Below are 1,153,433 nucleotides of genomic sequence, written 5' to 3'. Positions count from 1 at the left end.
CGGAGAAGTGCACAAGTTGACATCTTTATTTTATTCTCACCTAGGGCATAAATTCACTGATGTATTTAAATTATTATTCACAGTTTTTAATGATTTGCCTATTTAAATTATTATGTATTTGCTTACAATTTTAATTTAACTTATTTTTTAAATTGTGTTCTATTTTTTAAAATATTTTATTTATTTATTCACAAGAGACACAGAGGGAGAAGCAGGCTCCTCATAGGGAGACTTATGTGGGACTCGATCACCAGACTGGGATTACGTCCTGAGCCGAAGGCCGACGCTCAACCGCTGAGCCACCCAGGCATCCCAAAATTGTGTTTAATTAATTTTTAAAAGACTTTATTTATTGGGGTGCCTGGGTGGCTCAGCGGTTGAGCATCGGCCTTCGGCTCAGGGCGTGATCCCAGGGTCCTGGGATCAAGTCCCGTATCGGACTCCCCATGAGGAGCCTGATCTCCCTCTGCTTATGTCTCTGCCTCTCTGTGTCTCTCATGAATAAATAAATAAATAAAATCTTTAAAAGATTTATTTATTCATTCGAGAGATAGAGAGAGACCAAGAGAGAGGGCAGAGAACACGGGGGGGTGGGTTGGGCAGAGGGAGAAGGAGAAGCAGACTGAGGAGAGAGACCGAAGAAGGACTCAATCCTGGGACCCTGAACAGAAGGCAGATGTCTAATGGACTGAGCCACTCAGGCTCTCCTTAATTATTTTTATCTTATTATTTATAAAGTAAGCTTTTTTATTGAGACATGATTGCCATGTAACATTGTATTAGTTTCAGGTATAATGATTTGGTATTTGTATATATTGTCAATGATCGCCACAATAAGTCAAATTAACATCCTTCCTTATACATAGTCACAAAATTTTTTTCTTGTGATGAGAACTCTTAAGATCTATCCTCTTAGCAACTTTCAAATATACAGTACAGTTTTATTGACCATAGTCACCGTGCTGTACATTTTATCTCCAGGAATTCATAAATGGAATTTTGTATCTTTTGACCCACTTTCACCCATTTCACCCACCTCTACCCACTATTGGCAACCACCAATCATTTCTTTGTATCTATGAGTTCAGTTTGGGGGGGGGGTGGAGGTGTGTTTTTTTAGATTCCACTCATAAATGGGATCTTGCAGTACTTATCTTTCTTTGACTTACTAAGCATATGCCCTTAAAGCCCCTCTATGTTGTCACAGATGGCAAGATTTCCTCCTTTTTTATGGCCAAAACATATGCCATTTTTTATAGATCCACCACACCTTCTTTATCCATCCATCCATCAGTGCACCCGGGTTGCTTCCACATCTTTGCTATTGTAAATAATGCTGCAGTGAGCAAGGGGATGTATATATCTTCCCGAGTTAGTGTTTTCGTTTTCATCTGATAAATCCCCAGAAGAGGCATTGCTGGCTCATGAGGTAGTTCTATTTTAAATTTCTTGAGGAACTTCCATACTATTATCCACAGTGACTGCACCAGCTTGCATGACCACCAACAGTGCACAAGGATCCCCTTTCTCCACATCCTCACCAACACTTGTTATTTCTTGTCTTTTTGATGATCGCCATTGTAACAGGTACAAGCTAATATTTCATGGTTTATTTCAATGGTTTTGATTTTCATGTCATTGCTGATGAGTGATGTAGAACATCTTCTCATGTGTCTATTGGCCATCCGTAGGTCTGCTTTGGAAAAATGTCTGTCCAGATCCTCTGCCCATTGTTTAATCAGACTGTTTTTGTTTTGTTTCATTTCATTACTGGGTTGTAGGAGGTATATATTTTGTTGTTTTATGTGTAATATACTTTGAATATTGACCCCTTCTCATATATATGACCTTCAAATGTTTTCTCCCATTCAGTGGCTGCCTCTTCACATTGTTGATGGTTTCCTTCGCTACGCAGGAGGGTTTTAGTTTGATGTAGTCCCACATGTTTATTTTTTCTTCTGTTTAGGATAAGGATCTTGAGGGAAGGAGCTTATCCCAGATTATCCAGATGGATTTTAACTGCAATCACATGTACCCTTGTAAGTGAGAGGCAGAGGGAGATTGGACAGGCATGAAGAAGGAACAGAGGTGTAGCCATGAGCTAACGAATGCCAACAGCCACCAGAGGCTGGAGGAGGCAAGATTCTCTCCTAGAGCCTCCAGAGGGAGGATGGCATTCCCAGCACTTTGATTTGGGCCCAGTGAAATTGATTTTGGACCTCTAGCCTCCAGAACTTTTTTTTAAGATTTTATTTATTTATTCATGAGAGACACAGATAGAGAGAGAGGCAGAGACACAGACAGAGGAGAGGCAGGCTCCATGCAGGGAGCCCAACGTGGGATTCGATCCCGGGACTCCAGGATCACGCCCTGGGCCAAAGGCAGGCCCCAAACTGCTGAGCCACCCAGGGATTCCCCTAGCCTCCAGAACTTTGAGAATAAATTTCTGTTGTTTCAAGCCAGCAAGCATGTGGTAATTTGCAGTTAGCAGCCACAGCACACTGGTGCAGCCCCACAGAGGGGCACTGTGATCCCACTGGTGTGTCCCACACTGTGTCCCACTGGTGTGCACCAGACAAGGGGAACCCCGGAGATCTCCATCATGCCCCACAACCTCCCAAGAGCCCAGGACCCCCCTCTCCCTCCCTTAGCCTCTCGTGGGCTGGGGGACATGCTGCAGGGCTCTCTCAGCCCATCTGATGGGACTTCCCAATCTGCTCTGCTCCCCAGCATCTCAGTGGTGTATCAGGAAGTCAAGTGTCCTGGCCTCATCAGGATGTGCTAACAGGAGGGCATGGGTCCTCCCTGCTCCTGGAATCCTACAGCATTCTTCTGCCATGCTGGTCCCCACTTCCTGGGACAAGGCAGGGGTAGGGGACAGATGGGACAGACAGGTGGGAGACAGACAGGATCCCCACATTTCCTCACCTTCCCTCCAATGCTACCCCCTCCCCCGCTTCCTGTCTGGTTTGGACTCTGGGCTGCTGGACTCTTCCTTAATTCTTCCAAATGTGTTGCTTATACTCAAACCTCAAAAGCCAAATACTTGCTTCCTTTATTATTTGTTTTCCACTCTGGCATGAAGTTTCAATCCCCTGGGAGCCTGAGTGAGGGAAAGGGCATTCGGTTAAAGGAACTATGGAAGAAGGAAAATAGACGTTTAGTAGCTCAATGTGACACACATTACACATATGTTGCATATATATGCTACATATACATCTATGTATCATACATGTGTATAACATATATATATAATCAAATGGAAATTCTATCCAAAAAGACTAAAAGTAGTTACCTTTGAGTCACATATATTTTACATGTTCATTTCCCAAAATATCTAACGTGAACACGTCTTATTCTTGTAAATGAGGAAGAATTGTTATTGTAAAGAAATGATTTAAGAGGCATAACGTTAGAAAACAATTCTAAAGCAGGTAGGAAAGCAACAAGCTTCCAGCAGCCAGTCAGCACAAGCAATACAGCCATAGTTCACAAGACCAACTGCTTAGAAGGACTGCTATTCTTAGGCCTGAATGCAGACGGGAATTTCTGCCAAGGATCTGTTAGACGCATATTCTTAATCTGCTTTTTTGCAGAGAGAAGAAAAATGAAGCAGAGTGGTAAAATGCGTTGCCCAGTGATAGAGCTACAAAGAGGCAGAGCTGGTATTGAACCCACGGAACAGCCATGCAGAGTGATCCTTTTTTTTTTTTTTTTCTTTTTAAGATTTTATTTTATTCATGAGAGACACACAGAGAGAGGCAGAGACATAGGCAGAGGGAGAAGTAGTCTCCCTGCAGGGAGTCCGATGCGGGACTTGATCCCAGGACCCCGGGATCATAACCTGAGCTAAAGGCAGATGCTCAACCACTGAGCCACCCTGGTACCTGCAGAGTGATCCTTTTAAAACATAAGTCATGGGTGAAGGCGGTCAAAAGGTACCAACTTCTAGTTATAAACCTGGGGATGTAGTGCACAGCACGATGACTTACTAGTTAATAATACTGGGTTGTATATTTGAAAGTTGCTAAGAGAATAGATCTTAAAAGTTATCATCACAAGAAAAAACAGTTTTTTGTAACTATGGTGTGGTGATGGATGTTAAATTTATTGTGATAATCATTGGGCGTGTATCAAATGATCAGATCGGACACTTAAAACTAATACAGTATCACATGCCACATATATCTCTACAAAGATGAGTAAATATTAGATAAATCAAATCAAATCAGGTCATGTCACCCCTATGCTCAAAACCTCCTGTGGCTCCTTAACTGACTCAGGGAAAAATCAAAGTCCTTCTGATGGCTTTTAAGGGCTGGTGAACTAGCCCAGTAGCCACACTAGCCACATGCCCTAATGTTCTCCTGTCCCTCTTCTCCACCCAAAAGAAACTGAGTCAGATCCACCTGAAGGCCTTTGCCCTGGCTGTTCCCCTGCCCCCTACCTCACCCCCACATATAACTATGTGGCCAAGTCCCTCCTTTCCTTCAAGCTTTTGCTTAAAGTTCCTCTTCTAAGGAGCCATACACCAACCACTCTATTTTAGATTGTAACCCACTCCCTTTTCCCCACACTCCCCCTGGCAATGCTCTTTTTATTCACAGCACTTGGCACCTTCTGACACTCACGTTTGCTGTCTGTCATCTGCTCCCTCTGCTAGAAGGCAAGTTCTCCAAGGACAGGATTTTTACTCTTTTACACCGATAGATTACCTAAATGCTGTTGACAAGACCTGACAGTGTAAAAGCTCACCGAGTATTTGTTAGGTGGTTGAATGATGCTCAGAGAATGCTCACCACCTTGCCTGGCTCATAGTAAGTGCTCAGAGACGGCGGCTGTCAGGGCAGGGGACCACTTGCGTTTGCATGTATGATATTGGGTCAGATCCTGTGTTAGGCACTGGTGATGGGAAAATCCTGTCCTCAAGGATTTCCCTCTTTCTCACGAGTTTTTTCACTAAGTGCTCATGAGACCCACAGGTAAGTATGAACAGTCCCATCTTTACAAGTGAATGAACTAAAGCTCGCTAAGTCAGGTAAACTGCCCAGGTTCAAGTTAAAGAATGACTCTTTCTGACTCGGGGAGATCTTGAGATGGCTGCAGTAGAGCTGGCAAGCTAAAGGCTTAGCAAAAGAGTAACAGCAAGAGAAGGCTAGACTGCACGTACCAGGGGGCAAGGACCGAAGGGGCACCAAGGCACAGATGTGGTTGCATGTGGGATGTGTTCTAGGGCAACCAGAATCAGGTAAGGGCAGCTCTGTGGCACCCACTCAGGTGAAGCAGGAGTTGGTGCCCAGCCCGGAGGTAGGATGTGCCCAGGTTCACTATCAAGATGGGATGAAGCTTGCAGTCAATAGCCTCAGCCCCGGTCTCCACCTTCACTGTCAGGAACGGCCCCCTGACCCTGCCCTACATGGGTCTGCTCCAGGTCATGGTTTCCTTGGGTTTGGAGCTCTGGTTCCTCAGCACCCACCCTGGCCATTTGGCAAACAGCCTACAGAAACAACTCTCAGTACCTTCACTCAGTCTGCTGTGAGCCTGAAGGACATGAAAAGGCAAGCCAGACCCTTTCCCCAAGCTCCTTAGCAGCTTGGGTTTCAGTGGGGGAACTGGCCCCATATATAAAGATAAGGATTGATCCTTATAAGCTAAATTTTTCCTTGTAATTCTTGTGCCATGATCATAATGTATAAGGATTAAGGTTTATTGAACTCTGACTACATACTTTTACATTCTTTACTTAATGTCATTCTTTTTTTTCCTTTAAGATTTTATTTATTTATTTGAGAAAGAGAGACAGTGAGAGAGAGAGAGAGCATGAGCAGGGGTAGGGGCAGAGAGAGAGGGAAAAGCAGGCTCCCCGCTGAGCAGGAAGGCCCCCTGCCCACCGAGGGGCTTGTCCCAGGACCCTGGGATCATGACCTGAGCTGAAGGCAGATGCTTAACTGACCAAGCCACCCAGGCACCATCAACTTCATTCTTTTTTAAAATTATTTATTTATTTATTCATGAGAAACAGAGAGAGAGAGAGAGAGAGAGAGAGAGGCAGAGACACAGGCAGAGGGAGAAGCAGGCTCCATGCAGGGAGCCCGATGCGGGATTCGATCCCAGGTCTCCAGGATCACGCCCTGGGCTGAAGGCGGCACTAAACCGCTGAGCCACCCGAGCTGCCCCCCAATTTCATTCTTATAACAATGTTGCAAGGTCAGGATGACCTCTCCATTTTACTGAGGACCTCTGGTTTGTGCAAGGCCACCACTGGTGCTTTCATCCTACCCCCACCCCTTCCTTTATTTGTACATGGAGGTTTTCTAAGCATCCTCCCCTGCCCCACCCTGTGCCGGCCTAGGAGGGCACCGGTGGGATTTGAACGCAGATTCCATTTCAGGTAACGTTTATTGGGAGCCTTCCATGTTGGGTGTTTGATCCATTTCTTAACCCTTAATTCTTGCAACAGCACACTAGGAGGGAATCTGCTGTCTCTTTTTATAGGCAGGAAAACAGAGGCTCAGAAAGAAGTGGCTGGCCTAAGGCTACCTCACTGGCAGGGGGCAGAGCCTGGGGCCCAACAGATCCCCCATGCTCAATCCCCACCTCAGGTTTCACATTCCAGCTCACATTTGCTCTTGGTTGGGTTCCCTCATACCACTCTGGCCGGGTTTTGGGGTTTCATTGCTCTCCACAGAAGCAGCCCTGCGAGAGGAAGGCAGCAGAGGGAAGCACCCCCCCTTGGGGAGCCCACAAGTGTAGCCCTTGTTTGGGGGGACCGCTCCCTGCCCAGGGCACTGGGACACAGGGAGGGACGGGAAAGGGACCAAGCCACCACACAAGGGGTAGGTTGGGGTGTCTCCAGGCCCCAGAGAAGGCCCAGACAACCCTGGCCAGGGGTCACAGCGACTCCCTGCTTCCCCCAGGGAGCCAGTGCTGGGATGTCTCGGTCCCACGGGCTCCCCCCACTGTGCTGATGGCCTTCACCGGCCCAGAGCACCTGCGCGGCAGAGGGCTGGGTGGGAATCCAAGCTCATCAGGCCCGGCCGCGCTGGGTTGAGTCAGGAACCAGGAAAGGGACTTCGGGAGAAACTAGAACCATCCCTCCACCGGGTTGGGAAGACTAGGGGGGCCCCTCGGCTGGGAAAGGAGTCTGGAGAGGAGAACACGGAAAAACCAAGACAGGGAGAGAGGGACAGAGAAGGACACACAGACGCCAAGAACCAGCAGAGAGAGAAAAGCCAAGAGAGCACGGAGGCCCAGAGACAGACACGCGGAGAGGACAGGAGAGTCTGAGCGGAGGGAAGAGGGACTGCCCCCTCCTCCGGGTCACGACGGGGAGAGGCTGGGCAGCTCCTCAGCTGGGGTTCGCTGCAGCCTGCTGGACTCTGGGAAGGAGGCGGGGACCGCACCCATCTGGAAGCAGTCAGGGTCCCTCAAGGAGGAGGGTGTGGGGACGAAGCCAGGCATGAGCCACGTCTGAAAAGTGGCAGGATTTTGCAAAGGCCTGAACCGGCTGGGGGCAGGGAGGCTCCGCAGACTGGGTTCTCCGGTCTGATATTTCTCAGAGGGCCGAAGGGACAGTGCCCCCAGGAATCTTGGGGTCCACAGGAGGACTAGGTGGGCAAGGTGGTCAGAGGGAAGCCCAGCTCTCTTGCTGCCACTCCTTTGCAGACGGAAAACAGAGGCCCAAGGAGGGGAAATGTCTGGCCCGAGGTCACACGGTTTCCAGGTTTTCTAGAACTGCTGCCCCTCCCAGTCACTCATTCACGGATTCACTCAGTTATTCCACAAGCATTGGCTGGAAGTAATGCTAAGTACTGTGCTAGGTACTAAGGGGACCCGGATGAATAGTAGATGACCTCCCCTCCCCAGAGAGAGGCAAGCATGACAACACAGCCCGCTGAACGCTGTGAGGACCGGGAGCTCTGGGGTGTGGAACCAGCCTAGGGGTTCAAGGGTAGTCCCCCAAGGAGGAATAACAGGGCTAAATTGAGAGGTGAGTGCAGCCAACCAGGAAGGTGGGGGCTGGGGGTGGGGGAAGGGGAGGGCATGCCCTGCAGAGGCAACAGAATGAAAAAGTGCATTGCGTCAGGGTAACAAAATCCAGCCCACTGTGCATCCCAAGACCCAGGGAAGCTCGGTTATTCTGTTTGTTATTAATCTGACTTGCCTTCCAAACCACGCCCTGCCTTGGTTAGCAGCAACATATTACATAATGTCGTCTAAGTGGTTTAGAGCTGGGTCTGACCTGATGTAAATAATCTCTTTAGGTAATATTCAGTATGTCTTATATAAAAATGTTCCATCCTTCAGGTAGCTTCCACCTCCACCTGCCTCCTCAGGGATATGTGTGTGTGTGTGTGTGTGTGTGTGTGTGTGTGTGTGTGTGTGTAGTGTGTGGAGGGGGCCCTAATGTGAGCAACCGGGCAGATCCAGGGTTGCCCTGCAGAGCAGCTGGGGTCCATACAGTCTGCCTCTCTAGGGTGATGATGGGGTCCTCACAGGAGATCTCCAGCCCAGGCCCAGGGGTGGCCCTGGCTGGTCTGGCTACACCTTGCCGGGTGCTTACAAAACCACAGTCTCTCACTTGTCCCCCATCTGGTCCCCTGCTCAGTGGTCTCCCCTCTCTCTACTGCCCTGATCATTTACCCTCCCAGGACTGTTTGCTCACATGTTCTCAATTCAGCCTCCAGGTTACTTGGAATGCAGGACAGCCCAGGAAAACAGGTGCTCAGGACTCCCTCTCTGGGACCACGGTGTAAGGCTGCATGCCCCTGTTGCTGCATGGTATTGCAGAGGATGAATGCACCGTCCCCTGTTCTTGTATATTTACCTCCAATTTTTCAATATTATGAACAATCCCTTAATATAGGTCTTTGAATCTTTCTCTTTGTGCACATATGCAAATGTTTCTTGAGGTGGATACCAAGAGGTGAATCACTGGGTCAAATACACCAAGGTATGAATATTCTAAATTCTGAATTGAGTCTGTGAGTTGACCTCCAAAAGGGCTATGCCAACTTACATTGCCACTCATCAACATTGGATATCATCGATATTTTTCAAGTTTTGTCAAATTTTTGAAATTTTCAGCATTTCTTATTTGTCAAACTAATTTCCCAAGTAAGATTCCCCCCTTTAACTTCCATTTCCATGAGGAGCAGCAAAGCAGGCATCTTAGCATGTGTAAATCCACCTTATTTCTCTTGTGACTTTTCTGTTCAAACACTTTGTCCAGTGTAGCATCAGGTTGCCTATCTTTTTCTTGCTGATTTAAAGAAGTTCTATTTTCCAGACATCGATCCTTTCTTATGTATGTGGCAAGTATTTCTCTTGACTCGTCATTCAAGTTTTGACATTATGCTGTCTCCTTTTACAAAGAAGTTCCTAACTGACATGTGGTCAAATGTAGTAAACTTATCCTTTAGAGCTATTGTCTTTTATTTTATATTTTGTTTTTTTCTGAGTTAAAGTTAGAAGTTGTTAGGGCCTCCTGAACGGTCTCCCACATAAGGGACTCAGTGCCTGACCCATAAATGATTTAGTCCAACTTTCCCAGCCAGTGACAGAGCACCTGAGCAGCCACTGCCACCATTGCTCCTGTCTGTCACCCGGCATTACCCGGCATCATTTGGCCCCCCAACTGATCCAACAGCCAAAACAGGGCCCTCTGGCAGGCCACATGTTCCTCCAAGGGATCACCCTATCATCTCTACTCCAAGCTCAGATAAGGGACGCAGATCTGCCTGCTTGGCCCAAGACCATGGCAGTCCTAGTAGGGCAGGGTTCAGCCTCCATATTCCTGTGGATAAGACTTTGATCCCTTTTTCCTTCTCTGGAATCTGGCAGCTTTTCCTTTTCAGCCCACAAAACACTCTAATTACACTCTAGTTCCACTCCCTGTCCCTGACCACATTGTTGGCCCCACCCAGGGGTGGCTGCGTTTCCCAGAGCCGGGCAGAAGGCATCTGCCTCACTCCTTCCCTCACAGCCCCTCACACCCTAACAGCCTGAGCCCATGCTATGCAGCTTTTCAGGGTCCCCTTTCTCACTTCTCATTTCCAAGTAACCCCAGGGCCTGGGATCCAGGTATTTTCCAGTGTCTATCTTCTCAAAAATACTGATCTGCTGCCCCTTCCCCCTGAGGACTCCTCATTTTTGTAGGACATCTGGGGGCTTCCCCTACAGCAACATTCTAAGAAAGGCCACACTTGGGTGGCCCAAGGTTATTTTCTGCCTAGAGCATCTCTCATTAAAGACAATATAACTTAGTTCCTCACAGGACAGTCCTTCTGAGCCCATTGCCCATCTGAATTCTAGAGTGACCACTAAGGTACATATAGACATTCAGAGTAGCAGCCACTTCGCCTGAAATGTCACCATAAGTATGTCATTCCATTGTGTAAAATGCCTTTTGGGGGAGCTTTCTTTAAATGCATACCCATACCCATATTCCACTCTTTATGCTTTAGTATGAATTAGATTATCACTGAGTCCCCTTGTGACAAGAAAAACTATGACAATGAGACAGCCCAGAGTTTCCAGGGACATCCTGATTCTAAATATTAAAATATGATATTAATTGATAGCTGTATGACCAAAATTCGTACTCCCTTTATGTCAGTCTATTCTTTTCAATGGAAGTATTTAAGTGTGTGACTATATATGGTTTAATTTTCATAAGTTATCCACACTTAACCCTGTCCCAGGCCCTGAGCTAGATCTAGGGATGCCTGCACAAAGATGCTGTACATTGATTCAAGGTGAAGCTCATGGCCACCAAGGAGGACAGGGGGGCAACAATTCTATCCTACAGAAATAAATGCTGGAACAGAAGTTTGGAGCCAGTGAGGTGGGTAACTAACTGCCTGAGGTGGAGGGAAAGGTCCCGGGATGTAGCTGTATGGAATAATAGACCGTCAAGGGCATGCAGGCAGACAGAACAGCTGTGCGAAGGCCCAGAGGCCAGAGACAGCATCTTGCTTCTGGGGAATGGCCCTTGGCACTTTAGGGCCAGAGGACAGGATCCATGGGGTATGAGAGGGAGGCAGCAAGACAGGGGCCAGGTCACAACAGGCCTTGCATTTCCCAGGCTCAAAAGGAGCTTGTGGGTTTTATCTTGATGGCAGTCAAGAGCCCACAGAGTGTTTTCTTTCTTTGTTTTGAATTTTTATTGGCACACTTGCAGAATAATTCACATAAGTATACGTGTTGACATATTTTTACAGGAAATACACCAATGTAACCAGCATCCCAATCAAAATACAGAACATGATCAGTACCAGAGGTCCCCTCGGGCCCCTTCTGGTCATTATGCACACACACACCCCCACGTTAACCCATTGTCCTGATTTCCAGCACCATAGTTTTAGCTCACCTATTTTGAACTTCACTTAAGTAGAATCACATAATATGAACCCTGTGGTGTCTGTGAGAGTCCTTGAAACAGGTGCTAGAGCGGTAGCCTGAGCGGACACTGCTGTCTGCACCCTTACTGCACTGCTGATGGGCACACGGGCAGTCTCAGGTCTGGGCTCTTTGGCACAGGGCTGTGGGCTTTACTGTGCATATCTTTTGGAGTTCATATATACACACTTGGAGGAGTAGTTCAAAGAGTGGAATGTCTGGGTCAGAGAGTATACCCAAGTTCAGCTTTAATATGTGGTACCAAATCGTTTTCTAAAGTGATCATAGGTGAAACATTTCAAGCAAAGAGAAGGCAACCTGTCTCTGAAAAGTTGGGGCATATGGGGCACAGGGACATCCCAGGGGTGCTGCCCTGAGGCTGGCGGGTGGTGGGTATGGAGCTGGGGGAGTTTGGCACCTCAGCCAGAGAGGGAGGTCAGGGAGTGGTCAGAGCAGGGAGGACAGAGAACATGTGATGTGGAGAAGGCCTGGGACCAAGGACGGGCCTGGGACACAGCAATGGGGTGGGACACAGGGTGGGTATGGAGACAGAGGAGCCTTCACAGACTACTGAGAAGGCACAGCCTAGGAAAGAGGGAAGAGCCCACCGGGGGGGTGGAGACGAATCACAAGCACTAAGGGGGGTGTCTGAAGAAGGGGGCAGGTCTAGAGCACCGAAGACACTAAGAGGGCCACCAATTAGGAGCGCACAAGAGGTGTCCATTGAATTTGATGAGAGCTTTCGGGGGACCTGGTGGAGGGCATGGCCAGTGGGGTCAGTGTGCGTGCCAGTCCACACACACATCTCAAGTGTCGCGTGATGAAGCAACAGAGAGATAAGCAACAGACCTGAAGGGTTCAGTACTGCATCTGGGTGGGTATGGAGACAGAGGAGCCCTACTGAAATCATCCCTCCTGGAGGCAGGCGGGGAGGGGGACCTCCTGCCAGGAGCGGGTGCAATCTGCTCCTCCCTCTGAGCCGAGCTTCAGTAGGAGCTGTCCTCAGGGCCTATCATCAGGTGATGATGCCAAGGGGTTAAGCCTGAAAAGCCAGGCAATTCTCTCACCAGCTCAGCTGTTTATCTGAAGCTTAAAGTTTACTAGAGGGTATAGAAATGGGAATGGCTTCTTGAGATAAGAAAGAACAAAGAATTCCCCATGCATTGTTCCTGATACAAAGCAACCTGGGTCACTGCCCAGGTCCTCTCCTTCCTGGGGACACCTTGCCATTTCCCTTCCCCAGGTGTGGCACTCATGCCAACCAACCCCAGGAGACCTCCCTCCCAGCACTAATGATGACAGCCACAGGTGAGCACTGAGCCAGGACCCCAAGCTAAGTGCTTCCCTCACAGCCTGTCTTTCAACTCTCAAGAGAATCTGCTGAAGAGAGTGGAGCATATCATTATCGCCACTTTACAGGCAAGAGAACAGATCTGGGGAAGTGAAATGACCTGCCCAAGAGTACTGGCCAGGAGGCTGCACACACGGACTCCAAAGCCTCTAGGCTTTGGGTACTGAACTCCCTCCCTGCAGCCTCTAGGGGGCCTCTGGGTACTGAACTCCAAAGCCCCACCTAGTCAGTCTCCCCATCCAGGCTCTTTGAATCTCAGAATCATGTTGACCACCCGCTCTATCCTCTGGGAAAGCCGAGACCTACCCCTTTCCTCTCCACTTCCTGAAGCAGGAATTCTGCTGTGCATTACAGAACAAAAGGGCCACTGTGATAAGGTGGAGTTTTTTATTGGCTGCATGACCTTAGGCAAGTCATTCTCCCTCTTGGAAAGTCTGCTTTCGCTATAAAGTGAGGATAATAATCCAACCTACCAGAGTGGTAGTGAAGAGAAACTTGAGCTGAACATGAAGGACAGAGTCAACAGCCCATCTGGTTCTGGTCACTCACACTTATAGTCACAGTCAAGCCTACGGTCACACACACACTCATAGCCAAAAGTGTATACTCTGAGGAGTCACCTGCTGCCAACTGAGTGGAGGGTGCCATCAGCAGCCGGTGGGCAAGATGCAGAATTCTGTGACCAGAGAGATGTCATGGTCCTACATAAAGGGGGTTCTGTGTCAGTACCCCCACTCCAAAAAGGGAGTGTTGCTTTCATGTGGGAGGGAATTTAGTGCTCCTTACAACACAGTAACTTGGGGGCGCTGACCTTGGAGAGCTATGACATAGGCTCAGGTTGGAGAGACGGATGGGCTGACTCAGCTGTCCTCCTGGAGTGCAAGAGTGTGACCTCCATGCTTAACTTCTCCTGCTGCTGGATATAACTCAAGTCAGGTGAAGGTCCTCTCAGATAATTCAGGGCCCTGGGGTGCTAGAGTTCTGAGGTAGGCACGGTGTATAGTGCCAGGGCAATGGCAAGAACCACCCACCCTTGGTCCCTTACATTCCATGATAGCAAACCCTTACTATCCCCTCATTCCCACTGGTGGCCCTGGCCACCAGCCTCTGTCTCCACTGGCATCCATAGAAGAGCACACATTCCCATCTGATCAGACCCATCTTAGATCTGGGCAAAAGGGACTCCTGCCTGGGCCTTGTGCTCTCAAGGCTCATCCATATCACAAAGACTGAAATATAGGTATATAGATGCAGGTATATAGATTTAGTCTTGTAAGAAATTATTTTGGAAGCCCACTAAATAGACTGAGCAAAGAAGACCAGAGTTGGAAGTCGGAGACAAACTCTCTTCATCCCTGTCAGGCCAGAGGCCCCAGGGCTGAGAATACACCACTGTGTGATCATCAAGCATCTCTGCATCAGACACACTGAGGTGTTAGGAGGTAAAAGGGCATGGAGAGGCAGACCCCTCACAACCCACCCCCCACATATCCAGGGCTCTCAGCTGCCCCCAGCATGCCCAGGCAACCTTGGGTCAGCATAGCTGGCACCGTTAACCTCACAGCTAGTCTGAGTATCCCTCCAAGGGGTTTGGCACAGTAATTAAATCAGGCCCAGGAGGAGGGGTGGTAATTGAGTGCAGGAAATTAAAGCAGCAACTTCAAGCTCCTGAAGAAAAACAGAAGCCCAGAGGCACTCACCTGGGACTCCCCTGGTGAGAGCTCTGGGAACAGCACAGGGAAGGTCGCAGCTGTGGCCTCCTCCCACATACACCAAACCTCAGAACTACAGATCCTGGCAGCCTCTGTACAGCTGAGGAGGCAGGTCCAGGGTGGAAACAGGGACTCCTTCAAAGGCACAGAGCTATGCTGCAGTGGAAGCCAGGTCTTTTGGTAAGAGAGGACTCTTCTACCTCCCCACACATTGCAGGAGCCATGGAAGTTCCAGGCTTGAGACTCGTTCCCACATGACTGGGGCTTTGTGTCCTCATCATAACATAATGATGTTAATGAGACCAAGGCACCGAGCCTTGTCCCTAGGCTGGGCCCTCATCCCCTGACTACAGCTCCTACTCCCAAAAGGCATAATCTTAAGAATAATTGGTCAAATTCAGCGGATAGATTTTCTGATGGTTGGACTGCTTCCATCTCATCTGACTCCCCAACCCTAACTCCCCAGACCCACACAAGGAAGCAGGCAGCCCAAAGCACATCTCAGGTTGATCTATCAATGGTTTGCGAGCAATTCAAAGGCAGAATTGGATCCCACCTCTCCCTGGGTCCCCAGCGTGCAGAATAGAGCTTCTCACAGAGGCCACAAGGGTACTTGATGTGAGGAGGCAGGGCAAGATGGTGGAGGAGTAGGGTCCTCAACTCACCTGGCCCCACCAACTTACCTAGATAACTTTCAAACCATCCTGAACACCTACGAATTCACCTGAGATTTAAAGAGAGAACAGCCGGAATGCTGAGAGAAAGGTTTTTGCTTCTAACAAGGTAGGAAAGCAGAAAAAAATAAAATAATAAAAAAAAAGGGTACTTGATGAATGAATGAATGAATGAATGAATGAACCATATCTATTGTGCCTAGAATAATATCCTCATACCAACAACAGAGCACATGTGACCTAGCACAGTGCCAGAAGAGACGTTAGGGTGAATGGACGTTTGGTGTGCTGCCTGTTTTCCTTTGTTTCTCCAGCTCTGTTCACCAACTGTCCACACCTGCTCTGTGTCCCGGAGGCTGACCTGAAGGGACTGCATCAACCGGCCACCGTGCCCTTTGGTTTCTGGTTGGAGCAGCCAAAGGGAAGACCAGCAGAAGACAGAAAGGGAGAGAGGAGAAAGGAAGAAGCTGGGGTACTTATTTCTCAAGCCCTCTCTCTGTGTGGTGTCTCAGACTGACAGATCTCTTGACAAGGAGAACTGCTCCTGTCAGGTCCTCTATCCTCAGGTTCCATTAATATCTTCCTCTCCTCATTCCTTCAGGTTCTGGGTAATATCAACCTTGCTGTTCCTAACTCTAGGACACTGAAAAATCCTGTGTGGTTTCCCTTCACACCATACCTCCTCATCTTAATAAATAAACCTACCTTGAACCTTTATTTTTTTTATTTTTTTTTTCCTTGAACCTTTATTAAACCTACCTTGAACTCTCCTACTTTAAATGTAAAACTGTTTTCAACTGGGACTCTATCTGATACAAACGGGTAACTGGTTGGATGGATGGATGGATGGATCGACGGATGGACGGACAGATGGATGGATGGATAGAACTAGCATAATGGAGTGGTTAAGAGTCTAAGTCTTACAGCCTGGATTTGTATACTAGCTCTACTACTTATTAGATGTGTGAACTTGAACAAGTTATATAATGTCTCTAAGATTTTGTTTTCTCAGCTGTAATATGGGAATAAAAATAGTAACTTACAGAGCTGTCGTGAGGATCAAATGTGATAATAAATGCAAAGAGTTAAGCATCTTGCTTGGCACACAGTAAGTGCTCAATAAATGGTCACCACTGCTACTATGGCTGGCCAGTCAGATGGTAAGATAAAGGCCCACCCTGCCTCTCTCAACTCAAGCCACCTGAAGTTCATGAGTGAGGTCAAGCCAGGTTGTGGTGTAAAACATCTGAGTTCTTTCCTGGGGGGCTGCCAGACTTCCCTCCCTCCTCTGAGTCTGGCTGTGGAAAGCACTGGTGTTCTCACCCTTCTCCCTGAGCTGGGTGGGTGGGTATCTGAGGCGGGCAGACAGACAGCTCTGTCTATCTCCTGCTAGGCGTTCCCATGGTCTCGCTCCTCTTTCTCTAGAGTGGGAGTGGGGGGCAGAGCTGAATACTTGGTGACATGAGTGACTGTAGGAGCTCAGCTCTGACACTGCAGCCCATTAGCAAACTTCCCACCCCCAACACCCCCCTTTCAGGAAGCCCAGTAAAGTTCAAGAGCCACAGGCCATTCTGGTAAGGGGCATCTCAGACTATAAGCCCCTCAGTGAGGCTGAGAGGAGTCCCCAGAATCTCCCTCTTTAGAGGCCTGGACAGGGAGGAATGGCCCTGTCACCAGCGGTGCAGCCTAGCACTCCACGATGAACAGACCTGAACTCTCTGCTGCTCAAGCTGGTACCTGGGACCCTGAGACCCAAGGTCCCAGCACAGCTGTGCACACACTCCCTGTGGCCCCCATGGTCAGTGAAAGTTCACTGAGGCCCCCTCTGAATGAAGGGCCCCCCAGGCACTGGGGACACAAATGAGGTCCCAGCCTTCCAAGCACATAGCACTCACCCAGAGGGGGTCACCGTGGGAAATGGATGAACTAAAATCCACTTTTACAGATGTGAACAGAGAGTCCCAGAGAGTGTAGGGACCTGCCCAAGGCCACCCACCACTTTGGGGCAGAGCTTGTTCCAACCTGCTTTTCCAACTACCAGGCCAGTGTCTTTCCATCTCCTGAATCAGCAAGAGTTTCAGGAAAGGAGACAAAGCAGGTCATGGCTTGAGGCCAGGGGATTGAGGGGCTTTGGAAACTGACCCAAGTTCAAGGCCTTGTCCCACTGCTGGCTTGCTGGGAGATGTTGGCAAGTCACCTGATCTCTCTCGACCTCAACGTCCTCAGCTTTGAAATCAGAAGAATAACTCCTCCTTGCAGAGAATTCCCCCAAGAACATAGAACATACTGCTTTGTGCCTGAATAACATGTGTAAGGTTGAACAAAAGAAACCGTCAGTGTTTCATACGATGGTTTCACCCAATAATTATCATTTTTATTAGTTTTAGCGTAATCGTTTTCAACTGTGTGCTCTTGTATAGATTTCTGTATCTCTCAGTCTCCTCAGCCAAAAAAAGGAAGATCATATGCAAGGCACTCTGCCTAAGACCTGGCACATAGTAGGTGCTCCCCAGAGCTTGGTCTCCTCGGCTCCTTCCCCTCCTCACACAGTCACTTCTTCTGTGGGGGGCCACAGGGAGACCTGTCCTCTCTGCTGAGTACCATGGCCCATGAGTGTGAAAATGAGATCGTGACTGAGAGACAGGAGAAGACTAAGAAACTGGCTTCTAAAATCATCTTCTCAGGGAAATGTAAAAAGTTTAAAAAAAGAAAAAAAAAAAAACTTACCAGGTCATGTTTTCAAAAACCTGACACAACCCTATGCAGCTGTGCCTGGGTCCTTGGGTCTCAGGGACAGGAGAGCAGAGCACTGAGGGCAGAAACCCCCTCCTCCACTCCCCGCCTCCCCCCTGAGCAGGATTTAGGAAAAGAGTCAGTTCTGTGTGTTCTGGGTCACAACTGAGCAAATAGCCAGAGTGTCCTGTTGGCAGCTGGATGCCACGTGGAGCCATAGCACAACTGAAGATTCCAGATCTTGGAAGGCCTCTCGTCTCTGAGTCCAACCTCCTGCTTCAAAGTAGGTGGCTGTCAGACTCTGAAGCCAGAGAGGCTGGCACCCTCCAAGGATAGAGATGCCACCCCAACTTTCATCATCTGCAGGGCTTTCCCTCACACCAGTCAGGAAGCCTCCCTTTGGTCCAGCCTCTTTATCCATGAATAAATAGCCCCTGATTGCATCTCTATGCTGGCCTGATGTGTGCTGGCCCAGGGGACACAGGAACAAACAGACAGCCCCTGTCCACTCCCCAGTCTGTGTCACTGGATTGCCATTGCTTGTCAAGCACACAACTTCTCTCCCAGCCTGGACACAGGTTAAGACTAGACCCAGGTGAGGCAGGACCCGGATGGACAGGGCATGTGAGAAGTACTCCCTAAACAGTTGTTCAGTGTTAAATGAATGGATGAACAAATGAGTGAACAGCCAGTCTTGACAGGAACATTTTCAGGAACCAGGCTCACTGCTTCACAGGTAGCCCATTTCCATGAAGGAAACAGGTTGGAAGTGGTGGGCCTAAGCCAAGGCAGGCCCAGCTGGGCCACCCAGGTCTCCTTCTGTCCCTGGGGAGGCGCTATCCACTGGAGAGACCACAAACCTTCCCACACACGCCTGGGCTTTGAACCAAGAGCCGGGGGATCCCCAGGTCTGGAAATTCCCTTGCGCCTGGCACTAGGTTTTCCCATTCCACCCCACCTCCCCCACAGGCCTGGACATTCTCAGCACCATTTCTTGGAAGGAGATACTGGCTTATGATCAGAAGTTCTGGAATTCACTACAGGAAGTGGCCATTTGAACAGTGGGAAAAGAAGCCTGGCTAGAGAACCAAGAGCTTCAGGTTCTGATCCCCCCTCCAGCAATTACAGGCATGGGATACAGGCTCGGATGGACCTGGGTTCAACTCCAGCTCTACTGCCTAGGTGCTGTCTGATTTCTGGCAAGCTGTTCACCTCACTGAGCCCTGGTTTCCTCTTTTTAAGAAGGGATTATAGTATCAGCCTCAGCAGATTCCTCTGAGGATTATATGAGGAACCAGATATTCAGCTGGCATTCAAAGATTCTAACTTACTGGTTGCCAAGTAGCTCATGCTCAGAACCCCCTGAGTCACCCCGCCCACCCAACACATCACCATCCCCACCACGATTCAGCAACTAAAGGGTTAACATCTAGCCCAACAGAGGATCTCCAGGACCCAGGTGACCCTTCGAATTGGCTGGTGCCATATTAAACTAATGGGTGTGAGAAAATGCTTTATAAACTGTCAGGTGCTGGCTAACCCCTAGATCCACACCTTCTTCGCAGACCCACCTCCTTTTTTTTTTTTTTTAAGATTTTATTTATTCATGAAACACACAGAGAGAGGCAGAGACATGGGCAGAGGGAGAAGCAGGCTCCCTAAGGGAGCTTGATGCAGGACTCGATCCCAGGACCCCGGGATCACACCTGAGCCAAAGGCAGAGGCTCAAGCGCTGAGCCACCCAGGCGCCCCTCAGTCCATCTCCTGATCGTGGATAGTCTGCCCTGCCTCCTGGACTCCCATCTGGATGCCTCCTGGGCATGGCATGCTCTCCACTCCCAGACTGAACTGGGTCCTGGTAAACCCAGCCCAGGAATTGGCTCCACCTCTACCCAGCTGCTCCACATAGCAGCTTCCATAGCCAGGCTCTCCCTGTCTGGCGATTCTGTGTGCCCTAAGTCCCCCAGATCCATTCCTCCTTCCTGCCCCCACCCACCCCCTGCCCTCACCAGTCCTCTGCTGAATCAGAACAGCCTCCTCACTGGCCTCTGCACTCTGACCCCTCCTGGGATTTCATTCTCAGGCATCGACACCCTCAGCGATGGCTGTCACGGGTCGGGCTCTGGTGAGGGCTGACCGGAGGCTTATTGGGGATGGATCCCAAGATCAACACCTGTGGGCGAATGACAGAAGCAGCACTGGGCAGAAGGACAAGTTGGGCTGTGAGGCAGATCCCTCCAGAACCCAGCCACCCCCTTGGGGAGCTCTGCCATTGGAATGAATTTTCACAGTTGGGCCAAAGTTAGGCATGGGGGCTGGGCGGTAGAGCCCCATTTGGACCAGTCAGTAGCTGGGGGCTGGTCCCAAGAAGGGGAGTGACATTAGATGAGGAGGGTCCCTTCGGCCCAAGGCAATGGCAGGGAAGAGAGTCCCAGCCTGCGAGCTGTTGCCATCAGAGGGATGGATGCTCCGGTCGGAGGCGGGAGGCGCAGGCAGGTGGGAGCGCCCACAGTGCCCACTGAAGGTACCCTGGGTGGAGTCGATCCTCAGGAATGTTTGTTTTGTGATGAAAAGCATAATCTTCCATTGCCTTCAAGATAAATTTTGAATGTCTTCATCAGCACACAAGGCTCCTCGTGATCTGCCCCAAACACCCTCTCTGTTCCTCTCATCAGCCCCCTTCCCTCTTGCTCTCACTCTCTTCCCATATTGTGCTTCTCGCAGTTTCCCGAGCCCCACATGCCATTTCACACCTCTGCTTTCACACATGTTATTTCATCTGCCTGCTATGCCTTTAAATGGAAGAAGAAATCCTACTCTCTTCTTCCAGCCCCTCCCTGCTCCTCCAGCCAGCCTCTGGCCAAGCTCTGCCTCCCCAGGAAACCTTCCACTAATTCCTCCAGGAGCGAGCGCTGCTCCCCCTACCTCTGTCCAGGGCACTGAGATCTTCTTCCAGGCTCAGATCCACGGGGCCCAGTGCCTTGAGCGCCCCCAGCAGCCCAAGACACCCTGTGGGGCTGAGGTAGGAGAGTCTCGGGAGGGCAGGCAGGGAGAAGAAACCAGAAGTGCAGAGCCAAGTACGGGTATGCAGGGTGGAGCGGGGAGCCTCATAGTGTATCATACTGTCCACCAGGACTGTTGTCATCCTTCTTCCCCCCACCCCGCCCCCGAGGCCATCATCACCATCGTCATCATGTCAGCTAGGCCACAGTGTTGAGTGCTTACTACATACCAGGCTCTGGGCCAAGTATTTTACAGGCACACTCCCTTTAACCCGATTTTATCCTCACTATTAATAACCCCCAACCGTAGGTACTATTATTAAGTACAAGAAGGTTAAGAGCTCTGCCCAAGGTCAAACAGCTGGTTAATGGTCTGTCTGACCCAAGGGGGCTATTCACCTCACCAGCAGGCAGCTGGGGCACACCCATCTCATCCCTTCCTGCCCCTTCCATTCCCATGGCCTTCCCAGTCCCCTGCCACTGTCTGTGGAAACTATTTTCCTAAATGAAAGGACATCCCACTGAGAAGATGTAGGATGGGCCCAGCTGCAGCCCCAAGAGACTTGGGAGGGGTCTTGGGAGAGGGTGTGGGAGCACTTCCAGAATCACATCTGCCCTTCTAGATCAGACCGAGATGGCGCTGGATTCAGCTACAGCTGTGAGTGGTGCTTGGAGAGCTTGTCACCTCCTCTTGTTTGCACAAATGAAATCCGAAAACCCTAAGGGAAAGAGCCCTGTTGAGGGTCATACTATGTGTTAGGAGCCAACTTCGGTTACAGCCCAGTATCTGGGCTCCCAGACCAAGGTCCTGCCTCCAGCCAGGCAACTGCAGCAAAAGACATCTTTAAGGGGGATTTTGAGGGTACAAGGAAGAGCCTCTCCTCACCCACACAAAGCCCTACATCCCCAGGCTGCTGGGATACCTGGGATCCCTCCAGGGTGATGAGCCTCCTGACCCTTGATTGACTCAGGCCCAAAGTCCCCACCCCAGCTGAAAGCCACCCGCCCAGCTCCCTCAGCTCCAGAAACACACAAGCAGCCAGGGACTGACTCTGAGGAGGCCCTGGGTGTGAGCAAATCCCAAATGTGGTCATGACAGGGACAGATGGAAAAACAAGAGGAAACACAACCTAGGGAGAGGATTTAGCCAGACTGCTTTTTATCAGGTTCCATGTGTACTGACCATGTGACCTTTGGGAGGATATCTGATGACTGCGGGCCTCAGTTTTCTCATCCACAAAATGGGAATGAGTTACTATCGGCAAGGTTTGTTGTGAGGATTCGGTGAGACAGATATTGAGGACACTTAATGAGGCAACAGGCCTGGTGCCCAGGAGGCGACATAGGTGGCAGCTGAATCTGGGGTTGGACAAAGCCATAGATTTGTCCACATTTCTCCACTCCTGGCTAGACAGCACAGTCAACACAGAAACTTCTTGGCCTGGCACCCAGGACACCTACCCTGTGTTTTCACCTCTTCCCACTCATGCCTTGCCAGCAGTTCCAGCATTCTCTGTCATACCATAGGCTTTTACTGAAAGTATATGTTTGTATTCTGGTCTGTCTCTCCAATTTGGCAATGATCCGCTAAAGGACCACAATTGGGGATCCCTGGATGGCTCAGCGGTTTAGCGCCTGCCTTTGGCCCAGGGCGCGATCCTGGAGACCCGGGATCGAGTCCCATGTTGGGCTCCTGGCATGGAGCCTGCTTCTCCTTCCTCCTGTGTCTCTGCCTCTCCCTCTCTCTCTCTCTCTCTCTCTCTCTCTCTCTCTCTATGTCCATCATAAATAAATAAATCCTTTTTTTTTTTTTTAAAGGACCACAATTGTTTCTGGTTCTTCTGTGTCTCTGGAATCCAGCACAAGACTAGGCCAGGGTCCCCAATACTGAGGGCTATTGAATTGTATGGAGTTCTGTAGCCTCAGAAGGCAGACTGACTCCAGTCTTTGGGAGATGGAAGAAGGTAGATACCATGCGACTTTCTGCTAGAACTCTCCAAAGGCAGAAGGGAGTTTCAGATGTGGTGGGGTTCCTGAAAGCACTCAAGCAGAACATGGGCGGGTATTTAGCAGTGGGGTGATCACCAAGGACCCACTGGGTCCATAGAATCTATGAGCCTGGGGAGAATGTTGGAGTTGGAAAGCCACTCAGAGGTCCTCAAGACAAACCTCCTCAAAAGATGGAGAGGCTAAAACCCCAAGGTAGCCAACGTGAGCCAGTGCTACATCCAGGACGAGGAGCAGGTCTCCTGGCTCTGCAGAGAGCACGTGGGTACTGCTGCATTCATCTTGCAAAAGAGAAGAGTGAGGCCCAGAAAGGGGCAGAAATCTGCTGAGGTCACCAAGAGAGTGTGTGATGGACCGCAGCCATCTCTGGCATCAGGGCTTTACCATGGCTGTCTGGGCTGAAAAGTTCTTGGCTGAAGGAGTAGGAGCCAGAAGGCTGATCCCCACCCTTAGCGAGGCTGGAATAAGTCACATTTCCTGGGGCCACGGGGCAGTGCCTGACTGGAAAAGCCACCCCATACCCATACTCCCCGGCCCATCTCAATTGGCCAGAATGCCAAACCTCCAGGAAAGGAGGCCTGCGAGGCCCTTATTACCCATCCACAGGGAGTCTGAGGGGGAGCAGGCTCAGGATGGGGAGTGGCTGCTCCAGGACCTCACTGCTACTGGAGCCTGCCCAGGTGGGCCTTGCCCCCAAACCTGGTCTCTCTCAGGAGAGAGGCAGGGACAGACACCGTTGCAGAGGGGAGATTGTGCCAACCTGGGAAAAGCCAGACCAAAGGATGGCAAGCCTGCCTCTCAACAGGTGGAGGCCTTGGAGAGCTGGGAGAGGAAACAGCTCAGATCTGCACACCCCTCAGCTGGGCTCCCATCAGCCTCCCGCTGGCCCCTCAGGGACCCCGTCCCTATCCCAGCATCCATTCTCCCTGTTGCTGCACTCATCGGCCCTACGCTGTCTCTACAGCATCAAACAACCTTAGCTCGACATGATCTCTCATGACTCCATGCCTTCCACGTGCTGTTCCCTGCCTGGAAAGCTGCTCCCCCCTTGTCCCTCTAAGTTTTACTCACCTTTTACTCCTTCAGCTAAGGCTTCCCTGAGAGGCTTCCCAGGCTCTCCTACCCAGCCCCTCCGGCTCCCTGACGCTAGACCTGCTCTGCTTCCCCCAGCCCAGGTGGCTCCTTCCCTCTGTCACAGCACAGGTCACTCCATGGTCACTGTCTGTCTGCTACCCCCAACAGACTGGACCTGAAGCCTCTAGAAAGCAGTGTTGGGCTCTGATTTAGGCAACATCCTCAGATGCAGCAAAGAGCTGACCACAAGGGATCAACTCATTCATTTATTCATTCATTCCACAAATAATGACCACACTCTACATGCCGGGAACTGTTTTACGTGCAGAAGACAGAGCAGGAACAAAACAAAATTCTGGCTGTAGGATCATCATTCTGGACGGGGAGGGCGGTGATGGGAGGTAGACGACAGTGAAAATGTAATAGTCCACATAAGTCTGGATGGTGACAGGTACTACGAAGAAAGTAAAACAATGTTTCTTGAACCAGGAACTGCAGAGAGGGCTGCGGTTCCAGACAGGCACGGTGGGCCAGAGGGAGGTAAATTCCAGACCCCCTCACCTGTAGTTCCCTCTGCCACATTCTTTCTCACGGTCTGCCAGGAGCTGGAGGAAGCAGGCATGTAGGAAGGAAGGCTTGGGGGCCCCCTGGAAGTGCCAGACGTCTCTCCCACCCACAGACACACTTCCTGGCTCTCCAGGAATTCGATTCAGCAACAGTTACTGAGCAGTTAGTTATGAAACAGTCACAATAGCTGCCATTTATTGTGGGCCTGGAGAGTTCTAGGGCCAGAAATGGCCCCCCTCTCTCCTGGAGCCTCTCAACAGCCTGGCGAGGTGGGGGACTTGCCCAGGGTCATGGAGCTAGTCCCTGACCCAGCTGGGATTTGGGCCTCAGTCTGGTGACTCCTGGGTCCACGTACTTACCACACCCCACGGCCCCCCAAGTAAGTGGTCCCCCGGATGGAAAGAGCCAGGACCTGAATCTGGATTCCAAGGTCCTAATCTCAGCATGGGGTTGCTGAGTTAGGAGGAGCCTCTTAACTTCTCTGGGCCTCAGTTTCTCTTTGTGTGAAGAGGAGTCCATTAGCCCAGCTCTCCTGAAAGGGTTGCTGTGAGCATCAGATGAACTTCAGTGTGCAAGTATTTTAGGAAATACCACCACAACACAACAGTCAGCCCCTCCACCCCGAGGGCCCCCTGGGCCACCCTCCCTATCCTTCCAACCCTACCCTGGTGTTAGCCAAGCCAAGCTAAACCAAGATAGCCAACAACTCACAGCAGGTTTGCTGCTGAGCTTAGGCAGAGGCAAAAGCCTCCATGAACCCTGATGACCTCACAGCAGAAACACAATGTCAAAGGCAAGGGTGGTACTGAGAGCAAGATTACCAGACTGGGGAAAGATAAGCGCCGGGTCAAGGGTCAGGGGTCCTGCAGGTTCATGCTGAGGCATGATGACTCAGTAACATCACTATTCCCCTCCGCTGAGAGCCAGCTGCTATTCACACGCTCACAGAGGAGACAACACCAGCATTTGCTAAGGACCTACCATGTGCTGGTGGCTTCTGAGGCATTTCCTAATTTAATCTACTATTAAAGCAAAGAAAGGTTAAGGGCCTATACTCGATGATGCGTAATGAGAATATTGGTTTACTAGGGCTGCCATAACCAAGCCCATTATAAGCTTCAGCTAAGTCATTAACTTTAAGTTTTATTTACTGGAGCCACTCACAGGTGCCAGGAGCATGAAAATTAACCTCCAGTTCCAGTGCTGCCTCTTTCTTGCTGTGTGAACTTGGAAAACCACTTCCTATCTCTGAGCCTCCATCTGTGAAATGAGGGTACCAGTCCCCTTCCCGGGGTCATTGTGCTGGGAGTGTCTGGGTGGCCACAGCATGAACCCTGAAAAATACACATGTTTAATTTCTATGACTGCCACCAGAAAATTAAAGTGAAAGCACGCTGACAGGCAAGTATCCTTTTTTCTTTTGTACTCTGGGGGACCTGCCCTGCCGCTCCAAAAGCAGGGCTTGGAGCTGGCTAGGATGAGAGAAAGGCCACTGACTCAGCCAAGCAGGTCACCAACACCGGCTCACAGAGGTCACTGTGGGCTGAAGCATCTCTCCTTTGTGTAATCAGTCCCAGGACATCTGTTCTGATAGGACAAAGCCCGTGGCTGATGAACTTTCTTCACCTAACTGGCAGGGCACCTGAGTTCCATCCTGCATTGGCTTTGAGCCCATCCCCTTATGAAAATGCACACCAGGTTCTGCCTTGCTCTTCTGCCCTCTACTCTTTCTTCTTCCCTCCTCTCTTCTCTTTCACCCTCACTCTCTACTTTCTGCCTCCCAAACTCAGACATCCTACTTCCTCCTCTCAGACCTTGACCTCCCAATGCCTAGGCCTTTGATTAGAGACACTCTGTATTTCACTCTTTGGGGGAGGGTAGTTGCTGTCAGTAGTAGAAACAGAGCAGAGGTTTAGAGAGGATGGAAAGTACTGAAGTCTCTGGGGGCCTGTGGCCTAGGGCAGGTAGCCACCAACTCTGAATGGGACTGGCAGACAATGGTGGGATCTGAGCTGGACGAGCATGAGGGGAACTCATCTCATGGTCTAGAGGTTCAGAGTAGCAGAGGCAATGGGGCAAAGCCCGGATGGTCTTGTGTTCCCTTGGACCGGAGCCACTCTGAGGGTCTAGTGTGGCTGAGCATGGGACATGGGGCAAGGCCCAACTCCACAGGTGAGCTAAAACTGAACCAGCGCTGAGAAGGTCTGGGCAGGTGTGAGAGTGGAGGAGTATGGTCAGGTGCTCCAGGGCTACAGCCTGAGATGTAAATCTTCATTCAGCCACTCCCAAGCCATAGAACAATCTTTCCTCTCTGAGCCTCAGTTTTGCCAACTATAAAATCAGACTAATAATTGTACCCACTTTGTTGTGAGCATTCATAGAGGTAATGCCAGGTATGATGGACGTTTAGCACAGTGCCTGGCACACAGCAAGAACTCAGTAAGCAGTAAGCCTTTCTCTTGCCCACTACTCCGTTACACTCTGGACTTAGCTCTGAGGGCAGTGTGTGAACTGAGTCACACCTATATTCAACTAGGCTTTGCCGAACACCGACTTCTGAAATGTTTATTGTAGGAGGGGCACCTGGGTGGCTCAGTGGTTGAGCATCTGCCTTTGGCTCAGGTCATGATCCCGGGGTCCTGGGATGAAGTCCTGCATCAGGCTCCCAGCAGGGAGGCTGCTCCTCCCTCTGCCTGTGTCTTTGCCTCTCTCTGTGTCTCTCATAAATAAATAAATAAAATCTTCTAAAAAAACAAAATAAAATGTTTATTGTAAGAGATGATCATTAATAATAATAATAAATACTAAAAAAATAATAATACTTACTGAACAATTACTATGTGTCAGAATTATGTGAACCACTTTACGTAAATGATCCAATAGAATCTCTTTTGCCATCTTGCAAGGCAATCATTTTCTTTATTTTATAGAAAAGGAAATGGAGTCTTGAAGGGTCATAGACTTGGAGTCTTGAAGGGAAGCAGCAGAGCCAAAATTCAACCCCAGGTCTGTGGAATCTAAGAGCTGAGCCCTTCCTCACTTTTCCTTGTTGTTCCCACCATATTTTTTGGTCTGCCTGTTTTCCCAGCAGCCTCGCTGCTCTGTCCACTTCCCAAGGCATGTGGCAGTGAATGCCTAAGGAAGGCTGCATTTCTGGGTGGCTCAGCGGTTTAGCATCTGCCTTTGGCCCAGGGTGTGATCCTGGAGACCCGGGATTGAGTCCCACGTCGGGCTCCCTGCATGGAGCCTGCTTCTCCCTCTGCCTGTGTCTCTGCCTCTCTCTCTCTTTCTGTGTGTCTCTCATGAATAAATTAATAAAACAAAACAAAACAAAAAAAAGGAAGGCTGCATCATATAGCAGAAATAGCATGGGCCTCAGAATCAGAGACCCATGTTTGAGCCCAGGTTCTCCCACTTGTGAGCTGAGTGACTTGGGGCAAGTTGTTCTGCCTGTCTGAGCCTCAGTTTCTTCTTCTAAACAACAGAGATAATGTGAAGTAACAGATGTGTGTGGTCAGCCCAGGCCCTGACCTGAATGTCTCTTTCCTTTTCTCTTCATCTCACACAGATGGGTGAGAGCACTTTGTGCACATGACTTTGCTTTATCATGTAGAGAATAATTACCTAGAACTTTCTGCCTACCTGCTGGCACCATCTGAAGACCTTGAACATCAGTGTCTTCAGAAATTTCAAGTATTGTTCCTGTTATTCTAGACTTTCAGATATGCCTTCACATGGCCTAGATCTAGGGGGGTTGGGAATTTGAGAAGCCGGAAGAATCAGAGCCCAAAGGAGTGCATTCTCGTTGTGGCTCTGCCCCAACATGCTCTGTGACCTTGAACAAGCCCCTACCTTCTTGAGCCTCGGCTTCTCCATCTGTAAGATCCAGGCTTCTAAGGCAGTTGAGCCTCTCCTGATGGTAGAGAATTCTTCCTGAAGGCTGCTTATCCTCTGCCCCAGGCCCTAATCCTGAGCACTGATGTAGGTCAGGGTAGGGCACAGAGGTTCTGTCCTCTGGGCCTGAGGAAAATAGACCCCCAAAGCACAGTTACATTAGGTATAAAATAATCCAACCAAGGTCCCCCAACCAGAAGCTCAGGACAGTTGTTTGGTTACAAGGAGACTCACTCAGGTCAAACACCACCACGCCGCCCCCCATCAGAGGGAGTAAGATGTGTACGTTCATAGTCTGACTCCATGGTCTCATTGCTCACACCCCCAGACATGGCATGCAGAGCCTCTTATCAACACTTTGTAAAAAATCCAATGGAAAGTCAGAGAAAGGGCTTTGTCAGCTTGCTTGAGATGACAGCTGGCAACCAGTAGGACTGAAATATTCTCTGGTCGCATGCATCTACATTCTGTGAATCCCATCAATATTGTTCCATGATTCTTAGTGTCCTGTGGCCCTGATTGTAACAGTCTATGTTCCAAACATCTGGTTACTGTCCTTCCCTAACACCGTGGTGGTTCTGTTTTGCTTCCAACATTCAATAAGTCTAAAAGCCATTCTTTTACAGATACTCATCGAGTTCCTGCCATGTGCTAGGTCCTGAGCTCAGGGCTTCAGGTCCTAAGCAACAAGCACAGTGGCATCCCTGGATTCACAGAGCTTATGGTCGGGAGGCAGAGAGGACAAGCATGAGCCAATTCTGGCAGAGTGTGGTCCAGACATGACAGCAGAAGCAGGGGGTGCTACAGAAGCATGAGACAGAACACAGGAACCACACATGGTGGGCCAGAGACAGTGTCCTGAACAGCTTTCAGCTAAGCTGCGATTGGAGGAAGCAGTGGGCTTTAGCCACTGCAGTGAGAGAGAACAGTGGGGACAAGGCCAGGAGCAGGGAGGGCACTGTGTCCAAGGAACTAAAGATAGTTTTGTATGTCCCAGAACTCAGAGATACAGGTGAAAAGTAAGGTAGGAGAGGTAGGCTGGGGCAAAATTATGCAGCATTTTTATATCACGGTAAATAATTACAACTTCACCCTAAAAGCAACAGTTGGGGGAAGATTTTAAACCAAGTAGAGACAAGATCAGTACTGCATTTTAAAAGAAACCCTCTCACAGTTCCAAAGAGCTTAGTCTGAAGGTGATGACATGCAGGAGACCTCAAGGACGTGATTTCTATGGTCTAGGCAGGAAACACTGTCACCTGGACTCAGCTCAGGTGACACGAACAGAGAGAAGGGGACAGAGTTGAGAAGCTCAGGGATGCACCAACTGGGGGGATGAAGAAGAGCAAGGAGTCTGGGATAGGTCCCAGGTTCCTGGTTTATACAGCTGGGTGGGTGGCAGCACCTTTCCCTAAGATGAGGCCTCGGGAGGGGCAGATTTGGGTGGGAGCCAAAGCTTTGACTCCGGCTGATGGAGTATAAGGCCTGTAGGATTCCCTTGTGGAGACAATGAGCAGGCAGGTGGCCAGAGACGTCTGACAGAAGCTGGAATGAGTGGTGCCACCGATTCTTCAGCAGCGGGAGGCACTGGGCAGGGAAGGGGTGAGCCGCACCCCGAGCCTGGGGAACCATAGGGCTGGGGACCAAGGATGGGCAGCCCATGATATGGGACAATGTAGAGGGGCAAGCCAAGAAGAAAGACAGAGCAGCTATGACAGACGTCATGCGGTGAGGGCTGGTGGGCCACTGTTGGCAGCTTAACAGTGGCAAAGGCCAGGCTATGGTTTTCCAGAAGGGATAAATGGGAATGAGAAAGTGGAAGGAAACAATAAATCTAGACTGTCATTTAAGAAGTTTAACTGGTGCAAGGTGGGATCTTCAGTAAATATTCCTAAGTGAACGCATCAACTGGAGAGAGTGGTGAGTGCAGAGCAGCGAGGCTGGAGGAGGCATTCTTTTGTTCTCTTGGTTTGTTTGGCTTAAACAGCAGAGATATTAAAACAGAAGTTCTCAGACTTCCCATTTTAACTTGTTAGTGGGATGTGAAATCAATTTACAGGGTTGTGATCACCATTGTTACAGCTAATGGAATAGAATAAGATAGAAAATATCAGTGCATCACCTGTGGTCAGGGTATCTTCCATCAAACATTTGTTTGTTTTGTTTATACGTACATGTACCTGTGTCCCTGCTCGTGTGATACTATGCATTTCTTACAATAGGCTGTCATTTTTTAAAAAAAAAAGTCCAGAAATCTCTTTGACAGAGAACTTGTTTGCTTATGGATAGGAACTATTCTGATGTTCTCTGAAAGTCAACTTGTATGGGGGTAGCATTCTGTAGTTCTCTTTGTCCTGAGACAGAAGGTAATAAATTGTGTACACAGCTCTTTGCACGCAATAACGTAATCATGTGGCCCAAGCCTGATAACAAAGTTCCCCTGAGTTCACTTGCCCTCTAGGACTGGACCTAGTCAGGAAGCCTTCTGCACCATGGTGTAAATGAGGCATCTTTCCTACAGAAGGCGCTGTAGTGAGGGGCCAAGGAGAGCTGGTTGGATGGACTGTCTGCTGGTAATGGCCCTGCAAATATGTTGTTATTAATAAGCTGCTCTTTAAAAAAAATAATAAGCTGCTCTTAATCTTTAATAAAAGAGGAGGGACCTGGGTGGCTCAGTGGTTGAGCACCTGCCTTCAGCCTAGGACGTGATCCCGGGGTCCTGGGATCGAGTCCCACATCAGGCTCCCTGCAGGGAGCCTGCTTCTTCCTCTGCCTATGTCTCTGCCTCTCTCTGTGTGTGTCTCTCATGAATAAATAAATAAAATCTTTAAAAATAAATAATAATAATAAGCTGCTCTTGCCTGAGTCAGTTGGTGACAAAGCCAGGACTGGAAGCCCATGTCCTGATCTCTAGGCAAGGACTATGCCTGCACCACGTGGTGGTAAGATGCGATCTGTTTCTTGTCAGGGAGACAGAGAGGAAGTGGGAGAGTCCAGGTCATTGATAAGGACTGACAGGCTAAAAGGAGTGAGAGAGAGAAGAGGGCACAGGAGAAGGAGAAAAATGAATGTGGCAGTGGGGTGGGTCAAGACAGAGTTGTCAGGTAAGTCTCAGGGAGGAGACTGAGAGGTTAACAGGAAGGGGACAAAGTCCCCAGAGCCCTCCCTCCTCCCTGGGCATCCTTCACTGCGGCTCTCAGATGCACACCTGACAATGGAATAGACCATCTGAGGTTCCCGTGCATGTGGCACCAAGGACTGCCATCCTGGCTGGTACATCGGGCCCCAGGCCCTGTGATTCACTCACCTTCTCTCAGACGTGTTCTTCCCTGAGCCCTCTCATGTCTGGTACCCTAGACACACTGGAGCACTGTTGTTTCACATTCTCCCCTCTGGCCATGCTATTCCTCCTGGCTGGAATGCCCTTAACTTCCTCCCTAATCCCATATTCCCAAACTCTCTATGTCTAGCAGGGCTCTCAACCATCCCCTCCCTGGTGACACTTTTCCTCATTACTCTGACTAGAATCTGGCTCCCTCTGCTCTGCATGTTCTGCACAGATTTCTATCAGAGCATCCAAAACTCTTTGAGACCTAAGATGTGTCTGGGTCAGTGTCCCCCACTCCAGCTGTGGGTTGCCGGCACCAGACCTGACTTGTGTCAGTTCAATAGGCAAACACTTGTTGGATGAATAGATGGATGGATGGATGGATGGATGGATGGATGGATGGATGGACAGATGGACGGATGGAAGGATGGAGGATGGATGGATGGATGGAAAGACAGAGAGTAAGACAGTAGAACAGAGGAATGGAAGGAAGGCAGGGGCATTAGAAAAATATGTAGGGACGCCTGGGTGGCTCAGTGGTTGAGTGTCTACCTTCAGCCCAGGGCATGATCCTGGAGTCCCGGGATTGAGTCCCACATCAGGCTCCCTGCATGGAACCTGCTTCTCCCTCTGCCTGTGTCTCTGCCTGTCTCTGTGTGTCTCTCATGAATAAATAAAATCTTTTTTTAAAAAATATGTAGTTATAGCGGCAACGTAAAGAGATTAAAAGACTTCTGACTGGGAGTCTAGAAGCTTTCCTGTTCATTAGCTCTTGGACAAGTTATTCCCCTTCTTTGGACCTGAGTCTCCCAGCTGTAAAATGGGGACCCAATAGGGTAGAAAGCCCTGTCACTGCTCCCCAAGGGCCCTTCAGTTTCCATGCCGATTCTGTGGTGGCAGACGCAGCACATTCTGTCTGAACACACAGGTCAGCTTAGTTCCTGGAGGCGAGAATGAGAGCACAGGCCCTGGGGAAGAGGAAGCCTAGAGCCAAGCTAGGGAAAGGCAGTACCTGAGACGTGGACCGGGCCTCCTGGCAGCTGTTCAGGAGACAATTTGTTCCTAACCCCCTCCCACTAAAACTAAACTGGGAACTCTGGAGGCCGAGGCCCTGGCAGATTTGATGAACAGTGTTGTGCCTCTGTGCAAGCCAGAGTCTCCTGCTGAGAGGGCCCACCAGAGATCCATGGGTCCAGGAAAAGGAACTTCCCTCTCTACTGGCTCCCCTCCCCAATCCCTAGGCCAATGCCACTTTCTGTTTTTTTCTCTGCAGGGGGAAAACAAATCTTTGTGCCTGCCAAACTTCCCATACGCCACACTGTGTTCTCCTGGGCCATACAATCAGGCTCCTGCTTCAGCTTCCCTGTCTAGTTTCTACAAACATTTGCTGTAGAATGAATTAATAAATCATAATAGTAAAGAGATAATATAAAAGAGATAATAGTAAAGAGATAATAGTAGCAGCCAACATTCATCAAGTGCTTGTTATATTCCAGACACTGTACTACACATTCTATACGTGGATTAATTCATTTAATTCTCACAATAACCTTTGAAGTAGGAACTATTTTTCCCACTTTATAGATAAAAAATGCAAGGTAGGGGCTCCTGGCTGGCTCAGTCCGTGAAGCATGCAACTCTTGATCTCAGGGTTGTAGATCTGAGCCCCATGTGGGGTGTGGAGATCACTTAAAAACAAAATCTTCTTTGAAAAAAAGAAGAAATGTAAGGCAGAAAGAGAAATTTAAGAACTTGCTTACGCCCGGGGTGCCTGGGTGACTTGATCAGTTGTCTGCCTTCAGCTAGGGTCATGATCTCAGGGTCCTGGGATTGAGCCCCACATCCATCCGGGCACTCTGCTCATTGGGGAATCTGATTCTCCCTCGGCCTCTGCCCCTCCTCCCCACTTGTGCACTGTCTCAAGTGGATAAATAAAATCTTTAAAAAAAAAAAAAAGAACTTGCTATAATGAATCAATGAATGAATGAACACCCTTGTTCATGACAGAGGTATCCTCACTATGCTATGGAAGCACAGAAGCACAGAGGAGGGCCTCCAAGGCTCAAGTTAAGGGCTGGGAAAGTCACCTAGAGGTGATACTCACCTGAATTTTGAATAAGCAAGAGATAGGGTGGAGTAAGGGGCCCTTCTGTAGGGGGGCACAGCAGGAACAAAGACGTGGAGGCCAGGATCTGCAGGGGACCCCAACAGCTGGGGACTGGGGAGTTTGGGGCCTCCAGCTGCAGCAGGGGGCAGGAGTGGAGAGCAGCCCCCTCTCCCCACCCTGCACAAAAGCACAGATCAAGCGCTTCCAGGCTCAAAGGAAGAGAAAGTGGGGGAAATGAAAATGTCTTTGTGGAGGAGGGAGCGGGAAGACCATGAGGACTGCAGCTGGCAGACGGAGCTCAGAAAGTCATTCCAGGCAGGGGGGGGAAAGCACGGAGGTGGGAGAGTGGGAGAGAAATATTTAGGGAAGCATTTGGTTTGGCAGGAGGAAAAGAGTGTTCATCGCACAGTGACTGCTGAGACACCAGCCAAGCCCATGCACAAAATTCTGCCCTGCTGAGGAACGGCTGGAGTTCTGACAGGGCCGGTTTGAGGTCTTCGCTGTGTGCCCCTGAATGGGCACTTCTGAGGCTCAGTTTCCACATCTGTAAAATGGAGATAAGAGACTATCTAAGAGTATGTTCAGAGGTTCAAAAATGAAAGCATTTGTGGAAGGACTCTGCAAACCCTAAGGAAGTCAGCCATGTCCCCCAGTCCCTGCACTGTCATCAGCATCACCAGGCAAGCTTTTACAAAACACAGCATACCACAAGCCAGCTCGGCTCTATGGAATCAGAAGGGGCCATGGACAGGCAATCTTTGTCTTCCAGCTCTTCTTTTCTGGTATTTCCTCACGTGGTCCTGGTGCTCTATTAGCTTTAGATCTGCCAGCTTCTGACAGCTGGAAAGAAGAAAATGCAGCAAGAAAAATAGAGATTCAGAAGGTTCATGGAAATACATTGGATTTGGAGGGTTTTCCGGTCAGGGCTTGACAGCTATGATAAGGGAGAGAAAAAGACCTTTTAGCTTTCTCAGAGCATGGGAAATGAGCAAGGCAACCAAAGGGACTATTGGTGCCTTTGACCTCCAGTCTGGAGAGTTCTGGGAAAAGAGAAATCTTCCCCTGATCACCCTCAGTTGTAGTATAGCTGGTCAAGGAAGTCAATGAAAAGTACACAGCATCCGATAGTTTACAACACTTTTGCATCTGTGTTCATTCATCTGATCCTCCCTACATCCCTGTGAGGGAGGGCTTCTTAATTATTCCTATTTTACAGGTAAGCAAACTGAGGCTCAGGAGAAGGAAGGGACTACCCCAAAGTCCATAGGTAGCAGAGAATAGAGCAATGGTTTGCATCTGAGACTCTTCAGTCCCGAGGCCTCTCTTATTATACCACATTTGGCTTTTGTGTGGATTGTAAGGGAGTATAAGGAGCACTAGAGCCCAAACTATTGTTCTAGCTCTGCAGAAAAAAGGTTGTGTGACATGGGACAGATCTCTTGCCTTCTTCTCTGGGCCTCACCGCTAACAATCTGGGTGGTAGTTGTAGGGATTAAATGACGTAATGACCTTTAAAAAACACCCAGCACAGTCTCTGGCATGGGATAACAGTCAGGATAACCACAGAAGGATGAAGAGAAAGGGAAAGTGATAGGGCCTACGTACAAAGGGAGGGGCGACATAATAGAATGAAGGACCAACTGTGCCAGGCAGTGGGCTTCCGGCAGGGGAATCTGGAGAGAGACTTGAAGACTGTATAGGTGCTCCCCTCCCTCATCTCCTTCCCCCAGTTCGTGTGATTAAAGGACTAGAGCTTAAATGTGTAAGAGGGGGTGGCCAGAAATGAGGCTGAAGAGGTACGGATGGGGCGGGGGAGGGCGAGGGGAGGCATCTCATGGGCCTTGAATGCCAAGCCAAGGAGTTTGGCTCTTGCCATTGAAAGGTTTTAAGTAGACAAGTGTCATGATGAGTTTTGCAGATTTGCAGTTTAGAAAGGTTATTTTTGCTGCAGTGTAGACAGCACACAAGGGAGGTGGGTAGGGCTGACGGACATTCCCTATCCAAAGCCCCAGTTAGGGAAGATGAGGGAAATGATAAATGCAGAAGTGCTCAGAAACTGCCTCCAGCCACCAACCAAGGCGTGAAGGGCTGTTCATCACGTGTCTAAGTGAAAAGCCCTTTGGGGGAGCCTGGATCCTCCAGCCCAGCTGGCTAGACCTTGCATACAAAGGGCAGAAGTTAGCATCCCCTTCCCCTCCCTGCTGAGTTGATTTATTTATCTCCATTCCTCAGATGCCCAGCAGGAGCCTCCACACCATAACTCCACATCAAGGGACGGGAGGGTGAAAGTCTCCAAGCCAGGGCAAAGGGGGATGGCACCAAAAGAAACCCCCTTCCCCACAGGAAGGGGACCAGAGAGTCAGATGGCCATTCCCCTGCCCCCTCCCCTCCCAAGCCTGCTGGGCTTCCCAGCCTCCACACCGTCCCTGGCGGGAGACAAGGCAGGATGGCGCTTCCCGTGAGCCAGACTACCGCTTTACTAAGGTGCAGTGTTCACTTCTCACAACAGCCTCTTTTACAGCTGCAGATCCTCAGAGAGGGTAGGTGACTTGCCTAAGATTACCCCAAACTGGGAAGTGACAGAGTTGGAACCTAAACCCTGGCCAAGCTCAGGGCCCTCATCGAATGCTTTTTTGGGGTCTCCTACCCCCAGGCAGCCACGGGGGCCTGGGAAAGGCTCTATCCCCTCCTGAGGGCACCAGGCTGCACACAGAATGCATAGAGGATGCAGAGTCCCATCTCAGCGGCCTATTTATTATAAGCTCAACTGTGAGGAGGTGACTGGATGCAAAAGAGTCTATGGTACAATTTCAAAGATTGATGAGAAGTCCGGCTGGTTGGCCCTCTGGCCTCCCCAATTCTGGCAGCTGGGCTTCTAATTGGGGGAGGATGATGCGCAGAGGCAGAGGAAAGAGGAGAGCTCTTTCGGTCCCATACTGGTAAGACCAGGCTCGCAGCCTTCTCCCCTTCACCTCCCTAACAGGGAGGGTCTGGGGGGTCTCAGCCCAGGGGAGCACCATCTACTGGACCCACACAGTGACTGGGTGCAGGGGAGGACGTGCAAGAGCGCTCTGTTCTCTGTGTAGCAGATTCAGTTTTGCTGCCCTGAGGCCTGGGGTAGCGGCCTCCACTCCTCCTTCCCCAGGCAGACACATACATACAAGCCCAAGCAACTTTTTGTAATTAAAAAAAAAAATTAATAAGGAGCAAAAAGAGTGGGAGTGCAAGTCTGGGCCACTGCAGGGGGGAACATTGCCCAATCTCTGCACCCCAGGGCCCTCTCCACAACAGGGGGTTCCTGGGAGGTCCAGGGTTCAAGACCAATGCCTCCCTCTACCCCAGGGCCAGATACCTCTGGGGTGCCTGACAACTGCCCTCCACCCGGGTCTAGGTGTGCAGACTGGGAGGCTCAAACTCACCCCCTCCCTTGCCCCAACCTCACATAGGGAATGCACCCATCAGGCAATTTCTCTTTCTCTCTTAATCCTCGTTTTTAAGAGATTTTTTGTTTATGTCTTCCTGACCTTATAACCACTTTAAAGAGGAGTGAAGAGGGATCCCTGGGTGGCGCAGCAGTTTGGCGCCTGCCTTTGGCCCAGGGCGCGATCCTGGAGACCTGGGATCGAATCCCACATCAGGCTCCCGGTGCATGGAGCCTGCTTTTCCCTCTGCCTGTGTCTCTGCCTCTCTCTCTCTCTCTCACTCTGTGACTATCATAAATAAATAAAAATTAAAAAAAAAAAAAAAGAGGAGTGAAGAGAGGATGAGCTACAGAGGGAGGAATAAATGGTGCCTAGTCACACACGCAGTTTCCCTTCTTAGAAATCCAACCAGGGAGGATCCCTGGGTGGCGCAGCGGTTTGGCGCCTGCCTTTGGCCCAGGGCGCGATCCTGGAGACCCGGGATCGAATCCCACGTCGGGCTCCCGGTGCATGGAGCCTGCTTCTCCCTCTGCCTCTCTCTCTGTGTGATGACTATCATAAATAAATAAAAATTAAAAAAAAAAAAAAGAAATCCAATCAGTAGTCCACGGTTCCCTTAGGAAAAACTAAGTGGCCGCTCTCCCCTCCCCTCCCCTGTCCTGTCCTGGTAGTTTTTCTGCCCGGCCCCCGGCCCCTCGGGGCCTCGTGTTTCAGATTCCCGGTCAACTCCTCACTAACGTCTCTGGACCTCCTTCACTCAAAAAAAAAAAAAACGAGAGGGATGAACTCCAGAGGGGGAAACCCTCACCCACTCGGCCGCCGTCTCACCAACGTCTCCCCACCCTCCCTCCTTCCCTCGCACACACACGCCCGCGCGCACACACACACACACACACACGCCCGCACACGCACTCGCGCGACCTCCAGATGTTCCCGGCCGCGCGGCCATCTGCTGAGGCTGCTCAGGCGCTCCGGGGGAGGGGCAGGGATCCCCGCTGGTTGCAGGAAGCTGGGAGCCAGGCCGACCGGAGTGGGCGGGAGCTGCGTGCGCACTTTTGAGACGCTCCCTGGGGTGGAACCCGAGCTCGGCTCCGGCTCCGCGGGCGGGCGGGGGGGGGGGGCGGGGCGCGCGCGCGCCGGGAAAGCCGGCACTTTGGCGACACTCCCTAGGTCGCCGGGCGGCGGGCCCGAGCGGCCGCTGGGCGCCGGACGGGCGGGGGGGTTCCCGGCGGCGGGCGGCGGGAGGCGGGAGGCGGGAGGCCGGAGGCGGGCGGGGGCCGGGGGGCGGGCCGCGCCGCGCGGAGAAAAGCGCCGGCCGAGGGCCCGCGGCCGGGCCGCCTGGGTGAGCGCGCCGAGGCGGCTGCGGCTGCGGCTTCCAGGTGGGTGCGCGTCCTGGGGGAGCGGGGGTCCGCGCTGCGTGCACAGGTCGCGGCTCGACCCCGACCTCGCGGCCCCATGCGGGCCGGCGGCGCTGAAGTCTGGGGGCGGGCCCCGGGCGCCTCAACTTTTCCAGGACCGGGGCGTGGGCAGCGGCTGCGGGGCGCCCAGGGCTCGGCCGGGTAGGGAGCCCGTACCGAGGGGAGACAAAGGCTCTGGGCGGGCGGGGGCGGGGGCGGGGGCCGGCGCCTCTGGGGTCTTTGTGCGGACACGTGCATCACGCGTTTGTGGGTCTTTGTAGCTTTGGACCCGGGGACGTGCATCTGCCTGCGCCTTTGTGTGGCGGTTTGGTGCCGTGTCCGCGCCTTGTGGGCCGCGTTCGGTTGTGGGTGTGGGTGGGCGCGTCGTGTGTCCGCGTACGTGGTCGTGCCTGTCGACGTGTCTGGGCCGATGTCCGTGGAGTGTGCGCGCCGAGAGCCAGACGCCGCCCCGGCTCCTCGCTCCCCCGCGGTCCACCCGGGCCCCGACTTGACTGCAAACTTTTCTCCTGGTTCCTCCGGCAACAGCCCCGTCCCCCTCCCGCCGCAGCCCGGGCAGGGGCGCTGGCAGCCCTCTCCCTCCTTCACCTCCTGGGGCCCTTGGAGCGCGAGGGGATGGGGTGGGGTCGGGGGGGGTCGGCCGCGCTTGGGGACTCGCCCGGGCCAGGCCAGGGCTGGGCGGAGCGTGCCGGACACCCCGGCCCAGCCAGCCGGGAGCAGAGAGGTAAGCGGACCGTCCTGGGCCCCGGGGCGGGGGGCGGGGGGAGGCGGGAGAGGAGGCGGCAGCTGGTGCTGCTCGCCCCGCACTTCTCGGAGGGAGTGTATGTGACCGAGGGAGACGTGTCTGCCTGGCGAGAGGCCGGCCCCAGCCCGCGGCTGCTCCGCTTTGAGATCTGCTCTTGGCCGGCGTCCCGCCCCCGGGGGGGCGGGGGGCGGGGGTAGGAGGTGGGGGAGGGGCGGGGGGTGGGGGCCAGCCCTCCGATCCGGTAGGTGACGAGGCGTCGGCTTCTGGGATCCCCGCACCTACTGGTTCCCAGTGGGTCGGCCACGGGCCCACAGACCTGCTCAGGGCGAGTTGCTCAGCCTCTGGCAGTCGCAGTCCCCCTGCCCTGGATGCGGGGCCAAAGAACTCCGCTTGCAGTCGGGGTAACCCGCGCTGCGGGATTCGGCCCCACGCTTGGCCGGGACCAGGAGGTGACTCAGGAACTTCTCCAGTCCTTCCTGACAGCTCTACCCTTCAGATAAGTCCAGACTTGTGGAGCCGAGGTCTGACCCGAGAGGGAGCTCTCAGAGATGGGAGTCTTTTGGGCCTTTGATCCTGGGTCTCGGAGATAGCCCCAACACCTTCCTTTCCCTGCCCCCTCACCCTGCCCCAGTCTTTAACCTAGAATTGTGAGGATGCTGCAGATGTGAAGGAGAGGCAAAAGCCATTCACCTGGAAAGGAGGCAACCCCTGGCGCTTTCCTTTCAAACCACAGCTTTGAAGTTAGGGAGGGATGAAGTGAGGTGGGCCAGGAGCCCCCGCAGCCCAGGAAGGAAGGCTGGAATGCAGCTGCAGAGGCAGGCCCGGGGAATATGCCAGGAGGCGGGAAGTGTCTCCCAGGGAGGGAGCAGCACTATATGGCTCAGTGTATTCTGATCACAGCACTGAGGTGGTCAGCATTGCAGACTGTAAGATGCAAGGTGTGTGGTGGGGTGGGGTGGGGATTGGAATTCAGCTGGGAGGGAAGAGAGGGACCAAATAGGAGGGCCTTAAATGCCAGGTCTAGGAGCCAGGATTTGAACCTGCAGGTGGTAGAGAGCTGCTGGAGGGTCTAAGCAGGCATAATAGGGTAGGATTGGTCATTCTAGGAAAACTTCCTCTGGCTTGTGGGCTGTGCTGGAGACTGGGAGACCAATCTGCAGGCAGAGTTGAGCCAAGACCTAGATTTTATTCCCACTCTGTCACTTCCTAGCTCTGTGACCTTGGGCAAGTAACTTTACCTCGGATTCTACGTCTTCTTATCCTTCAAATGTGAGCAGAGTAATTCCTGTCTCACCAATCTGTTGTGAATGTTAAATAGGATGGTGACTTACATGTGCTAACAATATGAGACGAGGTTTGTAGTCTGCCTTACATTGTTGGAGTGCACTGACAATAGAAGGCAGAGCAGGGATCCCTGGGTGGCTCTGCGGTTGAGCACCTACTTTCGGCCCAAGGTGTGATCCTGGAGTCCTAGGATCAAGTCCCACATTGGGCTCCCTGCATGGAGCCTGCTTCTCCCTCTGCTTCTCTCTCTGCCTCTCTCTGTGTCTCTCATGAATAAATAAAAAATCTAAAAAAAAAAAAAAAAAAGAAGAAGGCCGAGCAAGCTTCACCTGTAGTCCTAGCCACGAGAGCCCAGGGGGACGGTGCATGGTAGACAAAGAAAAGAGCATCTCGTCCTCTTCATCAGAGGGAATAACCAATGCAAAGGCATGATAGGCCTTTGCAAGATAGAAGCAAGATAGGCTCCTAGTCTGGCAAGCTCTCTATGCAGGATAGGTTTTAAGTGGAAGCAGTGGTGAGGTCCTGTTCTTCTGTTGGGATTGTACTCTAGCACACAGTAAGGCTGACAATCAGAGGCAGGGGCCCAGGAATAAAGCTGTTGTAACAGTCCAGGCCAAGAGGCCTCCTGAGCCCAACCTGGGCAGGGGGAGGTAACTGCCTGGCTTGGTGAGGGAAGAAGTGGAGACCATGACCATCTACCCAGGTGTGGCTGCTGATTCTTTCTGTCACAGGTGACACACCTGCTTCAGCCTGCTTTGGCTTCTGCAACCTTTCCAAACCCCTTCCCAATTCCCTGATAGATCCAGGTCAGCCAGCATTTGTAGCCCAGGCAGGGCCCTGGATGGTGCATTAGGAGAGAATCCAAGGCTTCTGGGTACATTTTGGATTCTTTAAGCTCTGCCCCTGCCTTATCTTTGACCTTCTGTTGTCTCAGCTCCTTTTTCTTTCCTGGCCCCTGAAAGCAGCCATTGGGGGGCAGGAACCCACATGCAGTGAGCACCAATGCGTGCCAGCCCTGGGACTAAGTCTTCATTTTACCTTGTGTAATCATCCCAGTGACCTGCTGGGAGCAATACTAGAATTCTCACCATGTTACAAATGAAAGCTTAGACTTAGGGGTGAGGGCACAGGTAAGCCTCCTAGCAGGAGAGGCACTCTGGGGTCAGAGCCCAGTCTGCCTGGCTGCAAAACCCATTCCTCTGCCCCAGACTGCCTCCCCGTGAGTCCATACAGGCTGCCTTTCACAGCAGAGAAAATAGCTTTGGGAGTCTTGCCCATTTCCCTGTAGAACATCCTCCTTGGGCAAGGTTGCTGGGCGCACCTGCACCAGGGATAATGTCATAGAGGAGGCCAGGCACTGGGGGTCAGAATACCTGGATCCTGAGTCCAGCCTCTGTCCTCACTGGCTGCATGACTCTGGATAGATCACCAAACTTCTCTGGGTCTCTTCACATAGCTGTAGGATAGATACAGTACTGTCTATCCTGCTGATCTTGCAGGGTGACCGAACAGGTCATAGTTGAGGCATTGGAAAGGTTCAGAGGTGTTCTTTGGTGAAGTAGTATTTTAATGCCTGGTACATCTTCATGTAGCACCTGCTTTATGCCAGTTCCAGTGCTTAGCTAGAAGGACATAAAAACCAATCTGACCCCATCCTTGCTCACAGGAGGACAGACTGGTAAACATAATCATAGTCCAGCACGATCAGCTGTAGCCGTTGCCCATGCGGGCCCATTTGTAAGTTGAGTCACAGTAGTATGAGGGATTTGGAGCTCAGACATCTGGGTTTGAGACCTGGTTCCTCTACTACGCCACTGAATAATGCCAGCCGTCTGCAAAATAGAGTAATCCCCATGGTCAAAGACTGTGATGAGGCAGAGAGGAGGTGGTGATGTAGAAGTGCGTGGTGAGCTGACGTGTTTGTACAGATGTGTGGCATTAGCAATTCTGCTGGGAGAGCCAGTCCTCAAGGCTCCAGGAGTTTGGCCCTGAAATTCTTTCTGCCTTGCGTTTCCAGAGCTGACTTAAGTGGTTGGCTGGGCGGGGCAGGGAGGGGAGACAGTGGGTGGTGGTGTTGGGGCACCAAGCGGATGTTAATGGAATTTCCACCTGGGGGAAATTGGCATCAGCTGGAGTGAGCTCTTGGTGGAGGGAGCAGGGTGGGAGGCAGCTCAGCATTGAGCAGTCTCAGGTGGGTGCTAGGGCCCTGGTCCAGCCCAAGGCTCAGCCTCCCACCCGCCTCATTCCCATGCCAGGGGCTCCCCCTTGAAGTTGTCGTGAGAAGCTGGCAAATCTTTGGCTCAGAAATGCTGTGGTGTGGCACCAGGAGCAGGCACTTGGGGCCTTAAACAGGCCTACGCCAGAACCCCGAGCTCTAGATAGATCTCAGAGAAGGAGGAGGGAGTTTGGGGCCTGGCCAGCCGACACCAGCACACTGCCTGGAGAATGTTACTATAAGCAGTCACAGACCTGCCGGGGTGCCTGGCACTGTGCTGGGTACTTGGGAAGGGAAAAACCTAAGAAGAATAACACGGCCATTGCCTCCTGGAAGCTTAATAAATCATCAGCATCATTGACTACCACACATCGAGCACTTAACATGAGGCAGACGTTGAGCCTAGTGTTTCACACACCATCCCATGAGGCTTTGGCCAGCCCTGTGTTGTTGTCCCTTTTGAGAACACTGAGACCCAACAAGGTTGACACTTGCCTAAGGCAAGGAAGTACGGGGCTGGATTTACACCTGGGTCTGAGTCCAGCAGTTAATCCTGAATTACTGGCCTGTTCATTCATCCAACAGTGTTTGCCATGGCCTCCAGGCCTGGCTCTGTCCCCAGAAGGGGGAAGGGGTGAACAGGTGAAGAAGGCAGAGTCACTGCCCCAAGCCGCTCACACTTGAAGCCAGGAGACAGGCAGGTAAATAACGGTAGAGAATGTCGTCAGTATGCATCCGAAGGAGGCACGTGGATGGTGTGAGAGGCCGGAGTGGGAGAGGTGGCTCCGGGGCCTGAGTCGGACAGAACAGGTTTTGTTCTGCTGGCAGGGCCGGGGCAGGCCAGGTGGATGCGGGTGCTGCCAGCAGCAGTCAGGCGTCGGAACTGGGTCCTGGGCCCTGCTGTGCCATTTCCTTGTTGTCACTACCCCCTCAGTTACTCTTACTCGTGCTCTCTGGGGGACCTTGCAGTTCCCCACTCGGAATTCTCTGAGTTGGAGGAAGTGCAAGCAAGGGCAAAGAGTTCTGCAGAGCTCACCACCGTAGGTTCACTTCAAGATAGGGGCTCAGCTCGGGGAGGGAGGGCTGTGAGGACAGCCTGCACGTGCCTCTGTGCCACAGTGAACTTGATTTCTGGAGGTAGAAGTAGAAGTTGGGAGGTTTTTGAGAAGGGGAGTGAGGTAACCAAAGCTGTCCTGGAGGCTCTCCTAGCAGGGCCTGGGGTGTCACGGTAGGGGGACCTTCCCGGGGTCTGCCAGTAAATAGCCACATGATTTAGTCTCTTGACCTCACAGGGCCATCAGCAAACTTCCCTTAGAGTCACAGTGGTTCCACCAAGGAATAACTCCTTGCCCCTGCCCAGAGGACCTTATGCTATGCCCCCCAAACCCAGGGTGGGCAGGTTGTAAAGTCTGTGTGTTCTGTAACCAGGCTGATCAGGGTCTTTTATCTGCAGGTTTGGGTTTGGAAAAGCACGGCTACATCTTGGGCCAAAGATCCCTTTCCTCCCTTGCCTTCGATGATGGCCACCTGTCTGCCTTTCCCTTTCTCCCCAGGGTAGATCACAGGGTCCCAGAGGGAGGCAGAGTCTGTACTGTTACATAGGTGAGAGAACTGAGGCCCAAAGAAATAAAACTCTGAGGGTCACACAATGGGGGTACACCCAGCACTAGAGGCCAAGGCAGGTGTTAGTGACCCTGTCCTGGGTTGCCCTTCTGTCCCCACCGCTGGTCTGTAAGCCTTGTGAGGTCTGGTACCCCCACCCTCACCCCACATACACCTCTCATGGCCTCACACAGCACCTGTACTTAAGAGAGATTGAGTAAATGCTTCTGGCACAAATTGAACTCCTGAGACGCTGGAGTTGCACTGTCTGGGTGAAGCCAGAGGAGCTGAGACTCCAAGAGGAGAGGGGATGTGTCCATAGATGTGGACAGGCCAGGCCGGTGCTTGTCACCATGCACAGTTGTCCTGTTGCCTCCCCTTCAGCCCCCGGAGAGTGGGGAAGGGGATGGGGAGGGGCTCCCGGGGGGCTCCTACCACACAGCCTAGGAGAGGCATAAGCACTCATCAGTGGCTCATCCATCAGGTCCTGGCACTGTGGTCTCTGGTCCTCACAGCAACTCCTGGAGGAAGGGGTTGTCTCCATCTTAGGTGAGGAAACTGGCTGAGAGGAAGTCACTTCCCAGAGTTGCCTAATTCGGCATGTGACTCCTGTTCCCAGTATCGTAGGTCCTTCAGATCAGGGAATTGATCCCAGGATGACAGTTCTCATCAACCCTGATCAGTGGGTAGAGGCCTCCTAGAGCACCACGTCAGGAAAAGCTCTGAGGCCCAGTGCGGTTCCCTCGGAGGCAGTGCTGTGATTGAGTAGTGACCTCCACAGTGGTATGGCTGTAGGTAGGATCAAAAGACATCATCTTTCCATCATGTGGCCTCCACCGCCCTGGAGCCTCATTTCTCTATGGGAATATTCAGCTTCCAAGTCTCGTCTTCATAACTGTTCCCTCCGAAGCTTATGGGACCACCATCACCAGTCCAGATTCAGTCTAAGGCACTGGTCCGGACTGGTAAAGTGACTCACCTGGTCTTCACTGCAAGTTAGCGTCCAAGGTTTCTGGCTCTCTGAAGATCTTTCCTCTTCACGGAGCTGAGGCTGGTGGTTTCTGTCCAGGGGAACTCACATTGCTCATCCCTTCTCCGATCCAGCAACCCTGTTGAAAAACAGTATGCCTCCCAGGAAAGAACTGCTCTCCCAGAGGGTGCCGGTAAGAGCTTTGACATGTTTCAAACGTGTGCCGAAGGAAGGAGGAAGAGAGATGGGTCAGGCCCACCTGCTGCCCCCCACCACACACCTGTTCCCTATCCGCGGAGGAAGGCAGGGTGGTCCACCCTGCAGTCTTCCCATGTGCTCAGAATCCTGCCAGGTGCCTAACTGTCACCATTTTATTTCGTCTCCATGACAGTCCTGTGAAGTAGCTATTCACCTCTCCATTTTACAGATGGAGAGACTGAGACTCCAAGATCATGGCTAGCCAAGATCAGAGAAAGAGATGGCCATGGTCCTTGAGGAGGCTTCATTAGTGTGTTTCTCAGTGTATTTTATATATATTTCCACCATAAGAGAGGAAATGGGAGAAAAAGAGATTATGACATGTTTAAATATCTCAAAGTTCTACGATCTAAAGAAAAACTACTGTTGGGTGGATATATTTTCTTCTAGACTTTCCAGAATTAGGATTTGGGTTGGTTGTTTTTCTTTTTTTTAAATGGATAGTTATAATTTTCCTAGACATGCAATTTATCCTTATGATACCTAGCATTATGGCATCAGCCCCCTCTATGAGGCCGCCGACTTTTCTGAGCATGATTTTTATGGACTCTGTAAGATGCCCAGGAGACTTCAGCAGCCATCCTGAGTGGGCTGGGAAACCCTAGCCCGGAATCAGGAGACCAGACCCTGAACATGGGCTGCCACCACCTTGCTAGGGGGCCGTGGAAAGTCATTGCACAGTGGGCTACAGCCTCCTCGTCACTAAGGTGCCAGGCTGCATACCCCACACTATAGCCTTCGTGGCAGCAAATGAGCAAAGGCCTTTTATGAACTATAAAGAGCTATAAAGGTGAGAATTTTCCTTATCTTCCCTCAGTCTACCCCGGAGAAAGTTCCACCTTTCCCTTGGCTCCTGAGCCTTTGGCTAAGGGCATGGAGCCACAGTGCCAGGCCCTAGCATCTCTGAGACACTCCTATAAAGGCACTCCTCCTGATGTTACCCCAGGAGCGACTTCCTCTGCTCAGGACAGGGACCCTGACTCTCAGACACTGGCCCACGCCTCCACAGTGGTAAGGCATCTCAGGGATTTCTCCTTTCTCTTGACTGCCTGGGACCATCTCCAAACCCCCCACCCCACCCCACCCCACCCCCCCGAGAGACCTCGGGGCTCTGCTGCGAGCTCACGAAAGCCTCCCTGCTCCCCCAGAGCCACTGAGTATTAAAGACCATGGCGCCTCCCTCCTCCTTTCCCAGCAAAGTACGGAAGCATGCGTTCCACTTGAACCAGTTGTGAGGTTACTGCAGCCCAGTACAGTTCCAGTCTCTGCCCACCTCCCCTGTGTCATCCTCCATGTCCTCTAAAACAGACACCAGCTGACCTCCAGGAGTAGCTGCAGACGTGGGGGAGAATGCAAGTCCAGCCCTAGCCCGTCGTCACCGGCTCCGACCACCTGCCACTGGGAATGTCCAGGCCTGGCACAGAACAGGGGCCCCGGCCGAGGTGGCCGCTGTGCAGGGCTGGGCGCGGGCCTCGTCCAGGGTGCTCCAGGAACAGGCACAACAGGTACAGGTACACAGGTGGGCCTCCACCTGCACTACTGCCCCCTTTACAAAGTCAGCTGCCCTGTCTCCAGTGGCTTGGTATGACCATCTTGCACTGGTGCACAGCTCTTCACAGTTTGCATTGCCCTTTGGTGGGAGTTGAGTCATGTCATGTGAAGAGGGCAGGGCAGGAATTATTGCCTTGTAGTGCAGAGGACAAGTGGAGGCCTGGGAGGGCGACGAGAAGAAGCCCCTGCTCTAGAGGAGAGGGCTTGGGCTGTGTTCGGGCTGCGGGTTACATAAGCAGGAGCTCACCAGGGGCCATCTGGCATTTAATAAGCACATTGTATAATCACCTTTGGGAACCAAAGGGTAATCTCGGGGCTTTTGTGTGTGTGCTGTGTTTGCTTAAACCCCAGGAAGGTGGGTATGGGCAGATGGGCTTGGCAGGGAAGGTGGGGCTCTGGGTAGTAATGAGCCCCTGTGGTGAGAAGTTCAACCAGCAAAACAAAGGGGGCTTGGAATAACTCAATATTTTTCTTTTGGTTCCAGACATTGGAACACTCTGTCTTGCCTCAGTTGGGACCAAGTCCAGGATGCACCTGGGCTGGGTTTAATCCTCAAATTGGACTCTACAAAAGAAAGGGGTGGGAGAGGAGAGGCCCACATGAAGGGGGGCAGAGAGAAGAGCCCCACTTCTCGCTGCTCTCTGTAGAGCCAGAGTGCAGATCAGATAGCTGCCCCTTTAAAGTTTCATGTAGGGCCAGTAATGCTATCCAGCTGCTCCCTCCCCCGAGGGCCAGTGGGAGGGATGGGGGGATGGCGGGGGAGACCGGGCAGGGGGGCAGGGCCACCCCAGATGAAGAAACCTGCTGAGGAGACGCTAGGTGCCTTCTGTCTCCTGGGTGGAGTGGACACTGTGTAGCAGGAGGAGGTAGCCACAGACTTTGTGGTAGGAGGCTTTTACTACTCAACCCTCCCTCATCCCCCTGCAAGCCTCTCCCTCAGCACATCTGTCCCTGGAGCTGCAGTGGGCATGAACTCAGGCTTTGGGTCACACAGACGTGCGTGGGTGTGAGGAATGAATGTGACAATGTACGTGCTGGCGTCGCTGGCAGCTCCTGTTACAATTGTACAGGAGGGAAACTGAGGCCAGGAAGGGATGTGGCTTGCGTCATAGCATGTGTCAGTGGGAAAAGCGCCTCTTGGGACTATCTCCGCTGGGTACTTGACCAGTCCTGCTGGAGGAAAGCAGATGAAAAGAGGGGAATTGGGATTGAGCAGGCCTGGGTTCTAATCCTGTCCTACTTTTATTAGTTTGGGCTAAAACCCTGTTCCTCTCTGAGCCTCTAGTTCTTCATCGGTACAATGAAGGAACCAGCCCAGCTGCCTGCCCTGGGCTAAAGGAAGGGCCAAACGGGCGTTAAGAGTGTATCAGCTGTGGGTAGGGACAGGGCAAGGGGAATGAGGCTTGGACAGGTGTCCCCAGAGCCCATCTGGAAGTCTTGACACAGGGGTCCCCAGTTGGAATAAGGATCCTGCATGGATCTAGAGGACAGGCCAGGGAGGGGGCTTAGGCCTAGGGATTCAGCTGTTGTTACCCACAAAAGGGGAAGCATGGGGACAGTTATTGCAGGCCCCCCTTGCAGGGAGAGGCTTCAGTCTCGGGGGATGGCGTGTGGGTCTCAGACATGGCTCAGCCCCTGCGAAACCATGACAGTGAGTCATGCTTCCTCTATACTCCATCTGGGTCCATCCCCCCGTACATGTGGCCGTGCATAGCTTTCTGGACCTTCTGCATCTCCGTTCTCTCTTCATGAAGCGGCAATAGAAATAGCCGCCTTGTGGTTCCTGTAATTGTGAAGGTTCAGTGGGAGTGTGTACCAGGAGGCAGGTAGCGCAGCCCCCAGCACCCAACACATGCGGCAGGGGTGGATGGCCCCCAGCACCCTAGCCCCTCCCCGCTAGCATCTGGAGCAAGACCAGCCCATGGACCCTAGCGCATCAGGGCTGGAGAGGGAGACCAAAGACCCATCCAGTCCAGGAGATTTCCACCAGGGTTGTAAACAGGCCTGGAAGGTTCCAAGTCCCACCTTCACATCAGCCAGAACATGCCTGCTTTTACCTGCTAATCTTTTTAAGAAAGTGTTCTGCTGCTTCCAGTTTAAAATCCACCAATCTGGCCTAACCCCTTCACCATACAGGTGCAGAGACCAAGGCCAGAGAGGAATGGGGACCAGGAATTACACGAGGAAGAGTGTTCCAGGCCAGGAATCCTGGGAGGATAGGTAGTGGCACCTTTCAGCTGTGCCTACACAGGCCAGCTCATGTCTTTTGTGGTGGGTTAAGAACCATCTGGTATGGGGTCCCTGCTCCCGTCCCTCACCTGTGGCTCTCTTTCCAGCCCCCACCATGCTGTGGCCCCTGCTGCTGCCCCCACTGCTGTTGCTTGCTGTGAGCGGGGCCCAGACGACCCGGCCATGCTTCCCCGGATGCCAGTGCGAGGTGGAGACCTTTGGCCTCTTCGACAGCTTCAGCCTGACCCGCGTGGATTGCAGTGGCCTGGGCCCCCACATCGTGCCTGTGCCCATCCCCTTGGACACCGCCCACTTGGACCTGTCCTCCAACCGGCTGGAGACCGTGAATGAGTCGGTGCTGGCAGGGCCGGGCTATACCACACTGGCTGGGCTGGATCTCAGCCACAACCTGCTCACCAGCATCTCGCCCACCGCCTTCTCCCGCCTTCGCTACCTAGAGTCACTTGACATCAGCCACAACGGCCTGGCAGCCCTGCCGGCGGAAAGCTTCACCAGCTCACCCCTGAGCGACGTGAATCTCAGCCACAACCAGCTCCGGGAGGTCTCGGTGTCGGCCTTCAGTACCCACAGCCAGGGCCGGGCGCTGCACGTGGACCTCTCCCACAACCTCATCCACCGCCTTGTGCCCCACCCTGCGGGGGCCAGCCTGCCCACACCCACCATCCAGAGCCTGAACCTGGCCTGGAACCGGCTCCGCACCATCCCTGACCTCCGGGACCTGCCCCTGCGCTACCTGAGCCTGGATGGCAATCCCCTGGCTGCTGTGGGCCCCGGTGCCTTCAGGGGGCTGGCGGGCCTGACACACCTGTCACTAGGAAGCCTGCAAGGCCTCCCCCAGCTGGCACCCTATGGCTTTCGTGAGTTGCAGAGCTTGCAGGTCTTGGACCTGTCAGGCAACCCTAAGCTCAAGTGGGCAGGAGCTGAGGTATTCTCAGGCCTGGGCTCCCTGCAGGAGCTGGACCTGTCAGGCACGAGCCTGCTGCCTCTGCCCGAGACGCTGCTCATCCACCTGCCAGCACTGCAGAGCATCAGTGTGGGCCAGGGTATGCGGTGCCAGCGGCTGGTGCGGGAGGGCGCCTACCCCCGGCAGCCTGGCTCTAGCCCCAAGGTGGCCCTGCACTGCAGAGATGCCCGGGGATCGGCTGCTGAGCGCCCCAACACTTTGTGACAAATGGTGTAGCCTGGGGCCACAGAACAGACTGCTGCCCTGGGCTTCCTCAGGTCCTGGGTAACTTATATTTTCATGTGCCAACGCCGGGGGTGGGGGAGACCCTGCAGGCCCGTGTGGCAGCATCCTTGGAAAAGAGCTGTGGACCCAGGGGGAGGCTTTGGAGCTGGGACCAACACCCAGGAGCAAAGTCTTGCCCCCTTTGTCATCCCCCAAACCATAAGGAGAAAGTCTTTGATGCCAAACCAGACAGCAGTCCCCTGCTGTCCTTCCCCACTTTGTCCCCAAAGTGCCTTCCCTCAGGCCTGGGCCAGCCTGACTTGTGACAGAAGGAGGGTGGAAGAGAGCCCCTGCTGCAGGGCTGAGGTCAGGCCCACAGCTAAGCATCCCCTCGGGCCTGCAGTCCAGTCACATGGGCAGGGGTGGCTTTTACAAGGCAGTCCGCCTCTTTGTTCTGGGCACACGAGGCCTCCTTCCTCCTTTTCTTTTCCTCTAGAACCTGGGTAGAACCTTCGTCATGGAAGGGACTAGAAAAAAATACCAAGTGTACCTCCTCGCAACCGAGGGGGCAGCTGAGGTCTAGAAAAGGAACATGGCTAATCTGAGGTAATGCAGCAGAGGCATGACCGGCCCCAGCACCCTGCCTCCCAGGGAGGCCCTTTTACTTTTCTGTCTTCTCTAAATCATGCCCTCTGTCCCCTTCCCAGGCTCCTGCATCCCAGGACAGGCAAGGACCCAGGACAGGCAAGGACCTCAGAGGTGGGACCCTGGGCCCCATAACCAGCTGTGTGGCACTGGTTAAGTCAGGTCACCGCGGAGTCTCTGGAAGCTTCAGGCAAGCCAGTTCGAGGCCTACCAGTTTCCCCACTCTGGCATGGGGTCCCCCAGCGTCAAGAATGAAAATGCATCCAGTGACCCCTGAGGTACTGCCTTGAAACCCAGGTCTTGGAGGTCAATGAAGTTCTGGAAGCCCCAAGGGGCCTCCTGGGTTCAGCCTCCCACTAGCTCTGAGCCCAAGGCCCTATCTCACCCATCCATCAGGAGGTGGGTACCCCCATCAGTGTTTATGCTCCGCCCAGGTGGCATCTCAGCTTCCCAGCCCTGGGCTCTTTCCTTAGTATTTGTTTTATAAAAATTGTTGCCTTTGTAATGGACTGTCACTTGGACCACCCCCATCCCCCCACCCCTGCCGGCAGGGGCTGGAAACGTGTCATTTGTAAAAGAAGGAAAACATTGCATTTGTTCACTTTTGTAATGCTGTGTCCTGGGGATGCCTTGTGGGAGGAGGTGTTGGGGGAGAAGCCAGGCATAGGTGGCCCATTGGGGCTCCGTGGGCTGGTCCCACAGAGATGCCCACAGGACAGTGAGAGCTCCATCCTCCCCCACCAGGCCCACCCTACACCTACCTGGTCCTTGATTTAATAAACACTACAAACAGTCCCTCTTTCCATCCTTGCACCCGCATCCACAGATGTGCCCTGGGCAGCCTGTTCTTCCAGAAAAGCCCAGCAACCTCACAGGATTTGGACGGTGTGCTGATATGAGGAGGAAGTCCTTCAGGAATGGGTTGCTCCTTTCACTGTGGCTTGCACCCTGTCTACCCTTCTCTCCCCTCTCCCTGCTACCTCAAGTCCACGACCTTGTCATGGGCCCTGTCCTTCCCCCATCCCTGCCTCTCAGCTGCTCCACACTCTATTAGACCCAGTTCCCATCTCCTCAGAAGCTTTCCCCAAGGTCCCCTTTCCCCTCCCTGATCTGAGCTCCAGCAGTACTTGGTCCTCCTTGGCATTTTGCCTGCTGTGGCACCCTAACTCCCATGTACGTACTTCCAGTCACAGGGAACTTACTTCTAGCTCCTCTGAATGGCTCTGAGGTCTATCAGTTGTCCCCTCTAACCAGCCAAGGTCTGTGGGACCATCCATCACCAACAACGACAAGTTTTTTTCTGATATGTACTCTGTGCCAAGGGATTCATGTCCTTGGAGTGTAAGTGAGGACATACAGAAGGTACCTGACTGCAAGAGCTGCACAGGGAGCTGTGAGAGCCTTGTGATGGAATTAGGAAGGCTTCCTGGAGGAGACTGGTCCACAGAGCTGAGAAAGCCAAGTGGACCTGGACAGAGGGGGAGGACACGCAGGAGGGGGGAGTTATGGGTGAACAATAGCACAGAACCCAGAACACTCAGGCTATGGGTAGGGCTGGGAAGCTAGCCTATTGTGTCCCCTGCCACTGCCCCCCACACCCCTGCCCAGGCTGGGCTCCAGGAGCAGGAGGCTAGCACCCATCGGTTAACATGGAAGTAGGTATCAGGATGAGACCCCAGCACTCACAGTCCTCAGACTGGTTCTCCAGCCTTCCTTCATCCCCTCTTACGAGAAAGCCTTCAAATGAAGGGGCAGGGGAGGGATCCTAGGGACTTGACCCAGTGAGGCTGTGCCCTCCCAAAGTCCTTGAAGAGGGGGTGGTCACGGATCAGAAGTGTCTTTACAATGGGGACAAAGCAGTGCTGAAGGCAGGATGGGGAGGCCAGGCCTCCTGCAGGAGACAAGTTCTGGGGCAGGTCACCTCTGCCCTGGGCTGCAGCTTCACGCCTGCAGCCACAGGTGAGGATGGGACCGTCACACTGTGGGGCTCCTCCTTCCCGTGAGGGCACTACCCCGCACATCCCTCAGCCCTGGCCTCCCGCAAACCTTAGGGAGAGCCGAGGCCCCGCGGGCCAGCGGCCCTCCCCTAACCCTGCGTCCACGCCCCTCCCGGAGGCTCCCGGCCTGCAGCGCCACCATGTGGCCACACAGGGCCAGACAGCTCCGGTCCGAGGCGTCGCGGCGCCAGGCCCAGGGCCCGGGAGGCCCAAGCGGGTGGCCAGCATCTCCATCCCCTAACCACCAGGCCTTCGCGCGGCCTGTCCTCCTGGGATCCTGGGGCCAAGAATGAAGACATTAGAATCTTACAGAATTATAGAGATGAGTCCAAAGATTCCGTTTTGGGGATTCGCAGAAAAGGATTATTTAAAATCTTGGGTCCATCACAAACCAGCTGTGGAACTTTGGCCACATCACTTTACCTCTCTGAGCCTGGAGCATGTGGGTGAAAATATCTCCCTCCACAGGACTGTAGGCATAAATAAAGTAACGTTCATAAAGCATCAAGCACAGTACCTGGCACAAAATAGACACTCCATAAATGCTTATTCCCTGCTTCAACCATAGATTTAGGAAATAGATTACAGAATCTGGTAGTTTTAGACTCATATTTTGATAATGGACTCAGAACTGAAGAATTTGGGGCACCTAGGTGGCTCAGTCAGGTGGGTATCCACCTTTGGCCTAGGTCGTGATCTCAGTATCCTAGGATCAAGCCCCACGTTGGGCTCCCTGCTCAGTGGAGAGTGTGCTTTTCCCTCTCCCTCTGCCCTTCCTCCCTGCTCATGCTCTCTCAAATAAATGAATGAAATCTTTTTTGAAAAATGACTGAAGAATTTCATAAAGATTTAGGATTGTAGAGGTGCAGAGCAATAACCCACAAGATCTTTGCTCTGTGAGCCAAACATAGAATAGGCCTTCAGTACACATCAGTTGAGTTTAGGGATGAGCAGACAACCGAGGCACAGTTTGTCATCATGTCACAGGCTGGTTCACAAACATTTCCTTTCATTTCACTAATAATACAGCTGCCACTTACTAGACACACATTCCTTGGACTTGGAGTACAGATACCACTTCCTCCTCACCACAGCTGCCCCGGGTAATATTGTCACCTACAGATGAGGGTACAGCCTGGGCCTGGCTTCATCTGATCAATTTTGAGTCATTCTTGCATGTCCTACTTCAGTGGCTGGGCCAGCTGTGCAGATTCTACATGTCAGAAAGGGCAGAGGTGCTCTGAGAAACCAAAAACAAACAAACAAACAAACAAAAAAACCACTGGGTTCTATTTATTTTTCTGTTGAAAATAAATCAGGGAAGTTATGCAACTCTAAGTATCTCCAATCAGATCATTAATTCTACATAATAGAGCATGAAAAAACAAAGACCAAAGTCAATGTCCTCCTCCCTCCCTTTCCATCCCCCCATCTCCTCGCCCCCACCCCCAGCCCTGTATCAAAAATGCAGAGACTGAGACCCAGAGAAGAGCAGCCCAAGGTCGCATGGCAGGTGACCTGGATTTTGTGCTTCAGAACTAGTTACATAATTTGTGAGACCCAGTGTAAAATGGCAATACGGGGACTCATTCAAAATTATTGAGAATTTCAAGATGGCAAGAGCAGGGCATTAAACCAAGGCCCTTCTAAGGTCCCACAGCCCATGAAACCAGCCCTGCTGTGCTTTAATCACACCATTTACAGAGAAGGAAGGAGCAAACACCCAATGTTGGTCAGGATGGCAGAAGAGTATCTGTGTATATTTGTGTGTAACGTCGTCCTCTGGGAACCAATTATTCTTTCAAACCCAGGAATTTCCCACCATGGATGTTATCGTGCCATCCCCTGAGGTCCCCAAATTGTCGTAGCCAAAGGGTTCTCAGAGAGGGCAGATGAAGATATACATACTAGCACCCACCATCTGCTTCCAAACCAGCTCACAGGATGTTTCTATGCACAAGACTGCCAAGCATGTCTGGGGCAGGGGCCTACCCTCTGCCAAGACAGTAGAGGTCATCATAGGCTACTGGGGCCTTGCCCATCAATGCTCAGTGTTCTGTGTTGGCTAATGCTGGTAAGGGAGCAAATGTTCACTGATACCTAATATTTATCGATACTTAATGTCCATCAATGACAGCCCCCACCAACGGCTGATATCCACAAAGAGAAAAAGTCCAGTGGCAGTAATGTCCACTATTGCTCAGCATATACCAGTGCCCAGTGTTTGCAGGTAGCTAATTGCAATGATAACTGCTCTGTGTGTCAATACCTAGTGTCAGCCAGTAGCTCAGTCTCTGGCAACAGCAAATGGCCATTCAGTGAAGACACATGACCTGTGTTTATTCTTCTCTTTTATTTATTAAAGTGACAGTGGTTGTATTTATGGATGTGATTGTGTTTGTTGAGCCAGCAGGAAATTCTTCCTGGGTTTACTGTTTAACTCCTTTTTTATTTTGCTTATCTGTTAGTTAAAATATTCTGATTTAGGAATACACATTTATGTTTCTTGATGTAACATATATATGTAATTATTATATACATGATACAAGGAGACAGAGAAAAGGGGAACAGGGTTTTAAAACAGAAGTGTCAAGCCAGGAAAAATGTTCTAACTAGTTGTTTCTTAGAAGCAGCAACATTTTCCAAAGTTGAGTGATGATTCAAAGCATGAGCCCTTCTGCTCAGGTGAAGGACAAAGAGCCAGGTTCCATAATAAGGGTAAGGACCTGATGCACGGCCCCTTAAAGCCACATAACCAGCAGTGAAGGCTCTGGCTCGGAAGCCTGGCTTTGCTGCTTACAGCTAAGCGGCCTGGGGTAAGCCCTTTAACCTCTCTGTGAGCCTCAGTTTCCACATCTGTGAAATGGAGTGGGTAGTGATCTCACAGTCTTATGGTAGGAAGTAAGTGAGTCAATGTAATAAAACACTCCGGCTAGTGCCTGGCATAGAATAAGTAATAATAAATAATATAAAATACTAATTTTTTGAAAATTATTTCTTTTGTCAAATTTATAAGCATGCTGTGACTCAAAATATTCTCAGGCAAGATTTCTTCAGTGGCCATCAGCTCTCAGCAGGTGACCTCATAGAAGCTGTTATGCTCAGGAATTTGGCTGAAAAGAAGTTCTACCCTTTGTATCAGTACATTTCAAAATTGCCCTTAAGGTACAATTTCCTCCTGACCCAACACTGGTAAGGGAACAGTGCTTAGGAGATATCCTCCTAACCATCCTCCTCGAGCCTGGCGGTCACAGATGGAATGGCCAACCTACTGTGATGTGAGTTGCAGGGAAAACCTTCCACTCCTGTCACCCTCCTGGACAGCCTCACTCTGCCTGAAACTCCACCATTGTTCTTTGGCTTAAGCTATGGAGATGAACAAGTGTCTTGCAGGATTAGGGCATTTGCTAGCTACTGGGGAGCAAAGGGTACCTGACTGCTGTCTCCAAATGTGATATACCCTAAAAATGACTTTAAGGGGCTGTGTCATGTCAGCTGCTGAGACAATGATGCCAGTGGCCCGATCATGAGATCCATTAAGAAGGTAGTTGAAGGGGCAGCTCGAGTGGCTCAGCGGTTTAGCGCCGCCTTCAGCCTGGGGCCTGATCCTGGAGACCTGGGATCGAGTTCTGTGTTGGGCTCCCTGCATGGAGCCTGCTTCTCTTTCTGCCTGTGTCTCTGCCTCTCTCCCTCTCTCTCTCTCTCTCTCTCTCTCTCATGAATAAATAAATAAAATCTTAAAGAAGAAGAAGAAGAAGAAGGTAGTTGAAGGATAAGGTCTCCCACACATGCAGCCTTCTCTACCAGCCAGTGTGAGATCCTGTTCTATTGATGACTCCCATGACCCACCTCCTAGTATTATCACCCTCCTCTTCGAATCTGGATTGGATCCTGATTTGCTTTAATCAACAGAACACAACAGAAGTGGCTCAGGGTCAGTTCCAGATCTCAGTCTTAAGAAGGCCTGCTAAGTTTCACTTTTGCAATCTTGGGAACCCAGAGCTGCCCTGTACGGAGTCTGGTGAAACCATTTGGAGAAGCTGTAAAGCCAAATGGAGAGAGAAAACCTCAACCGTCCTGTATCCCAGCAAATCCTGGACCCCAGCCAACCCACCAGTTTGACATATGAGTGACCCCAACAAAACCAGCAGGAGAACAGAAGAATCGGCCAGGTGATCTCAGCCCTGATTTTAGAATGGTGAGCAAATAAAAAGATTGTTGTGCTAAGCCATTATCCTTTGGAGTGGTTTCTCACAAGGGCAATAAACAACCCAAACAATCAAGTCTTGGGCTCTGTGTACCCCCAGCCCCATAGTCCCTGCCTCATCCCCTCTGGCTTCCCTGATAAAAACAAACAAACATAATCGCTAACCAAGCCCTGGGCCAGAGCAGCTGAAGACACAAAGAGGCCAAATGACAAAGACAGCCAGCCAGAGCCTCCTCCAGGACAGCCAGTTCCGAGGGACCGGACCGAGGGACCTGGCAGAGAGGCACAGCTGAAAGGACACACGAGTACCAGGGGTTCTCAACCTTATGAGGTGCCGCCTGGCACGTGAGCCCACCTCTTGTTCTGTGTGGGTCTTGCGGCCACCCAGGGGCTTGGCCAGTCTCCCCTCCGCCTCACACCCTCCTCCCAGCCCAGACAGAGGACTTGCAGGTCCCCAGACAGACCCACCTCTCAAGCAGGGACTTCCTCATCTCACCTCCAGTCCCTGCTAAGACCTGGAAGATTAAAGACCTAAACCCACGGTGGGGCTAACATGCCCTCCCCCTCCCTCAGTGGCTTTCCTCCAGGCAGCGGCAGGATTTCTAGAAGGGCCCCCGGGGCTGGGGTGAGGCCAGTCACAGGTGGGGCCCAGGAGAGGAAAGCTGGTCTGAAATGTGGCGGCCCCTGAGCAGACCCTGAAAAAGGCATAGCTTTTTGTTCCTTCCCGCAGACTGTGGGCAAAGTCATACTTAGCACAAGCTTTAAAAATATTCTCCCCACTCCCAGACACAAACACTGTAATTCCCTTGGCTTGCCCCACCCACCCACCGTAGGGACATGTGGGACGTGGGGAGGGACCGGGATGGGGGCTCGGGGGCAGTGTTCTCGGGTTCTGAGAGGACCTCTCAGGAGCCTCTACACAGAACCTCCCTTTGCCAACATGTTTTAAAGAAAGGTCACCCTCAAAGGAGTAGGGGCAGGGGCAGTAGATGCTTCCCTGTCCTCATACCCACCAGACTGATTGCCTGCCACTTACCCTTCCTACCTCAGTATCCATGCCACCACCTCCACCTCCTCCCCCAGACAACGTTAGATGCTCCTCCTTCGCACTAACCCAGTACCTCACCTTCCCTCCAGAGTGACACTGATCACATTTATTTTCTCTGTTTCTTTTTCCAGCTTACACTTTACACCGAGGGCAAGAACTATGCCTCCCTTGTTTCCAGGATCCCTGGCTCCCAGGCTGGTGCCTGCCACACATTGCTTGTCAATGCATTCCCAAAAATAAATACACATGTCTGTTGCATCCATTTTATTGACTGTGAAATGGAGGCCCAGAGAGGTTAAGTGACTTTCCCAAGGCTGCACAGCAAGCTCATGGCAGAAACCAGTGCCTGAGATTTCCAGTCTCCTTTCTCTCTCAGGTGGCAGGTGTGTGCTTCACCCTCTGAAGCTGGGATGGGGAGCCTTCCCTGTGAGGTTCTCCCTCCTTCTCTTCAGCTCCTTGACAGGGAACCACCTCTGCTCTGATTCCCCCCACCCCAAGTGACTAGGCCCGTGCCCTGCTTCACCCATCCCAGTGGCAGCCCCACTGACAATCGAAGGGCGAGTCCTCCCTCCTCTGAGTCTGCTTACCCAGCTATAACGTGAGTCAGCCTGGAAGATCAAGGGGCTACTGCTAACAGAGGGCCTGTGAACCCCTAGTAAAAAGACTTGAAGAAGGATGGCATACCAGCTCCATAATGCTTGCAGCATGGTACGCAGCACAAACCTTTACCAGAAAGGTCTAGAAATCTCATTTTTTCCCCAAATGTACCAAAATCTCACTTTAATGTTACATAAGTTTCTAACTTCTGTGTGTGTGTGCGCACAGACATGGGTGGTGGTGGTGGTGGTGGTGGTGGTGGTGGTAGTTTTTCAGGTTTTACAAACAAATCCAGATGATTCTACTGCATAATCAGGCTTGGACAACATTTTAAAGTTTACACAGAGCTTACTGTTCACACTTCATTTGCTCTTCACAATCTTCTCATGAGGATAACGGGGCAGGGCTTATCACCAACCCGTTTCACAGATGGGGAAAATGAAGCCCAGAGAATAGGTGATAGAACCTGTGACTTGTACTCAGAAGCCCTATTCCGAGCTCTGTCCTCTTCCCACTCCCTGTAGATTCAGTTTCAAAAACAAAAAGAAAAGGAAAAGAAAAAGAAAACATTAAAAAGGACAAAGGTAATTACTTAGCTGATAGACCTGCCCGAAGAGCTTGCTTAGCCCTTCCCATTTGGTGAGAAGCCCATTTCCTAGGAGATGGGGGTGAGAGGTGACAAGAATAATAAAACTCAGGGACAAAGGCAACAGGATCCTGAGAGAGTGACTCAAAGGATTAGGGCAGCCCAGGGGGTGAGTCTGCAGGCCTCAGAGGGCAAGATCCACCCATACAAGCTCTGAAGCCCTGTGATTATCAGGAAGACACCACAGTCCCGGCCACAGGGCACCCAGAGGGGTTCCAAACCCAGCCCTGACCCTGGAGGCTCCCATGGACTGCAAGAGAACGTGGCAAGTGGCCACATAAGCAAGACTGGAACTGGAGTTCCCATCTGATAGAGAGGGACCTGGGGATCCTTGCAAGAATTAAGGGGCTGGTGGAGCCAGCAGCAGAAGCCAGGTCTCGGCCTGTCAGGGCTGTCCCCACCAGAGGGCGATGCCAACAGCACGCCCCTCTCCTTTCTCCACCCATCTGCCCCTTTTCTTATACCCCTGTTCTTGGTGTTGATGCTCTAGTCCCAGGTGTGAGGTGAGGGTTGGGGGGATGAGGCATTCCCATGAGGAGAGAGCAGAGGGGGAGCTCGGAGAAGTAGAAGTCTGAGCAGCAGTTCTTGGCAGCCTTCACATATTCCCCTTTGATAAAATAACTTCCAATCTTTGTGTTTTACAGAATTTAAAAACTAACATTTATTCAGGTGATTTTTTTATTTTTATTTTATTTTTTTAAGTTTTCATTTATTTATTCATGAGAGACACAGAGAGGCAGAGACATAGGCAGAGGGAGAAGCAGGCTCTATGCAGAGAGCCCGATGTGGGACTCGATCCTGGGACTCCAGGACTATGCCCTGGGCCAGGCAGGCACCAAACCACTGAGCCATCCAGGGATCTCCTGATTTTTTTTTTTAAGTTCACCAAATAGTCGCTGCTTATATATTGACTTCTTCATTCTCATGACACAAAAAGACGTTTGGCAGATGAGAAAACTAAGACTCAGAGAGGTTACCTGATTTGCCCGAGGTCACACAGTGGGTAAGTGAGAAATCTCAGTTTTGTGTTTTTTTTTTTGTTGTTTTTTTTTTTTTTTTTTTAAGTAAGCTCTATGCCCAATGGGGGCTTGAACCCATGACCCCGAGATCAAGAGTTGCATGCTCCACCAACTGAACCAGCCAGGTGCCACCAAATTTTAGATTTTAAAAGTGAGTCTGTCTGACTCTGGAGCCCATAAGTAAACAAGTGCATAGATGGAAAATACATGCTAACCATACAGAATCAGAAACAGAATCCTAGAGTGTCAGCCCCCTTGGCTCTTCCTCATAGTAGCTAAGACTGGGGTTTGGTGGGGACCTTAGAAGGGACTTGAGGTCCTGCAGCCGGTGATCCAACAGCTCCAATCTGGGCTCCAGCCCAACCCACCAACCTGTGAGCAGGACCAGTTGGGAGCAACTTATAGTTACTTCTGCTTGGTTGTTCTACTGGCCAAGGGCAGTAGAACATGGGCTAAATTTGAACCCAGGTCATTTGACCTTCCCATTCGGGCCTCCTCCCTACCCATCCAGGGGCCCTATTTAGTTTAAAGTATACCAAGGACATCTTGTAGGCCACTGCCAATTGTGGATAAAGATATTGTATAGTCCTTGCCCACGCCCTTGGCATTTTTACAAGGACCTCAGAGATTTAACTAAAAATGTTTGGTCATGTGGGGATGCCCCGGAATGATGATAGGTCAGCAGGGAAAATATTTAGTCTCTGGAATCAGAGTGGCAGGGAGTTGGGGCACCTTGCATCCCAATTGTTCCTGCCACTTTGCAGCTGCCTCACCCCAGCCAAGAGATTGGAGCTCCAGGTCCCTCACCAGAGAGTGAGGGTATTGATACTGTTTGCAGCACATTCACACCACCCTCAGAGCCCCCATCACATTGGCCTGGCACACTGGGGGTCTTGGATAGTGCCAGCAACTTCCTCCACTTCCCAAGGCTGAGATTCAGGGCGCCTATCACAGGACAAGACCCATGTTGGTTTTGACTGGGTAGTACTGGTGCCATGATGATACATAAATCCTGTGACTCTATGCCATTAGGCCCACAGAAGACCCAAGGGAGGCTTGAGCCATTATGTCACTCACACCCAGCCAGAGGCACTGATAAGACAATGTACTGTGATGTGTAGCCAGAAATTATGGGAGAAAAGGAACTGAAAGTAACAATGCCTATCTACCATCTGAACAGCATGTGATGTTTCAGAGCAATTGCATGCCTGTGCAATTTTGATCTTAACAGAAACTTTGCAAGGAGTTAGGATGACATTGTTAACTCCTTTTACAAAAGAGAAAAGTGAGGGTCAGAAAGATGGTATATAGTTTGTCCAGGGCCATACATGCTGTGGCACAGAGGAAAGTAACTCTGGTCCTGGTTCCCTGGCCTGGAGAGAACCGGTAAGTGGGAAGGACATGGGACCCCAGGATCCCCCTGTCTGCCCTCAAAAAACTTCCCTTAGTAATTAAAAACACAAAAACAAAAAACAAACTAAGACACTGTGGGATTCCATTTGCACTGTTTTTGTTTCATTTCTAGGAGGTGATCTCTGCTTAGAGGAAGGGGTGGGAAAATACTGTCTCATGCCCAGTTCAGGAGAGAGAATTTTGGCACAACTTTTGCTGAAGAGCAGTTTGGCAATATGCACCCAGTCTCCTCTAATTATTTCAAAGTAAAAACTCTGAATGAAGCTGCAACCCCAGCTAGGAGGTGGGTAGTGGCAGAGAGGGGACCTGAGGACATCATTCGGGGGTGGACAGGACGATAATAATCTGTCCTTTCGATCCTGGTGCTGGGTACACAGATGAGTTGTGAAATTCAATGAGTGACACCCTTTGATGCATGTGCTTTTCTGTATCTATATTAAACTTCAGTACAAAGGATTTTTTTAAGGCTAACCCTACAGAAGAACATTTAAAGATGTGAGGAAATGTCCGTATGTATATATAAATACCTTAAGTGGAAATAAAAGTAGGGCACAAAATAGTGTATATTATTTGACACAATATTTGGTTTAAAATTATATAATACAGGGGCACCTGGGGGCTCAGTTGGTTAAGCATTGGACTCTTGGTTTCAGCTCAGGTTGTGATCTTGCTGTCATGGGATCAAGCCCCATATGAGACTCTGTGCTCAGCACAGAGCTTGCTTCAGATTCTCTCTCCCTCTCCCTTCTGCATTGACTCTCTCTCTCAAGTAAATAAAGACAATCTTTTCAAAAAATAAAATTAAACTAAATAAATGTAAGGGTGCCTGGCTGGCTCAGTTGGTGGAGCATGCAACTCTTGATCTCAGAGTCATGAGTTTGAGCCCCAAGCTGGGCATGGAGGATAGATAGATAGATAGATAGATAGATAGATAGATAGATAGATAGATAGATAGATGATAGATAGATAGATAGATAGATAGATAGATAGATAAAATTCTATAAATGTATATATGTGTAGAGAAGTGACTAAGAAGATATGCCAGGTTGCTTACAATGGCTACCTCTGTCTGGTAAAATAATGCCTCATCTAAACTTACTTCTTGGCTCTGTATTTTCTAAATTTGCTATGATAAAGATGTATAACTTTTGAAAAAACAGTCACACAAAGTTGTTTCAAATGCTAACCTTTGATATTTGTGTGGAATTTCCTAGCTTATGAGTATTTTTTAGTAATCATGTTCTTAGAAAGATCCACAGGACAGATATTATTATATTCCCATTTCAAAGATCAGGGAACCGTAGCCCAGGGAATGGGCCACTTCTCCAAGGCCTCCCCACAGTCACATGTGGAGTGAGGGCTAGCCTCAGGTCTCCCAGCTCCCATGCTGAGCTGTCTCCGTTACCTGCTAACGTGGCAAAAGACCATGCTGGGCACAAAAGGACTTGGAAGGTAACTCACATCATAGCTCTCAGAGTTGGACTTCCAATCTCATTCAGCCCAATCCTACCATCTCTGTATTATGCCCCAGGATGGCCACCTGGCCTCTCCTTGCATACCTCCAATGACGGACTCACTGTCTCCTAAGGCAGCCCTTTTCATTCTAGAGACGCTCTACACTCAATAAGTTGCCCAGCATTTTCACTGACCCCAAATCTATACCCGCTTTTCCACCTTCTTTCATCCACCTTCTTCCTGCTTGTTGGGCTACACAAACAAATATGATCCCCTCTTTCGCATGGCAGTCCTGTCAAATCTGGGAGACAATCTGGTCCTGTCCTCGTTCCTAAGGATAGGAACATTAAGCTTCTGATTTTCTAGACCCAAACCCTGAGACCCAGAGAAATTGAATGACTCAGCTAAGGTCACACAGTGATTTCATCAGATGCTTGCCGAGTGTCTACCATGGTACGTCACTCTCTGTTGACTCTGCTGATATGGCTGGAGCTACCTGGAAACTGGGGGACCACCTAGGATCCCCTCTTCAGGAGTAGGGAGTAGAAAGAAGACATATCTCAATACCAAACCTGCTTCCGGGTCCTCTGGGAGCCATAATCCCCCATCCCCTCCCCCCACACACTGGAGAGTCTGCATGTACTCCCCCCACAAACTTCACTGCCCAGAACTACTCCCAGGGCTCCCAAATCCCTCAGATCCCACCAGAAGTCCCAACTCTGCTCTTGCAGTCCTGAGGAAAGGAGGCAGGTGGGAGACACCGAGGAAGGGATGTGAGGAGGCAAGTTACGTCACTTCTTTATTTGGGACCTCAGCTTCCTCATTTACCCACCGAGGCGCGAGTCCCCACCTGAAACTAAATCCTCACAGATCCTACTGTGAGGAACCAGGAGGATCAAGGCTGGGGATCTGGGATAACAGAATGGTGCAGGAGCTATTGCTTTTTATGGTGATCAGAGACCCTCCAGTCTTCCCTTCTCATCCGCTCCAGCCCTCTCTTGGCCAAGCCCAGCGCCAGGCCCGAGTGAGAGGGAGATGAATCAGTGGGGTGCCACCCTCAGGAGTCTGTGGTGGCAAGGGGGTGGCAGCAGGTGGACAGAGAGGGGGTCAGAATACAAGCAAGTAAACCAACACTGCTAACAAGGAGCTCAGGGCACTATGAGAGAAACCAGAGCAACAGAATTGGTTCAGTCGGTGAGAAACAAGGAGGAGGAGGGGGTGGCCTGGGGCTGGACTTTGGAAGAGGAGGCTGCAAGAGTTTGCTCGGGTGGACAAGGCAGGGCAAGGGCAACAGCGGAGGCATGGACAGGAGAAAGGCACCCCCTCCCTGCCCAAGGACGACTTTCTAGGATCCCCGCAAAGACAGCAAAGACACCTGGGGAAGGAAGGGCCCGGGAAGGAGCCCCCTCTGTCTGTCATGCTCCGGGGAGACGGCATGAAGCAGAGAACAGCGGCTGGAATCCAAGGCCTATCAGGTCTCCTCGAAGCCGGCCATTCCCAGCTGACCCCGACTAGAAGGAAAGCACAGGGTCATTTCCCCGGGCCGAGAAGCAGGGCCGAGTTTCAGGACTGAAGGAGGATCTCGAGCCGAAGTTACAAGATTACAAAACCCTCCATGGAATCTGTAAGCCGGCGCCCCAACTCGTACATGCGCGGCCTTTCCGGGCCCCAGGGCCCTGGTCTTCCCGGAATCCAGGCCTCAGCATCCACTCGGAAGTTCCCCGGTGAGGGCCCGGCCACCGCGCTTCCCGCTGGAGTGAGGACCTGGAAGGCCGCGGGCGGATGGGGCAGGCGGCCAGGGGGCCGGGCCTCCAGCAGCAGAGCAGCCCAGCCAGCGCCCTGACCGGCACCCAAGTGGTGCAGAGGTCCTCCCTCACGTGGACGCCCAGTTACCCATTTCTGCCCTGGCCCGTTCAAACACGGTACCACGATCTGCTCAATCACAGTTATCCTCCTCTGCCAAGACTAGGAGCCTCTGACTTCTCTCTCTGCCCTCAGGGACAGTAGGTGGGTAGACTTAACATCATTCCGGCTCCAGGATGAGTCAGAATGGAGACTAGGAGGAACTGGGGGGCGGGTGTTGGGCAACTCCAGGATGGCCAAGCCTCTGGGATGGTCCCCAGAGAACATCTGAGCTGAGGGCCTGAGCACAGGAAGCCACCACAAGACTTGATGACTGATTAGACGTGGGAGTGAGAAGCAGTGAGGGTTGAGGCGACTCCAGATGCTGGCTTAGCTGACGCATTCGTGGTAGAAAGGCAGAGGAGAAAGCCAGAGGAGAGGGCAACATAATGAGTTAGCAGGAAATACCCATCATCTCTTTTAAAATTTCACCCTATAATGGGGCGCCTGGGTGGCTCAGTTGGTTGTCTGCCTTCGGCTTGTGTAGTGATCCCACATTGGGTCCCCCGCTCCATGGGGAGCTGCCTTCCCCTCTCCCTCTCCCTTTGTTCCCCCTGCTTGTGCTCTCTCTTTCTCTGTCAAATAGATAAAATCTTTTTTTTTAAATGTCACCCTGTAAAAAAAAATAAAAATAAAAAAAGTAAAATGTCACCCTATGTGTAATAGGAAAAAAAATTGTGAATGACTGACGTAGTCAGTAGAGAGGTAAGTTAAATACACTATTTCATCCATACTGGGCAATATTACAAAATATGAGATATGGGGAAAGAGTCACAGTAATTTATGTTTTGAAAGTGGTTCATGGGACGACGCCTGGGTGGCTCAGTGGTTGGGCGTCTGTCTTTGGCTCAGGGCGTGATCCTGGAGTTCTGGGATTGAGTCCCACATCAGGTTCCCTGCATGGAGCCTGCTTCTCCCTCTGCCTATGTCTCTGCCTCTCTCTCTCTCTCTGTCTCTCATGGATAAATAAATTAAATCTTTTTTAAAAATGGTTTATAAGGGAATATTGCATAATAATCCTAGTTTTGTAAAAATAGATGGATGCATCTGTATATGAATTTTTTTAAAAACTGAAAGAGTAAACATCAAAACATGAAAGGTGGTTATCTCTTTTTTTTCCTTTTTCTATTTAAAATTTATTTAGAGGGAGAGAATCCCAAGCAGACTGTGTGCTGAGCATAGAGCCTGACACAGGGCTCAATCCCACAACCCTGAGATCATGACCTGAGCTGAAATCAAAAGTCAGACACTTAGCCAACTGAGCCACTCAGGCGCTCCTAAAAGTGGTTATCTCTTGATGATGAATCACTGGGGATTTTTGCTATCTTCTTTGTGTATTTTTCCCATTCCTTCATAAAGAACAAGTGTTACTTATCTACATGCTCTGTTCTGAGGAAGATATGATACGGAGTCTGGATTGACAGTTCCTTAAAGCATTAATAACAAAGAGTCTAAAGATACTTCTGCCCCCATGTGGGTCTCCACCCCACATGCTCACCCCCACCCATCTAGTGTGTTCCATCCTGTGGGGAAGCCGCCCCTTGGGCCCAGGTAGCGGCTGGTGTTTGCTTGTCTAGATTCTAAGTGGCACAATCCCTTTTGATTCTTGGGTCCCAACCCGTGTAGGATAGAGGCCACCAATAAATTGCATCAGAATCTCTGGCCTAGAAGGGCCCTGGGAGCTTATGCCAAGTGGGGTGAGGCCGACCTGCCAAGCCCAAGAGTCTGGAAGAGGAAAAGGACAAAGGTAAGGTGCTATTGAGCTGGTCCAGTTGCACATGATAAATAAAACCAACAAAATGTTCAATAAAAATGTATTGAATGGGGCAGCTCGGGTGGCTCAGCGGTTTAGCGCCGCCTTCAGCCCAGGGCCTGATCCTGGAGATCTGGGATCGAGTCCTATGTCGGGCTCCCTGCAAGGAGCCTGCTTCTCCCTCTGCCTGTGTCTCTGCCTCTCTCTCTCTCTCTCTCTCTCTCTCTCTCTGTGTCTCTCATGAGTAAATAAATAAAATATTTTTTAAAAATGTATTGAATGAAGTAATAAAGGGGCAAGATCAACTTTGAGAACCTTTTGGATACATCAGGAATTCTTTTTTCAAATGACAAGTGAATTAAACAGAATCATAAAGCAATTAATTCAATACCAAGTGCTAGTCTGCGTGTCAGCTGCCCCAGATTAGTAGCGTGGTCTCGGTAAGGTCGTCGTGAGCCCCAGTGAGACACACCACTAGCCCCTTGAGATCCAACTGAGTTCTGCTCTTCCCTCTGGCAGAGCCCAGCCCGCGGTGACAGCACAGTTACAGTCCGCTAAGCAAAGGGAAAGAGATGGAACCAGGAGCCTCGCTAGCTCTGTGGGTACCCCCTCGAGCTCATTAGTTTCTCACACTTCCCTCCAGAAGTTCTGCACACACGGGATGTCCTTGGACACTTGCCTGAACCTGGCAGAATGCCCCTGACCTTTTCCTAATGAGAGCGTTATTAATGTTCTCTGACTCCAGAACGACAGCTCACTGCTTTTTTTTTCTTCCTTCCCTGAAAACCTATTAATGTAGGAGCATCTGGGGGATTTCAAAGTTGGCAATGACCTTGACAGTTTCTGCAGCCGCTCTGCTGCGGTGCCCTGGGGCGTTCAGTGGTATTTCACAGGTTCACATAAGCCTTCCAAGGAGCCCCACGATTTCCAGACCAATTCCCATCCAATCACTCTGACATCTTCTGAGGAGAAGAGGTTACCATTTCCTGGCAATTATTCTTCATCTTGCCTCCCTCTGTTCTGCACCACTGTGGTTTCTGCCCCCTTACGTTGCCAGAGGTTTAGAATCAAATGCTGGGTCACGGACTCACCAAGGTCAAAGCTGGAAGGGTCCTGAGGGGGTAGGCAGTGGGTCCAACCTCTCATGTGCAAATTCATTTCCATTCTTTTCATCCATCATTACCGAGCTGCTCCTCTGTGCCAGGCCCAGTGCCAGATTCTGGGGGCAGAGCTAATGTTCTGCAGTCTCCCAAGAAGCTCTTGAAGAATTTGCTCACACTCACAGGGTAGAGAGACCCTGTAAACATATCAGATTCCTTCAGAAAAATAAGACTTCCAGAGAAGGCCGGATAAAGTCCAAGAGAGCCGAGCACAAAATGGAGAAGCCAGTTGCTCTTGGTGAGATCAAGAAAGGCATTCTAAGAGGAGGGGAGGTTTGGAATTTATAAGTTGATGTTTTAAAGATAGTCAGGGGTGTGTGTGTCATGGAGATGTGGGAGTAACAAATATTTCCAACAAAAACAGTGGCCTGGTGGTGCAGAGCCCAGGCTCTGGAGTCAGACCAGCTGGGTTTGAATCCAGCTCTATGTGGTCCTAGTCAAGGTACTCATCTTGTCTCTGCTCAACTTCCTCATCTGTAAGATTCACAGGTGCCTGTGAGGAAGGCTGTTGCATACAGCCTGCTGTATGTCACAGAGCTCCTTCTCAGGACATGCCCTTCGCCGCTAAGAGTTGTGTGCTTGTGACGAAAGTTTTCCAGTGGATGGTGGTCAAGTGTTTGCTTTCTCAAAATATTGTGACAGTTTATGACAGATTGAAGTAAACTGTCATTAGGAGGAGGACCTTTTACTAATTTGCAGAAAGGCATGACATGTGCTACAGGTTGCCTGGTACCCATTGTGTCTTCCTGCTTTCACAAAGTGAAACTCTTCTTGTCAGGCAGGAATCAGAGGGGCGTCAGTCTTCTTCTCCTTCTTCTTCTTCTTCTTCTTCTTCTTCTTCTTCTTCTTCTTCTTCTTCTTCTTCTTCTTCTTCTCCTCCTTCTTCAAGATTTTATTTATTTATTCATGAGAGACATACAGAGAGAGGCAGAGACATGGACAGAGGGGAGCCCAATGTGGGACTCAATTGATCGGGATCGACCTGAGCCAAAAGCAGATGCTCAACCACTGAGCCACCCAGGTACCACCACCCCCCTTTTTTTAAGTAGGCTCCACACTCAGCATGGGGCTTGAACTCCTAACCCTGAGATCAAGACCCGAGCTAAGACCGGAGCTGAGATCAAGAAACAGACACTTAACTGGCCAAGCCACCTAGGCACCCCCAGAGGAGCTTCAGACTTCTTGTGTCTCATGGGTCGGCCAGGGAGAAGCACCTCTGACTGTGCAGAGCTGCTGTCCACTAGGCCACACTCTTCTCCACAGAAGTCCTGGAGGGACAGGGCTCCTTTCCCTTACTGCTCTGTCCCCCCAAACCTCCGGATTATATGCTTGACCGGGCAGGGGCTAAATCTTCCTGCGCAGATGGTTGGGACCATCCTAAAAGTTGATACTGAGAGGAGACAGTCTTCCTTAAGTAGCAGGGCCATAGTCCTCAAGCCCTCAGCCCAGCCCCTGTCCTGCTGAGAGGGGTGAGTTTATCTCCTGCTCTAGCCGGGCCATCACAAAAGCCAAAATATGGCTCATCACCCTTGAACACAATGTTTCTGCAGGTGAGGTTTCCCAAGGCCTCTGCCAGCATCATCTGAGAGCTTACTAACATGTCTTAGCCTTGTCCCAAAACTGCACTTCTGCTGAGTCAGAATCCTTGGAGGTGAAACTAGAAATCTGGGCTTCTGATGGAGTTCCCAGGTGGTTTTAGGCCTGTTAAGTTTCAGAAAATTCTGCCCCTTGGTTCAATCTTTCAGATAAAGGACGATTCTGGTCAAAGAATTTTATAAAATTCTTTAGTTCTCTCTCTGATGTGTGTGTGTGTGTGTGTGTGTGTATGAGGGGCGTGTATATGGTGTGTATGCATATGTGGTGTGTGTATGTGTAATATGTATGTGTGTGACACATGTGCATGTATGTATTGTGTCAGTTGTGTGTGTGATATGTGTACACGTGTTGTGTGTGTGTTGGAGGGCAGCAGGCAGGGGGAAGATGGCTCAGTTTTTCACACTACACATCTAAAGATTAAAGTGCTGGAGGGTTCCTGGGTGGCTCACTTAGTGGAGTGTCTAACTCTTGATTTCCTAGGGCCTAGGTTATGCCCCCAGGTCTTAAGATCTAGCCCCACTTTGGGCTCCAGGCTCAGCGGGGAGTCTGCTGGAGATTCTCTTGCTCTCTCTTTTTCAAATAAATAAATAAATAAATCTTAAAAAAAAAAAAAAAGATAAAGGTGCTGGGGCTCCTGGCTGGCTCAGTCAACAGAGCAGGTGACTCTTGATCTCGAGGTCATGAGCTCAAGCCCCATGTTGGGCATAGAGATTACTTAAAAAAAAAAAAAAAAGGATAAAAGTGCTTATCTTTGTTTCATGAAGTTCATGGTTATTCTTCTTTTGCCTTCTCTACATTTTTCAACTTTTCAACAAAGGGCATATGTGACTTATACAACAAAAAGAAGAAAATTAAAAGGAACTCACTGTATTCCATCGTCATCCACTTTGAATCCCTTAGTCCCAGCAAATCCTCTGAGTGTACTGTTATCCTGTCCGTGGAAGAATGCTCACTGACTGCTTTTACTCTGGCTACAGGAGCCATCTGGAGACAGGGACCCCACCCTGTTCAGTCATCAGGGCTTGCCCAGATGGCCCAGTAAGGCTTTGGCAGAGTCTTGAGCATTTGATTTCCAGGGTTCCAGGCAGCTTTGGAGCTGGACCCTGGCCAAGGATGGGAAGCAGGTGCAGAGTCCAGATCTGGAGAGAGGCCTGATAAGAGCCAGGATGGTGCCAGAACAGTTCCATCTGAGAAGCTGCCCTAGCTCCCTACCTCCAAGACATGCATTGCCCTCCTTGTATTGATTTTTGAAATGGAGGCCAAGATCTGGAAATTGACATGTCCATTTAGTGAGGTGATACTTCTGGTTTTCCCAAAAAGCTCGTATTAAATCTGCAAGTTATACCCAGCACGGAGCAGAGTGGCAGGCTCCCAGTGGATGCCAATAAATATCTCTTGATAAATGCATACATATATTAAAAGGAAAAAATTATATCTTTTTACAAGAGCAACATGCCTCCCACTGATCCCAAAGTAAGCGATGCTTGTCTGGGGGTCTCCCCTGGGCTTGCTTAGCTTGGCACAGTCCCCCTGGAGAGATGGAAGAAACAGAGTGACCCTGTGAGCTGTGCCTGAAAGGATAGGCACAGGATTTTCCCTCCTGTCTTTATACACACAGAGCTCCTCAAGCATCTCCCCAGGAGTAAGAGAAAGTCTCTGCTCAAAGCACAAAGTGTCTGCTCAGTGCTGGGTTCCACTGTGCCACCACCCCCTCCTGTCTGTGGCTTGTGCGGACTCCTGTCCAGGGCAGGACTTTTCCTTTAGGAACCTCTATGCTCATGGAAGGTGAGGAGTGGAACTGAGGAGCCATGGTTAGTGGTTAGTCAGGTGCTAATTTAAAGCAACAGGCACCTCCCACTCTTATTCCAAAGCGAAGGAATAACAACATTTACTATATATTTTTTAAAGATTTATTTATTTTAGAGAAAGAGAGAGTGCGTGAGCTGGGTGGGGAGAGGAGGTAGGGAGAAGGAGAGAGAGAACCCCAAGCAGACTCCTCACTGAGCCCAACAATGGGGAGAGAGAGAAGCAGACCCCCACTGAGCAGAGAGCCTGATGTGGGGCTCATCCCACTACCCTAAGACCATAACCCAAGCCAAAACCAAACACCTAACCAACTGAGCCACCCAGGCCCCTTCAGGAATGACAACATTTAGGGGATATTAAGCTGAACCCTATTAATACAAAAAAATATGTGATTCATTCCAGATGTAGAGTATTTCATCATTATAAGAAAATGGACTATTTTGAATGATTGTCCCCTTGGCCTCAGAAGGGAGTGATTGAGTCCAGCATCTGAAAGGATGTGCTGTGGTGCCTGGGTTAAGCATCTGTGGGTTAAGCATCTGCCTTCAGCTCAGGTCATGATCTCAGGGTCCTGGGATCGTGTCCAGCCTCAGGCTCCCCACAGGGAGCCTGCTTCTCTCTCTGCCTATGTCTCTGCCTCTCTCTGTGTGCCTCTCATGAATAAAGAAATAAAACCTTTAAAAAATATAAAATAAAGGGATGTGGCATCGAGCTAGTGGTCTTGGGTCCCCTTGGAGACCTGGGCACCTTCACACCAATTTTCTAGCTGCTGTTGTCCGGCCACCCCCACCCCACTCCAACATCCTATCAGATGCAAGTGAACAGGAGGGGAGATAAGAGGCAGACAAGTATTAAGTTGACTGTTGTAGGTGTAACTTGGCATTGGGTCCTTCTTCAAAGCAGCTGTGAAAAATCATTGGCATTTTTCTTGTAAGAAGGTCTATGGGTGCCTCACAGCCCTGCCCCATCCCTAGGGAAGTCCCTTGACTAGGCTTTGCCTTCTCTGGCTGAAAGCTATGCTTTTTCCCTCAGCTCAACTCAGATTCGTCGTCTGTGGGGGGCCACCTGCCATTCGAGGATGTCCTCTTAACCCAACTCCTCTCCAGGGGGGACAAACCTGGCCCATTGGGAAAACCTCAGGCATACCCACCCTGGACAGTTTCTAAAGCACCGCCATCTCCTGATTCGGCCACCAGTGGGCGTTCTAACCAAGCCTCTAGCCAATAGGCACTTTCAGGTGCCTGTCAGGTACCAATCTGTACTCTTACTGAATGTCCAGCCACACAGGCTACATTCTCTAGATACTATCCTGGAAGCCCCCCACTTGTCTTAAGTAAGTGTGTCCCCTTTGGCCTTCCCCTGTGGGGGTCAGGATGGGGCACAGACGAGGTAAGAGATGGACAATTCTGTGTACTGTCCACTCTCCAGGGAAACCCTCACCTCCCCCTTCTTTATCCAGATCTCTGCATATCATCAGCAGGGGGGTTAGTCTGTTAGTGAGTCCCATGGAGATTGTCCTTCCCTTGGTTCGTGGTGCCTCCATGAACTCACTGAGACAAACAGGAAGTTGCCTCAGCCCTGTCAGGCCTCATTGATTCCAACACCGTCTAGATATGCAAGGAGTCTCTGGGATGTGGATTCAGATCCCCACCCTTTGCTTAACAAGCCCTTTGTGTAAGTTGCTGAACTTCTCTTGGTCTCAGTTTCCTTACTTGCAAGTTGGATTTTAAAATCTTTATTTCATGGAGTTTGAAAGAAGTTTAGGCAAACAATATGGCGGGGCATTTGGCGTAGTGCCTGGCTTATAATAAATGTTCACTAAATGAGAATCATTATTCACACGGTCCTGCTCAGATGTGAGCTGCCTGCTTGGGGCCTGGAAGGCATCGGGGCTTTCCAGGGCTGCTCTTAGAGGGACAAGCGCATCCATTATGCTGCCCGCTGCCAGCCTGACGCCCTGAGGAGTGGTAGGGAAAGATCACAGGTGTTATCTTCACACGGGGTGGGTTCCCTGTCTACCCTGTCACTTCTCAGCTAGGTGACCTTAAACATCTCTGAACTCCCGGTCCCTCCCCCGAAAAGTAAAGACAGTTTCAAACTGTTTTGGAAATAAGCCTTCCTTGGTCTCAGTGGGCTGTTGTTAAGGATGAAACGAGGTGGCATACGGCAGGTGTCTGGCACGAGCCTCGCGGCCTGGGAGCCCTCAGCAGTGATGAATTCCCTCCTCCTCCCCTGGAGAGGGAGCAGTGTGGATGGTATCTGTCACCTGCATGTCTTCATCCACAGAGCTGTTGTGATGGCTGAAGAAAAGAGTGTCCTATGCCAGGTCACCTGCACTGCAAAGGGTGAACAGACTCTAATCATTAGCAGGAAGAAATAAGAGACCAGAAGTTCTGGGAATAGTTCCTGAGGAAGAAGCCACTTTAAATTTTGTTCCCCAAGGAAAATTCAAAATCCGTTTGTTGAAATGTGTGTTTCTCTCACAGCGATAGCTTGTCTATGGTTGGTAAAGAGGGGTACATTTCCTTTCCCTGTGACACAGAAGCCATATTGATCCTCATGCAATATATTCCAGCAGGTCCGTGTTTTGAAGCAATTAAGAACAAACTTTCTCACGGCTAAAGAGGAAGCTTGTAGCATTCTATGAAGATCTCACAAAAAGTTGAAAATCCTGCAGAAGTGCTTTCCTCTGGTGTGCATTGTTGCTGATTTAGTGGCTTCAGAAACCAATGTCCTTTCCAGTATGTAAGGCTCTGTGGGGAAGCGGATCATGCAGATGAAGCAGCTGTGAAGATACTTCCTCTTGTGTTTATGAAAAATTGTTTTAGTTTTTGAAGAAGTCTAAACCTTAGTTCAGGTTTTTCACTTTGGTGAATCCAGCTCTGTTAGAGGCAAATGCTATATTAAAAAAAAAGAAGTCTACATCTGGGAAGAGGAATCTCAGGTTTAAGGTGGCAAACACAAAGTGACAATGATGCTAGGTACAAATGCTGGCAGCCATTGGGTTGCCATTTATTAGTATTGGTGCTATTTTTGTTAGGGTTCTGCTTACAAAGATTCATAGACTTTAAGTGATCTGCCTCAAACTTACTCTTTTGTTGTGGTTAAACCCTATAATTTTTATACTGTGAGATTTTGCAAAAAGATCTCCTTTTTTAAAAAAATTTATTTTCAGGGTCATATATACAGTATAGCAAAAATGCCCACGTTAGGATCCTGTGGGCCAATCAGGATGACCCAAACCTCCAAGAAGCAAAAATTAAAGAGGGGTAGTGCATGTCCCATCAACTATGTGTTTTCCAGGTTTCGTGAAAGCCTTGTTACCAGAACAAGAGAATACTCCTCATATAGAAAAAAAAGTAAAATTTAGATGTTACCTCCTCCAGAAAGTCCTCTCTGCAGCCTTCTATCAGGTTGGGCTAGGGACCTTCCTCTAGGGTCCCTCAGATTCCTGCATTTCCCAGTCTCTGCTCAGAGTACATTGTGTGGTCACAGCCTAGGTCCATCTCTGCGTCCACCCCTGAACTGGTCTCATTGATCTTTTGGGGTTGAGATCCCAGCCCAAGGCGAGGCACCCGGAGGCGGTGGCATCAGGGAACACAGTGCGCTGAACAGAATGCCCCTGGAACACATTTTGGGGCTGGTGATTATCCCAGTGTGACTCTGCCTGTACTTCCAGCCAGTGAGAACTTATTTCAGAGACAGTTTACCACTCTAAGCCAGTAATAAGCCTGTGTGTAAACACTTTTTACAAAGCTCATGAAGTATTTAGCTTTGTTTACTAGCTCTGGCACAGGCCTCCTCCCGGCCTAAAAAAAAATCTCCCCAAGGTTTGAGGCGCTGTATGGATACACACAAAACCCAGGACGGGACCCAGAATGCTGTGCAGAATGATGAAGAAAACTGAACCAGGAGAGTGTAGGGAGGGTAAAAAAAAAGAAAAAGAAAAAAAGAAAGTGCTGGGATGTGAATTAGGCCATGCTCCAAGCACACTCTGACACTCACATGCGTGTGACCCGGAGGGCCACTTTGCCTCTTTGGGCTACAGTTTCTTCGTCTGCAGAATGAAGGCCTTCGAGTAGGTCCCACTATTTGTTCGATGTATATTGGTCTTTAGGGCCGATGTGGCCTCTCTGCAGAGGGAAGAGGAATTAACATCTACTGATGGGACCGACTGTGTTCCAGGCATTTTGCATCTAATATCTGATTTAATGCCTCCTCCAAGTTAGGCATTATTATCCCATTTTACAGTGGCAGAAACTGAGGTTCAAAAGGTTAAGTGACTTAGGGGCCCCTTGGTGGCTAAGTCAGTTAAGTGTCTGACTCTTGATTTGGCTCAGGTCATGAGCTCAGGGTCGTGAGATCAAGAACCATGATGGGCTCTACACTCATTGAGGACTCTGCTTAAGATTCTCTCTCTCTCTCCCCTCTGCTCCTCATCCACTCTTATGCTCTCTCACTCTCCCTCTCTCCCCCCCCCACACACACAAAAAAGAGGTTAAGTTTAAGTGACTTATATGTGCTTGTGGAGCTGGTAAGCAATAGAGCTGGCAGGTCTCTGACTCTAAAGATTTTTTTTTTTAAGATTTTATTTATTTGTTCATGAGACACACACACACACACACACACACACATACACAGAGGCAGAGACACAGGCAGAGGGAGAAGCAGGCTCCATGCAAGGAGCCTGATGTGGGACTCAATCCCAGGGCTCCAGGATCACGCCCTAGGCCAAAGGCAGGCACTCAACCACTGAGCCATCTAGGTGTCCCTCTGACTCTAAAGATTAAGACGATTCCTACCCAACCTAAACAGTCTATGACTCCATGATTTAAAAAAATAGTAATTCAGTAGAAGCATATATTCATCTTTCCCTTAGATCTATGCTTTTAATCATTTAAATGAAAAATGAATTCTGATTCAGAAAATAGATCATGTCCTATTAGAGATTATATGTTATAAAAAGCTTAAAGATGGCTCATTCATCCCCCCATCCATTCATTAACTCATATATTCAACAGATATTTATCCAGTGTCTACATACTGACCATGCAGTATTCATAGCCCTGGATAAATGTAATGAGCAGACACAAGGTCTCTGCTCTCATGGAACTGACATTGTATTGGGAAGACAGACAATAAAGACACAAACAACTAAATAAGATGATTTCAGTTTATTATAAGTTCTAAGAGGAATGTAAACTAGGAGAAATGATATGGCAGATTGCTGGTCCATCTAAATCCATGTAGTTAGAAATAGCCTCTCTGAGCAGATGACATTTGAGCTGAGATCAAGTGGAGAAGGATCAGTCACTCTATGATCAAGGGAAAGTACTTCCTAGGTTGAGGGAGCAGCAAGTGAAAAGGTACTGAGGTAGGGACAAGCTTGACTCTCTGAGGAACAAAAAGGAAGCCATTGTGATTGGAGTAGATTGACAGGTGGGAAAGAGGTGGAAAACAATGTGGGAGATGGCACTGTGAGGCCATGGTACAGAGTTGAGATGGCTAAACAAAGTCCCTGGCAGAAGGTAAACAGGGTCATGACATTCAACCTTAAAGACACTCTGACCCAAGCATCTCACATTGATCCAGCTAAAAATATCTATCCAGAGACCCAACAAAGTCAGTTGGTGGTGAAGCCAAGAGTTAGTGGAAGACTGTGGTGTCCCTCCTCCCCAGGGTGTTAAAACAGACCTCTTGGCCAAACCAGTGACACCTTAGCTGCAACACAACTGCCTAGGCCACCATCGTGTCTCCATCCTGATCAATTGCACCAACCTCTGCTGGTCTTCTGACTCCTCCCCTCACCCTCCTAAGGTTTGTTGTCTACACTGTAGGCAGAATGATCACTTAGTCTAGATCATGTTGGACCTCTGCTCAAACCCTCTCGTGGTACCTCGCTGTACCTGTTTATTTCTTCATGTCCCTACCAGACATGAGGGCAGGCCCTTGTCAGATATCCCTGGATCCTTGATATGCTGAACATAGGATTTGGCATGTAAAAAAATCCTCAACAACTGCTGAAGGAATAAACAAATAAAGATATAAAATGATGCAAGCAAGCAGTCTAGGTGATTTACCTTATGCTTCCATGGCAGTCCATCTGGTTATCACTTATGTGTAGCACATTGATTAAGAGCATGGGCTTTGAACCAGACTGTCTAGGTTGAAAATCTGTCTTTTCTACTTACCAGTGGTTTGACCTTGGATAAAGAGCCCCTTTGTGTCTCAGTTTCCTTGTTTATATAATGTGGATAATAATAGCATCCAATTTACAGGGTTGTTGCAAGACTTAACTTAGTCAAGATATACGAAGTGCATGGAACAATTCTGGGTACCTCCTGACTCCTAGTCATCGATATTATTACTGATATCTACATTTGTGGTGAGGAAAATGAATGCAAGAAAGGTCTAGATGGCTTCAGTGGAGATTCCTGGTATAGGAGACAAAGTCCTGTCTTTGGAGGGTTCCCCTAATTAGCTAGGCATGAACTTGGGCAAGTTACTTCACCCTTCAGAATCTGCTTCCAAATCTGAAAAAGGAAGGTCATTTTACTTCCCTCTTTGGATGCTAGCTTTGAGATTAAGTGAGATTATACATATAAAACTTTTGGCACAGGACCTGCACCTACTCAAAAGGCAACAAATGTTTCCTTTCTTCTTCCCCCAGGCTTGTGAGCTCAGCAAGGGGGCTCAGCCAGAGATCCTTGGTAAATGTGCCTGAACCTGCCCACACTCTCAGTGCCTAGCACAGAGCCTGGCCCTGTGAACAGACAAAAAACAGTAAACAGATATAAGCAGTGAAGAGACAATAAACTCTTGTAAACTCTCAGTTATGTATGCTGCCTTGGTAATATTCCACACACCTGTCCCCCTGATCTCATTTTTTTCTGCTAGAAATCTTGTCCAGAGCATCATCATCTCTCATGGTGGCTGTGCTGATGACCACCTACTTATCTCCCCACTCTGGGAAAGGCTTATCTCTCCAGCTGTACTGAACATGGTATCAGATTTATCTTCCTAGAGCACAGCCCAGACAGTGCCCCCTGCCTTGCACAGAAGCCTTTGTGACCTTCTAGAGCCAACCCAACCCATCCCTGCTCCTTAGGCTAGTGATGGAAGCTCATTACAACCCACCCCTGGTTGCCCTTGCCAGATCCTTTCTCCCTCTCTAACCTTAGACACACACACACAGACACACACACACACACACACACACGAGCATCAGACCAAATCACAATTCCTTGGGCCTTGACAGCACCATGTCCTTGCTTATACTCTTCCCTCTGCCTGGAGTGGCCTCCCAAAGCATCATACCCCATATGGCAAGGTCCCACCATTATGTCACCTCTCTATCTGGCCTCATCTAATTCCACAAGCTAGAATTGTCCCTCCTGCACACGTTGCTACACCCCTTCACGGTACCTCCTTGCACACTCTCTGCTGTGGATCTTGTATTATGTTCATCTGTGTGCATGAGCCAAATGGGTGTTCAGTCAACATGATGAACAGCTGTGTGTTGGCCTCCCCCCTGTAGGGGTAGGAATGGGCCTCCTTCATCTCCATACCTCTCATCTCTCACACACATACTTGCTTTTTTAAACATTAAGAAGGAGCATAATACATACTTGACAGATGAGTCACCCAGTCTTGTCTGTTCTAGTGTGCAAAGGTGTCTTGAATCAGCCCTGCTGCTACCCTAAGTCAGACCAAATCATCTCCCACTGGGGCTGATATGACAGGCCCCACTCCTCCTAACTGTCCTCCTTCTTTCCTTCTAAGCCCCACACAGACTACCAGAGTGACCTTGCTTAAAAGAAAATCTCATCATGCCTTTCCCCTGCTGGAAACATTTATTGGCTCTCCACTGCCATGGGATAAAGCTGCCTTCCTCTCCGGCCTAATCTTCTGCTCCCCCATATCTCCTTCCCCCTTCCACACTTCCTTGTATTCCTTCAGACCTGCTTATAATACCACAGCAACCCTGTGCTGCTTCAGCCTCTGTGTCTTAGCATCGGCTGTTCCCTCTTCTTCAAGTGACACCCCATCTCCCCTCCATGTCCCCGTCATGTGATAAACAGCTGCCCAAGCCTCCAAACCCAGGTCTGCTAAAAGCTTCGTCTGTGCAGGAGGAGATAGCTGACACGTGAACACCCCCATCCCCACCCTGACCATACATTTGTCCTACAAACATCAGGCATTCTCTGTGCACCAGACACTCCTTCTAGGCATCTGTTGTATGGGTCAGATCCCTGTGGTTGTCGTTGTCACTATGTGTTGATGTAAATTATGCTCATACCTGTCTTGTTTCCTCACCTGGAGCCCTGAGCTCCAAGCTGATCCTGGCTCTTGTCTCCAAGTGCCCCTCTTCACTGAGTGCTCACATGGTACTCACACATTGGGGAGACCCATGAATGAGCCGCATTGCAGGCACAAATGATCTATCAGTCCATTTCAATTTTTTTAAAGATTTTATTTATGTATTTGAGAGAAAGAGTGAGTAGAGCACAAGCCAGGGGAGAGGCCAAAGGAAAGGGAGGAGCAGAATCCCTGATGAGGAGGGAGCCTGACAGATCCCAGGACCCTGGGATCATGACCTGAGCCGAAGGCAGACATTTAACCAACTGAGACACCCAGGTACCCTATCAGTCCATTTCTGAAGACTGGGGAAGGCAAGTCTGGAATGGAGCCGGACAAATTCCAAGGCTGACAGGGTCTCTTGTCTCTTATTTTGGAATCTTGCCAATCAATAACAAAGATGCTTTAGCCTTGGCTGTTCTGGGACTCATGCTTAGGCTTCGGTTGGTTAGTTCCCAGTGGCAAAGTCCTCAAGAAATTTCCCTGTTCTCCTCAAAATGCTGGGCCAATGAACAGGTCACACAAGCTGCTAACAGCCCGGCACAGCACGAAATCATCTTTGTTATGGGTGGCAGGAAATAAGTCAGCTCTGGCTCTGGCTTCAACTGTTCAGAACCTCAGTGTGTCCATCCTTTTCTTTAACAAAGCTTGGTGGTGCTTACTTTGTACTTGGCACTGAGGGCAGGGAGAAAAATTAGACTGTCCCTGCCCTGGAGAAGCACCTTGTGTATGGAAGCAGGCAGTGCGTTTCAAGACACTTCCCTGAACAAGAAGTCACCACATAGCTAAGTCCTAAAAAGCTAGTTCCTGAAGGAAGAAGGAATATGGTACATTCTAAATATGGCAAGAATACAAGACAACCTGGAGATCAGGGGAAAGATGTCATGAGAAACAGGACATACTGTACAAGGTGGAGGTAAGCAGAGGAGCACAGCCTGTCCTTGTGCTTTAGTAAGAACTAATGTTGGTTCTTATGTTGGTGTGGCACTCACTATGTGCCAGGCACTCTTCTAGAAGCTTTACATGCGTTAACTCCTTTAATTATCCCAATAAGCAAAGAGGTTAATTGTCATTATTATTCTATGAGCCATGGAGAGCCATTGAATGGTGTCAGGCAGGGAAAATAAATCAGATTTATATATGAGAAATTTCCCTCTGGCTCTGGTGCACTGAAGGGGGTCAGGGTGGATGCCAGGACACCCATCAGGGGGTCTCCACAGTAGTAGACCAGGGGCCAGATGCCAGGAGCCTGGAGCTGGGGGCTGGCTGTGGGCATGGAGAGAAGTGGGCAATTCTGGGGGCTATATAGGGGCAGAGTTGACAGAACTGGTTAGCACTTACTCATTCTTCAGGACTCAGCCAGGCCTCCAACAAGCCTCCCTTCTTCCTCAGGCAGGGTTAGGATTCCTCCTCCAGGCTTGGCCCCCTTACTTCCTTCTAATAGCTCTGATCTTACTCAACACCAGATTCCAGGCCAATTTTCCAACAAGCACATCACAGAGAGCCAACTGCCCAAATGAATAATTCCTCAAACCATCACTTTGCCAAATGGCTAATAAGCCAGAAGCTAATTCATAATAAACCAAATCATTCAAAGCTAATTCCTAAATTTACTTGTTTCCTTTTATTTTATTTATTTACTTTTTTGAGAGAGAGAGTGCACATGGGTGCAAGCAGGGGGTGGGGGTGTGCAGAGGGAGAGGGAGTGCAAGAATCTTAAGCAGGCTCCATGCTCAGCGCAGAGCCGTTACAGGGCTTGATCTCAGGACCCTGAGATCATGACCTGAGCTGAAATCAAGGGTCAGGCCCTTAACTGACTGAGCCACCCAGGGGCCCCTTTTTCCTATTAAAACTATTGTGTAATTTATGGCAGTGGGTATTAGATGGGACAGGTTTTTAAAAATTGTATTAATATTAAGTACATAAAAAGGAATACTTATGAAATTTGCATAAGATATAAAAAACCATGATACAACAAAAGTCTGGCACCCAAAAGCAGTTTTTAAAAATGAATATTCGGAGCACCTGGGTGGCTCAGTGGTTGAGCAGACTGCGTTTGGCTCAGGTTGTGATCCCAGAGTCCTGGGATCTAGTCCTGCATTGGGTTCCCTACAGGGAGCCTACTTCTCCCTCTTCCTATGTCTCTGCCTCTTTCTCTCTCTGTCTCTCTCATGAATAAATAAATAAAATCTTTTTTTAAAAAATGAATATTACTGGGGTATCTGGGTGGCTCCTTCAGTTGATTGTCCAACTCTTGATTTTGGTTCAGGTCATGATCTCAGGGTCATGAGATCGAGCCTCCTCCCCAGTGTGTGTGTTCACTCTCTCTCTCTCTCTTCCTCCTTCTCTCTGTAAAATAAATAAATGTTTAAAAACGAATATTACTGTTACCTTGGAAATTCCAGTGCCCCTCCCTCATCTCATCACCCTCATCTTACTCCAGAAATAATCACATTCCTAAATTTTCTGGCTTTCTCCCTCGCTTGTCTTTATAGTTACATATTTCTATCCTCAAAGAGTATTTTCTTTAGTTTTGCATGTTTTTGAACTTGAAATAAATAGAATTAGAGGACACCTGGGTTGCTCAGTTGGTTAAGCACCTTCCTTCAGTTCAGGTTATGATCCTGGGGTCCTAGGATTGGGCCCCATGCTGGGATCCCTGGTCAGGGGGGAGCCTGCTTCTCCCTGTCCTTCTTTGCTCTCCCTATCTCTCTCTCTCAAATAAAGAAATAAAATCTTAAAAAATAAAGTAAAATAAAAGGAATTAGAATATATATTTTTTTCTGTAACTTTTTTTTCATTCAACAATATATTCCCAAGATTCATTTTTGTTGATGCATGGAGTTCCTTTTTTTAATATTTTATTTTATTTTTATTTTTAAAAGATTTTATTTATTTATTTGAGAGAGAGAGACAGAGACAGAGCATGAGTGAGAGGAGTAACAGAGGGAGACGGAGAAGCAGACTGCACACTGAGCAGCGAGCCTGACATGGAGCTCTATCTCAGGTCCCTGAGATCATGACCTGAACCAAAGGTAGATGCTTAACCAACTGAGCAACCCAGGCACCCCTTAAATATTTTTAAAGTCATCTCTACACACATGGGGCTAGAATTTACAACTCTGAGATCAAGAGTCACATGCTCCACCCCTGATGCATAAAATTCTTTTTTTTTTTAAGATTTTATTTACTTATTCATGAGACACACAGAGAGAGGCAGAGACATAAGCAGAGGGAGAAACAGGCCTGAGAGGGCCTGATGCGGGACTCGATCCAGGACCCTAGGATCATGACCTGAGCCAAAGGCAGACACTTAATCACCCAAGTGCCCTAGAATTCTAATTCATTCATTTCTTTAGCTGTATAACTATCTGTTTTATGAATACATTATAATTTATGTATTCATTGAATTGAGGGACACTTAAAATTGTTCCAATGTTTTCCATTACATATAGTGCTGCTAGGAAGATCCCTGGATATGTCTCCTAGGGCACATATGCTATGAAATTGGTCTAATTCATTCTATACAACAATCATATGAGGTACAAATAATTAGATTCTGTTTATAAAGTAATCGGGGTTCAGAAAATTTAAATAACTAAGGATATGAATCTAATAAAAAGTGGAAGATTTTATACATTGAATCTCTCCATATCATGAAGTGGTCTGTGAGAAGAAAAACCCAGACTCTGACCCATTCTCTCTCTCTCTTTTTTTTTTTTAAGATTTATTTATTTATTTTATTTATGAATGATAGAGAGAGAGAGGCAGAGACACAGGAGGAGGGAAAAGCAGGCTCCATGCCGGGAGCCTGGCGTGGGACTCGATCCCGGGACTCCAGGATCACACCTTGTGCCAAAGGCAGGCGCTAAACCGCTGAGCCACCCAGGGATCCCCCCTGACCCATTCTCTAAGCAAAGGGTTCCTCTCTAGACAACTCCTACCCCTGATCCCCATAACCCCATATCCTTTTCTTCCCAGCATACCACTAGTCCTCCCTCCCAACCTCATTCCTCCCTATCCCCCCTCCATCTCTAAAACCCACCATAATCCACGTTCAAATTGATGTTGACCACCTACTGAGTTAGAACAAAGAATCAAGGACCTTAATCTCCCACCCACCCTTTCTCCCCTTCCCTATTCTTCATCCTCTTGCCCCCATACAGGAGTCCTCCCTCCCCCTCTGACCACCCACAGCTCTGCCCTACTCTGATGAACCTGATTGCTTGGCCTGGGATGTAGCATATGCCTCTCCCATATGGGAACTCTTTGAGCAAGATCTGGTGTTTTATGTCTATTTCCCCAGCAGCTCCAGAGAAGTTTTCTCTAGTGGTATTTAGCACTTTCTATTTCATGTTGTTGTTGTTGTTTTTGTTGTTTTTAAAAACTACCTAACATGGGGCTTGAACCCACAACCCCCAGATCAAGAGTGGCATGCTTTGCTGACTGAGCCAGCCAGGCACCTCTCTATCCCATGTTATAAAGGACCTGTTTTATTCTCCTTTATCTCCCCAGATCTCAGCTCAGGGCCTTGCACCGAGTGAGTAACAAATATTTAATGCAAGAATCCATTTTCTCCCAAACCACTTCCCGTGCTGTGCTTGGATTAATTTCAGTTAATGTTTACTGATCTGCTTTAAAGTACCAAATAATGTGCAAAGCCCTCCTGTTCTGGGCAAGCCAAGCCGCTCCCTCCATCTCATCTCATCTCTCCAGACTCAAGCGGAGGGCCTACCGTGCATGTGGTACCTTCCTGGGCAACCTCCTTCAGAGAGCTCCTAAAACAAGCACGAATATTCACATGGCTTGTTTAAGCGGCACTGTCAGACCCATTTGATCTGTCCAGACACTCAGTGAGTGCTCCAGGTCTCTGTGATCCCCATTTTGCAGATAAGGAAACCAAGGTCCAGAGATACCAAATGATTCCCCCTGGCCCACACAGTCTACAGAATTAAACCCAAGTTTTCTAAAGCAAGAGCCCTTGCTTATCCACTACAGAAATCTCCATGGCAGTTGACAAGTCAGCATGGTGTAGTGGGAAAGGCTCCGGCTTGGCATACTTGGCCTTTGAGTTTGAGTTTTAGCTCCATCACTTAGTAACTGTGTGACTTTAACCAAATCATTAGCTTAATCCTGAGTGTTTCGTCTGTAAATGAGGCAGTATCATCTACCTCACAAAGTGATGAAGATTCAAAGGGGGAAAATGTGTATAAATTGCTTTACACATAGTCAGGACTCAGTAAGCATTAGTCCCTTACCCAGCCCCCCATGCCTTCCCCCACCTCTAATCACCATGACTAATAATCCAACACTCCAAGTTCTGTGCCCTAAAGTATTAGTCTCTGCATGCAGGGGATTGCTCACCTACAGAAGATGGGGACACTGAGTTCAGCACAGAGAACAAATGCATATTAATTTCCTCACTGCTGGGAGCTGTTTGTGATTTTCCTCTGGTTGGTTGCCTGCCTTCTCTGAGACTTTTAAGACTTTTAAGGCTTTGGGTTTGCCCATAGCCCAGTGTGGCCTCCTTAACTACAGAGCATGGTTTCAGCCTTTCTTCCCCCAATACTGAACTCTTTACCCCACCCACCAGCTACCAAGCTACAAAGGAATTTGTGGGTCTTTGAAGCCCACATTACCCTCAAGGGAATTTTTTTTTTTTAAGCTGTTTTTAATCTCAGAAACTATTCCCTGCCCAACAAACCATCTATCAATCCATTTCTGAAGACTTAACTAAGTGCAAATGATGTGGGCAGGCTGGGTCTTAGGACCCAGAGGGGGTCTCAGAGGACTGCTCAAGAGGGTCTCTGGCTGCACACAGGATAGAAATCAAACACAAAGGGCACCTGGATGGCTAGTTGTTGAGCATCTGCCTTTGGCTCAGAGCATGATCCCAGGGTCCTGGGATCGAGTCCTGTATCAGGCTCCCCAGAGGGAGCCTGCTTCTCCTTCTGCCTATGTCTCTGCCTCTCTCTGTGTGTGTCTCATGAATAAATAAATAGATAAAATCTTAAGAAAAAAAATCAAATGTGAGCCAGCAGGAAGTGAGAGCAGAGTTTATTGTAGGTAGAGAGAGAGGTTGCAGATACAGACAGAGTGTCTGGGAGACTCAGAAAGGAATGGAGGGAGTCTGGTCTTTGGAGATCTCGGAGTTTTTATTGAGGATTGTGGTCTAGTATACCTGTCTTCCCAGGCATCTAGGAACCCCTTAGAACAAAGTCACAGGCCCAGGTGTTGTTCTTTGGAACCTCCGGGATGACGTCATTGGGATGTCTAGCCTAGCTGCCTCTGCTCATGCTCACCTGGTCCTTGCTTAGATGTTATCTATTTTTAAAAATCATTAACTCCGTGTCCCTGACAGGGAGGACATTTGCTATATGCATTCTGAGGCATGTGTAAAGTGAGAGTCCAGGTCCTAGCAAGAATAGAAGCAAGGAAAGGAGCAAAAAGTGGCTTCTATGCAGTCCTTCAGTTTCCCCATCTCACAAAGTCATGTGGCACACACCAGTGACAATTCCTATAATGAGTGCAGCTGCCAGTTATTGGGCATCTATGTGTGCAAAGACTCTAAGTGTGTTACACAAATGATCTCATCTTACCTTTAGAACAAAACTTTGGGATGGGTGGTTATCTCCGTTTCAAAGATGAGAAAATCAAGAATTAGAAAGATTTGGTGACTTGCTCAAGACTACACTAGTCACAAAGCTGTGGTTCAAAACCCTATCGGATCACAAAGCTGAACTTCTTTCTTCCCCTGCCCTAAGAAGGTCCCCCATCTGTTAGTGGAAGATACAAACCCAGAAACAAGTATTTCATTTGTTGCAAATGCCCCTTTGTTTCTGATTGTAAAGGTTGGTCCTGAACACAGAAGTCCTCCACTGGGGAAGGAGGATTAAGGACTAGGATAAAAGGAAGACTTACATTTTGAGTACTTTTTTGTAATTGTAAATTTTTTCTACCTGTGTGATTTTTTTTTTTTTTGACCTAACAAAGGAGGCGGGGGGTAGGATATGCCACCCAAAACGTGCCACTTTGGCATGTGGATTATTTTATGCTGGAGACAATCAAGACCCCGCAGACTCAGGAAAATATTTTTACCTCCCCCTTAACTGCGTAAAAGAATTTGGAAAGGGGACCTGTAACCAGGAAGAGAGCTATTACCTAAGATCACATTTTTATCTGAGAGACTTAATTTGCTCTTCTCATCTTCCTGTGAATTGCCACCCCCCACCTCCTGCCCCTGCTTTGAAATCCCAGACCCTATCCTTGTCCTTAGCTCAGCAAGGTATATAAGTCTTAACTGTGAGGTTGCCATTGAATCTCATATCTTTGTGGGAACTTGTTTTTCTCCTTTTAAGCTATCTTTTTATTATAGGTATGTCTCAGCCAAGAATCTAGAATAGAGGATGAATTATTTTCCCACCCTTACATTAGTTTTAAAAGCTGGTTAAAACATAGTAGAACATTTAGAAAATATAGCTAGTAATAAAAAAAATCATTCTTGATCCCACTTTCTATTAAATACTCACTTCTGGCTTTTTTTTTTTTTCTAAGTGCACACTTAAAATGGGATCACATGGGATCCCTGGGTGGCGCAGCGGTTTGGCGCCTGCCTTTGGCCCAGGGCGTGATCCTGGAGACCCGGGATCGAATCCCACGTCAGGCTCCCGGTGCATGGAGCCTGCTTCTCCCTCTGCCTATGTCTCTGCCTCTCTCTCTCTCTGTGTGACTATCATAAATAAATAAAAATTTAAAAAAAAATGGGATCACATTTACACATACTGCTTTATAACCTGCTTTTTTTTTTTTTTTAACTTATCTGCATCTTATGAAGTAGTACCACGTCTTTTCGTGTTCATAATACAAATCTGGTATCATGATGGCACTGATGGCATTCAGGTGGTTTATAAGCCCTTAACACTAGGAGACAGTGGAAATGAACTTTTTTGAATGGGAATGTGCAGCGTCCCGTGCACACCCTGCTCAGCTCAGGTTGATGCTCCTAATGCCCAGGCAGGGACTACGGGCTCAGTGCAGGGCGTGCTGGACCCAGAGCAGGGGAGTAGGGACCTGGGCATGACCTGAAGCTGGTGTCCACCTGATTCCCACCGAGAGCTCTCCTGCTGGGCTAGAGCTGGGCAGAACAGAAGCCAAGATGCAGAGGTTCTTGACTGAGCCCAGCTCCTGGAGGGGGACCTCCCTACTACTTTGTCACTAGGCTCAGTGGCACCTGCGGGGTAGGTGTCCCTGCCAGCTGGGAGTGGCAGCCTGGGTCATGCCTGTTCCCAGGTCTTTCTGGACTTCAGAGCTGAGGATATCCACAGGCATGGGTCAGTCCCTGGAACAATGACCTAAGTTCCTGTAAGGGGAGGCCCTTCAGACAGCTAAGAAATTTGGAGAAGCTGCTGCTATCTGGATGGCAGTGAAATGACCCAAAAGATTTAGGATGTTTCTGGACCCCAAAGTACTTATTCTATGTGTTCTTATTGAAGTCTTTAAAAAATTATAAAATATGGCATGCACAAAAATTGAATAATATAATTAATCTCCATGTACTCTTTAACCAGCTCAGTCACATCTTAGTGTTTTCCTATATTGACTTCAGCTCTTTTGTTAAGAAATGAAGTATACAGTTGAGAGCCTCGGTGTGACCTCCCTAATTCCATTCTTATCTATGCCTAGATGCCACTGCCATCTCAAATTTGGGACTTATTAACTCAATGCATGTTTTCAATGCTTCTAGAACATATGTATTTAGCCACAAAAAGAGATGACTTGTTTTGCATAGTTTAAGCTTCATATGAACAGTATCCTACTGTGGCTATTCTATAAATTTCCTTTTTCTCTCCCTCCATCTTATGCTTTGGGATTCATTCAATGTAACTGCTATATGCGATTTCATTTTGCCATTATACTCCAGTTTATTTAAACATCCTTCTGTTCAATAAATTATCATGACAATGAACACTCTTGTACATGCCTCCTCATACATAGATATGTGGGTTTTTTAGGATATGTTCCTAGGAGTGTATAAATCATGCTGAATCATGGTGTATGAACATTTTCACCTTTGCCAGACATTGCTCTCTGGAGTAACTGTCTATCATCTGACATTCCCACCAGCAGTGTATGAATGTTTATGTTCTACATGGTTGCCAAACTTGATTTATCTTTTAAAATTTAATTTAATTTAATTAATTTATTTTTTAAAGATTTTATTTATTCATGAGAGACACAGAGAGAGAGAGGCAGAGACATAAGCAGAGGGAGAAGCAGGCTTCCATACAGGGAGCCTGATGTGGGACTCAACCCTGGGACTCAAAGATCATGCCCCAAGCTGAAGGCAGACGCTCAACCACTGAACCACCCAGGCGTCCCTGATTTATTTTTTTTTAGAAAAAAATTGTATTTATATATTTATTGAGAAAGAGAGAACAATGATCTTGCTTTGCTAAACTGAGAAAATTAAGTGAAAGAATGCATATAAAAATGCTTGCTTAAATGCCTGGTTAACATATAATAGACACCCCATAAATAATAGTAGTAGCAGTAATTATAATAAATGATCAATTTGTATTGAGTTCTTGCTATGTGTCAGGCTTATCCTAAGGTTTTTTAAAAAATATTATTCATTTATTCATGAGAGACACACAGAGAGAGGCAGAGACATAGGCAGAGGGAAAAGCAGGCTCCGCCTATGGGAAGCCCAAAAGCAGGACTCAATCCCAGGACCCCAGGATTATGACCTGAGCCAAAGGCAGACACTCAACCACTGAGCCACCCCGGTGCTCTATCCTAAGTGTTTTAAGCTCATTATCTCATTTACCCATAATAGCAACCTCAAGAGTTGGTATAAGTATTAGCTTAGTTTTTCAGGTGAGGGAGCCAAGCAAACTGCTCAAAGTCACAGAGATAATTTGAGGCATTACTGGATTCAAATCTCTGGTCTGTTAAGAGCTTACCCTTGAACTTGCAGACAATGGTGAATCACTGAAGAAGAATCACTTTTATTTTTTTATTTGTTCATTTGTTTGCCTATCTGACAATAGTTCGCGATATCCTATAAATTATAATCAGTATTATGTGAATGAGGCATGTAGAGGAGAAGAAGGACAAAGGATTGGATCTAGAAAGGTGATCCACTTTGTGCCTGGCCCTGTGTTAGGCACTAGGGACATGCCGGGAACCAAGACACTTTCCTTGCCCTAAGGTTGCCTAAGGTGGGTTCAGTGTTTCTCAAAATCTGGTTCTTGGACCATCGGTCTCACGATGACCCAGGCTGCTTGTTTGACATGCAGATTCCTGGGCCCCCAGAGACCCAGGGGCCTATAGGTTTCTGAAGGAACATAACAAGCAGCAATTCTGGCATTCTCCTAAGTTTGAGAGCTACTGATCTAGCTGATGAGGAAGACAAGTAAACAGACAGCTACCATGCAGAAAGATAGGAATTATCCTGGCAGGTCTGGGAAGAGTTTCTGGAGGAAGCCTGGAGTGGTCTGAGATCTGAAAGATAAGAAGTTAGCTAAGGGGATAGGAAGGGAAGGGAAGACATCCACAAAGCCCATCAGTGAGAGAAATTACTCTTCCAGGGAAGGTTATTTAAAAGTCTTTTAGTGTGGCTGGGGCGTGGGATGTGGCAGTAAAGCCAGAGAGGTAGGCAGGATCCAGGTCACAGAGAGCTTTGTTTGTCACATTGAAGAGTTTGTACTTTTCCCCCAGATAGTAGAAAATCACTGAAATTTGGGTGATGATTCAGAAGAGGGCATTAATAGTTTTGAATTTATGAGAGAGTCCTCTGGCAGCTGCAGTGGAAAGAATAGTAGTGGGACTGGGACAAGGCAAGTGTTTCCTCAGGGCTCTGGGGGAGGGCACAGGCAATGATGACCTGGACAGAGACAATGGCAGTGAGAGAATGAGAGAGGTGGACAGACCAAAGAGCCCACAATGGGGATAACTGATTGGATATGGCTGGATGGGGATAGGGAGAAGTCAAGGCTTCTTTCTTTAGCAAACTGGGTCAATGGTTGTGAATTTCACTATAGTAAGAAACCACTGGAAGAGAAACTAATTTGGAGGGAAAATGATAAGATTACCTTAGGACACACTGAATTTGAGATCCTTCTGAATATCCAAGTAGAGCTGTCCAGAAGACAGTTGGAAATGCAGGTCTATGGGGGTAACCTGCTAATCGCTCACTCAACACCCTCTCCCCCTTCTTTCCTAACAGAAGCCAATTTTCGGATAGTGATCTGCCTAGTTAAAATACCCACCCTCCTAGACTCTCTTGCCAGTCTTTCCAGACTCTATAGCTGGTCATGAAATCCAGTTTCTAACCAATGAAATCTAAGTAGACATGACTGGGTGAAGGTTCCAGAAAGGTATTGTTTTTCTGATAATAATAGGTTCAGCTGACATTTGCCTTTTATCCTTGTCCTTCTTCCTTCTTCTTGCCTAAGCAGAGTTGTGATGCTTGGACAAGATGCAGCCATTTTGTGACCATAAGGATGAAGGCTTTTAGCATACTAAGGGTAGCAGAGAAGAAAAACAGAAGGATTCTGGCATTGTGGAGCTGTTGTATGGCCCTGGGCTATCTACCATCTGAGAAAAATAAACCCTAATTTCGTTAAGCCACAGGGACTGTTTTTCTGTCAACTGCAGCAAAACACGATCCTAAATGATTAGGGCTAAAGAGCTTCAGGGTTAAAGCTCTGGAGACAGATCTGGATTAGTTAGAGACTTGGGTCAGCATCTGGATCGTAACTGACAGCATTTGGGTGGGTACAAGAAAACCAGCACCCGAACAGGCACAAATGTAAATGATTCTTATAAGTTAAAGGACAGAGGGCTCAATTTGTAGGCAATGTTGAAAGGAGGAATTCCTGTTCACAGGGCAAGTCTTTAGGTTACTTTTTTATTGTTGGTGTTTCCATAACTTCATTCAACACAAAACAATCAATTTAGAGCTATTCAATTACTACTCAACCCCATGGCGTTTATTTTGTAATAACTTTCCAGGTGCTTACGCAAGGGCAGTGACTGTTCATATGCCTGGTGACTTACCTCCCAGGGTGTGGTGTATTTGGGGCTTAGAAGATGACTTGGTAAACCTCAGTTCTCTCTTTTCCATGAAGCAAGTACCCTTGGAGTTCCTTTCGGAAAGACTGGTATGAGGACTACCCAAGACCTGTCCTGCAATTTAACCTGACCATCCTATCTTTTGCTGAGCTTATTTGTCACAGCCTTATAATTAATTAGAAGTTTGATCAGGCTAATTTTCCTGATTCCTCTCTTCTCCCTGCCCTGCCCTCTACAAAAAAAAAAAAAAATCCAAAATCAAAAATCTATTTTCCCTAACCCATGGAAACATGTTATTCCCTTTCTTGAATACTTCTGTTGTCTCTAGAATAAAGCCCAAACACCTCATCACAGCAGATTAGGGCTCAGTCTTTCCAACCTCAGTCCCTGATAAATGTCCTCACCTCTCCTCCATCTCTGCACACTTGTCAGCCACTCTGAATGTCTCATTCTGCTTGCATTTTTCTCATCCTTTTTTTTTTAATTTATTTTTTTGAGATTTTATTTATTTGAGAGAGAGAGAGAGAATGAGCAGAGGGGAGGGGTAGAGGGAGAGGGATAATATGTGGGGATTGATCCCAGGACCCTGAGACCATGACTTTAGCCAAAGGCAGATGCTCAACAGACTGAACCACTCAGACACCCCTCTCTTGCCTTTTCAAGTCCTCGCAGACTATTTCCTTGCCCAATAATGCTTTCTCTGCCTCTTGCTCTGAAGGACTATCCCCATCCACTCATAGCAGCCAGGTTAATTTTCTGGTCTTTGGGCAGCTGGGAATGGCTGGAAACCCAGGAGTGGTCAACTTCCTCGTCCTGGATCCCTCTCCCCAAAACCTTCCAAATCCTATTGATTAAATCCCTTAAATATATGTGAATTTGTCCCCTCCTCTCTGTCACTATTGCTACTCACCAAATCGCTGCAAGTCCCTATAGGAGCCTCCCTGTTGTCCTCCTCTCTGCAATTCAATCAATCTGTCCTCCCCTCTGCAAATTTACCCATGTCACTCTTTCCCTAAAAACCCTTTCCATTCCTCATGGCATTGTTCCTGCAGACCTCTCAAGCCTCATTTCTGACACTCCAGGTAGAGAGAAATCAAACCCAGTACTGGCCTTCCCTGTCTGTCCTGCACACCCCCTTCTCCTGCACTCCTCAGGACTAGTGTGGCACAATAGTTAAGAACATGGCTTCTGGCACCAGATTGCCTGGATTCGAGCCTCTGCTCAGTCACTTTTTAGCTGGGAACCCTTGGGAGAAATATTTAATCTCATTGTGTCAGTTTCATTATTGGTAAATGAGGGCTAAAGGTAGCCCTCATCCATGGGGCTGTTAGAAAAAATTTAAAAGGCAATACTGAAGAGTACTCATAACAGTGCCAGGAACTAAATCTTATGTAAGTATTACTAGTATAATTGGTACATTTCATTTTGATCCTTGAAAATTCTCTTTTTCTCCTCTTCTATTATCTAGAATATGCAGGAGATGGCTTTTGGCTAAGATAAGGGGGCCAAAGAGCAGTGAGGGGAAATGCTAAAAGACTAGGGGCCAAAGAAGCTTATGTAGCTTGAGTCAACAAAAATTGGCTGTGGAGGATGTGGGTGGCTCAGTCCATGAACTGTCTGGCTCTTGATTTCAGCTCAGGTCCTGATCTTGGGGTCATGAGTTCAAATTCTGGGTTGGGCTCCACGGTAGGCGTAGAGCCTACTTAAAAAAAAAACAACCAAAGCCGACTTTTTGTTCTCTATAATCCAAGTTTAGGCTTAGTTTAAAAAATAGGTCTCACAGGAAAATCAGACCCAGATATTCCCCACCATCTCTCTTGCGCATAGTGGACAGTATGATTCCCTGTGCTCCTTCTCCTTCATCAAGGAGACTTTCTCCTTCCTTAAAAGTAATAGTAGTACCACAATACCATGAAGTGTTTTGATCTCATTTGATTTCCCAGGCACTGCATTTTGCAATCTTTTTTTTTTTTTCATTTAATCCAAACATGAAGTGACTTCTATTGCTTCTTCATCTTTTTTTAAAAGATTTTATTTTTAGGGATCCCTGGGTGGCTCAGCGGTTTAGCACCTGCCTTCAGCCCAGGGTGTGATCCTGGGGTCCCAGGGTTGAGTCCCACATCAGGCTTCTTCATGGAGCCTGCTTCTCCCTCTGCCTGTGTCTCTGCCTCTCTCTCTCTCTCTCTCTCTCTGTGTATCTCTCATGAATAAATAAATAAAATCTTTTAAAAAAAAGATTTTATTTTTAAGTAATCTTCACACCCAACATGGGGCTCGAACTCACAACTCCGGGATCAAGAGTCTCACACTCTCACCAACTGAGCCAGCCAGGCACCCTTGCTTCTTCATTTTATAGATGGGGAAATTGAGGCTTATAGGGTTAACAGGACCAAAATCACAGCTTATTAAGAAGTGAGTTTGAGATACAAAGTAACGTTTGCCATATTCCAGAGCGGATGCTGTGGGTTATTTATTTATTTATTTGTTTGTTTGTTTATTTTAAGATTTATTTCTTTTAGAGAGAGAGAGAGAGAGAGTGAGTGGGGGGAAGGGCAGAGGGAGAGAAAATCTTCAAGCAGACCCCTCTGAGCGTGGAGATGGCCACAGGGCTTGATCCCATGACTCTGACATCATGATCTGAGCCAAAACCAAGAATCAGGACACTTAACCACCCAGGTGCTCACAGAGCTGCTACTCTTAACTGCTATGGTCAATTTGCTTCATAAAAGTGGACATTTTACTTAATCTGAGAAATATCTGTGGATTTGCTCACATGCTAAGTCTAGTGCTAGGCACTGGGAACATAGAAATGTATATGGGTGATCATTTGCCTCCAGGAACGCATAGATGCTTTCTGGGTACAAGCTGGTCAACAGGCAGTGAAGCCAAGTGTGGGAAATGCACGGGGTGCTACGGAGCAAGGAAAAGATAGTATTAACTCTGCCTGAAGAGTGGGGCTTGGGGTCCAGCTACAGAGACAGGAGTTGAGTCTCAAAGTCTGGGATTGAGAGTGATGATTTCTCTAGTGATGCTCCTGGAAGCATAAGCATCAGCAGGTGCATACAAATTTATTCTGTGATGCTTGCCATGTATTATAAGTGAAAACAAGAAACCCCAAGAGGTGCTTGGATGGCTCAGTTGGTTAAGCACCTGACTCTTGGTTTCAACTCAGGTCTGGATCTCAGGGTTGTGAGCCGAGCCTCACATTGGGCTTGGCACTCTACAAGGAATCTGCTTAAGATTCTCTCTCTCCTCCCTCCCCTCTCCCCCCATCCCTCTCCCTCTCCTAAGAAAAAAAGGAACTCCAAAATGATTTGTATTTTTAAACTCTATTTTAATAAAATATACATATGTATATGTCTTAATAAAACACATGCACACACGTACAGAAAGATGTTTGGCCCATCATACACCAAAATATTATCTGTGCTTACTCCTGAGTGATGAAATATCAGATGATTCTTGAAATATATTTTTACTGTGGATTATATTTTTATTGTGTAAATAAATTTTATATTGTGAAATGTATCCTTATTGTGGCCATGTAAATTGGTACAACCACTTTAGAAAGCTATTTGGCATTATCTAATAAATGTGAAAATGTGCAGACTCTTCCATTCACAGGTAGTATACTAAAGAAACTCTTACACAGAACGCCTGGGTGGCTCAGTAGTTGAGTGTCTGCCTTTGGCTCAAGGTGTGATCCCGGAGTCCTGGGATGGAGTTCTGCATCGGGCTTCCTGCAACAACTTAGACTTATCCAAGGAAATGGATAAATACAATGGGGCATGGTCGTGCAATAGAAGACATTATAAAAGAGTAAATACGAAGAAACTACAAGCTCTATATACAGCATAGATGAATCTTAAAAGTGTAATATTGAGCCCGAAAAAAAGCAAGTCTATGAAGAATGCTTACTATATGAGTCTATTTTTATAAAATTAAAAAACATGCAAAATGTATGCTCAGGGATATATTCTTTGATAAAAGCATACAAAGATAAGAGAATGATAAAAACAAAATTCAGGGAGCACCTGGGTGGCTCAGTCAGTTAAGTGTCTGAGTCTTGGTTTCGGCTCAGGTCCTGATCTCAGGGTAATGAGATGGAGCCCTCCGTTGGCCTCCATGCTGAGCTTGGAGTCTACTTGAGATTCTCTCTTTCCCTCTTTCCCTCCTGCTCATGCTCTCTCTCTAAAATAAGTAAATAGATCTTTAAAAAAAAAAAAAGATTATTTATCCATGAGAAAGAGAGAGAGGCAGAAACACAGGCAGAAGGAGAAGCAGGCTCCCTGCTGGGAGCCTGATGTGGGACTCAACCCCAGGACCCCAGGATCACGACCTGAGCCAAAGGCAGACATTCAACCACTCAGAGGCCCAGGAGCCCAATAAATAGATCTTAAAAACAACAACAACAACAACAACAACAACAACAACAACAAAATTCAGGAAGGTGGTTGCCTCTGGAGGGACTAAGATTGGAGGATACATGGGGTGTAAGGCACCAGTCAGGTTCTAGCTCTCAAATAGGTTCTATTTTAATCAGGTTCTATCTTATTATTATTCATAATATATTCAGTTACTTACTATATATATATATATATTTCATAATAAAGTTATTTTTCTCATCCATGTTTTGAAATTTCCCATAATGAACATGTAGTGTTGATTATATCAAACAGAGAGATAGCAAATGTAATAACATTTTAAAAACTGTTATTCACTTGTTTTTTTTTTTTTTTTTTTTTAAATTGTTATTCACTTGTAGCTTTTCTTACCCCGGCCTTTTTATATTGTTCACTCACCATGTATTCACTGAGGATTTACTCTGTACCGAGCTGTATGTTGGAGAGACAGTGATGCTCCATAGTTCCTACACTTATGGGTCTTACCCTTATGGGTGCTCTTTGCATCCCTGTAAAATTCTGAATTTGGCTTTCACTATCAATATTTTAGAAATTTGGGCAGTCCTGGTGGCCCAGTGGTTTAGTGCTGCCTTCAGCCCAGGGCGTGATCCTGGAGTCCCGGGATGGAGTCCCACATCGGGCTCCCGGCATGGAGCCTGCTTCTCCCTCTGCCTGTGCCTGTGCCTCTCTCTCTCTTCCCCGCCCCCCCCGTGTCTCTCATGAATAAATAAACAAAATCTTAAAAAATATATTTTAGAAAATCATTAGCAATTTTTGTAAATGTAGCTGTTAAGCATCTGTACTCTGAAGCTAGACGCTTCAATTCAAATTCTGGCTCTGATACTAATTATACATATTTAGGCAAGTAACGTCTTTGCACTTTAATGTCCTTAACTATGAAATGGGAGAGAGAATAATATCTACCTCATAGGGTTGTTGTAAGATTTAACTCAGTTAATATACTATAAAGAACCCAGGACAGGAACTGGCTCATGATAAATGTACAATAAATGATACCTAATTTTTTTTCTTTAAATATTTCCTGAGGACCGATTCTGTGTCAGGCCCCCCATGAGGAACTGGTGATACAGAAATAGAATGATCCCGCAATTGGAAGACGGATTCTTAAACAGACAACCACGAAATGCGAGAGAAGCTATAGTGGAGGGAACCCCAGGGCTGCAGGAGCATAGATGGGCCCCCAGCCAGCCTGGGGGCAGGGGCTCTTCCCAGAGATGCTTGGGGTTATGTCCCCTGGTTGTAGGCTACTGCACGGTGGGCAACATACTAATATTCCCACATACAGGACCTAGGAAGTGTTGATAGGCTACCATAGATGTGCCAAGAGGTAACTGGTAGATCATAAAATCACTTAATTTGTGGTAAGGCTACGCATCTGGTTTCTGTGGTTTCAAATTTTCCTTTGCAGTTATGAAATGGTGCAACATATCTCATGTGGAAAAAATGGATTGCAGCTTGGATTTCTTTTGTTGTCTTGGGAACTAGTAAAAAGAGTTTTCACTAGGAATCTGGTTGAAAGCTCCCAAAAATTGGGTTCTCATTTGTTAGCTGAAAAATAAATACAGGGATTGGAAGTAACACAAATACCCAGTGATAAGGGAATAGTAACATGGATATATGATAATTCAGTACATTGTGGCATATCTGTAATACTGAATATAACTATTAATATGTTTACAAGGACTTTTTAATAGCATGAGAAATGCTTATGAAATATGAAATATAAAGGCAATATTAGCTCTAGCATGCAAAAAAATCAATAAAATCAATAGATAAAATGCTGGAAAAAAATACACTTACATGGGGATCCCTGGATGGCTCAGCGGCTTAGTGCCTGCCTTCGGCCCAGGGCATGGTCCTGGAGTCTCGGGATTGAGTCCCACATCAGGCTCCCTGCATGGAGCCTGCTTCTCTCTCTGCCTGTGTCTCTGCCTGTGTCTCTGCCTCTCTCTCTCTCTCTCTCTCTGTGTCTCTCATGAATAAATAAATAAAATCTTTAAAAAAAATACACTTGCTAGTTGGTGGAATCATGAGTGATTCCTTTGTTTTTTGGAAGTTTTCTAAATTTTCCAATATAAGAATATATTACTTTCTTTTATAAAACAGCTTTATCGGGGCAACTGGGTGGCTCAGTTGGTTAAGTGTCTGACTTCGGCTCAGGTCATGATCTCAGGGACCTGGGATCAATCCTCTGGCTCCATGCTCAGTGAGGAGTCTGCTTCTACCTCGCCCTCTGTGCCCCCTACCCACTTATGCATACCCTCTCTCTCTCTCAAGTAAAATCTTAAAAAAAAAACCCAGCTTTATTAAGATATTATTAATCTACTATACTGTTCAGTCATTTAGAATACTTACTGTACATTCTAAAGTAGACAATTTTGGGGCACCTGGCTGGCTCAGTTGGTGGAGTATGAGACTCTTGATCTTGGTGTTGAGTTCGAGGCCCATGTTGGGTATAGAAAATACTTACAAAAATAAAAAGTCTTAAAAAAATAAAGCATACAATTTTATTTTATTTTATTTTTGCATAATCAGAGTTGTGCAACCATTGCCACATCTAATTTTAGAATGCTTTCATTGTCCCAAAAGAAACTTTGTACCCATTAGCAATCACTTCCCATTCCCACTCCCTGTTTCAGCCAACCACTAATTTACTTTTTATGTCTGAAGATTTGCCTATTTTGGATGTTTTATATAAATGGAATTTTATAATATTTACCTTTTTGTGTTTGGCTTCTTTGATGTAGCATAATGTTTTCAAGTTCATTTATGTTGTACTATGCATCAGTATTTCATTTCTTCTTCTTGTCAAATAATATTCCATTGCATGGATAGTCCATATTTTATTAATCCATTCATCAGTTTCCACTGTTTAGCTATTATGAATAGAGCTGCTATGAACATTTTTGGACAATTTTTTGTGGCCATAAAATGTTTTCAAATTTCTTAGTATATAGCTAAGAGTAGAATTGTTAGGTCCTACAGTAACTCTGCTGAGTGCCAAGCTGTTCCCAAAAGTGGTTGTATCATTTTACATGCCATCAATGTATGAGAGTTCCAATTTTTCTATGTCTTTAACAATATTTATTGTTTGTTTTTGATTATAGTCACCCTAGTGTATGTGAAATGGCATCTCATTGTGGTTTTGATTTGCATTTCTCTAATGGCAAACATGAGTATCTTTTCATGTGATTATTGGCATTCATCTTCCTTGGAGAAATATCTAGCTTTTATCCTTTGCCCATTTTTAAGTTTTTTGTGTGCGTTTTTACTGAGTTGTAAAAGTTCGGTACATATTCTGAACACAAACAAGTCTCTTATCAGATAGATTATTTGTAAACGTTTTCTTCTTCTTTTTGGGTCATCTTTTCACTTTCTCGATGGTGAACTTGCAACAAAGTTTTTGATTTTGATGAAGTCCAATTTATCTATTCTTTCTTTTGTTGCTTGTGCTTTTGTTATTTTATATACGAAACTGCTGCCTAACCCAAGGTTACAAAAATTCACTTTTATGTAAACTAAGAGTTTTATAGTTTCAGCTTTTACGTGTAACTCTGTGATTAATTTTGAGTTAATTTTGTTTACTGTGGCAAGGAGTCTAATTTCATTCTTTGCACGTGGATATCCAGTTGTCACAGCACCATTTGTTGAAAAGACTATTCTTTCCCTATCGAATTATCTTAGCATCCTTGCTGGAAATCAACTGACCAAAAACTTAAGAGTTTATTTCTGGACTCTTCATTCTATTCCATTAATCTACATGTTTATCCTTATGCCAGTATTACACTCCCTTGATCAGTGTAACTTTGTAGTATTGAAATTGGGAAGTATGAGTCCTCCAACTCTGATCTTTTTCAAGATAGTTTTGGCTTCTCAGGGTCCCTTACATTTCCATGCATTGTTTTTATACTTGGGAAAGATTTGTTAGAAAGAGAGAAAGATAGATATTGCTGATAAAACTATGAAATCCATTTTGTTTTCCAAGAGTGATACTATTACAGGGCACCTGTTTTCTTGGTCAGGGGAATATCTCTCCCCTAAATTTTGTCCTGGCCATGGTAGATTTTTTCCCCCTACTCTTGTTGAAAATGTGATGAAATGTGTAGGGTATTGATTTAGTCAAGACTTCATCTTCTGCCTTGAGTCACTTGGTTGTGTCAGGGGTCCTTTCCACATAGGAGTTCCTACAACACCCTAATTTTTTATTTAGTCCTAGCAAAATATTATCACACTATTTTTGTGGTCTCTACACTATTTTCATTGTAATCTCATCAGCTAATCACATTTTTTAAAAAAAGATTTTCTTTATTTATTTGACACAGAGAGAGAAAGCACAAGTAGGCAGAATGGCAGGCAGAGGAAAAGTAAAAAGCAGGCTCCTTGCTGAGCAGAGGCCCTCCCCTCCTCAACCCTCACCTTGCAGGGCTTGATCTCAGAACCCTGGGACCATGACCTGAGCCCGAGGCAGACGTTTAACAGTCTGAGCCACCCAGGTGCCCCACTTTTTTTTTTTTTAAGATTTTATTTCTAAGTAATCTCTATACCTTGTGGCTCGAATTCACAATCCCAAGACCAAGAATCCCAGGCTCTACTGAATGAGCCAGCCAGGCACTCCAACTCTAGCAAATCACTTTTGAGTATGTATTTCTGCATGTTCACTTTGAATATACAAATATATGTGTATTTATTCATTTATAAATTATATATACATGATTATTATGCATATTAAAAACATATACAAAATATATTAGAGGTTGAGATTTTTAAAAAAAGATTTTATTTATTTATTTGACAGAGAGATTGAAAGCACAAGCAAGGGGAGCTGCAGGCAGAGGGAGAGGGAGAAGCAGGCTTCCTACCAATCAGCGAGCTGACATGGGGGTCAATCCCAGGACCCTGGGATCATGACCAGAGCAGACATCTAATCGACTGAGCCACCCAGGCACCCCTAGAGGTTGAGATTTTTTAAATGCTTAGAAATAGATGTTTTCCCACACCTCAGTGGCTTTTATTTCTCTGGAGACTGCACCCTTGGATCTTTCCCAGGACCAGCTAAGGGCCAGGTAAACAGCAAAAGCTCCATGTCTGCTGTTCCAAAGAAAATGTTCAGAAATCCTGCTATTTCTATTAATACACACTGCCTCTATTCCTAGGTTCTGCACCCTACAAGTAAAGCTTTTGCATCTGTTATCTGCTGGGGTCACTTTGCAGAGAAGCTGTGGGCACATCTCCCCTTGATTTCTCTTTTACCTGTGATTGCGCCTTATCCCACTAGTTCTTTTAGAAAATAGCAATTGTATCACACTTAACTATAATCTTCATTTCAAAGTGAACAGTCAGGCAGAGAATGGACAGCAAGCTTTCTCATCAGGATGTATCACTGGAGGGTATGAACAAAGGGCAAGGGAGCTCTTGGGGGTGACAGGAAGTGCTTCAGGAAGCTGGATTTTAAAGGGCCAGTGGGAGTTAGCCAAATAGAGAAGAGAGGAAGGCAGTCCCAGATGAACAGCAGGGGCAAAGGCTGAGATGGGAATGGACCCAGCACATTCCGAACTAGGGAAGAGTTTGTGTAGCTGAACACGAGGGGCGGGAGCAGCTGCATTCGTGTTTTTAAAAGACTCATCTGGCAGCGTTGTGTAGTATCGGGGTCATAAGGCTGGAGGTAGGGGAGGCTGTTGGTTGCCTGGAGAGCAGGGCAAAATACAGGTAGACCCTGGAAACCTCTGGGCTTGGAAGCCCAGCCTCAAGCAGCTGTTTTAGTGCTTTGACTTCATTCTTTCATAGGATCTTAACGCCCCCGCCCTCCCCTTTTTCTTCTTCTTTTTTCTTTTCCCTCCAGGGTCGTTGCCCTTTCCCCTTGTCCCCAAGAGACAGTTACCTATACCTTTATCGGAAAATCACTGTTTATTTCCTAGGGGTCCCGGGGGCTGGGAGAGTTCTGTTTCGGGGCTCCGTTCGGGGCCTGCCGTCAAAGAAGGAGACACCGAGGTGCAGCTCTGCACAGGTTTTATCAGGCCAGGGCTTGTGGAAAGCTCCCACCCACCCGCCCTAGTGAAATCAACCCCCACACACATACACACAAATAGAGGCTCAGACGCTCCAGAGGCCGAGAGCTGCATGAGGATTATCGGGCACCGCGAACCTGCAGCCAGGGGCGTGTGTGTGCGGGACAGGTGGGCCCGGGAGCACCGCCCGGGCGGCCGCCGCACGGCCCTTCCGCGGGCTGCAGGGGCCCAGGGAAACCCTAGCGCCCTCGGGGTGGGCGGGGCCCCGGCCGGCGCGGTGGGCGGGGCCTCCCCGCCGGGCACTGCCGCTGACGGCGGCGGCCCCGCCCCCCGGAGGGCGAGCGGGCGGGGCGTGCGCTGAGCGCGCGAGCAGGGCCCGAGCCGGCCTGGGAGCCTGCCGAGCCGAGCGCAGCGGGCGGAGGAGCGCTTGGGCGGCGGCGGCGGCGGCGGCGGCTGAGGCGGCTGAGGCGGCGGCGTGCGCGATGGCTCCCGCCGCGGACCGCGAGGGCTACTGGGGTCCTACGACGTCCACACTGGACTGGTGCGAGGAGAACTACGCGGTGACCTGGTACATCGCCGAGTTCTGTGAGTGCGGGCGCCAGCGCCCGGGCCTGAGGCGGGAGGCGGGAGGCTGGGAGGGAGGGCGCCAGGGCGAGGGGAGACGCCGCGGGAGGGAGGCGGAGGGCGGACCTGGCCGCCGGGGAGGCCCCAGGCCCGGCCGGGGAGGCGGAGGGCGCCGCGCTGCCCGGGTGGGGAATCCGGTACGGCGGGTGAGGCGCGCCGGGGTCCGGGCGGCTTGGGGGCAGCGGAAGGGCGGTGGGGAGCCCCCGCCGGACCCCCGCGGAGGCCTGAGGAGGCGGGGCTGGGTGGGGATTCCTGTCGGGGGCGGCCCGAGGGCTGGCTGGGAGGGAGAGAGGCTCTGCTCGTCAGGACGGGGCCCCGACACCTGCTCCTGCTGCGGCTGCCGCCGCCTTCGGCCTAAGGGCACGGGGCGAGGGGCAGGTCCTAGCCTGGTTTGACCCCACACGCCAAGACTCCCAGGCCTTCCCCTTCCCAAGCTCTGTCCTCGTCGGTCCTCTTGGGTCACCGCTAGGGAAGGTGCCAGGCTCACGAGAGACCCCGAGACCCAAGTGCCTTCGCCACCCTGCCTCCTAAGGGTTAGGGTTCATCCGAGGACACTACTGACTACACCTCCTGAGGACTTGGGGAGCGTGTCTCTTCAGCTGCTGCCCCTGACGGGCCCCAGTTGCCCCCCGGGTGGGAGTGTGTGTGTGTGTGTGTGTGTGCGCGTGTTTTCACACCAGGTCTTATTCCTCGAGGCTAGGGAAGCACAGGGAAAACCTGTCACTTCCTTTTATGCAGTTTACTTTGGTTAAGTTTTGAGAGCACAGTGTTCGATCCTTCTTCAGGTACGTACCTGCTTCTGGCCAAGTACAGAACAACTATATTTATATATAAATATAAATACATTTTTTGGGCTCGCTCTTTCCTTCCTTCCTTCCTTCCTTCCTTCCTTCCTTCCTTCCTTCCTTCCTTCCTTCCTTCCTTCCTTCCTTCCTTCCTTCCTTCCTTTTTTTTTTTTTTTTTTCGGCTATTTCTTTTAATTGGATCCACTTTCTCAACACATGAAGCAGCTTTTCACTAACCTTCCCATGGCTGGGTCCTTTCCCCAGGCATTTGTTTGGCTTTGTAGGAAAGAGGCAAGAGTGTCATGCCAGCTGATCCTACTCTACTCTTCACAGTAATTGGCTAAATTAAAAAACAACAGTAACAACAAAAGCCAGCTCTTTGTACTGTTCAAGACTTTAAATCATGATTTAGGCTGAGAGTCACTTATCCTGAACTACTAGTTTAAAGTAATAATTTTTAAGTAATAATGGAAGTATATGGACACAGGGATTATTTGTAGAGTAATTACTTGGCAGCCCAAATGTTGGCAAGGAAGCGCTTTATCAATTTGTTGTTAGATCATGTTGGCAAACCCATACCTAGTGCAGAGAAGGTCCCTGAGAGGAAAGGACCATGCTTTCTGACCTGGGAGTGTGTAGCATGAAAAAGAGAAACTCAGGTCTTCAAATATTGGATAGGCTGTCCTATAGAGCAGCTAGACTTTCTATATTTTTGGAATGTGGAATTAGAGTGTATGAATGGATACTAACTGTAAGGGGAGAGATTTTTACATCAACATGCAGAGACCTAAACTAAAGAATCATGGAATGGATTGAGGAGAGGTGGAGGTCACAAAGTGTTGAAACTTTGAGTTGAGACTTTGCTCAACTAACTCACATGAATATATTATAGGGAATTAATGTTTAGTGAAGAAAAGAGATTGGCTTTAGTTGGCCCTTAGGTCCTTTGCATATTTATGGGTGGATATAGGTAATAATGGCTCTTAGTTTAGAACCAAGGATTAGAATCAGGAGAAAACTGACAGTTAAGTCATGTGAGCTATGAGAGTGCAAGATACTACTGTTCTGCCAGATAGCTCTGAGAAATGGGAAATGGCTTTTGGTCTTACCGTTCTCAGAGGAGGAAACTGAGCAGACTGCAGGGAGGGTTTTGACATAGGAATCAGGGGCTGCAAAAAGAGGGTAAGTGAATGTTGGTTGCCCCTTGCACATGTACCTTGGGAGAAAATTATCTGGAGGAAATTGAGGTCCAGTCTTACCCAGGAGGAAGTGGGTATTTATCATATTTTGGAGTAAGAGAATTTGATCTTTGAAAAATATGCTGGTTAATAATGATTTTGAAAATGCAGTTTTATCATTGTTATATTATTTATACTAATGATAGAAATATTAAAGATAATGGAATAATAGCCATATCTTAGTGTTCACTGTGTACCATACTTTGCTAAGCACTTCATCTATCTTTTCTCTTTCATTCTTTTTTTTTTCTTTTAAAGATTTGTTTATTATTCTAGAGAGAGTACTTGAGAGAGAGTGGAGAGTGGGGCAAAGGGAGAGAGAGAGAGAGAGAGAGAGAATCTTAAGCAGACTCCCTGCTGAGCTCAGAGCCTGGCCAGTTGTGGGGTGGGGTTGGGGGGGTAGGGGATGATTCAATCCCAGATGCTGAGATCATGACCTGAGCTGAAATGCCCCAACCAACTGAGCATTTTTGATTTTTATGTAAGGTTGCAAAAAGTGGTGTAAAGATAGTAGTATTCAAGTTGAGGTCTGATTCTAAAGCTACTATATGCCATATTCTTTACACTTTCATTGTTAAATATTTCAGAATCCTATCTTTTTTTTTTTTTAGTTGTTGAATCCTATCTTTTACCACTAGGCTGTGTGTATTTTGAATAGTAAAAAGATGAGTTTCCAGAATTGCATGTTTAAATTTTTTTTTTAAAGATTTATTTATTTATTCATGATAGACAGAGAGAGAGAGAGAGAGAGAGAGAGGCAGAGAAAGAAGCAGGCTCCATGTCGGGAGCCTGATGCGGGACTCGATCCCAGGACTCCAGGATTGCACCCTGGGCCAAAGGCAGGCGCTAAACTGCTGAGCCACCGAGGGATCCCCCAGAATTGCATGTTTAGATGTGGCAGCAGTTCTGAGTCACTGAAATACCTGAAAATCTGTGTCTTAGTATCATCCAAGATGAGTTCAAATTCTCCTCCTCCTCCTCTTCCCCCACTTCCTCCTCCTCCTCCCTCTTCTTCATTTCAAAATTCCTTTTTTGTTTGAGCAGATTGTAAGGGGGGGGTAGTTTTTCTTTTTAATGGTCAAAAAATATGTTCGTTCCTTGGTGTGCCAGAAGTTATAGGTACAGGCAGTCCTCTTTATAGTAGTGACTATGCAAGTTAAAACCTGGCAAAGTAGTCTTAATGATCAGTGGGAAAGGTTATGATTGTTTTGTTACCTTTAACATTTTTTGTCAAACACTATAAACCCTCTTATTGTTGGTTATAAATCTATAGAGAAATGAAAAAAATAGCAAAACTAATATTTAGTACACTGTAATTTACTTTTTTTTTTTTTATTTTATTTATTTGAGAGGGAGTGAGAGAGAGAGAAAGAGCACACAATTGGGAAGGGCAGAAGGAGAAGGAGAAGCAGACTCCCTGCTGAGCAGGGAGCCTGATGTAGGGCTCCATCCTGTCACTCCAGGATCATGACCTGAGCTGAAGGCAGATGCTTAACTGGATGAGCCACCCAGGTACCCTAGTAGACTATAATTTAAGACATTAAAAAAACATTGAGAATTAAAATGTGTTACTTCTTTGTAAAAGAACTTATCAAGAATATATTGAACGGTGCTGGTCTTCTTGTCGTATAACTTATGATATGGAATGAGTAATTTTTCTATGCCTTGATGAATTGTCATATTCCTTCTAAGTTTGGTTCAGCTTCAACATTTTACTCTTTGCACTTTTTTTTTTTTAAAGGATTTTATTTATTCAGGAGAGACACAGAGAGAGGCAGAGACATAGGCAGAGGAGAAGCAGGCTCCCTGCAGAAAGCCTGATGCAGGACTCTATTCCAGGACCCCAGGATCACACCCTGAGCCAAACCAGACATTCAACCACTGGGCCACCCAGGCGTCCCTCTTCGCACTTTCAATATTGTGAAATATCTCTGAGAGTTCTTCTAATGCAGAATTTTTTGCTGGTGTCACTTCTTCTAGTCCATCTTCATCCTTTTCTCACAACCACTTTTTCATTTATGTTGATAAGTTTGCCTTGACTAAGTGTCCCTGGCTACATACCTAGAGTCTCTTGACAGCAATCAATATTGTCATTGTCAGCTATTGCTTTGGTAACTCTGTTTGATTGGAATTTCACTTCCAACATTATCACTTTTTATTTCTTTGCTACACTTTAATCATTATTGGCTATTTCCCTCTTTTGATTATTCATTTTGTAAAGTGTCACGTACATTCATTACCAGGAGATGCGATAACTCAGCTACACCCTGCTGTCTGTAAGTGAACTGAATAACAGATGTGCAGTGAATACTCACCAACAGTTTTTGCCTTGATTTTTTTTTTTTTTTAAGATTTTATTTACTTATTTATTTTTAGAGAGAGAGTGTGTGCATGGAGAGGGGCTTAGGGAAGGGGAGAGAGAGAATCTCAAGCAGACTTCCTGCTGAGCGTGGAGTGCATCAAGGGACTCAGTCTCATGTGGAGATCATGATATGAGCTGAAATCAAGAGTTGGATGTGCTTAACTGACTGAGGCACCCAGATGCCCCTCAAACCACTTTTTAGACTTAAGTATGTAGTTGGTAATTACAGCTTAGTAATACTTGAAGGGTAAGATTATTTAAATCTCACTTTAAGTTAATTTTTACCCATGTTGTTCAAGATATTAACTAGGAAGAATTGTCATTTGGCAGCACATATTGGAAGATATGATAATTTTTGTTTTTGTTTTCAATGGACCAATAATTGGTATGTGGGTAAATAAGAAGAACGAGGACCTCAAATGGTAATTTGGGGAACTTTACTAAGTCAGAATACATAGAATAGTGAATATTTAAATGAAAGTCTTGCCCAGTGCATTTTAAGTTGTTTCTTTGATTTTGGGTTTACCCTGTTCCTTTGCCAACTATTTCCCCATTTGTAGGGAAGAAAAAAAAACCTGGCCTGGAGAGTTTTAGGTAGTGCAAAAAAGTATTTTAAAAGAAGTAGAAGGAGGGATCCCTGGGTGGCGCAGCGGTTTGGCACCTGCCTTTGGCCCAGGGCACGATCCTGGGGACCTGGGATCGAATCCCACGTCGGGCTCCCGGTGCATGGAGCCTGCTTCTCCCTCTGCCTGTGTCTCTGCCTCTCTCTCTCTCTCTCTCTGTGTGACTATCACAAATAAATAAAAATTAAATAAATAAATAAATAAATAAACAAATAAATAAATAAATCATTAAAAAAAAAAAAAAAAAGAAGTAGAAGTAGGGGCAGCCCCGGTGGTGCAGCAGTTTAGCGCCGCCTGCAGCCCAGGGCATGATCCTGGAGACCCTGGATCGAGTCCCACGTCAGGCTCTCTGTATGATGCCTGCTTCTCCCTCTGCCTGTGTCTCTGCCTCTCTCTGTCTCTATGAATAAACAAATAAAATCTTAAAAAAAAAAAAAAAAGTAGAAGTATGAAGAAACATTTTAGGACCCAGCAAAATGATAGAGCCTAAAAGAGACAGCAGAAGCAGTTAGTAGTGACACAAAAGTCCTACATGTTTGCTGTGGGAAAGTACATAGTGTAATGACTTGGAGCCAGGATTGAGATTCCTATTTGAACTTTGCTCAGTTGAGTGCTGTAGCTTTGGGCAGATTACTCAATCATTCTTTGTATCAATTTATTTTCTATAACATGAGAATAATGATATTTAAGTGGGTTATAAGAATTAAATGTCATGTGTGAAAGTGTACGGTTAGGTGAAGGACCTGGCAAATACTAAGTTCTCAATAAATATTAGTTAAATTGGAACCTAGTCAGAATAAGTTTAAACATAAATCATGCTGTGTTACAGTTGAGGCCTCTTCATCTGTGATGGTTAGTTTTATATGTGAACTTGACTAGGCTATGATATCCATTTATTTAATCAAATACTAATTTAGGTGTTGCTGTGAAGGTATTTTATAAATGTGGTCAACATCTACAATCAGTTGACTTTAAGTAAAGATTATTGTCAGTAATGTGGGTGGGCCTCATCCAGTCAGTAGAAAGTCTTTAAGAACAAACACTGAGTTTGGGGAGAGTCGGGGTAGGTTAAACTTTTTGGGGGTAGGTTTCCTCCTTGACCTACCTGACTCCTCACTTTAGTGAACCTTTCCTCCCTTCTCTTTTCCTCCTTTCATCCTACTTTTTACACACATTTGTGTAATCCAAACCTCTATTAAAATACGGAACTTTACCATGAAGCAAGAAAGTTCCTCATGCCCTTCCCTGTTAAGTCTCACCTTCACCTTCTCTCCAGGACACCCACTTCTAATTTATTTTTCCCTACCATAGATTAGATGTGCCTGTTCTAGAGCTGCATATAAGTAGAATCATATAGTATTTACTGTTTGGTATAAGACTTATTTCACTCAGCATCATGTTTTTTAGATTTCACCAATGTTGTTGCATATATTGGTAGTTCCTTTTTATTACTGAGTAGTATTCCATTGTATGAATATACCACAGTTTATCAGTTTTCCTGTTGCTGTTGAAAACCTGGGTGCATTCAGGTTTTGGCAATTATAAATAAAGCTGCTATGAACATTCTTGTGCAAGTCTTCTTGTGAATATGTATTTTCATTTCTCATAGGTAAGTACTCAGGACTGGAATAACTGGGTAAGAGGATAGTTGTCTGTTCAATTCTATTAGAAACTGCCAGACCTTTTCTCAAATGTGTGTCATGTTTCACAGCATTTCATCGACTTTCTCACTAATATTTGGTGTTAGTCTTCAGTTTTCACCCTTTTGGTGATTATGTAGTTTTAGCTCATTTTGGGATCTAGTGTATTCTGAACTCTTCAGTCTTTGTTCCTCCTTTTCCCTGTAATTCCTGCTTTCCCTGGTTACACTGTACTCTTGCCAAAACAGACTGTTTATGTATTGCATGTATTAGATTCCTCTGCACTTCTTATTGTTGTGTTGTTCTTCCTATGAGAGATAAATTGTTTTCTTTTTAAGCCATGAAGTTTGGGGGTAGTTTGTTATTCAGCAATACGTAACTGAAACTGTCTAAAGTTGAGTTTTCAGCAATTTTGATTTCCTATTGTGTAAACTCAGAGTATGCCGAATTATACCATATATTTTATTCTTAGAGGATAAAACTTTAAGAATAATAAAGTTTAATATAGGCCCTCTATCTGAAAATTTTGAAGAATTTTTATAAGCATCATTTTATTTATCCCAATGATGTACTTAGAAGACTCAAAAGAGGTATTTTACTCAATGAAAATAAGTAAGCCCTTCAAAGTTGAAATAATTGAGTTGCATGACTGGAAAAATTTTTGACTCATTATAGGTGTGGATTCCATCTTAAGATTCTTTAACTTTTCAGAGCAAGCTGCTTTTAGCAGCAAGAGGAAAGACTGAATAGACTCAGAAAACAAAACAGAACTTTAAAATAATGCATGTTAAAATCTTGATAGTGCTGTAAAAACTGTTTTATGACTGGAATTCATTCATTTATACAAAATGATAAAGAGACATTCTAGATAAGATAGTCTTCCCAAAATGAAATATTACAGTTTCAGGCTGTTTCACCTGCTGGGTAGCAATCCCTCCTCCACCTCTCCCCACCTCCTTTTTAAAGCAGACGTGAGGACAGTCTGGTTTTGTTGTCTGGTATCCAGTTGATCACTGGAGTTCATTTATTTAATTTTGCCAATCAGATGGATGCTCTCTGTTCTTTCACTATTTTAGAAACGTCCAACTTAAAGCTTAACATTTGAAGAGAATTATGACCTTGATAAAGGAGGACTGTTCTTTGGTTAAAAACATTCATTAAATAAACATTTAACCCCCTCTGTGCCTTTCCCTCATTCCATCTTCTTCCTTTTTCTCCAGAGATAACCACTATCCTTAATTTAGTGTTTATCATTTCCCAGCTTTTTACCACTATGCATTCCTAAAAATACACTAAAAATACACTGTTTAGGTTTACTTGTTTTATATAAGTGGAATTGTACTGTGTGTGTGTTGATTCTTCAACTTACTTTTTTCACTTAAATTGTGGTCAAGTATCATCCATGTTCCCAAGAATTAAGTGTGTTGATGGGTTTAGATATAGTTCATTTATTTTTACTGTTTAGAATTTTACTGTATGAATATATTGATTTATCTGTTCCTCATTCATTGGGTGTTTTGTTGTTTTCAGGTTTTTGTTATTACAAATAATGTTATAACCGTTTTGTTTATCTTAGCACATACAAATTAAGAGTTCCTGTATCTACTGAGTAGTATAATGGTTAGATTGTAGGGCATGCCCATATTCAACTTTCAGTAGGTCAGAAGTTCTGAAAATTTTTTGTCTCATGACCTCCTTTATACATTTAAAAATAGAGGACCCTGAAGAGCTCAGTGAGTTAAATCATTTGGTATTTACTATATTACAAGTTAAAATGGAAAAGATTTAAAATTTTTTATTAATCCATTTATGATTCATGCTTGTGAGAAACATGATTTAACCATGCTGTTATCAGTAGTTTGTTCCTTTTTATTTAATTTTTAAAATTTAAAAAATATTTAAAGACTTTTTAAGTTATCTTCACACCCAACATGGGCTCAAATCCATAACCCCAAGACCAAGAGTCATATGTTCTACCGACTGAGCTAGCCAGGTGCCCCATAATTTGTTCCTTTTTATTACTGAGTAGCATTCCACTGTATGAATATACTGTAGTTTGTTTATCCATAGTCTTATCATGAACACCAAGACTGTTTCCAATTTTTGGCTATTATGTTATAATAAACCTATGAACAATTTTTTGAAAAGATTTTATTTATTTGAGAGAGAGAGTGAGTGAGAAAGAGAGAACATGAGAGAGAACAAGCTGGGGAAGAGGCAGAGGGAGAGGGAGAAGCAGACTCCCTGCTGAACAGGGAGCCCATTCTGGAGCTCTCGATCCCAGGACTGTGGGATCATGACCTGAGCTGAAGGCAGATGCTTAACCAACAGCCACCCAGGCACCCCAGTAAGCATTTCTATTTTTAATTTTTGGAGGAACTTCCATACTATTTTCCATAGTGGCTGCACCAATTTACATTCCTACCAAGACTACATGAGGGTTCCCTTTTCTCTACATTCTCACCAATACTTGTTATTTATCTGTCTCCTTGTCTTTCTGATAGTAGCTACTCTGACAGGTGTGAGGTGATTATCTCATTGTGGTTTTGATTTGTATCTCCCTGAGGATTAGTGATGTTGAACATTTTTTTATGCATCTGTTGGCCATCTCTATGTCTTTTTTGGAGAAATGTCTATTCAGGTCCTCTGCCCATCTTTTAATTGGATTGTTTGGGGTTTGTTTTGTTTTGTTTTGTTTTGGTGGTATGTGGGTTTTTGGAAATTAACCCCTTATCAGATACATCTTTTGCAAATATCTTCTTTCATTTAGTAGTTTGCCTTTTCATTTTGATGATGGTTTCCTTTGCTGTGCAAAAAAACTATACCATACTTAAAGTTTATGATTTGCTAAATTTTGACAGATATACTCCTGTGAACCCATCACCACAGTCAAGATTTGAACATATTCAGCCTCCAAAAAAGTTACCTTGTGCACCTTTGTTGCTTCATTGGTTGTTTCAGGTAGGAGAGTAAATATGGTCCTTGATACTGTATCTTGGGTGGAAGTGTAATGTGCATTACTTTTAATCCTGTCTGTATGCAGCCTATCTTGCTTATTAGCTGTTTGTTAGAAGTCTTTATTACTTAGTAACCATGCTGTGTAAGTATTTTCAGAACATTGCTCTACCAGCTGTAAGACTAGTACAAAGCCGTGTGTAACATCAATAAATGCTTTGCTTCTTTAAAGAGATTGGGCAAAACATGGCACTAGTTCTAAAAATGACCTGAAATTTAAGTTATATATTGAATTTATGCTTTAAAATCTATTTTGTTTCTTTTGCCTGGCATTTTCCCCCCAGGCTTTTACTGTCAGCTAGTATGTGCCCTTATGTTTAAGATGTTTATCTTGTAAATAACAGGTAGCTGTTTCTCTTATTTTAAAAATTCAGTCTCATTTTCTCTTTCTGTGAATGCTGATTTATTTTGATTACTGATACATTTTTATTTATTTCCTTCCTTTTTTAATGCTTTTTATTCTGCATCTCTTATATTTCTTGCCTTCTTGTGGCTGTGATAGATTTTTTTATTCTCTTCTCCACTCTACTGGTTTGGAAACTATAGGTTTGCTCTAGTTCTTTTTTCTGGTGTTTATTTAAATATTTTTTGAATACATGTGTGACTTAAAATCCAAACTTATTTCTTCTCTCCTTCTAGGTAATTCAGAGAAGCTACTTTAACTTTGTATATGCTTCTCCTAACTTACATGCTGTCATTATTCAGTATGTAGTTCCACCTTGTATTAGTCTTTGCTGCATAACACATTTCCACAAATGTAGTAGCTTGAAGTAACACACATAATCTCACATTTTTATGGGTTAGGAGTGTGGACCTGGCTTAGCTGGGTCATTTGCTTAGAGTCTCACAAGGCTGCAGCTAAGTTGTTAGCTGTGGCTGTGGTCTCATCTGAAGCTTGAATAGGGAAGACTTCACTAGCAGAATTTGGTTCCCTGTGGTTGTAGGATTAAGGCTTCAGTTTCGTGCTGGCTTTTTTGGATGGAGGCTATTAGCTTCTGGAGTCTGCCCTTAGTTCCTTGCTGCATAAGACCCCCCAAAATAGGCAACCCAACAGTGTAGTAGCTTGCTTCTTCAATACCAGCAAGGGAGTAAGAGACTCCAGCAAGATGGATGCTACAGTCTCATGTAATGTTACCACATACATGTAATTATGTGTATCTTGTCAGCTTGCTGTATCCTATTGGTTAGAAACAAGTCACGGGTTCTGCCAACACACAAAGGGAGGGAGTTACACAAGGGCTTGGATACTACTTGGATACTTGGTGAGGATGCTGCTGGCCACTTACTACTTATTTGTTTAAGATTTATTTATTTTAGAAGGAGAGAAAGTGAGCAGGGGCAGGAGGGGTGGTGGAGAGGAGCAGAGGGAAAGAGTCTTCACACAGGCTCCACATGGAGCACAGAGCCCCACCACTGGCTGGATCTCATGCCCCCAAGATCACAATCTGAGCCAAAATCAAGTTAACCAGTTAGATGTCCAACTGACTGTGCCACCCAGGAGCCCCTATTTTTTTTTTTTTTTAAGATTTTACTTATTTATGTTAGAATGTACATAGGCAGGGTGAGTGGCAGAGGAGGAGGGAGAGGGACAATACTACTCCAGCTGAGCAGAGAGTGGATGCTCTGCTGATCTCACCACCCTGAGATAGAAATCTCAGCCAAAATTGCTAATCTACTGAGCCGCCCCAGCGCCTCCTGGTGGCTGCTTTAGAATATGCTTGTAAGTAACCTTATGTTTATACTTCCAAGTGAGATAATAGTATTTATTGTTTTATATGCTTTTTACCCTTAAATCAGGTCACTATGGAACAGTTTTCCTACTGTTTTTCTCTGGTAGGGGTGGTTACTTTTCTGTTTCATTTAACTACTGAGTAGGTAGTCCCTCAAGCATTTCATATAGGTGATTTCAGATGCCGTTCCCATGCTTCAATGGTCCAGTGGCTTATCTCCTATTCCTGTGTGAGCATTTGAAACTCTACTTCCTATGATTAATGAGACAGGCAATTCACTGCCCTACCTCTTTTTCTCTGTAGGACAGTCATAACCTAGCCACCATATTGATTTTCAGTTCTTCTCAATTTTTCCCTCTGGGAATTGCCTTAAGTCTTTTGGGAGTTGAGCTGTGCATTGAAAAATATATTATTAAACTTCATCCAGAATATCTAGGTATTTGTAATGAGAGGATTTTTGGGGTGTCTGCCATACTGCTTAGTAGTATTTATTTTAGCTAACAGTTTATACATTTCAAAACTAGAAATACTATTAAATATATGTACATATAAAAATGTATATTATATAAGATAAGAACTTCAATATTGGCACATGTGAAATACAGAGTTGAGAAGTATAATGGATAAAGACTTTCACAAACTGACCCTTGATGACTTTTCTGATGTAATTTTTTGCCTTTCTAAACACTTGCACTTTATACTTCAGCAATATAATTCAGCTTTTATTTCCTCGAACACAGAATGCAGCTTCATAGTTCCCTGTGTTTGCATACATTATTCTTTCAGATCCAGAATGTACTGCTTTATTCTCTCTCATCTCTCTTTACTTGGTTAATTCAGCCTTTTATTATTTTTTTTCTTTTACATTCAGTTTTTTCTCTTTAGTATTTTTAATTATTATATTTTTCATTTCTTTTTTTTTTTTTCATTTCTAAAGGTGGTTTCTTTTTCAAATCTACCTCACAATTTCTGATAATTTTTTATTCTTTGGTTACTTCTTGCTTTATTTCCTTAAACATATTGAATATATTTAATATTCTGTATCCACTAATTTCAATATCTTTCATTTTTGCTTGTCTGTTTCTTCTTTTTGTTTGTTTTAAGGATTTTATTTACTTATTCATGAGAGACACAGAGGCAGAGACATAGGAAGAGGGAGAGGCAGGCTCGCTGTGGGGAGCCTGATGTGGGACTCAGTGCCAGGACCCTAGGATCACGACCTGAGCCAAAGGTAGATGCTGAACCACTGAGCCACCTAAGTGTCCCTGCTTGTCTGTTTCTGTTGCTTGTTTTGCTGTTCTTCCTTTATGGCTGCATGTTTCTGTATGTGTTCTTGTCATTTTTGATTATCAGTTCATTTTTCTGTAGACTTGGTAAGTCTCTGAGGCTATGTTAGATTGTAAAGTCAATGAGGGAGGGGCCCTAGGGTTTGTTACAGTGTTTACTAAGTGAGACTTTCAATAAATATTTATTGAATGAATGATATGTATAAATTTTACATAGTATTATAATTATTTACATACATATCTATATTCTCAACTACATTGACAATGCCTCAAGTTAAACTTTTAGCTTTAACTCAGTATCCATAGCACTTAGCACAGTATCTAATATAGGTAAGTTCTCAATAAATGTTAGTTAAACCAATGAGAAATTGCTTGGCATATTCTGCCCATTGTGATCTATAGAGTAAAAAAGATTTATTTTTGCCTGGTTGTCATTTTGAAGCCGTTATCAGTGGAGATTCTAGAGAAATGATTAATCAACTCAGATAACCAGTAGGTGTCTTGATCATGATCAATTAAACCAGAACCTTTTTCCAAACTTAACTACAAAACCAGAAAAATTTTTTTAAGTTTAATTTAAATAATCTCTATACCCATCATGGGACTTGAACTCACAACTGCAAGATCAAAAGTTGCATGCTCTTCCAACTGAGCCAGGTTTAGGCATCCCTAAAACTAGGACTTTTGTAGTCTGATACCACTGAAGGCTGATCATCACATCATTAACTGTTCAAGTAGTTAACTGGTTTCAAGGTATTGTGAATATACAAAGTATTAAACCAACAAATATCTACTAAATACCTATTACATATATAGTACTTTGCAATGTTGTATGATGGATTTTTTTCCCAATAGGTTTTATACTAGGTAAGGTATAGACTTAAAATGTGAAAAAGGTGACTAGCAGAAAAGATAACTGATTTGTTTTATTTATTTATTTTTTAATATTTTATTTATTCATGAGAGACACAGAGAGAGAGGCAGAGACACAGACAGAGGGAGAGGCAGGCTCTTGGCACAGAGCCTGATGTGGGATTCGATCCCGATGTGAGATCATGCCCTGAGCCAAAGGCAGAAGCTCAACCACTGAGCCACCCAGGCATCCCAACTGATTTGTTTTAGTGAAAGAATTGTCTTAAGACATTATCTTTTTTTAGTAATACGGATCACAAATGAAAAGTTTTATAGTGGTTCAGATGAGTCTAGTATAGTTTCCAGAATTACATGGCTTATTTGTCTCTTAAGATTTATTACTACAGACCAGCACTCATGATTGTGTCTCTTATTCTCTTTCTTTACTTTTGCCTTTTCTTTTTGCATGTTATGGTAGGAGCACAGCTTGTTAAAGAGAAATGACATAAGACTGAATCTAGATATTCCGACTTGGGAACTATATGACACTAGGCAAATTTCCTTAATCTTGCTGTGGCTCAATTTACTGATACATAAAATATGAATGATAAGAGCCAGGAGTGCCTGGATGGCTTAGTCGGTTGGTGTCTGCTCAGGTCATGGTCTCAGGGTCCTGGGATCAAGGCCTGCATCTGGCTCCCTGTTCAGTGGGGAGCCTGCTTCTCCCTCTGTCCCTTACCCTACTCATGCTTGCTCTCTTTCTCTCAAATAAATAAGCAAGATCTTAAAAAGAAAAAAAGAATGATAACACCCAGCTCATAAGTGATATTTTATGTTAGAAAGATTATGTAAATAATGTCACTTGTATGATTCCAGACATATAAACTCAATAGATGTTAGTATTCTTCTGCTTTATTCATTTTCTTTTGTTATCAAATTTGTGATTTTTATTCACTAATTCATTCTCATTCTTTTTTTAAGTAAAATAAAAGTTAACTTTAAAGTCTGTATTTAAATTAAAGGTTAATGGAAAAGACTGTGAAAATATTCCAGTTATATATGTGTGTGGGTGTAAGAGCATTGCTGTTTTAGTTGGATCACAGAGAAACCTTTGTTTGCTACATAGGACACTTGTCTTGGCTGACCTATCTCATTTTCTCTGGTTTTCTTTAAAGCATTTTTTTTTTCAGACCTTTAAAAGCTGACACTTGGGCAATAATACAATGGAAAATAAAAATCTTGTTCCAGTGGAAATTGGCCCAAAGTTATTTGGGTAGAACCAGAACAGTTCTTTTTGGTGGAAGGGGGTGGTGAGGGAGAGAGAGAGTGAGAATCTAAAGCAACCTCCACATCCAGTGGGATGCATGGACTCGATCTCACTTCCCTGAGATCATGACCTGAGCCAAAATCTCTTGATTAAGATCTGATGCCTAACTGACTGAGCCACCCAGGGGCCCCTAGAACAGTTCATTTGAGAGATTTGGGAATTCAAAATTAAAAAACTTATATTTTATAGTCTTTAATTTTTTCCTTACTGCTTATGAATTTGATTTAAACACTGTTCAAGACTTTAACTTAAATGAAATAAATTCATAAACTTACATTTTGCTTAATGTATTCTATTGAAGCAAGTTGTTCACACTGTTAAAGAATGAGATACTGCTAAACATTAATAACTATACATTTTCAAAAACGACAACTCAGCATTTCATGTTTAGAAAATACATATCTCAATGATTTGTTTTCATTATGTTGACTTGGAAGCTGACTGAAAGAAATGAATTAGTTTTATTTCATTTTTCAGAAAACTGAAATTACCGGGAGGTTAAATATTTATTGTAAATCAATAAATATTTTAGAAACATATGTGTAACCTTCAATTAGAGAATAAAGTCATAAGACATTTAAAGTATTTTGTTTCACTTTAAATTCTAAATTGTTAATAGTTATGATAAGATAAGAATGTTTTACTTAATTTCATTTTGTGGATTTTTTTAAAGATTCATTCATCCACTTTATTTTTAATTTTGAATTTTTAAAAAAGATTTTATTTATCTATTTGAGAGAGCGTGCATCAGTGGAGGGGAGAGGCAGAGGGAGAGAGAGAAGTAGGCTCCCCTGCTGAGAGGGGAGCCCCATGTGGGCTTGATCCCAGGACCCCAGGATCATGACCTGAGCTGAAGGCAGACATCCAACCAGCTGAGCCACCTGGGCATCCCTCATTCATCCACTTTAGAGAGAGAGTGAAGGCAGGGAGGAATAGAAGGAGAGAGAAACTTGAGCACACTCTTTCCTGAGTTTGGAGCCCAACATGGGCTCCATCGCACAACCCTGCAATCACGACCTGAATCAAAACCAAGGGTTGAATGGTTAACTGACTGCGCCACCCAGGGGCCCCTCATTTTGTGGATTAAAAAAAATGAAATAGGATATTTCAATCTAAATTAATCTAAGAATAAAAGAAATAGTTTATAAAACAGTAAGAAAACAGGTTATAAGTACCCTTGCATTTGAATCCTGACTTTGCCTTGTTCAAGCTGTGTGATCTTGTATATATTAGGACAAACTGCTTAATTTTGATTTCACTTTTGTTGGCTGTCAAATTTAATTAAAAATACCATATAGGTTGGTTTTGAGGATCAAGTTAGACAAATTAATGACCTTATGTACTCCAAAGTACCATATAAAATGTTGGGTGATGGTTTTCTTAGGAATTTAGAATATTAGATTTTGCAGTTAAATTCAAACTTCCCTTTCATCCATGAACTGAAAAAGTACTCATTTTTCTGCTTTAAATTTCTCATTTTTTTGCTACAACTAAACTCTACCTTGGTGCTCACATAGTTGTGGAGTGAAGGAATGAGTATGTTCAACCTCTTGATACCAACATTATGCTGTATTATTAACCTATTTACTAGATAGATGGATATAGATGCCTTTGTAACTTACTTTAATAAGCCTCATCAAGATGTAGAGATATTATGTTAAGTCGTCAAGTAATAGCATAGGCATGTAATTGCTGTAGACTTGGGAGGCAGCCTAGTTTAACTGATGGACCTTGGGCTTGAGTCTAGTTCTGCCTTTTATTGGTTGAGCAAAGGTGGTCAAGTCATTTAATCTTTTGAGTCTGGGTTTCTATAGTCTACTCCTTAACAGGGTTACTTTGGGAATTTAATGTTGTATGTGTGAAAGTATTTGTAGATTATAAAGCAGTATAAAATGTAGAAATCTTTGTTTTATTAAGATTGACAAAGATATGAGCTGAGCCATATGGCTTATTTTTACATTCATGAAAGTGTACAGAAAATAGTATTGTAAAAATTTCACAAGTTTGGGTATTTGAAAGGACTCATGAGTCTCCATAGAGCATATTCACCTAAGGCTTTTATTTAGAAGGTAAAGGATGTGGTGTAGCAAGAGAAAGAGCGTGGACGAGCAGTAAGCATGTGGGGGACATGAGAGAAACTGTCTAGAATCCTAATTTGTACACAGGTCCATTTTATCCCAGAATTGACCAACCAAGATCAGTGTGATAAATCTTGGGTTGTGGAGAGTTCAAGACAGTTCATGGTGGGGTATTTTTATGTTGCTCTGGTCATGTAGTCAAGCTAGAAAATACATATCTGGCTGACCATTTCCATCAGGTGAAAACCTGTCAGTAAACACACTGGTTTATATGTTACCAGGGGAGTTTTGGGTTTTAAGCAGCACATCGTAAATCTAATTGATCTTTTCCAAAAGCCAGATATCTAGATAGAGCTTTCCCAGTCCAGTTGTAAATTGATTCTCTCCTACACAATTCTATTCAGAGCACCTACTATGCACAAGGTATATGGTATGCCTTCGGAATTGGCATTAAGGGTCATCATCCTTTACAACTAGAAAGATCAGAGATTAGTGATGAAGTTTTGGAATATAGGTGAGGTTTGGTGGGGTGAGGTCTGGGGCCGTTGACTAAGAAGGAATTCTTGAGACATCTTTGGTGCAAAATGGTGGTTTTATTAACGCACAGGGACAGGACCCATGGCCAGGAAGAGCTGCTGCCCCGGGCCTGTGAGGGGTGGTTGATTGTTGAGAGGGGTTTGAGGATAGTGTACTCTCTAAGGAATTTAGGAAGCAAGATTTCTAGGACCTTGAGGGGGCTAGCTATTATTGAGAAAAGGTCACTTATTACCATGTAATAAAACATTAGTCATGAGACCCTTCAGATGTATATCAATGGGCCATTTGCTTGGGGGATGATTGGCAACATGTATCTTGGGAGGTAGAGATAAAGGAAGTTTCTTTTTTTTTTTTTTTTTTTTTATAAAGGAAATTTCTAAAGGAATTTTTATATGTTAAAGTAGACTTCCAGGATCCTGGGGGTTGGGCTAAGATTGCCTTTTTCCATTAGCAAAGTATTAACATCGAGGTAGTTGAGTCTGTAGAGGAATGTCTCTTTGCCTGTTTCAAGGACTTGTCAATGTGCGGGCCTGCGCTATACTTTGTCTTCAGTTAGTCCTCTGTTCTCCCATCAATTAGTGAAGAATAAAAAACGAACAACAAAGTAATATTGGCACCTGGGGAGTAAGCACCTAACTCTGTTAGGATGTCTAAGTGATTTTCTGCTTTCTTATTAAGGCTTCACTGAGGAAATAACAGTTTAGACGGTTTTAAATGATGGGTAGAATTTTGCCAATGTCTAGCTCAAGTACCTAACCAAGTAGGCATTCAGTAACATTTGATGTATTTAATTATTATATTTATGTACCTAAAGCAGGGGATGGTATGTTCAAATCCATATGTGATGAAAGTGCTAAGCTTTTCTGGGGAACAGATGATCCAATATGGTTGTACAAAGAACACATGGTGGTACTGCGAAGTGATTTAGGGACAGATTATTATTATTATTTTTAAAGATTTTATTTATTTATTCATGAGAGACACACACACAGAGAAGGAGAGGCAGAGAGAGACACAGGCAGAGGGAGAAGCAGGCTCCATGCAAGGAGCCCGACGTGGGACTTGATCCTTGGGCTCTAGGATCACGCCCTGGGCCGAAGGCAGGCGCTAAACCGCTGAGCACCCAGTGATCCCCCAGGGACAGATTATTAAAGCTCTTGGGCACCTGGCTAGCTCAGTTGGAAGAGCATGTGTCTTAATTTCAGGGTCATGAGTTCCAGCCCCACCTTGGGTTTAGTGATTATACTTAAAAAAAAAAAAAAAAAAAAGGTGGGGGACACCTGGATGGCTCAGTCAGTTAAGCGTATTGATTTTGGCTCAGGCCATGATCTCGGGGTCCTGGGCTCAAGCCCTCCCATAGGGCTCTGAGCTGGGCAAGGAGTCTGCTGGAGATTCTTCTGCTTCATCCCTTCTTTTGTAAGTGTACCCACATACTCTCTCACAAATGAATACATAGATCTTTAAAAAAAAAACACCTAAAAACAAAAAAGCTCTTAAAAGATAATCTCAATTTTATCCTACAGACAATAGGATATCCTATAGACCAGCAGTTTTTAAACAGGTTGGTTTGGGAACCTGCTTCATAGTATACTCTGAAAACTTAATTGAGGACTTCCTGGAACTTTTTTTTTTGTAGGTTGTTTATACCAATCAATATTTGTCCATATTAGAAATAAAGATATCAGCTTATTTTTCTAACCATAGCTGCAAGTTTTTTTTTTTAATTAATTAAAAAATTTAAAAATTCTGAGCATGCTAGTTCAGGTATCTGACTTGGGTAGAACTCATACCTAGAATATTTGGGACTCTCTGACTCCTTCCCATCTATGTTCTCCCCTCACCCTTAGGTAGCAATGGTTGCCTTGTGCTCCACTCCCAGCTGTTTCAGGCTAAAAAGACTGTAGACTTTATTTCTGGAGGTTATTGCACCATTATGACCAAGTAGTTTGCTCTTAGGCCAAACTGCCAGAACAGGAGATTCACTCCTTATCAGTCCCTTCTCTGCACAAGTGTTTGAATTCTTGAAACATCTCTTACACACATGTACCATCCATTGGATCCTTATTATCGTCCCAAAGCCCAGGATTCTGAGCCTGCATCTGTAGTTTTTATAAAGTCTTATCCTTTCTTTTTGTCTTCCCATACCACAGTTAAGGGGCATGAAAAAGACTAATGAGCTATTCCCTTCAGGCTTTCTCACTACTGTCCCTCTAAGTGGCAATCTTTGAGACACGGCATTAAGGGAATTTTGCTAGAGGAGATTCCCCCTCCCTTACTTCCTAATTCTGGCTTTTTGAATAGAAGATTGGCTTGATCCTGTGGCAGACTGTAGTGTGTTAGGCTAGTGCTTTTCTCTCTTGTTCTCAAACTTTTTGTTTTCAGGACCCCTTTTGCCCCTTAAAAATTGAGATCCCCAAAGAGCTTTTATTTATATGTCAATTTTATCTATTGATATTTATCTAATATATTAGAAATGGAAGCTAAGAAAAATTTTTTTAAATTTATGTTTTATTTCATTTAAAAATAATAAATATTCATGATGGGGGAAACAAAGGTAGAAGGAAATGTAGATAAAATTAAATGTCCTTATAACCTGCAGCCTATTGACAAATACTTGAGGCAGGCCAATATACGGTTCTTCTAGGAGGCTCTCAACTGTCTTAAAGTTAAGCCTTGTTAGAGGGATAAAAAATTTTAATGTGACAATAGCTAGGTCTCTGGTATCCTGAAAGTCTCCTTTAGCATATGAAAATCCTTTGGAACTTCTCTTATCTTTACTTACCTCAACCCCAAAGTAGATAATCAATTGCCCCCCACAATACCAGGGCAGCAGCTCTTTCTGCCCATGAGTCCTGTCATCTTGCTTTAATAAAATCACCTTTTGTTTTTGCACCAAAGACATTCAAGAATTATTTCTTGGGGGCGCTAGGTGGTTCAGTAGGTTAAACGTCTGTCTTTGGCTCAGGTCATGATCCCAGGGTTCTGGGATTGAGCCCTGCATTCATGGGTTCCCTATTGAGTGGGGAGCCCACTTCTCCCGCTCTCTGCCTCTCCTCTCTGCTCTTGTGCTCTCTCTCTTTCATGCTCTGTTTTTCTTTTTCTTTCTCTCTCAAGTAAATAAAAATTATTTTTTTGGCAGTTGGCTCTGGACCTCATCAACATTCAAAAACTACATCAATATTATAAATAACATTTTTATGAAAAAATAACCAAAACAAAATTTAGTGATAGGAGTGGCATTGCTTTACATTTTTGAAGATCTCTAGTGTCTGACTCAATAGAGGTCAACTGAATTCTCCTATCTACTTCTGCATTTAATCTGTTGTAATATGTTATTTCAGTTGAAGTGTATAAAGAAAATTAGGCTTTACACAGACATTTGTAGTTAGAAAAGGAGGATTGTTTTAATAATAGCCTTTCTGGATAATTGTGATGTTCTTTGATAGTATACCAAAACTTGGCAAGTGGCTGTCTTAGTGATGTGTTTTGGAGTGTGTTATTAGGGTCTGGAACTGACGGCCAAGAAAGAATTCAATATTGTGGCAGGAAGTAAGAAGATAAAATTATTTGTTTCAAATGATGGGCCCTACTCTGCACAGACATGTTTAAAATCTTCGTTGGTGTCCTCTCTACCACTGCTGAATAGTTTTGTGTACTTATTTTATTTAATGACTTTTTCAACAGATCTAATGAAATTATTTATGCTCTAGGCAGCAGGGAAGATTTAAATTCTGAGAACTCATGAAAAGATTTTAAGAAGGTATACAGCATAGGGAATGTAGTTAATACTATTGTAATACAGGGATCCCTGGGTGGCGCAGCGGTTTGGCGCCTGCCTTTGGCCCAGGGCGCGATCCTGGAGACCCGGGATCGAATTCCACGTCAGGCTCCCGGTGCATGGAGCCTGCTTCTCCCTCTGCCTGTGTCTCTGCCTCTCTCTCTCTCTCTCTCTCTCTGTGAGACTATCATAAATAAATAAAAATTAAAAAAAAATACTATTGTAATACACTTATCATGGTAAGCATTTTAGTAATGTATAAAATTGTTGAAATTAATTTAACATATGTTGGCTATAATTAATTTAACATATGTTGGCTATACTTAAAAATTTAATAAAAAGGTTTTAAAGAGGAACTACTACTTATTAAACAATACAGATTTCTTTCTTTCTTTTTTTTAAGATTTTATTTATTTATTCATGAGAGACACAGAGAAGAGAGAGGCAGAGACACAGACAGAGGGAGAAGCAGGCTCCATCCTGGGAGCCTGATGTGGGACTCGATCCCCGTCTCCAGGATCATGCTCTGGGCCAGAGGTGGCGCTAAACTGCTGAGCCACCTGGGCTACCTGAATATACAGATTTCTAGAGAAAAATTACTTCCTTTTGTGGCCTTTTTGATAATATTAAAAACAATATTAACATAATTGGTCATATTTATTGGCACTTACTATGTGTCAACAACCATGATAAGCACCTTATTTATTTATAATGAAAAATCTGTTTTGGGAATATTTATGATGACGGCCCTGCATATTTAAATTTATGTCCTCCTTTTTTCTATGGAAAGAAAATGGGTAACTTTCTGAACAATTTTGACATTTTATTAGTTTTTCAGCAAAGTAATAAATGTACATTTGCGTATTTTTGGTTGCCTTTTGTATAATCAGTTGGGAACATATTCTTTCATCATAGAAAACATTAGTCACTCATGCCTTCTCTTTTCTCTTTCCCATTTCACAGCCGTTAGTTCAGTCCTTCATTATCACTTAGTTGGATTACTGTAGTCATATCTTATTTGTGTCTTTCCTACCACATTTAGTCTATGGCTTATCTTAAAGCTGTCTCTTTGTCATTCCTCTACATCATTTGCTCCTATTTGCTCTTTCTGGAAGAGTTCAAATTGTGCAGTTTGGTAGGGAGGCCATGGGCATATTGTCCATGTTTATATTAGTTCCACTTATTAGAGTAGCTGTATGTGTCTTCTGATATAGCTTGTCCCCCAGAAGTAATAAAAGTTACTTGTCATGGTTTCCTAGGCATGGTATGTTCTTTCTTGCTTTTGCACATTTGTGCCTCTCTGTCTTAAATATCTTCCCTGAACTTGTCTAACTCCTATTCACCCTTTAAGGCACCTGGAATTATTATCTCTTCTGTGAAATTTTCATCAATTTTACCAAGCCAAGGGTTAATGAATTGGCACTGTTTTCTAAGAACTTCCATTATGCTATGTTGTATTTTTAAAATTGACGTTATGTTCATATGGATTTCCTTTGTGGAAACTAATTTTCTTGTTTTTCTTATTAGAAAGTAATTACTTTCTTACCATGGAAAATTTTGAATCAGCCACCAGATATTGATTGGTTATTTTCAATCAGTTGATATTACTTTCAATGTGCCAGGCACAACAAGCCTGGGAGAAACTGGGGATCCCTGGGTGGCACAGCGGTTTGGCGCCTGCCTTTGGCCCAGGGCGTGGTCCTGGAGTGCCGGGATCGAGTCCCGCATCGGGCTCCCGGCATGGGGCCTGCTTCTCCCTCTGCCTGTGTCTCTGCTCCTCTCTCTCTGTCTCTGTCTCTGTCTCTATGTCTATCATGAATAAATAAATAAAATATTAAAAAAAAAAAAAGCCTGGGAGAAACTGGTGAATTCTTCATGAAATACATAGTTTAGACTTGGGGAAGTACTTAAATAGTTCAGCTTTTCAAAATATTGTGAGGGAAATATTTTTTTGTAGAAAATACAAAAAAGCAGAAAAAGAAAATGAAGAGCACCAATAATCACTCTGTTCAGCATTACATTACAAAATGAAATGTAAAAATCAGACTTGGCCCAAGCAGGCCCATGAGGCACAATTGATCTGCATAGGTCCATGTTACCGACTCCTGCATCACCTCACCCTCAACCCACAGCTGTGGCCTCGTGGAAAGTTTCTTATGACCAGTTGTTTGCTGTTTATCCTCCACACTCTTTTTTTCTCTCTCTCTCTATGCACACACACATATTTTTAAAATGTTTTTCTTTTACTTTTCACTTACTTTACCTTTTTTTTAAAACCTCATGCAAGTGGGCCTAAAATATGGCTGTTATGGTGAGGATAAATGTAAGGGAAATCTGCTCTACTGAATGTTCCCATCCCTTGCTCATTGCCCTTCTGCCTCCTATGATAGCTCAGGACTCCTTTCCATCTCTTTCCTCTTTTCCTTTTCTTCTTCCCCAACTAGGAAATGTGTTTAAATGCATATAAAGCAATAATCAAGACACTTGTATAAATGTACATAAAGATGTTCACAGAAATATTTAAAAAACAGAGAGGCACCGGGTGGCTCAGTTGTTGTGTCTGCCTTTGGCTCAGATCGTAATCCCGGGATCCTGGGATCGAGTTCTGCATTGGGTTCCCCACAGGGAGCCTGCTTCTCTTTCTGTCTATGTCTCTGCCTCTCTCTGTGTCTGTCATTAATAAATAAAATCTTAATAAAAACAAAACCTAGAAACAACCTAGAATGTTCAGTGATATAGGAATAGATAAATTTGGTATATTCCTATGATAGATAGCATACTGTGCAACAGTTGAAAAGAACGAACTATTGTAATTATCTACTGGATCCCTCAGTTGTCATTTTTATTGATAAAAACTATTTGTGGAATGATATGTATAGAGTTTTCAGATGAGATCGGGCGTGTTCAGGGTGGTATGGCCGTAGACTGGATAGAGTTATCATACATGTGTGTAAAATGAATTACAATTATGCACCCAAATTAACACTAGTCATTACCTCCGGAAATGTGAAGGGGAGTTGGATTGGAGAGGTGGGTGACTTTGATTATATTGGTAATAGTAAATAATGATCAATTTTAGGTGGTGAATGTATTTGTTACTTATTCTTTTTTCTGGATTATATAGTTTCTGGCACAAAATAAATATTTAATTGAATTTCATTTTTCTCAGTTTTTGTCAACTCTTCTACAGGAGGAGTGCATCAGTGTAGTAGCAGTAACTAGGATATTACACAACCAGTTTCATATCCCAGGTATTTAAAGCTTCTCCAGCTACTTTAAAGATATCCACCCCCTTCCCCAAAGTGATCTATTTTGAGGTACAAATTCAGGAAATAAATATTCTTTTTGATAGATTGGGCCAGGAACCTGTTTTTAGGAGAAATACCAATATACTCTGTTTAGCATCTTTTGTGTTACACAGTTACTGTTTCTGCACTTGGAAGTCTGTAGATTATAACTCCCTATATACTATGTCAAATAATTTATTGTGAAACCTCTGTCAATTAAATTAGTTACTCATGCCTTCTCTTCCCTCTTTCCCATCTCACAGCCATCTTAGTTCAGTTCCTCATTATCACTTACTTGGATTATTGCAGTCATATCTTATTTGTGTCCTTCCTACCATATATAGTCTATCAAACTTATCTTAAAGTTGTCTCTTTGTCATTCCTCTGCACTGTTTGCTCCCCATTTACTCTCTCTGGAATAGAGTTCAAACTGTGTGGTTTGGTAGGGAGATCATAGACCTGTTGTCCATGTTTATATAGCATAATTGGTTTCTTTTCTTCCAAGTTATTTTTCTTTTTTCTTTGACAGAGAGATAGAGAGTGTGCCTGTGTGTGCAAGCTTGAGTGAGAGAGGGGCAGAGGGAGATGGACGCTCCTAGCTAAGCAGAGAACCTGGCCTGGGGCATGATCAAAGGACCCTGGGATCATGACCTGAGCTAAAGGCAGTTGCTTAACTGACTGAGCCTTCCAGGTGCCCCTAAGTTGTTGTTGTTGTTGTTTTAAGATTTATTTATTTTGAGAGAGAAAAAGAAAGCAAGAGCATAGGGGAGGGGCTGAGGGAGAGAGAAGTAGACTCTTGCTGAGCATGGAACCTGATGTGGGGGTCAATCTCATGACCTGAACCGAATTAAGAATTGACCACTTAACCACTAAACCACCTAGGTGCTCCTTTTTTCCAAGGTTTTATTTAAATTCCAGTTACTTAATATACAGTGTAATATTAGTTTCAGGTGTAGAATTTAGTGATTCAACACTTAAATAAAACACCTGGTGCTCATCACAAGTATCTCCATTACTTATTTCACCCATATCCACCCTGCCCGCCTCCTCTCTAGTAACCATAAGTTTGTTTTCTGTAGTTAAGAGTGTGTTTCTTGGTTTGTCCCTCCCCCCACCCCCCACCGTCGATGTTTGTCTTTGCCTGTGGTGAAATCATGCGGTATTTGCCTTTCTCTGACTGACTTATTTCACTTAGCATTATACTCTCCATCCATGTTGATGCAAATGGTAAGATTTCAATCTTTTTTTTATGGCCAAGTGATATTCCATTGTGTATAAACACACACACCACACTTTTATCTATTCACCTGTGGACATTTGCACTCTTTCCATAATTTGGCTATTGTTGATAATGTTGCTGTAAACATTGGGTGCATGTATCCTTTTGAATTATATTTTTATATGCTTTGCTTAAATATCTAGTAGTGCTATTGCTGGATCATAGGGTAGTTCTATTTTTAACTTTTGAGGAACCTCCATACTGTGTTTCAGAGTGGCTGCACCAGCTTGTATTCTCCTTTCTCTGCATCTGTTGTGTCCTGTGTAAATTTTAGCCATTCTGATAGGTGTGAGGTGGTATTTCGTGTTTTTGATTTTTATTTCTGTGATGATGATTGATGTTGAGCATCTTTTCTTTTTTTTTTTTTTTTTAAGGTTTTATTTATTTACTCATGAGAGACACAGAGAGATAGACAAAGACACAGGCAGAGGGAGAAGCAGGCTCCATGCAGGGAGCCCAATGTGGGACTCAATCCTGGAACTCCAGGATCATGCCCTGAGCCCAAGGCAGACGCTTAACGGTTAAGCCACCCAGGCATCCTGAGCATCTTTTCATATATCTGTTAGTCATATGTTTTCTTTGGAAAAATGCCTATTCATGTCTTCTGCCCATTTCTTAACTGGATCATTTGTTTTTTAGATGTAGAGTTTGATAAGTTCTACTATAGATTTTGGATACTAACCCTGCAAATATCTTTTTTCATTCTGTAGGCTGCCTTTTAGTTTTGTTGACTGTTTCCTTCTATATATTCATGGTTTTTAACTGATGCATTTCAGCTCTATGTAAATGAAGAGTGAAAAATCGTAGTGAGATTAGTTTTGGGTAAAGGATAAATCTGATCTATGAGATTAATTTGTGAGTAAAGAATTACTCCATTATATCATAATTGAACTATTTCTAAGATGTCTGTTTTTTAATATATTAACTATATTATAAATTTGGCACTAGTTTAATTTGCATAAGAGCAGAGTCTGTCTTGTATTCCTTTTTTTTTTTTAATTTATTTTATTGGTGTTCAATTTACTAACGTACAGAATAACCCCCAGTGCCCGTCTTGTATTCCTTTGTAGTGCTTTTCATAGTAGGTATTCAGTAAATAATTGCTTTTAAGTGAGTGAATGAATGTAAGGCTGCTCTTAAGAAATTTAAGGAGGAGCACCTGGATGGTTCAGCCAGTTAAGTCCTGCCTTTGGCTCAGATCATGATGTCTGGGTCCCAGATCAAGACCCACATTGGACTTCCTGCTTGGCAGAGAGTGTGCTTGTTCTCTCTCTCTCTCTAATAAATAAATAAAATCTTTAAAAAAAATTGCAACTTAAGGAGATAGACGTAGATACTTAAGTTCTGATTTAGTAAAAAAGAGAGCTATCAGTGCAGGGCAATCTGTGCTAAGTGCCAGGTGAGAGGTTAGAACATTAAGTGCTGTAAGAAGAAGGAGTGATCATTTTCAGTAGGGTGACTAAGCAAAACTTACTTCAAGTTGGGCCCTGAAAAGAAAGATTCAATAAAAATAGAGAGGAAATTGAGATTATCAAAATAATCATTTTCTGATTTTGTTATTTCAAATGCCTCTTCATTTTGAACATGGTTTGGAAACTTCACCGTTTTTGACCTTTGGATAAATCTGAAATCTTCATTTCACCAAATATTTCTCCAGGAAGTTCAGGATCACCTTATTTCCCTTGTTCTTCTAATTCATGTCTTCTGTATCATTCTTATCTGCTACTTGTTTATTCTCACTGTTCATCTCTCATCTTTGAGCCGCCTTCAAAGCAGCGTTATATAAAGATAATATTCTTTTTTTGCTACGAGTCTTTCCCCTTCCCTGTAACCTCTATTTTAATGGACTTTAGTTTACCTGAGCCATAACTGATGTGGAGCTCCCAAGGTCTTCTGTTATTTCTTTGAGAGACCGTTGTGTACTTGGCTTTTCTTCCCAAACCTAAAACATACTTCCTCTTGAACTTAATATGAACATTTTTATTTTTATAATAAATAGTTCTAAAATATTTTTATTATAACATACATAAAGTGAAAATAGAATGCATGTTTTTAAAAATAATGTGTAAAACCAGTTTTCATAAATAATTTTTTGAAGCTACTAGATGCACTCTAAAGAATATAGAGGGCAGCCCCAGTGGCTTAGAAGTCTAGCGCCGCCTTCAGCCCAGGGCCTGATCCTGGAGACCCAGGATCAAGTCCCACATCAGGCTCCCTGCATGGAGCCTGCTTCTCCCTCTGCCTGTGTCTCTGCCTCTCTCTCTCTCTCTCTCTGTCTCTCATGAATAAATAAATAAAATCTTAAAAAAAAAAAAAAGAATATAGAATGATGCTTCTATTAGTGATGATGTATTTATCTTTTCTTCTTTCAAGGCACAGTTCCAGTGCTAGCTCCTTACTGAAGCATCTCTTGAGTTCCCTCCCTTCCCGGAGTATGTTGTTGGCTGCCATTCTCCCTTGCTCCTTGTTTACCTGTCCCTACTAAATTGTGTATATACTTTCTCAGAACAGGAACCGGGATTATTCACTTGCTAATAACCTTTCTTTCCATTTCCCATCTCAGTGCCTTGCCCATAGAAAATAATTAATAGGGGCGTCTGAGTGGCTCAGTTGGTTAATCAGTTAAGTATATGCCGTCAGTTCAGGTCATGATCCCAGGGTCCTGGGATTAAGCGCCTTATCACTTTATTGGGTTCCTTGCTCTGTGGGGACCGTCCATCTCCGTCTCCCTCTGACTGCTGCTCCCCCTGCTTGTGCTTTCTGTCAAATAAATAAAATCTTAAAAAACAAAAACAACAAAAAACAATAAATGCTTGTCGAGTTGAACTGAATTTATGCTTATCATTTTTTAAATAAGACATATCTGTATTGGATTCCTGGATTTTTTTTGATAACTGTTTTGAAAGCTACTAAGGAGTACCTAATACTATATTATGCACTTATATGATTTTTTAACATCTCTAAGTAAAACAGCGTATACTGCAACTTTCTTTGTTATTGTTCTGAATTGGAAGGCAAACTTTCTCCCTTTTGATAACTGTTTTGAGCTGATCTAAATACCAAGACAATTCCCAGGTAGCACTTAATTTTTATTTTATTTAAAATCAATTAACACATAGTGTGTTATTTTCAGAGGTAGATTTTAGTGATACATCAGTTGCACATAATAGTCAGTGCTCATTACATCAAGGGCCCTCCTTAATTCCCATCACCCAGTTACCCCATCCCTTCACCTACTTCCCCTCCAGCAACCCTCAGTTTATTTTCTATAGTTAAGAGTTTCTTATGGTTTGTCTCTCTCTGATGTCATCTTATTTTATTTTTTTCTCTCTTCCCCTATGTTCATCTGTTCTTTTTCTTAAATTCCAGCACTTTATTCTTAACATAGCATGATTGTGGAAATCCCTGGTTGTTATGATCAGTGGATCTTTGTCATATCAGAAATGATCTTTTTGGGTCATATTTATTGTTTTCATCATACTTATTTAAAGACTTTAAATATTTTGGCCCCCTCCCCCACATTTTACAGGTCAGGAAAATAAGTCTTAAGCATAAATAAGCTAACACTGCTAGAAAATGGTCACAGGTATGAATAAAATGTTGCCAGATATAAATTGAGATTAAATTAGATGATATTCATATCTTCTTTCAGCAATAAAGTCTCTGAAGTTCTGGGAATCTTTAACATTATTTGAACAGTTGCATAATCAGTAAAATATCTGACAAAATGAACTTGCTTTGGGGAAAGTTTCGGATTGCTTTCAAGCTCAAAGCAGTTACTGCTCTCATCAACTCATTTGCTGACTCTGCAGGAGGGCTCCTCACAGCGGCAAGGCAGCAATATCAATCATTTTTCCAGCTTTGCCAGGTTTTAATGCTTCTATTTTTTTTTTTTTTCATCTTTCATTCTGGGTGGTTATACACTTGTAAATACAACTGAGCTCTCAATTGTCTACCCCGTTGCCCCACAGCTGTCTTAGGCAAAATTCAGAACTGGTAAGACTGCTGAGCACACTGGCTCCACCTACTGTCTCACTGAGGCAGACAACTTCCTACTGTTTGTCCCTCGAGAGTTGTTTCAAATTTATGTTTGCAGGTTGCCTTTTCCATCTGACTTTTTTTCTTTTACTTTTGGTATTTGAGTTTTCATTTACCAAAATTGGATTTTACCTATTAAGAAATCTCTAAATTATTGGAATGTTGTTAACCTTGCCTATAAATAAGGGGAGAATACAAATAAATTGTGTTTGGGGGTATAAAAATGTTGTAGTTTTCAGGTTTAAAAAATTCATTAAGTCTGTATTCAAACAAGATTCCCTCTGTGGAAAAAAAATATTTTTTTGCTTTAATGTTTTAGTATATTTATTGTGTGGTATATGAATGAATCTCTAGTTTTTATTTATGGAAAAAAACTTAATTGAATTTTCTGGAAGCATCCCAAACCCAATTTAACTCTAAGTAGAAGTTATTTAGCCTTCATTTTCTATCATTCATTTATATTATTAATATTTTAATTTTAAACTGTAAAAACAATTAACCACATTGTAGAAAATACAGAAAAAAGGGGGAAAATCCATTATTTTACCATCTTAAAAAAAAAAAAAACAATTCTGTATCATTTTGGTGTTTGGGGAACCTTCAGCAATCATAGTTATGACCAGCCAAGATTAATAGGAACATAGTTTTTGTTTGTTTTTTGTTTTAAGATCTTATTTATTTATTAATGAGAGACCCAGAGAGAGGGGCAGAGACATAGGCAGAGTGAGAAGCAGGCTCTCTTTGGGGAGCCCAATGTGGGACTTGATCCCAGGACCCCACTTTCATGACCTGAGCCAAAGGCAGACACTCAACCGCTAAACCACCCAGGCATCCCAATGAGAACATAGTTTTATAGTTGTGCTAGTTATCATCTTACTAACCCATCAGCTCCGAATTCATCATTCATTGTATGCTTTGTGAAAATGGACCTGGGCCTTTAGGTTTCCTTTGACAGCTGGCCAAACTTTAGCAACTTTTAAGTATATTATTATTAGCTGTAGTCACCATGCTGTATATTAAATCTCCAGAACTTGTTAGTCCTCTAACTGGAAGTTGGTACACCAGTATGTCCTCATCATCCAGTTCCCCACCCCAACCCTTGGTAACAACCACTCAGTTCTCTATTTCTGAGTTTCATTTTTTTAGATTCTAAATATACATGAATTCATATAGTATTTGGTATTAGGGTAATGCTGGATTTGTGCGTACAACTTTGGAAGTATTCTCTTCTCTTCTATTTTTTTTGGAACAGTTTGAGAAGGTTTGGTGTTAATCCTTTTAAATGTTTAGTAGAATTCGCCAATGAAAACTACTTGTCTTCAGCTTTTCTGTGTTGAGTATCCTTACTTGTTATTGTTTTATTAAGATTTTCTTCCTGATTCAGTCTTGGTGGATTGTATATATCTAGGAATTAATCCATTTTTCTAGGTTTTACAATTTTTTCGTGTATAATTGCTCATAGTAGTCTCTCAGGATCCTTTTTGTTTCTGTGGTATTGGTTGTAATGTCCTCTTTTAGTTCTGATTTTATTTATTTGAATTCTCTCGCTTTTTTTCTGAGTTAGTGTAGCTAAAGGTGTGTCAATTTTTAATCTTTAAAAAAAAAAACTAGTTCTTTTTGGGCTGCTTGGGTGGCTCAGTGGTTGAGCATCTGCCTTTAGCTCAGGACATGATCCCAGGTCCTGGGATCAAATCCTGCATCAGGCTTCCTGCATGGAACCTGCTTCTCCCTCTACCTATGTCTCTGCCTCTCTGTGTGTCTCTCATGAATAAATAAATAAAATCTTTTTTTAAAAAAACAAAACAACTAGTTCTTAGTTTCATTCTAATTCAATTATTTCCACTCTGATTTTTATTTCTTTTCTTCTCCTAACTTTGGGCTTAGTCTGTTGTTTTCCAGTACTTTGAGATATAAAGTTAGGTTGTTTACTTGAGGTCTTTTTCCTTTTTAAAAAAGGTTATTTATTTATTTGAGAGACAGAGAATGAGCTCATGGTGGGGGGAGGGGCAGAGGGAGAGAGAATCTCAAGCGGACTTCCCGCTAAGCACAGAACCCAATGCTGGGCTCAGTCTTATGACCCCAAGATCATGACCTGGGCCAAAATCAAGATTCAGACACTCAACCAACTGAGCCACTTAGGTACCCTGAGATCTTTCTTTCTTCTTCTTTCTTTCTTTTTTTTTTTTTTAAAGATTTATTTGAGAGGGAGATAGAGCAAGAAAGAACATGAGTGGGGTAGAGAGAGGGAGAAGCAGGCTCCCCACTGATCAGGGAGCCTGACATGGGGCTCTATCCCAGGACTCTGGGATCATGACCTAAGACAAAGGCAGATTCTTAACTGAACCACCCAGGCACCCTTCTTTTTTTCTTTTCTTTTTTTTTTTTTTCTTACTACAGGTATTTATTTCTATAAACTTTCCTTTGGAACTGTTTTAGCTGTATCTCATAAAGTTTGGTATATTGTGTTTCCATTTTCACTTATTTCAAGATATTTTTAAATGTACCTTTTGATTTCTTCTTTGCTCCATTGGTTGTTCAGGAGTATGTTGTTTAATTTCCACATATTTGTGAATTTCTAGTTTTCCTCTGTGTTATTGATTTCTAGTTTTATACTACTGTGGTCAGAAAAGATACTTTCTATGATTTCAGTTTTTAAATTTTTGCTAACATTTATTTTGTGACATATGATCTATCCTGGAGCATGTATATTCTGCTGCTTTTGGATGGAATGTTCTACATATGTCTGTTAGGTCCTTTTGGTGTTAAGTGTAGTTTAAGCCCAACTTTTCTGTTTTAGTTTTCTGGATTTACTATTCATTGTTGAAAGTGGGGTAGTGAAGTCTCTCACTATTAATTGCATTTTGTCTTTCTCCCTTCAGAACTCTTAGTGTTTCTTAATATATTTAGGTGCTCTGATGATAGGTGCATACATATTTAGTTATTATATCCTCTTTATGAATTAAGCCTTTGTTATTACATAATGATCTTCTTTGTCTTTTGTTACAGTTCTTTTCCTAAAGTCTGTTTTGTCTAAGTGTAGCTACCCCTACCCTCTTTTGGTTTCACTTGCATGGAATATCTTTTTCATGCCTTCACTTTGAGCATATGCATGTCATTAATGTAAAGTGAATTGATTATAGCCAGCCTATAGTTGGATCTTGTTTTTTATCCATCCAACCACTGTGTGGCTTTTAATTGTAGAATTTAATCCATTTACATTTATAGCAATTATTGATAGTTAAGGACTTACTAATGCCGTCTTACTATTTTCTGGCTGTTATATATAGTTCCCTTATTCCTTTGTGAATTGATGATTTTTTATAGTTTCATGCTGTGTTTCCCTCTTTATTTTTCTGTAGGTTTTGCTTTGTGGTTACCATGAGGCTTACATAATACAACTTAAAGACAGAGCATTCTTTTTTTATGCTGATAACTTTACTTACTAAACTCTACACTGTTATTCCCTTCCTTGTAAATTTTGATATCACAACTTACCTGTTTTTTAATTTCCTGTTCATTAATAGGTTACTGTAGTTTTAAAAAAGTATTTTAATTTCAGTACTGTTAACATTCAGTGTTATATTAGTTCCAGGTGTACAATGTAGACATTCATCAATTCTATACATTACTCAGTGCTCATTGTGATAAGTGTACCCTTAATTCCTTTTTCTTTTTTTTTTTTTTTTTTTTATTTATGATAGTCACAGAGAGAGAGAGAGAGGCAGAGACATAGGCAGAAGCAGGCTGCATGCACTGGGAGCCCGACGCGGGATTCGATCCCGGGTCTCCAGAATCACGCCCTGGGCCAAAGGCAGGCGCCAAACCGCTGCGCCACCCAGGGATCCCTTAATTCCTATACTCTATATAACTCCTTCTTCCCCCAACCCCCACCTCCACTCTGGTAACCATTAATTTGTTCTCTGTAGTTAGAAATCTGTTTCTTGGGTTTGTCTGTCTGTCTCTCTTTTTTTTTTTCCTTTGCTCATTTGTTTCTTAAATTCCATATATAAGTGAAATCATATGGTATTTGTCTTTCTCTGGCTTATTTTGCTTAGCATTATACTGTGTAAATCCATCTGTGTTGTTGCAAATGGCAAGATTTCATTTTTTGTTATGGCTGAAAAATATTACATTGTGTATATATATACTGCATCTTTATCCATTTATCTATGGATGGACACTCAAGCTGCTTCCGTAATTGGCTATTAATTATGCTGCAATAAACATAGGGTGCATATATCCCTTCAAATGAATGTTTTCATATTCTTTGAGTAGATACCCAGTAGTGCGATTATTGTATGGCAGGGTAGTTCTATTTTTAACTTTATGAGGAACCTCCACTGTTTTCCACAGTGGCTACACCAGTTTGCAGTCCTGCCCACAGTGTACAAGAGTTCCTTTTTCTCCATATCCTTGCCAATACCTGTTGTTTCTTGTGTTATTTTAGCCATTCTGACCGGTATGAGGTGATACCCCATTGTGGTTTTGATTTGCATTTCCCTGATGATAAGTGATGTTGAGCATCTTTTCATGTGTCTGTTGGCCATCTGCATGTCTCTTTTAGAGAAATATCTGTTCATATTTTCTGGCCATTTTTTAATTAGATTATTTTATTTTTTGGGTAGTGTATCAGTTCTTTTTGTTTTTTGGACACTGCTCGCTTCGGCAGCACATATACTAAAATTGTATTTTGGGATCCCTGGGTGGTGCAGCGGTTTGGCGCCTGCCTTTGGCCCAGGGCGCGATCCTGGAGACCCGGGATCGAATCCCACATCAGGCTCCCGGTGCATGGAGCCTGCTTCTCCCTCTGCCTATGTCTCTGCCTCTCTCTCTCTCTCTGTGACTATCATAAATAAATAAAAATTAAAAAAAAAAATACAGCACTATTTAAAAAAATAAATAAATAAAATAAAATAAAATTGTATTTTGGACACTAACTTAATTGGATATGTCATTTGTAGCTAATAGTTATTTTTAATGCTTTTGTCCTTCCATCTTTATAAGTTATAGAATTAAGTGATTAATATACCATCATATTACAGTATTAGAGTATTCAGACTTGAACCATATACCTACCTTCACCAGTATGTTGTATGTTTTTATATATATTCATGTTAATAATCAGCATTATTTCATTTCAGCTTGACAGTCTTTCTTGTTGCTATTTTGTTTTTAGAGACTGAGAGCAAGAGAGAGAAAGAGAGTGAGTGGGTGGGTGGGAAGGAGCAGAAGGAGAGAGAATCCCGAGGCTCCATGCTCAGCAGGAAGCCCAAGTCGAGGCTTGATCTCATAACCCTGAGATTATGACCTGAGGCGAAATCAAGAGTTGGATGCTTAACCGACCTTGATCCAGGTGCCCTGATCTTGTTTTTTAATGCAAGCGTTTATAGCTATACATTTCCCCTTAGTGCTGCTTTTGTTACATCCCGTGAATTTTGGGATGTTATGTTTATTTTATGTTGTGTGTATTTTTTATCTGTGTTAAAATAAATTCATCCACTTTAATTCATCTATTTTCCCTTGTGATTTCTTCTTTGATCTATTGGTTGTTTAAGAATATGGTATTTATCAAAAAAGTATGGTACTGCCACAAAAATGGATACATTGATTGATGGAACAGAATAGAGAGCCCAGAAATAAACCCATACTTATATAGTCATTTAATCTTTAACAAAGGAGGTAAGAATATACAATGGGCAAAAGACAACCCCTTCATAAATGGTGCTGGGAAAACTGGATAGCTACATGTAAAAGAATGAAACTGGACCACTTTCTTAAACCATACACAAAATGGATTAAAGACCTGAATTAAGACCTGAAATCATAAAACTCATAGAAGAAAACTTAGGCAGTAATTTCTTTGACATCCATCTTGAAATGACCATGGCAGACTTCCATTTACCTTGAACTCAAGTCTCATAGCCATTCCAAGCTGCAAAGGGGTCTTGGAAATGTAGTTTTCTTAGCTAAGTATCAATGTATTCAGGTTAAAAATTGGGGTTCTTTTATTAAGAAAAAAGGGAGAATGATTGGGAAGGCAAATAGCTCCCCCAAAGAAAGGAAAGAAAAGAATATGTCATTTAATTTCCACAGATTAGTGAATTTTTGTTTTTGTTTGGTTATTTCTAACTTAATTTTGTTGTGGTTGGAGGACATATTTTGTATGTTATCTATCTTTTCAAGTTTATTGGAAACTTATAGCCTAATGTACAGTCTGTCCAAATGTTCCATGTATACTTGAGAATAATGTATATGCTAAATGGTAGAGTGTTCTGTATATGTCCATTAATTGATACTTATCTTGATATCAGCTCCTATGTTGAAAATCATTCATTTGGAATTTTGAATGTTTTGTGTCACTTTATTTTACCCAGAATCAATTTATAAAATAGTTTATCCATTTCTTTCCCCATTTTACTGCCTATTTCTGCTTTAGGGTATTTATTGCTTCTTTGGTTTTCATGTTTAGGTTTGTTTTTGTAAAGACAGGAACAAAAATCAGTTGAAGATCCACTGCTAGAAACAAGAAATTAAATATATTACCATAAATGAAATTTTAAAGAGACACGCAAAATTCTTACCCCACTTTGTTGCTGTTTTATTCCACAAACAAAAGTAGCACAATACTGTATTTTATCCTGTCATTACTGTATCCATAGATTGCTCTCTTAGTCTCTATGGCTATCTTCTCCAATTCATTTTTTGCTGTGTTTTTGAGGTTCTTTCTGAGATACTTGCCCTTTTCATCTTTAGAATTTCCTTTAGTGGATGTTCTGATTGAAAAATCTTAGTTTCTTTTTTTGTTTTTTTTTTTAAGATTTTATTTATTTATTCATGAGAGACACACACACACAGAGGCAGAGACACAGGCAGAGGGAGAAGTAGGCTTCATGCAGGGAGCCCGATGTGGGACTTGATCCTGGGACTCCAGGATCACGCCCTGAGCCAAAGGCAGATGCTCAACCACTGAGCTACCCAGGCATCCAAAAAAAATCTCTTTTACTTGTTATTTTAATTGAATTCTTCTATAAAATTTTTTTGAGTAGAGAATTATTTTCCTTTAGTACCTTATAAATATCTTTTCACCATGTTTCTTAGAAGTCACCAATTTAATTTTTATTAAGGGCCAAGTGTGTGTATTTTTATTTAACGTGGTATTGACTAATATAATTATTTTCTTGTGTTTTTCCCCTATAGGGAATACAGTGAGTAACCTGATTATGATTATACCTCCAATTTTTGGTGCAATTCAGAGTGTTAGAGATGGACTGGAAAAGCGGTACATTGCTTCTTATTTAGCACTCACAGGTATGTACAACACTTCATCTAAAAACAATGTATAATATTCACATGGGTTATTTTTCTCATTCATACCTAAAATTGGTTCTTAATTTTATATTGTTTATTACACAACTGGAATATATTCTGAAACTTCTGACTTAAAATTCCAGTAAACTGAACTGCATGTTGAGTAGTTTTTTAAAAAAATAGAATATTTCAAGCACATAGGAAATAATAGAGATAATATAACAAACATACCCATGTATCTTTGTCACATATTAGTACTTTGCTATATTTGTTTCAGATTTTTTTCTTTTTTAAGGAAATATACTATGGATAAAACTTAAGCTACATTTGTATTTCTGCCTGATTTTATTCCCCTCATCCTCCCAGAGTTAACCCCTAACTTAATTTGATTATCATTTTCTCACATGTTTTTCTATTTATACTACATATATATGTATACTTAAAAGTATATATGATATGGTTTGCATATTTTCAGACTTTTTATAAAGGATATTGTACTCTGTTTAACCTTTTGCAACTTACTCATATTCCTCTACTTGTCTGTGAGGCAGGGACCATGTCTTGGTTATCTTTGTGTCCCTATTGACTGGCAATTTAGTGGTCTTCAGTAAGTATTGGATGGATGGATAAATGAACTCTACCAGAGCATAAGACGGGAAACTCTCTGCCATGTTCTTGCATTATCATTGTAATGACAAAAACAACAAAGTTGATTCTAGTTCGTTTTTTATTTTTATTTTTTTAATTTTATTTATTTATTCATGAGAGACACAGAGAGAGGCAGAGACACAGGCAGAGGGAGAAGCAGGCTCCATGCAGGGAACCCAATGTGGGACTTGATCCCAGGACCCTGGGATCATGCCCCGGGCCGAAGGCAGGTGCTAAACCGCTGAGCCACCCAGGGATCCCGGATGGAGAGATTCTAATGCAGACTCCATACTTAGCACAGAGCCCAACATAGTGCTCGCTCGATCTCTGGACTCTAAGATCATGACCCAAGCCTAAACCAAGAGTTGGAAGCTTAATTGACTGTGACACCTAGGTGCCCCTACTTCCTGGGATGTTTTAAGAATGTTCATAAAATATTGACAAATCACAATCAGTAGTAACAATAAAATAAAAAGATTTAAGGAACTTTCTGGTTGCCCTAGGATAATGGTGGCCTCCTAAATTAGAATTTGTCCATTCCTCCTCCTGGAAAACTATATAGAGTAAGAAAGTAAATAATGCCACACTTATTTGATACTTTCAGCTTACCATGAGAAAAAGAATATGTGAACTTCAAATCATTTTTAAATAAGCGAAAACACCAAATTTCAACAGAACAATCTTTGATGTTTTAGACTTGGGGAAGTTTGAAAAACTGCATGGAAGAGAGGAGAGGGATTGAGAGCCTAAGTCTGGAATATATAAATAAATAAAAATTCACCTTAAATGCAAAATTTCTGAAAGCAATCTAAGATTTGGTAGATCACAATACTGGCTAAAGGTGTAAATTACTTAAAAGTATTTAAGACCTAAGGTGGCATTTTTGGAAAAGTACTTCTGGGAAAGAGAGAAATAGAAAGGAGTGGGACTAGGGTGCCTGCATGGCTGATTTGGTTAAGCATCTGACTCTTGATTTCTGCTCAGGTCATGATCTCAGGGTCATGGGATTTCATCTCTGTGTAGGGGTCCATGCTGAGTGTAGAGCTTGCTTGGGATTCTTTCTCTCTCAAAAAAACAAAATTATTTTAAAGAAGAAGAGGGAGAGACCCTTTGGAGATATGTTAGTGAAGGGAAAGAAGGAATCTAGAGGGAGGAATTAATATCCTATGGAAACAAAGAAACTCAAACATGTCAGACCCTTATCCTCCACTCCCCACCCTCCCAAGTAAATAAGTATTTTTTGGAAAAGGGCGTTAAACCTCACTATTCTCACAGAAGGGGGCAGTCTTGAACTAGGAATTTTTTAAGCCCCCCGAAAATCTTTACGCTTTCCATAAATAGACCAAAAGAAGCAGTCTACATCCATATAAAATTACTGTAAAAAGAAAACAGAAAATGAGAATAAGATTTTTTGGCTCCTGGGCATCCTTTCCCTACAACTAGTTACAAAGCAGAAGGACAGAGTAGCACAAAACTCCTAGCTGAATTAGGTACCCTCAAAGAAATGAATCAAAAATTTAAAAACAAATAACACCTCCTTCTCCCCAAAGAAATAAAATTAAAATTGATTAAATTTAGGAAAAATATTAAGGTTGAATTACAATGTGTTGACAGTTTAATCAGGGGTACTTGAGAAGGCAGAGAAATAAGCAAAAGAATGAAAATGAGATAAAAGGGTCAGAGAGAAAGTAATTGAAATGGAAGAGAGGCAGAGAAGATATCATAAACAAATAACTGGAGTCCCTGGAGAAGAAAAACAAAACAGTGAAATAGAGTTTACGTTTAAAACTATAATCCAGGGACGCCTGGATGGCTCAGTGGTTGAGCACCTGCCTTCAGCTCAGGGCATGATCCCAGGTTCCAGGATCGAGTCCTGCATTGAGCTCCCTGCATGGAGCCTGCTTCTCCCTCTGCCTATGTCTCTGCCTCTCTCTGTCTCTCATGAATAAATAAATCTTAAAAAAAAAAAAAACTATAATTCAATAAATTTTTTTATAAATGAAAGAAGAAAAATGAATCTGTGTATTAAAAGGTCCATTTTTACCTCTTAAGACTGACTTGGAATGGTTTACTCTGAAACATAGCCTTGTAAAACCACTGGATTTTAAAAATGAAAAGAAAAGAAAATCCTTAAAGCTCTAGTAAAAAAGGCTGGGTTACAGGGACGCCTGGGTGGCTCAGCAGTTGAGCATCTGCCTTTGACTCAGGGCGTGATCCCGGAGTCCTGGGATACAATCCTACATCAGGCTCCATGCAGGGAGCCTGCTTTCCCCCTCTGCCTTGTCTCTGCCTGTGTCTCTGTGTCTCTCATGAATAAATAAAAATCTTTAAAAAAAAAAAAAAAAGGCTGGGTTACTGACTAGGGCAAATAAATTAGATTGGCATTAGACATCATCAGCAAAACAAAAGAAAAGCACCAGTGAAACAGCATTTTTGGTGTTGGATTAAACATTAAAAATGGATTTCCTATTCCAGTCAAGTTTTTTTCAAATATCCGGGTTATAAGAAGACATTTTTAAACATGCAGGTACTCACTGACTATTATACATGTGACTCCTTCCTCATAAATCTGTGAGCACTGTACTAAGTTAGTGTCTACTAGCTACATTTCAAGTGCTCAGTATTTATATGTGGCTCATGGCTACCCTGTTGGGCAATACAGATACAGAGCATATCCATCATCACAGAAGGTTCTGCTGACTACATTATACTAAGGAATGATGTTTATCCAAGTAAGAGAAAACTGGGAAAACTTTGGCAAAATGTCTGATGATGAGCCTTTAACATATTCAACTATAGATCTAAGGCTGCAACAAGTGGGATAGGACTGAAGGATAATAGACGGACATTATATAGTCTAATAAGTAGAAAGAGTGAGTTTGTTTTTTTTTTAAAGATTTTATTTATTTGTTCATGAGAGACAGAGAGAGAGAGAGAGAGAGGCGCAGACACAGGCAGAGGGAGAAGCAGGCTCTAGGCAGGAAGCCTGATGCGGGACTCAATCCTGGGACTCCAGGATCATGCCCTTGAGCCGAAGGCAGACGCTCAATCACTGAGCCACCCAGGAGTCCCAGAATGAGGAATATTTTTAATGAGGGAAGGAAAGAGCAAAGTAGAAGAAGTTCGTTGACTGTTGCCTATGTAATAATTTGAGTATTAAAGAATATGATTTAAGCATAACAAGTTGGATTATAAAGATCAAATAAGAAAAGAGAAGGGGACTCAGGGAACTATAAAATTCATAAGAAATAAAGAAACCCCTGAAACAAAAAAAACTCTTTCCTACCTACCAAAAGAAATTTTTTAAAGAGCAAAAAAGACTTACTACTTAGAAAAATACTAAATATAAAATGATGTGTAACAATTATAGTAAGATGATAGAGTTGAGATTGAACTTATCATTTCAATTAATACAAATGAGCTTAATTGTCAAAATGAAAACATTTAAAAATTTGCTTACTAAACAAGACTAAACTTTATACAAAAGACACACCTAAAACAAAATGATTCAGAAAATTTGGAAATCATAAGAAGGTAAGGCTAGTGATCTCGATATCATATAAAGTAGAATTCTTATTAAAAAGCATTAAATGTGAAAAAGAAAGACTTTTAAAATTCTAGAAGTCATGATTCAGAATGAAAATACAACAGTTATAAATATCTCTGCACCAAATAATTAAAAATACCATTTTTATATAGCAGAAACTATAAGAGATACAGGGAGAAATAGAACTATAATGATAGGGATCCCTGGGTGGCGCAGCAGTTTGGCGCCTGCCAAACCTGGAGACCCAGGATCGAATCCCACCCACATCGGGCTCCCGGTGCATGGAGCCTGCTTCTCCCTCTGCCTGTGTCTCTGCCCCCCCCCCCCCGTGACTATCATAAATAAATAATTAATTAATTAAAAAAAAGAACTATAATGATAGAAGATTATAATATGCCACACTCAGTACAAAACAGGTGAAGTGAACAACAAAAATTAACAATATCTAAGACCTAACAACATAACTAATAAAGTTGACAACATGAATTTATGCTGAATTTCATACCCTTATGGAATATAGGCCCTCTTCTCAAGTGTGCATAAAATGTTCATAAGAACAAGAGTGGAACATTAAATGGAAATAATAAAATAATATATCATCACAGTGCATCCATGCTAAAAATTAACAAATTTAAACCAGGAAAACGTTCTTCTTTTCAAAAATTTTAAATCTATTAACTCTAAATGAAAGGGAAAATGTAAAGTGAAATTATAAAATCCTTAAAATAGAATTGTAACAAAAATTTTGCATATCGTAATCTGTGGGATTTATTTAAAGCAGCCATCAGAGGACAATCCATAGGTTTAAAAACTTAATAATAAAATATAAGACAAAGTAAAATATTAGTTAAGATCTCAAAAGGCAAGAAAAAAGGACCACAAAGTAAATCATATGAAAGTCCAAGGGAGGAAATTATAAAGACAGAAGCAGAAACTAACAAGATAAAGGACAGAAAAACATAGTTCTAATGAATGCATCAACTCCCCTCCCCCTTTTAAAGAAAAAGTAGGCAACTAGCTAACCTAAGAAAAAAGGAGCAAGCATAAACAGACATAAGAAATGACAAGGACACCTGGGTGGCTCAGCGTTTTAGCGTCTGCCTTTGGCTCGGGGATGATCCTGTGGTCTTGGGATGAGTCCCATATCGGGCTCCCTGCATGGAGCCTGCTTCTCCCTCTGCCTGTGTTTCTGCCTCACTGTGTGTCTCTCATGAATAAATGGATAAAATCTTAAAAAAAAAAAAAAAAAGACGAAGGGAAACACCCATCGAAACAAAGGAATTAAATTTTAAAACCTCTTTTGGCCTGTTTGTTGTATATGTGAAACAATACTGTTCAACAGTAAACTAGAATTTTAATTTGCTGAGTTCTTTAAAAAAAATTAAGATAAAAGCTCTGAAACTAAATTTAGAATTGGATAATTTACTAAGAAAATAGTTTAGCAAAATTGACCCCAGGAAAGATAGAAAGCTTTGAATAGACCATTGTTTATATGAAAATAGAGTAAGTTATCAAGGTACTCCATAAATAATACCAGACCCAGATAGTTTCTTTGAGTTCTACTAAAACTTCAAAGACAAGATAGTCCCAGTGTTAACATAAATTTTTTCAAAGCATGCATAATGATGAAAATTTCCATATTCATTTTATGAAGAAAACAGCATTGTTATGTAAACCTGTTAAAGTGCCATTAAAAAAAGGAAAATTAAGGACTAATATGAATATCAATGCGGATATCATAAATTATTACCAAACAAAAAGGAGAGAACTGATGCATGTAACAAAAAAGAGGAACCTCAAATATTATGCCAAGTGAAAGAAACTAAAAGACACAAAACAGATTATATGATTCTATTTGAATGAAATTTCTGGAGAAGGCAAAATTAATGGAGATAAGAAGGAAATCATTAGTTACATAGGGTTTTGGGTGGGACTGGATGTTGACTACAGGTGGGCATAAGGGCAGATGGAATTACCACAAAACTGGATTGTGATATTGCACAACTTTTTAAATTTACTAAAATTCATAAAATCATGCATTGAGTAAATTTAATGGTATATCTCAATTCTTGATTAAAAATTTAAAACCAGTGGTCACGGAAAATGGAGGAATGTGCACAATATGTGAGAGGGAGGATGTTGAGTGTTTATGTCTAAGGGGTGGGGCTGAAGGAAGAAAAGCAATCGAGGAGATTAAAGATACAGAAGACTTGAAATTAGCGATATATATATATAGGCACTGTATCTCTTTCTGGTGAGGTATAGCTACTTTTCCCATTGTACCTGATATTTAGGATCCAGGCAGCCACTCCTAATTGTTGAAGATTGATTGTCACCTTGAATTTGAGGATTTTTCTCTTTAGGGATCGATGTCTTATTAAGTGAATTCATTTGCATATTAATGACCAAAAGTCATTTTTTTTATGTTTATACAGATATGATGGTTTGAGTAACTATTCCACATATTGTGGTAATCTGCTGTCTTCTGATATTCCTGTGAATATATGGAGGTACATATTTTCTAAATTATTTTTTCCTGTAACCTTTTTCCAACTGAGGAAGGTTTAGGGGTAATTAAGGGAGATAAAAAATAGAGCACAGTAGAGGCATCATAATGAAATTCTTGGGCCTCTTGCATCAGTATCTCTTCATGGAAAGCATCCTTATGAAATTTACTCTCTGAAGGTCAGAGAAAGCCCTTGAGCTCAATATTTTTTTTAAAATTTCTTGCAATTACACCACTAATATAGATTAATAAGTCCTTATTTGATTCCTTGGAACCAGAAGTATTTCTAAATTCAGATTGCTTTTGGATTTTAGAAAATTAATAGATTATATGTACTACAATAGATCTACTAAGCCCACCAAGACTTGGGGTAGCACTCCATAGGTGAACTATTCATCTTGCCGCTTAAGACGAATATTTACACTAACTGGGGTAAAAAATTACTATGAATAGCCTTATGTCCAATCAGGTCAGATTTTACTGTCAAATCAGTTTGTGCCAAACTTAAAAAACAAAAGAATTTGTGGTTTTAAAGCTTTTTTTTTTTTTGAGTTATTAACAAGATAGTTAAATTTATTTAATTCTCTATTTTCTTATTTTAAAAAGTAGTAGATAATAAATAGAATCTGGCCCCACATTTGGAAAATAATATACCATGACAACTGGAGTTTATTCCCCAGAGTGTAGATCATTCACATTTAGGAGATCCATTAATACAATATATTACAGTAGTAAATTCAAGAAGAAAAACCATGTTATTATCTTCATAAATGCTGAAAAATGCTTTGTCAAAATTTCATATCCATTTCTTATTAAAAAGAAAACCCAAGAAATTAGGAATTGATGGATACTGTATTAATATGGTAATAGACATATCTCAATCCTAAAGCCAGCATTTTATTACTCAGTACGGAAGCACTAAAAACATTAATCAGTGCATTTATACTAGAGAAAATTATTAAGGGCCTAAAAATTGAGAAAGAAGGAAACTATCTTTGTTAACAGATATCATAGCAGGGACGCCTGGGTGGCTCAGCGGTTGAGCTCCTGCCTTCGGCTCAGGGCATGATCCCCATCCAGGGATCTAGTTCTGCGTCAGGCTCCCTGCAAGGAGCCTGCTTCTCCCTCTATCTATATGTCTGCCTCTCTCTCTGTGTCTCTTATGAATACATAAATAAAATCTTTAAAAAAAAAAAAAAAACCAGATACCGTAGCATTCCTGAAAACTCTAGTCTAGAGAATCAATTACCAAGCTAACTCAAACAACAAAACTATTTGGTGAAGTATCAGGCTTAAAATTATAAAAAGCAATAATCTTCACACATACAAACAATATCCCGTTAGAGATAATAGTAAAGAAAACCCCATTTAAAGTACCATTTCAAAACATAAAATATCTATGAATAAATTTAATAAGAAATATGTAGTATCTGTGTGAAAAGATCTTTAAGACACTTGATGACATGAAAGTAAATCTGAACAAATAAAAAGTTGTTTTTGGACAGACAACTTAAAGATTTCTATTAGTCTGGGTTAATTTATTAACTAAATTATATTCATTAAAATAATTATTAATAGAAAAACCAGTAGGTCTTTTTCATTAGGAGAGTTCGTATGAAAATATAAACATGCGAAGATACCTAGGCAATCTTTAAAAAGGAAGAGCTATAAGGATATACTACTCTTCCTATATATTATATTCTAAAACACTTATTGGTAAAATAGTATGTAGTACTGGTATTCCAATAGATAGTAAAGTGGAATTTTTTTTTTTTTAAGGCATAAATAGGGGTACTTGGGTGGCTTAGTTGGTTGAGCTTCTAACTCTTCGTTTCAGTACAGGTCATGATCTCAGAGTCTTGAGATTGGGCCCCATGTGGGGCTCTGGGCTCAGTACAGAATCCTCCCTCTCCCTCCAGCTCTGCCCTCTCCCTCACTCATGCTTGCTTTCTCTCTCACTCTAAAATAAATAAATAAATAAAATCTTTAGAAAAAAATAAAAAGGTCTAAATACCCAAGCCCATATTAGAGTTTAGTATATGATAAAGATTGCATCTCTAATCACTGGGAGAAAAGGTGAATAATTTAATAATATTTAGAGGAACAGAATAGATGTATGTATACCTCATATCATGCATAAGAATAAGTTTTAAATGATCAGAGACCTCATTATAAAAACTAAAATCTTGTAAGTACTGCAAGAAAATGCACATGAATTCTTCTATATCCTAACTGTGCAGAAGAAAGTCGTTGTAGCTATGATTCAGCATCCAGATGTAATAAAAGAAAATGTTGGCCAATTAAATAAAACCTTTGGTTTGGCAAAAGAATACTATAAGTAAAGTCAAAGCAAAAGACCAAAAGGTGAAAATATTTATGACTTATGCTACAGGTAGAGATTTAGTATCCCTAATATTGAGGATGGAGGGACACCTGGGTGGCTCAGTGTTTGAGCATCTGCCTTTGGCTCATGGCGTGATCCCAGAGTCCTGGGATCGAGTCCTGCATCAGGCTCCCCAGCCTGCTTCTCCCTATGTCTATGCCTCTTTCTCTCTCTTTCAAGAATAAATAAATAAAATCTTTAAAAATATATATATACTAAGGATGCGGTGCCTGAGTGGCTCGGTCAGTTAAAATGTCTGCCTTCAGCTCAGGTCATGATCTCGGGGTCCTGGGATAAGGCCCCGTGGGCTCCCTGCTGAGCCCTCTGCCCCTCCTTCTCCCCCTGCTCATGTTCCCCTTCTCTTTTTCAAATAAATAAATAAAATCTTTTTAAAAAATAGCCAGGGGAGGGGCAAGGTGGCAGAAGAATAGGGTCTCCAAATCACCTGTCTCCACCAAATTACCTAGAAAACCTTCAAATTATCCTGAAAATCTATTAATTCGGCCTGAGAATTAAAGAGAGAACACCTGGAATGCTACAGTGAGAAGAGTTCGCGCTTCTATCAAGGTAGGAAGACGGGAAAAAAGAAATAAACAAAAGGCATCCAAGGGGGAGGGGCCCCGCGAGGAGCCGGGCTGAGGCCGGGGCGAGTGTCCCCAGGACAGGAGAGCCCCGTCCGGGAGAAGCAGGAGCTGCACCAACCTTCCCGGTGGAAAGGGGCTCACAGGGAGTTGGAGCAGGACCCAGGAGGGCTAGGATGCCCTCGGGTTCCCTGGGACAGTAACAGAGCAACTGCGCGCCCAGGAGAGTGTGCCGAGCTCCCTAAGGGCTGCAGCGCGCACGGCGGGACCGGAGCAGCTCGGAGGGGCTTGGGTGGCAGCTCCGCGGAGGGGGCTGCGGGCCGGGAGCGCGAATCCAACAGCGCAGACCGGGAGCACAGGGCGCCGGGACACAGCCCAGCATCCGGCCTCCCCCCAGGACAGGCAGAGGCCGGGAGGGCCCAGGACAGCAAGGACGCTCCTGCCCCGAGCTGAGCAGATCAGCGGCCCCGCCGCGGAGCCTCCAGGCCCTGCAGACGGAAAGCTCCGGAGTTACTGCGGGGGCTGAATCCAGGTTTCCAGAGCTGGCCCCGCCACTGGGGCTGTTCCTCCTGGGGTCTCACAGGGTAAACAACCCCCACTGAGCCCTGCACCAGGCAGGGGGCAGAGCAGCTCCAAGTGCTAACACCTGGAAATCAGCACAACAGGCCCCTCCCCCAGAAGACCAGCTAGACCGACAATTTCCAGGGGAAGCCAAGGGACTTAAAGTACACAGAATCAGAAGATACTCCCCTGTGGTTCTTTTTTTTTTTCTTTCTTTCTTTTTTTTTTTTTTTGTTGTTTTGTTTTGTTTTTTGATTTGTTTCCTTACCCCACTCCTTTTTTTCCTTTCTTTTTCTTTCTCTTTTTCTTTTTTTCTTCCTTTTTTTTCTCTTTCTCTTTTCTTTCCTTTTTTCTCTCCTCTCTTTTTCTCCTTTTCCCAATACAACTTGCTTTTGGCCACTCTGCACTGAGCAAAATGACTAGAAGGAAAACCTCACTTCAAAAGAAAGAATCAGAAACAGTCCTCTCTCCCACAGAGTTACAAAATTTGGATTACCATTCAATGTCAGAAAGCCAATTCAGAAGCACTATTATACAGCTACCTGTGGCTCTAGAAAAAAGCATAAAGGACTCAAGAGACTTCATGACTGCAGAATTTAGAGCTAATCAGGCAGAAATTAAAAATCAATTGAATGAGATGCAATCCAAACTAGAAGTCCTAATGACGAGGGTTAACGAGGTAGAAGAACGAGTGAGTGACATAGAAGACAAGTTGATAGCAAAGAGGGAAACTGAGGAAAAAAGAGACAAACAATTAAAAGACCATGAAGATAGATTAAGGGAAATAAACGACAGCCTGAGGAAGAAAAACCTACGTTTAATTGGTGTTCCCGAGGGCGCCGAAAGGGCCAGAGGGCCAGAATATGTATTTGAACAAATTCTAGCTGAAAACTTTCCTAATCTGGGAAGGGAAACAGGCATTCAGATCCAGGAAATAGAGAAATCCCCCCCTAAAATCAATAAAAACCGTTCAACACCTCGACACTTAATAGTGAAGCTTGCAAATTCCAAAGATAAAGAGAAGATCCTTAAAGCAGCAAGAGACAAGAAATCCCTGACTTTTATGGGGAGGAGTATTAGGGTAACAGCAGACCTCTCCACAGAGACCTGGCAGGCCAGAAAGGGCTGGCAGGATATATTCAGGGTCCTAAATGAGAAGAACATGCAACCAAGAATACTTTATCCAGCAAGGCTCTCATTCAAAATGGAAGGAGAGATAAAGAGCTTTCAAGACAGGCAGCAACTGAAAGAATATGTGACCTCCAAACCAGCTCTGCAAGAAATTTTAAGGGGGACTCTTAAAATTCCCCTTTAAGAAGAAGTTCAGTGGAACAACCACAAAAACAAGGACTGAATAGATATCATGATGACACTAAACTCATATCTCTCAATAGTAACTCTGAACGTGAACGGGCTTAATGACCCCATCAAAAGGCGCAGGGTTTCAGACTGGATAAAAAAGCAGGACCCATCTATTTGCTGTCTACAAGAGACTCATTTTAGACAGAAGGACACCTACAGCCTGAAAATAAAAGGTTGGAGAACCATTTACCGTTCGAATGGTCCTCAAAAGAAAGCAGGGGTAGCCATCCTTATATCAGATAAACTAAAATTTACCCTGAAGACTGTAGTGAGAGATGAAGAGGGACACTATCTCATACTTAAAGGATCTATCCAACAAGAGGACTTAACAATCCTCAATATATATGCCCCGAATGTGGGAGCTGCCAAATATATAAATCAATTAATAACCAAAGTGAAGAAATACTTAGATAATAATACACTTATACTTGGTGACTTCAATCTAGCTCTTTCTGTACTCATTAGGTCTTCTAAGCACAACATCTCCAAAGAAACGAGAGCTTTAAATGATACACTGGACCAGATGGATTTCACAGATATCTACAGAACTTTACATCCAAACTCAACTGAATACACATTCTTCTCAAGTGCACATGGAACTTTCTCCAGAATAGACCACATACTGGGTCACAAATCGGGTCTGAACCGATACCAAAAGATTGGGATCGTCCCCTGCATGTTCTCAGACCATAATGCCTTGAAATTAGAACTAAATCACAACAAGAAGTTTGGAAGGACCTCAAACACGTGGAGGTTAAGGACCATCCTGCTAAAAGATGAAAGGGTCAACCAGGAAATTAAGGAAGAATTAAAAAGATTCATGGAAACTAATGAGAATGAAGATACAACCGTTCAAAATCTTTGGGATGCAGCAAAAGCAGTCCTAAGGGGGAAATACATCGCAATACAAGCATCTATCCAAAAACTGGAAAGAACTCAAGTACAAAAGCTAACCTTACACATAAAGGAGCTAGAGAAAAAATAGCAACTAGATCCTACACCCAGGAGAAGAAGAGAGTTAATAAAGATTCGAGCAGAACTCAACGAAATCGAGACCAGAAGAACTGTGGAACAGATCAACAGAACCAGGAGTTGGTTCTTTGAAAGAATTAATAAGATAGATAAACCATTAGCCAGCCTTATTAAAAAGAAAAGAGAGAAGACTCAAATTAATAAAATCATGAATGAGAAAGGAGAGATCACTACCAACACCAAGGAAATACAAATGATTTTAAAAACATATTATGAACAGCTATACACCAATAAATTAGGCAATCTAGAAGAAATGGACGCATTCCTGGAAAGCCACAAACTACCAAAACTGGAACAGGAAGAAATAGAAAACCTGAACAGGCCAATAACCAGGGAGGAAATTGAAGCAGTCATCAAAAACCTCCCAAGACACAAGAGTCCAGGGCCAGATGGCTTCCCAGGGGAATTCTATCAAACGTTTAAAGAAGAAATCATACCTATTCTCCTAAAGCTGTTTGGAAAGATAGAAAGAGATGGAGTCTTCCAAATTCGTTCTATGAGGCCAGCATCACCTTAATTCCAAAACCAAAAGGAGAATTACAGACCAATATCCCTGATGAACATGGATGCAAAAATTCTCAACAAGATACTGGCCAATAGGATCCAACAATACATTAAGAAAATTATTCACCATGACCAAGTAGGATTTATCCCCGGGACACAAGGCTGGTTCAACACCTGTAAAACAATCAGTGTGATTCATCATATCAGCAAGAGAAAAACCAAGAACCATATGATCCTCTCATTAGATGTAGAGAAAGCATTTGACAAAATACAGCATCCATTTCTGATCAAAACTCTTCAGAGTGTAGGGATAGAGGGAACATTCCTCAACATCTTAAAAGCCATCTACGAAAAGCCCACAGCAAATATCATTCTCAATGGGGAAGCACTGGGAGCCTTTCCCCTAAGATCAGGAACAAGAAAGGGATGTCTCCTCTCACCACTGCTGCTCAACATAGTACTGGAAGTCCTAGCCTCAGCAATCAGACAACAAAAAGACATTAAAGGCATTCAAATTGGCAAAGAAGAAGTCAAACTCTCCCTCTTCGGCGATGGCATGATACTCTACATAGAAAACCCAAAAGTCTCCACCCCAAGATTGCAAGAACTCATACAGCAATTCGGTATGTGGCAGGATACAAAATCAATGCCCAGAAATCAGTGGCATTTCTATACACTAACAATGAAACTGAAGAAAGAGAAATTAAGGAGTCAATCCCATTTACAATTGCACCCAAAAGCATAAGATACCTAGGAATAAACCTAACCAAAGATGTAAAGGATCTATACCCTCAAAACTATAGAACACTTCTGAAAGAAATTGAAGAAGACACAAAGAGATGGAAAAATATTCCATGCTCATGGATTGGCAGAATTAATATTGTGAAAATATCAATGTTACCTAGGGCAATATACACGTTTAATGCAATTGGGTACAGCATCAGGAGTGATTATAATGTAAACTATGGACTTTGGGACTTTGGGTGATAATGTGTTAATGTAGCTTCATCAATTGTAACACATCTCTAGGGATGTTGATAATGGGGAAGATACGCATATGGGGAAGTAGGGATTATATGGGAAATACTGTACCTTCTGCTCAATTTTGGCTGTGAAACAAAGACTTATGTGAAAAGATAAAATCATAATCATAATGAAAAAAAGTATTCTACCATTTATCAGAAAACATAGCCACATAGGAGGAAAGTGAAAGTATTAATCCAATTAACTTTAAATGTTATTTTCATTATATGTCTTCAGTTTGAAAACAAAAGGAAATTCAATGAAATCTTGAACTTTATTAGTTTACTAATTTTATTTACTTTTATTTATTTTTTAATTTATTATTGGTGGTGTAAGAGTATAGCAATTCTAAATTTATTTTGGTATGCCCTTAAGGATTAAGCAAATGAGGAAATGTATTGAAATGGTGTTGTTAGGAGAGTTCTCATGTGGAAGAAAGAAGATATAAATTTGAATGGGGGAAGATAAGGAAGAACCTTGTGATATTGGATTGATATTGATATTGATTGATTGGAGTTAGAGGTATCAGTATAATTAAAACAAAAAAAAATTCACGTTTTATCTTCTGAAAGGATACCTAGAAGCAATGAGTCTTAAGTAGCAGCAAACACATCTTAGTTTTGAGGCTTTGCTTTCTAAAAATCTTTACTCACTGAAGGAATGAAGACTTCTTGGAGAAATGACTGGTTTCTGGGATGAGTAAGGAGAATACAAGAGGAGTCTGGCACATCTAGAAAGTAAGAAAGTGTCCAAAAAGTGAGAGAATCCTGTCAAAATAACCAGAAGGCAGTTGGCCAAGCCAGGACATTTGGAACTTCCAAATGAAAAATGACAGAATTGGATTACAATATATGGTATAAAAAAAGAATCCACAAACAAATAAATGGTATGGGAAGGAAAAGCTTTTTTTTTAAAGAGTAGAATTGCCAAGCCAAGAAACAGACTGAACTATAGAGAATACACTGATGGTTACCAGATGCGGGGAGAAGGTAGGGGGAATGGGTGAAACTTTGATGGGGACTGAGGGCACTTGTGATGAGCACTGGATGATGTTTGGAAGTGTTTCATCACTATGTTGTACACTTGAAACTAATATTACACTGTATATTAAATAACTGGAATTTATTTTATTTTAAGTTTTTATTTATTCATGAGAGGCAGATTCACAGGCACAGGGAGAAGCAGGCTCTCTGTGGGGAGCCTGATGTGGGACTCGATCCCAGTACCCTAGGATCATGACCCAAGCCAAAGGCAGATGCTCAACCGCTGAGCCATCCCGGTGCCCCTAACTGAAATTTAAATAATAACTTAATTGCCAGGACGCCTGGGTGCCTCAGCGGTCAGCAGTTGAGCGTCTGCCTTCAGCTTAGGGTGTGATCCTGGAGTCTCAGGATTGAGTCCCACATTGGGCTCCCTTCATGGAACCTGCTCCTCCCTCTGCCTATGTCTCTGCCTCTCATGAATTAAATAAATAAATAAATAAATAAATAAATAAATAAATAAATAAATCTTAAAAAAAAAAAAACTTAATTGCCAACTAATAAATGTAAACAGTTTTTTTTTTTAATTTAATCACTGTTGTGCAACCATCATTGTAATAATTGACTCAGACAAGAGTTATCAGTGAATGCTAAAAATACTGGGTGAAAGTGTTTGGGAAATAGTTATACAACCTGAAAGAATCTTCTGGCAGGTTACTGATTAATTACAAATGTAAAAATGGTAACAACACAAGAAATCTGTCAAGTACCATCTTATTCAAGGAATCAAAGTTAACATGATTAATAATGATATAAACTAATAACTGGTTCTTCCTGGTGTGATGCACTGAAAAGGAAACATCATTTATACAGTATTACTGCCAAAAGTGTATAATGTGAATCAAATGGTAAGAAAACAATCACACACAAAAAACCCCACAACAAACTGAGGCACATTCTATGAAACAACTAAAAAAATTAAAGTTTCAAAAATATTAGTCATGACAGAGAGAGAAAGGCTGAGGAACTGTTGCAGATTAACAGCTTAATGAAATAAGGGATATTCAGCATGAGGAGAAGAAAGTCTAAAGGGTAATATTTGGCAAATCAGTGAAATGTGAATAAGGACTGTATATTAGATAATATTGTATTAATACAAGTTTCCTGAATTTAATCACTGCATTGTGATTATATAAGAGAACGTCCCAACTTGGGAGATAAATGCTAAAGAACTTAAAGGTAAAAGGTCATAGTTTTTAGCAACTTACTCTTAAGTGATTCAACAAAATAACACTAATGTGTGTTTTACTTTATGTACATTTTTTATGTATTCAGAGAGATAAAATATGGGAAAATGTTAGTAAATCTAGGTTAAGAGTATATAGGAGCTCATTGTAATATTTTCATAAATTCTGCAATATCTTAAAGTATTTTCAAAATAAAGGGTTTACTTTTTTAAAAGATTTATTGAGCACTTATAGTCTGTATGCTAGAATATCAGGCAGTTTAACAATGAACAAGAGATTTGAAGGAAATATAGAAATAAAAATGGACAGTGATTACAGGAGAGATATCTTTGCTGATCTAACAATCACTCTCTTCGTGTTACTTCTATATCTTATTCTTGGTTTTGTGATTGAGATCATATCACTGCCCATATTAACTGTCATAATCTGTTTTTAACTGTTGGTTCTATCTGAGCATCCTGAAAGTCTTACTCTTCTGGATTTCTAGCAGTCAGCAATACCTGGTGCAAGCTAAACATGTGAGAAGGTTTGATGAATGAATGGATGCTTTATTTTAAACGCCTCAAACAGCAGGCATGTTTTGCTAATAAGACTTCTTTTTCATGTATGTACTTGTTGGAATTTTTCACCAAGATAAGTCTCGCCACTAAAAATATTGTGTGTATTGTGTATATGAGAGACACCCACATGTACATAAAACAAACTTTATCTAGAAATAGAGATTTGATTAACAAATCAAGGAAATTTACTAAATACTTGTATAAGATGTTCAGTGTTTTAATTTTGTGATAAAAATGCTTAGTAACTATGAGATGCACTTATTTTTGGGAGTTGAGGGAGATTTTACAGGAAGAATTGGAAACTTTGGCCTTGTGTTGAAGCATATTAGGGACAGATTGTTAGGAATTTATGAGGTGTTTTGTGTTCTGACTTGGAGCCTAAATCCACTAAGAATTTAGTCATTTTTCAATTCATCCAACAAATGTTTAATGAGAACCTGTTCGGTGCTGGGTATCATTCACATATATTGTTGATTGGAGCTTACAGGTTAGCAGCAGAGATGGGCATTACATAAATAATTTTATGATTGAGTATATGCTAACAATTGTCTTCAGTGTTACAAAGACAAGATATCAAGTATAGTGAGGAAGAATTAAAGAAGAGTTTTGTTTTGTTTTTTAAGATTTTATTTATTTATTCATGAGAGACACAGAAAGAGAGAGGCAGACATACAGGCACAGGGAGAAGTAGGCTCCCTACAAGGAGCCCGATGTGGGACTCGATCCCGGATGCGGGGATCACTCCCTAAGCCCAAGGCAGACGCTCAACTGCTGAGCCACCCAGGCATCTCGAATTAAAGAAGAATTAAAAATGTTACTTTTTCATATTTTTCCCATCTTGTGTCCCTGAGCAATTGCCAGTTCTGGTAAGCTTGATTTCAGTTTAATTTGCCATCTCAATTATAGCTGCTTTGGGACCTTCCAGTCTCTTTGTCTAAAATCTTTTTCTCTCTTTGTTTATTTTTCTACTATAATGTAGTCTAAATATGCACTTTTTATGAAAGGAAGAGATGCTTATAACAGATGAATAGAAGAATCAAAGATATCACCTCTGATTATTTTTCTAGTAAGTCTATTTAAAAAGTAGAAATGCTATTAAATTGAAGGGAGAATAAGAATCTAGTATTTGTTTTAGGTAAATATTTTCAAAATCACATTTATGTAGAGAGATGATAATGAATTCAAATGAATTTAGTATTCCTTATCCCATAATAAAGCTAGCAGAGTAAATTGAAAAGCAAAGACAAGTTGTTTGAATCTAAATTCTGCCTGCCTGGTTACTATTTAGTGTTTGATGTTAAGACTCTTGGAATTTTCTAAGCTTCATGTGACTATGGCTTAGTCATTAATTTTTATGAGGCCATAAAATTTGCTGTTAACATTGATGGAGTTTGAAGAGAGAACAATAATTATCACTTATAGGGCATTTATAATATATCAGGCTCTGTGGAAAGTATATTAATTTATATTATGTCATTTAAAACTCTTCACAACCTATGAGGAACTCTTTAACATTATTTATAAATGGATATTTGAGAAATAGTTTGACCCAAATCACATAATTTGTAAATGGTAGAGCAATACCTTGAACTCAGATCTTTCTTTTTTTTTTTTTTAAGATTTTATTTATTCATGAGAGACATAGGCAGAGGGAGAAGCAGCCTCCCTGTGGGGAGCCCCCTTGAACTCAGATCTATATGCTTTTAATCATTATACCATAAACCAGTAATTAAAAATTGTGTCTAATGTAAAATAGAACCATGCCAAAGAAATCTTTTTCACAAGATTTTTTTCTCCTGAGATTTAATTTTTCCCTTTACTCCCAAATCTACAAAGTCTATTTGTAGTTGCACAAATGTATTTGTTGTGCGTTTATCTAAAGTAGATAATTAGCAACAAGAAACATGAGTTATAAAATAGTCAAAACATAAATAAAGTAGAGCAAGAAAAAGTCTATTAAAGGTTTTTATTATCCCTAAGACCAAGGGTAAAGTAGAAAATTACTGAAGTAGAAATGTCAGAGATACAAAGTCATTTCCTCGTGAGAAGGACCATTGAAAATTCTTTGCATGAGTGGCCTTAAGTTTAGTATGATCTTACCTACAGTGTGTCACTGCCAGACTAAATCAAAGTCATGTTAAATGATCTTAAGAACGTTATGCCTTTTGTCTAGGGGGAAGTAAGTGGATTGCATACTAGATTAATAACCTTTAAGATTATAGCAATTACAGTTAGTAATGAAACAGACATAAAATCAATGTGCTGTGGAAAAGACCTTTGGAAATCATTTTATAACCAGCTTATAACTTATACCCTTTATTTTGGTTCCAGCTTTTCAGACATTGCCAGAAATATCAATGATCTTTTTTTTTCTAATTTGTTGAAAAGGTAATGTAATAATAACATCACCCAGCAGAAAGAGTGTTTACATATTTTGGTTAATATTTCTTAATCTGTGTGTATGCAGTTGTGGTTTTTATAGGACTGTACTTTGAATTAACATGTCCAGCCTAGTAGCCAAAACCCAGGGACAGGCTCAACCAGAGAAGTAGGAACCACAGATAGCGAAGTAGCCTGCATAGTCAATGAACAGGAAGTGAGGAAATGAGGTAGCCAGGAAAGTAGCCTTACGGATAGTAAAAGTAACCAGTAGAAAGCCTGGTAAGATACAGCCTAAGGCAGAAAGCAGGCAGCTGTAATGGCTCTTTGTCTGGTTCCTCTGGCCTCAGTTTTGACTTATTCTAAGTGTTTTAGGCTGGAGCCAAAATAAGACAATGATTGAATGACAATATTTTCTTAAAAACTAAATATTAAAAAAAGCACAACATCTAGTCTCATTTCTGTTATTATCATGTCCATAATTATTGCTGTAGTTCCATTCTGTTTAACAGACTTTAACCTCCTTAGGCAGTCCAGACATTCTCCTTATTTGGCTATAGATATCCTTAAACAGAATTATTTTCCTTCTCCCTTCAATTATCATATTAACTCTCATCTGTTGTTACCATTTTGTATTCTTTTCTTCTACCTGTGGAACATTTGTTTGTTCCTTAACCTGCCTGCATGGTTCTGCATGGACAACATGGATAAATGTTCCAGTTCCAGAAACAGTATCAATGGTACTAAAGCAAATCACTTACATGGGGGTAGTTGATGGGCAAAGTACATACTGGAGCACAGCAGACAAAAGGTTTCCACCTCCCAGTCCTTTTTTTTTTTCTCTAAAGTTGAGGTATATTTGACATATAGTAAAATATGCAAATCTTAAGTAAAAATACAGCTCAGTGAGATTTTACCATGTAACCACCACCCAGATCAATATATAGAAAATTTTAGTTGCCCTAGAAACTTCTATTTCCATATATTAATTTGCGTGTTCTTGAACTTTATGTTAATGGAGTCACAAAGTATTTACTCTGGCCTCTGGCTTCTTTCACTTGATGTAATGTTTTTGAGATTCATCTATGTTGTTTATATCAGTAGTTCATTCTTTTTTTATTGATATGTAATATTTCATTGTGTGAATATAATATATTTGCTCATTTTCCTGTTAATGGGCATTTATGTTTTTTTTGGCTTGGGACTTTTATAAGGTTCTGTGGACATTCTTGTATATGTTGTTTTTTTTAATTTAAGATTTTATTTATTCATTTATTTAGAGCATGAGGAAGAAGGGCAGAGGGAGAAGAGAATCTTAAGCAGATTCCACACTGAGCATGGAGCGTGACAACAGGGTTCAATCCCAGGACCCTGAGATTTATGACCTGACCCGAAACCAAGAGTTAGACGCTTAACCAACTGTGCCACCTAGGTGCCCCTGTTGTATATGTCTTTTGATGGACATACGCACTCATTTCTTTTGTATATATGCCTGGGTGTAGAATGGCTAGGTCATACGGTAGCCTCCTTAAATTTATTTAGAAACTACCGAAGAATTTTTTTAATGGTTGAACCATTTTGTGCTCCTACCAGCAGTCTCTGAGAGTTCCAGTTATTCCACATTGTTGCCTATAGTTATAAGTCTTTTTAATTTTAGTCATTCTGTTTGATGTGTAGTGGTGTCTTCCTGAGGTTCTAATTTGTATTTCTCCATTGAGTAATGATGTTGAGTTCTTGTCAAAAGCTTGTTGGCCTATTGGATATCATCTTTTATAATGTGCCTCTATAAATCTTTTACCCGTTTTAAAATTGGGTTGTCTGTCTTTTCCTTACTCATTTTTGTATCACATTTTCTGGATATTAATCCTCAGTCAGATATGTGTATCATGAATATGTTTTCCCAGTTTCTAACTTGCCTCTTTACTTTTCTGAGTCTTCAGAGGAGTCGAAGTTCGTAGGCAAGAGTTTTTTAAAGACATCAGTTTATTAACTAACATGCTAGCCATCTGTTAGTAATCATGTTGATTTTCTATTGCTATTATAACAAAGCACCACAAATTAAGTGGCTTAAAACAATAAATACATTTATTATCTTGTGGTTCTGTAGATTAGAATTTTAGTACATATCTCAGTGGGCTAAAATTAAGGTTGGCAGGTCTGTGTTTCTTTCTGACCCTCTAGGGGAGAATTGGTTTCCTTTTTTTCCAGCCTATATGATTTATGGCCCCTTTCTAACATTCTCTAGGCTTCCTAAGCTTATGGCCCTTTTCCTGGATCTTCAAAGCTACATAAATTTACATCTCTGAGCATTTTTCCAGTCACATCTCCCAAAGATTCCTACTTTTGAGGACTCAGGTGATTAGGTTGGGCATGCTGCAGTAATCTAGGATAATCTCCTCAACTCAGGGTCCTTAATTTAATCATGTTTGCAAAGTCATTTTTACCATTTAAGATAAAGTGACATATTCATTCACAGATTCTGGGGCTGGGATATAGACATCTTTGGTAGTCATTAGTCTACCTACCACTCTAAAATACCCCGTCTGCTACTAATGTTGCAGCATCCTCATTGGGAATGGGATGGGAGAAAGTAATCCAAAATACACTGATAAGGCTAAATAGATATACTGGCCTCTGCATATGTATGTGTTACTATAATGTTATATACTAGGTAAGTAATAGATTAGAAAAGCTCTTATTAAATACCCTAAATTACTTCCCATCAGTTTAGGGATAAAGTCCAAACTTCTTAGGACAACTCTCCAAAGCTCATTCCTTAATCACTACACTCTACTGCTTCTCTAATATGGTAGTGCATTTTATTTCTCTTGTGAGTGCTAACTTCACAGGGAAAGTAGGATTATGATACCCTATAATTGCAGCTGGCATTGTTTTGACACCACCAAATAACACCAAAAAATTATGACTTAGGGTCATAATTTTTAAATAATCATACTTTAAACCATTAATACCTTTGATACTTCATAGTAATATGCCCTTATCTTTTTTCATTTATTCTAAGTCCTTCTTACACATTTTGATAAATCGTGATAGAATTTAAAAGGAACTCATAGTATTTCTTAACCATTTAATTTCTGTCATGGCAAATGAGCTAACCTACATCTAATGACTCATTCTCTATGTACATGAATTTTTTAATAGTTTGAGTTAAGGATTATAAAATAAAATTTGTTGATGCCTATTGTATGCCAGGTACATGCTAGATAATCCTCATAATGACTTTTCATGATAAACATTGTTACACTTTTATTTTACAACTTAGGCAGCTGAGTCTCAAAGAGAGTTAAGCAACTTGCCAAAGTTGATAAGTAATAAGTGATAGAATTGGGATTCTAGTTTAGATCTGATTCCAAAGACCCTTTACACTCTTGCCGTGATGTGGTCAGTCAAATGGATAAAAATAAATGGGTATCAGAACATATCTGTATTCTCTTGTAACCTTGAAAAAGTTTGGTAGCACGCCAAAGTATTTGAATCAAGAGGTTCCAACTCACTGAAATTCTATTATATGCTTGAGAGACTCTTAAAACTGTACTGAAGTGCTGTGAATATGAACATCTAATTAGAATATGTGGATGGTACAGTGACCTTTTTATTTAAATTCCATTACTATTTCAGCTGCCTCAGTTTTCACTAGCCATGGTCATGTAGGGAAGCTTGTCACTGTTACTTGTTTTTGGAATATTCTAGATAATTCCTACAAATGTGAATTTTATTTTTTAATTTTTTTAAATGTGAATTTGATTTTAACTTTGATACCTTAGATTTTTTAAGGGAAACATACTGATGAAATGTTGCCTAAGAGTCACCAGACATTAATTGTTTGATTTTCCATGTGATTGAATCAGTTTGCAGGTAAGAAGAAGAAAAGGAAAGCTTAGAATTCCTTTTTTTTTTTTTTTTTTTTTTTAGGATTTTATTTATTTATTCGAGAGAGGCAGAGACATAGGCAAAGGGAGAGGCAGGCTCCCTATGGGGAGCCCCATGCGGGGATGGCAGGATCACACCCTGAGCCAAAGACAGATGATTAACCACTGAGCCACCCAAAGGTCCCAAGCTTAGATTCTTTTTTAAAGTATCTCTAGTATTTCTAATTTGCATTATTTAAGGATCAATGAATGTTGTTTTGTTTTCACACATTTCACATTTGTTCCTTTGGCTTAAATAACTCAATTCTATTGAATTTCTTACTTGTACCAGTTTGTGTACTATCCAGAACATTTACACCTGTTAGCAAATAGTAGCGGGTCAATGGTGAGAACTGGTTTACTGTGCTAAATCTCACCAGTGTTCTTCAGCCGAGCATGCAACTTTCATTTCAACCATTTTTTAAAAAAAAGATTTTATGTATTAATTCATGAGAGACACACACAGAGAGAGAGAAGCAGAGACATAGGCAGAGGGAGAAGCAGGCTCCATGGAGGAAGCCCCATGCGGACTCGATCCTGGGGCCACAGGATCATGCCCTGAGCCAAAGGCAGACGCTCAACCACTGAGCCACCTGGACATCCCAACCATTTTCTATTTAAAAGGAATAACCTGGGTGGCTCTGCAGTTGGGCATCTGCCTTTGGCTCAGGGTGTGATCCTGGAGTTCCGGGATCGAATCCCACATCGGGCTCCCTACATGGAGCCTGCTTCTCCCTCTGCCTGTGTCTCTGCCTCTCTCTTTCTGTGTCTCTCATGAATAAATAAATAAAATCTTAAAAAAAAAACAAAAACGTGTTTGAGGGGCGTTTTGGTGGTACAGTTGGTTGAGCACTATTGATTTCGGCTCAGGTTATATCTCAGAGTTGTGAGATCTACCAGGTGTCAGGCTCCGTGCTGGGTGTGGAGTCTCCTTTGGGATTCTCTCTCTGTCTGTTCCTTTCTAATAATAAACAAATCTTTTTTTAAAAAAGAAAGATCAACCTATTTGAAAATCTGTGTGTTGTGGCCGGTTGGTCCTAATATGGACTCTGCCTTACCGCCTCATCTTCTACAACTCTCCCACGTATGCTTTACACTTTATATCAAACTACTTGCTGATTTTAGTACCATCTATATTTTTACATATCTGCCTTTAACCTCTTTTGTCAGGTAAATTCAGCATGTCTATCCTTCCTGACTTGGTGTAGTGTCATTTCCTCTAGAAATCTTGCCTTTAAACCTTTTTCAGTCCCTCATAGAATTGGGTGACCCTTTTCTGTGCTCCCACTGAATACAACGCATATCTTTACCACAGCATTTAATACACCACGTTGTAAATAGCTGTTTCCTTTCTCACTCTCCCCTAACGATCTTTAGTAGTTAAAGGGGAAAGCAGCAGAATATGAGGTTGGAAAGATTTAGGCAAGGGCCAGATCATGCAGAGCCAAAATAAAGAGTCTGGATTTTATTCTAAAAGCCAGTGGAGGGTTTTTAGCAGGAATATGATATGGTCCTATTTATGTTTTTAAAAGATCACTGTGACTACTTTGAGGAGAATGGATTTGTGGACAGTAAAAATACAAGCTGGGAAACAAGTTAAGACCGTTGTAGTGGTGCAGGTGAGAGGTAATAGTGGTTTAGACTAGGACAGTGGAGACTGGAGAGAAGTAGATGACTAATTTTAGAGATGTGCCTGGAGGGCTCATTAATGAGTTAAATTGTGGGAGTTAAAAAAAAAAACAAATTTTAGCTGACTTTCTACATTTCTAGTTTGAGCAACTGTGTAGAGAGAAGATCTGGCATTCTATTTTGGTTATGTTAAGTTTGAAATGCCTGTGAGTCATTAAATGAGGAGTCAAGTAGGTGTTACAATATGTGAGATTGGAGTTCAGAGGGGGCTTTAGGCAGCATTGTCATAAAGTTGGGGAATGAATGCAAGAGGGGAAGATGGCGAAAGATGCATATAAATATCACAAGTTCATAACCCAAAGGTAGAATCTGTCATGCAGACATGTTTTAATTGGCCCATATTTTAAAAATTGAACCTATTTATTTATTATTTATTTTTAAAGGATTTTATTTATTTGAGAGAGAGAGAGTACAAGCAGGGGGGGAGGGACAGAGGGAGAGAGAAGCAGACTCCCTGCTGAGCAGGAAGCCAGATGTAGATGTGTGGATGTGGATGAGCAGCTCAGTCCCAGAAACCTAGGATCCTGACCTGAGCCCAAGGCGAATGTCTTAACCAACTCCACCCAGTCACCCCAGATTTAACCATTTTAAAATTGGTTGCCTATATTTGAAAATTGAGAGAGTTCCCATAGATATCCAGATCTTTGTACCCTCTTGAATAATTAGAAGATGCAACATCACTTGGCTTGTATTTCTGCATGGGAGCAGTCAGCCAAGCTTTTCTCTTTAGAATAGTCTGTACAGTTGACCACAATCTCTACTGTTTCCTTATCATTCTTCACTTAGGTATTTTACTCAAATGCCTCTCTGGGCATTTGAATTTACAGCCCCTGACTTAGACCTTAAGGATAGAAGGAGCCAACAGAGGAACCTCAGAAGAAGCAATCATGAGATAAGAAAACCCAGGAGAATTGGGCATTACAGAATACTAGAGAGAAAAGTGTTTCAGTTACTAAATGCCACTAAAAGATTGAGTGAGATGAAGACAGAAAAGGGCAGTTGTAGCAGTGTGGATGGATTTGAGGAATAGATGGGGGAAGAAGGTGAGGAAGTAGAGGCAGTTCTTTTGAAAACTCAGGAAAATTAAAAGGCATAGGTAATGGGACTGAAGGGTAACTTTTGGAGGTATTAGAGAATATGTGAAAAATCCACTAGAGAAGTAGACATTAATGATGCAAGAGAGAAAGGTGATGATAAATTGAAGATACAGGAGAATAAATGATATCCTAGAGCACAAGAGCCCAATTGGCCTTTGTTAGGAGACATGCTGTTTCAGAGAAGGAAGGAGAGTATTGGTCCTGAGGTGGTGGCAATACAGAATACTGATAGATAAAAATGAAGATCTTTAGTGTTCACACAGAGCCAGAGAATGATCTTAGGCTAAAGATTTAGACTGATTATATTGAGGAGGGCGAGGAGAGGGATGGAGGCAAGGCAAGAGGGAGAGGGAGAGAGAGAATCTTAAGCAAGCTGCATGCCCATCACATAGCCCAGTGCAGGGCTTGAACTCACGACCCCAAGATCATGACCTGAGCAGAAATTGAAATCAAGAGTTGGTTGCTTAACTGACTGAGCCACTCAGGCACCCTTTGACTTAGATTTATAGATTTATATAGAATTATTTAGACTACAAAACATGAGAGACACCTAACTCTGGGAAATGAACAAAGGGTAGTGGAAGGGGAGGTGGGCGGGGGGTTGGGGTGACTGTGTGATGGGCACTGAGGGGGCACTTGGCAGGATGAGCATTGGATGTTATGCTATAGTTGGCAAATTTAAAAATTGAAAAATTTTTTTAAAAATTTTTAAAAAAATATAAAGAAAGGGAAATGAATAAAAAAAAGGTTTATTTAGACTGAATATGGACTTTGAAATTTAATCTATAAAAATCTGATACTTTTAAAGAACACAAAAATAGTCATAAATATAGTCTTATAGTACTGAAAGAGATAAGAATATTGTTTTACATTTTATAGGTGAGAAACTGAGGGTCAGACATGTGGATTTAAGATTGCCCATTAAAAAAATAAAAAAATTACCCATTAAAGGGCCTCTGGGTGGCTCAGTCAGTTTAAGCGTCTGCCTTTGGCTCAGGTCATGATCTCAGGGTCCTGAGAATGGAGCCTCAGGTCGCCTAATAGGGAGCCCACTTCTCCCAGAGGTAGACTCTACCACTGCCCCTGCTTGTGCACTTGCTCTCGTGCTCTCTCTCTGTCCTATAAATAAATAAAATCTTATTTAAAAAAAAAAAAAGATTGCCCATTGAGAACTGGGTCCTCACTCTGTAGTCATCATGAGTTCCAGTCTTACACTCTTCTTGACATACCAGTATCTCTAACTTACCTAAAATCTAAGTGAACTAGCTATGTACTTTAATCTTAAGGGAACATTAATTGATTTTTTTATTAGGTTTTAGAGAGCATTGTGGTTGGGAGAATATGCTTACACTAAATTTGTTTTAGCACCTTTGTGATTTAAAAAGGAAAAAACAGGTTCCCAAGCTGATTATCTTTTGAGAGCCTTCTTATAACTATAGAAAATATGTTCTGTTGAGAAAAAAATAATACTGAACATCTGTAGAATATTTTTTCCTGTCTTTTCCTGAATTGAATAACAAAACCTGAAATTATACCTTGCCCACATTTCTCATCTAATGAAAATAAGTTTGATTCTTAAATATCTGACTGACTTATATTTCCACATCTGGCTTTTGAAAGCATTTTATTTGGTACCTCTAATTTTGTTTTGATTCATATTCTTATCACAATAAATTATCCCTTCTTAAGTTTTGATCAGCATTGACTCATTAAAGTTTCTAATTTCTAGATACCTGTATCTTGTCAAGACAATTTTATGTACAGCCTTAAATTACAAGCTTATTTTTCATTTTAAGATTCATATTCATAGGGGTACCTGGGTGACTCCATTGGTTAAGTGTCTGCCCTCAGCTCAGGTCATGGTATCAGGGTCCTGGCATCAAGCTACGCGTTGGGCTGCATGCTTAGCAGGGAGTCTGCTCTCTGCCCCCTCTCTCTGACCCTTCCCCCAGCTCACGCTGTCTGTATGTCTCTCTCAGATAAATAATAAAACCTTTAATTTAAAAAATGCAAAAAAATAAAAAAATAAAAAAATAAAAAATGCATACTCATAAATAAAGTCTTTTGTAAAAGTATGTAGATATTACTAATTTTGGTGGGGTTTTAAAAATTGTTCTTTTGGGATGCCTGGGTGACTCAGCGGTTGAGCATCTGCCTTCAGCTCATGGTGTGATCCTGGAATCCCAGGATCGAGTCCCACATCAGGCTCCCCTTGAGGAGCCTGCTTCTCCATCTGCCTATGTCTCTGCCTCTCTCTGTGTGTGTCTCGTGTATAAATAGATAAAATCTTTTTAAAAAAATTAAGAAAAAAGGCAGCCCGGGTGGCTCAGCAGTTTAGCACCTGCCTTCACCCCTTCAGGGTGTGATCCTGGAGACCTGGGATTGAGTCCTACATCAGGCTCCCTGCATGGAGCCTGCTTCTCCCTCTGCCTGTGTCTCTGCCTCTCTCTCTCTCTCTCTCTGTGTGTATCTTTCATGAATAAATAAATAAAATCTTTTTTAAAAAATTAAAAAATAAAAATCTTGCTTTTGTGACTTGTTGAGATTTACAGCTAGAAGGGTTTTTACTCCCTTCCTCCCCATTAAAGCACATAAGCACATCATAGTTTTCCCCTGGGTCTGGGTATAGTCCGTATGATAAATTATTTTAAGAGACTTAGTTATCACTGTTTATACTCTTGGTCTTATTTTCCTGTTATATATATTTGAAGATTTTATTTTTAAGTAAATATTGGATGTAAGCCCCTACATCCAACGTGGGGGCTCAAACTCACAACCCTGCGATGAAGAGTCCCATGTTTTACTGACTGAGCCAGCCAGTCACCCCTCATTTTCTTTCCATTATTTTTTTTAAAGATTTTATTTATTTATTTGACAGAGAGCAGAAGCAGGGAGCCTGATGTAGGACTCAGTCCCAGGACACTGAGATCATGATCCAAGCCAAAGGCAGATGCCCAACCAACTGAGCCACCCAAGTGTCCCTCTTCCCATTATTTTAATGTGTCTGGAGAGAGTCTGTGTTAACCACGGATTAGAGGGAAAGTGACCAAAATAGTTCCTGAACTCTACTTTGATTTCTTGTGAAATGTAGGCATGTGGCTGAATTTCCCATCTGGCTCACGGTAGAGGCTTGCTTTTGGACATTCTAGTTTATTTTTCTCCTTCCCTTTGCAAGCTACCTCCTGCCTTTGTTTCCTGTGCCACAAGTTTCCTTATGTCCTGGGTACAAAACTACAGTTTCATCCTTGACTAGTCCCCCTTCTTGGTATTCCCATATCCCTTCATTAGCCAAGTCTTCAGGTTCTGTCTTTGTGATCTCTAGGATCAGCCTCTTTCTTTCCATTTTTGTCTTTCTAATTGACAACCTATACTTCTCATTATACTACTTACCAACTTCACAGGTAACATGGGACATCATGCATTCTTTTCCTAAGTAAAAGTTCTCTTCCTTTGGATACCTGCCACCATACAGCCTTATCAAAATTCTGTGGTTTCTCTTAATTGTTTCCAAGAGTAAATGTGACACTAGGCAAGGCTTTAGAACAGAAGGACTTTTTTCTAATATGAGCTCTGCCACTTACTAGCTATTTGACCTTGGTCAGTTTCATAACCTTTCCAAACATCACTTTCTTCCTGTACAAAATGGGAACAATAATGTGGGAATACGTTGTGGATCTTTTGAAAGTTTTGGAGGTAGAGTATATAAAGTACTATACCTGGCACTGGTATAACAGGTGCAAACTAAAAACACTATATGCTACCAGCTCACCTTTCTGACATATTTTCTCTTCCTCTCTGATACTCCAGTTCTATTGAATGAAATGCCTATTCTTAAGCATTGTCCACATCTCCATACCTTTACTCAAATTGTATATGTGTTCTCCACTTGCATGTTCTCCCTCGCTGTATCTGCCTTAGAATCTCTCTTAAGTTCTATCTCAGACATCAGCTTGTGAGGCAGGCCTTTCTGTTCTTACTGTCTACATTCTACTGAAATAATGTTTTTCCTCTTTGGAACTCTTTTCCCCTATTATATTTTCTCAATTCAGAGACATTCCTCGCTACCCTCTACTACACATACACATACACATACTCTAATGTGAAGTGCTGGATCACTGAGGAGGAAGAAAAAAAATCAATTAGCGAGTACTTAATAAATGTTCTTTATATGTTCAGCACTGTGCTAGGTTCTGGAGATTCTTTAGTGAACTATAGAAAGCTGGACCATGCCTTTATGAATCTTAAAATTTGACAGTGATCTTTGACTTTTGATATTCAGCAAAATCATTGGCAGGCCTTTAAAATACAGGTACCAGAGTACTCACTGAATTAGGAGTTTCTAGAACAAGGACATAGCATTTATAAGGTTCTCTAGGCAAAATAGCATTCTCTAAAAGCTGATAACTACTTGCCTAGTTAAACACTATTTCTTATATATGTCTTGTATGGTTGTCTTAATGGAAGACAAAGCAGAGGAAGATTTGACTAGGAGGTGACTTTTAAAATGGATATGGGGATCGCTTCTCGGCCTTTTGGCTAAGATCAAGTGTAAAATGGATATGGGAGGGCAGCCTGGGTGGCTCAGCGGTTTAGCGCCGCCTTCAACCCAGGGTGTGATCCTGGAGACCTGGGGTCGAGTCCCACATCAGGCTCCCTGCATGGAGCCTGTTCTCCCTCTGCCTGTGTCTCTGCCTCTCTCTGTGTGTCTCTCATGAATAAATAAGTAAAATCTTTAAAAAAATAAAAATTAAAAAAAATAGATATGAGAAAAAATAATAAAATGGATATGGGATACACACTGAAATATTAAGGGTTAAGGGATGTGAGGTATTCAGTTTACTCATAAATGGTTCATAAAAATAATTATATGTGTATACATAATATATTTACATATACATACATTTAGGTATACACACATATATGGGTGTATATATCAAAATATTAGAAATGGTGATTCTGAGTAGAACATACCCAGCACTTTACCATTGTTTAAACAGTTCTGAAGTTTGAAATTGTTTCACAAGAAGCTAACAGGAATGAGCAAAAATTAGTTGGATCTAGAAATTGTGTAAGATTTCATGTTTTTGTTTTTGTTTTGGTAATCTCTACACCCATCATGGGGCTTGATCTCACTACCCCAAGATCAAGAGTCTCATGCTCTTCCGACTGAGCCAGCCAAGTGCCCCAAGTTGTGTGACATTTCAGTGAACAGAGACATAGGTTATAGGCAGGTGGGATTGGAGTCAGGGGATAAATTTTCAGGTTGAAAGGATGAGCTAATCACAAGACCAGCAAAGGCAGAGGAGACTAGAAGTTGATAGTGTGAGATAAGAGACCGGTCAGGGGCAGCCCCGGTGGCGGCCGCCTGTAGCCCAGGGCATGATCCTGAAGGCCCGGGATCGAGTCCCATGTCGGGTTCCTTGCATGGAGCCTGCTTCTCCCTCTGCCTGTGTCTCTGCCTCTCTGTGTGTCTCTCATGAATAAATAAATAAAATCTTTAAAAAGGAAAAAAAAAGCTTCACAAAAGATGACATAAAAAAAAAAAGATCGGTCAGGTGTGACTGAACTACAAATTGCAGTAAAATAAATTAGTGGAATTAGATTATGAAGCTTCATGTATGCCTTGCAAGTTTAGTCGTTATTATTTAAACTTGTAGTCATCAAGTAGAATGCTCCCAGCCCAACGTGGTAAGGAAAATGATCTGTTGAGGTGCACAAAGAAAACTTTGTGACTTCTATTTGTATATATGTTACCTCTTTCTTTTTTTTTTTTGTTACCTCTTTCTTTACCTCATTCTCCTAAGTTTCTACTTTTTGTGTCTTAAAATGTATGTAGTGTCTTAACACAGTAGTGTATATACAGTTTATAAATAAATATATATATATGTGAGGTTTCTAAAAAATTTTTTTTGCCATCAAAGTTGAGAGACCACTCCTTTAGACATTTTCCTACCTTGTAACTAAAGCAATATTTTTAAAAATGCAAAGTTATATTAGTCCCTGTATGTATGCATGTGTATATGCGCAGTTTTTCAACAATGTACTTTGTCTTTAGGATAAAGTACAAATCTGAATCAGATTTTATTATGACTATTTATGTATTTATTTATTTAAGATTTTATTTATTTATTCATGAGAGACACACAGAGAGAGATGCACAGACACCAGCAGAGGAAGAGGCAGGCTCCATGCAGGGAGCCCAACTCGATCCTGGGTCTCCAGGATCACGCCCTGGGCTGAAGATGGCGCTAAACCACTGAGCCACTCGGGCTGCCCAGATCTTTCATTTTTTAAACGTACTACCTTGCCCTTTACATCTGCCTGATCCTTCTACACAGAATGAGCTCATTTGTTAAAAAATCCTTTTACCTGCTTAACTCCAGTTTATCCTTCAAGCCCTATCTTATGTGTTACTTCCCCCAATAGCCATCCTCTGACTCCCTAGATGTTGTTATAACCCCAGTATATAATAGACTCCCAAGCTCTGAAATGGCCCTTTTCATATTTTTAATGGCTTAAAATTCTGAGGACAGGAACCCTATTTCTCTTGTTCACTCATTTATTTCAGAGGAAATGCTTGGAACCTGTTGAGGGCCCAGTAAATATTTATTGAAAAGGAAATGAGTGGAGCAGCAGGAACTCTCATTCATTAGTGGTGGGAATGCAAAATGGTAGACAGACTTGCAAAATTAAATATACTTATCATATGATTCAGCAGTCACACTTTTTGGTATTTATCCAAAAGAAATGAAAGCTTGTCCTCACACAAAAACCTGCACACAGTTGTTTATAATAGCTTTATAAGGCTGTGCTTGGAAGCAACCTAGATGTCCTTTAGTAGGTGAATGGATAGGTAAACTGTGATGCCTTTTGACAATGAAATATTTATTCAGTGCTAAAAAGAGGTGAAGTATCAAACAATGAAAAGACAAGAAGGAACCTTAAATGCCTATTACTAAGTGAAAGAATACGTATTACTAACCAATGATTCCAACTATTGATACTCTGTAAAAGGCAAAACTATGGAGACCATAAAAAGATCAATGGTTGCCAGGGTTCAAATAGAGGGAGAAATGAAATGGCAAAGCAAAGGAATTTAGGATAATGAAACAGTTCTCTATGATAATGGTGAATACAAGTCATTATAAATTTGTCCATACCCGAGAGTGAACCATAAAATGTAAGCTGTGGACTTTGGGTGATAACGATATACCAGTGTAGGTACATTGGTTGTAACAAATATACCATTGGGATAGGGGATCTTGATGGTGAGAGACGCTATGCATGTGAGGAGGCAGGGTTTGTATGGAAAGTCTTTGTATTGTCTCCTCAATTTTATTGTAAACCTAAAACTGCTCCAAAAAAAGAGATGCTTACGTAGGCTCAGTTGGTTAAGTGTCTGCCTTCGGCTCAGGTCATGATCCCAGCATCCGGGATGAAGGCCCATGTTGGGCTCCCTGCTCAGTGGGGAACCTACTTCTCCCTCTCCTCCCTGCTTGTGCTCTTTCTCACTATATCTGTATCTCTCTCAAATAAATAAAATCTTTAAAAAATAAAAAAGTCCATTAGAAAAATAAATCTATAATAAAGAACATTCTACAGGAGGCAATCATTAGGGAAATGCCAATCAGAACCACAGTGAATACCACTTCAATCCATTAGATTGGCTGTAATCAGAAAGACAGTCAGTAACAAGTATTGGGAGGATGTAGAGAAATTCATATATTGCTCATGGGAGTGGAAAATAGTGCAGCTGCTTTTGACAAACACTTCGGCAGTTCTTCAAAATGCTAAACACAGAATTATACCATATGGTCCATACATTCCACTCTTAGGTATACCATAGACTGAGTGGCTTGAACAGCAGACTTCTCTCTCACAGTTCTGGAGGCAGGGAAGTCCAGAATTAAGGTGCTGGCTGATTTGGTTCCTGGTAAGATCTTTTTGGCTTGCAGAAGGTTACTTACTTCTCCATGTCCTCACATGGCCTGTCCTGTTGCAAGCCAGGCAGATTGAGAGTGAGGTCCTATCTTTTCCTTGTCTTCTGAGGACACTAATCCCATCATGAGGGCCTTACCTTCATTTTTTTTTTCCAATTTTTATTTATTTATTTATTTATTTATTTATTTATTTATTTATTTATTTATTTATTTATTTATGATAGTCACACAGTGAGAGAGAGAGAGAGAGAGAGAGAGAGAGGCAGAGACACAGGCAGAGGGAGAAGCAGGCTCCATGCACCAGGAGCCCGACATGGGATTCGATCCCGGGTATCCAGGATCGCGCCCTGGGCCAAAGGCAGGCGCCAAACCGCTGTGCCACCCAGGGATCCCAGGGCCTTACCTTCATGACCTCATCTAAACTTAATTACTTTCTGATGGCTCCACACCCAAATACTGTCACATTTGGTGTTAAAGCCCCAAATGGGTGGAGTGGGGACACAAGCATGTAATTTGTAACAAGGTCCATCAACTGATGAATGGATAAATAAAATGTAGTATATTCATAGAATAGAATATTATTCATCCATGAAAGAAATGAATTATTGAAATATACTATAACATGAGTGAACCTTGAAAATATGCTAAGTGAAAGAAACCAGACAGAAAAGATACATATTGTATGATTCCATTTATATGAAAACTCTAGAACAGGCAAATCTGTAGAGACAAAAAATTACATTAGTAGTCGACTAGGGCTGAGGAATGAGGGGGTTTGAGGACAAATAAGGAATGACTACTAATAGATGTGAAATTTCTCTTTGGGATGATGAAACTTCTAAAATTAGATAATGATAGCTGCATAACCTGAACATTTACGAACAAGTGAATTGTGCACTTTAGGTAAATTAATTTTATAGTATGTGAATTATATCTCAAAACTGATATGCTTTAGCAAAAATTGATAGTTTTCTTTAAGGTGGCAAAATAGAAAACATTGTATAGAGAAAGGTAATGCTCTTCTATTACATTTCTTTGCATTCGAAATAGATTGTTGAAAGGAAGTAAATTGTAGAGATCTCTGAAAATCAGACTTTTAATGCTATACAATAAACAGTACAAGACAACATTTAAAAAGGTTTAGGCAAAAACAGTCCTTGAGTAAAGCATGATTAAGTGGCCAGTTTACCTTTTAGAATGGTCATCCCACTACATTTTAATTTTTTTTATCTCACAGTATATTGTGTGTGGCTTTAACCCACAGTTTGTGAGCTCCCCGTCTTCCATTGATTTTCCACCTTCGCACTTTCTAATTTTTCCTTTGGAAAAAAGACCTCAGTGATTCTGCTTCCTCATTTCTTTAGTAAAATGAGTGCAGTAACTGTTTACTTCTGTCACCTCATTTCAAACAGTAAGTGATTTTTTTTTTTTTTTTTAAGCAAGACTAATGGAGCATTGGGTAGTGCAGTTGGTTAAAAGTCTCTGACTCTTGGTTTCTGCTTAGGTCATAATTTCAGGGTTGTAAGATCGGGCCCTGCTTGGGGCTCTGTGCTCACTACAGAGTCTTGAGGTTCTCTCTCCCTCTACCTCTGACCCTCCTGTTTGTGTTCTCTTCCTCTCTCAAATAAATGAGTAAATCTTAAAATAAAATTTAAAAAAGGCAAGAATAACAAGGGATGCCTGGATGGCTTAGTCAGTTAAGTGTCCGACTCTTGGTTTCAGCTTAGGTTGTGATCTCAGGGTCCTGGGATCAAGCCCTGCGTCAGACTCCACGCCCACCTTAGAATCTGTTTGAGATTCTCTCCCTCTCCTTCCTCCTTTGCCCCCCCACCCCACTCTTGTGCGTGTGCACTCATAAATAAATCTTTTTTAAAAGCAAAAGTTACAAATGTTTAAAGTTTTTCTCAAGGGGCTTTGTACAGATTATTTGGTGATGCCTTCATTTACCATGTTTGTTAAGGCCAACTGTTACACACCCTTAAGGCTAGCTTCCCTGGTTTCTTTTCTCTGTCATCTTTCATAAGTACCCCTCTACTGTGCTCCCCGTGGTACTCTCTATCTCTTTATCATATCTCCACTTATTGGCATCTTATCTACCTGTCTCTTCCATTAGACTGTATGCTTTATTAAGGCAAATGACTGGAGCTTATCTTTGTAACCATAACTGAATTTAGCTAATAGGAGGCACTCAGTTAATGCTTGTTGAATTGAACTGAATATATCACAGTAGAAGCCTTTTTGTAAGGTATAATAGGGACTGATATTTTGTCAGCTAATTTTTAAAAATTCAAAACCTAGAATTATTGTAAAATTATATATATACCTACTTTCAAATTTTATTTTCATTAAAACAGTTATATAATCTTTGACAGATATTTGATACATGGCATGGCCTTTGAATATGGAATCCTTATTATAGTTCTATTTAGTTTCTCTTGCATCAAAAAACAAATTTTTAAAAACCCTAAAATGAAAGCAGTTTATTTAAAATAGAGACACTTGGGAAGAATTTTAAGACCTAAATATGGAATCTTTAGATTTTTACTATTTTCCTCAATCTGATAGATATCTTACCCACACTTAATTCAACAGCAATTTTTATTAACAACTTTTTTTTTTAACAACTCTATTTTATTGAGCCTGTTTTAAGCATTTTAAATAGTTTTCATAGAAACAACAGCTGTCTTTTTGCAATCATTTCTGATAACTAAGTACAGTGTCATTAGGTTTGGGAACAAACATAACTCTCTGGCTCTTAGTAAGTTTATAATTCAGCTATTTGGATAAAAGTGCACGGAAGTACTAGAGTAGCTAATTAGCTGTGAACATTAAAGCTTATTCTGAGAGGCAGACAGTCTCCTTTGCTGTTCTGCCCACTGTTCCCTTGTGCTATAGTCAATAAGCTTCTATCCCTTTAAAAAAAAAAAAAAACTTATCCTAATTATCAATAGTATATTTTACAGAAAGAATGGAGAATATTGACTAATCCAGTAAGAATCCACTTATAGAGGGAATTTATGAGAACTTATACTGTACTTACCTTTTTTCTATATCAAAATTTCATCAATTCTATAACTTATACAGAGTCTGCTATATCCTGCCATAAGATTTCATAAATTTTGTTCTTAAAATTCAGTGCTTTGCATTGTCTTATTATCTTCTCACATCACTGGCCACCCCCAAAGAATTTCATGCTAATTGGTTTTTTTTATTTGTTTGTTTTAATTTCAGTGGTAGGAATGGGATCCTGGTGCTTCCACATGACTCTGAAATATGAAATGCAGGTCAGTAATGACAAAATTAACTAAATGCTTATTTCCCTTCACCCCAGAGACACTTTAGATTTGAGAAAAGAGTACATTACTAGAGGGTGCTATTGAGGTAAGAGACTGAAGGGGAAAAAAAAAAGGGATTACAAATATCTGGAGTTTTTATTTCAGGCCAAAGGATCCAAATTTGACTAAGTGAAATAAAGAGGTGAACAAATAAGTTGTCCATAGAGAAAGCAAGTGAGAGCAGTACAGCTTTTGACCTCCTCTGTACAGGTATGTATAATGTTAGAGCAGGATTAGAGAGTAGAAACCCCTGGAGACATTTTGTAAAAACAGTCAGTTCACTAAGATAATATATATTCTTCAATGCCTGCATTTTCTCATGTCTCTCTAGTAGCATCCATTTGAATGGATGGTTCCCCTAGCTAGCAAAGTTTTAGAGCTATGCAAGGATTTTTATTTACTGTCCTTTCTCTAGGAGGCCATATATCTAGTCCTCGATCTTTTTTTTTTTTTTAAGATTTTATTTATTCTTGAGAGACACACACAGAGAGAGGCAGAGACATAGGCAGAAAGAGAAGCAGGCTCCACGCAGGGAGCCCAACGTGGAACTTGATCCCAGGACTCCAGGACCATGCCCTGGACCAAAGGCAGGCACTAAACCGCTGAGCCATCCAGGGATCCCTAGTCTTCGATCTGTTGACCTCTTTATTCCCCATTGCTAACCCACAAACTCAGAACAACACTGTCCAGTAGAGATATAATGTGAGTATATATGTAATTTGAAATTTTTTGGTAGCCACATTAAGAAAGGCCATGTTAAAAAGAAATAAGTGAAATGAGTTTTAATAGTATGTTTTATTTAACCCAATATATTCAAATATTATTTTAACATGTAATCAGTATAAAAATTTATTAATGAAATGTTTTATGTCTTGAAATAAGGTGTATATCTCAATTTAGATTTGGTTTATTTCAAGTGCTCAGTAGCCATATAAGGCTGGTAGCTGCTGTATTAGTGCTATTCCAGAAGGATCTGTGAATTATTAATTACAGCTATATTAAATGTAAAAGCATTAATCCTTAGGATTGATTCTGATATTCAACACATATTTATAATAAGGCTGTCCTTGCTTTGGAGAATATGCAATTGAATAAGACACTGATCTAAATTGAGCATGAACACATTTCTTACGCTTTTCTAGCTGGGAAAACAGACTTCTAAACAATGGTATAATATGAAAATTATTTTTACAGAAGTACTCTGTGGCAGTACAGTGGAGCTTGGAAGAATGTATAAAAGTCAAAGACATTTAAACAGAATTTGAAAGAATTCATTAAACCTTTTTAGGTAGTGAAGAGATGAAATGACATAACAGATTTGCACTCTGCCATAGAGAAGCAGGGAGTCCTCGCACTGTGTGATATATCTGACAACAGTGATAAAGCAATAACAAAATGGGTTTCAAGGAATGGTGAGAAATGGCAGGAATGCTGTTCAAAATATTTAACCAACTATACGGCAAGAGTTTCCACAATAAGAGTGGTGATACAAGTGAGCAACATCTGAATAATAATCCTAAAGATAAGTCTTTGCATTTTATCATACTAAAAAATAATTGGAATTTGTCCAGCTCTAGCAATTATGAAATGCTTTCATATATAATATCTTAGTTACTACTCATGTTTTATATATCCCAGTATTAGTAAAAGAGGCTAATCGATTTAATAACCAAAATCACCCACAGTATAAATTATGTATTTCCTATATATTTATATATACATACGCACATATTTCTATATACACATATACGCATCCATTGATTAGCACTGCCAACCTGGGAGCATGAAACCCCAGTACCAAAGAGTGCACTTAACATTCATATCTGGTTTCTAAAAATCATTTCTACCAATGGCATACAAGAGTTCATGGCCAATACATATTGTTTCCTGTGTTCTTAATTTTAGCCATTTTGACAGGTGTGAGATGATACCTCATTGTGGTTTTGATTTGCATATCCTTGATGATGAGTAATGTTGAACATCTTTTTATCTGTTAGCTATCTCTATGTCTTCTTTGGAGAAATGTCTGTTCATGTCCTCTGTCCATTTTTTATTTTATTTTATATTATTTTTTAGAGATTTTATTTATTCATGAGAGAGAGAGAGAGGCAGAGATACAGGCAGAGGGATAAGCCGGCTCCCTGCAAGGAGCCCAATGTGGGACTCGATCCTGGATCCTGAGATCCCGCCCTGAGCCAAAGGCAGATGCTCAACCGCTGAGCCACTCAGGTGTCCGTCCCTCTGCCCATTTTTTAATTGGAATGTTTTTTTGGTGTTCAGTTGTATGAGTATGTATATATCTTTTTGTTTTTCTTGTACTGTACTGTTTTGATTCCTACTGCTTTGTAGTATATCTTGAAATCTGGGATTGTGATACCTCTAGTTTTGTTCTTTTTTTTTTTTTAAGATTGCTTTCACTTTTCAGAATCTTTTGTGGTGCCATACAAATGTAAGGATTATTTGTTCTAGTTCTTTTTTTTTTTTTTTTAAGATTTTGTTTATTTATTCATAGAGACAGAGAGACAGAGAGAGAGAGAGAGAGAGAGAGACAGGCAGAGGGAGAAGCAGGCTCCATGCAGGAAGCCTGACGTGGGACTCGATCCTGGCTCTCCAAGATCACACCCCAGGCTGCAGGTGGCGCTAAACCGCTGCACCACTGGGGCTGCCCTATTTGTTCTAGTTCTGTGAAAAATGCTGTTGCTATTTTGATAGGAATTGCATTAAATCTATAGGCTGCTTTGGGTAGTATGGACATTTTAACAATATTTGTTCTCCTGATTCTTTAATCCATTTTAAATAAAAATTTTTATGTGATATGAAGTCAGTCTAGCTTCATTCTTTTGCATGTGGATGGATATCCAGTTACCCCAGAATCATTTGTTAAAAAGACTGTTCTTTCCCCATTGAATTGTCTTGACACCACTGTCTAAATTCAGGCAATCATAAATGTACGAATTGATTTCTTGACTTTCAACTCTTTTTTTTTTCAACTCTCAATTCTGTTCCATTGACTTATATGTCTATACTTACTCCAGTACCAGTACCATACAGCCTTGATTACTGTAGATTTGTAGTAAGTTTTGAAATTGGGAGCTGTGAGTCCTCCAAATGTGTTCCTCTTTTTAAAAATTGCTTAAGCTATTCTGGATCCCTTGCATTTCCATGTGAATTTTAGGATCAGCTTATCAATTTCTGCAAAAATTAGCTGGGATTTTGAAAGCGATTCCATTGAATCCACAGATTACTTGGAGAGTATTGCTATTTTTAATATTGTCTTCCAATCCATGAACGTAAGATGTCTTCCCATTTAAGTCTTTTATTTCTTTCAGTGATGTTTTATAGTTTGTGTGCAAATCTTGACTTCTTTTGTTAAGTGTATTCATAAGTATTGTAGTTTTTGATGCTATTGTAAATGGAGTTTTCTTAATTTCATTTTTTTACTTATGCCTAATTTGTGGAAATAACAATAATTTTTGTATGTTACTGTATCCTGCAACATTGCTGAACTTATTTTTTACCTCTGGTAGTATTGTGTGTGTGCATATGTGGATTTGTTAGAGCTTTCTGTGTATAAGATCATGACATGCAAATAGGGATAGTTTTCTGTCTTTCTTATCAATTGGATGCCTTTTACTTATTTTTCTTGCCTTGTTGCCCTGAACAGAACTTCCAATACACTGTTGAGTAGAAGTGGAGAGAGCAGATGTTCTTGTTTTGTTCCTAGTCTAAGGAAAAAAGTTTTTAGTTTCTCATCATTAATTATAGTATTGGCTGGAGTTTTGTGTGCATGTCCTTTATTAGACTGAGGAAACTCCCTTCTATTCCTAGTTTGCTGATTTTTATCATGAAAAGATGTTGGAGTTTTCAGATTCTTTTTCCTGAATTTCTTGAGATCATCATTGGTTTTTCTCCTTTATTATTATTAGTATGGTCTAGTACATTGATTCTCATATATTGAACCAACCTTGCAATCCTGTGATAAATTCCATTTGGTTAAGACCTATAACCCAAATGAATATCTTTGTAGGAAATGTACTAGAGTACTTGGTAGTAATGGAGCCTGATGTCAGCAACTTACTCAAACAGTTCAGAGAGGGAAAAAAAAAAAAAAAAAAAAAAAAAACTTCTTTGTACTGTCCTTCAAACTTTTCTGTACCTTGCAGTTTTTTTTAAATTTTTATTCATTTATTTTTTAAGATTTTATTTATTTATTCATGAGACACAGAGCAAGAGAGAGGCAGAGACACAGGCAGAGGGAGAAGCAGGCTCCATGCAGGGAGCCTGACGTGGGACTCAATCTCGGGACTCCAGGATCGCGGCTTGGACTGAAGGCAGGTGCCAAACCACTGAGCCACCCAGGGATCCCCAAGTTATTTTTTTTAATAGAAAAACCATGTACATGTTCTTTGACCCAGTAATTGCACTCCTAAAAATACTTCCTAAAAAAGTAATTAGAAAGGGGGTTGGGGCAGTTGGGAATGAGCACAGATGTTTTATAAGCATGTTACAAATTGAGAGTGTTACACATAGTAAAGATTTTTAAATGATCTAAATGTTTAGCAAAAGGGAGATTATTACATATATTACATATACTCTGGTATATCTATGTGTTGAAATGTACTCTAGCCATTTAAAATAATATTTCGAGGGACAGGAGCTTGGCTGGCTTAGACAGTAGAACATGTGACTCTTGATCTCAGAGTCATGAGTTCAAGCCCTACATTGGGGTTCCTATAAAGCTTACTTAAATAAAATAAAATAAAATAAAGGAAACAGGATCTCTGGTTGAGTACCTTTAAAAAATAGATAAGTAAAATAATAGTTTGAAGACTATTGAAATGGGAAAATGTTATAAAGACAACACTTTATGTAATGTGATATTAGGTTTATAAACAATAAACCTGGAAGGAAGTACATTTTGCCTCATTTCTTTTCCTTTGTTACAAAGTTTGTAATCTAAAAAACAAACAAACAAAAAAAAACAACAAAGTTTGTAATCTGTGACCCAAAATTATAACTCCCATCCACCCATACAAATGTCCTTCAAACCTTTGCCCCTTGTTTTCTGAGCAATATTCAACCCTGATCAAGCTCAGTTAATCTGCTTATCCTGTGCCTGAACTGAGTTGCTTAATATTACTCATAGAAATTATGTCTGTTAAATTATCTCACTTTTTTAAAAAAGATTTTATTTATTTATTAGAGAGTGGGCAGGGGAGGGGCAGATGGAGGGGAGAATCAGACTTCCCACTAAGCTGGGAGCCTGACTTGGGCTCAGTCCTAGGACACCAGGATCATGACCTGACCCAAAGGCAGATGCTTAACTGACTGAGCTACCCAGGTGTCCCTAATTGATCTCACTTAAGTTACTGAACAAAAATCTCAAATAACCAACCACTCAATGCTGTAAGACAGTACCATTACATTTCCCTGACAGTTTCAGTTTTCATTCTCCAGAACTATTTATTTCACAGTTGTTGGTCTTGCTTTTTAGATTTCTTTTTATATCTTTTTTGCCTCATATCCCCTTTTCCTCACTGATATCTTCAGTATTTCACCAAGAATATAGAAGTTAATAAGAAACTCCCTCATCTTTCTACCACTATCCTCTTCCTTCTATTATTGTGGAAGAGATGTCTCATCTCCTCTCAAAGTCCTCCTTCCTACTCAAAGACTTAAGCCTGCAGTTACATACTCCAGCCCAGTCTCTTGCTCCATCACAGTCTTTAGAAAAATCACTACATTCATTCACTGCCATCTACTTACAAACACACTCAAATAACTTCTATCCTTTAAAAATTATTCCCTTGACCCTGTGTCCAACTTCAGCTATTGAATTATTTTTTTATTCCCTTTCACATCAAAACCATTTGAGTGTCTGCTCTCTCTACACTTACCTCCCTCTCTTTTCCTCCCATTGAGTTAGGTATTTCTTCCTTCGTTTCACAGAAACTGCTATTAAGATTGCCAGTGACCTTCATCTTGCCAAATCCAATAAATACATTTCTGTCTTATCATTTGACCTCTCAGTAAGCATTCCACACAATATTTGCTTTTTTTCTTTGTGAAACACTTATTTTGGCTTCCTACTTCTCCTTTATGTAAAAGGAAATTCCCTCAGTCTTCTTCCTTACCTGACTGGACAGTCTTTGTGTGTGTGTGTGTGTGTGTGTGTGTGTGTGTGTAGTTTTATGGTTTTATTAAAATATGACATGCACTTAAGCTGTCTATTCATTTTCTTCGCTGAGCAGCTTGCCATTGGGACTGTTGACAGATGCCAGCGGGGCTGCTCTTTCCGCAATGGTTTTGTGGTCCCTAGAGGAGATACTGTGAGCAATATCTGCAGAGTAAGATTTGTTGCATGTCAGCACTTCAAGCTTATTTCTTTTAAGATTTTATTAATCTTAAAAAAGAGCATATGCACATGTGTACAAGTAGGGGGAGGGGCAGAGGGAGAAGGAGAGAAGCAAGACTCCCTGATGAGCATGGAGCTGGATGGGAGGCTGGATCCCACAACCCTGAGATCATGCCCTAAGCTGAAACCTAGAGTCAGGTACTTAACTAACTGAGCCACCCAGGTGTCCCAACACTTCAAGCTTTTTGATATTGTAGACTAGGAACTTCAGGAAGTCACTGGGCAGCTTTGTTTTCTTGTTCCTATAACCAGCGTTGGGCATCAAGATCAGGCCCTTGAATCTTCTGTGTACCCTATTGTCAATGCCTCTGAGTTTCTACAAGTTGCACTTAATTTTCACATATCGGACTGACATGTGCCAGATGTACTTCTTGGACTTTACCAGAGGTCTGAGGGTAGCCATGATGCCAAGTAGGAGACAGCTGCCACCTCTGCAGGAAGTGCTGAGGAAGGGGCCATGGCCACTCTTTTAGTCTTAGGCTACATTCTCTGTATTCTCTCCTAGGTGATCTCATATAGTATCATGCTATTAAATATGATTTTTATGCTGACTTCAGAACATCTGTCTTCAGTTCTAACCTCATCTTTGAGCTCTAGATTTGTATAACCAACTATATGTTTGACATACCACTTCAATGTCTAGTAGAATCTCAACCTTTAATATGGGCAATATGTAATTATTTATTTTTCCATACCAGTTCCTCCCCTAGTATCTACTGTGATGCCATCTCCACATAGTTGCCAAAGCTGAAACCTAGAATCATCCCTGATTTCTTTCTTCCCCTCATCCCTCACATCACATCTGTTACCCATTCTTCTGGCTTGATTTTTGAAATATAAACTAGATAATGAAAAAAAAAAAAACTAGATAATGTGTTCTGTTTTCACAATGCCTACCCTTGTGTAAGCCATCACCGTCTCATTTCCTTGCTACTGCAATAGTGAGCTGTTGCCCTGCAGCCATTCAGGTTAGTCTTTTAAACTTTAAATTATATCGTATTGTTCTGCTGAAAACTGTCCAAGACATCCATCTGCATTTAAAGTGAAATTTAAATCTTTACTGGGGCCTACATGATCTGGCCCTGGTCAAGTTCTACAACTTCAGTTTTTACTCTTCCTCTGCATTGTTTACTACACTCCAGTCACACTGGCCTGGTCTCCCCCAATAGAATGTAAACTTGTTGAGAGCAGCAATCCTACTTTTAATTTTAAATATCACTCTACTTTAGCATATAGACTAGCACTTGCACATGGAATATGCCCATTAAATATGTTAATGGAAGGGAAGAAGCGTTTGAAGAAGAAAGGAAGGACATTTAATTAAACACACGAGTGAATAACTAAAGAGATGCATTAAAGTATTAAATAGTTATCCCTGGATTGTGGGATTACAGGGAATTTTATTTCTTTCTCTTTTGCATTTATGTTTTACACATTTTCTATAATAAACATGAAATAACTTTTGTAATAAGGAAAGCACATGCTTATGCTGGTTTTAAAAGAAAAGGGACAAATAAAAAAAAAAAAAAAAAAAAAAAAAAAAAAAAAAAAAAAAAATAAAAGAAAAGGGACTTTAAAAGACTCAAATATGCTTTGGAGGAGTAGTAACGAGAAGCCAATCTGAATATCCTTCATTCTAAAGCAGACTGATGCAGGAAAGATGTTAGGGCTTAAAGCCAACAGTCAAGAAAGAATTCTTGAGATGTCCTGCTCACAGGACCTGTGGGCAGAAAGAGCTGCACTGGGGTCATGAGGAGTGGCCCATTATAGACTTACAAGTTAGGAGGGGGTCAGGGATAGTGAAAGTCTCTGAGGAATTTTGGAAGCAAGGTTTCCAGGACCTTGATGGGGGCTAACTATTTTTGGGAAAAGGTCATTTATTACTAGCTAATAAAGCCTGAGTCATGAGACCCTTCAGATGGATATTAGTGGGGCATATGCTTGGGGAATAATTGCCAACATATATTGTGAGGAGTAGAGATAAAGAAAATTTCCAAAGGAATTTCTATATGTTAAAGTAGACTCACAGGATCCTGGGGGTTGGGCTAAGATTGTTCTTTGCCCTCAGCAAAGTATCAACATCAAGTCACTTGAGTCCCTAGAGGAATGTCACTCTGCCTGTTTCAAGGACTTGTCAATGGACATAGGAGTAACAAAATTTAATAATTTTTCTTGTGCCTTTGTCTCCCCCATCACAGACTACCTCCTGTCCTTGGGGGTATTAAAATTAATTCAATTTTGAGTTTTATTTATGTTGTTTTTTGTTTTGTTTTGTTTTGTTTTTAAAGATTTTATTTATTTATTCGTGAGAGACACACAGAGAGAGAGAGGGAGAGACACAGGCAAAGGGAGAAGCAGGCTTCAGGCAGGGAACCCAATGTGGGACTCTATCCTGGGTCTCCATGATCACGCCCTGGGCTGAAGGTGGCGCTATACCGGTGAGTCACCTGGACTGCCTGAGTTTTATTTATGTTGCAGATCATTGTATTTTCCAAAGATCCTAACACCAATATATCTCATCCCACCTGCTTTTCTTACAGTGTGACATTGACTTTCCTCAAGAGGTATAATCTTTGTTCCTTGCCCTTGAATCTGCACAGGACTTACTGTGGTAGACATAAAGCTATATTACTTCCAAAAGTGAGTCGCAAAACTAATAGAGCTGCTTCCTCATCCTCCTGGGATGCTTACCCTGGGAACCTAGCACCATGTTGTAAAGAAGCCATTCAGCCATGTGGAAAGGTCATGTATAGATGTTCCTGCCTCACCTGAAGTCCCCAGACTGCAGCTAGCATCAACTGCCCAAAATTTGAGTTTGTGAATCTTTAGATGATTCTAGCTTCCAGCCTTTGAGCTGTCCCAGCTAACCCTGAGTGAAGGAGAGATGAACTACTCCCTCCCAGATCTACTCAAAATGCATATTAATCAGCAAAGTAAATCTTGGTATTTTAAGCCACTGAGTTTTAAGGTGGTTTGCTATACAGTAATGGATAACCAGAACAATTTACAAAACATATCTACTCTAATTCTGTACATATGGCAATCTCTGACATTCCCTTAAACGCATGTTTTTTTTTAAGACTTAGGTAAGTTTTTAAATCTCTGGGATTGTTCCTGCTTGTTATTCCTAAAACAGTAACCCTAGATGATAGTGTGTGTCTGTCACATATATAAAGAAACAACCTCATGAATGTGTTGAGACAAGGCGAGACTAAGTATCTGAGGGAAGGAAGGATAGTCTCCCCTACTGTGTGCTGAGTAGATACAGCATGACAGTTTTTCAGTTCTGAGGACTGACTTGGCTTGTCAGTTTCAAATGAGAAACACCAAAATGGTGAAAGAACTAAAACTCTAGTCTTGATGCTTGAGGGGAAGAAACTGGGAACATGTAGCCTGAAGAAGAGAAGACACTCCCCTCACTCAGCTGTACATACTGGAATCTCTCAGATTTAGCATTTTTCATGTCTGGCCCTATTACACTTCCCTCCCTCCCTTGGACAATTCCTGTTCGTCCTTTAAAGTCTTAGCCAAAGTGGCAGCTTCTCTAGGAGGCCTTCCATGGCCCCAGGGTAGGATATGTACCCTTCATATGTTCCTCTACAACTGCTTTGTGCTTCTCTGTTATTGCCCTTAATCTTTTGCTTTATAAATATCTTTCCTTCAGAAAAAAAAAAATAATAAATAAATAAATAAATAAATAAATATCTTTCTTCTGTATCAGAATGTGAGATACCTAAGAGCAGGGACTCTGGTTGACCTTGGTGTATCCCTATACTTATAGGGCACAGAGTACTACATAAATGTTTTATGAATTCGTGTTTGAAGGGTTATCATGTTGAAAAAGATTCTGTTTGCTCTTTGTGGTCATAGTGGCATAAAAGAGACACCTTGGGAAGAATTTTCTGAGCTAGTAAGAGCTTCTTAAAGATCTTGTGTCCTCTGTCCTTGGAGGTGCCCAAGCATAAGCTGGACAAAAACTTTCATTAATTCAAAAATTGATACTTGGGCAATAGGTATGCATAAGGATGATATAGTCCTTTCCTCGAGGAATCTGTGGTTTAGAAATGAAGAAGGTAATATGCTAGTGAATGTAGTGGTAAAGGGACCTACAGTATGCTATGGAAATGGAAAGAGAAATTATTTAGAGGAGGAAGATCAGAGAAAGGGTTTCACACAGGTGACTCAAACACATGTGTGAGTTGCATCCTCAAAGATGAATAGGAATTTGCCAGGCCAACTCAAACCCACAGAGATGAGAGTATATCTGGCACCTCAGGGGACTGCAAGTAGTGCATTGTGGTTGTAGCTATGGATGGAATGGGAATGTGTGTTGATGTTGGTGACAGTGCTAACAGTAATAATAGCTAACATTTGTTACATTATTGAGTACCTGCTCTGTGTAGACATTGAACTAAATAGTAAGAGATATGTTTTGAGAAGCTAACCAGAGGCCAGATCTAAACTTCCTCTTGGACTTTATTCCCCCTATAAGCCATTAATAGATTTGGAGCAGAAGTGGGACACACTTTGATTTGCATATAAGTTTAATTGTTGGTAAGATTATTACCAAGATAACAGCATTGGATGGACCAGATGGCATTTAATCCTGAGATCTTTGATTCTATGCTTTATCATTATTGTAATACTATATCAGCTTTTTGGGACAAATTATACAGATCGCTTATTTCTTGCCTCTTTAGGTCTAAAGGATGGTTTTATGTGCTTGCCTATTTGGACAGAAATTATATTTGACTCAATTTCCCAATGATGGAGGAGGGGAAAATCCTCAGTATTGAAGGACTTTTTATTTATTTTTTTTTATTTTTTGAAAGATTTTATTTATTTATTCATGAGAGATAGTGAGAGAGAGAGAGAGAGAGAGAGAGAGAGAGAGAGAGAGGCAGAGAGAGGCAGAGACACAGGCAGAGGGAGAAGCAGGCCCCATGCAAGGAGCCCGACGTGGGACTCTATCCTGGGTCTCCAGGATCACACCCTGGGCTGCAGATGGCGCCAAACCGCTGTGCCACCGGGGCTGCCCTGAAGGACTTTTTAAAACAGCTTCCCCACCTCTCTAATTTAAACATAAAATGATTCCTTGAAGCCTTCTTGTCTTGTCTCCTTTCAGGATAAATTTGGCTCAGCTAGGTTAGGCCATCGTTTTTTATGCACACTGAAGGAAAGTATAAAATGACAGTGCTGCCACTTAACTGACCCTGGTGCTCAGTGAACCTTTTCACCAGCCTGAATTTTAGCTTGTTGTAGCTGTAGAGAAATTGGAGGCCTAGTCTTTACTTCTGCCTAAACTGAGCACAAGCTGATTTTGACAGTTCTGTCTTAAGAGTGATTTGGAACTTAGATGGTATTTTTTTCAGATTTATCATTGCTAGGAGACTGATTGGGCTCCAATTCTGATTCTACTACCACTTTGCTGGCTGTTTGAGCATATCTGTGCCACTTAAGCTTTCTGAGCTTTTGTTTCCTTATCTATCTAATGGATTTAATAATACCTGTAGGAGTATTTGTGAGGATCAATTGATTGGCATACGTGAGAGTGTCATCTTAGGATCTGGTAGATAAGTGCTTATTAAGTATTAGTTTCTTTCCTTTTTCTTTAGTTAGAATGTCTGAAACACCATTATTGATTCATCGTTAGTGATTCATTCCTTTGAGTACTATTAGGTGTGCTTCTGTAAAGGGTAATGTTTTAAGCTATCATTGACTCTTCTCATGATTAATGTGTCACATCCTTTCAGCAATTAGCCAAGAGCAACGCATTTGGGAATGAATTTGAAGGAAACCTTGGAGAAGGAATAGAGATACCAGGAGTGGCCTTCAAATAGGGATGTGAAAGATACCAAAGAACAATTTAGTATTATAGAGCTTTAATTTTGAAGAGATTTTTATTTTTATTTTTTTAAGATTTTATTTATTTGAGAGAGAGCACAAGCTGCGGGGAGGGGCAGAGAGAGAGGGAGAAGCAGGCTCCCTGCCAGGGGTTTGAACATGACCTGAGCTAAAGGCAGACACTGAACTGTTAGCTACCCAGCCACCCCTAGAAAGGTTTTTAAAATGTAGTTCAATTTACAAATTTTATAAATGGAAAAATAGCCAAGAGAGGTGAAGTAACTTGACTAGAAGTTAGACAGAAAGTGAGAGACAAGATTAGGACCTACATTTTGTTTCATTTACTTCTTTGTGTTTCCTTTACCTATCTTAGGACTTTGTCTTCCGTTGCTGGTGGTTGGAGTATAAACACTTCAAGTTTTTAGGAGACTTCTCCCAGATTTTCTTACCTATTCATTCGTTCAACTCATTCTTTTTTGCTTTCACTAACTGACATATATAGTTATTGATAATCCTGGGGAGGGTAAAGTTAAGGGCAATTTCTTAATTTCTTCAGCCATGTGGAATTTTTCTTTATGTTTTTCTGCTTTTTCTAAGTATTCTCTACCAAGCATCTATGTTTGATATTAGGGGGGAGAAAAAAGTACATGCTAGTAAAAAAAAAAAAAAAGAATGTATTCACCCTTTTCTCATAAGTAAAAGTAATTATATTTATCCTAGAAAATAAAACCAAAGAAAAATAAGTGTTCACCTATAATTTTCTTTATAATACAAAAACAAAAATTGGTTAAATGCTAGGTAATAATGTAAGCTAATTCAGACTTTATAATGTAAACAACAGATGTTCTGGTTATAAATATTACCCTTGTTTCCCTTTTGCTTCCTATATCAATGAATGGAACCACCTTATACTGAAAGCCCAAGCCAAACCCCCTGATTCCTCTTTAATTTCTCTGCTTTCTCACTTCTGAAAACACTGGAAGCCCAAATGCATCTAGCTCTAGCTATCTGCATGGCCATGACCTTAATCTATCATCTCCAATCCAGATTTCTGTAACTGTTTCCTTTTTTTTTTTTTTAAGATTTATTTATTTATTCATGATAGACAGAAAGAGAGAGAGAGAGAGAGAGGCAGAGACACAAGAGGAGGGAGAAGCAGACTCCATGCTGGGAGTCCGACGCGGGACTCGATCCCGGGACTCCAGGATCACGCCCTGGGCCAAAGGCAGGCACTAAACCGCTGAGCTACCCAGGGATCCCCATGTAACTGTTTCCTAATTGGTGTCCCTGCCTCCCTATCCATTTGTCATACCAGAGCAGAAATACTGTTCCTACAAACAAAACTAATTGTTTTCACTCTTTGAGCAGAGTTTGCTAGGCTTTGTACAAGTGTTAGAAATGAGGCCTGTAAAGTACAGTGTCTGCTCTCCAGAATGCATGCCAGCTTTTAAACAGCTTTAATCGTTCCCATAGGTCAGGCTCATGATTTGAGCCACAAGCTGAGATCTGGCCCCTATCTACATCTCTAGACTCATCTTCAGTCATATACCATACTTCCAACCTGGAACTCTGCTCTTTGACCAGTTATAATTTTGCTACTCATGGTTTTGAAATAAACTTCTGTATTTGTATTACCCAGATTTAAAAATCCATGCCCTGGGACACCTGGGTGGCTCAGCGGTTGAGCGTCTGCCTTTGGCCTAGGGCGTGATCCCAGAGTTCGGGGATCCAAGTACCACATCAGGCTCCCTGTGAGGAGCCTGCTTCTTCCTCTGCCTATGTCTCTGCCTCTCGTCTGTGTCTCTCATGAATAAATAAATAAAATCTTTAAAAAAAAATAAAATCCATGTCATTTTAACATATGCTCTGTTCAATTTAGTTTCTCTAAAGAAATGAGCGAACAAGCAGCCAACATCTGGAGTCCACACTTTTCTTATGAGCTACAGATTTATATTTCTAGTTGCTTAATTGACATTTCCACTTAAGCTGTCTCACAGGTAGCTCAAACTCAGCTTGTTGAAATTGTTCTTATAATATTCTCTGTTTTCACCATCTCAGTAAACTGTACTGTTGTCAACTGTGGTATTTAGGCAACAAACCTGGGAGTTATCCTTGGGAGTTTCTTCTCCCTCACATTTATATCAAATTGATCACAATTTCCTGTTTATTTTACTTTCTGTATATTTCCCAAGTCTAGTCATTTACATCTATTCCCTAATTCTTCAGCCTTAATCAAGGTAGAAACTTTCCTTGGCATGGACTGCCGTAACTGTAGGTAGACCTCCCACAACTATGCTCTTTCCCTGGAGAACACTCTCCACACATACCTGATCTAGCACCATATGTTTGTTATTTTATTAGTCAGCTATGCCTGCCACACAAAAATACTGTAGACCAGGTGGCTTAAACAATAGACATATTTTTTCATAGTTCTTGAGGCTTGATGTCGGAGATCACAGTGCCAGCGTGGCTGGGTCTGGTGAGAGCAATCTTCTGGCTTACAGGCAGCTACTTCCTTTTTTGTTGTTGTTGTTGTTTTGTTCAATGATGCTTGCTTGTTTTAATTTCAGTGTAATTAACATACGTTGTTATATTAGTTTAGGTGCACAGTATGGTAATTCAACAGTTCCAGATTTTACTCTGGGCTCATCAAGATAAATGTACTCTTACTTATTTTTTAACATAAATGTACTTTTTTAAAAAAAGATTTATTTGTTTGAGAGAGATCGAGTGAGAGGGATTGTGAAAGAGAAGGAGAGAGAGAACACAAGCAGGGGAAGGGCAAAGGGAGAACCAGACTCCCCTCTGAACAGGAGCCTGATGCAGGGCTTAATCCCAGGACCCCGGGATCATGACCTGGGCCCCAAGCAGACACTTAACCAACTAAACCACCCAAGTACCCCTAATATAAAGGTACTCTTATTCCCCTTCACTAATTTCACTCGTCCTCCCACCCACCTTTCCTCTGGTAGCCATCTGTTCTCTATATTTAAGAGTCTGCTTTTTGGTTTGTTTCTCGTTTTTTGTTTTTTTTTTTCCTTTGTTTTCTGCTTTGTTTCTTAAATTCTGCATTTGAGTGAAATCATGGTATTTGTCTTTTTCCGACTGGCTTCTTGCAAACTCTATGGTATCTTTTCTTATAAGGGCATAAATTCTATCATGAGGGCCCCTACCCTCATGACCTCATCTAATCCTAATTACTTTCCAAAGGACGCATCTTCAAATACCATTGGATTGGGTATTAGGGTTTTAGCATTTGAATTTAGGTAGGATACAAACATTCAGTTCATAATTACCATATTTTCTTATTTTTTTGTATTCTTGATGCTCTGGCATCAGAACCTCGCTATCTAGAGAGACTGTCTTTTCCAGGGGCAGCCATTTCTTAGATACAGCAAATAACTAACCTTGCATGGCACCTTTCGTATTTAGACTAACCAATCCAGAGCCCATACTCTAAAACACCTTCTTTTTCTGACTCTTACTCTCCAGGAGACTATATTTTTCTGCCCTAATCACCCCAGGGTCAGGTACTGGACAACTAAAGATTACTTGTAGACCCTAGAGCCTACTGAAATTATTCACATTAGCCAATGCTAAGCCTGCTTGCCCTCTCTTACTTTGCCTTTTTCTGGAAACCACAATAAAGGTTGTCATCCATGCTTTTCCCCTTGCTCATTCTGCCTCGGATTGATGCTGGTGCTTTCCTGTATGGCCCTATTGGAATAGCATGTTGCCTCCTATGTTGCCATAGGAACTGTGAATAACAAACTGTCTTTTCAATGGCAATCATTTCCTGATCTGTTGGCCTCACCATACCTGAAAATAATAAAACCTATATTTTAAACACACTATAGCATCACTATGGACTGCCGTATGTCCCCTAAGAATTCTTATGTTGAATCTCTAGTTCCCTGTGTGACAGTATTTGGAGATGGGGCCTTAAAATGGTCATTAGGATTAGATGAGGTTATGAGGTGGGATTTTCATGATGGGATTAGTGCCTTTAACAAGCTTGCTTTCTCTCACCATGTGAGGATACAGTGAGAGGGCAGCATCTGTATGCCAAGAAGAAAAACTTCACCAAGCACCAAATCTGTACCATCATCTTCCTAGCCTCCAGAATCTGTACCATCATCTTCCTAGCCTCCAGAACTGTGAGAAATAAATTCTGTTAAGGTACCCAGTCTAGGGTATTCTTTTATAACCATCCAAGCTGATGAAGACAGCCACACAGCTTAAACCTTTTCAGGGACTTGCCATTGCTTTTAAGATAAAATTAAGAATCCCTTTCAGGGGCAGCCCGGGTGGCACAGCGGTTTAGTGCCGCCTTCAGCCCAGGGCGTGACCCTGGTGACCGGGGATCAAGTCCCACATTGGGCTCCCTGCATGGAGCCTGCTTCTCCCTCTGCCTGTGTCTCTGCCTCTATGTCTCTCATGCATAAATAAATAAAATCTTAAAAAAAAAAAAAAAAGAATCCCTTTCAGCCTAAAACATTTGCCTAATTTATTTGCTGCTTATCTCTCCAGCCTCATTTCTTATCCTTTCTCTTCATTATTAATTAAGCTTTATCATTAATTAAGCTTCAGTCACAATGGGAATTTTTCAGTTTTTTATATTCCCTTTCTGCGACAGGCCCTTTACACATTGTTTCCACTGCTTAGGGGTTCTCATCTTCCTCTGAGTCCCTCTTCATGCTACTCATATCTGCATATTTTTCAGGTATCAGTTTATGTGTCACTTCTTTAAGGAAAAATCTTCACAACTTCTTACATGAGGACCTCTGTTTTTTGATCATGTACTTTTCCATCATAGCACTTACCATAATTGTAATTAAATATTTATTTGTACAGTTACCTGTTTAGTGTCTTTCATCCTAGCTAGATTATAAAGTATCATGAGAGCAAGGGTTATCTTCTGCACATAGCTTATTTCTAGGCACATAGTAGGTGCTTAGTAAATATTTATTAAACAAATGAATAAAAGAATAACAGTAGTTAGCTCAACTGCCATTACAGGCTGTATAGATAGACCTACGGAACAATATGGAGAAAGCAGATCTCTTTACGTCCTGCCTTCCAAATACATGAATAGAAGATCCCCCAAAATGGGCCATTTAAATACCTCAGTACTACGTTGTGGAAAGGCCAAATAATTACACAAATATTTTTCTAGCACATGAAAACTGAAGTAAAGAAAATATAAATGTAAAAGATATCTAATATAAAGCCAGGAGATGATGGTTCAAAATTTTATTTATTTACTTAATTATTAAATTTGATTTAAATTCAATGAATTAATATACGATATATTATTTCAGAGATAGAGATCAGTGATTCATCAGTCTTTTATAACACCAGTGCTCAGTATATCACATGCCCTCTTTAATGTTCATCATTAAGTTACCTTATCCCCCCAGCCCCTTCCCTCCAGCGACCCTCAGTTTGTTTCCTGTGATTAAGAGTCTGTTGTGGTTTGTCTCCCTCTCTCATTTTGTCTTGTTTTATTTTTTCCTCTCTTCCCCTATGATCCTCTGTTACGTTTTTAAAATTCCACATGAGTGAGATCATGTGATAATTGCCTTTCTCTAATTGATTTATTTCACTTTCTGATTGACTTATTTCACTTAGCATAATACCCTCTAGTTCCATCCATGTCACTGCAAATGGCAAGATTTCATTTTTTGATGACTGAGTAATATGTACACACACACACACACAGACAAACACACACCATATCTTCTTGATCTATTCATCTGTCGATGGACATCTGGGCTTTTCTATAGTTTGACTATTGTGGACATTGGTGCTATAAACATTGGGGTGCGTGTACCCCCTTGGATCACTACATTTATATCTTTGGGGTAAATATCCAGTAGTGCAATGCTGGGTCATAGGGTAGCTCTAGTTTCTACTTTTTGAGGAAAAAAAATTTTCAGAGTGGCTGAACCAGCCTGCATTCCCACCAACACTGAAAGATTGTTCCCTTTTCTCCATGTCCTTGCCAACGTCTGTCATTTTCTGACTTGTTCATTTTAGCCATTCTGACTGGTGTGAGGTGGTATCTCATTGTGGTTTTGATTTGTATTTCCCTGATGCTGAGAGATTTTGAGCATTTTTTCCTGTGTCTGTTGGCCATTTGTTTATCTCTTGGAGAAATGTCTCTTCATGTCTTCTGCCATTTCTTGATTAGATTATTTGTTCTTTGGGTGTTGAGTTTAAGTTCTTTATAGATTTTTTAATACCATGTGAGATAAATGACCTCCCTGTCATTTGCAAATATCTTCTCCCATTCTATCAGTTGTCTTTTGTTCTTGTCAACAGTTTCCTTTGTGTATAAAAGCTTTTTATCTTGATGAAATCCCAATAGTTCATTTTTGCCTTTGGAGATGTGTCTAGCAAGAAGCTGCTGTAGCTGAGGTCAACGAAGTTGCTGTGTTCTCCTCCAGGATTTTGATGGATTCCTGTCTCACATTTAGGTCTTTCATCCATTTTGAGTCTATTTTTGTGTATGGTGTGAGGAACTGGTCCAGTTTCCTTCTTCTGCACGTGGCTGTCCCATTTTCCCAACACCATTTGTTGAAGAGACTCTTTCTTTCCTTCTTTGCTGAAGATTAGTTGAGCAGAATTGAGGGTCCATTTCTGGGTTCTCTGTTTTGTTCCATTGATCTTTGTGTCTGTTTTTGTGCCAGTACCATACTGTCTTTATGAGTACAGCTTTGTAATAGAGCTTAAAGTCCGAAATTGTGATGCCACCAGTTTTGGGGTTTTTCTTTCTTTTTCTTTTTTTCTTTTTTCTTTTCTTTTTTTTTTTTTTTTTTTTTTTTACAGATTTTATTTATTTATTCATGAGAGAGAGAGAGAGAGAGAGAGAGGCAGAGACACAGACAGAGGGAGAAGTAGGCTCCATGCAGGGAGCCCAGTGCAGGACTTGATCCCGGAACTCCAGGATCATGTCCTGGGCCTTAAGGCAGGCGCTAAACTGCTGAGCCACCCAGGGATCCCCATGGTTTTGGTTTTCTTTTTCAAAAATCCTTTGGCTATTCAGGGTCTTTTCTGGTTCCCTATAAATTTTAGGATTATTTGTTCCAACGCTGCGAAATAAGTTGATGATATTTTGATAGGGATTCCATTGAATGTATATATTGCTCTAAGTAGCATAGACATTTTAAGAATTTTTTTTTTTCCAATCCATGAGCATGGAATGTTTTTCCCTGTCTTCCTCAGTTGCTTGCATGAGTATTCTATAGTTTTCTGAGTACTGATCTTTTGCCTCTTGGTTAGGTTTATCCCTAGGTATCTAATCAAGTCAAAATCAGAAAAGCTATTAATGAGATGCAATAAAAAATGAAGGCTCTAATTGCTAGATTAGATGAAGCAAAAGGGAGAATTAGTGATCTGGAAGACAAAATGATGGTGAATAAAGAAGCTGAGAAAAAGAAATTAAACAACTACTGGATCACCAGAGAGAATTCAAGAGATAAGTGATACCATAAAGCAAAACAATATTAGAATAATTGTGGTCCCAGAAGAAGAGGAAAGAGAGAGGGGGACAGTATATTGGAGCAAATTATGGCAGAGAACTTTCCTAATCTGAGGAAGGAAACATGCATCCAAGTTCAGAAGGCACAGAACCCTCTCAAAATCAATAAAAATAGGGATCCCTGGGTGGCTCAGCGGTTTAGTGCCTGCCTTTGGCCAGGGCGCGATCCTGGAGTCCTGGGATCGAGTCCCGCGTCGGGCTCCTGACATGGAGCCTGCTTCTCCCTCTGCCTGTGTCTCTGCCTCTCTCTCTCTCTATGTCTATGAATAAATAATAAATAAAATCTTTTAAAAAAATCAATAAAAATAGGTTAATACCTATTTTACATATAATAGTGAAACTTATAAATCTCAGAGACAAAGAGAAAATCCTGGAAGCATCTCAGGACAAGAGGACCATAACCTACAAGGGTAGAAACATTAGACTGGCAACAGACCTTCCACAGAGACCTGGCAGGCCAGGAAGAACTGGCATAATACATTTAGGGTGCTGAATGAGAAAAATACACAGCCAAGAATTATTTTATCTAGCTAGGATCATATTCATAATAGAAGAAGAGAGGGGCATCTGGGTGGCTCAGTGGTTGAGCATCTGCCTTTGGCTCAGGTCATGATCCTAGTGTCCCCAGATCAAGTCCTACATCAGGGTCCCCACAGGGAGCCTGCTTCTCCCTCTGCATCTCTCTCTGTGTCTCTCATGAATAAGTAAATAAAATCTTTAAAAAAACAAAAACAAAAAAATAGAAGAAGAGATAAAAAGCTCCCAGGACAAACAGAAACTAAAAGAATTTGTGATCACCAAACCGGCCCTACAAGAAATATTAAAAGAGATCCTTTAAGTGAAGAGAGAGCCCAAAAGTAACACAGACCAAAAAGGAACAAAGACCATATATAGAAACAGTGACTTTACAGGTAATACAATGGCACTAAATTCATGTCTTTCAGTAGTTACTCTGAATGTAAATGGGCTGAATGCCCCAATCAAAAGACACAGGGTATCAGATTGGACAAAAAAGCAGGACCCATCAATATGCTGTCTTCAGAGACTCATTTTAGACCCAAAGACACCTCCAGATTTAAAGTGAGGGGATAAAAAAACATTTATCATGCTAATAGACATAAAAAGAAAGCTGGGGTGGTTATCCTTATATCAGACAAATTAGATTTTAAACCAAAGACTATACTAAAAAATTAGGAAGGACACTTCTATCATAATTAAAGGATCTATCCAAGAAGAAGATCTAACAGTTGTAAATATTTCTGCCCCTAACATGGGAGCAGTCAGTTATAAAAGCCAATTAATAACAAAATTAAGGAAACACATCAAGGGATGCCTGGCTACCTCAACAGTTGAGTGTCTGCCTTTGGCTCAGGGCGTGATCCCAGAGTCCCAGAATTGAGTCCACATCGGGCTCCCAGCATGGAGCCTTTTTCTCTTCCCTCTGCCTGTGTCTCTGCCTCTCTCTCTGTCTCTCATGAATAAATAAATAAAATCTTAAAAAAAGAAAAAAAAACACATCAATAATAATACACAAACAGTAAAGCACTTTAACACCCCACTTGTTGTAATGGACAGATCATCTAAGCAGAAGATCAACAAGGAAACAAGGGCTTTGAACAACACATTGGACTTCACAGATATATTCAGAATATTCCATCCTAAAGCAACAGAATGCACATTCTTCTCGAGTGCACATGGAACATTCTCCAGAATAGATTACTTTTTGGGTTACAAATTCAGTCTCAACTGGTACCAAAAGATTGGGATCATTCCTTGCATATTTTCAGACTACAAATGCTTTGAAACTGGAACTCAATCACAAGTGGAAATTTGGGAAGAACTCAAATACGTGGAGGCTAAAGAGCATCCTACTAAAGAATGAATGGGTCAACCAAGAAATTAAAGAAGAATTTGAAAATTTCATGGAAACAAATGAAAATGAAAGAACAACTATTCAAAACCTTTGGGATGCAGCAAAGGTAGTCCTAAGAGGAAAGTATATAGCAACACAATCCTTTCTTTAAAAAGAAAGGTCTCAAATAGATAACCTAACCTTATACCTAAAGGAGCTGGAGAAAGAACAGCAAATAAGGCCTAAACCCATCAGGAGAAGAGAAATAATAAGCATTAGAGTAGAAATCAATGAAATAGAAACAAGGAAAAAAAATAGTAGAACAGATCAACCAAGCTAAGAACTGGTTCTTTGAAAGAATTAATAAGATTGATAAACCTCTGGCCAGACTTATCAAAAAGAAAAGAGAAGGACTCCAATAAATAAAATCATGAATGAAAGAGAAGAGATCACCACCAACACTGAAGAAATACAAACAATTATAAGAACATATTATGAGCAACTGTATGCCAACAAATTAGGCAACTTGGAAGAAATGGATGCATTCCTATGTATATATAAACTACCCAGACTGAAACAGAAAGAAATAGAAAAATCTGAACAGACCCATAACCAGCAAGGAAATTGAAGGAGTCATCAAAAATCTCTCAAGAAATAAGAGTACAGGGCTGGTTGGCTTTCCAGAGGAATTCTATCAAACATTTAAAGAAGAATTAATACCTATTCTTCTGAAGCTGTTTCAAAAAAACAGAAATGGAAGGAGAACTCCAAACTCTTTCTTTGAGGCCAGTATTATATTAGTTTGATCCCAAACCAGACAAAGATCCCACCAAAAAGGAGAATTACAGACCAATATCCCTAATGAACATGGATGCCAAATTCTCACCAAAATACTAGCCAATAGGATCCAACAGTACATTAAAAGGATTATTTAGCACAACCAACTGGGATTTATTCCTGGGCTGCAAGGGTAGTTCAACATCTGCAAATCAGTCAATGTGATTCATCACATTAACAAAAGAAAGGATAAGAACCATATGATCCTCTCAATAGATACAGAAAAAGCATTTGACAAAGTACAGCATCCTTTCTGGATTAAAACTCTTCACAGTGTAGGGATAGAGGGAACATACCTCAATATCATAAAAGTCATATACGAAAAGCCCACAGCACATATCATTCTCAATGGGGAAAAGCTCTCAGTTTCTTAAGGTCAGAAACACAACAGAGATGCCCACTATCACCACTGCTGTTCAATATAGTACTAGAAGTACTAGTGTCAGCAATCAGACAACAAAAATAAAAGACAACTGAATTGGCAAAGAAGTCAAATTCTCACTCTTTGCGTATGACATGATACTCTATTTGGAAAATCCAAAAGACTTGACGCCATAATTGCTAGAACTCATACAGGAATTCAGTGAAGTGGCAGCATATAAAACAATGCACAGAAATCAGTTGAATTTCTATACACTAACAATGAGACAGAAGAAGGAAAAATTGAAGAGTCAATCCCATTTATAGTTGGACTCAAAGTTTAAATAGAGGAATCTCCTGTATATCATAAACCTTGTGGTAGATTTATCTGCAGGATATTGTGATACTGTATCAACTTTTTTGAACATGTAAAGATGATTCAAGTTAAAAATTTTGGAGGCAATATAATGTAGAGCTATGCTCCAGAGTCAGTTAAAAATCTGGCTCCATTACTATAGCTCTGTGATCTTGAACAAATGACTTAAATTATCTAAATCTCAGTGTTCTCATCTTGGAATGGAGAGAGTAGGACCTGCCTTAGAATTATTATTAAAATTAAGTGAGATAATGACTGCAAGATGCTTAACTGTGAGACCCTGCACACATGCTATTTCATTATTCCATTAATTCCATCACTTTACAAATATATATATATATTTTAATATATGTGTGTGCCCCTTTTGTTGGAATCTTTATATTTATTCACATATTTTTCATTCCCTTTACCTCTCTAGACTGTGAATTCCTTGAGGGCATTGACTCTTGTTTTCATTATATCCTCAGCAACTAATACATTGCCTGGCACATAGTAGATATTAAATAATTAATTAAATGCATATCTAGTGAATAAGAACATTCTATAGAATTGGCTTAAGGATTAGAAATAACCAATCTGAGGGCATCTGGGTGGCTCAGTTGACTAAGTGTCTGCCTTTGGCTCAAGTTATTGATCCAAGGCCCATGTTGGGCTCCCTGCTCAGCAGGAACCTGCTTCTCTCTCTCTCCCTCTCCCTCTGTTGCTCTCCCTGCTTGTGCTGTCTCACACTCTCTCTCTCAAATAAATAAATCTTAAAAAAAAAATACCCTTAGTGTCTGCCTTGTAGTTTTAATACATAATAGCTGTTATTATTATTGGTAATAATATTTTCAGAAACATATTTACTTAGATTAACTAAATGACTTTCCCAGTCATTAATATCTCTTCTTATATGTATATTAGTGGACATTTTACCCATCTTAGATGTTCTAGGAAAAGGGAAAATGCAAAAGAATACTGATAGAACCCACAGACCTAGAGATGGTAGATATCATTCTTTCCTGGAGGTATGATATCATAGTTTGTGGTACTGAATGATCTGAGCTGCCCAGTGAGTCAAGTGTCCTACTTAGGGTGTGTATGTTAGGATAAATAGATGGATGGGCAGACTTTTTTGTTAATGACATTAAACCAACCCCCAAAAGCAGAGGGCAGGAAGAAGTGGAAGAAAGAGGCAGGCCATTCCTGGTTGGTAGGTGGCAGTTTTAATAAGCAGTGAGTACTTATATACAAGACTCATTGTGGGTGGCAGCAATTGGTCCTCCACCTGCTACCAAATTTTCACTTTGTAATGAGATTTTAATTCAGTTCAGTCAAGTATATCTTGTAGGTGTTTTCAATACCACATCACTATCTCAAGACTATGTCCTTGGAACAGCCTCTGGGAGCGAGAAAGGCAAGTGGAACTCCTATTCCAAGGACAGGAGGGGGTGAGGAGCCTCCAATTGTCTGGGTCCAGCTCACAGGTCAACTGACAGTCACGTCCTTCCAATGACCTGGAGCAACACTCATAGTAAACTAGATGTTAAATATATGAAAAATGAGTAAAAGATTCTAAACAAGAGATGACCATTGTAATCATTTTAATGTTTTATTTTGATTTGCATAATAACTGCACATCTGCAATATTCAAGTCCTCTTTCTTTGTTTCTTATAGCTATTGGATGAACTCCCAATGATTTACAGCTGTTGTATATTTGTGTACTGCATGTAAGTACTATGTTTAACATTCGTTTAATATATTTTAAAATTTATATTCACCTCATAGTGAATTAAGTAATATAGTTAACCCTGTTATATCATACTGAGAGATTGTAATAGTGTAAAGGTTATAACTTCTGTTATCTCCATGTAGAGTATAATCTGTGGGAAGTTATAATAATTTTATTAACAAAACCCTATGACCAGTTTAAATAAACCCCTACTTAAATTTGACTTAACTTTGTAATCTGCCTTTCCTTGAGTTATGAATGTATACAAATTTAGATAAATATTATTTTTATGTTATAATATATATGATTTTTATGTACTTAGTACCCGTGAGTGTGCTAGGTATTGGATAGATCATCTCTAATTCTCCCAGTTGTGCAAGTAAATGGGTTTTATCCCCATTTTATAGATGAAGAAGTGAAGCACAGAGAGATTTAATAACTTGTCTGAGGATATAAGCAGAACTTATGCTTAGGAGACTTGCCTAAGGCCATGTAGCTGGTAAATGTCAGAGTTGAGAATTGAACTACAAGTTTAATAAACTTACCTTCTAACTATGGATTTAATTCCCTAGCACTAGTACTTAAAATTTTTTCTAAGCCCCTTTTATGATGGTTATTTAAGTCTCAATATGATCATTCTTGCTAGCTCAAGTTATTATCATCAACTTCTTCTTCTTCTAATTTTTCTTCTTCCTATTCTTTTTCTTCTTCTTTGAGAGAGAGAGCATGCTAGTGTGAGCAGTGGGTGGGGAGAGGGGCAGAGGGAAAGAGAGAATCCAAGCAGGCTCCACACTCAGCATGGAGTCTGATACAGGGCTTGATCTCAAGACCCAAAGATCATGACCTGAGCCACCCAGGCACCCTAAGAATATTTTCTTCTAAATATATAGGGTAGTGTCTAAAGATATCGAAAAATCAGAATCATTTCAGAAAACATTATTTAAAAGAGCTTATCTGGGGTTATCTGAGTGGCTCAGTCTGTTGGGCATCTGTCTTCCACTCAGGTCAGGATCTCAAGGTTCTGATATCAAGCCCCCTGTATCAGGCTCACTGCTCAACGGGGAGTCTGCTTCTCCCTCTCCCTATGCCCCCTCCCACTCTTGCTTTATCTCTCTCTCTCTCTCAAATAAATAAATAAAATATTTTAAAAATAATAAAAGAGGGCAGCCTGGGTGGCTCAGCGGCTTAGTGCCTGCCTTCAGCCCAGGGCGTGATCCTGGAGACCCGGGATCGAGTCCCACTTTGGGCTCCCTGCGTGGGGCCTGCTTCTCCCTCTGCCTGTGTCTCTGCCTCTCTCTCTCTCTCTCTCATGAATAGATAAATAAAATCTTTAAAATATAAAAAATAAAATAAAAAATACTTTCAGGTAGGCTTTTTTTTTAATAAGTCATCAAGTCACAGAATTTAAAGGTAAAAGAGATCTTAGAAATCATCTGGGCCAATCACCTTTCTGTACAGATAAAAACATAGGAGTTGGATCCAATTCCCATTCCCACAGCCAATTAACTAGTAAACTCAGAACTCTTCCTGCTGCTTGTACAGGTTCAAAGGTTGGATACCTAACTGATAGTCAAATATTTGGTCATATTTCCTCATTACTGAGTATTTGCTAGCCTAGTGATTAGATACATGAGAAAAAGAGTTTATCCCTACACACAAGGAGTTCACAGTCTAGTTAAGGAGACCCATAAAGAGACAATTATAATAGAGTGATGTTTTCCATATTAGTATGGCTTAGGAATGTCTCGTTGCAAGATTTAGAAACCTACTCAAGCCAGCTTGAGTAAGAAATTCATTTATTTAATGGACATTTAATTATTTAATGGACATGAACAAGTAGTAATGAAACCCAACAGCAGGAAGTACAGCCTGACTACAACTCAAGGGCAGCTTTCTCTCCTACTCTTTTTTCTCTGTTCCTTCCTCTCCACATGGTCTCAAGTCTTTGAATCTGCTTTATTTTTTCCTCCATGCAGATCAGTTCTCTGCTCATTCATCTTCTTGTTCATTCAATTTAGCTGCCCAAATATCAGCATCAGACTTTGAATCCATAAGACTTTATACTTTGATTCTCCACACTTAATTGATTTAGTCTCTGACTCCCAAACTCCTAAGTTTTCAGAAGAGAGCCTCTCATTGGCCCAGTTTAAGCTAGGTGCCTGCTCCTGATTTCCCTAGTGTCTTGGAGGCTGTAGTTGGTCCAGGTTCTCTGAGATGAGAGTTTGGGTAGGAGAAAATGATGGGCATCACTGGACCCACTTGTATATACAAGTGGTAAAATAGCATTCTATTTGTTTTACTAGTCATATATTCTAAAACAAATTTCTTTCTGTCTTTTTAAAGGTTCGAATGTTTCAAAATGAAGAACTCTGTAAACTACCATCTACTTTTTATCTTAGTTCTGTTCAGTTTAATAGTAACCACAGTAAGTCCTATTTTGTTTCTAACATTAAGCATGTGATATGGATTTGAGAATTGTCAGGGTCAAGGTAGTACTAGAAATGTGGGAATAGATGAACTGACACAGAGATAGCATGAACCATTAAGATGGCCACAGATGCAACCCTATGGAACACTTTTTTTTTAAGAGAGATAAACAAGAGAGTACAGTTATGATACTTTACCCTAAATCATATACATTCAAGGCCTATAACATGATACTTTGATATACAGAGTGAAATGATTACCATAGGCAAGCTAATTAACTTATCTTCTCACATAGTTGCCCTGTGTGTGTGTGTGTGTGTGTGAGTGAGAGAGTGAGTGGAGACTGAGAGATGAGACCACCTGAAATCTACTTTCTTAGCAAATTGCCAGTATTCAACCCAGTGTTAACTATAATTACCATGCTATACATGGGAACACTGACATTTGAAGGTCAGGTAGAAGAAATGGAGCCAGCAGAGGAGACCTAGAACAAGTAATGAGAGATGCAGGAAAATTAGAGAGTCCGATATCATAGAGTACAAAGAGATTTCTAGAAGAAGTGATAGCATTAGTTGCCTTGGAGAGGATGAGTAAAATAAAGATTGAAGTTTGACCCATAAAAATTTCAATTAAAAGTCCAGATGACCATAATAAGGATACTGTCAGCAATATAATGATAGAGGCAGAGGTTAGATATCAATGAGCTGAGAAGGTGAATAGGAGCTTGAAAGAACAAATATACTCTTTTCTTATGCTTCTACACTATATTTTCTAGTCTTTCTTGTTTCAGATGTGAAAGGAAGTTTTATTATTGTATAAAAGAAGAGACAGAGAGTTTTAGTGACTTGCCTGGCCAACCAAGTATATATGGAGAATTGGTGGCAGGGTCAAAACTGGACCCCTTTGCAAGTTCAGAACTGATGTGGTCAGAAATACAGGCTTGGAAGTCTGTCAGATCCAAGCTTGGACCAATACTGCTACTTGATAACTGGGAACCGTGGGCAAGTTACTTAATCTCTCTGCATTAAATTTCCTCATCTGTAAAATGAAGATAATAATAGCATATGTTTCATGTTAGTTGCGAAAATTAATACATGGTATATGGTAAGGACTCGGTAATTCATTTGCCTTAAAAAATGTCTTTAAGAGACATGTCCTTTTGCATTTCTGTTATTACTAGCAATGGGAATATAAAACTATACAAAGGGAAGTTAGTATTTTGAAACAACACATTTCAGATATGAAAAGCATTCTTCCTTACTGAGTTTAGAGTTACAGATACATAGCGTCTCATGCATATCTTATTATTAAAGCTCTAAGGGTGCTTAAAGGAAATATTCTGCTCTTACTGTAGTGAGGGTAGGAACTTCCTCCAGGAATAAGAAACCCTGTAGCCAAATTGTAAAATTATACAAAATTTTTGTGAGGTCAGCACTACGTTAAATGAGGATATAGAGATATCTAAGCACAGCCTGTGCTGTCAAAGCAATTATTGCTTTGTAGGAGAGAAAAGCAAACCAGTAAATTACATGACGCTTATACATGGTCAGTGAGGGCACAAAGGAGGGTGAATGGCTGCTTCTGCTGAATGGAGAAGGGACCAGGAAATGCTTCAAGAAAGAAGAATAGTTTGAGCTGGATCTTGGAAGATGAATGCTTGCCAGCAGGGGAAGATTTCTGAACAAAGTAAAGAGCAGCATGTTTAGGAGCCTGGAGGAGTAGCGGGCCACCGAATAAGCTTCCAAAATGATGCCCACACCAGTTATCCTGTTAAAAGAGGGGACCGATAGCTCCCAGGGCATCCCCCAGCTTATAAGTAACATCAGTGCCTGCCAGGTGATTGTGGAGGCTATAAGAACCACCCTAGGCCCTCATGGCATGGACAAGCTGATTGTAGATGGCCGAGGCAAAGCAACAATTTCTAATGATGGGGCCACAATTCTGAAACTCCTTGATGTTGTCCATCCAGCAGCAAAGACTCTAGTGGACATTGCTAAATCCCAAGATGCTGAGGTCGGTGATGGTACCACCTCAGTGACCCTGCTGGCTGCAGAGTTTCTGAAGCAGGTGAAACCTTATGTGGAAGAAGGTTTGCACCCACAGATCATCATCCGAGCTTTCCGCACTGCCACCCAGTTGGCAGTTAACAAGATCAAAGAGATCGCTGTGACCGTGAAGAAGGAAGATAATGTGGAACAGAGGAAGCTGCTGGAGAAGTGTGCCATGACCGCCCTGAGCTCTAAGCTGATTTCCCAGCAGAAAGCCTTCTTTGCTAAGATGGTGGTGGATGCAGTGATAATGCTCGATGAGTTGTTGCAGCTTAAAATGATTGGAATCAAGAAGGTGCAAGGTGGTGCTCTAGAGGAGTCCCAGCTGGTAGCTGGTGTTGCATTCAAGAAGACTTTCTCTTATGCTGGGTTTGAAATGCAACCCAAAAAGTACAACAATCCAATGATTGCCCTTTTAAATGTTGAGCTTGAGCTGAAAGCTGAGAAAGATAATGCTGAAATCAGAGTCCACACGGTGGAGGATTATCAGGCAATTGTTGATGCTGAGTGGAACATTCTCTATGACAAGTTAGAGAGGATCCATCATTCTGGAGCCAAAGTCGTCTTGTCCAAACTTCCCATTGGGGATGTGGCCACCTACTACTTTGCTGACAGGGACATGTTCTGTGCTGGCCGAGTGCCGGAGGAGGATCTGAAGAGGACAATGATGGCCTGCGGAGGCTCCATCCAAACCAGTGTGAATGCTCTGTCAGCTGATGTGCTAGGCCGCTGCCAGGTCTTTGAAGAGACGCAGATTGGAGGCGAGAGGTACAATTTCTTCACTGGCTGCCCCAAGGCCAAGACCTGCACTATCATCCTTCATGGTGGTGCTGAGCAGTTTATGGAGGAGGCAGAGCAGTCTCTGCATGACGCCATCATGATCGTCAGGAGGGCCATCAAGAATGATTCAGTGGTAACTGGTGGCGGGGCCATTGAGATGGAGCTTTTCTAAGTATCTGCGGGATTACTCAAGGACCATTCCAGGAAAACAGCAGCTGTTGATCGAGGCATACGCCAAGGCCTTGGAAATTATCCCACGTCAGCTGTTGTGACAATGCTGGCTTTGATGCCACAAACATCCTCAACAAGCTGTGGGCTCGGCATGCCCAGGGGGGCATGTGGTATGGAGTGGACGTCAACAATGAGAACATTGCTGACAACTTTGAGGTGTTTGTGTGGGAGCCAGCCATGGTGCGCATCAGTGCCCTGACCGCAGCCTCTGAGGCCGCCTGCCTTATTGTGTCAGTGGATGAGACCATCAAAAACCCTCGCTCAACAGTAGACACTCCCCCAGCTGTGGGCTGGGGACAGGGCCGGGGCCGACCACACTGAGAGGCACCTTGTCCCTCACAAGAGTGGCTGGCAGGCTGGCTGCAGGGTATGCTTACTCTGTCTTGGTTAATGGGTATTATGAGGAAGGGGTAGTAATTGGCCTGCTCAGCTCTCACTGGAGGTTATTTAAATAAACTTAAAGACTTAAATAAACTTAATAGACTTAAAAAAAAAAAAAAAAAGAGAGAGCAGCATGTTTAAAGATGCAGAAGCACTGTACTTCTAGAGCCTAGGATGAAAAAAAGGACAAGAGGACAGCAGTGAAGCCAGACAGAAAGTCAGGAGTGATATCATGGAAAGCTTTGAAATTTGGACTTTGTCTTGAAGTGATGGGAGCCATTTCAGGATTATGATTTGACTTTTGATCTCTCTCTACCATGTCATTTTAAAGGCCTATTTTTATAGGACAGTAAATGCATGCTAAATCTTAAATAGGCATTGAACTTAATCACCCACATGATATTGGAACCTAAAATTAGGGTTTGTGTAATTGGGAATGCATTTAGGTGATGAGTTCTACATCTAGATGAGTGAGTTAGAGGTTTAGAAAGTAAAAGAGAGCACAAGAAATCTGTTTTAAATGTTTTCAGTTATTGAGCATGCATTATAAACTAAAAACTTTCATGTATTTTAGCTTATCATTACTTACCACTGTATTCCCATTATCCAGATAAGGAAAAAATTAGTCTTTTGGTTAACTGACTTGCTTAAGGTATATAGCAAGTAAATGGCAGAGTTTGAAATAACTGCTGTCTCTAAGTCCAGTGTTCTTTGTTGTAGAAAAAGTGTTACAGACATTTTCAGCAGAATCTCTTCGGCTCTCATGAGTAATTACTGTTGCCCCTCCTTGATGCTGATGTAGAAGCCAAGAGGCCAAAGTATTCCACAATAGCTTTGAAATGTTTAGTTTCCCATGGTAAAGCTAGGTGGGGGAGACCCACCTGTAGGTATTAGCCCTGCTGTGGGCTAATGCTACCTAACCTGATTGTGTTTACAGGACTGGGTCAGATCTAAGTAGCAGGACTAGGGAAGCAAGAGAGGTTTGGGATTTGCAGAATTGTTGGAATAAGTTTTCTTCCCCCTCAATAATGCACTTCAATCACATGTGTTTCTTTTAATATTTTGTAGGTTTACCTTAAGGTAAAGGAGCCTATATTCCATCAGGTAATTTAAAAAATTATTACACACTTGATTGTTGAATAGTTCTCCTGCATTTTGTTTCCTTTCCTGGTAAATTATATGCTGATACAATTTCTGAAAATAAAATGTTAGATAGCCTGTGGAAGTGCTTAAAACAGAGTTTGCAAACTCAAGTGCTTAAGGATGCCAGTGCCCAAGCCCAGCTGGCTGTTAGTAGTTAGGTGTAGCATTGCTCTTGAAAAAAAACTGGGATGCGTGGGTGGCTCAGTGGTTGGGCGTCTGCCTTTGGCTCAGGATGTGATCCCGAAGTCCCGGGATCGAGTCCTGTGTTGGGCTTCCTGCATGGAGCCTGCTTCTCCCTCTGCCTATGTCTCTGCCTCTTTTTCTCTGTCTTTCATCAATAAATAAATAAAATATTTTTTAAAAAAGCAGAAAAAAAACCAGCATTTATGCACATACAATACAAAGTCTTTTTTATGATACTATTTTCTAGAAAAGAAAGACTGAAAGTTCCTTGAATATTTCCTCCCTGTTTGATGAGGTTTTTTGTTTTTGTTTTTGTTTTTGTTTGAGGTGGGAGGTTACTTACATTGAAGAAAGCAAACATAGGAAACTTTGCTGTAGAAAATAATTATTTAATTGCATCCCGTAATGAAACCAGAGTAAAATAAGGTAGCAGACCCTAAAGAAAGAGAGCCATTGTTAATTGAATGCTTCCCAGTGCCTAGCCCTATGCCCCGCCCTATCTATGCCCATTACTGCAGACTCTAATGTCCCCAGCAGTCCTACGAAGTAGGGATTATTATTCACATTTTAAGGTAAATAAACTCAGAGATATTAAGAATTTGCCCAATGTCCACAATAGCCAAACTGTGGAAGGAGCCTCGGTGTCCATCAAAAGATGAATGGATAAAGAAGATGTGGTCTATGTATACAGTGGAATATTACTCAGCCATTAGAAACGACAAATACCCACCATTTGCTTCGATGTGGATGGAACTGGAGGGTATTATGCTGAGTGAAATAAGCCAATCGGAAAAGGACAAACATATATGGTCTCACTCATTTGGGGAATATAAAAATTAGTGAAAGGGAATAAAGGGAAAGGAGAAAAAATAAGTGAAAATATCAGTGAGGATGACAAAACATGAAAGACACCTAACTCTGGGAAACAAACAAGGGGTAGTGGAAAGGGAGGTGGGCAGGGGGTTGGTGTGACTGGGTGGTGGGCACTGAGGGGGGCACTTGGCAGGATGAGCACTGGGTGTTATGCTAAATGTTGGCAAATTGAACTCCAATAAGAAAAAATTTAAAAAAAAAAAAATTTGCCCAGTGGTTACACAGTTAAGAGTCAGAGCCAAGATTTTAACCTAGATTTGTTTGACTCCTATTACAATTCTTTTAACAAACTAGAAAACAAAAAAACAAATAAATAAGGACATATTTCAGAGGTATCAGAAGCCTTGTAGTTTTATTTTTAATTTATTATTATTATTTTTAAAAGATTTTATTTATTCATGAGAGACACACACACACACAGAGAGAGAGAGAGAGAGAGAGAGAGGCAGAGACACAGGCAGAGGGAGAAGCAGGCTCCATGCAGGGAGCCCGATGTGGGATCCGGGACTCCAGGATCATGCCCTGGGCCTAAGGCAGGCGCTAAACTGCTGAGCCACCCAGGGATCCTGCCTTGTAGTTTTAGACTATCTTGTACTATCTTGTATATAAAAAGTAAGGGTTCCTATAATTTTTTTAACTTAAGCTAGATAATAGTCATCTAACTGAAATCTCCTTTTTTAAAAATGAATTCCAAAGCCACATTATTATGCCTTGCTTTTCTACAGACAAGGTGAAAGTAGGTGTTACAAGAGAGAACAGCCTCACTTTCCTGTTTCTTTTAGCTTAAAGTATGTCATTATGGAATTCCCTCTTTATCTAGAAAGATTTATTGACAATATAGAGGAGGAAGTTTCTTCTATGAAGAATATTTCAGCTTTTGTGAATTTCTTATTTGTCTTTATAAGAAAGAAAAGTCATGAGCACAAAAAGACAAAATTTGGAAATTTGGGATAATTTTTGTAAGTTTATGACCATCAATTTTCCATGTTCTGTTTTAGACCTACTTTACACGGTTTATGAAATAAAAGTAATAAATTATTCATCTGTCTTCCCAGGCTGCAACTTCCATGTATTTTTTCAGTAATACATACTCTCTTTTCTGTAGATAGGGTAAATGTTTGCTAATAGGAAGGGCAGGAGGATGAAAGCTTAGAGCTATGGGTTATATTCTAGGGATTCTCAGGAGAGAAGTGGAGGAATGGTAGGGTGAAGTGAATAAGTCGTCTGAAGGTAGAAGACATTCATTCATTCAACAGATATGAGCTGGAAGTTGGAAATAGAGAGGCAGTGAAGCAAAAATTTGAAGATCTAAAGTCACACAGACCTGGATTCAAATTGAATCTCTCTACTTACTAGTTGTATACCCTGGACAAATTACTTCTTTAAGCTTTGGTTTCTTCATTATTCCACAAACACTTTTTAAGTGCCTTCAATATGCCAGGTGCTGTACTAGACATTAGAGAGATACTAGTGAATAAAATGATGAGGTTCTTACTCTTACAGAACTCATTATACTATATTTCTAAAATTGGTGTAATAATCTCCTGAGGTTGTCTGAAGATTAAATGAGATAACATGGGGTTGCCTAGGTGGCTCAGTCAGTAGAGCATGTGACTCTTCATCTTGGGGTTTTAAGTTCAAGCCCTATGTTGGGTGTAGATAATGACATAAAAATAAAATCCTTTTTTTTTCTTTAAGATTTCATTTAATTTTTATTAAATTATTTATCAAAATAAAATCTTTTAAAAAATAAATGAGATAATGCATAAAAAAACCCCTATCAGATGGCAATCAGTCAGTAAATGATAACTAATATTAATAAACCCAAGCAAATAAAACATGATTACTGGTCTCAAGGAGCTCACTGGTCAAGAAGATAGACTTGTAAAAATATACTTATTGTAAAAGCAGTGGTAATGTACATAAGGGTGAAGTCTGCTTAGATGTCTCAGGATAGAATTATATAATATATTTATTGCATATAGCTAAATTATTACTTCCTTTATTTTTTTTTTTAATTTTTATTTATTTATGACAGTCACAGAGAGAGAGAGAGAGAGGGGCAGAGACACAGGCAGAGGGAGAAGCAGGCTCCATGCACCGGGAGCCCGACGTGGGATTCGATCCCGGGTCTCCAGGATCGCGCTCTGGGCCAAAGGCAGGCGCTAAACCGCTGCGCCACCCAGGGATCCCTATTACTTCCTTTAATATTAAAAAACGAGGTAGGGAAGATGGCCCGCTATTGTGATACAGTAGTACTTCTCACTGTATGTAATGGTTTATTTGAAGAGGCCTTTGCCCCAAAGTCTAATCTAGAATATCTTCAGTGGTCCTGTTAAGTTATTAGAATTTATTTTCTTCTTCTTAAATAAGCTCCATGTCCAACATGGGGCTTGAACTCACAACGCCAAGATCAAGACCTGCATGCTCTACCAACTCACAAGCTAAGCACCCCAGAATTAATATTTTTTATTTATACTCAATGGCTTAAACAAATCTATTCCCAATTAGTTTCTGGGTATTATTCTTAAGAGAACTGCTTTTTCTCAGAACCTTCTTTTCGTCTAAGTTTGTGGAGTATTGCTCTCATTCTTTCATATCACTGTTTGATATTATGTACAGGAATTTAGAAAAATTGTTTTGAATTTTGTAATTGGAAAAGTTTTGGAATTTTTGACAAGATTTACAGTAAATTTCAAGCTCTTAGAAATAATGGGAAAGGAGAGAAAAGCAGCGTTATCTAAAGGAACTCTGGCTTGAGAGTTAGAATCTTGATTTTTTGAAGTTTGGAATCTCAATTTTTTGCCACTTTGTTATCCATGGACAAATTTCATACTGTGCCTATTCTTGAATTTCCCCATCTATAAAATGTTTAAAATGAAGAGGGGTTTTATTTCACACGGATAATATAAAACTACTATCTAAGGTAAAGCACAAGGCAATAAATATAATAATAGTGTGAACTAAAAGTACATGTGAAGATGTAAAATGACAGGTATGTTTCTACCTATGATGATCACCGAAAGCTTCTGAAAGGAGATAGTTGAGTTGGGACTAGACAGATAAGTGGTGATATACAATTAGAAGGAAAGAATAAACACTTTTTTTTTTTAAGATTTTATTTATTCATGAGAGACAGAGAGGGAGGCAGAAGCAGGCTCCCCACAGAGCTGGGAGCCTGATGTGGGACTCAGTCCCAGGACCCTGGGATCATAACCTGAGCCAAATAGAGATGCTTACCTGACTAAGCTGCCCAGGTGCCCTAATAAACACTTTAAAAGTATCTGTCACAGCCAGGATGATTGTCTTGCTAACCAGATTAGCTTCCCTGAAGGAGAAAATACTGATAACATTTCTCCTTTACTATATTAAATCCAAGGTGATCCAGGTATCTCCCAAAGAGAGCCAAATGCTATTTATTAAATTTGATGGCCTTGAAAAAGGTAATACTAAAATCATATGCCTGCCACATTCAGTAGAAATACTAATATAGCTTAAGTAAGAAAATAACAACAAAAAAAGTATACATGAAAATAGGTTAAAAGAACTTTTAAGAAGTTCATGAACCCTCTTTAAGCCGGTTGCTAAATCAGTAACTAAATATCTCAGATGAGATTTCATCTATTATCTCAGAAAATGTTATTGCTTAAAATCTTCCTAAGTAGATGTCTCCTGGAGATGATATCTAGACATGACACATCAGTATTTTGCTCTCCCTTCTAATTTAATCCTCAAGGTTTGTAAGAAAGAACATACTATATAAACAGTTTGAAAACAGAACTTAAACAGATTTATTTAAATTTTATTCTGCTATGTTTTATTTGTGCCATTTTACTACAAATTAGCAGTATAAGGAAATTACTATGTACACACACTTGGAAAAGCTGACATTTTTTAGTATCTGCTATGTGCTGAGTAGTATATATTCTTTCATATAGTTTATATAGATTGACTTACCTATTATCTTACTAAATACCGACAGACCTGTATAGAAATTACCATCTTTATTTTATAGATGAGATAACTGAGCATCAGAAAGGTAAATAATTAGTCCAGGGCAGCCCTGGTGGCTCAGCGGTTTAGCGCCGCCTTCAGTCCAGGTTGTGATCCTGGAGACCCGGGATCGAGTCCCACGTTGGGCTCCCTGCATGGAGCCTGCTCTCTCTCTCTCTCTCTCTCTCTCTCTCTCTCATGAATAAATAAATAAAATCTTTAAAAAAAAAAATTAGTCCAGGGTTTCTCACTTAGTCCCTAGTAGTGCTGGAAATTGAACCCAGGTCTTTTTTATTCCAAACCTCATATTCCTTCTGTGATATGATGATGCTCCTATAGCAGATTACTTTGGAATTTATTATCAGAATAAAAAGTATTTTAGGTGAAAATTACAAGGAGCAAAAAAGTATGTATTTATTTTAAAAATGACTAATAATAGAATATGCATAGAAAAAAGTTGTTAAGGTCAGGTGGCTACCTCTTGCTGCGGCAGAGACTGAGAAATCAAGCTTTTATAGCTGGACATATTGTTGGTCAATAAAATCAGTCTTCTGTAAAGACAAAAAACAGAATGAATACTGAATAGGTCACTAGTAGGATCTGGCACAGATCCTAGAAGAGAATCAGAATGTATGGGGTAGAGGTGCTTGTGGAAGGAAGGAAATTAATTTGGAAAAGCCTCAGTGCACTGCCAGAGTATAGGTTCTAACTTACCCATTATTTGATGTGTTTGACATATTCCTTGAACAATCCATTCCCTTTGACTTCTGTATGATGGTGATTCATAAATCTGTTTCTCTGGCTTAGATTTTTTTCTTCTAAGATTTAAACCCAGATATCTAACATCTGGTTCTCAGAGATCTCTACTTGGATATCTCATGGACACTTCCAACTCTGAACATATCTAGAAATGAAATCACCATATTTTCCCTCCAGTATTTCTTCTCTTGTATATCCTAACGTAAGGAACAATTTCACCATGCACCTAACTACTAAAATCATAAACCAGGCCATCATTGGCTTTCCCAATTCTTCCTAACTGCCATATCAAATTATTATCAGTCCAAGACTAATTCTTTATTATGTCCATTTCTCTCTGTTCCCAGTGATAGTACCCTGGTTCAGGCCCCATCGCTCACCTAGGTTACAGTAATACCTTGGTATTGGTTTGTTTTCCATTGGTCTTGCCTCCATCTAATTCATTCTCCACCCAGCAAGAAAGAAATATCTTTCTAATACACGAGTAATCATGTTCCACTATTGCTGAAACTTCCATTGACTTCCTTTTGCTGATAAAAACAGATATTACACGGCCAAAAGGCTGAGAAGTAATGACTTCCTTTTGCTTATAAGATAAAGTTCAACTCCTTAACATGACTTGAAAAGCCAGATTTGACCTCTGGTTTTACCTTTTTGACTTCATTTTTCCCACTCTTCATGTCAACAGTATATTCTAGACATACTTTCTTCTGGTCTCTACAATGTAAGCTATGCTGGTTACTTTCATCCAGCTCCAATCTCTCTCTCTCTCTTTTTTTTTTTTTTTTTTTTTTGAAAGAGCGAGAGGGTTAAGTGTGCACATGGGGTGGAGAGGGGCAGAGGGAGAGAGAGAATCTTAAGCTCCCCACACAGAGCAGACCTTGACACTGTGATCATGGGCTTGGGTTCAGGTCACCCAAGATCATGACCTGAGGCAAAATCAAGAGTCCAACACTCAGCTGACTGAGCCACCCACACACCCCTCTTCCATCTTCTCCAAATAATATTTCAGTGATTATTAATGATGCTTCTACTAATGTTTCAATTATAAAATTAAAAATCATATCCTCCATAAAAGTCTTTCTGATCTGCAAAAGTCTAGATTAGGTGGTTTTCAAAGCACTCTGTACAGTCCCTGTCACAGAGTTAAATACTAGATCTTTCATTGCCTGATTACTTATCTTTTTCCACAATAGATTGTAATTGCTGAGGACAGGGATCATGCCTTTCTTGTTCACCATTAGAGCATCACAGCTGCAGTTACAGATTTAAACTGGCAATTAGCCTTTAATCATCTTTAATCTAATGCTGTGTTTACTTAGCTTCAGAGAGGGGATAAGGGGATACATGGTGGAGTATACAGCAGTATACTATAGGAGTATAATGTTTTCATCTCATCAGGAGATCCAGAGCTATTTTTATGCACAGACTCTTTTGCCCTCTCATCCACATAAGTTATGTACCCTGCCAGAGATGAGAGCTATGTGTAGTGGAGGTCATTGTAACACATAGAAGCTCTAGCCCCTTTTTCCTATCATTCTTTATAATGAACACCTTTCATACTGTTCTCATCAGACCCCAAGCCTCCAACCTAGATGCGGTCTTTCACAACCAAAGCAGACATAATATTTTCCATTTATCTTAACTGTTACATTCAAGCCTTCGAGACTGAGGTCATTCTCAACCAGTCCTACATCAAGCTGATCCTTGATATTAATCCTTTACTCCACACCATTTTATTCCCAGGATCTAATACAATATTCAATAATAGTTGTTGGATTCTGCTGTTGTAGAGAGACTACAGATAGTAGGCAGGAGTCATATCAAGGCCTTGAAAAAGAGTCCACCTGAAATACCAAGAAATGGAAAGGTTGAAAGTGAAAGTGTGGAAAAGTATATATACCATGCAAACACTAAGCATAATTGTGTTATATGGATATGTGGTATAGTTGTTTTATTATAGAACAAAATAGACTTTATGGGAAAAGCTGAGGGATTACTTCATAGTATTAAAAATATTCAATTCATCAGAAAATTATAATTCAAAATTTCTAGTCCATGTAATGTCTCAAATATATAATGCAAAATTTGACAGAACTAAAAGAAAATCTATAATTTTATGTGATTTTAATATATACCTCTCAGTAATAAATGTGGGATATTTGCACAACATGATTAAAGAATCTTGACCCATGGAACACCTGGCTGGCTCAGCAGTTGAGTGCCTTTGGCTCAGGGCGTGATCCTGGAGTCAGGGGATTGAGTGCCACATTGGGCTCCCTACATGGAGCCTACTTCTCTCTCTGCCTGTGTCTCTGCCTCTCTCTCTGTCTCTGTCTCTCATGAATAAATAAATAAATCTCTAAAAACAAAACAAACAAAAAAAAAAACCGTGACCCATGTGGTGCCTGGGTGATCCAGCCCTGTGTCAGACTCCCCACTCAGCAGAAAGTCTGGATGAAGATTCTCTTCCTCCCTCTGCCCCCCCCACCATGTACGCACTCTCTTTCTGATAGATAGATATGAAACCTTGCCCATAAGCCAGATGTAAAATACTGCATCCAACAATTGCAGAAACACTTTTTTCAAACCCTTAAAGAACATTTACAAAAATTGACTATATACTTGCCCACATAGCACCTTAAATTTCAAAGGATTAGAATCAGAATATAATTTCTGATTATAATACAATTATGTTAAATATAAGCAATATAATTCTAAATAATACATGGCTCAAAGAAGTCATAGAAATTGGAAAATACTATGGAATCAGAATAAAATAAATACACGTTAAAACCTGGAGGACTTGGCAAAATCAATACTTGGAAAGAAATATCTAGCCTTAAAATGTGTATACCAAAAAAAAAAAAAAGAGAGAGGAAGAAGAAAGACCATAAAGGGGAGTTTTGGCATCTATTTCAAGAAACAAAGGAAAAATAAAAAGCAAAAATGAATACATTAGAAAACAAGTATCTGTAGAGAAAATAAGCAAAGCCATAAGTTCCTTCTTCAAAAAGACAAGTAAAATTAACATATATCCTTGGCAAATTTGATCATAAGTGAAAAGGCAAGCACAAATAATATCAGAATGAAAGGAGGATATCACATTAAATCCTAAGAGCATTAAAGAATTAATTGAATATTATGAGAGACTTTATGCTAATAAATTTTAAATTGCAGTATTTTTTAATGGACAGATTCCTAGAAGTATAACTTGCAGAAACTTAATAAAGAATAGAAAATCTGGGGGCACCTGGGTGACTCAGTGGTTGAGCATCTGCCTTTGGCTCAGGTCATGATCCCGAGGTCCTGGGATTAAGTCTCTCATCAGGCTTCCCACAAGAAGCCTGCTTCTCCCTCTGCCTATGTCTCTGCCTTCTCTTTGTGTCTCTCATGAATAAATAAATAAATAAATAAATCTTAAAAAAAAAAAAACAGAGCAAATTGGAAATAAAAAAAGGTCTTCTTAATCTGTTAAAGATTATTTTAAAAATAAATTTTAAGCCCTATAGCCAATATTACAGTTAGTGATGAACCAGTGAAAGCTTTCCCTTTGAAATTGAGCATGAGATAGCAAGGGTTTGGCCTACTTCATTAGGCAGGAAAAAGAAATTAAAGTTATTAAATTTAAGACGATGAAACAAAACTGTAAATATCCACAAGTGATACACAAATGTATACATAGAAAATTAAAGAATCTACAGATTATTAAAATCTGAAGAGATTTTAAAATGCAAAGTCACGTGATATAAAAACTACAAAAAATGGCTGTGTGTGTGTGTGTGTATATATATATATATATATATGTAAGTAATCGAGTCAGTAGTCAGAAATCTTCCCACAAATATGACTTCACTAGAATATTCTACCACATAGTAAAAGAAGAACTAATTCCAGTTATATATTCCAGTCTGTTATATATAACAGCATCAAACAGGTAGAAAATATTTTTGAAAGTACTACTTAAAATAATCATCTGGGGATCCCTGGGTGGCGCAGCGGTTTGGCGCCTGCCTTTGGCCCAGGGCGAGATCCTGGAGACCTGGGATCGAGTCCCACATCGGGCTCCCGGTGCATGGAGCCTGCTTCTCCCTCTGCCTGTGTCTCTGCCTCTCTCTCTCTCCCTCTCTCTCTCTCTCTCTGTGACTATCATAAATAATAAATAAAAATTAAAAAATAAATAAATAAAATAAAATAATCATCTAAGAATATGAAGTGCTGGGGGATCCCTGGGTGGCTCAGCGGTTTGGCGCCTGCCTTTGGCCCAGGGCACAATCCTGGAGTCCTGGGATCGAGTCCCACGTCAGGCTCTCGGCATGGAGCCTGCTTCTCCCTCCTCCTGTGTCTCTGTCTCTCTATCATGAATAATTTTTTTTAATTATAAAAATTTTTTAAAAAGAATATGAAGTGCCTTGGAATAAATCTAACATAAATGTCTAAGACTTACAAATGGAAAAAGTGATAAAACATATTTGAAGACGTTAAAGAGTACCTAAATAAATGGATAATTATGCCATCATTACAAGACACATTCTATCATTTATCTTAAAATTAAGAATTTGGGTTCATCAAAAGGCATCCGAAGAGTAAAAACATAATGCTGTAGAGTGGATTAAGATATTCACAACACATATGATCAAGTGAAGACTAGTATATATAAAGACCTTCTACAAACCAATAAAAGTAGAAGACCCAAGTAGAAAAATGGACAAAGAGATGCCTAACAAAAGACTATACTCAAATGGCCAATAAACTTGTGAAATGATAATTAATTAATCATCATGGAAATAAAAATTACAAACATAATGAGGTGCTACTAGAAACCCAACAGAATGGCTAAAATCAAAAAGACTACAGTATTAAGTGCTTATTGACAAGGTTGTTTAGCAACCATCATACGCTGTTGGTGGGAGTGTTAATTGTCATAACCACTTTGGAAAACAGTTTGTGCAAACTACTAATGTTGATTGAATTTATGCATACTCTGCTCCATCAGTTTGGCTAATGTTCAACAGAAATCTCAACATGTCACCAAAAATATATATTAAAGTGACTATAGCAGGGTTATTATAGATATCTAAAATTGGACTCCAGTGTCCAGCTGCAGTAGAATGGATATATAAAATATGCATATTCAATGCAAGGGGAAAAAGTCTCTTCAATAAATGATGTTGGGAAAAACTGGATAGCTTTATGCATAAGAATGAAACTGGACCACTTTCTATACCATACACAAAAACTCAAAATGGATTAAAGACGTAAATGTGAGACCTGAAACCATAAAAATCCTAGAAGAGGGCGTAGGCAGTAATTTCTCTGACATTGGCCATAGCAACATTTTTCTAGATATGTCTAGAAAGGCGAGGGAGACAAAAGCAAAAATAAACTCTTGGGACATCAAAATACAGTGCTTTTGCACAACAAAGGAAACCATCAATAAAAAGTCAACCTACTGAATGGGAAAAGATATTTGAAAGTGATATATCCAATAAGGGGTTAATATCAAAAATATATAAAGAACTTACACAGCTTAACACCAAAAAACCCAAATAATACAGTTAAAAACTGGACAAAAGACATGAACAGACACTTCTCCAAAGAAGACATAACATGGGCAACAGACATATGAAAAGATGCTCACCATCACTCATCATCAGGGAAATGCAAATCAAAACCACACTGAGGTATCACTCACACCTGTCAAAATGGCTAAAATCAGAAATAAAAGAAGTGTTGGCAAGGATGTGGAGAAAAAGGAACTCTCATGCACTATTGGTGGGAATGCAAACTGGTGCAGCAACTGTGGAAAACAGTATGGAGGTTTCTCAGAAAATTAAAAATAGAACTACTAGAGGTGCCTGTCTGGCTCAGTGGAGCATGCGACTCTTGATCTCAGGGTTGTAAGTTCAAGCCCCATATAGAGTGTAGAGACTACTTAAATAAAATCTTTAAAAAAAAAGAAATAGAATTACTGAATGATCCAGTAATTACACTACCCAAAGAAAATGAAAGCACTAACTTGAAAAGATAAGTTCACCATCGTTTATTGCAGCATTTTTCACAATAACCAAATAATGGAAGCAGCCCAATTTTCCGCCCATTGATGAATTTGTAAAGAAGTGATACATATATGCCATGGAATATTACTCAGCCATAAAAGAGAATGAAACATTGCCATTTGTGACAACATGGGTGGACTTAGAGGGTAAAATGCTAAGTGAAATAAGTCAAACAAATACCATAGGATTTCGTTCATATGTGGACTTTAAGAAACAAAAAATTTTTTTTAAGATTTTATTTTTTTATTCATGAGAGACAGAGAGAGAGAGAGAGGCAGAGACACAGGCAGAGGGAGAAGCAGGCTCCATGCAGGGAGCCTGATGTGGGACTCAATTCCAGGTCTCCAGGATCAGGCCCTAGGCTAAAGGCGGTGCTAAACCGCTGAGCCACCCAGGCTGCCCAAAAAACAAATTTTAAAAAAGAAAAAAACTCTTAACTATAGAGAACAAACTGATGGTTACCAGAGAGGAAGGGGGATGGGTGAAATAGGTGAGGAGGATTAAGGGTACACTTATGATAAGCATTGAGTAGTGTATAGAATTGTTGAATGGTGATTCAACAATTGTGATACTGTTGAATTACAGTAATGGTATTGTACACCTGAAACTAATATAACACTTAACTATACTGGAATTAATAAGAAAAAATAAAGAACTTAACTGTATTTGGAGACAGGGCCTTGAAAAAGAAAATTAAGGTAAAATGAGTTCATATGGATAGGCCTTAATCCAATATGACTGGTGTCCTTATAAAGAGAGATTAGGACATAGTCATACACAGAAGAAAATCATATGAAGACATCAGAAAAAGATAGCCACCTACAAGCCTAGAAGAGAGTCCCTCAGAGAAAACCAAGCTTGCTGGCACCTTTACCTTATATTTCTAGCCTCCAGAACTATAAGCAAGTAAATTTCTATTTAAACAAAACAAAAACCTAAAGTAATTCTTGAAATAATTATTACCTATTTAATGAAATAGGTCCCTCATATGATAACCAAGAAAAAGAAAATATGCATATTCAAATAATATTAATTTATGAAATATTGTCAATATATTTTTAGTTTTAAATAAACCATTTTAGTTATAATTATTAAATTATATTTAATTTATTATTAGATAATATTAATAAATTATTAAATAGAAAGGAAGTGGATATTAAATAGTGAGAACTAATATGCCACAGCTCATATAACAAAGTTGAATAAGGCTCATAAACATAATATTGGGTACAGGAAGCTTGACACATATAGGATTCCATTTATTTATTTATTTATTTATTTATTTATTTATTTATTTATTTTAAAGGTTTGTTTGTTTGTTTGTTTGTTTATTTGTGATAGACATAGAGAGAGAGGCAGAGACACAAGAGGAGGGAGAAGCAGGCTCCATGCTGGGAGCCCGACGCAGGACTTGATCCTGGGACTCCAGGAACGCACCCCGGACCAAAGGCAGGCGCCAAACTGCCAAGCCACCCAGGGATCCCCTGTAGGGTTCCATTTATAAAGAGATTCAAAACAGACAAAATTAAACTCTAATGTTAGAATAGTGTTGAGTCTTGAGGAAGAGAAGGTATAGAGCTTGAGAGGGATACTGAGGTTGATTTAGAGTACACTGTCAATGGTCCATTTTTAATTACAAAGTCAAAAAGTACAAGGGTACTTGTTTTATGATAATCGTCAAAATGTTTATCTTTTAAGCACTTGTGTTTGTGTGTTTCAGTTAAAAAATTTATTTATTTATTTTTTTATTTTTTTAAAATTTTTTTAAAGTTAATAAAAGTACAGAACTTTTTGGTTAGTAGATATGTTGGGGCTAGGAAGGGTTGTGCTTGTCTTCTGGGGAAGAGGCCCACTGGGCTGGTCCTTAGGCACACCTGCCCAAGAAAAGCAGTACCAGGGTAGCACAGAGGGGTGGGACCTGGTATAAGCATTAGGCAACCAGTGTTAGTGCATAGCATTTGTTTACTGAAGTTGGTTTACGCTTAAGGGATGGGGAAAGTAAATGGTGCCAGCTAGCTTCTTTATCCCTAGGGGAAGGTATTCCACACTCCCTGTTCTCATGAAGCCCTCCCAGAAGAGCAGATAATTTCCCCCCATGCATCCTATGTGTTTTTTAGTCGCTTTTTTCACCCTCTTTCTCCAGGTTGTTCACCTGCCTGGAGCAGCACAGTGCACTTTGGGCTCTATCATAGCCAAACCTGCTAACTTCCAAAACTCCAAACTTTAGGGACTTGCTGTGGCAGGAACCCATGCTGGGCTTCTCGGTGAGGGTCATGACATGCTGGAACCAATGCAGGTTTGACCCAGAAGGGCAGCTGCACTAGAGCAGAGGCAAAGCAGGCTAAACAATCAGTGTCCAGGTTAGCTGCCCTTAGTAGATTTTTCTGGGTCTTTGGTGAGGGTAGAGGAGCAAAATGCCACCTGCAGGCTCCTTTGTCCCCAGAGAGGCAAAGCCACCTCTCACAGATGCACTCCAGGAATAGGAAATAGTCACTTTCCACCATGTGTCCCGGGTAATCCTCAGATCACACCTTCTGCCCCAGAGATACTTGCCTGCCTTCTCCCCAGGAGCAGGGCAGTGCCCTCAGGTCTCTATCCCAGACAAACCCATGAACCTCCATAACTCCAGTCTTTTGAGCCCTGCTGGTTGCAAAAACTCGTGAAAATTAGCCCTTTCCATTTTCCCAACCAATAGCTTTAGGGAAGTATCCTCTTTGTATCAATCACTGTGCACTCCTCTCTCTCTCTCACCTTTCTCCATGACAAAGGCTCCCCCTCTTCCACAACACCCATAAAGTGTTTCTCCCCCAAACCATGTCTCCACACATCCTACATTCCTTCCTATGGTCTTTTCTCTCCTAGTTGTGCAGTTTGTTGTATCAGTCCTCAGGTTAATTTTTTGGGTATTCAGAATGGTTTGATAGTTACCTAGCTGCATTCAAGGAACCAAGGCCAGCCTAGGGTCCTCCTACTATGTGCCATCCTAGCTCCCCTTCTTTATACCACATCTTCTTTATCCATTCATCAGTTGACTTGGGCTGTTTCTATATTTTGGCTCGGGTAGATAATGCTGCTATAAACATTGAGATAAAACAAAACAAAAAACAAGAAAAAAAAAAAAACATTGAGATAAATGTATCCCTTCGAATTAGTATTTTTGTATTCTTGGAGTAAATATATAGTAGTGCAATTGCTGGATCATAGGGTAGTTCTATTTTTAACTTTTTGAGGAACCTTCATACCGCTGTTTTCCAGAGTGGCTGCACCAGTTTGCATGACCACCAACATTGCATGAGGGTTCCCTTTTCTCCACATCCTTGTCACAACAAGAAACCTGTTGTTTCTTGTATTGTTGATTTTAGCCATTCCGACAGATGTAAGATAATAACTCATTTGATTTGTGTTTCCCTGATGATCAGCGATGGTGAGCATCTTTTCATGTGTTCATGTGTCTGTGTCACATCTTTTCTTATGCCATCTGTATGTCTTCTGTGGAGAATAGTCTGTTGGTGTCTTCTGCACATTTTAATTGGATTATTAGTTTTTCAGATATTGAGTTTTATAAGGTTTTTTTAAAGATTTATTTATTTTAGAGTGAGAAAGAGCACAACCTGGAGGAGGGGCAAAGGGAAAGGGAGAGAAAATTTCAAGCAGTCTGTGCTGAGTGTCAAGCCCAATTTGGGGCTCAGTCTCATAACCCTGAGATCATCACCTGAACTGAAACCAAGAGTTGGACACTTAACCAAATGTGCTACCCAGGTACCCTGAGTTATTTTAAGTTTTTTTTTTTTTTAACGTATTTTGGATACTACCCCTCTATCATATAAACAGTCCTAAAATTTGTATGGAACTGCAAAAGGCCTGAATAGCAAAAGCAAACCTTGAAAAAGAAAAACAACTTGGAGGCATCACAATTCCAGACTTCAGGTCTGGAATGGGAGAAGATATTTGCAAATGACATATCAGATAAAGGGCTAGTATCCAAGAAAATCTATTTAAAATCTTATCAAACTCAACACCCAAAAAACAAATAATCCAGTCAAGAAGTGGGCAGAAGATATGAACAGACATTTTTTCCAAAGCAGACATACAGGTGGCCAACAGACACATGAAAAAAATGCTCAACATCTCTTGTCATCAGGGAAATCCAAATCCAAATCACTATAGATACCACCTCACACCGGTCAGAATACCTAAAATGAACAAATCAGGAAACAACAGATGTTGGCAAGGATGAAGAAAAAGCAGACTCTTCTTACACTGTTGGTGGGAATGCAAGCCAGTGCAGGCACTCTGGAAAACAGTATGGAGATTCCTCAAAAAGTGAAAAATTGAGCTTCCCTATGACCCAGCAATTGCCCTGCTAGATATTTGCCCCAAAGATACAAATGTAATGATCTGAAGGGGCACACGCACCCCAATGTTTATAGCAGCAATGTCCACAAATAACCAAACTATGGAAAGGCAGAGATGTCTAACAGATGAATGATTAAAGAGGATGTGATACACACAAACACACACACACACACACACACACACACACACATACATGCAATGGAATATTAGCCATTATAAAGGATGAATACTTAACCATTTACATCAACGTGGGTGGAACTAGAGGATATTATGCTGGGCAAAATAAGTCAATCAGAGAAAGAGGTATCATTTGGTTTCACTCATATGTGAAATATAAGAAACAGCACAGAAGATCATAGGAGAAGGGAGGGAAAACTGATCGGGAAGTAATAGAGAAGGAGACAAAACACGATAGAATCTTAACTATAGGAAACAAACTGAAGGTTGCTAGAAGAGAGGTGGTTGGAGGAAGGGGTAATTGGAATGGGCGTTATGGAGGGCACATGATCTGATGAGCCCTGGGTGTTACACAACTGATGAATTATTGAACTCTACATCTGAAACTAGTGATGTATACTGTATGTTGGCTAATTGAATTTACATTTTTTAAAAAGGTGTAATAATCAAAACAGTATGATATTGGTACAAAAATAGACACATAGATCAGTGGAATGGAAGAGAAAATCTGGAAATGAACGTACAACCTTAAGGTCAATTAATCTTCAAAAAAGCAGGAAAGAATATCCAATGGGAAAAAGTCTTTTCAACAAATGGTGTTGGGGAAACTGGAGTGCCACATGCAAAAGAATGAAACTGGACCACTTTCTTACACCATACACAAAAATAAATTAAAAATAGGTTAAAGAGGGTACCCTGGCCTGGGTGGCTCAGCAGTTGAGCACCTGCCTTCAGCCCAGGGTGTGATCCTGGCGTCCCGGGATCGAGTCCCATATCGGACTCCCTGCATGGAGCCTGCTTCTCCCTCTGCCTGTGTCTCTGCCTCTCTCTCTCTCTCTCATGAATAAATAAATAAAAATCTTTAAAAAATAAAATAAAATAAAAATGGGTTAAAGAGCTAAATCTGAGACTTCAAACCATAAAAATCCTAAAGAAGAACACAGTAACCTCTTTGACATCGGCAGTAGCAACTTCTTTCTAGATATGTTTCTGGAGGCAAGAAAAACAAAAGCAAAAATAGACTATTGAGACTTCATCAAAATAAGAGGCTTCATCAAAATAAAAAGCTGCACAGTGAAAGAAGCAATCAACAAAACTAGAAAGCAACCTATGGATGGGAGAAGATATTTGCAAAAAGTCTGTTCTTTAAAATGTAACCAAAAGGGGCAGCACAGGTGGCTCAGCAGTTAAGCCCTGCCTTCGGCCCAGGGCATGATCCTGGAGACCCGGGATCAAGGCCCATGTCTGGCTCCCTGCATGGAGCCTGCTTCTCCCTCTGCCTGTGTCTCTGCCTCTCCCTCTCATGCTCTGTGTCTCTCATGAATAAATAAATAAAATTCAATAAATAAATAAATGAAATGTAACCAAAGGTAGTAAATTTTATTGAGAGGGCTATTTTTGTAGGCAAAATATACTTCCTTTGCCAAAGAATAATGATTTTACTAACTTCATTTTTCCTTTCTTATTCAGGTTATGTATGGAATGTTGGTCTTCACATTAGTACTTCGATCTATTTATATTGTTACATGGTAAGTGATTTGGATCAACGCCATGATTTAAATTATATTCAAGCAATAAAGCTATAGCCTAAGTTGAAATAATACATAAAATACAACTCTAGCAGTAATATTGATAGAGAGCTTTAGGCCAACATTTATTGTGGTATAAGATAATACTAGTTCTTTAAACAAGGTGTTAATTGGCATCCTGTAAAAACAAAAGTTCCAAAATTAATTTGAGGAAAACTATGTATGATGGCCTCCTTTTGAATATTTGTAATGTACATTAGTATATTGCCTTGAAAAATGCTATAGTAAAAATAAAAATTGTTTTTGTGTTCCTCAAACTACTGGACTCAAAACGCTTCTTACAAAACACTTTTTAAGGAATATTGTTAATGTCACAAAGAATCAGTACTCCAGAGAGATGATTTAGGAAATAGTTACAATCTTTATAGAGTTTATGAAGATTAAATATAAATATTCATGTGAGTACCTTCCACGTGACCTGGCCACATAGCATGTGCTCAATAAATAAATAACATGATTTATTGATTTATTCTTTTTTCTTTTTTTAATTAAGCGTTTTATTTTGAAGTAATTATAGAAGCACATGCATTATAAAATAATAGAAATCTCCTGTACCCTTTACCAGTTTTCTCCAATGATGTCTTGCAAAACTATAGTACAATATTAAAACCAGGATTTAACATTGGCAGTCAAGATACAGAATAATTCCCTCACCACAAGGATCCCTGTGTTGTCCTTTTAAAGCCATACCCACTTCTTTCCTACCCCATCCTTTCACCAGCTATCCTTAACCCCTGCCTGGCATTCACTGATCTTTCCTTCATTTCTATAATTTTTTTAATTTCAAAAATATTATGTAAATGGAATCATACAGTATATATAACCTTTGGGATTGGCCTTTTGCACTCAGCATAATTTACTGGAGATAAGTACAAGTTGTTGAATGTGTCAGTGGTTCAACCCTTTCAATTGCTGAGTAGTATTCCATGGTATGGATGCATAACCATTGACCTGTTAAATGACATCTGAATTGTTTCTAGTTTTTGACTATAAGGAATAAAGTTGCTATGAACATTTGTTTATAGGTTTCTGTGTGAATATAAATGTTCCAGTCTCTGGAATAAATACTCAGAGTGGAATTGCTGAATTGTATCATGGTTATTATATGTTTAGTTTTTCTTAGAACTCCCATGCTATTTTCCAGGGTGGGTATGACATTTTACATTTCTACCAGCAGTGTTTCAGTTAACCCAGTTTCTCTGCATTTTTGTCAATATTTCATGTTGTCACTATTTTTTATTTTAGCCATTCTTATAGGTATGCGCTGATCTCTCATTGTAGTTTTAATTTTCATTTCCCTAATGTCTTAAGATGAACATATTTTAATGTACCTATTTGCCATCTGTATATCCTCTTAGTTGAAATGTTTGTGTCTTTACCCATTTTCTGATGGTATTGTTTCTTATTTTTTAGTTGGGTTTTGAGAGTTCCTTACATATTTTTGATACTAATCCTTCATCAGACGTGTAGTTCACAAATATTTTCTTGCCCGGTCTATATACCTTGTCATCTCATACACTTCACAGAGTCTTTCACAGAGCAAAAAAGGTTTTAATTTTGATATGGTCCAGTTTATCAGTTTTCATTTTATGGATCATAGTTTTTTTTTTTTAATTTTTATTTATTTATGATAGTCACAGAGAGAGAGAGAGAGGCAGAGACACAGGCAGAGGGAGAAGCAGGATCCATGCACCGAGAGCCCGATGTGGGACTCGATCCCGGGTCTCCAGGATCATGCCCTGGGCCAAAGGCAGGCGCTAAACCGCTGTGCCACCCAGGGATCCCTGGATCATAGTTTTGATGTCAAATAAAAGGACTCTCTCTAACCCTAGATTTTTTTCCTGTTTTTTTTTTCTAAAAGTTTTGTACAGTTGTACATTTTACATTTGAGTTCATGCTTTATTTTCAGTTAATTCTTATATATGATATAAGGCTTAGGTCAAGATCCATTTTTTTACATATAGATGTCCAGCTGCCCCAGGAGCACTGGTTGAAAAGGCTATCTGAAATTTCTCCACTGTATTGCTTTTGCTCTTTTCCCAAAAATGATTTGTAAGTATTTGTGTGGATCTATTTCTGGGTTTTTTATTTTGTTACATTCATCTGTGCGTCTGTCCCTCCACCACTGCCATACTCTCTTGATTACTCTAGCTATATAAAACAACTCTTCAAATCATGTAGACTGATTCCTCAGTTCTTTTCAAAATTGTTTTAGCTGCTTATGTTCCTTTGTCTTTCCATATCAACTTTATAATACATATTTAAATATGTCCATATTTAAAATTTTGCTGGGATTTTGATAGAAATCCATTAAACCCACATATCAATTTGCAATAAATTCACATCTTTACCATGCTGGGTCTTCCAATCTATAAATACATGTCTCTCCATTTATTTGGATCGTCTTTGATTTTGTTCATCAGCATTTTGGAGTTTCCATTTCTTGAGCAATTATAAATGGTATTTTATTTTTCAGTTTTAGTGTCTACATGTTCATTGCTATTATATAGAAATTCTTTATCTTTATCTTGTATTCTGCCATCTTGAACTCAATAGTTCTAGAAGATTTCTAGATTCCTTGAGACTTGCTGCAAATAGGGACGGTTTATATCATCCCTTCTAATGTATGTGCTTTTGGTATCCTTTTTTGCCTAACTGTCCTGTCTAGAACTTCCAGGACTATATTGAATAAGAAGGGTGAGAGTAGATACCGTGCCTTGTTTTCAGTTTCAGGGAAAATGTGTTTAGTCTTTTCACCATTGATGTAAGTGCAATGTTGGCTGTATGTTTTTTTTTTTTTAACATTTTATTTATTTATTCATAGAGATGCAGAGAGAGAGAGAGAGAGGCAGAGACACAGGCAGAGGGAGAAGCAGGCTCCATGCAGAGAGCCTGACGTGGGACTCGATCCAGGGTCTCCAGGATCACGCCCTGGGCTGCAGGCGGCGCTGAGCTGCTGCGCCACCGGGGCTGCCCGGCTGTATGGTTTTTAGATGTTTACCAAGTTGAGGAAGGTACTCAGTTTCACTAGATGTTTTTTTGATATCACTTGATATGATCATATTTTTCCTGCAGTCTGTGAGTATGATGGTATTACATTGATTGATTGTCCAATATTGAACCAGGTTTGTATTCTGAATGAACCTCATTGTCATGGTATAAAATTGTTTTTATATGTTGCCAAATGATAATTGCTAATATTTTGTTAATGATTTTTTACATCTGTAATTGTGAAGGATATTGGTTTATAATTATACTTTTTGTTTCACAGTTCTGGAGTCTAGAAGTCAGAAATCAAGGTGTTAGTATGGCTGTGATTCCTTTGAAACCTGTACGAGAATCCATCCTTACTTCTTAGCTTCTGGTGACTTGCTGGCAGTCTTTCCTACTCCTTGACTTTCACTTGCATAATTTTAGTCTCTGCCTATGTCATGCCATGGTGTTTTCCTTGTATTTCTGTGTCTTTACATTGTTGTTTTCTTATAAGAACACCAGACATATTGGATTAGGAGCCCACTCTACTCCAGTATAACCTCATCTTAATTCATTATATCTGCAATGACCCTATTTCCAAAAAGGTCACATTCTGAGCTACTGGGGCTTAGGACTTCAACATATCTTTTTTGAGGGGAAAAAAATTTAACCTACAGCAGTACTCTTCCCTACACCACTTAAAATACGCATTTTACATGAATTTATAATCACATCAGATAATACTATGATTTTTGCTCCACCATAAAACATAATTTAGAAACTCAAAAGGAAGGGACACCTGAGTGGCTCAGTGGTTGGGCATCTGCCTTCGGCTCAGGTTGTGATCCTGGGGTCCTGGGATTGAGTCCCACATCAGGCTCCCCACAGGGAGCCTGCTTCTCCGTCTGTGTATGTCTCTGCCTCTCTCTCTCTCTCTCTCTCTGTGTCTCTCATGAATAAATAAACAAAATCTTTAAAAAGAGAGAGAGAGAGAGAGAGAAAGAAAAACTCAAAAGGAAAAGAAAAATGTATTATATTTACTTGCATTTTTACTCTTTCAATTCCTCTTTCTTCCTCTCTAACATTCTAAAATTCCTTCTCTCCTCATTTCCTTTCTGTTTAGAAAACTTCTGTAGCCATTCTTTTAGGGTAGATCTGTTGGCAATATCCTCTAGTTTTTTCTTCATGTGAGAATGTATCTTGATTTTTTTCACTGGATACAGCATTCTAGGTTGACAGTTCTTCAGAACTTGAAAAATGTTGTGCAACTTTCTTCTGGCCTTCAGGTTTTCTGATGAGAGTTCCTGTCATTCAAATTGTTTTTTTTCTTATAATATAGGAAAGGTGCTGCTTCTCTCTCTCTCTTTTCAGATTTGCTCTTGTCTTTAGTTTTCACAAGTCTGTCAGTAATGTATCTTGATGTGGATTTGTTTGGGTTTAACATGTTTGAGGTTAGCTCAGCTGCTTGAATCTGTGGGTTTATAGTGTTGTGTTTTGTTTTGAGGGGAAGAGGTTTTTTGGCTAAATTTGAAAGTTTTCAGGCATTATTTCAAGTACTTTTTCAGCCCTGCTTTTCTTCTCTCCTTTCAAGACAGCAATAACATGAATGCTGTATCTTTTGTTATAGCCTCTTCTTCTTATGGCCTGATGAGGAAGGAAATCTAGACTCCCCACTCAGTCTTTGCAGCATGGTTGGGGATGAGGCTACAGTTTTTTTCTGTGGTGTTTGGCTATAGAATAGTAGTTACTTCATAAGTTTTCTGTCTTGCTAGGCTGCCTCTTCCCTGGTCATTTGGCTAGAGAGAACAGGCTTTTGTTGGGCTATATTTTTGTCTGTATCTAGTGGCATTTCTGGGTTGCTAACATCTTCAGTTCCAACTCTAGGATAAATAAGGCGAAAAGAAAATACAGAACTTATCACTGTAGTGTAATTCAGGTCCCAAAGTCTCTAACCAGTTGGCCTTTTTCTCTCCACCTTTCAGAATCTTCTTATGTTTGTTTTTATATAATGTTCAGGATTTCTAATTGCACTTATTAGGAAGAACAGAGAAAAGTGTGCCTATTTCATCTTCCCAGAAGCAGAAGTCCCTAATTTATTCTACTTCTTGTGTAGGCACCTTAGGAAAGTATAAAGAAGTGTAAGTTCTTGCCTTAAATCAAATCTAATAGATAGGATATCAATACTTTTAGAAACACAAATGACAGACCTATAAAAAAGTATATAACAGTGGAAGTCCTAGGAGATAAAACATCTTTCTTTCATCTGCCTTGCCCATAGCTTCTTTCTTATATCTTCATTTGGTGATCATTTCATTTAGTGTTATTCATTGTTTACCTGTCTATCTTGCCCATCTAGATTATGTTTCTTGAAGTCTTAGTTATCATGGTAACCCCTGGAACTCAGAATAGTGCTTACCAGTAAAGATATTTTTAAATCAGTTTGAAACTCTAGAACTTATTTGTTTGTTTTGGGTGGGGTTTTTGTTTTGTTTTGTTTACTATAACAAGATATATCTGAAAGTCTCTTTTATAACAAAACATCCAGAAATTGTGGATAAAGCACAACAAACATCTTTTTAAATGCATAGCTGAGCTCAAAAAAAAAAAAAAAAAAGAAAGAAAGAAAATTCTAAAGCATCAAATGCAAAGAAGGAGCTGAAAACTAAACTGTCAAATGAACTCTGAGATCATGGACAGGTAGAAGGCACCTTGTCTTTCAGAAAAAAATGACTCTCCTGTCAATTTGTATTCACTGTTCTGCCTTTACACAGGTAGTGAATTCAAATACACATTACCTTTACTATCTGGGAAACCTCCAGGTGTAAAATTATCTTAAACTGACCCAACATTCCTAAAGCCCCAGTATATCTGAAAGAAACAAAAGTAAATTATCTTTAAAGAAATGTAGTTTCATGTAGGTCCCTTAGGATTTCTGCAGATTGGATGGAGATCCAACAAATGTACACAATCAGAAGAGGAAATAAGCTGCCATAAGTAAAAGTCAGGAGAAACACAAATCAATAAAAATAAAACCCCCCAAATCAGATGCTGAAATATAAAGTAACTTTTTAGAAAATATTTAATGAAAAAATGAAAACATGACCAAGGAACAGAAGATTATCAAAAGTGAAATTGCATATTTGAAAAAGAATCCGCTTCTAACATTAAAAAATATGTATTGAAATAAAAAACTCAATGGATAAGATAAAAAAGTAGGTTAGACACAGATGAAGAGAGAATTAATTAAATTGAAAGGCAAGTCTAAAGAAATAAGCCAGAAAGCATTACAGAGAAACAACGCTTCTTATTGCAGTTCCAAGGGAAAGAATAGCAAAAATTAGGACAGAATAGATATTCAAAGAGATAGTAGGTACAAATTTTCCTATAATGTAGATGCTGGAAAGCTAAAAGCTGTATTTCCCTTATTTCTTTTATGGGTAATTTTCCAGATATATTCAGGTTCTGCCAATCACATGTGTTCACATAAGATTGAATTCAGAACCAAGTTAAGTGGGGGAGAGAAGTGGTAGTATGTAAGGTATCCATTTACTGGTGTGAATCTAGGGTGCGCATCATGGCTTTGGAATCAGGTGTGATGATAGCTTCCTGGTCTATGAATTATAGCTAAGGTTACAGTATGATGCTGAGTGTAACATTTGGTCCAGAGGCTTCCCAATTCTACAGCTTCCTAAGTGGGAAAAGGAAAAGTTCCTTTGGCAAGATAATTTTGTGCTAGTGTTCATTCCTAGAGAGTCTAATCCTTGCTCATTCATCATTTCGGTTGGAATTGAATATTAAACTCTTTTCTGCTCTCAATAGAGATATTATCTGCAGTTGAATTCTAAGTGTTACCTGTAGAAAAAACATACTGAAATTGCTGAACTCCAAAGACAGAGTTCTTAAGACACCCAAAGATAAAAGACATATTACCAACAAAGGAATAGTTAACAGCAGACATGTCAACAGCAACAATGGAAGCCAAAACACAGTAGACTATTATCTTCAAAATGCTGAGAGAAATTAGCCATCAACTTAGAATTGTGTACCCACAATTCTAAAGATAGGAACTATATAACTAAGATTATTCTCTTGTATCTCACATGTTATTTAAGATCCTTTTTATTTGGGAAGAAGGTACAGACAGTGATCAATTTTAGATTTTACATGTGTATTTTTGATAACCATTAAACCAGTAATTGATTTTGTAGTGACTTCCAAAAACATGAGGGAGTAAACAGAATTACAGAAACTGAATCTAAAAGATATTAGGAAAAGGAGTTAAAAGGGAAGCAGAGAGAAATCAGAACAAATACAAAGCAGAAAACAAAGGGATAGAAATTATTCAAAATATATCAATAATCACAGTAAATATAAATGGACAAAACTAAGGAATTAAAAACAAAGGCTCTCAAGCAAGGAAAGGAAATCCAGCAATGTGTTATTCATAAGAAGTGTGATTAAAACATAAATACACAGTACATTCATTGTACACCCACCATGAAACATAGCGGGCAGCTCTGGTGGCCCAGTGGTTTAGTGCCACCTTCAGCCCAGGGCGTGATCCTGGAGACCTAGGATCGAGTCCCACATCAGGCTCCCTGCATGGGGCCTGCTTCTCCCTCTGCCTGTGTCTCTGCCTCTGTGTGTGTGTGTGTGTGTGTGTCTCATGAATAAATAAATAAAATCTTTTTAAAAATTTAAAAAAAAGAAACATAGCTTAAAAGTTGCATCTCTTTTCTCAACAGGTACCAGTTATGAATAGGAATGAACTAGAAGCCAAAATGCAAAACCAAAAATGAAGCAGCTATGTTAGTTAGTAATTTCAAGTTTAAACTATAACTAAACATTGTGGCTCATATATATTATTTTATATTGTGCTTTACCCATTACTGATGGTTTGGACTTTGATAAAAGAAATTCCATAGTTTTTTATATCATAAAATGAGAATATTTCAACAGTGTACTATAGAAAGCAATATACTAATTGAAATGAATGCTTGTATATATTAAGTTATAGCCTTGGGACACCTGGGTGGCTCAGCAGTTGGGCGTCTGCCTTCAGCTTAGGGTGTGATCCAGGGTCCAGGGATTGAGTCCTGCATGAGGCTTCCCACGAGGAACTTGCTTCTCCCTCTGCCTGTGTCTCTGCTCTCTCTGTGTCTCTCATGAATAAATAAATAAAATCTTAATATATATATATATATATATAGTCTTAAACCTTTCTCTCTAATGCCTTATCTGTCAAATGATTAAAACTTTCTTTTTTTTTTAAGAGTTTATTTGATAGAGTAAGTGGAGAGAGGCAGAGGGAGAAGCAGGCTCCCCGTGAGCAGGGAGCCCAGTGTGGGACTCCATCCCAGGACTGTGGGATCATGACCTGAGCTGAAGGCAGATGCTCAACCACTGAGCCACCCAGGTGCCCCTGATTAAAACTTTCAAAAGCATAGTATTATAGTCAGCATGCTGGACCAAGAAACACTAATAAAGCAGTTAGAGCAAGTATCGATAGTGTCAGTGTTTAACAGTCTGTATTTAGCTGTGTTTATGCTACAGAAGAGCAATGTTAGTTGCATTCTAGCAAGTTAGTACTGCTGCCTTTTGAAACTCGAAAGAGGAAAACAGGACTTAATTAACTAAATGCACGTTTCTTTAAGTTACTGCTATTATCCTTAACTTGGATGCATAGCCATGCAGATTTATGTGGCTATTATTTTCACTTACTTTGCATTACTTTAACAGCTTGAGTGGAGAGCCAGACATTCTCTCTTCACCTGACTAGCAAAGGCCATTTAACTGCTGTAGGAAAAAACAAAAAACCATTTTGTGTGAAAATTAGTGACAATTGGCACTTAAGATCAGAAAAGAGTTGTTTATACTTGATGCCATAAAATGCTGTCTGCCCAAAGCTCTGAAAGACTTAAGATAGAAAGTAATACTTACTACAATACTACGGAGTTCTCATAGAATTATTACATTTGATAATAAAACCCACCTGATAAGTCTCAAAAAACCCACATAAATACATAATAATTTTATTTTTTTTTATTTTTATTTATTTATGATAGTCACACAGAGAGAGAGAGAGAGAGAGAGGCAGAGACACAGGCAGAGGGAGAAGCAGGTTCCATGCACCGGGAGCCCGACGTGGGATTCGATCCCGGGTCTCCAGGATCGCGCCCTGGGCCAAAGACAGGCGCTAAACCGCTGCGCCACCCAGGGATCCCAATACATAATAATTTTAAAAGAAAAGGATATAAAAACAGTATGTGCCACACAAATACTGACTAAAAGAAAGTTGGACTAGCCATTTTAATAACAACAAAAAAATTTAAGGCATTATTTAAAACAAATGTGTTCGCTAGGTCATTTTTAAGAGATTTGATTTACCAGGGGATAAAAGGCAATTCTAAACCTTGTATGGAAAATTTTAAGCAAAAATTGACAGAATTACAAACAAAAGTATATCAGTGCTCCATCATGCTGAGATTTTAATGCAGTAATTATATGAACAAGGATATAGACAAAATTTGAATAATATAATAACAAATTGATTTAATATATTTAAGTTAAAGGATGCTTGGTCTTCTCAAGCATGCATGGAGTAGTTATTAAGTCTACCAGACATTACGTTTAAAGCAAGGTTCAAAAACTTTAAAGCATAACATGTTCTCTGACTATAGTACAATTAGCTAAAACAGGATTAGTCAAAACAGTCCATATAGTTGGAAACTTAAAACCACACTTGGAAATACAAGTAAAGAAAAAAGAAAGAAAGAAATCAAAGTAGAAATAATATAATACTTATAATCAGTGAAAGTACTAAGTACTACAAATCCAGTACTACTACAAAGTACTGGTTCTTAGAGGGAAATGTAGCCTTAGATATTTACATTAGAAGTAGAGAAGCTAAAGAATAATGAACTAAGCATACAACTTCAGTAATTTGAAAACAGATCAGTAGAATCAATCCACACAGAAATGAAGAATGCAACTACTAAAGGGCAGAAATTAATGAAAACAGATGTAATACTGAAGATCAACATCTTCAATCTAATTTTGCTCCCTTCTGAAACCCTACTAAGACTCCAACAAAGGAATTTATTTATAAAGCGTAAACCCACAAGAAGACTCCATAAATTTTAGTGATAGATGGATTAGTGCTCACCCAAGAAAGCCAGATTTTAAACAAAGAACCTCCAGTTTACATCAGAATTTTCTCAAGTATTGAGTATCAAGCATTAGCAGCAACAGAAGTTTGGAAATGCAGTTGGAAGAGGGGTCTTAAAGAAGACTGGTTAAAGGTCTTAAGAAGCTATTAAATGCTTACATATTCTCACCTACTCCATACCACTGAACAACTGCAGGAACCTGTAGGTTTACACTCTGGTAAGAGTGAACAATGTCTCTAGATTGGGTTTTGCCAGACACAACTGAGCATGTGAATACTGTGATGAAATCAGACATTGGGTGACCTTATGCATTTTGAATGTTGAATGTAAAAACCTCTAAGGAGAAAATTGAGAGAATCTTCTTTTAGGGAATATGAGAAGCCTAAAAGACCTAAAGATACTGATTTGGGAGTTCCCTAACAATTGGCCTAGCAAAATAACTCTACAATGAAGGTTACTAGTGTTAGGGCCTCAATCCATATGCTTAGAGCAAGTGGTCACCTTTAATGAGGAGAGAGTGCCAGACATGATGAATGCATTCAATATGAAAGATAGAGGCCAAAACAAGGGAAGAAAGCTTAGAAGAAACAGCTTATGAATGAAGAAGAAAACTTCAAAAATAACAAAACAATAAATATTACTAATCCATTCATATTCCTAGAAATATACTATATCTATGAATCAAGAGTATGATGCAATAAAAAAAAAAGGTTAGAGAATCCCTTCCCCCCACCAAAAGGTACTAAAGATATGATAAAATGAAAAACTGAAGGATTTGAAATGTACAGTTAAAGAAGCCACTGAAATTCCTTCTTCTGAACACACATTGGGATTGCATTATGGTCCATCATCCCCCATCCACCAGTAAGAGTCTACCACAGTGCAGAAAAGGCACTAAGTCCATGGTATGGTCCAGAGTAAACAAGACAGCACAAGGCCTCAGGACCCTTGGGACCACTCATCACCACTGCTATGGAGAAGTCTCTGAGCTTCACAGCAGAAAAGGCAGAAGCAAAGACAGGCACACACGCGTGCACACACACACACACACACACATATCCCTGAATGCCATCAGGGTATTACAAAAGAAATGGAGAAGAGACTCAATAGAAATATTACTGGGCCAGATATAAGAACCAACATAAAAAAAGGGGAAGGGACAATGCAGATGAAATGGAAGGGAAGGAATCATTACCAAAATTATTTAAGAAAATACCCTATAATTGAAAGACAAAAACTATTACATTGAAAGAACCCACTGGCTATTCAACACAATGGGTGGAAATAGACCCGTGCCAGTTTCAGAATTCTTGACGAGGATTCCATAAGTTTGTAGAATTAGAAGGTAGATATACATAAAAAGGATGAGGTTTGAGGCTTATCAAAACAAAATTGTGGCAGCTAGAATTACAGAATTTTAATCTAGAATCCTATAGCTAGCTAAACTGCCAACTCATATATTTGAGTTCTCACAAAAACTTATAGCCCATGAACTATTACTCAGAAACCTACTGAGGGATGTATTTGATCATAATGAGAGAGTAAACTTAAAAAAGGGAAGGCATGAGGAAATCCAGCGTCAAAAGAGGTGAAGACAGTTCTCAAGGTGAAGAGGAAGGGAAGGGATTTCTCAGATGATAGCCATGCACTACTCAGGAAAGCAGTCCAGAATGAAGCAATGTGACTTCCAACACACAGATATGTTGAAGGTCTTCTGTATTATACATTCACATAACTGATAATAACGCGTAGTCTAGTCTGCCCCCAGAGTCTTGTCTGTACTTAGCTTGTAGGGAACATTTGCTGATAAAATTCTTGCTCTCTTCTGTGTACCCTGCTGCCTGGATAACCAAAGACATTCATTTCACCTTACAGAAGAATTTTGCTTTGAACTGCTGAGAGCTGAAGATTGGCCCTGGTAAGTAAGTTTAGAAGCAGAAAATAGAGAGTACCGTACCCCCACTCATCATCTTCTGTCACTTCTCAGCATCTGGCCCACCCTACAACCTTGCCAGATGACTTCACTGTGTTGAGCCCTGTGTTTCCTGGAACTCATTCTTGCCTCTCCTAAGTGGGGTTATGATAAGCTCTGAAAAGCTGCAGACAGACTATGACTCTCGTAAGCTAATCCTCTCTGAGAACCTTCATCAAACAGTGGCAATAATGCTTTTTCCACACACAGCCAGGTTTGTGCTTTCCTGATGGTTTTTAGATTGTCTTTTTCATTCATGTATATAGAAATACTTATAGTTAAAATATTTGAGAAAATCCATTCTTGTCATTCACCATATTAAAAAACAAAGGAGAAAAAGTACATGAAGATAGTAGATTTAGAAAAAGCATTCTATAAAATTCAACAGCTATTTATAAACTAAAAACAAAATAAAACGCTTTGCAAATTAGTAATAGAAGGGAACTTTTTAATGTAAACTCTACAGTATTTAACACATGTAGTCATGAAATGTTTAAAAAATTATCTTTAAAATGAATAAAATAAAAATATATATTATCATCATTTCTATTCAAGATTATACTAGTTGAAGGCATATCCATTATAGTATTTGCAAATCACATATACGTAAAACGTCATAGGACATGTACCAGAAAACCACTAGAAGCAGTAAGTTGGAATTCAGCAAGTTCATGAAATTCAGGTGATATTCAGAAATCATATTTCTGTACATTAGCAGTGAACAATTTAAATTTCAAAAGTACAATTTCTAGGAGCACCAAAAAACATCAGATTAAAGATTACATTTAGCAACTGTATGTAAGACCTGCATTTGGAAAACTATGTTGGACAGTTTTTTTGCTGAGAGAAAGAAGACCTAAATCAATGGATAGATGTACCATTTTCGTGGATTAGAAAACTCAATATTGTTAAGATGTCAGTTCTCCCCAACTGACCTATATGTATGTTTAACTCAATCACACTCAAAATCTCTGCAGATTTTTTGGTAAAAATTGAGAAACTGATTCTGAAATTTACAGGGGAATGCAAAGGATCCAGAAGAACTAAAACAGTTTTTAAAAAGAATGATGGGGGCATGTGGGTGGCTCAATCAGTTAGGTGTCTGCCTTTGGCTTAGGTCATGATCCTGGGTCTTGGGCATCAGGCTCCTGCTCAGTGGGGAGCCTGCTTCTCCCTCTCCGTCTGCCCCTCTCCCCAGCTCATGTGTGCATGCATGCTTGCACTCTCTTTTTCTCTTTCTCTCTCCCTCCCTCTCTCCCTATCTCAAATAAATAAATCTTTAAAAAAATGACAAAGTTAGAGGACTTACACTCCTTGATATGCTCTGTGCTACACTAATCAAGACAATGTGGTATTAGTGGTAAGAGTGAATTATAGATCAATAAAACATCCAAAAGTAGACCACTCATCCATACTGAACTGATGTTAAGTAAACATTTTCAAAGGTAATTGTGTGGGGGAAAGGATATTCTTTTCAGTAAATTATGCTGAGACAACTAGATATTCTTATTTTTAAAATGAACTTAACGGGGCAGCCCGGGTGGTTCAGCAGTTTTTTTTTTCAGCCCAGGGCATGATCCTGGAGACCTGGGATTGAGTCCCACATCGGGCATACTGCATGCAGCCTGCTTCTCCCTCTACCTGTGTGTCTGCCTCTCTCTCTGTGTCTCTCATGAATAAATAAAATCTTTAAAAAAAAACACTAAATAAAAATAAAATGAACTTAAGGGACACCTGGGTGGCTCAGTGGTTGAGCATCTGCCTTTGACTCAGGTCTTGATCCTGGGGTCTGGGATCGAACCCCACATTGGGCTCCTGCGGAGAGTCCGCTTCTCCCTCTGCCTGTGTCTCTGCCTCTTTCTCTGTCTCTCATGAAAAATAAATAAAATCTTTGAAAAAAATAAAAAATAAAATGAACTTAAACTCATGCCATTATAAAATTTAATGCCATTACAAAGATTATGAGAATTGAATCATCCCTAAATATAAAGGCTAAAATTACAAAACTTTTAGAGGAAACTATAGAAGTCTTTGCAGCCTTTGGTTAGGCAAAGTTATTAAATAGGATACAAAAAATACAAACTATAGTGAAAAATTGATGAATTAAACTTTATCAAAATAACAAATTTTTGTTCTTCAAAAGACATTGTTAAAGTGAAAGCCAAATCACAGGCTTGGAGAAAATACAAGTATATATCCAGCAAAGGACTTAAATGTTTAGGATAGAAGCACCTGGGTGTGTCAGTGGTTGAGCGTCTGCCTTTGGCTCAGATCGTGATCCTGGGGTCCTGGGATCAAGTCTCATCAGGTTCCCCATAGGAAGCCTGCTTCTCCCTCTGCCTATGTTTCTACTTCTCTCTGTGTGTCTCTCATGAATAGATAAGATAAAATCTTTTAAAAAATTAATGTTTAGGGATCCCTGGGTGGCGCAGCGGTTTGGCGCCTGCCTTTGGCCCAGGGCGCGATCCTGGAGACCCGGGATCGAATCCCACGTCGGGCTTCTGGTGCATGAAGCCTGCTTCTCCCTCTGCCTATGTCTCTGCCTCTCTCTCTCTCTTTCTCTATGACTATCATAAATAAATAAAAATTAAAAAAAAATTAATGTTTAGAATATGTAAAGAACTCTTACAACTTAATAAGAAGGCAAACAACCTTTTTAAACAGGCAAAGAGTGAACAAACACTATCAAAGAAGATACATGGATGGCAAATAGCACATGAGAAGATATTCTATAACAGTCATTAGAGAAATGCATATTAAAACCACAATGAGGGATCCCTGGGTGGCGCAGCGGTTTAGCGCCTGCCTTTGGCCCAGGGCGCGATCCTGGAGACCCGGGATTGAATCCCACGTCGGGCTCCCGGTGCATGAAGCCTGCTTCTCCATCAGCCTATGTCTCTGCCTCTCTCTCTCTCTCTCTCTCTCTCTCTCTCTCTATCATAAATAAATAAAAATTTAAAAAAATTAAAAAAAATAAAACCACAATGAGATCACTAACATGAGGAACAACTAAAATGAAAACAAAACAAACAAAACAAAAGCCTATGTTATACCAAGTGTTGGTGAGGATATAAAACAAAAAACACTCATAGAGGGGTACCTGGGTGGCTCCATTGGTTAAGCATCTTTGGCTCAGGTCATGATCTCCAGGTCCTAGGATCAAGCCCCAAGTTGGGCTCCCTGCTCATTGGGGAGCCTGCTTCTCCCTCTCCCTCTGCCCTTCCTTCCCCTACCCCTCATAATCTTATCAGTGTTCATAGGTGTTTTGTTATCAAAAAAATCTGGAAACAACATAAATATCTACCAACATTTGGACAGATAAACAAATTGTGGTATATCCATATAATGGAATACTACTCAGCAATTAAAGGAAATGAAGTATCAGTACACATAACAACATGGATGAATTTTAAAGTAATTATGCCAAGTGAAGGAAGCCATACCATGAAGAGGATATGTTGTGTTACTCCATTTATATAACATTCTAAAAAATGCAAACTAAGCTTTTGGAGATGATGGATATGTTTATTATCTTGATTGTAGTGTTTCATGGATATATACAAATGTACTGATCAGATATACACTTGAAATATATCCAGTTTAAGGCAATGATACCACATTGAAGCTATAAGAATATATAAACTAATGTTCTTGTTTTGAGTAACTCACCAAGCTTCAGTTTTCTCATTAGTGAAGTGTAAAGAATAATAGGTATTATTTAGGGTTTATTTGAAGATTTTATTCATTTGCTTGTGTATCTAATTGACTGTGGTGCCTGCCTAACACAGAGCAGGTGACTCAGTCAATGTTAATTCCGTTCCAGCACTCCCCTCCCTCTTCCAGGGAACTGATAAAGTTATTGAGGACCTTCAGATTACTTTCTTAAAACACTTAACCAAAGTCTTAATGGCATATTCTTTCTCATTTTTAATGGCTAAATGTAATAGGCAAATGTATTAGAGATTTTTTTATTGAGAATTTAATAAATAGGTTTGCTTTTAATACTAACGAAAACCTTTCCTTCTCGTGAAAGCAATAGTTTCAAGCTCTGATCATGACTTGACTTAACAAAATTTCATTTTGCTTTCCCTTTTTTTCCCACAGGGTTTATCCATGGCTCAGAGGACTTGGTTATACATCCTTGGGTATATTTTTATTGGGATTTCTATTATGGAACATAGATAACATCTTTTGTGATTCACTGAGGTAAGATATATTTTCAATCTTTGAGAAATATTTTTGGAAGCAATCTATTTAGCAGAGAATTTCATAAGCATATAGAATTAGTAGTGTCATGATGTGAATTTTTGCCATTGTTGAAGTTAAAAAGTATGTACAGCACAATAAAGTTAAATTCTGAGAATACTTGTTTAATTAACCTAAAAATTTGGACCAAAGACTATTTTGTAGTATCTGTAGGGATTTGTAGAGTTGATCAGATACTAGTTAGGCATCTGAAAGCTGCCTAATCTGCTGTGTTGAAGAAATGATTTATAAGAAGCATGTGAGATACATGTATATATTTTGTACTTTTTTTTAAAAAGATCATATTTATTCATTCATGAGAGACACAGAGAGAGAGGCAGAGACACAGGGAGAGGGAGAAGCAGGCTCCATGCAGGGAGCCCGATATGGGACTCAATCCCACGTCCCCAGGATTACGCCCTGGCCCAAAGGCAGGTGCTAAACCGCTGAGCCACCCAGGCTGCCCTAATTTTGTACTTTAATATACTTAATGTTATTTTCTAAGAAAGACATATGTTCCTTTTACCATCTGTCAGCAATTATGTATTGACTAGAATTTGAATTTGGGGTCTCTGGACTTTAGTCTGTCACAAAGATAAATATCTTTTTGGACCTCAGTTTCCATTACATGAACATGTTAAAGAGATTAAACTAGTGGGTCCTTCCAACTCAAAATTCTATGCTCTAAAGTTTTGTATAAACAGAAAAGCACTAGAGAGAGGCAATCAGCAAAATTTAGACTGTGGGAAATCTACAAGATGAATGAATGACCTGGTCTCTTCAGCATAAATTGCAGAGGGGATAGAACACAGAACAGGAATGTATAGATTAAAAAAGACTTAAGGGGAGCCTAGGTGGCTCAGTCAGTTAAGTGCCTGACTCTTGATTTGGGCTCAGGTCATGATTGCTGGGTGGTGAGATAGAGCCGCAAGTGAAGCTCTGAGTCTGCTTGGGATTTTATCACTCCCTCTCCCTCTGCCCCTCCCTCCCCCTGTGGGCATACTCTCTTTCAATAAATAAAATTTTTTTAAAAAATTAGAGACTTAACAGATACATAGTATCAACCAAATGCAATGTGTTGATTTTTTTTAATTCTGATTCAAGCAAACAAACTGCAAAAATCTTTTAAACTTATGAGAATTAAGATTTTGATCAGTAATTGAATATTTGGTGATATTAAGGGATTATTGTTAATCTTTTATATGTGAAAATGGTATGGTTATGTTTTAAAGAGTTGGGTTTTTTTTAAAGATTTATTTATTAGAGAGAGCACACAAACAAGATGGGCAGAGGGAAAGGGAGTGAGAATCTCAAGCAGACTTATGCTGAGCCCAGAGCCCAGCTTGGGGTTTGATCTTGTGACCCTGAGATCATGACCCCAAGATCATGACCTGAGCAGAAACCAAATTGGTTGCTCAACTGTACCACCCAGGCACCCCTTTAAAGAGGTTTTAAACTTTTAGAGACACATGTTGAAATATTTAGAATTAAAAATGCTACAATATCTGGGATTTATTTCAAAATATGGAAGGGGAGAAGTACATGAGAGTTTAGATGATTAGCTGTAAGTTATAATTGTTAAGCTGGATAATGGGAACATTATTATTTTGCCCACTTTGCACACATTTGAAATTTTCTATAATAAAAAATTAAATAAGTAAATGTGTATTTTAAATGTACACAAACAGACAAGTAATGTATCTTGCTTAGAAATCTAAATTCTCTGGCAGCCCGGGTGGCTCAGCGGTTTAGGGCTGCCTTCAGCCCAGAGCCTGATCCTGGAGACCTGGGATCAAGTCCCGTGTCGGGCTCCCTGCTTGGAGCCTGCTTCTCTCTCTGCCTGTGTCTCTGCCTCTGTGTGTTTGTGTGTCTCTTATGAATAACTAAATAAAATCTTTAAAAAAAAAATCTGAATTCTCAATGAATGGTTCTGAATCAGTATTACCGATCACAAGCTCCATTGTTGAGAGCATTTACATTGCTAAGAGAAGTCATCATCCTCTGAATGAGAGCCACTAAGAAATAAAGTAGATTCTTAGAGATGGTAATTGTCTCAAAAATTTATGGGATATCTAGAAAAATAGTTTTACATTGATTTTTTTCTCTTCTAATAAATGAGAATATTAATATAGTACACAATCAAAAAATCTAGAATTTGAGACTCAGCTGTGCCACTTAGCTAAGTGACTTGGGCAACTTGATCTCTGAATTTTAGGTTCCTCATCTGTAAAGCAAAGCTAATAATAGCTACCTCAAAGACTCACTATGAAGTGAAATAAGATTTACAAAAGTACTTTGTAGACTGTATGGTGCTTATCTAAGATGATGGTTGTATGTAGGGCAAGGAAAAGCGTGTGTCTGGTTTCTTGAGTGAATAGCTAAGTAGACTAATGTTTCGCAAATTGTATTCTAGGGAACACTTGTTCCATAAAGTGTTCTTAAGATATTACTTGAAGGAAGGGTTTTGTGCATTAGTACATTACCTGAAAAAAATGAAAATAACTCTTGTATTTATGATAGGACTTCTCACAGCCTTCATTCTGTTAATAGACATTGCAGTCTGCAAGAGGGCAATAAACTATTACTATTTCCTATTTTTTTGAACTCGGGGTCATTTCTTCATGAAACTTCTGCTAGGAATACTATTCCTCAGAATACACTTTGGAAAACAGTATGCAGACTACAGCAGACTTAAGGAAATTAAATAATTTCCATGTCTGAGAGTAACACTTCAAAGTGTTCAAAGGCTTGTCAGCATTAGTTGCTAAATATTAAAAAACTGATAATAACCTGGTGATTTCTTTCTCCCTCTTCACACAGGAACTTTCGAAAGAAGATGCCACCTATCATAGGTGTTGCCACACAATTTCATGCATGGTGGCATATTTTAACTGGCCTTGGTTCATATCTTCACATCCTTTTCAGGTAGGAATTAGAGACTTTTTTAGCATGGTATTGAAGTATTTTTTTCCTTTACCCTTCAAATAGGATGGTGTAAATATAAAATGCCAGAGAGAAAATCAGGATTTAATGCTTTAGCTTTGCCTCTGCCACTAGGTGACCTTAAGTAAGTCCCTACCCTCTCTGAAGCTTAGTTTTCTAACATGAATTAGTTGTACTAACTGACATATGATCTACATTTTAAATAGTTGTTCATCTCCTTTTTTAGAGCAAGTAGGATATAAACATTTTCATTTCATGTTTATCAACATATCTTTGTTTATAGAGAACAAATTTAGAGGGGAAAAAACAGATCCTCTGAGTAGCAGACTGGGAAAGCATGAGTATGAGAAGTCCCCAGTTTCCCTGCTAAAGAGTCTGTTGGAGTCTGTCTCTGTTAGAGGTCAGTCATTTACAACAAAAATGAAATTAGAATCATCTATGATCACATTATTCAAATAATACCTCCAGGGATGCCTGGGTGGCTCAGCAGTTGAGCATCTGCCTTCAGCTCAGGGTGATTCCGGGTCTGGGGATCGGGTCCCACATTGGGCTCCCTGCATGGAGCCTGCTTCTCCCTGCCTGTGTCTCTGCCTTTCCCCTCCCCCCCCCATGAATAAATAAATAAAATCTTTAAAAAAAAATAAAAGGGAAGGGATAGGAAATGTTTGAGGAAATTAACAAATGACAGGAAAGGAGAAACAAGAATGACTGTAAAATGAGTCTGAAAATTACAAACCTAGTACCTTAACACTGCCCAAGTAGTCCTGAGAACATTACAGAAGTGTAATACAATACAGTAAATTTCAATAATGATGAAGAAGAGGTGAAAGCATACTCATCATATTCTATTTTAAAAGGCTAGGGTTCCCACTTTCCCCTTTCCTTTTTCACCTTCCCTTTTACATTTCCCTTTCACCTTCTTCTTCTCTCCTGCTGGTATGGAAAGCCTTCAAGGAAGAGGGTAATGAGGGGGAAGAAGTGCTGTGCCAAAGTGACAGCATTCAGTGAGGAATAAAGAAAGGAGCTCAGTGGTAGCAGGATGTTGAGCTTCCAAGAAAATCTGGTGGTGGTGAGAAAGTGGCTGCTGTGCACTGCAAGGAAACAGAGCGATTAAAGAAAGAGATGTGACAGGGTAGGTGGAAGAGATAGCCAGAAGTTAGAAATGGGTTACACTGAAGAAGTAAATTATTTGATTAAACAATAAGTAAATATACTGGGGATAACAAAAGCCTGATTTCTCCACTGTCTCAGAAGGGATTTGCAAGTATGGAAAAAAAGAAAGCTAAACAGATTCTTGAGGGGGTTAGATTGGAATTTAAACTGTTAGGGGCACCTGGGTGGCTCAGTCGGTTAAGTGTCTGACTTTGCCTCAGGTCATGATTTCAGGGTACTGTGATTGAGCCCGGAGTCAGGCTCCCCCCTGACTGGAGAGTCTGCTTGTTCTCTCCCTCTCCCTATGCCCCTCCCCCCACTCCTCTCTCCCTTCCTCTCTCTCTCTCTCTCAAATAAATAAATAAATAAAAATCTTTTTTAAAAAAGGTATTAGTGCTAAGCCTAGGTGACTTAGCAGTTAAGCGTCTGTCTTCGGCTTAGAACATGGATTCTAAATCCTGGAGTTCTGGGATCAGTCCCATATCGGACTGCCTGCATGGAGCCTCCTTGTCCCTCTGCCAATGTCTCTGCCTCTCTCTCTCTGTGTCTCTTATGAATGAATGAATGAATGAATGAATGAATGAATGAATGAATCTTTTTTAAAAATGTAAATGTTTAAAAAAAATATTTAAATGATAACAATTTAGCATCTGGGAGACAAGAATACAGGAATTCATACCAATCTTACAACTTTCCTATAAGTTTGCAACTTTTTTTATATTAAAAACATAAAGAAGGGGGATCCCTGGGTGGCTCAGGGGTTTAGCGCCTGCCTTTGGCCCAGGGTGTGATCCTGGAGTCCCATGTCGGGCTGCCGGCATGGAGCCTGCTTCTCCCTCCTCCTGTGTCTCTGCCTCCCTCTCTCTCTCTATGTCTATCATAAACAAATAAATAAATAAATCTTAAAAAAAAAATAAAGGAGAGGGGAAGGTCAAGCCTCCCGATGATGGCAGGGGTGGGGGTGGGGGTTGAGATATTTAGTGCAAATAAGCAAATAGAAAACTGATCATCTAACTCGTAATCAAAATGCCTTCTAAACCGTAGGATATCCATTTTTGTGAAAAACGGGCTAAATGAGTAATTAATACTCATGAATACATAATTGTCTTTGTAAGGGTATATGGTAACTGGTAAGTACCAGCAGTTACCTCTGGGCTGAAGGTACCAGGTAGGAGACAGACTTTTTTCCTGCGTACTCTTTCATACTCTTCAAATTTTTACCAGATGATTATACTACTTATTTTTTTAAAATGTTTAAATAAAACAATTGAGGGCAGCCCGGGTGGCTCAGCGGTTTAGCGCCGCCTTCAGTTCAGGAGACCCGGAGATCCCGGAGACCTGGAATCGAGTTCCATGTCGGGCTCTTTGCATGGAGCCTGCTTCTCCCTCTGCCTGTGTCTCTGCCTCACTCTCTGTGTGTCTCTCATGAATAAATAAATAAAATCTTTTTAAAAAAATAATAAAATAAAATGAAACAATTGAGATTTTTTTTATATCCATTAAATGAGCTTTACAATATTTTGAAATTTCCTTCTATATTCTTTAGTTGCAATGAAATAGTATGATCACACATTACTTGTCAGTGTAAATTGATGTAACTCATTTGGAAAGAATTCAATACTATATGTGTTTGTGAAAATAAAATACTTATATTTTTATCCCAGTTATTATATTCCTTGGATTTATCCTAAAGAAGTAACCAGAAAAATGAAAATGTGTATGTAAACTCAAATATATTTAGTACAGTGTTACTTAATTAGCATAGCAACAATAATAATAGAAGAAAAATAAACTGCCCAAGAGGGTAGAATTATAAAGTAAATTATAGTATACCTTTTATTCAGCCATTTATAAATGTGAAAATTTTATAGCTAAATAGAAAGGTTTTGGATTATTTGGATTTTTAAGTGAAACATATGAAAATCATACACAGGTAATTATTAACACTGTAAAAACTAATTTGTATGGGGACAAAGGCTAAAGTAAATACAGAAAAAAAATGAAGCATTTGACTGTATTTGGTGGTAGGTTTGGTTTTGTTTTCTATTTATGTTAAAATTATTTTGATTTTTTTAAGAAGGCAGGGAAGATAGAATATGTTTTAGACACATTTCATCCTAAAAAACTAAAAATAAAAGAAGCTTGGATATTTAAGCTTCAGTTATGGAAATTTTGATTCTTTGAGTATCTCACTGAATGAAGCATGCAAATAATATTTCAGAGGGATGATTAGAGAATTTAATAAAATAACACATGTGCCCTTTAAGACTTAAATACTGTACAAATGTTTGTTTCAAACAAAGAGTTAACAAAGTGAAGCAAAAATATCTAAGCTTGGAGCTTTGCTCCATCACTTTATAACTGTGTAACAGTCTTGAGCCAAGTTTTTACTTGCCATATGCATGGATTTATTTTTTTTAAGATTTTATTTATTTATTTATTTAAAGATTTTATTCAAGAGAGAGAGAGAGAGAGAGAGAGAGAGAGAGAGAGGCACAGACACAGGCAGAAGCAGGCTCCATGCAGGGAGCACGACGTGGGACTTGATCCCCGGTCTCCATGATCACACCCTGGGCTGAAGGTGGCGCTAAACCCCTGAGCCACCTGGGCTGCCCCGAGATTTTATTCATTTATTCATGAGAGGCACAGAGAGAGAGAGAGAGAGGCAGAGACACAGGCAGAGGGCGAAGCAGGCTCCATGCAGTGAGCCTAATGTGGGACTCGATCCTGGGTCTCCAGGATCACTCCCTGGGCTGAAGGCGGCACTAAATCGCTGAGCCACCCGGGTTCCAGTCTGGTCTTCATAGGTTACTTATTCTAAAGGCTACTGTAAGGAAGATTTTCCTTACCTTCCTGATTATCTCATACCTGTATTGTAATCCTCGTAGAACTAATATAACCACTTCCAAAATATTCTAAGAATACTCTACCATAAATCTTCAAAAATGAAACTGCAACTATGATATGAATCATTAAGCATGAGTGGAGTGCTCCCTACTAAACTACAATCATCCCAAGGTCACAGCCTGAGAGTATTCATTTCTGTCCTCCTTAGCATCTTGCCAAGTGTTCTGCATAGAGTAATGGCTCAAAAAATGGTTGCTAAATGAACAAAGAATCTACTAGTGTTGCTTTTTCTCTGTATATATAGAGGTACTATGGTTAAATGTCAGTAAATCAGTCTGTATGAATTAAAAATTAATCTGAAGAGTTTTCCCTGTCCCCTTTTCTTTCAGTTTATATACAAGAACTCTTTACCTGAGATACAGGCCAAAAGTAAAGGTAAGTTCCCTTCCTAGGGGTGGGTGTGCTTGCGTGTACGCACGCGTGCATGGATATGTTGAGGGAGGCACAGTATTGAGAGGATAGACCAGAGGTGGAAGAAGTGGATGGGGTGGAAGGGTAGTAGAGAGAGCACAAGCTTTGGAACCAGATGCTTGTGAATCCTAGGTCTTCCACATCTTGTTCTATGACCTTGGGCAAGTCTGTTCTCTTTAAGCTTTAGTTTTTTCAGCAATAAAATGGAGCTGTTAATAGCTATGTTCCTGAGTTATTTTAAGGATCTGAGATGATGTAAATGCCCAGCTCCATGCCTGACAAAAAAGGAAGCTTATTCCATTTAAATAAATTAAATAAAAATCATTTCTGAGATTTGATTCAAGTCTGGAAAGACTGTGCCATACTCAGGCTACTAATACCAGGACTGTTGTTAGTATACCTAGCTCATGGATTCTTTTTCCATGATAACATGGATATCTATAATAGCATGCAGCAGTTACCTTCTTTCTTTTTGTCCTCACTTGTTTTCAAACAGTTTCTCTTCGGAATCTGGCCAGTGATCCTGTTTGAGCCTCTCAGGAAGCACTGATGAATTATTTCACCAAGAAAACAAAAAAGCACCTACCATAGGCCTGGCCAAATGAATGAGGAAATCCTTAAAGATCCACACATTCAAATATATCATGACCATCAGAGCAAAGGAGTGACTTTCTGACTAATTCTGCCAGTTGCACAGAGAATAAGGAATGGGGCTCGTTGGTTGTTTAGCTTGTGTCTTTATCTCATTTGTCCTCCTCCTCCTCACCCTTACCCTAAGATGTTTAAAAAGAAACAGACATGATGTGTGTGTGTATACTTGGATGCTGGAAAAATGAGGCTTTTCCTAACAGGTTAACAGTTTGTGTGGATCATAGGAAATTAACCTTTACCCCTTTTTTGATAAGGGTTGCATGTGAATTATACTTTGCTTAATATTTGATTAAATAATCAGAACAGTCAGCTAAGTATTGGCAAAACCCCATATCCAGATGGCCAGCTGTGGGGCAGCACTTAGCCCTGTCAGCCTTGATTTATATTCTTGTCATACTAACCTCATGAATGGTTTTCCAAGGTGAAAAAGAGCTATCTGTGGAATTCTGGTAGTTCTTCACTGTCTGTCTTTGTGCTAGTCAGCAGATCATAAGCAAGCTCCAGTCTGCCACTAGGTTCCACACTTGCCATATCCCAATTTGCAGTGGGCTCTGGGGTGTCTGTGTGCAGCCACAGCCAATCAGAGTGGGTGGGTCACCTTGTAATATTTATGAGACCATGAGGACATCTGCAGAATGTTATACCTCTAGCCAGTTAAAGGTGGTTTCTTAGTTTTCTTTGATCTTCGTAGATTTTTAAGTTGTCACTGGTTTCTTGGCTAGGCAAACATGATTGGTGGTCTGGCCTACCCATATTCCATCCTCTTAGCATAACTTATTTGAGGTTACCAGTAAATGTTATTACACTCTGACTTTTTAAATTATACCATATTTTCCAGTTTTCAGAGAGGCAGTTTTCAGAGGCTATGGTTATGCCCAGGGAAATGTGTCAAGTTAACTAGAGCTAAAATGATCAGGATCCTCTTTACCTAAAGCTTATTAGAATATCTGCCCCTTCATTTTTTGAAGGACATAGACATAAAGAGTTGGGAACAACTTACTCTAACTTACTTGAACTTATAACAGAATTCCCCAAAATTAAAGTGTGAGAAATGGCAGTGAAATATCATTGTAAGGCAGCTAGTTCTAATTTGGGTTTGAATGTATAACAAATTGAATCACTTTTCACAAAGATAACACCTGTCTGGAGTAAAAACCGGATTTGTCCTGTTTACTGATATATCACCATATTTGTAGTTCCTTACCAGTTAGCATTGTTGCAACTTTTTCCTGTTCTTGCATTATAAAATCCGGATTGTTTTTACCACATGGTGACATTGACCCAGATTAAATCCTGAAGCTACAGCTTCAAAGGGAAAGTCATTCTTTTTCTTATGCAAAAGTATAAAACACTTCTGTCGTTTCTCCAGTATCTAGTAAGTCACCTTGGTACAAATTTAAAACCAATACAAATTTTATTGCTTTTCTTCACCTAGTAGCCTTAGTTTTAGTCCAGGTACCATTTTTCCTTACCTTAGCATGCCAACATGCCATTAGGCAGATACTTCTGCCTACTTTTATGATCCTCCAGTAAGAAAAACACTTGCCAAAACAAATCTAAAGAACTTTGGTCGTGCCTTAAGAAAATCTAAAACTAAGCCGTTCCAACACACAGGCCGTAAGATTGTTCTTTGCCATGAGATTCTGACTTGTGGCTACATTTCATGTGCAGCTACCGACACTATCAGCCATCTTACATTTTTTTAATAAGTTGATTTGTTTCACACCATTGTCTTTGTGTACTTTTCACTCAAAATACACTCCTGTGTACAGAATCTATATATGGCAACAAAGGCACAGCCTTCTTGACAGTGCAGCTAGGTGTGGTGAAACTGAGTTTCTGTGTATCACAGTCAGATAAGGTGTGGAGAGCCTCCCCCTCCTCTGACAGTGGGGTCTTTTCCTGCAGTTTGCTGAATGAACAATTCAGCCACCACTCTATGCAGTCAGTCACTTGTTGAAGAAAGTTGCCCAACACCTCGGTGGAGAAGTATGGGCATCACTGGATGACTTATAACGCTGTGGCCAGTTCTTCAGAGATCCTTGTTTCTGCTATGAAAACAGCAGCATGAAAGCAAAAGGCATTTTAGAAGTGTCGAACAGAAAGCAGAGACTGAATCCAGACTCTAACTCTCCAAATTAGTGTGTGCCTCACATATGGTTCTCTTTCTAGCAGCCTAAGTATTCGCACATTCAAGACTGTTTGTGTGCCATAGTGAGAATTATGGAAATACTGCTGACCTTCAGGATATCACTAAATCGACTTTATTTCAATGCCTTTATTTTTCCCTTCTAGGATTCTGGGTGGCCACCATAGGGTTGGATTACTACTCCCTTCTCTTTATGTTCTTGGCAAACTTCCTGAAGTAGAGTATACAAAAAACCTGTTTGCTGCTGAGTAAATGGTAGTTTGTTTACATATTATCTGATGTGAAAGGTGCTCCTCTGTGAGTCCTATAGCAAATTACATTTCAGAAAATACCAGTATCTTAGAAGATATGAAAGGAGCAGTTTGATTGCACATCTTAATATCCTGCCATTTTCACTCCAGAAAATTGAAAGCAATTTTTTTTAGGGAAAAACTATATGAAAGGTGGTTATACTGATCTGATTGGTCACTCCACCCACACCTCCCCACCTTGGTGCTTTCATGAAATGTTGCCAACACCTAAAGTGATCTCTTTTCTCTTTGCAATACTGTATAAATTGATGATTGGTGATAAATTGATGAGAAACATTCATTTTTGGATAATTTACAAATGAGAACCCCAAATAGTGATATTTGGTTTAGCAGAATTAGATAAAATATTTTGGTGTACCCTAAATGCACAATTTCCAGGACTGTTAAACTAGGCTTTCTTTACACTAAGGTTTTTCTTATACTAAGGAGAAGGAAGTAGGAGTCAAAATCAACAGACCAAAAACTTCAGCTACACAATGCATGAACATCTTTAAATGCCTGAAAAAAACTTAAATTCTATTTTTTTTTAAAGATTGTATTTTTAAGTAATGTCTATACCCAATGTAGGGCTCAGACTTACAGCCTTGAGATCAAGAGTCCCATGCTCTACCAACTGAGTCAGCCACGCACCCCAAAACTAAATTGTTTTAATGCCAACTCCTTCAGAATTTAGCCAGTGCCCCTTAAAGTATAATAATTTAAAGTTTTTCTTATGAATCCAATGGTTTCCATATTACTTTGCTCTTAAAAAAAAATAATTTGTTGCTAAGTTGAACAGTTTTAACTCTCAGTTCCACATTTATAAGAAATTCTTCTAACCCCATGGTTTATGATGTGCTAGATAAGAATTTATATAAAACTGATGTTTCAAAGAGAATCAGTTATAATTGGAATTTGCAAGTGTGTGGCAATTTGCAGATCTACCTCTGTCTTATATTTTGCATCTTATCAGTGCCATAATATAATTAGATGACTTTGTCTTGTTTTTCAATGTCTAAAATTACAGCTATTCACTATGCTGTAAACATTTGGAAATAATGAGTAAAATTTTTGGCTAAAAGTTAAACCCCTTTGTAGAAGGGGCTGTAAAATAGAAAAAAAGTCATGACACACCTGAATGGAAAACTTCAATCCTATTTTTTAAACTGTTGGACTCCCTTTAAGAAAAAGGAAACTTTTAAATATCTGAGGAGAAGTTGCCAGTTTGCTGAGGTTCGTGTGAGCATGCTACTTAACAGTTTCTTGTGTTGGGGAAGAAAAAAACCTCTCCTCTACCCTCTTAGGTTCAGTAGTTAGGGGCCTGTGAATTAAACTGACAGAAGCTAGAGAAAATGTAGAGTTTTATTCACATCTGTACACAAGAATTCAGAGAAAAGCGTGACTCAATGAGGCAGAATTTGGGGCTCATATACCATCTTATTAAGGGAAGGGGAGGGGAGAAAGAGCACTTAGGAGAAAACAAATGACTTTCAGAAAGGATAAATGGGCCCTTAGGAGAAAGAAAGGAGATATGATAGTTTTGTGACAATGTCTGCTTAGTTGGGGCACAAAAAGTCCCAGGAAGAGGATTTAGAACAGTTTAGTTCTTTTTTGTTTTTTGTTTTGTGGGTTTTTTTTTTTTTTTTTTTTTTTTTAGAACAGTTTAGTTCTTTGAGGGAGGTTCTAATTTTAGGCAGATAAAGAGGGTTGGGGGAGAGGCAGGGGAGAAAAGAAAAAAGCCTCTTCCTGCATCCAGTTGATTCTCAAATGCCTTTAGCTCAAAGTAATTGTTAAGCCACAGTAGTGTATTCTGGACCCTTTATTTCCCCCATCTAAAACTTCCCAAGATGTTTCAAGGAGCAGAAACTGAGATGATGGCTGTTGAGAAAAGATTCAGATTAGAATGGGAGCTAAGAGATCTGCAAAAGGAAGGAAGACACAGATTTATGGAGAAAGAAAAGGAAAAACAATTAGTAGTTGGAGTGGATTATAAACTCAGTTTCTTGAGTCCAGAGAGTCATCAGTTCAAGTGATTTCTAGATGTTGGTCTTGAAATGTCTTTTTAAAAAAAAAAAAAAAAAGATTTTTATTGGGACGCCTGGGTGGCTTAGTGGTTAAGCAACTGCCTTCGGCCCAGGGCATGATCCTGGAGCCCCGGGATCAAGTCCCACATTGGGTTCCCTGCATGGAGCCTGCTTCTTCCTCGGCCTATGTCTCTGTGTCTCTCATGAATAAATTTTAAAAATCTTTTTTTTTTTTTTAAGATTTTATTTATCTTATCTTATCCCATGTAGGGAGCCCAATGTGAGACTCGATCCCAGAACTCCAGAATCACACTCTGGGCCGAAGGGAGGCACTCAACCATTGAGCCACCCAGGCATCCCTTGGAATGTCTTTAAATGGCAGTCACAATAATAGTGGTAGTCTCACAGTCATGGGCATTTCTCAGAGCTCAGAGGACAATGTCTGGTGAACTTCCTGAGTGGCCCAAACTGTTAGGATAAAGCCTTAAAGTCACTTCAGCTTGCAGGGCTTTAGGAAACAGTTTTAGGTCTTAGTGGTGCTAAATCAGGAAGGTAGAAGAAAATTGGAAAAGTTAATTACTGACAAAACACCCAAGGTGGCAGGATTCAATTTACAAAGAGGTGAAAATAGCTCAAAGACAGGCTAGAAGGCTAGAATTTGATATTCTACAATGGTGGGTTACAGTTATCCATTGAAACAAGTCTAGTCTCATCAAACTTGGCCTGATTATGTAAATATAGCAAGAATGGTAATTGACAACATAGGCTTTTTTAAGTTTGTTATGCTGGAACTTTAATTAGGAATCTCAGATTGGACATTTAAAAGCCTCAAGGCTAGGAGAACTTGCATCAGAATTCACTTGCAGTACCCACAGATTTGGATGAATCCCTTCTTCTCAGGGTCCTATGTTTTCTGGGCCTGCCAAGAGGTAGCCTTCCTTACTCACCTGTAAGTTTGGGAATCCTATAAGCCAGGTGCCAGGCAGGTTTGTAAGCCCTGGCTCCTTAAAGTCCACCTTAGTTTCTTAAAACTGGTCATCTCTGATTCTGTGCACACATGCCAGTCAAAGCCTAATATAACCAGTGTTTCTAATTGTGTCCTGTTATAAGAAAAACAAACTCTTACTGAACTTTACTCAATTATATTGCCATGAAAATAACATTCAGGAAGGGTTTCCAAATTTTGGACAGATCAGAAAAGATAAATGTTTCATTTTTGTTTACAAAGACCTAATCTACTAAATTGCTACAAGTTATAGATAGCTTAAGAGAAAGGGGATTTCTTAAACCCAGAAAATGAAATATTAAAGAAGCATCAATATTCTGAGCAAACGACATAGAGAAATCATAATCATTCTTTATCCGTCTACTCACCCCTGTGATAAATTCAGGTCTTTCTTGATTTGGGATTTTATGAACCTATGAGCTTTTCTATTTGTTCTAGAAATCATTAGTCCAAGACTATGATCTTAAAATTATTTAAACAATGCTCTGGCCTGTAGAGCTCTCAGGGAACTTGACAAGATTGGAGGCAGGGAGGGGAGGCTTCAGGGGAGCCTGGAAGAGACTACCAGTACCAGAGACTCCAAATCCTGTTGTCAATGACAGCTGAAGAGGCAGGAAGGGTTATTTTGATCTATTTTTTTTAATTGTAATGAAATTTGCCATTTTAAACCAAAAAAAAAAAAAAAAAGAATTACCTAAACAGTGACATCAGAAGCCTGTACCCCAGAGTACCTGCTGTAGTCTGCCATGGGTCCCTGAGACAGTCCTTTTTTTGTTGAAGATTAAAAAAACCTATAGCTGGTTACAAGGGTTTTCAGGAAAACAGAGTAAAACAGTATCAGTGAGTGACGAAAGGCTTTAAGTGGCCATGGTTAAAGTTTGATGAGAGTTCTTTATATTGCAGTTGACAAGGAAATTTAGTGACTTTCAGCATTTTAAGATAACTGGAGTTAATGATTGATCACATTCTACCAGGATATCTACCATCGCTAGCTATGACATTGACAAATTTCCAAAAATCCAAGAAACTGTGTCCTTTTAATAGGGAATTTCAACCTCTAGTTTTGCATCCATATACTATTGAACTCATTTCTTAAAAAAAATATTATAAATAAATACACTCAATCTTAGCCAGTTTGCCCACTTGAATAAGATATTCCCCTCTTTTTCTCCCCTTTGGCCCCCCTTTGTCCCCTTCTGCAGACCCTTTACAACTTTCTGTGCCCATGTGAGATTTTGTCCTTTCCTCTTCATTCTGGAACAGCCTTTAAACTATCTCTGTGCCACTACTCGGGGACAAAATTGCTCTCCTCTTATCCTTAACAAAAACACATCTTTCATTCCTTTTAGACATTTTGAGATTGCTTCCCTTCTTTATTGTTTCTAGTGTTTTTCACTTACATGTATTGATTAGCATTCTTAGCCCTTAGTAACCTTAATTTCCAGTGAAAATAAGAAAGTCATCAGTTGTGAACTGCCACCGATCAGCATTCTGTAGATTAGCACATTTATGAATGTACCACTTCAATTTCCAAAGGCTTGTGTTTCTTTATAGTACAATTTCTTAATATGGTGAAAAAGAACATTTTTATTAACAGGCCCAAATATCTTTAGTCAAAATAATCTTTAAGTCAAATATTTAAATTAAAATAATCTTTAAGTCAAGTAGCAGGCCCAAATATCTTTAGTCAAAAGTAGATAAACTTATGTTTAGTAATTAACGTTTCAGTATTTTATTTTATTTGGAAATGACCTAGAGACAGATACAAACAACTGCCCATAAACTTTGATGTTGGATAATAAAACCTTGACATCATTGAGGGAAAAGTGGAAAATGTATAAGGGATAGCAAGCTTCACCAAGTAACAGTTCTTTCCCTGATTGGTAATCAGAGCAGTTAAGAAGACTCAGCACTAAAGAATGTAAGCAATATTGTTCGTTACAGAACTTCTTCTGTAACAGATGCACACTTGGCCATTTGCAATAAGCAGTACTCATCCTCACTTTAATTTACTTTCAGTAGCCAGTATTGTTTCACAAGACCTTCATCTATTATTAAATCCAGCAGATTACTACCTGTTCTGGTTGGCAGCCGGTGTAGAAAATGATCACAAGAATATTTCCTACTAAGGGCACCTAGGTGGCTCAGTGGTTAAGTGTCTGCCTTTGACTGGGTGGTGATCCCAGTGTCCTGGGATCGAGTTCTACATCAGGCTCCCCACAGGGAGACTGCTTCTCCCTCTGTGTGTGTGTGTGTGTGTGTGTGTGTGTGTGTGTGTGTGTGTGTCTCATGAATAAATATTTTTTTTAAGAAATATCCTACTAGTGGACCCTGAAAACAAAAAATTGATCACAGGCCTGCAGGTGACCTAAAATTGCCTCACTGTTTAGCTCAGCAGCTGTCAATATTAGAGCACCAACCGTAGGTCACACTTTGCTCACAACTCCTTTTCAACCCTTCTTAACAAGACCTGCTTCATTGCTTTAAAGAATACAATGTTGATACTTGAACTAGATTTAGTCACTGGTAATTTATTCACAAAATTGTCATAAAAGAAGCTTTATTTGAAACTGCTGGCAATGTTATTTGCAGAATATCACTTTTACATTGAGTTTGGAGAAGTAACTAAAATTGGAGCAGAGCACATTTATTAGGGAAATCTTTAAGCACATAAATATAGTTCACTATAAATACCCATTCTGAGATCATCTGCACCTAAAAGAAAATGGTAACAATGTTTTATGATATCAAATGGCTCTAGACCAGAGGTTGGCAAACTACAGCTCAGAAACCAATCCAGTCTGCAGTTGTAAGACTTGCAAGGTAAGAACAATTTTTTTACACCTTAAAAGTGTTGTTTAAACATACAAAAAAGAATATGCAACAGAGATGTACATGGCCTGCAGTTACTCTCTGGTTCTGGGAGTTTGCTTCCTCTTCTTTAGGCCATCAGCAAATGAACTCCATAATGGAAGTACAGAATAGTACTTCCCACTGCACTTCTCTGCAAGATGATTCCAGTGTGTATTCATCAGAATGAAAATATTTTATATATTTAAGACCTCTCACTTCTTTATTGAATGTGATTTGGGTTTAAATATTTATAGAATTATTTCTTCATACCAGTTTTACTAAATCATCAGTGGCCTGCTGCAAAGTGCCTAAACCTTTGAATACATGATTTTGTTCCCATTATGAAAGGAATTCCATTTCATACTGTAAAGCCCAAAAATGCTAGTTGTATTTAATTTTTAAGTTGACTTCCAAAAAGTTGAGCTCTTTTGACCATCTCTCCTTATGCCATATAAAATGTGTCATGTGGCAGTTGTCAAGGAACTAATAAGCTATCACAGTCATGGGTGTTTTTTTTTCTTTTAACTTTCTAAAAGGAAAAGGTCAAAGTCACTTCCACAATTAGTCCTTGTTTCTTTTTGGCTTTTCTTTTTAGAGCTAAATAATACCAATTAATAAGTGAATCTCTTAATAAATAGGTATTATCAATTTCTGTTTATTGTACTGATCAGGCATTGTCTACTATCCAGCATTTCCACATATTTAATATCTCTGAGTCGTTAGTGTGACCAACGGATAAACTGTTCAAGTTAATATAAAGGTTCCTAGTTTCATTTTGGTGCAAATGTCTGTTCTAGCAGTTATTTAATAAACATAGGTTGTGTGAATCTTTACAAGGAACTAACAATTTTCAGGTGATCTCAGATCTGCTTATTCACTTTTCCCATTTGATTTGCCAATGTCACAATCATTTTTCTAGAAGATAGTAGAATTATGTATTTTTATCTAATCTGCTATAATCTAGGCTATATTTCATTAATTACCTTTCTCTAGGTAAAAGTATTAAAAATGACAATTTTGAACTAAGGCTTCTGGTATTGTTTTATCCCTGGTTTATATTAATATGTAGATTTATATAAAGGTAGGACCACCATATTTAGTTGTACAATTTGTACCTTGCACAAGGCACCCACTTGAAGGAGAGGGGTTAGTGGAGGCCCAAATCTAACCCATGCTCAGCTTGTCAAAGTATGTGCCTTGGTGGGGTTGCATCTTGGGACACCTTTTTCCAGTTCCAGGTGAAAGGGTCTGTACAGGCCAGCAGCGATCCTGTTCATGGGAAGGATCTTTATCGGAGTTTTGAACTATACTGCAGCACTTTCTACTCCAAGCTTGGGTAATTTGCAAAGCAAAAGCTAGGAACTTTTCAATTAAATATTTATGGTCTATAAATACACAGCATTCTCAACTTCAGGAGCTCTGGAGTAAACACATGAACCCTACAGCTTCACACAACAAAGGGGAACAGATTAGAAACAGGAAGATCATACTGCATGAGCCATTGTATGTTTATGATTTCCATCTCTGGCAATGGCCAAAGTGCCATCTGTAAGATGTAAAACATAACTAGAATTTCCCACTTCTCATTCAGTGATCCAAAACACAGCTTTTCAAATATTAGTTTTGCTGGCCAAACCCGTTGGAATGCATAGTTTGAATCTGCTGACCATATGGTAGCTACGTCAACTAGTTCTTTTGTGTGTCAGGAAGAGGCAGCCTTTCCTAAATCAACAGAAGCTGCCAAGGAATATAAGTGAATTTGCAAAGCGATTTGGACTCTGCTTTGTTAAAGTAATGACTGAAAAGGGGTTGAGATTGCTTTAATTCCACCTCAGAATAGTTCATGCCTCTAAAGCAACCCTGCAACACATACCTCCTATACACAGGCATTCACCTTTTTATTGAGCTGACTGGCCTAGCTCTAGCAAGCGTGGGGTGGGGTTCCCCCCAACCCAGTCCCACCCCAGCTTTTTATTTTTTTCCTTGCTTTAGTCCTGGACTACAATAGTGAATAGGTCTACTTAGGTAGTGAATAGGTCTACTTAGGTGTTAGAGAAAGCAGGACCTGTCTCACTTAGGAGGCAGGCCCTAGTCTCCAAATAGGACTGATTCTCAGATGTGGAGAAAGCACTAAAAAAAGAAGATTCCTTTCTCAAGCCTTGCTATGTGGGAACTATATGGCACTGTGCCATCCACTCAGCAAGCTCTGGAATCCTGTGTCCATGTTAGATGCCAGGAGCACATTAAGAATAAGACATCCTATCCTAGGCACTTAGGCTCTAGTGCCCAACAAGTAACTGTGCCAGTTATATTTGGGGTGTCATGGAGGGAGGGAACAGAGAGCTAAGGGAATGCATACTAGGGAACTGGAGAAGAGAATGCTTCTCTGAAGAGGAATCTTATGTTAACTGAATGGGGCTCCTCCTGGGTGGCTCAGTGGTTGAGCACCTGCCTTTGGCTCAGGTCGTGACCTTGGAGTCCAGGGATCGAGTCCCAGATTGGGTTCCCCACGGGGAGCCTACTTCTTCCTCTGCTTATGTCTCTGCCTCACTCTGTGTCTCTCATGAATAAATGAATGGAAAAAAAAAAAACTGAACGGTGAAAGTTAGGAAAAGAAAGGCTGGTCACAGCAGAGAGCAAGAAGTGAGTGTCTGGAGAGATGAGCAGGAATTAAGTCACACGGGGCTTTCAAAGCCTTGTTGAGTACCTGAATTTGGAAAGCTCCTGAAAGGGTGGAGAATGAACTAACAGGGGTCAGCGTGGGTACAGGGATACCAGCTAGAAGGTCAAATATATCTGAGTTATATGGGAAGCAGTAGATTCGGGGTGAGTTCCCAAGTAAGTTTGAGATTCATCGATTGTGAAGTCTGTGTGAGATAAAATCCTGGTGGAGAGCTTAAAGGTAGTAAAATACTGCGGATCTGGAACTCAGCTAAGCGATCTGGGCTGAAGACAGAACTCTGATTATCAAAAGCACACATGATATTTGAAGCCATGGGAATGGAGGGGATCATGGAAGGAAAGAAGAGAGTCTCAGACTGAGTCCTATAAACCAAACCATTTCACGATTAGGTAGAGGAATTATGAAAGGACAAAAAGAAAAGAAAAGAAAAGAAAAGAAAAGAAAAAGAAAACAAAGAAAAGAAAGAAAGAAGAAAGAAAAAAAAAGAAAGAAAAGAAAAGAAAAAGAAAGAAAGGAAAGACAGGGACCCCTCCAACCAAAGAGAATCACCACTCACTTGGAAAGGAATCTGGGAGTGAGAGCCCGAGTTCCAGTTCCTCAGGGTCTGTGTATGCCAGAGGCTGGGCTGGCGCAGCTGTGGCTACCGGCAAGACTAGGACCATGCTCCACGTGGCATGTGGGGTGGAACACAGTAGCCCTGATCCAACACTGCATTGAGGCAGCAGACTCCAACGGTAGCCCATTGGCATTAAGTTCTGATACATCACATACTTCATGTCCTTGGTGTCTAACGACCTGCCTTAGGATCTTGGCCCCCCACTGAAAAGGTACCTGACTGTAGCCAAGTCACTTAACTAGAAATGTTGGATTCTAGATCTGTAAAATGAAGGACTGTCTAAAGGGTTTGCACCATGGTTAGCATGAAACTAATTACAGTGGGTTTTCTGAATAGGATCCTTCCTATAAGAATGCCTGGCCTCGGTCTGCCAAGGGTACCTCAAAACTTGTGGACAACCCTGAGGAATCAACTTCTCTTCTGGATCCTCTCCCAGTGACAAGTTTGACCTGAACAAGGGACCATCCAACTTTCCTCCCCTTCCTGGTCATCAAGTGCCAGCTTGTGCTCACCAAAGCTGTTTGTTTGTCTTGGAGGTGGAAACAGGTTACCCTTCCTTATCCTACTCCAGTTTTTCGAGACTAGGGTGTGGCTGAACCACTGGACCGAGACTTTTTACACTAGATTTAAACACCCACCCATTGTAAAGAGGAGGACTGGAAAGAAGTTATGATTGTTATAACTCCACCTCTGAATAGTACACACATTTGTGAAGTCACCCTGCCATGCATATCCACTACACACATCTCACTAGGTTCCTCCCTGGCCACTCCAGAACCTTCCTAGAGAGGTCATAGTTTCCTGTCCCAAAGTCTGTTCATTTTACTCCAATAAACTTACCCCCATTTAACTTTCTCCCCACTTCAGGGGCACCTGAGTGGCTCAGCAGTTGAGCGTCAGCCTTTGACTCAGGGCATGATCCTGGGGTCCTGGGATGGAGTCCCCTGTCGGGCTCCCCAGAGGGATCCCGCTTCTCCCTCTGCCTGTGTCTCTGCCTCTCTGTGTCTCTCATGAATAAATAAAACCTTTAAAAAAAAAAAAAAAAGGAAGAAAGAAAGAAAACTTTCTCTTCACTTCAATTCATCCCTAACCTTCCCCCAAAGACATTTCTGCTAAGGAGAAAAGGTGCGTTTTTAGGGAGCTTAAAGAAAATGAATTAACGACGCTATGTCAGGGACATCTGGGTGGCTCAGGGGTTAAGCGTCTGCCTTCAGTCCAGGGTGTGATCCTGGAGAACTGGGATCCAGTCAGTCCTGCATCGGGCTCCCTGCATGGAGCCTGCTTCTCTCTCTGCCTGTGTGTCTCCTCTCCTCTCTGTGTGTTTATAAATAAATATATATTTTATTGAAAACGTTATGTCATTCTGCCCTCCTGGATGGTTATCTGCTCCATGCCAGGCCTTGGATCCTCAGCCATGAGTGGGACAGGAAGTCACAGTCTGGGAAAAAAAAAATCCAGGTAGGTCCCTCCCTGGGGCTATACTCTTACCCTCGTAAGCCTGATTTAATTGGTGCTCCCATTCTCTTCCAGCCTTCACCTGCCAGAGAGTTTCCAGGAAGGCTGGGCTTCCTTAATCCTCCAGCTATCTCTTACCATCCCCCCACTGAACCTATACTCATGCCCCTTTCCCTCCTTCTTCCCACGACTCACTTACCCCGCCCCCTTCCTCATCCTTCACTCTTCTCTCATCCAGCCACTCCCCCAGTCCCAGGACCCTCTAAATTAGCAAGAAGGACAAGGAGCCTGGGATGCCAGGGTGGCTCAGTGGTTGAGCGCCTGCCTTTGGCTCAGCGGGTGATCATGGAATCCCAAGATCAAGTCCCACATCGGGCTCCCTGCATGGAGCCTGCTTCTCCCTTTGCCTATGTCTCTGCCTCTCTCTCTCTCTCTCTCAATCTCTCTCTCTCTGTCTCTCATAAATAAATAATAAAATTTCTTTAAAAAAAAAAAAGAAGAAGGACAAGGAGCCTGAGAGGTGAACACTCTCACAGAATATCCAGTAAATCACCAATCTCTAAAGCCATTCTGACAGCCCCTGCCCAGTTTAGGCTGGGCCACACCTCGCTCCCATGGATCACCATTGGCCCCTGGGGTCCCTGACTTCTGTCTTGCCCTCTCCAGCAACCACCATATGGGCTGCTATAATGAACTCTTGAAAACGGAGACTTGTCAAAACTTTCAGAGGACCAAGTTAAAACTCCAGGTATGGCATTCAAAGCCCTTCTCAGGGTACTTCTAATCTACCTTTGCATTTTCAACTCCCAATATTTATCCCTCCAACCACATGAAACCTGGAATATTTCCCAGATATCTCCTGTTTATTCCCACCTCTGTAGCTTTGCCTAGGGTACCCTCTCCTTGCCTGCTGGCAAAACTTCTTACATCTCAAAACCCACGTGATAGGTTAAATATGACCATCAACTCTTGGAGCCCTTCTCATCCTCTATCTGGGCTGCTCTTATGACTTACTTTGACTAACAGAATGTGGTGAAAGTGATATGAGGCAACTTCTGAAGGCCAGGCCTCCACATCTTGGAACCCCGAGACCACCGTGCCATGAGGTAGCCCAGGATAAAGGAGCACAGAGAGCACAAGGCCCAGCTGGCCCCAGCTGACCCATTAACTGAACAGATCCCCATGAGAGATCCCAGGTGTGTCAGGCACAAGAGCCTCCCAGGCCACCCACAGAATCTTGAAAAATAATAAATGCTGGTTGTCTTGAGCCATTACGTTTGGTGATGGTCTGTAGTGCAGCACTAGATAACTGGTATAACCCAGTTCTAATGTGAAGTCTTCCTTGGCTCGCCCAGGTTCCTTCTTCAAATTCTCCCTCTGCATCCCACCTCTTTTATAATCTTTCACTATCTGGCTCTCCCAAGAAATCATGAGTTCCCAGGGCAGCCATGGTGGCACAGCGGTTTAGCGCTGCCTGCAGCCCAGGGTGTGATCCTGGAGACCCGAGATCAAGTCCCACATCAGGCTCCTTGCATGGAGCCTGCTTCTCCCTCTGCCTGTGTCTCTGCCTCTCTCTCTCTCTCTCTCTGTCTCTGTCTCTTTCTCTCTCATGAATAAATAAATAAATAAATAAATAAATAAATAAATAAATAAATAAATAAAATATTTTTTAAAAAAAATCATGAGTTCCTGAGGACAGAGACCGAGCTCTCTCCTGACCACCCCCATTGATAATGGGACGAAGCCCATGATCATTTGCCACACACAGTATGCTTGGATGTCATTAATGAGCTCAGAAAGTATGCCCATATGAACAGTTTACATACAATTTACTCAACAAAGATTTCAGAGCATATCCTGTGTTAATAGGCCCCAGGCTCTCAGTCTAGCAGGGAAAACTGATGATGACAGTACAGCATTCAAACGTTCAGTTGGGCGTACCACTGGAGAGAAGACAGCAGCTGTGGGTAGAGTCAACAAAACTGGAAGAGATGGCATTACCTTCCTCACAAAGCATAAGCATTTATGGTAGGAAGGAAGCCTGTAGCTGTCCACACTTCACCCTCCCTCCAAGGAGGACGTCAGATGTCAACGATTAGTCAGATTCAAATATATGGAACCAAGCCCAGGCTTAGAGATGGGCCTTCAGCTTGTGAAAGCAGAAGGTTAAAGATAGGTCCCAGTCTGGAGACGGCTCCTGTCTGTTTCTTCTCTCTTAGACACTCAAGGTAAGACGGGGGTTTGGGCTGCTTCCCATCACCTCTTCCTAGAGGGTGAAGCAAGAACCAGAGGGAGGACAGGGAGGGAAAGGAACCAGGGCAAAGCTTCTAGGTTAAGGCTCCATGCTTGGAGTTGGGACCAAAAGTAATAAAAGACTTGTTTGCCTGCCATTATTCCCCAGGAATACCTTAGGATGGTAGGGGGGCTGGTGGATGACCCAGGAAGCCGTGTTCTGTTCATCCACCCTGGCATGAAACCAGAGGAGGGAATAACCAACAGAAATTTCTTCTGTTCCTTTTTTTTTTAATATTTATTTGTTCAGGGGCGCCTGGGTGGCTCAGGTGGTTAAGCATCTGCCTTTGGCTCAGGTCATGATCCCAGGATCCTGGGATCAAGCCCCGCATCAGCTCCCTGCTCAGAGGGGAGTCTGCTTCTCCCTCTCCCTCTGCCCATCCCCCCACCACCTTGTTCATGCTTGCTCTGTCACTCTCTCAAATAAATAAATAAAATCTTTTAAAAAAAATTTATTTGTTCAATTATTTATTCATGAGAGACAGAGAGAGAGAGGCAGAGACATAGGCAGAGGAGGAAGCAGGCTCCTCACAGGGAGCTGATGTGGAACTCGATCCCCCGGGATCATGCCCTGAGCTGATGGCAGAAAGGCAGACAGACGCTCAACTGCCGAGCCACGCAGGCATCCTGAAACTTCTCCTGTTCCTAGGAACATAAGGAAGAAAATCCCAGGCAGAGTGAATAGCATTGCAAAGAAAAGCAAACATATATGTGGAGCAATAAATGGAGAACAAAGAGTAGTGACAGGATCATAAAGGATCATAAACTTTATATAATCCTTTGTCCCACCAACATTCCTGTTAGTTGCTAACGCTACCATAGTACCCGCTTACTGCAGCCCATGCATGGGGTCAAAGTGACTTACACAAATCAACTCCAATCATCCTCAAAGGCATGTAGGTAAATGACCTGCCCACATTCCCACAAATGAGGAACGTGAGGTTTGAAAAGGTTTCCTAAGTGGCAGGTCTGTCCTCTTACCAGCTTGGCTACTCAGCAACCATGATAACAAGGACACATGTTCAACTGAGCTCATTGTACCAGGTTTCCTGCAGGAGGTGGTACTTGAGCTGAGTCCTAAGGAACAAGGGATCAGGACCAGCAGAGGCTGTGAAAGCCTAAGGTGTGAGGACCTAAAAGAGTACACTGAGAAAGGGGGAAATCCAACAAAAAGAACCACGGAGAATACCCAAAGCTCTGCAGTGTCAGCATCCAAAACCAGAGTTCTACATACCAGTGCCGCCCTCAGAAATAGGACAAGGCCCAACCTTCCCCTTGCTCAGATCATAAAGTGACTATGATTCAGCTCCCTGGATCAGCTTTATCAAAGTAAATGCAAGTCTCCTTGAGACAAGAATTACTGTTGCATTAAGACTGAGGTATTTATCTTTCTAGAAATGATTCTGGGAGAGGAGAAGGAAGATAGAGCACACTTTTCCATTTTTTTTAAAACTAGCATTTGTATGGCACTCTGGCATTAACAAAATTATCTTCTTGCTCCTTATTTCACTAAGGGATGAGTGTTAACCCTCTCCATTTTTCAGTTGAGGAAACTCAGGCCCAGATTAATGACTTGACACAAAGTCGCACAGCTACTGAAAGCAGCTGAGACTCCTGCCCAGTTACTAAGACTCCACATTCTACTCTCATTCATTCTTTAGTCTTATATTCACTGAAGAAAAAAAAAAATGTTGCCTGCCACAAACAGGCCGGGCACAGGACAAGCCACTGAGCCTACAGCGATGATAAATTAGATTTAGATCATCTCACTGTCCTGTCGGCGCATCAAACACTGAAGCAGGAATACAGTGAGAGCTACAGGAGCCTACCTCTAGTATTTCTAATGAGACTCAGTGATTGCACCAATGCTTTTGCAAGGCTCTCTCACTTTTTTGGGCAGTTATTGGCACTGCCATTATTTCACTGAACACCTGCTTTGTCCCCATCTTGTCCTAGACGTGGTGCATGGCCTATAATACACAAGCACTAGAGCACAATCCAACACAGTAACATCTACTATATGGAAATGACTCAACCTGGAAATATTGGCACCTCTGATAATCACAATAGGTAATATTTACTGAATACCTATTATGTGCCAAGTACCATGCTAAATTCTTTACATACATTATCATTTACTCATCACCATGACTTAAATTAACTTGCTCAGAACATGCAATTAGAAACTAGTAGAGGCAGGAGCACCTGGGTGGCTCAGTCGATTGTCTGCCTTCGGCTCAGGTTGTGATGCCAGAGTCCTGGAATCAAGCCCCAGGTCAGGCTCCCTGCTCAGTGGGGAGTCTGCTTTTCTCTCTGTCCTTCCCCCTCTGCCCGCCCCCATGTGCCCCCATGTGCTCCCACGTGTGCTCTCTCTCAAGTAAACAAAATCAAACAAAAAAATAGAAACTAGTAGAGGCAGTATTTGAACCCAGGCAACAGCATTTTCTACCATTATGTTATCTGACCTGCCACCCTGTGCAGGACACTGGTGGTGAACAACACAGATGCCATTCCTGCCCATCAAGGTGCTTACAGACTAGGAAAGAAGATACACTTTAAAACAAATAATAGGGGATCCCTGGGTGGCTCAGCGGTTTGATGCCTGCCTCTGGCCCAGGGCATGATCCTGGAGTACTGGGATCGAGTCCCACGTCGGGCTCCCTGCATGGAGCCTGCTTCTCCCCCTGCCTGTGTCTCTGCCTCTCTCTGTGTCTCTCATGAATAAATAAATAAAATCTTTAAAAAGTAAACAAAACAAAAACAAAAACAAAATGTTCTGGTCTCCTTTGAGCTACATTAAAGCCTAGCCAAGGAAACACCCATTCAATGGATGTGGAGGATGAGGAGGCTAAGCAGGCATTAAAATGTAGGTGAAAGAGGTAGAGGCAGGGGAGCTCGAGGCAGAAAGATATTGCCAGTCTAAGGCTGTGACCTGGCTGATGGTCAGGGCAGGTGGCTGATAGTAGGAAGGTGTGACGTGAAATCTGCATGGTTCACAGGTACTCCAGCTATTGTGGAGGAGGGATTCACTGAGAGCCAGGAAGTATGTGAAGAGACCAAACAGGAGGCTATGTCACTATGTCATCTGAGCAGCAGAAGCTAGTTTGAGTTGGAATGGGACAGGGAATGGAATTGGGAATGGAAGGAGACAGGTCGATGGAATATTTAGGGGCTAAATCATCCGGGCTTGGGTGGGGGAATAAAGACAAGGAGGGAGTCGATCACAGTTTGGGGCTTGAACAAAAACCACAGTGGTTGGTGGCACTCTGGGACAACTCTGGGGACAAAGATGAGAGTTAAGGTTGCACCCGGAGTGGCTGTGAGCCACCACATGCAGCTGCTAGGGGGACATAGGGACCAGAGCCTGGAGGTCCTACAGGAAAGGAGATATCCAGACAGAGCCCTGGGGACCTCCTGCCATTAAACGTGGAAAGATGTAGAAATGAGCAAAGAGAAATGAGAGACATGGTTAAAAAGGGAGGAGGAAAGAAGGAGAGGGTGGCAGCTCTGAAACAGAGAGAAGTATGTTTCAAGAAAGACAGTTCTTTAGGACTCAGTGTGATGGGATTTCTCAGGGAGTAAGTACTGGAAAGGTTATTGTAATCTGGAGTCTGACTTGCGAGGGGTCTTCAGAAAGCAGGGCCTTAAGTGCAGCTGGGCAGGTGGGGGAGTTAGATACATAGAAAAGAGGGCCTGACCTGGTATGTTTGGGGAACAGAAAATGATACCAGGCAGGAAGATAAAGAAGTGGGGCCAGGGGCATCTGGGTGACTCAGTGGTTGAGCATCTGCCTTCAGCTCAGGCTGTGATCCCAGAGTCCCGCATCAGGCTCACCGTGGGGAGCCTGCTTCTCCCTCTGCCTGTGTCTCTGCCTCTCTCGTGAATAAATAAATAAAATCAAAAGAAGTGGGGCCAGAGGAAGTGGAAGAGGTCAAAACATCAGTGCCACTCATTGACTGGCTACTTCATGCTCCCAACAACCCTGCAAAGTAGGAATCTATTAGCCCTTTCTTAGAACATTCAGCCCTTGGGATGGGAAGTGACTTGTTCAAGAGGATGTGTGTAAGTGGGGACACCAGAATCTGACCTGGGTCTGAGTCCAGTGCTTTCACCTCATGCTTCCTTGACTAGGGTGGAAAGGGGGGAAATAGACTCTGGGCTGACAGGGATGGAAAAGAAGGAAAGTGCACAGAGGGATTGGGATGCAGGAGCTCCAGGATATGGAGCGTGGGTATAAGTAAGGGTAAGGGTAGAGAGCGTCGGGGCTTCTGGTTGGAGGAACAGGGTAGGCAATGGCACCATTTACTGAGGTGGAAGAGCAGGATGTGAATTCACAAGAAGATGAAGATTTTGACTTTGAGTCTGCTCGGCCCAGGTGGCATCCGGGGGAGATATGTGAAGGTCAGAGGACTCCAGACTGTGGAAGACTCGAGATGCTTCCACGTAATCTGGAATTGTGGTTTCCTTTTACCCTAGAACAGCAGAGTCGAGAAGGGCCTGGTTCTGGGAGAGCCCTGATGGGGCCGCTGATGTCCAACACGACTCCTGGTTCACCTCTGACTCGGTTTCCCCCACAGATGGCTTTCCCCTGCCGCAGGTCCCTGAACCCCAAGACTCTGGCCCTCCTTCTGGTGGGCGTGAGTCTCTTGGCCCTGCACACCTGGTTCCTCCAAGCCTCCAGGCCCCAGGAGGAGACGTGGGACGGCTCCACCGAGGCGCAGCGGTCGGCGCGGAGCACAGGGGCCCCGTGCGTGGCCAACGACTCGGTGCGCGCCACGGCGGACTTCGAGCGGCTGCCGGCGCGCATCCAGGACTTCCTGCGGTACCGCCACTGCCGCCACTTCCCCCTGCTCTGGGACGCGCCGGCCAAGTGCGCGGGCCCCCGCGGGGCCTTCCTGCTGCTGGCCGTCAAGTCGTCGCCCGCCAACTACGAGCGGCGCGAGCTCATCCGCCGCACCTGGGGCCAGGAGCGCAGCTACGGCGGGCAGCAGGTGCGCCGCCTCTTCCTGCTGGGCACGGCCGCGCCGGGGGACGCGGACGCCGAGCGCGCGGGGCGGCTGGCGGCGCTGGTGGGGCTGGAGGCGCGCGAGCACCGCGACGTGCTGCAGTGGGCCTTCGCCGACACCTTCCTCAACCTCACGCTCAAGCACGTGCACCTGCTCGACTGGCTGGCGGAGCGCTGCCCGCACGCGCGCTTCCTGCTCAGCTGCGACGACGACGTGTTCGTGCACACCGCCAACGTGCTGCGCTTCCTGCGGGCGCAGCGGCCCGACCGACACCTCTTCGCGGGGCAGCTCATGGACGGCTCGGTGCCCATCCGCGACAGCAGGAGCAAGTACTTCGTGCCCCCGCAGCTGTTCCCGGGGAGGGCCTACCCGGTGTACTGCAGCGGCGGCGGCTTCCTCCTGTCCAGCCACACGGTCGGGCTCCTGCGCGCCGCCGCCCGCCGCACCCCGCTCTTCCCCATCGACGACGCCTACATGGGCATGTGTCTGGAGCGCAGCGGCCTGGCGCCCAGCAGCCACGAGGGCATCCGGCCCTACGGCGTGCAGCTGCCCGGCGTCCGGCAGTCCTCCTTCGACCCCTGCCTGTACCGCGAGCTGCTGCTCGTGCACCGCTTCGCGCCCTACGAGATGCTGCTCATGTGGAGGGCCCTGCACGACCCGGGGCTGCGCTGTGCCCGGGGCCACAGGACCTCCTGAGGCCGGCCGGCCGGCGGGGCGGACTGCGGGGGGCGAGCGCCTCCACGCGGCACGGGCGCCCTCCGTGCCCTAGAGCATCTTCCCTGCCCTGGATGCCTTCCCTCCCACCGGCTCAGCCGCCTACGCTGTGCACTCACCTGGGTAGGGATGGAGAAGTCCTGGGTCCCGGCCCCATCTCCACGATTTCTGACTGTGTCGCTCTGGGGGGTCCTCAGAGTCCCAGGTACTTTTTAAGTTCCTCAAGCGACCCTAATGTGCGGCTAGGAAGGAAGCCGGCGGGCCGGGATGTGTTTTCCCTGCAAGCCCAGCTCCAAGGCCCCCTCTAGGGCCTGCCGCGGCCAGCTCCTGCACCGGGTTCCCGCGGCCAGGGGAGCAAGGCGAGTGTCGGGGGCAGGCGAACCAGATGTCACCCGTTGGGTGCAGTACATGAGTTGTCCTTGCCATAATTCGCTCCCCGAGTGAACGCAGAAGGAGCTGGACTGAGTCGTCAGGGGGATCCCCTCCCCCAGGACTCAGTTCACACTGGGGACCTGGAAAACACCCATGGCAGAACTTGGTGGATCCCAGAGCCTTCCTCCACACCAGTCCTCTCCCACCGCTACCCCCCGGAACATCTCTATGAGGTCAGAATCCCCACTGTGCAAAGTGGGGACCTGAGGCTCAGTGAGGACCATGACTGATCCAGGGCCATATGGTCATTCCCTGGTCATGCCACCCTGTGCTCCTCTCCACACTGGCCGGCCACAGCTGATGGCCTCTCCTAATGGTCTTGCCCACGGACACCCACCCCACCGACACTTAGTCGGGGGGTGAGAGAGAGTGGTGCAAGCAGGCGCAGGGGTGCAGACAGGCCTTGTGCCGGGCCGGGCTTCAGGGTTGGTCAGCCTTGGGGAACCAAGCCAGGGGTTCAGGGTGGGGTCAGTGGGGGTGCATAATGATGAAACTATGAAAGACGGTGATTGGGGAATCTGGACAGTTTTGAAAAGCCTGTGGAGGTCAACGTACAGACCCATGTTGGGGCTGGGGAATCCAATCAGTAGCCCTGAGGGACAATGATAAGGGAGCACGCAGGGGTGACTGGAGTCTGTCCTGAACATCGGTTAGAAGGCCGAGGGGGGCGGGGTTCAGTGATCAGGACTCTGAGGATCATGCTGTGCTCCTGACCTCCAGGAGCTGCCAGTCATCTTGGCTAAGAAGGAAAATCAAGGAAACAGCTTCAGGGTGAGGCAGAAATGTGTATCGGGGTCCCAGCTGTGGGAGATGGACAAGAGCGAGGCAATGTCAAGGAGGAAGGAGCCCGGGTGGGAAGTCAGGAGGTTGACCAGATGCCTTCCCTGCCCTGAGGACAGGGTCCATTCCCCCCTGCCCCCCCCACTGGGGAACAGACTCAATCTGGGACCATGTGCAGTGTCCTGCTCTATGGGGCTCCCTCCTGACTCCGCATCTCCACACAACCTCTCCTCCCTTCACAGGGAATGTCTTCCAAAAACCACCACCTACCATGTGTCTCGGATCATTTAGGAGGCGGCCAGCTTTCCACCAAAATCTGCTACTCCCTCCCTGCTGGGCACACACCTAGACTACACAGCCTGGCCTCTGTTGCAATTAGGTGTGGCCATGTGACCAAGCTTTCTGAGCTGACAGTGTGAGGACACCACAAGGACCACACCTGGCCCCTGCCTCACCTGTGCTCACCTTTCCCTTCACCAGGCTTGGAACACGGCTGGGCCTGTGACCCAGCTCAGAGCTTGCAGATGAGGATAACCCTCCAGGCCTACCTTAAGACAAAGAAGTAGCAAAGGAATGCGTGGCTCAGAGGTTTGGCACTTGCCTTCAGCCTAGGGCATGATCCTGGAGTCCTGGGATCAAGTCCTGCACCGGGCTCCCTGCATGCAGCCTGCTTCTCCCTCTGCCTGTGTCTCTGCCTCTCTCTCTCTCTCTCTTTGTGTGTGTGTCTCTCATGAATAAATAAATAAAATCTTTTAAAAAAAAAAAAAACTACTCTACTTGAAATCAGTAGTGCTGAGGTTGAGAAACCTCTTTTTCTCTCTGCAAGGACCCAGAGTCTACCTTGAATCTCCAACAGACCTTCACCCAACTCCCAACACATGTCCGACTGCCTCAGTGGTCACCTCGGCTTGAATGCGCTCCAGGCACACCTCAGGCCTACACCTCCACCGATGTTCCCATCTCAGGAAATGGCACTATCCGCTGATTTGCCCACACCAGGAAGAGGGGGCAATGGTATAGCTCAAAGTCTCCTTCTCCCTCACAGCCCATCTGGTCAATCACCAAGCTCCATTGATCTTACCTCCAGAATCTCTCTCCAGTCAGTTCTCGTCTGTCCATATTCTTCTCCCTGGCACCAGTCTGGCGGGTTACCACCGGCTCTCACGTGGGCCAGAGCCACCTAGGGATGCACTCTCTACACTACTGCAGGCAGAAGGCAGATCTGGTCATAACTTGGCCCCTCTCGAAATCTAGCCCTACTGTCCTCAGATAAAGCAAACGCTTTCTGGGACTGGCCCTTTGACCCGAATTCCTTTGATCTCCAGTTTGATTTCTCCTCACTTTGCTGGGGCCTTTTGACATTCTGTGCACACTCTCTTGCTCTTGCCCCTGGGCCTTCCAAAATGCTGTTCCAGCATTGGAACACTTTTCTACTCTTGCTTCATTGGATATAACCTCCACATATAAGGTGAGGCGTCACTTCCTTAGAGCTCCGTGAATTCCGCAGAATCCCCAGCATCTGCTACTGTGCCTGGAACAGTGCTGTATTCGTTTCCTACTGTTGTGACAAATTACCACAAACATGGTTGCTTAAACCCATGCAGGTGTATTATCTTACAGTTCTGGAGGTCAGAAGGCCAACACAAGCTTCAGCGGGTTAAAATCAAGCAGCAATGTTGCATCTCTGACTCTCCTGCTCCTCCTTCACTTCTAAGAGCCCTTGTGACTGAGGCACCTGGGTGGCTCAGGTTGTGATCCCAGGGTCCTGGGATCGAGTCCTGAATTGGGCTCCCCTTGAGGAGCCTCCTTCTCCCTCTGCCTGTGTCTCTGTGTCTCTCATGAATAAATAAACTTTAAAAACCTAAAAAAAAAAGAACCCTTATGATCGCATTGATCCCACTTACATAATCCGGGATTGTCTTCCTATCTTAAGGACAACTGATCAGCAATCTTCATTCCCCCTGCAATCTTACTTCTCTTTTCCCTTGTAACCTAAGCTACTTATAAGCTCCAGGGGTTAGGACATGTGCATCTCTTGGGGGGACATCCTTCCTACCAGGATCCAATAAATATTTGTTGAATAAATGAACAATGGTTAAATAATAAACTAAAATTGATAAATGAACAAATGTGCTTCCTTCACACAGACCTCCCTGATGCAGACCCTCATGCTGGATAATTATCATTAATCCTGAATTCCCTTCTCCCTAGCTGCCATTTATCAAGTGCTTTACAGGCAAGAAAACAAGAATGCCGAGGCCAGGAGAGGACACCTTCCTTACTTTCTAGAAAGCCTAACTTCTGTGCTTTGTCAACTTCCTCCTCTTTTCCTAACAAGCAGATTGATTATCCCCACCTTACAGGTAGAGAGATTAAGACTCAAGAACTTTAGGGACGCCTGGGTGGCTCAGTGGTTGAGTGTCTGCCTTTGGGTCAGGGCATGATCCCGGGGTCCTGGGATGGATCGATCGAGTCCCACATCGGACTCCCCACAGGGAACCTGCTTCTCCCTCTGCTTATATCTCTGCTTCTCTGTGTCTTTCATGAATAAATAAATAAAATCTTCAAAAAAGATACATATATTTCAAAAAAGACTCAGGAACTTTACTGCTCAGAAGGGTTAGAACTCTGTAGTTGTGAGCCTGCTGCTTCACTCTGGGTCCTGGTCACCTTTTCCCTGAAGCTCAGCTGCTCTTGTCTCCAGGCCCAATGAAAGCCAGCATCCTGCAGAACCCTGGCACCACCTGGTGTCGCCTGGCCCTCCGGCAGCCCAGCCCGGCCACCGCTACCCCGCCCGGCTCCTCAGGCTCTTGCGCCCCACAGCCGCCAGGGGGCGCGCCCCTCACACGGTTTCTGTGAGGAGGCTGCAGGCAGGTCCCTGGGTAGGTGAAAATCTGGGCCCCGGGGTCCTGTGCCAGCGCTAGTTGACAAGGACCACACAAGCAGAGAAAATGATGGGCCTGCCTCACCCACAAACAGACATGAGAATCCTACATAAAATGCCAGCAGAGTGTGACAATATATAAAAAAGGAAAATGTGAGGCACCTGGGTGGCTCAGTGGTTGAGCGTCTACCTTTGGCTCAGGGCGTGATCCTGGGGTCCCGGGATCGAGTCGCATTGGTTTCCCCTCATGGAGCCTGCTTCTCCCTCTGCCTGTGTCTCTGCCACTCTCTGTGTTTCTTTTGAATAAAAAATAAAATCTTAAAAAAAATCTCAATCAATCAATCAATAAATAAATAAAAGGAAAATGTACCAGCATCTAGATGAGTTTATCCCAGAAATTCCAAGTGGATTTATTTAGCATTAGAAAAGCAATCACAGGGGCACCTAGGTGGCTTAGTGGGTTAAGCATCTGCCTTTGGCTTGGGTCATGATCCTGAGGTCTTGGGGCATCAGACACCCTACTCAGCAGAGAGTCTACTTCTTCCTCTGCAGCTCCACCTCCCCCTGCTCATGTTCTTTCTCTCTCACTCTCTCAAATAAAATAAATAAAAATAAAATCTTAAAAAAATTTTTTTAAAGAAAGGAAGATCTGTCAATGTGACATATCACATTAAGAGAAACATATCTCCAGTGCAGGAGAAAAAAAATGATAAAATTCAACATCCATTCATGATTTTTTTTAAGATTTTATTTATTTATTCATGAGAGACACAGAGAGAAGCAGAGACACAGGCAGAGGGAGAAGCAGGCTCCTCGCAGGGAGCCTAATGCAGGACTCGATCCCAGACCCCAGGACCACGCCCTGAGCTGAAGCAGACTCTAAACCACTGACCCACCCAGCTGTCCCTCTTTCTTTTTTCTTTTCTTTTTTTTTTTAAGATACCGAGAGAAAGAGAGAGAGGGAGAGAGAGAGAGAGAGAGAGAGAGCTAGCTGGGAAGGGGCAGAGGCAGAGGGAGAGAATCTCAAGCAGGCTCAGCAGGGAGTGGTGGTGGGGCTGGATCTCACAATCCTGAAGTCAGGACCTGAGCTGATATCAAGAGTCAGTTGCTTAATTGTCTGAGCCACTCACGTGCCCCAGCCATTTGTGATTAAAAAAAAAAAAAAATGTTTGTAAGAGGTGAAAGCATTTGAAAACATTTCTTTTAAGATTAGGAACAAGGTTCACCCACCACCACCATTTCTCTTCAACATTGCCCAAGAGGTGAGAGCACAGCAAGGCAAGATAAAGATACAAAAATATAATGACTTGAAAAAAAGAAAGAAAACTATCAAAACCTCAGAGGTCTGTGACTCTATCGAATCCAATTTCACCTTTCTATAACAAGTTTTTAAAAGATTTTATTTATTTATGAGAGACACAGAGACTGAGAGAGGCAGAGGGAGAGGCAGGCTCCATTGCAGAGAGCCCGATGTGGGACTCGATCCTGGGACTTCGATCCTGGGACTTCGATCCTGGGACTTCGATCCTGGGCTGAAGGCAGGCACTAAACTGCTGAGCCACCCAGGGATACCCTCTATAATGAGTTAATGTCATACTCCCTATCCTAAAGTGAAATTCTTGGATAATATCATCTGTCCACACATATATTTTCAAAATAATCACCATAATTCTTTAATTTTAATATTAGACTATTAAAAGAAAATATTTTAAATAAAAATAATTTGAATTGTGATGTGTAATTTCTTGGGCACAGCAAAACAAAACAAAACAAAACAAAACAAAACAAAACCCTTACAAATTTCCAAATCTCCTAACCAAGGGGCAGTACACCTCATTGAGAACCATTAGTCTACATAGAGAAAACCCACCAAAAATGCTCACGGAAAAATCCTGCAGATAATTGATTAATTTTTTAAATACCAAGTTTTCCAGATACAGAATCAGCATACAAAAATCAATTTAGGGATCCCTGGGTGGCGCAGCGGTTTAGCGCCTGCCTTTGGCCCAGGGCGTGATCCTGGAGACCCAGGATCGAATCCCACATCAGGCTCCCGGTGCACGGAGCCTGCTTCTTCCTCTGCCTGTGTCTCTGCCTGTCTCTCTCACTGTGTGCCTATCATAAATAAAAAAATAAAAAATAAATATTAAAAAAAAATCAATTTAATTTCTATATAGTAGTAATAAGCCATCAGGAAAAGTAATTCTTTTTTTAAGCACTATAATAGAAAGGAACCTGGAAGGCTCAGTTGGTTAAGCATCAGACTCTTGATTTCAGTTCAGGTTATGATCTCAGGGCCGTGAGTTCAAGCCCCATGTAGGGTTCCTGCTTAAGATTGTCTCTCTCCCTCAGGACGCCTGGGTGGCTCAGCGGTTGAGCATCTGCCTTCAGCCCAGGGCATGATCCAGAGTCCCAGGATGGAGCCCCACATCAGGCTCCCTGCATAGAGCCACTTCTCCCTCTGCCTGTATCTCTGCCTCTCTCTGTGTCTCTCATAAATAAATAAAACCTTTAAAAAGAAAGATTCTCTCTCTCTCCCCCTCCCTCTGTACCTCCTCCCCTTTACCCCCTACCCCACTTACACACATGTCCATGTGCCCTCTCTCTCTCTCTCTAAAAAAAAAAAAGCTGAGTGAAGTAAGTCAGTCGGAGAAGGACAAACATTATATGTTCTCATTCATTTGGGGAATATAAATAATAGTGAAAGGGAAAATAAGGGAAGGGAGAAGAAATGTGTGGGAAATATCAGAAAGGGAGACAGAACGTAAAGACTGCTAACTCTGGGAAACGAACTAGGGGTGGTAGAAGGGGAGGAGGGCGGGGGGTGGGAGTGAATGGGTGACGGGCACTGGGTGTTATTCTGTATGTTAGTAAATTGAACACCAATAAAAAATAAATAAATAAATAAATAAATAAATAAATAAATAAATAAATAAAAGAAAAAGTGCCAGAGAAACAAAAATGTACCTACAAAAATGTACCTAAGAATGAAAAAAAGATGAGCAAGAAAATAATTAAAAATTATTTTAAGAGTTTTTTTCTAAAACATCTAAATGTGGAGAGATAGCATGTTGTAAAGCACCTCTAAGTCTCTGAATGCTTTGAATCCTTACCCCAATCAGGCAACAGGGATTATTATCATCCCCATTGGCTAGATGTGGACATGAGGCCCAAGTAGGAGAATGATGTGCTCAAGGTCACACCGGGCTTCTAGACTCAGGCCTCCTGCCTGCCATTCCTGGGCCCTGACCACTGCCCTCGCCGCCATGCCCGATGGCAAGCACACCCAGAGTTCAAGACTATAGCTGCACAAGGCCAGAGGCTGGCTTTCTGGGCTCCAGAGAGAAGGAGGCACATGTCCATGTGCCTATGGACACACACAGCCATAATACCTTTCATACCTTTAGTGGGAGGAAAACCTCAGCCCCATCACTGTCCCTGGCACTTGTGTGGGGCGGGGGCAGCAGCCCTCTGAGCAGGAGAGGAGGGTGGAGCTCCAAAGTCAGGCTTACCTCAGCTGCCTCACAGTTCCCCTTCCCTGTTCCCTTCCCAGGCCTCCACCCATTCAATTCTAGAAACCCACCTGGGTGCCCCCGAGCCCCTGGAGGCTGCCAGGGGAAACTGCCAAACTCTCAGCATCACAACCATTCTTAGAGATGTCCCCTCTCCACCCTGGGATGATCATTCACAAAATTCCTCTGTAGTGTTGGTGACCCTCTTCTTCCCTCCTGCCCAGACTCAACCTGACCTTTGAGTAATGAACAGGCTCATTAACATAATTTTCCCAGTAGAGGGCAGCCCCGGTGGCGCAGCGGTTTAGCGCCGCCTGCAGCCCAGGGCGTGATCCTGGAGACCCTGGATCGAGTCCCACGTCAGGCTCTCTGTATGATGCCTGCTTCTCCCTCTGCCTGTGTCTCTGCCTCTCTCTCTCTCTCTCTCTCTCTCTGTGTGTGTCTCTATGAATAAATAAATAAAATGTTTAAAAAAAATAATTTTCCCAGTAGAATAGCAGTCTTTCCACAAGGTTGATTCTGATGCTCCCAAGAACCCAGAAATGACATTAGCTCATCAAGTGTCATCCTTTATTCTTTACTCCTGCTTTCAGAAGTTTGAAGCAATAGAGTAGGAATTTTTATTTGAGTTTTTTAATTAAAGATTTTATTCATTTATTCATGAGAGACACAGAGAGAGGCAGAGACACAGGCAGAGGGAGAAGCAGGCTCGCCATGGGGAGCCCAATGGGACTCAATCCTGGGACCCCTAGATCACACCCTGAGCCAAAGACAGATGCTCAACCATGGAGCCACCCAGGTGCTCCTGGATTTGTATTTCAGACAGTTCATTCAGCTGCAAATGAAGGGATCTGTTGGGCAGGAGGGGGGGCCTGGGGAGAGTGAGGAGATGGGGAGCAGGGGAGCAAGAAAGTGCCTGACCTGAGAGGAAGAAAGGAGTAGTGAGAGTCCAGAGGTCCTGGCAGGCGGAATGGGCAGGGCTTGGAGGTTTGGAGTACTAGCAGAAGGCACGGAAGGGAGGAAGGCTGGTTCGGGTCTCACCCAGGAACTTCAGCTTCATGGCTTGGTGAGGAGGATCAAGGTTCTTATGAAAATACTCTGGACTTTTTGGGAAGAAGTCTGTCAGTTCCTCAAAAAAAAAAAAAAATCCACCTGGAGTTACTTTATGACTCAATAATTCGAACCCTAGGTATATATCCCAAAGAATGGAAAACATGGGTTCGTACAAATCCTCGTAGGTGAATGTCCATAGCAGCATTATCCATAATAGCCCCAAAGTAGAAAACTGTCAAAGACCCATCAACAGATGAATGGATAAGCAAAAGCCCTATATACACACAGTGGAATGCAATCCAGCCATACAGTAGAATGAGTACACTGATCCATGCTACAACATGCATGAGCCGTGGAAACACCCTGCTGGGTGAAAGCAACCAGCCACCAAAGCCACCTAGCCTATGGTTGTATTTATGAAATGTCCAGAAGAACAAATCCATGAGATGGAAAGTGGTTTGGTGGCCACCAGGAGTTGGGGGGAGGCATGGAGAGTGATCACTAACGGGATGATGAAAATAGTCCGGGATGAGATCACGGTGATAGCTGCACCATTTTGCAAATAGACTAAAATCTAATGAATTTTACCCTTCCAAAAGGTGAATTTTGTGATATGTAAATTATATCCCAATAATACACATTTACGAAGATACATTTGGAAACAAAGCACTGTCTCCAAGTCCCTGCTCTCCTGTGCCCATCCCTGTGCTCCACTCCTTCCCACCTGCCCCTCAGGAACCAGTCTCCACAGACTCATCTGTCCTTCCTGTATTTACTTTGTCCAAATGAGCAGATCCCCTGTGTGTGTTCTTATATTCTTTTCTTTCTGACACGAAGAGCAGCATACTATAGAGACACTCTTTTGGCCTTTGCTTTTTCTTTCACTTAATAGAATATCTGGAATTCATGTCATATCAATTCAGAGATTATTTTATTTTATTTTATTTTATTTTATTTCATTTTATTATTTTATTTTATTTTTTACAACTGCAGGGACCGCCTGCATGGCTCAGTGGTTGAGTGTCTGCCTTCTGCTCAGGGCGTCATCCAGGAGTCCTGAGATCAAGTCCCACATCGGGCTCCCTGCATGGAGCCTGCTTCTCCCTCTGCCTGTGTCTCTGCCTCTCTTTCTGTGTCTCTCATGAATAAAAAATAAAATCTTAAAAAAAAATTTTTTTAACGGTAGTGGAAGGGAAGGTGGGTGGGGGATGGGGTAACAGAGACAGGCACTGAGGAGGGCATTTGATGGATGAACTCTGGGTGTTATATTATATGTTGGGAAATCGAACTTTAATAAAAAATTTTTTTTTATAACTGCAAACTACTTCTTTGTATGGCTTGGCTATAGTTTATTCAGGAGTCTTCCATGTATAGTAGATTGTTTCCAAGATTTTGCAACTAAAAGTAATGCTTCAATGAAAAATATTTTGCATATGGGTTTTCACATGGCCGGAGGCCTGTCTTCAAGGTAGATTTATGGAAGTGGAGTGGCTGGGTGAAAGTAAGTGCATATTTAATTTTGTTAGGTATTGCCAAAGTTCTTTCCATAGGGTTGCATCGATTTGCTTCCCACCAGTGATGGACACAAATGTATTTGAATGCCTGTTTCCCCACAACCTTGCCAACATGATGTGTGAGGTGTTTTTCATTTTTTGTCAGTCTGACAGGTGAGGAGTGGTATCTTTCTCAGAGTTGTTTCAATTTGCCTTTCTTTAATTCTGAGTGTCCTTGAGTTTTTTTTTTTTTTTTAAGATTTTATGTATTTATTCATGAGAGACACAGAGAGAGGCAGAGACACAAGCAGAGGGAGAAGCAGGCTCCACGCAGGGAGCCCCATGCAGGACTCCATCCCAGGACCCCAGGATCACACCCTGAGCCAAAGGCAGGCGCTTAACCACTGAGCCACCCAGGCGTCCTGAGTATTTTTTTCTACATGTTTGAGGGCCATTTTTTCCCCCAAGATTTTATTTATTTATTCAAGAGAGAGAGAGAACCCATGAGCAGGAGATGGAGGGGTAGGGGTAGAGGGAGAGGGAGAAGCAGAATCCCCTGAGCAAGGATCCCAGCTTGGGGCTCAGTCCCGGGACTCCTGGGATCCTGACCTGAGCAAAGGCAGATGCTTAACCGACTGAGCCACCCGGGTGCTCCTAATGGCCATTTTAAATATCTTTTTTGGTGAATTATCTGTCATGCCTTTCCCCTCATTTTACTATTGGATTTTTGGGTTTTGTCCCTCAACTTTTAAGAGCTCCTTATGTATTGGGGAGATCTGCCCTTTGTCTGTTGTATAATATTGGAATATTTTCTTCCAGTTTGTCACTTGTCTATGGACTTAGTTTATGGTGATTTGGAAAGTTTTTTTATTTTCATGTAGTCAAATGTATCAGTCTTTTCTTTTATGGCCTTTGGGCTTTGAATCATCATTAGAAAGGCTTTCCCAACATGACACTTAAAGAGGAAGTGGCTCATGTTTCCTTCTGGTCCTTGTATGGTTTCAGTTTTAAACTTAGAGCCCTAAACCATATAGTTTATTCTTTTGTTGACTGTAACATATGGATCTATTTGTTTCCTTTTCCTAATGGTTACCCAGGACCATTTATGACAAGGTCCATCTTTAGTATGTAACAAAGATGCATCTCAAATCACTGGGGTAATGATGTATTGGGGTCTTTTTCTAAATTTTTTAGCCTCTTGCAATCTGTCTATTCACCCACCAGTACCACCCATTTTTAATTACAGAAGCTTTTATTGTTTTAATGTCGGTAAACATTTTTGTTAAAAAGCTCTACGTCCAGTGTGGGGCTTGAACTCAAAATCCCAAGATCAAGAGTCCAAATGAGCCACTCAGGTGCCCTGACATTTTTAATATCTAGTAAACCCTCACAGTTTTTCTTTTCCAGTAGTTTCTTATTTGCATGTTTGTTTTTCATATGCTCTTCGGCATCAACTCATCTATCTTCATTAAATAGCTTGCCGTTATTTTTAATAGGCATATTTTTAATTTGCATCGAAGTTGCCAATTCACATAAGGAGAACTAACATCTTTATACTGTTGACTCATCCTATCTAAGAGCAGGGTATGTCTTTTCAATCATTCTTCCTTAGTGTCTTTCAAGAATGTTTCCATTTTTCCTTATGTAGGTTTTATACATTTCTAATTAAATTTGATCCTAAGCATTTAATCTTTTCTGTTGTGATATATCATAGATAGGGTTTTCTCTACCCTTATGTCCTCAGTTTATTATTTGTATATATAAGGTCTATCAAATTTTATATTTTAATCCTGCTACTTTACTGAACTCTTTTACTATTTGAATTAGTTTTATCATTGATTCTCTGTGGTTTTTCAGGTGTAACATTATGTCATCTGCAAATAGAGATAGTTTTATTTCTTCTTATTGTCAGACCTCCAATTGATTTCTCTTGCCTAAATAGCACTAGCTAATACCTGTGTGGGATAGTGGTGGAGCAAGTGGCCATTCTTGCCTGGTTCCTGATCTTCATGGAAATATTTCCAGTGTTTCTTGATTAAATAAGATGCTGGCTTTAGGACTACATTTTATTATTTGACAAAGTATCCCTCACTTCCTATTTCACTGAGTATTTTTATCATGAAGGGGGTTTGAATGTTCTAAAGACTTTCTTGGCATCCATAAAGAATATTATACGGTTTTCCTCTTAAATTCATTAATATGGCACATGCTTATCATGGGTTCACTTATATCCCCCAAAGATGTTGAAGTCTAATCCCCCAGTACCTCAGAATGTAACCTTACATGGAAATAGGGTTTTGAAAGAGGTGATCAAGAAATGAGGTCATTAAGGTCACTAATGAGGTCACTAATCCAAAAAGACTGGTGTCTTTATCAAAAGGGGAATTTTTAACACAGAGATGTTTACACACAAAGAGAGAACACATGTGAACATAAAAATACAGATCAAAGTGTTGTGTCTACTAGCCAAGAAATGCCAAAGATTGCCCGCCAACCACCAGAAGCAAGGAAGGAGGCACAGAACAGATTCTCCCTCACAGAAGGACTCAACCCAAATGACACCTAACCTTGGATTTCTAGGCTCTGGAACTGTGAGACAATAGATTTCTGTTGTTTAAGCTGCCCAGTTTGGGGTACTTTGTTATGGCAGCCCTAGCAAACCAATGCTATTAATGGATTCTCTAATGTTAAACCAACCTTGTATTCCTGGAATAAATGTCACTTGGTTCTGGCTGGTTCCTAATAATATCCAGGATGCTAGCAAAGTATAGGCAACCTGTCAGAGAGGCCTGGAATTCCCAGCAACTGAAAGGTAATCTTGTCCTCTGTGTCTGCTGAAGTCCACTGTGACCCTCTCGTTTCCTGCACTCTCAGGAGACTGCTGTTAGCCACCACTCCCAACCTGAAAGTTCTGAATGTCTGACTCATCTCTCTCCCTACAATCCTTGGCCTATAATCCATCCTACAGCCCCCCTGGCTAGATTGGAGTAGGGGAATTGGCTGACACGGTTATTTGAATATCCACCCCCCCCCCCCCCCACACACACACAGAGCCACTCCTCAAGCCGAGGGCTTCCTTTAGGTTTCTCAAACAATAGCTAGCCAATTAGATCTGCTGAGATTTGAAAGAAATTATTATTGTTGTAAGAGTTTCACCTGGGAAACCTTGTAACACAGAGATAAGGTAACACACAGTCCAGATAAGGGTGTTCTGGACTGGGACAGAGAAGATTCTGTGTCCAGCCTCTGGTATGGAGCCTGCAGAACTATGGAGAGGGAAGTGGGTCAGCTTTGGGTGACAAAGGACTCTTCCAAGAGGAGTCGAAAGAGCTGCCCCATGGAGGGAATGAGGTCCCAGTTATAGGGGGATGCAAGCAGAGATTGGTTAGCCAGTCAACAGGTCTACAGAGGTGGCTTTTCCCTGGAGGAGAGAAGAGGAGGAGGTGGAGGAGAAGAGCACAAGAGTGGAGTCAGACAGGGTAGGTGTGGATCCTAGTTCTGCCATTTCCTACCTGTGTGGCTGGGGCATCTCCCTGAGGCTCATTTCTGTCATCTGCAAAATGGGCCTAATGAGGGCTCCTGCAGAGGAGGCAGGCCCAGTGATGGCACCGTTCGATGACTCAGTTTATGAAGACTGAGTACCACCAGAGTATCATTGGAGCCGCACCCCTTCCTCAAGCTTGCTGGGAGACCGGGTTCTTCCTGGCTTGTCTGCAGACCATGCTCGACTGCCCCCTTAACAAGAGCAGGGCTGTGCTTCCCCTCACCCCCAACCAGGATGGGTGCCCTGGACAGGCCACTGTCTCTCTCTAGGCCTCTTTCCTCATCGGTCAGAGAAGGCAGAAACTGCCAGGGATGGGCTCAGAGTGGGCCCTTGCAATTCTGACCTTCTGGAATGCCTGGGCTTCTAACTAGCCATGTCTCTGCTTCTCAGGACCCAGCGTCTTCACAAAAAGTTGGTCTGGATGAGCGTAACATCACCTAAACTGTGCTGAGCACTTACTCTGAGCCAGGGAGCCACTCCAGGGGCTTTACAGGGATGGCCCATGAAATTCCCACAACTCTGTGATATGAAGGCTACTCCACTGATTTTATAGGGAGATGACTGAAGCAGAGAGGTTAGGTGGCTTGCCCAGGGTCACACTGCTGATGTGACAGCCCAGGCAGCGAGTCCAGAGTTCATGCTTGGAATCACCGCCTGACACTCTTCTTGTGGTCCCCACACTCTGAAAACAAAAGGGGGACCCAACATCCACTGTTTTTGCAGGCCGAGGCAACAGACATGACCCCACACCCTATATGATGGGGCCGTCTTCCGCCTAACGACTGGCCTTTACCTAATCCTCACACATTTCTGCCCAAAGCCCAGTGTACAGACAGGAAAAGGGATAGAGGACTGGCCTGGATCACTCAGCCAGTAACCGGCAGACTGAGCACCCCGGTCACCAAGTATGACCGTCATCCCCGCGCTTGACCCTCAACCTCACGGGGAGGCCGAGACCCCACCGCCAGCTCTAAGAGGCCGGGAGAGAGTTCAGAGCCAGGAAAGAAGCACAAACAACAGGGTGGGAACGCTCGGGAGGAGGGGTGTGGCGTCGAGTGCTGCGGTGGGGGTGGGGCCTGGCGATGGAGGCGCCGGCGCTGGAGGCCCGAGGAGCAGCACTTGCCTCCCCGAGAGGGAAGGAAGAGCCTTCAGACGGCCGCAGAGCAGCTCCAGCGAGGTTTGGGGGGGGGGGGGGGGGCGGCCTCGCGAGGAGCACGGCAGGCTGCAGCCAGGGCACGGGCCGAGCCGTGGGGTACTGGGGTACGGGTGAAGGAGTCAGGCACAGGGGCAGTTTGGGAACATTGTTCTGTGGGAGGCCGGTCACGGATGCACATTTGAAAGTCTTCCTAGGCTGGATCGGGACTGGGGGTGGGGGACGGACGGGGGGTGGGGAGGTGGCGCTGGAGCTTGCCTCCGGGGTGTAACATCTGGGGAGCCTGGGACCGAGACTGCGAGGTGGTGGTGGCCCCGAGTCGGGGTGCCCGAGAGGTTAATGCGGTGATTAACCGAGACTGAGAACCCGGTGAGTGGGCCGAGTTTCTCCATCTGCAAAGTGGGCTGGCACAGGCCTGGGGTGCCCAGACCGGGGAGGCAGGTCTCCCCGGAGCCCCTGCTGTGCCGGGGTTGGTCACCCACAAGCCTCCTCAACCTTGCTCCAGAAACACGCCCCTCCTGCGGCAGCCCCGTTACACACGCGCGAAGGCTCAGTCCGAGCCTGGGGCCGGCTGTCAGGGCCTCTGCGCGAGCCTCCCGGGGCTCTCGGTTCCCCATCCTCGTCCTGAACCTTGGCGGAGGGGAAGGCACAGGGCTCGCCTCAAGTCCTCTTTCCCCGGTCCCGTTTCGGCCTTGCACGGCTCGCCCCGCAGGATGCATGGCCACGGCTCGGCGGCCTGCGCGCCTTCCGGGGCCGGCACACGACCTCGGGCAGACCTGGGCTCGGGCCTGGCGGGGCGCGGAGGGCTCCCCGAGATACTCCGGGGCGCACGGGGCGAGACTGGGAGGGAGGGAGGGCGGGGCCCGATGGAGCGGGGCGGGGGCCGAGCCGCGCTGGCCACAGGCCCCGGCCACCCCGGGCGGGAGCTCGGCGGCCACCTCCCTGCGGGCTCGCCCCGCGGCTCCGCGCCAGTTCGCCTGCGCAGCGGTGCCGGCCGCCCGCCCCGCTGCAGACCACGCCTCTGTCCCCAAGTGGGCGGAGGCCGCGGGCGGGGCGGGGCGGGCGCAGCCCCGGAGTCCGAGCGCGAGCCCCCAGCCCCGGGCCAGCCGCAGCCGATCCCGGCCCGAGCCCGAGGCCGGCAGCTCGGGGTGCGGTGCCCGCGCGGTGCCCCGCGTCCCAGCCGGGCAGGTAGGAGGCGCTGCGCGGAGGGAGGCGTGTGCGAGCGCGCGTTCGCGTGTGTCGGAGGTGCGTGTGCGGGCGCAGCGCGGGCCGGTGCGTGCCCGCGGAGACGAATCGGTGCGCGGGGGCGCACCCCCAGGCGGGGGAGGAAGGAGGTGAGCGCGGGCCTGGAGGCCCGAGGCGGGGGCGGGGAGAGGCTCCGACGGTCCGCCCCCCCCCCCCCCCCCCCCCCGCGGCCCGGGGCGTCTTCCACCTCCCCTGGGGTGGGCGCTCCGGAGCCTGATTCTTAGTCCCGACGCGCTGAGGTTTAACCCCCGGGACCCGACTGTCCCTTCTCTACCTCCGTTCCCCTTTCCTGGTCTCTGCTCAGCCCTCTGCCATCCGCTCGGTTCCACCTCCCCACCTGGATGTGCCCCCGGCCTCCCCCGCCCCGGAAGCTTGGGGAAGGGGCAGGGCCAAGGCCAGGCCGATTCCCTCGCCGACCCTCCACCCAGGTTGGATAGGGGCCTTTTTTTGGGCTGCTGAGCTTGGGTGTGTCAGAGGGGGCCGGGGAGATCTGGGAGAGAATGGATCTTGGGCTTCTCTGCCTCCAGCCCTCAGAGCTGGGGACCTGGGGACACCTGCCTGGGGTCCAGAGGTGAAGTAGAACAGAAGATCATGAAGAGGTGCCAAGTCTGCCCAGGTTTCATTTCATGTAGTGGGATTGAGCCCCTCCCAGCCCTCCCTGGGGTGAAGAGGGTGGGGCAGAGGGCTAAGTGAGCTCCCGCGTCTCTCAGGGCTGCTGAGCTAGAATTTGAACCTGGGTTTGGCTCTCAAGTCAGAATCTTCTTCCTGTAGCAGCGTTGGAGAGCAAAGTGTTGAGGTCAGCTATTCCTAATATTCTAGGGAGGGAAAAATCTGGGTGGACTTCCTGGAAGAGAGGGGTTTGTGGGTAGGGCTCAGCCAACCCAGAGTGTGAGGCCTCCTGGGGAAAGCACTGTGTTCTCTTGCAAGGATTAAGACCTTTCAGCATCTTTGGGACTGGTCCCTGCTCCGGTCCCCAGAGCCCTGGGGTAGGGGTGGGGAGGCCTGACTGCTTTTCTTGGCTGAGGGTACTGGGCAGGGTGGGGTGGACCCAGCTGCGACTGCCTCAGGCCAGGCCAGAGCTGGGTGCCAGGACAATGAGGTGGGGTCATTGCCCCAGGAACTTCCCTTCTGACTGGTGAGGAGGCAGTTGGGGCCACAGATAAGCCCCTGCGCATGCGCCTAGTGCTGGAGCCCAGGGCAGAGACCTGCCTGGGCGCTGGGGGAGATTTCCCTGCAGATACACCAGTGCTGGGTCTCAGAGGGTGAAAAGTTCGCCAAGCAGAGGAGAAGGGGCAGGGCAGGGCAGGTCTAGGGAAAAGGCGTGGAGGTGCGAAGTGGAATGGTAGCCCTGTGGGGAGGGGGCGCATCAGATGGTCAGATGTGCATCTGACAAGTGCCATCCATCTTTGGCTCTGTGTTCACTGGGTTACTGTGGAGGCCAGTGAGGAGGAGGCCGCAGCCGGGAGAGGCGCTCTCCCCTCTCCCCTGCCTCTCCTCCGCCCAACCCCCCCTCCCAAGGCCTAGGTTTGGTACAGGGAGGAGCACCTGATAGAGATTCCAGAGCAGGGGTGGTGTGCATGGCAAAAGGGTTGCACCGAGACCTCTTTCAGAGGGACCCCGTACAGAGGGAGAGTAGGTCGAGGAGCCCTTTCTGAGATGGGGCCACCACTGGGGGAAGGCAATGAGATGGACAGTTGGCTGTGGGAGGACTGTGGGGCAACATCCAGGACACTGCTTCCAGGCCTTCTGGCTGCTTCTGCCCTCACCGCAGTCTCTCGGGACAGCCCTGAAGCCCTGGTCCCCGAACAGCAAGCAGGTGCCCTCTCCTACCTGCAGGGCCTGTCCTTGTATCCAGGCTTCTTCTCTGAGACTGGCTCTGCCCTTGACTGTGCCCAAGGATAGATCCTGCCTAATGACAGGGACTCGGGGGCCGACCACGTTTAAGGTAGATCGTGTCACCGAAAGGGCTATACTAAGTGCATGGTGTTTGATAGCCATTATAATTAATGGTACAGCTGATCCTTGAACAACGTGGGTTCGAACTGCACGGGTCCACTTGTACGTGGATTTTTTTTACAGGACGATACCGTAAATGTATTTTCTCTTCCTTATGGTTTTCTTAATAATACTATCTTTTTTCTAGCTGAGTTTATTGTAAGATTGCAGTATATAATACATACAGCGAACAAAATATGTGTTAATCAACCGCTTATGTTATTGGTAAGGCTTCCGGTTAACTGTGGGCTCTTAGTAAGGTTTTGCGGGGAGTCAAAAGTTATATGTAGATTTATTTTTTTATTATTTTTTATTATATTATTTTATTTTAAAGATTTTATTTATTTACTCATGAGAGACACACAGAGAGAGAGAGAGACATAGGCAGAGGGAGAAGCAGGCTCCATGCAGGGAGCCTGATGTGGGACTCGATTCCAGGACCCTGGGATCATGACCTGAGCCAAAGGCAGATGCTCAACTACTGAGCAACCCAGGCCGTCCTCCTCAAGTGCTCTGAGTGCCCTTAGGGTCCTTTCTTCCAGCCCTCAAGCCCTGCCTAGAGACTCTTCTGCCCCTTCCTGCCTTGCCCTTGCTGCTCAGAACAAACAGTTCTTGGCTGGCAGTGGTCCCCCAGGCCTCACCTTTAAGGACCGCCCCCCACCCCAGTTTTGTAGCGTCTCCTCCCTGGGGTGAGGATGAGACCCTGGGATGGCATTTGGCTGGGCCAGGCTGCCGACTTCCTTGGCCTCAGGGCCTACTTTTCCCTGCTCACTAAAGGCAAAATGGGTTCAGTCCCTTTGAGATTTTAATCCAGGCTGTTGTAGGAAGGCAGCCCTCATGCTCCAACACAGGAAGCTAATGGAATGTGAGCCTTTGCTTGCCGCAGCTGTCTGAGCTACTGCTCCCCATTCTGCTTGTTCAGAGATGTTTGCTAGGGACCCCAACTTTCTCGGGGCTCTGGGGTGTGAGAGCGCTGGTGGTTGAGGCTGTGGTGGCCTGTGGTTTTCTGCCTCAGTGGGGTCTGTGGTCTTGCAACCAGAGCAGACAAAGCCCATCCATTGGTACTCAGCTAACCTTCCCTGAGCGGGGGTGGGGGGGTGGGGGGGTGGTCAGGGGGTGGCTACAGGGCCTTGCGTCCTGGGGGACCAAATGCAGAGAGCCCACTGACCTGATCTGCCTGCTGCTGCCCAGCCAGCCCCTACCCCAGTGCCGCCTGCTGCTGGGTGACTTAGGCCAGTTGGGGTGAGGTCGATCCTGAGTGGCTTGTGACCAGTAGCAGGAACTAAGACACCGAAGTTTGGGGTGACTTTGTTTTACATTGAAGTGATTCAGGGTGTCATAACTTCTTCCTCGCTTGCTTGCTCACTCATTCACTCCCTTGAGCAGGAGAGAGGTGCAAGGCCACACACGTGCCTGCCCATGAGCTTCTCCAGGGTTAGCGTTCGTTTTCTCTTGCTGCAGTAACAACGAATGCAAACTTAATGGCTGAAAACACCACCATCTTATTCTCTGACAGTTTGGAGGTCAAAAGTCTGAACTGAGTCTTAATGGGACTAAGATGGTATTCGCAGGGTGGTTCCTTTTGGAGGCTCCAGGAGAGGCTGTTCCTCGTCTCTTCCAGTTTCTGATGGCTGCTGGCATTCTTGTGACCTCAGGACCCCAGTCTCTCTCCTTCTGTTGCCCTGTTGCATTGTCCTCTTCTAGGCTTATATCTCCCTCTGCCTCCCTTTTATTTATTTAAGATATTATCTATTTATTTGAGAGATGGCGAGAGAGGGAGAAGCAGGCTCCCTGCTGAGCAGGGAGCCTGATGTGGGGCTCCATCCCAAGACCTTGAGATCATGACCTGAGCTGAAGGCAGACACTCAACTGACTGAACCACCCAGGTGCCCTCTGCCTCCCTTCTATAAGGACACCTGTGATCACATTTAGGGCCCGTCTGGATGATCCAGGATAATCTCCACAACTTGAGACCCTTAAATACATATGTGAAGTCTCTTGCTGTAAAAGGTAACATTCTCAGGTTCCAGGGATTAGGACATTGACATTTGGCAAGGGGCATTATTCAGCCTGCCATAGGGACCAATTGCGGTGTCACTGCAGGCCATTCTGAAAGATCTCCTTCCCAGGTGCCCATTGGCCACTGGCTTCCACCATGTGGCCACGCTCAGCATCTGTCTCTCCCCAGCCTAGGAGCTTTTGTGTGCAGAGCCTGGGGTTATGGCACCTCTGGCCCTAGAGCCCAGCCTGAGACCATAGTAGCCAGAGCTCAAGGATATTTGGAATGTGCTGGCATGCCCCCACAGGTTGCCCCAGTGACCAGATCCCATCCTGCACCCAGCAGTAGGTTAGGCCTTTCAGAGAGGTGCACAGCTCATTGCAGACATTCATTCAACAAACCCAGTGCTGTGCATGGTCACTTGATCCCCACCATCATCCTATGAGGGCTGGGTCCTGGTGGGAGCCCCATGTTGCAGATGAGCATGGTAAGGCCAGTGAGGCTAAGTCCTGCCTCGAGCAGAGGTGTGAGGAGAGCTCGGCCAATAGAGCAGAAGACCTTGGTTTTACAGACGAGAACTCTGAGGCACAAGGAGGTCAACTGTCTCCCCATATGAGGATGAGGATGAGGACCTGGACGGGATGTGCTGAGGCTCTACTTCGTCCCCAGGGCACTGGAGACTGCCATGGGTGGGAACATGACCTGGTGCAGAGCAGTGCACCGATGCTGCAGGTGCTGCTTACTCCCTCTGCCTGGAGAGGCAGTTGCCATCTGAGGAGGCGATGTGGGCCTCCTACTGCCCCCAGGAGACCCCCAGTCAGAGAGCCTCTGGCCTGCGTGCTGCGGACCCTGCCTTAGTGTGGGTCACTCTATCCTCCGTACAGCCAAGGCCATGCCATACAGGCCCTGCTTCTCTCTCGGTGGCTGTTTCTACGCTCTGGCCTGTGTGCCTGCACCCTGGCCTCCTCTCCGCCTTGCCGTGAGCCATGCAGGAGCCCGCCTCAGACCCCGGCACTCTCCCCAGGACTCAGCCTGGCTTTCAGGACTATCATAACCCGGTCTGGCAATGTTTCTATGCTGGTCCCTTCTTCCCTCTTCCTCTTCCCTGCAACCCATCCTCCAGCCTTACCTAAGTGGTTTCTTTTTCCTAGGGTGTTCCATCTTCCTCCTAACCTTCCATTTATACCTCTTGAAATCCCAGCCCCCCACTTTGAGATCCTACTTTGATGCCTCCTCCTCCACGAGCCTTTCATGCCCTGTCTGAAGGAATCAGTGCCCTTTTGGAGCAGATCTCTCGGCTTGGTACTGGGGGCACTGTGTCTCCTCCACCAGGCTGACCTCCTGGGTGGAACTCTGCCTGACGCATCTGCCCCTTGACCAGGCACAGGGCAGGTAGGTGTGGGGGCAGGTTGGAAGGGTAACACCCACTGAGCCGAACTCCCAAGGGCTGATGAGCAGGTCACTGTCTTTGTTTGAGGGAGGGATGGAGGGCCTGGTGGAGCGGGACTCTGACATGACACAGGCCTGGGGCTCGGTCTGGAATGCATCCCTTTCCTCTCTGAGCCCCTTGACGTCATCTGCAGTGAAAATAGCACAGCTCATTTGTGAGGCTGAGCAGGAGCTTGAGCTAGGATTGAATGTCCGCTTCCCTGTCTGAGAAATGGGTATCATTTCAGCAGGTTTCCAGCTTGGGCCTTGAGGGGCACGTGGTGCTAGAAGCATAGCCAGCCTGTTCAGGAAGCAGGAAAAGGGGCTGTCCCAGTGACAACCCAACAGATTGAAAAAGGCAAGGGGTGTCCCCTTCCCCAGCCATTCAACCTACAGGCCAGAGAGGGCAGGGTCACATGGCACAGGGGAGTCAAGGGGGCTTCAATTACCTGATCAAGTCTCGTTTTGTCAGGTGGTTTCCCTTGTGGGGAGTGGGTAGTGCCTATGAGCTGCAGCTCCGAGTGTTACCCCCACCCACCCAGGGAGGACAGGAAGCAGCCCCTGTGGGTGGCACTCAGCTGCACCTGCCCCTCTTTCCAGCACATTCTCCGCAGGTTGTGGTTCGGGACTGGGAGCTCCAAGGTAGGGTGACAGCTGCCCTGGTCTCTCAGGATGCAGGACTTTCAGTGCACAGACCAGGGGGACTAGCTGCTTGCGTGCCTGGAGCCCATCCCCTGCCCAGGGGCTGCCGCCTCCAGGAGTGTGGCTTCTTCTCGTTCCTGCCTGTCAGCCCAGCAGGTCCCAGGCTGCAGGGTCCCAGGAACCCCCCTTGTGGAGGGTTCCCCTTTCAGGTCTGCCTGCTTACTGAGATTCCCTGTGGAGGGACCCACGGCCCAGTGAGGACCAGCTGCGGGCAGAGGCCTGGGGACTCAGCCAGGACCACACAGAGAGCCAGCCTCAAAGCTAGCTTTTCCCTCAAAGGCACTGCTGGGGTTCATCAGCACCCCGGGCCCAGAGAGAGACCCTGTGCCCCAAGTGTGCCCGGCCCTGCCCTCCAGACCCCCCAGTCTGCGAGCAGTGGGTGACGTGGTTGGGTTTATGTGTTCGAGAGATCACTGCAGCTGGGTGGGGACTGGATCGGACACGGACACGGTCGGGGGAGGAGAGTGGAGAAGAAAGACAGGATTGCCCAGCCCTGGTGCCAGGCCGCCTGGCGTTGCTGGAGTGACTCACTGCGCCCGGCCCCCGGCCCTGCTGCTGGAGCGGGAGTGTGAACCCGAGCGTGAACCCGAGCGTGAAGCGGTGGCCCAGCTCCCCTCCACACGCACTCCCTCCCCGCCCCACCACGCTTTCCTCAGCACCTAGTACACGCAGGAGGCCAAAATATAGCCCCTGGAGCACAGAGATAGACTCCTTGAGCTTGCTGGTGATGCGGGAGCTCGGAGCTAGAGGACAGTGAGGCGGGCTGTGGGATGAGGGGGACGCATACATCGACAAATCCAAAGCCATGCAGGGACGCCTGGGTGGCTCAGTGGTTGAGTGTCTGCCTTCGGCTCAGGTCGTGATCCCAGGTCCCGGGATCGAGTCCTACATCGGCTCCCTGCAGGGAGCCTGCTTCTCCCTCTGCCTGTGCCTCTGCCTCTCTCTGTGTGTCTTTCATGAATAAATACATAAAATCTTTAAAAACAAAACCATGCAGGCAATCAGGTGGTCACCAAAGCCTGGGGCTCTCCCGTTCAGCCCCTCCCCGGCATCTGGCCTGGCCTGGTCCTCGGCCACAGACCCTTTTCTCAGCATCTGCCCCTAGGTCTCACCCCTCCGCCACACCTGGGCTACCCTCTGCCCTGGTAGGAGCCCCAGCCTGGCAGCCTGGCATCCCAGCCTGGCAGAGCTGGTCCTGCCAGCTTTCCCCGCCCCCGGCTCCACACCCGGGCCTTCCAGCTGTTCCTCGGTGCTCTCCTGCCTTCCCTCCATCTGGAGTGCGTCCTGGCTACTCTCCCCCTGCGCCCCCTGCGGCTCTGGCCTAGCCTTCAAGCCTTGCTCTGGTTCCATCTTGAAGAGACACCACCGTTCTTCCTGTTGCTATAAGCCAGCCTGCAACGTGCCTTCCTCCGGGGAGCACTGACTGCTGAGTGCCTGGCTTCGTTCATCGTTTGTGTCATGTCTGTCTGTGCCTCCCTTGCGACAGCCGTGAGGATCTGACCCTCGTTGTCAGCTCAGGGCCAGCCCAGAATGGGTGTCAGCGAAGATCTGCATGTTGGCATTGTCTGTGTCCCCGAAATTATGAGATGCAGCTGATCGGCCCATCCTTGACTTTGTGGCTGGCAAAGGGGAGGGGGCCCTGTGGCTTGGAGTGGGCTGTAGCGGGAGGTCGAGGAGGGGAGATGGGGGGGCTTTGGTTGCTGGGCCATGGGTGTGGGGCATCACTGGCTGCTTCGGCTGGCACCGGATGGAGCCCCTCTGCTGGGCCTGTGCTGCATCATGGACACCCACTGTGGCGTGTGGGGAATCAGCTCAGAGGAGGGACCCCCAGCAGGCCTTCCTGTGGGCTCCCTTTAACCCCCACAACTGGCTGCTCACCAAGAGGAGTTGAGTCTCCCTCTCAAGGAGCTCAAGGACCTGCTTGCTTTCCATTTACACGTGAGTCTGTCATTTCGAGTCCTGTGGCCTGCCTTCTGGTTCTTCTGCTCCAGTCTTATACTTTGCTAGTGCATTCTCCATGTGGCAGCCAGCTGGGTCTCACGTCGCTCACCTGCTCAGCACCCTTCTCACTTTTCCATCACCCAGAAGGGACCCCGGTCTCTCGCTGGTGTTCCAGGACCCCTACTGGGCTCTGATGAGCCTCACCTATGACCTCTTTCCCACCACCCCCTGCCACCCTGGGTTAGCCCAGCTCCTCGCCCTGAGCTCCATGCCTGCGGTTGAGATTGTCTTTTGGGGTCCCCAGCTGGTACCCCCTTCTCAGATAGGAAACCCTGGAGGTGTGTGCCTGGTTGGGGTACCCTTCCCTTGTGGGACCCTCTCTTGGGTTGGAGCACTCCTGGTGTCAAAACCACAGTGCCCTGAAAGGAAGAGGAGGAGGCTTGCAGAAGGGCACACAGCCCGTGTGTAATGAGGCCAGGCCAGGCCCCAGCCCGGGGCTCCTTCCCTGCTCCCCACCCTAGGTTGTCCCACCCTGGTGCCAGGCAGAACCCTCCAGGGCTGTACTGTCCAGCTTGATGGGGGCCCAGGACTGGCAGGATTGGGGGCACTAGCTTCAGCCAGCCCTTCTGCCCAGGGCACTGCACTGGCTTTTCTGTTTAACATTTTATTAAAGCATAACTGCCCCGTGGAACAGTGCATAAATCACAGGCACACAGCCCAGTGACCGCACCCTGGCAGCCACCACCCAGATCAAGAAGTGGTATTAGCAGATCCTGGAAGGCCCCTCGGGGCCCTTGCAGTCACTGCCCCAAACATAACCACTCTCTTGTCTCTTGTTTTTTTTTTTTTTCTTTTTTTTTTTTTTTCCTGTCTCTTGTTTACCATAGATGGGTTAGGCCTGCTTTTCAATTTTATATAAACGGGATTGCTGTATGGCTTCTCTTGCAGATGGTTATGCTTGGGAACTCCACCTGTGGCGTTGCATGGATCAATAATTTGCTCATTTTCATTGCTGGATACTATTCCATCGCAACACCGTATTTATCCTCTTTTGTTGATGGACATTGGAGTTTTTCCTGATTTTCAGCTATACAAACACTACAGCGATAAACGTTCTTGTATGTGTTTTCTGGTGTATACGTGCATATGTTTCTATGCAGTATATACTTAGGAGTAGAATTGCTGAATGATGCATTTGTTCAGATTTAATAGGTATGTCAAATGTTTTCGCAAAGTGATTGTACCAATTCATAGTTCTACCCCTGGTGTAGAGGAGCTGTAGGAGTGTGTGTGTGTGTGTGTGTGGTGGTGGTTTTCACTGTAGCCATTCTGGTGGGGGCTATAGTGGTATCTCATCAGGGTTTTATTTTATCATTTTATTTTTTTAAGTAGGCTCCATGCCCATGTGGGGTGTGAACTCAGGACCCTGAGATTAAGGGTCACGTGCTCTACCTGCTGAGCCAGCCAGGTGCCCTTCTCCCTGTGGTTTTAATTTGCATTTCTTTGACGAATAGTGAATTCAAGGGCTTTTTTTCTTCTTCATTGGCCATTTGGACATGCTCTTTTTCTTATGTTTTCTTTAAAAAAACGTTATCATTTTCCCTTTTGGTTAGATTTGCAATCTATGTTGAATAGTTTTTTGTGTATAGGGGTCAAGACAAATGTTTCCATATGGATAAACCAGTCAACCCAGCACCATTCAAGGAAAAGACTGTCTTTCCCCCAGTGCACTGTGGCATCATGTTGTCCACCTGGTGGCCTTTTTTCTGGACTTTCTCTCCTGTTCTATTCTGTTTCACTGGTCTGTTTGTCTCCCCTGTGCTAGTACCACACTGTTTAAATTATTAGAGCTTTAAGATGGGTCTCGTTAACTGCCAGTGTGACCCACTCGGGTCCTGGAGGGCTGTCCGCCTCCTTCCTCACCTGCAGTCTGCCCCCCGGGGCTCTGTATGGCAGAGGCCCCTCCTACACCACTGGGAACATCATTGCTTTCTTTAAATCAACTTTCTTTTTCCTTAATATTTCTTAAAGGAAACCGTGCATCTACTAAACAGAAAGTCAGCATTACTCTCCACAAGGCAGCTGATAGAATCTTAAAAATAAAGTAAAAACAGCCCAAAAGTCCATTCTCCGCCAGGTGCTGATGTGCTGGACATGAGGCCTCCTTCTCCTTTGTCAGGTGGGTGGGCAGGGGCCGTGAGGAATAGAAGACCCTCTAGACCGAACCGAGGTCCCCTTTGGGAAAGTCCTCGAGAAAGAACTGGATGGGTAGAGGCTTTCTTACTGACACATTGGAGTACCCCCCTAAGGGATCACGCTGTTGTTCCGGGGCCCTGCTTTGGGAAGCCCCGGTGTGATACAGAGTCTAGAAGCTTGGGATCCAGCCAAGAGGCTGCAGAATTAGGACTCGTACCTCGAAGCTCTCATCTATAAAATGGGACTAAACGTCTCTCTCCTGTTCCTCCCTGGGTGTGGTGGCTGCAGCATCCAGGGAAGGCTCAGTGGTGCCAGCCCCCTCCTGCAGTTGGGTCAGTGTGACCTGCTGCAAGATGAGCCCTTACCCCACCCTGTGCACAGCTGGGCAGTCCACACCACCTCCCGCAGGCCCAGGGAACAGCAGACTAGGCCACGGCCTCCTGGAAGTGGGTATACAGCATTTCCAAGGTGAGGACAGAGAGTCTTGTAGGGCAGGCCTGGGGCAGATGCCACTTTCTTTCCCTGTCACCTGAGAAGCTACAACCAGGTGGCTGACAGCCACTCAGAGTGGTTAACAGCTCACTTGAGGACACAGCATTAAGTGGTGTGGTCAGGGCTCAAGCTCTGGTCTGACTCACCTGCCAGATAACTGGTTGCTCTGAGCTTCCTGGTGAGCACTCTCAGGCCCTTGTTCTGAGCCAGGTCAGGCAATCCCCTGCTCAGTCTGCAGGCCCCACTGTGCCAGGCTGGGTCTGAATTACCTTGCACTTTCCTGCCTCTGAGACTTTACTGGAGCTGTTCCCTCTGTCTGGAATGGCCTTTCTCTCGAGAACAGCTGGCTTCTGGGACCAGGCCTTTATGGAGGCCTCCTTGCATCCCTCTTGCTGGAGTCTCAGAAATGACATATTCTATGCTGCCTTGTGTCTTTTGGCCACACCAGACCATGGAGTTCCTTGGGGACGGGAACCCAGAATTGTCGTTACCCTCCTGGCAGGGGTGTGGAAACATGACAGGTGGACCCCCGACAGCAGTCCTGACCTCCCTCAGAAGCACAGTGCGTTCAAGTATACACTTTTTTTTTTTTTCGGATTTTTAAATTTATTTATTCATGAGAGACATAGAGAGGCAGAGACACAGGCAGGGGGAGAAGCAGGCTCCATGCAAGGAGCCCGATTTGGGACTCAAACTCGGGAATCTGGGATATGCCCTGAGCCAAAGGCAGGCACTCAACCGCTGAGCCACCCAGGCGTCCCTGTTCAAGTATACAGAACGCGGTTCCATGTGGCAGTGTCTCCTTTGATCCTCCCAGAGACCCTGGCATGTTAGCTCTTTCTTTCCAGACAAGGACCATGTAGACCAGAGAGGTGATATGGTCTCTCCAGGGTCACACAGCTTAGGAGGACATCGGGAACTAAAGCCAACACATCAAGAGCTGGAGAAGGGCCGGCTGCTATGGAGAAAGCCTGGGCAGGAGCTGTGATGCCCCCTGGGACAGCAGGGGTATGGGCACCCACTGGCACCTAGCCAGCAGGAGTGGTGGTGGGGAGGCCTGGAGGCCTGGTCCCGCAGGAATGGGCAGGCCCTGCCTTCAGGGGCCCTGAGAGCTGGTGTGGCTCTGGGCTCTGACACAAAAAAGCTGATCCCTTTGGTGGTCCCTGCCACTCTTTGAGTCTGTCTCCCATCCAGGAAGGGACTCCAACCTCACCTGCGTTGGCTCTTTCAACACAGATTTACTTCTGCCCCAGTGTTGGACCCTGGGGCCACAGAAAGGAGCTGGAGGGGGCTGGCCAGGTCCTACGTGGGTGGGGCACTATGTAATGGGTATCATCACAGGGTTCCAGGACTGGAGGGGGCAGGGGCAGGTGGGAGGGAGTCCTTGGGCTGAGCTTCGAAGGGTGACCAGGAGTTCTCTGGGAATGCATGCACTTGTGGAAGGAACAGTGTGTGCGGAGGCCCTGAGTAAACAGCTGTAGGGAACTGCCAGGGGCTCTTAGCACCAGACCTTGGCAGGGAGAATGATGGGGGTGGGGTGAGCTCGGCAGGGGCCCAGGGAGGAGGCCGCAGGGGCCCAGGGAGGAGGCCGCAGGGGCCCAGGGAGGAGGCCGGCTGAAAGACTAGGAAGCTCAGACTTTCCTGTTAATACCCGCTCACTTGCAGTGCACCCTGAAGACGTTCAGAAACAGGAAGCGCCAAGCACGGTGCTCCAAGCTCAGGCCCAGAGAGAAGAGCCCCCGGGTTTGGAAGCTGGGCTCCTGACTCCTGGTTTAACCACGGCCTTAAGTGGTGATGCCTGCAGCTACTGGGAGAGGGCAAAGCTCAGAGGCTCTTGGCTCTGTGACCCCAGTGGGTGGAGTGGGAGGTGACCCTGGGGCCCTGGAAAGTGAGAGGGCAGTGCAGAGGTGCAGTGTGTGCAAAGGCCCGGGCTGGAAGAGCCTGGCCTCAGTAGGCCAGGCAGCCTTGCTGGCAGGGGTGCAGCTGGAGAGGTGGCCAAGCTGGGGCAGACCTTCAGCCAGCCCTGGGTCCAGCCATGCTTTCCTGTCTCTGTCCCCACGTCCCTTCTGTCCTCCTGAGAGCAGAGCCTCTGGAGCGTTCACGGGGTGTGGCCGGGAGGGCTGTGAGAACCCTCCTTCTCCCCTGGTCTGGGTGTGCAGCCTCGGCCAGCGTGCTGCCCCTCCCTGGGCCCTCTGCGCTCTGGACAGGGAATTGCTAGGGCTGATTTCTGGGATCCTGCTTTCAGCTTCTTTGATATAATTCCTGCAGCTTTAATTGCTTCCTGAGCAGGCCCTCCCGGAAACTGTGATGCTAATGAATCTCCCTGGGGGGCTGTGTGCCAGAAGCCAGGGGCTGGCTTTCCAGGCTCTCCTCTTCTCTTTCGATCAGGCCTCCGAAGACTGGAAGGATGGGGGAGAGGGGCTGGGTTCTGGGCCTTCCTGACAGAGGGAGATGGCCAGAGAGGTTAAGTGGTTGGGCTGAGGTCACACAGCAGCAGAGCAGACCCAATGTGGATGTGGGGCAGAAGGTGAAATGACCGTGTGTCCTGGGCAGGCAGGGACCGTGAGTCCTCCCTGCTCTTCCTGCTGCCCATGTGGATTCCAAACTCATCACCCTCCTCACCTCCTGCCCTCCCTGCTTCTCACTTCTGTTGAATCCCTCATCTTTTCCTTCCCATGAATCTGGACCAGTCAGGGTGTGTGGCATTAGCCACAGGGTCACCGGGCCAAGGTGGAGGCACCAAAGGATGTGTGTTCAATCCTAGACTCTGCCATGGGACGTGGACAAGCCTCCCTTCACTGAGCTTCAGTTTTCTCTTCCAAAAAATGGAAACAATGAAAGACTTACCCAGGGCCTTTTGCAAATCCTGTACGAACTTCTTGCCGGCTGCTTTGCACACGGCAGGCGCCAGAGGGATGGAGCTTCTCTTGGTAATGAGAGGTGGCCTGTCTCCTCTTCTCCTTCCGCTCCCTCTGGCCTGCTAAGCAGTCTTCTCAACCTTTGGTTCATTATAACGGCGCCTTCCAGTTATTAAAGCAACAGCATTCCCATTGTGGAGCTGAGAAAATGGGGACTCAAGAAAATGGGTGAGTCACTTGTTCAGGGCCACACAGCAGGTGAAAGGTGCATTTGGGACTGGCACCCACATCAGTCTTGCTCTCGGACTTGTGTTCGCCCCAAAGGCTGGCCTGCCTTGCCTTGGGGTCCCTCAGGTGGGCTGAGAAGTCAAGGCCTGTGGCCTGGTGGGCAGGCCCAGGGTGAGCTGACCCAGGGAGTGTGGAACTCTGCCAGCACCCAGATGAGGTCTCAGATACGGCGGCCGTGGGTCCAGATGCATGGCCATCTGAGCATGAGTCAGGGCGTCTCCTGTGTCAGGCCCTGCCAGCTGCTGCTCCCCACCCACCCCCTCCTCCCAAGGGCTTCCTGGCCCTCTCGGTCCAGGTCCAGCCAGGCCCAGCCTGAGTCCCTGTGTTTGGTTAGCACAGGGCTACAAGCACAAGGGGGGCCGCTGCAGAGGGGCCGCTCCTTCCGTGTTGGGCTCTATCGGGCTGCATGCTCTCGAGGGACGAACCAAGTGGACCCCGCTCTCTGGGGCTTCTGATCTGATGGTGCTTTACAGCCCCGCTTCCTGGGACAGGAATCCAAGGGCGGTGTGGAGGGAGAGGAGGAGTTCACTTTGGGACTGGGACCCTCACAGGGGTGGGCGGGTCAGGGGCCCAGAAAAGAGGTCCAGGCTGAATACGGGGAGATGGGGTCATCTGGGCAGGGAAGGCGAGCAGAAGGGAGGGAGAGAGGGGTCAGGGATGGGAGATGAGAGTGTTCAGGAGTGAAACTCCGTGAAGTCTGGGAAGCCATCAGGGAGAGTCCGTTGCGGTGAGAGATGGGGAGGCCACCGAGTGAGGGATGGGGGGGGGCTCGGGGGAGGTTAGGTCACTAGGATTAAGGAGCCATGAGGAAATGTTTATTCCAGAAACGCAGTGAAGCAGGCGGTGCTTGGGGGTGAGGCTTGGAATGAATGTGAACGATGGCCAAAGGGGGGCGCCCTCCACACGGGGCTGAAATGTGCTTTCCGATTAAGTGGGGGGAGTTGGAGGAGAGAAGCCTGGACGCGCGTGGCACCAGCCAGGGAGCTGCCGAGTGGGCTGCGAGTCCGACCCAGCGCTAGGGGGTCTAGGGAGGGCTGGTGACGAAGGACGGGGTGGGCGGGTGCGGCCAGGCAGCCCTGAGCGCCTGTGGTTGAGCCCTTGGCCTCTTGGCCTGCGGGCTGGCATCGCCTCCGAGCATCAGAAATGAGAGAGTTCGGGGCGCAAAGTCAGGTCAGTTGGTTCCCGTCCTTGCCGTGCATGGAGCAGCCGCGCCTCTGAGCCTCAATTCCTGGCCTGGGGACAGGGTGAGGGTGACCACTTCACAGGGCTGCCGGGCAGGGGCACCCATGAGGCACCTGGCTCAGTAGGCCGCAGTAAGTGATGATCTTCTCACCTTCCTGTCCCCCCAGGTGCCCCAGGAGCCACCTGCGTCCCCGCCTAGCCCTCCCCTGCGGGGGCAGCCGCCACCATGTTCTCGTGTGTGAAGGCCTACGAGGACCAGAACTACTCCGCCCTGAAGCGGGCCTGTCTGCGCCGGAAGGTGCTCTTCGAGGATCCCAACTTCCCGGCCACCGATGACTCGCTGTACTATAAGGGCACCCCGGGGCCCACTGTCCGGTGGAAGCGGCCCAAGGTCAGTGTCTGGTCACAAGGGGAGCTGAGGCGAGCAGGTCCAGACCCACTCAGTCTGCAGGGGACAGGGCGGCAGCTGGTCATCCTGAGGCCCTGGGGGGCTGCTCGGGGGCGGGGGGGTCCCCCTGGATAGGGAGCCAGAGAAGGGGCCCTCATCCTGTGGCCACCCCTGCCCGGCCAGGATCTTGCCCTCTGCCTGGGCCTCAACTTCCTCATGGGGAAAATGGGGCCCTCTGCCCTGCCACCCTTCTCCCTGAGTGGTTTTGGGCTAAAACTGAGGCAAATGTTTTACTGTACTGAAATGTAGAGTGACATTTAAGCATAAGCAGTTTGCTTACACATTATCATAATGGTTTTGAAATAGTCATTTGCTGCAAATGAAAAGTATTTATGATAGTTAATCGATAATAGTAATAGTAGTAATAAATAATAGTGCCTTATAGGGTTGTTGGGAGCATTAAAAGAGATGGCATGTGAACAAGGCTGGCAGCACGCCTGGCGCCCAGTACAGGCAGTGTCACCATTACTCTTGAGAATGGTGACTCCGTGACATTTCTCTGGCTGCTTCCCCCCCACCCCCACCCCCTTGCCCCCACAATCCCGGCCTTGGTCGCCAAGGCTAGACTGTGTTAAACAGAGTTGTTCAGCCTCGTGATATGATTCCATCTTCTTTAACCCCAATTCCCAAGTGTGAGAGTGGGTGCCGCCGGGACCTGGGTGACCGGGTGGCTGCTGGTGCTGAGTTGGTCACACAGGAGGGATTCTGGTGCTGGGCACTGTGCTGTGCCCTGCCACCCAATAGTCAGAGGAGGCATCTCAGGGTCGAAGGGGGAGGAGGCACTGTGTGGCAAAGGCAGGAGACTTTGGGACCTGGCGGGAGCATAGGGAGTGAGGGAGCCTGGGTCCTGGGGTTGGTGGGGCTGGTGTGCCCTGGGGCAGTGGGAGCCCCAGGGCAGGGGCATGAGGCTATCGGCAGGGTGTGATGGGCAGATTTGTGTTTTGTGGAGTTCCCTGCAGCTTCCTAGACATTTGGGATTCAGTTTTCTTGTTCCTCTCCTAGGCCATGATCCTAGTCCCTTCCAACTCAGTCCTGTGTATTTCCTTGGACCGAGGTACTTGAGAGGCAGAGAAGCTGAGGCCCAAGAGGGGAAGGCGCAGGCCCCGATGGCCGAGGGAGCCCGTAACTGAGCCAGGCCGGGACCCCGGAGTCCTGCCTGCCCTGGCCCTCTGCCCGACAGCTCAATTCTCCGGAACTCCCAGGAGCCTCCTGGCCTGGCCACCAGATTCCTGCCTCTCAGGCCCCCTGCCCCCACGCCTTCCTCTGTCTCCTTTGTCTGGCGGGTGGGGAAGGAGGCCAGCCTCAAAGGGCCTTTGTGAGGCCTTGGGTGTGTGCGTGGTGGGGGAGACACTCGATCTCTCTGCCTCCTGCTCACTCCACCCCCTTGCTGCCCTTGTCCTGCCCTCTTGCCAGCACCCTTTTAGATCTGTGGCTCTGGAAGGAGGCTGGCGAGGCATGGCTGGGGAAGGTTGGGTTTTGTGTGGTGAGAGGAGGAAACACCCCCCTGCCTGGACTCAGTATCTCCCTGCTGTGTGATCCTGGTGGAGTCACCTGCCCTCTCTGGGCCCCTTTCTTTCCTTGCCAGTTCGAGAGTCCTGCCATGTTGCCCCCTCCCTCACGGCCTTCCTCCCTGGGTTGTGGTGTCTGGTCCTTTCTGGACCCTGGAAGAGGAGGAGCAGAGCTGCCCTGCCCTGCATGTGAAGGCGGGTGACAGACAGCTTGCGGTGATTGGTATTGACAGGGAGATGTCTGAGTGCAGCCCGGGGGTGGCAGAGAGGGGTCAGTTCTGGGTTCGGGAGGCAGTTCAAAGCCAGGCCACATGGTGGGGTGGGGTAAGGAGGTGACAGTGCGGAGCAGGGTGAGATGGTGGGTGGATGTGGACGCAGTGCTTGCTGGGTGGTATGGGGCTCGTGTACCCGACGGGCCGTCACTCCGCTGTCAGGATGGGAGGGTTCGGGGTGTGGGGGGCAGCTGGTGGAGCAGGAAGTCAGCTTGCCTCAGGTGGGTGGGGCGAGGCCAGCCCAGCGGGTGACCATTAACTCCCAGCTGCTTGGTCCTTGGCCAGTGAAATGGAACTTTGTCCTGAGGCAGCTGCGTTTCTATGGAGTCCTTCCTGGGGCCTGTGAGCTGCCTGTTTATAAATAGAGCTAAAAGCTCTTTCCGGTCATGCCCTCGAGAAGGCCACCTTCATTTCCATCCCAACTTCAGCGCCTCTCATCAAATTGGTCAGTATCGTGGCCTCTCTGTTCTTGAGGCTCTCCTCGGCCTCTCTCCCTGCTGGCCTCCCTTTGGCTTTCTCCCAAAATGGAATGAGAAGGCTGGTTTTTGAGCCAGATGGACTCGCCCCTACCTCACAGGAGGGTCTGCGGAGGCGTGACCTGGAACAAGCCGCCCCCCCTCTCTTGGCCTCAGTGGCTTCATCTGTGAATGGGGAGGCTAGCTCTTGCTGACCACGGTTTCTGGAGGTTGAAATGACTTGAGGTGTCTGTGGCGTCACCTATGGGAGGCAGATGACAGACCGGCTCACTCTCTTGCCCACCCACTCCCTGTGAGCCCTGTGGCGGGGACCTGGAGCTGGCCCTGCCTGGAGAGATTCATCTCTTGTGGACTGTGGGTGGGGCTGGGCCTCGTCCACCTCCTTCCCCACCCAGGGCACCTGCCCTAGGCCCACACCCTCCTCCTTCCTCTGGGTTCTTTGTTTTTCTGTTTTTCCAGTTTGGTAAATGCCTGCTGGCCTAAGAGATAAGAGGAGGTTGTCAGCATGACTCAGGGACTCCTGACAGTGTGGACACATGAGGGGCTTCCTCCTCTCTCAAGCCCAGGCCTTGGCAGGGACCCCTTTGCATCTCTGTGGGCACAGGGTACCCACTGCCCCCTCCAGCAGGGGGTTCCCTTCTGGGCACATGCTCAGGTCGCCTTGCAGGCCGGGATTGCTGCGGGATGAGACAGGGAGCACAGGGTGGCCATTAGTCCCAAGAACCTGCCCTTTTTTCCTGTTCCTGGCAAAGGGACTGCCTTCTTTCTGGGCCTTTTGCCAGTGGGTGGTCGATTCCTGCCGTGGTCTTAGATTCCAGGAGGGAGGTGACGGACGAGCAGGGTGGGAGAGGAGGGCAGAAGGTGCCCTGGATCCACTGTCCTGCTGCATGCCTGTTTGTACACCGGGACTGCAAACCTGAAATTCTTGTTGTGCCCCGGAGGGAGATGGTTCTGGGCTATGTCCTGTGTCTGGTGGAGCTGGTCTGACGGGGTGAGGGGCTGAGGGGTGAGAGGTGATAGCAGGTGTAGAAGGCCGTGCCCCAGAGAGAGGTACGTAGAGCAGAAGAGCTGTCACCTCCCAGCCCTGGGGTGGGGCTTGGTCCAGGGCTCACAGCAGATAGATACTTGTCCGGCCCAATCCTGCATGCCACTTGGCCCTTCCTTGCTCCCAGGGGTCCAGCCCACAGCCTCACAGAACCTGCCAAGTCCTGCTCCCAACACTGGTAGTGGGCAGAGTCGGGCCTGGGCCCTGTGGCAGGGGTGACCGTAGTGTGGACAGAGGTGGAAGGGATCACAGGTGGCCAGGAGCCCAGGGGAGTCAGAGGTGGCATGTGTCTCAGTACTGTGGCTGGATCCCTCTTCAGGTGAAATTTGGCGTCCCCATTCTTTCTGGAGATCTCCCTCCCCACCGGCTCTCTCCAGGCCTGCTCTGTTGGCGTCATTACCTCCAGGCAGCCCCCTCTGATCTCTCCCTGGCTTCCTGCTGTCATAGCTGTGCTCACATGGAGGATCACAGTCAGGCTCTTCTTCCTCAAGGGCTGTGCCCTCAGGCTGGAGCTTCCCTGATTAGCTCTGTGCTCTGTGCCTACTCGATAGCCCAGGAAAGATGATGATGGAAGGACAAACGCAGGTCTTGAGATCCTGGCCCTAATGGTAGGTGAGGGTCTGGGCTGCCCCTGACTCCTCAGTCTTGTTGCTGTGTAGCGAACACCCCTAAGCTGGGCTGAGGACAGGTGCAGGGGGGTTGGAAGAAAGAAAGGTCACTTCATCACTTACAGGTCCTGGCCCACCTGGATGCTGTGGGGCTGACTGCCTGAATTTGAATCTCACTTCACCTCTTCCTCTGTGGCCCTGGGCAAATGTCTTAACCTCTCTGTGCCTTAACCTCTGTGTGCCTCTCCTCATCTGTAAAGTGAGGAGGTCAACAGTACCCACCTCCCAGGGTGGTTTTGCACAGAGCTGGGCACACAGCACGTGCCCACTCTATGAGCTGTTCCTGTGACTGTTCCATTCAGGGTGTCCCCGGGTGGCTGCTGGATTGTGGGGTAGGCCCAGGTCCCACCTACCTCAGTGCTGGCAGACATTGTCTCTGCTGGCAGTGGCAATACGCCCCAGACTGCCACCTCCTCTCTGCTCAGTCTCCAGCTGGAGGCACCTGCATCCCCATGCCGCAGTGCCAAGCCTGGACCCTGGGACTCCTGACTCCTAAGCTCAGTTTCTCTTTGGGGGCCAGAGAAGTGTCTGGTGCCAGTGTCCTGTTCTGTGTGGTAGGGCCAGGCTGGAATGGTCGGACCTGCCCCATAGGTCTGCTCTGAGAGGGCCTGCTCGACAGGGAGGAGGAGAGCCCTAGTCAGGGAGCCCGGCAGACCCGGGTTCTATCCTATTGACCATGTGACCTTGGGTGTCACTGCCTCCTCCTGGGCCTCAGCATCCTCCTCTTTGGACCAGTGGAACATCATGGCTCTCCAGCACCTTGTCTGGGAAGATCTGAAGGGGTGGGGTACTAGGGGGTCACCTCTGCGGGCCCTGGTGATGACAGGTGGTGGCTGCCTCTACTTCCATGGTGGGGGTGCAGCTGGGGTTCTCCAGATACACAGTGCCCCTCCACTCCCGTCCTGCCTGTCCTTCTAGGGAGGCAGATGTCAAGTCATGGTTCTCTTTGGCTCCGGTGCTGGTCTGGGTGCTGGTCTGCGTGTGGGCCAGGGCCAGGGCCTGGGAGAGAAGATAAGGAGGGCGGGAGGGAGGGAGGCCGGCTTCTTCCCTTCCTACTTCCTGATAGAGCAGAGCGAAGGCCTCTCAGTGTCTCCAGCCTCGCTGGGTTCCTGTGACCTGGGGCCATATTACTCAGACCCGGCTATGGGAAGCCACCTTGTGGCTTGGCTCTGGGCCACACCCAAGTCCCATCTGGAGCCATTCATGCCCTCCCGGGAGCGATGGCCTTCGGTCTGGCCCCCTCCAACACTGGTTTTCCCAGGCACAGGTGGCAACAGGAGTCCCAGACGCCTTAGTGAGAGCCCACAGCCCTTTGCCCTGGTTTCCCTGCTGAGTGCCCTGCTTCCATAATCTGAGTCCTTATACAGCCCTGCAGGGATAATGACCTGAGAGGGGTTGAGCCATTGGCCTGAAGTTGCACAGCCCATAAATGGGAAACGGGAGTAATTCAAATTCCATCTTCCTGACTCTACTACCTTCTACTTGGTTGCCTGGGGTAGGACCTCAGGAGCTCTTTGTGGTGGGACCAGCTGATGGGGAGGCAGACCCAGCTGTGTGGGAGGCGGGTTGCTCAGCCTCTCTGGGCCTCAGTTTGCTCCTCTGTACAGTGAGCACAGTGCCCACCTGTCAGGATCCTGGTGAGGATGGCTCATGGTGCCATGCCTGGCACCTGGAAGGCCTGTCTCAGTGCTTACCACTTTCCACCTCGGGGTGCAGCCTCCCTCTCAGCTCTGTGGATGTAGATGCTTCGGGACATGGGTGGACACATGGACACCTCCGGCAGAAGCCCGGACTAGAAAAGGGGAAGGGAGCTTCCTTTATGCCCAGTCCTATCCCCACTATCCCCATGGGCCACACAAGAGGCACTCTGGGAGCTCTGCTTGGCCTTGCTTGCTGTGTGCCCCTCATGAGTCACTGCCCTTCTCTGAACCTTCATTGCTTATCTGTAAAATGGAACAACAACCCCACACGCCCCAAGTGGGTCGAGGGTCCAGTGAGACAGCCTGAGGACGTGCCTCCTCGGGGCCCGGCATGGTCAGCTCCCTGCTTCTCCCCTGCCTTTGCCACTCATTCATCACCTGTGACTTTGTTCTTTCTTTCCTCCCTGCCCCCCACCCCTTGTGACTGGGGACCCCTGAAGGGGGCTGGTGTGGGCACTACGGGGCTGCTACTGCTGCTGGAGGTTGATGGGCACTGACCTTTTGCTGGTTGGGGAATACCACAGAGGGCAGGAGGAAGGGGGTGCCCCGGGGCCAGTCCCCCAAGCATGGAAACTGTGGCAGAATGGCTCTTCAGGGGAAGGGAGCGGGGCCCTCCGGCAGGCAGCACCTGGCAGGGAGCTGGGTTTGGAGAAACCGACTGGCTTCATGGGGGGTGGGCAGCCTGCAGGGGGAGAATCTACACGCTGACAGTGAGGTTCCTCTCGGCTTCTCCGCAGGACATATGTGAGGACCCCCGCCTCTTTGTGGATGGCATTAGCTCCCATGACCTGCACCAGGGCCAAGTGGGCAACTGTTGGTTCGTGGCGGCCTGCTCTTCGCTCGCCTCCCGGGAGTCACTGTGGCAAAAGGTGAGTCCCGGTGGGACCCTCGCTGCTGGCCGGGGGCCGGGGGGTGCAGCCTGAACTTGCAGATATGGCTTTATGAACACCTGTGCAGGGGTGGAGGGGGTGACACAAGGGCTCCCCGCACTGGCTGGGCAGCAGAATTGCTCCCCTCCCTGAGCTGCCAGCTTAGCATCTCCAGGGCTGGGTGCTGGGCATGTGCGTAGCTCCCAAGGGGATTCTGATGTGTCCCCTCCCGAATACTGGGGACACACAGTATCCCTGGAGCCACTTGGCAGAAGAGGTACCTGTGACATGTGGAAGCTGCCTGAACCGTGCAGTGTGAAGACACCACTAACTGGGGCTCAGGAGACCCCAGCAGTACTTGCTGTATAAACTTAGCCAGGCCTCGTCCTTAGCTTGGCCTCAGTTTTGTCACTTGTTCAGCGGAAGTGGCCCAGCCGGTTTTGTTTTGTTTCATGATTGGGGGTTCCCAGGGCTAATGTTCTGGACCAGCGCCAAGGCTTTAGGTTGGAAAGAACTGGCTCTGGTCGCAACACTCCGCCCTCCTGTGGCGGCACCCGCGGTGCAGCCCTTTAATCCCACACAGAGCTCGCCTCCTGGGGAGGCGGGGAGGTTGGAGGAGAGGCTGGCCTGCTGGTCTCTAAAGAGTCATCTGTCAGGACTGCTGGGTTCCTGTGCTGGCAGATACCAGTCATTGCCCCCTGCTCTTCCCGTGACGAGCTAGCAGCAGGGTCTACAGACTCTGGGCATCTCAGCCTCATGGCTTAGGTTGAAGCCTCTGCCTCACTATTTGGTAGTTTTTATAATTCGCTCTGGTTACTCATCTGAAAAACCAGGGTAGGAGGGTAGCTCCCTCTCAGGGAGTTTGTTAGGGTAAAACAAGACACTATTCTCAAAGGGCCTTGTGCAATGCAGGGCTCAGTGAATGGTGGCTGCATTACCGGTTAATGATAATTAATATTCATAGAACATAATGAGTATTCCCAGGCAAGCAGGAAGCATCCCTTAGCCATCAGAGGGAGCTGTGCCCTTACCGAGGCTGGGACTGAGTAGGTGCCCTACTCTCCGGTCTTCTGAGCAGGGGTGTGACCTTTCAAAGCCACCCCAGGGTGAGTATCCCTGGGGTCTGGCTGTTGATGGTCCTGTGGGGACGTAGGTGCTGGAGGGCCCTCAGGAAAGATGACTGCTGTAGCCTGTAGACGGGGGTGGTTGTAGGCTGTCCAGGCTGGAAGGGCCTCAGAGAGCCGCACGTGGGATCGTTTCACTCATGGGCCTCGAGGGCCAGGGAGGGGTGGGGCCAGTGCTGTTCTCTGGATGTGGGGGTGTCCTCGCCCCCCTGTCTCCAGGCTTCAGCCCCCTTCTTTGAGCCCAAAACAAGGTCCCCCTGCCTTTGTTCCCATCCCCAGCTAGGTCGGGGCTCTGTCTGGGGCAGACAGTGGCACACAGGAATCCTGTGGAGCTGGCCCTGTCCTTCCCACCCTTCCCCCATTTACCTGTGGTCTCTCTTTGTGAGGTGAGCTCCCCATGGGCAAAGCTGGCCCAACTCTGTCTTCCCACTGAGCCCAGCAGGATCCTGGCACAGAGAAGGTTTAAGAAAGTTTCGAGGACAGAGCACCTCCCCAAATTGTTGGGCCCAGCCACTGGCCAGTAGCGCCACCCTGGCCTGGCCCTCCTACCCTATGCCTCTTGGGGCCTTCAGTGGGGCCAGAGCCTGGCCCAGCATGTCCCCTCCTGGGGTTGGGCTCTCCCGTCATCTGTGGGAAGGAGCCCCCGCCTGCTGAGTGTCCTGTCCCGGGCCTGGCCTTAGGCAGTGCCCTGCTGCAGCTCCCCATCTGGTGAGTGGAAGAAGGGGTCCATGACCCGCCGGCAGGAGGACCGTTGTTGACGCAGTGGCAGATCTGGGTTTATTTGTCCCTGGGCTCAAGGATGTCCCTGCAGGATGTCAGGGCACCTGGTCTGACTGGTCTGGAAGTTTCAAGGGCCTGGAGGCTGATCTCCAGGAGCCTGGGTCCCCAGGAGGCCGGAGCAGAGCAAGTTACTCTTGGCTAATTGCACCCTGCCTCCTGGAGCTGCTGTGGTGACAACTCCTGGGTTCTAGAAGGAGGTAGGATGCCCTGGGGAGCTTGTTACTGTGCCTCCTCTCCCCTCCTGTCCCTGCTGACTGGGCCCTGTTTGTTGTCACCCCTCACTTAGGGCCTGTTGCCCTGCAGGGCCTCCCCTGCCCCGCCCTGTTTCCTACACACAGAGCAGGGGTCCTCAGCCTGAGCTGTGCCCCTGCCCACCCACCCCCGACCTCACTCCAGGGATGCTGAACCTCAGGATGCTGGTGCATGGTGCCCTCGGCACACATACCCCCTCCTCCAGGAAGCCACCCCTTTCCCTCTAGTTCTTGATGCAGCCTGGGGTTGATGGGCATAGAATTTGAAACCAGCCAGACCTAGGTTTGATTCTGGCCCAGGCCCCTTGTTGTGTGACACTGGGCAGGTCGGGTTCCTTCTCCTGGCTGTGGTGTAGACCTGACTTCTGATCCCCAGAGCTGTAGGAGGATGAACGGAGCCTGTGGTCGGGAAGGGCAAGCCTGTGGCATTTAGTGGCAATAGACTTGTGTCAAATCCCTCTCCTGCCCCACCTCTGTGTTCCCCGCCTCTTTCTCTGTTCTACCAGACATCTCTTGGCCGTGGGCACCCGCCTCTTGTGGGACCCCTGGTAGGCCATTAGGGTCTCCCCATCCTGACCGTGCCTTCCCTGAGGGCGGGACCGTGGACTTCAGGTGACCGAGTTTTGTGGACCAGAAATCAGGACGTGACAGTGAGGTGGAGCATTCACCATCAGGCCTGGCCGGCCCAAGCCAGACCCGAGGGCCGCTGTGTGCTCACCTGCCGCTGAGGCAGATCCCTGCTCCGAGCCCTGGGCGCCCCGGCCGAGCACAGGAGGGGAGCAGAGCGGAAGTGAGTGCCAGGCTGTCTGAGAGGCAGTGTTGGGGGTGGCCGGGCCTGGGGGGGCACCCGGTGGCAGGGCTCGGGCTCTTTCTCTTTTTTTTTTTTTAACTATTTTTTTAAAATTGGAGTTCGCTTTGCCAACATATAGCATAACACCCAGTGCTCATCCCGTCAAGTGCCCCCCTCAGTGCCTGCCACCCAGTCACCCCGTCCCCCTGCCTGCCTCCCCTTCCACCACCCCTTGGTCATTTCCCAGAGTTAGGTGTCTCATGCTCTGTCACCAGTTCCATTTAAGGTGGTTCCCGTCTGTTAGCTACAGAGCAGTGCATTCCGCCCCGGCCCTGAGCACCAGCTGTGCCCGGCACCATTCCAGACACGGGGGACCCACGATGGGGACGATACTATGTCACATCAGGCTTTCTTTAGCCGGAAACAACCAGTGTTACGGTGTGCTCTAGCACACCCTTCTTTTTCCAGTTGGGGCTAAAGAGGCGTTTGCTTTGCATTTCAGTACAATGTTGCAATCACATATGCAAGTTTGGGACCTGCTCTTCTTTATTCATTCCTACGCCAGGCTTTAGTGGGTCTTCCCAAAGTGTCCAGTGGCCAAGAGGAGAGCTGTGGGTGGCAGTGGGCTCAGCCCCTCCTGCAGCCTCCTGCACCCTCGGGCCTCTCCTGCCCTGCCTACCTGAGCCCCAGGCCCTGGGTAACGTCCACCCTTAGCCTCCTCCTGCAGGTTGGCAATGGCCCACGCTGAACCCAGGCTTTCCCCAGGGTCATACAGCCCCTGGATGTCCCCACGGGTAGAAACCGAATGCCTCCCCAAGTGTCCTGTGGATCCAGAGATGGGGCAGGTGTTCTCGCTTCCCTTCGGGCTGCTTCTGGACCACACCCTCTACTTGGAGACCCCCACGGGCTCATGCCATTGGCTCCCCATGATGTTCCCCCCCCAGTCCACCTTATTGCCACCCCCTGTGAACTGGCTCCCACCCAGGCACCAGGGGCTTGGCCCCTCCAACTGCCCTGCCTTTTCCACCCCTGGTGCAGCTGTATCCCAGGGATGACCATGCCCCTGTGGCTGACATCCTCCCCTCATCATCCTGGCCTCTGTTCCTGTTTGGGTCTCCATTAGCCTTTACCATCAGCTGCCTCGGTCTCCTGCTTCCATGGTGGCCACAGCCTGCGCCTACATCTGCCCTTCCTGCAGTCGTTCCACTGTAAGACCAGTTTCCCTGACCTCACCTTCCAGGGGTCTCCCTTATCCTGCACTTTGACATACACCTGCCTCTTTCATTCATTCATTCAACAGGCATCTTCTGAGGGCCTCCTGTATGGCAAGCTCTGTTCTAATGCTGAGTTAATTTAACAGTAATTCCTCAGCCATGTTCTCCTCTCCTCTGCCCCTGCAGCTACAAAGTGAAAGGTTCTGGGAAGGTCAGGCAGCTTGACATCTCTAATCCTCTTGAATGCCCTTGGGGGATTGCCATGAGTGACCCCCCAGAACTGACCTCAGTCAGGGCTTGAGGTGTAACCTTCACAGGACCGGATGCTCTGTTCCCATTGGTGACCCCCTGCTCATCAGGTAGCCCAAGATCCCACTGACTGATTTAGCCTCCATCTAACAGTTGACTGTGCTTGTGGTCCACTAGACCCTTCAGATCGTTTTCAGTTGTTACACTTTGACCTGTGCCTCTGTCCTCTTTTCTGTGTGTGGCGTGTCATGGCAGCTTCCTCTCCCACTCCCAGATACACTCAGATAGTTCAGCTCTTCCACTGACTCCCCTTCTACTGCACCGGGCAGCTTCCCCTCTTCACAAACAAGCCCTTCCGTGGTAGTCAGGCAGTCAGGTAGTCAGGGCGGTTACCACAGCAGTTGACATCAGCAGAGTGTCCCCGAGGAGCCTGTCACCCTCCTGCCCGCCTGCAGTGCCTCCGTTGCTGCCAGTCGGAGGAGTAGAGAGGAGGCATTTGGGGCCTCCCACCCCCTTCTTGAGGACTGGGCAGGGCTGGGGAGAGCCGGTGGCCAGGAGGGGAGGGGCCGGGAAGGCGGGGCGTCCTTGGTGGCCTCTCGCCCCGTGGCCAGGCCCTGGCGCACACACCGGGCTGCAGGCAGCGGCGCAGCAGCACCTGGGCATGGCGGAGGACGGGCCGAAGCAGCCGCAGCTCAGCATGCCCCTGGTCCTGGACCCCGACCTGACCAAGCAGATGCGGCTGCGCGTGGAGAGCCTGAAGCAGCGCGGGGAGAAGCGCCAGGACGGGGAGAAGCTGCTGCGGCCGGCCGAGGCCGTGTACCGCCTGGACTTCGTCCAGCAGCAGAAGCTGCAGTTCGAGCGCTGGGACGTGGAGCTGGACAAGCCGGGCAAGGTCACCATCACGGGCACCTCGCAGAACTGGACGCCCGACCTCACCAACCTCATGACGCGCCAGCTGCTGGACCCCGCTGCCATCTTCTGGCGCAAGGAGGACGCCGAGGCCATGGATTGGAACGAGGCCGATGCCCTGGAGTTCGGGGAGCGCCTGTCCGACCTGGCCAAGATCCGCAAGGTCATGTACTTCCTCATCACCTTCGGCGAGGGCCTGGAGCCTGCTAACCTCAAGGCGTCCGTGGTCTTTAACCAGCTCTGATGGCAGGTGCTCGCTGCCGCCCCCTCCCCGTGCCCGCCCGCCTCGTCCCCCGCCCCAGCGCCCTGTTCCTCCAGGCGTGTGTGTGTGTGTGTGTGTGTGTGTGTGTGTGGACATCCTTCAAGCTGCTGGCCTGTACTCAGCTTGCCCGGGACCCCCCGAGCCTCCATCCTTCTTCTCCTCCTTTCCCCGGTGCTGGCGCTCCTGCTCACGGGAGGGATGTGCACAGGCCCTGTAGTCTAGAAGCTGCTTCTGCTGGAGACCATGGAGCCCTGGTCGAAGCTCATATGGGAAGATGAAGGAGCCAGGGGCATCAGCCTTCTCTCTGCTTCTTGTCCAGAGAGAGACTCAAAGAGACCAAGAGAGACAGACACAGAGAAAGAGACATTCAAAGCACCAGCCATTGGGTTTCCTCCGGACAGAGATACGGACAACAGAGCAGCCTCCTGGGGAGTCCACAAATAGGCACTTACTGCCCTCCTGGCCACAACGCCCTTTGCTGAAGTCTTGAGGTGAACAGTGAGCCTGAGAACCCAGGAAGGCTCTGCTCCCGGCCGGGCCTGGAGTGGCCCCATGGTGCCCCAGGGGCCTCAGGACTTCAGGCAGCCACAGGGGTTGAATCGGGCAGTGGGGAGTGGCTGGCAGGGTGGAGGCTGTGCTTGTCAACTCTTGCTCTTCTGAGAATGATTTCAGGAGGAAGAAGTGACAGACAGGGAGGGAACATGTAAAAAAGTTACACAGAGATGTATCTCTCTATACGTGTGCATATATATTGACAGAGAGCCCTGTATTCATGCGGCTGTTCTAGAGTCTGTACCTGCCCCGTGAGCAAGTCTGATTTTAAATGATCTATTATGTAGCTGCCCGGCTGGTTCATGGGTGACCCTAAGTAGGGGCTTGGTCAGGATGGCCTTGGGGAGGAGGTCCTCCTGAGCTGAGAGCCTTTGAAGTTCATACAGCGAAGCAGGGAAGAGCATAGTGAAGGGGTTTCCCTCTGCCTGGGAAAGCTGGGTAGAGGGATCCAGAGCCCTGGAGCTGGAGACAGTAGATTCCTTGGGGCCTCAGGTGTCCCTGCTGGGATGTCAGGTTTTTCCAGCACCCCGGGTGGGGAAGGCACAGGCCAGGTGAGTCTCTTTTGATGGGGGGAGGAGGGCCCTGGCCTGCCTGGCATGAGCTTCAGGAAGTGCCCCCAACACCCCGTCTTTAGGCCAGCCCTGTTGCTTTTGTCAGGAAGAGGCCCAGGACATTCTCCTCGCAAAGCAGAGCCATCGAGGGCTGCAGGCTTCTATGAACAGACATGCTGAGAGACAGAGGGTGGGGGCTATCCCCAGGGGCTGGGGCTGCTGGGGGTGGTGAGCCCCCACCCTGAAGGCATGAGAACAGGAGTGGGCTGCTGGAGTCGAGATTCTTTAGGTGGGGATTGGCTGTGGTCCTTTCTGACTCTCAGTTCTGGGGCCTGTTTCTGGGATGGGCTTGAGGTCCCAGTGTTGCCTGCCTGCCTTCTCTGCTGACATTGAGGGGAGTCCAGACCCCTGGAGTTGGCCCGGCCCTTCACCTCTCTACTAGACCTCTCCCTGTGGCTCTGGGGACCCTCTTGGTGCAGACTGCCTGTATCCCCACCCTGCGCCACCACATCCACCCCATGCATTGCGTGTCCCCAATAAAACCTCTGTGCCCCCGCCTCGTGGTGTGCAGTCTCTCACCGTGAGCCACCCTTGCTCCTTCAGGAGTTTTCTCTAACCCCTCGGAGCCCTGAGCATCCCCTCCTGGGCCTTCTCCTGCATCCCCCCCCCCCCCCCCCCCCCCCCGCAAGCTGCTTTCAGAGATGAGGCCTAGAGCAGTCAAGACGGGCTCATGGTCCAGATATCAGGATGGAGTTATTTATTTATTTATTTATTTATTTATTTATTTATTTATTTAGATTTTATTTATTTATTCATGAGAGAGAGGCAGAGACATAGGCAGAGGGAGAAGCAGGCTCCATTCAGGGAGCCTGACGTGGGACTCGATCCTGGGACTATGGGATCATGCCCTGAGCCGAAGGCAGAGGCTCAACCACTGAGCCACCCAGGCGTCCTCCAGGATGGAGTTTAGAACCAGGTCTCTTAACATCCAATCTGGGTACTAACACCCCTGACAGTTTTTTCCCCAGTGGCCCCCAGACCAGCCTCTGTATGGAGTGTGGAGCCATGCGGGAGGCCACAGGGAGATGCCATCTGGTCCTTCGCAGGTAGAGCCCCAAGGGGAAGGGTGAGGAGGTACTGCAGTCTCAGGTCTCCTTCCCTTGTAGGGTGGCTGGGCAGGAGGTGGATGGGACAGGGGAGTGGAGGGGTGAGTTAGGGCTAGGCCTATACCCGGGTTTCTCTTAGCCTCTGTCACCAACTTAATGCACGTCCTAGGGCAGCCCCAGCCCCGTACACCAGATAAGACTGATGTTGCCACACCACCTTCGTGCCCCACTAGACTCTTCTTAGAGCTCTTTCCCCTTGTCATCCCTCTGGAGCTCACGCAGTTTTTGGACAGAGGATGAGGCTATCTGCCTAAGGTGTGGAGTGTGGAAGGACCAAAGGAGTGGGGGGGCGGGAACCAGGCTTTGAATCTGTGGCCCCCTGGGATGAGCAGGGGCAGTGTCCCACCTGTCCTGAGGGCCCAGGCCCGAGTAAGGCCAGCTTCTTCCTGGTGACCAAGATCAGGTCCTACTTCAAGGGCCATGCTTGGGGTTTTGCTTGTGAATGACCCTTGTTTTGAAATGCTCCATGCAGCCAGGTCTCACGTCCCCAGCCTGCACCCCAGAGCCCTCCCCAGGGTGCTGCGGCCACCTTGTTTACCTTCCCTAAGCCCTGCCCTTCCAGCCACAGCCTCCATACAGTCCTGAAGATGCCTATGGAAGGGGTGGGGGTAACAGAGCCCAGCCCTTCCACCCCTGCTCTCCAGCCCAGACTGGGCCAGGAGGAGTGCAGGGAGTGGGAAAAGAGGACCATTTTCCATGGAACCCACAAGAAACCAGAGTGAAGAGACCTGTCATCTTCTGAGCTTCTGCCTCCCATGGAGGCAGCATGTGTGGTGGGGAGGGGCCTGCCACTGACCACCCATGTGGCCCGGGGCAGCCTCTCTGAGCCTGTTGGCAGGGGTTAATGATGGTGCCTCCCACAGGGCCCGTGAGAAGTTACGCGAGGCACTCAGAGCCTCAGCACCCTCTCCATTTGCTCGTTGTGACTCTCCCAGTTACCGCAGATACATGGTCTTACTTTCAGTTATTCTGAGAGGAACCTACTCACAGACTAGAAGCACAGGATTCAGAGTGGGGAGTGAGCTGCCTGAGGTAGCACAGCAGCCCAGTGCTTCTGGAACAGGCAGTGTCAGGGGCCAGGCTTGGCTCTGGTTAGAGAGTAGAGGAGAGGGCATGGCTTCTCCTCTGCCATCATCACCAGGCTCAAAATGGCCCAGCTAAGGGGATCTTTAGCCCTCATGGTGTAACTGGGGTGCCCAACAGCAGGGGTCCTGCTGCAGGGGTCTCTGAGCATCTGGCTGTGCCCTGTGAGCAGGAATCCCCAGGCCCCTGCAGGTGCGTCATGTCCTGCTCTCTGGGTGGTGAGCGACGGGGCTCTGTTCTCTCGAGGGTACGTGGAGTAGGGGTGGGGGGACCAGGCTTCCTGGCCTCTTCCCGTTGTAGCATTTGAAACCCAGGAATTTGAAGCTCTTGGAATCAAAAGCTAAGAACTGAAAACTTCAGGTGCTTGGAACCAGGGACTCTAGCTTGGGGAGTCACCTCACCTCTGGGATAATGCAGGAAAGCGCCCCCCTGCAGCCCTTCAGCCCCCAGCCCTGCTGGCCTTTTGCAGAAATGCTTCCAGCTGGCCCTCTGGTGTCCCAGGCAGAAATCTGTGGAAAGCTCCTTCCCTGAGCCACACCTACACACACACTGACATGTACACGATTCCCGTGTGCATACACACATACACTGATGCTCATACACATGCATGTTGTGCACACCCACAGACACTGACATTCATGCACTTGCACACTCACATGAGTGTGTCCCACTGGCTCAGAGTCCCAGGAGGATTTGAGCTGGGAGCTCTCCAGGCACCAGGGCCCCCAGCGCCCTCCCAGTGCCTGAGGTTTCTGGGCTGATTCTGTAGTGGGTGCCTGGGGCCTCTAAATCCCACACAGTCCTGGCTTTGCTGCGGGCTCAGCCCGAGTAAGTGTGTCGACTGTTCAGGGCTCTCCTCTCCCATCTGCACAGGGGGCAGTTGTTGAGGCTTCTCCTGGGGAGGGAGACTGACCAGGTCACCTGAGCTCCCTGCCAGCCCCAGGGTTTGCAGACTGTTGCGTGAGGGCACGCACGGGTACTGCGTTCCGCAGCGGGGATGACCCCTGACACGTGCACAGCTGTCCACAGCTAGGGCAGCACCCCGAGGCCACGATCCATCCTGGCCTCAGCGGCCCTGAGCAGGGGAGGCAGATGCCTACGCATCTGGTGGTGGGGACAAGGTCGCCAGCCGGATGAGGCCCCGCGGCGGCTGGCACTTGACTTTCCTTCCAGAAAGACTTGGCCGTGGGTGGAGCCAGCCTCCCTGTGCTGGGGGGATCTGAGTGTGAGCGGGGGCTCAGCCCCTTCCTCCAGGAGCTCCCCTCAGTGATCAGGGAAAGAGCCTGGGGAGGGACTGCCCCCGGGAGGAGAGCCCTGCAAGCTGCTGCTCCGCTTGCCCTGGAGGGACGAGGAAGGGGACCGTACCCGCTAGGGAGCCACACGTGCAGAGCCGAGGTGGCCTAAAGTGTCAGGGCGGAAGGTTTGCCTGGGGCCCGAGGTGGGAGGCTGGGGTGGGGGGCGGAGAGAGTCAGTAGAGCCCCAGCTGTGAATGCCAGGCTGGTGGCCGTGGGGAGCTGGTGGCCGAGGGGGGGCGGTGGCCGTGGGGAGGATGAGATGGAGACAGGATGGGAGGAGAGAGATGGCTTAAGGCCATCCCTCCGCAGCGACTCAGCGACCGAGGCCAATCTGGTTTTCTCATATCCCCCACTACGCCCTCCAGCAACATGTCATTTAATCTGTAAATATTTCTGGATACATCTCTGGATAATAAGCAGTCATCAAAACCAAAAGGAAACAAAAAACAAAATTCTATAACCGGAATCCTATAACATATCTAAAATCGTTTCACCTTTCACAGTAGTTTCCCTATAGCATCATATCTAATAAGAGTTCTGGTTTCCAATTTCTGTCATAAAAGTGTGTATGTTTTATAGTTTGTTTGAAGGTCCACAATTTGAATAGTTTGTTTCCTTTCACTGTTTCCTTGGGATTTTTTTGCCGAAGACACCCGTCCGTCCCTTGGTGTTTCCAATGATCCCGTCCGTCGCTTGGTGTTTCCAATGATCTGGATTTTGTTGGCTTGGCTTTCATGGGTTGTTCGTGAGTTCTCTGTACCACGCATTTCCTGTAAGCTCGGACTTACCACCAGAGGCTTCCTAAGGTTCAGATACAAATTTTTTGGCATGACTGCTTCATAGGAGACATTGTGTACTTCTCTCACCGGGTGCGTGATGTCTGGTCGTCTTTCTTTTTTGTGATGTTAGAAGCCACCTATGACCGTTGTTAAATCCATTGTTTGTCGATGGTCATAAAATACCGAGAGTCTGATATGCTGGTCTCTTCCTCATATCTTAGCTGCAGCTCATCTCCGGATACAAACCTCCCTTCATCTGCTATTGGTTACCCACTGGTACAGTTTGTAAAGAAAAGGCAGGATAAATCTTGATTCTTTCTCTTAATTTTCCAGTTTTAAAAAAATGAGTTGATTTCCAGCTGTCCTCCAGTAGTGACTGATTGTTTTTTTAAGTATTGTTGTGGTCTCATAGATTGGAATATATTTGATGTGTTGCCATCCTTTGCAGTAATTATCCTTACAGATGCTGGTCTTAGCCCATCTTTGGCCAGCGGGAGCCTCTTTGGGTTGGTTCTGGAATCCTTCGATGTGGCCCGAGGGTCTGTGGTTGCCTCTTTGCTTCCTGGTATGACTGGATGTAGTGTGGGAAGGTTTGAGTTTGTGTGCCTGTGTGAGCAGGCACACAAACTGTCCTGGACAGTGTCATCCTCACCTAGTACCCTGCTGGCAGCAGAGGGGTTGTGGGGTAAGAAGCTGGCCATGCTGGGCCCTCCAACACAGTGTAGGAGGGAAAATTGAGGCCCATTGGGATCCCTGACTCAGGATCTCCAGGCCCTAGAGCCTCATTAGCTGCTTCCTAAGCCACAGAGGGTGTAGGGCCACACCCTGGGTTTGGCTAATGATCCTCCTGCATCCCCAGCAGTACCTCCCAGAGCCCTATCAGGGCTCTTCTTCCTCCCTGCCCAGTCCCCATGCAGTCCAGAGCTTTCAGAGCAGGAAGGAACGGAGGAGGGTGCGCTGGCCAGCCCAGTGTGCTGAGCTCGGACTCCCTATCTCTCTGTGCCCTTGGGCAGCTCCCCATTCCTAAACTTTCCCATCTGTGCAGTGGGCATATTAACCCACCCTACATGTGCCCTGTTTTTGATACAGCCTTTTCTCTAAAAGCAAAGTGGCAGAGGGTGCTAGGGGCTGGGGCTTTAGAAAGCCAGCCTGGGGGTTTTAGAAAGGACACTGAAAGTGGACCAGCCAGTGTCAGCCCTTGCTGGGTTCCAGATGCTGTGCTGGGCCCTGAAGCCCTGCGTGTGAATCCTGCCTCCCTCCCTGGGCTTCCTGGGCAACATTCCAGCAGCTTCCCAGGATTGCCCTGAAAGGCAGTGCTAAGGGGTGGGGGTAGGGGCAGGAGAGTCTGTGCCTGGCCCCGGGCAGGCCTCTGCTGCTGGCAGCATGGCCCCTCTCTCAGTGGTTAGCATTTTCATTTTCTTGGTCTCTAGTGTCTCACTGGGATCATTTGTCTTTGCTGACATCCTTGTTGATGGTAAGAGGTATGTAAACAAAAGCCTTTTTAATGAGTGTGGTGTTTGGGGAATGGCTTTTGGCTGAAGTATCTGTGCTCGGGCTGGTCTGGGCCTTGGGATTTACGCCTCCTGATGCATCTCTGGCTCCTCAGCCTGGATGCCTGGGTGTACATCCTCATACCTGAGGGTGGTTTTCTCCCAGAGGGAGCTGCCTGTGGCCCCACTGGGTTCAGCCCCACTTGGTCCCGTGTTGGGAAGGGCCAGCAAGTCACTCTGACTCTAGAGTGAGGGGCTTTCTCTTCTCTGTCCCCGCCTCCTGTTGCCCAGGTTCTCCTCGTCTGCTTGGGGGATGCCTGCAGCCAGCTCTCAGGACACCTGCTAGGAGGCTGTTGCTTGCCCTCTCTGAGCTTTAGGGTTTTTTTTAGCTATAGAGGAGGGATGGATTATAGTAATCTATGCATGGGGTTATTGTGTGAATTAAACTGAGATAAACTGTAGCAGTCACAGGCGTGGCACCTGGCGTGTCTGAGATGTTCCATAAATAATACAGTTTAGAGACGCAATCAATGCCTATGAATTTTAACACCTGTTTGTCAAGCTCTGTCTCTGGGCCAGGCCCCAGATTGGGTACTGGGTGTAGAGCAGTGACCAGGCCTGAGGAATCCCTGCCCTCAGAGAGCTAACATTCCAGGGATAATAACAGAATTGAACACAGTGACACACACTTGTTTAATTATAATTGTGGTAATGGTCCCTGAGGAGAAGTGCCAGGGGACATGAGTTGGACTGACATGGGTCCTGGCCTAGTCTGAAGGGTCAAGGAGGGCTTCCGGGAGGAGGAGGCATATCCTAAAGGGCAAATGAGAATCAGCTGGGTGAAGAGGCAAAGAGCAAGTCCAAAGTTCCTGAGCAGAGAAAGAGCCTGGAGCAAGGAGCAGGGCATGAGGGGGCTAGAAAAGCCAGCTTGGGAGCTAGTGGCGGGGAGGCACACATTAAAGGTTTGGGCCTCACTTCCCAGGGAAGTGACATGGTGGGAAAGATCATTGTGCTGCTCTGTGGGGTGAGGGCACATGTGGCGGCTGACGCTATTACAGCATTCTGGGGTGAGGAGATGGGGGCTGGGCCAGGCTGGTGCCAGGGGACAGACCAGAGATGGATTTTAGCAGAATGTAGGAGATCAGATTGGCCTGTTAGGATGGAGAGAGGGGTAGGGAAGGGGCCGGGGTGGCTGCCCCGAAGCCAGATGGGAAGTGGGAGGAATGTGATGTATTTCTGAGGGGGAAGGATACAGAGGGAATCCTGAGGAAGGGAGCAGGAAGCTCCCAGAATCTTAGAGTGACAGCTGGCAGGAGCCTGAGCCTAACTGCCACAGAGAAGGGAAACTGAGGCCCAGAGATGAGAAGCGTTCGCTCCAGTTCCACGTTCGTTCATGGCAGAGATGAGGATTGAACCCAGTATTCCTTTCCATTCTGAGTCCCTCGAGGCATGCGCCCCCATTTCCTCAGGAAGCCAGCTGTGACCCGCCTTGTGTTCCTGTCCTGTTCCCCTCCCCATCCAGGTCATCCCAGACTGGAAGGAGCAGGAGTGGGACCCCGAGAAACCCAATGCCTATGCAGGCATCTTCCACTTCCACTTCTGGCGCTTTGGGGAGTGGGTGGATGTGGTCATTGACGACCGGCTGCCCACAGTCAACAACCAGCTCATCTACTGCCACTCCAGCTCCCGCAACGAGTTCTGGTGTGCCCTGGTGGAGAAGGCCTACGCCAAGTAGGTGCTGGCAGCGGGCCGGCGGGTGGGTGGCAGACTGGGAGGCTCGGCTTATGGGCTCCACATGGGTGCTCCTCTAGCCAGGGCTCCTGGCACGGAGAGGGGGAGCTGCCACAAAGTCAAGCAGTGTGCTCAGCGCCTGGGAACCCAGGGCCTGGCCAGCTGAGCCGACACTGGGCAGGCGGAGACCTGGACTGAAGTTCTGGTACCTGGTGTCCAGCCCCTCAAACCAACCCACGTAGGGAGGAAGAGTTTGTCCTTGTTCTACCTGAGAGGGCAGAGCCGGCACTCACATTCGGGTCGGTGGTATTTTCCCGCAGATCTGAGCTGCCAAGCCCTCCCTGGTGGCCTTGCTGGGGATGTGGCATCTCAGAGCCTGGGCGGGTGGTGGAGGGTGGGCCCTCCCCGCCCGTTGGGCTCCCCCTTCTTTTCACTTATCTATCTGTCTACCTGACTGTCCATCAGTTCTACATCCCCACCAACTCCCCTCCCGCGGTCTGTCAGGCCCTGGGTCCCCAGCACAGGCACGAGCAAAGGTTTGCTGAGCTAGCTGTGTGTGGAGGGCTTTGGGGCAGTGACCTGCTCAGGACCCTGCCGGCGGGGGCAGGCCTGGCGCAGGAGGGCCAGTGGCGTCAGAGACCAGCCCACCAGCTCTGTGGAACCTCTCCCTTGTTCCTCCCCCCAGGCCCATCTGTGGGTCTCCTTGGACTGCTGTGTGTGTGTGTGAGTGAGTGTGTGCGTGCATGAAAGGGAAAGACCAATTAACTTCCAACATCAAAAACAAATGCGAGACAACTGGACGAAAGCAGATCTCGCCCCCTGGTGGTGACTGAGTGTCCCTTGTCCCGCAGGCCTCTCTTCCAGGAGAGCCACTCGGTAGCCTCTTCGGCATGGATCTCTAGGGATCGGCCTATTCCAGCTAGATCATATAAGCGGACTTGTACAATATCTACCCTTTCATGCCTGGCTTCTTTCACGTAGCATAATGTTTTCAGGACTCATTTATGTTGTAGCATGTGTCCGTGTGTCCTTCCTGTCTAGAGCTGTACGGAATTCCATTGCATGGATATGCCACGTTTTGTTTCTCCATTCATCTGTCGAGGGACTTGGGTTGTTTCCCCCTCGGGCTACTGCGAATGTACTGCTGTGAACATTGGTGTGCAAGTATCCGTTCGGGGTCTCTGCTCTCCGTTCTTTGGAATATACACCTAGGAGTGGATTGGTGGAGCTTTAAGGCAGTTCTGTGTTTAAACTTTTGAGTGACCGCCAGACTGTCTTCCACAGCAGCTGTACCATTTATCCTTGCTTGCTTTTTCATTTATTTACTTTTAAAATTGTAAAATGGGTGGCGCCTGGGTGGCTCAGTCGGTTGAGCATCTACCTTTGGCTCAGGTCATGATCCCAGGGTCCTGGGATCGAGCCCCGTATTGGGCTTCCTGCTCAGCGGGGAGCCTGCTTCTCCCTCTGCCTGCTGCTCCCCCTGTTTGTGTACTTGTGCGTTCTCTCTCTGACAAGTAAATGAAATCTTAATAAAATTAAATAAAATAAAATAAAATAAAATAAAATAAAATAAAATAAAATGAATGCATATCTGTTATAGCAAATCCAGAAAATGTAGAAACCCCAGGCAGAAGGTAATAAAGGCGCCTGTCGCCTGTACTCCTGCGTAGACTTCCAGGCCTCTCCACTCCCCTTCTCTGTTTGGGGCCACTTGAGTTAACCAGGCTTCCCCCCTTCAGGAACCTTCGCTGCCCTCCCCTCCGAGGCCCCAGCCCCCACTCCTGTTTCCCTCCCTGTGCTGCCTCTGTTCTCTTCACACCCTCCCCACCACATGCAACTCTTTTAACGTCTTTGGTGGCTCTTTTTGCTTGTAGTTTACCTTGCAAAACCCACGTTGCTGTTTTTTGGGAGACTGCAAGACACAGATCAGGCATAGATTTTCAGCTTATGTAATCTGTTACGTTATCTATCCCATTCTGCTGTTCACATTCACATTCAGCACTGCCTTTAAGACCCCAGCCGTTTCCCTAACATTTATAGAAGAAGCCACTGTTGTACCTTTAACACCTGGTGTGTTGCACATAGGAGACAATGGTTTTTATTTTTTGTTTTTTTAAATTAATTTATTTTTTTTAGTAATCTTTACACCCAATGCAGGACTCGAACTCATGACCCTGAGATCAAGAGTCCCAGGCTCTACCGATTGAGCCAGCCAACCGTGCTTAATGTTTTTTATTTTTGTATTAATTTAGTATTTATTTATTTAAGATTTTATTTATTTATTTGTGAGAGATAGAGCACAAGTGGGGGTGGGGGCAGCAGATGGAGAGGGAGAAGCAGACTCCCCACTGAGCAGGGAGCCTGAGGTGAGACTCGATCCCTGTGATCACTACCTGAGCCAAAGGCAGATGCTCAACCAACTGAGCCACCCAGGTGCCCCTATTTTGTATTTATTTTTAGTGTATTTATTTAATTTTAATTTTTTTAAAAGATTTTATTTATTTATTTGAGAGAGAGTGTGTATGTGCACCCGCACAGGTGGAGGGAGGGGCAGATGGAGAGGGAGAAGCATCACTGCCCACTAAGCTCGATGCCAGGACCCTGGGATCACTATCTAAGCTGAAAGTAGATGCTTAACCAACTGAACCACCCAGGTGCCCTACTTTGTACTTATTTTTTTTTTAAGATTTTATTTATTCATGAGAGACACAGAGAGAGAGAGAGGCAGAGACACAGGCAGAGGGAGAAGCAGGCTCCATGCAGGGAGCCCAATGTGGGACTTGATCCCAGGACTCCACGACTACCCCCTGGGCTGAAGGCAGATGCTGAACTGCTGAGCCATCCAGGCATCCCTGTACTTATTTTTATTGTATTTATTTATTTTATTGTAATTTAAAAAAGATTTTAAGTATTTATTTGAGAGAGAGTGCACATACCCACACAGGCAAGGGGAGGGACAGAGAGAGAGGGAGCAGCAGACTCCCTGCTGTGCAGGGAACCTGACATGTGGCTCCATCCCAGGACCCTGGGATCATGACCTGAGCTGAAGGCAGACACTTAACCGACTGAGTCATCCAGGCACTCCACTTAATGTTTTTTAAATGTATTATTGCATACATTTTATTTTATTATTATTTTTAAAGATCCACTTATTTATCTTGAGAGAAAGAGAGAGCGTGTGCTGGGGCAGAGGGGGAGGGAGAGAATCTTCAAGCAGACTCCCTGCTGAGTGCGGAGCCTAACGCTGGGCATGATCTCACAACCCTAAGATCATGAAACCGAGTCAGATGCTCAACCAGCTGAGCCACCCAGGTGCCCCTGCATACATTTCAGACATCACTGGAATCCAGCTGTATTGTTTTTTCAAATGTACCGAGTGAACACTAGTGTTTTCTGCCGTAAGCATTCCTTTACAAGGCTTCATCCAGGGGCTGCCTCACGTCCCGGAGCACAGAGGCAGCATTAGTTTCTAAAGCCAATTCCCTGTTGTTAGACATTTAGGTGATTTCTGGGTTTACATTGTTATAAACAACGTGAATTATTTATAGTTGATATTTCAAAAACTACATGAGCTTTTGACGCTTTTGAGAAGCATTGCTCCATTTCTGGACAGCTAATTTTGAAGACAGGCTGCTAGGTGCTAGGGGCTAAGGGGTATTTGGGTGACTAAATGGTGTGGTTCAGCAGGACAGATGTTGGTGCAGGAGCCAGAGACCTGGGTTCCACTGTTGGCTGTGTGACCTTAGCAGTGTGCTTGACCTCTCTGAGTCCCCAGAATGTCCCCGATAAGGGGAGGGATATAGACTGGCTGGGGAGCATGAGCTGGGAATTCTTTCCACGTTGCTCCTCAGGCTGGCAGGCTGTTACCAGGCACTGGATGGAGGCAACACGGCAGATGCGTTGGTGGACTTCACAGGTGGCGTTTCCGAGCCCATCGACCTGACCGAGGGTGGCTTTGCCCACGATGAGGCCAAGAGGAACCAGCTCTTTGAGCGTGTGTTGAAGGTGCACAGCCGGGGGGGTCTCATCAGCGCCTCCATCAAGGTGAGAGTGCAGAGGCGGCCCTCCCCTTCATCAGCCCTTATTGGGGTGGGAGCTGGCGGTGGGGTCACAGGCAGAGCCCCCACCCAGAGGGGCTCATAAATCTGCACCTTCAGCCCGATGGGTGCAGGGGAGCAGCTGGGGGGTGCAACCTCTCCCCAGTGTGAGGCGGCACCAGCCATAGGCCCTTCTGCCCTCCTAACCCCGACGGTGTGAAAGGCCTTCTTGTTGGACCAGCATCCCCCTTGTATGGGATCTTGTACTGGGGCAGTGGGGTGTCTGTGCATCGGAGGGTGTGAGACATCGCATGCTCAAGGAGACTGGAAGGGGGAGGGACCCTGGTCCTTCAAGAGGACCAACTTACTTCATTGACTGCTGCTGTTTTGGGTGGAGAAGCTGAGGCTCAGTGCAGACACCAGTGGTGTGGTGATGGCCTGGCCCCCTGGAAAAATGAAAAGCCCTGATTTGTAGCATTTGATGATGTCTGTGGCGTAAATATTCCCACTGTGTTGATTTCCAGTTAATATTTTCACAGTTGCACAGTTGAGCCAGTGCCCCTGAACTCCAGTACACCCCTGGGCCAGCCGCACTTTGGGTCCCTTTCTTGGGGGGTTGCTTTATGAACACTGAGCTCATTCCCCAGGCCTGGCCTCCCTGTGTGGGGCTGCCCTGCCTTCCCTGTCCTCTGGGGGGCGGTGTAGGCACACATTCCCCTCCCGCCGCCCCACCTCGCCGCTGCCGCTCTGGCTGGAGCCTGCCTCTCTGGGCAACTGTGTCCTCCCGCAGGCGGTGACAGCAGCAGACATGGAGGCCCGCCTTGCGTGTGGCCTGGTGAAGGGCCACGCGTATGCCATCACTGATGTGCGCAAGGTGCGCCTGGGCCACGGCCTGCTGGCCTTCTTCAAGTCGGAGAAGCTGGACATGATCCGCCTGCGCAACCCCTGGGGCGAGCGGGAATGGAACGGGCCCTGGAGTGACACGTGAGGCCGTGGGATGGGGATGTGGGATGGGGATGTGGGATGGGGACAGACCCCGGGTGGGTGGGGCCCTCGTATGAGAGCTTGGGCAAGGACAAGGGTGGGCTTCCTGGACGAGGTGGCTGGGCCTTGAAAGACTTGGGAGGAGGATGACATTAGGAGACCGACTTTGCAGCCGGCACGTGGGTGGAGGGAAGGGTTGGGGGTGGGTTCTGCAGGGCGGGGACCTGGAGGTGGTGGTAAGCCGATTCCTGCAGGGGACAGAGCGCCCCGCCTGGCGATGAGTAGGGAAGGGAGAGGCCACGGGGCTGAGAATGGGGGGTCGGCTCTATGTTTGGCTCATGGCCCTGGTGAAGCCAGAACAGCAGCAGAGTCGGGCCCCCAGCAAAGGAGCCCCCTCCCTTGAGGGTCATTCCACCCTTGCCCCCAGCCTGCAGCTTTGCTCTCAGACCTCCGGCCCCTCACATGGTGGCAACCTATGGTTACCTGTGGGAGTGGCAGACAGGCTTTTGGGAGAGGGATTGGGCCTGGCCCTGGTGCCCCCAAGCACACCCACAGTGGGGGAGGCCTGGTGCTGAGCTGTCTCTCATGCCTCCTCTCCTTCCCCAGTGTGGCCTGGTGAGGTCTCTCTTCTTACCTTCCTCCCCTTCCCTCCCCATGCCCACCTTCCAGCTCAGAGGAGTGGCAGAAAGTGAGCAAGAGCGAGCGGGAGAAAATGGGTGTGACCGTGCAGGATGACGGGGAGTTCTGGTGAGTGCGCTCCTGGGCGTCCAGGGCTCTAGCAGGTGCCCCACCATTGACTTGTTCTGTGGCCTTGGACAAGACATGCCATCTCTGTGTACCTCTTTCCTTTTCTGTGAAATGAGTCGGGCAGTTCATCCCCAGTCCTCACTGCCAACCTCAGGGGACCCCGAGCTGCTCTGGCCCCCAGGGTGGGCCCTCAGCGAGTAGCCAGGAGGCCAGCAGGTGAGGAATTGACTGAAGGGCAGGGGGCATGCTGGCAGCCAGATTTCTGGGAGCAGGGAGGGGACAGGAGAGGCCTCTCGGGGTCACTGCTCCCTAAGTTGGCCTTGGAGTGCAAAGGAGGCCTTGGTGGGCCAGGATAGAGACCCAGGCCCGGGGGTGAGAGAACACGGGGTTTGAGAAGAGGGAGTTCGGGACGGTGAGGGGTGATTGGGGGTGTGTGGTTTGAGGGTGGGCTGGGAAGATGGCAGTGGTATTGCTTAAAGAGCCCAATAATGGGAGGATCCCTGGGTGGCTTAGCGTTTGGCGCCTGCCTTCAGTCTAGGCATGGTCCTGGGGTCCTGGGATCGAGTCCCACGTCGGGCTCCCTGCGTAGAGCCTGCTTTTCCCTCTGCCTGTGTCTCTGCCTCTCTCTCTCTCTCTCTCTCTGCGTCTATCATGAATAAATAAATTAAAAAAAAAGAGCCCGATAATGATTCCTACATTCGTTTGGCCTACATTTAGTCCTGACTCTGTGCCAAGCAGGACACTTAATTCTGAGACTCAGCTGCTTCCTGGAGGGGCACAGGGTACCCTGTGTGCGGTAGATGCCATGAGGGCCCCAGGCTGGCTCAGAGGTGGGTGGCAGTGGTCCTCCTACAAGTGTGAGGGTCCCTCCTGCAGGTGTCAGGGGAGCCACTGCGGGAAACCCACCCCTACCTGGGCCTCCAGTCTGGGATCCTGAGGATGAGATCTGTTTTGCCCAGTGTGGCTCAGGGGTCTGTTAAATTAAAACAGAGCACTGGAAAACCATCATCAGTGGAAGGGGCTTCTTCCTAAGGCCTGTCTCATATATGCTCACGCTCGGTGTGTGTATGTGCATGTTCTCATGTATGTGTGCACTTGAAGGGGGGCATGTGTGTCCCCCTCCCCTGCCCAGCTCCCAGAGGTATGCCGGGCAGCACCCCGGCCACCACAGCACATTTACTGAGGGACTCCCACCCCCTGTGGCTTCGGGCCTCACAGCAGCTATGGTCAATAGATGGAAACATGCTTTCTAGACGGTAGAGGGCCGGACACAGTAGTCCTTCACACTATTAATAATGGTAACAGCCAGCCTCTGCCAGCTTCTGTCCACCGGAACTTGTACTACCTGCCTTTATTGCTTTACTGAATTCCTACACTAACTGCGAGATAGGCAGCTGTTGAGAGATTGATTCCCATTGTACAGATCAGGAAACTGAGGCCAGAAGAGATGTGAAACGGCCAAGTGCCACCACGTCCATACCCACTCCTTGTGGGTTGGGGTTCAGAGCACACAGGGTGAGTGGGCGGGTGGGCCAGCCAGGGGCCTTGGCAAGCTTAGTCTCCCCATCATGGCCAGGATGACCTTCGAGGACATGTGCCGCTACTTCACCGACATCATCAAGTGCCGCTTGATCAATACATCTTACCTGAGCGTCCATAAGACGTGGGAGGAGGCCCGGCTACGGGGTGCCTGGACACGGCACGAGGACCCCCAGAAGAACCGCAGTGGAGGCTGCATCAATCACAAGGACACCTTCTTTCAGAATCCACAAGTGAGTGTTTGCAGGGACACCCCCTCTGGCCCTTGCCACTGTCCTGCATGACCTTGGGTACCTCGCTGTTCCTCTGCGGGCCTGTCTGTATAGTGAGGGAGGGGTGGGCATGTTCGGGGGTCCTGGGTGACCTGCCGATGGTAAAGACAAGGAACTAGGGCTCTGAGGACAAATAGGTGTCTTGTCCAGAGTCACAGGGATGTTGCACAGAGGCTGAGCCGAGGGCTCAAACCCCTTGTTTCCACACGCACAGTGCTGCTCCTTCCAGAGGAGCTTGGCCAGGCTGACTCTCCCTCAGGGCGCACGTCTCCCCGGCAGCCCCCTGGGTCATGACCCAGGCAGCTGTTTCGTTCTCATGTTTGTGCCTTCTTTTGGCACCGACTGCATGCAGGCTCAGAACTGAGCATCCGTGATCTCCCCGAGTCCCCCGCCCCTCCTGCAGAGTAGGCTTTGTAGAGCCTGTGTCACAGACGAGGGACCGAGGCCCAGAGAGGTGCTGTGACTCACCTGGGCGCACACTGTTGAGCCGGGGCCTGGCTCCGGCCTAGCTTCTGGGAGCCAGCAAGCCTGTCTCCGGCATGGTCTTACTGAGTGTCTCTCTTCCTCGGCCATCCCTGCAGTACATCTTTGATGTCAAGAAGCCAGAAGATGAAGTGCTGATCTGCATCCAGCAGCGGCCGAAACAGTCCACCCGCCGGGATGGCAAGGGTGAAAATCTGGCCATTGGCTTTGACATCTACAAGGTGAGGCCAGCTAGTACCCCTGCTATGGGTGAGGAGAGTGAGGGAGCTGGAATCTCCCTTGGCCAGGGGGAGAACACTGTAGAACCCTCTGGTCCCTGACCTCATCCCTACCATGTAGCGTGAGCCCTGTTTGGAGCCAAGCCCGGCCTGCCTGGGATTGGCTGCCTTGGGAGCTCTCTGCTGATTCCTTCCTGTCCTGGACCCACAGGCTGTTTGGTGGAGGGAAGGGGAAGGCTGCCGGTGGCCGGGGCAATGCTCTGGGAGGCCCCTGCTGCACCTTTCCTCAGGGCTCTGGGTCCCCCTGAGCTGGAGGCCTTGCTGGGCCCTGGGAGGAAGCATCCTGGGTAGAGCCAGGCAGGCTTGCCACTGACTGCTCCCGCTGGCCTGGAACCTGAGTCCCTCGTGTTGTGACACCTGATGTGTGATGACACATAGCATAGCAGGACACTAGGCCCACCAGACGCCAAGAACCTCACGAGATCATGTGGATGCACTAGGCACCTGGTCTGAGTTGAGCCTCTGCATTTGACGTGCTTGGTCATGTGACAGTTTTTATGTGTCCTTATGTCAGTACGTCCATTGGGTGCTGAAGTGTGGTGGCTTTGACACATCATGACCTAAAGAGGTATGACTATAGTTTATCATGGCACTCGATCCAGGAATTGTCTAGCACATCCTGGCAGCTGGTGATGTCATTTCACGGACACGTGCTGTGATGTGGGCAGATAGCGATACTCAGTCTGTTGTGAGTCAGAAATTCCGTGGACATTGTTACCAGGGGGATTCCTGTTGTCCTCCTACTCTTAACAGCTTTACTGAGATATAATTCACATACCACACAGTTCACTCATTCAGAGTGTACAGTGATTTTTAGTGTATTTGTAGAGTTGTACGACCATCGCTACAATTTTAGAATAGTTTCGTCGGCCCAGAAAGAAACTTCACACCCTTTAGCTGCCACCACTCAGTCCCATCCTCCTTCTTGCATCGCCCAGCCCCGGGCCTTAAGCAAGTACCCATCTGCCCCTGTCTCTGCAGATTTGCCTTTTCTGGGCATTGCAGGGAAGTGGATTCTCTCCCTCTTTTCACGGCGGCGCCGGTGTGGGAGCCGTGTGCGATGTGGACGGACAGCAGGTGGGCCCGTGTGGACCAGCCTCCCCTCTCCCCGCAGGTGGAGGAGAACCGCCAGTACCGCATGCACAGCCTGCAGCACCGGGCCGCCAGCTCCATCTACATCAACTCACGCAGTGTCTTCCTACGGACGGACCAGCCCGAGGGCCGCTTTGTCATCATCCCCACCACCTTCGAGCCGGGCCACACTGGCGAGTTCCTGCTTCGAGTCTTCACTGATGTGCCCTCCAACTGCCAGTGCGTGGGGATGGGCTATGGGCCAAGGGTTGCAGGGTGGGGGTGGGGGGACGGTCAAGTTCCATCCCAGGCTGACCCCAGAATTTGCAGCCAAGAGATGTGAAGAGTCTGCCCAAGGCTTGGAGCCCAGACTTCCAGCCACCTTGGGCTGACACTGGCACCCATGGCCTTCCTCCGCTCGCTCCTCTGTCCCAGCCTCTGTTGGCTACATAAAGGGACAGTGTCTCACACATGCATAGCACTTCATAGTTTACAAAGCTTTTTCACTCATCTTGTTTGCCCCTCCTGAACCCCAAGTGGAGGGCCTGGCCCTTCTATTTTATAGATTAGGATTGGGGAATCAAGGTTGGGGGGGGCAGTTTCCAAGGTCCTGACCCCAGTGGTCGAGTTGTGCTAGGCACCCTGCCGGAGCCATCCCATCCCTGCTGGGGTGCAGACCCTCTGAGCCCCACACTGCACTCCCACCTTGATAGGCAACCCAGATTCAGTGCTCCTTGCACGAACTGCAGACCTGGGAGGCAGCATGTGTGGTGGGCTCAGTGGACCTGAGTCCTGCCCAGCTGAGTCTACCGCTGTCCTGCTTGTGGGGCAAATCCCTTCTCCTGGTGAGCTCAGTGCTTGTAGTCTGTAAAATGCGCATGGTAATAGTCATTATCACTCAGGGCTTTAGGGAGGAATTACAAATAATACCTGTAACATCACAGCAGGTGTTCAGTAAATTGCTTTTGTCTCCGAGAGGATGGGGCACCCTTGCATAGAGACAGAGCAGCAGGAAGCCCATGGTGGTTTGCCCAGGATGAGCAATGTGTGGACTAAATATTGCTCCCCTCCCCTCCCTCCTTTCTGAACCCCCTCCCCTTCCATCTCCCTGTCCCCTGTCCATCGCCTCACCCCTCTCCTCCCCTGCCCTGTACCAGGGAGCTACGCCTGGATGAACCCCCTCGCACCTGCTGGAGCTCCTTATGTGGCTATCCCCAACAGGTGACTCAGGTGCAAGTCCAAAGGGCTACTGGTCTCAAGGACTCCTCGACAGGTGAGCCCACCTAGGGGAAAGCGCCAGGACCCACCTCACCAAGGAGGTGCCCCATGCCCTCTCCTGACTGCTCAGCAGCAGTCACCCAGCCTCCAGAGTTCTCCTGCTCTTGCTCACTGAATCCTACCATCCAGCCTGGGCCCAGCCTTGGAAGGAAACTGGGTGCATAGAGAGGAACATGCTCTGCCGCTTGCTCTTGGGCAGCTTCCAGTGTGGTGGGGCAGTCAGACATGGGGTCAGACAGCTGGGAGACCTGGCTTATTGAAGGCTTCCCGGAGGAGGTGGCCTTTCTCCAGGCTGAGGAAGCATTAAGATATGCTGGTGAAGTGGAAGAGGGAGAAAAGTGCTCGGGGCATGGAGACCAGAGATTGCCAGCATGCCCCCTCCTGTTTCTGGAAGTTAGGAAGTAAGTTAGCCTCTGGTCTCCCTTCTCCTGGGTATATGAACTCCAGTCTTCTGCTTTGGGGAGGGAAACTCTCCTCCCAGACATCTGTCTCCTCGGGTTCTGCCCCCACCATCACCCCTTTGCCCACTCAATTTCTCTAGGGGCCAACTCTTATGTGATCATTAAGTGCGAGGGTGACAAAGTCCGCTCGGCTGTGTGGAAAGGTACCTCGACGCCCGAGTACAACGTGAAAGGCATCTTCTACCGAAAGAAGCCAGGCCAGCCCATCACAGTCCAGGTGACCTTGTCCATCCTCAGGCGCCTCCCCTACTGCCACTCCCTGCCTGATGCTTCCCCCTCACAGGGACAGGGCCCAGAGCTTTCGTTGGAGACGCACGAACACTAAGTTTTGGTTCTCACTCTGTCCCTGACATGGTTTGACCTCGAGAATTCTCTTGCCGGCCCTTCCTGGTGCCCCAGAGTCCCTGCTGTGGGGTGGGTGAGTTGCATTAGCTTGCATGATTTTGAGACACAGCAGGGTCATTCTCCTGGCCAGGGACAGTGGTCACCCCTGCCAGCTTTGTCCCAGTGGTTTGGGAGTTATTTCTTAAATCCCTCTGGAGGTAAATCTACCTGGAGAGCTTGTAGCCAGATGCCATGTGGCAGGGGTGGCTGTTTCCCGAGGGCAGGGGACCAGGAAGCCAGAGTCCTGGGCACGGGCTTCCTTTCCTTCTCAGGCCAAGGAGGCCAGTGGATGATTCTGGGCTTATTAGCGAAAAGTCCTCTGTCCCCCCGCCCAGGCCAGCCTCTCCCTGGTGAGAAACCATCTGTAAAAAGACGCCCCATTCCCCTGGGGAAGCCACTATAGGATTTCCAAGTTTTCCTAACACTGAATCAAATCACAGACCCATAGATGTTGGGGCTGAAAGGACCCATAGGGGCCGTTGATCCGACTCTTGTAGTGAAGATGGGGAAATCAGGGCAGCAGGTGTATCACTTGTCCAGTGTCCTCTAAGGTCACCAGCAGAACTAATAACATGCTTATGTGGAAGGGAGTTTGACAGATGGGAGGAGGCCTGAGGCTTCGGAAGGGGTACGGCCTTGCTCTGGGGTCACCGGGAGGCAGAGGCAGTGCGGGGTTCCTGGTCTCTAGCCAGGCTTGCCCCGCAAGAAGGGGCTGCAAGCCCTGTCGCCAGCAGCCCCGCAGACCTATGCTCCTGCTCCTGAAGACAGCCCCTTCACGAGCCTCTGCCTCCTCCCAGGTGTGGAAGCACCGGGTCCTGAAGGATGAATTCCTGGGCCAGGTGCACCTGAAGGCTGACCCGGACGACCTCCAGACCCTGCACACTGTCCACCTCCAGGACCGCAGCGGCCGGCAGCCCAGCGACCTGCCTGGCACCGTGACTGTGTGTGTCTTCAGCAGCACCTCCCTCACGGCTGTCTGACACCTGCCCGACCGCCTGGCCTCCACAGTGTTACCACCATCTGCATGTCCCCAACCTGGCCAGGGACTAGCCAGGAGCCAGGACGCTGGGGGCCTTTCCTCAGCTTTTCTACTGACTGGCTGTGTGAACTTGGGAGGCCTCTGTCCGTCTCAGGGCCTCAGTGTCCCAAGGACCCCAAAGCGTTCCCTTCTCATGGAGGAGCCTTCCTGCCTGAGATTTATGATAGCTCTCCTTGCCCCAGCTGTCACCACTGCTAAGGGACTCTATCCGTTGAAAATGTTTTCCCAAGCCCTGCTGTCTGCCGATGGGGTGCCAAGATGTCACTTGTTTACACACGATCTGCCACATTCCCCAACCCTACCCTTGCCCTTTTTCCCCAGGCCTGCTCCTGTGTCCCAGACCTTGTTCTCTCTGTCACCTACACCTGTTGTTCTAGCCACCTTGAAAGGACTCTTGGCTCTTGCTGGGTTCCTGCTTGGGCTGGAGTCAGAAAAATGGGCAGGTGACATATGTTCATTCTTTGATCCTGTCTACTTGCCCATCCATTTATTCAACAGAGATTAGCTAAATGAATAAATGATGCCCAGGAGACCCCCGGTGGCGCCGGGCACCTCCCTGCCACTCTGAGACCAGCGTCTGTCCTGGGCCTCACCTCTGCTCTCAGGCCCTCTCCTAGGTGGATGCCCAGATGCACAGAGGGGCTATGGCTGCCATCTCACCCCAGGCCCTGATTTCACTCCTAGCCTCTGGGTGAAGGCCCCTAGTGGGATGATGGCAGTGGGGAGGAGGAGGGACATCTTTCTGCCTCTACTACCTTTATGCCAGAGGAGTGTGCCTGGTTTGATGGGCCAGAGGGTGTGGGGGGCCTGAGGACATCTCTGGGCTCTTCCTGGGAGGAGGGCCCCTGGGAATGGTGGTCTTAGGCCTACTGGGCTCAGGTCACTTAGTGGGCTTGGCAGGAGACAGGTAAATCCATCACCTGACTAGAGGCCCCACACCCAGCATTCCCCCCAGAATGTAGCCAAAGAGGTTATGGCCCTCCTCTTGCTACCCAAACCAAAATGTTCCTTTAGTCCTCAGTGTTTTATATTCTTTATGTGTTATCGATTTTAACCAGGGGCTTTTAAAGGAAAACCGAAAGCCCGAACCCCTTTTTCCATTTTAAACTCTAGTTCCTGTGGTCCTCTGATTTTTTGATTGCGCTGGGGAAGGAAGGGAAGGGCTGAGGAGAAATCCTGCCTTCTCAGAGGAGGCCCACAGGTGGCTGAAGAAGAGGATGTCTTCTATTTGGATGTATCACCCGCCAGCACCACCCGTGCTCTTGGAGGGTGTTGCCACCATGACCTGCTTGGGTCTCTGCTCTGCTTTCTCTGGCTCCAGACCAGGCGACATAAATGAAAAGCCCAGCTGGTTTGAGAGCAGGAATTCCGGTGGCCTTGCTGGGAATTCCTTTTGGGCACCTGAATATCTAGCTCCACATCTGGCTGTTCGGTGCAGTGTCCCGGCGGGAGATGCTGGACTCTTGACTTGCCCTCCCCACTCCGTGGCTGGCTCTGTTCTGTGTCCTGGCCTCTGGCCCCGTGAGGAGCTGGGACCGGACCAAGGAGGACAAGAGGACTCCTCCAAAAGCTGGGACTTCCCTCCAGAACCTGGGCCTGGGGCTGGCACGTGACCACGTGACCAGGAGCAAGTCACTGAAACCTCCTGTGCCTCAATTTCCCTTCTGCAATGTGGGGCCAATGGTTCTTGTTTGTCAGCGCTCTTACTAAGAAGTGCCAAATAAGGGCCAAACCACACCCTCTTTGTATCTCCGTATGGGTGCACACTACACACGTTCACGACTCCTGATGGGTGGAGAGGTGTGGGCCCCTGGGGCCGACAGGTCCTGGCTCAGCCATGCCCACCTGGGCTAGGGGCAAACCAGGACCAACTGGTGGACCCGGGCTTCAGTCTGGGGATTGGGCATTGCCTCCCCTCCCCCCAAAAAGGGGTTTGGCAGCCCTGCCCTTGCTTGCTGCCCTTCTGAGTGGGCCAGGCTGGCTCCTGGCTGTGCAAAGATCCCTGGTCCCTGGGCAGGTGAGGATGGAGTTCCAGGATGGGACTAGAGGGTGGGGTGGGGAGAGCAATCGCTCTGCTCCCCTGATGCACCCTTTAGCTCAAGGGGGCCTCAGAGTCCCCATTTGCAGCTGGGCAGGACTTCCGGTCCATACCACTCAGATGTGGACTCCACTCCCCTCAGGGCCTCTTGTGGGGTCAGGACTGGAGACCTGCTATGTTCTCAGAATAAACATTACCACAATCCCAGAAAGCCTTTCTGGTATTTGTCCCTCTGGGGGTAAGGGACAATGGAGTCCCAGGCTTAGGTGACTGTCCTCTGGTCAAGAGGCATGTGAGGGAGGGCTTGGGAGTTCCAGCTGAGGCTGGGCTCTGCTTCCCACCTGGTGCATCTGTGGGCAGAGGTCACAGGGATCATTCCATCATTCCTTCAGCTGGCCTTGTCCCAAGCCCCGTCTCAGGTACTGGGGATGCGGGGAGCCAGCCACAGTCACATCTGTGGGGCAGCCCACAAATGGGTTGGAGAGGAGGCAGGGAGGCCAGTGGAAACATTGATCCTAACAAACACCATGCAGGGAGTGGCTAGAAAGCCAGTGTGGGTTCTGGGGGCTTCCAGCCTGCCTGGGAGGGAAGGTCCAGTCCATGCCCTTGGTACAGGTGGGCAGTGGAGGGAGGGAGGCAGCCAGGAAGAGGAGCTGGGTTTGTGGGAGGCCAGAGTGGAGGGTGTTGGGAGGAAGATGCTGGCAGCTCCAGTCAGGAAGCTGGGGAGAAAGGGTGCACAGATTTTGGAGGTAGAGTGGACAGACTTCAGTGATGATTGGGTTGGGGTGAGGGATGAGGGAGAAGGGAAAATGAATGAAGGCCAATTTGTAGGTTTCTCCATAGGACCATGAGCAAAGGATGTTATGAATTGCTGAGCCGTGCTTAGCATAGTACATGACTGGATGCTGAGTAAATTGTTGCTATCGTGGCATCCAGAGGTCACTGAGGACCTCTTCACTCCCTACCACTCTAGGGCCATCCTCACAAACCAGGCCCGCATTCCACCTCTGTGTTCCTCTTGGGGTCTCAGTTTTCCAGTCGATGCAGGCCGCCACCAGCCTGGGAGGCTCAGCAAGGGAGGTGATTGGAAGAGTGGTAGGTAGCCAAGTGTCGGTGGCAGGCACTAGCCTTGAAGGGAGGATGGTGCCCCGGAGCAGCCCCTGGGGGGCTCAGGAAGGTCGAGTCCGAGTCAGGGCACTGTTGCTTCCACCTGCTGCTCCAGGCAGAGGCTGGAGGCTCAGCCTTGCTACTGTGGGGGCTCTGGAGGGCAGCTGTGCTGGTGCCCAGCAGGTGGCACACTTGAGCCTCCTACCCCATTCTTTGGTTGGGGGGCGGGGGGCGGGGGTGGGGTGGGGGAGGAAAGCGGCTAACCTCTTCCCTGCAGACCCACCTCAGTTCAGAGGCTGGGGATCCAAGAGTACTCCCCTCTGCTCAGGCCAAAGTTCCCCTAGCGAGGCTTGCACTGATGGGGCAGCTGCCGGGTGGCAGGAGGCAAAGGGTGGTGACAAGAGGTCTCAGCAAGGAGTCTGCAACATTATTGTCTTTGCCAATGCCAAGGACGCTCGGTGTACTCCTCCTGTTTACGCCCCACCCCACACTTTTAAATCACACTATTTCACTTCAATTCATATGTTTTCCTGGTACAGGCAGGGTTGCTCCAAATCAGTTGGTTTGGGAAAGTTTCCTGGATGATTATGGACAACACCTGTGACACCCCCCCCCCCCCCCCCGCCCGCGGCAACCCGCAACCAGAACAGTGTTGATGGCGAAGAGCTTCAGAGGCACTTCTGAGGGGAGTTCTTAGGAGGTGGGCTGGGGAGAGGGGGCCAGCAGTGGGGCTTGCTACCCCGCGCCCGGCCCTGCCCTGCCAGGTCGGCTCCTCTCAGGAGTGCCAAGCAGGCGTTTACGGAGAACACGGCCTTGGTGGACGCGGCAGATGCCGAGACTCAGCAAATCTGTGACCCGGTCGGGATCAGGAGGTTCCCCGCCCACGTGCCGGGAGCAGGTGGCCTTATTACATATAATAGGCAGGGGAAGCTGGGGGAGGCGGTGTCCAGTCCCGCTGCTCAGCAGCACGCCCGGGGACCCGGGGCCCTGCCTCCACTGCGCGCCGGCCCCACCGCAGGGCCCTGAGCAGCACAGCCGGCCTCCCTCCGCGCTGATGTCACCGCACCCGGACCTTGGAGGCCCCTCTGACTCCGCCTCCTGAGGGAAGGCTCTGGAGTGGCGAGCGGGGAGGGCAGCGGTGCGGCTGGACAGCTGCCCTGGCCGGGAAAGAGAGGGAGAGGCGGAGAGGGAGACAGTCACACAGGGAAGAAGTGACATCCAAAGAGAGCCCCAGACTGCCGAGCCCCGGAGTGAGACAGAGGAAGAGGGGACGTGTGTCTGCAGACTGTCCCAGACGCGTGACCCCAGCTCTGAGCCCTTCGTGCAGGTGGCAGCTGCATCCAGTCTGGTGGGCAGCTGAGCGTGGGGAGCTGGGACCCCGGTAAGCACGGGCTGCCCGCTCTCCTGGGCTCTCTGGGAGAAGGGCTGCGGGACGTCTGGGGGTATCAGGGGCTTGGGCCACCTGGGAGCCATGTGCTCCTGGTCGGGGGCCCAGCCACAGCAGCCACTGAATGAAATTGTCCTGAGCCTGGGCAGATGGAGGCTTGTCGCCTGGACAAGAGAAGAGTCAAGGGGCATGGCGTCATTGAATGGTCTCTGACCAGGCCTGGGGCAGGGGCGCAAACGTGCTGGGCTGGCAACTGGGGGGCGGGGGGCGGGGGGGGGAGAGACACTCTTTTGGCCTCTGACACTCTTCCTTGACCTCTCTCTCTCTCTCTCTTTCTCTCTTTCTCTTTGGTAAGTGACTTCCTTCCTCTGTGCCTCAAATTTTCCATCTGTGAAATGGGAATAGGAAGCCCCCACCCCAACCCAGGGTTGTTGTGGAGACCAGGTAAAGTCAGGCATGGGCATAGACATGCAAACACAGTTTTGCTTTCCCTATTGTCAATTTGAAAAGCAATGGACTTAACAGAGACTAGTTCTCATTTTGAGGAAAAAGTTTATCTCGTAGCTTTTCTCTTACAAGAAAAAAAAAAAGCTTACAAGAAAAATTTAATGTGGCCATTAAATTCCAAGCTTTTACCACCCCATCCACCCTCCAGGGCCCTGAAAGCCCTGGCTCTTTGCGGCCTCTGAGGCTCACGCTGGTGCAGGAGGGCAGCACCACCAGCGCTGGTGACTTGCCTTCCCGGCCGGCCAGTCTGGCACGGTCTCCAGAAGAACTGCACGCCTGCTGCGTTCCGGAGCTCCGGGGCAGGGGTCAGGGCTCAGGTGTCAGGCAGCGTCCTGGACAGAGGATCAAATGCCCCGGCGCCTCTGAATGGCCCTTGTGAAAAATTGATGCTCACCCTGGGGGGCAGGTTAGGGGGCATGGGGGCCCCCCACTGGGGCCTGTGGGCTCTGGCCACCTTGGATCACCACACTCGATTCCCACAGTTCCTTCCTGAGCAATCTCTGGGCCTGGCCCTGTACCGTGTGAGGTAGTGGCTCAGCCCCACCTCCTTGCTCTGGATTAACTCCCCAACTTTGGAGGGGGCAGACGTGGGGACAGACCCTGACCTGACAACATAATGCATATAGTCAGGGCTGGATAGACAGAAACATCAGGACTCTTGGCAGCCTAGGGGTGGTCAGGGAGGGCTTCCTGGAGAAGGCACTGTCTGAACTGAGCCATAAAGTAGAGGTGGGAATTTGCTAGTCAGCATTCCAGGTAGAAGAGTCAATGTATGCAAAAGCCAGGAGGTATGAAAAGAGGTGGCATGTTTCAGGAGTCATGAGTGCTGAGAATGGTGTATGTGCAGGGAGAGGTGAGGAAGGAACCCAGAAAGCAGTGGGAGAAAAGACTAAGACATTAGCAGGAGCCACAAGGTACTGGGCCTTCAAAGCCAGCCTGAAAGCAGAGGGTGCTCTGTGGAAGGGTTTGAGGCAGGGCATGCCATGAGCAGGTCCTGCTCAGCCTGTGCCCCCTCCTCTTGGGCCTGGCTGCTGCTGTCACCCTAGCTCCTTGGGCAGACCTGAGCAGGTGGGGGAGGCCAGAAATCAGGTCCCGATCCTGAACCTGTCTTGCTCTGCTTTGCGACTTTGGCAAGCCTTGGTCCATCTCTGGGTCCCTTTGCCCTTATGTCCAGGCGAGGGGGCTGGACTTGCTACTTCCTAGGAGCCCTTTAGAAATCTCTGAATGACCGTAACCAGGAGAAGAGCTCAGCTGCTCTGGGCAGTAGAGCTGGTGACTGTGGCTGAGGCTCAGGTCACGCAGGCTGGGCTGTGGCCAGAGGGAGAGTAGCCAGGGAGGGAGGGTTCCCCAGAGGGAGGAGTGGCTGAGACTTTGGGAAGAGCCCAGGTGACTCCAGCCAGGCTCATGGCTGCCAGGGTGGGCCTGACCAGAGGCTTCACATGGTCTCTCCCCCTGCAGAACCACATCTGGCCAGGCGGGAAGCAAGAGCATCTGAGGAAGAACAATGGTGATTCTTCAACAGGTGAGTGCTCTCTGCACCCCACTGGCCTTCATCTTTCTATTGCCAGGAAGAACTCTGTTGGGTGGCTCATCCTGCCCCATCTCACATTCATCTGGTTAAATCACAGGACACCTGCCCCAGTACTTTTTTATTTTTTATTTTTTCTAATATTTTATTTTATTTATTCATGACAGACAGAGAGAGGCGGGCAGAGACACAGGCAGAGGGAGAAGCAGGCTCCATGCAGGGAGCCCGACATGGGACTCGATCCTGGGTCTCCAGAATCATACCCCAGGCTGAAGGCAGTGCTAAACCGCTGAGTCATTGGGGCTGCCCTGCCCCAGTACTTTTAGAAATCACCTATTTATGCTTAAAACTTGCTGTGAAAATTTCCCTGTCTCTCTCAGGCCCAGTCTAGAACTGCTCCCTCTGATGTGTCTCCTGGGGCCTTCCTTTCTCACTGCACTCATCCCACTGGGTAGAAATTATTTATTTACATGCATCTCTGAATCCTCAGGCATTCCACAAAGTAGAACACGTGCAAGGCCCCAACGTGGGGCAGCCTTTGGGGACAGGGAATAAGAAGTTGGTCAGTCTAATGAAGCCAGACCAGGACAGGCCTTGAGCCTGGCACGGGAGCAGTGAGTGGCGGATGACCTGGTTGGAGCTGCAGCCTCCTAGGGTAGTACGGGAAAGAAGCAGAGGTACTGGCCCCGGCTGAGTCCTCTAGCCGCCTCCTTCCTTCTTGGGGCCACCATGGCCCCTGACCCTCAGCCCTTCCCCGTGATCAGCCTGAGGCTCTAATGAGCTCCTGGTCTCCAGAGCCAGGAATGTGGGCCCAAAGCCAGGTCAGCTTGGCACCAAGCCCTAGGGCTGGTGGGGATGTGTGCTGTGGGGACCTTGCCAGCAGCTTCATAGCCTCCAGACCCATCAGAGGCCAGTGGGCAGCCTTGTTCTGCAGCTGTGTGTGTGTGAGAGCCAGAGAGAGACAGAGACAGAGAGGAAGCAGGCTTCAGGCAGGGCAGGATCAGAATAGACAGTTTTCTATCCCAGAGTGAGGAGACCCCCCCCCCCCCAAGAGCCCCTCGGCCTGGCCTGACACCTTGTTCAAAGCCCCGCCAGAGGCAGCTGAGCCAAGGGAAGGAAAGTTGCTGTCCTGGAGCATCTGCTCTGTGCAGGGGCTTTGGCTGCAGGCAGGGCTGGGTGGGTGGGGGCATTCATGGCCCCCAGAGGGGCAGCCTGGGCCACCCATAGCCCCCACAGGGTTTCCCCACAGGAAGCTATGAGGCCTCCCTTGCCCTCTCTGAACCGGCCCTCCTCACCCTGTGGGTAAACGCAGGCTCTGCCCACCCCTCACACAGCAAGGACACTTCTGTTACTGCTTTGCTCCTGGGAAAGGCCCCAGCTGGGGGGGGGGGGGGGGAGCCAGCCAGCTATGCAGCTCTAAGACAGAGCCTGCACCCCTGGGCTCTGGCTGGGCTTCATTTTTGATGAGTGGGCAGATGTGGGCATGTTCTTCAGCCTTCTTGAGCCTCTGTTTCCTCACCTGTAAGATGAGGGGGAAATCCCTCTTTCCTGGGTTGTTGTGAAGATAAAATGCCATGAGGGTCAGTCTAGGAGCTGCTGCTTTCTCCTGCCCCTTGAGCCCGCCTCTCCGTCCTGCCCTGAAAGACCCCGGTTCTCCCGCACATCCTGCCTGGGCACTTGGCTTCCCATTTTCCTGGCGGCCTTCTCCTCAGGCCTTGAGGTGGCCGCTCTTCCCCTGGGGAGCCTTCCCTGCTCTGCCCACGGCAGAGTCGGAGCACATTCCATCTTTGTCCTCAGTTTACCTGAGGCCCCCGGGTGAGCCTGGAAGTGGGGGACAGGCCTCTCCTGCTCCCCACTGTCTCATCAGCCCCGGCACCCAGTCCACTCAGATGAGGCTCTGTGCTAAAGAAGGAATGACTGTTCTTACACCCTCACTCGGTCTAAGGGGCGAGGCAGACGTCGGTGGCCACCTCAAAGGGATACTGGAGAATGCAATGTCCTAACGCAGATTCGACTCGGAGTCTGATAGAAGACCCAGCTCGGTAATGGTTAGCTGCTGTGACAACTACTACCGGCACGATCACATGGTGGTGTTCCTGTGTATGAGCACTCTTCTTTTCTCTCTCACCTTATTTGGTGTGAAAATCTCAGGAGTTCTCAAAGGATGTGATGGATCTTCCCCATGTGGGAAAGATTAGTGGCAGACTTTACTCAGATAGGGTCGTTTAGACCTAAGCTAGAGCAGGTGGAGACAGGGAAGGGAGCCAAATATACAGACAGGGTAAGGGGGCAGCAGGTGGTGGCGGGGGTGTGTGGTGTCTCAGACGCTGAGAGGGGGCCGGAGGGGGAGTCTCTCCCTGCCTGGGGTGGCGGGTGCCAGGGACGGCGCCGAGGCTGTTGCAGTAGATGAGGGATTGAGGTCTTCAGAGGAGGGGCTGGCCCTGGTTACAAGGCCAGCTGGTGCTTGCAAAAACCCAGAGATCTGGGGTGCACATGACCCTCTTTAAGGATGTCCGAGAGGGCTGCTGTGTTTCAGTAGGCTATGATTTCCGGCTCTGCGGTGGATCCAGGGTAGGGACTGAATGTACTTAGCTCAGATTCAGGAGCACAGGGAGGTCTGAAGATAAATTTGTGGGCTGTTGATAACAGTTGAATTGGTCCTTTTATTAAAATGTCCTTCTTTGTCTCTTCTAACAATGTTATAATGATTTCAAGTCTACTTTGTCTGATACTCTAGCCACCCCAGCTCTTTTTTGGTTATTACTATTTGCATGGAATATATTTTTTTTATCTTTTTACTTTCAATCTATCTGTGTCTTTGAATCTAAAGTGAGTCTCCTGTAGATGGCATATATTTGGATCCTGTTTTTTGTTTTTTGTTTTTAAACCTATTCAGCCAACCACTACCTTTTAATTGAAGAGCTTAATTCATTTCCATGTAAAGACTTCTGCCATTTTGCTATGTTTTTCTATATGTGTTTCCACTTCCTTTGCTGAATTCCTCCATTACTGCCTTCTTTTACGTTTGATTGATTTTCCCCCCAATGTACTCTTTTGATTCCTTTATAATTTCCATATATTATATATACATATATATATATATATACATATACACACACACACAATAGTGGTTACCTGGGTTATAATTAAGATCTTAAATTTATAACCATCTAGTAGGATTTAATACCAACTTAGTTTTGATGATACATTAAAAAAATGCTTCTGTACAGCTCTCTCTCCCTTTTATATTGTGCTTGTCAGAAATCACATCTTTATACACAGTGTGCCCATTAACACAGATTCTTAATTATTGTTTTATGCATTTGCATTTTATTTTATTTTAAGGTTTTGTTATTTGAGAGAGAGAGAGAGAGCAAGCATGAGCAGAGGGGAGGGAGTGGGAGAAGCAGGCTCCCTGCTGAGCAGGAAGCACCATCTGGAGCTTGATCCTTGGACCCTGAGATCACAACTTGAGGTGAAGGCAGGAGCTTCATTGACTGAGCCACCCAGGTGCCCCTGCATTTGCCTTTTAAATCGTATAGGAAAAAAAAAGAGTTATAAACCAAAATAATAATCGTGCTGGCTTTTATTTTTTCCTATGTAAATATACTTTTAGTAAAATTACGTTTATCAGAGTTCTTTATTTCTAGTATGGCTTTGAATTACTGTCTAGTGCCCTTTAATTTCAGCCTGAAAGCCTACTTTTAGCATTTCCTGTAGGCAGGTCTACTAGTGACAAACTCCCTCTCCCTCTGCTTTCAAATGAAAGCTGAGGATGTCTTAGTGTCTGTCATTTCTGAAGGATGGTTTTGCCAGATATTGCATTCTTCTTTTAAAATTTAATTCTAGTGTAGTTAGCATACAGTGTTATATTAGTCTCAGGTGTGCAATATAGTGATTCAACACTTCCATATGTTACTCAGTGCTCATCATGATAAGTGTACTCTTAATCCCCATCACCTATCTCATGCATCCTCCCGACCCCCCGCCCCTTCTGGTAACCATCTGTTTGATCTCTATATCTGAGTCTGTTTCTTGGTTTGTCTCCCCCCCACTTTGTTCATCTGTTTTATTTCTGAAATTCCACCTATGACTGAAATCATATGATATTTGTCTTTCTCTGACTGGCTCATTTCACGTAGCAAGATACTCTCCAGATTCATCCATGTTGCAAATGGCAGGATTTCATTCTTTTTATGGGTGAGTAATATTCCATTGTGTGTATATACATCTTCTTTATCCATTCATCCGCTTGATGGACACTTGAGCTGCTTCCATAGTTTGGCTATTGTAAATAATACTGCAAGAAACATAGGGTGCATGTATGTAGCCCTTTGAACTAGAGTTTTGTATTCTTTGGGTAAATATCCAGTAGGTTACTGGATCATAAGATCTGTTTTCAACTTTTCTTTTTTTTTTATGATAGTCACACAGAGAGAGAGAGAGAGAGAGGCAGAGACATAGGCAGAGGGAGAAGCAGGCTCCATGCACCGGGAGCCCGATGTGGGATTCGATCCCGGGTCTCCAGGATCGCGACCTGGGCCAAAGGCAGGCGCTAAACCGCTGCGCCACCCAGGGATCCTGTTTTCAACTTTTTTGAGGGGTCTCCATACTGTTTTCCACAGTGGCTGCACCAATGTGCATTTCCACCAACATTGCACAAGGTTTTCTTTTTCTCCATGTCCTTCCAACACTTATTGATTTTAGCCATTCTGAAAGGTGTGAGATAGTATCTCATTGTGGTTTTGATTTGCACTTCTCTGAGGAGGAGTGATGTCAAGCATCTTTTCATGTGTGTGTTGGACATCAGTAGGTCTTCTTTAGAGAATTGTCTGTTCATGTCTTCTGATTCTTAAATTGGATTATTTGTTTTTTTGATGTTGAGTTGTATCAGTTTTTTATATAGTCTGGATATTAACCCTTTAGTGGATATGTCATTTGCAATTAGCTTCTCCCATTCAGTAGGTTGTCTTTTAGTTGGTTGTTGCCAGATATTGAACTCTTGTCTGACATTTCATCACTTTAAATATATCCTCTCATTGCCTTCTGAAATCAGAAGAGAAATCATTGCCATGATTTCTGATGAAAACTCAACTACTAATCATATTGAAGATGCTTTGTATACAATGAGTCTCTCTTTGTCTTTTGACAGTTTGATTTTAATGTGTCTCAATGTAGATCTTTTTTCCCCTTTGCTGTGCAGAGGCTTTTTGTTTTGGTGAAATCCTAATAGTTTTTTGTTTTTTGGGGTTTTTTTTTTGCTTTTGTTTCCCTTGCCTCAGGAGGCTACTGATGTCAGAGAAATTACTGCCTGTGTGTTCTTCTAGGATTTTTATGGTTCCAGGTCTCACATTTAGGGCCTTAATCTATTTTGGCTTCATTTTTGTGTATGATGTAAGAAAGTGGTCCAGATTCATTCTTTTGTATATAGCTGTCCAGTTGTCCCAATACCATTTGTTCAAGAAGCCATCTTTTCCCCATTGTATATTCTCTTTCTTTGTCAAAGATTAATTGACCATATAATGAGGGGTTTATTTCTGGGCTTTCTATTCTGTTTTATTGATCTATGTGTCTATTTTTGTGCCAGTATCATACTATTTTGGTCACTACAGCTTTGTAATATAACTTGAATTCTGAATTGTGATGCTTCCAGTTTTTCCTTTTTTCATAATTGCTTTGGCTATTGGGGCCTTTTGTGGTTCCATACACATTTTTGGATTGTTTGTTCTAGTTATATGAAAAATGTTGTTGGTACTTTGATAGGGATTACATTAAATGTGTAGATTGCTTTGGTTAGTATAGACATTTTAACATTTGTTCTTTCAATCCATGAGCATGGAATGTCTTTCCATTTCTTTGCATTGTCTTAATTTCTTTCATCAGTGCTTTTTATAGTTTTCAGTGTACAGGTCTTTTACCATCTTGGTTAAGTTTATTCTTAGGTATTTTATTATTTTGGATGCAATTGTAAATGGATGGTTTTCTTAAATTCTCTTTCTGTTGCTTCATTATTGATGTATAGAGATGCAATAGATCTTTTAAAAATATTTTATTTATTCATGAGAGAATAGGCAGAGGGAGAAGCAGGCTCCCTGGGAGGAGCCTGATGCAGGACTCAATCCCAGGACTCTGGGATCACACCCTGAGCCAAAGGCAGATGCTCAACTGCTGAGCTACCCAGGCATCCCAGAATTGCAATAGATTTCTGTATATTGATTTTGTATCCTGTGACCTTACTGAATTAATTTAACAGTTCTAGTAGTTTTTTTTAGCAGAGTCTTTAGCATTTTCTATATATAGAAACTGCAAAATGTGGCAGTTTTACTTCTTCCCTACCAATGTGGATGACTTTTATTTTGTTATTGTTGTTGTCTGATTGTTATGGCTAAGACTCAATGTGGATCTTTTGCGTTCACCCTACCTGGAATTTATTGAGCTATTTGCACATGTAGATTTGTGACTTTCATCAAGTTTGGCAAGGTTTTGACTATTATTTCTTCAAATATCTTTTCTGCCCCTTTCTCTTCTCCTATCCTTTGGGATTCCCATTATGCATATGTTGGTCCACCTGATGTCGCACAGGTTTCTTAGGTTCTGCTCATTTTTTTCTAATTCTTTTTTTTCCTCTTCTTATTCCTCAGACTGTAATCTCAATTAACCTGTCTTCTAGTTTGCTGATTCTTCCTTCTGCCTGCTCAAATTTGCTGTTGAATCCCTTTAGTGAAATTATCATGTTGGTTATTGTATTTGCCAACTCCTAACATTTTAAAAAATATTTTATTTATTTACTCATGAGACAGAGAGACAGAGAGAGAGAGGCAGAGACATAGGCAAAGGGAGAAGCAGGCTCCCTGCAGGGATCCCGATGTGGGACTTAATCCCAGGACCCTGGGACCATGCCCTGAGCCAAAAGCAGATGCTCGACCACTGAGCTGTGCAGGTGGCCCTCAACTCCTAACATTTTATTTGATCACTTTTAATTATTTCTATCCCTTTATTTATACTCTATTTGGTGAAATGTTCTAGTTTTCTCCCATTCTTTGACTATATTTCAGGTAGCTGATAAAAATCTTTGTTTATAAGGTCCAATGTCTGAGCTTCCTCAGGGAAAGTTTCTATTAATTTCTTTTTACCTGTGAGTGGGCCATATTTGTTTCTTTGCATGCCTCATCATAATTTTTTTTGAAAATTGGACCTTTTTTTGGAAAATTGGACACTTAAACATGATAAATCTGAAAGTCTGATCTCTCTCCCTCTGGTTTGTTGCTGCTGCTTGTGAGTTGTAGTTTTGTTTAGTGACATTTCTAAACTATCTTTAAGAACACTGTATTCTTTATTGTGCATGGTCATTGAAGTTTTGAAAACCCCTAGAGCCAAAAACAACTCTCAGTCCTGCAGTTGGGCTTGGTGTGTGTTGGGGCATGCCTTCAATGCTCAGGCCATTTACAACCCTGACTTAGCCTTCATTTCCTGTCTACAAAGAGCTTGAGGGTCAGTTGAAGGTGCAAGTTTAGGTGAAGGCTTTCTTGGGCTTTTTCTGAACATTCTTCCAACCCTGGGCATGTGAGGTTTTCTAAATTACCTAGTATATGCAGGAGCTTTTCAAAACCCATATTTCCCTGGCTTTCCACCAGGCATTTTGGAGTGGCTACTGTTTTTTCCAACTGATTATTTTTCCCCAGGTGGCAGTGGGTGGTAGTTCAACTCTCTTTGAATGTTTTTGACCAGAGCAGCTTCTCCATCCTGGGGCAGTCCCAAGTTAGAGAAATAAAGGCAGGCCCTTTGTATTATTCTTTTAGGGAGTTCCCAGATAGGTTAAAACAAGCATAGTTCTTTGATAATAGGTCTGTTCTATTTCTGGCTCCAAAACCCCACACCAGGGATGTGGGGCCTACATCTTCAAGACTGCCACAAGATGGGAGGTAGGGGGTAGGTTAAAATACCACAAAGCTCTCCTGCCGGGGTTCAGTCACCTTTCTCTTTATTAAATGTTCCATTGGTTACTATAAACATTTGATTATTTTCTAGAATTCTAGTACAGTTGATTCTGACAGCTTCTCCCATATATTCTTAGTGTTTCTGTAAAGATGTCTCTGCCATCTTCCTTGACATCACTTGCTCATGACATTTGGTGCAGTTAGTAAATGAAAGCTTTTTGTCCCAACTTGGTATGTATCCTTAAGTAAGTCTCTTCACCCCCTCTGAAACTCTGTCTCCCCATCTGGCCAGAATTGGGCTGGATGGTGGTGTGATAGCATCAGGGAAGCACTGTGAGTTTCTATGAGGCACCAAGGAAGTACAGAAAAGAAGGCAGTGGAGGGGGCTGTGGAGAACAGGTGGCACATGGCCCTGTAGAGCCTTGGTGGCTGGGTGGGGGCAGGGAAGAGGATAGTGGGGTGAAGCATTCTTGGCAGAGGGCCCAGCAGAAGCAAAGGCGAGGTTAGGGAGACCCTATCCTGTATGTTCAAGGCAGCAGGAGATGAGGCTGGAGCAGCAGTGAGCCCTGGCTCTGGGAGAGGATCTGGTGATGCCACAGTGGGTCACAGGAGCATTAGACTTGCCTCCCACACCTGGTGTGCAGGCTGCTTGCAGGGAAAGGGGCCTATTCCCAGGCTTCAGCTCAAGGTGGCCCAGGTGCATGGGGCTGAACAATGGGTCTGGGTCCGGCAGGGTTAGGTTCATAGTACTGGCTGGGTTTCCCTGAGGGGGCCTCTAACCATATACCAGACCTGTTTGACCATCTCTTCCTTCTTATTTCCACTTCTCTGTGCTTTGCTTTTCCCTCTTCTGGAGTGCCCTTCCCTCTCATGTCTGCCTAAAATAAGCACAGCACCCAGGTGTCACCCCTAACATAACTTGCTCAGTTAATAATAACCAATGCTCATACAGCCATTTATTCTAACAGGTATGAATCTGAGTGAGTTATACATGTAAACCTTTTTAATCATCACAGGCAACTCATGAGGTACTGTTACCTTGTCATTCCATAGATGCAGAGACAAAGGCACATACAGGTTGAGGATCTTGCTCAAGATGACACAGCTGGAGTGGCCTAGCCAGGATTAAACCTAAGCTGTCCAGGTCCCAAGTCTAACAGCATAGTGGCCATGCAATCCTGTCTCCAGAATGAATTTGTCCCTCATCTGGTGGCACTAGCCTTATTTGGGTCTGGCTGCGTCCATTCCTAGGTTGGGAGCTCTGAGGATGGTGTCTCCTAAGCTTTAGTCTGAGCCTCTGAAGGTTAGTTACACGGACAAATGGAAAGATGCCTGGAAGCCCACCCCTGGCACCTTCCTGTGTCTAAAGGTCCTGTTCCCATGGATTCCTATGGGTCGGTGGGTGGGCAGAGGTAGGTGTGCTTGCTCTGTGCTTGGCTGGGGGAAGGACCCCTCCCAAGAGCAGGGTGAGCACAGGAATAGATGGAAATGGCTGCGGTCAGTCGGCTTTGAGCCAGGTGGCAGAAGGCTGGGTCCCTGAGGCTCGGATACAGAACTGGGGAAAAGGGAAGCCCAAGTCCAGTGGGGGTAGCTCTGAGTTCTGTGTAAAGCCTCACTGTCTCCTTCCTTGCCATCCCCCCTACTCCCCATAGTAGTTGGCTTGTTTTTGTGGGACCAATTAGGCCTCCAGGATTCCAGGCAATGCCAAGGGCCAAATATGGAAACAAAAGGCCTTGAAGAGCAAAGGCAAAGGAGGGAAAGGGAAGAAGAAAACATGGGGCGGGGGAGGGGGTGGTGGTTGGAGCGCCTGGGTGGCTGAGTGCGTTGAGCATCTGCCTTCAGCTCATGATTGCAGGGTCCCAGGATTGAGCCCTGCATTGGTCTCCCTCACTGCTTCTCCCTGATGCTCCCCTTGCTCATGCTCTTGCTCACTCTCTCTCAATCTGTCAAATAAATAAACAAAATCTTTAAAGAAAAAAGAAAAGTAGGGAGAGGGGGAAAGGGAGTGGGAGGCGAGTCACAGGGCCTGTGCTTTCTGGATAGGACTGTGGCCCACGGCCCAGCATGGACTCAAGCCAGGTGCCCAGCCCTGTGTGGCTGCCAGGACACAGAGCCCAGCTTGGTGCCCACTGTCCTGGAGAACCCGGGGACACCCTCCCCCAGGCCTCAGTGCTCCCTCTCCCAGCCGGCCAGCCTCAAGGCTGAGTGAGGAGGCCCAGTCACCGGGGCTGTTCTGTTGGGAAGCTTCCTCTCGGCCACCACCCACCCCCTCATTTCCTCCACCCCCTGAAGATTTTTACCTGCCACCGCTTTCTAGAGGACGCCAGTGAGCTAGAAGGATCTTTCAGGCACCTTCCCTTAAGCCTTCCCTTAAGTCTTAAAAATTCACGAAGTTTATTGCGTTCCACTCCGTGACATCCCCACGGGACTTTCCGTAGAAAAACTTACAGATTTGCTCAAAACCGCAGCCCAGGCGAGGCTGGGTCGGGGCGCGGCGCGCTGCGGGCCGGGCTGAGGGACGGCGGGGCTGGGGAGGTGGGGGACCCTCCCCGGCCCGCCCGCGGGCGTCACCTAAGCCGCCGTTGCCATGGGCCCGCGGCAGGTGGCGGGGTTTAGGGTTCCCCGCGGGCGGCGCGCACGGGATTAGGTGAATTAGGGAGCCCGCGCCGCCGGCCATGGAGCCCCGCGCCGGCCCCGACCCCGGCCCCGACCCCGCGGACCCCGCCGACCCCGCCGACGCGCGCGCCAAGTCTCCGGCCAAGTGGGCGCTGGTGCGCAGCCTGAACCACGCGCTGAAGGCGTGCGCGGTCCTGCCGGTGAGGCCGCCGGGAGCGGGAGGGCGCACCCCGGGCAGCCCGGCCCCAGGGCGCCGCGGAGCGCGGGGTGCACGCAGACGGGCCCCCCACCCCACCCCCGGCGCCGCAGGCGATCCCTGGCTCCCCGCGCCACCCTGGCCCCCGCCGCCCCTTCTGGTGCCCGGAGCCTCTGCCTTCACCCAAGGTGGATGCGCCAGGCCCGCCAAGAGCCTTCCCGCGTGTCCGCGGCCCAGGGCGGGGAGGCCCCGGCTGCTGCGAGGGGCTGGGGAGAGCGGTCTGGCCGGCCCACCCGCGGGAGAGCTGGCCCGGGGCCCTCCTCCGCCTACGGTTAGCAGCTGGACGCCTGGCTCACAGGTGCCCTTGGCAAGTCTCTGGGTCACCTTTCCCACCTGTGAAAATGGGGCTAATAAAACCGGTGTCCCAGAGTGATTATGAGGATGGGAGGACGGGGGGGGGGGGGGGATTGGGGGGGGGACCTGTCCTGAGACTCCTTTCATTCCACAAAGAAGGAAAGAGGCAGAAAGGGCCAAGGCCCAGTCAGGTGGAAGTGAGGTTCATCACGCACTGGGCTGCAGCTGGGGAGGGCAGGTGGGTAGACATCAAAGACTTGAGTTTGTGGGGTCTCTCATCTTCCCATGCCCTGACTCTGGGTGAGCTCTGTGAACAGAACTCGGAGAGATTGAAAGATGTTCCCAAAGTCACACAGGATTAGGGGCAGAGCTAGGACCTGAACCAAGCTCTCATTAACTCTGTTTGCTGTGGCTGGTCCAGCTTCCCTGTGGGGTTTTGGGTCCTTTTGAGAACTTTTAGATAGATCCATTCTGTGAGACCCTCTGCTCTAGCCACTCTTGTGACAGTGAAGAGCTGGGACTTGCCCCATGTCACACAGCCATATTGAGGCATCTGGCATGTCACAAATGGTATTTTCAATTCAAGATGAAGTCTGCAGTGGAGCATCTGCCCCAACAGAGTGGCATGAATGGGGCCAGAGGCAGGCATGAGTGCCTGCAATCTGGAGATGGGAGAGGCTGGTGGGGTGAGACCCAGTATCCCTTTCTTCTCCTTCTTCCTGCTCCACAAAAGAGTTTCCTGCTCTTTTTTTCTTCTTTTAAAGATTTGAGCGAGAGCACGAGCAGCAGAGGCAGAGGGAGAGTGAGTCTCAAGCAGACTCTACACTGAGTCTGTACAGAGCCCAAGAAGGGGCTCAATCCCACAACCATGAGATCATGACCTGAGCTAAAACCAAGAGTTGGATGTTTGACCAACCATGCCACCCAGGCGCCCCAAAACTTTCCTGTTCTTTTCCATTTTCCTTCTGTCACCCAGCCAGCATTCCCGACTCATCCTGTTCTGGTTCAGGCTCTGGCCTGCAGGTGCTCACGATTTTATCAGTCACCAATTTGATGAGTGACTATGGCCAGATTCCTTTGTCTCTTTGGACCTCAGTCTCCTCATCTGTAAAAATGAAGACGATTCCATCCCACCTGCATCCTGATGCCTCAATAACTTTCCCTGGGACCATGAGAACATCTTCCCTCAGAGGTTTTCAGGCCTCATAATTCTCCCTCAGGCCACTCAGCTGCCATTTTAGCCTTTGTCCTCAAATTGAGACCCGGAGCAGAGAAAGAGAAAGTTAAGTCACTGCCCTCCTTGTGACTGTCCTCGATTAGGAGAGTTCTAGTCACTTCTGTTTCTGTACATCCTGAGCTCCCTGCTCAGCCTCTCCAGGCTCCCATTTCCTGCTCACACAGGTTATCCTCTGTCCTGGAGTGGGATGCATTTTCTGTGTGCCAGGCTCTGTGTTGGGTCAGGGGATACAGGTGACTCAGACTCCTGCCCTCTAGCTGCCCCCTGTTGAGGCTTCCGGCATGCGCTTCGGCCTGCAAGCCATTTAAGGCCAAGGGTCCTATCAGTGTTTCCTGTTTTGCTCACAGAACTGGGTTCAGAGAGATGTCAGGAAAGAGCACTAGATTTGGAGTTTGTCAGATTTGGACTCCGTTCCTGGTTTTAGTACAAAACAGGCGGATTTGGGCAGATTTCTTGACTTCTTTGAGGAGATGAGGTAGAAATAGAACCCTCTGCCTAAGAGCTGTCGATGAGAAAGTTAATCATCTGGAAGCCTCTACCTACCTGGCCCGAAGTGGGTGTATTGTGAGTTAGCAGGAAGCAGCATCCTGGCCAGCCTGGCCTCCAGCAGTTAGTGTCTGACTCTCTCTCCTCTCATGCTATACAGTCTTCATTCTTGTTCACATCCCCTCTATCACATGTTTTCTCTCTTACACACACACTCTCTCTCATTAAGAGATGAATTCTGTTTTCCTGTTTGACTCTGAGGAGTCACAGATGGGACTCAGACCCAGGCCTGTCCTTGGGGTGTTGCAGGCTAGTGGTGAAGGGTCGCATAGATGGTGATCACCCAGCATGGTGCTATCTGGAAGCGGCCAGCCCAGAGGCCCTGGAGCCTGGAGGGATGCCCCCATTCTCCACACAGCAGCCACAGTGAGATTTTGAAAATGTAAATTCATCACGCCATTCTCCTGCTTAAAACCTTCTAAAGTCCAATCTCTCTCGCAACCTGGTACCTGCCCGTGGTCCCCCGCCCCCACAATGTCCTCCCCTCTTCTGGCTGTAGGCCCTCTGCCTTTCCCATGTGTTTTGGCTCTGTCCCCAGAGCTGGAACAAGACTGGTCCACAGTGGGCTCTCCCTAAATACGTGCTGGATGAGTGAATGAACTCTTCAGGGGTTGGGGAGGAGGAGGTTGCCGTGGGGAGGAGCCGAAGAGCTGGACAGATGGGCGGGCATCCTCTGCGTGGAAAGGTGGGTGGGGTAGCGGGCCCTGGAGAAGAGCAGGCTGTGTCAGGTGGCCTGTGGCCTGGAACTCGGCTGCGTGGCTGAGGGGTGTGTCAGGAAGGACAGTTTGGGTTTGGGACAAAAGGGTTCCCCAGGGCACCTTACGGGAAGCAGCCCTGCAGCCCAGGCACACCGCAGATGCCCAGGAAACACAGGAGTTCTCCTTGGCTCTCCAATTCTTCCTGCTTTCTCCAGGAGAAAGCTTGGGTTTGGAGTTAGTCTGTCTCTGACGTGCGTAACCTCCCTCCCATGAAGTGGAAGCTGGGGCCGAACGATAGTTGACTGCAATGGGAAGAGGAGGCTGAGGCAGTGAGGAGTTGGCCTCGGGACTCACTGAGCCCACCCCTCGGAGGGAGGCATATGGAACCGGAGGCTCAAGTCAGCAGCTTGTTCCGGGCCCAGGCGGGACAAGGCTAGAACCCAGGCTCCTGACTCCCAGCCCAGAGCCCCGTCCCTGGGCCTTACCCACAGGGTAACCTCATCACCCTCTGTTTATTCAGCTGTTCTGTTTCTAGCTGCTGCTTGGGAAGTTCTAGTTTTATTAAGCTGTGTTCTCTCACTCTCTGGAGGAGCTCTCATTAGGATTAGGATAAAACCCACCTTTTACCTGCAGGCCAGGGAGAGTCTACGGTGCTGGGTCTTGCCCACCACTGTGAGAGCTGTAGGCTGGCTCAGTCTTCTGCACATCCCTATGCCAGGGCCCTCCACAGTCCTCACCACTCTCCACAGTGACTGTGTGAATGTATTTGCTCAGGTCTTTGTTTTCTGTCTCCTCTCAGCTGGAACGTAGTAGACCCCATGGTCACTGCTGGATCCCCTGCATTCAGATTGATCAGTGCCTTGTATTCAGTGGGTGCTCAGTAGGTGTTTGTGGAATGCCTCAGTGCTGAAAGCGGTTGTTCTATTATTTATTTATTTTTAAAGATTTTATTTATTTATTCATGAGAGACAGAGGCAGAGGGAGAAGCCTGATGCAGGACTCGATCCCAGGACCCTGGGATCATGAACTGAGCCAAAGGCCGACGCTCAACCACTGAGCCACCCAGGTGCCCCTAAAAGCGGTTGTTTCTAAGTCCATTTCTCTGACTCTATATTTTAGGTTTAGCTTCTGTGTGCCTCACTGGGCGTGTAGTGAGAGCAGGGGACACAGCGGGACACCCTCCCCCTCAAGGTCGGGGCTTTCCCCACAAGCTGGGAGGCGGTATGGTGGAACTTGTATCAGAGGGCCCAGCACAGAGCAGTGTCACTCAGGCATCCCACACCTAGAACTCTGAGACTTGCCTCCAGAGGCGATGGACAGTGTTTGGGTGTCCTGTGGGGATGCCTCCTTTAGGACCAAGAGGAAGTGGTTTGGGTGGCTTAGTGTCTCTGCCTGAACCTCAACAGATTTGCTGTACCTGTATGGGGTGTAGAGCCTTGTGGAAAGTGGGGCACTGGACAGGCCTGGGTTTGAAGCTGCCCAGCTGCATGGTTTCTTCACCCCTCTGAGCCTCTACCTACCTATCTGTGAAATGGGGGCAGTAACAGCTGTTACAGAGGAGGTTTTGAGGACATTGCATAAGTGCCTGGCCCCGGGTCTGACACAGATGGCTCCCAGCAAGTGTGAGCTCCCCCTTCTTCCCTCTCCTGTAGTTGGCACAGGAGCCTCTGGTGGTAGGAGAGCTGGGGCACAGGATGCCCCTCCCTGCTCACCTGGCCTGGGATGTTCTCTCATCCACAGGGGGACTATGTCTGGATGGACCTGAGATCTGGGCAGGAGTTCGATGTGCCCATTGGAGCAGTGGTGAAGCTGTGTGACTCTGGGCAGATCCAGGTGGTGGACGATGAAGGCAATGTGAGTAGCCCCCTACCTCCCCTGCCCCTTAGGCCCTTGGCAAGACACAGGCTGGCAGGCCACCTGAGGCAGGGGCCACCTAAAGGGGGTGGAGGCACTACCTGTGCCCCTCCTCCTGCCTCTTAGATGTCCCGTCTTCCACAGAGCTTTCCCACTGCCCCCAGCAAGAGGATGCCTTTCCTTCTGCCCAGGCTGCTGGGTTCTATTTCCATAAGCACTCAGTCTGTTCTGCATGGTGTTGGAGATGGGGGCCCATCATCCTGCACGACGACGAGGTGACGGTCACGGAGGATAAGATCAATGCCCTCATTAAAGCAGCGGGTGTGAATGTTGAGCCTTTCTGGCCGGGTTTGTTTGCAAAGGCCCTGGCCAACGTGAACATTGGGAGCCTCATCTGCAATGTAGGAGCTGGTGGACCTGCCCCAGCAGCTGGCGCTGTGGCACATGTACAGTGGTGGGCAGAGGGTGGCACCAGGCTGGAAGCTCTACACACACAGGGAATCAGAGAGACTGGATTCAGATTCCCATCCTGCCCATTTATTAGTTATGCAACCATCACCAACCATCACTTCTGAGCCTGAGTTTCTTCTTCTGTAAAATGGGGATAATAGTAATTATCTCACTGGTTTGTTGACTCATAAGTTGGGTCCTGTGAAGAGAACACCTCAGTAAAGTGAGTTAGTCTAAAAATGACCATAGTCTTGCTCTGTTAGCTTTTGGTGTCTTAGGAATTCATTGTATTCCTTGGCACTGCCCTGGGAATCAGTCTAATGGATTAACCCTTCATTTCTTGTGGCCTTGAAGGAAAGGGACATGGGAGGTGTAAGTTCTGTGGGTAGTGGGAGTGGGGAGGGATGGAAGAGTATAAAGTCAGGGTCCTGCTGTGGAGAAGGCAGGTGCTTGGAGGAGGGTCCAGAGGGGAAACACATGTGTACGTGGCCTGGAGATGTGGGGATGTTGTACTGAGAACAGAGTCCTAGCTTAGCGGGGACAGGAGGGACCCGGGGAGATTCAGTCCCCCCGTTCTTTGGATTGTGCCTTGTGCTGTACCCAGAACTAAGGTTCTGTCTACTAGATGCTGGTGGCAAAAGAGGGCACAGTGACTGGGAGCAGAGTGCTCTACTGGGGCAAGGGCAGGGCTGGGGGCGGGGGGGTGGTGCCTAGAGGCAGGAAATGCACACACAGGGGGCAGGGGCATCACTGTTGTTCCTGCAGGTTTCAGGGACACCCCGCAGAGCCCTTAGACCCAAGCTCTGTCTTTGGGTCCTCACAGCATCTGTGAGAGGCAAATGCTCTGTTCCCTAAGGGGAAACTGAGACAGGGAGGGACCATCAAGCGCAGTCATACAGCTAGTAAGTGATGGTGCTGGGATTAGCACTCAGGACCTTTGGCCTCTGTGTATGTGTTTCCTCACCCAGTATCTTCATGGCAGTGCCCAGCTTCTGTTAAACCATGCTTTTGTTCCCTGGGTTTAGAACCTGAGTGCCTGCAACATCATTCTGGAGGTCTGGTTCTAGGACCTTCTAGGAAGCCACTGTGAGGTTGCAGCCAGAGGAGGGGACACAGGTTCAGCTGGCAGTGCAGACAGGCCTGGTCTGTAGTCCCTTTGGGGGGTGGGGCAGGGACTCTGCCTGCAGGCTCATGTTTCACCTGGGTCATGTTGCCTGTCAGATGGTGTCCTGTAACTGTGTCACTGGATCCCAGAGCTCCCCTCCCACCCACTCCCACTAAAGCCCTGAGAGTGGGGGCTACAGGTGGGGAGGGACATGACTGGGTGGCCAGGGCAGGTCAGGGACGTTGCTTTGCTTCAGTAGCATGGGGCCCAGGGCTTCTGGCCTCTTCTTTCAGGGCCTTTCCCACTCTTATTCCTTCCTTACCCCCCACCACCCTCCACGTGTTGTCTTTGACCCCTCTGACTTCTAAGATTCCCTTAACTTGAGGGCAGGGACTAGGCAAGTCACATGTGGTTCTTCTGAGACCCCACAACGCATCTGTCTAGACAGGGTTCTCTGTGAAGCCTCACAGGAGAAAGGGAGGAGGAGAGGGAGGGAGGGAAGGAAGGAGAGAAGGAGGGAGGGAGGGATGATCCTCACGGGGATCCTAATGTTCTGCTTTTGCCTAAATTGTTCCCATGGCCAGAGGCCCCCTCCTTCCCTTCCTCTACAGAGCACACAGTCCCTGTCTCTCCAAACTCAGTACCAGACCAACTCTTTTCCAGATGTGTCTGTGCTCCCTGGGATTGGCCATGTTCTCTCTCTCTCTCTCTCTCTCTCTCTCTCTCTCTGGCATTCCTTCAGGCCAGGCCTCAGGTTGTGTCTTGGTTATACTTTGGTCTATGCTGTGGGCACCTGTGGCCATTGGCCTGAGGGGTGCTGACCTCAGTTGGGAGTCCTGTGTAGGAAAGAGGTGAGGAGAGGCTTAGTTCTGTGTAACCAGGCGAGCCGCTTTATCACTTGAGTGTGACTCCTCGCTACTAAGTGCTAATTCTTTTATGGGATGTTATGAGAAACAAATGAGAACATAGATCTCCTCTGTAAAACCGGAAAGCATTAGAGTAATAATACCCAGCCCTGGTTGAGCAATGACCAGGCACTGGCGCGTTTTAGAGGTGGTGGGAGTGAAACAAAGGTTGGCTCTTAGTGTATAGATTAATTCCACCACCACCACCACCACCACCCCACCACCACCCCAGCCCCTGCCCCTGCCCCACCGCAAATCCCCAAAAAGAAGGGATACTTCTTCTCATTCCCATTGCATAGATGAGGTCATGGAAGCTCAGGGAAGCCAGGTGGTGAGCACAGGGCTACAGGGTCACATGGTAGCCGAGCTGCTTCGTACCTCTGTGCTGAACTGTTGGAGGGATTCTGGGGACCAGAGGCTGGAGGTGAGTGGGGCAGGCACATAGCTTGCCCAGGCATCCTCTTCCCTCTGGCCCGTGCTGGAGCCTAACACCGAGTCATGGAGCAGGGACCAGGCAGAGGGAACTTTCCAACTGGATCAATTTTTATCAAGAAATAGGATAAAATGGGAGCTAGGAATGTTCCACTCAGGACTGGAAAGTCCGGGCGGGTTCTTCCATCTTCCCATCCGGCCCATTCATGCCTGGGGGAGGTCTGTGGGAGGGCCTGGGCTGGACAGAAGTACTCCTGGCCCGGGAGGTGCCATGAAATGCCAGGGAGGTTGGAGTTGTGGGCTCTGGCTCACCCTGTCCCTGACCCCTCTGAGGACCTGCGGCAGGCCACCATCCTCCTCTGATACTGTTTTCTCAGGTGCAGTGAGATGGTGGGAATTAGGAACTACAGGGGTCTCTCCAAAATTAGGACTTCTGCTTCTTTTTTTTTTTTTTTAAGATTTTATTTGTTTATTCATGAGAGACACAGAGAGAGAGGCAGAGACATAGGTAGAAGGAGAAGGAGGCTTCAGGACTCGATCCCAAGACCCTAGGATCACACCCTGAACCAAAGGAAGATGCTCAACCACTGAGCCACCCAAGCGTCCCAGGACTTCTGCTTCTAATTCAGAACTGTTCCTCAGTAGTCACCAGCTGGCCATCTATCCCATCAGATTCCCTGCCACACCATTTGTGTGTGGCCCACTATGGACCAAGGATATAGAAGACATAGCAGGAGTCCCCAGCCTTGGGGCACATTGGGAGGTCAGAACCACATTTAGGCAATGGCAGCCCAGTGTGACCACTGCTTTCCAATGGGAGACCCAGGGAACGTGGGGGCCCAGAGGAGGCCCTGCCACAGCCTGCGGTCGAGGTGGGGGGAAGGCACATGTCAGAGTGGGCGGCACGGTCAGCAGAGGCTTTAGAAACTGGGATACCCTTGAGCTGGGCCTCGAAGGCTGAGTGGAAAGGAAGTAAAAGGAATAGCATAAGCAAGGCCATGCTGGCTTGGAAGTACAGAGGATTACCGGAGCAAAGGCCTAAGGTCCCTGTATCTACCTCAGTTGGCCTTTGAAAGCCAGGCTGAAGGAACTGAAGGCTGGAGTATAGGGGAGCAGGGAAAGGCTCCAAGCTCCAGAGCGATGGGATCAAATAGGTGCTGAGGAGTGCTGGAGGGGAGATGGAGCACTGCAAGGACCAGGGGGCCGGGTAGAGACAATGGTCTGGATCAGGGTAGGGGCTAGAGTACAGGTGAGGAGAGTACCACTCAATCAGCAGAACCCTTCAGAGGGTTGAATGAGTAGGACTAGGTGACCACTTAGATTGGGGATGGGATGAATGAGGGGCCGATGCCCTAGATTCTTGCTAGTGTCCAGTTGTTGGAGTTGGTTATCCCAGAGGGAACCTGAGGAGAAGCAGCTGTGGGAGGACATGTCATGTGCATCACACCTACCTACCCACCAAGTCTTAAGGCTGGAGCTGGGAGGTGGCAGAGGGGTCCTCTTCTCATCACCTGTTCCCAAAAGTCAAGCTCCTGTCTGGTCCTGAGGATCCCAGGGTTCTGGCATTTGGGAACAGGCAGGGGCCCCCAGAGGGCTATGGGGTCTCACTCAGGCTGCAGCCATACCCCAGAGCACAGTTCACTCTCACCTCACTGAGAAGCTAGATTGTGAGAAGGTGCTGCAGACCCCCTTGGAAAAGGAAGGAGAGATTTGCAGGTTTGTTGAAACTGCCAGTGCTATCAGCTAGATGTACAGCTGGAAGCCACCCCCATCCCCTGCAGCAGAAGATATTGCAGGGGAGAGTAGCAGAGCCACGGAGCAACCTCTCTTCTAGTTTCTGCATCAGCTCACAAGCACTTAGTTTCCTGCTACTCCACATTCATCATCAAGCCCCGTGAGACCCATCCTAAACAGATCACGTCTCTTCATCTCCACTGCCATTGCCTGGTTTCAACAGCTTCAGATTTTGCTTTTGCTGTTCCCTAAGCCTGGAATTCCCTCTCCCCATGTCTTACAGGGGTCTCTTCCCCATCATTCAGACCTCTGCCCAAACGTCCCCTCTTTGGAGAGGTAGTTCCTGACCACCTGAAGGTAGTTCCCTCCTCGATCGCTATCCCATATGCACATTGGTTTGTTCTTGGCACTATCTGAAATTACTTTTTATACTTTTGTTTACCAGAGCCTGTATCTGAAGTCAAGTCTAATTCCAAAGATTACATTTTGCACTCCACCCTGCAAAGTGACTGGGGTTGGGGGAACTCTAATTGCCTTTATGAGAATCCTAGGTGGGGTTGGAGTCCCTGCCCTGCTGCTCTTTTAGGTCTGTAGAAAGAATTCCCTAAGAGGAAGAGGAGTGGTCCATAGAGTAGTGGGGGGGGGGGGGGAGTACCATCCTCATAGACTCATAGACTCAAACTTGATAATGACAGAGTTTGGTCATGGGAAAGGAGGAGGCCTTTACCAGGGTTGCACAGACTCAGGGTCTCTGTCCCTCCTGGGCCCCCTGCCCAGCAGAGCACAGCCTGGGTCCCAGGAGTGCGGCCTGACAATAGCCACGGTGCTCCTCGCAGGAACACTGGATCTCCCCGCAGAACGCCACGCACATCAAGCCCATGCACCCCACGTCAGTCCATGGCGTGGAGGACATGATCCGCCTGGGAGACCTCAACGAGGCTGGCATCCTGCGCAACCTGCTCATCCGCTACCGGGACCACCTCATCTACGTGAGTGCTGCCCGCCGCCCCCCCCCCCGCCCCCCGCCCGCCCTCAGCTTGTGTGATCTGTGATTAGAGGGAGTCCTGTGTCTCCCCAGGCCTTGAAACCATTAAGAGGCGTGGGCGGAGCTGCCTTCTCTGGGTTTGCTGCGGGGTCAGAGCCTGCCATTCATTGGGCAAGGTGAAGAGAGGTCGGGTCAGGAGTCTATCCTCAGAAGGGGATGGAAGAGGGAGCATGCTCCTCAACTCAAACCCTTTTTTTTTTTCCACAGGGGTTTTAAAAAAGATTATTTTATTTTATTTTATTTTATTTTATTTTATTTTATTTATTTAAGAGGTGGAGGAGGGGCATAGAGAGAAGGAGAGAGTCTTAAGCAGACTCTGTGCTTAGTGTGGAGTCCAACTCGGGGCTCAATCTCATGACGTTGAGATCAAAATCCTAAGACCACTCACTGAGTTGAAACCAAGAGTAGGGTGATCAGCTGACTGTGCCACTGTGACTATGCTCAGCTGGCTGTGCAACCCATTTTAATCTACAGTGTTAAAAAATCTTATCAACTGACCCCACTTATTTTCTGAACTAATCCAGACAGAAACAGGGTTGAACTATTATTTTTCAGAGTCTATGACAAAAGTTTTTACAGTGAAAATTAATGACATTACCAACATGCCCAGAAAAGAGTGGTTTATATTCTTTTTTTTAAAAAAAGGTTTTATTTATTTATTTATATTTTTTAATAATAAATTTATTTTTTATTGGTGTTCAATTTGCCAACATACAGAATAATACCCAGTGCTCATCCCGTCAAGTGCCCCCCGCAGTGCCCATCACCCATTCACCCCCACCCCCCACCACCCCTAGTTCATTTCCCAGAGTTAGGAGTCTTTATGTTCTGTCTCCCTTTCTGATATTTCCCACACATTTCTTCTCCCTTCCTTTATATTCCCTTTCACTATTATTTATATTCCCCAAATGAATGAGACCATATGTTTGTCTTTCTCCGATTGACTTATTTCACTCAGCATAATACCCTCCAGTTCCATCCACGTCAAACCCTTGATCTAAGAACCAGTCGTACACACACTCCATACTCCTAAACCTTGAAATTCAACAGGACAATTAGTCTCACTTAGCCAGGACTGAACTGATCCCAGGAGGTGGATTCAGAGACCATCAGAACACAGATGACCCATGGAGATTACATTCTAGAGGTTCTCACCCTGTCTGGCCTCCGGAACCTTTTATGCCCTTGAAATTATTGAGGACTCCCAAGAGCATTTGTTAATGTAGGCTATATCTATTGATATTTACTATATTAGAAATTAAAACTGAGAAACCATGAAATGTATTAATTCATTTAAAAAGAACCATAAAGGGGATCCCTGGGTGGCTCAGCAGTTGAGCGTCTGCCTTCGGCTCAGGGCGTGGTCCTGGGGTTCCAGGATCGAGTCCCACTTGGGCTCCCTGCGTGGAGCCTGCTCCTCCCTCTGCCTGGTCTCTGCCTCTGTCGCTCTCTCTCTGTCTCTCATGACTAAATAAATAAAATCTTTAAAAAAAGAAAAAAAAGAAAAAAAGAACCATAAAAATCTATTATAGGAAAATATTTTTGTGAAAAATACCTATAAATATGCCCCCCCAATTAACTAGAAGAGTTATAATTTTTTGAAATATCTTTAATGTCTGGCTTAATAGAAGACAGCTAATTCTCATCTAAACTGATGTGAGGTTGTTTGGTTGAAGTGTATGAGGAAAAGCTGGCTTCACAGATATGGAGATGAAAAGGCATTTGCGGACTTCTTGAAAGGGCCTTTGGGACCCTCAGGGGTCTCCAGACCACACTCTGAGAAGCGCTGAGCTAATCCCATAGTCCCATCTTATAGACAGGGAAACTGAGCCTCCACAAGGTTTAGCCAGACCCAGCGCTGTGTGCTGGGCTCACTGAATGTCTCTGACTCAGCCTGTCCCTCAAGCAGCTCGGGGTGAAGGAAACCAGGGCTGTGTGACTAAAGGAGAAGCAGGAGGGAGCCCTGTCCCCTGAAAGGCAGGTCCCCAGGCCCCAGGCCACCAGTATCCAGGGTGCACCAGTATCCAGAGTGACAAGTGTTGAGAGAAGTGCTTGAGACAAGTGAAGACAGAGCAGGTTCTGCAGGGTGTAGTAGTGAGGCCTACGCTCCCAGCTCAGGAAGAGCGGTGGGGTTCCCGGAGGTGGGTGATACAGCATCTGGGAAGGGGTGCTGCATGGATAGGAGGCTGGAGGCAGGACAGTGCCTGGTGAGGAGCAGCACAGTGTCGCTCAGGTTGTCAGGACCGTGAGGAGGAGCCAGGGAGATATGGGGCCTGAAGCCCTGAAGTTGTCCCTGAGCAGTCCCAGCAAGGAGCTGTGTCAAGGTCAGGGATCCATCCTCTTAGAAGCCCTGGAATTGTGGCCACTCAGCTGCCAGGGAAGCCCTCTGCTACCCTTCCCACTCTGGGACCCTCTGCTATTTCAGGCTCCCAAGGGGAGGCGGCTGTGCCCAGGCCCTTCACATCCGTCCACTGAGTAAGCACAAGTGGCTTTTACAGAGTGCCCTTCAGCATTGATAAAGCCCCTGTCACTCTTTCCCTCACCTAGGGGAGGGGAGGCAGGGCAGAGATGGCACCTCCAGACATGAGCAGCAGCACCCACATGGGAGGATGGGGCCGGAGCAACCCCATGGGGACTCACTGGTATCTGCCCCCCAGTTCTTGGCTGTTCCCTACTGACTCTTCTCTCTAGATGGCAGGTGGACACAAAGGGTCCTAGGGCGCCCTGTGGCTGCTTCCCAGGGTTGGGTGGAGTCTGACACTTGGGTCTGGAGGCAGGCGAGGGAGGAGTCTGCCCCTCCCCCCTGAGGGAGCCCACTATCAGAGCTGATGTCTGCCCCAGTCTCCTGTCAGGAGAAGGCTGAGAGGCCCCTACATGGAGGAGGTGGGTAAGATGGGAACTGTCCCCACCAGAGACCCCCCAGACCATGTCCACTAAGAATAGCTCAGAAGCATGGCGTTGGTTATTTTGCACACAGTTTGTTGATTTTTTTAAAAAAAGTATTTATGGGGATCCCTGGGTGGCACAGCAGTTTAGTGCCTGCCTTTGGCCCAGGACGCGATCCTAGAGACGCTGGATCGAATCCCATGTCGGGCTCCCGGTGCATGGAGCCTGCTTCTCCCTCTACCTATGTCTCTGCCTCTCTCTCTCTCTCTCTCTCTCTCTCTGACTATCATAAATAAATAAAAATTAAAAAAAATATTTATGTATTCATGAGAGACAGAGAAAGGCAGAGAGACAGGCAGAGGGAGAAGGAGGCTCCCTGCGGGGAGCCTGATGCAGGATGTGATCCCGGACTCAATCCCAGACTCCAGGATCACAACCGGAGCCAAAGGCAGATGCTCACACACTGAGCCACCCAGGTGCCCCAGGTTCATTGATTTTTGCAGGCAAACTGGTTCCTCACACGTGAGGGACGGTTGGCGGACTGGATCAAGGAAGAAAGGCAGACACAGGATCCTTAAAGGAGAGGGGAGGAAAGACTGCAGGAAGAGCAAATCTTCTTTGTGAAACTGAGAGGGATGGACTAGGGGGCAGCTAGCAGAGAAATCGGCTTCACGTCCTTGAGTAGGCTAACTAGGGGAGCAAAGGAGAGAATTCCAGAGGCTTATGGATTCTCCAGAAGGCCCTAAGATCTGTGCCATTTGCCTCATTAGAAGTTGTCACCAGTATCCTTTCTGGTGGCCTCTTTCCTGGAGGAGGGAGGGGACGAGTGAGGAGGGGACAGGACACTGCGTGGAGAGGAGTGGCTTAAGTGGCCCTCTTATTCACGGGTCACTTGGGGGGTCCCAAGCTCGGTTGGTCCATGGATTTGGATTCTGGGTGTCTGTTGGTCTGGGGAGCCCTTCTGTTCAAGGATCGTCCTGTTCAAGGTTTCAACTTGCTCACTCTTTGAATCTGTGATGGGGTAGATGGGGTAGGAACAGAGCTTTGAAGAAGTAGCTGGGCTATTATCCCACCCAGAAACCATACCTGTCCCTAACCATGGCAACCCCTGGTCACTTCGTGGCTTGGGTTACCCTGGGCACAGCCCCACGTGCCCAGGGTTTCCTCAGATTACCACGACTGCTCACAGCCCTGGGCTGGGCAATGCTCTGTCCCTGACCATATGTCTTGGGCTTGCCCACTCCAGTTAGCCTCCCCCAGGAGCCTAAGGGACAGCATCCCAGGCCCACAAATCAGCCCTGGACACCCCCAGTGGGGGAGGACCCTCAGAAAAACCCCTGGTTGGGTGGTCTCAGAGGCCAGGTGTCCTCCCTGGGTCCTGCAGGGAGCAAGTGGCAGGGCCGGTGGGGATCCAGGGCTTCCTGCTGCTGAACATGGACTGGAGCCCCAGTGTGGGAGGCCAGGGTCCAAGTCTTGGCAAGGGCATCTGGGGAGTCCCTGCTCTTCCCTGGTCTCAGCCTCCCTCTGGTACCAGAGCAGACTTCCTGGGTGAGCACATCTGTGCCTATGGGAAGGTGTGTGTGCCCAGGGTGTGTCTTGGTCTCCATGGCCTGCTAAAGGAGAGGTTTCCGGGCTGACAGGCCGGGGAGCTTCTTAGGAGAGGTGGAGCCATTCCTGTCACATCTCCAAGAGTGTGTCTCTGGCTCTAGAGAGGTCCTGAGGACTCTGCCTGGAGACTTGGGGCCCCTGGGGACCATGTATGCTATGTCCTTGGCTTATCTCCCCCTGCCCCAGCCTATGATCCTTTATCTCTTCCCCTCCCAGCCTGTGGCCCCAAAGGCAGACTTTCTTCCTGGAGGCTTGAGCAGGAGGCCTGCTGGGCAGCTGGGCAATAACCCAGGGCTGACCATGGACCTTGGAGAGGGGGCAGGCCAGAGGGGAGCACGGAGCCTTGGGGGTGGACACGTACTGAGGCCCAGACAGGGCAGGACGAGCCTGGGTCTGGTTGCCAGCAGTGGCCAAGCCCATCCCTTCTTCACTCTCTGGCTGCCAGCTCCACGGTCCTGTGGGCATGTTCCTGGGGTTTGGGTTAGCCCAGGTGGGGAGGCGAGGCTGGGCTCCAGTGCCAGCAGCCCCCCTTCATTCAGCCCCTGCCTCCCTGGTGTGTGATCTTGAAGTCCCTCTGCCTCCCAGAGGCGCAAGTTCTCCCATCTGGAAAGGGGTGTGTAACCCCTCACAGTGTAACCCCTTCTGAGGGGCACAGGCAACGCTGGATTGACGGCGGCACCGTCCTGCGCCCAGGAGGGAGCCAGGTGGCGGCTGTGCGTTCTTTCCCTGCTGGGGAGGGTCCTCCTCACTGACGAAGAGGCCTCCGTTATATAAGTTATTTTGAAGTGGGCACATGTGCTGTAATTAGAAGGTTTGCCTTTTGCCACAGAGAAAATCACTGCTAATTTCATATCTGTCTCCGAAGAGAAAGACTATATATGATATATAGCAAATATAATATTATATATAAAATACCTTATTTTTTCTACACAAATGGGAGCTTTGCTCCCTGCACTGTTCTGTGTGTTTTCCATGAGCCACGTCCCTAGACCATCCTTCCTGTCACTGTCACTGCAGGCGGGGATGCCTCGGGGCTGCTGACAGGCTGTCCCCTCAGCTCCCTTCTCTGCGCTTTCCTGTGAGCAGCAGTTAATGCGGTCTACTCCATTTCTTCTCCACCTGTTAATTTAGTCATTCTTTTGATCACTCGATCATTCTTTCAATTTGCTGGGCACATCCTGTGTGCCGCGTATGGTGCTGGGCCCGGGCAGAGAGGACAGCGCGACTAGAGGGAGGAGGCCCTGAAATTACACAGGAGTCAGGTGGGCCAAGTGACAGGGACTGTGCAGATCACGTAGGAGGTTGTCTGGCTTCTTGTAGGGGAATCGTCTCAGCTTGGACCTGAGGAATTAGCTGGGTGAGAGGGCAGGGGATGGAGTTTGGTGTTTTTAGCTGAAGGGTTAATAAGGAGGGGGCCTCCTGGCTGTGGGATGCTGCTGCTGAGGGCCAGGGCTCCGGTATCTTGCGTCCAGGGAACTTGCCTGAGGGTTTTCAGCCAGGGGATGCTGCAGTCACATTTTTGAAAAGCTGGTCCTGGCTCAGAGTGAAGTGAATTGTAGCGGGGTGCCTGCAGCAGCCCGCTGAGAGCCCATGGGGGCGGGGCCAGGGGTCGGAGAGAGGTGGGCTGGGATGAAAAAGAGGGAGGCAATGAAGGGCCTCCCAGGCCACCCCCACCCCGGGCGAAGGATGGTGGGGCCCTGTTGGCCAAGCTGGGCAGTGTGAGAAGGAGCAGAGTTGGAGGGGAGGGTGGGGTCTGGACAGGCGGGTGAATGGAAGGGAGGACATCCAGGCGGCAGGGGGCTCAGGGCCTGGTGCTCCAGGGGGCCCCCCTGTGCTGTGGGAGGAGGTGGAGAGGGTCCTGGAGGCTTTGTGGGGGAGAGGAAGATCCGGGCCCTGCCCTAGGAAGGCTTCTAGCAGTTTTCATCACTGCGTCCTCTCTGGCATTGGCCGGCCCTGCACTTGGTCACCCAGCCTGCTCCCAGGGCCACCTCTGTCCAGCTCCCACTGCCACGCTGACTGGTTCATTAGGTCTGAAACAGTGTCTCTACCTCCAGCCTCTGGGACAATCCTTCATCCTCCCACGGCTGCCAAGGTGACCTTTCTCCAGCAGGCCTTCCAAATGCCATGCCCTTTCATGCCTCCGTGCTTAATTCCCACTGCCTAGCCCTCATTCCCCCCTCCCTCTCCCCCCACCCCCACCTCACCCACCAGAGAAATCTGCTGCCACACACATGCCCAAGCTTTCCCTCCCTGGCCCCCAGGATATGGCTGTCAGCCTCCTCGTGAGTCTTGAATGACTGCGTGGAGCCAGCCTCATGCCACGTGGTGATCACAGACCAGGTGGTTCAGTGCCACTTTATTAAGGAAGTATCAAGAAGAAAGGAAGGTGGCACGTAAGGATGGCTACTCTGTAGCCAGGCACAGGCACATATCAAAGGTTATGACCTTCGGGCTTTACATAGTCCTGGGAATACATACATTCCCCTTTTACAGAGGAACAAACTGAGGTTGTTGACAGGCAAGGCGATCTGCCAAAAAGATGGTCTTTGTGACTGACTCCCTTTCTTGGGGATGGGGACCAGCTGGTTCTCATAGGCAGGGCTGAGCTGGACGTGATGAGCTGAGGAGCCCTGGGCTGGAGGTTTATGGGTTCTGATCTGAGAAATTAGCCTGGCCCTGGGCTGTGTGGGGTGGCTGAGGGAGAATGCCTCTATATCCCACTTCCCACTGACCAGTTCCCTTATTTCCTGTTCTCCACCTTCCAACCTCAGACCAACTGTGGAGGGCGGGTGAGTGTGGCAGAGAGCTGGCTCCGGCTCTCAGGGTGTGCTTGGCCTGGCAGCTCCCTCCCTGCAGGCTGCGTCCCCATCCCACTGCATCTCTTCCTGCTTGGGCTCTTGCACACAGTCAGGTCTTGCACACGGTGTGCGTTGTCAGGCTCAGCTGCTTCTGGCCTGCTTGGAGGAAGACCAGAGCCCAGGTGGGAGGGAAATGTCCTCTGGGGCCCAGAAAAGGGTGGTAAGTGGCCAGGTGCCCTGACCCCGCGTGGGCAGAGCCAGGACGGGAACCCAGGTCTGGGCTGCCCAGCTCCGGCTGCTTTGCCTGGCCACACCTGGCCCTGGTTTGGGCATGTCCCCTGGAAAGCGGTGCTGGCAGTGGCACTTTTCCCCAGCATGGCTATCGTGGGCTGGGGCTGCTGGGGCATGGCTTTGGCTCTGGGGTGATGCATTAAGCCCTTGGTGGGAGGTGACAGACCAGGCTGTCACATCCTCTTTGTGGTCACATGTTTTTTTAGTCTCTCCAGGCCCAGATGTCAATACATCCATCACCAATTACAGGCTGAGCCTGACCTTTTCAAGCTGGGGTGGGGAGGGGCTGGTGGAGGGAGCGGTAACCCCTGGGTACCTTATTCTGCCCTGGTAGCAGGGGGGCCAGGCCATGTTGTCCCCTGTGTGGCAAGGCCCCAGGCTCACAGCAGGAAATTTTGTGCACAGGTGGCCAATCTGCATCAACAGAGGAGCCCAAGGAGAGAAAGCCCACTAGAGGCTTATCTGAGGTGCACTGGGCCCCTGCACCTTTGCTGACCAGGGTGGCTAGAGGTTCCCTGTCCCCCAGAGCACAGGGTCCCCTCTGCCCTGGGGCTGAGCTGCAGAGACTGGGGCCTACCCAGCCCCCAAGCCACATCCCCCAGCCCTTTCAGCATGTTACAGCATGGTTCCACTCCCCCTGGACCAGCCCAGCCTCTGTTCTGGAATGGTCTGGTTTATTATGAATGTCTCTCCAAATCTTTGGGATGCAGGGCTTAGAGGCCAAAGTGGGAGCCAGCATTTGAGGAGTACCTACAGGGTGCTATGACTTTTAAAGTACACCATCTCCTCATCTTTATAAATAGTTATGTTATGCTCATTTTACAGATAAAGATAAGGAAATGGAGGCTCAGAGACCCTCCCTCCTTTCCTACTCCCTTCCTCCCTTCATTAAACCTCACTGAGCACCTACTCCAACCCAGACCCCATGCTAGTTAGAAGGCCCCACCGCCAGCTCACAGAGAGGGAGGATTCTGACCCCAGGTCCGTGTGACTCCAAAGCCAGTGCTGTACCTTCCAGAGGAATGGAGCAGGGCAGAGCCTGAGAACTTTCTAGAGTCAGAACCTCCACATGGGAAGTGGCAAGTTCCTCATCCCGTTTTGCCCACAGACGTACACAGGCTCCATCTTGGTGGCTGTGAACCCCTACCAGCTGCTCTCCATCTACTCACCAGAGCATATCCGCCAGTATACCAACAAGAAGATTGGGGAGATGCCCCCCCACATCTTTGCCATTGCCGATAATTGCTATTTCAACATGAAGCGCAACAGCCGTGACCAGTGCTGCATTATCAGGTGGGTGACCTGGCACCAGATTGGAGCTCTAGGCTTAGCTCCTAGAGCTCTAGCTTTGTGTTCTTGCTAATACCTCAATGTAGAGAATCACCTCCCCTTTCCTAGGCCTTACATCTCTATTAATGCTGCCAAAGTTTTTGTTAAGTTTTGAGGCCAACCTTGTTTAATTAACTTGTATTAAACAAGTTAGAGTCAGGTGAAATCTCAGGCTCCTATTCTCTTTTGGGCAGAGGGCAATGGGACAAAGCACTGATCTAGCATCAATATATGCCATGCTCTATGGCAGGTATGGACAGAGGGGTATATGTGTATCTAAATGAAGGGGAAAGAAAGTACTTTGAGCCATGGCAGAGCACTGAGCTCTGGAGCCTTTCCCATCCCTGAAAGGTCCATACTGTCAGCCTATTTTACAGACTGGGGCAGGGGGACGAGGGAGGTGCAGGTGGGGGAGGCAGCTGGGGCTGAAGACCCGTAGGCAGAGACCCACGCAGACTGTGATGGGTCCTGCCTCTCTCTGGGTCTCCTCTGCAGCGGGGAGTCTGGGGCAGGGAAGACGGAGAGCACCAAGCTGATCCTGCAGTTCCTGGCAGCCATCAGTGGGCAGCACTCATGGATCGAGCAGCAGGTGCTGGAAGCCACCCCCATCCTGGAAGGTAGGGCCAGGGCTCTCAGAGTGGGGCTGGGTGGCTGGGTGGGTGCCCTTGCCCATGACCCTCTCCCCACCCCGAAGCATTTGGGAATGCCAAGACCATCCGCAACGACAACTCCAGCCGCTTTGGGAAGTACATCGATATTCACTTCAACAAGCGGGGTGCCATCGAGGGCGCCAAGATCGAGCAGTACCTGCTGGAGAAGTCCCGTGTCTGTCGCCAGGTGGGCCCGAGTGGAGGGCAGAGCTGCACCAGCACAGGACCCCCAGCCTCGCGGGGTGGGGGAGGGGGAGGGCCCCACGGTCTGGATCGTCCCTATGCTGCTGCCCGCTTACTGCGGTGCCGGAATTCCCGCCATGAAACCTGCCCATAGGGGCTTTTTGCCAAAGTCATCTGTTAAAATAGTAAATTATGTTTCATCTTGATCCTCTGGTTTCTGATGCCTCCCCCTGCCTCTATTCCCCAACACCTTGTGCCCACATTTTCAGGCCCCTGATGAAAGAAATTACCATGTGTTCTATTGCATGCTGGAGGGCATGAGTGCGGATCAGAAGAAGAAGCTGGGCCTCGGCCAGGCCACGGACTATAACTACTTGGCTATGGTGAGACCCGGGCAGGGCGTCCAGGGAGGGGGACCCCCATCCCAGCGAGGCCGGGGACAGCCCCCCGGCCACTCGCCAGCTCTAGGCCTGGTGGGTGGGAACCTCTGTGTGGGCTTTCCCTGTCCCCAGGCCTGCCCCAGGGGCTTGTATGTGCCCTAGGGCTTGTCCCCCACTTGGGCACAATCCACCTGCACATGCACCTAGATGAATTATCCCCCCAGATACACATGTTCCTAAATGTATGTAGGCATCCGAGACCCGGGGACATGTAGACACACGTGCCCAGACCTGCCAGCACACGCACACTGTTAGTTTGGTCTTTGAGGACGTGAAGAATAGGACCTCGGCTGGGACCCCCAGGACTGGAGGACACAGGCTGTTGCAGCTTCAGCCTCGGGGGCTCACTGGTCACAGGGCCCGGGTGCCAGCCTCTTGCTGCTGTCTAGCCACCAAGAAGTGGAATCTGGGGCCATTGCTGCCACCCAGCAGCAGTTGGGTGGGGATGCGTGTACATGGCCGGCTGGCTCGGTGGGGTGGTGGGGATAACCAGCTTTCTTAGCCCTGGGGAGAATCCCTGCCCAGTTGTCTGGGGCTGGGCCACACAAGGGAGGGATGTAGGACAACAAAGGTGTGTGTTGTAGGTTTGCAGGCCTCCCCAGACACTTCCTATAGCTGCATGGGAGGCTCCACACACACACACACGCTCGTGGGCACATGTCATCGGGCAGACCCCTGTCAGTGCCCTGCCTGTCTGTAGCCACCTCCTTCTGCTCCTCCTACACTGGGCGGCACTGGTGCGGCCTTCACGTCCCTGAGGGATAGGGTCCAGTGAAGGTGGGAGACGCTAGGGCCTTACTGCTGGGACCACCAGGCTAGCGGACAGGGCAGGACCGGTCTCAGCGATCCAGCTCCTCTCACTCTTGGGAAGAAGGGGCACCCAGGTCCCCTGGGAGTGGTTGTGTTCCCAAAAAGCTCTAGCCAAGGGGCGCCTGAGTAGCTCAGTCTGTTAAGTGTCTGCCTTCAGCTCAGGTCATGATCCCAGGGTCCTGGGATCAAGCCCCACATCGGGCTCCCTGCTCAGCGAGAAGTCTGCTTCTCCCTCTCCCTCTGCCTCTCCCCCTGCTTGTGCTCTCTCTTTCTCTCAAATCTTTAAAAAAAAAAAAGCCCTAGCCAAGAGCTTTCTAGATTTTCTGGAGAGGTCATGGTACTCATGAGATGAGGTCTGCGCCCGACACCCCAGACTGGCCTGGCCTTCAGCTCAGGCACTGCCCCTCCGGGGGTCCCCTCAGCCTTGCTGATGTCCTCCTGGGCCCCCCACCTGTGCCCTGCAGGGTAACTGTACTGTCTGCGAGGGCCGGGAGGACAGCCAGGAGTACGCCAGCATCCGCTCGGCCATGAAGGTGCTCATGTTCACTGACACGGAGAACTGGGAGATCTCCAAGCTCCTGGCTGCCATCCTGCATCTGGGCAACCTGCAGTATGAGGGTGAGGCCCCGACGCACACCCCCACCCCACCCCTGCACCAGGGCCAAGGGCAGCACAGCGCCTAGCCGTCTGCCGGCGACGGCGGCCCACTTTCTGTCCCAGCAGGCATGAACCCTGCCTCACAGGAGCCAGGGCTGCCACCAGGAGCTCTGGGAGTCCGGGCTGGAGGAGCATGAGGGGAGGGGGGGTGTGACTGCCAGTGTCTCTACCTGGATGCCTGGCATGGTGCCAGGTGCGGGGCATACGTGGTTCCTACCCTCACGGTGCTTGTAGTTCCTGGTGAGGACATTCATTAAACATCCACTGACCCAGAAAGGCACTTAATCACTGTGTTGGTGGCCTCTGTGTAGAGGGCAGCCCCCGCCACCCTGAGAGCCTGGCCCTCCTAGCCTGCCCCTCCCCCCACACCCACCCTCATTTGCCTGACCCTGCACCCACTTGCTGTGACAGCCCGGACATTTGAAAACCTGGATGCCTGTGAGGTCCTCTTCTCTCCGTCCCTGGCTACAGCAGCATCCCTGCTCGAGGTCAGTATCTGGCCTTCAGTCCCCAGAGCTGCTTCGGTTTCTCTGAGAGGGGTGGTTGTGGCTCAGGTTGAGGGGAATGAGCACGTGGGAACTTGGCAGCTGGAGCCCTCTGGGAGAGTTCTAGAAGTTCAATATAGAGAACCAACTGTGTGCAGGATCTGTGCTGGACAGGGGTCTCAGAGGAGGAGTGGAGCCCAGTGCCTGGGAACCTCGCTGCCGTAGCCCCCCTCCCACTCACCCCTACCCCCTGGGGGTGGTGTGGGGCACAAGGGACCCTGGGTAAGTCAGTCTGTCAGTAGAGGCTTTCTAGGCTCTGCCCTGAGTTGGAAAACTGGGATGAATAAAGCCAGAGTCTGGGCCAGTCCTGAGAGGACCAGGTAACGTGCTGGGGGGTGAGGAGGCTGTCAAGGAGAGAGCAGTCCTTCCAGGCAGCATTTGGGTGGGGGCTGATGGCTGTGGGGCTGTGGGGCTGTGGTGCTGTGGGGAATGGTCTGAGCAAGGCCTGGCTGGACAGTGGGTAGGGAGGTGTGGGTGGAGGGAGGGATGGGCCGTGGGTGGTTGGGCAAACACCTGGATGTTGTCCCATCAGGTGAACCCCCCAGACCTGATGAACTGCCTGACTAGCCGTACACTCATCACCCGTGGGGAGACCGTGTCCACCCCACTCAGCAGGGAGCAGGCGCTGGATGTGCGAGATGCCTTTGTCAAGGTGGGCCTTTGTGGCGTGGTGCTGGCTCTCTCTGCCCCTTGTGTTAGGTTGTTGATCTGCGCAGGAGTTGAGTAGTCCATGGAATCAGAAGGACATCTGGGCCTTGAGGCCTGCCTGAGTTGGGTCCAGGCTCTGGCCACTGGAGGGCCTGAGCGAGAGTCTGCCTCTTCCTGAGCTCTGTTCATCCTACAAGGGGCTGCGTCTTGTGTCCCTCAGAAACCCTGCCAGCCTTGGTCCCCTTAGGTCCTCTATCCCTGGCCTGCTCTGCTCTCCAGCCCCATGGGCCTCATGCTGGTGGTATTCTTTGGGTACTAAGTCTGCTGTGCTATTCCAAGCCCAGAGGATGCCCTCTCTGGTCTTTCCAAAGAAGACACTGAAGATGGGGTGGGTCGGGTAGAGAGGGCCCCCAGTCCTTCCTGTTTCCACACTCACGAGTTTGCTAGCCATTGAGCCCCTGCCATGCACCAGGTTCTGTGCTGGGTTCTGGGACCCTTGAGATGTTCAGAGCTGATAGGGAGACAGAGGTGGATGGAAAGATGGGCCTTTGGGCTGCAAGGTTAGGGAAGGCTTCTTGGCAGAGCTTTGAGATGGAATAAGAACGGTTCCAGCAGGAAACGGGCTCTAAGGCAGAGGGAACAGCTTGAGTAAAGGCTGGGCGGTTTCAAACAGCAGGGCAGGGGCTGACGAGGCGGTGGCGGCCTGGGAGCCCGGGCCCTGTCCTTGGGAGGGCATGTGCGCCCAGGGGCTGACACAGCCACCTCTCAGGGCATCTACGGGCGGCTCTTCGTGTGGATTGTGGACAAGATCAATGCGGCAATTTACAAGCCCCCCTCCCAGGAAGTGAAGAGCTCTCGCAGGTCCATTGGCCTCCTGGACATCTTTGGCTTCGAGAACTTTGCTGTGAACAGGTACCATGAGCGACTCTGCTCTGTGGGAGTTTTTTTTCCACAACAGGGACAGAACAGGTGTCACATCTCTGCCTTCAGACTACCCGTAGTGAGCGGCGAGCGCGCTCTCCAGGGCTGCTGGAGAGTTTGCATCTGGTCATCTCTCACCCCGCTTCCTGCGTGTCCCCTCCAGTGCCGGGGTCAGCTGAGGCCAGCTGGGGTGGTGGGCAGAAGGCTCCTACACCGTAGGGACACTCCAGGCCCTGCTGTAATCTGCTCAGGTCCAAGCTGCAAGGTGCCTCGAAGCAGCTGAGGCCGAGCCACACTCGGGGTCCCACACTTCCTTGAAGGGCCATTCTGGGGGCCGTGTCAGGGGCAGAGGGACAGAGCAGCCCCAGGGTGATCCTGGGGCTGGCAGCAGCCGCTCTGCTTGCCTTGCCCCCCACCCCCGTCCCCCTCACCACCTGTGTGACCCCTGGCAAGTCGCTTCAGTTCCTGTAACATTTGGACGTCTCAAAGCTCCCCCTAACCCCTCCATCCCTTCTGACCCCTTCTGACTCAGTGTCCCCTTGTGTAGCTGCGGGGCAGGGGACTGGGCCACGCTGCCCGCCTCAGAGGCTGGGGAGGGCGTGCTGGGAACACCAAGTGGCCAAGGGCATGCCAAGCAAAGGGCCCAGGCCTGCTCAGCCCCTCCCCCGTCCCCTGCGCGCCCCGCAGCTTCGAGCAGCTCTGCATCAACTTCGCCAATGAGCACCTGCAGCAGTTCTTCGTGCGGCACGTGTTCAAGCTGGAGCAGGAGGAGTACGACCTGGAGAGCATCGACTGGCTGCACATCGAGTTTACCGACAACCAGGACGCCCTGGACATGATCGCCAACAAGCCCATGAACATCATCTCCCTCATCGATGAGGAGAGCAAGTTCCCCAAGGTGCACCTGCCCCCTGTTGGGAGCCTGTGCAAAACCTCCCCTCTCTCTGAGCCTCAGCTTCCCTCATGGGTAAAATGGACCCAATGATCTGTGCCTGCCAGCGTGGCTCTGAGGCCAGTGCAGGTGCATTATTTGACTTTTGGGGATCACCTGTGGTCCACGGGGTCCTGGACCTGAATGGTGAAGATCTCAGCACATAGCTGGCCCAGAACAGGTGCTGCAGACATGGGATGTGTCTCGCAGTGGGGGAGGGACTGCTCCCATGATCTTCGGTGTGGGAAAGAGATTTTTCTAAACTGGACTGCACGCTGATCTACCCACTTAATAGATGGCAAAGTGGAGGCCCAGGGTGCTCCTGTGTGGCATACAAATAAAGGGGGGGAGCTCTGAGAAAGACAGAAGAGGAGGTGCACAGGCCTAGGCAGCAAAGGCAGGAGGAGCTGGGGGAGAGTGGAGGAGGGGTGGGGAGAGAGGAGTGCTGACCATGGCTGTCGGTTCCTGCAGGGGACAGACACCACCATGTTGCATAAGTTGAACTCCCAACACAAGCTGAACTCCAACTACATCCCCCCCAAGAACAACCACGAGACTCAGTTCGGGATCAACCACTTTGCAGGCGTCGTCTACTATGAGAGCCAAGGTATAAGCGCGCTGGTGGGGGCTGGCGTCTCCTGGCCTGGGCCCTCTCCGGCCCTCGCCTGTCTCCCACCCAGGATGGGGTAGGGGCTGAAGTCCAGAGCGGGAAGGGGCCTTAGGGAACACTGGGCCCAGTGCTCTTTCTTTCTCTTAGAAATTTTAATAAATGGTGGCTAAGTATATATGATACAAGATGTACTGTTGTAACAGTATTTAAGGCTACATTGGTATTAAGTATATTCATAATGTGCCACCATCCCCACCGTCCATCTGAGATGGACATATTTTATTTATTTATTCATTCATCTCTCGATGCACATTTGGGTTGTTTCCACCTTTTAGCTCCCGTGAATTGTGCTGCTACAAATATGGGTTTACAGGTATCTGTCCAAGACCCTGCGTTCCATTCTTTTGGATGGGCTCAGTGCTCCTTTGTGCAGATGGGGAAGCTGAGGCTCACAAGGCAAAGTTACCTGTCTTCCCATGAGACAGGTGCCATTAGGTGCCATGCCAGGCCTAGAACCAGCCCCAGGACCCACTAAACCTCTTTCATCAGCAAGACCAAGTGTGAACTTTGGAGGGGATGCATCTTCTGTGCTGCTGGGACAAGCAGGTCATTTAAAAGCTAGAGGTGAAGCAGCGAGTCAGGTCACAGGGTTACCCCACTTGGAATCTTGCAGACTGCCTTTGCCACTCGGCCCCCACCACCCTGCTCTAACGGGCTGCCTTGGATGAGCATCAGCTGCTGTGTGCGTCTATACTGAGCTCTTGTGTTCAGCCTCCAAGGGTTCCACCTGCAGTCAAAGGCCAGTGAAATTCAAAACAAACAAGCAAAGAGCCACTGGTTTCATACTTCCTTGTTGAATTGTCCAGAAGGCTGACAAGTGTATCAGTGAGCCATGCTGCAGGGATGGACTCTGAAGCCTGCCCAGCCCTCCCTCAACTAGTAGACTGGGAGATCCAAACTTGCTGTTAAAAAAGAGGAGGCCAGGATCCCTGGGTGGCGCAGCGGTTTGGCGCCTGCCTTTGGCCCAGGGCGCGATCCTGGAGACCCGGGATCGAATCCCACGTCGGGCTCCCGGTGCATGGACCCTGGTTCTCCCTCTGCCTGTGTCTCTGCCTCTCTCTCTCTCTCTCTCTCTCTGTGACTATCATAAATACATAAAAAAAAATTAAAAAAAAAAAAGAAAAAAGGAGGCCAACATTAAGTTTGAAGGATTGGGGAGCAAACAAATGTCTGCTGTTAGGAGTAACAGAGGATCGTGTTTTTCAATTCAACCAACCTTCCCTGAGATCTGTTGTGTATCAGGCTTCATGCTGTTGCTGAGGACACAGATGGGAAAATTGAGTGGACTCTGCACAGTTACAAAATTATAGAATGTTAGATCTGGGGGGACGTAAGGCTTACCTACTTTATGGACTTAAAAATGGGGCCTGGAGAGGGAAATGACTTGCCTAAGGTCTCTGAACACTTCTGTCCACAAGCCAGGGCAGCCTGAGTCCTATGGGGGAAGGGGTGCTGCTTCCCTGCGGCGCTCTCCATCAGGCATCCCCAGGCCTCCGCCAGTCTGTCTTCCACCCCCCCCACCCCACCCCCATCCCCGCTGCCATTAACCAGTTCCTAACTCCTCAGGCTCTCACACTGTGGGTTTGAGGAGCGGCTGGGTTTTGTCAGGTGGAGGCTGGCAGGTCTCACGGTGTGACCGACCTCTTCTTGCCACTGCCCAGGCTTCCTGGAGAAGAACCGGGACACCCTGCATGGAGACATCATCCAGCTGGTCCACTCCTCCAGAAACAAGTTCATCAAGCAGATCTTCCAGGCTGATGTCGCCATGGTAATGTTGGGGTGGGGTCCCTATGGGGCAGGAAGGGCCCCCAGAGGCCAGGCTGGCACCCAGGCCCACCCTTGTCCGACAGCCTCAGCTGAGCTCTTCTGGTCGCAGAGTGGGGCAGTGCTTTGCTGTGGCTCCAGGAGAGGCCTGGGGGCCTCTGCCATCGTCCAGCCTGGTCCTCCTGCTTTACTGACTGGGGGGTGTGGGGGGACAAGGCCCGAAGAAGGGTGACATGAGAGGTCACAGAGCACAGCCTGATCAGGACATGGGTCACCATGGAGGGCCCCCCAGCTGGACCTCCAGCAGCTCTCAGGGAGCCTGCAGGAGGGAGCCCATCCAGCGTCGGGGACGTGGATAGATGTGGTTATTCAGGGAGACATGCGCAGAGGGCGAGGGCGCCCCAGCCCTGGGCCCGTGCAGGGGTGCAGCACGTCCCACGCTCGGCTTGTCCTCCGTCCCTCGCGGGGTGGTCTGGCAGCCTCGTTTTCCGCGTGGTGATGTGCCTTTGTACCTCGGACTTTCCTCCCGTCCCGTGGCCTCCCGAGGGGGCGCAGAGGGACTCACGGGGAGGGCAGCGCGGCTGCCCCGGGGCTCCTGCTCTCTCCCTGCTGGATTTTGCTCTGTTTTCTGACCCGCCCCGTTCTCCTTGCCCCCGACCCCGTCTGGGCCCGCTGTGGTTCCTGCTGTAGTTTCTCTGTGGTTACTCACCGGGCACTCTGCGCCAGTCGGCAGCTTCCGGGAAGGTAAAAGGCCCCTGCCCGGGCCGTGGTCGTGGTCGCGGCCAGGCCTCGGTGGCCCCCGGGGCTGGGTGTGGCCTCCGCCCCGGGGCACCGAGGCTTGGAGAAAGGCCCGCTTTTTCTTTTCTTTTTTTCTTCTTTTGTGTTTTTTCTTTTTTCCTTTTGTGTTTTTTCTTTTCTTTTTTCTTTTGTGTTTTCTCTTTTTTCCTTTTGTGTTTTTTTGTGTTTTTTCTTTTTCTTTCTTTTGTGCTTTTTGTGGAGTGGTTTGTGGAGTGGTTTTGTTGTTTTGTTTCTTGAGTTGTGTGAACTGTGAGCATCTCAGTTTCTTAAAGGAAGAAACTGAGTCCTAGGAAAAGAGACGAGACTTGCAGAGTGAGCCAGGGGCAGAGCCAGGGCTTTGTTCCAGGTCTCCTTAGTCTCTCTGCGGTGTCAGGACCTGCTGCTTCCTCCAGGCCCCGCTGAGTGCCTCTGTGTCCATGGCTTGGTCAGATCCCCCGATAACCTTGCAGAGCTGGAGGGGCAGGTGATATTTTCTGCATTTTGCAGATGGGGGACTGAAGCTCTGAGATAGGAGGTGACATCCTGAGGCTCAGTATCCCGGGGAAGTCATCACCCCTAGACCTCCGTAGGCCCTGGAGTGGCATCCGGGATGTGTCCACCCACCACCTTCGGGTCATGCTCCCAAGATGCTTTAGACCTCAAGGGTGCCGGCTACCCCCTAGCAGCACCTTGGCTTTGCCATCCCTTTGCATCTCTCCCTCTTCTCAGCCCTCCGTTTCCTCTCTGCCCAGTACCGATGTCTTCTCACATGTGATCTTAACTCTGAGTCTCCCTTCTGATGTCTGGCATCCCCCTGCTGCCCAGGGCCTCACGGAGTTCCACAACAATCCACTAAAGCCACAGCTGCAGAGCAGGGTACCTGCAATGTCCAGAGCAGGGAGTGTGACTGGATGGTAGCCTCTGTCCTTGGCCCATGGCCTGGCCCTGGGACCCCACCTCTCAAGCCAACACTTTGGCCTCTCTGAACCCCAGGTCCTCTACCTGTAATGTGGGGATGATACTAACTACTCACGGGGGTGCAGTGAGCAGTGAATGAGGTGAGAAATGTAGGTGGCTGGCTCACAGCCTGGCCCAGAAAAGAAGATATAATCAAGATCAAACGTGTCACTCTTGTGTCCTAACTCTGTGTTCCAAAACTCCCTCCAGAGTGAGCCATTTCTGGAGACCCTGGAGTCTTTCACTTGGACCTCTCCATGGTTCCTCAATAAGTGGGTTCTAATCCCAGGGTCCAGGGGAAGAAGCCTCAGAACAGGAAAGTTCGTGGAGAGGTCCCACCTCCAGGTGCTTTGAAAGGAAAGGAGAGGGGGCAGGGAGAGAAGATGAGGTTCAGTGATCTTCCAGGACTGCCTACAACCAGGAGGAATGGCTCAGCTTGGAGGGGGTGGGATGGAGACCAGAGGAGAAGAGGAAAGAGTGGGAAAGAGCCCAGGGACACACCTGTCTCACCAGTGCCGCCACCCTGTCATATGTGGGCCTCAGTGGGGACTGCTGGGTGTAGGAGCTTCTGGCCTCTGGAGCCCCCCACGGCAGGGGCCTCACACTTGCCCTATCAGCAGCTAGGCCACAGTGTTGGCCTGAGAGGTGGGGTCCCAGGGCCAGGCCATGGGCCAAGGACAGAGGCTACCATCCAGTCACACTCCCTGCTCTGGACATTGCAGGTACCCTGCTCTGCAGCTGTGGCTTTAGTGGACTGTTGTGGAACTCCGTGAGGCCCTGGGCAGCAGGGGGATGCCAGACATGCAGGAAGGAAGGGAGACTCAGAGTTAAGACCACATGTGGTCTCCAAGTCCTGTGACACAGGAGACTTTGATCCGGTCTGTGTCAGAGAGGCATGGGAACTCATCCAGAGTCACACACAAGTGAGGGCTAAGGGGAAGCTTTGCAAGCCCCTGCTCTTTGTCACCGTACAATGCTGTCATCCCTTGGAAAGAACCCATGTTCTATGACTGCTGGAAGCCTGATGGCTCTGTTAGAGGAACATAGAAATCGATTTGGTGAAGTGTGAAGTATTAAGTCACAGTTTATCGATGACAGTGCTTTCCTCGGGGTGGAAGCCCATACCACCTGCTTCCAGTAATCCAAACCTACGTCCTATGCTCATCTCCAAGCCCCGAATTTCCATCTTTTGACTCTTGCGTCTGCCTCCCCAAGTGGCCCTGGGCGGCCCCAGCCCAGCCAGTGCTGCTGAAGGGACCAGCCAAGCCACGAGGACAGTGGTTCTTCCAGGCCATCGAGCACCCTGATCAGTGTCTAATGCCAGTCACATGTCCCCAGGCCCGGAGTCCACGGGACTCTTATTCATGCTTTATGCAGGTGGCTTCCTCTGCCTGCGTCTCCTAGCCCCTTGCACAGCACACTCAGGTGTTTGCCCCTCAGGCCTCCCTGAGGAGTCATTTAACACTGAGCTTTGGACTTTCCACTCTTGCCTTTACCCTATTTCCAAATGCCTGCAGATAATCCCAGCAAACAATGAATATCAGAAAGGACCACCATTCCCCTCAGTGAAATAAAAACGGAATCAGAAACCCCAGTAGCGGGATCCCTGGGTGGCGCAGTGGTTTGGCGCCTGCCTTTGGCCCAGGGCGTGACCCTGGAGACCTGGGATCGAATCCCACGTCAGGCTCCCTGCATGGAGCCTGCTTCTCCCTCTGCCTGTGTCTCTGCCTCTCTCTCTCTTTGTGTGACTATCATGAATAAATAAATAAAATCTTTAAAAAAAAAAAAAAAAAAAAAACCCCAGTAGCCAGGAAGTGAGTAGACTGTGCACTCAGCTCCCCTTCACACAGGCCTGCCCTCCGGCACAAATGGTAACGGGGCCCACTCTATGCCAGACCTCGTCCTGGGTCCTCGGGACAGGGTAGTGAGCAGAACAGAAAAATACCCTCTGTCCTCATGGAACATTCTTACTTTCTGGCAGAAGGGAGAAATAGCTAATAAGCAGGTAAATAAGTACATATATATAGTATGTCAGGTGGTGATACAGAAGATGGAGAAAAATTGAGGAGGGAGAAGTGCTGGAGGTGGGGCTTTGCTATGTTGAGTAGGGGGAGCGGGAAAGGCCTTACTGGGAAGTTGATGAGGAGGTGACCGTGCCAGCCATGTGCATCTGGAGGAGAAGCATGGTGGGGAGAAGAAAGAGCAAGTGCAAAGCCATTGGGCCTGCCTCATGTGCCCAACATTCATAGGAGATCATGGAGGTGGGCTGGCTGGAAGGGTGGAGGGACCAGAGGTAACTGGGCCCAGACCCCGCAGGACATCATCCGTCCTTGCAAGGACCTCGGTGTTCACACGGAGTGAAAGTGGGAGCCATTGCAGGGCTTCGAGTGTCGGGGGTGGGTATGAGTGGATTTGAGTTCGAATGGCCTTTCCTGGGCTGCTGTGTCAGGAGTGGAGTGGAGGGGGGGTGCGAGGTAGTAGGGGGTACAGAAGCAGGGAGTCCAGCCTGGAGTTTGCTGCAATAATCTGAGGGAACCATGCTGGTGGCCTGGACAGATGGCAATGGAAGAAGAGAAAAGAAGGTCAGATTCTGCATCTATTTTGGAAATAGAGCCAATAAGATTTCTGACATATTGGATGTAAAAGAAGAGGAGTTGGGGCCAGTTCTTAGATTTTGGCCTGAGCAATTAGAAGATGGATGTTTCTAGGAGCCTGTAGGCATCAGGAGCCAGTTCAGGAAAGGTTGCTGGTAGTTACTTGTGCCAGGCCCTGGGCCACAGCAGAAAACAAGGCAGACCTGCTTGTCCTCACTAGGCTCACAGCCCAGCGGGGAAGACACAAGTAGTGCGGGGCTGATGTTAGAAACCAAGAAAGGTTTGTACTGTGTGCGCTGTATGGGTGTGTGCGTGCGCGCGGGTGTGCTCTGTGCTCACTGCGTGTAGAGTGTGTGTCCGTGTCTGGGCTGTGTGTGTGCTCAGGGTGGGGCTCTAACGCAGGCTGGGTAAGGCCAGGACCGGAGTTGTGGCTCATGCGGTGCTGAGGCTGGATCGGGTTCTGGGACCAAAAGGAACCCCTGAAAAAAGACCAGTGGTTGACAAAGGTTAGGGGCCAGGAAGAGTTGATTCAAAGGAGCAGCGCAAGGGCATGCTGGGGTCACAGACCTGACATTCACCCTATGCCAATGCAGAGACTGCCCTGCTTCCCTTAGCAAAATCCTAGAATAGGTTCCAAATGACATTAAAACAGAAACCTGACAAATTTTAGAATAGCAAGTATCTGGTGGTGATGGTGGCGCTGGTGGCAAGGGCAGTGGTGATAATCATGGTGTTGGGGACCCTGACAGAAGAGGGGGTCCTAGCCAGCTCACCCAGATAGCAGCCAGGGGAGCTCAGAGCCTCTGGGCCTGAGGGCCATGTGGTGGGAGGCCAGCTGCCTGCCTTCTTAGGAGGCTTATCTGGGCCTGCTGCTGACTGGCTAATCCTGCAGGGAAGGGAGAGGGCACAAGGCCCCACACCCCCGCCCCCCAACACACACAGCTTCCCAGGCTGCTGCTTCCTGAGACATGCTCTGCGCCCACCCTCATTGCAGCCCTGTCAGCTAGTTAGGTGACACTATTCCCATTTAGGAAATCGGCTCAGTGCTGTTTAGTGATCTGTGCAAGGTCACACAGGAGGTGGAGGAAGGGCTGGGGTCTGAATGTAGGCCTGTGTGACCATCGCTAGAGAGGACTCAGAGTCCTGAGGTGATCAAGTTGGGCTGCTCATTTATTCCCGGCAAGGCAGGATGGAGACTGTGAGGGGCTGGGCCTTGGGAGAGTCATCCAGCCACCACAGGGGGAACTCACTCCCCCAGTAGCACTCCTCCAGACCCAGGTCCCAGGGGTGCCCCAGGGGGTGCACCTGAGGTCGAGCATCAGCCCAGATGAGGCCAGTCACAGGAAAGCCCCAAGTGCCCTGCTAGCCTACTTCCCCGGGCCCCTGAGCCTGCTGACCTCCCCTCCTGCTTCCCTTCCCAGAGGGGGGGTGGCATGGGTCAGCCCCTCCCATCACCGTGGTCCGTCCCCCCAGGGCGCCGAGACAAGGAAGCGCTCGCCCACACTCAGCAGCCAGTTCAAGCGGTCCCTGGAGCTGCTGATGCGCACCCTGGGTGCCTGCCAGCCCTTCTTCGTGCGCTGCATCAAGCCCAATGAGTTCAAGAAGCCCATGGTGAGTGGCCTGGTCCCTGGAGCAGCCGGCGGGGGACCAGCCTGCGGCAGGTGGAGGCCCTGGCCAGGGCGCAGGGTGGGAGCTGGGCTGGGCTGAGACTCTGTCTTCTTTGGGAAACAGCAGGGCACCTGAGGGGCTCCTAGAACAAGTTCTGACTTCACTGGAGTAGCAGGTCCCCCAGAAAGAGCCTGGACTCCACTGTGTGCTCAGTGCGGTTTCAAATCCTGATTCTGCCTGTCTCAGCTGGGCTTACCTCCTGGGGGCGGTTCATGTCCTCTGCGTGCAGTCAGCCTGGGTTACTGCCGCGGCCCTGACCCTGAAAGCCCCCTCTCCTTTGGTCCAGCTAACCACCACCTCCTCCTGGAAGCCTTCCCAGATTCCTCTGACTGGTTGGAGATGTTCTCATTTTTTGACTCCGCCAAATCACATTTATTGAGCCTTTACTGTGTGTCCAGATTCTCTCACAGCCCTACTCAACCTTCCCAACAGCCTGGGAAGGAGGGACCTTCACGGTCCTGCATTTGAGATGTGTGACTGCAGACTCAGGGAGGTTAAGGGGCTTCAGCCTATAAGCTGGAGCCCGGGCCACCCCTCATTCAAGCCCTTTCTTTCTACAGCTCTGGGAAGTGTTGTTTACCACAAAGCTCTTTCCAGAGGCCCAGGGGGAAGCTGGGGCCCTGAGGTGTCTGGGGAGGGACAGAGGGAGGGACGGAGGGAGGCCAGGGCTGGGCCCAGGGAAAGTGCCTGGAGGAGAGGAAACAGGTGGCGGAAGTCAGCCAGCTGTGTGCTGTCCCTGCCCCCAGCCTGAAAACATTTCCCAGGGTGGACTGGCCTGTCCCCCATGAGGACTGGGTCTGCAGGGGCATGAGGGTTACAGAGGGCTCTAGCTCCCCATCTAGGGCAGGAGGTCTGGGAGGATGAGGCCCGGGCCCTGCCAAGATAGTTGGCTACCCCCTTTCTTGTTCTCAGATGCTTCTAGAACTTTCTCTGGGCCCAGACCTCAGCATCTGTTGCCTCAACCTCATTGGTCTCCTGTCTCTTTGCTCCAGTCCCCCTCCCAATTGCAGTGAGAGCAGTGGGTCTCAAATGTAACCCTGACCTGGTCACTCCCTGCTGCCTCCCTAGCCTGGCCTCTGAGGCCCTCTCCAGTCCCTCTCCGACCTACTGCCCTCACAAAAATGACTTTGTGCCCATGAGGAAAAAAATGTCTTTTCCTTAAGGTGTCTTACTGCCAGCAGCCAGAAATTGTCTGAAGAGCTACAGATCTACGTGGCTGTGATATGAAAGGCATTCCCTGGGGTTGTACAGGCACCCATCACCTGCACAACCCTGATCTTGGCACATGTTAGCCTCCTCAGTCCCCGTGAAGTCCCCGAACAGGCCCTGTGCTTTTAGGCTTCCACACCTTTGCCCATGTTCACCCTGCCACCTCCAGTGCCCTTTCTCCTGACAGGATTAGAGCAAAGACCGCCTCCTCCATGAAGCCCCCTCAAGGTATCCCAGGGGGAGTTAAGCTGCTTCTCCTCTGTGTCCCCAAAGTGTGCAGCTTGCCCCATGTGAGGGTTCCATTTTGTGCTGCTAAGTAAGTTCTATATGGGTTCCGTCTGCCTTGGTCCTCGTCTGCTGTGTGGCTGGGAAAATAATGCAGAGCAGGGCTGAGCTCCCAGCAGGAGCCTCCAGTGCTGATGCCCTTGGCTCCGTCCATCCGTCCCGCAGCTGTTCGACCGGCACCTGTGTGTGCGCCAGCTGCGGTACTCAGGGATGATGGAGACCATCCGGATCCGCCGGGCTGGCTACCCCATCCGCTACAGCTTCGTGGAGTTTGTAGAGCGGTACCGCGTGCTGCTGCCCGGAGTGAAGCCCGCCTACAAGCAGGTACGGGGCTGGGGACAGAGCTGAGCCCTTCGTATTGGGACAGTGTGCTGGGCTCGGTGTGAGCTCGGCCACCTCAGGTGTGGCTGGGAAGATCAGGGATGAGCCAATAGAGGGCTTCCAAGGGCTTGGGTCACCGTGCTCAACTGGCATGGACCTCACGCACATGGCGAAGTGGACAAGATCAGCGCCGCCAAGTGGCCCCTAGATGTTCGACACGGAGAGGGTTTTACAATCATCAGGCTCAGCTCAGCTAAGGGTCAGAGAAGGCAGGACTCAGCCAGGGACACACAGCGGGTCGGGGCAGAGCTAGAGGAAGAGTCCTGCCTCCTGGCCTTGGGACGGACACTCAGGCGGCCTTCTCACTGGTCGGGCTGCCCATTCCCTTGTGTACCTCTTAGGACGACCTTCGGGGGACATGCCAACGCATGGCTGAGGCTGTGCTGGGCACCCACGATGACTGGCAGATTGGCAAAACCAAGATCTTCCTGAAGGTGAGCGTAGCCTCTGTCTCTGGCGGCCTTGTGGATCTGTGAAATCCCCATCACAGTGGGGACAGGGTCCTAGGGACTTCTGTAGAGAAGCTGCACATCAGGTGGGTCAGTGTGTGTGTGTGTGCACACGCGCGTGTGCCGGGGTGGGGGGCTTCGTGATCTTCCTGCCCTGCTGTCTGTGAGAGGGAGGGGGGATTAGGCCTCCTCCGTGGGGGAAGGGAAATTGGTTTTAAGACCAATTTAAAATCTGGTTGGGGGGCAGTGTGAGGCCAGAGGTGGTTCACCAGGGATCCAATCAAGACCCTGCCCTTGGACTTTGGGCAGCTCGTTGGCCCTTTCTGAGCCTCATTGTCCCCTCTGTGAAATGGGATGTGTTTGGGGCTCTTGAGTATACCTTTAGGCCCCCTCCTAGGATTTTCTGCCTGGCAGGTTCATCTTGAGCTGCCCCCCTCCCTCTGTCCTCTGCAGGGGCCTGTTCCCACCCTCCCCAGAGCAGCCCCTGGAGCTCAATGGGGCTGGACTTCAGGATGGGGCAGTTGGAAAGGGGGTAGGGCTGGGAGCAGGAAGCTGGGCCATGCGGCATCTTGGCCTTGGAGTAGAGTTTGCTGGGAGTTGGCGGTGGCCCTGGCAGCTGCAGCAGGGACAGCGTGACCTCCCAGCCCGCCTTCTTCCCCTTTTCCATTTCTGCTGTGCTAGATTTCTGTCTGTCCTGGGCGATGGACGGCTCCTTCCTCTAGTGGGTGGGTGGGGCCCCAGCACTGGGGATAGCTGGAGGGAAGGAAGGAGCCAGCCCAGAGCTGGAGGGAATCTGGGGTCTGGTCTAACTCTTCCTGGCTTGGGGGATGTGGGCCACTCCCTTCGTTTCCCCAGGCCTTCATTTCTTCATCAGAAAAATATGTCAGCCATTCCCTGCCTGCACAAATCACTACTATCATATGCAAAGCGTGTTCTTTGTGCTAGGCCCAGGTGGGGCTTTTTGTCCAGGATCCTTTTTTTTTTTTAAAGATTTTATTTATTAATTCATCAGACACAGAGAAAGAGGCAGAGACATAGAGGGAGAAGCAGGCTCCCTGCAGCGAGCCTGATGCAGGACTCGAACCTAGGACCCCAAGATCACAGCCTGAGTGAAAGGCAGATGCTCAACCACTGAGCCACCCAGGTGCCCCCAGGATCTTGTTTAGTCTTCACAGTGGCCCTGGGACATAGGACTGTCACACCCATTTCCAAGGCTCAGCGAGAAGTCAGTTGCCCAGCAGGTGCACCGACCTGGGGTGGAGAGCAGGGCTTCTAGCCTGTGTGGGGAAGGGAGGAAAGGTGGGGAGCACGATGGTGTCCAGGGCCAGACAGTTCTGAGGACTGTCTTCATCCTCACCTTCATCTCTCTGGGCTCTCCAGAAGATTGCTGTCTTTCGAGAGCCCCACACATCTACTTCTCATTCATTCATTCATTCATTCATTCAGACAGCCTGGGCTGGCTGCTCCTCTGCTAGGTCACATCCACAGTGATGTGGCTGCCCTGTGAGACTCAGCCACTCCAGGGCAGGGCCCCTGCCTGCTTGGTTCACTGCAGCCCCATCCCAGCACCCAGCACAGTGGTGGCACATGGAGACCTTCCCTTCATCCACACTGAATGCATGAGGAAGTTTTGTCTAATCAAAGTGAGGGTTGGAGGCCCAGAGCTGAGAAGAAGGGAGACCTAGGGAAGTCAGCAGGACCTAGATTATGGAGGAGACCAGGCTTGAACCCGGGAACCAAGGGTGTCACTTGAAGGTCGCGATCAGATTTGTGTTTTAGGAGGGCCAGAGCAGGAACGACAGAGGCCAGCAGAGGAATGGCAGTGACCTGGCCTAGGTCAGGGATTCATGTGACAGAGACATTTGGAAGAGTGGGGGCTTGGGCAGAGATGGCCACAGGGATGAAGCCAGTGTGTGCATGGTGGGCTCTCTGACCCCATCCAGTCAGATTAGCCTCCTCCTGCTCCATTTGTGTCACTTCGGCCTCCAAGAAACAGCCACGAGCTGGGTCTGTCCCTGGCACCGTGGGAGGCTATCCCATGGCCAGAGCAGGGAAGGGAGCCCTTGGCCTGGGCTCCAAAGGGAGGAAGAGGGGGACGCTGAGTGGGGCAGCCTCAGCTCTGGACTGAGCTGGGGGCCCTGTGAAGAGGGTGGGGGTGCTGCTCAGGAGCCCTGCACTCCAGGACCACCACGACATGCTGCTGGAGGTGGAGCGGGACAAGGCCATCACCGACAGAGTCATCCTCCTCCAGAAGGTCATCCGGGGGTTCAAAGACAGGTGTGTGTCGGGATCAGCTCCCTCATCTCAGCCACATACAGAATTGTGTGCGTGTGCTTGGCTTGCTTCTGTCCCCCTGCGTGAACATTGGGAATGACCACGTACACCTTTGGGCACACACAGGAGCAAGCGCACCTGTGCACAGCATGCACACATGATCATGTGGACACTGACAGGCGCACAGACATGTGACTCACAGACCCACCGTGCTGTGTATGCCCAGTAACGCAACGCACTCCCCTCCATACAAGCACGCACGCACAGATATATGAGGCACACAGGTGGACGCTCCTGTGTCTCAGATGCCTGATGAAATTTCCCAAGGAGGAAATTTGAGATTTTGTAAATCACAGAATGTGTTCCCGATTCCATGTAAAGGGCATGTGTACAGCTGTGACAGTTCATAATTAGTCAGGGGTGACTCAGGAATGTGATTTAGGAACCACAAAACTCTGCAATCTGCCTCTGTAGCAGTACGTCTGGTCACTCTCTCCCTCCCTCCACCTACCATCTGTCCATCCATCCATTAGTTCTTTTGTCCGTTCATCTGTCCACCCATCTGTCCATCCCCTCCCACAGCTGCTCGCTCACTTATGTGTGCCCACGCACCAGCTCGCCGGCTCTGTCACACGCCGAGCTACCCATCCTTCACTCCTCCTGAAGTGTACACACGGTGTACTTCTACATTCAGCAGACATCTGCTGTTTGATGTGTGGTCTCTTTGTCCTCTATCAGGTCACAGGTGACTGTCATCCCAGATGAGCTGCCTCTTGTGTGAAAGGGAAGTGAGCACTGTGCTCACTCAGAGTGCAGCAGAAGACAAGGGCTCTAGTCCCCAACTCATCGAGTGTCACTTTCCTCATCTATAAAATGGGGAAGTTAGCAATAAGTGACGTTCACAGCGTTCAAAGCTTCTAATCTTTATAGTAGTTCATTTACTTATAATCCATACATTTACTCATTCAGTAAATGCCTTCTGAATACTGACCTCAATGGGCTTGTGTGACAAGCCTGTGAGGCAGATGGGGCAGGTGTTATTGTACCCACTTTACAGATGAGGAAGCGGAGGCATAGAGAAAGTTATGTATGCCTTTGCCCAAGGTCCCATAGCTGGGAGCCGCCGAGCTGGGACTCAGCCCTACCCTCCTGATTCCGAACCCCACCAGTACCCTGGCTGCCTCGGGGGCTGTTTCTCTGCTCTGAGGTCCTCCTGTATCGTGCCGCTGTTTCAGATCCAACTTCCTGAAGCTGAAGAATGCTGCCACAGTGATCCAGAGGCACTGGCGAGGCCACAACTGCCGGAGGAACTATGAGCTGGTGAGCCTCTGGCTGGGGGGGGAGGGGGGGGGGGCGCTCCTTGCCCTGCAAGGCCTTTGAACCGGCCAAGTTACGGTTGCCGTAGCAGCAGGATGTGCCTGTGCCCAGGCCTGGTCGGGCCCCCTGCCCCAGCTAGTCTCTACTGTTCCTCCAGCCCAAAGTCCACGTCTGTTGCTTGTGGTTTTTCCCATCTGGTCAGCAAAGTTTGTTGCTTTTCTTCTGGAATGTTTTGGTGGGATGTGAGCACCTGGGCTGTTAGAGACCGTGGAGGCGGCTGGGAGCAGGCACCAGGCGGACTTTTGCCGAGTAACTGGGCTGCAGCCTGCACTCGGGGCTGGGCAGACAGGCAGGAAGGAGACCGGCTCCTGGACTGAGAACGGGGGTCCATCGTGGGGGGGCCCCCTTCCCCTCAAGGGAAGCCAAGGCCACTCCCTAGAAAAGTTTTGTCTGAGAGGAGACAGAGCTTGACTCTGGGGAGCCCTAGTCTGAGAGAAGACGGAGCCGTGTCTTCGGGATGCCAGTGAGAGAGGAGCCCCGAGCCGTGCCCACCCGTGGTCAGGGCCAGCCTGGCGCGGGGGCGCAGGCTCTGAGCTGGCTGGTGTCCTCGCAGATGCGGCTGGGCTTCCTGCGGCTGCAGGCCCTGCAGCGGTCCCGGAAGCTGCAGCAGCAGTACCGCCTGGCCCGCCGGCACATCATCGAGTTCCAGGCGCGCTGCCGCGCCTACCTGGTGCGCAAGGCCTTCCGCCACCGCCTCTGGGCCGTGCTCACCGTGCAGGCCTACGCCCGGGGCATGATCGCGCGCAGGCTGCATCGGCGCCTCAGGGCCGAGGTGAGGGGTTCGGAGTCCCCCAGGTGTGGGGTGTGCCCTCTGAGGGGCGCTCTCCGCCTCAGGCAGGCAGGTCATCCCTACCTGTCAGTGGAGGCCCACACCGACAGAGGGGATCTGGGACCGTGCCTCCTCTGGGGAGGGCACAAAACTGGGATCAGACCCCTTATTTTGGTCCTCCCAGTTGCTCTCATGAGGCTGCTTTGGCTTTGGGAATCAACAATGCCCCCACCTGCTATGTGACCTGGAGAAATTCTCAGATGCCTCAGTTTCCCTATCTGCCAAATCATTAGTCAGGGTGGGGTGGGCCAGAGCCGGCAGGAAGCCCCCTGATGGTGCCCATGGGCTGCCCCTGCCCTCAGTACCTGCGGCGTCTGGAGGCTGAGAAAATGCGGCTGGCAGAGGAGGAGAAGCTCCGGAAGGAGATGAGTGCCAAGAAAGCCAAGGAGGAGGCCGAACGAAAGCATCAGGTGAGCCGCGTGGCCCAGCGCCTGGGACGCTGCTCGCTGGCGGGTCATGATCTGTCCGTGCAGCCTGCCTTCGCCTGCGCCTTGGGCGCTTGGTCCTGTCCTGGGGCCGAGGGGCTGTGGCTCCAGAGCAAGAGGGCCAAGCCCTCAGGCACACGCTTCCTAGCTGGGAGATGACACGTGGATAAAAAGCCCGAGCTGGGGGGACAGTACCCAGTGTGGCAGCCCCCGGCCGCATGTGGTGGCTGAGTGCTTGACGTGGCAGGGGGCTCTAAGTGTAAAATAAACTCTAGGTTTTGAAGACAGTAAAAAAAAAGCAGGAATACAAAAATATCTCAGCACCATTTAAAAAATGTTAATTACACGTTGACCTGATATTTCGGAACTATCGGGTTAAATAAAATATATCCTTAAAATAAATGTCCCTATTTCTTTTTACTGTTTTAAACGAAGCCGCGACGTACGTGGCTTGCCTTCTATTTCTATTGGACGGCGCTGGGCCAGAGCCCCCACCCAGCCAACGGCCGTGGATTTCTGGGTTGGGGTGGTCCCCTCCAGCTGTGGGGCCAGAGCAGGTTCTCCCGGGAAGAGGGGGTTCCCAGCTACGCCCTGAAGGGCAGGCGGCATTACTCCAGGCTTGTCTGGAGGCTCCTCTCTCCGCCCTGGACGGCGAGGGCTGGTCGGGGGGCGCCGAGGATGGAGAAGCGGGAGGCGCAGTCCTTCCCAGCTGTCGGGACCTCCGCGGAGGTTGGGACGAGGGCCTGGCCACCACAGGGGTTCTCTTGGGCTCCTTGAGGAGGGCTTGCTCCCTGAGCCTGTGTCTCCTGTGTCACTCCAACCTCTCAGGAGCGCCTGGCACAACTGGCTCGTGAGGACGCAGAGCGGGAGCTGAAGGAGAAGGAGGAGGCCCGGCGGAAGAAGGAGCTCCTGGAGCAGATGGAGAGGGCCCGCCACGAGCCCATCAACCACTCGGACATGGTGGACAAGATGTTTGGCTTTTTGGGGACTTCCGGCGGCCTGCCAGGCCAGGAGGGCCAAGCACCTAGTGGCTTTGAGGTATCAAGCTGGGGACAGGGGCTGGGGACAGGACAGTGAGATAGCCCTCCCTCCTTGTGCCTCTTTTCATTAAAGTCCACCTCGTCCCCTCTGAGCAAAGGGCAGCAGTGATGACATGCGGCTCCTGCAGCCCCTGACCCTGTCCAGCTGTCAGTTTGCCATGTGACCTTGGGCCAATCACGTCTCTCCAGGGCCGTTCACAAACTTTTCTTCGTGTGTATTGAGGGCCTACCGTGTGCCAGGCTCTGGGCACTAAACAGGGTGACATACAGTCTCTCCCCATGTGGAGGAAGAGCTGGCCCCATAGGGACAGCTCTGGGGGGGCTTTGGCCCAAGTCTGCTCCCACGGCAGGGAACCCCTCTGGCCTCCTCAGGACCTGGAGCGTGGGCGCAGGGAAATGGTGGAGGAGGACCTGGACGCAGCCCTTCCCTTGCCTGATGAAGATGAGGAGGACCTCTCCGAGTATAAATTTGCCAAGTTCGCTGCCACCTACTTCCAGGGCACGACCACACATACCTATACCCGGCGGCCACTCAAGCAGCCGCTGCTGTACCATGACGATGAGGGCGACCAGCTGGTGAGGGCTGGGCTGCGTGGGTGCCTGGGTGGTGGGTCCCCAGTGGATGGGTGGGACTGGGGCTGACTTCACTCTGGTACTCAGCCTGGCCCCAGGCCACATGGGCCAATCTCCAGGAGCAGCAGAACACCGTGAGCCCTGTGGCCCTCTCCGGCCCTCTCCCCAGACCCCCAGGCTATTTTGATGGTTCTGCAATACATTGCGCTTACACCCTCTGATGCCCGGTTCTGCCTCCAGGCAGCCCTGGCGGTTTGGATCACCATCCTGCGCTTCATGGGGGACCTCCCTGAGCCCAAGTACCACACGGCCATGAGTGATGGCAGTGAGAAGATCCCTGTGATGACCAAGATTTACGAGACTCTGGGCAAGAAGACCTACAAGAGGGAGCTGCAGGCCCTGCAGGGTGAGGGTGAGGTGAGGCTCAGCTGCCACCCACCCACCCTGGTCCCTCCGTGTCCTCCCAGGCCAGTCGGAAGGGCTGCCTGGCATCCCCAGGGGCCTCAGCAGAAGGAGCATCCTGAAGATTGCCTTTGCCTCACCTCCCTGACCCCCACTCTCCTCTGTCTACTTGTGGGAACAAATATGTACACGCTGTATAAACTGCAAAGTGCAGATCGTGATTGGGTGAGGCCTTTGTGGTCAGAGCCAGTGGCAACACTGACTCACTGGGAGGCACTGGGCCGCATACTACACTTTTCTGAGTCTCTGTTTTCCCATCCATCACCTGGCTGGTGGAGGGTAGTGGGGGATGAGAGGGTGGCTGTGTGGGGTGTCCCTCATAAATGTTAGCGTGGAGGTGAGTTCACCCTCTAGCTGTAGCTCCATTGGCAATTGTCCTTGTCCTCATTTTTGGGGCCCAGTCACTTGGCCCTGAACCCTGTTTGGTCCACAGGCCCAGCTACCGGAGGGGCAGAAGAAGAGCAGCATGAGGCACAAGCTGGTGCACTTGACCCTGAAGAAGAAGTCCAAACTGACAGAGGAGGTTAGAGCAGACCCTGGGCTGCCTTAGGAGACCCAGGCTGGGGCCAGGTTGAGCTCAGGGACCCAGGGAATTGGGAACAAGAGCAACCACTGCCTGTTGTCAGGGGCTTGGGCTGGGCCGTGAGAGGAGGGACTGGGCAGGCAGGAGTGCAAAGAGGAGGGCCATGAGCTCAGGCTGGGGCCAGATCAGGGAGGGCTTCCCAGAAGAGGGGACTGGAGAGCTGGAGAGGACTGCACCTGGCACATGGTGAAAAGGGGGACACTTCCTGCCAGGGCAGGGAAACCATTGCATTTGATCAAAGGACCTTTCAGACACTGCGAACTTTCTGTGGGTAAGAGAGCCCATGGGGCGTTAACCCTACTAATTTGTTTGAGCTCTCAGTTAGTCACCTTGGCTTTTCTGAGCACCATCCTGTGCTCTAGGACTGTGCAGGCTGGGAGGACAGCAGACACTAACCAAGGCATTTACAGTGCACGGGACCAGCTCCCCCACCCCCTACATTCCTACACATCCATCCCTCTGCTTAAAATTCCTCCTTCTTCTCTGCCTGAGGTCCTCTCCTCCAGGAAGCCTGCTCAGACCCCTTTACAGTAGACTCAGGCTCCTCCTCAGGGTTCCCGCAGCCTACTTTGCCTCTCCCATTGTCCTCTTCCCCTCCTGAGGTTCAAATCCAGTTCTGCAGCCACGTAGCCCCAGGTTTGAATGCTCGCTCTGCCACTGGTTATCTGAAGGGGCCCCGGGGGTGGGGAGGTGATGCCCCCTGGTGGGCTCCTGGGAGGATGGCATGAGAGCAGAGCTATGGGTGCTCCACAGGGGTGAGGGCCTCCTACACCCCTCCCACCTGCAGGGGCACCCTCTCACTCTGGGGTTCCAGGCAGGGTGCAGGTTGGTGCTGGTGTGGAACCAGAGAGGAGAAACGCATCTGTAAGAACCCAGGCCTGGGGCTGTTCACACGGAGGCGGAGGCACTGGGGATTGGTGTTGGTGACTGGGTAGTTGGACCCTCGGTATAAATTGGGTGTCAGGGTTGCGTGTGGAGTTGTGGCCCACCAGGGAGAGGTAGGTGCCCCACCAGGAGCCAGAAGGGCAGGTCCCGGTCCTGGCTGAAAGGGCTCCCCTGGGGTAGGAGTAGAGGGTCAGGGAGACTGCAGAGGAATCTTGTCCATAGTAGGTGGCACCGGGCCGGTGCTGCCCAGCTGTCTGGGCCAGTAATGGACCCAACGTCAGTTCTGCACAAGATGGGAGTAGGACAGGGCCAGGGCTGTGACAGTGGTGGGGAGCCAGCTCTCTGGCCATTCTCAGGATCTGCTCTCCAGTGGAGTGGGTAGCCTCAGACATGAAGCAAGGCCCTTCACTTTACCCTGCCTGGTCCAAGCCTTGTGCCCGACCCCCCACCCCCCCGGCCCAGGTGACCAAGAGGCTGCATGATGGGGAGTCCACAGTACAGGGCAATAGCATGCTGGAGGACCGGCCCACGTCCAACCTGGAGAAGCTGCACTTCGTCATTGGCAACGGCATCCTGCGGCCTGCGCTCAGGTCAGTGCCTGAGGGGCCGCTGGCTAGGGGGGCGCCCAGCACTTCCCAGTGTGGCCCTGAAGGACTTCTGGTGGTGGGAGTTGTGGCCTTGTCACCTTGGTGGCAGATGAAGCAAACAGGCCTGGGTTTAGCTCCGCTGCCTACTAGTCATATGACCTTGGTAGAGTTATTTCATCCCTGTGAGCCTTAGCTCCTTCATCTGTAAGGGGGGAATAATAATAGCACCTACCTCATTGACTGGTGGGCAGATCACATGATGGAGAGTGTGGAAGACAGGACCCACATGGCGGGCACTATCGCTCTCGTTATCCAATGCGTCTCCTGCTTGAAGCCCATTCTGGCCAGCTTACCTTTGGTGCACCCAACCCAGGCCCATGGGCAGAGTCACTGTGTTTAGCGTGCCTGGGAACCCTGCATTTGGGTTCCCCATCTGGGCCCAGCAAAGGCCTTTGTTCAGGTCTCTGGGGTGTTGGGGAGGGGATGGACTGATCTAAGAGTCACCAGGAGCAAGAAAGGAATCAACTGAGCTAGGTCAGTGGAGGGAAGACAGATAGGACTTTTTTGAGGACTCTATCTGCCCAAGATGGTCGGTTAGGAGAGCTGATCCCACAAACTTGTATATATTGGCTGGGAGGACAGCAGGATGGGGTTGGGGCAGGGTAATGAGCCCATTTTACCAATGGAAAAAACTGAGGTCGGGGAGGGGAAGAGACTTGCCCTGGGACCCTAGCCTCCCAGACCTCCTGCTTTCCAGTCAGGCCCCCTTTTGTTGCTGCCTGAGGCCAGTTACTACCTCACTGGAGATGGTCAGGGTACCTACCCAGGGTCACCTGCCTCTCAGAAGAAAAGGTAGCTGCCCAAGGTGTGTTGAAGGGGCAAGAATTTGCCTCCAGCTATCTCACCGTCAGACCTAAAGCGGGCAGTCCTAGAGAGCGTCATGCCAGGAGCCCCGGGCGGAGTCAGAAGGCCGGGTGTTGAGTCTCTGAGGGACCGTGGCTAATCCCTCCCTTCGCTTGGCCTTAGCTCCCAAGTGTAGGTGAGAAGCTTTTATTGGGCCATGATGAGATGGGGAAAATATAAGGATGTTTCTCAAGCTAAATTTGATTTATTGAAAGAACTGTTCTTTGTTCTGAGATATTAAAGTTACATTTGTTTTATGAAACGACTGTGGTACAGATAGTGGGCAGATCGTACGTGTACGGTATGTTTTAATTGACCTTATTTGTTATGATAAAAAGTGAGCAACCTCAGAATTAATTTCGAAGTTGTGCTGGCCCCTGAACCCTGGAGATTGGGGTGCCACTGACTCGATCATCCCTCCTTCCTGCCCAGGCCAGCCCCTCTTCTGGTGGTCACTTGGTCACAGAGGTCCTGACCTTGGCCCTCAACAGGCGGGCAGTTAGCGTTTACTGAGGATTTCCTAGGCTAGGTGCTTTATAAGCTGTGGCTCATTTTTCTTCACAGAAAGCCTATAAGGAAGATATTATCATTTCCCTTTAAAGTGAAAACAAAACTAAACCAAAAACTAGCTTCATTGCTTTGATCTGATTACAAAAGTAACGCACGGCCACTTAAATAGCGCATTTAAACATTATGGAAATACATCAAGTGAAAGTCAAAGCTCCAACCCACTCCATCTCCCAGAGAAGGTCCCCAGATGTGGTTGCTGTTTGTGCCCTTCCGTTGCCATCAGCAGAAATTGTACCTGCTGGGCTCCGAGACTATGGCCTGGGCTCTGAGAGGGGAACTCACCTGCCCAGGCCACCCAGCTGGTGAGGGACAAGGAAGGGACAGTGCTTCTCATCAAAGTGCTCACCAGTGGCTGTGGCCACTGTGCCCCAAGCAGGAGGCACCCCCCTCTCTGGATCATGGGGACCTGGCTGTGGATCTGGATTGGAGTCAGGAACATGCTCCGTGCCTGATAAACCTGCCTCCTGGGTGGCTCCGCAGCCTTCCCCAGCCGGCCCCAAGGCCCCTGCCCCGGGTGGTCTTGGGCAAGTTGGAGAGAAGAGCCGGTGTCCCACCTGTGGCCGCCCTGTGGGAGCCCCGGATTGGTTCCCTCCGCTCCCTCACTTCCCCACCTGCCTAGGGATGAGATCTACTGCCAGATCAGCAAGCAGCTCACTCACAACCCCTCCAAGAGCAGCTATGCCCGGGGCTGGATCCTCGTGTCTCTCTGCGTGGGCTGCTTCGCCCCCTCCGAGAAGTTCGTTAAGGTAGGGGGGCTTGGCCTCCTGTGGCGGGAAGGGCATCAGAGGACTGAGCAAGGGGAGGAAGCTCAGGAGCTTGGCAGTGAGGCCTGGCCTGGGCCATCTCCTCTGGGCCTGCACTTCCCTGCTGCCTTGTCTCCACCTTCCTCCCGGGCTCCCAGCCCTCCACTCTCTTCTCCCTTCAGCCTCTCTTTATTAATGAAGAGACTGAATTTGACAGCATTGCCTGGACCCTCCCCTCACAGTCCTGGAGCAGGCATTTCAGTTGGTCTCGGGCCACTCTCTTGACTGTGCCTCAGTGCCAGGCCCTGAGTGTTGGCGACACAGAGACAGGGCAGGTCACAGGCAGAGCCAACCCAGCTGGCCAGGGCTGTGAGGGGGAGAGTGCTCACCCAGTCAGGAGTCAGGGAGGTGGGCCCTAAAGAAGAAGGAGCAGTTAGGCTAGGTAAAGAGAGGGGAAATGACCTTGGTAGAGTTATTTCAAGGTAGGTAGGGGTGGCCTTGCTCCACCTGAGATGCATGGACTTGATCCCAAAGGCAGCAGGGTGGAGCTCAGCAGGGGAGAGGCGTGGGTGGCCAGGCCTGGAGCAGGTCCGCAGTGTGGTAGGAGGGCTGGAAGTAGGAGACCTGCTGAGGCTGCTGTGATGGTCTCCGGGGGAGGCTGGAGAGGAGGCCCCTCAGCTGGTCTCTGTCTGTAGTACCTGCGCAACTTCATCCATGGGGGACCACCTGGCTACGCACCGTACTGCGAGGAGCGGCTCAGAAGGACCTTCGTCAATGGGACACGGACACAGCCACCCAGCTGGTTGGAGCTGCAGGTATAGCCCATGGCCCTACCCAGGCATTCGAGGGTGTGTGTGTGTGTGTGTGTGTGTGTGTAGTGCGCTTCAGTGCCCCAGAAACATTCCCTGCCTTAGGATTCTATGGTTCTTCAAGTTCTGGGATCCCAGGCTGTTGGAACAGGAAAGCACCCAATGGACTCCCATCTGTTTTATAATCAGAGTGACTTGGGCAGGGGGTTCCCCCTGTGTCTTAATAGCTTCCTCTGTAACAGCAATAATGCTACTCATTTCACAGGGTCTTGTGATGGTTGCACAATGTGAGGGCAGAAGCCCCCCAGCCTCCTTGGCCCCAGTGCCCAGGCTCAGGTCTGTCAGGGCGGGGAACACCGTGGGGCCCCCTGGGTGCCTGCGACCAGCCACAGGTGGCATCTTGGTGAGATGCTGGGGTCCAAGGCTGTGGGGCTGCTCTGCCCCCTTGGGGAGCAGGGAGCCAGGAACCTGCAGCATATGAACTGATCTGAAGTGAAAAGATCCCCACAGACCCTCTTTGGTCATTTTCAGGCCACCAAGTCCAAGAAGCCCATCATGTTGCCTGTGACATTCATGGATGGGACCACCAAGACGCTGCTGACCGACTCGGCAACCACGGCCAAGGAGCTCTGCAATGCACTGGCTGACAAGATCTCGCTCAGGGACCGCTTTGGCTTCTCCCTCTACATTGCCCTGTTTGATAAGGTACGGCCACCCTGCAGCGCCCCCTCCTGGCACCACCCTGGCTCCTGTTCTGTCCGTCTGCCACGCATTGATTCCAGACAATCTTGGGCAGTTGCCTATCTTCCAGAGCCTTCATTTCCTCTCAGCCACTGGTAGCTCTGCCTCTGCCCAACTCATTAGGACTGTGGAGAGCACCTAGAAGTCTGCCAGCACAGTGTAGACGGAGACCTAGGGCTCCCTTCTGTCAATGTACCTGGGCTGAGTCAACTCTTCCTTGGTACCAGAGAAAAAACATGACAGAGAGAGACCGGGGGAGCATGCAGCTACCTGGCTCTCTGAGATTCAGTTTTCTCATTTGCAAATGGGAATATAAGTTACTGTCAGGTTTCTGTGGTGGTTTCTGTTCACTTGTTAGTGACCACCTGGAGTGTGTGCAACCCTGGGCACACCTGGGCCGGGGGATGTGTGATTCTGCCTCTACACTCAGCAACATCACATGCAGCAGAGGTGTCTGCCCTCCACTCCCCACTCAGGCAGGTCCAGGGACAGAACCATGTTGTCCGACAGATGCCTGAATTTTTCTCACTTACAGATGCCTCTTGTGTTTTCAGTGACCATTTGTCCATCATTTCACACAAGGCTTACACTAGGAAATGGGAATGCCCATTTGGCTGTGCTGACTCAGAGCCCACGGCTGGGGTCCAGAGGTCTGGTCTGGTTCTTGGGTCATCTGGACATGTCCCTGCCTTTCTGAGTCTCAGTTTTCCACTTGCTCCAGGAGAGTTGGTGGCTCTTTCTAAGTCCTTCCCTGCCTGCTCACCTTTCTCTCGCTGACCTCCAGCCCTGTGCCCTCAGGTGTCCTCCCTGGGCAGTGGCAGTGACCACGTCATGGATGCCATCTCCCAGTGTGAACAGTATGCCAAGGAGCAGGGTGCCCAGGAACGCAATGCCCCCTGGAGGCTCTTCTTTCGCAAAGAGGTCTTCACGCCCTGGCACAACCCCTCCGAAGACAATGTGGCCACCAACCTCATCTACCAGCAGGTGGTGCGAGGGGTCAAGTTTGGGGAGTACAGGTGTGAGAAGGTGAGTGACTGCGGGGCAAGTCTCCTGCCTGAGCCTGTTTAGCTCACAGCCCTCCGTTTTCCAAATTTGGGCTGAATGTTACTGTCTGTGACCTACCATTAGCCTATGTGGAGGTTAGCCTGGCTGAGGCTTCCTCTAGAGCAACACTGCCTTGGGGAGCAAGGGCTTTGAAGACTAGTGGGAACTCTGCTGGTGGAAGGTCTTCTACTCTGCTGTAGGGCTTGTGCATGGTACAGCCTCTGTGCTTCAGAACATGCTGTATTGTTCTGCTTTCATCCAGAAAACCTTGTTCTAAAGGAGTAAGAGATCTACTCGTTTAGACCAGAGTTTGTAATTGTGTACTCTGTTAGTCTCCTTCTAAGGACAGGAGTGATATGGAGTAACTCGTATTGTGTTATTTTATTTTTGATGGTAGTGATGATGGTTCTTATGGTGCCTATGATTCTACTGGTGCTTGTGATGGGGGGATAAGGATGGACGTGATGGAAATGAAGGTGGTGGTTGTTGGTGGCAGTGGTGGTGATGGTGAAGCTGATGGTGGCAAGGGCAGTGGTGATAATCATGGTGTTGGTGATGGGGGGGACAGTTAGTGGCCCAGGATGGTACCAAATTGGTGATGGTGGCAATGGTGTTGGTGATCATGGTGGTGGTGAGCTAATACCCTCACAGAATGCATGAGTACAGCCATGTCAATTGTTAAAATTCTGAAATGCTTTGAACTGGCTGGGAAACATCTACTGCCTTCAAGACACCCAAGAGCCTTTCTCTTTGGCCTCTTCTGCCAAAGCCCCAATGAGCCCCAAGTAGATATCACCAGGGCTGCCTGCTGTGGCATCCTAGGCAGGGAAGGGGCAAATGCCCAGTACCCATCATCTGGCCCTCTGAAGCCTCTGTAGCTTAACCTCCTTGTCATTCACTACTTGGACCATCCCAGGGTGGGGGGGTGATGGTGATGGAGATGGTAATGGGATGCCCCCCTTCCCTTTGACAGTACCAGCAGTACCCAGGTACCCCCCTTCTCCAGGGCAGCCTGTCAGCCCAGATGCTGTCTCTGGGTCAACCACCACATTTCCAGCGGACTGGCTGACCTCTCAGTGTCAGCTCATGTGCATCTGTGCTGGTGCTGAGGTGACGCGGGAGAAGACAGAGGTGTGGCTCTGCCCTCAGGGATTTTATGGTTCCACCAAGCAGACAAGAACTTCTGGGGAGTCAGTGAATGCACGGTTTCCCAAAGGCTGGTCGACAGCTATAGGAGGCAGGGCCCTGGAGGCCTCAGTGGTCTGGAAGGGCTTCCCAGAGGGTGTGTGAATAGCACCCTCCCCACTCTCTCCACCTAGGAGGATGATCTGGCCGAGCTGGCCTCCCAGCAGTACTTTGTGGACTATGGCTCCGAGATGATCCTAGAGCGCCTCCTAAACCTTGTGCCCACCTATATCCCGGATCGTGAGATCACGCCCCTGAAGACGCTTGAGAAGTGGGCCCAGCTGGCCATTGCTGCCCACAAGAAGGTAGGAGGGTGGGGCAGGGTCTTGGAGGAGGGGCTCTCTGGTGACCTGGGCTGAGAGGCAAGGACCCAGCCAATCAAAAGGGTCACAGCCCTCACTGTCCGCAGGGTTGCTGGGAGACAGGATGGCACCCTCTACCTCCTGCCTCCTAAGCAGGCTTCCTCCACCATGGATATCAGTTCACTTGTGTCTTATGCTGTCTACTCTGGGCTGGTGCCAGGGACACTGAGACGGATCAGATCCAACCCTGTAGCCTCATAAGAGAAACCATGGGTCCAAGGATATTGGGGGCCCCTGCTCCTCCTGGCCTGGCAGCAGCCACCTGCTAGACCTACGGCTCAGGGGTGTTGGTGCATGCTGGAAGAGCTTCTAGGAAATGCACCCTCTTTTCTGTCTAAAAGAGCTCGGGCCCAGCTTCCTGCCTGGGGAACTTTAGGTACAGACCCCCTCGGCCTCCTTGTTTGAGTCCCCAGGTAACGAGCCCTGGGTAGCTCCCTTCCAAGCTAAGGGGCCTGCCCAACTAGTAGAGGAGGGGTGGTGTGGCTGCTCGAGGGGACCTGCAGGCTCCTCACCTCCTGGCCCTCGTTGTATAAGACCAGAGTCATCTCTGCACACAAGTTGCCGAGGAGCTCTGCAGACCAGCAGTCTTTCACCCTTCTATACTGCACGCCCTCTTCCCTAACCCTCTGTGCCTTCCCTGGTGAGCTGCCCACAAGCCTCCACTCTTCCCTGAACCTGCCCCGCACCCTCTCTACCTCTGGGTCTGGCTCCCCCACCAGGTCCTCTTCCACCTCCCATCCCTTGCAGAGGAAATACATGTTTTCCCTCCATCCCTCTGTCTCTCTGTCCAGGCAATGTCTTGTCCCTCACTTGTCCACCTTGTCAGCCACTGAAGCCCATCCATTCCACCTCCCAAACAGCTTCCGTCCCTCTGACTTCCCCCGGGGCCTCCTCTGTGTTCACTGCCATCATGCACATGGCACATGGCACATTCCAGACTAGGTACCATTGCTCATTAATTTGTTCTGTTTGGGGTGCTCACCATGGGGACACAAATGTGAAGAGGACAGAGGTGCCCTTCAGAGCCCACAGCTGAGCTTGCCATGTCTCCCCCTTGGACCAGAGCCTGTTGGCCTGTGGGAGTCACATCCCTGGACCCGTCTTCTCGTGGAGTATACAAGTCAGCTGTAGAGCTGTGAGTTAGCATGGTTTTTAGGGTCAGAGGGGTAGAAACATTTTCATCTGGAACAATTTTGAACTTATGGAGAAATTACAAGTTCAAAAACCTAGAAGCATATACCCCTCCACTTCACCCAGACTCACCAGGTGTTAACGTGCTGCATTTGCTTTATGATCCTCTCTCTCCGAGTAGGCACGTGCCATTTCTTCTGACCCTTGTCCTCTCCTGGAAGAGCACTGCTCCGGGCCCTCCCAGCACACGGCATGCATATGTGTCTTTGTCCATGTTTGAGTCCGTAGACGATAAACACTATGGAGTTCATTTTGATACATCCCTTCAATTCTGCTCCAACACCACCAAGTTCTTAATAGGGCTCTGAGGGATATCTTTAGATAATGAAATGCTAGTGCTTTAGTTTCTTGCCAGCAGCTTTGCATTATCTCCTGGCTGCTCCATCCCTTCCCTGTGCTGCAACTTTCCTCACTCCCTCCTCCTGGTCTGGCACACACACCCCTGCTTAGCCACACATGTTCCCATGTCCCAGGTGCTTCCCACCCACCCACAACTTCGGGGTTGCACACATGCTGGCTGCAACTGTGGGCTTTTCCGTCCCGGCTGCACTGGGAGCTCCCTGCAGGTGGGACCTGTGGAGTGATGGAGGTGACTGGGCTGATGGCTCAGGACAAGGCCATGCGCACAGGAGGGTACCATGGTTCCAGGGCTACTCCTGGCTTGGGGGCACAGACACTGGATTTCCAGACAGAGCTTCTATGAAGTCTTTCTTCCCCTGTCCATGCCCCTCCAGGGGATTTATGCCCAGAGGAGGACTGATGCCCAGAAGGTCAAAGAGGATGTGGTCAATTATGCCCGTTTCAAATGGCCTTTGCTCTTCTCCAGGTTTTATGAAGCCTACAAATTTTCAGGTACTCCCTCAGCCCTCCTGCCTCCCCATCTTCCTCCATGCCCTCTCCCACCCCTCACTCCATGGCTCTAGCCCACAGTGGAAGGAAGGGATGGCCTGAGCCAATGTCCCCAGCCATCTGGGTTCCTGCTGGGAGGGTTGCTCATCTTTCCAGGTCAATGAACAGAGGGGGTCCTGCCTCCCCATAGTCCATGTACTCAGCAACACTCTGCATTAAACAACTGAATGACTGCTAGGATAATTAAGCACCTACTATATATGGAAGCAGGCAGTCCAGAGTATAGGCTGGGCTGACTCTGAAGCAGGGCGTGGATGTAATGGAAACAAACCCACACCAGGCCATTGGCTCAGCCATCCTTGGGTCCGAATTACTGGGCATCAGCTCCATGCCAGGCTCCATGCTGGTGCTGGGCTTCGTAGAATCACCAAATATCTAGCTGGAGGGAACCTTGGGGCTCAGTCGACCCTCTCTCTATAGTCCACCTCACTCCAGGGCAGGGACCTGTCCAGAGCTGCAGAAAGACAGGGCTAGGTCTTTCAGAGCTAGGTGAATTTCCTGATTTCAGGGCTCTCTTCCCACTGCCCTTTGAATTTTGACTTCTAGGGAGGTTGTGCTCTCCGAGGCTCAGTTTCCCCATTTGTAAATGAAAGTCAGCATGTTCCCCCTCGCTACCTCCCTAGTGGGTATGAGGACTGGGGAGGGCTGGGCTGTGAGCGGGGCCACCTGCCTCTCACTGCCATGGTCTCTGCCGCAGGCCCCAGCCTCCCCAAGAACGACGTTATCGTGGCGGTCAACTGGACAGGCGTCTACTTTGTGGATGAGCAGGAGCAGGTGCTCCTGGAGCTGTCCTTCCCCGAGATCATGGCTGTGTCCAGCAGTAGGTTAGTCTGACCCCTCCCACATTGCACTTTAGTGCAGAGCAGGGATTTGTCCAAAGCTGTACAAAGACCAGTGGCAGGGGGGTGTCAAACCCTGTGTCCTGATTCAGTGCTGTCTGAAGTAAAGAGAGGCAGATGGACGCACAGATAGAAGGGAAAAGAGAGGGCTCCTGGAGCTTTCCTGGGGGTCACAGGGGCCTCTGAGGGGGAGCCATGGCCTCATACAGGAATATCACTGTGGTGCAGAGACATGCAGGGAGCTGTCGTGGTCACATGTGCTCGAGCAGCTTGTGCTGTACTATTTCAGGCGCCTCCCTGCTGATCGGGGCAGGGGGTCTTTATGGGGTGTTAATGGTCATTCAGAAATGGGTGTGGGTGGCTAGGAGGACAGTCAGGGGCAGTCAACTGTGTACAGAAAGAGCCTTGCCTGGGATTCAGGGGCCCAAGTGGGACTCCCCTCCATGCCCTTCGTCGCTTAAACAGCTGTTAGTACTTCCCTACAGTGGTGAGACCAATGGGAGAATTCTTTATAAACTGAAAGCTGTAGACACACTAGAGCAGTGCAGGGGTAGGGGGTATCTTGGAATAAACTGCTATTCTCAGCAGGCCCTCCCTCAGTGATCCGAGGCTTACTGGAGTGCCTCTGGGCAGTGTCTGATGTGTGCTGGGGCCGGGCACGTCCAGCTCTGACCAGGCATGTGCTAGGTACAGGGGATGAAAATAGATAAGATAGACCTTGCCTTCTTGCAGCTTCCTTCAGTTGAGAGATGAGATAGACATGGAACAGGCTATTTTAAAGCAAGGACCAATGTGATGAGGGCTGTGGGAGGGCAAGGAGGACTTCCTGGAGGAAGCAATATCTAGGCTGAGATCTAAAGGGGGAGTAGGAATTAGACAGCAAAGGGGAAAAAGGCTGGGCTCTTGCAGGCCTTGCTCCGGACTGTGTGTGACTTCGGCAGGGCCATGTCTGACTCAGGCCGAGCTGCGTCTGACCCTGGCTGGGCCGTGTCTGACTGGGCTGGCCTTGGTCTCCTTCAGGGAGTGCCGTGTCTTGCTCTCGCTGGGCTGCTCTGATCTGGGCTGTGCTGCGCCTCACTCGGGCTGGGCAGGACTGACCCCGGCTGGGCCCTGTTCTCCGTGTTGGTCCTGCAGGGGAGCAAAACTGGTAGCTCCCAGCTTCACGCTGGCTACCATCAAGGGGGATGAGTACACCTTTACCTCCAGCAACGCTGAGGACATCCGTGACCTAGTGGTCACCTTCCTGGAAGGGCTCCGGAAGAGGTCTAAGTACGTGGTGGCCCTGCAGGACAACCCCAACCCTGGTGAGTGGCTCCTGGCACAGGCCGCCAGGTACCGGGGTCAGGGGCACCAAGCAGATCACCAGGCACTCAGGACTGCCAGTGCCTGTTACCACCCTTCCCCAGATGCCCTCGGCTCCACCTGGACTGAAAGTCAGACTCTGCACCTTCCATCTGTGCCCCATGGGGCATCGTCCTCTCCTGGTCCTTCCATGCTTATCACCTGTCACCTTCTCCAGGTGACGTCAGGGGTTCCTCCTCAGTCTCCAAATACCCACCAACTGTAGATGAGAACAGCAGTAACCGCCCCCTGACTGAGCACACCCCAGGCCTCCTAGTCTCTGGGCAGAGGAGAGGACAGAAATAAATTCTGGAAAGGACAGAAATAAAATGGACCCTGGCCGTACTCTCAGTGGGGAGAGGGGCTGGAAAGTGACAGTCCCTGGGATAGTGCAGTGACCAGGGAAGCCCAGAGATGCTGGGAATCTGGAGGGGAGACCCCCACATAGCCTGGGGTTCGGGGAGGAGGTATGTGTGGGCAGAGTGTTTGAGGCAGGGAGGAGAGCACAAACAGAGTACAGAGGCTGGAGAAAGCAGGTGTGTCTGGGAAGCGCAAATGGTATGGTTTGGCTGGAAGGGGTGAGGTTAGGGAGGAAGGGCAAGAAGTGAAGTGGAAGAAGTCAGGAAATCCAGCCCACAATAGCCTTGTGAGCATGCTGAGGATGGTGGGCTTTCGAGCAGAGGAGTAGCCCGTGCAATGGCCATGTCTGGTGAAGGGCTATGGCAAGGTAGAGGCAGGGTGACCAGTGAGCACGCATGAGAGGGATAGGGCCTCAGTTATTCAGTGCGGGAGGAACAGCTTATGGGTCATCAACCCAAATAAAGATGTTCTAATCCAGCCTCTCTCTGCCCCCACATGGCCCTGCTCACCTCCACCTCCCAGCGGGGGAGGAGTCGGGTTTCCTCAGCTTTGCCAAGGGAGACCTCATCATCCTGGACCATGACACAGGGGAGCAGGTCATGAACTCAGGCTGGGCCAACGGCATCAATGAGAGAACCAAGCAGCGTGGGGACTTCCCCACTGATTGCGTGTATGTCATGCCCACTGTCACCATGCCACCGCGGGAAATTGTGGTATGTGGCTTGGGGGTGGCAGATGGATGGGAGTCTCCTCTGGGCCTCTCTCTGTCTTCTCCCTGTATCTGTAAAATGGAGTGAGGAATTAAAATAGATTCATGGTCTGCAGTTCTGTGAAGATGATCTGGGGGTCTCACAGGACCACCAACTTCAAGTTGGGGAAGCTGTCAAACCGGTGCTGGGTGGGGAGTGGCCTAGAAACTGCATCAAATGAGGAACTGCCGAGGGCGAGGGCTGGGAGGAGAGTGGGCAGGGAGACATCACCTCGCACTATCTGAAAAGGCAGTGCGGGCAGAGCAGGGAGGGGAGGCCGAGGTTCTTCTGGATCACAGCACTGAAGACTTAAGCCTGGCTTTCCAGGCAGCTGCTGAGCTAGACTGACTGGGCAGTTCTCACACTACACCCCCATCCCCCTGCTTCATCCAGGCTTTCTGACTGACCCAACCTGGTTCAGACACAGAGTGTTAAGGAAAGGATCCTGAGTGCAGCATGATGGAGACAGCAGTAACCTCAGAGATCACAATCAGCAAAAGGGCTCCCAGGGTCACCATGGGGTGAGGGTCATCCCCATGGCAGGCAATCTTCCCCACTCCAGAAAGCTCTGGGCTTGACTGTGTTGATCTTGGGGGCCACACATGAAGGGCTGACCTCAGACCCTTGTCTCTTGGTCTCTAGGCCCTGGTCACCATGACCCCTGACCAGAGACAGGACGTCATCCGGCTCTTGCAGCTGCGCACAGCAGAGCCTGAGGTCCGCGCCAAGCCCTACACGCTGGAGGAATTCTCCTATGACTATTTCAGGTGATGGGGAAAGGATAGCGGGGGACCCAGAGAGTGAGCTCTAGGCTTCTGCTACTCTAGTCGGTGTGTTGGGGTTGCCCTGTGATGCTCCTGTCTATGAGCAGGGCCTGGGTCAGAGGGAGCAGGAGGGCACTTTCTGTCTATTGAGATGACCCTTCTTATGTCATTTTATCCTTCCTTTATTTAAGATATCGGGTCCTGGGCACTCACCACTCATGCCTGCACCTTCCTCACTGACTCACAGCCCTGGTGGGGAGATAGGCTCGAAACTGTGCAGCTGTGATTCCGTGTGCCCAGTGTTGTGATGGGGAGGCTGGGGTTGGGGTGGAGACAGAGGACAGGCTTCCTGGAGGAGGTGGCGGCTGAGCTGGGCAGGGGATGCCCCAGGTGGAGGAGTGCTGTAGGTGGCACATGCCAAGGCCAGAGCAGAGAGGAACAGAGGGGAGGAGGCTGTGGAGGTGGGCCAGGCTGTCTTTCCAGGGAGGCCAGGTGACCCACCCCAGGTCACCCAGTGTATCAGGGAGGAGTGGGGCCTTCAGCCTCCATTTACAAGTGGGGTAGGAGTGGATCTTACAACTTGGGGGTCAGTCAGTGCTGACTGTGCTGCGTCAGGCCCCCACCCAAGCACACGCTGAGCCGGGTGATGGTGTCCAAAGCCCGTGGCAAGGACCGGCTGTGGAGTCACACACGGGAGCCACTCAAGCAGGCTCTGCTCAAGAAGATCCTGGGTAGTGAGGAGCTCTCACAGGAGGCCTGTATGGCCTTCATCGATATCCACACCTGCAGGGGTGGTCACCGTGGAAGGGCAGGGCAGGGGCCACAAGGAGGGGGAACCCCAAGGTCGGTGGGTGGTGCTGGGCCCCTGACTCTAGGGTTTTTATCCAGATACCTACTTCCTTCTGACAGAAGGGCCAGTTGGGTCCTGGACAGTGTAGAGGGATGTGGATCCATTTGCCTGGCACCTTGCAGCATGCAAGGGGATGCCTCATCCATTATCTCCTCTGACTCTGTCATTCCATCCACAGACGTGTCCATCGTCATGTGCTAGGCCAGGCATGGAGACATAGTTGTGAGCAGACCCAGGCCCTGGCCTCATGGTACTTACAGCTGAAAGGGCAGACACGCTGATGGGGGCCAGGCCACAGTGAACTGATGTGGGCCTGGAGGAGGCCAGGATGGCCTCCTTGGAAGAAGGGGTATCTAGGCTGAGATCTGACGACTGAGTAGGCCCTAGTCAGTCAAAGGGGAGGTAGATGGGGAGTGTTCCAGTCAGAATGAGCATGCCCAAAGGCCCAGGATCACAAAATGATTCAGCACAGGTGGAAAGCAGAGGTATAGAAGGAAATCTGAAGATGTGGGCTGACTAACAAAGGGTTCCCAAGCTCTGTTGAGAAGCTTGGACTGTAGCCCAAGGCCATGAGGAGCCCCTAAGCAGTGAGGAGTCAAGGCTATGATCTGGAACATTCATCCTGGTTGCTGTGAGGACTTTGGATGTGGATGAGGACCTGGGCTGATGTGGGATCAGTGGTGAAGAGGTGGCCAGAGAAGTTGAGGAGAGGGAGGGCAGTAGGCATGGAAAACAGGGTGGGAGGGTTGAGTGAGTAGTCAGAGGCCCAGGGCCACACAGTTGGGTAGGGGCAGACCCTATTAGAGAGTGTGGCCTCTTGGGCCAGTGTTCCCCCATTGGTCACAAGCCTTTCCTTGACGGCTCCTCACCCATGCTCAAGTACATGGGCGACTACCCATCCAAGAGGATGCGCTCTGTCAATGAGCTCACTGACCAGATCTTTGAGGGTTCTCTAAAGGCTGAGCCTCTCAAGGATGAGGTGTATGTGCAGATCCTGAAGCAGCTGACTGACAACCACATCAGGTGGGTTGTGGGGGAAGGTGGGGGAGAGGGGCGGGCTCCCCTCTAGTGCTCACAGCTGAAGGGCATCTGAAAGGTCCTCTACCCACCATGACAGGGAGCTGTCTCCCTCCCCAGGCAGCAGCTGGCCCTGCCTGGCAGCAGTCCTTCCTTGCTCAGGGCTGGGAGCTGCCCTCAGGCCCCCTCACGTCCCACCTCTGCTTCAAGGCCCAAGGGAGTCTGGTCAAGAACCCAGAGGTGGTGGCTGTGTCCTCTGAAGCTATCTCCAAATTTAACAGCACCAGCTCCTCCTAAACTTCTTGCCACTCCCTGCCTGAACCTCCTCTGGACACCCCTCCCCAGCCCAGACTCCACTGTCTGCCTGCAGACTGTTCTTGAGCAAGTGTCCCCAACTTGGCATGAGCTGCATTGTGCTGGCTGGCAGTTGGAAGCTCTGGCTGAAAATGCTCATGGGCTGACAGCATTGAGTCCCAGAGTGTGTCACTTCCTCCCTGCTGGGCTGGACGGCGGCAGGAATGGGAGGTCAGGCCCAGGTTAAGTCTCAGAACCTGAGAGAAACCCCACCGTCTCCCCTTACACTAGATCCTCAACTCCCTCCTCAGCTTTGCCATTTTCTGCACCTCTTACAAAATCCACCATTGAACCATATATTGGGTCTTTTCGCGCTGCCAAACCTTCATGCGTGCTATGCCCAGTCAGCAGTTATCTCCTTTCTTGCATATCCGAATTTGCCTCAGCCTTCAAAACCTAGATCAAATGCCACCTCCTTCTAGAAGTCCTCTATGCTTCGTTCCTGTCAGGCCCAAGGAGCTCAGAGTGGTGCCCGAGGAGCCCAGGGACCCATCTAACTGTGCCACTCAAAGAATGAGTTAAAGAGCTTCTGCCAGAATACAAATCACACACTGCTTCCTTCATAGGAAGGAAGTCTTGCTAAGAAAAAAAAAATCTTAGCTGAACCAAGAGTGTTTGGTTGACATTCTGGCATGAGCACCTTACTTCCATGTTGCTGCTGTGTGGCCCGGTGTGGGTTGGCCAGCCACACTTTGAGTAGCACTGACCATCCGGCTGTCAGGGAGGTGGGTCTGTGTTGGGTCTTCAGAAAAGTGGTGGGGGTCACGGCAGACATGTGCTGCCATGGTGAGGTGCCGAGGGATGTGCAGCCCCTTGGGGGACTCAGACCCATGACTGGCCTGTGGTACCCCTGCTGGACCCCACACCTCTTCCTGCAGGTATAGTGAGGAGCGAGGCTGGGAGCTGCTCTGGCTGTGCACGGGCCTCTTCCCTCCCAGCAACATCCTCTTGCCCCACGTGCAGCGCTTCCTGCAGTCCCGCAAGCACTGCCCTCTCGCCATCGACTGCCTGCAGCGCCTCCAGAAAGCCCTGAGGTACGGCAGCCCATGAGAGCAGAGGGAATGGGCAAAGAGCCTGGGGCAGGTGCTGGGATGTGTTCCCAGCCAACCTGAGCTTGCGGGTGTCCCTTGCGAATGAGGACGTGCCCACAGAGCAGGTGGGACCTGTCCCTGGGGTCCCACGGCTGTCAGCCTGCCAAAGGTTGCACATAGTGCCCATGCTGGACGCTGATTGCGTCTGGCTGCTCAGAGGGGCTGGTGCATACCTTCCAGCCTACTGGGGAGGCAGGCACCTGGGCCGCAATTCATATTCGGCAAAGGCCACTCTTTCACTTCCTTCCGTTCCCTCCACAGCCCTGGGGGTGGGTACTATTCTCCTCTCATTCTATGGCTGAGGAACTGGAAGCCTTGAGATGTTAAGTGACCATCATCTGGTAGGAAGTGGTGGACAGGAATTAGAAGCGGGGTCAATCTCCAAAGTTCCCTCTATTCCCTGCTCCCCATGGCCCCATGAACCCAACAGGCTCCTGACAGCCACCCCCCCTGGTTTTCAGAAATGGGTCCCGAAAGTACCCCCCACACCTGGTGGAAGTGGAGGCCATCCAGCACAAAACCACCCAGATTTTCCACAAGGTCTACTTTCCTGATGATACCGATGAGGTGAGGGCTGCAGGCTTCTTGGTCACTGGCACTCCTGAAGGACCAGGCTCCCTGAAGACACAGGGACCCCCACATTTGCTCCCACCCTCCTGCTCCTCAGTAGAGTCAGGGCTCAGTTGAGAGAAACTCTCTGGGTCAGGAGATCTTGGCTTCCGGGTCTGACCTTCTATTGTCTCCAGCAGCTTCCTTGAAAAAAATCATTCTTCCCTGTTTCTGAGGAGGCTCTGGCTCAGAGAAGAGAAGATTGCTCCCTCCCTCCTAGCTGTGCTCTGTGCTGATGCTGCCTTCCTGCTGCCAGCCCTGTACCAGGGCACAGGCCCACCTGCCTCCACCCCTCCAAGCCTCCCTATTGCCCTGAGCCCACTTTCCTGCAGGCCCCTTTCTTCCTCCTCACCTGACCTGATTGTAGGTCTCCTTGTCCAAAGGTCCTATTTGTCTTCCCATCATGCCCAGTAGGTCAGGCTGCTTTGTGACCTCCACTCCCTGCCCCACCTCAGCACAGGGGCTCATTCACATAAATGATTCCAGAAATGAAACTTTTAGTTTCAAAAGCAGTTTTGAAATTTGCCTAGAGGCTAGAGGCTTGGAAATGCCATGATCGGATTCTAGTGATAAGGACAAGAAACTAACACATCCTTCCCATCCCTCCAGTGGATGGAACCTTACATGGAGCAGTGCCTCCCCACCCCTACCCCAGGCTATTTCTCCTCTCTTCTTTCCTCCCCTTTCTGGAATTTGCTTTTTTCTTCCTCCAGCCTCTTCTCTACTCCCAATCACCTCCCCATCTGGGCTCCCCTGGCCTCTCAACCCCCTTCCGTCTCCTCCCCCCGCCCCCCCCGCCACCACCACCATGCTTGTATGGGCCAGAACCCTGGAACCCTGGAAGCAGAGGCCAAGTCCACTTGGAGGGTTGGGAAGGACACAATCTGGAAAGATCTGGACAGGAGTTAGCTTCTTCCTTTTCTTAGAGGCCATGCCCAGCTCTAGACCCATAGGGAAGCCCCTCGCATGGAGGGTTCCCTCTGGGAGGGGAGGGGGCTCAATCTTGTTGCAGGCACAGACAGAGGGGTGCAAGAAGCCCCAGCAGAGGCCTTGCCAGAGCCAAGTATCCCTCCCTACCCCCCACTCCCCAGGCCTTTGAGGTGGAGTCCAGCACTAGGGCCAAAGACTTCTGCCAGAACATTGCAGCCCGGCTGCTCCTCAAGTCCTCAGAGGGATTCAGTCTCTTTGTCAAAATTGCAGACAAGGTAGGTCATGGGTCACTGGCTTCCTATCTGACCACTGTTGGTCTGTGTGTTGGAACATTTGCTTGGTCGTGGGGCAGCAGGGAGGGGAGAGAGAATGAGGGAGGAAGAGAGGGGAAGAGAGAGATGTGCTTGCATGTGGCATCTGACCGTGCCCCTCTCCTCCTTACATCCCTGCAGGGACCCCCTTACTTGTAGCAGCTTCCCCTAAATCTCTTCTGAGCCATGACAGAGCATGGCCCCAAACCTCTTGGGTGGTTTATGTTCTGGACACACCAGGCTCATCACTCTGCTGCAACACGCATGTACTTTCCAGATTTGATTTGACTGGTCCCTCAGCTGCCTTGGGGAGGCCAATTGATCTTTGAAATAATCCTTGAAATAGCCCTTGAAAGGAGGGTGATTATCCCCACCTAACAGATCACAAAACCTGGACTTAGGAAGGTTAAGTAACACATTCAAAGTCACACAACAAGGACACAGATGCACATAGGTCTGACTCCAGAGCACAGGTCCCTACCACCATTCCATACTGCTCTCCACCACTTCTGTGTCCATGGAGGTCAAGGGCCCAGCTTTTGAGCCTCTTCCTGTGGGAAGGCTTCCCTGATCGTGTAGATCAGGTGCTCTCTCATAGTTCCCTGTGCATCCATGTCTGTCTCCTCATCAGCTGTCCTTGTGCCAAATACTGGGGATCCAGAGGTGATCACAGGGAGGTCCTGGACCCAGAGGAGCTTGAAGCCTGTGGGAGGAGCAGGTCACGATGCTGGAGAATGTCCCAGGAACGGACTGGGTCTCATCCTTGGCCTTCTCCCCACGGTCTAGGATAGCGTGCAGTAGGTCTTTGCTGAATGGCAAGTGGAATGACCATCACTCCGGGCAGGAAGTAGTCTGTGCTCTGGCACAACAGGCAGTCAGGGCAGAGTGGGACACCCCTTCTGGCTCCAAGAAAGGACCACCAGGAGGGCCTTGGGTGGGAAAATGAGAAAACTCAATATTGCTGGAACTAAAATGCATGGACCTGAATGCCCACATCCCTAGGTCATCAGTGTCCCTGAGAATGACTTCTTCTTCGACTTTGTTCGACACCTGACAGACTGGATAAAGAAAGCACGGCCTGTCAAGGATGGTAATGTGAGGCTGGCATCTGGGATCATCTGAGGCCCGGAGCAGGGCGGGTGCTGGCTCAGGGCCATACTGCGAGGCCCACCTGGGTGGGACCTAAGCTCCAGCCTCCTCCGGGGCTAGTGCTCAGCATGGGTGGCCCTCTGTGCTGGGACCCTCTGGGTGATCAACTGCCCTCTGCCACAGGAATCGTGCCCTCGCTTACCTACCAGGTGTTCTTCATGAAAAAGCTGTGGACCACCACAGTGCCAGGGAAGGACCCGATGGCTGATTCCATCTTCCACTATTACCAGGTGAGCTGCCTAGCACTTCTCTGCTGTTACTGCCTCCGTGTGCTGTTGGCCTTGTTATACTTTGGGAAAGCGGGAACCTTCTGTCCTTGCAAGGAGACGGGCCTCTAATGGCAAGGCCTCTGAGAGTCCTGCTGGGATTTGGGGAGTGGCTCAGCCTCACACTCTTCTTCCTCAGAGCCTTGTTGTTTCTTCTGAGCTCTTAATCCCCACCTGTTCATGTCCTTCTGTTGGTGAGGGGCTATCCTCTGAATTGAAGATTCTGGGTGTATCCGGATGTATCCGAGGCCTCAGTGTGAATCTGCACTTTCCAGCACAAGCATGTGTCTGCAGGAAGCCGAGGTTGTGGGGTGCCCTCATGTTGAACCTCTATTCTGTGTCTGGCACTTTTCACTCATTTTGCCCTCCCAGCAAATCCCAACAAGTAGGCATGGTGTTCCCATTTTATAGAGGGAGAAACTGAAACTCAGAGAGATCAATTGATGTGATTAGGATTGCAGGGCAGGTGGAACTGGGGTTTGATTCCATGTCTTCACAGCTGCAGATTCAGTGATATTTTCTGGGCTCACTTACCTTTACCATTTATCTAAGGGGCAGGCAGACCAGGATTCTGGGAAGGATGGGGGACAGGGATGGTGGCTACCATGGTAAAGAGAATGCTAGCTTGGGAATCAGCAGGGCTCATTCACCCATGAGCTCTGCCTCTCTCCATGGTGCCATGCGATGAATGGCAACTACCAATTTCCCCAAGGCAGAAACCCAAGTCAGTCTTGACATCTCCCTCTCCCGTTTTCCATGTCCCAAATCATTCACCTGATGACTTCACCTCCCAAATCTCTCTAAAATCCATCCACATCTCTCCCCTACTATACCAGCTCAGGTCAGTCCCTCATCTTCTCTCATCTGGTGAAGCTGGTAACCTTCCCCTGAGCTCCCCTGTCCATTGTTCCCCCCTTTGAATTCATTCTCCACAGGGTGGTCATCATGCTTTTGGAATCCTCTCAGTGCTTCCTTTGCTCTCAAGGTAGAACCTCAAATCCTGACTGCAGCCCTGCATGGAGAGTGCCATTAGCTACTTCTGCTGCCTTGTCTTGTACCCAGTTCCCCTTTGTTCACTTCACTCCAACTACATTTTTTCAAATTCTCAGGTATTCTAAGGAACCTCTGTAACATTCTCTCTTCTGGGAAACTCTTGCCTAGGTTCCCTACTTCACCTACTGAGTTTTAAATGTCATTTCAATCATCATAAGGGAAGTCTTCCCTGTTCCCAAGACTAGATCAAGTCAACTAGATGTATCCTGTGATAGCACTGAGAGCAATTCCTTCAAAGATTGTAATTATACATTGATTTGGGTGTTGGTTATTCTTGCCTTGACTATAAGTTTTTTTTTTTTTTTTTGACTATAAGTTTTATGAGAGTAGGGAGGGTTTATGTTATTTAAGGCCTGGCTCATAGTGATAATGAATATATGTTGGCTTGGTGGATGGGTGAATAGGAAGTGACTCAGTGAATGAATGGGTGGAAGGATGGATGGTGAATGAACTTATGGGTGGATATTGGTGGGTGGATGGATGGACAAATGGTAAATGGATGTGGGTGGGTAGAACCGTATGGATGGGTAGGTGGATGGATGGAGGGATGGGTATGGATAGGTGGATAGGTGGGTGAGTAGTTTAAAAGGTGGATAGATGGATAACAATTGATTCAGGTTTCTAATCTGCAGTGTGTGTGGGTGAAGGGAAGGGCTTTTTGCTAGTATCTCCACTTTTAGAAGACAGTTTTAGGTTATAACCATAGATCTATACGTATGTTTTTATGAAGTACCTGTGTGTGTTGTGGAAAGGTTCATTATTTTGTAACATCTAAGCTTTTTGGATATCCTGAGGTGACAATGTGTGATAAAATGTACAGCTAGTGAATTAACCAATTTTTAAGTTTCTCTTTGTTATCATTGATAGGAAAGAAGCATCTTGGACATGAGATTGTTAAGCTGACTCTGAGAAATGTCAGAACTTACTAGGTTGACAGCAGAGGGACAGAAGGAAGTATAGAGGGAGAGTTGTATGCGGATGTTTTCGTATTTACATTTTAACGATAACTATTAACATGTATTAGTCTCTTTGGCTGTACTATAGGAATACATTAAGTGATTCAATGGAAACATACCTCCTTGCTAATTGAATATTATAGATTGGATGATGAATTCTTTTAGAAGCATTATATGTTGTGTACTCTGTTACTTTATGTCTCAGTTTTAATTGAACATTAAGGGAATGCAGTATTTTAATTGTAACTCTGCCAGTATCTTTATCTAGAGGCCTGTTGCCATTTTTGTCTTTTATATTTTTGTCGCCAAGAAAGGCAGGATTATATATTTTTTTCAGATGGAGTTCGTGTAGTGTATTCTTGGTTAACAAAATACTCATAGTTTGGGGACTTTGACATGATAAATATTCATGGTGTGTAAAAGCATGATACATAACTGTACGATCTTACATTAAAATGCTTACTTGTGTAGATACACACACAGAACCTAGAAGTCAAACTGTAAACTGCTTGTGATTATGGATGACTTTGTTCTTTGCTGCTTGTGTTTTTCAGTTTCCTTTTATGCACATATTAACTTTTAAAAAATAAATTTTTAAAAGTTAATAAAAAAAATAATAATCTGCAGTGTGTCCTCAGGCCAGCATGTTTCCCTGTTTCAAAGACTAGGTAAGACAGTTGTAAGGTTAGGGGTGGTGTTGGCCCTTTTGAGGCTTCATCTTTGCTTTTGGTCCACTCCTCATTCTCAGTTACTCTGTTTCTGGGTCTGGAAGTTCCAAGTGGAGGAGAGGCTGGTGCTGCAGATGAAACCAGCCAATCTCAGGGGAACCAATGGGAGGAGGCCAGCCTGAGAGGTTTTTCCCAATGAAGGACAGCCTCAGAAGGTTTGGTGGTGTGGAATAGTCTCAGGCTCCTCAGCTGGTCACTCTGAGTCCCTTTGTCTTTGAAATGGGGCTGCTCAGCTCACCAGACTATTATGAGGGGAGATGAAATAGTATGCATACATGGCTTTGCTTTCCAACTCTAATGTGCTGGATCTGTGCAAGCACAATTGCCATTCCCTGTGCTGTGCTTTGTCCCCTTGGGGCACAGTGTCAGATGAGGCTGGAGAAGCAGGTAGGCCTGAATGCAGGGTAAGCAGTAGACCTCACATCAGGCTGGTAGGGAAGGAACCCACTTCCCATTCTCTCCATGCCTACGACCTGCTCTGCCTTTGGCAGGAGTTGCCCAAGTATCTCCGGGGCTACCACAAGTGCACACGGGAGGAGGTGCTGCAGCTGGGGGCACTGATCTACAGGGTCAAATTCGAGGAGGACAAGTCCTACTTCCCCAGTATCCCCAAGCTTCTGCGGGAGTTGGTGCCCCAGGACCTCATCCGGCAGATCTCACCTGATGACTGGAAGCGGGTGAGTACGGAGGTGGTGGTAGGACTCGGGACACTGCCAAATGAGTCTCTGGGCACCCTATGGGTCAGGTGCTAGGCAGCAGCCCAGGGAAGTCTCTCTTGCGGAAGTCTCCCTGTATATGATAAAGTCCCATTTTCCCTTCCACTTGCTTTAGTATCCAGTCCTCCAGGCAAAGGCCTCACCTGGCTGCTTGGTAGCAATCTGCCCTGTCCTGGTTACCATGGTGACCTGATTTTACTTGATACTTTTTGGCCTGCTTGCTTAGGGGAGAGGAGAGAGGGAAGGGAGATCAGGATTCCATTGAGTGGGATAAACAAGGGGAGGGGAGCCTTCATGGCCTCTGGGACCCTCGCCCTATGCCTGGACCCCCCAGGGCCCGGGAGAGCTGGACAATGCAGGTGGGGCAGGAGTGGCAGGAGAGAGGCCTCTGACCTGTGCTTCCCCCACAGTCTATTGTTGCCTACTTCAATAAGCATGCAGGGAAGTCCAAGGAGGAAGCCAAGCTAGCCTTCCTAAAGCTCATCTTCAAGTGGCCCACCTTTGGTTCAGCTTTCTTCGAGGTGAAGGTACATTATGGGTGGCTTCTTGCCTCAAGGGGTGGGGGCAAGAAGGCACAGGAACTCCTCTCCAGGACTGTGGGTGACAGCGATAGCCTCTGCCACCTGTACTGGCAAGGGAAGGATGGAAGCACCCTCAGCTTTGTACCACCTGGGTGTCTCAGTCCTGGGATCCGAGGGCCTACCCGAAGCTCAGCCTAGCAGGGGAGGCAGATGTGTAAACAAGCCAGAGTACCGGAGAATGAACTGGGTCATGTGTGACAAGGGGGAACCCTCATCAAAGTGCTAGAACCTGGGAGGCCTACCCAGACTATGAAGGCTGAGGAGGCAACAGCTGAGCTTTCCAGGAGGACCCTGGGGAGACTGTTCCTGGCAGAGGGCCTAGCATGAGCACAGGAAGTACGAGAGATTGAGTATGGATGGCCACAGGGTAAGAGATGAGCAGACTGTGCTGAGGCAGCCTGGCAAGCAGGCGAGGGGGTGAGGTTTCCTCCTGCAGGTGGTGGCCGACACTGGAGGGTTCTAAACAGGGATGATGGGGTGAGAAATGCACTCTGACCATAGGGTGGGGGTGGGCCTAAGGGGCACGAGCAGAGGCAGGAGGATGATGAACAGGATGGCAAGAGAACTGTGGGAATGGCACAAGATGGAGAAGAGAGGGGATGGCCTCATTACATACCTTGAATGGGGGCCTTTGGAGAAGTCTGACTGTGCAAAAAGAGAGGGAGGTAAAGAGATAAGCTGGAGGCAGCAGGGATAGAGCTCAGGATTTTTAAATATGAAAGACATTTGGGCTGAGAGAGGAGATAGCCCAGACTCCTAGAGAAGCAGGAGAGAAGGGATGAAACTGCCACTGGGGAGGGTGAGAAATGGGATCATTTGGGGACCCATGAGGGGATCTGGGTGGCACTGAGGGCCCAGTAGAGATGGAGAACATGAGCTTGCAGCAGGGCCACCAGCCCTGCTGTAGCCCTGGCATTGAGCAGGCAGCAGGAGAGGGCAACTTAATCCTGGCACCCAGCTTTCCCTGCTCTGGGTTCCCCCAGCTGTATCTGATGGTTTCTGGCTCTCTTTGCTAGCAAACTACAGAGCCAAACTTCCCCGAGATCCTCTTAATCGCCATCAATAAGTATGGGGTCAGCCTCATCGATCCCAGAAGCAAGGTGAGCAGTAAAGGGGCAGGGGTGGGGAGGTATACTTCTCTGTGTGCACCTCTAACAATGGCCCCCAAACCCAAGCCTCAAAGAGCCCCTGCTGGCCACCATCCTCACTTCATCTGCCCTCTTGGCCACACATCTTGAGATTCTTTGTCTGTCTACTTTCTTACCTGCTCCATCAAAATTGCTCTCCTAGAGTCACTAGCCACCACCTTGCTACTGAATCCAATGAACTTATCAGTACTTGGCCTATCGGCATCACTGGACCCCTTACCAACCATTCCTTCCTTCCACAATGTTCTCTGTCCATATTGGTCAGGATGGCAGACTGCATTGGGTGGAGGTGGATAACTATTGTTCATATTTATGGGCCAGAGTTGTCCTCACTCAGCAAACCAGGAAGCACAGTCCTACTACATACCCAGGAGGGGTACAACTGGACAATTGGTAGAGTGCCAAGGACCACCATCTTCCCCTTGTGCTCATGTGCCCCACTTCCCTGGTTTTCCTCTTATCTCTCTTGGTCATTCTTCTCCACGCACACACATTGTGCTCCCCAGGGCTGTCCTTGTCATCTTGTCTTCCTCCTCAGGACCATCTCACTCAGCATCATAGTTTGTTTCTTTGGGCCTCTCAAATTTCCAGTTCCAGCCCCACATACCTCACAGCCTCTCAGACTTCCTTGGGTGGCCTACCATCTGGTCCCAAATGATGCATGGATGGAGGGAAGGCACCTGCCTCCCCCAGCAGCTCCATGGCAGAGCTGGCTTGTCTTCTTGCTCCTTCTCTTGTCCGACAGCTGGAGGCCTTTTCGGTGTGTGGTATCTATGGGTTGCAACTGAGGGAAGTGAGGCCACAGGGTCCAGACTGCATAGCTTCAGACTGTGTCTGCTTCCCTAGGACATCTTGACTACTCATCCCTTCACAAAGATCTCCAACTGGAGCAGCGGCAACACCTACTTCCACATCACCATTGGGAACCTGGTGCGCGGGAGCAAATTGCTCTGTGAGACGTCACTGGTGAGAGCTCTTCTATTCAGGCCTGCCTGCAGCTTCAGCTAGCATCCCAGGCCCCAGGACAAACATGAGTGCACAGCTTGGCCTGAGACTGGGATCTAGGGTCAGACTGGACCAAGGTCAGGTTGGTTTGAGACTCAGCTTAGGTCTGGGAGAGGGGCTTAATTTGGTGCTGAGAAACAGACACCTCAATTAATAACTATTGCTTGAATAACTTCAGTATCTGGGAACTGAGCCTTTAGCCTCTAAGTTCAACAGTGGACCCATTAGCAATGAGGCTTCTTGGACTGAGCTGAACTTCAGAGGTATGACTCAACTGGTAGAACCTTTAGTGTCACCAGTATGTTAGGGACCTACAAACTGGGGCCTTTATGTGGGGTCATAACAACTTAGAATCTTAGATATCTGGCTGGATGAGTCTAACTCTTCAAGTGTACAGCTGGGGAGACTGGATCGAGAGCAGGACAGGATCCTCCTTTGTCGAGGGCTCTGCTCTCTACAGTTTCCTAGGAGAGTTCTGCATCTGAGTGGGCTGGCCCTGTCCCACTTTTTGTTCTGTTCTCTTCTTGCTGTTGTTTCCAGGGCTACAAGATGGATGACCTCCTGACTTCCTATATTAGCCAGATGCTCACGGCCATGAGTAAACAGCGGGGCTCCAGGAGTGGCAAGTGAACAGTGGGAGAGGTGGTGCTGGCTCAGGCCCATCAGCTACCTCTGCCTCTGCAGGTGGGGGAGGACTTTTGCCATCTGGGCAGGGAGGCTGGGCCAGCTGGCCATCATTGATTGCACCAACTTGGCTTCCTATCCTTCCAGCGAGGCAGCCTTGCTGGGATGCAGAACTCCCCTCTATCCACTCCTGAGGGCTGGTTCTAGCCCTGGCTTGCTGTGGCCTTCCCAGTTATAAGAGCCTGTGATCCTTGGATGCCTTTCTTAGACCAGTCCTACCATGTGACCTCCTTTGACTTCAAGAGGACAACCTAGTTCTCCACACCAGGACCAACCAAACCAAACCCAGAATATTTTGAAACCTAAGGGACTGCCTTAATTCCTGTAAGACCAGGATTCTCAGCTGGGATGAGGGAGACAGATCACTTTTATATATTGCAACGTGAGTGCTGAGCCCCTGTGCTAGTTACCCCTGTTCACCTCAGGGTATAAAGTATGTGTTTAATCTTTTGGTCCTATAGTGTCTTTGCTGTGGGAAGGGGGGAGAGAGTGGGGGAATGTGTGGGGGACAAAGACAGGGCTGTGTGCGAGTGGCCTGTATATCTTTTGTCTATGTGTACAGGGCTAAGCTGGTCTGAGTTTGGGGGTTGGGATGCCTGAGCCCAAGGTGTGCTTGAAAGGGGCTTAAAGGGACTGGCTGGGACCAGGGTGGGTTATGGGGTAAATGTTGGGACATTAGTCTGGGAGGTAGTAGCCTAAGTGTGCAGGGGCTGGGGACTAGAGAAGGAACCAGCTTCTGGGACTTGACTAGGGCCAGTGGAGCCAGAATAGCTCTTGCATCCTGTCAGAAATATCTCCTTGGTTCATCAACAACTCCAAGAAGGATGCTGCTTTGGGTCAAATCCTTATGTCTTGAGAGTGCCTATAAAATGTTACTTTGGGGGCAGCCCTGGTGGTGCAGCGGCTTAGCGCCGCCTGCAGCCTGAAGTGTGATCCTGGAGACCCGAGATTGAGTCCCATGTCGAGCTCCCTGCATGGAGCCTGCTTCTCCCTCTGCCTGTGTCTCTGCCTCTCTTTCTCTCTGTGTCTCTCATGAATAAATAAATAAAATCTTAAAATAAAAAGAACTTTGCTAAAAAAATAAATAAAAAATAAATAATAAAATGTTACTTTGTGATCAGGATGAAAGGACCAAGTTAGGCCATGATCTGGGCAGGTATGTGGGTGGGGGCTTTAGACAGGGAAGGTGTGATGTGGAGGTGGGGCATCCTCCTAGGCCATGATTAGGAGGAACGCCTAGAAAAGTGACGATGGAGAATCCCCTGGAGGAGGCATGTTGATGATCAGCCCCGAGTCCCCCAATCCTGCCACAGAGTCAGTCCTTAAGTGTCTTAGGACATCTGCATCTGGATGCCCAAACATTCCACAAGGAGTTCTCCCCAGCTTCCTGGGTGGGAGGGGCTGCTAGTAAAAATAGAGGCCCCAAGACCGCACTGCTCCCTGGGATGACCATTTGCTGAGACAGCTTTGCCCCACCAGTGTTTACTTGGCTCCACGGGTAGCCCAGATTCAATCTGAGCCAGAAGGAAGGTGCTGTGGTGGTCTGCCCCAACACCATCATACTGATGGAGATAGGGAGACTTAGGAGGAGTGTGGATAGGTGGAAGTCACACAGAACCCAGTTCACTGCTTCTAACATTTAGCTCCTAGACACAAGGGGCTCCAGATGTTTGTTCTATACTCTAGTTCCCCTTAAAGGCCTAGGGCTGGTGGGTGGGCACAGAATTATGCCCATCATCCCATTGCACAGATTACAGAGTGTGTGTGTGGGATGAGATCTTTTTCCCAACTCATGCCCGTGCCACTTCTCATTCACTCAGGATGGCATCACCTTTTGAACTCCTCCCCTAGTCTCTGCCAGCCTGAGTGATCACAGAAGAGTCCAGATAATACATCATTTACTTTCTAGGTTCCTGAGAGGTTGCCTTTATTCCCATGCTGATTGCACAAAGCCATTCCTTTAGCAGGGAGTGCTATGAAGGGTTAGGGTGAGAAACCCTGTAACATCACAGAACACACATCACAGCTTCAGCTCCAAGACCACACACAACTCCCTTGCCCATCCCCTTAAGACGCATTCTTTATGGAAAGCGCTAGACCACAGTGATCCTCCTGAGAGCCTCAATGGCCCTTCTGCACTCCTTCCTTGATTACCCATCACCACCCTTATGCAGAGAGGAAGAGGTAGGAGAAGGCAAGGTATGACCAAATTTTCTCCAAGGACATCCTGTAGGAGAAGGACATACTAGAGAAGGAATGCACTGTATGAAAGGATTCCTGGGAGGAGGATTAAACAATGGAGGTCTCCTGGGATTTTCAGATGGCGACCTCTTTGATGGGCACTATGAATCCCAGGGTTTCTGTGGCAGGGGAGTCAATGTGATTCAGTAGGGAGGGTCTGTCTGATGACTCCCCTGGGGAAGAACATTTGGTAATTTGTTCTTCTTAGGGGACACTGCTGGTTTGACCTTCCCCTTGGGGGATACTGGTGGCTTCACTTTCCCTTTGCACTGGTGGTTTCACATTCTCCTGGGGGGGATACTGCTGGACTGAGGGCCTCATGCTTGGGGGCTTCTGTGACACAGAGGAAGCTTGGACATCTGAAAGTTCTGGGGGGTTAGGCTGGCTGGAAGGTGGCCCCTGTTCAGGGGTTTTCCATGACTCATTTTCTATGTCAGGGGCTGCTGGTTCCTGAATATCTGTAGGGGATAGAAAAGACATAAAGAGACTCCTTTAGTGTCACTTACCCAATCTGTGTTTGCTGTGTGGTGAACTTACAGTCATCTCTTAAATGTCAGAACCACCCTCACTCCCTCAGGCTTATTCTTCTAAACTTCCTCCCCCCCAAGATTTTGGGCAAAAACTTGTAAGTGGCCCTCCAATTTTGCTTGGGATAAAAACAAGTCCATTATGTGAAGTTATGGAAACTCCAAAGGGAGTCTCAAAAAGGAGCATTTGCTTAAAGATTATATATTTTACAGTGTTTCCCCACTAGAATATGAACTTGAGCCCAGGAACCTTTGACTTGATTGCCTCTCTATCCCTGGTACCCAGAAAATGTCACATAAGTAGGTGCTTGATAAACATTTTTTTGACTAATTGACTGATGGAAAAATTGGTAATAGACAGCTAGAGAGTTGAGATCTACTCTCCTACTCAGGGCAAATTTTTTAAATGGATAAAATACGAAGGAACATTAAAATTATTTAACAATATAGTGAGGAATGAAATGTGCAAATCCAAAAAGGTAAGCCCAGACCCAATTATACACTGTCTATAAGGAATTCACTTTAGATACAAAGACACAAATAGATTGAAATAAAAGAATGGAGAAACAAATACTTTGTTAACACTACTGGAAAGATGATGGTATTAATATCACACAAAGTATACTTCAGAGAAAGAATATTACCAGGAATAAAGAAGTTCATTGCTTAATGATAAAGAATTCATTTCATCAAGAAGACCTAACTCTAAATGTTTACACACCTATTAACAGTGTTTCAAAACACATGAAACAAAGACAAGACTGCAAATAAAAATCTATAATTATACTTGAAGACTTCAATACCCCATTCTCAAAAACTAATAGAACTGGGTAGAAAATCAGTAAGGTGTAGAACACCTGAAAAACACTGCTAGTTCTGGTCCAAGAGGGTGATGTAGGAAGATGCTGAACTCACCTCCTCCATGGACACCTATTTTATGGAGCAATTTCTCTTGAAGATGATCTGAGGGGTAACTGAACAGCCTCTTCACCACAAAAGAAACCACAAATGTAGTGATCTGAAGGGTCACCACACCTCAATGTTGATAGCAATATCCACAATAGACAAATTATGGAAAGAGCCCAGGTGTCCATTGGCAGATGAATGGATAAAGATGTGGTAGATGTATACAATGAAATACTACTCAGGGAGGGGCAAGATGGCGGAAGAGTAGGGTCTCCAAATCACCTGTCTCCACCAAATTACCTAGAAAACCTTCCAATCATCCTGAAAATCTATGAATTCGGCCTGAGAATTAAAGAGAGAACACCTGGAATGCAACAGTGAGAAGAGTTCGCGCTTCTATCAAGGTAGGAAGACGGGGAGGGGGGGTGGGGGGTGGGGGGTGGGTGGGGAGAAGTAAAGAAACAAAGGCCTCCGAGGGGGAGGGGCCCCGCGAGGAGCCGGGCTGAGGCCGGGGCGAGTGTCCCCAGGACAGGAGAGCCCCGTCCCGGAGGAGCAGGAGCTGCACCAACCTTCCCGGGCGGAAAGGGGCCCGCAGGGAGGTGGAGCAGGACCCAGGAGGGCGGGGATGCCCTCGGGTTCCCGGGGCCAGTAACAGAGCAACTGCGCGCCCAGGAGAGTGCGCCGAGCTCCCTAAGGGCTGCACGGCGGGACCGGCGGGACCGGAGCAGCTCGGAGGGGCTCGGGCAGAGGAAGAGGCTCCGTGCGGAGGGGCTGCGCGGTTCCAGGAGCAGCTCGGAGGGGCTCGGGCGGCAGCTCCGCGGAGGGCGTTGCGCGGCCCGGGAGCGCGAATCCAACAGCGCAGGCTCCGGAGCACAGGGCGCCGGGACACAGCCCAGGATCCCGCCTCCCCCGGGACAGGCAGAGGCCGGGAGGGCCCAGGACAGCGAGGACGCTCCTGCCCCAACTGAGCAGATCAGCGGCCCCGCCCCGGAGCCTCCAGGCCCTGCAGACGGAGTTCCTGCCGGAGCTGAATCCAGGTTTCCAGAGCTGGCCCCGCCACTGGGGCTGTTCCTCCTGCGGCCTCACGGGGTAAACAACCCCCACTGAGCCCTGCACCAGGCAGGGGCACAGCAGCTCCCCCAACTGCTAACACCTGAAGATCAGCACAACAGGCCCCTCCCCCAGAACACCAGCTAGACTGACAACTTCCAGGAGAAGCCAAGGGACTTAAAGTACACAGAATCAGAAGATACTCCCCGGTGGTTCTTTTTTGTTTTGTTTTGTTTTGTTTTGTTTTGCTTTTTGATTTGTTTCCTTCCCCCACCCCCTTTTTTTTCTCCTTTCTTTTTCTTTCTCTTTTTCTTCTTTTTTTTTCTTCCCTTTTTTTCTCTTTCTCTTTTCTTTCCTTCTTTCTCTCCTCTCTTTTTCTCTTTTTCCCAATACAACTTGCTTTTGGCCACTCTGCACTGAGCAAAATGACTAGAAGGAAAACCTCACCTCAAAAGAAAGAATCAGAAACAGTCCTCTCTCCCACAGAGTTACAAAATCTGGATTACAATTCAATGTCAGAAAGCCAATTCAGAAGCACTATTATACAGCTACTGGTGGCTCTAGAAAAAAGTATAAAGGACTCAAGAGACTTCATGACTGCAGAATTTAGAGCTAATCAGGCAGAAATTAAAAATCAGTTGAATGAGATGCAATCCAAACTAGAAGTCCTAACGACAAGGGTTAACGAGGTGGAAGAACGAGTGAGTGACATAGAAGACAAGTTGATAGCAAAGAGGGAAACTGAGGAAAAAAGAGACAAACAATTAAAAGACCATGAGGATAGATTAAGGGAAATAAACGACAGCCTGAGAAAGAAAAACCTACGTTTAATTGGGGTTCCCGAGGGCGCCGAAAGGGACAGAGGGCCAGAATATGTATTTGAACAAATTCTAGCTGAAAACTTTCCTAATCTGGGAAGGGAAACAGGCATTCAGATCCAGGAAATAGAGAGATCCCCCCCTAAAATCAATAAAAACCGTTCAACACCTCGACATTTAATAGTGAAGCTTGCAAATTCCAAAGATAAAGAGAAGATCCTTAAAGCAGCAAGAGACAAGAAATCCCTGACTTTTATGGCGAGGAGTATTAGGGTAACAGCAGACCTCTCCACAGAGACCTGGCAGGCCAGAAAGGGCTGGCAGGATATATTCAGGGTCCTAAATGAGAAGAACATGCAACCAAGAATACTTTATCCAGCAAGGCTCTCATTCAAAATGGAAGGAGAGATAAAGAGCTTCCAAGACAGGCAGCAACTAAAAGAATATGTGACCTCCAAACCAGCTCTGCAAGACATTTTAAGGGGGACTCTTAAAATTCCCCTTTAAGAAGAAGTTCAGTGGAACAATCCACAAAAACAAGGACTGAATAGATATCATGATGACACTAAACTCATATCTCTCAATAGTAACTCTGAACGTGAACGGGCTTAATGACCCCATCAAAAGGCGCAGGGTTTCGGACTGGATAAAAAAGCAGGACCCATCTATTTGCTGTCTACAAGAGACTCATTTTAGACAGAAGGACACCTACAGCCTGAAAATAAAAGGTTGGAGAACCATTTACCATTCGAATGGTCCTCAAAAGAAAGCAGGGGTAGCCATCCTTATATCAGATAAACTAAAATTTACCCCAAAGACTGTAGTGAGAGATGAAGAGGGACACTATATCATACTTAAAGGATCTATTCAACAAGAGGACTTAACAATCCTCAATATATATGCCCCGAATGTGGGAGCTGCCAAATATATCAATCAATTATTAACCAAAGTGAAGAAATACTTAGATAATAATACACTTATACTTGGTGACTTCAATCTAGCTCTTTCTATACTCGATAGGTCTTCTAAGCACAACATCTCCAAAGAAACGAGAGCTTTAAATGATACACTGGACCAGATGGATTTCACAGATATCTACAGAACTTTACATCCAAACTCAACTGAATACACATTCTTCTCAAGCGCACATGGAACTTTCTCCAGAATAGACCACATATTGGGTCACAAATCGGGTCTGAACCGATACCAAAAGATTGGGATTGTCCCCTGCATATTCTCAGACCATAATGCCTTGAAATTAGAACTAAATCACAACAAGAAGTTTGGAAGGACCTCAAACACGTGGAGGTTAAGGACCATCCTGCTAAAAGATAAAAGGGTCAACCAGGAAATTAAGGAAGAATTAAAAAGATTCATGGAAACTAATGAGAATGAAGATACAACCGTTCAAAATCTTTGGGATGCAGCAAAAGCAGTCCTAAGGGGGAAATACATCACAATACAAGCATCCATTCAAAAACTGGAAAGAACTCAAATACAAAAGCTAACCTTACACATAAAGGAGCTAGAGAAAAAACAGCAAATAGATCCTACACCCAAGAGAAGAAGGGAGTTAATAAAGATTCGAGCAGAACTCAACGAAATCGAGACCAGAAGAACTGTGGAACAGATCAACAAAACCAGGAGTTGGTTCTTTGAAAGAATTAATAAGATAGATAAACCATTAGCCAGCCTTATTAAAAAGAAGAGAGAGAAGACTCAAATTAATAAAATCATGAATGAGAAAGGAGAGATCACTACCAACACCAAGGAAATACAAACGATTTTAAAAACATATTATCAACAGCTATATGCCAATAAATTAGGCAATCTAGAAGAAATGGACACATTCCTGGAAAGCCACAAACTACCAAAACTGGAACAGGAAGAAATAGAAAACCTGAACAGGCCAATAACCAGGGAGGAAATTGAAGCAGTCATCAAAAACCTCCCAAGACACAAGAGTCCAGGGCCAGATGGCTTCCCAGGGGAATTTTATCAAACGTTTAAAGAAGAAACCATACCTATTCTCCTAAAGCTGTTTGGAAAGATAGAAAGAGATGGAGTACTTCCAAATTCGTTCTATGAGGCCAGCATCACCTTAATTCCAAAAGCAGACAAAGACCCCACCAAAAAGGAGAATTACAGACCAATATCCCTGATGAACATGGATGCAAAAATTCTCAACAAGATACTGGCCAATAGGATCCAACAGTACATTAAAAAACTTATTCACCATGACCAAGTAGGATTTATCCCCGGGACACAAGGCTGGTTCAACACCCATAAAACAATCAATGTGATTCATCATATCAGCAAGAGAAAAACCAAGAACCATATGATCCTCTCATTGGATGCAGAGAAAGCATTTGACAAAATACAGCATCCATTCCTGATCAAAACTCTTCAGAGTGTAGGGATAGAGGGAACATTCCTCGACATCTTAAAAGCCATCTATGAAAAGCCCACAGCAAATATCATTCTCAATGGGGAAGCACTGGGAGCCTTTCCCCTAAGATCAGGAACAAGACAGGGATGTCCACTCTCACCACTGCTGCTCAACATAGTACTGGAAGTCCTAGCCTCAGCAATCAGACAACAAAAAGACATTAAAGGCATTCAAATTGGCAAAGAAGAAGTCAAACTCTCCCTCTTCGCCGATGACATGATACTCTACATAGAAAACCCAAAAGTCTCCACCCCAAGATTGCTAGAACTCATACAGCAATTCGGTAGCGTGGCAGGATACAAAATCAATGCCCAGAAGTCAGTGGCATTTCTATACACTAACAATGAGACTGAAGAAAGAGAAATTAAAGAGTCAATCCCATTTACAATTGCACCCAAAAGCATAAGATACCTAGGAATAAACCTAACCAAAGATGTAAAGGATCTATACCCTCAAAACTATAGAACACTTCTGAAAGAAATTGAGGAAGACACAAAGAGATGGAAAAATATTCCATGCTCATGGATTGGCAGAATTAATATTGTGAAAATGTCAATGTTACCCAGGGCAATATACACGTTTAATGCAATCCCTATCAAAATACCATGGACTTTCTTCAGAGAGTTAGAACAAATTATTTTAAGATTTGTGTGGAATCAGAAAAGACCCCGAATAGCCAGGGGAATTTTAAAAAAGAAAACCATATCTGGGGGCATCACAATGCCAGATTTCAGGTTGTACTACAAAGCTGTGGTCATCAAGACAGTGTGGTACGGGCACAAAAACAGACACATAGATCAGTGGAACAGAACAGAGAATCCAGAAGTGGACCCTGAACTTTATGGGCAACTAATATTCGATAAAGGAGGAAAGACTATCCATTGGAAGAAAGACAGTCTCTTCAACAAATGGTGCTGGGAAAATTGGACATCCACATGCAGAAGAATGAAACTAGACCACTCTCTTTCACCATACACAAAGATAAACTCAAAATGGATGAAAGATCTAAATGTGAGACAAGATTCCATCCAAATCCTAGAGAAGAACACAGGCAACACCCTTTTTGAACTCGGCCATAGTAACTTCTTGCAAGATACATCCACGAAGGCAAAAGAAACAAAAGCAAAAATGAACTATTGGGACTTCATCAAGATAAGAAGCTTTTGCACAGCAAAGGATACAGTCAACAAAACTCAAAGACAACCTACAGAATGGGAGAAGATATTTGCAAATGACATATCAGATAAAGGGCTAGTTTCCAAGATCTATAAAGAACTTCTTTTTTTTTTAATTTATTTTTATTTTATGATAGTCACAGAGAGAGAGAGAGAGAGAGAGAGGCAGAGACACAGGCAGAGGGAGAAGCAGGCTCCATGCACCGGGAGCCCGATGTGGGATTCGATCCGGGGTCTCCAGGATCGCGCCCTGGGCCAAAGGCAGGCGCCAAACCGCTGCGCCACCCAGGGATCCCTATAAAGAACTTCTTAAACTCAACACCAAAAGAAACAAACAATCCAATCATGAAATGGGCAAAAGACATGAACAGAAATCTCACAGAGGAAGACAAAGACATGGCCAACATGCACATGAGAAAATGCTCTTCATCACTTGCCATCAGGGAAATACAAATCAAAACCACAATGAGATACCACCTCACACCAGTGAGAATGGGGAAAATTAACAAGGCAGGAAACAACAAATGTTGGAGAGGATGCGGAGAAAAGGGAACCCTCATACACTGTTGGTGGGAATGTGAACTGGTGCAGCCACTCTGGAAAACTGTGTGGAGGTTCCTCAAACAGTTAAAAATATACCTGCCCTACGACCCAGCAATTGCACTGTTGGGGATTTACCCCAAAGATACAAATGCAATGAAACGCCGGGACACCTGCACCCCGATGTTTATAGCAGCAATGGCCACGATAGCCAAACTGTGGAAGGAGCCTCGGTGTCCAACAAAAGATGAATGGATAAAGAAGATGTGGTTTATGTATACAATGGAATATTACTCAGCTATTAGAAATGACAAATACCCACCATTTGCTTCAACGTGGATGGAACTGGAGGGTATTATGCTGAGTGAAGTAAGCCAGTCGGAGAAGGACAAACATTATATGTTCTCATTCATTTGGGGAATATAAATAATAGTGAAAGGGAATATAAGGGAAGGGGGAAGAAATGTGTGGGAAATATCAGAAAGGGAGACAGAACGTAAAGACTGCTAACTCTGGGAAATGAACTAGGGGTGGTAGAAGGGGAGGAGGGCGGGGGGTGGGAGTGAATGGGTGATGGGCACTGGGGGTTATTCTGTATGTTAGTAAATTGAACACCAATAAAAAATAAATTAAAAAAAAAAAAAAAAAAAGAAATACTACTCAGCCATCCAAAAAATGAAATCTCACCATTTGCAATGACATGTTTGGAACTAGAGGATATTATGCTAAACAAAATAAGTCAATCAGAGAAAGACAATTATATGATCTCACACATGTGGAATTGAAGAAACAAAACAGGATCATTAGGAATAGAGGAAAAAATAAGACAAAATCAAAGAGGGAGACAAACCATAAAAGACTCTTAATCATAGGAAACAAACTGAGGCTCACTGGAGGAGAGTGGGGTGAAGGGGTATGGGGTAACTTGATGAACATTAAGGATGTAACGAGCACTGGGTGTTATATAAGACTGATGAATCACTGACCTCTACCTTTAAAGACAATAATACTTTATATGCTAATTAACTGAATTTAAAGAAGAAAAAAATCACACAGAGAATGGCAAGAAAGACACAAGAAGGGCAGCCTGAGTGGCTCAGTGGTTTAGTGCCACCTTCAGCCCAGGGCGTGATCCTGGAGACCCAGGATCGAGTCCTGCATCGGGCTCCCTGCATGGAGCCTGCTTCTCCCTCTACCTGTGCCTCTGCCTCTCTCTGTTTCTCATGAATAAATAATTAAATCTTAAAAAAAAAAAAAAAAAAAAGACACGAGAAGGAAGGGAACCTCCACCACCAACTCCGCAAACTGCAGTAGGGAATGGGGTGGATAGTACTGAGGGGTGGTGAACAGATTTGTCTGTTCTAAAGCACAGAAAAAAAAAAAAGCTTTGGTTTAAAAGGGCAACTAGGATATAAAGGAAGCAGCCCCAGAAACCTGCCAAATAGCAGGAGAGCTGGCTGGAACCCTCTCTGGTAATAGGAGCTGGCAAGTGCCCTGATAGTGTGGATGGAAACAAGGTCTGGGCATCCCAGCTGGCTTACTGCCTCAGTGAGCTCCAGGCTCCTAGCCCACACCAGCCTAAGCCATCTCTCTAAGGCAGCCGCAGTGTAGCACATACTGGTACGATCCTGGTCAGTGCTTGTTACAACTACAGTCATCTTGCCAAGGTAACGTAGATGTAAAACACCATGGAACATTCTAGGTCCAAACCACTTTGGCTCCAGACAACTTGCTAAGGTACAGCACAGATGCACACCTCAGTTCTAGCTGTCCTACCAGGGTGCCCCCTGCGTTAAGTACCCTGGAACACCCTGGCTTGCACCCACTTCAGCTTCAGTAGTACTACCAGGGCACTGACTACATGAAGAATCCCAAGACTACCTCCACCTCTACCCATTTTAGCTTTGGCCATCCAGAGTGCCCTAGGAACCCCAACCTATAACCAGCCACAGCTTTAGCCAGCCAAAGTCACCAGACACATACAGTATACACAAGGGATGACCATAGGCAAGACCACTTCTCTTAGTTTATGAGAAGTAGCTGTTCTGCCTAGTTCATAGAAACAGACACAGAAAGTCAAGCCAAATAAAGAGACAAAGGAATATGCTGCAAATGAAAAATAAGACAAAACCTCAGAAAAAGAACTAAATGAAATGTAGATAACCAATTTATCTAATAAAGAGTTCAGAGTGATGGTCATAAAAATGTTCAACAGACTGGAGAAAATAGTAGATGAACTTAGGATTTCAACAAAGAGAAAACATGAAAAATGGCCAGAATTTAAGAACACAATAAATGAAATGAAAAATACACTAGAAGGAAGGAACAGATTAGAGGATGCAGAAGAACAGAGATCTGGAAGACAGGGTAAAGGAGAACACCTGAGCTGAATAGCAAAAAGAAAAAAATTCCAAGATTTTTTTAAAAAAGTAATTTCTGTACTCAATGTAGGGATTGATCTCATCCCTGAGATCAAGAGTCACACACTCTACCAACTAAGCCAGCCAAAGGTATTGAATATTAAATATTATAATAGTTTAATATTAAGTATTAATAATTCCAGAGCACTCTGGAAAAAATAATTTTTAAAAATGAGCATAGGATAAGAGGTCTCTTGGGCAACATCAAATGAACAAATGTTTGCATTATAGGCATTCCAGAAGAAGAGAGAGAGAAAGGCAGAAAAGTTAGTTGAAGAAACAGCTGTAAACTTCCATATGCTGCCTACAAGAGACTCACTAAAGACCTAAAGACACACACAGATTAAAAGTGAAGGGATGGAAAGACATATTCCATGCAAATACAAGGGGGGAAAAAAGCCAGAGTACTAATCCTTTTATTAGACAAAACAGCCTTTAAAACAAAGACTGTAACAGACACAAAGAAGGGCATTACATAATGATAAAGGGATCAATCCAGAAACAGGATATAACAATTGTAAATATCAATGCATCCAACATGGGAGCACCTACATACATAGATATTAACATTCATAAGGGGAGAAATTAACAGGGAATAATAATAGAAGGGAACTTTAACACCCTACTTACATCAATGGATAGATCTTCCAGACAGAAACCCAACAAGGAAACTGGCTTTGAACAACACATTAGATCAGATGGACTTAAGAGACAGATACAGAACATTCCATCCAAAGCAGAATATACATTCTTTTCAAGTGCACATGGAACATTCTCCAGACAGATGTGTTAGGCCACAAAATAAGTCTTAATAAATTTAGGAAGACTAATCAAGTCATCCATATTTTCTGACCACAACAGCATGGAATTAAAAATCAATTACAAGAATCAAAAAAACAGGGGCAGCCCAGGTGGCTCAGTGGTTTAGCGCCTGCCTTCCGCCCAGGGCATGATCCTGCAGTCCAGGGATCGAGTCCCACATCAGGCTTCCTGCATGGAGCCTGCTTCTCCCTCTGCCTGTGTCTCTGCCTCTCTCTCTATCTCTCTGTCTCTCATTAATAAACAAATAAAATCTTCAAAAAAAAAACAAGAATCAAAAAAACAGAAAAGCACAAACATATAAAGGCTAAGCAACATGCTACTAAACAACGAATGGATCAGTGAAGAAATCAAAGAGGAAATTTAAAAAAATACATGGAGACAAAAAAAAAAATGTAAACACAACAGTCCAAAATCTTTGGGATGCAGCAAAAGCAGTCCTAAGAGGAAAGTACATAGCAACAGGCCTTCCTCAAGAAACAAGAAAAGTCCCAAATACGCAACCTAATCTTACGCCTAAAAGAAGTGGAAAAAGAACAGCAAATAAAGCCTAAATCCAGGAGGAGAAGGGAAATAATAAAAATTAGAGCAGAAATCAATGACATATAATTAAAAAGAAAAACCCTGGTAGAACAGATCAACAAAACTAGTAGCTGATTCTTTGAAAGAATAAACAAATTGGAAACACTCTAGCCAGACTTGTCAAAAAGAAAAGAGAAAGGACACAAATAAAATCATGAATAAAAGAGGAGAGATCACAACCAACACCACAGAAATACAATTTTAAGAGGATATTATGACCAATTATATGCCAACAAATTAGGCAATCTGGAAGAAATGGATAAATTCCTAGAAACATATAAGTTGCCAAAACTGAAACAGAAAGTAGAAGAAAATCTGAACAGACCCATAACCAGCAAAGAAATTTAATAAGAATAAACAATCTCCCAACAAACAACAGTCCAGGGATGGATGGCTTCCCAGGGGAATTCTACCAAACATTTAAAGAATTAATATCTATTCTTCTGAAACTCTTCCAAAAATAGAAATGGAAGGAAAACTCCCAAACTATTTCTATGAGGCCAGCATTATCTTGATCCCCAAACCAGACAAAGACCCCACTAAAAAGAATTACAGGCCAATATCACTGATGAACATAGATGCCAAATCCTCACCAAGATACTAGCAAATCAGATTGAACAGTGTATTAAAAGGATTATTTACCATGACCAAGTGGAATTTATTCCTGGGCTGTGGCAGGGTAGGGCAGGAGGGAGTTCAACATTAGCAAATCAACAACATGTTATGCCACATTAATAAAAAAAGGGTAAGAATCATATGATCCCTTCAATAGATGCAGAAAAAGCATTTCACAAAATACAGCATTGTTTCTTGATAAAAACCCTCAAGGAAGTAGGTATAGAATGAACATATCACAATATCATAAAGGTCATATATGAAAGACCCACAGTTAATCATCCTCAATGAGGAAAAACTGAGAGCATTTCCCCTAAGGTCAGGAACACAACAGGAATGTCCACTCTCATCACTGTTGTTCAACATAGTACTGGAAGTCCTAGCCTCAGAAATCAGACAACAAAAAGAAATAAAAGGCATCTGAATCAGAAAAGAAGTCAAACTTCATTTGTTAAAATGTCTATACTACCCAAAGCAATTTACATGTTCAATGCAATCCCTATCAAAATAACACCAGCATTATTCACAGAGCTGGAACAAAATATTCTAAAATTGGCATGGAACCATAGAAGACCCTAAATAGCCAAAGCAATCCTGAATAAGAAAACCAAAGCAGAGCCATCAAAATTCCGGACTTCAAACTCTATTATAAAGCTGTAGTCATCAAGACAGTATGGTACTGGCATAAAAATAGACACCGAGGACAGTGGAAAAGAATAGAGAACCCAGAAATGGACCCTCAATTCTATGGTCAACTAATCTTTCACAAAGGAGGAAAGAATATCCAGTGGAAAGAAGGCAGTCTCTTGAATAAATGGTGTTGGGAAAACTGGACAGCAGCATGCAGAAGAATGAAACCGGACCACTTTCTTACACCATAGACAAAAATAGACTCAAAATAGACGAAAGAACTAAATGTGAGAAAGGATTCCATCAAAATCCTAGAGAAGACAGGCAGCAACCTCTCTAACCTTGGCCACAGCAACTTCTTGTTAGACATGTCTCCGGAGGCAAGGGAAACAAAAGCAAAAATGAACTATTGGGACCTCATCAAGATAAAAAGCTTCTGTACAGCAAAGAAACAATCAACAAAACCAAAAGATCCCAGTGGCATTGTTTACATCTTAAAATTCATATGAATCTCAAGGGGCCCTAGAAATCCAGAACAATCTTGAAAAAGAATAATAAAGTTGGAAGACTCACATGCCTCCTGATTTCAAAAAAAGCTACAGTAACCAAAATAGTGGGGTATAAGCATAAAGACAAACCTATAGACCAATGGAATAGGCTAGAGAACACAGTAATAAATGACTTTATATATGGCTAATTGATTTCAGGAATCATTTCAAGACCATTCAATGGGAAAAGGACAATCTTTTCAAAAAATGATGTTAGGAAAACTAGATATCCATACACAAAAGAATGAAGTTGGACACTTAACTTGCACCATATATGAAAATGAACTAGAAACAGGGTCAAAGACCTAAAGGTATAAAATAAAACTATAAAACTCTTTGAAGGAAACATGGGGGAAATCTTCATGACAATGGGTTTGGCAATGTTTTCTTGGATATAACACGAAAGAGTCAACAAAAGACAAAATGGACATATTGGACTTTATGAAAATTAAAATCTTTTGTGCATCAAATGACACGAATCAAGAACAAAAAAGGCAAACCACAGAATAGGAGAAAGTATTTTTAAATCATTTATCTGATAAGAGATTAATATCGAGAACATATTTATATATATTAATATATATTATATATATTAATACATATTATATATTCTCTCTCTCTTTATATATATTATGCTCATTTGACAGAGGTGGCAAGTGAGGCTCAATGAAATTGAGGAGATGCATAAGACGCAGAAACAGTAAATGCGAAAGTCAGATTCCAACTTAAGACCAAAAATACATGTTCCTTCCATTATAAGATTCCCTCAGAGTCTTGTGGACTACTAAAACTGAACAACAAAATGAACAACCAGATTTAAAAATAGCCCAAGGAGGGATCCCTGGGTGGCGCAGTGGTTTGGCACCTGCCTTTGACCCAGGGTGTGATCCTGGAGACCCGGGATCGAATCCCACGTCGGGCTCCCGGTGCATGGAGCCTGCTTCTCCCTCTGCCTGTGTCTCTGCCTCTCCCTCTCTCTGTGTGACTATCATAAATAAATAAATAAAAAAAATTAAAAAAAAAAATAGCCCAAGGACATAAACAGATATTTTCCCAGAGAAGATATATACCAATTGCCAATAAGAACATTAAAAGAGGGGCAGCTGGATGGCTTAGTTGGTTGAGCATCTGACTCTTGATTTTGGCTCAGGTCATGACCTCAGGGTTGTGTGACTGAACCTCATGCTAGTTGTGGAGACTGCTTGAGATTCTCTCTCCTTTTCTTTGCCCATCCCCCATGTGTGCATGTGCTCTCTCTCTCAAAAAAACAAGCTCATGAAAAGATAGTCATCATCACTATTTGTTAGGGAAATACAAACCTAAACCACAATAAGATACCACCTCACACCTACTAGGATGGCTATTATTAAAAAGAAAACAATAGAAGTTGGGGAGAACGTGGAGAAATTAGAACCCTTGTACAGGGCTGTGGGAATGAAAAATGGTGCAGCCACTGTGAAAAGTGGTATGGCAGTTCCTCAAAAAATTAAAAATAAAGGGGCGCTAGGTGGCTCAGTCGGTTAAGTGTCTGCCTTTGGCTCAGGTCATGATCCCAGGGTCCTGGGATCAAGTCTTGCATAGGGCTCTCCGCTCAGTGGGGAGCCTACTTTTCCCTCTCCCACTCTCCCTGCTGGTAGGCTGTCAAATAAATAAACTAAATATTTAAAAAAATAGAATTTCTGTACTATTCCACAGTTATACTTCTAGATATATACTTTAAAAAATTAAAAACAGGGACATTAATAGATGTTTGTGTGTCCATGTTTATAGCCAAAAGGTGGAAACAACCCAGATGTCCATGAATTGATAGGTAAACAAAACATAGTCTACACACATAATGGAGCATTATTCAGTTTTAAAAAGGAAGGAAATTCTGATACATTTTACAATATGGATGAGCCTAGAATGGATGAACCTTGAAGTCATTATGCTAAGCAAAATAAGCCAACCATAATAGGACAAATACTGTATGATTCCATTTGTATCAAGTACTTAGAGTAATCAAAATCACAGAAACAAAAAATAGAATGGTAGTTGCCAGGGACTTGGGGGAGAAATGAGGAGTTATGCTTAATGGGTACAGAGTTTCAAGGGTTTACTTTCAGCTTTCTTAGGGTATAATCAGCAAATAAAAATTGTATATATTTAAGGTATATCACTTGATATTTTGATATACCTCTATATTGTGAAATTATCACCACTAACTAATCTCATTTTATTTTTTGTTTCTTTTTGTGTTAAGAACATGTAAGATTTGTCCTGTTAGCAAATTTCAAGTATATAACAGTATTGGTAAATATAGTTACATTACTATATATTTGATCAACATCTCTCCATTTCTTTCTCACCTTAGCAACCACCATTCTATTCTCAGCTTATTGGAGTTTGACTATTTTAGATCCCACATGTAAGTGAGATCACGGACTATTTGTCTTTCTATGTCTGCCTTATTTAACTCAGCATAATGTCCTCTAATTTCATTCATGGTGTTCTAAATGGCAGAATGTCCTTCTTTTTAAAAGCTAGAAGCCAGCCAAGCTACTTCTACCCACTGAATTAACAAGAAAAAACCTACAGTGAAACAAGGAGGAAAGGCTGAGACACAGTCTTGCCATAAACCTCATCCCCAGCATGGTAATGCACAACCAGAAGGAAACTCCCTTTGGCTTCTCTCTGAGAAGCAGAGTTTGGACACTGCATCTGGTCCCCCAACTTTTAAGACTTCTGTATGAAAGATAAGCTCCCAAAACATCTTGCTTTGAATGTCAATGGGGCTTGTAGCTACCAAATCTGTAAGGCTGTAACAAACCCAGAAACCATTCTTAAAGGACTCATGTGGATTCACCATGGTGAACACCCAGGACCCAGTGCAGAGGCAGAAGAATAAAACACTCTATCTTTCCATGAAAGGGGGGACAGGCTTCAAATTTAACATTTATCTAGGGGCCAACTCCAATACTCTCCAGAGACTACAGTAGCTGGTGAGGGCCATGTTTATATGTTCTCTTTCTGCCTTGCTCCAGGTCAACAGTATTTTCCAGAAGGGAGGCTGAGCACATGCCTGCTGCCCTGATTTTTGTACTTGCTACCCAGAACATGCCCCTTGATCACCTGGCTCTGGTGGTCAATGGGGCCTAAATTCATGAGTCTCACAGGACTATAACAGAGAGACAATTCTTAACTGGCTATCCCCCCAAAAACCCAGCACAGAGTCAGCAGCCAGAAACACCTAGTCTTTCTGTGAAAGAGGCCTATTTGCTTATTTTAAAAGTTGTAGTCCAAGAGGCAGGCTTTTAATTTAACCTACATCTAGAGGTCAACTGTAATCCTCTCCAGAGACCAGGAAGGCCAGTGGGCACCATCTTCATGCTCTCCTTCTACCAAGAAAGGGGTCTGTACACACATCTGATAACCTGGTTTTTGTGACTGCCACCTAGAAGACATCTTCTTTAATAGCCTGGCTCTGGTAACTAGCAAGTTAGTATTCACAGGTTCAACAAAATGGTAGCAAAGAAAAGTTTAGAATTGGCTAAACTCTCAGGGCTCAGTGCAGAGAGAGCAGACAGAAACTCCCATTTCCCAGACTTCCCTTGAAAGAGGCCTATTTGCATACTTTAAAAGCTGCTAATGGGATGCCTGTGTGGCTCAGTGGTTGAGCACCTGCCTTTGGCTCAGGGAGTGATCCAGAGATCAAGTCCCACATCAGGCTCCATGCTTGGAGCCTGCTTCTCCCTCTGCCTGTATCTCTGCCTCTGTGTCTCATGAATAAATAAATAAAATCTTAAAAAAAAAAAGCTGCTGAGGATCTGACTTTAAAAAACCTGCATCTAGGTGCTGAGATCCTTCCCTGTTTTGGACACAAAAGGTCTTGGCAAACTCTCACCTACTGGAGCTACTAAGAACAAACAAGCATGTGCAGACAATCATAAAGTTTTGAGAGACAACAAGAGCTGGAGCAGGGTTGAATAATAAGGTTCATCTCTTACACCAGACCACTCTTCCAAGACTCAGAGAGATGGCTGCTTTACCTAAGGCATGGAAATCAACACAGTCAAGGAAAATGAAGAAATAGAGGAATGTGTTCCAAATGCCAGAACAAGATAAAACCTCAGAAAAAGACCCTAATGAAAAAGAGATAAGTGATTTACCTACCAAAGAGTTGAAAATTATGGCAATAAGTATGTTCACCAAGGTCAGGAAACAATGAATAAACAAATTTAAGAATTTCAACAAAGAAACAGAAAATACAAGAAAATACCAAGCAAAAATTACAGACCTGAATAATACAATAAATGAACTGGAAAAATTCAACAGAGGGGTTCAACAGCATACTAGATAAAGCTAAAACAGGACAAGCAAACTTGAAGGCAGCAGTGGAATTCATCCAATCAGAAGAGTAAAAAGGATAAAAAATAGTGAAGATTGCTTAAGGAGCTTATTGGGCCATATCAAGTGGCCTAATATGCACTTTATAGGGGTTCCAGAAAAAAGAAAAGAGAGGGAAAGGGGTAGAAAAGTTATTTGGAAAAATAATGGTTGAAAACTTTCCTAACCTGGGGAATGAAGCTGATATCCAGGTCCAGAAAATCTTAAAAGTAGCAAGAGGAAAACAATTTGTTACATACAAGGGAACCCCATAAGATTATAAGCAGATTTTTCAGCAGAAACTTTGCAGGCCAGGAGAAAGTGGCACCATGTATTCAAAGTACTAAAAAAAAAAAAAAAAAAAAAAAAAAAGCATTATCAAGAATATTCTATCCAGCAAAGTTAGCCTTTGGAGCTGAGAGAGTTAAAGAGTTTTCCAGATGAGCAACAACTGAAGGAGTTTAGCACCACTAGACCAGCCTTAAATGTTAAAGGGACTTCTTTAAGCTGATATGAAAGAGTGTTACTTAGTAACAGGAAAATACATGAAAGTACCAATCTCATTGATAAAAGTAAATATACAATTAAATTCAGAATAATCTAATGTAATGCTGGTGTGATCCAGTATAAAGGCTAAAAATCACAATAAAAATAACTATATAATAATTTGCTAATGGATATACAAGATAAAGAGATTTAAATTGTGACCTCAAAAAATGTGGGGGTGTAAAGTAAAAATGTATAGCTTTAGTATGTGTTCAAACGCAAGTTGTTGGGGGATCTCTGGATGGCTCAGCGGTTTGGTGCCTGCCTTCGGCCCCGGGGCGTGGTCCTGGAGTCCCGGGATCAAGTCTATGTGGGGCTCCCTGCATGGGGCCTGCTTCTCCCTCTGCCTGTGTCTTTGCCTCTCTCTCTCTGTGTCTCTCATGAATAAATAAAAAAAAAAACCCTCAAGTTGTTATCAAATTAAAGTAGATTATTGTGTTATACATAAACTTCATGGTAAACACAAAGCAAAGTCTTATGGAATATACACAAAAATAAAGAGAAAAGAGCCCAAGTATGCCACTACAGAAAATTTTCAAATCACAAAGGGAAGGAGCAAGAGAAAAAGAAAGGAACAGAAGAATTACAAAACAGCTATAAAACAATTAACAAAATGGCAATAAGCGCATACCTATAAATAATTACTTTAAATGCAAATGGACTAAGTTCTCCAACCAAAGGAGAATAGCTGAATGTATGAAAAACAAGACCCAACTATATGCTACCTATAAGAGACTCACTTCAACTTTAAGGATACACAGACTGAAAGTGAAAGGATTGAAAAAGATATTCCATGCACATGGAAACCAAAAGAGAAATTCCACTGGGCAGTCAGGGTGGCTCAGCAGTTTAGCACCACCTTCAGCCAGGGTCTGATCCTGGAGACCCAGGATCGAGTTTCATTTCGGGCTCCCTGCATGAAGCCTGCTTCTCCCTCTGCCTGTGTCTCTGCCTCTCTCTCTCTCTCATGAATAAATAAATAAAATCTTAAAAAGAAAAAAAATCCATTATTACATTTCCTTTATCCATTCCTCCATCAACAAACATTTAGGTTGTTCCCGTATCTTGGCTATTGTGAATAGTGCTGTGCTGCAATAAACATGGGAGTACAGATATCTCTTAATGGTACTGGTTTCATTTCCTTTGGATGTGTTCCCAACAATAGCGGAATTGCTGGATCATATGGTAGTTCTATTTTCTTATTTTTTGAAGCACCTCTCTACAGTTTTCCATAGTGGCTCTAACAATTTACATTCTCATCAGCAGTGTGTAAGAGTTCCCTTTTCTTGCCATCCTCACTAACATACGTTATCTTTTGTCTTTTTGATAATAACCATTCTAACAGGTGTGAGGTGATTTCTCTTTGTGGTTTTGATTTTAATTTTCCTGATAATTAATGATGTTTTCATGTGCTTATTGGCCATTTGCATATCTTCTTTTGAGTAATGTCTACTCAGGTCTTGTTCCCACTTTTTACCCAAGTATGTATGTTTGTACGTGTGTGTGTGTGTGTGTGTGTGTGTGTGTGTGTGTATTTGCTGTTGAATTGTAGGAGGTCCTTATATATTTTGGATTTAACCTTTTATAAGAAATAGGGTTGCAACCATTTTTCCCTTCTGTAGGTTGCCCTTTCCCTCTGTTGTTTCCTTTGCTTTGCAGAAGCTTTTTATTTTTACTTTTTTAAAGAGGCTTATTTGAGAGAGAGAAAGAGAGAGAGGAGGAACAGAGGGAAAGGGAGAGAAGAGAGAGAATTCCAAGTAGACTCCTTGCTGAGCATAGAGCTGGATGTGGGGCTCAATCCTGCAACCCTGAGATCATGACCTGAGCTGAAATCAAGAATCAGATGCTTAACTGACTGAGCCACCCAGGTACCCCTTTACTACAATTTTTTTAAAAGGACAAATATAGAATTTAAGATTGATATTAAAGTTTTGTTGGACTAATGCTGTCTAGAGCATGCCTGGTGATAGTTCTTCCACTGTCACCTTGAAGAATTACTTAAATATTTATAAATAATTACATTTAGATTTTTTATTATAGTTCTGTTTAACTTGATTCATCCACTAGATTAACTTTTATCTGAGAGAAGTGGCAATACCCTAACCTTAGTGTCAAGAGGATAAAGCTCTAGAGGATATGCTTGGTTTGATTAATAAAGTATCTAAAAATATTCCACTTTTATCTCATTGCATTGCTTCTTTCACTTGGTAGATCCATGCTTGCCTTCTTTGGAATCCTCCAAATCGGTAAGTCTCCAGACACTTGCTGTGGCTCTGATTTTTGCTCAAGGTCTAGGGCCATTGGGTGGGCATGGGATTATGCCCATCATCCCATTGGAGAATCAGCCATCAACAAGCTATTAGGAAGCATCTCACTACACGCTAGATCACAGAATGTGCATGTAAGATGATCTTTCCTCCAACTCATGCCCATGTCTATGCCGTTTCTCATTCTCTGACTTAGGATGGCATCACTTTTGAACTCATCCCCTAGTTTCTGTCAACCTGAGTGATCACAGAAGGGTTCAAAGAATACACCATTTCTCTTCTGGGTTCCTGAGAGGTTGTCTTTATTCCCATGCTGATACGCACAAAGCCATTCCTTTAGCAGGGAGTGTTATGAAGGGTTAAGATGAGAAACCCTGTAACATCAGAGAACAACCAGCTCCAGCTCCAAGACCACAACTCCCTTGCCCATACCTTTGAGATGCATTCTTTATGGAAAATGCTAGACCAGAGTGATCCTCCTGAGAGCCTCAATGGCCCTCTGCACTCCTTTCTTGACCACTATCCACCATCACCACTCTTACGCACAGAAACAAAAAGGAAGAAGAAGGCAAGATGTAGCTAATTCTTCTTGAAAGCAGCCCAGAGGAGAATATGCTGGATGTGGTAGAAAACATAAGAGAGGATTCTTGGGAGGGCTCACTACTGGAGGTATTTTCAGGTTCTGTTTCAGATTCAAGGATCTCTAAGGAAGAAATTGTTGGTTTATTCATCTTCGGGGAAGGTAATGCAGTTTGGAAGGTAGCCTTTCTGGTAGCATCCCATGTGGGTTCAAATGACTTCTCGGTGGATGCCAGCTGTCTAACAGCATCCTTCTGAGGCATCAGTGGTTTTATGGTTTTCTTGGCTTGCTCTGGTTCACTGGCTTTCTTCTTGGGGACTACTAAAAAATGACGAGTGCCTGGGTGTTTCTTTGTGTTCTTGGTTAAAGTTGGGTAGAGGGCTGCTAGAGTCCAAGGACTTTCCATAACTCGGAAGGGAGCCTTTGTGGATACATTTGAAGATCCTTGACTTCCCTGTTCTCTCTTTTGGAGGCTTATACTTTTAGGATCTGTGGGATAAAACAACAAAAACACAGATTCCTCAAATGTCACTTCTCCAATCTTTGCCAGTCATGTGGTGAAATTTTATCTTTAAAACATTAGTCCCTCTCGTACCATCTCACATTCTTTCCCCCCTTAGTTTTCCCTACCCCAAATTTTGTGCAGCTTTTATTATGGTCTTCCAATTCAGCATGGTGCTGGAGTTTAAGAGTCTAGTGTGTGAGATTTTAGGCCAACATGGAAGCCCTCAGAAGGCAGGAAGTGACATCTACTTAAAATTCAGGCATTTCACAACCATTGCTTCCACATCAATTTGAACAGACAAATGAATACATCCTTAATTAGAATGGGAACTTTTTAAGGGCAGAGACTTTATCTTGCTTGACACTATATACACAGTGCTCAGAAGTGTCCTAAGTGCTCAAAAAATAATTTTAATCTAATTGATAGAAAAATAAATGATGGAGACTACATTTACTAATGGAGCTAGGAAACTGAATCTTACAAAAGACAAATTAAAAACTGGGTAATAGGGATCCCTGGGTGGCGCAGCGGTTTAGCGCCTGTCTTTGGCCCAGGGCGCGATCCTGGAGACCCGGGATCTAATCCCACGTCGGGCTCCCGGTGCATGGAGCCTGCTTCTCCCTCTGCCTGTGTCTCTGCCTCTCTCTCTCTCTCTGTGACTATCATAAATAAATAAAAAATAAATAAATAAAAATAAAAACTGGGTAATAATTAAAACTAAGAAAACAGCTTAAAATCATCTAAGGTTTTACCACGTGGTCATGAACTGTGGGGCTAAAATCTACAAGATAATGAGAATCCAAAGTAAACCAAGAACTCCATTGTTTTTGCCCTGAGTGTAATATCAATCTTGAAGAAATGGCTGCATACATCAACTTCATTTCTGTCAGCTTCACAGGAAGAAAAGGATTACAACGGCACTCTTTAAATGGAATTTGTAGGTCAATTCCATGACAACTAGTATTTATTAGGTTTTCTAATTCATAAATGTGGCATATTGGTCCATTTATTTGTGCCTTCTCTCAGTAAATTTTTGTAGCTTTCAGTGGCCAACCATATCTTCTTTGTGAGAACTTGCAACATTTTCCTTAAATTTATTCCTATTTTGTTTTTATGGTATTGTAAATGATATTTAAAATTTTAGGTACTTAATCCCTTTTGGCTTCATTTTTGAGTATGGTGTAAGAAAGTGGTCCAGTTTCATTCTTTTGCATGTGGCCGTCCAGTTTTCCCAGCATCCCTTGTTGAGGAGACTTTTTCTCATTGCATATTCTTTCCTTCACTGTCAAAGAAAAACTGACCATATAGTTGTGGTTTATTTCAGAGTTTTTTTTTTTTGTTGTTGTTCTATTGATCTATGTGCCTATTTTTGTGCAAGTACCATACTGTTTTAATTACTACAAGTTTGTAATATAACTTTAAGTCCAGACTCATGGTGCCTCTAGTTTTGCTTTTCAAGATTATTTTGGCTACTTGTGGTCTTTTTTGGTACCATACAAATTCTAGAATTGTTTGTTCTAGTTGTGAAAAATGCTGTTGGTATTTTGATAGGAATTGCATTAAGTGTGTAGATTGCTTTGGGTAGTATAGACATCTTAACAATACTTTTTCTTCCAATCCATGAGCATGAAATGTCTTTTCGTTTCTTTTTGTCAACTTTGATTTCTTTCATCAGCGTTTTATATAGTTTTCAGAGTACACGTCTTTCATCTCTTTGGTTAGGTTTATTCCTAGGTATTCTATTATTTTTGGTACAATTATAAACGGGATTGTTTCCTTGATTTCTTTTCCTGCTGCTTCGTAATTAGTGTATAGAAATGCAACAGATTTCTGTGCATTGATTCTGTACCCCATGATTTTACTGAATTTATCAGTTCTAGCAATTATTAGAATCTAGAGATTCTAATAGAATCTTTTAGCTTTTCTATATATAGAAATGTCATCTGAAAAATTCTTCCTTACTGATTTAGATGACTTTTATTTTTTTGCTGAGTATTTTTGTGGCTAGGACTTCCAATATTATGTTGAATAAAAGTGGTGAGAGTGGACACCTTGTTTTATTCCTGACCTTAGGGGAAAAGCTCTCAGTTTTTCCTCATTAAGGATGATGTTAACTGTGGGTTTTCCACATATGGATTTTATTATGTTGAGGTATGCTCCCTCTAAACCTATTTCATTGAGGTGTATTTTTTTTTTATCACGTATGAATGTTGTGCTTTGTCAAATGCTTTTTCTGCATCTATTGAAATGATCACATGGTTCCTATCCTCTTATTGATGTGATGTACTGATTGATTTGTGCAAATTCTGAACCACCCTTGCAAACCAGAAATAAATCCCACTTGATCATAGTGAATGATTTTTTTAAAAATGTATTCCTGGATTCAGTTTGCTGTTGAAGATTTTTGCATCTGACATTCAAAGCCAGTTTCCTTGTTGATTTTCTGTTTAGATGACCTGGCCATTGATGTAAGTGGAGTGTTAAAGTCCCCTACTATTACTGTATTACTATAGATTAGTTCCTTTATATTTGCTATTAACTGGTTTATGTATTTGGATGTTCCCATGTTGGGTGCATAAATATTTACAACTGTTATGTCTTCTTGTTGTATTGTCCCCTTAATGATTATACAGTGCCCTTCTTCATCTTTTGTTACAGTTTTAAAGTCAATTTCGTCTAAGTATTGCTACCTCAGCTTTCTTTTCACATCCATTTGCATGATAAATGTTTCTCTATCTTCTCACTTTCAATCTGTATGTGTCTAGGTCTGAAGTGAGTCTCTTGTAGGCAGCATATAGATAAAGTTTTTTTAATCCACTCTATCAACCTGTGTCTTTTAATTGGGGCATTTAGTCCATTTACATTCCATGTAATTACTGATAGGTATGTATTTATTACCATTTTGTTATTTGTTGTGTGTTTGGTTTTGTGGATTTTTCCCTCACCTTAAGTTGGCTTTCTTTAGTGAGGTACTTTGCTTCCTTTTTATTTTTTGCGTATCTATCATTTGTTTTTGATTTTTTGTTCCCATTAGGTTTGTAGATAACACCTTTGTATATGGCAATCTATATTAAGTTGATGGTCACCTAAGGTTGAACCCATTTTTTACTCCTCTCCTCCCCGCATTATAGATATATGGTATGACACTTCACATCATTTCATCTTGTGAGTTCCTTGACCGATTTCTACAGATATACTTTTTTTTTTTTTTTACTGGTTTTCCTTTCCAGTCAGAGTCCTCTTTAAAATTTCTTATAGGGTTGGTTTAGTGGTCATTAACTCCTTTAACTTTTGTCTGTCTGGGAAACTCTTTCTCTCTCCTTCTATTCTGAATGCTAGCCTTATTGGATATACTATTCTTGACTGCAGATTTTTCTCTTTCAGCATTTTGAATATATTATGCCACTCCCTTCTGGCCAGCAGAATTTCTGCCAAAAAATCCACCAACAGCCTTGAGGGGTTTCCCTTGTAACATTCTCTTTTCTCTTGCATTTAAAATTTGTTATCACTGCTTTTTGCTATTTTAATTACTATGTGTCTTGGTATGGATTTCCTTGGGTTGATTTTTGTTGGAAGGTCTCTGTGCCTCCTGGATCTGAATTTGTTTCTTTCCTCAAATTCAGAAAGTTTTCAGCTTTTATTTCCCCAACACTTTTCTGCCCACTTTGTTCTTTTTCTTCTGAGATCCCTATAATGTGAATGTTATTACACCTGATGGGAGTCACCAAGTTCTCTAAGTCTATTCTCATTTTGCATATTTTTTTTTTCTCTCACCTGTTCAGCATGATTACTTTCCACTACTCTCTATCCTCCAGGTGGCTGATCCATCCTTCTGATGCTTCTAGCTTGGTATTTTTCCCACCTAGTATATTTTTAATTTCAGTGATTGTGGTTCATCTCTGATTGTTTTCTTTCATATCTTTGTTAAGGGTTTCACTGATGTCACCCACTCTTTTCTCAAGTCCAGTATATTTATGATCATTACTTTAAATTTTTTATCAGGCATATTACTTATCTCTGTTTCCCTTAGGTCTCTTGCTATGATTCTGTCCTGTTCTTTCATTTGGGACATATTCCCCAGTGTCATTTTGACACTCTCTGTGTCTGTTTCTGTGCATTAGCAAAGTCAACTACATCTTTTGTTCTTCAAAGTAGTGGGTGGGGCACACATTTTTAACAAGATGGCACTAGTCCTCTTCCATAGAGGAAGCACAGCCACTGCAAAAACAGGAACCAGACAGAAACAGGAAACACTGCAAAGGACACATGGGCTGGACACACAGTTTTAACAAGGTGTGCCCATTATCCATGGGAAATGACCAGTTGCCACTGCATGTAGGCCCTGCAAACTACAGTTAAGAGATGTGGTATTGGCAAGATTTGTGCTGGTTTTTTGGGGAAGGGGACCCGCAGCACCAGTACTGAGGCAAACCTGGCTTAAGGGTGTGGGGTGGAGTATAAGCAAGTTAGGTAGTGAATGCTAGTGCTACACTGGTTCCCACAAAGGACCATGTGTTTATATGCAGTGGGGCAAGGGAGGTAAATGGTGCCTGCCAGCTTCTTTGGTCCTGAAGAAGCTCTCAGTGAACTCTGAGATTAGTAAATAACCCTCCCACCTCTATGCCCCAGGAGGTTTTCAAACTGCTTCCATGCTGTATCTCTGTGGGCTATTTGTTGCACTGTCTCTTTAAGGGTGAGGACTCAGTTTCCTATTGCCCTCCTGACTCTCCTAAAGCCAAGCCTACTGATTTTTAAAGTTCCAGGGTTTAAGTCCCACTGGTGGTAAGAACTCATGAAATTTAGCCCCTGTGGCTTTTTTCTTTTCTTTTTTTCTGATTTTATTTCTTTCACAGAGAGAACACAAGCAGGGAGAGGGAGAAGGAGGGGCAGGTTCCCTGCTGAGCAGAGAGCGTGTGTCAGGGCTCAATCCCAGGACCCTGGGATCATGACCTGAGCCAAAGGCAGACACTTAACCAACCGCACCACCCAGGCACTCCAACCCTCATCCCTCTGGTTCTCAAAGCCAAATGTTACAGGGATTCATCTTCCCTGTCCAGGCTTCCAGGTGTGACGGTCTGTTTTCCCTCCCCTCTCCACAGCCATAGCTCCATCCCTCAAGTGGCCAAACCTGTGAGGTTCAGTTCTGCATTGTGTATCTGCCCTTCTATTCTCTTTGATGTGGCCTCTTCTCTACATTTAGTTATGGAGTTCTACCAGTCTCTGGGACATTTTCTGGGTCATTTACACTGACATGAGGGTTAACTATCTGCATCCATGGGATGAGGGGAGCTTATCAGAGTCCTCTTACTCTGCTGTCTGTCCTGGGAAGTCTAGAATTTTTAAAATGTAATTAATAATATCTGCACATGAGGAGTGTTTTCTCCCCTTCCTTTATGCTTGTTATTTATCTTACTAACTTGGCTGGGATCTCCAGCACAATGCTGAATACAAGTGCTGAGAGCAGATATACTTGCCTTATTTCTGATCTTAGAGGGAAAACATTCATTGTTTCACCATTAAAAATGATATTGGCTGTTGGTTTTTGTAGATATTTTTCATCAGATTGAGGAAGTTTCATTCTACTAGTTTTCCCAGAGATTTTTATCATATATGGGTATTGACTTTTGTCAAATATACTATTTTATTAATTCACTGAATTATATTAATTTTCAAATGATATGTCCATTGTTTTTTTTTATATGTCCATCTTACACTACTGGGATAAACCCCACTTGCTCATGACTTATTATCTTTTTTATATACTGATGAATTCAATTTGCTAATATTTTGTTAGAGATTTTTAGTTCTAAGTTCATAATAATATTGATCTATAAATTTAGTTATTGTAATATCTCTGTCACAAGGTTTTATATGAGGGTAGTGGAAGCCTCAAAAACTGCTGGAAAACGCTGCTTCTTTTTTTCTGAGTTGGTATAAAATCAGCATTATTTCTTAAATATTTGATTAACCATTGAAACTCCTTGGGCCTGGACTTTTGGTGAGGTTTTTGGGATACACATTTGATTCTAATAGTGAATTATTAAAATTTTCTATTTCTTCTTCTCTCAGTTCTGGTAAGCCACATACTTCAAGGAATTTATCTATTTCACTTAAGTTTAAACTTTAATGGCACAAAAATATTCCTAATTTTCCTTTTTATGTTTAGGATCTGGATAATCTGTTTTTCATTCATATCTGGAGTCAATCTCTCTCTCTCTTCCTCTTTCCTCCCTCTCTCATCTTGCTAAGGGTTTATCAATTTTATTAATCTTCTCCAAAAATCAACTTTTCACTTTTTTCATTTTCTCTATTTTTTTTTTTTTAGTGTCTTCTATTTTATTGATTCCTGCTATTGTTATTATTTCCTTCCTTTCACTTGGGGGAAAATGTAGTCTTTTTTTCCTAGATTCTTGAGGTAGAAACTTCATCAATATTAAACTTTCTTCCTTCTAAAATTTAAAGTTACAAATTTCCAAGTCCTGCTTTAGGTTTATCCCACAAATTTCATTGTTGTAGATGCATCATCATTTAATTTCAAATATTTTCTAATTTCTCTTGTGATTTATCCCATGATCAATGAGATGTTTAGAAATACATTAATTTCCAGCACTTAGAGACTTATCTAGATACTTCATGAATGTTAATTCCCAGTTTAATTTTGTTGTGGTCACAGAACATACTTTAAGATTTTAGTCTTTTGAAATTTATTGAGACTTGTTTTATAGCTTGTCAGATAGTCTATTTTGGCAAATATGCCACATGCATTTGAAAATATTATATATTCTTCAGTTGTTCTGTATATTTTATCTCACTTAGATCAAGGTGTTGTTCAGACTTCTATATTCCTGATTTGATTTTTTGTGTGTTTTGTTGTTCTTGTAGGTACTAAGAGAGGAAGTTAACATGCCTAAGTATGACTTCTCTCAGTTTTGTTTCATGTGTTTATAGAGTTCTAATTATAATGTATATAATACATTATATTCTTGATATACTGACCTTTTCATCATTATCAAATCCTTCTTGATATACTGACCTTTTCATCATTATCAAATCCTTGTTTCCAGTAATGCTCCAAGTTTTGAAGTCATTTTTTTCAGGTATTATTTATTATGCTTATTGTTTGCATGGCATATCATTTTCCCAATCTTTTACTTTTGATCTTCTGTTGACTTTGTATTCAACTATTCTGTAGACAATATATGATTGGGTCCAGCTTTTTTCTATTTTCTATCCAGTCTGACAATCTCTACTTTTGAATATTTGGTCCATTTATATTTGATGTGATTAATAAAATGGCTAGATTTATGACAATCATGCTTCAACTTGGTTTCTGTTATTTTCTTCCTTTGGTGTCTTGTTCCTGAACCTAACTGCTATAAGACATTCTCCTGCTTTGAAGAAGTAAACTGCCTTGTGAGAGAGCCATATGACTGGGACCTAAAGTTAGGCTCTAGGAACTCAGAGAAAACCCTGGCAACAGTGATCAAGAAAACAGATAAAAACTTCAGTCCTACAACTTTAAGGAACTAAATTCTTCTAACAATGAGTGATCTTGGAGGAGGATTTAAAAGTCTCAGATGGGATTGCAGTCTAGGCATATACCTTGATTTTAGCCTGGTGAGACTTTATTTATTTTAGATTTTATGAGAGAGAGAGAGAGAGAGAGAGAGAGAACAGATGCAAGAGAGAGCAAGGGAGGGAGAGGGAGAAATCCCAAGCAGAATCCATGCTGAACATGGAGCCCAACATGGGGCTTGAACCTATAATCCCAAGATCACAACCCAAACTGAAACCAAGAGTTGGATACTCAACCAACTGAGCTACCCAGGTGACCCAGCCTGGTGAGACTCTTAAGTAGAAGACCTGGTTAACCCATGCCTGAACCTATGGCCCATAGAAATTGTGAGATGATAAATCTGTATTATTTTAAGCTGCTAAGTTTATAATAATTTGTTACACAGCAATAAAAAACTACTACAGAAATAGAGTCTACTCAAGATGAAGCACAGAAATTAAATAGTCCAAAAATAACAATGAACAGAGTCTCAGCAACCTATGGGATAGTATTGAACTTTCTAATATCCATGTAATTGGAATCTCAGAAGAGGGTAGGAACAGGAAATATTTGAAAAAATGAAGACTAAAAATTTATCCAATTTGATGAAAATTATACTGACTGATCTAAGAGTTCAGCAAACCCTAAGCAGGATACACACATGCACACACACACACATATCCAAGGTAAACCATAATCAAATTACTGAAGACCAGTAACAAAAGGAACAATCTTAAAAAGCAGCTAGAGAAAAAAAGGACATGTTACAAGTAGAACAACAGATAAAATGGGCATTTTTTTTTTTGCAAGACTTTCCATAAGAAACTAAACAAGGCAGAAGACAAAGGACTGATTACTTTACAGTGCTGAAAAATACATCCTAAAGCTAGAAAGTTGATGAATGCCTTATGGTGGCAGCAGCAGCTGCAGCAGTACTTGCCCATCCTGGAGGCTGTTGTGGCGCAAGATGTGAGTGACACTGTGCTTAGTGTCTGAGGCTCTATTCTCGAGTCTCAATGGATCTGGGCTGTGGTTTTAGCTTCAGTCTTTCTTGTTCCTTCCCTGATTCTAAACTTGGTCCTGTACCTTCTAGATATCTCTTAGGGGCACTCAAACAGCCTTTTAATACATTTTCTTTCTGCTTAGATCAGGCAAAACTGGTTTCTGTAACAGGCAACTAAAAAATCTTTAAAAAAAAAAAACAGGAAAAATTCTTAATTCATTTTCTATTCATCTTATTTTCTCATCATTTCAACATAGTGGATAGGTGTGGTCAAGTTAACCAAGTACTTTTTCCTTCATCCGTTATTTATACACTTCTTTGAATTTTCCTTCAAAACTTCTCCTATACATACTTTCATCACCATTTCCATGTTTGTTTGTTTGTTTTCTCATTTCCTGGCTCTATTACTATTATGGGCTGAATTTTGGGCCCCCCAAGTTCACATGCTGAAGGGCCAACCCCCAGTACTTCACATCTGACTAGACATGGAAATAAGGCCTTTAAAAAAGTGCTTAAAATGAGACCTAATACAATCTAATTGGAGAAAAGAAAATCTAAACACACTGAGAGGCGCTGGTATGTGTGTATGCACAGAGGAAAGGCTATATGAGGAAACAGCAAGAAAGTGGCCATTTGCAAGCCAATGGGAGAGGCCTTAGAAGAAACCAAACCTGCTGACACATTGATTGGTCTTGGACTTTCTGCATCTAGAACAGAGATTATAAATCTCTGTTGTCTAAGCTATCTAAACTGTGGTATTCAGTTATAGCAGCTTTGGTTTACTAATACAACTACTGAAAATCATAAGGCTAAAGCCTTCAGACTTCTTAACAGCCAGTAAAGCAATCTTTAAAATCCATATAACACAGAGTTACTTGAGATCTTTCTGCTCTGTGAGATTTGAGTGAGCTTAGTCTGAACCTTCAGTTTCATAGTATGCAAGACTATTGCTCTCCATTTAATTTATTCATATTTCTGTACTTATTTTTTTCATGGTTCCTATGGATCCATTCCTGCAACACTTAAGTATTTTATCAGTTCAACCCTCTGCCAGTTGGTGCATGGCATTTCAGGATCTTCACCACTATCAACAAGAAATTACATTAATTCATGATTCTATGATGGTACCAACTTTACCTAAGGCTCCAGGAGCTGTGGAAGAAATCTATCAAGTATTGCCCAGTCCTTTGCCTCATAATTGGTTTTCCTTTGACATTGCACAGGCTTCCCAACTAGTCACTCACCGTGTGATTATCCCCACAGCCTCCTGAAAAATAAAATCCAGCTCTCCTTCCCTTTACTGGGCCTATCTCACTTCCTCAGCCCCTGAGTTACTCTGCTAAATAATGTTACTCTGTTATACACAGAATTCTAAACATATTGCTCCCTTGAAGAAGCTCATTTGCCATCTCTTCATTGCTTATGTGCAGAGCCTAGACTCTAGTAAAGTCTTTCAGGATCTCTGCAGTTTTCTCCCTCCACCCTCCAACATACATCACCCCATAGAGCTCTACTGGGCATGACAGCTACTTTGGTAGCTGGACCTTGGTGCCTAGCTCAATGGCATCAACTGTCTACTTTTGCCTCCTTCCTTGCTGCTCTTTGGGGGCCAGGCCCCCTCTCTCTTGGGCCACCCTGCATGATAGCTTTCAATTATTTTCAGTCTTTCTTAGAGTGCCTGGCACAAAGAGGGTACTCAATAACTAACTGTGTGATGAATTAAGATATGAACAAGTGAACAAATAAACACCCATGCTCAAAATCTTCAAGAGGTCTCACTGCCAACATTTGAGAAAGTCCAAAATGAAGCCTATGTCAAGGACTCTCCAGCTGACAATTCTCAACTTCTCCCTGATTTTCCCCAGACTCCCTCAGCTCTTCTCAGAAGCATGAAAAGCAGGCTCCATGTCCTGGAGGCAGTGGGTAGGGATGAAGAGATAGGATCAGGGTAGACCTCTGACTTTACCTGTGTAAATGCTGGCATTATCGAACATTTCTTTTTTCCTCTCTCTCCACCTGGAAGGAAAGAGACTATCCATGAGCCTCATAGATCTCTTCCAAAAAAAGACAATAATCCAAGGCAGTGGTCAGAAAAGAAACACCATCCAGTCAAATTCTCACTTAAGTACAGGGTTTATATTTTCCTCTTTAAAGAATAACTCACAAATGATGAAATGATGGGTGTGATGAGGCCTAAACAACTATGGTCTCCTCTACCTAAAATTCTTCTACCTGGGTGTTCCCTTTCCCACCTTGAATCCTGCAATCCATAACATCTGCCTTGCAGGATTCTAAATGTCATCTTTTTGGACAAATAATAAGCCCATAGCCTAGAAAGAGGCGGTGATTTTCCAGGGTCCCCCAGCTACTAAAAGACAAAGCCAGGACTAAAGCCCAGGCTTCCCAGTTTGTGAACTTGCTTTGTTTCATGGAAGCAGGAAGATGAGGCACTTGTTCTGTACAACCTTCAAGCTTTGTCCTTTTACAACTGGTCCACAATGAATCTGTAGTAACAGGATTTGACTAGGCTTAAGTGAGAGTCCTTATTCTTAGAATATTGTTCTGTGTTGAATAGAAAGGACGTGAGGAGGTACAAGCAGCATGAGAAGTAATGAGATTTTAAACCCTGTCTTCCTGAGAGTTTGCCATGTGGGATTACAGGAAGAGTCTAAGCATTTTTTCTGAACTTTCCATAAGAACCACTTACACTTTAATCTTGGGAAATATTCATTTAAAATTACAAATATAGGCTTACCAATGAAAATAAAATATGGTAACAATGAGAACCGCAGAAACACTATCCATGAAAAGCCACATGAACATATAGTAACCTGGTGTCTGCAAAACAGAAAACAAAACAATTTTAAAAGACTACAGTTGGAAGGGATTTTTAGCTCACAAAAGCCAAGTCCTTTGCTCTCCTGCCAGGGCTGAGGGAAGAGCAGGGGGAGACGGGGCAGGCAAAGCAGATGGAAGAACTCTGATGTGGTCTCAAACACAGTGTGTACCTGCTCATAACCTAACAATCACCCCTTATATGTGCAGGGGACTCTACAAGGGACAGAACACTTCATAACCTTCATTCCCCTTAACCCTCAAAGACAGACGAGTCCCAGAGAAGTCACATAGCAAGGCTAATCTGGGCCCTAGACTATAGCCCAAGTTTCTTGAGTTCCACTGCTCCATGTTTCCATAGTATGGCTTCCCAAACCTGGCTGGACATCCAAATCTACCTGGGCAGCTTTTAGTAATACAAGGTCACAGGTCTCACTAAATCCCTCAGGAATTAGAATTTCTGCATTTTGAATAAGCTTCCCTGGTAATGCTGAAGCAACTAGTCTGTGAACCAGCATCCAGGAATTTTTCTTCTAAATCATCATGCTTCACGGACACCTGGGTGGCTCAGTGGCTGAGCATCTGCCTTCGGCTCAGGGCGTGATTCCAGGATCCAGGGTCAAGTCCTGCATTGGACACCTTGCAGAGAGCCTGCTTCTCTCTCTGTCTTTCATGAATAAATAAATAAAATCTTTTAAAAAATCATCATGCTTCAAATAAGCATGTTGAAATTATAACTCCTCCTTAACTAACAGATTGCCTTCTCCATGCTCTTTGCCTGAATCACCCATTTCCCAGAGCTCCATCTCCTGGTCCTCTTAATTTGAGTTTTATAATTACTTGATTTGATCCTCCCTTTTCACCTCATTGCTCCCTGACCAATTTTACTTGATGATGCCCCTGAGGGTGACACTTTTTACTTTTTCTTGAACCTTTCCTCACCCTATCCTAAGGTCGTTCTGTGAACTGAATAATAACCATAATAACAATAATAACAACAATAACAGTCATGATGACAACAATTAATAATTAATGAGCAGCCACAAGAGCTAAGGAAGCATTCGAAGCACTTTAAGGGTGTTTTCACATATCATCCTCACAACAGCCCACTAAGCATGTATAGTAGAAGTCCTTAAATAATTTCCACTAAAACCCTTAAAAAAAAAGACATGTATTTATTTACTTGAGAGAGAGAGAGAGAGAGAGAATGAGCAGGGAGAGGGGCCGAAGGGCAGAGAGAAGCAGACTCCCTTGGGCAGGGAACCCATTGGGCAGGGCTCAATCCCAGGACCCTGGCGGGGATCATGACCTGAGCCAAAGGCAGATGCTTAACTGACTGAGCCACCCAGGCACCCCTAAACCCAGGCTCTTAATCCCCTCTGGGAAAGAGTGACTAATAGCTTGGTCTACTCCAGGTTTCCCATCAGGTGAGCTGTCCATTTACTAAGAATCAGTCATTCTTCCTCCCTAAATGGCTTAGAACAGTGTACTTATTATAACTGTGCAGTGTAATTAAATGTTACTCAACTCTATAAATCTAAGTGATATGCCATTTTCAAGAAAACTAAGCCAATGCTTTGAAAATCTCAGTGAAGACAGAACAGGTTATTAAACTACAACGGAATGAAGTATGAGTGAAACACTGTTAAGAGATTGGGATAAGAGCATTATGAAAATCTGGGTGAATCCCTCATTCAGACAGCTTCTTTCAGTGATTTTATGTTCTTGTTCTGCTTTAAGGAAACAAAACTTAGAAATCATAGCTGGTTCATTTGGGTGTTTAAATAAGCAAATGTAATATAGAATTCCACCCACTGAAGTAACCTCAAAAACTTTGTGTTACAAAGTAAATGAATATTCTAAATTAAAATGTATGAGGTATGTATGTGACAGATCATTTACAAAAACGACAATATTTCACCCAAAATGTAGGAATGTATATAGTGTGACTTTGCTGTTCCTCTCCATCAATAAATGAAGTCTATTTCTCCCCTACCCTACCTTGATTCTGGACTTGGCCATGTAATTGTCTTTGGCTCACAGACTACACACCAGGAAAGCCTTAAAAACTGTATGTGCACTGGGGCTTGACCTTTCTTATTGCTGGGAACCCACAGCCACCAGTTGAACATGCTCAAGCTGGCCTCCTTGAGGATGAGTGATCACATGAAGAAAGATCCCAGGCATTCCAGGTAAGACCTGAGACATATGGATGCACTCATCCTACTCCTACACCAAGCTGGCTCAGACCAGAGGACCACTTAGCCATAACAAAAAATGTGACAAATAAATATTTGTCTTAAGGAACTACACTTGAGGTGTTTTTTTTTTTTAAGTAGTAAAAGCTGACAGACTGTAAATACACACATGCACACACACACATACATTTATAATTCCCCACTTTAACCTCTTCAATTAACAGACCAATGATCAGAGTAGATCGTGATGGATTAAAAGTAATTCTGTTGTACTATCATTATCCTCAATTTCCTAATAAACAAAAAGAGGCACAGACAAGCTAACTAATGTTTCCAAGTGTGGTAGTGCCAAGACTTAAAACTGCATATTCTAACTCCAGAGTGTGAGCTGTTTGAGAAAACTCAGGTGATACTGGTCCCACTTTCCTGAACAAAGTGACATTGGAGTCTTTAAAAAAGCCAAAGCCACATATAGAAAAAAGTTTCTTTTTAAACTTTATATCCTTTTGTACTCTTTGAATTTTGAATCACATGAATTTATTGTCAATTCAAATAGTATCAATCCAAGTATTAAAATAAAAAGATTTAATAAAGCTTCATTTAATATATACAAAGGGACAACTCTGATACATTACTGATTTAGGGGACAGGATTATGGAGTGGTGTGTTGCTTTCAGATTTATGTATTTTTATAATGACTGAATTTCATATAATGAACAGGCTTACTTTGTAATCAATTTTTAAAAACAAAATGTTATAAAAATATCAGGGAAGGAAAGGAAAATTATATGAGGACAGACAAATAGAAAGGCTTCACCTAGCCAAGGGACCTGCCATTCAAGGTTTTCTTCAAGGTCATCCCCAGAAAGTTACCCAAGCCACTGAGAACAAAGGTATCAGTAATTTTACACTGCCACCAGACCTCAATGTAGTACTGGCTCTATGAGACTGTGTCCTGACCCTGATTCTTTTTCTCCTGGTCCTGACCCTAAGCAAGGGCTAGTGACGCCCTGGTCCTGACTCTAAACAAGGGCTAGTGATGCCCAGAGGGATGGTGAAGGCAACTGAAATTTATGCTTCTCATTTGGGCTTCTCTGCTTAACTGCATACCTTTTTAAGACAGCTTGGAGTTTGGGTTTTTACTCTCAACTAGACACTTCTCTGAATTGAGGCTCTTTGGTGACTAGGAAGTGAAATTTTAAAATTACCTAAAAGTGACTAGAAAAGTTATGGGACCTGAGTAGGATTTCATTCAGGAGCAGGGAAAGGCTAACTCACAGAGCAGTTTAAACAATGAAGAGAAATTAAGCTCATTTCTGTTGTACACTATTGTGTCCAGCTCAGTCAAGCTACTTTAACAGATAAGAGCTTGGTAGCAGTTAACTGGTTATCCAGGGCTGCTTCCACAGATAACAAATTATAGGAGTTTAGCTGTGATTATAACCCAAGTGTTCAGGTCCCTAAACCTTTGACAATAAGCAGTATCAGGGATAGGAGGGCAATCAAGTTAGGTGGCTGGACACTAGCTCTCTCTTTTCCTTTTTAAAAATTTTATTTACCTATTTTGAGAGAGAGGATGCAAGTTGGGGGAGGAGCAGAAGGAGAGGGAGAATCTCAATCACACTTCACACTGAGCTCAGGCCCTGAGACTGACTCTTCTTTTCAAAAGCATTTTGTTCAAGACACACAGTTTTCACTTTGGAGTCAAATATACTTGGTTTTCTCCACACAACCCAGGTCATTGTCATCATTGCCATGCGTCTAGGAAGGTGGGGCTACCGTAACAAAACTCTGGAGTCAAACCTCATTCTGAATGTGGCATCATATGACTATGTCCAAGAATCTTAATATCTTCAAATTTCACTTTCTTCATGGGGATAATAAGAATGTGTAACTGAGAGGGTCAAATTACATAGTGCATGAAAAACATATTGTGAAGACTCAATAAATGGCAGTTATTATAACAATATTAATTTCTCTCTGCAAATCACAGAAGGATGTGGGTGAGAGAAGGGAAAAGAATGCCTTATTTCCAATATCACAGAGGTCTCTGCTATTAAGTAGCTCCCCAGGGGGTCTGCACAGTGGACAATGTAGGGGTGGGATAAAGGACTTTCATTCCTACTATACCAGACTTGAAAAGAACAATCTGGACAACCAGCTCACCATGAAGAAGTAAGGGTGATTTATCTGCCTCAGGATCTGAATGTTGTCTGTGGTCACTGAATGAATCCTGGAGCACCAGGCCAGTGAGTAGAGCCAAGGTTCATTGACGATGTATAAATTGATTGTGATGTTAGCTGCTTTATAATCTCTGGAATAAAAACAGAATCCACAGGGAATTTAGACTTAATCTCACTTTCCTCATCTAAAAGGGTAACAAACCACCAGGTTTGGAAGAGGCCGCTGCTTAAATCACTAGAAGCAGCTGGTCCTGTGACAACTTATGATAATGCAGAACGGGTTTATGTTGCAATGAGGTAAAGGACTGGATTTAATACCTAACCAACATGATATGTTAGTAAAGTAGATGTCCTGAGGAGGAAAAAAAAAGAAAGTAGGAAAAAAAGACAAAGCACTATTTGTAGCATTTGCCAATTTCTATGGTGTAAATACTTCTACCTTAGCCAATTTTAAGCTACCACTGGTCAAACAGATCTGCAAAGCTTCTGAATATTTAATAAATGACTCCCATGTGCTGACATGAACCAGCTCCAGGACACTATTGTGTAGCAACTACACATACTTTCATCAGAGCACTTAACACCCTCTACTAAATTTATCTGCTTTCTTATTAGTCTTCTTTATTTGACTATAATCAAATTAAAAGTAGAGACTGTGTATTATTCATCTCTGCATATCTAGTACCTAGCATAATACCTGCCCTCATAAATGATAAATGAAGGAATGAATAAATGAATACCAATCTGGTAAATACTTAAATTTCAAATATAAAATTTATTTACAAGCACTGAGTAGGGACAATGAAACCAAACGTTTCCCAATGCACAACATATCAGCAGACACTTGTACATTCTCTATAGAGAAAAGAAGAAAATAAGTATTGAAACCCTTAGCAAGTCTAGTCAAGTTGTCATTTTCAGGAATTAAATTTCTTACAAAAAATAAAAAATAAAAAATAAATTTCTTACAAAATACATCATGTAAATGCCTTCAAAAAATTTTTTAAACAGCTCTGTACAAGCTTGGGTTTGAATTCCAGCTCTATCATACTCTAACCTGGCAAATTGTTAGGCTCAATGTATAACTATAAACTATATAGCACTGCCTTTGCAGGAGTGTTTGCAATTATCCAGTATGTTAGAATTATCTCTAAGATAATTCTACAAATTACCCACAGATAAATAAAAAAATAGGAATAAGGAAATAGTAGTAAAAGCTACTTATACTTTTGAAACCAATACACAAAAATCAATCACATTTACATATATTACTAATGAATACATAGAAACTATCAAAAACACAATATCGTTAACAATTAACAAAGAGGGATCCCTGGGTGGCGCAGCGGTTTGGCGCCTGCCTTTGGCCCAGGGCGCGATCCTGGAGACCCGGGATCGAATCCCACGTCGGGCTCCCGGTGCATGGAGCCTGCTTCTCCCTCTGCCTGTGTCTCTGCCTCTCTCTCTCTCTCTCTGTGGCTAACATAAGTAAATAAAAATTTAAAAAAAAAAAAAAAAAAAAACAATTAACAAAGAAAATAAAATACTGTGGTATAAACTCAACAAAACAAGTGCAAAATCTATAAGCTGAAAACTACAAAGTACTGATGAAAGTAATCAAAGAATATTTTTTTAAAAATAGACAATGTGTTCATAGACTGGAAGACTCAATGCTATAAAGATGTTAATTATCATCTTTAAAAAGATCAGTTAATTTTGAAACTGATCCATAGTCTTAATGCAACTCCTATCAAAATCCCAGTGTTTTGTACAACCAGGTCAATTGATTCTAAAATTATATGGAGAGGCACCTGGGTGGCTCAGCTGGTTAAGTTTTTGCCTCCGGCTCAGGTCATGATTCCAGGGTCCTGGGTTTGAGCCCCGAGTCAGGCTCCCTGCTCAGCAAGGAGTCTGCTGTTCCCTATCTCTCTGCCCCTCCCCTGCACTCCTCCCACCCCCCGATCATGCTCTTTAAATAAATATTTAAAAATAAAACAAAATTATATGGAAAGACACAGCCCCAAAATAAATCAATCCTGAAAAAGGAGAATAAAGTGAAAGGGGGTCAGTCTACCTAATATTAAGGTTTATTAGTAATCAAGCTACAGTAATCAAGAACATGTAATATTAGAGAAGAGAGAAGCACACAGTTCAATGGAATATAATTTATTTATTTATTTATTTATTTTTAATGGAACATAATTTAAAACCCAGAAACAAACCCACACAAATATGCCTAAATGATTTTTTTTTTTTTTTTTTTTTTTTTTTTTACAAAGGTGCAGAAGCAATTCAATGGAATAAGGACAGTTTTTCCAACAAATGGTGACAGAACAATTGGACAGGCAGAGACCAAAAAAAAAAAAAAAAAAAAAAAACCACAAAAAAACAAGTACCTTGAGATATACCACACAGACTTAAATATATAAAACTACATAAAATATATAAGATATGTAAAACTCACTTTCAGGGAAATACTATGAAAGAAAATTTTTGAGATCTAAGGGTTAGACAAAGAGCTCTTAGACTTGAGCTAAAAACATGACTCATAAAAGGGAAAACTGATATGCTAGGCTTCATCAAAATTAAAAACTTTTTGGGGGTGCCTGGATGACTCGGTTGGTTAAGCATTTGCTTTTGGCTCAGGTCATGATCCTGGGGTCCTGGAATTGAGCCCTCACATTGGGCTCCCTGCTTGGTGGGGAGTCTGCTTCTTTCTCTCACTCTCCCTCTGTGCTCTACCCAACCCCTCAAATAAATAAATAAATAAATAAAAATCTTAAAAAACAAAACAAAAGACTTGAGCCTTGGGAAGAATTAAAAAAAAAAAATTAAAAAACTTTTGCTCTGTGGAAGACCCCCTTAAGAGGATACTACAGACTAGCCATAGACTAGGACAAAATATTTGCAAAACACAGTTCCAACAAGGGACTAGTATTTATAACATTCAAAGAACTACAAATATGATGAACTCAAAGAGACACACAGTGAGACACACTATAATCAAATTTTCAAAAGGCAAAGACAAAGAAAGAATCCTGAAAGCACTAAAACAAAAGCAACTTGTCAGATCCAAGGAACCCTCAATGAAGTTATCCCCAGATTTCACATCAGCAACTTTAGAGTCCAGGAAGCAATGGGCCCACATATTCCAAATGTTAAGAGAAAAAAAATATATAAACCAAGACTACTAGGGATCCGTGGGTGGCTCAGCAGTTTGGCGCCTGCCTTTGGCCCAGGGCGCGATCCTGGAGTCCCGGGATCGAGTCCCATGTCAGGCTCCCGGCATGGAGCTTGCTTCTCCCTCCTTCTGTGTCTCTGCCTTTCTCTCTCTCTCTCTCTGTGTGTGTGTGTCTATCATAAATCAATCAATCAATCAATCAATCAATCAATCTTTAAAACACACACACACACACACACACAAAAACCAAGACTACTATCGCAAACAAACAAACAAACAAACAAACCAAAAAGCTGTCCTTGAATAGTGAAGGGGAAAATTAAGGCATTCCCAGATAAACTGAGGGAGTTCATGGCCACTAAACCTGCCCTTTAAGAGAAGCCCAAAGGAGTCCTGCAAGGTGAAAGGATTGAGTACTAGAGAGTAATTCACAGCTGTATGGAGAAAGATCTCAATAAAAATAAATGGGCAACCATAAAAGTTAGTATTATTGTAAGAATAATTTGAAAGACTAATATATCTAAAGAAAAAACAATTAGTCTGCAAGACAGTATCCCTGTAATTTTGGTTTATAATTCCACACATAGTTTCCTATGTAAATTAAGAGACTAATGAGTTTAAAAGAATTACTAGCTTACGTTCTGGAGTACACCACATACAAAGATGTAATTTTCTGATATCAACAACCAGATGAGGTAGGAAAGAAATTGTAAAGAAGCAGAGTTTTTGTATGTTACTAAAATTAAGCTGGTATAAATTCATATTAGAATCTTATGGATTTAGGATTTTTTTTTAGATTTTATTTATTTATTCATGATAGAGAGAGAGAGAGAGAGGCAGAGACACAGGCAGAGGGAGAAGCAGGCTCCATGCAGGGAGCCCGACACGGGCCCGATCCCGGGACTCCAGCATCACGCCCCGGGCAAAAGGCAGGTGCCAAACCGCTGAGCCACCAAGGGATCCCCTAGGATGTTAAATATAATTTCCATGGTAACCACAAAGAAAATAGGTATGGAATATATCCAAAAAGAAATAAGAAAAGGATTTAAACATTTCACTACAAAAAAATCAACTAAACACATATACATAAAACAATACTACAGGAAATAAGGGACAAAAAAGTTATAAAGGCATTATAGAAATAACAGTAAGAGATGACAGATACAAAATAAATATTTACAGAAATGACCCAAGTCACAAAATGACCTAAGTCCCTTCTTCTCAGTAGTTATTTTAAATGTAAATGGATTTGGGCTTGGCAGTTTAGCGCAGCCTTCGGCCCAAGGTGTAATCCTGGAGACCGGAGATGTCGGGCTCCCTTTGTGGAGCCTGCTTCTCCCTCTGCCTGTGTCTCTGCCTCTCTCTCTCTCTCTGTGTCTCTCATGAATAAATAAATAAAAATCTTAAAAAAAATGTAAATGGATTAAACTCTACAACAGACATTGGCAGAATGACCCAACTATATGCTCTCTTCAAGAAACTCATTTTAGATTCAAAGACAGACAGATTACAAATGAAGAATGGAAAAAAGATATTCTGTACAAATAGTAACCCAAATCAGCAGAGGTGGCTATACAGATATCAGACAAAATAGACTTATATCAAAAATGGTAACAAGAGGCAAGGAAAGACACATACATTAATAAATGGTTCAATATGGCAAGAAAATATAACAATTATAAACATTTATGCACCTAATGACAGACCAAGAAAATGTGTACAGCAAAACTTGATGGAATTGAAGGGAGAAACAGATAGATGTATAGTAATAGTTTGATACGTCAATACTCTATTAACAATGGATAGAACAACCAGATCAAAGATAAGTAAGGAAATGGATGACTTAATCAACACAAGAAACTAACTATATCTAACAGACATATACAGAATACTTAACAATAACAGCATACAAACATTATTCTTGAGGGCACACAGGACATTTTACAGGATAGACCAATATGTTAGGTCACAGATAAAGTCACAATACATTTTAAAAGATAGTTATCATACAAAGTATCTTCTAACCACATGAGGATGAAGCTAGAAGTCAGTAACATAAAACTGAAAAATTCACATATTTGTGAAAAATTAAACCACATACTTTTAAACAATCAACAAGGGAAATTAGAAAATACTTAGAGATTAATGGAAACAAAATCACAACATGGGAAAATTCATGGGATGCAGCAAAAGTGGTGCTAAAGGGGAAATTTATAGCTAAATTTGCTTATATTTAAAAAACAAGAAAAATCTCAGAGTGCCTGGGTGGCTCAGTTGCTTCAGCAGCTACCTTCAGCTTAGGTCATGATCTTGTGGTCCTAGGATCAAGTTCTACATTGGGCTCCCTGCTGAGTGAGGGGGTCTGTTTCTTCCTTTCCCTATGTCCCTCCCCACCATTCAGGCTCTCTCTCTCAAATAAATAAATAAAATCTTTTAACAAAAACAAGAAAAATCTCAAATCAACGACCTATTTTTATATCTCAAGGACCTAGAGAGTAAATTGACCCAACATAGCAAAAGAAAGAATACAATAAAGATGACAGCATACATAAATTAGAGAAAAGAAGACCTATAGGGAAAATCAATGAAATCAAAAGTTAATTCCTTGAATAAAATCAACAAAATTAATAAACCTTTAGCTTAATGGACTAATAAGAAAAAAAAAGACTCAAATTACAGAAATCAGAAGTGAAAGGACATTACTACCAATTTTATAGAGATTAAAAGAATGATAAGAAAGTACTATGAACTTTCAGTACTATGAACAGATGTACATCAACAAATTTGATAACCTAGATAAAATGGACAAATTCCTAAGAACACAGAACCTACCAAGACTGAATCATGAAGAATTAGAAGATGTGAATGGATCTATAATGAGTAAGGAGACTGAATCATCACTAAAAATATCCCAACAAAGAAAGTCCTAGACCCAATGATTTCACTGGTGAATTTCACCAAACATTTAAAGAACTAATACCAAACCATTAGGATGGCTACATCAAAAAAACAGAAAATAATGATATGGAGAATATGGAAAACTGGAACTTTTGTGCAATGCTAGTTCAGCTGCTATGGAAAACAGCATGACAGTTCTTCAAAAATATTAAAAATAGAATTACTACTTGTTTCAGAAAGATGAGAGTAGGAAGATCTCGAATTCATCTTGTCCCAGGGACACACAGAGATAACAGCAACATTCTATGTGACTAACTGTAAATGACCTGAAGACTGGCAAAACACATCTGCCATAGCTAAGCATAGAGAGAAGGCCACACTGAAAATGGTAAAAATGGTAGGGAGGGACAGAGACTTTTCTTAGAACCAAATTCCTGCTGTGACTAACTACAAACGGGAGGCATATCACAAGCACAGAGAAGCAAGAGTATCAGACTCCACCACAGGCATCCCTGGCAGGGGGACCCACACTGGAAGATAATGTCTGGCTTTGAAAATTGGCAGGGCTTAACTCCAAGAACTTTAATAATCAGCAGGGTTTAACTCTGTGAGCTTTAAGAATCCATGAGACTTAATTCTGGGAGATCTGGGAGTGACAGGAAACTGAGTCTCTGAGCATAAAGAACCAGCATACCAAATAATTAGACTAAAAAACAGCACAAAAGCAGCAGTTTGTAAAGCATATGTGAAGGAGATTCATTGACCCTTCTTAGAATATGTATAGGAGGAGCAAGAATCTACAGGAAATTTCTCAGGGAACAAAAGTACTGGCAGACAGCATTTGCCTTTCACTTCCCCAGCCTAGACAGCCAGCGCTAACACTATCTATCTTGCTAGTAGTACCACATGTCCTGCCATGGTGTTCCCCTGCAGAACTACCTCATCCAACTCAGATGCAAGAGTCCCTCCAAAGTGGCTGCTGCCCACCACACTCTGAAGTCTGCCCCAGCTGGACCAGTCCACTCCAAAGTGACTCCTGCTCTGGGGAAGTGGAAAAATAACCCCCCCACACACACACACCAGGGTGCCCATAGTCCTTGCAGCTAGGCCTCTTAGAACAGGGAGCAAGCACTGCCTTTTGGTATGCCTACAGCTGTGGCAGAGAGGCTAACTGCAGACAGCTAGGCCCCATACACCAACAAGCCAGTGGCTGCTGCAGGTAGATCTCTCAATAATGTGGAGACCAAACCCTGCCTAGTGTATCCACAGCAAGCAAAGCAGGTCATCACAGCCAGCTGGGTTGAAGGCAATCACAGTTCAGCTACAATAGGAGGGTGCATGCAGCCAACACAGGGGACACTCCCAGAGCACCTGGTTCTGGTAACCAGAGGGGATTGTGCCAGAAGGCAGTATAGGACTACAAAAGGCCACCATATTCAAGACCAGCAGATATAACTGCTAAACCTAATACATAGAAATGAACACAGAGAGAAGAAATGAAAAGACAGAGTAACATGTCCCATAGGAAACAAAAAGTCAAAATCACAGTAAAAGAGCTAAAAGAAATGGAGATAAGCAATATGCCTGATAAAGAATTCCAAGTAATATTCACAGAGATACTCCATAAACGTGAGAAAAGAGTGGAGAACTTATTGAGAACTTCAACAAAAAGATAGAAACTACAGAAAATAACCAGTCAGAGCTGAAGAATCCAATAACCAAAATAAAAAATATACTAGCAGATTAGAGGCCAAAGAAGGGGTCAGCAATCTGGAAGACAGGGTAATGGAAATCAACCAAGCTGAACAGCAAAAAGAAAAAAGAATAAAATAAATAAATAAAACTAGGTTAAGGGAAGTCAGTGACATCAAGTGTAACAACATTTACATTACAGGGATCCCAGAAGGAAAAGAAAAAGAGAAAGCAGAAAAATTATATAAAGAAAAGATAACCGAAAACTTCCCTAATCTAGGGAAGGAAACACATCCAGGTCCAGGTAGCACAGAAAGTCTTAAAAAGATAAACCCAAGGAGGTCCACACCAAAGCATATAAAGTAAAATGGCAGAGTGCCTGGCTGGCTCAGTCAGTAAAGCAAGTGACTTTCAATCTCCAGGTCGTTAGTTTAAGCCCCACATTGAGCATGGAGCCTACTTTAAAAAGAAAAAAAAAAAAGAAAAAAAAGAAAAATAGCAAAAAATAATGACAAAGAGAAACAAAGTGTTTCTCAGATATAAAAAAGTTGAAGGAGTTCATTACCACTAATCCAGATTTATGATAAAGGTTAAGGAGAATTTTTTTAAGTAAAAAGAAAAGGCTATAATTAGAAGAAAATTATGAAAGGGAAAAAGTTCACAGGTAAAAGCAACCATAAATTAAAGCTCATAGATTAATCACTTATAAAGACAGTAATAGAGGTTAAATAACAAGAGTAGTAAAATGAATCATATCTATAAAAATTTTGTATATTAAATATACACAAAATAAAAAGATATAAAACATGACATCATATGGATAAAATGGGGAGGGGAAGTAAAAATTAGTGCTTTTTAGAATGTGTTCAAACTTAAGTCACCATAAACTTAATGTAGACAGCTACGTGTTTATATATAAACTCAATGATAAACACAAATAAAAAAAACCTGTGATAGATACACAAAAATTAGAGAGAGAAAATAATCTAACGTATCACAAAAGAAAGCCATCAAAGTACAGGGAAGAGAGCAAAGGAAGAAAAAAGGAACAGAGGAGAACTACAAAAATAACCATAAAACAAACAATAAGATGGCAATAACTACATATATATCAGTAATTACTTTAAATGTAAATGGACTAAATAATCTAATCAAAATACATAAGGTGACAGAATGGCTAAAAAAGACAAGACCAAATCTTATGATGCCTACAGGAGATTCACTTCAGGCCTGAAAACACATACAGACTGAAAGTGAATGGATGGAAAAACTTGTTCCATGCAAATAGAAGTGAAAAAAAAATTAAAAGGCCAGGGTAGCAACACTTATATCAGACAAAATGGACTTTAAAACACAAATTATAAGAAGAAACAAAGAACTGTACTACATGATAATAAAGAAATTAATTCAACAAGAGGATATAACAGTTATAAATATTTACACATCCAACAGTGGAGCATATATATATATATATATATATATATATATATATATATGGCAAATATTAACAGTTCTAAAGGGAGAAATTGACAGTAATACAATAATAATAGGGGATTTTAATACTCTTCTTAAAAATCAATGCGTAGATCACCCAGATAGAAAATCAACAAAGGAACAATGGCTTTGTTTGTTTGTTTGTTTTAAAGATTTTATTTATTTATTAATGAGAGACACAAAGAGAGACAGACACATAGGCAGAGGGGAGAAGCAGGCTCCATGCAGGGTGCCCGATGTGGAGCTTGATGTGGGGCTTGATCCCAGGACTCTAGGATCATGCCCTGGGCCAAAGGCAGGCGCTAAACCACTGAGCTACCCAGGGATCCTCAGGAACAATGGCTTTGAATGATACACTAGACCTAACAGATATACACAGAACATTCCAACCAAAACAGCAGAATACATATTCTTTTCAATTGCACAGGGAACATTCTCCAGGACAGATCATGTTCGGCTGCAAAACAAGTATCAATAAATTTAAATAGATTGAAATTATACCACATATCTTTTCTAACCATTGATGTGTAGCATGAAACTACACATCAATTACAAAAAAAAATTGGAAAAACCACAAACACACTGGAGGCTAAACAACATGCTACTAAACAACCAATGGGTCAATGAAGAAATCAAAGAGGAAATAAAATTTAAATAAACACAAATGAAAAGGAAAGCACAATGATCTACAATCTTTGGGACAAAGCAAAAGCAGTTCAAAGAGGGAAGTTTATAGCAATAAAGGCCTACCTCAAGAAACAAGAAAAACCTCAAATATAAAACCTAATCTTATATCTAAAGGAGTTAGAAAAAGAAGAACAAACAAAACCCCAAACCAATAGAAGGAAGGAAAGAATAGATATCAGGGCAGAAATAAATGAAATACAAACTAAAAAAACAATAGAACCAATCAATAAAGCCAGGAGCTGGTTTTTTTTGTTTTGTTTTGTTTTTGTTTTTGTTTTTTTTTTTTGAAAGATCAACACAGGTGAAAAACCTTTAGCCAGACTTATCAAAAAAAAAAAAAAAAAAAGAATTAACAAAATTGGAAATAAAGGAAGAGAAATAGCTAATATCACAGAAATACAAAGAATTATAAGAGAATATAATAAAGAATTATATTCCAACAAATTGGACAACCTAGAAGAAATGGATAAATTCCAAGAAACATACAAAAAATCAGGAAGAAATAGAAAATCTGAACATACCAATCACCAGTAATGAAATTGTATCAGTAATCAGAAAACTTCCAAACAAAAGTACAGAACCAGAAGGCTTCATGGTTGAAGTCTACCAAATATTTAAATAAGTGTTAATACTATTAATCCCAAATTTTTCCAAAAAATAAAATAAAAGAGGAAGGAAAACTTCCAAATTCACTCATGAAGCCAGGATTACCCTGATAACAAATCCTGATAAGGACACTACAATAAAAGAGAACTACAGGCCAATATCTCTGATGCACATAGATGTAAAAACCTTCAACAAAATATTAGCAAACCAAATTCAACAATACAGTGAAAAACTTATTCACCACAATGAAGTCAGATTTATTACAGGGACACAAGAGTAGTCCAATATTAGCAAATCAACCATGAGATATACCACATTAACAAGAAGAAGGATAAAAAACACATGATATCTCAAAAGGTGCAGTAAAAGCATCTGAAAAATATGTCTGTTCACGATAAAAACTTTCAACAAAGTAGGTTTAGAGAGAACATACTCTAATATTATAAGGGCCAAATACGAAAAACTCAGAGCTAACATCATATTAAGGTCATCAAAAACTGAGAGCTATTCCTTTAAGATCAGGAACAAGACAAGGATGTTTACTCTTACCACTTTTACTTAATTAACACAATACTGGACATCCTATTTCAGTAATCAGATAAGAAAAAGGAATAAAAGGCATTAAAATTCATAAGGAAGAAGTAAAACCGTCAAAATCTCCAGATTACATACTATATATAGAAAACCCTAAGGAGTCCACCAAAAAACTATTAGAACTGATAAATTAATTCAGTCAACTGGCAGGATATAAAATTAATACACAGAAATCTGTTGTGTTTCTCTATACTAATAATGAAACAGTATAGAGAGAAATTAAGAAAACAATCCCATTTACAATTATTCAAAAAAAATAAAATACTTAGAAATAAATTTAATCAAGGAGGTGAACAATCTGTACTCTAAAACTACAAAACAATTGGTAAAAGAAATTGAAGATGACACAAAGAAATGGAAAGAATTCTATGCTCTTGGATTTAAAGAATTAATATTGTTAGAATGTCCATACTACCCAAAGTAATCTACAGATTCAAACAATCCCTATCAAAATACCAAGAGTATTTTTCACAGAACTAGAATATTCCTAAAATTTGTATGTGACCTCAAAACACCCCAAATAGCCAAAGCAATCTTAAGTAAGAACAACAAAGCTGGAGATATCACAATCTCAGATTTCATAATATACTACAAAGCCGTAATAATCAAGAGTATGGTACAGACAAAACATAGACACATAGATCAATAAAACAGAACAGAGAGCTCAGAAATAAACCCATGTGCATCCAGTCAATTTAGGACAAAAGAAGCAAGAATGGGGAAAAGACAATTACTTCAATAAATGGTGCTAGGAAATTGGACAGCTACATGTAAAAGAATTAAAGTGAACCACTTTCTTACACCATACACAAAAATAAACTCAAAAAGAATTAAAGACCTACATGTGAGACCTGAAACCATAAAACTCTTAGAAGAAAACATAGGCATTAGGCCTCAGAAACATTTTTCTAGATATGTCTCTAGACATAGGGGAAGAGAAATAAAAGTAAAAATAAACTATTGGGACTGCATTGAAATGAAGAGCTTTTGCATAGCAAAGGAAACTATCAACAAAATGAAAAGGCAACCAATACCAACTGAATGGAAGAGGATATTTGTAAATGATACATCCAATAAAGGCTTAATATAAAAAACATATAAGTATCTTATATAACTCAACAATATAAAAAAATCTGATTTTAAAAATTGGCAGAGGATCTGAACAGATGTATTTCCAGAGAAGACATACAGATGGCCACAAGACACATGAAAAGATGTTCAATCTCACTCTTCATTAGAGAAATGCAAATCAAAATCACAATGAGACATCACCTTACACCTGTCAGAATGGCTAGCTAGTATCAATAAGGCAAGAAGTAACAAGAGCCGATGAGGATGTGGAGAAAAAGGAACCCTTATACATTTTTGGTGGAAATGTAAATTATACATACCTCTATGTTTATTGCAGCTTTATTTACAATAAGCCAAGATATAGAAGCAGCCCAAATGTCCACCAAAAGATGAATGAAGATGTGGTATATTTATATACAATGAAATATTACTCAACCATAAAAAGAAAGAGCTCTTGCCATTTGCCATAATATAGATGGACCTAGAAAATATTATGCTAACTTAAGTTAGACAAAAAAGACAAATTCTATATGATTTCAATTAAATGTGGAATCTTAAAGACAAAGTAAATGAATAACCAACAAACCAACCACATAGTAACAGATCCACAAACAGAACAAACTGCTGGTTGCCAGATGGAATGGGGTTGGAGGGCATAGGCAAAATAGGTAAAGGGGAGTGGGAAATACAGGTTTCCAGGGCAGCCCCGGTGGCCCAGCAGTTTGGCGCTGCCTTCGGCCCGGGGTGTGATCCCTGGAGATCCAGGATCAAGTCCCGCATTGGGCTCCCTGCATGGAGCCTGCTTCTCCCTCTGCCTGTGTCTCTGCCTCTCTCTCTCTCTGTCTGTCATGAATAAATAAAATCTTAAAAAAAAAAAAAAAAGAAATACAGGCTTCCAGTTACGGAATGAATAAGTCCATAAAGGGATAAAAGGTACAGCATAGGGAATAAAGCCAATGGTATTGTAATAGCCTTATATGGTGACAGGTGGTAGCTATACTTGTGGTAAGCATAGCACAGAGTTGTTGTACACCTGAAAATAATGTAACATTGCGTCAACTATACCTCAATAAAAAATGAAGTGTTTTGGGTAACCCAGGTGGCTCAGCAGTTTAGTGCCACCTTCAGCCCAGGGCCTGATCCTGGAGGCCTGGGATCAAGTCCCGTGTCAGACTCCGGCATGGAACCTGCTCTCCCTCTGTCCATGTCTCTGCATCTCTCTGTGTCTCTCATGAATAAATAAATAAAATCTTTTTTAAAAAAATGAAGTGTTTTGAGAAAAGTAAATTATGAGAGCAGATATATACCATCTATTCTACACTTTAAGATTTAAAAAACTAAAGTATGTTTTTCTTAGAGTATTATTATACATTATGGGTTTTATTTTAAAGATTTATTTATTCTATTATTTTTTAAAAGATTGTTTTAGATAGAGAGCACAAATGACCACAAGAATGAATGAGGGGAGGGGGCAGAGAGAGAGGGAGAATCTCAAGGATACTCCCTGCTGAGTAAGGAGCCCAACGCAGGGCTTGATCTCATGAAACTGAGATTGTGACCCAAGCCGAAATTAAGAGTCAGATGCTCAACTGAGCCATCCAGATGGCCCAGTGTGTATTTTCAATTTGGAATTATCCACTAATAGAATTGCCATTTAAAACTCCATATCTAATTCCAGCCTTCCATAAAAAGGTTTTTGCTCCTGTTGTCATATCTAAAACTCAAACATAAAGTTTCTACAAACAAAAAAATGAAGAGCAAATTAAACTTTAAGTAAAAGAAAATAAAGAACAGGAATCAATGAAATGGGAAAGTAAATGTGCAACAGATAAAGGGTAACAAAGCCAAAACTGGGGGTTTTGAAAGGATTAATAAAATTCATTAACTCCTAGCAAGACTGACCAAGGAAGAGAAGGAAAATAAAAATTTCTACTATCAAAATGCATTGGCAAATGACGTATCTGATTAAGGGTAAGTCTCAAAATCTATACAGAATTTATGAAACTCAAAGCCCCCAAAATAAATAACCCAGCTAAGAAATGGGCAGAAGACATGAATAGACATTTTCCAAAGAAGATATCCAGATGGTTAACTGACACATGAAAAGATGTTCAACATCATTCTTCATCAGGGAAATACAAATCAAACCAAATGAGATACAACCTCAAATCTGTCAGAATGGCTAAAATAACAACACAAGAAACAAGAGGTGTTGGCAAGGATGTGGAGAAAGGGGAACCCTCTTATACTGTTGGTGGGAATGCAATCTGTTGCAGCCACTCTAGAGAACAGTTTGGAGGTTCCTCAAAAAGTTAAAAATAAAAATACCCTATGACCCAGCAATTGCACCACTAAGTATTCAACCAAAGCATACATAAATACAGATTCAAAGGGGTACATGTACTCTAATGTTTATAGCAGCATTACCAACAATAGCCAAACTACAGAGAGAGCCCAAATATCCATCAACTGATAAGTAAGATGGATACAAAAGAAGAGTGGAATATTATTTAGCCACCAAAAAGAATGAAGTCTTGCCATTTGCAGTGACACATACGGAGCTAGAGTGTATTATGCTAAGTGAAATACATTAGTCAGAGAAAGACAAATTCCATATGACTTCACTCATACGTGGAATTTAAGAAATAAAACAGATAAACATAGAGGAAGGGGAAAAAAGAGGAAGCAAACCACAGGGATTCTTAACTAGAGAGAACAAACTGAGGCTTGATGGAGGGAGGTGGGTGGAGGATGAGCTAAGAAGTTGATAGGTATTATGGAGGACACTTGTGATGAGCACTAGGTATTATATGTAAGTGCTGATCACTAAGTTCTACTCCTGACACCAATATTACCCTATATGTTAACTACCTAGAATTTAAATAAAAACACTAAGTTCTACTCCTGACACCAATATTACCCTATATGTTAACTACCTAGAATTTAAATAAAAACATCAAACAGAGGGAAAAAATGTATCGTATGGAACGAGAAGTAAATGAACTAAATGCTAATGAACTGTTCACTTTAAAATGGTTAATTTCAAGGACAGACTCAAAGGTGGTGGAGGAATAGGAGACCTTAGTTTCATCTAGACCCAGGAATTCATCTAGATAGCTATCAATTCATTCTGAATACCTGCAAACTTAACCAGAGAGCTAAGAAAAGAATAGCTGCAACTCTACAAATAGAAAAGCAACCACCACTTTCAGCAAGAATGACAAGACATAAAAACTCACCTAAAAAAAGAGAACAGGAGGCAGTACTGACAGGGACCTAATCTGTATGGGGCATAAGTAAAATGTTGGAACTAGAGTTCAGAATAACGATTATAAAGATACTAGCTGGGTTTGAAAAAAGCACAGAAGACACTAGAGAATCCTTTTCTGGAGAAATAAAAGAACTAAAATCTAATGAAGTCAAAATAAAAAAGGTTATTAATGAGATGCAATAAAAAATGGGAGACTCTAACTGCTAGGATAAATGAGGCAGAAGAGAATTTGTGATCTAGAAGACAAAATGATAGAGAATAAAAAATTTCAGAAAAAAAAAGAGATAAACAACTACTGGATGATGAGGAGGGAATTCAAGAAATAAGTGATACCATGGAGCAAAACAATATTAGAATAATTGGGATTCCAGAAGAGGAAGAAGAGGGGTGGAGTAGAAGGTATACTGGAGCAAATTATAACAGAGAACTTCCCTAATCTGGGGAAAGAAATAGGCATCCAAGTCTAGGAGGCACAGAGAACCCCCCTAAAAATCAATAAAAATAGGTCAACACCCTGACATATAATTGTGAAACTGGCAAATCTCAGAGACAAAGAGAAAATCCTGAAAGCAGCCCAGGACAATAGGTCTGTAACCTAAAATGGTAGAAACACTAGACTGGCATCAGACCTTTCCACAGAGGCCTGGCAGGCCAGAAAGGACTGGCGTCACATATTCAGAATGCTAAATATGAAAAATATGCAGCTACGAGTGCTTTACCCATCTAGAATGTCATTCAAAATAGGAGAGATGGGATCCCTGGGTGGCGCAGCGGTTTGGCTCCTGCCCTTGGCCCAGGGCGCGATCCTGGAGACCCGGGATCGAATCCCACATCGGGCTCCCGGTGCATGGAGCCTGCTTCTCCCTCTGCCTGTGTCTCTGCCTCTCTCTCTCTCTGTATGACTATCATAAATAAATAAAAAATATTAAAAAAAAAAAAAAAAAAAAAAAAAACAAAATAGGAGAGATAAAAAGCTTCCAGACAAAGAGAAACTAAAACAATTTGTGATCACCAAACCAGCCCTACAAGAAATATTAAAAGGGATCCTTTAAGTGAAGAGAGAGCCCAAAAGTAACATAGACTAGAAAGGAATAGAGACAACATACAGAAATACTGACTCTCCAGGTAATACAAGGGCACTAAATTCATGTCTTTCAACAATTACTCTGAATGTAAATGGGTTAAATGCCAAAGTCAAAAGACATGGGGTATCAGACTGGATAACAAAGCAAGACCCATTGATACGCTATCTGCAAGAGGCTCATTTTAGACCCAAAGACACCTCAAGATTTAAAGTCAGGGGGTAAAAAACCATTTATATGCTAACAGACATCAAAAGAAGGCTAAAGTGGTGATCCTTATATCAGACAAATTAGATTTCAAACCAAAGACTGTATTAAGAAATGAGGAAGGACACTATATCATAATTAAAAAGTTTATCCAATAAGAGGACCTAACACTTGTAAATATTTATGTCCCTAACCTGGGAACATCCAATTTTATAAGCCAATTAATAACAAAATTAAAGAAACACATCAATAATAATACAATAATAGTAGGAGATTTTAACACTCTACTCAAGCAATGGATAGATCACTTAAGCAGAAGATCAACAAGGAAACAAGGGCTTTGAATGACACACTGGACCAGACAGATTGCACAGATATATTCAGAGCGTTCCATCCTAAAGCAACAGAATACACATTCTTCTCAAGGGCACATGGAACATTCTCCAGAAGAGATCACATACTAGGTCACAAATCAGGTCTCAACGGGTACCAAAAGACTGGGATAATTCCCTGGATATTTTCAGACTGCAATGCTTTGAAACTGGAATTCAATCACAAGAGGAAATTTGGAAAGAACTCAAACACATGGAGGTTAAAGAGCATCCTATAAAGAATGAAGGACTCAATCAGGAAATTAAAGATGAATTTTTATTTATTTTTAATTTTTTTTATTGGAGTTCAACTTGCCAACATATAGCATAACACCCAGTGCTCATCCTGCCAAGCACCCCCCACGACTAAGTGGGATTTATTCCTGGGCTGCAAATGTGGTTCAACATCTTCACATCAATCAATGTGATACACTACATTAATAAAAGAAAGAACAAGAATCATATGATCCCTTCAATAGGTGTAGAAAAACATTTGACAAAATACAGCATCATTTCTTAATAAAAACCCTCAAGAAAGTAGGGCTAGAAGGAACCTACTTCAATATCATAAAGACCATATGTGAAAGACCCACAGTTAATATCATCCTCAATGGGGAAAAACAGAGCTTTTCCCCTAAGGTAAGGAACACTACAAGGATGCCCACTCTCACCACTATTGTTCAACATAGTACTGGACATCCTAGCCTCAGAAATCAGACAACAAAAAGAAATAAGAGGCATCTGAATCAGTAAAGAAGTCAAACTTTCACTCTTCACAGATGACATAATACTCTATGTAGAAAACCGATAGGACTTATTCACAAAATTGCTAGAACTGATACAGGAATTTAGCAAAGTCACAGGATGTAAAATCAATGCAAGAAGTCTACTGCATTTCTATACACCAATACTAAAGGAGCACAAAGAGAAAACTGGACAGCTAAATGCAAAGAATGAAACTGGAGCAGTTCCTCATACCATACACAAAAATAGACTCAAATAGATGAAAGGCCTAAGTCTGAGACAGGAATCCATCAAAATCCTAAAGGAGAACATAGGCAGCAACCTCTGTGACCTTGGCTACAGCAACTTCTTGCTAGACACATCTCCAAAGGCAAGGGAAACAAATGCAAAAATGAACTACTGGGACTTCATCAAAATAAAAAGCTTTTGCACAGCAAAGGAAACAATCAACAAAACTAAAGGGCAACGATGAAATGGGAGAAGATATTTGCAAATGACATATTTGATAAAAGATTAGTATCCAAAATCTATAAAGAACTTAAACTCAATACTCAAAAAACAAAAAATCCAATTAAAACATGGGCAGAAGATGTGAATAGACATTTTTCCAAAGAAGACATTCAGATGGCTAATAGACACATGAAAATATGAGCAACAGATGCTCATCATCAGGGAAATACAAATCAAAACCACAATGAACTATCACCTCACACCAGGCAAGATGGCTAAAATGAACAGGTCAGGAAATGACAGATGTTGATGAGGATGTCGAGAAAGGGGAACCTTACTGTACTCTTGGTGGAAATGTAAGCTGGTGCAGCCACTCTGGAGAACACTATGAAGGTTCCTCAAAAAATAGAAAAAAAAAAAAAGAATGAAAATAGAGGTACCCTATGACCCAGCAATGACTACTGGGTATTTACCCTAAAGATACAAATGTAGTGATCTGAAGGGGCACCTGCACCCCAATGTTTATAGCAAGAGTGTCCACAATAGCCAAACTACAGAAAAGCCCAGATGTCCATCGACAGATGAATGGATAAAGAAGATGTGGTATATATATAATGGAATACTACTCAGCCATAAAAAAGGAATTCTTGCCATTTGCAATGACATGGATGGAACTAGAGGGTATTATGCTAAGCAAAACAAGTCAATCAGAGAAAGACAATTATCATATGATCTCACTCACGTCTGGAACTGAAGAAACAAAACAGAGGATCATAACAGAAGAAAAAATAAAACAAGATGAAATTAGAGAGGGAGACAAACCATAAGAGGCCCTTAATCATAAGAAACAAACTGAAGGTTCCTGGAGGGAAAGGATAACTGGGTGATGGGCATTAAGAAGGGCACATGATATAATGAGTACTGGGTGTTATAGAAGACTGATGATCACTGACCTCTATCTGAAGCCAATAATACATTATGTTAATTCATTTAATTTAAATTTAAAAAACGGAAGTGAAAAAATTTTTTTAAATGGCAGAATTCACATGTGGGGCAGAATAAAATAAAATGGTAAGGTGGATCTGCATTTATTAACATGGGAAGATATTTAGGATATATTGTTGAACTTGGAAAAAGTATTATCTCGATTTTGTGAAAATATAAATCCACACATACATGTGTGAATCTGTGTGAATCTGTGTGCATTCAAATGTGCACACAGTCACATGGAGAAAATACAAGTTACCTTTGGATGAAAAGATAAGGATATTTTCACTGCCTTTACATCTTTCTGAACAGCATGAATGTTTTCACAAGCATGAATTGCTTTTACAATCATAAAAAAAATAAAGCCATATTCATTTTGATAGATAGATAGATAGATAGATAAATAAATAAATAAATAAATAAGGTTAATTTTAAGTTCTCACTTAGGTCAGTCAGTAGAGCATGAGACTCTTAAAATGGTTAATTTTATGTTATATGAATTTCACCTCAATAAATCAGGGTTTAAAATTAAGAGAGAGAGAGAGAGCACAAGCAGGGGGAGTGGCAGATTCCCTGCTGAGCAGGGAGCCCAGCACAGGGCTTGATTCCAGGATACCAAGATTGTGATCTGAGCTGAAGGCAGACACTTAACTGACTGAGCCACCCAGGCTTTTAAAAAATGCTATAAAAATTTCCACATCAGAAATAAAGCAGAGGACATCTCTATGTTAATATAAATTGATTAAAATAATGTATTTAAAGCATTCTTAGTCAAAAATGGCAAGGTCATAATGTCTTGTGAACATGGTCAGATAAACTATGAAGTGAGCATAATAATCACGGAATATACTGGATATGTGATCATAATTACAAATATTCTGGTCATAAACATTACACAAGTAGCTTAATTTCTTAAAATGCAGTGGTCCTTGAGGAGAAAGACTTAGAATAATGTACAGCACATGAATTTATCACGATCAGCTTTGCAGTATAGTTATATGGAAAAACCTCTTTTGTTCTTATTAGAATACATGGTTTCCCTAAGGAAAAGGATAGTGCCTTGCTTTGGACTTTTCATATAAAACTAGCATGATACACTTGTATATACTAGTACTCAGTAAATACTTGCTGAGCTAAATTAAACTGCTTAACTTTATAATAGGATTCAGGACATGATCCCTCTCAAATCTGATGCCAGTTGAAACTATGCCCATATAACTACAGCCAAGGAATACCTATATTCCTAGGGTGAAAAAATTTGGACTTCTGGACTCTGTCAGACCTATATTTAAATCTCAGTTTGGTCCCCTACTGATCAAGTATATTAACTTTGGTGAATTACCTAGCCTATCTGAACTTTTCCTCTTTAGAAACAAGTTTCCTCATTTGAAAAAATGGGGATGATGATCATTTCTAGGGCACAGCATGTAAGGATGGTGATGATAAAAGCAGCAGCTTGTGTTCTTACACTTGCCCAGTATTTTGCATGCACATTATATAAAGAATATTATCATCTAATCTTTTAACCAGTTCATCATGTTATTGTTATTCTTTTTTTTTCCTCCTTAGGTTGTTGCTATCTTAATTTACAAATGAGAAAACAAATGATCAGAAATTTATCTAAAGTCCTATGTGTAGATGATGAGGAGGGCAGAAACTGAAAAAGAGCCTGTGGTCTAACAACCACAGAACCTGACACATAGTAAATGCTCAATAAATGGAAGCTATTATAATTATTTTTCAAGTACTAGATTGATCTAAATAATGAGTAGGAGATAAGGACACTATCATAGAGCTATTTTCTATTTGAAAAAATGTAAAAGGAAAGAAAAATACACTCAAAATAGAAGTAGTAGTTGAGCAAAGAGAAATCTGATTAGGAAATAGAGGTAAAACATTGCTAAAAGAAAAAAGATAGTATTTCATGATCAATCACCAAAAGGCCAGAGAGGCAGGAGAAGCAAGAGCAGGAGCAGAGGTAAATCTAACAGCTTAGTTCATGGCTTGAGTTGCAGAAAAACAGCGGGAATTTTTAAAAGATGAATGCATTTATTTATTCATGAGAGAGACAGAGAAAGAGGCAGAGACATGGGCAGAGGGAGAAGCAGGCTTCTTGCAGGGAGCCTGATGGAGGACTTGATCCCCCAGACCCAGGATCATGCCCTGAGCTGAAGGCAGGTGCTCAAAAGCTGAGCCACCCAGGCATCTAGTGGGAATTTTTATTAAGCCCAAGGAGATTTTGTATATATATATCTCTGCAGGGAAAACTTTGTTGTTGTTTTTTTTTTGTTGTTGTTGTTGTTTTAAAGATTTTATTTTTATTTATTGAGACACACACACAGAGAGAGAGAGAGGCAGAGACACAGGCAGAGGGAGAAGTAGGCTCCATGTTGGGAGCCCGATGTGGGACTTGATCCAGCGTCTCCAGGATCACACCCCTGGCTGCAGGCGGTGCTAAACCTCTGCGCCACCAGGGCTGCCCCAAAACTGTTTTTGAACATTTAAAATCATCTGAAAAATTTTACTTTCAAATATAAGAGAAAGGAAACGTGGATTAAATCAAGGAGTGATTAATAACAGTTAAGTCTGAAAAAGGTACCATTTTATTCCCTGGTGCTTTTAATTTGAAAAATTTGTCACTAATTACATATTTATAAACATAGCTAATAATTTGTTTCTTCTTGTCCTTGGTTGTTTTAAGGTTGTTTTTTTAAAATAATTATTTAAAAAAATAAAAAATAAAAATAATTATTTAGTTATGAGTAGGAGAGAAGGACACCATCTTAATTATCCCTATAAAAAATTTGGCTATCTGGACCACAAAGCTATTTATGAGGAACTGCAATCCATCTGGTAATGGCAGGAGGAATAAACAACTTCCTGATTTCTGACTGTTCAATCACCTTACATAAGAACAAAACCACTAAGCATACAAAAAAGTGTGCTGAATGATAACAGACTGGAGATAGAGAAGGGGCTGAAGACTGTGTTCAAGGGACACAGTCTACACTTGAAAGTTTGCTGGCAGAGGGAGGAAGAAAGATAGCGTGGGATGGGGAAGAGGGGAAAATAGGGGATTCCAAAAAGAACCACACAAAGAAACTCTGAGATGAGATAGAGAAGCCAAAGCGCTTGGTAGGAGTACTGATTTTATGCAAGGCAATACCTGCCGAGAGAGGTATGGTCAAACTCTTACCTCAACCCACTGTAGAATAACCTCTTGTAGTCAACATTTATTATACTGATATTTTCTTTTGTAAGACGTTCAATGGAAAATAACCGGCCCACTTGCTGAAAACCAGGAGCTGCGTTTCTGACATACTGCCTATCAAAACTTGACAACCAAAAAATCTGTAAGGATAAAAAGGAAGTCTTTCAGTGGATAATCAGCTCTCCAGGTACAAAGAGTTCCATGTAGAAGAGAGAGAGCAGGGAGTCTCAGGGAGCAGAGTCCCAGGGAGAGAGATCTAGCCCTTAGTGAAAAAGAGTCACCTTGGCCTCATACTGTCTAATGAACTCTTATAATGTGGCTTTCACCAGGATTGTTCTGGAGCTGAGATTTCTCAGAGTTAACATCCTGAGTCAAAGGCCCATTGGTGTTCCAATAGCCTCACACTAGCCAAAGTGGATGAGGAGTTGGTAGGTGCGGGTGAAAGGCGGGAATCAATTTCCTCTGGCTGATGACACTAAAAATCATCTTTGAAAGGGGTTATTTCCTATATCAGTGGACAATGCTTTTATGATTCATCCGTGGAAATATTTTATTTGCAGGAAAACACATATTGGTTTCAGTCAGTAATCTACCATATTCTAAGAATTTAAGAGATTTGGAATGATTGTTCAAGTGCAGAGAATTGCTTCTGAAAAACATGATGAACAAATCCCTGCTTGAATAAGAACCAGCTCTTTCTTCTGTATCATTAGTTAAAGCCAAATCTTCAAAGCCTCAGTGCTGCCCTGGCCCCTTATAATAGTTCTATGCTAGTGATGGTATAAGTCACATCACATAGTCATTACACACATGCCTTTTAACAGAGTGCTGTTACATCATTTAGTTTGGAGTAGCAAACAGCTACTGTTTTTCTCCCCTGGATAAATTTAACTGGGTCATTCTTAGATTGCCACATGTGGCTACATAAGTAATCACCTCTATATCTACAGAGAGCAAAATTATTTGAGCATCCCAGGGAAGATCTACAAGGTGGGTCAGGTTCAACTGCTATACTCCTGGGACATGCTACCCACCTCCCAAACTAAATTCTACTGTAAATAATGAGGTAGACATACCAGATGTTGCTCAATTTTAGATGCAAGGATCACGCTTACTACATGGCGAACATATGTGTTTCTGAGAGGATGTTTTCGTGTAGGGCCATTAAGATCAAATATCACAAATTTTTGTTCCTTCTGTGCAAGTTCCAATAAATCAGTTAGTCTTGGAATCGTCTGATTTTCTGCTTTTTCACGATCAGCCTTTGAGAGGCGTTTCATTTTGTAAAATGGTTTGAACTAAAAACAAATATATCAGAGAATACATTGACTCTTATCAAAAGCAATTTCCAATTTTCCTGCTCTATAGCCCTACACCCAGCCCTACCTCCCTTTTGCTCCATTATCATTCAACCCACCAGACCCTCTGAAATACTTGTCCTGAGATAAGAGTTGCCAAGGAGAGAAATTCAATGTAATCTTCATATATATAATTATGGTATTTGGAATGATTTCTTCTATACTGTAGAACATGTGTTTGCACTGAAGGTCCTTCATAATTTTGTCTTGACCTTTTCAGCTTTTTTTCTATAAGTTGAGGTAATAAAATCTCTCTTTATAAAAGTCACACTGGCTTCCCACATTTGCTTTCACTATTCTAGTTTATGTAATGGGAAGAAAATAGGCATTGGCTTTAGATAAAATTGGATTCAATTCCAGCTCCATCGCTCGTTGGCTTTCCTTGCTGAATCCACCTGTTAAAAATCTTATCCTAAACCTATAAAGCCCAGCTTAAATGTTACCTCCTTCACGAAGCCTTCCTTAAATATTCCTGAACTAACGAGATTCTGATGGTATTAAACTCCAGAGGCTCATTTTTACACCTCAGTTGTATGTTTCATTCTGCCTTCTATTTGTTTACATCTTAGATCAGATTCAAATCCTTGTTTTGTGTGTGTGTGTTGCTGTGTAATCTTGGTAAAACTGTTTAAATTCTCGAAGTCTTTATTGCCCAAATTATAAAATGGGTGAAGGGAGAGGCAATCTATGTATTTCTCAGGATTATTTTGAATATTAAATATGATAAAATATTTACAGGGTCTACAAGCATGTCTAGTACATAGAAAAGTACACAATTCACATTGTTCCCTCACTCCCTACTGCCTCTACGGGAATGTACCTCCCTTATGGCAGGAACTGTCCTGTTATCTTTGCAATACACAGCGTTTCATTTTACACCATACATTTATTAGCCATATTACATTTAACAGATGACTACTTTTATAGTAATTTGCCCATTTTAAATCATTTGTGGGTGAAGTAAGTGATAAAAGGCTATGCCTAAGAAAGAAACAGGACATGGGTCCTTTTCCCAAGAGGCAAGTAATCTTTTTTTTCTACACGACTTTATCTTTGTTCTCATCTTATCCTATTTCTTCCTTCTTCTGGTCTCCTTCTTGGCAAAGAAATAGTCATATTATACAGTATCCTCATGCCAGAACAGAAGTCAGACCATAGAAATAAAGTCAAACTATGGTCTAGATCTGAGTTGAGGTCTGTTATTAAGGGTTTTATTAATTCTCAGGAAAATAGAAAATTTGCTTCAGAATTCAATATTTTGTTATATTCCACCAGATCAAGGCCAACTAATTCTCTTATTAGACCTTCATTTGGGGAAAACTGTTAAAAGAACACAATGGGAAAGACCAAGACAGAACTTAAATAACTCAGCTGTGCACAATTTTTAAAAAGTCCCTGAATGGGCATAAATAAGAATGTACTGTGCAAGGACTTTTATAAAGACTTTCCTTTAAAGATAAATTAAACAAAAAATGTTTTTAAAGGTTAAACAATATGAGAGCTTAAAACTAGAATCCAGGGACGCCTCGGTGGCTCAGTGAGTGGCTGGGCATGTGCCTTGGGCTCAGGTCGTGATCCCAGGTCCCGGGATCGAGTCCTACATCAGGCTCCCCGGAGGGAGCCTGCCTCTCCCTCTGCCTGTATTCTGCCTCTCTCTGTGTGTCTCTCATGAATACATAAAATCTTTAAGATAAAATAAAATAAAACTAGATTCCAGTAAGCTTTAAATACTATTATGTGTTAGATCTAATGGCAGAAGTTAATTGAGCCTCTTTTTTGGTATATAAAATCAGGGACTTAGTGAGAAAGATAAACTGGAATGGGACACAGCCAGTTTAAAGAATCTCTAACATATGGTTAAACATTTTCAAAAAAGCACTAGGAAGTAATGAGCTAGAAATGAAAACCAACCTCTGGTTCTCCACATAAGACACCTGGTTCATCAAATAAAAACAACACTAAAAAGTCCTTAGTTCTCTGTGCTTATGCTTAGAGAAATTACAAGTAGGATGATCCAATGTATCATACTGGTAAGAAAAATAACAATTATCCAAAATCTGCCCAATAATCCCACTTACAGGGAAACATTACCATTCAACATACAATTCTGAAGAGAGCTATCTGTAAATATAGATGAACAACAATACAACTTCTTGTTGATATAGGTGCCACTATCTTTACTATTAATCCTACTACCATGGAAATTCAGGTTGCTCAAAGTACTAAAAACCATTTAAGTAGTGGGAATTTCTAATAATCTTAAATCATTTTCCACGTCCCAATCCATAACTATTATTATTATTATTTTTGTCAGAAGAACATTCCTTTCTGTTCTATGGCACATTCCTATAACTTTCATCATTAGGAATCTATTCTGCAAAAATAATCTACCAAAAGAAAAAACACCACAGACAAAATATTTTCAGGAGTTGTAGAAAGTTCTACTGCACATTATCAAATTATGGCTATATTCATTATCCAGAGTTCAGTAAACTTACTCTGTGAAGGCCAAATACAAAATATTTTGATTCTGTGAGACATAGCCTCTGTTGTCACAACTACTGAACTCTGCTATATATAGTGCAAAAAACAGCAACACACAATTTATAAGTGATTAAGCATGGTTATGTTCCAGTAAATATTTATGGATCCTGAAATTTTGAGTTTTATATCATTTTTATAGGTCATGGGACATTTTTCTTTTGATTTTTTTCAACCATGTAGAAATGTAAAAACTACTCCATTAGCTCACAAGCTGTATAAAGATAGCCAGTAGCTGGATCTGGACAGCAAGCCACCATTTGCCAACATCTGATCTAGGCCATGATATATTGGCTAAGGAAGGGCATAATCCAATTCCAGATCACAAATTATCCAAAATCCAAGGCCAAACACTAAGGACAATTAAATAATTCCTGGGATTATTTGGATGTCATAGAGTATACACAGCAAGCTCTTTTGAAAATAGGCCTCTGTATGATTTAAGTTAATCAAACATTGTGGGAACCATTCTCACAAAACACAAAAAGCAAAAACACCTTCAATAATCTCAAAATATTTCTTCAACAATCATCTTTGCTGATCTTCCAAGTCATAATAAAACTTTCTTTTTGAAAGTACATAAAAGGAGAGGCCATGTTCTAAAAGTATTAGCAACCTGGCACACATCAAAGACTGATTGCCTAGTAATTCCTACTCTTTGATCCAGTGGAAAAGCTTTTTATCTTTGCCTCAGAAGAAAATGCAAACTGGTGTAGCCATTCTAGAGTACAGTTTGGAGGTTTCTCTAAAAGTTAAAAATAGAACTACTCTACAATCCAGCAACTGAACTACTAGGTATTTACCCAAAGCATACAAAAATATAGATTCAAGGGGGTACATGCATCCAGATGTTTATATAGCAGTATTATCAACAACAGCAAAACTATAGAGAGTATCCAAATGTCCACTGACTGATGAATGGATAAAGAAGAGGCAGTACACACACACGCAGAATATTACCCAATCATCAAAAAGAAAAATCTTGCCATATGCAATGACATGGAGAGAGCTAACATGTATTACAGTAAGGAAATAAGTCAGTCAGAGAAAGATAAATACCCTACGATCTCACTCATGTGTAGAATTTAGGAAAGAAAACCGATGAACATATGGGAAGGGAGAAAAGTAAAAAGAAGAGAGAGAAACAAGCCTTAAGTGACTCTTACCTATGGAGAACCAACTGAGGGTTGATGGAGGGAGGTGGATGGAGGGTGGGCTAGATGGGTGATGAGTATTAAGGAGTGCAGTGTTATGATAAGCACTGGGTGTTGTATATAAGTGATGAACCACTGAATTCTACTTCAGAAACCAATATTGCACTATATGTTAACAAAAAATTTTTTAAAAAGGTGAAATGAAAAAAATAAAAATAAATTTAAAAAATTTTAAAAAGGGTGAAATGTAGCTAACCACAGCCCCTAACTATACACTGCTTTCTGGACACTCATTTTGGCTATAAAGACACAAACAGGATCAAAGTGATGGGGTAGAAGATGATACTCCAAGCAAATAACCAAAGGAAAGCAGGTGTAGCTATATTTATATCAAAGTAGACTTCAAGCCAAAAATGTTAACAAGAGACAGAGAAGGTCATTATATAGTGAGAAAGGGGTAAATACATCAAGAATACAAAATAATCATAAATATGTATACTCCCAACACTTGAGCACTATTTTTAAAATTCGAGTATAGTTAACATGCAGTATTATACTAGTTTCAGTTGTACAATGTAGTGATTCAACAATTCTGTGAATTAGTGCTCATCAGGGTAAGTGTACTCTTAATCTTCTTCACATATTCCACTCATCCCCCCGACCAACCTTGTCGGCTTCTAGAAGCCTGTTGGCTCTAGATGTGCTGATTATACAAGGAACCTTATGTGTGTTGACCTTTCTTACTGAATGTATATAAATAAATCCATATAACACATAATTACACTCAGATGAGCCCCTAAGTAATCTATAAAAGTTAATTATGACTACAAAAGGAGACTGTTAAACTATTCACTCAGAAATAAGGCAAAAAGCTGATTGTTGGACTATGCAATATCATGCTAGCATAGTCTTTAACAAACCCATGTAAGGATCATCTGACTCTCAGGGGAAGGTATCTTTGTTTGGATTACTATTTACTATTGATTAGGGCAAAACTATGTAAAAGTTAGATGTTAATTTGTAGAAAACTGATAAAAATGGAAATGATTTCTGTCCAGTAGAGATGCAAATGACTTTTTCTGGTAGAGAAGTCCAAAGGTATAGCTTTATTGTCATATAGTATATTAACTAAGTTTGTATTTATTCTAGCAATCTGATTTCAGGATTTCTTTGCTGCACTGACTATATGCATGCTGGTTTCTCACTTTTCTTTTGAGTGGGTTTTGTCATTCTGCTTTGTTCTCTCATTAATGTGCTAAATAAAACTTATATTCATCCTCATTAGTTGCAGGAGAATTGTATTTTTTTTTAAAAGATTTTATTTATTTGAAAGAGAGAGAGCACAAGCACACATGCACAAGTCAGGAGGAGGAGCAGAGGGGAAGGGAGAATCAGACTCTCCACTAAGCAGGAAATCTGATGCAGGGCTCAATCCCAGGACCCTGAGATCATGACCTGAGCCAAAGGCAGAAGCTTAATTGACTGAGACACCCAGGCACCCCTGCATAAGAATTATATTTTCTTTTATCATTTTGAGAATTATACTTTAACAAAAAGATATAAGAAAGCTCTACAGAAATGCTTGTTTCTGGACAAACAGGAATTCAGCTGAACTTCCAGGAACAACAATCTTTTGATGGCTGAGTAGTAGTCCATTGTATGTGTATGTATGTGTGTACACATACACCACATCTTCTCTATCCATTCATCTCTTGATGGACATCTGTACTCTTTCCATAGTTTGGCTTTTGTGGACATTGCTGCCATGAACATTAGGGTGCAAGTACCCCTTTGGACCACTACATCTGTATCTTTGGGGTAAATACCCAGTAGCGCAATTGCTAGGTTATACGGTAGCTCTATTTTCTACTTTTTGAGGAACCTCTATACTGTTCTCCAGAGTGGCTGCACTAGCTTACATTCCTACCAACAGTGCAATAGAGTTCTCCTTTTTCTGTATTCTTGTCAACATGTCATTTCCTGACTTGTTAATTTTAGCCATCCCGACTGATGTGAGGTGATATCTCATTGTGGTCTTGATTTGTATTTTCTTGACCTGGGGGGATGCTGAGCATCTTCTCACGTGTCTGTTGGACATTTGCATGTCTTTCTTTGAGAAATATCTGTTCATGTCTTCTGCCCATTTCTTGACTGGATATTTGTTCTTTGGGTATTGAGTCTGATTAAGTTTTTTATAGATTTTGGAGATTAGCTCATAAAGATGTGTCATTTGCAAATATCTTCTCCTATTGGTTGTCTTTTGGTTTTGTCAACATTTTAACAATATTTGTTCTATTATTTTTATTTCATTATCAATCAAATTAACGATTTAATTTTCACCAATAATCTCAGGAATAAATATACTAACAAATAATGATCAACTCACCACCATCATAAATCCATAATTACACACATCCAAAGAAGAGTGACCCAAATAATCTTCACAAAACAATTTCTTTGCTGTCAAAAAGTATCCAAATATCCAAATCTTTTAAATCACATGTCAATATCACTTCAGCTACTCCTGACTGCACAGCATCCAAGCAAAGAAACTCCACAATTAAACCTAAAAATAAAGCCCCCTACATAACCATATTTGCAACTCCAGGATCCAGGATACTCATCAGTAGTCATAGTATAGTATTAGCTAAATACTGCAAGCATGCCACCTAAATATGCTAAAATAAAACTATTAAGTCTTTAAAAATCCACCAAAATGTATTACAATGACATACCCAACCCTATCACTTACAATAATATTTTAGGAGTCATACGCTATCCATCAGACAGAGTATCAGCTCTTTCATCTGGTACACACATTTGTTAAAACATTACCTATGGCTAACTTAATATATACATTCTAATGGAACATCTCTAGTTAATATATGTATTTATTCATGTATGATGAAACTTTTACAGAGCCTATATATACACAGAAACCTGGAATATCAGAGTAATTTTCATTGATGGAAAGAGTATTTATAGGCTATATACTCCTGTAAGAACAAGTTTTCTTATTTTTTTCCAGTCTGGCAAGAAATTTTTTATTATTTTTTTATTGGAGTTCAATTTGCCAACATATAGCATATCACCCAGTGCTCATCCCATCAAGTGCCCCTCTCAGTGCCCATCACCCAGTCACCCCAACCCCCCACCCACCTCCCTTTCCACTACCCCTTAAGAACAAGTTTTCTAAGAAGATTCAGTAATTCTAAATCTCCGTTCACCTATCTCTTATATCAACACTAGTTAATAAAATGAAATTAAAGTGGAGTAGTTCATTTTAACATGACGCATTACTTAACACTTTTTTACATGAGAAAAGATAAAAAAAACTTCTCAGTTAATATCAAATATAAATAAAACTCCATTACATCCTTAGTATACAATTATAAATACCTTAAGACTTATTTTCCTATTACCTGATAAAAGAGCTATTATTACAGCTGATGTCAATACCATGCTATCTCTGGTGATACAGGTGCTAGCAGTATGAATGCCCGCTGTCTGTTGTGCTCAGATGTTTATTCCCAAAATTGAAGTCTCAAATGAGTACATCTGATCAGTATAAGCTAAGTCATGTGGATCTTCCCCTAGACACATGATAAGCTGGAAACTGTAAATTGTTTTGTTTTCTTTAATCTATCCTGGGAAAGCAGGTTTAACTTGTATCAAATGCAAATGTGACCTTTTATTTTAGATACTTTAAAATACTCAGAATAATTCTAAACTCTCTAACTTGTCAAGCATTGCTATAATCTCCTCTCAATGTTTTCCCAGGTTTTCCTCCAAATCTATCTCCCATCTCCTCCTTACCCACCCTTTTCTTTCCTTCCCTCCATTCTTTTCTTCCTCTTTTACACATGCATGCATACACACACACCATATCCACTCTTGCATCAGCATATTGCAATCTTTGAAACACACCATCATTGCCCATGGTTCCCATTAATGATCGCCTGCAGCTCAAATGATATTTTTGCATGAAGTATTCTCCAACTCTCTCAATTAGAAACATTCACTCTTGCCTGTGAATTACATTGTACACAGCAACACTTTTTATTTTACCACACCTTTATTGGCTTATTTATCTCCTCCTTCCAGAATCCCCCATCTCCATCCCTCAGACTAAGTTAGAAGTTGCTCTGTGTGCTCCTAAGCAACCTGAAATTCTGGTTTAGCACTTATTACAGTGTATTGTAATTATCTTTTCTTTTTTTTTAATTTAATTTAATTTTATTTTATTTATGATAAGCACACAGTGAGAGAGAGAGAGAGGCAGAGACATAGGTAGAGGGAGAAGCAGGCTCCATGCACTGGGAGCCTGATGTGGGATTCGATCCCGGGTCTCCAGGATCGCGCCCTGGGCCAAAGGCAGGCGCCAAACCGCTGCGCCACCCAGGGATCCCTGTAATTATCTTTTCTAGCCTGTGAACTCCATTAGGCTGAGTGTGTGTTTATTCACCATTGTATTCCACGTGCCTAGTACCCAAAAGGTACTCAGTAAATATGTATTGAATGATAAGAAAAGGAGGAAAAAATAAACTTATTTCCCAGTATGGCTCATCTATAACTGTGAGCTACTCAAAATGCCTAGGAAAATGCTGTGTACATGGTAGACACAATATAAAGTTTATGAAATTCTTGGATAAAAAGGAATTAAATGACAAAAGTCAGTTTATGAGTTCATCTTCAGAAATTTCCAGTGAATGTAAAAAGCAACAATTTGACTACATTCCTGGAAAAGTCCTCCTGTCAATGCCACAGTTCTCCTACCAAAATGGGATGAAAATGTATGTATGTTTGACTTTATTTCTAGGAGCAGCACATTACTTCCTACAGAAGAGAGATTTGATGCAGGTTTGTTGAGTTGGAAAATGTATCTTACCCGTGATTGTACAAACCATTTGCCTGCATTCAGAGTCGACAGGAAACTCCACGTGAAGAGGCTACTGTGTGTGAAGGAGGCATTTGGCATGACCTCCCTAATATTGGTTGTTCTTCTCAGGTCACTGTCATGCATAAGAAAAGGCACAAGATCATAACTGCAAGCAGAAAGGGAAAAGAAGAGGGAGAAAGGCTGAACTCAGCTACCTTGGCAGATAAGGTAGATTCTTAGAAAGCCCATCAAGGTCACAAGTCTTACTAGGGTTTCTTATTCCCTCCAAATCTCAGCAAAGGAATAAGGACTAGTCACTCACGCTTTGATTTCAATATTTTTATGCCAAGAATTCAGTATCAAGTAACATATAATCATATTAGTAATGGTGAAAAAGTAGCTTCCCTATCTAGAGGCTTTCTGGCATCAAGAAAACAGTAGGTACGGTAATGACCTGAGTAAGGTGAGTGGGGGTAGGGATGGGGCAAGGCCCTGTGGTCCTGGAATCACACTAAGCTAGCATCTACACAATCTCCCTGTTCTGACCAATCTCCCTGGTAGGTCCTGAACTGCGTATTTCTGGCCCTAGACCCTTCACATTAGATGCTATTATTAGAAAAGTTCCTTGTTCTCTTATCTGCTTTTTGCCTTGAAGTATCTCTGGTTTTATGAAAATCTCTCCTTTCTCATTAAAATACCTCTGAAGAGACCTCTGTAATGGCCATGAGGCAATGTAACAGAGCTGAGATTAGCCTCCTGGCCATAAACAACTAGAAAATTGGAAAAAATAAGGGAAATAATTCTTTTCACCTCATTTCACAGTATGATTTTATCTCTAGGAAAAGGTAAACAGATGAAATTAGTTCTTCAATTACCCAGGCTTCCCTCTTGTAGTGTAGGTGAATACTAGACTGTGGCACAGAGAGAGAGAACCTAAAATGAACCCAACTATCATGCTGATTTGAGTAGAAAGAGAACAGATTAAAAAGAGGTCAAGAGAGCTAGAATTTGCAGAATAGAGTCTCATAAAGGATGGAGCTATGAAAAAGAAAAGAAAGAATTCTAGGGAAATATGTAGAGGTACTTTGAGCATATGGCTAAATATCAATTAGTATATGTGCAAAGTAAAACTCTATTAAGCTTGCCAAGAACAACTTCCAAGAAAAGAAAAGTTACCAGAAAGTTCTAAGACAGTGTACAGAGCTCACACAGGGGTATATGAATCTTTCAAGTTCCATCCAGCAAGAGCAGAGAGACTTCAGTAATTACAAAGGCATTCCTCAGAGACTTCAGAGGGCCATGCCCTAGAGTGGGGATAATTTAGAACTAAAATGATACATTAAAGAACTTAAAAACTTCCTTCAAGGGAACAAACTTACTCTAAGTATTTAACTGCTTGCTAGAAAAGTCTAAAATTCTTTAAAGGAATACAACAAAATATAGCACCTAGCCTGGTAAAATCACAATGTCCAGCATGTAACCCAAATTTACCAGACATATGAAGAATCAGGAAAATATAACCAGAACCAGAAGAAATTACTCAATAAAGACAAATTCAGATATGAAAGAGATGAATCAACAAGGGTATTAAAACATAAATATAAAACAAAAATACAGATGTGTATTTATTTTTAATTTTAATTGGAGTTCAATTTGCCAACATATAGCATAACACCCAGTGCTCATCCCGCCAAGTGCCCCTCAGTGCCCATCACCCAGTCACCCCAACCCCCCGCCCACCTCCCCTTCCACAATCCCTTGTTCATTTCCCAGTTAGGTATCTCTCATGTTTTGTCATCTTCACTGATATGTTCGCTCATTTTCTCTCCTTTCCTTTATTCCCTTTCATTAATTTTTATATTACCCAAATGGATGAGACCATATAATGTTTGTCCTCTTCCGATTGACTTATTTCACTCAGCATAATACCCTCCAGATCCCTCCACATCGAAACAAATGGTGGGTATTTGTCGTTTCTAATGGCTGAGTAATATTCCATTGTATACATAGACCACAGCTTCTTTATCCATTCATCTTTCGATGGACACCAAGGCTCCTTCCACAGTTTGGCTATTGTGGACATTGCTGCTATCAACATTGGGCTGCAGGTGTCCCGGCATTTCACTGCATCTGTATCTTTGAGGTAAATCCCCAGCAGTGCAATTGCTGGGTCGTAGGGCAAATCTATTTTTAACTCTTTGAGGAACCTCCACACAGTTTTCCAAAGTGGCTGCACCAGTTCACATTCCCACCAACAGTGCAAGAGGGTTCCCCTTTCTCCACATCCTCTCCAACATTTGTTGTTTCCTGTCTTGTTGATTTTCCGCATTCTCACTGGTGTGAGGTGGTATCTCATTGTGGTTTTGATTTGTATTTCCCTGATGGCCAGTGATGCAGAGCATTTTCTCATGTGCTTGTTGGCCACGTCTATGTCTTCCTCTGCGAAATTTCTGTGCATGTCTTTTGCCCATTTCATGATTGGATTGTTTAGATGTGTATTTAAATAATGTCAAGAAAACATGAACATAATAAAAACACAACTGTAAGTCACAAAAAAGAAAAAAACGGAAACTCTAAACCTAAAAAATATAATAATTAAAGTGAAAATTTCACTAGATGACATTAACATCAGATTAGATATTACTAGAAATATTAGAAAAAAACGGAAACTCTAAACCTGAAAAATATAATTAAAGTGAAAATTTCACTAGATGACATCAACATCAGATAGAATTTGAATATTATTCAAATTCTCTGATCACGTACAGATCAGAAAATTTGAAGAGGTAGCAATACAATCTATCCAAATGATCTACTGAGACTACTAGACAAGTAATATATATGTATGATTGGAGTCCTAAAAAGGGAGAAACAAAAAAATCTAAGAAAATAAAAGCCAAAAATCTTAAAAATTTGATAATCAGCAAATCCAAGAGTCTTAATTAAGACCAAGAAGGATAAATATAAAAGTACATATATACACACCACCTTAAGGATTATCACATCCAAATTGGTGAAAAACACCCAAAAACTGATGAGGAAAAGAAAACTGGTAAAGGTAGGTGGGGGGTGGGGGAAGGACATATTTAGAGAGAAACAAAAGCAAGCATAAAGCAGCAGACTTCTCATCAAAAAATATGAGATAAAAAACAGTGAAACAGGTTTTAAATGATGGAGAAAAATAAATATCAATTTAAAATCTTTCAAAAATGAAAGAAAAGAGGATTGTGGAAAAATGGCAAAGTTGGAAGCACCAAGAATCTGTCTCTCAACTTAGACAACAACTGCACTGGCAGACTTTGTCTAATGTAACTATTTTGGAACTCCGGAGTATATTAAAAAGCTAGCAATGTCCAGGGGAAGGCTTGCACATAAACTGAGGTTAATTTTGGTCAATTTCAGCTTTTAGCACATTAGCAGCTACCAATAACCCACCCCAGCCACATAGCAAACAACTGTGTACAGTTCCAAGGGTAGCTTACCCTGTAGTCCCAAAGGTAGTTTACATAGCCATGATGGCAAAAACAACCCTATGCTCTAAATATAGGGGATGGTGTGCTCTGGTCACTGTTTGCTGCTTTTTGCCACAGAAGGACAGAGAGACAAGCAACCACTGTTGCACCTACTCCCACTGTTACAAAATCCTCCTCTTCAGGCTAAAGTGACTGCCAGGAACTTTAGAGGACTAGCACATAACCCAGTGTCATGACCTGAGTTGAAATCAAGAGTCAGACACTTCACCAACTGAGCCACCCAGGCACCCCTATAAATTTAATGTTTTAACCATCATTTTTGAGGGCTTTTGAATAATACTTAATTCAATTTAATTTTTACCTTTCTTCATTTTTCTCCTTTTCCCAGACATTAAAGGCCAGCACATTAGAAACAGATGCATATATGGAGAAAATTATAAAGTGATTGAGCATTCCCAAGGAAAGGATCAGAAAAACCTAAGACCCTGATTTTATACCTCAGGCTGACCCACAGCAGAGACATCCTACATGATGTAAAAATAATAATAATAAAAACCCCAGCAAACCCTGAGGAAGGAGGAGAATTTGATTTCCAGTGTTACCACATTATTAGACTCAAATGTCCAGTTTCCAATTAAAAAAATCACAAAGAAACAGGAAGTATGGCCCATTCACAGGAAAAAATAAATCAACAGATACTGTTCCTGTAAAGAGCTGATGGCAGATATACTACAGAAAGACTTTAAAACAATCATCTTAAAAATACTCAGAGAACTAAAGGAGGATGTGGACAAAGTAAAGAAAACAATGTATGAACACAATGGAAATATCAATAAAAAGATTTTAAAATCTAAAACCAAAAAGAAATTATGGAGTTGAAAAGTACAATAACTGAAAAAAAAGAAGAAAGAAAGAAAGAAAGAAAGAAAGAAAGAAAGAAAGAAAGAAAGAAAAGAAAAGAAAGAAAAGAAAAGAAAAGAAAAGAAAAAAGAAAAGAAAGAAAGAAAAGTACAATAACTGAAATGAAGAAGTGACTAGAAGGATTTGAAGGTAGATTTAGGCAGGCAAAAGGATTCAGTGAACTTGAAGAGAGGACAATAGAAGTTATTGAGTCTGAGGAAAAGAAACAAAAAATACTAAAAGAAACTAAAGGATACCCTCATACTAAAGCCAAACAAACCACTACAAGAAAAGAAAACCATAGACCAATATACCTAATGAACACTGACGCAAGAATCCTCAATAATATACTAGAAATTGAATTCAGCAATATATTAACAGCATTATAGCCCATGATCAAGTAGGATTTATTCCTGGAAGGCAAAGATGGTTCAACAACAAAAAATCAATCAATGTAATATACAACATTAATAGAATAAAGGGGGAAAAAAAAACATGATTACCTCAATCGATGCCAAAAAAGCATCTAACAGCATCAAATATCTATCATGATAAAAGACACTCAATAAACTAGGAGTAGAAGGAAATAACCTCAACATAATAAAAGATATAAATGAAAACCCACAATAAGCATCATATTCAATAGTGAAAGATTGAAAACTTTTCCTCTAAGATTAAGAATAAAGCAAGAAGTCTGCTTTTGGTACAGAAGTACAAAATTCTTTGTAATTTCAATTTAAAATAGGAAATTGAGTAACTAATCTAGATTTGTGATTATAAGTTCATATCTCACTACAGTTATGGATTTGAAAGATATAAGAGCACATAGGGTCTATATAGTTAAAAATTTAATGTATTAGATAAGAATTCCTTAAGTATTCTGAATATATTTCAGACAACTGCAATACCAAAACAATATATTAAATGCACAAATGCAATTTAAAATATCTAAATTAAATAGAATTAAGTATTACTCAAAAGCCCTCAAAAATGATGGTTAAAACATTAAACTTATAGGGGTGCCTGGGTGGCTCAGTTGGTGAAGTGTCTGACTCTTGATTTCAGCTCAGGTCATGACTGACACTGGGTTATGAGATTGAGCCTCACATTGGGCTCTTTGTTGGGCATAGAGATTCTCTCTCTCTCTCTCTCTCTCTCCCCCCCCCGTCCCTCCCCCCCACCTCTCTCACTAATAAAATAAATAAATAAATAAAACATTAGACTTATAGTTGCAGGATATAAAATCAATGTACAGAAATCCATTGCATCTCTATATACTAATAATGAAGCAACAAAGAGAAGTTAAGAAAACAATCCCATTTACAATTGCACCCAAAAATATAAAATACCTAGGAATAAACTTAACTAAGGAAGTGAAAGACCCATACTTGATAAAACATTGATGAAAGAAATAGAAGATGACACAAATGGAAAGAATTTCATGCTCATGGATTGGAAGAACAAATACTATTAAAATGTCTATCCTACCCAAAGCAATCTGCACATTTAATGCACTCTTTATCAAAATACCAATAGCATTTTGCACAGAACTAAAACAAACAATCCTAGAATTTACATGCAATCATGAAAGACCCTACTAAATAAGCATTCTTAAAAAAGAAAAACAGAATTGGACATTATCACAATTCCAGACTTCAAGTTATATTACAAAGCTGCAGTAATCAGAACAGTATGATCTTGGCACAAAAATAGACACACAGATCAACAGAACAGAATAAAGACCAGAAATAAACCCACAATTATACGGTCAATTCATCTTCAATAAAGCAGGAAAGAGTATCTGCTGGGAAAAAGTCTCTTCAACAAATGGTGCTGGGAAAATTGGTCAGCTACATGCAAAAGAATGAAACTGGACCATTTTTTTACACCATTCACAAAAATGCATTCAAAATGGATTAGAGACCTAAATGTGAGACCTGAAATCATAAAAATCCTAGAAGACAGCACAGGCAGTAACTTCTCTAGATATGTCTCCTGAGGCAAAGAAAACAAAAGCAAAAATAAACTACAGAATCTACATCAAAATAAAAGCTTCTGGGCAGTGAAGGAAAGAATGAACAGTACCAGAAAAGATAAATACATAAGTAAATATTCAAAACTTTTTTCCTCATTTTCAATCTTTAAAAAAGACTATGACCATTTAAAGCAAAAATTAATAACAATGTATTGAGGGATTCATGACAGAAACAGTCAAATGATGGGAGAGGTGAAATGGAAGTATATTGTTTTTTTGTTTTTTAAGACTTTTAAAATTTTATTTATTCATGAGAGACACAGAGACAGAGGCAGAGATATAGGCAGAGGGAGAAGCAGGCTCCTCATGGGGAGCCCAGTGCAGGACTCAATCCCGGGACCCATGATCACACTGTGAGCCTAAGGCAGATGCTCAACTGCTGAGCCGCCTGGGCATCCGTGAAGTACACTGTTAAAAGATTTGTATTTTAGGGATCCCTGGGTGGCGCAGCGGTTTGGCGCCTGCCTTTGGCCCAGGGCACAATCCTGGAGACCCGGGATCGAATCCCACGTCGGGCTCCCGGTGCATGGAGCCTGCTTCTCCCTCTGCCTGTGTCTCTGCCTCTCTCCCTCTCTCTGTGACTATCATAAATAAATAAAAATTTAAAAAAAAAAAAAAAGATTTGTATTTCACACACAAAAGATGTATAATATTTAAGGAAGAGGTGATAGGTTAAACATAATACTGTAACTCTAGCACAACCACTAAAAGAAAAAAAAATACAGCTAATAAGCCAGAGGCAGAGATAAAGTCCTAAAAAGTATTCCATTCATCTAAAGTAAAATAGGAAAAGAAAAAACAGTAGCAAAACTGTTGCACTCATGTCAGGTGAAAAATGTAAGGAAGGTGCCAAAAATTCAGTAGTCAAGATAAATACTGTTTTGATGCAATGTTTTTAAAAAGCTAAATTAATGATGGGACACCTGGGTGGCTCAGTTGGTTGAGCTCCAACTTAATTTGGCTCAGGTCATGATTTCCGTCTCCTGGGATTGAGCCCCACCCACCCCCACCCACACTGGACTCTGCACTCTGGGGAGTCTGCTTGAGATTCTCTTTCTCTCTCCTTCTGCCCCTTCCCCTGCTCATTCTTAGCCATGCATGCGCTCTCTCTCAAATAAATAAATAAATAGATTTTGTAAAATATATATAAATTAATGAAAAATCCATGACAAACAAAATACTAAATTTCAAATACAGAATTACTGACTCTACCTTTTGCCTCAGGCTTTATTATAGTTTGGCATGGCACATCCATACTGAAATATCTGACATTTTGTTCAATATGGATGTTAGAGGGTACGCGATATTGAGAGAAATTACCACTCTCTCTCATACACATATACACAAATGCGTGTACACACACAAAGTACAACATTTATGCTTCTTTTTTTGATTCATTCAAATATTTATTGAGCAGCTAGGGAGACACAAAGGTGATTAAAACATGGTAAAAAACAAACAAACAAACAAACAAACAAAAAACATGGTCAAAGAGGTGAGGCAAATGCACAAATCATAGAAAGCAAAATTTAAGGGGTTACTGAATCACAGCAGTCAAAAGAAAAGTGCTTTAGCATATCAAGAGTAAGACTGCTTCCAGCCTGGAAGGGGGTGTGGGTGGGTGGCAAATCAGGAAAGGGGATTTGAGACTTCAGTCCGGATTGTTGATGACAGTCAGTAAATGGACTATATTTGTCTCTCCTTTTCCTCTCTCCTCAGCTTTGGGTTTAATTTACCAGTAGCGCCCAAGACTGTTCAATTCGCTTTTTCTATACTTGTTTGCATTTTTGCTTTAATGTCTTCTACAGAACTAGGTCCTTTCAGTATTTTGGGAGTCTTTTCCTGTTTTTGAAAGATTCTTGACCTTTTGATCTTGGTGTTGATGGTTTGAGTCTTTTCCATTCTGGTTTGATTTTTGTGCATTTTTGGCTGGAGTATCTCATATAGATTTTTTTACTGGAGCCTTTTCTTCAGCTTCCTCCTCATCAAAATCATCATCATCATCATCTTCATCAGCAGCAAGTTTTATTTTTTCCTGTGGAAACTTGCTACCACTTCCAGTGGCAGAACGCTTTCCAGATACACTAAGGAGTTTCACATCCTCTTCTTCATCTTCTGACTCTGCATCTTCCACCAAGCTAAGTGGTGTCCACTAATATGCACAGGCCCCAAACCACATTTCAACCATAAGACCACAGGTGGTGTTATTTCAAAGCCCCCAAGGGACACCATTGGCTGTACAGACATTTTCAAAGTTGCCAGTGTGACTTTAATTGGACTGCCTTCATAATTGCCTCTGCTTCAACAATGTGCAATTCATCCTTTGCACCACCAGCTCCCAAACTGACCATTCTTAAAGATAACTGGAGCTCATTTTCATCATTATCCACCTTAAAGTGGTAATCTTTGTCAGCCTTTAGCTCACAACCAAAAAGATAGTTCTGGGGCCTCAGGGGGCTCATGTCCATATCAAATCTTCCAAGGGGTTGTGGCACACACTTAGGTGGAAGAGAAGGCAGATGGAGATATAGGACTACTGTTTCACAGAACAGCCGCGCAGGACAGAATCACACCAGGGACTATGCTTATTTCCCCTAAAAAGTTAAGTAAAAATTAAGTTGGTGGGGAAGAAATGGGGCAGCAAAGCCCACATAAGCTTACTGCAATCTTTCAGTCTCTATGCTCAGCTTCCTTTGAGTCCCAGGAAGTCAACATTTCTCCTTTTGGCTTAGACAAGATCATTGCTTCAGAAAACATGATTCAGTGTTCTCTGAGAGGTGTTGTTCCACACTTAGTGAGGTTATCTAGCTGGGCCTTGATACTATAAATCTCAGCAACCATAAGTCTTTGTATAGATTCTTATCATAAGCTTTCTCTCAGATGCTAAATACCAGTTTATATTACTTGCTTTTGATGTATAGACATGCCTCCTTTTCAAATGTGTCTTAAAAATATCATATTCAAATGAAAGTTTCATTTAAACATGTTTGACATATCATTAAAATGTGTTTGCAATTTTACAAAATGTGGTGAACACTGTCAAAAAAAGTTCACTTTGGGGGTAGGATGAGACTTCCTTTATATTTTATCACAAATCTCAAAAATTCCACCATTTTGAGAATAAGAAGAAATGGTAGGAATGAGGGGGAAAAAAAACCCCACACATACAGGGAACAGTCCAGAAAGGAAGAAAATCAAGACAGTATGATACTCTGGAAGCCAAATTAAAAGTGTTTTTTAAATGAGGGAGTAGGGCAGCCCCGGTGGTGCAGCGGTTTAGCGCCACCTGCAGGCCAGGGTGTGATCCTGGGGACCCGGGATCGAGTCAGGCTGCTTGTATGGAGCCTGCTTCTCCTTCTGCCTGTTTCTCCCTCTGCCTGTGTCTCTGCCTCTCTCTCTCTCTCTAAATAAATAAATAAATCTTTAAAAAATAAAATAAAATAAATGAGGGAGTAATTCAAATGCTAAGAGGTTAACTCTTCTCATGTTACTGAGAAATAACTGACATGACATTGTATTTGTTTGGGGTATATAACATAATCATGATTTGAGGTTGATTTTTTAAATCATTTTCTTTTCTCTAAAGAAATTTTATTTCCATATGGTTCTTTATTCCTTCTTTTTCTTTGCTAATACAATCTGTTTAATGAGTGTCCACAATTGTTTGAGATACTTTATGATAGCTGCCTTAACATCTGTTTCTTTTGGTGGTAACATCTATTAATTACCTTTTCTCATTCAAGCTGAGATTTTTTTGTAGGTTTTGGTATGATGCAAACTTTGGATTGTACCCTTGGCATTTTGATGAGCTCCTCACTGCTATTTAAATTTATTTTAGCAGTCAATGTACTTAGGCACACATGTTCTGGCCCATTTATGTGGGCCATGGTTTCAAAGCCAGTTTAGTTTTCAAAGGTTTTGCTGTGCTTTTCTGGCCCTTCCCACTATATGCTAGCCAGAAGTAAATCTAAACCTGGATGGTACTCCAGACCATTGTTCAGTTATCAAATCTTCTGCTGTGTTGTTTCTGTAGGGTTTCATGTATGGATTACATAAAGGTCTGCCCAAGATTTTATACACAGGTTTTAAAAATCCCTTTCTCCAGCATAGCAGTTCCTCAGATAACGGAACACAGAATTACCATATGCCTCAGCAATTCTACTTCTGAGTATATACCCAAAAGAATTTAAAGCTAGGTCTAAAAAATGTATTTGTAGACTCATGTTCATAGCAGCATTAGTCCAGATAGCAAGATATGGAAGTAATCTAAATTCCCATCAGCATACGGATAAGTAAAATTTGTTATATACATATAATGGAATATTATTCAGCCTGAACAGGGAAATTATGTCATATGCTTTAACATGGATGAAACTTGAAGGCATTATACTAAGTGAACAGTCACAAAAAAGAAAAATACTAAATGATTCCACTCATAAGTGGTATCTATGGTAGTCAAAGTCACGGAAACAGAAAACAAAATGGTGGTTACCACGGGCTGAGGGGAGAGAGAAAAGAGGAGTTTTTTTCCCTTTAATCCCAAAATAGTTAACATACAGTGTAATATTAGTCTCAGGCATACAGTATAGTGATTTAGCAATTCCATACATCACCCAGTGCTAATCACAAGTGCACTCCTTTGTCCTCATCACCTGTTTCACCTATCCTTCCACTCACCTCCTCTTTGGTAGCCAGAAGTCTATTCTCTATGGTTAAGAGTCTCTTTCTTGGTTTGTCTCATTTTCCCCCCTTTGCTCATTTGGCTTTTTCCTCTAAATTCTATCTATGACTGAGACCATATGGTGTTTGTCTTTCTCTGACTCACTTACTTCACATAGTATTATTCCTTATAGCTCCGGCCTTATCATTGTAAATGGTAAGATTTCATTCTTTTTTGAGGCTGAATAATATTCCATTGGATACTTTTACCACATCTTCTTTATCCATTCATCTATTAATGGTCACTTGGGCTGCTTCCATAAGTTGGCTACTTTAAATAATGCTGCTATAAACACAGGGGTGCACATATCCCTTTGAATTAGTGGTTTCTTTTTTGTATTTTGGAGGTAAACACTCATTAGTGCCATTACTGGATCATAAGGTTGTTCTAGTTTTTGAGGAACCTCCAAACTGTTTTTCGCTGTGGCTCCATCACTTTGCATTCCCACTAATAATGCACAAGTGTGGTGCAGCCTGGGTGGCTCAGTGGTTTAGCGCCACCTTTGGCCCAGGGCGTGATCCTGGAGTCCTGGGATCGAGCCCCACATCGGGCTCCCTGCATGGAGCCTGCTTCCCCCTCTGCCTGTGTCTCTGCCTCTCTCTCTCTGTCTCTCATAAATAAATAAATAAATAAATAAATAAATAAATAAATAACTTTAAAAAATAATAATGCACAAGTGTCACTTCTTCTTTATATACTTTCCAGCACCTGTTGTTTCTTGTGGTTTTGAGTTTAGCCATTCTGACAGGTGTGAGGTATTATCTCATTGTAGTTTTGATATGCATTTCCCTGGTGGTGAGTGATGTTGAGCATCTTTTCATGTGTCTCTTTACCATCTGGACATCTTTGGAGAAATGTCTGTTCATGTCTTCTGCTCATTCTTTAATTGGATTGTTTTTTGATGCTGAGTTTGCTGGTATTTTTTGAGAATTTTTGCATCTATGTTCATCAGAGATATTGGCCTGTAGTTTTCCTTTTTTGTGGTCTCTTTATGGTTTTGGTATCAGGGTGTCCTCAAAGAACGAGTTTAGAAGGTTTTCTTCTATTTTTTGAAATAGTTTAAGAAGAATAGGCATTAAGTCTTCTTTAAATGTTTGGTAGAATTCACCTGTGAAGCCATCTGGTCCTGGACTTTTGTTTTTTGGGAGTTTTTATTACAGATTCAATGTCCTTGGTAATCAGTTCAAATTTTCTATTTCTTCCTGTTTCACTTTTGGTACACTATATGTTTCTAGGAATTTCTCAATTTGGGGGAGTTTGTCTTATTTGTTAGCATATAGTTTTCCATGATATTCTCTCAAAGCTGTTTGTATTTCGTGTTGTTGGTTATTTCTCCTCTTTCATTGTTGAATTTGTTTGAGACTCCCCCCACCCTGCCAACCATTTTTTTGGGATGAGCCCAGCTAGAGGTATATCAATTTTGCTGATTTTTTTCAAAAACAAGCTCCTGGTTTCATTGAATTGTTTTATTGTTTTTTAAGTTTCAATATCATTATTTCTGCTGCAATCTTTTATTATTTCCTTCTCTGCTGGTTTTAGGTTTTGTTTGTGTTCTTCTAGCTCCTTTAGGTATAAAGTTAGGTTGTTTATTGGAGATTTTTCTTCCTTCTTGAGGTAGGCCTGTATTGCTATAAATTTCCCTCTTAGAACGGATTTTGCTGCATCCCAAGGATTTTGGACAATTGTGTTTTCATTTTCCTTTGTTTCCATGTGTATTTTTTACTTCCTCTTTGATTTCTTGGTTGACCCATTCATTGTTTACTAGCATGTTATTTAACTCCCACGTATTTGTGTTCTTTCCAACTTCTTTCTTGTGGTTGATTTCTAGTTTCATTGTGGTCAGAAAAGATCCATGGTATGACTTTGTCTCTGAAATTGTTGGGGCTTGTTTTTTGGCCCAGCATGTTATCTATTCTGGACACTGTTCCATGTGCACTTGAAATGAATGTGCATTCTGCTGTTTTAGGATGGAATATTTCAATTATATCTGTTAAATCCATCTGGTCCAGTGTGTCAATATGAAGCTACTATTTCCTTGTTGATTTTTTGTTTGGATGATCTATGCATCAATGTAAGCAGGGTGTTAAAGTCCCCTACTATTATTGTATTACTATCAATTAATTTGTTTATGTTTGTTATTATCTCTTTTATATATCTGGGTGATCCTATGTTGGGTACATAAATACTTCTTTTTTTTTTTATTTTTATTTATTTATGATAGTCACACAGAGAGAGAGAGAGAGAGGCAGAGACACAGGCAGAGGCAGAAGCAGGCTCCATGCACCGGGAGCCCGACGTGGGATTCGATCCCGGGTCTCCAGGATCGCGCCCTGGGCCAAAGGCAGGCGCCAAACCGCTGCGCCACCCAGGGATCCCGGGTACATAAATACTTCAAATTGTTGTATCATCCTCTCAAATTGTCCCCTCTATTATTACATAATGTCCTTCTTTGTCTCTTGTTACACTCTTTGTTTTAAAGTTTATTTTGCCTGATATAAGTAACAAGCCATAAAGACTCTTAAGGATAGAGAACAAACTGAGGGTTGATGGAGGGAGTTGGGGGGGGTGGGGATGAGCTAGATGAGAGATGAGTATTAAGGAGGGCACTTGTTATGATGAGCACTGGGTGTTATATTTAAGTGATGAATCACTGAATACTACTCCAGAAACCAATATTGCACGTATGTTAACTACCTAAAATTTAAATTAAGAAAAAAACAGTAATTTTTTAAAAAGAAACAAAACAAATGAACAGAGAGAAAAAAAAAAATGAGACAAACCAAGAATCAAATTCTTAATTATAGAGAACAAACAGAAGGTTACTAGAGAGGAAGTGAGTGAGGAGATAAGTGAAGCAGATGAAGAAGATTAAGAGTACATTTAACACAATGAGCACGGAGTAATATATAAAATTATATATATTACTGAATCACTACATTGTACACCTGAAACTAATATTATATGCTAACTACACTAGAATGAAAATAAAACGATTTTTCAAACATAAAAGAAAATTTATTTTGTCTAAGTATTGCTCCTCTGGCATTCTTTTGACATCCATTTGCATGATAAATGTTTTTCCATCCATTCACTTTCAATTAGCAGGTGTCTTTAGGCCTGAAATGGGTTCTGTGTAGGCAGCATATAGGTCTTTTTTTTTGTTTTCAATCCATTTCTTTACCCTATGTCTTTTGATTGAAGCATTTAGTCTATTTACATTCAAAGTAATTATTGATAGATATGGATTTGATTTTTTGTTACTGGTTGTTTTTGTCGTTTTTCTGATTCTTCTCTTTTATGCTTTCTGTGCTGGTTTTCTTAGTGACATATTTGGACTTCTTTCTCTTTATTCTTTGCATATCTATAGTGGTTTTTGATTTGGGGTTACCATTAGATTTGTATAAAACATCTTCACCATATAGCAATCTATACTAAGTTGACTGTCACTTAAATTCAAACTCATTCTTTATTCCTTTTTTCCCATTTTAGGTGTATGGTACCATATTTTACATCCTTTCATTTTGTAAATCCCTTGACTAGTTTTTTTATGGAAATACTTTTACTGTTTTTGTATTTCCTACTTTCCATTCTCTTACAATAAAGGGTCCCCTTTAATATTTCTTGTAGGGCTAGTTTAGTGGTCATGAACTTCTTTAGTTTTTTCTTTTGAGGAACTTTTTCTCCATTATGAATGATAGGGAAGAGTGTTCTTGGCTGTTGATTATTCCCTTTCAGCACTTGGAAGAGATCGTGACACACTCTTCTGGCTTGCAAAGCTTCTGCTTAAAAATCTCATAAACTTACAGGGTTTCAAAAAAAAAAAAAGAAAAAAAAAAACCTTACAGGGTTTCTTTTGTATGTAACTGTTTTCTTTTGCTATTTTCAAGACTTTTTTCTTTATCGTTACTTTATGCCATTTTGATTACTATGTGTTTTGGGATGGGTACTTTGGTTTTGTTGAGGGATCTCTGTGCCTCCTGGATCTGAATACCGGTTTCCTTCCCCAGATTAGGTAAATTTTCAGCTCTTAATTCTTCAAATAAATTTTCCACCCCCTTTTCTCTCCTCCTTCTGGGAACCCTATAATGTGAATGCTATCGTGCTTGATGGAGTCACTGAGTTCCATAAGTTTATTTTTGTTTTCATAATTATTTTTTCCTTTGCTTTCAATTACTGTCTTCTAATTTATTAAATTGTCCCTCTGCTTCTTTCAAGCTGCTATTTATTGTGTTCTTCAACTCTAAATGGTTCTTTGTTTTCTATCTCTGTCTTCAGGGTCTCACTGATGCCTTCCATTCTTTTCTGAAGTCCAGTAAGTATTTTTATGATCATTACTTTAAATTCTCTATCAGGGGATGCCTGGGTGGCTCAGCAGTTGAGAGTCTGCCTCCACACACAGGGCATGATCCTGGGGTCCCGAATGATCCTGGGGTCCCAGAATCGAGTCCCATATTGGGCTCCCTGCGTGGAGCCTGCTTCTCCCTCTGTCTGTCTCTGCTTTTCTCTTTCTCTCTGTCTCTCATGAACAATAAAGTCTTTAAAAATAAATAAATAAATAAATAAATAAATAAATAAATAAATAAATAAATTCTCTATCAGGCATGTTACTTATAGGTGTTTCACTAGGTCTCTTCCTGTGATTTTTGTCCTGTTCTTTCATTTGTGACATATTCTTCTGTCTCCTCATTTTGCCTAACTCTCTGTTTCTGTGGGTTAAGAAAGTCAACTACATCTCTTATTCTTCAAAGGAGTGGGCAGGATGTGCACTTGTAAATGAATTTTGTCCAGTTTTTTGGGGAGGGGTATTTTTTTTTTTTTTTGTAATTCTTGGGGGAAAAAAGGGTGATATGTGCTTACTTCATTTCATCTGGAACAGAAGTTCCAGTAGCTGTACTTGATACTTTTGAACTCTCAGGATCCTCTTACCTCTTCGTAGTTAACCACATTTTAACACTTAGTAATTCTGGATATTACATTTTTCTGTTAAAATTACTGATGTGGTATTTGTGTCCTGACTGGACTCTAACTGATATTCAATTTTTGGTAATGATAAAACTTAGGGTATGACCTATCCATGAATATGGATAGTGCCGGTATAAGCAAAGAAACTGAGGGGTTGGAAGGATCACCTACATCAAAGTTGAGGTCACAGAAGTAACAGAAGAGAGAAAGGCAGTATGCCAGGACCTCACTGACTCAGCACCTTTACCACATTATGCCATGACCACAAGGCATTTCAACAAATGAACCCAGGTGCTCTGATAGAATATCCACAATATTCAAACATTCTGCATCAAACAATTGTCATTGCTGGGTAACATCAAAAACCCCAGTCAGGAGTCAGGAAATCTAGTTCTAATTCTGGATTTATCATGTAAATTCTAGCCTTATGACTTTAGTAATACATTTCCCTTATTTGAATCTAGGTTCAAAACACATTTCCTCATCTGTGAAATGTAAGGTTCATTTTTCTTGTTTCCCCCTTGGAAGGGCTGTGAAGACAGTTTGTACACACCACATTGTCTAATTATGCCCATGCTACAGATTAAGCCTTTCCACTTCCAGTTGCTAAGGTATACAGGTTCTACAGCAAAGCATGTCTTTGTGTCCTCACCCCTGCTCTGATCCAAATTTTCTTTTGTTTTCCCTTGGACACTGCTATAGTCTACCACCCAACTCCCTGACATTTCTCCCTCATACACTTCCTGATGAGCCTTTCTAAAACAATATGGTAATATGTTCTCTAAAATCTACCACAGCTGCCCATTACACATTTAGGGATCTCCATGATCAAGCCTCAGTGAGCTTTACAGCTATACTTCTTCTTCACATAGCCCTCTCCTGTCCCCAAAGCATATCACTTTAGGAATCCACACAGGTTATTGATGATCTACAAACTTATTTCTCATTTAGATGCCTTTGAATAAACTGCTGCCTCTGCCCAGCATACCTTCCTTCTCCATCTCTGTTAAAATATTTTTCTCTCAAGGCAATGTAAACACATTTCTGAGGATATAGATCTTTTTCACACAATAGGTGGTGAAAAAGTGGAGGCCTTTTCCTCCACTGAGGTTCCACTGCATCGGACTTACTCTTCCCTGGAAGGAACTCACCACAAATGGTTTTATACTGTGTTTGTAAACATGCCATGCCTCCTTCACTGGCTGGGAACATCTCTTAGGCAGGGCTACATCTTATTTGCCTCTCTCTAGCACTTAACAAGAAGGCCTGGAATATAATAGGTGCCCAGGGAATGTTAAGTAGATTGCTAAGATTGTACATGGGGTTAAAATGTTAACATGGTTTGCGATGAAGACAAACCTGAATTATGTATGGAGACCATATAGTACATGTTATGATTTATGAGACTATGTTTGAGAATGTAGGGGTACAGATGTATGGTTTGTAAAGAAGTGGTGTGTGTATGTGCTTTGTGGATATGTGCCACATAAACACAGTAGAAACTTCCCGGGGCCTGCCCTCTCTACAACTTGGGCCATGCTGGTTGTCTTCCACAACATTGGTCTTATCTCCTCCCCACCCCTGCCCATGCTTTCCTACCTTAAATGTACATCACTCTCCAGCCCATAGGCCCCTTGTTCAACAGCTTTCTCAAAGGCCATCATGGTATTCTCAGGCCCCAGCTGTGAAAGTAAAGAACATTAGTCCCTATACCTCAGTATCTCTCATCCTAACATCCCTTTTATGGCTGGGAGAGAGCCCAGTAATGAAAAGGCTTTAGGAAGATATGTTTGGATCTCTCAGCTCTTTTTTCAAAGAGCCTGCCTATATTCTCCTCTACCCAGTCTGATTCCAGGACTTTGCTCATGTGAGGCAATACCACTGGGCACAGTACATAAAAATAAATTAAGTCAGGTGACTTAGGTTCAAATACAACCTCTATAATTAACTCCTTATTCTTGTCATTTCAAGCTAACCCTTTTTCCTTTCCATGGGTTCCCAGGGTTTTGAGGTCCCATTCTCATCCCCACACCCCATGCATACCTTTACTCACCCATGTTCAGACCTACCATGGGTGCCCCTCTATGTCCAAAGAAGTCTGGCTTGGGTCCCAATTTACCCTCCTCCTGAATGCAGGGAGAATGAATCCCCAATGGCACAACATAGAGACATAAAAGGATGAAGAAAAAAGGCAATCCAATAGCCACCTGTAGAGCTGAAAAAGTCGGGGGAGAAGTGAGAACAAAGCAGAAGAGGAATGGAGAACCATCTCAAGCAACCAAAGCAACCAACTATTCCAGCAGCAGTCAGTAAGTACCCAGTCTATTGGTTTAATTAACTCTGTGGACTGGCTGATTTACTATTTCTGTCACACCCTTATTTATTTTCAGTGATTTGAAAGTATAGGGTTATCCAAATACAAGCATTATTGTTAAGAAAAGATTATTGGAACTGCAAATTTATAAGGGAATAAACTGTGCAGGAGGTAGGATGAAGAGAAAATATTAAGGAATACCTTCTCAGGAGGATGAGTAGTTTGGCTGCTTCTAAGAAAGCCCTGAAATCTGGAAAGCCTAAAATGTCCATATTTAAGGCAGTGCAATATAGTGGAAGGAGCCCTAGATGACAGAAATCTTAGTTCAAAGCCAGAGTCTACCACTTTCTAATTGTGTAACTAAGAACATATTGCTTAACCTCTCTGGGTCTTCATTTTCTTCATTCTTAAAAATGGGGCTATCTTGCTACTAAAATCTTCCTCATAGAATTGATAGGACAGTGATGAGTCATACTAAGTAATCAATAAATATTAGGTACTCGTTCTTCTCTCTCTTATACACACACACACACAACACACACACAACACACACACACACACACACACACAATATCTGCTGTCACTGGCCATTTCAACACTATTTTAGACCTCTGAGAATTTTACCCATTTGCACATTTTTAAAAGTTATCACTTATGCTCCAATCACTTGCAAATCTAGATCTCCAGCTCTAACCTCTCAACTTTGTGATTATATTACATCTCTTGGTTCTTTCTCTGTCATTGTGTGCCATCTTGTATCTTCTGACTCTAGCTAAAATTCAGGAAATGAAAAAGAGATCATTATCAACCCTTTAAGATCCTGCCCAGAAATATTGCCTAAAATTCACCTCCACCTACTCATATACACACATACAACCATCAATGGCAAAAGTATCAAGCTAGTCTTTCTTTTGCCTGCATCCTTCCACAAGTCAGGAAGCAAACACTCCTTATTTAACTAAGAGTAAAAAGAGAGATGCATAGAAAGGAAGATTGTAGTTTTTTAGTAAAGATGCTGCAAGATAACTTCAGTCTCAAAACAATTCAGTAAATAGCTGATTCTCTTTTGTTTCCATATTAGGAATGGAGAGGAAATCAGTGGAAAAAGCAGACATTTCTGTCAGTCAGGGACACACAGGAGACTGCTTTGAATTACTAGGAAGGAACCAGGGACATCTGGACCTATCGTAAGTTCATTCCTTGAAACTAGTAATACTTGATACAAACTAAAGGAATCGTGACTTGTACAAACATTCTGGTCAAATAAAATGTACCTCTATTCTCACCCCACCCTCAATCCATTCCCAGACAATCTGTAACAACATGGAGAAAATTCTTATTATTCTAGAAGAATCCCTCTTTAGATGGAGACTTGTTAAGTTAGAGAAATGCTGTGACAGACCACAAATCATTGAGTTCAACCACAAAGAGTATGTAGAAGTAACAAGCTAAACAAATTTCAAAAAGATATAGTGGTGGCTGTCTGCCAAACTTGCATTTTGCTAAGTGTAGAAAACAAGCTAAAGTCCGAGCTGAAAGAATCAGGCGAGGTTCCACCCACATGACATACCTTCTTCTTCCAAATGGATCAAGTAGAAGGCCACAGGCCAGGAAAGGATAACCATCACAGTTATGCTGCTCAGGTGTATGTAAGGAGCAAAGACCTGGGAGAAAGCCAAAAGTTAGGCTGAACACATCTAAACAGACAGTGCTAGACCTATAGGATGATGCTTACCTGAAGTGACAGCCCAGCTGTCAGCCACCTGTCTCGCCAGAACTTGCATAAAATCCAGAGAAAAAATGAGCATATCATAATCACTATCAGAATCACGATCTGGAGAAACAGAAAGTTTTTCTTGACTTCCAGACACTAGAACTGAATCAGAACTGTCGTTGGGAATTTTATGTGTGTCTCAACAATGTCAGGGATCTCATTTCCTCATCCTTTTAATCTAACAACCTCGCAAATCTCCAATATGGAATGGATCCAATCACTTACTTTCTTTGTGTAGAAGTCTTTGCTGGACAGCATGGCTGGAAAAAAATCACTCAGCTATGTAGTTTGACGCCTTTACTGCCTCAGCTGAGCCCTCAATATTGCTAGGCATCTCTCAGCTTCAACAATGGCCTTTACAATGGCTCACTACATTTTTTGTAAGAATCAACAAAATCACAAGTAAATCGTACTTTCTAATTACCTTTTCAATGTATGTCTTCCCCAAAGACTATAACATTCATGGTATCAAGGACACTGTTTATGATTATATCCTTACTGCCTTGCAGAATGTTAGGCACATGGTAGGCATCCAATAAATATTTGTTGGACAAAGGGAAACCAAAATCTGCTTGCCAGAACACTACACACTTCACAAAGAAAAAACACTGAGACCAAGAAAACACAACTCTGAGATTTTCTCCTTTATTTTTTTAAAAGATTTTATTATTTATTTGAGAGAGACAAAGAGAGCACACAAGCAGTGGGGAGAGGTAGAGAGAGAAGCAGACTCCCTGCTAAACAGAAAGCCCAGAGCGGGACTCAATCCTAGGCCCCTGAGATGATGATCTGAGCCAAAGGCAGACACTTAACCAAATGAGCTACCCAAGTGCCCCTAAGTTTTTCTCCTCTAAATGTATAATTTTTCTACATCTGTGTTGCCCTCTAAAGACTACTTAGTTACCGCCTTTCCATTATCCATTAAAGTAATTGAATCCATAATTAAACCTCCTCATAAAATACCTCCAGGCTTTGCTGGCTTAAATGGCTAATTTATCAAACATTTAAACATTTCCAATCTTTAACAAACTCTTCCAGAGAATAGAAAAAGAGGGAACACATTCTAACTTGTCTTACATAGCCAACAAAACATTCACACCCAAACTCAACAAGGACAGGACAAAAAAGAAAAAGTACAAGCATACCTCAGACATAACTGCAGGTTGAGTTCCAGACCACCACAATAAATTATTACAATAAAGCAAGTCAGATGAATTTTCTGCTTTCCCAGTGCATTTAAAGTTATGTTTATATTATACTGTAGTCAATTAGTGTGTAATAGCATTATATCTTTAAAAGCAATGTACGTACCTTAATTCAAAAATACTTAATTGCTGAAAATGTTAACCATTATCTGAATTTTCAGTGAGTCATAATGTTTTTGCCAGTGTAAGGCCTCAGTGTTGATGGCTGCTGACTCATCAGGGTGGTGGTTGCTGAAGGCTGGGGTGACTGTGGTAATTTCTTAAAATAGGATAACAATGAAGTCTGCTGCATTGGTTGACTGTTCCTTTCATGAATGATTTCTCTGTAGCATGTGATGCTGTTTGACAGCATTTTACTCACAGTAAAACTTCTTTCCAAATTGGAGTTAATCTTCTCAAACCCTGCCACTGCTTTACCAACTAAGTTTACATAATATTCTAAATCCTTTGTGTCACTTCAACCATTCTCACAGCATCTTCACCAGCAGATTTCATCTTAACACTTTGCTCACCCATAAGAACTGCTCATTCAAGTTTTATCATAAGATTACAGCAATTGAGTCACATCCTCAAGCTCCATTTTTTAAAAATATTTTTATTTATTTATGATAGTCACACAAAGAGAGAGAGGGGGCGGGGGCAGAGACATAGGCAGAGGGAGAAGCAGGCTCCATGCACCGGGAGCCTGACGTGGGATTCGATCCCAGGTCTCCAGGATCGCGCCCTGGGCTAAAGGCAGGCGCTAAACCGCTGCGCCACCCAGGGATCCCTCAAGCTCCATTTCTAATTATAGTTTTCTTGCTATTTCCACTATGTCTTCAGTTACTCACTCAAGTATTGAACCCTTCAGTCTTCCCTGAGAATTGGAATCCACTTCTTCCAAACTCCTGTTCATGTTGATATTTTGACTGCTTCCCATGAACCACAAATGTTCTTCAGGACATCTTGAATGTTGAATCTTTCCAGAAGCTTTTCAATTTACTTTGCTCAGATCTATCAGAGAAATCACTATCTGTGGCAGCTATCACCTTACAAAATGTATTTCTTAAATAATAATAAGGCTTGATAGTCAAAATGACTTCTTAATCTATGCTACAAAATGGATGTTGTATTAGCATGCATGAAAACATTCATTTTGCTGTACATCTCGAGCAGAGCTCTTGTGTGATCAGGTATATTGTCAATGAGCAGGAGAAAATTTTTTTCTGAGCAGGTTGTCTCAATAGTGGGCTTAAAATATTCAGTAAACCATGGGGATCCCTGGGTGGTTCAGCGGTTTAGCGCCTGCGTTCAGCCTGGGGCATGATCCTGGGGTCCCAGGATGGAGTCCCGCATCGGGCTCGCTGCATAGAGCCTGCTTCTCCCTCTGCCTCTCTGCCTTTCTCTCTCTCTCTCTGTGTTTAACATAAATAAATAAAATCTTTAAAATATATTCAGTAAACCATATTACCATTCAAGCTTTGTTGTTGCATTTATAGAGCACAGGCAGAGTAGATTTTGTGTAATTCCTCAGGACCCTAGGATTTTTGGAATGGTAAATGAGCACTGGCTTCAACTTAAAATCACCAGCTGCATTAGCCCCTAACAAGAGAGTCAGCCTGTCCTTTGAAGCCCGGCACTGACTTCTCTCTAGCCATTGAAGTCCTAGATGCCATCTTTTTCCAATACAAGGATATTTTGTCTATATTGAACATCTGTTGTCAAGTGTAGCCACCATCATGAATTAGCAAGATCTCCTGGATAACTTGCTGCAGCTTCTATATCAGCACTTGTTGCTCCACCCGGCACTTTGATATTATGGAGAGAGCTTCTTTCCTAAACCTTATGAACCATTTCTGCTGGCTTCCAACTTCTCTTCTGCAACTTCCTCACCTTCTCTTAGCCTTCAGAGAATTGAAGAGAGGGCCTTCCTCTGGATTAGGCTTTGACTTAAGGGAATGCTTCGGCTGGTTTGATTTTCTATTCAGACCACCAAAGCTTTCTTCTTTTTAAAAAAAAATTTTTTTTTAAATCTTTATTTATTTATGATAGTCACAGAGAAAGAGAGAGAGGCAGAGACATAGGCAGAGGGAGAAGCAGGCTCCATGCACCAGGAGCCCAACGTGGGACTCAATCCCGGGTCTCCAGGATCGCGCCCTGGGCCAAAGGCAGGTGCCAAACCGCTGCGCCACCCAGGGATCCCAAAGCTTTCTTCTTATCAGCAATGCTTTCTTGCCATTCTTGTTTGTCGGAATAGCACTTTTGATTTCTTTCAAGGACTTTTTCTTTGCATTCACAGCATGGCTGTTTGGTGCAAGAATGCCTAGTCTTTAGCCTATCTCGGCTTTTGATATGCCTTCCTCACTAAGCTTCATCATTTCTAGCTGGTGATTTAGCATAGAGATGTAACTCTTCCTTTCACTGGAACACTCAGAGGCCACTGTAGGGCTATTAAGTGGTCTAATTCCAATATTGTCTACTTCCAGTGTTGTCTCAGAAAATAGGGAGGTTTGAGGAAAGGGAGAAAGAAAACAGGGTATGACCAGTGGGTGGAGCAGTCAGAATATACACATTTATCAATTAAGTTCACCATCTGACATGGTGGTGGTTCATGGTAACCCAAAACATTTACAACAGTAACACAAAGATTCTTGATCACAGATCATCATAACAAATATAATGACAATGAGAAAGTCTGAAATACTGTGAGAATTACAGAAATGTGATACAGGACACAACGTGAGTAAATGCTGTTGGAAAAATGGCACCAATGACTTGCCGGACACAGGGCTGTCACAAACCTTCAATTTGTAAAAAACAGTATCTGCAAACTGCAATAAAGTGAAGTGCAGTGACATAAGGTATGCCCGTATATGCCAATCTCTCCTATGTACACAGATGCAAAAATTTTAAGTAGCTTATTAACAAAACAGAAGCATCTCAACATAAAAGTTTAATTGTCAAATCAAGCTCACATGAATCTCATACTGTTCTATAATCTACCCAACACCAAACTTAATAATGATTCAAAGTATTCGGGCAATTAGAAGGTACATATAAAACATTTTCTCTTGGAGAAATGTCAACCCGTCATATGCAGTTACTCATAAAAAGGTCTTTCCCCTTCTATATTAGGATGCATTTGGGTCTTGGGACTTAAAATGTGAGGTGTGTTTTCTTTTAATTGAAATATAGTTGACTCACAATGTTGCAAAAGTCTTAGGTGTACAACACAGTGATTGGGCAAGTCTATACATAATGTTATGCTCACCTCATATATAGCTACTATCACCATACAACACTGTCACAATACCTTTGACTACATTCCCTGTGCTGTACCACCTTTCACCTCTGTGACTTATTTATTCCATAACTGGGAGATATACTTTCCACTCCCCACTTCTTTCTCCTCTTTATGCTTCTTTCCTACCCCTTCCCCTCTGGCAACAATCAGTTTGTTTGTATTTATAGGTCTGTTTCCACTTTTTGCCTGTTCATTTTGGTTTTTAGAGTTCACATACAAATGAAATCATATATTTGTTTCTTTGACTTATTTTACTTAGCATAACATCTTCTTTATCTTTAAGAAGGACTGATGGACACAGGCTGCTTCCATATGTTAGCTACTGTAAATAATGCTGCAATACACACAGGGGTTCATATCTTTTCAAATCAGTATTTTCATTTTCTTTGAGTGTGAGATGTGTTTTGAGCAAAGTTATAGGAAAACATTACTTCAAAGAAGGAGCCTTTTTGGTTATGGAGCATCCTTAGCTTACATCCCACTAATCATACAACTCCAGCCAGCCATGTCTCTCACCTAACATATAAATTCCAGTATTATTTACAATAATATTATTTATATTTAGCAAGTTATATTGTGCTAGAAATTTTCATTGACAAGGATTCTTTATTATCTTTTGACTAAAAAACATCTTAAGTGTTTATCAGGAGGTTGGGTTCTTATTAAGTTTTGATTGAGGTCAGTCATTCTTCCCAAAGTATCCCTAGGTAGAAGAGGAATGGGTTAAAAGCTTAGTGCTGGGATCTCTGGGTGGTGCAGCGGTTTGGCGCCTGCCTTTGGCCCAGGGCGTGATCCTGGAGACCCGGGATCGAATCCCACATCGGGCTTCCGGTGCATGGAGCCTGCTTCTCCCTCTGCCTATGTCTCTGCCTCTCTCTCTTTCTCTCTCTGTGACTATCATAAATAAATAAAAATTAAAAAAAAAAAAAAGCTTAGTGCTAATCCTTTCCTTCTGGGTTTACTCTGAATACATGACAACTAACACTTCAAGTCCTACAGAATCTCCCTTGCTAATAGAAGCAGTTTTTCCTCTCAAGTCTGCTAGGCCTAATCTTTCATGGTATGAAGACCCAATCAAGGTAATTACCTTCCAAGGGGATGCCTACTCTTCCCATACCCTACTTCCATCATTTCTCATCTCCTATAGACTCATAACTGGAATTAGATCCCAGAATGCCTCAAGAGAAAAGGGATTTGTTAATTTATATTGGTCAAAAACCCTGCAGACTATGTATGGGAATGAATCATAAGGGTGCTGGACAAGGAGAAAAGAACACAATTTTAGATCAGGCTAAATTTATTGAGTGTACTTACTAGAGATTCTGAATTGAATACACTAGAATCCAGGTATTACACATCTCAAAGTGGTTCTAACTGTTTGATTGTTCGAAACCTTGGTTCAATAGCGGCCTATGCTTAACAAAATTGGGATACCAGCAATTTCTTGGTATAATATAGAAAAAAGAATCCAAAGATTTATTGAGAAAAGTTTGCTGAAATGGTATCACCTATGAGCAGGTCACCCATTCCCTTATTATATTTTATGGGAGGTCTCAGAGGACACTGAAAAATACACTAGTGAGGAGAGTGTCAGTATCCTTGAAAAGCACAGTGGTGGCTAAACCTCTTATGACTGAATAAAGGTGAGATACCACCAATGAAATTAGTTTCCTGATTTCAAAGGCAATAATGAGATCCTGCTGTGGCAGAGGTCAAGTAGCAGCATTAACTGCCAGAGACAAAGTAGGCATGATTTCTAAAATAGGCATAAGCCTGAATAGTAATAAGAATGGTTTGGGGATCCCTGGGTGGCTCAGCGGTTTAGCGCCTGCCTTTGGCCCAGGGTGCGATCCTGGAGTCCTGGGATCGAGTCCCACATCAGGCTCCCGGCATGGAGCCTGTGTCTCTGCCTCTCTCCCTCTCTGGGTCTCTCATGAATAAATAAAATCTTAAAAAAAAAAAAGAATGGTTTCAATCAGAGGGATTCCTTTTTCATTCCTTTTTAAAAAACATTTTGAGTATATTTGGCACACAATGTTACATTAGTTTCAGATGTACAACATAGTGATTTGACAACTGTCTATGTTATGTTATGCTCACCTCAAGTGTAATTACCATCTGTCACCTGCAACAATATTAGAATACCGCAGACTACATTCCCTGTGCTGTGCCTTTTATTCCTGTGACTTACTTATTCCATAACTGGAACCCTGTATTTCCCACTCCCCTCCACCCATTTTGTCCAACACTCCCCCCCACACTCCACTGCAACCATCAGTTTGTTCTTTTTATTTATTGGTCTGATTTTGCTTTTTGTCTACTCATTTGTTTTTTTTTTTTTTTTAGATTCCACACGATTCTTGGTAGAGACTAACCGATCAGTGTCCAACCCCAAAACACACGGTGATCTCAATAAGGCCTATTTTTTCACTTCTCAATCTACATTCTTTCCCTGTAAGATCTTATGACTTCAATTTTGACCTATTCTAATAACCCTTTTACATTTCCAGTTCATTCTTCTCATTTGAGTATGAAGAAATTTTAAGGGGACCACTCAGAATTTGGTATGTTCTTGGGTTTAAGGAAAAACAAAATATGGTGTCAAATCATGCCTGAAAAAAGTTTATAAAAAGGCAAGAGGCTGCGGCTGGAGCTGCTCAAGCAAGCCCATGACAGAACAAAATGAGGGAGGCTATTGGAAATGAGCTTGCATGTCCACAGATGTTGGGGCAGAGATGCTGCTTTCCGTAGAACAAATATAGGTCCTTTGAGAGACACCACTGTGGAGTCATTTTAAAGGGCTCCAAACTAAGGGTGAGTCAAGAAGATTTCAACAAATTTCTGAGAGTATAGGAAGATAGACACACACTTCAGCACAGACAAGATTTTAGCAGAAGGGTCTCTGAAAATACACACAGAAAAACCCTGTGGGATAAAAACAACTGAATATTTACCTGGTCCTGACAGCATCAACCCCGGATGACATTCTTGCCCCTCTTTGTGCCACTGTTTCTTTTATTCTAGCCCCTCTTCTCCTAGCCCTATTCTGGTGAAAGAGGTAGAAGGACATCATGCTCTATCATGCAGGCTTCCAGGCCTGGGTCAGGCCCAAATAAGGAGAGGAAAAATCTTATATTGTGGAAGTTTGGGTTATTACAATGAACTGAAATTTTTATTGACCGAGATGAGAATGTTCCTATGACTATAAAGGACTGAGAAAGTAATGGAGCTTGCCTATGATGTTACTGGGATGGGAAGAACAGGGTCACAGAGGGGTTTAATAAGGAGTGGTGAAAAAAAAGTTTGAGTTCAGCTCCATCAGTAAATCAGTTACAACTGTTAGAAATTTAAGGCTTTCAGTTCCAACAATGTAAATAGATCTCTTCTTAGAAGGAACAATGAAAGAAAGGGTCACTCTGTTCTTAACACTGAGTCCTAAGAGGCACATTCAGTCCTGGCCCAAGGTCTCCTACAAAGATTCAGTGTCCTACCTTATGACACCAGTGCAGGTATAGTTCATACCCTTCCCAAACTAACAAAAATGCAAGTACCTGGAAAAGCAAAGAAGAAAAAGGAGGTTATTTTGAAATCACCAAGTTGCTGCCCAAAGCACTGTTCTATATCTCAGAATTCCCTTCACAGTCTGGCACTATATTCACTTCTTGCTATACCTGTACTTTGCAGCCTCTGGTAGTTTGCCATGCTGCTCCTCTGCCTGAAAAGCTCTCCCTCCCCATGCCACTGGTTCCAAGGTAGTTAAAATGTCACCTTCTATGTGTAATGTTCACTAGCACCTCCAGGAAGAATTCTTTGGAATTTCCTAACAGTTGCCATACTGATACTCTTCCTGAGTTCCTAACAATTTCTTTTCCCTGTGATGAACTGTATTCTGGTTATTACTTAGACTCACTTGTGACAGAAGAGAAGGCAGAGGCCAGCCCTTCCAAGAGTTATTTAAAAGCTCTTGAGGAATCAGTGCCATTGTTACAACAGTTAACCACTGCTGTTAATCTGATACTTAGTCAACAAGTCTTAATTAGATTTTAATCTAAATCTAACTAGCTCCAAGTCAGCAGGGAATATATAAAGCTCTTAACTATTTTATCAAAATAATTTTATATATCTGATTTCATTTGCTTTTTATCCAGCCCCATAAAATGCCAATTAAATATTATCATTCTCATTTGAAAAAAAAAAGAAATTGAGAGTCAAAGAGGTTACAAAGTAACCTAACAACAGAAACAGAACTCAGATTTTCCTCTTTGTGCACTGTTATTGCCACTGCATGTATCCAAAAAGATGTACCATAGAGTAGGAAGTTTGTGATAGTTATAATATATTGCCTTATTGGACACTAGAACTCATTTCTGCCTTAGAAGCTAACTATACCATTTAATGTGCACTGTGTATAAAAGCAGTACAAGTCAGTGGCCAGAGTTTGGCCCAGAGCACATCCTTCATCTGCATTTTCCCCATTAAAAGAAAAGCCACCCTCCACATCAAAACTTCCAGGATGGTTTTCCTGAAATAGAAATCTGATTTATGCCAAATGTCTTAGCTTTACTTTCCAGACCTTCCAAAATCTGTCACAAGCCTATCTTTTTAGCTATGCCCCCATTATTCTCCATTATGCTCTATATGCTAACAGAAACTGACCTTTCACTCCTATCTACCCACACTCCATATTTCTATCGTGCCAACTTTGTCATAATGTTCCCACAGCCTGGAAATGTTCTTCCCCCATCTGCATATTATACACATGCCCAAATTCAACATCCCTTCAAGATCACACATCAGTGCCACCTCTTCCAAGAAGTCTTCCTTCTTGGCTGAAAGTCACCTCTTCCTTCTCAGAACCCATGCAGAACTTTTTTTTAGGCCTCTCTAATGACAAATATAATATTCTGTCTGGGTTAGCTATTTTTGTCTAAGAGTTAGCTGCCCTACTAGAATCTAAACTCAGCGAACTATGACACTTTTATAACTTTACATCTTATACCTATCTCTTTGAAGTGTCTTGCATGAAAACAGAAACTGCATGTTTTGTTGATCACTGTATACTCAATACTTATCACTCATACAATGATTAACAAATTTTATTGAAAAAATGCAAATTGCAATGGATTTGGTGGGTTGGGGTTTTCTGTATCAGAAAGGAAATCAGTAAGGTCAGGGAATTGTGAAATCTGGGAAAGATATATATGTCTTTTTTAAAAAAAAAAAAGATTTTATTTATTTATTCATGAGAGACACAGAGAGAGAGACAGAGAGAAAAAGAGAGAGAGAGAGAGGCACAGACACAGGCAGAGGGAGAAGCAGGCTCCATGCAGCGAGCCTGACATGGGACTAGATCCCGGGTCTCCAGGATCACACCCTGGGCAGAAGGCGGTGCTAAACCACTGAGCCACCTGGGCTGCCCAAGATATATATGTCCTATGTGTACGTGGGCACTGAAATACTCCCATTACCTGAAAGTTAATCTCCCCTAGCTTTACACTTCTAAAGACTTTTCTCTTGCTTGGCCTGAATTTCTCATGTCACACTACACTACTATGTCAGGAAACAGAAATGGGGTCACTATTTGCCAAAGGTCTTACATATTACTACTCTGCACCTGGACTAGAGAACTAATGTACATTTGCATATTAGAATAGGTCTGAAAAACTAGCTAATTTGTAAGGCCCAGAAATACTGATGCTCAGGAGACAGGATATGGAATGCGGTAGTTCAATATGTAATGTGAATCTGGGGTGTTTAAAATAACAACACTGGGTGAACCATAAAAATAATTGGCTATGAAACAAGATTAGAAAAAGGATGTTCTAAAAAAAAAAAGAAAAAGAAAAAGGATGTTCTGGTACCTTTTAAAAGAGGAGGTTCTAAGACAGATCCTCTAATAGCACAAGCCTTTTTTCCTCCATCCATCCCTTGCGCCTAAGATTCAAGTAGCTGATACAAACCCCAACTCTGCTAAGACAAGCATGATCTTAGGTTCTGAAGGCTCCCAGCACCTACTAGATACCATCTCAGATAGGAGCACCTCATGAGGCTTCTCAGGAAGAGAATAGGAGAAATGTGAAACATTACTCACCAACCGCAATGAAACATTACTCACCACCAGCAATGAAGAGTAGGCAGCCAGGATCCCAAATAAACTGAGCAAAACAATGGACCAAAAGAACCAGTATCCTGTACCTAGAAAAACGACCCTGCAAAAATGTGTTTCAATCCTTTAAACATAGCAGAAATTAGCAGTGTCTGTGTCAAGGGTGAGGAACAAGACTGGACTAAATGAAGCATAAGAAAATGAAAGGAGTTAAGAGAAGCAATCTGAGAAGAGATCTTTGAAAAGCTGTGGAGATACTTAGTTGAGAAGTTTGACTTTACCCTACAGGCAACTTGGTATTTTAATGGGGGGGGGGGGGTCTGTATAAGTGGTATGATTTTTAAAAGTTATCTAGAATATATACTCAAAAATTATGCCCTCTTTATATAATACAAAAATTCTGGAATGTCAAAAGAGAAAAAGTCATCCATAAGTTCACCATCTTAATAAAATTAGTATTTTCCATTCTGGCAAGTTCCTTGTCCATTTGCATATGTTTTCTAATATAACTGCAATCATAGCTACCATATTAATTGCTCTATGCAAAAAAAAAATTGCTCTATGCTAGAGCTAAGAGATTTGGGCCCTTGTAAAGCAGATGGGACATATTCTGTTCCAAGAGTAGGTTATGAAAGAAACTTGCTAATTATTTGCTAAGAAAAATAGTGTTATTTTTCTTAGCAAAAATAACACCAACATAACTTAGTTATGTTAGTCTACATATTATATGTCAAATAATTTAGACTCATTTCCAGATAACAGAAATTACCTTCTCTCAATATAAAACCTGGAGAAATTACATTTTAATAATTTAAAATATACATCAACTAACATATAACCACATTAAAAATAAGAAAGGAAATTCTCTTTGGTCAGGGGCTATAAAACACATCAAGAAGAAAGAAACAGGCAAGCAGTCACCCTATCGAGAGCTATCACTAATCAAAACACAAGGAACAGTATTCTGCAGAAGATGAACTTACACCCAGAAATCAGAAATCATAAAAAAAAAATGTCAACAAATGAATTCAATAAAGCTGACACATGGAATAACTTGCATTCAAGAAAATAGAGCAATCAGAAAAGAATCACAAAACAAATATATTTAAGATGTTTAAAGAAATAAAGGAGGACTAATATCCATGTAACAAGAATATGTTTTTGCTTAAAAAAAAAAAAAAAAAGGATTTTAAGTAATCTCTATACCCAACTGAATTTACAACCCAAGAGTAAGAGTTCCACGTTCTACTGACTGAGCCAGTCTGGGGCCCCAAGAATATAGTGGTGGGTTTTTTGTTTTTTGGGTTTTTTTGTTTTTTTTTGTAAGATTTTATTTATTCATGACAGACACACACAGAGAGGGAGAAAGAGAGGCAGAGACACAGGCAGAGGAAGAAGCAGGCTCCATGCAGGGAGCCTGATGTGGGACTGGATCCCACATCTCCAGGATCACACCCCAGGGCTGAAGGAGGCACTAAACCGCTGAGCCACCAGGGCTGCTCAAATATAGTGTTTTAATACAAAGTTCTTGAAAGAAAATGAACAATGGACTTAATATCAGTGTAGATATAGCCAAAGGACTAATCAAACAGCTTAACCAAGAAATGGTTTTGGCTTTGCTTTCAAGTAAGAATAGAAAACTAAGGTTTGGGGATCCCTGGGTGGCTCAGCGGTTTGGTGCCTGCCTTTGGCCCAGGGCGCGATCCTGGAGTCCTGGGATCGAGTCCCACGTCAGGCTCCTGGCATGGAGCCTGCTTCTCCCTCTGCCTGTGTCTCTGCCTCTCTCTCCTCTCTCTATGACTATCATGAATAAATAATAAAAAAAAAATAATAAAAAAAAAGAAAACTAAGGTTTGCCATTTAATTGTGCCCCTTGTCTTTTCTAATCATTTTTCTGACCACACTAGATTTCTAATCATTTCTCTGACCACACTAGATTTTTTTCACTTCCTTTAACATTCTTTTTTTTTTTTTTTAAGGCTTTATTTATTTATTCACGAGAGACAGAGAGAGGCAGAGACATAGGCAGAGGGAGAAGCAGGCTCCCTCTGGGGAGCCCTAAGCCAAACGCAGATGCTCAACCACTGAGCCATCCAAGCGTCCCTCCTTTCAAACTTCTTTTATATATTCAATCACATGTAAGTATTATTAATAGTTTAGTTCAGCTCAAAACTCTCTCGCCAAACTCAAGTGAAGTTCTTATCTACTTGCTATGAACTTCAGGCAAAGGAAAAGCTGTGATTTTTTTCTCTCTCCGTTTTCTACCTCTTCCTATGCATTCATCTGGCTAGTGGTGTGGGCAGGAGGTAGGTAACAAAAGGGAGTGAGAAGAATGAGCAGGAGTTAGGTTTAGTGACTACCTACACATCAGCGAGAATCAAAAAAAAAGAAGTCTTTCTTGGCTATCATCCCTCTAATCTGGGAATATACCACTGCTGATGAATATACAGGAGGCTCACTCTACATGGATTGTCCAATTTAGGCTTCTTGACTTAGTATTTTCAAGAGGCTTTCTCTCTGCTTTGGGCCATTTTCTTTTATATCCCCTTAGTTCCATAATCACATCCCCCTTTTAGAAGAAGGCCTTCTTATTCAATACAGAGAGCCTTTTTAGGACAGCCTAGTCAATGCAACCTCCTCATCTAAACCGACATTTGCTGTACTAGTGCTTAAGAAATCTTCAGGACCTCATCCTTGCTTTCCTATAGCTCCAAGATGCAGCTTTCTTGCATCTTCCCCCAATACATATACTATATACCACAGTTATATTAGAACCACCAATCATTTCTGAAAAAAAAAAAAAGGCACATTATTGTGAGGCATTGAGAACTTTCACATACCATAAGGAATAGGGAGACAAGTCCAACCCCACAACACACACAGAGGGTGTGTGGGGGGAAGGAAAGTGACAATTGTCCCATCAAAAATTCTGCTCTACCTGTTTCTAGCTAAAGATAAGAACAATTTAAAAAGCTGGATGATATGTTTTTTAAAATCTAAATGAAGGCATCAGGGAATCTTGTGGTCACTGAACCACTTCATCACTATTGTTGCCCTGACTCATCATCTAGCACCCTGTGCTCCACGTAACAAATATTAGTTTAACAAAGTTGTAACATACTGCCTCCAAACTTGATGATAAAGGAGGCCTTCAGAAATAGTTGGTGCCTTTTACTACTATGACCTAGGACATGGAGAAACTAAAAAAGATCTGGCAGGATCAGAGTGTATGTGGGCCGAGGTGCCACTCCATGTCAGCTAAGTGAACTACCAGATAGTGATATTGCATGAAGGCTGCCATAATGCCTGAGCACACTGCTGACCTTCAGAGTATATAAAACAGTGGCTGCTGATTCACTTCCTACATCCAAATTTTATGCAAATTTCTCGTGACTAATCCTAACTCAATCCTATATTGGGAATGTAATTCTCAGAAATGAAGTTTTAGTTTAGCTGACCCAGAAAGTATATTATCACAGTCCACTCAAGGTCAATTTGGTATCCATACACACTTCTACTAACTACCCTTATTTTCTAACATGATGCAATTATCTCTCATGCAACCAAAAATGGACCAATCCTCTCTCCACAAGAGGTCAGAGTTCTCACCACTGGGTAATGGTTATACCTCTAATTTAAGTACTAATATATATGGTTAATTACTATCAACACACCCTATTTTGAATGGTAGAAGGATGGGAGAAGATAAAAGTAGATAAAGATAGACAGACAGACACACATATAAAGAAGGGAGGGAAGGAGGGATGGGCAAGCACAATTCTGGCCCCCATGACCTTTGCCCTTTGGTGTCACACCAGTGATGATGTTATGTTAGATGGTAAAAGGAACTTTGCAGATGTAATTAAGGTTACTAATCAGTCAACTTTAAAATAAGGAGATTAACCTGAATTATCTGGGTAATCCAGTGTAATCACATGAACTCTTAAAATCAGAAGAGGAGAGCATAAGAGGAAATCAGAGAGATGAAAAAGAACTCAGAGAAATACATAGTGCAAGAAGGATTTGACACCCAGTTGCTAGCTCTGAAGATAGAGAAAGCCACAAGCCAAAGAATGCACTGGCCTCTAGAAGGTGAGAAAAACTTCCATCTGATAACTGCCAAAGAAAGGACACTTCATTTCTACAGCCAGAAATACATGGATTCTGCCAACAACTTGAATAAATCTGGAAGTGGATTTTCACCCAGAGACTACAGATAAAAGCTCAGGCCAGCTGGCACCTTGAATTTAGCATTATGCGATCCGAAGCAGAATACCCAGTTGAGCATGCTTGACTTCTGACCTATAGAACTGTGAGATAATAAATGGGTATTGTTTCAGGCCACTGAATTTGTAGTAATTTGCTATAGCAGCAATAGAAAACTGCCCATGAAACTTATTTGTGGCATTAGAACCTGTGGGAATACATTTATACATACAATTTCTATTTGATGATGGAGTATTTACTGGGAATTCTGCTTGCTGCCAAGTATGTTTATTCCAATTATGCATTCCAGAACTAGAGAAATAACCAGAGTGGGTTTGGGGACCCACTAGACCCACTGTAGAAATGGACCTGAGCCAAAGTGCCATCTATTACCTATCATCTGAAAGCCTTATTCTGACTAGTGAATCACATCTCCAGAAATTCCTATCAGTTCAGTGTCAGTGTCCATTAGTTCCTGTAAAAGTATAACCCCCATGCACAACGACCTTGGTAAATGGCTAGATAGTCTTTGGGGGGAAACTAGGAGGAAGACTGACAGTATATACTTTTGATTGTGTAGCAAGGTCCTTATGCAGAGTCTTACTTTCATTTAAGAGCAAATCTATTTGGTAAATGAGTAAAATAGAGAGCAGGCAAATAACAGAAAAGATTAACAAACTTAAAAGTTGAATTTTTGAAAAGGTAAATAAAATAAACAAACCTGTAGCAAGACTAACCAAAGAAGAAAGAGAGGACCCAAATAAATAAAATTATAAATGAAAGGGGGGACGCTCCAACTGATACCACAGAAATAAAAGGGATCATAAACAACTGCTATGCCCAACTATATGCCCACAAACTAGACAACCTAGAAGAAATGGGTAAGTTCCTAGAAACATACAACCTACCAAGAATGAATTATGAAGAAATAGAAAATCTGAACAGACCTATACTGAGAAGACCGACTCAGAAATCAAAAACCTTCCAGCAAGAAAATCCCAGGACCAGATTGTTTAACTGGTGAATTTTACCAAATATTTAAAGAATTAACACAATTCTCTCTCAAACTCTTCTAAAAACCAAAGAGGAAAGAACACTCCCAAACTCATTTTACAAAACCAGAATTACCCTGATACCAAAGCTGGATAAGGACACTACAAGAAATGAAAACCACAGGCCCTGGGTGTTATATGCAACGAATTAATCACTAATTTCTATCCCTGAAACTAATAATATATGTTAACTAAATAGAATTTGAATAAAGAATATTTTAAATAAGATAAAAAATAATTTAAAAAACTATAGACCAATATCCCAGATGAATATAGATGCAGAAATTCACAACAAAATATTAGGAAGCCAGATTTAACAGCACATTAAAAAGATCATACACCATGATCAAGTGGTTCATCCCAGTAATGTAAGGAAGGTTGAACATACACAAAACAGTAAGTGCGATACACTACATTAATATGATGAAACACAAAAATCATATGATCATCTCCATAGATGAAAAAATAGCATTTGACAGAATTCAATATCTATTCATGATAAAAACTCTCAACAGGAAAACCAAGAAACAGACTCCTAACTATAGAGGACAAACTGATGGTTAATAGAGGGGAAGTTGGAGAGGAATGGGTTAAGTGGGTGATGGGGATTAAGGAGGGCACTGTTTGTGATGAGCACTCGGTATAATATGCAAGTGCTGAATCACTAAATTCTATATCTGAAACTAAATTTACACTGCATGTTAAGTGGAATTAATTAATTAATTTTTAAGATATTATTTATTTATGAGAGATACAGAAGGAAAGCCAGAGGCAGAGAGATTCCTCATAGGGAGCCCGATGTGGGACTCAATCCAGGAACCCAGGATCACAGGCTGAGCCAAAGGCGTCTAGACACTCAACCACTGAACCACCCATGTGTCCCTGATAACTGGAATTTAAACAAAAATTTGGAAAGAAAAAAACTCAATAAATAAAATACAGAATTATACCCTAACATAATAAAGGACACATATGACAAGTCTACAGTGAATATCTTAATTGTGAAAGGTTGAAAGCTTTTCCTCTAAGATCAAGAACAAGACAAGGGTGCACACACTCTCACCACTCTTATTCAACATAGTACTGGAAATCCCAGCCAAAGCAATCAGGCAAGAAAAAAAAAAACAGAATTGGAAAGGAAGAAGTACAAATGTCTCTATTTGCAGATTATATGATTTTATATATAGAAAATATAGACTTCACCAAAAAACAATTAAATCTAATTTAGCAAATTCAGTTAAGTTGCAGGAGACAGAATCAACACCCAAAAATAGTAGCATTACTGTACATTACTAATGAATTATATGAAAAAGAAATTTAAAAATTCCATTTACATTAGCATCAACAACAATAAAATACCTAGGCAGAGATTTAACCAAGGAAGTTAAAGACCTACCTACTGGAAAATAAAAGACACTGAGGAAAGAGATTGAAGACATGAATGGAAAGATATCCTACATTCATGACTGAAAGAATATTATTAAAATTCCCATATTACCCAAAGCCATCTGTAGATTCAGTTCAATTCCTACCAAAATTCCAAAGGCATTTTTCACAGAAATAGAACAATCTTAAAATTTTTATGGAACCACAAAAGACCTTGAACAGCCAAAGCAATATGGAAAAAGAACAAAGCTGGAGCCATGATACGCCCTGATTTCAGACTATATTACAATGCCATTGTAATCAAAACAGTATGGTGTGAGCATTAAAAACAGACATATAGATCAATGGAACAGAATAAAGAGCCCAGGTGTATATATGGTCAATAAATTTACAGCAAAGAAGCCAAAAACCAAGAATATACAATAGGGAAAGGGCAGTCTCCTCAATAACCTGGACAGCCACATCCAAAAGAATGAAACTGGACCACTGTGTAATACCATACACAAAATGGATTATTAAAGTCTGAATGTAAAATTTGAAATAATAAAACTCCTAGAAGAAAACATAAGCAAAGAGTTTCTTGACATCCATGTTGGTGATGATTTTTTTTGGATTTGACACCAAAAGCTAAGGCAACAAAATAAACAAGTGGGACTATATCAAACTAAAAAGCTTCTGCACAGGAAAGCATCAACAAAATGAATGGCAACCTACTTAAAGGGAGAAAATATCTGCAAAACGTGTTTGAGTGAGTGGTTAATATCAAATATACATCAAGAACTCATACATTTCAATAGCAAATAAATAACCCAATTAGAATTGAGAAAGAGATGTAATAAACAGACATTTTTCCAAAGAAGACATATACACCAAGAGGTACGTGATAAAGTATATAAAAGTTACAGCATAGGGTATACAGTCAATGGTATCGTAATAGCATTGTATGGTGACAGCTGTACTTGCGGTGAGCACAGCATACAGAGTTGTGGAAAATAAAAGCACAAGACCTTTAAAATAAGTTATAGTGAAAAAATTAATAAAAAAATCAAGGACAGTTTCTTCAATAAATGGTGCTAGGAAAACTGGACAGCCACATGTAGAAGAATGAAACTAGACCATTTTTTTATACAAAGATAAACTCAAAATGAATGAAAGGCCTAAAAAATGGATGACCTGACCATTTTTCCAAAGACATTCAGGCCAACAGGTATAGGAAAAGGTGCTCAGTATCACTAATCATCAGGCAAATGCAAATCAAAACTCACAATGAGATATCACCTGACACCTGTTAGAATGGCTATTATCAAAAAGCCAAGAAATAACAAATGTTGGTGAGGATGTGGAAAAAAGGGTACCTTTGAGCACTGTTGGTGGGAATGCAAAATGGTACAGCCACTGTGGAAAACAGTATGGAGGTTCCTTAAAAAATTTAAAATGGAACTACCATGTGACCCTACCAATTCCACTTTGGGATATCCAAAAGAAATAAAAACAGTAACTCAAGAAGATATATGCACCCCCATCTTTAGTGCAGCATTATTTATAATAGCCAAGATATGGAAACAACCTAAATGTCTGTCAATGGATTAATAAAGAAAAATATGGTATAAATACACAATGGAATATTATTCAGCCATAAAAAAGAATGAGATCTTGCTATGTGCAACAGCATGGATGGACCCTGAGAGTATTATGCTAAGTGAAATAAATCAAAGAAAGATAAGATATCATATGATCTCACTTATAGGAAATCTTAAAAAAAAAAAAAAAAAAAAAAAAAAAAAAAAAAAAAAAAAACTAAACTCACAGACACAGAAAACAGATTGGTGGTTTCTAGGGGCAAGGAGTGAGGGGTAGGTAAAATGGGTGAAGATAGAAAAAAAGGTACAAATTTCCAGTTAGAAAGTAAGTCCTGAGCATGTAATATACAGCATAGTGGCGTAATAATATTATATATTTGAAAGTTGCTGAAGAGAGATCTTAAAAGTTATCACAAGAAAAAAATTTGTAACAATGGTGATGGATGTTAATTAAAATGGTGATCATCTTGCAATATATACAATACCAAATCATTATGTTGTACACCTGAAACTAATAAATTATATCTCAATAAAAAGTTTTCCAAAATTGGGAAATTCTAAATATAAGAAATGAAACAGGGATCCCTGGGTGGCGCAGCGGTTTGGCGCCTGCCTTGGCCCAGAGCACGATCCTGGAGACCCGGGATCGAATCCCACATCAGGCTCCCGGTGCATGGAGCCTGCTTCTCCCTCTGGCTGTGTCTCTGCCTCTCTCTCTCTCTCTCTCTCTATTTCTCTGTGACTATCATAAATAAATAAAATTTAAAAAAAAATGAAACATTTTTGTATTTCAAGTGTTTTGTAGTAACTTAGAACTGATGCATAAAGACTGCATATAAGCAGACAAGAAAAATCACTAAAAATCCCACAAGATAATGGGCAAAGAAGAAAACTAAAAAGATGGGATCCCTGGGTGGCGCAGCGGTTTGGCGCCTGCCTTTGGCCCAGGGCGCGATCCTGGAGACCCGGGATCGAATCCCACATCGGGCTCCCGGTGCATGGAGCCTGCTTCTCCCTCTGCCTGTGTCTCTGCCTCCCTCTCTCTCTCTGTGTGACTATCATAAATAAATAAAAAAAAAAAATTTAAAAAAAAAAGAAAACTAAAAAGAAAATAAACTATTTTTAACACTTAATGATTAAATTAAAATAAAACAAATTCTATCTATAAAATTAATAAAAATTATTCAAAATAGAATAATTAATGCTGTCAATGACAGGTTAAAATAGAAACTCTCGAGGCACTTGGGTGGCTCAGCTGATTGAGCATCCAACTCTTGATCTCGGCTCAGGTCATAATATCAGGGTGGTTAAAACTGAGCCCCAAGTTGGCCCCATGCTGGGTGTGGAAACTGCTTAAGATTCTCTCCCTTTCCCTCTTCCTCTGCCCCCTCCCCCCAACTCAGGCAAATACATGCACATGTGTGCTCTCTTTCTCTATAAAACAAAAACAAAAACAAAGAAACTCTCATATACCTCTGTTGCAAATGAAAATCACTACAATCTTTTGAGAAAGTACTTCAGCAATAGGCATAATGAATATTAAAAATGTTTATTCTTCTTGGCTCAATAATGCTACTTGTGAGAATCTATCTAAGACCTAAGTCAGAATACAAACTCTTATTCTCTGCACTCTTATTTCATAAAAACAAGAAAATTAGAAACATTCATAACCACATACAAAGTGGTTAAGTATTTTACAGCATCTTCATATCATGAAATATTTTGAAACTATTTTAAATGATGTTCAGTTTTTAACAATTTTTTCAAAATGTTTATAATTATTTTAAGTGAAAAGGAAAAATAAAATTATATATATGTATGGTATGAGTGCAATAATATAAAAAAATAAGTGTAGAAAAAAAGGCTGGGAAATATACCAACAAGTAATTGTCACTCAAGAATAAGACTAAGCTGATTTTTATATTTTTCAAGTTTTTATATTTAAAATAACAAACCAGGGGTGCCTAAATGGCTCAGCTGGTTAACTGTCCAACTCTTGATTTTGGCTCAGGTCATGACCTCAGGGTCACAAGACTGAGTCCCACCTCTGGCTCCATGCTGTACAGAGCCTACTTAAGATTCTCTCTCTCTCTAACCCTCTCTCCCTCCCCTCCTTTCTTCTCTCCCCTCCTCCCTTGAAAAAAAAAAGAAAAGAAAACACACTTTAATTCTATAAAAGTAAAACTCAACTATATTCCATTTTTTTAAAAGTCTCGTATTCAAACATACCTCTTTCTCCCCCAAATACCAAATAATGAGTAAGATTTGCAACCACCAGACCAAAGAAACTGGAATTGCTGTGAGCAATCCAGTATGAAGAGTGTGGCCATGAAAGAATGCCAAGGACACCCATTTCTGTGTTCAGAGCCCTAGGAAGCTCCCTAGGTACAGAAGGAAGAGGGGGAGGCTAGAGGTGAGGCAGAGACAGGAGGGTTCATGGACAGAGAACACAAAGACCAACTAGTATAAGGCATCAGTAGCCCAGACAAAAAGACTGGGAACAAGGTTTCAGGGAGTCATCTGAATAGCTTCCCACTGAGCCAGATTTGGACTAAATGTGGAAGGTAAGTGAAATAAGTGAGGGTGCTGAGCATCCTTCCTCCACCACAGAGTTAGGCCTCTCATCCACCCACTGTGGAAAAGACCAATTTTGTGACCCTTCCTCTTATACCACCAGATCTTTTCAGCCTGAGGTACAATTCAGGTGGCCAGCAAACCAAAGAGCCCCTATACAAATGAAAACACAAAAAGTGAAACTCACCAGTCAAAGCCAAAGTATTCATTTGAAGTTTCTATCCACACGAACAGCAAAATCACAGACAAGAAAAATGAAATAATCACAAATGGGTAAAATAATCGCTCTCTCTGGGAAAAGAAAAAAGTATAAATCAGCTCCATTTATCCATGTCACTTCAGCAATATCTGTATAAACTTGTCAAAGTTCTGTATAGTTGCAATGCCGCACATTATCTTCTGGAGACTGGAGTGACCACTGTATTCTCCTTACCCCTATGGAATTTTGTATAAGCCTATTTATAACATTTATTACATTTAGTTGCAATTACATGTTTATCTTTTTGTATTTGGTGAGAAAGTTTCTTCTCTAAGAAACTGTTACACACCTCCATCCTGGCAATATCCAGCAGAGTTCCTTAAATGGAGCTAGCTCTTAACAACCCTCTGTTGCATTAATCCACCTCTTCATCTACCAAATGTTTGTTCGCTGACTCAATCTTTGAGTAATTCATCCAGTCATCACTCATCAGTTCATTTAGTCACTTACCTGCCCAAATTTGGGGGATGGAGGACAGGTTAAGGAATAAAGCTTTTTTTGAGTAGCTACCTTGTGCCAGTACAATGCTAGAAATTGCAAAAACTACTTTCATTTGCTTCATTTTTCAATATGGCCATATAAATTAGGTATTATTATCCTTAACTTTGCAGAAGAACTAAAGCTCAGAGAAGTGAAATAATTGACTCAAAGCCACACAGCCAAGAAGTAGCAGGGATACTGCCCAGATCTCTGAGCCTAAAGCCAGGATGGAGTACATCTTTATGGAGGTGTTCAAACAGCCTTGAAGGCAACCTCCTTCACTGAAAGTCACATCACAAGCCAGTCATGCTAGAGGTTGCCAAATGCTTCCCGGGAACATTAGGTTTGCGTTGCTACCTGAGTTACAATCTTAACACTTCTGTATCACCTAAATAAGAATTCTGCCTCTCTTTAGGGCAGCCCGGGTGGCTCAGCGGTTTAACAACGCCTTCAGCCCAGGGTGTGATCCTGGAGACCCGGGATCGAGTCCCACATCAGGCTCCCTGGGTGGAGTCTGCTTCTCCCTCTGCCTGTGTCTCTGCCGGCCCCCCACCCATGAATAAATAAATAAAATCTTAAAAAAAAAAAAAAAGAATTCTGCCTCTTTAGAACACTGCATTTAATCTGTTAACACTGGACAGATAATCTTTGCCCTGTCTAAACTATGGCATTACTGTGAAAAATAAAAATAAATAAAATGGAAAATGTAGGAACTGTATTCCAAAAAGATGAGAGACATTACAGCTATCAAGGTGCACTTTCTGGGTGTAGGAGGATGAAGAGCACAAAATCTTTGATTCAGATTTTACACTCCTACTCTATCTTCTAAATCTCATGTGGACTTTAGAAACATGTATCAGATAATGTCATTCCCCTGCTCAAAACCCTGCCAGAGCTTCCTGTTGCATTAACATACCATCAAACTGCCTGCCATGGCCCACAAGGTCCTCAATGATCAATCCTTGTCCATCCCTGACCTCATCTTATTCTACACATTCCATTTCTGAACTCCAGACTGGCCTTCTTTCTGTTTCTATAATATGACCAAATTCATTTCTACTTCAAAACTTTTGAACTTTCTGGTTCCTCTGCCTGGAATACTTTTGCCCCCAGCTGCACACATGGCTGACTCTACATCTCCATTTAGGAGACAGTTCACATGACGCTTTTGCAAAGAGATCTTCTCCAACCACTCTCCCACCCCAGATTCTAACACTGTTTCTTATTTAATATCTTTAAAGCTCCTATCACTATCTGAAATAATCTCTCTTCATTTATGGTCTATTAACTAACTCATCCCACTAGATTCATAAGCTGCAGGAAGGTTGAGGCCTTAGTTGTCTTATTCACTGTGGAACAGAAGTGTTCCACTAACTTGTTTTTGTTGAATAGATCCATTTCCTTGTTTTGATTCTCACTGTTGCCCCTCTTCCTCAATCATTTTCAAAGGCTCCCCGCTATTTACAAGGGAAAGTTCAAATACTTTAGCTTGACACAAAGATGCTTCATAATTTGATCAAAATATTACTTTACAACCCTATTGCTTACCATTGCTTTACATGTCCTTAATTCATCATTGGAAATTTACTTTTCCCTAAACACACCACTGTTTCTCTATTCCTCGACCTCTGACCACCTCATTTCCTCTACCCATAATCCCTTGTACCAATATTTCTGTATATGAAAGATCACTTCCAAGAGTAACAAAATAGCTAATATTTATTAAGGGCTAATTGTGTGCCAAGCCCAATTCTAAGTGTTTTCCATATATTACTTCTTCCATTCCCACAACAAATCCTATTGGTAGGTACTATTATAACCATCTCCATTTTTCTTCCTTTTTTCTTTTTTTAAGATTTTGTCTATTCATGAGAGACACAAAGAGAGGCAGAGACATAGGCAAAGGGAGATGCAGGCTCCCTGCTGGGAATCCAAAGCGAGACTCAATCCTAGGACTCCAGGATCATGCCCTGAGCTGAAGGCAGAAGCTCAACCACTGAGCTACCCAGGCATACCTACCATCTCCATTATTCTAATGAGGCATCTAAAGCACTAGCTGTCAAGTAACCTGCGCAAGTGGTAAAACTCTAATTTGGAGATAGTCCGTGGTAAAGCCATAAACTGAATCCATGTAGTCTTTTCTCATAACACAAGATTTTAGTTCTTATGCTACATGCTTTGCTCCTTCCCCTGAGCGAAAATGGGGCCTTGAGAATTATCTAGGGACCTTAGGAATTATCTCATTCAATTCTCTAACTATAGAGAGGCTCAGAGATCTCAAATCATCAGCCAAAGGCAGAGTGGGAATTAGTACTCAAACATTCTCCCAGGCTCTAGTCCAAGGATTTTTCCATTACACACACTGCCTCAAATGTCACCCTGCCCATGAAGCCTCCCTTTTCTTTCTTATTACATAGTAACTCTCATGTAACTTACTTCCTCAATCCTAAGTAATAAGTTTCTTTTTTTTTTTTTTAATTTTTATTTATTTATGATAGTCACACACACAGAGAGAGAGAGAGAGAGAGAGGCAGAGACACAGGCAGAGGGAGAAGCAGGCTCCATGCACCGGGAGCCAGACGTGGGATTCGATCCCCGGTCTCCAGGATCCGCCCTGGGCCAAAGGCAGGCGCCAAACCGCTGCGCCACCCAGGGATCCCAGTAATAAGTTTCTGTTGAATCAGTTCACTCTTCTCCATATTTACCATCACTATCTAATCTAGACCACCAACATCTCTTACCTTAATTAAATACTGCTATCATTTTCTCTTTGAAGGCAAAGACATCTCCTCCCTTGTTTGTACCTTCCAATCCATCCCCCACATGATCAAACAATCATTCCAAAACATAGATCAGGAACATCAGTTTAAAATCTTTAGGGACTCTCTATCGTCTACATGATAGAAGTCAAATTCTTAAAACCACACAACATTGGTCCCATCTCCCTCTCTGGCTTCACTTCCCATCACTTCTCCATTTGTAACCTCCTTTCCACCTAAAATAAACCTTATACCAATGCCCCTTGACTCCTCCAATACTATTGCTTCTGCCATCCCCTATGCTTAGCTACCCAGTTCTTAATCACCTCTTGCCTTCTATAAGAAGTTGTTTTCAGCCTCTCCCTTGGCACATGGAAGCATGTATGTATATATACACATACACACACACAAATACTCTTAGAATTTAAGATTGCATCATGCTGGTCTCTTCCTCCAATAGACTATGAATTGCTTGAGAGCAGGAACCATATCTAAGGCAGTTCTTCATTCCTAGACATTAGTATATAAACTAGTCTGTATAAACTATAAACTAATAGACTGTCTAGGAAGGTAAGATATAGGAAAGAGTAGAACACGTCTCCTAATCTAGGCAAGCTTCCCATTACTACCCCTTTGCTTGTGCTCCCCACTTTACATATAAGAAACTAGTGATCTAAATGGTCAGAATCTCAGACTTTGGCTGGACTGCATTTACAAGTACATGAAGGTACATGATGTGGCCCTCCTCTTATCACTTCAGTGTGCTCATCACTTGGTCTCTTATATCAAATAGTCCACCAGAGGATCCCAACATATGGCTTAGAATTTAAAATAAGAGGCTTCAATAAGATTAGGTCACATGCCACAACTCAGCCTTACTAAAGTTTTTCATTAGGGAAAATAGGCATTAGCCTGACCAATAATAAAGGAATACCTTGTTTCCTACTTGCTATTATTTTTCTCATAAACATAACTCCTTTGGGAAACTCACCATGAAGAGAGAATTTAAGATTCAAGCATTCCTGTAATTCCTAGTCAAAAACATCTAACTACACCTAAACTTTTTCTTCAAAATTTACTAAATGAATAAAAGCAAAAGTAAATCAATGAGTAAATAAATGACATAAAAGATTTAGTAAGAAAAAAAAAGATTTAGTAAGAAAAAGGAGAAGAATAAAAGTGAAAGAAAATGAAGAAAACAAGCATGTGTTTCTGTAAGGTTAATTTTGGCTCCAGACTTGTAGCAGGCTTTTCATCAGAGAACTAGAGCTCTACTATGCCCAGGCCTGGGGACTCTAATGATCCCTCATAGGGCCAGGAACCAGCCCATGTTCCCCACATTTGAGAAAGTATGGTCCTACTCCTTCCCATCTCTCTGTACCCAAGAGCAGCAGCAGGGTCCAGGTCTAGACATTTTCTCCTGTTTGACTTGCCACTCGCAGGTATAGCAACCAGTAATCAAGGTGATGTAGCATTGTCGGTTGCAGGTGCACAGGACACATGGATTACGCTCTTTCAGACTTCTATTCTTCTGGCTACTCCCAGGTTCAACCCTGTTGGCCTTAAGCATGGTTCACCCTCTTGCTGAAATGACAAATAAAATGATTAGGATCTAATAGCTCCTTCAAATGTTTCCTACCTCACTGTCATACAGAAAATTCCATCAAAAATTGATAGATTTTAAAAGTTTATAATCTAGGATAATGCACTGGATTCAGGGCAGATGAGTAGAGCTTCACCCTACCTTTTCCCCTAACTTGTTGAGTACTTAGTGCAGTCATGAGCTATCTAAGGTTTAGTTTTTTTTTCACCTCTAAAGTGGGACCATATTCTCTGTCCTAGACAACTAATAAATGCTGAAAGCATCTTATTAGATAACATATACACATGTGTTTTTTCAATATTTGTAATATGCTCCTGAAATAACTTGAGAACCTAAGAGGCATGGGTGAGGTATGTGAAAAATACAACCACCGACTAATAAGTGACTCAGATACACAGCTGCCTGGCTGCCCCTTCCCTTTTGCTCTTTTCCCATGTGGAATTAGTTAGCATTAGCCTCAATTTAAATGATGGAATATTCAAAATAGCAATGGCCAAAATATGACAAGTTTGTTTTTTCTTTTGCCAACAAAAATATTTCAGAAACTATGCGGTATGTAGCTTCACAATGTCCTTAAGAACCCTGATATCTTCCATCTTGCTGTTCCACTGCAGCACAGGGGTTCCTCATCAGCATCCAAAAATGGATGCTCAAGTTACATGCTACCATGCTAAATTCCAACTAGGAGAAAGGGAGAAGAACAAAGGATGTTCCCCCTTATTTTAAGGACACTGACAAAAATTGAACATGCATTTCACTGACAGAGGTTTTCTTACTAGAAAAAAAGAAAGAAAAGAAAAGGATATTGAGGGATGTCTAGCTGTCACTACTGAATTTTCTCACCCTACTGTAATAGGATACTCTCAGAGAATGTGTGGAATGAATGGCCAAAAAAAACCCCTGAAAACTATTTAAGAATAAACAAACAAGAAGTCTTAAAGGGCCTGATCCCAGGCAATCATCTCTGCTCCTGAAAACTTTGTTGTGCTCCACTTAGTTTTTCTGTGAAAAGCAGTGTTGTAGTTAAGTGTGTTGTAGTTCACAGTGCATAGTCTGAATGTACACCTCTGGCAAAAATGGGAATAAGAGGGACTGGAGTAACCTTCCCAACTTAAGTGACTAAAAACATGGGGAAAATATGAAAGAACAGTTTTCACACAGTGGACAACAGGCAGTGAACGATAGCCATTCTTGAGAGAGAAGAAACAAAGGAAGTGAGTATTATATATGCAATCTGGATAGTTTCCAGGATGAAGCACTGGGAATGAGAATGTAGGTGAATCCTGGCAGTATCCCTGAACTGAGCAGACAGAAATGGGAGTTTGGGGAAGGAAAAGCACCAACCCCTATGTCTTCCCCTGAGTCACCAACTGAATACAAATCAGTACATGGGTGTGAAGAAATTATCTGACACTACAGAAAGAACCACATAAAACAAGGTGCTTAGACAAAAGAGCTCACAAAAGGCTGGGAATAGTTGGTGTTTTCTCTAGAGCAGAAAAGCCTCATAATCCATGAGGCACTAGGAAGCATACTCAGAAGGGTATTGCCTCAATAGTAGAAAAAAGGGTGAAAAAAAAATTAGGTCTACATTAAAGGCTACTAGGATTATGGCCGGTCCAAAGTTTAAAAAGTAGCTTCAAAATTGTCAAAATGTTTCCAAGTAACTTGGATCTCTTCTGAAACAAAGATCAGAATTAAAAAAAAAAAAAAAAAAATACAAGTAGCCAAAAAACCAAATTCTCAATGCCAACTATTCAATCAAAAATTACCAGGAAAAAAAAAATTAACAGGAATATGGGGGCACCTGGGTGGCTCAGGTGGCTGGTGGCTTCCTTTGGCTTAGGTCATGATCCCAGGCTCCTAGGATCAAGCCCCACGTCCCACTCCCTGCTTAGCGAGGAGTCTGCTTTTCCCGCTCCCTCCCACCCTGTTCATGCACATGTGTTGCTCGCTCTCAAATAAATACATAAAATCTTTCAAAAATATATTTTAAAAAATTACCAGGAACATAAAAGAGAAAGGAAGGGTAGGAATTGGAGTCAAATGATGCAGTCTACCTCACTAGTTACCAGCAGATCAAAAGACCTTGTTTTTTGCTTGAGGCAAAAAGACAAAGAAAGACCTTTCACCATGATGCAAAATGACTTAAAAAATAATTTCCCATTTATGGGCACCCAATCAAATGGCTTCTACAGGAGAAACAGACAAAACTACAATCATGGTGGGAGATTTAGCATACTTCTCTGAATAAAAAATATATTAATTTATATTCTCTCAATAATAATTTAATAACCAGACAAAAAAGTCTAAAAGGTTTTAACAACTTGATTAACTAATTTTTTTTTTTAAGATTTTATTTATTTATTCACAAGAGACACACAGAGAGAGGCAGAGACACAGGCAGACGGAGAAGCAGGCTCCATGCAGGGAGCTCGATGACCAGGTCCGGGGCCCCAGGACCATGCCCGGGGCCCAAGGCAGACGCTCAACCGCTGAGCCACCAGGCGTCCCAATGAACTAATCTTAATTAACATGTATAAAACACTCAATGACTGCAGAATATACATTCCATTGGAATTGGAACATTTATTGAAAGTCGTATATTGAACCACACAATTGGTTTTAATAAACTTTTAAGAATTGGTATCTTACAGAGCATATTTTCTGACTACAGCACAATTCAGCCAGAAATCAGTAAGAAAAAAATAACTATAAAAATCCACACTTGGAAATTAAACAATATATAAAGGGGGGGGGGGAACCCCATGGGTCAAAGGAAAATAATCACAACGGAAATGAGAAGCCTGAATTGGCTGATCAAACTCCATGAATTTGGTGTGACCAACTGCAAATATTGATATGCCCAAGAACAGAAGCCCTGTGACTGGGAGGGTGGTAAACTGCTTGAATACTGAATTACAGGCAGCATTTTCAGAATCATTACCACAGCCATTTCCCACGTACCTACAGATCCTTGAAGTTCAGTACCATTTAGGGAAAGATCAAAACATTGTTCCCCTTCCAAACCTCTCCTCTTGATTTCCAAACCCATATATCCTGCAGCCTGCAAAATCTCCACTGGGATTTCTCCCAAATATCTCAAAATATATCCCAAACCCAACTTTCCAAACCTATTCCTTCTGAAGCCTGTCCCATCATAGCAAAGGGCACCACCATCTACCTCGTGCTTCGGTCAAACGCCAGGGCCTGCTTGCCAGGATGGAGAACCTAGAACGAGACTCAGGCGCCCTCCACGAGGAAACGGGGCAAGAGACAACATTTCCAGGCGCTGAACCCAGGCAGCACTGGGCCAGGAGAGCCGAGGAGGGGAGGGACGGCCGAGCCCCTCACACCTGCAGGGAGTTGCGGGGCGAACGAAAGCAGGCCCGCCCCGGGGCGCAGCCGAGGCCCTGGGCCTGCCCGGCCTGAGGGCCCTGCGGTCTCGGCTTCATCCTCTGAGGCGGCGATGGCACCAGCTCACCGCCCCCACTGCGCTGCCGGGGCACGAGGGCCTGAGGCCTGGCCGCCAACTCGGTAATATGTACGAAGCCTTCCACTCCTGGAGATGCTTAAGGAGGGGAGCACAGAGCTGGACACACTACTTACGGCGACTTCAAAGCCTCAAACACAAACACGACTTCTCCACTGGAAAAGACCAGCGTCTCTCAAAATGGACGCCGGGTTTGAGGAGGCGCTGGAGGCCGCGGCGCGGGCGAGGCCGGGGGGCGTGGCCGGGGCGGCGGGGGCGTGGCCTCAGGTCTCTCCCCCACCGCCAGGCTAAGTTTACTCCGACCGCCCCCCATCCGAGCTCAGGTCACCACCGCGTTTCAAGTGTGTGTCTGGAAGTATGCTCTCTTTATTTTGCTGCTTATAAAAATAACTTGGGCATAAGCTTAGTTCTTGTTCGTCATTTAGTTTAGGCATTAACTTTTTTGTAGCCAAGTTATTTACAGATTATCTCTCCCTTTTTTTTTTTTTTTTTTACTTTTTTTCTTGTCTTTTTCCCCCCCAACCTACTTCAAACAATGGGCCTGTTTTAGTTTTGTTTATTTCATCTTTGATTCCGCCAGCTATTTCTTTTATTTTTTTAATTTTATTTATTTATTCATGAGATGCACAGAGACCTAGGCAGAGGGAGACGCATGTTCCCTACAGGGAGCCCCCTGTGGGACTACATCCCAGGACTCTGGGATCACAACCAGAGCCAAAAGCAGATGCTCAACCACTGAGCTACCCAGGCAACCCTCTCCAGCTATTTGTGTAGCTCTGATGTCGTTTCTGAGCTCTTAAACCGTTGTATCTAGTTGCCTGCTGGTCATCTTTATCTGACTTGTCATGCTGTTTAGACACCTCAAACTCAATATACCTTATGCTGAATTCTTTTCCTTCAAATCTGACCGACCTCCTGTGGCTCCAAATTGTTAAATGGTAAGACCTGAAACCAACGCTCTCTTCTTGACTCCTCCCTCTCCTTTGCAGCATCCCCCGCCCCCGCTCCTGCCCCCGTCCCCCCCCCCCCACTTCCCGTCCATTCCTGCTAGTCATCCTCTTGGTATATTTCAATACCCTCGAGGCTTCTAATCATCTCTGAAGGTACCAACTGCTTAGTACTTCCATAGTAAGGCTTAAGATAGTTACTTCAGTAGACTCCAAGAGAATCTCCCTACTTCCAGTTTACCATTCCCCAAATTTACCTTTCAAAGAGCAGCTAGTAATCTTTTAAAAGGTTTTCCTTCCATTTCTATTTTTCTCTAACAGTTTGAGAAGAAGAGGTATTAACTCTTCTTTAAATGCCTGCTAGAATTCCCCTGGGATGCCATCTGGCCCTGGACTTTTGTTTGTGGGGAGATTTTTGATTACTGATTCCATTTCTTTGCTACTTATAGGTCTGTTGAAATTTTCTATTTCTTCCTGTTTCAGTTTTGGCAGTTTGTATGTTTCTAGGAATTTATCTATTTCTTCCAGATTGCCTAGTTTGTTGGCATATAATTTTTCATAATAGCCTCTAATAATTATTTGTATTTCTGTGGTGTTGGTTGTGATCACTCCTCTTTCATTTGGATTTTACTTATTTGGATCCTTTCTCTTTTCTTTTTGATAAATCTGGCTAGGGGTTCATCAAGTTTATTAATCCTCTCAAAGAATCAGCTCTTAGTTTCATTGATCTGTTCTATGAGGCTTTTTTGTTTCCATTTTTTAAATTTCTGCTCTAAACTTTATTATTTCCCTTATTCTGCTGACTTTAGGCTTTTTAAGGCTTTATTTTTATTTTTTTAAGGCTTTATTTCCTTTTCTAACTCCTTTAGGTGTAAGATTAGGTTATTTGAGAATGGTTAACCCATTCATTCTTTAACAGGATGTTCTTTAACCTCCATATATTTGTGGTCTTTCCAAACTTTTTCTTGTGATTGACTTCAAGTTTCATAGCGTTGTAGTTTGAAAGTATGCATGGCATGATCTCAGTCTTTTTGTACTTTGAGGTTTGATTTGTGACCCACTATGTGATCTATTATGAAGGATATCCCATGTGCACTCAAAAAGAATGTGTATGCTGCTTTAGGATGAAATGCTCTGGATATATCTCTTAAATCCATCTGGTCCACAGTGTGATTCAAAGCCATTGTTTCCTTGTTTCAACTGTAGATGAAAATCTACAAATATTTGGAAACTGGGGTGCCTAGGTGTCTCATTCAGCTAACTGCCTTCAGCTCAGGTCATGATCCCAGTGTCCTGGGTTTGAGGCTCACTTCGGGCTCCCTGCTCAGCCAGGAGCCTGTTTCTACCTCTCCCTCTGCCTGCAGCTCCCCCTGCTTGTGCTCTCTCACATAAATAAAATCTTAAAAAAAAAAAAATATTGGAAACTAAACAACCCTCTTCAAATAATCTATGGGTCAAAGAACAAATCTCAAGGTAAATTTTAAACATACATTGAACTAAATGAAATGCAAATACAACATATAAAATGCAGATGTGGGTCACATCTAAGGCTGTGCTGAAAGGAAAATTTACAACACTAAATACATAAATTAGAAAAAAAGAAGTCTCAAATGAGTAATCTATGCTCCTACCTGAAGAACCAAGAAAAAGAAGGGCAAAATAAACCCAAAGCCAGCAGAGAAGGAAATTATAATAAAAAGGAAGTAGGGACAGGAGGGAAGTAGGTGTGGCTGTAAAAGAGCAAAATTAGGAACCCTTGTGGGGATGGGAATTGTTCTGTATCTTACTTCTATTAATGTCAGTAATCTGGTTGTGATAGTGTGGTATAGTTTTGTGAGATGGTACCATTGAAAGAAACTGGATAAAGAGTATGTGGGCTATTTCTCTATTATTTCTCATGTATGTATATCTACATTTATCTAAAAATATTAAGTTTAGTTTTAAAAAGACAATCAACAAAAAGATTTTGTAACACAAAATTGAGAAAGAAAAATTATCCAGCATATACAAAGAATAGCAACAGAAAATATTTAAAAGATGACAAAAAAGAAAAAAAATGAGGGAAAGATTTGAAAAAACACTTCACAAAAGGCTAAAAAAACAATGAAATACTACACTACACTACACTACACTACACAGATTGGTTACAATGAATTAGTCAGCAATATTAAATGTTAGCAAGGATTGACTGAGCAATGTGAGCAAGGTTGAGCAATGTGTATGAATTCCCACAATAGTGGGGGATGTCAATTGGTACAACCCCTCTGGAAAACTTGTAGGTATTATCTTTAAAATTTGAAGATATATATGCCCTATGATCCCACAATTCCACACTTAGGATATCTAGTAGATAAATTTGTGCTTATGAGTACCAGGATAAATATACAATAATGTTCATGGCAGCATTGCATGTCACTGCCACAGAGAGCAAATAACCTAGATGCTCAGCAACAGAAGAATGAATAAATAATGTCAGCATATTCATACAGTTGAATAACAGAGCAAAACCACGTGACCACACAGGACACATACTAGGCCTTTAGAATAGCACTTATTGGAGGAAACCATTGAACATAGGAGCAGCAACAGTTTTGGAAGACCCTCGTTGCTCATTCCATTAGAAGTCAGCACACAGGAATGAGACTCTGATCCTTGCTTGAATGTGATTGTATAATATCTCCTATTTAACTCCCTTCCTCATCACTACCAATGAGGAAGTTTGTTTTTTTAACAAAGGTCTGAAAAGCTATGGATTAGCTGGCCTAATGAGGGTTGTGATCCAGTAGCTGCATGACATGGCAGAACCATGGCTCCTAAGCCTTTCCCACCACCTCATTCATACATACCTACTTTCATACATACATACATTCATACATACTTCTGTATTGTACATACAGAAGAGAATGCACAGGCTCTCTTCTGTCAAGGCCCGGGACAAAAGATCGTATCTTGCTATGGCAGACAAGTGACCTGATCAGCATTCTAGTAGAACTGATTTCTCTAAGCATTTATCTGTAGCTAGTTTCCATGGAGCTCAAAGGCCAACTTCTTTCTTGAGAGGCCAGCCAGCAGAGAATATTGGGCAAGTTAACTCTTATTCCTCAACCATGGTAGTTCTTCACCTCCAATCTCTATGTGGCCTCTATACATCATACCCCATTCCAGCAGTTATACATACCATTACAATCCATAGGCAACCCTGGAGAATAGTTAATACAATAGCTAGGCAGTGATTCTCAAAGTTGAGCTATTTCAGAACCATCTGGAGGACTTACCTATGGATTGCAGATCCATGAAGAACCGTGAGAACTTGCATTCCTGAAGAGTTCTCAAGTGATGCTAATGCTGCTGGTGTAGGAAGCACAATTTGAAAATCACTGGAATAGGGAATGCCATGAAACCAGGGCTAAGGGAGCTCAGACTCAGACAAGAAAAAGGGGTACCAGGTTGCAATACACTAAATAACCATACTGCCTTTTCCTGTATGCAGAATACTGATTATTCTCCTTGTCACTAATCATAATCCATAAACAAGAGGAATTGTTGATTAGGGCACCGATAGCCGCACCGATAGCCCCTTTAGCTATAGGATTATGGAGATCAGTTTTGTGCTCTAAATCCACCCTGGTTAAAATAACAATAATAAATGAAAATAAAACCACCCAGCCTAAGGAGTCTAGGCTAATCTGCTGGATGGCTTGAGTGATCTCATTAACTATTAGCCTAGCATAACTGGTAGATTTCCTATGGTCTTCAGCTCTAATTATCCCCACTTAGGAATAAGACTATGGTGTCCTCTCTCCTCAGTACCCACTGGGAAGTTTTCTCTTCTATGTCAAGGCCAGGTTGTGGCTATGGGGGCCTGATAATCCCAGAAAACATGAAGTAGCTGGGTTATTACCTCAGGATTACAGGTCATGATTACTGGAGGCAAACAGGTGAAGGTCGTTTGACCGCACAAGAAAACAGCCTAGGTGAAACATATTATCTAATCCAAAGTTATGTGTGTGTGTGCACACGCACATGCATACATTGTGTTGAAGTTAAGGCCAATATTCATAGTTACAGGGTTTAAATAAAGTCTAACCAAGGCCTACAGGATTACTCCCAATCCTTTTCCAATGACCAAGAATTCTGTGTCATCCCAGGAAGTAGAGGAAGAGCTAGACATGGAACCTAAGTCCATTATTGATAGTTTTATAGGCAGGTAGTGGGTAGTATGATTCAGTAGAGTAGGATAGGAAATTCACAGTAGGTAAATGTTAAACGGTTGAGTGCTTCCAGCTCTCCCTTGCTGCATCCAGTAACTGATGACTGATCCAGCATGGTGACAGATTAGCAAAGGATCTGTGGTCAATAAGAGATGCCTAGAAGAACGGGATAGCCTGGGTGATGGTTCTCTTGAAGAGATCCAAGTATAAGACAGGACATACTTCCTTCAAATGTCTCCCATGGTTTGGGTATCCCCTTATTTCTGGTGAGAGGCTTCTCCTGAAAATATAATATCTTACCCAGCAAAATTACCTTAACAGGAGTCCAGGAGTAGCCCCATCACCATCCATCTCCTTCCTTCATGGTTCCACAATAGTTGCACTGCATTTACTTACAGCCAGCAGTGAGAACACCTTGTACAGTGCCTACAAGGCAGTTATACAATAACATCAAATGCAGGATAAAGGTGTTAGTGTGACTTCATTTGAATTGGGTCACCACTAGCCAGCCTCATGGCTCTAGCAGTGCCTTCGGGTTGGTGTCTGCCTATTCTCGATACAGTGTATTATTCAGACTTCCCAACTGCCAAAGAGAATTAGGGTAGGAAAAAAAGTACAGATGTTTGGAAAGGAATACCTGGGTTCAGGTCCCTGCACTACAGGTATACTACTCCAGTTATTTCCCCACCCCTTAATTCCTAGGTCCTTAACAGATGGCTGAGAGCAAATAGCCCCTTCCTGGATATGCTCGACAGAATTCTAAGATGACCCTGCTAAAGTCTGAGTGTATCTCCCTGCCCTTCATATTCATATATTGAAATCCTAGTGCTCAAAATGATGGTATAAAGGGGTGGGGGCTTTGGAGGTACTAGGGTCATGAAGGTGGAGCTCTCATGAACGGGACTAGTGCTTTTAGAAAAAGGAGCCCAGGGGTACCTAGGCAGCTGCTTAAGCATCTGCCTTTGGCTCAGGTCATGATCTCAAGTCTTGGGATGGAGCCCTGCATCAACCCTGCACTGGGCTTCCTGCTCAGCGGGGAGTCTGCTTCTCCCCACTGCTCATTCTCTCTCAAATAAATAAATAATCTTTAAATAAAGAAGAAAAGAGCCCATATAGCTCCCTAATCCCTTCTGCCATGTGAGGACACAGCAAGAAGTTAGCAGTCTGCAACCTGGAATAGGGCCTTCACCAGGACCTGACCATGCTGATACCATGATTTTGGATATCTCAGCCTCTGGAACTGTGGAAAATAAATTTCTGTTGGTTATAAGCCATCCGGAGTCTATGGCATTTTGTTATAGAAGCCTGAATGGACTAAGCCCCCCAAGGTGTCCAGCCTTTGCTGTACATAACTTTTCCATTTTCCCAAACAATAATCTAAGTACTAAGGTGAAGGGGTTTTGCAGATGTAATTAAGCTCCCAAATTAGGTGACCTTAAAACAGGTTGATTATCTAAATAAGCCTGACCTAACCACAAGAGCCCTTTAAAAGAGGCGTTTTCTCTGGCTAGTTGCCAAAGTGAGAGATGTGCTCTGGCTAACCTGGAATAAAGCAAACATTTGTTTTGTAAATTGTGAGGGCCATGGGGCAAGACACTATTGGCAGCCTCTAGGAGCTGACCATGGTCCTTGGCTGACAGCTAGAAAGAAAATGAGGACCTCAGTCCTACAACCACAAGGAAATGAATTCTGCCAATGACCAGTGAGCCTGAAGGGACTTCAAGGCCCTGATAAACTATAGCCCTGGCCAATACCTTGATTTCAGCCTAATGAGACTCTGAGCAGAATATCTATCCATGCTGTGCTCAGACATTTGACCTATAGAAACTGTGAGATCACTTGTGTGGTATTAAGCCACATTTGTGTTAATTTGTTATGTAGCAATAGAAACCTAACACATGGGATAGATGTGTACAGTACTCATATAGAATTAAATAAGCAATTGTCTATGAGTAGAGAGTTCCAGAGTTCTCTTGCTTCCACACTCTGCAGGCAATAAAAGGCATAGGAATATGCTGTGTTAAACTGGCTGGGTAGGAAGAACGTTCCATTATCTGAGTGGATCTCTAGATATACAACTAGTAAACAGTCATCCCTATAATAATACTTAAATAAGAGCATTGTAAAGTTCACAGGACAGGCAGTGCTTCTATTTTAATGCCCAGCTATCAGACAATAATTCCATGATTCTAAGATCCCAGAGGGACAGTCAGCTAAGAATTCCTTAGGCCTTATCAGACTAACCAGTTTACCACCGCAATCTAAAGTAAGGAGGTATAACACACCTGTCTTCTGATGGGCTATATCATCATCTAACATTCCTTCTATGTTACATACAAGCAATGCAATTGTACTTGTCCTTTCAGTAAGTGCATGCAAGATCTCCTGAACCTTTTTTTTTTTTTTTCTGTAAGACAACACTGGGGGTCACCAGCCTTTTCACTTTTGCCCCCTAGATCTAAAAGTCATAACCACATAGCACTATAAAAGGTGTCAGCTCACTTACTCCCTACTGGAGTTATCTCCTTCACCTGGGGGTGGGGATGGAGTGTGTGATAGTTAACTTTCTGTGTCAATTTCACTGAGCCATGGGATGCCCAGTATCTGTTTTTTTTTTAATTTTTTTTTTATTTATTTATGATAGTCACAGAGAGAGAGAAAGAGAGAGAGGCAGAGACATAGGCAGAGGGAGAAGCAGGCTCCATGCACCGGGAGCCCGATGTGGGATTCGATTCCGGATCTCCAGGATCAGGCCCTGGGCCAAAGGCAGGCACCAAACCGCTGCGCCACCCAGGGATCCCCAGTATCTGGTTAAACATTATTTCTGAGTGTGTCTGTGAGGGTGTTTCCAGAAGAGATTAGCATATGAATTGGCAGGCTGAGTAAAGCAGAAGACCCTGGCTGGGCGGGCATCATCAGATTAGTTGAAGACCTGCATGGAACAAAAAAGTGGAGTGTGCTGCTGCAATGACCTCCTGCCCTGGGTGCTCCTGGTTTACACATCAGACTGACTGGCATCTGACCACTGGCTCTCTGGCTCTCAGGCCTTTGAACTACATCCCTGGCATTCATGGGCCTCCAACTTGAAGATGTGGATCAAGGGACTTCTCAGTTTCCATACTTGCCTGAGCCTTCAATACCTTATAATATATAAGCATTTTTGGCCCATTTCTCTTAGTTTATAATTAAAATTAAAGGGTTAAGAAAAAATACACCCTGAAGCACATAGTGGTAAAGGGGCATCTTACTGCAACTTAATCTCAAATCATTCAGGAAGAAAAAATATATATACATATTTATTTTATATATATATACACACACACACACACACACACATATTTAAGTTTACTTAAGTTTGAAATTATTTCAAAATTAAAAACTAGAAAAGAAAGGGGGAAAGGAAAAGAGGCATACTCCAAGCAGAATATTTTCATCTCCTTTTATTGAAGGAAATAAAACTTGTGCCGCAAGAGGCAGTGGTACCTCACAGCATGACAAGGTAGCCAATGGGACTGACATGACAAGCCACAATGCTGGCCAGAGGTCCTATCATAGTGGGAGGACCAAAACCACAAAGATAGCAGGAGGTAGCAAACATCCCCAACACCCAGTGCAAGCATTTCCATTTGCAGAGAGCTTGGCCATGCATTGTAAAAACAGGGTCCCCTCACAGCTGGCAGAGTATCTTATCAAGTAGCCAAATCCATCCAAAACTAACACATAGTTTCAGAGTTGGAGATCCTTCCCTCTGGCCCAAAAACTCAGGCCATCCGAAGATCTAAGTTAATCTTTCAGCTTCTTATCCCAGATGGAAAAAGAGACTGAGTTCTTGAAACAACACACAGGGTACAGCTGGACAGAGGTTGATACCTAGCTTTGTTCTAAAAGCAGCTAAATTTTTTCCCCTGACTTCTCACACTGTTCTCACCCAGCATGTGCCCTAGGAAACCTCTCAATGTTCTAAACAAAGACAGAATTGGGGCAGCAGCCTAGGGGATGTAGGGAGTCAAAAGCCGCTACATAGCCAAGAACTTTTCACAAGAAATAGCATGGGGAGCACTACTAGTTGAAGATCCTCCCAAATAGCTGCTAGAAGCACACACACAGAAAAAACATGGTAGCTTTCTCTCCCATATCAGGATCAGCTGCGCCAAAGCCATGGTCCAGGAAGATGAGCCATTTCATGTCCCCGGCAAATTATCACGGCACTCCTCACACTGTTCCAATTTTCAAGTACGATAGGTGTTTGGGCAGTTCAGTCTCAGAAAAGCAAGCACTAAAGAAATCTCAACTGATAACAAATTGAATATTATAAAGCCAAAAATTTAGAGAGTCAAGAGCTGACTGGAGGGTGTGAGACTGGGGTGGGAAGAGAAGATTTTGCTGTGTAGAAACAGGAGTCCGAGGATTTATTGATATAAGCCCTTGATCATAAATCACCCTCATAACCACAAATTGGGAGAAAATTCCTTATTAAGAAATGGCCATCATCTGATTAGTCAGTTGCAGTTCTCTTCAACGCTGGACACATGGTTTTTAAGGGTCAAAGTCATGAGAGCACTAGACCAGGAAATGGGAGGAGCAAGGCAAGGAAGAGAGGGCATCAGGGGTTGGAATTTCTAAAATGAGCATTTATTTCACAGAAGTCTTGGCACAATGAGGCTGGAGGAAGCGTGGTTTTAGTGATTGTTCTTGGTCGCCTCCTTTGCTGCTGCAATCAGTGGAGTGAGGCTGGAGAGGGGCTTGGCAATCTTCAGGAACTGATGCTAGAAAGAAAAAAAAGAGCAAAGATGCATGACTATTTACCATTCTTCCTCAGTAACCATCATAAGATGTTAGGGGCATCCATATTTGCACAAGGTGCTGCCTGGAAAGCTTCAAATCATCCCCAAGTTGAATGACATCTTTAAAAGCTAAAGAACCATTTTGGAAAGCAAAGCTGTTGGGCAGTATCTACCTACAACTTAAACACACATCTATGTTATATCCCAGCATTACCACTTGCAGGTATATTTCCAAAAGAAATGAGCTTGTGTATCCACCAAAAGACACAATCAAGAACATTCATAGCAGTTTTACTTACAACAGTCAAAACTAAAAAGAATGTCTAAGAGAATGAAAGAATGAAATGTTGTATTTTATAATACTATACTGAAAATCACACAGCAATCTAAAAGAATGAATAATTGATACACTGACAATGGATGAATCTCACAGACATTATGTTGAGTGAAGGAAGCCAGACAAGAGAGATTTCATACTGTATGATTCCGTTTTATATTAGGTATGACTAAATGATGATAATTGGAATAATCATCTCTGGGGAAAGGTATTGACTGATCATGACCCAATGGTATATTGTAATACTGCATTTCAGGAGCACTGATCTAGGGATTTATTATTCTCTCTTTGAATCCAATAAAGCCTTCAATAGCTTGGTCCTTTCCCAGATCACTTTTACTGGGCTATACTTTGGGCCACACCCCCAACTATTAAAGAAGACCATTTTGGAGAAAACACTGTATGAAAACTGCATCTACATTTTCAGCAAAATTGTTATGGAAAACAATTCATTATGTAACTCAGAGCCTCTTAACTAAAAATGATTTTTCTTACATTTAGTAGTAAAAAGGCTTTGTGTCTTGAGGATGTTATGTTTTTCCATTTGATAAGAAATATAGAAGCTATCACATTTCCTTTCTGTCCTAGTCACCAGGAAACTGAGAACCAAATTTGATGTTTAAACAAACCTAACTCAGATGATTAGCGTATTTGATCTTCTGCCATTCTTATAAGTCCTTTTTATTAATCATATTGTATATTATATAGGCACATATAGGTATATATACACATTCATTGTTGGAAGTTGCTTCATGTTCTTTTCGGACAGAGACAGGATATAAAAAGGCACTGAAAACAAGAAATTAATATGAAAGATTCAAGTAAAAGATTTTGACTAAATCGTAAAGATACAAATTCTAACATAATACCCTAGGTATTTTTGTCCATACATGTGTTCCCACAGGAGAAACAGATGTGAAGCTTTTGTGATTTAAGATACCACCCCCCCAAAAAAGATACCCAAAATCATGGTTTTGAATATTTACAATGTACAGTAACAAGTTTAAGAGCCATTGTTAACAAATCACATGTTTCTGTAACTTCCCTCTGGGTTGAGAAAGCAGCGTGATCCAAGATCCACCTGGGAGGCCTCAGTTTCCTACTCCGTATAATAAAGTATAAGAGATAAGCCCTAAAGCCCTTTCAGTTCTAGCACTGTCTGAGACAAAAGAGCAGTGGCCAAGAGCATATACACTTGAGAGCCAAATAGACATGGGTTAAAACCCTGAGTCCGGGATCCCTGGGCGGCCCAACGGTTTAGCGTCTGCCTTCGGCCCAGGGCATGATCCTGGATCCCGGGATCGAGTCCCACATCAGGCTCCCTGCATGGAACCTGCTTCTCCCTCTGCCTGTGTCTCTGCCTGTGTCTCTGTGCTTCTCATGAATAAATAAATAAAATCTTAAAAAAAAAAAACAAAAAACACCCTGGGTCCACTGCATATTAGCTACATAATCATGGAAAAGTCACCAAACACTTGAAACCTCACTTGCCCACCTATAAAAATGGGAATAGTAGAACCTATAAATCACAGGGTGGTCATAAAGAACAGATGAAAATATAAAGCACTCAGTGCCTACAGTGTGGTAAAGATTCAATATAATGCATTTATTGTTACTTAGGTGTCACAGGAAGAAAACTCTAGAGGGCACTAATCTTTCAATTATAATTTGGTACCTAATTAACAATATCTTCACCAATTATAGGCTTAGAGTACTATCTGAATTATTTTCCCATGCCTAGGATTTCCAGAGCAAATCGCATATGGAAGGCAAAGGGAACCTACATGGTATTGCCTGATACAAGGTATTTTCAGTCCCAAAGAATCCTAGAGACTAATGGGTTACAGTTGGTAGAGCCCAAATCTCAAATCTAATGGACCAGTGCTCTGTAAATCCATAACCTTGACTACAAAGAGATGTTAAATATGTTCTAGAAGGTAGCATTTCAGTGAAAGTGAATACTTTTAAGTAATTTCATTCAATTCAATAAATATTTTCTGAATACCTTTTCTAAGGTCCTAGGTATAAGAGGAGACCCAGAAATTAAAAAGATAGAAGTTATAATCTAGTGGGAAAGACAGAGTCATTCGTAACTAACTTTAACACAGTAGGTATGCCCTGCCTTGCTAACTTGCTCTTGGTCCTCATAATAAAGTAACCAACTATGCATGCCTACAGATTAATCACCATCATAAAGCTGAATGTGATACTTGTGTGGTGGCCTGCTAAAAGCAGTTTTTGCAACCGTGTGAAATAATTATGTAATTTCAGGACTAAGCAGGTGGAAGTATAAAAAGCTTGGTAAACCCGCGACTCCAGGGTCCCCAAAACTCTAATTCAGGCAAAACAAAAGAAGTGCTGATGAAAGTTACAGGCAAAGTTCAACAGGAGCTCAAAAAGTAGATTTTTAAGCTAAGTCTATGAACATGTACAGAATTTAACAGACTGAGGAAGAGCCTCAGGGAATAATATGAACAAAGGTCCAGAGATAAAGGCAGTTAGGGAACTAGGAATATAAATTGAGTGTGGGAAGTGTAGGAAAGAAGCCTACTAGTGCCTTACAGACAAAAATGAAGCAAAAAAGTCTTGGTTTAGTGATCTCTTGAATTTGGAGCTTCCCTGCATAGAGACAATTACCTGCAGCAGCTCTTTAGCTGAACCTCTCTTCTCCACATCCATCTCAAGACAGCGGTTCAGAAAGTCCCGGAAGAAAGCTGACAGCTTCTCTGGGTTCTGAAGCTCTGGGGTCCCATTGGTGGCAATGAGGTACAAGGCCTGGCAATACAAATGGGAGAATCACCTTAAGCTCTAGCGGGAGTTCTTAAGTGCCTAGACCTGTCCTCTAGAAAGATGGTCAGCTGCTTTATGCCTTTAGGACACAAAGAGTAGCTTTGGTATACTGGAAAGAAAACGACCTAAGGATCAGAGTTAACATTTAAAAGGCCATGTGACCACATGCAAGCCAGTGAACTTCCAAATTCCTCATCTGTAAAATAGGGATGAGAATAGTAACCTATCTTACAGGTCTGTAAAAATAAAACAAGATAGTATTTTGGAAAGCACTTATAAACTTATAAAGTGTGTTCCAGACCCATGGGTTTATTATTATTCTTGATTATAGATCTAAAGGGTTTATTATTCACTTATTCACTTAGCCTGGTTAGTTAAACACCTATCTGCCACTTGCTGGAGGAAATTACTCCTGATGTCTTCACCTTAGTCACCTAAGAACTGTTTTCTTCTAATAAGAGAGGAATATAAAAATAAAGTGTTCCATAAAGCAACAATATGTTTCCCTGTTACCTCCCTGTCCCCTAACATGAACAATCTTATGAGACAGGTGATTTTTTTTAAAAAAGCACTCAGCACTTTAATTCATAAAGTATTTACACAAACACTATCTCATTTAAAGACCACAATAAATATGAATAATAGACCAGGCAAGAATCATCATCCTCATTTCACAGATAAAGTCCAGAAACATGAAGAAATATGCCTGGGACCAAGTTATTCATATGAGCTTATGTCCTCTGATTCTAATGTGATTCCAGTTTTATTTCTATCACACCCTACTGATCATCATCTTCAATAGGCCACTGTAAGATGGGGCAAGATGGTATGTAGAATCAGAGGGCAAAGCTGGGACCTTTGGGCAGTTTCAGTTTGGTACACTGAAGCACTTTCCAATAATCAGAGCTATCCAAGAGGTAACCAGTTAAGATAAGACCACATATCAACACCAAAATACACACGATTCCTGCACTGGATGGAAGGTTCCAAGAAATGAGAAAATAAAAGCCATCAGAATAATTCTCTTATCTGCCCATGACCAAAATTACTATTTGCATTTGTGTTCATATACTCTACCTTCCCTCTCTTATTATAATGGATAAATTGTCCATACTCGAATCTCATACTCTTCCTTCAATATTTGATCCAACACTTCTCATGTACTTAAGGATATCACTCCTACAGGTATCACTTCTCTCTTGTATATGACTACATTCCTCCTCTCCACTACATTATTCTTATCAGCAACACAAACATGTTAAAAATAATATCATCTTAAAAAAATAAAACCAAAACCCTCAAGTTCCTGCTCCATTTCTCTGTTCCCTTAACAGCAAAATTTCTTAAACAATACAACTGCTTCACATGCCATGTCAACAACTTCTTCCCTTCTGATAAATTTACTTTAATCAGGCTTTCATTTCATTGCTATGACTCCACTGATACTGACTGTCAAGCTCATCACTAACCTCCACATTGGCAAATCTAATGTTTATTTCTCAGTCTTATATGATCTATTAGTGACATTTTACATGGTGGTCCATCCTTCTTCTGTGAACACTTCGTTGTCTTGGCCTTCAGCACACACTTCACTCAGTTCTCCTCCTACTAATAAGGCTACTCCTTAGTCTACTTTGCTAGTTCTTCCAACCTGTAAGCCTGAGAGTACCCCAGGGCTCAATACTTAACTCTTATTTCCTGGTGAGTGATTGCATCAATCTTCTATGCTTTAAGTAAACGAACGATATACTACCTCCTGACAAATTTATAGCCCTGACCTCTCACCCTTGAACTCCAGACTCATATGCCCAATTCTATTCAATATCTCCACTTGGATGTCTAATAAACATTTCAAATCATCACATTCAAAACCAACTTGGTTATCCCATTTTACCTGCTCTTCAACCATCTCAGTAAATGGCACTTAATTTTTTCAGCAGTTAGGGCCCAAAATCTTACAGGCATTGTTGATTCCTCTTTCTCTGATACCTATTTCATCTTGTCAGCTGTATATTCAAGGTATTTCCTGACTTTAACCACTCTTTATTACTATAAAATACACCACCAATACAGTCCAAGCCACCATTCTTATCTGAACGATTATCATAGTATTTCAGTCCGTTTTCCATAAAAGCAGTCAAAATGGTTAATTTATAACATAAATTAGGTTATACTACTCCTCAGCTCAAAATCCTCAAATGGCTTCCAATCTCTTACAGAATAAAAGCCAAGTTCTCACAATGGTCACAGGGTCTTACCCGATTCGGCCCCCTGCTAGTTCCCTGACCTTGTTTACTATCCTCCACCCTGTTCACTCACTCAGGGACATTGGCCTCTTTGGTTTTCTTCAGGATACAACGAGTGTGTTCTTAAATCAAGTCCTTTGTATACTTGATACCTGGGAAACCCTTGCATCAGATTAATTTCATGGCTTGCTCCTTCAGGTTCCTGCTCAAGTAATTTATGAGAGGACTTCCTTCTCTACTCGAAATAAAATAGCACAATTCTCCCTCTTTCCCAGTTACTCTCTCTTAAGCCTCTTAGCTTTTTTTCCACAGTACTTACCTTCTGTTACTATATATTAATTTTTTCATAGCATTAGAACAGTTTCTTTTACATTATAGGAACTCAAATAATTGTTGAATAAATGACTATTAATATCTCTTTTCTTTGAGTATTTATATTTATTTGAAATCCAACAGTGCCTAGTTTTATCCAGAAAAGCAGATCCAGGTTGAAGACTGTTGGGAATAGTCCAAGTCCCATTTCCTGGGACTAAAGACAATAGCCCAAACATCTTGAAATGGGACTAATAACACTCACTCTCAAAGGATTTTCATTGAGGTATGGGGGCTCCCCTTCAATCATTTCGATGGCCATGATGCCCAGGGACCAGATGTCAACCTTGGGCCCATAGGCTTTCCGCGTCACAACCTCTGGTGCCATCCAGTATGGAGTTCCCACCATGGTGCTCCGTTTGCTCTGCTCTGGGGTGATCTGGGCACAGAATCCAAAATCAGCTAGAAAAAGAAAAGAAAAGAAGGAATGGACTTATATTTAGGATATTCCTTCCATAAGTACTGATTATGTGCCTATCTCTAGATGTCAAGTTCTGCCTGACTCTCAGCCACTGCAATCCCTTGTCTCTCCAGGGCTAGAATCACGTGACTGCCACCTTCATGACCAGCTCTTAGCCTGTTCTCTATTTAACCTTGAAAACAAGCAGGAAGAAATATCATTTCTGGCCTCCTACTACTCCTCAAACTAGAAGAAATAGGCATTAAAATCTAAGCTGCCCAGTTTGGCCTCGATTACTTGCCCCAATTCTGCTTTCTTCTTGAAGACCATTCCCATGCCTTAGAATCTGGCAATTGAGGTCCTTGCTTTATTTCCTGGGCATGAGTCCCAGACTTAAACCCCAAGCATGGCCCTGCTTTAATCAGTTTCTCAACCTGTGCCTCTGGACAAAGATTGCTAACAATCTTCCCATAGCTGCCCATCTACCTGTAACACACCTGTTTGGATTATTGGTCCTTACACTTTTGAATAAAATGTTCTGCTTATAGTTCATTCACATTAAATTGTAATTATGTGTTTATTTAAATTATGAGGCCTTTGATAGGAAGGACTATGTCTTCTTATTCATTTTTTTTTATTCCTAGAGGGCCCAAGTATAACAGACATTTGATAAAAGTTTACTGAATGAATGAATCAAAGAAATTACACTGAACTCTATTTTGTAATCACGTATTTCATGTCTTCAGTACTGGAATAAGAGCTACTTGAAAACTGGCAAAAGTATCCTTGGTGCCCAGCACAGGACCTAGCAGAGAGTGGGCATTCAGTAAATTTTTTGGTTAAATATATAGATGAATGAACAAAATAAATCACACCCTGTAAAGTACTGAGTAATATAAAGAGCCTGCCTATCTCAGGAAATAAAGACATACTTCATTTTATTGCATATCACAGGTTTGTGGTAACTCTGTGATCAGCAAGTCTGTCAGTGCCATTTTTTCCAACAGCATTTACTCACTTCATGTCTCTGTGTTATGTTTTCTAACTTTTTTTTCTTTTTTTAATTCATGACAGACACAGAGAGAGAGGCAGAGACATAGGCAGAGGGAGAAGCAGGCTCCCTGTGGGAAGCCCAATGCAAGACTCAATCCCAGGACTCCAGGATCATGACCTGAGCCAAAGGCAGATGCTCAACCACTGAGCTACCCAGGTGCCCCTAACTTTTTCATTATTATTATAATATTCGTTATGATAATCTGTGACCAGTGATCTTTGATGTTTCTAATGTAACTGTTTTGGGACACCAGGAACTATACCTATAAAAGATGGGAAACTTAAATTGATAAATGTGTATATTCTGACTGCAGACATGGTGGAAATAGATAGAGAACTAGCATGAGAAGTGGGGCCTGAAGATGTGACTGAATTGCCACAATCTCATGATAAAACTTGAACAGATGAGGAGTGGCTTCTCATGGATGAGCAAAGAAAATGGTTTCTTGAGAAGGAATCTGCTCCTGGTGTAGATGTTGTGAAGATGGTTGAAATGACACAAAGCATTCAAAATATTACATAAACTAAATTGGTAAAGCAGGGTTTGAAAGGATTGACTCCAATTTTGAAAGCAGTTCTACTGTGGGTAAAATGCTATCAAACAGCATCGCGTGCTACAAAGAAATCATTTGTGAAATGGAAGTTGATGCAGCAAACCTCATTATTGTTTTATTTTAAGAAATTACCACAGCCACCCCAGGCTTCAGCAACCATGACCCTGATGAATCAGCAGCCATCAACATGGAGGCAAGACCAGCACAAAGATTATGACTCACTGAAAGCTCATATAATGGTTAGCATTTTTTAGCAATAAACTATTTTTTTGGGACACGTGGGTGGTTCAGCAGTTGAATGGGCTCAGGGAGTGATCCTGGGATCCCGGATCGAGTTCTGCACCAGGCTTCCTGCAGGGAGCCTGCTTCTCTTCTCCCTCTGCCTATGTCTCTGCCTCTCTTTCTCTCTCTGTGTCTCTCGTGAATAAATAAATAAATAAATCTTTTTTAAAAAGTATTCTTTTTAATTAAGGTGTGTACATTTTTTTTAGACATAATGCTATTATACCCTTAACTGACTATAATATAGTGCAAATATAACTTTTATATACACTGGGAAAATTTCATTTGACTTGCTTTATCACAAGGTTTGTATTACTACAGTGGTCTGGAACTAACCTGCAATATCTCCAAGGTGTGCCTGTAAGTAAAGACACTGCTGAAGTCTCTTCCCCACCCACCCCCTTTTACTGAGTCTTGTAGCTACAGTTACATGATTAGCCACCCCCCCCCCCACCAGGGTCCCATCAGGAAGAGAAGTATCATCACTCCTACTCACTTAGCTTGACAGAGCCATCCATTCCCAACAGGATGTTGTCACTCTTGATGTCTCTGTGAATGACCTGGTTCGAATGCAGAAACTCCAAAGCCTGCAGGCACTGTTGAAGTGGGTGGGCAAGGGAGAGAGAAAGGACTTACAAATGAAGACTTAGAGAAAATCAACTAATCCAACCTCCTCATTTTATGACAAAGTGAGGTCCCAGTGAGTAAAGAAATTGTTCTAAATCTGTAGCAAGGCAGGTCTACAGCCTAGTCTCCCATCTCCTGGCTAGCTAAGCACTCTTCCAACTTGGTGCTGCTTTATGCCTTTTTATAATATACCTTATTATAATACATCTTATAATAGTTTTCTTTAAGTACAGAAGTTCCTCTAATGTATTTTGGAATTTTGTGGGGTTTTTGGTTTTGTTTTTTTTTTTAACCAAATATTAGATCTTTAACAAAGAACCTGAGAGGCCCAAGCAAAACTACTGAGGAAGAATGGAAATGATTTTGTAAAAATAAAACTGAAGGAAAGTGACAAAAACAGTCATATCTGAGACATATGAAGTCATATTAGAAACAGTGAAGTCAGGAGAAATGTTTTTGGTGAGGAGACAATTTGTCCTGTTTTGGGTATGTTCAATTTTACATACCTACAAACATTTGCAGACAAATGTTCAGTAGACAATGAACATATGAGTCTTAACTTCTATACAGAGATCTGGACTTGAGATAAATATTTATGAGTCATTTGTAACCAGGTGATTTTCTTTAAGTTATAGGAATGGTTGGAACTGGCAAATGTTATAGAAGGTAAGAGGAGAAAGAAAAGAACCTTGGAAAACATGTATAATTAGCAGGCAGAATGAGTAACACAGAGACTGAATGGAACAATGAAAATGCTTGATTCTTCCACTACCTAACAATATCATTCTAAACAAATCACTTACTCTAAGTTACTGTTTTCCCATCTGTAAAATGTGGGGATTAGAAAAGATCATCTCAAGTTTGCTACTAAATCTACTAGTTTAAGTCCGTAACACAAAGCTAAAATTTTAGAAGCTTCCACCACCTAAAAAACACTAAAGATACAAACCAATTGGAAAATACTATTTAAATGTTCTCAAATTAATATTTCACTAAGAACATACTAATGGCTAAATTAAGAACAAACCAATATTCAGAAGTAGCATTTCTCTGAAAAAGAGTTGTTTTCCTTAGGCTGCTGGAGGCCCTGGCCTTTGGATGTCAAGAATTATATTAAAAAATTGATTTCAAGAAATTAGAACCCTTATACATTGTGGGAGCATAAAATGGTATGGCCACTTTGGAAAACAGTTTGACCATTTCTCAAACAAGCACAGAGTTGCTGTATGAGCAGAAGTTCCACTCCTAGGCATATATACAAGAGAAATGAAAACATTCATCCAAAAATACAAGTACGTAGCATTGTTCATAATAACCAAAAAGCAGAAATAACCCAAATATCCATCAATTAATGGATGATAAATAAGTGCAATCCTATATTTTAATAAAAAGAATGAAGCACTAATATATACTATAATATGGATGAACTTTCAAAATACACTAAGGAAAATAAACGAGTGACAAAACTGAGCATTTATTTTATGATTCCATTTATAGGAAATGTCCAGAATAAGTAAATCTATAGAGACAGAAAATAGATTAGTGGTTACATAGGGCTGGGAAGGCTGAGAAGTGGGGTGGGTAGGGCAGTACCTGCTAATGGGTAAGGAGTTTTTTGGAGGAGGGGAGTGATGAAAATGTTCTAAAATTGATTATGGTGATGGCTGTACAGCTCAATATATCACAAACCATTAAATTATATACTTTAAAATGGGTGGATTATATGGTAATATGAATTATATCTCAATAAAACTTTTTTAAAAGGGGGATGATTTACGTACTATTTAATATTTTTTAGGGACGCCTGGGTGGCTCAGCAGTTGAGCGTTTGCCTTCGGGTCAGGGAGTGATCCTGGGATCCAGGAGCGAGTCTCACATGAGGCTCCTCACAGAGAGCCTGCTTCTCCCTCTGCCTGTGTCTCTGCCTCTCTCTCTGTGTCTCTCATGAATAAGTAAATAAAATCTTTAAAAAATAATAAAAATAATAGTATTTTTAAAATTATGTAATATTTAAAATTTTTTCCAAGGGCTTTTTGATCCATATGGCACCCCTAAGGTATGTGTACACACACACACACACACACACACACACACACACACTGAATTCCCATTTTAAAGATAAATAAGTTGAGGCAAATTGATTTCCTTAAGTACATATATGCATGTATCCTCAACCAGTGAAAGTCAGTTCAGGCCCTGGATGGAAAGCAGGATCAGGCCCTGGATGGAAAGCAGCGCTAAACCGCTGAGCCACCAGGGCTGCCCTGAAAAATATTTTAGACATTATTGTGGTATGTGGCTTTCCAAAGGGCCACAATATATAAACAAATATGCAGTATATCTATGGTATTAATACTTCATGGGGGGAATGTGATTAGGAAAAAATGTGTTAAAAGACTCCTTAGGAGAGAGAGGACAAAAAAATTGAGAAACACTGCATTAGCAGTACAGCAGAGAAAAGAAGCCACAGCTCCTAAGAGTCCTGGGCTTGTATTAATTCTTAACCTGTGTGTGTGTGTGTGTGTGTGTGTGTGTGTGTGTGTGTGTTCTAGATCCTTGGATTTTTAATGAAAAGGTGATATTTTCTAGGATGAAACTGATTTTATACGGCTTTACTTTTCCTAACGTTAATTAAATATACAACTACATTATTTCATCTGAATGCCTCCAGATCTTAAATCATCAGACCCTATCATACTATTAAATTTAACCCTGTTAATACTCTGAACCTAAGCTTCTCCTCTTTCCTTAACTCCCAAACTCTATTATTGGGCTACTGGAAAGTTCCAGTCAGCAAAACACCCAATATCCTCAACTACTCTGAATATTTTCTTCATCTTCTTGCTCTAATAAAAATATGGCTGGGGTGTCTGGGTGGCTCAGTCAGTTGAGCATCTGGCTCTTGACCTCAGCTCAGGTCTTGCTAGAAATACAAAAAAATATATGGCTATCCACAGTAGTCAGACAACAAAAAGAAATAAAAGGCATCCAAATCAGTAAGGAAGGAGTCAAACTTTCACTATATTTGCAGATGACATGATACTTTATATGGGAAACCCAAAAGACCCCACCAAAAAATTGCTAGAACTGATGCATAAATTCAATAAAGTTGCAGGATATATAATCAATGTACAGCAATCTGTTGCATTTCTACATACCAATAATGAAGCAGAAGAAAAAGAAATTAAGGAATCAACTCCATTTATAATTGCACCAAAGTCTAAGATTTTGGAATAAACTTAACCAAGAGATGAAAGACCTACTATACTCTGAAAACTCTAAAATACTAATGAAAGAAATTGAAGATGACACAAAGAAATGGAAAGTTACTCCATGGTCCTGGATTGAAATCACAAATATTGTTAAAATGTCTGTACTACCCCAAGTAATCTGCACATTCAATGCAATCTCTATCAAAATACCAATAGCATTTTTCACAGAGCTAGAACAATCAATCCTAAAATTTGTATGGAACCACAAAAGGTCTCAAATAGCCAAAGCAAGCTGAGAAAGAAAAAAGCAAAGCTGAAGACATCACAATTCCAGCTTGCAAGTTATATTACAAACCTGTAGTAATCAAAACAGTACGGTAGAGGCACAAGAAACAGACACACAGATCATGGAACAGAAAAGAAAACCCAGAACTATATAGTCAACTAATCTTCCACAAAGCAGGAAAAAATATCCAATAGGAAAAAGACAGTCTCTTCAACAAATGGTGTTGGGAAAACTGGACCACAACAGGCAAAAGAATGAAACCGGACCACTTTCTTACACTATACATAAAAATAAATTCAAAACTGATTAGAGACCAAAATATGAGACATGAAACCATAAAAATGCTAGAGGAGAACACAGGTAGTAACCTCTTTGGCATCGGCCATAGCAACTTCTTTCTAGATATGTCTCCAGGGACAAGGGAACAAAAGCAAAAATAAACTATTGCGACTTCATAAAAAATAGCTTCTGCATTGCAAATGAAACAATCAACAAAACTAAAGACAACCTATGAAATGGGAGAAGACGTTTGCAAATGATGAAGGGTTAATATAAAAAATATGTAAAGAACATAATAAGCTCTACACCCCCCAAAAATAAAAACAATTAAAACATAGGAGAAGACATGAATAGACATTTTTCCAAAGAAGAAATATAAAGGGGACGCCTGGGAAGCTCAGCGGTTGAGTGTCTGCCTTCGGCTCAGGGAATGATCCCAGAATCCGGGATCCGGGATCAAGTCCCACATCGGGCTCATTGTGGGAAGCCTGCTTCTCCCTCTGCCTGTGTCTGTGTCTGTGTCTCTGCCTCTTTCTCTCTCTCTCTCATGAATAAATAAATTAAATCTTAAAAAAAAGAAATATAAATGGACAACAGACACATGAAATGATGTTCAACATCACTGATCAAAAGAGAAATACAAATCAAAACTACATTGAGATATCACCTCACACCTATCAGAATGGCTAAAATCAACAACAAAAGAAACAACAGGTATTGGCAAGGATGTGGATAAAGGGAAACCCTCTTGCACTATTGGTGAGAATGCAAACTAGTCTGGTAACTCTGGAAAACAGTATGGAGGTTGCTCAAAAAGTTAAAAACAGAACTACCCTACCATCTAGCAATTGCCTACTAAATATTTACCCAAACAATACAAAAGTACTAATTCAAAGAGATACATGCACTCTGATGTTTATGGCAGCATTATCTACACTAGCCAAATTATGGAAAGAGCTCAAATGTCCACCAACTGATGAATGGATACCTACATACATACACACAATGGAATATTAATCAGCCATAAAAAGAATGAAAATTTGCCATTTGTGCAACAGTGTGGATTGAACTAGTGAATTATGCTAAGTGAAATAAGTGAATTAGAGAAAGACAAATAGTGTGTAACTTCACTCATATGTAGAATTTAAGAAACAAAACAAACATGGAAGGGGGGGGGAAGCAAACCAAGGAACAGACTCTTAACTAGAGAATGAACTGATGGTTACCAGAAGGGAGTTGGACAAGGGAATGAGTTAAAAAGGGGATGAGGATTAATTAATGCACTTGTTATGATGAGCACTGGGTGATATATGAAGTACTGAATCACTATATTGTACACCTGAAACTATTATTACACTATATGTTAACTAACTCAAATTTAAATTAAAACTTTTTAAAAATGTGGCTATCCCCTGAGGACACTGCTTCTCACAGAGGCTTTGTAAAGAGGTTTTTTCCCCCTATTACAAAAGGGTATTACAGACCTTAGACATTCAATAGCAATGAGGAGAAAAAAATACCTACTTGAGTTTCATTTTCTATTTCTTTTGCCTGAGAGTATTTTACCCTGATTTTTGCATGGCTTGCTTTTTTGTATATTTAGATCTTTATTCAAATCGACAGCAAAACCATCCCTATTTTAAAATAGTACCTCCTTTGTTACTACCTTCTGTTTTATTTCCTTCATAGCACATGGAAGAAAATAGGCAAGTAAAATAAAAAGGTGATTAAAAATATATCCACATAAAAGAGAGAACTATTACAAAATATTTATAGCAGTCACCTTTAAGGTTGAAATTGAGTGATTTTATAATATATGTATGTAATTTTGATTTTTCTACAATGGGCATATACTTTTATAATCAGAATAAAGTTATCTTTAAAAAACAGATCATAATGATAGCAATTTCAAAACAGCTAACAAAAAACTAATAATGGGGGGATCCCTGGGTGGCTCAGCGGTTTAGCGCCTGCCTTTTGGCCTGGGGCGCGATCCTGGGGTCCCGGGATTGGGTCCCGCATCGGGCTCCCAGCATGAAGCCTGCTTCTCCCTCTGTCTGTGTCTCTGCCTCTCTTTCTCTCTCTCTCTCTATCATGAATAAATAAATAAATCTTAAAAAAAAAACAAAAAAAACAACTAATAATGGGAGAGTTCAGTTAATTTCTCCCACCTTCAATGCCCAGGTTGAGATCCATCAGATGCAGAACTTTGAGACACCGATATAAAGGCCACTTCCTGCTCAAGGCTGGTTGGCCGTTGGCCTTACCTCACGGCAGACAGCTGCAATCTGGCCTTCATCCATGCAGGTTTCTGTCACCACATCTGTCAAAGAACCTCCAGCCAAGTATTCCATGACAACCCACAGCTCATCTCCCACGAGGTAACTACAGGAGTACAGAAAAAGGGTAAGAAGGAATAGAATATATTGATCCATAGCACTGAGTTTCAAAGGCTAAGCATATACATAGAGTGAACCTGTATCTCCAATAGCTCTGGAAAAGTCTAGTCTATACTGGACTGGCTTGAGCAGTGTGGTATGGCATTTTATTGTCATCCTGATATTGGAACTACTGCTGGGCAGATAGAAGGACTGATAAAGAAAAACAAATGGCCTCCAGCAAAGGGTAAGATTTGCATCCTATTCTCTTGATTCAGGATCTAGTACTCTCCATAGAGTCTATATTCTTTATAACTGAAAGTCTTGTAGTTTTTTAATTTCCAGGAAGGATATATATGACAGATTAGGTTGTTCTTCAACAATCTCTTTTGAGAGAGAAGACTGTGGGGACGTGGACCAAAAGATAATTTAGGACTGGGTAAAAAGCTCTCCACTGCCATGAGCCTATTTCTTCCCTGACAAAGAATACTCATGTCCTCTCACCCAGCATGTCAAGGAGATGTCTATCAGCTTGGGACTGATTGGGGAAAGAAAATGAGGGTCCAGGAGACTATTCCTGGACACCAACAAGGCAGAGCCTCTTTACCTGGGCCCAACATGCCACTGTTGGGAAAGCTAAGATGATGCACAACTTGATTCAGGTTGTCCCAAAAACTTTGTGGCTACACACTGTGCCAAGATACCTTCAAAAATCGTGTATCAAGGTAAAGCCTCAGAACATCACATATTTGCAACAAATATGGATGAAATTCTCTTCTGGGAAAACTCACAAAAACCAAAATTCTCAATTGCAGCACCTTCACTTAACACTCAGGGTACAGGCATCCATTTCTGTCTCCCCACATGAGCTCCTAAGTATTTTTTTCCATACCAGACTAGGGCTCTTCAAGGGCAGGGACTGAGCCTTATTTATTTCTGGTTTCACAGTGTTAGCCTCTGGAAACACCAGCAAAGGCGCAATTGATAAACAAATTTATACATCTTCTAATCTTATTCCCAGAATATAAATTCCTTCAACAAGATAGTCATGCATTTTATTGTTTAGATACCTCCAGTGATAAGAGACTCTTTTTTTTTTTTTTTTTCATTATCCTGAGCCCAAATCTGGTACACTTACAGCCTTCAGTAGTTTGTTCATCAAGCTATAGTCTTTATATAATACATTCTTCAAAGAGATTGGAAGGTGAATAATAACTTCCAAAGAACTTTTCAGAGCCAGTAGCGACCCTCATTATGGAGAGACAATTGTTCCCCAGAAAGGAAGAAGGCTTTTATTCGCTACCATTATCAACATTATATATTGGGAAGATCAAAGTCCAGCTCCTTTCCTCTTTAAAGAAACTAAAGCTTATCAATGTTTTAGATGAAAAACAAGAAATTTGGCAGAATCTGGCAGAAATGAAAATATAGCTGGCAATGCAATATAAATAATAAAGGAATTAGAATCCAAGACTTAGTTCAATATTGTCACCACTAGTGATGTCTCTGAAACAGGCAAGAATCTCACTTTCTTTTTTCATATACAGGAGAAATGAACATGATATGATGGAAAGGGCATGGATGTTGGTGCCATGAATATTCAAATTCAAAACCCTCATTTGCTACTTACTGGCTTATTGGTCTTGGACAAATTAGTAACTCTATGAATCTCAGTTTCTTCATGAGAAAAATACAGATAATAAACCCTACCTCACAATGAGATACTGTTCATAAAAGTGTTTGGTGCAAAGTAAAGCATAACAAAAATGTTAGCCGCAACCACTATTTGCTATGTTAAAGAACAGAATTCTCATAAACTGGAATAATGGACTGAAATAATCAAGATGAGATTTAATGAAGGTTACCTAAAGTTCTACACTACTAGTTTAAGACAAAAAAAAAGGATCAGAGATTTTAAGTCACTATAAACTTACTATAGGTCATCAATGAAACACGCTTCCTGAAAATAAAACAGTATACAACAAAATCACTAGGTTGTATATAGTTTAAAACAAAAGAGAAGCCTTACTCTTTCCATACTGGTCAAATCTCAATGAAACTACTGTCAAATTTTAAGAGGTCAGACAAATTAGAAGTTATTCAGGAGGGTGAGCAGGCTAATGTAAGATCTGGGATGTAGAAGGATTTAAAGACCTACATGTCTAACTCTGGCAGATAGGCTGAAAAGCCTCCCCGAGGTGGAACAAACAGTTCTAGGACCAGTTGTTAGAAGCTACAGGGTGGTAGGGTTCACCTAGCCCAGAAGGACTGTGCAGCAATCAAAGGTGTCTAGGAGGATAAAAGGGTTAGACACAGAGAACCAAGCATCATAGAGATTCTCAAGTGGAGGCAGTTCAGAGTGCTGGTGGTGCCGCCTCCCCTAATTCCATTATCCATCAGTCCCAAAGGCTGATCTCTCTGACAGGACTTGTCACTCCATACCTGTCCAAGTAGTTCACAATGTTTGGGTTCTTGTTTTCCCTCATGACCAGGATCTCATTAATAATCAGCTCTTTCTTCGGCTGCTGCTGAAGGTTCATCTGCTTAATGGCCACCTGAAATCAGAGTACATTCTTTGTGTAATCAGTCACCCAACACTTACTGAGCAACTACTCAGTACCAGACCTTAAACACTAAGGAGACAGAGATGAATAAAATACAGCCTTAGCCCTTACAGAATTTACATAAAGCGGTGTACTCAGTGTGAGACTCCCAGACCAGCAGCATCAACATCATTTAGCAACTTAGTTGAAATTAAAAATTTTAGGCCCCACCCAGACATACTGAATCAGAAAACTCTGTTTTAATAAATGCTTCAGATGATTCTGATATGCGCCAAAGTTTGAGGATCAAGCATTCTACAATAAAATATTTATATGAGAAAAATACTTTTAAAATTCACAATATAAAAGAGGTGTGCTGGGGGTGCCTGGGTGGCTCAGTCTGTTAAGTGTCTGACTCTTGATTTTGGCTCAGGTCAAGATCTCAAGGTCATGAGATCAAGCCCTGTGTCAGGATCCTCACTGAATATGAAGCCTGCTTGATTCTCTCTCCTCCTCTCTCTGCCCTCCGTCCCTCTACTTCCCTGCTACTGCTTGCTCTCTTGAAAGCAGGAAGGCAGAAACGGAGGAAGGGAAGAAGAGAGGGAAGGAGGGAGGAAAAAGTATGCTTTTTTAAATATTTATTTATTTATTTATTCATAGAGAGAGAGAGGCAGAGACACAGGCAGAGGGACAAGCGGGCTCCATGCAGGGAGCCCGACGCAGCAGGACTCGATCCTGGGTCTCCAGGATCACACCCCGGGCTGAAGGTGGTGCTAAACCGCTGTGCTACTGGGGCTGCCCAAAAGTATGCTTTAATAAAAGTCCACACAAAGCACTACAGAAACACAAAATAGAGCAAGAACTCTTTCAATCTGGCAACGTAGAGAGGCTTCATAAAGGGGGAGATGACTTTTTGAGCTTGGTGTGGAAAGGTAAATCAGAGTTGACCACATTAAGAGAGAGGTTATAAAAGGGGATGAAATCCCTAATATTTATTTATCAATCAAACAGAGCTTTATAGGCTTTTTGTCTATAGAAATAAATGAATTCCCAAGGCGCTTTTCCATCCCTTTCTTCTGTGTGTCAAGTACTAGGAAATGCATTCTCAGGTTTATTTCATTTAATCCTCAGAGACCCTATGAGTTAAGTATTACTATTGACTCCTTTTGAAAGATAAGGAAATCATGATTCAGAAAGGATATGTGACTTGCAAATACAGCTGTTCTGTAGCAAAGTCAGGATAAGAACCCTCAAAAGTGATGCTGACTTATTCTGTACACATGGCCAAATTAATCTTCCACATGGTACATATTTGGTAACACTCTCTCCTGCTCAAAGTCATAAATGGCTTCTGTTTGTCTAGTGATGTTCCTCAGCCCAACATTTAAAGTTCTCATGATCTTCCTTCCCACTGTATTCCTTCACATACTCTGTGATCTGATCTTCTCTCCACCTGGAGTACCTTGCATCTCTAGAAGCTTGAGAGGTCATTTGAAAATTCAGAATCCCTGATGCAAAGCACAAGACCCAACACACAGTGGGCGCAGCAAATATTTGTGGAAACAAAAAGGAAAAGAACAACAAGAATGACAACATCAACAGTAGCAACAGCAAAAACCAACCACCTTCCCACCAACACTGTTAATCCAACACTTACTGTGTGCCAGGTGCTATGTGAACTTTCATCTCAGTAAAAGCTAAAAACAACCCTCCAAGTAAAAATCATTATCTGTATTTTCAGGTAAGGAAATTAAGACTAAGACTTCTAAGAAAATTGCCCAATGTCATAATCAATGTCCTTGGGTCCATATGACTCCAAAGTCTCTTCTAGTTTCTTCTACCTATTAAACACAATCCCTCTAAAAATGGGCTTGAAAAGTAAATGTATAACTGGAAGACTTCCTGCCACTAACATGCTAATCTTCTGACAGACAATAGTTCTGCGCCCTTCCCAGGAGGATAACTCCCAATAAGCACTCACTCACAAGACTGCAAGCATATTGCCACTAAAGACTTATACTCCCTGGGGCAGGAAATGAAGTCTTCTTGACCACACTGCATTAGCCACACTAATGGACTTGCTTCCATTCATAGTTTTGTAACCACAAGGCAGGCATGTAGTAAAGTCAAGTTTCTGTTTCCTGTGGCCAACTTCTCACACATGCAGGCTCCAGGCCTTTCCAGGAACTGTCTATCACCAGCCTGTCTCCCATCAAGGGCTATAGGGTCCCAGAGGCCAGAAACATGACAAGGGGCCCTAGTACCTAACCTTAGCTCTGCTGTCGCTTTGCGGTACGGAGAGTACAGGTTTAGGTTTTAGAATCAAGATTCTAACCCAGTCCTTGCTAATTGCTGGTAGTGTAAATCTGCAAATGTTATTTAAACTCCCTGAGCTTCATATTCCTCATCAGTAAAAAGGAAATAATATTACCTATCTCACAGGGTTCTTTTTAGGATTGGTATAACCATTTCTTTTCTATCTCTGCCTTCAATTCACCATGTTTAAACTAGCACAATGATACAATCCATCATTACTTTAATGCAGGGTCTAGTCCTCCAATCTGTTCTCCACACTACTTTTACAAGTACTCAATGGAAAGCATGGTCTCTGACACTTATATATGATTTTAATGTCTGCATGCCTGCAAAGGACTCAATATTTCACATAGTTCTCAGCACAAAGCATGGCATAAGACATATCTTCAACAATTGCTTTGTGGAACAAGTAAAAACTAATAAATATGTAATTTTTCAGTGTATGTAATACATATATAACTTTAATTCTTAAAATTAATATGTAATTTTTCAGTGTATATAATACACATATAACTTTAATTCTTAAAATTTATTATGTATTTTCACATGCATTGCTTTACTGAATTCTTTCAACACTTTTGGTAGGCGTATGTTATCATACACATTTTATAAATAAGATTTAGGCTCAGAGAAGTCAAATGACTTGTCTAAAATTATTTAAGTAATGGTAAGCATCTAGGTTGTTGAATTCTCATCTCAAAGAATAATGAATAAATCCTTAACCATAATAATGATTTTTCTTTAAAAAGCTGACTCACCCTCAACAGAGCCTCAATATTTGGTTTAGATTCTTATAAAAGACTCACAAGAACAAAGTGAAATATGTGCTATCCCTATTAACCATGTCTTCTCCAGTATACCAGGGAGTTTCAATCATCAAACATACACAAGCAAGTCCTAGTAACCTCTCTCTGAAGAGCCCAACTCTATCACAGGAACAGGAAGTCTCTCTCACAACCTCTCAGTCCTAGTACCTTATGAACTAAGAACTTCCTTAGGCAGCTACCATCCACAGCACACCTGCCAACATTCCTCCTCTGCAACCAAAGAATAGAATACAAGAAACCTCAAGTACTCTATATTCCCTCATGGCTTCCTTCCACTGAAGATCTTGGGTCGGCAGGCCTTAGCAATAAAATCAAAGCTCTCCAAGCTTAATGAAATGAAAGAGACAAAGAGATGCCTCCAAATAAGGACTTCAATGTCTACTGGAATCCTGGGCACAGACTAACGAAAGGACCACTGGATTAGGAGTCAGAAGACATGTACTTAAATCTCTTCTACATCAGAGGTGCCTGGGTGGCTCAATCAGTTGAGTGCCTGACTCTTCGGCTCAGGTCATGATCTCAGGGTGATGGAATTAAGCCTCAAGTCAGGCTCTATGCTTGGCATGGGGTCCGCTTGGGATTCTCTCTCTGCCCCTCCTCCCTCCACGCACCTGCTTGCTCTTTAAATAAATAAAAATCTTTAAAGAAAAATAAATTTAAATCTCTCCTACATCAGATTTCTCTACCAAACACCAAACTGGTATAAATAATCATCAGAACATGAAAGACTCCTAACTCTGGGAAATGAACTAGGGGTGGTGGAAGGGGAGGTGGGCGGGGGGTGGGGGTGACTGGGTGATGGGCACTGAGGTGGGCACTTGACGGGATGAGCACTGGGTGTTATTCTATATGTTATCAAATTGAACACCAATAAAAAATAAATTTATATAAAAAAATAATAATCATCCACTAGGCAGTTCCACAAGATGGTCTCTCAGGCAGTATTCAACTTCTTCAAATCCATACCTCCACCTTTTTACTTTCTCTTTGACCAGGATCACTGTGAGTCATCCTCACAGTCAATCAATCACCAAATTATATTATCAGTACCTCTCAAATCCAACCACTTCCCCCTATTCATACTATGCTACTGCCTTAGTCCAAACTATCATCCCTCACCTAGAATTACACAAAAACTACCTGACTCACTTGTTCCAAGCTTCTCTCCTCCAATCTGTTCTCCATATTGTAGCTACAGAGACCTTTCCCAAAATCTGTAAGTCTCATCATGTTACTCCTCTGTTTAGTTCTAGTCTGCAACAGTTAGAAACTAGAAGTGTCCCTATTGAACTAAGAAGGACTAAAAATTAACTAAAAATAAAACAAAACCACAACAGAACTGAAGCAGCAATAATTGGTGGTTAATACTCACCTCCTGTCCTGTGGCCACATCCATTGCAGTATACACAGTGCCTGAAGCACTGAACAAAAGGTGAGCAAAAGAGAGAAAAAAACACAAAAATAGATATTAAATTAAGTAACATCTGTCAAATGTAGTTCTATATACAATCTGGCAATGCAAGTGTTAATTATAATAGCAGCAAAAATAATTCTCCCCAATGCCCTCGCCCCTACTCTATTTTCATATGTGAGAGGCAGTATGTGGTAGAAAGAGAATACATACAGGCTCTAGTGGCCATTAGACCTAAGTTCCAGTCTGAACTTCTACCTAGTACCTACTACTAGCTATATGATCTTGAAAGAGTTAATTTCTGACTTTCACTTTCCTCATTAGTGAAGATAAGAGATAAGAGAATATAAAAGAATTTAAATCAATTAGTTCATAAAGCACTTAGCCAAGTGCCTAGAATATAAAATAAGTCTTCAATATATACTAGTTTCTGGCTCTTGCTTCCTCTCCTCTTCTCTATCACCCTTGACAGGTTCCTTTAATCTCTTATGGCCTCAAATTCTTCATTTGTAAACCTTGGTTAGATCCATGGTTTTCAATCAGGGGTGATGAGGGGAAAGGGGCCCAAGGGAAATTTTCAGAATGAGGTCAGGGGGTGGCTTATATTTTTAGCAAAAAGGGGTATGGATTTCTAGGGTAACAGTAATGTTCTGTTTCTTAATGTAGGTACTGGTCACATGGGTGTGTTTATTTTTTAAAAACTCATTGAGTTGTACACTTCTGTATGTCGTAATTACAATTTACATTAAAAACTATAACTACTAAAAAAACAAAAAAAAAAATCTCATGGTGCCTTTCCTGCTTTTACAATATGAACCTTTAGAACAGTGTTTTTCAATCATTTATCATATCAAGAGGAGACGTGAGTTTTATTTTGCAGTTTGTATTGTAAAATAGGTTTTCTTTTTTCCAACATAAAATATTGTTTTTTCAAAACGCATATGCCCCCAGAAAATCTGATAGAATTTTTACCCCATCCCCAAAGGTAAAAATAACCTCACTATACATATATATACACATATACACACACAGAGAAAGAGAGTAGGAGGAAGGGAGGCAAGAAATACTATGAATAATACTAGGAAAGCAATCATATCCATTCTAAATAACTCACATCACTTTATGCCTATAACCATGAGCCCTGTATATTGGTAGGTGACATGCAACAGTATATTAACTGTACATGCCATATGTCAGATATATTATGTGCAATTTGAAGAAATTTTGAAGTTTATATATTACCAAAATGCATTCTATGCATGCCCTGAGATTATGTTATCCAGGAAAGTCAGGTCAATTTAGGGAGAAAAGTCACTTGTAAATATGCCTTGCAGCTAGAAATTATGGTCCCCAATTTCCATACCATCACTCTTTAGCTGGAAGCCTAACTACATGCCAGGGAATTGTGATCATAAGATATGGGCTATAAGAACTTGATTATTTGTATTGGCAGTTACCTTCTCATTGCCTGATTATTCTAACTCTAGCCATTTTCTTTCTTAAATCTGGTGCCTATCTTTCTACATCCATCGTCCCCCATCCTACCAGAAGCATCATTTTTAAACGGCAAAAATGCCCAGGCCCCAGGGGACTGGATATTTTGGGCCTATGTCTCCTTGATTAGAGGTCTAGAAGTCAGGCCCACTGGTTAATACTTGATTATTTTTACCTTGAAAAGACATGAATTCTAGGTCCAAACAAAACAAAACTAAACCTTCAGATCTTAAAGGGAAAAAAAAGCAAGCAAATATTATAATAGTACCAACTCATCATATTTGTGTCACATTTATTTTTTTTATTTTTTTTTAAGTAGTCTCCATGCCCAACACGGGGCTTGGACTCACAACCCTGATATCAGGAGTTGCATGCTCTACTGACTGAGCCAGCCAGGCGCCCTGGCATTTATATTTTAAAATCATGGAATGTGGAAACATCAGCATAGGTGCTTACTAAATATTTCATTCCTCCCTTAGCACTAACAGACCTGTCAAGTAAGCAAGGGAAAAACATTTTGCAGATGTTGCCTATTTATGGGCCTCATACATCTGAATGGGGTAAAAAAAAAAAAAAAAAGGTCAGAAGTTCTGGAAGCGAAAGGCTCTGAGTCCACAACCCCTCCCTTAAATTTACAGATGAAGAAACTGAAGTACAGAGATGGGACCTGGCTTGCCCACACTTGTCCATATACCTTTCTGCTACAGTCTTAATATCTTAATGTAATAGTAAAGGAAATGCCATCCCAGATTATTTTGAGGCAAGCAAAATAATTTCTCCTTGAGGTGTTAACTATTTTATACCAGTTCAGACTCACAAAAGCATGTCTAGTAGGAAAAGCACTGAACCAGGAAAAAATAAGACCCACTCCTGTGGGTCTTCAAGGATTAAATTAAACAACAGATGTGAATAACAGATTTAAGCTGTAGAATGCTGTACAAATATATGATTATATAACGCAATACTTTTATTTTCAGAAGTGCTTGGATGTGTAAGAAAGAAAATTGAAACAGAAAATTTCAAAGACTTTATTAAAAACAATGCTTTCATTCAATTAACACTGATAGCTTTCTACAAGTCAGGTGCTTTTTCTTTCTGTTTCTTTTTAATTTTAGCTATTTGGGTAGATTTGTAAAAATCTCATTATTTTGCTTTTTTTCTTTTACAGAGGTATAACTTAACTAAAGTAATCTGCACAACCCTTCAGTGTACAACTTGATGATTTTTCAATATGTACACACCCATGTGTTCACCACTAAGATCATCCCCAAAGGTTTTTCATGCCCCTTCCCAATTCACATGCCCTTCTCAGACACAACCATTAACTATTAACTATTAACATAAATTAGTTTTGCCTGTTTTTGAACTTCATATAAACAAAATCATACAGTTTCTGTTCTTTTAGATCTGGCTTCTTTTGCTCAAAATAATGGCCAATTTTAAGACTTCTCATAGTATAATTTTTTGTCTCTTTCCATAGACATGAGATCTTTAAGACAGAGTTTGTGTCAGATCCATAGCTGTATTCATAGTGCCTAGCACATAAACAGGAACTCAGTTAAGATCTGGTGAGTTCAGTACACTGAGGGCAGCATGCAAGATACAGAGAAGAAATCAGAGAGCAGGAGACATGAATCCTGGCATGCACCTAGAATGACAGGTCCCATTACATTAGCAGAAGGGGTCTGCAGTTCTGAGTCTTCCATTTCACATTAGTGCTGGTAGGTCTCAGTGCCAGGTAAAAAGGGTTAATCTGAAAAAGCAGAGCTGTAATTTGGGAAGCAGGTTTTGTGCTAAGAAGATAAATGCTTTTTGCACTCTCACTGAAGGGTTATTTTTAGCAACATGGTCAGCTAATGGCACGTCTCTCATACTAAGCATAATTTTGCCAAACCTGAAGTCAGCCTAACATAACACCTCCAGATGGGTGAGAGATGAGGTAGAGAAAGAACGAAGTTTATGAGAGGCAAAACAAAAGCAAAATCATATACACCAGCATACCCAATTTTTAAGTAATTTCCCTAGGGAAAGAAAATGCCCCTACTAACCCTTGTCCAATCTTCTCAAACCGTGTATATTTCTTCTTAGGATCGCCCACACTCACTATGCTCCCTTTGAAAGAAACAGAGACCATGAATCATTTTTTTTCCCAGATCAAGATACAAAACAGGCCCAATATTCCCCCAAACCCTGCAGCTGACAAGGATTAAAGAACTACCTCCAATTCCCAAAGCCACGCTAAGCAGGTCCTTAGCTTTTAGTTTTAAGTTGCAACCAAAAGTTTCATCTCCTTACTGCTTTTATTGACTGTATTTTTAAATTCATTCATTCAATAAACACTCACTTAATATGCTCACATATCATGTACCAAGCCCAATGTTGAATACTAAGAATAAAGGGATAGATGAGACATAGTTAAAACAGTCCCTGCTCTCAAGAAGCTCAATCTCAGGGAGGAGACAGAAAATTAAGCTTAAAGTTCCATGAAAATACAATTGTTGTAATACAGAAAGAGCCTTTCCCGACTAGAGAGGCTTCAGAAAGGAAGTGATTCTGGACGATTTTTATAGGGTAAGTAGGAGTTAGCCAAGGAAAGTTGAGAAGGGGTTACAGTAGGCAGTAATTCAAGTGCAAAGGCATAGAGGTGTGAGAGAGGTTAGGTTTCACAACTTGTACTCTAGAGATGGTGAAACTGAGGCCCACAGAAGGGAACATAATCCCCCCCACCCCAAAGGTCACACAGCAAACTGGTGTCAGGGCCTTATAAGATTAGGAGCTTGGTTTTTGGTCTCCCAGTCCAGTGTGTCCTCCCTAACACTAATTACTAAGATTTGATACTTTTCACATATACTATCTCATATGATTATAAATAAGAAAGGTATTAACATCCCTCTTTAAAAGATGAAAAAAAGGAAGCCCAGAGAACAGTAGGAAATTGCCCAAGACCCATGTCAGTGGCTGGACTGGGGCTTTAACCCAAGTGCCCTTACCTCTCATGCCAGTCTGCTTTTCACAATTTTATGTTCTAAGTATGACTGCTTTAAAATAAATCTGGTTCAGATAAAAACACTATATATAGGAATAAACAGATGGCTAGGTAAGTGGCTTTTCTTGCTTCATCATTTCGTAAGGGCTCTGGGCAAGGGCAACTTGTAAAAGAGTGAAATTAAAAAAAAAAGTCGGGCAGCCCCAGTGGCTTAGCGGTTTAGCGCCACCTTCAGCCTGGGGTGTGATCCTGGAGACTCGGGATCGAGTCCCACATTGGGCTCTGGGCATGGAGCCTGCTTCTTCCTCTGCCTGTGTCTCTGCCTTTCTCTCTCTCTCTCTCTCTCATGAATAAATAAATAAAATCTTTAAAAAAAAATAAAAGTCAAACAAGAATTATCAGGAAGACATTGAGAGCTGCTAAGCTAAAGAATCAGAAACCTAGGCTTTAGAGAGGAGCGCTAGTTTGTGGATTTGGCCAAATTAGTCACATCAAATCCTCTTTAGAAGTAAACAGGTACAAAGGATAAATTAAAGGCTGCATCAGATGATTTTTCTAAGCCCAAAGGTCAATCTAGTCCTTCCTTCTAGTATGAATTCTCTTGCAATTTACTGAAACACAGAAACAACCTACTCTAATATACATACCCCATTTCTGGCCACTAAAGAAAATAAAATGGAAGTTTCCACTTGAAAGCAAGAGGCAGCATGCTCTAATTACAACAGCATAACTTGGTCTCTGACCCCAGCCCTGTCACTGTCTTGGGTAGGGTATTTAGCATCCCTGAGCCTCAAATACATTAAACTGCAAAAAATGAGGATTATAATGTCTGTCTTCACAGGGTTAATATGAGGAATAAAGGAACCAAAAAAAAAAAAAATCAAGAAAACACCTTGCTTGTCATTTGGTACCTAGATAGGCTCACAAAATGTTAGTTTTCCTTCCCTCTTTTCCTACAACCAAGATGGCAGAGCAGTCTTCTCCTAAGTCAATGGCAAGCATCAATAATCACAGCAATCTTTCCTACCAGGTATGGGTAAGGCCTCAGTCTTTCTCAACACAACATTCCACACTATTCCATTAGATAAAAGCTACTTTTCATCTCCATAACCGATGCCTACGGTTGAGAGATGCCTAGCTCGAAGTGAGCTGTCCACACTCCCCTCACATTTCTATCCTAACACAATATCCAATCAGGGTTGCTGAGACAGAGGAGGTAGGTGCAGGGGCAAGGTGAGAAGCCTACCTTATGTGGCTAAGATATCGAGCATAGCCAGCCAGCCACATAGACCAAGTCTAGGACTAGGATCCTTTTAGCAATGTTTTTCCATCTTTGTGCTCATTCAGTCACACACAAAACGCAAGTTCAGACAGCTACAAAGTGCTTACGTAATTTCTCCAAGATCTCCTCATCAGACATTTTGGGCTTCTTCTTCTGCTTCTCAGTATTCCGAGTCAGAGCATCTGGTGGAGTAGTATTATTCTCAGTAGGTGAAATAGGAGATGTAGCCGCATCCCGAGTTGGAGTAACAGGAAGTGGTTCAATCACAGACCGTGTATATACCTGTATTGTTAGTAAAAGAATTTGGTAAAGACAGTCTTTGTTAGCACAGAAAACACTCAGGAGCCTCTTATAGAGGTGTATTAGAACACCCACAGCAGAGCAAATCCCAATAAACTCATCTCTCCTCCTAGGTCAAAATCTATGTTCCTCCCCTCTGTGCCCAGGCCTATCCCATGTGGGTGAAATGGCCTTCCTTGTTCTCACTATACACAACACAAATTAGGAATTAACAATGTCTTTTTAGAAAGGAGTGCTATGAAGATCAAATTTATTAATTCATTTGTTCATTATTTGCTGCCTTTCTGACACCTGCCCAGAACTATGTTAAGCATTATTAATACATATATATTTCCTCTGTTTTTGAGAAGTTCCTAGTTTAGTGAGAATTTTTTTTTTTTTAAACATTTTTATTTATTTATGATAGTCACAGAGAGAGAGAGAGGCAGACACACAGGCAGAGGGAGAAGCAGGCTCCACGCACCAAGAGCCTAACGTGGGAGTCGATCCCGGGTCTCCAGGATCGCGCCCTGGGCCAAAGGCAGGCGCCAAACCGCTGCGCCACCCAGGGATCCCCGAATTTTTTTTTTTAAATGAACATGCTTGCAAACTGAAAAAAAGGCCATATCAATGTGAACTACCTTGACAAATCTCCAATTTTGAATCTTATTTTCATTAGGGTGACTTTGTGACCTATAGAAAGGGTGATTCCACAGATCCTGTTTGTAAGGTCTAATCCTAAAAGGTCATCTAAACCCCCTGGATTTTCCTCACACACTCTCCTATAGTCAGGCAACCAACTTCTGCTTGAATACCTTTCAGCCAGCCTTTTTTTTTTTTTTTTTTGTATTATCACAGAGTTTAAGCCCTAGATCATTCTTTCATTATAAAGCTCTTGTCATAACAAAGTCCAAACAAAGAAACACTAAAAGAGTATCATCTGATGACAGGTCAGTGCTCAGTGATGCTAAATCAAATAAAAAGCATGGGGACCAGATTGTGCAAAGTGAGGGCAGAGGGACTGTGGCTATGCTGAGATGCAAGAACCTCAAAAGAAGTTAAATAAAAATCGCTGCCAATATTCAACAACAAAATGCACTCCTGATGTCCAGCATATTAATAGCACTAATGTATTTATAAATTCCTATGGGTCTTTCAGTTTCATCAACGGTGTTCTAAGAGGTAGAATGCTACAATTTAACAGAGAAGAAAAGATCTGCAGCAGGCTAATTTGTTGCTTCCCAGGAGACTAGAATAACTTATGTTAGTCCTACACTAACATTAATTCTATATATCTTCCTGTCTGTGGAAACAGGCTAAGTAAACTAGGATTGAGTTGGTATAAACACCAGTTATCTAGGACACTTTGGGACTATCTGCAAACCAATGACAAATAAACATACCATTTCTTGTCTTTAATCATATAGAAAGTACTTTTCAGTTACGGTAGTTCTGTGACTTCAGCAGCTCTAAAATCCAAGGACCCCTACTAGAGTATTAAACCTCTAGGCCTCAGCATCAATCCCTCCCTCCCCCTGCAAGCTCTAGTAAATCCCAAAGCTGTCCACATCCCCAAAGACTCACAGATTTTGTGTGCTCTGGGCGTGGAGCAATCACTGGAGGTGGGGTAGCATCATCATCATCATCTTCATCTTCTGAGACTGGTGGCACTGCAGGGGTCTCAGACACTGTCTTCACATTCTGTACAGCAGAGAAAAGTCAGTTTCATCAGGTGTAGCTGACATGAGGCTTAAGCTACCAGGATTGCCAATCCCCAGAAGAAATCTCATCCTGATACCCCTTCTCAAACCCCTATCAGCCTCCAAACTCTCTACCTTTGAGCAGCCAGTCCAAGGAACTCAGCTTCCTTCTCTTCTTTTAGCCACTACTATCTACTCAGTCCCTTGCAGGCTTCCTTCTCCCACCCAAAGCCTAATTGTGGATTGGGAAACCAGCTTACAGATTCTCTATTTCCCTTCCCTAATCCAAACTCTGAAGGTAAGCTCACAGTTCTTTTTCTATGAACTTCACTCTCTACACTGAACAGGTAATAAAATACAAAATGTGGGAAAGGGACCAAAAGTTTGAAATTTTACAAAGCTTATCATTATAATTCCTTACTTCTTTCTGATATATAAATGGGAGTCTAGACAGGCTTTTGCCTCTTCTTTTCCTTTCTTTACCTAAACCTACTGGACCTATTATGTCATCAGGTACCCTTGTCTCAATCTGAAGATACAGAACATTAGGAGCCCCTTGCCTCAAGAGGACAGTAAGTTTCTCCCCAGACTGGATGCTGTCCATTTCACTAAACTTTTGCACTGTCCAAGAATGTACCTTATCAGCGCTACTAATTGAATCTGCTATAATCTCAGCAACTTGATTTTTCCATGCAAACTGTAACAAAGCTGGGTCAAGAGTGGCAGTTTTTAAGGGCAAGTCCAGGCACAAATTATCATACCATTACTGTTTATAACACAGATTCAAGAGGCACAGTAGCTCTAAAACATGAGATTTCTGAGTGAGATTAAATGATTACAGCATAGGATCAGAGAGGCAACAGGGATCTTTTAATATATACTGTCATAATTCAACTGCTTCAGATATTTTCAGAGCACCCATATTTTGTGCTCCACACGATACTGTAAGATAGATACTACTGACACAGAGGTACAAAGATGAAAAAGATGGTCCATGACCTGAAGAGCTCATTACCTGAGTGAGAGACAGAGAAAGAGAAAATTTCCTTCCTGCCTGCCATTTGGGGCCTCTGGAGAGAGGAAAGGCAGGAGTCAGAATGACAGGGCCTGGGCAGCCCAGGTAGCTCAGCGGTTTAGTGCTGCCTTCAGCCCATGGTGTGATCCTGGAGACCTGGGATCGAGTCCCACATCAGGCTCCCTGCATGGAACCTGCTTTTCCCTCTGCCTGTGTCTCTGCCCCCCGCCCCCCTCAGTCTCTCATGAATAAATAAACAAAATCTTTAAAAAAAAAAAAAAAAAAAAAAAGAATGACAGGGCCTAAGTAAAGGAACATACCTAGTGGAATACTAGACAAGAGCTCCTGTGTGGGAGAGTGGTCTTTACCACATTTAACATAGTAAGAAAAGGGGAAAAAATGGCAATCTCACAGATTCTAACAGAACCTTTGGTACAGGGCATAACTTAAAGATTAACAGCTATATGTAAGCAACTAGCTTTGGTGATTACAAGCAATGAATCTATCCTCTTGGCTCGAGTTTCACCATTTGAGGAATGTGGAAGATTTGAGGGGTGACCTAAATCTCTTTCAGTTCTAAAATCCAATAGAGATCTTTCCCTGTCAAAGCACATATTCTGATATTTTTTTGCTCTAATTTCTTTTCTCCTCACTATTCCACTCAACAAAATTTAACTAGAAACCCAAAATGAGGGGATCCCTGGATAGCTCAGCGGTTTAGCGCCTGCCTTTGGCCCAGGGCATGATCCTGGAGTCTTGGGATCGAGTCTCACATCAGGCTCCGTGCATGGAGCCTGCTTCTCCCTCTGCCTGTGTGTGTGTGTGTGTGTGTGTGTGTGTGTGTGTGTGTCATGAATAGATAAATAAAATCTTAAAAAAAAAAAAAAGAAACCCAAAATGGGAACAAAGTTACTCAGCAGCCCCTGGATCATCAGGTGGTGCTGGGACTCCCCAATGTATACTGTAAACATGGTTTAACAGGTTTGTCTGCTTCCTAAAACTGCAGAAAAGGGGATTTCATCATTTTCCTTAGCAACACATTCTGTTTTTCCACAGGTGATGGCTTTGAGTAGTAATGTTAACAACTACTAGAATCAAGAGATACAGGATTTTAACCCAGATTTTTACTTTTTATCCCTGTGTCCTTAGGCAAAGCTATCCCACCCTAAGCCACAGTCCTCATCTATAAAATGGGGATAATGACACCTCAGAGGGCTAAGGGAAGATAAAATGAAATGATGGGGCCATAAAAACACTTTGTAAGAGGTGCTAAGGAGCTAGAAAGATGCAAGGAATCAATTAAATTATCATTATGTCTAATAACCACAAACCTCTTTTTTAAAAAAGCCAGTGACTTCAACTCATCTATCTATTCATTCACTGTGTATCAGGCACTATTATAGGGTCTGAGGCTCTATTAAATAACAAAATAGATACAGTCCCTGGTCCTATGCTTGCATTTTAGAAGAAAATACAGTCAAAATTAATTACAAAAGTGCCAGATAGTAATAAGATATACATTTGAGAGTAGTAATTGATTAGGAGTAGGGAAATTTTATGTTAGTGTAGTCATGGAAAAGGGCTCTCTAATGAGAAGTCATATAAGCAGTGGCCTAAATGAATCGAGAGAGCAAGCGATGAGGCTCTCTGGGGAAAGAATATTCATGGCAGATGGAAGAAGTACAAAGATCCTAAGACGGAAACATGCTTGGTGTGTTCCAATACTTCTGGGAGATCTACTTCTGTTGCAAAGAAACGGTTACGATATAAAAACTGCTGAACTCTGGGTAAAAGCAGTAGGAACCTCTATATTTTGGCTCAGAGCTGCTTCCATCCATCCCACCCCAGCTTTGTCAGAGTGAGGGTTCTTCCAGGGCAAAGCAGGCTCTAACTACACCACCCAAAAGGACTCACTTTCATCTGGAACAGTGGACAATGCCCAGGTTTAGCAGTGCTGTCAGTGGAACTGACCTTCCAGAGGGGGTAGTAAAAGAGGCCAACTGCTCAGATCTGCTAGCCTGACACTGTAGTCCTGAATAGGCAAACACATTTCTGGCTGGGGCTGCTCAAAGGCACAGAAACAAGAAAGGCCTCACACTAGTCTTACAAGCTTTGCTGTGTGCATATACTTTAAAGATTCAAAGGAGCCAAGCAGAAAGTAAAAGCTGAAACAGACCTCAAAGAGATCTCAATAATTAATAGAACTAAAATAAAAATTAGCAAGGTTACAGAAAATTTGAGCAATACTATCAATCAATTCAACCTAACTGACATATAATGGACATTCTACCCAAGATCTGCAGAATACACTTTCTTTTCAACTACATATAGGTCATTCTTCAGGACAGACCATATGCTAGACTAAAAACCACATCATAAATTTTAAAGGATTAAAAACACATTAAATGTATTCTTTGACACCACAGAATTAAATTAGAGATCAAGAACAGGAAAGAGATTTCTCCAAAGAGATAAACAAATGGCCAATAAACACATCAAAAGATGCTCAACATCATTACCCATTGAGAAATGCAAATCAAAACCACAATGAGATACCATTTCATGCCCACTAAAATGGCTATAATCAAAAAACAGAGTAACAAATATGAGGGAAGAAACAAAAATTAGAACCCTCCTAATTGCTGGCAGAAGTGTAAAATGGTGCAGCCACTGTGGAAAAACAGTCTGGCAGTTCCTCAAAAGGTTAAACATAGAGTTGCCATATGACCTAGGAATTCCACCCCTAGGTATATACCCAAGTGAAAATGTACAGCCACACAAAATTCATACATGAGTGAATATTATTTATAGCCAAAAAGTGGAAACAACCCCAAAGCCCATCAACTGATGAATGGACTAAAAATGCAGTATATTTGGGGCACTGGAGTGGCTTAGTCCATTAAGCATGTGACTTCAGCTCAGGTAATGATCCCAGGATCCTGAGACTGATCCCTGTGTCAGGCTCCCTGCTTAGCAGGGAGTCTGCTTCTCCCTTTCCGTCTGACCCTCCCCTGCCCCGCCCCTGCTTGTGCTCTTGCTCTCTCTCTCAAATGAATAAATTAAAAATCTTTTTAAAAATATAGTATATCAATACAGTGGAATATTATTAGGACATAAAAAGTAATGAAGTACTGATACATGCTACAACATGGATGAACCTTGCAAACTAATGCTAAGCAAAAAAACTAGACATGTGTTGCAGTAACATTTATATAAAATGTCTAGAAGAGCAAATTTTTACAGACAGATCGATGGCAAGACATGGGAGCTTGAATGAACTATAAAAGGAAACAATGGAACTTTTCAAAGTGAGAGAATGTTCTAAAACTAGACTGTGGTGATGGTGAATAAGTCTAAACATTTAATAAAACCACTGCATTGTATCCTTTGGGATAATTCATCCAGAGGACACAAACATAGTGATTCCAAGAGGCACAAGTACCCCAATTTTAGAGCAGCAACGTCTAAAATATGAAAAGAGCCCAGATGTCCATTGACAGATGAATGGATAAAGACGTGGTGTAAATATACAATGGAATATTACTCAACCACCAAAAAAGAACAAAATCTTGCTGTTTACATGGATGAAACTAGAGGCTATTATGCTAAATAAAATAAGTCCGAGAAAGACAAATACCATATGATTTTACTTACGTGTGCAACTTAAGAAATAAAACAGATGAACACAGGGGAAAGGAAGGAAAAATAAAATAAGATGAAAACAGAGAGGGAGGCAAACCATAAGAAAACAATTATAGGAAACAAACTGAGGGTTGCTGGAAGGGAGGTGGGTGAGGGAATGTGGTAACTAGGTGATGGGCATTGAGGAGGGTAGTTGATGTAATGAGCACTGGGTGTTATATGCAACTGATGAATCATAAAAGTCTACCTCTGAAACTAATAATACAGTATATGTTACCTAAATTGAATTTAAATTAAAAAAATTTTAAAACATTGCATTGTACAATCAGTATGGGTGAATTTCATGGTATGTAAATAATGCCTCAATAAAGCTACTAGTAAAAATTTTAAATTGTATGTAAAATTAAGTAGGTTCTCGTGATACATTTTAAATAATCTAAAAATATAAGGAATTAAAAGTAAATAGTCCATAGGAAGGCCTGGTAAAGATGGCAAGTTGAATATAGGAATCTATATCTCAAAATCTTACTTGAACTATAATAAAGAAATGGTCTTTTAAAGGAATTTAACCCAGAAGAATGAGGAGAACAGGAGAGAAGAGCAGCAAAAAATAAATAAAAATAAAAAGGAGCCAATGACAGATAGATAAGCCATTAACTAACTCAAGGAGGCTGAATCCAAAGCTGAAAACCAATCTATTTATGCAGCAGAATCCTCAAAAGGTACAGGAACTGGTAACACTATATACCTCTGAAACTGGAGATGAAGTAGAGAGGGAAGAGAGAATACTAAAGGCAGATTCAATGAAAGTTATTTAAGATGAAGTTAGATCCCTAAATCTCTTTCCCTACTCTATACCACTGTGCAGTTGCCCTCCCTACCCCTACCAGAAAACTGGAGGTCTATTCTCTGGAAGGTAAAACAGGTAATTTCTGAATTGGGGATGTCAGTAACAGTGAAATTTGGGAGTATATCAAAAACTGGGTAATTAAAAGAACATACTAATGCTGAGACACCTACCCCTCTTCCCTTTCTAGGCTCCTTGAACACTAGGAGTCAAACTCTTATTCTCAAAGCAGGAGATTACAAGATCCTTCTCTAAATTTTAAAGATAAAATATAGAAGGTTTCACCAAATGGTCCAGCTGGATTATTCTACAGTAAGACAAAAAACAAACAAACAAAAAAACAGTTATAGTGATGACTGCACAACTCTAAAAATTTATTACTTTTAAAAGTATATGTTTTACAACTGTATACTTATAATTCAATGCCACAAGCAATGAGCTTAAAATTCTATTAAGGGCTTTAGTATCCCAATCAATAAATATGGGCATATCCCTAGAATTACCAAATATCATGGGACACCTGGGTGGCTCAGTGGTTGAGCGTCTGCGTTTGACTCAAGCAAGGCATGATCCCAGGGTCCAGGATCAAATTCCACAGTGGGCTCCTGCAGAGAGCCTACCTCTCTCTCTGCCTATATCTCTGCCTTTCTCTCTGTCTCTCATGAATAAATAAATAAAATCTTAAAAAGAAAAAGAATTACCAAATATCCATAGGATACCTCTAATATAAAAGGAAGAAACCAAAACAAATAGGGGAAAAAAGACACTTGGAAAAACAGACTAGACACGGAGAAGAAAACATTAAAAAAAGAAAAAAATGCCTATCATTCATCTCAGGGATAATAAGGAAAGATACCAATTCTGGAAACAAGAATAGAATACTCTAATTTGGAAGTTAGATACTTTAACTTGGAAATTCAACATAAGAACAGAAATTAAAAATCAATTGACAGATTGAAAGATGAAGCTGGTGAAGTCTCCCAAAAATCAGAACAAAAATTAAGGCAAGGGAAATAACGACAAGAAAAATGAAGAAATCAGTCCAGGAGGTCCAAAAATCTAAATAACAAAAGTTCCAGAAAGAAGAAACACAGAAAACAGAAAAGAAGAAACCATCAATGAAATAAGTCAAGCAGGGGATCCCTGGGTGGCGCAGCAGTTTAGCGCCTGCCTTTGGCCCAGGGCGCAATCCTGGAGACCCGGGATCAAATCCCACGTCGGGTTCCCGGTGCATGGAGCCTGCTTCTCCCTCTGCCTGTGTCTCTGCCCTCTCTCTCTCTCTCTCTCTCTCTCTCTGTGACTATCATAAATGAATAAAAATTAAAAAAAAAAAAAGAAATAATCAAGGAAATTTCCTAGAACTGAAGGCTTGAATTTCCAAGGATGAAAGAGTTCGCAAAGCCTCTTGTAAGAGAGATGAATATAAGGATATAAATATGAAATTTCAAAGCAATGGTGACAAAGAAGATGCCAGAAGCTTTTCAAGTGAAAAAAAAAAATACGTCAGACACAAAGAAGCAGGAATAAAATGACTTCAGACTTCAAGAACCAATGCTGAATGCTAAATGCAAAAATGTAATGTTTTCCAAATATCGATGGAAAATTATTTTCAATCCAGAACTTCAGATTCAGCCAAAGTATCCATCAAATCTGAGGGCAGAACAGACATGCTCAATTTTGACACTTGGAAGGCATTAAATATTTACTTCCCATTTACTTTTTCAAAGCTCCTCAGAGGAGCTCCACCAAACTGCACAAGTAAACTAAAAATGAGGAAGGCATAACACAAAGAAAACAGCAACCCCAACATAGAAATGCAAAGGGAGGGCAGCCTGGGTGGCTCAGCGGTTTAGTGCCGCCTTCGACCCAGGCTGTGATCCTGGAGACCCGGGATTGAGTCCCACGTTGGGCCTGCTTCTCCCTCTGCCTGTGTCTCTGCCTCTCTCTCTCTCTCTGTGTCTCTCATGAATAAATAAATAAAATCTTTAGAAAAAAGAAAGGAAAGGAAGGAAAGGAAGGAAGGAAGGGAAGGAGGAAGGGAAGGAAGGGAAGGGGAAGGTACCGGAAGGGAAGTGAAGGGAAGGGAAGGGAAGGGAAGGGAAGGGAAGAGAAGGGAAGGGCAGGAAGGGAAGGGAAGGGAAGGGAAGGGAAGGGAAGGAAGGGACAGGGAAGGGAAGGAAGGGAAGGGAAGAGGAAGTGAAGGGAAGGGAAGGGAGGAAGGAAGGGAAGGGAAGGGAAGGGAAGGAAGGGAAGGGAAGGGAAGGGAAGGGAAGGAAGGGAAGGAAGGGAGGAAGGGAAGGGAAGGGAAGGAAGGAAGGGAGGAAGGGAAGGGAAGGGAAGGGAAGTGAAGGGAAGGGAAGGAAGGGAAGGGAATGGGAAGGAAGGAAGGGAAGGGAAGGGAGGGAAGGGACGGGAAGGAAGGGAAGGGAAGGGAAGGGAAGGAAGGGAAGGGAAGGGAAGGGAAGGGAAGGGAAGGGAAGGGAAGGAGGGAAGGGAAGGAGGAAGGGAAGGGAAGGAAGGGAGGTAAAGGGCAGGGAAAGGGAAGGGAAGGGAAGGGAAGGGTAAGGAAGGGAAGGGAAGGAAGGAGAGGAAGGGAAGGGAAGGGAAGGGAAGGAAGAGGAAGGTGACGGGAAGGGAAGGGAAGGGAAGGGAAGGAAGGAAGAAGAAGAAGAAAGAAAAATGCAAAGGATTTCCAAGGAAGGGAAGGAAGGAAGGAAGGAAGGAAGGAAGGAAGGAAGAAGAAGAAAGAAGAAGAAGAAGAAAGAAAGAAAGAAAGAAAGAAAGAAAGAAAGAAAGAAAGAAAGAAAGAAAGAAAGAAGAAAGAAAAATGCAAAGGGATTTCCAAGACAATGGTGAAGAGATATCCCAGAACAATTTAATTACAAGGATTTTAGTCCTATTTGACTTTTCATCTAATACTTGGGTAAAAATAATTTTTAAGGGAATAGTCTTTTATTATTATTTTTTATTTATTAGAGAGAGAGAAAGAACGAGTAGTGGGGAGGGGCAGAGGGAAAGGAACAAGCAGATTCCCTGCTGACTAAGGAGCCCAATGCGGGACTCAGTCCTAAGACCCCAGGATCATAACCCAAGCCGGAAGCAGATGCTTAACCAACTGAGCCACACAGGCACCCCTAACAGAATAGTCTTAATCACCATCAACTCTGGAGGTAATTACTGCAACTACCTGTTTGCCTTTCAGAGATTATCTATGGGAGGTCAATCTGTATCTTCATATATCTTTATTTTGACCTCATACATTCTTAACTAGGCACAGAATTCTTGGCTTTAAATAATTTTTCTCATACCTCTGAAGATACTGTTCCTCTACCCACTACTGCTAATGAGGAACATTAGGTGTATATTCTCTTTGAAAGATCTGAAGATCTTTCTAATCTTGGGTCTCTGCAATTACCTGATTTAATAACTGGTATGCTCATTCATCTGAAGAGTCATGCTTTTCTTTGAAGAGTCATGCTTTTCTTTAACTGAGGGATTTACTTCTGTTATTCCTTTTTTTTTCCTGCTTTAGTGCCCCAGTTCTCTAATTCTTCTTGAATATCCTTAAGTAATCCCATGTCCCTTATTCCCCTATTTTTCCAATGTTTTTATACTTTGTGTCATTATTCAATCTTAAATGCATTTTAATCCTTCTGAATTTCTGTAATCATTTTTTTAATTTCTAAGGAATCTTTTTCACCCTCTGGCTTAATGTCAGTATGTTTCTGTGGATGCAACATCTATAAAACCTCTGTGAATATATATTTTTTAAAAATTCTTAAAATTATTTATTTCCTCTGGGGTCAATTTCACTTTATTTATCTGATTCTTCTCTTTAATGTCTCAAGTATTTAGAGATCCTGGCTATTCATTCATACTTATTAGTAAAATAACTAGATTGATTAGCATATATAAGTAGCATGAGTTTCTTCTGCAGTTGTGTGTCTGTTTCTCCACTGTCCCCCCTCTTCTGAATGGGAGGTCTGATGTAGTCTATAGGTGAGTTATGGAGTTGGAATGTGGCTACTGGCGAGCATCACTTCAGGGTATGTTGGCATGGAAGAACATGTAGAGTTGAGATTCCTTTCCTCCCAGATATCAAAAGTGTAAGAAATTTCCTCTTGGGATGGAGAAATTTAATGTATTTTCTTTCACTGCAGAGCTACTCTTCCCTTTTCCTTTCTTTATACCTGTTGTAGAGATCTGCAGATCGGTAGTTAACTCAGGCTCTGCTCTGCTTCTCTCTCAAGCCCCTATACCTACAGCAGAAGTTCTCTTCAAGTAGGCGGTGTATTTTCTTTAGAAAATTATCTGGCTCAATCTTAGAATCAAAATTGTGCTACCTTTTGCTCACTGTAAGATGAAGACTGCTCTTGCTGTTTCAAATGCAGAATTTTAAATAATTTGCCCTTAAAGATAATCCAAGACTTCTTCCAGCTTCTATATTTTTTTTAAATTTATTTATTTATTTATTTATTTATTTATTATTATTATTATTTTTTTTTTTTTATGATAGTCACACAGAGAGAGAGAGAGAGGCAGAGACATAGGCAGAGGGAGAAGCAGGCTCCATGCACCGGGAGCCCGATGTGGGATTCGATCCTGGGTCTCCAGGATCGCGCCCTGGGCCAAAGGCAGGCGCCAAACCGCTGCGCCACCCAGGGATCCCCAGCTTCTATATTATATGTTCTCTCAGCTACTCTTTTCTTCTTAGGAATTTCTATTCCATATACTCTAAGCTGTGGTTTCTTCTGCTTTCATCAATTTAATCTTTTCTATCTTCCCTGAATTTCTGACAATGGTTTATTTATGTCCTGTTTTTGTTTTGAAGCACTGTTTTGTATTTATTTTTTTTAATATGTCTTTTTTGAAATTAAGAAATTTGAGATAGCAAGAGAGATAGATACCTGAATTCATTTTAGCACTGTGATCCAATTTCCAGAAGAATCTTTCTAAATTATGTTAAATCTGTTTCTCCACTGTCCTCTCTCCTGATATAGGTCATCTCCTATATAAAAGACTTCCTTAGCTCAGCACTCAGTTCTAAGTCTTTAACTTGACACGATGAATCCTTAACTTGGCTTTTGTTCAAGCTACCTCAGACAAGAAAGCATTTCTCTTTTTACTGCCTGATATCTTTACCTCTGTCTACCTGATAAGATATTATAAATCCCTGTTTACATATTCTGATTCCTCACTAGATTGCAAGAACAAAGACCTTACCAGTCCTCGACTCCCCAACACCCAAAGAGCCTATCACATAATAGCTGTTCATTTTATAAATGAATTTTCAGGCACTAAAATGCTACAGAATCTGAAAGCCAGACCTCAAAACAATAAGCTACATGTAACAGAATTTTAGTGCTAGAAGAAACCTTAAAGATCACGTTTTTTAAATGAACAAATCATTAGGACTAACAACTTTCTGAAAACCTCCCTGTACTACCAAACAGAATAAATCACTCTATCAAATATGACCACCATCATACATTATTCATACCTCTCTTGCAGCCCTCATCTCTCTAGCCTGCTGTTAATTTTTTTCTTCAAGGACTAAGATAGTGCATATTCATTTTTGTGTCATCAACACCTGGGCACTAAGAAGGTGCTAAGTAAACATTTATAGTATAAATGAATAAATGAATGCTCAGGAAAATGGAATTTTGTACTGATTTCTACTACTAATTTATTCAAGTCTAGAGAGTAAGTAACTTAATCTCTGAGTCTCAATTTCTTAACCTGTGTTATGGGAATAACAATCCCTTTCAATTATTTCACAAATTAAGTGCAATGATCTGTATGAAACCAATATGGAATATAATGATATGCTACCACAATGCAAACCATAATCCCCCATGTAAAACTAGTAAGGAAATACAGAATACCAATCACAGGTAAAAATGTTATGAATTAGGGGAGAAAATGTCCTTGACAGCCTGAGCGGTTTTAATTTAATTTAATTGTACTAAACCAGGTTTTTACCAAGCAGGTGTTATCCTCTCTGCCATATGGCATGAGCCCCAGGGCTCCTCCTCCTCATGAACGAACAACATAGCTATGGCTTTACTGTAGTCTCCTTTATAAGACCTCTCTGACATTATCTTTCTCAGTTCCCTGTCACAGTGAAAGTATCCTGGACTAGGATTCCAAAGACCCTAATTCTAATCTGATTCTGCCATTATCACTAATTAAGAGTCTTCAAGAAAGTCTGTTTTTCTACCTGTGAAATGGGGATGGATAATGCCTTCTTCACAAGGTAACTGTGAGGACTAACCATACTAACCACAAATAGTTATTATTAGCACAGTGCCTGGCACACATTGGCCACTCAATAAATGATAGCTGTCATTCTGTAAAAGCATAAACATATTTGTACCACAAAGCACAGCTCAGCTTTGATTAGGCCCCTTCTTCAATAATTTACTATTCAATAATGGGGACAAACTCCCAAAGACCTTAACACTTATAAATTCTTTCCTCTCCTTTTTTTCTTTTTTTTTTTCTTTCCTCTCCTTTAATTATATCTCTTCCATTTGATGAAAGAATGAACCAGGGCAAAACAATGCAGACTGGGAATCAGATACTACTGCCATTATCCTTTCTCTATTTCAGTTTTATTATCTATAAAACAAGGATAATAACCCACCTTATTAAACTCCTGTAAGGATTAAAAGACAATAAATAAGAAAAGACCCAATATGTTACAAAGGCTGGACATGTGAACATTTTTTATGACTGATAGGAATATAAGTGACTCAGAGTCGACCAATCCCTACTGCTGGAAGTGTGGATTAAAGTATTTTGATGGTGACTCAGTATTGTTAGAACTTACTATTCCCTTGTTTAAAATTCTATAATTGCTTCTAATTACCTTTAAGATAAAGATAAAACTTCTACATGATCTGACCTGCCACCATTCCTCCTCATCACCCATTTCTAGTCCACTCACACTTCACATTCCAATCATAACAAACTACTTGCAGTTCCTTATAAAACCATACCTTGTGAATCTCTTTGTCTTTGCACATGCTATTTATTTTCTCTTCGTCTGGAATATCCTCATCTCTCCTTAATTCTTGCCCTAGATAACAAACTCCTCAATTCAGACTCTACTATCAAGAAGTTTTCTCTTATCCATCCAACCTTTCATTCAATAAATGGTTACTTGCCAGATGCCATGGATACAGCAATTAACAAGTCAGACATAGCCCCTGGCTTCATGAAGTTTAAGCATACTGTACTGTAACTGTGCCTTCACAATGCTCATAAGACTGGCAGATTCTTAGAAGTTGGGACAATGTCTGATTCATTTCCACATTGTCATTTCTCCAAACAGGACCTGGCAAAGAGTGGGGGTTCTGTAAATATTTCATAAATCAATATGACAAAACCACCTTTCTATAAGAGAAAGCATCAGGTGTAAAGAATCACAGTATTCTCTTATATATTTCACAGCTTACTATTTATAAGACCCTTACAAACATCAACGTCTCATTTTATCTGCTCTGAAAAATGGAATTTATAGGTTGAGCAAGGCAGAAACCTTTGAGGTCATCTAGCTTTTTTTTTTTTTTTAAGTTTTTTATTTTAATTCCAGTACAGTTACCATGCAATGTTCTATTAGTTTTAGGTATACAATATAGTGGTGGAGCAACTCTACACATTACATAGTGTTCATCACAATAAGTGTACTTCTTAATCCCCCCACACCACTATTTTACCCATTCCCCACCTCCCCTCTGGTAACTATCAGTTTGTTCTCTATAGTTAAGACTCTGTTTCTTGGTTTCCTCTCTTTTTTTTTTCTCCTTTGCTCATTTGTTGTTTCTTAAATTCCACATGCAAGTGAAATAATATGGTATTTGTCTGTGACTGACTTATTTCACTTAGCATGATACTCTCTAGCACCACCCATGTTGTGGCAAATAGCAAGACTTCATTCTTTTTTATGGCTGAATAATATTCCATCATACACACGCATACACACAGATGCATACATACACACAAGCATACACACACTTCTTTATCCATTCATTTACCAAAGGACACTTGGGCAGATTCCATAATTTGGCTATTGTAAAAAATGCTGCTATAAATATAGGGGGCATACATTTTTTGGATTCCTGTTTTATATTCTTTGGGTAAATATTACTGGATCATAAGGTAGTTCTACTTTTAAAGTTTTGAGGTTGAGGTCATCTAGTTTTACTTTCTAGCCCAATTCTTCAGTGATTCCTATAATATGCCTTCAAGTGACAGGGCATTCACTACAATGTGAGAACAGAATGAATGACCTTAAATAAACAGAATCTGCTCCCTTCAACAACTAGTCTTAATCCAGGTTTTGTAGACCCTAACAACAAAAAAGAGGGAATTCTCTTCTAAATTCAGATATCTGAAGATATGTTCAGGTAAGGCAAAGTATATCATCCTCATTTTTTTGATGAAAAAAATAAGTTCAGAAAGGCAAACTGGCTTTCCCAAAGTTCAAAGCTACAGATGACAAACTGAGTCTATATGTCAGTTCTGGTTCCAAGATTAGGATTTCTGAACCCTGAGCAGCCCCGGTGGCTCAGCAGTTTACCGCCACCTGCAGCCCAGGGTGTGATCCTGGAGACCCTGGATCGAGTCCCACGTCAGGCTCCCTGCATGGAGCCTGCTTCTCCCTCTGCCTGTCTCTGCCTCTCTCTCTCCTCCCTGTGCATTCTCATGAATAAATAAATTTTTAAAAATCTTTAAAAAAAAAAAAAGGATTTCTGAACCCTAAAAAATTAAATCTGGAAGGAATACCCACTGTTTATTAAGCCCAATTCCTTGACTATATAGATATAAGGGCTGGAGGAGGGGTGGGGAATGGAGTGACCAAGATGAGTGTCTCCCAGTAGATGCAGTCCAGGCTCTGCATCTACTATACTATCTTGATCCCTAATTACGAGGCCTGCACATATCCGAAAAAGAAAATAAAGACTTACCAAAGTGTTAGAAGAATTATAATCCTCAGCTGATTTATCTGCAAACGGAAAAAGACAGGGGACTCAGTAAATATAATTATAATTAATCCATTCTTGCGAGCTAAAGAAGCCTATCCAGTCAAGCACTTGCCAAGCTCAGAGAATAATAATAATATTACTGGTACTATGGCCTGACACCAGCACATTCTGTGTATACATGACCTCCTTTAATCCTCACTACAGCTCTGAGTACTATTAGTATGTCTACTGTTAGAGGTTTGGAAACTGAGGTTCAGAGAAGTTAAGTAATTTGCCCAGGGTATACACAGGTTAAGTAGGAATCAACATTTGAATCCTGGTCTAATTCTTTTTTTTTTTTTTTCTGGTCTAATTCTAAATACTATGCTAGAACTATACCCACATCATCCACTATGTATCATCATCAGGTTTCAATGGTCAAGGAAATTTCCTGCAATCTAAGAGAAAGGGAAAGAATTCATGTCCTGAGCTATCTATGACAAATCATGACCATCTTGTGGCTTCAGCTTTTAGAAAGGATCCTTCTACATCAATGTCTATTCCCTACAGGGAAAGAAAAATTAAGGCTTAGGAAAAGAGAAACATTAATCATGTCAAGTCTAACTTAAGGCAGGGTCTTGTTTCTAAGAACAGATTCAAGCTTCCTCAATGAGGCAATTATCACATTTCATTGATTCTGAAATGTAAATTTTTTCACATTAACATCTCTGAAAGAGAGATGTGTCCTACAATCAAAAGTGTTTCATGGCTTAATCGGCAACTTTTTTTCTTTACTGGTATATAAAATAATGGTGCAGCTTACAATTAATGATATCTTAGATTTAATAAAATATGAAACATACTCAATGGAGATCTTAGCAAGAAAGTAAGTTTAAATGCCAAATAGTGTATTTGGTTTTATTTTTTAATTCCTATAGGCCTAAGAAGAAACTGACTTAGCCAGTTCAACACCAATGGAATTAAGGAGGAGAAATATTCTACCAAATCCAACATATTCCTCACCAAGAACCAAGTCCAGAGAATGTCCAAGATCCCAATTCCATCATATAAGAAAGTGTCAGGTACAGCATCTTTGATCCTACGACAAATCAGGAACCCACAAGCTATGACAATATATTCTTTAAAAAGCCCTGAATAGCCAGCTGCACCCTGGAGAAATTAATTCAGGATACACTTTAAACATAATTCCATCACTTATCAGTTGATTCACCCTGAGTAAGTCACTCAGTTTCTCTGAACCCAATTAATTTCTCCGAGTCTGTGAAATGGGAATTATAGTCCTTGCCATACCTACCCCCAAAGCCATCAGGAGGATCAGTAAGATAATTTATGTGCAAGCATACAAATTGAGATAGTGTTCTCAGAACCAACAGTATGAGAAGGGAAGTAGGAAAAGGAGAAAGATCGCATTAAAAATAAACTGTGTCAAAAATACAATTTTGCCTAGAATTGGCCCTGGTCTTCAACTTCTAAAAAAACTAAAAATTCTGCACTTGAGTGTGAGCACACACACATATACATGTGTGTACAAATTTATACACACAGAAGATGTATGAATACATATCTATACATATACCGTGTTATTCATATATGCATGCACAGGTGATCACAAACATATTTATCTGAATGTATATCTATACACATGTTAATTCATGAATATTTAAGTGGACTTTGATTCCAACAAAGCTATGCTTCCAAATACATATTTGGTACTTGTACACATCTACACACATGTAGATATAAACATAGAGATTCTTCCAAAGACTTCACTTTGAGGCTTTCAAAGCCAGCTTCTATTCTAATCTGACATTCATAACAAATGCCTTCAAACACAAACTCTAATCTCCTGACTAGAAAACTCTCCCACCCAGCACTCCCCAACCCCAATTCCTCCTTGGAATGCTGAGTCCCTCAATGAGAGAAGTGAGACAGAGCCAGCAGGGCCAGACGTGAGGAAGGAAATACTGCTGGGAACATGCATGACCCTCTCCTGGGTACCACCATGGCAGCATGGGAAAAGCTGCAGTTTGTCATCCTCACCATCTGTGCCTTTTGATACACGCCAGATACTTGCTGGGAAAAGCATCCTTCAAAATTAGCTAGTTCATCATGGTTCTCACCTTCTCCAACAATACTGCTCTTTGAAAGAGACAACATGAATATTGGAAATAGCACCAGACTTGGAGTTAAGAGACCAGCTCTGCCACCAATTTAGGCATATAGAAAAGGCCTTTTTTGCTTTAATGTCTATAAACAAGGGGGAATTGGAAGTAGTATATACTGAGGATACATCTTTCTCTGATATTCAAAGATGCCACTATAAAAGGCAAGTTTCTAGAAATGTAGGCCTTATGATTACAGATCTTAGAAGAGAAAAATCTCTCCGCTATGGAAGGAGGTGCTCCAAATAGTTACTAGAGGCAAGTAAACTCAAAAGATGTTGGTCTTAGAATTAGAGGACCTGGATTCTAATCCCAATTCTGTCATTAAAAACACTGAAAAACAGTCCATTACAGACAAGGTATATCTAAAGTCCATTTATTATTAGTGGCCTGTTTTACATTTGATTGATAAAAATTAACTCATTGAAGAAGAAATTGGGCCTGCCTACCTAAAAGATACACATTAAATGTGTTATTAAATAACTTAATGATATTAAAATTAATAATGATAATGATAGTTAAATTTCCATGGTGCTGTTTTACAAACTGTAAAGAACCTTCATATCGATGAGCTCATTTATTCTTCACTACAACCTCTTGAGACAGGAATTATCATTCCCATTTTGAGACTCAATATGTATGTGTCATGTTACTTTTTAAAAATGTGCAATTTCTGGGGATCCCTGGTGGCTCAGCGGTTTAGCGCCTCCCTTCGGCCCAGGGTATGATCCTGGAGATGGAGACCCGGGATAGATCCCACATCAGGCTCCCTGCATGGAGCCTGCTTCTTTCTCTGCCTGTGTCTCTGCCTCTCTCTCTCTCTCTCTCTGTCTCTCTGTGTCTCTCATGAATAAATAAACAAAATCTTTAAAAAAAAATGTGCAATTTCAGAGTAAAGACTCTCAAGTTTGATGCAAAAATCCATCATTTGGGCTCTCAAATCCAGAATTTTATTTTAGTTAAAGTATTATCTCTGCTCTTTCTAATACTTTCTTCCCTTACCTCATACTAACAGGCATGTGGAGCTTTTTTACCCAGGTGAAAACCCCTTTTTTCCCCCGCTAGACTGCTCTGGATTCAATCCCCATACCTGTAAAGCTCATGTACTTCTGGCTGTTAGAAGTCTTCTTTGAGTTATAAAATTCCAATACATCCAGAACAGCCTGTGGGTTTTTCTTCTGCTCTGACTTTGTGATATTTGATGTTTGAAGCAAGCGAGCCCACTGCTCTGGCATCCCCTATAAGAGAGGCATACAATGTTATCAGGAAGGAATAGTCAGAGGAGATCCTGAAGGAAACTCTCATAACCTGCTGGCAGTTAAAGACAGGTTTAGTCATTCTTACTCTCTATACCGTCAGAGCTCTATACAAGCTTTTTTTTAAATACTTCCTACCTCATTGTATTAGTCATTTCTTGAGGTGTTTGCTCTTTCAGTAGCCTATTCCTCCTTTAGAACAGGATCTATGTATGATTTGTTTTTATGTTATCGGTGTCCAGCACAAACCCAACTGCCAAAGAGTCATTTAACAGAGGTCTAGTTAAGGCATGGAGACCCAAAGGCTTCTCTGGTACAATTCTGGAGGTAAAGAATATGTCTCTCTCATGAATATAAGAAGATAGTAACGAGGGTCTCAGGCAAAGACCGGAGTCAGGAATACTAAGGAAAAAAAAAAATGAATCTAAAAAAAAATTTTTTTTAATGAATCTAGCATAGTCAGAACTCTCAAAGACCAAAGGCCTTTGTGTGACCCAGGACTTACTGTAAACTCCCCTGTGACAGCATCAAAACCAACATGAATTGTGTGCTCAAAATCTGAAGGAAGAGAAATCTCTGGCCGTTCCTTCTCCTTCTTTTTATTTGCTGCAAGAGAAAGAGAGAAAAGAAAATGAAAAACATTATTATATTTCTTGGCTTATTTAACTCTTTGTTGAGCTGTGGGCTCCTTTAAAGGCTAAAGGCTGTCTATTTCACATAAGTATTGACAGAACCAAATGCCAGACTTAGATCGAAACAGGTGCTCAAAGCATGATTTAAGAACTTAATTTTTTTGTTGAACTAAAGTAAGGGAGGGAAAGAAAGAATATTTCTCAGATTTTAAAGTCCTGGCTCTACCACTAACGAGCCATTTGACTCCAGGGCAAGTCATTTCCTTTTTCTGAACCCTGGTTTTCCCCATCTATTAAAAGAGAAGGCTCAGGTAAATGGCCTCTAAAGATGCTTCCAACTTTGACATCCTATATTGTATGAGCTCCTGCGGCCTGCATCCTACTGGTTTCACATTTGATTATGGACTGGTTTTAATGTTCTCTAAATTTAGAGAATTTTAGATCTAGGTGCTATTTTACCAATAAAAACTACTAATATTTTATCAGATGTTTACCAGACAATGTTTCTAGTTCTTTATATGTATGAATTCACTTTAGACTCCTGGCAACCCTATCAGATAACTATCCTCCTTATTTTGCAGGTAAAGAAACTGAAGTACGGAAATTAGGTTACTTGCTCAAGATCACGTGGTTAGTAATTGGCAGTATCCAGACACAAACCCAGGCAGTCTGGCCAGAGCCTGAGCTCAAAACCACTAAACTCTACTGCCTTCTCAGGCTAGGAGCTTAAAGGATCATTAAGACCAAATACTTGTAGTCATCCCTCTCCCATTGGGTCTTACATAAAATAGATATTCACTGAGATCCTGCTGACCTAGCAGAAAAAGCTGCAACATTTAAGTAACTGTACCATAAAAGTACCCTTGTTGGGGGTTCAATTATGTTCCCCAAATTCATATGTCCTAACTCCAAGTAGCTCAGAATGTGACCTTATTTGGAAATAGGGTCATTGCAGATTTAAATTATGTTAGGTCATACTGAAGCAGGGTGGATCCCTAATCCAGTTAAGACTGATATCCTTACAAAAATAAGAAATTTGGAGACAGAAACACACAAGAATACCATATGAAGATGAAGAACAATGTCAGAGTAATGCTTTTTCAAGTTTAGAAGCACCAAAGATTGCCAGCAAACTACCAGAAGCTAAGGGAGAGGCATGAAACAGATTTTTCTTAACAGCCCTCAGAAGGAAACAACCCTACAGACAACTTGATCTTGGAATTCTAGCCTCCAGAACTAAAACAATAATTTCTGTTGTTTAAGCAGCCTAGTTTGTGGTTCTTAGTTATAGAAGGTCTGGTAAATATAACCCTCTTCCAATTAAAAGGAGTTTCAAGGTTTTGGTATCAGGCTACACCTTAGCAGGCATTTGCAAATACAATCCCACTGAAACAGGCTTGAATACCTTCCAAGGCTCAGCCAGATAATCTTTCTTCTTAGATAGGAACCTACACAGCCCAGATTTTAAACATCTGTAGAAACCCTCCTTATTTCTCCAGCAAAGGCTCTTCCTCCATCAATTCTAGGGAAGAAGCATAAGGAATACAATCTATGATACTGTAATAGTGCCATATGGTGACAGAGGGCAGCTATACTTGTGGTGAACATAGCATAATGTATAAACTTGTTGAATCACTATGTTGTACACCTGAAACTAATGTAATGTGTGTCAACTATACTCCAATAAAAACAAATTTTTAAAAAATATATGCTGTGGACTAAAATAGACCCCCAAATCCATAGTTAAGGCCCCAATGTTTAAGAAGAGCAGAATTGCATATATATGATCCACTTGTGCTGCCTTTCCAGGTTGACTTGTCTGAGACTTACTACCAGACTGAATATTCCTACAGGTCAAAAGAAGTATCAGTATACCTTATAGTACTTTATAACAGACTTATATTTAATAATAATTACAATAATCACCTTCATTCATATCATGCTCTAGTGCTTACAAAACACTCTCACATACATTACTTCATTAGAGCCTCAAAACAACTGTGTGATGAGCAGGGCAGTGGTTATGATGCCTATTTGAGAGAAGAAGAAACAGGAGTTCCAAGAAGTTAAGTAACCTGCACAAGGTCACAGAGCAAGTTAGAAGCAGATCTGCAACCAGAACTGTGGTTTTCAGACTCCCAGCCCTAATCAAGGCCTTCCTACTCTGTTGCTCTGCCTCTTATGGACTACTGCTGCTCATGACTATGTGATCACTCCTCTTTCTCCTTATCTCTCTTCCACTGAGTCTCTAGGTTACTAATGATTTCCCCTTCTATACAGTGATCAAATTTATCCACTTCTCCATTTGCATTGCCACCACCCTATTTCAGGGCATTGTTTGTCTATGGCCTGGATGATTCTAATAGTAACTTGTCACCTGCATTCTGATCCTTTCCAATGAAGACAGCAGCTAGGGTGATCTATAGCCTTGCTATTTAAAGCAGCATCAGCACAACTTGGGAGATCATTGGAAATGTAGGATCTCAAGCTCCAACTCAGACCCACTGAATCAGAATCTGAATTTTAGAGATCCCAAATGATTCACATGCATATATATAAAAGTTTAAGAATTAAGAGAATGAGAAGACAAACCACAAGCAAAAAGAAAATATTTGCAAAAGATATATCTTTTTTTTTTAAGATTTTATTTATTTATTTATTCATAGAGACCCAGAGAGAGAGAGAGGCAGAGACACAGGCAGAGGGAGAAGCAGACTCCATGCAGGGAGCCCGATGTGGGACCCGATCCAGGGTCTCCAGGATCACACCCCGGGCTGCAGGCGGCGCCAAACCGCTGCGCCACCGGGGCTTCCCACAAAAGATATATCTGATAAAGGACTGCTATCCAAAATATACAGAGAACTCTTAAAACTTAACAATAAGATAATCTGATTAATAAAACAGGCAAAGACTTGAAAAGATAATTCACCAAAGAAGATAAATAGATGAAAAAAGATGTGCAACAGCATTTGTCATTAGGGAATTGCAAATTAAAATGACAATGAAATACCACAATATACCTATTTGAATGGCCAAAATTCAAATGCAGACAAGAATACGGAACAAGAATGTTTATTCCTTCCTGGTGGAATGCAAACTGATAGTCACTTTGGAAAACAGGTTGGCAGTTTCTTAAAAAACTAAACACACTCTTACCATACAATCCAGCAATTATACTCTTTGGTATTTACCCAAATGACCTAAAAACATGTTCACATAAAAAACTGCACACAAATATTTATAGCAGCTTTATTCATAATTGCCAAAACTCAGAAGCAACCAACATATCTTTCTTTCAGTAGGTGAATGGATAAATAAACTGTGGTACCTCCAGGAAATGGAATATTATTTAGCACTAAAGAGAAATGAGCTATTAAGCCATGAGAAGATAATGAAGAATCTTAAATACATATTACTAGGAAAAGAAACCAATCTGAAAAGACTTAATCCAATATGATTCCAACTATATGATATTCTAGAAAAGGCAAAATTATGTAAATAGGGATCCGTGGTTGTCAGAGGTTAGGAGGGAGGGAGAGAGGGATAAGCAGAGCACAGAGGAATTTTAGGGCAGTGAAACTACTCTGTATGACTATAATTGTGGATATATATACTCATACATTTGTCCAAACCCAGAGTATACAAACACCAAGAATGAACCCTAATGTAAAATACAGACATAAAATGAATATGATGTGTTGATGTAGGTTCATCAGTTGTAACACATGTACCCACCCTGGTACAAGATGTTAATAGTGGGAAAGGTTGTACACACGTGGGGGCAGTTGGTACCAATGTACCTTCCACTCAATTTTGCTGTGAACCTAAAACTGCTACTTTCTTTTAAATTTTCAGAAGCTGTGCTCTACAAACTTGTACCTTCTTCTTAACCTCCTGCTACTAACATTTCATATACTCTATACCAACTACACTGAACCAGTTATGTCACCAAACATAATTGGCTCTTTTATACCTCTTCACATTTTCTCAAGCTACACCCTTTGCTTATGAATCCTGCCTTGTCTTTTCCTTTCCCTTGCTACCTCAGCCTTTTATTTACCCTTTTCAGGTCTCATTTAAAGGTTATCTCTTCTCTGAAGCTCTCCCTGATCTCCGGGTTGGGTAGTCCTTCACCTCTCCTCTGTTCTCACAGCACCATTTTAGTAATTGCCTATTTTAAGGGTTTATCTTCCAACCAGACTGAGTCCCAAGTACAGGGGCCATGTCTAATTCATCATGGATCCCCAACAGCTAGCACATACCTGGCATAAAACAGATGCTCAGACAGTGAGTGAAGAAAGGAATAAATGGCCAAATACCTAACTCAATCTGGCAAGGGCCTAAGGAATCTGTTAAAGACAGGTTAAATTCCCTCCAGGACAAGAATAAATGTTTCATTTTTATGAGGTCTAACCTAACTTTCACAATCTTTGTTACCCAGCCACCTGGGTTAGCCACCTCTGTTAGTCCTGTATGAAAACCCTATCCTGTGGGAGCTCAATACACTGGTCAAAAGAAAATCTGAAGTCCTGATGCCTCCACAGACCAAGGATAATCCTGATGAAAGGCAGCAAAATGGGGGATGGAGGGTGGGAGAGGAGGAAGAAGGAACAAGGTCTACAGTCCAGGCCAGTTTTGCCCCTCTTATACCATACAGTCCAGGTTCTCAGTTTTCTCATTTGAACAATGGACAACAGACTAGATTTTAAGGACCCTTCCAGGTCCTATAGTCCATGAGTCTATGAAAACAGAAAGATGAAGACTCTCAAGGCTCTGTAGCTACTTACTGACATGGCACCCACAGTTTGTAACAGATATTCCATTCACATCAACTCATATAATCACCACCATCCTGAAAGGCAATTTTTACTTGTAGATTAGGAAACTGAAGCACAGGCTTGCCTACAGTTATAGAAATGACTGAAATTCAAAAGGTATGGCTTCAAAGTGGAAGCCCATTACATTCTGTTTTACCTTCCATAAAGACTTTCAGGTTAAGTCAAGAAAACATACTTTGGTAAAATAATGAAAGGAAATAACATTAAATAAGAACTTACATGTGTAAGATACCATAACACACATTATTTTCCTTAATTCTTAAAATCCTATGAGATAGATTATTACTGCTACCATTTTACAGATGAGGAGACTAAAAAAACAAACAAACAAAAACCCTAAAACCATTAAATAATTTGCTTAAGCTCACACAGTGAGTAATAAGTGAGATTTGAACCCAGGTCTGATTCCAAAGTTTCTTTCCTTAGTGTCTTATGAGAACTATTTGCCTACATGCCAACTGCTAGGGTTTAAGTTATTTACGCACTTGGCAATTTCCCTTCCAGAAGCAGCTGCTTTTAGAAAAGGAAGGCCAAGAGTTTACCAGGGCCCAAATTAAGCAGTCATTTATGACATAAGTCCATCTGTCTTACTCATAGCTAGAATGCACGGAACATGGTGCAGGACTTTGGAATTACTTACTATTCCTAAATTTCCTCTGATCTAGTTACTTAAAAGATTGTAGGGAAGAGCAATTATGTTATTTTTATGTTTTATTTAGATTTTTGCTTTAAACTTTATTAGATTTTTTATACTTTAAAACTTTGTATATATTATTTCTAATTTATGTTATTACAATATAATATGCCATCATAGCCATGGAATGTCAATACAAAAGAAACTCCAGTAATGGAGACACAGAAAAAGAGTGGCTCAGAGGATGGGTAGTCCAGAGAAAAGAGCATCAAGGAAATGAAATTATTTAATGAACATGAACATACAGGGTCATGCTGAAAGTGGCTTCCACAGGTTACTCTTTGCCCCTTAACCTTTGCATGTATCTCCCATATTCCCACCTCTAAGTTTTTGCTCACTTTTCCTTCTCCTTGCTTTGGGATGCTCTAATCCAATCTCCCTGTTAAACTCTCAGTCATCTTTTGAAGACTGGCCCAAGCCTCACTTTTCCAGACCTTTCCTCCCTTTGTTAATTCCCAAGACACTGAGTCTGCCACACCACCATGCATTTAGTCATTTCCTGTCTTGTAGGATTCCTTGCTATTTTAAAGACTTACCTCTCTACTTAAAATGTAAGCTTCTTGAGGACCATAATCATGGCTTGTAATTATGATCATTACACTTCTGAATCTTCCATTGAAGACTCAACACAGAATTGGTTATTCAAGAACGCCCCCAAAATATTAGGAATAGACTGTTATTCTACCCCCCTGAAGAAAGAGACCCTCAAAGGTAAATTGACTCCACCTGCATCACAAAGCACATGAAGGTAAGACTCAGTTCATCCCGATCAAGACTTTTATCTTTTGTCATAACTTCTGATCCCTACTGACTGATTTGATTGGAAGCAACTACTGACAGAAATAACTGCTTAACATAGACCAGTGCATCCAGATCCAGAACTGGACTATAAAAAAAGGAAGGGCTTGAGTGAAGTGAGAGAGGAGGGAAGTACAGAGGTTAAAAAAAAAACTTTAGCTGGCAGGATTTATCCTAAGTTCTGTGCCATTTAGGCTGAGAATTCACTGGCTGGGGACCACCAGCCGGAAACAGGGTGCCTGAGGCAGGAAAGCAGGACAGAACTGGAGGAGTCATGTAGTCACAGAGCCACATGGCACTCCATAAACCCCTTCCTGGAAGTAGCAATCACCTCCCTCACTTATATAGCCCTTCACAAAGCCTTTCCACATTCACTGCCTCACTGGCTCCTTACAACAACTCTAAGAACCAGACAGTATGGATTATCCCCATTTCACAGCGGAGAAGACTGAAGTTAGAAAATTAAAAGAAATCTGTCCTGGACCAGAAGTCAGAGGAAGATAAATCCAATATTGTCTTTGCCATTAATTCACTTTATGATACTAAAAAAGTCACTTTCTTCTTCTGAGTTCAAGTCTTCAATCTGTAACATAGGTCACTGATCCATATTCAGGTACAGATAAAGATAGGTAAAAAAAAAAAAAAAAAAAATCACCTTTCTGGAAAAGATAATACCCAAAAGAACTCATGAAAGATAAACAAGAATTGGTCAGGCAGAGGTGGAGAAGGGCATTCCAGAGGGCAAACAGACTTAAACAGACTAAACAAAGGCTCAGAAAACAGTGCTTTGTCCCAGCTTTCCACCTTCTCGTAAGTCAATCAAATTTAACAAACCCTTATTAGAAATGTACTCCAAGCTTGGGACTAAGAGGAGATACAATGGAGAAAATAAGGCAAATTCAGGATACTGTTAGGCCCATATCCCAAGGCCACAAACATCAGGCTGCCTGGGACAACTGCTGCTAGAAAAATTTTTTATGGTGACTAGCAAGTATGAGTCTAAAGGAATCTGATGAAAACCTATGTCCACACAAAAACTTATAAGTGAATGTTCATAGCATCATAGCAATATTATTCAAAACAGTCAAAAATCAGAAACCCAAATGTCCCTCAACTGATGAGCAGATAAACAAAATGTACATCAATACAACAAAATGCTATTCAGCTGTAAAAAGAAATGAAGTCTTGATCCATGCTACAACATGGATGAACCTTAAAAGCATTATGCTGAATGAAAGAAGCTAGTCACAAAAGGCTACATATTATATGATTTCATTTATATTAAATGTCCACAAAAGTCAAATCCATAGATAGAAAGTAGATCAGTGGTTGCCAGGGGCTTGGGGAAGAAGGAAATATAGTGAAGTACAGAGTTTCTTTTTAGGGTGGTGATAATGTACTGGAATTAGAGCATTGTGATGGTTGTACAATCTTTTGACTGTACTAAAAACCACTGAACCATATACTTTGACATGGTGAACTGCATGTGAATTAGATCTCAATTTTTTAAACAAATTAAATGTAACTTATATTAAAATAAAGAAGGCTGTATATAACTCGATGCAGAAAAAAAATTTGCTGATGGCAGGTGGGCAGATGAGGAGGCCTCAGCCGGGGACCAGATTGCTGTGGCTCAGGCAGTGTCTCCTATGGCAGTCTGGTCCCACTCAGCCTCACATGCTCTCCAAGGCTACAGGATGAGCCAGTGACTTGGCTGTCCCAGGTATGGTAGACCCAGCGGTGAACATCATCAGCTCAGCAGCCAAGAGTGTGCTGCTCAAGTGAGGCCTATGTGGAAGCCAAGAAAGAGGACTTAGCTGAGTGGCTCTACCAGCGTGGGTCTGCCCACTGGTGGTGATGTCTTCCTGATGCAGCTGACCACGGGCACCACCTTGTGTCAACATGCAATGCTGTCACTGAGGCCACCTGTGCTTTGGTCCCTGCCTGCCCAGCCCACGGTGTGGCCTTCCACATACACAGTGTATTGCCAGCTCTTTCATGGCCATTTTCATCAGCTGGTACCAAACAGAGCTGGGTGTGTCTGAAGTGCTCGTGTTTGAGACTGACAACCTGATGCTGTGAAAAAAACGAGAAAAGTGGTGCTGTGACTGGTGGAGGCAGCACGGCATGGTGTTTGCTTCCGCTTGCTTGCCCTTCGCACCTTGTACAATTTGAACAAGAGATTAAGTGGGAGCTACATGCCGCACCCCCAGCCCCCAATGCACCCATGGGTAAGGATGATACCACCCAAAACTGCCATTGCAGCAGGGTTTCCCGCCCATGGCCCTGCATGACACCAGCAACCTGTGCAACCTTGACAAGCTGGTGAGAGAGATCTTGGGCTACTGCACCTGCCCAGACCAGTATCCCATGATCAAAGTCTCAGAGGGGAGACCCCGTGGGAGACTCCAATCTCCTCACCTTTGTGAGGGTGCTGAGGAGCCATGTGAGGGTGTACATGGGTGGCGACTGGGATACTCCGGAGCACTTCTGGGTAAGCATGACCCTTGCTGCTCTTTCTTGGCCCACCACCAACCCCCGCCCAGGGCTCGTACCTTCTTCCCACAGAAGGTGTCGCCCACCCTCAGCCCTTGCACTGGCAGACCAGCCCCTGGGGGTGAGCGGTGGAGCTCCCCACCAGAGGTGACACAGCTCAAAGGCAGGATAAGAGACCTCCCTAAGGGCCTGGGATCAGCTGCACCCCCATCCTCATTCCTGCCGCTCCTCTAAGGACAGCACCTCCTTAGCCTCCTCAGCCCAGAGCAGCCCCAGGGGTGTCAGCAGTGAACTAGGGAGCAGCCTGGCCGGCGGCTGACCACAGGCATCCGGCATCCCCAGGACGGCCCTCAGCCCCATACAGCCAGTCCTGAGACCATCTGGATCAGGGGTGGCCCCATGGAGCCCCAGGAGGCAGGGAAGCCCAAATGTTGGCCCTTAGCCCTGCTGGGCCAGGAGCCAGAGCTGTGAGGAGCAGCCGTGCTGCTGGTGCAGCAGCGACCAAGATGCGCAGCACTTGTGGGTGCCCTGGGTCAGGGTCAGTGGGGGCTCAGGCAGGAGCAGCCCCCAGACTCCCTGGGCTCACAGCCCTGCAGCCCCCTGGCCTCTCCACATCTCCAGCCTGTCCAGAGTTGGGAACCACACCAACTAGTATCTTCTATACCACCCTGCAGCTTGACCTGAAGCAGGAGCAGCAATTGTTCCAATGCTTGGAAGAGGAATTCCTGGCCAATGCCCAAGCCCTTGAGGCACTGTTGGCCGGACCCCTACTGGATCAGCTTCTGACCCAGCTCCTGACTCAGTGTACTATTCCTCCAACTCCTCCTCTTCATTCTTCAGTGTCCTGGGTGGCAAGTGTGGGCAACCTGGGGACTGTGGCTGGATGGCCAATGGGCTGCCCAGGCCCCAAAGCCTAGCCCTGTCCAGCTCTTCCAATGAAGGCAGCCCCTGCCCTGGTGTGAGGGGTCCATCAGATGCATCTGGGAGCCCCCCAGCTGGCCTGGAGCTCCTAATGACCTGGGCACAGGGCCAGATGGACACAGCCAAACCAAAAACTCTCATGCATCCCCATGCCACTGGGCCCTCACTGAATCTACAGAGCCTGGATCCTGGCTTGCTCTGCACTCAGTGAGCCCAAGGGCAGAGTGGGATTCCTGGATGTGGTGAACCAGCCCAGCTGCCCTCAGGCCTCCATTCCTTCTTTTCTTTTTCCTTTGTGGTCTTAACACCTCTGCATCAGGGAGCGCCCCCACCTCTGCCTCTCGTGCACCAGACCTCATGGGACCAGACCCCTTGGAACCACATGGCACAATGGGACCTCTGTACATTCCGGTTGGGTGATGAGCGTTACTGTTTAATTACTAATATTATTGAATGCCTTAGAGGAGGCCAATGAGGACCCTCTGAGGTTTTGTGGCCCTGCAGAGCCTGACAGTAACATATTTTTCTAGCCAAAAGAAAACTAGAAAAAGCATTTGCTAAAATTTTATATCCAATTGGGATGTCTGGGTGGCTCAGCAGTTGAGCATCTGCCTTTGGCTCAGGGCGTGACCCTGGAGTCCCAGGATGGAGTCCCACACTGGGGTTCCTTCATGGAGCCTGCTTCTCCCTCTGCCTAAGTCTCTGCTCCTCTCTCTCTGTGTCTCTCATTAATAAATAAATAAAATCTTTAAAAAACAATTTTATATTCAATTGTGATTAAAACCTCTTAGCAAACTATGATTACCAGGGAACTTGACTTAATCTAATAAAAGCTAATTACCAAAAACACTAGAACCAACATCATACTTAATGGTAAAATGTTGACAGTTTTTCCTCTGAGATTACAAATAAGATAAGGATATTACATCTATTTGTTGTAATCCTGAAGGTATTAGCCAATGAAACTAGGAAAGAAGCAGCAGCAGCATAGGGAGAAGGATTAGAAAGGAAGAAACAAAACTATCACAATTTACATATAATAGGATTGTGTATACAAACAGAAAAAATTCAAATAGGGAAAGAATCTTCATAACTTAGAACTGGTACAGACTCCAAAACAGAACAGAAAGCACTGGAAAGGAAATAATAAATTAACTCTATTAAATTCTATCAGTGACATTATGTCATGCATACATCAAAGATACCACTAAGTGCATAAATGAAGATATTTGTAATCTATATAACTGGCAAAAGGCTTATATCTAGATATCTACAAATCAATAAAAAAAAATTCTTATATGGACAAAAAACTTGACCAGGCGCTTCACAAAAAGTATACCCAAATGGCCAATTAATATGAAAAGCTGCTCAACCTCGTTAAAGACTGACAATCCTAAGCAGTGACAAAAAGTGATGCAAGCACAACTCTTATTCACTGCTGGTGGAAATATGAACTGAACAGCTATATGTCTGAACTTTGTTTCTGTTTTGTTTTTTTTTAAGATTTTATTTATTCATGAGAGACACAGAGAGAGAGAGAGGCAGAAACACAGGCAGAGGGAGAAGCAGGCTACATGCAGGGAGCCTGATGTGGGACTCGATCCTGGGTCTCCAGGATCACGCCCTGGGCGGAAGGTGGCGTTAAACTGCTGAGCCATCCAGGCTGCCCTGAAGTTTGAATTTTTGGTATTATCCATCAAAGTTTAACACAAGTACCTGCATGATCCAGCAATTTCACTATGTATATATACCCAACAGAAACATGTAAACAAATGTATAAAGACTTGCACAAGAATGGTCAGAGAACACTACTTGTAATAGTCTACTGCTGAAACCAACCTTATGTTCATCAATAAAATATTTCTATGAACTGAACTATGCAATGAAAATGAACTAAGCTATGTGTAAAAACAGATAAATCTTATAAATGATATTAATCAAATGAAGGCAAAGAAAATATGTGCTGTAGGATTCTACATACAGCAAGTTAAAAAGAAAGACAAACTCATATAAGGAGAGAGCTGCTAGTGCCTGGAATGGAAAACGCAGAGAATTTCTAGGAGGCTGGCTATATCCTTTCTTTTTGTCATGTTAGTGGCCACATAGGTGCAGTCAATGTATCACTGAACTGTACACTTCTGCAATGTGCATTTTTCTATATAAAGGTGTAAAAGTGCAGTGGAGGAACCTACAAGAACTCTGGTTCATGAGCCACATATGACCCTACAGAGTATTTAGTCCAATTTTTTCATTTTAAAAAATGAGAAAGCCCAGAAAAATTCAGAGAGTTGTCCAAGGCCACACAACAAATACATGAGAGCACTGCAATAGGAACCAAACACCAAACAGAATATTTTATAAATTACTTCCTTAGAAAATCTTGAACACATAGTTCGCTGCCAAGCCCAACTCCTAATATCATCTGTACATCAATGCTTCCAACCATGTTGACAACAATTACGTAAGTGAATCAGAGAACAGAGGAAAAGAAAGAAAAGGGGAAAAAAGGGAAAAGGGAGAGGATTAGAGTAAGAATGAAATGAAGAGTATCTAAGAGATTTGTAATTTTAAGAGGCTTACCTTTTTGGCCTCAGTTTCAAATATATTTGTTCTAGAAATCCAGGCCCATATCCAGAGCTTAGAATTCTCCTTCTGACAGGTTACAGAGAACTCTTGGGAACTTCTTGGGAAACCTGTTCTTGGGTCTGCTTAGTCTCAGTGCACAAAATAACTTAATCTGGTCTTTCCATTAGCCCTATCTAAACCAATAGGAAATACAACCTAATATGTAGGAAGAGAAAGGTCGTCTACCCCAGAACCATTCTTTAATTCTATCTTGGAGGAACCCTGTCAAGGGCTATTTTGTAAATCTTTTAACAGCTCTTAAATGTTAATCATAAATTTCAAAAGAAAAAAAAAAATTTCAAAAGAAAACCATGACTGCAAGCAACAATAGCCACCAAAATCACTACCAATTCTTAACAAGGCTGCAGTTTGCATAACATTTTTCACATCTTTAGTCTTATAATCCTTTCAGCAATTCTATGAGATAAATATTTTTGTGTGCCTGTACTACAGATAAGAGAACTGAAGCCAAGAAAGGTAAAGCAACTTACCAAAGGTTACAAAGTCAGGGATGGGCAATGGTGATAACTTCAAGGGCTTGAACTCCAACATGGCTTCTTTTGTATGTATTGCGCCTTCCCCATATTGCAAACTATGTGAATATGCCAGTGACTGATGTCATTAAATGCAAATTGGTTTTAAAGTAGGTTAAAAGAAATAACCATATCAGTTCCATGAAATGTATCAGTCTATGTCTTGGATGGGAGCCCTCAAACACTATATGGTGTCTGAGGTCTTAGAAGAATGAAAGGACACAGACCAGAAGTCAAGAGACAATGATTCAAATTCAGACTCCATGCACTACAACTACGCAGCTGGTAACCTTGGGCAAGTTGTTGATTGGTTAAGCCTAAGTATTAGTATTGTACAGTGGAATCAGAGCTTCAGTCCCAACTCAGCCATTCCCTAACTAGATGACCTTGAGAAAGTTACCTAATCACTGTGAACCTCAGTTTACAGTCTACTAAGTGAAATATGTATCTACCTGAAAGGCTGGTATATTTCACAAACATCAAAGTTCCTAATATTCTGTGTGGTAGTTAATAGACATTCAATAAATAGTAACTGGGTTATTGTTGTTACTATTTTATGGTTATTATTATATAATTACTATTTGTTATTACTACTAGTATTCTTTATTATTGTTATTACTAATTTGAAGATCAACTAAAGTAAGGAAAATGTACATGTTTTATAAGCTAAAGAGCTTTACAAACATGAGTTATCATTAACATAAGGAAGTTTCAGAGTAAGATTTCCTAACTACTAAGACAGAGAAACTGTGGCTGAGAAGAAAGAATCATTCTGATGTCACGTAACTAGAGATCACAAGCTTGAAGAAACAAAGTGGAAAAAGAAGCCTACAACCTCACCCATCCTAACTTTAACCCTATCTTCAGCCTAGTCCATCTGGCTTTCTGATAGCATGGGAAATGAGGCTGACATTGCCAAATCCTATGGTGTAGTACAGCCATCCAGGTTTCAGCACAAATCGTTGGCTTACTTATTTTTTTAAAAGACTTATTTTTAAGAAGCACTTCTCATTGGTTCATCTGAGCTAATCTGAGCTCAAGGCAGTAAAACACTCCAAACTTGGGAAAGAAAAAACACTGACGTAGTCCAGTTTTAAAATTAACTTTGCTAAACTCTTCCCAAGCCTGGAGAATTCCACTTTGGTTGTGAAAATTCAGCCAGAAGAAGATTCCAAACTAAATGCTGCAGGACTTATTAGAATAAACCAAAGGCTCCAGATCCTAACCACAGGTACCAGGCTTTCCCACATAGAATTCTGTAACCCAGAGCCACATATTACAAGCCTTCAACTACAGCTTCTTCCAATTATTTATGCATTCCCTCAGGCACACACTGAAGCTGTGCTGGAGGTCAGCATTAGGTAATGCCCACAGACATTCTAGCCATTGCCAGCTCAAATCTCAACCACTACTGCAGGCCACAAAGACTCTTCTTTCTCGTTTCCCAAATCTCTTTAGAGACCTAAAAGTGCTCCCTTGGTAATTTTGGCTCCAAAAGTCTGGGTAGGACCTAGGCATCTGTTATTTTTTAAGAGCACCATGAGTGAGTCAGATGTGTAATCTATGTTGAGAACAACTAACAGAGACAGTAGGTTATACTGTAACAGATACTTTAGGAAGACTTAGTTCCACACTCATCCCTGCCACTTTCCAGTTGTGCGATCTCAAGCAATTTAATTTTCTCTAAACCTCAGCCTCCTGAACTGAAAATGACTTGTGGGCATCAGATTAAAACAAGAAGTGAGTTAAAAAATAAAACAAAACAAAAAAACCCTCATATTTATAGTGTTTTACAGTTTAGAAAATGGTTTTATATCCACTATGTCAAATGGCAAAAATCTACTAATGATAGAAGTGACAGGAATTACAATTCTTCCTACTTTACAGAGGAGTATACTGAGGTTAAAACAAATTGGTAAGAGGAAAAGATCACAGAATAAACGTCAGAGATGGGACTCAATCTTGGGTCTCTAAGTCCAGATCTAGACCATTTCTGGGCTAAATACTTTTAGTATGGGCATACCACTTCAAAAAACTGCCAACACTGCTTTGTATCGTGCTAGGACTAAGTGAGGCACAAAGCAAAGGTCAATGAATGCTTATTGGTTGAAAGATAGTATCAACAAAGCATAAAATTAAGCTGAACAAAGGCTCCAAACAAAAGGGGTAAAAAAAACTTCACTTATTTCATTTTGATGTATACATTAATTACAGACATCTTAAAGCAAAAAGGTGACACCCACATGCTCAGGGCATGCATAGAAAAACTATAAGGGATGAAAGAGAGGGTAGTAGATTATTTCACAAGAACTTCTTAAAACTCTATGCTTTCTACATCTATGCTTTGAATTCACAGAGAAACTGCTTTGATCTTGAGCTATGTGATTTATTTTCAGAATAGATCTGGCCTAGGATCACTCAGTGAGAGTGTCCAAGAAAAATGTCTGGGTTTACAGCTTTATCACTAAAGTACTTCACAATGGCCTAGTTTCTTTCACCTACATATACAACCCAATCTGACTTCATCTTCATAATCTCATTTGTATTATTAATACAGGATTTCAAAACTATAAGAGACCTTAGAGTCTACTGGTTTGACTCTAGTTTTTTAGTTGAAGGCACTTTAGTCTACAGAGAAATAACTGACCCAAATCGGACAGCCAATTTATGATAGAACTTAAGACTACAACTCAGATATTCAGAACCCCACCTTCCCATTCAGTACATAAGATCATTCCTTTAGTTCTCAATGATGTCTACGGGTTATGCTTCCATCTGCTGTTTTGGACAGGAATCTTTTTTTTTTTTTAAAAAAAAACAAAAAAAAAACAAGAGTTTTACTGGGGCACCTGGGTAGCTCAGTGGTTGAATGTCTGCCTTTTGGCTCTGGGTGTGATCCCAGGGTCCTGGAATCAGGTCCCACATCAGGCTCCCCGCAGGAATCTGCTTCTCCCTCTGCCTATGTCTCTGCCTCTCTCTGTGTGCGTTTCTCATGAACAAATAAATAAAATCTTTTAAAAAAATTTTTTTAGTTATAAATATATAAAAAGAGTTTTACTGAGATATAATACACATACCATACAATTCATCCATGTAGTGCATAATTCAGTGATTTTTTTTTTTTTTTTTTTTTTTTTTTGTATATTCACAGAGCTGGGCAACCATCCCCACAACCAATTTTAGAACATTTTCATCACCCCCAAAAGAAACTCCACATTTCCTAATCCTATCCACCTCCCCCCACAGCCCTGGGTAACCATTCATCTGCTTTTTGCCTATGGATTTGCCTGGATACTTCATATAAATGGAATCATATAAAATATGTGGTCCTTTGTGACTGGTTTCTTTCACTAACACAATGTTTTCAAGGTTCACTCTTGTTGTAGCATGGATCAGAACATCATTTCTTTTTACTACCAAATAATATTTCTTTATATTGATATGCCACATTTTATTTATCCATTCACCAGTTGATGGATATTTGGATAATTTCTACTTTTTGGCTATTACAAATAATGCTGCTATAAACATTCCTGTGCAAGTACTGTGGACATGTTTCCATTTCTAGGTCATAAGGTAGCTCTGTGTTTAATTTTTCAAGAAACTGCCAGGCTTTTCTAAGTGGTTATATCATTTTACAATCCCCCCAGCAATCTCCACATTCTTGTCAACATTTGTTACTATCTTTTTATTACAGCCATCCTACTGGGTATGAAGTGACATCTCACTATGCTTTTGATTTGCAGTTCCCTGACAACTAATGATTTTGAGCATCTTTTCACATGCTTATTAGCCATCTGTATATCTTCTTTGGAGAATGTCTATTTGAATCTTTTACCCATTTTTTAATTGAGTTGTCTTTTTATTATTGAGTTGTAATAGCTATTTATATATTTATGATACAAGTTCCTTAACAGATAAGGATTTAAGAAAATTTTCTCCCATTCTGTAGGTTATCTTTTTACTTTCTTGATGGTGTCCTTTGAAGCACAAAGTTTTTAATTTTGATGGTGTCTACAAAGCAGGAATCTTACTACCTTCCTAGTTAGTTGCAAGAACAATTCCAACTTTTTAATTTTATTTTTTTTTCAACTTTTTATTTTTTTTTATTTATTTATGATAGTCACACACACACAGAGAGAGAGAGAGAGAGAGGCAGAGACACAGGCAGAGGGAGAAGCAGGCTCCATGCACCGGGAGCCCAACGTGGGATTCGATCCCGGGTCTCCAGGATCACGCCCTGGGCCAAAGGCAGGCGCTAAACCGCTGTGCCACCCAGGGATCCCTCAACTTTTTAATTTTAAAAGACCTCTTTACTACATGTAGAAACTTGGGCAAAGACCTACATATATAGATCAACAATTATGGTTGATAAAAGCACAATGTTAAAAATAAGCACACACCTAAACTTAGGGATAAACAAAGTAGCTTTACATGGGAGAAGATTCTAGGGCAGGGTAACACCACCTAATCATAGCCCCTACATCTAGAAAGTTGGCAGCTACTATATAAATGAATTAGCCAAAAAAAAAAAAAAAAAGAATTAGCCAAAAAATGAAAACTAGGCAACTTACCCATATCTCTTCTGACTAGACCCCAAAAGAGCTCACACTGAAGGTGGAATAGGGGAGATGGTAAACATACAAAGATACAAGCCCAAAATAATCAAAATTCTCAATACTCTCATTTCAGTTATTCAATAGTCATTTCCTGTAAGTAATATCACTGCCTATTAAACATCTCTATGTGAAGACCTCTCAAATGCAGTGTCTAAAATTATCTTTTCACCTCAAATACAATGTGTTTAAAGTCACCATCTTTCCTGTTTTCCAACTACCAACCCTCCTGACTTATTCTCTTCCTGTGTTCCTTATTTGGTTCATGATACTATCATCTACCATCTTCTACTGATCCATAACTATGCAGTCATATTTTTCTGTAATATAAGATAGTTTCTGCAATTCACCATTGTGCTTTTATATTTGGCCTACTATTTCAAAATCCCAATTCTGATTTTATCATATAGTCTACTAGCTATTCCTCCCAGCTTCAATAAAGAAATAAAGTGTACTAATATACAAGTACCTTCTGTGTGGAAGGTATTTAATTAGGAAATTTGCATTTAATTTTCATACAACAACCTTGTGAAATATTATCCCAATTTTAGAGAAATGAAAACCCCAATCTTTCCTAGAGACAGGAAACTAAAAGTCAAGGGAGTTAATTGGTATACCTAAGGTCAGAGAGCTGGTGAGTGATGAATCCAGGATTGAACCAGATCCATCTAAATCAGAAGCTCATGGTAACTATTTATAAACAGAAAACCAACTTCATCAACACAGCACAAGAAAAGACCCTGAAAGCATGACTGAGAATTTCACCTCATATCAAGAACCACTTAAACAAATATTTAAGAAGTTGGGCAGCCTGGGTGGCTCAGTGGTTTAGCGCCGTCTTTGGCTCAGGATGTGATCCTGAAGACCCAGGATCGAGTCCCACGTTGGGCTCCCTGCATGGAGCCTGCTTCTCCCTCTGCCTGTGTCTCTGCCTCTCTCTCTCTCTCTCTCTCTCTCTCTTTCTCTGTATCTCTCATGAATAAATAAATATAAATATAAATATAAATATAATTTAGGAAGTCAAACAAAAGTCATCTATCAATGTGGACACCCAAACCTCTATTTCACTATGATGTCCATAAGATTTCAGCTACTTGATCAGATACACTGTTAAAATCCTGATTATCCTCCTAGAAGTTTTATCAATAAAAAAGAAAATGAGCCCACCCAGAACGACCTATTCTTAGTAAACTCATGCTTAGTCCTGCTTCCTTTTCCCAGTGATTACCTGCCCTTCTTACTGATACTTCATCTCCAAATCTAGATGTGAGATGAGGACATATGAATAAAGAAGAGGCAATCAAGAATCCAGAAAGAAGACATTCCAAAAATGAAACTAGTTTGGAAGAAAAAAATTTCCAAATAAAGACATTTCAGTATTTCTTATATTTTGTGAGTTCAAAAAAGCTTTATAATTTATAAAGTAAGTAAATATATGGCTTCAGACTGTCCAAACTCTGGCAACATCATAATTATTTTCTTAGAATTTTGCTCAGAAATTGTTCCTAAAAATAAGTCTATTTCCTATTTGACTTGACCTTAGGAAAGAAAGGGAAGTATTTAAGGAGGATAAAGGTATTAAAGGAAAATTAAGTCAAGGAAAGGATAGATCTTTCATCTAAGCTACAAAAAATCTTTTAAGTATACAAATGGTGAGAAAGAAATGAAATACTGTACTTTTATCTCCAGGTAGGATGGATCGGTAAAATCGGTCCTTCTTTTTCTTCTCCTCTGGGTTTGGAGGCAGAGGTTTGGAACCGTGGTTTAGGGTTCCGGCATCTTTGCTGCCAGCTCCAATCATAGTGCTGGTATTTCTCATCGGAGGGGCTGGGGGTTTGTCTTGAATGTCTAGGCCGTTATTTGACATTGTCACCACCACCAGCAAATACTGGAAATCAGAGAGAACATAAATCTTATTATTTTTGTGCAAAAGGATACACGTGAAAAATTGTAAAGAATCCAAGTTATACAACTCATCCTCAAAGGCCCAGCCCAAACCCTTCCACTGCACACTGTAACTATTGCTGTCTTATTCAGTCAACAATACTCAAAGATTTAAAACCTACTTTGTTGTCAAGCACTGCTGAAAATTCATAAGGGTCTTGTTATTCTCTACCTAAGGCACTGGAGAGCACAGAAAACCACCATGACGTAATTTTAATGGGAGAAATTTGGCTTAGCTAAATAAGTTTGAATCCCACTGCCACTGACTAGCTTTAGAGAAATTCCTTAACCACTTGGGTTCCATTTATTCATTCATTAAATAAAACTGCTTAACAGCATTCCACATGGTGACCCTTTGCCAACCTCTAATTTTGTAGCCTTAGGAAAATCATTTTCCTTCTCTAGAATGGACTGTATCACTATATCAAGAGTCAGTAAAGCTGACAGTTTTAATAGTTTTATTGGAACACAGCCATTCATTTACATATTGTTCATGGCATCTTTCACATTCCGATGACAGAATTGAGTAGCTGCAACAGGGACTATATGTCTGCAAACCTAAAATATTTATCTTGTCCTATACAGGAAAAGTTCACTAACCCTTGGCCTATATCATTTCTCAGTATCCTCTTCCTCTAATATTTGACCTTGTTCTAAATACATGATGGTCAATGCAGTAACCATCCTGTCATATATGGTGTTGAATTTACTGGCAATCTCCAATGCTTCTAGTAGAGAGAAGGAATAAAATCTTTTTAAAAAGGAAAAAATTCATATCACAAGGTACCAATAATTTTAATGAAAATAGATGTTATTACTTTAAATAAGTAAACGTCCTTGACAAATTGGCAGGCATGTATGTATACAGGATTAATAAAGTCTTATTCTTCCAGGTTACAGTGGAAACATCTTTAGCCATGACTACTTAGAATATAAGCTCCTTGGAGTAAACAAAATAGTGCTTTAGAGACTAAAGTTTCTAATTAAAAAAAAAAAACATAAACCAATATAATAATCACCAAGAGCTTTTTAGAAATATAGATGCCCTGTTTTGACCTCCATAAATTTTGATTTAATGTAACTGGGTTATGGCCAAAATTCTGTAATTTTAAAAATTAGTGACCCCAGTGCCAACCAGATTTGAATGCCACTGCTTTAAATGTCAATTACTTAAATGCCATGAATAAAATATATGAATCTTTTTTACATTTTCTAATAATTGCAGAACTAAATGACCCTTGTATCCACTTTTTCCATCAATTCTTTCTCCACATGCCATCAGTGATCTAAAACGCAGTACTCTTCTGCTTTAATATCCATCACTGACATCCCAGAACAAAAGCTCAAGTTCCTTACTAACTTAGCCACCAAACTAGGACACAGCCTACCTTCAAACTATACCTTGGAAATATCTGTTCTCCTGACCTATTAAGTAGTCTCTCACCCTCCGCCCAATCCCCCCAGTGCCTCGTGTCAAAGTTTTCTCCCTCCTCTGACTGATAAAAAAAATCTTACTCATCTTTCAAGCCAAATTCAAATCACCTTTTGTGTCATTCGTTCTAACCTACCTCTTACAAACCAGCTGCTCCTTCTTCTTTTTTTTTTTTTAAGATTTTATTATTTACTCATGAGGTGGAAAGAGAAGAGAGAGAGAGAGAGAGAGAGAGGCAGAGACACAGGCAGAGGGAGAAGCAGGCTCCATGCAGGGAGCCCGATGTGGGACTCAATCCCGGGTCTCCAGAATCAGGCCCTGGGCTGACGGCAACGCTAAACCACTGAGCCACCAGGGCTGCCCCTTACTTCTCTTTTTGATCAAAAGAAATGAAGTAAGCAAAAAGAATCTTGTTAATCTATATTAACTCTCTGAGTGGTGTGCTTTTTATCCATTTTTTCTGGTTTCACTTTGCAGGTTTGCCTTTGCTTTTCCTCTCAGTCCCAATTCAGGTCCTCTGCCCCCTCAAAGGGAATTTCCACAGGCTAAGTTCTCCAGTGTACCTTGCTACTCTGGACTGCAGGTTCCAAAATTATACTCCCTACTAGCCACCTGAGAGTCTAAGCAGGCCCTTCCTTGCCTCTTAGGTCCTTCAGCCCACAGCTTCATTGAATGTAGGTGCCTTTCAGGACCACAGCCCAAGATTGTGCCAAGAAAGACTGCGTCATCACCCTTTCTGATACAGGCTTTTCTTCATTTCTCAATTTTTTTTTACCATGCTTGGGAGAATTCTCAGGGGCAGACTTCCACTTTCAAAATGATTCCAAATTATCAAAACCTAAAATCTGTTGTTGGAATACAATGACTGAATCCTCTGTACCACATTCCAGCCTAAGTCATCCAGCCTATGCTTGAAAAGTTCTATTTTTAAGAAGTCTACAGTCTCAAAAGTCAGCCTATTCTATCTTTGGTCACTTCATTTAAAGAGTTCTCACTTATATGAAATTCTATCTATCTCACACTGCACTGTATTATTTGCTTATACATTTGCCTCCCCCTTATACATATGCCTCTGCCAGCCCTAGACTAAGAACTCCTCAAGAACAAAGTTCAGTCTTATTTACTTCTCAATCCTCAACACCATGTCTGGCACAGAATAATCAATAAAGATAAGCTGAACAAATGAACAAAGAACAAGTAAACAAATAAATGAACAAAGAAACAAAAACTACCTGTTAGTCTTGAATCATATCTCACAGCTTTTCAGAAAATTCTACTGCTTCTTCCCCAGACTGAACTTTAGATACTTTAAATCCTCTTTCAAAACCCCCAAATCTATTTTCTCAATGCTAAACACTGTCAGTACCTTCAACTATACTCACAGAAACAGTTTTGTACCAAAGATCCTTCCCTCTGATCTTACTTGGACTTGATGTTTCTATACTACATTCCAGCTTACCTGTAGCCCTCCAATCAGTCCTTTCCTGTAGTTTCCCCATAAGTCTTTACTCTTTCTATACTCCACAGATCCCCTCACTGGTCATTTTGTCCATCTACATTCAGCACAATAATTGGCACATTTTTAAAACTATGCCATTTTATTTTAAGATTTTATTTATTTATTCATGAGAGACACACACAGACAAAAGGAGAAGCAGGTTCTCTGCACGAAGCCCGATGCAGGACTTGATCCCAGACCCCGGGATCATGCCCTGAGACAAAGGCACTCAACCACTGAGCCACCAAGGCGTCCCAAAACTATGCCATTTTAAAACTTCATTTATAGAAAAACAAGTCCAAAACATCAGTCCTGAGAGGAGAAAGGAGAAACATACTCAACTCTTAAATAAGGAAACCAAACACATCTTAAATCTTCCAACACTCTGTGCAGGTCAAGGATTTGGGAGGATGATAAGCCAATGCCTTCTAACAGGCTGCAGCTAGGCTGAAGGCCAACGTTTGGAATGATAGTTTAGATGGCACCCCTCTATCTATTCTGGACAACAAACTGATATAACAGACAGAAGGAAAGACAGACTGACCACATTTTACCAATGCCCCAGAGGCTCAGGGGTCATAATAATTTATGAGCAACTAATTATACTGAAGTATTAATTATGAATCAACTGAATGGCTCTATAATAAATGCAGGATCACTGTGAAGTTTCAAAAAGGCAATTGGTAAGGCAATATAATAAAAAGATGACTGGATTTAAAACCAAGAGATCTGGATTTAGGTCCTGGTTCTGATGTTTACTAGTTATGGCTCTAATAAAAGTCCCTTCACCTATAGGCTGCAATTTGTTGTTTCCCACTCTATGGTCACTAGACAGATACTGGTCAAGAGGCAATCAAGGAAGGGAAGTGATTTATATCCTCTTTGCTGTAAAAAGCATAAATTTAGGGCAGAAAGAAGGGAAAGAAATACTTTTCAAGTAGCCACTATGTGAAAGATACTTTACATACTGAATGAAACTGGACAGGGGCCGAGGGAAGGAGTGTGTACACAACAGCTACTTCTTTCTCCTTTACTACATTGGATGCCACAGCCACTAATATAAAAAGGGCCAAGATAAAGACTTTAAGACACACACATACATCAAAGCCAGAAGCAACCTTAGAGGTCATTTAATCTGACCCTCTCATATACCAGGTAGGAATACTGAGGTCCAAAACATAGAATGAAATTGCTAAGATCATACAGCAATTTAAATGTACAATTGGAACCCATGTCTTCAGACTCTCTGCCAAAGAATTTTCCAACTATACCTAGGGTAATTCTATCCCGTCTATACCTTTTCTGACCTGAATTTTGCTACTCTTGATTTAGGTAAGTCAAATCTAGCCAATGGCAAAAATAGAATGATATAAACATGTTGGGCTGGACTTTTACTAAATGTCTTCATGAAGCTAAGTTCCAAAGAAGATAAATTCCTGGTCTTCAAATCAGCCTTATGAAGTTTTGTACACCTTTTGCTATCATCACAGGTTCTTCATTTAAGTACAATTCAAATCAATAAATTTTTAATGAGTACTTACATATAAGGTGCCATGGTAGAAACCAGGGACAAAGAGATAAATAGATGAATCTGATCTAACTCTAGAGATTCTCACAGTCTAATATTGCAAGATACACAGGATCTAGAAAATCACAATGCCAGGCCAACTGAATACTGCTGTGGAGCAGTACAAATGGTAAAATATCAGAAGACACAAAAAGGAAAGACTATATTGAATTTAGGTGATTAGTGGGGCTTCATAGAAGAGGTGATGTTAAAAGCAGGGGCTTAAGGAATAAATAAGTCAGACTAGTGGTCTTTGACTCCAGACTATCAGAACCCCCTATAAGTTTTTTAAAACACCAGCTGAAGTACTTAGGGGGCAGTATACTAAAATATGTAACTTATTTTGAAATGTATTTTTAAAAATAGGAAAGATTAATGGATGAACACAGGGATGTGATAGAATATGCATGCATGTCCATATATAATTTGCAGTGGCTGTGATAAAGCAAATATATGAGAATATTAATGGTAGAAGAATCTAGGTGGTAGATAAACAGGTATTCACTATAAAATTCTTTCAACTTTGCTGTCCTTTTGAAACTTCTAATACAAAGCTAGCGGGTAGGGGGCAAATACCAATGCTGAGCTCTGATTTAATCGGTCTGAAATAGGTCCAGGCATTTGTATAATACGGGAACCAAAGAAAACAGACAATTAAAAAATGGATTATTTTTATGGAGAATGATAATGGCAAATGGATGCCAGGCCACTAGAATAGCACACATGTGAGGTTACATGTGGTAGAATCCAACACAAAAATGAAAAAGTAGGACACAGAAAGCCTTTTATGTTCTATAACACATACAGCACTAGTCAGAAAAATGGTCCCTTCTAAGCAGTTCTAGATCTATGCAATGAATGTCCCATGTTAAAAATAAAAGATGACACTTGATTTAAAAAGGCTGTGGAAAGACGACAATGAGAAAAGAGGTGTTGCCTGGAGGAGGGAACCAGCTGCCATCCGTCTGCACTGAAGGCTCTGTGGTGCCTTGAGCTCACACAATGGGACTTGGAGTTTTATAGAGTCCTCTAAACTGCCTAACAGAGTTGCTCAAATTCTAAAAAACAGTTTCCCCAGAGAACCCCCTGGACTAAACATCTTTACAAACAGGATTTCAGCCATCATTTGGCATTGATAGTTTAATAACCATTAACATTAGAAAACACTTTGGAATTTACAGAAAACTTGAAAATCTGTTTGGTTTGTATCATTTTTCTCATTCATTCGTGCAAATATTTATTCATCACCTACTGTTTGCCAGGCTGTGCTGGGGATAAAACAGTGAGCAAGTCAGAAAAATCGAAATATCAGAGACACTGCCAAGTCCCCCAGAGCCAGCAAAGACAGATATCTGAAATAAAGTCTGTGTGACTACAGGACCACTTCTTTTCCTACTACACCACATGTCACTATTCGCTCTAAAGCAATAGGAATGGATATATAACCTGTAATAACCCCTCAGGCCATTATTTAAAATGAAGGAGGGAAAGTAAGAAGAAAAAATAAAACCTACTCCATATATTAATTACATTTGTCGTTCAACAACTCAAAGCAGCTGAGACTGGCATGACCAACACTCCACCCAGAACTGGGGAGTACTGCATGCCCTTGACACCTGGTTATGAGAATCTGATCTTTAATTAAATTGTGCCAAGAGGTTTTCTTTGGCAGGAGCCTGGAATGCTGCAGTCTTGAATTTGCTGAGGGAGGTCCTTCTGAAACGTCAAAGGCACTCCCGCTATGTAGCCTCCAGCCACTTGCTCTGGTGTAGCAACAAGAAAGCAACTGCTGAGGTAGCAGGGAGGAAAACTGGAGGCTGTTTCTGGGCTGTTGGGAAAGCTACTTTAATTTCTGACACTCAGTTTCCTCATGTAAAGCACAAATAAGACTGTACTTTATAAAGTTATGAGAATTTAAAAGCATATTATATATAGAAGGACTTAAGCATGCCACCCAGAACAAAATAGATGTCCAATAAATATCTGTTCTTATCCTCCACTCATCTTTCTAGTTTCAGCTCTACTGTTCTTTAAACTTAGTCATTCCAGCTCAATATGCTTTCATGACCCTGCCTTTGCCCACACTGTTCTCTCTGCATAAAATGTCCCAACTTGTCTGCCAATCAAACTCCTACTCATTCTTCCAGACCCAGTTTGATTCACTTACTCTATGAAACCTTCACAGAAGCCACCCTACTTCTATCTTTTCACCAAAATTTAATAGCAGTTTATACATACTTCTATGCAGCAGTCAAGGGACAAAACTGAGTCTGATTAATCTCTATGTCTCCAAATCCCACCCAGCACAGACCTGGCAAACACTAGGTAATAAGCAAGGGTTCACTGACTAAGGCAGCCTGGTTCACAGAAAAGAAACATAGGAGCCACAGTTTTAAACCTTTACTTTATAGCTGGGAACCTGAAACCCATAGGGGTATGAAATTTACCTAAAAATCACTCAATGAAATAGTGAGGACATGACTCTGATTATCCTGACCCTCTTAAAAACACTCTTTCTATACTAATTATAATTTGAGACAGAGTGAACAGAGGGCTGTACTTGGAATTAGAGAGTATGAGAGGCAGCAAAGTGAAATGGAAAAATTGGCAGAGAAATTTGAGGTCAGTGACTTAAGCTAGCCCTGTACCTTCACCTTCCTCTCCCCTCCCCAATCACACCTACACATCTTCTTCAATTCTACCACCCTTGCAGATAGCCAATGGAGTTACTTGCAGAAACTAGTATTAAAGCTCTCATAATCCTTGCCCTACCATCTTGGAAAATTTCTGACCTGCAGCCCCAAATAAGCTATTCCCAACAGTTAAGGGAAAAATTCAAATTTAAGCTTCAAACCATTAGACTTCCCAATGGATGCTGTGAACGGAGATCATCACTAAAACCCGAGCTGAAGTCCATACAATCTGAGAGCTGAAAGGAACCCATAAGGCCATTTGGTTCAACCTTCCAAAAACACTGGAATCTACTCAGCTGTCTCCTGGATGGATCACCTTCTAGTCCATCTCTGCCTGAACATACCCTGCAATTTCCCACACTCCCAAATGCTTCCCCAAAAGAACATTTTCTCTTGGAAGTGTTAAGAACCACAGCTTGAAAATGAACACTCTCTCTCCTCTAATAGATACTCAGGACCAAGTCAATCGAGTTTCCAGGTCCATTTACTTCAGTCATCCTCAGTCACCCAAAATCTTGTCCCCTAACCTTTTCTGTATGCCCTCTAATTTCATCAAATTCCACAGCCCCTTCCTGACTCTGGATCCCTTTCACTATTTCCTCTGGATCTTCCCATTTGTCATAGGCTAACTCCCCTGGCCTCCTTTTCTTAAAAGGAACTTGGCTATCATCTGAAGAAGAGATTTCTCCAGCAGTCCTCTCAATTAGAGGCTCTTTTCTCTCTCATATCCAACCTATCAGTGCTGTCCTTAATTTTCAATGCTATTTCCAAACCATTCCTTCCTCTTCTTCTTGCATAATACCCACTTCCTGGTCACCTAATTCAAAGACTTTAGTTCCTAGATCAATCTTCTTCTGTACCCCTCCAGTTACCATTCTAGGTGACCTTTACACTCTCTCAACAATGATGACCCTTCCAACACTCTGGCCATTCCAACTACTGTAGGATGATTAAACAGTTTAACAGGCTTTCACTGTACACGTATACTTTAAACAAATCTGATCAATCTAAACAAATCCGATAAACAGAAAACAAAACAATCAACCCCTTTGCCTTTTCTCCCTTTCCAAAATACAACTGGCAAAATTCCCTTTGCAATAGTTGAACTCTAAGTCTCTCCCAACTACCTGTGCTTGAAGTAGCTGAATGTCCTAGAGAACATTACCTGATTGACTGCTTTCACTTGAAAATTATGACTATATTTTTACAAATGATTACCTTGCCTCAAACGGGCATTCAATTAGGCTTTCCACTCACCCCTTCTCTGACGAACTAACCTTCTATGAGAAAAGAGAAATCTTTGCAGGAGAATTCTATCTTCCCACTCCCAAATCTATATGCCTCCCTGCACCTGCATCACCCATTTATAATGAAGGAGATGTTCTTACTGCCATCAAAAGCCATTCCCTCCTCTCCCTCACTTGCACTCCTTCTCACCTGGAATGATTTCTTTCAGCTATATTAATTAACCAATCAATCAATCTCGAGATCTCCCTCCTACACTCCCTCCCTTTTTAGATATATTCAGCCATTCAAGATATATTTATTGAGCATTTACAAATACCAGTACTAATCTAGCTGAATAAGACAAAGTTCCTGTATTTGTGGACTTTATGGACTAGTAAGAGAAGCAGACAAATAAATAAAAAAATGTCAAGTCCATAATGAAAATTTAAGAGTAGTACATGTAACTTAGGGGGGTGGGAACAGAGATAGGTGGTACAAAAAAACAAGATGATCAGGACAGGCTTCTCTGAGGAAGAGACACTTATGACCTGAATGAAATGAGACAATTAATCATAGTAATACCTGGAAGCATTTTAAGCAGGGGGAGCAGTAAGTACAAATGTCCTAGATGAGAATATTTTTTGGCATCAGAATAGCAAAAAGGACAACAAGACATAAGTTTAGTGAACAAGGAGAAACATGGTAGAAAACTAAAATTAGAGATACAGCCAGGGTTTAGATTAGATAGGACTTTACAGGCCACAATAATAAGTTTGGATTTTGTATGAAGCATGAAAAGACACTGAAGAGTTTTGAGTAGTGATATGATTTATGTGTTGTTTTTTTTTTTTAAGATTTTACTTATTTATTCATGAGGGACACAGAGAAAGAGGCAGAGACATAGGCAGAGGGAGAAGCAGGCTCCCTGCAGGGAGCCTGATATGGAACTTGGTCCCAGGACCTTGGGATCACAACCTGAGCCAAAGGCAGATGCTCAGCCACTGAGCCACCCCAGCATCTTTAATATATATATATGATATATATATATTAATTATATATATTAAACTATATATATAGGGTTTTTATTATTATTATTAATTACACAGAGAGAGAGGCAGAGACATAGGCAGAGGGAGAAGCAGACTCCCTGCGGGGAGCCCGACGTGGGACTTGATCCCGAGACCCTGGGATCACAACCCGAGCCAAAGGCAGATGCTCAACCACTGAGCCACCCAGGCATCCCACTGATTTATGTTTTAAATAGGCCACTCTGGTTGCAGAAAACAGACTGCAGGGGAGCAAATGCAAAGTGAAGAGACTATTAAGAAATTATTACAATAATCCAGGTGGGGATTGATGGTAGCTTGAATGGACAGCAGTAGATATACAGCAGTACACCAAAGGTAGATATTTTCAAGGTAGGGCCAAATGGCTTATTTAGAGACTGGGTGTACAGTGTGAGAAAAAAAGAAAAAATGAAGATGATCTCTAAATTTTTGGCCTGATCTGTGAATACTGAGTGAAAATAAACATGTCTCCTATTCCAAGACACACATACACCCTTCCCTTGACACCGATATCTTCCTCAAAATACATTTGTTTTCCTTCATAGAAAAACTTCTCAGAAGAATTGTCTACACTATCTCCACTTCCTCCCCTCTGTTTGCCAAGTAACACCCTGCATTTCACCAAAGTAGTCTCATCAAGATTACCAACCATCTCCAGGTTGCCAAATCAAATGGTTACTTTCTGTCCTCACCTTACTCAATCTCTCTGAAGCACTCACCTGGCTTTCCTTCTATCTTTCTGTACTCCTATCTCCTTTGCAGACTCTTCCTAGCTATCCTCCACATGTCCAAGGTTAGGAACCTTTCTTCATATGCTACACTTTTGTCTAGATGATCTCATCCATACCCATAGCTTTACTTATTACCTATATGTTGATGATGCCCAAGTTTCTACCTTTAGCCCAAAAGCTCTTTTCAGACTAATAATCACCAGTTAAGACAACCAACTCTACCTGCATTTCTCATAAGTACCTAAACCTAAAATGAACAAATGAAACTCATAGTTTTCACATCTATCATGAATTATATTTGATTATACATTTCCAGCAATAAACGGTAAGCTTCACAAAAAAGTAACTAAGCCTTTTGTGTTTACCAGTGTATACCTAGCAAGGAAACGGCTCAGCAAGAGTTAACAGAAAGATTTACTAGACCCTGACTCTACCCTCAAAATAGTCACATATTAATGGGACAGGCAAATGGATAAAGCACAATAATGGTATTACATGGTAAGGGCCCCTTTGAGTGGTCAGAGGAAGGACATGATGTTTCATGAATCCTAGAGAGGGGCCCTTAATAGCCTAGGAATCAAGGAAGACTTTCCTAACAATATAACTTCAGTGTTTATTTTTGCAGAAATAGTTATTAAGTGCCTACTAGATAAATTTTTCTTTTTTATACAATTATTTTTAAGCTTTATAATAACTCTTCAAAGTAGGTGTAAATATATTCCATCTTATACATGAAGCTGAGAAAGATTAAAAACCAAGCAGCTAGTAGGTGGTGGAACCAAAATTTGAACTGTCGTCAGGATGCTTTTAAATCCTTCCCACTTCCTCCTTTTCATCTGCTTTTTTTTGTTATATCACAAGACATCACCAAAAATAATCTTTTATACTTGTTTGACCTAAAAGAAATCATCACTATACCTCTTGAACTCAGCTTTTTGCATATGGTTCAATTACCAGTCCCTAAATCATCCTCATCTCTCTCCTTATCCTTTGTTATTAAGGATTGAGGCTCAGTTTTAAACTAGTCCATGAGGAACCCTAGGCATTTCTTTCATGCTACAGCATATGAGCATTTTTCATGGTTGAAAATACATTCAGGAACAACCACAGTAACATCTGTAGAGCACTTCACAGTTTACAAATTAGTTTCACACATTCATTATTTCATTTGATCTTCACCAACACTGTGAGGTATTAAATTCCTATTTTACAGAGGCCAATGGAAGTGAAATGCCTAGCCTAGCTCCATCTGGACACTACAGCCCACCAGAAGTTGAATTTAGGAAAATAGAGGGGTGTGGAAAGGAAGAAGAGAATAAATGCCTGATAGAGGAAGCTCACCCAAATGGCCTAGGGCCAGGAGAAATTAAAAGGAACCACATCAGTTTCCCTTCCAAGGTAATGAGTGTTTGGTCATAACACAGTTGACCTCCCACATGGAATTGCTCTTTTTTTCATCTCAGTAGTACCCTGAATCCAGCCCCACAAGTAGACAGTAGACAGAAAAGAGAATAGAAAATTCTCTGTATGCTAGATGAATACATAGGGTGAGAGGGGAACATGGCATAAGACAACAGATACCACACCTTTAGACAAGACTTGAATTTAGTCCCAGCTCTGCCACTGACTTGCTGATTAAAGTTTCCTCCTCCTGTGTTATAACAGCCCCTTGAGCTTCTATTACATATACATAACACAGGAGGTTACAGATGCCCATATTCCTTAACATACAATGGTAGCAACTGAGTCCAATTTCCATCTTGGTATCCCCAGCACCTGGCACCATACTAACACAGCATAGATGATCCAGAGAATGTGTGCTGATGGATGTCATTTCAAAGCTTTTTGTATATATGTGCATTCCACATTACAGTCTAGACAGTGAATATCCAGAAAAATAGCAACCTTGTCTTATCTCTGCTTTTCCTTTCAGTCTCCTACTTTGAGGACACTGCTCAAGAAACGTTTGTTGAGCAGAAACAAATCAGTCCAAAAAGCCAGCCTTTGGAGAGAAAGAAATTAATCTATATGGTCCTCTTTCCCAGACTGTAGTCTTCCCACCATACCTACCTCTACTCCCAAACAACCCCTATCTTGCCCAGTCCACCCTCTTCCTCAAAAGATCACTTATTCTTCTCCCCAAGGACTCCACCTTCTTTCCCTCTACTCCATCCCTACTATCCCCTCTTCTTGCCTAGGCTCACAAGTCACCTCTTTTCCTCCAGGTCAGCAATGCTTCAAAGCTGCCACAGAGTTTTTGTTCCCAGTCACTGGTCTCATAAAAGACAGTCTTGGCCTCTGCTCAGCCCTATTGGACACCTTGCTCTTCTCCCACTCTAGTCTTCAAGCTCTCCACTTATCATCTTGCTTACTCTCTACTGCCCGCTTCCCCTCTGGGAAGGAAGCGAGTGTCGAAGATTGCTTATTGGCAGCCCCAAAGCAAGACATAGAAGTAGAATTGCACTTTGGGAAGACAGAATTTGTAAATGAAAGCTGAACGTAAGGGAGTTAGGTAGGAAACAGTGTCTGGACCTCATAAACACCACAATAAAGGTCCCTACAAGCCTATTAATAATGAGAAATCTTAACCAACAATTTTATTTCCTGCATTTCTTTTTAAAGATTTCATTTTTAAGTAATCTCTACATCTAACATGGGGCTAAAACTTACAACCCCAAGATGACAAGTCCCATGCTCTACTGACTAAGCCAGCCAGACGCCCCTTAACCAACAATTCTAAAAGGAAAAGAGAAAAAAACCTAACCAAGAGAAGGACCCAAGAGTGGGAAAGAAAAACTAGCTATGGAGGGGAAAGGATAAGAAAGGGAAATATGAGGAGAGCAGGAAGAAAGAAGAAAGTGGAGGGTGGGAGAAAAGATGGATAAGGGAGAAGGAAAAATTATCAGGAGTAGGAAGCAGAAAGAAAAATGGGGAGAAGACAAGGAGGCAGAAGAGAATCACAGAAACAGGGGAGGAAGGAGATGGAAATAATCAAGGTAAGTTAGTTTCAGGCCTAACATGTGTTTCTTGGTCCCAGATAATTAAGAAGGAAAGAATCATAGTGAGTAAGACATTACACAGCCCCCAAGGTCTGTCATTAACTAGGCTGAATAAGATGGGGGCTCTAGAAAAGATAGCCTAGTTTAAAGCAGCTTTACACCCAAGTATCAAATCACTGGCCAGTTCAGAGAAAAACCATTAACATGCCTTGACCTGTTTCTTTCCAACCCCACCTTACAATACCCAACATATCTACACCCAACACTAAAATAATCATCATTTTCAACCTCTGCCTTGTCCACTAAGTCTTTGAGTCCTCAGCACACCACCCAAATGCCATCCAAAAGGCTGGGTGGAGGACAGGATACAAAGGTCTGCTTCTCAAATACCCCTATTTGAGGACATCTCTGCAGCCCATTTCAAGTTTTAACCAGTTCATCTTTCCAAAAGTCAGTCTGACAGTCTGGGGAAGCCAAAATTACAAACATAAGGTCAAGTCCTCATTGCATAGATAAGGAAACTGAGGCCCACAGAGGCTGCCTGAACAGGACCAGCTACCTCAGGTCTCCTATCTCCTGGTTTACTCCACCTCATAACAGGTCACTTATAATATAATGCCCCTCCCCAGCACCCAAGAGAAAGCCCCCATGGTCCCAGCAGGCCAGCAGCTAAGCAAAGACAGAGGAAAGCATCACCCTAACAACCAAGCAGAAGGGTGTTAGCAAACGAGAATGGCTCCTGAGACACAGTAGTTCCCCCCAAAATCAGCTTCTCCTTCACAACCTTCCCTAGCCAGAGCTCTGAAACCAAGTGCTGGCCTAGCCCTAGGCCAGCTCATCTGAAGGTTCAGCTCTCAGCCACTTCTCTCATTTAGGGTCTCTTAAGGAAAGAGACCACCCGACTGCGCACCACTCCCCGGAAGCCAGCGGAGACCCCTCCCCCTCCTCAGCAGCTCCCAGCTGGGCGCGCCCCAGGGTGGGCCAGCATTACCTGGTGGGGGGAGCTGGCCCCGGCATCTCTGGCGCCTGTTTTTGTCGCAGAGCCGCACCTCTCCCGCCCAGCCAGCCGCACAACGCCGTGGCTCCACCCGCGCCGCTCTACTCGGCTGGGGCCGGGCTCCCAGCAGCTCAGCCGCCCCAGCACCCGCTCCCGGTGCAGCACGCTCCCGCCCTCGCAGGGCGCAGCGGAGGCGCAGCTTCGGGGTTGGCGAAGCAGAAGGGGCGGGGGAAGAAGGGAGGGAAGGAGGCGGGAGGAAACCGCGCTTCTCCTTTCCCCGAAGCTCAGAGGGCGGGGAGACTACTACCTTCCCACCCTCTCAGCTGTTCTCCCCTACCTAGTCTCCAGCAGGAGGCAATTTCTCACACAGACCAGGCTTTCCAGCGCCTGTCAGAGTCCTGGGTGAGCTCCAGAGTCAAGGAAGAGAACCAGACCCCCTCTGTGCCTTCGTTTCCGCAGCTGTGTCTGGACTCCAGAGCAACTCAGGTCAACCCCAGGATTTTATCAGATCAGCCTTCTGGGAAAGAGATGCACCCACCCCTCTACCCCACCAACAAAGGTGTCTAATGCCCTAGGGAAAACTCTAGGTGGGCACTTACAGCTGCTTCCAAGCAAAGAAAGATCATCAGCAGCTACCATTTATTAAGTGCTATTGTGTACCAGATGCTTTACGAAATGTTATGTCTTTCTCACCACAACCTTAAGAAGTAGGCTCTCTACCAAATCACATGTCAAAACTGGGGTCCAGGAAGAACGTAGTTTCATACACTAATTATTTCTTAAGCATATCCTGTGAATCAGGCATTGTAATGAGCCTGAAACTGAACAACATATTGCAGGACATTCACCAACCCTGGCCCAGACCCCCTAAAATCCTATTAGTGCCCCCTCAATAATTTAACAACAAAAACCCACCTTCATACATATCCAAATGCTCCCTAAGAAATAATATTGTCCCACCAACTTCCCCTCTACACCCTACTCTTGAGACATATGGCAGGAGTCACATTATGCAAGGTCTCCTCCAGGTCAGAACTAGGAGTTTGGGTTTTGTTCTAAGTTTTAAAAATTGGAAGGTTTAGGGAGATTTCCAGCAGAATGACAGATCTAATTTGCATCTCTAACAGGATCACTAACTGCTGAATGGAGAATAAAGGGGAGAATGATGGAAACAAGAAAACAAGTTAGTAGATTGTTAAAGAACTCCAGGCAAAAGAAGATGGTAATGATTTAGACTAATATATTATTGGAAAATGAGCCAAAATGAAACAAGTATATTCTAAGGACAAAGCTTGGAAGCAGCAGCACAACTTGGGTGAAAGACAGAATGAATGTAGTGGGTTAAAAAGGGCAATGACTTTCTCAAGACCACACAGCTGGAAAATAGCTAAGTCGTTGCAACTTTGGTCTGACTCCTAAACCTATGCTTTATTTCTCTCTGCCATGTTAGTCACCTTTATATCAACTGCTATACCCTGCCCTGCTGCCTAGCAAAGAGGAGGTAACCTGCATTATGCCTGACCGATGATTTAAGTGTGCTAGAGAGAAATTTTATAGTTTTTATCCATTTTCCCTGCCAGATGTCTACACCTCCATTCAATGTGCCAAAATTATTTAACTGCAGAAATGTGGGGGAAAAATTCATGAGAAGAGAAAGAGCTCTTCTGTTAAGTATCTCTCACTTTTCCCAGACCCTGAGTACCCACACTAGGCCAATTACAAGTTCCAAATTTGGTGGAAGAGACAGGGAATTTCTTGAAGGCATCAATGTTATAGAGAGAACTGGTCAATAACACAGGGTGGGGGTCCTGCTACACTGTGAGATCTCAGCTTCAAAGTAGCTTTAGAATGTTCTTTTGACTCCATACCCTTGTGTCAATTTATACAGAGCGGATAAAAGGCAGAAACAGTCCTCTGCCTCGGACATAGTTTTTCAAAGTAATCATCAATAATCATAGCATCTGATCTTATGCAACTTTCCACCCCCTGCAGCATCCCCCCTCTCTTACAGATGGTTTTCCACATTCTGCTGAACTACATGTAGAGGACAGCCTGGGTGGCTCAGCGGTTTAGTGCCGCCTTTGGCCCAGGGTGTGATCCTGGAGACCCGGGATCGAGTCCCACGTCAGGCTTCCTGCACGGAGCCTGCTTCTCCCTCTACCTGTGTCTCTGCATTTTCTCTCTCTCTCTGAGTCTCTCATGAATAAATAAATTTAAAAAGAAAAAGAAAAGAAAAAAATGAAATACATGTAGAAACAAAGAACTCTCTTGGAATAGCATTATTAAACAATGCTTCCTAACATTCAGCCAGGTGCCTTTCTGTACACTTCCAATTCTGCCTCCTCAAGCACTCAGAAACCATCCTTCAAAACAAATATTAAAGGCTTCAGATATGCATTATCATAATCTATCAAGCCCCTGCACATTTTCTCTTCTCCAGGATAGATACTCCCAGTCCTATTAATCACCTGATCATTTAATAACTATTGAAGCATCTTGTATAAGCCAGCAGGGATAGATACACACCAGTGAACAGAACCAAACCTTCAAGGAGTTTACGGTTTTAGTATGATGGTTTTCAACTCTCCCTTTGCATCAAAATTACCTGGGAAACTAAAACTATATGCTGAAGTCTTAGCACAGATTTTTGACTCAGTTGGTCTGAAATGCGGATAGACAATATATCTTTATGGATGTAACTATAGCTATATAGATACCATCTATAAAGAGGGCTAACATTACCTGACTTCAAGACCTACTTATAAAGCTACAGTGATCAAGGCAGTATGGTACTGGCTAAAGAATAGACAAATAGATCATTGAAACAGAATAGAGAGTCTGAAATAGACCTACATAAATATAGCAACTAATTTTTGATAAGAAAAAAAAATAAATTCAATGAAGAAAGAATAGTCTTTTCAATAAATGGTGCTATGCTAGAACAATTAGACATCAAAAATTAGTCTGGACATAGACTTCATTTTACACAAAAATTAACTCAAGATGTATCATATACATAAATATAAACTGAAAAACTATCAAAATGTATAGAAGATAACATAGGAGATCTAGATGGCCTTAGTTTGGTTGGTTATGACTTATTAGATACAACAGTAAAATCATGATCCATAATAAAAGAAAAAGTTGGTAAATTGAACTTTATTAAAAAGTAGAACTTCTGTAAAAGATACTATTAAGAGAATGAATGACTTGAGAATTTCTCAGTGATTTGAGAAAATATTGGCAAAACACCTATCTGATCAAGAACTTATATTCAAACAAAAGATGTTGATGAGGATCGAGAGAAAGGGGAGCCCTCTTACACTGCTGGTAGAATGCAAAATGGTGCAGCCACTCTGGAAAACAGTACAGAGGCTCCTCAAAAAGTTAAAAATAGAACTACCTGGGATCCCCGGGGTGGCGCAGCGGTTTAGCGCCTCCCTTTGGCCCAGGGCGCGATCCTGGAGACCCAGGATCGAATCCCACATCGGGCTCCCGGTGCATGGAGCCTGCTTCTCCCTCTGCCTATGTCTCTGCCTCTCTCTCTCTCTCTCTCTCTCTGTGACTATCATAAATAAAATAAAAATTAAAAAAAAATTAAAAAAAATAGAACTACCCTACAACTCAGCAATTGCTGTACTAGGTATTTACCCAAAGAATACAAAAATACAGATTTGAAGGGATGCATGCACCCTGATGTTTATAGCAGCATTATCAACAATAGCCTAACTACGGAAAGACCCCAAATGTCCATCAACTGATGAATGGATAAAGAAAATGTGGGGGGTGTGCGTAGAGTATATATGATGGATTATTACACAGCCTCCAAAACAATGAAATCTTGTCATTGCAATGATGTGGATGGAGCTAAAGTATATTATACTACACAAAGTAAGTCAGCCAGAGGAAGACAAACACCATATGATTTCATTCATATGTGGAATTTAAGAAACAAAACAGATAAACATATGAGAAAGAAAAAAAAGAAAGAAAGGGAAGAAAAACATAAGAGACTCTTAACTATAGAGAACAATCTGAGGGTTGATAGAGGGAGGTAGGTGGGGGATGGGCTAAATGGGTGATGGGTATTAAGATGGCACTTGTTATGATGAGGGCTGAGTGTTTTTGGAGGTGATGAATCACTAAAATCTACTCCTGAAACCAATATTACACGATGTGTTAACTAACTAGAATTTGAATAAAAATTTGAAGCAAACAAAAAAACCTTATATCCAAAATGTACAAAGGACTCTTAAAACTCAACAGCAAGGAAACAAACAACCTAATAAAAAAATGGACAAAAGATCTGAACAGAAACTTCATCAAAGAAGATATAGAGAATATGAATAATCAATATCATATGTCATTTGAGACAATAATGAAGTACAATTACATACCTATTAGAATGACTAAAATCGAAGTACTGATAACACCAACTGTGGGTGAGTATATGCAGCAACAAGTATTTTCATTCATTGCTGATGGGAATATAAAATGGTACAGACACTTTAGCAATTTCTTATAAAGTTAAATATAGATTTACCATACAATCCAGCAATTGCACTCCTATGTATTTACCCAAGCATGCTGAAAATTTATGTCCACACAAAACCCTATCCACAAATATTTATTGCAACCTTATTCATAATTGCCATAATATATAAGCAACCAAGATATCCTTCAATAAAGAAATGAGTAAACAAACATGCATATAATGGCGTGTTATTCAGAAATAAAAAGAAGTGAACTATCAAACCACAAAAAGACACAGAAATACCCAAAGTGGAAAAGCATCCAGTAAAAAGCTAGTCTGAAAAGTATGATATTCTAGAAAATGCAAAACTACAGGAGCAGCAAAAATACATGTGGATGCCAGGGGTTGCGAAGTAGGGGTGGTGTAAGGATGAAGAGCTGAACACAAGGCATTTTTAAGGCAATGAAACCACTATTTTATATTATACTATAATGATGGATACATAACACTGTGCATTTGTCAAAACCTGGAGAACCATACAACACAAAGAGTGATCCCTAATATAAAATAAGGACTTCAGTTAATAATAATGTGTCAATATTGGTTCATCAGTTGTATCACACTAATGCAAGATGTTGATAATTGACAAAGTGCAAGGGAGAGTCAGAGAGAGAGTATATGGGAACTCTTTGTATTTTCTGGTCAATTTTTCTCTAAGCCTAAAGCTGCTCTAAAAATAAAATTTAGTAAAATAAAATAAAAAATAAAGGTTCAAGCAAAACAAAGGACATACAAAATAAAGTTCATTTTCTTTTTTATTTGATTCATTAGACATAAAATTATTCTGCCAAATTGCTATAAAGCTTTCTAAGCACTCTCAATTTTTATACTTATCTCACTGTAGACTAAGAACAGTTCAGACTCTACTTTGAGTAGTGGTGATGGAGGGCACCTACTAAACATAGTCCTGTTTGCAATAACCCTCTTACTGCCTGGTACCCTATAGGGAACATGATATTCTAAGTGCAGTCTGCCCCCTTCAGAACATAGTTGGACTATCACCTCCTCTAATTCTACATACTTCCAATAATTCAATCTGAAGTTGCATTAGTTTTTAGCCACTGCAAGGTCTTCGGCTGATATTGAGCTTGGGCAGCCAAAACCACCATTTCTGTAAGAATAGCATCATGCTAGGTCTCCTCCAGCCTGTCCATATGTTGCCGTTTCTTTCAGACTTAAAATGTAGAACTTCTCTGTCATCCCCTTTAAATTTCATCTTGTTGGCTTCAACTCATTTTTGCAAGCTCTCTTGCTCACTCTCTCTCTCTGCCATCTAACATAGTAGTTTTCCCTTCCAGTCTTTATCACCTGCAAATCCAATAAGTATGTTTTCTCTTCAAACATTTATCAAACACCTACCACATATCTTTGCCCACATTAGACTTCAGGGATTAAAGACAACCTAGAAATACTCTATGTCTCCACTAATCAACACTAACAAAGGAGGCTAGCATATATAAAACTAAAAAATCCCGCACTAGAAAATTGAATAAACAAAATACATTAGGTAAAGTAGAAGAAACAACAAAACATTAGCATACAATATAAGGCAGACCACTAACATGTTCTGCAGCAAAGATCAAATTCAGGCATCTTCTATTCTAGATTTCAGACCAGATGCTGGTTGGTTTATAGAAGGCTGACTAGCTTCTCTCACTCCTAGAGAGCCTCTTTCAATGGTGGATGCTACTACAGAAAGTCTGGCTAAGCTTGGCTCCCTCTGATAAAGCACAAGACTCAGGAAAATGAGGCATATTGGTGAGAAGCCAGCATTCTAATTATTACTAATAATCAAGGAAGATTTATTAGTCAGGGCTGATAATGAATCAAACTTAAAATCAAAGAAGAAACTATTAGCTAAAGATATGAAAAAGCAGAATCAAATGAGGTAGAAGGGACTTCAGAGGAAAAAACATGTTCAAAGAAAGAAATTAAATCTCAGAGGTATCAAATAACTTGCCCAAGTTTACACAACTTAGCATTTACCTTGTTTTAGGTGCAATTATTTCTTGCATTTATATAGTCCTTAAGTTTACAAAGTAATAACTTATAAGTTATCCTTCCAAGTCACAGACACTGACCAATAATGTCTTATCTGTGTACTCAACCTTAGGTCTGAGCAGGCCCTTTTAGATTACTCACCTGGCTTGTATAGGGATAGGAGTTTGCAATCCCTGGTAACACTATATAAAGGCTAATGTTTGGTAATAATTAGCAAATTTTGTTTAGACACTACAGGTTTCAACCTAATGGCTTACATAGAGGAGTATAGTACCCACTGGATTTGAAAAACATTGTTTTTATTTGATTATTTTGCAACTACAAATAATTTTTTTAAAGATTTTATTTATTTATTCATGATAGACATAGAAAGAGAGAGAAGGGGGCAGAGACACAGGCGGAAGGAGAAGCAGGCTCCATGCTGGAAGCCCAACGTGGAACTCGATCCCGGGGCTCCAGGATCATGCCCTGGGCCAAAGGCAGGCACCAAACCGCTGAGCCACCCAGGGATCCCCTGCAACTGCAAATAATTTTAAGAACAATACATATACCGTATGAGAATTACAGTCTTCCCACATTACCACTTAAATGTAAGAGGAAGTCAGTTAACGATGATGACTTCGCTACTTTATAAAGTAGTCATCAAACATACCATTCTTTCATATGGCAGAGCCAGTTGCCTATTAAGGACTATGAAATGAGATGAAGTATAAAATAAATAACAATAATAGCTTACAAAAACACTTCAAGAAAAATAAGCAATGGAGGGATGGAAATGGAAAAGGGGGCAAAACCTATTAGCAGCAGTTACAAAGCAAATAAATGAAAATGTACTTGAAGTTCAAACCTGGCCAAAAAAAAAAAAAAAAAAGTGCAGGGAAGGGAGACATTAATTGCATCTATAGAGATGGGGAAAGTTTGGTAGAGAGGACAATATTTGGGCTGGGTATTGAAGAAGTAGAATTTTTATACATAGAGGTATTGAGACTGGGGATAGATACAGAATTCGTTTGAGGGAACCACAAAAGCAAAGATTCAAAGGAGGAAAAAGCATGTACTCTGTTTAGAAAAGAGTAAATAGTCTAGTCATTCAAGGAAACAGCAAATAATCTCATCAGTCATTTACTATTTACTGAATATGTTCTACATGCCAGACACAGTGATAGTGTTGAGGGATACAAACCTGAGGAGACCTACTTCTTACTTTCAAGAAATAAAGCATTTAAAAAAGGAGAAGCAGCAGCAGCAGCAACGCATTTCTAAATACAATAGAAACAAAGCTATGTCACTGACAGACTTAACAGGTCAAAAATCTGTTCTTCAGTTGCGCCCTCCCCCGCCCCCGCCCCAGTAAATAGCAATCCAACTCTTTCAGTTGCTTAGCCAAAAGTTTCATTGACCTCTGACTCTTCTTTTTCTATCACCTCTACATCGAATCCAACACAAAGCACAAAGCCACACTGATGACCCAGTTCAATAAGGAAATGATTGCTATTACTTCTGATCATTAGATGCTAGAATGGGTAGCACTGCCACTTCTGGTAGTGCAAGAATTCAACCGCAGTGCAAGAGTCACTAGCATCAATACCACTTCGGTGCCAGAGAGAAACTTGCAGGCTGATGCTACTGCCTCTGTCGCCAAAGGCAGAAAGTTAGCTCCCCATTACTTTCTCTCTCATATCATTAAGTCTCAAAGCCAAGTATGGTATTGGTGAAAGCTAGGCCTGTTCTCCAAAAGCAGGGCAGTATGAAAAGCAACTACCTAAGATACATTTTTATCTCCTTTAGGGTACAGCATCTACGCCCCCAAGAAGACTCATAAATTGGGGAACACAAAATGCTGTGCAGTACAAACAAATGATACCTATTCATCTTAGCTATCTGTTGCTTATACTTTTTCTTCCCATATATAAATTGTTTTTTAAAAATACACCCTATCATCACCAATCATGAGGGAAATGCAAATCTAAATCACAGTGAGATATCACCTCACAGCTGTTAGAATGGCTATTATCAGAAAGACAAAAAATAACAAGTGTTGCTAGGAATGTGGAGAAAAGGGACCCCTTGTGCACTGCTAGTGGGTATGTAAATTGGTATAGCCACTACGGAAAAGAGTATGAATAGTCTTCAAATAACTGAAAATAGAACCACTATATGACCCAGCAATTCAACTTCTGGTATTTATCCAAAGAAAGTAAAAACATTAATTTGAAAAGATATATGCACCACCCCTCAATGTTCACTGAAGCATTATTTACAATAGTCAAGATATGGAAACAATCTAAATGTCCACTGATGGATGAATAAAGAAAATGTGATGTATACGTATAACAGAATACTATTCAGCCATAAAAAAGAAGGAAATTTTGCCATTTGCAACAACGTGGATGGACCTCAAGTTTGTTATACTAAGTGAAATGTCAGAGAAAGACAAATATGTGTGATCACACTTGTAAGTGTAATCTAAAAAAAAAAAAAAAGCTCATAGATACATAGAACAGATTGGTGATTGCCAAGTGGGGGACAGGGGTTGGTGAAACTGGCAAAGGAAATCAAAAGGCACAAACTTCCATCTATAAAATAAATGTCCTGGGGATGTAATACACAACATGGTGATTATAGCTAATAATACTGTATTATATATTTGAAAGTTGCTAAGAAAGCAAATCTTAAAGTCTTCATCAGAAGAAAAAAGAAAAATTTTGTGACTATGTCTCATGACAGATGTTAACTAGATTTACACTGGTGAACATTTTACAATGTATATATAAATATGGAATCATTATGTTATACACCTAAAACTAATAAAATGTTCTATGTCAATTATACTCTAATTTTTTTAAATGGTAGAGCAAAAATATAAATTTAAAAAAAAACCTCCAGCCTTATATATTGTCACTAATCCTAACAAATAAAATCTTACCATCTCCCCCAAAAAAGAACACAAAGTCATCAGTTCCAATATCCCAGCTGTCGAATTCTAAGGAATTTATCTCTTATTTGCTGAGTGCTTTGAGTACCAGGTACTACTCTAAGCCTCTGTGCCTTTGTTCTTGCTGCTACCTCTTGCTGGAAGAGCCTTATCTCTCATTATCCCCCTCTGTTTCCTGGCAAACTTTTAATCTTGAAGTGTTATCTCTAATTTGCCATCTCTGCCCAAAGGCTTGAATAGGTCCTCCTCCTTTAGGATCTGAGAGCACCTCTTGAAAATTTACCATAGGTGTCTTATATCTCCAGCCAGAAGGCACTTTGGTTAAAGAATGTTTCATCCATTTCTGTTTCCTCAGTACCCAATTGAAGATTCCCACATAGACAGTTCTTAACAATTATATCTACTGAATCAAAACAAAAATAAAAACATACATATCTTTTGGCCCATCCATTCAACTGCTCTCTGTCCCATTTATATCCCAGGATACATGCTTGTTAAATATAGCTCTTAAATATTTAAAACTGCAGCAACACAAATGGCTTTTTTAAAATTTCATTATCATAAGTAAATTCTTTATAAACCCCAAAGCAGTTTTAAGGTTCATTGTGTTATCAAAGCAGAAGACATTTTAATAGGCATATCCCCATTTTAAGAACTCATAGACACTTTAGACACAGTTGTTTCTGTGGGTTTTTTTTTAACGTGCTCTCAATCTTTCTTGCCACTAAAATCTTTCTTCTCACATTAATTAAGCTTAGATTCCAGCTGTGATGTTCTACTAGGTCAGTAAGTTCCTGTAAGATATGACAGTCATTAACATTTATGCAGTTCATTATAATCAACAAAGCATAGTCATTCCCATTGTCCAATTTAATTCCTACATAAAATCCTGTGAGATTTCTCCTCCCTCACAAGCAAAGCCCCGTCCCAAACCATCTCTCCTAGACCCCTACATTACCAGGACCACCCCCATCTGCCAGCACACACACACATTTGCCAAGGCTCTTCTCACTTATTCAGATTATCTATTCTCCAGAGCAAAGTGTGAGCAGTTTGAGGGAAGGTGCCACACCTAGCACAGTGTACAGCATAGCAAATCCTCAAGAACTACTGAATAACAAACCAAAGTGAGTTAGGCAGAATAGTTAGCATATTTGTTCTAAAATAGAAATTGAAATTATTTTCCCTAATTCTCCCAGTGAAGACTAATCAGGATATTCTTGACTTTCAGTTCAGGACAACTTTTTTTTTTTTTTTTTAAGATTTTATTTATTTATTCATGAAAGACAGAGAGAGAGAGAAAGAGAGAGAAAGAAAGAAAGAGAGAGCAGAGACACAGGCAGAGGGAGAAGCAGGCTCCATGCAGGAAACTTGAGGTGGGACTCAATCCCTGGTCTCCAGGATCACACCCTGGGCTGAAGGCAGTGCTAAACCTCTGAGCCACCCAGGCTGCCCAAGTTCAGGACAACTTTTACCACAGTGCCCTCTCCTAGGACTGGTCAGTGTACAAAGGGAGTTCTTAACTAAGACTGAAGTCCTGGTCCTTAGACAAACTACTTCTTCGAGTATCAGTTTGCTCATTTTTCATGTGAGAACAATCATACTGTCTTTCGCTCTCTGAGCATACTGTGAAGATTACATAAGATGATGTCAAAGTGGCTTGAGATGTATGAAATGATACATTAAGCCATAGTACAATACTTAGGGTGATGACTCCCAGTGTTAGTGACAAAGTCAAAATCAGAGTCTGCCCAGAAGAATCACTTATCCTAACAGCTCTAAAAAATTGGCTTTATTATCTTCATTTTATAAAAACAAGACAGAGAACTTAAATCGCCAAAGACTGCAAACCTAGTAAATATTAAGATGGAATTAGAAGTCAGTTCTGTCATATCCTCAAGAGCTTCCCATGCTGCTTCCCCAATATTATAGAACTAAAGCCTTATTCTCCTTTAATGTCAATTACCACTAGGCAGATGGAACAGTGCTAATCTTGAGTTAAGAGCATTCCATTGTCTCTCGGGCCAAATCAAACTAAGAGTTAGCCTTGTAGGTAAGCCTGACTACAATCCCTGTGGTGTCCTGCCTCAGTAGGATGAGCTAAAAATTGAACATGTATGTTAGAAAATGTTTTGACCTCAATTTTGAAATTATTTTAAGTAGACTAAAAATCTGACAGGAAAGGCAAAAGTGAACAATCTTTTTTTTTTTATCATTTACTGTTATGATTATAAAACATGGCAAAGAGCCTAGTCTTTGAAATCAGTTCAAACTTAGAAAAGAAAAGCCTAGCCAAAGATCTGGAGGAGGAAAGAAGTAGAATAAGAGAGGACCAAGATGTGACAATAACTATAGAGTAAGTGGGCCTGACAATGAGACCTATGAAAATCCAGTCCCCTATCCTTTTCTTCCTCCCTAGACACCCACATATCCCACAAGGAACCTAACCTGTGATGCTTTTCTCCCCTCTCAGCACCTACACAATACAGATTAGTTACTGAGAAAGTTTAAAATCTTCCTTTGCTGACACTTCAGCATAAATGTTCTCCAAGGGGATCCCTGGGTGGTGCAGTGGTTTAGTGCCTGCCTTTGGCCCAGGGCGCGATCCTGGAGACCCAGGATTGAATCCCACGTCGGGCTCCCAGTGCATGGAGCCTGCTTCTCCCTCTGCCTGTGTCTCTGCCTCTCTCTCTCTCTCACTGTGTGCCTATCATAAATAAATAAAATAAAATAAATTAAAAAAAAATGTTCTCCAAAGACAGACAGACTGAGTGGTAGACAGACTGACAGAAGACACACATTGTCATTACACTGTCTTTCATACAGTCTGGGGAAGGTTTTTCATAAAGTCATGTAGCTATCATTATTTGCAGCCTCAGATACCCATATACATGTAGCCAGCAATTCTTTCATTTGGGATAACAGTGTAGAGAATTTTTTTGTAAAAGGATGTATTTGGAATTCACCAGAAAAGGAGAGCAATGTGAATATATGCTTTTCTCAGAAAGAGCTCTGGCATAGGACAGGCATCTATCTGACCCAGCAGTACCACAGCCCAAATGCTTTCATGCAGACATAGCCTCTTGGACCTCAGCAGGGCCTGTAAAAAAGACTTCAAATGAAAACAACAGACTCACAACTCAGAAGTCATTCCCTCAACAAGTTGTATTGGACTTCACTGAGAGTCTACAAGATGCAATGCCATGTGTTGGGGCATTCAAGGAGCAGCCAATGAATCAGGGGCAACAGATAAAAGCTAATCATGAAAAAAGGGGGAATGAAGTATGTACTCCATCAGAAGTGGGGAAAAAAAGGACTGACTTTAACTATGGATGTCAGAGAGGCTTCACCAGGTAACCCCCTTCCTTTATGGATGCTCTCTTCACTATACTGTACTCAAACCCTGATAACCCACACCAGACATACAAACAAACACACCAAGGAATTTGCAAAGAAAGGAGTTGGCTAAGCTAGGTAGAGAAGGCAAATGCAAAAACTTGGAAGAGTATGTGCACAGAAGCAGATCTAAGGAATGGCCAGTGACCATGGTTGGGGTGCAGGGTGCACAGAGGAATTCAGGAAAGGCACATTTGGATCAGAGTCTAAAGGGCCTTAAAATGCCAGTCTAAGGAACTTGAAATTTATTCTACAAGCAAGATAAACTATTATAATTTTTTTAAGCAGAACAGTGGCATGACTTGACTTACATTTTAGAAAGATCACTCTAGCAGAAGTGTGAAAGGGAAGGGAAGATTAGAAGCGATAAGACTGTTAGGAAGCCACTATATAATAGCCCTGATAAGGGCAACAGAACATCATTATCAGAGCCTAAGCAGGGTAAGGAGGGTCTACAGTGGGGAGGGGGTGGACTGGTAAGGGATATAAGAGTCTAAGTACAGTGAGGAGGGCATCCATATGAGGGCCAGGATGCCTGGTACAGCATGTCAAAACTCAAGCTAAAGAAGTGAAGAAGAACTCTCCATGACAGAGCAGCCTGGTCTAGGGTGTTGAACCCACACAACATGAGGAGAGCATCCATACAGTGAGGAGAGCCTATAATGGGGAGACGGAACCTCAGTTCCTCACTATCTACTGAGAGGACCTGGAAGCAGCACAAGCCCAACAAAAATAAGCATGCCTAGCAGCCAGATTTTGGCTTCTAAATACCACTTAACACTAAAAGAAATCAAGGTTCCTTGGTGAAATGGCTTATTCCAGGGCTGGAGCAGAGAAGTCTATGATGAACCTAGAATATCTTCTTGGACCAGAAAGCAAAGGAGTGGTCAATGAACGGCAGGGACATGTGAAAAGTAGACAGAAGCCAACTTGAATGGGGCTCTTACTAGCCAAATCAGGAAGAATTGGAGCATCAAAATAAATAATAATAGCAATAATGTATTATCTACTGAATAAAATAGGAAGCCATGAGTCCATGCAGATACAAATAACTAAACATACTGAAAGTTTGGCACAGAAAAGGATATTTCATAACAGCTCCCTACAAAGTACTTCTTAATTATGAAGGAGAAAAGAGTAACTTCTCAGTCGAGAAGTCTAAAAGATACCATTTTGAGCAAGTTACCAAACTAAACACCAACAGTAATGACACAATGGCAGTAAAATAAAATAGAATATGGACTCTGGAATTAGATCTACTGTTGATTCCTGATTCTGCCACCTTAACCTGATTATTGAACCTTTGTGAACCGGAACTTCCTCATCTATCAAATGGGGATAAAGTTTTTATTATAAAGAGTTGGAGAAATAAAGTTTAAAGCACCTATCAAGGGGCATCTGGGTGGCTCAGTGGTTGAGTGTCTGCTTTTGGCTCAGGTCATGGTCCTGGGGTCCTGGGATCGAGTCTCACATCAGGCTCCACACAGGGAGCCTGCTTCTCCCTCTACCTATGTCTCTGCCTCTCTCTGTGTCTCTCATGAATAAATAAATAAAATATTTTTTAAAAAATTTGGGCAGCCCCGGTGGCGCAGCGGTTTAGCGCTGCCTTCAGCCCAGGGCGTGATCCTGGAGACCCAGGATCAAGTCCCATGTCAGGCTCCCTGCATGGAGCCTGCTTCTCCCTCTGCCTGTGTCTCTGCCCCTCTCTCTTTCTCTCTCTCTCTCTGTGTGTGTCTCTTATGAAAAAATAAATAAAATCTTTTAAAAAATGAATAAATAAATAAATAAAAAGTAAAAAGTAAAAAAATAAAGCACCTATCAAAAGTGCATGAATAGCAGAGGCTTAAAATGTACCTATACTTAAGCTACATTTGCTATATTATTTGTAACATTTTGCTATTATTTACAATAATTTGCATTATTTATATTTGCATTATTTGCTACATTATTTACATTATTTAAGTTATTTTTGCTATATTTGCAAATAACTAATGTGCATATACAGTTATATGCATCTACAATATAATTTATGCCTCATAACAACCCTGAAAGATTATGCAATAATAGTGGTACTCTTTTTTCAATTTGACAGAAGAAGCAACTAAAACAAAAAAGGAATCAACTGATGTGTCCAATTTAAATGTACAGCTGGGCCTGAAACACATACCCCCAACTCCCTCTCCAATTATCTTTCCTCCTCACAGAGTTTGTGCTGCTGAAGGAAATGGCCCTTCTCAAGAGTTATCCCATTTCACCAGAATTTGGAATAATATGAAACGAAATCATCTATCTGAGATGGGAATGTGATTAAGGCCAACTAAAAAAAAGACAAAGCATCTTTCTTCCACTCAGAACCAGAATCATCTAAATACCTAGCCACTTAGAACTTATCAAAACAGCAAACTCTTTAGAAAGACCTAAGAGAAGGAAGCCCCGCAGAAGTCAAGTAACTTCACAATATGCTATAACTAGAGGTTAACTTGCATACCACTAAGTCCAATTTTCCCATGTACAGATAGTGAATATGAGACGTGGAGAAAGGAAAAGACATATCTGAAGACAAAAAGAATTATAATATGCCAACCCTATAATTGCTGAGTGGCCTGAAAATAAAGTCATTTTACAGTTCATTTGATAACTACTTATCACACATTGACACAAGATGCTGTCTTTATCATATTCCTGTGTTTTCAACTTTAATAAACCTGTGTTTTTCTGTCTTCACAATTACAGCAAATGGCCCCAATATCTTAGCCATGTGTATATTCCCACAGGCTTCATAAGTAGTTGGTGTCCAAAAATACTTCTCATTGGGCAGCCCAGGTGGCTCAGCAGTTTAGCGCCGGCTTCAGCCAGGGCATGATCCTGGAGACCCGGGATCGAGTCCCATGTCAGGCTCCCTGCATGGAGCCTGCTTCTCCCTCTGCCTCTATCTCTACCTCTCTCTCTCCTCTCCGTTTCTCATGAATAAATAAATAAAATCTTAAAAAAAAAAACTCATAAAACACAAAATGATCCAGGGTGCAGAATGTTGGTTTAATGTACCACCCCCCCCCCGCAAATCAATCAATACACCATATTAACAGAGTAAAGAACAAAAGCCATAAGATCATCTCTACTGACATCAGAAAAGCATTGACAAAATGTAACACCCTTTCATGATAAAACATTCAAGAAATTGGTAATAGAAGGAACTTCCTTAACTTGATAAAGGGCATCTACAAAAAAACTTACACCTAATATCATCCTTAAATTGGTAAATAATTGAATGCTTTCTCCCTAAAATCAGGAACAAAACAAGGATATCTACTTTTGCCACCTTTATTTAACATTGTATTAGAGGTTCTAGCCAGAGCAATTAGGCAAGGAAAAATAAATAAATAAAAGCAAACAGATTAGACAGGAAGAAGTACAACTGTTTCTATCTGAAATGACATGATCTTGTAGGTAGAAAATCCTGGGGCACCTGGGTGGCTCAGTCAGTTAAGCTTATCTGCCTTCAGCTTAGGTCATAGTTCCAGGGTCCTGGGATTGAGCCCCACGATGGCCTCCTGTTCAATAAAGAGCCTGCTTCTCCCTCTCTCTTTGCCCTTCTTCTCCCCTTGCTCATGATTGTTCTGCTTCTCAAATAAATAAAATCTTAAAAAAAAAAAAAAGAAAGCAAAGAAAACCCTGAGGAATCTATACATACACAGACATACACACACACAACTATTAGAATTAAATAATTAATAATTAATAAATGAGTTCAACCAAGTTGCAGGATACAAGAGCAATACAAAAATCAATTCTATTTCCATACATAAGCAATGAACGTTCCAAAAGCTGAAAATTTGTTTTAAGTTACATTCACAATAGCATCAAAAAGAATAAAAGAAATACAAGACTTGTATAACCTTGAAAAAGAACAAAGTTGGAAGAGTCTTATTTCCCAATTTCAAAAATTACTACCAAGCTGCAATAATGAACACAGTGTGGTACTGGCATAAAGACAGGGATATTGATCAATAAAACAGAATTGAGAGTCCAGGAATTAGCTCTTCTATCTATGGTCAGATGATTCTGACTAAGTGCCAAGACAATTCAATGAGAAAAGAATAGTCTTTTCAACAAGTGGTCCTGGGACAACTGGATACCCACCTGAAAAATTATGAAGCTGGACTACTATCTCATATTATATGCAAAAAGTAATTCAAAATGGTACCTAGGGCAGCCCGGGTGGCTCAGTGGTTTAGCACCACCTTCAGCCCAGGGCATGATCCTGGAGACCTGGGATCAAGTCCCATGTCATGCTCCCCACATGAAGCTTGCTTTGCCCTCTGCCTGTATCTCTGCTTTTCTCTCTCTCTGTATCTCTCATGAATAAATAAAATCTTTAAAAAAAAAAATGGGACCTAGATCTAAATGTAAAAGCTAAAACTACAAAACACTTACATGAAAACCCAGTTGTAGACATTTGTGACCTGGGACTAGGCAATTATTTTTCAGATATGTCACCAAAAGCCCAAACAGAAAAAAAATAATAAAATAATAAAATAATAAATAAATAAATAAATAAATAAATAAATAAACTGGATTACATCATAGTTAAAAACCTTTGAGCTGCAAGTAATAGAGAGCATCAAGAAAGTGAAAAGAAGCCTTTCACGAAGATGGCGCCGAAGGCAAAGAAGGAAGCCCCTGCCCCTCCCAAAGCCGAAGCCAAAGCAAAGGCTTTGAAAGCTAAGAAAGCGGTGCTGAAAGGCGTGCACATTCACAAAAAAAAGAAGATCCGCACGTCACCTACATTCCGACGACCCAAGACCCTGCGTCTCCAAAGGCAACCGAAATATCCTTGAAAGAGCGCCCCCAGGAGAAACAAGCTTGATCACTATGCCATCATCAAGTTCCCCTTAACTACTGAGTCAGCCATGAAGAAAATAGAAGACAACACACACTTGTGTTCATTGTGGATGTCAAGGCCAATAAGCACCAGATCAAACAGGCTGTGAAGAAGCTCTATGACATTGATGTGGCCAAGGTCAACACCTTGATCAGGCCTGATGGAGAGAAGAAAGCATATGTTCGACTGGCTCCTGACTATGATGCTTTGGATGTTGCCAACAAAATTGGGATCATCTAAACTGAGTCCAGCCGGCTATAAATCTAAATATAAATTTTTTCACCATAAAAAAAAAAAAAAAAAAAAAAAAGAAAGTGAAAAGAAAATCCACAGGAGAAAATATTTATAAATCATATATCTGATAAGGAACTTAAGAATATACAAAGAATTTTTATAATACAAGCATATGTCATTTTATTGTACCTCACAGACACTGCATTTTTTACAAATTGAAGATCTGAGGTAATGCTGCACTGAACAAGTCTACTGGTGCCATTTTTCCAACAGCATTTGCTCACCGTGTCTCTGGCACATTTTGGTAATTCTCGCAATATTTCAAATTTTTTTGTTATTATATTTATTCTGATGATCTGTGATCAGTGATCTTTGATGTTACCACTGTCATTGTTGTGAGGCACCACAAACCATGCCCATATAAGATGGTGAACTTAATCAATAAATGTTGTTGGGGGACACCTGGGTGACTCATTGGTTGAGTGTTTGCCTTCAGATCAGGGTGTGATCCTGGTCCGGGGATTGAGTCCCACATCGGGCTCCCTTCAAGGAGCCCTCTTCTTCTTCTGCCTATGTCACTGCCTCTCTGTGTCTCTCATGAATAAATAAATAAAATCTTAAAAAAAAAAAATGTTAGTGGTGTTCTTTTTTTTTTTTTTTTTTTTTTATAATAGACATAGAGAGAAAGAGAGGCAGAGACACAGGCAGAGGGACAAGCAGGCTCCATGCCGGCAGCCTGACGCAGGACTCAATACCGGGACTCCAGGATCGTGCCCTGGGCCAAAGGCAGGCACCAAACCGCTGAGCCACCCAGGGATCCCCATGTTAGTAGTGTTCTAATGGCTCCACTAACCAGTTGTTTTCCCATTTCTCTCCCTCTGCTTGGGCCTCCCTATTCCTTAAGACACAACAATATTGAAATTAGGTCAACAACCCTACAATGGTCTCTAAGTGTTCCAAAGAAAGGAAAAGACAAATGTCTCCCTTAATCAAAATCTATAATCTTACTGATCGAAACAACTGAAACAAAAAGAGAAGGAATTTTTTCTCATTTAATTTAAGTAGCTCTGTGGCTTTTTCCCCACAAGCTAAAAGGAAAATGAACAGACACCAAATTTTACAATGAGAAGTAAAAAAGCAGGCACTCAGCATACAGTCCTGAATATAAAGAAGGGGTATAAGTAGATACTCCAATTGCCTTCTTCCCCTGCAATTCAAACCTACTTTCTGTTTCAATCAGTATACCTTATCACCATATCACCACTGAAATAGGAAGTGGTTGTTCAGGAGAGAGAACATGATTCCTAGTTCTAAATTGGCAAGAAGAATGAGGCTTCCCTGGTTTTTAGGAGACCATTTATCCTGTGGTTGGAGGCCACACCAGTACATTATTGGTGGCAACAAAGATTGAAAGAAGAAAAGAATGGCTGTTTAGTACTTTTGTTTATAGAAGGGAAACTGAGGCATTTGCATATGGCCACACAATAAGATCATATCATCCCAATCATATGCAAGAAACATGATGTTTTATAGAGAATTCTAGGCCTGAGGATAGGAAAAATCAATTCTAATCCCAAAATTGCTACCAAATTGCTGTCTAATCCTGAATAAATCAATCTAATTCTCAGTTCCCTTCCTATGTGCCTACTGATTCAGAAATTTCACAAACAAAACTAACTACTGCATGTAAGGCACTGTGCTGAGATATCATGGTGAACAGTCTATTTACACATAAGCCGATATTTATGGAGCTTACAGAATAGAGCACTGCAGAAGTCAGATATTTAAAAAAATAAACAAGCCCATCATAACATAATTACAAGTTATGATATACAGCCAAGGTCAATCAGGAAGTAAGTGGGCAGGGGCACCTGGGTGGCTCAGCGGTTGAGCCTCTGCCTTCAGCTTCAGGATGTGATCCCGGGGTCCCAGGATCGAGTCCCGCATCGGGCTCTGCTCGAGGAGCCTCCTTCTCCCTCTGCCTGTGTCTCTGCCTCTCTGTGTGTCTCTCGTGAAGAAATAAATGAAATCTTTAAAAAAAAAAAAAAAAAAAGGAAGTAAGTGGGCAAAAGAACACCTCACCAACATTAGGTTACAAATCAAAAAGAACTCTCAGCTCCATATCACAAACAGGGGCTCAGTATTCTTTGCACATGTCACCTGACTGCCTGCTACTTTCTGTGGCTGGAGGCATCATGGTCAACCACAAAAAACATACAGTGTACATATAACATATGCCAGCCAGCTCCACGAGTTTCTAAGCCTTTCTGTCCCTGAGTCTCAGTGTCTTCAGATATCTAGAAAGGAAAGAAAGGAAAGAAAGGAAAAGGAAAAGGAAAAGGAAAAGGAAAAGGAAAAGGAAAAGGAAGGAAAAAAGAAAAAGAAAGAAAGGAAGGAAGGAAGGAAGGAAGGAAGGAAGGAAGGAAGGAAGGAAGGAAGGAAGGAAGGAAGGAAGGAGATATAATACTATCTACTTCACAAAATTGTTCGCAAGATAAAATGGGAAAAACTACTCTGGAAACTAATCTACTCCAATGTGCCCGCAGTGCTCAGTAGAGAGTCAGGCATGCTATAGCTTCCCCATCTATAAAATTGTGATAACATATGAACCCACTCACATTGTGATTGGGAGGGTTAAATGAGATTACATGTTCATAAAGTACTTAGAATTCCCAACACATAGCAACTCATAAAAATGTTAGCTGCTATTAATGCACTTAACTTTTCCCCCTCAGTTTCCTCATTTGTAAAACAGAAACAGTAATAGTACTTAATTCATAAGTTTACTATGGAAATTAAATGAGCTAATACATTTAAGGGTTTATAACAGTGCCTGGTACATAGTAAGTGCTATATAAGAATAAGAGGGGTGCCTGAGTGGCTCCAGCACTTGGGTGGCTCAGGCGGTTGAGCATCTCTGACCCTTGGTTTCAGCTCAGGCTGTGATCTCAGGATCATGAGATCAAGAGCCCCATGTTGGGCTCCACGCTCAGTGGAGAGTCTGCCTGTTTCTCTCTCCCTCTCCTTCTGGCCTCCTCCATCTCTAAAATAAATAAATCTTTAAAAATAAATAAGATTATATTATTATTGATTTTATCTTTGCATTTTCTCTACAATTTGCATGTTGATAGACCACTGGTTCTCAATCAGTATTGGTTTTGTCCCCCAGAGGACATCTGGCAATGTCTAGTGACATTTTTGTCACAACTGGAGGGAGGGGTAGATGCTTCTGGCATCGAGTGGGTAAAGGACAAAAATGCTGCTAAATACCTTACAATGCACAGAACAATCCCTCACCCCCAAACAAAGGTTTATATGATCCAAAATATCAAGTCTCAAAGTAAAGAAACTCCAATATAGACTAACCAAATCAATAGCTCTCTCTTCCACCTCCTGTGAAATGCTGGAGTATTTTATTTGGATCTCTCTTCTAGATTTTATTAACCAGTTATAAAAGTTTTAGACCTGAAACGGGTTTTAGGGGGCCCCTTTCTTTACCAAGGCCTAAAATGAGTTTCAGTAGGAAAGCCTAAACTAGGACCTGAGTCTCCTGACTCCCAGACTAGTACTCCTTCCATGGAGCTAACTTAGATAACTTTGTGAGCACTTTCTCTTTCCCTTCTCTGATCCTTCTACCCTTCACCCTCTTTCTCTCCCTATCCCTCCTTCCCAGGTTTGCATCTGTTTCTTTTCTAGTATCATCAGAAATCAGAGACAGTGATGATCTTTCTCCCCACCATCCCAGTTACCTACCTTTAGAAAAACCTGCTCTTTCAAGCTCCAGTCTGGGCTTTGGACCAGAAGCCAAGAACTCTTCTTATTTACGTTATTTTATTTTATTTATTTTTTTATTTTTATTTTATTTTATTATTTTATTTTATTTTATTTATTTTATTTTATTTTATTATTATTTATTTTTTACAGGGGCCCAGCTGAGCTGCTTTGGCCACTTCTCTCTGCTCTTCCCCGAGGCTAAGCAGGCATTCTGCCTAAAAGCAGAACTTGGGTCAGGCAACCTGAAGTAATTTCCTTTTCCCTGTCTATAGGAATGAACTAGCCTTAGGAGGGGCCACAGGCAAGTTGTAACAGCTTACACTGGACTTTCTTCCCAGGAAATGGTTTTTAAGAGAAAAAAAGACTATGGGTATCTTGGTGAGAGAAAACATGGAAAAAGAATATGTAAAAGAAAAAGACTACCAATGGCTTTAACAGAGTATTCAGCTGCATACAGGACACGTCAAACATTTCTCCCATCTAATTCTTACCAGTATTTTGAGGACAAATGTCTGCCTTCTTAAAAAAGCCTCTCATGACAACTGCAGCCCATGAAAATAAGCAAGTGCTCATTATGTGTCGGCCACTATCATAACTTCACAACCTGAGGTCATTATTATCCCTATTTCAGAGATGAAGAAAATGTGATAAAAGAGATTAAGTAACTCGCCTTATTTCCTTAGCCAATGAGTAGTAGCTAGGAGAGCTACAATTTATCCCCAGATCTTTCAGACATCAGAAAACTAAGCTCTCAACTAATTTACTAAACTATTTGTCAAGACAATTTCCCTTGTCTTTGAACCTATATTGTATTTAATGCCTGTATCACATAATAAGCAATTAATTTCAGGCTGCCATGTCTTAGTTGCATGTGCTTTAGATTTGTTCCAGACCCTGTGCTAGCTCCTATGAAGAAAAGATATAAATAGCAGCAGTCTCTTCTCTAAGGCAGGGCTTCTCAAACTATTTTGACTACAACCTACAGTAAGAATACAATTTATACAGAGACACAGTACACATGCACACACACATCTAAAAACATAAAACACTAGTTTCACAAAACGATCCCTGCTCTTTCCATATACAGGTGCTCTGAATTTTTTCTGGCATATTCTTGTTTTTAAGATTTTATTTATTTATTCATGGGAGACACAGACAGAGAGGCAGAAATATAGGCAGAGGGAGAAGCAGGCTCCCCACAGGGAGCCCAATGCAGGATTCCATCTGGGACCCCTGGGACCCCTGAGCTGAAGGCAGATGCTCAACTGCTAAGCCATAGAGGTGTCCCTTCTGGCATATTCTATTTGACTTTTTAAAAATGCTGGCACAGGGATCCCTGGGTGGCGCAGCGGTTTAGCGCCTGCCTTTGGCCCAGGGCGCGATCCTGGAGACCCGGGATCGAATCCCACGTCGGGCTCCCGGTGCATGGAGCCCGTTTCTCCCTCTGCCTATGTCTCTGCCTCTCTCTCTCTCTGTGTGACTATCATAAATAAATAAAAATTAAAAAAAAAAAATGCTGGCACAATGTACTATGTTAAATCTACAATCCATGGGTTATGACTTACACAGTTGGGGAAAAAAAACACTGCCCTTGATAGTTCTCAAGTTAAAGGGGAACATAAGACATAAGTAACAGCAAAAATAATTACAATAACAGTAACCAACATTTCAGGAACTCTTATTGTGTGTCTAGAACTCTGAGAACACAGAGTTCAGGTGTAATGTGAATTACACCTGAATCCAAAATCCAACCCGGGTCTGCCTGTTTAAACCCAATGTCCATATTCTTTTCACCACACCACATTGCCTGTGCAGCATGAGAACTATAATGAGGAACATTTCCATGAGGAAATGGGGGTGGAGGAAGGGAACAGTTAGGAAACTTCACAAAAGTGAAGATTTCTGAGTGTGTCTTGTAGTACAAATTTTAAAGAATCTGGCACATGAATTCCTATAGGTACTCTATAAATATCTGTGGATAGAACCCTTTACCTTCTCTTGTAATACTGAAAAATAGCATGTTATTTTTAGACAAAAATCTATGAAATTTTTAACTGATGCTGTCTCTCCCAATAGAAATCTCAAGGTACATGAGTGCCACGTGGCACTTAAAAAAAAAAAAAAAGTTTTAGAGTTTGATAACAGTTTCTCTAGAAGAGCTATCTATGTAATACATCCAGTACTACCAGGAGTCCAGAGTCTTAATGCCAGAATTTATGGTGTCTTTGGAGAGATGATTTTACCTCTCTGGAACTCAGTTACTAAGCTATCAAATGATTAAAAAAAAAAAAAAAAAAAAACACTCAGGCCATATAATCACCAAGGTTCTTTCTAGTATTAATAAATTTTAATAATAAATTCTAATGATTCTAATACTAATAAATTCAGCAAGTCCATGAAAAAGAATAAATAATTTATTAAACCCACTTACCCACAAAAACATGAGGATGAATTGGAGGCTATAGAACTGAGCTTCTGGGTCTCTGTCTTGCCTGATTCCCTTAGCTGGATGTGGAATGGAAGATGGACACCCCAAGATTTGACATGCACTATTTCATCCGGTGAGAGGCCAGTGATTAGGAGCTACATAGGAACAGATTTTAGTATTAAGGGCCAAAATGTCAAACCAAGAAAATGACTGTCTCTAGCAATAGAGAGCTCTCCATCATGGAAGTATGCAAGCAGATACTGGAGAAATATTTGGTGGGAACTTTACAGAAGAAATTCAAACATAGGGTAAAAGTTGTGTTAGATGTCCTTAAAAGGAACTTTCAGTCATAAAATTCTACAATTCTCTCTTCACACAACAGAAAGAACAGCCTTTGGCACATGTTGGAGGGGAAAAAATACCCAAGAAGTTTCCTGAACTTTTCCATTCTCCTTCCCTCCATATTTCAATTCCAACACACTAGGTCATTCAAAGCCAGAGACATCCTGGTTATACTTGTCTGCTCTTTTCAGGATTTGTTTTTATAATTTATGAAGAGGGAAGGGTGGGTTTAGCTGTCAGGGAAAGTACAACCAAGTAGGTCTTCAGGGCCCAGGTCTACACCAGAGAATACCTCTCAGAAGAATGGGAAGCTGAGATTAGCTCTACCGACCAGTATTCAACCTCAAGGTAGCCACTGGTTTCTCAGGGCACATAGATTAATGGCCCTCAAACCATAAATTTAGGAACCCACTGTGGATACCTATGCCAGCCCCAGCTACCCAGACTAGTCATAGACACTCTTGTAATTGGAGAATGAGGTATTATAAACTGCGTCCTCGCTGCCTCTACTAGGTGATCTTGGGCCATTTGTCGCTTCACTTTGAGCCTAAACAATTCTAATTATAAAATGTACTAATTTTAAATGAATATATAAGATAAGATAATCCATAAGGCTTTTTCTAGTACTGATATTGTTACTCTAACATAAAATGGTAGTCTTACAATTTAATTAGCATTAGCATCTATCCTAAATGCTCAAAAACTTAAGTACAAAAATAATAGTAAATACTTAACACCTAATGAGCACGTATTATGGCAGATGCAGTACTTTACATGCTTACTTCCTTTCATATTCACAGCAATCCTATTTTCATATGAGGAAATAAACTGAGAAAGATTAAGAAACTTGCCTAAATTCACACAGGTAAGTAGGAGAGCTAGAGCTTCACCTACACCTACTGACTCTAAGTCCAGTCCTCTTTCCACTAAACTATTCATTTCCAGGCTTCTATTCCAAAAAGAACATTGCCTGGAAAGAGAACAGAGAGTAGAGAAAAGAGGGCTAAAGACTAACTTCAACCAACTGACAATGATGTTTCCTACAGCCAACGGGGAAATAACAAAAAGTATTAGAGCCACCAAAAGACAAGAACCCTCCCAAGCTGTCAGAAGCAAGATTCATTTGAAATTCTTCCCATCTCCTCTCAATTAGACTCCAAAAGATAGATGGGTTTAGGGACCAGTAACGGGCCACAGAAAGTATGTTCACATCTAAATAATCAATAGATAACAGAAGCCAACTTATGACTAGTCTTTCTCACCTGCTGCTGATTTACCCAGCCACCACCTCTCCCAGGAAGCCTGTTCCACAACCTCTGCCTCTCCAAGGAAGGCTGTCATTCATTTCTCCAGATCTGGATCCTAATTCCAGAAGAAGCTATACCACCTTAAAGACTGGAGACATAGCCATCAGCAACAAATGACCACCTTTCCCTCCACTGGCTTAAAGAAAAACATCTGAGGAGAAAAACATCTTAGGTTTCTTAGGAGACATCTGTAGAAACCTAGAAAGGATACTACACCAGCACCTCTTAGGCCACTGCTTGCCCGGTGGCATCAGAAAAACCAACTTCTTTCTTTACATAGATAAGTCTTTTGAAATCACTCAATCCGATGGTTTCCAAGCTTTTTAAAAGGCTCTCAAACTCTTTTTGCCAATCAAATCTTACAGAAACACCAATATTTAAACAAATAAATGTAGAGCTGCTCTGGCTGAAAAGGAGGTGAGGAAGTTCCATTTCCTTAGCCTCTTCCCACTTCTCAGTCTCACCACAACAGCCTGTGAAGTTGCACTTCAAAACTCTGAAACTCTATTTAACACCTCCTTGTTTTACTTAAGGAAACCAGGGTCCAGAGGGAGAACATGACTTTGTCAAGATCACACAATCAGTTACTGCCAAAGCTGGAACTCAAATTCAGATGTACTGACTTAAATGGCAGTCAATTTCCCATGTCATCACGCTATTCCTTTGAGATGATCACAAGAAAATGAACGTGAAAGTGGTTTTAAAAGCACTAAGTGCTGGAGGCTCGTATAGTTCCCTCAGCTAATTTTCTCTATAGCTAACAGAATCAAAATGCTTAGATTTCCAAGGTTAATTTCACCAGGTAGCACTCAATTGCAAAGAAATCTTCTCATGCTCCCAAATCCTCAATAAAGTGTCTATTTGTAAAATTGGGCATGATTATGTTACAACTTCAACAGATTGACTGTAAATAAAAGAGACTCAAGAGGATTCTGCAGGACTCCCTGCTCCCTATGTTCTGAGAAATCATCCCTTAAAGATATATAAGAATTTTCCTGATATCTACCATGCCTGGAACACGGAATACAATCTGAACCTGTGTATTAAATTAACTCCTTAGGGGCACCTAGATAGCACAGTTGGTTGAACGTCTAATTCTTGGTTTCAGCTCAGGTGGTGATCTCAAGGTCATGCGATCCAGCCCCATGTCAGACTCAAAGCTCAGCATAGAGACTGCTTAGGTTTTCCTCTCCCTCTGCCCCTCCCACTCATGCTTGCTCTCTCTCTCTCTCCCTCTCTCTCTCTCAAAAATACATAAATAAATCTTTTTAAAAATTTTTAATAAAGTTAACTCCTTAATAAATGATGTGTATAGCCTGGGCCTCAAAGTTTCTCTACAACTATGGTAGTCAGCCTCCAAGACAGTATCCAATGGTCTCTGCCTCCTGGTATTTGCACATTTGTGTATCCTTTCCCACCTAGTAGAAGGGTTGGTCTGTGTGACCAAAAGAATACAGAAGTGATGGTATGATATTTCTTAAATTAAATTATAAAAAACTACAGCTTCTGTTTTGGTTGCTCTTTTCTCTCAGATCATTCATTGTGGGGAAGCCAGCTGCCATGTCGTAAACTGCCCAATGGAGAGGCCAGGTGGCAAGGAACTGAAGTTGTCAGCCTGTCAACAGCCAGCAAAAAACTGAAGCTGGCCAGTAACCAGATGAGTGAGTATGGAATGGAATCTACCAGGCCCAGTTGAACCTCTAGAGGACTGTAACCTGGGCGATAGCTTGCCTGTAACCTCAGTGGAAACACTGAGCCAGAACCACCCAGCTTGGACACCTAAAATTCCTCACCCTCAGAAACTGTGAGATAATAAATGTTTATTTTTTTAAGCTGCTAGATTTTGCAGGCACTTTATTTAAGCAACTGTACATAATTAATAAAACCATGAAACGAAGGCTTTTGGGTTTACATCCAAAAGCCCATTATGAAACTAAAAGTCCAGCTGAAACAAAACCGGAGGCATGTAGCTGAGAGCTTCCTCTTAAACAGTAACTGTCTCCATTGCTTACTCATAAGGCAACCAACTGAAAGTCACTTCATCTCTCTTAGCTGTGGTTTCCTTGTCGAATATATAGGGATATTTCCCCTGCAGATTATGGTGATGATTAAATGAGAATAGCTCCTAAAAGCATCTTTAAAACAGTATAAAACTATACAAATTCAAGTTGTTATAATAAAGACTTTTCCCCCCACCCCCAAGCACACTCCCAATAGCCACCAAAAAAGGAAGAGGGCTCTGTTCAGTGAAGTCAAATGGAATGGCTTTTTTTTTTTTTTTTTTTGCCATTTTACCCAACTGTATTAAAAGTAGTTCCCTCTATCACTGCCCCTCATAATAACAAAAAGCAACAATTACCAGTGCTTCCTTGGTATTACATACCAAGCATAGTACTAAGTGCTTTCACATTATTTTCTCATTTAATACTCCATTTAACATACAAGAAATGGAAACTGAGCGAGGTTAAAGTGATTTGGCTAGTAATGGAATCTGAATTGAACTTCACATCCATGCAATTCCAAAGACCATGTTCCAATATGCTGCTTTACTATACCTAGGAGCCTAAAAGTATCCAATACAGAAGGCATTCAGATACAATTTAAAAGAACTGAAAAAATGAAAGAGAAAGGAAGATCATCTTTCAAGTTAATGGGGAAATAAAGTTTCAGGAGATATGCATTTTGGTCCTGTCTATGACACCAAGCAGTTGTAATACCTTGGGCAAGTTATCTATCAGTGAAATTTTTTAAAACCCTCATATTTACACAGTACTTTGGAATCTACAAAGCATTCTGAAGTATCTGCAAATATTTGATTGTCGCAACAAACCTAAAAGGTACTTTTCAATTCTCTCCATTCTATAAATGAGAAAACAGAGACTCAAAAAGAATTCCAGTGACTTGCCCATAGTCATTAAACAGCTGGTAAATGCCAGAGATAATACACCTAGATTTCTCTATTCTCAGAGGTACTGGAGACGCAAAAGTTTTAGAGAATGTCCAAAGGTCACAGCAAGGATAAGAATCCAGTTTCCTTCTTACACCCCTAACCCAGGGCTACAACCAGGTATACAAACCTGGAGAGCTTTTTAAAAACACTGATGCCTGAGCCCCATACTTACCTTTACCCCCCAGAAATTTAATTTATTTGGTCCTGAGTAGAATCTAAGTATCAACATATTTTTAAGCTTTCTAAGAGTGGCTGCGCTTGAAAACTACTGCCCTAACCCAAAGAATCACAGATTAAGAAATGCCATAATTCACCCTCATTTTTTAATGTCAAATTCCTTGAGTAAACTTATCTATTTTTTTTTTGCGAATTCATCACGCTTATAAGGAAAAAGATCTTCTATTATTACAACTGACCATGTAAGTTAAAATAGTTTAATTTTTATTACCTAAGAATAAATTTTTACACAATATGCAATCAACATCTTAATGGTCAAGACTGGATATATGGCATAAATCAACAAAATTGCTTATAGGAAAAAACAAAAGTTGCTCACAGTAGTATATTGTGAACAAAAATAACTAAGAAGAAAATTGAAGTAATCTTTTTTCTCTAAATATCCCTGCTTGGGGATCTCACAACTCCTTAGTTCTACTAAGATGAATTTACCTGCAGTGTCCTCTTCAGAGGGTTTGGATATTGTACAGACTTGTCTTACAATATCTCCACTTATGTTAATTTAACTCTTACCTGACCAAGTTCTTTCCCTAACCCTCAAGCCTATAGTTATGGGTTTGAACTGTACATCCCAAAATAAAGTATATCAAAAGTCCTAAATCCTAGTATCTCAGAATGTGATTTTATTTAAAACTAGTCTTTAGGCTAGTTAATCAAGTTAAAATGAGGTTATTAGGGTGGGCCTTAATGCAATGACTTGGATCTTTATAAGAAGGAGAAATTTGGACATAAAATCCCAAATTTCCAAATTCCAACTAGGCTGTTCTGGCCTGTGCTTAGTAAGAAGTTCAGACAGACATACACACACACACACACACACACACACACACACACGACTGTGAAAAGACACAAGAATCTACAAGCCAAGGAACACCCGAAGCTACCAGAAGCTAGGAGAAGGGCCTTCCCTCATACTTTCTTTTTTTTTTTTTTTTAATTTTATTTATTTATTTATTTATTTATGAAAGTCACACATAGAGAGAGAGGCAGAGACACAGGCAGAGGGAGAGGAAGAAGCAGGCTCCATGCACCGGGAGCCCGACGTGGGACTCGATCTCGGGTCTCCAGGATTGCGCCCTGGGCCAAAGGCAGGCGCTAAACCGCTGCACCACCCAGGGATCCCCCCCTCATACTTTCAAAGAGAGGATGGCCCTGCTGACACCTTGATTTTGGACTTGTGACTTCCAGAACTGTGAAACCATAATTTTCTGTTGTTCTAAACCAACTAGTTTATGGTACCTTGTTCCCGGAGGTCTAGGAAACTAATCATCCCCATTTCTATAAACCCTTAAACTTTGCATCCAGTTTATTTGGTGGAACTGTTCAATTTCTTAGCATATACATCCTATAGTCCTAGAGAAATCAAAGCCTCTCTGGAGCAGAAATACCATTTTATACTTCTTTGTCATCTATCACTCTTAGGGAGAAATTGATCTCAGAAAAAATATTCAGGAAACATTTGCTCACCTGATCACTTTCTGGAAAATGTTTGACAATCACTACTGTTGTTTTAGAATTTAATAACTTGAAAATCACTCTTCCTACTTCCATAATTCTGTTACATTGGAATTAGCTATTCTTAAATCAACATTTTTCTTCATGAGTTTTTGGTATATATAATACCATTTACTCTTTAGTCCTCGTAAGTGCAAAATTCACAATATCACAGAATCTTACAGTGTTTGGGACTGAGAGATAGTTTACAGACCATCTAGTACAACCCTAAAGTGGTATCTTCCTCAATGCATACATACTATTTCTCTTTTATTTTTTAATTTTTTTAAGATTTTATTTTTCAGTAATCTCTCTAGCCAATGTGGGGTTCGAACCCACAATCTCAAGATCAAGAGTCACATGCTCCACCAACTGAACCAGCGAGGAGCCCCCCTCTCTCTCTTTTATGATAAATACCACATTCTCCCTTGTTCATTGTATTAGTTACTGGCTTACAGGGTAGGCTCCTTCTCACCATTCCACCTCCCAATGGGCTATACACACATTGGGGGTTGAGATTCTCTCATTCATCCCCAGTGCCTATCACAGTTCATAACATTCTTAATCAATAGTTCCTAAAGTATTGTTTTCTCTTTCTTTTTTAAAGATTTTATTTATTTATTTATTCATGAGAGACACAGAGAGAGGCAGAACACAGGCAGAGGGAGAAGCCAGGCTCCCCGCAGGGAGCCCAATACAGGACTCCATCCCATGACCCCAGGATCACCTGAGCCAAAGGCAGATGTCAAACACTGAGCCACCCAGGTGCCCTTTGTTTTCTCTTTGCCAGTAGTCTATGAGCTTCTCCTAGAGAGTAACTGGATCTTACTCTTGTATCTCTAGAAGCTAAGCACAGCAAGTAGCATAAAATAAATACAATAATATTTGTTGTTTATGTAATAAAAATGTTTTATTCACTATTTCTGTGCTAGCCTATGAACTAAGAAGTTTAGATGCCCAATAATCAACACGCAAAAAGTAGCAAATCAAAATAGAGCCAACTTTTAATCCAAAAAGAAAAATACACTGGCAAGATGTATTGAGAGACTTAAATGTCAAGGTATCTTAAATAGGTTAACCTGGGATGACAGAAAGTAGAGATTCCAAACAGTTCTCTCTCAAATTCGCTCAGGTAGCTCTCAGAAAGGCAGACATAATTTTCTATTGATATACATCCATTAACAATACCCAAACCACAAACAGACTAAGAACAACCTGGCCAGGTGTCTTATTCCAGGTATCCACTGGTATAAAGTCCAAGCTAGCATCAGAAAAACACTAATTCAGACTTCAAAAAAAAAAAAAAATTCTCAGTTCCTAATAGGCTCTAATGATTTTCTAAATGAGCCCTCCAGGTTGTGCTGAAGCCCAGAGAAAAGGCAGAGCAACCCTAAAAGACCCTCAACACATTTTCAAATTGATGAAGCTCCGTGGAAGCTCATTCTTCCACTCTCGAGTGTTACCTCACCTCTGGAGGCTTCATTGCCTCCTCTCCCCACTTCCCACTCCTTGCTTAGATTAATACTTTGTACATCCCTCTATTATACATTCATCACTTAATGTCATAATAATCTTAGTGTCTTTCTCTCCTGCTAGAACAGACACAATAATCAAGCTGCAAAAAGCAAAAAGCTACTCCTTCCCATGCTAATGCCTCAGGTACCCTGGCTTGTCTTAATCCCAAGAGAAAAAGGAAAAAAGAGTGAAATGTTTTTAAATAGCTGCCTAATTACCATGTACTATCTAAGAGCCATGGATTTGTATACTGTGATTCCTCTTTTTAAAAGTATCATGATCTGGTCAGTATGGTAGGTAGATATATACAGACTTCAGAATACCCAGTCCCATTTGTCTGAATCCTAGGCCTTAATCATACTGAACAAAGGGCTAGACATTAATATTAAAGGACCAGTGCTCTTCGGGAATTAGGAAAATGTTGGACTCAAAATAGTAAGGAATTTAGAGGTCACCAAGGTCAAGTTCCTCATTTTACAGAGGGAAACTGAGGCCCAAAAAGGGGAAAGGATTTGGTCAAAGTCCCTTAGTCTGCTAAAAGCAAACACATGTATTGATTACTAGTTTAGTGCAATTTCTGATGTATCTTTTCTCTTCTAAGAAAAAATTCCAGGGGCACCTGAATGGCACAGTTAAGTGTCTGATTTTGGCTCAGGTCATGATCTTGGGGTCCTGGTATGGAGCCCTTAGTCAGGCTCCCTGCTCAGCAGAGTCAGCTTGCTCTTCTCCCTCTGCCCCTCCTCCCACTCATGCTTTCATGCATGTGCTCTCTCTCCCAAATAATCAAATCTTAAAAATATATAAAAATTAACAATTAAAAAATTCCAGGGGCACTTGGGTGGTGCAGTCAGTCAAGCATCAGACTCTTGGTTTCAACTCAGGTCATGATCTTTGGGTCACAAGCTCAAGCCCACCACAGGCTCTGCATTCAGTAGGGAGTCTGCTTGGGATTCTCTTCCCTCTCTCTCTGCAACTTCCTTTTATGCTCTCTTTCTCTCCCTCTCGCTCTCAAAATAAATAAATAAATCTTTTTTTAAAATTCCAATTTCAAAAGTGAGGATCAGGGAAGTAATATGTCCAAGGTCATATACCTAGTAGATGATGAAGTCAAAATCTGAACCTAGGACATCTCCTGAGAAGGTCCAGACTCTCTCACTTACTTTCATGGTGAAGTTTTTGGAACTCCAGATATAAATGCAACTTCATCTTCTTTACCTTTAACTTCCTTTGAAGTTTGCTTCCAGTTAAATTTGGCAAATTAAAAACACATTTACCTATGTTCCTACCTAAAAATCATACTAAAATGATAGCAAAGCTATAAAACTCAACAAGGAAGAGAATGAGTATGAGACATCAGAAGATGACAGATTTCAACAAATTCTTAGACTATACATAGTGAATGGAGGATCTGTGGCCTAAAACAAGAAAGGCAAAAGAAGTTGTAATTTACAGCACAGCATGGTCCCTGAGCAACAGAGATGTGTGGTATCTGGACAGCAGGATCACATCCCCTGGAAAGAATCACTGGATTAAAACCCTAAAGGAACAGGCCTAGGAAGTATAAACCATTTGCCCCAAGTCACATAAAGCTAACAAGAGCCTGAACCATAGTCATCTTATTTTTGTTACCTTTCTGTAACACATTTGCTATTAGTCAAATTAAGAAAATGTAGAATGAGGGATCCCTGGGTGGCGTAGCGGTTTGGCGCCTGCCTTTGGCCCAGGGCGCGATCCTGGAGACCCGGGATCGAGTCCCACGTCGGGCTCCCGGTGCATGGGGCCTGCTTCTCCCTCTACCTATGTCTCTGCCTCTCTCTCTCTCTCTCTCTCTCTGTGTGACTATCATAAATAAATAAAATTTAAAAAAAGAAAATGTAGAATGACTCAATAGCCCATGTCACAAAACAAGGACTACCATTTCCCAAGGTCTACCATTTGGCTTCCTTTACACCAAGTCCTTTGTGTTTAGGTTCTCTCTGGTAATAGCTTAGGGTATACAAACAGTTAGAATAAGAACCTCATATTCCAATTCATATTCTAATTGTCTGATTCTGTAGCTCTGAAAAAGTAGGTTAACAGTGCCTGACAAAAATATGACAAAGCTTGGAAGTGAAAGATTTCAGAAACACTGTTTCAGGTCAAAGCTGAGCTCATCCACATTACCCATGGTAGTGTGAGAGAAGCAGCTTTACATCCCTTTTTAGAACAGAACATGCCCTAAGGTAGGTGTTGTTACATCTGCTAATCAGCTAAAACAAATTCATTTGTAAGTGCTAAATTATAGGACTGCCTACAGTAGCCTGATGATTCCTTCATTCAGCAAATATTTACCGATTAAGGCATTAACAAATCCAGGACCATTTCTTAATACACAGCAATTATGCGAGTGCCACTGCTATCTGCACCTTACTCTCATTTAAACTCTTATCCATCACTGCATTAAACACATCTATAAAAAAAAAAAAACACATCTATATACTCAATTTGTGTTTTTATGATATGCACAAAAAGAATACTGAATTAGAATCAAAAGAATAGTTCTAAACATAGCTCAAGCTTTGAAGTCAGCAAATAGGTTTGAAACCCAGTCCTTTGAGTTACCAGCTATAAGATCATAATAGATCACTAATCTCTGGGCCTCAATTACTTCATCTGTAAAATGGGCCTAATACATACATGAGAGACCTGTTGCAAGGATTAAGTGAGAGTATATGGCAACTTGCACAGCGGTAAGGCACTCTATAAATGTTGACTACCTCATCTATGACAGGTACTTCCAATATTGGGAGGACTGACTGAGAAGTGTTTAGGGAGAGGAAGGATAGATGAACAAGTATAATTACAATACAGTACAAATAAGTACAATACAGTAAATGCTGCCATAGCTAGTGGAACAAAGCATTACATAAACACTGAGAAAAAGGATATTCTGTCTGGAACAGGAGGAAAGGAAGGTATCAGAGACAGATATTTTAACAGTCTTGAAGGTTGTTGAGCAGAAGTACAGCAAGCAAAGAACATACTACACAAAAGAAACTATGAGAAACAAGTCAGGGAGGCATGAAAGAGGTATATATGGCTTATCCAAGCAACAGTAAAAAAAAAACTTGAGAGAAGTGAAGGAGTTACACAGGACAACAAAATTAGCATAAAAAGCCTATCCATAGGGATTTTTTTTGTGGAGAGAAAAGTGGTATGAGAGGCAAGGAGAGGTGGTCATCTTAGAAACTTACTAAGAAAAAAAAAAAAAAGAAACTTACTAAGAAAATATTTAGTAAAAAAGAAAAGAAATAAAATCACCCTGTGATTACAAAGGATTGTAATACGGAGAAGAGCTTGAATTTATTTTGTATGACCCAAGGGTCAGACTTAGGAAGATAGATGGAAATTAAAAAGTGACATAAAAATGGCCTGAGTTAACCATCACATACAGAGTGGAGTATTTAGAATTTAAAAGAAGGGGCGCCTGGACGGCTCAGTGATTGAGCATCACCTTTTGGCTCAGGTCATGATTCTGGGGCCCTGGGATCGAGTCCTGCATTGGGCTCCCCACAGGGACCCTGCTTCTCCCTCTACCTATGTTTCTGCCTCTCTCTTTCTCTCTCTGTCCCTCATGAATAAATAAATTAAAAATATTTTTAAAAAAAGAATTTAAGTAAATGTCCCTTCTTTAAATGGTGAAATTAGCCCAAGGACCTCAAAGAAGAAACTCTTATCTACTAACTAAGGAGCCCAGGCTTTCTCTTCCTCTTTGGAACAGGACTTGACTTGGTGGGCTTTTGATGCAACCAGGTTTGAGGAAGGTGCTTCAGCCACTTCCTGAGGCATTACACAATTCAATTCAACCTCAAAAGGGAACGCTAGCTCACACAAGAACAGCCTAAAAAAGAAAACTAAACTAAAGCAGGCAACTGACTGTAGAGGAAAGTAGGCAGTGGGCTTAAAGAGAGAGGGCCCATAGGGCTTCAGAATAACACAGGCATCAATTATGTATTACTTCATTAATAGAGGAGTGCACTTGCTGTGATGAGCACTGGGTGATGTATGGAAATGTTGAATCACTATATTGCACACTTGAAACTAATATTATACTGTATGTTAACCAGCTGGACTTTAAGTAAAAACTTCAAAAAATGTAAAGAAAAAATTACTCTATTTGTTTCTGTGCTGAAAATAGGAAACACAGATTTGAATCAGACAAGACCTCCACCTTCAAGGAGTTCCCATTCTATTAAGGTAGACAGACACGGCAATCAGTGATTATCTTTGAGTCATAAAGACCTGGGTTCAAATCCTGAGTCTACCTTTTACTAGCTAAGGCAAGTCATTTCCTTCATCTAAACTCTATATTCCTTATCTGTAAAATTGAGGGCAATATTATCAGCCTAACTCAAAGGGTTACTAAGCATTTGGTGAGATAACATATTCAAAGCACCCAGAAGAATGTCTGATCTATAGTATACATGATTAGTATGTATTTACTGAATTAATGGTTTATACAAAAATATCCTTTTTGGGGAGGAAGAAGGAGTGAACCTATTAGCTTTCCCATAATCCTGGAACTTCTGAGGAAATGCTGTTTGCCTGATCATACAGATTTCCCGTTCTCTAACTTTCGTGCATTAGAACCACCAACTCCATTCCAGAATTAAAAACCAGAAAGAGGAACCTAGCCACACAATAATTAGGAATGAAGGAAATAGTTGTCTGGCCTGACCAAGGTGGTAAAGGGAAGTTGGTAGTAGAGAAAAGCTTAAAAAACTCAAGACCTTAAATTCCACAAATTCATCAGGTTAAGATTATAAAAGCTTGATTAAATCCAAATACCTCAGCAAAGTGGAGCTTGGATGAGAAATTTGGGGCCACCAGTTATTTATGAACCCCTATGGCCCACAGTATTTCTCCATTTCAGGTAGTCATTCTTTCAATAAAAATTATTACATATCTACCACCATTTGCTTCAACGTGGATGGAACTGGAGGGTATTATGCTGAGTGAAATAAGTCAATTGGAAGAGGACAAACATTATATGGTCTCATTCATTTGGGGAATATAAAAAATATTAAAAGGGAATAAAGGGGAAAGGAGGAAAAAATGAGTGGGAAATATCAGAAAGGGAGACAGAACATGAAAGACTCCTAACTCTGGGAAATGAACTAGGGGTGGTGGAAAGGGAGGTGGGTGGGGGGTGGGGGTGAGTGGGTGATGGGCACTGAGGGGGACACTTGGATGAGCACTGGGTATTATTCTATAGGTTGGCAAATTGAACACCAATAAAAAATAAATTTATATAAAAAAATGATTACATATCTACTGTAGGTCAGGCATTCTCCTTTCCGAGTTTCCCAGTCACCAAATTTCCTCCACCTCTTCTTCAATCAATTTACTGCATTCAGTGTCTGTCATTTCTACAAGCCCTTCTCTGGAAGAAGAAAAAGCCTAACCATGGGCCACTATAGTTTAGAACAGAAACCTGACTAACCACAAAGCCCATACCTTACCCCACCTACAGCCTCTGAATCAAACTTTACAAGATAGCTTTAAAGCCACAGAAGAACGAGTTCTGCTATATCTATTTTAAGTTTTTAGAAGAACAGTTCTGAGAAGACAGAACTAAATCTTCTGTGAAGATCTCACATGTACTAGGCACCATTTTTTTTTTTTAACTAGGCACCATTTTGAATGCTTTACATACACTAATGTCCTTAAAACAGCTCTGCAGGGGAATTACTACTGTCCCAATTTTACAAAGAAAAAACTGTGTTCATAGAAACAAAGTGACTTGCCCCAAAATCACAGTTAATAGGTGACAAAGCTGAAATCCACAGGCAAATTGCCATGTTCACTTTAGTCTTCCTTTTTTCCACTGCATCTCACATTTTATCCTAATAATTACCCTGCAAGGCAGGTAAAAGAAGTATCAGTATTATCTCATTTTACAAATGAGGAAACTCATACTTGAGGAAGTGATATTGCTTTCTCAGGAACAAATCAGTAAGTGGCAGAGCCATGGTTCATACCCAGATCTTTTGCCCTCAGGCCTATGTGCCTTCCACTACCCAACATTTCCTCTTACAGTGTGTCCTGCAAAGGGGTATAGTGGAAATGAACTTAACAGGGAGTCCAAAGTGCTGAGATATGGTCCCGACTCTGTAACTAACTTACTGTATAATATTGAGTGGTTGCTTTCCTTTCTAGCTCCAGCCCTATACATAGTACCCGCTGGGATGTTGACGTCCAAGAAGAACCCTACTGTCATTCATGAACTCCTTTTCAAGGAGGGAGTGATGGTGGTCAAAAAGGACATCTACATGCCTAAACACTCTGAGCTAGCAGACAAGAATGTACCCAATCTTCACATCATCAAGTCCATGCAGTCTCTCAAATCACAAGTCTACATTAAGGAATAGATTGCCTGGAGACATTTCTACTTGAAACTTACCAAGAGGGTATCCAGTATCTTTGTGATTACTTCCACCTGCCCCCTGAGATTGTGCCTGCCACTCTACACCACAGCAGTTCTAACACTGGCAGGCCACAGCCCAAAGGTCTGGAGGGAGAGTGACCAGCAAGACTAGCCGAAGGGAAGTTGACAGAGAGAGACACCTACAGACAAAGTGCTGTGCCCCCTAGTGCTGACAAGAAAGCTGAGGTTGGGGCTGGGTCAGCAAAGTTTAGAGATAGATTTGCCATGGACGTGGTCAGCCACCTCAGTAAAGTCAGAGAAGGTTGTTTTGTGTTGAATACACCTGTAGCCAGAAAATATATATATGTTGAATACACCTGTAGCCAGAAAATATATATATATATTTTTTAAAACATTGGGTGAATTACTTTCTCCTCTTGGCCTCTCACTCATAAAATAAAGGTGTTGAATTGAATAGTCCTTAGGTTGCCCTTCAGCTGGCAATCTAGGTTTTAATTAGTACCAACAAGTCTATGAGACATTTTTCTGATTTCCTTGCCACCCCACAGTAACTTTCTAAGAGAAACAAACATTAACTGTTATTTGTAGTATAGATAAGGTGAGAAGTGCTCAGGAGCAAAGTAAAAATTGTTCATTTCATTTCATTCTTTCCTTCCTCAAATACCCTAGATGTAAACACAGAAAAGACCACAAGCCATCTAATAATGCAATGTTGGCATACCCAATAACTACCACCATCTAAGAGCGTGCCAAGTATGTCTAGAAGTGAAGAGTATGTCCATGGTGGGCCCTTCTTTCCACTACTGAATCCACAACACTTCTACTCACTAGGTAATCTTTTTTCCTAGGTTGGGATGTCAGCTCTGCTTCACTTTCAGACCAGGCTTCTGACTTTTTTCTTCTTTTTTTTTTTTTAAGATTTTATTTATTTATTCATGAGACACACAGAAAGAGAGAAGGGGGGGGGGGCGGGCAGAGACACAGGCAGAGGGAGAAGCAGGGTCCATGCAGGGAGCCTGACATGGGGCTTGCCCAGGTCTCCAGGATCACACCCTGGGCTGAAGGCGATGCTAAACCACTGAGCCACTGGGCTGCCCCAGGCTTCTGACTTTAAATCCCATTAGATGTAAACAATTCACAGGAGACTTTTGATTAATATATAGCGGGAAAAAATGAAATTTAACCCCAGATTCAAGTTCTTTCATGCCAGGAAATAGGAAAAGAGTAAGAAGCAGGATACAGGACTGGACAAATTACTTCCCTGTCTTAGTTTCTTATATAAAGTAAAAGAGAGGGTCCAAACCATTCCTGATCACCTGTCCCACTATAATCTAATAGAAATTTATAAAAATTCTCTATCTAGAAAATGTGAAATGTGTAAAAAACAGAAAGTAGGAGGAAGAGGCCACAGTGTTACAAATTAAAATGACCTCACAGAAGAAAATAAAAAGCAATCTGCCAAAGCAGAACGTAAAATATATATGGTCACATCACCCTGAGGACACATTAGTTACAAGAGCAAAAAGAAACCTCTATATCCCTGCGACAGCCGAAGTAAATAATTCAAATAATGCCCCAAGAAAAGACTGCAGAGGCAAAAACCATTGCTCATGAAATTAAATCAGAGCTTATCTAAATATGATTATAGACCTGAGACCTGAAACAATTGCTAAGAACTAGGGAATTGCCTTAGGAAGAAAGACAGTCCTAAGGAAGCACACTAACTTACCCTTGTCCTCAGAATAAAGTTCATATTACTTTGGCCAAGCATTTTCAGTAAACTTTTACTTATTAATACACTAAATAATGAACTTCCACATATATTCGTTCATTTAAACTCTTCCAACACCTTAGAGGTTCTAGCTCCTATTTTACAAAAGAGGAGTCTGAAGCTCCAAGAAGTAAAGAGACCAGGATAAGAAGCCAACCTCTGACTCCAAGTACAATGTACTCTCTATCTCACCCCTACTATAATCTAGCTCTTTCACTTGCACAGGGCTTTCACACATGCATTACCTAGTCTTATTCTCAGAACAACCTTGTAGGTAGATATTCAAGATTCTTCGTTAACTGACCCCTACCTTTACAGTTTGAAATGAATGCTTTTGGCTGCCTACCCAGCATTCATTCTCTTCTTCCCTCTTCCTAATAGAGCCCTAATTTTTATCCAGTATTCATCTCTCAGCAGCTTATATTACTAAGGCATTTCTCAAATTTTAGCATGCTGTCAGAGTCATAATTACCTGGAGTGCTTGTAAAAAAATAGATTCCTGGGCCCCACGCCCAGAGTTTTTGATTCAGTGGGTCTCGTACATGCCCTGAGAATCTGCATTTTCTTTTTTTTTTCTTTTTTTTTTTTTTAGAATCTGCATTTTCAACAAGTTCCCTTGTGGCCACACTTTGGAAACCACTGTTCTAACTAAGATAATGCTGACCCCAAACCTAGCTCCAGAGGTAAGTCTTGATTCCACATTCAAACCATAATATTTAAACCATTCTCCCTGAAAGTCATTAGTTCAAGAACTCAGGCTTAACCAATTAACTTCGGGTATGTCTCTGAAAACTCTCGTAGTTAAGGGATGGATAAATGGCCTAAGTTGATCCAAATGAACTAAAGACTTTTTTTTCCCATTTTGAGAGATGAAGTCAGTGTCCATCTCTCTTTCTCTGCCTCTCTCCCCATCTCTTTCCCTCCTTCCCTCCCTCCTTCCCTCCCCCTTCCTGTCTCCATCTATGTATCTTTCTCATCCATTGGTTAATAAAAAAACTTATCTCCTCAAATGTTCTATCAGCCAATTTACCACCATGATGAAAGCCAGCTTGGGGAATATATATATGCACACACACGCATTTCTCAGATTCCCATCTAAGTGTGATTTAGGTTTTGCTAATCAGATGCTCTCACACTAGATACTAACTTGGAATGAAAGTAGATGAGTGGAGAGATTGGGCACAGGACATGCCTCTTGTTGGGGCAAACTGCAGAAGCAGCACAGTTCTAGATCTAGTAGTTGTGGCAACAGTTTCTTGATTCTGCAGCTTCAGGACTATGGCAAAGAGATTTTGTTCCTGGAAGCTCAGGCTGGGTCCTTTTCTTCTACTCTCCCAAAGGCTTTTTAATCTCTCTGGCACCCTCTAATAAAGCATTTTTCCTTGAACCTGCTAGAGTGGATTCTATTACTTGCCGCTGTTAATAAGAAACCTGACCAATAAACTGCCCTACACTAAAGATAATATTTATTATTTACTATCACGTTCTTATAACAGCTGACCTTGTCTTTGCAGCAACTCTTTCCGCAGTCTGGAATTCAGCCCTCATCTATTTGCAAAAGCTATTCATTTCTTCCATGAAGAGATTTACATATAAAGGATTTAATCCCAGAAAAAAGGAAGTAAAAAGATTTGACAGAGGAGACTGAGCCCTAAAGAAAGCAGCAAGACATCTGACAGAGAAGGAGCAAAGGAGGAAGGAAAGGGGTATTTCATGTGTAAAGAACAACATTTACAAAGGCATTAAAGTGTCTCTTGCCACTAAGGACTGACCCTATGAATGCACAACTTCTTAGAGATGCGATTGACGCAAGCCACAGCATACACTGCTGTTTGCTCAATAAATTAGTACTGAATACTAGTGATTTTTAGAGTCAACTGTCAGGAATTACTAAACCTTAATAACCATGTATTTAAAAAAATACGCTATGCTAGGAGCCACAAAGAAATTCCATAGTGAGATCACAGTCTCCTACCCACAAAGATTTACAATGTAGACAGAAACAAAGATAACTGAAAAGATAAAGGATACAATACAAATATTATAAAGACAAGTGCAAATTCACATAAACAACTGTAAAAATAAAGGCTTCAAGTCACTGGAGTATCTAAAAGTGTTTTGCAGAGCAGATTTTCCCTAAGAGCATTAATTCACTAAATATTGGGATCTCTGGATGGCGCAGCAGTTTGGCGCCTGCCTTTGGCCCAGGGCGCGATCCTGGAGACCCGGGATCGAATCCCACGTCGGGCTCCCGGTGCATGGAGCCTGCTTCTCCCTCTGCCTATGTCTCTGCCTCTCTCTCTCTCTGTGACTATCATAAATAAATAAAAATTAAAAAAATAATAATTCACTAAATATTTACTAAGCAACTAAATGCACTAAAAATTACTCTAGCTACTGAGAATACAGGGAAGCAAGCAAACAAAATCCTTGCTTCACAAGGTTCAGATTCTAACTGAAGAAGAAATAGGAACAAAGGTTTCAAAGACAGAGCTGTAAATTAAAGGACTGGTCATTAGGTTCATTTTGGCTTCCTTATGCTGTATTAATAATGATAGTCAACACTTGCTGAACACTTGTTATGTGCCAGAATCTACTAAGTGCTTTACAATTACTGCTTCATGTAATCCTAGTAACAAACCTACGAAGCAGGTACTATTATTAGTACCATTTTAAGGATAAGAAAACTAAAACTACAGACATTAAGCAACTCTCCCCAGATCAGTCATGAAGCAGAGCCACAAGATTCAAAGTTAGGTCAGTGGCAGGGGTTTAAATGCTGCATAATATGAAAAGAGGACAAAATCATATTTACATGCCATAGATCTGTTAAAATGGGAGACAAGGAGTTAATCTTGCATGAGCTTTACCATCTCTGGGTTGTTTTTTTTTTTCCTTATCCTATAAAATTAGAGATTAGATTCCCTAAACTATGATCTCTTCCAGCTGTTTCCATGGTTACAAAAACAATGTGAAAAGGTATTCAGGTGCCTAGTCCCATTGTTGTTAAGAAATAGGTACTTAGAAGGTTGACCCTATCCAGTTATTCATCAGCTGAGCCCAAGTGCTTCCACCCTTTCATTAAGGGTCACATTAGCATTATATTAATTGGTATAAACAGCTGTAGCACCTCCAGCACAGAGGAGACTGGAGGCCCAGAGAACAAAGGAAGAGGCAGGAAAGCAGTGATTGGCTGACCTGGATCCGTCTAGGGCATGGCATTTGGTCCCTCTGCATTTCTAAGTTCTCATGAATGTGGATGCCGAGGCAGTAGCCCAAAGCCTTTCTCATTTCCATCTCAATCTCCAGGAAGAATTACAATGAGAACAAGAGCTATTGAGGCAGAGAACAGACTGTGAATATTAAAGTATACACTAGGCAGGAGCCTGTAAAAGAAAGAGAGGTTTTTCTTTTGGACCTAACAAAGTGTAACAGTCAAACCCTATTCACTCACCTGCCATATACACTCTGTACCAAATATTACCTTTTCAAGGAGTTTTCCAAACCCTTCAATTATTATTTACTTCTTCCTATCCCTATACATTTATTAGGTATCTGCTAAGTACCAAACTCTGAGCTAGGCACCATAGGAATATAATGAATAAAGCACAATCACCAACTTTGGTGAACTAAATCTAATGGAGAAACTAGTACATACAATGGGATTCTTATCACCTGAGTTTAATATCAAAAAAGGCTATTTAAAAAAATTTTTAATGCCATTTAAGTTAACTGATGAGAGACCAAAATTTCCTAGTAAATTTTTTTAAAAAAAAATCGATCAGGCCTTCAATTTATCAAGATAAACGTAAAATAAATTTTGCTAATTCTTAATATTTAACAAAAATTTAAGTTGTAATTGCCTATAAGCCAAAGAACATCTGTCACTTCACATTTGGCTTTCAAAACACATTGATAAGAGAATCAATTTTGTAAAAATATTCAAGAGCTTCACCAATCTTTCCCAAGAGTCTCTCTTAATCCTGTTACTCAAATCATCGCCCTCTGAATCTCCTTTTGTGTCATTACTCGTGTTAATTTCTCCTTCAATTTTAAACTAACTCTACCATTTAATCCTCATTTGTCAATGATTTTTTGTGTGTATGATTCAAGCGACTCTCCAATATTGCATTATTTCAAATTCATAAAAGTCTTTGTTTCGTGGAATTGTCATTTTTTTGCTCAGTTTTCATTTTAGAATCTATTTGCGTTGTATTGTTAGATTATCCTACCATTAGAAAACACTTACTGAGAAACAGAGTCCAGTGGTGAGCAGGGAGGGATGCTTGAGTGGGGATTAATTTTATAAGTGATCAGTTCCTACAGATAATAAATGAACTTCTAATTTTTTTTTTAATTTATTTATGATAGTCACAGAGAGAGAGAGAGAGAGAGAGAGAGAGAGAGAGACGCAGAAGGAAAAGCAGGCTCCATGCACCGGGAGCCCGATGTGGGATTCGATCCCGGATCTCCAGGATTGCGCCCTGGGCCAAAGGCAGGCGCCAAACCGCTGCGCCACCCAGGGATCCCTGAACTTCTAATTATAGTGCAAAGGACGGAGAGAGTGCTATGGACATTCAAAAAAAGCTTAATAAATACCTGAGTAAATAAGTAAATTATTTTATTCAATCATTCAACAAGGATTTATTGACAGCCTACTATAGGCCACACACTGTTCTAGATGCTGAGTATATATAGTAAGGAATGAAAAAAAGTACCACCTTGTCTTAGGCCATCCATGCTGCTATAACAGAATGCCATAGACTGGGTGGCTTACAAAAAACAGAAATTTGCTTCTCACAGTTCTGGAGGCTGGGAAGTTCAAGATCAAAGCACCAGAAGATTCAGTGTCTGGTGACAACTCTCTTCCTGGCTCATACATGCTGTCTTCTCACTATGTCCTTGCATAGCAGAAGGGGCAAAGGAACTCTCTGGGGTCTCTTTTATGAGAACACTAATGTCATTCATGAGGGTTCCATCATCATGACCTAATCACCTCCTAGAGGCCTTCCATCCCCAGTCATCACATTGGGTACTGAGATTTAACATACAAACTTTGGAAAGACATAAACATTCAGTGTATAGCACGCCCTCAAGAATTTGTAATCATGAGTGGATAGATAAGGACTGGAAGTCTATATGGAAGACATGGCATCCAAGTTGGATCTTAAAGAATAAAGAGTTTTAATAGAAGAGAGGGAAAAGGAACCCTAGGCTGAAGGAAGAAAATGATAAGACATATAAAAGTGAATGGAACTGAAAGTCTTTTTAGAGAGATGAAGTAGGGTCAGGAGAAATAAGGCTGAAGAAGTAAGTGAGGTCAAATTATAAAGTTCCCTGAAAAACAACTTAGTTTACATATTATCTTATAAGCAGTGGGGACACAATGATTGCTTTTGGGTAAGACAGTAACAGCATTAGAAACATTATTCCAGGCAGAATAATGAATGAATAAGAGGGCAGGAAGACTGGTGGCCAGGACACTAGTAATGAGGCAGTTAAAAGCCCAGAGAAAAGATGATTATGGTCTAAACCAAGCAGAGGAGATTGAAAAATAAAAACAAATTTGAAATAACTTCAGAGATAAAATTGCCAAGGCTTAGTAATCCTTGATAGCGTAAGTTCATTCATTCAGCAAATATTTACAACACTTACTTTGTTCCATACACTGTACTACATGATGAAGCACAGTGGTGACAAAAGAGATATGACCTTTGATTCTATAGAGCTGGAAGTCTAGACATATAACAAACAGGTAAGTACAGAATTACATATCATTATAAACTATTATGGAAAATAATGAAGTCCTGTGAGAGGATAATTGGGTAGGGGGATATCTTCTTTAGATTAGACAGGTTCTAGACCACATTTGTTTTCTAAAAGAAGAAAAAGAGGAGAGAGAGAAACCAGACTTGTGGAAAAACCAGAACTGGGGAATAACATACCAAGGGAAAACAGGTGTGAAGACCGTAAGGCATGAAAGATTTTCTCAAACTTTGTAGAACAAGATAAAAAAATGCCCATCACTGAAGCAGAGCCAGTGCAGTGGGCAGTGGCACAAGATGAAATTAGAGAAACAAAAACAAGGATCAGGTCTCTTAGAACACTATAAATCACATTTAAGATTTTATATTTTCTCCTAAATAAAACAAAAAGCCTTTACAGGTTTTAAGCAAAGAGCTCAGTTAAAAAGATTACTGTGGTGGTCTAAGGTAGAGATAGTGGTAGCATGGATTAGAGAGGTAACAACAGACATGGAGAGAGGTAGATGGATTCAAGGAATACATGGGAAATAAAATTGATAAGACTGGGGGTGGAGTACATATGAAGCATAGAAGAACAGGAGGTGTCAGGGGTGAATCTTAAATTTGTGATTTGAGCAACTGCAGAAACAAAGATGTCACTAGGACAAGGATAACTGAGGGAAGACCAAGTTTCTGGGAAAAAATCAAGAATGCAGTTTTAGAGCATATTAAGTAGGAAATGTAAAATTTCAAAGTGGAAATATCAAGTGGGGTAAGTGGATATATGGTTTAGAGTTAAAGAGAGATGTTTAGGGTAGAGATATCTGGAAAAATACGGGAGTTGCCAGCATTTATATGGTATTCAAAGGCAGGACAATGAATGAGACCAAGTATAATGAGAATCTGGCATTAGAAGAGAGGATCTCACCCTTGAGGAATTCCAACATTAAAAATAAAATAAATAAAATCAAGATAGAAAAAGACAACAAAATAAACTAAGGAATGATCAGAGACAAGAGGCAAATGAAGAAAGTGTATCACAGAAGGCAAAAGAATATTTTAGAGAGACCATAACCAAAAAAGGCAAATAGAGAGTTCCATTAAGATGAAAAGGAAAAGGAAATCCTATGGCTGCTAATATCACATAAAGAAATACACCCAGGCATTAAGAGCCCCTTGATGAAAGAACACACTGATACCTAGAAAGTGGTCATGGAAAACAAACAAAAGAAAAACCTGAATCTGAATTAGCCTCTAGATACTACATACACGTAATATACAGGACCGGGACTGAGGAACCTGTTAAACTATAAAAGGAAGATGCAATATCCAAACAGTGGGAAACTCTACAGAAAAAAACAATGCGGTTTTTTCAACAAATAAACTGAAAGGGGGTGAGAAAGAGATTGAGATGGACTTTAGAGTAAAAGAGACAGAAAAGACCTATCAAACAATCTCTCTGTGTAGCCCTTATCTGGATTTTGCTTCAAGCTGTTAGACAAGAAAAAAAAGGTGCAACATTTGAATCACAACTGAATATTTTTATGACATTAAGAGATTATTGAGTATCTGTACCTCTATGGTTTTTGTTTTTAAGTAGATTTGGCACCATGGAGGTCATTATAGGCCTTAGTGAGAGTGGTTATGATGAGGTGGTGAAGGTAGAAGTAGACTGGAATAGGCTTTCAGGTAAATAGGTAAAAAAAAAAAAAAAACTGGAAGCAAAAATTGTAAACAGCTATTAAGGACTAGCTTTTTTTTTTTTTTTTTTTTTTTTTTTAAGGACTAGCTTTGAAGGAGGGCAAAGATAGGTTTTAGCTGGAGGCTGACATGGGATCTCCGGAGGGCTTTTGTTTGTAGGGAAAGGAAAAATTAATTTCATTTAAATAGAACATTTGTTTTGTTGTTGTTTTTTGTTTTTTTTTAATAGAACATTTGAATGCTGCTTGGGATAACTCAGTAGAAAGTAAAATGGAAAGATGCAGTGAAGTAAGGTTTCTAAGATGGGACCATGGGAAGGAAACTAAAAGCATGTAAAGGAGCAGGATAGATGGGCAAAGGCAAAAATTCATGCAAATCCAAGTAGATTCTTAGATTCAGTAGCAGAAATATGAACCTTCTATTTTATCTGTGTTATGGAAAGCAAAGTAGGTAGGGGATGGTTTCCCCTGAGAAAAACTCAGGGGAAAACATGATAGGTGCAGATTGAAGGGAGAATTGAACATATAACCTGAATAAAAGTAGTTATTTCCAGAGCCAAAAAACAAAGGGGGTTAAAGACCACAGGTTTTTGGAAACAGGAAATGAGTCAATTGAATTGATTAACTCCTGAGGAAATCATTAAAAGAAAGACTGTGGTGGTATTTTCAGTTTGCAAATATTAAATCCTGTCAAGAGCCCATTTGGTCTTTATAACCCTTGACCCAGTAATCCTACCTATGGGAATTCATTCTAGAAAAAAAAAAAAAAAAAAAAAAAAACACGGGCAGACCAGGTGGCTCAGCGGTTTAGCGCCACCTTCAGCCCAGGGTGTGATCCTGGAGACCCAGGATGAGTCCCACATCAGGCTCCCTGCATGGTGCCTGCTTCTCCCTCTGCCTGTGCCTCTCTCTCTGTGTATCTCATGAATGAATGAATGAATGAATGAATGAATAAATAAATAAATAAATAAATAAATCTTTTTAAAAAACTATCTTTTAAAGGAGAAAGCTAAATGCAGTATTATAGATAAAATTACAGTGTGATTTATAACAGGAAAAGAAAAGCTAAATGATTGGGATGGTTAGTTTTATGTATCCACTTGCTAGGCTATAGTACCCAGTTACCTGATTAAATCTAGGTACTAATCTAAATCCCCTGAAAGTATTTGTAGATATAGTAAATATCTACAAGTCAGTTGACATTAAATGAAGGAGATTATTATTCTTATTTTAGATTTTATTTATTCATTCATGAGAGACACAGAGAGAGAGAGAGAGAGAGAGAGAGGGAGGGAGAGAGAAACAGGCAGAGGGAGAAGCTGGCTCCATGCAGGGAGCCTGATGTGGGACTCGATCCCCCGTCTCCAGGATCACACCCTGGGCTGAAGGCAGATTTTTCTTCCTAATCTAATGGTAGGCTTCATCCAATCACAGTTGAATGGCCTCAAGAGCAAATCTGAGGCTTCCCCACAAAAAAAGAATTCTACTGGTTCTGTTTCTCTTACAGAACACTGACTGGGGATCCCTGGGTGGCGCAGCGGTTTGGCGCCTGCCTTTGGCCCAGGGCGCGATCCTGGAGACCCGGGATCGAATCCCACATCGGGCTCCCGGTGCATGGAGCCTGCTTCTCCCTCTGCCTGTGTCTCTGCCTCTCTCTCTCTCTCTCTCTCTCTGTGACTATCATAAATAAATAAAAATTTAAAAAAAAAAAAGAACACTGTTTCAATGCTTAAGGCAAATTATGGAAGATCATCTAAAATCTTACAAGTACTAAGAAATAACATAGGGAAATGTTTATAGGTCAAGAAAAAAGGGCAAACAACAAATTTAGGCTACATTGTGATTACAACTATGTAAACATGTATGTTTATATGTAAGGAAAAAAAGAAACAAAAGTGTTTATTCGTTAAAGAATGGAATCCTGAGTGAATTTTTAATTTATGAATTTAAATGTTATGAAATAGTTTGTGAAATAGGGCTATTATTTTCAATGGAAGAGAGTTAGCATTATTGTTAAGCCTTATCAAAATTATGTAGCACTTAAAAAAAAACTAAAAATCTAAAAGGAAACTGCCAATTTTGAAATGTTGCCTTGGTTATTACTATAAAGAATGGACTCGGGATCCCTGGGTGGCTCAGCGGTTTGGCGCCTGCCTTTGGCCCAGGACGTGACCCTAGAGTCCTGGGATCGAGTCCCACGTCGGGCTCCCTGTATGGAGTCTGCTTCTCCCTCTGCCTGTGTCTGCCAGAGACAGAGAGAGGCAGAGACACTCTCTCATGAATAAATAAATAAAATCTTTAAAAAAAAAAAAAAAAAAAAAAAAGAATGGACTCTCTGGAAGGCAAGTATGCCTCAAGGGCCTCAATTCAATGCCATTTTTCAGTAACATAGAATTCTTCAATTCAAATGGTATGAAGAAAGAACCAGAATGGCAAAGCAGCCAATGCTCAACTTGATCAGCTTAAAAATTTCCCACACCCTTAGCTACCTACTAGCATCAGGGCATGCATTCAACTTTGACTCAGATCAGAGATATTCATACTGGGTAGCTAAATATTTAGCACACTAAGGTTTCTTTTCTCCTGTATTCTCCCAACACCACGCACTGAAAGGATTCTTGTATGTTTATTGAACTTGAGAAAAAAACAAATGCTCTCCGTAAAGAAGTCATATGGACCTCAGTTTGATTTCAAACAAAACGTATTTACTGAGTGGCTACTCTATTTTAGGAACTATGAATACAATGGTGAGCAGAAAAAGATAATTTTTATTTTAAGGAAAAGGGTACTATATTAAAACGCACTCTTTAGGGTGCCATGCGTTAAAGAGAAATAATTCTGTGCAGCTTAGGGTCTGGTACAGCAGATAGATATTATTCATATAATGCCATAGTGTAATGGGTAAGAGTATGGTTCTTTATAATTGATACAAATGCTGGTGTTTAAGAGTGAAGTGCATTGGTGTCTACAATTTATTTGGAATGACTTCAAAATAAAATGGATTGATGAATGGTTTAAGGGATGGACAGATATTCAAATACAGCAAAATATTACAGAATCTAAATAATGAATATATGGGTACTCACTGCACATACTCCCCTAATAGTATAATTTTTAAACACACAAAAAAGTTGAAAGTGTACTGTGAAATAGTTTCAAGAGGAGTCAACCTACAGGGAAGGATATTTTTTGGTAATGAAAATTTCATCTTTGACCAAGAGATCTACTTAGATATTATAGACACCAAGAGGTAGCCTCAAAACCACTTAATCAATTTATCCATCAATATTTATTTGCTTGTTTGTTCTGGCTGACAGTGATAGAGTACATTCTACACTCAAGATACTATGCAAAAAAAAAGATACTATGCTAAAAGTGGTAGCACTATATGGGTGGGTAGTGGCTCTCGGGCACTAATTGTCTATAAAATCTGATTTAATAATCCTTTCTCAGTCTCTCAGAATTAAACAGGATATTGCATAGGGCAGCATTTTGAAAGGTCTCTTCCCACCACACCAACTTTATCAAGTACCATTCACTCTTGTTCCATGTGCACCAGCCATAATGGCTTTTTTTTTAGTTCCTACGTTGAGCTAAACCAGAGCTAATAGAAACATAATATGAGGGGATCCCTGAGTGGCGACGCAGTTTGGTGCCTGCCTTGGGCCCAGGGCATGGTCCTGGAGTCCCAGGATCGAGTCCCGCGTCGGGCTCCCTGCATGGAGCCTGCTTCTCCCTCTGCCTGTGTCTCTGCCTCTAAATAAATAAAATCTTAAAAAAAAAAAAATATATATATATATATATATAATATGAGCCATTAACACAAACCACATACATATGTAATCTTAAATTTTCCAGTAGCTATGGTTTTTTGGGGGTTTTTTTGTTGTTGTTGTTTTGTTTTTAAAGATTTTATTTATTCATGAGAGACACAGGCAGAAGGAGAAGCAGGCTCCATGCAGGGAGCCCGATGCGGGACTCGATCCCGGGTCCCCAGGATCACGCCCTGGGCCGAAGGCAGACGCTCAACCGCTGAGCCACCCAGGCGTCCCTAGCTATGTTTTTAAAAGCTAAAAAAAAAAAAAAGCAGGTGAAATTAATTTGAAAATCTATCTTAACCCAATTTATCCAAAATGTTTCAATATATAGTAAACATAAAAAATTAGCTATATTATTTTTTTCAGCACTAAACCTTCAAAATCTAATATATATTTTATACTTATAGCACATCTGTATTTGAACCAGACACATTTCAAGTTTCAGTACCCATACCGTCTTGTGGTTACCATCTTGAGCAACATAGCTCTAAACTTTTACCTACTTTCAGGGTCTTTGTGCATTTTAAAATGTTCTCTCTGCCTGACATGCTCTACACCCTATTCTCTGAATGGTTAATTTCTATTTATCTTACATATCTTAGTTTAAAAGCATCATCCCCTCAATGAGGCCTTCTACTTCATCACTCCAAAATTCTCTACATTAGTCCGTTATTTCTTTTGCAGGACTTATCAAAACCTGCAACTATTTATTTGTACATTTAATGCTTTTCTCTGTATTCCCCTCTGGAATGTAAGCTTTATAAGAGCAAGGAAAAGGATCATTTCTGTATTGTTTAGGATTGTACCCTGAGTACTGATCACAATGTTTGGCACACAGGAAGCAACCAATAAATATTTGTAGACTAATTAAGGAATTGATAAATAGATGCACTGCAGAGACGTAATGAGCTTGTATGCAATTGAAAGTATGTGTATTTTGCCATTTCTACGTAGTCTGGGACGTTTACAAAACAGTCAACTTCAGACAATTCTCTGGCAAGCAGCAATAGTTAGAAACATGATATTGGGGGTGCCCGAGTGGCTCCATCCATTAAGTACCTGACTCTTGACTTTGGCTCAGGTAATGATCTCAGGGTCTGAGACTGATCCCCAAGTGGGGCTCAGTGCTGAGCATGGAGCCTGATTAAGATTCTTTCTCCCTCTCCCTTTGCCCCTCTCCCATCTCCACCCCATTCCCCCTACCCCGCTTGCTCACACAAGTGCATGTTCTCTTTCTCTTTTTTTTTTTTAAAGAAACAACATGATTTTTAGAAAGAAAACAAGCAGTAAATATCTTTTACATTCCCCAAGAAACCAGAAATTTTTTAGAAATCAGGGGAAAATGAAGGAAGTGCCACTGGTCAAAGCAACACCCAAATGAGGGGCCAACACTAGATTTGGAGATAGATGATATGGATTAAAGACTGCAATTTCCAAACTTGTGGAATAGTCAGTTATAATGAGGCTGATGATGTTGATTTGTTCCTGATCTCATTTATCCCCAATAAACACTGACATTGGGAGAAGCAGGTGGCTGAGAAACAGGGAGATCACCAACCCAAACTCATTTTTTAAAAACATTAAAAGAGGGGCATCTGGATGGCTCAGTGGTTGAGCATCTGCCTTTGGCTCAGGTCATGATCCCAGGGTCCTGGGACCAAGTCCTGCACCAGGCTCCCCACAGGGAGATGGCTTCTTCCTCTCCCTATGTCTCTACCTCTCTCTGTGTGTCTCTCATGAATAAATAAGTAAAGTCTTTAAATAATACTATTGATTACATTTCCACAATGAAACTGCTAGGTTTATTGGCTTGGGTTTTTTTTTTTTTTCCTTTTTTCTTTTATTCTTCTGTATTCTCAAAAGTTTAAAGAATCTGACTTCAAATCATAGCTGTGCTGCTATACATAGCCTCAGGCAATTCAATTAACCTGTTTCCTACTCTTTAATATGGAAATAAAATAATACCTGTCCTAGCTAATCCACAGAGTTGTTGAAAGAATAAAGTGAGATAATATTAGTGAAAATACTTTGTACACTAGAGGCCCTTTACCACCTAGGCCTGGTCTTCCTGTCTTACCAGTAATTCCCCACCTTGTAACGTATCCTATAAGTGTACTAAAATACTCAGGGTTCCCCAAGCATGTTGTCAAGCCTTCTAGTTCTCATACTGCTCTTTCAGGAAGGTTCTTTCTCTCTGCTCTCCTCCCATCCCTCCCCAACTGTGTTTGGTTAACCCCTGTTCATCTCTCAGAACACAACTTAGCTGTCACATTAAGAAGGCTTGCCAGGCCATCCCCATTGCAGGTGGAGTAGATGCCTTTCTTCTGTCTTTACATATCATAAGCCTGTATCATTTTGCTCTCATAACTGTCTATGGACATGTCTGTTTCTCAACTATTAGCTTAAGGGTAAAGACCAGATATGATTCATTATTTCTTCAGAGCCCCTGACAATGCCTGATGCTTAATATGTGTTTAGCAAATGAAACTTAAATGACAATTAAAACATTAGTTTTCATATGGTAGGTACCTAAGACTTTTATGCAAAATACTACAATATAAAGCAATACTTCTCAATCTTGGCTGCATATCAGAATTCTATAAATCTTCTAAAATAGAGATTTCAAGAGATTTTGAATAAGTAGACTTTAGAACCCAGGCAACAGTAATTTTTTTTTTTACATCTTCACAAGTAGTTCAAGTGTATAACAATTCAAAAACACTGCTTTAAATAATTGAGGTCATTAAATTACAACAATTCTACCTAACACTTACATAGCTTAACATACAAAACAATTCATTTCTACACATATTACTTTTTTAATCCAGTATAGTTAACATACAGTGTTATATTAGTTTCAGTTATATAATATTCGTTTTCAACGTATTATTAATTGAATCTTCACAACTCTGAGTTAGCTATTATTTCTATTTTCCAAACTAAGAAATAGATAAGTAAGTGTTCAAATAGGTCTTTGCCTAACTTCAAGTTTTTTTTTTTTTTAAGATTTTATTTATTTATTCATGAGAGAGACACAGAGAGAGAGAGAGGCAGAGACACAGGCAGAGGGAGAAGCAGGCTCCACGCAGAGAGCCCGACGTGGGACCCAATCCTGTGTCTCCAGGATCATGCCCTGGACTGCAGGCGGCGCCAAACAGCTGCGCCACCGGGGCTGCCCCCTAACTTCAAGTTTAATGCTCTCCCTTCTACATCTATCTCCTTCCTTAGAAAGTGACAGAGGATATTGTAGCAACATACAAAGTATAAGGGAACAATGGTTCAAATGAGAAAGACATGAATTCCAGCTTTGTGGAAATCAAGGAGAGAATAAGGAAAGTTGAGCCTTAAAGATACAGGTAGGCAGATGAGAATGGAAGTCACACATATTCTATCACTGTCATTTATCACTCCCGAAAGATTCAAAAAGGCAGATCTTGTAAAGGAGGAAAGTGTTTTTGCCAGCCTTACTTGGTACTTACACAGCCTGCAAGGGGCAGTGGAAAGGGCTGGAAGTAGAAAAGTGAAGTAAGAAAGTCCCTTAAACAGGAATGAACTTCCCAATTCTGCATGCAGATTACTTCACCCTGACTCCATGAATAAGAGCCAAGACATAACAGACTTGTTGTAACTAAGACTTAGATCAACTTTAGAGAAATAATATCAAACAAAGTCATATTAATGAGGAATCAATGAACTTCTGGTTCTTTCTAGACTTATCACACTATTCTTAGGGGATAATCTGGAATATCCTAGCACATACATCATTTCCCCTGAATCAAAGACTAGGATAGAATGGTGGAGAAAATTACTTAAGAAAGATAAAGCTTAACACAAAACATATGACATGATGTTAATAAATGTATGATAGCAAAGGGAAATGAATATTCAGGCAGTAATGACACACAACACTGGATAAAGTCTGATCTCTCAGCTTCAGTAGTAAAGTGTCATCTTGTGAGTCTGCAATTTCATGACCATCTGACATAGTTAGCAATTTATTTTTTTTTAGTTCAAACTCTGGACTTCAGTCAGGATTTTCTTAGGGGGAAAAGGCTAAAGGGATTAGGAAGCAATCTAAAAACATTTTTCATGCTCCAAAGTTTAGTTTGATAGCTTAAAAGGCAATATGATATAGTGGCAAAAGTGAAGTACTGCACTGAGATCCAAACACTGTAGTCTTAAACCAATATTTAGTCATTGCTAAATTGCAATCATTGCTTAATGATGTGCCTTTGAGCAAACCAAGACTTCTATAATCCAGTCTCCTAACTCGTAAAAAGGAAATACCTATCTCACAAGGCTGTTGTGAAGATTATACAAAAAACACCAGGGAAAGATGTTATTCTTTCCCTGTATGAATGATAAATATAAACGCATGTAAATCTGTCTTCACTAATCTTTCTGTGCACAAAAGAGAGAGCAGGCTAAATGAGGAAAAAAAATTATTTTAACTCTCAAAGCAATATACTTGCAAAATATTCCTAGATTCTCTATACAGAAAAATTAAAGCAGCCTGGGTAATGAACATAATACATAATTGATGGTATCCGGTGAATATGAACTGGAATGGAGGTCTACGCACTTACTTTCAGCAAAACCTTGAACAAGTTCCCTTTGCCAATCTGAGCCTCAACCTCCTTTTCCATTAAACAGAAATACTAGCAATCATCTTACACATTTATTTTGAAGATTGGAGAAAACTCACAAAATGGTACATAACAAGTGTTCAATAAAGTTTATAACAACTGCTAACAAATTACTCTCTCCAGAGGTTCCTTTATATTCAATATTTTATTTAGTTGCTTTATAACCTTGTAAGCTAGTCATAGCAATTGTTCCTATCTCCATTTTACAGTTGGACAAAATGCACAGAGCTAAAATTATTTCCATAAGATCATATAATAATGAGAGACTAAGGTTCCCTGACCACTCCTCCCACCCCAAATTACATTAGTCCTTAGGAATTAAAATGATATCTATGAAATAGTATGTGCTTTTGAAAATCTTAAGCTTCCTCTTTCCAAAAAAAAAAAAAAAAAGTTATTTTTCCCTACTCTCTGGTTATGATTTAGAAAGACAAAAAGGGGGAAAGAAAAGTTCATTAAAACCAGCAACAATGGGGATCCCTGGGTGGCGCAGCGGTTTAGTGCCTGCCTTTGGCCCAGGGCGCGATCCTGGAGACCCAGGATCGAATCCCACGTCGGGCTCCCGGTGCATGGAGCCTGCTTCTCCTTCTGCCTCTCTCTCTCTCTGTGTGACTATCATAAATAAATAAAAATTAAAAAAAAAAAAAAAAAAACCAGCAACAATGGAATTGAAAATTGTCTCAAATTAGCAACTATTGATCCCACCTTGATTTTTTTCATTTTCCCCAACAAAGCCACTGATCTCTTAATTAAAATGTTTCTAACAGTCTGCTTATCAAAATGATACTTATTTGATGAATTATTTCTAAACTGACAAAAAAATTTAGAAAGACAAATTTCTCCTGTTTTCATGAGTATACATCAATTTTTTACCCCTCTATTTTATCCCTTCATTTCGGCATTTATCATACCATGTTGTAATATCTTCAACACCTTGAGGACTTGAACTGCATCCTACATATACTTGAACATCCTGTCCCAGCATGGGGCCTTGTACATGGTAGATAAAGACTCGGTAAATGTTGATAAATAAATGAACAAATGAAGCCAATCTCTCGAAGGGAAGTTAGGAACAGAGAAAACTGGATATGGTATCTTAGGGCTAATAGGAAAGTGAAAGAAACAAAATATTTTAAGAGCTTCATAAGGACAAAAAAAAGCTTCATAAGGAAGAGAAACCTTTGTGTGGAGTCAAACAGGCCCTTGTACAGCTTTAAGTATCACTAGAGAAAAGACAAAAACCACAGAAGGCCCGGAAGAGACAGTTTCAAGTCAAAAGACTCAAAAATTAGGGTGCTCATGTAGATTTGCAAAACCGGTTATAAATTCCCAAGAAACAATCCCAGCCCAGCCCGAGATATTTCAACAGCAGTTTTCAGGTCTTGGCTTAAAGAACTATAGCTGGAAAAAAAAAAAAAAAAAAAAAGGAACTATAGCTGAAAAATACTGCAGGCTTTGGTGGAGAAGGACAGATGTAAAATCAAAGAAAAGCGCTAAAATAAATCCCCAAAAATGTTAGAATCCACTTGGATTTGCATATTGGAGTGTGGTTCCTCTTCATTCTGAGAACTATTCTTGAAAAAAACCCCAGTGTAACAGCTGGCTGTAAACAGGACTAAATCCTCTTATATTTTTTATTCAACAAATATTTGAGAGCCTGCTATATGCAATCACTATTCTAGGTACTGGGAATAAAGTAGCAAACAAAACAGAATGCTCTCAGGAAGCTTCCAATCTAGTGGCAAAAGATATGTGACAGACAGATGAAATGGATCATCAAGCAGTAAGTGTTAAGGAAGAAAAAGAAGGGAGTGGGAGAGAGAGTACAAAAGGAAAGAGTGGGAGGGAGCTGGCAAGGAGCTGGTCTTATCAAAAACAGATCATCTAACGCAGTGGTTTTCAAACTTTAACAAGTGTCAGAATCACCTGGAGGCTTGTTACAAAGCACAGGTTTGGAGGCCCCAACCCCAGAGTTTTTCATGTGTAGGTCTGGGATGGAAAAAGTAATTTGCAATTCTATCAAATTCCCAGATTACTTTGATGCTGTTAGTATAGGGACCAAACTTGGAGCTAATTGTTCTAACCCAAAAGATTAGGAAGCCTCTATCCCAGGGGTCTTGATTTGCTTCTTTATGTATTCATTCATTCATTTCAAAAACATACTCAGTGCCAGTAACTCTGTTAGTCACTAAAATTAAACAGGTCCTGCCTGGCCTCAAAAAATTCACATATTAATAGGGGGAAAAAAACCTCAGATAATTACAATAGAGTACTATAGAGAACTTTGAGACTGGTACATATTATGAGCCAGAAGATAAAAAGCAACCAATTCTATCAAAGTAATAGGAGGACTAACTAAGGAACTGTTTCCCAGAGGTCCAACAAGCACTTTTCCAGGAAGGAAGGAGGTGGAAGGCCAGGATTTCCACTGGAAAGAATAGCACCAGGCAAGAGGAGAGATGAGAAACAGTATGGCAGAGGAGTTATATAGAAAGTGAGGCTGCGGATCCCTGGGTGGCGCAGCGGTTTGGCGCCTGCCTTTGGCCCAGGGCACGATCCTGGAGACCCGGGATCGAATCCCACATCGGGCTCCCGGTGCATGGAGCCTGCTTCTCCCTCTGCCTGTGTCTCTGCCTCTCTCTCTCTGTGTGTGACTATCATGAATAAATAAATAAAATCTTTAAAAAAAAAAAAAAAAAAAAAAAAAAGTGAGGCTGCAAAGGTAAGCAGTAGTTGATCTGAGAGCTTCTTATTTATGTTAAAGAGCTTAAAATTTTATCTTTAGAGGCACCTGGGTGACTCAGTGGTTGAGCATCTGCCTTTGGCTCAGGTCGTGATTCCGGGGGTCTGAGAAGGATGGAGTCCTCCATTGGGCTCACCGCAGGGAGCGGGTTTCTCCCTCTGCCTATGTCTCTGCCTCTCTCTCTGTCTCTCATGAATAAATAAATAAAATCTTTTAAAAAATTTATCTTTAGGCAATGACTAGTTGGGAGGTAGGGAAAAATGATGTGATGGGATATAATTTTATAAAGGTCTCTGAATACACAGGGCCCTTCTTTCACAAATCGCTTTCTCCAAGCCTCATAAGGTGTGCTTAGTAAATGTATATTTAATTGAACTGAATAAGCTTTCCATCTAGTGCTATCTTATGGATGAGAGGCAGGTCACCACCTTCCCCACAAGACTCACTTTGGCCAGGACAAGACTTGTAAAACAGGTCCAGCAGCCTCAATTACTGCACACTACTCCTTGTACAACTGGAGTCCCCCAGAGATTAGGGCAAGCCTTCATTGTTTACATGTCTACCTCACCCACTAGACTTTGAGTTCTCTGAAAACAGAGAATGTCTTAATAGACTCTGAATCCCCCTTTATGTTCAATTCTCCATTTGGAAAGGCATGATTATGATGGCCTTTACTGTCTTGAATGTTTAAGCAGCAAACATTGCTGCAAGTATTTTGGAGGAATACTTGAGAAGTTTTTGGTATTTATGAGTGTTGGGAGAAAAGTGTTTTTTTTTTTTTTTTTTTTTTTTGTTAGGAGACCCAAAACATAGTAGCTTTCTAAACTCCAATAATGTTGGGTAAATGAATGACTGACTAAGCAAATTGTAATTGTAATAACCCCATGATCTCATATAGGTAAGGATATAAATAAGCTTCAGGGTTCATGTTGCCAAAACTCTTGTGAGAAGCAGAGTTTCCAGTTGAAGTGAGGTGGATTTCACATGCATCTGATATAGGATTTCCCAAATAGGAACTAAAAATGTTACAGGTGCCATAAAAATCTTGCCAGGTCTCTGGGGGCCCCAATGAGTTGTTTTGCCTGAAAGGAGTTCGAAGGTGGATACCAGCAAAGACCAGGGGAGGGTGGGGTCATGAAGCAGGTGATGGGATAATTCGGCGGACTCTTCAAAGCTGGAGTACCTGCTCGATACCTGCGGATTTCTAGAGCTCAAAAAGTCCTGGAATTTTAAGGTTGGAAGTGAGATGCTCAAGGTCACAAAGTATGAAGGTGAAGCCACAAGGTAAGACCAATGAGGCATCTGTTGATTCCTGTTTTCTTCTGACAAAGTCACAGCAGGCAAAATGAAAGGTCATTCTCAGGAACAAGTTTTAAAATACGGGCTAGGGGCGCCTGGGTGCCTCAGTGGTTGAGCATCTGCTTTCCGCTCACGCCGCGCTCCTGGGGTCCCGGGATCAAGTCCCCCAATCAGGCTCCCCGCGGGGAGCCTGCTTCTCCCTCAGCCTGTGGCTCTGCCTCTCTGTGTCTCTCCTGAATAAATAAATAAAATCTTTAAAAATAAATAAGATAGAATATGGGCTAGACTAACGAATTTGAATTTTTATAGGTCACCATAGTACTAAACTTCCCCTTCACCTTTCATTCTTGGGAGAACAAGTCTCAGTTATCCAAGCAGTTTAACAAACAATAAGCACTTTGCTCCCGACGCTCATAAATACCAAAAACTTCCCAAGTATTCCTCCAAAATACTCGCAGCAGTGTTTGCCGCTTAAACATTCACGACAGCAGAGCCCATCATAATCGTGCCTTTCGAAATGGAGAACTGAACGTAGAGTAACTATAAATCCCTTTTCCTCGCTGGTTTCTAACTCCGCAAGTCGGAGTATTCCCGGGGTGGGGGAGGGGCCGCGTGAGTGCCGCAGATCCAGCAGGATTTTCAAGGAGGTGAAGCCGAGAGGGGATTCCCCCGGCCTGGACGGGAGGGATTTTTTCCCCCCCGGCAGGATGAGTCGGACGCCGCTGTGCGAGGCTCGCCGGGGGCCCGCCGGGGTTAGCGCCTGAGGACCGCGAAGTTCGCGAGGGAGGCGGCTCCCGCCCCAGACCTGCCGGGCCCGGCCCCTCCCCCGCCGCGGCCCTGCCTCGGGTACCCCAGCGCCTCGACCACCCCCGCCCAGCTGCTGAGAGCCGCGGCCTCGCCGGCAGCGCTCAGGGGGCCTTTGTTGGTCCGCCGAGAGCCGTGGCCGCGCCTCACCTTACCTGGCGCCCCCGCCCGCCGCGAGCAATGAATGGGCCGCGGCCCCCACCCGCGCCCCCGCGCCCCGCGCCCCCGCCCCGCAGCCGCTCTCACCTTCCGCGCTCGCTCGGCTCCGCTCCTCCTCCTCCACCCCGGTGGCGGCGGTCGCGCCGGGGAGTGAGCGCGCGAGTGTGCGCGAGGGGCCGCCTCACTTTCTCCCTCCCGCCGCCGCCGCCGCCGCCGCCGCCGCCGCGCGCTCGGCGCCTCCCCCACCCTGCGCGTGCCGGGGAGTCCCCTCAGGACCGGGCGGGGGTCGGCGAGGGCGCCCGAGGCGGAGAGGCCACGGGGGGAGGGGCGCCGTGAGGAGCGGGGGCGTGAGGTGGGCGGCGCAGAGTTCTCTGAGGGGCTCCTGAGAGCGCGGGACCCCGGGAAACAGGGGTAAGAGTCCGAGGGGAAAGCGCTGGGAAGCAGGACCGCAGGGCGGGTGAGGGAGACCGCGAGGAGGCGGGAGGCGGGAGGCGGGAGGCGGCGCTGTGTGGGAAGCCGTGAGGGGGCGTCTGCCGCGCCGCAGGCACCTCGGGCTCCAGCTGCAGCCGAGGCCCGGCCGCCCGCCCCCCGCTCGCCCGCGGCGGCGCTATTGTGCGGCCCCAGCGCCTCCCCACCGGCCCCCGCCCGCCGAGCCGGCCCGCCCCGCCTCCCGCAGGTGGGAGGGGGCGGGGAGCGCTGCCCGACCCACGTGAGGAGGCCAACCCGGGCGTGGGGGAGGGCGAGCGCCGGGTGACGTCATCGGCGCATGACGCCAGAGGCTGGGGGATCACCCGGCACCGCGTGATGTCACTGCTCCCGCGTCTCTGCTCTCGCCCTGCAGCCTCTTCTGCTGCAGACATCTTCGCGCGCGGCCGGCCGGGAAGGTTTTGGTTTGGGGGATGGTTTGTTGGGGCGTCAGTGGTGTGCGTAGCCTACGGTCCAAAGAGACGGCTAACCCCACAGGCTTGTGGTCCTCTTCAGGTTAAAAAGCACCAACCGCATCTGCTAGCTCATTGTCAAGAGCTGGATTTGAAAGCCACTACACATCCTGCGACCTCAAAGCCAGACGTTTATTCTACTGCTTGTTTTTTCGTTTGGAGACGCGCGGGGTTGGGAGACCTCGTGAGCTGATACAATGGGTTTCCTTTCCCATTTTTCTCTTACCTCGCAGGCTACGTTCAACCCAGACCTTTCCTCTGAGCTCAGATTCTGTATTTCCTAATACCTCCTGGACAGCATCACTTGCATACCCCACTGCATCTCAGATTCCAGATGTGCAGAACTGAGACATTACTGACCAAGAAGGGTCTGGAATCAGATTGTCTTGCTTCAGTTTGCAGCGACGCTATCTTTAGTGTTGAGACCTTAACGTTTCCAAGCCACAGTTTCTGCTTAATAAATAGTGCTGGTGCATCCTTAACTCCATCTCTCTGTGCCTGTTTTACCATAATAGGAACTACAACCTATTATCATTTCCCCCAAACTTACTACTCCTGTTCCTTTCTGGTCTCAGTGAATAAACCACCATCACCCAAACCACTATGCCAGAAACCAGGACGTAGCCCCCATTCTTACTCCATCAACATCCTTAGCAAGTCGGTCACAAACTTTAGAAGACTCTGTAGAGTCTCCTAAATATTTCTCAAGCCCTTGCCTTTCTCTTCACTTACCATCACCTGATCCATTGGAGCAGCTTTCAGTCTTCAAATTCAATCCATTCTTGCTGGTGATAGAGAAAGCTTTTAAAACCACAAATCTAATGATGCTTTCCCCTGTTTAAACACTCTGAAAGGTTTTTGTTTCTTTCAGGATGAAGTCCAAACTCGTTAACTTGGCACTGTGCAACCTTGGTGCTTACACCAGCCTTTCTAGCTTCCTCTCACATAGAATATCTTTTGTTCCAGCCACACTGAAATGCTATTTAATGTTCTTTCAGTGCAGGTTTCTTCATGTCTCTGAGCCCTTCTATCTTTAATCTCACTGGCCAACACCTATTCATTCTACAAAACCCAGCTCAGATGTCATGTTCATGTATTCACTCGACTAATATTTTCTAATATTTCTTAAAAGCCTTGCAATGTTGTAATCCTATGGTATTTTCATGCCTTTTGTGGCATGTAGCAGTCTCTACATGCAAATTGTATCTGTCTGTCTAACTTTCTGAGCTCCTTGAATGCAACTCATATTCCTATCCATACTATCCTTATTCCCAGTATCTAAAACGGTGGTTGACACATAGAATAAATATGTCATAAAAATGTATTTAATAAATGTTCACATACTGCTCACTATGTGCCAGATACTGTTCTAAGCACTGTCTCCTTTAAGCCTCCAATAACCCTGTGAGATAGAGTACTATTATTCCCTTCCTCCATTTTATTGTTGAGGAAACTGAGGTGCAGAGGGGTTAACTTAACCCAAGGTCATAATCTACCAAATTAATTCTAATCTAAATGGTTTTCGCTTGGTCTCTGTGGTGGGCAGAATAATGGCTCCCCCAAAATGTTCATATTCTAATCCCAAGAGCCTATAAATATATTACCTTCCATGACAAAAGGGATTTTTGTGGTTAAGGATCTTGAGGGGAGGAGGTTATTCTGGATTATCTAGATGAATGCAATGTAATCACAAAGGTCCTTAAAACTGAAGGGGGGAGGGGCTTTGAAGAGGGAGGTGGAAGACTGAGGAAGAAGTAGATTCACCTACAGAGGAAGTCAGATGTGAGAGGTGATTCAATGTGAGAAGCCACCCTTTGAATACAGAGGAATAAAGATACCAGCTAAAGAATAAAAACTCTGAACACCAGAAAAGGCGAAAAAACAGATCCTCAGAGCCTCCAGAAAGGAATGGAGCCCTGTTGACACCTTGATTTTAGTCCGATGACACCCATTTTGGATTTCTGAACCACAGAACTGTGTAATAATGAGTGTGTGTTGTTTTAGACCACTACATTTGTTACAACAGTAATAGGAAACTAATAGTGTCAAATTAAGGATGACTAGGGGTGCCTGGGTGGCTCAGTCAGTTAAATGTCTAACTTCAGCTCAGGTCATCGTCTCAGGGTCTTGGGATCAAGCCCAGAGTTGAGCTCCCTGCTCAGCTGGGAGTCTGCTTCTCCCTCTCTCTCTGTCCCACCTCCCTCTTGCACTCTCTCTCTCTTTCTCTCTTTCAAATAAATAAAATCTTTTTAAAAATCAAGGGTATGGGGATCCCTGGGTGGCTCAGTGGTTTAGCATCTGCCATCAGCCCAAGGCGTGATCCTGAAGTCCCGGGATGGAGTCCCACATCAGGCTCCCTGCATGGAGCCTGCTTCTCCCTCTGCCTGTCTCTGCCTCTCTCTCTCTCTCTCTCTCTCTCTCTGTGTGTGTGTGTGTGTCTCATGAATAAATAAAATATTTTTTTAAAAAATCAAGGGTGTTTGCTCTATGCTAACAATTGTAGGGGACTACTTGCTAGAGATGCAAGGTTCTTAGTTGCATCTACTCAAGTGTCTCTCTCAGGCCTCAGGGTCCCACTCCTTACCTATAGGAACACTGACGTTAGCATAAGAGTACATTCAAAGGATCGCTGCCACCCTAAATGTTATGTTCTGAGCCTGATTTTTCAGCATCGGCTCTACAGAAGAGGGTTCTTTAAAAATCTTCCATGGAGGTCTTCTGGAGTTCATACCATGTCCTGAATTGACAGGTGGATGGATGATCTGATCCTGAAATTCCCTTTCTTCAAGGCCTTTTTTTTTTTTTAACTGAGATTTATTGATTGATTGATTGATCGATTTAAAGCAGGGACGAGCAGAGGAAGAAGAAAAAGAGACTCTTAAACAGGCTCCATGCCCAGTATGGAGCCCAATGTGGGACTGGATCTCACAACTCTGAGATCATGACCTGAGCCAAAATCAAGAGTTGGATGCTTAACCAACTGAGCCACCCAGGCACCCCAAGGCTTTTTTTTTTAATAAACTTTTTTTTTTTTTTTTTTTTACTAAACTCTATGCCCGGGATCCCTGGGTGGCGCAGCGGTGTAGCGCCTGCCTTTGGCCCAGGGCGCGATCCTGGAGACCCGGGATCGAATCCCACATCAGGCTCCCAGTGCATGGAGCCTGCTTCTCCCTCTGCCTATGTCTCTGCCTCTGTGTGTGTGTGTGTGTGTGACTCATAAATAAATTTAAAAAATTTTAAAAAATAAACTCTATGCCCAACATGGGGCTTGAACTCACAACCCTGAGATCAAGAGTCACATGCTATACTGACTGAGCAAGTCAAGTGCCCCTTTCTTTAAGACTTTTAAGATAGTTAATAAAATAAATCCAGCCAACTCCTTGAAATTATAATTAGCATTACCCTATACCATTCAAGAGCTAGAGCATGCATTCCCAATTAGGGCCAATATCTCCCCCAGTGATGTGAAAATTTGTTCTTTGTTTTAAAGTTTTTATTTAAATTCCAATTAGTTAATATACAGTGTAATATTAGTTTCAAGTGTACAGTTTAGTAATTCAATGCAAAAATTTGTTCTAAGGTGAGATTAAAAAATCTTAGGTATTACAATGATTTGGTACATGTATATATTGTGAAGTAAATGCCACCATTTAAGTTAAGTTAACATCTATTACCACAAATAGATATAAATTTTTTCTTGTTATGAGAACTTTCAAGATCTATTCTCTTAGCAACTTTCAAATACACAAAATAGTATTGTTAACTATGGTCACCATGCTATACATTACATCCTCAGAACTTTATCTTGTAACTTTAAGTTTGTACCCTTAGACCACTTTTACCCCTTTTGTACATTCTCCCACCTGAGTATCTTTTAATTTAATTTAAATTAATTTTTTTTCTTCTTAGGAGAGTGATTTTTTTTTTTTTTTAGTGTTGAGAATCCCTATACTAGAGCTACTGCATAATTATGCATTCTGCATAATTTTTCTGTTTGTACTTCCCATCTACCACAGGTGAAGAGCTGAGTCATGACAGCATAGAATTATCAGGAGCCATCGCCAACCATTGAGTCCTTGTTGCCATCTGATTAGCAAGTAATTCAGTTCCATAATTCTATCCTGAGAGTGTTCACTCTGGGGTCACTCCTCGTATCATCTACCCAAGTTTAGGTTTCCAAAAAAACTGAGCCTGAGTTTGGGTGCAGGTAGTTTATTTGGGAGGTGACCTTAGGAGACCGGAATGAAATAAGGAAAAGGGAAAGTCAATGTAGAGTGTGTTATTGAGGGTCTTACTTCTGCCAGAACCTCAGAGAAACATAAATAATGCCTCCTGAAAGATAAGAGCTTTTCTCCAATGGCTTCCATCTCTTTGAGAGAGGATTGTCCTCAGAACTGTTGACTCCCTTGAATTCTGTGGCTTTGCTTGCAGGTCTAGCAAGCAACTGTGGATATTGGAGAAGATCCTGGGGCAGAAAAAGGAAAAACCTGAGGTATATACTTGAGGTCACATGTGAGCAGCAGGAAGAGAGTTGGACCATCTACCACAATTGTGGCTGAAATCAGAGGTGGGCTAAGGAATTGTGACAGGTACCAGAGATGTCTACTGACAAACTAAGCATGTTTCATTTATAGGTTCACATTATCAAATCCACTTTAGGAGATAATGCCAAAATTATTTTCCAAAATAATTGAACCAATTTACATTCCCACTAGCAGTGTATGAGTGTTCCAGTTATCTCACATCCCTGCCAATACTTGATGCTATCAAATCTTTGTTATTTCAATCATTCAAATGACTGTGTAGTGGTATTGTATTGTTACTTTAATTGGCACTCCTTTGATTACTAATAAGGTTGAAAGCCTGTTCATAAGTTTGTTGGTCATTTGGATATTCTCTTTTGTGAAATACCAGTTCAGATCTTTTGCTTAATTTCTTAAAGTTTATTTATTAATTTTTTTAAATTTTTTTTTTTTATTTATGATAGTCACAGAGAGAGAGAGAGAGGCCGAGACATAGGCAGAGGGAGAAGCAGGCTCCATGCACCGGGAGCCCGACGTGGGATTCGATCCCGGGTCTCCAGGATCGCGCCCTGGGCCAAAGGCAGGCGCCAAACCACTGCACCACCCAGGGATCCCTATTTATTAATTTTTTAAAGTAATCTCTATACCCATCATGGGGCTTGAACTCGACCCCAAGATCAAGAGTCACATGTTCTTCCAAATGAGTCTGCCAGGCACCCTACGTTGCTCAATTTTTTAAAAGATTTTATTTATTTATTTTGAGAGTGAGAGAGCATGCGTGAGCATGCACAAGTTGGGGGAAGGGCAGATGGAGAGGGAGAGAGAGAATCCCAAGGAGACTCTCCCTGAGAGCAGAACCCAACACAGGGATGAATCTCATTACCTCAAGATCATGACCTGAGCTGAAACTGAGAGCCAGACACTTAACCAACTGAGCCACCCAGGCACCCTCATTTTGCTCAATTTTTAAAATCAACTTTATCAAGGTATAATTTACATATAATAAAAATATACCTATTTTAAGTGTTTACCTTGGTAAGTCATGACAAATGTATATCCCTTGTTACCACCACCACTCTTCTTCTTCCTCCTCTTCTTCTCCTCCTCTTCCTCCCCCTCCTCCTCCTCCTCCTCCTCCTCCTCCTCCTCCTCCTCCTCCTCCTTCTTCTTCTTCTTCTTCTTCTTCTTCTTCTTCTTCTTCTTCTTCTTCTTTTAATATTTTATTTATTCATTCATGAGAGACAGAGAGAGGCAGAGACACAAGCAGAGGGAGAAGCAGACTCCATGCGGGGAGCCTGATGTGGGACTCATACCAGGACTCCAGGATCATGCCCTGGGCCGAAGACTGGAGCTAAACCACTGAGCCACCCAGGGATCCCTCACCACACCCCTTCTGACCCAGAACGTTTCCTTGTGCCCCTTTGCAGTCAATCCCTACCCCCATGGCCATCAGTGTTCTGCTTACTAGTACTATAAATTAATTTTGCCTGTTGTAGAATTTCATATAAATGGAGCCATGCAATATGTACTTTTAAAAAAAATTATGCATAATGTTTTTGAGATCATCCATACTGTTTCATGTGTCAGCCAGTACTGTTGATGGACATTTCAAGTTTGGGGCTAACATAAATAAAGCTACTAGAGTCATTCATGTACAAGTCTTTGTGTGGATATATGTTTTCATTTCTCTTGAGTGTGAAATGGGTTGCAGGGTCAGCATATATTTAACTCTATAAGAATTGTTAAACTGTTGGGTGCTTGGCTGGCTTAGTCAGAAGAACATTCGACTCTTGATCTTAGGGTCATGAGTTTAAGCCTGAAGTTGAGTATAGAGATTACTTAAATATAAATAAATAAATAATTGCTAGACTTTTCCAAAATAGTTGTACCATTCAGTGCCCTTTTGACATGTCCCCATCATTCTTTGAGCACTTCTTTGCTTTTTGGCCCAAGGTGTTCTAGGCACTTCTTGTACTTTCTCTGACCCAACCCCCAAATCAGGCTTTCTCCAGAGTTCTGATTCCTTTCATTGAAAAATTATATTTAGAAACCAAGATCTAAGCAGTAGATGAGGGATGCCCGAGTGGCTCAGCCAGTTAAGCGCCTGCCTTCAGCTCAGGTCATGATCTCAGGGCCTGGGATTGAGCTCCCATTCGGGCCCCCTTCTCAGTAGGGAGTCTGCTTCTCCCTCAGCTTCTCACTCTGACCGTTCATGCTCACTCGTGCGCTCTCTCTCTCACACACATTTACGCACTCACTCTCACAACTAAATAAAATCCTTAAAAACAAAAAAAAAGCACTAGACAAGCTCATTACTATGGACTGTCACTGTTCCTTGGTGCTCTCAGTATATATGACTCTAACCAGGGGTATCTGGCTGGCTCCATCAGTAGACTCTTGATCTTGTGGTTGTGAGTTCGAACCCCACATTGGATGTAGAAATTACTCAAAATATTTTTTAAAAAAGACTCCAAGAGGGGATCCCTGGGTGGCGCAGCGGTTTGGCGCCTGCCTTTGGCCCAGGGTGCGATCCTGGAGACCTGGGATCGAATCCCACATCGGGCTCCCGGTGCATGGAGCCTGCTTCTCCCTCTGCCTGTGTCTCTGCCTCTCTCTCTCTCTCTCTCTCTCTCTATCATAAATAAATAAAAATTTTAAAAAATTAAAAAAAAAAAAGACTCCAAGGAAACTCACTCTCAGTCTCCTTCTGGCCTTTAAAAAGCACACCACCGTAAGTACAGTAAAAGGATATGAATTCTGCCAATGACTTGAGGGGGCTTGGAAGTCTCTGATAATAAAGGAACCCATCAACACAATGATTGTAGACTTGTGAGACCTGGAGTAAAGGACCTATCTAAGTCATTCCCAGACTCCTGACCCACAGAAACTGAGATAATAAGCATATATTTTTTAAGCCAGTAACTTTGTGGTCATTTGTTACTGAGCAATAGAAAACAAAGCAGGAGGGGTGGGAAAGAAGGCTCTACCATTTAGAGGCACTCATGAGAGCATGGGAAGGCAAGAGCGAGGCAGAGATCATTTTCCTGTTGCTTTGGCTGCTCCTGCTGGAAAGAACGGGCATGGAAGCTGGGGTTTCCTATAGCTGTATCTCAGTGGCCAGCCACTAACTTTGTGGGTATCTAGGATCATGGTCATGACAGCAACAGCAGCAGCCTGATCAGTTGCAGCTATTGTGTATTCTTGAAATTCAGTAGTTCATTTGGTGGGTTTCTGATGCACCACCTCGCTAATTGTGTGAGAGGTGGCAGCTCCACCAGCAAGTCCATTTGGCAATATTGTTCTGGTAGTAATTCCAGTCTACAACTCCATTCTCCTAAATTTGCAACAACTTCGTAAATACCTCATGTCTCTTTAAATGTTTTTCTACTTAGAATAGCTAGAGTCATTTCTGTTTCCTTCACCTAAAGCTTAACAGATATACCTGCCTTGGCCTGACCTGGCTTAAAAGGCTTTCTCTTTCTTGTGGCCAGGTGATCCTGTCTAAGATAATAATGGGGACATGAATGGGGACTGGTACGAAGAGGAGTGGGAAACTGAGGAGTTCAATGAGGCAGAATGAGGGCTAATTCCTTCAACCAACACATTTTACTCATCCCCTGCTGTGTGTCAGGCATTAGAAATAGAGATGGGTCACGAAACACCTCTGCCCTCAAAGAGCTCCAAAGCTAGTTGTGAAGACAAATGCATATATGAGTAAATCACAGTATAACATTTTATGACCAGTAAAAGAAGTTAAGTAAATGTAGTGGGAGCCCAGAGAAGACAGCGATAATTCTGTCTCCCCAGGGGTATTAGGAGATTACATTTGCGCTGGGTCTTCTAGGATAAGTGAGCTTAAAAAGAAGGAAGAGGAAAGGACCCATTACTCACAAGCCTTGTTGGACCCAGAATGAGTCAGTCACTCTGAAGGCATCATTCCACTTAACCCTCACGACATCCCCATGATAGGTTTTATTTATTTTTTATTTTTTTTTCAAAGATTTTATTTATTTATGACAGACATAGAGAGAGAAAGAGGCAGAGTCACAGGCAGAGGGAGAGGCAGGCTCCATGCCGGGAGCCCGATGCGGGACTCGATCCTGGGACTACAGGATCGCGTCCTGGGCCAAAGGCAGGCGCCAAACCGCTGAGCCACCCAGGGATCCCCCATGATAGGTTTTATTATCTCCTTTTTACAAATAAGGAAGGTGGGCCTCAGTGAGGTTAATAATTTGACAATGTTGAACAATTGGATGTAATAGGAAATAAGCTCATAGGATCCACTCTAGATAGTATAAGCATAAAAACACTTATCTTGGGGTGTGAAACTGCTTGAGGAATCATTGGGAGTGCTCAAAGTAAAGACTCCAGGCTGAGCTTTCAGGAGTGACTCCCCAAATCCTACTGGTGGGAACACCAGGGGAGCTGTGGCCTAGGCACAACAGGAATGCCTCTCTTAAGGCTGCTTGCTCCAGAACCCTGCCTTCTCCACTGCAGTTCACACCAGCATAAACAGTTACCTTGTGCCCTGCCCTACCCATTTCCCCAGTTAATTCAGTTCTAAACTCAGGTCCTACAAGGGTATATCTGATTTGTGGACACTAACTGGAAACAAGTCTGGAAAAAGGGATTTGTTTTTCCAGCTTCCAGTACAAGGAGATATACCAGAAGGCAGTTGGACTGGATGTTGAGTGCCACATTCAGTTTGATGAGCTTGGGAATATTCACTCAACAAACACTAAAATGATTGATAATGCCTATCATGTGTCTCATATACTATTGGTGGAAGTATAAGGTACTTTGGCAGCATCTAATAATATTAAAGCATGTATCCGCTATGAGCCAGCAAAACTACTTTTAGGAATCTATCCTACAAAAAAAAAAAAAAAAAAAGCACAAATACATGAAGTTCAAGAATGAATGTAGCATTACATTACATTACAATGCAGCATTCTAACTACATAAATCTAGAAACAACCTAAATAACCATCAATATTTGACTGATTAAATAAGTAATGATACATTCACACAGCAGAATACTATGGAGGCACTAAACGGAATTAAATGGATCTCTATGCATTGGCCTGAAAAGATGCCCTTCATTGTTGTCCTTCGCAACAATGTCCTTCACATTGTTGAGTGCAAAACAAACAATCCAAAACAACAATGACCAAAACAAGCCAAGTTGCAACTACTGTAGTTTATATAACAATTTCATTTTTTGTTTTTTAAAATGGAGGTAAAAATATATGTCAGTATAAGCATGTGAAAAATTGTTGATAATGTTTACACTCAGAGATTGGAAGGGTGAAGGTAAGGGAACTTTCATATGCTTTACTTTACATAATTTTTTTTTTTAAGTTGAGTGTTTTGTTTTGTTTTTTTTTAATTTATGATAGTCACACAGAGAGAGAGAGAGAGAGAGGCAGAGACACAGGCAGAGGGAGAAGCAGGCTCCATGCACCGGGAGCCCGATGTGGGATTTGATCCCGGGTCTTCAGGATCGCGCCCTGGGCCAAAGGCAGGCGCCAAACCACTGTGCCACCCAGGGATCCCTCTTTACATAATTTTTAAAGCCAGGTATTATGGATAAGATTTGCTTCTCTTGGTTGTAATTTTCAGTATTTTCAGAATATAAAGCTGATCTTGCTTGACTCTGTCCTGATGGGAGGAGGAGCAAGCCATGCGGTGGGAACTATGTGAACATCTGCGAATCCAGGGAGGGAAAGGTGTGCCCAGGCTCTTATCTCTTCCTATAGATGAATCTGCCATGAGGGCCTACTGTGGGCCAGGCATAGTGATAGACACTAAAATTATGAAGCTATATATATATATATATATATTCATAAGGATATATATCTTCATAAGAATATATACTATAATGTATATCTTCATAAGAATATAATCATTGTTCTCAAAAAGTTTATTGTCCAAAGAATAATAATATCGATGAAAATTCATATCTGAAATCATAACTTTTTTGTATATCTGCATAGCCCTTAACAATTTATGAAACACTTCTCTTTTTTCCCACTTGATTCTCTCAACACCTTTCTGAAGGAGCCAGGGCATGAGTCATGTCCCAATTTTACAGATGAAGAAACTGAGGTCCAGAGGGAAAGTGACTTAGTCAAAGCACGTACACCAACTGCAATTTACCAACTGTTTTCACAACCATTAATTCATTCAGTGGGGGTATAGGTGGGCCTAAGAGAGGAGCCTGGGGGGACAGTGCTAGGCTCAAGTCCTGTGTATGATGCATTCTATCCTGTGATGCATTCCATTCAGCTGTTTGATCCAAGAATTCCATCCAACTCAGCAATGTGTAGGGGCCAGTTCTGTTCTATTCCAAAGGGTGAGGCTGTTCAGTACATCAGTATGGGAAAACAAAAGGATCTCTACCTTCTTCTGTTCTCTGACTCTTAGAACTATTGTCCTGTGTCATTTTGCATTTTCTGATTTTGCACTAGAGTTCACATTGTTGCATGCAAATGTTTCGGTTTTCACTAGGAATATTAATCTCCATAATGGCAAGAATGCATAATTCTTAGGTATCTTCTCAGAATGTGTTTCATTTTTTTTAACTGCTACTTTAAATAAGGAATACTAACATATTAATAGAGACAAGTTTCGTGTAACAGTACATATCCTTAGCCTGTGTAATATACCCTGATATTTTCAATTATATTCTACATAATTTCACTTTTTACTAGTCTTTTAAATGCAATATAGGACCCGGGAGCAGAAAAAGTACATGAGTGGAAAAACAGGTAAAATCTAAATAAAAGCAATAGTTTAGTTAATAATATCATACCAGTGTTAATCTCTTAGTTTTGGCTCATGTATAATGACTATACGATGTTAACATTAGGGGAAACTTGAATGAAGAATATGCAGGAACTTTCTGAAGTATCTTTGCAACTTATCTGTAAATATGAAATTATTCAAAAGAAAAGTTTACCAAAAAAAAGAAAGAAAAAGTTTACCAAAAAAGCAAACCAAATGAAGGGGAATAGGGTGGCAAAATAGATGAAGGAGGCCACAAGGTAGAAACTTCTAGTTATAAAATAAAGAAGTCAGGGGGATATAGTATGCAGTATAAGGATTATATACTTAATAATACCTATATTACATATTTGAAAGTTGCTAAGAAGGTAAATCTTAAAAGTCCTCATCACACAGGGCAGCCCGGGTGGCTCAGCGGTTTAGTGCCACCTTCGGCCTGGGGTGTGATCCTGGAGACCCGGGATCAGCTCCCCTGCATGGAGCCTGCTTTTCCCTCTGCCAGTGTCTCTGCCTCTCTCTCTCTCTCTCTCTCTCTCTCTCTCTCTCTCTGTGTGTGTGTGTGTGTCTGTCATGAATAAATAAAAATTAAAATTTTTTTAAAAAAGTCCTCATCACACGAAAAAAGACATTTTTGTAACTATGTATAGGGACAGGTGTTAACTAGACTTTTTGTGGTGATCATTGCACAATATATACAAATATCAAATCATTATGTTGTACACCTGAAATTAATGTTATATGTCAATTATACCTCAATAAAAAGCAAATTAATAAACCTGGAGGGAAAAGGCCCCAAATTTTCTAGTCTTAACCATTTAAACTGATATCATGATGTGCTAATGAGTTGCAATGCATACTGTGAATACTGTAGGTGTTTGCTGTCTTTTTGAATAATGCTGATAAGAATGGTTGTGGTGATTCATGAAAGCCCATTATCACTCCCTCTCTGACTCCCACCTTTCCCTTGGGGCTGTGGCTGACTTCTCTCCCTGCCCTTGGCCTTCTTTATCTTGTCTTAGTCTTATGTTCGTCTGTATGGCCTGTCTTTGAAGGGATCTCCTTGCCTGAATCATCTGTGGGCCTTCAAAAAGATACATGATACATATTAGATGGATGTCTGAAGGAATAGCTGCGTTTCAATATCCTTGCTCCTGATTTTTTCTTGCCGTCAAATTGTAGGAGATATTTGTTTATCTATAGAAATCTAGTAGAAAGGCTTTTCTGAAAGCAGTATGTGAAATAAAGTTTCCCAAAACTGGCAGAAAGTCTTTCTTGATAAAAACCTTCATTACTATCTTGGAGACTTCCAGTCACAAAGGCAGGACAGCTTTTATGAAAAAGGTTTAAAATTTTTATACCCATTCACTACTTCACTACCCAGTGCTTTTGGATGAACCTCTTTACTTCCCAGGACCTTAGAATCTTCATCTGGAGAGAGAAGATTGGACCAGCACTAACACACTATGAATTTATGCCCACATTGCACCCTTTGGAAACTGTCTAATCCAAAGAGAGTATTCCACTTAGAGATGAGCATTGAGAGTTTCTGATAATATAGCAAGATTGCATTAGTGGATGTTCTCTGTGTTCTCAGAGAGAACCATCTTACACTGAAATAAATGTTTTAGCTTTTGCCAAAATCACTGATTCAGGGCATAGCAGTTCCCAAATTCATTGCAAAGATTACCACCACATCACATTGATTTATAAAGCTGCCCAAAAATAAAGAAATGGCAGACATATAACTCCTGAATTCTCAGACACTTGCAAACTTTTCACCTTTTATTCATAAAATGACACAATTTAGAGCTGTAACTCGGGATCCCTGGGTGGCGCAGCGGTTTGGCGCCTGCCTTTGGCCCAGGGCGCGATCCTGGAGACCGAGGATCGAATCCCACGTCAGGCTCCCGGTGCATGGAGCCTGCTTCTCCCTCTGCCAGTGTCTCTGCCTCTCTCTCTCTCTCTCTCTCTCTCTCTGTGACTATCATAAATAAATAAATAAATAAATAAATAAATAAATATTAAAAAAAAAAAAAGAGCTGTAACTCACTGTCAGTATTACTCAAACATCAGGTTTGCGGCTACTTTTCCATTAGAAAAACCATAACTATGGTTTGTATTGTATGCTATTACATTAAGCATAATGGATATTATTGGCCACCAATATGAAATTTCAGTAATGAGCAAGAATTTGGGAAAGCATTTTTTTCTCATATAGCAAAGGGATAGATATATACATTTAAAGAACAGGAAAAAGGCAAGAACAAAACACACTAAAATGTTCACAGTATATGAAAATATGCTGAATATCATTAGCCATAAGAAATGCAAATTAAGGGTCACCTGGGTGGCTCAGTCAGTTAAGCATCTGCCTTCAGTTCAGGTCATGGTCCTGAAGTCCTGGGATCGAGTCCCATATCAGGCTCCCTGCTCTGCAAGGAGCCTGCTTCTCCCTCTCCCTCTGCTGCTCCCCCTGCTTGTGCTCTCTCTCTCCCATAAATAGATTTTTAAAGATTTTTTAAAATATTTTTTTAAAAATCTCCCTTAAAAAAAAAATGCAAGTTAAAACTATTGATGAAATACCACTATATATTTTTTATAATGTAAAATACTGCTTTTCAGTATTCTGACCAAACCAAGGGTTGACAAGAATTTTGAAGAGATGAGAGTCTCACACACCAACAAATGGTAATGTAAAATGTATACTAAATTGGAAAACAGTTTCTTACAAAACAGTTTGTAAGTGTCTTTAAAAGTTAAATATATACCTACCTACCATATGAGCTAATCATTCCAACCTTAGAGAGTTACTGGAGAGAAAGCATATATCCATAGAAAATCTTGTACATGACTATTCATAGCAGCTTTACTTATAATAGCCAAACACTGGAGGCAGATTTTGGGGAATAAAGGGTATCTTGGTGGGGTCAATGGCTCCACAGGTGTAGACATATATCAAAACTCATCAGATTGTACAGATATTCACTAACAAGTGAATGGATAGACAAATTGAGGTGCATCCAGCCAATGGAATACTACCCAGCAATAAAAACAAATGAACAGTTAATAAGTCTCAGCATAATTATGCTGAGTGAAAGAAGTCAGACAAAAAAGAATATACAGTATATGATTCCATTGACAGAAGATTCTAGAAAATGAGAACTAATATATAGTGACAGAAAGTTGTTGCCTGGGATGGGAGAAAGAATGGGAAGGAGTGATTACCTAGGGCATAGAAAACTTGGGGGGTATTTTCTGTTTCTGGGATATGTTTATGATCCTAATTGTGATAATGGCTTCACAGATATATATATATGCCAATATTTATCAAATTATACATTTTAAATAAGCTTATTTCAAATAATAAACTGTTGATGAAATTATAAACAAATATAACTAATATAAATATATATTCATTATTATGTATTTATATTTATATTGCAGAAATATCAATAATAAATGGGTTTATCCAACAAGAAGATCTAACAACTGTAAATATTTATGACCCCAACATGGGAGCACCCAAATATAATAATAACAAAATAAAGGAACTCACTGATAATAATACAATAATTGTAGGGGACTTTAACATCCCGCTTACAACAATGGATGGATAACCTAAGCAGAAAATTAATAAGTAAACAATGGTTTTGAATAACACAGTGGACCAAATGGACTTAACAGACATATTCAGAACATTTCATCCTAAAGCAGAATACACATTCATGTCAAGTGCACATGGATAATCTTCAGAAAAGATCACATAGTAGGTCACAAATCAGGTCTCAGCCAGTACAAAGAGACTGTGATCATACAATGCATATTTTCTGGCCACAATGCTGAAACCTGAAGTCAACCACAAGGAAAATTTGGAAAGATCTCAAATACATGGAGGTTAAAGAACATCCTACTAAAGAATGAGTGGGTCAACCAGAAAATCAAAGAAGAAATTTAAAAATAGAAATAAATGAAAATGAAAACACGATGGTCCAAAACCTTTGGGATGCAGCAAAAGCAGTCATTAAGAGGTAAGTAAATAGTGAGACAGGTCTACCTCAAGAAACAGGGAAAATCTCAAATAAGAAATCTAACCTTACACCTAAAGGAGCTAGAAAAAGAACAACAAATGAAGCCTACAACAAGAAGAAAAAAGGAAAGGATAAAGATTAGAGCAGAAATAAATGATACAGAAACTAAACAAACAAACAAAAGAAGAAACTAAATAAACAGTAGAATAGATCAATGAATCCAGGAGCTGGTTCTTTGCAAAAAAGAGAGAGAGAGAGAGAGAAAGGGAGAGAAATGACTGAAATAGATAAAATCACAAATGAGAGAGGAGAAATAACAATTAATACCACAGAAATATAAGCAATTATAAGAGAATATTATTAGATATTATTTGCCAACAACCTGGACAAACTTGAAGAGATGGATAAAATTCTAGAGACATATAAACTACCAAAACTGAAACAGGAAGAAATAGAAAACTTGAATGGACTGATAACCAAGAAAGAAATTGAATCAGTAATCAAAAATCTCCCATCAGGGATCCCTGGGTGGCGCAGCGGTTCAGCGCCTGCCTTTGGCCCAGGGCGCGATCCTGGAGACCCGGGATCGAATCCCACATCGGGCTCCCGGTGCATGGAGCCTGCTTCTCCCTCTGCCTGTGTCTTTGCCTCTCTCTCTCTCTCTCTCTGTGACTATCATAAAAAATAAAAAAAATAAAAAATAAAAAATAAAAAAATCTCCCATCAAATGAAAGTTCAGGACCAGATGGCTTCCCAGGGGAATTCTACCAAACATTTAAAGAAGAGTGACTATCTATTCTTTTTTTCTTCCAAGATTTTATTTAAATTCAACTTAGTTCATATATACTGTAGCATTGGTTTCAGGAGTAGAATTTGGTGATTCATCATTTACATATAATACCCAGTGTGCTCATTACAAGTGCCCTGCTTAATGCCCATCATCCATTTAGCCCATCCCCCCATCACCTCCCCTCCTATCCTTCCCAAACTATTCCAAATAATAGAAATGAAAGGAAAACTTCTAAATTCATTCTATGAGGGACGCCTGGGTGGCTCAGTGGTTGAGTGTCTGCCTTTGGCTCAGGGCATGATCCTGGAGTCCTGGGATCGAGTCCCATGTCGGGCTCCCTGCGTGGAGCCTGCTTCTCCTCTCTCTGCCTGTGTCTCTGCCTTTCTCTTTGTGTCTCTCATGAATAAATAAATAAAATCTTTAAAAAAATAAAAATAAAAATAAATTCATCCTATGAGGACAACATTACCCTGATTTCAAACCAGATGAAGACTTTGCTAAAAAAAGGGGACAACAGAGCACCTGGGTGGCTCAGTCAGTTAAGCATCTGCCTTCAGCTCAGGTCCTGATCTCAGGGTCCTGGGATCCAGCCCCAACTCAGGCTCCCTGATCAGCAGAGAGTCTGCTTCTCCCTCCCTATGCCCCTCCCCTCCTTGGGCACATGTGTTTTTTCTCTCTCAAGTAAATAAATAAAATCTTTTTAAAAAGAGAGAAAATGACAAGCCACTATCCCTGATGAACATGGATTCTCAAAAAGATACTAGCAAACCAAATCCAATAGTACATTAATAGAATCATTCGCCACAAGCAAGTGGGATTTATTCCTGGGCTACAGGGGTGGTTCAATAGTCACAAATCAATTAATGTGATACACCACATTAATAAAACAAGGGATAAGAACCATATGATCCTCTCAATAAAAAATAAGCATTTTACAAAGTATAACATCCATTCATGACAAAAATCATCAACAAATTAGGGTTAGAGGGAACATATCTCAACATAATAAAGGCCATGTATGAAAAACCTACAGCTAATATCATCCTCAATGTGGACAAACTGAGAGCTTTTCCTCGACAATCAGAAACAAGACAGGGATGTCCTCTCTCACCATTGTTATTTAACATAGTTATGGAAGTCATCAGACAACAAAAAGAAAGAAAAGGAATCCAAATTGGCAAGAAAGAAGTCAAACTTCCACTATTTGCAGTTGACATAATACCCAAAAGAAAACCCAAAAGATTACCAAAACTGCTAGAACTGATCACGAATTCAGTAAAGTTGCAGGATACAAAATCAATGTACATTCTATTGCATTTCTATACACTAGTAATGAAGCAGCAGAAAGAGAAATCAAGGAATCGATCCCATTTATAATTGCACTGAAAACCATAAGATGCCTAAGAATAACCTAACCAAAGAGGTAAAATCTGTGCTCTGAAAATATAGAACACTTATGAAAGAAATTCAAGATGACACAAAAAAATGGAAAAACATGCCATGCTCATGGATTGGAAGAACAAATACTGTTAAAATGTCTATATTACCCAAAGCAATCTACATATTTAATTCAATATCTATTAAAATACCACCAGCTTTTTTCACAGAGCTAGAACAATTTTAAAATTTGTATGGAACCACAAAAGATACTAACAGCCAAAGCAATCCTGAAAAGAAAACCAAAACCAAACAAACAAAAAACCCCAAAGCTGGAGGCATCACAATTCCAGACTTTAAATTGTATTAAAGTTGTAGTGATCAAGACAGAATGGTACTGGCACAAAAACAGACAGATAGATCAATGGAACAGAATGGAAAATCTAGAAGGACCCACAACTGTATGGTCAACTAATCTCTTTTAAAGATTTATTTATTTATTTTAGAGGGAGAGAAAGAAAGAGAGAGAGCGTGAGCAGGGGGAGAAGCAGAGGGAGAGAGAAAATCCTCAAGCAGACTCTCCAATGATTGCTAAACCCAACTCAGGCCTTGATCCCAGGACCCTGAGATCATGGCCGGAACCAAAATCAAGAGTCAGTCGCTTAACTGACTGAACTATTAGCTAGTGCCCCAGGTTAGGTGCCCCAGGTTAGCTAATCTTTGACAAAGCAGGAAAGAATATCCAATGGAAAAAAGACAGTATCTTCAATAAATGTTGTTGGGAAAATTAGGCAACAACATGCAGAAGAATGAAACTGGACCCCTTTCCTATACCACACACAGACATAAATTCAAAATGGATTAAAGAAATTGAAAAATGTAGGACGCCTGGGTGGCTCAGGAGTTGAGCAGCTGCTTTTGGCTCAGGGCATGATCCCAGATTCCTGGGATCGAGTCCCGCATCAGGCTCCTTGCATGGAGCCTGCTTCTCCTCCCTCTCTGCCTGTGTCTCTGCCTCTCTTCCTTTGCCTCGCATGAATAAATAAAATCTTAAAAAAAAAAAAAACGTAAAAAAAAAAAAAGAAATTGAAAAATGTGGGGTGCCTCAGTGGTAACAGTCAATTAAGTGGTCAACTCTTGGTTTCAGTTCAGGTCATGATCTCAGGGTCATGATATTGAACCCACCTAGGCTCTACACTCAGCCAGGAGTCTGCTTGAGTTTCTTTCTCCCTTTCTCTCTCTACCCCACCTCATCCTCTCTCTCTCTCTCAAATAAATTAATAAGCCTTTTTTAAAAAAAGAAAGAAATTTTAAAATGTGAGACCTGAAATCATAAAAGCCCTAGAGGAGAACACAGGCAGTAACCTCTTTGACACCAGCCACAGTAACTTCTTACTAGATAGGCTCCTGAGGCAAAGGAAACAAAAGCAAAAATAACTACTGGGACTTCATCAAAATATAAAGCTTCTGCACAGTGAAAGAAATAATCAACAAAACTAAAGAACAACTTATGGAATGGGAGAAGATGTTTGCAAATGACATATCTAATAAAGGGTTAGTATCCAAAATATATAAAGAATTTATAAACTGAACACCCCCAAAATAAATAGTCCAATTAAACAATAGGCAGAAGACATGAATAGTTTTCCAAAGAAGACATACATATGGCCAACAAATAGATGAAAAGATGCTCAACATCATTGATCATCAGGGAAATACAAATTAAAACTACAATGAGATATCACCTCACACCAGTCAGAATGAGTAAAATTAACAAAATGAGAAACAACAGATGTTGGCAAGGATGTGGAGAAATGGAAACCCTCTCCCTCTATTAATGGGAATGCAAACTAGTGCAGCCACTATGGAGTTTCCTTAAAAAGTTCAAAATAGGGACGCCTGGGTGGCTCAGCAGTTGAGCACCTGCCCCTGGTTCAGGGCATGATCTGCGGTCTCAGGATCGAGTCCCACATCAGACTCCCTGCCTGCAGCCTGCTTCTCCCTCTGCCTATGTCTCTGCCTTTCTCTCTGTGTCTTTCATGAATAAATAAATAAAATCTTTTTAAAAAGTTAAAAATAAAACTACCCTATGGATCCAGCATGCTCTATTAGGTATTTACCCAAAGCAGACAAAAATACAGATTTGAAGGGATACATGTACCCCAATGTTTATTGCAATATCATCTACAATACCCAAATTATGGAAACAGTCCAAATGTTCATTGATGAATGGATAAATAAGTGGCAGCACATATATATATATTATATATACATATATATAATATATATAATGGAATATTACTCATATATATAATGGAATATTACTCAGCCATCAAAAAGAGTGGAATCTTGCCATTGCAACAGCATGGATGGAGCTAGAGTGTATAGTGCTAAGCGAAATAAGTCAGAGAAAGATAAATACCATACAATTTCACTCATGTAGAATTTAAGAAACAAAACAAATGAACATGGGCGGGGGGGCGGGGGGAAGAGAGGTAAAGCAGCAGACTTTTAACTATAGAGAAAAAACAGAGAGTTCCTGGAGGGGAAGGGGGCAGGGGAATGGGCTAGATGGATGAGGAGGATTAAGGAGTACACTTGTGTGTGTGTGTCTCTCTCTCTATCTCTGTCTGAGTCTCTCATGAATAAATAAATAAAATCTTTTTTTTAAGATTTTAAGATTTAAGATTTAAGATGTGGGATTTGATCGCGAGTCTCCAGGATCACACCCTGGGCCAAAGGCAGGCACTAAACCGCTGAGCCACCAGGGCTGCCCTAACTTTGATTTTAAAACAAAAAAGACAAAGGAAATAAGAACTCAACCATTCTCAGCACTAATTACTGAGGAAAATATAATAGTTTACTTTATATATTTTTGTAGGCAGGGCCACCACTCTATAGGGCAACTGGTTCTGGCTGCATATGGCTTCCTAAAACATTGAGTTTAAATGTGCCACAAATACACACACACACACACGCGTGCGCACACACAGAGAGTACTGGACTTTCTGGCATTTTTGGCTTCTACAGAAAGAATGGTCACATCCTAGTTAATCTTGCCCCCTTGAATTTCTCTTGCATGCACTTGGTCACCCACCATCCTGCATCAGTCAATGTATCCAGTCTCTGCTTCTACACCTGGCTCTGGGAGTAAGTGGAAGGACTTTGAACACATATGTGTGAGATAATAAGCTCTGCCTCTAGTGAGTGAAAGAAGTTTGCTCACTTGGAAAAACTAGTCGTTGTTTTTTTTTTTTAAGATTTTATTTATTTATTCATGAGAGACACAGAAGCAGAGACCTGGGCAGAGGAAGAAGCAGGCTCCTCACAGTGAGCCCAATGCCGGACTCGATCCCCGAACTGGAATCACACCCTGAGCCAAAGGCAGATGCTCAACCGCCGAGCCACCCAGGCATCCCAGGAAAAACTAGTTGTGATCAGTTCAAAAAGTTAAAACCGGGATCCCTGGGTGGCGCAGCGGTTTGGCACCTGCCTTTGGCCCAGGGCACGATCCTGGAGACCTGGGATCAAATCCCACATCGAGCTGCTGGTGCATGGAGCCTGCTTCTCCCTCTGCCTATGTCTCTGCCTCTCTCTCTCTCTCTCTCTCTCTCTCTCTCTCTGTGTGACTATCATAAATAAATAAAAATTTAAAAAAAAGTTAAAACCTTTGAACACAGGTTCCTATAATAAAGGTGAAAGTATGTGACTCGGATTCAGCTGGGGATCCTCCTCCTCTGAAGGAGAAAATTGTCTTGGACTCCTCTTGTCTCCAATTGCATATCTTGTGGAAATCCAAAGCCCTCCAAGATTTCAATTCTCTTCCAAAAATGTTCTGTTACCATAGCCACCTGGCCTCTGGACTGCTGGCCCCATACCTCTGCCTGTGTTCTGTGGTGTATGGGTTCAGACTCAAACCTATTCCGTTTCAACCCCAACTATTCTGACATCATCTGGTATACTGCAACTCCCTTCTAACACTAAGCCCCCAGACTCATCAGTGGACCCCACAGGTTTAAGGACACGGTCCCCACCAAGACTGCCCCCTACTTCAAACACCTGTAGCAGATGTGGTTCCATTCCCCTGTACTTTTGATCAACTGGCTACAAATCCAGAGGATTCTCACAAACCCCTTCAGGTTCTATAATTCACTAGAATGATTCACAGAACTGAGGATAGCATCATTCTTAACAATTATACTTTTGTTTTGTTTTACAATTAGTAGTTTTATTATAAGGGATACAGATCAGACCAGCCAAAATGAGACACACCGGGTGAGGATCTGGGAGGGTCCGGAAACCACAGCTTCTGTACCCTCTCCCCATGGAATGATAGCACCTCCTCTTTCTAACAGTGTGTTCATCAACCAGGAACCTCTGCTGAGCTTTGGTGTCCAAAGCTCATTGTTGGAGTTTCATTGTTTAGGCATGAGTGGTTAAGTCAGGACCATGTGATTGAACTCAGTCTTCAACATCTCTTCTCTTCCTGAAGGTTGGTCTGGCTCAAAGCCCTAACCTTGTAATCAGAGGACAGGCTTTTGGTGACCAGACTCCATCCTCCATCCAGTGTCCCACTGTGAGTCCTTTCACTAGCATAACCTCAGGAGTGATCCAAGGGACTCATGAATAATAAAGACACTTTTATCACTCAGGAAATTCCAAGGGTTTAGAAGCTTTGTGCCAGGAACCTGGAAGTTACTTTTCAGAAGTCCCAAATGATGGGACGGCTGGTTAAGCATCTGCCTTGGCTCAGGGCGTGATCCCGGAGTTCCTGGATCAAGTCCCACATCGGGCTCCCTGCATGGAGCCTGCTTCTCCCTCTTGCCTGTGTCTCTGCCTCTCTCATGGATAAATAAATAAAATCTTAAAAAAAAAAAAAAAAAAAGAAGTTCCAAATGACTTGAACAGGGGGACCACACCCTATTCCAGTGATTCAAACAAGTGACCAAGCCCAAATAATCAGTAGATTCCATCTCCCTGGCCAGACGCGCATTCAGGGTTAGGCTTATGGGAATTCTTGGTGAGTGAAGACCTCTTGCCCCTCCAGGTCACTAAGCTGGTAGAAAGGTCAGCCTAGTAATGCTGGTGCCCATCTTTGCCACCACATGGGAAGAGCCTGCTTGAGAATGAACCACAGCAAAGGAAAACAAAAATCAAGAGATGGAGAAAGAATTCAAACATATATGAAAAAATGCGAGTCCCTAAATCCAACCATATCTAACTAGATACCTAGGTTTTTTCCTTATGCCAGATTGGGTTAAATATCTGTCGTTTGCAATTGCAAGAGGGCTGAGTAATACCTTGTATCTTCCTCTCCCTTTTCACAAACAATAACCAAATTCCTCTCTTTGCTTCATGCAAAGCAGCTTCCCCTCTCTGAGCCAGGCCTCCACTGACATCTGTGCCTGCTGGGCATCTCAAAGTGTTTCCACAAAGACAGTTTCCTCCATATGAGATATACTGGTGCCAACTGTTAATATAAACTTTTTTTTCACTTTGTTACAAAAATATTTATGTAGTCAAGACTGTACTGTATGTACAGTTTCTTATTCTGCTTTTTAAAATTTTCAATCAATGAATATTTATTTTAAAACTGTATGCCAGTCATAGACTAGGGACCTAATATTTTCAAGAATTTTCCTGTGTCATTAAAATTTGTAGGTGTCATTTATTTTTAACCAGCACAGAATATATAGACAGAGTTGTTGTTTTTTTAAGATTTTAATTTTTTATTTTTTTAGCAGTTTTAGGTTCACAGCAAGATTGGGGAAAGATACAGAGATTTCCCATATACTCCCTGCCCCCACACAGAGAGTTTTAAAACTAAACCTTTATTGTAGAATATTTAGCTTTAGCTTGTTTCCAAATTTTATGAATAATGGTAGACACATAATGCCATTTAAATCTGTCATCATTTCCTTAGGATAGATTCTCAGAAGTAGAATTTCCAGAAGAACTTCATATTTTACACATACACACACACCCCTCCACAAAAAGCTGAAAAGAATTTACCAGTCACTGCTGTAGTAGACTGTCTGTCCCTCCTGACCCCATATAGCCTGAATAGATGTGGCTTAAAGTGCTTCCAGATAGCAGAAGAATCATGCTCCTTCTGGGGGGGAGGGGGCTTCCTTCTCCCTCTGAGTGTCCCTCATCAGCTGTCCTTTGGGGCCACCGACTGACCAGCAGCTGCCCCCAACACCATGCGGCAGGCAGCCTGTCAACCTGAGAGATCTCTGGAGGCATAGTCACATATCTGTTTGCAGGGATTGCTTGAAAAGAATGGCATTTAAGGCAAGCCTGAAAGAAAGATGCCAAGACAAGAAAGTCAGGGCTAACCATGAACTAAATTTTCATTTTTAAGGCTCTTTTTTTTTCTTTTGCTACTTTAAAATATTTTCCTTAATGAGCATGTGTAATTTATAATGGAAAAGGAATTAATTTATTGAGGAAAAACAAGAAAAAGAGTTTCTCCAATTTGGTGTTGGGCTGGAGATAATCTTCTGGTTCCTGGAAAAACAGCTGTAGTTATCTGGTTTGGCAATGCCTCCTACAAATCACTGGCTGACTCAGAAAAACACATATGCACTTTAGTCACCCAAAGGACAGGCTGATTCCCTCTGGGGCCACCACAAAGGGCAATTGATGACTGTCTTCAGACCTGGAAGAGGGCTCTACACTGTGACATGTGAAACTACTGGGTAGGTCTAAAACCAGTCTGTGCAAGCCTCTGAAACACAGATTTTTGACTCATTGCCAGAACTCTCTAGCTGTCAGAGTTGTCCAAAGATAAAACCAGCTGTCCAGGAGATAGTGACCTCTCCATCCCATGAAGTGTTAAAGCACACACTGGAGGCCAGCTGTCCTGGGTGGGATGTCAGGAAGCCAAGTGCAAGGCAGGACAGTGGTCCTTAAACTTTTTGGTCCTTTATACTCTTAAAAGTTATTGAGGATCCTAAAGAACACTGTTTATATGGATTCCATCTACCAATGTGTACCATATTAGAAATTAAAACTGAGAAATTTAAAAATACTTATTAATTCATTTTATAATAATCTTTGTCCATTATCATAAAGAGCATATTTTTATTTTTTAAAAAACCTTCTCAAAGAATAGCATTGCTTATATTTTTATTATCTCTTTACTACCTAGAGTAATAGAACACAGACTTCTATCTGCTTCTACATTTAATCTGTTGCAATATGTTCTTCTGACTGAAGAATAATAAAGAAAACTCATCCTCCTATATGTAGTTGAGAAAGGGAAGAGTATTTTAACTGCTTTTTTCCAGATAAGTAGATATTTTTCTTTGGTACTACACCAAAACTTGACTAGTGGAAGTTGTCATGTGGAATCTGAAACCACATCAATGAACCTTTCATACTCCCTACACTCATGTGAAGATGATACTGATGGAGGCAAATAACACCTTAGCGTCATTGTGAAACTAGTTTTGACTTCACAGACACCCTGGTAGGTCGTGGGAGCTGCCATGGACTCTCAGATCACCCTCAAGAATTGCTGAAGTAGGGGCTTGACCTAGGAGACTATAGGCGTTCATTCAATTTACACATGAACTGGGCGCCTGCCATGGTAAACCCCTGGGATGCAGCGATGGCGGAGACAAAGACCCTGCGCCCCAAGAGATCACAATGATTAATAATAATCAGAGAAAACACTTGCTGAGTGCTTACCCTTACCCAGGTTCCGCATCAAGGATTCTACATATATTACTTCAAACAACCTTTTGAAAGAAAATTACCTATCTCTACAGATGTAGAAACCGAAGCTGAGAGAAGTTATTTACCTTACACCAGGTCACACAGCCTAGTGAAGCCAGTATTTACAGCCAAAATTAGAACAGCTATGCTAACTTGCTTCTCAATACATTAAAAAAAAATTTTTTTATTGTGAGAAAAGATGTAACATAGAATTTACCATCTTGACCATTTTTAAGTGTATAATTCAGTGGCATAAAGGACATTCATGATGTGCAAACATCACTGCATCCATCTCCAGCACTTTTTCATCATTCCAAACAGGAATGCTGCATGCATTCTCCCTCCCCTTGACTCCTGCAATTGTATCCTACTTTCTGTCTCTATAAATTTTTCCATTCTAGATACTTCATAGATATGGGATCACAATATTTGCACCTTCGTGTCTGGCTTACTTTACCTAGCATAATATTTTCAAGGTTCATCCATGATGTAGCATATATCTATCCTTCGTTCCTTTTTTAAAAAAAGATTTTTTAAAATTTACTTATTTACTTATTTATTTATTTACTTTTATTACTTATTTGAGAGAGAGAGAGAGAGTGTGTGATAGAGTACAAGCAGGGGGAGGGACAAGGGAGAAGGACAAGCAGACTCCCCACTGAACAGGGAGCCCAATGCAGGGCTCCAATACAGGACCATGAAATCATGACCTGAGCCTAAGGCAGACCCTTAACCGACTGAGCCACCCAGGCGCCCCTGTTCTTCATTCCTTTTTAAGGCTGGATAATATTCCATTGTACATATAGACCACATTTTCCTTATCCATTCATCTGTTGATGGATGCTTCTTAGTACATTTTAAATAAACAATTAATGATGCACTGTGATAGAGGTACACACAGGTTCTAAGAGGGAGAAGCAGAGGAGGAGGAGTCAATCTAGCTCAGGGTGGGGCGGCCAAGGACTGGTGCCGGTGCAAAGGCATGCAGGATTGATGGGAGACAGCCAGGAAAAAGATGGGAAGGGAGGAACTCCCATCCCAAGGCCTAGAGATATGGAAGAGATAAAACCCACAGGACTGAGGCAGGTCTGTATGAAGAGGGGCAAGAGGTGAGGCTAGAAATATAGCAGCAGTGACATTACAGAGAATTTAAGACAGATGGGTGCTGTGCAGAACCTCTTAGCTGTTTTAACTTATTTAAACATTATAGCAACCCTATGAGAAAACCAGCACTTCTTGAGTATATACTGAGGGTCAGGCTCTGTTCTTACTGTCTGGTGTGCAATAACCAATTTAATGCCCACAGCAGTGGTGAGATTGGTACTATTATCATTCCCATTTTATAGATAGGAAAGTAAGACATAGAGAAGATTTTTTAAAAGTTGCCCAATGTGACGCTAGTAAGCTGGAATTTTAACCCAGGCTTTAGCAGCTATGCTCATCACCTGACAGCTGAGGATGTGAGACAAGGTAAGGAATTTAGACTTTTACCTGTCAGGGCCACTGGACAGGTTTAGGCAGAAAGCAACTGGTTCTGATTTGCATTTAATAATCTCATTCTAGCTTCTGTCTGGAAAACAATAAGCAGGAATAAGACTGGAGACAGAGAGACCTGTAGGAAGCCAGGCAAGAATAGGGCAGGGCAGTGGAATTACAGACAAATGGGAGATTTCAAGAAACATTCAGGATACAGACTAGTCAGCCAAGGGTGAGTTAAGGAAGAGGGGTCAAGGATTTCCTGCCAGGGTTCTGAGAGGATGACAGTGGGGATACATGGGGTGAACAGGTTTAGAGTTGGAGAGAACCAAGGAGTGAAGATAATGAGATAATTTGGGACAGACTGAGTCTCAGGTACACTTGGAGAGAGATAGCTAGCTGTGTAAGCTCCATGAAAGCAAAGATCTTTGTCCCATTCACTGATGGGGCCCAGTGCCAACAACAGTACCTGGCATAAGAAGACACCAGTACAGGGGCACCTGGATGACTCTGTTTTAACGTCTGCCTTTGGGGGATCCCTGGGTGGCGCAGCGGTTTGGCGCCTGCCTTTGGCCCGGGGCGCGATCCTGGAGACCCGGGATCAAATCCCACGTCGGGTTCCCGGTGCATGGAGCCTGCTTCTCCCTCTGCCTATGTCTCTGCCTCTCTCTCTCTCTCTCTCTCTTTCTGTGTGACTATCATAAATAAATAAAAATTAAAAAATAAAATCTTAACGTCTGCCTTTGGCTCAGGTCATAGTCCTAGGATCCTGGGATCCAGACCCGCATTGGGCTCCTTGCCGGAAGCCTGTTTCTCCCTCTGCCTGTGTCTCTGCCTCTCTCTCTCTCTCTCTGTGTGTCTCTCATGAATAAATAAATAAATTAAATCTTTGAAAAAAAAAATAAAAGGAGAAGACACCAGTATATAGATGTTGAGTGAAAGGGTATGGGTCTAGAGGAGAAAAGGGCTGTGGCCTAGAGGTCAGGCAATGGTGATGGGAGCTGGAGCTACAGAGATGGTCAACAGCATATAGAGAGCAGGGAGACGTATAAGGACAAACTCTGAGGACACTAATACATATAAGATGCGCAGAGAAAAGGCCACTGAAAAAAGGCCAGAGATAGGGTGGGGCGGAAAACTAGGACAAGAAGGTGATGTCAAATGCCATTTCAGACTTATAAGATAAAGGAGACTTTGCAGCTCAGCATTCTTTAAGCTTGATACATAATGAGAGCACCAACCTTTGAACAGTGCTCTCTCCAACTTATAAAATACACTTTCTCAATTCTTTTCCTTTTAAATTTCAATCTAATATACCTTTTGCTAAATATTTTTATTGAGGTCAGAAGTACTTTATAATAAAGTGTGATCATCTTAAGTGTATTTCTTTAAAAAAAAAAAAGATTTTGGGATCCCTGGGTGGCGCAGGGGTTTGGCGCCTGCCTTTGGCCCAGGGCGCGATCCTGGAGACCTGGGATCGAATCCCAAGTCGGGCTCCCGGTGCATGGAGCCTGCTTCTCCCTCTGCCTGTGTCTCTGCCTCTCTCTCTTTCTCTCTCTGTGACTATCATAAATAAATATACATTTTAAAAAAATAAATAAATAAATAAAATTTTAAAAAAAGATTTTATTTGTTTATTCATGAAAGACACAGAGAGAAAGGCAGAGACATAGACAGAGGGAGAAGCAGGCTCCAGGCAAGGAGCCCAAAGTGGGACTCGATCCTGAGACCGCAGGATCACGCCTTGAGCCAGGGGCAGGTGCTCAACCGCTGAGCCACCCAGGCATCCCCTTAAGTGTATTTCACGATGAATTTTTGCATCTGTGTGCATCTGTGTAACCCCCATCTGGATCGTAAGAGAGAAACACTCCAGCACTCAAACATTTCCTTCAACCCCCTTCTCACCACTCCTCTCCCCACCAGAGACTAGCATTCTGGTTTCTATAACCTTCCATCAGTTCATGCACTCCTTTAAGTTCTTAAATTTCATATAAATGGAGTAACACAGTATGTATTATTTTGTGTCTAGCTCCTTTCACTTAATGTAATATCTGTGAATCTGTGAGATTTATCCATGATGTTCAGAGTTTTAGTATTTTGCTTTTATGTGTTTCCAAAAATGAAATTATCCTTTTTTTTTTAAGATTTTATTTATTTATTAGAGGGGGTGGGGGCAGGGGCAGAGACACAGGCAGAGAGAGAAGCAGGCTCCATGCAGGGAGCCCGACGTGGGACTTGATCCCGGGTCTCCAGGATCACGCCAGGGCTACAGGCGGCACTAAACCGCTGAGCCACCGGGGCTGCCCTGAAACTGTCCTTGAGGATAATATTTCTATCTCTAGAGCTGCCATGGATATTAAACATGATTGTCCCTGATAGCCGTGCTACAAAATGAATGATTATTGATTTACCTGGCTTTGGTTCAACACCCCAAAACAATTCAATCGTCATAGAGGAATCACTGTTCCCTTTTCACACAGTTTGGTGATATTTTAGGGGGGAGTAAGTTTATAGCCTTTGCTGATTTTTATGGTATAAAATTCCCACTCCCACTGTGGCTGACATCAAGCTACTCACAGTTTAACAACTGGCTGGAAACATTCCTGGACATTTCACATTCAGTTCTCCAACACTGCCATGACCGATGAATGATTCACAGACTCTGAAGCTGAGAGCAGCTAAGAATCTTGTTCAAGTTCTCACACCTGGAATGTGGGGATTTAAGACCAGCCTTTTCTAGCTCTGATTCTCTATGCTTTCCCCCTCTCTGTAAGGTAGTCTTTAAAAATGAGGTAGCATCTACTGATGGGCCTCAACCTAACCCCAAAATTCTTAATTTTATGAACTTTCATTTTCATTAGTGATCTACTAAGTGAATTATCCAATACTAAAATGTGATATTCATAAACTAAAATGGGGCTGTTACTAGAGTTTATTAAAGACTCTAAATTCAGTATTCCACTAAGGAAACTAGCTGCCAGGGCAATCTTTGCAACCTCATGGGCCTCCTGCTGCTCATTCCCTCACCCAGATGGCTGGAATACTCTTAATTTGGGTAATGGACCTTCTGTTATCAGAGAATCAAATCTTTATAGTATTGTCTTGAATTTGTTGTGATTTTCAATGGCTGGTATTCTTCCTCTTTAAAGTTACTGTTCTTTAGCTTCCCCTTTTTTGTTTGTTAAGTGTTATAGAACACGTAGTAACACATATTTGCACCAGAAGCATTTTTCCTCTAACATTTTCTAATAACTAGACTCTAAGACATGCATATATCATGATTCAGTCATGACTCACCCATGCCCTCATTGCCAAAGCCATTATAAATATCACCTCTCTAAATGTTGTGTTTGTACTCATGCTTCTGTGGTGTGTGTGGCTGCCTGTGAAAGGGTGCTCTTTAAACAATTTACCACATGCTCTCAATATAAATGTGATTAAATCACTGAATTATTATTAATGTTACAAGGCATTGTTTATAATACAAATTATCTGAAAGTACATGTTCTCCCATATGGAAACAATAAATATAAATCCAACTATGTATACACCTGTGTCCTTATATGTGGTAACAGATGAGAACAAAAGACACAGGGCAGGACAGCAGGAAGAAAGCAGGGTACCCACGAAGCAGCCAGACAGCCCGAGGCCCACCCAGAGAGGGAAACAACCCGCTCTGTGCCACACAACAAGGCTGGGATGGAAGGGACCAGAATCGAAGCCTCCTGAGCCAGGCAGAGGCCAGAGTGCCTCAGAGGCCAAAGCTACAAACAATAAAATACACTGATTGATAAACAAAACAAAAAAAAAAAAGACACAGGGAAGTTTATTGAGGCTTAGGAACCAAGTTCTACACACCATACCAGCTAAAGGTGCAGGTTTTGAAATCAAAATGATTTGAATACACCCTAGCTGTGTGGTGTTATGCAAGATAATTCACTGTCTCTCGGTTTCCATTTGTCTAAACGAAGCAAATGCCAACTACTACACAAAGCTATTTTAAATACTAAATATATGAAAACAGACACATTGACCAATGGAACAAGATCAAGAGCTCAGAAAAAAAAAAAAAAAAAAGAAACTCATGCATGTACAGTCAACTGGACAAGAAAGCCAAGAATCCTTAGGGGGGAGAAGGTAATCTTTTCAAGAAATGATGCTGGGCAAACAGGATATTCACATGTAAAACAATGAAACTGGACCCCTATGTTTGCAGCACTCACAAAAAACAACTCAAAATGGACCTACAGACTTTAACGTAAGTCCTAAAACCATAAAAGTCTTAGAAGAAAACATGTGGAAAATGCTCCTTGGATTGGTCTTGGCAACAGTTTTTCAGATATGATACTGAAAGCACAAGCAACACAAGCAAAAACAAAGTGAGGCTACATCAAACTAAAAAGTTTCTGCAGCAAAAGAAATTATCAATAAAATGAAAAAGCAATCTATGTAATAGGAGGAAATATTTGCAAACCATAGATAAGAGGTTAACATCCAAAATATATAAGAAATTCAAACAATTCAATAGCAAAAAGATTAATAATCCAATTTAAAAATGGACAGAGGATCTAAACAGACATTTTTTCAAAGAAGACATACAAATGGCCAACACGTGTGTGAAAACATGTTCAATATCACTCATCATCAGAGAAATGCAAATCAAAACCATAATAAGTTATTATCTAACATCTATTAAATTGGTCCATTATCAAAAACAAGAGATAACAAATGTCATCAAAGATGTGGAGAGAGACAACTGGGTGGCTCAGTTGGTTAAGCATCTGACTCTTCTTTTTTTTTTTTTTTTTAAGATTTTATTTATATATTTGATAGAAAGAGAGCACACAGGCAGAGGGAAGAGGGAGCCCACGAGCAGGGAGCCCAATGTGTGTCTCCATCCCAGAACCCTGATTGTGACCTGAGCTGAAACCAGTCACTTAACTGACTGAGCCACCCTGGTGCCCCAGCATCCAACTCTTGATTTCAGCTCAAGTCATGATCTCAGGGTCATGAGATTGATTCCCATGTCGGGCTCTTGCATTCAGGGTAGAGTCTACTTGAAATTCTATTCTGTCTCTCCCTCTTCCTCTGCCCTTCCCCCTGCTTGCACTCTAAATAAATAAATAAATAAATAATAAATAAATAAATAAATAAAATCTTTTTTTTAAAAAAAGGTGTGAAGAGGGATCCCTGGGTGGCGCAGCGGTTTGGCGCCTGCCTTTGGCCCAGGGCGCGATCCTGGAGACCCAGGATCGAATCCCACGTCAGGCTCCTGGTGCATGGAGCCTGCTTCTCCCTCTGCCTATGTCTCTGCCTCTCTCTCTCTCTCTCTGTATGACTATCTAAATAAAATTAAAAAATTAAAAAAAAAATAAAGTAAAAAAAAAAAAAAGGTGTGAAGAAAAGGGAACTCTTGTGCATTGTTGACGGGAATATAAATTTGTACAGCCACAATGGAAAACAGAATGGAGGTTCCTCAAAAAATTAAAAATAGACCTATCATATGATCCAACAAGTCTACTTTTAGTGATATATGTGAAGGAAATAAAATCACTACCTTAAAGATATATCTTTACCCTAATGTTCACTGCAGCATTATTCACAATAGCCAAGATATAGAAACTGTCTGTCAACAGATGAATGGATAAAGAAAATGTGATATATATAATACAGCCATACAAAGAAAGAAATCCTGCCATTTGCAACATGGATGAACCTTGAGGGTATTCTGCTAAGTGAAATAAATCAGACAGAGAAAGAAATACTGCATGATCTCACTTACATGTGGAATCTAATGAAAGCTGAATTCAGAAACAGACAGTTGATGGTGGTTGCCAGGGCCTTAGGGTGGGGAATATGGGGGAAATATTAGTCAAAGGATAAAAACAAATTAATTGAGATAATAATATACCTAGAACAAAGTAAATGGTGTGTATTATTATTTCTCCCTCTGTGGTCTCTTTTCAAGTAAAATTGTGGACTTCCCTTCCTTTTTTTTTTTTAAATTTTTATTTATTTATGATAGTCACAGAGAGAGAGGGGCACAGAGACATAGGCAGAGGGAGAAGCAGGCTCCATGCACCGGGAGCCTGATGTGGGATTCGATCCCGGGTCTCCAGGATCGCGCCCTGGGCCAAAGGCAGGCGCCAAACCGCTGCGCCACCCAGGGATCCCTCCCTTTCCTATTCAAAATTGCGCCAGATACACAAATATTGTTAGGCTGATTGACTATGCAATCTGTCATGCAACCAAGATATACTTTTTCTAGAAAATCTGAGTAGAAATCATTCTATTTTAATAACTTGACACTCCTGTGGGCTCAGTTACTTCCTCACCCCAAATCCAGAATTTAAAAGTCCTTCCTACTCTTTATTAATGGGTAGATGCGCTATACACTAGAAATAGTTGATACAGGGTTAACTCTCCAAATAAGCATGCTTTTTTTTTAAAATATTTTATTTATTTATTCCTGAGAGACACAGAGAGAGGCAGAGACACAGGCAGAGGAAGAAGCAGGCTCCATGTAGGGAGCCCGATGTGGGACTCGATCCTGGGTCTCCAGGATTACGCCCTGAACTGAAGGCAGATGCTCAACCGCTGAGCCACCCAGGCATCCCCAAATAAGCATGTTTTAAGAGAATGTCCTAGCTTCAGGAAAGAAAAAAAGATGAGTAGTATTGAATCTAAGAAATGATGTTGAATTGGAAGGAAGTAACTTTGTTGAGCATCATAGAAGCTCTGTAATAGAGTAGGAGTGAGGGTATTGGGAAGTGTAGTGGTGGTACCAGGAGTTGGCGGGTGGGGGGGAAGGGAAGATACTGCTCAAACGGAACTTTTGTATATATATACTGTATCATATACACAAATGCTATTAAAAGAGTAGATCGCCAATGTCCTCACCACAAAAAAGAAAGGGTAACCATGTGACTCAATGGATGAAGGTGGTAGTTAATACTGTGGTGATAATCAATTTTGCAATTTATAAGTGTATCAAATCTACATGTTGTATACCTTAAACTTACACAATGTTATATGTCAATTATATCTCAATAAAGCTGGGGGACATTTTTTTAAAAAAAAGAGTGAAGGTCATAGAGCAAAGCAACTTGGGTTGGGGTCTAGATCTGTAAAGTCTAGCGTTTTTCCGTGGCTCAGTTTCATCACCTAGAAAATGGTGATAATAGTCCCAATAATAATACCTAAAACCGTTGACATGAAGGCTAAATAATTTAATACATATAAAATCCATTGAAGTTCCCAGGATATAATAAGCACCTCATGAAGGTTTGTTATTACTAGGTCTGTTCTCAGCACTAGGTCACAAGATAAGCAAGGTTCTTGCATTAAAGAGCATAACTTCCAGGTAAGGGGTGAACCAGATTTCTTGTTTGTTCTCCAAATCCACTCTTCACACTTCTCCATCTTGCTCTGTGTCTGTGGAGGTGATTGTAAGACTACATCAGTGGATTCCTTTGTCTTCTGGATTCTGATTCTCTCCCTGGCAGGTGTTACCTATATCCCTCTATTAAAGGCCACAGCTTCTATCAGGCACCTCCCTCCAGGTTCAGGCAATGGCTCCCTCTCTCTCTTTCAAGATTGTAACTGGTGATGCTTACCCCTATCTTAGGCCAGGATATTGACTATCCCTTGTTGGTTTCCTGAAACCCCATCCACACCTGTCCTTAAATTATCCAGTTTTGTTTTGTTTTAAAATTTTATTTATTTGAGAGAGAGAGATAGTGACAGAAAGCATGAGCGGGGAGAAAAGGGAGAAGCAGACTCCCCACTGAGCAGGGTGCCCGACGAGGTGCTTGATCCCAGGACCCTGAGATCATGACCTGAGCCACAGGGTAGATGCTTCACCAACTGAGTCATCCAGGTGCCCCAAAATTATCCAGTTTTAAGCATGCCTTTCCCACAAGGATTCTGACCAACATGAGAGAAGACAGACAATAAATAAACAAATAAATGAATCAGATAAGTTCAAATCGAAACAAAATAAGGTGAGATAATATGATAGGATAATAGAAAGACTTAAAAAAATTTTTTACTTGTGGTAAATACATATGACACAAAATTTACCATCTAGGGATCCCTGGGTGGCGCAGCGGTTTAATGCCTGCCTTTGGCCCAGGGTGCGATCCTGGAGACCCAGGATCGAATCCCACGTCGGGCTCCCGGTGCATGGAGCCTGCTTCTCCATCAGCCTATGTCTCTGCCTCTCTCTCTCTCTCTCTCTCTCTCTCTATCATAAATAAATAAAAAGAAAAAAAAAGAAAAATAAAATTTACCATCTAAACCATTTTTAAGTGTAAAATTCATTAGTAAGTACATTCACATTGTTGTGCATCCAACCTCCAAAACTCTCTTCATCTTGCAAAACTGAACCATGATACCCATTAAACAGTAACTTCACCATCGTTCTACTCTCCATGAATTTGCCTACTCTACATACCTCATACAAGTAGAACCATAGAGTATTTGTCTTTTGTGACCTATTTATTTCACTTAGCATAATATCCTTAAGGTTCATCCATGTTGTAGCATGTATCAGAATTTGCTTTCTTTTTAAGACTGAAAAATACTCCATTATATGTATATACCACTTTTTGTTTACCCATTCTTCCTTCGAGGGACACTTGGGTTGCTTTTATATTATAGCTCTAGTGAATAATACTTCAATGAACATGCTTGTACAGATGTCTTTTCAAGACTCCCACATCAGTTCTTTGGGGGATATACCCAGAAGTACAATTTTTAATCATATGGTAATTTTATTTATTTATTTATTTATTTATTTATTATTTATTTATTTATTTATTTATGATAGTCACACAGAGAGAGAGGCAGAGACACAGGCAGAGGGAGAAGCAGGCTCCATGCACCGGGAGCCCGATGTGGGATTCGATCCCAGGTCTCCAGGATGGCGCCCTGGGCCAAAGGCAGGCGCTAAACCGCTGCGCTACCCAGGGATCCCTCATATGGTAATTCTATTTTTAGTTTCTTGAATGATCTCCATACTTTTATATTCCCACTAGCAGTGTACAAGGATTCCAACACTATTTGTTTTTTAATGTATTTTTAAAATTACAGTACACAGTACTAATTTCAAAAGGTGGGGGGGGGCAGGGTGAAAAGGATAAAGGTGGTCAAAAGGTACAAAATTCCAGTTATAAAATAAGTAAGTCCTGGGATGTAGTGTACCGCATGGTGACTATAGTTAATAATACTGAATTGCATATTGGGTAGTCTGGTTGGCTCTTGGTTTCCACTCAGGTCATGATCTCGTGGGTGTGGGATCAAGCCCCACATCGGGCTCTGAGCTCAGCGTGGAGTCTGCTTCAGATTCTCTCTCTCTTTCACTCTCTGCCCCGCCCCCCTGCTTGCACTCACTCTCTCTCTCTCTAAAATAAATAAATAAATAAATAAATAAATAAATAAATAAATAAATAAATAAAATATTTTAAAAAAATACTGAATTGCATATTTAGGAGTTGCTAAGAGAGTAGAACTTAAAAGTCATCACAAAAAAAAAAACAAAAAACAAAACAAAACAAAAAAACAATAAAAAAAAAGTCATCACAAGAAAAAAAAACTTTTTTGTAACAATAGGTGACAGATGTTAATTGGATTCACTGTGGTGATCATTTCACAACATATACAAATATCAAATCATTATGTCATATAGCTAAGACTAATTAAATGTTATATGTCAATTATACCCCAATAACAACAAAAAAGTAGTAAAGGATAAATAGTAAACATTGTTATTAGTTTCTTAAAGATCCTTCAGCTGTAGACCAGGCCTAGACATATATTTTCAATTTTGGAAGAGCCCCACCAGATTGCTCCCACTGGGGATATCAGACACAAAGTGGGTACCCAGGCTACCTGCACTTCTGCCCAGCGGATTACAAATTCAGGGTTCCCATGATGCCTTCTTGCGTTTGATAATTCACTAGAATGACTCACAGAACTCAGGAAAGTGCTATGCTTACTATCACAGTTTATAATAAAGGGTAGAAATAAGCAGCCAGATGAGGAGGTACATAGTTCGAGGTTTGGGAGGGGCTGGAGCACAGGAGACTCTGTCCCCAGGGAGTCAGGGTATGCCACCCTCCTGGCACATGGATGTGTTCATCAACTCAGAAATTCTCTGAATCTTGTAGCTCAAGAGCTTTTATAACCCAATATCCAGTCTTCTTCATTTTCCTAGAAGTCAGAGGGTGGGGATGAATGTTTCCACTTTCTATTCATTCTTCCATTTGGTCTTTTTGGTGACCAGACCCCATTCTGGTCCATAAACCAAGTATGCTTGACAGGAGCTCATAAAGAAAAACAAAAGACATTCCTATCACTCAAGAAATTCCAAGTTTTAGGAGCTCTGTATAGGGAACTAGTGACAAAGACCAAACATATAACACAGTCTGTATGAAGTTACATACATCCAAATCAGGACTCTAATTTCTCACTTATTTTACCAAAACTTTTAGATATATATTTCCAGATTTCAGTTGAAAATTATGTATCAGACTTTTATCAATTTTTTAAATAAACTTTTTCCACTTTGTGTTAAGGTTTCTCTTCCAAGTTTTTGAAAATAACTTTTAGAATTCTGAAATATTTTTATAGCTGTATTACAAGATATGAATGACTTTATAATGAATAGACTCTCTCACTACATTTTTACTCTTTACAGAAAAATCTACATTGAGGGATGCCTGGGTGGCTCAGCCTGGGTGGCTCAGCCTGGGTGGCTCAGTGTGTTAAGCATCCGACTCTTGATTTCGGCTCAGGTCATGATCTCAGGGTTGTGAGACTGAGCCCTGCATGGGGCTCCTCACTCAGCACAGGGTCTGTCTGGGATTCTCTTTCTCTCCCTTTGCCCCTCCATCCACTTTTAAATAAATAAATAAATAAATTAATAAATAAATAAACAAACCTTTAAGAAAAAGAAAAATCCACATTTCTATATGTGTTTAAAACTACTCCAACCATAAACAACACATAAATGAAGCAACTGTTATAATTAAAACCATTTTATTGAATCGTCATAGATGACATGACAGGGCATCTACAAAATAAAACAGGATGCTAAAACAAACAAACAAACAAAAAAATAAAATAAAATAAAACAGGATGCTATGAAGGAGTAAAAGAACTTGAAAATTAAAAATATAATTGCCAAAAATTCAATGAAGGGTTATAAGATGCTAAAAGAAATCTTCCATAAAATAAAGGGAGGAACCTGCATTTTTAAAAAGATTTATTTATTTATTCATGAGAGACACTGAGAGAGAGAAGCAGAGACATGGGCAGAGGAAAAAGTAGGCTCCCCGAAAGGAGCCTGATGCGGGATCGATTCTGGACCCCGGGATCACGCCCTAAGCTGAAGGCAGATGCTCAACTGCTGAGCCACCCAGGCATCCCATGGGAAGAACCTGCATAACATGTGAGACAAAAATAAGAAGTCTACCACTTGACTAACAGGAGATACAGAAAAAGAACAGAGATAGCAAGAATAAAATTGACAAAGGACTATTAAAATAGAAATACTTGGAGCTGAAGGGTAGGAGGCCTCAGGTTGGAAAATCCACAAAAGCCTAGTATGATGAGGGACTCAAGGTCTGCAGGCAGACAGATGGTTGTGAAATAGTAGGACCATAGTGATAAAGAGAGAAAAAGCAGGTCACCTGCAAAAGACTCCATCTGACTGGCATTATTTGTCATGAGAAATACTGGACACCAGAAGACTGTTGACAATGCCCTCAAAATTCGGAGGGAATCTGATTTTACAATTGTACAATTTAGATAAAGAAGAGAAAATCGTTGAAAATAATATAACATCCATGTGTCCATCACTCAAATATGGTAATATTTTTTTCATTTTTACTTCAGAAAATAAGTAAGAAATAGAGCACTCCATACCCCAAGGCCACTATTCTCACAAATTAGGTACATATCTTCCAGCTTATATTTTCACTTTTACTACCTGTATGTGCAGCTATAAACATTAAAGAGTGTTAGTCATGTGCTTGAAAGGTTTCTGAATTGAAATCTTACAGTATATATCCTTCTGCAGTTTGCTTGCCACATTCTGGGTTTTATCCACAAACAATGTAATTCACTGCCAGGGGTACATGCAGGTTTTATGGGGCCTAAACAAAGAATATTGTACTCCCTTTGGCAACTCATGCACTAAGAAAAAAGATATTGAACTATGAATGCAAAATTATATATAACTAAACTTTTAGAGTGAGAAAAAAATTACAACACATCACAACTTTTAAAAAGCAGGAACTTCTTCAAAAAGTTAAAAATAAAAATAAAATAAATAAAAAATAAAAAAGTTAAAAATAGATCTACCCTACGATCCAGCAGTTGCACTACTAGTTATTTACAAAAAAACAGATTCAAAGGGGTACATGTACCCCGATGTTTATAGTAGCATTATCAACAATAGCCAAACTATGGAGACAGCCCAAATATCCATCAACTGACGAATGGATAATGATGTGGTATATATATGAAATGGAATATTATTCAGCCATTTGCAACAGCTGGGATGGAGCTAGAGTGTATTATGCTAAGTAAAACAAGTCAGTCAGCAAAAGACAAATACCATAGGATCTCACTCATATGTGGAATTTAAGAAAGAAAACAGATGAACATATAGGAAGGGGGAAAAGAAAAAAAGGAGAGAGGGAAACAAGTCATAAGTGACTCTTAATGATAGAGAATAAACTGAAGTTTGATGGAAGTGGGTGGGAGATGTGCTAGGTGGGTGAGGGGTTTTAAAGAAGGTGCATTGTAATGAGCACTGAGTGCTGTGTGTAAGTGATAAATCACTGAATTCTACTCCAGAAACCAATATTTCACTGTATGTTAACTAACAAAATTTAAATTTTAAAAAAAGCTGCCAAAATAAATAAATAAATAAATACTGCCAGAGAAATGCAAAACTTTTATTAATTCACTATGTGACACACCTCTGTATATTTTTTCCCTCTGACTTACTTTTTAATAGCCTCTTCATAGGATAATGATTTTTACTACAATTTTTTAAAGATTTTATTTATTTATTCATGAGAGACAGAGAGAGAGGCAGAGACATAGGCAGAGGGAGAAGCAGGCTCCCTGTGGGGAGCCCGATGTGGGACTCAGTCCCTGGGCCCCAGGATCACACCCTGAGCCAAAAGCATACACTCAACTACTAAGCCACCCAGTCCTGTAATATCATTTTCAAAAGAGAGAATAGAGGGCAGCCGGGGTGGCTCAGCGGTTTAGCGTTGCCTTCACCCCAGAGCCTGATCCTGGAGATCCAGGATCGAGTCCCACGTCAGGCTCCCTGCAGGGAGCCTGCTTCTCCCTCTGCCTGTGTCTCTGCCTCTCTCTCTTTCTCTGTGTCTCTCATGGATAAATAAATAAAATTTTTTAAAAAATCTTTAAAAAAAAAAGAGAAAAAAAATAAAAATAAAAAAAAAAAAGAGAGAGAGAGAGAATAGAAAGATTATTCAGTCCCCGTGGTTGACCAGAATTCGTTCTGGTTAATAGTTTAGAATAAAGTTCCTTTTTGCTTCACAGATCATTTTAGGTGATGTCATATAAACTAGTAGGGTTGTTGTCAACTTTAGGAAAACCTCTATTTTGCACTCTGAGTTTTTTCTTTTTCATAGCAACCTGTTCTTATTTTGTTGATGCAACATCTTTTGTGAGCATATTAATTAGATGATTCTTCTAAATGTGTTTATTCGGTTTTTTGGTTTGTTCCCCTGAGTTATCTCAGCTTCCTGTGGTGTTATTTTTTCTGTTAGTTTATCTTGTCCTTTATGTTTTACTTAAATGTCTGGCTATCTCTTTTATTTAAATCCAATTTAGTTTACATATAGTGTATTATTAGTTTCAGGAATAGAATTTACTAATTCATCAGTTGCATATAACACTCAGTGCTCATTATATCACGTGTTCTCCTTCATGCCAATCACCCAGTTACTCCATGCCGCACCGCTATCCTCCCCAGTCTGGCCATCTTTGATGATGTACACATGCCCGAGAATGAGAGGAAAGCTGCCTGAGACTCCAGTGTAGGAAGGCTGAGAGCTGTGCTTTATAACAAACGTGGGAGAAACAGCCATTCTCTTTGGAAATCCTAGAGACCAGACACAGAGGATAATCCTAATTCATGAACTACCAACTTTCTTGCATGGCTTGGGGGAGGAGCCTGGCAGCCAGGCCCTCTGCACACAGGGCTGGATAGGAAAGTTGAATAAGGGTTCAGCTCTGTAGCTCACTTTTATCATGAGGGTAGTGGCAGCAAAAACATTCAGAACACCAGTGTAAACATCTCCATGATTATTTTTGTTTTCAGGGTGTTCACGGTTACCCTTCGGAGAGGTCTATTTTGCCATCTTCCTTCTAGCAAGCGAGGGTAAATCTCAGCAAAAGCTATATATCTGGGGTTTTACTTGAGGACTGGTCAATGTTAAGCCACAGGGCCCTTCCTCTTCCATAGGTTCACAGCTCAGAAAATACTTCTCAATGCTCATCTTAAAAATGTGAGCAAGGAAAAAAAAAAAAAAAAAAAAAAGAATGTGAGCAAGGCACAAAGATGTGATGAATACCAACGCCACATTTTTAATTTTTGAAAACTGGGTCAGTCACAGATCTGAATAGCACTGAAACACAGCTGCTTTCATTTTTTTTTTCCAACAAGGTCTAATTATAAACTGCAAGAACAACTAAATCAGAAGTGTGTGTTTGATTACAATACGAGCAGGTGAAATTTTGCATTAACTATATGGTTCCAGTTCAGAGTGCAGGTAGTCTCCAGTTTGACTTAGAAACACAGAGCGCTAAATCCATAGTTTGCAATCTGCGATATGCATAACATGATGAGGTGTTCCCCCACCATCCCAACATGAAGGCGAGGCCAAACTGGTTCTGTTCATCTCACTTTGACAAGGGGGCAAGGGTTTCCCTCCAGAACACCATCATCCCTCCCTCCAGGAGGCCACATTCCCTTCACCCCATTTTCTGAGGCTCACAAGAGTCCATGTTGCCAACATGTGAAGGGGCAGATGCGGAAAGAAAACTTGCCAAGGCCTCCAGGGCAAAAGCACTCACTTCAAACCAGATGCTCAGGGGCCAGCTGATTCTGCAGGCAGTGGACGGTACACTCCAGACGGCAGCACAAGGGACAGCTGGTCCCCGCAGCAGTTCCCACCTCATGGTTCCTCCTCCCTCCAGTTCTCCTCAACCAGCTCCCCCATTTCAGATTTCCCCACATCTTCCTCTTCTGTGGTCTGCAGCGAGTGCCACCCCCACTCTCTTCTCCTCTGACTTCAGCCTGTGGCTATGCATATGGTCTCTGTGAGCAGGAAAACCTGCAAGGCTGCAGACCAAACTTTCTGCCTGGAGCAATGTTTCCAGCCTTTGCAGGTGGGTGAGTTACGTCTACCATACAGGGCAGAAGTAGGGATGGGAGCAACCGTTCAGGATGAAATGAACAGGTTCAATGATTTTAGTGGCACTCTAGGGCATGCAAAGGGATTTTGTTCTTGAGATTTCATGCTTGAATCAACTCTGCATCAACTAGCCCCCTTCTGGCTCAGAAAGAGGGCCTCCTGACACGCCAGCTATTACTAGCCACATTTTCTCGGGCACCTGTGAGTGTACACGTGATCCCAGGTGTTGTCTTTAGTTCTGTTCCTTTCATCACTCTTGTTAGGTAGGCACTTGTATCTGTGTGCTATAAAGAGAAGAACTGAGGCCCTCAGAGGCTGATTACCTCATTCAAGATGGCCCTGGAAGCTAAATAATGGAATAAGAATGTGATTATTTATCGTGTCTACTGGTAAACTAGGAAGAGACCGTGTGCAAGGTCAGACCAATGGACTGTCCAGACTGGAGTCTTTGTGACAATGGCACAAAGAAAGCATTGAAGAAAGCCTTAGTTCACATATTAGATGCATGCCCACTGCATTCCTACCTATTATATTCACCTATTCAGAAACTAACGTGTGTTAGGTGTTGACTATATGCCAAGCACTGTGCCAGACACTAGACAGTTCATCTCATTTGTTACCCTCTTATGAAATAAGAATTGTTATTCCCACTCTTCTGATGAAGAAATTGATCATGAGTCATCATGTAACTGTTCTGAAGTCAAATAACCTGTGAATGATAGGAGCCATGACTTGAAATCATTGTGACAAGATTCCAGAGCCAGCTCCAGGTGCTTCCGTGAATCAAAACCTATTTCTCTTGAAGCCATTCTGATGGTCCCTTTAATGATCAGGACAAATCATTTTGTGATGAAGTATAAAAAAGTTGTATCTGGAAAGGCTCTGTGCTGATGCCCTCTGGGCCTTCTGAGAACTTGGATGACATAATGGTGTCAGTGTCTAAAAACATCTAAAAAAAAGCTTCCATTTACATTTGTGAAAATCTGCTTCAGCTCACTACAGAGCAAACGAAGCCAAAAGCAGGCAGAGTCATGTGCTAGTCTGCAGTTTCTTTCGGGAGGGGCTCTCTCATTCATCTGTTTTGTAGCCCCTAGCATAGGACCAAGCACATCACTATTATTGCCATTGGTTGAGTACCTGTTATGGGCCAGGTAACTTTACAAACATCATCTCACTTAATCTCCACGACAGACCTGCAAAGTAGATAATCATTTCATAATGCAGATTCCTAAAGCTCAGTGAAATCAAGCAACTTGCTACTGAGTAGCCCAATAGCATAATCAGGCTACCAGAAAGGGCTTCTCAGACTATCCTTGAGGATGCATTTGAAGAAGGAAAAGATGAGAAAGATTTTTTTTTAAGATTTTATTTATTTATTTAAAAGTGAGAGCAAGAGAGATCACAGAGAGAGAGGGAGAAGCAGACCGCTGCTGAGCAGGGAGCCTGATGCAGGGTTTGATTCAAGATGAGAGATCATGACCTGACTCAAAGGCAGATACTCAACCGCTCAACCGACTGAGTTACCCAGGTGCCCTGAGAAAGACCTTCTAATTAGCAATGACAGGCACAGTCATAGAGATAGGGAAGAGCATGGTCTTGCTCATATCTAATTCAATGGGGAGGGGGTGGACATCTTTCCCAAGTTGTTACAAAACATTCAACTTAGTTTCCATAGAAATAGCAGTTCAACTTTTTACACTCATATTTCACAGGTTTACACTTCATTTAAATTATACCACATGTGCCTAGAAAAATTGACTTCGTTAGCAAACATCATTGACTCCTGATAAACATCTAACTCTGTTGATGCAGTATTTTATCTTGTGCTATATTTTTCTCACTTGTAAATGGTGTTGTTATAGGGATTTAATTAGTTGGTCTATCTAAAAAGCTTGGTAAGCACTCAAATGTTTGAGTATAGAAGTATACAAGTGTGCCTTAGCTGATAAATTTTCCAGAAGTTAATCCTCTGAGTTGGTTCCATGGAAGTACATGAAGCTTCTTCTATATTGGGGGTGGTTTTACTAGACAAAGATGCCTGCTATGGATCATGAAAATCTCCCACCAAAACACCGCCTACTATTGCCTGGTTTTCTAATTAAATGTGCACTTGGTCCTTAGGATACCTGACACATACCTTATCCAAGAGCCTTATTCACATGTTTGGCCTGAAGGCAGGAAGCAAAACAAATCAAGTTTCTCCTCCAATATTTGAATGGCTGACACAAATAAATAACATCCTTTTCTTCTCCCAAAAGAACACTCACAATGACCTTCTTAATCTGCTTGTCCTTCCCCACCCCCCACAGCACACATATTCTCAGGATTATCAGGTTGCAAGGTATACACAATTTGCAAGAGTACTGCTGGGAACAAAATATGACACATTCTCTGATCTTAAAGGACTCCCAGTGTTGATTTCCTTTCCCAGTCACTGGCAGCCAGTCACAAGTATCCTAGAAATGCTACACCTCTAGTGGAAAAGCTGGAAGGCAAGGTCCTTGAGAGAAATATGACAGAAGGAGCAAAGCTTTGGACATAGACGTGACTGGATCAAATCACACTTTGCCATCTAGCTATGTGATCTGGGCAAGTCACTTAACCTCTCTGAGCCTCAGTTCCCTCAACTATGCAATAAGTACACTTCATTAAATCCTTCAAAAGACTTCATGTGTTAAGGCTGAAATGCACTTAGCACACAACTGGGCACATAGGAAACATTTAATGAATGGCAGCCATTAGTGTTGATCGTTCTCTAAGATAACACTGACACTGACCCTTAGGGATAATGAGGCTCTAGAATGTAGAGGAAAGCCAGGCTACCCTGGTTTAAACCCCAGATCTCTCGTTTCTGAATTAGGTAAACTTGGGCAATTTCCTTAATCTCTTTGTGCCTCATTTTCCCTACCTCAAAAATGAAAAAAGGAATAGAACCTATCTCAAAGAGTTGTGAGAATTAAATAACTTGGTATATGCAACATGTTTAAAACAGTGCTTGGAACTATTAAGTATTATGTCATCTATTACATTACTACTGTATCATAATTGTCTCTTTAACTATGAACACCTTGAAACAGACTGTCTCTCCTTTCTGTATCTCCAGGGTGTCAAAATGACTGCAACAACTTAATACATGTTAATGGAATGAATTGAAGCATCTTACATGCCATGCTAATCAAGATTCCATGGAAATAATCCAAACTGGAGGGGGGGAGGCTATTTATTGTGGCTCATATATATATTTTTTAAGATTCTATTTTAAGTAATTGCTACACCGAACATGGGGCTTGAATTTACAACCCTGAGATCAAGAGTTGCACGCTCTACCTATTAAACCAGCCAGGCACCTCTGTTGCTCATATTGAAATTCTCCAAGACTGAATTTTGCTTCAGGCACAGTTAAAACCAAATGTAGACATTTATTCACTCCTGGCGAAAAAAAAAAAGAAAAAAAAAAAAAACAAACCAAATGTAGAAGGGAAGCAGTAGCCCTACCCAAACATAGATTTCTCCAAGGGAAAGAATCTTTTATTATAAGGAGGAGGCAAAAATGCTAGCTGCCCCAACATAGGCCAAAGATGATTGTCAACTTCATGAGTCCTTGACCATTCCAGACAATAAGAATCTGTCCAGTTTTAATAGGTCTTTTAGGGAAAATATCATGATCTTTCCAAGTAGCATAATTGTTCCAGATTTCAACTTCCTCACATGAGGTTCTTCCTCAAATCTAATCTAATCCAAATTCCTTGAGCTTCTATGTAAATTTCTTTTTTTATGTAAGATATTATTCATCCTGTTTGTTCTATTGTAAAATTAAAAAGCAGTGAGGCAAATGCTTTACAATTCAATCTGAAGACATTTTGAGAAAGAATGACTTCATCGATACGGTGCCACCTGGAGCAGCATGGCAGGAAGCTGAATCCACTCGGGAAAGAAAAGTGATCAATTGATAACTCTCAGACCAAAGAGTGGTCACAGACTTAGCTGTGGTTGCATCCCTAATCCCTAATTCTTCATCTAAAAAAAAAAAGTTCTTTCCTTACCTAGCACCTTTATTCAAACGCACAGGCCACAGAGAAGTGTCAGGAGAGGGGGAAGAGGGGCAAGCTGTACAAAATCAACACTCTTGTCAGATTCTTCTGAGTTCCACTTCAATCTTGAGATGTACTTACAGGACCAAAAGTCATTCCCCAGTGAGTCAGCAAAGATATCAAGTGTGATTAGCCTTTTTTTTTTTTTTTTTTGAATGCTAATGCTAAAGAACGTTGCAAACTACTCTGGACTCTGCTTGGATTTGCTGAGATGCCACCTCAGGTGTTAGCGAAAAGGAGATGTGAGAAAAACTGTTACATCCACCAACAGCCTTTCCTTCCACTGAGGTCACACCGTGCAAGGTGTGATCACTGACATCAGATGTGCTGGTGCCGCCCAGTGCACACAAACAACCACAGCAAGTCAGTCTGTTTTGCAATAACTTTTTCCATGTCTTTCCATACACAAGAATCAGGCTGAATTTCTTTCTTTCTTTCTTTCTTTCTTTCTTTCTTTCTTTCTTTCTTTCTTTCTTTCTTCTTTCTTTCTTTCTTTCTTCTTTCTTTCTTTCTCTTTCTTTCTTCTTTTTTTTTGTTTATTTATTCATGAGAGACACACACACAGAGAGGCAAAGACACAGGCAGAGGGAGAAGCAGGCTCCATGCAGGGAGCCCAACGTGGGACTGGATCCTTGGTCTCCAGGATCACGCCCTGGGCTGAAGGCAGTGCTAAACCGCTGAGCCACCCGGGCTACCCTGAATTGATTTCTATTTCACCTATCTCCATTAATCTTTTTTACTGTGGAAAATTAAGGAAAAAAATTAGAAAAAATAGTATAAAAAATATCCATTACCCAGATTCAGCAACTATTAGGATTTGACCTCACTTTCTTCATCTATCCCTGTCCTTTTTCTGCACAGTATCTTTTTTTTTTTTAAAGATTTTATTTATTTATTTATGAGAGACACAGAGAGAGGCAGAGACACAGGCAGAGGGAGAAGCAGCCTCCCTGCAAGGAGCAGGACTCCATCCCAGGCCCCCAGGATCATGACTTGAACCTAAGGCATGTGCTCAACCATTGAGCCACCCAGGCATCCCTTCTGCACAGTATTTTAAAGCAAATCCCAGACCTCATATTTTGTCTTTAGATATTTCATTTTGCCTCTCTAAAATATACAACTGTGCTGCCAGGAACACATCCAGCTAAAGTGACAATTCCTTCATATCATCTCATTATTAGACTATTTTCTTTTTTTTTTTTCTTTTTTTTAGAGTAGACCATTTTCATAGTTCCCTGATATCCAAGAAATATCTTTGTTATGTGTGGAGGCCGAGAAAAATTAAGGCCATCCCACCTAAAGTTTAGCATTAGCACAAGTACAGCCATCTTAAGCCCCTAAGAATAAGAGCTGAACTTTACAGGAAAAACTGCAGAATGTCCTCGGCAGGGAATCCCATTATCAGAAAGACAACAGAACCCACCCCATGGCAGAAAGTTCCATATTAGAATGAGAACAGATCTCAATGCCCTTGAAAGCCCTATATCAGAATGTAAACAGAACTTGAGAAATTCCTCCACCCCTTCTGAAAATCCCCTAGACCAGTCAATAAAAAACACAGCTGTAACCCACTTCGGGGTCCAAGTCCCTGCTCCGCTGTGGACGGAGCTTGTAAATAAAGCCTCGTGTGTTTGCATCGGTGTTGGCTCCTTGGTGGTTTCTCCGATTCGCAATCTTGGGCACAACATTATCATCGGTTCATTAGAATCGGACCAGATGAGGTCCATACATTGCATTTGATGGTTATGTCTTTTGAATGTTTTATTTATTTATTTTTAAAGATTTTATGTATTTATTCATGAGAGACATAGAGAGAGAGGCAGAGACACGCGCAGAGGGAGAAGCAGGCTCCATGCAGGGAGCCTGACCTGGGACTCCATCCCAGGTCTCCAGGATCACGCCCTGGGCCGAAGGCAGCACTAAACCGCTGAGCCAGCCTGGCTGCCCATTTTTGAGTGTTTTAAAATTTAGAATAGTCTCTCCTCACTTCACTCCACTTTTATTTCTTCATGCCATTGACTTGTTGATTAAGCTAGTTCAGTTGTTCTATAGAATATCTCATATTCTAGGTTTATCCATTTACATTTTGGTGGTGTCAGTTATTTTTTTTTATTTTTATTTATTTATGATAGTCACATCACACAGAGAGAGAGGCAGACACAGGCAGAGGGAGAAGCAGGTTCCATGCACCGGGAGCCCGACGTGGGATTCGATCCCGGGTCCTCAGGATGGAGCCCTGGGCCAAAGGCAGGCGCTAAACCGCTGCACCACCCAGGGATCCCTGGTGTTAGTTAACTCTGAGCCTCTACCTCCTTTCTTTCCTGTGGAGGTTAATTCTAAAAGCCTTATTGGCTTCAGTGTCTGTTTGTTTGTTTGTTTGTTTGTTTTCCATAAACAAATCTCAAGAAGCACATGTTGTCTGGCTGTTCCACTCTTACTGAAGATTGATCTGTGGATTCAGGTGATGTGAGCCAGATCTCCCCACTGTAAAGTTTTCATAAGCTTTTAATCTAATGCTTTCATCTGTTATTGGTCTTTGCCTTAATCAATTATATCATTAGGATGGCAAATGGTGATTTTTCTAATTCTGTCATTCCTTCCACTTTTATTAGCTGGGAATTGTCTGTAAAAAGAACTCTTCTTCATCAATAGCCCCAGTGGAGCTATTTGGCCACCCTGAAATGCAAATTGAACTGGAAAGGCAGTATGATGCTTACTCATTTACCTTAAATTGCCATTTTTTCAGAGTAAGGGTTGCAACCTAGTTACCACCAATGGCATCCAATAAGTTTGTTAATTTGTTTGTTTTGGCACTCCTCCAGTCAGCTTTTATATAATCTATGTATTTCAATCAAATCCAATCACCTTTTTTGTTTCTTAAGTTATTCCATTCTTGGTCAATGAGAGCCCTATCATTAAGCTCTTGAGTCTTTTTGATATAATCCACTCATCTTTGTTACCATCATAGTTTTTGGCTCAGGATGTTTGGGCCTTATTTTGTACATGTACTGTCCCGGACATGGAATCAGCCATCCAAGAAGTCCCGGTTCCTTCAAATGGGAAGTGTCATTTAGGGACCACAGTCTCGGCATTAGAGGTTGCTCATTGCTCATGGGTTTTTGATATTTCTAGGCCCTTCTGAAAAGTATAAAAACAGGAAATTAAAAGAAAAAACCCACCATATTTCTAATATCAAACTTCTAATAATTTTACTAATTATTTCTAATATATTTAAAATTCAAATGTAATGTTAATATTTATATTAATGCCTTTGATATCATATTTCTCTTAGACTGAAACTCTTGGTTCCTAACATTCCTAACTAATACTTAGTTATTACTATATACAGCACTGCATAAAAATAGTTTCAAAATACTAACACAGGGGATCCCTGGGTGGCTCAGCGGTTTAGCGCCTGCCTTTGACCGGGGGCGTGATCCTGGAGACCCGGGATCAAGTCCCATGTTGGGCTCCCTGCATGGAGCCTGCTTCTCCCTCTGCCTGTCTCTGCCTCTCTCTCCCTATGTCTATCATGAACGGATAAATAAAATATTTAAAAAAAACAACAACAAAAAAAATACTAACATAAAGACTGCTACTAGCAATCTAGCAATGTAACTATTGAATGAAGTACTAGATTTCTTTGCCCTTAAAATATATACCACAATGTACATACAACAAACATACTATATTGTAATATCACTTGAAATCACTTAAAATAATTGTTTTCTCTGTGCAGCTACATCATTAACTTGATATACAGTTAGGTTCATTGTTTCCAGTTGTTTTCATTGGAATTGTCATTTTAAATGAAATGTTTTGAACGCGTAAAACACACTTATACGATTCCAATGTAAAAAATGCATCACAATCGTATTTGTAAAAAAAAACAAAACAATTGTATTTGTAGAATCTTTCTTCCACCCTTGTCTCCTCCAATCTATATTATGTTGAATTGTATGAAATTGCCAGTAATTAACCATTTTACCAACAAAAATGGTAATTTCTATGGAAAGCCATATATATATATATATATATATATATATATATCCTCACCCTTTCTTACAGAAAAGATAACTACTATATATATTAACTACTATATATATTATTCTCCACTTTTTTTACTTACTTGTGTTGCAGAGATTGTTCCTCCACTTTCATTTCCAGCTGCATTATCTTCCTTGCATGTATTGATGTACCATGAGTTTTATTTAATCAAACCTCTATTACTAGACATTTGGATAGTCCAATCTTTTGTTATTAAAAATAATGCCTCCATGAATAACCTTGTATGTCTTTCATATTTTAAGGCAGTCTGTATTTTTCTATAATTAGATTTTATTTTCATAAATTTGTACAAATACAGTGTAAGTTCTTTTTTTTTAAGGGAGGAGGCGCAGAGGGAGGAAGGAAAAAGAATCTTAAGCAGGCTCCATGCTCAGCACAGAACCCAACCTGGGGCTTGATCTCAGAACCCTGAGATCATGACCTGAACTGAAATCAAGAGTCAGAGACTTAAACAACTGAGCCACCCAGGTGCCCCTACCTAGTCATATTTTAATCAGTAGGTGTAAGTCCACCCTATCTCAGAGACCACCCCCATCATACCTAGCCTAAGTCATTTATTCTGGTGGATATTTGTCCTGGTCTTCGGTACCCAGCAACTTTTAAATACCCTTTTGATGTTAGTAGAATTTTCCCTTTTGAGTTCCACCAAGTTAGAAGGCAGAATCATCATTCCTCCTCCCACTCCTTTGCAGCAAGGAACACAGGCATATGCTCCTCCAGTCAGATGCAATTGTGTGGGATTCTGGTGAGGAAGGGGGCTGGGAGGAAGTAAAGCCTAAAAAGTGCATTCCTCTTGCTGGTGAGGGTGACAGCAGAGCCATGCAGCTGGGGGGACTGACGGTCTATAAGGTTGAGCTCCTGATGCAGAAGAGGCTGGATGCCTTTGGTAGCAGTGGTGGCAGTCACACTGAGCTCCTGGCAGCTGGTAGTTGCTGAGTGGTGGTGGGCCAGCAGTTGTGCTGCATAGTTCTGGGTGACTTTCTTGGAAGCTTAGCCCCAAGATTGTTTCCTCCAGTCTTCGTGACAATTCTATGAGCTACCCTATATTCCTTGAATAAACCCTTTTCTGCTTAATCTGTCAACTTCAGCTTCTGTCACTTGTAGCCAGGAAATAATTTATGCAGCAGATGCTAGGAGTCAGAATGTAAGTTTTAGGTACCATGGGGGCCTGACCATCCTCTGATTTGCCCTTTTACTTTTCTTCCCTCATCCCAAGAGTACTTGTGAGTTCTAGGAGAGAAGGAACTCCAACATGTTAAAAGAACTAGGTCAGTAGGGGCCCAGGAGCTCTTCTGCAGGAAATCCCTTCAAAAATCTTCAGTCATAAGTAGAGGGTGTTTTACTGACTACTAGAGGGGAAGCAGAGATGGTAAGGATGAGGTCAGCAAAGACCCAGAATAGCTCCTGGGGTCCACAGGGCAGAAGGACAGTGAGACCAACATAGAACAGAGGAACTGAGTGTAAAAATCATACCCTCACCTATAAAACTTCTCAAGTGAATAGTTAGGGTAAGAAATTCCGAGGAGAAAACATAACTTTCAGATAATCTAGAAGATAGGATATAGAGAATCAGGACTTTGGATAATGTTATGAGTGGACCCATCTGGATCCAGTGGCAGGCAAAACATGCCACCTGTGTTAAGGCTGCAAACTCGTTATCTCTCATACATGGCAACTATCATTATCATTTGTCTTTCCATTTTGTGTTTGTTGACCAAAAAATTCTAACTTAGCATATATATTTTTTTTAATTTTCTTTGTTTATTCATGAGAGACGCAGAGAGAGAGAGAGAGAGGCAGAGACACAGGTAGAGGGAGAAGCAGCAGGGTGCCTGACATGGGACTCAATCCTGGGACTCCAGGATCACGCCCTGGGCCCAAGGCAGGTGCTAAACCACTGAGCCACTCAGGGATCCCCTAACTTAGCATATATTTAGTTCTATTGATATCTTTCTTTGTGATATCTTTCATTGTTTTTTTCTGTTAGGTAATATTTTCCCTTTCTGAAAATACATTCAGTTTTATATTTTCTGAGAATTCACTTGGGTGTATGACATGATCATCTTACACTCAATGCTTGGATAAAGCTGGCAGGCTAAAAACAACCAGGCAACATTAGACATACTTCACAAACTCAAAGAATGTTTTGCAATGAGATACAATTCTTTACCTCAAAAATTGTGAGAGGTTAAAAAAAAAAAAGAAAGAAAGAAAGAAAATCAATAAATAGGTGGTACCTGGGTGGCTCAGTCAGTTAAGTACCTTCCTTCAGCTCAGGTCATGATCCTGGGGTCCTGGGATGGAGCCCCACATCAGTCTCCCTGCTAGTAGGGAGTCTGTTTCTCCCTCTCCCTCTGCTCCTCCCCCTACTCATGCTCTCTCTCTCCCTCTGCTCTCTCTCTCTCAAATAAATAATTTTAAAAATTTGTAAAAGGAAAATCAATAAACACTTGTTGAATAAATGAGCAAATGAGTGAATGAAGCTTCCCCACTAGCATGCAAACCCACGAGGGCAAGGATTTTTGTTGTTTTGTTCTGCTTTATCCTTAGCATCCAGGACAGTACCTGGCACATTAAATATTTGTTGAAATAATTAAAAGGTACTTGTCAAAGAAAAATCAAGGTGATGTCTATGTTAAAATTCATGGGCAAACTGGCTGTGTGCTGCGGTCAGCCTCTCTGTGGATAGGTGGAAGACTTTGATCCGGGGCTAAAAAAGAAATTAAAGATGAAAAGCGCCTTGGAGATCAAACACAAATCCATATTCTATTGAGTTAATAACCTGGATCTTAAAACTTTAAAGTCCAAGAGAGACCAGGACAATCGCTATACTAAATGTTGATCTTACTTCACCTAAAAAAAAAAAAAAAGTTAAGATTTTTGGAACTGAAGTAGATTCTCATTTGACACAGGCCATCTTCTATGTGCCCATATTGCCTGTGGATCTAGAGAAACATATGCAGCAATAGGACAGCACATGATTTCCTACACCAGGAACAGCCACAACCCAAGGAAATCATGTGTGACATCACCCTTACTGATCTAATTTCTAAAAGACAATGGAATAATTTCTTCTTGCCCAAACCTTACTACAGCGGTTTGGACCAGCAATTCCATAGCGGGGTGATGGGAGGGCTGCAAGGACAAAGCACAATTGTTGACCTCCCCACAGCAGCAGGATGGTTTACAAAGTGATCTTTCTTAGGAGTTCTGCCTAGGACTATTGTACGCCACATGACAGGTGCTCTTACACCAGTAAGGCCAAATTGGATTCCATTTGATTTCTTTTCTTCTCAAAACCATCTTTCTCTGGAATTGTCCTAAGCACAACAGAAGGGAAAAGTGAGATCTTAAACTTCCTAGGGAATTGAGGCAGGATTTCCTCCCTCTTTCTTTACTCATCCACCTTTTCATGGCTGCTGTCCACTGGGACCTCTTTTGAGAGGAGCTTTTATTCCCTGCTTTCTTTCAGGCTCCTGCTTCACATAATCTTCACTGGCTTTTCACAAAGAAAAATAGGACTCCCATTTATTTTATCCAATCCACCACTACATTCAGCCTTGAAAACAGCATGGGGCGCATTATCCTCTAACAGGAACAAATAGCAGAATGGAGCCCAACTATTTTCCATGAGGCTGGTTTTTGCTAATCAAACACATTTATTCTCTCAAACATTTCCAGTGCCTGTTGAGAAATAAGTGGTACCAGAAAGGACTGTATCTCTCAGCATACAACCTAGAAATGTTTAGAAAATAGATCTTTTTAATTTTTTTAATTTTATTTATTTTATTTTATATTCATGAGAGACACACAGAGACAGAAATGGGAGAGGGAGAAGCAGGCTCCCCGCAGGGAGCCCGATGCAGGACTTGATCCCAGGACCTCAGGATCATGACCTGAGCCTAAGGCAGACACTCAACCACTGAGCCACCCAGGTGCCCCTGGATGATAGGTCTTAATGTGAAAATAAGTCAATAACTTGTGGAGGGACAGTAGGACTATTTTGTGTGTGATCAGGATGGATACACAATTATTATCCTTGACCTAACAATTCTGCTGTAGATTCTAGTTCACAGGAATGCTCATGCCTGGGAGCAAAGGCATATGAATGGTATTACTTATTGAATCACATGTACAGAGCCATATGAACTGACAAAAAGAGACACGCTGTATATTGCAATGTGGAAGAAGTTAATTGCAGAATAATATGTAACATATGATTCCATTTTTGTTTTAAAAATCCACACCATATGTATATGGAGGTATGTACTTTTATATATTTACAGATATAAAGAAAAAGTCTGGAAAGATACCAACAAGAAACTGTTAATGGTAGTTCCGTCCTCTAGAGAATGAAATTAGGGGAGTTTCATTTTTTACTTCATCAGCTTTGGTATGATTTTGTTTTTTAGAAAACAATAAAGGAAATAACTGGATTAATACAAAATAGTTAACACTTATAAAGGGTTTATTCTGAGCTGGACAAGTGCTGGGTACTTTATATATCATCTTACTTGTTCCTCCAAATTTCCAAAGTAGGTAATATTATTCCGGTTTACAGATGAGAAAATAGATTCTGAGAAGTGAGTCATTGTTTCATCTACCCCCAACACATACTTTTTACTTTTTAGGAAGCCTTTTAATGCCAATTCAAGACATCATATCATCTCACCATAAATACTTCAAATCTAAAAATAAAAACTTTTAAAAAAACATAATGATGTGAAATATATCTTTTTCACACAAAAAGTTAACATTCTTTAATATTATCAATACCTAGTTCATGTAAATTTTCCTAGATTGTCTCAAAAATATCTTTCTGTGGATATTCAAATTCATGTCTCTTAAATATTTTTCTCCTTGAATCTATAATTTCTCCCTACCTTTTCCTTCATATGACTTACATATTGCAGAAACTGAGGTATTTGTCTTATAGAATTTTCCATCTTCTTGATTTGATTACTTACGTCTTGATGCTGTCATTTAACAGGGTTCTCTATCCTTTATATTTCTTACAAACTGGTGATTAGAGACATTATGTTCAGGTTCAACTCTTTTGGCAAGACTTTTTCTTAAGCGGTGATATGTACTTCCTACTGCATTTTATCAGGAGGCAATCAGTGTCTGGCTGTCACATTTTTAATAATGCTAAGATTGAACATTGAGTTCAGGGATGCCAACCTGATACATACATTATGAAATTCCTCATCAACCTTCCACCTTATAGTGTGAGCAGTCATTGATGGTTTTTGCCTCAATCCATTATTTCATTAGGAGTTTAGGGTCACTTAAAATTATGTAAGGCTCAGGTATTTTTTTTTAAAGATTTGTTTGAGAGAGAGAGAGAGAGAGAGAGAGAACCAGCAAGAGAGGTGGAGGGAGAGGAAGAGAGAATCTCAAGCAGACTCCATGCTCAGTGTGGAGCCAACACAGGGTTCGATTTCACAACTCTGAGATCATGAACAGCAACAAAGACTTGTATGCTTAACCAACTGTGCCACCCTAGGGTGCCCTCTAAGACTTAGGTATTTTTTTAACAAACATCCTAAGATAGCAATACTGTCTTAGGTAACAGAAAAAAAAAATCTTTTATCTACTACCCATCAAGGGTTTTTCTTGTTTTTGTTTTTGCAAAAGTACCGGAACTTTTATTGTATTTTATTTGAGCTTTTTATGAATAATTGAGTTTTGTTTTCCTGAGACCATCAGTATTCTACAAACTTCTAAGCCCTATGTGGGGCCATTTTGTTACTTTAACTGACATTTTTACTTGGAATTTTTATCTATGTTTCAATTCCTAAATAATTCATAAAAAGTTAAGAAAAAAAGAAAAGATCTATTCTTCTGTGACAAATGTCACAGTAAGCCAGCTAACCACCTCTGAATTATTTTCAATTTCATGCCCAGGATAAAGGTGGTCACTTTCAATGACTCCAAGTCCATTCTTACTCATTTCACATTTATTATGGATTCTGTCCTAGGCCAGGTTCTGAGGTTAAAGAGGGGAAAGAACTAGGCCCTGTCCTCCAAGGGTTCACAATCTCCTACACCAATAAAATAGGGAAATAACCCAAAGATTCTCAGGGTGCAGGGAAGAGGCACCCCTGACTATGGAATCAGGGAAAACTTTTCAAAGGAAATGTTGAGTTTTGGAGGATGAGTGGAAAGTAAGTAGAGGAAGGACATTCCAGGAAAAGAAAACCCATACAAAGCCATGAGGGAAGAAAGAATAGGCCCTTTCAGAGCACAGCACATGGTTTTGTATGGCTGGAGAGTAAGGTTTATAGGGAGGGCTGACTGTGGTGGAGCAGGGGCAGGGGCAGGGCATGAAGAATTTGGACTGCCGTACTAAAGAGTTAGGGTGTCCCTGAGGGACTTTAGGCAGAGGAATGACATAATCTAATTTATGTTGTATATTTTTTCCTCAGTGAATTTTTTTTCACTTTTCTCTATTGATGTCAAATTCACATAACATAAAATTAATCATTTTAAAGTGGACAATACAGTGGCATATGGCACATTCACAATGTTATGCAACCACTCTGTCTAGCTCTAGAACATTTTCATCGCTCCAAAAGGAAACCCATATCCGTTAAGCGGGCACTCCTGATTTCCCCAACTCTCCTCAGCCCGGCAACCACCAATCAGTTTTCTACTTCTCTGGATTTACCTATCCCCTCAGCACATTTTTATTTCTTTTCTTTTCCTCTCTCTGTCTCTCTTTTTTTTTTTTTTTTTTTTTTTAAAGATTTTACCTATTCATTCATGAGAGAGAGAGAGAGAGAGAGAGAGAAGCAGGCTCCATGCAGGGAGCCCGATGTGGGACTTGATCCCGGGTCTGCAGGGGGGCGGCGCTAAACCACTGAGCCACAGGGCTGCCCACATTTTTATTTCTAAAAATTACACAAGTAATATAGATTCATTCGGAGGAATTGAATATAGATGAGCAACAGAGGAAAATAAATATTGCTCATAATCTTAGCATCATAGCTAACTTCTATGTGCTGTGTATCTGTCTAAGCAGTTTTTTTGTGTATTTCCTCACCCCTATCCTCCAGGTTCTTTACAGGGTCCTCCAATCTTCTGGAGTCCCCTAACTTTTGAGATATAAAAGAATTCTACTGAAACCCTTATCCTATGAATGGCATGAAACCCAAGTCCCTACCAATATCTTGGAGAGTTCTGGGGGGATTTTGGAGATGGAGGTATGGGTGTGCTCCCTTTAATCACCTCTAGCTGGATTTTTTTTTTTTTTTGCCTTGATCTCTACCCCTTATTTCACCTCCTGGGCACATTGTCCCTTCTACATTTCCCCGACTTTTTCCCCCAAATGTGGCCCAAACAAAGTGGTGTATTAGTAAAGACTTAAGATTTGAAGGCGACAGAGGATGGCTTACATTGAAGCACAACCTGGAGAACAACTTGAAACTGAGTTTCAGAGAGGAGGAGTTCTTTTTTTATTTTTTTAAGATTTTAATTATTTATTCATGAGAGACAGAGAGAGAGAGAGAGAGAGAGGCAGAGACACAGGCTCATGGGACTCGACCCCAGGTCTCCAGGATCAGGCCCTGGGCTGAAGGCTGCACTAAACCCAGCCACCTGGGCTGCCCAAGAGGAGGAGTTCTAAGAGTCATTAGTCATTCTAATTGTTGGCTGTCTCCCCACCTGGAGCTATACCAGCATTAGCTGCAGGCTTCCCTCCCTCTCTATCGTTTTCATTTTTCAAATTCAATCTCTTCTAACTGTAGACTCCAAAGCACTCATTTCCACTTCCCATTCCCTTTTGCACAAGGCAGTTCAAAGCTCCTTTTGCTTTATTCCAAACTGCAAAGCTATTCTAAGCTATTCTAAGTCCCTCCCTATCAGAATTCTAGTGCTAGGTTGTCCACCTAATAACTTTCCTCCTACTGGCTGCATTTCCATTATTCTTTCTCATTTTAAATATCTTTCCTTAAATATTTTTTGTTCCTATTCTTCTACATCCTTTTAAAAAATATTTATTTATTTGAGAGAGTGCATGCGCATGCGCACACACACACACATATGCAAGCAGGGGGAGGTGCGGAGGGAGAGGGAGAGAGAGGGGGAGAGAAGCAGATTCCCCACTGAGCATGGAGGTGGAGATGGGGCTTGATCACATGACCCTGAAACCGTGACATGAGATCATAACCTGAGCTGAAATTAAAAGTCCAACACTTAAATCACTGAGCGACTCAGTTTCTCCTCTTCTATATCTTTTGAAATGGGTGCACATTTAGAGGGTCTTTGAATATTAAGGATATGAGCCTTTGGTTAAGGGTATTTCCTGCAATATAATTTGTCTTTTAATTTAGCTTATGACGAATTTTGCGGTATAAAAGATTCACCTTTTTATACAACTACAATTACGTCCTTGATAGTTCTTAGTTTCATGTTTATAAAGTCATTCCTTATTCCAAAGTTTTATTGATATTCACCTGTATTTTCTTCTTCTTACATTACAATTCTTAATCTATCTGGAATTTATCTTTGTGTGCTGTGTGAGTTTGGGTTCGTTTTTCGTGGTGATACGGTTATATTAACACTCCCCACTGATAGAGGCACGGGCTTTTTTATGTACTAAATTCTTCTGTGTTCTTAGATATATTTCTGAACTGTGCTTTTTACTTAGTAATGATTTAATTATTGTATCTTGCTAGTTCATCTTACTATCTGGAAGGAAAATGCTTTTTTGGTACTATGCTTCCTAAAGATGTGTTTGACTTTCTTACTTTTTTCTTTTATTCTTTCTCTCTTTTTTTAAATTTTTATTTATTTATGATAGTCACAGAGAGAGAGAAAGAGGCAGAGACACAGGCAGAGGGAGAAGCAGGCTCCATGCACCGGGAGCCCGACGTGGGATTCGATCCCGAGTCTCCAGGATCGCGCCCTGGGCCAAAGGCAGGCGCCAAACCGCTGCGCCACCCAGGGATCCCCCTCTCTTTTGTTTTTGTTCAAAACATTTACTTTGCATCTTACACAGGACACCTGAAGTTTGCATCATGACTCAAGAGTTACCCCTGGGATTTACAGCCGGTAAGTCCATCTCACATGATTCTGGGAATTGGGGAGTCACACAAACACACTGGCCGGACTTCTGAGGGAGGAAAGGTACAGAGCAGAGGTGCACTTCAATCCTTTCTTACAGAAAAGGCAGTAGAGCATTCTGAGTCACTGAAAACCAGTACAAAAGTTTTGCAAAATAAACTTTTTTTTTTTTTTAAGATTTTATTTATTCATGAGAGACAGAGAGAGAGAGAGGCAGAGACACAGGCAGAGGGAGAAGCAGGCTCCATGTAGGGAGCCTGACGTGGGACTCGATCCCGGGACTCCAGGATTACACCCTGGGCTGAAGGTGGTGCTAAACCGCTGAGCCACCTGGGCTGCCCCCAAATAAACTTTTAAATAGATTTCTTTCACATTCTAAAATAAAAAATTCCGGGTATTTTTATTGAGGTTTTGTTAAATTTATAGGCTCAGTCTGAGGAAAATCAATATCTTTACAATATTAAATCTTCTAACAATAATGTAAAATGTCTCTACTTTTATTCAAACTTCCTTTTAGATTCCTTTTTTTAAAAAAATTTATTTATGATAGTCACACACACACAGAGAGAGAGAGAGAGAGAGAGAGAGAGGCAGAGACACAGGCAGAGGGAGAAGCAGGCTCCATGCACCGGGAGCCTGACGTGGGATTCGATCCTGGGTCTCCAGGATCGCGCCCTTGGCCAAAGGCAGGTGCCAAACCGCTGCGCGAAACCGCTGTGCCACCCAGGGATCCCACCTTTTAGATTCTGTGGTAAAGTTTGTAGATACACACATTTATCATTAAATTTATTACTAGGTGCTTTGATTTTTTTTTTTATTTCCATGATATACGGGTTCTTCATTCCATTTTCTTTCTTAGCTAATGATTGCTGATATATATTAATTTTTAAATATTTGTCATAATTGCCAAACTTTCTGAATTCTCTTGTTAGTTCTAACAGTTTTTCAAGCAACCATACAATCTTCAAATAATAATTGTCTGTTCCTATCAAATATTTATACCTCCCTCATCTCTTTTTCTCATTATTGCATTGATAGGCACTTCCAGAATATTCTTAAATAATGCTAATGATAGTCAAATTATTAACTTTAATGGAAAGGCTCCTAATGTTTTATTGCTAAGTATAATATTAGCAGTTGGTTTGAGAGCACTATTCCTTAATATTAACATGTTAATTAAGATTTTCTTAAATCAAAAATGTATGTTGATTTTTATAAAATTTTTTAGCACTCTGTTAAGATGATCCTATGATTTTTCTCCTTGATGTCATTGGTCAATACATATATTTTACATTGATGCCATAAATTATGTAAACAGATACTTTTACCATTGAACTCTTCTTTTACCACTGAACTATCTAAGCCCTTTTTGATCATGGTGAGTTGCCCATTAAAATTATAACTGCAGGTTTAGTTTGGAAAATGGATTGGAAGGAGGCAAGGTCAAAGGCAGAGAGAAGATTTAGGAGGCAATTACAGTTCTGAAATAAAACAATGGCAGTGGAAACAGCGAAGAGGTCTGGATCTGAGAGGATCAATAGGAGCTCGTTGGATATGAAATCTGAAGAAAAGAAAGGAATCTTTCCTTCCAAGAACTCTTAGGTTCTTGGTTTGGTGATATTTATAGGAAGAAAAGCAGGTTTGGTGGGGATTGGAGGAGAGGATAAAGGATAAACTCAATTTTAGGACTCTTAAGTTTGACGTCCTGCGTGGAACACCCAGGTAGAGACAGGTGAGTCATTGTATACATAGATCTGGAGCAGAAAGATCCTGGCTGCAGATATCAATTTGGTGATTATCAGTGCATAGAAGACAGTTAAGTGTAGAGTGTGAAAATACAAGAAGGCTGAAAATGGAACCACAAAGAATGACTCATTTTAAGAGACGGGAGAAGGAAGAAGTGGACAGTGAATGGCACACAACTTTACTCCCCTCCACTACTTCCTTCTTTCCAGAGGCACCATTCCCCTGCTGGACTGTTGCCTCTGCTGAGTTCCCCAGAGTCAGAAAAGAAGCCCCAGATCTGCATGACCTGCACACCCTCCCATCTACACTGGTTTCTCCCCACTCTCAGATAAGAGGAAACACCATACCACAGGTCATGAAATCTTGCTTTTGCAGCTGATGTCAATGGACCAGATAATGCACCACAGAAGTTATACAGAAGTGATGCCTGGGTGGCTCAGTTGGTTGAGTGTCTGCTTTTGGCTCAGGTCATGATCTCCAGTTCCTAGGATTGAGCCCTGCATTGGGATCCCTGCTTAGCGTAGTTTCTGCTTCTCCCTCTTCCTCTGTGATCTCTCTAGCTCTCACTCCTTCTGCACACTATTTCAAGGTTGGGATTCCTCCCTATGGCCATGACAGAGAACCTCTGTGGCTCAAGGAATGAACCTAAGTCACCTGCTACTTCTCATCATGACTTGTCGGGAGTAGTGCCATCATGTTAACACATCATATTGCACTGCTTGACTTTTTTCATTGTTACCTTCCTGAGCTTATACTTACTCCTCTCTCACACACACAAAAGAATCAGCACTTTAATATTGACCCCAGGCTCTATAATCTAGAAAATCTGCGCTAAGACAGAGATGCTAAATTGGGAAATTGAATAGGAGAAAAACTATTTAAATCAACTCTTCATTTGGACCTGGATCTTTAGAGCATGTGTTCTATTTTTCTGAGATTTCAACATGATGTAATGAGAAAGGGAATAAAAAGGAGGTCACTGTAAAGGCATGAATAGTGATTAGATTTGAGATAGAGCAGGACCAGGTAGAAAACTGTCAAATTAGAAGATGAAAAGGATATTAAACATTAATATTAGAGCAGCTGTTGAGCTCACATATTACCCCAGGTTAGGTTATTGAAAGAACATAGCAATCTGGTTTTATTTATTAGGTCACTATCAAAAGTACTAGCAACATCTAGCAAAAACTGTCAGCCAAAAGATGTCTGTTTGCTTTGCTACAATAGAAAGTCTACAACAAACAGCCTTTACCCTAGTTCAACCCAACAAATGTCTACTGGTCTTTGTCATGAGGAGTGCAATGTCCTAGGCTTTATGGAAGTAGGGCAGTTGCTGGGGGAAGGCTTCTCAGACTAAGAAGACTTAGATGTATCCTAAAGATGATATAGTCTCAGAGGTATTAATACAATGAAGTACACAGATCATTATATACAAGGTCATAAAACATTTTATTTATTTTAAAAATATCTTTTGTACATTTTCTTTGGTACAAATAAAATTCTAAGATCAAAAGAGGGAGAGATTATATAAGTGGAAAAGTAACCAGGAAACACTTCATTGAGAGTGGCAATACATTTGTTAGACCTAATTTTAATAGTTATCTTTGGAGGAAGGATAGGCAGACTATAAGAGAAAAAAACAGACATAGAGGCAGGAAATAACAGTATAATTGTAGAATGATGGACCTTGACAGTTTTCAGGGATATATCCAAAAACTTTAAGAATCCCCAAATAGTCATAAACCACTGTATCATTCATATTCTTCCACAGAATGTATGCATAATACTGAGTAGGTAACTACAAAGCCATCATGTGATGTGAAAGATAGACTATCAGCTAGGTTTGCATACCAACTAAATGATGTGCTTTTTCATGTCCATATCCAAGTGCACAGGATGCAAATTTGGATCTCAGCAAAATGATACACGACTCCCTTTTACCAAGGGACAATAAACCTTGAATGTTAAATCCATAAATATCAACAGCCTACTGAAATTCCATCTGGCTGAAGTGTTCAGCATGAATCAACCAGAAAAGAATTCCACTGGTTTTAAGATAAAACATATTATCATTTGTTTGCAATTTCTTAATATTTCTTCTATTTTAATGTACTTGTTTGTATGAACATATCTTGTGTTTTATCTTCTGTCTAAACTCCTACCTAAAGTCAAGGGAAAATTCATCTTCAGGTCAAGAACCATAACTAGGCTTTGTAGACAGCTGGGACTATCAGAAGAGTGGCCCACGATAACTCCTCCATCCATCCTGGGTCTAGGAACACTGCCAAGTCGAAACCTTAGTGGTAATCAGAACCCTGCAGTACAGACTGCAAAAAGACTCTAGTTTTGATCATATCCCAGTGTCACTCTTGTGACAGCTCTGACAACACATTAGCTGAAGAAGAGGAAAGGGGATTGGAGGAAGACACAATGAAGATTGCTCTCATGTGCATGCACGCACACACACACACGCATACACTCACACACAAATCAAAACCAAATGAACAAACAGTAGTCTCCATTGCTTGGCTTGCTGCCAGAAATAGCAGGCATTGAAAGAAGAAGCAGCAGTTCCCAAGAATAATCTGTTCCGCAAAGCAAAGCCCTGAAGAGTTAACTGGCTCAAGGAAGCCTAAATAGGTTTTCAGGAGTTTCAAATTAGGGCTTCAGTCAGCAGGGGCATGGCTCAGGACACTAAGGACTTGAGAAGAAACAAACACCAATTAAATTTATTTACTACCCCATGATACCAATATTGCAAATTTTGACCAAAAACCTCTAAAACCAAAAAGAAAATGTCCTACTGACTACAAAGATATTTCTGTCCTCTTGAGGTTATAGCACATTGAAAGAATACAACAAAAAAAGGTAAAGCCATGCTTAAGCGGATTGCTTAAATCGTGAATTAGAGAGCATTTCTTGTCAGTAATCCCTGAACATCATTTCTAAAGGCCTTAATACATAATGAAATTTTATAGCCTATTTGACAGCTATGAAATGGAACTATTAGGAAAGCTGCATAGAAACACGGGTGAGGGGATCCCTTGGTGGCTCAGCAGTTTAGCGCCTGCCTTTGGCCCAGGGCGTGATCCTGGAGTCCCGGGATCGAGTCCCACATCAGGCTCCGGGCATGGAGCCTGCTTCTCCCTCCTCCTGTGTCTCTACCTCTCTCTCTCTCTCTCTCTCTCTCTCTCTCTCTATGTCTATCATAAATAAATAAATCATAAAAAAAAAAGAAACACGGGTGAATGATCCTTAAATAAGACTGAATGAAAAAAAATCAAAATATAAGGTATTTGGAATTACAATAATAGCCTACATTTATTAAGGATTTACAACTGAAATATACATATACACATAGGTATGAATTAGAATGGAAGTAATTGTAATAGGATATGAGATTTGGGATAATCTTTATCCTCTTGAAAATTTTCTTTGATACTATCCTAGCAATTTACCGATTAAAGTAAGTATAACCAAAGAACTAATTCTAGAGAATAAAACTGATGAATATCCAAATTAGTGCTATTGATTTTCAAATGATTTGTCATGCATCCAAGTTTATAATGGAGAAGTATTGACAGGAATTTGACTTTTTTAGAAAACAAAAAAGCAGTCACTTAGAAAACTTAAAAAATACAACAGAGAAAATGAGGGGTTTAGGTTTGAAAGCTTAAAAAGAATATCTAATGTAAGAGTGTTCAAAAAATAATGATAAAAAAAAAGTGTTTGGGGAGTGCCTGGTTGGGAAGCCTTTGACTCTTGATTTCAGCTCAGGTCATGATCTCAGGGTCATGAGATCGCGCCCCAGGTCAGGTGCACTCAGTGCAGAGTCTGCTTAAGAATCTCTCTCCAGGAAGCCCAGGTAGCTCAGCGGTTTAGTGCTGTCTTCAGCCCAGGGTGTGACCCTGGAGACCCAGGATCAGTCCCTCATCGGGCTCCCTGTGTGGAGCCTGCTTCTCCCTCTGCCTGTGTCTCTGCCTCTCTCTGTCTCTCATGAACAAATAAATAAAATCTTAAAAAAAAAAAAAAAAAGTTTCTCTCTCCGTTTCCTGCTCCTTCTGCTTGTGCATGTGTGCAAGTTCTCTCTCCATAAACAAATAAGAAAATCTTAGAAAAATAAAACAGTGTTCAGGGTCACCTGGCTGCCTCAGTCCCTACAGCATGTGACTCTTGATCTTGGGGTCATGAGTTTGAGCCCCATATTGGGTATAGAGATTACCTTAAAAAAATAAAATAAGATAAAAGTATTCATTTCAGACACATGACATGAAGGGACCATGATGTTGCTTCGTCTGTCTTAGGGATTCCCATGTGAGGCCCACTGTGGTGGTTTTGTAGCTGAGGAGTTCTGTATCCACACTCCAGCTCCATCACTTACTAGTTGCAGTTCCTCACTCCGGTTTCTTAAACTATCTAAGCCTTAGCTTCCTCATTTTAAAAATGGAAATCTACATTTCCAAAATGTACACTTCAAAAGATAGTGGGAAGTCTACAACAATATAAAACATGTAAAACAAGCACCTAACACCTTGCATGATAGGCAGTTCATATTCAGTAAATGCCAGTTCTCTTATTTCTCCATCCCCATTTCAAAAACCCACCATATAAAAGTGGATTTACTTGTGACTGAGTTATCATCAGGTTATTAATAACACCTTTTGCCACTTATTAGTTGCCTACCAGGAGACTCAGTACCTGGCACACAGTAGGCTCCCAGTAAAGATATGCTGGCTGGCTGGCTGGCTGGCCTAGTCTCGGTCTTCAGATCTCTAGAGGAAGAGACACTGAGTTTGTTCTATATATTTCTAAAGAACACTGGAACCAGAGAGTATGGTGGCAACCTCTATTTTTTGAGGAGAGAGCAGGTTTGACTAAGCAAAGACCAGGCTACTAGAGACCTTGGGACAAACAGATTTAAAAAGGCGCTTTTCTGTCTCTCCAGGTCTTTGGACTGTCCTGGAAAGAGCCACCCTCTCCATCTTTGGGTCTGAGAGGACAGCACCCTGTCAGAGGTGTGTTGCATACTTGCCTCCTTCCCTGATGTTCTGAGGGTGGACAATGCTTAGGCCAGAAGGGAGAGGTTGACAGGCAGTATAGCCCAGAGTAGCAGGGCTTCCACTGGTGCCAGTAACATCCTAGAATAACCAACTTTGTGGAAGACTTGACTTGGCTATAACAAGCCTTCCACATGCCCAGTCCCAGATGCAATGCATGGGCTGTTGCCACTTAATTTCCTTGGACAGTAGGTGGAAGCTACCAGGAGGCAGAGTTTCACATAAAACCAAGATCAGCCTTAAAAAAAAAAAAAATTCAGCCTTCCAATAAAGCTGTCCAAACATGGAAGAGGCTGCCTCTTTACCAACCCCTAGGCTGGGAGGAATTGCTACGGTGTTGTTATGTTGGAGAGGAAATTCTACCTTTAGTTTGATGGTTTTGAGGAGAAAAACTTCTAGCCTGAGATTTTGATTTCATTTGACTCTCACATTCTTAAAACTGGGCTTTCTACTGACACCTAGAGGCTTATCTGTAATTATTACAACAAACCCAAGCCTGAGGAAAGCTCCATTAGTTCAAGTTTTCAACTCTACATGGGCCTATTCGTGTTCCCCTTCTGCAGATACTCCCAGTGGAGGAGTCCCACAAAAGACCAAATATTATGATCTTGCAATTACTGTATCTTTTAAGAATTTATTTTTAAGTTACCTCTTCACCCAACGTGTGGATCAAACTCACAACCCCAAGATCAAGAGTCACATATTCTACTGACCAAGCCAGCCAGTACTCTGCAATCACTGTATCTTGACACAACTACAGCACCAGGACAGAAACAGTTAGAGGAAGGTCCCTCTCCTTCTCAGTCTCATGGAGAAGGAAATAGGTTATATTCATGACACAATAAACTACCATGTGAGGTAGGCCCTGCCAAATAGCTAATGTGGGTGATTACTGCCATGAAAGTTGAATCAATAAAAATATCTTTGTTGTCTGGGGTGGAAGGGCTTTTGCAGAGAGAGTGAAACTAAAGCTGGTTCTTGATGGAGAAGTAACCTAGGAAGGCAAGGTGGTGTGGGAACAAGTGGCAGTTGAGTGTAGTGAAAGGGATTTGTGGGAGTCCCATAGACCTGTATCAAATCCTGGTTTCTCTTTACTAGTCATGACTTCAGCTAGTTTCTTCAAGTCTCTGAACATTAGCCTCCTTCTTTTCCAGTGAGGACACTCATGCCTTCCTTGAAAGCTTGCTGAATGGATTAGAGATAATACATATGATTTGGCTTGGTGTTTGGCACATAATAAGCACTCCATTTGCACTTTGCATTGCTGTGGATTTGACGCAGGGGTGGACCTAGTGTTTTCAGGGAATATGATGTGAGGCAATTTGGAGCGGTGTTTGTGTGGAAGCAAAGAAAGTGAGTCTGAGGCAGTGTTACATGCTAGAGAGAACCCAGGTCAGATTCAGGAGAACTTGGTTTGAGTTCTTCATCTCGTTTCACCAGATAAGTCACCTCCTTTCCCAGGACCCCTCTTTCCCATCTGTACAGTGAGGATGTTGGTCTAGAGAAGTATTTCTTTACCTTGGCTGGATATTGGAATCATCTAAAGAGTTTTTAAAACTTCTAATGACCATGCCTCACTCCAGACTAACTAAATCAGAATTTCTGGGGCTGAAACTCCAGACAGCAGGGAAAAAAAATCTTTATTGAGATAGATTTACATATTTAATGCATATAATTTGATACATTTGGACATATGCATACAATCAAGACGTTATTACCACAAAGTAATAAATACATCCATCACCTCCAAAAGTTGGTGTCCTATTTTTGTGTGTGTGGCAAGAATACTTAACATGATATCTACCCTCTACATTTTTAAAAAATATTTTATTTATTTATTCATGAGAGACACACACAGAGAGAGAGAAGCAGAGACACAAGCAGAGGGAGAAGCAGGCCCCATGCAGGGAGCCCGATGTGGGACTCGATCCCAGGACCCCAGGATCATGCCCCAGGCCGAAGGCAGGTGCTAAACCGCTGAGCCACCCAGGCGTCCCTACCCTCTACATTTTTAAATGCACAATACCGTGCTGTTAACTGTATGCACTATGTTGTACAACAGATCTCTAGAATATATTCATCTAGCATAATTGAAACTTTAAACCCATTGAACAACTCCCTATTTCTCTCTGTTCCACCCCTTGGCAACCACCATTCTCTGCTTCCAATTGTTTGACTAATTTAGATACCTCATAAAAGGGGAATCATACAGTATTTGTCCTGCTGAAACTGGCTTATTACACTTATGCCTTCCAAGTTCATCCATATTGTTACAAATAGTAAGAGTTCCTTTTTTTTAAGGCTGAATAATATTCCATTGTGTGTATATGCCACATTTTATTTATCCACTCATCTGCTGATGGACATTTGGTTATTGTGAATAATGCTGCAATGAACATGGTAGTGCAAATATCTTTCTGAGATCTTGATTTCCATTCTTTTGAATATATACCAACGGTGGAATTGCTGGATCATATGATAGTTCTATTTTTAACTTTTTGAGGAACCTTCATACTGTTTTCCATAGCAGCTGAATAATTTTACATTCCGGGGATCCCTGGGTGGCTCAGTGGTTTAGCACCTGCCTTTGGCCCAGGGCGCGATCCTGGAGTCCCAGGATTGAGTCTCACGTCAGGCTCCCGCATGAAGCCTGCTTCTCCCTCCTCCTGTGTCTCTGCCTCTCTCTCTCTCTATGTCTATCATAAAATAAATAAATAAAACTTAAAAAAAAAAAGAGTAATAGTTTTGAAAAAAAAATTTTACATTCCTACCAACAGTGTACAAGGCTTCCAAATTTTCATCATCCTCACCAATACTTACCTTTCATTTGTTTTTGTAATAGCCATCCTAATAGGTGGGAGTGGTATCTCATTTTGGTTTTGATTTGAATTTCGCTGAAATGCAATGATTAGTGATGTTGAGCACTTTTTCATATACCTGGCGGCCGTTTGTATGTCTTCTTTGAAGAAATGTCTTCTCAAGTCCTTTGCCCACTTTTTAAAAAAAGATTTTATTTATTTATTCAAGAGAGACACAGAGAGAAAGGTAGAGACAGGGAGAGGGAGAAGCAGGCTCCCTGCAGAACCTGGGATCCCAGAATCCTGGGATCATGACCTGAGCCAAAGGCAGATGCTCAACCACTGAGCCACGCAGCTGTCCCTCTTTGCCCACTTTCTAATTGTGCTATTTGTTTTTCTTGCTATCAAGTTATAGGAATTTCTAATATATTTTGGATATTAACTCTTTATAAAATAAATGGTTTGCAAATATTTTCTGTTCTGTGCCTTTCACTTTCGTTTACTGTGCACAAGCTTTTTAATTTGATGTGATCTCACTTGTCTATGTTTGCTTATGTTGCCTATGTTTTTGGTGTCATATCCCAGAAATCATGGTCAAGATCAGTGTTGGGCTCAGTTGTTTAAGCCACCCAGTTGGGTCATAATCTCAGGGTGATAGGCTCAAGCCCCACGTCCAGCTCCCCTGCTCAGTACAGAGTCTTCTTGAGATTCTCTCTCCCTCTCCTTCCCCTCTGTGCTCCCTCCCCCACTCATGTTCTCTCTTTCCCTCTCTCTCTAAAGTAAATAAGATCTTTTAAAAAGAGATTAATGTCAAGACGGTTTTCCCCTATGTTTTCTTCTAGGAGCCTCAGAGTTTCAGGTCTTACAGTTTAAGTCTCAAATCCTTTTAGAGTCGATTGTTGTGCATGGTACAAGAATCCAATTTCATTCTTTTCATGTGGGTATCTAGTTTTCCAATAATGTTTGTTGAAGAGACTAGACTGTCCTTTCCACATTGTATATTCACAGCACCCTTGTCAAAGTTCAGTTGACAGTATATCCATGAGTTTGTTTTTGGGTCTTTATTCTGTTCCATTGGTCTATGTCTGTCTTTATGCCAATACCATATTGTTTTAACTACTGTAGCTTTGAAATATATTTTGAAATCAGGAAATGTGATGCCACCAGCTTACACACAGATTTTTTTTTAAGGATTTTATTTATTTATTCATGAGAGATACAGAGAGAGAGGCAGAGACACAGGCAGAGGGAGAAGCAGGCTCCATGTAGAAGCCTGATCCGGGACTCCATCCCGGGACTCTAGGATCACGCCCTGGGCGGAAGGCAGATGCTCAACTGCTGAGCCACCCAGGGATCCCCCACAGATTTTTTAAAGCTCCCCAGGTGATTCCAACATGCATCCAAGGTTGAGAACCATTAGACTGTTGTCAAAGCCAACCTCAGTGCTCTGGAGCCAAAATATGTAATGCGAAGATAGAGTTTGAGTATAAAGAAGGAAGACAGTTTCTTACTTTACCAGGTAAAGGAGGCTGCAGCAGGCTAATGCCTTCAAGACTGCAAGCCCACCCCAGGGTAAAAGCCTGAGGGGTGTAATAGGAAAATACAGGATTCTGGGCAGTTTCGATAGGGATTTAGCATGTGTGCTGCCAACTGTGCTGTTATGTCTTCAAGGTGGTCTCATGACCAGCAATGACACTGGCCATCCCAGTCTTGTTACTAAGTGTACACTGAGGTCAGTGAGATGTCAATATCAACACCAAGTTCCTGGAACAAAGGATTTTACAGAAAAACAAGGGAAGGTAAGGAGGAGACTTCAAGAATGAGGAAGAGAAAAATTTGTTCCATTTTAAGTCAAGCCTTGCTAAAGTACTCAAGTGTTCATCTTAATTTCCATCCATCTTTATGTTTCTATGGTGGTTTCAAGACTACATAATTTTTAAAGTATCTTATAGTTCTAACATTAGAAAAACAATAATAAATAATTATTATATAAAATTATTATAAAATTAATATATAATGGCTGATGAGGAGAACAAAGACAAGAAAAATGCAGTTTAAATTAAATCTCCTGACAGCATGCAGTCCACTGACACCTGAGACATGCAGAACGTGATATTCCTCAAGGAGTTCAAGGCTGCCTTAATGCCTTAATCACTATGTTTCATTAAAGACTAATCTTACCTTGACAATAGCTAAATCTTCAAAATCCTGTAAGACCCTGTTTTCAGCATACAAAAATTCCTTAGAAACCTACATCTCTCCCTCCCCACCCTCCACAAAACTTAAAATATATAATCAGTCACCCTTCATACTTTGTAGGAGCAACTCTTTCTGCCCGAGAGTCTCGTCCCCATGCTATAATCAAACCATCTTTTTGCACCAACTGTCTCAAGAATTCTTTCTTAGCCATTTGCTCAAAAACCCAACATCAAATCACATCAATTTTCTCAATGGATAGTACATATTAAGTGCTAAGTGTCAAGCATTCACCAAGAGCTTTTTTTTGTGTTAATATTCACAATAAACTTAAAGGGGTAGATATTTTAAAGATGAAGAAATAAGTTTAGAAAGATTTTTATTTGCTTAATACCATGTAGTTAAGTATCAAAGCTACAATTTTAACACATCTCTCTCTGATGTCTCAAAAGGAAGCTTGACCACTACATTCTACCATTTCCCATAACTCCCACACAGATTAGAAATCAATCATTTCTTACATCCTGCTTACTTGGAGGCAAAGGTCAAGATCCTAATGCTTATGAATGGATGTACTTCTGTGAACTTAGGGGCTTTTACTCTATTTCTCAACAAGTATCTGTGGGCAAGATGGGTCAGTTTCTTTTTTTTTTTTTTTTATAAAGATTTTATTTATTTATTCATGAGAGACACAGAGAGAGAGAGAGAGGCAGAGACACAGGCAGAGGGAGAAGCAGGCTCCATGCAGGGAGCCCGACGTGGGACTCGATCCCGGGTCTCCAGGATCACACCCTGGGCCGAAGGCGGCGCTAAACCGCTGAGCCACCCGGGCTGCCCTGGGTCAGTTTCTAAATGTGGACTATAACCATTACTTTTTTTTTTTTAAGATTTTATTTATTTATTCATGAGAGACACACACACAGAGAGAGAGAGAGAGAGAGAGAGAGAGAGAGAGAGAGAGGCAGAGACACAGGCAGAGGGAGCAGCAGGCTCCATGCAGGGAGCCTGACGTGGGACTCGATTCCGGGTCTCCAGGATCACACCCTGGGCTGCAGGTGGCGCTAAACCGCTGCACCACCGGGGCTGCCCCCAATACATTACTTTTTATTCAATATTTTTATACTGAACAGTTTTGCATGGAACAGAAGTGGTTCTCAAACCAACAAGTAGGATGCTGCCATCTTGTGGCATTTTTTGTAAAGCCAGATGTGTAATCCAACAGTGAGAGCCCAATAAGCAAAATTCTAACTGTGCCTGCCACTTTTTTTTTAAGTTGTGCCTGCCACTTTGCACTGTTGTTGTCTTCCTAACTGTAATATCATTTTGTTTCTCTAAATATAACATTAGGAGTGAATCAATACAGCAACATAAGAAAATAGGTAATAACTGAAGACAAAATAATAGTTGCCCCTCCTGCTTTTTTACTAGCAATGTATCACCTTGTCAATTTACACTCATCTCACTCTGTTGCTTTAAAACCAAGTTAAGATATATATGTAAGGATCCTGACAAACTGTGGGCTTTGACATGTATTGGTTCCTACTCCCTTCCCTTCTTTCCTGATCCTTTTCTTTCCTCTATTTCTGAAGATACCCTAGCCTTCTGTTTTCTACCCACTTCCTTAAGTATTTTCCCCATTGTTCTTTCAGTTTCCTGACTCTACTGTATCCCCACTCCCTCCCTCCCTCCCTCACACACACACACACACACACACACACACACAGAGTGGGTGTCCACATTTACATACACGGACACTTACCTTGATAACACAAGGCTGGGTAAGTCTCTCTACACTACCCAATATGGTTAACCACTTCTCCACTTCAGCATTTGTGCTGTTGTGGGTATGGCAATGCAAAAACACCTGCTGGGTTTCACTGAGCAATTTTTTTTTTTTTTTTTTTTTTTTTAGATTTTATTTATTTATTCATGAGAGACACAGAGAGAGAGAGGCAGAGACACAGGCAGAGGGAGAAGCAGGCTCCATGCAGGGAGCCCGATGTGGGACTTGATCCTGGGATCCCAGGATCACACCCTGAGCCAAAGGCAGACACTCAACCACTGAGCCACCCAGACGTCCCACTGAGCAATTTTTCCATTACTAACAGCATTCATTCTATGACTCTGTCAGAGTCTGGTCCCATCATATTCTCCTTATCCCTTATCCCTGATCCTTTCATCCCTACCCTGGGGACCTGACCCACCTACTGGAACTCCCTCTCTCACCCCATTTCCCACCATTCTTCCACATTCATCATTCTGCTCTGCCCTCTGGTCTCCCCCCTTTTGCTGCTCCCTTTGAAAGGTTCCCCCAGAAAACCACATGATTTGCTCTTACTTCTATAACTTTTTCTAATATCACCTTATCAGACAAGCTTCCTTAACATTCTGTAGAACTATGTGAAGTAGCACAAACACACAAAACCCTAGTAATTGTTCATCCCCTTTACCCTGCTTAGTTTTAATCTGTAGCACATCTTACCACCCATCATGTTGCACAAGAGCAAAGGTGAAGGAGTTGGTAGCTTCCTAAGGTGTTCTTGTGTGGCAGGGCAATGTTCACTTGGTAGGGCATTGAGTCCTCCGTAGTGGATTGTTCCAGGAAACATTATTTGTGTTATCTGAAGATAACACATGTAAGATAAGCTGTGGAAACTTATTTTTCATTCTTGCTGCTCTTACTCCTCAGCATTTAGTCTTATCTTCCCCTTCAAATATCTTAGGATTTCTGCTTCTGGTCTCATCTGATTTTGGTGTTTATCATTTAGGGTAGGAATTCTAAACCCAGAGCTCATGGAAAGGTTTCAAAAGACCCATGAACAACTTGAAATTATTGGCAAGATTTTTGGGGTATGTTTGTTTTCTGGGGCAAAGGTCTAGGACATTGATCAAATTCAAGGAATCTATGACTTGCTCCATCTAAAAGATTAAAAACCATAGTTTTAGGGATAAGAGTTCAATATTCTCCTATCTTAATATGCATAATACTTAAACATTGTTTTATATTATTCTGTCTTTCTTAACAGCTTAAGCACCAAGAGTAAAGAGATAGTATTTATTCATTGCTATGTTACAGTGCCTAGCGTACTGTCTGGCACCTAACTAATTCTCAATAAGCATTTGTTGAATGAATGAAGACTCCATGGTAATAAAAGCCTATCAGTTATTCTGTCCATAATCTTCATTGAACAAGTCTTGTTCTGGAGTTAGGGTCTATCTTGATAGGTCCAGCTAGATTTCGTTCACATTTAGAGATGAAAGAGAAATTATCCTACTAAAAAATTCAAATCTCATTTTTAACATGTGAGAGCTAGTCATAATACACACTATAAGAAAAATTGAGTAAATATTAAATAGGCAGTTGAGGACCAAAAAGGGAATAGTAAGAAAGGTAGGTGGAGTGAAATTCAGAAAGAGGTAGCTACATAACTAGAATTCAAAGAGTTGCTAATCCTGGTAAGAAGCAAGTCTGTCCAGTTAAATTCAACACCGGAAACTTAGACATACATTCAAACCACAGTCTCATCATTAAAGACAAAAGGATGTTGAAAAGTCAGTTGATTGAGGTTTATATTTCTAACAGATTAGTTATAATGAAAGGACTTCTGACATCTGTGTACTAACTTAATTTTAACCTTTATATTAAAAAATACACTTTTTGACTCAGGTTATTAAATTGTATTTGGAGTATGTGTACATATTTTATATATTTTTATATTTTACATTTTATCTTTAACAGATTTTAAAGAGCTTCAGAGATACCTTAGCAATAAATGCTCTTCCCTTGTAGACCTGTTTGTTAGGCAACATCATCCTTTACAGTAAATAAAGAGCTGCAGCAACAGTTGCAAAACAGTAATTCTTTGGCTCTGCATCCATTCATTCTGCAGAAAAGTCAAACTTCCTTATCTCTCCCCAAATGGTTTTGTGAAGCCTCCAAGTGCACCTGCAGAATAGTTGTCTTCACCACCATTTTCTTCCTGCCTGCTCCAGCTCCACCTCTGTGTAGAAGTCCCTCTGTTCTGTTGAGGCTTAAAGGGCAGATGGGCTTCTGATAGCTGCCCAAAGCACTCAGCAGTGGCTGGTGCCCCCAAGTGCCTGCTCCACAGCTATGGAGGTCCAGTGCTAAGACTTTTAATGGTTTTGATTTTCATAACCAGAATCGTCAGTGCCAACTCAGACTCTGCTAAAACCACCTGGTGTTTCAATTCTACTAAAAAAAAAAAAAAAAAAAAAAAGAATTAATACCAACTCCTAGTCTGTGTCTGTGATATTTTATTTTTAGTAATTTTAAAATTTCAGCTAGAGATGAACAAAAAGTTATAGATTTACAGAAAAGTTGCACAGTACAGAGTTCCTACATGCCCCACAGTTTTCTCTATTATTAACATCTTACATTACAATGTAACATGTCATAATTAATGAACCAATATTATTATGCTACTATTTAATTCAGGCTTCCTTAATTTTTACCTAATGTCCTTTGTTATCCAAAGATCCCATCCAAGACACTACATTATATTTATTATTTTTTATTTTTATTTATTTATTTTTAAAGATTTTATTTATTTATTCATGAGAGACACAGAGAGAGAGGGAAAGACACAGGCAGAGGGAGAAGCAGGCTCCATGCAGGGAGCCCGACGCGGGACTCGATCCCGGGTCTCCAGGATCAGGCAGACCGTGGCAGACCCTGGGCTGAAGGCAGCACTAAACTGCTTAGCCACCCAGGCTGCCCACATTTATTATTTTTTAAATTTAAGTTATCTCTTAACTCACAACCTTGAGATCAAGTCACATGCTTCTCCAACTGAGCCAGCCAGGTACTCCAAGACACTATATTACATTTAGTCATCCAATCTCCTTGGGCTCCTCTAGGCTATGAGGTTCTCACACTTCTCTTATGACTTTAGCAATTTTGTGTATTAGTAGGGTCATTTGTAGAGTGCCCCTCAGTTAGGATTTCTCTGATGTTTTTCTCATGATTGTATTGGGGTTATGCATTTTGGAAAGGAAAAACCACATAAGTGTCATTCTCACTACACCCTATCAAAGTACAACTGTCAACATGACATCACTGTTGATACTAACTTTGATTGTCTAGCTAAGGTAGTGTTTGTCAGGTTTTTCCACTGCAAAACTTCTTTTTCCTCTCCCCCCCCCACCATACCTCCCTATACTATTCTCTTTGAAAGGAAGTCAATATGCATTGTCTACACTTAACAAAGAACTGTGCTCAACATCCTTATTCAATGATTTATGTATAAAAGTACAGCTTCACGGAGGTTTACTTTAGAATTTGAATTATAATCCAAAACTACTTTATCTTGTTCAAATTGTCTAATTTTGGCCAGCTTTCCATTGTCTCTTGTGTCCCTCCTGACATACCTCCATCTTTTAATTATTATTTTTTTTAGTTTTAGGACTTTTGCTTTCTGGCATAGTAAGATGCTCCAGGCTTATCCTCCATGTTTCCTGCCCCAGTCCTTGAATCAGCCATTTCTCTAAGGAACCCTGGTTCCTTTTACTAGATAATGTAATTAGTAACCAAGATCTGGACACTTGGAGTGCTCATGGTTACTGGGGTGTACTATCTTCTAGGCCCTACTAGCTGACAGTTATTAATTATTTGGAAAGTCAAATCATTTGTTCTGTGGAATGTCCCACGATGTGAATTTGACTGATAGTTTCTACATGGTGTCATTTAACTTGTTCCTCTATTTCCTGCACTTCCTGTAAACTGATAGTTATATTTAAATGTTTGATTAGAGGGGCACCTGAGTGGCTCAGTAGGTTTAAGCATCTGCTTTGGCTCAGGTCAGGATCCCAGGGCCCTGGGACCAAGCTCTGTATCAGGCTCCCTGTTCAGTGGGGAATCTGCTTTTCCCTCTGCCCCTCCCCCTATTCATGTGCGGGCTCTCTCTCTGTCTCAAATAAATCTTTAAAAAAAAAATGTTCAATTAGACTTAGCTTCTTTTATTTTTTTTTCCTTAGGCAAAATTTGCCTAAATGTTGCTCTGTACTTGAGGCATATAATGTATGATTGTTCCACTTTGAATGATGTTAAGATTGGTTAGTGACCAATCTTAAATTTACCAATAGTCTTCAACTTTTTTATATCCATGAATTGTGTAGTTCTATTTAAATTCATTAGGGGTTGCAAATTGGTGATTTTCTAAATGCAGCATTCTTCTGGGACACCTAGGTGGCTCAGCAGTTGAGCATCTGCCTTTGGATCAGGGCATGATCCCAGAGTTCCAGGATCGAGTGCCACATTGGGCTCCCTGCGAGGAGCCTGCTTCTCCCTCTGCCTATGTCTCTGCCTTCTGTCTCTCATGAATAAATAAATAAAATCTTTTAAAAAAATCCATCATTCTTCTGTCCTTATCAACTGAATTTCCTCTGTAAAAAAGAATTTTCCTTTAGTAACTACTTGGTCACTTTAAAGTAAGTTTGTATTTTTTCTTGGCCAGAATTGTATAATGCCTAGAAGAAAAGTGGTTAAATTTGGGCCAAAGTAGCAGGGGAAGCCATACTCTTCTCAACCTGTGTAAGAGTCATTCTTTCTCATGAAGATACTGGTCTTGGGAATTGGCATTTTGATATATGGGTTTGCAAGATGCAGCACTGTCAATTATATCAACAATCATTTTTGCTGAAGGAATTAGGAGATGATTTCTTGTTTCTGAAAACAGAGACTGATTTATGTGATGTGAAATACTCAATTACAAGTAATTGAGTTTACTCTGCTCTTGTTCTCTAATTGAAACAATGTCTAATTGTTTAATTAATCTTTTTAATGATAACATATAATATTAAAATCTTTAATCATACTGCAAAAAAAAAATTTTTTTTAAGATTTTATTTATTCGGGATCCCTGGGTGGCGCAGCGGTTTAGCGCCTGCCTTTGGCTCAGGGCGCGATCTTGGAGACCCGGGATCGAATCCCACGTCGGGCTCCCGGTGCATGAAGCCTGCTTCTCCCTCTGCCTGTGTCTCTGCCTCTCTCTCTCTCTCTCTGTGACTATCGTAAATAAATAAAAATAAAATAAAAAGATTTTATTTATTCAAGAGAGGCACACAGAGAGAGAGGCAGAGACACAGGCAGAGGGAGAAGCAGGCTCCCTGCAGGGATCCCGATGTGGAACTCGATCCGAGACCCTCCGATCACGCCCTGAGCCAAAAGCAGACGCTCAACCACTGAGCCATCCAGGCGTCCCAATAAAATAAAAGTTCTAATTAAAGTCCAAAAGACTAAGTTTTCTACATGGCTCTTGCTAGTGAAAGTGAATTATCAGCAGAGCAGTAAATGAAATATATTCACATTAATCTTCAAGCGACTTTTAGTAAAGGGGAACAATGAAAGGGTTATACTCACAGGATTAAATTAGAAGCAACTTCTTTCGACAACAGTAACTAAAAAATAACTTTAATATACAGTAAATTTCTGGCCAGGCACCAATACTGGAAAGAGGAAAGGTCTTCTTCATTTCTCTACGTAGTCTGTGAGCTTTGTGCAAGTGTTTATTTTTTTAATTCAGAAGATGTCTATTGGCACTACAAAAATTGGGAGTCATAAAGAGAACTTTCATTAGTTAACAAAAGGACAACTGAGACTGGGGAGGGAAGCTGAAGAGAATCAACAAGAACGCCTGCCCAAAGCTCCCTATCACTTGAAGCTCGGCCTAATTATTCCTCTGATTCTTGTTCTCTCTCCCTTCTCTCCAGCCCTAGGAAACGTGAACGCTCGGTCCACACAGCCCGGTGGAGGCAAAACTGAGGAGGGAGAGGGCGGAGGCATCTGACAACCACCCCCACCCCCCGCCCCCTCAACCCTGGTATCTACGGCATGAGCACCAAACCAGGCAGCGTCGGAGGAATCCCTGACGCTCCCTCCCAGCTCGCCCACAGGGGGCGCCGCAGCCTGCTGGGGAGTGGGCGGCGGGGGCGAGGGCGGCGGGCTCCGGCGCCGTCAGACACAGTCGTACTCACCGAACGCTTTCTCCGTGCTCGCCTCTCGGCGTAGTGTCCTCATGCCTTTTATTTATTTACTTTTTCCTCATGCCTTCTAAAACAAATCGCTGAGGGGGGGCGTACGACCAACTCTAGGAGGCAGACCAAGAAAACAATGGCTCGAGGAAACCCGGTCGCGCGCCCTTGCTCGCACGGGTCAAACCCCGGCTCGTTCGACTCCGGAGTCCTACCTCCGTCGCCTCCCGTCTTCTCCATCGTCCCGTTAATAAAAACGAGGTGGTCGGCGAGATCATCTCTAGGAATGTTTCCAGCCGGACGCTTTACCGTTTCATTAGGAGCCGGGAAGAAGAAACCTTCAAGGTGTCCCCCTCAGAGCAGCGGCCCCAGAGCAGCGGACGCGACCCCGCCGCCAGGCGCAGGGGCCGGGGTCCTGGGAGCCCCGGTCGAGCCGCTCGCAAGGGCTCACGGGTCCTGGTGCGCATGCGCAGTGGACCGGGCGCGCGGCGACTCCCCCCGCCCCCCTCCGCGCCCCGTGAGACCCGCGCGGGTTTCCAGTCCCTGAGGGAGGCGGCGGGGACATGTGCGCGTCCGACTCCACGACCCCTGCTGACCGTTGGCCCTCCAGCCGGCCCCCAGCAGAGCTTCCCTTGCGCCCTTCCCCTCGTCTCCTTCTCGGCTCTGGTCCCAACACCCTCGCTCCGGGCCGGGGAGCGGGGAGGAGACCTCCAGCTTGACGCCCGGGGCCGCCCGCTGGCCTCGAGTCGGTCCGCCCCGGGGCGTGAGGACGGGGGCGGGGCTGCGGACTTAGGACTTGGGACTCCCGCCCCGAAGCTGCTGCTTCTAGAGCCCAGCAGGCAACCTAGGCTGGCCAAGAGCGAGCCATGACCGCGCTGTGGGGCCTCTGGCCCCCGGGGCAGGACACCTGCACCTCGCTGGGGCTGATGCTGTCGCTCGTGCTGTTGATGGGGTTGGCCCGCGTGGTCACCCGGCAGCGGCTGCACAGGTTCATGATGGCCCACACCTTCGTCTTGGAGTTTCTGGCCACTTTCCAGCTCTGCTGCTGCACCCATGAGCTGCAACTGCTGAGCGAGCAGGAACCCGTGCACCCCACCTGGCCGCTAACGCTAACCTACTTCTTTTCGCTGGTGCACGGCCTGACTCTGGTGGGCACCTCTACCAACCCGTGCGGCGTGATGATGCAGATGTTGCTGGGGGGAATGTCCCCCGAGACCGGTGCGATTAGGCTGTTGGCTCAGCTGATTGGTGCCCTGTGCAGCAGATACTGCATAAGCGCCCTTTGGGGCCTGGGGCTGACCAAGTACCACCTCAACGAGAGGACCTTCGCTTGCAGAAATCCTATTCAAGTCGACTTGCCCAAAGCCGTCATCACAGAAGCCATCTGCTCCTTTATTTTCCACAGCGCTCTGTTGCACTTCCAGGAGATCCGAACCAAGCTTCGTATCCACCTGCTGGCAGCACTCATCACCTTTTTGGTCTATGCAGGTTTGTTATTCCCACAAAACATTTGGCATGTCCGGAGCCTCTGTGACTTGAGGCGCTAAGTTCTTTACCAAGAAACATTTGATACCCATACTTCTGCGATTTGTCTATATTGGTATCCCCATTTTTCTAACCATTTTGCAGCCTGTTCTTTACCAGTTGTGCAGACATATAGATCCTCTCTATTGAGTGCTTTTTTTGAATACCCAGCAACAGGAGCCATTTCTGTGCTGAAACTGAGAAATACTGAAATATTGCCAAAGGTTCAAATATCCTGCAAAGGGATTGTTTTAATGGTAGAGAGGAAAGATAACTTATCAACTATCTCTTTCCTTATGCCAACCTGACACTCTGACTGAAAAATGATCATGAGTTTAAAAAGTGCCTTCCAATGTAAGGCATAGACTATTTGATTGGTTTATAGTAAGAATAAGGAGTATTCTGTAGTTTTGTCTTAGTTCTTTTTCTACAAAATTTCTTAAAGTCATTTCTTAATTAATCTTGAGTTATAAATGAACGTCTAAGTGGCCTAACACAAAAGATGTGTTTTAAAATTAAAACTTGGTGATCCCTGGGTGGCGCAGCGGTTTGGCGCCTGCCTTTGGCCCGGGGCGCGATCCTGGAGACCCGGCATCGAATCCCACGTCAGGCTACCGGTGCATGGAGCCTGCTTCTCCCTCTGCCTGTGCCTCTGCCTCTCTCTCTCTCTCTCTCTGTGTGACTATCATAAATAAATAAAAATTAAAAAAAAGAAATTCTTTAAAAAAAATAAAAATTAAATTAAAACTTGCTTGAAATTAAAGATGCTTTTTAAAAAACAAGTAACTCGGGATCCCTGGGTGGCGCAGCGGTTTAGCGCCTGCCTTTGACCCAGGGCGCGATCCTGGAGACCCGGGATCGAATCCCACGTCGGGCTCCCGGTGCATGGAGCCTGCTTCTCCCTCTGCCTATGTCTCTGTCTCTCTCTCTCACTGTGTGCCTATCATAAAAAAAAAAAAAAAAAAAAAAAAAAAAAGTTGTAAAAAAAAACAAGTAACTCAAGAAATCTGTTATTTTCATGCAAACCATTTGTTTACTTTGACAAGATCTCAGATGCAGTGGATACCCTAGATATCCTAAAGGGGACTAGGAAATCCAAAAACAAGTTTAATGATGGAATGTGTCATTTTAAATGATTGCCACAAAGTAGCTTCATTGGGACTATATACAATGTTTTAGAGACAGGTATCTAATAAAAGGAAATTAGTTGTAATGGTCTATCTTCTACCCACTGAAAGTGAGACTATGAGTAGAAGCAAACCTCAGAGTAAGGGCTTCTAAACATTTGCTTGACTTCCCAGGATAAAAATGAAAGATTTTTCTATCCATCTTTCATCCATTAGATCTAGTACTATTCTTTGTGTATACACAGATGGAAATAAAGGGTATAGGAGAGAGGGAAGGATTTATGTATATTTGAGGGGTTGGTGTATAGTTATTTATTAAAGTTTTAGGTTTGGGCTAAAGCAGAAACATGCCCCCATTTATGAAGATAATCATCCCTTGCAAAAAAGTTATGCTCTGTACTTTTATAATTAATGGTGTATTTTAAAGTTTTCCAGGTACTCTCAGTATGAAACCAGAGTTGAGAACCACTGCTCTTGTCCCAACTTGAGCTGGCCCATTTGGAAGCCACTTCCTACATGTGGTTATTTACATTTATTTATTTATTTTTTTAAAAGACTATTGTTTTTTTAAGATTTTATTTATTTATTCATGAGAGACACACACAGAGAGAGGCAGAGACACAGGTAGAGGGAGAAGCAGGCTCCATGCGGGGAGCCCAATGCGGGACTCCATCCTGGGTTCCCAGGATCAGGCCATGGGCTGAAGGCAGGTGCTAAACCACTGAGCTCCCTGGGCTGCCCTAGTTATTTACATTTAAATTAACTAAAATATTCGGTTCCTCAGCCACATTTCAAGTGGTCAGTAGCCACACTTGGCTAGTGGGTGCAGTATTGGACAGCGCCGAGACTGTTTCCATGGCAGAACCTAATAGACAATTGTGGATTGCTACTGTTACAGAAATTGATAATCTATTATGATCTTCCTTTTCTGCCAATGTAAGGGAGATAAGAATATTCATTGGGTAATATACTAATAAGCACATAGGAAATTTATGAGTTATCTTAGTTAATCCTTAGAAAAACTCACTAATGAATACATTATTACCATTTTAAATAAAGTGAGGCTCATAAACGTGAAAGGACTTGTCCAATATCACACAGCTAGAATGTGCTGGAATCATGGTTCAAACTGACACTAAGGCTTAATCTCATTTCATTATCAGCTTTTTTACACTGTGATCCTCAAAAGTAACAAAAATATGTACATACAATTGAACATTATTCAGCCATGAAAGGGAATTGAGTTCTGATAACACCACAGCATGCATGGACGGAACTTGCCAGACACAAAGGGACAAACAAATGTTGCAGGACTTCACTTATATAAAAAAAATCCAGAATGGGCAGCCCGGGTGGCTCAGCGGTTTAGCGCCGCCTTCGGCCCAGGGCCTGATCCTGGAGACCTGGGTTGGTGTCCCACGTCGGGCTCCCTGCATGGAGCCTGCTTCTCCTCTGCCTGTATCTCTGCCACGCTCTCTTTCTCCCTCTCTCTGTGTCTCTCATTAATAAATAAAATTTTTTTAAAAATCCAGAATGGGCAAATTCATAGAGTCAGAAAGTATAATAGATGTTACCAAGGGACTAGGAGGTAGGGAGGAGTCCAGGGACTTAATCTTTAATGGGTGCAGAGTACAGAGTTTCTCTTTGGAGTGATGGAAAAGTTTTGGAAATTGTGGTGATAGTTGAATATTGTGGATGTAATTAATGTCACTGAATATACACTGAAAAATGGTTAAAATGACATGTTTTATATTATATATACTTTACCACAATTTCAAACAATTTCAAGTTACAAAAGGATTCTGTTGCCAAGTAAATTTGGCAAACGCTGGATTAAACAGATTTTCTAATGTTAAGACAGTACAGAGCCTTTATTTACTATGCTGCTACATATTGTGAAACTCCAAAAGGAGGATGTGGAACAGTTTTTCAAACGTATGGAATCCTTTTGTCTAGGAGCATGTAGCAGAAGAGAACATATTTTGGGTAATGCAACACTAAGCCATATCCGCATTATTTTCTGTGGATATGTCATAACTTTAGTCAAGAGTTGTTCCAGATAAATGAACTGTCTTGGGAATGGTCAAGTTTCTGTCATATCAGAGAGAGAGAAGAGGCTTTTGTTGGAAGGATTTAAGAATGGATAGGGAAGGAAAGGCAGGGGAAGAAGACTCAGATAAGTCAAGTCTCATTACAAGTTACTTTGGTATGTCTTTTTTTAACTTCTAAGGTACTGTTGGTACTGACTTGACATGGTTGCGTCCTAGGATGTGATTTATTAACACGTTAGAGCTATAAAACTATTAATGCAGAATTCAAGCAAATCTTCCCTAATTTAGGTTTTGGGAGAATTTGGTTCAATGAACAGGGTAAGAGAGAACTGCATTCATTTTTAAAATTTATTTTAGAGAGAGAGCAGGGAGGGGCAGAGGGAGTTCGAGAGAAACTTTAGCAGACTCTGCGGTGAGCATGGAGCTGATGCAGGGCTCCATCACAGGACCCTGAGAGCACAACCTGAGCCTAAACCTGGAATCAGATGTTCCACCAACTGCGCCACCCAGGAGCCCCTGCATTCATTCTTAATTACAGTTGACCCTTGAACCATACAAGGGTTAGGGGGCACTGAGCTCCTACACAGTCAAAAATCCATGTATAACTTTTGCTTCCCCCCAAACTTAATTGCCTGCTGTTGACTGGAGGCCTTGCCGTTAATGGTTGATTTACACATATTTTGTATGTTGTATGTATTATATACTGTATTTGTACAATAAAGTAGAGGGAAGAATGTTAAAATCATGAGAAAATACATTTACAGTACTGCATTGTATTTATATTTAAAAAAAAAACCCTGCATATAAGTGGACCTGTGCATTTCAAACCCATGTTGTTCAAGGATCAACAGTAATCAGACATTGAAAAAAGTCTGTTATTTTTTATACATCTAAGTTGTCTTTATTACTGCCCTTGTTCATTTCCTTTGTAGAATATTTAATTATACACTTGTTTTCTGATGTCTTCTTCTACCAGGCAGTAAGCTTTATGAATACAGAAACTAAAATTGTTTTGTTCATTATAACATATAATCAGGTCTTAGCATTGTGTCACCTGTTACACATTAAATACTCCTATTCACTTATAAAAATCATGTAGAAAAAATAATATATATCTGGATATTTTATATTTTATGTCTAAGGGCTTTCAAAATAAGCATAATAAATTATCTGAAGAAACTAACATTTTTACTTCATTATTCATTTTTGGTATCCTAAATCCTGAAGAATATAGGTAAGTTTATTTGTCGAAGGAGAAGGGAACTAAGTCCTTTATATTTATTTGCTTTTAATGTAATAACTATATGAAATACTCATTTACAAATGAAAAAAAAAAGCTTCAAACAAAGGTCCAAAACATTTATTTATTAATTAAGTGGGTTAAGTGTACAAGTTTGGAGTTTTATTGTACCCTTAAAAGAGATACTTAATTTAGGCCTCATTTCCTCATCTTTAAAATGGAGAATACTATCTACTCTTAAGACCATTATGAGGAATAGAAAAATGTATTTCAACTTCTTAGCACAGTACCTGGCACAAATATTCTGCTCACTGGAAAGGGCTAGCTCCAGACATTCTGGCTTATACACAAGTCTTATGATTTTACTACTGTCATTCTGTCACAGAAAATTTGATTCCCTGTAGGAGTATTGAGAAACATTAGCATCTAGAATTACCAGATTTAGCACTTGGACTTTGACACAGTCTTTAAATGTGGTAATGTCATCCAGTTTGTGCTCTCCTGTAAGACTCTTGACAATCAGCCAGCTCTGTCTTCCCATTGGTAGCTCTTCTTAGACATATATTATTATGTCTTCTCCCCTTCAGATGTCAACAAATAACATTTTTCAAAGATATTTTGTTAGTCCTATGCCTGATGGGTGATTTTTAAATAATTAATGTTTAATTACACAATGCATGAATGTATTCTCTTTGTTAAAAATTGAAACAATGCCAATGAGACTAAAAGTGCCTTTTGACTGCCATCTTCCATGCCTGTCCTCTCTCCTGTCTAGTCTTCCCACAAGGGTAGTCCTCTGCACATGCATGTATCTACTTCAAACTCTTTATGTGATTTATTATACATAAGTCTTACAGATCCTATAGAAACTATTGTTTAAGTATGTTCATGTTAACATAAAAGATATCATACCTTACTTTTTGCAATTTGCTTTTCTTGGTAATGGTAGTTGTTCAGTGCTATCTTGGGAGACCTACCTATGTCAATTAGTAACTCTATTTCTCTCATTATTTCAAAATACTGAATGTTATTCCAAATTAATAAGCTTCTTTATTTAGCGATCTTATGAATGGATACTTGGGTTTTCCCCAGTTCTTTGCATTATAAACAACACTACATATGTTTACTTGTATACACATATCAGTAGCTCTCTACAACAGTGGTTTTCAAAAGGAACCCCACCCCCACCCTGCCCCAGGAGACATTCAGCAATGTCTGGAGATATTTTTGGTTGTTACAATGGTGGGGAAGACAGATGTGCTGGCATCTAGTAGTAAGGCCCAAGGATGCTGCTAAACATCCCACAAACAGGACAGCCCCCAACAAAGAGCTATATAGTCTAAAACGTCAAAGCCAAAGTCATGTTTTGAGTTTGTTTGTTTTTTAAGATTTATTTATTTGCGAGAGAGAGAGAAAAAACATTAGTGGGAGGGGGAGAGGGAGAGAGAATCCCAAGTAGTCTCCATGCTGAGTGCAGAGCCTGACATGAGGCTTGATCTCAGGACCCTGATGTCATGACCTGAGACAAAACCAAGATTCAGATGCTTAACCATCACCACTCAGGAACCCCTTGGGCGTTTGACACAGAACCCACTCCTGATATGAATTTCTGTATCAGCTATTTTTTTTAAAGATCTTATTTGAGAGCGAGACCAAGAGAGAAAGAGTACATGAGCAGGGGGGAATGACAGAAGGAAAACCAGACTCCTTGTTGAGCAGAGATGTCCCACACAGGGCCGGATTCCAGGATCTTGCAATCATGTCCTGAGCCCAAGGCAGACACTTATCTGTCTGAGCCACCCAGGCATCCTGTGTATTAGCTAAAACTATTGCTTAAAATAATAATTTATTGTTTTTCATGATTCTGTGGATCAGAAGGGAAATTCCTATGTGCCCATAATAGCTGGAGAGTTGGGGGGGGGGGGTTTGGAAAAGCCAATGTAGCTGCACTCATGTGTTCAACAATTGGTGGCAGCTGTCATCTAAGATGCCTCAGTTCTTCCCCATGTGGCCTCTTATCCTCTAGCAGTCTAGACCAGCTTCCTTATGTGGTCAGGGCACTGTTCCAAGAGAGCAAAAAGTGGAAACTCATGGGTGTTTTGAGACCTGAAACTAGAATTCACTCAGTGTCACTTATATTCTGAACTGCCATAGCATCATTCCTGCTGCATTCTGTTTGTCAATGCAAGTTGCAAAGCCAGTCCATGTTCAAGAGAGGAGAACTCTGCCTTTTGGTGGGAATGGCAGCTTCCACGTTATACTCAGCACTATTGGAGATGTGAGGATTAAAAGATAAGGCAAGTGAAATGGCTTGAATTTTAGTATGGTCATAAGTGTGACAGATAGTGTTCTCTGATCTAAGGAAATAGCAAAGACCTAATGGGAATACCAAAGAAAACTAATTATGAGAGCAATGGTTCAGTCTATTTTTACTTAAATGTGCCAAAAAAAAAAAAAAAAAAAAGCACAGGTCACGTATTATCATAGCACATGTTACATTGTATTTTAAAGACCTGTATAGGGATCCCTGGATGGCGCAGCGGTTTAGCGCCTGCCTTTGGCTCAGGGCGCGATCCTGGAGACCCGGGATCGAATCCCACATCGGGCTCCCGGTGCATGGAGCCTGCTTCTCCCTCTGCCTGTGTCTCTGCCTCTCTCTCTCTCTCTCTGTGACTATCATAAATAAAAAAAATAACTATATGTTTAAAAAAAAAAAAAAAAAAAAAAGACCTGTATAAGTTCTTATCTTTTGCCAATGATGTCTACCATATAGGAACTCAATTTTTTTATTGAACTGAAATGACCACCTGCCAACCAAAGAATTCTGTTGGTCCTTGGCAGTTGCAGGCTTAACATTCCAAGACTGACTATTCAAAAGAGATTCTGAAGGCCCATGACATGGTGTGATTTATAATTGCTGAGACATGAGTATGAATCATACTGTGAGGCTGGTGTGCTAGAAAAAGCTCTGAACCATGGAGTGAACTTAGTTCACTGCTCAATATCTTCATCTTGACACAGCTTCAATGTTTTTAGTCTATCAAGGATGAAATCTCATTGGTGAAATCCTATGAAAGGGCTACTTAATTTCCATTTTACTGGATTTTACAAAGACAGCATGCTATAGTGGTATATGTCAAGGTAAAATTTGTGAAGATCTCAGGATCTAGCTCTCTGGCTGAGTCAGAGGCAGATCTGTGTGCACAAGCTTCTACACGAAAGCAGCAACAGAAATACCACTATCTCAGGAATAATCTTAGGGTGTGTTCTGAAAAGCTGAGCCACAGTCTGGTACCACTGGAAGTCCAGCCTCCTCTGCTTTTCCTTTCTTGCTTGTCTGGCCAGAACTAAACTCCTAGGCTCCATCCACGTCAGAGAGAGAACCTGGGTGCAGAGCGGGACCATGAATCCTGAAAAGCAATCAACAGTTAGAATTTGTACCTATCTTTCACAACTATACACAATCACTTTTTTTATTTAAAAAATTTTGTAGTCATTTGAGACATAATTCACATGCCATTCACAGTCCCTTCTTAGAGCTCTGCTGACAAGTAAAAATGGAGCCAATGATAACACTGGTCCATTTTACTTTTGTTTTCAACACAAAGGTATACTTATGGTCAAGAGGATCCTGGGGTATTTTATTTTTATTATTGTTTATTCATTTAAATTGATGAATGTTAAGATGGGCAGCCAAAACTCCTGTTGCATAAACTTGTAGGAACAATAATAGAACAGATTAATTTTCAGTGTGCATTCTATAATATATAGGAAAAGCACTGGGTTAAAACTCTTAATGTCCTGGGGCACCTGGACACTGGTGGCTCAGTGGTTGAGCATCTGCCTTTGGCTCAGGTTGTGATCCCGAGGTCTTGGGATCAAGTCCCGCATCCAGCTCCCCACAGGAAGCCTGCTTCTCCCTCTGCCTATGTCTCTGCCTCTCTCATGAATAAATAAAATCTTTTTTCAAAAAAAAAAAAAAAAAAAGCCAAACTCTTAATGTCTTTGCAGTTTATAATCTATAATCTATTTTTATATTCTAAAATACGCCAGGTGATTCTGCAAAGGAAGATTATAGCATAAGAATACTTAAATACCTAAAACAAAGCAGTCATATCTTGTAACCTCTTTATTTCCAGTTGCAAGAAAATGTAAAATATATGGTTTGGTGTCACTCTGCTTAAAATGTATTACAGGAGGAAGTCTAACAGGAGCTGTATTTAATCCAGCTTTGGCACTTTCACTACATTTCACGTGTTTTGATGAAGCATTCCTTCGATTTTTTATAGTATATTGGCTCGCTCCTTCTTTAGGTAAGCATATTTTTATTAATGTGATTAAAAGACTAGGGTATCTTAAAATGATAGGAAATGTCACTCTAACATGTCAATTTCCAAAGCCAGAATTGGTGCAAGAAATAAAATGAGTAAAATGAAAATACCTGAAGTAATGCTTTATCTGTGCAGTATCCTTTAAAACTGATCTTCAAAAAAATAAAATTACTAAGGATAGTCAGTTTCAGGTATGATACCACTTTAAGAAACCCTCAGATATATGGGCAAAAAAACTAAGGAGTGATTCCTTCTGTTAAAAAAATATCTCTTTCAAAAAAAAAAAAAAAAAAAAAACCTCTTTCTTGCTAAAGGGAATTTTCTTTTTAATTTGTGAGTTCCAGATAAAGTACTATTAAGGTCATTTGACTTTCTGTAAAAGAGCATCTCATGAAACAATGGATAACTATAGTAAGTGTAATTTTAAAATGACCCATAATTGCATTCCTGTTATTTCTATCTGAATCAGATATATAAAACTCCTCTTATAATATGCATTTCTAAAAAAAAAAAAACAAAAAAATATGCATTTCTTTCTATAAGTTATTAGCATTTCTTGTTTTTCAGTCACCTCTTTTAAGCCTGATTATAAATCATAATTTTAAAAGAATATAGGATGCCTGGCTTTTATTAGTTCATCCTTTTTATCCACAGTTAGCATTTTGGTTTTTGTTCCTTATTTTTGTTAAAAAAAAAAAATTAGGGTACATAGAGAAGGGAACATTGGCATAATATGTTTGAACAACCAGCACACTTCTCCCCTTCACCTTCCATGCCTTTATTTCACATTTAGCACCTGTTTTGCTCAGTACTAGTATCTGTGGACCTAAACATGAAAAATATCAGAAAAAGTCTATATTTTAAAATGCTAACAATAAAAAAAAAAAAAAAAAAAATTGCTAACAATAGCAGCTGTTTTTCAGTTCTAGAGAGTGCTAGTGTTTTCTAATAACTTCTTTAAATTTTCTCTAGTCTTAATTTTTAAGAAGTTAATCATTGAAGTTCATGAAGTCACTAATTGGATAGGTCTACTGACAGTTTTTATATGGAATGATTCTCTTAAGGTGTCATATTTGCAATCCACATATATTATTAACATTGTATACTGTGCTCCAACTGCAATTTTAACAGTAGGCCTATGACACTGAAGAATAATTTCATCCAGCGGTGCCTGGCTGGCTCAGTAAGAGGAGTGGGCAACTCTTGACCTCAGGAGTCATGAGTTGGATGTAGAGATTACTTTAAAAAAAAAAAAAAAATCATTCATTACTTGAAAGAACACTAAAATGGAGGTAGGCCTTCCCAAAAGAATTTTAATTAATTAATTAATTAATTTTAGGGAGAGAGCATGTGAGCAAGCAGGGGTAGGGGGACAGGGGGAGAGATGGAATCTAAGCAGGCTGCATGCCCAGTGGGGATCCTGATGCAGGGCTCAATCTCACGACCTTGAGATCATGACTTGAGCTGAAGTCAAGAGTCCAATGCTTAACTGGCTGAGCCACCCAGGCACACCTCCAAAATAATTCTTAAAAGGAAAAAAATCAGAATGACATTTTCTGTAAAATGCCTATGATTTTTTTTTTTTAAAGTAATCTCTAGGGGGAATCCCTGGTTGGCTTAGCCGTTTGGCGCCTGCCTTTGGCCCAGGGCGTGATCCTGGAGTCCCGGGATCAAATCCCACGTCGGGTTCCCGCCGTGGAGCCTGCTTCTCCCTCTGCCTGTGTCTCTGCCTCTCGTTCTCTCTCTCTCTGTGTCTATCACGAGTAAATAAATAAATAAATCTTAAAAAATAAATAAAGTAATCTCTATACCCAACATGCGGCTCAAACTCACAACCCTGAGATCAAGAGTCACATGCTGTATGGAGCGAGCCAGCCAGACACCCCTAGAAAACATTGCTTAAAGCAAAAAAGTCATGGCTGGCTCAGTCAGTGCAACATGCAACTCTTGATGTCAGGGTTATAAATTCAAGCCCCATGTTGGGTGTACAGATTAATTTTTTTTTTATTTTTACAGATTACTTTTTAAAAAAAGTTTTCTTGGGACATCTGGGTGGCTCAAGCAGTTGAGCATCTGCCTTTGGCTCAGGCATGATCCTGGAGTTCTGGGATCGAGTCCCACATCGGGCTCCTGCATGGAGCCTGCCTCTCCCTCTGCCTATGTCTCTGCCTCTCTGTCTCTCATGAATAAATAAATAAAATCTTTTTAAAAAAAATAAATGTTTTCTAGCTCAAATCACTTAATAACTTCTTCCTGAAAGAACATACTGGAAAATAAAAGTTTCACGGTAGATAAAAGAGGAGCAATCATTTCTGCCCCTTTAAGAAGTGTACAGACCAGAGAATAGTGGGTTGGGGAAACAGACTACATTTTATTCATGTTAGTATAGTCCAAACAGGAAGATAACATTTAATTGTAGCCATTACCAAAACATTTTATGGAACCACTTACCCCCCAAAATTCCAACATGCACATATTTTTCTTCCTCATCAAGGAATCTTTTATGTTTTTTTTTTTCAAGGAATCTTTTAAAAATGGCATTGGGATTAAACTTTTTAGCAATTATCTTTGGCCGGAATTGGCTTGTTGAAAATATACAAAGATTCTTTGTTGGCCTAAGGATTTCCTAGCTTTTCCCAAATAGACTTAACTAAAATTTCTTATAGCTTTTGGTTTAAAGAATGTTCCTACACTTCTTTAAGAGATTTAGGAATGAAAAGCAATACAGTAATCCTTCAGTAGATGTGGATAAAGGACATATATGAATAAATGACACTTTTTAGAATATTGAATTCCAGCTTGGCATTGGATTTTGTCATTCATTGAAGTTACTTACAGTTCTATTGGGGAAAAAATGGCATCAAATGAAATAAAGTTACAAACTATTAAGGATGGGAAAAATGAATTATATTTTTAGGGGCACCTGGTTGGCTCAGTAGAGCATGTGACTCTTGATCTTACGGTTGTGAGTTCCAGCCCCACACTGGGTGTAGAGATTACTTAAAAATGAAATCTTAAGAGGCACCTGGGTGGCTCAGTCAGTTAAGTGTCTTAACTCTTGCTTTCAGCTCAGGTCTTGATCTTAGGGTCATGAATGTAAGCCCTGTGTTGTGCTCCACAGTGAGCATGGAGTCTACTTAAAAATAAGTAAAATAAAATATTTTTTAAAAATTATATTTTTACAAGAATCCTTTACACAGCTAAGTAAAAGATGGGATGTTAAGACAAACAAAACCCTGTTAAAGCTTCATTAGGTGATGCCACTGAGATGGAGGAGAGTCGTCCCAAGATAGCTTTCCATTCTTGACGAAGCAGGGAGTAAGCAAACTATTCTTGGAACCTGTACTTGTGTTTGTTACTTTTCATAGCAGTGGTAATTATAATTTTTCTAATGACTTCTGCCATCTCTCCAAAACAGAAGTGACTATAATAATGCATATAGAATTAATTCTCCAGTTTACACATTTCATAAAATGAAAATTAGCTAATTCTATTTGCTATGTAACTGAAATTACGTTTTTGGAAAATGTTTTCAATGTAATGTCTTATTCTCTAGCTCTGACTTCATAAGAAAATGTCAAATCTTGTGGATCAGTTAACATTTAGGTTGTTTCCGACTTTTTTTTTTTTTTTTCATTTAAAGCTTTTGGTTGCAAGACAGACTTTTATCTTTTAAAGCTATCCAAATGCTTAAGGTTTCCTTTGTTACCAAATACAAGTAAAAAAAAATATCAGATCTGCATGTGACAAAAACTCAGTCTGAATTTAAACTAACTTAGAATTTTAATCCTAAATATGTTAAGATAAAAATACTAATTGCAGACATCCCTTTCAAGACAGTGATTTGAGCCCTCTGGCTGTCCCTTCCATCCCGATTTTCCACTGAAAAATTAACCCATAGTCACATGCTAGATTTAACTGGTGTGACCTCAAAAATGAATATTTACTAATATATGACTCTTTTCTTTTTACATATTTTCTTTTTTAAAAAAGGATTTTATTTATTCATGGCGGGGGGGAGTTTGGGGGCGGGGACAAAAGGAGAGGGAAAGACTCACAAGGAGACTGTATGGAGCCCAACACAGGGCTTGATCCCAGGAACCTGAGATCTTGACCTGAGCTGAAATTAACAGTCGGATGCTCAACCCCCTGAGATACCTAGGGCCCCCATGTCTTATTTAAGATATATAATTTTAGCACTGACTGAAATTTTGTTTTACACCTTTTGCTTGATACAGCTCTAAAAGCTATTAATATTGTAACTGATGAAAAAAAGAGAAGGGAGAAAGTAATGTTTGAGCATTCCAAATGAAAACTCAAGAGCAATTTCAGTTGCTTTATTCTCCCAGTACATCTCTGGGGCACAGAGGGACAGTGTTGCTAGGGAAGAGCAAAGGGAGACCAAAGTCCCGAGTTTCTCACTCAGCAGGTCAGTGACAGCACCAGAGCTAGAACTCCACATCTATTCATTCTTTCGGTTCATTGTTTAGAGCCTTCTGGTTTTATCAAGTACATATGTTTTTAAGGATTCACAGTTGAAGAAAAATGTGAGAATGTTATATTAATAAATATCCACATTTCATGGAGAATTGATGCAGCTAATTCTTTTAAACATTGCTTTCCAAATCTCTAGGGACATAAATTATAATCACTGAGTGATTCTGAACTTCCGTAGATGGTTTATTTTACTCTATTTTGTCTTTCAGGTATATTGTTGATGATTTTGATGTTCAGCTTTTTCCTTCCATGGCTGTATAACCACCATGCAATTAATAAAAGGGAGTAACTATTCCAAGACTCAGACTCAGTTACAGGACTGTCAAGCTGGATGTGATATTTATGTGATATCTTATCACCTCATATTCAACATACTGGCTACACTGGACTCATCAATGTTTAGCTTCCTCGGAGGAAGCTGCCTTGTATTGTCATCACTGGAACTTAACAAAACCAATTACTGTGAAAAGGAGATAACCTGTGTTTCTCAGTTAAGACTTGTTCTTTTGAGTGTGTATTAAATGCTGGTAGAAAAGACTCACTGGGGCGCCTGCCTGGCTCAGTCAGTTGAGCATTCAACTCTTGGTTTCGGCTCAGATCATGATTTCAGAGTCATGAGATGGAGCCCTGCATCAGGCTCTGCGCTTAGCAGGCAGTCTGCTTGGGATTCTCTCTCTCTCTCTCCCTCTGCCCTGCCCCCAGCTTTCTCTCTCTCTCTAAATAAATCTTTTATTAAAAAAAGATTCATGGGATTCCTGGGTGGCTCAGTGGTTGAGCGTCTGCCTTTGGGTCAGGTCATAGTCCCAGGGTCCTGGGATCGAGTTCTACATCAGGCTCCCCACAGGGAGCCTGTTTCTTCCTCTGCCTATGTCTCTGCCTCTCTCTGTCTCATGAATAAATAAAATCTTTAAAAAAATAAAAGTAAAATTAAAAAAGATTCATTAAATATAAATCTCAAGTGATAATTTTGATGAAAAGAGCACAGGGTGAGGAGGGAAGGGAGGTAGGACTAAAAACAGAGTATATATCAAATCTCACCTGAATGAATAGGATTTTTAACCAAAGTATGACCAGTCATGCTTACAGACCTAGAGAGGGTACATTTCAGCCACTACCTCACATAGTGATACCATCAGCAGTGTCACCTATCAATAGGAAAGTTGCTTTTGGAAGTATATTATATATCCACTCATACTTGAGGTGTTTCCTAAATTTTAAATATAATCTAAAATATTTTCTTTCACTAGACAATCTTAGTAGCTTTCAGAAAGTTATTACTTAATGAACTAAAACAAAGCACCCATACAAAGTCAAGAGATAAGCTTTTCACATTCTCATTTGATCCTAACAGCTACCTTAGATAGTAGGTAAGGCATGTATTTTTAATCTTCATTTTACAGATAAGGAAACTAAGTCCAGAGGTGTTTGCCACCCTGAGGTCAGTTGAGGCTCAAATACCATCTTTAGACTTCGATTTCAATACAAAAAAATCTTGGTCATTATTATGATTAAAGTAAAGTTCCAGATTTTGAAGCAACATTTAAGATTTTATAATGTTAAAATTTAAGAATTAACTAGTTTTTTGTCTTGTTAGGGTTAAAGAGCCTAAGTTTTCTTCCATAAGAAGCTTTATTTTATTATTATGAGGCTACTTTTCATTTAGAAGTTCTGGCTATAAGGTTAAGTGTATTTCTCTTCAAAGGTAATTCCATTATCAGGGTTAGAACTGAAAATAAAGAAAATATGGGGTGAGGGCAGCCCGGGTGGCTCAGCGGTTTAGTGCCCAGGGCCTGATCTTGGAGACCTGGGATCGAGTCCCACATTGGGCTCTCTGCATGGAGCCTGCTTCTCCCTCTGCCTGTGTCTCTGGCCTCCCCCCCCCCCCCCCCCCCGCTTCTGTCTCTCCTTTTAAAAATAAAGAAAATATGGGGTGAGATCAGATCTATGTAATAGGGCAGCCCTGGTGGCCCAGTGGTTTAGCGCCTGCCTTTGGCCCAGGGCGTGATCCTGAGGCCCTGGGATTGAGTCCCACATCGGGCTCCCTGCATGGAGCCTGCTTCTCCCTCTGCCTGTGTCTCTGCCTCTCTGTGTCTCTCATGAATAAATAAATAAAATCTTTAAAAAAAAAACCTATGTAATAAACAATTGATAAATTGTCAGGTAATTTAAGTGCTGCTTGGTGATGAGCTTGTGATAGTTACTCCCATTACACCAGCCGAGTGGACTGAACAGTGGCAGGCTACCCAACAAGCCAGCCAGTTTGAGGATCATGGACTTTGACTCATGAACTTAGAAATACTAGTTTCTATTTTAAAAACCTCAGTTTAGGGATCCCTGGGTGGCGCAGCGGTTTGGCGCCTGCCTTTGACCCAGGGCGTGATCCTGGAGACCCGGGATCAAATCCCACGTCAGGCTCCCGGTGCATGGAGCCTGCTTCTCCCTCTGCCTGTCTCTGCTTCTCTCTCTCTCTCTCTGTGTGACTATCATAAATAAATAAAAATTAAAAAAAAAACAAAAAACTTCAGTTTATAAAATTGTGACAGTGGCTAAATACAGTTTATTTGGCCTGCACAATATTTTAAAATAAGTAAATAAAAAAAGCTAGTGTTGTAGTCTTTTTCACACAAAAATCCAGTTCTGGATTCTCGAAAAAACCCAAAAGATGTGGCAATGCTAGGCCTGAATCCTGTCATGGCAACACAAAATAAAGGCTGTTACCTTTAAAATGATACCTCTACCACTCCCTAGGTCTACCAACCATGAAACTGTGTTTCAATTACTGTTTCATGAGACTCTGTATTTAAGAAAAATAAGTATTAATTCATGAAAATACCTGGCTCTCTAAACTTGTCAGAATTTGAGACTATAGATGACACTGCTTCCCCTACAGGTCTCTGAGATGGTAGCTGTTTTCTCCATGCCACCTCTGATACCTGCAAGTGGAACAGGTTTCGCTCTCCTCGTGGCTGCTTCCCTTTGCTCCTGCTGTTAAAAACCTGTCAGCACACCACGCCATCTGCCACCTGGGTACTTCTTACTGTAGCACCTACCCTATTAGTACCCTCAATTCCCCCGGGGTCCTTTAAGAACTTAGTTCCTGTCTCAGCCTCTGTAATACCATTCCAGTTATAGTTCTTGAAGACTTCAATATCCATGAAGATGATCCTTTCAGTTTCTTGGCCTCTCAGTTCACTGGCTGAACTTGAAAGGTTTTTCATTTATTTTTCTTCTATTGTGCCTCAGCTACAACTTTGGTCATAACCTTAAGCTTGTCATTACCAGTAACTCAAACCCTAACCACTACCCTCTCCTGGCTCACTCATTCTAGTCACTCATCTCCAATAATCCTTCAGCCTCCATAGAGAACTTCTGCCCACCGATACCACTGCCTTTTCACATCTCTCACTCTTAAGTACTTCTCTCCAAGCAGCTTAAATTACACACTTGCAGAGAATCTTAACTCCCTTGTTCTTTTATCTCATCATAGTCACACGGCTTAACTACAGTCTAGATTAAACCCAGTTGCTTATTCCTTGTCTGCACCTGAAACTGAAATAGAAAAACAGTGAGATATATAGCAGGACAGTTCTTTCAGAGGTTGGCTGTAAATGGAAGAAAACGTGGGCAGCCACTGAAGGTGGAAATTAGGTCAAGAAAGAATCTTTTTTTAAGATGGGAAAGATCTTGGCATGTTTATATGCTGGGGGGAATGATTCAGCAGAGAGGAAACTGATGATGTAGGAGAGGGAGGGGAGATTTCCCAGGTCTGTATTTCATAATAGGTTAGTGAAGACAGAATCAAGTGCACAGGGATCCCTGGGTGGCGCAGCGGTTTGGCGCCTGCCTTTGGCCCAGGGCGCGATCCTGGAGACCCGGGATCGAATCCCACATCGGGCTCCCTGCATGGAGCCCGCTTCTCTCTCTGCCTGTGTCTCTGCCTCTCTCTCTCTCTCTCTGTGACTATCATGAATAAATAAATAAAAAATCTTTAAAAAAAAAAAAAAAAAAAAAAGAATCAAGTGCACAGGGGTTGGTTTCAGCTAGAGGCAAAGCTAGATCGTTCATAGCAGCAGGAGAAAAGGTGAGAATATATGCATACAAGTTAAGCAGATGTGCTGGGAGTCTTAAGTTCTATTTGCCTTTTCCTGTTTATTTTTTTAGAGGAGAGGTACAGGAGAAGGAGAAAGAGAATCTTAATTAAGCAGACTCACACACAGTGTGGAGCCCAACATGGGGCTCCATCTCACAAGTCTGAGATCATGACCTGAGCGAAATCAAGAGTCTGACCCTTAACCAACTGAGCCACCAAGGCACCACTTCCTGTTTCTTCTTGAAGCATTCTTATCAGGGCTTCAGCTCCACCATTCCACTCAAATTCTTGCCAAGGCCATCAATTACTTTCACATTGTTAAAGCAAGTTCTCATCCTTATTATCTATCAGCAGCATTTGATACAACTGACTGTATTCTCCTCCTGAAAATACTTCACTTCCACAAAATCCCCGGCTTCTCAGTTTCTTTTGCTAGTTCTTCCTCTTTTCCTCAAATGAAATGATAGTTTCCCAGGTCTTAGTTCTCTGAGCTCTTTTCTACTTATAGTCACACACTTGGTAATTTTATCCAGTATTGTAGCTTTGAAGCAACTATATCCTAATGACTGCCAAATTTATTTCCGCTTGTACAACTGTCCTGAATTCCAGACTCGTATCCATCTTTAATATTTGACATATCTACCTGGTTGTCTGATAACTCAACTTGATAAATGCAGCTTTAGTTAATTCAAACTGCATAGTTTATCCAGTCTATTGATGGGTATTTCTAGTTATTCACTATTAAAGCAACGCTGCTTGTGAACATGTGTTTGTTTTGTTTTGTTTTTTAATTTTTATTTATTTATTTATGATAGTCACAGAGAGAGAGAGAGAGAGACACAGAGACACAGGCAGAGGGAGAAGCAGGCTCCATGCACCGGGAGCCCGATGTGGGATTCGATCCCGGGTCTCCAGGATCGCGCCCTGGGCCAAAGGCAGGCGCTAAACCGCTGCGCCACCCAGGGATCCCTGTTTCTTTAGCGTAAGTAGGCCTTCATACTTTGCATTATGGCCTACTAGCACAGTTTAGTCCAAGCCTCCATTTACTTACTTTTGCCCACATTACTGCAGTAATTTGTTTCTATTGTTTGAGTGATCCTATTAAAACAATCAAATTCATGCCACAGCTTTCTAGTTTAGACCTAACGGCATCTCATCCTCTAATTATTACAAAATTATAGATAACTGAGTGTGCAAAATATTAGTTTTATTTTAGGAAAAATTTTAGGAAATTTTATTTTAGGAAAAATTTTAGGAAAAAATACATATTTTAGGAAAAAATACATATGAACCAATGTGACTTCTGAGCTATACTGACATCAGTGCCCTATTTAGCAACTATCTGTGAACTGGTTAACATGTTATTTAAAAATGCATTGTAGCAAAACTGTACTAGAAAGCTAGAGCTAGAATGTATTATTGTAGGCATAAAGTACTGCCATAGAGAAATGCACACACGTGCATTAAAGATACACAAGAATATGTGCTGCATGCAGCATGCTTTAATAAGGAATAACTGGAATCTTAAATACCCATCAAGAGATTGGATGAACTGTGCTACAGAGCTGCCTGTATCAACTTGGCTAAACTTTTAGGATGCTAAGTAGGAAAAGCAGCTGGAGGATTCAGATAATGAGTGTGTTTTGTTTTGTTTTGTTTTGAAATAATGAATTAGTTTAAAAACATGCAACGCTGGGACACCTGACTGGCTCAGTCAGTAGACCATGGGACACTTGATCTCATGAGTCAGGAGTTCAAAGTCCACACTGGGTATAGAGCTTACATTTAAAAAGAAAAAAAAAAAAAAAAAAAAAAAGTAAGAAAAACCCCAAACATACAACTCAATACCACAGAGTATTTAGATAATACATGTGGAGCAAAATACAAACAGGAAATGGGCGAAAACCTCAGTCTCCCTCCTATCTCAGTCCCCCACTTCTCCCAGAAACAGCTATCACTACCTTCCAATGATATTCCAAGGATATTTTATATATACATAAGCACATGATACACATCATCCCCACTGTAATCTCCAGCCCTTTTTCTTCTATATAAATATCTTAATGTTTTTAACATATCTTGGATACATAAGGATCTACCTAATTCTTTTTGAGGAACAGTTCTCTATTATACAGATACACTGTAAACAATTGACCCAGGCCTAACTATAGACATTGAGATTGTTCTCAAGCCATTTGCTTTTACAAATAAAGTTCCAATTAATTTCCTTACATAGATGGCTTTCCCTAATGTGCAAATTTATTTATAAATTCCAAAAAAAAAAAAAAGAATAAATTCCATTAAGTGGAGTTTCTGGGCCACACAATATTTGCATTTTAATTTGACAAATACTGTGCCCTTCAGTTTTTATAAAAAATCTTAACTTTTATGATATATAATCTTGATTTATTTTATTCTTTTAAGATTTGGGGTTGTAGCAGACAGCTATGTTTTTTGCAAGCCAACAGCCAAGCATCCTTTCTATTTGAGGTAATCTCTGTGAAAATCTGGGTAAAGGAAGTGCCCTCCCACTAAAGAAGCTGAAAGGGATAGAAACTCTTGTTTTTTGTCCCTAGCAACACAAAGAGTGCCAACCATAATGGTGACTCAAAGACATGGGGTCAATTAAGAAATCAATCTAAACGCAACAGAAGAATCATAGCATTTTATGTAGATCACCCTGAACTTTTTTATGAGCCTGGTTAATTCTGCTTTCCTACCCATTTTGTGAGCTATCAGATAGTGTTTTAACAATTTTTTTTCTGCTTAAATTAGCCAGATTTAGATTTACTTATGACCAGAGTTTGGGCAGATAATTTTAGTCATACTTTTACGAATATAAATTGCTGAATTATCCTCATATTTGCATTACATTATAAAGGCTCAGACTGCTATATTTTTGGGTAACCTTTATTTGCTTTTCTTCATAATCCTATCAACTATTTACTCCTGCTATTGATATGCCTGATACAACCATCCCTTTCTCCTTTTCTAACCTGTTGCATGCCTAGGAACTAGCTATTCAAGTATACTGGACCTGTCTGTAGAGTAGGAATAGAAACTTGCAGTAAAGGCCAAAAGGTCCTATAAGGAAAATGCATAAATTTATTCACATCTATTTTTTTTTTTTAATTTTTTTTTTAAATTTTATTTATTTATGATAGTCACATAGAGAGAGAGAGAGGCAGAGACACAGGCAGAGGGAGAAGCAGGCTCCATGCACCGGGAGCCCGACATGGGATTCGATCCCGGGTCTCCAGGATCGCGCCCTGGGCCAAAGGCAGGCGCCAAACCGCTGCGCCACCCAGGGATCCTATTCACATCTATTTTGATTGCTCAGATTTTTAAATTTCAGATTTCTCAGATATATTCTAAGTGTGAGTTAACACTATCTGTAGCTTTTCTGTTATGAAAAGAATTACTACTGTTGTGTAATAATATTTTTGAGCCATTTTCTAGGCACTGTGGTTCCAAGTAGATTAGTGATTCATATAATTTTCATAGTAATAATTTAAAAAGTCCTAAGAATTAGCCTCCATACCCTGGGTTCTACATCTCTATTTTATTTTCTTTTTTTAAAAGATTTTATTTTTAAGTAGTCTACACCCAACATGGGGCCCAAACTCACAACCCTAAGATCAAGAGTACACACTCTGGGGATCCTTGGGTGGCTCAGTGGTTTAGAGCCTGCCTTCGGCCCAGGGTGTGATCCTGGGGTCCCGGGATCGGGTCCCACATCGGGCTCCCTGCGTGGAGCCTGCTTCTCCCTCTGCCTGTGTCTCTCAGGAATAAATAAAATCTTAAAAAAAAAAAAAAAAAGAGTTACACACTCCATTACTGAGCCAAGCAGGTGCCCTTATTGTCTTAAAATTATGGTTAGTAAGAAAACTTTTGACTAGGTTTACTGCTCTCCCAAAAGTTTTTCTGACTTCTCATCTGAAATTATGAAGTCCTCCATATTACATACTGGTTTTACTTATGCATATATAAGCAAAGTGAGATGCTAGTAAAAATGTTTGTTTCAGCTCCTTTGTCAAGGAATGGCAATAATTGTATTAGAATCCTCATAAGGAATTTGCTTAGAATTATTTCATATTAGCCACTGAGGATGAGTATCTTGATATAGATTCATCCATTCTAGAAATACTTTTCAAACAGGATTTGCACAAGAATGGGCTATATAGTAGGATGTTATCTGAAATCCTGCAGAAAAATAAAATTCTATCTAAAAAATCCAGTGTCAGTGTGCTTGGGCAACTCAGTTGTTTGAGAGTCCAACTCGTGATTTCAGCTCAGGACATGATCTCATGGGTCTTGAGATCAAAACCCCCTGTCAAGCTCCATGCTCAGCAGGGAGTAGTAGGCTTGAGATTCTCTCTTCCTCTGTCCCTACCCTTGCTCATGCTCTTGCACTCCTTCTCTCAAATAAATAAATAAATCTTAAAAAAAAAAAAAAAAAATCTAAGGGTGCCTGGGTGGCTCAGTCGGTTGAGGGTCCAACTCTTGGTTTCGGCTCAGGTAGTGATCTCAGGATAATGGAATTGAGCATAGCAACTGGCTCCATGCTCAGCTGAGTCTCTGGGATTCTCTCTCCCTCTGTTTCTCCCTCCTCTTATCCTCAGTCTCCCTCTGTGGAAATAAATAAGATCTTTCTTAAAAATCTAGTATCTCTCTGAACAATGAGTAATCACACTTATCTTCTTCTAAAAGTAAAGAGCTATAAACCATGACCATCTATGCATCATCTCTCATCTTTACCAGTACTGACAAAGATCCTAACAAGATCTCAAAGTTCATAATGTACAAAGGTTTTTAATAAGCTTATTTGAAAAGTATTAATATCTAACTGATCTGAGAGAGGAGAAAACTGACCAGGATCATTTTAATGAATACATTTTCTTACTTTTTAAAGATTTTCAGTAAACTCTACACCCAATGTGGGGCTTGAACTTACCACCCCAAGATGAAGAGTCCTATGCTCTACCAACTGAGCCAGCCAGGCACCCCTACAAATCCATTTTTTAAACGATAGAATTTAGAACAGATGACTACACTAGCTTTTATGGATATTTTAGATGGCTCACAAAATGGGGGAAAATGTCCATGGCTTTTCTTTAAATTTCCTCTATATCAAGAAATAGGAAGCAAAACAATTACAATTAACACTTAAATTAAGCTCAAATAGAATCAAGAAATGTTGGTTTGGCTGAGCATTATGAATTTCATTTTTAAGACATCTGACCTGAGATTGCTTTTCACCTTCTATTTTCTTTTCTTTTTTTTTTTCACCTTCTATTTTCTTAAAGTAATGGGTGCAACTGACTAATATTACAGAATGTTACAGCTGGATCTTTGAAAGTCATTTAGTCTAGTCACCTAATTTTGAGGTGAGGAAACAGGCCCAGAGAGGTTTGAATACCTTGTCTGCCAAGCCAGAACTAGATGCCTGGTCTCATGCTTTTTAGATGACTGCATTACCCATACTATGAGCTGACCACAACAGTGCCTACAGAAACAGTCACAGAATTTCAATATTTTCTCAATATTACCAGAGCACTTTATTGCTTCACCAAAAAGTCATGAGGACAAGTTTGTATGACTTCAAAAAAGGCCCCAAATAGAATTTCTAAGATTGGTCTATGAGAATACCCTGACTGGTTACTGAAGAAGAGGTAAAATGTCTAGGATAGAATAAGTGCTGCTGAGATTGACAGCAGATACATTTGGGAACTTCCTGTATTGTCCACTGAAAATCCTGCAGTTAAGAGAGAATTTGCTTCCTTTCAACTGCTGATTAACGGTAAAGGTGTATGGTGTTTCGGAGCACAGGCTTAAAAATCATAGCTCACTATCTATATGACCTTATGTGTTATTTTACTTCTATCTGTAGTTTCCTCATCTCTAAAACGGAATAAAAGCACCTCTAACCTCATAAGGCAATTAAGAATATTATATGTGTAATGTATATAAAGAACCCAAGTCAGAGGCACCTGGGTGGCTCAGGTTGTAATCCCAGGGTCCTGGGATTGAGTCCTACATCAAGCTCCTTGCAGAGGAGATTAAAGAAGTTATCTGCCTCTGTCTCTTATGAATAAATAAATAAAATATTAAAAAAAAAAAGGAACATAAGACAATGGGTGATCCAGAGAAGACCTCAGTCAACTTCATCCATTTCCAAATGGCCTTTTTCCTGGCCTATAGAAACAAATCAGTATTTCTGAGAGTCTGATAAGAAAAAGGAAAATCAGCTTTTTTCAGTCTACCAAGCGGGATGACAGAAACCAAGTGAAACTGCTGAAAAGAACACTGGCCTTAGTGGTCACAAACTAAAGTTTAGCCACTAATTACCCAAGTGATTCTGAATAGCTTTTCTAAATATATTTTTAAAGTCCTATGGTATAGAAGGTCCAAGTATAAATCTGTAATTATAAATCAGCCTTACAAATACCCTGATGTTTGTGAAAACTAAAAATTCCGAGTTGATAAGAAATTACTCCTGATCCAAGTGGAAGAAACAGAAATCCCTTGGAATGCATTAAATCCTTGCCCTATAAAAAACTGCCAGAAACTCTAACTGTATTTTTAATCATTTCATGTTCATATTCTCAACAAAAGTCACACAAAAACCAACAAGACTCTTGTTTTTTTGACAGCCTTAATTAAAAGAAAACTTTTTTTTCATTAATGGTTTTAGTAAAGAATGAGAGCACAATAATATAGAAAACCTAGATTTATTTGTTAAACTATTACAAAGACAAAACAAGTATCATTGAAGTACTGTGAGGACTTCATCCCAATTTCATTTGTTATGGAAACTGACCTAAGAGGTTAGAAATTAAAGGCTATAACCTAAGAGGTTATAACAAAACAGACTGGTGAAACATGGTGAAAGAAGTAAAAGCTAATCAGAAGCATCCATATTAGTGGTATTTCATGTGGCTAGGATATTTCCCAAGAGGCTCTCTAAAGATGCCTAAATGAATTAACCTGGATCCCAAATTAGTAAAAAGACCCTAATCCCTGTGAAGAACAAGCAGTGGCCAGGATTTCTCTGAGATCTCTTTGTCTTTCTTTCTAAGGGGTAAGGGAATCCTTAGGCTCTAAAGGATATATCTTAGATTCAGCCTCCTTCCTTCCCATCCAGTCTACCTATGTCTTCAAGCACCTGCGCATTCTCACCACATAGGCCTGCCAGGTTACAGAAGATGCATATAGTGAAAGCAGGAACTATAGGCCTACTCAGAGGATACCTATACACAAAAGTTTTGGGTAGATGATAAACTACAAATACCCTCTTGGTTAAGTTAATTCACCTTTGTTAATAAAGGTCATAGTTTCTTCTGCTGGTGACAACTTTTTGTCTCAGTATATAGTCTGTCTCAAAAAAAGAACTGGTTCAGGTAAATTTTGGAGAAGGAAAAAGACTTTCATCAACACCCACTCCACAGTAGAAGAGGCACCAAGTTCTTTAGTCCTTTCCTAGTTATGAGCAGAATCTGAAAAACAAAAGATTTACAGTGTTTATAATAATAGCTATTATTTATTGAATGCCTAGTCAAGAGTGCCAGAGAACTTCAATATATCTTAGTCTTTGGAACAATCCTGGCAGGTAGTTTATCAACCCCATCTTCAGGTGAGGAAACAGAAGATTAAAGAAGTTATGTGCCTTATCAAAGGCACAGAAGCTGGTATTTGGTAGAGCTGTGATTCCACCACTCCTGTGCCTTGACTTCACCCCATCTCATGCACTAAGAGGTCCTAGTTCCATTATCTTGAAATTATTAATGGTTGCATAAACACTCTAATTATTCCTTGTTCATTCCATAAAGGCAAAAACAATTTTAAATGATTTGTATAAACTTTATGAATAAAATATCTGTCTATTCCAGCTGTAGCATAAAATGAATAGAAAACAGGGCAGCCCCGGTAGCTCAGAGGTTTAGCACCGCCTTCAGTCCAGGGTGTGATCCTGGAGACCAGGGATCGAATCCCACGTCGGGCTCCCTGCATGAAGCCTGCTTCTCCCTCTGCCTGTGTCTCTGCCTCTCTGTCTCTGTGTCTCTCATGAATAAATAAAATAATAAAATAAAATGAATAGAAAAATCATCAGCTCATTAGAAAGTCTGTGGCTATTTTATGATTATTTCCCCATAAAATTACATTATAAGGAATCCTAAGAATTCTCATCAGTGAATTGCAGAAACATCTCATTTATGTAACCATTAGTGACACAACAAATGAGTTTCTCACACTTCTGATTAATACAGTGGTGGGTATTCTCTGAATAGTCTTATTTTCAAGAAGAAATACATGAAAGCCAGAAGATCCAAAAAATATTTTCAGTTTCAATAAAAGTCACTAAGTGTTACTGAACTGAAAAAAATCAACGTGCTATGAAGAATATGGTAAGTAGGAAAGTGAGAAGAGAAGACGACCAATGTTGGCACTAAAAGGTTTCCCATACAGTATAATACTGAAGTACTGATACCTGGAACAATGAGATCTGAAAATTAAAGCTAACACAGTTGTAGCAATATGAACACATAATTTTGGCTAAATGCAAAAGAGACAATGATGGTTTTAAACTACATGGCTACCAAAGACAGAAATAAATGCTGGTGAAATAAAAAGAGGGATCTGACAACCTAACTGGATAACTTACAAGAGTTAATCAAGAGTCAAGCCAAAATCTATAAATCTTGCCACACTATTACCATATGCTTTCAAATAGAGGACATGGGCATAAGTAACATCTCAAAGACTAGAAGACAGCCAGTATTCAAGAAAATGCTACCAGGTCAGAAGTAGGAGGGCACTGGAGCGGGGAAAGAGGGACAATAATTTTAACAAAGTAAAAATCTTATAGCTCATAATGGAAGGCCAACTAGTCCTAGAGCTCTAGATGGTATGAACTAACCATACGACCTTCAGTTATTATCAAACATACAGCTGAGATACTCAAGCTGGCAAAGGACAATTTATTCTCAGAGTAACATGCAGCAAAGTCAGGGACAAACTTTAAGCAAAGAGAATGTGTCAGAGAAAACTGGCCACAAACTCTTAGGTCAGTCAAGAACGCAGTTATGAAGCAACTTAGGAAATGATAGCTTTTGGACAAGTGTGCATGGACTTACAGTTTGGCAAACTGGTCTTGAACAGTAAAGTGCTCAGGACCTTGGTCGTCCATTATTTTCAAAAGGAGGGAAGTTGATAAAAGATTATGATTAAATTAAAGGCTTAGATATAATCTAGAATTACTTCTACTTCCTCCCTAAATTGAATAGCAGTGAGCTGCAGCAAATCTCTGCTTTTGTGTTTTCTGAACATGTTAAGGTTTCAAACACCACAAGTGGGAAAAGGTGACTTGAGCAGAGCAGGACATGATCTCAGGCTCTGTTGCTCCCTACTAGCCAATCAGGGAAGCTCTCCATTTCTGAATGAGTGAATGTCCTTCTTCTGAGCTCACCGAAGATGAATCTTATTCTTTCATGCCTCAATGCCTAGCATTACCCGATGTCCAGCACAGTGCTTAACATGTGGTTAAGCGCTCAGTAAATGTTAACTTGAGTATCACTGTTTGCAGACCTTAATTCCTTAGAGGAAAAAAAAAATATAAGTCTCAATAATTTCAGAAATGGAGAACTAACATTTTTCCAAACTGCAAACTGTACAAAGTTCTCCTGAATTAGAAAAATAAAAATTAATTATTTCATGTGATTTTTCAAGTTCAGTGACAAGGGAGAAAATACTCACCCCACAGCAGCATAAATCATCTTCAGTGATCAACATCTGCATCCTCAAACTGTCCAGCAACTGTTGGTGTAGTGTCTACCTCCATCCCATCTGAAAAAAAAAAAAAAAAAATCAACTGCTGAGCAACAGTCTACTGAACTCTTCAGATACCTAGAGGTTCAACCTATACATCAACCAGAAAGAAGCTAGTGCCCTCTGTTGGTAACAGCTATTTCTTTCTCTTATGAAAAAGGAGGAATAAACCAAGAAAACAAATGCCACCTGTACATTTACTTTATAAATTCTTAACCTCAAAACTAAAAGAACATTAGATAAGTTTTAAATGTAGTGAGCATCAACTATTCCCTCTTCACAGAACTGTGCTGGGTATTTACTGTGTGACATCATTACTATTTTAAGATTTTATTTATTTGAGAGAAAGAGAGAATGAGCGAAAGGGGGGGACAAGGGGAGAGGGAGAAGCAGACTCCCTGCTGAGTTGGGAGCCTGATGCAAGGCTCCACCCCAGGACCCTGAGATCAGCTGAAGGCAGATGCTTAACTGAGCCACCCAGGCACCCCATTATTTTTATTTTTAAAGGTATGAAAGTCCTAACCTCACAAAGCTGACAACATAATTTGGAGAAAAGACAAAGTAAGTAGAGTGAGGTTCTTGCTTATCTATTTTCCTCATTTTATAGAGGGGAAAAAAAGTGTGTGTAGGGAAAGACAAGGAAGAAAAAGCCCTCTGAAAAGAGTTGTTTACAGCTGCTTTCTCCATATCCACACCTCCCACTCACCCCTCAACTCTTTAGCCCAACAACAGGCCTCTGCCTGAGCCCCCTAGCACTCTACCACCTCCACATGCAGCAGGGCATGCACATGTAACACATTTCTAAAGTTAACTCATCTTTCCACATAGAAATTATTCTCTTGGGGCACCTGACTGGTTCAGATGGTAGAGCATGCGACTCTTAATCTCAGGGTCGTGAGTTCAAGTCCCACATTAGGTGCAGAGCCTACTTTAAAAAAAGTCTCTTTCCAGTCTTACTGAAGGATACCTCTTACCTGTGCAATCCAGAAATCCCTACCACATTAACTTTGTTGCTTTTCTCTCTTAAACATCTCTCAAATCTGTTAAGTCTTTTGACATTCACTGCCACTACCAAATGTAGGCCACAATCTCTCTCATTTAATTTAAATCACAAGTTACTTAACAGCGTTTTTCTTCTCTTTCCTCCAGTATTTCCCTCTGCAATCATTTTTCCACATCATAGCCAGGGTCATCTTCTGCAATACTAATCAAACTAAAAATTCTTCACTTCACATTCTCATTGGCCTACGCACTAACATGGAAGTTCTTTAACAAAGCTTTCAAGTTCCTTTAAGATATAACCCTGTTCACTCCCCCATTTTTATCTGCTGCTATAATAACTTTCTCTTCAACACTCAGAATTCCAGACATAACGAACTACTTTCAGTCCCTAAAGTTGAATGGTCTTTTGAACTCCTCCTGCACATAGTTGATCTCATTACCTGCCTCTCTCTCCAACCTGTATGCAATCCCCCCTCACCCGGGTCACTTTTACTCCTCTTTCAGATCTTGGCTCAGATGTCACTCCATGAAGCTTGAATTTAACTATCCAGGTTGGGTGAAGAGTCCAGCCTCATTCCCTAGTTTCTCAAGCTTCCCCTATAACTTTATGCTGTATCACAATGTACTGTAACTGCCTAATTAGTTAATTTATTTTTCTCTACACAAGAATGCTATTGATATGAAGAGAGTAATCTCATCTCTCTTGGGCACTGATGTATTTTCTATACCTGCCAGAGTAGTTCAATAGGCACTTCTTACATAAATAAGTATACGAGGCACTGAATACCACAAGGAGATAGGATGTTTTCTCAGTGCAAAAAAGATGGTTTTATTAAAGCATGGGGAGCAGGATTCGTGGGTAGAAAGAACTGTGAGAGGGTGTGTATAAACTGCAAAAAGACTGAAATTTACCAAGACAGCAGATCATAGGTGTTCGCACCATAAAAAAACATTAACTATGTGAGGAGATAGGTATGTTAATTAGCTTGGCTGTAGTAAATATTTCCCTATGTATATGAAAACATCATCTGGCATATCATACCTTAAATATATAATCTTTATTTAAAAAAATTTAAAAAATAAAATCAAATTTCAAAAAAAGAAATGCACAGGTCAAACAAAATAAGTAAATGGCAAAAAAAAGTGGCATGGGTACTCAGGACTTTAGAAGGTGGTATAGGCTAAAAAAGTTTCATATACAGACAACTCTTTGAATACTAATAAGGCATAGGAATAAAAGTCCAAATTTCATTTAGCAAAAAGTATTTGTGATCTTAAAATCATTTGCTATAAAGCATTAAATAAGAAATTTTACAATTAAAAAAAAAACCTTCAGTGTAGAAAGAAAAGGCTTTTCAACGTCCAAGGACACTTTCTTGTTAATCACTGTAATAAAAAGAAGGTAACATCTTGAATTCTTTCACCTAAGAGTTTGGTAGAACACTAGAAATCATCTGAGCCATTTCACTTTACATTAGAAGCTCACCAACCAGGACTTAAAATGGAGAGGATACACAAGGAATAACAATGTGACCCAAAGCTTAAACTTTTCCAAATTAAAGTATCCCAGGACTTCAGGGTTCCCAGGTCAACATGCCGTATGCATGAAGATACCGATCACAGCATTATGACAGAAACTTACAATGCCCAATAAAAGAAGAACTAGGGGTGCCTGGTGACTTAGTGGTTAAGCGTCCAACTTTTGATTTTGGCTCAGGTCATGATCTCAGTGTCCTGAGATCAAGCCCCATGTTAGACTCCACACTCTGCAGTGTGTGTTTGAGATTCTCTCCTCCCCTTCTGAACCATTCCCTGCTTGCATGCTCTCTTTCAAATAAATTAAATCTTTAATTAAAAAAAAAAAAGAAAACCTATGGTAACCCTCTTTGAGAACATTCTGCACCTCAGGGTGCCTGGGTGGCTCAGTTGATTAAGCATTTGGCTTCAGCTCGGGTCATGATCCCAGGGTCCTGGGATTGAGCCCTACATCAGGCTCCATGCTCAGTGGAGAGCCTGCTTCCCCCTCTCCCCTTCTGTTCCCTTTGCTTGTGCTCTCTCTCATATAAATAGATAAAATCTTAAAACAAAAAAACAAAACCCCAAAAACACAACATTCTACATCTCCAAAAATTAGAAGTGGTTAAGACTCTAGAGTAACATAAAACACTAGTATATATTAAATACATGTAAGGTGCAAGAAGTGCTTATAATAAGGCCTGATGTATTGTTTTTTAATTTTTTTAATTTTTAAAGATTTTATTTATTTATTCATGAGACACACACACACACACACAGAGGTAGAGGCAGCGGGAGAAGCAGGCTCCATGCAGGGAGCCCGACGTGGGACTCGATCCTGAGACTCCAGGATCACACCCTGGGCTGAAGGCGGGACTAAACCACTGAGCCACCCGGGGTTCCCCTGATGTATTGTTTTTTTGCATATTAGCTCATTTAATCCTCTTACCACTTATTAGCTATTTGACCTTATGCAAGTTACAGGATCTTTCTGTGCTTCAGTTTCTTCATCTGTAAAATAGGGATTGTAATAACATTTACCACAGAGTGTTTTTGGAAGGATTAAGTGAGTACACATGTGTAATGTGATTAAATCAGGTCTGGCACATAAGAGCTGAGTGTTCTCAGCTACTCACTCAGTATACTACTCAGTGTAGCTGAGTGTTCTATTGAAAATAAGTAGGAACAAGACTGAAGATATCTGGGGCAAAGGCAAGGTTGTTTCTTCAGAATTAGAACTTTATATGGTGAGTATCGGGCAATCACTGAGGGGGACTTCCCTATATGGGTGACCACAGAGTATTCTCAGAAGATTTAATGGCACAATAAGTTGGAGGCAGGAATGACTGAAGCAAAAAATTACTATTATAAATCTAGTGTGAGAAGACAAGAGCCTATGACTGAATGAGAGCAGTAATAATAGCAAGGAAATGTGAAAGTCATTTACATGAAAAATCCATGGGACTCGGCATTGCACTGGAGCAAGGAATACAAAGTAAAGGCTGAGTCAAAAAAGAGTACTTGAACATTCTGGTTGAAACAGGATACTCAGAAAAGCCAACCAGTCTAACAGGGGAAATAAGAAGCCTATAAAGTAGAGACAACTGAAGTGAATTTGAAAGCCACTTGCTTAAGGTCCAGAAGTTTGCCACAAAACAAGAACCCAAGTTTCTTGAATGCTGCCTAGTCCTTTTAATCAATTGACTATTCTAGTTTTGCATATATCATGTAGGAATTCATTTCAAAAATAAAAATGTTAGGGACGCTTGGGTGGCTCAGTGGTTGAGCATCTGCCTTTGGCTCAAGGCCTGGTCCCAGAGTCCTGGGATCAAGTCCCACATCCGGCTCCCTGCAGAGTGCCTACTTTTCTCTCTGCCTACTCTTTGTGTCTCTCATGAATAAATAAAATCTTTGAAAAAATAAAAATAAAAATAAAAATTGCAGCATTGCAAAAATAAAAATTGCACACACACACACATACACATACATAAGCATATGTGGAATATATTACTGGATATGTAACAGAAAACTTAATAGTGGTCTTTCAAATATAACTACACTTGATTTTTCATTTCTTCTCTGCCTGTGCCCATTTACTATTTTTGTAGTTGAGGGGGAAAAAGGAAAAAAAAATAGAAAAGAAAAAAAAGTTCCATGAAAATTCCCATTCTATGTATTTCTAGATTTGCTTCCTATACTGAGTTAATTCTGAGACTTTTCTGTCTTAAGAATTTCCAAGAGAATTCCGATCTCTCTATAACTTCCTTTGTTGACCAAATAAACATTTGACTTGTTCACACTGAAAGAAAGGATACTCACCTTCATAATCTCTGATTGAATCTTCTGTCCGGACTCCAGCCATGTTATATTGGCTGCTCACAGACTGAGAAAGCATTCCTTCTAATCTCTCCAAGGTGGCTTGGCCTTCTGCTGTTAAATGGGATAATCCTTCTTCATAGGTATAAAATGTAGGGATGTCCCCCTGCCCTTGTTCTAAACAAATAAAATGCTTTTAAGCTATTATAAAGCAATTAGAAAAACATGGATAATTAACAATGTATTTATTGAAGATAAGGTACAGTTTTAAAAGGTTTCCAGAAAAATATTTTCAATATTCATTTAATACACATACATAGGTCATCTGTTGAAAATAAAAATACAAAGAAAATGTCTCTACCCTCTAGAATGAGAAGAGATTCCAAAAGATAATGAGCCAGAAAATAGCAATTCTCAAAAAATCAAATGTCCAGGGGACTAGAAGGAAAAGAGGGTGTTCCTAAGCCCAGGAAGTCTTATGTTATCCCAAAGTGGGAATTGACAGGTGAGTGTAAACTGATTTCATACTAATTTGTACTGATGCTTTTCTCTGTATTAAAATATATGCTGCTCCTTTTAAAAACTCAGAAATTCTGTTAAATGTAAAAAAGGTTAAAAAGAATCATTCAAAAATCTCAGCGACAATAAAAATGTATTTAGATATATGATAATTCCAGAACGGAGTTTGTCTCAGGCCAGGAAGTAGGTACATATGGAGGAAAGGACTTTGGACAGGCAGACTGGTGGACATGAGAGCAGTGGGAAAAAGAAAAGAGAACAGTAGGCACCTCAAGTTACAAGACTCTACCAGGCTAGTGATGGTATTCTGGTCTGGAGGAGGCAAAGAGAAATCATCTTAGATAAATGAAGTATGGTTCTGGGGGGAGAAAATGACTTTGATAGTGAGTTGTTTGAAGGAATATGTTAGGTAAGGATGATAAATGATGATAAAGGTTTCAAGTGGTGGAGGCTTGTTCTCTGGGAGCAGCTGCATCAACTTAAAAGACACTCCCAACCACCCATTTTCCCATCTACTGTTTTTTTTTCCCTTCCATTTATCTCTATCCATTTTCTGCCTCCAATAATACATACTTTTTACCCTAAAGCTTGGAAAGCCCATCCATTTTTCCAGTTTGGCTTAAACATGGATTGTGCCATTCAATTTTATTAATAACCACACTATATGGGTATTTAATACAGAGATATAAAGAACTATAATCCCATACCCTTAGTACAAATAAATGCTTAAAATGAAACATACACACATTAAAAAAAAATCTGTTTCACTAACCATGTGCTTCCACATCATATTCTTCTCCATCGTAATCATCTGAATCTTCATCCTCAGGATCAGGATGCAAAGCCTGGCATTCACACATTGCAGTGAACATTGCCTCCACTGAAGAAGGAAATTAAATTGTAATAAACATTCTTTTCTGGTCAGTATAGAGTAAAAATTTAATAATATAATCACAGTGCAAATAAATCCAATGGGTAGACAAGAAATATACCAGAGTCACTATTTACAAAACCTGCCAAATTCCAAGGAGAATTGATCTTGAAAAGTACTTGATGGCAATAGACAAGTCACAAAATAGTAAGAGTCATTTTAAGATAATGTTGAGATCTCTTCATGCCTGGCTGGATTTTCTGAGAAAAGGAGTCAGAGTCTTGGTCAGACTGCTGGCATCAAGGTGAAGCCCCTTTCAGTTGATAGGGCTCTTTTCCTGCTATCCTGGCATCTTCCACTTCGGAATTGCCATGACTCCTTTCCCTCTATCTGGTAAGATTCAAAGTTAACAGCATCAGGTCAGTAAAATAACCAGATCTCTCCATTCACAAAACACACCAAATAATGTGGCGTCTCCTATACTGTTACCACATTCACTATCTTTGATATTTATAGGTATCTGGTCCTCAATGATATGACAGATATTAAAATGAATAGAAAGGCAATAGAAAAAGCAATAGAGCAATAGAACAGAGGTAATGAGGGTAAAGGTAAATGTGTGTGTGTATATGGGGGTTGGAATGCTTGGTAATAAAGAGAAAAGAAGCAATTCTACAGAATACTCACATGCTGATTTATCACTAGGCACAAATCTAAATTCAGCAATAGGTTCAACATCATCATCACTGTCTTCTTCTTCAGCAACAGATTCTTTTGATTCTTCTAGGGAGAGAATAAAAATAATTTTTATTTTTATTATTTTTTAAAGATTTTATTTATTTATTTATGAAAGACAGAGAGAGAGGCAGAGACACAGGCAGAGAGAGAAGCAGGCTCCATGTAGGGAACCTGATGTAGGACTCGATCCGGAGACTCCAGGATCACACCCTGGGCTGAAGGCAGACGAGCCACCCAGGCATCCCTAAAAACAATTTTTTTTTAAAAGATTTTATTTATTTATTCATAGAGACAGACAGAGAGAGGCGGAGACACAGGCAGAGGGAGAAGCAGGCTCCATGCAGAGAGCCCGACGTGGGACTCGATCCAGGGTCTCCAGGATCATGCCCTGGGCTGCAGGTGGTGCTAAACCACTGCGCCACTGGGGCTACCCCCCTAAAAACAATTTTTAAATGATGTTCTTGTTTTGGAAAAACAGAAGCCTAAAATAAGCTCTTATTTATGCTTATTCTAAATACTGCAATACATTTTTAAGATTTTATTTATTCCTGACAGTCAGAGAGAGAGGCAGAGACACAGGCAGAGGGAGAAGCAGACTTTCAACCACTGAGCCACCCAGGCATCCCTACAATACATTTCTTACTTCACATTTTAAGAACATTCATGATTTATTTTTAGGCCTAAAAAAGACTGTGGACAGCCTCCTTGGTCTAGTCACACTGTACTTCACTGAGCCCTAGGGATTCTAAGATTCTAAGCACTCTTCAGGGTCATGGTGGGCGGTGAGGAAACGCAAACAGGCCTCTAACAAGTATAGTTCAATTGTCATCTGCTTCTCTTACCTTTCACCATGAAACAAGGGTGCAGTAGCAGTTTGTCAACCACTGATGTAATTTATCACCAATAATTTACAGAGAAAACTAAGGCCCATAAAAGTTAGCTGACCCTTGGGGATCCCTGGGTGGCTCAGCGGTTTGGTGCCTGCCTTTGGCCCAGGGCACGATCCTGGAGTCCCGGGATTGAGTCCCACATCAAGTTCCCTGCACGGAGCCTGCTTCTCCCTCTGCCTGTGTCTCTGCCTCTCCCTCTCCCTCTTAAATAAATAAAATCTTAAAAAAAAAAAAAAAAAAAGTTAGCTGACCCAACAGCAGATAAATTACCAAAGTCTGCAGGCAAGAAAAAAATACAAATGTTCGGGATGACTGCGTGGCTCAGCGGTTGAGCGCCTCCCTCCCTTCAACCCAGGGCGTGATCCTGGACTCCCGGGATCAGGATCAAGTCCCACATCAGGCTCCCTGCGTGGAGCCTGCCTTCTCTCTGTGCCTGTGCCTCTGCCTCTCTCTGTGTCTCTCATGAATAAATAAATAAAATCTTAAAAAAAAATGTTCAATAAAGAGAACTAGCACATGATGTCAATGGAAGTAAGAACTGCCACTACTATTTTGGAGGTGTATATATCCTACTACCGAGCAATTCCTAATCTAAGTATATATTATGTACACAAAGAGTCTATACATAAATGTTTATTAAAGTACTATATGTACTTGTAAAAATTTTTTAAAATGTTAATTTTAAAAAAAGAAACAGATGTAATGTAACCCAGTCATATTATGTTTTATATATAGGTAACAGTTTAAAAAGGAACAAATATCTATACATATCAAAACTGGGATCCCTGGGTGGCTCAGCGGTTTGGCGCCTGCCTTTGGCTCAGGGTGTGATCCTGGAGACCCAGGATCGAGTCCCACATCAGGCTCCCTGCATGGAGCCTGCTTCTCCCTCTGCTTGTGTCTCTGCCTCTCTCTCCCTCTCATGAATAAATAAAATCTTAAAAAAAAATATATATATATATATACATACATATCAAAACGCTTAGATTAAAAAAAGTAACGGAGTGAAAAAACTAATTGCAGAATATATATAAATACCACTTACATATTAAAATTTTAAACACAAAACTAAATCATTATATTACTTAGGGATTTATACATATTCAGTAAAAATCTAAAAGCTTAGATGGGAAGGATATATACCACCCACCTTTAGGATAATGTTTACCTTGGGAGATAAGAGTAGTGAACAAAATGAGAAAGGTACAATAAAGATTTCAAGAGTACTGATACAATTTTATTTCCTTATTTTTTTTTAAAGATTTATTTATTTATTTGAGAGACAGAGAGCACACATGCAGGGAGGAGGGGCAAAGGTGAGGGATAGAATCTCAAGCAGACTCCCACATGAGCACAGAGCCAGACACCAGGCTCGATCTCACAACCCTGAGATCATGACCTGAGTGGAAATCAAGAGTCAGACACTTACCTAATTGAGCCACACAAGTGCCCCCAGTTGTATTTCTTTAAGATTAATTATGAAGAAAATATTAGAATTTATGCTAGATAATGAATAATGTAAAAATTTTATTACTCTCTGTATTTTTCAATATCTAAATTATTTCATAATTTAAAAAAACAGGTGAAAGCACCTGGTTGACTCAGTTGGTAGAGCATACTGACTCTTGATCTTGGGATATAATTTCAAGCCCCACATTGGATGTAGAGATTAACTAAATGTAAGATTTTAAACCTAAAATCTTTAGGAGTGCCTGGCTGGCTCAGTCAGTAGAGCATGTGACTCTTGCTCTCAGAGTTGTAAGTTCAAGCCCCATGTTGGATGTCGTGATTATTCAAAAATATGTTCAAACTAATAATCTTAAAAATATAAATTAAGGGTGATGAATCACTATATTCTACCCGAAACTAATAATAATAATATATTATTATATTGTTAACTGAACTGAATTTAAATAAAAAATAACTACATAAAAATATAAGTTAAATGTTGTTTAGCATATTAAAATTACCATTTTAAAAAAATTTTAATTCTCCATGCAGATAAAAGTCAGGTAGAAAGATTCTTACACTACTATTGAAAGGGTAAATTGAAATACACTTTCTGGAAAGCAATTTGACAATATATATGTTAAGAGCTTTAAAAGTATTACCTTTAAAACAGCAATTATATACATAGGAATCAATTATAGGGGGTGTCCACTAAATTTTTTTTGACTTTTATTTTTCTAAGTCATACAAGCTGAATGTAGAATAAAAAAATACAGATAAGCAAAAAAGGAAAAAAAAAATTAAGTGACCATTATTAACAATTTTAAATCAGAGATTTCATAGACTTTTTCTGTCTTATTGTTGTTATATTGTTACATTGTTATATATAATCTGTAAACAAGTAAAATAATACAAAAATACTGGGGAATTCTAAATAACTCTAAATAGTTGAAGACATTATTAGATGGTATTATGAAACTTTTCAGGGTTTAAAAAGAATGTAGATGATTCTAAGGAAAAAGTAGGTCCCTACCACTCTAGATCTTCTCCCTAGAAATAACAATTATTACAATTTGTTTTATATCCTCAGGAATCTACCCTAAGGCAAGAAATATAAATGCAATACAGTATTTTTGCAATTAAGAAAAAAAATACAACCATGATCAACACTAATCATCTCGTGCTAGATCATATTTTATCTGTCATATTTTCAGTCTCTAAACCTTTCTAAATTTTCAACAGTGGGAATAAGTTTTTAGTTATTTTTATTTGTTGTTTTTAAGATTTTATTTATTTATTCATTCAGGAGAGACACAGAGAGGCAGAGACATAGGCAGAGGGAGAAGCAGGCTCCCTGCAGGAAGCCTGATATGGGACTCCATCCCAGGACCCCAGGATCACCCCTGAGCCAAAGGTATATATGCTCAACTGCTGAGTTACCCACGTGTCCCTATTTTTGGAATACCCCAATATCCTTGGGATGCCTGGGTGGCTCAGGGGTTGAGCGTCTGCCTCTGGTTCAGGGTGTGATCCTGGGGTCCTGGGATGGAGTCCCGCATTGGGCTACCCATGGGGAGCCTGCTTCTCCCTCTGCCTATGTCTCTGCCTCTCTCTGTGTCTCTCCTGAATAAATAAATAAAATCTTAAAAAAAAAAAAACAAACATAAAATAATATAATGTCCTCAACTATAAGCTAAAGGTCCACATTAATGAGGTTTATGGAGATCAACCAAAGGGAAAAAACACCTGGAGCTGGGAGAATCAGGATGAGAGGAACAGGGATCCCTGGGTGGCGCAGCGGTTTGGCACCTGCCTTTGGCCCAGGGCGCGATCCTGGAGACCCAGGATCAAATCCCACGTCAGGCTCCCAGTGCATGGAGCCTGCTTCTCCCTCTGCCTGTGTCTCTGCCTCTCTCTCTCTCTCTCTCTGTGTGACTATCATAAATAAATAAAAATTAAAAAAAAAGAAAAAAAAAAAAGGATGAGAGGAACAAAAGGCTGGGAAAACAGGATCCAAGCACATGTAACATGTGAGAAGAGCTGAGTCCCACATAAACAGAACTGGAGAACTACAACATAAATGTGACCCAGGAGGATTCTACTTTCTAGAAAGATAGTGAAGTCCTACTTACTTTAGTAAGAAAGGATTAATCATAGCCCCATCAATTTCAAGAAAATAATCATAGAGAGCAAACATTTAAAACACCTACCATGAACCTACTGAATCCTTACTGTCTAATTTGGGACTCCCGGTATTTTCATTTTTAACAAGTTCCCCACGTGTTTCTAATGTACAGCCAGGTTTAAGAACTAAAGACCACTACAATCCCCTCATTTTGCTGAATGAAATTGAGGCTCAGAGAGATGAAAATAACTTGCTTACCAAGTTAATGACAGTCTTCTTATTCACTGTGTTTTTCTCTTTAGTTAGCTTCACTGAAGCCCTACCTCTCTAATTTTCTGACATACACCTTTCCCCAAAGCTAATGGTCTCCATTATTTATGGGCATTTCACATCAGGGTTTGGAAATGACTGGCAAGGTCACCTCTAAGTTTTTGCAATTCTATGGATGAATGAATGGCTTAAACTAAATATGAAATACAATAATCTTGGTTATAAAATCATAGCTGCACTTACTTGGAAAGTGAACTTTGTGCCCAATACCTCCTCAATTGAAGTCTTACTACAATCCCAGATCAACAGCTTTTTCTTTTCCTTACCCTCTCTTTCAAATTTCACTAGATTTTTATATCTATCTTTGCACTTTCTCCAATGGCAAGTGTTTGAGATTGCCTAACAAAAATATTTTCAGATAGCTGAATCAGGCAGGGATGATGAGATAGGGCTTGACAAAAGCCCTCAATATTACTAAATAATTAGTGTCACACTGATTATAAATGGTCATCTTATATCTGAAACTATATTAAAACCCTAAATTGAAGGAGCAATAGCTTAACCGGCAAACTTATGGGATTGTCTTTATACACTATTATCAAAGAAAGGCAACTCATTATTTTAAAAGCACAAGTTTAGGGACACCTGGGTAGCTCAGTGGTTGAGCGTCTGCCTTTGGCTCAAGGTGTGGTCCTGGGATTGAGTCCCACATCGGGCTCTCCACGGGGAGTCTGCTTCTCCCTCTGCCTATGTCTCTGCCTCTCTCTCTGTGTTGCTCATGAATAAATAAATAAAATCTTTAAAAAAAATGAATAAAAATAAAAGCACAAGTTTAGTAAAAGTGTAACAAACTGTCCTTTCAGTCACAAAGTTGTGCATTTCTATAAAAGGTGAGCATATTAAAGTAACACAGTATAGGAAAAACTTGTCATTTAGTTATGCTTAAAAAATTAAACACAAGTTTTAACTCTGTACCTAACTTGTTTATCATTGGGAATTCTAATAACCCATTGCCAACAACCCCCAAAATGGATTTTTTTCTTTCTTACTCCTTTCATCATTCTCACTAGATTTTTTATGAATCTTTCTAATTATTTCAATAGCAAAAAACTTGGGAATCTTGTACCACAGAGTTTCTCAACCTTGGCACCACTGACATTTGGACTTGGTAATTCCTCACTGTGGGATGTCGTTCTGTGTCTTGTGGGATGTTAAGTAGCATCTCTGGCCTCTAACTACTAGATACCAGTAGCACTCCTCCCCTCTTCCACTCATGACAATCAGAATGTCATTGCCTAAGGAGAGGGGGGACACAATACTGTCTCCTACTGAGAACCACCTCTGTAATAAAATGGAACCAACAACAACAAAAAAACAAAAAACAAAAAAACAAAAAACAAAAAAACAAAAAAACAAAACAGGTTCTACATTTTGTACTTGGAGGCACAAAGTATCCTGATCCAAGCTTCTAAGGATACCAAATATAAATGCCTTAACAAAAAGAAGAACAGTTAAATGCAAGAGAAAAAACCAGAAATACAAATCCACAATAACTGAATAAATAATTCTATGTGCAAATATATATAGAAAGTAAAAAGCAGTATCTAAATTATTTTACTGAGCTGAAATTTTGCTTAATAAACTATTATACAAAATAGGTCAATGGCTTGAATATTACTTTATGATCAAAGACTGCTTTTTATTTTATTTTATTTTTCAAAGACTGCTTTTTAAATATATGTAATAGTCTATCAAAGGAAGCTCAAGATTAAATTACACCATACATACCTCCAAATTTAGCATTCACCATAACATACAAATGCTCTCGTGGATAGGCATTTAGGTCCCTGGACACCGCATGCAAGCTAATGGTGGGGTATTCCAGTGAGAATCCTAATCCAGAGCCATCTAACCAAGACAGGCGGCTGAAAAACATGTGTAAAATAGATTATTTTAAGAAATTAAATCCTAAAAAAAAAAAAAGAAAAAGAAAGAAAGAGAAATTAAATCCCAATTTAATCCTAAAGTTTATAAAGACTCAGCTTGGGCACTTTTATGCATGTGAATAAACTCAAATTTAGTATTTAAAAATATTCATAATATAAGAAAATTCAGCAGCAGGAACTGACTTTCTTTAAAACCAATTCTGTTAAGTTCTCTTCCCCTCTACCTAAAAATGCAAAAAAGATTTGAAAAGTAGTTTTTTAAGTCACAATGTGTTTCTATGTATTTCATGCTGGTTCTTAACTTGGAATGTCTTCAGGTGCCTCACTTTTGCAAATTCTCTTCAACTAGTTAAGTACCAGCTCCTCCTTGAGCCCTCCAATTACTCTACTCTAGCTCATACTGATCTCTCCTTTTTCTGAACTGTACTTATGTGCAGTAAATAGGCCATTTAGTCCTTAATTCTGTGCTAATGAATGTCATACTTACCCTGACAGAATGTGAGCTACCTGACAGAACCTGTCATATTCCTTTATTTCACATTCTTCAAAACCACTAGCATAATGCTCAGCATTAAGTATGCAATAAACACCTGGGAGTCACTAATTTCTCCACTAATCCTACATTAAATGACATATACATGAAAATGCTATAATCATACTTACACAGATTAGACAATACTTATCCCACTGAAAGACTTTATGAAGCCTTTCATTTATTCTGCAGCTTTAAAATAAACAGACAAGTAAGCAAGGTCTAATTTTCCCTCAAGACTGTCCAAATGCAAATATTTTAATGGTATAAGAAAGGAAACATATTACCAAAACCAGTCTGTTTAGTTTTGAGTAAAGGCTGGCTAATTTTTTGGCAATGCTTCACCCACCTGGAACTACACCACTTAGTAGGGGAAAAAAAAGTAGCAAAAAGATTGTGAAGAGACCACACACACACACACACACACACACACACACACACAAACCAACTAGTGGAATAAAAGTTAATGCAATATAGTGGCTGCACAGGGCTGGAGAGAAATGAAACTGGTAATGAGAATGAGTGCTCGTTTCTTGTGGGGTGATGAAAATATTCTAAAATCAATGGTTGCGCAGTTCTGTAAAGAGACTAACAACCACTGAATTATATATTCAGTGAATTATGAATTATCTTAATAAAGCTTTTATTTAAAAAAGAAATTAATGCACCCCCATATCATTCTATTTTCTATACAATTTTAACAAGCCTGGTTGTCTAATTTCTAATCAAGCAAAAACAAATACAATAAATGAACCTAAGACTCCCTTGGGCAAGAACAATGACAGTGCAGCAGTCTGAGATCATTTACACTCAATGTAAGGGGAGACCGAACTTGACACTTCAGTCCCCCTAAAGAAAATCAATGTCGGGATCCCTGGGTGGCGCAGCGGTTTAGCGCCTGCCTTTGGCCCGGGGCGCGATCCTGGAGACCCGGGATCGAATCCCACATTGGGCTCCCGGTGCATGGAGCCTGCTTCTCCCTCTGCCTGTGTCTCTGCCTCTCTCTCTCTCTATCATAAATAAATAAAAATTAAAAAAAAATTAAAAAAAAAAAAGAAAATCAATGTCTGAGAAAACAAAAGTGTATACAATTCATAACCTCATTTATCAAAAACAAAGGCAGAATTAGATTGTGGTGAAAACTATACAACTCTGTAAATGCACTAAAATGCAATGACTTGCACACTGAAAAGAGCAAAAGCAAAAGATGTACTGTCATTTGCAAAGATTTCCATTCAACACAGAAAGAAAGAGAGAAAGAGAGAAAGAGAGAAAAAAAGAAAAGAAAAGAAAAGAAAAGAAAAGAAAAGAAAAGAAAACCTGGAAGGCTTAAAGTGATAAATCCTAAAAACTAAAAGAAAGGGGACACCTGGATGGCTCAGCTGATTAAGCACCTGCCTTCTGCTCAAGTCATGATCTCAGGGTCCTGGGATCAAGCCCCACAGGTTCCTTGTTCAGCAGAGTCTGCTTCTCCCCCTGCCCCTGCCCTTGCTTGCACACACTTTCTAAGAAATAAATAAAATGTTTAAAAATAAAATAAAATCACCTTAAAAAAAAAAAGAAGCTAAAGAGGTAAAAGCTCTAGGCATGATTTTCCAGAATGATTCATCCCATTAGTTTCAAAGAAATAGATTTTACTATCATTAGATTGTGTGTGCTATATGTGCCTTTCCTGTCCATTGTCTTCCTCTTAATGTGGAGACGAAATAGAGCTTACATATCAAAGAAGTACTGTCAGTCCCTTACTAAAACTATTATTTTAAGCAAATAAACACTCCTTTCTCACCTGAAAAATACCGCAGTATTATCACAGTTCAGAAAGTTATAGTTCAAATTTGGGTGTCCAAATGATTTCAAATATCCAGAGCCACAAAATTTAAATGACTCCATTCAAAGATGGAAAACTGAAATACAAAATAGACTCAGTACCTATCAAATTATGGTCTTTATTTAAAAAAAAAAAAATTTATTTATTTCTGAGAGAGAGCCAGAGAGCAAGGGGGAGGAGGGGGAGTGGGAAGGAGAGAATCCCAAGGAGACTTCCCGCTGAGCTCAATCTAGCTCAACCTCACAACCCTGAGATCATGACCTGAGCTGAAATCAGTCCCTGAGCCACCCAGGCGCTTTAAAAAGCGTATAATAATTGCTCCATAATACATATAATAATTGTCCCTTATACATGGACACACACTCTACAAAACAGAAGTTCCATTTAAAAGCAACATTTAGGGCAGCCCCGATGGCGCAGCGGTTTAGCGCCGCCTGCAGCCTGGGGTATGATCCTGGAGATCCAGGATCGAGTCCCACATCGGGCTCCTTGCATGGAGCCTGCTTCTCCCTCTGCCTGTGTCTCTGTCTCTCTCTGTGTCTCTCATGAGTAAATAAATAAAATCTTAAAAAAAAATAAAATAAAAGCAACATTTACTGATCGCTATGTTCTTACTCACTTTTCACATATTTTAGAAGAAAAGCCCTCCCAAACCAAAATAGCTAATTAACTATATCCAGTCTCAAAGAAACCATGAGTCACAAAAGGGAAAAACAATTAGAAAGATAGTAATGCAGAGGAACGTTCTGCTAATTTCCAATGCTTTTGAATAAGTATAATCATTATACTTTATTACCAGGATGAGGTGAAAAACAGGATAGAAGGAAAAGTTTTAAATTTGGGTGGGCTTAATTATTTGGTTTAAAATTAACTTTGGCTTAAGATAAATATGATTTAATTACCTACTTTATTTTACCCATTTCAAATAATCTATTTGGAATGATTCATGCCTCTGGTCCCTTCTTTACCTGGGGGTTTAGAAAGTCAACTTCCTTTGAAAACTCAACTTTGAAAAATAAGCCCGAGTTCTATATCTCTCAATACACGTCCGAGAAACTACTTAAAATCAAATCAGACCCTATCATTAAAGATCTCCTTGTCTAAAGATCTCTTTGCCTAAAATCATAAAATGATTTTCTCTAAGCCTTTGGGCTATAACCCAAGCTCATGGAGCACAGCTCTCTTCCTCCAGCTTTATCATTTTTCCACTTTTTCCCCCTCATTCTCTCAGATGAAGAACTGCTAAATGGTGTGTGCGCACATGCATATTTATATGTCCTGGGCCACACTAAATATTGTTTCTTACCCTTGCCTCTGAGCATCCTATCTCTTCTAAATAGAATGTTTCCTCTTAGCTCCAACTCATTCACCTGGCTGCTAATCCTCATTTGTCATATCCTCTAGGAAACTGTCCCAGTTTGTTGAGGCCTTGATTTTATCAAGACCTGGAAATGCTTGGTAGGATAGAGAAGTGGAAAGAGACCAAGGAGGTAATGTTAACAAAGAGCAGAGAGTGATGAATGTAGGTGTCCATGGTACTCATAATATTCTATTCTTAACCTAGATGGTAGACATTAATTAATTTAATTATAAAATTAATTATAATTCTGTAAACCAGGGACACCTGGGTGGCTCAGCAGTTGAGTGTCTGCCTTTGGCTCAGAGTGTGATTCTGGAATCCTGCATCAGGCTTCCTGCAGGGAGTCTGCTTCTCCCTCTGCCTGTGTCTCTGGCTCTCTCTGTGTCTCTCATGAATAAATTAATTAAAATCTTTAAAAAAAATTTCTTTAAACCATCCATATATAATGTATATTCTTTCTGTATCTTACAAAAATATTTTCTTAAAGAAGAGATCTGTTAGTGAAAAGTTGAAATGAAATTTTTTTAAACATGTAAGACCTTAAAAAGGAGTTTGTATTTCTTCAGTGTGATAACTGTATTGTGGTTATACAGGACAATGTCCTAGTTCTTAGATTTTTAGTAAAGTATTTATGGATGAAATAATAACATGCCCGCAACTCTCAAATAGCTCAAAAAAAGATACATGTGGTAAAATGTTAACAACTGATGAATCTTTATCTATGTATATTAACAACACTTGAAATTTTTCTTTAGGTTGGAAGTTTTTCAAAATGAAAAGACAAGCATAGGTTTTGTCTTCCTTCCCTGAACAGTTGTTATATTTTAGAAAGAGTCAATATACAGAAAAGCTGTAGAAAAATAAGGATAGTGTAGGGACTATCTGTGCTGTACTCTCCACGACTTAGAAGAAATTGTTTTCCTAAGATCATTAAAGATCTCCTTGTCATTACCCAACAGATGCTTTTTCAGATTTTGACTGCTTCTCCCTCTTGTCTATTTTCTTTTTTTAAAAAAATATTTTATTTATTTATTCATAGAGTCACACACAGAGAGAGGCAGAGACACACAGGCAGAGGGAGAAGCAGGCACCATGCAGAGAGCCTGACGTGGGACTCGATCCAGGGTCTCCAAGATCACGCCCTGGGCTGCAGGCGGCGCTAAACCCCTAACCCCTGCGCTATCGGAGCTGCCCCACTGGAGCTGCCCCCTCTTGTCTATTTTCAAGTCTCTTCTTCCATTATCTACCTCTTACTGTAGATATGCCTTGGCCCTCTTCTCTTCTGGGGTACCCAATCTATCCCCCCAATGAGTATATGCTAACCCTTATACTAATGATTTCTCAATCTCTCTGTCTCTCTTTTTTAAGAGTTTATTTATTTATTCATGGAAGACGACACATACAGAGAGGCAGACACACAAGCAGAGAGAGAAGCAGGCTCCATGCAGGGAGCCCGATCCCAGGACTGTGGGATCACACCCTGGGCTGAAGGTAGGCACTTAACCTCTAAGCCACCCAGGTGTCCCCCCCCCCAATCTCTACCTTTAATATCACTCTCCCAAGATACACACTCTTATGTCCCAACTAATCGCATATGTCTAGAACAGCCTCATTATCTGCACGTCACCTGGAACTTGCTTTTTCTCCCATCTGTATTTCCTATGTCAGTAATTGGTTAAAAGCCTAAGCTTTGCTCAATATTTAGATTTCCCTCAAAGGGTTCTTGGGGCACCTGGGTGGCTCAGTTGGTTAAGCATCTATTTTCGGCTCAGGTCATGATCCCAAGGTCCTAGGATAAGCATGGAGTTGAGCTCCACAGTGTGGACCTTCCTGCTCAGCAAGGAGCTTGCTTTCTCTCTCTAATATATAAGTAAAAATTTAAAAAAAATTTTTTTTAAATCAAGGGGTTTTTACTTTTTTGTGTGTGCTCTCTCTGGTAGGCAAAAATTTGCCTCCCCCATGACCTTCAACACCGTGTCAAGCCGGAGTTGTTACATGGCAAGAGAAAACCTGTATATATAATTAAGGTTCCTAATCAGCTAACCGTAGAATGGGGAGATTATCCTGGATATTTCTGTGTGGGTCCAGTGAAATCACATGAGCTCCTAAAAGAAGAGAAACTTCTCTGGCTGCAGACAAAAGTGATGCAGCAGCAGGAGTCAAGGCAAATTTCAAGGACAGGAAGGATTCAATGTGTCATTGTTGGCTTGATGATGACTGGAACCACATAATTAAGGAAACGGGGACCTCAGTCCTACAACTTCGATATTTGAGATACATCTGTCTTACTGTAAAAAAAAAAAAAAAAAGGGTACAGTGTTCCAGGTGGCCAAATAAAAGGGCAATTCCTTCTAGGACTGGAAATGGGAGTCGGAAATGGGAAATGAGACACGGGAGTCTGGTCCCTCTGGATCTGACCTCAGCTTGCGTGGGGTTGAGGATGATGTTCCTCTCCCCATCCACACCTACAGAAGAAAAGCTGTATTTCTTAACCAAACTTTTAAAATCCTGCACAATCCGTTCTAGACTTACACATCTTGCCGAGAGCAACACCTCCCGCACCTTTTCCCAGAAGAGACAGGCACATCGATGATTCTCACTCAGGGGCCGGAGGCTCAAAACCTTAAAACGAAGCCCTGAGTAAAGAGCGACGCACGCGCCAGACCTCGGGACGACAGGCAGGTAAAAAGCCTCTAACTCGTCGAGAGAGGACTCCGTGCGAAGAAGAAGAGGAAGGCTCGGGAGGGCGGGACACCCGGACAACCGAGCCTTCGCCCCGCCGCGCAGGCCTCGGCGAGGCGCCCCGGAGCCCGCGCGCCCCGCCCCGCGGCAGCCCCGGAGGTCGCGGTCTCGCCCGCGCCCGCGCCTCGTCCTCAGCCTCGGCGGCGCGCGGGGAGCCGGCGCCCAGCGCAGCGACCCTGCCTACCTCTCCGCGATGTAGAGCGTGCCGGTGCCGAGGCCCTTGCCGTTCAGCACGGCCTCGGTCTCGGGCTGCTGCTGCCGAAGCCCCTCGGCCGAGCCGGGCGGCGGGAAACTTTTGAGGAAGCTCATTGCAGCAGGGAGCGCGGAGACACAGGCCGGGAGCGAGCTGCCGCGCGGCGACCCCAGCCCGCTCGCCTCGCCCCGCCCCGGAAGCGGCGCCCGGCACCTCGGAAGAGCAACGAGGCCCGCCCCGGAATCGGAGCCCGCTTCCGCCACAGAGACGAGGCGCCCGCGGCCGAGCTCTCGGAGGCCTGAGGGGGCCCCGCCCCCCGCCCCGTCGCCGTGTGGGAGGCTCGCGGCTGCGGAGAGCTGTGCTTTCCCTCGACGTCCTGCTGCCGGCCGGGTCGCGGCGAACCTGTGAGAGGGGAGGAAGCGCAGGGAATAATACAGCCCTTTTTCTACAGAAGAGGAAACAGGCTTGAGCCTTGGGCAGGAATCAGAGACTGCGCTCGTCTAGATGGAGGTCGGAGGTCTCCTCACGGGTTCGCGGCTCTTCTCAACCCGCGCGGGGCCTCGGCCTGGTGGGGGCCCCGTCTCAGCCTAACCGCGTTGCCCCCGACCTAGTCTAGGGCCCGAGGCTGCCCCGGGGCGGGCTCCGCGCGGGCCCGTGTCTCAGGAGGTAACGAAGTCCGCGTGGAGAGCTGGCCGTGCCCGGGGAGGACACGGGGCGCTGCAGGGAAAGGAGGTAGCCCATCAGATTTGGAGCCCTCGCTTGCTTTGCTGGACACCGGAGAGCGTAAGAGCAACGAAATCTTTAGTCAGGAAATAATCGGTGAAGGTAACTGGGCGTTGTGAGCCAGATACTGCCCCGGGCCCTTTACCAGTATTCTTTCATTTTCTTTTTTAAAGATTTATTTATTCATGAGGGTCGCAGAGAGAGAGGCAGAGACACAGGCAGAGGGAGAAGCAGGCTCCCTGCGGGGAGCCCCATGCGGGACTCGATCCCGGGATCCCGGGATCATGACCTGAGCGGAAGGCAGACAGACGCTCAACCGCTGAGCCACCCAGGTGCCCCCAGTATTACTTCTTCATTTCCTCTTTACGCCAGTTATATGAGGAAAGTTATTACCGATCCAGGTTTACAGATGCGAAGCCGGAGGCGTCACACTGAAGTGCGAGAGTTCAGCCAGGAGAGCGGAATTCCGGCCCCTCCGGCTCTAGGCCAGGTTTCCTTGCCTGTGAAGTCAGGATGATCTTACCTATAGGCTGTAGCACCGTTGAGGCATGCGGAGTAGCTGTTTTCCTAGCTGCTGAATAGAGGAGTGTTCGATTTTTTTTTTTTTTTTTTTTTTTTTAATGCTGGGATTTGCTTGTTGATAGCTACACTGGAGCAGGGAGAGTTATTAGGAAGTTGTTGCCACGGTATAGGTGAGAGAGTGGCAGTGAGAATGGAAGTGGGAGAGTCTAGATAAAATCCTCAGGATCTGGAGAGAGACTGAAGGAAAGAAGGTGGTTGAAAATGCAGATGAGGGTGGATGAAGGAGAGAAATCAAGGATGACTCCCAGGCTCAGTGATCAAGTGGATGCCGGCTCATTTCTCCAAGATGGAGAATTCCAGAGGAAGCTTTGGGAGTTGGGCTAACAATCTAATACAGGAAATAAAGTTTCAGGGTTCCATGGGACAGCTACATACGGTTGGCTATTTAGTAAAACAGCCAATACTTTGTTCAGCAATGGAATCCCCCAAATTATGGAGAGAGAAAATTGGCCAAACCTTTATAATAATTTCATATGAACTTGACATAGTTTTCATAGTGTCTTTTTAAAAAGTGTCTAATGGCAAAACATTTAATTCAAGTTTAGGACTGAAGAAAAGGGGTCTTAGCTATGACAAGTTGCTCATCTGTTACAGTGACAAGCTCAGAGGAGGCATTTAAGCAAATATATGTCAAAGCAAACAGGCATATCACCAGGAATTTAAAGAAGCACAGGATTTGTTCTTTTGCTTCCGATATAAATCCCTACAAGTAATAGAAGCAATAGGCCTAATAGGGCTCATGGATGCCTAGAGTTTTACTTTTCAAAAGAATACTTTTCTGACCCATTATCTCCTTTGATCTTTATAATGGTTCTGTAAGGTAAGCAGGTGGCTGTTAATATGCCCATTGTACAGAGAGGAAAACTGAAGATCAGGGAAAGTTAAGTGATTTGCTGCAGACTACGTTACTAGTACTCACTCAGCTAGAAATTAAATTCCTGCCTTTTTATGTCAAGCTCAGTGTTTTCACTACAAACCACCACCTTTTACAACTAGTTAAGAGAGAGGTATAAAGATGTTCCTGCCTTTTGGTAATAGTAAGAATTAAGCCTCCTATACATCCGTTCTTACTAGGATCATACTCTTGACATGTCCTCTTAAAACTTTTGAAGATGAGTGATAGAATTGAAAGAGGAAGAACTGATGAAAAGTATGTACCGGACTGGATATACCCCGGAGATTCCCAGCCTTTCCTTGCTGACATCTACCACATTGTGGCTGACAGCTGGGTCCTCAGAGGGACCTGTCAGCTGGAATTCCTTTCCATGGCTTCTCCATGTGGCCTGAGCGCCCATACAGTATGGCAGCTGGGTTTTGAAGGTGAGCATCCCAGGGAGAGACTGATAGAAGCTGCTCTTCCAGCCTAGCCTTGGAAGTTACAGAGTGCGACCACAAGTAGGATCTGCTGGGTTTTTCTTTTTCTTTTTTAATGAAACTTGTAGTATTATATGCCATGAAATGCCTGCAGCCCTGGCTGCCACCTCAACTACAGCTTTGGGAGAGGCTTTGAGGCAGAGGAACCCAGCTAACTGGCCCAGATTCATGGCCCACAGAAACTGTGAGATAATATTTGCTCTTTTAAGTCACTAAGTTTTGGGGTAAACCTAGCAATAACTAATAGATTAGCTAAAGAGAAGTGAGAGAGAACCTTGAATTGTGTTGTCACTGTGCTTCTCCTTGGCAAACTTAACTCCATGCCCATGGTTTGAACCACCCTGTGCAGGGGACCCCCAGATCTGTATTTCTATCCCAGAACTCTCTAGTGAACTATTCTTTTACATCCTACAGCCTGCTAGACTTCTCTACTTGGCATTACACAGACACTTCTCATTCAGCTTATCAAAAATTGAACTTGTAAACTGTGGACTTTGAGTAATAATAATGTGTCTCAATGTAGGTTCATCGGTTACAACAAATGTACCACTCTGCTAGGGAATGCTGATAACAAAAGAGCCTGTGCGTGACTGGGGCAGGGGTATATGCTCCTCAATATCTGTCTCATCCCCTCAATTTTGTTGTGAACCTAAAACTGCTCTAAAAAAGTCTTAATAAAAATCTGAATTTGCCATCTTCTCACTCAATTCTATTTCTTCAAGGTAATGGGGTGATGATTATGAATAAGCAGATAAGTAAAATTAAATGGATGAAAAAGCATGAACCAGGAGGAAAAAGACTATAGAAAAAAATAAAAATCACAAAGTGAGAAAATAAACTAGAATAGTGATTTTGTATTCTGTGCTAGCCCAGGTACTTACATTTGATGTGACACCTATAATGGGATTTTAACTTTAAAAGGAATTATTCTTAATTAATTGATTTTTTTGAGCATATGGATTTGAGAGGTTAACTTAATGCATGTTTCACAACTCCTATTGCTTATACACCAGTGTGCCAGGCAACATCGTCCCCCACTGTGTACAGGGCTTTCAGAAGGTTAACATTAAGGTTGTAAGGTTCATTTTGGGTTCTTCCTTCATCCTGGAATCGCAGGGCAAGGATTATTAGGGAAGATGGTGAATCTTGAAAAAGGCCCAGGAGGTAAGTTCAGGCAGCAATGCCTTTGTTTTAAGAAACCACTGAGGTCCCTTTTTTCAATGTATAGCTGTAGAAATCATACAGGGCATAAGGTCACCACATCAGCAGACATTCATTCTTTCAGATGCCAGAGTCTGAATGAGACAGTGACTTAAATTGAAGAAAGGGCTTATGTTAAAACATATGGCAGCAGAGATCTTGTGACCAGAGAAATTTAGGAAACAAGAAGTTTCAAAGCCTAACCTATTAGGGTGTAGGGCCAGGAAAATACTGACTCCTGCTGCCTCAGCTGCCACTGCCTTTCTTCTCTATTGAAAACCTCCCAGGTCCCTTCAGGGCTGCAGCTGACCCAGGAGCAGATTGTGCTCTTCACTTTCAAAGCTTCCTGCATGCCTGGGTCATTTGGCTTTTACAGATAATGGGGTGTGTTGTTTGGTTATATAAACTGTCAAATTTATTATGAAGGATCTTTATTCAGAAAGAACTGATTTTTTAATCTGCAAATGAATGCTGAAGGGAAATGCGTTAATATATTGAGTGGTTATTTCTGAGTGATGAGGGTGTGACTAACTTCTTATTCTTTGTTTACTATAATAAGCATGTATTTATCAATAAACGAAAAACTTACGGCTAATAATGGGGCACCTGGGTGGCTCAGTTAAGTGTCTGCCTTTGGCTCAGGTCATGATCCCAGGGTCCTGGGATAGAGCACTTCAGGCTCTCCACTCAGCGGGGAGTCTGCTTCTCCCTCTGTGCTATCTCTCATAAATAAAATATTTTTTTAAAAAAGGTTAATAATGGGAGAAACCATAGGACTTAGAGAATTGGTCTTCTCTGCTGTTAATGGTTTTCAGATAGAAGCCTGAAATGACTCATTGGAAAGGCCCAAGAAACAGTGATGATGGGACGCCCGGGTGGCTCAGTGGTTGAGGATCTGCCTTCACCTCAGGTCGTGATCCTCGAGTCCTGGGGTTGAGTCCCGCATCAGTCTCACCATGGGGAGCCTGCTTCTCCCTCTCTGCCTGTGTCTCTGCCTCTCTCTCTGTTTCAATCATGAATAAATAAATAAAATCTTAAAAAAAAAAAAAGTGAGGCTGAGTGCTTAGCATGGAAGCTGAATCAGGTTATTATCTATGCCTCTGAGTTAAAAGAAGCTATAGTAGGAGCACCTGGGTGGCTCAGTTGGTTATACATCTGCCTTCCACTAAGGTCATGATCTCAGGGTCCTGGCATGGAGCCTCACATCGGGCTCTCCACTCAGCGGGGATTCTGCTGCTCTCTCACTCTCAAATAAATAAAATCTTTAAAAAAATAAAAGAAGCGGAACGCCTGGGTGGCTCAGCGGTTGAGCATCTGCCTTTGGCTCCGGGTGTGATCCCTGGGGTCAAGTTCCATATCGGGCTTCCTGCATGGAGCCTGCTTCTCCCTCTGCCTCTGCCTCTGTCTCTGCCTCTCTCTCTCTTGTCTTTCATGAATGAATGAATAAAGTCTTTTAAAAAATTAAAAGAAGCTATAGCAAAAAGGAGATTGAGTTGGAATCTTAGAAAAAATATTTAACTTAGGAGCCTCGGTTTTCTCATCTATAAAATGAGAATGTTTATTTCCTGTGATTAGGTAACAAGATTTGCTATTATTTTTAAATGACTTAAATGTAATGCTTTTTGCCAGACATTGAGATTGAGAGCAGATAGCCCTTGCTTATCAAACAAGGGCTGGAAAAACAATTACAATGTAGTTCATTAAGCATTAAGCAGTATAATATAGAATATGCAGCGTTATGCAGAAGCACCTAGTTCAACCTGAAGGATGAGGACAGACTTCTTGGAAGAGGTGGTACCTGAGTGGCATCTTAAATAATTATCATCCAGGGATGCCTAAATAAAATAAAAAATAATAATAGTAATTATCATTTAGAATTAGCCATGTGAAAAGAAAGAAGGTGTGTGTTGTGTATGATGAACTGTGAAATGCTGTAACATAAATTTGGATAAGGATTCAAGTTTTTTTTTTTTTTTTTTTTTTAATTCATGAGAGACACACAGAGAGAGACAGAGACATAGGCAGAGGGAGAAGCAGGCTTCCTGTGGGGAGCACATGTGGGACTCCATCCCAGGACCCCAGGATCACGACCTGAGCCAAAGGCAGATGCTCAACCACTGAGCCACCCAGGCATCCCAGGATTCAAGTTTCTTTTCTTTTAATTTTAATATTAAAAAAAATAATAATTTTAATATTATTTTTTTAAAGATTTTATTTATTCATGAGAGACACAGGCAGAGGGAGAAGCAGGCTCCATGAAGGGAGCCTGACGTGGGACTCGATCCCCAGTCTGCAGGATCACGCTTGGGCTGAAGGTGGCACTAAACTGCTGAGCCACCGGGGTTGCCCAAGTTTCTAAAGAATTTTCTGATGAAGTGGGGCGCCTGGGTGGCTCAGTCAGTTAATCCAACTCCTGATTTCAGCTCAGGTCTTGATCTCAGAGTCTTGAATTCAAGCCTGATGTTGAAAAAAAATTTTTTTCTGATTAAGTATATTTTACATCTTGAAATGCATGGTCCTTTTTTTTTTTTTTTTTTTTTTTCTTTTTTTTTTTTGAAATGCATGGTCCTTAAATGTAGTTTTGACAAATACACATACGATCCTATTGATATACAAAACATTTCCATTACCCTGGACAATTCCCTCTTTCTCTTTCTACTAGCGATTATCTCTCCCAGAAGCAACCACTAATCTGATTTTTATCACTGTAGATTATTTTAGTCCATACTAGAATTTTATATATAAATGGAATATACAGAATATATGCTTTTGTGGAAATCCCCTTTTACTCAGCATAATGTTTTTGAGACGCATTCATGTTGTTAATCAGTGGTTTGATCCTTTTTATTGCTGAGTTGTATTCCATCGTGTGAATATACCACAGTTTCTTTATCTGTTCTGTTGATAGACATCTGGGCTCTTTCTGGTTTTTGACCATTATGAATAAAGCTTTGTTAATATATTTTTTAAAGATTTTATTTATTTATTCATGAAAGATGCAGAGACACAGGCAGAGGGAGAAGCAGACTCCTTGCAGGGAGCCTGATGTGGGGCTTGATCCCCGGATCTGGGATCATGCCCTAAACCGAAGGCAGATGCTCAGCCACTGAGCCACCCAGGAGCCCCTGAACATTCTTATACATGGGTTTGTGTGGATATAGGTTTTCATTTCTTTAAGGTAAGTACCTACAAGTAGAATTGCTATGTTATAGGTTAGTTTGTCTACTTTTTAAAGAAACTGCCAATAGTTTCCAAGTGGTTTTACCATTTTATATTCCCACCAGCAAAATGTATGGGAGATCCAGCTGCTCTATAGCCTTATCAACATTTAAAGTCAGTCTTTTTCATTTTAACCACTCTAGTGGGTGTATAGTGTATCTTACTGTGATTTTAATTCACATTTCTCTGATAACTAATAGTGTTAAACACATCTTCATGTATTTATTAGCTTTTCATGTATATGTATATATATTTTTGGTAAGTATATTTTCAAATCTCTTGGGAATTAAAAAAATAACAGACCTACAAATTAAATGTAATCCCTATCAAAATTCCAATTGTCTTTTTTTACAGAAATTGACAAACTGAACCTGAAATTGATATTAAAGTGTACCCAGAACTGTCAAAATAATGTTATAAAGAGAGAAAAAGAGGTTGGAGGACTCACTTCCTGATTTTAAAACTTACCACAGAGCTACAGTAATTAAGATTGTGTAGTACTGGCATAAGGATAAATAGATCAGTGGAATAAAATTAAGAGTCCAGAAGTAAACCCATACATTTCTGGTCCATTGAGTTTTGACAAGGATGCTAAGATAATTCAGTGAGGGAAAGAACAGTTTTTCAATAAATCGTGCTAGTATAAGTGAAAAGCCACACATAAAAAGAATGAATTTGGATCTCTCCCTGACACATATACAAAAATAACTCAGAATGAATCAATCACCTAAACTTTTTTTTTTTTTTTTTTAAGTTTTTATTTACTTATTCATGAGAGACACAGAGGGAGGCAGAGACCTAGGCAGAGGGAGAAGCAGGCTCCACACAGGGAGCCTGACTCTGGACTCTATCCTGAGCCAAAGGCAGATGCTCAACCACTGACCCACCCAGGCGCCCCTCAATCACCTAAACTTAAGAACTAAACCCATAAAACTCTTAGATAAAACAAAACAAATTTTTGTGACATTGCATTAGCAAACAGTTTCATAGGTTATGATGTCTAAAGCATGAGCACACAAAGAAGAAAAACAAATTGGACTTCATCAAAATTTAAAACTTTTTTGTGTCAAAGAATACCATCAAGAAAGTAAAAAGACTGAAGAATCGGAGAAAATATTTGTGAGTCCTATATTTGGTAAGGATTGGTATCCATTATAAGACTCATAATAAAAATACAGATAATCCAATTTTTAAAAAATGGGCAAAGGATCTGAACAGATGTTTCTGACAAGAAGTTAAACAATGGGCCGATAGCACATGGGAAAGTGCTCAATATTGTTAATCTTCAGGGAAATGCAAATTGAAACCACAATGGGAAACCACTTCATATCCACTAGGATGGCTCTAATAAAAAGAGATTGACAAGAATAATTGTTATTAATGTGAAGAAATTGGAACCCTCGTGCATTGCCAGTTGGAATGTAAAAAGATGCAGATGCTGTGTAAAACAGTTTAGCAATTCCTGGAAATGTGAAACAAGAGTTACCATATAATCTAGCAATACCATTCTTAAGTATGTACATAAGAGAACTGAGGGGATCCCTGGGTGGCGCAGTGGTTTGGCGCCTGCCTTTGGCCCAGGGCGCGATCCTGGAGACCCGGGATCGAATCCCACGTCGGGCTTCCGGTGCATGGAGCCTGCTTCTCCCTCTGCCTGTGCCTCTGCCTCTCTCTCTCTCTCTGTGTGACTATCATAAATAAATAAAGAAAAAAATATTTAAAAAAAAAAAAAAAAAAAGAGAACTGAAAACATTTCCACACAAAACCTGTACTGGAATGTTTATTATTCATAATAGCCCCACAGTGGAAAGAATTCAAATATCCATCAACTGATGAATGGTTAAACAAGATGAATAAACAACATAGTAGAATATTATTCATCCATAAAAAGGAATGCAGTACTGATTCATGCTAAAACATGGATGAAGTCATGAAAACATGCTAAAAAAAAAGTCAGACACAAAAAGCCACATATTGTATGATTCCATTTATATAAAACGTCCAGAACAGGCAAGTCCTTACAGACAGAAAGTAGGTTAGTAGTTGCCAGGGTCTCAGGGGAAGGGGAAAATGGTGACTGACTGCCCATAACACTGGGTTTCTTTTGGGGGTGATGACAACCTTGTGAATATACTAAGGACCTTTAAATTGTACATCTTTAAGTAGTGAATTTTATGGTATGTGAATTTCATCTCAATTTTAAAAACCAAGAAGAAAGGTTTTAAAATGAAATTTACAATTTGGTTTGGAAATCACTGCATAAGCACATCTAAATTTTTAGAAGTGGCTGTGTCTCAGAGAAGACAAGCACCACAAAGACTGCTTCCTAGCCCTGTCTTCCCCTCTCATATGCCTTTTCTGGTTTTGGGTCCTTGCCTCTTCTGCACTGTCCTCATTCTGCTTATTCCAGTTAAAACTCTAGCCCTGCCTTCTAGATCAGTCTGAATCTGAAACCAATTTTCTGGTTTTCCAGAATTGAGCCAGCTTGCTTCTCTTGATTGTTGGTAAGCCCTAGTTACCTCAAAATTCATCCTTATTTTTATTTTTTATTTATTTATTTTTTTCATCCTTATTTTTAAAAAACAAACCAAAACATTAGACTTGGAAATACAGAAAATTTACTTTTATGGTTCAAGCTAGAGACAGCACAGGTTCTAATCAGGTTCTATCATCATTAATCAAGTCCTTCCAACTTTTTGGCTCCAAGTGATAGAGTAAGAGCTATTTGTTGCAGGAGTTCACAGTGCAATTACTGGCATCCTGCTAGCAGGCATAATGCCAAAGTCAGAAGAAAACGGGCATCTTCGCAGAAAGATAGGGAACAATTGCAGGGAACAGGGAGTAACATCTCTCCCCATTGTCAATTTCAGCTTTCTGTAATAGTTGTTCCTAAAGATGGAGTTCCAGTATGTGGCTGAGAATCCTGCTAGTTTCCCAGAGTTTCTCTTAGGAATTTCTGGCATTTCAGTGAGTCTTCCAATAAAATTTACCATTTCTATAGACTGGCAGTCAAATAAGAAATAACTGAGAGGCAGATTGAATGGAAGACAGGGTAACACTTTTGTTTTCCAGGATAGAGGTTTGTATAAAAAGGACTTGAGTATAGAAGGGTGGAGAGTAGTGAAATCACTGAAATGTGAAGTCCCACAGGAAGCAAGAGGGAAGGGGCCAGATCAGGGACACAGAAGTGATGTGATAAAAACAGGAGACACCTCCTTCTTGGAGAAGGCTGGAGACAAGGTTGAAAACTTGAGTGTGGATAAAGTAGCTCTGAAGTGGGCAAGAAAAACAGGAAGCTATAGGCTTGTACTGTGAACTAGTAGGTTCCTGGTTAACTTTCCATTTGGGATATGCTTTCATGTGCTAAACTAATGCTGCAAATATTAAATCACATCCTCTTAGAGGATCCTCTTTTTCTTTGATTTTCATTTGGACTTTGAGGACCTTAAAGAACTCATGCAAAGTCATTGAAGGGTCAAAATTATACAAGCATTCATTTCACCCAACATTTAACTTAGTTTCACTAGGAATCTTTTCATTATTTTTTATAATTATGCCTCTACTAAATGGCCCCAGTATAATACACCAATTCTCAGTTTTTAAAAGAAAAGAGGGATGCCTGGGTGGCTCAGCAGTTGAGGATCTGCCTTCAGCTCTGGGTATGATCCCGGAGTCCAGGGTTGGGTCCCACGTCGGGCTTTGTGTGGAGTCTGCTTTTCCCTCTGCCTGTGTCTCTGCCTCTCTGTGTCCCTCATGAATAAATAAATGTTTTTAAAAAAACGTGTGAGTTCTCTAGAAGTTAAAGGGAAATCTTTCAAAAGATAACCTTCTAAAATCTGTAACTCACCTAGCTGGCATACAGTCTTAAAAATTACTTTGGGGAAATTGATACACTCGCAAATTTACATTCTAGATAGTAGAAAACAATTCATCTGTTCCTTAGATGACAAAATTTTCAGCCTTTGTCAACTATTACTGAAAATTCTTAGCCTTCTATGTGCCATGAAGTTGAAAATAAACTAAGTTTGCAAACACATCATGCTAAATACATCAAATTATTTAAATTTTTTATTATGACAATTGACATATATTAAGTGAAAGAAATGACAGAAGTATTATAATAAAACATTTTGAAAGGAAAAGTTACACAATTAGGCCAATAGCTATAAAATAGCTTTAGGCCTGGCTTATAACACCAAGAGTTCTGATCAGACTGTAGTGAGACATTGAACATTTCATTAACAAAAAATATTGGCACCAGCCACAACATATTTTGGTTGTCACTTACAAGGAATATTATATTTAAACAACTATGCACTGCAATTCTAACACACTAGGTGTTCATACACTGCAGTTAACCCCTGAAGCTTTAAGCTACCAGGAATTCCCATATTTTCTATGCACAAAATTTACTTTGTGCATTATTGGAATTACATTTCCAGTTTTCAAATCTCCCCCCCAACACACACACATGCAGTACATTATATGTGGCAGAGAGCATTCCAGCTTCCCCTGTTTGACTAACAGCACAGTCCTGATTACCTCAACAGTTTTATGCTAACCATGGAGCTTCTGCTTTAGCTCTCATCTCCTAGAAATAAAATAAAGCATTCTGAGAACCTATTCCAGGAATAATTTTTTATGCATAGGAAAATAAAGCATTTCATATAAGCATGTCTGAAAATCCAAGAGGCATTTGATCAAATGCACCCTGAATCTCAGCCACTATTACTTTAAAATCAAAATGAAAATTTAACATATACCATTTACAAATTCTTATCTGGAATTTGTATTCACCTGGAAATTCATGATTCCCAGACTTCACCTCTGAATGGGTGAAGATAGCAAAGAAACTGACAATCCCACATTAGCTGACAATAGATTAAGGTAGTTTAGATAGAAATTTTGACACACTTAGATGAACTTAATTCTTTATAAGAATACACTTGTGCTATAAAGGTGAGAAACTAGAATGGTAAAATTATCAGATGGCAAACATACTGGTATCTTAAGTTATGGTAAAATGTGCCATGTAAAAGACTGCTAGAATTGGCAACTCTACAAGCTTTAAAGATAACTTTTCATCAAATGTGGAGAGAATTTGAATTTGAATTTGATATCCCTTCCAGCAGAAAAATATTCCTGTGAAATTAAGTCTACTGAATAGTAAGAATCAAATCAAGCAATTCTAGTTTTTCCTTCTTTTACAGATTGAAAAGAAACGAAGCTCTGCCCAACCCACCCCGCCAAAACCTCCTGGCAGGTTTGGGCAAGCTACAATTCAGATACTATTATCAAGAAGCTACTTTGCTAAGAAAACAAAACATCAGACCAACAATGAGAATACCCTAGTTAGGCATTACAAAAATCACACACTATAATATGCTGTTAACTGCCAAATTTAGGCCATTATAGCTGTTCCGAAATTGAAAATTCATTTACACTAATATAAACTAGATCTGTGTGTGTACATGTTATGTGTCTTTATGTATGTGTGTATATGTGTATACGTGTTTGTGTATTTTTCATGCAATGATCTTAAAGCTTTGGAAATAAGGGTTATAAGCCTAATTCCAAGGCTTGTCCACATAGCAGTATTGACATGCACCAACTCTGCTAAAGGGCAGGAAAATGAAAAAGACCATGGCACAGATTTTTAAACAATTTTAGTTTTAATTACATAATGCACCTGTAGATGTTCTAGCATAAACACAATTGTAAAAATCTACATCCTATTTTAGGGTATCTTTCCACCTCCCAACCCTTAAAAGCTGTACAATTATATAAAAAATGTGACTCTCAAGCAAAATAAATTTTTTTTTTTTTTTTTTTTTTTTGCAACATACAAAATAAGTTAAATGATTCAGAAGGTCTTGAGCCATTAAGTATCCCAATGACTGTGTTCTGGTCATCCATAAGCATGACATGCAGCTCCTGGTCTATGACCAGAACTCAATAAATACAGGTCAAACAAAACCCAAACATTTAAATTAGATTTCTTTAGAAAGTGATGAAAGTCAAGAAAATATATAATTAGGGTTAACAGTTCCATTCTTAACTTACATCATCCAGTGGCAAAATGAACAAGGCAGGTCACTCAGTCCTTAGTGCATTTACTAGCTTGTACCGGTTCGGCAAAAAACACAAATGTAGTTCCTTTAAATGTTTTTTTCTCATTCAAAATGTCTAAGGAGCTTAATTAATAAATTTCTACTCATCTAATAATTTGTTATGCCCTCTTGTATAACTTATGCATAGGATAGATAAATCTTAAAAATTATTAAAATAAAAATAACATTTTCATTAACTGAAATCACAATGTGCCAGAATGGGTTTGCAGCATTTCCCAGAATGAAACTGTATAAATATAAAGTGAAAAAAAGATTGAGTTTACATGACCAAAATGAGGGAAAAAAATTCACTAATGGAATCCTCTTCTACTCAAACTTCTGAGAGGGTTTATGTGAATAAAGTATTGAGTGTACAATCTAAAGTGGTTATATACCAAGCACACTACAGTTTGGCTTATGAAGACCGCTTGCTTGCTGGGGAATGACTCTCTTCAGTATGTTACATAGTTACTTAGCAATTCTTGGCACTCAAAAAAAAATGTTAAATGATGATTTAAGTTGAAGTGAAATATCTTGAAAACAAATTATTAAGTGTACACATAACATGATAACTCAGTTTAAATACATTGATAGCAAAGGGCCTTGTCTTTTGGGATTGATATAAAAATAAGAAAATCAGCAGTTGAACTGCCACTTGCAAAGTAGGTCTACAGGTACATACTGGGAATGGTGGATAAAATAGGAATGGATTTTATTCTAAAAAGGTTTAATAACAATATTAAACAGAGGACTAGGTAGACAATAGCAGATATGCAGTCTTGGCATTCTTACTTCTTGGAGAACCAGGAATATTTTTTTAGAATGTCAAACCAAGAAGAGAAACTTCACTATTTTTCTCTAGACTTTCTGTAATTAAATGTTCATAATTTCACATCAGGTATAATTATTTGTCTTATGTCTTTTTAAGTCAGTTAATGATTTCAGAGGATTCATTTTACTAACATCTAAAGTATGTATACACATATTAACTTATATATATATATATATATACATACATATATGTATGTTCTATTTTAAAAAAAAGATGTGGGTCTTTGAATACTTGTTCTATAGCTGTGAGGCAATCATGGACCTGTTTCACTGTGTTGGTGAAGGGCAGAGTTCACAACTTTTTCTGATTATTAAAACTTACAGATTCATTGGGTTCCTTTCAGTCATATGGTAGAACTAGTGAATGGTTAATATCTCTTATCCCCACAAACATAAGCTAAAAAGGAATTCTTTGTGCTAAAGTAAATTCCATCAAGCCCATTTAAATATCGGTAACATTTTCCCAGTACTTTACCTCTAAACAAGGATATGCCTACATTTTTAATATACATACTTTGTTCAGATGCATATTATGGGATAGGGTATCAACCAAAAAGTGAAAACTGGAGTTTGTAATATCCTTTTAAATTTAATTTAAAATGTTTTTTCAACAATTTCTTTAGCATTCGAAGTCCTTGGTTCTTTGGCAGGTCATATTAAAAAAAACAAACTATCAGCAGACATGAATTTATTCTAAATAAAATTCCTCTTTATTCTCTGCATCTGCAACCTTGACCAACTGGAAAAAGACGTGTCAAGGAGGAAACCCAACCTCAATATAGCAAATATACTCTTGAAAATATCTCTGCCATCATTCTCTAATAATGTGCCAACAATGGACAATGTTTTACACTAAACCCTATTTCATCGACACAAGTCTATGAAACCAAGATGTGTATTCTCAGTCTGAGTTCTTGTCACATATTTTAATTCAAAGCTTCTGCATTGTGAAAATTTGGCCAGTTTTCAAACCTTTACAGAAATTGCAAACTAAATATGCTGCACACTAAACTACAACTCCCCTTTATACATGTGCTATAGACTGTGGAGTTTTTGACACTGGGAGTCCACCTGTATTTCAAAAAAAGTTTAAAGTATCAAAGGACTCTATTATATGGCAGCTACATTGGATTTAAATCCATGGTTAGTACTCTAAGGATCCAACACGTTCTAAACTCTAGATGAGCTGCTGCTTTCCTACACTCTGTCCAGTTCCTAATGACTGAATTACACCTTTGGATAAAGGACATTTACTTTTTCCTACATTTTAAAAAACTTCTTCAAAGCATGTTCAGTTAATATTTCAGTGAACACAAAACTTTATAAGGGACCAAATCTAATAATCAAGCAGCAGAATTGGTTTTGAACTGTCCAACATCTAATTGGCCATAATTAATCTCTCTGCATAATAATTTGTAAGTATGAGCTGTTCAGATTGCACTCTTTGTAGATGAAACAGTTAATTGGCTTAATCAGAATGTAAGATTAGAAGGCAGGCATTCACTCTCAAGTTCATACTTGATTCAAGTTCAGTAAATTAATAGGCAGCAAAAGTGGTATCATAACCCATGTCAGTGGGACCTATGCTAACTGAATACTCCGTCTTTACCATGGTAACAATGACCTTTTTGCTCTCTGTAGGAAAAAGATAAAAAGAGCTCCTTATTTCACATTAGGCATCCTGTAAAATAAATAATCTACCCATTGGATATTTGTGATCACTTAACTACAGAGTGGTGGAAGCAGAAGTTGGTGTGTCCAGAGGTAGAGACGGGGTACGTGGGAGTTTCTACGTGGTAGTGGCTTTACCCAGCTATAGGACTAAAATGGCAGAGGAGGAACGGGGGCAGTGGAGGCCACCTGCACATTCAAACCACTTACCTGGCACTAGTAGGAATCCTTCTATTGCCTGCCTATTAGATAGTTTAAAAAGGCTAACAACCATTCGTAACTGATTTTCAAACCAATGAACCAACTTGGCTAGAAAGGAGGCTTGGTAAGTGACTGTGGCTCCTTATGGCAATAACCTTGCTCCACTGTCTGTAAGTGTAAAGCCCTTCCCTCCCTTCCAGCAGAACATTGTCTCAAAATACAAATCACAACTTGCTTGGAACCACGTGCTATGGGTGCATCCTATTTTTAGGCTGCTTTCATTATTTTATTTTTTATACAGATACATATACATTGCTAGAATCAAAGCAAAAATATTAATGGGCAGGTACTACACAACTAAAGTGAAACAAAACACAACAAACAAAAGAACCAACAAATGAAAAACAACAGCTATAAACTTTCAAGGCCAAAAGATAAGATTTAAGGGCAACACCTGTTGAGGAAGGGAAAGGAGTATAAAGTTTCTAGAGAGGTATTTATAATGCAAGTCTAATGCCAGCTTTTTAATAATAAAAAAGAGAAGTGCTTTACTATACACTGACTAGCACATATAATGCTTAATTTGGAAAGAAAAATCAACAAAGTTCTTGGGCCAGCAGCAGATATGGTGTGTCCATTGCCGGCAACAGACACAACACTGGAACAGAAAAACCCAAATCCCAGGGCAAAAGTATTCACAGAAGTAATGGCTGAAGGTTTCGGAATTTGACAGGCAAGGTTTAATCACAAGTGCTATACTTTATACAACGTTATTTATGGCTCTGCCGGGAATTTTACAGCTGTAACAGTAAATAAGACAAAGTTCATATTTTAGTGTCAATTACATGTTAGATATTTAATTATAAACCCCTTTTTTCTTGAAACAAAGGGGCATATCTCTCTTTAAAGTGTTGAGATGTTTAAAATGGATGTCATGCCCAGTAAGCAGACTGGCGGTTCTCAATCAACTCTAGGTTGGTTGTGTGACTATTAATGAATTTTAATAGAAGTCTAATGGCCAAAGGCCAAAACTACATTCAAACCCTGCTAATATATCCAGGCAGATAGGAAATTCCAATGCACACACATACACACACACATATACACACACATACATGCTAAAACTCAAACTAAAAACCTCCCAAAGGAACTGCTTTGTTTGTAGACTTCAATTTGAAGTAGATACTAAGGGCAAGAATAGACCAGTTAAAATTCACCTGAAAATCCTTTCCCCGTCTTCAAATGTGCTAAAATACCGCTGTCAGCTTAGCATCTCTTCATGTATGTTATGTATAGATGTATTTCTTTCAAAATGGGGTATTTCAGATATTTAGATATTAAGTGGCCAGAAGACAAGAGTTACAACTATCTGCAAAGTTTACAGTCCACTTGGGCCTAAAGAAAGACCACACTTATTTCACTAATAACTCTCTATTGATAGTATATTAGAGGCCACTTCATCACCACTGCATAAAGCTGCTTAAAAAAAATTGCTGCTAGCACAATCTGGTTGTCAAAGCTTCATTATACATTTTACTGTACAAATGTTTTTCAGATGATTTTTTTTTTAAAAATAAGAAACTCCGCTATAACAGAAACTCAGGTTAGAGTTTTTAATGATGGTGCTTTCTCCGTCTCTTCTTTATTAAGTGTGGTTATCTCCAATAGTAAACAAGCTGACATCATGAATTCTGTTACTGAATGACTTATGTATGATGTTATCTACAGTTCTCAAACTGCAACAATACAGACTGGAGCTTTTAAACAGTCTGTTCATCATCATATATGCCATGAATGTTTAAATATAATATATATTTAATATGAAAAAGCTAAAGCACAAGTGCTTTCTCCCACCCCTAATTCTGTTTTGGGTCCTCACAGATTCGGAATGCATTCTTATCCACCCTTTTTCACAAAGTCAGGAGAGCTCAGGAAATATAAAGTCAAAAATATACAAATCTTTGTTGTTATTATAATAAGATTTTTTTCCATGAATGAAATTACCAAGGACCATGAACTTGGAAAAAGAAAATCAAAAGGAATTTACAGCAATTATTTATCTTCAAAGTTCAAAACTGGTCACTTCACAGAAAGACTTCAGGGTTTGTTGAAATTTTTCTTCTAAAAAGTCATTCTGTAGTGGAGTTTTCTAGGAAAAATAAAACAGCTTTTAATAACTGGCCCGCTGGTGTGAGAGCTACCGTGGAATAAATTAGCACAAAAATGGAAAAAAAGTCTTATAACTGTTCACTGTTACAGACATAATCAACAAGGTCAGTCACTCTTAAAAGCTCATCTTCCTCCTCTTCTGGTGCCCCTGCCTCCTGCCCACCATTTGTCCCATTGGGGGCCAGGCTTGCACTGGCTGTGCTGTTGTCCTTGGGGGTCTGAGGCTTCTCAGCTGGTTTGCCAATCAAGTTCTCAATGGCTTTGCCAGGACTCTGTCCATTGGTGGAAGGCAAGTCCACTAAGCTATAGTCCAAAGGGCTCCCCACCTTGCCTACATTTTCAAAGTCCTCTTCCTCATCGCTGTCTATCCGATAGGGCTTCTTGGTGCTCTCTTGCTGTGACGGCAGGACCCTGGGTTGGCTGTCATGAGCAGGTTGATCTGCATCTCCATGAGCATTATCACAACTCTCCTCATCTGTCTCGATCCTGTGTAGCCGTTTTCGTGATGGTTTGCCTTCTTCTTCCTCGTCTGCTTCTGAATACTCATCTGTGCTTCGACCCCGCTTTCGAACTGACCGCTTTGATTCTTTAGCTAGCTCATCATCTTCAGAGTTCTTGGACATATAGCTCTCTAGAATAAATAGCACATTTAAGCCATCGACACAGTTAACCATATCAGATTTAAGTAATTCTCCTTTTCCTCCCCATATTCACCCCATCTCCTGCTTTTAGACTTGCCCATGCATCCATATATCCCTCCAATAACTGGCCTGATTTCTCTCTCCTCTCAGGACTGTAACAATCCACAGTATGATCCTCTCAGGACTGTAACAATCCACAGTATGATCCAACAAAGCACAGTATGTGCTTTTTAACTAAGATTTTAGGAAAGAGCAAAATCAGATTTCTTTTTTTTTTAAGATTTTTTTTTTAATTTTTATTTATTTATGATAGTCACAGAGAGAGAGAGAGAGAGAGAGAGAGAGAGAGAGAGAGAGGCAGAGACACAGGCAGAGGGAGAAACAGGCTCCATGCACCAGGAGCCCGACGTGGGATTCGATCCAGGGTCTTCCGGATCGCGCCCTGGGCCAAAGGCAGGCGCCAAACCGCTGCGCCACCCAGGGATCCCTTTTTTTTTTTTTTTTAAGATTTTTTTTTAAAATCAGATTTCTTAGAAAACAAATATGATGATCCTTAAATTAAATGAAGATAGGGTGGTCACACACTGAGAAACTCTTATCCACTAGCCCCCAAATTATGGAATCATGTAAACATAATAAGGAAAGATTAAACTGAGCATCCAACTCTCTACACAGCTGAAATATTGCACTAACTCTTAACCCATGTTATTAAATGTCCTTCCTTGTTAGTCCTTGAATGTCTTCTTTTTTTTTGTCTCTATTTATATCTAGGTGGTCTCATTTAATCTCATGGCTTTGCATCTATATGCTGATGACTCATGTTTGTTTGAGGCAACCCCTAAGTTCCACACTCATGTATCAACCTGCCTACTCAACATCTATGCTGGAATTTCTAAACAGGCATATAAAACCTAACATGTCCAGAACTGAGGTCCTACGCTTTTGCCTCAAACCTGCACTGCTCTGGTCCCCACCATCTTAGTTACTGGCAACTCTATTGTTCTAATCACTTAGTTATCTTTGGATTGTTTTCTTTCTCCCTTCTAACCCAACAGTAAATTCTTTGAGTCTACCTTCAAGAAACAGAAGAAGAAAAAAAGAGAAACAATGGCGTGGTTGGCCCAATAAAACATGATTTACAAAATCTTTATTTACACAAACGAGTGGGCTGTAGTCGTTGACTACTGCTCATGACACCTGCTGATCTCTGCAGCATCTCATTCAATTCACCCCTTCGCTCATTCTTCTTCAACCACCCTGGCCTCCTCTCTGTTCCTGAGCATGCCAGGCACAAACTTGTTGCTAGGCCTTCACATTAGTTGTTCCATCTGCCTGTATCACTCTTCCTTCATAAAAATGCATGACATATTTCCAACATTTGTCAGGTCTTGACTCAAAGGTGTCTCAGTAAGGTGTCCCTGTGGTGCCCTATCGGAGGTCCCAGCTACTCTCCCAACCCAACTCCTTGTTCTCCCTTATTCTTCACAGCATTTATCCCCACCTAATACAGCACAGGTTCTACTTATTTATCTTGTCTATTATTTCTCCTTCTAATTAAAGTAAGAGATACACATGGGTGTTACATGTTTTTGGCTGTTCTGTTCACTGTTCTAGTCCCAGCGCCTAGAATAGTGACTAGTGCAATAATATTTGTTTGTAATAGTTAGATTATAGAATTTGTCTGTCTTTAATGACACATGAAGAGAAATAACCACAATCAGATGTTCACCTCCTTTCTTTAGCCTCCCATGTTCAAACTTTTTTTTCCCCCTTTACCTAGCTTGGGCTCAAACTTAATTGATAAGGTCTTTGAAATCTTCAAAACAGATCATAAATGACAAAGAATTAAGTAAGTCAAAAGAAAGGGGCAGAAGTGAGGGTTAGAATCATATTTATAAGAACTGGAATAACCATAAGACTCAATGGATATCACAAATTCGTATTGGAGAGCTTTTCCTACACTCCTGGTATAGAATACAATTAAAACTATTATTAAGAAATAATACAGTTACCAACTGAAGCTCACTGTCAAGGTAGAAAGAGAGAGCAGGCATCTGTATCTGAAATTGTTTAGTTATCCAAGCACAGGTTATTTCAAAATGAGGGCCATGAATAATAAGGAAGCAGAATTCTTGCTCCAATCTTAATTTTCTGAGATTTGTCTATTTCATGAAGAGTTTAATTATTACAATGGAGACAATAAAAATCAGTATCTTATCAAGTATCATTTATTTAATTTATAAAAAGGAATCAGGCAAAAAAATAATGGGTTCTGTCTCAAAGATATCACTGCTTATACTGAATCACAATCCTGAGTTTACTTTATAGCTTCTATTTCTGCCTTGTCCAAAGTTCTGTAAACTGGAGATCTACTCTTTACCTTCACTCTCTGAGCTGGAAAGCCTGCGCTTGTGAACTCGTCTGATTTCTTTTCCCCGTCGTAAACTCTTCTGGGAACCATCACTTTCGGAATCTTCTTTGTAGTTAATTTGTCTCTTCTGGTTCCTCCTTGACCGCCTTCGCCGAGTTTCTACAAAATCGTCACTAAAATCATCGCTAAAATCACTTTCTGTTCAAGGAAAAAGAAGTACAAAATTTAAGTCTACTCAAGAGAAATGTGATTAGCTCGTAGGTCATAAAAATATAAAATTATTAAGTAGGGTTCAGTAATAACAATCTTTAAATTAATAATAATCATTGTAAGTCTTTTTTTTTTCTAAAGTAGGCTCAATGGCCCAACCTGGGGCTTAAATTCATGACCCTGAGACCAAGAGTCACATGCTCTACTGACTGAGCTAGCCAGGCACCCCTATCAGTGTCTTATTTTCCTTTTAATGATATGAGTAAATGCAGAGGGGTCTTTAATACCAAACCTCACTAATGTTCCCTAGTAGCGGCCAATATTTGAGAGTAAATGATGTTTTATACAATTCTTATCTCAACCTACAGCTACTCAGACAGCTACATGGCTGCTCTTCTTGGTGGATAATTGCTATTCTGCCTCAAAAGAATCTGCTGTTCCTATGTGTACAGGTGTATGGTACAGTTATAATTTCACAATGTATTTTATGGATTAAACTCTCTAATCCAAGAAAACTGACAAATTTGTTTCAAAGAAGCATAGAACTGCAGTTATATTTTTGACCTTTTTCTGATGTGGAAATAAAATCTGCTAATTATAGCATAGAAGGCTACTTAAATTCTCAAAGTATTGTTAAATAGCACTGTCCTTACCATCTCTGATTAATAAACAAGAGACTATGATATTGTATCAGAATGGTATTTCAGGAGTGCTAACAAATTCCACTGAATTATCACACCCACCTTTGTTTTTTAATGAATTTCAAAAACTTCAAAATGGCTTGCCAAAAGTGTTAAGGAGTCCCTACTGGCCAAACCTGGGACAAACTAAGTCTATATAGCAATGGTAACACATACCCACAGATTAAAATAAGAATCCACAAGCACATCCTGAAATAAAGAAATAAACATATAGAGGAGAAGGGAAAGTGCTTTCTTAAAGAACATCAAATAATAAATATGAAAGGAATGATGGAACTAGAAAATCATCAATGAATGCTAAAACTTTGGGTGAAACATCTAAAAAATGGTATAGGGCACATCTGGGTGGCTCAGTGGTTGAGCGTCTGCCTTCAGCTCAGGGTGTGATCATGGAGTCTCGGGATCAATTCCCAGATGGGGCTCCCTGCATGGAGCCTGCTTCTCCCTCTGCCTGTGTCTCTGCCTCTCTCTCTCTCTCTCTGTGTCTCTCATGAATAAATAAATAAAATCTTAAAATTAAAAAAAAAAAAGGGAAATGGTATATATACAGTCTCAAAATGCCCTCCTACATATTACTGTTAAATTATAAAGGGAAAAATAATAGAGACCTGGATAATGCATATTACCTCTGTGATATTCCTTCTGAAAAATGTGTACCTGAGTTTAATTGCAGGAAACAAAAAAACCCAATTGAGGAGCATTTAACAAATTAACTAGAGTGTATTCTTCAAAAATGTCAGGATCAATAAAGCCAAAGTTTGAGGAATATTCTAGATTAAAGACTAGAGATATTAATAAATGCAATGTGTATTCCTGGATTAGATCCTGGCCTAGGAAAAAAATTGATATGAAGGACAATTTTGAGACACCTGATATCTGAATGTATACTGTTAATTACAGAAAGTAGTTTATCAATATTTTAAAATGTCTGACTTTGATAATTATACTGTGATTATGTGACATATGAAACAAAAAACCCATAAGCCCAGCTAGGTCAAGGATGTAATACTCTTTCCTGGCTGTGACACTTCCTCAGTGAGAGGACAGCTACCTATCTGCCAATTCTATAAAGTACTCATATCTGTTCTTTTAGATGCTGTGCCTGTCACTATTTATTCAGTTAATAGGGATAAACATAAAATATAAGAATATTAACTACTGCTAACTTATATTGGAGAAAAATGTTCTCAGCTTATTGAGAATGATTCCAAAGAAACACTATGAAGATAAAGTCTAGACATGGAAACTTTGCACCAAAAGAATTAATCACAATCTTTTTTTTTTAAAGATCTTTCTTCTTCTTCTTCTTTTTTTTTTTTTTTTTTAAGATTTTATTTATTTATTCATGAGAGACAGAGAGAAAGGCAGAGACACAGGCAGAGGGAGAAGCAGGCTCCACGCACGGAGCCCAATGTGGGACTTGATCCCGAGTCTCCAGGATCACACCCTGGGCTGAAGGCAGGCGCTAAACCACTGAGCCACTCGTGCCACCCAATTAATCACAATCTTCAATGAATTTGGTATGCAGTTAACACATCCATCTGTATTTATTTTCTGAGATATGCTTTAAGTGCTTTCTGTGAAAAACTTAGTTACTAGTGAGTCATAAGAAGAGAATTCAAAGTTTTATTAGAAAGCTTGTATTATAATTGAATGGAATTTTATCTTAAGAACTCTTAACTACAGAGGTCATAAGAATTGAGCAGATACAAATTATTTTTACCAGAGTCTCTACTATTTTCCTCAGACTCTTCCTCTTCATCATCATCAGAGTACTTTTTCTTTGGGGTCTTTCTCCGCAAACGTCTGCTTTGCCTCATTGGCCGGGAGGGATGTCGCCTCAGTCTCCGGCTACAGAAATCAGTGTCACTGTCATCATTAGATGGTGGGTCTTCTTCGCTTTCATCTGGGTTTTCATCTGATACAACAAACTCATCTTGAGATCTGTCCAAGAGAAGCCAGATGAATTATGATTCTGAGTTCAAGTTCTAACAAGTCCAGTGAATCATTAAGTAATGGTTAATGTAAAATACCTGGATAATTTTATCAATTTGTCGGTTAATAAAATAGAGAAAGGTTTTGCCATCTATTCTTTTCTTGGATGAGTTAAGAAGATGAATTGATGCTGATTTTTGTATATAAATTGCTTTGGCATTTTGGGATGTCCCCCACATGCCTTAAATTCAACACATCCCAAAGAGAACTCATTATTTAAAATCTATTCCTCTCTTCTTCTGTTGCCTAGCCTTACCTACCCAGTAACTCAAACCAGAAATCTGATATTTTTCCTAATTTCTCACATCTAATCAATTATTAACTCCTCCCAGTGTTGACCTCTTAAAAGATAATTATCTCAAACCCGATCTCTCCTTGTTCCGGCACTCATCTCCTACCTAAACCACTGTAGCAATTCCTCAGGGAGTTCCTCTAGTCTCTAGACTCATTTCCCCTCCATATATCCTCCAAATGAATGCTAGGATGAATTTTTCTAAAACATAAACCTCATTAGCCTGATGATTAAATCCCATCCGTGGGCTTTCATCATCTTTAGGGTAAAAGTGAAATTCCTATGCAAGAGAAACAAATCACTCCATCTGCTGGTTCCTCTTTATCTCTTAGCCACATCTCCCACAGGGTATTCTTTACTTCTCCTTCCCCAAATTCTTGCTACCCTGACATACCAGGAATTTCCTAAACATTCCATGATGTTTTATGCCTAGCAAGGCATAATTGTACCTTGGACACGTGACTCCTCTTAGGATGCCCTCTTTCTCATCTCACTTTGAATCTAAAATGGACTGATTTGCCTAATTTTTCATTCTTCAAATTTCAGATCAAGCTTTATTTCAACTCAGGCTTTCCTGGAACTCCCTAAATTGATCAGATTCTTCGCTTATACCATAACTTAGGCTTTACCTACATTTTGGTAGCAATCACACAGAATGATTTTTTTTGTGGTTTATGTTTCTCCCACTAACAATCTGAGAGGAGAAACTTAGTGATACTCTTTCAGCATTTGCTCTGAAGAAAATCTTTCCTGATCTTCCATACTGGATTGCTTACCCCAACTCAAACCTCTGTGGGTCACCAGAGAATAGTACCTAATTACCTGTACTTGCCTAATTATCATATTTGACTAGGAACCTCTCATGGACATGGCAGAAGGTGGCATGGAGATGCACAGCAAATGAATGCTTGATTATAGTTAATAAAATGTAAATACAATTTTGAATATTAAACCGTAAGCCTACTTTGTTTTGATCTAAAAAGAACCAAAATCAGCACTCTTGAATCTGTTTTAGATAGCCTAAAAATAAAGAGACTGTCCATGTGCATGAAGAACAAAGCCCCATTGCAGCATGGCCGAGCTTCTCTGCGAGCCCCATTTAGGCCTGTAACTAGGGAATGGGATCTCCTGGCAAACCACACACCCGTCACTGATCTTGAATTCATCCTCACTCTCTTCTTCATCCAGGTTGCTATCACTGTCCAGATCATTCAGTCGCCGGCGTTTCTTCCGGCGTGCAGCAGCTGCCCTCTGGGGTCGTTTATTTTCTTTTCTTTCTTCATCCAAAATAGTAGAGATGTCTTTCCCACGATGACCTGTGATGGTGGAGATATCTTTTCCTCGACCAGCTCCTGAGTTCAGGGGTGGAGGGGAGGGCATTAAGGGGAATAGAGAGAGGGAGGAAGAGAGACAACTGTACGTTTATTAAAAGCTTCTCTTTAATATCTAATATCCTTGTTCATGCTCATTCATTTTTTTCCTACAAACAAGCAGTTTTCTCAAAACTTCAGCTGACAGAGCTCTCAGTGAGAGAATTTTTGCATGTGTTTTAGTCTACACTAAGCAGATGTTTACCATGTAAGCAAGTTTTTAAAAATTTGAAATAATTCACATACTATATAACATGCACCCTTTTAAAGTGTATAATTCAGAGATTTTCAGTGGTCACAAAGTTGTGACTACTAACCACTAACAAATTACATCACCACTAACAAATTCCAGAACGTTTTCATCAACCTCGAAGGAAACCTCGTACCTATTAGCAATCACTAAAGAATCTCTTCTTCAAAGTTGTCTTTTGGACAACTTTAGAAAGAGACCAATCTGTTTACTTTAGAAAAGAGACCAATGGCTTTTGGCTTTAGAAAGAGACCAATCTGTTTACTTTTAAACGTGTGTGCAGGACAGAAAAGGTGAGAACCCCACAGCAAAGCTGTACATAAGGTGTAGAGTCCTGAAAAAGCTGGTCGGACAGCCTACTTATTACTAATCCTCTTCAGAGTTTTCCTAAGTACTAACGGAAACTATAATGCTCCATACTAGAGCACTGGTAATTCTCTATATAGCTCTTTCATTAAATTACCTTCAAATCCTTTTATTTTTATGTCACCTGTTAAAGACTATGAAATTAATATTTGATTTTTAAAAGGCTGATTTAAAGTAATCAGATTCAGATTATCCATAATATTTAAGATTTTGTAGCAATAGTGATCTAAATATAGACAACAAGAAGTTTAACTGGGTTTTCTATTTGGAAAGAGAAGTAAATTTTTTTAATCTATAGAGGAACGTTTACATTTTGTATCAGGTCATAAAACTACTTGAAAAATAGTAAGATCTGAGTCTACACACTGAAACTATGTCCACACATTATTTTGAATCTCAGACATTTAACCATAGTGATCGTGATACACATTGGGGAGAATAAAAAAATTATGCTTATTGCTCTAATCAGCATTATTTTGTGTTTTTTATTGAAAGTAATCTGTATGCCTAATGTGGGGCTCGAAGTCATGACCCTGGAATCAAGAGTCGTATGTTCTACTGACTGAGCCAGCCAGGCGCCCCTAATCAGGTCATTTAAATTAACTTATTGGCCCAGTCATCTGAAGAAGAGGGAATGATAAACACATACCTCCTCCATCAGCTTCTTTGATATCATCTTCTATAGCTTCATCAATTGCTTCATCAAATTCATCAAATCTAAAATATATACACAATAATCACATCACAGCCTGGTTTATGGGTTAGGAGGAGTCGCTTCTGAAATGAAAAAGGTCTCAATATAAAAATGCTCTCTGCCACTTTGGGCTTGTGTGAGTTGGACTACATCACTTCACACCTGCTAACTTCAATTTCTTTTGTAAATCAGCATCTAACTCATTTTCCAAGATCATCTATACCAGGCATCAGCAACTGTTTTTGCAAAGGGCAGACAGTACATATTTTAGGCTTTATAGATTATATGGTCTCTGTTGCAACTACTCAATCAGCCACTTGTAGTGCAAAAGCAGCCATAGATAATGCAAGTGAACCAATATGGCTGTGTTCCAGTATAACTATCTATGGACACTGTGATTTGAATTTCATGTAATCATCTTACAACTTTCTTTTTTGGGTCTTTTTTTTTTTTTTTTTTTTTATTTATTTATGATAGGCACACAGTGAGAGAGAGAGAGGCAGAGACACAGGCAGAGGGAGAAGCAGGCTCCATGCACCGGGAGCCCGATGTGGGATTCGATCCCGGGTCTCCAGGATCGCGCCCTGGGCCAAAGGCAGGCGCCAAACCGCTGCGCCACCCAGGGATCCCTTTTTTTTGGGTCTTTTTTTTCAATCATTTATACATATAAAAACCATTTCTAGGTCATGGGCTGTATCTACATAAACCGGCAGTATTTGTTCCACAGGCCATAGTTTGCCAACCTCTCACTATACAAATCACACAGCAAAGTAAGTTGAATTGGTATTCTAGTAATAATACTTAAGCGTGAGGACTACACTATTATTGTCCTCAAAGATCATATTTATTACCAAAATCCATATACAGATGGTCAGAATTTTAGAATTATCTATCTCTCACAAGGGCTGTTTCCCCTAACTTAAAGAATCTTTGACAAGTCTAGACGATCCCCTCCAAGATTTCTTCACATACAAAACTCCTTTCACTTTAGACCTGAGGTGACCAAAGGGATAAAGTGACTTGTCTAAAACTATGCAAAATATGGTAATTACTAGTTGCGTGTGGCTATCTATATTTAAATTAAAATGAAAAATTCTGTTCCTCACTAGCCAGATTTTAAATGCTCCATAGCTACATATGGCTACTGACTACCGTGCTAGAGAGTAAAGAAATAGCACATTTCCATAACCATAGTAAATTCTATCGGACAGTGTTGGATTAAAAGCATACAATGGATTAACAAGAGTTTAACAGCCAAATATTTGCTTTTTGAGTTAACTCATTGCAGCTATGGATTTCCTCTCTAGGAAAAAAATACATATCCACACAAACATAAAATTTTATATCTAATTTCAGAGGACTCCCAAGTTCCAGGTTAAAAATTCTTCTACAACATAGATTTTAATAGTATGTATCAAACCTTACAGATGTATCATAATTTAGTTAAAAGTTTACTTCCAGGTTTTTCACAATTACAAACAAGGTTATGAAAAACAACCCTGCAGGGGATCAATGGTTTAGCTCAGCGGTTTAGCGCCTGCCTTCAGCCCAGGGTGTGATCCTGGAGTCCCGGGATTGAGTCCCATATTGGGCTCCCTGGATGGAGGCTGCTTCTCTCTTTGCCTGTGTCTTTGCCTCTCTCTCTCTCTCTCTCTCATGAATAAATAAATAAAATCTTAAAAAAGAAAGAAAGAAAGAAAGAAAGAAAGAAAGAAAGAAAGAAAGAAAGAAAGAAAGAAAAACCACCCTGCAGCTGTAGCTTAGCCTTTCCTTAACATAAATTCTGAAAAAGTAAAACTCTGTGTATCCACTCATCCAGATAGAATGACAGATACAGATAAAGCCAGATGCAGTTAACAGCAAACAGTATTTCTCAAGGACATGTTGCAACATGTGTAAAGGGCAGAAGACTGTGAAAAATAGACATGGTCTTTACCTTCATGCTAACAGTCTAGTGGGCGAGACAAATATTAATTTAATAATTAAAATCACAATCACCACGATAAGTGCTTTCAAAGAGAAGAACTGGTTGTTTTTTTTTTTTTTTAATTAATTATTTATTTATATATGATAGTCACACACACAGAGAGAGAGAGAGAGGCAGAGACACAGGCAGAGGGAGAAGCAGGCTCCATGCACCGGGAGCCCGACGTGGGACTCGATCCCGGGTCTCCAGGATCACGCCCTGGGCCAAAGGCAGGCGCCAAACCGCTGCGCCACCCAGGGATCCCGAGAAGAACTGGTTGTTATGAGGGCATATAATAGATTTGATCAAGAGAAGGTTAACAAGGTAAAAACAGGAGGAAAATCCTAGGTTGAGTAAAAAATATGTGCAAAAGAGTTGAAAGAAGACTGTGGCTAATAAGGACAGAGGGAAAATGTGGATGAGACAAAGCTGAAAAGCTGAGTACACAGCAGACTAGGCAGTGCCTGTAGGGGCCTTGTTAAAAGCATCGATCCTTATCCCAAGAGCTATAGAAATCTGACAAAGTAGATTTGAATGCAGAAAGCAGAAGAGAATGACATGAGCAAATTTAGGTTTTGAAAAGATCATGCTGGCTGCTCTAAAGCTGTATGATTCTAAAGATAGTAAGTAACAGATATAATCACTATTGATCATTACAAAGGGAAAAAGCATATACTTTTGGGTCATGTTGTATAATTAAAAAAAACATTTTATACTCTTTCATTGTAACCATTTCTATATATTTCATACCTATAACTTATACATTTCCGTGTTCTAGTTGACCTCCTTTCAAGTAAGTTTGCTTTGGCTTTTTTCGAGTCTTTTTTCTTTTCTTCATGATCTTCAGAAAAATCTGGCTCCTGGTTTAAAAATATGATAATACATATATAGGTTATGAGTCCAGAAAAAATTTCTTGAAATAGTTTTCTAATATCTGTCTGGCAGTACATGGGAAAGATCTAAAAAAAGTGAGGTGATTCCCCCCCAAAAAAACTGAATGAACACGGCAATACTAAGTAAAGAGATTTAAAAAGAGTACTGATGATCAAAAAAAAAGCACTTCTGTATTAAATTCTTATATTTAAATTTATAATTACCTCTTTCAAAACAACTGTGATGAAGTTTCTCCACTGATGAATTTTTTTAACAAATAATTAAATTTAACACATAGAAGATACTTAGTGAAATATCTGAATCAATGAAATAATGGATTTAGAAAAAGAAAGAAGCATGATGATGAAGGAAAGTAACTAACCAAAACAGGTTACTTAAGCATGTGATTTAATTAAGTCTGAATGAAAATGGAAACCATCTTACATGTACTTTCACTCATGAGATATCCTTAATTAGAAATTAGACAAATAAATGTAAAACAATATTCCTTCAAAGAAACCAACTGTTAAGAACAAATATTGAAGTTTCTAACAGAAAACAGGAAAATCTGGGTGGTTTCTTTATGGTCCTAAACTTTCACTTTTAATAAAACAGGTATACTATATATTTAAAACCATTCACATTACATAAACTGGGTTAAATTTTAGAACAATTACGGCAGTCTCTTCTTCAAAAATACTACAAACCAGAAACTTACTTGTGGAGGAATGATGTTTTCAATACTGATACCCACATACACCAAACGTTCTTTCCTTTAAGTGAAAAACAAAAATGTACAAACCTGAGATTTGCTAAAAATAAAATTGTTATGATAACATTATTAACACAGACAATACTAAAATTATGATTTCATGTAACAGCAAAGGCTAGATCACAGACATGTTGGCTACTGTCTATAAAGCTTATCATACTGGTATCTGTGGGAGGCACAAAACTTTCTCAAAGTAAAAATCCTAAAAAGATGTAATTGAAAATTATAGCCTTGAGAATAATTATACTGATGAAATAAAACCTGTAAACTGAAATAGACAAGGAAACTTCATGAGGAGAGTCACACTGCAACTCACAGAAACTCAATGCTGGACAAACTAGATCTTTGTTATGCTAGAAGTTTTCATATATATACCACTGTAATCTCATGGTAATAAACATATAAAAAAAAGAATTCTATACAATAGAACCATATAAAGGTCCCAGTGAATGATACTAAGACCATTCATTTGCAGAGAAGAAAAAAGGCAATGCAGCCACATGGCTCTGTACCCTATTTGCTCCAAAGAAGATTATTTTTAGAGTCAGTTAACATTTCTCCAGGAAATATGAATTTGGAACACTGAGATTTCCATAATTTCTTATCAAAGAAACAAACCTTTGTTGATTTTAATTCAACAAATTTTACATAACAAACTGTTTCCACAATAGGTATTTTTTTTCTGGTTTTCTCAAAGTTAATCTAATTCACTAAGGACAGAGGAGCTGTCCTGTATACATGGAGCTCCTGTATACATGCCTGTGTATGTTGAACTGATGGAAATGACCACTCTTCCTTTACTTGTGATGTCCCTCATTGAAGGAACTGGATTGAGGGTGCATTCAATGTAGCCTTTACTGCCCTAGAAACCCATGGCTCTGCTAACAAGAATCTTAGTCTTTTTTGAGACGGGTTATAAAGCTACTCAGTGGAAAATTGGCATGTAAGAAAATGATAAAGTTATTTTAATCAAAACCTGATTAAAAACAGGACAGTAAATGAATTAAAAACTAGGAAAGCCAAGAACAAGTACTATCTGGAATTAACATGTAAGGCTTCATGGATATGTTACTAATATGTTCAACACCAAGTTTACTATTGTATCAGTTTCCTCTTTTATACCTCAAAATCTCTATTTTCACTTGATTATTATTATCTCCTCAACTCAACTGAAAAACATTTACTTCACATCCACCATACTTGGGTGATGATTTGTGTCAGGCTTGGGAATCCTAAGGGTAAATAATACACGGTTATTGTCCTCACAATTATTTAACAACTGATTGTAGTCCATTATGAAGAGGTATAATGGAAACATGAAAAAGAGTAACTTTTTTGAAGAGCTGAGAAAGTTGAGGCTTTAACTAGGTGGTAACAGTTGAGTAGCATCTTGAAGGTAGGTTATGATTTTTCATCACAGCACTTTTTGCTTTTTTTTTCTTTTTTAAAATGCTCAGTAATCTTATAGAAAAAATGTATCTTCTATTCTATCTCACCACCACCTGGCTCAATGATCATACTGGGCCCAGAAGTCGTCATTACAAATAACCACAACCCTCCTAAAAATTCCATTTCAGGGAACCTATTATCTGACTTCTACTGGCTCACTTTCCGGCTCACTCCTTCTAGTCCACTGGTTCCAACAATTCCCTGACTCCAATGGGGCCTCTGTCTATCGACTCTGGCCTCTTTTCAAAACTGTCCATTAACTCCCTTGTGTCCTTACTTTCCCCCTTACCTGGCTTAGACTCCATGGTCCATCATTATAAATACTCCTTTGCATACACTTTCAAATTCCTTGTCTCTTTCTCTCCTTCCCTCTGTTACATTACCTGGAAAATTCCAACCCTGATTAAATCCAACTCTCTGCTAGCAAACACTAGTAAAAGTACTCTGGAAGTACAGAGCTATTTGAATTCCCAAATAATGTCTAGCACCAAATTCTGGAAGGGATATTTACAAACCAGTTGAAGGGGCATCAAATTTCAGAGCATCACAACTCCAGCTCTGTTGACAGTTGCTGTCTAGTCACTAATTACTCATTGACAAATCCTTCTTCATCATCATACTGTAGAGTCCTTTAAGGTAGACACCACATAATATACTTCATTTTGATTACATTGCCTGGCATAAAATAGGTGCTCACTAAATGTTGGTTAAATGCTGAATAAATCTGGGGCGCATGGGTGGCTCAGTGGTTCAGTGTCTGCCTTTGGCTCAGGTCATGATCCTGGGGTCCTGGGATGGAGTCCCATATCAGGCTCTCCACGAGGAGCCTGCTTCTCCTCTGCCTATGTCTCTGACTCTCTGTCTCTCATGAATAAATAAAATCTTAAAAAAAATGCTGAATAAATGTACGAACAAAGGGAAAGATGCTCTTATTCTATGATATAGAGAGTAACCAAGGCTCTAAGTTTCTAGGATGAGCGTTAGAAAAAATATTTCCACAGATTTTAAAAACGATGAATAAAATGCTCAATTTTAGAAACAGATGAAATCACCTGTAATTTACAGTTAATATATTATTTACTTTAGAAATATACATATTTTGCTGTTTAGAATCCCTAGGATTCATATATATCGGGAGCTATAAAGAAAACTTTATTAACGAGATTATTGGGGAGAATTAAAAAATAACAGCAATAATTCAGTTAACTGGCTTTGTGCCAGACTGATCTCTCTGTAATAGTATCTTTGCTCTGTTTTCTGTGAAGCAATCTCAAAAAGGATTTAGTGTGTAATCTAAAGCCACAATTATGGATGTCCTCTTAAAGGATGACATTTAAGTGAAGGAGACTATCCAAAGCAGAAGCAAAAGTAAATGAATTAGTAAATGGGAGACCAATAGTGTGAATAAGTATTGTGGCACATTTTAACATAAATTTCTAAAATTTTAAGTATTTCTTGATTGTAACAATATATCCCACAGTGAGGCAGTTTAAAAAATTTTAACCAGTCTTTCCACATATAAAAGGCATAAACATCACAAGTTTCCAAAACACAAGCAGATATAATTTGACTATCAGACAAATTGCTAAGTGGTTTATATTGGACTTTTAGAGAATATATTTTCTTCCATGCCCTTAAAGAGTAAGCCTATTAACTACCTACCTTGCTAAGTTAAATCAGTTTTAGGATATGAAAACACTACTCATTTCTCAGAAGGGTAGGCAGATTTCAAAAAGAATTTTAAAAATGCCTAATTTTTTATTATGATTTAATTTGAGGCATCCCTAGTTAGATCTTTTCTAGTGTCAAAAACAGAAACAGGAACAACTATAAATATCAGAATAACCCTAAATAATTACATACCAGACTATTATCCAGAGTTTCTAAATACAAAGGTATTTAAGACAAGTGATTTTTAAAGATGAAATATTTTTATCTCCTAGTCAACTTTAGAGATTAGTTTTGCCTTTAAAAGAAGTAGCATCCATTATAAACCAGAGAGCTCAAGTTGACTAGTAAGGAATAAAACAGGAACTGGAGGCTGAACCTACAGAGTTCACAGTATGGGGGAGTAAAGGGAGAGGATTATCAAATGAGCTAGCTGACTGTTAAAGCAAGCTAAATTTTGGGGTGGAAGACTATGAGACAGCAGGTGAAAGTTACAGTAGCAGCAAATGAAGGTAGTAAGACCAACCAGGAGACATTGCTTAGATTTTCTCACAATATGTATGAATGGGCATCAAATCCTCCTGATTAAGCTTCTGAAAATTCTCTTTTAACACCTCTACTTTATTATGTAAGGAATGCTCTAGTTCAGGCCTAACCAGCTCTCCTAATCTCCACTGCAACAGTCTCAACCCTAATTCTCTCATTCTTATACTAGGGCATTTTTCTGAGATAAAGATCTGATTATACTTATCTCTCCTTTGATGGGTCTCCTAGTACCTGTAGAAATAATTCAAATTCCCTAGTCAGATATGCCAAACTGTGCACAATTCGGCCTCAATCTACTTTTCAACTTCATCTCCTACCACTGTCCCCTTCTCATGTCCACATTTTATTTTTGCTTGCATTTGGCTCTTTGCCTGAAATACACTTTCTCTGCTTGTCCAACCCTATGTTATCTTCCAAGGACTTGCTTGATAACCCAAACCCTTAACAGAACTAAAATGCCCCTCCACAGTATTTTTGTACTGTTCTGAATAAACCATAATCTGTCTACTTTATTGTATCATTGGCTCCTCTGTCTGTATTCTGCCAGAGGTTAGTTCCATATAAGGAGAGCTTTGTCTCATTCATCTTTTCTCTTTAGTCTGATACACAGTAGGCATGAATGACTGTTTGGCAATAGATTAATCAAAGAAAGTACAAATAAATATAAATAAACAAACTTACTGTCCTGATTTTGAGCCCCCTTTTAAAGATTGGGTTCAACTCCAGTCTTACCTCTTTCAAGAAGTCTTCTCCAACTGCTTTAGGACAACATTGTGGTGGTAAATTGAAAAGGGAGGTGTTTCTTAAGACTAGAAGTTATGACTCTTATGACACAGTTCAGCATTTAAATGCTCTTTATTTTACCAGTGTTAATTCTGCCCACACAAAGAGGTGACATGGATAACTAGACCAGTTCTTAGAATTTTCTTGCACTCATTACAATACTTAGTAAGATATATATCCTCCACAATAACTGGGCCAATATTTATTCAGAGTGGGTTTTGAAAAATATTTTAGATCAGGAGTTCGGCAGGTCATAAGGTTTTTGTTGTAACTACTCAACTATGGTGCTATAGTGTTAAAGCAGCAACAGATAATATATAAACAAATGAACATGGCTATGTTTTTTTTATGGACAATGAAACTGGAATATAGAATTTTCATCTGTCATGAAATAAGATTCTTGTTTTGATGTTTTTCAATCATTTAAAAATGAAAAAAATTCCCAGTAATACAAAAACAAGAAGCATGTCAAATTTCACCTACAGGTCACAGTTTGCCAATTCTTACTTTAGATAGATATGTTAACCTATAATGCAAAATAATTTTACTATCAAATTCCCAAGTAAAACATTAACACACACATATCACAATACCTGCGTTCAGCACGCTCCTTCTTCTTTAAGGCAACATCCAAATCCTGCAATTGTTCTTCTAATTTCTCACACAGTAGTTTCTGAAAGAGCAAAACATGAGTATTATTCCTTTTCTTTTTGTTTAATTTTAAAGAAATAACTACACCCAGAGAGGGCTTGAACTTATGATCAAGAGTCACATGCTCTACTCACTGAGCCAGCCAGGTGCCTCATGAGTGTCATTTTTAACACTTTTTCTCATGATCATTTATCCCTTGCATGCTGGCTCATGGATACTGGGCTATGCTGAGAGCTGATGAGGGGTCACATAGTGAATGAACACGAAGATGGTCCTTGTGTTTAATTACAAAAAGAGGTGCTTTAGCCTCCAGTGAACTGAATATGAGCACAGTATCTCTGCAGTAACACATCAGAGAAACTCCTAGCCTCATTAAGAAATACATTTTATGCCTACTTTGCTGGTGATAATCAATGTTTAAGATAGCATTTGGCTCAACATCTTTATAGTGATTAAAAAGTTTTAAGAATCGCCCATTTTTAAGGGAGATGGTTCTATGTACAATATAATGGTGGCAATCACTATTTTTAAAAAAGAGAATGGGAAAAAATTACAAAACCATGCCACATGGTTACTGGGTCAAAACAGAAATGAAGAATGTAACTCAGAAAGCTATGCTAAGCCAAGGAAGTCTGTTTCACTGGGAGATGCAATAAAGCCTATCATTTTTAAAGCAAAATCAGACTGGACCTGTGAGAAAGGACCCCTGGGGTGCAGTGGCATAAAGATAGCCTGTTGTTCAACTTTCAAAAGAAATTCACCTGAATCAAGATATAAGAGAAATATAACCCATGTTTCTATTCATAGTAGCATCATAATGGCACAAAATTCATAATATCAACTCTAAAGGGATAAAAGAACAGGAAGAAACTTATTTCTTCCCTTATATATCATTTTAATTTGGGGCTATTTGTGCCTATAACAAATGTGAAAAAAAAAAGAACACCTAAAAGATATTAATAAAAGAGAATTGTTTCAATAGTCTCAAATTTACAGAACTTTAAATGAAAGGTAAACAGTATTTACAAAATGCTCTGAAAATGAAAAATGTTTAGTGGCTGTCCAGAAGTTTTAATAATCGGAATATAAAACCAAAGACTAAAAACAAAGGTGTGCTGGGTCATACATGTTGGCAAGGAGGGCAGAACCATTCTCCATCTGGGATGATCATCAGAGGAGGACGAAGGCAGGCAGTGTGGTATCCACTGTCACAAGAGTCACACAGAAGAATCTGAAATAAACCAGGGGTTAATGTCAACCTAATTCTATGACTAAAATTCAATGACTCTGAAGTTAAAGACATTTCAATATTTCTTAGTACTATACTATGAAATATACAATTTCACAGTATCTTTATGTGCAAAAAACTAAAAAAGTTCTGCTAATTGAGATCTAACATGACATTTTTAATTTAATTTTGTATTTTTTAAAGATTTTATTTATTTATTCATGAGAGACATAGAGAGAGAGAGAGAGGCAGAGACACAGGCAGAGGGAGAAGCAGGCTCCATGCAGGGAGCCCGATATGGGACTTGATCCCAGGTCTCCAGGTCTCCAGGATCACACCCGGGGCCGAAGGTGGCGCTAAACCGCTGGGCCACCATGGCTACCCTAACATGACATTTTTTAAAAGAGAAAACAAAATAATTTACAATATGTTAAATTACAAAATCCAGTGAAAAATTACAAGTTCTTTTTTTTTAAAAAAAGATTTTATTTGACAGAGAGCAGGTGTAGGGGGAGGAGCACAGAAGGAGAGGAAAAGAATCTCTAGCAGATTCCATGCTTCCATGCGGAGCCTGACGTGGGGTTCAATCTCATGACCCTAGCCAAAACCAAGAGCCGGTCACTCAAGTGACTACATCACCGAGGTACCCTATAAGTTCTTCTTTTTTATTTACTTATTTTTTAATTATTATTTTTTAAGATTTTATTTATCCGAGAGAGAGAGAGAGAGGGAGAGAGACGGAGGGAGGGGCAAGCAGAGGCAGAAGCAGGTTCCATGTAGGGAGTCCTGATGTGGGACTTGAGCCTGGAATCCCGGATCACGCCCTGAGCTGAAGGCAGACACTTAACCCCTGAGCCACCCAGGCGTCCCAAGTTGTTGTTGTTGTTCTTCTTCCTCTTCTTCTTCTTTTTTTAAAGTATTTTATTTTACTTATTTTTTATATTAGGCTCCACGCCCAGTGTGGAGCTCAATGCAGGGCTTGAACTCACAACCTGATCAAGACCTGAGCTGAGATCAAGGGTCAGACACTTAACCAACTGAGCCACCCAGGAATCTCTTAGGATTTTATTTTTAAGGAGTCTCAACATCCAATAGTGGGGCTCAAACTCACACCTCGAGATCAAGAGTCACATGCTCTACTTATTGAGCTAGCCAGGTGCCCCAAATTATAAGTTCTTCTGAACTAGAGTTGCAATCCTTTTTATAATGTGCCTTGAGGACTGTAACAACATATCCTTTTAACAGAGTTTTACAGTTCAATCATCATAAACTTCCTGACTACACATAGGATTTAAAAAATACAGATAATTCCCACTTTTAAAGAAAAAACTTTTAGTTATTTATTTGACAGAGAAAGAGAAAGCACAAGCAGGGGGAGCGGCAGGCAGAGGGAGGAGAAGCAGGTCCTCGGTGGATCAGAGAGGTTGACTTGAGGCTTGGCCCCAGGACCCCTGGAACATGATCTGAGCTTAAGTCAGATGCTTAACTGACTGACCCACCCAGGTGCCCCAATTCCCACTTTAAATATAGTATTTCGGGGCAGCCTGGGTGGCTCAGCAGTTTAGCGCCACCTTCAGCCCAGGGCCTGATCCTGGAGACCTGGGATCGAGCCCCACGTTGGGCTCCCTGCATGGCGCCTGCTTCCTGCTTCTCCCTTTGCCTGTGTCTCTGCCTCTCTCTCTCTCTCTCTGTGTGTGTGTGTGTCTCTCATGAATGAATAAAATTTTAAATAAATAAACAAACAAATAAATAAAGTATTTCAATTACCTGTCTGTAAGAAACATTCATGATCCTTTTTATAATGTAAATTCAAATATGGAAGGGACAAAGGTATGAGGAATAGAGCTATACTTAGGACCATTATGTTCGCAAACAAAGGCTAACAGTAATTAGATTTAAGTCGTCATTTTATATTATTGGAGTTTAAGATGACCAATTCTCTGAAATTTAAAATGTACCTCAGGAATATTTAACTTAAAAACACTTATTTTTAAATAATTTTATATTTCATTAGAGTTGCAAAGATAGTAGAATTCCCATAAATCTTTTACACTGCTTCCATTAATGTTAACATCTCACATAACCTTGGGACACTTATAAAAATTAAGAAATTAATATGAGTACATTACTATGAACTGATCAACAGACCTTATTCAGATTTCACCAGCTATTCCACTAATGTTCTTTTTCTGATTCCAGAATGCAATCCAGGATATTATATTGCATTTTATATGAACACTAAAATTAGTGGGTGAAATTTTTTAATTACTGTGGTTGATTTTAAGTTTTATCTTCAAATTCTTTGATACTCCACTAGTGCTCCAGAAAGTGGAGCTTAATTCTCCTCCCCTTGAGTGTGGGTTGGACTTATTGCTTCTAATGAGAATAGGTATGCAAAGTGAAAAGTAGTAATTTTACAGTGATAAAAAAACCAACAGATATTACTGTGATCAAGGTTACTATTACTAGTAAAAGTCATGATGATATCATATATCATATGCACATTAAATGCAATATAATAGGAGATTTTCTTAATCTCCTCCAATCTGTAACAGTTGCTTAGTCTTTGTCTTCCATGACAGTTTAAGAGTACTAGTCAGATATTATGTAGACAGCTCCTCAGTTTGGGTTTGTTTGAGGTATTCCCTTGATAAGACTCAAGTTATGGGTTTTGGAGAAGAGTACCACAGAGGTGAAGTGCCCTGCTCATTGCATCACATCTGGAGGTATATGATATCATCATGACTTTGCATACCTATTCTCATTAGAAGCAGTAAGTTCAACTCACACTCAAGGGAGAAGAATTAAGCTCCACTTTCTGGAGAGTGGAGTATCAAAGAATTTGAAGATAAAACTTAAAATCAACCACAGTAATTAAAAAATTTCACCCACTAATTTTAGTGCTCATCAGCACTACATTATTGCTTGCAACAATTGCTACCGTGGTGTTCTAATGATGATCATCTATTTTCTTCATGCCTTCTATTATTTTGAATTCTTCTGTAAAGAAAATATGACCTTCAGGACGCCTGGGTGGCTCAGCGGTTAAGCGCCTGCCTTTGGCTTGGGGCGTGATCCTGGAGTCATGGGATCGAGTCCCGTATCAGGCTCCCTGCATGGAGCCTGCTTCTCCCTCTGCCTATATCTCTGCCTTTCTCTCTCTGTGTCTTTCATGAATAAATAAATAAATATCTTAAAAAAAAAAGAAAATATGACCGTCACCCCTATTTATTTGTTTATTCAGTCACTTCTTTGTATCAGGCTGACTAATGAAGATTAGAAGATTTTATTTATTCATGAGAGACACACAGAGAGAGGCAGAGACATAGGAGGAGGGAGAAGCAGGCTCCCTGGGAGAGCCCGATAAGGAAGGCAATCCCAGGATCCCAGGAGATCACGATCTGAGCCGAAGACAGATGCTCAACCACTGAGCCACCCAGGTGTCACTGGGTTAGAATTTAAAACCATTATTTATTATTCAAATTGCCCCAGCAACAGGCACTTTGCTAGTTCTTTCAAGTTCGTTCCTGTGTCCTTAGGACTCATCTGCATCCCTTTTTTTTAAAGCACTTTATCACTTTCTGACACTATAGAACACTCCAGGCACATCTTGTTATTTTCCCTGCCCAAGCCTTTGAATTAGCCATTTCTCCTAGAAACCCTGTTTCCTTTAGTGGAGAATGGTATTTAGAAACCAACATCTGGGGAGTACCTGGGTGGATCAGTTGGTTAAGAGTCCAACTCTTGATTTCAGCTCAGGTCGTGATCTCAGGGTCATGAGATCAGGCCCTGTGCTGGGCTCTGCACTCAGTGTAGAGTCTGCTTCTCCCTCTCCCTGATCTCTCTCTCTCAAATAAATACAATCTTAAAAAAAAGAAAAAAGAAAAAAAAATCAACATCTAGGTACTGAATGCTATGATACTAGGTATCACTGCTTCTGGGCTCTCTCAGAGGACAGAACTATGATATATATGTATGTATAGCAACCCATGTATACACATAGATCTATATTAAAATAAGCATGAGTTCACACTAGTATCTCCAGCTCTGATCCAGCACAACAGGGCTCATTCGAGCCTTTGATATTGTTTATCTGCAACTTCCTTTTACTGACACTGAGAAAACTGCCTCCAATCCCCTCACTTCATTTATTTGTTCAACTGTAGTACAGATGTAAAGCAGTTTCTAAAATGCTAACACAAATCGCGAGTAGAGGAGGGCAGTGGGATACGTACCCATGTGCAGCGATTTAAAAGTGAAAAGCTGCCTTCTCCCTTCTCTGAACCATGCATCATCATCTGCTGCCAATACCCAGAACTCAATACTAAGTCATGTTAGTGTTTTACCTGAGTTATAGGACTGACTGATCACAGGCATATGGGGACTAATCTGGGCACTGGATTTCATTCATTGCATTGTTTCCACGGTAAAACATAATCTAAATTTCAAATAACAAAATTAAAAGTAAACTTCTGGGATGCAATTTCTTTAAAAAGTGATATTTGTCTCTATTAGAGATAAAGATAAAATTCCATTAAAATAAATCCAATTGTGTAGGATTTCCAAGCCTCAGGCAATGATCCACTTATTTTGACTAAAGCATCTGGAATATCCTATAGAGTTCTAGACTCATCAATGAATTCATTGTTTTTCTGCTGTAAGCTCATTGAAGACAAGGATCATACCTTTTTTTTTTCATATTTTATTTATTTATTTGAGAGAGAGAACACAAGCAGAGGGAGAGGCAGAGGGAGAAGCAGACTCCTTATGGAGCAGGGAGCCTGAGGATGGGCTTGATCCCAGGTTCCTGGGATCATGACCAGAGCCAACGTCAGATGCTTCACCAACTGAGCTACCCAGGTCGCAAGGACCATGTCTTTCTAATTCAGCATTATTTCCATACCACTTAACACATAATAATTGCTTGACATTTTGATCTGATGATTATTCTTAAACACTGGGCATAGGGATCCCTGGGTGGCGCAGCGGTTTGGCGCCTGCCTTTGGCCCAGGGCGCGATCCTGGAGACCCGGGATCGAATCCCACGTCGGGCTCCTGGTGCATGGAGCCTGCTTCTCCCTCTGCCAGTGTCTCTGCCTCTCTCTCTCTCTCTCTCTGTGTGTGACTATCATAAATAAATAAAAATTAAAAAAAAAAAAAACAAAACACTGGGCATAAGGAATCCACTGCTATTTGGGATCTTCAGTTTCTAATGTCACTCTTTTTTGGCACAGTAATCAGCAATGGGATTTTCAGAGTAGTTACTAAAATGACCAACTAAATGAAAGTCCTTTATGTGTATTCCAAGAAGGGTGCAACTTTCTCCAGCTCCTCAATATCATCTCTGCTCACTTCATATTACTTCTCATTTCTTCACACCCTTTTGTTGCTGACATCTATTGCTGTCTCAGTCAAAATGCACTCTCTTAGTTTAGTTTAAAAAGATATTAGAAATGGCAGGGAAAGAACATAAGTGTTAATTTTTGATTTGGAGAGCAGAAAAGACCACTATCTCCAATCTTCTCCTGGTCTTTTTCCACACAAAACTCTTGACCTAACTTTCACTGCCTGATGATCATAAAAATTCTTGGAAGGGTCTTCTCAGCCTAATTTCAACACATATTCTTTTCAGAGCTGAAGTCATTCTCTGGTTCTAAGTTGTTGTTTTTTTTTTTTTTAAGATTTTATTTATTTATTCATGAGAGACAGAAAGAGAGAGAGGCAGGGACACAGGCAGAGGGTGAAGCAGGCTCCCTGCAGGGAGCCCGACGTGGGACTCGATCCCGGGACTCCAGGATCATGCCCTGGGTCAAAGGCAGGCACTAAACCGCTGAGCCACCTAGGGATCCCCTAGGTTTTATCTTTTATTTGAACCTTCTGAAACTACAGAATATGATAAACATTATTGATAGATTTAATTTCTAAATATGAATTAAACATTAGGGAAGAAAAAGAACAAGTAAACCACAAATAACTTTAGCACATAACAGATGTCAGGAACTATGCTAAGCCAACTTTACATAACTTACTAAAAACAACCCTCAGCAGGGGGCACCTGGGTGGCTCAGTCGGTTTGCCTGCCTTCCAGTCAGGTTATAATCCCATGGTCCTGGGATGGAGTTCCACATTGGGCTCCCTGCTCAGCAGGAGTCTGCTTCTTCCTCTGCTCCTTACCCAGCTTGAGGTCTCTTTCTCTCTCTCTCAAGTAAATAAATAAAATCTTAAAAAAAAAAAAAAAAAAAAAAAAAAAAAAAAACCTTTCCAAAACCCTCAGCAGTCTCTCCTTTGCTGTCCTACCCACTTCCTTGTGGTGTATTCAATAAACTTCTATCTCCTTTAAAAAGCAAACAAACAAAGAACACTAACAAGAAATATGTGATAGTATTTCCATTTTAAAACAAACAAAATAAGATGCCAAGAAGAGAGCACCAGGTAAGTGGTGGAAGCAGGACCTGTATCCACACTGGTCTGACTCCCTTGGTTTTCCATCACCCCACACTGCTTTCTTTCTTTCTCTCTCTTTTTTTAAAAATATATTTTATTTATTTATTCATGAGAGACACAGAGAGAGAGAGAGAGGCAGAGGGGGAAGCAGGCTCCATGCAAGGAGCCTGACATGGGACTCGATCCCGGGTCTCCAGGATCACATCCTGAACTGAAGGCGGTGCTAAACCGCTGAGCCACTGAGGCTGCCCCCCACACTGCTTTCTAAGAAAGAGTCTTGGAGAATTATCTCACATGAATCTTCCAAACTTTATTGGATTTGGAAAAGTTTCTGCTACACAAATTCTAGCTACATGGAAGCATCTTTCTTTACTTTTCTTTCTACTTAGAAGTTGGAAATTGCCTCTAAAGTCACATCTACTCAAAACAGACCAGTTGCACAGAATTGGGCATTAACAAAAGTGTTTCTTAAATAGGCTCTTTAGAAAGCTCTTATGAACTGCAAAAATTATATAAACAGGTAAGGAACTGGATTTCCTGATTTACGCTACCTTTGAAGAACTTACTTCCTAGGTAAGAAAGTACCATGTAAATCTGTCACTATTCTTCTAGAACTTACCCTCTTTTTTTTTTTTTTTTTTGAATTCCCCATTTTCTAAAGTTTAAAGCCCTACTAGGTTATTACTTGACTTAAATGTTGTTACAGAAGGCAATAAGGTGTTTAGGCCTTACTTCTTTACAGTTGGCACTTCAGAAATATCATTATAAATTAAAGGGAAAGAAGAAACATTTAAAGGAAAAGAACAAAATAGAAAAATTTGAATGAATTAATTGATCTATGAGAAGAAGTTAGGAGTGTATCCTTAAGTAGAGGAAATGTCAGCATATAAACCCAGTAGAAAGCAGAATTGGGTTATTACTTGAGAAACAGAAATAAAGGTTATTTTATTTTGTACACAAAGCTGTGCCAGCATTAAAATATTTCAAATTATGCTCAAACCCAAAAGACTCAGACTGGATTGGGTAACCACAGCATGCCAGTAAAATGAATGTGGTTCATTTAGATCAGGTACTTACTAGTTCAGGATGGTTTGGAAGGCCACATTTTTTGCATGGTTCATCATCATCTGCTAGGATGGCTTCTTCGCTTTCCTTTTCTTCCTCTTCCTCTGAAGCTGCAGATGATTTTTCACTGTCCGATGCTTCACTTTCATCATTGCTAGAATATTTCCATCTACCACGTGTTCGAGAACCAGTCCATCGAACTTTGCCTTTGGGTTTTACCTTGTATAAAATTAAAAATTGGAATAATTTGGTATAATAAGAACATTAAAGAACAAACTTCTCATTATATGTCCATTTGCAGTCAAAATACAAGAAGAAAATGAAAATTACTGTGTCTTTATCACAGATCTACCTACTATTATATTTCAGTAATATTCCAATATTTATTCTACTTTCGTTGGGGGGGGATAATTAACATCTTGTCTTATAAGCATTTTCCCTAGTCATAAAGTATATTGTTAACATCACTGTAAATGACCATATAAGATGCCATCACATAAGATGCCATCACACAACTGTATTTATCTAATCCCTTACTAAATAAATAGACATTTAGGTAGTTTCCCAGTTTTTCACTTTCATAAAAAATGGCTCCTTATAAATATAAACTTTTACAAACCTCTGTAGTTAGGATAAATTCCTTGAAGAGCATTCTGGGTCAAAGGCCATGCACATTTTAAAGGCTTTCTAATAGAGCACTGAATATATTCTCACATATTGCTATATAAAGTTTTAAATTCCCATATTAGAGATGAATTAAAAAATTTTCATGGGTCAGAACTGCATATAAAAATCCTGACAAATATAAAGAAGCATTATTCAGAGATTAGGTTTATAATGTTGTAAACTGCTTTTTATTGCCTTGTTTCAGTCTTTTAATTCATATTTCAGTTCATTCCTACAGTGTAAGTCCCCATCAATGATCAAAATAATTCTAACAACAGAAGGGGAAAAATTTTTTTAAATAAAGAAATTAAAAATTCAGTATTTCAGGGAACAAAGGATCACTTACAATGAAGAAGTGATCTGATCATTTAAATAAATTAAAAATAAAAGTAGCACTTTTAATTTTAACAAACTCCTATAAGCTAGCTGTATACTTGTACAAGATTTTGCTTAAAATAAAAGTCATAGAAAAAAGAATTCTGGCTTCTAAGACTAATGATTAAAATAGGGGAAGAAGATGCTCTCATACACGGTAATGAGAGAATATACTAATGGGGCCTTTTGGGGAGGCCAATGTGGCAATAGCTACCAAAAGTTAAAGTATACACATGCCCCTTGACCCAGCAATGCCAATTCTAGGAGTCTATTCTAAAGAAATACTCACTTATGTCCAAAAGGATCTTCAATGCAGCATTGCCTGTAATAGTGAAAAATTGGAAACAACCTAAATGTCAATCAATAAGGGAGTGGTTAAATAAGCTGAGGTACATCCACACTATGGAATACTATGTAGCCATCAATAACCAAAAGGTAGACTACATCTACTGACATAGAAAGAATTCAGACACACACTGATAAGTGAAAAATTCATAGAAAAATGAACACATTTATCTTTTAAGTGAACGGGTAAATATTTATGAACATAAATATGAATTGGAAAAAGATGTGGAAAAAGAACTGGAAAGACATGCATCCAAAACTGTTAATAGTGTTTACGTGACATTTTGATTTTTCAATCCCACAGCTTGAGTATTATCTGCATAGTTTACAAAGAGAACATATTCCCTGTAATAGAGAAAAAGTTTAAAAGATGACAAGATTATATAGTCTGAAATTTAATGTCTGGAATACTAGTGAGAAAAGATATCTCAGCTATAGGAAGAAAGATATATATATATATATATATATATATATACACACACACACACACACACATATATATATTAAAGTTCTCTTTAGCCAAAACCAAGAGTCACACTTAGGCCCAATTATTTCTAATAAAAATTAAAGCTCAGAACAGGAGAAATTTTACCTTGCTTACTTTAGAATTCGTATCCTTCTCTGTTTTTTTCATATTTTCTTTTTTGTCTGCTTTCTGCAAAGCTGCTGACTCTTCTTCTACCTCATCTTCTCCTTCTCCTCTTTTTTTATCAGCTTTCTGATCTCTGATCTCAGCCACTTTTGCTGTGGGTCTTGATATTCTTGGAGATCTCCTTAAAGTACGACCCACATTTGTTTTCTCTTCTTCCTTTTCTGTCTTCTCTTGCTTGGTTTCTTGTTCTAGAATTTGGGGAGGACAATCTGGCTTTTTCTTTCGACTGGATATCCTAATTGTTAATTTGATGCCCTCTTTCTGCCTTTCAGAGGTTATCTCTGTGTTTTCTGAGGCAGTGGTTTCTTCCTCAGGAACCAGCTTATATTTAAATTTGCTTTTTTGCACAGAACTCTTTGCCTCAGAAGGATCTTCTGTGCCAGAGGTCTGGGCATTGTCCAGATTATCCGTTTCTACCTTTGTGGATTCAGAATCCTTTTTTAGAATTTCTGGGTCTGTTTTTTCCAGGGGCTGACCTTCTGTGGAACTTGTGTTCTGACATTCTACCACCTCTTTTTCTGAGGCTAACTTCTCACAGTGGTCTGTCATGTTAGACGGTGCTGAACCTTCAGCTGCCTCTGGAGAGACTGGCTTTCCTGATTCTGGAGTATACTTTGGAGCCTCCTCTGGTATTGGACTCAATCTTTCTGTGTCCTTCTCAAGAAAAGTCTTTTTGGACTTCTCTAACTTTTCAAGACATTCTAGGACTGGTGGGCGCTTATCCTTTTTACTTTTGGAAGACTTCTCGTCAACTTTCAGGGTACAAGATTCAGTGGCAGATAAAGAGGTTTTCAAAGAGAGATCTTTTGCCATCTCAGAAGACTCAAGAGAGATTTCCATTTCCAGAGGACCAGTTTCCTCTAACTGCCCTTTTTGACTCTGGGGCTCTAAGATTAATATTGAACTATCTGCATCTTTCCCTACAGGGACCACTTCCTTCTCAAGATCGCCTATTTTCATATTCGTTATGACAGAATTTAAGGACTCTGCTCCATTTCCCTCTACGATGACACTTCTATCTTTAGATGGGCTACAGCTATCTTCCTTTGTATCACAAATCCTTGTCTCCATTTGTTCTGTCTTAAAATTTGAAGTTACCTTTTCATCACTAACTTCTCCATTTACCAGTTGTTTCCCTTCATGACCCAAAATAGTAATCGTAGAGATCCTTTTACAAGTCTCTTCCTCTTGCTTTATTTCATCTTTCAAAAACTCTTTTGTTGGAGTAACTGATTTACACAAAGGTCCTTTGATTGGACTGTCAAAATCATCACTCAGTTTAATTTCTCGTTTTTTTAGGGGTATCTTGGCCTGCTGGTCATTTTTAAGTTTTTCGGTTTCTTCAGTAGACTTCTCAGTGATTTCTTGAGAAGATCTAACATTGCCACCAAATTCCAGCCTCTCTGGCTCTAGCTTCTCCATGCTACCTTTGATATCTTTAGGATCTGCTCTAAATTCCTTTACTTCGACTTTAGTGGGTTTGACATTTTCCTTGAAGGAATCACTTTCTTCTTTGATAATCCTTTTTTCCTCACTTTCTGGCAAAGGTTTTTCTAGCTTGACTATGACTGGCAGTTTGACAAGTTCCTTTTCATCTTCTTTTTCTATTTTCACAGTAGCCTCTTCCAGAGCACTGGGTGTAGAACAGTTTTCTGAATCTACTGGCTGCTCTTCACTTTTCATCTTCTCATTTTCCTTCTGTTCCTCTACAAATCAGGAAAAAATTTACATAAATCTAAGCATTTAAGATTATAAAATACAAAAGGCTAAATATAATTGATATTCTCAATTGAAATTTCCCTCTTAAAAAAGGTGGCTTGTCAATGGACATTTGATCAAAAAAGAAACAAAAACCAAAAAACCAAACACTCCAAATCTGACGGTGAAGGAAATTACCAAACCTGAAGCACAACTTCTAAATATCAAAAAATGGGTATTCAGAAAGATTCAGGTTTCTGCTTTATACTTTTAGCTTCAGTGTTCCTCAATGGAATGCAAATGTTTATACAGTTCAAATAATTTATTCAAGCTCAAGTGATGGCTCAAAAATGTGAACTAAAAATACTACATAAAACATTTCCAAAAGACCATATTTGTTTTAAAAACTGACAAATGTTCTTCCTTGCAAGTCACTGAGCACTTCATTTCATTGAGGTAGCACGAGCATGGGAAAATGTTTGTTTTATGCTTTATACAGATTACTAAAAGTAACACAATTCTGCACAGAAAATGAAACATATGCCCACAAAAAGAATAAAAGGTCCATAATCTTAATACCCAGAGGCAGCCACTATTATTATTTTAGGTTACTTCTAGTCCTGTATATTTTTAACAAAGTTGGGATCATGTTGCCCCATTTTTTTTTTCATTGAAACATTACCACTATCTTATGATATTTAATGCCTTTTAAGAAATCAGATTTAATTATATAGCAGTCCTCAATGTGGTTGTATTAAAATTTACTTTATCAAATGCCATAGTAAAATTTCAGAAGTTAATATGTTACCAACTATATACATTTATCATCAATTCTTCTTTTTACCTTAATTGGCTATGTATTTCCAACTTTTATAGAGTACTTAATAGTGCAAAAACCAAATCTGGTAAATAGCATAATCTTTGTGATTTTTTTTGCATTAAAAAAATTATTTTAAGTAGGCTCCAGGCTCAGCCTGGAGCCCAATGTGGAGCTGAAACTCACAACCCTGAGATCAAGACCTGAGCTGAGATCAAGAAGAGTTGCATGTTTAACCAACTGAGCCACCCAGGTGCCCCAATAACATTACATTTGAATGGGATTACACAGATTGCACAAACAATATAAACCAGTGCTCAGAGAATCTAAGCAGAGCGTTTTCACAGAATTCATTAAGTACTAATTTTACCTGTATTTCCCATCACTTCACTATATCCCTACAATTGAAAAAAACAGCTCTAAATGGAATTTTACCAAAGTAGTAATTTTTACCAAAAAAATTGCACACATTAAACCAAATTGATAGACTAGAGTTATAATGTATTTCACAGGTATAAAATGGAATAAAAGAGAAGGGAGATGAATCAGGACATGTTTTTGAAAATAAGAACGCAACATCTTTAAAAGAGTAAATATTTTAATTACAAACAACTAGTTCTTTTACTTAATTCATGTTGCAAATATACCATTCAAGAACCACTAAGAACCACTCAGAACCTGAAACAGGAGGTCAGTATTGCTCTTCACTCTTTACATTGTCAATAATTTCATATATGCATGCCACTAAGGAAATTAAAGACATGACATTAATGATCTAATTTGTGTTTTCTCCTTCCCACTGAAAAAGTAGCCTTAGTAAATTCCTGATCATTGAGATCAGTTAGCACATCAGGAAATCTAATTAAATGAATATCTTAACAATTAAAACACTGATTACCAAAAAAAAAAAAAAAAAAACCCACTGATTACCATTTTAAAAAATAACTTCAACTTGTAAAAAGATCATTCAGTTATATATAAGCATTTTCCTGAAGTTTTCTTAAAAAGAAACTGTAAAAGAAATGCAAATGACTTGAAGAGATATAAAATCTGAAGAAACTTTTTTTTTTTTTTTTTTTTTTAAGAAACAAAACTTAAGGTAAAACTTACTTCAAAACTCACATTGGAGCAGCAACACTGGTTGGCAAACTTGAGGTAATCCAAGAGAAGTATTATCTACCATAGGTTTTTATTTATTTTTATTTTTTTTTTAAAGATTTTGTTTATTTATTCATGAGAGACACACACACACAGAGGCAGAGACACAGGCAGACGGAGAAGCAGGCTCCATGCAGGGAGCCCAATGTGGGACTCGATCCCAGGTCTCCAGGATCAGGCCCTGGGCTGAAGGTGGCGCTAAACCGCTGAGCCACCCGGGCTGCCCTACCATAGTTTTTTTTTTTTTTTTTTAATTTTTTCTAATTTATTTATTTATGATAGTCACAGAGAGAGAGAGAGAGAGAGAGGCAGAGACACAGGCAGAGGGAGAAGTAGGCTCCATGCACCGGGAGCCCGATGTGGGATTCGATCCCGGGTCTTCAGGATTTCGCCCTGGGCCAAAGGCAGGCACCACCCAGGGATCCCCTACCATAGGTTTTTAAAGTGGATTCACTCACCTACTCAACAAATATTTACTGATTACCTATTATGTGCTTTCCCAACCATCCCAACCACAATCTCTATGGAATAAAACACTGACTATCCTATAAAAGTTAACTGTAAAGGACATTGCTAGGTATCTACCCAGTATAAACATACCTTTTATTGGGCTTCACTTTATTGTACTTTCCAGATACTGCATTTTGTTCAAATTGGAAGTTTGTGGCAATCTTGCATCAAGCAAGTCTATTGGCACCATTTTTCTAAAAGCATTTGCTCACTTCATGTCTCGGTCACATTTTGGTAATTCTCACAATATTTCAAACTTTTTCATTATACTACGTTTGTTACAGTGATTTGTTATCAGTGATCATTTGATGTTACTATTATAATTGCTTTGGGGCTCCACAAACCACACCCATTTAAGACGGTCAACTTAAAATTGTGTGTGTTCTGACTACTCCACCAACTGACCAACCCCCCCATCTCTCCTTCTCCTTGGGCCTTCCTATTCCCTGAGACACATCAATACTGAAATTAGGCCAGCTAATATTTTACAATGGCCATTAAGTATTTGAGGGAAAGGAAAAGTCACACATCCCTCAAGTTAAATCAAAAGTTAGAAATGATTAAGCTTACTGAGTAAGGCATGTCAAAAGCCCAGACAGGTCAACAACAATGCATCTTATACCAAATAGCTGGCCAAGTTGTGAATGCAAAGGAAAAGTCCTTGGAAGAAATTTTAAAAGTGCCACTCCAGGGATGCCTGGGTGGCTGAGCAGTTAACCGTCTGCCTTCTACCCAGGGCGTGATCCTGGAGTCCCAGGATCGAATCCTGCATTGGGCTCCCTGCAGGGAGGCTGCTTCTCCCTCTGCCTATGTCTCTGCCTCTCTCTCTGTGTCTCTCATGAATAAATAAAATCTTTTTTTTTTTTAAAGTGCCACTCCACTGATCACGATTAAAACAACAACAACAACAAAAACAGAAGCAAACAGCCTTTATTGCCAATATGCTGAAAGTTTTAATAGTCTAGACAGAAGATCAAACCAGCCACAATATTCCCTTAATGCAAAGGCTAATCCACAGCAAGGCCCTAACTTTTCTCAATTCCATAAAGGCTGAGAGAGGGTAAAGAAGGTACAGAAGAAAACCCTGGAGCTTGCAGAAGTTGATTTATCAGGTTTAAGAAGCCATAGAGACATAACATAAAAGTGCAAGCAAAACAGCAAGTGCTGAAGCAGAAGCTGTAGTTACCCAGAAGACATAGCCAAGAAAATTCATGAAGGTGGCTACACCAAACAACAGATTTTCCATGCAGATAAAATAAGGCTTCTAATGGAAGACAATGTAGGATTTTCATAGCTAGAAAGAAGTCAATGCAGGCTTCAAAGCTTCAAAGGACAAGCTGACTCTCCTGTTAGGGGCTAATACATGACTTGGAGTTGAAGCCAATGCTCATTTACCGTTCTGAGAATCCTAGGGCCCTTAAGAATTATGCTAAATCTACTGTGTCGGTGCTCCATGAATGGAACAATAAAGTCTGGATGAGATCACATCTGTTTACAACATGGTTTCCTGAATATCTCAAGCCCACTATTGAGATAACTGCTCAGAAATAAAGATTCCTTTCAAAATATTACTGTTCATTGACAATGAATTTGGTTACCCAAGAGCTCTGATGGAGAGGGACGAGATGGATGTTGTTTTCATGCCTGCTGATACAACATCCATTCTGTAGCTCATGTATCAAGGCATCATTTCCACTTTCAATTATTATTTAAGAAATACATTTAATAAGGTTATATATAGCTGCCAAAGATATTGATTCCTCTGGTAGATGTAAGCAAAGAAAAAAACTCTTCTCAAAAGGATTTACTATTTTAGACACCATGAAGGACATCAGTGACTCCTGGGAAAAAGTCAAAATATCAACATGAACAGGAGTGTGGAAGAAGTGGATTCCAGTTCTCATGGATGAATTCATAGGGTTCAAGACCTCAGTAGAGGTAGTAACTGCAGATGTGATGGAAACAGCAAGATAACTAGCATGAGAAGTGGAGCCTGAAGATGTGATTGAATTGCCACAATCTCATGATAAAACTTGAACAGATGAGGAGTGACTTCTCATGGATGAGCAAAGTAAGTGGTTTCTTGAGATGGGAATCTGCTTCTGGTGAAGATGCTGTGAAGATGGTTGAAATGACAAAAAGCATTCAAAATATTACATAAACTATATTGATAAAGCAGTGTCAGGCTTGAGAGGATTGATTCCAATTTTGAAAGAAGTTCTACTGAGGGTATAATGCTATCAAATAACATAGCATGCTAGAGACAAATCACTGATGAAAGCCAAGAGTCAGTCAACTGATGTGGCAAACTTCATTCACTGTTGTCTTATTTTAAGAAACTGCTACACCACCTCAGCCTTCAGCAACCACCATCTGGATCAATAAGCAGCCATTAACATGGCTTATTAAGGTAAGACCTTCCACCAGCACAAAGATAACGACTCACTGAGAGCTCAGATGATGGTTAGGATTTCTTTTTTTTTTTTTTTTAAGATTTTATTTATATATTCATGAGAAACACAGGGGAGAGAGAGACAGAGGCAGAGGCAGAGGGAGAAGCAGGCTCCACACAGGGAGGCCGATGTGGGACTCGATCTTGTGGGATCATGCCGTGAGCCAAAGGCAGATGCTCAACTGTTGAGCCACCCAGGCATCCCGATGGTCAGCATTTCTTAGCAATAAAGTATTTTTTTTAATTTTTTTTAATTTTTATTTATTTATGATAGTCACAGAGAGAGAGAGAGAGAGAGAGAGAGAGGCAGAGGGAGAAGCAGGCTCCATGCACCGGGAGCCTGACGTGGGATTCGATCCCGGGTCTCCAGGATCGCGCCCTGGGCCAAAGGCAGGCGCTAAACCGCTGCGCCACCCAGGGATCCAATAAAGTATTTTTTAATTAAGAAATGTGCATTGTTTTTGTAGGCATAACACTACTGCACACTTAACAGACTACAGGATAGTGTAAATATTACTTTTATGTGTACTTGGAAAACAAAAAATTCCTTTGATTCATTTTATAGCAATAGTTGCTTTACCGAAGTGGTCTGAAACTAAACCTGCAATATATCCAAAGTATGCTTTTATCTGTTTTTTTCTTCTAACAGAACCCTGTTTTTGTTCAGTAAAGTACTTGCCTCTTTAGATACCTATGAGTCATATGATTCAGTTCTGACCAAGGAGATGCATGAGGAAGTCTCCTGGTTGAGACTTACAGGGTTCAACTGACCTACGCCTTTTGCTTTTCCTACTTGCTATCCACAGTCTACACATAATACCTGGAGAGGGAGCAATCAAAGCCACATGGTAAGGATAGCAGACTAGGAAGGATAGTTGATGGCTTCATGGAGCTGCTTAACCAGACGTGGATTACTATTTGACGTTTTATTCCAAGGGAAAAAACCCAATTCTGTTTGAACATGTAGCCAAATGCAATCATGTCTAAATCATTTTCCTTTCACTTTTGTGTTCTATTATCTTTCCTTTTCCATACTAACCAAAATTCATCCATATCCACTTAATACCTATTGGGCTTGTCATCCCTTGGATGATAAAGGGGTAACTAATCCCTGATGAGGCTTAATTTATTTATAATCTTTCTCTTCTAAGCCAAGACTTAATTTTAAAAAGTATAGTGGTTTCAGAGTCTGTTCAACTCCTACATACCTAAGGTAAATTAACACAAACACTTTAAAAAGCAAGCTGGAAATATCCACTCTAAAGCTTGAAGAAATATACTCTGTAATAGATTAATTCTGCTTATAGAAAATATATTAAACATGAGTATTTATTATAAGCACTGCTATAAAACTGCAAAGTTAGAAATAATCTATATATCTTTAAAATAGGAGAATGAATAACCAGTATATAGCAAATAATAGAAAAGAAACAAATTTACATGGATCAATTATGGATGAATTTCAGAAATAAAATGATGAATGAAAATAGCAAGCTGCAAAAGGGCAGGTAGCATCTGCAAAGCCATAAAATGCACAAAATGATGCTATGTATTGATATGGCTACATACACATGTAGCAAAATCATAAACATATGAATAAGAATAATTCACAGGACTGTGGCCATGCCTGGAAGAGGAAGGTAAAGGAATGGAATGAAAAATGAGGGAAAATAACTATTTCTACAACGTTTTTAATCAAAAGCAAATTTTAGCAATATCTAAGTGTTTTATACTATGTTGTTTATTTGAACTATTTCATTAAAAATTAAGAAATGAGGGGACACCTGGGTGGCTCTGTGGCTGAACATCTGCCTTTGGCTCAGGTCATGATCCCATGGTCCTGGGATCAAGTCCCGCATTGGGATCCCCACAGGGAGCCTGCTTCTCCCTCTACCTATGTCTCTGCCCCTCTCTCTGTATCTCTCATGAATAACTAAACCTTGAAAAAAAAAATTAAGAAATGAGTTCGATAAATCTTAATGCTCTAGTGCCACTTCCACATTGGCTAGTTATGATCTTAGGAAAATTATCTTTCTACATTTCTTTAGACTCTGAACTCTAAAAGTGAAATAAAAAAATATCTATAGTCGAAGAACCACTGTGAGGGGTGCCTGGGTGGCTCAGTCAGTTAAGTGTCCAACTCTTGGTTTCTGCTCAGGTCACAATTTCGGGGTCATGGGACTGAGCCCTAAGTAAACTCCGAACTTGGCAGAGAGGCTGCTTGAGGATTCTCTCCCTCTCTCTCTCCCCCTCCTGCATCGTGTGCTTTTCTCCCACTCCCAGTAAATAAATAAATAAATCTTAAAACAAAACAAAACAAAACAAACTGCTGTGAAGGCTTGTTTGTTTTTAATGCAACCTGTGAAGCACTTTGTCAGTCAGGAGCAATACTAGTCAGGAGCTATTATTATTGTTATTCATTATTTGGCCCCTTCTTACTATAAATTTTAGCCACATTAAAAAACTGTAGTGTTTCCCAAAGATGCCACCATTGCTTAGAAAGCCATTTCTACTTTTTACCCCTCCATTTCTCTCTTTCCCAATTTGTAAAACAATTAAAATATCAATAACCACTAGGATTGTTAAAGACTACAGAAGGATGGCATAGCTAATCATTCAAGGATAGTATTATCATTATTACTGTTATTTTATTGGCAAAATCTTACACCTGTCAAGCCCAGTCAAAATATCACTCCCATTTTATATAGTTTTATCTGAGTTTTCCCCCTACTTTCCCCTACTAAGAATTAACCACTCCCCCCTCCTGTGTACTGCTTTACGTAGGGTTTTATAATAGCACTTATTACCCCTAATTACAATTGTTTACTTACAAATCTCTTTTACTAGTCTAATGAACTATGCCACTGTGAAGAGTTGTGGCTTATTACCTGTGGTACAACACTGAAACATCCTCTGGTTATACTGAATAAATTGAAATGGTAATAAATTCTAGACTCATAGTGATAAATTACATCTATACATTTTAAGATGTAGCTTTTACTAATACAGAATCTAGTTTATCTGACTAACTTACAGAGATTTGGGCAAGGACATGACATATTTAATAGCTGTTAAGGTATACTGCACTGAAGGATTAATAAATACACTTATGTAAGAGACTATTTAAAATATAAGAATAACATTAAAGGCCCTAAGCAAAAATGGGTTATTACAGATGGGTCATTCAAAGAAGATAAAATGTACAAATTCTACTAGCAATCAAGGAAATTGAAACTCAAAAAAATATAATTTTTGATCAAACCAACCAGTAAAGTTTGTTTAGTGAGAACATTCAAAACATTTTTTTAAAAAAAGATTTTATTTATTTATCCATGAGAAATACACACACAGAGGTAGAGACATGGGAAGAAGAGAGAAGCAGGCTCCATGTAGGAAGCCTGATGTGGGACTTGATCCCAGGACTCAGGGTCACGCCATGGGCCAAAGCCAGGTGCTCAACCACTGAGCCACCCAGGCATCCCAACATTCAAAACTTCTAAGGGCATAGTGAAAGGAACATGGTTCATACACTAATAGTATTATAGTATAAGCTGATACAACCACTCAATAATCAATATTTGTTAGGTGCTAACTTTATATGTGGAACTTTCTTCTTTAAGGAATTTTTAAAGACATAGGGAAATCCTAATAGTAGAAGAAGTAAAAAGATATAGAATTCCATTTATCACATAATCTCAATTCTAATAAATAAATAAACAACCATGCCTAAAGTAAAGATTAGAAAGAAAGAAATCACAATATTAACAGTGGTTTTCCCTCTTGGCCACAATAGGTATTTTTTGCTTTTACCCAAGTTTTCTAGTGCAAACATCTATTATCTTTACAGTGACATAAATTATAAGTAAGCAATCCAATTATAAGAAACCCTGGTTTGCCCAGGACTGAGAGGTTTTCTAGGACATGGGTCTTGCCATGCTTAAACAGACAATCTAGACAAATGAGGACAGTTGATCACACTATTCCCACTCATGCTGACTTGTCATTAAAATTAAATATGTACGCTGCTGTTTGTACAATGGTACTGCTAAATTTCTTTGGAACTATCTCTTATTCGGTTTATCAACCAAAGTAAAATGTGTTGACCATTTTGCAAGACAGCCAATTAGGCCTTAAGGAGCATTAAATGATAGCAGAGCAATGCAAATTTAATCTGAACCACAGAAGCATCCCTTCAGATTTAGCATTCAAGAATTTAGGTTACTTTACATTTACCTTTTTAATATATTTTCAAAATTAATTGGCAGTAAACAGGTACAATGCACCTACCATGAGCAGAGATCTATATCAGCTACTGGGGATAAAGGAATAAGATTGGTATTACAATAAATTCATGGTCACCAGCTATCCCTGAGACACTGAGGCTACCCAGTAATCTTCCTCTTTTTCTCTAGCAGTAACTATTTTAATGTTCTTCACTATCCTCAAACCTGTAATCTCTCTGCTATGTCCACATCTTCAAATGATTCTGTCCTCCATTTCAAAATAAAAAAAGAAGCCATGAGGCAGAAGTTTCTTCTTATCACCAGACCTATAAACCTACTCCTGTTAAAATAGAGATGTAAAAGCTAAGGCCAATCTTTCTACCTATGTTTTGGATCTCATCTCCTCCAGTGTACTCAGGAAGGGTTTTAAATAATGTCATTATCTCACTTGTTTTAATGAGACCTCAGTGGCTGTCTTATGCCAAGTAGATGAAAGAAGATCAAGGAGAAAAACAAGAATAGTTTGGGGATTATTTCAAGAGAATTCATGGTAAAACATTTTCAAGGTCATCTCATTTTATTCAGACTAAAAACCATTCTCGATAAACCACAAGGCCCTAGATAACCTCTACACATCTCTCCGCCACCTCCCATAGCCTGACCTCCATGACCTCATTTCCTCCTGTATTACAATACCCCTCACTCATTCTGCTTCAGCTGTATTACTCACCTTGCTATAAAACAGGAGCCAGCAAATTTATTCTGTAAAGGGTCAGATAGTAAATATTTTAGTCTGTATAGCAACTACTCAACTCTACCTTTGTAGTATGATAGCAACTATGGACAGTAAGATACTAAAAGAAACAATACATTCTAATTAACAAAAGCATAGCCGGTCTTGTGGCACCCGGGTGGCTCAGTTGGTTGAACATCTGTCTTCGGTTCAGGTTATAATCCTAGGGTCCTGAGATCAAGCCCCACATCAGGCTCCATGTTCTCCCTCCTCCTCTGCACCTCCTCCTCACTTGTGCTCTTTCTCATTCTTTCTCTCTCTCAAATGAATAAATAAATAAAATCTTATAAAAAGATACAAAACAAAGAACAGTAGGCCGTATTTAGCCTATAATCCCTATTCTGCCAATCTTTGCCCTAGTATATTAAGTAGGCATGCTCCCCAGTCAAGGTCTTGCATTTGTTTTTGTCTACTTAAAAAAAAAAGCTTTTCCTTGGGTCTGAATGGCTTGCTCTCCCCCAACTCTTTAGTTTTTACTTGTCACATTTTCAGTAAGTCCTTTTCTAACCCCAATCTAAAGTTATACCCTCCCTCATCCCCCAAATTATTTTCCTCCATAGCTCCTTATCATCTAATGTGTTATGTATTTATTAATCATGTTTATTGTCTAGCTCCCCATACTATGTAAGTGTCATGAAGGCTAGAAGTCAATTGATTTTCTTTACAGACTTATTCCCAATACTAAGCATAATGCATGTAATACAGCATGTACTCAATAAATATCTGTTGATTGAAATGAATGAATGAAAAATTACAGGTAATATCAACTGTGTCTAGGAGAGGACTATATTTTTGAAACTGAGTATTTTGCTTGGCAAAGAAACTTTTCACCATTTTAAAGATGCTGATAGATTTTGCATTTTTCCAAAAGGGGCTCAAAATATTGCATTATCATTTGATATTATCACTATCATGTACCTAATGGACAAATAATAGGAGCTGCCTACACTAAAACATCAATACTAACAATTTACTATATGTTAAAGGGATATGAATTGGTGCCAATTCTTTTATAACTTATTATAAAATTACATGGTGGGGGCACCTGAGTGGCTCAGTGGTTGAGTCTGGTTTCAGCTCAGGTTATTATCCCGGGGTCCTGGGATCGAGTCTCACATCAGGCTCCCTGCATGGAGCCTGCTTCTCCCTCTGCCTATGTCTCTACCTCTCTCCCTATGTCTCTCATGAATAAATAAATAAAATCTTTATAAAAAAATTACATGATATCGGATTTTTTTATGATTTAAGTATATAAACCAATTAAGTCACATAAAACAAGTAACAGATTAATAAATTATTAGAAGGCAAGTAGGTGGTGCACCTCAGTGGCTCCGTTGGTTGGGTGTCTGCCTTTGGCTCAGGTCATAATCTCAGGGTCTTGAGATTGAGGCCCTTGTCAGGCTTCCTGCTCAGAGGGGAGTCTGGTTCTCCCTTTGCCCTTCCCCTCAACTGGTTTTCTCTCAAATAAATAAATAAATAAATAAATAAATAAATAAATAAAATCTTTATTTAAAAAAAGGCAAGTAGGAAACAGAACCTTGCCAGCTATTCTATAAACCCTACACATGCCTCTTCCCAAGAATTCTCTCTCCATACCAAGAATTATCATTAACCTGACTTTTATGTTAATCACATCCTTATTTTAGTTTTACCTGTGTATCATTTTTTTCTATCCCTTTAATCTCCTGTTGTCCTCTCCATCCTTTACTTTTCTTGCAATCTACCTGTTCAAGTCACTGAATCATTTGTCCTTTAATTTCTGGATCTTGCTGACTGCACTCTCAGGCTCCTATGTCCTTTTTGTCCCTCAAATCATCACTTTGATCTATAGACTTCATCAGATTCAAGTTCAATTTTTGTGGCAAAACTACTTCAGTGATGGTGCATTCTTTATCAAAAGGCATTAATGTCTGAGTATTTCTCTCTTTTTGTGATGTTAACAGATATTAATGCTCACTATCTAAAGCCTTTATCGGGAATTGCAAAACGGTATTTCCATTCTATCATTCCTTCATCAGGGACTTGTTGGAATAAATTCTATAAACTTTACAAATTCACTATTTTGTTACACAGTGGTACAGTTCATACAGAAAAAGAAGGATAAATATTTGATTCTTTTCATTTATTTAACAATTTCAAAATAATAATTTGATCACCACTGGCATTTTCTGAAGGCAATCCATTTTTCTTTTAGTATCATAAGGAGATCTTGGATCTAAGACATATTTAATTACAATCTTTTTAAGTTAGTTCTTCAGTCTTTTATTTATTTATTTTTTAAAGAGTCAACACGAGGCTTGAACTCATGACCCTAAAATCAAGACCTGACCTGAGATCAAGAGTCAGATGCAAAAAAAAAAAAAAAGAGTCAGATGTTTAACCAACTGAGCCACCCAGGCACCCAGGTGCCCTGGGTCTTGAGTTTTTTTTTACATGATTTGATAACATTCACACTATCTGGAATGACAAAATATTTCTTGGCTCTTTCCCATTATGCCTCTGAGTTAGTGGGAAACTGGTTTTTACAAACACAATCTAGGAGTTAAGGCTGATCACTACTACGGGGTTGACCACTGTTTCTGTCTTTTCGACAGAACTAGAAAATACACGCATATATTTTTTTAATAAAAATAACTCAATTCATAATGCTATTTCAGTATTTTCTTAATCTCTTCTATCTTACACCTTATTTCTCCCCTCCCCCCGCCACTGAGAACTTTGGTTTTAAAAGACAATACAGATGATATAATTAAAATATTAGTTATTATTTTTTCTCATGTTTATGCAAAACACTCTCAGAAAAACAGTATCAACATCATCAAAGTGACTTAATAAAAAATTAAGTGTTTGTGTGTACTTTTCCCATTCTTTCTTCATCTATTGTCTTTATTATATATAGTTCCATTTTCAAAACACATAGCCATTAAAGACTACACATTATTTCTCATATCTGACATTTAGATTTAGTTACATGTAACTACAAATTTAATGCTCACCTAATAGTCTTTTTAAAATCTTATTTTGCAATAGTTTTAGACATACAGACATGTTACAAAAATAGTTCAAGTATACCTTCACTGTTTTTCCTAAAGTTAACAACTTATATACTCATAAAATCAGGAAATTAACACTAGTAAAATACTATTAATACAACAGATTTTATTTAAATTTTGCCAGTTTTCCCCCAATGTCCTTTCCATTTAAGAATCCAGGTCTCATTTTGTTCTTGTGTTTGTCTTTGTCTCCTCCAATCCGTGACTGTTGTTCATTCTTCCCTTGTTTCTTCTGACTCTGACAGAGTTACTTTGTAGAAATCTCTTAGTTTCAGCTTTTAAATGTTTTCTCAAGATTACAGACTGTATATTTCTGACAAAAATCCCACAAAAGAGATGCTTGTGGATTACATCAGAGAATCAGGATGTCAATGCCTTGATCATTTAGTTAAGGTGCTATTGGCTGGTTATTACACTGTGAAGTCATGATTTTTCTCTTTGTAACAGGTAACTATCTTCGGGAGCTACTTTGAAATTATGCTATTATTCTGTTTCTCCGTAAACTGTAACCCACTTTTAGTATCTGTCAGAGATCTTGTCTGCAACAATGATTACTTTAGTGTTGCCTTAATGGTGATTCTGTATTTCCCTCATTCCTTTACATAATTAACCAATATTTGTCTGCAGGGAAAGCTGTCCCTTCACCTCTATTTACTTATTTATGTAAGTATATACTTATGTAAGTAGAATTCATGGACATTTATTTAAATCCATGGTTTAAAAATCTATCATATAAATTTGTAGCTAAAACAGTTTCTGCTTTTTTTAAAAAAGATTTTTAATTTATTCACTTGAGAGAGAGAGAGCACAAGCAGGGGAGACGCAGAGGGACAGGGAGAAGCAGATTCCCCACTGAGCAGGGAGCCCAATGTGGGGGCTTGATCTCAGAACCTGAGATCATGACCCGAGCCAAAAGCAGACGCTTAACCATCTGAGCCACCCAGGCGCCCCAGTTTCTGCTTCTTGCTGGCACCTGTGTACTACTGATATACTCAAATTCTTTTTTGAGCACATCCTCAGTTTCCGGCATTCTATGATGCCCCAGGCTCATCTTGTATTCTCCCAAAATTGATTCTCGCCAGAACCAATCTAAGGAGCACTGGTTCCTTTTATTGGAGAATGGTATTTTGAAATAATCTAGAGACTAAGTGTGCACATTGCTATTGGGGTATCATTGTTCTTAGATTCCTCTCATAAATAGAGGTAGGAAACATATATATGAATATTAAGCCAAAAAAATGAACACATTTACATGTATTTTGATAGCACCCACCACTGATACTATGTTATTCATTTAGCTATCTGAAGTTCATTCACTTGAAGACTTCTAAAAACAGACCTTAGATTTTGGTCAGTTTATCTGCAGTCTCTATTTGAAAGCCAGTTTGGTTGGACATAAAATCCCTGGGTCACGTTTTTGTTGCCTTACATACATTAGGGCATTTTCTTCTATCATAAAAGCACTGCTTTCAAATACAGTGATCGCAGTCCAATTCTCTTTCTGCTATAAGTCATGTGGTCTTTTTGTCTGGATAACTGAAGCTTTTCTTCTTTAAATCCCTTAAAATCCTTTAAATTTTATTGGAGTACGTCTTGAAGTTGGTTGTTCTGGGTTGATTTTCCAAGGTATATAATGTCTTTTCAGTATGCAGTCTGACAACTTTGTTGAAGGAGGTTTTATTAAGCATAGATTCTAGTATTTTTGTCTATTCCTTTGCTTTTTTTTTTTTGTGGACCCTTGTTGGATTTTCTTTTGCATCTTCAAATCCTTATCTCCTTCTATCAAATCTTTATCTCTCTTTTCATTTCTTTTTGATCAAAAAAAGATACAGCTTTCCATTTGCTATTTTGTATAAGCACTAATTCTTGAGTTTGTTCACTCTGACATTTCTTCTCTATTTGTGAAAAATCTTGACTCTTCTCAGTTCCACCTATGAAGTTAGAATTTCCACAGTTTGTGGGAATGTCTTTAGGATAAGTTTTCATTCTCTATGGTGATATTTTTCTGCTTCTCACTTTTTTTTGTTCTTATAATCCTATGGGATCTATTTTGATGCTTTTTAGTTGTCTTTTTAATATCAAATAGATAGTTTTTCTAATTTCATAGCTCTAGAGCTCCCCATCTGTTATTTTTGTGAGATATTCAAATTTAAGTGATTTACTTAATGAGATGAATGAACTCTATTTCTCTTTCATACTTTTATTTGAAGCTTCTTTTTTGCATGCCTATATTGTCCCTGTCCTACTTAATTTGGATCCTATTCTTAGCAGTTTGGACAAAGCTCAGTGTGGAGTTTATTCTGGAAGGGAGGTTTGGCTGCAGAAGTTTGAGAATTCCTAAGACCCACAGTACCTGAGAGCTCCTTTACAACCTTAGTTTCAGCTATTGTCTATAGTTTTTCATTTCTACCATTAATATGTTCCTTTAATGAAGGAATTTATAGACTTAAAAACCATACTGCTACTTTCCAAAAATTGTGACTGATAACCTCAATTTTTTCGCTAATTCAAATCACAAAAACTTAATCAGAACGTTAATCTACCATGAGATTTCAACAGTTAATCTAATCATGAGATTTCTTTTGCTTTTCTCCTTCCTTCCTTCCCTCTCCAATAAGCACAAATCGTTCACATAAAAAGTAACATGGTCAAAAAAAAAAAAAAAAAAAAAAGGAAGTAACATGGTCTGTCCTATTGTTCCTGGCATAAAAATAAAAGAAATGCAAACTTCAGTGTAATTTGTCCTTTTTGCTGACTATTCAAGGCAGGCTTAACATAAAGAAAGAATGATGGTGACGATAAAAACAGTACATTTTCTTTTATTTTCATAAAGGAAACTATGTAAGATATCTTAACAAGGTGACAATAACATCTGTATTTTATCTGCTCTCTCTATACTTTTCTGTAATGAAACAGTATTTAATGTAGTAGGGCAGCCTGAGTGGCTCAGTGGTTTAGCGCCGCCTTCGGCCCAGGGCGTGATCCTGGAGACCTGGGATCAAGTCCCACATTGGGCTCCCTGCATGGGGCCTGCTCCTCCCTCTGCCTGTGTTTCTGCCTCTCTTTCTCTCTCTTTCTGTGTCTCTCATGAATAAATAAATAAAATATTTAAAAATATATTTAATGTGGTAATATAAAAATGGATTATTTTCTGCCCTGTACAAGGACATTTTAAAATCCATCCATAAGTTTCTAAATTAAACATCCATATCATATCAAATCATTTCTTTGAAGCTGTTAACAATGAGTATACACCCCTTCTAAGAAGGGGTTACAAACTGGCCCACAGGGACCAGGCAAGAAAACATAAATGAGTAGAAAGGGCTGACAGGTAAGAAAAACAAAAGTTTGAAATATTAAGTAAATTCTGTTTTTACTGAACGCAATATAAATATGTATAATGCTGGTGATTATGTTTTAAAATTTAAAAACCCACTAAAGTTTTATTATTTCATTTCTTAATTCATTTTCCTTTGATCTGGAATCAGAAACTGGATCATTTTTTTCCAGGAGCAGGGGCTAGTCATTATGACAGTGTTGGATCTAGTACTTACTTAGCACTGTTACATGTAATACAGAATTTAGCTTTGAGTCATTTAATAGAGAGTTTACTAATATATATTTCATGCCAATAGCTGCTGGTGAGCGCAAAGTATTAGCAAACACTGACAGAATTTTTAATTTTTTTTTTAAATTTATTTATGATAGTCAGAGAGAGAGAGAGAGGCAGAGACATAGGCAGAGAGAGAAGCAGGCTCCATGCACCAGGAGCCTGACATGGGATTCGATCCCGGGTCTCCAGGATCGCGCCCTGGGCCAAAGGCAGGCGCTAAACCGCTGTGCCACCCAGGGATCCCAAAGTCTTTTTTTTTTTTTCCAGAATTTTGTATACAGGGAATCTACTCTCAGGATTTTCACATAATTTTTATTATAATTGAACACCATCATTATTTAGTTTTTAGTACTATAATATTGATATATATTATATTGATAGAGTAGAATAAAGAGCTACAGGATAAACCCAAATTTACTAGTATCTAATACTTTAGATACTTCAGTTTAGGCAAACTGAACAATATCAATTTTTCTCCTTAAATCTGAAGTCAGAGAACCTATTTCAGAATTCAGGCCATCATATCCATTTCTGGATACTAACTACAGTGTTAAGAAAGTGGGCCAGATAATTTCGTATCTACATTTCCTATTGAATCAAGTTCATGAAAAATGAGTGAATCAACTAATAAGATTACAATACTAATAAGTATTACAATCAACTAATAAGATTACAATACTCAGTGTTTCAATTGTATTGCTCACCTGAGCCTTTGAGAAAATATGTGTTAAGATATAGATTTTTAAAAAATCCAAATGGTATTAAAAAATCACAAGCCCCCTTCCCCCAAAAGGCTTCCTAGCAACAGATCATGGCTTAAGCCATCTATGGGCCACAGGCTAAGAACAGGTTTTCTCCTCTTCCTGAGAACCTATTGGTTAAGCTCTGCTCTCTTGCTAAAAAGAACTGAAATGTCAGCCAGATCATCACTAGACAACAGTGCACATGTTATTGATAACCTCTAATTGATAAAATGCAGGTAGGCAGAAAAATATATAAATACATAATGGGGATACCATACTTGGGCCTCTCCTGAGTACAGCAAGGACCACAGAACATATGCCTATACACCTAAGACATACTGGCTTCTATGAAATATCAGGCTTTTAAGACAAAACGGTTCCTACATCTACTCAACGTGAGCCCCATATACTTGGCTCCTGAAGTTGTCACCTAGGAGGAGATAGTTCCTGGATGGCCATATAAACTGCTACACAAACTGCGGCAAAGCCTACATCTGTAGGCCAGCTCCTACTCCTGCTGACAAGCTCTGTCTTACAACCATTTTAGTAGACTGATGCCAAGTATGATCTGTAGTAGTCTTGTGAGTCTGAATACTTAGCTGAACCGAAGACCACTCCTGGTGGGCACTGCAGATCATCAAGTCTCATAGCACAGAAAAATACTGTATTATGTAGTTCATTCATTAGGCAAAAAAATTGATTCACCTATGATTCAGGCTTTAAGAGTTTATCCAGTTCAAAAGGTTAATTACCATGACTGTGACAGATTTCACTTTTAACTTTTTTATACAAAGAAACACAAAGTTAATGACTTCCGTTTTTTTGTCTTTAAAAATGATATGTCTTTACAAAATGTCATTATCTCAAATTTAAGCTTTGTGTCAGGTATTATGATCATAATAGCCAAAGAATGATCATATCTAAGTAACTTTTTCTAAATATGACCTGTCTACATTTTTTAAAGATTTTATTTTTAAGTAATTGCTACACCAAAATGGGGCTTGAAGCCACAGCCCCCAGATCAAATATCATGTGCTCCAACTACTAAGCCAGCCCAGTACCCCTACATTTTATTTAAGAATTTCCTTTCAATATACAAAAAAGCCATCTCTTAAAGTTGGGTTCATTAAATAGGAACCATATCCAAATTAGCTCTCATCATTTAAAAAGATTAATCGATACTACAAATTAGTCACTATAGGTAATATTATTATCTGTGCTTTCATCAGCTAGAATAGAAAATATAACAAATGACTTGACTTCTTGTCCCGTTTGCTCCTAGTAATCTATTCACAATGAGCAAGAGTATTTGCAATTACACTTATGTATATAAATGCTCAGTCTAGTTGGACACATTTTTTAATGGATCCCAAATTCAACATTAAAAAAAAAAAGGTTTTGATGCACAAGTACTATTTTTTCTTAAAAATCTATAGCTGGGACGACTGGGTGGCTCAGCGGTTAACGCGTCTGCCTTTCAGCTCAGGGCATGATCCTGGAGTACTGGGATTGAGTCCCACATCAGGCTCCCTGCATGGAGCCTGCTTCTCCCTTAGCCTGTGTCTCTGCCTCTTTCTCTTTCTGTGTCTCTCATGAATGAATAAATAAAATCTTAAAAAAAAAATCTGTAACTGCTCATCAACCACTGAATAATATACGGAATTGCTGAATCACTATATTGTACACCTGAAACTAATATAACATTGTATGTTTAAATACACTGGAATTAAAAAATATATATAAATAAAATAAAATATATAAATGCTAATCTTAGCATTAAGAAACAAATCTCAAAATTTCAGTTCTCCCCTTGTTCTGCTAGGTATCTTTTCCATTACTCATATTACCATAGGACTGGTTCATAATATTACATGTATGGACTGAATTATGTCCCCCCTAATTTCCTGTCAAAGCCTCAATCCCCATTGTGACTGTATTTGGAGATAGGGTTCTTAGTAAAGTAATTATTGTTAAATGATATCAAAAAGGTGGAGCCCTAATCCAATAGGGCTAATGCCCTTTTAAGAAAAGGAAAAACAACAGAACACTCTCTCATCATACACACAAACAGAAGAGGCCATGTGGGACAAAGAGAAGGCAGCTAATTCTAAGCCAGGAAGGAAGCCTTCACCAGAAACTGAGCCTGTTGGCATCCCAACTTGGGACTTCTAGCCTCCAAAACTGTGAGAAAATAAATTTCCATTGTTTAAGCCACCAAGCCTGATATATTTTGTTATGGCAGACAGGGCAAACTAAGATCTACATTAAGTTATATTATTTTGCCATGGTGAATTTAAGTTTTATATCAGATATTGTGTTAGTAATGGCTACAAGAGAATCATCTGTAGCTTACTTTACCTATTATAACTGTAGATATATTCTTCACTGCCTCTCTCATTCTTTCTCTTGTTTTTTCAATATTTGAAAGACCCATGAATATAATAATTTTTTTACTTTATATCGTAAGAAAAACAAAATTTAAGTACTAAGCTAAGCAACTGAGACTGAAAGCCCAATATGTGGGGACGTGAGAGAGGATTAACATAAACTGGAGAATGCAGATTCTAAGGATAGTCAAACCTTCCTCAGTTACAGCCCATTGTTGATAGACAAAAATAATGCTTCATTGTTACCAGCTCTTCTAATTTCCAATTTTAAAGGTTAACAGTAAATTCAAAGTAAACAAAACCCACACATGTGTGAAAACATGTTTCCACAAAAATCTGTACATGAATGTCCACAGTGGCATTATTCATAACAGCCAAAAAGTGGAAACAACTCATATGTCCATCAACTAATGAATGAATTAACAAAATGTGTTATATCTATCCAAGGAAATATTATTCAGTCATAATAAGGAATGAAGTGCTATATTAAGGAATGAAGTGCTGTATGAAACATGTTACAACAAGGGTAAACCTTGAAGGTAAAAGTGAAAAAAAGAAACCTTCCAAGTGAAAGAAGCCAGACACAAAAGGCTTGTGTCATATGATTCCATTTATACGAAATGTTTAAGACAGGCACACTCAGAGATAGAAAGTAGATCAGTGGATTCCATGGGTTAGGTACAGGTAAAAGCAGCTAATGACTGCTTAATTGTTACAGGGTTTCTTTATGGGGTGATGGAAATGTTCTATCAATAGATGGTAGTGATGGCTGCACAACATTATGAATATATTAAAAACCACCGAATTGTATACCTTAAAATGCTGACTTTCATCTATAATTAAAAACAAAACAAAACAAAACAAAAAAACGAAACAAAAAACAAAGCAGCACTGTACAAACCAAAATAAACATATTTTCAGGCCAAATCAGTTTAAAACTGCCAATCTATAATTTCTATTCCCTATTAAAAATTCTCAAGTGATATTCTTTACCCATTCTACATATAGGCAGAAGTGTATGATGCAAAAGCTAACAAAAGGAAAGTCTTTTTCCAATTAGCAGAAAAAAAAACTAAAAAAAAACTAAAGATTAGGATTTCCCCAACTTTATTTTTCCCCATACAAGGTCTGTTTTTTAGTTTCCTAGTCTCTTCTAAATTAGAATATACAATATCTAACATGGAGTGAAAATATTTATTAAACTTCTAGGTAGTATACCACCTGACAAGATATCCTGGGTCTTAAACAGAGAAGGGCTTAAGTTATACTTAACACTGGCTTTGAAATCTATCATCTATCACAGTCTGAGAATAAGAAGTCAACAAATATTTGAGAGCTTCAAGCTTGGTAGTATGACTGACCCTAATATAAGTGAGGAAAAAAGTAGTACTAATTAAGTGCTAGCGGAACTTAGAAAAAGGATTAAGATTATGAGATTCAAGATGGCCCTGAATAACTAGAATTTCCAGAGTAGACGAACAGTATCTCAAGGAGATAAAAGCATGATAAGTACACAGAAGGAATGGTCAAGACAGAAGGAGATAATAAAGGCATCTAGATTATCTGGAACCAGTGATCATGTAAAAAACTAGTAGGAGATAACCCTAGAAATATAGTTTGAGGCCACACTGTGAGATTCTGAATGACAGTTTAAGAAATTCAGACTTCAATTTCAATTATATCTGAAACTTAAAAAAATCTAATTATTTAGTTGGTGAATATTTTAAGACCTATGATGCCATCTTTGAATCTCTTCTTTGCCTATGTTTATATGTAATACATTTCTTCTTGGCACTTATACAAAAAATAATTTTGCTAAGGTTGGATACAAAGCATGGCCAACTCAACTAACAAAGAAAAAATTATTTTGGTTGCAAGAAGAGGTGTAGATGTTTTATTCTTTCTCCAGTTCTTGTTTATTTTTTCCCTCCTGATGTCTGATTTCCAAATATCCCTGCTTTCCCTCCCCTCCCTGCCCAAGGGCAATGTTTGTTTACATCTGAAAGTAATAAAAATGACTTGGTCTTGTTTGGAACAGAACCAATAACTACACCTGAGAGGATGGAGTAAGAGATGGGGCTTTAGGGGCTGAATAAAATGGTCTACTTCCACAGTATGTGTTACTGCAGCATCTAAAGCACAAGAACTCTGACCTGGGCAGACCAAAGACTGCCCAGGTGAATATCGGGTGTGCCAATAACAGGCTGTGTGACCCTGGAAAAGTCACTCAAACCTTTCCTTGTCTTGCTTCTCTCGTCTGAAAAAATGAAAACAAAAACGAAATACTAATGTCATAACTAACAGAGTGGTTGTGAAGATTATAGGACTTAGCACATGTAAAGCACTGAGAACAGTACTTGATGCATGGTCAATGGTATGTGTCAGCTATTTTATTCACAAAACAAGGATTTTAGTCTGCTTACTGAAGTCTCAAGTCTAAAATGGTGTTTAGCACAGAGTAGATGTACAATAAATTTTTCCTGAATGAATAAGAAACATTTTGCTGTTAGAGTAAGAGAAACAGAAGAGACACTATTTCAAAGAGAAAGGAGAAAACCAAAGAGGGTTAAATGTCTTGCTCCTCCTCTTACACTACTTTTTAAAAAGATGTCCTCCCCCACAGACTCTCTTTAACTGTGCTGAATGTTAAAATATCAGCATTCATTGAGGAATATTTCCAGAAACAGCTGTCTGAAAAATTTTGCTGTATTTAAGCCAATACAAGGTTAGAAGGAAACTGCTTCTATAACCTTGCTATTCAAAGTGTGGTTCTCTGACCAGCCACATCAGCATCACCTAGGTCCTTGTTAATTAAAATGGCATATCAGCAGCCTCACACAAGACCAACTCAATCAGTGTCTGCATTGTAAAAAGATCACCAGGTAAATTGCATGCATATTAAAATTTGAGAAGTACGGCCCTAGACCACTCTAGCTGAAGACCATGGGTGATACAAGGACTAGGGGTCATCGCTAGACTCTGACACTTTATTATCTATAGGACTTAGGGCAAGTTTATAAACTTTCCTATTTCCCTCATATATAAAATGGAAATAATTAACAGTAGTAGTTCCCTCAAGGTACTAATATGATGATTAAGTGAACACACACATTTGGTGAACTGCAAAGTAACATGACTAGAGGGAAGGTAAAATGGCACAGCAGCTGTAAAATATGGTATGGCAGATTCTCAAGCTACCACAGCAGGGCCCAGCAATACCACTTCGAGGTATATACCCAAAAGAAGTGAAAGCAGTGACCAGAAGATATTTGTACACCCATGTTCCTAGCAGCATTATTCACAAAAGCCAAAAGGTGGAAGAAAGCCAACTGTCCACTGACAGATGAATAAAACAAAATGTGATATACACAGACAATGGAATATTATTCAGCCTGTCATTACGCTCAGTGAAATTAGCCAGTCAAAAATGAATAAATATCCTATGAATTCTTAGATAGAAGATTCCTAGAGTTAGGCAAATTCACAGGGATAGAAAGTAGAATGGTGGATGCCAGGGGCTTGGGGGTTGGGGAGCAAATGGGGAGTGAGTATTTAATGGATAGAGTTTCAGATGGGGAAGACGACTCTGGAGATGGCAGTGGTGATAGATGGTCACAATGTGAATGTACTTAATGCCTCAGAATTATATACTTAAAAATGGTTAAAAAAATAATTTTTATGTTATGCATATTTTACTACAATAATAAGAGTGAATTTAGTGAAATTTCTTTGCATTCCTAAATTAGTAAAAAATATGCTATGATGATATGAACATTTTTTATTTAAGTTTTTAAAATATTCAATATATTTTGAGAAGAAAGTACTCAATGGCTTTTTGGTTCTTATTTTTCATTAAAGAAAAGAAAAATCAACCTTCCTCTACAGGAAGACTTCCAATTTTTCAAATTGAGAGAATTCTAATTAATATAGCTGGAAATAGGAGTGGAAGAGAAGAAATTACAAAACAAAGCAAAACAAAACACACAAAAAAAACCTTGTTTAGGTGCTTCTTCCTCCTTTTTAGTCTCCTCATCCTCTAAGCTGGGACTTTCCCGGGAAGAGTTGTCCTGTTGGCTAGAGTTTTTCAGTAGCACAGGATCAATCTGTGCTTTCAGGAGGGCAAGAGTCTCAGCCAACTCGTTTCGATTTCTAAATAAGGGAAAAAACAAAACAGCATAAAAATCTTAATTCTGCTCTAAAGAGATTTCAAAATAATACCTATGAAGAGATTAAAATTAAAATAGAAAAACATAATTAAAAAACATCCAAAACACTGGTACATCTCAATTACCTTGAATTTAAGTATTAGGAATGAAAGCATATTAAAAAAATTTTTTTTTTAAAGATTGTATTTATTTATTCATGAGAGACAGAGAGAGAGAGAGAGAGAGAGAGAGAGACGGAGGCAGAGACACAGGCAGAGGGAGAAGCAGGCTCCACGCAGGGAGCCTGACGTGGGACTCGATCCCTGATCTCCAGGATTAGGCTCTGGGCTGAAGGCGGCACTAAACCGCTGAGCCACCCGGGCTGCTCAAAAGTTGGATAATTTTTAAAAGTTCTATGCTCTTAAAAGAGTATAAAATCAATGTAAAATTTCCTTGAAGCATTTTTTTAAACAAAATGATTCACATTCTTGATTCATTTGTAAATAAGAACTCTTCTACCTACAAAAAAAATATTTGATGCTGTTATAAAATTATGATCCAGGTCTGAGTAATTATAGCAGTCAGCTCTTATAACACAGTTCAAAAACTTAGGAATTTAGGAAACTGTATGTTGTTCCATCAATTACAGTTTACAACTACAGGAAGGGAATTCAATTTGAATAAAAAATACAAGAAAATCCCAAATAAGGAATATTTAACCTATCAATTCTCTATTTTTACTACCTAGACCAGAGCTGTGTTAGATGGTTGATTTGAATGCCACTTACAAACAAGAAAGCTCACTTGGATATTTCTCCTTCTCAGATAAGCAATGTGTAACAGTGAAGAGAAAAAAAATGAAACCCTGGACTAAGAGTTGGAAGTCAGTTCTGGATCTGCCACTGAGTTTTGCAACACCATGATCTTCCCATCTGTGTTGTCAAAACACTGTGCATGCACCTCTAATCCTATGTAGTTCCTATTCAGATGAAATTACTTCTGTTCTTATCTGTTATTCCACACATGTCCTCTATCCTGTCCCCTTCCACTTCTCTCCCAGCTAACCATGGTGAGAGCAGGGACACTACCTTATGAATTATGAAGTAGACTTGAAGAAGTATTTAATGAATGAATAGAATCCTGTTCCAAACCTAGATGACTCTGTGCCCCTGGACAAGTCATATATCTTCACTAGTCTTCAGCTTATCTATAAAAGAGAGGATTCACTCAAATGTTATTAAAATGGCCTCCTGGGCAGCCCCAGTAGCTCAGTGGGGGCAGCCCCGGTGGCTTAGGGGTTTAGCGCCGCCTTCAGCCCAGGGTGGGATCCTGGAGACCCGGGATCGAGTCCCATGTCCATCCCGGGTCTGCATGGAGCCTGCTTCTCCCTCTGCCTGTGTCTCTGCCTCTTTCTACGTCTCTCATGCATAAATAAATAAAATCTTAAAAAAAAAAAAAAAAAGGCCTCCTAAGGAAAGTATTAAAATTCCCACTGATGGACACCTTTCAGAAATGACAACCATTTTGTCACTACGTATAGGAGTGAACACACAGGTTTATCACATTTTAATATTGAGTATGGGAATGAATTCATAGGTTACACATATTATAAATAAGGTGAAGTTTTAGAATTTTAATTATCTAATAATAGAGATCAGATTAAGATTAGATGGTCTTTCAGAATCCTCTCTGGTACTGCCTCCACTTCACAAAAAATAATATTAAAACCTAGAGACAGGGGTGCCTGGGTGGCTCAGTTGGTTGGGCATCTGCCTTCTGCGAGGGTCATGATCTCAGAGTAGTGGGATCAAGCCTTGCATGGGGCTCCCTGCCCAGCAGGGAGTCTGCTTCTCCCTCTCTCTGCTCATGTTCTCTCCCTCTCTGTCTCTCTCAAATAAATAAATAAAATCTTAAAAACAAACCCGAGAGAGAGAAAAAAAATTATTTTTGGCAAAGTTCCTATTTCCTACATTACATCAACTTCATTACGCCTTCTAACCCAAGGTTCTATCCAATTAATGTTATTACTTCTCTTAGTATACTGAGAATTCCATATGTAAAAACTGCCTCAACCTTCTTGGTTTTTTGGAAGTCATGCTGGGAACTGAATATATTTAAGTTGTTCACTGTATCTATTTTAAAAAGTTTCCAAACATTAAAAGAGAACCAATACTGTTACAAAATCCACATCAATTACTGAAGTAAGAAACAAAGGAATTTAGCAGAACTCCCTAAAAAGCTTTTAACCTAACAACTGGGTTAACATGCAAGCTTCATATAGTCATAATTATATGAAAACAGAAAACTGCTCATCTTTGGAGTTCTCCTATTTTGATAAAACAAGATTTAGTATGCAAAATAATTTTTTAAAAATCCTATATTTGAACTAGTCAGAGGGGATTTTTATAAACATATTCAAATTACGCCCCAAATTCTTACCACTATCTACAGGAACTCTTAGAAGAGACTTTGGACACTAACAACAATTCTGTGTTCTGCTCTCCTTCTCTCCATTGCTGGCTTTGTTTGCTCTAAAACATTTCTTCACTCAGGTTTATTAGATACATCCCTCCAAATTACCATGCTCTCAGGATGTCAGGTGTTTGCACTTCTGCTCTCTTAGTCTAGAATGTGTTCCTCATGGCTAGCCCCAACTACTCTTGGAAGACAAGTATAGAATGAATAAACAAATATGGTATATCCATACAGGCCAATACTATTTAGCCATAAAAAAGAACAAAATACAGATTCCAACTATATAAATAAAAACCTTGAAATGATTATGCTCTCGAAAGAAGCCAGACACAATGGGCATATATTGTATAATTCTGTGTTTATGAAATGTCTGGAATAGGCAAATTATAGAAACAGAAAGTAGACTGGCAGCTGCCGCTGGCCAAGTAAAGGGAGAATGGTGATTAAAACTACTAACATGCAGGGTATGCAGTACAGGGTTTCTTCATGGGGTGGGGAGAATGTTCTAGTTTGATAGCAGTGATGGCTGCACTACTTCGTGAATATACTAAAACCACAGAACTGTATTAAAAATAAAAATGAGGGGCACCCAGGTGGCTGAGTCAGTTGAGTGCCCAACTCTTGGTTTCAGTTCAGGTCATGATTTCAGGGTCCTGATATGGAGCTCCTCCTTGGACTCCATGCTCAGCAGGGAGTCTGAGGTTCTCCCTCCCTTCTCCCACCACTGACACGTGCATACTCTCTCCTGAAATCAATCAATCAATCTTAAAACAAAAGAAAGATGATGGTGGCTTGGACAAGAACATAACTATGAAGGGGATGAGGAACCAACGAACACTGGATACATTTTGCAGAGAGAACTGTTTGTATTTGCTGATACAGTGGATGTGAAGGGAGAGAAAAAGAAATGTCAAGAATGCGCCCCCAAGTTTTAGATCCAAGCAGATGAAAAGATGTGGTTGCTTTTAACTGAGATGGGACAAATATGTTGAGGTGAGAATGTTAGAAGCTCAGATTAACAGGCAGATTACGGATTTTGATTTAAGAGATTCCTAACTCTTGTGTTTTACTATTTGTACTTGAAGTTAATTTAGACTTTGGCGAAATGGAGCATATCATCCTAATTATTATATTGTGGAATATGATTTTTCCTAGTCTAAGGGTTGCTCAGGGTTAAGAGTTAGTGGTAGGATTAAATCTTTATTTTTTAAAGATTTTATTTATTCATGAGACACAGAGAGAGAGGCAGAGACACAGGCAGAGGAAGAAGCAGGCTCCAAGCAGGGAGTGCAACGTGGGACTCGATCTCGGGTCTCCAGGATCACACCCTGGGCTGAAGGTGGCGCTAAACCACTGAGCCACCTGGGCTGCCCTGGGATTAAACCTTTTAAGAAGCAATTGAGCTGACAGTACAATACCACAAAATCTAAAACAAAAGAAATCAAACAAAAACAAAGCCAAGCATAGGCATCATTTCTGCCCAGTATGAACCCATACTTGGTTATTTAAGTACTGGGCCCTAAATAGCACACTGGATCTCCATCAGAGTTCATATTTATGACCCTATATTATCATCGACAATTTCCCTGTATCTCTCTTCCACAGTTTGGAACTCCTTAAGAAACTGCATCATGTCTTTGCATTTCCAGGGTAGAGCACAGTGTGCTCTAAGAATAGCAATTCTTTCTAAGTATCTATAGTATATGATTGCAGGGTTCACCAATAATTTTCCATCTTTTTTTCATCTGATTCTAAATTAATGAAGTGACAAAATAGGGAAGATAACGGAGTGTGATAATATTTCTTACGGGGGCCAGGAACCTGAAGGAAGACAGTAATGAGTGATGTGATTAATATGTTCTAGGCACTCCTCCAAGCACTTTATATGAACTAGTTCATATAATCTCAATATAACCTGATTAAAATACAGACTATTGTCACCCCCCATTTTATAGATGAGGAAAGTGAGGACATCGTAGAGAGGTATAATAATTTAATAGTTTTTAGGTCACAGTACAGACTAAAGGCAGGATTGAATTATAACCTGACTTCCAAGACCGTCTGCTCAATCACCGTGCTATACTAGCAGCATATGGTTTAGAAAGGTTTTTGACAGTTTGTAATTTTGGGTAAACTCGGCACACTGTTTAGAATTCAGCTTTTTGAAAATGGTTGTCAAACCATTACAATTTTTTAAATATTTTTATTGAGGTATAATTTACATACTTTGAAACGAAAAGATCTTAAGTGTTCAATCAGTTTTGACATTTTGGTTGCTTTAAAGTTTTGGCAAGTATGAACAAAGCTGCTATAAACATTTGTGTGCAAGTTTCTGTGTGGACATATCTCTTAACTCCTTTGAGCAAATACCAAGGAGTATGGTTGCTAGATCACATGGTGTTTAATTCTGTAAAAAACCATTAAACTGTACTGAGAAGTGGCTATGCCATTTTGTATTTCCACCAGCAGTGGCTGAGAGTTCTTGTTGCTCCACATCCTTGTCAGCATTTGGTGTTGTCAGTGTTCTGGATTTTGGTCATTCTATTAAGTGTATAGTAGTATCTCATTTTAATTTACATTTTGTTAATGACATATGATGTGGACCACTTTTCATATGTATCTCTGTACAAATATATATATTTGCCATCTGTATATCTTTACTGGCAATATGTCTGTAAGGTCTTTGGTCCATTTTTAAATCAGGTTATTTACCTTTTCTTAAAAAAAGGTTTATTTATTTGTGAGAGAGAGAGCAGGAGGAGGGGCAGAGGCAGAGGGAAAACAGACTCCCTGTTGAACAGGGAGCCCACCGTGGACCCAACTCCAACTCCAACTCCATAATCCGGAGATCACAACCTGAGCAAAACCAAGAGTCAGATGCTCAACCAAGTCAGCCACCCAGGTGCATCTTAAATCAGATGGGTTTTTAATTATTGAGTTTTAAGAGTTCTTTGTATATTTTGGAAATAGGCCTTTATCAAATACATCTTTGGTTAAGTATTTTCGCCCAGGGCAGCCTGGGTGGCTCAGTGGTTTAGTGTCACCTTCAGCTCAGGGTGTGATCCTGGAGACCTGGGATCAAGTCCCATATCGGGTTCCCTGCATGGAGCCTGCTTCTCCCTCTGCCTGTGTCTCTGTCTCTCTTTCTCTCTGTGTCTCTCATGAAAAAAAAAAAAAAAGTATTTTCTCCCAGTCTGTGGCTGAACTTTTCATTATATTGACAGTTCCTTTCCAGAGCAGAAATTTTAAATTATAATGAAGTTCAGCTTTTATCACTTCTTTCTTTCAGAGATTGTACCTTTGGTGTTGTACCAAAGAAGTTATTGCCAAACCCAGTATTATCTAGATTTGCTTCTGTGTTATCTTCTTGGAGTTTTATAGTTTTGCATTGTATATGGAGGTCTGTAATTCATGTTGAGTTAACTTTTTGTTGAGGGTGTAAGGTCTGTGTCTAGATTCAATGTTATGCATATGGATGTCCATTTTTTCCAGCATCATTACCTTTTCTCCACTGTACTGTCTTTGTTCCTTTATACAGGTCTATTTCAAGGCTCCCTATTCTGCTACACTATATATTTGTCTAGGCTTCTGGTGTCCCTGCATCTGCCTCTTCTTTTCACCAATACCACACTGTCTTACCTACTGTAGCTTTATGGTAAGTTGTGAAGTCGGTTAGTGCCTTTCAGTGCCCCACTGCATCTAGGTTATCAATTTGTGAGATAGAGCTGTTCATGGTATTCCTTTATTATCCTTTTGATGTATGTCCATGTACTTGTACTGATATCCCTTTTTTCATTTATGATATCAATAATTTGTGTTCAATCTCTTTTTTCATAGCCTGGCTAGTGGCTCATCAATTGTACATCTTCTCAAGGAACCAGCTTTTGCTTTATATGTGAAGTTTCTTCTAAGTATTGCTTTCACTGCAAATTTTCAACCACATATTTTGAGTTGTATTTTCATCTAATCCAAAAAATTTAAAACTTTGTCTTGAAATTTCTTCTTTGACCCATGTATTATGTAGAAGTATATTACTTAATATCTAAGTATGTGGGGATTTTAAAACTCTCTTTCTATAACTGATTTCTAGATTAATTCTATTTTATGGTCTGAGACTAGACACTGTGTATTATCTACGTATTGCATTTTCAGAAGATCAAATAGAGAAAATTCTTTTTTTATGGATCCCAGTTTTTAGAAAAATATTCCACTTTATTTTTAAGTTGCAAAGTTGTTACATTTTAAAATTTATCAATTATTTAAGAAGGATGACTTTCAGCTTAAAAAAAAAACAAAGCAGAATTCTTAAGACAACTTTTGTCACATAATCTTTTTTTGAGAGTTAAGCAAAAACATGTTTTCAACATCAGAAATCCCCAAGAAAATCAGCATTACTTTAAAGAAATAATTTTAAACAAGAGGAGATTTTTCATTTCACTAGTAAAAAATAATATTCACCAATGAGGAAAAATAGCGAAGTAGAATCTGTTAAACAAAAAAATCATAATTCTACTTAACTTGCTTAGAGTCTGGCATCCGAATCTAAATACTAGACTCCAGAAGGATGTCATCAGGGCCAGGTAGGATAATGGCCTACACATTACTTGGTAGTGTAAAATGCACATAATGCATTTTAATGACAATTAAGATAATAATTTTGGCAACAGGCAAGAATAATACAATGCTTTTCACATTCAACAATCACAAAAATAAGAGACTTATAGGGACAAGACAGTTCACCGCATCTGTCAAAAGTAGTACTACTGTGTCAATTTAAAGAAACTTAAATGTCATGTCACAGAACAGGTCAAGTATATGAAGCACAGACCAAACTGAGAATCTGTAGAAAACTATGGCAATTCTCAAGAAAATACACATATTAAATAAAACTAAGAGCTACTATTTACAGTAAAAGGGATTTCCACAGGTTCCTGAAGCTCCTCTACAAATCCCAGAGCTGTACTATATTCCTTAGGATAACCACAATTGCTCAGCTTAGTGCTTAATTATACATGTTGATAAGCAATATAAATTTACATATTCTTCACAATAACTTTACTATCATCCTCATTTTAAAGTGCAGGAAAGAAAAAAATAAAAGTGCAGGAAAGAGAATACCAGGGAAATTAAGTATTCTGCCATCACACAGTAAGCAGAGGAATCCAGATTTAAGCACAGTTAACTCTAAACCTAAGCACTTCTCTCACATCATCCATTAGGGTATGATCTAATTAAAACACTGTACATTAGAAATGGTTTTAAGCATTATGACTGATCAGTAATCATAATTATTTTTCTCTGTCATATTTTCTTCATATACAAAGTAGGAGAGAGTAACTCTTAAACAACAATGCAAGGTTGATACAGGAAATAATAGAAGTGATAAAACATCATGAACAGAACTTCATTCAATGTTTATAGGGAGAGATGGTAAGTGAACTTCATTTCAAGACTACTTTATTTCCATTTAGTAAATTAACTACATGGAGAACCATATTATAGTATGATTAAAGGATGTTTATGAAACATTCCCCTATAAATTCATTCATTTCCTTTATTCTTAAGACACCAAAGTTAAGCTTCCCTGACCCAAATGTTCCAAATTTCCACAGATTCTCTCTTCAAAACATTAATAAATAATCACTATAAAAACCTGCTAAAACTAAAAAATGAGCAAAAAAGTCAAGGAGTTTTTCATAAGCAGTGGTTATATATTCACTAAGTTCTCCCTACTTACAGATTTATCTATAGTTTGATAATTTCAAAATTAATATAAACTGTGGGTACTGGTATTAATGAAATAAATTCTAAATAATTATATTTAAAAAATAGAAAATTAGAGATACAAAGATTCCTTTAAAAACAAAAAGATTTATTTTTTTGAGAGAGACAGAGAGTGCAAGAGTGGGGGGGGGGTGGTGGACAGTGGGTAAGAGAGAGAGGTAGAGAATCTCTAGCAGACTCCCTGCTGAGTGAGGAGTCCCATACAGGGCTCGATCCCATGACCCCAATCAAGATCATGACTTAAGCTGCTATCAAGAGTCGGATGCTTAACCAACAGAGCCAGCCAGGTGCTCCAGAGACACATGATTCTGAATAATGACCTCAGTGTCACTTACTAATTAAAAAATAAAATTTTATTTTAAGGTTTTACATGAAATGTTTCCACTCAAATATATCTTTTTAAAAAGATTTTTATTTATTTATTCATGAGAGAGACAGAGAGGCAGAGACATAGGCAGAGGGAGAAACAGGCTCCCTATGGGGAGCCTGATGCAGGACCCTGGGTCCATGACCTGACCCAAAGGCTCAGACACTGAGCCACTCAGGTGCTCCAAGAACAGGTGACTCTTGATGTCAGGGTTGTGGGCTTGAACTGTTCAGTGCAGAGATTACTTAAAAATAAAATCTTTTAAAAAAATACAAATAAGAAATCAAGATTTTTTTTAAAAGGACTATGCCAAAAAAGGGGTGCAATATTCCTCAGATTTCTTCAGAACTGTAAAGGAATGTATGCATAGTAAAGATTAAAAATATACTAGGGGCAGCCCCGGTGGCGCGGCGGTTTAGTGCCGCCTGCAGCCCAGGGCATGATCCTGGAGACCCTGGATCGAGTCCCACGTCGTCGGGGCTCTCTGCATGGAGCCTACTTCTCCCTCTGCCTGTGTCTCTGCCTCTCTCTCTCTCTCTCTCTGTGTCTCTATGAATAAATAAATAAAATCTTTAAAAAATATATATATACTAGGGAGGTGGGCGGGGGGTGAGGGTGACTGGGTGACGGGCACTGAGGGGAGCACTTGATGGGATGAGCACTGGGTGTTATTCTAGATGTTGGCAAATTGAACACCAATAAGAAATAAATTTATAGGGATCCCTGGGTGGCGCAGCGGTTTAGCGCCTGCCTTTGGCCCAGGGCACGATCTTGGAGACCCAGGATCGAATCCCACGTCGGGCTCCTGGTGCATGGAGCCTGCTTCTCCCTCTGCCTATGTCTCTGCCTCTCTCTCTCTCTGTGTGTGTGTGACTATCATAAGTAAATAAAAATAAAAAAAAAAGAAATAAATTTATTAAAAAAATTAAAAATAAAAATATACTACAGTGCCAAGATGAACTGGCCAAATTAAAACAATTAGAAATAAATAAAGGATGCCTAATAGAAAACTGTGCCTAGATAAGAACGAAACAATGCTTTTCTTGTATTTTTAATGTTTTTTTCTGTGCATATTATTGGTGCATTATTATTTGTCAAATTCCAGCTTCCTGAAGTATAAGGTACATGTGTTGATATGGACCACCATGCTAAATATATCTACTTGTTTGAGAAATAATTAAGTACCCACTATGGGAATTGTGCTGGGCAAAAGGCTAGGTTCTGGCAATTCCCCAACCCTACAAAAAAAGGATCACCTTAGCCTTAGAGATTAATCTCTTCTTGTAGAGAAGAGATTAGAGTAAGAAATGCAAATAAATGTGAAAAGATTCCAATAAAAGATACCTGACAATGCATTTCCATGAAGAGCCATCTTGATCATCCTGTTCTTCTATGTACATTCTGACATTGTGATCTTGATCCAACTGGTACCAGTACATGAGGCCATCTTTGTCTCGGCCAATTGGTTGGAGACGCATGGTATCAGCATCCTCTTCATTGATAATGTTCTTGAATTTGAGATTGTCATCAAACTGACACTCGCAGAGGTACTGAAAAATAGTCATAACATGGCTTAAAATACTTCATAAATGTTTCTCCATCACAGTAAATATGGTATGTTTAACCATAGAATTGATTCAGGGATGGGAACAGAAAAAAATACCATCCTCTCACCACTTTTGTACAACCTGTTTAGAATAAGCAACTTAAAAAGATATATTTCAAGTTAACACTTTAGTATTACTTAAATTTACAGATTTAATATAACCAATGACATAAAAATAATATATTTCAAAAGTACTGTGTTTGTACTAGTCTCCCAAATTTTCTTATGTATAAAATTTTCAATGATTCTTTCTGCTAAGCTTTTAGGTGACATTATTCTTGGAACAACTATTGGTGAATAAATTAAAATAATTATAACATAATAAATGTATTACCTTTAAGAGTGCTAGTTTGCATTCAACACTCATTTCAAGATAGCCCTTCTTCTCCATCTCCCATGCCCAGGTGCTATTAAATTCTTGGCATATCTGTCAGAGAAAGTCAATATGTCAATATCTTAATACATAAAAGCAATTTCTATTTACCTTGGTATTTTGTTGTACAATTATGTTAATTTATTTATAATGGAGTAAGTTTATACCAAATACAATCCAAGGCAAATCCATTCTTAAATACACCAGAGATACTTACTTATGACTAATGATCAAATTTAAGTTAAGTAGTGATCTCTATAGTTCTCTCATCTAATCTCAAGAAGTTTTTACATATTTTATGGCACATTTTCCTAAATGCAAAAATTATCTAATTCCCCTTCAAAATGGCCTAAAAGTTCCTTGAGGGCCATAGTTTTTTTTTATCTTTATGCCCAGAACAGAGGTAGACATTCAAAAAACAGGTTAAATTGTAGGTACATTTTTAAAAAATATTTTATTTATTTGAGAGAGAGTGAGAGTGAGAGTGAGTAGAGGGGTGGGGAGGGTGGGAAACAGAGGAAGACGGACAAGGGGACTCCATGTTGAGCATAAAGCCCCATGGAGGGCTCAATTCCAGGACCCCAAGATCATGACCTTAGCCAAAATCAAGAGTAAAATGCTATCCTGGAATACTGTATGTCTCTGGTTGATAGGATTATATATTGTAGAGAGGGGAAAAAATTCTATCAAAAGCTAAAAGGTCAGAATCTGAATGGACATTTTGCCAAAGAACATATAAAACGGCCAATATGCACAGGAAAATAGGATCATCATTAGTCATTAGGGAAATCCAAATCAAAACCACAATGGAATACTACTTTATATCCATAAGGATAGCTGACATTCAAAAAAGAAAAATAAGGGGCGCCTGGGTGGCTCACTGATCTCAGGCTCTTGAGATCCAGCCCCATATTGGGCATTCAGCTCAGTGGGGAGTTGGCTAGAGATTCTCTATCTCCCTCCTCTGCCCCTCCCCATGCTCACATGCTAACAAAAATAAATCTTAAAAAAGAAAAGAATAATAACACTAAATGTTGGTGAGGATATGGAGAGACTGAAATGCACAGGTTTTGAAGGGAATATAAAATGGTGCAGTTGCTTCATAAAAAAGCTAAGCAGTTCCTCAAAATGTTAACACTAAGTTACCAAGTGACTTAGCAATTCCATTTCTAGGTATTTATATAAGAAAAGTGAAAATACATGTACATGTAAAAATCTGCATAGTGTTCGGAGTAATATTTTTTTATAATAGCCAAAAGGTGCAAACAATTCAAATATCCATCAACTGAAAAACAGATAAATAATATGTGGAATATCCATGAAGTGGAATTTTATACAGCTATAAAAAAAGAATGAAGTAGTGGTACATTCTACAGCTTGGATGAACATTAAAAACATGCCCAGTGAATGAAATCAGATACAAAAGGTTATATATAGTATGGGTCTATGTATATGAAATGTACACAACAGTAAAATACATACAGACTAAAAATTTATTAGTAGTTGTCAGGGGGCAGGTAAAGGGAGGAATAGGGAGTGATAAAAATGTTTTAGAATTAAGACAATGGTGATGACAGCACATCCTTATGAATACACTAAAAATACTGTATTGTATAATTTAAAGTAAATTTCAAGATATGTGACTAATATCTCAATTTAAAAAAACAGAGTTAAGAATGCAAACCCAGCTTATGACTTGGAAGTACCTACTGAGGACTCTGCTATATACCACACCTAAAAGAAGAGGATGTTGATTGACTATCTTAAAGGTTAAATCTGAGGGTGTAGAAGCTCATGTTCAGTATAAGACGGGCTGAGAATGATATAGCTCCAACGTCTGCTTGACAACCCAAGTACAAAGGCATAGCCAATGACTCATGTAGTCAGATACCAAATACAAATGAACAACTCTTAATTATCTTTTATCATGTGAAAGGGGATAAAAGTGAAAAAGGGGTAAAGAGATAATTAAGACACAGGCCTCTTTGCCTCACACTACTTACTTTCAACTTATTGACCTTCCTTACTTATAATTTAGGGTGCAAAAACTTTTGTGCTAATATTCAGAGATGAGTAGGATACTCTTTTGTTTCTTTAAGAAGGCAAAGGTAGACATATTATTTTGCCATTTGAGAAAAAAAACAAAAATCTCATATCAGATTTGCCCAAACAACCATAACCCATTGCTATCACAAAGTAAAGACTGTCAAAAAAATAATCTGTAAGTGACAATTATGCAGGACTATATAGACAGATTTTTTTAAAAGATTTTTTATTTATTTATTCATGACAGAGACAGACAGAGAGAAAGAGAGAGACAGGCAGAGGGAGAAGCAGGCTCATGCAGGGAGCCCAACGCGGGACCTGATCCCGGGACTCCAGGATCATGCCCTGGGCCAAAGGCAGGCACTAAACCGCTGAGCCACCCAGAGATCCCCTATGCACGACTATATAAGTCTACACCAGAGGTCAGCAAACCTTTTCTGTTAAGGGCCAAACAGGAAATAATTTAGGGTTTGTAGAACATACAGTGTCTTTTCAACTATTCAACTCTGCTGTTGTAGTGGAAAAGCAACCACAGAAAATATATAAATGAGTAAACTTGGCTGTGTTCCAACACAACTTTATTTATGGATAAGGAAATCTGAATTTCATATCATTTTCATACGTCAACCATTCTCCCAACCATTTTAATATGTAAAAACCCCCACTTAGTTTTCAGGCCATACATAAGTAGACAGCAGGCCAGATTTGGCCCATGGGCCAATGTTTGCCTAGAGTGCCAGAAACTAGCTGTGTCTCTGAGACTGTCTATGACAGTTATTCTTGGATCCTTGTGAGACAGAGAAACTAAAGGGACTCCATGAAAAAACTGCTTTTTACCTTCTTCTATTTCCATTAGGACATCCACCTCCACCTTATACATGTCTTATAGAACAGAAAATGAATGTCTTCCTTGTGAAGGTCAAGGATTTAATGACTTCTTTGGAAGTCTTCCAGCATAATAGATGACATCTAAGGAGTAACCAGGCAGGGTCATCACAAATGTTTTCCAAGACACTGACTCATCAAGACCACTGGCTGGCACCAATACATGAGTGACTTATGGAGAACATCTAAACACTCATCTTTGTTCCTGGATGCCAGAGAAGACATGTGCACCAGACAACAACCCTCAATAAAAAACCAGACCCCAAGTAATAAGACTCACTCTCCTCTCCTTTCCAAGTCTTCCAGATGCTCTGTATGTATCTGCACTCTCTACATCTTCAATAAACTCTGCTCTCACTTCCTCTTGGCTCACATTTGATTTTTTTTCTTTTTTAGATTTTATTTATTCATTCATGAGAGACACAGAGAGAGAGAAAAAGAGAGAGAGAGAGAGAGAGGCAGAGACATAGGCAGAGGGAGAAGCAGGCTCCATGCAGGGAGCCTGACGCGGGACCCGATCCTGGGTCTCCAGGATCATGACCTGGGCTGAAGGCAGAGCTAAACCGCTGAGCCACCCAAACTGCCCTCACATTTGATTTTTATCCTGTGCAAAGCCAAGGACCCTCTTGACTGGTCCCTAGGAAACCCGCTCTGAGTCCGAGGACCCAGCAAGCCTACATCACTTGAAGCAAGAGGATCCTTATTAGATTATTAATTCATATTAACTCCCTATGCCCCAACTTGAATCTGATCTGCTTTGTAAACATAATTTGGTTTTGCATGCAATTTCTCTTTAAAGCATGTTCAGTATCTAAAAATGAACATTTTTGTATAATGTTCCTATTTATCACTCTAAGTCATTATTCCATAATACTGGCTCTATGTTTGATTCTCTCTAATCTGGTTAATGAGAGGTCATATCCTGTAGTATCCCCCTGCATGGTGCCTAAGGAACAGCCTTTCTGATATACACGTACACATGAAATCAAAGTTCTGTACCTGTAAGACTGACTGATATTCAGCCTGGGAGGCCTCTTGGCCACCTAGCTGCTACCATTCCAATACCCCTAGGCTGTCTTTTCCTCTTACACTCAGAACAACAAGAATGAAGATGGGAAATAGGGACGGGGGGGGGGGGGGGGGGGGGGGGTGTTTAAAAGTCCACATCATCTCAATATTTACAGGAAAGGTGGTTTCACATGCCTACACAGCAAATATATGGAATTTATGTCAGTGAGATCATTAAACACATTAATCTTGGAGGCATATATGCAATCAAGTACCAATAATCCTTCTCTTTTTTGATAACATAAAGCATTAAAAGGGGGCAGAATGAGGGTGGGCATTAAAAAGGGGAGGGATTGGGTAGAGAAGAAAACTGCAAAAAATCTCAAGCATGAACATCCAAAACCCTGCATTAAGAGACTAAATCAAACTCTAACATGGCTTCTAGCAGCCTCAGGACTTATCCCTGGGACCACCCTGTTCCTCTTGAGTTCCTGTCTAGAAAACTCAAGGTTTCCAAAAGAATTTACTATTTGTTCCAGCCAACACCTGATCTAAGTCCATGAATTTACTTTTCCATTTATTTTAAAAACAAACAAAACCTTACAATTGTAAATCTTTCCTCTGTCCCTTTGAGATGTATATGTGTCTCCTGTAAGAGTGTCTTTCTCAAGGACTTGAAAGCCATTCCTTTGATTTAGAATCCTCAGGAAGGATAGGACCTCCCAGACTCTGTGCAAGGGTAGAAAGTTTATCTTTCAATGTTGACAGACCAACTTTCAGACCAACCCTCATACTTACTTTTTGTTAACTTTTCCTTTCTCTAACCCCTTTTCCTCCCCCTCATTTCCACCTCCTGAAACCCTTAGTCTCCCTTTAAAATACCAGTCACCTCTGGGTAAACTCAAATTGAGCTCAGCCCCTTCTCCTACCATAACAGTTAAGTGAATGAAGTCTGTCTTTACTGCCTTTATCTTGGGGGACGGGTGGTCTTTGGATGCCTTTATTTTATAAGTTTATAAAGAGAGTCATTTATCTGGTGATTCCACTAATATTTACTGAGCACCTACTCTATGGCAGAAACTAGTCAAGGAGCTGGGATACCATGATTAAGAAGACAGGTAACCTGCTATCATGGAGCTTATATTCTTAAGGATATTACAACAGATAAAAATAAGAAAATATTAAGTAGAGCCAAATGCTTTGTTGAAAATAAAACAGTAATGTGCTACAGATAGTTTGAGTATTACTCTGGTTGGGTGCTCAGAGAAGGCCTCATTAAAAAAGTTGACATCTGACACAAAAAGTTGAGACATAGAAATCAGCCACAAGAAGGTCTGATGTAGGAATGCTTCAGGCAGAAAAAAAACAAGCTACTAAAAAAGGCCTTCAAGTTTGGTGTATTTAGAAAAACAGAAAAAAGATCAGTATAAATGAAGCAAAATAAAGGGGAAGTGGCAGAAGATAAGGTTAAAGAGGTAAAACAAGGGCAAAATTATGGAAGCCATAATAAGAAATTAGGATCTTATTTCAAATATAATGGGAGGCCACTGGAGGATTTTAAATGGGGGAATAACAAAATGTGAGCCATGTTTCAAATACAGCTGCTGTAAATGGATTGCAAAGCAGGGGTGGGGGTGTCGGGGGTGGAAACTAAGAAACCAATTTTAAGGCAAGAGATAATGAATGATGTCATGGACTATGGAGGCCACAGTGGCAACAGAAGTTAACTGTATTTTGGAGGTAGAATCATCAGGACTTTTAGTAGAATGTATGTGGTCAGTGACTGGAAAGGAAAAACAAAGGTGACATCTACATTCCTTGGCTTGAACAAATAGGATGAAGGTGCTTCTAACAAAGGTATTAAGACAACAGTACCAAAGAGAAGGAAGTTGACAAGAGATTTGTATCTTTCAAAGTTAGTGACTGAGCTGAGACTTGAAGCTTATGACTTCTGGTTCAGAGCTCTTTCCACTGGATCATATTTCTTTACATAAACCTTTTAAAATCTGAGTCCAGAAGAATTTAACTGAGCTCTGAGAAGTCAACTCATCTTCATACCCCTCGCTTGTAGCAAAGTATGCAATACAGCATATACAAAACAAACATCTGATGAATAAACGAAAGAAACACCAAAATAATGCTTTACCTTAATTAAAAAACCTCTTTTAGGTTAACCACTATTAATTAGCAGCCAACACAACACGTCTTTAACATTAAAAATTCTTACTAGAATAATAATAACAGCCAACATTTATTGCATGTTTACTAGTTGTCAACTACTGCTATTATTTTAAAATATTAACATGATCAATTCTCACATGCTTTAGATGTATGTACTCTTATCCTCAGGAAGTTATGTGCTTTACCCAAGGAATTAGAGTAATTAGTATCAAGGGTCATTTACAGTGAAATTAGTATATATTCAGGTCACCAATCAGGTCAGCTGTCACCATCAAGTTGTGAACAAAGGCTAGAATGAGAATTACAAACAATCTAGAAACTGAGTAACTAACACATCAACTACTACAAAAAGAGAGAGGAGAGAAACCTTAATTCAATAAATGGATAAAAGGAGATCAGCAACAACTCAAGGGTAAAGTTTTATTTAAGTGGTGACTTTAGTGCTAGGACTTGAAGAATGAATAGGTTTTACAAGAGAGGAGGTGAAGAGAAATTTCAGGAAGAAAAAAAAAAACAAAACAGAATATGCAAAGCCAGGAGGGTGTGAATGATACTGGTCTATCCTGTCAATGTAATGGTGAAGAGAGCAGTTCTTTCTGCTGAACTCTAGAGCCCTAGATCTTGAGTGCTTGGGTTTGAAAGTGGGTACAGACAAGGCTGTGAAGGGAAGGCAGTGAGAAAGGTTGTGAAAGTAGGTCATGGCTTGTACATATGGGGGCTCAACAAGCATTTGGAAGCACTATTAAAAAACAGTTCTGGGCAGCCCGGGTGGCTCAGCAGTTTAGTGCCGCCTTCAGCCCAGGGTGTGATCCTGGAGACCCGGGATTGAGTCCTATGTCGGGCTCCCTGCATGGAGCCTGCTTCTCCCTCTGCCTGTGTCTCTGCCTCTCTCTCTCTCTCTGTGTCTCTCATGAATAAATAAATAAATAAAATCTTAAACAAACAAACAAACAGTTTCATTGCACTGTGCAAAACTGATGGGATAATACAGTCTGAGGTCAAGGAGACCCACTAAAGCCTATTTTCCAACAATTCAAGGGAAAGAGTTGAGTTGAGCTAAGCTATTTGAGAGAAGCAGATTTAGGTGGCTAGTGCATCCACCTTACAAAAGCATTAAGTTTCATGTTTAATATACGGTTTTACTATTTGCAATATAACATTCACATTTCACTTGAGGTGGGTATTCTTTAAAACTACAAGATTTTTGAAGGCCAAATACAAAGTCTGATTCTTCTATTTTCTATAGTATCTACCAAGTACAGGGCCTTGCTAATAGTGGACACTCAATCTCAATGTTCTCTGCTATAAATTGAGAGAATTTACTATTATTATGGTATATTTGGGAACACTGTCTATAAGAATGCATTAAAAGTTATACAGAATGGATGTTTAATTCCTTAAAAAAATACACAGGAACTATTTTGATGGCAAGATTTCTCAAGCAATATGGTTTTAAAAATCAAAAGAACACCAAAACCCTACTGACAGAGCATAAGTATATATTAATTAATTAGCTCACTCCACATTTTATCAGGAATGTACTGTGTCCCAGACAATATGCTTGACACCAGGATACATAAGATACTATAACTCCTGCTAATCGAACTCAGGATTAGAGGGACAGGCAGCTGAAATCTCAGTTAACTTATAAACTGGGCAAAATTACACATGGCAAAGCTTTGAAAGGCTGATCTCAAAAGTAGCCTATTCTGAAGTTTTGGTTAAGTAAAAGGTACCCTGAAAATATGTGAAATAAGTTTAGCAGGAAAAATAAAATCTCTATCATACCTATTTTATATTCATAGGTAAGATTAACCATGTATCTAAAATGTAATTAAAATGGAAAGTGCCTCTTTCCAAGTAATCTGCTTTATATCAGTAATCTAGGTAAAAAGGGAAATATGGCTCTAGGGTCCTGTAGGTTGAGATTCAAATCCTCGCTTTCCCTATCAGCAGTGTGATCTTGTTAAATCACCACCACCTCTTTGAATTTCAGTATCTTCAACTGTAAAGTAGGGGTTTTACTAGTAAAACCTAGGTTTTGCTAGTGAAAGAGACAAGAAAATAAGGATGGCTATCAGATACTCACTGTGCTATAGTTTCCTTATTATGTAAATGTAAACCTAAAAATGTTCTAGTAAATGACCACAAGAACCAACTGGAATACAAGTAAAACAGAAAGAATTAAGAGCTGGTAAGAAGTATATCAGTGTCCTTCAAATTGTACATAAACATTGTTTCATGACATTTTTGTTTCATATACATATATAAAACATGCCTAAGATTTAAATAAAATTATTGGTGATTGACTTGTTTTAATTTCCTACTTTTATTTTCTGGGTAATTGACCTCATTTAAAATGTGGTCAGGCCAGAAGGTGGAGCACTCATGCCCTAACACTAGTCAACTGTAGCCTGAAAAGGTACTACTTATCTATCCCAGCCAGAAGGTTTTCTTCTTGCCAGTAAACAGACGAACGGGTAAGAGACTGTCACAACTCAGCCCATGAAAAGCCACTCCACTACAAACTCTCAGTTTATGACTCTTGGTTTATAGTCCATCCCAATACCTCCTTCCTTCTATCAAAGAAATGACCTCTCTTTTGCTCTCTGGACTTGCCCAGCTTGCTTGTCCTAATTCTTGGCTATTCCCTAATAAATCCATTTTTTGCTGATAAAATAATTAACAGTTTTATTTTTGAGGTTAATAAACCCTATATTATACTGAATGGCTTCTCTTTTTATGTATGCTCTGTAACCAACATGACAGTGAATACGTTAAAGCTAAGATCACTGCTAGATCTACAGACAATTCCCTGATGGTTGCACTTCTTAAAATTTTATTGTGGGGAGATTATATATACAAAATTTAAAAATGAAATTTGGCATTTTAATCATTAAATGTACAATTCAGTGGTATTAATGACATTCACAATGTTGTATAACCATTAGCACATTTTATTCCCCATACTTCATCACCCAAACAGAAACTCTTGAACCCAAAGCGATAACTCCCCACACTCCCCTTCCGCCCTGCAGCATCTGGTAACCTATCTACTCTCTGCGCATCTGCCTGTTCTAGACAGGTTATACAAGTGGAGCCATCCAATATTTGTCCTTCTGTACCTGGCTTCTTTCAGGTTAACATATTTTTAGGGTTTATCTGCACTGTAGCAAGTATAAGAACTCCATTCCTTCTTCGGAATGAAAGATATTCCACTGTATGAATATACCACTTTTTGTTTATCCATTCATCTGTTGACTGACAACTGGGTAGTTTCAACCTTTTGGCTATTGTTGAGTTATTCTACAATAAACACTGGCATACAAGTAGCTGAGTCTCTGTTTTCAATTCTTTTAAGGATACAGCTAGGAGTGGAATTGCTGGGTCATATGGCAATTCTATGTTTAGCTTTTTGAGGAACTGCCAAACTGTTTTCCACAGCAGCTGCACCATTTTGCATTTCCATCGGGATTATATGAGGGTTTCAATATCTCCACAACCTTACCAACACTTACTTTTTTTATAAAGTAGCCATCCTATTAGGTATAAAGTGATGATACCTCATTGTGGTTTTGATTTGCATTTCCCCACTGACTAAAGACATTGAATACTTTTTCATGTGCTAATTTATTAATCTTGGTATATCTTTGGACAAATGTCTACTCAAATATTTTGCTCATTTCTAAGTTGGGTTATCGTTTTGTTGAAGTTTGGGTTTCTTATATGGCTGGATATTAAATTCTAACAATTTACATAATTTGCAAATATTTCCTCCTATTCTGTAGGTTGTCTTTATACTTCATCATTTTCTTTGATGTACAAATTTTTAATTCTGATCAAGTTCACTTTATCTTTCTCTTGTTGTTCACATGATTTTGGGTGGTATCTAAGAATCTACGCCAAATATAAGGTCATGAAGATTTAACCCTGTGTTTTATTCTAAGAGGTCTATAGTTTCACTTCCTTCATTTAGGTTGTTGGCCCGACGTGAGTTGATTTTTGCATATGGTGTGAGGTAGGGTATCTTGAATTTGGCAAGTTGTTATATTTCAAAAAGAAGCATATTTCATATGATAGGCAACAGTCTGAAAAAAAAGAGGTTTTCTTTTAAAGATTTATTTGAGAGAGAGAGAGAGAGAGAATGCAAGCAAGCATGAGTGGAGGGACAGAAGGGAGAGGGAGAGAGAACCCAAGCAGACTCCTTGCTGAGCAGGAGCCCAATGCAGGACTGGATCTCATGACCCTGAGATCACAACCTGAGTCAAAACCAAGAGTCAGATGCTCAACCAACTGTGCCACTCAGGTGTTCCCAAAGAAGCTTTCAAAATATGACATAAATCTTATATATAGTCCATCCTCTCATTTTCAGATAAGACAAGAATAGAGATAACTAACTATATAATAGTAACAATTTTCAATGGTAGGAACATTGTATACTTAGAAAACTTCACAAGATTGTATTTTTTACTTCCTACATTTATCTGATGAGCTAAAGCAATGAGAAGTGACTTTAAATTACAATTTTCATATAACTTCTTTGAAAACACATTAATATTTGAGTTATAGAAACGTTTCCTATATAAAGAACTGACAGGTGTGCACACTTGAAAAAAAAAAAAAAAACATCTAAAGAAGAGAAGCATGTTCCCCAAGTCTACTCAGAGGCACAATTGTCACAAGAGGTTTCCCAGCCATAATTAAGGTAATTCAGCTTGTTGCTCTATGGAAAGGCTTTCAGGTATATTATTATCACAAAATACTCATTAGACCACCTGAAGTCACTTAGTTCAGTAGAAAACCGAAGAAAATAAAACCCAGGGGCAGGCCGGATGGCTCAGCAGTTTGGCGACACCTTCAGTCCAGGGCCTGATCCTGGAGAACCAGGATTGAGTCCCGCGTTGGTCTCTCTGCATGGAGCCTGCTTCTCCCTTTGCCTGTGTCTCTGCCTCTCTCTCTCTCTGTGTTTGTGTCTCTCATGAATAAATAAATAAAATCTTAAAAAAAAAAAAAAAAGAAAGAAAAGAAAACCCAGTATTTTCTATATCCACAAGTATAGTGAGTTTCTTTAGCCCAAGTTGCTGTTAGTTTCCAAAGGAACGCTACCCACAGAAAAGAAAAAAGTTGTCTAAAATCACTATGTTGTTTCTCTAATTTATTATTATTATTTAAATAACATTTGCTAGTTTCCAACTATTTGACAAGGTACTATGCTGAGAAAATTCACACGTATTTTCATGAGAAAACAGAGGATTCAAAGAAGCAACTTAACTTATACACAGTAATTAGCAGAGTTCGGATTTTTCCCCATTACTTATCCAGCTCTTTCTACATCACCACATGTAATTCAGTTATGAGTGTATATTATGGCTGCTCACACCTTACCTGTGAGTAAAGGGTACTCTTTAGGGAACATTTTACAAAGTTAAAAGTATGTGAAAATATTTTCCAATATGCAAAATACTTTCCATTAAGTATTCATGCTGTGGCATGAGACAAACTTGTATTCAATCCTTGCTTCAGCATCCACTATCTATGTGACCTTGGAAGTAGTTTAATTCACCATCATCTGAGGTGTGTTTTGAACTATATGATAATGTATGTAAAACAGCATAAGACCTATAGTAAGCTCTCAAATATTAGTCCTTAGCCTTACTACTAAAACATTAAGTTTTAGAGAAATTGAAACACTAATAAATTGCTAGTGGGAGGGTAAAATGGTATGGCAGCTATAAAAAAAAGGCTGGTAGTTCCTCAAAAAAACTAAACATAAAATTACCATATGACCCATGAATTACAATCTTAGGTATACAGACAGGAGAAATGAAAATACATGGTCACAAAAAAACTTGTACAGTACCTAATGTTTACAGCAGAATTATTCTTAATAGGCCAAAAGGGAAAAAATTCCAAATGATCATTAACTGGCATGGATAAATAAATATAAATATGGTCTTATCCATATGATGCTATTACTATTTGGCAACAAAAAGAAATGAAATACTAATGCATGTTACAATATGGATAAACTTTGAAACAATTATGCTAAATAAAAGAAGTCAGACACAAAAGGCCACATACTTTTTATGATTCTCATTTACAAGAAATGTCCAGAATAGGAAATTCATAGAGACAGAAGTACATTATTGGTTGCCAGAGGACTGGGAGAGGGAGGATTGTGATTGGGACTGTTATTAATGCGTATACAGTTTATTTTAGAGGTAATGAAAATGTTCTGGAACTAGATAGTGACTGTAGTTGCACAACATAGTGAATATATTCAAAACCAATGAATATACTTTAATATGGCAGATTTTATGCCCCAAGAATTGTACCTCAATAAAAAAGAAAACACCAATAAACATATTAACAAGGCAAATAAAAATTAAAGATAACCACCTTAGTTTAGTTTTGAAAAATAAATGTAGCAGTAGAGAAAAACGCTTGTCAAAATATAACCAAAAACAATTGTTTTAAATATTTTATTTATTTATTCATGAGATACACAGAGAGAGAGGCAGAGACAGAGGCAGAGGGAGAAGCAGGCTCTATTCAGGAAGGCCCGATGCAGAACTCCGTCCCAGGACCCCAAGATCATGCCCTGAGCCGAAGGCAGACGCTCAACTGCTGAGCCATCTAGGCGTCCCAAAATATAACCAAATTAATAAATGATAAATGACTTGCTAAAAATAGAGAGCAATCATCCCTAAGGAGTAAAAACAGCGGGTCTTTTCAAAATTACTATTTAGATTAAAGCTATTATTGTCAAGTTTATTCACTTTCAAGAGATTTCTAAACCTGTTAGAGGAATCATCAGACAAGAGATAGCCCTTGTCTTCCCTCTACTTTTGAGGGACAAATGAATGAGGTATCATTCTGATGAGGGGGAAACACCCCAAAAGAGATATATTAGGTTCTTTTCTATTCAATGTCATTACCTCTCAAGTATGTTTTTTCCTCTCGAGTATTAAGCATCAGAAAAAATTCTGCTTACTCTAAGAAACATATTTATTTTTTATATTTAACATTTCATAAAATCAAGAATTTTTTTAAGGTTAATGATTACATTCAACATAATAGCATTTCTTTTTTCTTTCAACAACCATCTCTAAATCATGTGGCATGAAGAAATTACAGAACCAAAGAAAAACAGCAATAATAAATTACCATTGTCTCTTAGAAATTATTCTGAGGCTAAAGGAAATCAACTGTGATTTCATTTATAGGATAATTTATTAAGACTTGGCTTTCCCATTACTTTTCAAGGCCATTATATGGCTGTCTTTGAGCAGAAGCCAGAGCAGTAGGGAAGCCAAGGCACAGGTACTGAATTTGTTGAAGGGAGATACTTGTTTATTAACATATTGATATTCACTATCCATGGCTAAGGTGTATAAAATTGCTCCTGTGGTATCTTTAGTGATTAATAACCACAGGAAATAGAGGAGTTTCGTGGAAGCATGAGAGTTCACTGCAGAGAAATTTCTTTGTGACTCACCAAATAAAAAAAGGAATATGAAGCTCAATAAGGCCAAGGCCTGGTCAACTAAGCAAGGAGTTAACAGATCCCAGCAGAACTGCTAGTTTTAATTTCCACTTACTGGGTTTCTTTATTTTTAGGAGGGTAATTCCACTTTTTTTTTTTTTTTTTTTTTTTTTGGTAATTCCACTTTTAAAGTAAAAAGCCACCAGCAGGATTTTCAAGTTTCTTTACTCTAGATAATATTGGAGAATATATGTCAGCAAGTGTAGGATATGGCAATACAATGAATGCTCTTATATTCATTTTCTATCAGTTACCAAGATTTATTGATTTTGCCTTCCAAAAAGCTCTCACATTCACCCTCTTCTTTCCATCCTTACTGCCAAAACCTTAATTCAGATCTCTTCATTGCTCAGTCGGATTATCATAATAGCTTCCTTTCACATGATACCTGGGCTTCCACTCATTACCATTCTTTCTAGGTACTTATTTCAGTGAAGCTGAACTATTGGTAATTTCCTAACAAATTTCTGCTCATTCTACAGGTCTTAGTTTAACTGTTTTAGGGAGACACTAACAAGAGATGACAAACAGATGCTAATGCTGACTGATTTGTAGTAGCAGTGAAGTCAGCTAAGACAAAGGCTTAACAGAAAAAGCTTAGATTGGTAACATTAGCTATGAGCCAAGGAACAGGGCCTAACAGATGCCAGATATTTGCTCTGGACTTAAACAGAATTTTACATTAATTATATCCTACTGACTTCAAAAGGAAATAAAACAGGTCTCCATTACAGATTACGCACAATGATGCCACAAAGAGAAGGATAAAAGATCAAAAGTCTCATAACAGGGAAGGTAAAAATTCCATGAGAACACTATCTAATATAGATAAGAAGTACAACAAAGAAGCATATTTAGAGTTAAGCCTATCAGCAGTGAACTGAAAGAAAATTGAAATTGTCTAAGTGATTACTTAATACCTAAAATTGATGCATAAAGGATGAAAAAAGCACTCAAGATGCTTACAACCTATAAAAAACACAAATATGAAGGACAATATTAGTGGCATTTTGAAGCACTAGATTCACAAAGACCTGGGTTTGGATGCTGGCTCTGCCATTTCTAGTGATGTGAGACCAAACAAGTTATCTTGTGTCTCAAAACCAATTTCCTTGTGCAAATTGATAAAAGAAAATATCTATTTCTAAGGTGAGCTATGTAAGGTAGATATTAAACACAGTGCCTGGTACATACCAAACATGCAATAAAAAAAAACCATATGATAGGGGTGCCTGGGTAGCTCAGAAGGTGAAGTGTCTAACTCTCGGCTTTTGGCTCAGGTCATAATCTCAGGATCCATGGGATCAAGCCTGGAGTTGTGCTCCACGCTCAGCACAAAGTCTGCTTATCTCTTCCTTCTGCTCCTCTACTCACTTGTGTTCTCTCTCTCTCTAAAATAAATAAATAAAATCTTTAAAAAACCACAACCCCATATGACAGGTTCTATAATGGAGTATAAATTGATGAAAGAACGTCTTCCTGGGAGAACATCTTAGAAAGAAAGTACTTGAGCTGAGATAGGAAGGATAAATTAAGTTTGCCAGGAAAACAAGTTAGTAGGGAGGCATTCTAGGCAGGAGATATAATATATGCAAAAACACCAAGGAATGAAAAAGAAAGCAGATTCTGTGAAAGGCGTACAGTATGAGCCTAAATAGTAGGGTGCACAGGAGAGAATGTCATTAGATATGGCCAAAGAGAAGTGGCTAAACCATTAAAAGTGCTGAATACTCTGACAGAGTTTAGATTTTTGAGTGAATGGGAATGACTAAATAATTTTGAAAGTGATATAACATTGCTTTTAAACTTTTGTGTTTAAAAGGTCATTCTTGGGATGCCTGGGTGGCTCAATGGTTGAGCATCTGCCTTTGGCTCAGGTTGTGAACCCGCAGCCCCAGGATGCGGTCCCACATTGGGCTCCCTGCATGGTGCCTGCTTTTCCCTCTGCCTCTGTCTCTATGTCTCTCGTGAATAAATAAAATCTTAAAAATAAAATAAAATAAAAGGTCATTCTTGTAGCAGTAAGGAGAAGGTGGTAGAAAGGTACAAGACTAAAAGCCCAGAGGCCAATCAGAAGGTGAAGTTTTAGGCAAGAAATGATAAAGGCCTGAATTAGCCCATGGCAATAAGGATGAACAGAGACAAATCTGAGAAATAGGCAGGAAGAAATACTAAGAGAACTTGGCTATTGTTTGGGTGTGGACAAGGAGGGTTTTGGGACGATGCCCGAATCATGGGTTGGGCTCAGAATGTTGGTGGTAACATGAACACATCATGGATTCAGTATGTACAAGACGTATGAGGAGGGAAGATAATGAATATGATTTCTGATATGTTAAGTTTGATTTGCTTTGATATCAGTTTGATAGGCAGGCAGCTGGATATAAATGGAGATGTTTGTAATTTGGTATAAAGCCTAAGACAGAGCTACAGTTATGGGAGTCAGTTTATAAAACATTTTCTTTCTTTCATTCATTCATTTATTTATTTCATTCGTTCATTTACAGAGAGAGAGAGAGGCAGAGACACAGGAAGAGTGGAGAAGCAGGCTCCCTGCAAGGAGCCTGATGTGGGACTCCACCCTAGACCCCGGGATCATGCCGAGCCGAAGGCATATGCTCAACCTCTGAGCCACCCAGGTGTCCCTATAAAACGTTTTCTAATAATAAACTGTCAAGGAAACTTACTGATGAGACTTCACACAAATATCTTTGTTCAGTCACTCAAGTGTGCTTGGGAGTTAGATAAATGGTAGCCAAAAAGGTGGACAGAGTTCTTATCTACTTATAAACCAGCAGACAACTAATATAAGAAACTATAAAAAACACAAGGAGATATAATATGTGCAAAAAACACTTCTTCAGTAGGTACAGATGTGTTCTTGTTCATTCATGTCCTTTTTATCTATCTAGCAACTAACCACCATGTGGTTTTCTGGTATTCTAATTTCATAAAGGACAGACCTAAGAGAAATAGAGATATATAGATGGCTGATGTGCCTTCCAGATTAGATATTTAACTTTTCCTGCAGAGGGCTGATGGTAAATATTTTAGGCTTTGCAGACCAGACAGTCTCTATTAAACAAACTACTCAATTTGGCACTTTACCATGAAAGCAGTCATAGATCATTGTAAACAAACAGATGTGGCTGTGTTCTAATACAACTTTATTTACAAAAACAGGCAGTGAGCTGTAGTTTGCCAACTCCTCCTCTGGACTATCAACAATATTCTTAATGCAGACAGAAGAATGACTAGGAAAAAAAAATCCCTAATGAAGCTTTTGGCCATAGTAAAATGACGGCCAAATACTCTATTGTTAGAAAAGACGTGGGACTCGATCCCCGGTCTCCAGGATCACACCCTGGGTTGAAGGCGGTGCTAAACCGCTGAGCCACTGGGGCTGCCCTATAATGTTCCTTTTTAAAATAATGTAAGGATTTCTTTCTCATTGCCATATACAGAACTTTATTGTTTTTGGATACAAAGTCAGAAAGACCAGGTTGAGTAACTTGGCTTTGTGTCCTTTGCAAAGTTACTTGACCTCAATTCATTTATTCATTAAACAAATAACTATTAAACCCCTATGTGCCAAGCACTGTGTTAGGACATAGTCACCTATTTTTAAATATAATATACTATGTCATATCTCATGCTATATACTATGCATAATATATAATAATTAAGTTCAATTTTTTGGTAATACAGGTGTATTAATGAGAAAAATAGAATTATTTGGGGGGAAGTGGATAACAGTGTGCTTAACTGGAATTCAAAGTACTCTCTTTCAATAAACTGATTATAAATGTTCTACTTTGTGAAAAAGCATTATTGGATCAGAGCCTTACACAACTGCCTGTGTGGCTAAGTTGGTTGAGCATCTGACTCTTGGTTTCGGCTCAGGTTATGGTCTTGGGATCATTAGAATGAGCCCCATGTTGGGCTCCATGCCCACTACTGAGTCTGCTTGAGATTCTCTCCTTCTGTCTCTCCCCCTCATTCACTCTCAAATAAACAAATAAATATAAAAATAGGCAGCAAGACATAATTTGAGGACTTCTGATGTATGTAACACTGTATAAGGCATATAGGGTCTAGTTCTCATGAATTCTGGTTTGGGACAGAGGTTTTTATGAGCAAATACAATTTCCTCATCTGCATAATGGGGATATCAATATATGAATCTACCCTGCAAGGGTTGGGTGAAAATTCACATACGTACAAAGGTGATTCTTCTTATTATTTATAAAGGACAGTACTTAGGAGAATAATAACATAAAGTAGACAATCAACAGAATACAGCTTTGATTTTCCCTACAGTCATTAGAGAAAAGATGTCTCCATGCTCAGCACATCTTCATTTGTCTTCCTGTTTCACATAAAGTCACCTATTTTTACCTTCAGAATTTAATTAATAACTTACCATCCCAAGAAATACTTTTACAGTTTTTGTGACATGGTAACTTCTATTAACTAAATTACCATAATAGTATCTTTTATAGAACTTAAAAATTAGGTGACAAATGTAAGCTTCAACAGTATCTTAGATATTATCATCAATAGTACTTTTACTCTTGAAGCCAGTATGTCAGGCACTACAAGGAGTGCATTTCATACATTATTTCATTAAATTCTCACAATTCTGCAAGATAAATGGTGGTTTCTCAGTTCTGTAAGATCACATTTTCTCAGTTTTACAGATGAATCGACCTGGGTTCAGATAAGTGAGATAAAGTTTCCTGAGATCAACAGAACTAACAAAGAATGGAGCCCAGATTTTCTAACACCAAAACTTTCTTTCCAATCAAACTTTGACTTAGTAACAAATGTAGTAAATTTGTTCAATGTTTAGCATCAAGTTATTTTTTTTTTGTTTTCTTTTTAAAGATTTTATTTATTTATTCATGAGAGACACAGAGAGAGAGGCAGAGACACAGGCAGAGGAGAAGCAGGCTCCGTGCAGAGAGCCTGACCTGGGACTCGATCCTGGGTCTCCAGGATCACACCCTGGGCTGAAGACGGCGCTAAACCGCTGAGCCACCTGGGCTGCCTTCAAGTTACGTTTAAAGTAAATAATTAAATGTACTAATATGAGAATTTCATCATTCTACTTATAGTTTCTACAGAAAAGAGCACATTTTTTATAAAAATGAAAGAGGAAAAATACTTTTGGCAAGCAATTTTTGGAAACCCTACTGAGTTTTCTCATCAGATTATAAATCCCTTATTAATATAATAAATCTGTATTAGTTTTCTACTGCTTCATAATAAAACACTACCTTCTTCAAGAACGGCAAATGTGCTGAATCCTCATGCTTCGAATATTTCTACCTTCTTCCTGCCTCTTTTGTTCTTAAAGGATAATGGAATTTACACTGGGCCCACTGAATAATCCAGGATAATCACCCTAATTTAAGGTCAATTAATTAATAAATTTAATTATATCCATAAAGCCCCTTTTGCCATATAACATACTCATGAACATAACACCAAGGAGTGAAGACACAAGGGTAAAACTTCTGCTTACTGCATAACCCATATCAGCTGTTCCAATTGCCTTCCATCAAAATTACTGAGTGGATCATTTCTAGTTATGCTTTCATGTTGAGTATTTCCTACCTTATGACTTTGGGTTACTTGTATTTTTTACATTATTTTCCTAAGCATTACTGGCTAGAAGAAAGGAAAGAGAGAAATGCTTTTCTATTTTTTGTGAGTCATAATCTTTACCACAAATACTGAAAAGAGGAGAAATTTTTAAATATATTTGCATACTCCAAAACTATTTTATTCTGGATACCACATTGCACTTAAAGCATTTACACTCTGCCTGCCACTATATTTATGTTTACCTACTTTGCTTTTCTGCCTTGAGTCTGTCTGAACTCCAGACTCAAGAATATAAGTCTCATACATCCCCTGAAGTGCCCTACTGAGTCCTCTACAGAGCATGACATCAAAAAATCTTTACTGGACAGATGAAAATGGGCTGGCATTAGCAGCTGTGGGTTCTTAGCTAACTACAGTTATGATTATATTCTGTGTTTAACTCAATTATTTTAAGGCAACTTCCAGCTTTTCTATTAGATTATTCTGCTCCATCTGTTACTCATGCAGTGTTTCAGGGGTCAGAGGAAAAGAGCCAGCAAAAGAAAGTAAGAAAGCACAATTAGAGATAGAAAGAAACCGGGCAAAGCTGAGAGAGATTTAAAAACCATTCAACTCTGTGAAAGAGTGATAAAAATAGGTTTAGTAAACAGATCTGAGGAATGTTCACTGGATGTTACAACATGGCAGGGCTTCTTTAGACATTTTTGGTGGCACAGTGGAGGCAGAAATGTGGTAAGATTCAGTAGGAAGTAAAAAAAAGTGAACAAGGCAAATGTGGGCAATTATGGAGAAGCTTGATTATTATAAAATGAACTTACAGTTTTGGTTCAGTATTACTATTTTCAAACAAAATGTTATTAGTCAAAAGTTTTCAAATAGATATTCTCTAAGTATTAACAGAATTCAAAGAAGAGTATGGAAGTAGATGTTATCATGACAACAATCATGATGGTATGGAGTTTCAAATTACATTAAAATATATGTTATCCCCTGAATTGGAATAGTAAGGGAAAAATTATAGCACAGTTTTTCCTTCTAATGTTTTAATTTTGTAGCTAACCAATTACCAAAGACTAAGCAATAACATCAGTAAATAGGGTTGTTTTTCCTGCAGTTTAAACATACGTTCAGAAGAAAATAAATCTTTTATTTACTTTAAAAAATTAAAGCACATTACTGGTGAAGTGGACAATTTCCATTTCCATAAATTTTGCTTTTCAAAGTGCTTTCACAACTATCATTACTACCTGATAATCCCTACAATTGGGATTCTGGGCTTTCTCCTTTCTCAATATTAATGTTTTTGTTTTTAATTTAAGTAAATCTCTACACTCAATGTGGTGCTCAAACTCACAACTCCAATATTCCTCAAATTTTAATTGGAAGTTTGTCACAAAAATATGAAATTAGAACTTTTTTTTTTTTTAAGATTTTATCTATTTTAGGGACGCCTGGGTGGCTCAGTGGTTGAGCATCTCCCTTTGGCTCAGGGCATTATCTCGGAGCTCCAGGATCGAGTCCCACACTGGGCTCCCTGCATGGAGCCTGCTTCTCCCTCTGCCTATGTCTTTTCCTCTCTGTGTCTCTCATGAATAAATAAAATCTTAACAACAACAAAAAAGATTTTATCTATTTTAAAGGGAGAGTGAGTATGCATGGGAGGAGCAGTGAGGGAGAAGAGAATCCTAAGCAGACTCCACACTAAGTATGAAGCCCAATGCCAGGTTCCATCTCAGGACCCAGAGATCACAACCTGAGCCAAAACCAAAAGTCAGATGCCCAACCAACAGTGCCTCCTAGGTGCCCCTAGGACCCTTGATTCTTATTCCAACACTACTTAGCCTCAGGTCAGGAAGTTACTACAATTAGAGTCCACAATAATTTACAAAAACATATTATAATATAATCAAAGCTTTAATTATTCCACCAAATACTTATGGAAATGGTAATACCTAACATGCTTGAATCACTTAAGGTTCTACGAAACAATATAAATTAAAAGAGATCTGGAACCCCAGGAAAGATAGATTGTAAAGATAATTCTCATTTCATAAAACAAATGTGCTCCTAGAAAGCTACACATGAATGCAATTTTATTTATTTTTAAAGATTTTATTTATCTATTCATGAGAGACACAGAGATAGATAGATAGATAGATAGATAGATAGATAGATAGATAGATAGATAGATAGATAGATAGATAGATAGATAGATAGATAGAGGCAGAGACACAGGCAGAGAGAGAAGCAGGCTCCACACAGGGAGCCCGATGTGGGACTCGATCCTGGGTCTCCAGGATCATATGCTGGGCCAAAGGCAGGCACTAAACCACTGAGCTACCCAGGGATCCCATGAATGCAATTTTAATAAATTCTTATGTTGAAGGAACTATGTAATTTCTGAGAGCAGTTATTTTCAACTCACCTTCCATTTATTTTTCACCTTCCATTTTTATTGATCAACCACTTCCAAGAAAATATTTCATAGGATGTTATAAAATGAACTGTGTTCTCTCAAAATTCTTATGTTGAAGCCCAAACCTCCAAAGTGTCTGTGTTTGGAGATAAGGCCTTTAAAGAGTTAATTACGATTAATGAGGTTATAAGAATGGGGCTCCATAAGATTGGCATCTTTGAAAGAAGAGACTCTAAGCCCCCTCCCTACAGGAAACACAGAGGAAAGGCCAAGTAAGGGCACAGTGATGACAAGGACTAGCATAAAGTAGAATGAGAGCAATCAGCAAATATGTCAACACCTTAATCTTGGAATTCTAGCCTAAAGAACTGTGAGAAAATACATTTCTGTTGTTTAAGCCACACAGGCTGTGGTATTTTGTTATGGTAGTCCCAGCAGACTAATACGTGGGTTTGGAAACATTTCTGGGGAAACTTTAGGGCTTTAATGAAAAACAATTTGAAAACTGCTGTGCTAAAGAAATTTCTTGTACTGCAAATAACCACAATGTAATTAATGTTTTATGTGCATTGAACACATAATTCTCAAAGCAAATGAAGATTAGAAGTGTCTATTTGTTCCATAATCATAAAGAAGGACTTTATACACTGAAACGAAATTTTAAATGTCAAACCATGGAGTGCTTGGGTGGTTCAATCAGTTGAGAAGCCGACTCCTAGATTCAACTCAGGTCAAGATCTTGGGGTCATGGGATCCAGCCCCCATTGGGCTCCACGCAGGGTCTGCTGAAGATTCTCTCCCTCTTCTTCCTCTCCCTCCTCCTCCATCCTTTTCCCAACTCATGCACATGTGCCTGCTCTCTCTTAAATAAATAAAATCCTTAAATGTCAAATCACTGCAACTATGATAAAAATCCAAGTCAACAAATGTATCAATGGTTAAAATAGATTAGTGTAATAGATGATCAAAAAGACACTGATGTTCATCAGTGGTCTATAAAAGCTAATCACTTAGGACTGAGAAGTAAAACTAAATGCTTTTACGTAATCTGTATAAAAGTGCTTTACAAATTAGCAGACTATATATATGTTCACTATTATAATTAAAATCTGGAATATTTGCCAGAAAATAATGATAATGATAAAATGAGGACATATTTTAAATTTCATGAAAAGTTCATGGAATGAATTTAGCAAATTTATGAAAGGAACTAATGAACCAGAAAAGCATTAATTCTGAGTGGTAGGAATATGGACATTATAATATTCTTGGTTTTTATCTATGCACTTCCCTTTTTTTCTATATTAAAAATAAAAAAGAGGCTGTGGGAAACCTTTTTCTCAGCATCATTTCCTTAGAAATATCACAAGGGGGCACCTGCATGGCTCAATCTTTAAAGTATCTGCCTTAATCTCAAGTCATGATCCTGGGGTCCTGGGGTCCTGGGATCAAGACTGGCAGCCCCCTGACCCCCGCCCCACATGTGGTTCTCTGCTCAGTAGGGAGTCTGCTTCTTGCTCTCCCTCAGCTCCTGTCCCCTTGCAGGTGCTAGCTCTCTCTCGAAATAAACAAACAAAATCTTTTAAAAAAGAAAGGAAGGAAGAAGAGAGAAATACAGAGAGAGACAGAAAGACCAACCACAAGGTTGGTCTTCAAATTGAGGAAATTCCAGAGCTATGTTTGATTCTCAAGTAACTACAACTCAATCCAAGGAGGTATGTGAAACGTAATTTTAAGCAGTGTAGTATTGGTCAACCTTAGCCTTTCTACTAACCTAGATCTTAGGGCCTCCTAAATTAGGATCAGTGGGATTCTTTTGAATAAATAGTTTAAAATTCTCCTGGCATCAAAGAAAGCTTAATGTATCCATGAAATTACTCTTAGAAGAATCTAAAATAATAGGTACTAAAAATTGGTATCAGATAAAACTGCATTTTTTAACAAGTTTGAGCACCTACCATTAGTATTAGATAGCAAAACACTGAAAAACTTGCACATACCTCTAACTTAACAGAATTTGCATCCTAGTGTAAGGCTGAATAAAATGGAAGCAAGGGGAGCACATATGAGAAGATAAATTGACACTTACAAAAACAGTGTATGTATATAACTTCACATACTCTAGCCACGTACTATATGGCCCACAAAGAAATAACTTATGGAGAACTACAAAATACTAAGGAAACACAACATCAGGCACACTAAGTAAGAAAGACACTGAGACAGTCACATACATACATAGGGCTTTCTGCAAGATAAGTGTTTACTCATTCATCCATTTACTGACTCAATAAAAACTTACTGAGCAACAACTAAGTGTGAGGCACTAGTTCAGCTATCAAAAATGCCATAGAAAAATGATAAAAATTCTTGCCCTCACAGAGCTTTAATTCTACTGGAGAAGATGGACTTAAAAAGTAAAACTGAAGATTTTAGAGAGTGTTATCTACTACAAGGAAAATAAAGCAAGGTCATATATGAAGAGACTGGTAGAAGACTCAAGAGCAAGGCTTACTTTAAATAGTCATTCAAAGGAATAAGAGCCAGAAAGAGGAGGACCATTCTGGAAGCCAAAAATCATTCTGAAAGGGAGAATATAGTATATAATGAGATCAACAGAGAGAAGAGCAAGTCAAGAACCCAGAGGAGAAAACGGGAGCCATCACATCAGCAACTCTGTTGCCATGTTAAGAAATGTATTTTCTATTTAGAAGACAACAAAGACTCCCATATTAAGGACTTACAGCGAAGGAGAAAAATCACTCTGATTTTCACTTTATCACTGTAATTGTGCTAAGTGGTCTAAACACAGGGAAACCAGCCTGGAGTTTCTTATAATAATCCAAGTAAGAGACAATGGCATCAACTAGAGCAGAGGCAGCAAGGGTTGTATAGAATGAATTGAGAGAAATTAAGCAGGCTAAATCAATCAGGACCTGGTAATATACTAAATGTGAAGGACACACACACACACAAACAGAATGATGATCAGGTTTTTTTTTATTTTTTAAAGATTTTATTTATTCATGAGAGACAAAGAGAGAAGGCAGAGACATAGTCAGAGGGAGAAACAGGCTCCCTGCGGGAAACCCAATGTGGGACCTGATCCCAGGGCCCCAGGGATCACGACCAAAGGCAGGTAGGTCAACCACCTAGCCACCCAGGCATCCCGATGATCAGGTTTGTTTAAATGACTAAAAAGACAACAGTTTACCAACTCATTTACCAACCTATTTACCAACCCAAGGAACAATAAAACCCTAGATTACAAAAACCTACAGTTGACCCTTGAACAATGCAGGCATTAGACAAGCTAATCCCCATGAACTGTTAAAAATGAACATATAAAAAAAATGTGCATATAATTTTGACTCCCCCAAATCTTAAATACTAATAGCCTACTACCAACCAGAAGCTTTATCTATAACATGAAAAGTCGATTAACACACATTTATATTAGATGTATTATATATTACATTCTTAAATGGGGAAAAGAAAACTTTAAGAAAAATCATAAGTGAAGATACACTTACAAGTACTATACTGTATTTTAAAAAATTCTGCATGTAAGTGGACAGGTGTACAAACCCGTTTTTCAAGGGTCAATTATACTACAAATTTAACATCAAATCTACCCAAGTTCTGATTCTCTATTCTCTATGGCTAGGAATAAGTATTTCTCTTTGGGTCTTTTTTTTTTTTTAAGATTTTATTTTTAAAAAATTTTTTTAAAGATTTATTTATTTATTTATGATAGACATAGAGAACGAGAGAGAGAGGCACAGAGACACAGGAGGAGGGAGAACCAGGCTCCAGGCCGGGAGCCTGACATGGGACTCGATCCCGGGACTCCAGGATCGTGCCCTGGGCCAAAGGCAGGCGCCAAACCACTGAGCCACCCAGGGATCCCCCTCTCTTTGGGTCTTAATGTCTTCATCTGTTGCCATTTAACTTCCTGAACTTGGGCTACTGCTGGCCACTGTCTGCAGTCATGTCTATGCTGATGCCACTGCTGCTGAAGGGCCTGACAGGCCTAAACCAGCAGTTCCTGGTACCGTCCAGGTAATGGACAGGCCTAAACCAGCAGTTCCTGGTACTGTCCAGGTAATGGACAGGCCTAAACCAGCAGTTCCTGGTAATGTCCAGGTCAATTCCAAACCACCATGGGAGTAGCTTGGGACCCTGCATGTCACCATTGGGCTCACCTGCCTTCCTATGTTTCCTCTTGTCATCATCAGGCTGGGTCCTGTCACATCTGGAGACCTACAAGAAGTGGGAGTGAAGAGGGCTGTGTCCTGACCACTCTGGCCTGATCATGCCTGCTACATTCCTGACAGTCATGTCCTTCAACTACAGTGACCTCTTCTGCAATCATGACCTCTTGATTTCTTCATGGTGACATGCTGAGACCAAATATATTGGTTTTTAAGGCCCTGCTCAGTAGGGTCCCCTAATAACAATAAAGTCTATTTAAATCTTGAAAAAAATAGTATTTTCATCTGCTAAATCAAGAGCTCTGAAAGAAAGAAGTCAGGATTTAGTGTGGGAAATGAGGAGTGAAGGATGATACTTATATTTCTGGTTTGGGTAAGGAGGTGGAGGTATTGGTGCTATTTAACCAAAGGTATCAGTCAGGATAGTCTAGGTTATGCTTCAGTAACAAGTAACCCTAAATCTCAACCATTCACAACAGGAATTGGCAAACTATGGCCCACAGGCTGAATGCTTGTTTTTGTAGATGAGGTTCTATTAGAACACAGCAATATCCATCCATTTAGGGATTGTCTGCAGCTGTGACAAAGACTATAAAGAACAAAAGTCTAAAATATCTAGTATCTGACCCTTTAAGAAATGGTGTGCTGATCACTGAGTTACAGCAACAAAAATTTATTTCTGGCCTATATGTTGATGACAGGTTAGCAGTGGCTCTGTAACCTATCATTTTCACCCCAAAATGGGCAGCACTGACTTAGTAAAAAATTCTGCATACAAGTCATCGTAGTGAAGGGAACAGAGAATATGTAGAATACTCACTGCTCTTAAAGCTTCTGCTGGGGAATAGGGGAAGGAAGCTTCTGCTCAAAAGTTTAACATTGTAACTTTTTGTATTCCAATGACCAAAAACAAGTCACATGACCATGCCTGAATTCACCAGCAGGGGGATATATAATCTTCACAAAGGAAGGGAAACCAAGTATTTTAAGTTGCCCCAAACAAATCTGTTCCCCCTGCCCCATTTCCAGAGTTTATGCCACTAAGGAAGGGCTGATATTCTCCAACCTACTTTACAAATAGGTATAATCATGTGACTGTGCTCTTCCTAATAGAACAAGAAAAGTGAAGAATGCAAATTCTGCTTCATTTCTTAAAAGAAAATTGTTTGCTCTATACTTTTCTTTCGCCTTCCTGCAGCTAAAGCACATTCTACAACATAAAAAAGCAAAATACTCTATGGTGGAGCAATAAAATGTAGAGAATCTGGATCTCTGAATAACCTCATTGAACACAGTTGTCCCAGGGGTAGAAAAGTCAGATTGTTTAATAGAGACAAATAAATTTTTTGCCTATTTAACCAAGTATATTTTGGAATCTCTTTCTTATAGCAATTCAGTCTCTATCTAATGTTGATTCATCAGCATTTTTTAATGAAGGTGTTCAATATGTAGTTGAATACACTTAAGATTCAGAATGAAAATATAAGTCATTAACACATAGGGGTGTAAAGTCTTGGGAACAGACAAGAATATCCAAGGAGAATATAGAAAATGAGACTAGAGGAAGGTCTGGAACAAAAAAATATAAAAGCTTTCAAGAGCTTAGACAAAAAAGAAAGATCTGGGAAAGGAGATTAATGGGGTAAAAGGAAAATCAGGAAATTACGGTAGGAAAGAAGCTAAAAGAAGAGTATTATAAGGAAAGGTCAGAGAAATTAAAAAGATGTGAAAGTATCACTTTTTATGGATTCACTTCTCATGGATGCCCTACACCACTCCTCCTTCAGCTTTGGTTCTGAGCCAAATCCAGTAACTTTATGCTAACAAACAGAATACGGCAAAAGTGATAGTATGTAGCTAAAACGTGGTTACAAAGAGATCCTGACTTTTGTCTCAGTCCCTTTCTCTCATCCAATGGCTCTGCTGCAATGTGTTAAGCAGCCCTATGGAGAAGCAACGCCCTACATAATTGCCAGTGCTCTGAGGTGATGTGTGGACAAACCATGACAAGAAACCAAATCCTGTCAATAGCCATGTTACTGAGATTGGGAGAGATTCTCCACCAGTTTAGCCTTCAGATGAGAATGCATGCCAGGCTGACAGCTTGACTGTAGCCTACTGAGAAACTCTGAGCCAGAGGTATCCAGCTAGGTGCCACTGAAATTCCTAACACAAAAAAAAAACTGCAAAAGAATAAATGTTTGGTGTTCATTTTTTTGTAATTAGAGTTAGATAACATACAGTGCTATATTAGTTTCAGGTGTACAATATAGGGACTCAGCAATTCCATACATCACCCCATGTTCATGATGAAAAAAAGTACACTCCTTAATACTCACCACCTATTTAACCCAAACTTCTCCTGGTTCCCCTCTGCTAACCATAAATTTGTTCTCTCTGATGGAGTCTTGTTTCTTGGTTTCTATATTTCCCTTTGCTTGTTTGCTTTCTGAATTCCAAATATGAGTGAAATCATATGGTATTTGTCTTCTCTGATTATTTCACTTCGCATTATACTCTCTGGCTCCATTCATGTCGTTGCAAATGGTAAGATTTCATTTGTTTTTATGGCTAAATAATATTCCATGGTGTGTTCATACACACCACATTTTTATCCATTCATCTATCAATGGACACTGGGATGTTTATCTTGGCTATTGTAAATAATGCTCCTATATAGGAGCATATGCACAGGGGTGCATGTATCCGTTCTAATTAGTGTTTTTGTATTCTTTGGGTAAATACCCAGGAAAGCTGTTGCTAGATCATATAGTAGTGCGATTTTTAATTTTGTGAGGAAGCTACATACTATTTCCACAGTGGCCGCACCAGTTTGCATTCCCACCAACAATGCAAGAAAGTTCTTTCTTCTTCACATCCTCACCAATACCTGTTGTTTTTTGTGTTGTTGATTTTAGCCTTTCTGACAGGTATGAATATCTCACTTTAATTCTGATTTGCATTTCCCTGACAGTAAGTGATGATTAACATCTTTTCATTTGTCTGTCAGCCATCTGTATTTCTTCATTGGAGAAATGTCTGTTCATTGGAGAAATGTCTGTTTTTAAAAATTGGATTGTTTTTTCAATGTTGAGTTTTTATAAGTTCCTTATATATTTTGGATACTAACCTTTTATCAGATATGTCATGTGCAAACACCTTCACCCACAGGAAGGAATGGGTCCATTGGGACCTTTGCTGTGTGGAGGCTTTTTATTTTGATACAGTTTTTTTAGTTTTGTTCATTGGGTCCTTCGCTGTGTGAAAGCTTTTTATTTTGATATAGTCCCAATAGTTTATTTTTGCTTTTGTTTCTCTTGCCTTAGAAAAGAAGTTGCTATGTCCCATGTCAAAGAGGTTACTGTATTCTCTTCCACTTTTCTATAGTTTCAGGGCTTACATTTAGGTGTTTAATCCATTTTTATTTTTTAATTTTTATTTTTTATTTTTTATTGTATTGTATTGTATTGTATTGTATTGTATTGTATTGTATAAGAAAGTGGTCCAGTATCATTCTTTTGCATGTCGCTGTCCAGATTTCCCAACACCATTTGTTGAAGATACTGTCTTTTTCCCACTGGATATTCTTTCCAACTCTGTCAAAGATTAATTGATCATATAATTTTGGTTTCATTTCTGGGTTTTTTGTTTCATTAATCTATGTGTCTATTTTAGTGCTAAGTACCATGCTGTTTTGATTAGTACAGTTTGTAATACAACATGAAACCAGGAATTGTGATATCTCCAACTCTGTTTTTCTTTTTCAAGGTTGCTTTGGTTAGTCAGGACCTCTTGTGGTTTCATACAAATTTCAGACTTGTTTTCTCTAGTTCTGTGAAAACTGCTGTTGGTATTTTGATAGTGATTACATTAAAGGTGTAGATTACTTTGGGTAGGTTAGACATTTAAAAATATCTGTTCTTCCAATCCATGAGCATGGAATGGCCTTCTACTTCTTTTTTTTTTTTTTCTTTCTACTTCTTTAACGTTATCTTCAATTTCTTTTATCAGTGTTTTATAATTTTCAGAGTACAGGTCTTTTACCTCTTTACTTATTTATTTAATTTATTCCTAGGTATATCATTATTTTTTATGCAATTGTAGATGGGATTATTTTTTAATTTCTCTTTCTGCTGCATTATTATTCGTACATAGAAAAGCAAATTTCTGTATGTGGATTTTGTATATTCTGAAAATGAATAAAATTCATTTATCAGTTCTAGCAGTTTTTTGGTGTAGGTTTTCAGGTTTTCTAGATATAGTTATCATGTCATCTGTAAATAATGAAAGTTTGAGGTCTTCCTTAACCAATCTGGATGCGTTTTATTTCTTTCTGTTATCTGATTCTTGTGGCTAGGACTTCCAGTAAGTACTATGTTGAATAAAAGTGTTGGGAGTGTAAATCCTTGTCTCATTCCTGACTATAGGGGAAAAGCTCTCAATTTTTTCCCATTGATGATGTTCACTGTGGGTTTTTCATATATGGCCTTTATTATGTTGAAGTATGTTTCCTCTAAAACTTTGTTGAGACTTTTTATCATGAATGGATATTGTACTTCTCAAATGCTTTTTCTGTGTCTACTAAAATGATCATATGGTTTTTATACTTTCTCTTGATATAATGTATCATATTAATTGATTTGCAAATACTGAACAACGCCTGCAATCCAGGAATAAATCCCACTAGAACATGATGAATGTATCACTGAATTCAGTTTGCTAATATTTTATAGAGGATTTTTGCATCTATGTTCATCAGGGATATTGGTCTGTAGTTCTCTTTTTATTGGTGTCTTTATCTGGTATCAGGATAATGCTGGCCTCACAGAATGAATTTGGAAGTTTTGCTTCCTTTTCTATCTTTTGAAATAGTTTGAGAAGAATAGGTATCACCTCTTCCTAAAATGGTAGAATTCGCCTGTGAAGCCATCTGGTCCTGGAATTTTGTTTGTTGGGAGGTTTTTGATCACTAAATCAATTTTGTTGCTGGTAATTGGTCTGTTCAAATTTCAAATTGGTTGTTCAATTTGTTGGCATAAGTTTTTCATAATATTCTTTTATAATTGTTTGTAATTCTGTGATGTTGACTGTTATTTCTTCTCTCTCTTCTCTATCCTTTGTGATTTTGGTCCTTTCCCTTTTTTTCTTGCTTAAGTCTGGCTAGAGGTTTATCAGTCATCGATTTTTATGAAAGAACTGTTCCTGGTTTTATTAATCGGTTCTTTTGGTTTTTGTCCTTTGTTTATTTAATTTCTATATAATTTATTTCTACCCTAACATTTATCATTACCTTCCTTCTGCTGGTTTTAGGTCTTGTTTGTTTTACTTTTTCTAGCTCCCTTAAGTGTAAGGTTAGGTTGTTTGGGTTTTTTGTTGCTTCTTAACATAGGCCTATATTACCATAAACTCCCCTCTTAGAACCGTTTTTGCTGCATCCTATAGGTCTTGGACCGTTTTCTTTTTCATGCATTTCGATATACTTTTTTAATTTCGTTTTTTATTTCCTGGTTGACCCATTCATTGTTCAGTAGCATGTTATTCAGCCTCCATGTATTTGTGATCTTTCCAGATTTTTTCTCCTGGTTGATTTCGAGTTTCACAGCATTATGGTCAGAGAAGAAGCATGGTATGACTTCAATCTTCTTCAATCTGTTGAGACTGCTTTTGTTAACTAATATGTGATCTATTCTGAACAATGTTCTGTGCACACCTGAAATAATGTATATTCTGCTGTTTTAGGATAGAATGTTCTGAATGTATCTGTTAAATCCATATGCTCCAGTGTGTCATTCAAAGCCACTGTCTCTTTGTTGATGCTCTGTTTGGATGATCTGTCAATTGATGTAAATGGGGTGTTAAAGTCCCTTAGTATTATTGTATGACTATTGATTAGATCTAATGTCTGCTGTTAACTTTGTATGTATTTGGGTGCTCTTATGTAGAGTTCATAAATATTTATAATTGTTATAACTTCTTGATGGATTTCCCTTTATTTATATTGTGTCCTTTGTTATACCTTTTTACAGTTTTTGTTTTAAAGTTTGTCTGATATAAATATTGCTACTCAAGCTTTCTTTTGACATCCATTTGCATGACAGACGTTTCTCCATTCCCTCACTTTCAATCTGTAGATGTCTTTTAGTATAAAATGAGTATTTTACAGGCAGTATATAGATGAGTCTTGTTTCTTTAATCCACCCTATCACCTTACATCCTTTGACTGGACTATTTAATTCATTTGCATTAGAAGCATTAGTGATAGATATATATTTGAGGTCATTTTATTTGTTTTGTGGTTGTTTCTAAAGATTTTCTCTGATCCTTTCTGGTCTTTTACTGATTTTTTTTGCTGATTTTCCTTAGTGATATATTTGGTTTTCTTTCTCTTCATTCTTTCTAGGTTTATTGGTGGTTTCTGATATATGGCTACCATTAGGTTTTTCTACAATCTCTTGTGCACATAGTAGTCTACATTAAGTTGATGGTCATTTAGGCTTGAACCCACACTTTTTCTTCTCTCCTCCCTAGATTTTAGGTATGTGTTTACTATTTTTTTTAAAGTAGGCTCCATGCCCACCATGGAGCCAAATATGGGTCTTGAACTCATTACCATGAGATCAAGATCTGAGCTAAGATCAAAAGTCAGATGATTTAATGACTGAGCCACCCAAGTGTAGGTATATGTTATTATATGTATAATATATATTATACATATAATAACATAAAGATTTTATTTATTTATTCAAGAGAGACACAGAGAGAAGCAGAGACACAGGCAAAAGGAGAAGCAGGCTCCCCCAAGGGAGCCTGATGTGGGGCTTGACCCCAAGACCCCGGGATCACAACCTGAGCCAAAGGCAGATGCTCAACCACTGAGCCACTCAGGTGTCCCTATGTTATTATATTTTATAATTTTTATGGATATCTTCATTGACTTTTTAGAAATATTCATTTTTACTGCTTTTGTGTTTCCTATCTTTATAGTGTCACTTTTGGTCTCTCCTTTCCATTCAGAGTCCCCTTTAATATTTCTTGCAGGTGTGGTTTAGTGGTCATGAACTCCTTTACTTTTTGTTTATCTGAGAAACTACCTCTCCTATTCTGAATGATAGCCTTGTTGGATAGAGTATTCTTAGACGCAGATTTTTCCCATTCAGCACTTTGAATGAATATATCACACCAATCACTTCCTTCTAACTTGCAAAAATTCTGCTGAAAAATCTCCTGCTAGCCTTATGGCTTTCCCCTTATAAATTACTGACTTCTTTTGTCTCGCTGCTTTGAAGATTATTTCTTATCACTACACTACACATTTAATTATAGTATGTCTTGGTTTGGATCTGCTTTTGTTGATTTTGATGGAATTCTCTGTGTCTCCTGGATCTAGATGTCTGTTTCCTCCCCCAGATTAGAGAAGTTTTCAGCTATCATTTCTTCAAATAAATTTTCGGCCCTCTTTTTTCTTCTTCTGGAACTCCTACAGTACAAATGTTATGATTTTTGATGAGCAACTGAATTTCCTAAGTCTATTCTTGTTTCATGTAATTCTTTTTCCCTCTTTTGTTCAGCTTGATTACTTTCCACTTTACTTTTCACTAACTTGTTCCTCTGCTTCTTCCATCCTGCTATGCATTCCATCAAGTGTGTTTCTGATTTTTTTTAAGCCCTTTATCTCGTCTATGTTATTCCTTATCTCTGCTTTAAAGGTCTCACTCATGTCGTCCACTCTTTTCTCAAGTCTAGTGAGCATCTCTGTGATTATTGTTTTAAATTCTCTATCAGGCATGTTACTTTTATCTGTTTCACTTATGTCTCTGACTGTGCCTTGTCCTGTTCTTTCCTTTGGGATAGATTTCTCTATCTCCTCATTTTGTCTGTCTCTCTGTATCTGTTTTTGATTTTCAAGAAAGTCAGCTATGTCTTCTACTCTTTAAAGCAGTGACTTGGGATCCCTGGGTGGCGCAGCGGTTTGGCGCCTGCCTTTGGCCCAGGGCGCGATCCTGGAGACCCGGGATCGAATCCCACGTCGGGCTCCCGGTGCATGGAGCCTGCTTCTCCCTCTGCCTGTGTCTCTGCCTCTCTCTCTCTCTGTGTGACTATCATAAATAAATAAAAATTGGGCAGCCCCGGTGGCGCAGCGGTTTGGCGCCGCCTGCAGCCCAGGGTGTGATCCTGGAGACCCGAGATTGAGTCCCACATCGGGCTTCCTGCATGGAGCCTGCTTCTCCCTCTGCCTGTGTCTCTGCCTCTCTCTCGCTCTCTCTGAATGAATAAATAAATAAATCTTAAAATAAATAAATAAATAAATAAATAAATAAATAAATAAATAAATAAATAAATAAATAAATAAAAATTAAAAAAAAAATAAAGCAGTGACTTTACAAAGAGGAGGTCTTGGAGTACCCTGCAGTGCAACGTCCTCTATTCATCAGAAACTGGCACTTCAGAAGAGTATCCTATGTATTGCTTTTTTACTGATATCATTTTAATAACTAATAATGCTGAACATATTGTTATATGTTAATCAGATATTATGGAATTCCATTTTGTTAGACTCTTTATCAAATTTTGATTTCCAACAAAAGCAAGACCTGAGATGAGTTCAAACAATTTAGTTGGAAAGTGATCCAAGGAAAGCCTCAAAGAACAGACACACAAATCCAAACAACTGCAGAACTTCTTTCATATTGGTGAGCAGCCACAGTATCAAGATGGAGTACTCTGCTTCTTTCTTTCATGTCTCTTTGTCTTCTTTGTACCAGGGCCAGTTTCAGACTTCACACAGAAAACTTCAACCAACAGACATCAGGGAAAATATGGTTTGGGATGCACTGAGCATTAGGCACAGCTCAGAGAATGTTAGACTTCATATTCACTGTTTTCACCAGCGAGGTTCTGAGGTCATTTCTCATGAAAGCAATAGATAACTAATACAAAGCAGAAAAGGAAGATGGGAGAAAGCTAATGGAGAACAAAGAATTAAGGAAAAGTTTACTGTTCTTTAATAAAATAGTAGAGGGGCACCTGGGTGGCTCAATTGGTTAAGTGTCTGCCTTCAGCTCAGGTCATGATCCTGGAGTCCTGGGATTGAGCCACACACACACCAGGCTCCCTGCTCAGGAGGGTCTCCTTCTCCTTCTCCCTCTGTCCTTCCCCCATGCACTCTCTCTCTCTCACTCACTCTTTCAGATGAATAAATAAAATCTTTAAAAAATAAAATAAAATAAAATTAGTAGAGACTTTATCATTCAAAAAGGATACGGAAAAAATATATATCTGTACCTAAGGTATGTGAATGTTGTGCATACACTTTATTAATAGGGGAGCAAAAGTCCTAATAATCAGGAAAAAAGGGAAAAAATCAGAAAAGACAGTAAATATGAAATTAACAAACCTCACTAAATACCCAAGTAGAATAATTATATTTTAATATTGAAGGGCCTTTTACACACATGCACACACACACACGTTAAGTGACGCCATAAAACAAGTCTCAACAAAATTAACTGGATTAAAATCAAAGTATGTTCTTCATAATGGAATGAAATTAGAAGCCAGTAAAAGGAAAACGTATTGCCAAAATTTATAAGTATGTGGAAATTAAACAATGTACAACTAAATAATCAATATGTCAAAGAAGAAATCCCAAGAGAAACAGGAAAATAGTTTGAGATGAAAGAAAATTAAATATAACATACCAATTTATAGAATGAATCTAAAGAAAGGAATAAAGATATAATAGCTGAAAACATCTACATTAAAAAAAGGAAAATCTCATATCAATAAACTACACTTCTACCTTAATGCCAGAAAAGAAGAGCAAACTAAACCTAACAAAAATGAAAGGAAAGGATAAAATAGAAAAAGTATAGGGAAACTCAACAAGACCATATAAAAGACCAACAAAATTGGGGTGCCTGGGTGGCTCAGTCGATTAAGTGTCTGCCTTTGGCTCAGGTGAGTCTCGCGTTGGGCTCCTTTCTCAGCGGGGTGTCTGCTTCTCCCTCTTATCCCGTTTGCACTTGCTCTCTCTCTCTCTCTCTCTCTCAAATAAATAAAATCTTTAAAAAAATAAAAGATCAGCAAAATTGATAACCCTATAGCTACGTTGACCAAGAAAAAAAAAGAACATACAAAATGAGTAAAATAGGAAAAGAGGGAATATTACTACCTATACATAAATAAGATTACAAATGAATACTATAAATAAATGAATGCCAATAAGCTAGATAAAACAATTTCGTAGAAAGACATCAACTACTGAAATTGACTCTAAAGAAACACAAACTAAACTGACTTATGCGAGAGACTGAGTAAACAAACAAAAACAATACTTCCAACAAAGAAAAGCCCAAGCTCAGATGGCTTCACAGCTAGATTCTAATAAATGTTTAAAGAATAAACATCAGGGATCCCTGGGTGGCGCAGTGGTTTAGCGCCTGCCTTTGGCCCAGGGCGTGATCCTGGAGACCCAGGATTGAATCCCACGTCGGGCTCCTGGTGCATGGAGCCTGCTTCTCCCTCTGCCTATGTCTCTGCCTCTCTCTCTCTTTCTCTGTGTGACTACCATAAATAAATAAAAATTAAAAAAAAAAAAAGAGTAAACATCAATACTTCATGAACACTTACAAAAAAATACAGGAAATAATTTGCAACTAATTCTATGAGGCCACAGACATCTCAAGAAAACAACACATTAGTATCCCTTGTGAATACAGAGACAAAAATCCTCAACAATAAATTAGCAAACCAAATCTAGCAATACATAAAAAGGTTTATGAACCATGACAATGGGATTGACTGCAGTACTGCAACAGTTTCAACATATGAAAATTAATCAAAGTAATAAACTATGTTAATAAAGGAAAAAAAACCACAAAGTTGTCTCAATAGATGGAGAAAGAACATCTGACAAAATTCTAATACCTTTCATGTAGTTGGACCCCTATCTTATAAAATAAACAAACGTTAACTTAAAAGAGATTATATATCATGATAAAAATACTAAACATACTAGGAAGAGACCTTTCTCAACTTGAAAAAGAACACTGGTGAAAAACACATATCTAATATCATTAAATCTTAAAAGACTGAAAAACTTCCCCCTAGGGTCAGAAACATGACAAGCATGTCTGTTCTCACCATTTCTATACAACAGTGTACCAGAGGTTCTAATAGAGCAATTATGCAAGAAAAAGAAATAAAGGGGCTCTAGACTTGAAAGGAGGAAGTAAAACTACCTAGATTTGCAGATGACATAATCTTAATCCACAATAAAACTATTTAAGCTAATAATCAAGTTTGGCAAAATTGCAAGATACAAGATTTCTTCATATTAGCAATGAATGATCTGAAAATGAAATTGAGAAAACACATTTATAATAGCATCAAAACCAAGAAAATACTAAGAAATTGAACAAACTGAGTGTAAAAACTGGACTCAGAAAACTACAAAATGTTTTTGAAAGGAATTAAAGACCTAACTATTTTGAAAGACATCCTATTTTCATGGATCAGAAGACTTATTTTTGATAAGAAGCTGATACTCCCCAGATTGTATCTAACCCTACATATTATATCTAACTCTATCTAAATCATAGCTAGCATTTTTGCAGAAATTAACAAGCTGAAAAAAAAAAAGAAATTAACAAGCTGATATTCAAACTCATTACAAAAATGAACGAGAAAACAGAAAAGCCAAAACAATCTTGAAACAGAGCAATTTCAAAATTTATCACAAAGTAATCAAGACAGTATGATACTAGCATAAATGATGACATATAATAAGACAATAAAATAAAGACTTCAGAAATAAACCCTTATATTTATGGTCAACTGACTTTCTACAAGGATGTCAAGGTAATCGAATATGGCAAAGAATAGTCTTTTCAATAAATGGTAATGCAACAACTGGATAACCACATGCAGAAGGATGTAGCTGGATCCCTATCTTATAAAATACACAAAAATTAACTTAAAAGAGATCTTAGATCTAAACATAAAAGCTAAACGTACAGAACTGTTAGTATAGACTATAGGATTATATCTTCATGATCTTGGGTTGGGCATGGTTTCTTAGTTATCACACCAAAACACTTAAAAAGAAAAAATATATTAGATTTCATCAAAATTAAAACTTTTGTGCATGAAGAAAGTTACACAGAAAGTAAAAAGATAAAAAAAAATGGGAGAAAAACATTTGCACACCATATAACTGGTAAGGGTCTAGTATGCAAAATATATAAAGAGCTCTTAAAACTCAAGAACAGAGGATCCCTGGGTGGCTCAGCGGTTTGGCGCCTGCCTTTGGCCCAGGGCGCGATACTGGAGTCCCGGGATCGAGTCCCACATTGGGCTCCCGGCATGGAGCCCGCTTCTCCCTCCTCCTGTGTTTCTGCCTCTCTCTCAATCTCTGTGTCTATCATAAATAAATAAATAAATAAATAAATAAATAAATAAATAAATAAATAAATAAATCTATCTTAAAAAAAAACAAAACTCAAGAACAAAAAGACAACCAACTAAACAATGCAGAAGGATAAGAGCAGGCATTTTTCCACATTTCCCCAAAGATATACACAGCCAACAAGCATATGAAAAGAATGCTGAAACATCATTTAGTCATGAGTAAAATGCAAATCAAAACCACAATGGGAACTCACTTCATACCCACCAGGATGGTTAAAATAATCAATCAATCATAAATGTTGATGGGGAAGAATGTGGAAAATCTGGAATCCTCATAAATTCCTAGTGGTAATATAAAATGATGCAGCTTTGAAAAATAGTCTGGCAGTTCCTCAAACAGTTAATTACAGAATTATCATATGACTCAGTAATTCTATTCTAGATATAAGAAATAAATCACATGTCTACCCAAAAACCTGTAACTAAGTATTCGTGGTAGCATTTTTCATTAAAGAGCCAAAAGGTAGAAACAAGCCAAATATCATAAACTGATAAGTGGATAAATAAATAGTATATCTATATGACTGAACATTATTCAGGCATAAAAAGGAACAAAGTACTGGGGTATTTGGGTAGCTCAGTCAGTTAAGCATCTAACTCTTGATCTCAACTCAGGTCTCAATCTCAGAGCTGTGAGTTCAACCCCCGTACTGGACTCCATGCTGGGCATGGAAGTTGCTTAAAAAAAAAAAAGGAAGAAAGTATTGATTCATATTTTAACAGAGATGATACTTGAAAACATGCTAAGTGAAAAAGCCAAGACGGTCAAGGCCACAGAGTGTATAATTCTATTTATATGAAATGCTCAGAATAGGAAAATTCATAGAATCAGAAAATAAATCAGTAGCTGGTAAGGACTAGGGGAAAGGAGAGTAATTCTTAATGAGTATGCAGTTCCTTTTTGGATGAAAATGTCTGGTTTAGACAGTGATGATAGCTGTATCACCTTGTGAAAACACTAAAAAGAAATGAATTGTGTACTTTCAAAGGGCAAATTTTGTTATGTGAATATAACTCTATTTTTATTCTTCTATAACTTTTTTGTTAAAAAAAAGATTTCATTTATTTATTCATAAGAGACAGAGAGAAGCAGACACATAGGCAAAGGGAGAAGCAGGCTCCTCACAGGGAGCCCAATACGGATCTCAATCCTAGAACCCCAGGATCACGCCCTGAGCCAAAGACAGGCGCTCAATCGCTGAGCCACCCAGGTGTCCCTATAACTCTATTTTTAATAAAATCGTCTCATTTTATTTCTCACATTTTATGAAGAAATTGAGACACAAAGGAGCAAAATAGATTATCCATGGTTCTCAAGTTTGTTTAGAGATAGAATTAGTGGGATCCCTGGGTGGCGCAGTGGTTTGGCGCCTGCCTTTGGCCCAAGGCGCGATCCTGGAGACCCGGGATCGAATCCCACGTCGGGCTCCCGGTGCATGGAGCCTGCTTCTCCCTCTGCCTATGTCTCTGCCTCTCTCTCTCTCTCTCTGTGACTATCATAAATAAATTAAAAAAAAAAAAGAGATAGAATTAGTATACAAGATATTTCTACCTAAATTCTCAGAACATGTGAACAAACAAAACCACTTTAATAAACAGTTTTATTTATAAGAGGCTACACCCTCTAAGATGTTATGGTAAAAAAAAAAAAAAAATCAATGTCCTGAAATTCCAGCATCTCTTTTTAAGCTCCAGACCCTTATTCTTAATCATTAATAAATATTCTGTTAAAGGCAAAACAGCAATTTCACTTGAATTTTTAAAGCACTTTGAATAAATGCTGCTCAGTTATCATTTATACTTTAATATTTTTCAGAGATTTCATTCAACCTTAATTATTCAGGCTTTTAGAGAATCTCATTGCATCAAATTTTTGAAATGTTGAGCCAACTTTGAAGTGCTCCAAACTTGTAGAAAGATACTGGAAAATATTGGGTTTTTCAAAAGTTAAAACACTACTATCACTGAGAGTTTGGGGTCTATATCTCTTCTCTTTAAATGTGAGAAAAACTGTAGCTTCTTCAAACAACAGAAAATGGTGAAAGAGATCTTTCTAAATTCCTTGCCCGGAGAAATCAGTGAGCTGATTAAAATGATTATTATTTCACGTCACTTAATTTGGAATGGTGTGTTTTACAGCAGATAAATGGAAAAGCACATGTGACTTGTATGATAAAAGCAAACAACTCTTGTTCCCTGATGGGAACATAATACTTTTTCATAATACTCTAAAGTCATATATACACCTCCCCACCAAAGAAAGCAGTTATGTAAATACAGGGGTATATAAACACATATATATTTTTTTAATGGTAAGAAAATTACGTAGTTTTTAAAATACCAAAAAATATCACCTAATACTCTGGCATGTTATAGAATTCAAAATGCTCCCAAATGATATAATGGAGGAAGGTACATACAATTTTAAAAGTTTGGATGCAATTTCAGACAATTTTTCCTCAATGGTCTTTCCTGCATAGGATTTATCGTAAGGCAACACTTTTCTGAATTCCCAGGGTGTTTTTACTGAGGATAGGTTTGGCCTTAATTTTGAAGTCTCCTACACTTGACTTAAAGGTGTTATGACTTTTTACCTTTTAAGTAACAGACCAATTCTGGCTCTACTATATATTCTGTGTGATTTCAAGGAAAAACAACTTTCTTTGCCTTATCTATGTCTTACTTGACTTGATCAGATTTTAAGGATTAAATGAGAGAAGACATGAAAACTCCTAGGCACAGTGTCAGGCGTAAAAGAGACAGAATACCTCTGAAACCTAACCTTAGGACTCGACTATGGCTTAATAACTGCAGAAGAGAATCACATACTGATAGTAATTATATGGATTTCTAAGTCATAATTTGCAACTTTAAGTAGACCATTTTAAAAGTTAAGCATATTTTGAAATATCAATTTATGCTATATATGAGTAATATTTCAGTAACAGAGAAGGTTAATTTTTAACATTTACCTTGATCAAATATTTTTCCCATCTGTCTGCTGTAACAGATTTGCCAATCTTCCTCATCAACTTCAAATGGAGCTCCACCAATTCTTTAGGTACTTAAAAGAAAGAAAAAATACTGTCAGCCAGCAAAATAAAACATTTATAAACATTCAAGATGATAAAAAAAGAACTCTTCCCAATCCTGAGTGCTTTTTCAAAATAGATGATGTTGGTTTTAGCTATCCTTTAGACCCTGAATCAGAAAAGACTAAACGAGGACAAGAAATAACCTGAGACTACTCTTTCAAAAATGAGCAGGAACATTCATTCACATTTTCTTACAAAGTATTATCCAGTAAGAAGGAACTTGAGGGGTGTCTGGGTGCCCCAGTAGGTTAAGTGTCTGCCTTCGGCTCACATCATGATCTGAGGTCCTGGGATTGAGTCCCACACTGAGCTCTCTGCTCAGCAGGGAGCCTGCTTCTCCCTCTGCCTCTGACCTTCCACCCTGCTCGAACTCTCATCTGCTCTCTCAAATGAATAAATAAAAAACCTTTCTAAAAAACGAACTTAAATGTAAACTAGATTTTTGATAATGATGCATCAATGTAGATTCATCAATTCTAACAAATGTACTTCTGTGGTACCAGGGAATGGACAATGGGGAGGTTCCATCTTTTGGGGAAAAGTGTATATGTGAACTTCTGTTATCTAAAACTGTTCTAAAAAAATAAAACCCATAAAAAAATTAGATCGAGTTAATCATACAACTAAAATTTCTACTAGTGCTTGTTTCTCTTAACACATATTTGGATAATTTACTTAGCAGACCAAGACACAGATTCATAGAAAAGAATCAAGGAATACAAATTCCAAGTTGATGGATATTTCAGAAATAAGTCTAGTGGTTTTCAAACTATTTCACAAAACTACTCTTTCAACCTATACCTTCTTTACGTGCTACAGCTCTTTATAGCATCCCTATAAATCTTCACTTGACAAACTTCAGGGACAGAAAATTGACTTAACTTTCAAAGTTCTAGTTATTAGAAAGTTAGCCTTTTACATGGTCAAAACCTGCCTTCCTACACTTTCCTTCTCTGGTTCTTATTCTTGTTCTCTAATTTCAAAGACAATAATTTCAATTCCTCTTCTGTTGGAACCTTCAAATATTTGAAGGTTCCCTCAAATTTTCTCTTCTAAAAACCTTCTCTCAGATTTTCTCTTCTAATTGTAAACAATCAGAGTTCCATATATCTCTTGGGCATTATCTCATTATGTTGTTTAATTATATGAGTCAGACTTGAGGTAAATAAAGGACACACATACACACCTATCAAATTTAGCATATCCCAAATACCACCAGTAACCTAAGAGAAATTGGAGGTATACTCTCTAAAAATTTAGGTTCCATAATCAAATGCATTAGAAAAATACTGGATCAAAAAAAAAAAAGTTGTTTTGTTGTCGTTTTCTACTGTAAAACTTCTTGATGTCTTTATTGATCTTAGGTGCATTGTGAATATCCAAGAAAAGGATATAATCTGTAACATTACCTAATATATTTGATCATGGAATTTTGTGTGAAATACACATTATCCTTTTTTTGTTAAGATTTTATTTATTTATTTATTTATTTATTTATTTATTTATTTATTTGAAAGAGAGTGAGTGAGCTCCCTGGCAGACAGGAGAAGCAGACTTCCTGATGAGAGAGAACCAGATGTGGAACTCAATCCTGGGACTCTGGGATCATGAACTGAACTGAAAGCAGACACTTAACTGACTGAGCCATCCAGGCACCCAAACATACACTATCTTCTATAACTTAGGATACAAGTGCTCTAAAGAACATGTTGGGAAATGATGGAGTAATTTTCAGTCATTCTTTCAGACTCTTCATACTCCACTAAAGCTAATTTTAACTTCAAGATGATTTTCTTGAAGTATAAAAAATTCACCCATCCAACAAATTACTGTGGGACCACTACCAATAAACAAGAAAAAGACTCTACCCTTAATAAGCCTACTTAAGTGGGTCTTCCTAGGGGTTTGGATAGTGGGTGGGTTGGAAGCTGGGATCAGGGAGAAGAAGAGGAGGGGTGGTTATAGACAAGTGGACAGACTATTCATACTAAACCTAAACCTAAGTTTGGGATTGAGGGTACAGCACTGAAAATGGGGGAAAGGACATTACTTACAGAAGTAACAGCAGATGCAAAAGACTGGAAAACAAAGTGATCATGGAAGTGGAGGCATGGACACAGATAAAAGTATGATCATGAAGAACCTAGTATGTCTAGGCTAAGAAGTTTATATTTTATTTAAAAGTTGAGGCAAGGGACACCCAGATGGCTCAGTCAGTTCAGGTCATGATCCTGGAATCCTGGAATCAAGCCCCACATCAGGCTCCCTGCTTAGTGGGGAGTCTGCTTCTCCCTCTTCCCTGCTTGTGCTCTCTCTTGCTCTCACTTGCTGATTCTCTCTCTCTCTCTCTAATAAAATCTCTTTAAAAATCAAAAAAATAGGGCAGCCCGGGTGGCTCAGCGGTTTAGCGCCACCTTCAGCCCAGGGCCTGGTCCTGGAGACCCGGGATCAAGTCCCACGTCAGGCTCCTTGCATGGAGCCTGCTTCTCCCTCTGCCCATGTCTCTGCCTCTCTCTGTGTCTCTCATGAATAAGTAAATAAAATCATAAAAAAATAAAAATAAATTAAAAAATAAAAGTTTAAGCAAGTAAGTGTTTTCTACACTTTAGAAAGCAATTAAATTGTAGGAAAACAGACTGCTTTTATTTGCTTGCTTGTTTTAGGAGGTAGGAGGCAAGGTAGAGATTAAATATACATTATGGAAAGTATCAACCCAGAAAGATGGGAGTAACCTGAACTTAAGTAGAAGTGGTATAGACAGAAGTAGGCGATCTGAGAAATGTTTAGGAAACAAATAATACAACTGAGTGATTGATTGGCCATGCAAAGTTAGAGAAAGTTAAGAAAAAGGCACTGGCTTAGGCAACTGAGTAGATGCCAATGAGAATACAGTAGGAAGAAAAAGACCAGGGCTCGGTTGTCAACTGCACCACTTAATACAAAGTAATTAGGATTCTTCTGGTGAAATTCTTTAAACCCTGAATTTCAAACTCATCCATAACGGGCTACATTAGCTATCTTACAGTTTTAAAGTAGGAAAACATTACATAAAGCTAAAATATCTTTATTTCTGTTGTGATACTTGGGGAATCAAGGCCTGTGTCAATTCTTCCTTTTCTACTTTTCTCAAACACAATAGTCTTGATGATTCTGCCTTCATACATCTCAACCCTGTTCCTACCTCCAATTTCTCTAGGATATCTAGATATCTAGAAAAATAGCTACGGTAATCTCTTATAACAAAACCAACCTTCCAAATATACTGTTTTCATTAACACTTCCTATTCACTGTCACCTTTTCTGGCTCCTAAATACTTATATTAAACTCATCCAGATTTCTTACTGTAGCCTCAGAATCTTATATTCATTCTTAACCTAACATTCCAATCCTTCTCTCTCACTTTCATACTGAAATCCTTGATTCAAATTATTCTGGCCTGTTCACATGCCCAGACCACTACCTATCTGGGCTTTATTTAAGCCCTTCAGCTTACGGTTTTTTCCCCACTTTAATCATATTTCTCTTTCAGTGTCTCATCAATAAAAGGCCCAAAGTCTCTGTGATAGCCTTCCAACGATTCTGGCAACATGTCTGTCCTTGGAATGCCCAAAGTACTCATACTGCCTGTATCATTCCCTTAGCAGCTGGCTAAACCTTTACATCAGTGTTTTATGTATTTTTTGATATGTGTTCCATATCATACAGATATATAAAATCACAAAAAGTTTTGTTGATACAAATAGTACTATTCCTAAAAATCTAACATGGCAGAAATAACTATACACCAAAAAAATTGCTTTGGGTCCACTTGACAAATTTAGTCATTGTTGATTTAGGCATGTAGAAATAAATTATATACTACTTGTTTATTAGGGCACTGGCTCTTGCACACCACTGTCCAACAGAAATATAAGATGAGAAAAAAAAAAGAAATATAAGATGAGCCACATTATTTCAAATTTTCTAGTAGTTCATTCATAAAAATAGGCCAAAATTAACTTTAATAATATGTTATTTAATACTATATTATTTCAGTATATAGTCAGAATCTAAAATATGTTATTTTACATTTTTTAGATATTTTATTTTTTTGAATTGTAGTATAGTTGACAAATAACATTATATTAGTCTCAATTGCACAACACAGTGATTCAATATTTGTATACAATATTGTATTCAGTATTTGTATACCTTGTAAAATGATCACCACAGTAAGTCTAGTTAACATCTACCACCTAATATGCCTGCAAAATATTTCTGTGATAAGAATTTTTAAGACTTACTTTTTTAGCAACTTTCAAACAAGCAATACAGTATTACTAACTATAGTCACAATGCTGTATATTATATTCCCATGACTTATTAATTGTATAGCCGGAAGTTTGTACCTTTTGACACCATTCAATTTACATCTTATTTTTCACTTAGTATTCATTTTTTTTTTAATTTTTATTTATTTATGATAGTCACACAGAGAGAGAGAGAGGCAGAGACATAGGCAGAGGGAGCAGGCTCCATGCACCGGGAGCCCAACGTGGGATTTGATCCCGGGTCTCCAGGATCGCACCCTGGGCCAAAGGCAGGCGCTAAACTGCTGCGCCACCCAGGGATCCCTCACTTAGTATTCAAAACACAGTGTGCATTTTATACTTACAGCATATCTCATTTCATACTAGCCATATTCAAGTTCTCAAGAGCCACTTATGGCTAATGGCTACTGTAGTGGATCATATAGAGCTAGCATACCTAAAACTAAAATTTATAACCCACAATTTGCTAATAATATACTTACATTTTTGAGATATAATTAACATATCATATTAATTTCAGGTACACAACATAATAATTTAGTATGTGTATATGTTGCAAGATGATCACCACAATAAGTCCAGTTAACATATGATTTGCTTATATTTTTGTTACAAATAGAACTGATAAGCTGATGACCTTTAGGGACATTAGTAGCTCTTAATATTTTGTCAACTGTTAAGAAACAGGCAAAAACTTAACAGAAAAATTAACCAACATCGTAGTTAAATTGAAAATATTAAAATTCCCATACTCTAAATTCTCTAAACATGCTATCTATTCAATAGACCATTCTATAATGATGGAAATAGTCTTTATCAGCACTTTCCAATATAATAGCCATCTACATGTAACTACAACACACTTGATATGTGGCTAATAGAACTGAAGCACTACACTATTAATTTTTAAAATTAAATTTAAATATCTACATGTGGCAAATAGCTACGACTTTGGATAGTGCAGCTATAAGTTCTCAATCATATTTTTAAAATACATGATAATTTTCTAAAACACAGAGTGACATCTATAAATTCACTTATCTAAATCACTCGGAACACTTTCTAGTCTCATTTTCCAAATATTTGGTAATTATTAACTTCCTTCTACAGGTATCTGTTAACAAACTGTGTCATTCCGAAAAATATAGGTTTTGTCACATTAAACTAAGATCTCTACCAACACATGACAGTTTGATATATAACCTTTAACTGACCCATTTCTTTCACAAGGGCTCAAGAGTTAAAAGATTCTGAAGCAGAAGGAAAGGTCAAGGCCAAAGGTCAAGGATGTAGGTATGAAGCAGCAGAAAGTGGTAGAATCTCAGACTGCATTCCTGATCCAATCTCCCAAAGATGTTCTATATTTGGACATTTTTCTAAGCATCGTTCTAGCACCAAGCCTTGAGAACGCTGCTACTTCTACAATTCTAGACTTATTACTTGTAATTCTGCTTTCTAAATGGTCAAATTTTACAGCAGCTCATAATAACATATGTTAGAATTCTTCTCATTTCCCAATAAAGTCTTACTTAAATGTCCTGTATGCTTGTAAGCATAGATACACTTAAGAGTCACAAAACCAGCTGATTTTATATGTCACTGATCAAAGAACACTGATTTCAGATATAATGATTAAAAGATAACCTTACAGGGGCACCTGGGTGGCTCAGTGGTTGAGCATCTGCCTTTGGCTCAGATTGTGATCCCAGGGTCCTGGGATCAAGTCCCGCATCAGGCTCCCTGTGGGGAGCCTGCTTCTCCCTCTGCCTGTGTATGTCTCTGCCTCTCTCTGTGTGTCTCTCACAAATAAATAAATAAATTCTTAAAAAAAAAAAAAAAAAGATAACCTTACAATAAACTTTACTGCCCAGTTTTCCCAAACTCTGTTGAGGAAGCACAGCTTTAGCAATAATGAGTCTATTCCCACAGACCCCCTGTTCCTTGAAATAACTGTTACATATACCTTATCTTTAAATTATTCATTTAATCAATCATCCTAAAATTTCCTGAAAAGAAATGGACTGAGATAATGAACTATATCTTAAGCCACTCTCTGAAAAACAATAATTCAGAGATGCCAAGTAAGTATAAGGTACTAAACTCAGCTTATTACCATAATGGGTAAAATAAATCCAAGAGCTGTTGCAGGCAGACAAACCAAGGGGTATCTGCTGCTCCACCTTGAGTTTATGAATTTCATTTAAAACCATACTGCTGTTCCCTTATAGGTGGAGAAAAAAAACATGGTTCAGATGATTTCAGAACCAAAACTGTGAAAATGTCTCTGCTTCAAAGAAAGTAATCAGCGTACTACAAATATCAGCATGGTTGGAGGTTGTGATAACCAACAATTCACCACTCCTTCCTGAAAGAGAAGTAGATGTTTCTTTATGGAGAGGAAAGGCCTTTCTCTGTGTAAGATGATGTGAGACACACTCACATGAGTCAGTCTTTATAGGGTTTCTTTTGGGATCCCTGGGTGGCTCAGCAGTTTAGCACCTGCCTTCAACCCAGGGCATGATCCTGGAGTCCCAGGATCGAGTCCCGCATCAGGCTCCCTGTATGGAGCCTGCCTCTCTTTCTCTGTGCCTCTCATGAATAAATAAAATTTTAAAAATAAAATAAAATAAATGTTTCTTTTTCCTTATATTCAAGGCAAAGCATCCTGGCAGAGGCAATGAGATAATTGAGGCAATGGCTTCCGTAGTATCACAGGCCTTCAACTCTAATCAGCTGTTATTTCTCTTCTCTCTTTTCTCTCTACTCCATTTAATAACCATGAAAGACTTGAGGGGTATAGAGGGGAGAAGAAAGAGAAAGACCCAAAACAAATTTAAAAAGAAATAGTGATGTGAATAGTATTTAAGGAAGAGGAGGACTTTTCCCACAACAAAAGTGAAAAGTTGAAAGCCTAGTACATCCTTAACCAAGATGCACCAATTGCTAACATTTTAGGGAAACATCTTACATAGGGTAAAGCCATCAGGTAAGGCTAATAAAGATGAGACCTTAAAGAAGCAATCAACTAAGCCAAGGAAGAGAACATGCTAGCCACAAGGAAATGCCTGTAGAGAAGTCCTGAGGCAACCAAAAACTTCCAGCGTGGCTGGAGAAGTAAACAAGGGACAAACTTCATAAAGCCTTAGGGAGCTAAGTAAAGAGTTTAGATTTTATTCTAAGTGAAATGAGAACTCAAGGAAGAATTTAGGAAAGTTTCATGATCCAAGTTTTTAAAAGATCATTCTATGTCTAGGACCTGCTTCGAAACAATCTAGGCAGCAGGGGCAGGGGTGGAGTGAGGTCTGTAGATGGAGTTACAGATGAAACAAAATCATAATACTGTCCTGAAGGGGGGTGATGGATATATGAAATTCATTATACAACTTCCTACTTTTACATGTTTCACATTTTTCATGATTTAAAAAGTTAAAGGAGATGTGGAGGTCACTTTGGTTGCTCTGTGAGGAATGAGGGAGAGGGAAGCAAATAGGATTAATTAGGAGGCTATAGCCATACTTCAGGAAAGAGGTAATAATGGCCTGAACTAAGGCTGCAACAGCAGAGATGCAGAGAAGTGCCCTCAAGGCAAGTTGCAAAATGTAGAATGCTTCTTAAAAGCACCTACACCAATCTTAATCTCAGGAAGTGACTACTGTTTATTTGTCTTCTAAGTGATCCCAATTAATTTGTTCATGTTTATTTTTTTTTAATTTTATTTATTTATTCATAGAGACACAGCTAGAGAGAGAGGCAGAGACACAGGCAGAAGGAGAAGCAGACTCCATGCAGGGAGGGAGCCCGACGTGGGACTCGATCCCGGGTCCCCAGGATCACGCCCCTGCAGGCGGCGCTAAAGCGCTGCGCTGCGCCACCGGGGCTGCCCTAATTTGTTCATGTTTATTTTTTTTTTATTTTTTTTTATTTTTTAATTTATTTATGATAGTCACAGAGAGAGAGGGAGAGAGAGAGAGAGAGAGAAGAGGCAAAGACACAGGCAGAAGGAGAAGCAGGCTCCATGCACCGGGAGCCCGATGTGGGATTCGATCCTGGCTCTCCAGGATCGCGCCCTGGGCCAAAGGCAGGCGCCAAACCGCTGCGCCACCCAGAGATCCCTTTTTTTTTTATTTTTAAGATTTTATTTATTTATTCATGAGAGACAGACAGAGAGAGGCAGAGACACAGGCAGTGGAAGAAGCAGGCTCTATGCAGGGAGCCCAATGTGGGACTCGATCCCAGGTCTCCAGGATTACCCCCTGGGCTAAAGGCTGCGCTATACCACTGAGCCACCCAGGCTGCCCTTGTTCATGTTTAAAAGCAGAAACCACAACTTTTTGTGAAACCATATTCCTACATTTAGAAAAGGAACATATACACACACTTGATACTTAAATACTTAATACTTAAAATCTATATTATATGTATATTATTAAAAAAGCACTAGACAAAGTCACGAGAAAGGTACAAACCTCAATTATCTCATCCATAAATGGTAATTTTAGAACAGTCACTCCACTTCCAAATTGCTTTCTGGAAAACTTAAAACTATAAAAATCCACAATAGTATATACTCTCAGGGCAAAACTGACATCATATAGTCTTAATTATCTAAATCTCACTTTGCAATTATCTATCCTCTATCTCCTCTTCCTCCTCTCTCCCATTCTTAGATTGAAGCTCTATAAAGAACAGATTAAACTGCCTTTTTCATCACTGTATTCTCAGTACCAACCACAATTCCTGATTCACTCAATAATTTGATGAACTGAAATACAGACAAGAAAGCAAGGGAAGCAATAGAGAGAGAGGGTGCAAAGTAAAAGTTCTGCAGCTGCTAGAAAAAAAAGAGTTGCTACAGGTGTCAAAGAGAGGGGCACCTGGGTGGCTCAGTTGGTTAAGTGTCCCACTCTTTATTTTGGCTCAGGTCATGATCTCATGGTCCTGAGATTGGGCCCTGGGTCAGACTCCAAGCTAAGCATGGAGTCTGTTTAAGATCCTCTCTTTTCCTCTCCCTTTGCTCCTCCCCCTCCTTTCTGTAAACTAACAGTATGCAGGAAGATTTTGAGGAAGAGGAGATGAAAATGATGGCAAAAGTGCCAGCTCTGGGCTCCAGTTCACTATGAGTCATTAGATGATTTCACTACCTCAAGACAACTTATTTGCACTTGATTTTTTCCCTTCTCTCTCCCTTTGGAGGGGAGTAATGGAAGAGGTAAATGCACCCACTGAAATGTGTATATAGGAGCAAATAATGAAGTCTGTATGTTTAACTGAAGAAATACCTATATGAGGGCACTTGGCTGGCTTAGTCAGTAGAGCATCTGAATCTTGATCCCTGGGGTCGTGAGTCTGAGACCACATTGGGTGTACTTAAAAAAAAAAAAAAAGAAAAAAAGAAAAAGAGGACAGGTGCCTAGGTGGTGCGGTGGGTTAAGCATCAGACTCTTGGTTTCCGCTCAGGTCATGACCTCAGAGTGTTGAAATCCAGCCCTGTGTCAGAGTTTAAGTTTCACTTAAGTTTCACTCCCTACTCCCTCTGCCCCTCTCCTACCCTGTTCTCTCTCGCTCTCACTCTCTCTAAAATAAATCTTTAGGGCAGCCCGGGTGGCTCAGTGGTTTACTGCCGCCTGCAGGCCAGGGCGTGATCCTGGAGACCTGGGATCGAGTCTGACGTCAGGATCCCTGCATGGAGCCTGCTTCTCCCACTGCCTGTGTCTCTGCCTCTCTCCCTCTCTCTCTGCATCTCTCATAAATAAAATCTTAAAAAAAATAAATCTTTAAAAAAGAAAGAAAGGAAAAGAAGTACCTACATATACAGTGATTTCCTAATACTAGATCTCTATAAAATGCCAGACTTCTATCTTCATCATGTACACCCCATACTATCTAAAAACTTGAACAGCATACTACAAGATGCCTTTATGATCCAATACCATGATTTTAGGTGTTGTGAAATCAGTCTGATACTTCTTTTAAAGACAATTCTGAAGAACTATGAACTTAAAAGAATTCCATTTCAGGGGCTGGCTCAGTCAGTAGAGCATGTGACTCTTGATATCCCAGTTGTGAGTTCAAGACCTACAGTAGGCGGAGAACTTACCTAAAACAACAACAAAAACCCTCTATTTCTTTGTGAAATGTATATTGTCTTCATTCCTTCCTAACAAGTGACCAGTTCACACTTTTCCTTCAATCAACATTCATTTAACAAGCAGAGATACATAGGTGACACACTAGATCATCTTAGAGTTTCTTGAAGTCTTAGCAGAAATGAGTTCACTGTAATTTCTACAGTTATTACAATAAATAAGAAAATGTTTATCAAAACACTACTCTAAATCGTAAAGCAATACAAGCCAAAGTTACTGTTATTCACCACCAGATGGTGATCATGTCTTATTAAAAGCAAAATGCTGATACCTTATTTGGGGGCCAGCCAGCTGATCTAAAAATGATTAAAAAGTAAACCAGAGTTATCTGAATAAAATGCTGGTGATTTTTAGGTAAATTCAATCGAAGCATCAGCAAAACAACAGCAATAAAAAATAGGTTCTGCCTAAAGACTGTTAAAGCAACCAACAAGGAACATCTGATAACCACAATTTGTTTTTTTTTTAAGATTTATTTATTTATGATAGAGAGAGAGAGAGAGAGGTAGAGACACAGGAGGAGGAAGCAGGCTTCCTGCTGGGAGCCCGACACGGGACTCGATCCCGGGACTCCAGTATCGCGCCCTGGGCCAAAGGCAGGTGCTAAAACGCTAAGCCACCCAGGGATCCCCTGATAACCACAATTTAAAGAAAAAAAAGGTATATGTGTTTTTTGCAGTCTTATATTATTTAACCATTCATATGACCCTGAACTTCTTAACTTCAGACAGAGATATTTCTACTCAGCAAAATAATACTATTGAACATTTTACAAGAAAACAAAACCAAACCAAGATGCTCAACATCACTAATCATCAGGGAAATGCAAATCAAAACCATAATGAGATATCACCTCACACCTGTCAGAATGGCCAAAATCAAAAAGACAAAAAATAGTAAGTGTTGGTAGGACAGGAGAAAAAGGAACCCTTGTACACTGAATGGTAATGCAAACTGGTACAGTCACTATGGAAAACAGGACAGAGGTGTCTCAAAAAAGTAAAAATAGCATTACTGTATGAGATCTAGTACTTCCACTATCAGATATCTACCCAAAGAAAACAAAAGCACTAACCAGAAAAGATTTATGTACCCTTATGTTTATTGCAGCATTATTTACAATAGCCAGAAATGGAACAACCCAAGTGTCCATTCACAGATGAATAGATAAAGATGTGTAACATATGCAATGCAATGCAATTATTACTCAGCCACAAAAAAGAATCGTATCTTGCTATTTGCAACAACATAGATGGACCTAGAGGATATCATGCCAAGTAAAATAAGTCCATCAAAGACCAATACCATATGATTTCATTCATATGTGGAATTTAAAAAACAAAACAAACAAAAAGACCAACAAAAAAAAGACTCTTAAATACAGAGAACAAACTGGTTGTGACGGGAGGTGGGGGGATGGGTGAAATAGGTGAAGGAGATCAAGAGTATGTTTATTGTGATGAGCACCAAATAATATACTAAAATTTTTAATCACTATATGGTACACCTGAAACTAATATAGTACCATAGGCTAATTATATTCGGATTTAATGAAAGGGAAAAATACAAAAAAACTGTATTATGAAATGTTAAAACAAATCCCCAAATAGAGACTACTATAACAAAATCCATGAACTCATCACCCCACTTCAGCAATGATCAAATGCCCAAAAGACATTTCCCACCCCAAAATGCTATTTTAAACCAAATTTTAGGTTATCATTTAATCTACAAATATTTCACTGTGTATCTCTAAGGGACAAAAACTCTATAAAAATAACCATAATACAATTATTACTACCTAGAAATTAGTAGTTCCTTAATCTCATAGAATTTCTGTCAAACAATTTTTAAATATTATAAATCAACCAAGAAATGAAATTATATTGTACTGTTACTGTTAACTCTGCAGCAGATAGACAATGGTGGCACCTCACCTTTATTCTCCCAGCACTTAGAGGATTCCAGTGCAGGCCAACCTGCAACCATGTCCAAGTTTTTTTTTGACTACAGGGCAGGGAAATTAACCCTTCCTGAGAGCAGCCCTGAACCAGTAGCAGACAGAAGCTCCATTACCCCATGGCTAGGATAAATCTGAGATATGATCTACACTCTCTCAGAACTCAACAGGAGGATTCCGTTCCAATTGCCTATAACGTAAGTTACTTGATAACACACTCTGCATTAGTTTTTCCCCTTCCAGGTCTCACTTTCCCTTCCCTTATTGGTGTTTCCTGGCATTGCTCTCCAAATAAACTATGAACACTCACATTTTTGTCTCAGGGTTTGCTTGCTGGGGAATACAAAATAAGACCTCTTAGTTTTTTGGTTTTTTTTTTTTTTTTAAGATTTTATTTATATATTTGAGAGATAGAATGAGCAGGAGGGAGGGACAGAGGGAGAGGGGAAGCAGACGCCCTTTTGAGCAGAGAGCCCGGCGTGGGACTCAATCCCAGAATGCTGGGATCATGACCTGAGCCAAAGGCAGACACTTAGCCATTTGAGCCACCCAAGTGCCCCTGACCTCTTAGTTTTGAATGAAAGCTGTGAACATCCTAAAAAAAAATGTAAACATAAAAATTTTTGCAAATATGTTCAACAAGTTTACAGATAACCCAAAAGGCATAGACATATCCCAGTTTATAGAACCCTTGCTCCTATAGGTTCAGAATAGCTGTGATCTTAATTGTGTTTTTGCAAGTGTTCTATCGAGATTGTTCAGTTATGTTGAAAACCTAACATCTCCACCCCTTATTCTTCAACTGTCAACAAAGCAGCATCATTACCTCAATACTTAGTTCTATGTATAGAAAATCTAACTGAAAATAAGACAATTGTTGCCTTAAGGTTCTAAACACTTTAAAGAAAAAACAAAGTTCATAGAAGGAGTGGTTTACTAAAAACTGGGTCCCAGGAAGAGCCACAAAATGTTAAACTTACAAGTATTTTCACTTACATAGGACTTTTAATTGATTTTTTTTTTTTTAAGCTACTGCAGGCCTCAAACAACAGGTGAAAGTTATAAAATTTGTGGAGATTTCTTTTGAAAAAAGTCCCCTCCAGCTAACACACTCCTATCATTCTGGAAAAAAAGTTCTATGAATTCAGTCTGCATATTCTTACCTGTTCCATTTGTTCCAAATTCAGCATAATCTGACTTCTATTAGTTAAATTAAATGGATGCTATAGCTTTTGTCTTAATTTGGCAACATGTACACTGTGACCCCCTCTCTTCCTTCTTGAAACCTGGCCATTCTGTGACACCACTTTTCTGATTTGTCATTTCTTTGCCCCCTTTTATTTCTTTGCAGACCCTACACTCTGGCCCTCTCCTTGAAAATTGATTGTTTTATTTTTTTTAATTGATTCTGTTTTAGAACTTCATTTCTTTTGTCCCCAAGTCGTCTCATCAGTCCCTTTGCTTCAGTTTCAATATGCTTCTCACTGTGCTGGTTGTGGGTATGTTGGAGTAACAAAAAAACCTTACCAATGCAGCTTCAGGAGGCTACTTTTTCTCATGTAACAAAAAGACTAGAGTAATGCATTGCTAGTTTTGGTTTAATAACTCAACAACTCCACCTGAACTTCTTGGAATTCCCAAACATTCCATACTGTTTCTAGACTCCAGATCTTAACATACACAGTTCCCTTTATCTTCAACTCATCTCTCTATTCATCCCCAGAGCTGTTTGGTTGTTGTTTCCTTGGTTTGGTTGTTTGGTTGTTGCTTCCTTAATCAGGATTAAGTGCCCCTGATGGGTATGCCAAAATGATTCTACTTATGCATTACACTGTATCATAAATGCCTATCTGACTAACTCTATCCAACATTAAACAAGCCTTAATCTTCAGCACCTAGGACAGTACCTAGCACATACCACAAATTCAATAAAGACTTGTTAAACGAATGATTTGGACTTAAAAAACAAACAAACAAACAAACAAAAAACCTTTTTCATAAATATGAACCTCTCCTAACCCTAGGACCTGACTGATAAGTAAATGAATTAAAAAAATACATATTTCTTGCTTATACTTAATGAACTATATATAAAACAGAATGAAGTCCTAAAACCGCAAAAGGAAACATGTAGAAGAGAATATATATTTTGGCAATATGCATTTATGTGACTCAATCAACTTTACTCATGTACCAGTTTACAAGTGGCCAACCACAAACTGGCTTTCATGAATGAGTAAGCTTCCTAACACAACAACAACAGACTAAGATAAACAGAACACAGAAGAGAATGACTAAATAATCCCCTTGGGACCCCATTCCAGTCAGTCATCACACTCCTAGACACAGGTAACCAAGGGGTCTGCCTTCTGTCACTATAGCTTTGTCTCTTCTAGAGTTTTATATAAATAAAATTATATTTTACGTACTTACTTTGTCTGGCTTTTTTTGCTCAGCATAATGTTTTTGAGATGCACCCATGTCTTCCATGCATTGGCAGTCTACTCCTTTTTAATATTAGTATCACACTGTATGAATATATTTGTTCATCTCATCACCTGATGAATGTTGTAGTTATTTCCAGCTTTTAGTTGTCATAAGCTGGCTATGAATATTTCTACAAGTCTTTGTGTGGACATGCATTTTTATTTCTCTTGGGCAGATATCAATGGAAACTGATAGGGTTTATGGAAAATAAAGGCTTAATTTAATAAGAAACTCTCAAACATTTTGCTAAAGTAGTTGCACTATTTAATCTTTCCACAATTACTGTATAAGAATTCCAGTTGATTCACATCCTCATCAACACCCGAGGCACCATCAGTCACTTTAACAGAATGTTTTCTACTTTGTTGGGTACAGTATTCTAGAAATGTCCAGAACATCCAGTTTGTGATAACACTGCTCATGTCTTCTGTGAGTTACTTTGTCTAGCTGCATTATCAATTACTGAGATAGGTGATGAAATTTCCATTATACCTTTAGAAAATATACATATTTTTCAGTTCTGTTACTGGGTAAAAACACTGTTGGAATTTTTGTATTTTTCTGATAAATTAACCCCTTTAGCATTATAAAACATCCCTTTCTATATTGGCTTGTTTCTTGTTCTGACATCTCCATTTTCTGATATTAGTATTTGTATGTATGGTATTTCCAGTTTTCTAATGATTAGCTTTGCTACAGCGTATAATTTTCTACCCTTTCATTTTAAACTATTTCTTTATATTTGAAGTGGATTTTTGTATAGCATACAGTTGGGCTTGATTTTTTTATCCACTGACAATTTCTTTTATTTAATTTTAATTAATTTTAAGTTAATTACCACAGGTAGCTAAACCTTCAGAGACAGAAGGTTTAAGCTAAAGGCCAGAAAATTAAGGCTCACAAGGCAAATGCACTCTGTCAACTGTGTTTGTACAGCTCACAAACTAAGAATGATTTTACTTTTTTAAAGGGTTAGGAGGGGAAAAAAAAGAAAAATAGTATTTTCTGGGGCATGTGACTCTTGATCTCAAGGTTGAGAGTTCAATCCCCTTGCTGGGTATAGATTACTTAAAAATAAAAATCTTTAAAAAAATAATATTTTGGCAGCACCTGGGTGACACAGTTGTTTGAAAGTCTTACTCTTGATTTTGGCTCTGGTTGTAATCTCGGGGTCATGCAATCAAGCCCCACATTGGGCTCTGGGCTCAGCAGAGTCAGTTTAGCATTATCTCTTCCCTCTCCCTCTGTCCTTCCATGCTTGCTTGCTTTCTCTCTCTCAAATCTTTAAAAAATATTTTGTAACACATGACAATTACATGAAATTCAATGTCTACTTTTTATTGGAACGCAGCCATACTTATTCATTTATACAATGTCTATGACTACTTTTATGTGATACTGGCAGAACTGAACACTTTCAACCGATACCATATTGACCACAAAGCCAAAAATATTCTTTAATCTGACTCTTTATAGAAAAAATTTGCCAAACCCTGATTAAAACCATTTATACTAACACAATTATTGATAAAATTGGATTTAAATCTATAATCTTGTCATTTGTTTACTATATATCTCAATATTTCTTTGTTCTTTCTTTTACTGTGTTTTGTGCAGAGTAACCATACTTTAAATAAACATACTTTAACGTTTTGTTTAATATCCACTACTGGCTAATTAAACACACTCCTTTATTTTGATATTTAGTGTTTGCTCCAGGTTTTACAATATGCATCATTGACTCAACACAGTGTAACATAACATCAAATGATGCTCTCCCACTTCATGTAAAACATGAGCACTTTTTACCCTTCCAACACTCTATTTCCATTTCCCTGCTCTCATACTTAATACTACAGTTCATACATACATTTTCCTTCTACACATGCTGTAAAACTTACATTATGATTTTTGTTTTAAGCAGTCAATTATCTTATCTGCTAATAAGCCCCTGGATGTTCACTGGTTGGCCTTATGGAGTTTCACTTTATGCATTTATGATCCCAGCATTCAGCAGCAGACTCAAAGTAGCCACTATATGGATTTCTAGAGTTCTTTTGTCTGCATAGCTCCTTTCTTTTCAGAACCTGGCTATGCAACTTCTAGTTGCCTAAGCCTCTTCAACATCCAAATTCTGGCTTCCAAGTTCTCATTAGACTCTCTCTTCCTGTTTCTGTGTCTCCAAAGTTGCTTCAGGACAGGAAGCTATAATAGTGGTAAACCTAACTAACCTCTTTTATTTCCTCTCTCTCAGGGATCACAGTCTTACTCTGCCTATCATATAATAACTAAAAACAAAACAAAACAAAAATCTAAAACAAGATAATTCATATATTTTGGCCCAGTTTACGAGTTGTTTATGACAAGGGGATAAAGACTTATTACTCCATCATAGCCAGAGATGGAATTCGTAATTTTTATAAATAATATTAAAAACGTATGTGTTTGCAAAAATGCAGATTTGAAGGGGTACATGCACCTTGATGTTTATAGAAGCATTATCAACAATAGCCAAACTATGGAAAGAGCCCAAATGTCCATCAACTGAAGATGTGTTGCATACACACACACACACACACACACACACACACACACACACACAAAAGTATTAGCCATCAAAAAGAATGAAATTTTGCATTTGGAACAACATAGATGAAGCTAGAGTGCTTTATGCTAAGCGAAATCAGTCAGAGAAAGACAAATAGGAAAACAGATCAACGTATGGGAAGAAAAAAAGAGGGAAGCAAACCATAAAAGACTCTTTTTAAAAAGATTTTATTTATTTATTCATGAGAGACACACAGAGAGAAGCAGAGACACAGGCAAAGGGAGAAGTAAGTTTGTCGCTGGGAGCCCAGTGGGGGACTTGATCCCAGGATCACAACCTGAGCCGAAGGCAGACACTCAACCACTGAGCCACCCAGGTGCCCCCATAAGAGACTCTTAATGATAGAGAACTAAGGGTTGATGTAAGGAGGGGTGAGGGGTGGGCTAAACAGGAGATGGGTATTAAGGAGGGCACTTGTTACGATGAGCACTACATGTGATATATGTGATGAATACTAAATTCAACTCCTGAAATGGATATTATACTATAGGTTAACTAACTAGAATTTAAATAAAAATTGGAAAGAAAAAGGGTTATTTGAGCAGATTATGTGAATTTAAAGAATGAATTAGAAATAATTCTATTTTTTTATACATGACAGGTAAAAGGAACTAATATTAAATCCTTAAAACAACTTTAGAGGTATTATTGTCTCCATTTTGAAGAGGCTCATAAGTTAATAACTTGCCCAGGTCATACCAATATCAAGTGGCAAAACTGAGATTCTAACCCAGTTATTATTGAAGGCCATGTTTTTTACTCTATACTACCTTGCTTCACATTATTTCACACCACAGATACTGCATTTTAAATGACTTGGTTCACCAAAGTAAATTTATGAAAATCTCCTGTGCTTTACTTAGCAAGGTTATTATTAACTATTAATCAAAATACCTGACCAGCAAGGAGAAAAGAAATTACCATGGTGTGTTAAGAGTATTTCATATAAATGCAATGATACAATATCATTGTTAGCCTCTGTGACATTTTAATAAGTATATTTATTTAAATTTAAAATTGGCATCTTAAAACATTTTAAATGACTCATGGACTTTTGGTTATGATTCACACAAGCCAGTATATTCCTGAGGACCATATATATTTCCTATTTCATGTAAGCAGACATATGTTCACCATCTAATGTTGGAGACCATTAAAATGTAAGTTCCACTGAAGTTTTATTCACAATACCTAAAAAGAGTTTAGCATACAAAAGGTACTCTTGAGAAATAAAAGATGCCCATAATTTTAATTCTCTAGAAGTACAGTAATGGTTACCTTACATTAAGATGGTGGGCTGACCCTTCTACCCAAATCCCTTTAAATGACAGTTCAAAAAAAAGAAAAAGAAAGTAACGTGCTTGTGTTTGCAATAAACATGGAGTAACAGGAACTGTATCGATCTTACTGCCTGAAACAGCTAAGCAATGCAACAGAATCTATGAAACAGTGGAACTCAAGACATAATACAAGAAGCAACAAAAGAAGGTGAATATTAGAGATGAAAAACAAAGGCGATAAGCCCTATTATTGCCCCAGTGTACTACCTGGGTAAAAGGCAAAAAGGGAGGACCCCAGTCAAAACCTGGTCATTTTCTTATATTAAAGAGATGAAGCGGGATCCCTGGGTGGCGCAGCGGTTTGGCGCCTGCCTTTGGCCCAGGGCGCGATCCTGGAGACCCGGGATCAAATCCCACATCAGGCTCCCGGTGCATGGAGCCTGCTTCTCCCTCTGCCTGTGTCTCTGCCTCTCTCTCTCTCTCTGTGACTATCATAAATAAAATAAAATAAAAAAAAAAAAGAGAGAGATGAAGCTGGAAGTCAAGAAGGCAAACTAGAGACATGAACTAGAATTCATGGAATACAGGGACAGAGAAGAGAAAAGTTGTAGAAGACACTCTGGAAATATAAAAATGGTTCTCTGAGTCTTCATATTAAAGCACTGATCAGTGTATGTATGTGAGTAAACTACCCAAGGTCACAGAAAAAAATCACTGAAAAGGAATAGAGGGAACAGTGCCCAATGCCCACAGAGGTCTATAAGCAAGTCCTGTCTCTTAAGAGTCAGAACAGAAAAGCTCATTTATCAAATAGCATTGATCAGAGCAGGGGCCAACAAATTATATCCCAGAGGTCAATCTGGTCCACCTATTTCTGTATAGCACAAGAAACTCAGAATGGTTTCTACATTATGAGACAGCTGGGGGGTGGGGGGGGGGGTCGACCAAAAGATAATATTTCATGAAAACTTAGAAGTATGAAATTCAAATTAGAGTATATAAGAATAAAGTTCACAAACATGCTTGTTCATTTAAATACTATCTATGGTTGCTTCCATTATACAACAGAAAGGATAGGTAGTTGAGATAGAGACTCTGCAGTCTACAAGGCCTGATATATTTACTATCTGACTCTTTACAGAAAAACGAATCTTGTGTCAGTAGGAAAAATATTAACCCTAGAATAAACATATATCCAGACTCACCTGACAAAGCTTAAAAGCAAGATACTAAATAATTAGTTCCAGGGCCCCCAGGTAGTTCAGTTGGTTAAGTAACCAACTCTTGATTTCGGCTCAGGTCATGATCTCAGGATTGTAAGATTGAGCCGTGCATGGGGCTCCTCACTGAGCATGAAGTCTGATTAAGATTTTTTCTGTCCTCCTCTCCCACTGCCCCTCCCCCCCTTAAAAAAAGTTTCCAAGTAAATAAAACATGTCCCAGAGCTCAAGAATATAAGTATATAAAAATATCTAGCATATACTGTGGCATTATTTACAATAGCCAAGATAAGGAAGCAACTCAAGTGTCCATCCACTAATGTAGTACATACACAAAGTGATATTACTCAGTCATAGAATGAATGAAATTTTGCCATTTGTGACAACATGGCTAGACCTAGAGATTATTACGGTAACTGAAGTAAGTCAGACACAGACGCCTGGGTGGCTCAGGGGTTTAGCACCTGCCTTCAGCCCAGGGCGTGATCCTGGAGTCCTGGGATCGGGTTCCGCATTGGGCACCCTGCGTGGAGCCTGCTTCTCCCTCTGCCTGTGTCTCTGCCTCTCTCTCTCTCTCTCTCTCTCTGGGTCTCTCGTGAATAAATAATAAAATCTTAAAAAAAAAAAAAAACGAAGTCAGACAAAGATAAAAACCATATGATTTCACTTATTTGTGGTATCTAACAAAAAAAATGAACAAAGAACAGAGAACAAACTGGTGATTACTAAAGGGGAAGTGGGTCAGGGATGAGAAGAACAGGTGAAGGGGATTAAGTAATACAAACTTCCAGTTATAAAATAAATAAGTCATGGAGATGAAAAGTACAGAATAGGGAATATACTCCATAATACTGCAATAATGTATGATGAGTATGATGAGTACACTTAACCTTGGTGAGCACTGAGTAACCTACAGAATTATTGAATCATGTTATATACCTGAAACTAATATAACATTGTATGGCAACTATACTCAATTTTTTCAAAAACAAAAACAAGGGGCGTCTAGATGGCTCAGTCAGTCAAGCGTCAGTCTGACTCTTGGTTTTGGCTCAGGTCATCATCTCAGGTTCGTGATATCAAGCCCCATGTTGGTTTCCCCCCGCAGCGGGGAGTCTACTTAAATTTTGCTCCCTTGCCTGTTGCCCCTCCCTCCACTTACTTGCCTGCATTCTCTAAAATAAACAAATATTTTTTAAAAATAAAAAAAGCAAAAACAAAATGAAACAAACATCTAGCATTTAGTATAGTAATATTTACAATGTCTACTATCTAATCAAAAATTACCAGACAAGCAAAGGAAGCAGAAAAATTTAACCCATAGGGAGAAGAAAAAAAAACAATCCACTGACTCAAATAATAGAATTAATAAAGCGATATGAAGTTATAGAACCGTAAGTGACCATAATTTATATGCTCAAGAAACTAGAGGAAAGACTGAACATGTGGAGTGAAGACATGGATGACATAAAAAAGACTTACTGCCATTTCCAATGATGGGATGGAACTAGAGGGTATTATGCTAAGTGAAATTAAGTCAGTCAGAAAAAAACAAATACCATATGATTTCATTCATATGTGGAATTTAAGAAACAAAACAGATGAACATAGGGAAAGAGAGGGAAAAATAAAATAAGATGAAAATTGAGAGGGAGGCAAGCCATAAGAGATGGTGAACCCTAGGAAACCAACAGGGTTGCTGGAGTGGAGGGGGAGGGATAATTGGGTGATGGGCATGAAGGAGGGCACTTGATGTAACGAGCACTGGGTATTTATATGCAACTAATGAATCATAAATTCTACCTCTGAAACTTAAAAAAAAAAAAAAAAAAAAGACCTAAATAAAAATTCTGGAGAGGAAAAGCAGTTTCTGATTAAAAAACCCTGAATAGGGACACCTTGGGGGTTGAGGGTCTGCCATTGGTTCAGGGCATGATCCTAGGGTTCAAGATCAAGTTCCACCTTGGGTTTCTTGTGGGGAGCCTGCTTTCCCCTCTGTGTCTCTGCCTCTCTGTGTCTCTCGTGAATAAATAAAATCTTAAAAAAAAAAAAAAACCTAAATAGGATATAAGCTAGATTAAGCTTGTCCTCACCACTACAAAAAAAATGTTAGTGAACTTAAAAACACAGCAATAAAAAAGAAAAAATAAAGAAAAAAATACTAAAAATAAGTGCACAGATCAATAAACTGTGGGACAACTTTAAGTGATCAAATAGACATCTAATTTGGATTTTCAAAATAAAAAAATTTAAAAAAAAATTTAAAAATTTTAAAAAAGCTGCATGGCTCAGCTGGTTTAGCAGGCTGCCTTCGGCTCAAGTCATGATCTTGGGGTCCCAGGATTGAGACCTGCATCTGGCTCCTTGCTCAATGGAGAGTCTGCTTCTCCTTCTCCCTCTACCCCACTCATACTCTCTCTCAAATAAATAAATAAAATTGTTAAAAAAGAAAAACAACTAAAAAAAATGGAGTTCATGTATCAGAAGACTCAATGTTTAAAGGTGTTATTTTGTGCAAATTCATCTGTAGATTCAACAAAATCCCAATAAAATTTTCAGTATTTTATAGAAATTGATAAACTTACTCTAAAATTTATATGGAAATGCAAAGGACCTAAAATAGGTAAAAACACCTTTTAAAAAGAAGAATAAGGTTAGAAGACTTAAATTATCTGACTTCAGAATTTACTACAAAGTTAGGGAGCTGAGTCTAAGCAGAGTGATACTGGCCTCAAGACAGAAAAATAGAGGGATCCCTGGGTGGCGCAGCGGTTTGGCGCCTGTCTTTGGCCCAGGGCGCGATCCTGGAGACCCGGGATCGAATCCCACATCGGGCTCCCGGTGCATGGAGCCTGCTTTTCCCTCTGCCTATGTCTCTGCCTCTCTCTCTTTCTCTCTCTCTCTCTCCCTGTGACTATCATAAATAAATAAAAATTAAAAAAAAAGATAGAAAAATAGATAGCTGAAACAGAACGCAGGGTACAGAAATAGACCCATACATATGCAATTAATTAACTCTTGAAAAAAATATTTTATTGAAATAAAATTTACAGGGGCACTTGGGTGGCTCAGTGGTTGAGAGTCTGCCTTTGGCTCAGGTCATGATCCTGGGGTCTTGGGCTTGAGTCCCACATCAGACTCCCCATGGGGAGTCTGCTTCCCCCTCTACCTATATCTCTGCCTCTCTCTGTATGTCTCTCATGAATAAATAAAATCTTTTTTAAAAAAAGGAAAATTTAACTAACAAAATCAATCCATCATTTTAGCCATTTTAAAGTGTAGAATTCCATGTTTTTTAGTATATTCATAATATTGTACCACCATCACCACTACCTAATTAACAGAATATTTCCATCAACCCTGAAAGGAACTTCAATTCTTTCAATTCCCCCCCACCTCAACTCCCACCAACTAATTTATATTCTGTCTCTATGGATTTGCCTAATTTATAAATTTAATATAAATGGAATCATACTCAATGAAACCAAAAGTTCCTTGTTTGAAAAGATGAACAAAATAGATAAAATTTCAGCATGACTGATGAAGAAAAATAGATTCAAATTACTCAAGTTAGAAATGAGGGGAGGGATATTACTAATGATCTTACAGAAATAAAAAGATTGTTAAAAGAACACAATGAATAACTGAATGCCAATATATGAACCTAGATGAAATGGACAAATTCCTAGTAACAAATTACCAAACTTACCCAAGAATAGAAAATCTGAATACATAGGGTATTCAAGTAAAAAGATTAGATAACCAAAAAAACTTCCCCCAAGAGAAACCCAGGATCAAATGGCTTCACTGGTGAATTCTACAAACATTTACCGAAGAATTAACACCAATCCTTCTCAAACTCCTCCAAAACACAGAAAAGTTCAGATGAACACTTTCCCACTCATTCTATTAGGCCAGTATCACTCTGATACCAAAACCTGGCAAACAAACAAACAAACAAAAAACGAGAAACCTATAAAAGAGTAACCTTTGTGAATATGTACATAAATCTTCAACAAAATGTAAGTAAACTGAATCCAGCAGCATACTAAAAAGATTAGGGATATCAGCCCCACCTCCACGGAAGGGAGAGGGACTGAGGATTAATTCAATCACAAAAACTGTTACACTCAAATTCAGAAGACCTTCCTGACTCATGCATGAATACACTGACACATGGGGAAGCTAATCTACACTGATTCCACAGAGAGAGTGCATGGAAACTGTATATTACCCTCCCAGACCTTGCCTTATGTGTCTCTTTATCTGGTTGGTTCTAAATTTTATCTTTTAAAATAAAACCATGATAAGTATAGCACTTTTCTGTGTTCTGTGAGTCCTTCCAACAAATAATCGAATCGGAAGCAGATTGTGGGAACTTGTGGCTGGCATTTGCAATGGAGGCAGTCTTGTTGGTGACCATGCCCTCAAATCTGTGGAATTTGTCGCTACATCCAGGTGATTGGAGTAAGATCAAAATTGTACTGCAGTACATCAATATAAAATCAAACCAAGAATTTTTGTGAAATTTTACAGGTGATTCTGGAAAAGTCATAGGAGACTATAAGGGGCTGAAAATAACCAAATGGCATTTCAAAAAGAACATGGTAGGAGACCTTGCCTTAGCAAATCAAAGGTCTTATTTTAAAGCTATAATAAAACCATGTGCTGAAGAATGCACTAATGTAACAGAGAACCTAGAAATAGATCCACATATATGTCGAAATTAACATGTGAGACGTGGCATTTGGCATTACAAATTAGTGTGCAGGGGGGAAAAAAACCCTCACACATTACAGAAAAATAAACTCCAAGACGTTTAAGATGAACAATTTGAAAATCAAAACTTTTAGAAGGAAACACAGATGAATATCTTATGACCTCAGAATTATAGACAAAGGTTTCTTAAACAGATATAAAAAGTGTAAACATTAAAAAAAGATTTACAGGGCAGCCCGGGTGGCTCAGCAGTTTAGCGCTGCCTTCAGCCCAGGGCGTGATCCTGGAGACCAGGGATCGAGTCCCATGTCGGGCTCCCTGCATGGGGCCTGCTTCTCCCTCTGCCTCTCTCTCTCTCTCTCTCTCTCTCTCATTCTCTCTCTCTCTCTCTGTGTGTCTCTCATGAATAAATAAAATTTAAAAAAATTATTAAAAAAGATTTACAATTATACTACACTGAAATTTAGAAGTCTATTTTAACAAGAGATAGTATAAAAATAGCATAAAAGATAAGCAACATTGAGATGTTAACATTGCAAATAAAAATGACAAAAGACTAACATCTAAAATATATTAAGAATTGTTACAAATCAATAAAAACAATCACAAAGGAAACTGGGGAAAGACTATAAAAAGGCAATTCACAGAAGGGAAAACCAAATGGCAAAAAAACATGAAAATGCTCAAGCTTATAACAACAATAAGAAACTAATTCACAATCACATTATTAAAAATGTAAAAGTTTGAGAATACCAAGTATTGAATATCTGATAAATGGGAGCCCTCATACACTGACGGCAGTATATAAATTGATAAAGTCATTTTGGAAAACAATCAGGCTATACCAAAGCTAAAACAAAAATTTATATACCCTCAGACATTCCAACTCTAGGCCGCTAGAATGTTCATTACAGCTTTACTTTTAACTGCACAAAACAAATCTACATATCCACTAATTCAAAAAAAATTACAGTACTTTTTATGTAATAGGAAATAAGGTAAATAAAAACAACATGCATCAACATGGATATATTTCCAAAACAGTATTGAGGGAGACACCTGGGTGGCTCAGTTGGTTAAGTGTCTGCCTTCAGCTCAGCTCACGATCCCAGAGTCCTGGGATGGAGCTGCATTTCAGGCTCCCCATTCATGCTCTCTCCATCTCTGTCTCTCTCTCTCCATCTGTTCATGTTCTCTCCACCTGTCTCTCTCTCTCTCTAATAAATAAATATAATCTTAAAACAAAAAAGTGTTGAGGGAGAAATAAAGGAAATTGCAGAGGAATGCGTATAGCACTATACTATTCACAAGTAAAGTTTCAAAACATGTAAATTCATACCATGTATTGCTTATGGATACATAAATATATATTCTTAGTATAAAAGTTTTCATGGGAATAATAAACTCTAAATTTCAGGACTGTGGTTGCCTGTGGGAATGGAGGACAGAGAATTAGACCAGGAATAATACACAGAATAAATCTGTGATTTCAATGTTTTTAAAAGAAAAAGCAAAGCAAAGAAAAAGGCACATCCTAGAAAATGTCAGAACTCCAGGGATTTAAAATAAAATTATAGGGGGATCCCTGGGTGGCGCAGCGGTTTGGCGCCTGCCTTTGGCCCAGGGCGCGATCCTGGAGACCCGGGACCGAATCCCACATCGGGCTCCTGGTGCATGGAGCCTGCTTCTCCCTCTGCCTGTGTCTCTGCCTCTCTCTCTGTGTGTGTGACTGTCATAAATAAATAAAAAATAAATAAAATAAAATAAAATAAAATAAAATAAAATAAAATAAAATTATAAAATCTTTCAGGAGGAAAAGCAGCTCACTTACAAAGGAACAAGAATCAGACTGACAGATTTCTCATCAGCAACAGGGGGTGCTAAACAAAGGAGAGTAGTATTGTCAAAGTTCTGGAGGGGGAAATTATTTGAACACTGGAATACTGTACTTTAAATGAGGAGTCAGATCAGAGTGCAAAATAAGTGTATTTTCAGACATGCAAGAACTCAAGGTTCAACACTCAGAAACCCTGTTTGAAAAAGAATGTACTACAGAAAAAGAATGAATCTAAAAAGAAAAAAATGGGAACCAAAAAAAGTGGTGAGCACATCGACTACTAAAACATAGACTGATTTAAATAATTGCTGAGAAACATAAAAATAAATAATTGACACTATGGAACTAAAATCCCAGGTAATTAAAACATGACAGGTTAGGTGTGGGACTGAGAGAGAGAGAGTCAGAGAGGGAGCCCATTAAGATTCTTATGTTGCTTGGCAATACATAATTATTAAAGCAACTTACTGTGCTCTAATATCAACCTTACAGGAAATGGGAGAAAATCTCCCAGTATTAATTTGCTTATAGATAAATTATTTACAGTTACTGAGAATTCTAGCTTAAGAAGTATATGTAATTTCTTTAAGTGGTAACATTTTGTCTTTCAAGATGGTGGAGACATCCTCGCTAATTAAATGGCATAAGACCAAAGTTTAATTATAACTCAAGAAACATTATAAGTTTGAGTTACCACATGGTGTCTAATAGCATGTGTAACAGTGGAAAAAGAGACACTCTGAAAACAGAATACAGCTCAAACATTTCTGCTAGAGAATCTTTCAGGATTAATGAAGAATTACTCATCAACTATCAACCCACACAAATGACACACATTTACTTATGTATTTCTCATCTATAGAAAAGATTCAATCCACATTACCTATTTGACATTTCTTTTTCACTGTTTAGGGTGTGATTTCAATTTATATGAAGTACCATTTGTTTCTTTATACGTAAGAGGTAACAGAAAAGATGTCCAACTATCAAATCTTTATCCAGCAGGACACAGTAATCTCTATAATCTGTGGTCTTTCTGTAAATGAAAATGACAGTTACTCAATTATAGAAAGCTTTACCTATAAGAGAATAAAACTGGACACCTATGCCAAGATAGTTTAACAAACCAAATTTTACTTATCTTAATTAATTTGTTTTTTCAAAGATTTTATTTATTTATTCACGAGAAACAGAGAAAGAGAGAGGCAGAGACACAGGCAGAGGGAGAAGCAGGCTTCATGCAGGGAGCCTGACGTGGGACTCGATCCTGGCTCTCCAGGATCACACCCTGGGCTGAAGATGGCGCTAAACTGCTGAGCCACCTGGGCTGCCCAACAAATTTTTAATTATCTTAAGCACATAAATAAGGCACTCTAAAAAAAACATCCTTAACAAAATGTTAAATATATATGTAATATATGTATAGAATATACATGTATATATAACAACTTAATTCACAAAAATCAAAAGAGCTATAAAATAAGATAGACTGCCATAATCTATTCAGAGTAAACTTTTAGTAAGCTATAAAATTAACATGGCTAGCTTTTCAAACAGTGCTCATATACATTATTAGAATTCTGAATTTTTAAAAATAGGGAATATCTTTTCCCCCATAAACCCCGGGCCTTTATGGCTATTTCTTTCTTCAGTAAATGAACTATTTACTACCTACTCTCTATGCCAGAAAACTTCTCTAGCCCTACACGGCCACTGACCTAATTCATATCTCAACAATTCTACAATAATGACCTGGGGCTGAATTCCCCACCTTCAAGCTACCCACTGTCTTTCCAAGAATTCAAAAAATTTTACTTTCAGAAAGGAAAATTTTCAGGGGTGCCTGGGTGGTTCAGTCTGCCATTCCTCAGGGGGAGATGGCTCTGCTCCTCCCCTGCTCATGCTGGAGCTCTCTCTCAAATAAATAAATAAATAAAACATTAAAAAAAAATAAAATAAATAAAAAACAAAACAAAGAAAGAAGGATTTCAGGTCAACCCTAGTGGAGAAGATATGGAACAATTCAGAAAAAAATGGGCTGGGAATTTTTTTTTAATTAAAAAAGGTAAATAGCAGAAAAGTAATAATGACTTTTCCCTGAGCTATCTTGAAAAGATAAAAGAAAAACTGGATTTTAAAACTATAGTCTAAGATTCCTATAAAAAGTAATAAGCTGGGCAGCCCTGGTGGCTCAGCGGTTTAGCGCCGCCTTCAGCCCAGGGTGTGATCCTGGCGACTGGGGATCGATTCCCACATCAGGCTCCCTGCATGGAGCCTGCTTCTCCCTCGGCCTCTATCTCTGCCTCTCTGCCTCCCTCCCTCTCTCCCTCTCTCGCTCATGAATCAATAAATAAAATATTTTTTTAAAAAGTAATAAGCTTAGAAGACAGAGGTTAGCACACTTTTGACGTGCAGTGAAGACATGGGATAACCATATGACCTAAGAAAGAAACTGAGAGATTACACAAAGATTTTCCACCTCAGGTACAATTACAAACCAAGATGACGGAGCCCTGGGAAGAAACAAGAGTAAAGAAGAGAGGAAAGGAAGAAAAAAGAAAAGGAAGGAAGAAGAGGGGAGGGAGGGGGATTCAGTAGTATCTATCTTTATAAACAATACCCAAAAGGAAATGGGAGTTGTACCCTGACAAGTCTCTAGCAAGCAAAGGATAAAAAGAAAAACTAAAACTATATCAAAATACCCACTATTACTAATTTGAAATATGTGACATTTATTCATGCAACTAACATTTGAGCATCTACTTTATGCGAAGTTTTGACAGAAACAAAGTGAATAAGGCAAAATGAAAAATTTTTAAAGATTTTATTTGAGAGAGAGCAAGCTTGCACATGAGTGGGGAGAGGCAAAGAGAGAGGGAGAAACAGACTCTCAGCTGAGGAGAAAGCCTGACTTGGGGCTCAATTCCAGGACCCTGAGATCATGACCCGAGCCAAAGGCAGACACTTAACTCACTGAGCCACCCAGGCACCGCAGACAAAATGAATTCTTTATAGAATTTAGAATCAGTCACTGACATGCTGCCTTTATTTAATGTTTTTTCCTTTAAATGAAAGAAAAATACTACTAAGACATTTATAATTCTTGTGTCCTAACCTGATTTTCTCACATCATCTGAAGTTTGCAACCACAAAATTTTTAGAAACGTAATGCTTGGGCAGCCCGGGTGGCTCAGCGGTTTAGCGCCGCCTTCAGCCCAGAGCCTGATCCTGGAGACCCGGGGTCCAGTCCCACATCGGGCACCCTGCATGGAGCCTGCTTCTCCCTCTGCCTGTGTCTCTGCCTCTCTCTGTCTCTCATGAATAAATAAACAAAATCTTAAAAAAAAAAAAGAAAGAAAGAAAACAGAAATGTAATGCTTGAAGTTAGGTTGCAACTTCCTAAACACACTGTATTATTTCACAATTCTATGGCTTTTCTGGTGTTCTTCTCTACCTGGAATGCTTATCCATCTCCTATACAACTGTTCAAATTTCCATAATGATTACAGTGATGCTACGAAATGACCTGGGCAAAGGTAGGTACTTGCTTTTTTATATTCTCAAAGTACTTCCTCTATTACAGCAGTTATACTTCTATATAATTGTTTGCATAGATTAATACAAACATATGCTGTCTACAAGACACATACTTTAAAATCAAAAAACAGGGATCCCTGGGTGGCTCAGCGGTTTGGCGCCTGCCTTTGGCCCAGGGCGCGATCCTGGAGTCCTGGGATCGAGTCCCACATTGGGCTCCCGGCATGGTGCCTGCTTCTCCCTCTGCCTGTGTCTCTGCCTCTCTTTCTCTTTCTCTGTGTCTATAATAAATAATAAATAAATAAATAAATAAATAAATAAATAAATAAATAAATAAATAAATAAATAAATAAAGTCTTTAAAAAATAAAATTAAATCAAAAAGACAAGGAGGTTAAAAGGATGAAAAAGATGTATCATGCAAAGCAGTAACCAAAAGACAGCTGGAATAGCTAGCTACACTAATATCAGGCAAAAGACTTTTTTTTTTAAGATTTTATTTATTAAAAAAAAAAATTTTATTTATTTATTCAGGAGAGACCCAGAGACATAGGCAGAGGGAGAAGCAGGCTCCCCATGGGTAGCCCGAGGCAGGACTCCATCCCAGGACCCCAGGATCATGCTAAAGGGAGATGCTCAACCACTGAGCCACCCAGACGTGATCCAGGCAAAGGACTTAAATACAGAATGTGAAGAAAAGTACCAGGACAAACAAATTAAAACAGACATTAATTACTGGCTACACTCTAAAATCACTGACTCCAGGACCCCAACCCCCAAGGACTCTAAATTTATTGGTGAGTGTGGTTAAGTCCCAGGCATCAGTATTTTTCAAATGGATTCCCCAGGTGATTCTAACATGCAGCTAGAAAGAGTTAATTAAATCACCTGACTATAATAAAGGTTGAAAACCACTAAAACTGGACACCTGGGTGGCTCAGCGGTTTATCATCTGCCATTGAATCAGGGAGTGATCCCCGGGTCCCAGGATCGAGTTCCACTTCGGGCTTCCTGCGTGGAGCCTGCTTTTCCCTCTGCCTATGTTTGCCCCTCTCTCTCTCTCTCTCTCTCATGAATAAACAAAATCAGGAAAGAAAAAAGGAAAGGAAAGGAAAAAGGGAAGGGAAGGGAAGGAAAAAGGAAAGGAAACCACTAAAGAAAAAAATAAGACCACTTCTTCATTTAGGGTATATGAAAGTCTAACAGTAGGGAACAAACCCTGGAGGCTTTTGCTGACACACTACACAAAACTTTGCAGCTACAGGAAAAGAAATCTTAATTCAAAATGATTCAAGAAGAGAATTATTTCCAAGTCTGAGAAAGGCTAGGGTTGTCCTAAGCAATGACAATCAGGTAAAGGACTGTGTTCAAGAGATTCATCAACTGCACCTATGAAGTTTTATTTCTTTACTTTTAATATATTTCAGTATCCAACTAAAATAGTATACCTTTTATAATAATGCTTACACTAATAAAATTGGTACTTTTAAAAGTAAAAAAGCATAAATGAGTAGTAAAGTATGCTATAAACTGACTCAGAAGCCTAACTGTTCAAATTGTTGCTCAGTGTTCAGACCAAGACCATGATACGGAGGATCACATTACAATCCTAAAATCATACCTGAGGGGACAGACAGCACAGCGAGTGGTTAAGAGCTAGGGCACTGAAGCCAAATTTACCAAGTTTTAAATCCCTAAACATCATTAACTATCTCTATATGAAATGTTCCTCCAATACTTTAATACTGTTAGGTAAGTTACTTTACTTCTCTCTAAGACTTAGTTGCTTTATCTGTAAAGAGAAAATACTAACTGTAACAGAGTAGTTATAAGGATTAAGAAGATTTCTTAATATTTATAGAAGATTTCACTGTAGAGCCTGGCTCAACAATAACTGTAAAATTATTACTCATGAAATCTTAAAAATAAATAAATAAATAAATAAATAAATGAATGAATGAATGAATGAATGAATAAATGAATGGGACACCTGGGTGGCTCAGTGGTTGAGTGCCTGCCTTCCGCTCGGGGTGTGATCCTGGAGTTCCAGGATGGAGTCCCACATCAGGCTCCCTGCAAGGAGCCTGCTTCTCCCTCTGCCTATGTCTCTGACTCTCTGTTTCTCATGAATAAATAAATAAAATCTTAAAAACATATATATAACTAATGGCACTTATGTAACCTAGAAAATTATGTTAGAGGGACGCCTGGGTGGTTCAGTGATTGAGCAGCCGCCTTCAGCCCAGGGTGTGATCCTGAAGTCCTGGGATGGAGTCCCACATTGGGCTCCCTGCATGGAGCCTGCCTCTCTCTGCCTGTGTCTCTGCCTCTCTCGGTGTGTGTCTCTCATGAATAAATAAACAAATAAATAAAATCTTAAAAAAAAAGAGAAAATTATGTTAGAGACCATATACTCCAAAGATCCTCATTTTTGTATTTACATAATTAATTTTTGTTTCTAAAAAAGACAGAAATGGAGAAGATAATTAAGGTTGAAAAGGGAGGTCCGAAATATGGGAAAATGGGCAGGAAAATGGATAAATAGTTATCACCATAAATCAAACCAGATAAGCACAGAAGATAAAAGATTATAAAATGATAAGGCCATGAAGATGGAAAGAAAGACAAACCAGAAGATCACTCAAAATTTATAGGACCAAAAAAAAAATCTCTAAAATGAAGAATGTTATGGAATGTCTGGGTTCAGATGCAGACCCAAGTTAGCACTACTAGAGATGGCTTCTTTCACGGTTTTAATAAACTACAGCTTGGCAGGCCTTTAATGGGAATATAAATTAAACTCCATTGTATTTCTTATTAGACAAATTCTTGGGCAGCCTGGGTGGCTCAGCGATTTAGCGCCGCCTTCAGCCCAGGGTCTGATTCTGAGACCCAGGATGGAGTCCCACATCAGGCTCCCTGTGTGGGGCCTGCTTCTCCCTCTGCCTGTGTCTCTCATTAATAATAAATAAATAAAATCTTTAAAAACAAAACAAATTCTCCAATGTGTTACAATCTTGCTATATCCCCAAAACCCAAACACCAAAAGCAAGTTACAATTTGAAATAACTCATTCTGGGGGATCCCTGGATGGCTCAGCGGTTTAGCACCTGCCTTTGGCCCAGGGCATGATCCTGGAGTCTTGAGATTGAGTCCTGCGTCGGGCTCCCTGCATGGGGCCTGCTTCTCCCTCTGCCTGTGTCTCTGCCCCTCTGTCTCTCTCTCTGTGTCCCTCATGAATAAATAAATAAAATCTTAAAAAAAAAAAGAAAGAACTCATTCTAATTTTTTCCCTAAAAATTTTTTTAATATTTAAACATTGAGGAAATGGCAATTACATTTATTTGCAGAGTCAACTGTGAGGATGCTCAGGACAAAAGGAATAAAAATATCAAAATAAACTCTCTGACGAGTGCCTGGCTGACTGTCAATAGGCAGAGCATGAGACTGTTGATCTCAGAGTCCTGAGTTAAAGTTCCCATGTTGGCTTACTTAATTTACATAAATAAATAAAATTCCCTAACATATCCAGCATTCTAAGTGCCAAAGCTTTATAAACACTATGCACTTTGCCTGTGAAACTGACTAATGCTCAAAACACACAATTTCACCCTAGTAAGCAAGGTATTCTCTAGAATGTTCTCCCCCAACCCTCTGTTCCGAGTAACCTATTTTAAGTACTACATTCAATAAATATATTCTTTCCCATCTAAGTAGATGGCATCTCCATTTACCCAACCTTATCCTAACCAACAACTGAGGGCTCTACCTCCAAATGAGATCTTAAAACCAGCCCACCTGGGTGAGACTCTGAGGCCAGTATAACAGCAATATTACATTTTTCTTATCATTACTGTCAATTACTATGTCACTTGGTCCCCATCCCAGCCTTGCAGTATGACAATTAGGCAGAGGAAGCCATGGATATCCTTGAAAGAAATTACTTCAATGTAATGTCCTCACCCTGTTAACAGAAAAGCTTTTAGATTCACCTAAGAGTAACAGTTAAAGAATTGTGTGTCGAATTAGATAAATATTGAGGAAACTACTACTGTATTATTTTCATTCACAGGACACTCTAGGCACTAAATCTGTATTATTCTAGTTCTAAACAGTTCTCAAACCTGGAGACAATCATTCAATCCCTTCACTAGAACAGGGACCAGCACTCTTCCTGTGAAGGGGCAAACAAAACTGTAGCTCATGAAGGCCATATGTTCTCTGTCACAATCACTTGCTTCTGACACTTTAGTGTGTAAGCAGCCTTAGACAATATGTAAACAAATTAGCATGGCTGTGCACCAATAAAACTTTATTTACAAAAACAATCAATGTGCCAGATTTGGCCTACAGCTACAGTTTGCTCACCCCTGCATTAGACTATCGCAGACTAGGTCATAACTTCCAATTACATGCATTCTTTATTTTTTTAAAGATTTATCTATTTTAGAGAAAGTGCATGTGTGCAGGAGTGTGTGAGTGGGGGAGGGGCATAGGAGGAGGGAGAGGAGTAGACACCTAACTGAGCACATAGTCCTACACAGGGCTCGATCTCATGACCCTGAGACCTGGACCTGAGCCAAAATTAAGAGTCTGTTGCTTAACCGACTGAGCTACCCAGGCATCCCTACATGCAATCATCTTACATACAGTATTACATCTAATGGGATGTGAAATCTGATTACTTCAAGTGTTAGCACTAACCAGTATGCCAATTACTTCCAACTAGCAATGGAAAGAATCTCATTCTCATATGTTGGGCAAATGTTTAAGAGTTCATGTAAGATTCAATTGTAAAAAACATTTTATTTATTTATTTATTTTTTCCCTGGGCCAAAGGCAGGCGCTAAACTGCTGCGCCACCCAGGGATCCCTAAAAAACATTTTAGAATAGAACACAGTCCTATAATGAACTGGGAAACAACTATTCATTTCATAAACATTTATTCTTGCCTTCAAGGAGTTTATTCTCTTGGGGTGCTTAGGTGGCTCAGTCAGTTAAGCCTCTGATTCTTGATTTGGCTTAGATCATGATCTTAGGGGGTTGTTGAGATCAAGCCCTGAGTGGGCTCCACTCTGGGCATGGAGCCTGCTGAAAATCCACTTTCCCCCTTTTTGTGCCCCATCCCCCCTCCTCTAAAAAAAAAACCCCAAAATAAAAAAATGAAGTTTACAGTCTTGTAGGCTAGGCTGTGAGTGCAAAAGGTGTTTACAAGTACTGTTCTATAAAATCTACAAAGAGCTCATTGGGGTGAGGTGGCAAAGTGGTTAATTTAACTTGAAGAAGAAGCAGGAAAAATTTCACAGAGCACCTGATGCTTAAAGAGCAGATTAATGGTGGGTAGTACAGTGAGCAGGCATGGGAAGATTGGGAGTCAATATTCAACTCAAGTAGGAGGATAAGGAAAAGGTATAAAGATATGCAATAATCTTTTGTATCTATAGAAATCTACAAGCAGTTCAGTATGACTAAAACAATAGCAACAATGATAGAAAACTGAAGCTGAATATAAAAGAGGATAAAGAGGGATCCCTGGGTGGCGCAGCGGTTTGGCGCCTGCCTTTGGCCCAGGGCGTGATCCTGGAGACCCGGGATCGAATCCCACGTCAGGCTACCGGTGCATGTAGCCTGCTTCTCCCTCTGCCTGTGTCTCTGCCTCTCTCTCTCTCTCTCTGTGACTATCATAAATAAATAAAATTAAAAAAAAAAAAAAGAGGATAAAGAAATAGATGATTTGGAACAAAGTAGAAAGTATGCCAAAGGTTAAAGAGTAAGATGGTTCCTCAGTTTCAGACAGGGTGTCTTGAGTGGATGATGGTAATAATCACCGTGAGAGGTAATTTATAATTAAAAGCAAATAAAGGAAGCAAAACAATTTTCCTTTTATAAAAAGCCTTAGAAGACTTCTTTTGAACTTAAAAAAAAATAACTGATATATAACATCATATTAGTTTCAGGTGAACAAATGATTCAGTATTTGTATATAATGCAAAATGATCACTCAACAAACCTAGTTAACATTCATCACCACACAGTTACAAATTTTTTTCTTCTGATGAGAGCTTTTCTCTTAGCAATTTTCCATTATACAAAACATCATTAAATATAGTCATCAAACTGTACATTATATCCCCATGACTTATTTATTTTATAATTGGAAGTTTGTACCTTTTGACCACCTTCATCCATTTTCACTTTTTGATAAGACTACTTTTAAATATATATATTTTTGATTATTACCAAAGTAGTACATAATTAGTACAAGAAATGTGAAAAAGAAAAAAGAAAAACCTATAATCCTATCATTCAGAATATGATTAAGATAAACATATACAAATATAGGGGAGAAGGCATAGATAGAATAAACACAAAGCAAAACTTTTACATTAAAAGGTCATGAAAATATACATCATTACAAAGTGCACATATTACTTCTCCATATAATTTTTTTAAAAACCCAACTTATTGCTTCATTGTCTATCTTTGCCAGTAAACTATGACCTCCATAAAGGCAAGATCTTCTCTTTTTCATTAATGTATCCACAGGGTATAAGTGTGCCTGGCACATAGTAGATAATCAATTACCGTTTGTTGAAAGAACAATTTTTAGATGAAGCCCCAGATTACTCTCTCAAGCAGTATTTAATACTATAAAAATTCTAACACAAAAAGAAAATAGAACACACACCGACACCTTTAATAATGGGATCTACCATACAGAAAAGCAAAACAAAACAAAAAATACCAAGGCATAACATAGTAAGATTATATACACTGGGGCACCTGGGTGGCTCAGTCCATTAAGCATCTGCCTTTGGCTCAAGTCATGATCCCGGGGTCCTGGGATCAAGTTCCAAGTTATGCTCCCTGCTCAAAAGGGATGGGGCGGGGAGGGGGGGGAATCTGCTCTCTCTCTGCCCTTTGCCCCCTGCTTGTGATCTCTCACTATCTTTCTCAAGTAAATAAATAAGATATTTTTAAAAATATCTTATTTATTTATTCATGAGACATAGAGAGAGAGGCAGAGACAACAGGCAGAGGGAGAAGCAGGCTCCACGCAGGGAGCCTGATATGGGACTCGATCCTAGGACTCCAGGATCACACCCTGGGCAGAAGGCAGGCGCTCAACCGCTGAGCTACCCGGGCATCCAATAAATACAATATTTTTAAAAAGAGAAAGATTATATTCATCAGGAAGAGAGCCAAAGAAATTTTCTTTTTTTTCTAAATATTTTTTTTAAATTTTTTTTATTTATTTATGATAGTCACAGAGAGAGAGAGAGGCAGAGACACAGGCAGAGGGAGAAGCAGGCTCCATGCACCGGGAGCCTGATGTGGGATTCGATCCTGGGTCTCCAGGATCGCGCCCTGGGCCAAAGGCAGGCGCCAAACCGCTGCGCCACCCAGGGATCCCGAGAGCCAAAGAAATTTTCTTAAATACAGGAACACACACAAACATCTTCCTTGAATAGGAGTCAGGTTAAAATGTACTTTGGGTCTGAACTGTTCTTACTTTTCCACACTGCATGTGGTTGTACATCTCACCATAAAATTGTCACAGAGATATTTTTAGTCTATTAATTTATAGGCTAGAATTCATAGACTATTACTACACTTGATAAAATCTCAGAGAAAAAAATTAGCCTCTGAATGGTGACTTTAAGTTAAGCTCAACTTAGCTACTTCTTACTAGATTAGAAAATCCTTAAAAGAAAGCTCAGGTTTAATGTGTTTTTAAAAAATAATCCCCACAGCATTTACTGTACTTAGCATACAGCAGATATTCAATACACATATTAAGTAAATGAAGTAACTAATAAATGCTTAACTTTTAAACAGAGATTTTAAAACAGATAAATTTCAAGGGAAACGTCTTAGCAATTAAAAAATAAGTGAGTCAATTTGCACTAACAAGCCCAATTTTGCCAGAAAAATCCTCTGTCTGGAACAATATCAGCAAACTCCCTCCAGACCTCCACAACTTTTGGATACCTCCACTCTGTTAATATACCAAAAATTATGTAAAAGAAATACATTTCTCTCTTTCCTTCTAATAAATGTCTAAAGACCATTTCTTTATTCAAAAAACAGAAGAGCCCAAACTGGACATTTTCAATTAAAACAGGTTCTGGTTCCTGCAATCTACCACTGTGGATCGACATAACTCTTGGCATGTGCACCAGTAAGATCTTTTGCTTAAAGCAACAGATGGTTAGCTTCAGTTATGGTAAAGTCATCTTTCTACTTTGTAGAATTCACCTAAAAACAACTGTCACACAATTCAGTTAGCACCAGTAGGAGTTCCAGTCATAACTCCAGTTATATATGAAAGGTATACTCTTTTGTACTTGACATTTGACTGTAAGAGCTGTACATTGAATCATTTAAAAATGAGAAAAAAAAACACGAAACTAAAAGTGCACTAGTAAAATAAAATCTTAAATATAATTCAAACTAAAAATTAATGAGTCAACTCATTTAATACCATATAAATAACTCAATCATAGTACCAACTAGGGGAATTGTAAGACATTATCCACACATACCTTATTAGACTGTTATTAGATATAATTAACTTTTCAACCAATACCTATACAAAGACTACCTTTAAAGAATGAAAAAGTTCATTTTCCTCTTGAAAAAGACACATGGGAGCCTTGGCTGTTGGTAATCTCACAAAGTCAATGTCCATTTTCACTTGTATCCATACCTTCCATTCATCCAATTGTAGTCAAGAAGAAGATGGGGAGGTCCATGCATAGCATAGAACTAGGGGGGCAAAAGTAGATTGTGAGGGAGTGGGGATCAACCAACATCTTCAGGGGTGCCTGGCTGGCTCAGACAGTGGAGCAACTAACTCTTGGTTCAGGCCCCACCTTGGGTGTAGAGATTCCTTTGAAAAAAAAATTTTTTTGAACACTTTAGCCGGCACACCCTTTTCCTATTCTAACTTAAACCAACAAGAAATCTAATTTTTTTTCTTGATGGTTTCAGCACACAGGTGGACTCTGAAAAGAATGGCCTGAATAGCACCAATGGGTTGCTACATACACTTGAAATCAATCTCTGCACCTGGGTTTTCTTCTCTACAAAATAAAGTCAAAATGGACATAGTACTCCTTTCTTTCCGGTCACAAAACTCAGTGATAGTCTCTAAAGCACAAGTTTCCAAACTAACACCCTCAGTATTTCAGTAACTTTTTTAACAACAGCAGGACGCAAAGAAACACTAACAGCTTCACTTATCAAGTTGTTAGTAGCAACTTGAAAAACTGATCTACCTTAGCTGAAAAAAAAGTTTTTACTTCATTCTTAAATAATCACAATTACTTACTTACCTACAGAAAGCATTTTATGGTTAGGCAATATGAACAACTTCTCAAACCTTGGAATCAAACTGGACACTGCTATTCTTATTTCCTATTTCTCACTGATTTTCATGCAGCATTTACATTTTGTCACAGTAACCCCACCAAAACCCAACTTCACAAAGGTACATCACCCAAAGGAACTTAGCACAATCTAAGGTTCAAATCAGGAACTGTGTAAAGCTAGTAGTTTTCCTGGCAACCAAGAGATATCAAGTCCTGCTATCTGTTCCTTGAACATTTAAACAACCACATAGCACCTCTGTAAGTTGGTGGCAATACCTTGAGGTATCTCAGTGTAGTGTAGGAAACATGGCCCTGTGGCAAGGTATAATTTTGTGGCTTTGGACTCAGATCTAGGTTAGAAATCAGATTTTAGGGGTGCTGGGTGGCTCAGTTGGTTAAGCATCTGACTCTTGATTTCAGCTCAGGTCTTGATCTCAGGGTCTCAGGATGAGGCCCCAGTTAAGCTCCATGCTCAGCAGGGATTCTCTCCCTCTGCCCCTACCCTCCCCCCCACACCCAAGCAAGCACTCTTGAGCTCTCTCCCTTCCTCTAAATAAATCTTTTAAAAAATCAGATTTGGGAACCCTGGGTGGCGCAGCGGTTTAGCGCCTGTCTTTGGCCCAGGGCGCGATCCTGGAGACCCAGGATCGAATCCCACGTCGGGCTCCCGGTGCATGGAGCCTGCTTCTCCCTCTGTGTCTCTGCCTCTCTCTCTCTCTCTCTGTGACTATCATAAATAAATAAAAAAAAAAAATTCAAAAATCAGATTTTACCAATAACTATATATCATCTTGGGCACTGGGCAACTAAAGCAATCTCTTAAACCTTAGTTTCTATGCCTGCCAAAAAGAATTAATAGTACCAACCTCAAAGAACAAAGAATGAAATGATGTTTGTACATAGTAAATACTCAATATATCATTCAAACTTAAATTTAATAATTTCCTCTCTAGGGGATGAAAGAAGAATTCTAAGCTAAAGCCACAATGCCAAATAAAAACTTATCAACAAATTTTTAGGGAAATGATCATAAAGTGCTCAAACAAGGAATATAGAGAACTACAGTTTCCTCCAAAGGATGCCATAATATTGCTATACCTATGACAAAAAGTGAGTAGGTAAAAGGTTTTAAACAGTTTAACTCACAAGAATATACTTTCAAAAGCACCTCTGGGACACCTGGGTGGCTCAGTGGTTGAGTGTCTGCCTTTGGCTCAGGTTGTGATCCCCGAATCTTGGGACAGTCTCTTGGGACAGAGTCCCGCATCAGGCTCCCCATAGGGAGCCTGATTCTCCGTGTCTCTCATGAATAAATAAATAAAATAAAATAAAAAAAAAGCACCTTTTAACGGATAATCACACTAGGAAAAACCAAAAGTTTTATAAATTAGGATTTTTTAAGCAGCACTAAGAACTGCCTTCTAAAAATGCTCATTTATATAGAGCAAAACTCAATTGATTATAACAAAGATTTTTCCCAAAGAGCATAATAGCTAAATATAATACCTCTGCTCATATCCCTATTCTCACATGTTAAAAATTTAACATCTTTAATAAAATTTGTAATACAAGAATACTGCAAGAGCTTGGTTTATGAAAGGATTTTTGAAATATTTCATTTGATCCTCAGATATTATCTCTACTCAAGAGACAAGGTCTATAGAAATTAAATAATTTGCTCTACAACTTATATAATACTGTTCTGTGCTAAAACTCATGTCTCATGTCTCTTAACTCTTTTTTTTTTTTAAATCTTAACTCTTTCTAGTACACAACTCCTTTCCAAAAAGATTCAGTTCAAATTTTGTTAGTTGGACTAGAATTGCTTCATCCAACTGTTATAAGTAAGTTAACCATCATCAAAGGCCTGAAAATCTTTTCCCTGCACAGTAATGGCATTTCACCTGCACAGACTTTTCATTTGACAAGTCTGTTGAACTGTATAACATTACTTAATAATTATTCTTAGATCACATTATGTGAAGATCCATTATTATAGATGCAAATGCCAATTATAGATGCTTTACCAATGGTAATGCACTGGCTGAGCCCCCTGGTATAATCTCTCTGCCCAGAATATTTCTCAGTTTTCACTTAGCTGGTGGCCATTGCTCAACTCTAGATAGAGAGGAGGTAACATGAACTATTAAACTGACCTTGATATTTTTTCTTCTAAAACAAGCCAAATGCAACAGCCGAAATACTTAAAAGGAATGGAAGACAAGAAAACTTGTATACCACCCAGAATACAATGCCATCACAGGTCTATACCTGCCTTTCAACTTGGTCCCAGCAAATTCCAATTTGCCAGCAATCCTTTTCCCCAAATTTCTCTCAGATACGTATATTAGTATCACTTCCAAAACTATCCTAAACACAGCTTACTAAGGCATTCTACTTCATAGTGACTACTACTATAAAACTTGAATGTAAATGCAATTTGGTAATAAAATAACTATACTGGGAAGCTTAACTTTTAAAGAAATGCTGCAGGAAGTCTTTATTTAATGTAATTTATCACTCCTATTTTACACGACATTAAAAAACTACTCTTTTAGGGACGCCTGGGTGGCTTAGTGGTTGGGTGCCTCCCTTCCACCCAGGGCGTGATCCTGGAGTCCCGGGATCAAAACTGCTTCCGGCTCCCTGCATAGAGCCTGCTTCTCTCTATGCCTGTGTCTCTCCCTCTATCTCTCTACGTCTCTCATGAATAAATAAATAAAATCTTTTAAAAAGAAAAAAACTACTCTTTTAGAGGGGCCTCGGTGGCTCAGTTGGTTAAATGTCTGCCTTAGGCTCAGGTCATGATCCCCGGGGGACTGAGATAGGGATAGAGCCCCATCCTCCTCAACAGGGAGCCTGCTCTCCCTCTCTCTCTCTCTCTCTCTCTCTCTCTCTCTCTCGGCCCCTCCGTCTGCTTGTGCGCGTACTCTTTCTCTCAAATTAATAATAAAAACTACCCTTTCATATGCCACAGTTTGTTAAGGGCAGAAAGAGATTTGGGCTGTAGATAAGAAAAAATATAGGCCTGTACAGTAAGTGCTGTATTAATCTGAGTCTTTGGTAGCCACAACATCATCTTCACTATAGCTAATATTTTGAAAACTTCACACCTGGAGCCCTTCTAGCAATGTAAATACATTCTGTTAAACTTCTTCACTTCCACGGAGAATTGAAAAAGCAACCTTGTTTTCTTAGAAAGGAAACAGCTATCTGTCTTATACAAAAACTACGTTAGCAACCTAATACGAACCAAAAAAAAAAAAAACCTATTTAGGAAACGTCTAAGGGCTGTTCCCAGATAAAGGCAATGCTCAGACACAGGGGGTAAAAACACACACAAAAAAAACCCCCAGAAAAACAAAAGGCCTTCTTAAGAGAAGAAATATGCCAGGAAAGAAGAGGCATGGATGAGGAATAAATAAGGGGTGAAATGTACGCGATCAGTGTAAGGGGAGGCAGCAGGCACAGCGCTGAGATGCTCCGGGAAAGAACCAGCAGCAGCAGCAGCAGCAGAAGCAGCAGCAGCAGCAGCAGCAGGAAGTTTCAATGGGGCCGGGCAGAGCATGCGCCCTGCACCCGCGCGGTGGCCTTATGTGGAAGGAGCACCACTTGCGAACACCAATAATAGACCAGCAGCACCAGAGAGAGAAACATGAGCAACAAGCACCTTCTTCAACTGTTTCCCCCTCCGTCTGAGCCCCTCCTCCAGCCTACATACTAACCACCCCACCCCACCCTGCAAATGGGAGGACGACTTCTTCCCCTAAGCCTCGCTGCCACGATGAAGGGGGAAGGGATTAGAAAAGTGGGGAGATGCTTTTCTATTATTTGGGGGGAGGTGGGGAGAAGAAGGAGGAAAACTATGGGGGAGGAAAAATTAACCCTGTAGCCTCCAAAGTAGAGAAGCTGAACCGACTTCGACCCCCAAAGCAAGAATGGAGGAGGACCCCCCCACCCGCTCCCATGAGGGAGGAGCAAACCTCCCTACTCCGAGGAAGGAGTTTTGGGGGTTAAACCGGCCCTCGAGGGGAAGGGAAGAGAGACGCGAGCGACTCTCTCGGGGGAGTTCCCACTAGAGGGAGGGAGGGCTGAAGTGTCCGCTGGCCCCCGCCCACCCAGGTGGAGGGAGAGAAAGGGGCGCCCCGAGAAGATGAGCCCAGCCTCCCCCGAGATGGTGGGGAGGATGGTGGGAGGAGGGGAAGAAGCAAGGGAGGGGAGGAGGAGAAAAGCGCAAAGCTGGCCGGAACCTGCGCTCCCCTTCCCCCGCCACCCAGGGGGAGAAGGGGTGGAGGACCGGCCCCTGCGGCCGGGAAACAGTCCCAGGGGCGGCCGGCCAGCACAATGACCGCTCCACGCCCCCAGCCCACACCTAAGCCGCGACGCCCCCACCTCCGCTCGGCGCCGGGCCCAGTGGCCCTAGGGGGTCTCGGCCCCGCCTCCCCGCTGCCCAAGACCCTGGGGGCTGGGCGGAGAGGCCGGGCCGGCCGGAGCTGCGCCCCGGGGGAAGGACGGAGCCGCGGAGGCCCGGGATGTCCGTGAAGAGCAGGGCGAAGGAGCGTGCCAGGGCCGCTTCCCGCCGGGCGTTCGGGCCCCTCGCTTACCTTCTCCACTGCCGACGTCCGGCGGCGGCGCCTGCAGCACCCGCTCCAGCTCGGGAAACGGCAACTCGGGCAGGTCGAGCAGCGGCCCGTAGCGCTCCAAGAAGGAGCAGACTACGGCGAAGTTGGGGCACGAACCCGGGCAGCCCGGAGGAGCCATCGCGGCCGCCGCTGCTGCCGCCGCCGCCATTTTGAACTGGAGGATGGAGGAGGAGGCGATGGGGGCGGTGGAGGGAGTTGGGTTCCGAGGAATGGCAGAGCAGCCTTGCGGACAACAGGAGGCGCTGGTGAGTGAGCTCCCCCGTGGATCCGAGCGTCTCCGGCACGGCGCCGCGATCCCACAATACAACGGCTGCTCGGAGCAGTCGAGAACCGAGTCAGACTGGGGAAAGAGAGGCCCTCCGTGCCTTTCACTTTCCGCCCTCTTTCCGCCCCCCTTTCCCTCCCTCCACTTCGCCCCTCCCACCTTGGGTTTGCCACTGCCTCGTGTGACAGGGGGAATGAAAACAAGGGAAGCGGGGCCGGGAGGAGGACTGGAAGCTGAGGAGGCGGGACTTCTTGGGAACAGTGGCCAATAGGCGGGGGGGGGCGGGGCTTCGGGCGACGACTCGCTGAAAGGCGCTTTCGGGGCGGGGCGAGCGGGGGGAGCGCTCCGCGGAGACGGCCCGAACCGCCAGAGGTGAGAGGTAAAGCGCGGAGCCGTTTGGGATCGCAACTCTCCTGAAGAGAGGCCTTTGGGTGAGTTTTGGGGGGAGTTGAGGGGGGGAACCTCCGGGATCTGAAACCGGGCCACAAGCTCGTGGGGGAAGTTGAGGAGCGTGAATAAGAAGCAGAACAAGGAGAGAAAAGAAAAAAAAAAGAACAAACCCTACCACGATTCTGAGAGAAGTTTGGAAACGGGAAAGGTAGAGAGGTGCCTTTAATTGGGGGTTGGGAGAGGACCTTTGTGAGGAGAAGTGCCTGCGGAGCATTTGCTGAGGGCTACTGCTGTCTCCTGGGGTACAAGAGCCACAACTGTGCTGGAAAAGAGGGTCTGAGGGCTCGCGGGACAGGAGGCCGAGGAGACGGCTCTGCGAGGATCACCTGTCTGAGGAGTTGGGGCCCTGGTAGGAGGTCACGGTCTGAAGGGGCCAGCTCCTTAGGCAGACCTAGTTATGAGGGGGCAGGGCCCTGCTGTGGTTGCCAGGGGGTGACGGGAAGAGACTCAGGGGAACGAGGATCTGAGGGGACGAGACTTTATAGGGGACCAGGGTCAGAGGGTGGGCTAGGACTCCACTAAGAGGATACGCGACTTGGTGCAAGAGCAAAAAAAATGTTGGAAGACAGGGTCGGCTTCGTTGGGGGCAGCAGTGAGCGTTCTCCCACCAAGAGTCTCAGAAAACCATCAATCATGCAAAGTAGAATGTGCAACTTGGGATGCAAGGTGCGTTATGGTTAGGAGCCTGAGCGTTAGAAGTCGGCCAGACTTGGGTCCTAACAACTGCTTCAGGTCATTGCAGAAGATTCTTCACTTCTTTGAACCTCTGGGAAGCGTGAGTGATAACGGTGCTTATAGGGTTGTAACTAGCTATTCACAATAAACTGATCAGCACAATGCCCAGGCACATTCATTGTAACTATTTTTTAAATGTTAGTTACTACTACTGCACAAAGGGATTTCTAAAATTTAGATTGAATTCAGCTATAATTTATACAGTTTACTACCTTGAGCCAGAATTTTCAACGTGCATTTAAAACTTACATACTACCAGGGAGCCTGGGTGAGTCAGTTAGGCATCTGCCTTCAGCTCAGGTCATGATGGGGGCGGGGGGGGGGGCTGGAATGGAGCCTCATCCTCACCCTGCTCAGTCGGAGGCGGGGGGGGGGGGGGGGGGGGGGGGGGGTCCGGCAGAGTTCCCTGCTCCGCGGGGAGTCTACTTCTCCCTCTCCTTCTGCCTTTTCCCTTCCCCCTACTTGTATTCTCTCTCTCCCTGTCAAGTAAATCTTTTTTTTTAATGTTAACACTTACAAAAAAAAAAAAAAGTTAATATTTACATAGCACCTATTTAAGAATTTGAAACAAGGTGTACTGCCAACCAGGTAAAATCGGAAAATTTATTATTAAAGGAAGATAAAGAAATACAGAGTATAGGCAAATAATTGGGAACAGAGAAAATGCTTACAAATACTGAATTTTGTTCTATATTTGTAGGAAAAAACAATGATCTTTATCATTCTCATTATCGAAAGAAAAAATATTTTTATCAAGAGAGAAAAAAAATCTAGAGGTGTTTGGGTGGCTCGTCCATTAAGCCTCCAACTCTTGATTTCAGGATTGTTGAAACTGAGCCTCACTTTAAGCTCTGTGCTGAGCCTGGAGTAGGCTTAAGATTCTCTGGCTCCTTCTCCTTCTGCCCTTACCCCCTCATGCTTGTTCTCTCTCTCTCTCTCTCTCTCTCACACACACACACACACACACAAATTTTTAAAAAAGAGAAAAACATATATTCTAAGTGGAATTTATAATCTAGAATATTGACTCCTTATCCTGAGTAACACACAAACTCTTTTTTTCTGTTTTTTAAAAGTTTATTTAAATTCAGTTAATTGGGATCCCTGGGTGGCGCAGCGGTTTAGCGCCTGCCTTTGGCCCAGGGCGCGATCCTGGAGACCCGGGATCGAATCCCACATCAGGCTCCCGGTGCATGGAGCCTGCTTCTCCCTCTGCCTGTGTCTCTGCCTCTCTCTCTCTCTCTCTCTCTCTCTCTGTGTGACTATCATAAATTAAAAAAAAAATAAAAAATAAAAAAAATAAAAAATAAATTCAATTAATTAACATATATTATTGGTTTCAAAGGTAGAGGTCAGTGATTCATCAATCTTATATAATACTCAGTGCTCATTACATCAGGTGCCCTTCTTAATGTCCATCACTCAATTATCCCATCCTCCCATCCCATCCCTCTTCCCTCCAGCGACCCTCAATTTGTTTCCTATGATTAGGAGCCTCTTATGGTTTGTCTCCCTCTCTGATTTCGTCTTGTTTTATTTTTTCCTGTCTTCCTTATGATCCTCTGTTTTGTTTCTTAAATTCCACGTGTGAGTGAGATAAACAACTACTGGGCACAGACTCTTTTTAAAGGGAAAAAAAATTTTTTTAATTTCTCAAATACTCTGGAAAATTCCATTTTGAGAAATACTGCCATGAGGAGACACCTGGGTGGCTCAGCAGTTAAGCGTCTGCCTTCCGTTCAGGGTGTGATACTGGGGTTTGGGATGAGTCCCGCATTGGACTCCTTGTGGGGAGTCTGCTTCTCCCTCTTTTTTTTTTTTTTTTTTTTTGCTTCTCTATGTCTCTGTCTTTCTCTCTCTGTGTGTCTCTCATGAATAAATAAATGAAATCTAAAAAAAAAAAAAAAAAGATATAGTACCATGAGAAAGTAAAGTCAACAATGTGAATGCACTTCATGACACTGAACTATACACTGAAAAATGGTTAAAAGGGTAAGCTTTATGTATATTTTACCACAATAAAAATGTAAAAAACAAAACAAAAAAGGAACTAAAATCTTACTTTAGGAAAATATCTATGGCTGTGAGTTATAGCAAAAGAAGTTTTCATTTAATGTGTAGTAAAATACAGTTTTTAGGCAACACTGCTTAAATACATGTCTAAGTTAAAACATTGGTGGAATTCTCAGAGTGCCAAGTATATATCCTTAGATCTGGGGACCTGAAGACCCCAGTTTAAGAAAAATCTAACCTAGAATACATCCTTAACAACAGTTTTACAGAAAGATACAAAAAAAAAAAATCTTGATAAGATTGTTATATAATTCAATCCTTTTAAATAAAAGGCAGATACACAATATTAAACAAAATTACATCTTTGTGAAGCAGAGAAAGAAACTTGTGAATGAACTTTGATAGAACTTTCAACCAAATTAAGTTTTAATTATGTAATTTTGTAACCCTTACCTCCCCTTCCTTTCTGGGTCTTCACTTTCAGCTATTACAGTATCTCACCTCCTGTTCTTCCATGGGCTGTAAAATAACATAGTAAAAGAAAGCCTTATACTATAGTTTTCTTTTCTCAATCCTCACACTGTGATTCAAAGAGGAACTGATAAATAAGGTTAGAGTTTCTGCCTTTTCTAATCCAGATTGGCATGGGAACAAAGTCCTTGGGCGTCAGAAAGTTATATCCGCCCAAAAGATAAATGTTTTACTACAAGATATAGATCATACCTTCACAAGTCTGTTCTTGAAAAGAAAATAAACAACAAACACTCACATTACCACCATCTCTTTTTGCCTTTCAAGGCCAACAAAAGTTGTAGGTTACAAGAGTCTAGTCCCAATTTATGTAGTTAAATAATTGAGTTATATACATCAGGCTAGAATATAAAGATAGAGGAGCTTTAAAGAAAAATCCATAATTAATTTATTGCTACTGCCATCAAGAAGCCTTCAAACAAGAATTAAATTATCTACACACAGTATTTGTTTAAAGTTCACTTTTTTCTTTTTTTTTTTTTTTTTTTTAGATTTGTTATTTGAGAGAGAAAGACCGCATGTGTGCACATGGGATGAGGCAAAGGGAGAGAGGAAGAGAAGCACACTCCCCACTGAGCACAGAGCCCAAGCACATGGGGCCCACCTCATGACCCTGAGATCATGACCTGAGGCCAAAATGAGAGTTAAGTCACTCAACCAACTGAGCCACCCAGGCACCACTGAAGTTCACTTTTTTTTTTTTTTTTTTTAAGATTTTATTTATTTATTCATGAGAGACACAGAGAGAGAGGAGCAGAGACACAGCCTGAGGGAGAAGCAGGCTCCCTGCAGAGAGCCCAATGCTGGACGATCTGGATCCCCTGACTCCAGGATCATGCCCTGAGCCAAAGGCAGACACCCAACCACTGAGCCATCCAGGCGTCCCTGAAGTTCACTTTAAAGAGTTAATACATCTAGATATATTACATGTAAAGAAAAAGCTATTAAGTGTCAACAGAAATAGGAATCAGTGTTCTTCAAGATAGTTTAATAAGAAAAAAATAAAAAATAAAAAAGAAAGATAAGTGTAATATAACAAGATTTGAACCAGCCATTTTTTGTTCTTTTCCTAATAATTGAATTCTTTGTTGCAGCAGAATTCTACTCATTTAAGAAAGCACTTTTAGATGTGTCTTACTATCTTTTTTCCTTAAGAGTTATACATTAGTCCTCTTTTCTTTTAAAAGAATAGCTGAGACTAATTTCTCTGGTGGAATAAAGATTTTTACTAAAAAAAAGTGTATGTGGGCAGCCCCAGTGGCTCAGTGGTTTAGTGCTGCCTTCAGTCCAGGGCATGATCCTAGAGATCCGGGATTGAGTCCCATGTTGGGCTCCCTGCATAGAGCCTGCTTCTCCCTCTGCCTGTGTCTCTGCCTCTCTCTCTCTCTCTCTCTTTCTCTGTGTGTGTCTCTCATGAATAAATAAATAAAATCTTTAAAAAAAATTTTAAAAAGTGTATGCAGGAAACAACTGATATTAAAATGTATTATACCTCATATCATTGCTATGTGTCTATATGTTTTAACTTTATTAGATAATTGAGGTCAGGGGTCACATTATACAGTTTGGTATCTTGTACAGAAAACACTGATATTCACTAGTGTGCACTAGAAAGTTAAGATATTAAGATATCTTAATATCTGTTAAGATACTAAGATACTATACTTACATGCTAATTGCAGAAGAACCCTGTCCTGAGTGAGCCTCCCACGTAATCCCTGGGACATTGGCTTCCCTAGTTTCATTCTAACAACTCCCAGCAACTGAACATTCAATACGGACACATCAGACCCTCTTCTAGCCCTCCACTCCCATTTTGATGTAGCCAGTGCACATGCTGCCCTCATTATTTATTTTGAACGTAGCCCTTGCCTATAGTAATGTTTTTTAAATGAAGGATCATAACCCATTAGTTAGTTTTAAAATTAATTTGGTGGATCAAGACCAAAATTACATTAAAAATGAAAAAAAAATAGAACAGTACTAAAAAGGGAGGATGCTAAAAAGTGAATAGAAAATAGTGTATTATAAAAAATAGTGTATCACATATAATAAGGGTATGATAAATATATATATTGCAAAAGTAGATATGAAATATGTATATTTGTAGAGGTGTGTGTGTTATGATATAAAATGTATTTGTTGTGATTTAGACAAAGTTTGAAACACATTCCCTTAGCTCTACATGTGGAGGAAAATGAATGAACATCTGGATAAATGAACAAATTTGATCTTTATCATTTGGTAATGACAAAGGAAACATTGTTGGGTAAAATTTCTGTCTTATCTCCATACTCCTAGATGACATCTAAACAGGACTACAGTAGTTATTATATATTTTTAATTCAGTAAAACTTTATGGTATGTCAGACACATCAGTTTTCCAAGTACCAAGCAGAACTGGGTTGCAGAAGTATTTCTTCAATACTATTAAGATGACATTTGGATATCTGGTGAATCCTTAAGATAAATTGTGTCAAAATAGTTTAAGTTGCAAGTAAAAGACAAACAGGCTTAAACAATAAAGGAAATATATTACCTTACATCATTGAAAAGATGAGTGGTAGCTCATGCATGAGATATGATCTAATCAGGTCATAACTCTCCTAGGATGTCTGTGTTGCCTTCCTTTGCATGGGCTGAATTTTCAAACTGATTTCCCTCCTGGTACTAACAGTTTCAAGGTACCCTTCTATATTGTATCCATCCCAGCCTCAGTATCTCAGAATTTCCCCCAAAAAAGTCCCTAAACACTGATTGGTATGTCTCAACTCACATATTCAGCCATTCAGCCAGTGTGACCAGTATAGAAAATGAAAGTAGAATGTACTCAATGCATTAGCTTAAGTCAGTGCTTCACTCCTATAGCTAGAGATAAAAAGGTCAATACTTCATTCCTAAAGCTAGGAATGAAACCACAAGGAGTCAATACATCAAAAGCCCTAATAGACATGAAGCAAAAACTGACAGAATTGAAATGAGAAATAGAAAATTCAACAATACTTCTTGGAGACTTCAATACTCTGCTTTCAATAATGGTCATCTAGGACAACTGGAAAGAACGTCAACCAAAAAAAAAAAAAAAAAGGCTTGAACAACACTATAAAATAACTAGACCTAACAGACACCTATGGACACTGCACAACAATAGTGAATACACGTTTTATTCAAGTGCACATGGAGAATTCTCCAAGATAAACCATGTGCTAGGGCATAAAAAGGAAGTCTCAACAAATTTAGAAGTGTTGAAATTAATGTCAAATATGTTCTTCAAACATGGAATTAGACCAGAATCAAAAACAGAAGAAAATTTGGAAAATTCATTTATAGGTGGATATTAAGTGACACATACCCAAATAAGTAATCAATAGTTCAAAGAAGAAATCTCAAGGAAAACTAGAAAATACTTTTTTTTTTTTTAAGATTTTATTACCTATTCATGAGAGACACAGAGAGAGAGAGAAACAGAGACATAGGCAGAAGGAGAAGCAGGCTCCATGCAGGGAGCCTAGCCTGATGGGGGACTTGATCCCAAGACTCCAGGATCATGCTCTGGGCCAAAGGCAGGTGCTAAACTGCTGAGCCACCCAGGGATCCCCTAGAAAATGCTTTTAGATAAATAAAAATGAAAATTTTAGGGGATGCACAAAGCACTACTTAAAGACAAATGTGCAGCTGTATATAAATGCCAGTATTAAAAAAGATAATTTTAGGGCTTCTGGCTGGCTCAGTCCATTGAATGTCTGCCTTTGGCTCAGGTCAAGATCCCAGGATCCTGTTCAGCAGGGAGCCTGCTACTCCCTCTCCTCCCTGTATGTGCTTTCTCACTATCTCTGTCGCTATCTTTGTCTCTCTCAAAGTCTTTTAAAAAAATTTAAAACAATTAAAAAGATTATTTCAAATCAATAGGCTAACTTTCCATCTTTAAAAAACTGGAGAAAAGCAAACTAAACATAAAGCAAATGGAAGGAAATAAGGAAGATTAGCATGGGTATTAATGAAATAGAGAAGAGAAAAATAGAGAAAAACAATAAATCCAAAAATTGATTCTTTGAAAATAACCACAAAATTGACACATCTTTAGCTAGACTGGACAAGATGAAAATAAAAAAGTCTAACTAAAATCTGAAATGAACAAGGTGACATCACGATCTACAGTAATTAAAAAAATATATAAAGGAATATTATAAATAACTATATGCCTACAAATTAGATAATCTAAAGGAAATGAACAAATTCCTAGAACACACAAACTATTGAAACTCAAGAAAATCTGAATGGAATTATAACTAGTAAAAAGATTGAATTAGGACTTTGGACCCCATCCTTTTTCCTCCCTGGCCCCTGAAAAAAAAAAAGACCAAAAAAGACTAAGAGTGCTAATGCACAGAGAAAAGGCCACATGGGGGGGAAAAAAAAGGAAAAGCAAGGAGGAATCCGTCTGCAAGTCAGGAAGAGAATTCCCACTAGACACTAATCCTGCTGGCACCTTCTAATGGACTTCCAGCCTCAAGACTGAGAAAATAAATTTGTTTTTTAAGCCACTCAGTCTGCCATATTTTGTTATGGAAGCTTTAAAAGACTAACACAGAAGTCTTCTCAACACTCATAACAACTCAATATATATCCCTTACACCACTTTTCAAAAGTGACTTCATGTTAAAAAAATTACCTTAAAAAACTGTAGTTATTTGTATATATATGTCTTCTCTCCTCAAGGGTAATATTAGTTCCTAAAAACAGGAATCATGTCTTATAAATTTGTACTTTCCTCCTATTGCACCTGAAACTGTGTTTATGTACTTTGCTATGTATTTTCAAAATGGATATTCAGTATTTGAAGCTGCAAAATGGATTAGTAGTTATTAATGTTAGGCAGAAGTATTCACTTTATTAATGTGTTTATTTGGAGAATAACATGGTTTAAGGACATATATATAGGTGCCAGATTGACAAGGGGTGTACTGTGGTGGTTAGTTTTATATGTCAACTTGGTTAGACTATAGTACCCAGTTATTCAATCAAATGCTAATCTAAGTGTTGCTGTGATGCTGTTTTGTAGATGCTAACATCTACAATCAATTGACTTTTAAATAAATCAGATTATCCTCAATATTCTTGGTAGGTCTCATCCAATCAGTTGAAAGGCCTTAAAAGCAAAACTGAGGTTTCCTTGAAGAAGAAGAAATAATACATTGTTACTGCAATGACAACTTCTGCCCAAGAGTTAGCAGCCTGCCAACCTACCTACACATTTTGAACTGGCCACTCCACAAATGCATGAGACACTTTCTTGAAGTAAATCTCATAATATGCATAATCTACTGGGTCTGTTTCTCTGTAGAATCTTGACTATTAGAATTAACCTTTTAGTTACTTTACTTATAAATACTAGAATTTCTATGATTCTTTTTTGAAATGTCTCTTTATTGCAATTTTGTATTAAGTTATTGTCATTCTAATTCTTTATATATGCTTTCTTTAGTTCTTTGAATATATTTATAATAAATTTTTTGAAATCTTTGCTAATCAAACATACAGAAACACTCAGATACAGTTTCACTTGATAAGTATGGGTCATATTTTTTTGTTTCTTTGTCTTTTTTGTTTTTTTTTAAGATTTTACTTATTTGAGAGAGAAAGAGAGCATGAGCAGGGGGAGGAGCAAAGGGAGGAGAAATAGACTCACTGCTGAACTCATGACCTGAGCTGAAGGCAGACACTTAACAGACTGTTTCTTTGCATGTCTTATAGTTTTTTGTTCAAAACTGATTAGATTATATATTGGAAAAAGTCTGGATTCTGATTTTCCCCCTACAGCGTGTTCTTAGTTTTTTGTACTTAGTCACGTACTTGCCTAGACTAAATCTGTGAATTCTATCTCCCATGTGATGTATGGCCCCTGGGATCTGTTTATAATTTTTATTCATTTTTTTAAAGCTTTTTTTTTTTTTTTAAGTAATCTCTACACCTCATGTGGGACTTGAACTCATGACCCTGAGATCAAGAGTAACATGCTCTTCCAATTAAGCCAGCCGGGCGCCCATTTAATTTTTATTCTTAAAAAAAAAAAAAAATTTTATTCTTGTTTTTATTTTTAAGCTTGTCTTCCTAGGGGTCTGCTCCATGTTTTAGTATTCAGTCAAAGGAAGATTGTGTTCAAACACCTAAAGCCAATAAGACCTTTACTTTCTAGTGGTGGATCAGTGTGTGCACTGGGGACTACATTCAATATTCAGACTGTTTTCATGTCTTGCCTGTCTTTTACATTGTTCTAAGTCCTTCTGAGCCATCTTGCTCCTTGATTTTGCATGTGCTGTTGGCTCCACGGGCCCAGAATGTTTGCATGATTTAGGCCCACTTGTTTGTTGTCTTTGATACACACATTCACAGCATTTGGTCCATTCTGGGTATGTGGAGATCTCACCAAGCCCACAATGGCTATGTCAGCTCTGAGAAATTTCTGTTAAATCCCTGCCTACTCTGCAAATCCATTTCTTGCCCCAAACCGGCCCACAGTAGCAAGGAAGCAGAACCACCTGCCATCCATATTTGCTTGCCATTGAAATCACCAATTTAATTTATAATGCTTCTAAATCAATCAATCCTCCTCTGGCCAAAGCAACAAGACTCTTGTTGATTTTCATATCCTGCCTCAGCCAAGTTGAACCTCTGGATCAACTGAACTGATAATGAGGGCCTGATGGTAATCCCAGGCAGGAACAATTAGCCATGTTACTGTTCTCTGAAATTGAATGGTTTTCATAAATAAGCGCTTCTCAGCTTATAGTATGCCTCTTTCATTATTATTTCTAGAGTGTCAAGTTATTATTTTGAAAGGTTTGTTCAGCTTTCTACTTGCTTTTTTGGAGAAAGGATGTGTCAACCTCCTCACTCCATCACGCTGAAATAAATCTTTTAATTATATTTCTCAAAAAATATCAAGAATTTCATCCAGAGCCTGAGAAGTAATGTAGTTATCTAGTCCATGGTTAAATGATTCAGGATCCCAAGATTAACATTTTACATAAATGCAAAGATGCTTCTTAACTCATAGGGTTTCAGGGTTTACTGCACTTTGTATATAGTATTCTTTTTTAAAATACATTTTTATATCTAGTGTAGCTCCTATATTTTGGAGTTGTTTCAACTTTACTTCATAACTTATTTAACATCTTTTTCTTTTAATTTCAGAGTTCAGTTAAGTTCCTTATGTCCTCCCCTGAAATTGCTTCCCTATCATGGGGGCAAATGAAAGTACAAGGCTCTACTAGAACTTATAAGGACTGCAAAGTGTGGCCAGGGGGAAGTCGGGCTTGGGATTGGAGAGAAACAGGAACTGAGGTAAGCTATTAGTGTTTGGTTGACATTGCATAAGGATGACCAAGTGATTTCCAACCTCCTAAGCCATGAGCAAGTGAAAAGTAACTATTCCTCCTCCCCTTTTGGAGTTTAATACACATACCATTAACTCACCATTTTAAACTATGCAATTCAAGGGTGGCTCAATTGGTTAGGTGTCTGCCTTCAGCTCAGATTATGATCCCATGGGGCTCCCTGCTCGGCAGGGAGTCTGCTTCTCCCTCCCCCTGTTCTTGTGTTCTCACTCTCTATCTCTCTTTCCCTCTCAATTAAATAAAATATTTAAATTAAATAAATAATTAAATAAAGTATGCAATTCAGTGGACTTTTTATTGGCATAAACTTGTGCAATAACTACTAGTGCTAATTCCAGAATATACTTACCAACCCAAAAGGAACCTCATAACCAGTAGCAGTCACTCCCCTTTCTTCCCTCCCCCTAACTCCTGCAACTACTAATCTACTTTTCTTTTATTAAGATTTTCTTTTTTTAAGTAATCTCTACACCAACATGGGGCTCGAACTCACAACTGTGAGATCAAGAGTTGCACATTCTTCTGATGGAGCCAGCCAGGCTCTCCTAATCTACTTTCTGTTGCTATAGATGTGCTTATTCTAGACTTTTCATATGAGTAGAATCATTCAGTTCTCTTAAGTATATACCTAGGATTGGAAATGCTAGTCATAGGACAACTTTATATTTAATCTTTTGAGGAACTACCAAATTATTTTCCAAAGCAAATATACTGTTTTACATTTTAGATTTTAGGAATTATGAAAGTTACAATTTTTCTAAATCTCTCCTCACAGTATTGATTTGTTTTGTTTTTATTATATCATCTTGGTGGGTGTGAATTGTTATCTCATTGTGGTTTGAACTGCATTTCCCTTACATTATACTTTTTCCAGGATTCTCATTGTGCCATGCCCAAGGTAGAGGTTAGGTGAAAGAAGAGAACCCATACCACTTGACTACATTCACTTAGGACTTAGTCTCAGCAGCAGACAGCTGGGGGCAGGATGAGAAACACTTAAATCCTTTCTCCCAGGAACAAAGCTTTCCAGATGGCAGCAGAAAAGGGAAATAGTTCTGTGTTCTTGGCTGCACCAGTCTGGAGTGGAGTCTCCACCTCACTAAGCTGGGAACAGGAATAGGGGAAGGCAGGTAGCAGTCTTCCTGAAAAATCTGATACTCACCTTTCCTACCAAATATTTATAGATTTTCCTAAAGAGATGTTTTTTCGGGATCCCTGGGTGGCGCAGTGGTTTGGCTCCTGCCTTTGGCCCAGGGCGCGATCCTGGAGACCCGGGATCGAATCCCATATCGGGCTCCCGGTGCATGTAGCCTGCTTCTCCCTCTGCCTGTGTCTCTGCCTCTCTCTCTCTCTCTCTCTCTCTCTCTCTGACTATCATAAATAAATAAGTTTAAAAAAAATTTTTTTAAAAAGAGATGTTTTTTCATTTGCTGTTTGTTCTTAGGATGATTTCCAAAGGCTTTGAGTGGTTTTCTCTTTTCCATTTTTTTTTTATTGAGGAGGGGTTTTTTTATTTTCACTTTGGGGCATCTGGGTGACTCAGCATCTGCCTTTGGTTCAAGTCATGATCCCGGGTTCCTGTAATCCAGTCCCACATTGGGCTCCCTGCTCAGTGGGGAATCTGCTTCTCCCTCTGTCCCTCCTCTCCTACAGTCATGCTCTCTCTCTTTCTCAAATAAATAAATAAAATCTTCAAAAAATAATAGTAATAATTTTCATTTTGGAGAAGGTAATGGAGCTCTTCGTGCCATAATGATGGAAGTTGATCCTTCAGTTTTGAAAGATAATTTTGCCTAGTACATAATTCTTGATTAAAAGTCTTTTTCTGGGCATTTGGTGGAATGAACACTGGGTGTTATACTATATGTTGGCAGATTGAATTTAAATACAATTTTAAAAAAGATCTGCTAAAATAAAAAAAAATTTTAAATAAGTCTTTTTCTTGGGGTGCCTGGGTGGCTCAGTTGGTTATCGTCTACCTTCAACTCGGGTCATGATCCCTAGATCCTGGAATCGAGCCCTAACTCAGGCTCTCTGCTCAGCAGGGAGCCTGCTTCTCCCACTCCCTCTGCCTGCCGCTTCACCTGCTTGCTTTCTCGCTCTCTCTCTCTCATTCTCTGTCAAATAAGTAAAATCTTTTTTAAAAAATTAAAAAAAAATAAAAGTCTTTTTCTTTAAGCACTTTGAATATGTCATCTCACTTTTTTGGCTTCATTGGTTACTAATGAGAAGTCAACTGTTAAAGGTTCCTTAGACTTGACAAGTCATTTCTCTCCTACTGCTTTCAAAATTCTTTGTCTTAAAAAAAAAAAAATTCTTAGTCTTTTGCTTTTGACAGTTTCACTGTGATGTGTCTACATATGAATCACTTTGAATTTATCCTACCTGGAATATATTGAACTTTGTGGGTGTGTACATTGTTTTTCATCAAATTTGGGGAATTTTCAACTATTCTTCAAATATCCTTTCTGCTTCTTCTGTCTCTCCTCTCCTGTAATACCCATTATGAGTATATTGTTATTTTAAATATAACAGGTGTCTGAGGCTTCATTCATTTTCTTCATTCTTTTTCCCTTTTTCTCAAATTGGATAATCTCAATTCATGTATTTTTCAGTTTTGCTGATTCTAACCCACTTTTGAGCCTTTTTAGTGAAATTTTCACTTTGGTTATTATACTTTTCAACTCCAGCATTTCTATTTTGTGTTTAAAAATAATTTCTATCCCTTTATTGATATTCTCTATTTTTTAAGGTATTGTCCTCATACTTTCCTCTAGTTCTATGAATACAGTTTCCTGAAATATGACTAGACAGATTTTTCTTTATATCCCTAGAACCAGTAGGTTTTCCAGTGTTTGCCAAGGGGCTTTGAATGTAATTTGGGGTATGTAGTCAACAGTCAGCCAGGCAGTTTAAAATTCTATTTCTTGCTTATGCAGGGTCTCAAGGTTAGCCAGAGTGGTGAGCCTAGGGCCTTCTCATGTCATTCCTGAACATGTGCACAGCCTTGGACATGTGTATTGTCATTTCAATACCAACATTCATATCAGAGCTTTTCAAAGCCTGGACATCTCATTTCATAGTTTTCTCTTTTAAGTCTTTTGGTTGACCTCGTTTGTCCTATTGTCTAACACACCAGGCATTGTTAAACATTTGTCTCTGACAGTTTTGGAGAAACTTCTTTGAGGGGAAAAAGAGGTTTACGCTGGCAAACTCTTAAGTCAGATCAAATAAAGACAGCCTATGAGTGGGGTTGTCCAGAGAACCATCAGACAGGTCAAATATTGACAATTCTCTGGGATTGGAGATTTGAGGGAATTTTAATCCATTCTTCCATTTTGTGTGATTTCTAGGCTGGTAGTTTTCACTGTGATTATGGGTCCTTGCTTTTCAAGACTACAACGGAACTGGGGATGGAGTAGATTGGAATAGGGCAAGTTAAAATTGCACAAAGCTCATTTTTCAGCAATCCTTTTTAAAAAAAACTTTTTAAATACACCCTGAATTGCTGGAAATCTTTGTTAACTTCCAGAGAACAGAGAAAGTTTATTTTTTACATTTCTGCCGTTATTCTTACTGCTTTTATGAAGAAGAGGATTTTCAGAGGTTCTTCACAACATTTTCTCTGATATCACTTAGAAATAACTTTTGGATTCATACTTATGCAATGGTATACTGGACATTGCTTTCACTGGCTTGTGAGAATTGATCTTATTTATTTTTATTTTTATTTATTTTAATTTTTTAATTTTTTTTTTAAGAATTGATTTTTAATTCTTGAGGAATTTTGTAAGCCAGTTTTTAAACACAGCCATTATCAAAAACTAAACTATATAAACTTACTTAAATAAATCATTTAAGATATAGGTAATATATATTTAAAATTAATTATTCCTAATTATTTCACTACATTCTATGCTCTTGAAATATTTATATCCACTGTTATCTGTATGGTGAAAATACTAGATATGTGCTACTGTACATCTCTTATTAACTCTGCATTCACTGATGTTACATTTGGTATCTTAAACATGGTGAAACTGTTTACATCACAAAAATTGTAGAACACTATATATTGGGGCTACTTTTTTTTGTCTTTGTAACTTTATGGCTTTAAAAAATTATGGCTTTAAAAATTTTATTATTAAACATAATAATTGTAATTCATTGCAAATTATAAAGAATAATAGATCTGTATTCCAACTTTAAAAATAAAATCTTTGAAGTTTGATCTCTTTTTCTCCACCTTTATCAGTATCCTGAATTTCCTTATATTTTTCAAATATCTATCTGTATCTACAACCCATATTTTGTATTGTTCTTCATGCTCAAATTTTTATATTAATGGTAACATCTGTTGTCCACTTTTTTATGTTATATTGAGATTTTATTCCACTTTTGTCTCTTTTTTGGGAAGCTGTACATTTTATTTCTATTGCTTAGTGGTTATCTTTAAAGTTGTACTATATTAGGTTGAACCATACGAGACTGACAATATTTTATAAGTAAAGAGTTAAATTTAGGAATTTCATGTACTTCATCCTAATAAAATCTTAAAGTCTAAAATTAATTATCTTTACCTCAGTACACTTTCCTCTCATAGTTCCCTTCTATCTTACACGTTATTGTTATCCAATAAATTAGTTCCTTTAAAAGTAGATTATTTTCTGGGCAGCCCGGGTGGCTCAGAGGTTCAGCATCACCTTCAGCCCAAGGTGTGATCTTGGAGACCCCGGATCGAGTCCCACATCAGGCTCCCTGCATGGAGCCTGCTTCTCTCTCTGCCTCTCTCTCTCTGTCTCTCATGAATAAATAAAATCTTTAAAAAATAAATAAAATAAAAGACTAGAAGAATGAGGGGCCACATCTGCCTTCAGCTCAGATCATGATCCTGGAGTCAAGCCTTACATTGGGCTCCCTGTTCAGTGGGGAGTCTGCTTTTCCTTCTGCCCCTCACCTTGCTCGTCCTCCCTGTCTCTCACTCTCTCAAATAAATTAACAAAATATTTTAAGAAAATTTAAAAAAAAAGACTAAGAATAGTAAATACCCCAGTGTTAATTCATTTTTTTTTAAGATTTATTTATTTATTTATTCATGATAGACAGAGAGAGAGAGACAAACACAGGAGGAGGGAGAAGCAGGCTTCATGCCGGGAGCCCGATATGGGACTCAATCCCAGGACTCCAGGATCGCGCTCTGGGCCAAAGACAGGCGCTAAACCGCTGAGCCACTGGGATCCCCCCCAGTGTTACTTCAGTATTAGTTGGCCATTTTGATTTTCAACGATCTCTTCATGTTTGGCCTCTGAGAATTTCCCTTAACCTTTGAAAGCTCAGCTAAGCATTTCAGGGGATGTTTATTTTTATCCAGCAGTTGTAGACATTTTGTTTAAAGAAACTTGTCGGGATCCCTGGGTGGCGCAGCGGTTCGGCGCCTGCCTTTGGCCCAGGGAGCAATCCTGGAGACCCGGGATCGAATCCCACGTCGGGCTCCCGGTGCATGGAGCCTGCTTCTCCCTCTGCCTGTGTCTCTGCCCCTCTCTCTCTCTCTCTCTCTGTGTGTGACTATCATAAATAAATAAAAATTAAAAAAAAAATAAACTTCTCAAATTTTATAGTTTATCACATTATAAACAATCACACCTACATAATCTGCATAGTACAGTCATACCTGCATAATTGGACTCCACAGAAAAAGAGAACTCCAGCTCATGCTCTCTATTCATGCCTCAGTTTTGAACCACATACACTGATTGTTTTGGTCCAGACATCTAGTATGGTTGAGAGAATGCAGAAATGAGTTTACATTTTTTTTTTTTTAGAGTTTTTTTAATTCTATTTTTTCTTTTTTTTTTCTTTTTTTTTATTTAATTTTTTATTAAATTTAATTTAATTTTAATTTTATTTATTTTAATTTAATTTTTTATTTAATTTTTTTTTATTTAATTTAATTTTTAAGGAGGTACCATTGATGATAATTGGAAAATAGTAAAGAGTTGCCATAAGTTTAGTTTTTATCTTTTAAGTTTAATTTGCCAGTAGGATAAACAAAAGGAGGTATTCTAGAACTAGTTAAAGGGATAAGAGCTGGGAAAGATAAGAGGAAAAGCTGAGGTATTGATCTAGAGCTCATCTGTATAGAGGCAAAAGAACATGGAATGAAAGCCTTGGAGTCCCCATTGATATAATGGAGACAGTAACATTTCCTACCTCACAGAGTTGGTCTAAGGATTAATGTAGTGTGCTAGATATGGTGTAGGCACTCGATAAATGAATTTGTTACAGTTAAATCAGTAGTAGTGTGTGTGGAAATGAGACTCCTGAAAACTATTAAGAAGTTGAAATTGACAGGATAGGGTGATTTATTAGATTTAGCAGGTGAGGGAGATTTCTGTCATGGATACATGGGTACATGGTGATGCTGTTCATTGAGATTGGGTATATTGGAGCAGGACTGTGTTTGTGTTTGGGGCAAAGACTGAGTAGGGATAATGGAGTATGTTGAACCTGAATTTATAATACGGCCTCTAGATAAAGATATGTAGTAGACATTTAGATTCATAGGTCCTGGCACTGTCACATTTTGGCTAGGTAACCTTAAACAAGTTATTTAGCCTCTCAGTGCCTTAATTCAATCATCTATAAAAGGAGAATAATAATGCCTGTTTGTCATAAGTTGATGTAAGAGTATGGCATGGGTTGGGAAGAATAGATTTTTTAAATGTATGCAATTTGCCTTCATGCAAATTCATTCTTTTCTTTCAGCCAGTATTTCTCAGTGTCATTCATGAATCTCTTGCATCACAATCACCTAGAGTGCTTATTTAAAATGCATGTTCTTTATCTCCCTCATTCTCCCCACCTACTGAATAAGAATCTCTTGGGGGTGGGACCTGGAAAATAATATACTTCATGGGGTTGCTCTGAATACTAAATATGTTCATCTTTGTAAAGCCTCTACCATTGTGCCTTTTACATAGTACATACTTGATTTTTTTTAATGATTCAGTTCCAAAATTTCCTTTCAATTATACCTCCTATATTTTGTAACATACACCTGAAGACCTAGTTACTCCATACCAAATACATATTCCCTTACAAACTTACAGAGGAATGAAAGATCATTTGCTTGGAATGACCTGCTTCCCTTTATACCTGATGAAATCTTATATATCCTTCAATTCTTCACATTTGTATTATCTCCTCTACCAAGCACTTCTTAATAATCCTTGTGAGAATGAGCTGCTCTCTTCTCAGTACTTCTGTAACACTTTGTGCCTCTATTATAGCACTTTGTGCAGTCTGCCTATGTTATAATGAGTGTGTATTTATCTGTTTCCTTCATTAAATGGTGAACTCCCTAATGGCAAGAACTATGCATTTTAGCACTGTACCGGTAAGTGGGATCTCAATAAATGTTTGCTGCATTTAATTTGCCATTATAGATATCATTAAACATTTCTTTTTTATTCTTTGTGACATTCTCTCTGAGAAATCATGTTGTGATTCCATTTATTTATTTATTTTTTATTTATTTATTTGAGAGACAGCATGAGGAGAAAAAGGGCCAGGGCCAGGGAGAGCGAGAGTGGGAGGGAGAAGAACAAGCAGACTCTGTGCTGAGTGAGGAGCTCCATTTGGGGCTCAATCCCATGACCATGAGATCACCACCTGAGCCAAAACCAAGAGTCAGATGCTTAATTGAGTGAGCCACCCAGGCATCCCACTTTGTGATTCCTTTTTAATTAGTTTAAAATAAGATTTTTGGGGTGCCTGGGTGGTGCAGTCAGTTGAGTGTTGGATTCATGGCTTTGGCTTGGGTTGTGATCTCAGGATTGTATAATCAAGCACTGCTTTGGGCTCCAGGCTTGGTGCAGAATCTGTTTGGGATTCTCTCTCCTTCTTCATCCCCCTCCCCTTTGTGCTCTCTCTCTCTCTTTTTAAAATAAATAAGTACATATTAAAAAATAAATCCATAAATAAATAAAAGGAGCAGATTTTATCGTGATTACATAATGGAGATATCAAGAAAATCTATCGCCTTCAATAGTGTCCTTAAAATAACAATACTAGCTTCCCCCCCCCCCCCCCCCCCCGCTATGGGTTTGCCGCCAGAACACAGGTGCTGTGAAAACCACCGCTAAACCTAAACCAAAATAGGAAAGGAAACAACAAGACTCACATCAATATGATCATCATTGGACACTAGATTCAGGCAAGTCTACCACTAATGGTCATCTGATCTACAAGTGTGGTGGGAATGACAAAAGAACTATCAAAAAATTTGAGAAGGAGGCTGCTGAGATGGGAATGGGCTCCTTCAAGTATGCCTGGGTCTTAGATAAACTGAAAGCTGAACATGAACATGGTATCACTATTGATATCTCCCTGTGGAAATTCGAGACCAAGTATTACGTGACCATGATTGATGCTGCAGGACACAGAAACCTTATCAAAAACATGATTACAGGCACATCTCAGGCTGACTGTGCTGTCCTGATTGTTGATGCTGGTGTTGGTGAATTTATTTTTTAAGATTTTATTTATTTATTAAAAAAAAAAAAGATTTTATTTATTTATTCATGAGAGACACAAAGAGAGACACACACACACACACACACAGGCAGAGGGAGAAGCAGACTCCATGCAGGGAGCCTGATGTGGAACTCGATCCCGGGACTCCAGAATCACGCCCTGGGCCGAAGGCGGGTGCTAAACCGCTGAGCTACCCAGGGATCCCCGGTGTTGGTGAATTTGAAGCAGGTATCTCCAAGAATGGGCAGACCCATGAGCATGCTCTTTTGGCTTACACACTGGGTGTAAAACAACTAATTGTTGGTGTTAACAAAATGGATTCCACTAAGCCACACTATAGCCAGAAGAGATATGAGGAAATTGTTAAGGAAGTCAGCACCTACATTACGAAAATTGGCTACAACCCTGACACAGTAGCATTCATGCCAATCTCAGGTTGGAATGGTGACAATATACTTGAACCAAGTGCTAACATGCCTTGGTTCAAGGGATGGAAAGTCACCTGTAAAGATGGGAATGCCAATGGAACCACACTGCTTGAAGTTCTAGATTGCATTCTGCCACCGTGTCCAACTGATAAGCCCTTGCATCTGCCTCCAGGATGTTTACAAAATTAGTGGTATTGGTATTGTCTCTGTGGGCCGAGTAGAGACTGGTATTCTTAAGCCTGGCATGGTAGTCACCTTTGCTCTGGTCAGTGTTACAACTGAAGTAAAGTCTGTTGAAATGCACCATGAAGCTTTGAGTGAGGCTCTTCCTGGGGATGATGTGGGCTTAAATGTCAAGAATGTATCTGTCAGAAAAAAAAAATGTATCTGTCAAAGATGTTCATCATGGCAATGTGGCTGGTGACAGCAAAAATGACCCACCAATGGAAGCAGCTGGCTTCACACTTCAGGTTATTATCCTGAACCATCCAGGCCAAATCAGTGCTGGATATGCACCTGTGCTGGATTGTCACACAGCTCACATTGCTTGCAAGTTTCGTGGACTGAAGGAGAAGATAAATCATCATCCTGGAAAAAAGCTGGAAGATGGTCCCAGGTTCTTGAAATCTGGTGATGTTACCGTTGTTGATATGGTTCCTGGCAAATCAATGTGTTGAGAGCTTCTCAGACTATCCTCCTCTGGGCCGTTTTGCTGTTCATGACATGAGACAGATGGTTGCTGTGGGTGTCATCAAACTAGTGGACAAGAAGGCAGCTGGAGGTGGCAAGGTCACTAAGTCTGCCCAGAAAGCTCAGAAGGCTAAATGAGTATTATCCCCAATACCTGCCACCCCAGTCTTAATCATTGGTGGAAGAACAGTCTCAGAACTGCATGTGTCAATTGGCCATTTAAGTTTAATAGTAAAAAAAAAAGTTTAATAGTAAAGGACTGGTTAATGATAACAATGCATCATAAAACCTTCAGAAGGAAAGGAGAATGTTTTGTGGACCATTTGGCTTTTTGTGTGTTTGTGTTTGTGTGTATATGTGGCAGTTTTTAGTTATTAGTTTTTAAAATCAGTACTTTCTAATGGAAACAACTTGATCAAAAATCTGTCACAGAATTTTGAGAACCATTAAAACAAAAGTTTAATGAGAATAAAAAAATACTAAATACTATTATTAAATAATACCAAATACTACTACCTCCTCCCAAATCTCTACCAATCATTAAACAACAACTATGTCCGTAGTCAAATACAGCTTTTCTGGGATCACACAGCTAATAATTTGAACCTGAGTCCTACTCTAAAGCCCATACTTTACTACTTTTTTTTTTTTTTTTTTTTTTTAAAGAGAAGAAGAGCCTTTTTATTTTTTTTTATTTTATTTTTTTTTAATTTTTATTTATGATAGTCACACACAGAGAGAGAGAGGCAGAGACACAGGCAGAGGGAGAAGCAGGCTCCATGCACCGGGAGCCCGACGTGGGATTCGATCCCGGGTCTCCAGGATCACTCCCTGGGCCAAAGGCAGGCGCCAAACCGCTGCGCCACCCAGGGATCCCCATACTTTACTACTGTTTCATACTGTCCTTGCTCATTTCTATCCTAATGCAGTAATTGTCTTATTGGAGAAGACTTTTCTATGTCGAAACATACATAGGTCATTCATTTATATATCCTTCTGATAGGGTGAAAGGAGACAAGAAGGAAGATAAAATACAAATTTAAAATTAAAAGAAAGCCAACTGGGCAGCCCCCGTGGCACAGCGGTTTAGTGCTGCCTGCAGCCCAGGGCATGATCCTGGAGACCCTGGATTGAGTCCCACGTCAGGCTCTCTGCATGGAGCCTGCTCCTCCCTCTGCCTGTGTCTCTGCCTCTCTCTCTCTCTCTCTCTTTGTCTCTATGAATAAATAAATAAATAATATTTTAAAAAATAAAAATAATAAAAAAAATTAAAGAAAGCCAACCTGGGGTGCCTGAGTGGCTTAATCCATTAAGCTTCCAACTCTTGGTTTCAGCTCAGGTCATGATCTCAGGTCATGAGATTGAGCTTCATATCAGGCTCTGCACTCCATGTGGAGTCTACTTGTCCTTCTCCCTCCCCCTCTGTCGCTTCGTCCTTCTAAGAAAGGAAGGAAGGAAGGAAGGAAGGAAGGAAGGAAGGAAGGAAGGAAGGAAGGAAGGAAGGAATCTTAAATTTATATATATATATATATATATATATATATATATATATATATATATATATCTTTAAAAAAATGAAAAGGAAAGTCAAACCAATTCCCCAAAGAGAACTAAAGGAAATGTGGAAACTTTAACTTTTAATTTTGAAAAATATTTAACCTACACAACACCTATACGAATAGCACAATAAATTCCCATGCACCCTTAATCTAAATCCTCAAGTTATTAACAATTACCTTATTTTTTCTTTAAACACACACGCGCGTGCGCGAAAACACACTTCCCCCACCCCCAAATCATTTGACAGTAAATGTCAGAAATCATATTTCAGCATTTCTTTCCTAAGAACACAAACATTCTCCTACATAGCTGCAATATCATTATAAATAAGATTATCTTTGGTAAAGTATTAGCTAATATAAAGTCTATCTTCAAATTTACCTAAAGCCCCAAAAATGTCTTCTGTAACTTTTGTTGATTTTGTGTTTTTATTTTTACAAATCATACAGGCAATAGTTATAAAGTAGAACATAGTTCTTAGAAAGTTGGAGAATTGACGAGACCAGAGGGTCTAGTGCTCAGGATAATGCTACCTAAGGAAAGATAGATGAGCTGAGCCATTCCTAACCCTTTCAGCTCTTGGGTTTGTTTAGTTTTGCTTTCGTTTTCCTGTTCACCTTGTAAATCTGGTTGACAACAGAAAGCCTATGTTGAACCTCTTTTTTTTTTTTCTTTTAATTTTGAAAAATTTCAAACCTACGTAACAAACTGGGAAAAAAAATAAAGAACAAGCACTTGTATATCATCAACCTACACTCATCAGTTGTTAACATTCTGCCATTTACTTTATTTGTCTTTCTCTGGCATACACACTACCCTGTCCCTCTCCCTTTTTTGATAATAATTTTTGCTGAATCATTTGAAAGTGAGTTATTGACATTGTGACACTTGATACTTCATATGAACTCTAAATATTGCAGCATGTGTCTACTGCAGCATGTATAAAACAAAGCCATTCTGCCAGACATATTCACAAAATTATACTCAAGAAACTCAGCATTGATACAATAGTAAATAACATCAACTCCATAGCCAAATTACAATAATTGTTCCAGTAAAATAATATATGTTTTATTTGACTTTCCTTGTCAATCCAAGATCCAGTCAAGCGTCATGCACTGCATTTTGTTGTCAGGTTATTTTGTTATTGTTGTTGTCATGTTTCTTTAGTCTGTTAATTGAACACTGGTTGCTCTCCATTTTTTCTCTTTGATGACATAGGTATTTTTGAAGTGTCCAGGCCAGTTGTTTTTGTAAAATAGTCTACAATTTAGATTTATCTGATTTTTTTTCTATCATGATTAGATCCAAGTTCATCATTTGGGGCATGAATACTTCATAGGTGGTTATGTCTTCAGTGCATCATATCTGGAGGCATGTAAAGTCAGTTTGCCCAGTTACCGATGAGGTTATGTTTGATCATGTGGTTAAGACAGTGGTAAAGGTGGGCAGCCCCAGTGGCTCAGGGGTTTAGCGTTGCCTTCAGCCCAGGGCCTGATTCTGGAGACCCAGGATCGAGTCCCACATCATGGAGCCTCCCTGCATGGATGGAGCTTGCTTCTCCCTCTGCCTGTGTCTCTGCCTCTCTCTCTCTCTCTCTCTCTCTGTGTGTGTCTCTTGTGAATAAATAAATAAAATCTCAAAAAAAAAAAAAAAAGGACAGTGGTAAAGGCACATTTTCCCATTTGTAATCAATAAGTAAGCTGTAGAGGGCAGCCCCAGTGGCGCAGTGGTTTAGTGCCACCTGCAGCCTGGGGTATGATCCTGGAAACCTGGGATCAAGTCCCATGTCGGGCTCCCAGCATGGAGCCTGCTTCTCCCTCTGCCTGTGTCTCTGCCTCTCTCTCTGTATCTCTATGAATAAATGAATAAAATCTTTAAAAAAAATCTTTAAAAAAATAAGTAATCTGTAGAGTAATAATTTGAAACTTAATAATGTTCCCCAGCAACCTTTCCATCCAGTGGTTTTAGCAGTGACCACAGATCCTTGCCCAACTTCACTAAATTAGTGGTTGCAAAATGGTGATATTTCTATCATTCCTTCTACATTCATTAGCTGGATTCTTCTGTAAAGAAGAGCTTTCCTTTAGCCACTCCCACTATTTTTAGTATCACTATGGGTTTATGTCATCTTTTTTGATTTAATGTTTGCAATGTTCTGAATGTTGAAATCCTAACACCTAAAGATGGTGGTATGGGGGGGGGTGGTCTTTGGGTACTTAAGTCATGAGAGTGTAGCCCTCATGAATTTGATTAGTGCCTTAGAAAAGAGGCTGCAGAAAGATCCCTTCAACAACATGAGAATAGAGAAGGCACTAGCTATGAACCAGGAAGGACTTCACTAAAACTCAACCATGCTGGTGCCTTGATCTTAGATTTTTAGCCTCCAGAACTGTGAGAAATAAATTCCTATTGTTTATAAGCTACCCAGTTTGTGGCTTTTTGTTACAGCAGCTTAAACAGAATAAGGTAATGTTTTAACCCACTGCCATTTGTAATATTTTGAAGTTTAAATTATTCTAAATTTGGCCAGTGTTTTTTTGACATGTTCTCATCAGTTTTTTTGTTTCTTTGTTTGTTTGTTTGTTTCCCATCAGTTTTTTACCACTGCCTTGTTTTCTGGACATGTGAGGCCCCTCCAAACCTTAGATCCTATCACTTTAAGACTAATATGGTGGACTTGAATCTTATTCAGGGATTAAATTTTAAAGTTAGCATTTAAGGAATGCCTGAGTGGCTCAGTGGTTGAGCGTCTGCCTTTAGCTCAGGGCATGATCCCAGATTCCTGGGATCGAGTCTTGCATTAGGCTTCCCCCCGGGAGCCTGCTTCTCTCTCTGCCTGTGTCTGTCTGTGTGTCTCTCAGGAATAAATAAATAAAATCTTTAAAAAAATAAAATTAGTACTTAAGATGAAAATTGCTTATAGTCAAATCCTTCCAGAAGATTCCCTTAAGGTTAGAACACACATGTCATCTTCTATACAGGACCAGATAAAGTAGTTCCTTGCATTTAGGGTCCATGTTGTATGAAAAATGTATATTGCAGGTTTGAACACTAGCAACACACTTGGTGAGGCCAAAGATTCACACTGGAAGCAGCAACTATGGAATTGAGATAAAAGGAATAATATTTCTTTTTTTTTTTAAGATTTTTTTAAATTTATTATTCATGAGAGATACAGAGAAAGAAAGAGAGGCAGAGACACAGGCAGAGGGAGAAGCAGGCTCCATGCAGGAAAGCCCGATGTGGGACTCGATCCCGGGTCTTCAGGATCAGGCCCTGCCTGGACCGAAGGTGGCACTAAACCACTGAGCCACCCGGGCTGCCCTAAAAGGAAAAATAGATGCATGGCTGCTATCTCATGTTTAGTCCATGGCATATACTCTTTGAGTAGAATTAGGCTGAATTACCCTCACTATTTAAATAGTCCTTGCTCTTTTTTTTCCCCTAAAAACATATAGTTAAATTCCCATAAGGTGAATGTCCCTATGGCTCCCTTATGTATATTCTGCATATTAGGCATAGTCCCTTGGGGTCCAGTGTATAGGTATATGTGTTCTACCCCAAATGATTCATCTAACCAGTCATGGTTTGGTTTAGTTTAATCCATGGGTCTATGGATTAGTTAGGTTAAAGACTAAGCTGTTGTTTGTAATAGAAATCATAAAATCTAGTGGCTTTATGAAGATAGAAATATATTTCTCTATTAGTGTGGCCTGCCTAAGGCAGAGACGGGGAGGACAGCTCCGGGGGTACTGCCAGGAGCCCATGTTTTGTTTGGTTTTTCTCTTTGTTGCTATGCCAGATTCTAGAGCACTTGAATGGTGGCTACTGGTTGTAGCCATGCTGGATTCTAACTTGAAAGGAAGATGAAAGAGAAGAAAAGATCACATTCAGTGTTTTGTTTTGTTTTGTTTTTTAAGATTTTAATTATTCATGAGAGAGAGAGAGAGAGAGGCAGAGGCAGAGAGAGAAGCAGGCTCCATGCAGGGAGCCCGACATGGGACTGGATCCCGGGTCCCCAGGATCAGGCCCTGGACTGAAGGCGGCGCTAAACCGCTGAGCCACCCAAGCTATCCCCACATTCAGTGTTTTAAGGCCCAAACCTAGATGTTGTATCATTTCTTCTACTTGTACTCCACTGAATTTTATATTGTTGATAGCATAGTCACATTGCCATAGCTAGCTTCAAGGGAGAACAGAAAATGGAGTCTCTAGTTGGGGAGCCATATGACCCAGAAAGGGGGCAGAATAGATTTTGAAAGAACAGCTAGCAGTCTGCCACTTGCCACTATGAGATGTGAGGGCAAGTTTGCCAATGAGCTTTTGGAAAATATTTCCACTCTTCTAAGCTAATAAGCATATTACTAGATCACATACCTGTTTTTAATATTTTGATCATTTTAGTTGCATAAAATCTGTTGTCTTTGTAGTTCTATATATTTTATATTTTGTGTTTTAAAATTATATTTTGAGAAGGAGGCTGTAGGTTTTCTCAGATTGGCAGTATGGCCTGTGTCACCAAAAACAAAACAAAAACAAAAGCAAAACACAAATGTGCCTCTGCCCTGGTAGAGACAGGAAGATCATTTAGGAGCTTCTTAATTCAGGCAAACGGTGATGAGAATGTGACTCAGGCAGTGTCCACCGGGGACAGATTTCAGAGATCCTTTAACCTTCACTCACAGCATCTGCTTTTATCAGCAACACAGCCAGATAACAGCATTGCCACTAACCATTTATTTCAGCAGAAGGATACGCTTCCTTGAAAGTGTAATTTAGCAATGTTTTCTTTCAAATTTAACATCAAATAGGAGGCGGTGTCCCAGACATCCAAGATGCCACTCTTGTTCAGCTAGTATAATGGACATTATTATTAGCTGGACATTTTTACACAATTAATAGCTTTCTCCCAAGAAAAAACAGTAAGCTTTTACAACCTCACATGGTGTGACGGAAAGCCTCTTAAAGAAGAGGAACAGAATCAGACACTCATGCAGGGAAGAGAGCCTTAGTGGTTTGCCTCAAGGGATTGGAAGAAGCAGAGGAGGAGCTGGTGACAGGTTGAGGACACCTCAATAACAGGCTGATGCTCCAATCACAGGCCTGTGCACAAGGCTGTGAGTAATCACCCACCAATGCCTGGATCCACAGGCTTTTGCAGAGTTATCTTTCATTGCTCTGTACGTGACACCCTGGGCCTGCAGTATAGCACGCAGCAGCCAAATTTGTCACTCGAGTTCCATTGATCCAGCAACTCTGATTGGCTGTGGCTGTCTTCAGTCTCTGAATCTCCTGAGGATTATGGTTTTGCACTCTTACTGACCTTTCATTTGATTTTTGAGCAGTGGTCTTGTTTCTTTATACTAGAATGTGAGCTTTTAGAGTCTGGGAATCATGATGCTCCTCAAAGTAGATGCAGTTCTTTGTTAGATGAAGCAGTCTTTCAGTATTTCAGTTGAGTGCATTTACTTAAGGAAGGTGAAGTTCTCCAATCCTGATTTGTAGTTCTATTAAATATTTACCTTGGTCATAGCCCCCAGAAAAGTATTTTGAGTTCTGTATAGCATGACGGCAGCTCAGGGTGGTTCTAGAATTGATCACAGACCCGTTGAACTAAAAAGGCATCATTGAACAAATAAATGTATGTTTAACTGAGAATATGCTTCTATTTCCAGAGTTAGCTCTACACTTTCACTTCCATTAGCTACATAGGATAGATCCAATCATATCCTCACCAGCATTTGATATATCATAATGGTTTTAATATGCATTTCCATGGTGAGTGCCTTTTCATGTTCTTCATAGCTATCCATATATCTTCTTTGGTAAAGTGTATGTTCAAATATTTCACCTATTTTTAAAAGTTGGATTGTTTTTGTATTATGGTGTTTTGAGAGTTCTTCATATATTCTGATAAAATCCTTTGTTGGATATGTGATGTACAAATATCTTCTCCCAATCTTTAGATTTTTGTTTTATCTTAACCATGGTGAGAGAAAACATGCTATGGTTGAAGAACTGATAGAAGGCCGTGTATAATATAGAACACGAAGAAAGGGGTGCCTGGGTGGCTCAATCAGTTAAGTGTCTGCCTTCAGCTCAGATCATGATCCCAGGGTCCTAGGATCAAGCCCCACATCAGGCTCCCTGCTCAGTGAGGAGTCTGTTTTTCCCTGTGCCCCCACGCCCGTCCATGCACTCTCTCTCCCCGCCCCCCTCAAATAAATAAATAAAATCTAAAAAAAAAAAAAAAAAAAGCATGAAGAAAGCAGTGAGACTGGAAAGGAAGGAAGCTGGGAACTTACATACCATGTTAAGGAGTTTGGCATTTATTGTAAGGGCACTAAAAAGCCACTGAATACTATTAAGTGGAAGGGTGACATGAATGAATTTATGGTTTTTTTTTTTTTGAAATTATGTTTTAAAAAGATTCCTCTGGCTACAGTTTGAAGAATGGATAATTGGAAAGCTACATTGGTTTTATGGGGACCAATTAGAAAGTTACTACAATAGTCCAAACAAGAAGTAATGGCAGCATAAACCAGGGAACCAGGGTAGTGGCAGTGGAGATGGAGAGGATGGACAGATCCAATAGAAAATAAGAAAATAAATGTCTAACTAATGCCCGTTATATGCAGTCTTTTTTTTTTTTAGGATTTTATTTATTTATCCATGAGAGACACAGAGAGAGAGGCAGAGACACAGGCAGAGGGAGAAGCAGGCTCCATGCAAGGGGTCCAATATGGGACTTGAACCCCAGAACCTGGGATCATGCTCTGAGCCAAAGGCAGATGCTCAACCGCTGAGCCACCCAGGCATCCCTATATCCAGTCTTTGGGGGAAATTATATTTGATGTTTAGTTGTAGGTTTTTCTTAGATGTCTTTTACCTAAAAAAGATTCCCTTCTAGTTTAGTTTGCTGAGTTTTTTAAAATCATAAATACATTAGCTTGGTTAAATGCTTTTTTATGCATCAGTTGAGATGGATGTATATGATTTTTTCTTCTTTATGATGAACATTGATTTTTGAATGTTGAACCAACCTTGGATTTGTGAATGTTTTCTTGAGGATTTTCATTAAATGTTTAAAAGAGAATGCACCAAAGAAGTCCTATGTGCCTAGAATTTTTTCTGTGGAAAAGTTTTTTTTTTCTTTTTAAAGATTTTTCAAATTTATTCATGAGAGACACAGAGAGAGAGAGAGAGAGGCAGAGACCTGGGCAGAAGGAGAAGCGGACCCCCCTGTGGGGCGCCTGATGTAAGATTTGATGACAGTTGCAGCCCGGTGGCTCAGCGGTTTAGCGCCACCTTCAGCCCAGGGCGTGATCCTGGAAACCTGGGATCGAGTCCCATGTCGGGCTCCCTGCATGGAGCCTGCTTTTCCCTCTGCCTGTGTCTCTGCCTCTCTCTGTGTGTCTCTCATGAATAAATAAATAAATAAAAACTTAAAAAAAAAAAAAAAGACTTGATGATAGGATCAAGGATCACTACCTGGATCACTACCCCCAGGATCACTACCTGACCAAAGGTAGTTGCTCAACCACTGAGCCACCTAGGCACCCTGGAAAGGTTTTAAATTATAAATTGAGGGGTGCCTGGGTGGCTCAATTGGTTAAGTGGCTGACTCTTGATTTCTGCTTAGATCATGTTCCCAGCATCCCAGCATGTTCCCAGCATCAAGCCCCACATCCATCCAGCTCCCTGCTCAGCAGTGAGTCAGTCTCTCTCTCCCTCCTCTTCCCTCCCCCTACTCACACACTCTTTCTCTCTCTCTCTAAAATAAATAAATCTTTTTAAGAAATAAATTACAGGGATCCCTGGGTGGCTTGGTAGCTAAAGCCCCTGCCTTCAGCTCAGGGCATGATCCTGGAGTCCTGGGATCGAGTCCCACATCGGGCTCCCTGCATTGGAGCCTGCTTTCCCTCTGCCTGTGTCTCTGCCTCTCTCTGTGTGTCTCTCATGAATAAATAAAATCTTTTTTTTTTTTAAAGAAATTACAAATTCAATCTCTAACAGCTATAAGACTATTCAGATTTTCTATTTCTTACATATTTTTTATAAAATTGTATTGCTCAAGGAATTTGTCTATTTCATCTATCATGTTTATTAGTGTAAAGCTGTTCCCAGTATTTTTTCTTTCTAATATCTGTAGGATCTGTAGTGATATACCCTTCATTCTTAATATTTATGATTTGTGTCTTCTCTTTTTTTCTTGATCAGTCTTTCAAAGGTTTTTCAATTTTATTCATCTTTTTCAAAGAATCATTCCTTTGTCCTTTGGTTAAAAATACTTTCTGTTCAATTTCCAATTACTTTGTGGCTTTTCTAAATATAACATTGTAAACATTTAATTGTAAACAATTATATCTATTTTGTCAGGTGAAATTCTGTATTTCATTTCTTTGAAATTTACAATATATAAATGATGGGCTAGCCTTTAGTCTGTCTTAGTGAATGTTCCATGTACACTTGAAAATATATGTATTCTGTAGTTGTTGAGTGTAGTAACCCTAATGTCTATTAGGACAAATTGATAGTGTTGCTCAAATCTTCCATTTCCTTAATGACTTTTTGTCTATTTGTTCTATCAATTACTGAGGAAGAGCGTTGTTAACAAGATTTCCAGCTTATAGGGACACCTGGGTGGGTCAGCGGTTGAAGTCCTGTCTTCGGCTCAGGGCATGACCCAGAGTCCTAGGATTGAGTCCCACATTGGGCTCCCTGCAAGGAGCCTGCTTCTCTCTCTGCCTATGTCTCTGCTTCTTTCCGTGACTCTCATGAATAAATAAATAAAATCTTAAAAAAAAAATTTCTAGCTATGGTGGTGTTGTATACTTTTCCTCTTTATATTTTGCAGTTCTTTTACTAACACTATAAAGATTTGGAGTTGTTATATTTTTGTTGATGAATTGGCCCTTTAACCATTATGATATGATACTCTTTATCTATAGTAATACTTCTTTTTTTTTTTATAGTAATACTTCTTGTCTTAAGGTCTACTTAATCTGATATTAATATAATCATACCTCGGGTTCCTGGGTGGCCCAGTTGGTTGGGCATCCAACTCTTGATTTCAGCTCAGGTCATGATCTTGGGCCCATGAGCTCGAGTCCCACATTGGGCTCTGCACTGGGTGTGGAGACTGCTAAAGATTCTCCCTCTCCCCCCTTTCTCTTAAAACACACACACACTAACATACCATCTTTCTTAGTGTATTCTTGTGTTTTATGTCTTTTTTCATCATTTTACTTTCAACTGTGTCTTTAAAGACTGTGTGAGTAGTGTTTAGTTGGGTCTTGTTTTTTAATATGGAGAGTCTTTTCCTTAAACTATTTAGTCCAATGTTATTATGGATATAGCTATGTTTAAGAGTTTCTCTTGCTATTTGTTTTCTGTTTGACCTCATCTTTTTCATTTCTTCCTTTTTTGGGGGTTAATCAACTATTTTTTTAATACTCCATTCTGTATCTTCTATGGTTTGTTTTATTTTGTTTTGTTTTTTAGCTTATGTGTGTGTGAGAGAGAAAGAAAGAGAGAGATTGTTCTAGGGAAGATTTAGGTTCACACTTAAACTAAAAATTATTCTACCTGCAATGAGCCAGGTACTGTCCCAAGCACAATTCTATGTGGTCATTAGGCTTATTTCTTTCAAGTTTCAAGAAAATTGCTCCATGGGTTATAGTATTCTAATGAAGGACATTAAACTGGAAAGTTAAACATGTTTCAGTTCAAATCCCAGCTCCAATGTGTATATATTTTGTGAGCTTTAGTTTTCTTATCTATAAAATGAGAATGGATGTTTTATTTTTTTAAAATACTATTTATTCATGAGAGAGAGAGAGAGAGAGAGGCAGGCAGAGACACAAGCAGAGGGAGAAGCAGGCTCCATGCAGGGAGCCTGATGTGGGACTCGATCCCGGGGCTCCAGGATCAGGCCCTGGGCTGAAGGTGGCGCTAAACCACTGAGCCACCCGGGCTGCCGAGAATGGATGTTTTAGTGCTACTTTATAGGATCACTGTAGAGATCACATGGAATAATTTCTATAGATGTATTATGAAATCTGTTAACTCTAAACATGTTAAGATATTATTTCATGATTTAATGAAAAGACTAATTTAATCTCCTTATGCCTATATAAATTTCAATCCTATTTCCTCTATCATCTTTCTAAACTGAAAAACTCTTCTTTCTTTGATACATTTGTCTGTGATATTTTCAGCAGTTCTTTCCTTATGCCATCTCTATGATTAGAATGTACCTCTTCCACAACCACCGCATCAAGGCATACTTCTTTGTGCTCATACTTCAAGACCCATTAAAACAGCATGTCATTCTTGACAACTTCCCACTCATATTTATTCACTCACTCTTCTGAGATCCTCAACTCTGTTTTTTTTTTAATATTTTATTTATTTATTTATTCATGAGAGACACAGACTGAGAGAGAGAGAGAGAGGCAGAGACACAGGCAGAGGGAGAAGCAGGCTCCATGCATGGAGCCTGATGTGGGACTCAATCCCGGGACTCCAGGATCACACCCTGGACCAAAGGCAGGCGCCAAACCGCTGAGCCACCCAGGGATCTCCTCAACTCTGTTTTATCTAATCCTATTGTAACTATTTTCACCCATTCATTGATCTTATCTGATTAAAGCTCCAGGTACTATTTGTTTCATCTCAGTATTTCCGGTGTTGAGTATAGAGCCTGGTGCAGAGTAAGTGTTCAGTAAACACCTCTTGACTGAATGAAAGGATAGAGCTTGACAAATCAGGCAGGGAGGGCTTTTTGTCTCTGAGCCTCAGTGCTGAGTGTCATCCCCATGCAGATAGGTAATAGGTGGAGCCCAGTAGTCGGGCTGGTATTTACCAAACTCCCACTTTCCCATTTGCTAAAGTGGAAGTAACTCAAAAGCCACTATCCTTTAGTGTTGGATTAATGTCTTTAAACACTTTACCTTTAATATCCCTGGGAGAATCTGGGAAGACTTTATGGAATGATACGTTTTAAAGCATCAACAGAAGTTTTTTTGAGTAAAGTGGGAAAGGAGCTCAGTAAAAGGTGGATTCTTCTTTTTTTTTTTTTTTAACATTTATTTATTTATTTATTTATTTATTTATTTTATTCATTCATTCATTCAAGACACACACAGAGAGAGAGAGAGAGAGACAGAGAGACAGAGAGACAGAGACATAGGCAGATGGAGAAGCAGGCTCCATGCAGGGAGCCAGATGTGGGACTCGAGCCTGAGTCTCCAGGATCACACACCCTGGGCTGAAGGTGGTGCTAAACCGCCAAGCCACCTGGGCTGCCCCAAAAGGTGGATTCTTATGAAATCTCTCCACAGTCCAAGTTTTGGCTTGGTGTACAAGTGTTTTCTTCTCCCACCCTATCTCTTTCCACTCTCTCACCTGTTACACTCCAGTCATACTGAACTACCTTTAGTTCTCCAGGTGTTTCTTTCCTTTGAGCCTTTGTACATGCTATTTCCCCTGTATTTGGAGTGCTTTGTTCCACCGATTTCCTTTAACCTGGCTAATTCCTGTTTGTCCTTCAGGTCTCAGTTTACATCTCAGCTTACCTCCTCTGGGATGCCTTCCCTGACCACTTGCCCCAACCCTCTAGGTCTGAATTAGGTGCTCTTTCTATGTGTTCTCACAACACCCGGAACTAATGTCCTTGTAGCACTTGTAAAACTATTGACATTTCCTTTTAGTCTCCTGTATTTTTCACTAGACTTGGCATTCCTTTTTTTTTTTAAGATTTTATTCATTCATGAGAGACACAGTGGGAGAGGCAGAGTCACAGGCAGAGGGAGAAGCAGGCTCCATGCAGGGAGCTTGATGTGGGACTCAATCCCTGGACTCCAGGATCACACTCTTAGCTGAAGGCAGACGCTCAACCGCTGAGCCACCCAGGCGTCCCAGACTTGGCATTCCTTAAGGCATTGGATCTTCTATTATTCCCAGGGCCCTGAAGGATGCTTGGCACAGAGTAAACCTCAGTAAACACTTTCTTAATGAATTAATAGGTGAATGAATGAATCCTCCAAGAATGCCAATTACAAAGGTTCAAAGAAGAGGTAGCTGGTATACTCTCTCTTTCCACATTCAGCATTCTCCTGGTGTGCAGCCTGCAGATGTGGAAGAAGTTGTCAAGAAGGGTGTGCAGACCCTTGTGATTGGCCGAGGGATGAGTGAGGCCTTGAAGGTAGGTATCGGTGAGCACAGCCTTCCTGAGGACAGTTGGTGACCTCTTGGACCTTTACCTTAGAAATATGTCCTTCTTGGGAGCTCATCTCAATATATCACGCATCCTCATTTTGTTGAGCCAGTGGATGGCCCAGGATAAAATAAAGGATGTTAGTAATCTTCATCTGGGTTGGATGCTCCAGTCTCTACCTAACCCTGGGCCTGTGCTGTTTTGCCTGGAATTCTCAACCTCTACAGCTGTCAGTATTTGGTTCTTTAGATTTTCACAGTACTTCACATTTTTGTAGTACTTTTTATTTTTTCTTTAAACACAAGTTATGCATTTTCCCTTTTCAGAAAAAATATTTTTATTGTACTTACAAATACATGCTTGTTTAGCAAAACAGTTGACACAGAAATGTTGAGGTAGAAAAGTGAAAGATCCCCACCCCATTTCCACATTTAATATATATTGCTCAAGTTCTCTATGCAGCTGCAAATATACACTCTTATGCATACAGATATACATGTATACACCCACAATCGTTTTTACATAAATACGACCACATTGTACATATTGTTCTGTAACTTCTTACTCATGTTATTACATTGTGGACACTCTTTCACACAAGAGAGATTACAGAGATTTACCTCATGCTTTCCTTTATATAGATGTCGTAAAATCTAGTTCCCTACTGATAAAGGTGTCCTTTAGTTATTTACGTATTTTTTGTTTAACCTGTTTTTCCCATTAAAATAATTCCTTTCTATAAAGCTATTGTTTTTATAAAATTGCTCAAACATATAAAAAATATAGGGCATTTAAAAAATATTTCCTTCTGAGGCAGAATCTAATTAAAATCGGTTTAAAATAATATTCAGCACAAGCCAGACTTAAAAAATATATCCAAAATAGCTGCCATTATTGAGAATCTTATATAAAATTAATTTACAACTGTTTATTAGTGCCTTCTATGGGTCAGATACTATTCTAGGCACCTGGAGACAAGATAAGGTTCATGGCCTTGGAAAATAAAACAGTAGACAATTTCAGATTGTAACAAATGCTGTGAAGACAATGGTGACTTATGAGTGGCTGCTCTAAATGGAGTAGTCAGGAAAGGCCTTTCTGAGGAGACATTTGAACTGCAATAGTTAACTTTATCCTCACACCACCCCGTGTATATATTATTTTTTTTTTAGATTTATTTATTTATTTATTTATTTATTTATTTATTTATTCATTAGAGACACAGAGAGAGAGGCAGAGACACAGGCAGAGGGAGAAGCAGACTCCATGCAAGGAGCCTGATGTGGGACTTGATCTGGGGACTCCAGGATCACGCCCTGAGCCAAAGGCAGATGTTCAACCGCTGAGCCACCCAGGCGTCCCCCGTGTATATATTATTATCCCCATTTATAGAGGAGGCAGCTGGGTTGAGAAACCTTAGGTTGCTGGCCTATATGGCAAAGTTAGACGTTAGATTCAGGTTGGACTGACTCAAACATTCAACATTTACATGCTAGGTATTTTATATACCTTAGCTGAATTCGTTTTCATACCAGCCCTGTGAGCTAGGTATTATTATCCCTATTTATAGACATGGAACCAAATGGTCAGAGAATTGAATTCACTTACCCAAGGTCACACTGTTAGTCAGACTTAAATCCAAGACTGTCTGACTCCAAAATCCATCCTTTTCCCATTTCCATTTCACATGAGCTTTGTGCATGCATGGTACTTGGCTAACTTCTTAGAAGCTTTGTTGACTCCTTGGGGCTGTCAAATTTTGGACTGGTGACATGCTGGGTAATTGAGGACTGACAGTTGTTATTGTCTAATTTTGTAGAGAACCCTTGCCTCATGGCAGGAAAGGAAACCCAGGAGGGCCTTTTCCCTTGACTTACTCATCTTTTCCCCTCTTCCCAGGTGCCTCCATCAACTGTGGAGTATCTTGAGAAACAAGGCATTGATGTGCGGATCCTCCAGACAGAGCAGGCAGTGAAGGAGTATAATACCTTGGCTGCCCGAGGCATCAGGGTGGGAGGGGTCTTCCATTCCACCTGCTGATGGAGCCTTAAGGAGAATAAATCACTAAGCAACAATGCCTGTGACTATCACTCTTAGCACTCTCCACACCAGCCTCCTTAAGTATTTTTCAACAGCTGTTCATACCAGGACCTGTGCTAGGCTTTGGGATGCATGGATGACTAAGGCCCAATGCCTATCTGGCAGGGAATTGAAAATTAGGGGAGAAGACAGATGTTTACCAAAGTTTATAATACACTAAATGATTGGCCAGAAATAAGAAATAAAGGCAAAAAATAAAGTCTTCTGGTTTAAAGGCCAAGAAAAGTTTCAGTGCATTAAGATTACATTGTAATTGATGCTTTGGAATGTTTAAGCATTAATTCAACCAATTTTTATTGAGTACCTTATATGCCAGGCATTGCTATAGGCTCCAGACAAGCAGCAATGAAAGTCTTATCCTCACACAGCTTATATTCTAGTGGGGAAAATAAACAATCCATAAGGTAGGTAGAACCTGTTGTGAAGAAAAATAAAGCAGAGTGAGAAAACAATGAGTAAAGAAGACGATTTCAGATATGTGGTCAGGAAAAGTCTCTATGCAGATGACATGTGAGCAGAACCTTGAAGGAAGTGACCAGAGCACTTCAGTAACAAGAACAGTAGAGCAGCTATGCCCTGATTCTAGGGTTCTAGGCAAGCTGTTCTACTAGCTAGTCCTGAGCCTAGCTGGACAGTTCTCCCGGCCAAAGATTCCCTTGCTATGAAATGATGGGGCTGGACTAGATGTTCTGTAATGGTTCATAACCACTGTGGAGAGTCTTGTTCTGCTAATTGCCAGGTGTTCTTTGTGAAGCCTTAGAATAGACTGATAGAACTATAAATTATCAGCATCGTCTTAGTTTTCATTCCTCCTCCTCTTTAAATAGTTATGAGTACGGGTGTCAAATAGCCCTGAGTTTGAACTGTGGCTTTCTGCCACTCGCTGGTTGGGCATTTATTTAATGTCTTAGAGTTCCACTGTTCTCATCTGCCAGATAGGGATAATAATTAGTACCTGGAGTTGTATAGGTATTAAATGAGGGTCATTCATACACTGTCTTAGGACTCTACTTGGCATGTAGTGAGGACTCCATGAATTGAAACCATTGTTGTTATTTTGATTATATATTTTGATTAATGGGTCTGCTGTCAACTAATTTCATTTTATTGTTCGTAACATAGCTGCATATTTCATGAATTCATAGAATGCTGAAGCCCAAAGGAACTATTCTCTCATTTATTCTCTTTCATGCCCATTTTTACTGAGTCTCTTACAAATTTTTTCTGGCCAGTTATTGCTGGGCCCTGGGAGTACAGGAATGAATAAGTTATCATTCCTGCCCTCAGGAGTTAATTGGGAAAGAAAAATCAACAATGATACAGAGTGTTAACAATACAATAGTTTCAAGGTTCAATGATGGCCTGATCCTACCGGATGGAAGGGAAAGTAGGGAAGACATCATTAAGACCATGACACAAGCAGAGTCTTAAAAGAATAACGTGTTCATTTATTCACCGAACAAACATCTGGCAACTTTTAGCTAACTAGTCAAGTACGTATCATAGTCATAATTAATACACTGGCCCCTACTGAAGCCACAGTCCAAGAAAGCTGGTGTTTGTTCCACGTGATCCTGTCACCTGTCTGGCCGTTGGACATCTGACTAGGCAGCCAATCCACAGACTGAACAGCAACTTAAGATGTGACTTGGCAAGAAAAGGTGAGCTAAGACAATTGGAATGGAAAATGAAGGGATCTTTCCAAGTTCACCCTACAAGAAATGGCAGGACCAGGTCTGGAACCTGATGGTGTGTCTAGATCTCTACTATACACCTCCTTAAAAGACTTGGGAGTGAGGCACCTGGTGACTCAGTTGGTAGAGTATAGTGACTCTTGATCTGAAGGTTGTGAGTTCAAGCTCCACATTGGGCGTAGAATTTAAAAAAAAAAGCCCATGGGAGTAAGATCCTCACATACCGGACACCCAGCTTGGAGGTCTGGGAAAGTCCTGTTCAGTGACCTTTCTGCAACCAGCCATTTGACAGATACAGGATCAATCTCAGATCAAGAAGCCAATCACCTGTGTAGCTTAGGAGGGTGTTTAATAAAATTCAGATTGTTTCTCTATTGATGCAATTGAATTTTTTTTTTGAGTGAAACATAACATGAGATGATCTCCAGTGGGTGCTGAACTAGGTGTGGGTATAATCAGTGTTCCTACATAAGTCGTCTCCACATTAGAGAGGGCTTAGTACAAACTTAGAAGTATTTGGCAGTGAGTTCATTAAACTTTGTATTGAAATGGCTAATCACTCCCATTTCTGAATCTGTTCTACATGGTCATTGCTAGAAATGTGCTAGAAATGTGCCTGAAGAGAAGCTACTTTTCCACAGTGACACTACACTTAGTCTCAGGTCTTAAATCACTAAGCCCTTTGATCTGATTTGTAGGTAGCACGGCCTTCATTCTGCCCACACTTCATCTCTTTTAGCTTGAGTGGCTCCTAAGACAAGAATTCTGCAAGTGCTTCCTGTGTGCCCTGTAATTCTGTTTGTAGAAGTCAGTCATGTCAAAGCCAAATATAAAGTCCTTTCGGAAACTTGAATCCCAGGGCTGGCTTCTGCAGGCATGCCATGGTACTGCTAAGCTTGCTCTGGGTTCTGGGACTCCTTCACTCTCTCCCTGACTGGTATATGCCCGTAACTGTGCTGAGGATACGACACGGATGTTCTTACCGCGCAGGTACTCCAGAGTAGTTGAAAGAAATGGACATGAGAACATATAGTGATGGTAATGACTTGGCAAACTGGCACCAATCTACCTAGAGACCTGTTTTGTCTCAGAGTAATTTTAACATTTATCATTTATTTTTTAATTAGGGTTTTTTTTTTTTTACATGAAAATGCAGATTTCTGGCTCTTCTGGAAGAACTGGATCTCTTACCACCAGGCCCATACTTAGAAACCACTGAGCAGAGCTGAATAGCAACTACATTCTGACAGAGGATATGTTCTCTGATTGAAAAGAATGAAAGTCTCTATTACTTTTCCTCCAGGCTGCTTGACTCCCTTTTTCCCGCCTACCTTTTTAGAGGCTTCCATTTGTGAACCTGCAAAAAATACCTAAATAAATATGCTTTAAGAACATACAGGAGGCTGTTGGAACACAGAAGCAATGCACCAAGCCCACAGGAGACACAAGATACATTCCAGAATGAGGCTCAGTCCTGGAGAATGAGGAGGAGCCATAGGAGACAATCTGAGGAACATATTCCAGGCTCAGTAGGTCCAAAGGTCTGAGACAAGACAGCATGGTGAGCGTTGGGTACAACTACAGGAATTGTTACCAGAGAATTACACAGCATGTGTGGCACTGGCAGGATGAGGCTGGAGATGACCCAGGCAGGAAGAGCCTTCAAGAATAGGCCTTTAAACTTTCCTGGGATCAGCAGTAGGCTCCTTCAAAGGGATGTAAGCAGGGGAATGGCATTATTAGCAGGTCTGGATTTTACAAAGATCACTCTGCTGGCTGTGTGAAGAATGGACTGAAGGTAGCAAGGTTTGAGGCAGTATCTTTAGGAAGCTAATGTCACATTTCAGGAGAGATGATGATGGCCTGCACTAGGATAGAAACTGAGTATAAGAGGACTGGAATCAAGAAACATCTAAGGAAGCAGAATCTAAAGGACCTGACAGCTATGTTTATGTGACAGGTGCAAAAGGAGTCCAGTGTGACACACAGGTTTCTGGCTTTGACTGCTGGGTGCACGGGAGACCGCTTACAAAGAACAATAGATCTATTATGGAAACCATGTTGGACTAAGAATCAGGAGGCCTGGGTTCCAGCCTTGCTTTACCATGAATTCAGTCTCATATTTCATAGAATCTAACAATTCAGGGTCAAAGGAATTTAGAAGGTTGAGCCCAATCTCTCATACAATACTTGAATTTCTTTGCAAGAAATGTGTCAAGAGCTTGTTCAACCTCTGCTTGAACACATCCAATGTGGAAAATTTATCTCCTAATGCAGCCCACTCAATTCTTACATAGCTTTTTTTTTTTTTAAGATTTTATTTATTTATTCATGAGAGAGGTAGAGACACAGGCAGAGGGAGAAGTAGTCTCCCTGCAAGGAGCCCGATGTGGGTCTTGATCCCAGGACCCCGGGATCACGCCCTGAGCTAAAGGCAGACGCTCAACCATTGAGCCACCCAGGCATCCCTCTTACATAGCTTTTAAAAACTTGATCTTAAAGCCAAAATCTGCCCCTTAGTGTATCCCCACCTGTGGTGGAAAAAAATACTATATTTGGGACGTTGAAACCTAGAATAAAGTCCTGACTTTTCCCCTTAGGAGAAAAACATTACCTCAAAACCTGTTTCCCCACCAGTAAAATGGGGAATAACTGAGAAGAATTTTGATAGCAGGATACTGGATCTGAAAAGGATACACCATAGCCTTCACCTAGAAGGCTTTCTATGGCTAGAACATGAGGGGCTCAGTGGACAGCCATGGGTCTCAATGTTTTCAGCCTAGATCCCAGATTCATTTTATCACCATGGCACGCACTTTTGTCAGGGTTATCTTTTGACATATGAGAGTCCACTGATGTCACATTCCTGAGATACACAAAACAAGCAAGCACACTAGAAAAGCAAGCTAGCTCCCTGAAGATCTTTCTTCCTTTATCCCATTCTAGCAGGGATGGCCTTCTGGAGCCAGACTGCCTGGGTTCAAATCCCAGCTCTATCATTTACTAGTTGTATAAGTAAGGCCAAATTACTTCATTCTCTCAACTCTAACTACCCTGCTTATGAAACAATGACAATAGTATCCACTTCATAGGGTAGCTGTGAGGATTAAATGAGTTACTTCATGGAAAAGGCTTATATCACTGCTGGGCACAAATCAAGTACATTAAACCAAAAGCCAAACATGCTTGACTTCAAATTCCAGTGCCACCTGAGTAATTCTGTACTCTTGCTATTATTTTTATAAGCTTCCCAAGTACCACACATGATCGAGACTGGCTAGATTCAGATTCTACCAAGCATTATTAGATTAAACCCATTCAGGAACACTTAAGGTATCTCTCTTTTATAGTTGAGGATGTCCAGGCATAGAGAACCGAAGCTCTGAAGGCTTTTTCCAGATACTTTTCCTAGAGGTAGTAGAGCGCAGGCCTCAGGAACCATCTTGGATTTGAATGAAAACAGGCTGTACTACTTAATGTACAGGATTCCTCCCAGACTCCTCACTCTGAAGTCTCTGGAAGACTCAGTTGGCTGTAGCAAGGATTAAATGGCAGGTAAAGTAGCATGATTCCTCAGAGAGTTAATGTCTCTTGAGCATTTACCATTTTTACACCCCAACTATACCTTTAACTCACATGCAGCTCCAACATTGAAGTCATCGAAGATGTAATGGGAAATGCTTTTATTTCTTACACTGGATCTCTCTTTTCCATAATCCTTGTTTCTCCTAAAATATGGCCTTTGTGTATTATTTTGGTTCTAAAGGTAATGACAGGCAAGATCAAGAATCTCCCTCAGGGATGAAAATGATTCATTCTCCAGCTATTCATCCAGTCCTTGATGCAGCTACTGCCGGAATTAGGGAAAGAGCTTCTCAGCAAGACGGCAATGTCTAAGGCCACTCAGAAACTGTCAGTGGTGAGAAAGTACAGCTATGAAAGGAGTGGGCCCTGGCAAACAGACTATTGATTTAAGAAACAAGATTATGCTCCAATAAACCATTCTTTAGAGGTGGCTAGAAAACTGGATCTTTGTTTCCCACCTGAGGAATGTAACCATATGATATAAATGTTGAACCTATAGCCACATAATTTTTTTAAGGACCAGGAACTAGAACAGCTAGTTGTTTTCTCAACTTTATTGAGGTGGTGGGGGGAGTCAGGGAAGGAAGAGGTGTAGACTTGAAGGTTTTTGTTTTTTTAATGCAAAATAATTTATTTTGTGTTTGATACCAGATGAGACTATAAGGGTGATGGTGCTCATGCCCATACGCCGGATCCAGGTGAAGTGCTCTAGGCTTCGGGCTCACTCTGCTACCTAAGAAGGTCCTTCTCAGCATCAGCTCTACACAATGCTTGTGACTCAGCGCCTTGCGGGTTTGGGCATTATGTAAACTTTCACAGACTTGCTGAAGGGGATGGTGCCCTCGATGCTGGTTTCCACCTGGGGTGACACTTCGCCACCTTCAATCCAGGGGGATTTTGGAATGCGGGAATTGGAGTTGTAGGCCAGTAGCAGCCTCACTTCCACCTGGCATGGTTCTGGAAAAAAAGACAAAAGATATCCTCTAGCAACCGCTAGGAATTGGGATGAAATAGCAAATAAAAGCAACATTAAAGATGGAAGCAGAAGGGTTTTTAAACATTTCTTCATCTGTCTTCCTCCCTTCCCCCTCACCAAACAAAGACACTGTCCCAGCCTGAACACTGTAAGGCCAAGCCTGAGCCAGCAGATGTGCTGCTTCTCTGCTACCTCCTCCTCAGGTCTTGTGTGGGCTCCCTGCAGCTCAGATCCATGGCTGATCAGACAAGAGCTAACACGTCTGCTACAGAGGCCTTCTGGCCTCGAGAGTGGGCCACATGGGCCTGCATATGGCTGTTTCTCATGCCCAGATAACCATGCTCTTCCTGTGTGGCTGAGCTCAGGCATCAGGGCTGCGCACTCCATCTTAGTGGAGAAGCAGCCTTGATTAGGAAACAGTTCTGACAAAAAGTTCCTACTAGTGAACAGGAACACATTTCAGGGACCTAAAGTCATATCGCTATCTTTCATTCTTTCATGCACATGGGCAGGCCCTAGTCAGCAAAGGAGCCCTCTCTCAAGTTGCTGACCATTTGTTGGAGACAAACACAGTAACAAATGGAGCACAACACTCTAATCAAATCTGGAAGAGTGAGGAGGGAGTCCAAGAAGGCTTTGGAATAGAATATCTGCTCCATGGCAAGCACAGAACCCCAAGATTTCTTACCCTGCCACACCATGAGACTGTCACAACCCCCCAAAAGTCCCAAGGCTCTGAGAGGTTCTAAGTGCACAAATTCACACTGGTGACAATTTAAACCCACTTCATAAACAGAAGCAATTAATCTCTTAACCATGTGGCTTCTACAAAGGAGGGGGAGAGAATTTCAGAAAAGCCCAATGGTAAGCGCAAAGGGCCAGGAACAGAGTAAGCTTGGGATATCCTCTTTAATTTCATGTGACTGGAGCAAAATATGCAAGTGTTAAAGATTAGCCCAAAGCTAAGAAGTACTGAGGACAAGAATGAGAGCTGGATGGATCGAAATGAACAAGGACAGAGGTCCCAGGATCTCTCAATGCCTCCACAGACCTCTTCATAGTAACTTCCAGTACTCTCTCTAGGGAGGAACGCAGAGACTGAATTGCTGCCTCCGAGGAAGGGAAAGGCACCCAGGCAGCCAGAGGAACCTAACTAACCTAACTGGCCCCAGAGAGCAGCCTTGGCGTCACCATTTACCAGCCACGTGGCAAGAACACAACCACGTAATATGGGGCCTGACAGCTGACCAAGTAGATCTGTAATGAAACCAGTGCTGTTCTCTGGCATCAGCTCCAGTATCAACTCTCCACTATGCTCCCTTTTTTGTCCCAGATGGCTCTTGCCAACCCCCAACCACAACCCAGCCCCAGCTCTCACAGCACTTTCAGCCAAACCTGGTGAGGTCAGAGGACTCAACCCCATCTGTTCCTATGCCCTCCCTCACCTGCATGTGTTAAGAATGGCAGGTCCAAACACTGCCATCAGAGGAAAGGACGGGAGAGAGCAAACAAGAAGAGACAGCAGGAGAAAACACAAAAGATTATGTGGGACAAATCATGTGACCTATTCATCATGCCTGTAAGAATAGCTCTCTTATGAGATATATATTCTTGCTTCCACCTTACAGACAAAGAAAATAAGACAGAAGTAAAATCACTTTTTCAGGATGACACAGCAAGGGAAGCAGAATCTGGAACCTGGTCGATGGGACTCAAAGCTTCTGACACGGCAGCATCCTGCCTCCCAGGGGAGAGGCGCCTGGTAAGGAGCTACTGAAGGACTGCAAGGAAGAATGACCCCCAGCACCAGGCCCCATCTCCTGGATTAGGAGAAGGCAGAGGTACATCTGGAATGAGAACACGTTTCACTTCAGTGTCCCAGGTAAAAAGGGGGTGTGGTATCATGAACATAAGGGATTTGGGAGTCAGGAAATCGGAGTGCCAGCCTTAGCACCACGCATGATCAGCTATGTGGGCCTTCATTTATGCATCTGTAAAATGAAAAACAGAACACTAATTCCTACCACCAATTTGGTCTAAGGATTAAACAAATTCTTTTTTTTAAGATTTTATTTATTCATGAGAGACACACACAGAGGTGGGGGGGCAGAGACACAGGCAGAGGGAGAAGCAGGCTCCCTGCAGGGAGCCTGATGTGGGACTCAATCCTGGAACTCCAGGATCACACCCTGGGGCTGAAGGCAGTGCTAAACCGCTAAGCCACCCAGGGATCCCCGGATTAAATGAATTTTAATTGCACATTTAAAATCCTGTAGTTAACTGTCATTATTTGTTGAGCACTTCCTATATTTCAGGCTCTAAGACACAAGAAACAAGGCCCTGGAGATACAGAGGTAAAGCTGATAACCAAGTTCCCTGCTCTTGTGGAGACTTCACTCTCATGGGAAAGTCAGTAAATAGTTAAATGAGAAAACTTCTGATACTAAAAAGTGCTATGCTGAGATTAAGAGAGATTTGTAGTAGCAATCTCTCAGAGGAAGTGATCTTGAATGAATCAGAATTCTTCAGGCTCACAGCCTAGGCAGTAGCCCTTCCTCAGGCAATGAGCTGCTGTATGACCAGGGCAAAATGAGAGACCCTTCTAAGACCTTTGAGGCTCTTCTGAGATCTAATATGCTGTGATCTGCCTCTAGAGGCTTGGGCCTTCCACAACAATGCTGTCCCACAGCATATCTTTCTGAAAGTATTTCATGTCCATGTCTAGGATCCCTTTATCAGAGCAGATTAGAACAAGAAATTCTACCTTCCTGTGATAGTGGAGAACATCCCAGGCAGCAAAGATATGAAATGAGGGATGCTCATGGAGGAAAATCCTGGGTAAAAGCATTGCTGGATGCTCCCTCAATTGTGCCAGGCCCAGGGTCACTGACTAGACCCCCAAAGGGGCTGCCTCTTGTGAAAACTATGTCATTTATACCCACCTAAAACCTTGTTAGAGGGAAACCATTAATAATGGCATTAGTTACTCATGTATTTAAAAATTCAGTGAAAGAAAATTCCAGAAGGCATCCACCTATTTCTAAAATAAGCCAAATTTGGTGGCATGAAACAGTCTCTAGTAACAATCATGCTTCTGGGTCATCTTCAATGATTTAGGAAATACCAGTGAGGCTAGTTCTCCCCCACATTTTAGGTTCTGTAGACTAAGTCTCTTTCTCAAGTTTCTAAAGCCTTACATGCTTGAAATGTAATGTCTTACACACTGTATCCTCCCATTTTATTGTTAAGAATTTTTAGAAATACTTATGTAACCTCCCTCTCTTTTCACAAATTATTAAATTATCATTAAATCAGCTCATGTGGGAGGGCAGGGCAGTAATAGTTGTCATTTTACTTGTTTGGGAGGAATGAACTGAATGGTTCATATACAATATACAATTGTTCAGAACAATTTTAATTTGGAGTAAGAAATATAAAACTGCTTCATTTCCAGACAAAGCAAGCCTTAGAACTAACTCCTAGGTTGAGAGCTATCATCTTCATTTTGAAGGTGAGGAAACAAACAGTTTCAGAAAGGAAAGTGGCTTGTCCAAGGCTATGGAGCAAGTCAATGGCAGAGTTAGGACAAGAAGATAGTGTGGCTGGCATCCAGCCGAGGGCTCTTTCCATGAGATTCCATTCTATTATAATCTCCTGTATATCTCACGACAAAATCTTGCCTTTAGCAATCAAAGCAATGCAGCAAATGAGTCTAAATGCAGCCAGTTTGGGCTTTTAAACTTCTTAAGAAATCAAGTACAGTGGTCAGCAGGCCTGACTGAACTTTATTTTTCAAAGTGCAAAAAAACCAAATGCCTACAGGTAAGTGTGATACCCAGGAACACCTTTTCCTGTCGACCCTGGTCCGCTGACCCCTTACCTGTCCAGGCAGTATGGGAGAGGTACACCTGAGTGATAAGCCGGTGGCGCCCTGGGCCAGGATTCCGGAAGTCTGCCGGCTTAGGATGAATCATCTGAGCCTGGCCATCTGGATATAAGACCTAAGAAGTGAGAGAAATGAGAAAAAGGGACAGAAGAGCCATGAGTTTTCAATAAAGCTGCGCTGTCTGTTCTGAACCTCAAAACAGAAGGAAAAGAAGACACTAGCCTTCATTAAACACTGTTCCTGGAGTGGGGACTAACACTGTTGACACCTCTGCATTCCCTGCCCCAAACAAAGTAACATTTGATCAAGGTTTCCTAAATTTTTGCTGAAGAAGTGATAGGAATAAAGTCCCTTTATTAAGTATAAGAATAGATAAAAATACTAATCCTGATGTGAAGAGCCTTCTTAGCACCCCATCAGGATGACTTTCTCTCTTCTTGGCTCTCCATCATACATCATGGACTAGCACCCACCACCCAGTATTAAGAATAATTTTGTGACTTCATTCTTTCCATTAGATTATAAGTAGCTAAGAAGCTCTTTCTACTGCTCTGTCAATGAGGGGTCTACTCTGTTAAAAAACAGAATTCCAACCAAGTAAATTTGAAGATCTAATTGGCTTTAATAAGTATCTAGCAAGTAAATGCACCAAGGAGCTGTACAAAATGGGAAGGATACATTCCTGGAATAGGTTGAAACTGTAATTAAGTCTTGGTTTCCTGTCATAGGGAAAAATGACTCCAATTTGGACTTGTTTGTTTGTTTGTTTGTTTGTTTGAACAGCTGGCAGTTCTCATATCTCACGCACTGCCAAAGTACTTTCCTCACCATCCTAGGGAAGCCTCACTGCTATTTGTGCAGACAGCCTCTTGCACTATACAGTATAGAAATGAACTAAACCAACAAATGCAGCTTATCCGAGAACCACATGGCCTTGACAAGAGAAATATACCGCTAAGGACAAAGTTGGGAACTACACAGGCCTTTCAACTTTGAAACTATGGAGAGGCCTGTCTCAGCCCACCTGCCCCATAATGAGAGAGAACTTCTATTGCCTCCATGTTGATCTCAAACTTCCTAAATGATTATATTTTTCTTTCCAGTTTATCTCTTAACTCAGGCAAAAGACCCAGAAGGCAAAACATCTCCTGATGGTACCAAAACTATCCCCTCAAGCAATAACAATGCCCTGAGCTGGCAAGATCCCTTGTAGTTGACTCCAAGACAATGAGTGACTTGATTTTACTGCCCGCCTGCAAGTACCCACCGACTTTTGTACCATGTTTTCCTCATATAAACCTGGAAGTATTTTCAGAACTTTGGAAACCATCTTGGAGACACTAGTCTACTGTCTTCCCAGGGCTGGCCTCACTAAAAGGAATTCTTGTCTTGCTCACCACAGCTCCTTTCTGTCTTTGGATTTTGTCAGTGGCAAGTGGTCAAATCTGGTCTATTTGGGACCCTCGGGGCCAGATGCTCTTGAACTCCTGCATCCTGGCTACAATAATCACCTTTCATTTGCCCAGAACAGAAGAAGTGCTGGACTAGACAGCACTTTCCTACCATTAAAGCTGTCCCACAAGGGGCAGTGAGTTTCCCACCTCCCTACCTCCCCACCTGTAGGGGCATCAGAACAGTTTAGCCATGCACTGAACCGCCTTGGGAGATTTTTCAGTAGAATCTAATAATCTGCCTGCAATTTCATTTATGCTCAGTTGGTCACTGAGCTTTTTCTCAGGGATGAATGTGAACCAGTAGTTCTCCCCGCTACCTGCACATTAGAATCACATAAGAGTTCTCAAAAAAAAAAAAAAAAGTACTGATACATATGGGCCCTACTCTCAGAATTCCAACTTAATTGGTGTAAGCTGAGGCCCGTGCATCATTACTTTTTAATGCTTTCCTCATGAGTATTCTAAAGTGCAGGTAGGGTAGAGAACCATTAACGTATAAAAAAGAAAACTATAGTACAACTTCACAGCCAACTCAGAATTAGTTCTTTGTGGGTCTTCTGATTTGTAATAAAGAATTCCTTTTTACAAAAAAAGGAATTCCTGCTGGGAAGTCAGAGGTTTTCTTTCCCTCTACTGTCACCATAGGCAAACCTTCAGATCCTGACTCATTCTTACCTCTTCCAGAAAGCCTTCCCTTCCTGTTCCTGGCTATTCTGTCCTCAGATTGTACTTACTATCTGTGCTTGCATCCCTACTTTTATTGGCAGTCCTTCTGCCTAAAATACCTCCCCTAGCTTCTATCCTTCGCTCTTACTCATCCTCTTAGACCTCTCCATGCATCAATGTCTCCATAAAGCCTTTCTTTTCCTCAGCCTCCAACCACACTCTCTAAATTAAATTCTCTCCATTGCATGTATGTGTATTTTAAGCATATTACAGAATTTTTTTTATGGTAGCCAAAAAATGGAAATACACCTGTAGGGGAAGAAAATTAATTTTCTCTCTACTCTTCTAGATTCTTAGCTAAGATCACTCTTATAATGAAAGACAGATAAACAGGAAAAAAAACAAACACAAGTTTAATAACATGTATACACTGTATACATGGGAAATACCTGGGAAAACTGATTAACTCCCTGAAATGGCTCAAGCCATCACCTTAAATACCATCTTCCACTAAAGACAAAAGAAAAGCATTGTGGAGGGAGGGGGCCAGTTTTGGCTCAATGAACAAGCATAGTAAGCAAGGGTAAGACTATTATATTAAAAAAAAATTTTTTTAAAGGTAATCTCTACACCCAATCTGGGGCTCATACTCACGACCCTCAAGATCAAGAGTTGCATTCTCTACCAACCGAGCCAGCAAGGTATCCCTGTTATGCACATTTAAACTGGTGTCTGCCCCAGTGTTAAGAGTTTCTAGAGATTTAGTCATCCTTCTCTTCCTAGTACAGAGCAAGACACCTTTACAAATGGTGATCTTCCTTATAAATGAAAATTTACCTCACAAAAGGGCAATTTCTCTGTTTTCAGAGATTCCCCAGTGTCTTCAGCCTCTCAAAAATAATTATCCCAAAATAATCCTTAGCCGGAGGCATATTTAGGATGGCATATTGTGCTCCCTTTCATTCCTGTCTTTGAAACTTCCAAAGTAGTTTCACACTCCGGAAGCTGAGTCAGTACAATGCTCCATTATTTCACTGCACCAGTCAGTCTCTTACTCTTTAGAGTAAGTCAGCTCCATTTAAACAGCTGTGTCTTATTTCAGAAGGCAGTGTTGCAGATGGGTTCCCAAAGTTTGGCCTATATAGTATGAGAGCAATCAGGTATTTAGAAAGAGGCCACAGGATCCTTATCCTGTGCACATCTGAATGATGAGTAAACTTCCGTTTTATAAGTGCATGCCCATTCATCTTTCACTGAAAATGCAAATCCCGAGGGCAGGAATTCTGACACCTTTGCAACCCTAGCACTTATCATGTGCAACAGAGTAAGTACTGCTACGTGGATGGATGGATGAGTGGGTGGATGGGTGAGTTGGCAGTACTCTTGGTGGGGCTTAACTGCAGGCTGGTCCAAATTGATTAGTGTCTCCAGTGCATGTGGCATGTGTCTCTAATATATCTAACTTAGGAAAAAATACTCCCTAGTGATTGCTTTCTTCAACCCTTAAATTTTGCTCACCAAGCTGACCCACCCACAGCCTGAAAAGGACTTATTATAGTTTGCTTGTAGCCCTGAAAATACCAAGTCTTAACCTCACATTACAAAACTAGAAAGGCCCCTGTCATGTAGTAAAACCTTACTGAGTATCAGGGGCTTTATATACTTCATCTCCTTTCAATGTCAATTGTTCCTATTTGTTAGTTGTAGAATGTGAGGTACAGAGTTTAAAGTAACTTGCTCCAAACCACAATCAGCAAAAGAGATGGGATTCACACCCAGATTCTTTCTCAAAAGACTCATCTCTTCTTCCGCATTTTCTGTCCTCAGGTAGAAATTACAGGGCTGCTGAAGTTAAATCTTTCAACAGTCAGTGTGGAAGCTCCAAGGGAACCAAAACCTGACAGACCTGGACCTTCACAGTGCTCTGAGGGTCCTGCACATGTTCCAGGGTCGCATCGACATCCAGGGCCACAACCAATCCAGATGTAAACCGCAAAGGGTTGTCTGACTCGCCTGCTGGCTCAATGATGGTGGCTGAAGCTTTGTGGATCTGTAAGCAAGAAGAATACACAATGATTCTAAAGCCAGGTCATCCCCGGGCAACAAAACATGATCCGCGCACCCTTCTGTCTCCTTATCAGCAGGCGGACATGTGTGAGCCAATCAGAAGAAAGGCCCCAGACCAGATGCTCAATTGGTTAAAGAAGATTACCAAGGTGAACACTTTTGACTGACTGAACAGATGTGGCCTGACCTGCTCTGGAAGGGGGAGGTGCAAGAAGGTACTCTGCCTCAGCATGGTCTGTAGAATTTTGACCACTTCCACAGGTTTGGATGTCATGAGTCGGGGCATAAGGTCAAGAAGTTTGTCCACAAAGCTGTCCTGTAGGTGGGGCAAATCAGCAATAAAACACCTGGAGAACAAACAGAAGCAAATGACTAGGCATTCATTTATACAGGCTGAACTCCATATATATGCCAAACACTGATGTAGAAGACGTGATGAACTGAAGAAGCCCTTGGCTCCTGACTGAGAGAGCCAGGCACCTAGATAACTAAGTCTGGTGATACGATTATCCCAATAGCCTTGTTTATTGAACACCGATATGTGCCAGACATACTCTGTGTTTTATTTTTATTTAGTTAGTTGTTGTTGTTTTTTTAATTTTTTATTTATTTATGATAGTCACAGAGAGAGAGAGAGAGAGAGGGAGGCAGAGACACAGGCGGAGGGAGAAGCAGGCTCCATGCACCGGGAGCCCAATGTGGGATTTGATCCCGGGTCTCCAGGATCACGCCCTAGGCCAAAGGCAGGCGCTAAACCGCTGCGCCACCCAGAGATCCCTATTTAGTTAGTTTTTAAAGATTTTATTTATTTGACAGAGAGACAGAACAAAAGAGTGCAAACAAGCACCGCACACAAACGAGGGAAGGGGCAGGGAGAGGGAGAAACAGACTCCCTGCAGAGCAGGGAGCCCGATAAGGGCCTTAATTTCAGGACCCTGGGACCATGACTCAAGCTGAAGGCAGACACTTCATCGACTGAGCCACCCAGGAGCCCCTGTGTTTTATATGATCTTATTTAATCCTCCCAGAAAGCCTGTGCATTGGTGGAATTATTATTTTCATATTATAGATTCATTGATTTAACAAATATGCCTTTAAGACTTAGCAAGTGCCAAGTACCATCACAGGCACCAGGAACGTAACAGTGAGCAAAAGAGAAGAAAATGCCTATCATAATGAGGCTTTTTTTTTTTAAGATTTTCTTAAGAAAAAAAAATATTTTTATTTATTATTCACGAGACAGAGAAAGAGAGAGAGAGAGAGAGAGGCAGAGACATAAACAGAGGGAGAAGCAGGCTCCTCGCAGGGAGCCGGATACGGGACTCAATCTTGGGACCAGAATCCCGCCCTGAGCCAAAAGCAGACTCTCAACTGCTGAGCTACCCAGGCATCCCATTGAGGCTTGTATTTATTGATGGGAACACTGAGATTCAGAGAAAATGATGTTGCAATGAGGCTTTAAATATTTAAGTAACTCATTCCCAGCTCTGGTTCCACAGTACTTCTGCCTTGTCGAAGGAGACAGTCAAAAAATATTTCACTGAGGAGGTGATTATCAGTGCAAGGACTCAGGGACTGAATGAAAAAAGAATGTCCAACTTTAAACAACAATTGTGGAACTCTGGCATACCACAGCTATCTCCTTCCCAAGTCTCCTCAACCCAACTGTGCAACAACAGACTCTCCACCTTAAAGAACCTACAACCAAAAGTAAAACATGAACACAGTTGAGATCTGAAGCCAGGATCTTAAAGGGCCGAGCTGAATGTCTCATTTGCTCTCATTGGTGAAGCATGGTGTTGCAACTCAGCCCTACAGGAAGCTGTAGCACCCAGATGAAGACTGACAAGTGCAGAGTCATGTAAACTTCAGGTCTGGTAAAGTTCGGCGGGGCAAAGATAAGGAATGGAAGAATGAAATATTACACTTAATAAATGTTAGACTATAAAATCCTATAAGTGCCTTCCTCTTAGTATTATATTGCCAGTACACACCATATATGGTCGGTCACTAACTACCATTTTTTTGCCAAGCCTTCCACTCATCTAGTGCAACTTCTTTAACCAATTTACTCTATAGAGAATTTTGAGAAAACAGAGCTGTACTGCAGAATAAAAGTTATAGAATTATGGAACAATTTCTTATAGATTATAGAAAAATATGGAAATTTAAGAACAGTGGTGAAAAGAACATGCAAGTTGAGATTTTTCAACAAAAAAGCTTATGTTTCACCATGTAATACTTGCCGCTTTTTGTGGCTCAGCTGAATGCTGAATCCAAATGATTTCTGATGTTTTCACTATACCATTTACATTTACATTACCATGTACATTTAGGTCGGTTTTTTTTTTAAGATTTTTTATTTATTTATTCATAGAGACACAGAGAGAGAATGAGAGTCAGAGACACAGGCAGAGGTAGAAGCAGGCTCCATGCAGAGAGCCCGACGTGGGACTCGATCCAGGGTCTCCAGGATCACACCCTGGGCTGCAGGCGGCACTAAACCGCTGCACCACCGGGGCTGCCCCTTTAGGTCAGTTTAAAGAAGTTTATATGCCACTAAAGAAAATACACAATTAGGGCACACTGCCACAGATAACAGGTTGGCTGAATGGGTTAAACCAAGGGTTCTGGCTTTGATTGCTCTTGTTGCCCTGTACGTGCTATTCTGTACATAACCAAGGTTTAATAAGCTAGAAGGTAATGAAATACTTACCTCTGAAAAAAGTCCACTTCCTGTAAAAATTTTTCACACATCCCAAATAAGGGGTCAACTCTGTAGAAAGAAAAGAGAAACAAACAATACACATACTTTGTTTATGTAGTCTTCCAATTGAGGACTAAATTCCCAGAAACCTGAGTCTACCTAAAAGGAGAATGAGAGTACATTATCAAAATTATCTCTAAGAGAAAAGAGCAGACTCCTAGTGGACCTGGGGGTGAAATATCTGCCAGTACCCAGACCCGATTCAAACACTGCAATGACTGTTAGGCTCAAAATCAAGGACTGTCACAGGCCACGCCTGACATCAGACTGACGTAAGGATACAGGACAGAAGCACAGCTTGTGGGCAATGCAGCATCATACTCCTCCTTTGCGGAAGTCCTCAAAGGTGTCCAGTCAGCAGTCCACAGAGCTTTCTGGGAGCTCTGATCTTGCCGTGGACAGCTGAGGTACAAGGAGATAACCTCTACATCTGGTGAGCTTGGAGACCATCCTGGGTTAGAAGTCTCATGCTTCACAGGTGCTAACATCTCTTGAAACAAATCCATAGGCATACCTTCCAGTTAGAAGAATCATTGCACTCAATGGAGGCCAAAGCTATGGTATCTGTACCAGGTAATTACAGTTCATTGATGGTTCCTTCTGTTCTACATGCAATTTTCTCAGTCATCATTTCTACTATGGCAGCGTTACCTAGTAATATAGCTAATGCTACCAGGTTTCTAAGGAACAGACTAAAAAATTAACCAAAGGTCAGATTCTCATGCAGAAGGGGAAAAGGTTTTGTTACTATTCTGCCCAAAGACAATGTTCTTTCTTTACTAACTTGACTCTTTATTTCTTGTAATTTCTGAATAAAACTTTTCATTTATTTTCATTAATGTATTATTCATTACAGGAATAAAGTGCCAGTGAAGAAAAACACTATTTCCTTATATAAAAACATGGGGAAAAAATGAGGTTTTTTTTTGAAGATTTAATATTTATTTATTTGAAAGAGAGTGCCCAAGAGCAGGGAAGCGGCGGTGGAGGTGGGGGTGGCAGGGAAGGGCAAAGGGAGAGAATCCTGAAGCAGACTTCCCACTGAGTGCAGAGCCCTGCGTTGGGCTCAATCCCATGACCCATGAGATCATGACCTGAGCCAAAACCAAGAGTCAGTTGCTTAACCAACTGAGCCACCTAGGCACCCTACTGGTGTTAAGGCTCTTAATAACCTAGTTTAGTCTTTCTTCTGAAATGTAAGCTCCATGAGAATAGGGATTTTGTATTAATCATCCTGATATATATTTCCTGACACAAGCAGTTATTCAATAAATATCTGCTGAATGAACAAGTAAACGAGAAATGACAAATGGAAACTTACTCTACAAGCAACACACATTTGAATTCTTTTCCTAAAAAACAGGTAGCACTTGAAACTTTCTTAACTCTGATAAACTACCAGAAATGGAACTGAAATTTGATAGTGAGGTTCACCTACTGAAGATCTCCAGGAGAGGGCTGGAAAGGACACCTCCAGCTAAGCAGAGGGTGAAAGGAAAGCAATTCGGCCAAGCAGCATCAATTTGGGGCCTACTTATATAGAGTCATCTTGGAGAGCTTCCAAAATAAAGATTTGGGAACCCTCTCTTAAGCCCCAAGCAGAGCAGAAAGCCTCAACTACATGCTATGTGAAGTAGGTCTTTACCATTAAGAACATCCACTTTTTTCTTGACATGAAGAAGGAAAGCAGGAGAAAAGTGAAGTCCACTGGGCAAACACTGACTTGCAGGTGACTTGTAATTGTAAGTATGCAAAGACAATGGGAAATTACTAGACATTATAAAGATAATCAGAGACCAAGCAGACCTCAATGAGATAAAGTCAAGGCAAGAAAGTACAGAAAACTTTAAACATTCTAATAAATAATGTCAGTGAGATTAAAGAGGAGTTGTGAAAGGATACTGCACTGATAAATCAAGAGAAACTGCTACAGAAAGGGCACACAGAAGAAAGCACACTTGGAAATGAACAGCAATAATGAAATCAACTCAATAATAAAGGAATAGTACAATGAAAAGTGAGGAAAACTGAAGCAGTAACCTAAAAGGAGCATATTAAGGAATTTATGCAGAAGAGTAGAAAAACTAAGAAATTGAAATTATGAAAAAAAAGATAAGAGATAAGGAAAACATCCAGAAGACACAACATCCAGTATGACAGACTGGAGTGGATGCAAGCAGTAGTGATTAGAGAAACAATGGAGGGGAAAAGGTCCCTGAGTGGAAATTATACTTCTGAGTCCCATTGAAGGTCAGTGAAAACACTGAAAAGGAACATAAACCTACACATATCTTGGTAGAATTTCTGAATTCTTAAAAAAAAAAAGTTGGTAGCTCTGAACCAAGAAAAATAAGCTCCCTATAAAGGAAAGATAACCAGACAGACATCAGACATTCTAACTGTAACATTAAATACTAAACAGTAACACAGCAAGATTTACAGAGTTCTGAAAGAATTCCAATTATGTATAAGAGCAAAAGAAAGGCAGTTTCAGACATGCAGGGTCTCATATACTTATTCAGAAAAACAAGAACTACAGGAACTAGACCGTGTTCTAGTCAAATAGTGAATTAGAACAAGGAATTTCAAAAAGCAACTGTGGTACCAAAAAAAAAAAAAAAGTGGTGAGCAATTTGGAACTAATTCTGAAAAAGTACCTAAAAGATTAATGCATACTTTAAGAGAAGATTTTTAAAATAAGAGATACATAATAAAAACATAATAAGCTGAAACTAAATTCCAAATTATTTAACAGTATGAGACAAATAAAAACACAACTTTCATCTTGATCTGATAGGATCTTGCTGGAAGTAACCATAAAGTCTATTTAACTTTTCACACTGATAAATATAAGTTGAATGTATTTAAAATATAAGTAAAAATACTATTTATATACTAATGTCAGCTAACATTTATCAAGTATTTCTTGAATGAGTCAGGCAGTATTTTAAGAGCTTTACATATAATAATTTGGTAATCCTTACAATGATCCTGTGAGGGCAAAGCAGATATTAGTATTATCCCAGTTTAACTCGTGGTTAACAAATTGAGGCACAGAAGCATTAAGTAACCTGTCTGAGGTCACTAAGTTTGCAAATGGTGGGAGTCAAGATCTGAGTCTAAGCAACAGGAACCACAACCCTCTTAAGCTTCTACTGCCTCTCTTTTGAAAAGGTTAGAAGTAGGGTCAGAACTTTCAAACCCCTGGAAGAAACAAAGAAAACCACCAATCTAACAAAAGTCAAGAAAGAAAAAAAAGGAAGGAAGGAAGGAAGGAAGGAAGGAAGGAAGGAAGGAAGGAAGGAAGGAAGGAAGGAAGGAAGGAAGGAAGGAAGGAAGGAGAAAGAAAGAAAGAAAGAAAGAAAGAAAGAAAGAAAGAAAGAAAGAAAGAAAGAAAGAAAGAAAGAGTGCATACAAATGGAAAGTGTAAAATACTACAGTACTAGTAAAGATCAAATATATTACAGTCTTTGTATAATGATGTGGAAACATAGAATATCGCTGGATGAAGTGAAAAGGAAGCAGAGCACAAAGTATAGTACGATTCCATTTTATATTAATACATACACATTTATAATCCATATGTATTTAACTAGCTTGGGAAGAGTCTGTTGACAGTTGTTTTAGAAGGGGTAGATTGCCAGAGAACCTTCACTTACTCTGCAATATTTACATTTTTTTACAATAATCATACACACTCTGAAGAATATATCTATCGTCTTTTTTTTTTTTAATCTATCATCTTTAAATAAAAAAGTGTAGATGCCAAACTAGCACCTATCTTTGCTCAGCTATGACTGGCAAATAGTAGGGATTAAACATTTGTTAAATGAATGTATGGCTGTCTGTAAGATTAAATCACTACCTGATTTTATCACTGTCAAGATAAGTGAAAAAATAAAATAACATTCAGAATGTTCTTTCTGACCTGGTATTTTTCAGTGCTTACTTAAATACATTTCTTTCTCTATGCTACTTTTAGACTGACATAACCAGTAGACTGAGTATCAGATGTGTCTTCCACCTGGGAATGAGCTACTACAATGTATCAAATCTATGATCCCACCATCCTTTATTTTGTGAAACATCAAGAAACAAAAAACCCCGCTTTCAATCAAAGTATGGCACATCATCAAAATATCTTATTTCAGACAAGTTAAAATTTAAATTGTGCATTTCAGAATCGATTAAATATGGCAATTCTTTTTTTTTAAAGATTTTATTTATTTATTCATGAGCGACAGAGAGAGAGAGAGAGAGGCAGAGACACAGGCAGAGGGAGAAGCAGGCCCCATTCAGGGAGCCTGATGTGGGACTCGATCCTGGGTCTCCAGGATCACGCCCAGGGCTGCAGGCGGCGCTAAACCGCTGCGCCACCTGGGCTGCCCTAAATATAGCAATTCTATTAGAAAGTCTAACAGTGAGCTCTTACTATGTACCACGTACCATGTTAAGTGCTTCTCCATGTATTATCCTATTTATTCTTCATAAAAATGCCGTAAGACAGATGCTGTCATCATTCTCTTTTTACAGACAGGGAAACAAGGCACAGGGAAGCTTAAAAAAATATCATGCAAAATCTAACAACCAATAAGTGGAGAGGTATGGGTTTGAACAAGGTAGTCTCACTACACAATACATTCAATCTTTTCTTTTGTGTTTAATGCCTGGGAGAGCTTATGAGTCCCTTAAGAAGAGAAAAAATGGCTCCTGGCGCTAAATTCTTAAAGAGATCCAGACAACAAGAATGTCCTTGTTGCTTATGAAGTCCTATGTTGTGCTGTAGGCTACAGAGAGCCAGTAGAGGGGTTTTCCAGAGACCTAGTTTGACCCAAAGATAGAACCCGGAATATCTGGAAAAAACGAAGAATTGGCCCCTTAGCAAATTTTTCCCAGTATCTTTTCACTTCTCATTAACCGTGGTGAGATCTCTCAATGTATCCGTAAGTGTCTTTGAAAGGACTGTGCCACCCTTTTGGCTGGCCACACATCTTACCCTCGAGTAGTCCGTGCTGTTACTATAAGTTGCAAGGCTTTGGCCTGCAGCCTCATGTGATGTATAATCACCACCTGTTTATTCTCCACACCACTGTACATGAATTCCATTTTATAAGTCTCTTCCATGATCTATAAGAAAGGTAATTAATGATCAGTAAAAATATCATAACAGTCTTGAGAGGAGCACAGAATTCTAGGCGAAAATTCTGAACTAAATTATTTTTTAATGCTTATGCTTTAACACTGAACTGAGATTATTTAAGTGCCTATGGTGAGAGAAATCAGGACAATCTGAGAGATTAATATGTATTGAGAGAAATTAACATAGTGTATCTTATGAAATAAAATTGTAAAGCACTGCTTATTGCCCTAAACCAAAACTACTGTGCTGTGGGAACAAATGAGTAAACACTGTATGGAAGCCCAACCCTAGGAAAAGTCCTCAAGAATTTGGCATCAGGAACCATTAACCATGTATTAATCATCCAGGCAATTGTTCTATGTGCCTGGTCTACTGAAGGGAGTTTGAACAGAGAACAAGTGCAGAAAACAATGTCTATGACCCAGTGCATTAAGTTCTTGCTCTATTCTACCCAAATCAGCTACTCCCATCCAAATGACACTTCTCTCTCCATTCTGTGCCTCCCTTCCTGAGGGTTTTGAGGTCAGAGAAAGGACTCCAGGCTCTCCGACAACTGGCAGAAAAATAAGTTAACTAATTACACAGTGCCTCAGTTTTCCTATCTGTAAAGAGGGAAGAAATAGCCCCCAAGTCATAAAATTTAAAGAATAAAATGGAGCATGGAAAGCGTTTAGCACAGTATCTGTCACCCAGCAATGATAATTCCTTTGCCCTCTTTCTTCTAGGCTACTACTCTCTGGTCCCATCACTCCCATTCAGGGGCTCTAGTCATTAGGTTCTACTCCCCTACAATAAGCTACACAGCAGATCTTCAAGGAAGTCTGGATCATAGGAGAGATTAAATAGAGAAATGGGAAGAAAACACAATGGGTATCAGAAGATCTGGGCTGAATTTCCTAATTCTACTACCTATACCTCTATAAATTTAACCTTGCTAGGCCTTAACTATTTAATCTATAAAATGACTTAATATTTATTCTTCCTAATGAGACTACTGTGTTAATTAAAATAGATTTGAAATCATTTAGTAACTATAATGTAACAGTGATTAGCTTGCTACTGGGTCATAATCACTGCGTCATATATAGACTCACTACCTGGAAGACAGGTCCCAGAAGAGTTCACCAAATCCCAATGCTTATGAATGAAGGGAAACTGATCAAAGCTAGAAAGAAATAAACTCAAGGTACATATAATTAAATGCTATTTAATGAACTGAGGAGTACATAAGGACATTTTAATATTCAAGAGATGGTGCAGGCTAAAAATAAAAACTTCAAAATGAGTTCAGATACATTTTCAGATGAAAGATTCATGACCGTATTGATTGGATTTTAGTATATCTGAAATACAAACTGATAATATTTTAGAACACTAAAGCTACTTAGAAATCATCCAGTTAAGTTGCCATATTTTACAGAGAAGGAAAAATCCAGGAAGTTAAGCAACTTCAGTTATCACCCAACAAATTAGAGGTCAACCTGAGACTAGAACCGAGATCCCCGTCTCCAAAGTGACTGCTGTGTGGGCTAATTATGCTGCTTCTCCTATTACTAACTTCTGTCATGGGCTGGAACTGAGGAGGGCACAGCAGAAGCGTGGAACCACGTGAAAGCCTCTGGTTCCAACTTAGACAATTCTGGACAGAGATCCATTTGAGAAGGTCCCAATATGCTTACCTGTTTTGCTGCTGCGGAGGCCAAGTCACTCTGCTTCAAATATAATGGGGCAGCCACATTCCATAACTTTTCTTGCAAGGCCTACATAGACAAATCAGGAGAGAAAAGAACACAGAGGTCACCAAGATTGGCATATATCATTTGAACCTTCTGTGTTTGTTTTGCTTTGGAAATCTACTGGATTAGGACTTCCTCTCAATCTTATTCTTTTAAGCTAGTAAGCCCTGTTATAAAGAAAGAGGAAACCAAAGGTCTGAATTCCTCCTCATTCAATCGAATTCCTGGTTCTAAGGCCCTATATTCAGATCAGACCAGTGCTTGTAAGCAGAGGGCAGGAACCATGTAGGTCTCACCAAAATGTGCAAGCAAGCGAGCTTCCAGGGCTCTCTCCCTTCTTGTTCCTACTGCCACTAGGCTACCTTGGCTGCCTAAACCCTTCTTCCCTGACTGTGGTTCTTTTATTTTGCCCCATGTTCACTCCTTTGAAGAGCCCCATCACCTTATTGACATATCCACATTAGAAATCTAGAAGCTTTTGTAGGTTCCTCCCTCTCCCTCAATCTCTCTATGTTCAAAACTATCACTAAGAGCCACAATTATACCTTTCATATCTCTCCTCTCAGCTGTATGGCCCCATTTCTGATCTCTTCTGTAGTCCCTTATTTTCAGTCCTTCTTAATTGTAGACATAGCCTAATACCTTTACAGAAAACCTAGACTAACAATGTCCAGTGGAAATATAACACAAGGGGCTCCTGGGTGGCTAAGTCAGTTAAGCGTCCAACTCTTGGTTTCAGCTCAGGTCATGATTTCAGGGTTCTGGGATCAAGCCCTGCATTGGGCTCCCTGCTCAGGAGAAGTCTGCTTCTCCCTCTGCTTCTACACCCCCACTCCATTAATAAAATCTTTTTTAAAAAAATTGCAAAACAAACCTTACATATAATTTTACATTTTCTAGTAGCCACATTTTTAAAAGTTGAAAGGTGAAATTAATTATGAAAGTAGGGGATCCCTGGGTGGCGCAGCGGTTTGGCGCCTGCCTTTGGCCCAGGGCGCGATCCTGGAGACCCGGGATCGAATCCCACATCGGGCTCCCGGTGCATGGAGCCTGCTTCTCCCTCTGCCTGTGTCTCTGCCTCTCTCTCTCTCACTGTGTGCCTATCATAAATAAATAAAAAAAAAAAAAAAAAAAAAAAAAAAATAATTATGAAAGTAGTTTACTTAACCTAGTATATTTAAGATATAATTCCACTATAAAATCAGTATTCTTTTTAGATTAGTATTTTTTAAAGTTAATAGTTTATATTCTTTTTTCATACTAAGTCTCAGAAATCGCGTGTATTTTGCATTTATAGCACATCTCTTTTTTTTAAAGTTTTTTTTTTTAGATTTTATTTATTTATTCATGAGAGACACAAACACAGAGAGAGAAAGAGAGAGGCAGAGACACAGGCAGAGGGAGAAGCAGGCTCCATGCGGGGAGCCCAAGTGGGACCCGATCCCGGGTCTCCAGAATCACGCCCTGGGCTGAAGGCCGCGCTAAACCGCTGAGCCACCCGGGCTGCCCTTATGGTACATCTCAATTTGAACTAACATTTCAAGTACTCAACAGTCACATGAACCTGGTGACTATCCAGGTAGAAAGTAGCTGGTCTAAACTATACATACAAAAAATTTTAAAGCACCCAAATCATACTACCCTTCACAGAGTAGTTGTTTTTGAAAATTCACTTCTAATCATTTCTTATATATATGCTTTTTATATAGTTGTACTGTAAAAGCAGAATTGTGTATGCTTTTTTTTAATACATAACATTATACTATATTTTGTCATGATGCATAATTCTTCATAAAGATCATTACTGGCTACAGAATATACTGTCAGTAGATATGCCAAAATTTACTTAGCTTTTACCCTATAATCCATACCTACCTGCCTGCCTGCCTTTGGTTCTAAGTCTTTATCCCTTACCTACCCTGCCACTCCATGACACTGAATGAACAACATAGTTCTGTGTTCTTTGTAGGAATAATTTCTTTTCTTTTCCTACTATAGAAAAGTAGATTCTTTTTAAAGACCTGCTTGTATTCCTATGGAGAAGATAGCAAGCCAAAAAAGAACCAACACTGACATGGCACTCACTATTTATCAGATACTAGGCAAAGGGCTCTCACACACTCTGCTTGTTACCAACCCTTACCTAAGTAGAATTATCAGCCCTGTTTCATGGAAACTTGGAAAGGCGAAACAACTCTGCAAAGACCGCGGAAGAGTTTTTTGGGATAATGAAAATGTTCTGTATCTTGACTGTGGTGGTAGTTCCACAGGTATATATACATTTGAAAGAATCTATCTTGCCAAACAAGAGCTGTCTAAATCCCAACCCACTTCAGTGTACACACCTCCTTCCACATATATACACATACCTGCAAAACCCTAAGCTCACACATCTTAAGTAAGAAATAATTTCTAATGACTCCATTTATTCTGGCTTTGGTCAAATATCATAATCACTTTATTCTTTTTTAAGATTTTATTTATTCATTCATGAGAAACACACAGAGAGAGGCAGAGAGATAGGCAGAGGGAGAACCAGGCTCCCTGCAGGGAGCCTGATGAGGGACTTGATCCCAGAACCCCAGGATCATGACCTGAGCCAAAGGCTCAACCATTGAGCCAGCCACCCAGGTGCCCCTTACAATCACTTTAAAGACTAACGATGGGGGAAAAGAAAAAGACTAACAATGCTTGGAACTAAACCCAAGATAAAGGCTTATCAAGTGAGAAGGGGTCTCCTAAGTCCTAAGCCTAAATTTAGAACAGACCTCTGCTGCAGAAGGTGAAAGCTAACTGAAAGCTTCCTTTCCTGGCTACCAATTGTGTGTGTGTGTGTGTGTGTGTGTGTGTGTGTGTGTGTGTATATACAATCTGACTACCTAATACGGAATGTCAGTAAGGTGGCTATTTTAAGAACAGTGAAATCAACCTTTAATTAGTAAGATTTGGGCAAAGTGAAATCGGCATTTTAAGAAAATAATATAAAAGTTCTCTGCTAATCAAATTATTTAAAAAAATGAAAAATCTTGGATTCTAAAGAAAATGATTATCCAATCTGCTCTAATTATATAATGATAAATGAAACCTCCCAAATTAAAAAATGTAAATTCCCACACAAGTTAACAATTCTTTAATTAGAGACTAATATAATTACACTGCAGAGTACATAATGTTTCCACTGCTAAGCAGCTGCATAAGACTGTACATATTTACACTTACAGCCTCAAGAACTGCCAAATCCATTAAAGTGCTTTCTTATGTATTTTATGCACATAATAATCACAATCACAAACATAATGGATCCAAACTAACCTTGATGAGAAGAAGCTGACACCGAAGATAGGTAGCCGAGAAGTCAGCAACTCCTGCTAGTTCAGACTGAAGTTCTCCAAGTCTTTGCAGATCCCTGGAGTCAAGAAAACCCCAAGCCCAACATTGGATTGGGAGAATGACAGTCACATAAAGATCACATCAAAAGCATTTTACCACTTTATACCTAGTAAATTGGTCATAAATTTTTAAATGATGGCACCCAAGGCTGGAGTGATTATAATGAAATTGGTTCACTCACATTTTGATAGCAGTTTAAGCTGATACAAATTTTTTTAAGAAAATTTTATTTATTTATTCATGAGAGACAGAGAGAGAAGGAGGCAGAGACACAGGCAGAGGGAGAAGCAGGCTCCCTACAGGGAGCCCAATGCAGGACTTGATCCCGGGACTCCAGGATCATGCCCCGGCCGAAGGCAGATGCCCAACCACTGAGCCACCCAGGCATCCCTAGGCTGATACAATTCTTTTGGAAAGTAAAACTGTACTGCTGTAAGTCATACATATGGCCAAATATTTTGATCAGTAGCTTTATGCTGAGACATAATACTAAGAGAAATATCGAACAGAAATGAAATGCTTTATGCCCCACAATATTCCACTCTTATACTGGAACACTCTACAGATGTTAAAATATAAAATGGTAATAAAGTATATGACCTTAACTACGTGAAAACTCTATGTAGGAGAAAAATACAGCAAAGTGGTTTTCTGGACAGAGGTATGAAGGTACTTTTTACCCCCTTCTCCCAATTGGGCTTTATTTTCCAAGTGTTTTATATTATAGACAAGTATTTTTTGTATCATCAGGAAAAAAAATTTTTTTAAGATATTGTAGTAGATTTTGTTAGCTCCCTACCCAGTTAGCCATTCTCTACATTCTTCCTAACTGAACCTTGATTTTGTTCAGGGAAAGGTGTCCTCAAACCCATTTCCAGGTAGACTCCGACCAAACTAAGCCAATTTGTATATGTCATCTCCTTGGCTATGTGACCTAAGTTGGCCTTCTTAGTCCTAATTGAAGGACTTCTATTCCACACTTGGAGCAGTTTGGATATTGTCTCTCTGTGGGTCTGCCTCCATCTCTATCACACCCTAGACTGAACAAGAGTAGTTCAGATTAGTCCTGATTGCCACTGGCAGCCATACAGTAACTCTAAAAGAACAAAGCCTTGGGATAAAGCAAATGTTGAGGACAAGTAAAATCCAAACAGACAGAGAACTGGGTCTATAAAGATATAAATGAACTACTTGACCATACCATACTTAGAACTGCCTCAGATTTCTATTCATATGAGAAAATAAAAAGCCACTGTAAGCTAGTTTGAGATGAGGTTCCCGGATATCTGAAACTAAAAGCATCCTAGCTGGATACCAGTATAGAAAAAGTGAATGCAAAAATATAAAACCCAACTGCCTGTGGGCAAGAAAATACAAAGTGGTACACACAGATAAAATAGTTATGTGGGGGTTGGAATTACTGATTTAAATTTTTAATTTTTTGAATAGATAATACGTACCTAGTTATAGGATTAAACCAATAAGGTACAGATTTCAAAAGATACTACAGGATATGCAATTAAATTAGTCCACCTTCCTATCCCAAGGTGCTGCTAACCAGTACAGCTTTTCCAGGGGCAACTACCATTCGCAGTTTCTTTTAAAATCTTCTAAGGATACACTATACATCTACAAAACCCCCACGGTTTTTCTGTCTTCTTCTTTGGGGAGAGGTGTGTGTGTACGTATGTGTGTGCATGAGTGTGTGTGCCCATGCATGTGTGTATGTGTGTGAACTAATTATCCATTTCAGAAAGCATTCATGCAAAGCTATCTTGTTTTTTAATGACAACATCCAAATTTTAAGTAGAAATGACAGCTGTAGAGAACCTGAAGATTTGGGTCACAAGGGAAGCGGAGCTGCAGGGTTGGCATAACATAAAATTTCACAATAGCTTATACAAAACTGTCCATTTGACTAAGCCCCTCCCTCTAATCTCATGCAACTCTAAGAGCGAATGCTGTGTCCTATGGACCTTGGTATTAGAAGGAGATACCCTAGAAAGGAACACCAAATGAATTATTTCCAAAGTGACTGAAGAAATTGGGGCCTGTGGGTTATATATCATCTGAGAGTTTTGGTGGCTTGAGGGGTTCCTGGAGAGCTAGCTCATGTGTTGGAATCCAGCACAATAAAAGGCAAGACCCTATACTAGCTAACCATACCTGCGAAATGCTACAAGATGCCAGCTGGTCTCTCTTTCACATCTCTGATATCTCCCATACAAAGACAGCCTCAAATCACTTTATTTCTAAACCGCTTCCTCTCCAGAAGATTCCGCCTCCTGTTATAATTACAGAGGCCATGACCAGCTGACTATACATTAGCTGATGGCTGCCAGGTGTTAAGCTATTCTACAGACCCTGCACTGAAGCAATTGTTCTCAATTGTACAGAACAAGATGTAACCCAACCAGCCATGGGAAATCCGAACTACTATCCTAGGAGCAAAAAAAGAAACATGCTAGCCCTAGACAAAATGCTGTCATCCTACTGTCTCCTCTCTGTGCCTCTTTATGCCTACAATCCTCAGGAAGCCTAAGCTTAAACATCCCTCAGGAAACTATGAACTCTTTAATGAGAAAGGTACAAATAGCACTTCTATGTGCACTATACTAGGTGTGCTAGGTGTTTCTTTACTTGAGCCCATTCAATCCTAAGAATGTGAACTGCAATTAATCCTACTTCACTAAGAATGAAAGAGAAGATCAGAGATTAAGCGGTTTGTCCAAGGTCACAGGATTAATAAATGGCAAAAACAGGCCTTGAACTCAAGTCTGGCTGAACTTCAAAAGCCCTTAAAAATAATAATAATAATCCTATCACATTATATTTCATTGATTTGGTATTAAACTCTTTTCATTTATTTATCAACTACATCAAATACAGATGACAACAAAACTGATTTACAACCAGCTGCAAATTAAGCCATATTTATACAAATATGATTTGGGAGGGCAAAAGTGCCCCTCCCAGGAATACAAACTTTAGCAATCCTTTGTCCACATGATGGAAATAAGCATTTATAAAGTTTGGACAGAATTTATTTGCAAAATATCAAGAACATGCCTACTATGTCAAATGAGTCACAATTTAAATTTTATTATTTAAAAAAATAAAAATAAATTTTATTATTTTTAATTTTTTCCATGATTTAAATTTTAAAATAAAATTTCATAAATGACCAACTATACACTATGCAACTGCTATTCTCAAAATACTTTCCACATGTCATGATAATGATCTTCACAATGATCCTATGACCAGCTACACAGTACCCTCAAATTACAGATGATGGAGTTGAGGCCCAAGATCACGTACCTAGGAAATGATGAAAACTAAGGCTCAAACCAACTCCTTTGGATTTTATATCTCATTATACTAGACACTTTGTGTTAACCAGAAACAGCAGTGTGACCAGACGGAAAAGCCGAGTTAGACCTGTGTTCTAGTCCAGGACTTTGCTATTCTGTCCTGGACAGTTTCCTCCCTTCTTCACTTGATGAACTTTATTCATTCTTCAGGTAACTGCTTAGCCATCTAAGGAAGGGGTAGGTGCTGCCCTTCTGTTTTCCTAGGGAACTCTGTACTTCCCATACTGCAGCATGTAAAACACAATAATACATTTCTTATTTACCTAGCTACTTCCCCAATGAGGCTGTCAGATCCTTAGCAGCAAAGACTATTTTATTTACTATTGTGCCCCTTCTGCCTAGCATCTGATGGATATTTAAAAACCATAACAAATGAATGAACCCCAGCTCCCTCACTCATTTTAAAAATGGAATACTTTTCATAAGATTGTTTCCAAACTCAACTCATTAAGCACTTAGAAGAGTGAGTTCATAGGGGGCACTTAAAAGACAGCAGCTCTTATTATGATCAAGAACAGGAGAGCCTTACAAAACATCAAATCTATATACATCTGGAGGTGAGATATGGCCAGAAGAAAATGCCATCTATAAAATTCTTAAGGGGCACCTAGGTGGCTCAGTCAATTGCCTGCCTTCAGCCTGGGTCATGATCCTGGGGTTCTGAGATCAAGTCCCACATCAGGCTCTCTGCTCTGTGGGGAGCCTGCTTCTCCCTCTCCTTGCAACTCCCCCTGCTCGTGCTCTCTCTGTGTCAAATAAATGAATAAAAAATATTAAAAAAAAAATCTTAAAAGTCTTCATTCTTGGGTAAGCCATCACAATGACAGTTCTTCAATAAATATTTACTGAGCTCCTATATGGTACCCAAGGTACAATGGTGAAGACAAAGCAGTTAAGTCCAATTCTAGAAACAAATCATCTCCCAGAACCCTAAGTGAAACACACTTTCTATAGGTGAGATCTCGTTAGATTAAATGACTGCTTGGATTACAAACAAACGGGATGGCTTGCGTATGATGGTGAAGTTTGTTTTAAACTAGTACCAACAAGGGCGCCTTGGTGGCTCAGTTGGTTAAAGCATCCAACTCTTGGTTTCAGCTCAGGTCATGATCCCAGGGTCCTGGGATCGAGTCCTATGTTGGGCTCCCTGCTCAGCAAGGAGACTGCTTCTCCCTGTGCCCCTCCCCCTTGTCCCTGATCTCTCTCTCTCTCTCAAATAAAATCTTTTTAAAATAAATAAACCAACAAACAAACTAGTACCAACAAGTAAGTGATCAGAGTCCTAATCAGAGAAACTTCTGTATGAAACTCTAACATTTCACTTTTCCACAACTACTGAAAAGTTAAATTCTGTAGAATCCCAGGGGTCACCTGATCAAATAGGAATCGCCTTCATTTCAACAAGTCACAAAGTATAAATTTTAGAGTCAAAACCAGATTCAAAGGCTGGTTTGCTACTTCTTAGCAAATTGCTTCACCTCCCCAAAGTTTCATTTCTTCTCTGTGAAACGTAACATCTAACTACAATAACTTTGTAAAACAGAGTAGGTCATCAATAACTATTTCACCATCTGCTTTTCTTTCCAGATCTTTCACCACCTTGGCCACCCTCTTCAGAATGCACTGAAGTTAGAAACAGTGCCCACGACTGACCACAGAACTGGTCTCACCAGCCTGAAGCCCAGCAGGACTATTACCAGAACATGCAGGCAAATCAGACCAAAAGGTGTTTACTGAGCACCTACTAATAGCCAGCACTGCAGCTGATGACCAAATTGGCTTGCTTTTATTGCATTTTGTACTTGCTTTAGTGCCAATAGGATAAAAACAGTCAAGAACAAAACTTCAATGTTTACTTAGGTGAGGATGAGTCAGAAAGTGGAGCTTATTTTCCTGGGCTCAGGGCCAACAACTTCAGATAGTGGCCTCTAAAACTAATGGCTTTAAGGGAGCAGGGGGAAAAATCATGATTGAGGCATCACTTCAGGGTCAACCAACAATTTCTGTAAAGAGTCAGGGTGCTGCTTAACTCTGCCACAAACCTTATTTACAAAAGCAGAAAAATACTGCTTTTGTTAAAGGCAAATGGATTTCAATTTGTTTCACATAATTCAGGACATCTTAACAAAGTCTGACAGTCTGCTGGTCCCCAATATCCTCTCCTCCTTTCTGAGTATCAGAGTCACCAAATGTTAACTAAGAACTGGTCACCCAGAAAAAAGACTGCATTTCTTAGCTCCTAGCAGCTCAATATGGCCATGTAACTTAAGTTCTAGTCAATGGGATACAAGTAAAATCAAAGCATGCAACTTGGGGAAGTGCCTTTAAAAGGGAGTGGGGGAAGAAATGATGCCCTTCTCCTGCTCTTTCCTTTCTCCTGCAGCCTGGAATACAGAGGGGACAGAGTTTGAATATTTAGGCAGAGAACACTTGATGCAGAAGACGGAGGAAGAAATGCGCCTAGGATCCTGATAACCATCTCAGCTCTGCCCTCCCCACGAGAAAGAATGAACCTTTCCTCCTATATAAGTCACTGTTATTCTACGTTTTCTGTCACTCATCCTAACTAATACACAAGAAAAGAAAAGCTAAAAACAGCCTCTTTGTAACTCTTCAGTTTTGTTCTAATCATCAATCCAGTCATGAACACAAAGAGCTTTTCTTTGTAATATGCTCAAACTCCAATCTAATGCTAATATAAACAGGTCATAAAACCATGTGTGAGTGCAGGCAAACAAGACTCAGAAACACTAGCAACTGCCAACACTAGAAATCAAAACAGCTATGCTGAATGTTAACAAGTGTTAATAATTCTGTCAAAAGAAAGGGATGGTCATCTCACCGGATGGTGAACTCCAGCAGCTCCTGGGTTCCCTGAGGGTCCAGGTGCTGAAGACTGTACACCCTTTCAAGGCTCTGCTGCAGGAATTGATGGGACGGGTCCTCATGGGGTGCAATACTGGGAGAAACAGCCGATGACACTAGTTTTCTACCTGGTAACTAAGCAAACATAGTAGGGTTATAGTACCATCAAATTCTGTGGCTCAGCTTCTGGTAACACAAAGAAACAAACAAACAAAAAAATGCAAGTTTTTTTTGGAAAGGGAAAACAGGTGAGGTGATTCTGTAAATAACCTTCTTCTCATTCCCTAGCTTCAGTGGAAGAAAGGGAAAGAGAGAGAGAGAGAGAGAGAGAGAATGAATACAGTCTACACAACATAACCACAAGCTGCAAGGAGAAAAAGAGAACAGAGAATATCACATTCTATTGCTAACTGAAATTAATGAGCTAACCACACAAAAGGGAATAAAGTTCAATCTGTTGCCACGCTTATTTTTAAACTTTATTTGACCTTTCACTTCATAGGGAAATGACAGTTTATTCCCAAATAAACTTATGTAGCATGCTATCAAAATGTTTTATAGGATAATTATAATATCTTGTTCATATTGCTAAAAGTACTTACCTTTCAAGAAAGCGATGGAGGAGAACAAAGACAATTTCACTTTCAATTTTGTAACTTACACAGTTTAGATTTTCTAACCATGTACATATGTTATTCTAAATAAAGTCATTTAGGGACTCCTGGGTGTCTCAGTGGTTGAGTGTCTGCCTTTGGCTCGGGGCGTGATCCTGGGGTCCTGGGATCGAGTGCTGTATCGGGCTCCCTACAAGGAGCCTGTTTCTCCCTCTGCCTATGTCTCTGCCTCTCTGTCTCTCATGAATAAATAAATAAAATCTTTAAATAAATAAAGTCATTTAGAATCTCCTAAACAGAGATGAGTTAACACAAATGAAGGGCTTAGAAAAGTGCCTGTACAGTTAGCATTCAGTAAGTGATTACCAGTATCATCACGGCTCATTAAATTTTTTTTCTTTTTGTATCTCTAAGATTTTAAAAATAACAAAGGTTTTACTACTAAAAAATAAACTCATTGAGAAATTATGGCTTTATGTAATCATTAAAATGTTGCACAATCTAATCTTTGGTCTAGGGTATATTGTTCCAGACTCCTTTTTCTTGCCTAATATAACATAATCAGTAACACAGGGACATTCAAAATATGAATCTTCTTAAAAAGTAATGGATACAAAAGCAAAAGTACGAAACAGTGCAAGAGAGCCCAACAGAGAAAGAGAATGAATGAATGTGTTTTCAAAGAAAATACAGCCTGCTTTCTGCTCTTTAACAACCACAAAGGAGCCAAAATCAAAACACCAAAAATAATGACAAAAGCTGTTTTCAACATACCCTTAAGGCAGGAACAAGATGAGAAAGACTGTCTCGGAGGTAGGCATAGTGCCTGAAGGTATGATCTGAGAACAGTGCTGGCATTGTTGGACAGGTTTTAGCAGCATTAAAAATAAGAACCAAAACTGCAATGTCTGAGGGATGAGTGGGTTAAGTAAACCTCGAGGTTTAAAAAGTTGAGTTTGGCCAGAATCTGGTGCCCCCAATTCCCACCCTCAAGTCTCATTAAATGACAATTTTCTAACAAAGAGATGCAAATTTAAATAAAGAGATACATTACCTCACTCCAAATTACACCAATTATCAAAGGTTTTTTAGAAAATGCCTGATGCTGCAGAGAATAACAAATCGAAACTTCCGGTACATGGCCAACTAAAGTTCATTTGGGCACAGTATCTCTTGGTCATAATTTGACACTAGACAGTAAAAGTCTTTTGAATGTTGAGTAATTCTACATCTCAAATTTTATTCTAAGAAAATAAGCATACAGTACAGAATCATTTATAATAGCAAATAATCAGAAACAACCTAAATGTCCCAAACCAGGAGAATAACCATACTATTTGATGGAGTATTATGCAATTGTTAAAAATTCTATTTATGAAGAATTTATAGTATCTTATCACATTTTCTCATAAGTGAAAAAGCAGACTCTAACATGTATAGTATATTATACGTAATTATAAAGTATTTGTAACTATAAAGTAATAGCTATAAAGTATTTGATGATGAGATGAATCATTTTAAAAAATACAGTTACAGGGCAGCCCCGGTGGCTCAGCAGTTTAGCGCCGCTTTCAGCCACGGGCGTGACCCTGGAGACCCGGGATGGAGTCCCACGTTGGGCTCCCTCCATGGAGCCCGCTTCTCTCTCTGCCTGTGTCCCTGCCTCTCTCTCTCTCTCTCTCCCTTCTGTCTCTCATGAATAAATAAAATCTTTAAAAAAAATTGAAGATCTTCCAACTTTAAAAATATATATATAGTAACAGCAAAATCTCAATACCAAGCCTTAAAAAAGAAGGAAATACACCAAAATGCTAACGGTTGATTACTTTGACTAGTAGGGCTTTGGATGTTAAGTACAAAGTTTCTTCTTTCAACTTTTTTTTTTTTTAAGATTTATTTATTTATTCATTCAGAGAGAGCGAGAGAGAGGCAGAGACACAGGCAGAGGGAGAAGCAAGCTCCATGCAGGAAGCCCGACTCGATCCCGGGTCTCCAGGATCACACCCCGGGCCGCAGGCGGCGCTAAACTGCTGCGCCACCAGGGCTACCCTTCTTTCAACTTTTTGGACTTTCTTTGTATATTAATTTTATAACTGAGGGGAAAAATTAACAGAGGGAAAAACAGAAATTAAAAAATAAACACAGGGATCCCTGGGTGGCGCAGCGGTTTGGCGCCTGCCTTTGGCCCAGGGCGCGATCCTGGAGACCCGGGATCGAATCCCACATCGGGCTCCCGGTGCATGGAGCCTGCTTCTCCCTCTGCCTGTGTCTCTGCCTCTCTCTCTCTCTGTGACTATCATAAATAAATAAATTAAAAATAAAAAAAAAATAAAAAATAAACACAGTTTCCAATCTTCTGTATGTATCCCTATAGAAGAGTCTGCTATTTGCCTACCCAATATCCATTCCAATTTTTTAAAAGATTTTATTTATTTATTCATGAGAGACACAGAGAGAGAAAGAGGCAGAGACATAGGCAGATGGAGAAGCAGGCTCCCCGCAGGGAGCCCGATGCAGGACTCAATCCTGGATCCCAGGATCATGCCCTGAGCCAAAGGCAGATGCTCAACTGCTGAGCCACCCAGGCATCCCAGTTCATAGGTTTTAAAACCAAAGATGTCTGGCTCTGAATCCCACATGTACTGCTTAAAGAGTTATATAGCAGATCAGTGGTAAATGTATAAAGCATGAAACAGTGTATAATATAACAGGTGCTCAAGAAATGATAAAAAATACTACTAATAATATTGGTATTATATAACAAATGTGAATTACTGTGAAAACAAGAATAAAAGCTAAAAATAACTACTAGGCTCCCTCAGGATATATTCTTACTTAAAAAAAATGAAAAAAATTAAACTCAGGACCACCCCCCCTCCCCCGCCAAGCTATACTACAGAAGAAGATGACAAGCAACCCATCACATCAGCCCAGTCTGTCCTAAAATCAGAGGATACAAGCTGGATCATCCATGTCTGGTTCAGCTGTGTCAAAAAATGGATGGGTGCTCAGGAGCTCTGGCACCAAGGGAAGCACCAGGGTTGGATGCCGACTTCCCAGAAACTTCAAGCACCTGAAATAAACAAAATGAGAGCCCATCTTAGTAACTTAATAATAAAAGCTTTAAATGTACTGGGGATTAGAATCAGAAAACCTGATTCAGAATTACAAATTCCCAACCACCCATTTTTGCTACACCTATGACCTCAAATAAGTGATTTAATTATTCTGGAACTCAGTTAGTTCATCTAAAAAACTGCTATCATGAAAATTAAAGAGCTGGTATGGCATAAATTACTGCTGGTTATTTAAACAACAGCCATATTCTCCAACTTCCTTGCCAAGAGAACCCTGATTTTATTCAGGTATCAGGTAGGTGCTCAGAGAAGATAGGCTCAGCTCAAGGGCTCAACTACAACTGGCCTAAATCCATCATGATAATCCCATTCCCATTTTCCAGTGACTGCTTTGCAGGTAATAAAGTAACCCATTTCTGGTCAAAGAAGCAAGAAGGGAAGTCTGGTGAGGAGCTACTCAGGAGTGTTCTCCTAGCCAAAAAGAGAAATGTATGAGAGGGAATGCCCTTTCCTTTCTGCCTTAACATATTGTCTTATGAGGCAGCCATCCTGCAAATATGAGAAGAAAGCCAGGAACTGCAGAGAAATCAACCAGAGTTCTAACCCTGTTAAGCTGCTGAATGACCAATTCTAAAACTGACTTCCTGATTTGTTATGCCAAAAAATTAGAACTTACTGTTTAAACAACCTTTAATGAGATTTTCTATTACTTGTAGGCAAAAGCATTCTAACTGATATCCTGGGGAAGGTTCTGAAATCAGAAGTGACCTGATTTGAAACATGAAAATTAGTAACTGTATAGCCTTGGCCAGGTATGTTTCTAACCTACAAAAAGGGATTAAAAATCATTACCTCATAGAGTTGCTGTAAGGATTAAATGAGATTATGAATAAAAAGTACTCAGCAAAGTGTCACATAGAATTCAACTAGCTATTATTAAATAACTATTAGTTAGCTACTATGACAACATGAAAACCTTTTACAAGCTATAAAGAACTACATGTGCACTGGTAACTATGCATTTCTATTATCTTTTGTTAAGTTCTGGTTTAGAAGGTGTGCTGAATCGAAAAGAAATCCTTCTTTCTCTCTCTCTCTCTCTTTTTTTATTTTTTTTTTTTTAAGATTTTATTTATTTATTCATGAGAGACACAGAGAGAGGCAAAGACACAGGCAGAGGGAGCCACAGGCTTCCTGCAAGGAGCTCTGGGACTCGATCCTGGATCCTGGGATCAAGCCCTGATGCGTGAAGGCAGAGGCTCAACTGCTCAACTGCTGAGCCACCCAAGCGTCCCATAAATCCTTATTTCTGGGGCTGTAACAACAAACACTACAAAGTAATGAATTATCAAATAAATAATACTCTGCTTTCCACCTGGCAAAGAGAGAGGAGATTACCATGATCAGAGATTTCACAAAGGAGATGGGACTTCCCCAGGGACAGAAAAACAAATAGACTGGCAATGGAGAGGAAACAAGCATCATGAAATTCATGCAAATATGGAATACAATAAGTATCCTATTTAAAACAGTATTGTTAGGAAAGTTTACCTTTCCCCATTCTGCTTTTCCTTCTACGTGGAAAGAATTTAATGCACCAATTTTCTGAACTCTCTCAGCTCCTTTAGTCTTGTATTTCAGGGGACACTATAAATGTAGTTTGGCCTCCGGGTACCACTCCTTTATTTTATATCTCCTATTCTATTCGGGTCACCCAAGCATCTGGGCCTCTCTGAAACTGGACTTCAATTCTGACTTGTAATATTTTTTCTACTTACCTACATATTTCCTACTTCTCTCCTTTCCTGATATTAGAAGGCAAGGCCTCTGAATTGAATCCATTTTTAACTCTCCACAGTTTCTAACACAGTGATCGGGTTATACAGCCAAGTGCTCCATAAGCATGTTGAATGAACTAAAGATACATAAACAGGACAAACTACCTCCTTCAAAGCTTTCATTAATGTATCTATCTTTCAAAATGTCTTAAAAATATGTCACTGTGACTATTCCTTCATTCTTTTACACATCCTTTTTTGGTATTCCTAAGTAAAGCCACCATTGAGGGAAAGAAATGAAAACTCAAATGACAATTAGAATAGGTTACTTTCAAATCTTTTGGAGCACCAGAAGGTAAAAATGCTTTCTGTCTACAATTACCCAATAAAGGCAGTCTCAAATAAATATGCAGGGTGAACCAAATAACTACATATCTAATTTTAAGGCAAAAAGAATGTTCTGTGAAATATTCCATAACAATCCCTTTCATCAAATGGAATTAATTATTCCTTCTGTGTCACTGCAGAACTACACATACCAATACAGGTGTTTTTCCCCATTACAACCCCCACACCCCAAATGACTGAGTGCTCCCTGAAGACTCCTCCCCTGGTATTTTCTGTTTTTAATAGATTCTGCAAGTACTTGATCTGACACACCGTTTTCTATTTTTAGTAACAAATTTTTCTGAAAATCAATGAACTATACTGCTGGAGTGATCTTATCTCATAAGCTCACTTAAATATTCGGAGCACAACTATATACATTTTATAATAAACATATGCAAGCAGTTCTTCAAACAGTAATTCATGAACAATGTTAAGTCTGACTCTAGTCAGTAAAGATAGAGGTAATCAAGGGGAAAATACGATAGTGATTTTCCATCTGTAGACAAAGTGCCAGTCCTGCCTCTAATCTCTACAATGATAGCTGTGATCTGTACAAAATGCAAAACAAAGAAGTGATTATTATTATTATATAAGAGAAAAAGGAATCTAATCAACTCATCTCTGTACCTCTGGCACTTACCACAGGGCTTGGCACATACTAAGTGTACAGTAACAGGCACATATTATCTGCTAGGAGGATGGATGGACAAATAAGTAATCTAAAAATGTGATATTCAATTTAGGAATCAGACTCCTGAGTGCTCAGTTAAGTTGAATCAGGTTTCTAAATTGAAGGCAAAATTGAGGGCCATACCCTCAGATCCACTGAATATGCCAATAACATACATTTACCACATTATTGGACTCAGTGAGCAAATGAGCAAAAAATCCTTACTTCCATATAGAGTCTCTATCAGTAGGGTACTTGGTTAAATTTTTCAGCAGCTCCACCAGTGCAAGATGAATCCCTTCTTTAGTCGAAACATTAGTACAGCATAAAAGTTCGTGAAGAGCCTCTCGAATATCTCTGGACGAATCCTTTTAAAAAAGATAATAGTAATAGCAATAATAATAATAACAGCAGTCACTATGGATTAGCTATTACAGTAGAGGGTACAAGTTACCATGGGACCACAGGGTAAAGAGTCCCAATTTTCTGGGAGGGGAGGGGCTAGGAGTTGAGAAGACCTCACAGAAGAGGTAACACTTGAAAAAGGCTTGAAGAATTCATTCATTGGCTCATTCATTCATATAAATTCAACATTTACTGAATATTTATTTATGTATGTATGTATGTATGTATGTATGTAATTCTTCTTTTTTTTAAAGATTGTATTCATCCATTCATGAGGGACACAGAGAGAGAGAGAGAGAGAGGCAGAGGGAGAAACAGGCTCCACGCAGGGAGCCCGACGCGGGACTCTATCCCGGTTCTCCAGGATCCCAGCAAGGGCCGAAGGCAGCGCTAAACTGCTGAGCCACCCAGGCTGCCCTAATGAACATTTATCAAGCACCTACCTATGGTACTTATGTACCAAGTGCTAGTGACATAGCACCAAATAAAATCAAATCTCTGCTTTTAGGATCTTCATTCCAGTGAAAAGACAAAAATAAGTAACTATATAGGTCAGATAGTAATAAGTATGAGGGAGAAACTAAAGCAGCTTAAAGGTAAGGATACTAGGATAGGTGGGGTATTTTACACAGGATAATGAAAGGGAGTAGCAAATATACAGGCCATGAAGAGGAAGCATGTTTGAAAAATAGTATGGAAGTCTTATGTGGCTAGAGCAGAGTAAATAAAAAGAGAGTGTTACAAGATAATGTTGGAGAAAATGGCTTCTTTCCTTCCCAACACTTGCTCCGCCTCACTAATATGATTGGAAAAGGTCACCAACAACTTAATGCTAAAAGATATGGATGCATATCAGTTCTATTCTTCTTGGCTATCTCTCCACAACATTTGCTGTCAGTTCTTCAAAACGTTTTAGTACATACATTTTGAAACATACATAAAAGTAGAGATTATAAATCCTTCAGTTTCAACAGTTAACTCAGAGCCAATCATGTTCCATCTAGACTTTTTTTTTTTTGGCAGATAAAGGTTTGTTTTATTGAATAACTGATCTGATTCATGCTGAGGCCACTATGTACAGACAAGAGAGAGGGAGTTTTATTTCTTGGTCTCTTCCTCCTTGGACAGAGTCTTGATGATTTCCTCCTTCTTGGCCTGGAGCCGCGCTCTTCACGGCGCTTGCGGGCCTCCTTGGTCTTAGATCTGCAGGCCTCAGCCTGGTCAGCCAGAAGCTTCTTGCGAGCCTTGTCTGCCTTCAGCTTGTGGATGTGTTCCATGAGAATCCGCTTGTTCTTGAACACGTTACCCTTCACTTTCAGGTACAGGCTATGATACATGTGGCGGTCAATCTTCTTAGATTCACGGTATCTTCTGAGCAGCCTGCGTAGAATTCTCATCCTCCTCATCCACGTTACCTTCTCAGGCATTCGAGCATTGGCAGTACCTTTTCTCTTACCAATGCCCATATGCCTGCCCTTCCGGCGGGCCAGAGCGTTTTTCCGGCACCGAGCTCGGGAATGGATAGTCACAGGCTTCCGGATTATCAGCCCATCTTTGATCAGTTTTCGTATCTGCTGACGGGAGTTTGCATTGGCGATTTCATTGGTCTCATTGGGGTCCAACCAGACCTTCTTTTTGCCACAACGGAGGACACTGGAGGCAAGCCTCTTCTGAAGCCTGAGCCGCAGCGCCGAAAGGTCATCTAGACTTTTACCCACTCCTCCCAGTTAGATTTTTCTGAAGCCAGCCAGAGAAACCATAGCATTTCATTGGGAAATATTTCAATTAATCAATAAGATTTTGTTTATTTATTTGAGAGAGAGAGAGAGAGAGAGACAGAGATAGCAAGAGAGAGCAAGGGTGGGGAGAAGAAGGAGAAGCAGGCTCCCTGTTAAACAGGGAGCCTGATGTGGGGCTCAATCCCAGGACCTTGGGATCATGACCTGAGCTGAAGACAGGTGCTTAACAGACTGAGCCACACAGGTGCCATCCCCATAACTATATTTTTAAAGAGGATTCCTTATTTTTAAAAAAACCCACAAAACCAATATCATGCCTACAAATTAGTAATTGCTTAATACCAAATATCCTGTATGTACTCATATTTCTCTGACTCAAAAAGTTTGTTTTGCAGCAATATGTTCCTTAAGTATCTCTTAATATTGGAGCCCCTGGGTGACTCAGTCGGTTAAACATCTACCTTCAGCTCAGGTCATGATCCTGCAGTCCTGGGATCAAGCCCTGCATCAGGCTCCCTGCTCTCTACTCAGTCTGTTTCTCCTCCTCCCTCTGTTCACGCTCTCTCTCTTGCTCACTCTCTCTCAAATAAATAAAATCCTTAAAAAAGGATATCTTCTAATATGTAAAAATCACTGTATATCTCATATTTCTCTCCATACAATTTCTTCCCTATACATCCTATAATGGTAGTTAGATTTAGAGGTTTGATCAGATTCATGTTCACATCTTTTTCATTTTTTTAATGATTTTATTTATTAATGAGAAACAGAGAAAGAGAGACAGAGAGAGAGAGAGACAGACAGACAGACTGGCAGAGACACAAGCAGAGGGAGAAGCAGGCACCACGCAGGGAGCCTGATGTGGGACTCGATCCCGGGACTCCAGAATCACGTCCTGGGCTGAAGGCAGGTGCTAAACCACTGAGCCACCCAGGGATCCCCTCAAATCTTTTTTTAACTTTTCTTTAAGATTTTATTTATTTATTTATTTATTCAGAGACACAGAGATTGAAAGAGAGGCAGAGACACAGGCAGAAGGAGAAGCAGGCTCCACACAAGGAGCCCGATGTGGGACTCGATCCCGGGTCTCCAGGATCACACCCTGGGCCGAATGGCGACACCAAACCTCCGAGCCACCAGGGCTGCCCCAAATCTTTTTTTTTTAACAAGACCACTTCAAGTGGTATGATGTACTTCCCTTAGGAACTATATGTCTGTTTCTCTTTGGTTGAGGTTCATAACCACTGGTGATCACTGCCTAGATCTACTAATTCACTAAAGTTGTAAAACAATGATACACAAACCTACCATTCTTCTTTATTAACTGGAATACTTTCATAAAAAGAAACTTCTCCTTATCAACTAGCTGGTTATCATGAAGTTCAGTTTGTATAGGAAAAGAAAGGATTAATGCTTGATTCCTTAATTTACCAGTTTCCAAAATAAGAAGTTGATTACCAAGCATCTTCCAAAGACAACTAATGCAGTGTTTTAAGTATCATTACAAAATCATGAATTTAAACATATTTGCAGTTATAGTCCTTAATGATGTGTCTATAATAATGTATTATAACCCTTAATGATGTGTCTCCTGGGTCTTCCTGATATGATCCTAGAGGTCTTTGATAGCTAATAATTGCTTTCTATATGACAAGGTGGTATAAGCTCACTTTGTTAAATTTCCTGCACTAGAACTGGAATCAGCCATTTCTCTTAGGTATTTTGGTACCTTTTAGTGGAAATGAGATCTCCAAAGCATTGTTTTAAGTCAGGTTTACTGACGTATAGTTTTCATTCTGTAAAACTCATCCTTCTCAGTGAACAACTTCCATAAGCTTAACAAAGCCATTTGGTTACATAACCATCATTTCAATCAAGATATAAAACACTCCCATCACCAAACTCTTCCCTAGGGTCCCTCTGTAGTCTAACCCTTGCCCACAGTCCCTGGCAACTAGATATATTTTCTGCTACAATTTTACCTTTCCCATGGCAGTCCGGGTGGCTCAGCAGTTTAGCGCTGCCTTCAGTCCAGGGCATGATCCTGGAGACCCGGGATCGAGTCCCACATCGGGCTCCCTGCATGGGGCCTGCTTCTCCCTCTGCCTGTGTCTCTGCCTCTCTCTCTGTGTGTCTCTTATGAATAAATAAATAAATAAAATCTTTAAAAAGAATTTTTTTATCTTTCCCAAAAGGTCATATAAAGGGAATCATGGCTGGCTACTTTTACCTAGCATAATGCATGTGAGACTCACCCAAGTCGTTACATGTTATCAGCAACTCATTCCTTTTTATTATTCAGTAGTACTGCATTGTATACATTACCGTTTACTTACCCATCCCCCAACTCAAAGATTTGTGCTGTTTTCAGTTTGGGACTATTTTAAGTAAAGCCACAATAAACATTGGCATACGGGCCTTTGCGTGGACATAAATTTTCAGTTCTCCTTCGGAAATGCTTCAGAGTGGCAATACAGTATCAAATGGTAAATTTATGCTTAACTTCATAAAAAACTTCCAAAGTGACGGTATCATTTTGCATTCCCATCAGCAGTGGACGAGGGTGCCAGATGCTTTCATAATTGGGTGATTTGCTTTTTTATTACTGAATTTTGAGAATTCTTTCTATATTCTTTATCAGATATGTGTTTTGCAAATATCTTCTCCCAGTCTGTGGTATGTCCTCACATCACCTTTCCTCTATGCATGTTTCTGTATCCAAGTCCATCTGCCCCTTTAGCGCACAGTTTATACATTAAAGGCATTATATATGTTTGATTTGATCCTATCATCTCTATTGTGGTAAAATACACACAACATAAAATTTACCATTTTAAGTCAATGTACATCTTAAGTATACAGTTCGATGGCATTAAATACATTTACATTGTGCTGTTTTTATAATTACTTTAAATCATATTTTTGGAGATACTTTAAGAGCATCTTGAAGTATCTTGAAGAGCTTTTAAATTTTGATAAAGTCCAATTTATCTAGTTATTTCTCTTATGGGTTAAGTTTTGGTGTCATGTCTAAGAAATCTTTGTCTAATCCAAGGTCACAAATATTTTCTCCTAAAAGTTTTATAGTATTAAGTTTACTTAATACATGAAGCAAATCAAACTAAAAATTTTAAAGGAATGCATCTGTATCCACACAGCAAAATCTAAGAATCAGAGATTCTTCTCCAAAGCTAGGTTGGAGATTATGACTTCTTTATTCTCCAGGAACCCTCTTTCAGCCTGCAAGTCTCTCAATTCTTCTCTGTATAATTACCCAGGCCAACTCCTTAAATAAATACATCTGACTCCGTTTTTGCTGTTTAGGAACCTCATTTGGCTTCCCCACACCTCTTGGACAAAGCTCAGGCTCCCCAGCACAGCACACGAGGTCCTTCATAATCAGTTCTTTGCTCATTTCTCCCTCAGAGCCATGGGAACTTCTCAACATCTCTGTCTATGCTGTGCCATTTCTGCCCTCCCAGCCTTCATCTGTGGCTACATGATAGCACTCTAGCCAGAATGTCATTCCTTAGCTTACTTACTTTTGATACGATCTTGTAATTACTGGTTTATACTGCTGCCTTCTCTAAAAATTGTGAGCAAATCAGAGGTAACAACTAGTTGTCCTTAGAACCTAGTGCAGAAGCTGGCTCTGCAAAAAAGTCAGTAATGTTTCTTGAATGACTGTATACATATTATGAACTACTATCATGCTAAGCATTTTACATGAATCTCTTCCAATTCTTAAAAGAAACATATGAATATGTAGAATTATCCTCACTTTATACATGAGAAAACCAAGGACCGGTGGGAATTAATAATATGTTTGAAGTCACAAAGCTGGTGGACACCCTAAGTAACATGCAGGTGCTCTTCCCTTAATAGGATTTTCAAAGCTCTACATGAGAGCTCCAGCCTAATCTCATGCTACACACTAGCTCTTTGTTACCACTAGGCTCTCTTTGGTCCCTCTATTGTGCCATGCTTCCTTCCACCTACCACAGTTTCTACACTTGCTGCTGCCCTGCCTGGAATATTCTTATACTCCATATTCCCAACTCTTCTCTGCCAAGTTAGGGTCTAATTTCTTCCTCAGAGATCAGGTTCAGAAACACTCCCTGATTTGCTACACCCCGTTAGCCTCCAAAGACTAAGTGCTTCCATAACATATGCCCACTGGACCTCACTCCTTTCTGTCCTGTGCTCCTTACTCGGATGATTATACCTCTATTTGTGTCATATTTGTCTATCTCCCTCATATCTAAATTATAAGGTCCACAAGAGCAGCAGCGCCAAGGTTTTTGCTCACTATTGTATCCTCCTTGGCACAGTGCCTGGCAAATAATAGGTGGTCCATAAATACTAACAAACACACACACAAACAAAAAATCCAGGTAAAAAGGTCAGGGACCAAAGACTGGGACTGACAACCATTAGATACGTTTCCCATATAGCAAATCGCCACCACTGATAGAAGGCAGCTCTATTAATGTATTGGAAAAACAAATTCAAAGTAGTAAGAAAACAATTTTGACTATGCTAAGAAATTCCTAGTTATACAGTTGACCTGTGCAGATTTATTTTAGAACATGTTACTAAGCATCCAATACGCATTAGTTACCACATCAAAGGAGTATGATAAAGGGTATAACATGGTCACTCTCTTTAGGTAGCTCATAATCACATCAAGGAGAAGGAGTTAGATAAAATCTGCCAATAGCAATAAAATGTGAAAACTATAGTCATAGATACTTAAGCATGCTTGTGGCCCTGTGAACAATTCTGTACATCAAAACATACCTCAGAACAGAGCTCAGATATTTAGCAAACATTTCCTGAGCATCTACCTGTATCAGACACTACAAGGCACAAGAAATTTTAAAAAAAATGAAAGAAGCCAGGATCCTGTAAAGCTCTTAGTCTTGTGAAATAAAGAATTCAAAAATCAACAACCATCTTGATATATGCTAGACACAGGGTGACACATGAAGACAGAGGAGTTCTACTTAACCCACCTAGGATGGAGTTACTTAGGAAATATGCTGCCTCATATAGATCTGAGGATAAGCAAAGTCTATGAGGTAAAAAGTGGCAGTTTTTGCAGGCTGAAGGGAAAAACAGTGAAAGAAAAATGGTGAGGAAAAGCATGATGATTAAGGGAGTGACTCTGATATCAAGTTCAAGAGGAGGAATGGTGGGAAAGAATGCAAAAAGGAAAGGCAGGGCTAGGCAGCAAGCCCACCCACAGAGAACAATGCACAGAATGCAAACTTGTCTTCCTAGGAAAAAAATAAATGAAAAATTATAAATACAGACTTATAATTCAGGAAAAATTCTACCAGCAGTGCTAAGATAAGCAGCTGAGGAAATTGATAGGGAACTTCAAAATCAAAGCACCCAATCTGTTTTTTGAAGTATGGAGCAGAAATCTGTAATAAGTGCTAATGACTAAACACCCAATAGCTATCCTTTTCACAATATCTGACAAAACAAAACCAACAGAAACAAGAAAGAAACCCAGAGGCCAAATCTCATTTATTAATATTCTGAAAAATGTCGGGACTCACAAATAAATTCCAAATACTTTAGAAAAATAATTCAAGAACCACAAAGAGTTGTACAGCCTGGGAGGCAAATTTGTGTTCATATCCTGGCACAGCCACTTACCAGCAATGTGACCACAAACAAATTACTTTGTTCTTTGTAAAACTCTAGGGTTGAATGAGTTGATTCCCTAAGATCTATTCCTGCTGTAACATCCTACGATTCACTAGAAGCAGTAAATCAAATCAAAGGCTGAAAATAATTCTTCATTATTTAGTCCCCTGCCTTATCTATAACCACTTCTCTTCACATCACTTCAGCTCTATGCTGCTATTACAATGAATTTCTTTTAATTCCTTAAATGCATCATACTCACTCTTACCTCTGGATCCACAGACACTGCTCCCTCTGGTGCCCTTCTACCCTACCATCAGTGCCATTCCTTCCTAAGAAAAGGAACTCCCCAAGTTTTCCTCCTCCAAGTGTTCACTATAGCATTCCTTCCTCCCTTCCCATCTCCCAACCTTACCTCAGGCAACCCTGTCCTTTCCTGATCACAACAATACTGAGCTTTGAGTTTCCTGTTTAACAGTAAGTCTCCTCCACCTTGGTGGAGTTGTGCGATCGTGCTGCTCATACACTATTGCATCACTAGTACCTAGCACAATGCTTGGTTTAAATATTTACTTACTTATTTATTTGAGAGAGAAAGAGAGAGAGAGAGAGAGAGAGAACTTGTGCATGGGCATGCAGTGAAAGGGGGCAGAAGGAGAGACAGTCTGCATGTTGAGCACAGAGCCTGACGCAGGGCTCATAACCCTGAGATCACTACCTGAGCTAAAATCAAGAATTAGATGTCCAACCGACTGCCACCATGGCACCCCATAATGCCTGGTTTAAAAATAAAGTGGCTCTCAGGAAGTACTGATGAAGAAATGAGTAACAAACTATGAAGACTCACCTCTAACACAGCCAGGACAGTATCAAGCTGATCCTCTCGGAGAGTGATATTATTAGAAATTTTTCTCATGGTGTGTATGGACTGCAGACGTACTTCCTCAATTTCATCATTAAACATGTCAACCAGGAAATCAAGGCACTTCTCCGCAAAAGAAGGTGAAGATTGGGCCAGCATGCAGAGAGCCTCCACAGCAGCAATGCGGACCTCTAAACACAGGGAACAAATAACACTGCATATCAGGTTAAGAGCCATAGGACAAATCCAAAAATTCCTTTTCATTCAGGTTTGTCTTTTGCTCTCTACTCCTCTTAGTTAACAAAGTCTTTCTGGGAGATCTCCTCCATGCCCACATATTCACCTATCATCTTCACACTGACCTAAGAACAAAGACTTTGGTGTCACAGGGACTAAGATTTACAACCTGAGTCGCAGACATGTGATCAAGTCACACATCTATCTCTATTATCTGAATTTCTTGATAACTAAGTTCTTATATACCCCAGTCCTCCAACCACTGTACTCCATTCAGTACTTTTTTAAAAAGCAGATTTTAAATAATTAAGATTAAAACAGACTAGATATTATTTTCTCATCTTAGAAATAAGATTCAGCAAAGTGAATTAAGTGGCCTTAAGGTGAGTGAGAGCGGAGATAAGACTAGTATCTAGGTCTGCTCATTCTAGACTATCATTATATAGTGGTTAAGGATACAAGCTTTAGAATGATAAAGGTCTCACAGTAAGTTGTGAAGAGTAATTCCTCCACTAACTTGAAGGGTGATCTTGATTAAGTAACTTAACTTCCTAGCACCTCAATTTTTTCACCTTGAACAGGGATAATACTCATTTCCTTACAGAGTAGTTAGGAGGACTAAATGACATAATGTAGGTAAAGCATGTAGTACAGTGCCTGGCATATGTTAAAAACCCAGTAGATGTTAGGTACAGCATAGGTATCCATCTCACAAGCACCTTGAAAACAGAGGCATGTCTTCTACCTCTTTATGGCCTGAACATATATAACAGTAAAGTCACTGATCCAGAAAGCCCTTCATTTGTTCACTAGTAATGTTTCCTGAATGTGTACTACAAGCCAGGCCCTGTGCTAAGTGCCTTGATACAAAGATGAGAGGTGAGTAAACTACAGACAATGCTCACAAGACTTCCATATGTGCTTGTTTTGTTCCCGTGGTTCCCACATGGTTCTGTAACAAAATGTATAGTTTCAAAAAAGAAAGAAAACCCACTCAAACTGTGGTTAAAACTCACGAATATAATTTGTTTTTTGTATAAGAAAGGTTTTATAGATACTTTAAAAGCAGAGTTACTACATTATAGGGTGATGACTCAGAATTTTCTTGGTTGTGATGAATTCTTCCTTTCATCAGAAGGAAAGGATTTGCTACATTTCATAATCATGTAATTTAAACATGAAATTGCTAATAATTACAAAGAAAGCCAGAGATGGACCGAAATGTGTTAAATGTTGGCTCTTCTGCCTAGGGCTTCCGCCCATTATACCACACTAACTCATACGTAACTCTTGCAAGTCCACAAAGCAAATCACAGGGACACTTCTGATCAGCATGAGATGATCAGTACGGACGTGAGCTGATGCAATTCCAAGCGGAAGCAAAGAAACTTGGTGTTTCACTTTGTATGTGTAGTCTGGTAAATTAACTATTTCTACTGGACTCTTGGGAATGTTGAAAATGTATTACGGTCTCCTTAAAGGGTCCAGGGCAGAGAAAAGGAATCAGCTATGCCAGAGGGGAGGAAAAGGATCCTCTGGTGCCTTATCATATGTAATCAGATCCTGGCTTTGCAATTTGCTAAGTATGTGTTTAGTACTGAAGACATAAAGATGAGCAAGAAAGAGACGGTCTCCCAGTGCCTACAGAAAAGAATAGTTAATTGTATTACAAAGCGATGAGTGGTACAATGAAAAACACAGGGAGTATAAGAATATGCAGAAGAGGTATGCAGCCCACTAAACAGGTTCAGAGGCAGCTTTCTGGAACAAGTGACCTCTAAAACAATACCTAGAGGAGTTGCTAAGCCAAAAGAAAGGAAAAAGGTCTTTCTAAGTAGAGAAATCGTATATACAAAGAGAGGGAGAACATGGAACAACTACAGAACTATAAGTATGTGTGATACTAAAGTCCACAGCTAATGAAATAAGGCTCCATTTCATTCCCAGCAATGTGTCCCAGAATTTTAGAAATATGATAAAATTAGAAAGCTGCCATACCTGATCCTGGTTATGATCTATTTGCTTTCCAAAGTTAAGTTCCTTTAACTAATGCTTAGTGACAAACTGGGGCACCTGGATGGAGAGTCTGACTCTTGGTTTCGACTCAGGTCACAGTCTCAGGGTCGTGAAATGGAGCACCAAGTTGAGTTCCATGCAGTGTCCGCTTGGGATTCTCTCCCTCTCCTTCCTCCTCTGCCCCACCCTCCACTCATGTTCTCTCTCTCAAGTAAATAAAATAAAATCTTAAAACCATTAGTGACAAACATATGTAGAACTAAATGAAATAAACATTAATGGTGACAAAATTCAACTGTAAAACTAAACAAAGCAAAAATGCTAGTAGAAACTAAATAAAACAGTTTCATTAGTCGTCTTAGGATAAAATGGCTATTAAAACTGGACTTCCTTATTACGAAATCCATTTAAAGTATAATTCATGTATCAAGTTCACAAAGAACAAAAAAGCACAGGTTGCTTTAACTAATTTCTACATTCAAGTTTCATCCATTATCCAAAGTACACTGAAAGATGAAACCTTTCATAAACTGAAATGATGTAAAGCAGAGTATAAACAATGTAAAGCAGAGTATCCTCCACTTTGTAGAAGTTCACGTTGTGTCACCTTTTACAAAAGATTTACATGGTCATAGTGACAACTTTTTTCCATAAAAACGAAAGTACTCCTTGGATTTCTTTTGGTTAACAAAAACAGGTACTAATATAGGTCTTTCATAAAACCAAAGTGGCATAATGCAAACTTTAAGAAAGTGGGGAAGATACCCACTCATGAAAACCATATGCAAACTAGATAAGGTAACCCAATTCTTGTATCTTTTAACAGAAAACTGTCTTTCAAAAGTAATTTTCTTGCCCTTCTAAGAAGTTATATTCTGAGGTAATTTTTTATAGGCATTTTAAAGACCTGAGTTCTAATCCTCTGATACAAATCTACTTTAAAATCTGGACAATCAACATTAACTCTCCTGGTCTGTTACAATTAGTGAAAATTTCACTAAAATTAGTGAAGAGACGGTTATAGTCAACCATCTCAAAGCAATGACATTCTTTTTTTTTTTTCTTTTGCAATGACATTCTTTATGTGAGAGAGATAGCATCATATTATGGAAATTACAAGGGCTTTGCAGAACTTCTATTTTGTTTACGATGGCCATTAACAAGGACTAGACTTATCTTTTTATATGAAACAACTAGAAACAGAAATAAAAATCAGAAACAACAGTATTCAACACACTAGACATCAATAAAGGGTAGTGATCCCTGAGAGACAGGAAATAAATGAAGTGGGCTCTAGAATTATACCAGTTTATCATCTGGAAAGAATTTCCAGATTCTAGATATCCCTGAGTTGAGAAGATAGAGCTGGGAGTCTGGAAAGGCCAATGTGGATAGAGTTCATAAGGCAAAGTACCAGAAAGGACAGAACTACAGAGAGAAAGAACACTTTGGAGATCTGCAGAGCATCTTCCTCAAGTTATCAGCTGAGTTCTGATTTACAAAGAAATTGCAGTCTGAGAAAGAACCACTAAGAACTAGAGGGAACAATCTCCAAAGCTCACAAATGGTCTACCATTGTTTCTTCAGAAGAGTTTGTTTGATCAGCCACTAGAAAGGATGAATAACCACCATTTGCTTTGACGCGGGTATTATGGAGGGTATTATGTTGACTGAAGTAAGTGAATCGGAGAAGGACAATCATTATATGATTTCACTCATATGGGGAATAAAAGAAATAGTAAAAGAGATTATAGGGGAAAGGAGGGAAAATGAGTAGGAAAAATTAGAGAGGGTGACAAAACATGAGAGACTCCTAACTCTGGGAAGCAGACAAGGGGTAGTAGAAGGGGAGGCGGGCAGGGGGATGGGGTGACTAGGTGATGGGTACTGAGGAGGACACTTGACAGGATGAGCCCTGGGCATTATACTATATGTTGGCAAATCAAACTTCAATAAAACAAAAATATAGGGCAGCCCGGGTAGTTCAGCGGTTTAGTGCCGCCTTCACCCCAGGGCCTGATCCTGGAGACCTGGAATCGAGTCCCACATCAGGCTCCCTGCATGGAGCCTGCTTCTCCCTCTGCCTGTTTCTCTCTCTCTCTCTCTGTGTCTTTCATGAATAAATAAATAAAATCTTTCAAACAAAACAAAACAAAAAATATATATATATATAAAGAGAGATGGGTACTAAAAATAAAAAGAAGAGCTTGAGGTGGGAGAAAAATAAGCCCTAGATGAAGTGCTGCTTCAATTCCCTTTAACAAAGCTTAAAACTAAGACCCAAAATAAATGCAACCCAGAACAAAGCTCAAGAATATTTATAGGGGGCAGCCCCGGTGGCGCAGTGGTTTAGCGCCGCCTGCAGCCCAGGGCGTGGTCCTGGAGACCCTGGATCAAGTCCCATGTCAGGCTCTCTGCATGGAGCCTGCTTCTCCCTCTGCCTGTGTCTCTGCCTCTCTCTCTCTCTCTCTGTGTGTCTCTATGAATAAATAAATAAAACCTTTTAAAAAAAAGAATATTTATAGGAATATAAGAATATTCATTACCCAACACAGTAAAATTCACAATGGCTGGCATCCAACTGAAAATTACTAGGCATGCATTTCTGAAGTAGGAAAATATCCGTAACAAGGAGAAAAATCAATCAATCAAAACCAACACAGAAATCACACAAACAATAGATCTAGTAGACAAAAACAACAGACCTAGTAAACAAAAATATTAGCATAGTTATTATAAATGCATTCTCTGTTGACAAAGTTAAAGAAAAGATCAAGCAGATTAAGCAGATACATGGGAGATACTAAACAAACTCAAATTCTAGTTGAATTTATATGAATGAAAAATATTATGTCTAAGATGAAAAATATACTAGATGGGATTAAAATCAGATTACACATGGCAGAAGAAAAGATAAGTGAACTCCAAGACAAAGCAATAAATATCCCAAATGAAACAAGAAAGAAAAGACAAGATAAAAATAGGGATGGAGGGGTGCCTGGATGGCTCAGTCAATTAGGTGTCTGACTCCTGGTTTCCGCTCAGGTCATGATCTCAGGATTGTAATATTGAGCCCTGCATTGGGATCCATGCTGGACACAAAGCCTGCTTAAAACTCTCTCTCTCCTCCTGCCCCTCCTCCCACTACTTCTCTTCAAAGGGGGCCAGGGTGTGGGGCACCAATGAGCTACAGGACAACCTGTAGTAGTCCACTGTATGTGTGACTGGAGTCACCAAAGGAATATGGGACAGAAAAATATATGAAGAAATAATAGCAAAAGATTTTCTAATCTGATAGAAAATTATAAACCCACAGATCTAAGAAGCAACAAACTTCAAGCATAAGAAGCATGAAGCAATGACACCAAAACACACCACAATTAAACTATTTAAAACCAGTGACAAAGAGAAAATTCTAAAAGCAACTAGAGATAGATAAAGAACATGTAGTGTATGTATACAATAGAATATTACTCAACCATCAAAAAGAATGAAATCCTGTCATTTGCTACAATATAGATGGAACTAGAGTGTATTACACTAAGTGAAAGGAGTCAGTCAGGGAAAAACATATACCGTATGATTTATATATGGAATTTAAAAAACAAAACTCAAAAAAAAAAAAACTCATGGAACATAGAGGAAGGGAAGGAAAAATAAAAATAAAAACAGGGAGGCAAACCATAAGAGACTCTTGACTATAGGGAACAAACTGAGCATTGCAAGAGGGGAGGTGAGTGAAGGGTAATTGGGTAATAGTCATTAAGGAGGGCACTTGATGTAATGAGCAGTGGGTGTTATATACGACTGATGAATCACTAAATTCTACCCCTGAAATAATAATAAACTGTATGTTAACTAATTTGAATTTAAAACTTTTTTAAAAAGCAACTATAGGGGGTAGCCCTGATGGCTCAGTGGTTTAACGCTGCCTTTAGTCCAGGGCGTGATCCTGGAGACCCAGGATGGAGTCCCAGGTCAGGCTTCCTGCGGGGAACCTGCTTCTCCCTCTGCTGTGTCTCTGCCTCTGTGTGTGTGTGTGTGTCTCTCATGAATAAATAAATAAAATCTTTAAAAAAAAAAAAAGGCAACTATAGGGGATGCATGGGTGGCTTAGCAGTCAAGCATCTGCCTTTGTTTGGCTCAGGGCGTGATCCTGGAGTCCTAGAATCGAGTTCCACATCGTGCTCCCTGCGTGGAGCCTGCTTCTCCCTCTGCCTGTGTCTCTGCCTCTCTGTGTCTCTCATGAATAAATAAATAAAATCTTGAAGAAAAAAAAAAGCAGCTATACAAAGACATATACAGAAGAACAAAAAAATGGCAGCAGACTTGTCAACAATGCAAATTGGAAAATTGTGGAACACCTAGTAAGACTGGAAAAAACAAAAACAAAAACAAAAACCCACCCTATTAAACTAGAATTCAATTTCCAGTGAAATTATCTTTCAAAAATGAAGGTGAGAGGCTCCTGAGTGGCTCAGTGGGTTGACTGTCAGATTCTTGGTTTTGTCTCAGGTTCATAATCTCAGGGTTGTGAGACAGCCCCGCATCCCCTCTGTTCACACTTTTTCTCATAAATAAATAGATAGATAGATAGATAGATAGATAGATAGATAAAATACATACTTTCTTTAAAAAAAAAATGAAGGTGAAAGAAAGTCATTAGTCATAATATAAAGGCTTTGAGGTCAAACATATCTGAGCTCAAATCTTGCGGCTGTCTCGTACCAGCTAGGTGACCAATAACAAGTTATTATTATTGGTATAAATAATATCAATTTGTACTGCCAATTATTAAGTGCTTACTATAAGTGGGTCATGTATTATGCCAAGTATTTTGTGTCTATATAATCTCATTTAATTCTTGCAATTCAGAAACATTTATTATTAATCTTGTTTTATGTAAATGCTGGAACCTAGATGGACTGAACCCAAAGTCCATGCTCTTAACCACTGTATTATACCACCCGGGCCTCAATCTTCTGTTCTTGAAATTAAGTAACAGTAGGTATTTCATAGAATGACCGTGAAAACTAAAAGAGACACTACACGTATATTAACCAGTGTAACGCCTGATACACGGCAGGCACTCAGTAAATGGGCACTGCTATTAGTATGCAGTCATACTTACCATACATCTCATCTTCCAATCCATGAACAAAGGCTCCACAAGCTCCTGACTCAATCAAGTTCACAGCTCCTGTATCTATTTCTTCTTTGGGTGCATCATCTCCCCATTTTCTGCCACTGGAAAACTCTCCTGAGCTGTAAAGTTCCTTGGCACGTTCATGTGCAGTGCGTTTTCTCTGTAGAGGACAATGACAATTACCATTTGCAAGGGGTTCATGAGGGAACACAAAAACGTATTCTGAGAACACAGGAAAGTAGGAAATAAGACTGCTCTCTGAGAATTACATTTTCAAAAAAAGTATTCAACTGATCAGAGCAGAGAAATGCAAATTCAGTGTAAAGTAAGACCAAATGTTCACAGGTCTGTCAGAGCTGATATTAATCTTATTAAAGATAATAAAAGAATGCACCGATCAGACAGGTAGTTTATGTTTGCCGTTGCAACACAGGAAAGGGAGAACCAGAGAGGTAAAGAATAGCAGTGTCCCTCTAGCACTATCCTGGCAGATAATTAACTAGCCCTAGAAAAGAATTTTTTTAGTCCCAGTAGAAGTAAGTCTGAATTTGGTAATACTTGTGCTCTATTTGAGTAACACTGCACTCACTATGCAAGATGATATTCTTTATATGATTTATAATGGTGGAAAAATGGGAGAATCTAAATATAGAAGACAGGGCTAAGAAATTGTCACATCTACTTAAGGTATTACACAATCAGTAAAAATACTAAGTATTAAAGTTGACTATATGAAAAAAGGCATACAATACAGTGATAAATGTAAAAACTAGACTGCACACTTATCTAAATACAATGATTTATTTATGTTTAAAACATGCATAAGAGCATGACAAAAGTCAATGTGTAGAGTAGTGGGAATATAAGTAAAATGTTTTCCTTTTCCTTCTATTTATCAAAGATTCTGTAATTCTTTATTATCACTTTTGTAATTTAAAAATTAAGATAGGGGCAGCCCTGGTGGCTCAGCAGTTTAGCGCCACCTTCAGCCTAGTGTGATCCTGGAGACCAGGGATCGAGTCCCGCGTCAGGCTCCCTGCGTGGAACCTGCTTCTCCCTCTGCTTGTGTCTCTGCCTCTCTCTCTCTCTGTGTCTCTCATGAATAAATAAAAAATCTAGGGGCGCCTGGGTGGCTCAGCGGTTTGGTGCCTGCCTTTGGCGCAGAGCATGATCCTGGAGTCTCAGGATCGAGTCCCACGTCGAGCTCCCTGCATGGAGGCTGCTTCTCCGTCTGCCTATGTCTCTGCCTCTCTCTGTGTCTCTCATGAATAAATAAATAAAATCTTTAAAAAAATAAAATAAATAAAATAAATAAATAAAAATAAAAAATCTAAAAATTTAATAAATAAATAAATAAATAAATAAATAAATAAATAAATAATAAAAATTAAGACAATGACATACTAACTCATATTTAGTCCTACAATTATATTAGAGAACATGGTCAAGGCTTAAAGGCATTCTATAAGAGGCACTTTGTTACTTTTCAGAAAAAGAATTTACTGATTCCTCCATGGAAATTGCTATAGAAATGGAATCCTAACATGTCATAAAATCTCACCTGGTCATAAATTCAGACCAGATCTTTGTAGTTTTTAGCAAACAGAAAGTTAATCTTGCCTCTGCTTTGTAAAATACACCTGTACAAAGTATTTCACTAAAATAATTTTAAATAAAATAATTTGAATTTAAATGACGTAATTTGTAATTTGGTTTAAGTTACTAAGATTTTTTTTTTAAGATTTTATTTATTTATTCATGACAGACACACACAGAGAGAGGCAGAGACACAGGCAGGGGGAGAAGCAGGCTTCACACAGGGAGCCCGATGTGGGACACGACCCCGGGACTCCAGGATCACGACCTGGGCCGAAGGCGGCGCCAAACTGCTGAGCCATGCAGGGATCCCCCAAGTTAATAAGATTTTAAACTAAAATGTAATTTAGTCACCGAACATTTACTTAACAAATATATGGGCTGCAAAATTAAATCCACACAACTTCGAAGACAGCTATACTGACTGATACTGGTTACAGAAACCCAGTTTAAGCAACAAAGAATCCAAGTTACCCTGAGATCTGACATGAGCTTCTTGTCGAGTGTCTGCTCCAAGAAATGCGAACTGACTTGTTCCATTGAGCCCTGTAAAGACAAAGAATCCAGAGCAAATTTACCAACTTTTAAGACCTGAACATTATCTTAAAATTCAAAGTCTGAGGTCAGCTTACATGGATAAAGATAACATTATTCTTGGCAGTAAAGATGCTGACTGGTTCTCAATCACCAGCAAAATAATAAAAACATTAGTAGCAGCAGCTAGCAACTAAATAGAGCTTACTATGTGTCATACACTGTTTATACATATATTAACTAATTTAGTTCCGCTATGAAGTAAATACTATTAGTCCCATTTTATATATTGGGGGGGAGGAGAAAGTTAAAAAAAGAAGGCACAAAGAGGGTTAAGTAATTCATTCAAAGTCACAAAGAGTATAATTTACAGAGCTAGGCTATAGACCCAGGTTCCAGAATCCTTTGACTCAACTGCTACTTTCCACTGTCTCTCCATTCCTTTTTATTCTAGTCTTCCCATTCATTTGTTCATTCACTTATTCAATGAACAGATATTTATTTAGCAATCATTCAACTATATGCCTACAGTTACTAGGAACAGTAATACAAAAGAGAAGACGTCAATTCCATGAATCAATGACCTCACAGACTAGTGAGGAAAACTGACAAGTAAACAGATAATTGTATTATGGTATAAAATGGTATAATACAATTATATTATTCCCAACAAGTTTTCTATGGGAAACTCAGAGAACAAACTACAGTGTGGAGACAGGGGAATTGTCACAAGTGCAAATGCATAAAGAGAGAATGCCATGTGGGAAACATCCAGCAGTTCTGTTGATTGGATGCAGGATAGGGGTACCAAAAATGAAGCAGGATGGTTAGGGATGAGATCATAAAGGGCCTTTTTCATAACCCTTTATCGTATTTGTTATAGAACAAGTTTGCCATAATTTTGAATAACCAGATAATCTTTTCCCAAAAAGAGCTCAACACTGCATAAAGTATTTTAATTCTATTTTATTTTTATTTCTAACAATCCAATGAAGAATGGATCCTTATTATTATCCTTATTATTATCTTTTTTTTTTTTAGGTAATGTCTCCACCCAACATGGGGCTCAAACTCACAACGTCATGATCAAGAGTCATATGCTCTACCAACTGAGCCAGACAGGCACTCAAAATTATCCTTTTTTAGATGAGAAACAGGCTGAGAGATTTGGTATCTTGCTTATTTCAAATAGGGAGAAGCAAAGACTTACATCTTATAAACATCATCTTAGTGGCAATGTGGCTAATGGACCAGAAGGAATCAAAATGAAGCAGAGAGACAGGTTAGCAGGCTATTAGAGCAGGTCCAAGACATTCTTAAAGAATATACTGGCAACCTTCTCAAATTCCTAAGTTAGTGAATATGGAAATGCTTATAGAGGCTCAGACTTCTCCAATCACATTTTCCATAGAAAGTTACATGTTCTTTGGGCATATCCTTATTCAAGTTAATGCCTCTCCCACAACTCCAGGAGAGCAACTGTTGTGCTATTTTCATTTAAGTAGTTTCAAACCTACTTTTTCCTATTTCTACATGGTACAGTTGATGGCCTTCTTTGTTACATAGATCTGAACCATATCAAATCTAACATTCATGTTCTTAATCTAAATATCAGTTTTATGAATAAGAACTCTAAATTTTTAAGACCTCCTCAACTTTCTCTTTAGTTTGATCACCAGCATTAACAGCTGACCTTTTTAGGGGGCACTTTTTTTCTAATAAAGAATTAAGTTTTTGCTTCGTCTTTTAAGTAAACTCTATGCCCACCGTGGGGCTTGAATTCACAACCCTGAGATTAAGAGCCACAAGCTCTCTGAGCCAGCCAGGTATTCCAAGAATGAAGTTTTAATGACTTCACAGTGAACTACTCCAATCCCTAATCTCAATGGCCTCCACCAGTGCCTTTAGCTGAGTTCTCTCCCAATGCAGTAACAAAGATGGGGTACTATCCAAATTCTGGCTTCAAAAAATTACATATTATCATTTACAAAAATTTCCTTTGTTATCTGAGAATATGTGAAGCTTTCCATTTTAGTCCACAAATACCAAGAGCCCTATAACATCATAATCCCCTTGAAAAATGTTGAGACCTAAACTAGTACACATCCAGTGGAAACAGAGAAGGGAGAGATTCAGGAGATGTCAAGAAAAGAGTTGATGACTCACTGGTTATGGGACACAGAAAAAATTCCCAAATGCCTCTGGGTTTATAACTGGGTAAATGATGGCATCATTCATGAAAATACTGGAGGAGTAGACATGACCAAGAAGATGAATTTGTCATAAAGGACACCTCAAAAATCAGAAAAACATCTATATTTTTGTCTACTTTAACCAAGATAAATACATTCAGATAAATTCCCTTCAAATGTACTACTACTACTACTACTACTACTACTACTACTACTACTATTCTTCTTAACAATTGTATTTATAACACTAAAAAAAAAAATGATATTTAACAAACTAGGGTTGTCAAACCTACTTTCAAAGCGAAAATTGCTCACTACAGGCTCCTTAATAATAACATAGTCTACGCACTAGCCTAGCCTCTAGCTTCTACCTAATTTGGTGACAGAGAAAAGTACTCCACCCCAATACCAAAAAAAGAACTACCATGTGAGAGAGAAAACTGCCACTAAGACATCTGCATTTGCCCTGGGAAAGTAGCCCTATGGCTATGGACATAACAACCTATGATCTGTCTGAAAATATTATCATTTTTTAAGGTCAGACACTTCTGGAGTCTTATAAAAAGGTTTAACCCTTACTTGAATAGGAGAAATTAAACAAGAAGAAATCACTGAACTAAGGACTACATTCTAGATAGAACACCAATTACCATGATTAATTTCACAGTAATGTTATATTATGAATTGTTCCATGGAGCTGCATACTTGGCAATCAAATTTTTTTTGTAAGATTTTATTTATTTATTCATGAGAGAACGCACAGAGAGAGGCAGAAACATAGGGAGAGGGAGAAGCAGACTCCCTGCAGGGAGCCTGATGCAGGACTTGATCCCAGGATTCTGGGATCATGCCCCGAGCCAAAAGCAGATGCTCACCACTGAGCCACCCAGGTGTCCCGGCAATCAACTTTCTTTGCCTCAGTAGGAGTAATGGATAACTGAAAACCAACCTTTCACATGGTTTTGAATTTTCTGAAACAGTCTACATCTGAAAGTTTTCATCCTGCTAGAAGCCAAGGAAAATGGATACTATTTTTTGTGCAAGATGGACTTAAACCTAAACCCTTATCATTTCATTTCAGTTCTTTTTTTAATATTTTATTTACTTATTTTAGTGAGAGAAAGTGACAGAGTGTGTGTGTGCACAAGCAGGGGGAAAGGCAGAGGGAGAGGGAGAAGTAGGTTCCCCAAAGAGCACGGAGCCTGATGTGGGGCTCGATCCCAGGACCCTGAGATCATGACCTCAAAGGCAGATGCTTAACCAACTGAGCTACCCAACACCCCTTCATTTAAGTTCTTAAAGAATCTGGCTTCTGCTTTCCTCCCGAGCTTTATCTTGTTGCACATCCCCCACATTTAATATTATCCACCTCCCCAAACCAAGAAGTATTAAACTGCTTGTACTTTAGTATGATATTGTAGTTAGTGTAATATTAGTATGCAATGTAAGTGTACTCCATCTGTACCTCTACTTATATTTTCTCCTTCCCTACTTATTTACCTAGCTATTTACCTAGTTAACTCATATTTATCCTTCAAAACTCAGTTCAGAATTCACCTCCTCCATGAAGCCTTTTATCATATGTTAAGAGCTCTTTCCTAGGAATAACAGGTGTTCCAGCTGACTGCTTATGTCAACCTACCAGACCTATCAACTCTTTTGAAGACAGAGATTATGCTCAATGTTGTTGACTTGATGAACATGTGGTTTGAAAACTATACCTGATGACAGTTTTGTCTACTCAAGTGTTGGAGTGGAGTAGTTTACCTCTTTGCTTACACAGTAGGACATTAACTGTACAACCACAGTTCTCAATGTGTAACTGGGTCATCACAAGGAAGAGATTCAACATGGATTTCAGATCATAAAGTGTCATTTACTATCTACGTAGTCTTTGATAAGTTACATCACTTTTCTAAACCTTATTTTGTTACTTAGAAAACAAACAGAATACCTACCTCCAAGAGTTTGAAAGAATTCAAAATTATCCACAAAAACTAAGTGTTTATAAGAGTATATATGTATATATATATGTGCATATTACTAAAAATGCCTAGCTTAGTAGGCTAGGGACTATCAATAATAACAATGATTATTATCAGTAAGACTAGACTGTTAATTACTTTTGAAGTACAGACCTAATTACTTATATAGTTTGGATCTGAAATCATTGAAATTAAAACATAAAGCACCTGACTCAAGTCAGAGTCATCTAAGTGGAAACCCTTTTAATTCATGTAATTCATTATTCATACAGCTTCACATAGATAAATCTCAGATCCTGTGGGATTCAAAAATGAAACATGAATGACCCTGCCTTAAGGATTACTCTTCTAAACTGCCTACTCAGAGGAAGAGGTATCACTGAACTATCTCTCTAAAACATCCCCCTCACACATAGACACACATTACAGATGCTTGATAAATGTTGAATGAAAGAATTTGATAATGACTGATTTATTCTGAATTTTAAAATATTCACCAACCAAAACAAAGCTTTAAAATGTGAATTCAAAACTAAAATCAGTAACAACTGGCTTAACTCTGTATTTTATCATGGACAAACAACATGATCTATAAGCAGGAAATACTGAAACCAACCAAATTCCTTATTATTATTCTATGAAAATGCTCCACACAAGTTTCAGCAGTTACCCCATAAATACTGGTCTTAAGAATAGGGTTATCACTGGATCTGAGTCCACACAATTGGGTCCAAAGTATTTAGCCAACAATCTACCAAGATTGTAGACTGGTAGAGATGAGGGCCATCAAAAGGGAAGTAAGTATCCAAAAAAGAATTTCAGATTTTCTCACTCTGACATTTACATGCATTTTTATAATATATATACATACTATAACCACTCCCAAAACCCCATGCTCAGTATAGTATTTTACAATTTATAAATATTTCCATAGAAAGTATCACATTTGGGAATCATGACAAGTCTATGAGGTAAACATGAGAGAATATTAACAGATGAGGAAACTTAACAGATGAAGAAACAGACTAAGATCAACTAACAGATGAGGAAACAGACTAAGATCAACTAACATCTCCAAGATAACACAGTTAAAGAATAAGGTGAGTAATAATACACCAACACTTCTTCTTCCGTAAGATAGTTCTATCTCTGAAAAGTTTGTTTTGGCTTGTTTTTTTACAAAGGTACCATGAGTCACCAAAGGTAAAATAGTAGGACAGTATCAGGCTAAAAGTCAGGAGATTAGGACCTGAAATGCATTCTACAACTTTGTATCTGTATAGGTTGGGTAATTTACTTAACATCTCAGAGCCTCAGTTTTCTCACCCAGAAAATAGGAGTAACATCAATTATCTTGCTGGTTACTATGAAGAGTAAATGAGATAATGAAAATGGCCTGAGAGCAAACGATCTAGGCCATAACAGATGCTTAGTAAAGCAACTATTTTTATTATATTCTCCATTTTCTTTAGGCCTTGGCTGTCTCATATGCTAACAAGGTTAAGTAGGATTATCTTTAAAATTCTAATTCAAAAGACTACTTCATAGGAAAATGAACCATTTCTTTTACTTTTAGAAATACTAGGGTTTCTAAAAGTGGGTTATACCTGTCCCTATCTGTAGTTTCTCAAAATATTTGTACAAGTGTAACAGGCAACATGTTCATGAAAGAAAGTATAACTTACCAATAGTTTTGCAGCCTGAACTCGAACCACCCAGGAGCCATCACTGACCATGTGACAAATTTTTCCAAATGCATCATCAACTAAGCGAATTTCTTCATTAGAAGAAGGAATGGGGACAATGCTAAATTAAAAGAAAAAAACCACAAATAACAAACATGAGCCTAAAGCTGCAAGTTCAATAAACTGAGAATAGCCAATGAAAATTTGCACACACACACACACACACACACACACACACACACAATGACAATTGAGTAATTCAAATGTTAGAGTGATTGGATACATTTCAGAGTAAAGAAATCACCCTAGGAGTATGAAATAACACTTTTCGTTACACTGCAAATTTTCAATGTCTTGAACAAGTGTTTAACCCACCAAAGGTTCAAAGATTTACAAAGATACCAAAAACTAGCTACCACAGAATATTTTATATCTTTAAGTTTATTTTCTCCTAAAATTGCATTGCTGTCAGTAACAGTAAACCATAAAATAAATCAATATAAAACAAATTTTTAAATCTGGTCCTAGAAGAAGCAATTTCCAATTAGTCTTTTTTTTTCTTTTTTGGGGGAGAATTTATAGGTTACTAACTCATTCTGGTTTTCCAATTTTAGCAGGCAGTTTAATGAAGAGAAAAAACACTTTCTTATAGAAGGAACTCTTCTATAAAACAGAATAATAATATTTGTCTCTACTTCGAAGAATCATTGTGAGAATCATTTAATTACTATGAAAACATTTTTAATGAGGCAAGCACTACATAAGGATCATTATTCTCAAACTCACCTAGTGTCTTTATCTGGCATTTGTATTCACTAAAATAGGCCCCAATCTTAAAGATTAAAAAAAGGGTGAGGACAGTGCTAGATAGTACTTGAGAAAGACAGTCCAATCTCTTCATTTATAGATGAGGAGGCTGGGACCCAGAGGGGAAGTATCTTTCTCAGAGTACACTGAAAGTTCACAGCAGATGTGAAAAACAAAGACCAAGCATCCTGATTATCAGGATCTGTATTTTCCCCCATTCCACAATGCTTTCTAAAAATCTAACCAACATTCCTTTTCTGGAGGAGGGTTTTTTACATGATGGAAGAAGAATGGCTTAGCAATGAACAAAAGCTGGCTTACACCCACACTGACCTTTCAGGATAGAGCTGACTGACAACCCAGATAAGTTGGACTGCAGCACTGCGCACTTGTTCATAGTCATCAGACAACAATTTACAGGCCTGCAAACAAGAATTCCAAAAGGCTGTTAGTTCTGTGTCCTCCCAGGTGATGTTCAAACTATTTTCAAAATGAAGACAGGGTGGCTGGATAAGGATGCCAATCAAAATACTTGTGGGTAGTTTTAATTTCTTGAACCCTTGCCAACAAAGAATTCTTGGCCTCTGTCAGCCATTCTGGCTATGTTCTGTGTTCTGACTCCCACCCCAAGTCTGAAGGCAGAACCACAGATTGAAAGACAGCACAAAAGCCATCTAAAATAGCATCAATCCCAGTAAAGTCTGCTGGGAGCCCACAATGCTTCTCTCACAGTCTCAAACACCAAATATGGGTATTTTTTCCCTTTTCGTAAAATCAAAGCATAAATTTCTGACTGACAAACTGAAAACTCAAGCATCTAAATAAATGTATAATTTTAATGTTAAGCTGCCAGAAGAGGCCAGATTTTTCTGCTCTACTTTGGTCTGAAATGGAATATCCCTACTCCACCAACACGGCAACACCCTGGACTTCAACAACAACACCTAGAACTACGTCATTTCTTGAATTTAACAATTCTATATTCTATGCTCTAATCATAACATGTTACTCTATCAACTCTTCCATTTCAACGAATTAATCCATCACATTTGTTCTTCAGTCCCACTTATCCTACCTATCCGTTTAACGAGGGTTCTCAACCTCAGTAGTACTGACGGTTTTGGACTGCACAATTCTTTGTTGTGAGAGGCTGTCCTCTACATCGTTAACATGTTTAGCAGCATCCTTGGCCTCTACCCTCTCCTTCTCTCCAGCAAAAGCCCAAAATATCTCTCCACTGCCAAATATGCCCTAGAGAGTAAAACCATCCTGGTTGAGAACCACTGCTTTAATCCCATGGTTTTTCTCCAAATGAACCCTCTTCTCCTTGCTCCATACCCTTCCATTACTTCAGTCCCAACAGCATTGTCAGCGTTCACCATTTACAACCCCCTCAAGACTTCTGCTACAGCTGCGCTACAAACCCAACACCTCTACTGCTCACAAGGGCAGCAAAGCACTGGCAAAGACTATCCTCTCTAAGGGACTGGTGGCTCATCAGCTCGAACTTTATTGGCCCTACTGATATCTTTTACACCCCTCTTTCTGCTTCCATTTCCCAAGGGAGCTTGTCTTAACCCCCTCCACCAGTCCTCTACCCCACTTCCCACCATAAGGCTACGTGTTTATCTGAGAAAAATCAAAGTTCTCAGGCACAAACTGTCCCAACTATTCCATAACAGTTATAAATTCATTTACACCTGTATTCTTCCATACATTATTCAATGTCTGAGAAAAAAGTATTTTAATTCCTAATCCCTGTACTTTTGCTATGGACCCCATCACCTCAAACAGACCCTTCCTTACCATCCTCCAAAATAAGTCCTATTTCTGATTTTCTATTATAGTATCCTATTTATTTACCGCACTATTCACACGCTATAATTATGGTGTTTATTTGTTAATTGCCTGTCTCACGGGAGAGAATGTGATGGTCATAGATCTTATCCAACAGGCTCAGTGTTGTACAACAAGCATTAATAATTGTTGGATGAATCGGCTCATGAATCTGATTTTCTGCCTCAAGGAACTTACTCCACCATTTATCTCCATTTGTCTCTTCTATCATCAATTTCTCCCCAAACACTGGTTCTCTCCTCAACACATAGACATAGGTAGCAGCTATCTTTAAAATACAAAAAGCTCTCCCTTAAGCCTGACCCTTTCTATAGTCTTCCATCCTGCCAACCTATTATAGCCAAGGTTTTTTTTTTTTTTAAATTTTTTATTTATTTATGATAGTCACACACACAGAGAGAGAGAGAGAGAGAGGCAGAGACACAGGCAGAGGAATAAGCAGGCTTCATGCACCAGGAGCCCAACGTGGGACTCGATCCCGGGTCTCCAGGATCGCGCCCTGGGCCAAAGGCAGGCGCTAAACTGCTGCGCCACCCAGGGATCCCTTTTTTTTTTTTTTTTTAAGTTTACTTATTTATTTAATCTCTACACCTAATGTGGGGCTCAAACCCACAACCCCAAGGTCAAGATTCACATGCTCCTCTGACTGAGCTAGCCAGGTGCCCCTAGCCAAGTTTCTTTAAAGTATAGTCAGTAATCACTATTGAACTGCCTCACCTCAATTGACCCTAATAGACTCTTACTAATATTGCTCTCTTCAAACTCACTAATAGCTGCCTTGTTGCTAAGTCCAATGGGTAGATTTCAGTACTACTCCAGCTGACTTTTTAGCATACTTGACATTGTCAACTATGAGAACTCTCTCCTGCCTTTTCTTGAATATATTTTTCCTCCTCCATCTGGCTGCTCCTCAGCAACTCTCTTCTGTCTACCTCTTAAACATTGGACATTACCCATGGCTTCCATGCTTGGTCTCTTTCAAATCTTCTTACTCTTCCTAGGTACCTACATGCCCCCTAGATGGTGATGGCTTCAATTACCCACCTCCAGCTCTGAATTCTTCTGAGCTCCAGACCGTCACAACTACCTACAGCCTGGAATTTTCCTCACAGGTGTCCTATCAGCTCTTCAAAGTCACATAACCCAAACTGGTATACTATGTAATTCAACTTTATATCTCAAATACTCCAATAGTCAATCCTCACTCCCTTGAGGCCCTTGTCATTGTTTGCCTAGTTAACTGGCATGGTCTTATGCCATTAAATATCTAAATCATCTAACTTAGGAGTCCTTTTTTTTTTTTTAAGATTTTATTTATTTATTCATGAGAGACACAGAGAGAGAGAGAGAGAGAGAGAGAGAGAAAGGCAGAGACACAGGCTGAGGGAGAAGCAGGCTCCACGCAGGAAGTCCAATGTGGGACTCAATCCCGGGACTCCAGGATCACGCCCTGGGCCAAAGGCAAGTGCTAAACCGCTGAGCCACCCAGGGATCCCCCTAACTTCTGAGTCCTTACTCTCTAAGTTTCCGTTAATTATTTGGCTTCCCACAGAGTCTTCCTATAGGGAGAGAAGGTGCTGGTCACACCAACATAACCATTCTATTTCATTTTGTAAAAGAATAAACTTGGTTTACACACCCGTCACAGGGGTTTAACTGCTATCTTCCTCTGAAAGATAAAACCATTATTGGTGGAAAATCTGGTTTCTGGGCAGCCCGGGTGGCTCAGAGGTTTAGCACTGCCTTTGGCCTAGGGTGTGATCCTGGAGACCCGGGATCAAGTCCCATGTCGGGTTCCCTGCATGGAGCCTGCTTCTCCCTCTGCCTGTGTCTCTGCCTCTCTCATGAATAAATAAATAAAATCTTAAAAAAAAAAAAAAAAAGAGGTTTCTGACATAGATTTAGACTCCTTGTCCCTAGAGGCATTCAATTATTCTACAAGAGAAATACCGCCTTGTAACGCCTTTTCTTTAGGCAGCCAATCAATTTCTCCTAGGGATACTACAACTTCTTTGTCCCTTTCTTTACCAACTATTATAATATTTTTTCATATGATCCCATGGTCTTGTTATTCTCCTCCAGAAATACTCTAGTATGTCAAGCATGGAGCCCAGAACTGACTTCATGTTTGGCTCAACCAGAGAGCAGTGAGACCACCACTTTCCTTATTCTGAACACTATATTCCTCTTTGTGTATTCATACTGAGCTACCTAAATCCTTTTAAAAGCTCTTTTTACATATATTAGTGTTATTCAATTATATATCCTCTACCCTCTTATTAAAACGTACATATTGGACACAACTTCACATTCATCCCAATTAATGCTGCCAGTTGCTGCTCTGTGTGTTCAAATTCTGACAACTAGTACACTACTCTCCCAGTTTCATTATCACTCCTCCCCTTCCAGATCGTACTCATTTAAAGTACCTGATTATAAATTGCTTGGTGTAATTTCAGTCCTCTTTCATGAAGCTGCAACTAGATAATAAAAATATAGTTTAAGTATTTGGAGAAAAAAAGATCAACACTTTCCAGTATCTCCACCCTCAATCTCATATATTCTCCCTCATTATATCAAATTACCAGTTCCCATTACCCAAAATTAGTGCTATATAAATAAGAAATCTGGTCAAAGATTTCTTAATAGAAACACTAGGAGATTTAATAAATCTAATCCAACTATCCCAGGAGATACTAGAAAAATATTCAATAATGATAAGAAGGCTGAAGAAGAAATGGTTAACACCACCTCCTCCTAAAAAGCACCTCCCCTTCCAGGGACTTGGAGGAGGGATGTGACTTGGTATTAAAACAGGTGTAAAATAATAATAATAATAAATAAATAAATAAATAAATAAATAAATAAAACAGGTGTAAGTTGTACCCTCCATGTTTCAGAAATATGGGTAAAAGCAACCACAGAGGCCTAAAGAAAAGCACACCTGCTATACAAAGAATGTGTGCCTTTGAGTTCTGTGATGCCATTAATCACATTCCTCAAAACATGCATAAGGTATATCCGGGAGTGGTTTAGAAAGCATCCAAGCTAACACTGGCCATGGACTTAAAATAATGAATGAAACAAATAAAACCTGTCACCATTTAGTTTCCATTATCATGCTTACCATGGCTTTTATAGCTGCTGTTCTGACACGTGGGTCTTGGTCACTGAAGTAATCCCCTATAATCTTCTGGACATCTCTGACAGCTAGGCCTTCTCCATCTTTTGTGACACTTTTCTCCAAAGAGCCAAGATTGCCAAGTAATTGCAGGCACTTATTTCTTACACCATGAGAGGTATCTGTGAGGTGCTATAAAAAGGAAGGAGAGAACAAAAAGACATGATTAAGATAGCTTAAATTAAATTAAAAATCAGAAGCAAAAGCATTGTATCAATTTAGGAATGACTTCAAACACCACATTCTTACCATAGTCTCTCTAGGATCATGTTACTTGACCATGTGTCTTCCAAAACAAGAATCCTTAAAAAAAATAAGATCCCCACTTGTTTATCACCACATTCCCAACAGCTAGCCCTTTGCCTTATTAAGAGAAGGTACTTTAAAAATGACCCTCCCCTTTTTTAAAAAGATTTTTATTCATCCATTCATGAGAGACACAGAGAGAGAGGCAGAGACATAGGCAGAGGGAGAAGTAGGCTCCCTCTGGAGAGCCTGATATGGGACTTGATCCAGGGACTCTGAGATCATGCTCTGAGTCAAAGGCAGACGCTCAACCACTGAGCCACCCAGGTATCCCAAAATGGCCCTTAAATTGAATTTTATAATCTAGCAAATCTAAAAACAAAAAATTTATAAAGTTTTAAACCTTTTTAAAAAAGATTTTATTTATTTACGTGACAGAGAGAATGAGAGAGAGCACAAGCAGGGTGAGGGGCAGGTAGAGGGAGAAGGAGAACGAAGATCTCCACAGAGCAGGGAGCCTGATATGGGGCTGGATCGCAGGACTCCAGGCCTGAGCTAAGGCAGATGCTTAATTGGCAGAACCACCCAGGTGCCCTCAATTTTTAAAACATTTAATATTCATATAGAAAAATGCAAAAACCTTAAGTGTACAGCTCAATGAATTTTCACAAAAGGAATACAAACATAAAACAAGCACCCAGATAAAGAAATAGAATATGACCAGCACCCCAACAAACCCTCCTGGTCCCCCTTCCCACTAACTATTCCACCACCATCAAAAATAGCCACTATCTTGACTTATAACACATAGATTTTGCCTGTTTCTATACTTGGTAAAATCAAATAATATCTGGCCTCTCTTGCTTAATATTTTATTTGTAAGATCCATCCATATAGCAATGGTTCATTCACTTCCATTACTATATCCTATTCCATTTGTGAATATACCACAATCCACTGTTGGTAGATATTTGTTTTTGTTTTTGTTTTTTAAGATTTTATTTATTTATTCATAGACACACACAGAGAGAGAGGCAGAGACACAGGTAGAGAAAGAAGTAGGCTCCATGCAGGGAGCCCAATGTGGGACTTGATCCCAGGTCTCCAGGATCACACCCCAGTCTGCAGGCGGCGCCAAACCACTGCTCCACCGGGGCTGCCCAGATATTTGTTGTTGTTTTTTTTTTTCCAGTTTTTGGTTATTCTTAATAATGCCACCATGACTGTGGTAGCTTGAATGTGCTTTCTGTTGGATATAAACTTAGGGGTGGAATTACTGAGTCACAGGATTTGTATATATGTTCAGCTTAAGAAGGCATTCCAAATAGCAAACAGTTTTCCAAACCAGTTGTACTAATTTAACTAATCTACACTTCCACCAGTGATGCACAGTGTTCTAGTTGTGCCATATCCTTGTCAACACTTAAGTACTGTCAATCTTTTCATGTTAGCTCTTCTCACCAGTATTTTAAACTAAAATATCAGTTATCTTTTGCTATACCTAGTCCAATGCTACTGAAATAAGCTATTTGCATAATACAGTAATAGGAACTAAAAATACTTTGAGAAATGAAGTTGTACAGTACATGATAATATGGCATGGAACTCTGATTTTTAAACTTTCTAGACCCACTGTAAGAAATATCCATTATATTGCAGCATAATATTCACATACAAATATATACACAGAAAGTTTAACAAAACATTGTTTACCCTTATACCTTATGATATACTCTGGTATTTTAATTCTATTTTGATTTTCAAAAAATACTAATTATGATGGTTCAATCAGTAAAGCAGGCAACTCTTGATCTCAGGATTAAGTTCAAGCCCCACATTGCACATAAAGATTACTTAAAAATAAAATCCTTAAAAAAATACTAACCATGGCCCATAAAACTGATAGCATTACCCACCAGTGGACTACAATGCTGTTTCAAAAACAATGACATAGAGAAAAGTGAATGGGACTTGAAGTTTATTTTTTAAAAGGATTTATTTATTTATTTATTTATTTATTTATTTATTTATTTGACAGAGAGAGAGAGAGAGACAGCAAGTAGAGTGGCAGAGGGAGAGAAGCAGACTCCCCACTGAGCAGGGAGCCTAATGCTAGGCTAGATCCCAGGACTGTGGGATCATGACCCGAGCTGAAGGCAGCCGCTTAATGACTGAGCCACCCAGGCGCCCCAGGACTTGAAATTTTAAAACCTGGGTTCACAGATCTCTTTAGAGAAATGGCTAGTTTCAGGACTAGGGCAAGAAATATGTAAGAGCCTGGGACACCTTGCACCAGAAAGCAAGGAGGCTATCAAGAACTAATGGAGTCCAGATCAAAAGAACAAAAAAGAAACAGTAAGTAGGACATTTCCCCACTGTCAACACTGACATTACACCAAAAGAAAGCAATCAAAGAAGTCCAGAATGTAGAACATTCTATAAACCAATGACCCGGTTTCTTCAATAAATTTATGGCATTTAAAGAAAAAACAGGGACGCCTGGTGGCTTAATGGTTGAGCATCTGTCTTCAGCTTGGGTCATGATCTCAGGGTCTTTCTCTCTCTGCCTATGTCTCTGTCTCTCTCTCTGTGTCTCTCACAAGTAAATAGATAAATAATAAAATTTTAAAAAAGAAAAAACAGAAACAAGAAGGAGCACTATTACTGACTAAAAGAAATTTAAGAGACCATACAGAGGATCCCTGGGTGGCTCAGCGGTTTGGCGCCTGCCTTTGGCCCAGGGTGCGATCCTGGAGTCCCGGGATCGAGTCCCGCGTCCAGCTCCCGGCATGGAGCCTGCTTCTCCCTCCTCCTGTGTCTCTGCCTCTCTCTCTCTTTCTCTCTATGTCTATCATAAATAAATAAATCTTTAAAAAAAAAAAGAGAGACCATACAAATGCAATATACAGGTCTTTTTGGATGCTAATCCAAAAGAAACCAATTATAAAAAGTTATGACTAGTGATGCAACTAAGGAAATTTTAATAGGAACAGATATGAGCTGATAAAGAGTAATTGTTAATAACTCCATTATGGCTATATTTTTTAAATGATCAGTTATAGATATATACTGAAGTATTTATGATTTAAATAGCATGATGTCAGCAAATTGCTTTAAAATACTAGAGCAAAATAAAAAAAATACTGGAGTAGACAACAACAAAAAGAGGAGTAAATGTATGAAAAAGACTGCAAAGAAAAGACTGCAAAGTATAAAATATTATCAAATGTACACTCAAAACTGGAAATAATAGCAAATCTGCAATGTTCCATAATATAGTGTGACATATATATGTATATACATATATATATGTATATGTTATCACATGTATACACACACACACACACACACACACACACACACATCCAGCTTCAAATTTCAACTCTGACTCATGATATGTGTAAATTAGTCAAGAGTCAAGTCACCGGGGCACCTGGGGGACTCAGTCAGTTAAGCATCTGCCTTTGACTTGACTCATGATCTCAGGTGCCCTGCTCAGTGGGGGGTCTGCTTCTCCCTCTCCCTCTGCCTTTCTTCCCCACTCATGTGCACGCTCTCTCACTAATAAATAAACTAAATTTTTTAAAAAAATGCGTCAAGTCACCTCTCAGAGACTCAGTTCCTCATCTCTAAAGAAGAAATAATAATAGCCACTTCAGCTAACTTATCCAGTTATCTTAAGGCTCAAATAGGGATACAAATGTAAAAAAAAAAAACAAACCAACAACTTGGTACACTACAAGCATACTATAACTATTAGCTATTTTTACCATAATCTAAAATAGTAAGAAAAGTAAGAAAAGTAGATGGTCACAGATAAAGTATACATATGATTTCATTACAAGATAACTGCATATACAAATGTCAATACAAAACAAGTGTCTTTAATATTCCCTTCAAGTTCAAAATTTCCAGGCTTTTCTATTTATAAATGAAATCACGGATTTGAAATCACAAGTCTCTGGTAGTACCCTGAATAATCACCCATTTCTCTCCCCTATCTTACAGAACAATAAAGATTAAATGATATGTCTAAAAATACACAGATAATTTAGTGGAAGAGCTGATACTAAACATTCCTGACACCCACTGAGTCCAGAGCTCATTTCCCTACTCAGCTGCATAAATAAATAACTTCATGATTTTGAAAACTTTGCTCACTATGTTCAGAGTTGGACATTTGCACCTTACTTAAAAAGCTCCATAATACTTGTTTTCCTCAAATATATTTATATTGATACTCCCAAATATCACTAGTCTCCCAGTATGAAGAATCACTCTGGTTTCTAATTACTGCATGATAAACAAACTGACACTAAATTAATAACCAATTCTTGTGATGAGCTAACTAGGCTAACCAAGACTATATGAATAATACACACACACACACACACACACACACACACAACTGAACAAACAGGAAGATGTATCAAATAAATAAATATAGGGACGCCTGGGTGGCTCAGCGGTTGAGTGCCTGCCTTTGGCCCAGGGCGTGATCCTAGAGTCCCGGGATCAAGTCCCACGTCAAGCTCCTGCATGGAGCCTGCCTCTCTCTGCCTGTGTCTCTGCCGCTCGCTCTCTCTCTCCCTGCCTCTCATAAATAAATAAAAAAAAATTTTAAAAGATAAGTAAATATATTATAGCTGGTTCTAGAGCTGGAGTAGAGAAAGTACAAGATGAGCCTGGATTATTTTGCTGTGCTAGAAAAGAAGGAAGTATTCCAAAAATAATAGAGAGAAATGAAAAGAACACAGAAGTCAGCTTAAAGGGGCTCGTATTTGGCCAATTCAGGAAATTTGTGGGGGCTTTTGTTATTTTTCGAATCCGGAAGTTGGAACATCAGGGTAAATAATTACAGAAACAGGGCGGCCTGGGAGGCTCAGCAGTTTAACACCGCCCTCAGCCCAGGGTGTGATCCTGGAGACCCGGGATCGAGTCCCACAACGGGCTCCTTGCATGGAGCCTGCTTCTCCCTCTGCCTCTCTCCCTGTGTGTCTCTCATGAATAAATAAATCTTAAAAAAATATATATTACAGAAACAGACTATGATCTACTGAATAAACAAGGAATCTGTAACTGATATAAACAAATTGAAAGTTTGATGACAGAATATTTACATGGTCTCAAAGAGCTACCCCGCAAAACACTTATTGGTTTCAAAAGGAAAGAGTAACTTTACAGTGAAGAAATGTAACAGACACTATCTTAACCAAATGATCTACATGAACATCATTAGTAATGCGACAAATCAAAATGGTGTGGCGCCTAACAGGATGCAAAAAGAGCATCCCATCTATGATATGTTTTTTTTAAGATTTTATTTATTTGAGAGAGAGCATAAGCACAGGGGCAGGTGTAGGGGCAGAGGGAGGAGTAGACTCCCTGCTGAGCAGGGAGCCTAAGGGACTCAATCCCAGCACCCTAGGATCATGACATAAGCCGAAGATAGATGTTTAACCAACTGAGCCACCCAGGCACCCACATCTGTAATACTCTTGCCAAAGTGGTAACTTAAATCTAATTATGAGAAAATATCAGACAAATCCAAATTCAGAAAGGGTTCTATAAAACACCTATCCTATAATTTTTGAAAATGTCAATGTCATAGAATCAAGTAATGACTGAGGAATTACTCCAGATTCAAGACTAATGAGACATGACTAAAATGCAGTATGTGGTTCTGAACCAGATCCTTTACCAATAACAGACATGACTGGCACAAATAGTGAAATCTGAGGGAGGTCTGAGGATCAAATGGTAGTATATGCTGTCCTGATTTTGATGGTCATATTGAAGTTATGTTAGAAAATATCTTTGTTTATAGAAAACAGGGATACGGGATCTCTGGGTGGCGCAGGGGATCCCTGGGTGGCGCAGCGGTTTGGCGCCTGCCTTTGGCCCAGGGCGCGATCCTCGAGACCCGGGATCAAATCCCACATCGGGCTCCCGGTGCATGGAGCCTGCTTCTCCCTCTACCTATGTCTCTGCCTCTCTCTCTCTCTGTATGACTATCATAAGTAAATAAAATTAAAAAAAAAAAAAAAAGAAAAAAGAAAAAAAAAAAGAGAAAACAGGGATACCTGGGTGGCTCAGTCAAGCATATATATGCCTTCAGCTCATGTCATGCTTCCGGAGCACAAGGATTGTGCCCCACATTGGGCTCCCTGCTCAGCAGGGAGTCTGCTTCTCCCTCTCTCTCTCTGCCCCTCCCCTTGGTTCCTGCTCCTTCTCTCTCCCTCTCTCTCTCTCAAATAAGTAATTTTTTTTTAAAAAAAAAAGAAAATACACAATGAAGTATTCAAGAGTTATGGGGTACTATGTTAGCAACTTATTCTAAAATAATTCACAAGAAAAGAAAGTTCTCTATTACCGTACTTGCAACCTTTCTGAAAGTTTGAGACTTAAAAAAAATTTAACAGTTTAAATATTCTCAAGAAAAAATAAAATAACCATACTGTTTCATAAACATTAGAAAAATATGGGTACCTGGCTGGCTCAGTTGGTAGAGCATATGACTCTTGAACTTGGGGTTGTAAGTTCAAGCCCCACAAAATCTTGGGGTACCTGAGTGGCTCAGGTAGTTAAACATCCAACTCTTGGTATGGGCTCAGGTCACAATCTCATGGTGGTGGGATCCAGCCCCAAATCGGGCTCCCCTATCAGCAGAGAGTCTACTTAAAGATTCTCTCCCTCTGCCCTGCCCCCCCATGTGCCTGCACATGTGCACTCTCTCTCTCAAATAAATAAATCTTTAAAAAAATAAATGGAATCTTTAAAAAAAATTATATTATCTATAAGTGTATTTTTAGGAACGTATAAAGAAAGAGGCAGAAATAACAGAACCACACCTAAACAGGTTCAGAGAATGCCTCCAGAAAGTGTGGGAAACTTTTCAGACAAAGTGGATTCCACAAATTGTTTCATCTCTTGTCTGAGAGGCAAAGTAGCATAGCTGAATGAGGAGGGACTGAAGTCAGACAGATCTAGGTTTAATTGTTGGCCCTGCCACATAGTATCTGGGTGATCTGCACCAAACCCCACAAGTTTTCAGAAATCCTTACTTTGTAAAAAATAGGAATAATATCCTCTACCATGAAGTTCTGTGGTGAGTATACTAAATGAACTCATTTAAAAATCATTGTATTGGGGTGGGGGCACTTGGGTGGTTCAGTTGGTTAAGTCACCACTCAGGTCATGATTCCAGGGACCTAGGATCGAGTCCTGCATAGGAGCCCTTGCTAGGAGGAGAGCCTGCTTCTCCCTCTCCCTGCCGCTCTCCCTGCTTATGCGCGCTCTCTCTCTGTCAAATAAACTTTAAAATCTTAAAAAGAAAAAAAAAAGAATTACTATATTGGGTTGCCTGGGTGGCTTAGTTGGTTAAGAATACAAATCTTGATTTCAGCTCAGGTCATGATCTCAGGGTTGTGGGATCTAGGGGATCTAGCCTATGTGGAGCCTGCTGGCTCCTGCACTCTTGCTCTATCTCCAACCCCCCCCCCCCAAAAAAAAGAAGCTATGTAAGCTATGTAAAATTAGCTGATGTCTGGGACATAACAGACATTCCATAAGTGTAAGTGCCTAGCATAATGCCTAGCACTTAGCAGGTACTTAAAAAGAAAAAAAAAAAAAAGCTACTTAAGAGAAGGAGAACAGGTAAGGAAAAGAAGAGCAAGTGATGGCAAAAAAAGAGAAAATGGAGAAGAGTCAGAGGTAAGAGTGGGCACCTGGATGAAAAAGGTCTGCTATCTAGAACACAGAAGCATGAACTTCTAAGTGATGGCTGTCTAACAACAGGGCAATCCGTCATGAAAGGTAGTAAGCATCTGTCAATGGCTCATAGTAGAATGCTCCAAGAGAAGATTGCTAAATTAAGCAGGAACATAAACTTGGTGAGAAGCGACAGCCTATGTGGATATGGGGTGGGCAGGCAGGCTTACTTGGAGAAGAGAACAAAGGAAACCTTGGGAGAAAGCCACTGTGCTGAGGGTGGGACACTCAGAAACAGAACCTCTGACTGTAAAAATGGTTCACTCAAACATTTTAGATCAGAGTTAATTTTTGCCTCCAAGTTATTTAGGCTGCAAAAATGTGAAACATATACTCATGTCCTCACAATGCCTCATATAGAGTTAAAGCTCAAAATTATCAATCAAACTAAGACAGTGAAACTGAGAAATTATGAGAAACTTTCAAATATGAATCTGACAATGACTGTCAGTTAATAGAGCAGGATTTTTTTAACGAACTATTTTAGTATAAAAACATTATTTCTCCTAACTAAACTGTTGACTGAACCACCAGCCCCCGAAGATTGCTTCCACTGTTACAAATACTTTGATTTTCAAACAACAAACTGAAACCTTCCAGCTCCTAATACGGTAACCAGGCAACACTGCTATATAGCCAGCCTATTACTGCACACTGAATGTTAGCCCAAAAGACGGCGGAAGTCTAAATCACACCCTCAGGACAGCAATTACAGTTCTATGATGTCCCTCCCATACAGGTCACTTCTTGCATCATGCCATCATCACTAATAGCTGCCTAGTGCGTCTGCTCTGCAGATGATGCTATTTCGGTGTTACACCCAGGCCATTAAAATGACATCATTTTTATATTAGTGGAGTGAGTAAGCAAACCACATCGCCAATAATAAGAGCAATCCATGTCAAAAATAAGCTAAACCAACCAGTTTAAAACTATTGCTATAGGGAAAAAAAGTCAGTGGTTAAGTATATCAAGAAAATCTGAGAATGAAGTTCCTTAAGACAAAAATAACATAATGACTCATTCAGTTTCAATATGGATTGTTTTTAGGCACAAAAATTCAGTGTACTTTGTATGCAAATGATTTTAAGATACACTCTCCTAACAAACCATACATAATATCTGAGTACAATTTTATAAATGTAAAAATGCTATATTGTTCTATCTTCTGCCTTTTAAGAGTTTTACTATACTTATGCCACAGAACTAAAGGAACAGAAAAAAAGCAGAGACTGGACTAAAAGGTAGAAACAGACAAAGAAGGATTAAAACTAGGCTCTAAGAAAGCATTACGCAAAAAATGACAAGAATATTTGTTCTCCCAGAAAAATCTTCATAGAAAGGAAGGAAAACAGAAGATCTCTGGCTTCAGTTGTATAGATGCTATATATGAAAAGAATATTAATTTCCTAGCCAAATCTGTGAACCAAATCTTTTCATCTCTCAAATGAGATTAACTGTACAGTGTATCTCAAAGGACTGCTGACAGGATAAAATGAGACAAACCTTGAAGAGTTAAGAGTACTTGAAGGCATGACTTTCTTCCTACTGTGAAACTAAAAATATGGCAGATTCATACCCTGTATTTGAAAGACATTTAAAGGAACAATTTGAACTTCAAAAAAGAATAATGATAGGAATAGATTATAATATATTGAATAAAATGATAGAGACAGATGGAAAAGAATGGAGAGAGAACTTTATTTACAGTAGGATGTCAGCTAATATGGAATAAGAGTTTAAAAATTATGATATTGCAAAGACCAGAGTAACAACTGATCCAGTAAAGTTAATTAATAGTTGCTAAAATAGTGAGTAAAAATTTGATGGGGAAGAGGATATCTATATAATCTCAAAGTATCTCCCACAAATCACTTATTAATCATAGGAAAAATTTTAACTTTACAACAAAACTGGTAATCGTCACCTTAACCAAGTATCAAAGCTAACAACATCAATGAGTCACACCTCAACTATGCCTCATAGTATGATAAACTGAGAAGGACAAATATTATTTATGTGGTATTCCTGCCAAAATACATAATCTAAATCTAAACAGGAAATACAGATTATACAGATTGAACAGATAAATACAGATTAAAAGACATTCTATAACAAATGGTCTAGGGCAGCCCACGTGGCTCAGCGGTTTAGCACTGCCTTCAGCGCAGGGCCTGATCCTGGAGACCCGGATGGAGTCCCGCATCGGGCTCCCTGCATGGAGCCTGCTTCTCCCTCTGCCTGTGTCTGTGCCTCTCTCTCTCTCTCTCTCTCTCTATGTGTGTGTGTCTCTCATGAATAAATAAATAAAATCTTAAAAAAAAATAAATGGTCTATATTCTTAAAAAATGTCAAGGTCATGAAAGACAAAGATAAGCTGAGAGATCTTTCCAAATTAAAGAAGACAAGAGGGATGAAAACTAAATGCATTCTGTGATCCTGAACCAGAAAAGTTTATATAAACAATAATACTAGCACAATCAGTAGAATTTGCATAAAGCCTGAGATTAGTACTAGTATTGTATCAAGGTAAATTTCCTGATTTTCAGGATTGCATTGTGTTTATAGAAATGATATCTTTTTTTTAAGATGTATTTATTTATTTAAGAAAGAATTTGTGTGAGTGCAGGGGCAGGAGGAATGGGGCAGGTGCAAAGGAAGAGAGAGAATCTTTTTTTTTTTTTTTTTTTTTTAAGAGAGAGAATCTTAAGCGGGTTCCACACCCAGCACGGAGTCGCACATGGGCCCCAATTTCACAACCCTAAGATCATGACCTGAACTGAAATCAAGAGTTGGATGCTTAACTGAGCCACCCAAGTACCCCAAAATTGTATCCTTCTTCAGAAATACACTGTAGTATTTAAGTATTACTTTAGTGGAAAAGGGCATTATGACTGCAATGTACTGTTACATGGTTCAGAAAAAATAATACGTGTGTACAGAGCTGATAATGATAAAGCAAATGTGGGAAAATGTTTACTATTAGTCAAACAGGAAGAAATTTGGAAATTCTTTTTTTTTCTTTTTTTTTTTCTTTAAGTAGGCTTCACGCCCAGCATGGAGCTCAATTCAGCGCCTGAACTCTCAACCTGATATCAAGACCTCAACTGAAATCAAGAGCCAGTCACTCAACCCACTAAAGCACCCAGTTGACCCTACATTGTTTTTATAATTTGAGGGGTAAGTTTAAAATTGCTGGAGTGGGGATCCCTGGGTGGCGCAGCGGTTTGGCGCCTGCCTTTGGCCCAGGGCGTGATCCTGGAGACCCGGGATCGAATCCCACATCGGGCTCCTGGTGCATGGAGCCTGCTTCTCTCTCTGCCTGTGTCTCTGCCTCTCTCTCTCTCTGTGACTATCATAAATAAATAAAAATTTAAAAAAAAATTGCTGGAGTGTTTGGATTTTGTCCCAACCCAATGCTTTCCCACAATTCTCTTTCTCACTGAAAGGTACCAGCATCTAATCTTGCTAGGGACTGCAGGTGAGGGGAGAATGGGAAGTTACTGTTTAACTCATAAAGTTTCAGTTTTGCAAAGTGAAGAGATAGGTGAATGAATGATGGTGATGGTAGTGTAAGAGAATATGCTTAATGCCACTGAACTGTACCTTTAATGACTACAATGGTAAATTTTATGTTATGCTTATTTTTTAAATTTAAAAAAAATTTATTCAAATTTAAACCCCAAAAAGGTTCATGTGTATTTTACAATTTTTTTTAATTTAAGAAAAAGTTAATATAGGCTTACATGGCCCTAAAATTTTATTCCTAGGATAAATACCCAAGAGAACTGAAAACATACTTCCAACCAAAACATGTAAACAATTATTCACAGCAGCATTATTCTCAACAGCCAAAGAAACAATACAAATGTTGAAAGAGTCACCACAATTCAAATTTAGGGGGTGGGGATCCCTGGGTGGCGCAGCGGTTTGGCACCTGCCTTTGGCCCAGGGCGCGATCCTGGAGACCCGGGATCGAATCCCACATCAGGCTCCCGGTGCATGGGGCCTGCTTCTCCTCTGCCTGTGTCTCTGCCTCTTTCTCTCTCTCTCTCTGTGACTATCATAAATACATAAATAAATAAATAAATAAATAAATAAATAAATAAATAAATAAATAATTTAGGGGGTGAATTCTTTATAATAACAGTTTTACTGAAATATAACTCACATACCATGCAATTCAACCAGTTAATGTATACAATCCAAATGGTCTTTGGCATATTTATGTATGTGGCACAATCACCACAGTTAATTTTCCAACATATTCATCATTTCAAAGAGATGCCCTCTTGCTACCAACCACGTATCCCTCTATCTATACTGTCCCTAAATACCTATTAATCAATTTTCTGTTAGATTTATCTGTTACAGAAATTTCATATAGACAGAATCATATATGTACATTTTTTGTAACTAGCTTTTTGTAACTCAACATGTTTTTGAGATTCATCCAGGTGTAGTGTTTATCAGTATTTTGTTCCTTTTTATGGTCAAAGAATATTCCATTGTATTTTGTTTATCCACTCATCAGTTGTTGAGAAAGTCATTTGGGCTGTTTCCACCTTTTGAGTATTATGAATATTGCTGCTATAAACATTTATGTACGAATTTTGTGTAAGTATGCTTCAGTTTTCTTGATAGATACCTATGAGTGGAATTGCTGGGCCATATAGTAAGCCTATCTTTATTTTTTTAAACTGTTTTCCAAAGCAGCTGAGGCATTTTACATTTCTACCAGAAATGGAAGAGAGCTCTAATAATACCACATCTCACCAAAACTTGATATGGTTAAACATCCAATCTTTCACTAAGCCTTTTTTATTTTTATTTTTTTAAGATTTATATATTTATTCATGAGAGACACAGAGAGAGAGAAGCAGAGACACAGGAAGAGAGAGAAGCAGGCCCCATTACAGGGAGCCTGATGTGGGACTCAATCCTGGGGCTCCGGGATCACACCCTGGGCCAAAGGCAGATGCTCTACCACTGAGCCACCCAGGCGTCCCTAGTTAAGCCTTTTTTAGTATAACCATCTGAAAGGTGTGAAATCGCATCTCACTGTGGTTTTGATTTGTATTTCCCTAATGACTGAAGATGTTGAGCGTTATTTTGTGTTTACAGGCTACTTGTATATCTTCTTTGAAGAAATGTCTATTAAGATCTTTTGCCCATTTTTTGGTATTATTTTTTATTGTTAGGTTGTACGAGGTCTTTATACAGTCTAGACATTAGACATATGATTTGCAAATATTTCTTCTCATTCTGTGGACTCTCTTTACTTTCTTGATAATGTCCTTCTCATCACAACTCTTCAATTTTGATGAAACCCAATTTATTTTTTTTGTTACTTGTGCTTTTGTCCTATTTAAATTCCATTGCCAAATTCGTGGTCATGAAAATCGATAACTACATTTTCTTCTAAGAGGTTTATAGTTTTAGCTGACATATTTAGGTCTTTGATACATTTTGAGTTAATTTTTACATATGGTATTAGTTAAGTTTCCAAATTTATTCTTTTGCAGATGGATATCCAGTTGTCCAAGCACCACATGTTGAACAGTCTATCCTTTCTCCATTGAATGGTATTGATACCCTTTCAAAAATCAGTTGACCAGAGACACATGGGATTAATTTTGGGTTCTCAATTTATTTCATTGATCTTTACATCTATCTATTGGTGCTTAGGAGTAAGTTCTGAAATCTGCTAGTGGACCTGTTACTGTGTTGTTCTTTTTCCAAGGCGATTATGGCTCTTTTGGTTCCCTTTAAAAATCCATATAATTTTCAAGTACAAGTTTTATACTTCCTTTTTTTTTTTTATGATAGTTGCACAGAGAGAGAGAGAGAGAGAGAGAGAGGCAGAGGGAGAAGCAGGCTCTATGAACCGGGAACCTGACGTGGGACTCGATCCCGGGTCTCCAGGACCGCGCCCTGGGCCAAAGGCAGACGCTAAACCGCTGCGCCACTCAGGGATCCCAAGCTTTATACTTCTTTTGTTAAATTTCTTAGTATTTTATTAGGGTTTGGGTTTTTTTGTATTTTATTAGTTTTGATGCTATTATAAAGGGATTGTTTTCTTAATTTCATTTTCATATGGCTCACTGCAAATATACAAAAATACAACTAGGGACGCCCGGGTGGCTCAGCGGTTGAGCGCCGGCCTTCGGCCCAGGGTGTGATCCTGGAGACCCGGGATCGAGACCCACGTCGGGCTCCCTGCATGGAGCCTGCTTCTCCCTCTACCTGTGCCTCTGCTTCTCTGTGTGTCTCTAATAAATAAATAAATAAATAAATAAATAAATAAATAAATAAATAAAAATACAACTAATTTTTTGAACACTGATATTGTATCCTGCAACCTTGCCAAACTTTATTACTTCTAATAGTTTTTTAACAGATTCCTTAGGATTTTTTATATATAAGGTCAAGCAAACAGGGATAGTTTTACTTCTTCCTTTCCAGGATGGATGCCTTTTATGTCTTTTTCTTGCCTAAGTGCCCTGGCTAGAACCTCTAGTACAATGTAGAATAGACACATGACACAAGAACATAGCTGGTTTGTTCCTGATCTTCCGTGAGGAAAACATCCAATCTTTCACTATTAGTATGTTGGCTGCCAGTTTTTCATAGACGCCCTTTATCAGGCTCAAGTTCTGTTCTACTCCCAGGTTTAAGTTTGTTTGTTTTTTAAGATTTTATTTATTTACTCATGAAATACAGAGAGAGGCAGAGACACAGCCAGAGGGAAAAGCAAGCCCCATGCAGGGAGTCCGATGTGGGACGGGACTCCAGGATCATGCCCTGGGGCTGAGGGCAGGAGCTAAACCGCTGAGCCACCCAAGGATCCCCTTAAGTGGTTTTTTGAAAAAAGATTTTGTTTATTTGAAAGAGTGAGCAAATGAGAGAGAGTGCCTGAGCAGGGGGAGGAGCAGATGGAGAGGGAAAAGCAGATTCCTCATGGAGCAGGGAGGCCGATGCAGGGTCAAACCTGGGACTCTGGGCTCATAACCTAAGCCAAAGACAGATGCTTAACTGACTGAGCCACCTAGGCACCCCTTAAACTGTTTTTCTAAAGATTTCATTTATTTATTTGACAAAGAGAAAAAAAGCAAGCACAAGCAGGGAGCAGCAGAGGCAGAGGGAGAAGCAGGCTCCTCACTGAGCAGGAGCCTGATGTGGTGCTGGATCCCAGGACTTGGGATCATGACCTGAGCTAAAGACAGATGCTCAACCCACTGAGCCACCCAGCACCCCTAAAGTGTTTTGTTTTGTTTGTTTTTAAAGATTTTATTTATTTATTCATGAGAGACACAGAGAGAGAGAGAGAGAGAGAGAGAGAGAGAGAGGGAGGCAGAGACACAGGCAGAAGCAGGGAGCCATACGTGTGACTCGATCCCGGGTCTCCAGGATCACACCCTGGGCTGCAGGCGGCACTAAACCACTGTACCACCGGGGCTGCCCTTAAAATGAAATTAATTGGATCTGTCAAATGCTTTTTCTAAATCTATTTTGTGATGGTCATGGAGTTTGTCCTTTATTCTTTTTTTAATTTATTTTCAGATGTTGAACCAACTTGCATTCCTGGAATAAATCCCACTTGGTCATGGTGTATAATTCTATTTACAAATAGCTGAATTTGATTTGCTAGCATTTGGGGTTTTTTTGTTTGTTTGTTTGTTTGCTTGTTTTGTATCTTTTTTTAAAGATTTTATTTATTCATGAGAGACACAGAGAGAGAAGCAGAGACACAGGCAGAGGGAGAAGCAAGCTCCATGCAGAGAGCCTGATGCAGGACTCGATCCTGGAACTCCAGGATCATGCCCTGACCCAAAGGCAGATGCTCAACCGCTGAGCCACCCAGGTGTCTCGCTTTTGCTAGCATTTTGTTAAGGATTTTTACATCTATATTCACAAAACACATTGGTCTAGAGTTTCCTTCTTTTTTTTTTTTTTAAAGATTTTATTTATTTATTCATAGAGATGCAGAGAGAGAGAGAGAGAGAGAGAGAGAGAGAGGCAGAGACACAGGCAGAGGGAGAAGCAGGCTCCATGCAGAGAGCCCGACGTGGGACTCGATCCAGGGTCTCCAGATCATGCCCTGGGCTGCAGGCGGTGCTAAACTGCTGCGCCACCGGGGCTGCCCTAGAGTTTCCTTCTCATGTGAGGTCTTTGTTTGGTTTTGGTATTACACTCATACTAACCTCATAGAATGAGTTGGGAAGTGTTCACTCTTCAATTTTGGGGGGAAATGAAAAACTGGAGTTTCTATTTAAATGTTTGATATGAAGCCATCTGAGTGTGAACTTTGTCAGTAGGTTTCTGTTTTTTCATTACTAATTTAATTTATTTATAATAGGTCTACTCAGACTGTCTACTTCTTACTGAGTTAGTTTTGGTAGTCTGTCTCTTTGTAGAAATTTGTCCATTTCACCCATCTAGAATTCTATTAACCTACGATTATTCATAGTATAATAATCTTTTTTATTCTACCACATTGCTATTAACATACTCTCTCTCTTCTAATTCTAGCAATTTGAATCTTCTCTTTCTTTCCTGATCTTATGTAACTAAAGGTTTGTCGATTTGATCTTTTCAAAGAACAAGCTTTTAGTTTCACTGATTTTTTTCTATTGTTTTTCTATTCCTCTCTCATTAATTTCCACTCTAATATTTCTCATTTCCCTCTATCTGCATGCTTTATATTTAGTGTACTCTTCTTTTCCCAGTGTCTTAAGAAGGAAGGTTAGGTTACTGATTTGGGATCTTTTGACTTTTACCATAGGCACTTAGAGCCACAAATTTCCCTCAAAGCATGCATTAGCTACAAGCCATCAGTTTTCTATATTGTATTTTCATTCATCTCCAAGTATGTTCTAATTTCTCTTTTGATTTATTCTTTGACCTGGTGGTGATATGGGAGTATACTGTTTAATTTCCACATATTTAGAGGTTTACAAAATTTTTTTCTGTTACTGAATTCTAATTTAATTCCATTGTGGTTGGAGAACATACTTTGTATTATTTCTATCAAAAAGGTGAATGTGGGGCATGTGGTTGACTCAGTGGTTGACCATCTGTCTTGTTTCAGGTCATGATCCCAGGGGTCCTAGGATGGAGTTCCACATCAGGCACCCCTGCAGGGAGCCTGCTTCTCCCTCGCCCTATGTCTCTACCTCTCTCTGTGTCTCTAATGAATTAAAAAAAAAAAAGTGAATGCTACTCTGTGAATCTTATTTTAAAGCACATTCATGACAAAAATCACAGACAAAATGCCATTAGGCAATATAAATACTAACCATAGCTATGTATCATACTCTTTATTTACTTGAGTCTGCAAAATTTTTGATAGATTTACCATTTTCAAATGGTTCAAATTTTTACTCCATTTTGAGCCTCTACAAATGGTGAAGAAAACATACTAAAACCCCACTTAAAAAATAGCAAAGAACATGAGAAGTTTATTCTGAAGAGAGGAAACAGAAATGAAAAACAAGTATGAAGCCTCACTAGTAATCTTTAAAAATGGAAATTTTTAAAATAATTATTAAAGAATGAAAAAGAAATTTAAAGAAAAACATTTTCCTCCTACCAGATTAACAGGTTTATCTTCTGCTTTAAAATATTAATATTCATGCCTCCTTTGTCATGCCATATATAATTGTGGGTTTATTTCTGGGCTTTCTAATTTTTTTTTTTTTAAGATTTTATTTATTTGAGAGACACGGAGAGAGAAAAGCAGAGACATAGGCAAAGGGAGAAGCAGGTTCCATGCAGGGAGCCTGATGTGGGACTTGATCCCGGATCTGGTATCACGCCCTGAGCCAAAGGCAGATGCTCAACTGCTAAGCCACTCAGGTATCCCTGGACTTTCTAATCTATTCCATTGATCTAAGTGTCTATTTTTGTGCCAGTACCACAATTTTGATTATTACAGCTTTGCAGTATATCTTGAAATCTGAAATTGTGATACCTCCAGCATTGTTTTTTCTTTCCTAAGATTCTTTTCGCTATTCAGGTTTTTTTGTGGTTCCAAACAAATGTTAGTATTATTTGTTCTGTGTAAAATGCTGTTTGTATTCTGACAGGGATGGCATCAAATCTGTAGATCACTTTGGGTAATATGGATATATTGTAGAATACATTACAGGAAAAAGACAGTAATGAATGACGTTGGGAAGACTGGACAGCTACATGCAAGAGAATGAAACTGGACCAGTTTCTGACACCATACATAAAAATAAACTCAAAATGAATTAAAGACCTAAATGAGACCTGAAACAACAAAAATTCTAAAAGAGAACATAGGCAACAATTTCTCTGACATGGGCCATATCAACAATTTTTCAGAAATGTCTCTTAAAGTAAGGGAAACAAAAGCAAAAAATAAACTAGTAGGATTACATCAAAATAAAAAGCTTTCGAACAGCAAAAGAAACCATCAAACAAAATGGCAACCTACTAAATGGGAGAAGATATTTGAAAATGATATATCAAAAAGGAGTTAATATCCAAAATATATTAAGAGCTTCTACATTTCAACACCAAAAAACAATCCAGTTAAAAAATGGCAGAGGACATGAACAGACATTTTTTCCAAAAGAGACATACAGATGCCCAAAAAATGCATGAAAAAGAAGCTCAACATCACTAGTCATCAGGGAAATGCACATGAAAGCCACAATGAGATATCACTTACACCTGCTGGAATGGTTAAAACCCAAAATACAAGAAACTAAGTGTTGACATGGATGTGGATCATACATTGTGGATGGAAATTTAAATTGATAGAATCACTGTAAAAATAGTATGGAGGTTCCTTAAAAAATTAAATAATAGAAATACCATATAATCTAGTAATTCTACTACTGGATATTACCCAAAGGAAATGAAAACACTAATTTGAAAAGATATATGCTTCACTATGTTTATTGCAGCAATGTTTTCAATAGCCAAGATATGGAAGCAACCTACGTGTCTGTCGACAGATGAGTGGATAGGGGAGATACAGTGTGTTTGTGTGTGTGTGTGTGTGTGTGTGTGTGTGTATACAAGTGCAGCCATGTACATACACACATATGTGCAGCCACATGCACACACACACACACACACACACAATATCTGCAAGGATATTATGCAGCCACAAAAAAGAATGAGACATGCCATTTGCCACAACATGGATGGACCTAGAGGGTATTATCCTAAGTGAAATAAGTCAGAGTGAGAAAGAAATAAATACCAACTGATTTCACTTACACGTGGAATCTAAAATAAATCTAAAATAAATAAGTAAACAAACAAGCAAAAAAGCAGAATCAGACCTATACCTCGTTTGTTCTGTCTGGGGAAGCATTGGTGGGATGGGCAAAATGGGTGAAGGGGAATGGGAACCAAAAAACCAGTAATATCCAATGCTAGAAGGATACAGTGAAATTAGGCATTCTCATACACTACTGGTGGTCCTATAAACTGGAACACTTTGGGAACCAATTTGGCAAGAAGTATGAACAGCCTTAAAAAAAATTAAATGCGGGATCCCTGGGTGGCGCAGCGGTTTGGCGCCTGCCTTTGGCCCAGGGCGCAATCCTGGAGACCCGGGATCGAATCCCACGTCGGGCTCCCGGTGCATGGAGCCTGCTTCTCTCTCTGCCTGTGTCTCTGCCTCTCTCTCTCTCTGTGTGACTATCATAAATAAATAAAAAATAATAATAATAAAAAATAAAAAAAAAATTAAAAAAATTAAAAAAAAAATTAAATGCTTTCAACTAGTAATTCTACCATATATAGGAAGTAAACCTAAATACAGAAAATATTTTAGACTAACAATAATCACTGCAGCATTATTTACAATTTAAAAAGTGGTTACAATATAAATATCCAATAATAGGAGAATGGTTAGGCAAACTGTGGCTTAATTATTGAACAAAATATCATGCATCCATTGAAAACGTCTACAAAATATTTACAGTATAAAATACTTCTGTTATAATGTCAGTGAAAAAGCAAAATGCAAAATTGTATATAAATTATTAGAGCTATATTTGTTTTAAAATAGCAAACAATCTATGTACAGAAAAAAATTAGAAAGCAATATACCAAAAGGTTAATAATGGTCACTTCTGGAGAGTAAATTAGAAGTGTAGTTCTTTCTTTAATCTTGAATATAATCTTGAATAATAATTTTTATAATAAAATGTTTATTTAAAGCAAACTGAAGAAACTGCTACCTCAGGCACAACAATCCACTTCGAACACTTTTCTCACAAGCATAACCTCACAGATATGTTACTCTCTCCAGTGGAGATATACTTACTCTCTCAAACACATAATCCCTATTTTTTTCCCGTTAGGCTTTTAATATTGTACTTGCCCAAGTCTTTTTGGTTTGTTTGTTGTTGTTGCTGTTTATTAAGATAAATGAAACATTCTTTTTCCTGGGGCTTAGAAATAGTTTTCTAATTCCATAAATACAATACTCTTCCACAATTCAAACACATTTGTCTTCTTATATTCTCAAAAAAAATTTATCAGAAAGATTAAAAGTAAAACAAATTCTACATTGTTTAGAAGCTGCTGTTATATACACAAGGAGGCTAATTAAAAGCTGCAAATTAAATCAGAAGGCTAAGTAATATACACAGATTTATTTTATAGTTAGGGGGGGGAAAAACTAAAAAAATCTTCCCAAACACTTGTTTCTTTGTAGTTGGTCTGTTTATTGAGGCTATAAAGCATAATAAAAAGATGGGTTTTGGAATCAGAGACACTAGAGTTTATACCCTGGTTCTGCAACTTCCTAGCTCTGTGAAAGCTTGGGCAAGTTAAACTCCCTAAACCTCAATGCCCACTTTTGTACAACAGGGATAACAGTACTCACCTAAAGGACTACAGAAAATACATGAAAAGCTGGATACAAAATACCCTAGTAAACAGAGTACATGTATTAAGCACAATTTACATGGCAGCTACAATAGTAATTTTCATTTCTTTTGGGAGGATGAGGAAGTTCATTTTATAACAAGTTCCTCAGCTTTAAAACTATTCCAACATCAAGAAACAGAAGATAAGGCAGCTCTTAAAACCAGTAAGCGTCCTTGCCAATTCTCAGTTACAGATTTGGATTGGAGCTAAGCAGAATTTACAGCTCATATTACCTCTTCAGGCAATGCAAACTAGTAAGAAAGATGCAACCCTGTATCTAACCAACATGCTCTTACCTTGCAGGCTACATCAACTAATCGTATCTGGATAGCTTGATTCTCTGGGAGTTTAGTGCCAATTGCAAGCAAGGTGTCCAAGAGTTGAGCAAGGACTTGATGAGACTCTAGAAAGGAAGATGAAAAGTTGGATTGCAGAATTTCAAAAGGAGATCACCAGAGAAACTAAATTTACTTGGGTAAAAATGTAAATTTTGGTTAGCTAAGTTCCTCTCCTTGATCCTTGATTCCCCTCAACCAAAAGCTAAGTTCCTAAAGAGATCATGTCTAAAACTTTGAATCCGGGGCACCTAGGTAGCTCAGTCAGTTAAGCAGCTGACTTTGGCTCAGGTCATGATGTCAGGGTCCTGGGATGAAGCTCCACATCAGGCTCCCTGCTCAGTGGGGAGTCTGTTTCTCCCTCTCTCTCCTCCTTCTCTCCTCTTCTGCATCTCTCTCCTTCTGCCTCTCTCCCTGCTTGTGTTCTCTGTCACATAAATAAATAAAATCTTTAAAAAATAATAAAAATTAAAAAAATAGAACTCTGAATCCTCCATAGGATTGGTCACAGTACTCCAGAATTGTTTAGTGCCAGATTAACTAACTCAAGGGCTTTTCATGGTCTTCCAGATAAAATCCAAATTCCTTAGCAAGGCGTACACATACATACATACATACCAGTCCCTCCAGAGGTCTAGCTCTGTCTGCATTTCTAGTCTCATCTCTTAAGTCTCCTCTAGCACCCTTTTCTCTAATTACTTATGATTTCATGCCCTACCTTTGCTCAGGGTAACTTCCCCCGAGAAGGCCTCCACCCACACCCAAGTCCATTCTCAACCCCACTCCCCAAGAAGCACCTACAAATCATGAAGTGTTACCTGCCATACAAAACTTATGTGTCTATTTTAACTTACATAATAAAATGTGTAGTTACTATCTATTCATAGGACACTAATTTCCTTTTACCATTATTAAGACAGTCTCTTTAAATTAACTAAAACAAAAAAACAAAAAAATCTGTCCATTTAAGAAAAATATTAAGTAAACCACAGTACACAGGCGAAACAAGTATGTAAAAAATGGTGTGTATAACATATAAAAAGACTAAAGCTCAGAAAACATTGGCAGGGCACCTGGCTGGCTCAGTCAGTACAGCATGCAACCCTTGATCTCAGGATTGTGAGTTCAAACCCCATGTTGGTTGTAGAGATAACTTAAAAATAAGATCTTAAAAAACAAAAACAAAAAACAAAAAACTGGTTACATAACCTCTTAGTAAAACTTCTAGTTAAATATAACAGATTGAACACATCTTTTATTACTTTTTCCTAAAACTTCATTAATATAAGAGTAAAGAAATTAGAAAGGTATAAACCTACAAAGACCAAAAAAAACCCCACCAAAAAAAAAAAAAAAAAAAAAAAAACTCTGGAGAATAAAGGTCAAATTTTTCAGAGATGGAAAGCATCATAGATGAAAAAAATCTTTGGCAAAATGGAGAACTCTAATTAAAAGCCTACTGAGAAGGATAACCTTAAAAAGCAAAAAAAAAATATTTTAGCCATAACCCCCTAGAAGGATTCAGGAACTGGGAGATTTAAAGGAACACCAATAAAAAGCAAAAAATTGGGGATAAGGTAGGGATTTATCTAAGGTCTCTGTAAGAAGCCAGTTGGATCTCTGCCTCTCTCTCCCTATACTATACATTCAAGTTGCCACTAAAACAAAGGTTTATTATAGAAATAGACCAGAAAGGACCCAATTTGGGGGATACCAGATAAGGAATGGGAAGAAGACATAGTCAAGGAAAGGAAATTGAGAGTAACATACTGATAAATGAAATACTTTCTCCCCTCGCTAGCCCCCCTTCAAGAGATTTGACTCCAAAAACTTGGCAGCCAGGCATCTGTCTTCCTAGCAGAAGATTCATGAATTCCAAAATGGAAAAACTGATGGGCCCCACAGGAAAACATGAAAGACTATAAAATTTAAAAGTCCTCCTAAAGAGGGTCATCCTACAACAGAGGTAAAGCCCTGTCCCTTAACACAGAACTACCAATCAGCTTTTTAGTGTCGCATCTTAAATTTAAATGCAAAACCAAAGATCCTCAATAACTTTCAATACAAAAGAGGCCACAAGGAGTAAAGGTACTTCAAGAAGATAGAAGAGACATGAAGAAATTTCCAATGCTACCACAACACCCTTTAATTTATTTGTACAAAATGATTCTACATAACATCCATGAAAAGTTACCTTTTTAAGCTTAACTCTTGCTCCTGATAAATCACAAATCTAACCTAAATTTTAAGTCCCAGTCTCTTTCCTGAGTTCCAAACCTACATTACAACTGCAAGTTGGATGGACATCTCCACAGTGATAATAAATAAATCCTCAACCTCTCTTCTCTAAATGACCTAGTTCATCAAACCAAATTCCTCAGAGCCATAAAATTATCTTTTTTTTTTTTTAAGATTTATTTATTCGGGATCCCTGGGTGGCGCAGTGGTTTAGTGCCTGCCTTTGGCCCAGGGCGCGATCCTGGAGACCCGGGATCGAATCCCACGTGAGGCTCCCGGTGCATGGAGCCTGCTTCTCCATCTGCCTATGTCTCTGCCTCTCTCTCTCTCTCTGTGACTATCATAAGTAAATAAAAATAAAAATAAAAAGATTTATTTATTCATGAGAGATATGGAGAGAGGCAGAGACACAGGAAGAGGAGAAGCAGGCTCCTCACAAGGAACACAATGTGGCACTCGAATCCAGACTCCAGGATCACGCCCTGAGCTCAACCACTGAGCCACCCAGGTGTCCCTAAAATTATCTTGCTAAAACTAGACTTGATCATTCCATGCCTTTGCTCAAAAAAACTACATAGCTCCCAATGCCTACAAAGTTACATTCAAAATCCTCAGTACTCCAGACTACCTATCCTTTGGCTTTAAAACATTTTACCAGTTTTTCCTCCTAAAGCCCCTCACTCCCTGATCTCTCATGAAACAATTCAGTTTTTCAAATATCTCTTATACTTTCCCAGTTCTCTACTTTTTATCATAATGTTCCTACTTCTTGGCAGTACTCTTGCCCATGTCTGCCTTTCCAAATTTAATTCTTCACTAAGCCTTTCTAGACCCCCCTTTCCCCGTCAGCACTCATTTCATCCTCTCTTCTGTTCCCACAGTATTCTGATTATACCTCCTATACAACAAACTTTGTGTCTTCATTGCTGGTGTGATATGTACTAGAGAAGCAGATACACCCAACACCCTCAAAGTGACTAAGCTCAGTTCTTGCCAAGGAGTTGCAGAACTCATATACTGATAAACTGAAATGAAAGACTTCTGGTCCAGAGGGTGGCCCATACTGTTGGATTTGAAAGTGCACACTAAACTGATAAATCAAAGACTCCTAGCCTGTGCCTTATTATAAGCCACAGGGAGACTTTAGTAGTCACTTTATCTCCCTGGAGTTCATGTTGCTCAACAACAAAATAAAGGGCATGAACTAGATGATCTTTATGGTCCCTTCCAGTTCTATCTTCTACTCTGAATCTAGGTAGGCCAGGAACTAAAAACCAGGAGGAGACTTAGATTAAATCTCTCAGACACATTAGGATAGGGGTGCCTGGATGGTTCAGTCAGTTGAGCATCTGACTAGTGGTTTTAGCTCAGGTCATGATCTCAGGGTCATGAGATCGAGGGATTGTCTCTGAGCTCCATGACCATTTATTCATTCCACTCAGCGTGGAGTCTGCTCAAGATTCTTTCCCTCTCCCTCTGCCCCTCCACTCACTCTCGCACACACTCGCATGCATGCACGCGTGCTCACTCTCTAAAATAAATAAATTCTTTTTAAAAAAAGAAATCTTAGAAAGTTTAACAAAAAGCAAAACAGCTATTTCCATGTATACTGCATAATTTGAGTCTCCTTCTTTTTTAAGGTTAGGATGAGATTTGCATCTGAATTAACTCTCTTATCATGTTTCTATTTTAGAGGTAAAGTGTTTCAGTTAAACCATGGTCTATAAGAAAAAGCACTGCACTAAGTTCTCAGTTCCGCTACTCTTTAGCTAAATGAACTCACTTCAACTCGCTTCATCTCTCTAGGACTTAATTTCTATCATCTGCAAAATGAAGGCATTAGACAAGATGATCTCTGTAAGGCCATTTATAGCTGAATAAGTCTATAGTTCTATGAAATCCCCATTCTTAGAGTGTGAAATTCTTACAGGTACACAGCTAGTAGCTTCTATAAGAACTTTCCATGGGAAAAATGGATGCTTTTTTTTTTTGTACTGAGGCAATGTAATTGTTTTGGTACTTTTAAAACAAATGGATCTTTTCTTTTTATCACCATCTAAAAGAGAAAAAAATTAGAAACATGCTACTGTATCTATTGGTATTTAACATATTATCAACACCTCAAATATTATGAAGATGATATAGAAACATGGAAAAAATTGTATATAATGTTGAGTATAGTAAAACAAAAAACAGTACATTCCCTTTAAATGTATATAAGTTAAAATATGAAGACACTGTTTTGGGCAGCCCAGTTGGCTCAGTGATTTAGCGTCGCCTTCAGCCCAGGGCATGATTCTGGAGACCCAGGACTGAGTCCCACGTCAGGCTCCCTGCATGGAGCCTGCTTCTCCCTCTGCCTATGTCTCTGTCTCTCTTTGTGCATCTCTCATGAATAAATAAATAAAATATTTTTTTAAAAAAAGAAAACACTGTTTTAAGGTAGTAGCAGAAGTATTTTTAAAATTTTTTCTTTATTGTCATTATAGTAGTGTTTCATTAAAATAGACTTCCCCTCTGGAAAAAAATTTTAAAGGCATAGTCTTTGTTTCCTGTGAACTAAAAGTCTTGGGTCAAAATTCAGTATAAGTTAAATTTTAATATGAAGTTATTTCTAACAAAGTTTTTAAAATTCTCAACTTCAGCCAATGGGCCACATATGTAAGATATTTGTAATCATTAAACATTGTACAATAAATGAACTTGGATTGTCTGAGTTCCCTGGCCCTTTATTACTCTTATAACCTCTTACATTCATAAATTAAATATTGTCCAATATTTAAAGCCATATTTATCTAACTATGTATACCCCAAATGAAATAAAACTGTTCTTTGAAATTATAACCAATTCAAACAAAATTATACTTTTAGAAAACAGCAACAAAGGGTTTCTTTTTATTTAATCTTAAAATAAATATTAAAGTAAGGCACCAACTCTGTAACAGAATCTTGTGCATAAATTAAACCAGATAAATAATCAAAAGAATTTTAAAAATGAAATAGTTCTCCATTTTACCTAAAAGCCGAGAGCAATTTTAGTGGGCATCCATGAGGAACAAATTGGACAACAATGACATGTGAGAGCTAGATGTCACTTTTAAACAGGAACTAAATTCTGAAAGACCACATCATCAAGACAGCACCTCTCATGGTTTGAATTAGTATGGTACAGTCAACAAAATATCACATACATATAGAACATCACTCTGTTACATACGATGTAACCTTGAACAAGTTAGTTAGCTCCTCTGAGCTTCATTTTCCCCACCGAAAATACAGGGACAACAATATGTATCTTCCATTATATGTATATGGCATTTAGTAAAAGTCAATAAATGATAGCTATTAAGAGACAAATCTGCATTTTATCTCTAATGTGAATATATGTACATGTTTTATTGAATCATCCTCAAATGCCTTTTCAAAAACCAACGTAAGAAAGTTTCATCCTAAATTCTATATAGACGGAACTCAAGATTTCTGCTCTGATTATATAGCTTTTAAATTGCAACTTACTTTCATTCTGCAGGATGTTAATGGCATCATCCATAATGCAGTCTGGTGAAAATCCTGCAGTCTTTGATAATAAACCCAACAATGATGCAATTTTCAGTCTCACAGATGGATCATTCTCCTGGAAAAAAAGAAGCTGTTGTTACCTTGATGCTCTAGGCTCAGTTAAACAACTGAGTAAATTAACATCTCAAAAGTGATTCAATGATCCAAGTATTCTACAACTTTATTTCTGAAAAATTAACCTTATAAACTTCAGAGGAAAGACCTTTTCTCAATCAGTGTTATACCTAAACACTGCCAAGTGAATGGGAATTTTTCTATGCCTTCCTGATACCATTACCTTCTAACCAGAAACATGCTTTTAGGAACACCCTTCCTCCACTGTGCCGCTGTATCAGACATGAAGTGCAGCAAGTTGCACCACCAACACTGCTAGCAAAGGGCACCCAACACTGCTGACAGCACCACCGGTCCTGGAGCCCCGGAGCCCCGGGTAACTGGTGCTGCAGCTAACCGCTGCTATCACCAAAACAATCTCTTATCCTCCCTGCTTTTTTGGATCACCACATCCTGATTAGAAGTCTGAGGCAGGTGAATCTAATTGGCTGGGTCTAGGGCTCATACATGGGCCCCAGGTGGAAGGGAGACTAAGAAATGAGTCAGTCCTCTGTGGGATGCCTGGGTGACTCAGGGGTTGAGCCTTCGGCTCAGGGCTCAGGGTGTGATCCCAGGATCCGGCACATCAGGATCCCCGCAGGGGGCCTGCTTCTGGCTCTGCTTGTGTCTCTGCCTCTCTCTCTCTCTCTGTGTGTCTCTCATGAATAAATAAAACCTTAAAAAAAAAAAAAAAAAAAAGGAGTGTCTGGCCCTTTTGGCCACATTATTGGGAGGTGGTCTCTAATTTGCACCAAGATTCCTATAGTGAGAAATTTCCCCCAAAGTAAAAAAGGAACGCATCCTTTTGTTCATCACTATATCTCAGGTACATAGCACCATATGTGGCACTATGCAGATATACATATTGAAAAATACACACACACACTAGAAATAGGAAAAATAAAAAGTACCTCACCAATGCTAGGATTAGGTCAGCACAATTCTCTACCAAAGAAAAATTACTTAAATATATGCTCAAAAGATGAAGTGCCTTCTATTTTTTTTGAAAAAAAATTTTATTTATTCATGAGAGACACAGAGAGAGGCAGAGACATGGGCAGAAGGAGAAGCAGGTTCCTCAAAAGGAGCCCAACATGGAACTCGATCCCCAGAACCCTGGGATCATGATCTGAGCCGAAGGCTGATGCTCAACCACTGAGCCACCCAGGAGTCCCAATGAAGTGCCTTCTAGATATGACCAACTCTCCAACCTCCCACCTACAGTTTCTAAGGAAGTGACAAAGCACATCAAGGAGGCCTGAAGCAGGAGAAGAAGTAACAGATTCTAGAATTCTGGCACGCCACTTACCATGTATATAACCTTGAAAAAGTCATTTTCTTGGGAACTTAACTGCAGGGAAGAGAAAGGGCTTTGAAATTAGCTAAATCTAGGTATAAAGCCTGGACCATGTCTTTACCTAAGCTCTATGTCTTGAACAGGCTAATTAATGTGTATAAGCCTCGTCTGTGACATGGAACTAATCACCTCAGGGGACACTGAGAGGAAAATGACCAGCACAGGAATGGCCCACAGGAAGCATCAGAGATTAGTGCTCTCCTTCCTTCCTCTCTCTGATCATCAGTCCTTTCATGCAAAGACTAAGAAAACCTGAACTGCAGGCACCACTATGAATATGGAACTCAAGAGGGGTATCATAAAGAGCAAATGAAAAACACATAAAAGGTAGGTCTAGAATATGGGAAATTCCACAAGGTACATGCCCTGGTTTTTAAACAAAAAATAAAAATAAAAATAAAAATGACATGGGAATGAAAATAAAAAGGTGGAGGGTGAAAATGCTACAGATTTTTAAAAGAAACTTAGAGATTGATAAATTAACCAAATGCAACATGTGAATTTTGCTTTGAACAAACGAACTGTACAAAGTCTTCTTTAAAACAATCACTGAGGATTGCCTGAGTGCCCCCTTCCTTTCCCCCATGCTCATGTGCATGTATACACACACACACACACACACACACACACGTGTGCATTCTCTAAAATAAAGAAATCTTAAAAAAAAGACAATCATGGGCTAGGTATACACTATTAAGGATTTTTGTGGGTATTTTTTATAAAGTCCTAAAAAAAATCCTTATTTGTTAAACAGAGATAATTAAATATTTACAAGTAAAATAATATGCTGCTTCAGATTTACCCTACCCCAAAAAAGTGGGGCGGGGGGGGGAATGCATCAAAACAAGAATGGCAAAATACTGATAAATGTTGAAGATGGATGAAGATGACCTGAAGATTTATATTATCTTCCCTCCTTTTGTGTATGTTTGTAAAGTTACCAAACAAAAGTTAACCCTTTGAAAAAATCACATGAAAGTCCTGTACTCTATCTAAAACGGTAATTAATGTATTCATTTAGTCATCCATACAAGAAGCACCTACTATGTGCCAAGCATCATTCTAGCTAGTGGGGATACAATAGTGAATAACGCAGAAGCAATTCTTGCTCTAACAGATCTTATATTCAAATGGAAAGACTGGTAAAATATATATAATTTCACATGGTAAACATTCTGAAGAAAAATGAAGTGTACAATGGGTTAAAGAATAATGTAGGGATCCCTGGGTGGCGCAGCGGTTTAGCGCCTGCCTTTGGCCCAGGGCACGATCCTGGAGACCCGGGATCAAATCCCACGTCGGGCTCCCTGCATGGAGCCTGCTTCTCCCTCTGCCTATGTCTCTGCCTCTCTCTCTGTGTGTGACTATCATAAATAAATAAAAATTAAAAAAAAAAAAAAGAATAATGTAGGGAGGCTAGTCTAAACACCACAGTGAGGAAAGTCCACTCTGAGGATCCAGTTTTTGAAAGGATACTTAAATGAGTCAGATACAGAGTCAGAGATAGATTTAAGGAAGCAGTGTTCCAGGCAGAAGAAAGGCGCAAACTGGGCAGCCTGGGTGGCTCAGCGGTTTGGCGCCTGCCTTTGGCCCTGGGCGTGATCCTAGAAACCCTGGATCGAGTCCCACGTCAGGCTCCCTGCATGGAGCCTGCTTCTCCCTCTGTCTGTGTCTCTGCCTCTCTCTGTGTGTGTGTGTCTCTCATGAATAAATAAAAAAATTTAAAAAAAAAGATTTATAAAAATAAAATCTTTAAAAAAAAAAAAGAAAGGCGCAAACTCAGAATACGGGAAATTCTAAAATGCTGTATATAAAACTCTAGAAAAATGCATACAGAACTGTTAGTGGTGATTCTCTCCAAAGTACTGTCTAGAAAGCTCATTTTTTAAACTTTTTTCATTTAAGATTTACTCATTTATTTAGAGAGAAAGAACACAAGCAAGCGAAGGGAAAAGTACAGAGGGAGAGAATCTTTCAAGCAGACTCCCCGGAGTGCCTGAAAGCCCAAATGCGCCACAACCACACAACCCATGAGATTATGACCTGAGCCAAAACCAAGAGTCTTAACACTCAACCGAGTCACCCAAACACCCCATTTTAACATTTTTTATCTGTAGAAGCAAATCTCATTCTCATACACTTCTGTAGTGCTTCAATTTGTTACAATGAATATTACTGTTATAATTTTTTAAAGATTTTATTTATTTATTTATTTATTTATTTATTTATTTATTTATTTGAGAGAGAAGGGGCAGGGTGGGTGGGAGAGCAAAAGGATAGGGAGAAGCAGACTCCCCACTGAGCAAAAGCCTGATGTGGGGCTCCATCCCAGGACCCCAGGATCATGACATGAGCTGAAAGCAGAGGCTTAACCAACTAAGCCACCAGGCACCTCCAGACATGACTTTAAAATAATGGCATTATCACGGTCAGAGATCCTGATCTAACTTGAGGCAGAGGAAAAAGAATGAATCAATGCTCTGAGTCATGAAAAACACCATAACTTCCAGAACTTAAAGGGCAATATGGCTAAAATGTACATTGACACAAGACGAGGCTTTAAAAAAAAAAAAAAAAAGATTTTATCTATTTATTTATTTGAGAGCAAGAGAGAGAGACCAAGATAGTGACAGAGAGGGCAAGAGGGGAGGAGAGGGAGAAGCAGGCTCCCCACTGAGCAGGGAGGCCAACAGAAGGCTGGATCCCAGGACCCCGACAGATCATGACCCCCAACCCAATCATGACCTAAGCTGAAGGCAGATGCCCAAATGACTGAGCCACCCAGGCACCCTTAGATGAGGTGGAAGAGACTAACAGGCACCACATCATTTTGAGAATAATGGCAAGTATCTTTCTAATAATGCCCTCCATGCAGCAGGAATTCAACACATATTTGTTCACTGTTGAATAAACAAATGAATAATTTTTGTCATAAGAGCAATGAAAAAGCTTTGATGAACCATAAACAGGAGAGTGACATTAACAGATTTGAGTTTTTGAAATATCAATCCAGACTCAACAGAATGACTGGATTGGAAGGCACAAAACTAGGCAGAGACAAATTAAGAGTATATTGCAATAGTGCGGCAAAAGACATTATTAGCAAGACTCCCATTTCTGTTAAGGGCAAGGCTAGATAATTCAGATCAATTTTTCTGCTGAGGAAAACTAGAAAAATACTATGGATGGCAAAAAAAAAAGTGTGTGTGTGCACACGTATACATACAAACATATATGCGTATATGCATATAAACATACATGTATGTATATGCAGACATATGTATGTGTGTATATACATTTGTGTATTTGAAAGTATTAGAAAAGTAAAAGATAAATAAAGATTTAAAGAACTAGGATCCTAGGCCCAGGAAGGTTCACCTAAAGTGTGAGGCTGCTTTTACTTCAGGCTTCTGCCAACAAGGGGAATAGGGAATAGAGAAATGAGGGGCAAAGTAAACAGTGCTTCTGACAGTAGGTAAGGTCAGAGGGACAACGGCTAGGGTGTAAGTCTAAGGGTTTGAGGGTGAGAAAGGGCAGCCTAATAAACCCCATCACTTTGGATTAGGACTCCAAAAAGCTACAACAATATGAGTAAGAATGAAATAAAAATAGATTTTGGTAGGGACTGCAGGTCAGCTTTGAATCATCTTAATTCCTGAAATGAGAATTCTTCCTGGATTTCTGGACCGAAACGAATACTCTCTGGATTAAACTAAGTCATCCTAAACCTCAAATTATTTTTACAATTTTGGAAATATATTGCCTAATACAGTAAGAAATAAAGCATGCTAGCAGATCAGATAATTGAACAGATATTATAAGACACAGCTAGAGGGATCCATTTATTGGAGTTACCAGACACAGATTTTTTTTTAAGGTTTTATTTATTTATTCATGACAGAGAGAGAAAGAGGCAGACACACAGGCAGAGGGAGAAAGAAGCAGGCTCCATGGAGGGAGCCTGATATGAGACTCGATCCCGGGTCTCCAGGATCACACCCCAGGCTGAAGGCTGTGCTAAATCACTGGGCCACCGGGGTTGCCCCAGACACAGATTTTAAAATAATTGTTTATTATGTTGAAAGCAATAAAGACAAAATGAGATTTTTAACAGAGAACCAGAATTTTTTTTAAAAGATTTATTTATTCGTTTGAGATGGAAAGAGAGAGAGAGAGAAAGGCAGAGACACAGACAGAGGGACAAGCAGGCTCCATGCAGGGAGCCTGACGTGGGACTCGATCCCGGGTCTCCAGGATCAGGCCCTGGGCTGAAGGCGGCACCAAACCACTGAGCCACCCAGGCTGCCCAAGAACCAGAATTTTAAAAAACAAAGGAAATTATAGAAATAACCATAAAGCAATCAATGAAATTAAGAACAAATGGATAGGTATAACAGGAGACTAGACAAGGTGAAGAGAGGAGTGAACCAGAAGATAGGTCCAGAATGAAGCCCAAGGAGACAAAAGAACGAAAGATTGGAAAAGAAGAGAATAGGACACAAAGAGATGCCCTAACACGCATGTAACTGAAGCCCCAAAAGGAGAGGAGGAAGAGAGCGGGATATCCGGCTCACGAATGGGCTTCTTCGTTTCGTACGCGACAGAAAAGTGATTCAAAAATGGGTGATGTTGAGAAGGGCAAGAAGATTTTTGTTCATAAGTGTGCCCAGTGCCATACTGTAGAAAAGGGAGGCAAGCACAAGACTGAGCCAAACCTCCATGGTTTCTTTGGGCGAAAGACTGGTCAGGCCTCTGGATTTTCTTACACGGATGCCAACAAGAACAAAGGCATCACCTGAGGAGAGGAGACGCTGATGGAGTATTCGGGGAATCCCAAGAAGTACATCCCTGGAACAAAAATGATCTTTGCTGGCATTAAGAAGACAGGGGAAAGAGTAGACATAATAGCTTATCTCAAAAAAGCTACTAAGGAGTAATAATTGGCCATCGCCTTATTTATTTATTTGTTTGTTTTAAAGATTTATTTATTTATTTATTCATGATAGACATAGAGAGAGAGAGAGAGAGAGAGGCAGAGACACAGGAGGAGGGAGAAGCAGGCTCCATGCCGGGAGCCTGACGTGGGACTCGATCCTGGGACTCCAGGATCATGCCCTGGGCCAAAGGCAGGCATTAAACCACTGAGCTACCCAGGGATCCCCATCGCCTTATTTATTACACAACAAAAATTTCTCATGACTTTTTTTTTTATGTGTACCATATTTAAATTGATCTCATTGACCAGAATTCAGATCATGAGTGGCTAATAGAATGTTTCTCTTGGACAGTTGGACAGTCCTGATTTAAATAAGATTGGCTTGTGGTTAAAAAAAAAAAAAAAAGAAAAGGAGAGGAGGAGGCATCAGGTTACCTGCTCAGTGGGGAGTCTGCTTGTCTCCCTCTCCTTCTGCCCTTCCCCATGCTTTCTCTAATAAAAATAAATCTTTAAAAAAAAAAACAACTAACTACGTTCTTTACAAAGGTCTTATCTAAAACAAAAAGATACAAAAAAAGATTAAAGTAAAAGGCAGAGATAGGTATATAATCAAAAGATAACTGGCATCATTATATTAAAGCTATTTGCTGATAATTATTTGTAAAATATTCAAGATAATCTACATGTAATTTATTAAAATTGTTAAGTGAGCTTAATTAGTAAGGTTGTAAGATATATGAGTTAATAAATGTCAACTGCATTCCTGAGTATCAGCTATGTAGGGTTAGAAAATGAAATTTTATAAAAATACTGTCATTTACAATAACAAAATATTAAATATCTAGGAATAACTAGCAGAAAATGTACAAAATCTCTATGCAGAAAACTATACAACAGTATTAAAATAATAGGGCTGTACCACGTTTATGGACTTGAACACTCAATACTGTAAAATGTCAAATGTAAAGTGTCATCAGAACTATACCATTAGGGCAGCCCAGGTGGCTCAGCGGTTTAGCGCCACCTTCATCCCAGGGCGAGATCCTGGAGATCCAGGATCGAGTCCCATGTCAGGCTCCTTGCATGGGGCCTGCTTCTCTCTCTGCCTGTGTCTCTGCCTCTCTCTCTCTCTCTCTGTGTCTCTCATAAATAAATAAATAAAATCTTAAAAAAAAAAAAAAGAACTATAGGATTAATGTAAATCTAATCAAAATCCTAACAGAAATTTTGTTTGGGGGCAAAATTTCACAAACTGATTTCAAAATTCATAAAGAAATGAAAAGATCAAGAATGACTAAGATATTCTTTTTTTATGATTTTTATTTATTTATTCATGAGAGACACAAAGAGATAGGCAGAGGGAGAAGCAGACTTCCTGCAGGGAGTCCGATGCAAAATTCGATCCCAGGACCCCGGGATCATAACCTGAGTCAAAGGCAGACACCCAACCACTGAGCCACCCAGGCATCCCTAAGATATTCTTACAGAAAAGCAAAGTAAGTGAACTTGTCCTACCAGATGTCAAGATTTAATATAATGCTATGCTAAGACAGCATGGTACTGGCATAAGAATAGCCAAATAGACTACTGGAATAGAATAGAAAGACCTGAAATACCTATATACAGACGCTTCATTTACCACAAAGGTGGTACTACAGAACAATGGAGAAAGGATATTCTTTTTTTTTTTTTTTAAAGCTTTCAGCTTTTTTTTTTCTTTTTAAGATTTTATTTATTTATTTGAGACACACAGAGAGAGAGATAGAGAGAGGCAGAGACACAGGCAGAGGGAGAAGCAGGCTCCATGCAGGGAGCCTGATGTGGGACTCGATCCCGGGACTCCAGGATCACACCCTGGGCTGCAGGCGAAGCTAAACCGCTGTGCTACCCGGGCTGCCCGAGAAAGGATATTCTTTTCAATAAATGGTGCTGGACATTTGAATTTCCATTTACACAAGCAACATACACACAAATTAATCCCATGTGTGAAAAGCAAGTAAGCTTCTAGTAACAATGCAGCAAAATGTCTTCATGAGTTCAGGGTTGGGAAACCCTTCTTATGTCAGATAAGAAAAGTCCAAAATCAAATGAAAAGGTTGTCAAATTGGACTACGTTAAGAACTTCTTTTCATCAAAATACAACAGGAACTGTCAAATGAAAAAGATCAACAATTCCAATGTGGCAAATATGTGGAATTGGAATTCTCATAGTGCCAACAGCAGTGTAAATTGGTACTACCACTTTGAAAAAGTTGGCTCAGTAATTACACTCCAGGGTATACAGAATACAGAAATGTAAGAAATGCATACCAAGAGACTTATACAAAATGTTCATGGCACTAGCCTGTAATAGCTAAAAAGTGGAGACAGTCTAAATGTCCCTCAATAATGGAATGAATAAATTAGGGTATATTCATTCAATGAAATATTATGCTCTGGTAAAAATGAACTATAGCGGGATCCCTGGGTGGCTCAGCAGTTTGGCGCCTGCCATTGGCCCAGGGTGTGATCCTGGAGACTCGGGATCAAGTTCCACATTGGGCTCCGTATGGAGCCTGCTTCTCCCTCTACCTGTGTCTCTGCCTCTCTATCTGTGTGTCTCTCATAAATAAATAAATAAGGCCTTTTAAATAAATAAATAGATAGATAGATACATAGATAGATAGATAATGAACTATAGCTACTGTCAACAATATGAATGAATACCAATATAGGTAGAATTCTGAGCAAAAGCCACACATAAAAAGATATACACTATATTCTCATATAATTTTCTAATTATATGAGGTTTTTTTAAAAAAAGACAAAAATAAACTGTATTTAGAAGTGCAGGCTTAATGGTAAGAAATAAAAGAAAGACAGTTATTACCCTGAAAGTCAGAACATTGGAGGTTATCTTTTAGGAAAGATCTAAATCATTAGAGGGGAATTTGAAGAAGCTTACAAGAAGCTGATAATATTCCATTTCTTGACCTGGATGGTGGTTACACACAGTGTTCATAGTGTGTGACAGAGCAACAGGCTGAATGAGGTTTTTCTACATATTCTTCTTTATGTGTTATATTTCACAAAAAAAAGCTTGAAAAGTGTGGGTCCCCTGGTGGCTTGGTTAATTAAGTGTCGAACTCCTGATTTTGGCTCAGGTCATGATCTCAGGGTTCTGAGATCAAGCCCTGCATCAGGCTCCACGGTATGCATGGAGCCTGCTTAAGATTCTTTCTCTCTGGGATCCCTGGGTGGCTCAGCGGTTTAGCGCCACCTTCAGCCCAGGGCATGATCCTGGAGACCCGGGATCGAGTCCCATGTTGGGCTCCCTGAGTGGAGCCTGCTTCTCCCTCTGCCTGTGTCTCTGCCTCTCTCTCTCTCTGTGTCTCTCATGAATAAATAAATAAAATATTTTTTTAAAAAAAGAAGACGACTCATCTCAAGCATCACTACTACTTTAGTCCCCTAATCCCAAATCAAACTGATTACCTTCTTCTTTGAGGTAACATCATAACCTGTCCCAGATTTCACAGCACCTATAACACTATGTTATTATCCATTTATTGTATATCTATCCAACTAGACTCAGGTTGGGGATCACATAATCATCTCTTATCTCCAACATCTCCACAAAGCCTGGCACTGAGTTAGAATTCATGACATTTCAAGAAAATTAAAAAAAAAAAAAAAAATGGGGCAGCCCTGGTGGCTCAGCGGTTTAGCACCACCCTTGGTCCAGGGCATGATCCTGGAGACCCGGGATCGAGTCCCATGTCGGGCCCCCTGAGTGGAGCCTGCTTCTCCCTCTGCCTGTCTCTGCCTCTCTCTCTCTCTCTCTCTCTGCGTCTCTATTAATAAATAAATAAATAAATCTTTTTAAAAATCTCTTAAAAAAATGAACAGATGAATAACTTTAGCTCTTGTTATCTATTTACTACATATATATGCATATATAATACATATATATTTTTTAAGATTTTATTTTTTTATTCATGAGAGACACAGAGAGAGGCAGAGACATAAGCAGAGGGAGAAGCAGGCTCCTCACAGGGACCCCGATGTGGGACCCAATCCCGGGACTCCAGGATCATGCCCTGAGCCAAAGGCAGACACTCAACCACTGAGCCACCCAGGCATCCCTATTTACTACATGTATTATTTGGTATATCAACTATACTGCTAGCCCCAAAAGGACAAGAAACATATCTCACAGTTCTACATCCTTCACAGCAACCAGCACAGTAATATAAATGAACCCCTCATGTAAAAGAAGTTCAGATACTGCTGCCTGACCACAAAAAAATTTGGAGGACAGAAGCGGAAGCCCAAGCAGTCTATCTAAAATATGAGAGATCACATTGATGGATATAAGATGAAAGGATAAAAAATTGTACAGTTATCAATCTAGACCTGGATACATGGCATCTCTCCTCATTCCCTTTGAGGCTAGGATCTGCTAGACTAATGTAAGCTGCATGGCCTGGTTAAAGAGTGTAGGATATGACATCGGAATGCTAGAGTTCAATTTTTCTTTTAGACATGATAATGATATTGATTATGTCTTTTAAAATAGTATTGTTTAGAGATATAAATTGAAATCTATGAACAAAATGATATGGTCTCAGGGAGAATTTGGCAGAGAGGGTAAGAGTGGAGGAAATGGAAACAGACTGCTGGGTGGGAGGCATGAGAATAAAACAAGTTTGGCCATAAAGTGGTAACTGCTGAAAACTGGGTACTGGGTACACCAGAATTAATTAAACCATTCTCTCTACTTGTATATATATTTGAAATGTTACATGACAAAAAGTTAACCCCCCACCATTCAAATCCAGACCCTCCATTTACTTAGCTGGGTCACCTTGGAAACTAAACTGCTCCAAGCTTAGTTTCTTACCTGGATTACATAAATAACAATGGTGTTGTCATCAGGATTAAAAAATATCACACATGGAAAGAGCTTTATAAATTCCAACAAGTTTGGGCAGCCCGGTGGCTCAGCAGTTTAGCACCGCCTTCAGCCTAGGGCGTGATCCTGGAGACCCGGGATTGAGTCCCACTTCAGGCACCCTGCATGGAGCCTGCTTCTCCCTCTGCCTGTGTCTCTGCCTCTCTCTCCCTGTCTCTCCTGAATAAATAAGTAAAATCAAAAAAAAAAAAAGATAAGTAGATATTGCCAAGAGGTAACTAAAAATAGATCACTAAGTGTCTAAAAACCTGAAAACAGAAACCCTGATGACATTCATGTAAAACATGAGAGATGCATTTATTAACCCCCTACAATGTTCCAGGAACCAAGCCACACACTGGGACACAGACTAAACAGATCTGTAGTCTCTGAACTTAAGGGCTTCAAGTCTAAAGGAGAGAGACATACGGCAAACACTAGCAATACTAAGAGCTAACAGGACTGCCCAGCGCCCAGAAAAATTCCTGATATATAATAAGCATTTGTTAACGGAGTAATAAGTCTCATAAAAGCATACACTCACTCATTCAACAAATATTAATTTTACCACACACTGTTCTTGGTGCTGCTGATTCATCAATTTATTGTATTTATTTTTAAAGATTTTATTTATTTTTCAAAGATTTTATTTATTTGACAGAGATAGAACAAGTGCACAAGCAGCAGGAGTAGCACAGGGAGAGGGAGGAAAGGCTCCCCGCTGAGCAGGGAGCCCAACTCAGGATTTGATCCCAGGGACCATGATTTGAGCCGAAGGTAGATGCTTAACCAACTGAGCTACCCAGCTGCCCCCGGATTCACCAATTCAAAAAAACAAAACAAAACAAAAAAATCCCTGTTCAAGAGGCGCTTACATTATTGTATGGGGAAACAGACAAGGAACCAAATAAATGAGAAAATCATATAGAATATGAGAAGATGGGGACAGTGCCAAGGTGGCTCAGTTGGACTCTTGATTTTAACTCAGGTCATGATTTCAGGGTTGTGAGATCAAGCCCCATATTGGGCTACATGCTCAGCAGAGTCTGCTTGAGGATTTTTCTCCCTCTCTCTCCCCCCCCCCTCCCACACACATGCTTGCTCTCTCAATTTAAAAAATATATATGAGAAGATACTAAGTGCTATGGAGAAGACCAAATCAAGGAAGGGGGCTAGGAGGTTTTAGGGTAGAATAGGCAGTTTCAATTTTAAATATAGGGTTTAAAAAAAGGCCTTAATGATAAAGTGACATTTGAGCTGTGACTTGAACAAAGTGTAAAAAGTAGACATATGAACATCTGAGGGAAGTGTTCTAGGCAGAAGGAAACCTAAGTGGAAAGACTGAAAGAATATGCTTGACGGAAAAAGGTGGCAAACCAGATCACAGGGCAGTGGGAAGAAGACAGAGGGGTTCTAGCCTAGGGGAAAAGCATTTCTGAAAAATCCACGACATCTTTGGGAAACTACAAGCATTTCTGATTAAGCTAGAACATTTTATATGTAAAGGAAAAGACCCTTTATGTCACACATAAACGATTTAAATAAACGATTTAAATAGTTTACAGAAATAAAAGATACTGAAGAGAAAACCTGATGGGAACACTTGAAGACATTACATGCACCCTAACAGATACATTATGAAATACAAATCATCATCTATAACATACTATTTAAAATTTCAAAAATATGCTTAACCTGAATCTAACAAAGCCTATACTGTATATCTAATTTTCCATTCCTTGTAAATAAAAGGGATAGAGGATCAAATTAACCCCCGAGGAAGTAAACGCATTCAGAAAACAAGACATTTTATCAACAACTGACTTTGAGTTTCTTTATACAGTCACCAAAATAATAAAAATTGTTCTAGATTTAAAAAAGACGAAATGTCATGTGTGAATAGTGTTTGCATTTTGATTTGAACAAATCAACTATAAAAAGATATTTGGGGAATAAGAGAAATCTGAATATGGACTAGTTGTTAGAGGACATTAAGGAATTTTTAGTTTTATTTGATGTGGTTAAAGTGTTTTATTTTTTGTTTCTTATTGAACTATTTAGGGAAATATATGATACTTTTAAAAACTTAAGGAAAGCAAACAGAGGGAGAAAATTTGGCAAAATATTTGTTAAGTGTTGAATCCCAGAGATGGGTTATTTGGCTGTTCATTATAGTACTGTCTCAACTCTTTTATAGGCTTGAAAATTTTCATATTAAGTTTAAAACTTTGATTCATCTGTGATTCATACATTTGGAAATCATGTCTTCCCTTTTACTTCAGATTTTACTTACATAAACTGAAAAATAACACAACTCATGAATTTCATTTCTGCTTAAAGTATTTCCTGAAGTTTAGTACATCACAAATTGATGTTTTTTCTAACTCAGTAAAATACATGGAGAAATGCTACTAAGGAAGGAAAAATAAGGTTAAAAAGAAGTAGGCTATCAAATTAGACACGAGGGCCTTGAATTAGGGCAATAACACAGGATGACATTTCAGAGACAAATCTGGTTACAGAGGGTCAAGGCTGAAGTCTTTTGTATTCCCACTGCACTCTACATAACACAGGCAACACTACCCCCAGAAGTATGTTCACATCTGTCTCTGTATATGCTATATGGATACTCTCTACATCCACACAGAGACGCTGCAAGTTTCTGCAAACAGGATTTGGATCATTTTTTATCTCTATATCTGTATCTATAGTGCCCCACAGATGGAAGGCCCTCAATAAAAGAGTGCTGAATTAACACCTTCTTATTTATCTTGCAATACTAACCCATTTGGTAGACATGATACAATTCTTATACTCCCATCAGGTCCTCAAGACGTTCTTACCTTGTAATAATGTTCCAAGAGAATCCTGACTACTCCTTCCACACTTTCTGCTTCAACAGGCTTTCTGGCAAACTGGAGTAGATACTGCAAAGCATCTGCTGGGGAGGTAGCTTTACACAGATCTATGTGGAGTGCTGCAGATTTACTTGGTTTTGTCAATCGCAGCTTCTTGGTTGCAATTTCCTCCTGTTGTTGCTGCAAAGGAATAGGAAAGATAACACATGAAAATAGAGGCTCTGCCAATTTCACTTTGCCTCATTTCCTTATTCCAGATAATATATTTAACTGGTAGACTTAACTTTAGGAAAAAGCAGTGTTATGAACTGGAAAAGGGGCACTGGAGTGGAGGCAAGACTATGAGTCCCCATTTTGCTTTTCACTAGCTCCCACCACTTTGGACTAGTCATTTCATTTCTACAAGTCTCAATTTCTTTTTCTGTAAAATAGATCCACTAACATTTTGTTCTACCAATCTCTCAGGACTGTTGTAGCTTTTGGGTTAAAAGGACACATGAAATATCTGCTCCATTCTTTACTTAAAAAGAAATCTCGGGGCACCTGGGTGGCTCAATCAGTTAAGAATCTGCCTTCGGTTCAGATCGTGATCTCAGGGTCCTAGGATTGAGCACCAAATCAGGCTCTCTGCTCAGCAGGGCGTCTGCTTCTCCCTTTCCCTCTGCTCCTCTCCCCTGCTCAAGCTCTTCTCTCTCTCTCTCTCTCCCTCTCTCTCTCTCCCTCTCTTTCAAATAAATAAAATCTTTAAAATAATACATAAAAAGAAATCTTGATTCTATAAATATGTTCAGACTGTGCTGAGACACCTACCTGGCTCAGCTTTCCTTGTGAGAAAACTGGAACTGATGGGAACTATCTGTAGCTTACATTGAGTAAAAAGTCTTCTCCTTACTCCAAATGACTACCCAAACCATCCTGCCTTTATTAAAAGGATGATTGATTAGTATAAAAAATTTTTTTTAAATAGTCAATTTCCTTGCAAACTGTAGCCACTTAACAAATGTTTCCTGAATGATTATTCAGCATTAGGACTGGTCTCTGAGTTCCAATTCTGCTGCTCTAAGTAAGTCATAATTCTTACTGTCATCATTTATAAAATGGGAATTATGACACTACTATCAGTCTTTCTCAACTAGGGATCCTCATCTGAACCACAGGACACACAAAATTATGTAACTATTTTCTCAATTCTCTCAAGGATGGCTTATAACTAGAAACTTTCTAGATATATTCATTATTATAAGGAGTCCAAAAAGTTGACATAAAAGGGAAACTGTCACTCCAAGGCTTAAGTCAGGCTCTGCTGGGTAGGTATTGAGCTCATCATAAAGACAACAAATGTTAAAATCAATAATTTTCCTTAACATTTGATGCGTTGTTTTGATATTCTGAGCAATCACCTCTCATCAAATTTACAATACTACAAAAAAAAAATTTACAATACTACAGAGAAAAGATTAGAATTATTCTAGTCAGGAATAAAGTAGAGCATGATATAAAGAGACCAAAGAAAAAAATAAAATAAAATAAATTAATTAAAAAAAATAAAGAGACCAAAGATTTTGAAGTCAGAACTTGGGTTCAGTAACCACTTACTAGTGAGAGGAGGCCTATCCTTCTTCTATAAAAGGGAATACAATTCCTGTATGATACAGATATTTGAGAAGACTAAAGTATAATGTCTTTATGCGTACAAACACAATAAGCACTAAATATAGTTCTCTCTCCCTCCCCTTCTTCATAGCAGAGGAAAAGATCAGATGCACTAAGATCCCATTTCATCACTCTATGGTAATGATTATGCAGAATGAAATGAAAAAATGAGCTCTTTTCTTAAAATCCTTACCCATTCCCATCCTTTTCTACACAAATTCAGTCTTCAGTGTTACTTGGGCTCCAATCAGGTCAAAATCTGAGAAAGATTTTCCATAAGAGTATGTGAGGGGAAAGACAAACTAATATCTGCTTAGTCAACCATCAATAACATTTTAGTGAGCCAAGACCTATGGTCATCCAGGGGGGATAGAGTCGTTTGGCAAGAGCTGGGGGCAAAGGTGGTGATAAATAGGTGACACATTAGAAGCCTGAGGACACGACATCCTGACTTTGTGTTTCTTAACATCCTGGCAAGGCTTCCAACACCCTGGAGCTGACAGACCAAGAGCCACAAGTATAGAACATGCAGCTTCCTCTTCAACCTCTGCCCCAGGGTAACCTAGCCAACACAATAAGACCCCTCTAGCTCCAATACAATAGCCACCTCTGGGCCTGCCCACTCTCCCTTTTTGAAAGGGTACTGTCCTTAGTAAACTGCTTTGTGCTTGCTACACTCTTTCTGTCTTTATTCAAGCTTGGATCCTCATATAAATCTTTGTGGGGAATCCAAGAACCAAGACCTCCATTTATACCACTCAGACTCTCCCACCCATAACAAAGGACACGGAGATGAACGAGGTATTATCTCTGTCCTTAAGGAGCCCAGACTGGTAAGGAGATATGTACACCGTGTGAAATTAATAGAGAAAACTCACTAAAATCAAGTAAGGAGGATATAAGGGTGGGGGGCCTAGAAGGGAGAACAGTGCCACTCAATAATCAATTAGGGAAAGAACTGTGGTTTATAGATCACAAGAGAAAAATCATCCACAGGAAAAAAATCATCAATTACAGGCCCCAAGGAGAAAGATGTACATTGCATCTCCTACAAGAAATCTACCACCTTTGCAAGTCAGCCAATAAGAAACTCTTATCACCCTAGACTTTCCCTTCAAAATAACCCCTCCCAGCTTCCTCCTCCTTCTCCATATAATAAAGGCCCTCTTTTTTGTTTGCTGCACTTGCTTGTGGTTTTGCCATGGCATGCATGCCCTGAATTGCACATTCTCTATTATTCCCAAATAATTGCATTTTTGTTTCTAAAATAACTATTTTTAAGGTTAACAACTGGTAATTATAGTAACACTAAGTGATAAGTACAAATCGATGAGTATAAACAGAATACTTGCCACAGAAGCAGTGGAGGAAGAGACGAAACTCTTGCTAATAAGGTTTTAGTTGGGTCTTGAAACAAAAATGCAAAAGTAAAAATAATGGAAAAAATGACATGCATTCCATGTAAAAGAGACAACAGGTACAAGAGTTTGGAGAAGTGTAAACACATGACATGCTCAAAGAAAAGTGAGTACTCTTGAGAAGTGGGAACAAAAGAACTATAGTTAGAAAGGAAATCACACTGCACGACAATGTGAATGAATGTCCATAATGCCAGTGAACTGTACACTTAAAAATGTTTAAAATGGGGGAGCCTGGGGAGTCTGCTGGTTAAGCTTCCAGCTCTTGATTTTGGCTCATGTCATAATCTCAAAGTGGTGAGATCAAGCTCTGCATCAGGCTCTACACTGAGCGTGGAGCCTCCTAAAGATTCTCTCTTCCCCTCTTCCTCTGCCACTCTGCCTCTTATTCATTCTTGAGCTTTAAAAAGAAAAAAAAAATTGTTTAAATGGCAAAATATGTATTTTACCATAATTACAAAGGAAAAAAAAAAGTGGGCAGGGGAAACAGCCCCAGAAAATTCCAGAAAGCAAATCACAGAAGAAGCTCTGTGAAACTAGAAAAACAGTCCTAAGGGGGCCCTGGATGGTTCAATTGGTGCAACATGCAACTCTTGAATTCCAGGTTGAGCTTGAGCCGGTGGGTGTAGAGATTGCTTAAAAATAAAAAGAAAAAAGAAAAGCCTTCTTGAACCTCGACTCATTCTAAAAGTTCAAGAAAACTAATTTCACATAAAATGGAGCAATTAGAAAATGTCAAGTCTAAATCTCAGTCACTTTTTAAGAAAAATAAAAAAAAAAAAATTGGGCAGCCCAGGTGGCTCCTTGGTTTAGCAGCGCCTTCAGCCTAGAGCCTGATCCTGGAGACCTGGGATCGAGTCCCACATGGGGCTCCCTGCATGGAACCTGCTTCTCCCTCTGCCTGGGACTCTGCCTCTCTCTCTCTCTCTCTCTCTCTCTCTGTCTCTCATGAATAAATAAATAAAATCTAAAAAAAAGAAAAAAATAAGCAAAAAAATAATAAATAAGCAGACTAACTTCCCTACAGTCAGTGGGAATATGTACAAAAATGTGTCCACAAAACAGAAATGATAAGTGAAAAGAGACAGAAAAACTTGATCTGTCAATACACTCATCTCTGTATTACAATCACATATACGCTTTTCTGTCTCTCCCATTAGTCTGCAAGCTCCTAAAGGACAGGGACCTTAATGTGTACCGGACTTTGTAGCAACACCTTTAGCTATACCTGATACACAGTAACCACTCACTCAACACTCTCGTTAAAGGAATGAATGAAATGTTTAAGGAATTTCCTGCTGGATGGTCTAACTCCTGCTACACTAGAAGTCTAAGGATTTAGGGGCCAGTCTATGGATCTAAGTAAGAATGCTTTTGATCTACTACTAGCATCAATTGGGGGCTCGTCAGAAATGCAGATTATTGCCTACCTTCCCCCATCTCACTGAGTGGGGTAATCTACATTTTAACAAGATCACCAGACGATTTGCATAAAAAAGTCCGAGAAGCAGGACACACGAGATAACCTGGAATCAACCTCTACTTTAGCAACATCTATGAGGCGACACATGGACAGTCACAGGTGTCAGGAGATCGAATCACCTGTCCTTAACTCCAACGGAGGAAAGTACAGCCCTGCTTCCTAAGTAAGCTGTTCCACAAATGGAAACCTCTGCCCCGAAGCAGCCTGTGACAGCCCCCCCCACCCCCGCTTTGGCTGGGTCTTGAGGAAGTCTAGACTCCTCTTCCAACCCCTTAGGGTTCTACATAACCAACTTGTCCCTAGGCGCCTTTTTTTTTGCAACAGGAGTTGGGAAGGGCTCCACCAGAAATGGGCTCTGGATCCTCGCATCCCTCCAGAAGCTTTTGAGCCACCATCTGTAGAACGAAGGTGCTAATGTAACCCGAGTAAGCCGAAATAACGGAGAGGACATCCTCGTAAATTGCACAGTGCTATCTGTTCTCTCTAATCGTTTTATTTTTTTAAGTGTCGGACCGCACAGACTAATAATGGCAACAGCAGCTGCAAACGAACACGCCCCCTTAAGTGTACTTTCGGAAAGCCCATCAAAGTAGTCCGCACTCAACCCAGCTTTCGCGGTCTGTTCTGGCGGAGTGTCTGGGGCGTGGATAACCTTCCCCGCCCCAGACCGGCCCAGAGCCCTTCCCTTCCGTAATTTACCTGGACCACCTTAGTGAATTCCTCGTACACTCGTTTCTTTAGGTGAGCCGCCATGGCTGCCCGCGGGCCCTCTCAGCTTCCGTACTCCACGAGGGAGGCGGGGGGGGGCGGGGGGGCGGGTAGCAGAACCCGGAAAACCCGCCTCGGCCGGAGGAACTCGCCGCAATCCCACAAGGCAGTGGGGCTCCGAGAAAGAGAGGCCTCTTCCTGCTGCTCCACCGCCCTAGTCCGCGGTGCGGCCGAATTTGTGCGCCTACGCCTCGTGCGCCGGCGGAACGCAAAGGAGGGCGCAGAGCGAGGAGGCGGGGCCTCTGGAGGGAGGAGAGACTGAAAGCGTACACGAGCCAATGGGAGCCTCCGGAGGCTCGCCGCTGCTCTCGGAGGGGGCGGGAGCGGAAGGGCGGGAGGAAGTACAGGGCAAAGGGCAGAGGCGGGACGGTCCGGGGCTGGAGGCAAAACCTGGGGCGGCGGGAGGCGTTTCCCTGGAGAGATCGGGGAGCGCGGCTGCGGCGTCCCCGGGTGCTGCTTGTAGCCTTTTTCAGCTTTCTTTTCTTTTCCCTTCCCTTTCAGTTGCTTGAAATCTACCTACCTGTGTGGAATCAACCCTTCCTCAGATAGGTAGGAAAGAGGGAAAAGAATCCTGAGGTCAAGGGTCAAGCACCAAAGTTGAAGACCAAGATTAGCGCTTAATGAACGGACTCTGGGGGCACCTGGGTGGCTCAGCGGATGGGCGCCTGCCTTCGGCCCAGGGCGTGATCCTGGGCACCCGGGATCGAGTCCCACATCCGGCTCTCCACAGGGAGCCTGCTTCTCCCTCTACCTGTGTTGTGTCTCTGTCTCTGCTCCTTTCTGTGTCTCTAATGAATAAATAAATAAAATCTAAAAAAAAAAAAAAAGGAACTAAGAATCTCACCTACAAATGTGCTCACACCCAACCGGACCAAGATGCAGTGACAGTGTAGTGAAACAATGCAGAAGCATTTGGCAGACTAAAGTGTGTTTCCCGTGTTAGTGAAACCTGAGGTTGAGTTTCACCTCCGTCATTAAGCTTTAGCCCTTCATTGTTCACTTCTTGCAAAAGCATGATGCTGTGGTAGGTACAGAAGACCCCAAAACACATAATTTGCTTTAGTCTCAAGGTCCTACAGTATAACTGGGCAGAGACACCCAAACGGAACCAAGAGGTCAAGTATCCTAAGACAACAGGAAT

At 41.6% G+C, this 1,153,433-nt stretch overlaps 14 protein-coding genes, 2 long non-coding RNA genes and 4 pseudogenes across 89 annotated transcripts; 11 read left to right on the top strand and 9 right to left on the bottom strand.

The window, feature by feature from the left end:
• Window positions 1-33,219: 33,219 nt before the first annotated feature.
• On the bottom strand, window positions 33,220-38,319 carry LOC112642149 (uncharacterized). Of its 2 annotated transcripts, none has more exons than XR_003125067.3 (3): window positions 38,184-38,319; window positions 34,556-34,689; window positions 33,220-34,393 (listed from the first exon to the last, which is right to left on the bottom strand). It is a non-coding gene; the product is annotated as an uncharacterized LOC112642149 (long non-coding RNA). The 2 variants fall into 2 exon arrangements; XR_003125068.3 differs by having other exon boundaries at window positions 38,193-38,319.
• A 227-nt stretch (window positions 38,320-38,546) lies between these two features.
• Window positions 38,547-52,169, top strand: TSKU (tsukushi, small leucine rich proteoglycan). 8 transcript variants are annotated; one of them, XM_025419601.3, is made up of 4 exons: window positions 38,591-38,650; window positions 44,384-45,695; window positions 47,069-47,265; window positions 49,648-52,169. In XM_025419601.3, the coding sequence occupies exon 4, from the start codon at window positions 49,656-49,658 to the stop codon at window positions 50,727-50,729; it is 1,074 nt and encodes a 357-aa protein (XP_025275386.1). In that variant the 5' UTR covers window positions 38,591-38,650; window positions 44,384-45,695; window positions 47,069-47,265; window positions 49,648-49,655; the 3' UTR covers window positions 50,730-52,169. The 8 variants fall into 8 exon arrangements, with proteins under 8 accessions (XP_025275384.1, XP_025275386.1, XP_048954790.1 ...); XM_049098833.1 differs by having other exon boundaries at window positions 46,956-47,265; XM_049098832.1 differs by having other exon boundaries at window positions 46,578-47,265.
• A 51,042-nt stretch (window positions 52,170-103,211) lies between these two features.
• ACER3 (alkaline ceramidase 3) lies at window positions 103,212-261,630 on the top strand. Of its 11 annotated transcripts, XM_049098738.1 has the most exons (13): window positions 103,233-103,420; window positions 112,969-113,068; window positions 115,957-116,083; window positions 140,512-140,622; window positions 177,822-177,874; window positions 202,810-202,862; window positions 205,208-205,289; window positions 209,800-209,835; window positions 227,745-227,803; window positions 244,082-244,183; window positions 247,043-247,147; window positions 251,554-251,599; window positions 252,132-261,630. In XM_049098738.1, exons 4-13 carry the CDS (start codon window positions 140,535-140,537, stop codon window positions 252,183-252,185), a joined length of 678 nt encoding a protein of 225 aa, XP_048954695.1. In that variant the 5' UTR covers window positions 103,233-103,420; window positions 112,969-113,068; window positions 115,957-116,083; window positions 140,512-140,534; the 3' UTR covers window positions 252,186-261,630. The 11 variants fall into 11 exon arrangements, with proteins under 11 accessions (XP_048954694.1, XP_025275378.1, XP_048954695.1 ...); XM_025419594.3 differs by lacking the exon at window positions 115,957-116,083; XM_035704101.2 differs by lacking the exons at window positions 103,233-103,420; window positions 112,969-113,068; window positions 115,957-116,083 and adding exons at window positions 147,253-147,327; window positions 178,031-178,135.
• LOC112642143 (T-complex protein 1 subunit eta-like) lies at window positions 206,992-208,824 on the top strand (annotated as a pseudogene).
• Window positions 261,631-267,167: 5,537 nt separating the features above from the next.
• Window positions 267,168-276,462, top strand: B3GNT6 (UDP-GlcNAc:betaGal beta-1,3-N-acetylglucosaminyltransferase 6). 2 transcript variants are annotated; one of them, XM_035704098.2, is made up of 2 exons: window positions 267,168-267,590; window positions 272,232-276,462. In XM_035704098.2, the coding sequence occupies exon 2, from the start codon at window positions 272,232-272,234 to the stop codon at window positions 273,354-273,356; it is 1,125 nt and encodes a 374-aa protein (XP_035559991.1). In that variant the 5' UTR covers window positions 267,168-267,590; the 3' UTR covers window positions 273,357-276,462. The 2 variants fall into 2 exon arrangements, with proteins under 2 accessions (XP_035559991.1, XP_048954693.1); XM_049098736.1 differs by lacking the exon at window positions 267,168-267,590 and having other exon boundaries at window positions 272,062-276,462.
• Window positions 276,463-288,122: 11,660 nt separating this feature from the next.
• On the top strand, window positions 288,123-340,585 carry CAPN5 (calpain 5). Of its 5 annotated transcripts, none has more exons than XM_025419586.2 (13): window positions 288,123-288,249; window positions 304,719-304,942; window positions 311,406-311,537; window positions 325,555-325,763; window positions 329,615-329,807; window positions 330,591-330,784; window positions 331,454-331,531; window positions 333,108-333,303; window positions 333,924-334,046; window positions 335,218-335,414; window positions 336,332-336,447; window positions 336,994-337,130; window positions 338,095-340,585. In XM_025419586.2, the coding sequence occupies exons 2-13, from the start codon at window positions 304,778-304,780 to the stop codon at window positions 338,275-338,277; spliced, it is 1,923 nt and encodes a 640-aa protein (XP_025275371.1). In that variant the 5' UTR covers window positions 288,123-288,249; window positions 304,719-304,777; the 3' UTR covers window positions 338,278-340,585. The 5 variants fall into 5 exon arrangements, with proteins under 5 accessions (XP_025275371.1, XP_025275372.1, XP_025275373.1 ...); XM_025419587.3 differs by lacking the exon at window positions 288,123-288,249 and adding an exon at window positions 289,271-289,413; XM_025419588.3 differs by lacking the exon at window positions 288,123-288,249 and adding an exon at window positions 289,432-289,559.
• Window positions 313,839-318,890, top strand: LOC112642142 (olfactory marker protein). Its single transcript, XM_025419590.3, has one exon. It carries the CDS (start codon window positions 316,607-316,609, stop codon window positions 317,096-317,098), a length of 492 nt encoding a protein of 163 aa, XP_025275375.1. The 5' UTR covers window positions 313,839-316,606; the 3' UTR covers window positions 317,099-318,890.
• Window positions 340,586-342,594: 2,009 nt separating the features above from the next.
• Window positions 342,595-426,901, top strand: MYO7A (myosin VIIA). Of its 7 annotated transcripts, none has more exons than XM_025419578.3 (51): window positions 342,609-342,862; window positions 344,834-344,897; window positions 360,228-360,341; window positions 365,804-365,956; window positions 373,278-373,295; window positions 374,704-374,888; window positions 375,420-375,541; window positions 375,619-375,761; window positions 376,027-376,140; window positions 377,472-377,625; window positions 378,076-378,152; window positions 378,742-378,861; window positions 379,627-379,769; window positions 380,466-380,676; window positions 381,181-381,316; window positions 383,041-383,147; window positions 388,945-389,082; window positions 390,799-390,957; window positions 391,356-391,448; window positions 393,646-393,740; window positions 394,973-395,057; window positions 395,668-395,886; window positions 396,246-396,353; window positions 397,197-397,406; window positions 397,781-397,984; window positions 398,222-398,398; window positions 398,877-398,966; window positions 400,374-400,501; window positions 402,591-402,717; window positions 403,410-403,529; window positions 404,055-404,228; window positions 405,063-405,290; window positions 406,628-406,798; window positions 408,781-408,898; window positions 409,653-409,779; window positions 410,815-411,098; window positions 412,018-412,208; window positions 412,887-413,011; window positions 413,624-413,781; window positions 414,728-414,881; window positions 416,108-416,263; window positions 416,782-416,887; window positions 418,021-418,134; window positions 419,173-419,260; window positions 419,443-419,549; window positions 422,814-422,999; window positions 423,449-423,565; window positions 424,636-424,719; window positions 425,614-425,733; window positions 426,313-426,456; window positions 426,544-426,901. In XM_025419578.3, exons 2-50 carry the CDS (start codon window positions 344,880-344,882, stop codon window positions 426,400-426,402), a joined length of 6,666 nt encoding a protein of 2,221 aa, XP_025275363.1. In that variant the 5' UTR covers window positions 342,609-342,862; window positions 344,834-344,879; the 3' UTR covers window positions 426,403-426,456; window positions 426,544-426,901. The 7 variants fall into 7 exon arrangements, with proteins under 7 accessions (XP_025275368.1, XP_048954692.1, XP_025275363.1 ...); XM_025419581.3 differs by having other exon boundaries at window positions 342,610-342,862; window positions 410,929-411,098; XM_025419580.3 differs by lacking the exon at window positions 373,278-373,295.
• Window positions 426,902-428,699: 1,798 nt separating this feature from the next.
• GDPD4 (glycerophosphodiester phosphodiesterase domain containing 4) lies at window positions 428,700-548,719 on the bottom strand. Of its 25 annotated transcripts, none has more exons than XM_049098733.1 (18): window positions 548,572-548,719; window positions 544,741-544,943; window positions 540,049-540,152; window positions 529,073-529,166; window positions 526,449-526,508; window positions 518,431-518,529; window positions 518,266-518,359; window positions 517,390-517,467; window positions 516,451-516,596; window positions 515,981-516,063; window positions 498,301-498,457; window positions 489,436-489,657; window positions 488,345-488,499; window positions 465,797-465,944; window positions 461,353-461,435; window positions 460,564-460,613; window positions 442,646-442,761; window positions 428,990-429,155 (listed from the first exon to the last, which is right to left on the bottom strand). In XM_049098733.1, exons 2-18 carry the CDS (start codon window positions 544,927-544,929, stop codon window positions 429,126-429,128), a joined length of 1,908 nt encoding a protein of 635 aa, XP_048954690.1. In that variant the 5' UTR covers window positions 544,930-544,943; window positions 548,572-548,719; the 3' UTR covers window positions 428,990-429,125. The 25 variants fall into 25 exon arrangements, 8 of the variants coding, with proteins under 8 accessions (XP_025275350.1, XP_048954690.1, XP_048954691.1 ...); XR_003125066.3 differs by lacking the exon at window positions 442,646-442,761 and adding an exon at window positions 449,387-450,023 and having other exon boundaries at window positions 429,037-429,155; XR_007404480.1 differs by lacking the exon at window positions 442,646-442,761 and adding an exon at window positions 449,387-450,023 and having other exon boundaries at window positions 429,037-429,155; window positions 518,431-518,472.
• Window positions 505,774-507,288, bottom strand: LOC112642138 (nucleophosmin-like; annotated as a pseudogene).
• Window positions 548,720-555,841: 7,122 nt separating the features above from the next.
• LOC112642132 (uncharacterized) lies at window positions 555,842-782,000 on the bottom strand. 7 transcript variants are annotated; one of them, XR_007404475.1, is made up of 4 exons: window positions 781,530-782,000; window positions 780,916-781,094; window positions 775,910-777,750; window positions 555,842-555,852 (listed from the first exon to the last, which is right to left on the bottom strand). It is a non-coding gene; the product is annotated as an uncharacterized LOC112642132 (long non-coding RNA). The 7 variants fall into 7 exon arrangements; XR_007404476.1 differs by lacking the exon at window positions 555,842-555,852 and adding an exon at window positions 770,167-773,105 and having other exon boundaries at window positions 776,020-777,750; XR_007404478.1 differs by lacking the exon at window positions 555,842-555,852 and adding an exon at window positions 770,167-773,105 and having other exon boundaries at window positions 777,300-777,750; window positions 781,530-781,996.
• Window positions 557,039-701,649, bottom strand: PAK1 (p21 (RAC1) activated kinase 1). 3 transcript variants are annotated; one of them, XM_035704092.2, is made up of 16 exons: window positions 701,499-701,639; window positions 660,125-660,283; window positions 625,794-626,004; window positions 606,469-606,569; window positions 605,798-605,945; window positions 602,528-602,565; window positions 587,936-588,052; window positions 586,180-586,354; window positions 583,853-583,916; window positions 580,272-580,320; window positions 575,656-575,768; window positions 573,103-573,220; window positions 566,928-567,027; window positions 564,348-564,544; window positions 561,372-561,509; window positions 557,039-558,379 (listed from the first exon to the last, which is right to left on the bottom strand). In XM_035704092.2, exons 3-16 carry the CDS (start codon window positions 625,981-625,983, stop codon window positions 558,293-558,295), a joined length of 1,635 nt encoding a protein of 544 aa, XP_035559985.1. In that variant the 5' UTR covers window positions 625,984-626,004; window positions 660,125-660,283; window positions 701,499-701,639; the 3' UTR covers window positions 557,039-558,292. The 3 variants fall into 3 exon arrangements, with proteins under 3 accessions (XP_035559985.1, XP_025275340.1, XP_025275339.1); XM_025419555.3 differs by lacking the exon at window positions 660,125-660,283 and having other exon boundaries at window positions 701,499-701,649; XM_025419554.3 differs by lacking the exons at window positions 660,125-660,283; window positions 701,499-701,639 and adding an exon at window positions 640,266-640,458.
• On the top strand, window positions 678,528-679,017 carry LOC112642134 (40S ribosomal protein S10-like; annotated as a pseudogene).
• A 25-nt stretch (window positions 782,001-782,025) lies between the features above and the next one.
• On the top strand, window positions 782,026-797,048 carry AQP11 (aquaporin 11). 2 transcript variants are annotated; one of them, XM_025419548.3, is made up of 3 exons: window positions 782,029-783,014; window positions 791,665-791,781; window positions 796,506-797,048. In XM_025419548.3, exons 1-3 carry the CDS (start codon window positions 782,393-782,395, stop codon window positions 796,583-796,585), a joined length of 819 nt encoding a protein of 272 aa, XP_025275333.1. In that variant the 5' UTR covers window positions 782,029-782,392; the 3' UTR covers window positions 796,586-797,048. The 2 variants fall into 2 exon arrangements, with proteins under 2 accessions (XP_025275334.1, XP_025275333.1); XM_025419549.3 differs by lacking the exon at window positions 791,665-791,781 and having other exon boundaries at window positions 782,026-783,014.
• On the bottom strand, window positions 787,571-834,049 carry CLNS1A (chloride nucleotide-sensitive channel 1A). 5 transcript variants are annotated; one of them, XR_007404474.1, is made up of 8 exons: window positions 830,499-834,049; window positions 823,695-823,831; window positions 817,122-817,217; window positions 816,336-816,443; window positions 815,048-815,221; window positions 810,140-810,229; window positions 790,199-790,878; window positions 787,571-789,981 (listed from the first exon to the last, which is right to left on the bottom strand). XR_007404474.1 is itself a non-coding variant. In XM_035703713.2 (7 exons), the coding sequence occupies exons 1-6, from the start codon at window positions 830,621-830,623 to the stop codon at window positions 810,162-810,164; spliced, it is 708 nt and encodes a 235-aa protein (XP_035559606.1). In that variant the 5' UTR covers window positions 830,624-834,049; the 3' UTR covers window positions 787,571-790,878; window positions 810,140-810,161. The 5 variants fall into 5 exon arrangements, 4 of the variants coding, with proteins under 4 accessions (XP_035559606.1, XP_025275335.1, XP_025275337.1 ...); XM_035703713.2 differs by having other exon boundaries at window positions 787,571-790,878; XM_025419550.3 differs by lacking the exons at window positions 787,571-789,981; window positions 790,199-790,878 and adding an exon at window positions 807,102-807,882.
• Window positions 834,050-841,655: 7,606 nt separating this feature from the next.
• On the bottom strand, window positions 841,656-998,896 carry RSF1 (remodeling and spacing factor 1). Of its 2 annotated transcripts, none has more exons than XM_025419540.3 (16): window positions 998,710-998,896; window positions 954,504-954,595; window positions 913,119-913,211; window positions 912,523-912,728; window positions 902,402-902,556; window positions 876,901-878,666; window positions 874,935-875,141; window positions 867,312-867,416; window positions 866,128-866,207; window positions 861,035-861,089; window positions 860,194-860,303; window positions 857,433-857,500; window positions 855,942-856,149; window positions 854,234-854,454; window positions 851,609-851,797; window positions 841,656-849,218 (listed from the first exon to the last, which is right to left on the bottom strand). In XM_025419540.3, exons 1-16 carry the CDS (start codon window positions 998,894-998,896, stop codon window positions 848,656-848,658), a joined length of 4,305 nt encoding a protein of 1,434 aa, XP_025275325.1. In that variant the 3' UTR covers window positions 841,656-848,655. The 2 variants fall into 2 exon arrangements, with proteins under 2 accessions (XP_025275325.1, XP_025275326.1); XM_025419541.3 differs by having other exon boundaries at window positions 876,910-878,666.
• On the top strand, window positions 998,860-1,035,650 carry AAMDC (adipogenesis associated Mth938 domain containing). 4 transcript variants are annotated; one of them, XM_025419545.3, is made up of 5 exons: window positions 999,305-999,444; window positions 1,007,868-1,008,040; window positions 1,009,937-1,010,086; window positions 1,033,468-1,033,563; window positions 1,035,475-1,035,650. In XM_025419545.3, exons 2-5 carry the CDS (start codon window positions 1,008,023-1,008,025, stop codon window positions 1,035,613-1,035,615), a joined length of 405 nt encoding a protein of 134 aa, XP_025275330.1. In that variant the 5' UTR covers window positions 999,305-999,444; window positions 1,007,868-1,008,022; the 3' UTR covers window positions 1,035,616-1,035,650. The 4 variants fall into 4 exon arrangements, with proteins under 4 accessions (XP_025275329.1, XP_025275331.1, XP_025275330.1 ...); XM_025419544.3 differs by lacking the exons at window positions 999,305-999,444; window positions 1,007,868-1,008,040 and adding an exon at window positions 998,860-998,993; XM_025419546.3 differs by lacking the exon at window positions 1,007,868-1,008,040 and having other exon boundaries at window positions 999,286-999,444.
• A 5,843-nt stretch (window positions 1,035,651-1,041,493) lies between these two features.
• Window positions 1,041,494-1,152,373, bottom strand: INTS4 (integrator complex subunit 4). 4 transcript variants are annotated; one of them, XM_049098730.1, is made up of 24 exons: window positions 1,152,224-1,152,323; window positions 1,148,817-1,148,882; window positions 1,146,956-1,147,150; window positions 1,132,731-1,132,848; window positions 1,126,938-1,127,044; window positions 1,105,651-1,105,836; window positions 1,104,953-1,105,003; window positions 1,101,000-1,101,088; window positions 1,099,860-1,099,980; window positions 1,093,938-1,094,009; window positions 1,091,853-1,092,027; window positions 1,084,454-1,084,659; window positions 1,076,030-1,076,172; window positions 1,072,847-1,072,962; window positions 1,070,664-1,070,797; window positions 1,069,253-1,069,410; window positions 1,062,959-1,063,052; window positions 1,059,590-1,059,670; window positions 1,057,767-1,057,897; window positions 1,052,720-1,052,779; window positions 1,050,191-1,050,350; window positions 1,049,843-1,049,986; window positions 1,045,811-1,045,931; window positions 1,041,494-1,041,911 (listed from the first exon to the last, which is right to left on the bottom strand). In XM_049098730.1, exons 4-24 carry the CDS (start codon window positions 1,132,762-1,132,764, stop codon window positions 1,041,733-1,041,735), a joined length of 2,562 nt encoding a protein of 853 aa, XP_048954687.1. In that variant the 5' UTR covers window positions 1,132,765-1,132,848; window positions 1,146,956-1,147,150; window positions 1,148,817-1,148,882; window positions 1,152,224-1,152,323; the 3' UTR covers window positions 1,041,494-1,041,732. The 4 variants fall into 4 exon arrangements, with proteins under 4 accessions (XP_048954687.1, XP_025275327.3, XP_048954685.1 ...); XM_025419542.3 differs by lacking the exon at window positions 1,148,817-1,148,882 and having other exon boundaries at window positions 1,152,224-1,152,373; XM_049098728.1 differs by lacking the exons at window positions 1,104,953-1,105,003; window positions 1,148,817-1,148,882 and having other exon boundaries at window positions 1,152,224-1,152,373.
• On the bottom strand, window positions 1,077,216-1,080,288 carry LOC112641918 (60S ribosomal protein L19-like). Its single transcript, XM_035703645.2, is given in 3 exon segments — window positions 1,077,216-1,077,373; window positions 1,077,376-1,077,929; window positions 1,080,285-1,080,288. Coding segments are annotated over 3 exon segments (624 nt in total). The 3' UTR covers window positions 1,077,216-1,077,307.
• Window positions 1,138,863-1,139,195, top strand: LOC112642128 (cytochrome c-like; annotated as a pseudogene).
• Window positions 1,152,374-1,153,433: the final 1,060 nt, after the last annotated feature.

This window comes from Canis lupus, chromosome 21 (assembly GCF_003254725.2).
Source record: "Canis lupus dingo isolate Sandy chromosome 21, ASM325472v2, whole genome shotgun sequence".
Lineage (NCBI taxonomy): Eukaryota > Metazoa > Chordata > Mammalia > Carnivora > Canidae > Canis > Canis lupus.
This window is presented reverse-complemented; position numbering and strand designations above follow the sequence as displayed.

Excerpts from the sequence above, each read along its gene's own strand:
- GDPD4 (XM_025419565.3), bottom strand. The coding sequence starts at position 544,929 with ATGCTTAAGGCCAACAGGGTTGAACCTGGGAGTAGCCAGAAGAATAGA. Across the intron at positions 540,153-544,740 it reads GACCCTGCTGCTGCTCTTGG|AGAGAGCGATTATTTTACCC; the intron begins GTACAGAGAGAT and ends TTCTTTTCCCAG. Across the intron at positions 529,167-540,048 it reads GAATACTTTGGCTTTGACTG|GGTCGTTTTTCTAGGTACAG; the intron begins GTGAGTTTCACT and ends ACATTTTTGCAG.
- B3GNT6 (XM_049098736.1), top strand. The coding sequence starts at position 272,088 with ATGCTTCCACGTAATCTGGAATTGTGGTTTCCTTTTACCCTAGAACAG.
- LOC112642142 (XM_025419590.3), top strand. The coding sequence starts at position 316,607 with ATGGCGGAGGACGGGCCGAAGCAGCCGCAGCTCAGCATGCCCCTGGTC.
- CAPN5 (XM_025419586.2), top strand. The coding sequence starts at position 304,778 with ATGTTCTCGTGTGTGAAGGCCTACGAGGACCAGAACTACTCCGCCCTG. Across the intron at positions 329,808-330,590 it reads TCATCAGCGCCTCCATCAAG|GCGGTGACAGCAGCAGACAT; the intron begins GTGAGAGTGCAG and ends GTCCTCCCGCAG. Across the intron at positions 334,047-335,217 it reads TTGGCTTTGACATCTACAAG|GTGGAGGAGAACCGCCAGTA; the intron begins GTGAGGCCAGCT and ends CTCTCCCCGCAG.
- ACER3 (XM_025419593.3), top strand. The coding sequence starts at position 103,318 with ATGGCTCCCGCCGCGGACCGCGAGGGCTACTGGGGTCCTACGACGTCC. Across the intron at positions 177,875-202,809 it reads CTCTGAAATATGAAATGCAG|CTATTGGATGAACTCCCAAT; the intron begins GTCAGTAATGAC and ends TGTTTCTTATAG. Across the intron at positions 209,836-227,744 it reads AGGAGCCTATATTCCATCAG|GTTATGTATGGAATGTTGGT; the intron begins GTAATTTAAAAA and ends TTTCTTATTCAG.
- RSF1 (XM_025419540.3), bottom strand. The coding sequence starts at position 998,896 with ATGGCGGCGGCGGCAGCAGCGGCGGCCGCGATGGCTCCTCCGGGCTGC. Across the intron at positions 913,212-954,503 it reads GGGAAAAATATTTGATCAAG|ATATGCCAAGAATTTAATAG; the intron begins GTAAATGTTAAA and ends TTTCTCTGACAG. Across the intron at positions 851,798-854,233 it reads GGAAAATAGTAGAGACTCTG|AAAGTGATTTTAGCGATGAT; the intron begins GTAAAAATAATT and ends TTCCTTGAACAG.
- CLNS1A (XM_035703713.2), bottom strand. The coding sequence starts at position 830,623 with ATGAGCTTCCTCAAAAGTTTCCCGCCGCCCGGCTCGGCCGAGGGGCTT. Across the intron at positions 817,218-823,694 it reads GGTGAATGCTAAATTTGGAG|AAGAATCAAAAGAATCTGTT; the intron begins GTATGTATGGTG and ends TTCTCTCCCTAG. Across the intron at positions 810,230-815,047 it reads TTCAATCAGAGATTATGAAG|ATGGGATGGAGGTAGACACT; the intron begins GTGAGTATCCTT and ends TTTTTTTTTCAG.
- AQP11 (XM_025419548.3), top strand. The coding sequence starts at position 782,393 with ATGACCGCGCTGTGGGGCCTCTGGCCCCCGGGGCAGGACACCTGCACC. Across the intron at positions 783,015-791,664 it reads CACCTTTTTGGTCTATGCAG|GAGGAAGTCTAACAGGAGCT; the intron begins GTTTGTTATTCC and ends AATGTATTACAG. Across the intron at positions 791,782-796,505 it reads TTGGCTCGCTCCTTCTTTAG|GTATATTGTTGATGATTTTG; the intron begins GTAAGCATATTT and ends TTTGTCTTTCAG.
- TSKU (XM_025419598.3), top strand. The coding sequence starts at position 39,302 with ATGGGGTGGGGTCGGGGGGGGTCGGCCGCGCTTGGGGACTCGCCCGGG. Across the intron at positions 39,411-49,647 it reads AGCCAGCCGGGAGCAGAGAG|CCCCCACCATGCTGTGGCCC; the intron begins GTAAGCGGACCG and ends CTCTCTTTCCAG.
- INTS4 (XM_025419542.3), bottom strand. The coding sequence starts at position 1,152,277 with ATGGCGGCTCACCTAAAGAAACGAGTGTACGAGGAATTCACTAAGGTG. Across the intron at positions 1,132,849-1,146,955 it reads TCTTGGAACATTATTACAAG|GAGAATGATCCATCTGTGAG; the intron begins GTAAGAACGTCT and ends CTTTTTTTCCAG. Across the intron at positions 1,059,671-1,062,958 it reads GTCAGCTTCTTCTCATCAAG|GCCTTGCAAGAAAAGTTATG; the intron begins GTTAGTTTGGAT and ends TTGTCTATGTAG.
- PAK1 (XM_025419555.3), bottom strand. The coding sequence starts at position 625,983 with ATGTCAAATAACGGCCTAGACATTCAAGACAAACCCCCAGCCCCTCCG. Across the intron at positions 605,946-606,468 it reads CTGTCACAGGGGAGTTTACA|GGGATGCCAGAGCAGTGGGC; the intron begins GTAAGTCCTGGG and ends CCTCTCTTATAG. Across the intron at positions 588,053-602,527 it reads ATAATTCTTCTAACACTTTG|AATGTGAAGACAGTGTCTGA; the intron begins GTAAGTCTTTAT and ends TCTGCTGTACAG.
- AAMDC (XM_025419544.3), top strand. The coding sequence starts at position 998,910 with ATGGAGGAGGAGGCGATGGGGGCGGTGGAGGGAGTTGGGTTCCGAGGA. Across the intron at positions 998,994-1,009,936 it reads GCGGACAACAGGAGGCGCTG|AGTTCAGTTAAGTTCCTTAT; the intron begins GTGAGTGAGCTC and ends TTTTAATTTCAG. Across the intron at positions 1,010,087-1,033,467 it reads GGAGAGAAACAGGAACTGAG|CATTCTCCTGGTGTGCAGCC; the intron begins GTAAGCTATTAG and ends TTCCACATTCAG.
- MYO7A (XM_025419578.3), top strand. Across the intron at positions 408,899-409,652 it reads TGAAGCCTACAAATTTTCAG|GCCCCAGCCTCCCCAAGAAC; the intron begins GTACTCCCTCAG and ends TCTCTGCCGCAG. Across the intron at positions 419,550-422,813 it reads CCATCTTCCACTATTACCAG|GAGTTGCCCAAGTATCTCCG; the intron begins GTGAGCTGCCTA and ends TGCCTTTGGCAG.